This window comes from Ambystoma mexicanum, chromosome 1p (assembly GCF_040938575.1).
Source record: "Ambystoma mexicanum isolate Mex_15411 chromosome 1p, UKY_AmexF1_1, whole genome shotgun sequence".
In the NCBI taxonomy this organism is placed as follows: Eukaryota; Metazoa; Chordata; class Amphibia; order Caudata; family Ambystomatidae; genus Ambystoma; species Ambystoma mexicanum.
Genome location: NC_090921.1, coordinates 89,176,384 through 90,231,348, shown reverse-complemented (window position 1 = coordinate 90,231,348; position 1,054,965 = coordinate 89,176,384). Strand labels below are relative to the sequence as shown.

The 1,054,965-nt window shown below is 47.7% G+C and overlaps 2 protein-coding genes and 1 non-coding gene across 3 annotated transcripts; 2 read left to right on the top strand and 1 right to left on the bottom strand.

The window, feature by feature from the left end:
* Positions 1-107,319: 107,319 nt before the first annotated feature.
* Positions 107,320-655,328, top strand: RNF167 (ring finger protein 167). The gene is made up of 10 exons (XM_069643794.1): positions 107,320-107,539; positions 183,818-183,950; positions 204,747-204,827; positions 261,698-261,820; positions 326,498-326,585; positions 362,497-362,587; positions 425,357-425,462; positions 426,567-426,660; positions 619,191-619,271; positions 650,272-655,328. Exons 2-10 carry the CDS (start codon positions 183,852-183,854, stop codon positions 650,637-650,639), a joined length of 1,131 nt encoding a protein of 376 aa, XP_069499895.1. The 5' UTR covers positions 107,320-107,539; positions 183,818-183,851; the 3' UTR covers positions 650,640-655,328.
* Positions 351,471-351,594, top strand: LOC138461822 (U4atac minor spliceosomal RNA). The gene has a single exon (XR_011264433.1). It is a non-coding gene; the product is annotated as a U4atac minor spliceosomal RNA (small nuclear RNA).
* Positions 655,329-725,956: 70,628 nt separating the features above from the next.
* PFN1 (profilin 1) lies at positions 725,957-734,034 on the bottom strand. Its single transcript, XM_069643782.1, has 3 exons — positions 733,646-734,034; positions 728,166-728,358; positions 725,957-726,294 (listed from the first exon to the last, which is right to left on the bottom strand). The coding sequence occupies exons 1-3, from the start codon at positions 733,775-733,777 to the stop codon at positions 726,197-726,199; spliced, it is 423 nt and encodes a 140-aa protein (XP_069499883.1). The 5' UTR covers positions 733,778-734,034; the 3' UTR covers positions 725,957-726,196.
* Between the last annotated feature and the right edge of the window lie 320,931 nt (positions 734,035-1,054,965).

Here is a 1,054,965-nt window from a genome sequence, read left to right as displayed (position 1 = left end):
TGTGGCGCCTAAAAACACTTGTATACAGGTGTGTTATAAATACCAAATCATATCACACCCAACATCTGCATCCAACTCTGGGTGGTGTGGGTGGCCAGTAAATGCCTCAACCTTTCCTGCATAATCGGACTAAGGAAGGGCCATGGTCAAGCTTCTGTGACACACTAAAGAGTATTGGAATGAACATCTTTGAAGTAAACATAACTATTGACAATTTCTCTGGAGTGCCTTCCATTTCATATTTCTTTCTGCTGTTTGTGCTCTTACAGAAGTGGTAAGCCCCACCCCAAAAGATGCAACCCTGCCTGAACTCCTAGGTTGCATCCCTTCAGCACAAGACCCAAAGCAACGTCTGACATAATCTGACTTTTTTAGGCATCATACAGCACACTTGAGACTCATGTCCGGGTCTACCTGTCAGGCTTATTACACATGCCATGAGGGGAGCCCACACCAACCTTCCCTTTGTGCCACCAGCTGGAACTAGACAGTGTACATAGTCAGGCATGAAGGAAAAGGTAGCGAGGATACAATTGCCAGGTTTCCAGCCCAAACTGCATAAAGGAAAAAAAACAAAAGCAGGACAGAAAACTAAGAAGAAAAACAAATACCTGTTTCTATTTCTGGGATAGTGGATACCAGAAGTGGATTCATGGATAGGATGAAGAAGTCACGGAGGCGCGTAAAAGGTAGTCCCACTTCCCAGACTACGCATGCATAGACACAAAAGGGGAGATGGATGCAGGAACGGACAGAGGTAAGGCGGGTTAGTAGACAAGCTCAAATGAATGGTACAAGATGTAACCATAGACACAGTACAATGGGAAAACAGGGTTATAAAACAGGAAGTCAGCAGAGATACAGAGAATTACGCAGTGATAATATTCCAAGGTCAGGAAAATCAAGCGGCAAGAATGCATCAGAGGTACTGAGGTCTAGGCAGGACCAATCCAAAGATCAGGCATGGTTGGGAAATAACCAGGCAGCAGCTGTACTGTCAGATGAATACAGAGACAATGATCTTTAATGGTTGACCATTGATAAGGTTTTTGCATCACTGCAAAAGGGTAATCGATCCTAGCTCAGAAGGAACAATACTGGATCATTACCCTTCAAGCAAGTGAGGAAGGTCAGAACACATGATTTTTCATCTAGTTGTGCTTTATCAAGAAGATTGGGTGGATGATTCATGGCATGTGCGTCCTTCATAGTTAATTCAACACATTTAGCCGGTGTCCTCTAAGCTACAATTCCCAGTATTAAGATGGTGTCCATTGGATGTTGGATCGGTGGAGCTATATCAACGGGATGGATTATGCCATTGAGTCCTGTTATATAATGATTATAGTCGTCCGAGATATAATATTAGTCAAAACTGATTTTCCTCTTGGAGGGGAGCGGTGGACGGGCGATTCCGTGTGGGGCTGTAAGTGCATTTTGATTGGTTTGTTTTTGGCAGCAGTCAGGTGCGTGTTGTGGCAATTTGCAAAGGCATTAACGCTAAAGTGAGCATTATACCTGGTGTCTCAAATGAGAGCAGGGACAACTGGAATAATAAGAACAATCCTCACATGTCGGTGATATTGATATTCAAGGATTCATTCACAGTTATTTGTATATAATTTGTGTAGAATGAGGCATTCATGGAGTACTGACGGAGTGATGTGGCATCCACAAGGAGGGACACTGACATAACTAATTAAACTGGGAGTTGGATCCCTTTTTTCTCACCTTTCCTGGATCTTGTATAGGGTAAATGCCCATTGATTCAGAGAGCAATTTAATTTAAGGATGGAGCAAATGGATTAGTTGTCCATAAGGTTCCTTTGTTGTGTTACTTACTAAGGTCAGTGAAGCTGTCTATCCTTGCAACCTAATTATAGAGTTGGTTTCAATGTTTTTCTCACCGCTTGGTGGTTTGCTGCAACAATGCTCTAATGAACGTAATCGACCAAGCGACCAGGAGTATGTCAGTTCGGGTAATGAGAGGTGTTCACCTGCATGTCTCCTGTGATTCCTGTTTGGATCGACAAGGCTTAATTCCCCAAGTAGTTTTAATTGATTTAAGTAATTCACAGGTGCATGTTCACTAAACGTAGTTTATACCATTGAGAAAGAATATTTATATTGAATATCTTTGTCTCTTCTTCCTTTTCATTTTTTTGTAATTGTATATGTTAGTATTGTTTGTTAGTGTATAACTTTAGCAAACTGTTTAGATTATCTAAATATGTTTTAGATAAATTTGCAAAGCAAATTCTTTAAATAAAATCATATTTATTCAATAAGATGTGGATTACATTGTATTTTTTCATGTAACCGTTAGAAATCAGGTGTATCAATAGTTGGTTGGTTGTACTCCTCAGTTTTCCCTTTGCTCTGCTGAGGCACAGTTGGTTTAGCAGTAGAACCTCAGGGGTAGTAAATATTACAGACAAGTGTGCTGGCCTTGAGGGTTCCCTTATGGTTCACCAGGGTAATGTAGGTTTGTAAGTGTGAGAACGTGTTATAACACTGCTGCAAAGTATACCAATAAACAGATCCATGATCCATATGTCCATGCCACATGATCCATGTGTCCACACATGATACATACTTTCATACCACATGAACCATGCTGCCACAGTACATGATACATTCTTCCATGCTACATGATCCATGTTTCCACACTACATACTCCATATTTCCATGAAACGTGTCTCATGTTTCCACACTACATGATCCATATGTTCATGTCGCATGACCCATGTTTCCTCAGATGATATATACTTTCAACGCACATGATTCGTGTTTCCACACTACATGATAAATACTTCCATGCTACATGATCAATGTTTCCAGACTACATGATCCATGTTTCCTTGCCACATGATCCATGTTTCCACACTACATGATACATGCTTCACATTTCCAAACTACATGATCCATATTCCCATGCCACATGATCCATGTTTCCACACTATATGATTCATACTTCCATGCAACATTATGCATGCTTCCTCAGTACATGAATCATGTTTCCACAGTACATGATACATACTTACATGCCAAATGATCCATGTTTCCACACTACATGATCGATATTTTCATGCCACATGATCCATGCTTCCACACTACATGATCCATATTTTGATGCCACGTGATCTACGTTTCCACACATAATACATACCGCCATGCCACATGATCCATGTTTCCATATTACATGATCTATATTTCCATACTACATGATCCATATTTCCATACTGCATTATACAAACTTCCATGCTACATGATCCATGTTTCCATGCCACATTATCCATGCATCCTCCCTACATGATCCATATGTTCATGCCACATGATCCATTTTTCCACACATGATGCATGCTTCCATGCCACGTGATCCATGTTGCCACACTACATGGTACATTCTTCCATGCTACATGATCCATGTTTCCACAATACATGATCCATGTTTCCCTGCCAAATTATCCATGTTTCCACACTACATGATACTTACTTCCATGCAACATGTTCTATGCTTCTACCCCACATTATCCATATTTCCATACCACATGATTCATGTTTCCACACTACATGATACATATGTCCATGCCACATGATCCATGTTTCCACACTACGTGATACATATGTCCTTGCAAAAAGATCCAAGTTTGCTACATACTTCCATGCCACTTGATTGATGTTTCCACACATGATCAATTTTTGCATTCCACATGATCCATATTTCCACACTACATGATACATACTTTCATGCCATATGATCCACGTTCCCACACTAGATGATACATATTTCCATGCCACATGATCCATGTTTCCACACTACATGATCCATATTTCCATGCTACATGATCCATGTTTCCACCCTACATGATCCATATTTCCATGCCACATGATCCATGTTTTCACACTACATGATACATACTTCCATGCAGCATGAGCCATGCTTCCACACAACATGATCCACATTTTGATGCCACATGATCTATGTTTCCACACATGATACTTACTTCCATGCCACATGATCCATGCAGTATGATCATGCTTCCACCCTACGTTATCCACATTTCCATGCCACATGATCCATGTTTCCACTCTACATGATCCATATATTCCATGCCACGTGATCCATGTTTCCACACTACATAATACACACTTCCATGCAGGGTGATCCATGCTTCCACACTCCATGATCCATATTTTGATGCCACATGATCTATGTTTCCTCTCATGATACATATTTCCATGCTACATGATCCATGTTTCCACCCTACATGATCCATATTTCCATGCCACATGATCCATGTTTTCACGCTACATGATACATACTTCCATGCAGCATGAGCCATGCTTCCACACAACATGGTCCACATTTTGATGCCACATGATCTATGTTTCCACACATGATACTTACTTCCATGCCACATGATCCATGCAGTATGATCATGCTTCCACCCTACGTTACCCACATTTCCATGCCACTCTACATGATCCATATATTCCATGCCACGTGATCCATGTTTCCACACTACATGATACACACTTCCATGCAGGGTGATCCATGCTTCCACACTACATGATCCATATTTTGATGCCACATGATCTATGTTTCCTCTCATGATACATATTTCCATGCTACATGATTCATGTTTCCACATCTGAAACAGCAATCCATAGTGCTGTACCTAGTGTTAATGCCCAGCCTGCATTCAGTTCCCTGAAAACTTGATCCTGTTTAATGTACTCAAACTCAAACAGCACCCAAACCTTGCAAAGCAGCTTCCTCGTAATCTATCCAGTGCCCAATAAAGTTCACCCAATTTCAAATACACCTGCAATGGTCAAGACGGCAAGGCTGGTTGCTGAACAAATCACGCTCTCTGTTCCGACAGTGAAACAATGCTGAGGTCCACACTGCAAACTTCTGTTATGCATACACCTAAAACATATTCCAGAAAAAACACCAGTTTTTCTGGTCAAGATCTATTTGATGCAAACAAAACCAAAAACAACACTGATTAATGGTCCTCTCTTCATCCTGAGCGCGCACTATTGAATCACACTTTAGTCTGCAAAGATGTCACTCAGTGCATTCATACTCAATACACATACTACATGTTATGTTAACCTCATACATCTCTTGTAGCATCATTACATTTGCGTATTTCTGGGTTCCTCTACAGAACAATGCTTTCCCTTCTACACAGAACAAAAGAAGCCTGTACCCTCTGCCAACGAGATCTTTACATCTGGGCATTTTTACTTCTTACATCAGCGGAGGAACTATTAGGTTCCTTCCTCTGTCGACTGACAATTTCCCTTGTACCTGCAAGTATCAAACCCAAATGAGCAGTGCTCTTCCCGCTCAATTGGCAGATGAGCTTTTCTCATTACGATCTTCTTTGCTCCTACAGATCGTACTTCGCACTGCAGCACTGCATGACAATTTTTTTTTTTTTAACGCTATATTTTAGGCTCCCTACTGCTTTTACAGAACTCTTTTTACTCTTTTAGACAACTATAATCAGCATAGTTTCCCTTTTCTTTGCTTATACACTGGTGTGCTCACTACTTCTTTCCCACGTTGTATCTACGTTGTAGGGTGCTTTACTCTGACTGTCCACAGAGTAATACTTCGCTCTGACCCTGCTCAGCGTCATATTGCCTGCACAGGACCAACGTAACGGCTGGCATGTAAGCTTTCACAACGTTCTGTTCTGTCACTAACACGCCGCTCAACACAGTGACATCATAATTTTCTATTTTACTCGGGAACATGTTGTATCTCCTGATTGCCAAACCGTCATTCTTCCTGAATGCTTCTTGCTACCAATGACGCCACTAGCGCATACACATTATGGGCATCTGCATTCTTGATCACTCGATGTCGGTACCACCTTCATTAGACATACACTGTCTCTTTTACTGAAAAGCATCACTTAAACACATATCGTAGGCATTTTTCGTCCTGTACATTTTGCCTCAACCTTTAGTGCAAATTCTTCCTGGTACTGCCTCTGCACCGATCACACTTTGTAAACTCTCTAAACCCCTACTACTTCTCATACAAAGCGCTTACAGCTTCACAGTATTGCTATAGCTCTAGCTCTAATGGAAAACTACCTTGGGACGTAATCCCTACCCATACTTCAGACAAAGTACATTACTAAAATGGGACGTAATCCCTCCAACATCTTCATCTTCGCAACTTTAATAATAATATGGGAGGAAAAACCCTACACATACTTCAGACTTAAAACTCTACTTCTAGGGGACATAATCCCTATACTGGCTTCAGACTTCATACTTCAATGAAATGAGACAAAATCCCTACACTTGCTTCAGACTTCAAACTCTAATGCTAGGGGACGTAATCCCTACCATTTGTAAGAGGATTCAATTCAACACTACAGCTAAGTCAATGCCTAGTCTGGGATACTGAATGGAAACCCTTATTGATATATCTTTATGTCCAGTTCATGCGTTCTGGATGACTACCCCTATATAACACCCCTCCCTTGGAATCCCCCTGACCCCACTGAGCCAAGAAGTAGTTCTGTTTTGCAAGTTTAAAAGGTTTATTTGATAATTTAAACAATATATATATATATATCACGCTTTATAATAAATTAATAATTGGATATCACACTTAATCTGATTAGTAATCAATAATGGATAGTCTGGCACTAGCACACTTGTGAATAGGAACAGAAGAATAAGGTGGTAGAGAATGCTTTATATAAGTTCAGATGGATGTAATGTTGAATGAAAATGCAATACAGAAAATACTCAATATGATTTCAACAAAACAATGTAATCACTTTTCTCTGGCAATCCCCTCCCCCCCTTTATGCAATGCAAGGAAATGGAAGGAAAGCACACAGTTCTCAGAAATGCAATCAAATGTAATTCAGTTCACCCCAGCAAGCTTAGATTACAGATCGGAGTTTTAAACACAGGCCCAAAATGCTTTTATATGTGCTGGAAATGAAGTGAAAAATATACTAAAATGCTTTTAATTCCCTCTAGGAGGTTCAGGGTGAGTGAAATATACTTGGGATGAGTTCAGGCTCACTTTAGCAAGGATCTAGGAGTAACTAGCAGGTTAAAGGAATTTTTGGCAAATGAAAGCAAGAAGCTTCTGTTTTCACACGTGGAGAAATTTGCAAATCGCGGCAAATTCGCGAGTGCGTTTTTCGCGATTGCGGCAAAACTATAGGGACTAGCACTATCGTTTTGGGGTCCTAGGACAGCCTAGGATCTCAGCTTCCAGATGAAAGTCTCTAGGACAAACGGTCACGGAGATATGAGCGATTAAATAAAGGTCGTTTTTCAGATTTTAAATTTTAAAGTTCAAAAAGACAAGTGACAGCTAGCAACTAGAAAATGACAGGTGACAGTTAGGAGGCAGTTCTACTTAGATTAAAATAGCTTGGATTATATTATTTTAACTAAGAGATTGGTTCTGCACAGTCTTGCTAGGTACTCACACTATATTCTTGAATTAGATGGGCCTCGCCACGAATCTGGTCAGGTTTTAGACTGGACTCTGGTCTGGTCTCTGCACTTCACAGTGATCTGGGTCAGCTCTCTCTGGTTCTGCTAACAGCGGTCTGGTCTGGGTCTGCTCTCTCTCTGGATTCTGGAGATTGATGGATTTAAAGTCTGGATCTTTCTGCACAGCTTTCTCTAGAGATTGATGGCGGTAAAGTATGGATTTTCCGGCAGAGCGTCCCGCAGCAGATGGAAATGAATGTCCCTATCTGTCCTGTCTGTCTGCTTTTATCTGTTTTTAAAATGGGTGTGTGTGCAGCATCACTAGGCTCTACCCCTCTCCACTTATCATTGGCCACTTCATCCACTTCCTCTTGATTGGGGGAATGAAATGAAGTGTCATCATGATGAGGTCTGTTTATGATACAGAGATCCCACCCCTGTCAACTTTACACACAATCTATATTTGCTCAAAAAGACACATTTGCACAGGTACACATTTGTTTAAAATTACATGCACCCCTCACATATCACAGGAGGTATACCCTGTCCAAATCTGCTCTTCCTGAGAGCTTGCATTCAGAAATGGCAATATTTTGCACTTTTTAACTGGTTTGCAATTTCGGACATTAACCCAAATTTACACACATGTGCACAAGGAGTATGGACATTAGTTGATGAAGTGTCAGATTTTTCACATGCATACATTTTGAGTAATATCCTCTTTTCCGCTAAAACCCCCCTGAACATACCACCGGGTCCTAACACGTCTTAAATTGTGGGCAGAAAAATCACAAGAATTATGGCATCATTTAAATAATTATGACAAGTCCGTACTATGAGTTATTCATCTTTTTCTAAAACCATATTCTGGCTGGCAGGGGTGTGTCTTTTCAGGTCACATGGTACAGAAACCAGTCTTTCCAATTTCTGCCAAGCTCAGAGACCCTGCCCCTCCCAGCTTCTGCCAAGAGGAAGCTGTTTTACGACATCTGCAATAGACCATCTGCCTGGGTGAAGGGGGTTGCATTGTTCAGAGCTCCTGTATTCTGTGGGGGCTCCCCTTAATTCAATTATCAGAGAGATGGCATATCCTTAGTGTGGCCAGCAGGAAACAGCCAGGCCTGGGAAGTTACTTGTGAATCAAGTTTCACTCCTGATGGGGGTAGTTGCCAGGCAAAATTGGAATCTCTTTAAGCCAGTTTTTAGCCACATGTCATTTCTGTTCCCCAGTTTTCTGCATTCAAATAACTAACAATTTTTTACATATGCAGCTAGAATGCTGATTCTAAGTTTAAAACTATGACATTTAAACAATTGCAGCCTATGTGACACTCAAAAGTAGGTCACTCATTTCTTTTAAACATTTAGATTTTTAGTGTCTTTCAGTCCAAATTTACTTAAACTGCTGAAATCCACAGCTCAGCCAGTCTTGTGATGAACATTGTTTTAGGCTCATCCTCTTTCCAGATTTTGTATGCCCACAAGACTTTATTCTGCCAGATGTCCGCTGGTGTTCAGTGAGATTTTTGGATGTGTTGCAAATAGGCATTTTGAGCTGGCATTCAGAGAAACAAAAGGTGATTTTAAAGTGCGGTTTTTCCTTTGGCACACATTTCACTCATGGCACCCCAGCCCATCCTGCTCGCACTGGTGGGTGGCAAGTTAGGCAACCATTTTAGTGTGCACAACTGCGCGGTTTTCATAGATTCTGGCGCACATGTGGGCTTTTTCGGCCCTCTTGGATTTCCTAAGCCCACAGCACCAAATGTTGTAGCCTAATAGTCCAAACGTGGGTCAGGACACCCAACACCATACTTCCGACTTCATACTTTAATTATATGGGAAGAAATCCCTACACATACTTGCGACTTCTGACCTACACCTAGGGGACGTAATCCCTCAAATTTCAAACTTCATGCTAAACTACTCCGGGACCTACTCCCTATATTTGCTTCAGACTCCAGATTACCACTCTGGGAGGGAATGCCACTCCAAACTTTAAAACCTCAACACTTCAAACAGGAGACACTGACATACCATTCTTCCATACATGTTAGCTTACTTTTGACATTAGTATATCTTGTTACAAATAAACAACAATTTGTAAATCTATACATATCTAAGAGCCCATGGCGCATTCCTGCAGCCTATTTTTGCTATAAATTCCATCTCTCTTTGGACAACATTAACCTGAAACTCCTCAAACTTGTTATTTCTAGTCCACTCAGGTCAGTCATCATTCATACACTTACAACCTTCACAACATGGCCTATAACCACATTCTCTTAGAGTCCATAAAAGTCCATTTATGGCTGCAAATCCTCAAAGCGTTACATCTATATCAGCTTTCACATAAGCTCATAAACGCTTCCCAGTCCACTCTCATCCTGCTGCTGACCCATTTACATGTGCATATTACAGTTATGAACGTTATGAAGAGTCCATTTTTATAGCTGCAAACCCTCAAAGGGCTATCTAAAAATTAGGCATGGGCACTGGTTATTACACAGCACTATCGCCATTTGCTGCTCTCTCGCAAGCACATCGTCATGTCTATTTCTGCTGCGTTAACAACATTATCAGCTCTTACATCATTTTAAGCAATGCATATAGTATACACCTTCTTGTGAAAACTTCCAACACTAAAAGCATAAAGGATACATATGGCGCATTTCTTCTTCTGTTACTTTACACTACGGGACTGTCAGTTGGTTTGCTAAAACCCACGTTAGGAAGTACCATTTCTCTGCCCCATTTCTTTGATGCTGCTCAGTTCGTGCAGATGCCTGAACCAATTGTCCACCCTGCATTCCTGTTACGTCTCCGTACACCTCCTGTGATGTCGGGTCCCAGTTAGTACACCTCCTGTGCTCGCTTCGTAATTTGCCGTATGCCCCTGCACGATCACGAACGCAGCTTCAACAAAGCTATAAAAGTGCTCTGATGCAGACTGCGCTTCTTCCCTCTGCACGTATGAGCGGCTCCTTTTTTTTTTTTGACATCCATGCTCTAATTCTATTTACTGTCTATCAGGAGACAGTGGTGACTGTTAAAGCACTCGGACTGTCTCGCTTTCTGGCTAAACATGTCGCATGACATCATCATGTTGCTGTAAGCACACAGGTCCTTTACTTGAGCGCTGTTACACTTCCCTTCCCATTCCATCACTAGGTTACGGCTTCCGAACTGAAAGAGCTGAAGGAACTGCTTAATTCCTCTCCTTCGCCAACTCCCTCAGCGTCTGTGTGACGTCATCAGTGTCAAATGAACCACCGATCCGAGCAAAGCTCCTGGTGACCAACAGTCATTGCGTCACACGGCCAACTTTACCCTTGGGAGACCAACAATTTCCTTTACTTTTAGACTAGCACTTCTTCAGAGAGACCACTTGCTCCTGCAGAGCTTTACCCGTACCGTTCCCTTGCAGATTAATCAATGCTGTTGCTGGCGCAGGACACACCACACAATAAAAGTCACTAGGAAAGCAACTTTTAAATAGGTTCCTCCTTAGACACTCTAATGCTCCTTATGCAGGAAACGTCCTTTCAAATAGTGTCGCCTCATTTACTTCCAGGGCATATTGGGTCTGCACTTTTCTTCACATTCACCCGTGGGGTGGGGCTGGGCAAGCTTATCTTCACTTCCTTTACTTCATTGGTTCTTTGGGACCTGCTCCAGACTCGATGGGTTCCTTTATGCATCACCATGACCCTGGGCGCTCAACTAGGCTGCCTATGCTTCTTCACCTGTACCTCTGGGCCTGCGCTGGAGCTTTTTCAATTCATCACTGCTTTTATTGGCCTTACTTTGCTTTCCCCCCCTTTTCTAAAAATGTTTCCTTTCCAGGAACAACTTTCGTCCTAGGGTTTCTCTTAGCTTAATGACCCTTTGGACTCCCCACTTCCATCTGTAGCTTCATATGAAAGTCATTACCAAACTAACAGGCCTTGCGCTTTGCCTGTGGGGTATTATTCTTCTCTGAGACTGGGCTTCTTCTTTCCCAAATCTCCTCTTCTAAACCCCCTGTGCTCTTGGGCCCCTGGGTGATGGGACTTACTTCTGGATGACTGGGGGTAGTGGTCTCTCTCTACTTCTTCTGCTGCTCCCCCACCACAGCTCAGCTTTCTTCCTCTCTGCATGGGTTCTTGAAAATCCTCATCGCTAATATTATAAAGCAGCTTTTGTAGACTTCTTAGGCTTATTTGGTAAGTTCTTTATTATAAGTTAAATAAGCTGTTAACTAGGAGAGACCACCGGGTCCCATCACCCAGGCTCAACTGACCAGGCAGGAACCCAGGGGCTGGAGTCATAGCCGAACATTCCGCAGGCTCACACAGCGTTCCAAGCTAGGACACAGCAGCATTCCTGCAGTCATGCACTGGCAACAAGTACATTATAACAGGAATGGAAGGGTTAAACCCAACAGAATTTGTGGAAACCATGCTACAACAAGAAGTTGACGCGGGACGGCTGTCACAGGGCTTCTCGGTGGAGAGAGCCCACAGATCTCTACAAACGAGGCCCCCACCAGGCTCCTGTCCCCGCCCGATGATAGCGAAGATTTTCAATTTCCGAGACAGAGAAATAATACTCCAGTACTTCCGGGAATGGGGGGAAATAAAAAGATCCAGAAACAACAGGGAAAGCTTATAAAGCTAGAGTGCACGGTACAACCGTGTTTGTCCTTTTAACCGTTAACAAAATCATATATGGTAACACAAAAACAACGGTTTTATAGGAAAGAAGGTATTCAAGGTGCATCAGATGTATGCAAAACAAATAGGTGAGTTAAAGTGCTCACACTCAAATACATGAAAAGGAGGGCCACCTGACTCGGCGTACCTTACCCTAAGGAAGAACCCCCTGACCCTGACGGGGTGCCTATCCCTGGGTTACGCGTGATGTATCGCCTACTAAAAAGATATAGAGGAGAGTACTGTCCCTCAACCTTCTATATTGGTGGCAGTGTCTGAAGACAGAGACGAGTAGTCCAACAGGGACATCTAAAAAGTGGTAGACTTCAGCAGGTAAGGCAGCGTGCAACAAAACTGTATATTAGATCTTGAGGCTGCTAAAATGCATGGATACAACCTGCGAAACAGGTCAACTGCTTATATTCCATCCAGAATGTATAACTTTAATGATTCCCGTAGGTCATTGTAGTTGGAGTGTGAAACAGTGCTGCTGGAGACACCACTGGAGGGTGCAATAAAACAAACCCAGCCAAAGCGCTGTAGGGCTAAAAAATGGCTCTTGTAAAAAAGGTGTAGCTCGCTCTGTGAAGGTGAGTGTGCTACAGTTAGCAATTTTTAAAGAATACAGTCTCTTTGGTTGGTGTAAGAGAGATCACGGGTAGGTCATGAGAGCCCTCATGACCGAAAGAGGTCGACCGGTTTCGATGGCGTGGGAGATTCAAACCATCTTCTTCAGGACCGTGACTTGAAATGCAAACAAGTTTGCCAAATGTTCAGGTAGATGCTGAACAAGGGGATGCTGGTGTCTCCTGTAGGGAGACAGAAGGGAGGGGGAGAGACAGAGAGGGGCAATCAAAAAATGGAAAGCAAGCACCAATAGTGTGCAGACTTACAGGTGGTGTTTGTCATGCGTAGAGTAGAGCATGTCGGAGCAAAAAACTGCAGCGGTCAGAAGTTTGCAGGAATGGTGGAGGTGCCTGGACACCTGTGTAGGGTCTCAACGCCAAAAGTGAGGGAAAACGGGGACAAGGGGGTGAGGGGGAGGTAGGCCGTGAAGGAACGAGTCTCTCCAGGTGACTGATGAGCTGCTGCCTAGGTAGTGAGGGGCAGCGAGTGTGCTAGTGTGGGAAATAGTGCACTACAGGGCAGGAAGGCAGTGAGCCTCTGTGTGGTCCACAAAAAGGGGGAGCTATCCCAAAATGGTGCAAGTAAAATGGAGGGGGCTGGACCTACCTCTTCGCCAAAGCCTCTAGGCACAAGGCCTGTCTGGGAGGCGAGGGATGACACTGGATTGCTTACAGCATCGTGCTGGTGAGGAAGAATCGAATACCTGCACAATCTGGTGATAATGTGCCTGAAGGAAACAAAAAGACCACAGAGTGTGGATGGTAATGGCTCCAAAACCACATGGCTTCATGAGTTGGAGTATAGAGCCAAAGTGTCTAGGGGTGTGCCATACCTTTAAAGCTGCAACTGCTGGGCTCCGTGAAATCCGTGAGCTGTATCGAGCTGGTACAGCTCGAGACTGGCGGTTTTAAGAAATGAGGCCCACCGCCTATAAAAAGAAGCGAGCAACGCGCTCGCGCTGGTTTAGGCGACGGCGGCGTCGGCGTGATGCGGCTGGCTCCAGAGAAACGCCTCGAACGTTCGGAGCCAGCGGAGGAAGCCCAAGCGCCTCTCGAAAGAGTAGCAGAGCGCGCTTTGATTCCGAAGGATCGGGCACTGAAGCCCGATCTCATGTGGAAGAGACTCGATGGGAGGGGGGAGGGGGAGGGAAGGAAGGGGGGGGAGAAAGGAAAATACAAAGAAGGGGTGAGGGGGGGAAGCAGGGGGAAAGAAAGAAGGGCAACAATTGGCACCAGGGGGACTCGAAAAAAGGGGGGGCTATGGGGAATAAGGGAGGGGAGGGGGGGGGTTTGTTTTGGTTTGAGGGAAAGGGGAAGGGGGACAAATGACCATGACCGGATGGGGTGGTCAAGATTGCTCATGAACCCTGGGCAGTATGAGGAGGGTTTACCTCATGGGACTCATGGTATGTCTAGAGGAGTAAGGGTAGAAACAAAAGAGCACTATTGCTGTGCGTGGGATAGGTGATTCAGGACAACACTGCTAGTTCGTGCCACTGGATTTGTTCATTCAGACCTTCTGAATAGGTATTGAGTCTATAAATCCACATCTGTTCTCTTTTGAAAAGTATATTGTGGTAGTTGCCGCCTCTGCGAGGCGGTGTGATTTTTTCAATGATGGTCCATTTGAATTGGTCCGCAGTATGTCCTTTAGATGTAAAATGAGTCACCAATGGTGCAGTAAGTTTGTTCGTTCTTATGCATGATTTGTGTTCGGTCATGCGGGTTCGAACTGGCCTAATGGTCATTCCAATGTACCTCAGGTTGCATGGGCAAGTGATCATATAAATGACGCCCTTGGTGTTGCAATTGGTAAATGTGTTCTGTGTCCATGGTGTTTTCCAACCTATTTCTATCTGCGTGGTTCTAGAGGTCTGAGCGCACATGGAGCAATTGCCACAAGGTGCATGGCCTTTGATGGATGGGGTATTCCAAAGGGTCCCCTGCGTGAGGACATCCCTGGGTGGACCCGGTGTGAGGGTTTTGACAACCTTGTCTCTCACGTTGCAACGTCTCTTGAGGGCAAACCGTGGGACAGGGATGGTAGATTCGCCTGTGTTTAGAATAGGCCAAAGTCTTTTAACTTCCCGCTTAATTTTATTCAGCAGGGGTGAGAAACTGAATACTGCTGTGAAAGTGTTGGACTCACGTGGTTTAGTATGTTGTTGTAAGGTAATAGAACGTGGAATGTTGCTAGCTCTTTTACAGGTGTCCTTGATAATCCTCCTGGGGTAACCTCTCTCGCCCAGTTGTATTTGCAGTTGTTTCGATTGTCTGGTGTAGTCCGGAGTCTGTGTACACAGCCTCCGGTAACGTAAGAACTGTCCAAAGGGGAAATTGTCTCTGAGTGCCTTGGGGTGGTAGCTTGAGTAACAGAGCAGGGCGTTTCTGTCTGTAGATTTCTTGTAGACGCTCGAGTGAAGGTTCCCGCTAACTGCTGAGATGGCAAGATCGAGGAAGTGAGTTTTGGATCTATGTCTCTCCAAGGTAAACTTGAGGTGTGGATTGAGGGAATTGAGCCAGATGTGGAAGGCCTCTATCTCGTGTTCTAAGCCTCGAAATATCACAAAAATGTCATCGATATATCGCCGCCATATAATTAGGTGTGCGAGATACGGATTAGTCTCTGGATAGATATGTTGGCGTTCGAATGAATCAACATATAGATTGGCGAGGCTGGGGGCAAAAGTTGCCCCATCGCAGTCCCTGAGATCTGTTGGTAAAATGTGTCTTCAAAGAGAAAAAAGTTCTTGGTCAGTGCTATTTCTGCGAGAGATAAGATGAAATTAGGCGGGACTCCATGGAGGTCCATACCTGAGTGTAATAGCCTGCTGAGCATGTGCAGTGTTTCCTGCTGCGGTATCCGGGTGTAGAGGGATTCAATGTCAATGGTGACTAGCCATTCTGTTTCTGGATCGTGTGTGATGGTGTCTAAAAGAATCAGCATATTTGAGGAGTCTTTCACATAGCTAGTCATTTTTGGGACTTGATCTTTGATAAAGAAGTCCACATATTGTGAGAGGGGTTCCAGAACAGAGCTAATTCCTGAAACAATGGGACGGCCTGGTGGAGGAGTAAGCCCTTTGTGAATTTTTGGAAGAGCATACATGGCAGGGATCCGGGGGTGGGGAGGGGACAGAAAAGCGGCTTCCCGAGCGCTAATGTGTCCCTCAGCTTCTGCCTCGTAGATGATAGGTGCTATCAGAGCCTGCAAACATGGAGTAGGGTCTCTCGGTAGAATACAGTAGCTGTTTGGGTCATCAAGTAGGTTGGTGACCATTGTGATGTATTTAGTGGTATCCATAATGACAATGGCACCCCCTTTGTCCGCTGGTTTAATCATGATGTCTGGATTGTTGGCTAAGTCTGTTAGAGCAAGCAGTTGGGGTTTGGTGCAGTTATTATGGATAAATGGAATGTTGGATTCAAATTCGGAGATCTTTTTGTGCAATGCCTGTTCAAAAGTAACTGATTCTGCGGTGTTTGCACAATGCGGTGGGAAGTACTGTGATGGAGGGCGTAGGCCCGTCACATCTTTGTCTTCGTAGGTATGGTTTGCAAAATACTGACTCAGTCGTATCTTACGCATCATTTGAGTAACTTCTACCCTGGTCTGGAACGGGTCATAGCGGGCTGTAGGGATGAAAGCTAAGCCTTTTTGTAGAATCTCTTGTTCGGGTCTGGTAAGGATATGGGCGGATAGGTTCACGATAAGTGAGGGAGGAGTGGTGGTATAGCTCCTTGTCCCCGACTCCGTGTGACCACTGTTGGCGGGGGTGGTTCTGCCACCGTGTGCTGTTCTGGCCTCTCCCGCGCTGTCCTAAAAAAGGAACCGCAGGGGGGGTGCCCTGGTTGGAGCTGTTGAACTGTACTCTCTTGTTCTGCCATCTGTTGTTGTTGGAGCTAGTGCTGGAGTTGCTACTCGAGCTATTCCAGGATCTGTTGGAATTAGACCTTTGGAGATTTTGGAACCGGAGTTGTGCAGCGTCTCGTCGAGCTTGTTTAGCTTCCTCAGTAAAATACTCTTCTGCTACATATGGGTAGACTTTTACATGCGTAAAGGCTGCAAGATCCTTCTTTAATTTAATAATCTTCCTATTCAGGTTGTTGTCTTTAAACTCTTTCAGTGTGGTTTCTAGGAGAATGAGTTTGGCCGAATAGGTGTCCGCAGCGATTTTGGTTCTAAGTGCCTCGCTTTTTTCATTCAGTTCAGTTAGTAGTTGATCTGCGACTGTTTTGGCAGTGTTGATGATGAGTATAAGCCAGTCTCTGGTACATTTATTAGCTATGAAAGACCAATCTTTCCTGAATTTGAGATTATCTAAGAAGATGCGCGGTTCGATACGTATAATGAGGCCATTGGGTGCAGCATGGGCCCTCAAGTATTCAGTCATGAGTGCACCGTGTAGTTCGGTGCGGATGATCTTCTTTTTAAGGATTTCAATATATTTCCATTCATCATTGTTGGTGATGTTCTGCGTTGTGAGATCCAGTCCCAGAAGAGAAGGGTTGGCTAAAATGCCATCTACCAGTTCTTCTGCGAAGGCTAGATAGTGGCCGTCGGCCATTTGTCAGGGTAGGGGAACAAGAAGGGGGGGCAGGGGAAGTGAAAGAGGGGATGGCGTGGAGAGAACAAACACAAAATTACTGTGAGCAGATGGCAAGAGGGAGGAGGGTCCTACCTCATGCGTGGGTAGAATCAATCTATCCCAGCAACTGGGGTCAGTTGCGCGAAGTAAATCCAGAAACAACAGGGAAAGCTTATAAAGCTAGAGTGCACGGTACAACCGTGTTTGTCCTTTTAACCGTTAACAAAATCATATATGGTAACACAAAAACAACGGTTTTATAGGAAAGAAGGTATTCAAGGTGCATCAGATGTATGCAAAACAAATAGGTGAGTTAAAGTGCTCACACTCAAATACATGAAAAGGAGGGCCACCTGACTCGGCGTACCTTACCCTAAGGAAGAACACCCTGACCCTGACGGGGTGCCTATCCCTGGGTTACGCGTGATGTATCGCCTACTAAAAAGATATAGAGGAGAGTACTGTCCCTCAACCTTCTATACTGGTGGCGGTGTCTGAAGACAGACACGAGTAGTCCAACAGGGACATCTAAAAAGTGGTAGACTTCAGCAGGTAAGGCAGCGTGCAACAAAACTGTATATTAGATCTTGAGGCTGCTAAAATGCATGGATACAACCTGCGAAACAGGTCAACTGCTTATATTCCATCCAGAATGTATAACTTTAATGATTCCCGTAGGTCATTGTGGTTGGAGTGTGAAACAGTGCTGCTGGAGACACCACTGGAGGGTGCAATAAAACAAACCCAACCAAAGCGCTGTAGGGCTAAAAAATGGCTCTTGTAAAAAAGGTGTAGCTCGCTCTGTGAAGGTGAGTGTGCTACAGTTAGCAATTTTTAAAGAATACAGTCTCTTTGGTTGGTGTAAGAGAGATCACGGGTAGGTCATGAGAGCCCTCATGACCGAAAGAGGTCGACCGGTTTCGATGGCGTGGGAGATTCAAACCATCTTCTTCAGGACCGTGACTTGAAATGCAAACAAGTTTGCCAAATGTTCAGGTAGATGCTGAACAAGGGGATGCTGGTGTCTCCTGTAGGGAGACAGAAGGGAGGGGGAGAGAAAGAGAGGGGCAATCAAAAAATGGAAAGAAAGCACCAATAGTGTGCAGACTTACAGGTGGTGTTTGTCATGCGTAGAGTAGAGCATGTCGGAGCAAAAAACTGCAGCGGTCAGAAGTTTGCAGGAATGGTGGAGGTGCCTGGACACCTGTGTAGGGTCTCAACGCCAAAAGTGAGGGAAAACGGGGACAAGGGGGTGAGGGGGAGGTAGGCCGTGAAGGAACGAGTCTCTCCAGGTGACTGATGAGCTGCTGCCTAGGTAGTGAGGGGCAGCGAGTGTGCTAGTGTGGGAAATAGTGCACTACAGGGCAGGAAGGCAGTGAGCCTCTGTGTGGTCCACAAAAAGGGGGAGCTATCCCAAAATGGTGCAAGTAAAATGGAGGGGGCTGGACCTACCTCTTCGCCAAAGCCTCTAGGCACAAGGCCTGTCTGGGAGACGAGGGATGACACTGGATTGCTTACAGCATCGTGCTGGTGAGGAAGAATCGAATACCTGCACAATCCGGTGATAATGTGCCTGAAGGAAACAAAAAGACCACAGAGTGTGGATGGTAATGGCTCCAAAACCACATGGCTTCATGAGTTGGAGTATAGAGCCAAAGTGTCTAGGGGTGTGCCATACCTTTAAAGCTGCAACTGCTGGGCTCCGTGAAATCCGTGAGCTGTATCGAGCTGGTACAGCTCGAGACTGGCGGTTTTAAGAAATGAGGCCCACCGCCTATAAAAAGAAGCGAGCAACGCGCTCGCGCTGGTTTAGGCGACGGCGGCGTCGGCGTGACGCGGCTGGCTCCAGAGAAACGCCTCGAGCGTTCGGAGCCAGCGGAGGAAGCCCAAGCGCCTCTCGAAAGAGTAGCAGAGCGCGCTTTGATTCCGAAGGATCGGGCACTGAAGCCCGATCTCATGTGGAAGAGACTCGATGGGAGGGGGGAGGTGGAGGGAAGGAAGGGGGGGGGGAAGGAAAATACAAAGAAGGGGTGAGGGGGGAAGCAGGGGGAAAGAAAGAAGGGCAACAATTGGCACCAGGGGGACTCGAAAAAAGGGGGGGCTATGGGAATAAGGGAGGGGAGGGGGGGGTTTGTTTTGGTTTGAGGGAAAGGGGAAGGGGGACAAAAGACCATGACCGGATGGGGTGGTCAAGATTGCTCATGAACCCTGGGCAGTATGAGGAGGGTTTACCTCATGGGACTCATGGTATGTCTAGAGGAGTAAGGGTAGAAACAAAAGAGCACTATTGCTGTGCGTGGGATAGGTGATTCAGGACAACACTGCTAGTTCGTGCCACTGGATTTGTTCATTCAGACCTTCTGAATAGGTATTGAGTCTATAAATCCACATCTGTTCTCTTTTGAAAAGTATATTGTGGTAGTTGCCGCCTCTGCGAGGTGGTGTGACTTTTTCAATGATGGTCCATTTGAATTGGTCCGCAGTATGTCCTTTAGATGTAAAATGAGTCACCAATGGTGCAGTAAGTTTGTTCGTTCTTATGCATGATTTGTGTTCGGTCATGCGGGTTCGAACTGGCCTAATGGTCATTCCAATGTACCTCAGGTTGCATGGGCAAGTGATCATATAAATGACGCCCTTGGTGTTGCAATTGGTAAATGTGTTCTGTGTCCATGATGTTTTCCAACCTATTTCTATCTGCGTGGTTCTAGAGGTCTGAGCGCACATGGAGCAATTGCCACAAGGTGCATGGCCTTTGATGGATGGGGTATTCCAAAGGGTCCCCTGCGTGAGGACATCCCTGGGTGGACCCGGTGTGAGGGTTTTGACAACCTTGTCTCTCACGTTGCAACGTCTCTTGAGGGCAAACCGTGGGACAGGGATGGTAGATTCGCCTGTGTTTAGAATAGGCAAAAGTCTTTTAACTTCCCGCTTAATTTTATTCAGCAGGGGTGAGTAACTGAATACTGCTGTGAAAGTGTTGGACTCACGTGGTTTAGTATGTTGTTGTAAGGTAATAGAACGTGGAATGTTCCTAGCTCTTTTACAGGTGTCCTTGATAATCCTCCTGGGGTAACCTCTCTCACCCAGTTGTATTTGCAGTTGTTTAGATTGTCTGGTGTAGTCCGGAGTCTGTGTACACAGCCTCCGGTAACGTAAGAACTGTCCAAAGGGGAGATTGTCTCTGAGTGCCTTGGGGTGGTAGCTTGAGTAACAGAGCAGGGCGTTTCTGTCTGTAGATTTCTTGTAGACGCTCGAGTGAAGGTTCCCGCTAACTGCTGAGATGGCAAGATCGAGGAAGTGAGTTTTGGATCTATGTCTCTCCAAGGTAAACTTGAGGTGTGCATTGAGGGAATTGAGCCAGAGGAAGGCCTCTATCTCGTGTTCTAAGCCTCGAAATATCACAAAAATGTCATCGATATATCGCCGCCATATAATTAGGTGTGCGAGATACGGATTAGTCTCTGGATAGATGTGTTGGCGTTCGAATGAATCAACATATAGATTGGCGAGGCTGGGGGCAAAAGTTGCCCCCATCGCAGTCCCTGAGATCTGTTGGTAAAATGTGTCTTCAAAGAGAAAAAAGTTCTTGGTCAGTGCTATTTCTGCGAGAGATAAGATGAAATTAGGCGGGACTCCATGGAGGTCCATACCTGAGTGTAATAGCCTGCTGAGCATGTGCAGTGTTTCCTGCTGCGGTATCCGGGTGTAGAGGGATTCAATGTCAATGGTGACTAGCCATTCTGTTTCTGGATCGTATGTGATGGTGTCTAAAAGAATCAGCATATTTGTGGAGTCTTTCACATAGCTAGTCATTTTTGGGACTTGATCTTTGATAAAGAAGTCCACATATTGTGAGAGGGGTTCCAGAACAGAGCTAATTCCTGAAACAATGGGACGGCCTGGTGGAGGAGTAAGCCCTTTGTGAATTTTTGGAAGAGCATACATGGCAGGGATCCGGGGGTGGGGAGGGGATAGAAAAGCGGCTTCCCGAGCGCTGTGTCCCTCAGCTTCTGCCTCGTAGATGATAGGTGCTATCAGAGCCTGCAAACATGGAGTAGGGTCTCTCGGTAGAATACAGTAGCTGTTTGGGTCATCAAGTAGGTTGGTGACCATTGTGATGTATTTAGTGGTATCCATAATGACAATGGCACCCCCTTTGTCCGCTGGTTTAATCACGATGTCTGGATTGTTGGCTAAGTCTGTTAGAGCAAGCAGTTGGGGTTTGGTGCAGTTATTATGGATAAATGGAATGTTGGATTCAAATTCGGAGATCTTTTTGAGCAATGCCTGTTCAAAAGTAACTGATTCTGCGGTGTTTGCACAATGCGGTGGGATGTACTGTGATGGAGGGCGTAGGCCCGTCACATCTTTGTCTTCGTAGGTATGGTTTGCAAAATACTGACTCAGTCGTATCTTACGCATCATTTGAGTAACTTCTACCCTGGTCTGGAACGGGTCATAGCGGGCTGTAGGGATGAAAGCTAAGCCTTTTTGTAGAATCTCTTGTTCGGGTCTGGTAAGGATATGGGCGGATAGGTTCACGGTAAGTGAGGGAGGAGTGGTGGTATAGCTCCTTGTCCCCGACTCCGTGTGACCACTGTTGGCGGGGGGTGGTTCTGCCACCGTGTGCGGTTCTGGCCTCTCCCGCGCTGTCCTAAAAAAGGAACCGCAGGGGGGGTGCCCTGGTTGGAGCTGTTGAACTGTACTCTCTTGTTCTGCCATCTGTTGTTGTTGGAGCTAGTGCTGGAGTTGCTACTCGAGCTATTCCAGGATCTGTTGGAATTAGACCTTTGGAGATTTTGGAACCGAAGTTGTGCAGCGTCTCATCGAGCTTGTTTAGCTTCCTCAGTAAAATACTCTTCTGCTACATATGGGTAGACTTTTACATGCGTAAAGGCTGCAAGATCCTTCTTTAATTTAATAATCTTCCTATTCAGGTTGTTGTCTTTAAACTCTTTCAGTGTGGTTTCTAGGAGAATGAGTTTGGCCGAATAGGTGTCCGCAGCGATTTTGGTTCTAAGTGCCTCGCTTTTTTCATTCAATTCAGTTAGTAGTTGATCTGCGACTGTTTTGGCAGTGTTGGTGATGAGTATAACCCAGTCTCTGGTACATTTATTAGCTATGAAAGACCAATCTTTCCTGAATTTGAGATTATCTAAGAAGATGCGCGGTTCGATACGTATAATGAGGCCATTGGGTGCAGCATGGGCCCTCAAGTATTCAGTCATGAGTGCACCGTGTAGTTCGGTGCGGATGATCTTCTTTTTAAGGATTTCAATATCGTTCCATTCATCATTGTTGGTGATGTTCTGCGTTGTGAGATCCAGTCCCAGAAGAGAAGGGTTGGCTAAAATGCCATCTACCAGTTCTTCTGCGAAGGCTAGATAGTGGCCGTCGGCCATTTGTCAGGGTGGGGGAACAAGAAGGGGGGGCAGGGGAAGTGAAAGAGGGGATGGCGTGGAGAGAACAAACACAAAATTACTGTGAGCAGATGGCAAGAGGGAGGAGGGTCCTACCTCATGCGTGGGTAGAATCAATCTATCCCAGCAACTGGGGTCAGTTGCGCGAAGTAAATCCAGAAAAAACGGGGAAAGCTTATAAAGCTAGAATGCACGGTACAACCGTGTTTGTCCTTTTAACCGTTAACAAAATCATATATGGTAACACAAAAACAACGGTTTTATAGGAAAGAAGGTATTCAAGGTGCATCAGATGTATGCAAAACAAATAGGTGAGTTAAAGTGCTCACACTCAAATACATGAAAAGGAGGGCCACCTGACTCGGCGTACCTTACCCTAAGGAAGAACACCCTGACCCTGACGGGGTGCCTATCCCTTGGTTACGCGTGATGTATCGCCTACTAAAAAGATATAGAGGAGAGTACTGTCCCTCAACCTTCTATACTGGTGGCGGTGTCTGAAGACAGACACGAGTAGTCCAACAGGGACATCTAAAAAGTGGTAGACTTCAGCAGGTAAGGCAGCGTGCAACAAAACTGTATATTAGATCTTGAGGCTGCTAAAATGCATGGATACAACCTGCGAAACAGGTCAACTGCTTATATTCCATCCAGAATGTATAACTTTAATGATTCCCGTAGGTCATTGTGGTTGGAGTGTGAAACAGTGCTGCTGGAGACACCACTGGAGGGTGCAATAAAACAAACCCAGCCAAAGCGCTGTAGGGCTAAAAAATGGCTCTTGTAAAAAAAGGTGTAGCTCGCTCTATTTGTTTTGCATACATCTGATGCACCTTGAATACCTTCTTTCCTATAAAACCGTTGTTTTTGGGAAATAAAAAGAGACGGCTCCAAGATTGTTATCTACCCAGATTACACACCTGCAGTACAACAAGCCAGGAACTCCTTTGTGCCAGTCAAAGCAAGGCTCCGGAATCTGAACCTCAAATATATGCTACTATATCCGTCTCATCTCAAGGTGCTTTATAATGGGAAGACAATATTCCTAGAAACGCCCGCTGCCGCCAACATGTGGACACAATGCACTATCCAAAGCTGAAGAACAACACAAGAAGCTGTGCCTGTTGACCACAATGCCAAGATAAATTGCTGCAATGTCTTCTTAACTGCCGGTTCTGACGGTGAGCTTGCAGAGCCACACGTACAGCAAACTAGAACCCACCCCACGAGAGACCAGTGCAGGCCTGTTGCCAGCACACTACCCGTACAGAATGACCTGGATAGGCCCAGATGGCGAGGGGGCTCCTGAGCGTTGCCATCCTATGGCATCAGCTGGGAGCAGTTGTTCATGTTTTTTTCTTTTTATGTTCATCATGTAACATGTTCAGTCGGTTACGAAGTCTCCTGGTAATAAAGGGGGGAGTGGGGTGGGGCTCTGGGCTGAGAGAATGGGGGGCTGCGATCAAGGCACCCGGGATGCAGGCGCTGCCCATGTTAAAGTGGTCAGAGCGAAAAGGGGGGCCAAGACCAGGTGACCCCGAAACTCACTTTTAAACTAGTATGGCTGCACGAATCAAAGTCATAACATGGAATGTTAGGGGGATGGGCACGTTCCTTCGTAGGAACAGAATTAAATCTTTCCTGAATAGAAAGAAGGTGGGGATAGCCCTACTTCAGGAGACCCATCTGACGAAGAAAGCCATGGCCAAACTACAAGGACAGTGGGGAGGGCAGGGGCTCGGAGCGACATATTCCAAATTTGCCAGAGGGGTGTACCCATGGATAAGTCCTCAGATTCCCTTTAAACTGTTGAGGGTGGTGTCTGACCCAGAGGGCAGATACACAATATTATGGGGCCACATTGAGCAGATTGAACTATGTATAGTAAATTCATATTTTCCCAACTGTAACATTCCGGCCCACTTGGATCTAATTCACACTAAGATAACCCAATATAGAAACTGCTTCTTTCTCTGGGGCGGGGACTTTAACTGTGTCCGTGACCCGGACTTGGATAGGTCTGTTCCCCCATCAAACCGCATAACAACAGCCTCCACCGCATTGAACACGGTGGTGGAGCGATTAGACCTGGCAGATATCTGCCATCAGCTACATCCTGAGAAGAGGGGTTACTCTTATTTCTCATCCCCACATGGCATGTACACCAGGTTGGACCAAATCTTCATAGGAAAAGAACATTTGCCCCAAATGGAATTTGCACAATACTTAGGGCGATCTATTTCCGATCACTCCCCCTTAATAGTAGAATGGAGGATGGTCGGTCCCAGGCCCCCTATCCCGTTATGAAGGATGCCCACTGATGCACTGAAAGACCTGGCCTTCAGGGAGGAGCTCTGTGACACTCTTGAGAAGTACATCGAGGAAAACGAGGGTAGTGTGGCACAGCTAGACACGGTATGGGAGGCCCTGAAAGTAGTAATCCGAGGGGAAGTCATAGCGAAAGCGGGTGGCATTAGGAAGCAACTGCGAACTGAGCTTGAATGACAAGAAGGTGAAATCCAAATCATAGAAGCCACTACCTTGGGCGAGGAGGGGGAGGAGGTAAGACTAAATTGGCTTAGGAAGGAGTGCAGAGAAATATGGGGCAGACTAGTCAAATTCGATTTCACTGCCAAGACCATCAAGGCACAATGGAAGCAGATAAACCAGGCCACTTACTGGCATGGCACTGTAAAAGGGAGCACCCCAAGCACCTAACGACTGCATTGAGAGATGTGGGAGGCACACTGAGACAGACACAACAGGAAATCAATGACACTTTCCAATCGTTTTATGCCCACTTATATTGGCATGACGTTCTGGTTCCCCAGGAGGACATTCAGAACATGCTGGAGGAGATAGGTCTCCCAGAGCTGACATCAGCACAGAGGGAGGCCCTAGACAATGACATCACCATTGATGACATCACATAGGCAATAAAGTCCCTAGCCACTAACAAAACCCCGGGTACCGACAGGTTACCCCCAGAGTTATGCAAAACGTACGAGTCTTCCCTTGCACCGCTCCTGCATAAAGTATTCCAGGAGGCATACAACGTGGGGGTGCTGCCAGAAAGCATGAGGGAGACACTAGTGGTCCCGATGCTCAAACCTAGAAAAACGGCAGACGAGTGTGATTCTTACAGCCCGCTCGCCATGCTCAATTACGACGTTAAGATACTGACCTCGATACTGGCGAAGCGGCTCTCTAGGTAGATAGGGGAACTGGTGCATGCAGATCAATGTGGTTTTGTGCCCAATCGTAATACGACAATGAATCTTCACCGGCTCCAACACATCATGGCCCAGACAGATCAGCAAAAGGGGATCTTATGCATTGTTATCGCTGGATGCTATAAAAGCATTCAATTCTATCTACTGGGAATGGCTTTTAGCAACCCTTACGGAATTCGGGTTCGGGGAGGGCTTCATTAAATGGGTGAGAATCCTATACACTAAGCCGAGGGCAAGGGTGAGATCTGGGAAGTTTATTCATCGGCATGGGACATACGCAGGGGCACCAGGCAATGCTGCCTGCTATCCCCCATGCTCTACATATTGGGCCTAGAACCTATCGCTGTTTATTTCAGCAAGCAATTATTTGATGCTGGGATCTCAGTGGGAGGAGTAAATCATATAATATCACTATATGCAGATGATGTCCTCCTATAGGTGAGGGATCCACATCTGAATGTGCCGACTACGTTGGAGGTCCTGGATAACTATTCAAAGGTCTCAGGCATTCAGTTCAGCAGACAAAAGTCCTGCCTGTTCCCGCTGGCAGACTTACAAGGCGGAGATGCGAAAGACCTACCCGAAGTGGGTATTCAGTGGCAACCAGAGTCATTTAGATGTCTAGGAGTCAACATAATGCATACACAAGAGAAAATGCATGAACACAACACAGGCGGCATCGGCTTTTGGTCCAAGATTCCCCTATCTGTAATGGGCAGGGCATCAATCACCAAGATGATCATTCTCCCCAGGTTCCTGTACCATTTCCAGAATGTGTGTTACTATATTAGGTCCTCCTTTTTTCATTTGCTTGAGACGATACTTCGGGGATTTTTATGAAGAATGGGCAGGCATAGGCTGGCACTGACCACGCTGACTCCCCCCCTGTCGTGTCGGAGGCATCCTACTCCCAGATCTGGAGAAATATTACTTTGCAGCACAACTTGGCTTTGTGGCTTGGTGGCTATCGGACGATGTCACGATGGAAACCAGACTGCTACAGCACTTGGTGACCCTGCTACACTTGAGCGAAATCGTTTGGGCACCCCCCAACTGCCTGGACAATATGTCCATGATAGTGACATTTGGGAGGCAGATCTGGCACAGGACCAGGATACTATTACAGTTGGATCATCCCTACTCCAACGAGATCCCACTGATCTCAGACTTATGCAAAACCAAAACGGATCTAGCGAACGTCAGACTCTGGGAAAGAAAACAGAGGGGGCACCTATATGAGGAAGGAACATTTAGGGACTTCACCTTAACTCAATCCATTGAGGGCTTGCCTGGAAGTCAATTCCTGTGGTACCAGCGAGTCAAGTGGGTGGCACGGGCAAAATGTAGTGAGTGGCCAGAAGAACTAACGGCTGACCCCCTTGTCACATTACTTTATAGCCTGGGAGATGGGTGGAGGCTGGTGTCCAGGATATATGGCCAATTGGTAGATAGACCTAACCCCAGAAGCACGGTCCTGAAATTCAGGTGGGAAACGGACCTGGGCCTAGAAATTACGGACAAAGAATGGGAGAGGGCCCTTGCATTTCCTAAGGAAGTGTCAAGGAATGCCAAGTTCCGAATGATAGAATTAAATGTATTATACCGTACATACATGACCCCAAGCAGGGTGGCTAAATTCAATGTGCAAACCTGCCCTGAGTGAACCTGGTGCAAAGTTGAGCCAGCTGACCTGATGCACATGTTCTGGGGATGCCCCAGGGCACAGGTCCTTTGGTCTAAAGTGGAGCAGACTTGCAGGAGGACTGGAGTGTCCCGATATGACTGGTCCCCTAAAGAATGCTTGTTGGGAACTTACCCCAGGTTGGCCAAGGTAAAACATATTGTAAAACTCATGGACATGGCATGTGTGCTTGCTAAGAGAACCATCGCAATGGCGTGGAAACGTTTCAAGGGACCGCAGTTCTCTGTGTGGCATAGCGAGCTAGAGTGCTGGGTAGAGGCGGAAACCAGGGCTTGGGAGGATGGCATCTCCAGGTCCCCTGATGACACCAGCGCGATATTTGACGCATGGAAGGCCCTGAGAAGGGAGGTGTTTCACCCCCTCCGACGACAAGCCCCCCTGAAGCACTGCTCATACCAGTAATAATAAACTTGCCATTGTCGGAGGGTCTTGCCACCCTATTTCATAAAGTGCAGCCTCTCTCTCTCCCCTCACTCCTCCCCACCTCATGCTCCCCACGCGTTATATACTGCAAACATGTGCTGACCATTGGAGACAGTTATTGTTGTTTGTTATGTATTATTGAAGTTGTTGTTAAAATACTGATATTGTTCCAATGCGAAAAACACTAATTTGAAAACGATTGCATGTGAATGTGAATTTAGAAAATGCCAATAAAGAAATTTAAAAATAAAATTAACTTATTTTGTGCCCTCTGCTTCCCACCAGATGACCTAACAGGTTCCCTACTTTTAGGAAATGCTGTTGCGGTCTCCAGTCTGTCCTGGGAGCAGTGCAGGACTTCTTCACTGCTGAGGTTGGTGCTCTGTCTGCGGCGGCTGCAAAGCGGAAGGCTTTCTGTTGTGTACCCTGCTGGGCATCTCTTCCTTGCTTCAGCTTCACTGGTCGGGTCTCTTCTCTCCCTGTCACCGGACAGGCTCCCTCTCCACAGGGCCTCTGAAGACTCATGTGATTTCTTGATGGCGTTTGCTTCTCTTCTTGTTGGCTCTCCTGCCAGAGAACCAGCGTCTAGACACTCACTTCTCCAGGGCTGGCTTACTCCATCTCTGCTCCTGAGCTGGCTTCTCCCCGCACATAGTCCCTCCTCAGTTTTTATCACCAAAGTGGTCTTCAACAGACTGCACAGTATGTGTTGGTTCTGCGGTGGGCTTTTGCTTCCTTGCTTGATCTTCTTCGTGTCAGTGATCGTATTTACTCTAGCAAGGTAAGCCTCACTCTTCCTTGTCCCAGTATATTCTGTATGAATGGAATTCTCTATTCTACAGAATACATAGAGGTGTGGGGAACCTGAGTAGGGTGAAAGGAAAGAGGGTACTGAAATGAAGGTGATGTATACCACATTCTACCAAGGTGATCGTACTGGTCCCATGGTGAACGTTCCTCTCTATGAGATCCAGCAGCTAAGTAACACCCACAGGGGGACTATCAGATAGCGGCCTCACCTCCCTGGCCCCATGGGAAGGGGATTCCCCCACGGAAGCTGTGATAATACCCCGGTATTCATCACAGCTGTCACAAGGAATTTGTAGTAGACCTGAGAATAGTATATGTATTAAAGTCAGCCTTGGCTTCTCTGAGTATTCTAGAGGTCAGAAGTGTCCTTGGTATGGCGATGTACTTTAGGAGGTTCATCCTACAGCTGGCATGCTGTCAGAGCCCTTAAATGCTCCCCTGCAGTGGGCAACAGAGTGAAGCTAGACAGAAAGATACTAAAGGATTAATAATGCTGTTTTAGGTTATGTGTTGAGATTGCCTTCTTAATTTGCCCCCGTAGTGTAGAAGAAGAATTCTACCCTACAATGTAAACCTGTGTCTGGATTCAAGTAAACCAGCACCAGGGATCAATTGTTTGGAAGAATGGACCCAAAAACGCATGGCAGTAGACTCCCTCGTGTGCGACAGTATTCCAGTTGACACAATTAATGCTTTTTAAGCCGACTTCACAAGGACCAGAAAACAGCTGTTACAATACACAAGAAACAATAATCCTTAATACTCACACAACGTGAAATGAAAAGCAGAAACATAAATAAGAACAGACACTCTTACCATGGGATTGATAGCAAGTATTCCATAGACAACCAATGCTCCAGTAAGACCGCCAGGTACATGGGGGTAGGGCTATTCCCGCCGGCACGCGTACGCCTAAGGGTCGGAAGTACAATGCCAGACGAAACGAGGACGCTCCAACCTCAGCCCCTGATGGTACCACGGCAGTCTCTAGTCCGTACCGGGGAAGAGGAGAGGAGTAGTGTACTGGCAGTCTGGTTGAGGAGCAATGGTCACGTGGATCCCAAGAAACAGGAGGCAATCCTATGCAGTCCACGGTGATGAGTTATAAACAACGTTGATCAAATGAGAGGCAATGGCAATCCATAAGGCAGTCCAGGTCGGTAGCTGAAGGAATTTCACAGGAGAAAACGTGAGGCAAAGCAATCCAGGAGGAATTCCGATTCGGCAACAGGAGGTATTGATGATCAAAAACGTGAGGCAAATGGCAGTTCCTGGGTGCGGTCCGGTTTGGCAACAAGAAGCAGCGGAGCAGAACGGGAATAGTTCCGTGTGTACGCTGGAAGGATGAAAGGAGCAGGAAGGCAACAGGTAAGGGGAATAGCACAGATAGAAGGAGGGAGATCAATGGAGATTCCAATCACGGAGGCCGTAACTTCGAGGAAACTACGAGTGTGAGGTTGAAGCAGGGACAAAAAGTAGCGAGGCAGAGACAGGAAGGTAAGAATCCAAAATAGCAGGCAAAAAAAGGAATTTCACAGGATATGTAGCAGACTCCAAATTCAAAATCAGAAGCAACGAGTTTGCTGCAGGCTAGAGTTTATCTAGCTGCAGTCACATGACCTAAAGGTGCGGCTGACGTGGTGCGGGTTGACGTCCCTGCCTTAATCTCCATGGCAACTGCCAATACAACAACACAGAGGGACGTGGCTTTACCAACTTCTTGTGGCCTTGAAGTAACCCTCTTTTACGAGGAATCCGAAGGGATCGTGAGCGCTGACACCATGTAGAGTGTTCCTGTTGTGTCTGAGACGATGGGGAGGGAGCCAGCCTAGTTCGACTCCTGTTGATCCCGGACCGATTCCTGGCATTATGCGAATGTGGTAAATTCTGGCTTGCAGAGTTCTGCAGAGCTGGTAGTGGATCCTAATCCCTACAGCCTGCGAGTAAGCCAAGCATCCACAAGACTGGTGGCGTATGCCTGTCATGTTTTACTAGAGTAATACCTACACATTGTGAAGGAAGCCATTTTGTTCATCTGGGGAGATCAGCACTTTCATTCTATGTGTAAGGACAATTGTACAGGGTGGTAATACACCAAAATGCACTGTTGCGCCTGTGCCAGCATCACATGCCTCTACCTCCATCAAGCATCAAGAAATGGATGGTAGAACTTCAGGCATGCTGAATCAACTTTAAGTATCAGCCAAGAGCTGAACTCACTCTTGGCATTCCACCTATCCCGCCAATCTCAAAGGGGCATATCAGCATATCAGCAGAGAGGAAGGAAGTCGAACAGATGAAAAAGTGTGTGATGCACGTCAAAGCAATCATAATGAATATTATTGTCGAGGCCATTGGAGGAAGAATACCAGCTGAATGCCAGTACAGTAGAACATCCTAGTAGAAAAACGACGCAACACCAGTGAAGCCAGAAAGTGCAGACCAGCAATCATGATTATCAGCCTGTCAGCAGGACCTGCTGCTAAGAGCCAGCCACACTGTTATACTTAGCTCTCTGGTCGAAGAAATGGTGCAGCATGTAGACAATGATCATCAGAGGTCAAAACCAACGTCCAAATCAGAAAGAAGGTGTGGTTCCCAGGGGTAGATGCTCTGGCCATTTAGAAAGTAGTTTGATATCTGTTGTTGACAGGGAGAAGAAACAACTCTCATGGCTTTTGCTGATTGGATAGGCTGTACTGTGGACTTCCGCGGTGTCCCCGATGGCTGACAGATACTGGTTGTTGTCGCTGTTTTTGTTTCTGTTTTTGTTAATTAACATTTGCATTTTTTAGGATGTGTGCTTCTTCACATTATAAAATCAAGCTAAGACAATGCGAGGAGGGCACGAACCATCGGAGGGATTGAGCAGCTAGAGGCTGTTTAAGCATTAAAAAATTGCATCTTTTCTTTGTGTTCTCGGCTATTGTTCCGCTATGGCTGTGGTTTTGGGCACACTTGCCTCCTGTCATTGTGCAGCACTTACTACAGAAGTAACTGGTGCCTGAAAGAAGGGGCATTGAAACTCTTCAGTGAGATGCCATCTTTCTAACTAGTGAACATCAGATCTCCTTCCCGCAAGATTTGATGACCTCTTCTAATTTACACATCTGTTGTTCCCTCTCTCTCTTTTGGCCTTGCTGGCTAGACCAATTAGAAGACCATGCATGCTACATTTAAAGGCCTGGCATATCATACATTCATCTGTATTCCCATCCCTATTTTCTTCCATGAACAATTCTGCCGCTTTTATCACGTTTTCCTTAAGTATATCAGTATCCACTAGCGAAGAGGTCATGCAAATCTTGGAAAAGGAATATGCAAATAATAGGTCAGTCAAAAGAAAAAGAAATTTAGAAGACAAAAAATGTGAGTTAAATAAGATACTTTCAAGGAAAGCAGAATTATCACTATTTAGAACAAGGTGTGCATATTACAAACATAGTGATGTTCTCCATGTTCTTTTGTCTCTTCACTCTTTTTCCATGAATCCTAAGATGCTGCCATGGCTTGTTCTATAGCTCATTTCGGTGGCAAGGGGTGTGGCATGGATTTTTAGTACCAGCTTTGTTTAATTATGTCTAGAGTAATTTTTAGCAAATAGTCAAAGCTATGAATGCTTTAATGCGAGTACATAGTTAGGTTCCTTAAACGCGAGCATTGTCTTCAAATGCATTTGATACATTAAGGAAAAAGGATTCACCGTTGAATTCACAGCATAGTGTTAGTTTGGATTTGCTGGAAGCAACGCCAAGCCTTATCTTGTTATGGTTCTTGCGGGTACATCACAAAAACCAAGTCAGGCGGCATTCGCAACTTTTCTGGGGCATTTTCCGAAGTATCTCGGTAATGGCAAATAAAACTGATATTCAAAGAGCTACAGAGAACTACAGAACAGGACTTCCTGCGACACCTGAAGCTGCTGACCAGCTTTTATGAGTGGGTAAAAGGTGCCTTAGCCTTGCTCTCAACCTTAACAAGCTTTTTACTTTGCTAAACAGCTTTTTGGGGCTCAGTCGCTTTTTGCTTCTGTTAGATACATACGCTAATAAGGATAGTGGACAGTTTGAGCCCAGATAACATAAAAGGGAGACTTCTGAAGGCAGAGCAGGAGATTACTGTCAGAGGGCGAAGATCAGAGGCAGAAGGATGGCTGGTAGGAGAGGGAGATGCACTGGGCCACGCAGTTGGGATGGGTTGATGTCCCTAATTTTTCCACGGCTAGATTTTAAGGCTATTAAACCAGATTTTGGACTGAGGCATTTGAGTCCACAAAGGACTCTGTCTATTGACTTTTGAGGAGAACTGTTGATTTTGATTGAGCTGTATGGGGAATATGTTTGCATTGCTCCACCCCACACCCCAGGCATATCAGTTCACCACCTATGAACGGATCTTATTCTTATAATCTCAATTGACATTAATCCTTTTTGAGAATGTTTTCTATTTTTCTGCTTTTTTAAATAAAAAAGATCATGGTGCTTTAATAGGTGGCTTTTGACATTTTAAGAATTTTCCTGGATTGTGTGACCATGCAAGGCATCACGTCTCCTCCAGCCCTCTCATCTCCCTACTTTCTACAGATAGTAACTATAAGAGGTGTTTTACTGTTCATTGATATCAAATTGAGAATGGTATTGAGTTATTGGAAGGGGAGGTGATTGTAGGTTCTTCTATGAAGATTGCCTAGCAAGGATTGTGAGGGTGCCTAGCAAGACCTGGTAAGGCAGGTAGTCATTTTTAAGGATGTCTTTGAGAAGGTTGATTAGTCTCTGAGTCTTCAGTAGATGTGGAAGTAATGACAATGATTGCTGCTTATATGTAGTGACCATAATGGTAGCAATGTTTCTTTGTTATTTATTTCTCATTAAAAGATTAACATTATGCATCAGAGTGTAAGAACCATTCATTGGGTGTTTGTTACTAAGAGTTTTGTCAAGAAGCATTTTAACATGACTAAGAGTGGGACATCTATTTAAATGTATTGTCTACTGATATGTTATATATATGGCGCGTGTCTTTAATACACAAAAAAGGTTTACTGGAAGGTGTGAGCAGTGGACTATTAATAGAAATAATGTGAAATTAGTAAGCTTCTCCAGTGCACATGATTGAGAATCAGCCAACCACTGTAGGGTGTTGATTGCCTACTCTACTTACTAATGCGCAGTGAGAGGTGTATGCCCTATCTCTAGTCCTATCACTGCCCCTGCTGGGGGGGTCTTGGACACTCCCCTGGGGGTGGAGGAAGGGCTTTGGAGATAAGGGTGATAAGTATCATGTCAGAATGTTTTGCACAAGCAGCATCACAGGACAGAATTGGCCTGCTGAAAGCTTCTGAGTCTATTTCAGTGGCGAGAGGAGCTGTCTCTCTCCCAGATGAGCTGCTGCTCTAATGCTCAAGGTTGATGATCCCAATTGAGCTGACAGACAAGGTGGTATGGTTGGCACATGTTGGGCACCAAGGAGTGCGAAGGCGAAGCCTCTCCTGAGGCAGAAGGTATGGTTCCCGAGATTGGAACGTGCAGTGGAGACGATTGTGTCCAGACGTATCCCATGTCAGTCGTCTGGGTGGGACAGACCACTGGCCCCTATACAGTCTATGCCCTGGGGTGAGCACCATTGGGCACAGGTGAGTGCGGACTTCGGATCCCTCCCGGACAGAAGGTACAGCCCAGTGGTTGTAGACAAGTACTCTCACTACCCAGAGGTGGAAATGGTCGCGTCAACAGCTACGTCAGCTGTCATCAAGGAGGAGAAGAGTTTTGCAACTCATGGCCTGCGAGATGTTCTAAAATCAGACAACGGGTCCCAATTCCAAGAGTTGGATAAGAACGTTCCTGGAGAGGCTGGGTGTCCAAAGTAGGAGAATGACTCCCTGTTGGCCTCAGGCCAACAGAGACACAGAGAGGTTCATGAGGACCCTGAACCAGACTCTGCAGATCAGTTCCTGAGAGAGTATCAGTTGTCACCCCTTGCCTCGACGGGAGTTGCTCTGGCAAAGGTTTTGTTGGGAAGAGCTCTACGCACACTGACCCCCACAATCCCGCAATGGCAACAGGCGAATTTGGAAAATGAGGCATACCTGGCCAAGAGAACAAAGGTGAGAGTAGACAGAGAGGGACTGTGGTGCCCACACTGGAGGTAGGTGGTGTAGTTCTAATTCTTTTGAAGAATAGCAGAACACAGAGCAAACTCGCGTCACTGTTTGAGCCCTCTCCATTAGAGGTAGTCACCAGAGAAGGATGCATGGTCACGGTGCAAAGAGGGTCAGCGTTGATTACCAGAAACGTTTCTCATTTTAAACCACTGCCAAATTGGCCAGAAGAGCATTCAATAGTGATGCCACAGGCAGGGACAGCAGGGGGAGGAGAATCCAGCGAATAACGACCAAGAAGGTGGGAGAAATGATTATCGTGATCCCCAAGCTGCACCAGAGGGAGAAGTGGTCTGGATGACTCCAGTGAGCAACGTCAGTGCACCTTGCAGGCCTCAGAGGATGGTGAGAACACCAGCAAAGCTGAGAGTGTATATATGTGACCGATTCACCAGAAGATTGGTGAGGCGAGTTGGAGCATGCATTTGTTATTTGTTGAGAAAAGGAAAGGGATGTCAGAGTGTGTGTTAACGCTCTAGATGTATGTGTGGCTCCATGAATGGAACGAGAGCCACGCACCGAACAGCACACACGCAGACAATCAAGGCGGAGCCTGGAGCCCACAGGCTCCAGAGGCAGCAGAGTTCCACGGTAGGTGCATGTGCCTCAAAGGTGTGCATGTTTGGGTGCCTGATGTTAAGCTAAGGACCTGCCTGAAGGCACTGTGGAAGGTATTTCTGGGCACCACTACACTCTACCAGCGTAGAAGGCAGTAAGCCGCTGAGTGGACCACACAGTCACCACATAAAAGGAACACAAGTGCCGACCTGCGTAAAGGAAGGGAGTCCATGTTTTAACCAAATACTGGTGTCATGTTTGTGTTCTCTCTCCTTGGGGCGGATGTTCCTGGGCCTGGCTGTACTGAGTGTTGAGGTTCCGCACAACAACTGGCGATAAAGCATGACCAGATCCACTGTATCCTCCGGCGCAGCACCAGGGAGCAGTAGGAAGCTGCACCCAAAGTGTCTTTCGCACTGTGTATGGTGGAAGAAATAAAATAAATACTGGAGGTCAGTCATTGCGCCAGGAAGCGGTGTGAGGAAAACATACAAAAAGAGATCTGGGAGCCCCTCTACCGAGAACGAACATGGCCAAACAACCTGTTCCTTGGGAAGGTGCCCACTCAGGAGGGTCTGCAACCACAGTTTAGCTCACTGTACCTTTCACAGAGGAGAAATATCCAACTACAACTCTTCCATCTTGCAAAAATATATGGAAGGGGAGGATCCTGCCTTTTTATTTACAAGCTTTGACAGAATCGCACGTAATGCCCAATGGCCTCAAGAGAAATGGGGGCAATACATGGTACCACTACTGTTGGCACCATTGCAAGGAGCCTGTTAGACCCTTAATGGGCATACTCCTTATGCTGAGCTCAAACGGGATATCTTAGACGGACTAGGTTTGGATGAGGAAGCATACTGATTGAAATACTGTGGGACATACCTCAAACCTGTGGGAATCCTTAACAGCTTTTCTACAGGTTAAAGACGTAGCTGAGAAATGGCTAAAGCCGTCCTCTTCTATACGAGACTTACTGCATAGAATCATATTGGTGCAGATTCTAGTGGCCCTGTGAGGTCCAATACAGCATTAGGTTAGACAACATCATAGACTCAGCCTGGCAGAGGCCATTGATATAGCTACAGTTTATCAGAAAGTCGGATACAATAAGACTCCATTTTCTCGAACTCAGAGTAGAGGGGGATAAAATCCTAAACCCCAATCAAGACTTTACGTCCTGGATTCACAAAATGGAAGCCTAATGAAGAGAAGGCCATCATTACCCCATTCCGGACATTGCGACAGCCTCCGTGTTTTGACTATGGTGACTGGGGCCATAAAGCACACATATATCCAAATAGAAAAGGTGCTGAGCTGATGGAGATTGAATCGATGCAAGGCGGAGGTGGAAGTGCTGCAAGATATCTCTATACTGTGGATGCAAGGTTGGACGGAACACCAACATATGCAATATTAGACAGCGAGAGCCAACAGACCGCCATAATCCCACAAGTGAGTAACCCCTTTCGACAGCCTGTTTCTTCTGTACCTAATCGATGCATACATGGGGATGTAATATCGGACCCCATTAAGATGGTACGATTAGAAGTACAAGATAAATCCATTGACCTAAGGGCCGCCGTTCTTCCTTCCTTGCTTGCACCTGTCATTATTGGTGCAGATATGCCACACTTTAAAGAAGTGTTAGACGATGTTTAACATGAATAGTGGAAAGAAGCCCCTTTTTCCCTCACAAAGGTCTAAACAAAACCAGGAACAGTAAAGTAGACCCAACGGGAAACCACAGAAAGTAAAAACCACTGGAACAAGGCTATGCACAGAACCCGAGCAAGACTGGAATCTAGAAGAACATGAGTCATCTATCATGGCAGAGTCCCTCACCAATCAAACCCTCAGAGTAGCACAAGAGAAGGCAGCTCAAGAAGAAACCTCCACTACCGAGAAGGGTTCATGGTTTAAGTACAATCGTGAGTTGTTGTACAGAGTGTATCGGGCCGAAGATCGAACAGACAAACAGCAGTTGGCAGTTCCGAAATTCCACAGGGAACCCGTGAAAAGGTTGGCGCATAGTCATCATTGTGGTGGCCACTGTGAAAACCCAGCAGAACCTCACAAAACAATTCTACTGGCCCGGTATTTTGGTAATGTTGCTAAATACTGTAAGGAGTGTCCAACCTGCCAGCTGACCAGTGGAGCCTTACCTACTCGAGCCCCACTACAGAAAATGCCCCTAATAACTATTCAGTTTCAAAGAATTGGTATCGACATAGTTGTACCCCTGGAGCCAATTGCAGAGGTCATAAGTACCTCTTAGTAATAGTGGATTACACCATGAGATACCCGGAAGCTTTCCCAATAAAGGGAATATCAGCCAAACAAGTGTGTGACCAGGTGATCCCATTTTCTGCCAGAGTAACTCAATGTTAACGGAACTAATTTCATGTCTATGGTCATGACACAAGTATGTGAAAGGCTTCAAATAAAACGGTTAAAAACTTCTGTTTACCACCCCCAAACAGATGGCCTGGTAGATCGGTACATTAAAACTATCAAGCAGATGCTTCGGGGGATCGTCAGCCCAGAAGAAATGAATTGGGATCAAGCTTTGCCACTGGTTCTCATGGTTTTACCAGTCACTCCACAATCCGTTTTACGATGCCTTCACAGGGTTTTCTCAGTTCAAGCTTCTGTTCGGAAGACAACCCGAAATATTATTGGACCTAGTAAGGGAGGAATGGGAACACAATGAAGAGATACCACTCACGGATTACATAGAGGACCTCAAGAAACTTGTAGAAAACCTACAGAACATGGCTTACGAAAACTTAGGAAAAGCACAAAATGAACAAGAAGTTCAATATTATGAAAAGAGCAGAATGTCAAACTTCAAGCCGGGCGACAAAGTCTTGGTTCTACTTCCCACCAGTGATTACTAAATGTTTGCTCGCTGGAGGGGGACATACGTAGTAAAAGATGTCATAGGCCCCAACAATTACCAAATATCCCAACCGAACAGAAGAGAACCCGAAAAGACATTATATCACATTAACCTGCTTAAGGAAGTTTTGAACACGAAAAAAACATAGGGATCATAACCACATAAAAAGCAGACGAGGCTGAAGATTTTCACTCAAGACCAGCCATCGGCTTAAAAACGTACAATGGGGAACAACTCTATAAACAAAAGGAAGAAGAAATAGAAGCACTCAAAAATGATACAGACGTGTTTTCTAGTGCGCCAGGGAAAACCCTACTAGCCGAGCATTCCATATGTACCAAACCAGGACAGAGAGTCTGCATGAGACCTTATTAAATCCATGAAGCCAAACGACAAGTAGTGAAGCAGGAGATCGAGGAAATGATGCACATGGACATTATAGTAACCTCAGTACACCCCTGGTGTTCTCCAATATTACTGGTGTCAAAACCCAATGTATCCACCAGGTTTTGTATGTATTTTAGACAATTGAACAGCATTTCTGACTTCAAAGCCTATCCGATGCCAAGAGTAGATGAAATACTTGAAAATCTAGGTACCGCTCGTTTCCTCAGTACCATAGACCTCACTAAAAGTTATTGGCAAATTCAATTGAAGCCTCAAGAAGAAGAGAAAACAGCTTTTGCAAGTCCACAAGGTCTGTATCAGTTGACCTACACGGAGCTTCAACAACCTTTCAAAGACTGATGGACGTTGTTTATTGACCACACAAACTCTATGCAGCAGCATCATGACTGGACGACAAAGTTATATTCAGCTAGTCCTGGGACACCCACCTGAATCACCTCAATAAGGTGATGGCTTCCTTAGCAGATGCCGGTTACACATCAACCCCAAGAAAACAGTATTAGGAGCAGTTGAAACCAAATATCAGGGGTATACCGTAGGAGGAGGAGCCATCCAACCTCAAACGGACAAGATAGAAGCCTTTGAAAAAATTGCAATACCAAGGACAAAGAAAGAGATAAGAGCATTCTTACGTTTCGTGGTATACTACAGGCGATTAATACTACAATTCTCAGTCATAGCTGCACCCCTGACAGATACTTTGAAGGCTAAAAACTCAGATGCTCTATCTAAAGACAAGGTAGCCCAAGCTGCTTTCCGACAGCTAAAACATTGCATATCAACTAACTGAGTATTGACTTGTCCAGACTTCAGGAGACACTTCTTCCTAAAGACAGATGCATGTGGAGGAGGTTTGGGGGCTGTGTGGTTTCAAGAAGAAGAGTGGCTCCGCCCCATCTGTTTTATCAGTCGGAAGTTACTCCCTCATGAAATAGCCTACTCTACGATAAAAAAGGAATGTCTAGCATAATGAATCAGGAGGATGACTCAAACACAAAGACATGGTGATGATTGCTATAGACTTTTATTAAAGTAAAAGAAGGGTTGGAGAAAGACCTATTTCACCCAAACACTATGGGGGGCTTGCCTGCCTCAACGAAATTGAAGGATGTCAGTGTCAGAATGTCCAAAGGTAAGGAGTTCTCCGTCCTGTGTCCAAAATCCTATCCTGAGCCTGCTGCTAAACTTAGGAAAAAGTGCAAACAGATTAAATCTTTTCAACTGGCAGTCTGTAGTCTCCATGAACATTGCAACATAAAGTTTCAAAAGGTGCATAAATTAACACATGATTAAAGTTCCCCAAGGTTTCATAGCTCTCCGAACAATGGGAGAAGGCCTTCCCTCAAGTGTTCAGCTTCTTTTCAGCTCTCTACCACAGTTCTTTTCCTTGGCAAAAGGCAACTTTCCAGTTAAGGGCATATGGTCCCCTTCACCTAACATCACACATTGAAGGGTTCTTCCTCACACCTTGACTTACTCCTAAGTTCATAGTTATTTTACAGTTATTCCACTCAGGGGGTATGATTTGCTTCCCCGAGATTTCACACTCTTGAATTGAGATGCAGGTCTCCAGAATCGCATTCACCTTGGCCTGGTTTACTCTCCTGCCAGGACTTTACAATACATTACTACCAACTCGCCTTCACAATGTTCCACACATATATTTGGGTGCGGATCCCAGACTCGCACAGTGCCTGGATTACTCTCCTGCCAGGACTGTTCACACTGTCTTTCACAACCTAGGTGGGTTTGAAACTGTTTCAAACTTTCAAATTTTACTAGGCATGTTCACAACATTTGTAGATGACTGGACACAGCACTGCAGTAATAAATCAGACAGTTGCTTCAGAATTTCATTACAACTGTGCCTAATGAGAACTCAACATAAGGACTAATTGGGACACTGCTTAGAGAAACACATCGCAGGCGACCCGAGGGAAGCAATATGATTTACTGCAGTACATTGCAGATGAGGCTGTGTTCTCTCCTTCAAGACAACCCAGGGATTCCAATTCATGAGGAATAGAGAGATTCCTGAAGCTAAGAAGCGATGGTCCTGAAAAGAAGACAGGATTGCACAGTAGTCATTAGTGATGCTTAATTGAGAAGCGTCTTTTGAAATTTCTAGGCTAAGTTCCAATGCCATACATTGATGGTTTTGTTATGTGAATAGAGGTGTAGAACAGAAAGTACCCTACTGTATTATAGACAATTATACAAGCCCCTGAAGAAGTTCCTGTGATTTGTCACCTAGCCGATCAGGAACGAAAGATGTTATTGGAATTGTAAATTATGCATTTAGTTTTATGACTGTGTATGACAGCGTCGAGACCTTTTTTGGTAACAAAAATAAGAGCATTGTGCTACCAAAGGTCTCGTGTTCTGACTGTGGTAGTATACATCACCTTAACTATCAATGTAAGATTGTAGTGGAGAGTTGTGATTTTGTAATTTTTTTATCTTGTTCACAATTGTTGCTGTTCACACTGTTTTTATGACACACAGGGTTTATTTACTAGAAAATAATTGTATTTGATGAATTCAAAGTTATGCTATTCTTTTGTACTATAGACATGGCGATTATTAAATGATTGTACTATGTGAAAAACTGAAGGGTGTCCTCACACCTACTCCCCTTGGATCCGCTTTTCAGGTGGCCAGGGAAAGGCCATTGCTTTTGTATCCTAACCCTGGGGGTGGAGATGCGAGGGAGGATTACCTGTGTGGAGGGTCCTTGGGGACTGGGGAGAGGATATCTGCAGGAGTGACATGGTATCCACCTATTCCTTGTGAGAACAAACGTCTCTGTCCCCCTGCCTTTATAGGCTGTTGCAAACCATCTTCCCTCATTTTACCTCACAGACCAATATAGTACTGGGATGAGGAAGCGGCGACTAAGAGCAATGCACACTTACTTGTCATTTCGCCACTCTAGTACTGAGACGAGGAAGAGGCCTGCAGACTGGTGTAAGGGTCAGGCATGTCCACAGTGCTCCACTAATTGTAGTCAGGCAATTGAGACTGTGGACGCACACCAGCAATCATTCAAATGGTCGCAGGTGCACAAAGGTGGGGCCGACACGTTAGAGATACCAGCAGGAGAGAAGCTGGGCCGGTCGTTGTGGGCCAGTGGGAAGAATCCTGCAGAGAAGGAGGCGGTCGTGTTTGAGTCCTGAAGGAGTACCCCAGAGAAGCTATGAAGCTGAAGCCAGGGCAGGCCGCAAGAGGTTCACAGATGTGGGATCCTCATTGGTCGGGTGTCCGCGGCAGGAACTTTTGGCACGGAATAGATTTGCAAGCTGCGAGTCACCGGCAGCATCCGAGGGAACTGAGCAGACCCGCTGGCAACCCACAGAAAGAAGGCAAAGTGTGTGCGGGGCTCGCCAACCAAAGAAGCTGTGTCAGTGGAAGAGAAATAGAGGAAGCAGCTGCCGGAGGAGATACCAGGGACTGGTGAGTGGAAAAGGAGTGAGCATTCGAACCAGGGTGCTCGTGGGGGCTGTTGGAATGCCAAAGTAAAGGCTGAATGAATGAGAGAGTATGTATGTGATACAGCGAACCCAAAGCAACGGGTTATGAGGAATAAGACGGACAAGATAAACTCTGAGCAACAGAATGAAAGATTCATACAATTGAATATCAAACTAACAGGAAAGCTTTTGACACAGCTATGAACAGATATGTTTGTGTGAAAGACATGTACAGTTTATTAAAAGCACAGACTGAATCGTATGAAACAAAGTGAAAAGCAAGTAGGGAATATTTGTTTTTTATTTACATTTTTTAAACATTTTTATTAAGCATTCAGTTTTAAAAAAGAAATGTGCTTTCCACTGCATTCCATGGTTAAAATTACTTATTAGAAGCTATGAAATGAAAAATGAGAAAGGAGAAAGAGGCACTATTCAAGGGTCCAAAATAAAATGGAAGCCCCCCTCCAAAGTCAACAGAGAGGTCCAAATAAACAAGATTTCTACAAACTGTGGGGCACTTCAAGCAGACCTTTTTCGGGAAGAATGCCTCTCTTCCTTTTTTCTTCCTTCCAGATCACCTTTGGTCACCAATTAGATTTCCACCATTGAAATTGACACCTCTTAACATTGTTTACGACGATCAAGGCGAAGGGTTAGAGGTTACTGAAGAGTAAGGTCTTTACATTTCTTCCCAAAAACCCTCTCTAAGAAGTTCACCATGTGATTGGTCACTGCTGCATTTGCGCCCCCATAGAGGTACTCCCACCACACCTCTGCGTCTTTGTCTAGATTATTCATCTTCTCGTACAGTAAGAGTGTTCTCTCCATTCTCAGTTCCGGGCAAAAAAGGACCAGATGTTGCAGTGTTTCCTCCTGGATGTTACATAAGCAGCATTTATCATCTCTGACCTTTCCGCCGTATCGGTGTAATGTAACCTTTGTGTTTAACACATTCAGGTGGAATCTCAAGAAAAGGTCTCTGAATTTTGTGTTCGGAAATTTATTTAGGTACTCGGGAGTAGGAGGATCTTTTCGCTTCTGTATCTGTCCAGTCTGCCGCCCACAGGGCCCTTTTGACCACAAGAGGGTTCTGATACAAAGTGTCCACAGAGAGACCTAGAGAAGCCAGGAGTTCTAAGCATGTGTCTCTCCATTGGTTCAAAACCCAGTTATTCATGCCCACTTGCTTCATTTTTATGATCTGATATTGTGGGGTGGGGGGCAGTTCAGAGAATTGAGTTTGCCAAATATGGTTAGGGTTCTCCAGATGATTCTCACATGTAGAGATAAGAGGCCCAGTTCATGCCTTATCATGGCCATCAGGATCGAATTAGGAAGTTGTTATAATGTGTGCACTCTGGAATGCTGGCTCGCGTTGCTGCCCGGTCGGCATTTCAGGTGCAGTTAATGGCTGTCGGAAGGGCTAGGTGGCGGTGTGGCCACGGGGTCTATCCAGTACAATAAAGGATCTTCTTTACTTACAATACAGTTTCCTTGGATTGTATCACTGGTGACGAGGACTGTGGGGAACAGACTCTGCAAATCCCACGTGTGCAGAGAGTCACTAATCCGACTGCTGTGGCCCGAGAAGAGCGACCGAGGCTGGCATTGCGAGTCCCGTGTTTTGATGGCAGGCTGGGGGGATAGGGCAGGGCGGCCTTTAGGTGGTTGCCGGCACGAAGAGAAGAAACAGGCCACACCGGAGAGCCGAGTCACTGGAGCGGATCCATTTGAAGAAAGGACCCTGCGACGTTGACTTTCCTGGTGGCCATATTTCGATTGCCAGGCAACGTTATGTTGTATTTCGACAAGAGCTGCGCTGAAGAGCAGCAGAAGGCAGTAATTCGACGATGGCTGCACGAAAGAACAGCAGGACTCAAAGGAGCGATTTCGGATATCATAACTAACAGGTACTGTGAAAAGAAGCATTCGGCATCCCGTGTTGCACTACAGGGGGTGCTGTGGAACAGTGGGTGGGGCCAGTGAGTGCTAGGCCTTGGAGGGCTGCTTTAACCAGTGGAAGTGCAGTGCAAGAACTGTTACAGGGAAGAATTGTGTTGGGATCCTCTGCTGTTCATCCCAATAGTGAGGAGAAGGAGGCAGCAGTATTGAATTTTAAGGGGATCCTCCTCCATCCTTCCTTGTCGAGGCGTGATGTCGAGAAGAGGGCATCATAATCCCCCAGTACTTGCTCCACCAGGATGCCAACTTCATTGGCACTGAAGCTGGCAGCCCTCTGCCTCTCTGACAGGGGGTTTCCACTAGGGTATCAGGGTAAATCAATCACACTGTACTGCTGTGCTTGTACCTGCTCTGAGCGCCGTCCCACATTTTACTCTTTGTTTGCCTGCTGAATCGCCACTCGTAATCAGCAGATTTCAGCCCAATTGCCTGAAAGACCACGCGCACAGCACCTAAGATGGCCGCCCCCAGGATTTGTTGTCCGGTTGCCTAGCAGCCATGCTTACGAAGCCGTGAGCAGCTCCAATTGGACTGACCAATCCTTTTACCCAGAAGGACGACACCGGAAGGTGTTAGCCGGTCGGCATCCTCCAAAGGACCGCTTCTTAAGGCCAGAGCCTGTCTTTTGCCTATCCAGTTTCAGCACAGCCTAGATGCAGGGAGGGCATGAGCCCATCCCTCCCAGCTGCCAAGCAGCTTCATGGAAAGCGTGATTCCACGACGACGCGCGACGCATCTCCATCTCGTATCAGGGTAAATCAATCACACTGTACTGCTGTGCTTGTACCTGCTCTGAGTGCCGTCCCACAGTTTACTCTTTGTTTGCCAGCTGAATCGCCACTCGTAATCAGCAGATTTCAGCCTGTCTTTGCCGCAACAGAGCCGCGAGGGGAGACCCCCTGTCCATAGTAGCATCTACCTGACTCTCATCTCCAGACGTCCTGTGGTAAGCTCCAAAGTCAACAATCCTAACCCGCCCTGCGGAACCCCACCTTTCAAATGACTATAATCCATTAACTAGCACCGTCAAAGACACCTATATATCAGACCTATTTTGCCGCATACAGAATGCTTCCAATCTACCTTCTCTGTGTACTCCCTGCCTGAATGCCTACTCCTCCACTTTACCATGTCTTTTCTTATTGTTGATCTTGTTCCTCAAACCCGTGATTGCCAATGATTTGTAACTGCTCCTCCGCCAACATATCACCATTGTTCTTGTTTGCCCTGTAGATCTTGCAGGCCACTTTAGTTAACGTGCCTCTAAGCTCGATATCAACTGTTGAAACTTCTAGAGTCTTCTCATGATCCCAAATTATTCCACCTTTTCTACTATACTCACGGTGCCAGACATGTTGCCCTGCCGTGCACTGCACATCGCTTACGTTATTTACCATATGTAGAACGGCCTCCCACCTAGTCAAGAAGCACAATATCTCATGTGCCCAATTAGGTGCCTAACGCCATTAAACGTGGCATAGCCTTATTTGTTCTATTAAGTACTGCCTACCTGATTCAGCGCCTACATTGTCTATCAGCTCTACCTAACCTGTGGACTTATTGGACTGCCTACAGAACGCCCTTGGTATTCACCTACCTTACTACTACTAGTCACTACATTACTATTTTATGCCTGCTCTTGCACTATCATGTGGCACGTCTGTTCCTCGTTTCATTCCGCCCCTTGCCTTTGTTCCCATATTGTAGCTACCGATTCCCGCTCGAATGGGTACACTGTGATATTGTTAGGATTAGTCACCGTTCTCATATTATAAGCTTTCACAGCCCATCTTGTTGCTAGCCCAGCTGATTGCACATTTCAGGCGCCGAGGGGCTGCAGTCAACGGCTGCCTGGTCCTTACTTGTTGCTATTACATGAATGCGGCGAGCATGCCTTTGATTCACACCTACCTGATTGTACCTCTTTTGCTAGCTCAGCTGTTCACTCAGAAATGTGACTAACATGTTCACTGTTGCATTTACAAGTTTGCTTGATTGCATGCTCAGCCATCCTAGTTGCGTTTATTAAGCTGCACCCAACTATATTTTGCTCGCTGGTCTACCCACAGGAACGGCTAATGGTCTTGCGTATATTTGGTCGCTGACACCTGTTTGTAACTATAGCAATCCTGATACTTCTGCATGCATGTTCATTGTCACACTGCCTCACATACACTTTAATCTGCAGCCATGTGTGCCTGCACGCTGATTAGGTACACTGTACTTCTGTAATTACGAGCATATTTACCTGGTTCACTACTCTTACTTGTAACCTGCATCTATGCCTTGAATTGTTTATACTGCACTGTTCCACCGCCGCCCTCTGTGCCCTGATTACATGTGCTTCTGACTGTTGCTTCTCACCTGACTGTATCACGCGACCCAGCTGAACTGCCTTGTGCCACACCAGACAGTTGCCTTTCCCAAATTGCCCTAGACTCCTGACTCAGCCCAAGTTGTGCGCTTGACCTTTGCCTTAGCACCCACAGTGCACATATCATACATCCAGCCAAATACGCTACTCCAAAGCCTGACCCACTGTATAATGATGGCCACCACACTCTTCACTAACAGCACCTTACAATACCGGAACAGACTCTGTCCACTTGAGTCTGAACCACTCCCACATAGCTGGCCAAATATGGCAGCAAACAACCCTAGCACTGCCCAACTTAACTCTCCCCATGCTACAGGCCTAGGAGCCTATGCTACCCTCCCTTGCTCTGTTAATGATAGAAACTCTAAACTCTGTGCAAGACTCTCCAAACTGCACGAACCTCTCACTAGACTACTACCACCAATAAATAAGAAAACTAATTACCATGCCAGTATGAAGCCTGATATCACCAACCGAAGTACAGCCTCACCTGCCCCATGTGTTAAAGCCAGTCAGATTATGGCCCATAATACTAAGTTAACGGACTGCATCCTACCCACATCCTACAAGGCCATAGCTAAAACGGAAGCACACTTCCTTAAAGGAGCACTCCTAAATGCGAGATCTCTCATGGCCCACGCTATGGATATCGCTGACCTAATAACAGAAGGATATCTAGACTTCCATGCCATAACAGAGTCCTGGCTACACAACGCTGCAGGACCTTCACTTATGCTAGCCATCCCAGATGGCTACACCATATCTAGGCAAGATAGAGATGGAACCCGAGGTGGAGAAATCGCCATCATTTCTAGAGCAAGCCTCTCACTGAGACTAGCCCCCTTACAAATTATGCAATCATGTGAAATCCTCACTGCGAAACTTCCACTAATTAACTCCCAGTCACTCACTATCCATTTACTCTACAGACCACCTGGCCCTGTTGGGACATTCGAGGAGGACATGCACACCATATTGGGCAACAACCTCATAATGACTACCCAACTAGTACTACTAGGTGACCTTAACCTAGGCTTTAATGACCCAGCTGACAAGCATGCCTCTGAAATAGACAACATCCTCACTGCATTAGGTTTATCACAATAAGTTAATAAACCTACCCATATCAAAGGCAGTACCCTAGACTGGGTAGCCGATCATAACTGCACGGCTACCATGACTGCTATCACACCACAACTGTGGACAGACCATTCACTCGTGTCATTCACATCATCTACCACTAGACCTTCACCCACGGCCATTCAAACGGCGCCACCTTGCTTAACTAGAAACAAAAAGAATATCACAGTGGACAAGGTGATCACTGCTATTCTCCCAACTCTAAACTCATTACCCGACAACTTAGATCCTAGCACTCTGGTCCATGAATACAACAAAATTATGCTCACCACAATGGATAGAATTGCCCCACTCAAATTGAGAGCAAGTAAACCAAAATCCCATTTAAATAAATGCTTCACCCCTCTACTAAAGGATTTACGTATGTTGAAAAGGAAGTGTGAAACTGCCTGGAGTCTTTGCCCCACTGGGGAGAACAAAGGTAAACTAACATCCATCTCTATGCACTACAAAAATGAAATCTGCCTGGCAAAACAGAATTCATATAACGAACGTATTGCTAATTCTAATTCTAGTATGAAAGAATTGTTCATCCTATTGAAAGAACTAGAATCCCCGATACCCATACCTGACATATGTGTCAAAAACAAAACTTGGTGCTTGGATATTCAACATGCACTAGCCAACAAAATAAACACACTCCAAAATAAAATAAAAACAAAAAAAAGACACACTGAATCTACAGCATCCCATGGACAGCAATCGATCCAGTGATAAATCTACTACCCAGACCACTAGATTCAGCTTTACCAAAACTACTACTCTAGAGGTAGAGAAAACTATCCTATCTCTCAAACCATCCAACTGCAAAAGCGATATCTGTCCAGCTAAGATTATAAAAGATGCTGCTAGGGACTTGTCACCATTTATTTCCAAATTGGTCAATGCCTCCTTCGACTCATGTACCATCCCTGCCAATTTAAACCAATCCTGGGTATCCCACTCTTGAAAAAACAAACTCTAGATCCACTTATTCCCACTAATTACCACCCCATCATGACGGTACCATTCTTACTTAAAATACTGGACAAAGTTGCATATATCCAGATTCAAAAATATGTTGAACTTTATAGGCTCCTAGGAGCTACAAAATCCGGCTTTCGCCCACTACACGGGACAGAAACAGCCCTGATTGGTTTAAAAACTCAGGTTGATGAGCTGAGAGATAATGGGAAGGGAGCCCATTTCCTTCTACTCAATCTCTCAGCTGCATTCGACTTAGTGGATCACAAGGTCTTATGCAGACACCTGGACTCAGCAGCTGTCATGATCTCTGCTTCCAAAAGGTCAGGGTTTTCCCAACTCCCTTGGAAGCAGATCCATAACCCAGGTTCCGAGTGCCAACCAGTCCCAATTGGGACCTTTTGGACCCAGTCCTGGCGCCAGTGGCACCAGGCTCATAAAAATGCCCAGTCCCAGCGCTGGAAGCGCCGGGCTCATAATGCTTGGGTGGACTTACCTGCAGCAGACCATGCTGCTTACTTGCCTGCCAGTTGAGCCTCTGATCCTCTTCTGTTTGGAACTACTTTTCCTGTTGGGTGGGGCTGGAGCCACTCCCTAGATTTAGAACACTGGAACTCTTCTGGAAGGCAGGAACTCTTTTCTTACCAGGAACTCTTTTCTTACTTAGGCGTGGCTGTGGAAGGAGACACCTAAGCACTACAGGAGGCTATTTAAACCACACCCGGTGGATGAATCTTGCTTTGCGTTATTCTGCACCCTCTGCAGCAGGACGCTCATCGTGTCTTCTGCATCCAGTCCTGGGCCTAAGGAAAAAGGCTTACCATCCTGAATCCAGTCTTCAGCAACACCTATAAAGACAAGAAAGAACAGGTTAGCATTCCGGCATCTGAAAGGCAAAGGCTTACCTACTCTTCGTGCGCTCCGGAGGTCTTCATACTGCATTCCGGCATCTGAAAGACAAAAGCTTACCAACTCTTCGCACGCTTCGGAGGCCTTCGGCGCTGCATCCGCATCTGAAAGACAAAACAAGGTGCGTTTAAAGACATTGGGGAACTTTAATACTCACGTGCCATTACTCCTTTCCACATCTAATCCAGTGGGTATTCCGGCACCCTGCAGCCACTCCGAACTCGTACCTGCAAAATAAAAAGACAGTTAGAGCGCATCGTGAAGCAGGCAACAAGCGCTTTCTCACGTGCTTCCAGGCGCTTCTATTCATCACACGGGCTCCATCTTCAACTCACTTCAGCCCGTCATCCGCCATCGCCGGAACCCTGCAAAACAAGAGACATCATTACTAAAGACTTTAAAAAGACATTTGAATGACTCGAAACTTACCGTTCGTGCAGTAAACGACGGACAGCAGTCCTCTGAAGTCAAGAGGCCTGCGCTACCTATCCAGTGAAGAAACTGGCTACAGCACCCTGCCCCGAGGCAGATGGAGAGCTCGGCATTCACTTACCTAAGGTGAGAGCGTTAACCTTTGGGGGTCTACAGGAGAGGAGAAGAGGAAAGAGATAGGGACACCCCAATAACCCCAGTTCATTAACCCCATATTTTCTATCTGCAGACATCTTACTCTACACGTCAGGCATACAGTGCACAGAGGTCCAGCCCAAAGAGCCAACCGGGTGCTACACATCACCTTTGAAGATACGGTAGTCGCCCAGTCAAGACCGGCGCCTCTGCGAGAATCAGGTGAGCGTTACAGCAGCTCATTTCTCTACAGAGGCTATCAGATGTATAGAATCCTTTCTGAGCGAGAGATCCATGAGGGTCTTCTCCCAATCAGCAGCGGCAGACCCTACCCCTATTCATTGCGGTGTGCCCCAGAGCTCTTGTGTCTCCCCTACAACATATTCACCAAACCCTTGTTTGATGATCTGGACCTTCTGGGTATCAACTACACTAACTATGCAGATGATACTCAGATTCTCCTCCCTCTTTCTGGGGATCATGGTAAGGACTTGGCGCTGGTGAATAGAGTATATCTCATCATCCAGGCATGGATGGCCACCCACGGTCTATGCCTGAATGATGACAAGACAGAACTGATAATCCTGGGCTCACACACTAACATCAACAAACTAGGTCACAAATACTCCTCATTCACCATTGATGGAAACATTATTAGGGTGACTAAGGAGGTAAAAACTCTAGGATTCTACTTGGACTATGTCCTTCGACAAACAAGTAAAATCCCTTGCCTCTATTACAGCTTACACCTGTAAGCTTATCAGAGCCGGTAAGCCATTCCTCTCTAATGACAGCTGCATGATCTTGGCTAGAGCACTGATACTTTCTAGGCTGGATTATTGCAATGCTCTTTACAGTGGAGCTACCAGAATCATCATCAAGAGGTTACAAACTTTGCAAAATAATGCATTAAGAGCTGCACTAGGTATAAACAAAAGAGTACATATCTCTGCCATCAGACGCCAACAGAAATGGCTCTCTACCCACAATACAATTCTGCTAAAAATGGTCTCCTTAACCCATAAGCACTAAACAATGCGGCCCCTAGCTATTTAATAGATAGGCTAAACAGAGGAACCTCTACTAGACCGACCAGAATCGGCAACACTAACTGCCTTGTGGTACCGAGATTCAGACTCACCAAAATTGGCGGTAATAGCTTTCCAGTGAAGGCGGCCAAGATCTAGAACGCCTTGCCTCATGAGTTGAGAGCAGACAGTGGAGTAACTTTGCTGAAAATGTTGGGGGGCACATGACAACTGACGGAGAGGGGTGGGATGAAGGGAGGGCGGATGGTGGCTCTGAGGGATCATTTCAGGCAAAATGTTTAAAAAAATTTGGTTGAATGGTATATTTGACCGAATTCGGGCACTACCATTAGATCGAAGCTGAAGATACCGAACATGAAGCAGTTGCCGGAGTGGCCCCCTCAGCCCATGTTCGTTATTTTTGGCTTTTGCAGTTGCGGGGGTGTCCCCCGCTTCCTCAGCATTAGTGGCAGCGTCAGATCCGACCCGTGGGATGGATCTAAAGCTGCAGGTTTCAGGAGAGGCAGCGGATGGAGAAAAGGTAAGTGGCGGGTGTTATGGGTGTACTGGCGGTTTGAGGGGAAATGGGTTTGGTTTGTTGTACCGAGGTAAAAACGTATTTGCAGCGAAAATAACTATGGTTAATTCTGCCGTGATTTTGTATGTCGGTCAAACAACCTAAATCCCTGAGAGATAACACTAAACTACTTCACCACAAGAGTCCATTGCTGACGTTCTGCTATAACTTTCATAAGACTGGTGGCGTATCCTTAAAATTCAGTTGGGCCCCCACACATCTTCATCCGGCCTGCCATTCACCCAGTGACACAACATAACTTTCATTCACAAACTTAATTCCATTAGAACATAAAACAATGCATTATTTATCATTAAATTCAGACACAAAAGTCAACACACATATGCTTGCACACACTCTCACTCACACACAAATGCACCCAGCACCTCCACTGATATACACTGTGTGCACACAACATTTATATGTTCATTTACAATAACACATGGAAACAGTGGTGCAACGTCCATTGAGCAGATCAGACTTTATCACCCTCTTATACCTGAAATTCTGGGCTATGTTCACTTGACCTAGCTGAACTATAAAGCCATGGCCGAAAGGACCCGATTCACTAGAATGTCAGCAATTTGCCTGATTTTTCCTTGCATTCAAAGGCAGTAACCATTGGTTAATGCAGTGCAGTGGGTGACCAAGTATAATTGGTATAGATTTTTAAATGCCATATATCTCCAAACTTGGGTTCTGCACAACACCTTATATGTCTACGTGCTGATAGATTTTTTCTACAAGATTCTGACTGATTAAAATTAAGGTATGTTTTCCTGTGTTCAAATGGCTCCAAGCAGTGGAGTACCGAGTGGGAGAGTCGCAAGGGGGTCGTTAAGTTGCCACCCTGTAGCTCTTTTCAGAGCTAGACCGGGACATTTGTCATTGAGACACCTCTCCCATTCGACACCTCAAAGAGGGAGCCCGTCGGCAAAAGAGTCCCGCTGGCAGGACAATCTGTGCTGAGCAATTCCTGCTCAGCACGCTCATTGTCCTGGCAGCAGGACACCTTACCCGTTCCGAATGGTAGAGGTGTCCCGCTGCCAGGACAATGTCCCAAGGGACGCCGGGCAGCAGAGGGTCCTCACATTGCTCTGAATCAACAGAGTATTACAATGTGAGCCATTAGGAACTGACTGGGGAGAGGGGGGTACTATTAGCAGGGTCTTTTTCCCTTTAGAAATATGAATGGGAGGGAGTTTTCAGAAGTGACTAGGGTGCATAATGTTGCATGCTTTATGAAATAATGACTATGGCTTTAAACCCAATGATGATTTGTTAGGCTCACATTACATCACAATAGCATCTGCATGATGCTATTGTGACTTTGCATGCAGAATGGGGAGAATGAAACTAAAGCCATACTCCCATTGCTCAACATATTTCTATGACAATGTATATAGTGTATGGTTAGTTTACTATGAAATACTTTATTATGTAATGTGGTTTGCTTCCAATGCATTGCTATAAATAATTATACGTTATATGTATTATATGAATAATACGCACATTAAATGTAAAGCAAAACCTTAATAAATATCTATATCAATTAAGCCTGGAAAGAAGTGCACAGTCGCTTAAATTGTCCACATCGCAGTTTCACCATTTAACCAAGTGTGTGATCCTGAGCAAATAATTTAATCACATTGTGCCTTATCTGCAGCTCTGTAAGTGATTCTGATTCACTTAAAAGATTATGTTAATGTATCATGCTATTATCATGGAAAAGCCTAATGACTATGGAGTTGCTCCACATATAACAATAGTGCAATTTAGGTATTCGTACCACAAAGTTATGTGTCACTTGGCTTATTTATGGCAACTTATTCTAAAGTCACTTCCATGTTGCCTCCAAGTATCAAAGACTGATGACTGATTATACAAGCCAAATCACAATCAAAAGAAATGTGTTCAATTCTTAAAGAACTAAAAGACCCTCCATCGATCCTCTCTGCCCAAGAAAGTGATAAGTGGTGTCAAGACATCCATGTGGGCTTCTCGGATAAAACCCACAAACACCAACAGGCCATTAAAATACAGAAAAACCTTTTCGTAGAACACAAGGAATTTCGCCCAGCCATACCGATAGACAAAAACAACCCTTTGGACCATCATCCAAATCTCTTCTCTTTCGAAGATGACCCATGAATAGGTACTAGAGGTTATACACAAACTTAGGCCCTTTTCTTGCCAGGGAGATATGTTCCCTGCCAATCTATTCAAGGAGCATGTTGACACCTTAGCTCTTTGGGTAGTGCAATTCGTCAACCAATCCTTCGAAGAAGCTCATGTCCCTGCAAACCTCAAGGAAGCCCGGATTACGCTGCTCCTGAAAAAGGAAAACCTAGACCCAACAATACCGGATAATTACAGGCCAATAACTAATGTGCTGTTCTTAAACAAAATTATTGATAAGATCGCGTACAGACAGTACTAGAGGTTTGTAGACATTAACGAACTGCTGGCAAGTGAACAATCTGGATTTAGAGTCAAACATGGGATGGAGACTGCGCTTTTGGATCTTCAGGCTTATATCGCTAATATTATCGAAAAAGGAAATCCGGCACTATTGATGCTGCTTGATCTTTCCTCAGCATTTGATCTCATAGATCATGATCTCCTGGCCGAGAGACTAAGAACAACGGGTCAATGCTCTTCATTAGTCATAAACTGGTTTAAGTCTTTCTTGGGCCCAAGAATGGCCGCGGTAGTAAAAGGCAACTATAGTTCTCAGAAAACATTGCTCACATGTGGCGTCCAGCAAGGTTTGTGTTTATCACCGTTATTCTTTAACATTTTCTCCAAACTTTTATGCAATATGCTTAAAATCATGGGTGTCCAGTTTACAAATTACGCTGATGACACCCAATTGGTCTTTGAATTGACAGGATCACATGAAAGGGATGTGTTGAGAGTTAACGAGGTGTTTAATTCCATACAAAAATGGATGGCCAATAACTCCCTTGCCCTTAACGAGGCAAAAACCAAACTACTCATCCTTGGTACACCTCAGAAAGTAGGTAAGCTAAATCAACAATTTAAAAAAATGTAAGATTAATGACAGCTTCATTGAAGTATCAGAGCATGTCAAGACGCTGGGAATCTTCATGGACTCTCGTCTCTCGTATAATAGACATATCTCTTATCTAAGATGTTCATGTGCATTCTACACCAATCTTATTTGGCAAATACGTCCTTTCCTATCCGAGAAAAACCTAGCCCTGATTGCAGGAGCGATAATTAATTCCAAGCTGGACTATTGCAATAGCCTCTTAATGGGCACATCTAAAGGTAACATCACAAAACTACAGACCATACAAAATGGTACAGTAAGGGTTGTATTTGAACTAAATAGATGGGATAACATCTCCAAAACCAGAAGAAAACTTAACTGGCTTCCGGTACAACAGCACATAAAATTCAAGTGCTCAGTTATGATCTATAAATGCCTGGTGGGGTGTGCCCCTACCTATCTCTCCAAGAGATTAACCAAGGCACCAGTACGCAGAAATCTTCGACCCAACAGCAATAACAACCTACAGCACCTACGGAAAACATTGACCAAAATTGGTGGTACCAACTTTGTTCACTGGGCCCCCACGATTTGGAATACTCTACCCCCCGGGATCAAAGAGAGTGGCTCTCTCCCCATCTTTAAAAAACTACTCAAAACACATCTTTTCGACGAAGAGTAAACCTACCCAGCTCCGTCCGTTTCACAGAGGCTTGATTCCTTTTTTTGTTCCATGTTGTCTGTCTTGTGAGCGCCTTGATGCCCATGGGCGATGGGGCGCTATATAACAACAATAAATAAATAAATAAATAGAATAGAATGTTGCAACTTGCAATGTCCTTTTCTGTGAAGTCACGAAGTCACTTCTGTTGGTGCAATCCATATGCTAATTAGGAAGTTTGCATGTATTTTGCCTCAGAGGGTTTGGACAGAGCTTGCACACAAACATACACGAACACAATAAAAAATTATTTTAAAAAGTACCTCTGCTCTGCTTTCAAATGCTGCTCGGGCCACGTCTCATGTTACACCGACCTAACCTCTTCGCACTCACGCGCCTCCAGACAGAAACCAGGAAAGTGAATGAGCTTCCTAGTTCCTGCCTGTGTGTCTCACGAACACGAAGACGGATAGCGATGCACTGTGCCGCTGGCCCCCGGAAGTGCTGCTGCAAGCGTGACAGCACAGGCGCCAGGCCTGCAACACCCAGTTCAGCACCCTGGCTGCTGACTTTGAGTCAGGCCATCCAGGGTGAGGGACTGAGCCACGCAGGGCATCCCAGCACTGTATGTGTTGCGGCGCGGCTCCCAGGCATCACTGAATTATGTAATAAGACAGTGCAAGCCTTGCTGGGCACCCCAGCCGGGCTCGTGCTGTCCAATTACATAATTGATGATTGTGGCCCCCCTGCCCTCCCTACAAAAGATGGGGGGGACAAAAAGGCATGCCACAGAAGTTGGAGGGACAAAGCCCCCTCTCCCCCACTATAATTACGCCCATGAGAGCAGACCAACCATATCTACAGTTTAGAAAGAATTACATCAACCTGCTCAACTCTACTGACCGCTAGCCACACTAGAGAAACCTGCCTTTTCTGACTATCTTAGTCTATCTTCCGCATTTCCGAAAATTACAATCTAACCTGTATATTTGTTATATTGCTATAGCTTTGCCCACACCGTGAAATATTGTCATGACCTGTACATTTGTGATACTGCTATATTTTTGCTTATATTGTGATATATTTTATTTTTGCTTATATTGTGATATATTGCTACAACGCCTTTGTAATCTTACCTGTAATATATTGTGTCTTACTGTGAATTATCTGTAACCTTGTAAGCTTTGCACTACTGCTGCGCCCTGTTGCTTCGGGTTTGGTGCGCATTAGAAATAAATATACAAACAAACAAAGAGACAAACAAACAAACAAACCAGCCCCAGATGGTGTTTTGTCCGACATTGCAACCCCCGAGGCAGGAGTGGGTGGGCAACTGTGTCCTGGCGCTGGGCTGTGGAGCGATGGTACAGCAGTCGGGAGTCTTCTGTATCAGCAGAGGTGGTCGCAGCAAGAGGACCTCTGGCAATGTCTTCTGTGCAGGCACGAAATAGCAGGGCAGGTTGGCAGCAGGCTGGCTGGCAGCAGCAGGTGGCTCGTAGGAGGCTGCTCGGGGCTTTAGGGAGCAGGTAAATGGCCTCCATGTGTAGTCGCGTGGCCAGCTTGATGGAGAGTGACTCCGCACGTGAAAAATAGCACGTTAGCGTGAAATTCAAAGAAAGGCCCTTAGCACGGGTTAAAGGTCCCTGCGGGACAGCAGTTCGCTGTACGTGCTTTTCGTGGAGACCGACGCGTGTGTTACTACTACTTGTGGGTTCACACACGACATCTTCACAGTGCTTAGAGTTCATACTTAATGTTTTGGCGGGGGAGTTGCCTACGTGCGTGTGTTTTTCTTTTCCACGCAAGGCAGACGGTGAGTCGCGCACGCTTATTTTTCCCACTGTGGTTCCCCCTGTGTGTTGCATACCCCGTTTTCGAGGTTAGAGTATCCTGCGTGTTCCACGCGTATGCTTTTTTTGTGTCCCTGGGTTTGTTTTGTTTACTTGGGGTGCCTGAACGTTGCGTCACCCATATTTATTCACCAGGGGTCACATACAGCCTCGCAGGAGCACAGGGGTGTGTCTACCATCACGTACCCTGCCCCCTTCACCCCAATTGCCTAGGACAATTGTTGTTTGCACCTCCCATTGGCAATAGTCCATCTGTGCCTTGATTGGGAGGCCACCAAAAGGGAAGCGAGGCAGAGCTGGGTGACCTCCAAGGGCTGGGCGTGGTGGGGCACGTGGCCGGGGTGGCCAGGGAGTCCAGGGAGGCCAAGGGGGACGCGGAGGGGGAGTTGCCAGGCTGTTCCACATGGGCATGTGACATCTGCTGTCCCAAACAGCTAGGTGGTGGGAGCTGCAGATGCAGCCAACACCACCCCGCAGTGAGTCTGTCAGCCAGGACTGTGTTGGTCACAGCCCTTGGCACTGAGTCAGTAGTGCCACTGGGTCCTGTCAACAGCACCCAGCAGCCAATTACACAATCCAGGCCTTCCGTCCTCATGCCAATTACTACTCCCATTGGCCAGTCCACCATCGCCACTGCCCCTACTGGCCAGAGCAGCATTAGCTACTCAGGGTCCGCACAACCAGCCAAGAGGAGGAAGTGTGCTTTTGCGCAAGAGGCTGGGACCCCAGACAAGGCTCTGGCATACGGCACGGCAAGGAAGAAGCCTTTCAATAAACAGGAACTGGACTTCTTTGTGGACTACGTGTCGGCACACGACTGCGTTATGCTGGTGGGCTCAAGTTGCCATACTACGACTGCCCAGCGTCAGGTCCACTGGCAGTTCATTGTGGAAAGTGTCAGCGCCATGGGATATGAGAGGCGCACAGCTCAGGATTGCTACAAGTGTTGGACTGACCTCCGATGCTGTGCAAAACAAAAGCGGGCCTCTAATTACTCCCTGACTCTGGTGACTGGCAGTGGGCCCCCACCAGAGGAGGATTAACTCACTCCGCATGAGGAATTTGCTGCCGAGTTCATCGATCAGGGACTTATGGGAATGGGAGAGATGCCGGATTATGATGCAACGTTCGGTGAGTGTTGATGCTTGTGTGTCCAGCCTATGTGTGTGTTGCTTGTGTGATGTGTTGGGATTGACTGCCAGTTCAGGCTATGTATTCATGAGTGCCATGTGTGACACATGCGATGCTTGACTGATGCGTGCTTGTAGTGATGCAGTCTGCATGCAGGCCATGTGCTGCACACGGGGGCAGTCCTCATCAGCACATATGCACCCTACTTACCTGCAAGTCACTCGGCAGCCTCTCCTGTCCATGTTCAGGTTCACTGACATGTTAACATATAGCCTGTGGTGTAGTTCCACTCAACACTCGGCCTGACGGTTATGTGAGGTCACCCTGCAAGGTTCTCCTCCTCACGGGCATGCTTCCTTGCCTCTCCACCACCCTGCAGCTCACTGTCTCCATGTTACTGGTGATTTCCGTGTTGGACTACTGCAATGGCCTGTTCCCTATTCCTATGTACATGCACACTTCCCTCTTCAACCCTGTACTGTGGGGTACATCCTTTGTCCTTGATGCAGGGTGTCACACTTGGACTGTGCAGATGGAACAGGCTCAGAGTGGACATGAGTGTTCATTAGGGACCATGTGCATCCCTGCAAGCCCCTATGGGTCCGTGGCTGGCTAATCATTGTACTACATCTCCGGTATTTTATACGTCTCATGGTATTTGGTCATCCATATCATGCTCGCTCAGGGTCTCTTCATCATCACGCACATGTTTAGGGTGTCCTTGTCTGTGTCGAGCATAGGCCTCCCTCTGTTACAGCCACCCTGTCTCTAGGCCACTGGTGTTGTGGCTTCTGCATGTAGGGGGGGGGTTAACTGCATCCCTACAACCCAGTGCCAACACTTTGCACATGATGACTGCACTTACAGTGTTGTCATGTCACTAGATTGACATCACTACGTTTTTGGTTCTGTTGATAGTTGAGGACGTACACATGTGCTGCACTGCACCCACGCACTTTTGAGCCATGTTTCACCCTTCAACATGCCTATTCACTTGTGTGATGTCAAAGTGACCTGGCATGCATGTATCATGTGTCTCCCTTCACTGTATTTCAATGCACTTGCGTTGTTGCATCCTGTCACACGTGTACTTTTTTTATATTTATTTTCTTGTAGTGCATGTTGACATGCATTTTACATGTGTCATAGACAGTTCTATTTGACTTACTGCTGTGGCTATTTGGGAATTGTGCCTTGGCTATGCTACGTTCTATCTCTTTGTTGACATCTGTCGTTTTCGGCTAAGATCTATGTCTGCCAGAAGGTTGTGTGTGGTACAGGTGATATGCAACATGCAGTACATGTGTGGGTTTTGCATTTGACACGCATCCATGTCTGATTTCAGGGTCCCCTTCCATTTCATTGCCACTGTACGCATGCCTAAATTTGTGTCGTGTGTGACATGGCTGCCTCACGTGTTGGCCCTCAATATTGTGTTGTCTATGTGCGTGGTTTGTGCTGCTGACATGTGTGCTCATGTGCTTTTTTATTTTGTTATAGGTGATGATGTACCAGAAGCAGAGGAGGAGGAGATGGCAGACAGGGTGGAGTGTTCAGGTCAACAACCATGCACCAGTGGTGGTCTTGGGGTGGTAGGCCGCGAACATCCTTTGATGCTCCAGGCCATCCTGTCCAGGCCTGCCTCTCCTCAGAGACCAAGAGGATCTCTTGGACTCTGATGTTGAATCAGATGCTCATCAATCCGTGCCGTCCACCGTGGGTGATTCTGCAGTGGACGTTGTTCTGTCCGCCACGCTTGCAGTGTGGGTTGAGCCCTCAAGGGGACAGTCAGTGTTGGAATGTCTGCCTGTAATGGTTACGGGTGCAAGGTCACGCTCCACACCAGTTGCTCCTGTTCCTGGGGCAGCAGATTGACAGAGGAATTCAGTCCTGCAGCCACAGGCAGTGCCTGCACAGCAAGCAACACATCTCCTTGGGCCCAACAGGTGTGGTGTCCAGCAACGCAGTGGCAGTGCGCCCCCAGGGAACACTGGGTGGGAGAATGCCATGTATGCCATTGCACAGCAAGGGGGGTGCAATTGAGATTTTGGCTGAAGGCATGGAACGGGTGGCTGATTCCATTCTCCCCCCTGATAGGCAGGTGGAGCTCCAGCAACAGGCAACGCAGTCCACGTGCCGCTCACTCTGCCGGGCTGAACTGGTGGCTCTGTGCTCAGCTATTGCTGCTGAGGGAAAGGCCCACAGGGTAGCCCTGAGGGAAGATAACACCTCCCTCAGAAGTACTCTGGCTGCACTCATTATGAGCCAGGGGACATGGGCAGAACAGAGGATGGAGCAGATGGATCACACCATCTCGCCTGAACTCCATGCAAGCCAGGAGGAGGTCCGTCTGTCATGTGAGGCCTCGCTGGCAGAGCTCCGTGTTACATGTGGGTCCTTGCAGGAGAAACTCTGTGTTACACATGAGGTGCTGCATGGCAACCTCCATTCCATATTCCTGCAGAACCAGGCTCACCAGGCCTGCATGCTTGCTGCCGTGGAGGGGCTTGCTGGGGCTATGCGTGGTCAGGCACCAATGCCACGGGCACCTCCTGATGTACAACCAGGGGTGACGACGACGACATATCTCTCACTCAGGTCGGGCCCTGAAGACCATGAGACCATGGAGGATTTTTTTTTGTCTCAACCTCATCGCATGTGGGTGTTGAGGTGCACCCTGCACCTCCCCACTCCGGGGTGGAACACCCCTGCCCCACGGTCCACTATGGGCATTTTTATTTTTTGTCTATTGTGCATTTATGTTACAGTGTTGTGCTATGTGGCATCTGATGGCATCCACTGTGTGTTGTGGCTGGGCCCATACAGACTTGTCTCGTGTTTGTGTTTATGGCTTGGGGTCCGGACACATATGCCACTCCTGCTTCCCCTTTCCATGGGCTCGCGAGGATGGCACTGTGTGATAGTAACTTACACAGAGGCATTGGACTTCCGTCATATCTGTGGCCAGTCTGAAGTCCAACTTGTGTATACACCCCTAGTTGGGATTCATGATGCACTGGGCATGGTTGGACTGCATTTTGGTGAGTATATTGTTGACTGTGCATGATTTCATTTTGCTTATTCATGTATTGCCTTGACTGTATACATTGTTGATGCACTTAATGCTGTATGCGGTCCCATGCCCCCTTTAGCTGTCGAAGTCACTCTCATGATGGTAGGGGGACGTGTGGTGGCAATGTCACATTGAGGTACTTGTACTATGGTGTTTCTTCACTGTCTGTCATTGTCACTGTTGGGTCCTGTGTTCATGATATGTTATGCTGGTAAATTAATAGTCCTGTGTTCGTTTTGCTTATGGTGTGTCACGGGATCGGCAATATGTTTCTATTACAGATGTGTCCACAATGGTGTGGTTCACATGGGAAATGTACGCAACACTGAAGGTTCATGCATTTCCCATGCTAACATGCATTGAATATACACACTTCTTGCCTTCCGAGACATGCTGTGTCCCTGCTGCACAACCTAACATTGACTTTCGTGATGGTGAACTGGCACCGCAGGCTACATTTTTTGCTTTGTTTTTTTATGCAGCTGCAGGAGTTTCCAGGCCGCAAACACCACTCACTGTACTGTGTTGTGTAGTGAGCGAGGTGTTGCGGGGGACAACCCCGCAGCACCCGAATTTTCTTTTATTTTTTGGGCTTACCTGAAATGCATGCCACCAAAGGTTAGAGGTTTTGGTGTTCACACCTTTGGTGGCATGCATTTATGTACCTTTAGTATAGGTTGGATATATTTGCTCACTCTTTCCTTCAGAGTCCGTGTCTGAGGGGATTGGCTGTGGCCTGTTTCCATTTGTGACGTTGCACTTTGTGACAGTTGTGTCATGTGTGTTGATTTTTTTATTACAGTTTTCTCATTGCATGCCATGGTATGGTGTGTGGGGTGGGTGGCATGGGGTTGAGGGAGGTTTACGTGACATACCAGCATTTGGATGTGATATTTTGCATGGGGGGGTGGAATCTGTAGCTTGCATGTGTGCCTTTTGTCACACGGGATTGTGTTGTTTAAGTGGCAAGGGATGCACACAATGCTGCAATTCCAAGGACACATTCTCAGGGTGTTAAGGTTGTGACAGTTGACTGTCCCTTTGTCATCATCGATTTTCACCTGGAATGTGCCCGGCCTGTGTGCATTCCGTAGGGGGGTGGGGGGGTTTAGGTGAAAAATGTAGCCACAAGCTGGGTACGGGCTGCCTCGCCATGTGCTCTTTCCCCTCCCTTGCGCAGCTGCCGTGCGTGTTGTTGGGTATGTGGGAGCACCACCATGTCCACCGGTACGCCCCGCCGCGTTGCAATGTTGTGCAGGACACATGCTGCCACAATGATCCTGCACACTACTGGGGGCGCATATAGTAGCTGCCCACTAGAGCAGTTAAGGGGGCGGAAACGTGACTTGATTATTCCGAATGTGCGCTCCACTGTGCCCCGGGTTGCAATATGGGCTGGGTTGTATCTTACCTGGGGTGGTGTGGTGGGGTTCTGTATTGGCGTCATTATGGAGGTGCTCAGATGGCAGGCACTGTCCCCTGGGGAGGTGATAATGGTTGTCATTAGTAGGGTTTGTGTATTTGTCTGTGTGTGACATGCATGCATGTGCACAGGCATTTGTACTCACCAATGAGCATGTGTTGCCATGCCTCCCAGCTTCTAGGTCCCGGTTTAGCGCTGACATTCTGAATATGAAACTGTCATGGGTGGACCCAGGATAGTTTCATAGACAGAGGTGATGATTCCCTTGTCATCTCATACAACCTGCACGTTGATGGAATGCCAGTGCTGGCGGTTGCGATAGATGTGCTCTGTGGCCCTAGGTGGACGTAAGATCACATGGGTGCAATCAATGGCACCATGCACTTTGGGTAAGTGTGCCACCCTCGTAAAAGTCCTGTCCCACGGCCTGCCTTTCTGCGGGTGTTCTGGGCATGTATATGTGCCTGCGGACTGAGGGGCAAGCAGTCATGATTGCCAACACCAGGTGTAGGCAGCATGACTGCGTGGCCTGTGAGACGCCCCCAACTACGGCAGTTGTCCACTGAAATGACCTAGTGGCCAAAAAATGCAGGACATTGAGCAACTTTTCCAAGGGGCTCAGTGCTTGAGAGTACAAGGTGGGTGATGTGAGGTCATCCTTCCACTCAGTGACCAGGTCTAGGATGATATGAGGTGGAAACCTATACCTGCCATAGACCTGGTCATCAGGCATCCCAAAAAAGCTGGTCCTGGGTAAGAAAATGCGGGGCCTGGCTATCCTCCTCCTCCTGCGGTGTCCCACGATCACTGCTGCGAGAAATGGGACATTTATCATAGCTCTATATGCTTGTTTGTTGTTTGCGCACACTTTTATGCTGCGCAGGGTCGCTTCCACCTGCTTTCGTGTGGCGGACGGGTTTCCGGCTTTGCGCGTCTGTTGTCATGTGCGGGTTTTCCCTGTTCAATTCCATGAATACGTGTTGTTAGCGCGCGTGTGGGCGTTGCAGGGATTTCGCTGCTGAATTTCCCCTGTTACGCCCACATTTTTGCGTGTTGTTCCCCATTCCGTATGTTCCACCCCCTTTTTAGGTGTGTGCGCTGGACGTTGCACGCCTTCACTGGGCAACTTGCACACAGCTCTCGGGATGTCGCAGTGACATGTGCGCCACGTGCGGATTCTGCGCAGGTCCCAGGTAAGCAGGCGCAGTGCCTTCCTTGAATCGGGAAACAGGCGCACGCATGCGTTTCGCATGCGTGTGCTGAGTTTTTTATGCTTGCGCCACAAATTTCGGTGCACAATCATTCCATGAATCACCCCGAGTATGTTTTCCAATCTTTGGGAGGAAGGAGTTGCAATTTTCCAGATCTATGCCTATATCGCTTATATAAAAATTAAAAAGGGTGGCTGCTTGTATTCAGCCTTGTTTCAGACCGAGTGAGGTAGATATAGGTTCTGACAAGCGCCCGTTTTCGTCTAGATTGATTCTAATGCTAGCATCAGTATAGAATTGCATGATAGTGCTTAGTACATAATTAGGACATTTAACTTTTTGCAGTTTGTTCCATAATTTATCTCTGGATACTGAATCAAAAGCTTGACGGAAATCGATAAATGCAATGTAGAGGGGGGTACGTGATTTTATTGCTTGTTCTTTTAGTATGGATATAGTTATTAAATTGACAATACTTCCAATGCCTGTTACAAATCCGGATAGATATTGATCAAGATGTTTTGATGCTGTGAGTCATTTTTTTTTTCAGTCTCTCAGGAGAAATCTGTTGAATTTTTTCCCGTTGTATCAAGGAGCGCTACGGGTCTGTAATTTGCTGGATTATTCCTATCTCCTTTTTTGAATATGGGAATAAGAATTGATTCTTTCCATGTTGGTGGTATGAGTCCAGTTATTAGAACTGCTTGATAGATATTCTAAAGTACTTCTTTCCATTTCTCCAGGTTTTCTTTTGTTACTCCGTTAGAAATCCCATCGGGTCCTGGCGCTCGCGATGTTCTTAATTTTTTTATTTCTATTCGGACATCAAGTCAGTCTATTTTTAATTCAAATAAATTATCTGTTTTATTTATCTGGACGCGTATCTTGTTTGTATTTCGAAATAGTTTGTCATAGTGCTCCGACCAATTATTTTCGTTTATTGTATTTAAAAGTAGCGATTTCTTTCCGTTCTTATTTGTATTCATCAGTTGCCATATTCTAGCACTTGATTTCGAGCATAGTACTTTCAACATATTTTCATTATTTTCTGGTTTCTGTTCTGCTAATATTTGCTTTATTCGATTTTTGTACTTTGACTTTATCTTTTTAAATTCCTTTCATCGGATTCCCTCTGGCATATGCAATGTTTTTTGCAGATTCTGTTTCATTTTTAATTTTAGTATTTTGATTTTAGGTTCAGCTATATATTTATGGATAAAATCAGGTTGCTTGTGGGGCCGTGTTTGGTCTTGGAAGAGAGCTAGAAAATGATTATAAGGAACTATATCGGTTGAAGACAATTTATCGGTTAAATACGTATTTTCCTGGATGACTTTTATCAAAAGTTAATAAATTTATGCAGGAGGCCACTTCAATCTTTTACGGCCATTATTTACAGATATCTTGCTGGCGTACATTGGTCTTTCAATTTTAGTCTTTGGATGCCAGATTATTTCTAGCATATTGTGGTCACTCTTTGAAGAATGTATTATTTTAAATGAATTCATTTTGTTTAAATCTTGAGAGGATATAAAGGCATAATCAGTTATGGAGTTGCCCTTTTTTCTTTAACAGGTGCGTTTTAAACTCATGTATCCAGAGACAGTTCCATTAAAGATGGTAATATTTCTGTCTTTCACCAGTTCCATCCATACTTTCCCTTTGGGCGGGAGCAAATTGGAATTTTTAGATAAACAATTTGTATTTAAATCGCAAGAAGTGTAGAATATTGAACAGATTCATTTTGGATAATGGTTAATGTATCCGTTATGTGCTTTATGAAGATGGTATCCGAGATTAATGAGGTGTTCCAATATGGATTTAGAACGCCAACAATATTGGTTAGAGGATGATTTTCAGATTCAAATTCGATTTTCACGACTTGTATACAGGGGTGAGGTGTTAGCCACTGAGTTATTCTACATCCAGAGTCAAGGCATAAAGCCACGATTAGTCCCGCCAGGTGTCTGGTTAAAGGTGCGAATACAAAAGGTTCGAATGCAATAGGATCGGGTCAATAGGACCGAAAACAAAAGGTTCGATTTTTTTTCTTTTAATCATGTATTTTTTTTTGGTTTCCGTTTAGGTAAAAAAAAGTGGTTTTTACCACAAAACCAGGGGTTGGGGGAGACCCCCCCCCCAAAAAAACAATTATATAAAAAAAATGTAAAAAAAATGTGAACCTTGTTTTCAGTCCTTTTGATTCAACCCTATTGTATTTCGAACTTTTTGATTGGAACCTTTAACCTATAACCGTCCTGCCACTGGTCTTCCTTTACTTTGTTTTATTGCTGGGTTCCAGTATATTTCGTACTTTATGATAATAGGCTGCAATGTGATCCATGTTTCTTTCAAAACTAATAGATTATAGTTTTCAAGAGGGCACTCCTAGTTTGTTTCCAATAGATGGGTGAAGCCTCTTGTATTCTATATAATAGCTTTAAATTGTTTTGATTTTGGTTGGCTCTAGTACTCACGCTCATGATTCGTCTTCATAATGGCTCTTTGGAGCCAGGACCATTTAGACTTAGAAGATCTATCATCATTCAGATGAGAGTAGACTTCTCTTTGTATATTTCGTTTCGGACCTTCGCAATGTATCTGCAGATGATGTTCTATAGCATTCCCATTATCATTACACTCTTCATTGAGTCGATAGTTGTCATCTCTGTTATGTGCGGTGATATATACAGGCTGATTCATGGAATAAAATTTTCAGCGCAAGCGTGCGAATCGCAATGCCAGTGCGAAAATCGCAGCAAAACCCGCGCACAGTGATTCATGGAAGTCCGTGCGCGTGCAAATCCCAGCATGTGCGCCAAAATTCTGCATGCCGTATGCTGGCGCACACGTCTCCAAACAGCGTGCGCTACGCGCACAGCGAAATCGCACATAGCGCGGCGCACACAACAAAAGTAGGAGGAACAGAGAGCATGACACGCGGAATGGGGAACAACGCGTGAAAATGTGGGCGTCACGGGGGAAGTACAGGAGGCAAACGCGCGGAACGCCCACACGCACGTTCAAAACACATATTCATGGATTCGAACAGGGCTAACGCGTGCGCTAAAAAAGACGCGCTAATCCTAAAACACGTACGCCAGCAGGAAGCAGGCGTACGTGGACCCACGCAGCATAAAAGTGCGCGCAAACAACAAACAAGCTCAGACGCCAGGATGAATATACCGTTCCTAGCAGCAGTGGTCGTGGGATACCGCAGGAGGAGGAGGAGGATAGTCAGGCCCAGAATTTTCACACCCAGAACCAGCCTTTTTGGGATGCCTGATGACCAGGTGTATGGGAGGTACAGGTTTCCACCTCACATAATACTCGACCTGGTGAGTGAGTGGGAGGATGACCTCACATCACCCACCCTGTGCTCCCAAGCACTCAGCCCCCTGGAGAAGGTCCTCAATGTACTGCACTTCTTGGCCACTGGATCATTTCAGCAGACAAGTGCTATAGTGGAGGGGGTGTCACAGGCCACGCAGTCACGCTGCCTACACCAGGTCTTGGCCATCATGACTGCACGCCCATCAGTCCGCAGGCACATATACCTGCCCAGAACACCTGCAGAAAGGCAGGCTGCCGTCCAGGATTTCTACGGAGTGGCACAATTCCCCAAAGTCCAAGGTGCCATTGATTTCAACCATGTGGCTCTACGTCCCCCCAGGGCATCAGAGCACATCTATAGAAACTGCAAGCACTGGCATTCCATCAACGTCCAGGTAGTATGTGATGCCAAGGGAATCATCATCTCAGTATATGCCAACTATCCAGGGTCCACCCACAACAGTTTTATTTACAGAATGTCAACCCTAAACCGGGACCTAGAAGCTGGGCGGCATGGTGATACATGGCTGCTCGGTGAGTATAAATGCCACAGCACATGCATGCATGTCAGATACTGAGTAATGTCACAACCCCACTAATGATACCCATCTCCACCTCCCCAGGGGACAGTGCCTACCCTCTGAGCACCCACATGATGACGCCAATTCGGAACCCCACCACGCCACCCGAGGTAAGACACAACACAGCCCACATTGCAACCCGGGGCATAGTGGAGCGCACATTCGGAGTGCTCAAGTCACGCTTTCGCTCCCTTGACCGTTCTGGCGGGCAGCTGTTATACGTTCCACCAGTAGTGTTCAGGATCATAGTGGCAGCATGTGTCCTGCACAACGTTGCAACACGCTGGGGCCTGCCCGTGGACACAGTGGTGCCCCCACATCCCCAACCACATGCACGGCCGCTGCGCATGGGAGGGGAAAGGGCACGGGGTGAGGCAGCCTGTACGCAGCTGGTGGCTAATTACTTCACCTAAAATCACATCCCTGTGGAGTGCACACAGCCCTGGCGCATACCATCTGACAATCAATGAGGATGACATAAGGGACAGTCAACTGTCACAACCATACCAGCCTGAGATTGGTCACCTGGAAGTGTTACATTGTGTGCATCCCTATCTACACAAACACCACCAATGCTGTGTCATCAAAAGACACACTGCTATGCTGCTAAATTCATTACCCCCTTGCAGAATGCAACATGACAACAGTGCCATGTCACCCAACCCCTCCCCAGCACCGCCACCCAACACACCATGGCATGTAATGCTATGTGAGAGCAAACAAAGCAATCCCCAAAACATGACACAAGTGTCACAAAGTACAGTGTCCCTAATGGAAACTGGCCACACACAATATGCTCCCATTAATGTAGAACTAACAACACAGATGACCAAATACTTACCAACAATACAATGCAGCTACACAACCTCAAACATAGCATAAACATGACAGTACTAAGTTAAAGTAGTGGTAGTCTTACAACCTGATTATGCCAGTACATCGACCACTTCCAACTGTACAGTGCTGCTGCCACGCAAATGTGTAAGTGCACTGCTTACAACATGAACTCCATCTCCAAAGTAGACGCCTTGTGAAGACATGAGGAATGAAGCTGCAAATTAGGAGGAAGACATGGATGCACAAGCACATATCAATACACCATGCAGTGTACAATACAACAACAATATCCACTAGGAATGTATACACAGTATTGACTACAGACTGCCCACACAGCTCATGGGAGTCCAACGTCACTGTGTACGTCACTGTCACTTGGGCACACCCTTTGCAAGCCCATGGAAACGGGAAGCAGGAGGGGTGTGTGTCTCACAAACCCAAGCATCTAACCCAAACTCAGGACAAGCCTGCATGTGCCCATCCCGAATACAGTGGATGCCCACGGGAGCCACACAAGGCAACACACTGTAAAAAAAAAATCAAAAATCAAAAAACAAAAAACAAAAATGGCCATGTGGGGGTTTGGGGGGGGGCACCCAGGAGGTCCGAGGACAGGGTGCGCACCAACAGCCACCTGTGTGGATGTTGGGAAAAAAAACACCTCCATGGGCTCATGGCCTGCACGGCTATGCCAATGTGGGAGAACTGCTGCTGTCGCTCTCATCACCCTCTGCTGCTGCCACCGGAGCTGGTGGTGCTATGGGAGGCAGCCCACACAAAGCCCTGGTATGGTCCTCCATGGCAGCAAGCATGCGGGTGTGGAAGGTCTCGTTCTGGAGGATTATAGTGCGGAGATCCCCATGCACCACCTGACGTGATGCCCGGATCTCCTCCCGAGTTGCCTGCATCTCAGCTGAGAGCGAACGTGTGAGCCGCTCAAGCTGCTGTTCTGTCCTCAAGTTAGTGGAAGCCTCAAGGTCAACAAGATTCTCCCTGAGGTGATGGAGTTCTACCCTCAGGGCTTCCCTGTGGCCCTGGGACTCTATTGATATCGATTGGCGTAGAGTCTCCAGTGCCGCCCGTCTGTCCCTGTTGGACGCCAACATGTCCTCCCTGTGTGATTGTCAAATGGAGTCTGTTGCCTGCTGTAGTTGCTCCATCTGCCTTTCAGGGGGGACAATGGAAGTGGCCACCCTCTCCATTGCTTGAGCCATCATCTCAACTGATGCTGCCTGTTGGGTTGCCATACCGTACATCGATTGTTCCCATGCGGTATTGCCTGGTGGCGTATGGCCACCACGTCGGAGGGCACCACACCTGTTTGGGGCAAGGCGATCTGCGCCTTGCTGTGCCGGCACTGCCTGAGGCTGCAGGACTGCATTCCCCCTCTGATCTGCTGGCCCAGGAACAGGATCAGATGTTGTGGATTGTGACCATGCATCCGTAACCGCCAAAGGCTGACTTACCAACACTGACATCCCCATAGAGGGTTCTACCCCTGGTGCAGGTGGGTTGGACAGAACAGAATCCCTGCCAGAAACACTTACCTGCGACGCCACATAGGTCTCATCATCCGAAACAGCACTTGAATAGAGGTCTGGGGAGGAGCACCCAGAGACACCCCTGGACAGAATGGTCTGCAGCAAGATGGAGTTATCACCCACCACCACACCACGTCCCCCACTGGTGCCCGGTCGTGCCTGAGATCCCTCCTGGGTCTGCACCATCTCCTCAACCTCAACAGCATCAAGTGCGTCATCCCCTGCAAAAACATGAAAGACACAAAATGGAAACAGGCATTAGCACCATAGCACACAAATAGGCCTGTCAAGCTACAGAACCAGTTCATGATTTACACATGTCCCACATGACTATAACCCTCCCATGCATGCACTGTCACTGAGTTGGAAGGGGAGGCAAAAGGCAGACACTGATGACACCAAGATGGAAGAGCAACACATTTGCTGCATGCTGGGTAGCACTGCCATCACACATTAGCCTGTGAGTGGCATGTCCAATACACATACATGTTAACAAGGGGGGTCCTGGGAGTCCCTCTGCCAGACATTAGTCCTGGTTACGAGAGACTGACCCAGAGTCTTTAGCTCACTATCTTTCACAGAGAAGAAATATCCCAAACATATCAGTCTTTGTCCTGCCCTGGGCAGTCCAGCACCGAAATGCTAGGCAATTCTCCTCTGAACAAGAGTACCAACAGAAACCCCAGACACGTGTTTCGGTCTGGTTGGACCTCATCAGTAGGGTGGATCTGTGCCTCTCTAAGAATAGTGAGCAAGGGGTCCACGTCTGGTTTCCCCTAGTAACTTAGGGTGAGACCCAAAGTTACTTAAATATGCAGATTAACAAGGGGGGTCCTGGGAGTCCCTCTGCCAGACATTAGTCCAGGTTACGAGAGACTTACCCAGAGTCTTTAGCTCACTATCTTTCTCAGAGAAGAAATATCCCAAACATATCAGTCTTTGTCCTGCCCTGGGGCAGTCCAGCACCGAAATGCTAGGCAATTCTCCTCTGAACAAGAGTACCAACAGAAACCCCAGACACGTGTTTCGGTCTGGTTGGACCTCCTCAGTAGGGTGGATCTGTGCCTCTCTAAGAATAGTGAGCAAGGGGTCCACGTCTGGTTTCCCCTAGTAACTTAGGGTGAGACCCAAAGTTATTTTAATATGCAGATTAACAAGGGGGGTCCTGGGAGTCCCTCTGCCAGACATTAGACCTGGTTACGAGAGACTTACCCAGAGTCTTTAGCTCACTATCTTTCACAGAGAAGAAATATCCCAAACATATCAGTCATTGTCCTGCCCTGGGGCAGTCCAGCACCGAAATGCTAGGCAATTTTCCTCTGAACAAGAGTACCAACATAAACCCCAGACACGTGTTTCGGTCTGGTTGGACCTCATCAGTAGGGTGGATCTGTGCCTCTCTAAGAATAGTGAGCAAGGGGTCCACGTCTGGTTTCCCCTAGTAACTTAAGGTGAGACCCAAAGTTACTTAAATATGCAGATTAACAAGGGGGGTCCTGGGAGTCCCTCTGCCAGACATTAGTCCTGGTTACGAGAGACTTACCCAGAGTCTTTAGCTCACTATCTTTCACAGAGAAGAAATATCCCAAACATATCAGTCTTTGTCCTGCCCTGGGGCAGTGCAGCACCGAAATGCTAGGCAATTCTCCTCTGAACAAGAGTACCAACAGAAACCCCAGACACGTGTTTCGGTCTGGTTGGACCTCATCAGTAGGGTGGATCTGTGCCTCTCTAAGAATAGTGAGCAAGGGGTCCACGTCTGGTTTCCCCTAGTAACTTAGGGTGAGACCCAAAGTTACTTAAATATGCAGATTAACAAGGGGGGTCCTGGGAGTCCCTCTGCCAGACATTAGTCCTGGTTACGAGAGACTTACCCAGAGTCTTTAGCTCACTATCTTTCACAGAGAAGAAATATCCCAAACATATCAGTCTTTGTCCTGCCCTGGGGCAGTCCAGCACCGAAATGCTAGGCAATTCTCCTCTGAACAAGAGTACCAACAGAAACCCCAGACACGTGTTTCGGTCTGGTTGGACCTCATCAGTAGGGTGGATCTGTGCCTCTCTAAGAATAGTGAGCAAGGGGTCCACGTCTGGTTTCCCCTAGTAATTTAGGGTGAGACCCAAAGTTACTTAAATATGCAGATTAACAAGGGGGGTCCTGGGAGTCCCTCTGCCAGACATTAGTCCTGGTTACGAGAGACTTACCCAGAGTCTTTAGCTCACTATCTTTCACAGAGAAGAAATATCCCAAACATATCAGTCTTTGTCCTGCCCTGGGGCAGTCCAGCACCGAAATGCTAGGCAATTCTCCTCTGAACAAGAGTACCAACAGAAACCCCAGACACGTGTTTCGGTCTGGTTGGACCTCATCAGTAGGGTGGATCTGTGCCTCTCTAAGAATAGTGAGCAAGGGGTCCACGTCTGGTTTCCCCTAGTAACTTAGGGTGAGACCCAAAGTTACTTAAATATGCAGATTAACAAGGGGGGTCCTGGGAGTCCCTCTGCCAGACATTAGTCCTGGTTACGAGAGACTTACCCAGAGTCTTTAGCTCACTATCTTTCACAGAGAAGAAATATCCCAAACATATCAGTCTTTGTCCTGCCCTGGGGCAGTCCAGCACCGAAATGCTAGGCAATTCTCCTCTGAACAAGAGTACCAACAGAAACCCCAGACACGTGTTTCGGTCTGGTTGGACCTCATCAGTAGGGTGGATCTGTGCCTCTCTAAGAATAATGAGCAAGGGGTCCACGTCTGGTTTCCCCTAGTAACTTAGGGTGAGACCCAAAGTTACTTAAACATGCAGATTAACAAGGGGGGTCCTGGGAGTCCCTCTGCCAGACATTAGTCCTGGTTACGAGAGACTTACCCAGAGTCTTCAGCTCACTATCTTTCACAGAGAAGAAATATCCCAAACATATCAGTCTTTGTCCTGCCCTGGGGCAGTCCAGCACCGAAATGCTAGGCAATTCTCCTCTGAACAAGAGTACCAACATAAACCCCAGACACGTGTTTCGGTCTGGTTGGACCTCATCAGTAGGGTGGATCTGTGCCTCTCTAAGAATAGTGAGCAAGGGGTCCACGTCTGGTTTCCCCTAGTAACTTAGGGTGAGATCCAAAGTTACTTAAATATGCAGATTAACAAGGGGGGTCCTGGGAGTCCCTCTGCCAGACATTAGTCCTGGTTACGAGAGACTTACCCAGAGTCTTTAGCTCACTATCTTTCACAGAGAAGAAATATCCCAAACATATCAGTCTTTGTCCTGCCCTGGGGCAGTCCAGCACCGAAATGCTAGGCAATTCTCCTCTGAACAAGAGTACCAACAGAAACCCCAGACACGTGTTTCGGTCTGGTTGGACCTCATCAGTAGGGTGGATCTGTGCCTCTCTAAGAATAGTGAGCAAGGGGTCCACGTCTGGTTTCCCCTAGTAACTTAGGGTGAGACCCAAAGTTACTTAAATATGCAGATTAACAAGGGGGGTCCTGGGAGTCCCTCTGCCAGACATTAGTCCTGGTTACGAGAGACTTACCCAGAGTCTTTAGCTCACTATCTTTCACAGAGAAGAAATATCCCAAACATATCAGTCTTTGTCCTGCCCTGGGGCAGTCCAGCACCGAAATGCTAGGCAATTCTCCTCTGAACAAGAGTACCAACATAAACCCCAGACACGTGTTTCGGTCTGGTTGGACCTCATCAGTAGGGTGGATCTGTGCCTCTCTAAGAATAGTGAGCAAGGGGTCCACGTCTGGTTTCCCCTGGTAACTTAGGGTGAGATCCAAAGTTACTTAAATATGCAGATTAACAAGGGGGGTCCTGGGAGTCCCTCTGCCAGACATTAGTCCTGGTTACGAGAGACTTACCCAGAGTCTTTAGCTCACTATCTTTCACAGAGAAGAAATATCCCAAACATATCAGTCTTTATCCTGCCCTGGGGCAGTCCAGCACCGAAATGCTAGGCAATTCTCCTCTGAACAAGAGTACCAACATAAACCCCAGACACGTGTTTCGGTCTGGTTGGACCTCATCAGTAGGGTGGATCTGTGCCTCTCTAAGAATAGTGAGCAAGGGGTCCACGTCTGGTTTCCCCTAGTAACTTAGGGTGAGATCCAAAGTTACTTAAATATGCAGATTAACAAGGGGGGTCCTGGGAGTCCCTCTGCCAGACATTAGTCCTGGTTACGAGAGACTTACCCAGAGTCTTTAGCTCACTATCTTTCACAGAGAAGAAATATCCCAAACATATCAGTCTTTGTCCTGCCCTGGGGCAGTCCAGCACCGAAATGCTAGGCAATTCTCCTCTGAACAAGAGTACCAACAGAAACCCCAGACACGTGTTTCGGTCTGGTTGGACCTCATCAGTAGGGTGGATCTGTGCCTCTCTAAGAATAGTGAGCAAGGGGTCCACGTCTGGTTTCCCCTAGTAACTTAGGGTGAGACCCAAAGTTACTTAAATATGCAGATTAACAAGGGGGGTCCTGGGAGTCTCTCTGCCAGACATTAGTCCTGGTTACGAGAGACTTACCCAGAGTCTTTAGCTCACTATCTTTCACAGAGAAGAAATATCCCAAACATATCAGTCTTTGTCCTGCCCTGGGGTAGTCCAGCACCGAAATGCTAGGCAATTCTCCTCTGAACAAGAGTACCAACATAAACCCCAGACACGTGTTTCGGTCTGGTTGGACCTCATCAGTAGGGTGGATCTGTGCCTCTCTAAGAATAGTGAGCAAGGGGTCCACGTCTGGTTTCCCCTAGTAACTTAGGGTGAGATCCAAAGTTACTTAAATATGCAGATTAACAAGGGGGGTCCTGGGAGTCCCTCTGCCAGACATTAGTCCTGGTTACGAGAGACTTACCCAGAGTCTTTAGCTCACTATCTTTCACAGAGAAGAAATATCCCAAACATATCAGTCTTTGTCCTGCCCTGGGGCAGTCCAGCACCGAAATGCTAGGCAATTCTCCTCTGAACAAGAGTACCAACAGAAACCCCAGACACGTGTTTCGGTCTGGTTGGACCTCATCAGTAGGGTGGATCTGTGCCTCTCTAAGAATAGTGAGCAAGGGGTCCACGTCTGGTTTCCCCTAGTAACTTAGGGTGAGACCCAAAGTTACTTAAATATGCAGATTAACAAGAGGGTGCTAGGAGTCCCTCTGCCAGACATTAGTCCTGGTTACGAGAGACTTACCCAGAGTCTTTAGCTCACTATCTTTCACAGAGAAGAAATATCCCAAACATATCAGTCTTTGTCCTGCCCTGGGGCAGTCCAGCACCGAAATGCTAGGCAATTCTCCTCTGAACAAGAGTACCAACAGAAACCCCAGACACGTGTTTCGGTCTGGTTGGACCTCATCAGTAGGGTGGATCTGTGCCTCTCTAAGAATAGTGAGCAAGGGGTCCACGTCTGGTTTCCCCTAGTAACTTAGGTTGAGACCCAAAGTTACTTAAATATGCAGATTAACAAGGGGGGTCCAAGGAGTCCCTCTGCCAGACATTAGTCCTGGTTACGAGAGACTTACCCAGAGTCTTTAGCTCACTATCTTTCACAGAGAAGAAATATCCCAAACATATCAGTCTCAGTCTTTGTCCTGCCCTGGGGCAGTCCAGCACCGAAATGCTAGGCAATTCTCCTCTGAACAAGAGTACCAACAGAAACCCCAGACAGGTGTTTCGGTCTGGTTGGACCTCATCAGTAGGGTGGATCTGTGCCTCTCTAAGAATAGTGAGCAAGGGGTCCACGTCTGGTTTCCCCTAGTAACTTAGGGTGAGACCCAAAGTTACTTAAATATGCAGATTAACAAGGGGGGTCCTGGGAGTCCCTCTGCCAGACATTAGTCCTGGTTACGAGAGACTTACCCAGAGTCTTTAGCTCACTATCTTTCACAGAGAAGAAATATCCCAAACATATCAGTCTTTGTCCTGCCCTGGGGCAGTCAAGCACCGAAATGCAAGGCAATTCTCCTCTGAACAAGAGTACCAACAGAAACCCCAGACACGTGTTTCGGTCTGGTTGGACCTCATCAGTAGGGTGGATCTGTGCCTCTCTAAGAATAGTGAGCAAGGGGTCCACGTCTGGTTTCCCCTAGTAACTTAGGGTGAGACCCAAAGTTACTTAAATATGCAGATTAACCAGATTAACAAGGGGGTCCTGGGAGTCCCTCTGCCAGACATTAGTCCTGATTACGAGAGACTTACCCACAGTCTTTAGCTCACTATCTTTCACAGAGAAGAAATATCCCAAACATATCAGTCTTTGTCCTGCCCTGGGGCAGTCCAGCACCGAAATGCTAGGCAATTCTCCTCTGAACAAGAGTACCAACAGAAATCCCAGACACGTGTTTCGGTCTGGTTGGACCTCATCAGTAGGGTGGATCTGTGCCTCTCTAAGAATAGTGAGCAAGGGGTCCACGTCTGGTTTCCCCTAGTAACTTAGGGTGAGACCCAAAGTTACTTAAATATGCAGATTAACAAGGGGGGTCCTGGGAGTCCCTCTGCCAGACATAAGTCCTGGTTACGAGAGACTTACCCAGAGTCTTTAGCTCACTATATTTCACAGAGAAGAAATATCCCAAACATATCAGTCTTTGTCCTGCCCTGGGGCAGTCCAGCACCGAAATGCTAGGCAATTCTCCTCTGAACAAGAGTACCAACAGAAACCCCAGACACGTGTTTCGGTCTGGTTGGACCTCATCAGTAGGGTGGATCTGTGCCTCTCTAAGAATAGTGAGCAAGGGGCCACGTCTGGTTTCCCCTAGTAACTTAGGGTGAGACCCAAAGTTACTTAAATATGCAGATTAACAAGGGGGGTCCTGGGAGTCCCTCTGCCAGACATTAGTCCTGGTTACGAGAGACTTACCCAGAGTCTTTAGCTCACTATCTTTCACAGAGAAGAAATATCCCAAACATATCAGTCTTTGTCCTGCCCTGGGGCAGTCCAGCACCGAAATGCTAGGCAATTCTCCTCTGAACAAGAGTACCAACAGAAACCCCAGACACGTGTTTCGGTCTGGTTGGACCTCATCAGTAGGGTGGATCTGTGCCTCTCTAAGAATAGTGAGCAAGGGGTCCACGTCTGGTTTCCCCTAGTAACTTAGGGTGAGACCCAAAGTTACTTAAATATGCAGATTAACAAGGGGGGTCCTGGGAGTCCCTCTGCCAGACATTAGTCCTGGTTACGAGAGACTTAGCCAGAGTCTTTAGCTCACTATCTTTCACAGAGAAGAAATATCCCAAACATATCAGTCTTTTTTCCTGCCCTGGGGCAGTCCAGCACCGAAATGCTAGGCAATTCTCCTCTGAACAAGAGTACCAACAGAAACCCCAGAAACGTGTTTCGGTCTGGTTGGACCTCATCAGTAGGGTGGATCTGTGCCTCTCTAAGAATAGTGAGCAAGGGGTCCACGTCTGGTTTCCCCTAGTAACTTATTGTGAGACCCAAAGTTACTTAAATATGCAGATTAACAAGGAGGGTCCTGGGAGTCCCTCTGCCAGACATTAGTCCTGGTTGTGAGAGACTTACCCAGAGTCTTTAGCTCACTATCTTTCACAGAGAAGAAATATCCCAAACATATCAGCCTTCGTCCTGCCCTGGGGCAGTCCAGCACCGAAATGCTAGGCAATTCTCCTCTGAACAAGAGTACCAACAGAAACCCCAGACACGTGTTTCAGTCTGGTTGGACCTCATCAGTAGGGTGGATCTGTGCCTCTCTAAGAATAGTGAGCAAGGGGTCCACGTCTGGTTTCCCCTAGTAACTTAGGGTGAGACCCAAAGTTACTTAAATATGCAGATTAACAAGGGGGGTCCTGGGAGTCCCTCTGCCAGACATTAGTCCTGGTTACGAGAGACTTACCCAGAGTCTTTAGCTCACTATCTTTCACAGAGAAGAAATATCCCAAACATATCAGTCTTTGTCCTGCCCTGGGGCAGTCCAGCACCGAAATGCTAGGCAATTCTCCTCTGAACAAGAGTACCAACATAAACCCCAGACACGTGTTTCGGTCTGGTTGGACCTCATCAGTAGGGTGGATCTGTGCCTCTCTAAGAATAGTGAGCAAGGGGTCCACGTCTGGTTTCCCCTAGTAACTTAGGGTGAGACCCAAAGTTACTTAAATATGCAGATTAACCAGATTAACAAGGGGGTCCTGGGAGTCCCTCTGCCAGACATTAGTCCTGGTTACGAGAGACTTACCCAGAGTCTTTAGCTCACTATCTTTCACAGAGAAGAAATATCCCAAACATATCAGTCTTTGTCCTGCCCTGGGGCAGTCCAGCACCGAAATGCTAGGCAATTCTCCTCTGAACAAGAGTACCAACAGAAAACCCAGACACGTGTTTCGGTCTGGTTGGACCTCATCAGTAGGGTGGATCTGTGCCTCTCTAAGAATAGTGAGCAAGGAGTCCACGTCTGGTTTCCCCTAGTAACTTAGGGTGAGACCCAAAGTTACTTAAATATGCAGATTAACAAGGGGGGTCCTGGGAGTCCCTCTGCCAGACATTAGTCCTGGTTACGAGAGACTTACCCAGAGTGGTTACGAGAGACTTACCCAGAGTCTTTAGCTCACTATCTTTCACAGAGAAGAAATATCCCAAACATATCAGTCTTTGTCCTGCCCTGGGGCAGTCCAGCACCGAAACGCTAGGCAATTCTCCTCTGAACAAGAGTACCAACAGAAACCCCAGACACGTGTTTCAGTCTGGTTGGACCTCATCAGTAGGGTGGATCTGTGCCTCTCTAAGAATAGTGAGCAAGGGGTCCACGTCTGGTTTCCCCTAGTAACTTAGGGTGAGACCCAAAGTTACTTAAATATGCAGATTAACAAGGGGGGTCCTGGGAGTCCCTCTGCCAGACATTAGTCCTGGTTACGAGATACTTACCCAGAGTCTTTAGCTCACTATCTTTCACAGAGAAGAAATATCCCAAACATATCAGTCTTTGTCCTGCCCTGGGGCAGTCCAGCACCGAAATGCTAGGCAATTCTCCTCTGAACAAGAGTACCAACAGAAACCCCAGACACGTGTTTCGGTCTGGTTGGACCTCATCAGTAGGGTGGATCTGTGCCTCTCTAAGAATAGTGAGCAAGGGGTCCACGTCTGGTTTCCCCTAGTAACTTAGGGTGAGACCCAAAGTTACTTAGATATGCAGATTAACAGATATCCAGAGTCTTTAGCTCACTATCTTTCACAGAGAAGAAATATCCCAAACATATCAGTCATGGGTAAGTCTCTCGTAACCAGGACTAATGTCTGGCAGAGGGACTCCCAGGACCCCCCTTGTTAATTTGCATATTTAAGTAACTTTGGGTCCCACCCTAAGTTACTAGGGGAATCCAGACGTGGACCCCTTGCTCACTATGCTTAGAGAGGCACAGATCCACCCTACTGATGAGGTCCAACCAGACCGAAACATGTGTCTGGGGTTTCTGTTGGTACTCTTGTTCAGAGGAGAATTGCCTAGCATTTCGGTGCTGGACTGCCCCAGGGCAGGACAAAGACTGATATGTTTAGGATATTTCTTCTCTGTGAAAGATAGTGAGCTAAAGACTCTGGGTAAGTCTCTCGTAACCAGGACTAATGTCTGGCAGAGAGACTCCCATGACCCCCCTTGTTAATTTGCATATTTAAGTAACTTTGGGTCTCAACCTAAGTTACTAGGGGAATCCAGACGTGGACCCCTTGCTCACTATGCTTAGAGAGGCACAGATCCACCCTACTGATGAGGTCCAACCAGACCGAAACACGTGTCTGGGGTTTCTGTTGGTACTCTTGTTCAGAGGAGAATTGCCTAGCATTTCGGTGCTGGACTGCCCCAGGGCAGGACAAAGACTGATATGGTTAGGATATTTCTTCTCTGTGAAAGATAGTGAGCTAAAGACTCTGGGTAAGTCTCTCGTAACCAGGACTAATGTCTGGCAGAGGGACTGCCAGGACCCCCCTTGTTAATTTGCATATTTAAGTAACTTTGGGTCTCACCCTAAGTTACTAGGGGAATCCAGACATGGACCCCTTGCTCACTATGCTTAGAGAGGCACAGATCCACCCTACTGATGAGGTCCAACCAGACCGAAACACGTGTCTCGGGTTTCTGTTGGTACTCTTGTTCAGAGGAGAATTGCCTAGCATTTCGGTGCTGGACTGCCCCAGGGCAGGACAAAGACTGATATGTTTAGGATATTTCTTCTCTGTGAAAGATAGTGAGCTAAAGACTCTGGGTAAGTCTCTCGTAACCAGGACTAATGTCTGGCAGAGGGACTCCCAAGACCCCCCTTGTTAATTTGCATATTTAAGTAACTTTGGGTCTCACCCTAAGTTACTAGGGGAATCCAGACGTGGACCCCTTGCTCACTATGCTCAGAGTGCACAAATCCACCCTACTGATGAGGTCCAACCAGACCGAAATACGTGTCTGGGGTTTCTGTTGGTACTCATGTTCAGAGGAGAATTGCCTAGCATTTCGGTGCTGGACTGCCCCAGGGCAGGACAAAGACTGATATGTTTAGGATATTTCTTCTCTGTGAAAGATAGTGAGCTAAAGACTCTGGGTAAGTCTCTCGTAACCAGGACTAATGTCTGGCAGAGGGACTCTCAGGACCCCCCTTGTTAATTTGCATATTTAAGTAACTTTGGGTAACACCCTAAATTACTAGGGGAATCCAGACGTGGACCCCTTGCTCACTATGCTTAGAGAGGCACAGATCCACCCTACTGATGAGGTCCAACCAGACCGAAACACGTGTCTGGGGATTCTGTTGGTACTCTTGTTCAGAGGAGAATTGCCTAGCATTTCGGTGCTGGACTGCCCCAGGGCAGGACAAAGACTGATATGTTTAGGATATTTCTTCTCTGTGAAAGATAGTGAGCTAAAGACTCTGGGTAAGTCTCTCGTAACCAGGACTAATGTCAGGCAGAGGGACTCCCAGGACCCCCCTTGTTAATTTGCATATTTAAGTAACTTTGGGTCTCACCCTAAGTTACTAGGGGAATCCAGACGTGGACCCCTTGCTCACTATGCTTAGAGAGGCACAGATCCACCCTACTGATCAGGTCCAACCAGACTGAAACACGTGTCTGGGGTTTCTGTTGGTACTCTTGTTCAGAGGAGAATTGCCTAGCATTTCGGTGCTGGACTGCCCCAGGGCAGGACAAAGACTGATATGTTTAGGATATTTCTTCTCTGTGAAAGATAGTGAGCTAAAGACTCTGGGTAAGTCTCTCGTAACCAGGACTAATGTCTGGCAGAGGGACTCCCAGGACCCCCCTTGTTAATTTGCATATTTAAGTAACTTTGGGTCTCATCCTAAGTTACTAGGGGAATCCAGACGTCGACCCCTTGCTCACTATGCTTAGAGAGGCACAGATCCACCCTACTGATGAGGTCCAACCAGACCGAAACACGTGTCTGGGGTTTCTGTTGGTACTCTTGTTCAGAGGAGAATTGCCTAGCATTTCGTGCTGGACTGCCCCAGGGCAGGACAAAGACTGATATGTTTAGGATATTTCATCTCTGTGAAAGATAGTGAGCTAAAGACTCTGGGTAAGTCTCTCGTAACCAGGACTAATGTCTGGCAGAGGGACTCCCAGGACCCCCCTTGTTAATTTGCATATTTAAGTAACTTTGGGTCTCACCCTAAGTTACTAGGGGAATCCAGACATGGACCCCTTGCTCACTATGCTTAGAGAGGCACAGATCCACCCTACTGATGAGGTCCAACCAGACCGAAACACGTGTCTGGGGTTTCTGTTGGTACTCTTGTTCAGAGGAGAATTGCCTAGCATTTCGGTGCTGGACTGCCCCAGGGCAGGACAAAGACTGATATGTTTAGGATATTTCTTCTCTGTGAAAGATAGTGAGCTAAAGACTCTGGGTAAGTCTCTCGTAACCAGGACTAATGTCTGGCAGAGGGACTCCCAGGACCCCCCTTGTTAATTTGCATATTTAAGTAACTTTGGGTCTCACCCTAAGTTACTAGGGGAATCCAGACGTGGACCCCTTGCTCACTATGCGTAGAGAGGCACAGATCCACCCTACTGATGAGGTCCAACCAGACCGAAACACGTGTCTGGGGTTTCTGTTGGTACTCTTGTTCAGAGGAGAATTGCCTAGCATTTCGGTGCTGTACTGCCCCAGGGCAGGACAAAGACTGATATGTTTAGGATATTTCTTCTCTGTGAAAGATAGTGAGCTAAAGACTCTGGGTAAGTCTCTAGTAACCAGGACTAATGTCTGGCAGAGGGACTCCTAGGACCCCCCTTGTTAATTTGCATATTTAAGTAACTTTGGGTCTCACCCTAAGTTACTAGGGGAATCCAGACGTGGACCCCTTGCTCACTATGCTTAGAGAGGCACAGATCCACCCTACTGATGAGGTCCAACCAGACCGAAACACGTGTCTGGGGTTTCTGTTGGTACTCTTGTTCAGAGGAGAATTGCCTAGCATTTCGGTGCTGGACTGCCCCAGGGCAGGACAAAGACTGATATGTTTAGGATATTTCTTCTCTGTGAAAGATAGTGAGCTAAAGACTCTGGGTAAGTCTCTCGTAACCAGGACTAATGTCTGGCAGAGGGACTCCCAGGACCCCCCTTGTTAATTTGCAATACACATACATGACACATGCCATCACACAGATGGCATGTACCATAGCCATGGTACATTCCACAAGTACATCCATATGTCAGTGAATGAATACTGTCAGCCATCCATGTGAGATGGACATGATGAGATGAAAGAATGCTACATAGTGTGACAAAATAGGCATGTGTCACACACTGCAACACATCCAGTGTACAAAAATACAGTGATTGCAGGCCGATGTACTCATCAATGGTTGTGCACTTCAACATGACAGGAAACAACTATCATGTTCCACATTCAAACAGGTCCCAAAAATGTATGTGATCCGCCCAATACTCAATCAGCCTGAATGGTCAAATCATTCACCTAACAAGGTAACACATGTGGGCCAATGTGGGGTTCATCAATGACAGAAGCATGTCACAAATGTGACAATAGGGCTGAGGAATGCGTAGCAAAAGTGGGAGAATTGAAACAATCAGCCTGAACGAACACTGAAAAATACAAACAATGTTGTTGCAAGATGCCACTTTAAGGGCAACTGCCGTAATGTTGCACTAAATTACTACTGTGGGCAGAAGGGATACTGTCACACCCAAATCCAAGGCCGCTGAATGTTTTGGATGAAGCACATGGGTGACCCATACCACTCAGGCACACACACCCTCACCTGGCACTCAATCAGAACCCGTCACCCAAACAACATACACATGCATTACACACACATGCATGGGCACTCACCGGACAATGCATCATAATCAGGTAGTTCTCCCACACCTTGGATCTGTTCCTCTGTGACGAAGGCCCCAGCAACAGACTCATGTTCAGTGAGTTCGTTGTCCTCTTGTGGAGACCCACCGCCAGTCACCAGAGTAGCGGCATGATTTGAGGCCAGCTTGTTCTTTGCTCTGCGTTTCAGGTCATTCCACCACTTGTACCAATCATCAGCTGTGCGCCTCACAAATCCAAGGGCAGTTATGCGGTCTGCGATGGTCTGCCAGTGTGCCCTACGTTGACCAGGTGTGGTCTTGCACCCTGCAGTCACCACAACGAAACACCGGGAGGTTGAGGGAAAAACTGGAGTCACAAGCAAACCCTCACATTAAGGGTGGAACCCTTGGCAACAACAAAAGAGCTTGTGACTCAAAAACTACCGCTTTCTTGGAGAGTCAGAGAATGTTAGTGCATGTCCTCAATAAACACCATGCTCACCATTGATGAAAGACAAAAAGGTCAAAAGGTATAAAAATTGCATATTTTAATTATTATTTAATACAAGTACAATAGATATGTTGAATACAAAAGTTGGTGTACATAACCTCTCATAAACTATACAAGCATGTTATAAGTCAGCTATGAGAGATAGAACACAAAGCATTAAAGTGCACAACCATTGCAACGCAATTCCACATTTAAGTCCCACAAATGGGGACCTAGATGGTTAAGTGGCTTATACACTGTGATAATCCATGATAAAATTAATTTACTTACTGTCCCACTCATCATCATTCATACCATACACAATCATTCATGAATCGTTATTCATTCATACACAATCAATAAATTTCAACAATCATAAAAACAAGCCCAACATGTTTCTTTCCTTTAGCGGGTGATTCCATAAAAATTCGTCAGGAGCGGAAAAAGTGGAATCATTGCATCATAGCAGTGACCAGAGTCTTGTGTTACCAGAGTTTAAATTATTCACTTCAAAGTTTAAATACTTTGTGTGATAGATTTTCGGTTCTTTATTTTCTGGAAAATCCAGGTAGAGGACTTCAAGCAAACTCTTCTCCAGAGTATCAAGCGTCTACTCCTTAACAGATTCAGGGAAATTCAGATTCAAATGTGGTCAAGGGAACCCTCCGACTATCTGCATACGGCTCCAAGGAGAGCTCAGACCAGGTTACAGGAGCACCTTTCACTCGAGTAGAGCATCAGCTAAACTGCTCATTCCAATTCCACAACCATGTTTGAAAGGGATCCCTTAAGTAGACCACGATCTTCTGTCTTAGGGTCGCGCGCCAATAGGGAGTAAAGCTCACACTGTCACGGACTTGCTCACACCTCGTCAGGGTGCCTTCATGTGCAAAACTTCAGCTGAATCTGTGACAGGATCCGGATCCCGAACTACTGCGCTGAAGGTAACGTTACATCTGATGACGGTCCCCACTGAATTCGGAAACCGCCCTGCAGTCACCACCATTTCGTGGCTATGTTCTGACACATAGGCCACAAGTGCATCAAGTTCCGGATCATTAAAGCAAGGCTTCCTTGAGGTACCGGAGTGTGTAGCCGTGTCTGGGGTCTCAGCCTGTCGTGCCAGAGCACCCTTCTTCCTCTTCTTTAAAGGTGGAGCAGAGCCAGAGTGGCTTACGCCGCTCTGGTCAGTAGGGGTAGAATCACCGGTGGACTGGGTAGTAGGAGTGTGGGAATGCACAATGGTTGCAGGGTAATGGTTGCAGCAAATGCAGGCATTGGTTGCAGGGTAATGTTGGCAGGGGGAACGTCAGTTTGATGGACCGGGACTGACACTGTCCTGGCTGGGAGAGTCAGAGCTGGGGCGGATGGGGCTGCAGCTGCCCCTGCAGCCTCCCCACCCTGCATACTGGGGCAGCAGATGACATAGCTGCCCCAGGTCCACGTGGCTTGGTGACAACAACTTGCACTGCCACACGTGGCCTGGACTTGCTGACCTGGAAGTCAGCCAGGGAGTCATCCTGTGCCAGGTCAGGTGCCACAATGGGCTGGTCCAGCAGGGGCTGAGCTGGGATGGTGTCAGCCACATTTCCCTCAACCATGGGGGGGGGGCATGGGTGTCCCTGATTGTTCCTCCACACATGGGCGTATAGGGGCACCCTGCAAATCCCGGCCACGTCCCCTACCGCGCCCACCACGCCCACCTTTTGAAGGTCGGACACCTTTGCCTCCCTTACCGCTTGGTCGCCTCCTAACCATGGCACTGATGTTGTTGTGCGTATGGGAGTTGCAGTAAACTATTGTCCTGGGCAATTGGGGGTCAAAGGGGTAGTATACCAGATGGAATTCGTACCCTAGTGCTCTAACAAGGCTGTCTGTGACCCCTGGGGGAAGATGACGGGTCACGCAACGCACAGGCAGCCCAAAATCAAAAATGAATGTGCACGCAACCCCTCGTAGACCACGTGCGTGAATAAATGAACCCGCACTATGCTGTGGCACCCAGAAACACAAAACTAAGCGTACGCGTAATACAGGCAGCCTACAATGACCTCTGAAGGGGAACGCGACACACGGGGCAAGCACAGTTGCTAAGTATGTGCGGAACTCACCGTCTGCCTGGAAAAAGAATGTGAAAAATACGCACGTGTGCGCGTTGGCAACACCCCGCCAAAAGAAGAATTGTACGCTGTTTGAGGAGACAGGACAAAAGGAGAAGTGAACTCTGTTTGAGGAAACAGGCCCAACAAAAATTCAGAAAAGTGCTGTCAGAGGTAACAGGGAGTACGAACTAGAAACGCTGTGAAGTAATCGCGTGTGAACCGACAAGAAGTACAGATTTCACCCACTCGCTCTCCACGAAAAGCACGTACAAGGAAATGGAGTCCTACATGTAGCTTTTAAACCGGCCCAAACGTACACGTCAGATACGCGTGTACACGGGCGCTTTCCTCCAATTACACGCGATGACACTCGGACGTGCAGTTTTTCCACGTGTGCTCTGTCATCACGTGCTATGAGGGAAACGCCCGCGCACGTAATGTAACTTACACGCTTACACGCTAAGGGCCTTTGGTCCAATGAAATCACGTGCGTGTGCTGACGCGCTTACGCGCTAAGACCCTTTCCTCGAATTACACGCTGACGTGCAATTTTTTCACGTGCCAAATCACTCCGTATCAAGCTGGTCATGCGAAAACACACGGAAGATCACGCTCCTGCCCAGAAGGCCGAATTACTGCCCCCCAGAGCCCCGAGCACGCTCCCACCTGCCATCTGCTGCTGCCTGACTGCCTGCTGCCCACGTGCTCTGCCATTTGCTGCCTGCACGTCAGCCAGGGGTGTAGTTCCTGCTGGAACCGGAGACTCCTGACTGGGATTCCATCGCTCCACAGCCCAGCCCCAGGACCCAGTTGCCCACCCACTCCTCCCTCTGGGGTTGCCATGTCCAGCACAACACCATCTGGCAGCACTGGCAACCCTGGTGGAGCAAGTCCTGGGGCAGTATGATGCCCTCTTTGGAAGTTTGCGCGCCGACAATGAAGGACGGACCAGGATCTGGATGGACATCGTGACTGCCATCAACGCGGAGGGGGTGGCAGTCCGCGACTTACATCATGTCAAGAAGCGCTGGGAGGACTTCAGGTCCAGGACCCTCAACAAGGCCCGGCGCCTCGCTAAGGCAGTGGATACCAAGGGGTGCCGGGGCCAGCTGTCGAACCATCAAATGAGGGTCCTGGAACGCATATGCCCAGCGCTCTACGTCCATATCCTTGAGAGGCCGACCCGTCTGGAGTCGAGCGGTAAGTGTACATGCATGTTGATAGTACGCTGTGCGTGTCGTGGTGTGCCAGTAGTGTACAGGTTGCACATGTGTTTATGTAGGGCCATGTAGGGATGTGTATGAACATGGGCGTGAGGCTGCCACATGTGAGTCCTCTCAGTTGTTAGACACATTGATGGTATATGCGTTGGTAAGCATGCTGGGCAAATGCAGGTGTGGGAGCACACATGTTTGAATTTTTGTGTATGTACATTGGCATGGTTGTGGCATGGATGGTGGTTCATAATGCATGTATCTGCACTGTGTACATGTGCATGTATGTGTATCTGACAAGTGTGCACCTGTGATGCAACATGGATGCACGTGACACTGATATGTAGAAGGATGAATGGCAGATGTGACATGTATGGCGATCTCATCACTGCAACAGTTGGAGGAGATGTAGACATGCATGTAACTGTGGTGGCGTGTGTGCATGTCTACAGCACTCCTTGTGTTTCATGTGATGTCAGGCTCACCTTTGGCTGTTCATGCTGTTGTATGTGTATGAATGGTGCTGCCTGGTGCAATATTGCTGTTGAAATGTTCATGTGTGTGAGTTAAAATGACATGTGTCTCATGGAGTATGATGCCGTGTCTGAAGTTAAACATTGCCACTCATGTGCAAATGTCATGTGTGTATCAGTCCATTGTACAGTGCCCTGATGCCTGTGTCCTATCTCTCCCTGTCTGCAGCGTCAACTGATGAAGAGGGCGGAGAAGGTGCTGTGAAGCACAGCGGCGGGGATCGCACCGCCAGCCGGAGACGCAAGGCCCGGCTCCCCTCCCAGATTGTCATCTCGTCAGAGAGTGAGGAGTCTGGTGCCGCGTCCCAGGCTGCAGCTGCCGAGGGTAAGTCCAAGAGGCGGAGGTTGGAGGTGGACTCCTCGGCAACATAAGGGGCAGCTGAGACCCCACAGGGTCCGACTGAGGAAGATGGCATGGAGTCATCTAGGTTGGTTGGGGGTTTGGTGGAGGAGGAGGCCGTGGAAGGGACACACACGGGGTCTGGAGGTGGAGATTCCACTGGTGCTAGTGGTGCAGTGCAGAACCAGGGACAGGAGGCAGCACAGGCCGCCCCGGAGGTGCCTGTATGCAATCCTGTCCCTGATCCTGTCACTGCATCATCTGGCACCAGCAGGGATGCCTACGTCCAGACCCGTTTTCAGGGAGGGGATGAGCGCACAACAACTGGCCTTCCTCTCCCTGCGGACGTTGCTATCCAGGACCGTGTTGAGCCTGTCCTGGCCGGGATAGCATTGCGTCAAAGGGGCATGCGAGGTGACGTGCAGTTTTTTCGTGAAGAGACTGCACGTCATCTCGGGTGCCTCATTGACAGCATTGACCTGCTGGGACGGGTCACCAGTGCTGGATTCCTCCGTGTGCTGGACCTCCTTGCGACCCCCTACTCACCTGAACCCCCTATGCGCCAGTCGTCCACCAGGCCATCTTCCCACCCATGTATCACCTGGGTACCTTGTGGAGCTGCCTCTGACACTGCGGCCAGGCAGGTGGAGGACACATCCCTGCCACAGTCGGGAGTCGGACGTCCAGCAGGGGTGGCCACCTCAACAACTGCACCCCAGCTGGAGGAGGATGTGCAGGCAGTAAGAGCCAGGGCACAGGCAGAGGCGCAGCAGTAGCAACAAGGTGGGAGCCATCATGGCTCGGGGCCTTCGACATCGGAGGGGCAGGCATCGGCCAGAGAGCAGGAGGACTCAGGACTGAAAGTGTCTTCCATGTGGCAGCGGTTAGGCCATGCTATAGATGCGGAGTGGCAGTGGGCAGAAGAGGCACGGCTCACGATGGTCAGGGCGGAGAACTCCATGCTGAGGGCCCTGAGGCGGGCCGAGTGCCTCGAAGCAATTCGCAGGGAGTTGGAGGAGAACATGTCGTCGTCCCTGCGAACCCTCGGGGCCATGGAAGAGGACCGCCTCCAGGACATTGAGCAGGAGTTTGATGATGCCCTGTCCCGGGACATCCAAAAGTGAACCGTCGGACTAGCCCGCTGCCCTTGTAAATAGTTTTTAGAGTTTCCTTTTTGTTTTCCTTTTATTTGTGGTCAATGGACAATGCCACACAAATTTGTATATAGTTATATTTTTAGGTAGTTTGTTAGGTAGGTTTCATTTGTTTGGTTGGGATCATGGACTCTTTACATCCTTGGACAATGGATTGTATATAGTTTCATCATGTATTAATTTTTTTTTTTTTTTCATTATGGACATGGAGCAATGGATTTATTTTTTCCGGACAATGGATTGTAAATAGTTGGACTATGGATTGATTTCTCTTTTTTTTATTATGAACATGAAGCAATGGAGATTTTTTTTTACATTTCCTTTGGATTTGCTTTGTTGAAGGGTGACTTTGGACTGTTTTTCTTTCTATTTTTTTTGGATCGGTTATCATTTTCATTCAATCATCTTTTTCACATGCTTTTCATTTCATGTTTCATATTTTGGTATGCTTTCATTTCATTTTTGATTTTATGTACATAATACATTTTCATTTTTTAGTTCCATGTGTGGGATTCGCTCATTGGGTTGATGCATGTGAAAATGTGGGTTTACAAAAGCAATGCCAACCAGTGTATGTGTGTGACGGACATGTGTTGATGTACATAGTTGACTTTTGGTTTGTGTCATGAGATCGGCATTTCACTGCTGGGGGTGGGGGTGCAGGGGGACATGAGTGGGGGCCTGCTGGCAGGTGCCCCACAGTGCTGGGGGGTGGGGCTGCAGGGGGACATGAGTGGGGGCCTGCTGGTAGATGCTCCACAGTGCTGGGGGGTGGGGGTGCAGGGGGACATGAGTGGGACATGAGTGGGGGCCTGCTGGCAGGTGCCCCACAGTGCTGGGGGGTGGGCGTGCAGGGGGACATGAGTGGGGGCCTGCTGGCAGGTGCCCCACAGTGCTGGGGGGTGGGGATGCAGGGGGACATGAGTGGGGGCCTGCTGGCAGGTGCCCCTCAGTGCTGGGGGTGGGGGTGCAGGGGGACATGAGTGAGACATGAGTGGGGGGCCTGCTGGCAGGTGCCCCTCAGTGCTCGGGGTGGGGGTGCAGGGGGACATGAGTGGGACATGAGTGGGGGCCTGCTGGCAGGTGCCCCTCAGTGCTGGGGGTGCAGGGGGATATGAGTGGGACATGAGCGGGGGCCTGCTGGCAGGTGCCCCACAGTGCTGGGGGGTGGGGGTGCAGGGGGACATGAGTGGGGGCCTGCTGGCAGGTGCCCCTCAGTGCTGCGGGGTGGGGGTGCAGGGGGACATGAGTGGGGGCCTGCTGGCAGGTGCCCCTCAGTGCTGGGGCACATGTAGGAACCCACCAACCAGGACGGAGCCCATACGTTCGTGGGACCCCTCGTCCACAGGTAGTGGAGAGGCAGATGACATTGCACTCTCCCCTACCTGCGGACGGGCCTGGGACGGGGCCTCCCTGCTGGTGCATGGTGGTGCAGTCACAGGGTCAGGAACAGCGACATGCACAGGCCCCTCCGCGGTGACCTGTGCTGCCTCCTGACCCTGGCCCTGGACTGCACCACTTGCACCAGTGGTACTGCCCCCACCAGGCCCCATGTGCGGCTCATTAGCGGGCTCCTCCTCCTCTGTGGAGACCACCAACCTGGATGTCTCCACACCGTATTCCGCCATTGGAAGCCCCTGTGGGGGCTCACCCGGCCCTTCCGCCACAGCCGTTGTAGCAGACGCAGCACCAGCCCCCTCGCTCCCGGATGATGGTAATTCCTGGGAGGGTGGCTGGGCCTTGCGTCGCCGCCCAGTGGAGGCATCCCCGCCGCTTGGCTCCACAGTGCCGTCTCCGCCCTCTTCTTCACTTGACGCTGCGTAGAGGGAGACATAGAACACAAGCATCAGGGTACAGTACAAAATACCCTAGACAGGAAGCAATAACACATGAGTGGTACTGTCAAATGTCACTTCCATCCTGTCATTCCACAACACATGGGTGAATGCACACAACACACATGCAGAAACAGTCCTGGTGCCTGCAATCAACATCAACATCCATGTAGAAGAGCCCCTGTAAACCAAGATGTTGCCTTCAAAGTCACATGCATCCATGGCGTTTCAAAGTCACACACACACTTCTCAGGCACACACACACACATGTGCACCATACATGTACATGACATCAGCACCCATTCCTCACCCCCCCTTCATGTCCAGGAACAGAGAAAGCCATGCTTTCATGTGTGCATTCCGCATAGAGCTCCCCATGTTGCATTAAAACACATGCACCAACCATGCGGTTCACACATAACTGGTCTCACATGCATGACCATGATGTCCCTGCACACACACATCCCTACATGGCCTATGTCACACATACAGGCAAGCATCAGACTACCAGCACACTGCAACATGCCCTGTCTCACACAACAGTGCTTGGCCACTTACTGCTCAACTTCAGACAGGTCTGCCTCCGAAGGATCTGGGCGTGGAGTGCTGGGCCTACGCGTTCCAGGACCCTCATCTGGATGTTACTCATGCGTGCCCGGCCCCCCTCTGCGAGGCGCCGGGCCTTGTGGAGGGTCCTGGACCTGAAGTCCTCCCAGCGCTTCTTGACGTGCTTGATGTCGCAGGTTGCCACCCCCTCCGCGTTGATGGCAACCACTAAGTCGTCCCAGATCCTCTCCCGTCCTTCCTTGTTGGCGCGTGATGTTCCAAAGAGGGCATCATAATGCCCCAGGACATGCTCCACCAGGACACCAATTTCGGTGGCAGTGAAGCTGGTGGCCCTCTGCCTCTCTGGCTGGGGGTTGCCAGTGGTGCCAGATGGAGATGTGCCCGACATGGCAACCCCAGAGGCAGGAGTGGGTGGGCAACTGGGTCCTAGGGCTGGGCTGTGGAGCGATGGTATCCCAGTCGGGAGTCTTCTGTTCCAGCAGGGGTGGAAACAGCAACTGGACCCCTGCAGATGGCTGATGTGCAGGCACCAAATAGTAGGGCACGTGGGCAGCAGACAGTCAGGCAGCAGCAGATGGCAGGTGGGAGCATGCTCGGGGCTCTGGGGGGCAGGAAAATGGCCTTCAGGGCAGGAGCGTGGTCTTCCGTGTGTGTATTCGTGGCCAGCTTGATACGGAGTGATTTGGCACGTGAAAAGATTGCACATCAGCGTGTAATTTGAGGAAAGGCCCTTAGCGCGTAAGTGGGTCAGCACACGTACGCGATTTCATTGGACCAAAGGCCCTCAGCGCGTAAGCGCGTCTGTGACGTATCGCGCACGGACGTTGCCCTTTCACGTGTAAAACTTCACGTGAACCCCAGTAATACACGTACCCCACTCGCACAGGGCCCTTTCACATGTAAAACTTCACGCGAACCCCAGGAATACACGTACCCCACTCGCACAGGGCCCTTTCGTGTGTAAAACTTCACGCGAGCCCCAGGAATACACGTACCCCACTCGCACAGGCCCTTTCGCGTGTGAAACTTCCCGCACACCCCCGTAATACACGTACCCTGCTGAAATCGCGTGTGAGACTTCCCGCAAACCCGTTATACACGTACCCCACTCGCACAGGCCCTTTCGCGTGTGAAACTTCCCGCGAACCCCGTAATACACGTACCCTGCTGCAATCGCGTGTGAAACTTCCCGCGAACCCCAGTTATACACGTACCCCACTCGCACAGGCCCTTTCGCGTGTGAAACTTCCCGCGAACCCCGTAATACACGTACCCTGCTCCAATCACTTGTGAAACTTCACGCGAACCCCAGTTATACACGTACCCCACTCGCACAGGCCCTTTCGCGTGTGAAACTTCACGCGAACCCCAGTAATACACGTTCCCCGCTTGGCGTTTGCCGTTTGGCAGCCCTGTAAACTGGTCCAGGGTTAGCGCAGCCCTTTGCGCTGAATTGGGGATTTTGATAGCTTTTCCTTGCGCGTGGGCGTTCTTGGGGGTGTAACTGGCGCTGCTGCAGGGTCGCTGTGCCACTCTGCGCCATGGCTGGTTTTGGAGGCTAAAATCCATGAATACGCTGTGCGCGGAAATCGATTTTAGCGCACGCGGCTGGCACAGTCATTCGCACGCGCACACTGTGCATTACCCCCATGGTCTTTTGACGCATATCTCAAATCCAAGTGCACTCATGGCATCTTTGCACTTCCCTATTTTTTCCTCAACAGTAAAAGAAGGAATTGTTAAAATTGCTTTATCCGTTTTTCTGTTATTTTTAATATATATTGGCTCTGTGTCTCGTGATTCCATCGCTTTAATTCATCTGTTGACCAAAAACATGTCAATATAGTGGTTTGATTATGGAATGGATCATTACTAGCTCTATCTGCCATGGTTATTGTTAGGATGTCAGCTCTGCATAGTTTCTCACTCTTGTCTTTACTGCTTCCATTTTCGGTGTCAGACTCTTTGGATATGATATGGATTTAGTGTGTTATCGTCTTTTGCTTGATTCTGAGGTTTTTAGCAATTTGGATGAATTGCTATGTTCCTAGACTTGGTTGTTTCATGTGTTTCTGGAGCCTTTCCTTTTTGTTTTCTTTGTTCAAGTATAAGAGCACTCTTTGGGTTGGTTTTCACATTTGGGTTTTGTAGTTTTTCGGTAATTGATTTTCTTCCCGGATGGACTCCTACATTCACCATCGTCGCTTGAGGAGTATCTCTCATTTTCAGTTATTTCGAGAATTGTGTGACTGTGATGGGATTACTTTTTTTTACTTTAGGGATTTCTATCCCATTTTTGTTATATCTTGCTGTGGATTATTCTCCTTAATATTTGTTACAGACAACTCCTCAATGTCATCCAGTATGCTTATTTTGTTCACAAATTTTGTTCATTTTTCCTTTGGATTTCTTTGATTTATTTATTTTTTGTTTTTATTTTTGTTCTGTGTCATTTGTTGTAAAATCATCGGGGCAGGAGCAGCTTTAACTTTTTTCCCTTTAGAATTTGCAAATATATCGTAGATTGAGCATCAGTCTTTCCTTTGTTCTCACTAGATTTAAGAGATTTTATTGGTGATTGACTTGCGCAATTTTCATTTACTTCATCGCTTACAGAGGATTTAACCACACTTGTATCTTCAACGGTGATGGGTTCTACATGGATGACAGTCGTGTTCTCACTGGTGTTAGATCAGTAAGGCGAAGGTGCAGTATTTGACATTACGGCTAGCATTTGTTCACATTTCTTCATTAAGCCTTGACTGAGTTTTAGTTGGTTGCTCATCGACTTCTCTAATGCCGTGTGGCTAAATAATAATAGCTGCATTGGTTCGAATCTTGAGCATATTATTTGAGTAATCATTGTTGTTCAGCCAGTTTTTGCCTAATTTCTCGAATAGCTTTGTTAAGCTAAGTAGTGCTGTAATCATAGTCATCAATGTTATTTCATGCAATGGATTCAGGGATGGTCTTAATCCGAAAGACGGCCTAGCCACTGGATTTGCAAAGATAGTTTCAGAATGGGCTGCTGTTGAAAGATTCATTTTCGAATAGTACAGGTGATTTAGATAAATTTGAATTGTGTAAGCTCCTTGAGAACCTTTGTGTTGTGATGATGTTTCTCTTTGGGAGCAGAGAGAGCTAGTGTTGATGACATAGGCAGAGCAGGGTGCCTCTATAATGTCATTGGAATGTTCATGGCATGTGATTGTTGACGTTCTAAAGTGGTCAGTTGATGGAGATTTTGATGGGGAAAGATCTCATATGTTCGGGGTTCTTTCTTGTCTTTATTTATCTTAAATAAAAGCCAAACCAACTTACCAGCGTCTGTGTCCTACTTCACAACAATGGCGACGAGGTAAAGTGAAGGCAGGTGAAGGGAAGGCAGACCCAGAACCCCGTGAAGTTGAAGAAGCATCCTCCGTCTGCACCAGCACGGAGCAACGACCGCAGCTGTGAATCCTTCCGGACCGAGAGACTCTCCAGCCCGCGTAGCTGCTGTCTACGTTCCCCACGGCACATATCCTCTCCACAAGGGACTTGTGCGGGTTGTCTGGTCCACTCCGCCGATGCGTTGAGCAGCCCGCGGGGGAACACATACCTGCTTCTCCCCGTGCTGTTGTTGAGGGAAACTCATTTTCGTCTGAATTCCCTGGAAAGGGGAGGATTGTTCCGCCCAGCTGTGGCGTCGAGCGGAAAAGGAAGGGAAAACGAAGTTCAGCGGACGCGTTGAGTGGCCCGCGGGGAACCGCCTTTGTTCCTCCCTGTGTCCGCTGTGAAGAGAAGTCATCCCCTTCCTGGATCCCTGGAAAGGGGAGGATTGCTCGATTGCTCCGCCCAGCTGTGGCGTCGAGCGGAAAAGGAAAAGAGGGAAAGCAAAGTTGCTCCGCCCAGCTGCGGTGTCGAGCGAGGTACAAAAAAAAAAAGAAAAGGGAAACCGAAGCTCAGCAGACGTGTTGAGCAGCCAGCGGAAGGAGGGGGGGTGCCCGCCTACGTTCCCCTGTGTGCATTGATGAGGAGGAGGAGGAGATGTTGAGCGGCTGCTGTTGTGCGGCGGCTCCTCTGAACGTGTTTGTGTCTCGTGATGATGTCACCGAAGTAGAGTAAGTCGGATTGCTCCACGAGTGACTACCGTAGTGTGCATAACAGGTGGTTAAGCAAATGAAATGAGACTTCCCTAAATACCGTATATCTTCTAGTAATTGGGAAATCAATATTGAAGTTTAAAATACATGCAGTTTCGATTTAAAAGCAATGACACACAGCATCCTAGCGTAACAGATAAGTAAAAGGCAGAAACCTGGGGACACAGCCACTTTAAATCGTACCAGTTGTACATTTCGTCATTCAGGCAGTCATGGCAGGTCTGCCAGGCATATCAGGTCCTCCCATTTTCATGCCGACTCCAGGAATGGCAAAGATTGCTTGGCAACAATGGCGTAAAGGTTTCATGCACTATATGAGGGCGGCTGGTGGTATGTCATATTCTGGTGAGAGGAAGCTGGCCTTGTTGTTGCATTTTTTGGGCTTTTTTTGGCTCTGTTAACACGAGAAGAATCTGTTTTGGTATTGTATATTGTGGACTTTACAACTGGGGGTTTGAGTTTTGTAGGTTCCGGCAGCAGAGCCATTTCAATTTGTGAGTTGCAAGTCAATATTTCTTTGTCCGTAATCATGCTTTCAAGGTTGTTAGGCGTGAGCACAGATTGATGGATGCATAACGTCATTTGGTTCTCTCTGTGTGCTTGCTTGATTCAAGGTTTTTTTAAGAGCAGGTTTGTTAGCATTTTGAGTGGGGAACCACAGATGTCTGATGTCAGATGTTACAGCCGCTGAACATATATTTTTCAGTGATTGTTTACTTTTCTTTGTTTTCCACCTGTGGGATCATCAGAGCTTCAAGCAGCAGATTTTCCATTTCAGTTCCTTTTTCTGTAATATTGAAGTGGCATGTTCGTTTTTATAGTATAGACATTAATTAAGGAAACTAATATTGTATTACTCCGATTTAAGCGAGTTGAGTTTCACTATGCCTCAAGAGTGAGCCTGTGGAGGGCTGCTCGCTATCAGCTGAACAGCCGAACAGCACTCGCAGGCTCACTCTTGCAGAAGCACGCGCGCCTGTGAATTTGTAGGTTGCTGATGTACGTGGGCGGCACCAATATTCTGAAAGTTAAAAGTACGTTGTTTTCAGCCCATAAAGTATCTTTGTGAGTATATTAACAGAGTTATAATGACCAGTATATGAACATACCACTTTCAGGATGAGCAAGAGACTCTGGGCCTCATTATGAGGTTGGTGGTACGGGATTACTGGCACTTGTAAGGACATTGGTGCCGGTAATCCCTTACCACCCTATTCTGAGGTCCCTTAGCGGGTCCCTTCCTTAACACCTGGTTTTACCAGGCGTTATGGAAGGGACCTGCAAATTGCGGTACTGTTATTAGCTCCATCTCCATTCCAATTTAGCCCTATGGGGGCTCGAATGAGAATGGGGAATGGTTCCCAGAATGGGGACTTACCGGGTCCTCCAAGGTTGGAATGACCCGGTAAATCCCTATTTCGGGAACCCGGAATGCGGTAAGGGGGTAGCCATGGTGCTAGTAGCACCATGGCTACCTCCTACCTCATAATGAGGCCCTCTGTGTTTGAAATCTTCAATGAGATGAGAAACTGCGTACTAAAGCTAATGGCCAGTACCCCTCAGCCGAACAGCACTTGGCAGGCACTCTTGAAGAAGCGCGCGCAGTAGCGTGCGCACCCGTGAATATGTAGATTGCTGATGTAAGTGGGCGGAGCCAATATTCACTTTCAGGAGGAGCAAGAGACTCTGTGTTTGAAATCTTCAATGAGATGAGAAATGGTGTACTAAAGCTGATGGCCTGCGTCCCTCAGCCGAAACAGCACTCGGCAGGCACTTTTGCAGAAGCGCACTTATATTCTACAGCACTGAGAAAACACTGCTCGAGGACATTCACTCAGCTGGGGGTCTACAGCACTGAGAAGGGACTGAGCAAGGACATTTATACTTCTGGGGACTTACAGCACTTAGAAGGCAATGCTTGAGGACATTCCCCCCACTGGGATCCTACAGCACAGAGAAGTCCCTGCTCAATGACATTTAAACCACATGGCGTACATGTACATGCACACGCAGAGGTTGGCATGCAGGAAGCAGAACGCAGACGGGATTGGCTTCTTCAGCAGTTCAGCTGCGAGTCTGGAAATAAAACGTTGACTTGTTTGGCCCTTTTTATGCCGATTTATTTATTGGAATTTTAAAGTTGCTAACTGCGGGGATAGTTGAGTAGTACCGCTAGTTGAAGGAAAGTTCTGTGCACATGGTAAATAAGCTAGGTGCCATAAACAAGTTCACATTTTCAGAATTAATTTGTGTCTTTGTGATTTATATGATATAATATGGCATTTATAACGCGCCCATACACAAGTGTTTCAAGGTGCGATGAGGCAAGGGAGGGGGAACAGAGGGAAGACAGAGACAACAATCCCACTGGGCCGGGTTTCATACAGATCGCGCATGTCCAGGGGCAGGGGGAAGGGGGACATTGTGGGAGAACATGTTTGCACAAAGATGTTACAGACGTGAAGGATTTCTAAACTGCATAGTTCTTGGAGTGCCCGGTAACTTCGCCTATTCTTGGAACCATCGGCTGCTGGTGTAGATGTACACAGGCACCCAGAGCTGGCAGTGCGGAACCAGGCACCAGAGCTCGCACTGCAGGTCGAGGTGGCAGGAGGTGGCACTGCACAATCAGGCAGCCAGAAATGTCACCGAAGATCAGGAAGGCAACGTTGGCACTGTCGGCTTCTGTGCCCAGCACTGGCAATGCACTGTTACTTACCCTCGGCTGACATTGCAAGATCCGCCACCCAAATCTGGAGAAGGGCGGGTACCCTGAGGAGCCAGGCCCCAGCCAGAGACCGCCTTGGGGCGGAGGTGCCAGAGGCTGACAGGCATTCACGGGTCTCACTATTCCCTGTCTGCTTTGAGAATAATGTACTCAGATCAGACACTGCTGATACTGTACTCGCAGACACTGATGCGGAAAATAGACTAAAACAGAGTGCAAATGATGCCGGGCTCACACACACACACTGCAGAGGATCCTGGACTGACGAACACTGCTGAGGATGTTGGAATCACAAACACTGCCGAGGGAGGATTCTAGGCTCATGGACACTGCCCAGGATGATGTTGAAATGCAGGCTATTTAAAATAGGTTCCTGTTTAAAGGCGGGCGATTTGAGCCTTGACTCAGGCTCTTGCAGTTGAAAGTGGAAAGAGACTCACCTCTGACTGACAGCTCAGGGAGCCTGATGTAGGCTTGGGAACAGGCACGCTTTACTTTTCAAAATTATTTGGGACTCGGGTATAATTAACTTCTTCATGAAGTGCACTCAATTTAAATTATGGAAAGGCACTGTGCGGTTGCAACACAAGTGGCCATTGGTGCTCCATAGGGTGTTTGGAGAAGAGTTACTGCATGTACACTTTGCATGTCTGTGGATACCATACTCCTTTTTTAGATGCCCTGGCAACAAATCTGCCAATGCAACAGAGACCCCTTAAACATTTCTTGACATGTTTTTTTTGCAGGAAGCTGTGCTAAGTACACCCCAGGACAAACCTGTATTTAAACATTAGGAATTGACCTCGCCAGCGAGGCATGAAGCTGGATTAAAGAATGATAATGATGGGTCATTTATATAGCGCTTACGCCTTAGCGCTTTACAGATAACATATATATATATATAAAATATCATCCTCCCGAACTTGGCACTCATTTATCAACCTCAGACGGATGAAAGGCTGAGTTGGCCGTGCCAGGATTCGAACCGGCGACCTGCAGATCACACACAGCTCACAGCAGCGAACACTCAACCCACTGAGCTATCTTACAGGCACAGGATTGACATGCATGTTCACAGACCACGCCATGCACTTTATGTGGTGAACTGGAGTGCAGTGCCCCCTCCCTCATCAGATGTCTAGGATGGCTGTTGGTGTGTAATGTTCTAAAATAAGCCAAACCGTGAAATCTGCACACAGCAAAACAACCCAAGGCCCCGCCATCCAACCTCACTCACCAGTACATGATTTACAGTAGAAGGGGCAGGGTGCTGTGTGATAATGCTTGGCATGGTGGCATGTGCCTGACATGCTCCGTGTGCAACCCCAGCTATGATACACGATGTGTGGGCTTTGCACGTTGCAATCCAACTTCGTGTGGCTTTCAGAGCATGGGTCTAATGGCTTTTTTGTTACTAGTGCCCACTGGCATCGGAGAGCAGAGCATGAATTGCCAAGATGTCAACCTGCAGACATCAAACACTCAGAGATCCTTAGACCTTAGAAAGCAGAGTTTAACTATTAACCTTCAAAAAACTCAAATTGTTGTGTGTCATAAATCAGCAATCAAAAAAACTTGTAGATTTACGTGGTCTTTGCACAATCAAGAGTTACTTGTAGTGCCTTACTACAAATATCTAGGTCTTCCATTTTCAGAAGTACTGAACGATGATATATATCGTGTCACACTTGATGCAAAAAATCGCTCGCTAATATCACAAGCCAAAATTTTAATGTTTAAATACGGCAAATTCACACTAACTCACGTAATTGCCTTTTTCCAGCAAAAAGTAACTCCCATTCTAATTTATGGAGCAGAGACTGTAGCTCCAAAGTCAAGAACTTTTTGGGACCGCCTTGAATCTCAATTTTGGAAAGGCCTGTTGAGATTGCCGCAATCGACCCCAATCGCAATGATTCGTTATGAACTGGGACTAATTTCCATATTTTGTCAAGTTTTATGGAAATTTTGCTCATTTTATCGGAAATGTTTAATTGGTGCATCGTCTCATAATATCCTGGGTGTGTTGGCTAACCATTTGATAACCTCCAAATTGAAATTCCCAGAGAAATGGTCTGAATGTGTATTAGACATGCTAGTTAAGGCTGACATCTCAATAGATTTATTGTTGACGAATCCAACTAAGGCAAAACTAAAACTGCACCACCATGACTGGATAAACACGCGCCAACAATGCTTAGAATATGTGGATTGTGACTTGGTAAAGTATTCGCACAAAAAAATGCGTAGTCCAGAGTCATATCTAATTAAATGTCCCTCAAGCTATATGAGAACCCAGTTGATGCGTATTCGGCTAAATTTGTGTTTAACAAGACAGATCTTGGGAAGGAGACATCTGGTGCCCCAAGATCAAACCTTTTGTAGATACTGCCTTAACTACCAAACAATTGAGACTTTATGTCACTTAGTGGTTGAGTGCCCAGCTCTGAAAAATGTGAGGTACAAATTTTTTCATGCAAAATGTAACTTCTACACAGAATATTCTATTGAAAAAATTTGGAATTACTTACTGACTAACACGAATTCCTCTGTTCAAATTGTGTTAGTTCAATTTGTTAATCATGTGATCCCTGATCAACCAAGCTAAGAATGCAAGACTTGTAACACTACGTATTTGAACATTTTAATTTTACCTTTTATATCAAATTATTTTTATTCAGATTTACAATGTATGAAACTATTGTTGATGTAAACAACTCTGTTTGAAAGGTTGAATTATTCAGCCAAATCAATAAAAAAAAAGAAAAAAAAAAAAAAAGAAAGCAGAGTGGCTCCCCGGGCATGACACACATGTGCCGCAATGCAGTATTGCTGCTTCTCAGTGTTCCCAGCTTGCACTCCTGCTGCAGTGGAGGGGGCAGGCTAAGGGGACGAAGCCCCTTGTGGGGTCTCCGCATTGCAAGATCGAGGTAAGGTGATCTCAGGAGAACAAGGAGGGAGATACATCCGAGATACGCACCAGCCAGCAGAACTCAGCGGGCATCTTGGGAGTTAGAATGGCCCGAGGCCCCTAAAGTGAGGACACAACTCCCAGAGCGTAATACCATGGTTGAGGGCAGCCACCTGGGTGCTCTGGTAGAGTGACTGTGTGCATCAGACAGCATACAGAGACTCAACTGTATGCATTGGACAGCAGTTATTGTGAGTACAATTTCACCCTCACCCTGGGACATTATCTACCCCCAGTTAATCCGTTCTTAAGGTGTCAAAATAAACACAGTCTACAGCACCACCTGTGTCCTTTCCTTATTCAGGCCACCACATAATTGGCTACGAGGATCCAGAACCCCACAGGCTCAACATGCATGGCGCCATGCCAGCCCCTGCGTTCCTCCCTTCGCCAGGAATCCCGGCCATTCCATGGCAGCAATGGGAACCACTCTTCTCCACGTACCTAGAGGCACTGGGCCGAATGGGGTACACACCGGCCAGGAAGAAGGCCATGCTTCTCAATGCAATGGGGGTGGAAGAGCAGCGCATCTTTGCAGAGCTCAAAGCTATACCCGTAGCAGGTGAAGATGACAACGCCTACAAGGAAGCAATCCACTGCATAGTCAAGAGGTTCACCAACAAGGAAAATGTGGTGCTACAGACTATAGAAGGCAACAAGCCTGTAGACGACTACATCACCAGGATGAGAGAGCTTGCATCCCTATGTGGATTTGGCGGCAACATGGAACAAGTCATCTGTGACATGCTGGTTGTTCACACCTATTCCTGGAAGGATCGAGAAAAAAATCATACAAGAGAAGGAAATGGACCTCGACAAAGCCATCCAAATCGCCAGAGCCGAGGAGGAGACCTCCAGCAGGCGCAAAGAAGTTTGAAGCCCATCACCTGAACCCGAACTGGCCCTGCTAAAATGGAGAGGGCGCAAAGAAAGACAGCCCCGCGGCATCCCCAGAGACAAAGGTCCTAGACAAAGGGAGGCACCGAAGTGCTACAGATGTGCCAGCACCAAGCACATGGCGAATGATTGTGACTGTCCCGCCAGAAACAAAGAATGTTCAAAGTGTCAGCGTTTTGGCCACGTGGCAGCAGCCTGCACATGGTGGGAAAAGACTGTCACTCCCGTTGATGGCGACAGAGAGTCGAGCGACGACGACGATAAACATGACAAACCCATGGTGATCATGGTCAACGCTCCCCGCGCAAGGAGGGAGAAACCCCACTGCACAGTGAAAGTAGACGGCATGGAGACATGAGTCATGGCCCACTCAGGATCTGATCTCACCATCCTTCCTATAAAAACGTATAAAGAAATGATGGGGCGCGACCAAGTGGAAATCAGAACCACCAGACAAAAGCTGACGGTCTTTGGAGGGGCCACCGTAGATCTGCTTAGCTACATCAGAGCGACAATCGAATTCAAAGGCAGGTCCACCACTACCAAAGTGTACTTCTCATCCCAAGGCCCTGCCGTGCTAGGGTGGGACGATCAACACAAGTTTAGCATAAGGCTAGACCCCAGCACCCCAGATCAGGTGCTCTTGGTCTCTTCAGGAGGAGCGCAGAATTTGAAAGAAGCCTTTCCTGGCCTGTTCCCCGAAACTCCGGGAAAAATCAAACTGTCCACAAGATTTGCCTCAAACCAAATGCAGTACCCGTGAAGCACAAGGTCAGGTCCGTGCCTGCCACAGCAAGACCAGCGCTGGAAGCCCATCTCCAGAAGATGGTCCAAGAAGGTAGCATCGAAACAGTGGAGTCTTCCGAATGGTTGAGACCAGTAGTCCTCATCAAAAAGAAATCTTCGAATGATCTCAGAGTCTGCATAAACCTACGAAGTCTCAACCTTTCCACTTCCCAGCATCAGCGATATAGTGCTCATGATGAAGGAAGCAACCATTTTTTCAAGGCTCGATATGCGTATCACCAGATAAGCCTACACAAGACCTTGCGCCCGCTCACGGCGTTCATCACCCCTTTCGGCATGTTTCAGTATACACGCATGCCGTTCGGCCTGTCCTCAGCAGCATGATGAGCTTCTTGTTGCAAGGCATCACAAATGTTTCCTACTTTCAGGACGACATCTTAGTGTACGCCGAGGACACAGATACCCATGACTGAGTACTCAACGCAGTTTTGAACAGACTACAAGAAGCGGGCGTCCACCTGCACCACAAGAAATGCGTGTTCGGCTTAGGAGAAGTTGAGTACATTGGTTATCGCATATGGAAGGTTGGGGTGAGCCTCAAGAAAAATCTGCTTGAAGCAATAACCGATGCCCCAGCCCCAGTGTCCAAAGATGAGCTCCAGTCCTTCTTGACCCTCGCAGAATACTACACGAAGTTTGTCCCCAGATTCTACTAAACAACGTCCCCCATGAGGGAACTCCTGAAGAAGGGTGCGGCCTACACGTGGGGGCCCGATCACGACGAAGCGTTCGTCGAGATCAAAAAAAGGATCCTAAACGTGCCTGGTCTCAAACCCTTAAATCCCAAATGGTAAACATGCATCACGACAGACGCCAACGCCTACGGGTTAGGCGCCACACTCACCCAAAAGAGGGATGACACAGAGAACATAGGAGCCTTCGCCTCAAAGGCCCTACCAGCATCGTAGAAGAACTACTCCACTGTGGAAAAAGAAATGCTGGTGTGCGCCTGGGCCGTCGAATATTTCAGATCATACGTCTGGGGTACCAAATTTCGGTTGGTCACCGACCACAAGCCCCTCATACACATGCTAAACCCAGACGGCACCAAGACTGCGACTCCTAGACTGGCCAGAAGCGCAGCAAAACTTCAAGAGTACACCTAAGAAATCGCCCACATCGCCGGTTGGAAGAACGCCCAGGCAGACTTTATGGCCAGGCTCCTCAACCAAAATACCCCAGCGACTACGTTCCTTGAAGATGAATGCGTGGTAGCTTCCATAAGCGATCTGAGGAACAGCGAATTCATGGAATTAAGTGAGCGTCATTGGCAGGAAGAATATGAACATGACGACGCCTTACGCAGCGTGGGTCTGCAAGGGATGGCCGAATGAAAGAGCCTGTGCCCCTACTGGAAAGTGAGCGATGAGATCACCGCCATGAACGGACTCATTCTGAGAGGCAACCGAGTAATTCCCTCAAAAGGCATCCGCAAAATAATCCTGTGCAGAGCACATTGAGGCCATTTAGGGAGCAACATGACGAGACTCCGAGTACGTGATGCCTACTGGTGGCCCGGCATGGACCAAGACATACTGGCAATGATTGAAAGGTGCCACGAGTGCATCAACAGCGACAAACGCCTGTCTATGAGACAAGCCCCCATGAGGCCTGCAGAAATCCAGAGAGAAGTATGGCACAAAACAGGCCTGGACTTCATCGGCGCACTAGACGGCATGTCCACAGAACACAAGTACGGAATAGTCATGGTGGACTATTTTTCCAAGTGGGTGGAGATAGAATTAGCGGCTGACATCACCACAAGCACGGTCATAGCGGCGCTCAGCGCCGTCTTTCAGCGCAAAGGTCTCCCCGATGAAATAGTGACCGACAAGAGTACAGCTGGTGTCCAGAGAAATGGAAAGGTTTAAAAAAAAAAAAACATAATGTCCGCCAGTTGAGAGCGAGTCTGTACCACCGGCAAGCAAACGGGTTGGTGGAAAGGGTGAACCGCTTCATCAAAGGTGCCCTGCAACTTGTGCACGCATCGGGTCTAGATACCAGCAAGACGGTAAAGGAGGCCGTTGCGGCCCACCGCATCAGACATCAAACGCCATCACCAGAGTTTCCCCTTTCCAACTGTTGAGAGGGAGAAGGGCGACGTCCACGCTTGTATCACACTGGCTGCACCAAGTCAGATAAGATGAAGACATAGACATGCGAGACATCGTATTCCGCATTAAGAAAAACAAGAAAGCAATGAACTCTCAAGGCGACAAACACAGGGCTGCCCACCACACTGAGGTCAGCCAAGGCGATCTAGTAAAAATACACCTTCCCCCACAAGGATACCACGACTGGCTCCAAATACAGTAGGCCCATAGAGGTCACTGCAAAGGGATCCAACCACGTCCGCACCAGCGACGGAAAGCGATGGAACTTGGAAAGAGTGGCCGTATACCGCAGAAGATTGTCCACCAACCACCCATCCGCGGAAGCAGGAGATGACCAAGAGCAGCGAGGTTCGGCCGACGACCCCTATCATCCAGAGGGAGACATTCCAGAGATACAGCACCATGGTGAACCTTCAGGCATGATCCTCCCGCCCCTATCCGGGGAATCACAGAGAGAAGCAACACAAGGAGAACTTGATCCACCCGAACTTCCCCACGCAACTTCTCAAGCCCCAGCTTCCACCTCCGACCAAGGCAGACCACAGCGGGAGAGAAGGAAGCCCAACAGGTTTTTAGACTTTGTCATGCACTAAGCATCCATCCTTTTCTCACCAAAGGAGGTGTGTGGAGACTGCATCGCGAGATCGTGGGAAGGCGATCTCGCGAGAACAAGGAACGAGAAGCAAGCGCGGAACGCGCCAGCTGGCAGAACTCGGAGGGCAGCGTTGTGAATGCACTGCCCCAGCGCTCCTCCTGCATCCTGGGAGTTCGAGTGGCCCAAGGCCCCTAAAGTGAGGACACAACTCCCAGAGCGTAATACCGTGGCTGAGGGCAGCCACCTGGGTGCTCTGATAAGAGTGACTGTGTGCATCCCATGCACATAGAGCATAGAGATTCAACTGTATGCATTGTACAGAAGTTATTGAGAGTACAGTTTCACCCTCACCCCAGGACATTATCTACCCAAGTTAATCAGTTCATAAGATGTCAAAATAAACACCACCTGTGTCCTGTCCTTATTCGGGCCACCACACCCTTCTTGGGGCATCCTCCAATTAATCTAATTACTTAGTGGGCGGCAGTGGAGTGGTAGCCACTGAAGGGGTATCCAGATAGGAACAGACGGCGCTGACTAGCAGGGCCACGTGGTAGGCACGGAGCACCTTAGTTTAGTTCTGTGCACGGAGGGGAGAGCTCAGAGCAGAGAGGCAGTGTCATGGCTGTCGTAATAAGGCGGGCTGAAGGCAGCTGTGAGCAGCGATTTTGGGGAGCTGCCTTTTGGCTCCCCCTTGGCACCATGCGATGCAACCATCGACGCTGTCTGAAAATCCTATCCTACTTATTACTTACTGAGCATGCGCAGACACACCACGCATGCTCAGTCTGTAGGGATAGGATTTTCTGACACCAGGCAAAAAATGACGTTACGCCAGCGCACGCAAGAGGCACGCGCACGCCCGAGCCGGAAGTGTTCGGCATAGCGCCTGGAATGTGTTCATGAGATCTGATGAGAGTACGGACACTCCGGGAGGGAAGGGGCGTGCCCGTCAGCTGCTTAGGCCCCGCCCATCTACAGCCGCCATTGCTGTTTGGCTCCATATTGTAAACAGTGTGGCCCTGACTCGTGACTGGGAAGTGCAGCGAGTGGGAGACCCCTGGGATTTGGAGAGGGGAGCGGCGGTTCGGAGGGAGGTGAGTGACCTCTGCGGCAGACATGCGAAGGAACGTGGGGGAAATCTGTCTTTAGAAAAATCTTGCCCTGGTGCTGGAAAAGACTACAAGTCCCAGAATGCATTTGGTTGTGAGGAGCCTTGTGCCCACGGGTTGATACACGTGTATTGCCGAACACAACAGTGCACAGGGTGATATGCTGCGTGTCCAGTGATCTCTGGTGGAAGGCATTTGAAGTTCAATAGCTGGTGACTTTTTTTGTAAATAACATAATGTGCATATTCTGAAGGAATGCAAAAGTGAGCTACGGGGTTCTACTGCTGCATCCTGTAGGAATGTCTGTCATCTTGCGCCAAGCGTGAATCCCTCTAAGCTGGCATCGCACACCGACTGGGCTTGCTGCTCGTTCCATTTGTCTCCACACTAACCCTAATGTTAAAACACACGTATACTCAGTGGGACCAGCCTCTGGGGTGATGCTTCTGCGGGGAAAGTCTAATTTTGTGTAAATGCTTCACGTTCACGCCTTGTGTAAAATGATCCCTCTCCTGCAATTCTCAGTGCACTTGCGGGCACCCGCGGGCAGGAGAAATCCTAGATAGAGGGAGCCCTTTTTGGAGACCCATGAGTTTATCAGCTCAATTCTCTTTGCTTTAACGTTAATCTGGCTGCCACCGAACAGCATGTAACTAATCGGTTTGTGAAATTGCCAGATATCATATAGCCTCGTATGCTATAACTTTTAATAGAACATGCTGCGTTGCTGTGATGCGCTCTGCCTAGAGCAGTGGTGGGAGCGGAAAAAAGGAAATAGTGGTACTCCAAAAAGGAGGGAGTAGGATGGCCAGGGAGGGGCGAGGGGTTGGGTTTGGGGGAGTGCTGAACAGGGAGGCAGGGATTTTAATCCTCTCTGCAGATTTCACCACATACCTTTCGAGCTTTACTTATTAGTCAGTACAAATAGTTTGGATTTCAAGGCCTACAGTAATGTCTTATACAGTTTACTTACAAAATACATATATTGCATACTAAAGCCACATGACAACATGTAAATCCTTATGGCAACATGTTAAGACAAAAGAATATCATTGTGGCTTTAATTGTCACATCCCGAATGGTAAACTATAAATCCCAGAATGCAACGTAATGCCAACGTGAAAAATCTATTTAATCCCACTATACTTTCAGTGATTTAAGACGTAATAAACTCAGATAAACAGATTATTTGCAACAAACCTCCAGCTCAGTGTTATTCATGATGTTGATTAGTGACACAAAGCAGCTTTATTTTTTTGCATGTCAAATAGTCGACTTCACAGATCTAAATCAATCTTTAAATGGGCGCATTGTGTTGCTTACTAACTATTGCAGATTTGCAAGGTAACTGGTGCTTTGCGAGCTCTTTGAGTTGGAAATGGCCATCATGCATATGAAAGGCTCTGCCTGCTACTGATAAAAGAAATGCGTATGCGCCCGGAGTACCTCAAGGACACTGTGTGTCTTGCTAGCTGTGACCTGGGAAACTGGCAGTACCTGAATGTCCAGCCTGAGCCGATTCTGTAACTGCCCCAGGAGAAAGACAAAGCACCCAAAGCGTTTCTTGAGCCTTTGAACTAAAGGTATGCTCTAAAAATTCAAATAACTAGGGGTACGGCGTACCAATGATTTACATTACACGTCTATCTCTGATCTAGAGTAGGATACAACATTGAAGTCACAACTGCCTCCTCGCAAACCAGGGCCCTTTGGGAACACATTCTCCATGCAGTTGTTCTGGCTGTTCATTCGGCCAACAGTTAGGAGAACATACACAACACCCTACGCTTCAATGTTCGATTGATGGCTACTTATTTTCCTGCTTTATCAGAATGAGCTTGCATGATAAAAACTGCTATGCTTTTTGATTAGCTTGCCACCCCCTAACCCCACCCAGTTTTTTGTTGTTGATGATGTGTAGTTGTAGGGGACGCTTCCTGGAGTGGAGCATTTGCAAGTCTTTCACAAGCAAAATAGCCACATCAGTGCTTTTGTCCCATGGCCTGCATAAGAGTGATGTGAATGTAACGGGGGAGTTTGATCTCCGAAAGTTGAAGGTCAAGACTTGCAATCCGGCCATATCATGGTGCAACATTTCAAATGATGCTCAACTGGGTAGGCTCGGAAGCCCCTCGGCACTATCTGTGAATGGAGGTAATGCAGCCAACCGAACACATAATTGTGTGCATTTAGTGAATTAAAAGATGTTTAGTTGAAGCAGGGACTCCAGCCACCATGTGTGATCTTGAGCAAATCAATGGCTCCAGACTTCTCAGTGGATGGGGTGCCACGCGCTTCCCCCACCAGAGGGGCAGCTTGCCTGAATAACTCCTACTTGACACACCCAGAGATCAGAAATGTGTCTTTGACACTTTTAGTTACTCGTGTTATCCTTCTTGGAGTGCAACATGCTAAGTGGTCGCGAGATAAGCTCTTTCTGCTGAGAGATCGAGTCCCAGCCCAGAAGATCAGTGCCTTTTACTAAACTAAATGTGTTGAGTGCTCGCCGACCCCTTTAGCTTTTGTCTTTTTATTCAAAGACCGCAATAATAAAGTTTCCACATTTTGTATTCATGGTTAAAAACAATAGAAGCTCAAACAATTGTTTTTTTCTGAAATACTTTTGCCCATATCGCCAAGATGTGCTTTCACTCTGTCCATGTCCTACAATTGAAAAATTGTTGCTGCTTCCTTTAACCTTTTATGTTTGCACCGTCTGACCAAATTCATGAAAGTGAGAGATATAGAAACGTGTCGGACGGAAAGAGAAGCATTAATATTGAATGTTGCGTTAATGTGCTACTAACTGCACTCCAATTATTTACCAATTGCATTGTGCTCCTATTATATATTAAAATCTTATATTTAAATCTATGCCCGTCGGACCAATTGAGGCGCTTTATACTACTCTTACGCTTCAATTATTTACCAGTTCTGACAGCCCGTGGCGCATCAATGGGCCTGCCTACCACAGCTAGATACTGCAGAATATGTGAGTCTATATCTACGCCGGAGACGGCATGTCACGTACTAACAAAATGCAGTAGGCTAAAAACGAGGCATATGAAATATCTGAAGGAATTTGTCCATGACAATGATCAAATCACACACCCAGATTTTTGGAATCAATGTACCAATTCCCTAAACCCTAAACTGCACCTAGCACTTTTCCAGGTGTGGCGTGAGGCTACTACATATTTGAAAGCAAGCACAAGGGTGGCCATCCATATGCATAAGGGGTTTTACCTTTAGCAAATAGTCTTATAATATTTATTTAAAACTTTATTATGGATCTGATCTGTATAATCGTTTATTTTCTGCCTCAATTGAACGATCGATCTGTGATGAATTTTATAGTGCCTATAATGATTTCTTTTCGTATATCTCAACTTATTTTACAGTTTAAGTGTTCAATGTAATTTATGTGTAAAGTTTTTACATTTTGTATAAAACTGTATCACATTAATAATAAATAAATTGTGCTCCTATTAAACCTTCTAGGTCGCCTCTTGCTCCTTGCATCCCAGATACTGACCAATTGCATTGTGCTCCGATTGAGCCTTCTGTCGACTCTTGCTCCTTGCATCCCAGATACTGACCAATTGCATTGTGCTCCTATTGAACCTTCTATGTGGGCTCTTGCTCCAGGCAGTCCAATCGTATTGCGCTCCCATTGAGCCTGCTCTTCCTTGCAATCCAGCTAGTGCCCAACTACATCACGCTCCTACAGAGACCATTATGTTGCACCCTGGTCCATGCATTTCAACTACTGCCCAGTTATATTGTGCTCTCTCAGAGACCAATATATTGCTAGATCTAAGCATTCCAGCTGCACTGCCCTCCTATTGAGCCCTCTGTGCTGCCCACTGTTCCCTGCTCTTCAATTACTGCCCAATTGTACAGCGCACCCATTGAGCCTCTGGGGCTGCCTGTTGCCCCATACTCTACAATGTCCAATTGCTCACCCAGTAACCGAAAACACTATAGATGACAGCACGCATCCAATGATCACTTCTCCCTTGACTAATGCCAACTCCACACCGACCACCACTACCGATGACGCAACCATCAAGGGCAGACTTATCAACGCAAAGTCGCTACTAACCCATGCCCTCGATATCTCCGACCTTATCACCGCCAACAAACTTGACCTACTCAGTCACAGAAACATGGTTAAATGCAGCAGCAGGCCCAGCACTATCTCTAGCTATCCCTGAGGGATTCACAATATACAGGAAAAGCAGAACTTCAGCCAAAGGAGGAGGGGTTGCCCTGATTGCCAAATCCTCCCTATCTTTGGGAGAAATACCATTCCTCTCAGTGGAACTACTCTCACTAAAACTCTCTCTTCCCAACAACACTACCACCACTATGCATATCCAATACAGACCACCAGACCCACTCCAATCTTTCGACGCGGATATAGCCCACCTCCTATCTAGGGATACCAAACCTTCAACCAGAATTATCATCATAGACGATTTCAACATTGGCCTCCACAATTGCCTAGATCCAAGTGCTACTGTCATACCGAACACTATCGCTGCACAAGGACTTCCCAACCTATCGAACTGCCCAGCCATGAAAAAGGACGAAGCTTAGACTGGCTTGCAGACTTCAATATGTCAACCAGCATCACAGCCAACTCCCCTTGCCCGTGGTCAGACCACAATGTCATCACATTCACTTTAAAAAAACAAACCACGCCCAAAACGACTCCACATTTGGCCCCAGCATCTCTCGCAAAGAACACTCGCAATATGAAACGCACCAACCTGCTCTCATTGTTAGGCCCTATCATGGAATACACTCACTCATCTGCCAATCCAACTGACATGGTAGATCTATACAACACCGCCATCGATAAAATCGTCCCACTCAAACTCTGCAAACCTAAACCAAAAGCTCACTTCAATTCCTGGTTCTCACATAACCTGAATGATCTTAGAACCAACAAACGGGCCGCCTCCTCATCAGTTCAAATTCAGACCAGTCCCACCACTGACGTCCTTGCTAGCCTAAAACCTTCAGGCGTCGAGATGACATCTGCCCTGCCCCTTGCATCAAAGACTGTGTTATAGAAGTGGCCTCTTTTATCACCTCTCATCAACAGCTCCTTTGCACAAAGCACTGTCCCGAAGAACCTAAAGGAAGCCTGGGTCCTCACACTTCTAAAAATAACATCTCTCACCCCGAACACCTCTACCACTTCCTCCCTATTACCACGGTCCCTTTCCTTCTGAAAATCCTAGACCGTGCTGCCTTTGTTCAAATCCAAGAACATCTTGAAGCGAACAACCTCTTAAGACTCCGCCAATTAGGCTTTCAACCCAGACATGGCTCAGAAACTGCGCTCCTTGACCTTAAAAACCAAATGGACACCATAATCGATAATGAGAACATAGCCATCCTACTGCTATTAGATCTCTCTGCAGCCTTTTACTTGGTGAACTACAAAATCTTGTGTCCTCACCTAGCCAGAGCTGCCCAATTCTCATCAAGTGCTATTTCTTGGATTGAATCCTTTCTCTCAGAACGAACAATGAGAGTATTCTCCAATATAGAGAACGCTGCCCCTACCCCAGTCCTCTATGGTGTACCCCAGGGATCTTGAATGTCACCAACGTTGTACAACATATTTACCACGCCTCTGTCCGACCGACTAGACAAACTTGCAATATCATACACGAACTATGCAGATGACACGCAGATCCTACTGCACCTTTCAGAAGACTGACAAAGACTCCATCCTACTCGACAATCTCTATCAAATGATCCAATCCTGGAAGGCCCAACATGAACTTTGTCTAAACGACGACAAAACAGAGTTACTACTGGTGGGCTCTCAAACAAGCCTAAAAAAACTCGACCCCAGATATAAATTATTCGCAATTGATGGGAACAATATCACTGTCTCAAAAGAAGTGAACACCTTGGGTGTATACCTTGACTCCTCATTAACTCTAACCAGACAAATCAACGCAACTATCTCATCTGCAGCCTACACAGGCAAACTTATTAACGCATGCAGTCCATACCTCTCGCCTTACAGCTGTCTGTCCTTAGCCAGAGCACTCATTCTGCTGAAACACGACTATTGCAATGTCTTGCTAGCTGGCACCTTGACCACTAGCAACAAAAAACTACAAATCACACAAACCAATGCCCTCCTTAAACATCCCTAGAAGAGAGCATATATCTGAAGGAAGACGTAATGCACGGTGGCTGTCGGTCCAGGACAGAATCGGATTTAACACTAGCAATCGCCCATAAATGTCTAACCAACACTGCACATAAATATCTCTCCAATCTGTTCACCCCTACACAAACCATCAAGCCTCTTCGAGCTTCATCAACTCACTTGTTCACAGTGCCCAAATTCAAAAAAACTTAAGCTGGAGGTCGCAGTTTCCCAGTTGTCGATGCAAAATGCTGGAACGCTCTACTGCTAGCCATCAGATCTGATCCTTCCCACTCCTCATTCTGCAGAAAACTGAAAAAATGGCCCCTCTCAGCAAACCCATAGTACACACACCTCCCCTATACACTGCTAAACGTATACCTAGCCTAACAAATGTACCAAGAATCGAAGGCTTGTAGCCCTCACATTGTAAATGTGCAAACTGTATTTTTTGTATATATCGTAAATTCTGCAAAGATGCATCTGTCTTTGGATACCTGTACTACATGTTGCCTGTGGTGACAACTGCAAATGTTGTTTTACCCTGTATATCCAGCGCCCAGATACCTACGGGTTAGGCGTGCTGTATAAATGCCAAATAAATAATCATCATTCCCAGAACTGTAAAACTCCACTGCAAATTTAGTACATTTGTGAGCACTGACATACATCTAATATGATCAATAAGTTAACTGGCCCTGAAATGCAGTCTCTCTACACTACCAGGACTCTTTCGAGGAGATGAGGAAATTACCATCTCTTGCGCTTGGCGTTTCCATGGCGTTTCCATGTCCGGAGCTGGGCTATCTCCAGCAGGTGGATTTCTTCTTCCTTCTTCCGGAGAAATCTGCACATTGAAAGGGGACTCCCAATTGGAGAGGATTCCCTCCATTTGTAGATTGAATCTCTTGCTGCCTGATCTTTGTGGCTTGCGAGGGTGTGCTTGCATGGGCACGGGTGGTCTCTTTTGGGGATCTGTTAGCTTTTCGTTTGAATGAAGAGATTGTGTTGGTGCCTTCCTTTGCTGCTGCGGGACAGGTTCTCCATGAGCTGAACCTGTGGAGAGTGTGCAAAATTGTATCTAGTGTACACAACAATGTCACTGCTTCAGGTAGCATTTTATGACTTGCAGGCTCTCCTCTGCAGGAAAGGTGTCAATTGCTTATTGGATGGTGCCCTGCATTCAGGGATGCTACTCTGTGAATGCCATACACGGCTGTCTGGAATGCATGGCCATGTCACCAAAGCACCGTTAACATCTGTGGTTTTCCTCACCTTCCCCCAGAAGTGCAACGTCTCCAGAGCCCTGGTTCTCTCTAGGCTCGACTACTGCAACAGCCTCTTCCTCAACCTGCCTCTTTCCACCTTTCGCCCCTTCAACTAATCCAGAATAGGACTACAAGACGTATTTATCCTTGGGCCCCAAGCCCACGGACCGCATCTCTCCAGCCCTAAATCTCTCGACCAGCTCCTGGTGTCAGCAAGGATCAAATTGCATCATCCACAAGGCTGTCTGGGGCCTGGGGCCTCTTTACATCCAGCTTTTCCTCCCTAAATACCTCCTGGTCAGAGTCCTTCGGTCTTCTGGCTCCAGCTCTCTGTGGATCAAGCGATTTCTCCAAGCGGAGAGTAGGAGGTAGATCCCTTTCCTCGGCTGGCTCCTCCCTCTGGAACAGCCTCTCTCCTCCCACCCCCTCAGGCTTGAGCCAGATCGTTTTAAGTTCCCGAAACTTCTCAAGACTTTCCTTTTCCTTCCCTCTCCATCTGTGACTGGGCTTGGTCCCATCCCGAGTCCTACATGGGCCAGACCACCCCTACCAGTCCCTCCAGCATACCATTTCAACACTTGCCCTCGGGCTCCCTTTCCCGGACTAGCCGAACTGGTCCTCCCTGTCCACCACACTCGCACCCCACCCTTGGAGACACTCCACCCCTACCCTTCTCCATCAACCCTCTCTTTGCACTTACCGGTAGAATTGTCACAAGGCCAATATAACTGTTTTTTGTTTTTTTACTTTTTGATTCCAATATTCACCTCCCCTCCGCCTCCCCATCATCTTGTCCTATGGCGCCTGGAAACACATGTGTATAGGTGCCATACAAATGTCCAATAAACAATTGGCATAGGCTCCTGTAAACATGTTAGGCAACCATTATATATTAAATGTGAGCTCAAGTCGATTAAGCAGTGCTTATGAGGCTGGTTGGTTGCGTTTGTGTGTCCGGTGCTGTTTCCTCCCTCTTTCAAGGTTTTCTGTGGTCATTTCTGTTTAGGTGGCCTGTGCATGTGGGGTGAAGGCGGTGTTGTGTAGCAAGGATCCTTTTAGATTGGTCACCTCTCTGCAGTTACTTTGACCCCTGTCTTCGAAGCAGGTGGAAAGATACTTGGATTGCTGGCATAGTTCTAAATGGGCAGTATCTCCATGCTGGGAGGAAGGATAGCTTAGGGGCAACACATTTGTCCTGGAAGCAAGAGAACACCGTCCAACACCGGTTCGAACCCTGAACCCGTGCTTAGAAACCGCTTGTTGGTACTAAGTGGGATATAAAGGAACAATTATAATAATAATAACAAGTGCAGAGCTTGGCCACAAGTCACTGACTTGCCGCTTGCTCAATCTCTGCTTTAATGGAACTCCTGAAAAAGGAAGGGCGCAGCGCTGTTTCATGTTTGAGCAGCTGCAGGTGAAGCTTCCGCCATTCAGCGACGGCAAGATCTTGAGTGTTTGCAGCCCAAGGTCCTCTAACAAACTCATGAAGAATCAAAGTCCCACATCTCGAATGCTTCCTGGACTCATGGGTCCTGGATCCATGGTAGAACCGGGAATTTTCAATGCCCCACAGATCTAGTCAATAATGAAGTAAAGTTTATTCTGTTCCCCAGGCTAAGCTTCCCACACAAGTCACAAGTAGTACTATGAATTCCTAATCTGTGGAGCAGCCTATTCCAACAATACTAGCATTAGCTTAACCATAATGTGTCCTGCAAAGAGCAGCCTTTCCAAAACACGGCGCATGACCTCATTGCTCAAAGGCTTAAGACTGAGTTAAAGGGATCGTGTCTTCTTAGCATGGGGCCTCCTTTCTTGAATTGAAGGGTCAAGCACTATGTCACATCAAGGAACTCTTTCACCGATGACCTTGAAACTTTGCACTCCCACCAATTCGCTTCTCCTCCATACCAGCCTTTTCCTGCCGTTTACCCTTTCTTTTAACCCTTCCCGAAAATGTTCCTGTATTTTCAAACCTATTTCAATTGCCAAAAACACTTGCCAAAACAGCTTATCAATACCACATTTCATTTTATTTTGTATTTCTTTTTCTTGTAAAGTCCACCTTACTCAACACAAATAAGAATGGATCTTGGCTATGCTTTCTCTCTTTTCGCAGACATCTTATGGAACAGCCCACTTTCTCCCTAGTCTCGCTGACAGCAGTACGTTATATTTCGCAGCCATATTTGTGCTCATGGTGGCTGATCGCTGTATACTATAATATCGCAGTGCTGTAGGGCCTAGGAGTTGGAATGTATTTGTATTTTATTGAATTTATATAGCGTTTTAATCCAAAATGCTTTGAGGAACAAGCAAGATACGACAAGCATTAGATAAGAAATTGAATCATACTAGAAAACAGTACAAGAAACAATTTACATTATAGATGAGGATTGGTGAGAGAGAAGAGGAAATAAGAGGTATGAGTAGTGGTAAAAGAGGAGGCAAGCAGTGAAAGGGAGAAGAATGGAGGAGATGAGAACTAGAGATGCTGGAAGAAGGGTATAAGGGAGTAGAGTGGAAGGGTTAGAGAGGTGAGTGGAAGAGATGAGATTTTAGAGAGGTGCGGAAGGTTGTCCCCGTGGGATGTTGGGGAAGTTGGTGTAAACCCACAACAGGGTTCTATATTTCTTTTCTGTATGATATTTCCGTGTCTTATGTGCAATTCTTTGACACTTACACCCTTGCTTGTGTAGATTTAAGCAACCCTGTTTTACATAGTTGTTTGCGTCTGCTCTATAAAGGTTGGCTTTATTGCTGAAACTTGTTTAAAGGAGCTGTCGGGAATACCCTAACATATGGCGCTATAGCTCAATTCCAGAAGACCAAATCCTCCCTGAGCACCAGTAGCAACTTTGTTAAGGTCCTTCCTACCATGTACCCTCTTCCTCTTCCCAGCACATTCTGTATGATGGGCTCCAAGCCAGGAACTCATTCTAAAAAGTGTTTTCATTTTGAAACCCTGCATTGTTGGCCGTGGGTGGTATAAGACTCTTGCCCTTACCCACACTCCTGCTTATTCTACTCCCAGGCAGTAAATACTGAGGAATCCTTCTGGGCTGGCCTACTTGTTTGCTAGGTTTTCCCCCACTATTGGGCTTTGAGGGCAGGTCATCTATGCTTCGGAATGGATCGCCCCTGATACCTGCTGGGTTCGGGCTATGTTGGAAGTCACCCTTCGGGAACTCCAGAAAGTAGGCAGGTCCCCGGGTGTGGAAAAACCAGAGCTCAGGAGCACACTGAGGATTCTTCTAGTCCTAAGAAAGGATCCAGCAAGAGAGAGTCTGCTGAAAAGAAAATGGAATTCAAATGTTCCCCGCCCCCTCAAAGGGACATTAAAAAAATGATGAGAGAAATGTTTCAAGAACGCAAACTCCTCTTTATCCTCCTTTTCTTCATCTTAATTAGCTTACTCCTCCTCGTCAGTGCTTTGTCTCTGAGTATGAGGCTGTGGAAAGATATCCGGTTTATGGCGAAATCACAGAATCTCTTCTCCCAGGAACAGTGGAGGCCGATGTCATCCTAGCCAGGGTGTGGAGGTGGGACCATGACCAAGGGAATCATGGCTCTTCTACTGTGCTATAAAAGGCGTTCTGGGTTTTGTTGCTCCAAGGGATATCCTGAGAGGGCCGCCAGGCCCTGCTTGCCAGATGCTCCTGTCACTTGCTTTTCACAAACTCCAAAATGGGAATACCTCTGGGGCAGTAGTACTGGCATTACTGATGCCTGCACTTGGCCTTTTATAAACTGAGGAAGTGAGGCGCTATGGTAATCTAGGTAGATGCTTCCTCCAGAATGAATGTGCACAGTAAGGTATCGTGTGGCCTTCTTTAGCTGTTTTCCTGGACCCAGCCTTTCCCTCCTCCCATCACAGAGCATGCTGGGCTGCCGGTGACTTGTACACCCATCCTGCACTCATTGGGACATGCTCCGCTGCTTAGGTCTTACGGGGTGCCAAGGTTGCTTTCAAGCAGGTACGTAGCTCTGTAAGCGAGTAAGGCGCATGGTTCCGCAAAGCTTGGGTATACCTCTTGGCCTAACAGTCAGGAGATAGCCAAGCCCTGCTGGACTCTTGCTTTATTTTTACCCTCCCCATGCTGTGGCTTCTAAGGAGCAAGGTGCATGATTCTTGTTAACAGTGGCTGGGGTTGCCCTCATCCCTTGCAATCAGGGTTTTGTGTGCACACGCAGCTGCATCAGGTTATGAAGCCGCTGCTCGCTGCGGCGGGCCCTCGTACACTGAGTGGTATCTTGAGCTCTAGGATGGGCACTGCTGGGTAACCTCCCATATAGATGGAGCATGATAGTCAGACTCTAGTCTTTACCTGGAACATCACTGTCGTGAGGCTGCCCTAATTACGCACTATCCTCGTGGATTTAGTGCCACAAACTCAGTGATTTACTAAGAACATGATTTTACAGGGAAGGTCACACCCAGTTACCTCATTCTCTCCCAAGACTCGGGAGCGAGAGAGGGTGGGTTCTATGGCAACTCTTGCCCTCTCCCCCCTGCATGCAACAAGATGGCACTCTGTGGGATCTTGGGAACATCTGTCTGGATTGGATCCGGTAGACATTCACATTGTATGATGGCATATGTTACCTCTAGTTGATACTTGCTCTGTGCTTCCAATGCTGCCCAGTGAGCACCTGGAAGGGATTTCCAACTATTTAGCTAATGTGGGTTCGCCATTATCTGTCTAGGTTTGCAATAAATGGGAGAACCAAGTTCTACCGAGACATCTACAAGGTCAAATAACCTGTTCTCTTTCCCAGCATCTTTGTCGTCTCTTTCAGCTCCTTCATACTATTCAGTTTCCTAAAGCTCCTGATCCGCCTCCTCTCTCTTCCTCTGACATTGCTATTTCACATCTAAAGTTGCCACTCTTCGTTCCTCCTTATTTCTCCTACTTCCCTTTCTCCCTTACTTCCTATAGGTCCACCTTCACATACCTTATCTTCCATCTCACTCCACTCTGACACCTCTGCATTACTCACTTTTTCTCATCCAACTGCATCTGATCCCCTTCCCTCTCCTCTCATTCCCCAGGTCTATCTCAATCTTCTTCCTTGTCTTACTTCACTCATTCTTCTTTTTCCAATTCCTCTTTCCCATCTCTGTTTAAGCATGTGCCTATTCTTCCGATCTTAAAAAAGCCATCTGTAGATCTTTCTGTTACTGTCAACTTCTGCCCTATCTAACTTCTTCCATTTCTTTCTAAACTCCTAGAGCGTGCTGCCTATGCTCAGCTTTCTACTTACCTGAATCTTCTCTCCTACCACCTCTCCAATCTGGGTGTGACCTTCTCACCCTACAGAGACTGGCCTCGTACACGTCTCTAAGACTCTTCTTTCTACTTGTTAATCTAAACTTTCTTCTATTCTTAGTCTATATATTTCTGCTGCCTTTGATACTGTTGCTCCTTATTTCTTCTCTGTCCTCTCTTTGGATTTCTGATTCTCTTTTTCAATTGTTTCGTTGTTATCTTTCCCAGTGATCCTAATCGGTGGACCGGACACACCTCCTCACTGCTTCCTCTTCTTTACGGTGTTCCTCAAGGGTCTGTTCTTGGGCCTCTCCTTTTCTCTGTATACTGCTCCTCTTTCTGCTCTCATTTCCTCCTTTTGATCTTACTTTTCATCTATATGCAGATGATACTGATACCTTTTTTCTTTTTCCTCTTTTGATGCCGCCTTACAGCCCACTGTCTCTGGCTTTCTGCTGTCCAAAATTGGAGGTCCTCTCATTTTCTTCACCTCAATCCTTCAAAGACTGAGGTTTTATTCTTCTGTGCGTCAACTATCTCTTCTACCCACCCCCTTCCCTCCTTCCAACTCTTCCTCCCTGCCTCTCTTTTCTCTCCTTCCCTTCTGCCATTTCTTTCTTCTGCGCATAATCTGGGCATCATCTTCGACCCCTTGCTTTCTTTTTCTTTGCATATCTCTTCCACTGCTCGCTCCTGTCATTATGCCTTCTTTAACATTCGCTGTGCTCACCCCTGTCCCTCATTTCATGCCACAAAGTCTTTTTTTTAAATTTGGTTTTATCCTGTATTGATTACTGTTCTTCTCTTCCTCTTGGTCCTCCTGCTTCATGTTTTTTATCCTCTTTGTTCTGTCTGGAACTCCTCGGTTTGTCTTCTTTTTTTCTTCGTCTCCTCATTCATCTATTACACCATCTTTACTTTCAATATCGCTTCTCCCTTTTGAATCTCGTCTCCTTGTAAATCGTCTTTAAATGCATTCATGGCCTGGCCCCTCCTTGCCTCTCCTCGCTGATTTAATTCTATTCTCCTACTCGGTCTCTCCATTCCCAGAAACAGTTTCATCTTATTGTTCCTAAGCCCCCATGTGCATCATCTCGTTTCCGTTCCTTCACTCTTCTCGTCCCAAGCACTAGAACTCTCTCCCTCTTTATGCCCGCTCTTCTTTTACTGTTTGCATTTTCCAGATTAATCCTCATCTCCTGTCCCTTTTCTCCACTAATTGAATTACTGGTCTCTCCCCTCCTTCTCTTTTTAATTGGCATGCATTGCTAATTTATTCTACTGTTTTTAAATGTTTTTGTATCAGTGCTTTTGGCGAAGAGCACCATTTCAAAAATATCTTTGGGACGGTTCCCGCTCGAACGGTTCTACAACCACGTGTTATCTTCCTATCCCTTTCAGAGAGGATCTTCATCTGGTCCCACCCAACAGGGTAGTTCAGCAATGAATTGCCAGGCAGTTCTCCTCTGAATAAGGGTGCCATCAGTGATGTGACGCTGTACCGCTCCAAGCACAGTGAGCAAGGGCTCGTAATCACTGGGAAACATAGGTATTGTAGGAGGGAAAGGGTTGCAGTGAGAGAGAGGAGAGTGAGACTGAAAGGGGTAGTATGGAGTCATTCCCCAATCGTAAATATTATAATTCTATGAAATGAAGAATGTCGAGATTGAGGCTTTCTCAGCGATGTTCAAGAGTAGTTCATAAAATGAAAATAATTCTGTCTAAATGTATGGTGAGGAGGGAGTTTATAGGCCCACTGGCACTGGTGCTGACACAATACTGTGGAACGGAACATCTGCTAAAGTGTCTGTGCACCTCTTCTCGTCACTCCTTCTGCCCCTTTTCCTGTGCCGCCCCTTGTTCACATACGAAGCTGGAAACTGAACCTAGAAAGAACATGCATTAGTCATAGTTACGAGTGCAATTTATCGTGTAGAGAATAGTTGAAAAGAAGCAATCAGCCCAAATTGTGTACTTAGCACTTCACATTGCTGAAGGGCGACTCTCCAATCAAGTGCTTAACACACATTGAATTGGTCTGGCTTTGACTTGATACATTTTCTTTACTTGGTAAAGAAAAAACATTGCCCTATTTGTATCACATGCCGAATAAAGCAGAGCACACTACTCAACAGTAACCTTGGTTACCATCCTCCATCATGAAAGTTTCCGGAAAGAACATGAGAAATTGCAGGCTTTTTTTGAAGTATTACTCCATTCTATACTGTGAACAGTTACTCGATGAGCTGCTAAGGCCGACGTTTCCAACCCTTTTGTACATGGGTCCAGATTACAAACTTTTAACCAGTTGTCTCAGAAAAACAAATTCAGAGACCTTACAGGCACTGTCCTATCGGGAAGTGATGATGCACAATTCTATTGCTTTTTGAGGTAACTTTTATATTTACTCCTCTAAATTATGGAAAAAGGTTGTACACAAATTAAAAAAAATACTCCCACTTCAAAATCTTACCTGCAGCCATAACTTTCTGAACACTACAATGCACACCTGTGGATTTTGTTTACCTTTTTTAAACTGTGCTATTACTTATTGTTTTTGCTTGCAACGATTGCATATGACATGCCATGATGCAGAACATTCCGAGTAAATGACGTACGTCTGTCAAACGTGATATATTCTCCATTCTTGAGAAAGTCTGATTACAGAAATATGTGGAGCCAAACATTGCAAGGGGTCAACGAGAAGGATTGAAACTTCAGCATGTGCTGTTCAGCAAAAGCGGCCTTCAAGCTTCTGTTGTTTTGCAGGTGCCTATGAAGGAGCAGTGTTCACAATGGCTCTGCAGGCCGCTTTCCGTCATTAGTGTTTGCCCTCCAATCAGAACATCTTCTTCTTTTATTCACCCAGTAGACAGCCAATCAGTGCAGAACATTAATCATAGTTCAGTCTCTGTAGGTCTTGTTAATAGTACTGGAGAAATAGTGACTGCGTTCTTTTTATTCAGCTCATTCTGCAACTATTCCAGCCTATGAATGAATGTGTTCCTATAGTCCTGTAACACATTGTATTTCGTATTTAAGTCCTTTTTAATGTTTGTACGGAATGCCAAGTCATTAGTTCAGTCATGCGCTATTGTTCATGATGCTGACATATTTTCCTTTGTTGGTTTCCACGGTTTTAATGTGGTCAAGCAGTTGTTAAGGATTTTAAAGAGGCGTCACACTCGAGACCAGGACTCTTTGTGTGCTGCATCTCTGGCCAGTATAATCGGAACGCTTTTAAATTCATTAATTTGGGTTCAGCTTTGAGAAGGCAGCCAACCCGTCTCAGACCCCGTGTCGCAATGGACCATGAACAAGGCCAGTGTGTAATAATAGAATATTTTATTTATTTTTAATTATGAATAAAAATCAAACACACTCAATATAGGGCAGCATTCACCAGTGTGGTGATAATTACACAGTAAAATGATAGGATACACTTAACCTTTTAACATAAGAGACACGATGCACAATTGAAAGAAAGCAAGGTTACTTTTGGGTAGTTCTTTTAAATGGCACCACAGTTAAGCATTCCCCCTGCAAAACCCCCTCAAACCTCTGTTAACCTAATTTTGTGTGAGTGGAGGGTATACTAGGCAAAAATCGTAATGAGAATCCGACCTACCATCCCTGAATGGGAGGCAAGCATCGGATTGAGCTTGCTTGAAAAATGAGCAAATTGGCACTCTGAATTACTGAATGGTTATTTTACATGTGCGATTGACTGAATAAGGCAAGAATGTGTGTGGCTGTATCAAAGAAGAATGAAAACTGACAAGCTACAAGGCAAAGTATTACACAATGGGTATACAGTTTAGAAAATCGACTTTAGGAAGGAAAAACTGCAGCAAAATCACACATGGCAGGATTACAATTTCTTGACTTGCAGGTTTAAAATAGCAAAACGGCTTAGAAAATGAGCTAAACAGACATAATCTGAAATTGGTTTTTATGCTAAGGTACTAAGGCACATAACAGGTATGATATGAAAGTGAAAGGGTAAATTTAGGATGGATGACAGTATGGGATTCTTAAAGGGGAAAGGAAAAATCGGCTTTTTAAAATGAAAGCAGCTGCACAGGGAAAATCGGTTTTAAAAGGAAAATGTCAAGTTTTACTGAGACCATATTTTAGTGGCTAGAAAAGAGGATGGAATAGTTTGGACAGCCAGCCGGGCCTCGGGACACGGGAAAAAGATCTGGTCACTTGAGCAACAGCGGGGCTCTTCTCAAGGGACACAGCGGGGCAACCGGGGTCTGGTCTCTTGGACAGCAGGGTGCATCAGCTGGGCAAAGCAGGTAGCTGGGCAAAGCAGGTCTGGTCGCTGGATAGTCCCAAAAGGGTTTGGCAGCCTTCTCCCCTTTTTCCCTGAATTATTGGGATTTTTGTAGGGTTTAATTCTGGATTGGAGGTTCTGCCTGGATAAGAGGTTCTGCTTGGATCTGCTATCAGCTACCCCTGGCCTGGCACTGGAAACTGGAATCTTGTAGGGTGAATGTGGAAAGTCTGGATCTCTAGATGTTGATTTATGAATGCTGGATTTTCTTGGATTTTTGAATGTGTGCTGACTGTCTGTCTCCACCTTATATAGACCGGATGACAGAGGATTTTTTACTATGTGGGCAGAACTAAGCTAGACATACCTCTAAATCAGATAGGTCCGTCTGTAACTGTCGCTGCCTCCCTGTAAGCAGATTGGACTGAAAGAAGTGACTCAGTTTCAGTGTGTGTGTTTTTGCAATGTGCTTTGTTCTACCAAAGTTACTTTTGCCAAAATCAGTTATGGAGCAAAACACTTATATTTATAAATGTCATCAGGAAAATTTAAATGGGCAGATTCCATATTTCACAAGGGACATTTCTGTCCTACAATTCTGTCTATACACACACATTATCACTGGGCATATTTTCATTAAGTTGCAAAACTGTACCATGTACGTTTTCCCCAGAAATGACATTTTACTGGGGTATGTCAGAAAAACCTACAATGTCTTACTTTCATGGCGCAAAAATGACATTTAAAATGGTCATAATTTCACATGACTGTTTCATTCGATTACTGCAATAAATACTTTGATATCAAATGGATGGCATCTGTCACTGGAAGGCGGTCCTCAAGATTTCCCCAGTCATCCTACCCCCACTGTGTCAGCTCTGGGCAGCAGGGATACCTTAGCAACCTTTCATTTTGGTAGATGCAGCTGAAGAGGTGTCACCAGGAATTCACACTTGCCTGTGACAAGGCCAGTTCCCCTGATCCATTGTTCCTGGCTGGACAAATGTCAGGAAGTCTGATGAGGTCTCAAATTCCCACACCTTGGCCCTTTCATAGTTTGTGGGGGAGATTCCTGTCCCATGAAGGTTTAGTGCCTTTGAATCTCCTGCCCAGGCCCCTTTTATTCTGCTGTTTTCAAACGCACTTTTTTTTTTCTTTCTTACTTTCTTTCACAGAAACGAAGTCTCTTTTTATTTATTTATTTTAAACTTTCTTTATTGGCATTTTGCATAACTATACAACCAACAACAAATCCCCATCCCTCCCACCGGTACATTTGTGAAGGCAGGAACACATTGCGAAACAGGACCTATGAACAAGGCAGGAAGCAGAGAAGATGTGTCAACGTTAGTGGGCGCCTCATGGCAAACAACATCATGGTCCAAACACAGTATGGGCGACCAGTTCAGTACCTTACATTAGTCACTCCCAAGAGGGTCAAACCCCCGACATGGCATCTGCGGTGCCCCAAGTCCAAACAGCAAGTTATCTACAACCATGTGCACTCTAGTCAGCAGATATAACACAAGTTCATAAGAGAGTGCTACCTGAGGCAGGCGCCCCAGTGGAGACAGAGATCCTGTGTCTTTCCCATTCGGTTGATTAAGAAGATTCATTGTGTACGCATCCCACATTCGCCTATTACCACAGGTTGTCCGCTTCATTGCGGTCCATTTAGATTCCATATCATTACAATATAAAACATCTGCAGACCACTGGGTAACTGTCGGGCTTCGTTTCTTACCCCATCCCATAGCCACACGACGCTTAGCCAAGAGCAGGAGAAGGCTCATCAATTTCCTGGTTTCTTTAGGCATTTGGTATACTATCCAGCATCGCAGCCACTGGGGGCGACTTAGGAAAAGATGGAAACAGCCGCTGCAATGACACCCGCACCCTATAATATAAAAACGCATCCAATCCCGAGAGGCACCCTTCCCCCTCATCTGTTCCATAGAAATAAACCTTCCACTCGGGAATAAATCCCCAAATGATGTGACACCCAACCTTTTTACCATCTCCACATATCGTGCTTCACTTGTCAGAGGAACACCAGGGATAAATATAGTGGGAAGCTTTGGCGAATACAGGACACCACCCCTGGGCACGCCTTCCAGGAGAGCCCAGGCCCTGCATGTCAGGTACAGAAACCAAGTCTTTAGTAAATAAGTATAATATACACTTAAACCACCAAGGTTCCACACAAATAATGCTGTTTCTGTGTGAATATTGGGATGATTTAACATTTTAGCTTTAAAAGTGTCCTTTCATTGTTTTTGTTAAGTAACACAGGTTCATTCTACTTTCCTAAGTCATTTACAAATGTGATTTTTTTCCTTGCATCTTCATTCTGCACATTTCCATAGCTCTGATCAATTTCTCATACACAGGAATCTGTTCAAGAAAAGGGTTCTTTGAAACTGACATAAGCAAAGGGAGAGTTAGAACCTCTTGTGAAGAGTTTGCCTGTGTTGCAAAAGTAAAACGCTTGCCGTACATCCGGGAGTGAATTTCTCTGCTATATCTCAGATTTTACTTGACACATGATACCTTTCAGGGAGGAATGCTGGTGTATAACCTGAAGATAGATGGGCATGAATGTGTCTTATCAGCAACCGAACTGTGTATGTTGAAATGTAAATAGCATCAGTGCGCAGTCATTTTAAACACCAAACATTTTTAGAAATCTTGAGCTTGCAGCATAGCAGCACTGCACCAGGCTGCTTTTGAATTCTTCTTTATGGTGCACATGAAGAAAATAACTGCAGCAATTCTCAGGGTGTTCTATGTTTCATCTCGCCCCATATGTGCTCAACAGAAAAGTTTTGATGCAAGTTAATAAGTGCTCAACAGAGCCAGCACATCAATTCTTCTTGTAACTGCTGAAAATGCAGTTGGGTGGTACAGGGGAGTTCTGCTGGGCTGGTAAATGTACCCCACACAGTGACTAGAATCTGGCTAGAGTGGCTGCATGGCTGACCAAAAAGACTTGGCAAATGTAAATGACATTATCTTTTAAAATTCTTTATTCGGATTAGGCCATTAGTAAACATACAAAACAATTCGGAAGGGGATTGGGCTTAACCAGGTATGGTATACAATGTAACAGGTAATGGGGACAAAACAAATTGGATAAGGCATTGAAAGGACATGAATTTCCTAAAAGATGTCTCCACACAAGGGTGTTCCTGAAGGGAGAGCCTGCTCGCAGCCCCTCACGGAGCTCCCCATGTTTATTCAGACACTACATAATACTTTATTACTTAAAATCCAAGCACAATGGACATATTGCGCTGTCAAAGAGAGAACCTTCCAATCCAAGGAACAAGGAAAAAGTGCCACAGCTTCACGTGTACTTCTTATAATCAATAATAAAATGGGTCTCATATACATGCGTCTCGAAGACAATAAAACTGGACATAATGTAAAATGCCGCAGAGATTCATCATTCATCAGCTGCGTCACAAAGTGGGCATGTCCCACTATTAATAACAGACCAGGATTGAGTGTAACATGCTGCAGGTTCAAAATCCTAGTCTGTAGCGCACATAAAGAGTGCTCGTACGGGGGTGAATCTCATCCAGGATGTTTTTACAATTCCCCAGCAAGTCAATATGCAACAATTCAGGTCCCTTCTTCAGATAATAGGCTAAGGTCCCCAATTTAACCCTAGAAATAGCTTTGGCCTTGACTTTCAATTCAGCTTTTAGGACATGACATAACATTCCACAGGAGTGGGCCAGATACAGCCAGCATTCAACCCTCTTTAACATTGTCTACACATGCCGCACCCACCCACGTGTAGCAGCTCCACTCAGTTTGAGAAAATTGCTACGTGTGTCCCTGTAAATTGAAGGGCTAGGGACGACCATGAACGTAGCCAATACAGGACAGGTCTTAGGGCAATCTGGTCAGCTATAAGCCATGTTTGTAGGTCCAGATGAAGTAAAGACGTCGGGGCATTTTTCGGTAGCAATATTTTTAGGAATGCATTCTCGACAAAGGATAAACTTTTTTTATGGGCACATAGCCCCAAACCTCAGCACCATATAATTCTGCTGGGGCGGCTTGTTTGGTGAACAAGTCCATAGCTGGAGAGATTGCCCCAGTACCATGGCTATGGAAAAATTAAATAAATAATATCCGGACTGTAAAGATTGATTGATCTTAGTTTTCATCATTTGGTTGGCACCAGCCTTCTACTTCGTTGAACCTAACCCCCAAATAGTCGAAGTGCCCAACTTGCTCCAATACGCTGCCCTCTGTTACCCTCAGCTTGTGGGACTTGGAGAAAGGAGGCTTGAAAACCATAATCTTGGTTTTACTTATTTACTTCCAACCTGGGGCCTTACATTTCAAAAGGAATTTCTCAAGCGCTACTAGAAGACCCTTATGGGTTGTAGCGAGGATTGCTGCATCATCAGTGAAAAGAGAGCAGGCCACTTCTTGGATGCAATTTTGTGCGCATCCAAGATGCATAGCTCCAATGCATCCACTATTTGCTGTATGTAAAGCAAGAATAAAAGGTAAAAGGGGAGCCAAAACGCAACGCACCCTTGCTGAACCCCCCCCCACCCTCACACTTATTTACCTTGAGAAATTTAGTTTGATCTCCACCTGAACCATAACGAACTAACAACTAAATTGCTCCAACATGTAGCAATTTAATAGCTTCTATTAGTGGTTGGGGGAACCTGTCTATCTTCCAATACCTACCGCATTTTTCTGGGGACCGAGTCAAACTCCATTTTCAAGTCCACGAAGATGACGTATAGCTTCATTTTAAGAAGTCTTGTGTATTTTTCAATGAGTAGGGACAAAAGAAAACAGTGGTCAACAGTTCCTCTGCCAACTCTGAACCCTGCCTGTGCAGTGCTAATAAAGAGTCATCCACCCACACCTGTAGTTTGGTTTGCAAAATGTTCCCAAATACTTTCTCTACACAGTCCAGTAAGTGTAACGCTCACCTGATTCCCGCAGAGGCGCCAGTCTTGACTGGGTGAATGCCGTATCTTCAAAGGTGATGTGTAACACACGGTTGGCTCTTTGGGCTGGACCTCTGTGCACTGTATGTCTGACTCGAAGAGTAAGATGTCTGCAGATAGAACATATGGGATTAATGAACTGGGGTTATTGGGTGCCTCTCTCCTCTTCCCTTTCTCTTCTCCTGTAGAACCCCGAAGGTTAACGCCCTCACCTTAGGTAAGTGAACGCCGAGCTCTCCATCTGCCTCGGGGCAGGGTGCCGTAACCAGTTTCTTCACTGGATAAGGGTGCAGGCCTCTTGACCTCAGAGGACTGCTGTCCGTCGTTAACTGCACGAACGGTAAGTTCTGGGCACTTCAAATGTCTTAAAAGTCTTTTGTAATGATATCTCTTGTTTTGCAGGGTTCCGGTGATGGCGGGCTGATGAGAGTTGAGGATCGAACCCGCGTGAGGAATAGAAGCGCCTGGAAGCACGTAAGTAGGCACTTGTAGCCTGCTTCACGATGCGCACTAACTGTCCCTTTTATCTTGCAGGTACAAATTCGGAGCTTTAGAGAAGCTGAAGGGTGCTGGAATACCCACTGGATTCGGCGTGGGAAGGAGTAATGGCACGTGAGTAATAAGTTGCCCAATGTCTTTAAACGCACCTTCTTTTGTCTTTCAGATGCGGGATGCAGCGCCGAAGACCTCCGGAGCGTGCGAAGAGCTGGTAAGCTTTTGTCTTTCAGATGCCGGAATGCAGTGCGAAGACCTCCGGAGCATGCGAAGAGTAGGTAAGCCTTTGTCTTTCAGATACCGGAATGCAGCGCGAGGCGTTGGTGACAGCCGATGGACCAGGTAAGAGATGCGCTGCCACTGAAGACCGTAGTGCTAATCTGTTCTTTCTTTGTCTTTACAGGTGCTGCTGAAGACTGGATTCCAGGATGGTAAGCCTTTGTTCCCTTAGGCCCAGGATCAGAAGCAGAAGACACGATGAGCGTTCTGCTGCAGAGAATGCAGAATAACACAAAGCAAGATTCATCCATCGGGTGTGGTTTAAATAGCCTCCTGTAGTGCTTAGGTGTCTCCTTCCACAGCCACGCCTAGGTAAGAAAAGAGTTCCTGCTTTCCAGAAGAGTTCCAGTATTCTGAACCTAGGGAGTGGCTCCTGCCCCACCCAACAGGAAAAGTAGTCCCAAACAGAAGAGGATCAGGGGTTCAACTGGCAGGTAAGTAAGCAGCATGGTCTGCTGCAGGTAAATCCACCCAAGCATTATGAGCCCGGCGCTTCCAGCGCTGGGACTGGGCATCTTTATGAGCCTGGTGCCACTGGTGCCAGGACAGGGTCCAAAAGGTCCCAATTGGGACTGGCTGGCACTCGGAACCGGGGTTATGGGTCTGCTTCCAAGGGAGTCTGGCAAGTCCTGATCTTTTGGAAGCAGAGATCGTGACAGCACCCCCCCTCAAGGCCCCTCCCAAACCGGGCTTCTCCGGGGGTTTGGGCTTGTTAGGAAATGTTCGATGAAATCTTTTGATTAGACGAGGCGCGTGGACATATTCTGCAGGTTCCCAGGATCTTTCTTGGGGACCATAGCCTTTCCAGTCAATCAGGTAAAATAGTTTAGATTTGGAGATCTTGGAATCCAGGATGCTTTTGACTTCAAACTCGAGTTCTCCATCAACTAGAATAGGTTTTGGAGATGTAGTTAGTCGGGTTTGAGGTTGCACGGGTTTTAATAGAGAGACGTGGAAGACCGGATGTATCTTCATGTGAGGGGGCAAGTCCAACTTGACCGCTACTGGATTTACTATGGTAGTGATGGAATAGGGACCAAGGTATCTTGGGTTGAATGTGCGTGGTCCTTTTAGAGGTAGATATTTGGTGGATAAACAGACTTGATCTCCTACTTGATATTGGGGGGCTTCCTTCCGATGTTGGTCTGCTCCTTTCTTGTATTGTTCTTTAGCCCTTTGAAGGTGAGAAACGGCTTCCTTAAAGGCTTGGGTGATTGTAGAATGCAGGTGGTCTACTGCTGGTGTTCCAAGATCTTGGAGTGGATCTAACTCCGAGGTTCGAGGGTGACTACCGTATAAAAGAAAAAACGGGGTCTTCCCAGTTCCCGAGTGGACAGAGTTATTGTAGGCATATTCGGCTATCCAAAGGATATCTTTCCAAGTTTTTTCAGTTTGTTGTAGCATGCAGCGCAAATACTGTTCCAGAGTTTGATTGGTCCTCTCGGTTTGTCCGTCGGTTTGAGGGTGGTGGCTGGGAAGTCTCATCAATTTGAGCCGACCGACAGCAACTTCGCCAAAAATGAGAAATAAATTGACTACCTCGATCTGAAATTAGAACTGAAGGAAAACCGTGCAGTCGGACGATGTTTTCGAGAAATTCTCGGGCCAGAGTTGCTGCTGTTGGTAAGCCTTTGAGTGGAATGAAATGCGCCATCTTGGAGAATAGGTCCACGATTACTAGGATCGTATTGTATCCGGAGCATGGAGGTAGATCGGTGATGAAGTCCATAGAAAGCGTATGCCAAGGGCGAGGCGGGATGTCAATAGGGCGTAAGAGGCCGGCTGGTTTTTCCTTTTGACTCTTGTTTTGGGCGCATACTCCACAGGACATTATAAAGTCTCTGATATCTTTTTTCCAAGACGGCCACCAGAAGTAGCGCTTGATCTTTTCCGAGGTCTTGGTCATACCGGGATGTCCTTCCATTAAAGAATCGTGATAACAAGAGATTACCTTTTTCTGTAAATCTGTGCTGGGCAGGTATAACCGTTCTTGGAAATATAATAGGTTGTCCTTCACCGTAAAGTCCTTTCCCTGCAGATGCCAATTCTGTAGGTCTGCTGGAGTTACCAGTAGCCTGGCTTTATCCTTAACTTCCTCTATGGATTGTGTGGCGATTACACCTAGAATTCTTTGTTCGGGAATGATAGGTACAGGTTTAGGATTGATCAAATGTTCTTCCACTCCCATCCGAGAAAGGGCATCAGCTTTACCGTTTTTTGTACCAGGTCGATAGGTAATTATGAAGTCAAACTCGGCAAAGAATAGTGCCCAACGGAGTTGCCTAGAGGATTGAGCTTTTGCGGTTTTCAAATATTGCAGGTTTCGGTGATCTGTAATCACAGTAACGGTGTGTCGGGCCCCCAGAAGATAATGCTGCCAGGCCTTAAAGGTGGACTTGATAGCTAGAAGTTCCTTATCAGTAATAGTGTAATTGATTTCAGGAGGCGAGAATTTGCGGGACCAAAATGCCACGGGATGCAACTGATTGGTTACTGGGTCCTTTTGTGATAGAACTGCCCCCATGGCAAGACTCGAAGCATCAGTTTCAACGATGTAGGGGAGTTCTGGGCGAGGATGTTTTAAGATCGGTGCAGAGATAAATCTAGTCTTCAAATTCTGGAAAGCTTGTTCCGCCTCGGTAGACCATTCAAAACGTTTGTTTTTCTTTAACAAGGCGGTGATGGGCTGGACTATTCGAGAGAATTCGTGGATAAACCTGCGGTAAAAGTTAGCGAAGCCTAACATGCTTTGAACATCTTTTACAGAGGATGGCGATGGCCATTTGAGAATTGCATCGACCTTCTTTGAATCCATACGCACTCCGCTAGGTGATAATATGAATACCAAGAATTCAACTTCAGTCATGTTGAAAACACATTTTTCCAACTTAGCGAAAAGTTTGTGTTGACGCAATCTCTCGAGGACCATTTTCACGTTTTTCTGATGTTCAGTTTCCGATGAAGAATAAACGAGGATGTCGTCAATGTAAACAGCAACACACACATCTATGAGCTCTCTGAGGACATCGTTCATAAAATATTGAAAGGCGGCCGGGGCATTGCAAAGTCCGAAGGGCATGACCTGATATTCAAATAGACCATACTTGGTGCGGAAGGCCGTCTTCCATTCATCGCCCTCCTTTACTCGTACCAAGTGGTAGGCTCCTCTAAGATCCAGCTTTGTATATATGCATGCTTTTCTGACTTGGTCCAGGAGTTCAGGGATCAAAGGTAACGGATATCTATTCTTAACGGTGATCTGGTTCAGGGCGCGATAATCTATACAAGTTCTAAGGTCCCCTTCTTTTTTTGGAACGAAGAACAAAGCTGAGGAAGCAGGGGACTTGGAAGGACGAATAAACCCATTCGCTAGGTATTGATCCAGGTATTGTCGGAGGTGAAGATTCTCAGGCTCGGTGAGGGCATAAATTCTACTACAAGGAGGAGTAGATCCAGGTATCAGGTCTATCTGGCAGTCATAAGACCTATGAGGAGGTAGAGAGTTAGCCTGATCCTTCCGGAAAACATCTTGGAATTCTAGGTATTCAGGAGGTAACTGGGGAGCCTCCGAGGAAATTGCTGCCAGTGCAACACCAGGTCGAGGGTGACAAGTAGAGACACATTCTGGAAACTGAACCGTTCTTGCTCGCCAATCGATCTGAGGATTGTGCTTCTCTAACCAAGGAATTCCTAGAATAATCTGGAACTGAAAGGCCTTGATCACATCGAACACGATCTTCTCATGGTGTCCATCTTGACTTACTAGCGTCACTTCTTGGGTGGTATGCGTTACTGGTCCGGAGGCTATCTCCGTACCATCCACCGTAGTAATGACGTCCTTTACAGCCTTTGGACAAAGAGTCAGATTCATCCTCAAAACCATTTCATGATCCACATAATTGCCGATGGCACCGCTGTCGACGTAAGCTTCAATCGCATGTAATCGATCCGGATGTTCAGGGCTAATGAGGACCATAGGTATCACGAAATGCGAGGTCACTGAACTGGTTTTAACGCTCGGCAAGAGGACCTCTATTCTTGTCGGGCGAGGTCGTTTCCCTGCTCAGTTTGTGACCCTGGTAACTGCAGCTCCTACTGCCTTCTTGGCTGGTTTCACCGGACAGTCTCGAAGAAAGTGCCCAGAGTTTCCGCAATAGAGGCATAATTGCAGCTGTTTTCTCCTTTCCCGCTCCTTTTGTGTTAGTGGTCCTTTCAGGTCCCCTATTTGCATGGGTTCCCCGGAGTCTACTCCTTTGGTAGGAGTTGGTGGTTTGGAAAATACTCGAGCATCAAACTTGGAACGATCGGCCTTCCTGTTCTGCAGTCTGTGGTCAATTTGAATGACTAAGTCAATATAGTCCGAACAGTCTTGCGGGGGATTCACTACTTGGGCTAACACATCTTTGAGCTCTCCACGTAGACCTCTATAAAACAGCGTAATCCTTTTGTCCTCAGGCCATCGAGTTTCCACTATCAGTCTGTTGAAAGACGCAATATAAGCCAAAAGGTCTTGATTACCCTGTCGCAATGAAAGGAGCTCATTGTCCAAGGCCTGCCCCTGTGAATGTCTTGCAAACAGTTTTTCCATACTGAGCTGAAAAGCTTGAAAATCATGGAGAACCGGATCATCTTGATTAACTAGAGGGATCGACCAGTCTGCCGCATTGCCACTAAGGTACGAAAGCTACCTTAGCTTGATCAGTTGGAAAGGCTGCTGGCCGGCATAAGAAGTGCAACCGGCACTGATTAATAAATACTGCAAACCTCTTTGGGTCACCAGAAAATCGTTCGGGCGGAGCCAGAGGTACATTCCCAGGTAGGTTGATCTGCACTGGGTTCGTAGAGGATGTTGAAGGAAGATTTGCCCCTGATGCGGGTAACGGAGTTTGTCCGGCTTGTGACTGTAGCAATTGTCTAGCGAGATCGTCTGTTCGCTCCTTGGAAATAATCAGTTCCCTTCTTAGAGCATTCGTCTCCTGACGGGCTGCCTGCACTTCTGCTCTTAGTTCCCCAAGTAACTGGGCTAGCTGGTCGGTATTCGAGGTTTCCATAGCGCCTGGGTGGGAGTTTTGCGGTAGGCTTTGTGTTCTGTAACGCTCACCTGATTCCCGCAGAGGCGCCGGTCTTGACTGGGTTAATGCCGTATCTTCAAAGGTGATGTGTAACACACGGTTGGCTCTTTGGGCTGGACCTCTGTGCACTGTATGTCTGACTCGAAGAGTAAGATGTCTGCAGATAGAAAATATGGGATTAATGAACTGGGGTTATTGGGTGCCTCTCTCCTCTTCCCTTTCTCTTCTCCTGTAGAACCCCAAAGGTTAACGCCCTCACCTTAGGTAAGTGAACGCCGAGCTCTCCATCTGCCTCGGGGCAGGGTGCCGTAACCAGTTTCTTCACTGGATAAGGGTGCAGGCCTCTTGACCTCAGAGGACTGCTGTCCGTCGTTAACTGCACGAACGGTAAGTTCTGGGCACTTCAAATGTCTTAAAAGTCTTTTGTAATGATATCTCTTGTTTTGCAGCGTTCCGGTGATGGCGGGCTGATGAGAGTTGAGGATCGAACCCGCGTGTGGAATAGAAGCGCCTGGAAGCACGTAAGTAAGCGCTTGTAGCCTGCTTCACGATGCGCACTAACTGTTCCTTTTATCTTGCAGGTACAAATTCGGAGCTTTAGAGAAGCTGAAGGGTGCTGGAATACCCACTGGATTCGGCGTGGGAAGGAGTAATGGCACGTGAGTAATAAAGTTGCCCAATGTCTTTAAACGCACCTTCTTTTGTCTTTCAAATGCGGGATGCAGCGCCGAAGGCCTCCGGAGCGTGCAAAGAGCTGGTAAGCTTTTGTCTTTCAGATGCCGGAATGCAGTGCGAAGACCTACGGAGCATGCGAAGAGTAGGTAAGCCTTTGTCTTTCAGATACCGGAATGCAGCGCAAGGCGTTGGTGACAGCCGATGGACCAGGTAAGAGATGCGCTGCCACTGAAGACCGTAGTGCTAATCTGTTCTTTCTTTGTCTTTACAGGTGCTGCTGAAGACTGGATTCCAGGATGGTAAGCCTTTGTTCCCTTAGGCCCAGGATCAGAAGCAGAAGACACGATGAGCGTTCTGCTGCAGAGAATGCAGAATAACACAAAGCAAGATTCATCCATCGGGTGTGGTTTAAATAGCCTCCTGTAGTGCTTAGGTATCTCCTTCCACAGCCACGCCTAGGTAAGAAAAGAGTTCCTGCTTTCCAGAAGAGTTCAAGTATTCTGAACCTAGGGAGTGGCTCCTGCCCCACCCAACAGGAAAAGTAGTCCCAAACAGAAGAGGATCAGGGGTTCAATTGGCAGGTAAGTAAGCAGCATGGTCTGCTGCAGGTAAGTCCACCCAAGCATTAAGAGCCCGGCGCTTCCAGCGCTGGGACTGGGCATCTTTATGAGCCTGGTGCCACTGGCGCCAGGACAGGGTCCAAAAGGTCCCAATTGGGACTGGCTGGCACTCGGAACCGGGGTTATGGGTCTGCTTCCAAGGGAGTCTGGCAAGTCCTGATCTTTTGGAAGCAGAGATCATGACAGTAAGGATATGGGATGGTAATTCTCTACCCGCTCTTTACCCCCTTCTTATATATCAGAACAATTGTGGCCTCTTTCCAGGTGATGGGGACTACTTTAGAATGAATGGCCGCATTAAAGACTCTAGACAATAGCGGGTTCCAGAATGACGGGTCATCACAGTAAAATTCCATCGGAATTAAGTCTGGCCCTGGGGCTTTGCCCAAGTTCTGGGATCGTAATGCCTGTTCAACCTCGGTATTCGAAATGGACAAAACCCCCTCATTGTGGGTGGCTATTGGGCAATGGTATCATCCGGTATCATCGCTTCTCCTGCCCCCTCAGAGTATAAATTCCAATAATGGGTCTGCCACACCACTCCCGTATGAGACATTGTATGTCCTGCTCTCCCTTCGCTCGCGTGGGGAGGCCAATTTCCAAAATGTAACAATGTCTCCAGATGCCATTGTCAAGTCTTCCCAGGACCTCAATGCATATGCTTACTCTTGGCAGATGGTAACTGCTTGTATTTTATTCTCCGGGCCTGTAGCACCCCTTTGTCAGAGGAATTTGGAGGCATGGCATGAAGCACAATCTCCCTTTTGGCCTGGGAGCATTCCTCATTGTACCAAGGTTTATTTGTTTTCGACCGCAATTAACGTTCTCATTGTCTCACCCGATCTGAGCAAGAAATACTTGGAGTGGTCGTTCTGGTGTACATCCTGAGGCAGTAATGGAGGAGCATTTCGCTGCATTGTGAACAAGCATTGGCATAGCCAACATGTCTTTTCTTTTTGCATAGGCAATCTGTAGAGACTCATGTTTTCGACTCGCGGCAGTCACGCGCACTCGTGGGCATTGTTTAGAATGAGAGCCGCGTGACCACAAGAGGCAGTTGCTGGAGTTTGAATTGTGAGGCTGTAATGTACGGAGGGCTCTGGGGAGCTCCTTTTAAATAAAGAACTTTCTTTATCTTCTGTGCTGCCTGTATCCTTTCAATTGGCGACGAGGATTAGGAGAGGCACTAGGAGCTTGCCGCGGAGCCGAGATTCCTTGCTGAGGCCGAGGGAGGTGACGGCGCTGCGGTCGCGACCAGCAGCAGCGCAGGCTACATAGTGAGCGGTGAGGTGAGGAGCCGCAAAGGGACTGTCTCCGCAGCGCCCTGTAAGCACGGCGCTGCCAGAAGAGACTTGTCTCACCTTGGAAACAAGCGGCTGTCTCCGCGGTGCCCAGGGAGCGTGGCGCTGCAGGAGGACGCTCTCCCCACCTCTGCTCGCACTTGGAAAAGCTTGAAGAAACCTGCGCAGTGGGTCTTGTTCCTGGTTGGTGCCGCCCACCCGGCTCTTCATTGGGCAATAAGGTGAGGAGCAGGGGGTGTGGGGCAGGGCACAACCAGAAGGGGAAGGAGTGGCTAACTGAGGCCAACAGGCCCAGAAGTAATTCAAAGAATTTTGAGGAGGAGCTGGGCACCAGTGGAGTTGTGGATAAGGGGCAAGTAAAGGAAGGTTGGATTGGCTAGTCTTGCCAAGGACTTGGATTGGCAAGACTGTGTGGAGGAGGAAGTTTTAAAAAAGAGAGAGACATAGAAGGCATTGTACAAGTGGGGAGTACACTATACAGAACATAAGGAAGGCAATTGTGAATTGAGGCAATTTGCACACCACGAACATTATAAAAATGGCTGCAGCAAGTATGGTACCACCACCACCGTTTCTACCAGAACCTGGTGCTCCACCAATAAGGTGGGATAGGTGGAAAAAGTTATTTGACACCTATCTGATTGCCATAGGTGGTGATAAGTTTGCGTCAGCGAGAAAAGAAGCAATATTACTCCACAATTTAGGAACTGAAGGCAGAAGTGTTTACAATGGTTTGCCTGATCTGCCACAACAAGGCCAAGGAGACGTGGATCCGTATTCCATGGCGGGGAGGAAGTTAGAAGTCCATTTCGAAGACAAGAAAAACATAACGTTTGAAAGGCACAAGTTCTTCCAGAGGGTACAAGATTCGCAAGAACCAGTGGAAAATGTTATTGCAGCATTAAGGTCCCTTAGTCATACGTGTGAGTTTGGGCAACTCACGGACTCTCTTATAAGAGACCAATTAGTTAGATGCACAAATAATGTAAAAATACAAGAGAGGCTACTGTCAAAAGATGCATCACTGGAGTTAGCCATAGACACGGCAAGAAGCATGGAGCAGACCCATAAATATATGAATACCATGAAAGGTGACAAGTTGGAAGGAGAAGTGGCCGCAGTGAGGGGATTCCGCAAAGGCACTCCTAACAAGGAAATAAGATGTTACAAGTGTGGCAGTAACCGTCACATTTCAACAAGCATGTTCTGTCCAGCCAGGAATATATTGTGTTTGAAATGCAAGAAAAAGGGTCATTTCGCAAGAGTCTACCGGGAAACGGGGATGGTGCAAAACATTGAAGCAGGAGGAAGAGTACCTGAACAAGAAGAGGATCATGCTATGGGAATGAGCAACCAAGCAAAACGTGCTAGAAGTATCGGAAGTTTATAACAAGGGAGGTGCACCAACAGATGTATTCATGATCAATGGGAGAATAGTGACTATGAAAGTGGACAGTTGTTCACCGTGGACCTTGATGTCAAAGGCAACATTCTTGGGTTGCATACAGGGTGATGTAAAGCAGTTGAAGGAACACAATATTGAACCCTATGCATATGGGAATGTAAAAATTGAAATTGTAGGAATGTTCCGGGCTTCCATTAAGTATAAAGGGAGAAGCTGTGAATCTGAGATATTACTCAAGAAGGTTTGTCACTCCTGGGATGGGGTGAACAGTGGAAGTTGGGTATCAGGATCCAAGCGAATGCGGAAAGACCTATTGATGTGGCCGAGCTGAAAGATAAGTGGGAGAAGGAATACCCTAAAGTGTTTCAAGAGGAATTGGGAATGTTAAAGGGATTTGAACATCAAATTCAGCTGAAGGCAGGAGCCAGTCCTAAAGTGCACAAGGTGAGGCCAGTGCTCATGAACTAAGTGAAAAGCTGAAGGAAGAAGTAGAGTCGCTACTCCAAAGAGGAATCATTGAGAAGAGTGAAAGCTCTGAATGGCTGTCGCCGGTGGTGGTGGCAGCGAAGACTAATGGAGACATTAGACTATGTGTAGACCTGCGAGATCTGAACAGGAATATCTTCGTAGATGGACATCCCCTGCCAATAATAGGTGACAAATTGTCGGTGTTGAACAATGCCAAGGTATTTTCAGTCATCGATCTTTCTCAGGCATACCATCAGGTTCCACTGAAGGAGGATTGTCAACACTTGACGGCATTTATTACGGTGTTTGGAACATTTAAGTATTGCAGGATGCCTTTTGGACTCGCCTCGGCGGCAGCTGTATTCCAAAGGGTGATGAAGACAGTGTTGAGCGGAGTAAAGAACATTATTGTGTTTCAAGATGATGTTCTGAAATATGCTAGTTCCACTGGAGAACATGATGGGGTGTTGAGACAAGTGTTAAATAGATTGGGTGAGGCAGGGTTAACGGTTAAAAGGAGTAAGTGTAAGATTGCGGTGCATAGGGTGGAATATCTTGGACATGAGATAGATCAACAAGGGTGAGGCCCAAGAGGAGTTTGGTGGAGGCAGTGAAAGTTGCACCTGTGCCAGAGAATAAGGAACAAGTGAAATCATTTTTAGAATTGGCTGAATATTATCACAAGTTTGTGAAATATTTTGCCAAAGTGTCCACCCCTCTCAGAATTTTGCTCAAAAAGGGTGCGACATTTGAATGGTCAGCAGAATGTGATGTGGCTTTTGAGAGTGTCAAGAAAGCGGTGAGTGAAGCACCATCCATAGGTAGATTCGATCCCAAGGACAAGAGTGTTTTGGTGGTCGATGCGAGTATGCTTGGGCTGGGAGCGACATTGGTGCAGTACGACAGGGACAATACAGAGAGAGTTATTGCGTTTGCGTCTAGGATGCTGAGAGGTGCGGAGTGCAAATATTCCATTATAGAAAGAGAAACCCTGGCAATGTTCTGGGCTGTGAGCCATTTCAAGTATTTCTTGTGGGGAAGAAGGTTTGTGGTCAGGTCAGACAATAAGCCCATGGTTCAGCTTTTTGAGAGTGGAAGATGGGCGTTGGGTTCCCCAAGGATTAGCAGGTGGGGTTTGGGACTTCAGAATTTTAACTTTGAGGTAAGCTATTTGCCTGGAAAGAAAAATGTAGTGGCAGACTGCCTGTCGAGACTGCCAGTAAACAGTAATGTTGTGGAAGAAAATGAAGAAGAGGAAGAGTTGGTAGTGGCAGAAATTCAGAATGCTGTAAAGAAGGAAGAGTGGATACAAGAAGAAGAGGTAGATGAAGATCCTAAGCTTATAAAGTGTTGGACAGTGAAGGGGTGGCCAGCCAAAAGAGGCATGGATAATAAATTCAATAACTGGTGGGAGATAAGGGATGAGCTGAATTTGTGTGAAGGCAGGCTGAGGAGGGGAAGGTGCATTGTTCCTCCACAGTCACTTAGATCTGTGTTGGTGAAGTTGGCACATCAGGGGCATCCTGGAGAAGCTGCCATGAAAAGGAAGTTGAGACAGAATTATTGGTGGCCGGGGATTGATAAAAGTGCTGAAGGGTATATCAAAGATTGTATGATTTGCCAAACTAGTGACAAATGTAAAGTGGTGGGAGAAGCCCCATTAATACCTAATGTGATACCAGACCAGCCTTGGAGCAAGTTGGCAGTGGACATCATGGGTCCTGTAGCAGGGTTGGGAGAAGGTCTGAAATTTCTATTTGTGGTGGTAGATTTTCATTCCAAATGGTTTGAATGGGAAGCAGTGAAGGAAGTCACAGCTAAGGAATTGATTAGTTTCTTGGAAAGAGTTTTTCTTAAGGAAGGGGTACCCGCTGAAATTGTGTCAGATAATGGGGTACAGTTTGTGTCTGGGGCAATGAGAAAATTTCTGGAAGGGTATAGCATAAAACATACGAGAACAGCGTTGTATAATCCCAAGTGGAATGGTCTTGTTGAAAGAGTCAACGGGTACATAAAAGGGGGCCTGCAAATGGCCATGAAATCGGGACAGCCATGGAGAGAGGTGTTGAGGATGCTAGCATGGAATTATGTCACTATGCCGCACTCGATGACGTGTGTATCTCCTTTTGTGTCTATGAAAGGCAGAGAATCCGGAACAAGGCTTTGTCCAGGATTGCTAGGTATGGCCAAAGTGGTTAATGTAGATCGTGATCACATAATGAAACTCATTAAATTGAGTCAGGAAAAGAATAAAGAACTGTTTGATGACAGGATGAGGGTGAAGGAACAAGAATGGAAGATTGGACAGTTGGTGTATGTTAAAAACCCTAGGCTAGTAAACAAATGTGTAGAAAGTAAGTAAGTTCGTTCTTAGGACCAAAGAGGATTTGTGCAGTAAAGAGTAATGTTGTCATATTGGAAGGAGGAGAGGTCTGGTCTAAAGGAAGGATAGCAAGAGTGGGAAGTGAGAGAGAGAGAGTAAGTTGAATGAACAGACGGAAGGAAGGGAGGTGAATGTAAACAATGATAAGAAATTGGGAGAGGAAATGGAAGGAAGGGCAGTAGATGGGAACAAAAATAAAATTGGTGTGAGAACTGGTGAAAGAAGTTTGCATAGGTCTAGATCAAAACCTGTGTGGATGAGAGATTATCAATCTTGAAATATATATATGAATTGTATGACATATATGATGCACAAACTTTAACTATTGTTTTCTTATGTTTTATATTTTTTGTAACTGAGTTTGGTTACATTGGTTATGGTATTTTCTCCAATATTTCTTATTCACATAAATTGTTTATTCGGTTTCCTGTAAAGGGGAAAGATATGTAGAGACTCATGTTTTCGCCTTGGGGCAGTCACGCGCACTCGTGGGCATTGTTTAGAATGTGAGCCGCGTGACCACAAGAGGCAGTTGCTGGAGTTTGAATTGTGAGGCCGTAATGTACGGAGGGCTCTGGGGAGCTCCTTTTAAATAAGGAACTTTCTTTATCTTCTGTGCCGCCTGTATCCTTTCACAATCCTTTGGCTGCACAGGTTTATTTTTGATTAATGTAAGGAGCAAGGGAGAGTTTTGCTTCACTTAATTCTTCTGTCCTGTCAAAGGGTAGTGCGCCAGTCCTGCATATCTCTGGAAGCTCAGTACAAGTAGACTGGAGACATTGCCTGGTTCCTGCTTGTTAAATGGAGTTCTGTCTGCTGTCGGTCCATCGATTCTAATTGCATACCCTCCAACCACTCGAGTCATGATGCTGGTGGGTTTGGAACTACAGTGTATCGACCTGCTGGGGGGTAGGGATTAGGGACTGGGGCTCCATTCGTTGCATGGGTTGAGGAATTTGGGGAACTGGAAAACGTTGTTTATTGTTGGTTTAGATTTCACTAAGGCACGCTTTCTGTCTTAACACCCCTTGGTGTAAAATCCCCACACCACAATTCTGGGAGAAGATCCGGCTCTATTTGGAGATAACTTCATTTATTTAAATCGAACAAAATCAAGGTCTCTATACTTTCTGCTATAAAAGTCACCGCAGTAGCTTACATTGATGGGGAGCTGATCTTCAGAAGAAAATCTGCCTGTAAAATTCTCACTAGTTCACAGAATACATACAGCCCTTCAGATGAATCAAATATTTATGTTTTTAAAACTCTGACACTAAATAATATTATGTAATTCTATGGTAACCCTGCGGCTTGTTGGCCAGTGGGTTATAGCTTTCCTTACAACTGCAAACCAGTCACTTTCTAATAAAAGAGAAATATTTTAAAGACTAGTCGTGGTTACCGAGACAGGTTAAAAACACCTCTACAATAGTATGAATTGTATTTGGTGTGAATTCACCCAATGTGTAGGTGTGGTGCAGTGGGTAACTAGCATGTGCATATAATACAAGCTATTGTCGGTTATATCAAAATCTACAGGCTGGGGTTTACAGAATACCTATTTACTTTTATTTTTTATTTTATTGTATTTAGTTGTATTCTTCAACCAAATACTGTACCGTTTCCTAAATGTGAAACCTCACATATCAAGAAAAATGCATCAAACACGAGACACTGCAGTACTCCACATGATAAAATGTTAGCAGAAAAACGCATAAGGATATCAAAATGTAAAGAATAACTAAAATGCAGCCAGTTGATCCACCTCCCCTATTAGTTCATTTAAATCAACTCCACTTCCCTGAATGGTTCATTTGCATATAAAAGTTTCACGTTTTGCTAAAACCCTAAAACAGCGAGTACAACAGAAGTGGAATAACCATTTAATAAAGGCTTCCATAAGCTCTCGCTAATCAGTTTACCAAAGTATAAAGTGTGTTGTGTTTTTAAGGCCGCACAGTAGATGAACGGGTGCTGTAATGTCTCCATAAGGACGATATCACAGTTAATAGCTTGTCCATGTACACTATCCAATCTACAATGCATGAAATCACTTCTGGACAAAGGGTCAGGTAAAAGACTCCAATACGGTGCCAGTTGATCTAATTTCTTTGTGGTCAAATGCGAGATGAGAGAGTGAGAAGAATAGACATGAAAATAAACCAGGTTTAACATTCAGTCATGTTTTTATACGTTTTTGACACGACTAGGATTCTCAACCAGATCACTAGTTGCCAAACCCACATCCTCAAGGATGGAGGTGCACTTCTGGACCAAAGAACGAATGGAATGCTCTCCGCGAATCCAGCACCATAGCAAGTTAGGCATACAAGGAAAGGTCATGGGGGTCCAAGAATTCGTCATGCAGCAAGAGAGTGTCCTTAAGCTTTTATCAAAATATAATAAATCACTATCTATTCATCATGGGAATAGATTTACTTATTATTTTCTGGCAGTGTAAAAAGTGTCCCTCCTACTTCACAGATTGGGATCTACTATATTAGGGTTCTCACCTTATTTGTGGAGTGCAATGGGTGAGGTTTTAATGTCCTTTTTTTAAAATGCAGAATTTTCTATGGACTTGAAATTTCCCAGCTAAACTTTCATCCAAATATGTCTTTTACAGGTCTTAATTTATACATTTTTGGTTAGGCTATGGAGTGTTGATACTGGTTCACAGCCACAGTTATTGACTATACCTGTGAAAAACACACGGGGTAGATTTTATTTTATTACATTTGTTACTCGCCCAGACCCTGGGGTATCACGGCGAAAGATGCAGAAGGTAGTCAATTACTAAACAATGTTACAGTTACAAAGCAATAATACATTTTTTATATAAACGTTACAAGAGAATATGTGGTCATATATCAGATTCCAATTGGTGAGATAGTCCTTACCCTTATGTTCCGGACCTGTTTGCAGCACTGCGGTTGCCCTGAGCAGTGTAGTTGGTCATGAGAGGGTAGGGCTTGGGCGGTTAACATTTATTGAATAACCAGGTTTTCAGAGCTTTTTTGAATTTTCGTAATGATTCCTCATTTTTGATGCTCAGAGGTAGGGCGTTCCAGTGCGAAGGGGCTAGAACTTTGAAACCACTTCCTCATCCTCTGCTATATTTGTATGGAGGAACTTCTAAGAGGGCCAGATTATTAGATCTCGGCGACCTGCATACCATTTCTTTTTTTTTTATGGAGTTGTTGAGATAGGTGGGCACTTTGTTGGTGGTACATTTGTAGACGATGCTAATGGTTTAGAATATGATCCTTGCTTCAATAGGCAACCAGTAATTTTCCCTTCTAGTGTTGGATATATGTTCTGATTTCTTTATCCATAAAGCCGCTCTAAGGGCTTTATTCTGCAGTAGTTGGATTTTGTTTGTTGGTTTTGGATGTTACAGTAATCTAGTTTTGTTAGGATCAAGGCTCTAGCCAGGGTGATGCAATTTACAGGGGTGAGAAATTGGCAACTGAGAGCAATAAGTTTTGCTGTGTAAGCTGTGGACGAAGAGAGGGCTGCTATTTGTTTATGCATGGAGAGGTTGGCATCGATGTAGACACCTAACGTTTTGACTTGTTTGAGTACTGGGATCCAGGTACCGTCGATGTTAATGTGAGAGTAGTCCGGATGGAGGGTACTTATTCTTTTTTGGGAGCCCACAATGAAGACCTCCGTTTTCTCATTTAAGCAAAGACTGTTCAGGGCCATCCAGTTTTGGATTATGGAATAAACTTTATTAATGGTGAGTGTGTCTTGGGTGTAGTCGCCTGAGATGGGGATGAGGATTTGTGTGTCATCTACGAAGTTGGTGTAAATGACACCCATATCGTCTAGGGCTGAGAATAAGAGTTTAGTATATGCGTTATAGAGGGTGGGGGAGAGGCAGGATCCCAGGGGGACACCTATGGGCACTAATATGGGGTCCGCTGCAAAATTCCCAATGGCAACTCTGGAAGTACGGTCGGTGAGAAAGGATTTGATCCAGTATGTGGCGTTGTTGGAAAGATTGAAATCTTTTTTTAGAGTGTTGCATAGTTTGTCATGATCTACCAGGTCGAATGCTGCCGATAGGTCCAGTAGCAGTAGTGTAGCTAGTTTGCCTGAATCTCTGATAGTCTAATTGGATTTTAAGATCCAAGAGGGCTGTCTCAGTGCTATGATTAGGCCTAAAGCCTGATTGTCTGGCTCCTAGCAGGTTATTTTGTTCTAGATGGGTTTGTAATTGGTTATAAGCTATTTTATCAATGATTTTAAGTAAAAATGGGCCAAAAGTGCTGCACAGAAATGTTACTCTTTTACACTGGATTATGTCTCGCTTAGCTTTAACCACAGTGAGAAATATGCTAAAGCGTTCCATTTGGAACCAGTTCCCTCTTAATGCCCCAGTTCCACCCATTCCAGGCACCTGGCAAATAAATGATGCTGGAGGTCATACATTTAATTGCGTTGGGGCGTTTTATAGCTACTTTTGGATCGCTTTAAAGCACATAGCCAGGAGTGACCCTCGCAGCCTCAAACTCACTAGTCGGCTTGGCCCTTTCGCTCTCTGCTTTATAAAGCTCTGGGAATCTGGTCTGCCTTCCGGTACAATCTAATTCAGGCTTCCTCTTTGACAAGGCCCAGGGTCTCTTCCATCTCAAGATGTTATCCCACCTCAGCACTCTTCCAATTGGAGAGACTCTGGTGGAGTTGGGTGGGGGGGAAGCCTGGTGTATGCACCTGTTGGCATCACTGATCCCAACATTTATGGTGGGGTGGGTGGAAGCAGGGGGTGTGCTCCTGCTCGTATCACTGATCCACACATTGGTAGAGCTGGTTGGTGGAGGCAGCGGACGTTCTCCTATTTGCCCTTTGGTTTTATGTTGATCCTGGTACCCAATGAGCTACATCTTCACTCTAGCTATCCCTTTCTCCATGGCACATGTCTCAATAAAATAAGTGGGGTATTTCATTAGCATGCAGAATCTACAGCCCAACAGGGAGTGGCATCCCCAGGTTGTGCAGTGAGAGCAAGGCAAAGACTCCCATTTTAGTAACTGACGGCTCATCTGGCTTCTTGGGGGGGGTGCACTTGATTGGTAGTCTATTATTTTCTCTTTACTGCCACACAGTGGTGATCCGCAGGCGTAACTGCAGAGGTGGACATGCGGGCTTCTAATAAACCTAGTGATATTGACAAATGACTATCCACTTTTCTCCCCTAATGGCACGCTGTATTGCTGAGGTCTCATTCTAAAAAAATTGTTAGAACTCACACGTGATGCTTTGCACATCCTCAATATTCGCTTATATTCTGAAGTTCTACTTGTATGTTCCTACCGCCTGAAAAGGGACAACGTATGCTACTTTCGCCTTCTCCTATCTGGAGAACCTATACCTTCTTTTTGTCTTTCGTTAACACAGGATTGCAGCTTTCTGTTTTGCGTGATGGCCTTAAATCTGCTGTTCAAAAGAACAATAGCGTCTTGTACCAGTCGAACTGTCACTCTGGGTATGGAATAGGCAGCTTTAAAATGCTTATTTTTTGTACTTTTTTTTTTTTCTTTTCTTGAATAATGGTAAATATTAAGCAGCCAACTGGGTGAGCTGGTGTGGAGCTGTATGGTGATGAGGCTTTGAAATGCAGAAGTTATTTGCTTTCAGTTCTAACAAAACTTTAACAAAAACACATCTTTTAACAATTAATCATAATTCGTTGCATCTATTCGACAATACTTGAAACCCGGTGTGTGATTTACGCCGGGTTTCATGTATTGTTTCACCAATTGAATAAAATCCTCTTATTTACTCACATGTAACATTTTAATTGAAAGGGTTCCTGCACGTCTCCCTACTTTTACACCTGCACATGCTTTGGACCCCCAGTTCTATACTCTTACTCTCATTATTCGATGGGCTATCGAGTCTTTGTTTCGCCTGATGCGGAAGTGCAAGCAAGGCTAACAATTGCAGCCCAAGTGCCATCCGGCTTGGGCTGCTCACTTGGCTGGCCCGGTCGCTCTATAGTGGCGACTGGGGCACTCGCTCCACATGCCTGCGTCCTCTGCCCCGAGGAAACTCTACTGTGCGCGTCAGGTCCCTTTGGGATTCCTTCCCTATGGGCAGCGATAATTGACGGTCCCTGCACTTTCTCCTTGTGGATGAGCATATAGCGCCCTGAGGCAGACCGGACTGCATTAAAAGACACAATAAACAATAACAAGCATTGGCAAAGCCAATAGTTTGGGTTTTTAGGTTGGCATGAGATAGGCGTTTACATACTGATATAATGGTACTACAGCTGGAAGACTGATTACCTGGCACATGCTTATCTAATACCTCCAGGCAAAACTGTTGGCTTTATCTTTGCTTGTTTTTAAGTGCTTTGCAGAATTTAAGTGAATGGAAGAGATATAAATAAAGGGGGTTAAAGGCACAAGGCATTTCTATTACCCCAGTAGCCATTTACTGCTGCAATTAAGCCATTAGCCGTCAACAGACTGCTTAGAAGAAACACTGGCTGGCTAAAGTTTGATGAAACTGCTTCATAGAGCGGGCGCAGAGAACCCAGGAAGATGTGATACGGTGCGGGGGGCGGGAGGTAGTGGGTAGGAATGGCCATGGGGATTAGTATGGCCATGGCACGTCAATAACTGTGTACCCCTCCACGCCTGCCATCTTCTCTTGGTTTGCTTGTAGGTGTCACTTAAGTGCCACATAATAGCACAAGCTAAAAAGGTCTTTGCACAGTGCTTGTAAGGCTCCTTGATAACTGTTTAGATATTCATCCTTCGCAAGCAATGCACAATCTCAGCCTGGAGTCTGCTCGACTCGGTGTGTCCGCACGTCCCCAAAGCCTCATGGCAAGCGACGAGTGTGGTGCGTGTAAAAGAAGGCTGCTGCCATTTCCCCCCTGTGCCTGATGGGAAATGTAAGTCTGCTGGGGCGGATAGCTATTTTCCCTCTTCCTGCCACTGCTGGTCCAAAGCCCTGGGCTGCCACAGAGTCTACTATACTGGTATGATGACTGGGCGAGGGCTAGTATGGCTCGTACTGCTTTGGATCCTCCTTAGTAAGCGCACAGTGTGTGCCCAAGATGGCTGATGCATTTTGCACCTGCACATAATGGAGTAGAGGGAGCCAGCCAGAAACCTAGTAGGATCTACATACGTTAGAATGCCGCTGGACATGGAATGGGTGGGTATACAGGCAAATGACGCCTGCAAGCTGTATCTAGAGCCAGGCAACTATGGGGGGAATTTCGGCGTAGGGCCTTGCTAGTGGATCACGCACTCCAAGCCCGCAAATATGGCTGTGTGGGGGGATGCGCCTGGGGAGATCAAGGGGATGGTGGCAGCTGGGTTTGGGGGAAATTGGGGGGGGGGGAGGTCGGGATTTGAACAGCACCAGGATGTTGTTTGATTTTGGGATGGAAGTGGTATGGTGGTGCATTTTGGGGGGGCGGGGATGGACAGCGGTTTGCAGTGATGGTGCTGAAGATTGCTCTTGGGAGGACATTGACAGTGTTTTTTTTTTATGGCACTGGGTAGATGGGTGCTAGGGCAGTTGGTGAGGAGAGGGAGCTCTGGAGGAGCACACACAGCAGCAGGCAGCCTTTTACTTACCTTCAATTCTCGTCTGGTTGCTGCATCGCTCCTCACCCAGCTAGGCGGTCGCCTCCTGTACGTGCTGCCGGCAGCGGTGGACTGACCTACAGGGAACTCTGGAGATTTTTCAGGGACCTCTTTTGATTTTTAGTGTGGTTGCCCATTTCTTCCAAATATTCTATTGTGAAAACCCCTACTAACCCATTGTGTTGAGCTTGCTCACGTGCTGTAACGTGGGGCCACTTTTCAGAGCCATGAAAAGTAGACTTTGGCTTCCAAAAAGAAATGAAGTGGTCTTTATACTGCAAGGCATATATTCGTTTTCAAAAATTGATTAGCAGGATTTGCTTCTTTTTTAAATTTTTTTTATAACTCTTTTAATAACCTTTAGGTAACATTACAACAAACGAAACACTTGGCGGAGTTGGCATTGGTTCAACAATCTCGTATACACGGGATCCATATGCAACATTGTAAAAGTAACCATTACAGGCAACACCCTAGGGCGAGTCACACCTCCCATCTCTCTTCCCAAGCCCATCCACCCCACACCCTTTGAAATTTCTGTGGGCAGCCTCTGGCATCATAGATCTGTTCGAGAGACCTGCATCTATCCACTTAAGCAGTCCATTGGCTGAGTCGTGGGTGATCCGCAGACCCCCATATTGTTGCAATGATTTTTTTTTAAAAAAAATGTGTTAGTCTTAGTGCAGTAGACAGAAACACCTTTTCATGTCTTGTGAACCCAGCTGATCCCCAGATTCCAAGTATAGCCAGTTTACGAACACTGGGGACCAGCGACCCAATTGCTGTCGACAATCTCTGAATACATTTCCACCAAAACACATGTATTTGTCTATATTCCCACAGGGTGTGCAAAAAAAGTATTGCCACTTCTCTTGCACCTCAGACAGTTATCTTGGTCCGTCACACCCCATCGTAGCAGTGATTTTCGCGAGTAATATATCCTATGAAATATTTTGTATAGAATCTGGCGTAACCCTGCAGCCATTCCAATTTCTCTCGGGAATATGAGTGCTTTGACCCACTCCTTCGGATCTAGCATCCACACATCCCCTTCCCACTTGCCTCTGAGCCGGGACAATTCTGGAAATCCACATGCCGTTAGTACCTGATATAGGGTTGATGTGACCTTTTACGGTCAGGCGCTTGGGGAAGACATGTGCCTCTGTGGGTGAACATGTAGGTATTTTGCACAGAGCAGGGAACTGTGACCTCGTTGCATGGGTGAACTGCATATATATGTAGTAGTCACCCCCCCAGCTCTTAATTAAAATGTCAGTGTCCTGTATTTAGTATGCGTCACCCATAATTTTCCGTGCAAGGAGAAGTTCAGAAATTTCGTAAAACCAAAAAGTTCACAATGTTAAGGGAAAGTCCTAGCCGGAGACTGAATACATAGTATGCTTTTGTGGTAGGCGGAGTAATTGTCCACTCCATGTGGATAAGATGGCCCTTGCCTGGCTTTAATAGCAACTGTTTACAATGTACCGTTAATGACCACTTTTGATGGGGAGGACAGGGCCGCTAGCGGTCCTCAAGGCTGAATTAGGTGAGCATAAGTGTAGCATTCCAGCTTTGCGCACCCATGAAAGTGATATTTATCTGAGTTGCCATATGGGGTTTTGATACTTTTTTTGTTAGTTCTTAAGGGAAGCAGCCTTTGCGCAATTCATGCTTTCCTTTAAAAAGAAATTGCCCATATGTCCGCGATTGTGTTTGCAGAATGTGAGCAAGGAGGTGTGCAAGTGAGCGAGCAGGGTGGTTGAGGTTTGGCACTCCAGTTGGTGGAGACTTGGCTTGGGACTCTGCCCCCAAGGAAGACTGGTCACAGGCACTGCGGCCTGGCATGAAATGCAGGCAGCTACTTGAGATTCGCTTGCGTTCCCAGGCTCTGGATTGGCCAGCTCTCCCACAGGTGCCACCATATACTGCAATCGTAATCGTAGAGCAAATCGATCTCTGGAGCGAACTACAGTGTTATGGTATTGCAGTAAATCTATAGCTGTACAAACTGGATTAAACTATTGATCGCTACTTTGTGTAAACTTCTAGTTAGCTGGGTGTATTTAGGAAAGAAGGTAAGCGACTAAGCAGAGTGGATAGTGGATAGTAGCAGGCAGAGAACTGGGCCATCTCACTTTCAGGGTAGCTGGTATAAAGCAACAGGGTGATGAGACGGAATGTGAAGGACATTGGGATCAGATCATGCGTTGGGCACCAGTTGCACAGATGTATGCAGCCAGCAGGTCACAGAACTAGTTTGTTAATGTTAAAGGTATTTGTACTACGCACAGTCACCACTGCCGTGATCCCCAGGCTCTCTGGCGGATCTGAAAAGGAGGGTGTGGAAAAAAGGGGGGGGGGGAGTTGGTGGGGTTAGTATGGTGTAGTGGGAATAGGAAACTGAGAGTTGTGATATCCTGTTGGCAGCTTCAATTCGGTTTCCACCGTTCGCTGGGCTTAAGTGCGTTTTATGGGTCCGTGTGAATTTCATGTGCTGTTGTGCTGGGTTATTGTTAGTATGTTGTTGCATGTGGTGAAGTACGTGCGGATTGCTGTGCAGAGAAGTGGTTGTGTGAGTTTCTGTATCGGAAGTGTATGCGGAAAGTTGAGGTTTTAGAATTGGGTTAGCAGGTTTTTTTTTTTTTCCTTTTTTTTTGGCCAGCTTAACACTATGTACCTAGATGCAAGATATGGCTAAGGGGCACAATCTACCTAGATGCAAGCTATGGCTAGCTTAACAATAACTAGAGGCAAGCTATGGCTAGCTTAACAATAACTAGAGGCAAGCTATGGCTAGCTTAAGACTGTATACCTAGATGCAAGCTATGGCTAGTTTAACACAATCTATCTAGGTGCAAGACATGGCTAGCTTAACACTGTCTACCTAGATGCTCGCTTAACACAATCTATCTAGATGCAAGATATGCTAGTTTAACACAGTCTATCTAGTAGTGGGAGGGTATCCTTTCACTGGTCCCAGGATGAATTTATACCCACAATAGGAAAGCCCACAGAGCAACGTGATGTGTTCAATACTAACTGTGACACCAGACCCACAAGAGGAACCATGGGTCAGGGTGACGATAGGAGGCAAGACATTTTCATTCCTTCTGTACACGGGAGCAACTCGTTCCTGTGTTCGATGGGGAAAATGCACAATATCTGGCATTGCCATGAATGCGCAGGTATTCTCTGGGGGCACAACTTTGGTTCCCTTTACTGACGAATTACCACTTTCTGTAGGTGAACATGTTGTGTCAATGCCACTACTATACTCTTGGCAGTCAACAGTCAATATATTAGGATGTGACTTACTGACACAAAATTAACATGACAATATCCTTTACTGAGAAAGGGGATAGTATGCTCGACACCAGGGATGCATTACATGAATGTGAGCAAATTTATATTATCCTTTACAGGCTAAAAAGCATTACGAGGGGTTCCTTTTTAGAACCAGAATATTTCTGTATGGTGTAAATATGTTTTTGACATGGCTTCCTGCACTGACGGGGGAAATATTGGGAATACCTTATTAATTTTTGTTTAGACCAGAAATACCTATGGGTGACGAGGAAGGGCGGGTAATTCCCATAGAGTTAGGAGCAGCATCTGTTCATGGGACAGATGATGAGGGAAGAGCATGGAAAACAGTAATAGCCCTTGAGGAAGGATACAAACTAACAGATTTGACAGACAAAGGCTTGTTCAGAGACGACTAATCGGACTATGAATTTGTGTTTTTCATAAGTCTTACTTATTGGAGGAGAATTGAGAATAGATAAGCTAACACAGAGAATATTGGTAAAAAAGAAACCATCATTTTTCCAGGAAGACTTGGTCCATAAATTGCTTAGCACCTTCCAACAGTCCATATGATGTGTCTTCTATTGAGTGGAGCAGGTGCAGTGTAGATCAAGCTTAAAGGATAGTTCCGGGACTTTTTTTTTATTGTCCCTACGGTTCGGCCATGTGTTTTTAAGCATAAATCGGTAGATCGTAGAAAACTTTCCTATGGACCTTACCCGACTTATCGTCCATTAACGCACTCGAAATCAGCCGCCATTTTGTGATAATCCTATCATTTCCCCCCATCGACCTGGCTCACCTGCGTTTGCGGCACTAAATCATATCCCCCGCCCCTGAGCCTGACATCAGCAGACGCGTACCGCCCATTTCCCAACGCCAAAGCACGTCTCGTGTCAACAATCGCTGCGCCTCAGCTAATGAAGTGTCGCCATGGAAATGGCAGGACGCCTCTTTCCTCAATAAGTATAAACACACCGTTTCACAACACACAGCAGCAGATTTTCGATTCCATTCCTCTCTCTGTGTTACTTTGAGTATTCTGTGACTCGTTTCTGTGCTCTGGTCAGCTACCTTCGCCGCTTCTAGGCCTTGTGAACACCTGTACCATCTCTGTAAATTATTTTACTTTCTTTACCACACAATGGCTACAATAATGCCGTATATGTACGAGCCCGAGTACACCGAGGAGGAACTACTGGAAAGGCAAGCACGCGAAAACGATGGGGATTCAGACGGCAGTTGGGAGGACCAGTCAACGGATGAAGAGCCTGGACCATGTTGCATGGACGGCGTCTCCACCTGGTGCACGTGCAATCGGTGCGAGCTAATGCCAACTGAGGAGGAGAACTGCTGCTGCCGTGAAAATTCCGGGTGCTTGGCCTACATTTCGGAAGGCGAGCCAAGTTCGCAATGCATCACCGAGCTGCCAGAGTTCAGGGAAGCCTGCCTCTCACGGACCGTGTTGAGGATGATGATGGTGCTTATGCACGAACTTCGCGGCACTGTTTGTCCGCGTAATCCGAGTAACGAGCAAGTATACTCTGGTTGTGATGTCAGTGATGCCACTTGGTTCCATATTGTGCATTTTCTAGATAGAGTTTTTTTCAAAGCAGAATGACATTTTTTACCTGAATCGACATTGATAATAAAGTTTTGTCATTTTAATACAGTTTGCATCTTTCTTTTTCACAGGTGGTACAGGCTGGTGGCCTATCGTTGCTTCACTTGGTGGCTTCACGGGAGGCTCGGACACCGCGTTCGGAGAGTAATACCTGCCTGTGCGGTACTTGCCATTAGACAACATTTCCCCAGCGACAGTGGACAATACCGCGGATTTTCCCTGGATGTGCTGCAACCGGAACTTTACAATGTGTAATGTTTATTATTTATGTTCAATTGAAATTAAGATCTAAAATAAAACCCAACATATATTTTAACAATGGTTGTTACCACACCACTTTGTTCAAGCGTTGGCAATAAAAGGCCGTTGGATTTTATTGATACAAAACATGGTTATAGGTAAATAATCAATATGGTTGATCATAATAAATCATCCTTTTGGGCACCGGGTACAGAGATGACCCCCTCTGGCCCGTGCTGCCTAGCCACCACAGGCCAGCCTGATGCTGACTAACTGCCTAGGCATCCAGGATCTCCAGGGTGAACTGCACCCATATATTCTCCTGGGAGGTTGAGGTATTTATAAACTCACCACCCTGCCTTCCATGTACTAGATCCTGCAGCCTGCCTCTTACATGCAGTTAGATGGCCTCTCCTTGGTGAGGCCCTGCGGCAAACGAGTCTTGTCTGCACGACCACCGCCCCAATCCACACCCCCCCCCCCCGCCCTATCAAAGGCAGTTTGCACCGGGGTACTTGCGCTGGCAAGTGGAGCTGTCAGGGAGCGATAAAGGCCAAGAGGTGCCAAAGACCATGTACACTTCAAAGTGGTCTATAGAGCATGGGTTGTTGTTCCCATGTCTACCTCCAGACCCCGTGTCTCCTGCCAAGCATCCCCCCTCACGCTGGACGCCCCCCTGCAAACCGCATAATGCCACGACATATTCACGTTATTCATTCACAAACACACCCCTGTTTCGAATTCTTTATAACCCACTTCATATTTCTAATGAGAACTTCTTTGCGCTTTGCTAGTCAACCCGTGAAGGTGCTGGTTATCTGCTCTTCCTCTCTGTGAACTTCCGTGACCACTTCGAGCAAACTCGTCAGTTTGCAACCTGTGAACTGCTCCCTGTTCTACGACAAGAAACTACTGTGATCCCTGCATCTAACTGTTTGTTCGTCAAGGTAAGGCCATGTACCATAATCATTTTGCGTCCAATTTTTTTAAATTATATCTATTTGCTAGTAGTCATCAAATTGCATCCATGTTTTCTTTTCGTTCAAGACAGTACATGCAAGGAACTAGTCACATGTTCTGAGTTTAGTCAAATTATTTTTCTATTTTTTTAAAGTTATTCAAATACTTATCCGCATGTGAATAACGTGTATAGTTCCAACAACCAAAACGAACCTTGCATTGAACCTTTTATGTGTCATTTAATTTTTTAACACATTGGTATTCATAGAGAATTGTTGATCTTTACTTTTCAGAACTTTCCACAATGCCTGCCTGTTCCATTGGCGGTTGCCCTTCGAAGACCCATAACAAATCTGAAGGTACTATAATGCATATTTTCCCTAAGACAATAGATCAGATAAGAGAATGGGTCCGATATTGCGGATATCCACCGTCTGAGCTTGAAAGTAGAGTCCTAGAAGTCTTTGCGGACAAGAGGGGTGATCGATACCGCATCTGCAGCAGGCACTTTAGCTCAGACATGTACTCCACATCATTGCTAATAAAGAAGAACACACCGCGAGCGAAGCGAAAATTGCTCTCAACCGCTATTCCCACTCTATTCGTCCACATCCCTCCACTGGTGAGTCAAGTGTACGGATTTAGCTCTCGGCCTTGCGGTAGTGTGTAGCATTAGCTAACAATAATTTCCCCATTTATGTATCCACTCAATATGAAGGCAGAAGATTCTCCATCCGTGTTGTCATTGCAGTCATCAGCCACTTCAAGCGCCTATCGGGTAATCTTACTTAGCTATTCTGCCACTGACTTGTTTTAGGCATGTAAATCAATAGTTTTAATTTATCGTGTAATTATTTCACCTAATGGTACACCCTAGTACTCGTCCTCTAGTCTTTGTTTTCAGTTATAATTATTGTTATCCAAAATAATGCAAGTACTGTCTTTCAGGGAGATGCTGAGGAGTCCAACGCATTGACGACAACCGTTGATGTCACTCAGATGCTCGAGGTAAGTTTCCGGACAGTTCCATCGATGGAGATCATCAGATCTTGCATTCTTGTAGCGTGATTGTTACACACAATGTTTCTTTCGTTTTTAGCCATTGATATGTCCTTCTGTCGTCGCCCTCCTATGTGTCTTCTTTTTTCAATATTGTGTTCATTACTAATGAAAGTCCTATGTTTCAGGGAGTCGATGGAACATTAGTCCAAGAAGAAGGGGGAGCATGCAGTTACGGGTCGGCGCAACAGCTTGCAGATGTGTGCACCGCAGTTACATCGTCCCTTGATGTTCTTATGCATTTCGAGGTATGGATACTGACAGTTCGATCAAGCGAAATCATAAGACGTGATTACATCCGCTATACTTCCTTCTTTATTAACGCAAGTACTATGTTTCAGGGAGTGACGGAGCTTCTTCTACAAGAACATCACCCCTAGTAGTTGATGCAGATCTCTGGGTGGTGACACTTCCAACGATCGAGCAAATTGAATCATATTTAGATATCCATTATTTATTTTAGACAACTGATCATTTGTGCGGGTCTATTTAGATGAGCCGTTTACGCCTGCACAAAGTTTATGTTCTTTTTAACAAAATAGAAAACCATACTATTGCAATTACTGTGTTTCAGGGAGTTACTGAAGCATCATCTTCAATAATATCATCAATGGAAGTCTGTGAGGAGCCCGAGGTATGGATCTTGACAGTTCCATCTAACTAGATCAACAATGCGTGAATAATTGTCGTTTGAATGTTCTACACAAAGCGTTCATTCGTGTTTTGCTGTTGAGATGTACGTGGGTATTGGTCCCCAAGTACATTTTGTGTTTTCAATATTATTATACATACTAATGAAAGTTATGTTTCAGGGAGTCGATGGAGCGTCAGTGCGTGATGGATGTGCTCATCATGAAAATATAGTCGTTGCAGCGCAAGAGGAAGTGGAGACATGCACACACGAGTCGGAGCAACAGCGTCCTGATGTTGAAGTTCGAGGCAAGAAAGTTTCAAAGAAAAGAAAGCAAAAGAAGGTTAGTGTCCTGGTCACTATATTCTGTTGTTTTTCACTGTTAATAGTTCAAAACTGTAAGTTGTGTTTAAACTGAACATCCCTTTTCCAATCTGTCCTCTAGTTGCGAGTGGGTGTACGAACTAGATCTACACAGACAGTGAAGCGAACAAGAGATGTTGCTTGTCAAACCTTTTGGCAGGGACTTGAGACTGGAGATGCATCGTGCCAATGGGAAGAATATGAAGTGATTGACAACGGAGCTATACCACCACCAGCCATTGATAGTGAATGTCCTCCTGGTAGTTCGTATGCAGTCGGAGATCAATTCACAGAATCCACACCCGCAAAAACTAAGACCGCGAGAAAGTTGAAGAAATTGTTTTATTCACCCATCGCCAGAGAAGGAACAGATGTTGCAATGGAAGAGAATGAAGTGGACGACAATGAAACGCCATCAATATCACTGAACATGGCGGAAGACGATATCAGAGATTTTACCTTTCATGTGAGTGACATGTCCTCAACGTTACAGGCCGAACCAGCTGGGATGCAGAGTGACAGTATCAGGAAAGAGGCCAAATTCATTGTATTCGATAGTTGTTTGATTGATATTATTATTAGGATGAAATGTGGGTATTCGGTTGGTGGGGAAGTATGTGGGGAGCCATTGATTAATGTGACTCGTGCAATTCGAGGCACTAACCTTAAAATACATGCCACTTGTACAAAATATCATCCTTTCTCATGGTCTGCACAACCCATGCTGGGGCAACTGCCAGCTGGCAATCTACTTTGTGCAGCGGCCGCACTTTTTAGTGGTTCAAGTTTTAAAAAGTTAGAGTATTTCTTTCAGTTTGTGGGAATCCATTTCATTGCGAAGACTCAGTTCTACAAATACCAAATGGATTATCTATTTCCAGCCATTAGCGAAGCTTGGAGAATGGAAAAAATGTCTATTGATAGTACATTCGCGGGCAAACGGTTCAGGCTAGCCGGTGATGGACAGTGCGACAGCCCAGGATTTTCAGCCAAGTACTGCACCTACCACTTTCAGGACATGGAAAGTAAGAAAATTGTGAGTTCGGTGGTCGTGCAGGTGTCACAAAGTACATCCTCAGTGGCCATGGAGAAAGTTGGCTTTGTAGCATCATTGCAAGAACTACAATCGCGGGGAATGGTGATCGACCTGATAGCCACGGACAGACACGTTTCAATTGCCAAGACAATGAGAGAAGAGTACAAAAATATAAATCACCAATTTGACGTGTGGCATCTTGCAAAAACAATCAATAAAAAAATGTCGGCTGCAGGTAAAAAAAAAGATATGCAAGGTATTTCACAGTGGTCCAAGTCAATCAGCAACCATCTTTGGTGGAGCTCAAAAACATGTGGAGGGTCGTTGGAAATTCTACTGGAAAAATGGCGGTCAGTAATGCTACACTGTAGCAACGTTCACCAATGGACCACAAACTAACATTTCCACAATTGTGAACATGGCCATTTGTCCACAGAGGAGGGACAGAAGAAGAAGTGGTTGATTCCTTCATCACCCACTCACAAAGCCATTGAAAAGATTGTATTTGATAAAACTATAACAAGAGATTTGAGGGGACTCACAGAATTCTGCCACACAGGAGATTTGGAGGTGTTCCACAATATGTGCCTAAAGTACAGGCCAAAACGATTGCATTTTGGCATGGAGGGCATGATAAATCGGACTCTTCTAGCGGTCTTGGCACATAACCATAATGTTGGCCGTCAACAAAGTAGGACGACCGGAACTTTAGGGACGCTTCGCTACAATAAGGCCTTCACTAAAAGAAGTAAACAATGGGTGATCAAACCAGTGTTTCAGGATATGCAATATGAGTTTATTGAGAGACTTATTGTTGATGTCCTAGATAGGCACATACATGGAGTTGTGAACGAACCTGTGCAGGGGACAACTGCATTGCCACCCAACATTGCCTCTGTTCCATGTCCACCTAAAGCAGAGCTCATTGAGAAATACACATCACGGTTTAAATGATGTAATTTGATTGTCTGTTCTCTCGAGTCTCCGCATGTTGCAGGCCCATTGAATGTGTATCTATGTAATGTGTAAATAAAAGTGATTGCTCAGTGTACATGCAATGTGTCTCTCCAACCTTGTTCATTTGCGCATTGAATTAAACCAAACAGTAATATAAATCATTTTTCAAAATATATAGAATGTCTCCGTATTTATGGTTCTCTGGGGCTGCAAATACACGCACACAAAATGCAAAGATGGAGTGTAAATTTCAAGTCCTGTGAGATGGCCTTACACTGAATGTAGCTAACTAGGAATGTGTGCTCGTTCAAAGTGAAGGTCAGCTGCTTTGATTTTTTGCTCGGGTGCCGGAATGGCCCACGACTCAGTACAAGGTTCTATTGTTATTTGACCTTGACAGGCCGGGACCATCCCGAAAGGCTTCTTTTTGGGGGTGTGGTGCAATAACGTAAACGATAATGAATATAATTTCTGAAACGAAAGCCATTTAATGTTCGTTCATTAGAAGAAATAACGTCGGCATAGAAGGAGTGGTATTTCGGGGCTGCCCTACGCACAGACACAATGGAAAATGCAAATATAATGTAAGTAACTCTTTAGATGAGTTTATACCGCAATTTAATTACTATACAGTAGCTTTAAAGACGGGTTAAGTTGTAATTGTTCGTTCTATGTGGCATATTGTTTTGTACCGCGCACTATCTTGAGGAGAACCATCTCGTTTTACGGAAGCACCTCAAAACCTTCCTCTTTGCTTCTGCTTTCTCTCTCCCTCTCCCCTGCTACAACTGGTCCACTGTCTGCGACCTCGGTCCTGGGCCCTTCCACTCTCCACCTGCACTGCCTCCCTGTCAACCCCTGCACTGGGGGACTGTCTCAGTATCCTCGCACTGTCCTAGATATGAAATAATTTCCCGACCTAATATATAAAATGAATAATTTTAATAAAGATCTGATGGTGAGACTAATTTCATTTTTTGTTTTTAAAACAGGTACATCCTTCCAGACACCGGCGGATGGCTTTTACAGCCGCCAGTTGCTTCGCCGCGTGAACAACGTTACCACCCTGACCATTTTATGGGACGATCGCCAAGTACAAGTATGCCCTTACGCGGTACTAATGGCTAGATGCAACATACATACCATTGTGGTGGCCTAGTGCCTCGTTGTTGGAACAGCCATGCGATGAACAGTGCGACCGTCAGCTTATTTTATCGTAAACCAACACCCTGTGTACTGCACACGAACATCGCTTGCCTCAAGACGAACTATTTTGGATCGAGAGCAAATAAAAATGCAAATCTCTGAATATTCTATGAACATTTGATGTCCAATAAATGTACTTTGCGAAATGTACAATCTTGCCGTTTGCTTTTAAACCACAGTTTCATATTCCGAATTGTGGCGCTGTATTGTGAGATGATCTAAGACCCTGTGTACAGCAAAGGAACATCGCGTGCCTCAAAACAAACTTTTTGGAACGTGAGCAAATAAAAATGCAAATCGCTGAATATTCTCTAAACATTTGATGTCTAATAAATGTACTTTACCAAATTTACAATCTTGCGGATTCATTTAAAAGTATAGTTTCATATTCTAAATTGTGGCGCGCTGTGTTGTGAGCTGATCTGTGTTGGTTTCCGGGTTCTGTGTGGAGTCGCGTAGAAGACGCCTGGGCGCGTTTGCCTACGCAGCGCAGTCACGTCACGGATAGAGGCGGGGAATTTGAGTGTTTTGATAAAGTCTGTTTCAGGGGCGGGGGATATGATTTAGTGCCGCAAACGCAGGTGAGCCAGGTCGATGGGGGGAAATTATAGGATTATCAAAAAATGGCGACTGATTTCGAGTGCGTTAATGGACGAAAAGTCGGGTAAGGTCCATAGGAAAGTTTTCTACGATCTACCGATTTATGCTTAAAAACACATGGCCGAACCGTAGGGACAATAAAAAAAAAAGTCCCGGAACTATCCTTTAAACTAGGAGCAATTCTGACGCGTGCAAAACAGTATCCTATGTCTAAAGGATGAAGGCATATATGAGACCATTTCCGCTTTAATAATGCAGGGAATATTGGTGCCAACGAAGTCCCCGTGCAACACGACTGTGTACCCAAGAAATCATGATGGTATAAAGCAAGAAACAAAATTCCAATGAACATAAAATCTGGACCATTTTGTTTATATGTCCAATAAGACATACTTGCTATTATCAGCAAGTTATCCGTCTCCCACCATTACCAAAAAGATTACGAGTTCATATCGAATTCATTTGTTACCCATACAGTGGATATGGAATTGGTGCAAATTTGTACAATTGATGAAATGTGTGCCTCAAACTTCGATCCTTTTCATGAATCAAGAATACAGCACAAGGTAACTATCGAGTTAAAAGAAGACTTCATGGATGAGGCAGTTATTAAATAAGTGAGAACCATTCGAATTATTCCTCAGTTTGTTTATTGTATTTAAAACATGTTGAATGGCTTTAAATCTTTTGTGAAAAACGTCAGGTGACCTGACAAATCTAGCAAGCTGTTAGGACAGGTTTCTAAAGTCCAACTAAGGGCTTCATAAAACAAAATCCGAGACTGTACAAAAACTCTGCTCCTAATTATATGGCTGTACCGCACCTTAGCATGTGGGTAGCATGGACAGAGCAGCCGGGCTTCTCTTAGGAGGAAGAGGGGGTTTGCATGAAGGTATGAAGAAATTGTAGCATATGTAGGGTCCAAAGAAACTCAAACTATGTATTGTGTAAAAATAATGATTTATTATACATACGTGTGGGAAAAGTTAGTGCTATCATATAAACACAATTATAGAAACCAACTTAATATTTATGGTAATACAACCCGAAGTATAACCTTGTTAAGAAGAGCAATAAGCAAGTAAATATAAGTCAAACTTAAAGCTATACATTCAGAATGGCACTACGCTATTCTTGGGGGAATAAGACCAGATTAGTTCTTCTTTTAGAATACCAGAAGTAATTCAAGGGCAGCTGATCCTATTGGTCATAACATACAGTGTTACAAAGTTACAGAACCACGTGTTCAGGATTCTGCGCTTCTTCCTCATCACAGTACTAACTGGGCGAGTCTCCCAGGAGTCAACAGAGCTCTTGCTTGTCTTGGTATTGTGAAGGGGACTCTACTAGAGTAGTCCTTACTCTTCATTCTCGTCTCAATACTGCTTATACTGGAGGTATAAGAAAAGCATATAGGAACAGTAGGAATGGTACTGATAAGGGTTGGTGAGGAAGGTGGGCTATGGGGATACCATGTTTTCCCCAGTTCGTCCCAATACATACCCCATTCCAGTGCTGTAAATGGAAAACAATTACTCTGGAATCCCCCACCCCCACTGCGTGCAAGGAGGGGCGTGGGGGGAGATTGTGGGTGGGTCTGTGGCCTGGAGCCCTAGTCGAGCAGTACCCTATCTCTTCAAGGAACCCAAACCTGGTACATTTCTTTAAAAAAAGCAACCCTTCTGATCAGGTAATACGAATTGGGCAATCTGTTTTTTCATTTACCTCAATTCTCACCCTAACAACAACCTGTATACCATTTGGCTAGTTTGTATGAAGATTGTGAGGCTTGGGCTGTTTCTGCACAGGGATCATGAGCAGGGGTGTTGCGTGGTCTGGAAAAGATCTGTGGCTACGCTAATTTTGGGACTGTCAGGGACTGGGGGCTAGCTAGCCTTTTTGGTTGTAACCCCTGAGCTTCTATCCGGCGCTACAACCAAAACACCCGAGGCTATAGCCCCCTCTTCTACCCCCTAGCAACGCCTCTGATCATGAGGTAACCATATATTCCCGCGCAAGTCTTCCGAATCCTGCTAGTAGGTAAGATTCTCTGCGAGCAGATTTTAGGTCCTGCTGGGCAGTCTAGCCTCCAGGGTTTGGGCCTTGGGACAGAGCGGTGCCGCGGCAAACCACATTTTGCAGAGCGCAGCTCCATCTTGTTCCAGGCCTATTTTATTTGCGAGTTTTCCGATCCTGATATATTTTTATTTATTTATTTTTTGCAATTCTGGGGCATGCCTTCCTGGATTCAATGCGGGTTAGGGGGGCATGCTGTCATGCATGATATGGACCTGTTGTGTGAATGTGCCTGGTTACGTTTGGAGTTGCCTCCTATTGGGATTGTTATGCACCATAAACTGAGCCCCCCACCCCACCTGTCGGCCGATGTCTTCCCCACCCCTAAGTAGTGCTGCTGTTCTTAATAGTATGTAGTACAGCTCCCCTGTAATGCATTCCTATGGAGCCATTGTTGTACAGCTCCTGCTTCTGGAAGCTAGCTAGGCCCAAGCTCAATAAATACCCCAAATACAATGGCGAGGCCTTTCGCAGGTGGCTGATTCTATATGTGATCTGTTCGTTTACTATAAACACCCCCCCCCCCACCCACCCACCCACCCAATAAAGACAGCCAGCACCACAAAATAGACGAACACCCGTGACTCCCCGCCAGACTGTCTCCACACCCGATAATTGGTGTTTTTAGAGGTTTATATCCTGCGCAGTGGTCCGTATACCCGTCCTTTTTTTTTTTTTTTTTTTTTTGGTAACGCATTTCGCTCCACCAATGGTTGCATCATCACAAAAACCCTTGCAATCCTGAAGTTTCCGTGGGTTGTAAGTGCGGATGCTAAGCACTTGTATTCAGACACCACATGAATGGTGCCTGTCTTGAAGTGTTGCGGTTGCGACCTCCTTCAGGGTCCTCCTGGCCAAGGCTGGTCGGCAGATAGCGGTGTTGAAGGGAAGGCCGTTTCCTCTGCGCCTGACCCGGTTGGGAAACTTGCAAACACAGCTGCCTTCTGCCTTCTGTGTTCACCCGTGTTTGTTTTGGCGGTTGGCTGGCTGATTTTAGGCCTCTTACCCTGCGTGGCTGGATCATACATGACGTTGGATTATTTCACTGTAGTGCAGGGCTGAGGGGGAAAGTCCCGCACCCGCATCTTCTGGTCAGACGAACTTCAAACGCACCCCGGTTTACGGCTATTGCGCGCCAGTACAATTGACGTGTCCCACCCACACCAGTTAAGAAATGTCTCCGGAAGGCGCCGAATCTCGTGTGCCCCATAGCGTATTTATTGCATGTCTGGTGGCCAAGAAGCGGCACCCCCCTGGCGTACCGGATGTTATGTTATGTTATGTTATTGAATTTCTACAGCGCTACAAGCCCTAAGGCATCCAAGCGCCCCATCACAAGCAGAAAGGTCAGTGAGGACAACCAAAGATGTAAGTTAGATGAAAAGTTCTGTCTTTAGGAGTTTCCGGAAAGCCAGGAGATTGCTCTCTGTACAAAGCCCTAGCGGTAGATTATTCCAGGCTTTAGCCACGAGCACCGGGAAAGAACGACCATTTCCACGGGCTTTCTTAGTCATTGGCACCTGCAAACTTGGAGTCGTTGTAGAGCGCAGATTTCTTGCCGGTTGATATATCGTGACTTTGTCCTTCAAATAATTAGGAACAGTTCCATAGATGCATTTGTGACCTAAAGTCAGTAATTTAAAGGAAATCCTAGCTGATACTGGGAGCCAATGTAGTTCCCTTCTCGCGTTGGAAGTGGGTTCATGCCTCTTCATACCGTATATTATACGTACAGAGGCGTTCTGGATTTTCTGCAGTTGCTGTACATCTTCTCTACTAGCCCCCCCCAGCAGAGCATTACAATAGTCGAGTCGTGGCAAGATGACGGCTCTGACCAGTTTGGCTCGGTTGTTTTCAGAGATGAGAGGGGCAACCTGCCGCAATACTCGTAGGTGATAGTGGGTATTTTTTACTATGGCATCCACGTGTGCGCCTGCATCCAAGGAGGCCTCCATATAAACACCTAGTGTTTTTACTTTGCCAACGACTTCAATAAGGCTATCATCCACCTGGAAGCCAGTGAAAGCCTTAGCAAGTCCCTCTCTCAGTTTATTGGGCCCGTAGATCATTAGTTCCGTCTTTCCTGCATTTAAGCATAGCCAGTTTATGGTCATCCAATCTTTTATTACGCTGTATAACTTATTTAGTTTAAGTTGGTCTGCCTGATGGTCACCTGAAAGTTCCATTGACAGCTGGAAATCATCTGCATAATTGGTAAAGAAATAGCCCAACTTCTCCAATTCTCTGCATAGAGGGGCAATATAAATGTTAAAAAGCAAGGGCGACAGGCAAGCTCCTTGTGGGACACCACAAAGGATGGTCTCTACTTCTGAGAAGGCCTCGCCCCAGTGCACCCTGGAGCTTCTACTCTGTAGGAAAGAGCTCACCCAGTTGACAGTTTCATTTGCCAAACCGCCGGTGTCCCGCAGTCTATGTAATAAAATCTTGTGATCTAAAAGATCAAAAGCAGCACTAAGATCAAGTAATATTAACAGGCCTAGTCTGCCTTTCTCAATTAATGATAACATCTGCGTCTGGAGATCGATCAAGGCACTCTCCGTGCCATGAAAGCGACGGAAACCAAATGGACGGATGAGGCGCCAAAGCACGAGATCAGCACTTGCGCATGCGTATTTGAATGAATCGTTGAATAATAGTTTTGTGGCGCTATATTCTGTTTAGTGGCACACTATCTTGACTGCAAGGACAAGTGGTCTGTACAGTGTTGGAAATGGAAAACATGTGCTATGGGAATTGGGAAGACCCCTCCTGTGGGGGTGCGGGGGTGATGTAGGGGAGCGGGGGGGGGGGATTGACCGAGCCAGATTAGAGGGACAGTTGAAGGCCGAAGAACGCTTTATTTACTTTTTTTTTAGCGGATTGCAAGTGTGATCCGGGGTTATGGTAATCGCTCAATGCCCCTCACATGCCCACCACCTGTTTGGCCTTTTCCTCAAAATGCACACGTGCCTTAGTGTTTACACTTTGCATCTGGTATCCCTTGGTTATGAGTTATTTGATATTTGTATAGCGCCACTGCCATTGCTGTGGTTTCAAAGCTTTGTGGGTTGGAAGGCTCTAAACAAAACCGTAGTCTATGCAAGCGTGGAAATAAACATGCATGCCAATATCAATTGTAATTCTATGGCAAGACTGGAGGCGAGCATTATGCTTCAACTTCTTTAATTCACTACTCTTCACAGCAGTTTCAACAAACTCAAAACTATACAAAAACTCTGAAAAACAGTCTGAACAGACTTTTTCTTCCTTGAACTACAATCCCCATAGCCTCTGTAGTCCACTCTACTCCAACTCAGCTATGACCATATCCTGTCCCTGAGCTCCTCCTCTTCTTTTACTGCTCTTCAAGCAGATAAGTGATTTTCTGTTTACCTCTTAGCATGATGTGTGTTTGTGTACATTAGCGTAGATTTTACTTTATCTAGAAGGCTTCAAGTGCCTCCACAATGGATTTACACTCAGAGGCAGTGTTTAGGACAGTATTATTGAGTTTTTATTTGATGCGAACTGCGTACGAGCAAGCGTCTTCGAAGCGATCTACTTAGCGGCTTTACGGCTGCATCGGGAGCTCCGGCGGCCTCCAGCCCCGTGCCACACTACCGGCACTCGAGGGGTGGCCCGCCGGGCCTCGGAGCTCCCCGAGCCTCCCTTCACTCAGCGGGAGCGGGCACGCGGCGGCGGGCCCCCCTCCCTTAGGGGGGGGAGAAGCCGTGCACCGAGCGCGGCGAGCCCTCGCGCAGCGGGCCCCCCTCCCTTGGGGGGGAGGAGTCGTGCGCCGAACGCGGCGAGCCCTCGCGGAGGGCCAGGAAAACTCCCCCCCCACCCTTGGGGGGGGCGGAGCTAGTGAAGCGCCGAGCCGCGTCGCTTCCATTACGCGACGCGGCTGCAGCAAGATAGGATTACGCGTTCGGAGCGTTCCGAAGCTCCAGGACGAGAATCCTGACTTCTCCACGCGCGCGCGAAGCGCCCAGCGAGCGGGAGACGGCATTACCTCGTAAGAGGCAGCAGGAGCGAGGCATTGGAGAAAGTTAAAAAAAAAAAAAAAAAAAAGCAGCAAAGGGAGAGAGTGCTACCTCAAGTTGACTTACAAAGCTAGCAAGCCACCACAGGCATAATATACCAAGAAGAGTCCGGTGCAGCCACACACTGAAAAGAAAAAAAAAAAAAAAGGAAGATCTAAAGATATTTGGAGACTCGGAGAAGTCTCAGAGGTGCATCTATCAGGAAGTGGGCAGCAGAAGACACCTGCACGCAGGTACCGAGGCACGCAGCACCCCTTATCATGTCGGAATATGAGTGGAGTGAGGAGGAGCAGTCCCTTGACTTGGCTGCAAGTTTTAAGGAGGTGCTGGGGAATTCCCTGATAGATGCAGTGGCTCAAGGGGTGAGACCCTTACAGGAAAGGCTAGAGACTCTAGAAGCTATGCTTCATCAGCCTAAGGAAAGCACCAAGACGACTCGCAGCCTGCCCATGGAACCCTCTGGTGCAGGGTCTAAGGGGAGTATTCAGGCCCGCAAGAGGAAAGCCTCTGCAGACCCCCAGGGCCCATCGGATGGGGCAGAAGATAAGGCCCCGGAGGTCGCCGACGCTTTCGCGAAGCTCAAAAGAGCATATTTGCAGCGTCAGGCCGTGCCGGACCTCATGACCCCCTCTCCCGGGGAAGATAATGTGGGAGATGATGACCCAGGCTCGGAAGAAGAGCCAGAGGAGGAGGACTTGTCCCCTCAAGAGCCGGAGGAACCAGTCGTGGAGGAGTGGGCTACGCCCAGCGGGGGTAAGAAAGCCCGCAAAGAGAAGCACCTCAACGAGGAGCAAGATGATATGTTCGATCCGGACGCCATCAGAAATCCGAGATCTTCCGACTGGCAGCCTTCTCCAAGAGTGGCTCAGTACATGACGGCAAGGCTCAGAAAAGCCTTGGATAAGGAAGTCCGCCAGCGGCTTCGTGCAGAATGTCCCAGGCCGGACTTGCCGGGGAAGGTAGCGGAAGCCCCCGAATTGGATCCAAAGATGCTCACTTTTGTTTCAAAGACGAGTAAGGACCCCCGTAAAGGAATTGATAGATCATGGAAGAGTTGCCAGGAGAAGGTCCTGGACTTAGCCGGTCCGCTCGCCAAGATCATGGACTTAGCTGAAAGAGCGAAAGACACAGGCGAGGAGGTGGACCCAGAGGCCCTAGCTGGATGGGCGCAAAGAGCAGTTTGCCTCCTAGGTAACGCGAATTGCGCAATAGCCTCCGAGAGGAGAAGAGGATTGCTTCTGAAGATAGATTCGAAGCTCAGCGACCTGGCATCCTACGAGGCCGGGGAGTCAGCGCAAGGCCTCTTATTTGGAGAGACTTTCGGGAAGGAGATGGGCCGATTTGTAGGCACATACACATCTCTGGAGAAGGCGCAAGCTTCCATCCGTAAGATCTTCCCGCAGAGAGTTTTTGCCGGGACCGGTCGTTACAGGGCTCGCTCGACCGGTCGCCAACAGGGAGGTAGGAGACCCCCGAATCACAGGGCCCAGTACTGGGAGAACAGGCAACAGGACACGTTCTTCCCGGCCAGAGGTCGTAATAGCAGAGGACGACGAGGAAGAGGCTTCGGACGAGGCCAAGGGTTTACACCAGGTAAGAGCGATAACATACCCTCCAGTGGGAGGGAGAACAAAGAGGTTCTGGGGAAGCTGGCGCGCGCTTTCCAGCGATGCCTGGATTTTGCAAACCGTCAGAGGTCTGCAGCTAGAGTTCATCCAAGACCCAGTGCAGACAAGAGCCCCCCAGCGCCAGCAGTTAGCAAGAGGGGAGCAAGCAGCCCTCAATACCGAATTAGAGCTCTTAGTGAGGAAGAGAGCCATAGAGAGATGCCCCGGGGCCCCACGTTTTCTCAGCAACATGTTTCTCGTTCACAGGAAGGAGAAAGTACGCCCGGTGATAAATTTGAAGGAGCTGAACGGATGGATAGTTTACCATCATTTCAAGATGGAGGGAATCCATCAGCTCAGAGACTCCCTGAGGGAGGGAGACTGGCTAACCAGGTTAGACCTGAAAGATGCCTACCTTACAGTCCCAGTACAGGAGCGGTTCAGAGGGTTTCTGGCTTTTCGCTGGAAGGAGCAGTTCTGGCAATTCAGGACTATGCCATTCGGACTTGCGTCAGCGCCTTGGGCGTTCACGAAGTTGATGAAACCAGTAGCCGCAGCCATCCGAGAAAAAGGAATTCGGCTGATCATATACTTAGACGATCTATTGCTTCTAGCAGAAGACCAGAAGGCACTGGAATATCAGACACAGTGGGTTCTAGACCTCCTGCAGTCACTGGGGTTTCTAGTGAACACAGAAAAGTCGGATACGAAGCCGGCACAGAGGTTGGATTTTCTCGGATTCATCCTGGACACGAGGAAAGCCACCCTGGAACTTCCAGCGAGGAAGATCCGAGACATCAAGAGAGAGATCCGGGCATGTCTAGGGAGGAGAGTCATATCTCTGAGGATCCTAGCGAGAATTGTGGGCCTACTAGCAGCCTCAATACAAGCTATTTTTCCAGGTCCCTTACACTATCGAGCTTTACAAAGATTGAAAATCAGACACCTGCAACAGGGGCTGAAATACCATCAATCGATACCACTAGATCAGGAATCAATCACGGAACTGGAATGGTGGTTGCAGAATATGGACGCCTGGAATGGGCGTGCCATATTCGGGGACCGGCCAGACCTCGTGATAGAGTCAGACGCCAGCCGTATAGGATGGGGAGCGCGATGCGGAGAGTTGCAAACTGGAGGGAGATGGAGCGCAGAGGAGCTGAACCTGCACATAAACTGCTTAGAGCTCCTAGCAGGCTCCTTCGCGATAAAGACATTCACGAGAGACAGGGTGAAGTCTTGCGTCCTACTGAAGATGGACAACATATCGGCAGTGCGTTACATAAACCACTTAGGAGGGACGAAGTACAGGCTGCTAGCCGAGCTAGCGAAAGATTTCTGGCACTATTGCCTGAGGACAGGGACATCAGTGACAGCGGAGTACCTACCCGGCTCACTGAATGTGATAGCAGATTGGAACTCCCGGTACCTCACAGACTCCAGCGACTGGAAGCTAGACCCATCAGTGTTCCAGATGATAGATCAGAGATGGGGTCCGTTACACACGGATCTATTTGCGTCTCGTCTCAACGCCCAGATAGCCAGCTATTTCAGCTGGAGGCTAGACCCAGACGCGAAGGGTACGGACGCATTCCTGCAAGACTGGACAGGCGGCACACATTACGCCTTCCCTCCGTTCATGATGCTGAGCAGAGTGCTGGCGAAGTGTCGGAGGGAGAGAGCAGAGCTAGTGCTGATAGCACCGTTGTGGAAAGCCCAAGTGTGGTTCCCGACGCTGATAGAGCGGTTGATAGACCTGCCGAGGATCCTCCCGGAAGGGGAACGATTGCTCACGGACCCAGCTGGACAGTGTCATCCTCTGAGAATGAAGAAGACACTCCCGCTCATCGCGTGCAGGATATCAGGAGACGATGGGAACTGCCAGGCATTTCGATGCAGGCAGCAGAGCTTATTGCCGAATCCTGGGCTCCATCGACTCGGAGGAGCTACGACGCGGCTTGGGCCAGGTGGACGAGTTGGTGCAGAGGGAGAGGTTTTCATCCCATTTCTGCTCCTATAGTGGCCATACTGAATTTTTTGGCGGACCTGCTGCAAGATGGAAAAGCTTTCCGCACTATTGGAGTGTACAGATCAGCGATTTCCGCTGGTCATGTGCCGATTGAAGGGGCACCAGCGGGTGAACACCCAGCAGTCTGTAGGCTCATTCGAGGAGCTAAATTTAAAGCGCCACCGGTTCCCAGATATACGGTGTTATGGGACGTCACGAGAGTTTTGGAATTATTAGAGAGTTGGCCGGTGAATAGATTTCTGTCTCTCAAGCAGTTATCAGGCAAATTGGCTATGCTGTTATGTCTCATATCCTGCAAGAGAGTGTCGGATGTTAGGGCCTTAGAAATCAATAGGAGGAGGTTCGGACCAGAGGGAGTGACCTTCGTAGTAGTGCAGAGGACGAAATCAAGTACATCCGCAGTACACTATCCCTATTTTCCTAATAATGTCAAGTGGTGCGTAGCTAGTTGCATCAAGGAATACGAGGCCAGGACGGCAGAAGATAGGGCGAGTAGTACAAGTCAGTTGCTGATAGCGCGTAGGAAGCCCTTTCAAGCAGTAAAGACAGCTACCATAGCGAGATGGGTCAGAGAAGTAATGCTTGCAGCAGGGATCGATTTGCAGCAATTCGGTGCACATTCAGTGAGAGGGGCCATGGCGTCCAAAGCATATAGGACAGGGGTTCCCTTGCAAGATATTATGGCAGCAGCAGACTGGGCGAATGATCGCACATTTAGGGAATTTTATTTTAAACCAACAGAGAGTATGGCGAGTGCAGTATTGGGACAGCTTTGAACAAGCATAATGCTCGCCTCCAGTCTTGCCATAGAATAAAGATTACCCCTGCTAACTGCGCAGGGAGTATTAATTCTATTAAAGACTAGGAGGCGAGCATTAAATTCCCACCCGAGAAATGTATTGTGCATATTATGGAATGTTTGTATGTGATAATAATATGTGAATGACGGCAATACATGGACACCCCCCTGATTTTTCTGCTTTTCTATTATCTCTAGGAGAGGAGCAGAAGAATAATTGAAGGGAAGGACGAGTAGAAGTCGTTGCGTGGGTTGAAGGAGTGCGACATTCGTTTGGAACGGTTCAAGTCATTGCCAGTTGCAGGACTAAGTGTGGAGTTTTCTCTGGGACTTTCAGAGCGAGTAAAAGAGAGGAGGAGCTCAGGGACAGGATATGGTCATAGCTGAGTTGGAGTAGAGTGGACTACAGAGGCTATGGGGATTGTAGTTCAAGGAAGAAAAAGTCTGTTCAGACTGTTTTTCAGAGTTTTTGTATAGTTTTGAGTTTGTTGAAACTGCTGTGAAGAGTAGTGAATTAAAGAAGTTGAAGCATAATGCTCGCCTCCTAGTCTTTAATAGAATTAATACTCCCTGCGCAGTTAGCAGGGGTAATCTTTATTGGGTGAATATTCAATTTCTATCAGAGCTGACTAGTTTAGTTTAAAACTATCTGAAAGTCTCGCAGAGCATTGTGTTCAGGCGTTTGTGGGACACCGCTGTATTCTAGGGGTCTCGGCACACGAGGGAGAATAGGTATTCTAAATAGTCTATCAACCCCTCGGGTAACAAACGGTCTACAGTTGGGGGCTATGCTATACTTATGCACACTGAATAACATGCAGTCACATGTAAATTACATCTGCTGTCTCCCTTCTCCCAACTGACCCGAGCGAGCAAAAGTGAAGCACAGGAATTTGTACCAATAAGTCATCTGTGTTGGGAATCAAAGAGGGCATCGCATCGAAGTGTTCATACCATTGAAATATTTAAGAGACCGGTATCTCACTGGGATCTGGGTACGTGGTGTGGTGTAGTTCCCTGCATAACCTTGGAGATAGACAACAGTGTGGTTCATGGAGCCAGGCGCCACCACAAGCTGGTGGGATGCCTAGACCAGGTGGAGTTCCTTTCGAGGACCCTCCTAGCGAGAGGGATAGTGAGTAACTATCCACCCTCCCTCCCCCATTGGCATGAGCAGAGTGTAAACCGCCATTTAGGGAATCCCAAAATCACTGCCCAGCATCCAGGAACGCTGCTTTTTCTGTAGACAATCGTAATTCTGGAACGCAACCACAGGGAAGGCAGGATTCATGCGGTTATTCATCCAAGTGGACTCTGGGAAACCGCAGCGGACTAACACTATCAATCCACTTCATGATTGAAGGCCTGCAGGTCAAGCAAATTGCAGCGGCTAGTCGCTGGTCCGTTTTGCCCAATTACAAGAAATCTATCCTCTTACCAAACCTGTACACTGGACATGGAATCCACAGGGCACCAAGGAAGGGGCCACCGTGGATTTCAAAATGACAGATGGGCCGTATGGCACCTTTTGGCCCGAGTCCAAATCCTACACCGGTGTCAGCCAGAATCTTGCTTAGCCAGTCCTTGTCCCATCAGCAACCCCAAAGCAAACCGTTCACGCAGGGCCCACCGAGGGGGAGGAGTCTGGGCCCTGTGTAACTCGAGCATCCTAAAGTAGAGGATACTCGCATCCCCTGCACGATCAAAGCTGAGACCGTTTTTAAGTTAGTGGTGAGCCATTTATTTAGGTGTGCAATTGGTTTAGCCTTTCTTGTTTTTAGTGGGGCGATTTTGTTGAGAGCTTGTTTTAAGGTGTGATTGTAAGGGTCTACGAGAGTAGGTGGGTCCTTGTCGAAATCTTTTGATGGATTGGTAATAGGCTGTAACAGTGGTATTGGGTTGTCTAAGGTAATGTTGCGATAATTTCTAGATAGGATCTGAGGGGCGATAGGAGGGCTAGTGTTGGGGCGGGCGCTATCCTTTAAGGTAAAGGTAATGTAGTGGTGATCTGACCAGGCACATGGCATATTGTTGAGAATTGTGGTGGTGCAATTTAAGACTGCCAACCAATCCAGAGTTCTGTCTTTGATGTGCGTATGGTCATGGATATGATGTTTAAAGCCGAGTTGCGAGAGAGAATTCTCAATGGTAGTGGCATTAACGTTGTTGGGGGCGTGAAGGCCTAGGTTGAGGTCTCCCATGAGTAAAATTTGAGAGCCTGGTTTGGTGTTTCGAGTGAGGAGGAGAGTGATGTCCTCCTTGAAGGAGGAGATTGGGCCGGGTGGTCTGTAAATGAGGTGTATTAGGAGGGTACGGGCAGCTGACAACGCGAGTTTAACTGACAGGGGTTCACTGTAAATAAAGACTACTGTAAGGAAGGCATGGTATCAACTGCAAGACAGACACAAGTGACCACAGTTCAAGGGTGTTAATTGAACTTTCACAAGGGTGAGATAAACGGCTATCTAACAGATGGGAGCAAGCTACGACTATCAAATAATGCAGTCCTAGTGGTGTCTTGTCAAATAAAAAGGGGCTATACTAAAAAAAAAAACATTGCCAAACCTTAGTACTAATGTACAAATAATGTGGGGGGATGTTTATGAAAAAAGTGTTTACAAAATGATAAGTCAGGATGTTTGGGCTGTTGGCCTCCCTGCCCCACTTTTTCAGCAAGGGGCAAGGCTGTTCACTCAAGCAAAGCACACACTCTGGCTTCTAGGGTGCGAGGATCCAGTTCCATTTACACAGTTCAAGACCATCTGGATTCAAGTCTCTTCGCTACTCGCAAGTCTCTTGAATCAGAGGGCCTGCTACACAAAACATAGGAAAACATTATTTTCCTCTTTCCAGTATTCAATTTTGGGTGTTCCCCCTCAGCCGGGCTCAGAGCCCTTTTCACAACGAAATTTCCAAAACAAAAGTTGAATGTTGGATATCCCGCTCTTCCGGACTGAGTTTCCTTCCAAACTAAGTTCAGATAATTCCTTCTCAGGTGACTCACGGGTTCACCCCGGATACCCCTCAGCCGTGCTCAGTTCCCTTTTTATACACTTAGTCTCCCTCAGCTGGCCTCGGACCAATTGTGATCCACTTTAAGCTATCAAATACTTTCGAATGTGCACAGGGTTTTACTTGACCAGTTGCATGACCACTTCAGTCTCATTATTCCTTTTACTCACATTCAGCATCAGTTGGATACCTAACCAAGACTTTCGAATGGGCACCCACGTGGCGCCGGACTACTCTGTGTATGGTATCTGTTCTGGGCCTCCCAAAGTTCAATTGCAAAGTTCAAATTATCTCTGCGTCGCTCTTTGCAAACACCTCACACACTGTTTTCTTTATACTATGCTGCCGCATGCCACCTTGGTTCAAAACACAAGCTGGTTGTTATGCTCACCTGGCTCCCACAGAGGTGTCGATCAGAACTGGACAGCTGCGGTCTCCACCAATGTGACGCGTAGGGCCGAGATGACAGACTGGACTGGCCCACCTAGCTTCGTTTGCTTGGCCCGTAGGAATATTCTTCTGAAAATGGAGAAAGGGAATTAACTACCCGTGGAGTTAAGCGTAAATCCCCCCCACCCCCGCTGTTCTCCCCACAGATCACCTTTCATGTCCCCTCTTATAGTCTCACCTGATGGTTTGAAAAGATGAGCTCTCCATCCTGCATTGAGCGCTCATGCGGGCGTTGATGACCAGTTGCTTCACTGGCTCGAAGGAATTGGTGAGTTTCAGAACAATATTGACTCCGATTCCCAGCAAGACGCCGTAAGTATAAAGTTCGTAAGAGTTCAAATGCCTGACTTTCACTCTTGTCCGATTCCTTGCAGGTTGCAGCTTGACCCTAATGAACAGCTCCTCGTGGCAACCGGTAGTATTCTGGTAAGGATTTGTATTTTCCAACACAGTTCGATTAAAATAATGTCAATATGTAACCTGTTGCTTTCTCCCTTATAAAGGCGCTGAGAGAAAGTATGAAGTCTCGGGGAATAATACCTCTGGCGGTAAAATCGGGTAAGTCTATTGTGGTGAGGAGGAATCCCCTTGTTAGTCCTTTTGTTTCACCTTGCTGTCCTTTTGTTTCCCCTTAGGGGCCGGGGTTCGGCGAAGATGCAGTGGAAGCTGCGCCAACCCGTGAAGAGGAATAGTACCCCTGGTGGTAAAATCAGGTAAGTCTATGGGGGGTAACTAATATTCCTCTGTGTATTCCCTTGGCTCACCTTGCTGTTCTTGTCTTCTCCTTAGGTGCCGGAGTGCGGCGGGAACATGCAGGAGGATGCAGTGGAATGTGAAGATGCTGCGAAGGCCGTGAGTCCTGCGCGGCGCTGCAGCAGGCGAGGCGATGCGCATAAAATAACTTCTTTCTTCCAGCTCAAAGGCGCGATGGATCAGGAATTCAGGTAAGGATCAAAGATATATTGCTCTTGTTCTAACCTTTTCTCCTTCTTTCTCCCTTTTTCTAGGAGCTCCAAACTCGAGGCGGGCGTGGCAGAAGGCTGGATGCAGACTTGTAGGCTCGGTGAGCGTTACGCTGCTGGATGCAGAATAACGCGAAGCGTGTGCTGCTCTTCGGGCGTGGTTTAAATAGCCTCCAATGTAGTCCCAGGTAAGTATTCCTCCCCAGCCCCGTCCGAATAAAAAAAATAGTCCCTAAGTAAAGTAGTCCCTTCCAAGCTTCTTTTGGCTTGGAGCTCTTGCAGCATGGTCTGCATCAGGTAAGTTTTAATCTATGAGCCTGGCGCTTATGGCGCCAGGACTGACTCCATATGAGCCAGGCGCCATTACTGGACCCAAATAGCCCCTAGCGGGGGTTATTCGGCTTGCTTAGGATAACTTGATGCCTGCTTCCGGGGTTGCTGGACTTAGTCTGGGTCCCCGGGGGTAGGCATCATGACACTGTTTTGGTATCAGTCTATCGGACTCGCTGGCTGTGTAGGAGCCAAGGACAGTACCACCGCGCCAATTGCTCCTCCCCACCTTGGTTATCGATGCAGGAGAGCCCCAGGTACCTCCGACACAATTTACAGGTTTGATCAGCCTTAGTTCATGGTCTCCAGTTTCTTACTTCCCGAGGCTCATGAAAGTAACAGTCTTTAGAGGTCACGGGTGCTTCCCTCCTTGCGACTTTGACGTGTGATGGAAGTCAGGTGTGTGTAATAATCCGTAATTGCCTGACCTTGCCTGCCCATGGTGTTGGGACATTTTGGGTATACCGCTCTGGTGTTAGTCCGTCGTCGCTCACGGTTAACTGTCTGTGAGAGAGAGCGCGTCGTTAAGGGGCAGGGGGGGGGTTAATTCCTAGGTATCCTTCCTGGTAGGATGGGGAAAATGTGTTAAGAAGGGGATACCGCGTCTTCCTGGCCACCTAGATGACAGATCCCTGCGGACTAGCGGGTGAAATACCTTCTTGTTTCTCACATTATTACAAATATCTTTGGTCCTTGGTGTTCGAACCATGATGTATCTGTAGTCTACATTTACTTTTAGATTTTGATTGCGCTGCTGTATTTCGGCATGTATTGGATTTCTAAAAACACGCATCTCGAGGCCCTCAACCATCAATGCTAGAGGTATGACTATGCAGGCCCTCATGGGTCCACTCCACTGTTCCTAAGTTTGGTTGCGCGGTGGAAGCCTGGAAAAAGCACCCCTATGGGGACAAGTGCATCTCTTTATTCGCTCCAGCATGATGTCTGTGTGCAGGGTGGAGAACAGGCGCTCACAGATCTGTTATAAGGACTTAAGGTGTGAGAACAGGGACATTGTTACCTTCAGCTTTTTTTATTCAAAACGACACTGTGGTTAGCCCGTTTGTAGTGCTTTAAGCAGGAAAGAGTATTTACACAGACAAAAAGTAAAGTGTTCAGAATTACAAGCACCCGAGGTAGGAAAGTGTGCAACTTAGCCAGAAGCCCCATCTCCTGCAAGAAGCTGGCATTTTCTGGTAAACGCCTTGTTAGTAGTTTTTTCATCCACAAATCCTGGGCTCCTCAAGACCAGGAAGAAACCTCTCACCGTTTTCTTTTTTACATCTTAGTTCTGGCCCTCTGGTTATCTTAAGTTGCCTAAAGCCACCCTGTCCTAACATACTAACCTTTCAGCTTTCACAGTTAAAAGCAACACCACATCCCTGCACACCAGCCCAACACATAACCTGTGACCCCCAACCTATGCCCAAGACCCTTGATCACATCCTAAAACCACTTGAAATGCATGCTCGCAAGCACAACCCTAGCCGAGCCACCACAGAATCACTCTGGACACCAAGCTTATCCATCCCAAAGGGATGCCTAACACTGGTCACACCAGTCACCACTCCACAAACCTCCTCATGCTTATCCATCTCCAAGGGGATGCCTAGGATTGGTCACACCAGTCACCACTCCACAAACATCCTCATGCTTATCCATCCCAAAGGGTATTGTAAGGAACTCATGGTGGCATTCGTAAAGACAGACACAAGTGATCTCAGTTCAAGGATGTTTATTAAGCTGTATAGGTAGGTTGGAAAAAAGCCTAATCTAAACCTAAATCTAAGATGGGAGCAAGCTATGACCATCAAATAATAATAATCAGGCAGTCGTAGTGGCGTCTAGTCTAATAAAAAGGCTTATATTAAAAAACCTATTGCCAATCCTTACAACTTAATACAAAATGAGTGTGGGATGGTGTTCACACAAAAAAGAAAGAAGTGTTCATGAATGTTAAGTCCGAGGTGGTAGCCGGGGGCCTCCCTTCCCCATGTTTTGAGCATGGGACAAGGCGTGACTCCTTAGCACATCACACTCTTGAGCTTTCGCAGCACAAGACGAATGTTCGTTCTCTGGTATCAGGACCTTCGGTGGTTGTCTTTTTTTCAACAAAAAGTCTCTTGCCTCAGAGGACCTGATGTGTTAAAAAATAACAAAAAAGTTGCTTTACAATGTAAGTTGGGTGATTACTTCACCCCTTGATCCCCGTTTTCCAGGCTCAAACCCCTCTCGAATGTTAGCCTCCCTCCATCGGGTTCACTACGTCATTTACGTGTCGTTGGGTGATGGCTTTTCACCCTTGGATCCCCCTCTTCTGGGCTCAGACCCCTCTCGAATGTTATTCCCCCCTCCGTCGGGTTCACAATGGCTTTTCCAAACTATTTCAACTGTTGCATTCGCAAGTTTTAGTTTCATTTTTAAACATTCACTGTGGACCTCTCTGTCTGGTTCACTCATGTCAACACGGTGTTCCTTTTGCTTTCTCACTTTTCAGGATTCATCACCCTTAGTTTTCCAATGGCTTGTCTGTCAAAGACTTTCGACTGTATAGAGGATTTTGCTAGACCTCTGTATGACCACTTGACATTGTCCTTGCGGCTCTCCTAAGGTCTTCCGGAATTGAAGTTTCAACTAAAGGGAGATCTACCAGAGTCTCTCGAGTAAGCACCCATATGATGCCAACCCCCCCATCCCCTGCTTCTGGTTTTGCACCCATTTGTTAACAGTTCTTTGAACTTTCCTTCATTTACCATTTGCAACTTTTGTTCAACACAGTTCGGTTTCTTATCGGTTCTCCCCTCGACTCACTGGATGTTAACTGCTTGGCTTTTCTTGTCCCTGGAGTCTAGCCCAGTACCATGGTAGCAAGCATCTCTCCCTGTTCTGATTATCAGTGAAGGCATGCTCCATGTACCGTTGAACTCTGCTGCAACTCACTCTGGCTATTGTTCGCGGTTTTACGATTCCTTCCACTGAGGTTTCATGGGTCTGGGACGGAGAGGGTAAGGTCGCTTCTCTCCTTGTCACCCTTTCGGTCCTCACTGCCTTTCTCCTCCTCTTGAACTGCCGTACTTGGATAACTGTCTCATCATGTAAGAAAGTGTTTGTGTGGGAAAAGGGGGTTGGGGGTAGTGTGTCTGAGTATCCTACGTGGTAGGATGGGGAAAAGGAGTTATAAGAAGGGGGATACCACGTCTCACCCATTTGTGTCCCACTTCCACTCCCTGAGGACCCCCCCCCCCCGGTCCAGGTGATCCTCCCTCACTGGTCCACCCCCAGGAACTGGATCCAGATGGCTCTGTCCTGGCCACCTGGATGACAGATTCCCGGGGACTAGTCGGGGAGACGCAGATTCCCAGGGACTAGTTAGGGAGACGCCTTCAGGTTTCTCACAGTATGCCTAGGATTAGTCCCACCAGTTACCGCTACACAAACCTCCACCTTATCCATCCCAAGGGGATGCTTAGGAAAGATCACGACAGTCGCCACTACACAAACATCCTCAAGCTTATCCATCCCAAGGGGATGCCTCATCCTCAAGGTTATCCATCCCAAGGGCATTGGATTGGTCACACCGGTCACCGGGCATGCATAGGATTGGTCACACCGGTCACCGCTACACCAATATTCTCCAGTTTATCCATCCCAAGGGCATGCCTAGGATTGGTCACACCGGTCACCGCTCCACCAACATTCTCCAGCTTATCCATCCCAAGGGCATGCCTAGGATTGGTCACGCCAGTCACCGCTCCACCAACATTCTCCAGCTTATCCATCCCAAGGGCATGCCTAGGATTGGTCACACCAGTCACCGCTCCACCAACATTCTCCAGCTTATCCATCCCAAGGGCATGCCTAGGATTGGTCACACCAGTCACCGCTCCACCAACATTCTCCAGCTTATCCATCCCCAGGGGATGCCTAGGATTGGTCACACCAGTCACCGCTCCACCAACATTCTCCAGCTTATCCATCCCCAGGGGATGCCTAGGATTGGTCACACCAGTCACCGCTCCACCAACATTCTCCAGCTTATCCATCCCCAGGGCATGCCTAGGATTGGTCACGCCAGTCACCGCTCCACCAACATTCTCCAGCTTATCCATCCCCAGGGCATGCCTAGGATTGGTCACGCCAGTCACCGCTCCACCAACATTCTCCAGCTTATCCATCCCAAGGGCACGCCTAGGATTGGTCACACCAGTCACCGCTCCACCAACATTCTCCAGTTTATCCATCCCAAGGGCACGCCTAGGATTGGTCACGCCAGTCACCGCTCCACCAACATTCTCCAGATTATCCATCCCAAGGGCACGCCTAGGATTGGTCACGCCAGTCACCGCTCCACCAACATTCTCCAGCTTATCCATCCCAAGGGCACGTCTAGGATTGGTCACGCCAGTCACCGCTCCACCAACATTCTCCAGTTTATCCATCCCAAGGGCACGCCTAGGATTGGTCACGCCAGTCACCGCTCCACCAACATTCTCCAGTTTATCCATCCCAAGGGCACGCCTAGGATTGGTCACACCAGTCACCGCTCCACCAACATTCTCCAGCTTATCCCTCCCAAGGGCATGCCTAGGATTGGTCACGCCAGTCACCACTCCTCAAGCTTAGCTGATGCACAGGGTTTGATATCTCCTGATCGGTACACATCCACACACCAGCAACAGCTGCCTGCTCGCTTCCCTCAACTCCTACCCATCTCCCACCCAACTAGTTCCAATAAAACTCACTCCTGTATGGTTATTATAGCGCCAAGAGTCAATGATCGCGGTAAACGTTGCGCTACATAATACCCAAAAAAGTAAAATAGGGAACTTCTGGTGTGTTGTAAAAAAATCCAAGCGGTTCAACAGTAGTTCACGCCACCTCGCTCGGAAGCAAGGTTTGCGTTCAGAACGAGCAAGGGTTGTGAAGAAATCTGGGGATTATCAGTGAGTCACAGGGCGGCTGCAGTTCCCTTTTGGAGGGAGGAAACTGAAACTTGTTTTAAGGAGCCGCTGACCTCACTCAAGAATTGAGCGGGTGACGCCAGTGGTGTGGTCTAGTGATTGAAGCCATTTAAAGCGCGGCCAATATGTGGGTTTCTGGTCCTCGTTGGTGTCTCGAACAATCGATTTAGTGGTTTAGTTTGGCCTCTTAATCAGAATCGCAAACTCCACACCCAACGCTGTGGTGCGACGGACATACCCTTCACAAAAAGCTAGGCGTTTCCGAATGAGCTGGTTTAGTATGAAATAAGGGGACAACATCCATGCTGCCTAGTTTGTGATTTACAGGTTCTTAAACGATGATCAAGAATTATTCTCGAATATTTATTGATGGTATTTTTTCCGAATCTGCTCTGTTCCCTTGATGACAAAGTATTGCAACTCCTCTAAGAATAAAATCAGCGAGCTGAGCTACAATGAGGGTTACATGGCTCCATCCATTCCCGCAGCTTGTTGTACATTCGGCGTTTTGGGGATTGCACACCCGCCAATATTTAGGCCATGCCCCGAGTCCGAGCGCCCCCTCGATTTCTCATCCCACTTAAGGCACCGTTTCCCTACTGCCTTCGCGCCCTTCTCCTCCTCACACGGCGGAACACTGTGCTGCCAGTAAGACTGGGTCTTCACACCCGGCGGGAGCGGGCCATGTTGGAAGAGGTGCGCGAGGACACTGGCCAGCGCTGCCTGTCCTGTGTCCAGGTCAGCCCGAACCTTTCTCGCCAAGGTGGGGGAGTTCTAGTGCCAGGGCTACTAGACGCGTTACCCGGGCTTTGCTGGGTCCCGCTGGCAGAAGCTGGCAACGTTTCCATGTGTTCCGTTTTTATTGTGTACATAGATCTGCCTTTTGAATGAGAAGAGCAAGCACACTACCCACAGAAATAACCATTGTCAAAGCCAACCGTTTTTCTTTTGTGCAGGCACGGGATAGGTGCTTGCCAGGCACTGCCAGAATAGTACCCCCGAGCCATAAAATAGCAACAGCTGGAAAAGGATACTAGTTCCTTGGCATATGAGATCCGTGATCTATCTACAAACTAACACAGTTGGCTTTGACAGTGCTGGTTTTTAAACAGAAATTCAGTGCAAGGAACAGATGCGAAGATGCACATTTTGCTTATAAATAAAGTGGTTGTAGGCACAATTGGTTAAGCCATGTTATTGCATTTATAGGTGCTCGACACTAATTAACTCTCCATTGACTCTCACAACACTGCTTCGAAATAATGGCAACATGCCCTAGGAAGCACGAAGTCTTATGTTATTGCATGACTGGGCTAACTCAAAGAGATCCCCAGAGTATGTGTTTTTGAGGGGGGGGGGGGGGCTGGTGGGGTTCAGTGGCCGGCAGTTGGTAGGAATGACCATAGGGATTGGCATGTTCAAGACTCTTCATTGGGTGGGTAAATAACCAAAGAACACCCAGGGGCTATATAACTCCTAATGTACCTACAAACAATAGTTTGGGCTTCTAGGTGCACTGCCTAATAGCAAAAACGAAAACGGGCCTATGTCATATACTGAAATCTGACATGCCAGCTGCTTCCCAGCACGACTTTGTGGAGAGGTTTGGGGATTAGATGCGCCAGGCTTACGCAGTGCTAGATTCTGTCTGCCAGGAGTTTTTCTCTTCGTCAGTCCATGCTTCCCCTTCCTGACTCCTGTCTCTTTCTTTACAGGGCTGCCACTTGTGCCTTGCAAGTTGCCGTCGACATGTGGTTGCCACTCTGGGTCCATCTGCACACTTGCTGCCTGATTCCAGTGCTAATCCTCCTCCCCCACGTGCACGTTTCAAGCGCCTACATTTACGCGGTAAGTATGGAACATGCATATGTGTCAATTCTAGACCTGAGCACTAACCAGAAGTCCTGCATCTCTCTGGGCGTCCACAAAAGATATGGCTGTGGCCGCCTCTGCGTCCAAACTCTCTCCAAACCTATCGGGCCTGCTCTTGTCTATTGCATCGAGTTGTGCTGGCGTATAAGGCTATCGGTAGAGTAGCTTCTAGTGGACGTCAGTCAACTGTACTCTAGTTACATGTTTATTGACCCTCCTCCACGCCTCCTTCCACGTGTCTGTATGGATTGAATTCCCACATATGCCTTATGTTTATCCATTTCTGGCAGATTGTTGTACAATAAATAACGTGTAGCTTTGGGATTTTATGCCTTTACTGGTATGGTACCTGGCAGCAAATATTTCAAATTCGGTAAGCGGTCTCATCGCTCCATCAGCTGGGCCCGGGCTCGATGCAGCTTGCTATCGCACAATGCCTTATTTGATCATCTTGAAATCTGTTATGGTATGGTATGCTATGTCAATTTCCGAGAGACTTGTCTCCTATATGTGTGCACCCACCATACTTCCACAACTTAAATGCCATCAGAACCCTTCCTGATGTTAAGCCAGAATTGGCAGATAGTGGAGAGATCAGTGAGTGGAAAGGCGTGAAGTCCTGTTTCACCCCACACCGAGGAATTGTACGATCGGACAGGAAAAAAAAAAGGTCCGACCATACAAAAAGTCCGAAAAATGCTACCACCAAAAGTTCGAACACTAAAAGTTCGAACCTTTGGTGGTAGCATTGTAGGTAAGTTTAAACAAAAAAAACACTGCGGGGTGTCCCCTGCAACACCCCGCTCACTATACTGTGTGGTATAGTGAGTGGAGTGTTGCGGAGGACACCCCGAAAAAAAGGAAAAGGACCCTGCGGCGCCGGTTCCCGATCACGGAAGTGAAAAGGAAATGGCACTGCAGGGAATCGGCGTGTAAAAAAGGTAAGTAGGGTTTGTTTATGTTGGGGGTGTGGGTGGGGGAATGTTGTGCGTATGTTGTGGTTGTGGTTGGGGGGTGTGGGTGTGGATATGTAGGGGTTTTGAATGCATGTTCGTATGGGAAATGTGCAAACCTTTTGTGGTTCGTACATTTCTCATGCAAACTTTTCCATCACTGACTTTTCCGAGACGGAAAAATCATGCAGATCCCACACCGAACAAGCGCACCCAGTTACAGAATTTGCCTTATTATGAAGTTCCAACCAGGGTTGTGCCCATTTCCTTGCTCCTGCCACCGACTGCTTAATGAGAAGCCAGGGCCGCCCTAATCTTGTGTTCTTGCATTCTATAATCACCTTGAGTTGATGATGGGCACCTTTTGTTCGGTGCCCCTACTTATTGTGAAGGGATCAGTCAGAGTGCCATCGATTATGACTCTTGCCATAGGCTTTTGGTATTTCAGCATTCTTTGTCTGAAATCTTCACCAACCCACATTTTTTAAGAACTAGATTCAAAAAGTCCCAATCTACCTGGTCAACCGCCTTCTCCGCATTGAGCTCGGTTTGGCATCTTGACAGGGAAGATATATCCACGATATGAATAATCCCTTTTAAGTTCTAAGCAGTTTCTGTTTATTATATATCCGGATTGGTATGATCTATTAGCTCTGGAATGATGGATTACAGTCTGTTGACCAATATATGCATGTTATCCTTGGAATTTTCAATTTATCTCTCTGAACTAGTATTTCTCTTGCCTGTTTCATAACAGCGACAGTCATAACAAAACAAACTGATGATCCCATCTACCCCTTATTCCACAAACCTGTCCCGTTCATGCCCTCCCACTCTAAAATCCTTCAGAGGGGGGTCTTCAACAGCATAGTCCACTATCTCAATGTACTCTCTAGCTGACCCACTCCAACCTGGGCTCCAGTCCAAACACTTTACTGAGACTGTGCTCGTCCATGTTGTCTATTCTTACAACTGTCCACCTCTCTCCTTCATTCTCGTTCTTCTAGACCTTTCAACTGCCTGTGACCTCCATAGATTCAAGGACACTGTACTCCATTGGGTGTTCCCCTGTTTTGCTAACCTCTCCTCCATTGCATGCGACTCCAGCACCCCCCCTTCCCCCCCAACACACTTTCCTGTGGGTGTTCATCAATGATCAGTCCTTCACCCTTTGTACCTCTTTTCTTGGCAAACCTATTTCCTACGTTGGCTTTTACTATCACCTCTTTGCTGACGGTACTCTGATATTCTTCTCCTTCACCACTGCAATCGCGGAAGGCATAACCAACTGCCTTACTGTAGTACAAAGATGTGAAGAAAATCCAGGACAATGTTGCAATCGGAAGAAGCCAACACGTATGACTGGTGCATCATAAAACTTTGCATAGATGGGATTAGACCCAATACAGCACAACTTAATTAAGAAGTTAATGACTCCCGGCGAGGATGTTTATGGATGTACAAGTAATGCATTAGCCCTGATTTGAGAAAGGCCAGGAGGGGCCAAAACATGTGTTATCAAGAAAAGGGCCAACCTAACAACCTAATAATAAACACGTTTTCACTCAATTGGGCGCATCGGCCTGGATTTTCTTCACATCTTTGTACTACTATTTATGACGGGTTTTGTCTCGGTTTACCGTCAATCCAGTGACCTGCGACGAGATTGGAATTTGAACATGTGGAATTAGGGGTTTCCTGTTCCCATTCCACAGTAGATGAACATACTACAAGTAACTGAATTACCTTAGCTACAAGTGTTGAACTACGAGTCACCGAACAGACCAGCTGCACCTATAAGCCTGGATCTTTTTCCAACTGCCATGTGCTACTAGATGGCTTTGTTGCATTCTAAACTCTTCAAAGACCAAAGTTCTCTTTCTCCCTGCCTCCAATGCTACCCACGCTCTCCCATCGACATCTCTTCTCTCGTAACCTCCTCATCCCTTCACCCATGGCTCAGAACCTTGAGGTTCTCTTTGACAGTGGCCTGAAGCTCTGTCAGTTCATCACAACCACTGTCACTGCAGCCAGACTCAACCTCCTAAACATTAGAAAAATCTGCCTACAACTTGCACATCACTCATCTAAAAACCTTTCTCTAGCGGGACTACTGCTGAAGCCCACCTCTTGGGTCAACTCTCTACTCTTTTGCTCCCCTCAACAAAGTCTTCACCTTTCTGACACATTCCTTTTTCAACCTACCCACATACCGTCCCCACCTCTACCTACGATCCCCATGCTGGATGGCTCTCCATGTAAAATCACTCTTTAAATAAATTCCTGCTCCTCATCTATGAATCCATCCATCGTCTTGCCCCTCCACTACTTACTGTACTCTCTCTCTCTCTCAAACTTTGTTTCTTGATTCTTCAGTCTCGCCCCCCCCCAATGCCTCCTCCCGCTTTTTCTACTTTTCCCTCCCTCACTCCTCACCCCTTTCCCCAGCCATCAAAGTCATCTGTTTAGTGGAACTCTTTAAAACCTGGCTTAAACTCCTAGCACTGGAAGGGGCACCCCAAACCCCTCCAACCTACTATCCAAACTAATTCCCTACCCCTCAGATTACTCTATGTAATTTGTAAATAATGATTTTGGGCTTCCAATGTAAATTTCGTTTTAGCTGAGAGCCCCCCTGGAGGGTACAAACAAGATGTCTGCAGCCACATGAAGCTCCATACTGCCTTCCCCCTTCACCGCCTTTTGTTGGGGCCTAATTGCACAAGATGCTGCAAAACAGTGTGTATAGATCACCTGGCACCTCTGCCGAGCACTCTGGGTGTGTATCACACTGGACAATGACACTTGTGGCGCCTATGCATAAGGGTCACCCTCCTATCTGGGATGAAGCCAGGAACTGCCGTGATTGCCTGTGGTTGCCACATAGTTTCCATGGTGAAGCCAAATTCTGGTTGGGGGTCTGCAGGTCTTGCTGAGGGTCATGTAAACATCCGTGCCTGCACAGCATTGATGGCTCGCTGAAGCCTGGGGAACTGTGTGAGCATCTCATGGGCCGTGACGTTCAGCACCAAGGAGGGGAGAATTACAGAGGCCATAATATTGAAACTGATTGCCCTACACATGATACGTGCCACGCATTAGCCTGCCCTCTGGGCCCCATGGAATCTAATTGGAAATTGTGCCCTGCCTGGAAGTGTGGGGGTTGGTATAGTTGGAGGGGCTGCTGCAGCTGCCTATTCCCTGTAATCAATGCGGGCCAGTGTTGGGAGGTGCTCAAAGCTTTTGGAGGGCATTGAAGCCTCTGCAAGCTCAGATAAGTTGGAAAAGTGCCCTTCAACAATTCCAGAGGTATAACGTGCAGGTGGCGCAGTTTCAAACATGGATGCTGTCAAACCTTCGCCAGTGGCTATTGCCTGGGGGCAGTGAAGAGTGACATTTTGGCAAAATTGAATGGAATTTCCGCTGATCTTAGGTCCAGGTTGGATGGAATTGACAAGAAGATTAAAAACCATGGAGGAGAGGTTGGTGGGTGTGGGGGCCACCAGGACATTAGTGGATGTCCTGGAAACCTAATCAGACGTCCGTATTTCTGCTCTTGAGAGGCAGAGAGAAAAGATGAAACTGCAAATGGCTGATTTTGAAAACTGGTAGAGGCGTAATAACCTTTGTCTGTTTGGTCTTCCAGAGAAGGACAAAGAAATTGAATTCCCCCTCACTGAAGAAGTGACTGTAGTGGTTCTTGATTTGATGCGGACTGTGGTGTTCTGATGTGTTTCACGTTAAATATACAGGCCCCCTGTTATTGCTGCCTTTCATTATGTAGGGTGTGTTATTGGCATGTCTCTGGTTAGAAAATGAGATGGGGGGGGGGTTGGGAGTGTTCTGCAGTTTTATCTTGCTCTAATTGGGTAATGCAGTCGATGGATTGAGACTATTTAGATGGTGGAGCAATGTCTATATAGGGTTCTGAGGGAAGTGAGGGGGAAGGAGGGAGCCCTGGTGGTTTGACTCAGGCTCCAGGTTGGCAAAAGGGGGCAATCTAACGCCTTTGGGATTGGCGGTGAGTGGGACTTTGAGGTGGTTTGTTCAGGTTCGGATTTGCATGTTCTTTGGTTTACCTGTGATATACTTGGGTGTTTGTGTTCCTATTGTGACGAATCCCAGGGTATTGTCATTGCTTCCATGGGGGGAAGCCTTTCCCACGAGGCTAGGGAGGTGCGGTCAATACCCAATAGTCCCCCTGGGGGTGGTACTCGGAGGATGGATCCTCTGGGGAGGGAAACCTCCAGGAAGCAGAGATGCTGTCAGGGAGAGAAGTCACTCTCCAAGAGGTCCAAGCAACAGGGACCTGGCCGGTGGCGGAGAGAAAGGATGCCCGTGTGGTTAAAGCGAAAAAGAGAACAAAAATGTGCGCAGCCAAGAACGCACGGAAGAGTTTAATGCTGCAGAGCTGCCGGAGAAAGAACACTGAGCGTGGCAGCGACACAGTAGGGATATGGACCGGAACAGAGATAGTATTTGATAATTTCTTCACGTACATTAACAACATTGATGGAAGAATACAATTCACCAGAGAAATGTCCAGGAAAGATATCCATTACCTCAATGTTAGAGTTAAAATAACAGAGGAAGGGTATAATACTAGTCTGTTCCGCAAACCAACAGATGGGAACAATTTACTACATAGACATAGCTTTCACCAGCCAAGTCTAATCCGAAATTTACCATTCAGTCAGCTACTACGAGTCAAAAGGATTGCGAGTGATCCCGAAGATTATAACCAGCAACAAACCAACAAACCATGATGTGCAATAAATTCCTAGCTCGTGGCTACAAGAAAGAGGAAATGGAATCTACAATACAAGGGATTAACACCACTGATCGGGAAACCCTTCTTTCCACTAAAGCTGCTAAAGAACTTACAAACCAGTGTATGTATCAAAATTCTCGATACAGAGCGGTAGGATCAAAAATGCCATTAAGAAACATTGGATGATTTTTAGTGATGACATAAGAGTACAACATCTTTTCAAAGAGCCTCCGGTTTTTGCCTTCCAGAGAAGCCACAATTTACGAGATGAACTTGTGAAAACTAAACCTCCTGCAAAAGAACCAGCAACGCATCGTAAAGGAACATATCCCTGTTTACATTGTGCTAATTGTGGTTTTGTCAACAAAGGAGACAGTGTACCATCCACACACGGGTGAAATAATTAAACTGAAGACTTTCGGAACATGTGTCAGTATCAATATTATCTATGGATAACATGTCCGTGTGGACAATATTATGTAGGAAAATCCACACCCCCAGCTAAAACCTGCTGGAATGAACACCGTTTATTAGGAACTGTAACACTAACTCAGCGGTAACACGACACTGGATTAAGAAAGGACACAATGTATCCCAAATAAGATTTGTAATCCTTGAAATAATTTCGAAAAATAACCCACATGAGGATATGAACCTCAGACTTGATCAAAGAGAAACATTTTGGATTGATCGATTGGGGTCTCTCAACCCGAAAGGACTTAATGAGGGGATACATTTCCATTGCTATATTTGAATTGGTCATGAGGACTGTTGAAACATCATGTACATACACACGTGCCAAAGACTATGGGATATGTGGTACAAATAATATGTAACATTAGCGTCTGTCGGTTTCACTTACATGCCTGTACGTATTATATTATGGCATTTTTGATTTTGCAATTTTATCACGTTGATACATAAACTGCTGTTTTGATCAACATGCTATGATTTACTGATTTACTTTGTTAGGAACAATGAGGGCCTTACCGATGTATAAAGGTTTACTTTTTAAAAAAACTTTTTCAACTTTAGTGCACAAGTGGGCCAGACAACTCATCCCAAACGTTCTTCTCAACGTTTGGGACCCGAGGTGCCGTCCTTTGGCACCAATTAGCCTGGCTTGGTATTATATACACTTCAAAAGGGGCCGAAATGCCCAAATCGGAATATCCAATAGCTACTGGGTACACCTGGGTTACCATGGGAACTTATCATTGTTACCAAGCGCATACGTGACATCAACATACACAATATTTTATCCTTTCTACATTCACTCTTTCTGAATTTACAATACCCATCTCTGAACGCTTATGCCCGTAACAGGTACACATCATTTTCCATCATGTTTACTGTCACGCACACCGCTCGATAATGCGGCGGAACACAATGAAAGAGTTCCGTTGCTACGGCAAGAAACTCTAAATAGGAAACGGAGCCGCACACGTGGTATAGCATAGACGCGCCCGTGAGAGAACAAGCAGCTCACAAAGAAGGATAAGCAGGGTACACATAAGACCTAGCTACCCCAAACTTAGGAATTCCTATGTGATATTAATCAGGGATCTGTTTTTATCAAACAGCTCCTGTATTTTGCATTACGGCATCTGAGCCATACTACATATCGACCCAGCACTTGCTAAAGGAATCACATTTCAAGGTAACAATAAATGGGATATCTCATTCACTCTAAAAAATTCGGAACATATGGCCCAATTATTACACATTTTTTCTGTATTTCCCTCTTATGTATCAAATGGGCTGATAACAACATGAAACGTTTGGATCTATGGCATGTGCTTTATCTTTATTGCTAAACTTTATTGTTGCATTTATTTTTGCTGTAATGTTTTAACTATTTTGAATGCATAGACTAAGAGGATTGCCCTGATGAAGGAATAACTCCGAAATGCATTGGCACTTGAATCCTCAAGGATATTTGTATTTGTGCTGAAGTCGGCCTCATCCGAGTATTTAGTGAATTTAACTAAATAGAATCACTTAAAAAAAAAGGAATTTATGACTTTGGCTGATTTTTTTTTTTTTTTAAATGGCCAAAATCAATTGGATATTTAAGCAACATATTTGAAGAGCAAACATAACATTCCATTTGAAGCCCAGATTTTGGGACACTGAGAGCAACTGAATAGTTGTATATTTTATCCAGCTTATCTGCACAGTCGTTTGAAGTCTGGGTGTCTCTGGACTCTTTGCAGTGAAACAGTAGACATGAAATAATGTGATTAACTACGAGTACAAACACTAACAATTGTGGTGCCCACCTTTTCCTCCTAGTGACACAGAAGCCCCACTCTGCTGCCAGGAGAGACCGGACACCGTACCAAAACCTCCCAAAGATAGAAAAACGGTCGGACCGGCTATTGGGGCATGAAGGGAGCTAAATGGATCAAAAGGGACATATGTGCATCGCGAGAAGTAAAAGGGGGTGATAGAGGAATTCTACAATTTCATACAAACTTTGAATCCCATGAATACATCCCAAGAAACACAAGGGACTAACGGAGGAATTACATTAATCTGTCCCGATAAACAAAAGGGATGACAGAGGGATTATACAATTTGATATGAAGTTTATGAATCCAATAAATGCATCCTGAGAAACACAAGGGGATAACGGAGGAGTTACAAACTTTGCCAATCACATAAATACATCCCGAGGAGCCAAAGGGGATAATGGAGGAAGTATACAATTTGATGTTGCAGTACTCGGCAGGAGAGAGTAAACCAGGTCTGTTCAAGTGGGCATTGGGTGAAACAGGCCGAGGTCCCACAGAAACAGAAGATCAGGGTCTGGGACCTATATAGAAATGGACGAAACCCACTACAGAAGTATATAAGGGTTGAGGAACCACATCATTACAAAGATGCATATAATCAGTGAACTGAAGCTCAGATTAAGTTGGAGAAACCCAGATAAAGTATAAAAGGATCTCGAACTCTGAGAGAAGAGAAACAAGTGGCAGAACAAATCGGCGAGACCCTGAAGCAGCCCAGAGAGATCGGGGGTTAAGGTTGAGAAGGAGAAGAGGTGTTAGAGACCAAACCAAGGGGTCGGGACCCTTTGCCAAAGAAAAAAATATATTTTGGAATGCTAAACTATGTAATCAAGTTTGGCAGGATAGTGAACCAGACTTGATAACCCATTGGTCATCTAGAAAGACTTGGAAATTGTGTTTTGGGAAAAGGAATGCCACAGGCAAGTGTGGCAGGAGAGGGAACCAGACTCCATACCATATCTGTGACCTGAAGAGGTTTATGGTTTTTCCATCGAAGCAGTTTCCAACGAAACCCTTTCCATCGGTTTGAAACGCATTGTATTTCTCCATTGAATCTGTGTGTGTGTGGGATAAATGCATGTTTAGTAATTCTTACACACACACACACCACCCCCCCACACCCCTCTCCCCGCAGTCCAGATACCACCTGAAGATACTTGGAGATTGTCTTTTGTGAATAGAAAGGCCACAGTCGAACCTGGCAAGATGTTGAACCAGTTTTGATATCACATCAGTGACCTGAAGATATTGAGTTTCTCTTGGAAAGTCTACGGTCTGGTCTGGCAGGCTAGTCAACCAGACCTGACAAAACATTTGTGAACTGAAGCTGGGACAGAGGAAGAGGTTTCAGCCAGAGGCCTGGCAACCATGTTGTCTATATGTTAGAATGAACATTCAAGAAGTGAACTTTGAAGTTGAAGATTATTTTTTAAAATTGAGCCTTGGAGTCTATATCCAGAATGAGAGGGGCTCATTCTGCATTAAGAAGGCACCCAGTTTTCTTTAGTTAGTTCAGAGTTGAAGGGACAAAAATAGGTTTGGCCACAGGATGGTTTGACTTTGCTGACATCCTGACAGAGTCCTTAGTATTTTGTTGAGGTAGGACAACCTCCCCACCCCATAGTAATGGTGCAAGACAGGCTTTTCATTTTCTTTTGCTTTTATAAATACAACTCTTTGCCAACAAACATACCACTACTGTTTCAGCCTCGTTCTTCTGCACCCTTACACTATTATGTTTTCCTCCGGAGATGACACTGTGGCAGGTGGGGTGATGAGACACAGGTAGGATGGATTCACAGCAATGGCTATGTGGTGTAAGGGTGCCGAAGGAAGAGACTGACGCACAGGTTGCTTCGTGGTTGCTATAGACTTCATTCACCCAGAAAAAGAGAAAGCGTGTCTTGCTATCTCGATTGGGAGGGAGCGGGGGAGGGGGGTTCCCTACTGTGAAGGTATTGGAAAGTACAACTGAGTGTAGTTTGGGTCACAAACTTTTATTTAAAATAAAAAGTAGATTAGAAAAAGGCCTAACCTGCCCTATGCTAAGGTGGGATTTCCCTACCTAACTGAAACTAATGATAGTCTGTGTCAGGAAGGCCAAAGCAAAGGTCTGTCTGCGTCCAAAACCTATACTTGTCCTCACATCTACTTGTATATAATGTGTAGGGATATCCGCCTCAAATTAAATAAAAAATAAATAAAATAAGCATTCAAATTAAATTTTAGAGCTTCTTCCAGCTCTTGGTTTGAAAAGGAGTTTAATTTCCCCAAGATTCACTTTGTCAAAAGAGAGGTTCCCTTCCGAAGTTCTCAAGTCTCATTGTTACAAAACAACTTTCCTGGTCGGGCGTAAGGTATAATGCTAGGGTGGGAGGGAGGTGCGGAGCAAGAGGAGGTATACAAGGGCAGGGGGATGGGGGGGGGAGAAGAGGGCCCCTGGGGCTAGGCAAGTGCGAAGGGGAGGCCAGGTGGGCAAGTGCCAGGGGGATACAGGGAGTGAGGATCATATGCTTAGTGAGAGAACGGGTTTGGACCAGGCTCTGTAGGGATGCACACCCCGCCAGGCTATTCAGGGTCCCGGAGGGGCAAGTGCAGGTCAGGGGGGGTAGAGGGGTCAGGAAGACAAGGTGCTGGGATAGACTCAGTGAGTAGGGCCTGCTGCCCTGTAGAGCTCAGAGGGGACCAGGCAGCCAGTCAATGCAGCAGAGGGGGCAGGGGAGGTGGAAAGGGAAGGAAGAAGATAAAAGGAGGGTCTTGAGAGGCTTCCAGAACTTAAGGAGATCCAGCTCAAGCCTCAGAGGTGCAGAAGGCCATTCCAGAGGGAGGCTCCAGCCGGGAAGAGAGCTGTACCCCCCCACTCTGCTTGGAAAAGCGCCTGGTCTGCAGAGAGTTGGAGCTAGAAGAAAAAAGGGCTTTAGTAGGGAGGTATTTAGGGAGAGAGAGTTGGATGTAGTGGGGTCCAGGACCCAGAAAGCCTTGTGGATGATGCAGAGTGTCTTAAACATGATCCTCGCAGCCACCGGGAGCCAGTGTAGAGATTTTAGGGCTGGAGAGATGCGGTCCCTGGGCTTGAGGCCAAGGATAAGTCCTACAGTCCTATTCAGGATTGGTTGAAGGGGGTGAAGGGAGGATAAAGGCAGATTGAGGAAGAGGCTGTTGCAGTAGTCCAGTAGTTGCAGTAGTCCAGGAGAGAGGACCAGAGCTCTGGAGACATTGGGCCTCATTTCGAGTGTGGCTGTCCATAAACGAGTGTGCCGGTAAGATTACCGGCACCCTTGTTTCCCCGACCACCACACTACAAGTCTGCGTGCAGGGACCGTCGGACCTGCCCGGTGCATTGGAAGTACCAGCGCCATTAGCAACGGTGCCGGTGCTTCCGTTTCCCCACTCCCATGGAGTCCAATGGGACTCCATGGGAATGGGAGTTACCGAATCTGCCGCCTGACGTCCCCCGCTGCCGGGACTTGTAATGTAATGTCCCAGTGACACCGGGAAGTCAGGCAGCGGATTCTGTGTTTTCGGGTTGGCGGCAACCCACTGGTGGCACTGACAGGTTACTGCCGATCTCAGTATGAGGCCCATTGTCTCCTTGACAGTCCATTACTAGCTTATGGGTGAGTTGAGTGGCTTTTCCTTTAGGTGGGTGTATTCGGTCTAGGCGCAGTTGTCGGATAACACGGTCCACCCATTACAGATCACGCAACCGACACACCTTACTTGCTTCTTCGCAGTTACACTGCCACTGTTTCAGCTCCACAGTGGTATTGGACTTATCCTCTTGGACCTTTCTCAATGCTTGCCTTGCCACCATGCTGGACTTCCTTTGCATCTTGTACTCATGGTGGCCCTCAATCATGCTGTTTCGATCTTCATCTTGTATCCTGGCTTGCAACATTATGTGTTACTACTGACTTCTGAAATTGTATTTGCTCTCCCCTCTTGCTTCTCCATTCTTTTTGACTGCTTACTCTGTTCTCTCCTCCTCCTCCCTTTTCCTATACCCTCCCCTCCTCCCCTTTCTTCTATGCACTTACTCTATCAGAATTGTCCCTGAACCTAGTATGATAGCAACCTTGTTTGTCTCCTTCTCCATCCTTACTTGTCTCCCCCCCATCCCCTGCAGCACTATCTCCTCCCCTCCCTTTCTGCACCCCTCTCCCTCACCTTTTTGTTTTTCTTTGGCTCTACCAGAAATGTCATCGGGCCTAGTACAGTAGTCGCCTGTCTATTTCCATTTCCTTCCCACTCTCCCCCTCCCTTACTTATCTATGTCTTAGCACTTGCACTATCTGAAATGTTGTCAGGCCGAGTACGATAGTTAATTTCACATCCTTACTTCTCTCCTCCTCCTCCCTTTTCCTATACCCTCCCCTCCTCCCCTTTCTTCTATGCACTTACTCTATCAGAATTGTCCCTGAACCTAGTATGATAGCAACCTTGTTTGTCTCCTTCTCCATCCTTACTTGTCTCCCCCCCATCCCCTGCAGCACTATCTCCTCCCCTCCCTTTCTGCACCCCTCTCCCTCACCTTTTTGTTTTTCTTTGGCTCTACCAGAAATGTCATCGGGCCTAGTACAGTAGTCGCCTGTCTATTTCCATTTCCTTCCCACTCTCCCCCCCCCTTACTTATCTATGTCTTAGCACTTGCACTATCTGAAATGTTGTCAGGCCGAGTACGATAGTTAATTTCACATCCTTACTGTTCATGGACTGTACGAATGTCATTGTATTTTCCCTTGTTCCCTCCCTTGCCTTGAAGCGCTTTGAAACACATTGTGTATATGCACTATATAAACTATCATATATCATTCACTTGTTATACTTTCAACTGTTCTCACATAGTTCCTTATATTGATATGGCACTTGCCAATGCTTGTTTTCTTCAGTTTACACAGATCCTTTGTACCCAGGAATATCACCAACTACTTTCAATCCAACTGGTATTCAACCACACTTGGTTTCCTCCGGTTCAGTGTTCAAAACAAAAGGTTTCATTTCATTCCTAGACAGAATTGTGAAGATTAACCACATCTAGACAATGATGCCTCCAACGTAACCTACTAAAAATTCTCAATCTCTGCTTACATCTCTCAAATTCCAACTAAGCACAACAAACCTCACGCACTTCACTACACTGCAACAGCAAAACATACCACACGTAGCCTCGCACAACAGCACACAACGGCTACTAACCCAAGAAGCACTCCTAAGCTCAGCGAATGGTGTAAACCGAACTGAGGCTGCCAACAGCACATCACAACTCACTATCCTATTCCCACTACACCCTACTAACCCACCCCCTGCCCCCTTTTCCAGAGCTCCTGGGGCCCACTCCTGTGGTGACGGTGCGCGATGCAAATACCTTTTATTTAACATTCAGGCAAATTGAATAAACTACCATAGAATTCCCAGTTACTCTCCTATGGGGAATTTACACCCATGCTCGCAGGCGTTTTCACTAGTTCAAAGACTTCTGTTTCACTGGCTCTTTCTTGGCCTTACTCAGTGGGAACTGTAACTTTATTGTAGATAAAACGCTTGGGGATAGTGATGGCCACTACCTCTTTTTAAAAGGTTCAATTGATTGTACTGCCCCAATCAGGGTCCTCTGCATTTCTAGCAAGGGGTATGTCATAAGCTTCAATTGTTTGTGGCAGGGTCTCTGTTGGTAGGTGGAGATTTCAACATGGTGATGGATTGAGCTCTAAACTAGCTCTATTCCCGAATAATCAGGCGATGGTCTTGAGAAAGTTTAGGGAGCTCAATTGCACTTTTGGGAGTTCATGATGTGTGTGGCTTATTTCTAACCTTGCTTTACCTACTACTTAGCTGCCCATGACTCTCTCACGCATAGACATGGTACTGTTGGATGAGACTGTTGTAAATTCAGTTAGGGAAGGGGACTTATGTGCGCTTTCATGGTCCGACTATAATCTGGTGCATACGCGAGTTGCTATTGGAGAGGAGAAATGTGTAATGGCTCATTGGACCTGCAATGAATTCCCCTTTAGGATAGGGAGGTGAAGTCAGAATTTCTGTTGAGAATTCGGGAATATTTTAACTTTAATGATAATGGCTTGGTAAGTTTGCCTATCCTGTGGGATGGATTTAAGGCAACCATAAGAGGTGAAATGATACGCATATCCTCATTTTGTAAAAGATAGAAAATTGCAACCGGGAGGAATTGGGTTGACCCTGCAAGGTCACGAGCTTTGACTTTGTGAAGCAGAATTGAGGGCCCTTTTAGTTCATGCGACAGATTGGAAGCTTAAGTTCTTGAAGCAGAGGTACTATGAAAAAGGGGAAACCGCTAATAGAGTATTGGCATTGAGGTTGAGGGAATAACACTCCCACAAAAGAGTTGCTGCGATTCAGGCTCCCTCTAGAGACATGAAGTATAAGGATAATGAGATGGCTGAAGTGTTTAAAAACCTCTGACAATTTGTATAGGTCCGAGTGTAAGGGCCAACCTGAGGAGGTGGGTGCCTTCCTTGATGCCTGGGAGTTCCTCAGGTTGTCCAGTGCAGTTTCGGAATTGGAGTCCCACAATTAGTGTTGAGGAGGTGGTAACTATGATTAAATCTTATGGAAGACCCCTGGAGATGATGGCTAAAATGTTTCATTCTACACTGTCACTGGTGTGGGCAGACAATGATGATATTTTGGAGTGGGGGCTTTACAATGTTGGGGGCTATCAGTACCCAAGGAGTGGAAGGACGGCATGCAGTCTGCATCGTATCAGCCTATATCTCTTCTCAACACTGACGTAAAAATGTTCACAACAAACCTGGGGAACAGATTGGATGGGGTCAGTGCTACAGATAAGATTTTCAAGTGGGAGTATTTTACTAACCTATTTTCTTAAAGTTGAGAGTAAAAAGATTTTTTGGGGGAGTAAAAATGTAAGTCAATTTCCCATTGGGAGTATTTTATGAGGTATCGTACCAAAATGTCGCCCTCATTTGTGCGCCCCCGCAGTTGCTGTGACTTTGGAGGCGCACAAAATGAGGGCGACAATTACTGCGCCCAAGCCGAGCAGGGGTTGTGGGGTTGTCCCCTGCGCTACATGGGCACGGTAACAGGCGTCAGGGGTTGCGGGGGTGTCCCCCGCTTACCATTTTGGAAAGCGGGGGGACACGCAAGTAAGAAAAAAAAACAATCACCCTGCAGCGTCAGCTCTAACCTATGTTAGTGGGAAGAGCTGATGCAGCAGGGATCGCAGAGTGCGGCGGCCCACGCTGAAGTGTGGCGCCCTAAAGGTAAGTGGGGAGGGGGGGTTGGGAGAGGTAATGCTGGCCAGGGGAAGCGGGGACAGTGATCGATATGATCACTGTGCTGCGCTGTAGCTGGCATCAGCATTTTCGGCCGTCACAGTTACGGGCGGCGCAGTGATCACATAGATCCTTTCATAAGCGAGTTACAGTGAGTAAATAGGAAAACAAAAAGGTTTCTGTAATAATTATTTCCTTGCGCCTAGTTAATCATTCACATTATAAGATACATGTTTATTTCTTTCAATCAGACAATAATAATAGCCATTTCTTCCTCTTGTAATACATGCACTACTGGTCCAAACCTATTCATGCAGCTCTTTGGGTGAAAGCAGTGGCACAAGGTCCTACATGTCTGTTTCTTGTTTTTGTCGGGAGTATTTCTAATCCAGTTTTTTATTTTATGGGAGTAAAAGTGGCTGATACACCCCTTATCTGTAGGGCTAGATGGGGTCCTGCCTTCTTTGATACATGGGGATCAGGTGACATATATCCAGGGTCGCCATGGCTTGGGTAATATTCGAAAGACACTGCATCTTTTGAATATTATGTGGCCGACAAACTGAGAATTCAGTCTGTCTACTATTTCTGGATCCAGAGAAGGCTCTTGATAGATTAGAATGGTGGTTTATGAGTGCCCTGTTAAAGATACGGCTTTGAATTTTTCGAGTTTGGGTGGCATCGCTATATGGGAGACACACGGCCAGAATTACAGTTAATGGTACCATGTCGAATAGTTATACACCCTCAACGGGTAAGGGACAGGGCTGTCCACTGTCCCAGCTGCTTTATGTTCTGGTGATAGAACCCCTAGCGATAGCTATAAGGTTGAAACTGAATATCTGGGTAGCGGGGTGGGGGGCAGTTTGTGGAGTTGTAGAATGAAAGCTCTCTGTATTTGCTGAGATTCTCTTGTGAGCTGATGGGACTGATTGACAGTTCTGGAAAACTGGCAGGTTTTAAGATGAACTTGGCTAAATCCAGCATAATGACCTTGGCTCTGATGAGATGGATAGGACTGAGGATAGGGATATATTGGATATCTCCTTGGGAAAACTGTGCGTTACGCTATTTGGAGATTAACGTGCCGAATACCTTTGAGCAAGTATATGGCCTAAATTACCCTCCCCTGTAACTGTGAGAGCAGACATGCAGAGCTGGTCTAAGCTGATTCTATCTTGGTTGAGATGATTCATGGTTCCGGCTTCTCTCCTGGAGAACTTTTTTAGGGACTTTAACTTTATGGTTTATAAATGTGTATGGTAAGGGAAGAAGCCACAGACCTGTAGGGCCACATTGATACTACCCAAGGGCCATGGAGGATTTTGGATTGCCAGACTTTTATAATTACTTTAAGGCAGCCTAGCTTAGGGTATTGTTGGAGCATGGGAGAAATGACCTAGATAATACTTTGTCTTTACTTGAGGATTGGGCGGTTCATCCAAGAAACGTGACAGATTTAATTTGGTTGCCTCCTAGATCCTTCCCTGATTTGGTGCATGGTCGCCCAGTTTTAGGAGATTTGTGCGTGTTATGGAGGGAAGTAGTGAACAATAGGATGCTTTCTACGTGGCCTTCCCCCTCAAGTTCTTTGTGTGGTCCTTCTCTAGATGTTGTTAAATTGGGATCACATTTTTCTCAAAACTAGTCTGATTTGGGATTGGAAAGAGCGTCTCACCCGTTTGTGGAAGGCAGGTTTAAAGATTTCGATACTGTGCAGTCCATGTGGGGGGCAGAGATCTCCTCGAGTTTTGACTACTTCAGGTTGAAAAGCCACCTTATGGGTCCTAGATGGAAGATGAATTTAGGTAGGGACCCCGCGCCCTTTGAACATGTTTTTGACTCTAGTGTTTCAAGGAATTGGTATTAGCCCTAAGATTTAAAGAGTCCTGGTCACTAGTGATATTTCAGGGAGACAACATTTCAAGGGGTTCTGGGACTCGGAATGGGAGGGGTCGTTCCCCATGAATTGTGGGACAAAATATATAAAGTAATGTTCCACGGAAATCTTTCGATTCATGCGATGGAGCATAATTTTAAAGTCTTTCAGGATTGGCATAGGTATGGTGTAGGGGTTGTGGTCAAATGGGGACATTCATTCACATATGGTGGACGTGTCCGATTATACAGATTTTTTGGGTTGAGTGTTTGAGTTGGGTGAAAGACCTGACGGGGGGGTGGGGGGGGTTCCCTTAAAGATGCACATTATAATTAATTATATCTGGTTTATAACACACTTAATACCCAGAGGTTTCTATGCGCGGACCCGGGGATCGAACCTGTGTTGCTCCGCGCCATCTTGCTTCCAAGGCGAGCACGTTTCCCCTGAGCTATCGTATCCCCCCCAGCCCCCCCGCACTTCCTCTCGGAGACATTATGACTGTTCCACTGGATATCCCCCTCAGTGATCATGTGGCTTATATATTTCAGAGGATGTGAGAGGCGCTCTTACGAGTGGGCAGACTGGCAGTAGCCCTGAAGTGGAAATTACAGGTCGCCCCAAATAAGATTGACTGCAGAAGGTTTGGGATACATATTTTATGAAGAAGTCTAGGCCCACTCCCCGACTTGCACGTCCAAATGCAAAGAAGTAAGACACACCCCAACGGGAAATGAGACTAAGAGAACAGGCTGCAAGAGTTAGTTGATTTTATGTAAAATCGGCATCCAGCGCACTCTGCCGCCCGAGAGTGCTCTGGCAAATATTACAATTGCATGAGTTTATCAAGGCAAAAATCGTCATTGATGACAGCATCACATAGGGGACCACATGGACACAGGATTGGGTAAAACATTCAGCTACATATGTTGCTGTAGGTGTTGCTCCCTCTGGATTGGCTCTTCGGTTGGCGGGAGGGTGAACATCACAAGGTCCATCTGCCTGTGTCCGGGTTCGGTGAGGGTCTGGTCGCGATGAAGCGGGGCAGGCACTAACTAATCTAACATAATATACTGTTTTTAAACATGCACTAAATAAGTCACTAAAGCTCCTTTGAGCAAGTCATCGTACCCTATACATTTTACGCTTGTGGTAACACCATTATTCACTGGGTCTTATATGGCTTATCAGGACTCGTGGGGGGTCTTGGCCTACGTGATATCATTGATAGTGGGGTAGGTCTGGGTGCATCAAAGGGACTAGGGGGCATGCTGACGTTTGTTAGTTCTAGGGTGCAATATACTGTGACAGAGGTTGGCTCTTAGATGGGGGCACACTGGGGGTGGGCATCACACCAAGGTTACATGTGGTACATCAAGAGAATACATAGTGGGGCCATGGGGTTATACTGGCAGTAATTTTCCAACAGCGGGGGTAAGAGGGCACAGGCAGGTTTGTGGAGATGGATGAGCTGCAAGGCATGGTTGGAGCCGGTTAAGGCATAGGACAGTAATCTCAGAGGAAGGGTGAGGCGTTACATTTGTTTGGTTGCAATTACCTCCGGCTCAGGCGTGAGAATGGAGCTGCAAAGCTTTCAGACACAGGGAGAACAGGTGGGGCCACGAGCGCGGTGTGTGCGGCGCTGCAAAGGGGAGAGAAGCCTTTTCATATTATCGCAGTGAGGCCTAGTCCAAAGATGGAGTTGAGGGTACACAAAATGGATGCCAAGTGTCTCTACAACAGTCCCACTTATGTCATCGTCAGCACGAGGGCTGGTTGTGAGCATAAGGGCCATGGAAGCGTCCCTCACTGTTGGTCGAGCAAGTGATGCATCTTGAGCTGAATGCGTGAGGGGGGGCCCAAACGGCCCGGCACTCCAACACAGATGCTTGCATACATTCACATGATAACTTATCTACATTTGAAGAGGAATGGGGGGGGGGGTCCTCCCAGAGCAATGGAGTCGTGCAAAGTAGATGTCTATCGACCCCGGCGATGGAGGCCCATCCAAGCTTTGTGCAGAGAATTGGTAAACTGATACTTAACATGGGGTTGGTTAGATGTTTTGTAATGGGAAGTGAGCGGGTTTAGGGTATCTTGTTTCGCAATTGTGTGACATGATGAAGCTTGTGAGAATTTAATGGCTTATTTTCGAACTGCAGTCCCGGCGTGACTATGCTGTTTATGGTATGTCACTTTGTTCCAGTGATCTTCCCTTGTCATGTTTTTAAGTTTTCTGTTTCCGGAAATATCATTTTTTTTTTAATTTGTTTTTATTGTATGTCATGTTTTTTTTATTAAGTTGAATGGATTGGTAGCCTTGTAGTTGCAGTTTAGTGCTGACCAACCGTAGTGTGCTTATGTTTTTGTGATGCTGTTTAATATTACAATAAAAATACATTGGAAAAAATTATTTGATGTCCTCCAGTCCCATATACCTCATTTATGTTCCTAATCCTATCCGTTCTCCACACGTCATTCAATACTACAATGCTTTTATGCAACTGCACCTATCCTCTCTGATATTGCCTTCTTTGTAAGTTATTTCTGTTCGAAATGAAATAATGCTCTTAAATAAATACAGATACTTTAAAATCTGAGATGGCGCTTATAAGTGGGCAGTATCATTTCCTGCTTGTGCGCTAGATATTAATTCCAATCTGACCTTAGGTTTTAGTCATATGTTTTTTCCATGTCCTTGAATAATTACATGGGGAGTGTAAACAAAGTAGATCTTAAAATGGCTGAATCAGCGACATGAGAACTACTGTTTTGTGTGGATAGCACCAGTTCACGTGATTCATTGTAACGTAGGACTGAATCAGTTAAGGTTCTGTCAATCATGCTAATGTATGCGTGTTTTGAATCTGTTTACATTTGTTTTTGTTAACACTGTGCTATATGTATATATATATATATATATACGTTTACATCTGTTGCAACCTAGGGGCAGATCTGAAGGAGATTTGATCGAAAAACGTTGCCATGCAGCCAAGTCTGAGCATTCCAGTTATTGTCCTTCTAAAACGAGTTGAAGAGCAAACTAGGAAAATTGATAAATATCCATCTTGCTGGTTTTGTTAATTAAAGGTGTGCATACACACATCTGGTGTGAGTAGATCTGTGGCTTGGCGGATTGTGCACGCACCCTCTTGGTTCCCTCTGTATAGCTTACGATTACTGTCTTGTGAATTGAGTTTCAATGGTTTGCCTAAGCCCTTGAAGTTGGCACTATGTGACCTGCTTAGTTCATGGTTACGGTGACAGGCATGGTTGGAGTAGGAAGGGGTGGAATTACATACTAGCTGTGGAGTTGGAAGTTCTCCCTGCACCACTCCTCTACCCCATGCTGCTTGATCTATACTTACGCGAATGGCTATACTTTTTGAGAGAAGGCCGCCTATCCACCTATGTGCATAATTAGTGCCCTTTGCCTAGTGGAATGGCAGGCAGGAATGGGTTGGTGCTTTGTGAAGCCCACAGTGTAGGTTGTAAATGGAGCAGCTCAGAGGTAAGTGTATGCACCGATAATTAGCTGATGGGCACCTCCGTGTGTTACTGTTTTCTGAAAGGTGACAGTCCTTTATCTTTCTTGCAGTACTCGGACCACAATGCCAGCATGGTGTTTGACGACCTGCCTGCCCTTTTTGGATCGGAGTTGTCTCAAGAAGGACTGAAGGTAATGAATGATCTGTCCTGCGGGATAACATCTTTAGGAAAAAGTGGTATGTCTTACATTTATTATTTGAACAGGAACTGAAGACTCATCCCTGTGTATTAAGCTGTACCCAGTGACAGAGCCAAAACCATGCATCTTACTCTGTCTGTAGGATTGGGTAGTTTTATTTCTTTAAGGAAACGAAAAATGCATGTAGAAACCTTGCCAATAAAAATCAGAAAATATAGATGCGCAAATGGAGATCTGTCACCGTGGTTGAGGTGTTGTCCCATGGCTTTTCTAATGAATACTAATCGCGCTTGCCCTCCCATCTTCTTTCCCCTGAATGCCTCATATGTTTTCTTGTGTGTTTCTACTACTATTCCTCATAAATTGCAGTCTAAATTATCATGGGTTTAAATAGGTCATTTGGTGAACAATGTGAAGGTGTCAATTTTCAACCTTTTTTTGACAACACAAGTCCATCTACCGAACTAGCAATTGTCCAACAGCAAATATGCATTATTTGTAATACTCTATATTTACCCTTTAATACAACCACATAGTCTCACACACAGTGGACAAGAATAGGAGGAAGGGGGTGACAGCTAAATAGGGCAAGCAAGAAAAATTATTGATATATTAATTCGATGAATTTCCAACTTCGGTTCAATGAAAGATCCCAATGCCGTTGTCTTAGTGTAGGATACTTTTTTTCTTTAAATGAGTCATCCACCCTGGACACCCTCCTCACATTGGAGGTCTATTGCCTCCTTGCCAGTTTTAAGAATGTGTTTCTTTGTGATGACCAATGCTCTATAAATGCATCTTTTCAGTTCACAAGTAAGGTATGGGCTGGGCTATAACGGACCAAGAATACAAAGGAAGGGGGGTCTGTTGTATCTCGGTATTCATTATCGTCTCAGTCCTTTGAATAACATTCTCCATCCACTGTCTCACATTACCAGAAAGTGTCTAAAGGGGTGCCCATCCATCTTCCAGTACCGACCTTCATCCAATGGCAGAAGCTTGCACTGCCATATCTTCCAGGTTGACCAATCGAGAAAGTGGACAGTTCTTTAAATATAACAGACTGTTAGGACCGTTTTCCTGAAGTCCAAATAAGGGCTTAGTAAAGCCATTCAACTGAGGCAGTACAAGACTCCACTCTTAGTATAAGGCTGTTACACCTGAGTTCGTTGGTAGCATAGACAGAGCAGCAAGGCTTATTTTAGGAGAGCTCGTGGGCTGTAGAATCATTACAAATGAAATGGTAATACAAATGGTCCAAGGAAACGCTGAAACACTATGTATTGTAAAAATAAATGGTTTATTTAAATACTAGTTGGCCCAGATAAATCTTGGGGGGAAATGAGAACTATCACATTATATATAACCACAATTATAAAAAACACAACCTGGAAGGTGCACAGACCAAAGCATATAACCTTATTTGGAACACCTAACAGCGAGTTCTAGGTAAGTCAAAACCAATAGTTACTTTTAGATTAATTTCAGTAATACCAGGGTAGTAGACTCTGAGTTGTACTGTGATGCTCAGCTAGAAATCACCTAGTCATATCAACTGGACAATATACTTTTTATTAGTGAAACACAGATTCTAGGAACCGTATAAACCTATAACTCTGATTCAGGATAACAGTTATTCTAGGGGAGTTGGACCTTGGGGTGTAATATTCAATTACGGTTGCTTTTAGGGGGAAGCAATAACTAAGGGAAGACATCCTCTTTGTCGTTCCCTCGCCAGACCTATGGACTCTTCATATGGTCTCTGTGCTTTGTCCTTTCTCTTCTTCTGCCATTAATAGTGGCACCCGGTGGGAAGCTCTCCTGGCCTCCTTCCACTGCTCCAAGGTCATCATTAATGTTTACCTGAATGGTACCGTCTTGGTCCAAGACCCTCAGGCCAACCTTCTCCTCTTTGATAGACGCTTACCATGCCTCATCAACTTCCTTTCTTATCCTGCTGTCCCCTCTCTTCCATCCATGACTTCCTTGCCTCCCCCTGCTGTCCCTTCCCTGGCTATCTTGCCCTCTTCTTCTTCCTCTTCTGCCCCTCCCTGGCTTCCTCTACACCTCTGCAGGGCGCACCTCTGATTTGTACCCCTCCCCGGAAGTCTTACAAGGACGGCAACCTTCTCCATATTGCCACTCTAAACTCTCGCTCATCTGTCAAAGCCGCCTCCTTGAAGAACTTGACCTTGATGTCCTTGGCTTCACCGAGACTTGGTTCACGGTCAGCACTGTCACAAGCTTTGACACTCCTCCCTGACAGCTACAAGATCCACGCCGCGCCCAGGTTCAATCATTCCGGAGTGGGTGTAGCCCTGATCTTCCCTGAGTGGATTCCTGCCTCCATCATTCCTACGCAGTCCTATTCCTCTATCGAATGCCTTGTCTGCAGTCAGTCATATTCCTCTTTCTCTTTCTCTCCCTCTCTTTCCTGTGGCTACCATCTATCGGCCATGTGGTCAGATCTCCTCCTTCCTCTCGGAGTGGTTGGACCTCTCCTCTTCCCTCCTGGTCTCCACCACGCAACTCCTCCTACTCGAGACTTCAAAAGCCACCTGGATGCTTCCATCCCTCCTCTGGACTCTTTCGCGACCTCTGCGACTCTCTCTCTCTCTCTCTCTATCCTTCCCTCTGGCCCGAAAGGTAAGTGCAACTCCTGGTACGACTCAGACCTAGTCACCCTCAAACGCAAGTGCAGGGTGGCTGAGAGGAAATGGCGTGCTTTCTGTACATCCACTGACAAACTGGCCTTCCGCCTACTCCAAAGGTAATACCGGCTCTGTCCACACCAAGAAGAGAGCCCTCATCCAAGCCAGCATCTCTGCGGCATCTAATAACTCGGCCAAATTCTTTAAAATTTGTAAGGAGCTGGCCAATCCTACTGCAGTCTCTACCTCTCTTGTCCCCTCCCAGGCCCTCTGCACGGCCCTGGCTTCTCATTTAATCTCTAAAACTCAGGACATCCTGTCCTCTCTCCTCTTCCTCCGTCTACTCCCCTCCCTTCCACTGGCCCTTCTGTGGCCACCTCTCCTCCCTCCTTCTCTACCTTTCCCCTGTTCTCCCCATGTGAGGTTTCTAGACAAGTCAGATCTATGAAAGTCTTGTTAAAACTGTTCCTCTTAAACCATCAAGGACCACATTGACTCCCCGGCTCCTGCTCTGGCCGAATTCTGCAACCACTCCTTTGCCAATGGAGTCTTCCCATTCCCCCTGAAGCACTCCCTTGTGCACTCTCTTCTTAAGAAACCCTCAGCCGACCCCTACTGCCCTGCTAACTACTACACAATCTCCATCATTCCTTTCCTGGGCTAACTCCTGGAAAAGCTGGCCATCTCCCAGCTTAATCTTCACACTGAATTGGTTGGTTGTTTCTATGACCATCAGTCTGGCTTCAGAACTGCCAGAAGCACGGGAACAGCTCACCTGAACATCCGTGATGACCTGCTCTCCAAACTTGACTTCAATACCCCGTGTGTCCTCCTCTTACTTGACCTCTCCTCTGCCTTTGACATGGTCAACCATGCCATCCTGCTCAACCGTCTCTGTGATAACCTGGGTATCGCTGATCAGGCCCTGGCCTGGCTGACCTCTTTTCTCTCCGATCGACCCTTCCAGGTCCAACTTGGGTCTTTCCTCTCCTCCATCACTACCTGTGGTGTTCCCCAGGGGTCTAAACTCTCTCCCTGGCTGTTCAACCAATACGTATTACTTCTTGCCCACCACATTGCCATCCTCTGCCCCAACTTTCAGTGCTATGCGGACGACCCTCGGCTCATCTTCAGGCTCCCTTCCGCCACCTTTTCTCCTTCTCTCATCTCTGACTGTCTGTCCGGTATCCAGGAGTGGTGTGCCACCAACAATCTCTGCCTTAATGACAGTAAGACTGAGCTCCTCCTCATCGGCACAAGTGCTCCCTCGTTTCCTGTGGCCCTCTGGCCGGCCTCGGGTGGCCCTCTTCCTTCTGCCACCTGTGAGGCTAAAAACCTTGTGGTCATCTTCGACTCCACTCTCTACTTCTCCCCTGACATCTCCAAGATGTCACACTACCAGCTGCACCTCCTCAGAGGTATTCTTCCTTTCCTCCCCTTCCCCCAGAAGCTCACTGTCTCCAGAGCTCTGGTTCTCTCTAGGCTGGACTACTTAAACAGCCTCTTTCTAAATCTGCCTGCTTCTACTGCCCTCTGCAACTCATCCAGAACAGAACTGCGAAACTTGTCCTTGGCCTCAAGCCCAGGGATCGTATCTCTCCAGGACTGAAATCTCTGCACTGGCTCCCAGTGGCTGCGAGGATTAAGTTCAAATCCCTCTGCATTGCCCACAAGTCATTCTGGTGCCTCGATACCTCCAACTCTCTTCCTAAATATCTTGCCACTCGAGCTCTTTGCTCATCCGCCTCCAACTCCCCCGGGGTCAGTCACTTCTCCAAGCAACGAGTTGGTGGTGATTTCTTTGGCTGGGGCCTCCCTCTGGAACAGCCTCCCTGAAACTCGAGGAGAACCATATCCGGTTCTGTAAGCACGTCAAGACCTTCCTCTTTGCTTCTGCTTTCTCTCCTCCTCTCCCCTGCTGAACTTCTGACTGAAATTGTACTCGTTACCTGGCTACCCTCTGATCTCGGGCGCAGGTGTCCTCCCCTGCCAGCTGCACAGCTGCACACCTGCACTGCCTCCCTGGCAACCCCTGCACTTGCGGGCTGTTTCTGTATGCCTAAAGGCCCCACCAGCTTGTGACACTTGATGTCTGCACTTGCCACTAGCTGGTCGCACTTTACCTATTGCTTTTATTTATTTTATTTATTCTTTACTGTTGATTCTATGTATTGCACTGCTACCTTCCCTGCCCCCTCACACGTTCCCTTTCCCCTGCACTTGTACGATCTGAATGTCACCTGGCCTAGTAAGACCGTTTGTCTTTGTCTTCACTTTGTTCCCCTTCCCGTGCCTCGTCGCGCCTTGAAACGCTTGTTTATAGGTGCATTATAAATGCCACATCAACTCTTATTTTAGGTTTACACAAGGTAAGTAAAACCTAAACACTTTCCACAGGAGCTATAAGCAACTTAAAGGCAGCTATAAACTTAAGACTGTGTCTGTCTACAACAGACCACGGAAAGCAAAACCCAGTCTTACACTTTATGAATGATGCAAAGTTATTCTGGGTAGTTAAAACCTAATGCAGACTTATTCTGGACAGGCTAACAACAAGTCAGGGATAGCAAGACACAGTTGGGAAACATGCACACTAACTATCTGAAAGAAATAGTTAAGTGAAGCCAACAGCATTACTTTTGGTGAAGAGGCACAACCAATTCACAGGTGAGTAAAATAACCTTATCTACTTTTCAGAATGGCAGAACATTTCTAAGGTAAGTTATAACTGTTGTAAATGTTCACTCTGAGTTACATTAACCAACCAACGTCTTTTGCACGTAAGTAACTTTTAAACACGTATTCTCTTTTCTAGGCTAAAGGCCCAATCCTATAAAAGTCTTTCCCTTATTCTTGGAGCATGAGTGTTCTCAGCGGCAGAAGGGGATCACTAGGGTCTAATGTCTAACAGGCAGTGTCAGGATCGGTTCTAAAGTAGCAAAAGGCAGAGTTCTTAAGGAAGACTGTTCAAACAGGTGAGTATTTTACTTTAGAGTTAGTTGAGGGTCCAGGTCTTCACAGAACACACCCTAGAAGTATTCCAGCAGGGGCCTGGGTGCACTGGGCGAGAGGACTCACAATACCAGAAACACCCCAAAACTACACAGGAATCGCAAGAGACTTAAGGTAAGTAAATACACAAGCCAGCACAGTACCTCCGCATAGAGGAAGATTTTGCAGCAGGACTACTTCAGGCTCTACAGCTAAACACCAGGTCGGTGGATTCCTTGTCGTGGTGACTGAAAACAGGATCTTGGAATGGACTGTGCAGCAGGGATCCACACGGAAGGCTCTAGGCAAGGGTTGCCTCGCGGCTGGATGCGGCTCTGTGGATTTGGCGCCTTTTCAGGATCACAGAAGTGGACAGAATATTGCCCGTTGGATTTTCGTTGTTTGCAAGGTCCAGCACTCTGATGGGACTTTTCGGACTGGATTGGTGCTTCTGGAGATCCAGCCGGATGCCGACGAAGTTTCAGTGAGATTCGGAATTTGGAAGACCGTGCACCGCAGAATGGCTCTAGATACCAGGGAATTAGGGTATTGTAGCCCTGCAAAGTCATGGCACAGCGTGAGATGGCTCAAAATGCAGGTGTCCACGAGTCTAGGGTCTAGTGGGTCTCACCAGGCTCTGGGTCAGGGTAATTGTTTTCGGAGTTCCCAGGTCAATTGGAAGGAAGGGCTGCAGCAGGCTCCAGTTACACAGCAGGCTCTGTGGTCGTTGGAAATCGATTGAGCCGCAAATTCTTCATCTTACACTTCGGTTTTGGTTCCAGTGGTTAACTACCTCTTCAGCTTCCAGGTTTGGACTTTTATGCAGGGACCCAGCCAATCAAAAAGCCTTGTAACATTAAAATTTTGGGGGGTTGGCAATCCTTTCAGGACAGCCAGCTTTCCAGTTTGAACTGGAATTTTGCACTCAGGCTGGAAGGCAAAGGGCTGCAGAGTTTTGGAGTCCTCCCTTGCATCCTGCCTTCACAGACACTCTGAAGCCACAGGACTCCGGCCGGAGATAAAAATCACACTAAGGAATTTACAACCCTGGAAGTTGGGGGAAGGAACAAGAAAGGACGTGGAACACTTAAATGGTGAAAAAACAAGACCGGGGCCGTTTTGGTAATATGAGCACCCATGGGCGCCTTTGCCGGGTCTGTGCACACAGCCCGCGGTAAAGGTGCACCAAATTAATAAAATGTATCACTGCCACCAGCCATTAAAGGTACGTTTGTCCTTGTAACATAGTTGTTTAATGTTTTAGTGTTAAAGGGGATACTCGGTATCTCCACAGCACTCCACATAAAGGGGGGGGGATGCTAGTCTCATCTAATAAAATGTCAAAGGAATCCAAAGATCCTTTCTGCCCTTGGGAACTATAGTTCTCTCAAGGGTAGCCAGTGAATGTTAAAAGGGGAGTCCCTAGGGCAACCCAGCAACAATAGGCACTTATTGACAACACGTTTTCAAAGAGGATAACTTTTAAAAGACACAATGGAGAGTCTTAAAAATGACACCCATAAAAAGGATTAAAGATTCTGTGAGTGTGGGAAAAGGTTCCCATTCAGAGGTATAAGGACAAATAATCCATCAGTAGAAGCAAAAATGTTCTGGGTTTGACACAGGTCAGGAAGATGTATCATTACTATGAAAATATTGCCTAACACAGAGGTCCAGGTCTGCCTTAATTTTAGAGATGTTTCTGTATATGTGTAACCAGTCCTGATCTGTAACAACCCTTCTTGGATCTTCTTCACACCACCCCTTGTCTGTTCTTTCTGACTGGATCTAGTCTTTGATGAAAGCATACAGTAGATGGTTGATCCATAGAGAGTGGAGATGTTTGGGATAGGTTGCAGGGTGCCTGCACTTACTGCAAGCATGCGTTTAGAGGACTGCTGAGAACATTGGGTGCCTTGAAAGCTCAGTCACACAGCTTATATATGTATCTTCGAAGCCCATCACAAATTCTTCTTTAAGGCTACATATTCCTGCTTTTCCCATCATTGGTGGTTTATCAGTTTATTGACAACTCCAGAGCCTTTGCTCCTTAGCTAGTAGGTATTTTTCCTTCTGGTCTTTTTCCCCAGCTCTACGTTCTGTATACATGTGGTGAACTGGGGGCATTGCCAGGGCCAAGGGCTTCTATGTTCTCAGCAGGCAGTCTAGAGGGGTGGAATCAACAGATCAATTCCCGGTAGTGACCCAGTTAGCACAGGCCATAGTTGTGCCATCTATGTAATATAGGCTGCATAGAGAACAGGCTCTACAGTATTTTCCCATATCGGAGGGCCAAACCCACCATCTGTTGCTGAGCATGCCGCTACTGAGGGCACTGATCTTGGATACTTGGATCGATTTCATTCCCTTCACATGAATACATTTAGAACTTTATTTCTTTTCACCGACTGATGGCGGGAGCATATTAAAAACGTATAATGACTTCAGCAGTATGGTAATTTGTATTGTGCTGTTAGCCCCAGAGCAGTGGTCTGCCATCCACGAGCCTCCATATGTTGGACTACCAACTCCATGGCTCCCCTACCAGTGACTGCTTTCTAGTGCTGATGGCAGTTGTACTGCATTGCATCTGGAGAATCAAAGATTGCAGATCCCTGATGTCACAGATGGCTTCAATAACTCGAGGAAACCGAGATGAAGTTTAAGGGTTTTATTATCCATGTCATAAGCTCGACTATTGAATCGCAGTAAGAAGGCCAGACGAAGGGGGTCTCTAGTCTCACCCTTGTCCTTCCCGTAGGGTCCCTGGACCCTAACCCAGCAGGCGTCCCTACTGAGTTGTGATGTAAGGTGGAGTGGAAGGTTGCCCAGAGCAATGCAGGTTGTTTAGATTAATTCGAAAACTTCCACCCATCACTTTTTAGTTTGTTACTCTCCCTATGTGAGAGAGGGTATGCACAGGCGTGGGTTCCTTACTCGCTGCACCATAGGGAACCAAGTTGAGCCTCACTGAGGAGGTCCAACAAAGCCAAAACATGTCTGGGGTTGCTTGTGTTTCTGTGCATAGGGGACCTGGCCTAGCAGTTAGGGCAGTGCTTCTCCCATTGTTGCCAGTACTTGACTGATTTACATATGGCTGGACCCTTTTGCAATGGCGCAGACAAGCTAAACAACGGAGGAGTGGAAGTTTGTCCATCGCAATGCCAGTGGTTTAGATTAATTCAAAACCTTCCACCCATCACATTTTTGGTTTTAGAATATGATGCAAGACAAGAGTTTGTTCTCGTCCTTCAGTGGGGGCCTAAAGGCTGGAGTGTTTTCTACCTTCAAGGACTTTCTAAGGGTTCCCTACTCTGTTTCTCCAAGTTGGGTTTTAATGATTTTAGGACGATCATTCTACAGGGGCTGCCCTCCTTTCCCCCCCTCCTTCCCCCCTCCTTTCCCCCCCTCCTTTCCCCCCCTCCTTTCCCCCCTTCCTCCCCCCCCTCATTTCCCCCCCTCATTTGCCCCCCTCATTTCCCCCCCCTCATTTCCCCCCCCTCCTTTCCCCCCTCCTTTCCCCCCTCCTTTCCCCCCTCCTTTCCTCCCTCTCTCCTTTTCTCCCTCTCTCCTTTTCTCCCTCTCTCCTTTTCTCCCTCTCTCCTTTTCTCCCTCTCTCCTTTTCTCCCTCTCTCCTTTTCTCCCTCTCTCCTTTTCTCCCTCTCTCCTTTTCCCAAATCTCACCCCCCCTTTATGACTGATCAGTGGCAGGGGTTAGCAACCCTTATCACATGTTTGTTACGCTTTTATGTAGCTGAAAAAGAAAAATCATTTCCAAACCCGCAATCGGGGAATGCCGCCCAAGGGCACAGCGAGCCACGGGTTTAGTGTTTTTTGAAAGAAAAAGTAGGCCAAAAGGGAGCAGATCGAAGGAGGTCGGTGCCACTTTGCCTGCAAACGCTATAGACGTAAAGATGTGCCATCTATTTTCACAGGAAACCATGGCATAATAATTTGTTGGTATCACAGGTTATCGCAGACATGATCTTGCTTAAAAGTATTTTTTAAGTATCTCCTTTCCTTCAGCTAACTTGGTATTAACTTGGTGCATTAGCTTAAATCGCAGCTCAGCCTGTAGGATGATGGTCTAAACCTGCCTCTAATGTTGCCTCATGCTGCTCCTCCCCATATATTATGCAGGCCCTGTAGTTCTTGCGTTTTAAATGCACATATTAACATTTTGTGAGCCGCTTCTCAAGTGGAAAGGGTCGATACAATTACTAATGATTTTTTTGGCATTTTAGCTTCAGTCACAGATCTATGAATTTTCAACACTCCTGGACAATCTGGGTGTCCAGTATACGAATTATGCTGATGATACCCCGGTCGTCATGAAGCTTACGTGTTCCTACTCCCATGATTTGGCGACTCTAAACTTCATCTACTCTGTAATCCATGCCTGGATGGCTGCCAATTCCTTGGCCTTAAATACCAAGAAGACTGAACATTTGATTGCAGCCTCCAGTTCTAATCTTAAAACTTTACCACAAGAATACAAGAGCTCCTCTATCTCAGGCACCATTATGCCATTGGCAAAAAAGGTAAAGACTCTAGGTGTAACTCTGGATTCAGAGTTGACCATGAATCAACACGTCGCTCAGATCCGCTCGTCATGTGGTCTGGTCAACAAACTACTATGTAACTTTCTTCCATTTGTGACACATGCAAATGCGTCCATCCTTGCCACCGCCCTTGTTAACTCCCTCCTGGATTATTGCAAAAGGCTGCGCTCAGTCCAATTTTTTGATCCCTCCAGATCCCTCAGAAGGGAGCAATCCGTGCCATCTCAGGCCTTTCTAGATGGATCCATATTACAGATTCCAGGAGGGATCTTCATTGGTTGCCTGTGAAACAGTCACCCAAAAACTGCTCACGCTGACTCACAAGTGTGTTCTTAAATTGGCTCGTTGGTGATCCTTGTGAAAGGGAAAATTCACTAATATTGAACAATGCATAAGAGTTCCAACAATGTGTGGGTCAAACAGCATTTAGTCCTCATTTGCAGGCGCAGCACTCATTTTGCTAGTGGAGGCGTGCACCCTGGTGGGGGATATCCCTTACTTTGATTGCAGTCCCAGTAACCAACATTTCCTGAAAGATTCTGTGCCACTGAGTGCTAGAGTGGTCTTTCTCTGGAACTGTTTCATCATAACAAACTCCATGGCTTAAGTGAATGGCAGGCCACTTCTGACAAAGCTTCTTGCTTCTGCATATGAACATGCTGAAGCAGATATTCATGTTTTGCAGTAATCCAGGAGTATATTGTCCAGAAGGTGAATACTGCCATGTTTATTACTCATAGGCGGTAAGGAGGGTAAACTAATTGGCCGCCCATGCAGGATTTCCTGAGGTCTCCGGTCTGTCTTTCTGTTGGCGGTTCTTCTGATACGAAGTACCACTAGTGGCAGCGCTTCTGGCTACTTGAGGCCGGTCTCGGTGCACAGCTTGTAAAGCTTTATTCTTGATCACACTGTTTTGCCCTCCATTTGCCCCCGTTGACAGAGGATGGTGTGGGCAGTGGAAGTTATTCTGTATGAATAACACTACACAGTTTCTTAATGAGTGCATTGCCAATGTGAATTCCGCTGTCCCTGTATTTACTAAGTGTGAATCCGAACCTAGTAATAAAGATCTTCAGTAACACCTTGGCTTCGGAGATGGTGTCTGCCCTCTTGCATGGGTGTGCTTCTACCGAGACAGAAAAGACCTCCAGAACAACCAGGATATATTGCAGAATATTAAATGTGGGCAACTGGATAAAGCCAACCTGGTGGTTGACAAAGGGACCTTAAGTTTGTGGATGTGCTCTTGTGTAGGACATACTGCCTATTGTGAAGGCATCCTGAAGCAAGACACAGACAACCGACTCAATATTCAAAACAAACTATCAGAGTCGCTGTTATGCTCAGAACTCGGGTCCCAGTCCTCATCTGCACTGAGCCTTCTTTGACTGGCAGCTTCTTTCTTCCTTTAGGGTTGATGTGGGATTTCTTTTTATGAAGATGAGGCCTGCTGCGAGACGACACAACTCTAGTTGGTTAAAGAACGAGAAGACCAGTGGTCCCAGTCCCACAGCAGCCAGAAAGGGGGAAAAAGCCTTTATAGGGCAAACCCCCACCCCCTCCCCCCCTAGAAAGTACATTGGTGGCGTAGAGATTGTACTCCCGGAAAGTGATTGACTTCCAGCTCCTCCTCTGCGTGGGTGTAGCAACGTGGGAATCCAATGGAAAGAGATCTGTGTTTCCAAATAGGACACCGATGCGAGAGGAGTCCACTGCCGGAGAGGAGAGCAGAAGTGATTGGAGCCAGGAATGAGGGAAAACCACAGCAGTGAGAGAGAGCAAAAGGAGGACCAGAACCGGGACGAAAGAGGAGGGCGGACAGCCCGACAGGAGGAAAGAATGCAGGGGCTGGGGAGCAGCCGGGAGAGCCTACGGAGCAAAGGGACCCTGGAGGAAAAAAAAGGGAAGCAGAAAAAACATAACGGAGCCAGAGGCACCAGGGGTCCGAGGAGACTGAGAACAGAGGGCTTACCAAAGCCAAGGGAAGTGATGGAGTGCGGCAACTAAGGAAAGTATCCAGGACAGTTGCAACGCGAGCTGCAGCGTTCCCTGCGGCGGCCATCTTAGAAACAACTAGACCACGGGTGCCGAATGAAGGATACCTGACGGCACAGTTCAATGGTGGAATCGTTTCCACCTGTCCCATAGGCGCTGATAGAATTGGCGTATGACCCAAACACTTTTATTAACTTAAATGTCAGGATGGTAAAAGGTCTAACGTTTCCTATGTTAAGATGGGATTCCCCTACCTAAATAAAACTAAGGAAAGTCTGAGTCAGAGTTCAACTGAAGAACCGGTCTGTGCCCAAAACCTATACTTGCCCAGACAACTGATCTATACAATGTGTAGGGATGTCGGCAGCCAAAACAAACTTTGTCCAACATGAAGTGCCAAGCCTCTTCCAGCTCGCAGCTTTCTTTCGCTTTCTTCTCCAAGTATAAAACAGTTACAGCAAACGGTCTCAAAATGACTTCTTCTTGAGTTCAGGATGATCATTTTAACCATTACTCTGGGTTCCTTTGCCCAAGTATAGAGTTCCAAGCACAAACGAACCTTGAGACTCCCGTCTCAAGTCAATAAATGGTTCAGGTATCAGGGTCCCCTTCCACAAGACTTAATTTCAGCAGCACATAAATATCCTTTGTCCTTTTAAAGTCCTGTGTCACTCGTGTGCTTTCTTTTATGGTTATTTATTCCTGTACATATTGTAGCTGTGTTGAAATAAAGTTCATAGTTTCAATTAATTCTGTCTTGAATGGACATTCCTGTTATATGCAGTTTTCCCATCATTCATTTTCACTTGGATGTAAAGTTTCATTTAGAATTCAGCTTCTAATGAATTTACTCGAAGTCTCCTGAGCTTAATATGTAACAGTTCTGCTTTTTTGTAAAGTACATTGGTTCTACTTGTTAAGGTTCCCTGCTGCTTACACCGGCCTTCCTGCTGCTTCCTGTCGCGCCCATCGCTCTTTGCTGCTGGGCTGGTCTCCTTTTATAACATCTGCAGCCCTTTGGTAGGTTGCAGGTGTGGATATTCAATCACCCATGCCTGACCACAATTACAGGGACATGCCTGACCTTCACTACTCTTAACAGGCATCTTCCACGTCCCAGTAGCAAAGTGGAAAAAGATTGTAGTCTTCATTCCTCTTAGTTGCCTTTTCCTCGTCCCAGTACTGTCAGGGTTTACATGTAGGGAAACAAGGGGAGCTGGCTTACAAAAACCTATATAGGTCAGGGAAGGGTGGGTTGGTCATCCGTAGGGAAAGGGGATACCATGTCTCGCCCAAGGGCTTTTCAGTCCCCAAGTATTCTCCACCCAGGTGATCCTACCTCGCTTCTCCACGCCAGGGTTGGGATCCAATAGCGATGGCCTTCCCCAAGCCACCTGCGCAGAAGATCCAAGGGGTTTAGGAGTGAGAACACCCTCCTGTATCTCACATTTCCCAATATTCTTCTTCTTTCAGATAACCCATTGTCTGTGATATGCTTGGGTCACGACAGGAAAATCTTGTGTGACCCAGTCCGGTTTAAGGTGGAGCTCATACCACTTTTTTCCCACGTGCGGCAGCTGGTGATCTAGTCTAGCTAAGTAAGATGAGGGAACTTTTCGAGCGACAAGGCAGACTTGTTCTTCCTGCCACAAAGAGTTCCCATGTAGTAGACAGCGCTTTCTTGTTGCGAGAAACCTGAAGGTGTCTCACCCGCTAGTATCAGGGATCTGTCATCTAGGTGGCCAGGACACAGCCATCGCTATTGGAACTAGTTCCTGGGGTGGACCAGTGTTGGAGGATCACCTGGATGAGGGTCTTTAGGGAGTGGAAGTCTCCAACACCTTTTCCTCACCCTACCAGGTATATCTAGAAGCTCAAAACGCCCCCCTTTCCCGACACAAACACTTTCTCACAAATGGATCATCGTGAGCGACAACGGACTAACACCAGAGCCGTATACCTGACATGTCCCAACTCCATGGTCGGGCAATTACTAATCATTACACACACCTGACTCCCATCGCACTTTCCACACGGATAAAAGGTGGAGCATGAAAGCACACTCGGAACGAGGGAAAGCACACGAGGAAGCACCAGTTCCAAGATGGCGCTTTAACACAAGGAGAAAGGCCTCGAGACCGGAGAGGGTTGCAAGGAGGGAAGTACCTTTTGACCTCTAAAAACTGTTATTTTCTCTTGGAAAGTGAGAAGCCTAAGACCGGGAACTGAAGCTGAACAATCCTAAACTGTGCATCAAAGGTATCTGGGGTGCTCCCGTGTCGATAACCCAGGCCGGGAGGAGCGATTGCTGCTGTGGTACTGTACTTGGCTCCTGCAAGAAAGCACGTTAGTAAAAGCAGCACAGCCGCTGAGTTGGAGGAACTGATACGAAATCAGCGTATGTTTAACCAAGGCTGCAACATTGTATGAAGAAATCGACAAAGGACAGTGTTTGAAGCGCATGTGATAGGAGGCGCGAACATGTGGAAACTAAACGAGTGAATGTACTTTGAAAAAGCCAAATAAAGATTCCTTGTACAGAGTGGTCCAGCGCCACATGGGTGCTCATTTGATGGTTTCTGTTGGGTATCCAAGTGAATGGCAACAGCATTGTAAAAAGGGAACATTATATCGCAGTAGTCCTGCGACAGGTAAGCTAAACCCTGTGAACAATCGAAAGTCTTCGATTAAGAAGTAAACTGCAATTGGTCCTAGCCCGGCTGATGGAGACTATTTGAATGTGGGAAAAGGACCTGAGCCTGGCTGAGGGTGTTCCGGGGGTGAACCATTAGTCACCTGAGAAGGAATATTTTTGGAACCTTAAGATAAATGGATCTGAGCCCAGAAGAGGGGGATCTACCGTAATACAAAAGGGACCTAACCCCGGCTGAGGGGGATCCAGGGAGAGCCACCCGAATCACATAATTATAAGAAGAAAAAGAACTTTCTATTTTTGCTTTGTACATCAGGCCCTCTGAATCAAGAGACTTTGATGAGAAAAGAGACTTGGGCACAGAAGGCCATGGTGCTGAAATTGGAACTGTATCCTCGTGTCGAGGAAGCCAGAGTCTGTTTTTGGCTCGAGTGAACCGCCTTCTCTCCGTGCTGAAAATGTAGGGGAAGGGAGGCCAATGGCCGGAACATCCCGACTTAACATTTTGTGAACACTTCTTTCTTTTGCATGAACATTCCCCCACACTATTTGTAAATTAGTAGTAAGGATTGGCAATAGGTATTTTAGTATAGGCCTTTTTATTTTGACAACTCCAGTAGGAATGCATTATTATAATTTAATGGTCGCAGCTTGCTCCCATCTGTAAATTTAGGTTTAGATAGGTATTTTTCAACCCCTTGTGAAATTTCAATAAGCACCCATGAACTGTGGTCACTTGTCTGTCTTACTTAAATACAATGCCTTCCTTACATTGGCCAAAAGATTTGTTTCTGTTTCAGGAGCCGCTTCCTGGAGGTGGGTTCACTCGTCAAGTGTTCAAAAGGGAGGTGACTCTGATGTCTATCTTAGACTTAACACATGTTGAGAGCTGCATATGGAAGACCGTTTAGTGGTAGACACCGCCAAGTCATTTCCCCAACCAACCACACCAGGGTGTCAGCCATAAAAAGTCACTCGACACCTCAATTCTGTACATAGACACAGCACACCATTTTTACCTGCCAAGAGGCAACGATCACTAGCCAATGGCTAGTGGCGAGTGCACATTTTGCACCCCCGTCTTCTCTATCCGGTCGTTCATATGCTGCACATTTGATCATGGCAATCTGTTTGAGTAACATAATAGCTTCCAGCAAAGCTTTAATATAGTGTGGTAAGTCTGACTCGGGAGGCGGACAAAGAGGTCCTGTTGCTTAAAGCTTTTTATTATTAGAGTAATGTGACGAATCGAGGGAATTCTTCCCTTCTACCCAGGGTGGGGTGATCTCCCCACCCCCATGAGGCTAGGGAGGTGAGCACGCTCCCTAGCGGTCGAGGCAAGTGCGACATCAAGGGGAGAGACTCCCCTTTGGGGACAAGGACTCCAGTTCCTGTGAGGAACTCCCTTCAACAGTGAGTATAATGGCATAAATGGGATTATCAAATCATGTCGAACATGAAGAGTGTGCCAAAAAAGAGGCTGAAGGATGCTATTCTTCACAAGGAAAAGAAAGTCTCTTTAATGAAAAATGCCCAATCCACTGAGACAAGGGTATCGAGAGAAGAACGTTTGTCATATAAGGAAAGGGAATGAGTATAATGGGAGAGAGCAGTACGTCTCCACGGAAGGGAAGTACCCTGCTGACGTAAGTCTCAGAAGAGGCAGAGCCATTGAGAGAAGTGGACCCTGTGTTAGGTGAGAATCGGTGCAGTCACACTGGGTGAGACTACACAACACTTATCTGCTTTATCTATTAGGTAACCCACCTTTTGGTATAGGTCTGTACTGCACAAGTTGGGAGTGTGACTGAGCAGCCAGGCCTATCTCAAGAGGGGTAAATGTGAGCTGCTGTAGAGCTGTACAAATGAAATCCGTAACTACAGGTAATCAAGTAACACTTACACTCAAGGTTTCAGTTATAAATAGTTATTTGGAACTGCCTTATCTCGTCTTTTGGCTGAAGCCCACCAAAGGCAAGACCAACAAAGGGCTCAAATCTGTCTCAACGCAGAGTAAAACCCAAGAAAGACCTCACAAACAGAAAATGGCGAAATAAGAAGACAGTGGCCATTTTGACAAAATGGTTATCCATGGGTGCTGTACTGCCGCTAAAGGGGTTCAGCCTGCGGTAGAAAAGCACAATGGTAGGAAAAAGTAAACCACTGCCACCAGTCATTTATAGTAGTGAGGGTAACCTTAAATTGTTAAATGAGAATGTAGGAAAAGGGCTACTAGGTAATCCCGCAGTACTCCACATAAGATGGGGTGTGATGGACCTACAAAGAGAAAAGGTAAGTCAAGTCAATTTCCATTTACTATTCTTGGGAACTGTAGTTCACACAAGAAAGGTATTTAAACCTTATGAGAAATCTAAAAGGATTTCTCTGATGCTTCACTGAAGGTGCTGTGTGTCACCAGACAATAAGCAGATGCCCATGGAGTTTGTCAGACTCCAACAACAGTGAAAACACAACGATCTAAATCGGGTAAAAACTCATGAGAGAGTGAGAAAAACGTCTCGCTCACTCCAGGGTGAAAATTAAAAAGTCCCATATCCAGCAAAAGAGATGGGGTGGTCTCCTAAGGTTGAAGGGATTTAGCACAGAAATGAGAATTCTCCCTAATGCTCGTCCCCTCCACCCCCCAGGATAAGGGACCGGAGGATTGAATCCATTCCTGGATGAATCTCTTATTCCAGTTGGTCATACTTTCTGGAGAAACCATCAGCATTTTGATGATTACACCTTGACTTGTGCTCTATGGTAAAATCAAACCCTTGGAGGCTGATTAACCATCTCAACAGTTTTGGTTTCTCCCCCTTCATCTGCATTAACCATCTCAAGGGTTGGTGGCCTGTCTGAATAATGAAAGTAGAACCATAAAGTATGGCCTAAACTTCAGAGACCACACAATGGCAAAACATTCACGTTCTATGGTTGCCGACCTTGTCTCACGGTCCTTCTGCTTCCTGCTGATGAAGCAGATGGGGTGTTTCCTGGCTTTCTCATCCAGTTGGCTCAAAACTACACCTATCCCTGTATTAGAAGCATCAGTTTGTACAATGAAGGATTGGTTATAATCCGAAGCTCTTAAAACTTTCTTCAGTCCTTCAAAGGCCTTAGTGCACTCTTCCTTCCACCTGACCTTCTTGTGGAATTTGGGTGAGGAGATCATATTTAAGGGAGAAGCTATGGTTCCATAGTTCTCTACGAAGTTCCTGTAATGCCCAATGAGACCTAGGAAGGCTCTCACTTAGTCTTAGTAGTAGGGGTGGCCCAGTCTTGTACAGCTTGTACCTTGCTAGGCAATGATCTAATTTCAACTCTTCCTCCAAGGTAGAGCACTTTACTCTGACCAATTTGACATTTACTAGCCTTTATGGTCAGATGGGCCTGTTCCAGAGCCTGAAAAACATATCCTAAGTGGTGAAGATGCTCTTACCAAATGTGCTGAACACTGCAATGTCATCCAAGTATGCCATGCAGAAGTCCTCTAACCCATTCAGAACTTGATTCACCATCCTCTGAAATGTAGTTGGTGCATTCGTAAGTCAAAAAGGCATAACCGTAAACTAGTATAAGCCTTCTGGGGTGGAGAATGCAGTTTTCTCCTTGGCATGGTTTGTCGGAGCTATTTGCCTATAGCCTGAGGTCAGGGCAAATGTACTGAAGTACTTGGCTGAACCAGGTTTGTCCACCAGTTCATCTTCCCTGGGTGAAGGATGGGCATCAGTTGTGGTGACTGCATTAAGAGCTCTATAGTCCACGCAGACTCTTAACTGTTTGGTTCCTGCCTTTTGGTACTAGTACAACTAAATTAGCCCCTGTACTTGTAGATGGCTCAATAACCGCAAGGTCAAGCATCTTCTTGACCTCCTCCTTTATGAGTTCTGGCATGATCTGACATTCTGTAACCTCTGCTTTTAACATGGAGACTGTGACTAGTGAGGATATCATGCTGGCCCCAAGGGGCAAGCCTGGTGCAGTGAGAACAGGGAGGCAAACTGATTAAACAGAGCCTTGCACTCCTCCTGTTGTTGCAGAGTCCAATCTGAAGAGAGTTTCGCTCTTTCAGTTGTATCATCTAAAGTTTGTCCCCCTTTGGAGATCGGGGAGAGGGTCACTCTCCTACTCTTCTTGATCAGTGGCTAAGAGCAAAGCTCCTAGTTCTGATCTGGAAACATAAGCCTTTAAACGGTTAGTGCGATAGACCCTAGGGGCCTCCTTGGGGTTGCCCAAGCCCACTAAATAGTTGACCACTCTAAGCTTGCCTACAACCTTGAAAGGTCCAATCCACTTGTCCTGCAAGGCCCTCTGCCTTGTAGGTACAATAACAAATACAAGCTGGTCAGGAGCAAACTCCACCATGTTGGCCTTCTGGTCGTGCCAATGCTTGACCCGAGCCTGACCTGATTTCAGGTTTTCTGAAGCTTTGTCATCAGTGCCATCCTCTTCCTGAGGCCCAGCACATAGTCAGTGGCTCTCACTGGCTTTAGGGAAGGAACACTGTCAACCCTTCCTTGATCAGGGCCAAAGGGCCTCACACTGGATGACCATAAAGAAGTTCAAAGGGGCTAAAACCAACCCGTGCTTGAGGGACTTCTCTATAAGGAAAGAGAAGGCATGACAGTAGAAGGTCCCGCTTTCCTCTAAAGGGTTCCTCTAAATCACCTATCATGCTCATCATTGGACGGTTAAACCTCTCCACCAACCCATTGGTTTGGGGATGGTAGGCTGTGGAGAACGTGCAAGTTACTCCAGTTTTTCCACATGGCCTGCATGTAGTGGGACATAAAGTTTGACTCCCTGCCAGAGATGATTTCCTTAGGAGACCCAACCCTGGTAAGAAATACCAAGGAGGGCCTTAGCCACTGCCTGAGCAGTAACAGTTCTCTTAGGTATGGCCTCAGGATACCTGGCAGCATGGTCTACCACAACCAATATAAATAGGTTGCCTGAGGAAGTTGGAGGGTCTAAGGTACCAACAATGTCAGTCCCCATCCTCTCAAAAGGGACTGCTACCACAGGGAGGGGCACTAAAGGTGCCACATTCTTGGGTCCACTCTTGCTAGAAATATGACAAGTGTGGCAACTCCTACATAACATATCTACATCACCCCCATCATGTGCCAGTAGAATTAAAGAGATATCCTCCCTTTGGTCCTCTTAACTCAAGTGACCAGCCAAAGGGATCTCATGTGCCAACTGTAGTAACTTCTGTCTCATCTCCTGGGGCACTTCCCTGTAGTCCCCTTTGGTAGATTCAGTAGGTTCACTGTAGAGGAGGCCATCCTCCCAGTAAAGCCTAAACTTCTCTGGCTCCTGCCCTACCAGCTGGGAAGCTGTCTGCTGGCGCAGACCTTCTGGAGAGGGACACTCTTTGTCCTCTGCTGAAGTCTGCCCTACAGTGTCCACCTTCTGCAAGTAAAGTCTGCAGCGCAGGATGGTCTCTAGGATCCAGAACTCCAATGCAGGGAAGGTTTCCTTCCAGCTCTGTGTCACCAGTAGCTGATTCCACAGAATTTGGTTGGTCCTCCCACTCCGCATCAGTTGGGGAAAGGGTGACGCGCTGGTTACCCTTTGGCGCCTCTGGACCAGATGGTCCTTCCGCCATTAGCGAGCTATCGCGCTTTGCCATAACGTGAATCAGTGCTAAAGTTTCCATCATGGCGGCTGCAAGATGGAATATCCTCCGCAGCACCAGCGTGGCGCGTTATAACCCTCTGCGCTCCCTATGCGGGTAAGGTGCTAGTTTAGGGATTTCCTCGTGTTTTCCCCACGTCTGCTTTGTTGCCTTTCGCTTCTCTTCCCTTCTTTTTCTCCCATGTGGTTCCTTGTTGCCCATATGGTGTCTCCGCCCCCTCCCTGCTCTCTACTGGCTTCTCTTTCTGTTCTCCGGATCCCATGTCTCCCGCGTTCCTGGAGTTTTTCCCCTTCACTGCATCAGGATTTCTTCATCCACCTCCAGCTGACTAAGGATTACTTTTTTTTTATTTTTTATTTTTAAACTTTATTTTTGCATTTTCCAACTACAACAATACAAACTAGCCTGGATTGCAGGCTACGTAACTTGCGCCATTGCCCAGTCCCCTCCTCCCCCCAAAGCGCCCGCTCCCCCCAGTCTCCCTGCTCTTTGTTGTAATAGTTTGTTGGCTATCTGCCTTCTTTGATGATGTATAGGTGTTGGCCTTTAAACTCCGTTGGTTCCGGATTGTGTTGGGTTTGGTGATGCTGTGGAGGGGTCAGCATTGAAGAGCAGGTATGATATATAAGGACCCCAAATGTCTGGAGGCCTCGCCTGCAGTGGGAGTGTTCTTATGAATTCAGCTTCCGTTTCCTGACGGTATATAATGTCTTTCCTCCAGTTTGCTATTGTGGGAGCGGGGCCTCGTCCCCATGCCATGTCTATTCTTCTACGTGCCAGCACCAGCAGTATATTTGCCAGTTTCCTTATTGGTTGTATTAAGGTTTTTGTCATCCCTAGTAGTGCTATGATTGGGTCAGGTCTAATCTCTTCGCCAATGATTGCTTCGATTTCGTGGAGCCCTTCTGTCCAAAATTTGGCTATCGCCGGGCAGCTCCACGCGAGGTGCATGAAGTCGGCTGCTGGTGAACTGCATCTGTCGCATGTGGAATTTAGCTCTGGGTGATGTTTGTACCTTTTTTGGGGCGTGTAATAGGTTTGGTGTAGAACATTGAAGTGGATCTGCTTGAACGGTGAGTTTAAGGCCACTTTTTGCATTTGTCGTAGTATGTAGTCCCATTCATCATCAGGAATGGCTGTTTGCAATGATTTCTCCCACCTTTCTTTAATCCTGGGGCTTGTTGGGGATGTGTCTGTTAGAAGAGTTCTGTTAATTGATGACACCAGTTTTCCTGCTCCCTGTGCCTGTATCGTCCCGTGTAGCAGATGCCACGACGGTGGTTCTTGTGGGAATTCGGGGATGAGTTCTTGCAGGGCATTTTGGAGCCTAAAGTAAATTAATATATCCAGGGAGGTGGTGCTGCCTTTCTCTTTCGCCTGCTGGGGTGTCATAAAGGTTCCATGGACAAAGAGGTTGCCTAGCAAACTTATGTTGCATTTGTCTGCCCAGATTAAGAATACTTTTTCAGCGGTGAGGGGTATCCCTGGTATAAATTTGAGGGGGAGGAGAGGTGAGTATCTAGTCTGCACTTTGTACTTATCGGGCATTTTCTGCCAAATGGAATACGTGGACTGCACTGTATTTAACGTCGTGTACGGTACTGTCTGCTTGCTGATAATCGCGGCACGCAGCAGGTTCGGTGAAGCAAGGGCTCTTTCAATTTGTACATGTGGTCTTATGAACTGGGTCGAGTACCAGTGGCTGAGAGATTGAGCTTGAGCCGCCCAATAATATTTTTCAATATCGGGGAGTGCCAGGCCACCTTTTGATACCGGAAGTGTGAGTGATGTGTATGCCACCCTCGCTGGTTTTCCCGCCCAGACCAAGTCTAATATCAGGCTCCTCAGGGTCCCCAGAAAGCATCGGGATAGTAGGATGGGAATGTTGGAGAACAGATGAAGGAGTTTAGGGAAAATCACCATTTTCACTGGTGACACCCTCCCCATAGGGTCAGTGGAAGTGCTTTCCACCTATTCACCTTCTCGCGTAGTGTTTTGATCACACTTTCGTAATTATCTCTGAATATTTCATGGTGATTCAGGGACATTTGGATTCCCAAGTACTGAACATGAGCGTTTTCCCATGTAAAATTAAAGTAATCTGTGAAGGGGCTAGTGTTGGAGTTCAAGGGGAACACAATAGATTTGGAGTGGTTAATTTTCAGTCCTGACACTGTCCCAAACTTTTATAACTTTGCGCATAATGGGGTTGAGATTTTCGCTTGGATTTTGTATATATAGGACAATGTCATCGGCATATAGGGATATTACTAATTTATGGGGACCGATGTTAAGCCCTCTTTGAATTTGTCATTCACGGAGGCCGGCTGCTAGAGGTTCCATTACCAATGCAAAGATCAGGGCCGATAGAGGGCATCCCTGTCTGGTGCCGCGCTGAAGTTTTATATATGCAGATTTTGTTGTCCTTTGGGTGATCGCAGATTGGGGTTGGTTATAGAGGAGGGAGACAAGTTTGTTATATTGTTTCCCGAGCCCATGTTGCTGCAATACGGCGAACATGAAGGGCCACTCGACAGTCGAATGCCTTTTCGGCATCTAAAAGCACTGCTATTGCCTGTTGATTGGGATCGAGTGCTGCCATCACCCCGATCATACTTTGTATCCCGAACGTGGTGTTACGTCCGGGTACAAAACCCGCTTGATCTGCGACTATTAGAGCAGGCATTAGTGGGAGTAATCTGTTCGCCAGAATTTTTGCCAGGATCTTGTTATCAAGATTCATTAAGAAGATTGGGAGATAGGATTTGCATTCCTCAGGGGGGTTTGTCTTTTTTATGTAGGAGGATTACATTGGCTTCTCTTAGCGTTTGGGGGAGAATGCCGGACTCGCTTGCTTCCTCGTAAACCTTTAGAAGGAGGGGGGCTAAGGTGGGGGCGGAGAATTTGTAGAATTCCCCAGTTAACCCATTGAGTCCGGGGGCTTTGGAGGGGGTTAAGCTCTTTATTGCCTCTTTAATCTCTTCAAGTGATATGGGGTAATTTAGTGGTTCGAGTCGCTCTCTCTCTACCCAATACAGCTCAGTGTCATTGAGATATTTGCGGATCGCCTCAGTCTCTGGTAGGGATGTAACGGTATAATGGTATACCGTTAAAGATACCGTGAACTACTTAATTGAACATTAATAACCGTCACATTGTTTATACCGGTATACCGTTTATACCGTTAAGTGTGCTTTTCAATCTGATTTGGAAAGGCTTCAGTAAGCAAGTGCTGCACAGTCTTGGTCTTGCACTGTTGGATGTGCCGTCTGCCAAGTAGTTACAGTTGGAGCAGTTTTTAATGCCATTCCATAAACCACACGTGCCTGACATAAAATCAATATGTTAGCAATAGGAAGAATAAATACAGTGCCAAGAAGGAAAAAGGTTTACTTTGGGATGGCAGCTTTGGGGTTTATATATTTATAATGGATAAGGTTTGCTAAACATATGACAATGGGGGATTTCCCTGGTTCCATCATTGAATTTACATATAATAAGTCACTGCGAAATTCAGTGGACCGCAAGTAAACTAAAGGGGGGGGGGTGTGGGGGTGTGTGTGTGTGTGCGCGCTTGTGTGCGTGTCCGTGACCAGTAGCCAGTGGGGGGAGCTAAAAGCCTAAATGACCACTTAAGAAAAGCTATTCAGTTTGCTTTGCCAGTCGCAGCAGGGCTCCCTCCCCCTCGCCCCCCTCCTCTCCACACGTGTGTTTGGTGGAAGCAAGGGGGGCATTTCAGTGGAAAGTATGTTGAAAAGCCCAATTCTGGCCCTGGATGTCTGGTTTTGTTTGTGATGATGAATCTGACAATTTATGACCATTTAGAAAATGTGTGAAGATTAGTTAACTCCACCTGCTATACCGCGATAACCATGAAATACCGTCATTTGGCAAGAAGGTTATCGTACCATCATAAAACTAATACGTGACACCCCTAGTGTCTGGTGGGTGGTTGGCACTATATAGTTCTTGATGGAATGTTCGGAACACCTTTACAATTTTGTCTTCTTTGTATACCAGATTTCCTAGTGGGGATCGGATTCGTTCTACCTTTTGTGGGCTGTCTGTCTGCTGCAATCAGTCGGGCAAGAAGCGCTCCGGGTTTCCGGCCTTCGCCATATTGTCGAATCTTGTGTCTGTGTCCCAGGAATTTTATTTCGGGTTCGGCTAGGGTCCTGAAGTTGAGAAGTTCTTTCTTCAGCTCAGCACGGGTGAGGGATTAATTGGTTGCGTGTTGCTGGTTCTCTAGTGATTTTAGACTATTTTCGCTGGTTGTTAACTCGTGGAGGATTGATTTCAGGATGCCCTTACAAAGCATTTGAGTGATTCCCACAATGTCCCTGCGGAGTTAACCGAGCCCTGGTTAATTTCAAAGTTAGTGTCAATTTCTTCTCATGTTCCGTTCCGAACACTTGGTCAGCGAGTGCTCCTGATTTGAATGCCAATGTGGTGGCCTCGGGCTGGTATCTGGCAGGCTGCATTCAAGTTTTACAGTGGCGTGGTCAGAAAAGGTTTTGAGGAGTATTTGGCAAGGACCCCATTGCCACTTGCTGTGGGATGAAACCAGAAGATAATCAATGCATGAGCTCGAGTTGTGAGTACTGGAGTGGTATGTGTAGTCTCTGTTTTCCCAGTTTTGGTGTCTCCATATATATCTATTAAATCGACTGCTTTGCAGATTTCTTGCACCTGTAGGCTGGCCTTAGATAGGTTTGCCATTGTTGATTGTGACCTGTCTTTCCGCGGGTCGAGGTGTGTGTTCAGATCACCTCCCTAGATTATAGTCGCGTTGCCCACTTGAGCTAGTCGGGACTGGACCCAGTCGAAGTTATTAGCTCCATCTGTGTTGGGGGCGTAGGAATTGACAAACTATGTCCTCGCCTGCTATCACCCCTTGTACCAGAAGAGATCTCCATTCCTTGTCCTTTTCGGTCTTGATCAGGCGGAAGCCAAATGACGATTGGATGAGGATTGACATACCCCTGGCGTAGGATGAGTACGATGAGACATAGCGATGACAGCCCCAGTTTCGGGCCCACTGGTTTGTCTCCTGGATCATCGCCACCTCTATCTTATGGCATCTGAGGAGTTGCAGGACCTTCCTTGTTTTGGCCGGGTAGTTGCCCCCTCTAATATTCCATGATGCTACTCTGAATTGTCATGGTAATGTGTTGTTTGTTGCCCGCCGGGAGGAGTGCCGGCTGGTTTCTCGTGATTCTTTCTTCTTCGATTGTTATGGTAGCATTGCGTGGTACCTTCTCTGAATCTCTGGGAGTGTGAAGGGCTGTTGGAGGCCGAGGCGTGACTTGAACAATAACAACAAAACTTTTCCCTTTGTACGAACAACCCCCAACTTGTCCGTTGTGAACCCCCCTCAACTTGAATTAGAAACATGCTGTGCGTGCGGCGCAGGTGTCCTCCCAAGAGACGGCTCCCGTTCCCAGTGCTGATATTGCCCTGACGGCAAGTTTGGAGTTCGGTGTGTGCAGGTGCTTCGTTTATTCTTGAGGTAGGGATTCTACCCCCTCTTTCCCTCCTCGGTAGTCCGGAGTTTTGGTTAGCTGGTTTGCACCCGTGTCTGTCCAGAAACAGTGTGGCTTCATCGGGTGTGGTGAAGAATTGTGTACCCCCATCGTATTGGATGCGAAGTTTCGCCGGATAGAGCATCGAATAGGGGATTTGGTTGTCGCAAAGTCTATGCTTGACATAGGTGAAGGACTTCCGCTGGGCCAGGAATGATGGGGAGAAGTCGGGGGGGAAAAAAATTGAATGACATCGCCATCGTATTGGAGTTTGCCTTTCTCCCTTACCAGCCTCAAGATTGTGTCTCTATCTTTATAGTTTAGTAGCTTGGCTATAACCGGTCTGGGTGGTGTGCCAGGAATGGATCTGGTGGACTGGATCCTGTGGGCTCTCTCCACTACAAACAATTGGGACAGCGCACTGGGACCAAACAGTTCTGTGCATATTTTCTCGATATGTTCCTCCATTTTGGTTTGTAGCTGCTGTTCCCTGATGCCAATCACTCTTATGTTGTTCCGTCTGGAGCGCCCTTCTAGGTTTCATTCTTGGCCAAGACTGTTTTCATTTGACCTTCCACTGTAGTGACTCTCGTGGCGAGTGAAGACGCTCCATCGTCGAGATCTGAGACTCTTTGCTGAACGCTGTCTAGTCTGTCACTGTGTTTGTCGAGACGGTGTTGGAGAAAATCTACCTTGGAAGAGTGTGTCCATCTTGCTGTCCAGGCCACCTATTCCGGTTTTCCGGTCCATTCGTATTTCACGGATGTCTAGTTGTGTAGGATTCTCATCTTCTGGGAGATTTGACGGGGATTCTGGGCGGCTCTCTGATCTAGAGGCTTTGGGTGCTGGGCCTGCATCGAAATTGAGTTTTCTCTGCGACTTGTCAGTTTTGCCCATGGTGTCCCAAGTGAGGGTATGTATCCTGATTTTAGTTAGGGACCGAGCTGATTAAGGGTGAGGCTGAAAGTGTTGGATTTGAAGCGTCTGGTGTCCTTACGACGAGCGAGTAGACCCTTTGTGGTGGATATCAGCAGGGCCGTTGTTTTCTTTGGTGCGAGTGCTAGGCAGAGCGCTGGCCACCCGTTGCTAATTGGTGTCCAGTTGGGATGGCGCAGTGCGGAAGGGCCGCGGCGGATATTGTACTTGAGGCTGGCGTCTGTTGACCTCGCTCTTGTTGGGGTTAGGCGCTGGGGGATCTCAGCGCCATTTTTGGAGGATTGTGGCGCGTGTGGTTAGTTTGTGAGTCTGTCTTCAGCGGTGCGCACTCGTGTTGAGCGGTGCCTTGTTGACGCGCCCGTGGAGGTGGGGGGGGCACCTGCCGCCGGAAAGGGTGCACGCGGGTCTAGTGGCGTTGAAATGTCACCCCAGGGAGATTGCCCCTGGCAGTATTGCAGTGCGCCACTTGCTTATGGTCCTGTTATCTGGTGGCACAGTGCTGTAATTGGTAGTAAATGCCAGTGGCGGATGCACCCCCCTTCAATTTGTGTCCACACCGTCCCCGCCGCGCCCTTCCCCTCTCACCTTCTCTCCTGAAGTGGGAGACTGCTTCGCCTTTGTTTTCGTGGGCGGGCCGCCCCGGTTCCTCCGCTGGGGCGCACAGGCTTGTCCGCTGTTGCCCCGCTCCGCCCCCATGCTGTGTGGGGCGTCGGATCATGTGCGCTGGTTGCGGGGGGCACAGGGGGCCCGCGGGCCCGGCCTCAGTTAGTGCTGCCTGCGGGCCGCGAGGAGCTCCGGCTCCGCTTTCTGGAGTGATTGTTTCGGCCCTCGGGTGTTTCCTGCTCCTCTGTCGTAGGCTCTTGCACGTCACAACATCGCAGCCTATTACTTGTGCGTGGCGCAGTGCGGCCCTCTGTGTGTCTAGCTGGCGCGGCCTGTCCCCACGGCGCTATCTTGATGGGGGGAAAGCTCCGTTCAACACCGTTTTTTCGGCCGTAAAGTCATTCTTGGGCTGATCAGACGTTGCACCTACAAAGTTGATTAAAGCACGTCAGGGATTCCGCGATTAGACTGGATTCATTCAGGTGTGTGCCGAGAGCTCACAGGGACGCCGCCATCTTGGTTGGGCCTCTAGCGCTCCTACTAAGGATTACTTACCTGGTTTTCCGCCTACTTCATACGTCCGGGTCCTTAGCTGGAGCTGCCAATTGTACCTGCGCCACACTACAACTTTCAATTTATTTTTTTATTTTTTTTCGCCTTCATGGATTTTCCTGTGCCTGGTTGTACCGGGAAAGGTGCCACTAGTTAGCCTGTTCCCTCAGACAGACATAGTGGCTTCCCTCCGTGATAGACCTTACCTCTTCAAAGAAAGAAAGACTACAAAGAAGAAGGGAAAGAAGGTACTGAAGAAAGAATCCCCCTCTTCGAGTCGGGAAGGAACAGGAGAGGAGCAAGGGAGCCTGTCCAACACTGGAGACAGTACTGACAGGAGTCACTGGGGGTGACCTGGGACAGTCCTCTCGGGGGATGAACCTATGAACAGGTTTAGGTTTCAGACCTTTTTCCCCAGAGATCTTGGATTTCACCTTAGTTCCTTTTCTTTTCTTGGAAGTTGAAGGGTGGCCTTCCTGTGGACTGGAGGTATTGGAAATCTCAACCTCAAACTCTGAGTCTCTTATGGTTGCCTCTCTGGCTAATCTTGTTTGCTGCTTCTTTTTGCTGGGAGGCCCCGGTGTACTAGACACTACCCTAAGAGCCTTCAAGTCATTCCCCAACAGGACTGTCACTGGCACTTTATTCTGTACACTAACAGGGATTCTAACAGCATGTTATTGAACTGGATGAGACCTTTGGGTGCCTTAGCTACATCCTTAGGTTTGAGAACATGTTAATCAACCACTGTAATGCTGGCCCCAGTGTCTCTAATGGCAGGGGTCGCCTGGCCATCTACAAGAACACTGTCCTTATAATATTCTTTGGTGGTGTTAATATCCACATTCTGTTGTTTCCACAGACCCAGGGACATTAAAGATGCACTGGCTTGTACTCCAATGGGGCCTTCAACCAGTAGTTCAAAGTGTGCACTTGCCATTTGAGCATCTCTCTCGGGGATGAAGGCAGTGTGGACCCCTGAAGGTCTACCTTTACATCTGGGATTCCCTTTCACATGATCTACAGACCCAAATACAAAAACATTTACAAATGTTCTCTGGAATCGGGCATTCTGTTGACCCCCCCCCCCCACCCACCTATGCTTTGGCACCTGAGGATTCACTAGATTTAACAGGTTTCCCATGGAATGTACCCTTGCTATGTTTGTGGCCCTCTTTTGGATGGTAGAAATTAGAATTCTCTTTACCCTCCTTCTTGTGCTGCTTTCCCTCTTCCTTTTTGTGAGTAGCCCCAGAGTATTTGAGTGGCCCTGTTGGCTACCCATAATTTCCTTGGAGTCAGCCAAGTGCCATCTCCGCTCAGGAGAGCAGGCATCAAAAATATATTCAAGCAGAAGATTTCTCATTCCTTCAAACTTGAGTACTCTGTACCCCTAAACCCAACCATCTAGGTTTTTCAAACAATCACATACCCAGGTAGCCCAAAGGTTACCATCAGTCTTTTTGAGAGTCCTAAACCTCTTAAGGTACTGGGAAGGAGTCTTCCCACATCCGGCTATTAATGCCAGCTTAACCGAAGCCTAATCCTTTCTGTCACTGGCACCCAACTCCATAACGGCATCACAACCATTCAGGGGGAGCCTAGACATGAGCCATGGAATTAAATAATTCCCACTTATTCCTAGCAGACTATAGGTGTATTCAAATGTACTCATCCAACACATCAAGTTTAGGTTCATACATCTTCGCTGCTTCTTTAGGCAGGCGAGGCCTCTTGGGACTAGTAGACCTAGAAGACCCTGAAAGGGAAGCGGAATCGAGGGACAATTTCTTAATTTCCATTTCATGCTGCATTTCTCATTCTCTTAGTTTCACCTCTTGATGCTGGTTTTCAGATTGCAAATCCAGTTTCTTGAACTCTGACTCTAATCTTAGTTTGTCAAGTGAAATATATTATAGGCATAGATTTGGACCTTGTGGGAGTCACAATGGGAAGTGACTGAGGTACAGGGGCAGGCTGTGGAAGAGAGTGGCTCCCTTCTGGAGAGCACGCTCCCTCATCTGACTACTTTTGCAGATTGGAATTTGACTCTAATCTAGCATCCTCATCATTGTTTTTCACATTATGTCGGTCATCGGGTATTATAGGCCTACTACCCAAGCTTTGGTGATTTAACAACCTTACAATCAATTCAAATTTGTTTCCTTTCAGAGTCTGACCCCTAGTTCTACACACATCTTTCAGTTGTTCTACTGTCAGGCAAGTCAAAGCTGTTACAGTTGCTTATCTTTTTGGTGGATCTGAGCCTTGTGGCTGGTTTAGTTGGGCACAAGTACAACAAATAGTCAATGTAACCACTCAAGGCCAATCCCACCGCCCGCCACCAATTTTAGATAAGAATTGGCGCAGTCACACTGGGTGAGACCATACCACACAACACTTATCTGCTTGGTATTAGGTAACCCACCTTTTGGTATAGGTCTGTACTACACAGGTTGGTAGTGTGACTGAGCAACCAGGCCTATCTCAAGAGGGGTAAATGTGAGCTGTAGAGCTAGCTATACAAATGAAATCTGTAAATACAAGTAACACTTACACTCAAGGTTTCAGTTATAAATAGTTATTTACATAATTAACATACATCTTTGAATAAGGACTCTTTAAAAAGGACGTTTGTTGTAACCATGTAAATATACTTTAAAATCGCTTTTCAGAATGAAAACAAGTTAGTGGATAATGTTTGGATATGCTTCTTACACAATTCCTACACCCTGAGGTGACTTCAATCACAAGGACAGTAATGGCATTTATATATCTCGCTAGTATCCTTTTCAGATTCTAAGGTTGCAGGAAGGAAAAAGGTTGGACAGTTTCTCAGTATGTGTGAGGGCAACTAAATCTTCCAATGAAATCTAGATAAGCCATTCCCAGCAGTAACAGTCTACGACAAGCTGTCACCTATGAGGGACAAACGGTATCAAAGTCAATGGAGTAGAAGTCTTCAGGGAGCCAGAACAGCCAAAGTCATTTGGGACACAGGCTATGCATCGGATGCACTCCTTAGATCAACGCCTTGCACAAGTTGGAGAGTTTGTTAGAAAAATCACTTGTAGGGCCATAAGCTGTTAAGCCTGTGAAAAGAGAGTTGGAATCCACTCTAAAAGGTAAGCCCATGCAGTTCCTAATGGAGAAGAGCGTGGCTAAAAGGCGATAAGGTAAGTACCCCAAGCCTAAACCGTACATCTGGTTTGAAGAAGAGTGGTCCAGCTGGATTCTGTCTTGCTACAGTGGTTCATAACCTTGTTCCTGAGGCTCAGTCGTGGGGACAAGAGGGAGGACGCCTGGAGGGTTCCTGCAGTGGCACTTGGGAGGTCATCGGCAGCTACAGGCTCTTTTCGGTTCAGCAGCACTTCACGGTTTCAGCCCTTAGCAAACAGCATTGTTGCGGATCTTGGTCACCGGTTGGACTCTCTTCGCTCCCTCGGTCCTGCATGTTGAGGGTGCTCTGGATCTGGAGGTGCTGCTTCTGGTGGGTCCTTGGACTCCTGGAGCTTCTAGGCGGATTCGTTCCGCGGCAGACATTGCACTCGACTACGCCCACTCGACCCTTGGCATTGGGCTTCCCATCCAACGGTGAGACACAGCAAGTTGGGGGTGGTGGTCCAGTGGAGTTCGGGGTTAGTTGGTCCCACTAACCCAAGGGTAGTAATCGTTCCGAAGGAGCTTCGCTGTCGAGGTGAAAAAGGAGTTCAGCACAGAGCAGCAGGGCTTCATCGGCAATTCAAAGGTCCAGGAGGTTGCAGCAAGCTTTGTTCATGGTTTCTTTCTCTGGTGTATCTCCCAGTGGTTGACTCGGCCTGTAGTCCCAAAACCCACGCCTTTAAGCAGGTGTCTTCCATTCATGCACAGCCTAGGCTGCCAATCGCACAGCAGGGTGGATGTCTTGAAAGGACAGACAGCCAGGACTAGTTGCATGCAGGCATTCCCAGAGACAAAGGACAGGGGAGTTTCGGGACCCTCGCTCACATCCTGGCCTTCCAGACACATTGGAGCCAGAGGCAGGCTTCAGGGCTGAAGCCCGCCAAAGGCAAGACAAACAAAGGGCTCAAATGTCTCTAAGCACAACGTAAGACCCAAGAAAGATCTCACAAACAGAAAATGGTGATAAAAGAAGACGGGACATTTTGAAAAAAAAATGGTCACCCATGGGTGCTGTATTACAGCTGAGGGTTCAGCATGCGGTAGAACAGCACAATGGTGGGGGAAAATTAAAGCACTGCCACCAGCCATTCAAAGTAGTGAGGGTAATCTATAAATGTTACATGAGAATGTAGGATAAGAGGCTTCTAGGTAACACCAGCCCCCACCCCCCAGCACTCCACATAAGATGGTGTGTGTTGGACCTACACAGAGGAAAGGTAAGTAAAGTCAATTTCACTTTACTATTCTTGGGAAGTGTAGTTCACACAAGAAAAGGTATTTAACTCTTATGAGAACTCTAAAAGGATTTCTCTGTGACACTGTCCTGAAGGTGCTGTGTGTCACCATACAATAAGTAGATGCCTATGAAGTTTGTCAGACTCCAAAAACAGTGAAAACGCAACCATCCAAATCTGGTAAAAACACATGAGAGAGTGAGAAAAAGGTCTCTCGCTTCAATGTGAAAATTAAAAAGTCCTTAGTCCAGCAAAAGAGCTGGGGGTCTCTAAGGTTTATGGGAATTGGCACAGAAAGAGGAGTTACTATATGTGAACCGTGATGAAATTAGTATATTCATAACGCTCAGTAAAGGAGTATTGGATACAAAGGAATTACCTTTATCAAAGGTGAATTGTAATAGGTTATAAAAGAGAATAAGGTTGTTCCCTGAAGGGGGGGGGTGGCCAAGCAGCCATGGAGTAGGCTGCGATTCCTTGGAGCTCCGTGATCCGACTTATTGATTTGAAGCAAAACGCATGGGTTGATGGCCGATTCCAGCGGAAAAAAGATACAGTATCTGGGTGAATACTTCAGGCAGCAGATGAGCGTATCGGCGAGAGAAAGTGGACACAGCAGATTGAATTAGGCCACTTTGTGTCCTGATCCGGAAGCAGCGCAATCGTTACTAAAATGGCGGCTTGCCAACACAAAGGGACCCCCGGCTACACTTGAAATCGGGTGCCAGGCGGGCAGTGACTGGACTGCAGGCGTGCGGCAGCGGATGAAATAGTGAGTGGCCGCCTACCGGAGAAGAGCTCACGAATAGCCCGAGAGGATGTACACAGCGCCGGGCCACTGGGCCATGAGATAGGCGGCACGGCCTTGGTGCCCCCAATAGACCAGGACGATGTATACATGAAACTGACAAGAAGACTGATAGCGTTCCCGCAGTAAATTGGAAGCGTCGAGCATGCAGGGATTACATCCCGAATCTGCACAGAGGAGACGGACACAATAAGTGGCGCCGAGACCTGTACGCCCGAAACAAAATGGCGACTGATCCTGAACAAAGGATTACACTGGTGGACTGTGAAGCGGCCTTGTAAGGTCTGGGATGCAGCTGATGGTTATATGTATCTTGTATGTACCATCCGCCTTTGATGGGTGCAAAGACCATGAAGAAGCACCAGAGATGCCGATGACGGCACCCTGCTGATGATGGGCACGGACGCTGAGAGGTAATTGTGACGCAGAAAAGTTACAATCCACCTGCATAACGTGTATAACAATTGGTGTAGGCTGATATACAGAGACTCCAGCGACTCGAATAACTAAGCGGCACCGGGCCGGAGCCAGATACGTGGACAAGGTTGCACCATGTCGGTGAAAAGTTTGAGAGCCAAGACCAGACAACCTACAATGGAGGTCTTCGCGAAAGCGCAGAAGACCCCCACAACATTGGAGCGGAGCGCGTCCACTACTTCTGCTGAAGAAGCCCCAGAAGGAGACAAGCACCAAATCCTGGAGGCTATATCGGAGCTGAGCACCAAGTGGGGCGCGACGATGGTGGACTTGCGGACAGCCCTGGAGGGCAAAACCGATGCGGTCGGGACTGAACTTACCCTGTTACGGCAAGATGTCAGGGGGCTGGCGGAGAGAACAAGTCGGCTGGAGAGTGCCGTAAAGACCAATACTGATGTCAGCACAACTAACGCAAAGGAAGTTCATGTGCTCAAACAGCAGTTTGCTAACCTTGAAAATCGGGTGGAAGAAGCTGAGGGTAGAGCGAGGAGAAATAACATTCGGATAGTTGGCCTGCCGGAGGAGGAGGAGGGTCAAGACCCTACAAACTACGTGGAAAACATGATCCTACAAGCAATAGGAGCACATAAGCTTTCGCAGGGATTCACGGTGGAGTGGGCGCACCGAGCCTTGATGAGGAAACCGCGACCTGGAGCTCCGCCGCGACCTATCATCGCGAGGATCCTGAACTACAGAGATCCTAGAATATTCTCGTAAAGGTGGGACAATAGAGAGCATCGGCCAACATTACAGCATACTCGGACTATACGATGCTGGTGCAGAGACTGAGCTACAGCTACGTGGCCGTCAAGAGGAGGCGGCTGCGAGCAGCAAGCATCAAGTACATGCTCCTGTACCCGGCAAAACTGAAGGTGATACATAAGGGCAGAGCGCTCTTTTTTTGACACTCCCGAAGAGGTGGTAGCGTGGCTGGATCGGCAGTGTTGCCCGGAACAAGAAGTGGACCGTGACCGGCAGGAACAGGACGGCTAAAAAACCGGTGCCGCGGACATTGGGGGTACCGGATTATACCGGGAAACGATACTAGTTGAACACTGGATGGAATTCGGGCCCTGTGCCCGTCATGGACTGGAATGTAGTAGGTAAATTGTAATTGGAAGCAACATAAAGTTAACACAATGCGTAATACATTTGGAAATGGGAGCAATAGGATGGAGGCAACTCACCCCCAAAATACTATTAGTTAAGTGGCCATTAGGGCGACTTTACCCTACTGAGCCCTGAGCATAGGTTTGTGCTGGACGGGGCTAGATGTGGGGGTGCCTGAGATCCAGGGATGGAGCTAGGCAACTGTTGGGGCGGGGGGGGTTTGCGTTGTTGGGGAAGGGTTGGGTTGGGGGAGGGCCGGGAGGTGGGGAGTTTGTTTTGTACATAGTTTTGGGGAGTTTAAGTATAAATATGAGCCTACAGGGAAGGGTTGAAGGGTTGTATCTGCATAGCATGACCAGGAGGGTTCGGTTGGGAATGAGGGAGGAAGATATCTGAGCGCTATGGGAGATCTTAGAATAGTGACGTGGAATGTCAGGGGACTTAACAGTTATATGAAGAGAAATAAAGTCATGCTGTATTTCAAAAGGCAAAATATGGGTGTTGCACTGTTGCAGGAGACGCATTTGACGAGGGAGAAACTGGAGCTAGTTGGGAAAAAATGGAAAGGGATTGTGGTGGGTTCGTCGTACTCTGCTTACGCCAGGGGAGTGCTTGTCTGGGTAGCACCTCATGTCCCGTTTCAGCTGCTGCAGGAAATGGCGGAAACTGGCGGGAGGATGGTTATAGTGAGAGGGCTGTTGGAGAACAAAGAGGTATGCATCGTGAATACGTATGTCCCTAACCATAACACGGCGGCATACTTCAGGACTCTGCACTAACCTCAGTATGTGTGTGGGAAGCGTGGTTATTTAGGGCGGGGATTTCAATTGTGTAATGAACCCCAAGGTGGATAGATCTGACAACAGGATTGATAGGCCCACCCCAGCGGCCAAAGCATTGCAGGTGTTACTAGATGATTTCGGCTTGGTAGACGTATGGAGAACAAAACATCCCAATGATGGGCAATATTTGCATTATTCTGCCCCGCAGCAGCTACACACGAGACTGGACTATGTCTTTGCCACGCCGAATGTGGTGGCAGAGAGCACCCAAATAGAATACAAGGCGAGGGTCCTCTCGGATCACTCGCCCCTGATCCTTGGGTATCAATACTGCCCCCCGAGGGCGCGGATCCCGACATGGCGCCTCCGAGCAGAGGCACTCAAAGATCCGGTCTTTCGTGAGGACATAAGGGATGAGATCATTAACTATTTTGAGACGAATACTGGTAGTGTTGACTCGGCGGATACACTATGGGAAGCTTTTAAGGTGGTGATGCGGGGGGTAGCCATAGCCAAGTCAAAGGTGGGGTTCTGGCTGACCTACAAAGAGTTGAAGATGAACTAGAAAGGACATTAGAACGTGACAGTGAGCTAGTACTTGAACTACAACAGCAATGTGCGGTACATTGGGAAAGGCTCTGTAACCTCAATTATAAAAAGTATGTATAAAGGCAGCACGCGGGAGGAGATAAAACGGGTAGGCTTTTAGCGTGGCTGTACAAGAGTGAGACCCCTAGATCCCCGATTAGGACAATAATTAGAGAAGATGGCGATGTAGTGGACACTCAAGAAGGAGTTAACAGGGAATTTGCAGATTATTATAGGGTGCTATACGGAGACAAGGAGTGGAGTAGTCAAGAGGAGATAACCGAAACACTAGAAGATATAGGATTACCTAAGATAAGTGAGGAGGAGAGAGAAGAGCTTGATGCACCAATTACCCTGGAGGAGCTGAGGGAGGTTGTGAAGCAGTTGCCCACCAGTAAGACCCCAGGAGCAGACGGGTTCCCTAGTGAATTTTACATATATAGAGAAGAAGTGCTACCCCCATTGCTAGCCATGCTTAACGAAGCGTTTGAGATAGGAAGGTTGCCAGAGTCACTCAGAGAGGTGATCATAATACCGCTTCCTAAGCCCAACAAACCGGGGTATAGCTGTAGCTCCTACAGGCCTTTGTCGATGCTGAACCAGGACAGCAAGATACTGACGGCTGTCCTGGCTGTCCTGGCAAACCGATTGCAGAGAGTAATTAGTAAATTAATCCACCCGGACCAAACGGGCTATGTCCCAAACAGGAATATAACCCATAATCCTAGGAGACTCCACCGTGTGATCGAATGGGCAGATAGAAATGAAGGCGAAATGGCGATTGTATCCCTAGATGCAGTTAAAGCTTTCGACTCTGTTAAGTGGCCATGGCTGCTGGCAGCCCTGGGAGGTTACAGAGTAGGGCCGGGTTATATCGGTTGGGCGAAAATGCTATACAGTGAGCCGTTAGCCAGAGTTCGAACGGGATCGGTGGTATCCGAGAGATGTCAGTTTAGCAGAGGTACCAGGCAGGGGTGCCCCTGGTCCCCGATGCTTTACATCCTAGCCCTGGAGCCCCTAGCAATATACCTCGGGCAACAATACGATATGATAGGTATTGAAGTTGGGGAGGAGCGGCATCTAATATCCTTATATGCGGATGATTTATTATTATACTTGAAATACCCGGAGGAGAATCTTCAGTATATCCTTGAAGTGATGGAGAGATACGCGGGGCTGTCCGGCATAGCGGTAAATCCTCAAAAATCCAGTATATTCCCCCTAGGTAGCTATAAGGGTCCCCGGAAGAAAGGTTGCCGGTGTTACAGATACCATGGGTGACTGGCTCTTTCCGTTACCTTGGCATAGATGTGTATCACACCGTCTCAGAGGAACATAAGCACAACACCGTGGTAGCTGTTGAGAAAATCCAGAAATGCATGAAGATTTGGGAGAAGTTGCCCCTAGCTATGATGGGACGGGGGGCAATGCTTAAGATGGTGGTCCTACCTAGGCTTTTACATTATTTTAACAATATCACACATATGATACCCAGGGAGTTCTTCGCTAAACTGAATAGTGTGTGCAGGGACTTCCTATGGCATGGTACCCGGAATAGAGTAGCGCTATGGAAGTTGCAGAACTTCTATGAAAAGGGAGGTATCAGGCTGCCCAATTTTGAGGTCTACTACATAGCAAGTCAATTACAATATGTGGCCAATTGGCTCTCCGACGAAGTGACCCCTGAACATAGGTTGTTTGGGCGGGTTTGTACCCCATTTTACTTAAGGGAAATGATATGGTTGCCTGAAACAGATATGAAGGAGCGCCCTAAAATGATGATGTTGGGGTGGAAAATGTGGCGTCAAGCGTGTCGGATGATGGAGGACCCATTCCCGTGCTCCCCGCAAGTACCGCTGGTCGCATTAGCAGGAGGGGACAAGCAGCTGAGGGTGATTATCAGGACCTACTGGGAATCGGTGGGACTGGTAACGTTGGGGGACATCTGGCAAGAGGGGACCATTAGAGATTTCGAAGGACTTGGGGAGGAGGTGGGATTACACACTGGTCAATATGTTACATACCATAGGATGGTACAGAAAATTCGGAAAACGTGGCCTGAAACAGTGTTAGCAGAGGAACCAGATGCTACTGTGGGGGTAATATATGACATATCGGAAGGGGGGGCATGAGATTTCTAGATTGTATGAGTTGGTGATGACCAAGGTCGGGAAGGAATTGACACATTTGAGACTTGATTGGGAGGAGGAGGTGGGGGCCGAGATGGGATGTGGGAACGCGCCCTAGGATATCACAAAAAAGTGTAAAACGCCAGACTTAAACAAATACAGATGTACATAACCCATAGAGCATACATGACCCCTCTGAAGATATCCAAGTTCCGGAATGCAGGGCGACAGGCGTGCCCTAAGTGCGACATGGAAAAACGCTGACATGACACACATGTTTTGGTCATGCCCAGTAATCGAAGGTTTCTGGGGTGAAGTGGCACAAAAATTAGCGACAAAAGGGGTCACGCTTGTCATAGATACGGCTTGGGCCTGCTTGCCGGGAGGGTTCCCCAGACCACGGAAACTTAAACATGTTGAGAAACTTGGCATATGTGTTAGCAAAACAGAGGATCGCCATGGGATGGAAGAAGTGCCACAAGCCACGGGTGGAGGGAGTTACAGAAATGGGCAGAGGCTGAAACGGTAGTATGGCAGGAGGCGAGCAGCATGAGTAGGGAGGAAGAAGTGGGTACCTTGATGGCATGGAAACTATTAATAGCGGAACTGTTTAGATCTATATCGGAGCCGACTGAATCCGAAGATAGTGAGACCCAGCTACATGTAGCAGATACTGAACGAGATGTACAAATAGGCTCATAATGGAGGGTGGGACTTGGTGAGCAGTGGCAAACTGGAAATACAAATGGTGTTTACTGGAATTGTTATAAATTACACTGCGTGTTGGCTTGTTTGTATTGTTGTTTGGTTTGAATAAAATTAATAAACTATTTTTTTTAAAAAAAGGTTGTTCCCTGAAGGGGATGAAAGCAGAAATACAATGGGTTACCATATGTGAAATCTGATAAGATAAGGAAGGAAAGACTAATGTTTCCAGAAAGGAAGCCGCATGAAAGTGGGAGAAACCCTATAAATGTGAATACAAGTGAAAGGGACACACAGAGGTCCTCGAAGGATATTGATATTTTATTTCTATCGCGCTCATACACAAGTGTTTCAGAGCGTGACAAGGCAAGGGAAGCAGAACAGGGGAGAACAGAAACAATGATCTTACTAGGCCCAGTGACATTGAGAACGCGCAAGAGCAGGGTAGAGGGGGGAGGGGGAGCAGTGCATGGAAGGGGGAACAAAAGGAGAGTGCTGAGCGAGGAGGAAAAAACTAAATTAATAAAAAAAAAGGCAACAAACAATGGGAGTGCAGCCAGCAAGTGGCAAGTGCTGGGTTTGGGGTTTTTGGCAGCAGGCTGGGTAGGTCTGAAAGTGCAGGAAGAAAAGGGGAGGGCTCTATGGGTACAGATACAGACCCCAGTGCAAGGGGTGGCCCGGAAGCAGTGCGTGAGGGTGGCAAGATGAGCAGGTATCTGGGCCCGGAGGATGGAAGGTGGCCAGGTGCATGGTGCCGAGGGAGAGTAGAATCAGCAGGGGAGAGGAGGGGAGAAGGCAGAAGCAAAGAGGAAGGTCTTGAGGTGCTTCCGGAACCGGAGATGGTTCTCCTCAAGTTTTAGAGTGGCAGAGAGGCTGTTCCAGAGGGAGGCCCCAGCCGAAGACCGAGATCAACCCCCATAGGAAGGAAAGCATGTGAGATGTTCGAAGTAACAAAGTGTGAATTTAAGAAGAGAGAATACCAGACGTTAATGGCCAGTATAGCCTATACAACCAGTTGGATATAAATGACCTACAGTGAGAAAAGAACTGATAATGCGGATTGCCAAAGAAAAGAACATTTATCAAGACAACCAGTGTTGAAAACACGAGAAGGGAGCCATTCTCCTGCCTTTTTCTTTTTTAAGATAAGTGATGGGGTCAGATAGTAATAGTTGTTGGACGATAGACAGGTTCTATTTGTGGACATTAATTAACAGACGACTGACGAGCACCTTAGTTACTCTTTAGGTAAGGAACAAGTCATAGGGATAGCTAGGCCATTCTGACTATACATCCTCTTTAAAAGGTCCTCAGTGTCTGACCCGTCACAGGACATAAAGCCTATCTTTCCCTACGTGCTTGGTTGTACAGTTCCCAACTCGTAAGTACAAGTTCTTCCCCTTCTTGGGTTTTGCTCTCGGGTACTCCACCATAGACTATTGTAATACTCGATCTCACTCTTTCTCTCAGCTTGTTTTTTTTTCACTCACCGTGGCATGGAGCTCCTTCTCGCTAGCTTGTGGCTCTTTCTCTTTCACCTTGGCCTGGGGCTCTTTCTCTTTCACCTTGGCCTGGGGCTCTTTCTCTCTCACCCGGCTTGGGTCTCTTTCTCTTTCACCCCTGCTTGGGGCTCTCACTCTGGCTTGGGGCTGGTCTAGTTCTCTCTGCCTTCCATCCAGTTTCATGGAGCAACCATGTACCTTGGGTGCTGCAGCAGTGTTCCTCCAGTGAGGCGTTCACCTGCTGACTGCAGAACTGCGGCTCAGGTTCCTCCTTGGCCCTCTGCATCTTCTCGTCGGCTCCATTTCGCCCTGTCTGTGCTCGACAGGTTCTCGCTTCTTTGGTTGTGAGCCCCGGTTGACCACCGTTGGCATGGACTGTTTCCCTCTTAAAGCAGCGCAAGTCAGACACCTTCTTGATTCTAAAGGAGCCATAAACCATTTCAACCATGTGTAAAGGAACCTTTGTACAATTATCCTCTTTGGTTCCGATATAAATATGACCAACAAATAAATGGAACTTTTCAGCTTGCCCTGTCCCTTTTGGGGGTATTAAGCGTATCATGTTCCCCTCCATAGTCCCAAAGGGGGGGAGGGGTGGCTCCCCCTTGAGGAGAAGGGGCAAATTCCCTGGATTCAGCACACATCTTTCATTTTGTTTTGTCATTTTCCTCTGGGAATTCCTACCAGGATGACTAAGAGGTGTGTATCTCTGGAACTTCAGTCTGGGTGGGTGGCTGGAGTAGATCCGGGAATGTAAGATGATCTGTCCCAATAATTACTTCCTCTGGATGTCCGGGGACAACGGCTACTTTTAGTGGTGTTGGGACTCGTCTGTCCTCTAAGGTGAGCAAAACTGTGAGGTAGACTTCTGCATCCCCCTGGACACATGTTATTTTCTTCACAGTGCCATCTAAAGCCATGCTGTTTGGGTAGACTAGATCAGCGCAGATGGTTTTCTGCTGCCAGAATAGATTAAGGCTTTGGCCCTGGTTTGATTTATTTAGACTTGTTCTCGGGTCTGGAAGGGACTGGTATTCCAGAAAAAGACGTCTACTTTGTCAGCCTTGGTTTCTTCCCATTCCCTCCATTCCTCTGCTTCTACCCAGCCTATTTTTTTTTAACATTTAACAAACGTTGAACAGACAGAAAATCATTCCAATTTCATCATAAGGTATTCAGAACAATATATCAAGTTCAGCATAAAACAAAAAAAACATATTAATCTGATACATTTATCACATATCAAGGTCCCTAAAACTAAAAGTCTGATCCCCAGTAATGAATAAAATAATAAAAGCCATCTAACCAGTAAAAACTGAGGATTGTACAAAGAAGGAAGAAAGGAAAAAAAGAAAAGATCAGAAAAGAGAACGGAGCAAGACAAGGGTATGTAAACTTTAGGAAAACCTAAACATCACCTTGATCTTCCAACATGTGTAGCGATTGCTCCTACTCTCAGACAACCAATCAAATACTTGGGACAGTAATCAATACTGCACTATCTTAGATAGCGGATGGCAGCAGGATACAAGTCCTTTGACAAACTCATGTTTTTTTACTCTTACTTATGATGGAACATCTTTCCAGGACCTGCACCAAAGCTACTGTCAATCCTGTCTCTTGGCCCGTGATCAACCTATCCCATAATGCTTCAGACCAAATCCACCAATCATTCACCACAAATCTCAAGAACAAGGGTTCTCTTACTGGCCATGTCCCCTCACAGTCCATCAACAGATATCTCAATGATTGAGTTGCCAGATTTTTGCAAATTTCACAGAGAGCAATAGAGACCCCTTCCCCCTTTGCCCTCTTCTGGCCAACACTTCCCCCAATGGGGATCACATTTAAACGAATTCTTAGAAACTTCATTCTGATCTTCCAGTCTGGAAATTTTACCAGATATTTCGGGAGGGACCCTAATTTCTTCTCTACTATCCGACGTGGACTTGTATGGACAGATGCCTCCATATGCTCCATAGTTGAAACCCAGTCCATCTCCTCTAAAGGTTTCTTTACTTTTAATGGATTACAGATGAGGGATTCTATCTTAGTGCCCATTTTGTTGAAAACCTCCATTATTGTTTTTTCCAGACCAATCAACATTTTGTATTTAGAGTGTTCCATGTGTGCTATAATGGCTGCATATAATGTAGACTCCTGGGCTGTCAACAGGAGGCTGAAGAGGGAGATACGTTTCCACTCTGCCAGTGCTCTCAATGACCCCAGTCCCAACTCAAACCTTAGGCTTGACATTGAGAGGTTCATTGGCAGACCAAGTACATTCTTCCATATCAAGCCTTCTAACCTCTGCCAGTTGGTGTTCCAAAGAATGGTGTTTGCCTCCAAACCATAGAGGATCACTGGGATGACTTTTGCCCTGTAGAATTTAATCACGGGGAGGAGGGAGAATCTACAACATTTAGGCAGAATCTTCTTCATTTGTGGAATAAGCTACGAGATTTACCCCTGGACATCCTCTTCTATTTTACTTAATGAAGGAGATGCATGAGTCATGCAACCTAAACAGACCACCTCTCTACCTTAGAAATTACTTGGCCATCTAAGAGCCATTTTGAGTAGGTTATTCTTTTGTGTGGATATTTGAAGACTACAAGGTCTTCTTCAAGTGGATTTTGCTCTCATCAGGACTTAACATATCTTTTGCCATTGGGCTATCACTGCCCCTTGTTAAGTTTTCTTGAACTGGACTTCCTGGAGTCGCTCTACATGCAGTTGATTCTGTTGTCTTTGTTTTTCTTTGTCTAATTTCCTTATTTTTCTTGCCACTTTCTTGTTGACAAAGGCCTTTTTTAGTCAGATCCTTCTTATGTAAGTCTCTTTTCTTTGCTCTTCTCCCGTGAGCGAGATGGTGCCCTGATTCTCTCCATTGTGGGGATTGCACTTCCAATACTTGAACTTTCTCACGTTCAGTGGGCTGTACAGGGGCCATGTAATTCTCTTCCTCTCCCTCTACCACATTTGCTAGCCTTCTAAATTCCTCCAGGACAAATTCAGAGAGGGGGTGTCGTCGAAACGTTGTGAGGAGATTACCTCCCCCCCGGCCTCACTTTTTTTTCCAATGGTGCAGCCAAGAAACCCTTTGTTCTTCTTTCTTTCTTTTTCTCACCCAAAGCTTGTTGAATGGATGACAGATCCAGACCTCAATGCGTGTTTCTTTTAAAGTTGGAATCATGACTTCGTTGATTATGTTATTTAGCCCTACCAACGAGGACTCAGTTGTTTGTTTCCTTTGAAAGTTCCATTAAGATCCCGGCTTGAGTTTACACTTCTACTTTTTTAGAGGTTCAAATACTGTAACCAGTGAGTTGAGGACGAAGTTAAGGGCCAACAATGTGACTTCATTTGTCTGGGTAATGGTCCTGGACTCCCTCTGTATATATGGGGGGCTCCCACCTTCTTTGTGCCCTTCTGTCAATTCCTCTTCTTCATAATCCAGGTCCATTTGCATCCCTTGGACTAGATTGTCGGGTGGATCTTCTACACTGGATCCTCCCTCCTGACAGTCCCCTGCCATTCGTGCAGACTGTATAACCGCTGGGCTGAGTGAAAACGGCGTGGACCATATTGGAGGAGCCCCTTCTTTATCATTTAGGCTCTTATTTCTTGTCCTCCCGAAGTGGTCATCGATCCTCCTCTGTATTTTCTTTGTTGTGATGGTATATTCTGTCCCCCGTTTCCAGGCTTGCTTCATACTATGTTGGCCCGCCTTGTTCACCTCTTCCGGGCTCTGTATAGAGGGACAGCCCTCTACGTGGATTTGAGCATGGGTTACCTGAGGCCCATTCACTAATGATGGTACCAGGGCTTTTTGAAGAACATTTCCTGATAAGGGGGATGGGGTTGCTTGAGGCCCATTTGCTGGTATTTGTGGTAGGGCTTCTTTCAGTCCATTTGTTACAGAGGAGGCTGAATTGGCACCAGGTTCCCTCCTTTCTTGGGTATTTGCGCCTTCTAGGAAGGAGCCGTCCCATTCAGGGGCTCTGGTGTTGTCCGATAAAAGTGAGCTCCGAAGTTTCATTTTCTTTTAAACTGAAGCACCATTCCTAACTCTGCAGTGTTGCCACCAGAACCGGTTGAAGGCGTAACGCAAATGCCGGCTCTCCTTCTTATTAGTGTTTTGAGTCCACTCTATTTTTATTCTTGCTTATGATCCAAGAATAGACTTTGGTTCACAATTCACTTAGTTCTTAAGCCAACTCCCCTTATATCTGTTTCGCACCGCCCGCACTGTGGTGGACTGAGGCAAAAATAGAGCGGGAACACTACTGTTGTCCTCTCATATACTCTTATGTACTTGAGTATTCTTAGGTAATCTTAAGGTAAGGTCTCATATGGTCATGTACTCGTGCACTTCCGTCCCCTCCATCCCCCCAACGTATGCCCCAGCTCTCATAAGCCTCCTGCTGCCTCTGACTATCAAATGAGCTCGAGCAGGCAATGGCAGGCAATGACCAGGCAAATGGAGCGTAAGAAGAGTGTAAGACAGGCACAATGTAGGTTCTCACACAGAAGGGTGGTATGCAGTATCTCTCGTCTCACCCGTGACCGCTCGCTGCTCCAACGCTCCTCAAACCCCCCCCCCCCCAGTCGCTCCGCAGTGGCGCTGCTCAATCTGCCACTCGACACGCTCTGCTGTGGTCTCAAATCAGTCCCAGCCCGGCTCAGAGGCTCCTTGCACATGCTTCGCCCTGTAAACGCTCTGCCCAGCCTAGCCTATTTCCATTAGTTCCTCAGGGTGGTTCTTCGGGCATGTACAGGCCAAGTGCACTTTTTCCACACATGTAAATTGGTGGGAGTGAGAGGAGGAATAGATTTTGCTTTCGCCATAGTCTCATCTACTATTGCCCAAGGTCTTGATGGTGGTGGGGGTCCTGGTCTTTTCACCATTTTTTCTTTCATTTTTTGGACAAAGGGTGTTTGAACATCTCGAGCCTTGACTAAGGGGAGGATAAATGTCCTTGCAAGCAAGGTGTTTAAAACATTTGTAAGCATCAGAGGGGGACTGGGCAATCGGGTTGCTGTCTCCAGTATAGGCTGATGGTGTTGGAGGACAGCCCTCCAGAGAGAGGTGGTTATGTAATTAATAAATCACTCCAGAGTTAGAGCTTCCAGGACCTCAAGTACACTTTCTCCTCAACCATCGATTAATTAGGTTTAGTATTCACCAGACTAATTCCATTGAGGAGTAGTTTGGTATTCCGGAGCTTCCTTTGAAAGGACTCGTCTGTCCTACCTTTTCAAGGAGGGCCCATTACATGTGCATTCATGACTTGGTACGACAGGTGGGGATTACCTGAAAATATAGTAAAAAAACAAAACAAATGTTTGATATGATCAGTTTTCGGCTGTACCGAAATTACGTACATTTCAACCATTCAGTTTTCATTATAGCAACCAAGGGAAGCGGAGGTTGCGGGGGTGTCCCTGCACCCTTGTTTGCTATAATAGAATCCGGGGTGGCGGGGGTGTCCCCCACATCCCAAACAACAAAATGTTCATACAAAAAAGAATAGAAAAAGACCCTGCAGCACCGGTTCCCATCCCTGGAAGGGAACTGGCACTGCCGGGACTTGGCACTGCCGGGAGTGTTGAGCAGCCAGGCTTCTCTCAAGAGGGGAAATGTGAGCTGTAGTGGATTTGCACAAAGATTCACAGTTACAGGTATTCAAATAAACTCTTACACTCAAGGTTTCTTGCATAAACAATTATTAATTTATCAGTCAGTTTTATAAAGCCTTCTTTAGAAGGGAGCAATATACTGGGAACACACAAATACACTTCAATACTGTACACTCTGAGTTTCTGAATCGTACAAGACCCTTTTGGGATGGCCCGCAGACACAACCTACACCCACAGGTGACTTCAATAACAAGGGTGCTGGGGACATTAATATCTTACTGTTGGCATTCAGAATACTCTTAAAAGTTGGTAAAAGGCAAAGGTTATTAGAACAGAAGAGATCATCAGTATTCTTAAGCAAGGCAAATACTTTTAGATTGCAATAGAAGTCATTCATTTCAATAGGCTAAGCCAAATTCAATGGGCAAAAGTCTTTGTTTAGGATGCAGCACTTCCGGTAAGTAAATGGAAAAGTCTTTGCACAAGTTAGAAGTCTTTGATAAAAAGAAGAATCAAATGTAGGGCCATAAGCTGATTAGACTTGTGAGTTGCAGAAGTTACAAGCACTTACACAGTAAGAGGTTAGTTCTCTTAGACTTGTTTTACAGTACCTTGGTAAAGATGAAAAGATGCCGCTGAAGACTTCTGTTCCTGTGCAGCTCTGCAGATCTCACTGTTCCTGGGCCTCAGTTGTGGGGACAAGAGGGAGGACGTCGGGAGACTCCTGCACTGTCAAAGACCTGCCAACCAGCAACTTCACTTTCAGTGGCTGTTTCGCGTTTCAGCTTCTCGTGGCTACCGCAAATAGCAAGAAGCATGGTTCCTGGCTGTCAAGGTGGACTTTCCTTGCTTCTGGGGTCCCGCACTCGGCTGAGGGGGTCAGGCTCGGCCAGTCCTGCTTCGTGGGAGTCCAGAGGATCTTCCAAAAGCTTTAGGCCAGCTTAAAAACAATGCACACAATCTGGTGTTCCTCTCCCTGGCTATTCGGTTTCCTGCAGCAACTCTGAGGAAAATCAACCAGCTCCGAGATGGATGTCCAGGTGGCTTACTTTGGAGTTCATTGGTCCCACCAACTCAAAGGGAGAAGTCGTCCTTGCTGGGGCTTCTGTCGATACGAACTTGGCAAGTTGGCACTGCAGCAGGGCTTCACCGGGCAAACCAATGGTCCAGGAGTTGCTGCAGGTGTCCTCTTCAAGCTCTTCTTCGGTTCCTTCGTCTAGTGGCAGACGCTGCCTTCCAAGACAAAAGACTCGCCTTTTATTCAGTTCTCTCCCATTCATTCCAGCCTAGCTGTCACTCACCCAGCAGGTGGCTGTCCTTGCCGGACAATCAGCCAATCACCACAGAGTGCATTTGGGTCTTTTAGGAGACTAAGCACAGGGAGTTTTCCCTCACTTCCTGCCTAGCCCAGACATTCTGGAGCCAGAGGCGGGTTTCTCTCAGAAACCCCGCCAAAGGTGAAATGAACAAAGAGACCAAACCTGGTTTGGCACGCAGAGAAACTCTGTAGAAGGACCTTTCCACAAAGACATGGCGAAAAAAGACCGGGGGCTGTTTTATCAAAGATGGCTCTGCGCCATTTTGAAAAAGATGGCTCCTGCATTTGCTTTACCGGAACCGTGAACTGTCGCGTTAAATGCAAACCATGGTAGTTCATAAAGGAAACCACTGCCACCAGCCATTCAGTGAGGAAAGGGTAACATAAAACATGTTACATAAGAAGCTAGACAAAGGGGATACTAAGTAACCCCTCCAGCACTCCATTGGAAGATAGTGTGTGCTGGGGCTAGAAAGTTACAATGCTAAGTAAAGTCAATTTCACTTTATTACTCTGGGAAACAGTAGTTGATCCCAGAGAAGGTATTGGAACCTTGGGAAATCTGAAAGACTTCCCTGTGTCACTGCACTGAAGGTGCTTTGTGACACAGTTGTAAAAGATGTTGCCTGTGGACTTTGTTAGACTCCATAACCAAAAGAAACAGTGTATAAAAATCACATTAAACTACATGAGAGAGAAGGGGGAAAAGGGTCTCACTCTCTCCAGGTTAAAAAAAAATCAAGTCCTTAAAATCCAGCAAAGTTGCTGAGGGTCTCTAAGGTGGAGGGAATTAACACATTTTTGAGAATTCTCCCTAATTGCGGGGTCTACAAAGGCCATTTGGTTGTGGGGTGCTTATTTCGAATACAAATATTTAGAATGCGACCTCTTCATTTTCAACATGTTCGTATTCAAAATAATCATGTACATCTCGACAGTTGTAATTCCATAAGCATTGGTGCTAAGTAACAAAAATGCAACATTTCATAAATTAAAAATACACCAGACCCTTAAAAACATAGCGAACATAAAATCACATAATTTTTACATACCTTTTTAAAATCTCACAGATTTCATTCCCAGAGCAACTTCCAAAAATGCCATTAACCTAATTGACAATGAGAGCTCATTAGTATTTAATGTTCTGATCCTGGAGAGATCTATACATCTGTGCCCTAACATGTCATCTACATAGCTGCAACTTCTGCTTGACGGTTTTCTGCCCTTTGTTTGCTAATGCAATCAGTAACACCTGGTTATGTGGCTTGCATGAATCGTAAGGTGGGGGGGGGGTAGCGGAACATCTGCGTACTGCACCAACACTTTAAAAAAAACTTTATATCATCTAAATCTTTCTTAAGGTGCTATGAGGAGAGTGTGGGTGATTCTATACCCCGGGGAAGCCTTGTCCACATAAACTGAAGCCCACGTTAGGAAAATGTAAACAAAAACTGTCTTTCTGTGTGTATTGGCAGAGCAAAGGGAGCAAAATGAGGGTGTATCACAGCAAAGTGTGAAGTAGTTGGGGGAATGCAGGACATATTTGTAGCTGGGTTGGGTTTCATTGGCAAGGCCAAAATGACTGGTGTTCAGAGCCCTTAGATCTTGAGAAAATAGAAGTATTCCTTCCAGGCTTTTTGGCCTGCAGAATCAGTGTGTTGCAGAGATACAGGGACTGTGATCCCTTGCTTCAGCAAACACTCTATTACTAATGCTATTCTCTCTTCAGTTTATGGGCGCAATGGACACTGAGGAATACACAGTCGATTTCTAGACCGATTTATCCTATTAACCGGTGCAGCATTCCTGCAAATGTTATTGTGCACTGGACAAGGGGATTTGGGAAATGTGTTAATAAAGTCTGAAAAATCTGGCAACCAATTATTATCTAGGCCCTGCTCTGGTTTCACTTGTAGGTCATGTAAATTGAACAGGGATTCTTCGGTATTCTTGTTGGGGACATTCAGGAACATTCAGTCCGGGTTTGCAGTAAATAGTGCAGTTTAACTTGTACAGTAGGTCTCTCCTTAGTAAGTTAATGGGTACTGAAGGACTAAGAAAGAAAGCCTATCTGTCAGTGATTGGTCGTAAAGTGATTGATACTGGTTCAGAAATGGGAAATGGAACAGGAGTATTGGAAATGCCTACTGCCTTCACTGTGTCAGTGGACTGACTGGCTCCCACATCATCTGTACAGGAGATTGCTTGTCCATCGACTGTGCACTGAACACGTGGCCTTTTCTAGTACATAGTGAGGTTTTCTCTCAGGCTGGCACAGTATTGTACTTCCTCTTGATTGGTCTTGGGTGTTTTATTCGGTAATAATTCGGGTGAAGTATGTGACTGGGCGGCCTGCCACAAATAACGACTCTGACTACCAAGATGAGTTACAAGGGTCTTTATTGAACTTGATATAGATGGCTTGACTTTGGAGTTCACGGGAGTCTAGGGTAAACCAAAGGTCTGGGGTTCTTGGCGCTAGGGTCGTCCCTCTCTCACTACTTCCCTCTGTTTACCCTGTCCCGGCATCCGTAACTTGGATGTTAGGCTCTACCGACAGGGGACACTTATCTGTCTTTTACTTCCTTATACTATTGGTGGTTTCTGTGAAGGCATCATGAAGCAAGACACAGACAACAGATTCAAAGTTCAAACAAAAGATGTTTATTAACTTAAATGTCAGGATGGTGTAAGCCTAACTTGCCCTATGTTAAGGTGGGATATCCCTACTTAAAGAATCCAAGGATCGTCTGAATCAGTACGTTCAACTTAAATGTTGTCTGTGACCCAAACCTATACTTGCCCTCACAATTGAAGCTAAACAATGTGTAGGGATGTCGGCAACAAACAAAATAGTGTTCCAGAGAAAGGTCTGAGCTTCCATCTCTAGGCTTACTTTTCAGATCCCCTTCCCAAAACAGTTCCAACAAGACCTCAGGGTTCCCTTCCCCAAGTTCAAAACATTTCCAGTAAGACCTTGTGGGTACCCTTCCCCAAGGAAATTGCACAGTTCCAACCTGGTTCTCAGGGTTTCCTTCTTTTAAGATGCTTATACAGTTTCATAATGGCCTCAGGGTTCCTTTCCCCATGATGATTACACATTTTCACCGGCCACCATTGTTACTCCAGTGTATTGGGGTATGGTGTTCCGCCCCAGTATTGTTACTCCCTCGGGTATCTGCGTCTGTGCTGGTGCCTGAAGTACGCTCACTGTACCTTTTTAGTTTGTCATTTGCCCATTTTGTACCAGCACTTGTCTTTGGGTAGTAATACCCTGAGTCTGTGCGGGCTGTATCTGTAGGTGCTGTTGCTGCGGCAGTACCTGCATCTGCTGTGGAGTCTGCTGCATGTATTTCTGCTTTTGGGGCATAACCTGCACCTGTTTAGGTGTCTGCTGGATACATGGCGGTTGTGGTTGCCTGCCTGTATTATTGTTGGGCATGCGCCTGCAAAATGTCCGGAATTCCCACATGCGAAGCACTGTACTCCAAAACGTGGAGTCATTCCCCTGTATCCCATTCCCCGTCCACATGCGTAGTGTCCTCTCTGTCTGATACTGTCCCATGTACCCATTCCCTCCGCCTGCCTAATTTTCCCCTGGCTCCTGCTACACATTTATGAATATTGCATCTGTACCGTTCCCCACTTCTGGTTTGGTGGCACCTGAGAGTATATTCCTGGCTGCATTACCATGGCCACTGGAAGCCCCCCCCCCTTTGCTGAGCTTGTGGGAACACTACTGGACATGCGAGTACTGCTCCGTCCCTCCATGTGTATTTTTGCCATCTTTTTCTCTACTCATTTGTTCTCTGCCTTGGTAGCATTATCGACTCTCTCCTTATCCTTACACTTTCTTTTGCAATAGTGTACAATTGCCACCTGTATCTCAGGCCAACCCTTTGCCTCAATTCCCACTATCTTTTCTAAAGAGACCTGCATATCCTCTGGGAGCCCCCTCACTAAAATGTGGTAAAACAAAGGTATTGTTTACTTCCATAACTGTTAATTTTCTTATGTCCACATTTCCTGTATGGATTGTATGTATTCCGCTGGGTCCTCATCAGGCTTCATTTTGCAAGCCAAAAAGGACCACATTTCGGACGTGTCTGGATGTAACATGTGCTCGATAATTGTTAAAGGGTGCTCCATTGTGTATATTAGAACTTCATTTTACCCCAGAGTATTTGGGTTGTTGCTATATTTTGTCACTTCTCTCCCCGACCAAGACTGCCAGCAATGTTTTATGTCTCCTGTGGCCAATGGGAATCCCACTGTCTCTCTCTAAACTAAATTGTCCTGTCCATTGTCTGCCATGATATGTAGTGCACCTCGCCAGCCCTCCAGATAAGTGTATTTGGCCTTTTTACGCAGTGAATTCTTGCAGATCCTCTTTTGATCTCTCGTAACATTTGCGCATGCTGGCCCCAGCATTTACTTGAGAATTCCCTGCTTCTTTTCTCCAGTAGATGGCAGTTAAACACTTGTTCAGCACAAACGAGCCTTGTCAGTTGGGCCAAGCCCGAGTTGACTATCTGGGTGGGCTGCACTGAGAAAGCAGGGCTTTTTTGCATGTTGCTTGATACAGAGGCTGACCCTTTGTTCCGGTGCTCTCAAAGATGGCCCAAATCCATGCCAATCTATTTCAGCCAGGGTCAATCGATCCGTTCAGCACACAGTCACGGTGTGGACCTGGTTATAACTCCTGATGCTATTTTCTATTACGTAAATGTGCCTTGATAATAGGGAAAGAGGCTGGAGTAGGCACCATATTATTGCTCGAAGAAACACATACTGGAACTCAGAAAAATGTACTTGCAGTTACCACAAAAGTAGGTATTAACTAAAAGTATTTGACTTTTATATTAATGAAGATGGAATCGACTCCTTTGAGAGTGTCAATGCTTGATCAATGCAAAAAGAACAGATTGTTTACCCTAAAACGTGCTTAAGTGCACTCAAAAATGAAACTTGAGTCTCCTTCCTTCTATTGCAAACCTGTCCTTTGAATTAACCTATTCCGCATTCCTTAGCTCTGAGGTATGGACTGGACATCATTACAGAGTCTGACGGTTCAGTCAGGAAAAGACTTCAGGGACCAACTAATTATATGTTCAAACGTATTCTTTGTCATTGGATTATTTGTGCTCATATCTGATTGAATATTAATGGTTCCCATCGAGCATTAGTATTGTATACTGCCTTGTCGAATGGATAATTACCCAAGTGTAGATACATCTGCTGCCCTTTGCTAAGTGGGTAGGGAACCAAGTGAAGGATGTGAGGACTGGAAGCGGCAATGTGGAGAGCGATAGAGAAGAGCTCTGAACTTTTCAAAGTGGGGGATCATCTAACATATCAGTGTAAGCCAGGCATGTATCTTTCAAGTATTAATTGGAAAGTAGTGGTCTGTGCAGGTCCTAGGCAAAAAAGGACTGGTCTGGAGCGGAAATTGGGCAAAGCAGGTAGGCATCTTGGAAAGAAGTGGGATGGAAGGGGGATTGAGAGCAACTGCAGCAACAAAGAGGGTTGGTAGGGCCCTGTAAGTGATGGGATGGTAATAGTCTGAGGTAGAGGGCTGGAGGGATACGTTTCAGAATGGATAGCAATGACAGGAATGTGGCTTTGTGTAATAGGACATTTTCGTTGTGAAACGGAAGAGATCAATTCACACGTGAGAAATAAAAATGTCATATAAAGCCACACCTCAAGCATGAGAATTTCTCAAATATGCAATATCTAAACCTAGCAGTCATAGGTGCAAGCTTAAAAAGGTAGGTAGTTGCAGGCAGCACTGTTCAGACACCCCCACCGCTCTCCTCTTCCAAATTTCCCAAGGTCAATAGTCATACAGCATTTAGTCTTTTTTTTCTACCAGGTAACAAGTGAATGTATTTATTTCTGTCCGTATGGTGTAGGCAGAATAAGAATATGAACATCCGTAGTGTGAGAAACCAAAGGGTGTCTCGCCTACTAGTCCCCAGGGATCTCTCTCTCAGGTGGCCAGGGCACAGCCATCTCCTTTGGATCCAGACCATGGGGGTGGACATGTGTAGGAGCATCACCTGGGTGAGGGGTCCACAGAGAGTGGGGGTGAGGAAGACTTTGGTGAGACGCAGTATTCTCCCCTTTTTTGTACTCCTAACCCATCCTATTTTTTAGGATTCTCTGATGTCCCAACTCTCCCTGACCCATCCAAACCAGCCCCCCCCAATCCACCTTCCAGCCCCCGTCCTACGCAAATACTGTGCGATGGGTGAGGGTGACTGAGATTAACAAAACCAACTCTTAAAAATTGCACTTGACATGTCCTGCTTACTGGGTCAGTCCACCTTCCAGCCCCCGTCCTACGCAAATACTGTGCGATGGGTGAGGGTGACTGAGATTAACAAAACCAACTCTTAAAAATTGCACTTGACATGTCCTGCTTACTGGGTCAGTCCACCTTCCAGCCCCCGTCCTACGCAAATACTGTGCGATGGGTGAGGGTGACTGAGATGAACAAAACCAACTCTTAAAAATTGCACTTGACATGTCCTGCTTACTGGGTCAGGCAATGTCAGGCACTTGACTTTGTGTATACACCTAATGCCAATTAGCTCTCCTCACACAGATAAAAGGCGAAACCTAGACACACACTCTGAGCAAGGTGGAACACGAGTGAGAGCAGAACATCTGGGGCAAAGGCATACTTACTGGAGCAGAGCGACGGACCAAGGGACGAGCGCAACGGGTTGAGAAACCCAGGAGTTTGCTTCAGGAGGTTGTTGTCCACAAAAGGCAGTGAAAGACACGTGGAGAACGCCAGATACCAAAGTCGAAGGCTGCATTGTATTTCAAGGTTGCCAGCAACCCTCCCGGGAGAACGGCAGAGTTGGGGAGGCGAGGACAAGCCTGTGGTACTAGCCTTGACTCGTGTATTGGAAAATTGTAAAAAGAAAAACTCACACAGCCGGTGAGATGGCAAGCGACCTGAGAGACCGCTGTGTGTTAAGGAAAGATTGTAGTTGTAACATTATATTGTAAGTGAAGGCTGCACGTGGGTGGATGAGACGCGAAGAAAGGCAGACCTGTGAATGAACTTTGAAGTAAGGACAACTGTGAAACCAGTGATACTGAGTAATGGAGTTGTACCTCAAAAGGAAGTAGCCCACTCGAAAGTCTCAATGAAAGGTGCATTGTTTGGAGCGATAAAGTGAATGAACTGTAAAAGTGAAGTGAGCAAAATTAACCCTGAGAGAAGGGGAGAGTAAAAAGCTGAAAATTGAACTTTGAGTCGAAGTCGAAGTGGTGCTGCGGAGGTCTGTAAAGAAAGCCATGCACATTCGACATACGGAAGGGATCTGAGCCCGACGAAGGGAGACCCGAATTGTAATAAACTTGGGTAAGGGAGCCCCTACAAGAACTGTTGAAACTTTTGTTGTGAAAGGTCGCAGCCCGACGGAGGGGGGACAAACTTGAACCTTTTGAAGTCTGAGCCCGACAAGAGGGGGCCCAACATGAACTTTTTGTTGAACGTTGTTTGGAAGGCTGGAAAGAGACTTTAACGTGAAATGTCAGGCGAGCCTTAAATCATGTTTTGAACTGTTTGTGTTAAGTGCCAGAGTGTCATCCTGCCTACGGGGACTGCCTTACTCCGTGCTGTCTGACATGGGGAGGAGTGCTAATTCAGCCACTTTTTTCCTTTAAATACATATCTCCTTTTATACACTTTTTGAACAAGAGATGGGGAAGGCATTAGGTTATTGTTATCATAGGCCATTTTGATTTGACAGACTCCACTAAGACTGTTTTGTTGTTCGTTTGGTGGTCGAGACTACTCCCATCCTAGTTATGGGGAAAAATAGGAGTTTTTCCAAACCCAGAAACTCTAATAAAGGTTTTACAAATTGTACCTTTTGTGCCAATGTCATACTGGTGATACCATGCCTCCCCCACAGTAGAGACAGCCAAAATAATTCACATTAAATGACTCTTGTGAAAAGGAGCCGCCATTAATACAGCTTGTATGTGGTAAACTGCACCAACACATGCACAATGCGCCATCAACACCCCTCTATCACTTTCAGCCCTTTATGATCCCAACTACCGAAAAAATCTGTATTCTGGGCCATTATTAACATTTGCCTACACCAAAGAGCAGCCCAATCAAACTCGTACCGACCAGACTACTTCCGTTGCCCCTTTCCACAAAACATTATTTTCCGTTCACTATTAATGACTTTGGGTTTTGCAGTGGCCTTCCTGTGTGAATGGGGCCCGATGCCTTAGTGCGCCTTCTCCAAATATGACGCTGCCGTGGCCTTCCCGTGTGAATGAGGACTGATGCCTTAGTGCGCCTTCTCCAAATATGGAACTGTCGTGCCTTCCCGTGTGACAGTGACTGTCCTAAGCCAAACGATGGCAATTCCTCCTCTGTAGTGCCATCACCCACTCTGGCAATGGTGTTATCCTATGTCTCTGCAGTGCCAACCCGGATAGTTTGGTGGTGCTTCTCATGGGTAAAACCAACCTCCCTGCCGGTGCTGCACTCTTAATTGATGGTGAATAAATCAGTAGGTTTTTTGTGGTGAATAGATAAAATTACCAGTGCTGCACGATTTTACTGGACATCCATGACGGCGAACAGTTTCAAATACACTTTCTATTGTGATCATCTCTTCTACCAAAACTCACGTTGTCCTTCCCATGTTAACACTTGCAGTGCACCCTTGGAATATCTTCTACATGCACTGCGTGCATTGCGGCACTTATGTGGGCACCGGAATGTTGGTTGTTTTATCTTCTAGGCAGCTAATGAAGGGAAGTGGCCTCTTTTACAGTCTTCTTTATTGTGCCCTCTCTCTCTGCCGCAAAGTGTATTGGCAGCAAACAGGAAGGGGAACGAGGAGAAGTGTTATGTCCATTTTACACGTTCATGTGACCTGTGCTTCAAGCTCGCTGATCATTCAAGTAAGTGGGCATAGAGCATAGCAGGAGGGAGGCTTGCAGAAGGTGGAGAGCTGGGGGTGGGAGAGACGGTTTGAGCTCCTGGGGGCCTTTTGTACGGACTTATGATCTGGAATAACCCCTCTCTCTTTGGGCAGACCAGCATGCAAGTATGCTTTTTCTTGCATTCATTTCAGAGCTGAAATCTACAACATGATGGTATGTTGTCTGAGCACTGCTGTTTTGGTTGCACTTTTCTTTATCGGATTTCCATGAATCTCTCTTTTCTTCCAACTGATGTGTTGTCCTCTCCTTTCAAGGTACATGCAGTGCACAGCTCTAACTCTCATGTGCTGTTGTCTTGCAGGGTTATTTGGTGGATGCGAATCCTAGAAATGCGTGTGCCCCTATTGACCATCCTCCAATTGTGAACAACTCCACAGTGTTCATTGCGCTCATCCGCAGGTTCGACTGCAACTTTGATGTGAAGGTAAGCAATCTTTTTGTTGCACATCCGTCTTTCTTCCCGTGAGTATGTTTGTGCTTTTAGTTGCAATCTGTTCTCTCTTTTCACCTTTTTATTAAGAGCAGGTAGTCGGAGGTTTGCCACATGAAGCTTTGTCAGTGTCTTCTGTTAATTTATCTTCTCTCGACTGTCGCCCTGGTTCCCCATTTCCTTGGGCCTTGCTGCATTTGTTAATAAATACCTTGCAGTTGGTGAGTGTGTGTCTAGGATTGTGGCTCAGGATTCTTTCCGAACTCTGGTCATCTTTTAAAGCACAATTCATAGTATTGATACAAATTCTCCACACTTCTGCTTTGCACAGGATTAATGTTGTTGAAATCCAACAATTTATTTGAAAAGCTGTTTCTAACTTTCATGTTTATGTCTTTACTTGTATAGCATTCTAGTCCCTGGCCTTTCGCAGGCACATTTTGCATGTTCAAGATGCAAAAAGAGCTCTTGAGTGCATGTAGACAGGAACAAAAGTTGCAAAACATGAAGCAGCTGTTTGGCCTTTTTGGTATCCATGCAAATCGAGAAGCGCTGTCCACCACATGGGACAGCACTTCTTTCATACAGTGATGACCGTTCCCTACTGCGTACCAGGGGCTACTCTTTTGCGCACAGACCGCTGTGAAGCTGAATTCTGCACCAAGGAGATAATCCCTCTCTGTGGGGTACTGCTGGCCACGCGGAAGGGTAACGCTCTCTCCATGTCCATCTTGCGATTGCGTTAATCAGGAGACTTGTCCTGATCCGAGACCATGTTGGTGAGGATATAGAAGCAGCAGCTGATGTGTAAAAATGTAGTGTTCTGCTATTTGTGTCCCTGCTACATGGGATTTAGCATGTTTTGCATATCATAATACTCTTTCGATCCTGGATGGCTAAAATCATATAAAAAAGGAGCATTCCTGTATTTTCTCATAAAATGTATTTAATGGAATGATGACCATTAAATGTTGGCATTTGGGCTAATGGGAATGTATTGGCATCCCATCTGCGGGATGGTCCACATTTAATTTTCATAATTTCTTGTTATAGAATTGGAACATTGGTTGCTTTGACATGTTTTCGATTGAAATTAGAAGCACTGGAATGAGCAAGTCAGACTAAACTCATTTAAAACAAGGAAGGCAACTCATTTAACATTGGGACGAGTGCCAGTATGAGGTGCCATATTGTTTCATCGTCTGGGATATAGGTTGGAGAGATGCCTCTAGGCTCCGACCAGAGCAGCAGTCCAGACGAGACATTATCAGTTTCCTAAGCGCCGCAGAACCCAGTTACCCCTCCGTCCTTTCAATCATCCATAAATGATCTGTGACTTTTGAGGGAAATGTGGAACTTCGAGATTGAAAAACCTCCTGTTAGGAACTGCAGAAAGCAAGTGCAAATCTGAAGATAAAAAGTATTTGTACATTAAGTCTCGGGGAAATGAGAAGAGTAAAATGTCAGCCTCTCCTTTTCATGCCCTAGTCTACTTCCTGCTCAACACTTTCACCTTCCTGTCTATCCCTGCTACACTCTTGATCCAGTATGAATTGTTGTAAATGTGAAGGAACTATACAATTCTGGGGTACTGGGCAAAGCATGAATTCTGGTGTGGAAGTCCTGATAGGCAACGCAGAGTCCTTGAACTGAATCCTGCGCCAGTGTAGGGTTTGCAAAGATGGCATGAGTGCTCTCTGGTCTGGTTGAAGCAGTAGCTTGGCAGCAGGTTTTTCTATTCCCCATAGCCTTCTGGTAGGTCCACATAGACACTGTTGGCATAGTCCAGCCTCGACAGATCGAGTAGCATGGCTGAGAGTCTTGTTTTGGGTAGGTGAGGCACGGCAAGATGAGTTTGATGGATCTCGGTGGGTAGAAACCTTCTTGGCCAAACAATAGGTGATGGCTGGAAGGTTTAGAATGAATTCTAAGTTTCTCTGGGGAAACCTTTTATTGATTTTATTTATGTTGCGCGACACAAGAGCCCTGAGGCATGGAGGTGCTTAACCAGACACAACAATCGACAATAAATTGGTTACATCGGCGAGTCTGGAAATCAACAAGCATGGGGCTTAACAAAAGAGCGTGGTTTACAGCCCCTTTTTGAAGACCGATAGCGATGTGCATACTCTCAAGTCAGGCGGCTGAGCATTCCAGAGTTTGGGAACTGCATGTGGAAGATCCCTGTGCCACATAGGAGAGTCTGGTCCGTGGGATTACCAGAATGGAGTCAATATTGGATCGCAATGCTCTTCGTGCTGGTAGCCATGAAATGCAGTAAGACTGGTACCTAGGCCCATACCCACAGAGGCATCAATGCGTGATACATTCTACACGAAATAGGATTCTGCTACTCACAGTGAGCCAGTGCAAGGCTCTTAAAGCTAAGAAGACATTATCTGTTCTGCGCAGCCCTTCCACAATGCGGACAGCATTGTTCTGAATGACCTACAGATGGGTGAGCTCCCCCTTGGCAATGCCCAGCAGGAGGCTGGCACAATATTCCAGTTTAACCCCTATGATAGCTAGTGCAATGGTAGTACAGTTGATGGTATTCAAAAAGGGGTGGAGCTGGGGCAGCAATTGCAGATGGTATGAAGTACTGGAGACCAGACTATTAACCTGAGCTTTCATGGACAGCTCTTGATCTAGGATGACTCCTAGAGTCTTAACCTTGGATTGGGTCTTGGTGGTACAACCTGTAATATTGAACTGCCCATATTCTGGGCTTAACCTACGTAGTTGTGTTGTGGCACCCACAACCATGAGCTCTATTTTAGAATCCTTAAGTGCAAGCTTATTAGCTTGCGTCCAAGTTTGAATCGGACTATAGATTAGATTCACGGTAGTGGAGTCGGTGGTACAGTCCCCGGAAAGAGAAACAAGGCATTGTGTGCCATCTGCGTAGTTGGCATATATTTTGCCGGCTGCATCCAATTGATCAAATAATGGGAGCATGAAGATGTTAAATAGTGTAGGCGACGCACATGAGCCCTGCGGCACACCACAAGTTACCGAAAACCCCTCTACCCTAACCTCCTAAAAGAAGACTCTGGCCTTTCGGTCTGATAAAAATGATTTTTACCAGCCTGCAGCTGAGGCAGAATAATGTGCTTTGTTACATAGTCTGTCCGCAAGTATGGAGCGGTCGACCAAATTGAACGCTGCGGACAGATCCAGTAGCACAAGCATTGCTGTATTCCCGTTTTCGAAGATATTAAATATGTTGGATTTTAAGTCAAGATGGGTCAACTCTGTCCTATGATCATGTCGAAACCCAGATTGTTTTTGTCCCAAAATATAGCAATAAAAAAGGAACTCCTTAATTTGTAGCTGGGCCACCTCGTCTAATATTTTTAACAGGTTGGGGACATTAGTGATTAGCCAGCAATTACCCAGCACACCAGGCCATTCGCTTGCCAAGCCATTACGCAAAGGGGAAAGACCTTATGCAAATCAGTCTTGGTGCCACCCAAAAAGGGTTAATCAAGCCCAAACTGTTGGTCACATCATTTCTGCACAAGACCACGAGCATCCCCAGACATGTTTGGGCTATGATTTTATTTGTAGGTCCAGTGTTGGGGGATTTCCATGATGATGCATAGATTCTTTGACACTGTGCTCTTCTTTTTGCAGGTCCCCCTCTCTTCTGCAGGGGATCATTGTGGGGGAGGGTTCTTGCTGTGTTAGTCTTAAGATCGTCCCAGATTGAAAGCAGTGCGGTTTCCGTTCCCCTCATCGATCTGAAGCCTACTTGTGCTTGATCCAGCAGTTGATGCTCTTCAATGATTTCTTGTGTTATTCTATAGATGTATGTTCAGAGTATTTTTGCTGGGTAGGGGATTTTGGAGATGGGTATATAGTTGGCGAGGTCCTCCACGTTTCCTACTGTGTACTTGAGCAGTGGTCTGATGTATGCTGATTTGAATGATCGTGGTACTTTTCCTGCTGAAAGTGATTGGTTGAAGAGGTTTCTGTAGTATTCCATGGGAGTTACTTGTGTGAGGATTGACTTGTGTATGTCCGGGGGAAATGGATCCATGGGGAGCCGGATTTGTTGCTATTGCTTACTAGCTTGATAAAAGTCTCAACTGATATTTGGGGGAATCTTTGAAGTTTGTGGTGGTCATTCTAGGTGGCGTGGAGTGTTTTATTCTGGCGGTCCTCGGGTGGCTGGATGGGTTGCATTGTGTAGTTTCTTCGTCTGCTTTGTATGATCTGTTGTATGGTGCAGGTGTCTTTTGTGGTAGTGGAGGGGTTCCGTTGCCATGCTGTTAGTGCTGCTCGTTTAACAGTTTGCGCGTCAAAGGGTTCCTGTGTGAACCACAAGTTTGCATTAAGTATCTTGTTAGCTTTTTTCTCTTCTAATGGGGCTACCGCGTCTAGTACCTCTTTGAGAGTGGTATTGTAAAGCTCTACTAGTTCTGTGGGTTTTTAAGATGTGGGTTGAGCTAGTGCCGAGGATTCAATGAGAGGGAGGATTCTGTCCACGGTGAGTAGTTTTTTTTTTTACCTTGCCATAGTAGCTGGTGGGCTTGGGATCCCTCCTGTTTTTGAGGGTATGAAGAAGTGCAGTAAGTGGTGGTCATTCCAGGGGCGTGGAGTGTTTGAGCTGATGTCAATTGCGCAGTTGTGATCTGCTATCCAGTCAAGTATGCAACCCTTGGTGTGGGTTGGGTTGTTGACTAGTTGGGTAAATCCTAGATCTAGGAGCGTTTTAGCGAAGGCTTTGCCTTTCTTATCTTTGGGGTCTCTGAATCCTAAGTTAATGTCTCCTAGGAGAATGGCTCTTGAGTTGGTTTTGAGGTTGTCCCCTAGGATGTGGGTGACGTTGGATTGGAAGTTGAGAGTTGGGCCTGGTGGACGGTAGACTATGTGAAGTGTTATGGTGTCATTGGGTGAGGGAGATATTCTCACTGATAGCATGTCAAAGTTGTCAGCTTCCGAGATTTTAAGTTGTCTGGCGTTAAGAGTTCCTTTAGAATTGGGGCAACACCTCCTCCTTTATTGGAGGTTCTGTCTTGGCGCAGGATAATGTAGCCTGGTGGCAAGGCTTGGCAGACAGCTGGACCGGAGGCTTCATGTAGCCAGGTCTCTGTGATGGCTAATATGTCTAGATTCAGATCGGTGATGAGGTCATGGATCTCTGTGGCATGGGCTGTCAGTGAACGTGCATTGATAAGTGCACATTAGAATTGAGTTTTCTGAATGATGGGTGGTTTGGTTTTGGCGGGTATGGCCTTTGGGGTGGCACTGATGTTGTGGGTGTTTTGCATGGATGTGATGGTGGGTGATGTCAAGTGGTAGGGGTGTCGTCCTGGATTTTTTTTTTTCCCCGAGTGGCTTAGGGGTGGGCAGAGCGAGAGCCTAATCTTTGGTTCCTCTCTGGAGGAGAGGCAAAGGGTAAGTGTTGCCTTGTGTCCTGAGGTGAGGTTTGGGCAATGTATTGGGATTGCTGGGTGAGGGGGCTGTGGAATCGCTCTTCGGGCATAGGTTAGGTGTGGCTGTGAAGATTGCTGGTCGGAATGGCGTAGGTGGAATGTTGTGGGGGAAAGGGATTGTGGGTGCCATGTTCAGAAAGGGTAGATAAGACTATACACGGGCGACTAGGCTATCTAGTGGATGGTGTATGTCAGTAGTTAAGTGGCTGGCAACAAGTTAGGTAACATCTTATCAATGTGGGCAATGTGCATAAAAATAGAGGCAGCTTGCATTACCTAGTGGATAACAGCATATCAATGTCGGCAATGTGCATTAAAATACATAGTGGGCAACAGTATATCAATGTGTGCATATAAGTAGAGGCAGCTTGCATTACCGAGTAGGTAGCAGCGTTATAGATGTGGGACGTATGTATTAAACAATGGCAACCTGCATTACAGAGAGGGTGACAGCGTTTCCAATATGGGCGATATACTTGGAGACAGCACTTTGTTTTGGCAGGCGCTAGATCTACTCGAGTCATGCGCGTGGCTATGTCTAGGCATGTAAAACAAATGCAATTACGTGCTAGTAAGGGAGAGGTTGGTAGCAGAGTATGCAAAACGCACATGCGAGGTGGGTGAGAGACATAGGGGGGGGTTTAGTGGCGTCACAGATACAGCATGGTACAGCAAACAGGAGAGTGCTTTTGTGATCGGGCAAATCACTGTGTTCCACCAGGGGGGAAACAAGTCATAGAAAATGGTGCAGCATAAGCGGCGCGGCAGTCATGCGGGTGTTTGAAGCAAAAGTTTACCAGCAGGAAGGTCGGAAGGCATGTAGATGGGCGGATCACAGTGCAGTTGGGCAGGGGTCGTGGCCCTGGCCTCTGTCAGCCTAGGACAGGCTCGGACAAGGAAGTGCCTTGTTGAGCGTGCCTTAGTGGGCGGTCTGGCTCACGCCTGCCGGTAGGAGGCTGGCTAGAAAAAAGAAACTAGCAGCCAATCACGAAGAAATGTAGGTCCTGGTGCAGGAAGTTAGTGCCAGGAAGCCGAGATGTGGATGAGGGCGGCCATCTGTAAAGGGAGAGCCTCGTGGGTTGCAATGGTGCCGCGTGTCGGGAAAGGCAAATTGCAAGGTAGTGATGCGATTTACATCTCGTTGGGGGTAATCAGATTTCATCGGGATACTTGTGAGGATTTGTAGTTAAATCTACAAAAGAGAAAGTAGTCGAGCGCTGCGCTGCGCAATATGCCGCAACGTAATCCTTCCAGCCTGAAGGCCTACCTTGCTGCAGAGTGCTACCCCAAGTCCATCTGCAAGTGGGGGACGGCTCCGGCAGTCGGCAGAGACTCCTGCTCCTCTGTGTGGCGAAGGAAGTGGATTGTTCCTTGTTGGGTTTCTATTTGTCGGCATCCAGCTCTGTCGGGGAATCTTGTGGTACTTTGTGGTTGGACAGTTTTGAATTTGAGTTACAGGGCTGTAGCCCGCCTGTAAGACCTTTGTATGTTTTGGATGGTGTTGAGTCTTATCCTCTTGTGCTTTTAGTGGAGTCAACTTCTCCAGGCCTCTGTCTTAGACGTTGGTTCTGATCCGGAGGAGGTGGTGGATATTGAGGCTGCTGATGTGGGTTGGCTGAGGTGTCTATGTAAGAATGAGTTGCAGATGTTGGAGGGGTTCCGGGTTGGGTTTTTCTATGCTGTGGGTAGTTTGCTCAGAGTTCCGGGTGGTAGGGTTACTGGTGGATTACGGTCCTGGCCTCCTTGTTATTTATTCTATTATCCCATGTACTGCACTGTCCCCTCCCCCCCCTCTTGCACTTCTCCCCTCCCCATGCACTTGCATGCACTGAATGACACCTGGCCTAGTAGGATCGTTGTCTGTCGTCCTTCTCTTCCTCGCCTCGTCGCGCCTTGAAGCACTTGTCCATAGGCGCGTTATAAATGCCATATCATATCATATCATATCCTTCCTTCTGTGGGTTGAGGGTCTAAGCAGGGCGGTGTCCGTGCACTAATCGTTTGTGAAGAGTAGCGCTCTAGGTATGACTCAGGGTTTCCTGAGTTGTAGGACAGGTTTGTATTTTAACTGGGGTGGTGACTTAGCTGTAGGTAGTTGTTTCCAGCAGTTAGCTGGGTGAACCAGGACAGTGGGAGGACGTGGGTTTCAGGGTGGCACATAGGAGTGGCCACACCTTGATTTGAGATTCCTGTAAGCGGTATAAAGATATGAGTGGAGAAGCCTAGGTTTGTGATTCTGTATACTGGGGGGAGGTCTTGGTATCACAGTTCAATCCAATAGGCCGATAAGGGAGAAACACGCCTGGATTTGAGATTCCTGTTTAGCTGTAAAGATGCCTAGGATTCACCTTACAATACAATTGGCGCTTAGGGCGAGAAATTAGATTTGAGATTCCAATATAGTGTGGAAGAGGTTTAGGTTTCACAATGCAATACCATAGGACAGAGATATTCAAACTGTGAGGAGCGCCCCTGCGCGAGAACCCAGCATGAAATGTAAAAATTAAAAAAATAAACCTGGGCGGTTTTACATAGTCCGACTGGACCATAAAACTGTCTCATGCATCAATGAAAAAGTAGCCTGCAGTTGCAAATGTATATTCGTTCATTTAGTCACAGAATGTTTGTATAGTACACAAGGGGGTGTTTATTGTTAAAATGTAAGCAAATTGTGATATTTAAAGAATATGTAATCATCAACAATGGTCAAAACTACTAGCTGCATAGTGAAGTAACTCATCAAACTGGCCCACATTGGCCAAAAAAGTGGCCCATTTTGACTAGCATACACTAGCATTTTTTCATTTTGGGTACAGGCACTGTCCTATAGGCTAGTCCGAGCCTGGCGGCTTATCCATAATGGGCAAGGAGGCATCCACCCAGTGGCCCCCTCACCCATTATGGAGGAGCTGAGGAGCCACCCCAGTGAAACAATAGGCACTCCCTCAGCTGCTTTTTCCAGCTGAGGGAGTGCTCCTGGGCTGGCTGAACTGTCAAAGGGAAACACTGGGCCTCATTACGAGTTTGCCGGTCTGGAAACAATGGTACCGGTAAGCTTGCCGGTACCGTTGTTTCTGGACCGGTAAACTCTGCGAACTGGTGCCGTACAGCCCACAAGGTCTGACCTGGCAGGCGGAACGGCACTCACTTGCAGACCTTGAAGGATGCACCGGCACAGTAGCACACAGTGCCGGTGCATCTGTCCTCCCCATTCCCATTAAGTCTGGGGAAAGAAAATGATTCTGGCGGCAGCCGTGCCGGTATTTACCGGCACGGCTACCGCCAGAGTCCTAATGAGGCCCACTCTTTCCATTTGACAGTTCAGTTCCCCAGCTGCACATGCTCACTGAGCCATGCAAGGCTGGGGGCGTTTTGCTTCGCCAGCCTTGCATAGTTCATTGGAAATGCTGGCTGGGGCACTGCATGTCTGTATGTGCGAGGGGGAGCTCCTGCGCCTCCTCACACATACGGACAGGGCAACCTGGAGCGGGGCATTTCAGCACCCACGCGCAGGCCCCTGCAGAAGGTATGTTTATGTTCATTAATTTTTTTAATTTAAATATGTGGATGGATGTGTGTATGCTTGTGTTATGAATGAGTATGGTGATGGGTGCTCGTATGAATGATGGTGTGTGTGTGTTTGTTTTGGTCTGTTGAGCTGATTTTGACGAGTGGGGGGCAGAGGGCGAAGGAGGGTTGTACAACAAAGGCATTTTAAAAATGCCTTTGTTGCACAATCCCCCTACCCACCTGCCAAAATCAGCTCTCCTTCTGAGGAGTTGTGGATACCAGAGGACAGGGATGGTATTTTTCTTACTGGATATCTATCATAGATGTCCAGTCAAAAATACCATGCTTTCCACCTTGACACCCCAGCACCAATTGCAAACTGTTTGGCTTTTTACCCATTTTCTTTTTTTTAAGTATGCTCTAAAAGGCAACATTTTAACCCATTATTTAAAAAGATTTGCAGGGAGCCAACCACAACCCACCCCCCCCTGCCCAAAAACAACCCTTAGATTGATTCGGGCTCCCTCCTCGCACTCGGTCGCTATGGCATGTTTGTGGGAAATATTTATGCCCCTCGACTTAAAACAAATGACCAGCTCCCACTGGCTCTCGGACTGTGTTGGGAACGGGGTAGGGGAGCCTAGGGTCTGTGGTGCGAGCAGGATGGGCGGGATCACTGGGATAGTGGTGGGTGCAGGATGGGGAGAGCCCAGGGTCTGTGATGGGGTGGGGAGAGCCCAGGAACTGGGTAGGAGTGGGATGAAGGAGCCCAGTGACTGTGATGGGAGCAGGTGGGGGAGCCCAGGGACTATACTGGAAGTAGGGTGCGGTGACGGCACGCAATAATTCATAGCCATTTGTACATACTGGCCATTTGGAATTTTTTGGAGGGCCCGGCCTGCCTAAATGTTGCTCATGGAGTGGCCCAGGCCAAAATGTTTGAACACCACTGCCATTATACAATACAATGCAATACCATCGGTGGATTGGGGGTTTGGGGGACAACAATATTTGAGGTTCCTGTATGGTGGGAGAAAGGCCTAGGTTTCACCCTACACTACAATAGGCTGATAAAGGGGGTAAACCTAGATTTGACGCTCCTATATAGTGGGCTGAAGGCCTGGGTTTTACCCTAGATGTGACGCAGGCCAATCCCTGCAATTCAGTCTCAATATGACACACGCCAGTACCACAATTCTGTCTTCATGCAGCGCATTGCTAAACCTCACAGTTCTGTCCAGCTGTGACGCGAGTCAACCTCCCCAGTTCTATCTAGGTGTGATGTATGCTGACACTCACAATTCTGTCTAGATGCGACGCAAGTCAATCTTCGCAATTCTGTCTAGATATGATGCAAGCCAGTATCACCACTCCATCTACATGTGACGCAAGCTAATCTTCACAATTCTGTCGTGTTATGTGACTCGAGCTAGTATTACAATTCTGACTGGCTGTGACGTAATGCTCATTTTCACAATGTCTAGATGTCACGCAATGCTAATCTTCACAGTTCTATCTCGATGTGATGAAAGCTGACCTTCACAATTCTGTCTAGATAGGACGCAGGCTAATAGCCCCATTTCACACTTGGACTGAATGTGAGTATCTGGCATAGTCCGGCCGAGTGCAAAGTGGCTTATCTAGATGCAATCTACAGCTAAGGGGCACGGTCTATCTAGGTGCAATATATGGCTAAGGGACAGTATGTCAATACAGTCAGACTCAACAATTTGAAAATAGGATAATTTAGATGGGTTGGGCAGTTAAATGGGGAGCAGTAATTTCCGGGCCCCCCCAGTTCAGATCGCACCTACTTTTTCGGTCGCTGCTGGTTGACGGATGCAGGCGTCACAGGCTAACGCGGTTCAACACGGTCTGGAGTTGCCTCTGCAGGTGCCGTCCTTTGCCTCGGGTACTTTGCCGCAGGGGCAACAATGGACTGCCCTAGCACGATGATTGTTATGAGGGCTCTGGGCCAATCACAATTGGGGTTGGGATTACGCCTTGGTAACCAATCGGGCCTCTGGGCGGGGGGGGGGAATAGGCGGTGGCAGGGGGCTGCAGTCAGAACTATGCACACTTACCTCAAGGCAGGTCGAGAGTGCTGGGGAAGCTGAGGGGCATAATACAGGCACAGTATACGCATAAAACATTAATAGGCCAAAGGGGACCCCAACAAACTCGAAAGCTAAATGTGTTGCCCACTACCTGGTGAACGGACAATACATATATGGCTAAGGGGTTGGAAGAAAAGATAAGATGATAATAAACCTACATTTATGAAGTCATAATATGGACCTAAAATGTCATACATTGACAGTCCCCAGAATTCCACTCACTTCTAGTACGTAGCGGCGTTAATGATATAAATTACATTATGCTTCAAATATAGCGCCTAGAGGGAGAAGAGGGAGTTAAAATTAAGCCAGTAAAATCTAGAGGTCCACCGAAGTTAGAATTAGATCAGTGTTATAGCAAAAGACGTTAAGCCCTCATACCTTCAACTCTCTCTTCCTAAATATCTTCCTTCTCGAGCTCTTAGCTCATCCATCTCCAACTCCCTCAGGGTCAGCCGCCTCTCCAAGCAACGAGTTGGGGGTAGATCTCTCTCCGCTGCAGGGACCTCCCTCTGGAACAGCCTTCCTGCCTCCCTGAAACTTGAAGAGAACCATCTCTGGTTCCGGAAGCACCTCAAAACCTTCCTCTTTGCCTCCGCTTTCTCTCCCCCTCTCCCCTGTTAATGTTACTGCAACTGCAATGAATCTGCAACAGGGCCACTCTCCCCTGCACTGCCTACCTGGCAACCCCTGCACTGTGGGGCTCTCTGTATCCCTACAGCCCCTCCTCCCAGCACTTGTCTGCACTTATCTTGCACTTGCCACCAGCTGGCCCTTATTATTTATCTTGTTCTACTAAACCTGTACTGCACTTCTCCTCTCCCTTTCCCCTTTGCACTTTTGCCTCCCCCCCACCCTGCACTTGCACAATCTGAATGACACCTGGCCTAGTAGGATCGTTTGTCTCCCCTTGTCCCCCTCCACCCCCCTCTGCCTCGTCGCGCCTTGAAACACTTGTGTATAGGCGCGTTATAAATGCCAATCATATCATTACACTTGGCTACTTTTGTATCACTGCATTTATACAAGATTAGATACAGTAGCTACATATGTCCACAAAAAGGAGTGTAATCTAAAACTTTTAAAAATACTTTAAAAAACAATGGTACAAGCTAAAGTTCCAGTTCTTCGGCCTAAACTTCAGGTGCCCAAATGTGGCCTAAGCAAGAAGTCCACATATGTCTTTTTTTTGTTTTAGGAGTTTGAAGAGTTGGAAAAGTTGTCCTTATAAATAAATGGGACAACGTTTGCAGGCACAGCCGTCGTTATGGGGAAAGGTAGACTAAGTGTGAGTTCTACCAAACAGATGCAGAGAAAACAGCAACCAACTCTGAGGGGTTTCAGAGGAGTTCTCATGGAGAGATCCAGTTTTAGGTTTGGGGCCCAGAAGCTCCTGGAGTAAAGCGAGCCCAACAAGATTCATGCCAGTGTAAGTCCATGGCCAACCACGGTAAAAGGGCACCTACAGAAACACATGCCCACAGAGCTCCTGATGATGATAAGTCTGAAGAATAACCCACCAGCCCAGGGCCTAGTAGTAAGTGTTCACTGTGCTAGTATTGGAAAGAATGGCTCATGAATGTCAAAGCAAGCCGGTGAATAAAAATCTGTTTCCGGTCGAGTTAAAGAACCCTGGATCAATGACGACCTAGATGACCTAAAATAAGAACCGCTGGCCTTTCCAGGAGGGTGGCTCACCAGCTAGGAGTGAAAGCAATGGTGGAGAAGGGAGGAAGAATATGGAGGGTCCCGACCATGTGGATCTGGGTGGCTCAAAGGGCACAATGGCACAGCCAGCAAGTGGAAACGGTCCCATGGCAAAGGTAATGGTGGAGTCAAATGAAGAGCGGAGGCTGAGTGTTGGGAAGCCACTACCTCTTCTGGGCAAGGCATGTGACCAGGATGATCTTTTTGGAAAACAGCAGTGAGAAAGTGCCCATGAAGGTATCCAGAAAGGACTATTCAGCGCATCCAGTTAGGAGGACAAGGGACAGTCCCAGGAGATTGTCAAGCAGCTGAAAATCTGAACTAAGGGAAATGCCACAGGCCCCAGCCAGCATGGCCAGGGCTTTTCCTTAAAAGCCACAGCACTACTTCCTCCAGCAGCATATGATTAAACCTACTACAATCCTAGCAGACTTGAAGAAGGCTCAGGGCATCCTTTTCATCTTTTCATCTACCCATTCACTCATGGGCTGGCCTAAGGTAGCCCAAAAAGAACAACACACAAGGACACTCCCTCAAACGTTTCTGCGGCCAGCAATTTGGCCACAAAATCACTAACCACCGAGGTCCACTCACACCGTAGTTGTGTAGAAGGGCATGTCAGTCAATAATGTGCTACCTTAACTCTGTAAGTCTGTCTAATTTCGTTTGAGTTTCATTTGTCAAGGCAGTAGATGGCAATACTGTGACCGTCCAATATTTGATGTAAGTGAAATGCTCCAGCTTATTTCATAATATGTTGTTTTCACTGAGTGATATCAAATAAAGGGTTTCCAAGTATCACAATTTCCACTCAGCATTCTTTTTCTTTTTCTGTTTTGGTTTTATTTGTTTTGATGTTTTTGTTTCATATATTGCATCACTTTCTGGCCATAGTAGATATTTTACTTTTTGCTTTCAGATTATATATACCTATCTCTTGTGTTTCTCCATCTTTCTGTAATGGGTCTTCAGGAGAGAATCCTGTTCTTGCTTTGTTTTGTCTCAAAGTGATATTACGGTCTCTTTTGTCTAGCTTATTGATACCACACTGTATTGAGTCACAGTTGGTATGAACCAAAATGAGGAGATCTGCATGCCCCTCCAGAGTCATCGCCGATCCGTGGTGCCTGTGGATATATAATCTGGAAGCAAAAGTGAAATATGTACTATGTCCAGAAAGTGATGCAATGTCAAATAAGATGGCGCACTGAGAAAGATCCCACTCAATAAACCTTTTGCTCCACTCACAGTATCACAGTATGTCTATTAGCCAGTCTAAACCACTCCAGAGGGTGCCGGGTTGGGCGCAGAGCGAGCCCATGTTTGCACACCAGCGATTATAAGCCAGAACATAAGAAATGCCCAAAAACAAAATGGCTGTGAGTAGGATGTAAAAAAGACATTCGAACAGCAATGGCTATCATACTAATACATTGGGCTACTGATGCAGTAAATCTGGCTGCACCCCCGGTGAAGCTAAAACCAAATTACAGTCAATGGGGTACTTAAAAAGCCCCCCGTCATAGGAGCCATATTGGCTACCATAGGACCGTATGTAAAAAGGTGCTGCAGTGGCATGGCCACAGAAATGAGGCAGACATCCTACAAAGCCAAAGGAGAGTGGGGGTGAGGATTAAAGGTTTAGGGGCCCCATGAATGGGATTGTAAAACTTCCAACCATTGAATTGTAGCCTAACCTGAACATATTGAAGCTGAAGGTCCTAACCTGTAACTCTTGTTAGTGGACCTAAGCATTTTGTTTTTTCTACATATGGTCACATCATTGCCTTACCTTGGACGTGAATGTTGTGCCACTTCAGGGTTAGGACCTTGGACCATTCCATTCATTGTGGTGCATGCACTATTGTTTGGTGGCAGAGATTTACCTACGTGTAATATTAGTGATATTCGTCTTGCTGTTTCCTGAGAGATGCTGTAAAGGGAGCTCTTGTGTTGAGAGCTACACAGCTAGAATGTGTTCCTGTGAGTGAACAGAATGTCGATGTTGCCCTGTTTCTTCATGGCCTCCACCTGCCTTTGTCGAGCGAGGGCATCTGAGCCAAAGCCTGACATAGCTGCATGCCTGAATGGTGTCTAGATTCCTGAGCAGTAAACCTTACCACTAAGTCTAGTGTGTGCTATATAAATAAACGCAAGCCTGTGAAGTAGCATGAGAAAGCTTGAATGTGGCTACCTCACCATTGATTGTGTGGCTGCCAAATGTTTGGAAGGTTGCACCCTTGTGAGTGGAAGTTACATGTGCACCCTGCTCCCAGTCTTCCTATTTAACCACGGAATCTGCATTCTCACCATGGGGAAATGGTGACGCAATTTGTCTCGGGAGGATAGCTCAGGGGCAACGTGCTCGTCTTGGAAGCAAGACGACATGGAGCACCACAGGTTCGATCCCCGGGTCTGCCCTTAGAAACCTGTGGGTATTAAGCGCATTATAAATAACCTATCATGTAATGATGGCGAGACCACTGTTCTCTTGTGTCCCAAGAACCGAGGAGGACCGCGAGGAAGTGCTGCTTCTAAAGATCAGACAGTGTCTGCAGATACTGGACTTCTCAGACGGGAGAAATGGCTGCTCCTTGTGTCCAATCTTTGTGCCGATTTTCAAATCTTCCTGTCCTTTTCTTTCACTGATTCCCTCCACTCCACTGTCTCTCCTTGTCTTTCACGCTACCAAACTTGGACGCACCAACATTTTCTCCATGTCCATCCAACTGAAACCAAAGTCCTCTCCTCTTTCCTGCCTCTTACTACTGCCTCCCCACCTCCTCACCCCTTCTTCCCCCTTTCCTACTCCCCTTTTCTACTTCGGCCCACGATCTAGGTGTTACTTTTGATTCCTCCCTCTTTTTCTACACTTATTTCCCCACATGTCTCGCACCAGATCTTGCAACGGTCGCTTTCACCTTCATTATATTTGTTGCGCTTGTGCCTTTCTTTCCTTTCACCCTAACTTCTCATCACCTTTCATCTTTTCTCACCTTGACTTCTGCTCTAACCTTTTATTGGTCCTTGCTCCTCTCGGTTCTGTCTATAATACTCCCCTATGACTCATGTTCTCTCTCCACTCTTGTGCCTCCATCTGTGCTTCTCTTGCATCAAACTCACTCCTTTCTTTAGAATCTCGTATTCTTCATTTTCTCTGTTCAAATGACTCTATGGCGTTGCCCCTCCACCCACCTCTCAACCCCCATTTCTTTTTAGTCTTCTTCCCGCTCTCTTCGCTCTGAATTATTACACCTACTCTTAGCTCCGAAACCTCCTTGCTCTCCCTCTTGTTTCTGTCCATTCACTGTACTCGCCCCCAAACTATGGAAGTCTCCTCCACTTTTCTTCACATCTTTTGTACCCGGTTAAGAAACAATTTATTATCACACAATTAATGTCTCCTTGTGTGCTGATTCTCAATTAGTTGTACCGTCATTTTTCTATTGTTTGTACAGTGCATTAGCGCAAAGGGCTCTACATGTTCCAATAAATACAAAACTTGACATACACAGTAGCTTACAAGTAACCAGGATTCCCTGTTTTCAGAGAAGCCCTGCTGCTTGTCCTTGCCTGACCTAACATGAAGAAGCAGGAACAACGGTAACAGCTCTGGAGACTGGTTATGATGATAGCTAAACAAGCAACGAAAAACTAATTGTGGGTATGGAGAGTCCGTCTTTGAACTACAACCTTTGGACATGGACTGCCATACCAAGTGCAAACAGTGTAGATGTGCCTTACCCCAGCTTCAGCCATTCCTCATCTCCTCTGAAGCAGCACCTTCTTCTTTGGTTCTTCAGCAATCCTGCTTGCCTGTGTACATGTGTCGTCACTACCAGCATTGTCACTGCCCAACCATAGTCTAGCAGTGCCACCTTTAACCTTAGATTTTGTAAAGCAGCAGTGTTTTCAGAGCCAGTCTTAACTGCTGCAGACCTGTAGGACTAGGCCCTGTCTTTACCATTGAGCCTATACTCTGCGCATAGTGAAACTGCCCTAACAATCCAGTCGTACAGCTGATTAGAATACTGGTCTGCAATGACCGTTCCAGATTCTCACTCGGCCTCTGTGGCATTTGAAGGCATTGATCGTGGGGTACTCGCCATGTTGGCAAATTGGTGAAGAGGTTCTTGATTGGTGCAAAGCTTGCTTTATTCTAACACACAATTCGAGGGGATTGGGTCCTCCCATGTATTTCTTATCTATGACAGGTAATGTCCACAGCTGTGCTGCTTCGGAAAATCTTTGGCGTCTGCGTCCTGCGTCAATGACGTCGATGCGCCGTCCCCGAGGACCTCCTCCGACGGCCGACGTCACCTGGTGTGATAAGTGGGACGCACGACGCCCATAGCCTCGGTTCCGTTTCTTCCGCGAACGTGTTTGCTTCGTGAATCTCGGTACGCCTCGACTCGTTGGCGTTACTGTTTTCTTTCTCGGTTCGTTGAACCTGTTCGGTTTGTTTGTGGCGATGTCTTTTTCATCTTCGACGCCGCGTCCGGGCTTCAAGAACTGCGGGGACTGTGCGTCCAAGATGTCGGTCACGGACTCGCACGATGCCTGCCTCTGGTGCCTCGGGGAGGCCCACGATACGGACGACTGTGTCGACTGCCAGTCGCTCACTGCGAAGGCCTTGCGAGAACGCAAGAAGAAACTGTCGGTAGGTCGGGTGTCTAAGCCCCGGAAGTAGAGGTCTACGGGGCTTTCGACCGATGACTCGAGGGGTGACTCTCCGCGTCGTCGTCGCAAGTCCGGTGGGTCTCCTTCCAGGAGTCGGTCTCGCCACTCCTCCGCCTCTTCTAGGCATTCCAGGAAGTGCCGGCATAGGTCGCCTTCCCCGTTCTCTTCCGAGGACTCCGCCCGTCGGCGGGTCGCTTATCCCTCCATGCAAGCGACACCGGAGGAATGGGCTTCCTTCGCGAAGCAGATTCTAGCGATTCTGGAATCGCAGGGCACCGGTCCGTCTGCGCCTCCGAGTGGGGTCGGTCGGCACCGGTCGAGAGACACCGCCCGTACGCCTTCGGGCTCGGGTGGTCGGCACGGCTCGCGGGAGAGGTCCCGCTCAGACAAGGGTAGCCGTTCTCGCCATGCCCGTTCCAGGTCCCGGTCCTCAACGCGCTCGAGACCGCGTGATCCTGTGCCATCTTCGAAGAAGACGTCGACGCCTGTGGCGCCGAGGTCGTCGACGATTACTCTCGAGGTTCCGTCTTCGAGGGGGTCGTCGACGCCGTCGGCGCCCAGGCTGTCGAGAGACACGCTCGGAGCTCCGACTTCGAGGACTGTGTCGATGCCGACTCGCTCGGCGCCCTCGACGCCTTTCGAGGCGGTGGTGTCGGAGGGGCCCCGTGGCACGGGGTTTGCCCCTAAAAAGGCTATGGCTAAGGTCCGGCACCGCTTTGGTCCGCAGAGGTCTTCCTCTCCCCGCCTGGAGTACATTTCAGAGGGTGATGAAGGCTCTGATGGCGGTCTGGTTCCGGTTACGGTTCCGGATGAACTTATCTCGGGCCATAGTCAGTTTGATGAGCTGAGGCAGTCACTGCATGATGCCAGTGGATTGGACACCTCTCCGGAGGTGGAGTTTTGTCGGCCGGAGTCTGGCACTCATGCCGATTCGTCATATCGGCGCCTTATGTCTCGGGTTACCGAGTACTTGGGTTGGTCGGCTCCCCCAGGGGAGTTCGTTCAGGATGATCTCACGGACATCCTTGATCTCGGTCCACCCACTGACCCGGTTTTGCCTTTTCATATGGCTTTGCAGAGAAGGGTGGCAGCGGCTTGGACTGCTCCGCAGAGTCGCCCGGCAGTGGGCAAGTCTTTGTCGCGAAAATACCGTCCAGCCAGTAGCGACCCCTGCTACTTGTCTAGGCACCCCACCCCAGAGAGTTTGGTGGTGCAGGCGGCTACGGCCCGGCAAAGCAGGCGTCGTATCCTACCATCCCTCCGGATAGGGACGACAAACGTTTTGACGGCTGGGCGAAGAAAGTGTTTTCTTCTGGGGGTATGGCGCTTCAGGGCGGCCAACTCCCTATGTGCCTTGTCTCGTTTCACACACACACTCTGTGGAACTGTGTTGCATTAGCGGCTGATCATATTCCCGAAGGGGACGAACGGGATGGTTTCCTTGCTATGGTTCAGGATGGCAAGGATGCCATGTGTGAGGCCGTTCAGTCGGGTTTGGACTTGGTGGATTGTGTCAGCCGGTCCATGGCGGCGAGCACCGTAATGCGCAGGTTTGCGTGGTTGAGCAAGTCTGGGTTTGCTCCTGATGTGCAGTCCCGGCTCCTCAACATGCCCTTTGACGGTGAACACCTTTTTGGCAGCAAGGCTGACGAGAGCCTTGATAGGTTGCAGACCTCCAAACCTGCAGCAAAGTCGTTGGGCGCTGCAGTTCGCCAGCCTCCGCCTTTTCGTCCTAGGGGACAGCAATGGAGGGGAGGTTCCTTTCGCTATTACTCGTCCTTCAATAAAGCGAGAGGAGCTAGCAGTCAAAGAGGCCATCGTAAGAGTGCCAGAGGTGGAAACAAAGGTACTCGAGATGCCAAGGCCGCTCGGGCAGTTGCCTCTTTGCCCTCAGGCAACACCGCAGCCGCTACCACTCAGTCATGAGGCCAGGTCCCATGGGTCGCTGGTTGGGGGAAGGCTGGCGCAGCATCTTGTAGAGTGGCAAGCCATTACTTCGGATGTGTGGGTTCTGGAGATCATAACCCACGGCTACTGTCTTCCTTTTCGGCAGAGGCCTCACGACAATCCACCAGGGAACCTCTCTTTGAAGAGTCCGGATCTGCTCCTTGCGCAGGAAATTCAAGCCCTGCTGGAGAAAGGCGCCATAGAACTGGTGCCTGTAGCGGAGAGGAACAAGGGATGGTATTCCCCTTATTTTTTGATTTCAAAGAAAGACGGGGGATTGAGACCCATCATGGACTTGCGCGGTTTGAACAAACTCCTCAGGAAGGACAAGTTCAAGATGGTGACTTTCTCAAGTCCTCCAGGCCCTTCAACTTCAGGACTGGTTGGTGTCTCTCGACCTCAAGGATGCTTACTTCCATGTGCCGATCCATCCCAAGCACAAGAAGTACCTGAAGTTCGCGGTTGGCGACTCGCACTTTCAGTTTCGGGTCCTGCCGTTCGGATTGACCTCCACCCCGAGGGTTTTCACCAAGCTCATGGTGGTGGTGGCAGCGCATCTCAGGAAAGGGGGGATTCACGTCTACCCCTACCTGGACGATTGGTTGATCAGGGGGAGCTCTCCCGAGCAAGTCCTGGATCATCTGTCCGTCACCTGCCACTCCCTTCACAGGCTGGGCTTCTGCCTCAATTTAAAGAAGTCCCATTTGACACCAACGCAGCGGCTCCAGTACATCGGAGCAGTGCTCGACACGTCCCTGTTTTCCTCCTCAGGTGAGGGCTCTTCACATTCAGCAGATGGTGCACAAGTTTCAGCTTGCCCAGAATCTCCCAGCGTCCGAGTTCTTGAGACTGCTCGGCCTCATGGCATCCTGCATTCTTCTGGTGCCAGAGGCTCGTCTGCGGATGAGATCTTTGCAGTGGGCACTCAAGCTCCAGTGGTCTCAGTCCTCGGCAGGCTGTCGGACCCTGTTCAGGTGCCGCCCTCGGTAGCCCGGGACCTTCTGTGGTGGGCCGTTGAGGGCAATCTGATGAAGGGTGCCCCATTTTGGCTGCCCTGGCCGGAGGTGACGATCGTGATGGACGCATCCCTCACGGGATGGGGAGCTCATGCCAACGAGCTGACAGTCAGCGGTCGTTGGTCTCCGTCGGAGTCCAGACTCCATATCAATCTGTTGGAGCTGAGGGCAGTCAGGCTAGCCTTGAAGGCTTTTCTGCCGACTGTGCGTGGGAAGAGTGTCCTGATTCTGACGGACAGCACGGTGGCCATGCACTACCTCAACAAAAAGGGGGGGGCAGGGTCACTTCCGCTGTGCAGGGAGGCGATGCAGCTCGAGTTCTGGGCCATCCAGCAGGAAGTTTCGATCTCGGCAGTTCATCTGGCCGGAGACGACAACGAGACGGCGGACGCTCTGAGCAGGCAGAGCACGATCTCTCACGAGTGGGAGCTGGCTCAGGAGATTCTCCTGGAGATCTTCGCCCTTTGGGGGACCCCTCAAGTGGATCTCTTCGCCTCCAGTGTCAACCGGGAGTGCGAAAGGTTTTGCGTGCGGGAATTTCCTCCAAAAGGAGCCTTAGGAGACGCGTTCGTGGTGGAGTGATCATTCCCACTGCTGTACGCGTTTCCTCCAGTCCCCGTCATCCCGCAAGTGTTGCGGAGGTTACAGAGGTTCGGATCCCATATGATCCTCATTGCTCCGGCGTGGGCCCGGAGGACGTGGTACCCGGACCTTCTAGACTTGTCCATCTGCCCTCCACGTCGTCTTCCCTACCGAGACGATCTGCTCTCACGGGAGGGGGGTCAGGTTCTCCATCCAGAGGTCAGATCCCTCAATCTTCACGCTTGGCTTCTGAAAGGTGGAGGTACAAGGATTGGGACCTCCCTGAAGACGTGATGGAGGTGTTGCTCTCGGCCAGGCGGCCGGCAACTAAGTCTCTGTACCGTTGCAGTTGGAGAAAGTTCTGCGACTGGTGCAGAGTTCAGAATGTGGATCCTTTTGAATGCGACATTCCCATGGTTTTGTCTTTTTTGCTTTCTTAGGCCCACAGGGGCTTGCAAGTGGGGACCATTAAAGGTTACCTGGCAGCGCTGTCCATATTTAAGCGCTCGTCTGAAGAGTGTTCCTATTTTAAGATTCCTTTAATTTGGCAGTTTTTGAAAGGGCTCACTAATGTGTTCCCTCCGTCACCTTTTTGGTGGCAGGTTGGGATTTGAACCTTGTTCTTAAGTTTCTTATGGGTGCTCCGTTTGAGCCTTTACGTTCTTGCCCTTTGAGGCTGTTAACTCTGAAAACTGTGTTTTTAGATGCTGTTACTTCCGCTCGCAGAGTGAGTGAGTTACAGGCACTTTCAGTTAAGCCACCCTTCACTGTATTTCACAAGGACAGGGTTGTCCTTAGAGTTCGTCCTTCTTTTCTTCCGAAGGTGGTTTCGGAATTTCATTTGAGCCAGAAGGTGGTTCTTCCGGTGTTCTATCCTCCTCCAAATCCTGGTAAGGAAGAGGAGAGGCTCCATAGGCTTGATCCTAGGAGAGCGTTGAGGTTTTATATCTCGTGCATGTCCCAGGTCAGAGTGGACAATCAACTTTTCATTGGTTACGCTGGAAAACGTTTGGGACAAGCTGTGACGAAACAGACTTTGTCTCGTTGGATTATTTTAGCTATCTCCGAGTGTTACCGCTTGGCGGGTAAGGACCCTCCGGCTGGTTTGCGGGCCCATTCTACCAGAGGAGTGGCTTGGCCTACTGCCCTGCAGAGGGGAGTTCCTATTCGTCACATCTGTGGTGCAGCCACCTGGGCTTCAGTACATACTTTTGTACGTCACTATTCCCTCGATTCCATCAGGGGGCAAGATCTGGCCTTTGGCAAGGCAGTTCTCTATTCCGCAATTTGATTGGGCATGCTAAATTTGTATTCTAAATTCTTTCCCACCTCCTTGCTTGGTACTGCTTTGGGAGTCTGTCATAGATATGGAATACGTCGGAGGACCCAATCCCCTCGAAGAACAAGTTACTTTCTTACCTGGTAACGTTCTTTCGATGGGATGGTCCGACGACGTATTCCACATCCCTCCCTGCCTTCCCCGCTGCAGAATCTCTTTTGCGATTGCAGCTTGCGTTCCGGAAGGCCTTGTGTGTCTGACTGGCAGAAAACTGGTGGGGCACGTTCTGGGAAAAAACTATAACTGAGGCTATGGGCGTCGTGCGTCCTACTTATCACATCGGGTGACGTCGGCCGTCGGAGGAGGTCCTCAGGGACGGCGCATCGACGTCATAGACGCATGACGCAGATACCAAAGATTTTCCAAAGCAGCACAGCTGTGGACATTACCTATCATAGATCTGGAATACGTCGTCGGACCATCCCATCGAAAGAACGTTACCAGGTAAGAAAGTAACTTGTTCTTTGTAAGCATTCGCGCCTTGAGTATCGAGTCTCCATCCCACCCTATTGATGGTGCTAAATGATCAATTTACTTTTATTAACAATATTTAATGTTTATTCCGTACACACCTTAACTTAACTGACTATAGGCTCTCAAGTGAGTGGATTTATTACACTAGAAAATGCTGTAAAAATATATTTGAATCACTTTATAGGTTCTGCTAGTGTGACATGACTAATCTCTTGTCCCCCATTCACACAGTCACACCCCACAATTCAGAGGAAAAGGGACAGGCAGTGTAATGCAAAATCAAATTTTATTTGAAGAAATAAAGTCAATCTGAACAAAGGTGGTCTCCAGCTTTTATACTAGAAGTCCCCACAATGTTATATAATCGGTCACAATTAGTTCGTAAAATGAAAATTTCCCTGCCTACATGAATCTCTCTATTTCAATACGCACACAAGTATTCTTTTTCATAGTCAATTCTATGTCTACATTATACTTCAAAAGCTACTAGGCCTTCTAAGTACTCTTCTGTTTCTACTATCAAAGCAACACAATATACTTCAATGATAGCGTTGGCGCTTACAGGCCAATATGTTCACATATATTTATAAACCACCATTATAACATTCTTCTCCAAAACCTGATTTTCTCCAGTATAAAAACAAGTATGGTATCTAACAAATGTTACTTGTATAAGTGATATTTATAGGCACATTTGTATTTGTTTTATTTGTAGACATATTTGCTTTACTTGGTTCCCCTATATGAGTGTGGCGTTGTGAATGAATACGCTATGTGCAAGTTATTTAAATATAGGCAAGAACAAATTGCCTCTGCCTCCTGCAGGTTTGAATTAAGAACATGCTTTCAGGAAGTATGCACTCTTCTCTGAGCTCGTGTGTTTGTGCAGTTCTCCAGCATGGGGTCTGGCATGGAATCACATGCTCATGAATATTCCCCGTCGTCAGGCTGGGAATCCTCGGTAAAGAAAAAATCAGTTTCAGTTTCGTTTCTGAACTGTCTTTCTACTAGTAACCAATCACTGGTCTCTGGGTCATACTGCCCCCAGCCAATGACTGCCCTCTACCCAAGCCCCTCCTCTGGCAGCCATCTTCAGATTTTTACCGCACGTTCAAGTGTTGGGATCCTCATGCTATAGCTCCTGAGCTTTTACTGTGTTTTGCGATTTTTCGAAGCGTTTACTCTTATTTTTTCGGGTCAATCGAGCCTCAAGCTCCACCGATTCTACTTCCGATCAACAGGGACCCGTTTCGGAATTTTCTACGCCCCTAGAGGGCGAATTTTCATTGAGTTTTCGCTTCTTGGAGGACTCTGGAAGATCTTTGAGACCTACCCCGCGTGGACATAGCTCAGGACAAAGGAAACACGACGTCTGGATCCAAGCTGTTCAGGAGCTGGCCTGGATGCATATTACAGAATGTCTTCAAGGAAGATGAGCACTCTCGGTGACAAATCGCACGTGGAGAAGGACTGTGCGTTTTGTAAGAATATGTCCGAACGGACAATGAAGGTTCGTCGCGTTCGACTCACCAACTGGCTGGAGGGTAAAAGCCCAGCAGCAGGTAAGAAGAAGAAAGTCTGAGCAGTCTTCTAAGACCTTTTGAGGGTGCTCTAGCGACGTGGGCCCAACAAAAGGCAAAGCACAGCGAGTCTGCGGGCACCGGGAGCGCCGATGGTCTGTGCTCCTTGGCTGCCAGGCAGGGCGCGATGTCACCGACACCATCAACCACGAGCCAACGCTCTGGCGCGGTGAAGAGGAAGTCGGAGAACCCCGTTAAGCTTCGGGAGAAGCCCCGGTTGATCCCGATGGCGGCAGAGGGGGAGCGAGGCAGCGACCCTCCCCCCAAGGTGAAGGCCTCAGGCGCGCCCAAAGTCGCAAAGGCCCTGATTCACCAGACTAAGGCCTCGATCGAAGGAGTCGTGGTGGCCCTGGCGAAGCCTGTGGAGGCTACCCCAGTGGAGACGACTTCCGGGCCTAGAGTTTCCCTGCCACCCCGGAGGGAATCCTCTTTTCAGCCTATCGATAACACCCCCATGAAACCCCGGGTGGAGGAAAAGGGGGGGGGGGCATGGCAGCCATAACGGACACTGACACCACCTCTGAAGATGAGCTGGTTGGTGTTGCAAAGATCCTGGACAAGAAGTTTGAGGAAGTTTGGTCCTACGGGAGGGATTCTGACGAGGCGGACGTAGAAAGCAACGGTGGAGCCGACGAGGAGCCACAGATCGTGGAGGAGACGGAGGAACCTACTCCACAGCCGTCGCAACCGGTGCCTATGCCACAGGACAACTCAGGAGCAATCTTGATGGCTATCCAGGCCCTGTGTACGGAGATAAGGACAAGGTTGCCCTTAACCCCAGCGGATGATCCAGTGGCGCCTGGACCGTCGGGAAGCCCACCGAACAAACGGAGACAAATCCATCCCCCCCCCCTCCTTTCCAGCCTTCAAATCCTTCCCCTCCACCGAGGGATGAGACGGGAATGGAGACGATGACGACAGGGACAGATGACGAAGGTGGTGACGACGGGACTGATCTCCCATCACCCCCTGCCCAGGCCTCTCCTCCCGACGAAATTGGCTCCTTTCACGCCATGATCGCCAGGGCATCAGATCTTTTCCAGCCTTGTCCCCGAGGAGCAGAAGGAGGGTTTCCTCTACCAACGACAGGAGGCCAAGAGGAAGACCGTCCTCTCAGTACCGTTGCTGGACGACATCTGGGACGAAGGACTGTTGCTGCTCGAGAACCCATCCACGTCGCCTGAGAAGACGGACCGGTATGAGAAGAAGTACCGGGTCCCAGATTCCGCCCCGATATGCCTCAGAGCTCAGCCGTCCCCGGATTTGGTGGCCTCCGCAGCGGCCAAGAAGAAATCGGCAGGGGCGACGGGGATCAACCTGACGGCGAGGGGAAGAAGCTAGATGTCATGGGGCGACGAGTCATCTCGTCGGCGTCGGCGACCATCAAAGCGGCCTATGCCCTCGCGGTCGTGGCGTGCAACGACAGGGAGCTGCGGTTCAAGATCGCTCCCCTCCTGGTTTCCTCCCAGACGACAAGAGGGCGGAAGCCCTTGAAATCCTGCAGGAAGGCGAGGTAGCTTCGGACCATGCTATCACGGTGGCCACGGACATCGCCAACATCGCTTTCGCCAGATGGGCCAGATGGGCAACGGCGTTTGCCTCCGCCGGCGCAGTTGCCTTAAGGCCACCAATTTCCGTCAGGATGTGCAGACCAGGGTACTGGACATGCCCTTCGACGGGAACAACCTGTTCGGTGAGGCAGTGAATAAGTCACTGCAGGCCATCAAGGCAGACACTGAGTTAGCCTGGGCCTTAGGTTCTCTCCATCAGCGATGGCCGCCCTTTCGGCCCCCCGGAGGCAAGTATTAAGGTGCCGCCAAAGGATTCGGTGGCAGGTCCTCGTCGTACCGCCAAGCGGCCCATTCATCGTTGCAGCAAGGCTGGAGGACGTCGTCCTCGCCAAGGGGGCGAAGGTGCCAAGGCCTCGGCGAAGCAGGATTGAACCGGTGGGAGGCCAGCTGGCGAAATTCGTCAGCGTGTGGGAGTCCATCTCCACGGATCGTTGGGTGCTGGACACGCTGAACCAGGGGCACACTCTGGAATTCCAAAGAAAGTGTCTCCGTCTACCATCTGTGGCCAAGAAGGAAAACCACGTCCCACAGCTACTTCTGGAGGTACGAGCAGTGCTAAAAAAGGGCGCAGTAGAACTCGTCCCGAAGAGGCTCTGGGGCACCGGAGTGTACTCGCGGTACTTCCTTGTCCGAAAGACTTCTGGCGGTTGGCGACCCATCCTGGACCTTCGTCGTCTATACAAGTACATCAAGTCCCAGAAATTCCGGATGGTCACCCTCCAGCACGTGCTGGGACAGCTGGAGGAAGGCGACATCCTATCGTTGCTGGACTTGGAGGATACCTACTTCCACATCCCCATTCTCAAAGGACATCGAAAGTTCCTACGATTCGTGGTCCAAGGGCAACACTATCAGTTCAAGGCCCTTCCCTACGGACTGAAGTTGGCACCCAGGGTCTTCACCAAGTGCCTGGAACCAGTGGTGTTGCGGCTGCGCCTGCAGGGGATCCACGTCTACCCCTACCTGGACGATTGGCTGAGCAAGTCAAGGGAACTCGCCGTCGATCACACAGCGAAGACTGTCCAACTGCTCACGGATCTGGGTTTCTCGATCAACTTTGCGAAATCCCACTTGGTACCGTCACAAGACGCCCTGTTCCTGGGAGCCAGACTCGACACAGTGGCACAGTTGGCTTTGCGGTCGGAGGAAAGGACGAAAGCCACCCTGGGCAAGGTGCAACAACTGTTGGCCATGGACATGGCCAGGGTGAGGTGCATCAAATCCCTACTCAGCATGATGTCCTCGTGCACCTACCTCATGCGCCTATGCGGGTTGCGGATGCAACCACTGCAGGAGTTCCTCGATGCCCGTTGGATGCAAGCGGCGGGCAGCTTCAAAGACAGGATCTCACTCAACGAGGCTTTCCGCCACGCGATCCGGTGGTGGGGCACCCGCGCGCATCTAGCGGCGATCATGGACTTCCAGACCTCGGCGCATCAGGAAACGGTGACAGCGAGCGCCTCCATGGAAGGATGGGGAGCGCACACCGGAGATCTCCACGCAAGAGGCCTTTGGCTCCTGGAGGAGAGGTCACTACACATCAACGTCCTGGAGCTCCGAGCCGTGTTCTGGGCCCTCAGGTGGTTCCTTCCGTTCCTCAAGGCCAAGGTGGTGAGGGTCTTCACGACAACACCACCACAATGTTCTACATCAGGAAGCAGGGGGGCACCACATCCCCAGCCCTATCCAAGGAAGCGCAGGATCTGTGGCACTTGGCCGTTGCCCAGGGGATGTTCCTGGTGCCCTTCCATCTGGCAGGGATAAAGAACACCATCGCCGACTCACTCAGCAGGGAGCTGCACTCGTGCCACAAGTGGGAACTTCGGCAGGATCAAGTGGATCTCTTATTCCGAAGATGGGGCAATCCCCAGATCGACCTATTTGTGATGGCGATGAATGCCAAGTGCCAGAGGTTCGCCAGCAGGGTTCTCCAGCCGGGGAGAATGGGCGATCCCTTCTCATTCCCCTGAGACAGCCTGTTCTTGTAGGAGTTTACCCCCCCCGTTGCGATTCATCAGTCAACTCAGACGGTCCCAATGCAGGATGATCTTCGTCGCACCGGCGTGGCCGAGGCAGATCTGGTTCCCGGACCTTCTGGACATGTCTGCACCCCCCGGTCAAACTTCCGACGGACGCGAATCTTCTCGCCAGGGAGGGAGGCGCCATCCTCCATCACGACCCAGGATCGCTGAACCTGCAGGCCTGGCTCCTGCAGCACTAGAGTTCGGAGGGTACGATATCCCGGGGGACTGCAAGGAGGTGCTTGCAAAGGCCAGGGCGTCCTCGACTCTCAAGTGTTATGGATACAAATGGAAGAAGTTCTTTGTCTGGTGCCGTGCACAGAAGATTAACACTCTGCGGATTTCGGCCCCTCAAGTGCTGCTGTACTTGCTATCGCTGGCCAAGGTGGGGCTGGCACATGCCTCCATCAGGATCCATCTGGCGGCTATCTCCCGCTGCACCGGAACTCCGGGGCGGTCATCTCTGTGGTCTCATCGCCTGGTGAAGGAGTTCATGAAAGGACTGTTCCGATCGTTCCCGGCGGTGAAGGCTCCGGCCCCGGCATGGGAACTCAACGTGGTGCTGACCAGGCTCATGGGGCCTCCATTCGAGCCTCTGCATTCGGCACCGTTGAAGTTCCTGTCGTGGAAGATAGTTTCTTGTGGCCTTCACACTCCGCACGACGAGTTGGAGAGATCCAGGCCCTCTCCTGTAAACCTCCATACCTGACATTCCACAAGAACAGGTTTGTACTGAGGACGCACCCCTCCTTTATGCCCAAGGTGCCGTTGGACTTCCATCTCAACGAGCCCTTGGTGTTACCTGTTTTCTTCCCGTCGCCGGCTGAGAGGACTTTGCACTCGCTGGATGAGGCTAGAGCGCTGAAGTTCTACGTGGACCGCACGAAGAGTTATCGGAAGACATCACAGCTGTTTTTAAACTTTGTACCTGTGAACCAAGGGAAGGCCCTCTCGAAGGCTTCTATTTCCAGATGGCTCTCCGGCTGCATCATGCACTGTCACCGGTTGGCAAATCGACCGTTGCCTGGCCGTCCGAGAGCCCATTCAACCAGAGCGATCGCTGCTACCACAGTGTTCTTGTTTGGTGTGCCCCTGCTGGGCATCTGCAGGGCTGCTACGTGGAGGTCGACGCACACCTTCACAAGATTCTACTGCGTCGAATTCTACTCCTTCAAGGGAGGAGTCGAGAGTCGGCCAGGCAGTGCTGCGCAACCTGTTCGCTTGAAGGTGAGCCTGGTGAGGAGGTAAGAGATGCTTAATGTTGAGTTGTGGAAATGCTTAATATTGAGCCTTACCATCTCCCGTGGTTGTGCATGTGTGTACTGCTTTGTATTCTTGTATTCATGAGCATGTGAATCCATGCCAGACCCCATGCTGGAGAGGAAACCAGTTACTTACCTGTAACTGTTGTTCTCCAGCATGGGTCTGGCATGGATTCACATGTAAACCCTCCCTCCTACCCCTCTGCGGCTCTTCTCTTGGCCCTACTGCCACTTTACGTGCTAACAAATCTGAAGATGGTTGCCAGAGGAGGGGCTTAGGTAGAGGGCAGTCATTGGCTGGGGGCAGGATGACCCAGAGACCAGTGATTGGTTACTAGTATAAAAACAGTTCAGAAACTAAAACTGATTTTTTCTTTACCAAGGTTTCTCAGCCTGACGATGGGGAATATTCATGAGCATGTGAAAGGTAAGTAACTTGTTCCTTTTCTCAGAATATATATGTGCAGCTTTAAATGAACATGTGTATGCAACTTTCAATCTATGTGTGTGCAACTGTCCATCTACAGAGATGTATGCTCGGTGTTCAATCTACTCCTATTCATTTGACTTCAGATCTACCGGTGCATTTCAGGACACTGAATGCATTGATTTTTACACAGTGCACGATTTTCTGTGAATAGAATGAATTCTCAGGGCTTATTCCTGTTGCACAAGCATCTCGTTTATGCTAGGCTCCCACCGAACGCACATTTAAATGATTCTAGTCTGACAATAGTGTGTCATGACGACACTGTGGTCCGCGTTATTCTATGCCTGCATGAGCCATGGATTAAATTCTATTTTTGCATAATTCTACAAGAACAATCTGCATTTAAATTGCCCGAAATGTTGTCTGTTTTAAACTCTGCTTCGCAATACAGAAATGCATTGGGCTTTTTGGAAATAACATCTTGCTTTCATTCAATTATAAAATGGTGAACACAGTGGGCCTCATTACGACCCTGGCGGAAATCGAAAAACGATGGCGGAAATGCAATACCGCCATCGAATAGCGCTCGGTGCGACTATGACCCGTCACCGCAAAGTACGATGCCATTAGCGACACCGTAGTGAACGCCAACGCTAACTGCACCAAGTACGCGCGCGCGCGCCATGCCAAACCGTAAATACCACCATGGCGCAAGGGTACGCGAATTCCGACCCTAGCGGACATGTACCTAACGCCATCAAGCACGGCGGAAAGTACCATTCCGCCATGGTGAGAAGTACGGCATCGCGAATCAACCGTAAACGGCCCCACTGAGTGCCTGTACACCGCTCCCTGGCCACATAGTACAACTCCCCGTAGGTGCAATGAAGTCACAATGCAACCAGTGAAATGTACAAGTCACCCATGCATGCCAACGAACAAAAGAATCTCAAGAGGGGCCAATGGGAGCCGCAGGGCACAGATGGCACGAATACAGAAGCCATTCCAATGGACATGACCACAGTCCCCCACCAAGAAACGCACGCAAACACAGGCACCTGTGACCAGCAATATTCCGAAAATCACATCATTCCACCAGTCCACCTGGCTGACCGGCATCTGTTACACAAAACCTAATCCCCCGCCCCTGAGCATGACATCATTCAAACAGTCATATTGGCAGCCCTCATCCCTGACCTCACTGGGCTTCGTAGGCAAACGCGCCCAGCACAGTACCACGCAACTATACTCCGAAGCTGGAACCCAATGCAGATCTCCTCACAACACATCGCTCCCCAAATAGGAATATGCCACATCACTTGGAAAGAAGAACGCTACACGGCCCATATCAGAATGGAAATTTAATGCACAACAAATTCACCAAGCCCATACAGCCATTAGGCCATGAACTCCAAAACACATTTCACCATTGTGGGCTGCATCCGCAAGAAATGACCAGCTACTTCTTGTGTGACGCCCTGTTCCTTCATGGTACACAGAGCCACATTCTCGTACGAAAAGGCAACATGGAAGCGCACAGAACCGCAGGGCCGTCCCAATGGGGAGGCACTAGTCCAGCTGAAAGGCCGAAATGTTGCTCCGAGCCACTAGTACTGCGTAAGGGCATGTGGCCCATTGGCGATCGTCCCATAAGATCGTAATGCTGCTCCACTGATTAACACGAAGCAGCAGGTGTCGGGAGTAAAAGCCATCTGCAGGAGTGGCATACAGATGGCAGTGGCAAAAGGGGAGGAGATACCTGTCAACCAAAAGAAAAGAAAAAGAACAGAATGGCCATCAGAACTACATTCGAACAACTCACTTCAATGATCACACTAAATCCACAGCCATATGCATGCTAGCCCACTCCAAAGGATCATCACCACCCCAAAACCACTTGCGACTCATAACTATCTATATCGAGGTGTAAACACCATCACAAACGAGTGTACCTGTGCATGCGTCTGTGAAAACAGAATCCATCAGATGGGATTGGTAACGTGCATGGACACAAGTGTCTGAGGGCGCGTCGAGACAGGGAGGGCTCAACAAGGCCAGATAGACGATGGTCCCACTATGGCAGCCCTGCATCACATAGCGCAGGGGAGGCGGACAGATACCAAGAAGCCCTGTACATGGCAAACACTGTATCAAATCATCTGCCCATGCATCCATTCATCATTCCCTCATCCCGTAATGAAAACGCCTGTTTCCATACTCACATAACATGTGCGAATTCCATTGAGTCTGTGCGTTATGCAGCCTGCAAAATCCACTGTGCCCCAGCCCGTAATTCCAGTGTTGTGAAGTAACATGTATTTGGGAACGTCCGGCCTCATCGTCCACTTCGCTATTGCGCATCCCAAACTATTCAAATCAATCATGCATCCTCGCCATGGCCCCTGTCCCAAGGACATTGAACAATAGAACGTTATATTTGCAGTCAGACCTGTGGGCATCTCCTCGCCGCTAGCTGATAACCGAAAGCGCCGCCCTTCGAATTCCTCATTTGCAACATCACGTCGAAAAGGCATCTGTGGCCGCTTGAAATCACAAATTAATCCATCTAGTGCGGCTGTGTGTGAAAATGGCAACTGCCTTCACTCACAAATGGGACGCCCCGGCCGTCGTTGCAACTCGGTACAGTGATGCATGAGGGTCCACCGTTACTCGAGTACTACGTTCCACTGACCCTTCACAAGTCTGTTCGCGACTGCAAAGATTGTATGTGAAACAATGGGACCATAGCCGAATGAACATATCAACCAATGTTACACGGCCATCGGGTACAAATACATGATTGCAATAGCAAGATGCCATTCCTCGAATTGCAGCGTTGTGTGCGGGACGTGCTCGGCCAAAGGGGAGAGCAGCTTGCACAGGTGGAATGAATCACCACAGGTGGAGGCCATACAGCCTGAAAACACATAAATTGCACACCCAGTCTCCTCCCACAACCACACCCACTCCGAAATGCTACCGGCAGGACTCGCGATGTTGGCCCTGGGGGACCTGATAGCACTGCAAGTACTCCAACTCCAAGAAGAAGACGAACACCAACTACAACCGGCCGCACGGAGGAGACGCAGGAGGAGGAGGAGGGCAAGGCAGGGCCAGCAAGGGCCGCCAGCACAGCCACTACCACCACGCAGGCAGCCCGCAATCCCACGCCTCCGAGCACATCCGTTCAACCTCACTGATGAGCAGATCCACACCCTCTACCGTTTGGACCGGGACACCATAGCCGCCATTGTGGACATGACACAGGCTGACCTTGTCAGCATGATAGATAGCCCAACCGCCATCCCACCCCTACTGAAGGTGGTGTCTGTACTACACTTCCTGGCCACAGGCACCTACCAGCACACAGTCGGACAGTTGCATGGCATTTCTCAGCCACTGTTCTCACGGACACTATTGCAAGTGCTCGATGCCCTCCTGCAGCACGCAGACGACTACATCTCTCTACCACGCTCGGAGCAGGAAATTACCAACACAAAAGTGGGATTCCATGCACTTGCCGGCATACCGGGTTGCCTTGGTGCCATCGACTGCACCCATGTGGAATTGGTCGTCCCACAAGCCATGGAGGCCCAGTACCGCAACCGAAAACAATTTCATTCTCTGAATGTACAAATGGTGTGTGACTCCAACAGGATCATTACACATTGTTGTGCCCGATTCCCTGGATCAACCCATGATTCTATGGTCTTGAGGAACTCTACAATACCACGCTACATGGAGCGACACGCAGGGAACAGATCCTGGCTACTCGGTGAGTCTCATTTCATGCATGATGATGTGGGGTATGTGATGCGGCAATGACCTGGCAGGAAGGGGGGGGGGGTGCGTACGTAGCAATGGCATTCCACATAATTCGTTTATCGTCCACATACAGGTGATGCCGGATATCCACTGATGAGATGGCTCCTCACACCAGTCCGGAACCCACGGGACCAGCATGAGGAGGACTACAACCATGCCCACTCACGTACCCGTGTAGTCATTGAACAGGCATTCGGCCTACTGAAGACTCGTTTCCGGTGCCTCAGCAGGTCTGGCGGGGCACTCCTGTACCGCCATGAGAAGGTTGCAAAGATGGTGATGGCATGTGTCATGCTACACAACATGTGCGTACGTAGAAATGTGCCCATGCCCCCTGACGCAGAACTGCAAGCACCTGAAGATGGTCATGATGAGGGTGGGGATGTGGCAGCACCTCAAGGAGTCCGCGAGGCACAGGAGGGCCGTGACATTCGTCAGCATCTCATTGATGCATGCTTCTAGCACTCACGCCTGGTGGCTGATACATGGACACGGGACTCGTGGCACTGTGTGTGTCTGGTACATGCACAATATGGACTGTACGCCTATGATGGCCTAGTACACAAAGATCATTGTCCACACATCTCATTGGTTGATCGTGCATTGTTTATGGCATATGTGATATCATGTTGAACACCCTATCGACCCGCCACCCAAGTGAGCCCAACACACCCCCTCCACCCTCCTACCTCCCCCCCGAACACCAGTGTCCAAAGATGCTCATTGTCAGTGGGCAGTCGCTATTGCAAGCCCCCTCTGCGGGTATCAGGGGCACCCCTGCCTGTGGAGCGCAGGTTCCTCCCAGATCTACGTTGGGGGCTGCCCTGGACGGAACTTGCAACGGATGATGTCTCTGCCTGCTCACGTCCATGCATGTCCCTAAGGGTTTGTGAGAGCTCAGTGAGCACACGGCGCACTGCGGCAAGTTCGGCACATACGTCTTTGGACGTCGCATGCAGTTCCCCCCTCAGGCTCTCGGTGCTTCTCTCCATTTGGACTCTCAGGCTCTCGGTGCTACTCTCCATTTGGACTCTCAGGCTCTCGGTGCTACTCTCCATTTGGACTCTCAGGCACTCGGTGCTACTCTCCATTTGTGCCCTTAGTGTCTCTGTACTTCTCTCCATTTCTGCCCTAAGTGTCTCAGTTGATGTTTCTATGTCTGCCTTAGTGCCCCCACATTCATCGGCATGGTCCTTGAGGAGCGTGGCCAGTTGCTGCTGTTGCATGATTAACTGGTCGAGGGACTGTTGCCTCTGCTGGGCCATGGCCATTTGCGGTGGTGTCACAGAGTGGCTGTTCGCCTCATGTTGCCCTGCCACAGGGCTTGTGGGGGATGGCCAGTCGTCGTCTTGTGGGTGCCCCTGCGTGGTATCCTCATGGTGTACGGGATGGGACAGACAGGGGGATTGGGACAGGTCATGGATGGATCTGACTTCGACATCCCCGTCTTCTGTGTCGGAGCATGCTGCCATTAATGGGGTGTCACCTATGGTGCTGCTGCCACCAGAGGCAGTGCCTTCTGTGGCATCCATTGGGGGGACCTGTGGTGCTGCTGTTGTGGGCATGCTGGCTGCTGGGGTGCCTGTTGATGTTCCCTCCTCTGTGCTGCCACCTGATTTGTGCTGCTGCCGTGTCTTGATGCGTGCAGCTGAGGTGGAGGGTCTTTGGCCGTTGGTCTTGGCCCTCTTTGCAGGTGTGCTGGTAGGGGTGTCCTGAAGCTCGTTGTTTGGATCGGACCCTGTGGTGGAGTAAAGGAGGGCGAGCGTTATTAATGGGTCTGTGGGAATTGGAATGGCAATGTATCACATGCATTGGGGTGGTACCTGAGGGTGATTTGGGTCGGGGCCTTGGAGGTGCTTTCATTTGTGTGTGGAGTGAGGGTGCAGTTGTTTGGCAGCCTGCAGTTAGGGTGTGCCTGCTGCACGTGTAGTGGGTGTTTTTGGTGTTTTTAATTATTTATGTATTTATTGTGAGTTTTAAAGTGCGCTATCAGGCCAATGTGTGTGGACGTTCTCCTGGACATGTGTTTCTGTTGCACTATGTGGACACATGGTACTTCACATGATTGGACATTGTGGATTTAGCATTGTTTCATTTGGGCCACCTACCTGATTCTTCGGATGTCTGCACTCCTTTCTCCATCCCTCCGACTCCCTCTATGCTCTCCATTCCAATGGTGGAGGCACAGATTTCTTCCCAGGGGGTCAACTTGATGGGTGATTCCGATCCTCCCCCGGTGGCTGTGGCAATGTTGCGGTTGGCAGAAAGTATGCTACGGACGCGTATCCGCAGGTCGTCCCATCGCTTTCTGCATTGCTGTGGGTTGCGGGGTGCGGTCCCCACCGCACTTACCCGCTGTGCCACCAGGGCCCATATGGCCTTCTTGTTCGCAAGTGCCGTCCTGGTCATTTGCGTGGAGAAGACGGCGGCGGCATTCTCCTGGAGGGTCTCCGTGAGCACCGTGAGTTCCTCACGGGAGAAGTGGACCTGCCGCTTGCGGTCGCACGCTTTCTTCGCTACTTTTCCCATTTTTCTTGGTTTCGCTAGGGTGGATGACGGGTTGGGATGTGTCTCAGGGTAGTGTTTTTAGTGGTTGTGTGGATTTTGTGGTTTTATAGGTGTACGGCGTGTTGTTTCCCGTTCCGGGCCCATGTTTTTGCTTCCGTTTCCGTATATTTCCGGTCACCGTACTTTCCGGTTGGCGCTCACTGCGGTGTCCGCTAGGATGGGTGGCGGTATTGCACCTAGGGCGCCGTACGGCGGCGGTGTGGGCCGTTTTGGGGTCATTTCCGCCATCGCGGACTTTGCACTTCCGCCATGCCGTGGTGCTCGTGCCCGATGGGTCGGAATGGGCCGCACTTTGCTCCATCGTGCAATGGCGGAAACGCTATTTACGCTGTGGCGGTCCGGTCAGTCACTTTCCGCCAGGGTCGTAATGAGGGCCAGTGACATTCTTTAACACTGCACTTGTGCCCATGTCAGATTAGGAACACCCAGGATTTACAGTGTACCGGATTATGGGAAATCTGGAGCTATATTGTGGTTTTCCTACTAACATTTTAAAGGTGGCTTCTCATTTTGGCAAATTAGCTGGAATCCCCCCAGCCGATTTCCCCGACCCCTCTTAGTTTTGAGTTTCTGCATCAGCAAGGTCTTTTTCAGCTGTCAGTCTGAAAACCAATCTGAAATATATGGCCTGCTCATCAGTCTTTGTAAGGGCTTCATTCTCCATGCTGCTTTCAAATCAGTCTCCAGGTCTCCGTTCTCCTCAGCCATCTACTTCCAGTTGTAGCCTAGAAGTTTCGTTTCACATATTTGTAATCTCCCCTCTTCTCTTAGTGCAATCTGTTTTATCATATAGAACTCCTCCCCTCATCTTGTGACTCGAAAGAAGGGACTCTTCCCTCGAGTCCTATTACTAAGAATGTGCAAGGGAATGTCACTCTGAATCTTACAAGAGGCATGTCTTTTATGCCAGGTAACTGTGCAGATGTAATAGAATGAAGATAATTATAATCTATATATGTATATATGTCTTATGATCTGAATTCCTGAGGATAGGACGCTGCAGTGAGGTGAATCTTAGGTCAACTCCAGCTACATATACAAGCATGTCCCATTTCGAATTAAACAGAATATAATGTTATTCAAAGTTAAATGAAATGCATGGCAAAACACTCTTTTTTTTTTTTTTTACATGTGGCAGCACCAACCTATATGTGCATTTTTCTATGTGTCCTGATGTACTGATCAGACGGTAATTGAATACACTATTTTCATTTGTTATCTAGTGTTTCCATCGAAAAGGTTTCCAACAAAACCTTTTCCATTGAAACCTATCCATCGAAAATATATGCATTGAATGCTTATATGTGTAGGGCAAAGGGTTAATTTTCGCTGGGGTGGGTTTTTAAGGGTAAAAAACAGGGGTGGGGGGAACCCCTGCCAAAAAGAAAATACAAAAAAAAAAATGCATCCGATGCAAATATTTTGGATGGATAGGTTTCGATACAAAAAAACATTCGTTGGAAAGTCTATAAACCTTTTCATCAGTGTCTTTAAAGTGTGAAATCAGACATTTTGCACTTTTATATGTATAAAGTCACAATTGTCTGTTTGCTTGTTGAGCGCTTATATACAGGAAGTAAATACTGTTTCAAAGTGCCAATGGGGCGGGGACAAGGGGATATGAAACAATTAATACAATTAAATACATAAAGAAATATTAAATGCAGTGGGTGGGGACGAACCTACTATGCCTTGTGAGTGTTCAAAACGTGCAGTTCTTGGCATGTCCTTAGCACTGAAAAGCCAATATCTGGATTCACTGTAGGCAACAGTAGAGGCATAGCTAGGATTGTCAAGTGGGGCCTGAAGCTGAGGTAGTTGGACCCACTGCACTGACATTAACATCTGTAAATGCCCACACAGTGCTGCTGAGTGGGCATTTACAGATTTTGGGTGGGCCTTGCCTGCTCAGGACTACCCTGTCTACGCCTCTGGGTAACAGCGTCTTAGGAATGGTTTCAGTTTGCAGACTTTTCTTTTACTTTGTTAATAAATGTCTCTTGGGTGATCCAACAACTATTCCTATTGCGCATGAGGATGAAGGCGAACAAGAAGCAAAATCAAACAAAACTCTTGGGCAGTGCCACGTTACTTGGTACCCAAAGAATCTTCTTGTTCTCAGTTTACTTCAGGCAAATGAACTTGCGGTCAATAGTTGTTACAATGTTACTTGACTTATTGACCTAAAAGAATACCAGAGTCAAGCTCGCTAGACTTCACACGTGTCCTGCTGGTACCAGGTGTACTCTGTCTGCAGAGACATCTTTCCGCTTACTTTTGACTCTGTTCCTGGAGCTGCAGGTGCTCTCGTTAGCCAGTGTGTTATTAACTGCACCAAGATACACACCAGGGTACAAACGACACCCAGAGTGTTGCCCATTTATTTTATTCTCATTTTCTTGCTTATAGGGCAAACCTAGATCAAGAGCAGCAGAACGCTTTACAGCAGGATGGTGCCAGAATTGGGATTGCGCAGGACTGTTGGTGGCGGGAGAGAGGGATTTTTATTCGTCTGGCAGGTATTGTTGAAAGAAACACTTTTTTTAGTGTTTTGGGGAACTGGAGTAAGGTAGGGGGCATTTTGAGTCTCTATCGAGATTGCGTTCCAGATAGTCAGCGTGTAAGCAGGACTGTTTGCGAGTCTTCTCCTTATGGGCTAGCTTTGACTCCAACATTTTGATAGCTTTGTTAGATCAGGTGTGATGGTCTCCAGAGGTAGTGAGTTTCGATGCCAAGTAAGTTCGTGTTCGGTTTTGATTGCTTTGTATGTGATGCATGCAATTTTGAATATGTTCCTGGCAGGGAGGGGAGTGTTGGTGAAGCACACGCAGTGTTGGAGAAATTTGCGGGCACATATAATGAGACGGGCCGCAGCGTGGTGGGCTGTTTTGAAGGGGCCGTTTCTGCAGCTGGAAGTCCAGTAAAGAGGGCATTTCCCCCATCGATGTGAAAGCAAGGGCTTGGACCACCATACGAAATTAGTTTGTGGTAAAGAAGGGTTTGATTTTGCAAACTGTTGTCTCTCTGTTGCAATGAAGTTTGTGCCTTTTGGCTGTCTTTTTGCAAGGAAAGGCTACTGTCAACAATGAAGTTGAGGGATTTGGCTGAGTTCCACAGCTGAGGGGTGAATCCTTACAGGCACATGCCATCCAGCCATTTTTGCACAAGTTGTTGTTTGGTGGGGAGAGAGACCAATGAGGACAAATTCGGTCATGGTTGGGTTCAGTTTGAGGTAAGCGTTTGACATCCATGTTTGGATAATAGGCATTTGCAGAGCTGAGCAGTGTCCTGGGGTCCACTGATCTTAAGGTTCAGTTCCCTGAGTCATCAGGGTACTGATGGATGGCTGTTTGGGTCATTTAGGGGAGTTCACAAGTGACAGTCCAGGGAGTTGGTTGGAACTGTATGAGCCCGTCTGCACGGCCTGGAGCCTACTGGATAAGTAAGATACAAACCATTTTACAACGGTTCCAGACAATCCCATCCTGTCGGCAAGGGGGGTGAGGGGAGGGGAGAGGAGAATTTGGTGATCAACTCTGTTGAAGGCACCGAGAGGTCTAAGACATAAGTCCCCAGTGTAAGTGATTCTGTGCGCATCGTCCACCACTTAGATGGTTGCAGTCTCAATGCTACACTTGAGGCATAAGCCAGACTGGTAATTGCAGAGGAGGTCAAGCTAGTTGTTTTTTGGCAAGTAGTTGGGTCACCACTACTTTCTCTATAAGCTTCCCGATAAACTGGAGGCTTGTGATGGGTCTGTAGTTGGCTAACTTCTCTGGGTCATGCAATTGTATTTTGAGAAGGGGTCGTATGAGACGCATCTTCAACATCCTGTCCTGTGCCTTATCCCAGTCGCAGTCGGCGAGATCCCTGGAGCAGGAGCTCCTCTTCACTGCCGGAGCATTGCTACACATACCAGAGCTGACGTAATGCAGAAGTAAGCCATCTGGCTGTACCTTTAACCTAGATGCCCCCTACCTCATTTTTCGAGCGGACCGTGCCACATTTAAACTTTACAAATGCTTTGTTAGCCATAAGGTAATCCTTTTTGGTTCCGAGCCGAATTACTACATGTTGCCAGTCTGGGCAACAAATATCCGCCATTATCTGCCACAAGGAGAACCCGTGTAAAGATGGCTGACGCTGATTCCTAATTCTCATCTGAGTTCCGATGAGCCCAACCCTGCCTACTGCTACTCCGGATTGGCTGCCGGCCGTGATCTACATCTGAGCCAACCCACAGCCGGCAGGACCTGGTAGAAGGATAGCACCTGTCCTGTTCCTGTCCGCTGCTGTCTGGCCGTCGGTTAGAAAGTCTGGCCCAGCCCCCAAAGTGAGTACCATTGCAACCAATGATCCGCCGCATTCTGTACCTGCAAACTACCAGTAACACTACCTCCCTGCATCGCAGTCGTTATTGCCCTCTACCTTGCCGCACTATTGACGTTTTTCTAAACCTACATCTCTGTCCTCATGGGCCGCTTTGGTGGATCTACAGACTTCCAACTGCCCGCATCAAACCTAGCTAGTTCCCGTTTGCGTTGTTACCCACTTATTATAGCCCGCTGGACCGGCTTGCATTCCGCGGAATCAACCTTTTGGACAGTGCTCCTTGTGCACACCCTATCATAAAGACATGTATACTGTGACCGACTCTGTTTCTCCAAATGGCCCCATCTGACCACCACACCTTATCCGTGCGGTGCAGGGCTCACTGATCTGGTCTGCATATTTTCATTGTATGAATTTCCTTATATTGTGGTATCCCATCAACATTCTTTTTTTTTTTATATAACTGTTTATTAAGTTTTAAACAACACAACAACAAAACAAACATGAATCATAGGCATACATTTGACCAAGGCACTATGGCATTTTCAAAGATGAGAAGAGCCCTGCAGGGCCGAGAGCCGTCAGACATTTGTGGGATGAGGCAGGTAACCAATGCTAACAGCGGTACATATCTACTTACATTAACGAATTTCAGTGAGCATCAATGCATTTACCCTATATTTTTTTGAATTTGCGGGGGCAGCCCTGTGCGTTATATATCCGGCGTTCCGAGGCCGCGCATCTGTCCAGCTCATTACTCCAGCGGTTCAGAGATAGTGAGTCAGCAGAGCCCCTCTTAGCCACGATCAGTCTTTTGCCTGTCCCAAATGCTATCGCCCAAAACATTTTTCCGTATTTTGAGAGGTCCACTTCACCCCCGATGCCTAATAGTATAATTTTGGGATCCCTAGGGATTGGTGTCGCCAGGGTAGCAGAGATCATGTTAATACATCCCTCCCAGAAGATCTGTAACACCCGGCAGTCCCAAATCATATGGTAGAAGGTGGCAGGTTCCGTTTTGCATCTAAGGCATGTCTCGTCTTCCAGTCCCCCCCCTGCAGTGGGGTTAGCGGGGCCATGTTCCCTATTTCAATGCGGATGTGGGGGAGTGTGGGGTCTGTGTGTATCCAGTCGTTTACTACTCCGATCTGTGCTGCAAGGTAATGGGTGCGTATGCAGGGTAAACGGATGCCTCCCTCCCAAACAGATCGCTGCAGCGTATCAAGGGCGATTCTGGGTTGCTTCCCGCCCCACAGCAGCGTTTGAAGGTGTCTGTCAATAAGTGCGAAGGTATCTCGGGGAATGACAAGTGGGGCATTTTGGAGTACGTACAGCAGTCTGGGAGGGTCATCATCTTGAATAGCGCAGCTCTGCCCATAAGTGATAGGGGGAGTGCTTGCCAGTGGGAGGTATCTCTATTGAACCGGTCAATTACTGGTTGTAGGTTAAGTGGAAGGAACCTACCAAGTGTCGGGTCGAGCCGTATACCCAGGTATTTAAATTCCCTAATAGAGACATGATATGGGCAGATCACAGGGATCGCAAACTCGCCGCCCTGTATCGGGAAGTAAATGGTTTTGGCTTCATTCACCTTTAGGCCCGCAAAGTTTTGGTATTCCCTAAGAATGAGGGAGACAATCGGGCAGGATGTGCACGGGTTACTGACGTATATGAGGAGGTCATCCGCATAGAGCGTTAGTAGGTCCTAAATTCTACCCCCCCGCCCCTCCGCCCGGGCAGGCAAATCCTGTCCAGTTAGTGTTAGCCCTAAGCTCAATTGCGAGTGGTTCGATGGCCAGGAGGAAAAGAAGCAGGGAGAGCGGGCACCCCTGTCTCGTACCTCGGCCCAAGGGAAATGATTCAGAAGACCTGCCGTTCACCCTTACCATGGCCTCCGGAAGTGCATAGAGAAGTTTAACCCATGATATAAACATTTGCCCCAGGTTCATTCGAGCCATGATTGCCCACAGATCCTCCCACCCCACAGAGTCAAATGCCTTTTGAAAGTCCACCGCCAGGAGGGCAAGTGGGGCTGGTATTTCCTTGGCTCTACTCAGCGCCAGTTGAACTCTACATAGGTTCATGCGGGTGTACTTATTGGCCATAAATCCACATTGGTCTGGGTGGACGAGGGTCTCTATCACCTGCAGGAGTCTGTTGGCGAGTGTTCTGGCGAGGACCTTAGCTTCCCCGTTGATCAGGGATATGGGGCGATAGGAGGCACATTCCTCCGGGGGTTTCCCGGGCTTATGTATGACTATTATGCATGCCTTCCTGAGGTCCGGGGAGAATGCCCCCAACTCTTTGCTGCGTAGAAACATACGGTGCATGTGGGTGGGTAGTGTACCACCAAGGCATTTCCATGTTTCCGTAGGGAACCCATTGGGGCCTGGGGTTGTCCCGGGTTGGAGCTTTGCAAGCGCCTCTTGCACCTCGGTTACAGTGATTTCAGCGTTCAGGAGATCTGTTTGGCGCTGTGAGAGTTTCGGGATCTCTATCTGGTCCAGGTAGCATGAGGGTTCGGAATGCGGGCTCTCGGCGGGTGGGGTATAGAGCTTCTTATAGTAGGCGGCAAATGCCTCAACAATGTCGGAGTCATCTGTGAGGAGTGTTCCGTCTGGAGACTTTATGGCCTGTACGTGTCCTCTGCTCAGTTCGCGTCTCTCCAACCAGGCCAGGGTCTTATTCGCCTTGTCGCCCCGTTCATAAATTTGGCTCCGGACTAGCTGATGGGCTGTTCGTGCATTGTCTTGAGCCAGGTTGCTAAGGGCGTCTTGTGCTGTAAGCAGAGCCTCTTTTGTCTCTTGAGTGCAGTGTTCTAGGGTTTGCCGTTCGAACTCCAGGACACTTGCTTCTGCCTCTTTGATCCTTTGGGCTTGTGGTCGTTGGTAGGCTGAGACCTCCGAAATAGCTTCCCCCCCGGAGGATAGTCTTGTACGCCTCCCAGAGCGAGATCGGGCAGTCCACTGAGCCTTCGTTGTTTTCGTAATATTCCGTCGTCTTCTTTTCCAATGCCTCTGCAATTTCAGGGAGGCGTAGGTGATATGTATTCAGGCGCCAGTTACGATTCGGACATCGGCAGGAGTTCTTCATGGTCAGAAGGAGCAAGGAATTCAGCGTCTAGGAGCCTGTGATTCATGCTGCGGGGGATGAAGGCGTAGTCAATCCTGGAGAACGACTTGTGAACGCCAGAAAAAAAGGAAAAACCAGCCTCATCGTTATGGAGAGAGCGCCATGTGTCCGTCATTCCCATGGCTTCGGCGAACATGGCGAGTGGTGTGGAGGCGGGGCGGGTTCCAGATCTCCTGTGAGATCTATCGACTGCAGTGTCCATCACTTCATTAAAGTCCCCACCAATCACCCATACATCGGCCTCGTCTTCTAGTAGTAGGTTCTGTAGTTCAGAGAGCAGTTCTTTCGTGAGCGTGGGGGGGCATAGATTGTAGCGAGGGCCCATTTTTCGCCCCAGATGTCGGCCAGTATCATTACGTAGCGGCCCCGGGGGCCGGTTTTGTCCTTCCTAACCTGCAGGGGGACTCGATTGTGGACGAGTATCATCGTGCCCCTAGCTCCTGTCGTGAATCCAGCATGGTAGGTGTGAGAGTAGTTGGATCTTTTGAAGAAGTTTGTGCTCGTGCCTATCAAATGTGTTTCGTTTAGAAGAGCAATGTCTGGCGAGTATCGGTTGAGGTATTGGAGCACCAATGTTCGCTTTATGCTGGAGCCGAGGCCGTTAACGTTCCAGGAGAGCACGGTTACCTTGTTAGAGTTTGTTCTATGTGCGTGGGTCTCTCATCAGGGCATCTGGGAGGATCAGTGGCAGTCGCGCACTTTTGGGAGGTGTGTAGTGATGTATTTTCGGTGGAGACATCCGGGGGTCGTCTCGTATTGGTGTACCTGCTGCCTGTATGGTAATTGTGTCAGCGGTCTTGCCCATAGACAGTGCGTGATTTCCTTGTCAGCGTTTTTCTGTATCGTGCCTTCTCGTCCCTTGATTTTTTCTTTACAGTCCTTAAACTCCCCCTACCCTGTACTCCCCCCCCCCCCCCTCCCTGCCCCCCACTCCCACAACTGGGAGCACCTGTCGCCCAAACACTAAACTTATAACTTGATAAACTTCTTCGGGATAACCCGGGCTGTGATAGCGCACGTGCCGCATAAGGGGCGGCAGCCGCTAAGTGTGCACTCCCATTCTATTGAGCAGCCGTTTAGTTCCCTTGTTGCGTGGCCTTCATCCCTTTTCCGCAGGGGTCCCTGTCGCATCATCGTCTGTAGTGGTCGGAGGCCGCTGTGTGGGCGGGCCCGATGGAGTACGCCTCACTCTGGAGTCCGTGAGGACTTGAGTTTCAAGCCAGTCCCATGCGTCTTTGGGATTGTAAAACAGGTGAGTAGTGCCCTCATACTGGACTATTAGCAATGCCGGGAAGAAGGCATATTTGATAGACAGCGACTGGAGCTTCTTCTTGACGGAGTCAAATGACTGGCGGGCTTTTTGGACTTATTTAGTGTAATCGGGATAGAAATCGACCCTGTAGCCGTTGTATGTAATCGAGGCCCTTGCCATTTGTAGGATCGCATCCTGGTCGCGGTAGTTCAGTAGACGTGCAATCATTGTTCTGGGCGAGGCACTCAGTGTAGGCCGGTGGGGACTCTGTGTGCCCTTTCCACTGAAAAGAATTTGGATAGCTTCTTAGGGGCAAAGACATGGGTGATCTAATCTTCTGAGAAGAGTTCTGCGCTGGGGCCTTCCTCTTTCTCTGGTATTCCGAGGATCCCGAGATTATTGCGCCGTGCCCTCCCCTCACTATCCTCAGCGCGGTTTTCCAGTTGAGCCACTTATTGGGCGATCGCTGTGAGTTGCTGTTCCAGTCGGTGGACCGTGTCCTGTGTCTTCCGTGTCAGACACTCTGTTCCGCTTCTCCCACCCTTGTCGACCGGTTGCGGAGGTCTTGACGTATAAGGGACACCTCAGAGGATAGGCCGCCCATTTTGAGTTCCAAGGATGTCCTTGAGTCCCCAATCGCTTTCATGAGATCTGACAGAGAGAGAGGGGGGGTCGCAGGGCTCTCCGGAGGCGCGCGCCTCTTCTGTGGGCTGAAGCTCACGCTGGGGAGGGGCTCCCACGGTGTAGAGGTCCATTTTACTTTGTAGCATTTGCCGCTTGGATTTCTCCTTTCCCATGTCTTGATCAAGGGGGGATCCGGGTGCTTCTTGTCCGCTCACCGGGGTTGGATGCAGGATCAGGAGAGGTCCTGTATAGATCAGGCGGTCGTGTATAAGCTGCGCATGGTGCTCACTGCGAATCCATGCAAAGGTCACGTTTAGGGTGGCAACAACGCAGTCGCTGCAAGTGTCAATTTAACTTCCAATGGCGGGGCGCCAACGCGACGAGGGTAGCCCGTGGTGAAGGAAGGTCGCCTCACTGGTAGTAGTGCCTCGTAGGGGTTGTTCTGGTGTGCCTCCGCCGACTACAGTTGCCACCTAGTGGGAGAGAGGGGTGGTCCATCTTAGTACAGGAGTGTTTCCGTTGGTTGTGGGGAGGTGTGCCCCCCGCCCCACCACTCGTAGCCTGGCCCCGTACGGAGGATTGTGTCCTTGTCCGTAGAGTGCCATGCAACATTCTTGATTTGCTTAGTTGATTAACCGACCACATCAATCGCACTCAACTGTCTACCATTGCAGCTCAACACTGATTGTGCACACCACTGCCTGCAAACTGCCTAGCTAGCCTTTATTAGCTCCTAACATTATTTGCATGCAATGATATGATATGATAGTTCATTTATATAGCGCCTATACACAATGTGTTTCAAATCGCTTCAAGGCAAGGGAGGGAACAAGGGAAAATACAATGACATTCTTACAGGCCCTGAACAGTAAGGATGTGAAATTAATTATCTTACTCGGCCTGACGACATTTCAGATAGTGCAAGAGCTAAGACATAGATAAGGAAGGGAGTGGGAGAGTGGGAAAGAAATGGAAACAGACAGGCGACTACGGTACTAGGCCTGACAACATTTCTGGTAGAGTCGGAGAAAAACGAGAGGTGAGGGAGAGGGGTGCAGAAAGGTAGGGAAGGAACAAATCAAGTGACTATCATACTAGGCCTGACGACATTTCAGATAGTGCTGGAGATGGGGTGGGGAGGAAAAAAACAGTAAGGGGAGGGGGAGGAGACAGACGGGGTTGCTATCATACTAGGTCCAAGGACAATTCTTATAGAGTAAGTGCATAGAAGAAGGTAAGGGGAGGAGATAGGGAAAAGGGAGAAGGGAAAGGAGGAGAGAACAGAGAGTTAGCAGTCCAAAGAGTGGAGAAGCAAGAGGGGAGAGTGAATACAATTGCAGAAGTCAGTAGTAACACATAATGTTGCAAGCCAGGATGCAAGATGAAGATGGGAATAGCATGATTCAGGGCCACCATGAGTACAAGATGCAAATGAAGGCCAGCATGAGAGTTGAGAAAGGGTGACGCCCCGTTAATGAAAGAAGTCCATAAAAGTCAAATCCAGCATTGGCCACAAGACGGTGATGGTGAAACCAGAATTTATCAGGACAGACTCCTGCAGAAGTAGGCTTGAGGGGGGTGAGGGGCGAGCAGGGTAGAAGAATCAAGCAAAACGGGCAACACCTTTGTGTGAGAATGGTGGGGGCACAAGGGAATATCAGGGGGGGGACCAGATGGGGTGGGGATGGCATGTGGGGGCAGGGGAGTAACACATGTTTGTGCATGCTTGCCTGCTGTCTGAGCAGGGGGTCGGGCCCTAGGTGGTCCTGGTCTGAAATGGTCCAAACAGGAATTGCCCTTGTCTTCGTCTTCGTCTGCCCTTCACTTCTGAAGCCCGGCCGAGAGACGCCCTTGATCTAAGAGTTAAGAGCAGGAAGGAAGAGACGTGGCTAAGAAGGTGGGTGATGCTTAGGCCAAGTGACCTAGATCCACTTGCACCTGCTCCCCATCTGCAAAGGAAAAGAGGCCGGAGGGCTCCTTGAGTAGGGAAAGGGAGCGGCAAGCAGGAAGGCACCAGGTGGGTGTGGCTTGCTAAGTGGTGAAAAAAAGCGGCAAGCAGGAAAGCACTAGGTGGGCGGGGCTTGCGAAGTGGTGAAAAATGGCAGCAGGCAGGAAGGCACCAGGTGGGTGGTGCTTAGGTACTGTCTTTTTGTTTTTTTATATCATATTTTATTGGTTTTTATAACATACAACTGTTGGTCCTTACCGGACCAGATCATATTAACAACAACAATGTTTGATGGAATACATGCTCATACGGATAGCATACGTTACATAGTGTATTTTATGGTGAGTTCTCCATTGCGGTGTTCATATCCCACAGCCTATGTTGTTGAGATCTTGAGATTTAAAAATTCATATCGTGTCTTCTCATCGTTGCCAGATCTTGTCTGCTATTTTCGGGGCATCGCCTGGCTCTGTACACTCTCCTTTCGATGGCAATGCAGATTTGTACATCAGTGATCCATTGGTTTACCTGTGGCGATTCTGCTGCTCCCCAGAGTTGGGTTATATTTCTTTTGATTATTGCTGTTGCAGTCATGAAGCATAGCTTTTCATATCTTGACAAGTCTATCTCGCTGTCTGCTCCTAGTATCAGTAGCTTGGGGTCTCTGGGGATTGTCTGTTGTAGGACCCTCGTAAGGGTGTCGCAGCACTGTTGGCAGTATTGACTGATATCTGGACATTCCCATAGTATGTGAAAGAAGGTTCCCTCCTCTCCACGACAACGTAAACAGTTGGGTTCTGTTATTTTACCCCAGCAATATAGAGCCACTCTCGGGTAATAGATGCTGTGTAATATTTTAAGTTCGACTAGCCGAAGTCTAGTTGATATGGCGGTTCCCCGGGGGTACATTAGGATCTGGAGCCAGTCTTCTGGCATGATTTCCCCAACCTCATCTTCCCATTTTGTCTTAAGCCGTGTCAGTTCTGGTGTGAGGTAATAACATTGTACATCACTGTGGTGACTTTTGCCTGAATGTGATCTGTGATTACGTTTCGTTCCAGTGGAGTACTATCTGACATGTTAGAGAGGGCAGGGAGATGCTGATGTAGTGCATGCCGGAGCTGTGTATAATGGTATCTTTCCGCCTCTGCGAGGTTAAAAGACAGGATCAATTCGTCAAAGGGTCTAATAGTACCATTTACTGCAATATCTTCTACTTTGCTTATGCCACACCCCATTCCAGCAATTTGGCTACCTCGGGGAGGTTCCCATTGTTCCATAGTGGCTGTATTGGTGTGACCCTGTCCTCCCAACCAATAAAGGAGTGCGACTCCCTCCAAATGCGAGGTGTTTGTGATGCCTCATTTATTACCGACATTTACCGACATTTGGCTGGCCCAATGTAAGGCCCAGTAGTATGACTGTAACCTTGGCAAACCAATGCCTCCTTCCCACATCGATCTTTGTAGTGTTTGGAGGGCTATTCTTGGGCGTCCACCTCCCCATAGAAGTTTTCTGAGTGTGCAGTCTATTTTTTGGAACGTCTTCCCGGGTATGTGCAGTGGGGCATTCTGGAGTATGTATAGATAAAGAGGGCGTGTTAGCATTTTGAACAGTGCAGCTCGGCCCAACAGGGTCAGTGGTAAAGACATCCAATGTGGCACATCGCCCGCAAAACGGTCTGTAATGGGTTGTAAGTTATTGGGCGTGTAATCATTGAGGTTTCTTGTGATCTTAATACCCAGGTACTGAAAGTGGTCGGGGGCTGTTTTATATGGGCAGGGCTCTGGAGCTTCCATACCTAGTTGGTTTGATGCGAATAATGTGGATTTGGACCAATTCACTTTTAGGCCACTAAAGGCCCCATATTTCTGGAGTAACTGTGTCACTACCGTACATGTCACCTTGGGGTTTCTCATATATATATCAATAGGTCATCTGCGTATAGTGAAGCTTTGTCTTCAAATCTGGCCCCCCCTTGATGCCTCTCCATGTGGGTGTATCTCTTAGCAGCTGTGCAAACGGTTCCATGGCTAGTGCAAAGAGGAGGGCTGTTAGGGGGCAGCCTTGCCGCGTCCCTTTTCCCAAGGCGAAGGATCGAGACGTCCAGCCATTCACCCTGACCTCGGCCATTATTTTGGTCACCCTTTAGCCTGGCTATGTTAGACCTATCAAGGGTCATCATTTTAAAGGAATAACAAGTTATGTTAGCTCCTTTTTGTTATAAAACATGCTCAAACTTGCTTTTATACCATGTTGAACAATGAGGAGAACCGTATGTATTAGAAGCATTTTTTGTTTTTGTGTGCATCTCTATAATTGTCACTTTGCAGCATATTCATGCATCAATTGGTTTGATTTTGTTTTATGTTCGCCATACAGTTTCTATTCATTTATGATTGTCAATTGTGCAGAATGATTGCACCCTTGTATACTGAATTTGTATTTTCATAAAACAAAAGTTAAGTGGATGAGGGCAGCAACTTAATATAAACTGTACCTCCCCTTAGTAAAAGGCAAGCGCATGTGTATTATCATTTTCATGTACCCCTACCCCTGGATACGTACAAATATTGCCACCATTGGGTAGGTAATACACAATAGATTCTATTTGCATTAAATAAGTTGCAATTAGCTTAGACTATCACAGCCAGGACTACACCTCTCCTTTTGTATACATTTAACTATAGCCTTTTGTACTGGGCTGTTATTGGGCCCTCCCTCCTGTTAAGTCTAAGGTACTGTCTTGAATGCATTGCCCAATGCCCGTATCTATTTTAAACTATACTTGCTTGTTTACTACTTGGATGTACAATTGCAAACTAGCCTATTTAATTTACATTTGCCTTGTTTACTGTTTACTATTCTGATGCACAACTGCCCTACTTAGGTCAGACTAGCCCACTTAAAATTTGCATTTGCCCTGCTTATGTTAGACATGCCCATTTTAACGTACACTACCTTACTAATGTCACTCTAGGCCAATTGAAATTTGCACCTCCTATACCTATGTTGGACTAGCTCATCTCGAGCTACAACTGCCCCATTGAGATCTGATTGTATATTTCGTCTTACTCCGAGTGACCAGACCCCAGACTGACCGTACTGACACACTTTAACTACTCCACTCTGTTCCCATTTAAAAACGATGCGTATCAGAAAGACCATGGTGTCCATTCTACCGCTGCTCACCTTACCAATAATCTTCCCAACTATGAAACAAACTGTGTATGCGCCGTGTCCCACTCCTGACAGAAATACTAGGCTACGAGCTAGACTCTCCCACCTCTATGAGCCTACAACTATCAGTAACAAGTACTTAAACTGCTGTTCTACCCTCAAACAAAATACTTTGCACCTTGAGCAAGCCCCTATATGAATGGCACCGTGTGCTAAACCTAAACAACATGTACTAGCTCCCATTAAACTACAGAGACTGCCTAATATAACCACAGTATCTGGAGCACTGATTAATGCTAGATCTGTAGTCCTGCTACTGAAATAGCTGATATCCTATCCTCTGATAACCTAGACCACCTAGCGGTTACAGAAATTTGGCTGCATGAGGCAGCGGGCCCAGCCCTCACCTTAGCTATACCGGAGGACTATCAATAAATCAGAATGGACAGACCGAATTGTAGAGGAGGTGGTTTAGCTATTATTGCTAAAGCTAACCTTGACTTAAGACTACCTACTCTACCCCGACTAAAATCCTGTGAACTACTCACTGCCAAATTGCCCATATCCCCCTGCCGCACCTTAACTATCTACCTAATATATAGGTCACCAGGACCTATTGGCACATTTGAAAAGGACCTATCTAGCCTCCTAGCAAATACCACTAAAGATTCCTCTCAAATACTTATCCTGGGTGACTTCAACCTAGGATTCAATGATCCAGAGGACAAACAAGCCCAAGCAATAGCAACGATGCTCATAGAACACGGCCTCAACCAAAAAGTCCTCTCTCCATAAAGGAAGGACCATAGACTGGGTAGCCACTTTGAAATGCCCAACGGGCATTACTAAAATTACACCCCAACCATGGACTGACCACCACTTAATCAACTTTAGCCTAACCCTAGACAAACAAATAGCCAAAGACAAAATTATGGCACCCCCTCTCCCCACTAGATCAAAGAAAAATATAACACCTGACAAACTTCTACCTCTCGCCCTCCCCGTTATTAATGCTCTCCCAAGTAATTCCGATCCCGATACTCTGGTGGATCTCTACAATAATACCATGGTTAAGGCCCTTGACACCATTCCGCTTAAGTTACGCAAGAGTAAATAGAAGACTCGCCTCAATGCCTGGTTTACCCCCCCACCTTAAAGAGTTAAGGTTGCAAAAGAGAAAATTAGATACTCTATGGTGACACTCCTCGACAGACGAAAATGAACTACATTTAAAACTCTGGGCAAACAATTATAAGAAAGAAATCATCCGCACAAAAAAGATCTCTTCAACGAAAGAATCTCAAATGCCAGCTCCAATACTCAGGAACTGTTTGCGATCCTTCGGGAACAAGAATCACCTATACCCCCTCCCGACAACCGACCCAAAGACAAACAATGGTGCACCAGCATCCAGAACGCCCTAGCTAACAAAATAACACTGCAAACCAAAATTGCCTTAAAAAAGCGTCATTGCCCCCTACTGAGATGTCAACGACTATCCCTACTAATGACAAACCGAGCCCAGCACCATTAAAATTTAGTAAGGTATCCATTCAGGAAACTGAAAAAATGATTGCATCCCTGAAGCCTTCGAACTGCAAAGGTGACAATTGCCCTGCCCAAATAATTAAGGATGCTGCAAGAGATTTAGCCCCCTTCATCTCTAAACTTATTAATGCTTCCTTCTCATCCAATACCGTCCCAAGTAGCTTAAGAATCCTGGGTTTTACCTCTACTAGACCCTTCCATCCCAACCAATTATAGGCCTATTACTACGATCCCCTTCCCCCTCAAGATAATAGAGTAACCCATCTTCAAATCCAGAAATATCTTGAGACGAACCAACTATTGGGCGCCCGACAATCCGGATTCAGACCTCAACATGGCACTTAGACGGCCTTAATTGACCTCAAGGCACAAATTGACGAGATCAACAATAAAGGAAACACTGCCATGTTGCTCCTCCTTGATCTGTCGGCAGCCTTTGACTTGGTGTACCATGCAGTTGTATGCAAACACCTAGGATAGGCTGCCCACTTCTCGAGTGGAGCCATAGCCTGGGTCCAGTCTTTCCTGGACAACAGAACTATGCAAGTCTTTTCCACCTTGGCATCGGCAGACCCAATTCAAACAACATGTGGCGTCCCACAGGGCTCTTGTGTCTCGCCCACTGTGTTTAATATTTTTACCAAGCCCTTATTCGACAAATTGGACGGAGTGGGTGTCAGGCGAGTGGAAAAGGAAAGAAGATGGTAGTTTGATCAAATATCTTTGTGGCAAAAGATGTGTTGAAAAAACCTTTGTTGAATAAAGAGAATCCATTTACTCTATCATTTGTTTGACAAGCAGTTCCATTACTAAGAAATGTATTAAGAAAGGTTGAAGTGCTATCTTGACCAAAAAGTAGTTCCTTTGAAGAAGGTGTTGCATGGTAACAGAACAATTGCATTGGTTTGGACTTGTGTTTCTGAAAGAAAGGTTAGTTATCCTTTCAAGGGGATATTGTGGAAAATATCAAGTTGTTTTTAACTATCAACCAATCGTGGTGGAAAGAACATTTGTTGTATCACAGAGAAAGACACAGTGGTTGAAAAATACTTTTCTGTAACCTTGAACAGAACTATTGAATCAGAACTGTACCCAATGTATTCCTGAATTGATCCAGGGAAAGTGTAAGGAAGGCTTGGTATCAATAGTAAAACGGACACAAGTGACCAAAGTTCAAGGGTGTTTATTTAACTTCAACAAGGATATGATAAACGCCTATCTAACCGTGTAGATGGGAGCAAGCTACGACCATCAAATAACGCTGTCCTACTCGTGTCAAAATAAAGATGGCCTATACTAAAAAAAAAAAAAAAAAAAATAAAAAATAAAAAAATTTGCCAAACCTTACTCTATACAACAAAAGGTGAGTGGGTTATTGCCATGTATGAATGATAAGTGTTCAAGAAATAATAAGTCGGAATGACTGAGTAAAGGTGTTCCCCTTCCCCACGTTTTCAGGCATGGAACAATGCATCTCATTTGAGCTCGGAGCACACTTTTGAGCCACTGGATACAGTTCAAATCAATGGTGCTATTTCTCAGTATTAGCACAAGTTTCTTTGTCTCACAAAGCTGCTTACAACGGGTCTCCCTTTGTTGGGCTGGACCATCTTCAATTATTCACTTGCGTCAAAGACCTTCGATTTTGCGCGGGAGGTTTGACTCAGACCCTCACATGATCACTTCGACTTTAATCCAGAATATGTAATGGTTTCTGGTATTTATAGTTCTCAACTGAAGTTCACTTTCACTTTGGTTACTCTCACCCGGGATTACAGTATTGAATTTTCACAATTTCTATGGCATCCCTCAGTCAGGCGCGAGCCTTTTAACATTACTTCTCTCTCTCTTCAATTGCATCAGAGTTCGAAACACATTTTACGAGACTTACGACTGGGCAGTTTCCCTTCGCCTGACCACTCGGTTGTTTTGTACCCTTCTTCTTTTGACACTACACAATTAAAAAATTATTTATCGGTTTTCATGCAATCTTCTGTTTGTTGCTTGGCCTTGCTCAGTCTTTCAGGGTCTTTTTCTCCACTGGGTTCGGACCCTCTCCCAAAGTTCACAAGGGCCGCCCTCTGCCGGGTTCAGACCCTTCTTCCGAATATCTAATCAAAACGAAAAAGAATGTCTTTGGACTTCCAGTCCCATAATGCAGTTCTTGGCATTTTGCTCATACTTCCTCAGCTCCCCAAAATGGCATTCACGTGGTTTTAGGTACCGCCGGAGCACTAGGGGAAGTTTACCTGGGGGTCAGGGTCTCGCCACCTGCCCCCAGTGGCCTGGGCTCTCCTGTTTAGCCCAGGAGAGGAGCTTTGTTGGGGGTGCCACCAGGAAAGTCCAGTCACCCCTGGTTTAGGTCCCCTGGAGGTACTGCGTCTACTCCACATTGCAGCCTCCCTTGCACAGTCAGGTTCAGTGCCCTGGGTAGTTTTCTCCTCCAGGCCTTCCAGGTTCCTCTCCGATCCACAGGTCACTCTCTGGCGGCCTCCAGCATCCCCAGCTCGCTCAAAGTATGCTCTCCTGCTCTGCCTTTTATATGTCCTGGGAGTGCCAAGTGGAGTCAGGTGTGAGTAGTTAGAAAGGGAGGCCTGAACTTGCCTGGCCTCATTAGCGGGACAGTACAGTCTTAATATAGCATAGTCTTCTGTCTCTCAATGGTGTTTTGAGAGATCTTCATTGTCTCAGATTGTTGGAGTTGGAGTTTTTCTGATTAATTAGGGAAAGACTGTGTGGGCTTTTGTCTAAATAAACTGAGTCTGTGATGGTAAATAAATGCATTTGCATGGTTTCAAAGCAAGGTACTGGGGCATAATGGAACTGTTTCGACAATATTCTATTTCAACTGACGGAATGTCTGGTAGGAGCATATCTGAGACAAGGGGATAGTCCTGCGGTTGTAACACACGGGTTAGTAATTGTAATTTCTTTCTCCCGGCTCCCCCATGCCTCCTTTCTGAATTGGTACTTGTTGGAATTCGGGAGGGGGTAACGGGACCGGATTTAGAATAACCTATAAAGGTGGAGTAAGTGTCGAAAGTGGGGGTGGGGGGAATACCGCATCTCGCCATCTGATGTCTCACCCCCATTCCCACAGTGATCCTCTCGCACTTGTCCACCCCCAGGGTCTGGATCCAAGGGCGATGGCTGTGCCTTGGCCACCTGAGAAAAAGATACCCAGGGTTCAGACAGCGAGAAACCTGCAGGTTTCTCACAGAAGGGAGTCCAACCCTGGTCACAAGGATTGCTCCAGGAACTTTTTTTTAAATTCCAAAATTGTTTTGTTGTACTCAAGAAAGTCATATTTTCCTTGTATAATTTTGTTGTGTGTGTTAGCGTGAGGGAGATATTTTGGACACTAGGTCATTGTTCTTTAATTTGCTAGGCAGGGTCCTTTGTCAGGATAGAGAAAGTTAGGCGTTTATCAAACCCCTTTTTATTTGAATAAATGGGAAACCTTGAGAAATCTTTACCTTTTGTGTCCATCTCGCAAATCTCACCGATTTTTACTAAGAATTAGTAATTGTGCTTTTTTTGAAAGCTTCTTTCTATTGATCAATATCCCTGAAGTGACAGATCTTATGGGAACAATTAGCATGCACACCACCACGACACAGGAAACATGTATGTTTAAATTCACCTAATTTTAAATCTTGGAACATTTAACAAGTGGCAGTGAATCAGCAGATGATAACTTTCAGCTCTACTTTGACCCAACATCTTCCCAACAACCGTATTTATTTATTTCCATTTATAAAGTGCACAACAGTCCTTGGGCATCGTGGTGCTGTTATAAGACTATTCACTTAGATGCTGGTTACATGGGAGCACGTCTTATTGCTATGTTAAACATACATAGTTTATGTTACATATATGCAATTTACGTGTTAAGTACATGTTGGTCAGAATAAAAGTTATACAGCACAGTAGTATGGTTTCAAGGCATAATAGCGGAGAGGTTATGCTCTATTTAATAGATGCCAAGCAACTCCTAATTTGTGCAATTTCCAACCTAGATAAAGGAAATGAGCTCAGCTTTACACCGACAGGAATGCCATAGTACTGCAAGGTATCCTTCCAAACTATAAATTAGTTTTCAAAAACTGATTAGCAGAGTTTGCTCTAAAATGTTCTTGATTAGCAAACCAACCCATTTGATTAGCAACGCTTTACTAATATTTTTAATGTCACCAGACGTTGTGTACCCAAGACAAATAATGAGCAACAATACAGCAGTGTTGTGTATGCTGAAGTAAGACATTAGTGAGATGATTCAGGCTTTGCAAATTCTTTACAAATCCACTAGACCTGCAGGTTGAGTTACTTTGTTTACCTACTCGACCTAAGAGAAATGCATTCGACACATGGCAACGAATAACAACAAATTTAAATGTGCATTCTATAAAATTGTTCATGTCACCACAAACCATACAGAGTGAAACTTTAACTGCAAACAAAGTAAATCTTAAATAATATTTTCAAATTTCCACTGTTAACTGTATGCACCCTTTATAAAATCTACTCCTTTTTGCGAGTGGGTGGTGAAAAGACTTTGCAAGCCCCAGATGAGACCCTATAAAACGTAAAGCGTTAGCTGCATGAATGGATACAAATAAACCTATAATAAAATCATTCTGAAAAAAGTTTGCCAGCTCTCTTCCGCTGTTGCGAAAATATGCAATCATAATCAAAGCGAGCTCTGGAGGCTAACTACAGTGTAGCGTAGAGCAATCGGTCTGCAGATATTCAGACTTGAAGAAACTATTGATCACTACTTTGCGTAAATATCTAGTTAGCTTTGTGCATTCATTATGTAAGCGGATAGAAAGTAAAAGACTAAGCAGGGTGGATGGCAAAGCATGCAGAGAGCTGGGTAGACTGAGAGGAATTTTGTAGTTTGCGGACACCTCACTTTTCAGGTAGCTGTTATAAAGCAACATGGGTGATAAGGTCGAACGTCAAGGAGTATGTGATCGGATCATGGGTCGAGCACCAGTTGTACAGATCTAGTTGGCGTAATAAACGGATCATCCTGATTACTTCTGGTTTGCAATTATTTGAAAATTAAAAAACATATTTTTGCCTGGCACTCCCACACAGGCCTTTGGCAGTAAGAGTGGCGGAGATGATTACTGCTGCACTCTTACTCTATTAGCCCCTTGTAGCGAACAGAGAAAAGAGGGCAGAGAGAGACGTGAAGGCAGGGAAGGAATGCAAGGCGAGCTGTGCTTTTATTGAACAGGGTAAATTAAATGGCTAGCTTTGCTACAGACGTGTCAATTTAATTAGCAACTGCAACCAAAAATGTGATGGGCGAAAGGTTTTGAATAAATCTGACCCACTGGCACTGTTCTGGGCAACCTTCCACACCGTTTTCTTAGCCCATCTGCACCATTGCAAAAGGGCCCAGCCATATGAAAATCAGTCGGGTACTGCCACCTATGCAACACTGCTTATTTTATGCCTTGCATACCCTACCTGCCCATCTCCCTCATTCTGATCTGCATATATACCCGTAGCACAGGGCACTAACTTTTTGCAGCTGAAAATGTCTCATAGTACAGCATCGCTAGGCCTTTTTACCACCTACCCTCCACGATGCTCATTTTCCTGTAGTATGGGATGTCATTAACATTTCCTACCCGTCCTACTCTGAGGGTAAGCTCCTCATAGCATAGCACATTGGTGACTTTTCCTATCCTGACAGTTTTCTGATTGGTAACAGCCCCATAGCACACTACATCCTGTTTCTGGTGTTCATGTACCTGTAGCAATGTCACCTTTGGATTTTCCAGCCCTCCCAGTACTTAAATGCTTATGTGTCTTTTCCCACCTTCCTGATCCCTGACACAATGTCCCTTAAGCACAAGGCGTTCTTCTCTTTTGCTACTTTCCCAGCAACCTGATGGTTGCATACACTCGTTTGCTTTTCCCACCCTCTCTACTATCTGATGCCTTCGTACCATTGTCACCGTTGGCCTTTCTCCAGCACTTATATCTGATGTTCTGTTACCTGTAGAAAAGGCAGCATTGTTTCTCCAGCATGGGGGTCTGGCATGGATTCACATGCTCATGAATATTCCCCGTCGTCAGGCTGGGAATCCTCGGTAAAGAAAAAATCAGTATCAGTTTTGTTTCTGATCTCTTTCTTAGTAGTAACCAATCACTGATCTCTGGGTCATACTGCCCCCAGCCAATGACTGCCCTCTCCCTAAGCCCCGCCTCTGGCAGCCATCCTCAGATTTTTACCACACGCTCAAGTGTTGGGAGTCCTCGTGCTTTAGCTCTCGAGTTTTTGCTGCGTTTTCGTGCTTTTTCAGGAGATTTTCTCATTTTTGGGTTTAATCGAGCCTCAAGCTCCACCGTTTCTACTTCCGATAATGGGGACCCGTTTCGGAATTCTTCTACGCCCCTCAAGGGTGAAGTTTTCGTCAAATTTACGCTTCTTGGAGGATTCCGGAAGATCTGCGGCCTACCTCAAGGACATGGCCCAGGACAAGGGAAGTGCGATGCCCGGATCCAAGCTGTTCAGGTGCTGCCCTGGATGCGGATTGCAAAATGTTTTCAAGGAGGACGAGCATTTGTGATGTCTCTACTGCCTTCATGAGGACAAAACGCACGTGGAGAAGGACTGTGCGTTCTGCAAGAACTTTTCGGAACGGACCAAACAAGATCGTCGTTCCCGCCTCGCCGCCTGGCTGGAGAAGGGCACAGCAGGTGAGAAGGTGAAGAAAAAGTCTGAGCGGGCTTCTAAGTCCTGTGAGGGTGCCCCGGCGACGGGGGCCCAACAGAAGGCCAAGTACCGCGAGTCCGCGGGCACCGGGAGCGCCGAAAGGTCGGGCTCTTCGGCTGCCAGGCAGGGCGCGACTTCCCCGGCATGTTCAACCACGAGCCAGCGCTCTGGTTCGGGGAAGAGGAAGTCCGAGAACCCGGGTAAGCTGCTGGAGCGGCCCCGGTCGATCTCGAAGGGGGAGCGAGGCGCTGACCCTCCCCCCAAGGTCGAAGGCCCAGGATGCACCTAAGGTGGTGAGGTCTTTGATCCAGCCGGCAAAGGCCTCTATCGAAGTGGTTGCTGCGACCCTGGTGAAGCCGGCTGAGACTACGCCAGTGTAAACGGCCTTTGGGCCCAGAGTATCCCTACCTCCACGGAGGGAATCCTCTTTCCAGCCCATCGTAAAGACCCCCGTGAAGTCCCCGGAGGAAAAAGAGGGGGGGGACGGTGGCCATTACAGACTCGGAATCAGCCTCTGAGGAGGAGCTGGTGGAAACCTCAACGAGAGGTTCGAGAAGGTTCGATCCCAGGGGACGGTTCCTGCTGACGTGATCGAAGATAACGATGATGAAGAAGAGGGCCCAGTGGAGCGGCCATCCCGTCCGTCGCAGCCATTAAACGAGCCCCAGGATAGCTCGGCGGCCATTTTGTTGGCGATCCAGTCCTTATGTACCGAGATAAGGACGAGATTACCATGGACCCCGATGGAGGATCCAGAACCAGGCCCGTCGGGGAAACCCTCCGAACAAGCGGAGGAGAGTCCACCCCTCTCTGCCCTTCGTGCCCGCGAGGCCTGTGGACCCCTCATCCCCCTCGCCAGACCCTAGAGAGGATACGGCGACGGATACAGCGACGGGGACGGACAACGACGGCGGCGGCGATGACACAGTGGACATCCCGTCCCCTCTTCCCCCATCCCCCCCCCCCCGTGGGCTTCTCCAGCCGCCGAAATTGGCTCCTTTCACGCCATGATAACCAGGGCATCCAAGCTCTTCCAGCTCTGCCCTGAAGAACAAAAAAAGGAAGGGTTTCTTTACCAACGACGAGAGGCCAAGAGGAAGACGGTCCTCGCGGTGCCTTTGCTCGATGACATCTGGGACGAGGGGCTTGCTGTCCTCAAGAACCCTTCCACGACATCCGCCAAGCGGGACAGGAATGAGAAGAAGTACTGAGTCCCTGATGCCGCCCCCTTGTGCCTCAGGGCCCAGCCCACGCCAGACTCTGTTGTCTCGGCAGCGGCTAAGAAGAAAGCGGCGGGTGCGGCGGCCACAACTTCCACTTCCCCGCCGGACAGCGAGGGCAAGAAGTTGGACTCCATGGGACAACGAGTCATCTCGTCAGCGGCGACGACGATTAAGGCGGCCAATGCCTTAGCGATCGTGGCCCGCTACGACAGGGAGCTCTGGTTCAAGATAGCTCCCCTGCTAGACTTCCTACCTGACGACAAGAGGGCGGAGGCCCTACAAATTCTGCAGGAAGGCAACGTGGCATCGGATCACGCCATAACGTGGACATTGCCGATACCGGATTTCGCCAACTGGGCAACAGAGTTTGCCTCTGGCGACGAGGATGGCTCAAGGCGACAGACCTTTGCCAGGACGTCCAGACCAGAGTGTTGGATATGCCGTTCGACGGCAAGAACCTCTTTGGTAAGACGGTGGATGAGTCTCCCCAGGCCATCAAGACCGACTCAGAGACGGCCCGGGCCTTAGGGGTACTTCAACAACGACGGCCCTTTCGGAGCTCCGGAGGCAGACAGGGTGCCTCCAAAGGATCCAGCGGTGGCTCTTCCAAATACCGCCAGGCGGCTCGCTCCTCTTCCCAGGAAGCTTACAGAGGTCACGGCAAGCAAGACTGATCCGGCCGTGTCGTCGGGGCCCCCACCGAAGCACCCCGGGGGGAGGCCGGCTGACGAAGTTCATCAGCGTGTGGGAGTCCATCTCCACCGACCGTTGGGTGCTGGACACCCTGGCCAACGGGAACTCGCTGGAATTCCAAAAGAAGTGCCCTTGCATTCCTCCCGTGGCCAGGAAGGAGAGTCACGTCCCTCAACTGCTGTGAGTCACGTCACATTGAGTCACGTCCCTCAATCTACTCCTTTTTGCGAGTGGGTGGTGAAAAGACTTTGCAAGCCCCAGATGAGACCCTATAAAACGTAAAGCGTTAGCTGCATGAATGGATACAAATAAACCTATAATAAAATCATTCTGAAAAAAGTTTGCCAGCTCTCTTCCGCTGTTGCGAAAATATGCAATCATAATCAAAGCGAGCTCTGGAGGCTAACTACAGTGTAGCGTAGAGCAATCGGTCTGCAGATATTCAGACTTGAAGAAACTATTGATCACTACTTTGCGTAAAAACTGCTGTTGGAGGTAAGGGCGATGCTCAAGAAGGGTGCCATCGAGCTCGTCCCCAAGAGGCTCCGGGGCTCCGGAGTATACTCCAGATACGTCAGAAAGAAGACAGGCGGTTGGCGCCCCATCCTGGACCTGCGTCGGTTGAACAGGTACATCAAGGCACAGAAATTCAGGATGGTCACCCTCCAGCACGTGCTGGGACAGCTGGAGGAGGGCGACTTCCTGTTGTCGTTGGACCTGGAGGATGCTTACTTCCACATCCCCATCCTAAAAGGGCACAGGAAGTTTCTCAGGTTCGTGGTTCAGGGACGCCACTACCAATTCGGAGCCCTACCGTTCAGATTAAAGTCGGCACCCAGGGTGTTCACCAAGTGCCTGGCACCAGCGGTGGCGCAGCTTCGCCTGCAGGGGATCCACGTCTACCCCTACCTGGACGACTGGCTAATCCGGGCAAGGACAAGAGAACTCGCCGTCAAACACACGGCGAGGACCGTCCGGCTGCTCACGGAACTGGGGTTCGCCATCAACTACCCCAAATCCCACCTGGTTCCGTCGCGAGTAGCACTGTTTCTGGGAGCAAAGCTCGATACAGTGGGGCAATTGGCCTCCCCGTCGGAGGAGAGGACGAAGACCATTCTGGGCAAGGTACGGCGCCTGCTAGCCACGGACGTGGCCAGGGTGAGGTCCATCAAGTCCCTCCTCGGGATGATGTCCTCATGCATCTATCTTGTACCCCTTTGCAGACTTCGGATGCGTCCGCTACAGGAGTTCCTCGACGCCCGATGGTTTCAGGCGACGGGCTGCTTCGAGGACAGGATCCCTCTCGACGAGGAGTTTCGTCGGGCGGTCCGATGGTGGGGTACCCGTGCTCACCTCACTACAGGCACGGACTTTCAAACCCCGGTGTTTCAGGAGACGGTGACGACGGACGCCTCTCTGGAGTGCTGGGGGGCCCCACACCGGAGATCTCCACGCAAGAGGCCTTTGGCTCCCGGAGGAGAGGGGTCTCCACATCAACATTCTGGAGCTCTGAGCAGTGTTCTGGGCGCTCAAGTCGTTCCTTCCGTCCCTCAAGGACAAAGTGGTGAGGATCTTCACCGACAACACTACCACGATGTTCTACATACGGAAGCAGGGGGGCACCAGATCCCCAGCCCTATCCAAGGAGGCCCAGGATCTGTGGCACTGGGCCGCTGCCCAGGGGATGTTTCTGGTTCCCTTCCACTTGGCAGGAATAAAAAAACACCATTGCCAACTCACTCAGCAGGGAGCTGCGCTCCTGCCACGAGTGGGAACTACGGCAGGCCAGGTGGACCGGCTCTTTCGACGATGGGGCAAACCCCGGATCGACCTTTTTGCGACGGCGACGAACTCCAAGTGCCAGAGGTTCGCCAGCAGGTTCCCGCAACCGAGGAGCATGGGCGATGCTTTCTCGTTCCCCTGGGACGGCCTGTTTCTATACGCGTTCCCTCCGTTGCCGTTGCTGCTCCGCCTCATCAACCAGCTCAAGAAGTCCAGGTGCAGAATGATCCTCGTCGCACCGACGTGGCCGAGGCAGATCTGGTTCCCGGACCTTCTGGACTTGTCAACGTCCCCACCAGTCAAGCTGCCGGCGGACGCGGATCTTCTCTCCAGAGAAGGAGGCGCCATTCTCCATCACGACCCACAGTCGCTGAACTTGCAGGCCTGCAGCACTAGAGTTTGGAGGATACAATATCCCGGCTGACTGCAGAGAGGTTCTTGCAAAAGCCAGGGCGTCCTCAACTCTTAAGTGTTATGGTCATAAGTGGAAGAGGGTCTGGTCCCGTGCACAGAAGATTAACCCTCTGCGGATTACAGCCCCTCAAGTACTGCCGTACCTACTGTCGCTGGCCAAAGCTGGACTGGCTCACGCCTCCATCAAAATACATCTGGCTGCCATCTCCCGATATACCAGGACTGCGGGACAGGCGCCCTTGTGGTCTCATCACCTGGTGAAGGAATTTATGAAGGGACTATTTTGATAGTTCCCGCCGGTGAAGGCTCCTGCCACGGCGTGGGAGCTTAATGTGGTGCTGACCAGGCTCATGGGGGCCCCATTCGAGCCTATGCATTTGGCGCCTTTGAAGTTCCTGTCATGGAAGACAGCGTTCCTCGTGGCCATCACCTCCGCACGACGAGTGGGAGAGATCCAGGCCCTATCTTGCAAGCCTCCGTACTTAACTTTTCATGACACGAGGGTGGTGCTGAGGACGCACCCCTACTTCATGCTCAAGGTGCCATCCGACTTCCACCTCAACGAGCCCTTGGTGTTACCACTTTTCTTCCCGTCGCCTTCGACGCCGGCCGAGAGGACTCTGCACTCGCTGGATGTAGCTAGAGCGCTGAAGTTCTACGTGGACCGCACGAAGAGTTATCGGAAGACGTCACAACTGTTTGTGAACTTTGGGTCTGTAAATCAAGGGAAGGCTCTCTCGAAGACTTCCATTTCCAGATGGCTCTCCGGCTGCATCATGCACTGTCACCGGTTGGCAAACCGACCGCTGCCCGGCCGTCAGAGCCCATTCGACCAGAGCGATCTCTGCTACCACGGCGTTCCTGTCTGGTGTGCCCCTGCTGGACATCTGCAGGGCTGCTACGTGGAGGTCGACGCACACCTTCACAAGATTCTACTGCGTCGATCGGGACCCCAGGGAGGAGTCCAGGGTCGACCAAGCAGTGCTGCGCAACCTGTTCGCCTAAGGTGAGCCTGGTGAGGAGGTAAGAATTGCTTAATGTTGAGTTTTGGATGTAATGCTTAATGTTGAGCCTTTGCCACCTCCCGTGGTTGTGCATGTGTGTACTGCTACATATTCTTTTATTCATGAGCATGTGAATTCATGCAAGACCCCATGCTGGAGAAGGAACAAGTTACTTACCTGTAACTGTTGTTCTCCAGCATGGGTCTGGCATGGATTCACATGCAAACCCTCCCTCCTACCCCTCTGCGGCTCTTCACTTGGTCACACTGCCACTTTGCGTGCTACCAAATCTGAGGATGGCTGCCAGAGGCGGGGCTTAGGGAGAGGGCAGTCATTGGCTGGGGGCAGTATGACCCAGAGATCAGTGATTGGTTACTACTAAGAAAGACGGATCAAAAACGAAACTGATACTGATTTTTTCTTTACCGAGGATTCCCAGCCTGACGACGGGGAATATTCATGAGCATGTGAATCCATGCCAGACCCATGCTGGAGAACAGTTACAAGTAAGTAACTTGTTCCTTCTTTATACTAAGTGGTCACTGTCCCTTTAAATTGCAATCCCTTGAAGGCGCTTGTCAGCTTCCTTATGTATTATTAGAGGGGATGAGTAGCTCAGACTTCTGTAACCTGCCTGCCATGCCCCTTTTTTATTTTTGTGGAGTGCAAATGTATTTTGAATCTCCTTTTCCTTCCATGTGACTTGTAACATTTTGCTGTCATTGCCGTTTAGGTCCTGCATGCCCAGCAGGCTGGCTTCCTGGCTGCCATTGTGCATAATGTGGACTCCGAGAGGCTCCTGAACATGGTGTGGAATGACGGTAAGACCGAGGAATTGATACTGCTGCAAGCCACAGATCAATGGGCTCATTCTGAAGCTGCTTAATGTAAGGAACTCATGGTGGCAACAGTAACGACAGGCACAAGCGATCACAGTTCAAGGGTTTGTTTATTCATTTCTAATGCGCACCAGACCCGAGGGTATCGGGGCACAGCAGTTACAGGAAACGCAAAGCTTAGTTTCACCAGTTACACAATGAAGTAATTTACAGGATATAGACAAGTCAAATGTATACATAATAACTCAGTGGAGTTATTACAATTGGACAGATCAGAAATGTATACAATGGGCAAAAACGTTACCATGCAGGAAGCTTGCAAAGAATGGCTAAAGATCAGAGGATGAGCCAATTTGTGTATTTGAGTCAGAAATGTAGGTAAGGTTGATCTTCTCTGATGGTGTGTGGCAAGGAGTTCCATAGTTGGGCAGCTTTGACGGGGAAGCTACAACCGCCAACCTTTTCAGAGCTTGTATCTGGGGGTAATGAGACAATTGGAGTTATCCAGTCTCAAGGGTCTGGTAGAGGTTCTCTTGTGAAATCTATCCATAAAATAGATGGGGGAGGGGGTGCGCTGTGTTTTTTCAGTGCTTTGTGAGTGAGGGCTGCGGTTTTGAGCTGAATTTTGTTGAAGGTCGATAGCCAGTTATTTTGGCGCCTAAATGTAGTTGTGTGATTTTTCTAGCCACACCGAGAGCCGCTCTTAGGGCATTGTTTTGGAGGATGTGTATCCTCTGGATGATTGATTTGTTGGCCCCGATATAGAGGGCATTGCAATAATCGTGCCTCAACAGTATAAGGGCTCTGGCCAGGATAATGCAATTTTCGTTGCAGAGAAAAGGTTTACCAGTCCTAATGAGCTTGCAAGTGCAGGCTTTGGCAGATGCCATGGCGTTGACTTGTTTGGTGTAAGAGAGGGTAGAATCGATGTAGAAGCCAAGGGTCTTAACTTCTTTGGCCACCTTGATGTGGTTGCCATCAATTAAGAAGCAAGAGTAGACCTGGTCTAATTTCTTAAGATTGGCGTGGGTGCCCAGGATGATGAGCTCTGTTTTGTCATCATTCAGGCATAGACAGTGGGTAGCCACCCAGGCCTGGATGATGAGGTACACTCTATTCACCAAGGCCAAATCCTTAGCGTAATCCCCTGAAAGTTTATTAAACTGTATAGTTAGGTTGGAAAAATTCCTAATATAAAAGGGCCTATACTAAAAAAATAATGATTGCCAATCCTTAGAACTAAATACAAAAAGAGTGTGGGATGGGGTTTCACAAGAAAGGAAGAAGTGTTCACAAATGATGAGCCAGGATGTTCTAGCCGGGCCACTCCCTTCCCCACGTTTTGAGCACAGGACAAGGCGGGACTCCTGAGCACAGCACACACTCGGCATTCCAAGCACGAGCCTCTTGTTCTTTTCAGCCATATCAAGATCCTTGTGGACAAGTCTCTTTTACAGTCTCTAGCCCCGAGGGCCTGATGTATCCAAAAAAATTACAAAACAAAGTTATTTTCTATATGCATATTGGGTGATGACTTTTCAACCCTGGATCCCCTATTCCTGGCTCAGACTCCTCTCGAATGTTGGCCTCCCTCCGTCGGGTTCACTATGGCTGTTATTCAAAAGATTTCACCTGTGGCATTTACAAGTCTCAATGTCTTTTCAAACAATCCACTGTGGACATCCCTTCATCTGGTTCACTCTTGTCAACACAATGTTCATTGGGGCATCATGCTTCACTCCGTTCTGCAGCCATCTCTCAGTCGGGTTCACCTCTGCCAGTCACGCAGTTCCTTCTAATTTATCCCGATACACAATTTACTTCCCTTGGCTTTCCAATTGCTTTGTGGTCAAAGTCTTTCGACAGTATAGTTGTTTTTTTTTTTTTTTTTTTTTTTTTTTTACTCAATCCCTGTATGACCAATTTGACCTTTTCCTTGTGGCTCTCCTACGGCTTTCTGGTATCAGTAGTTTCAACACAAGGGGGTGGGGGGGGGGTTCGGCCAGAGTCTTTTGAATGAGCACCCACGTGGCGCTGGACCCCTCTGCAACTGATCTTTCCCCTGCGGTATTAACAGTTCTTTGATTCCCCTTCGCTCACCACAGTTCGGTTTCTTATCGGTTCTCCCTCCGACTCACTGCTTTGATGAACCGCTTGGCTTTTCTTGTCTCTGGAGTCAAGGCCAGTACCACGGTAGCAAGCGTCTCTCCCCGTCCTGATTATCAGAATTCAGGCCCTTAATATTCGGAGAAATTAAGTTGAGTTTCTGATTTGGTGGAGGTTCCTCTATGGGTGCTCATGTTCTGCAGGTGAGGTGTGGGGACTGGGTGCAGCTCAGTCGCCATCTAGGATATCTGTTTTGGGTTCCACAGTGCAACCGAGGTATTAACTGAGGCTTCCAACGTGAAGACATAACAAACTCAAGGGATGCCGACCATCTTTCGTCAGTGACATCTCCAAGTAACTGAAACAGAACTGTCCGTAGGTTACTCCAAGTGCTTTCAGGTGACATCCACCTTGGAGTCCGGCATGAGCTGCATGAAGCCCGCTGCCACCATATAGATGTATGGTATTCCGAGTGAATTGGGTGACCGCGGGCTCGGCGGTCCTTAAGTCGTAGGATCGAGGAAGAGCCAGGTGTTGGGGTGCTGAGGGCCTCTTAGATCCAGGCCAGCCGGGCTATGGGGGCCGGTCACTTACGACCCTTTTTGACCGTCGTCCAGGTCATCCGTCTCGGTTTGGGGGTAGTTGCTTGTTGCCACCACCAGGGGAGACAGGAGAGGCGTCACCCTTGTTCGCCAGAGAATTGATGCGGAAGATCATCTTTGCATCTACTAGGTGTGCAATTGTCTGATGACCTCACTTGTAGGAGAATTGAAGCGCAGTTGTAAACAGCCAGTGATACCTGATGTGTTGGTCCCGAAGGAACAGGGTCAGGGGTCTCGGGGCCCTTCGCTTTTGTATTGTTGCCATAGACAGATCTTGAAATATTTGGAGGGGAGCTCCCTGGAAGAATAACTTGTTTCTGAAGCGCCCTATCACCATTATGGCGGCTTTGGTTGTGTAGAAGGGGACCCGGGTGATTACATCTGGGGGAGAATCCGTCTCCACTCCCCGTCGCGGACACAGTCTGTGGGTGCGATCTAGTAAGAGTTGAGACTTCTCCAAGGTGATATCAGCATTCCTGGAGGTTTTGAGTGTTTTGCCATTTTATGGGCTTGCCTTATATTTCGTTGTGGCCCCTTTAAGAAGCGGGGATGAGCGAGGGCTGCAGGGAGATTCTCTGTGTTTCCCAGCCCATGTGGCATTGAATTCTCAGGGGTACAGCAAGGGCGGAGCGGGTGTTGATGTGTGCTCCCACCCTCCTTTGGGAGTTGTCTTGATCCTCAGCTATAGTGGGGAGGGTTGAGGGGGCGGTATCGCAGCCGCCATCGCAGCCGGCCTCCCTCCACGCTATTTCGCATAGTGTTCCACTAGGTTTCTAGGCCTACTCTCCCAGCGTGTCAGGGGGAAGGTGGAGAGTAGAGCGGCCGCTTATCCCCTGGGCCTTCAGGTCCATGTGCATGGATTTGGTCCCTGTCCCCCCAGTTAGGAGTTTAAAACAATGGCATGCACCCTGGGGCACGTTTACAGGGATACCATTAGGTGTAGCTGTCAGACAGATGTTGCAGGTAATGCCTAGGTAGCCAGAGGGGCCCAGCTTAGCTGATCTCCTTCTATTGGCAAGAGGTGGCTGCTTGGTGTGGCACCAGGCCCCTGAGGTAATCGGGAGATCAGGAGGTGCTTAAGGAGATCAGGAGGCGTTCACCCCTATTACTTTTCACGCTCGGGAGCCGGTGTTGTACCTTCATGTGGAGCGAGAGATCAAGGAGGTGCTGTCAGCTTTTGTTACAGGACGGGATCCAGGTGGTACAGCCGTTGCGGCGGATGCTCTGCCATTGTCAATGGGTGTCAAGGAAGACCTCATCGGAAACAGCTGTTCTGTGGGACGCCGAGTGTTGGCGAATCAGACTGAGATGGCCCACGTTCCTGTTCGTATCCAGGAGCCAGACTGCCCAATTCCAAGCAGGGCAGAGATCTCGGGTGATTGCTACATGCGCCCCAGCTGATGGATGGCGTCTCAGTGCCTCTGTCATACACCAGCGTTTCGGCTGTGGCTGGGGGACCGTAATGTGATTCGGACACTGAGCCGGAGCGTGAGGGCTGGAGGTACAGGCGATGCCTTCTTGTTAGGCTCTCTTCTGGGCAGCAGGGTCTGGAGCAGCAGGGTCTTCCCTCCCCCACTCCGTGGAGTCCGTCCGTCATCTTTGTGTGCTCTGTGGACTAGCGCTATGAATGCAAGCTGTGTTCAAAGGCAACAAAGGAGCGTTAAAAGCTCATATTGTTGTTAGGAATGCCCCAGCTGTTCAATCACTGTGGGTTGCATTCTTTAACAAATTAGTGGTCGGAAACAGCTTATTCCATTGGTGTAGCGGCAGGCTTCATGCGGAAGCCATTAGAGGAGCAGCCTCATCGGTGGTGCTCAAGGCCACGCCCCCCCATAGGTTTGTCTTTTATATTCTGTAGACAGTGTCTAGCTAGATGCCCTGTTTCCCTATAGGAAAAACAGACCAGAGGAGGTGGTCTGCTTCCTTTTTATTTCTCCCCTTCTGCTTTCATCCTTAGCTCTCTCACGTGGTATACCTTCCTTGATCCTATGTGGCGCCCTCACCCACTGTTTATCTAATCTCTGAGGTCGATGGACCGGCTTATGATCCTTGTGTACTTCTCATCGATCAGCCAAATCGAAGTTTTTAGCTGCATCAGAGTGGTTTTGTGCAGTCTTGATGGCGGTTCGCAGGGTAGGTCAATTTAGCTGGAGAACAGATTTTTGCAAAAAAGGGGGTAAGGAATTAGTAAATTGCTCTAAGGTAATCGTCTCTGACAGGTATTCGAAGGACTTGCTATTAGTCCACAGGGCCACTGTGTTTTTGACACGTACGCCCAGCTCTAAAGGGGTTGCTCCTGGGTTTAAACTAATGGCCCGTAATTTGCGCGGATAAAAATTGCAGGTCTGCCCCACTCTTTTTAACAGCCCTTCCTTGATGGATAGAAAGATGGCTCTCTGTGCAAGGTTAAGTATTTGAATGGAAGTTTGGATTTCTCCTTTCAACAAGGGACCCAAATAACAACTCTTATTGTTCTTTTCCCATACCAGTTGTTCAGCCAGGTGTTGGAAGTTTAGAAAACAATTCCCTTAATCTTCGTCTTCAAGATATGGTTGAAGTTCGCCCTGTGGTAGTAATGGCCTTGCTTGCAATTCAATTAATCTGGTTGAATGTTCTTGGAGTCTATTTTCTGTATCTGATGGGCCGCTAGTTGGGCAATGACCTTGGCTAGGTCGGTCATTTCTTCCGGGGGTGTACGGGTTGCTTCAGTGGTGTCCAAGTCAGAAAAGAAACCACTCTAGATCCCCTGGGATAAGGTTTCAGAATCCTCTGAGTCTTCTGATTCAGAGTCTGTCGAAGGAGTGTACTGGGCCAAATACATTTTTATGAGGACTGGGTACCATGGGAAAAAAAAGGCTTGGGGGTGGAGGGGGATTTAGAGCACTAGGTCTGATAAAAGAAAATACAGGCGAAGCTTTTACGTTAATTCGGTCCCAAGGCTGTATGTTGTAATGGGAAAGAGGCAGGGTGTCTAGTAACACTTGAGTTTAAAAGAACAGATCCTGTTGACCAGGTGGGACAAGCAGTTGAGGAAAACGCGTCTTTCAGTGTGGATACGTGGTCAAAGTCTAGGGGTGTCTGGGTGTTCTTGTTGTTGGTGAGAACGATTTTGGTCATGGAGTGGTTGAGCTTCAAGTATGCACTGGACAGCCAAGACTGGATCAGCGAGAGGCAGGTTTTGAGCCTGTGGATGTCGCTGATGTAGTCGATCTTCAGGTATAGCTGTATGTCGGCGTAAGCGTGGATGTGGGTCTTGTGTGTGGCTAGGAGGTCTCCCAGAGGCTCCATGTATAGATTGAAGATCACTGGGAAGAGGATGGAACCCTGCAGGACTCCAGAGGTGATGGGTAGCATTGGATAGCTAGAGGAGGCCATCTGTACAAACAGCTGGCCGTTGGCGAGGTGGGATTTTGAACCAGGGTAGGACAAGGTCTCCGATTTCCATGCGCTGATGTAAGGTATTCATGAGTGCCTGGTGGTCTACTGTGTCGAAAGCGGCGAGAGGTTGTATAGAATAAGGAGGCAGGGGTGGACGTTGTCATGGATGTTGAGCATGTCATCAACAACCTGTATGGTTGTAGTCTCCATGCTGCCTCTGGGTCTGAACCCAGATTGATAGGTTTGGAGGAGATTGTTGGTGTCAATGTGTTGCTGCAGTGGCGCGACTACTACTTTCTCAATGTTCTTACCTAGGAAGGGAAGATGGGCGATGGGGCGATGGTTACCTAGGTTGTCGGGATCAGAGTGGATTTCTTTAGTAGAGGGAGAATTTGTCCTATTCTTAGGGTCAATGCGAAGGAGCCTTGAGTTAGGGAGCTGTTGATGATCTCCAGGTAGGGAAGGAGAGCTTCTGCAGGGAGGGTTTTGACAATGGATTGTGGAGGATGTCTTCTGTATACTGTGTGGCTTTAAGGGCGGCCAGGGTTTCTACCAGGTCCCCTGTAGAGAGTTTCTTGAATGTTGTTCAGGGTGTGGAGAATTACATGAGGTGGATCTGTGGATGCAGAGCCAGTGTCTATTTGCTGGTGAATCTTGCTGATTTTGACAATAAAGTAGGTGTTTATGGCGGTGGATTTTTCGATGGAGTGTGGTATGGCAGGTTCGGGTAGCGGATTGATAGTCCTTGACCGCTTTGAAGAGGACTCTACTTTTGTTGTCGGCTTCTACTATGGTGTTCTGATGGTAGGAGGTCTTGGCTGTGTTGATTAGTTGTCAGTTGGTTGTTATGAGTTCCTTGAAGAGTGCCAGGGTGGATGCAGTCCTGTAGCAGTGCCATGTTTTCTCTTGTTTCCTGATGACTCTTTCGGTGAGGTTGAGTTCTTGCGTGTACCAGGGTGATGGTGGTTTTGGTTTGCAGGTGCATTGTTTCAGAGGTGCGTGTCAGTCGATTGAGGCTGAGAGGGTGTCGTTAAGTACTTCCAGAAGAGTGTCAGTTTAGTTGGGTTGTTCGGTCCATGTGAGTTGGAGGTTGGCAAGGTTTTCTGTGAGGGCTTCCACTGGAAAGTTCTTGAAGGACCTGAAGGTTTGTCTGATGGATTTTTGCTAGGAGTGCTTGACTGGGGTGGTGTGCAGGATTTTGAAAGGCATGGCTAGGTGGTCTGATCAGTCAAGCGGGAGAGTAGAGCTGTAGTGGAGGGAAGGCATTGCGGTGATGATTAGTTTGAGGATGTTAATTTTTTCGTGTGTTGAGTCTTTCATGTGGTGTGTGAGGCTGATGGTGTCGAAGGCCGAGGAGAGCTTCCTTCATTGGTTTGGTGGCCTTGTTACCTCTTAGTTCTTCTGTGAAGCACCCGTGCTGATGGTTTGTGGTCCCAGAATCTCCTATCCCTACACTTCTTCTTGTCCTCTTGAGGCCCCTGAGCTTTTTGCTTTCCTTCTTGTCTCATGCTCCCATGATGTCCTTGCCCACTAACACTAGGGGGCTGCCTCCTGAGTTTTACAATATGCAATGTTTTAGGGGATTCAGTTTCTGCAATGCGTATGCACTTGTTTGTGTTGCATTGGGGGGCCTTAAAACTGTTTGCTGAGTTCTATGGTCCAGGTCTGCACTTAGTTATTATTAGAGAGCATCCAAGGCGGGCATGGTCAGAACTACACGCAGTAGCCATCTTGGTCAGACACTGCACATGCTGTTGATGGTGGGTACTTTTGGGTTTGTGCATTTGGTGGGGTAGATGTTATCTTATCCTTTCCTAGCAGCCAAAGGCTGCTTTACAGCTTTTCCACAGGTGAACATTTGATGGCATGGAATTTAAGCATCTTCTGATTGTATGCACCTCGATTGTGGCAGAGCCTTTGGCTTCAGGGCCTCTGCCCTCATGCCATAAAACACCACTCGGAAAACAATGTTTGGATACTGGGACATGAGGACAATCTGCCTTCACAGAGGAAGTGGAAAATGTTGATGTCAAAATGGTCGATTGAATGTTTATTGTATTTGGTCCAAATCCATCACTATTTTTAAAACCATCAAGTTAAAAACTTGGTCCATTGGATTACAGAAATATAACCTTGATGATATATCATATGATATGGCATTTATAACACGCCTATACACAAGTGTTTCAAGGCGCGACGAGGCAAGGGAGGGGGAACAGAGGGGAGACAGACAACGATACTACTCGGCCAGGTGTCATTAAGACCGCACAAGTGCATGGGAAGGAGGAAGGGGGGACGTGCTGGGGGAAAGGGGAGGGGACAGTGCAGTACATGGGATAATAGAATAAATAAACAATAAATAAAAAGTTCGGCCAGCAGGTGGCAAGTGCAAGGGGAAGTGCAGATATCAGGTGTCAAGTGCTGGTAGTGGGACTGTAGGGATACAGAAACAGTCCCCAAGTGTGGGGGTTGCCGGGAAGGCAGTGCAGGGATGTGTGACTGGCGGGGGGAGGGTCCTGGGCCCGAGATCAGAGGGTGGCCAGGTAACCAGTGCAGTTTCAGTTTCAGCCAGGAGGTGAGCAGGGGAGAGGAGGAGAAAAAGCAGAAGCAAAGAGAGGTTTTGAGGTGCTTCCGGAAACCAGAGATTATTCTCCTCAAGTTTCAGGGAGGCAAGGAGGCTGTTCCAGCGGGAGGCGCCAGCCGAAGAAAGAGATCTACCACCAACTTGTTGCTTGGAGAAGCGTCTGAACCTGAGAGAGTTGGAGGCGGATGAGCGAAGAGCTTGAGAAGGAAGATATTTAGGAAGAGAGAGTTGGAGGTATTGAGGCCCCAGGCCCCAGAAGGCCTTGTGGACAATGCAGAGGGCTTTGAACTTAATCCTTGCAGCCACTGGGAGCCCGTGCAGAGATTTCAGTCCTGGAGAGATACGATCCCTGGGCTTGAGGCCAAGGACATGTCTCGTAGTCTCGTTCTGGATGAGTTGCAGAGGGCAGGCAGATTTAGAAAGAGGCTGTTGCAATAGTCCAGCCTAGAGAGAACCAGAGCTCTGGAGACAGTGAGCTCCTGGGGGAAGGAGAGGAAAGGAAGAATACCTCTGAGCAGTTGCAGCTGGTAGTGTTGGAGACATCAGAGATGTGAGGAGAGGAGGAGAGTGTGAAGTCGAAGATGACCCCAAGGTTTCTAGCCTCACAGGTGGGAGCAGGAAGAGGGCCAAGAGGCCGGCCAGAGTGACAGGAAAGGAGGGAGTGGATCTGCTGATGAGCAGAATCTGTCTTACTGGCATTAAGGCAGAGATCATTGGAGGGACACCACTCCTGGATAGCAGACAGTCAGAAATGAGAGAGGGAGAAGAGGTGGCTGAGGGTAGCCTGAAAATTAGCGTGTCATCCACATAGCACTGGAAGTTGGGGCAGAACGCGGCAATACAGTGTGCAAGAAGTGGCAGGTATTGGCTGAACAGCCAGGGAGAGAGTTTAGACCCCTGGGGAACACCACAGGTAGAGATAGAGGAGAGGAAGGACCCAATTTGAACCTGGGAGGGTCGGTCAGAAAGGAAAGTAGTCCGCCAGGGCCTGACCGGTGATCCCCAGGTTATCAGAGACTGTTGAGCAGAATGGCATGGTTGACGGTGTCAAAGGCAGAGGAGAGATCAAGTAAGATGACACATGGGTGTTGGAATCAAGGTTGGAGGTCTTTACGGATGTTCAGGAGAGCAGTTTTTCCGTGCTTCTGGCAGCTCTGAAGCCAGACTGATGATCATGGAGACAACCAACAGATTCAGTGTGAAGATTGAGCTGGGAGATGGCCAAGAGTTTGCCCAGGAAAGGAGTGATGGAGATTGGGCACTAGTTAGCCGAGCGGGAACGGTCAACAGAGGGTTTTTTTAAGGAGAGAGTGCTTCAGGGGGGAAGAGAAGAGGCCAATGGCGAAGGAGGGGTTGCAGAAGTCTGCCAGGGCAGGCGCCAGGGAGTCGATGTGGTCCTTCATGGTTTGGGAATAACGGGGGTGAACCTGTTTTGACGAGACTTTCATAGATCGGACTTGTCTAGAAACCTTGTCTGGGGAGAACAGGGGAAAGGCAGAGAAGGAGGGAAGTGAGGTGGCTGCAGAAGGGCCAGAGGAAGAGCAGGGAGTAGAGGGAGTAGGGGGAGAGGAAGAGAGTTTTAGAGATGAAGTGAGAAGCCGGGCCGTGCAGAGGGCCTGGGAGGGGACAGGAGAGGTAGAGACTGCAGAAGGATTGGCCAGCTCCTTGCAGATTTTAAAAAAGTTTGGCCGAGTTGTTGGATCCCGCGGAGACGCGTGCTTGGTTGTGGGCTCTCTTCTTGGTGCGGACAGAGAGCCGGTATTGCCTTTGGTGCAGGCGGCAGGCCAGTTTGTCAGAGGATGTACATGAAGCACGCCATTTCTTCTCAGCCAAACTACACTTGCGTTTAAGGGTGACGAGGTCTGAGTCGTACCAGGAGTTGCACTTGGCTTTGGGCTTCAGGTGGATCCTCATGACGGTGGCAAGAAAATCAAGAGTATCGGATATAGCAGAATGGGGCATGGAAAGGGCTGTGTCAGGTGAGAGTCAGCCAATGGGGGAGGGGGAGTGAGAAAGTGGCAGCGAAAGCCTCAACTGACACGCGCTTCATGGGTCGGATGACCGAGAAGGTGGGTAGTAGTGATGGAGTTGGCTTGGCCTGAAGGGTAGAGAGGGTGAGCTAGGAGGAAAGGAGAAAGTGATCACTCCAGGAGAGAGGAGTGATGAGAGGGACAGAAAGGGGAAGGTCTGAGCAGATCATAACATCCAGAGTGTGCCCTGCAGAGTGAGTCGGGCCAGAGGGAGGAATAGAGAGTGAGAGAGTCGCAAAGGTCGCAAAAGAGTCCAGGTGGATGTTGAAGTCTCCCAGAAGGAGTTGAGTGGTCGAGACAAGAAGTGAAGAGGAGAGGTCCGCCCACTCAGAGCGGAAGGAGGAGATCTAACTAGGTGGCCGATAGATGGTAGCCACAGTAAGGGAATGGCTAGGAGAGAGAGAATGCCTGCAGACTAGGCATTCGAAAGATGAGTAGGCCTGCGTAGGAATGATAGAGGCAGGAACCCACTCTGGGAAGATCAGGGCTGCACCCCCTCTGGAACGGTTGGACCTGGACGCGGAGAGGATCTTTAGCCGTCAGGGAGGAGAGTGTCAAAGCTTGTGACGGAGCTGGCCATGAACCATCTCTCGGTGAGACCGAGGACATCGAGGTGAAGTTCCTCTAGAAGGTGGCAGATGTTGGAAGAGTGTTTGACAGCTGAGCAAGAGCTTAGAGTGGCAATATGGAGATGTTTGCCATCCTTGAAAGACTACCGGGAAGGGGTACAATTCGTAGGTACGCCCTGCAGAGGAAGCCCAGGCGCGGGGCAGAAGGGGAAGGAATAGAGGGCAAGGTAGCCAAGGAGGAGACAGCAGGGGTAGGCGATGGAGGCGGGGAGAGTGGACAGCAGGAGAAGAAAGGAAATTGATGAGGCGCGAGAAGCATCTGTCGAAGAGGAGAAGGTTGGCCTGAGGGCCTTGGACCAAGACTGTACCATTCACATAGACAATAATGATGACGTTTGAGAAGTGGAGGGAGGACAGGAGGGCATTCCACCGGGTGCCACCATTAATGGGCGAGGAGGTGAAGGGAGAGGGCACAGAGACCGTATGAAGGGTCCATAGGTCTGACGAAAAAACGACAGAGGATGTCGGTGAGTTTCCTTGGAGGAGGCACTGGTGTAGGTGTCAGCGATAGAGAGGCCTGGGTTGGAGACACGCATGTGCTTTTAAAACTTTTTCCTACCAGATTTAGTGAAGAGAACAGGATAGTCAATAGAGAAGCATTTGGAGAAGATGGTCGAGAGGGAGAGCACCATAGAGTAGGTGGGAGAGGAGAAGAGGGGTTGAAGGGAGAGGAGGAGACACTAGCGAAGGACACTAGAGTAGGCAGAAAGGACGCGAGAGGCAAGCAAATTGAGCAGTGGGGCAAGAAGACTACACTCAGGATTGAAGAGTTCACAAAATGCACATTTTAAGACAGGAGAGAAGACGCACCTAAGTTTGAGAATCCTGAATGGGGGGAAAAGGCCTAATATTCACAGTGCAATTTTTAAATACTGGTACAGTGCATATTATAACATCAGATTTGTAGAAAAATGGCGAGGGTGCACCTGTGTTACAGTGAGGATAGCTTACGCATGTGCTAATTCAAGGATCACAAGGGGGTAAGTATATCATAAAACAAAATTTAATGAATGACTCAACAATTAAAAAAATATGGCAAGATGCCTAAACAACATAATGTAGAAATAAAAAGAAACCAAGTCAAATAATGGTGAGTTAGTAGCAACCAAGTGCAAATTTCATGTACTGCTTTGTCAGTAGCAGCATGCAATTATTGTCGACGCCTATGATGGGTGTTTCTGGTTCGGAAAGAAATGCAAAAACCACATCTACTTCATTGATTGAGCATGGTTACTGTGGGTGCCGAACTGTCATCGGAACTCTGGTAAGTTGTATAGAGGTGGACAAATGGGACTTGGTTGACCTAGAGGGTTAAAAATGAAAAGGGCGTGTTTTAAAATGTGATCTTCCTATGGAGCAATCGGGGAACGGGAGACAATGTAAGAGGTGACCTACCATTTGGGTGGCGTCTTGAATATATATAGAGTGGTTTCTGATGTCGCTAGTACAGGCCAGCAGTTCAATTTAGATATGGCAGAGGCTGGTATCTGATGAGAGAAAGGCTTAATATTAGCTCAGAGATAGAGCAGTTTAGTGCAAAGGTTAGATTGCAGATATATATAGAGCCTCGGAGCCTACTTGGCTTCACGAGGTCTATTCATACTCAGATGGCAATGAATTCAGCGTGGCTGCTTGCATGAGATATTCGGAAGCAGCAGGTGAATGGGTCCAGGCTCCCAGTATGAATTGCAGTATAATTTTAAGGCGGGGGCCTAGTATTAAATCAGACATGGGAACATAGTGTCCCATACAGTACTGAAGTGACACAGGCGTAATGAACGTGCAGATTTGTAGAAACAAGCACTGTTGTTTAAAAATTGCGAGGGTGGCATGCTGTTTCCAGGCTTCCGGGGTGTAATGCCGGACAATTATCAGGCGGGGGCCTAGGAATTAATCGGAAAGGCGGGGCATAGTGTGAGCGCACACTGCATTGAGTCCCATTCGCAGTGAACCTACAGATTGATAAATTTAAGAATGGCATTGGTGGCGTGCTGTTTTATTACCGCCCTGATAGTGCACATGAGGGTCCACGGGTGCTAGGGTAGTGTAAGGCACATTGAAAACACCCCGTAGCTGTAGTTCAGGAGATGAGTTGAGTGTAGTAGTGCTTAGTGCCGTAATCGCAACGTGCAGAAGAATGACAACAACGTCGCGATATTAGCAGAGCAATTAAGCGGACACCCAAAGTGAAAGGTGGAATTAGAATGGGAGATCACTTGGGTCCTACGCAAATAGGCGACTCAATGTCAGAAAACGGGTGGGGGAGAGCTTCCGCTTACCTCTCGGCTTGTAGAGCTCTGCTGGAGACTAGTGTTCCGCATTCGCGCATGTGCAGCAGGGAAGGTTGTGAATAAAGCAAACTTTATTTTACTGCGTATCGCATACCCGAGGCAGTAGTTCAGATACAAGCTTCGGAAAAATACTGGGCCAGTAGGAAAATGATGGCACGTACACTATAAAGTGTCTATTAGATTAAAAAGATAATGCCAGCCGCAAGGCCAATGTATGGTGCTGGTATTGTTATATAGACGATGTGTTCATGATTTGGAAAGGAACAGAGACACTACTACTCGACTTTCCAGAATGGTTAAACACAAGGAATACATGCATCAAGTTCACGATACATCACGAAAAAATGCGCATACCATTTCTGGATTTAGAAATCTATAAAGCCAACAATAACACCTTAGGGACTACCCTATACAGAAAACCTATGTCAAAGAACACCCTCCTGGAATATAAAAGTTTCCCCTCAAAGAGAACTTGCCCTACAGTCAATTTTTGAAATTAAGACGCACATGTACAACAATAAGTGACCACGATACCAAAAGCATCGAACTATCCACGCGCCTCAAAGAACGCAGATACCCTGGACATATTGTTCGAAGAGCCAGAAAAAGAGAAAAACATGCAAATAGAGAGTCCTGCCTTACCCCAGCAACCAGAGAAAAACCGAAGGACAAAATTACATGTGTAACAATGTTCACACCTCTAAGCAATCCACTCAGAAAGGCGGTACTTCGACATTGGGGCACACTGTCAACAGAATCCTTCAAACCAGAAAAAACGTGTTTTTCTTTCAAACGTAGTAGAAACTTTAAAGGGCACCTAGTCCACACTTCTGAAGAACCAAGCCACCCACCTAATCCGCAACAAACTCCCTGGAACCTTCCACCTGTAGAAGGACATCACAGATGTGGGACTTGCTCGGTATGTTGCCTCACCAACAACATACAGGAAATAGACCTCAATGGCAGAAGCTGGACCTTTAACACTTTCACCAACTGCAACACCATGTGGTCTGTTTATGCCATAAAATTCCCCTGCAACCTACTATATATAGGCAAATGCAAACATGCCATTAAGCAACAGATATGCAAACACAAATCGTGCATCAAAAACTTGACAGAAGATAAACCAATGGTGGCACACTTCAAGACCAAAAAAAACACAGCCACAATGATATTTTCTGGTTTATTCTGCAAACAGCAAAAAATTCCTTTCGCGGTGGTAATCGTGACCTGACACTCCGCAAACTGGAAGAACAATGGATTTATCATTTGGACTCTGTGAAAAAACGTCTCAACATATCGATGGAGTGGAATTTATTCTTCACCTAACAATTTAAAGAACACTGTTACCAACATTATAGACAGGCACTCATTTGGCAGACACAATAGATTAGCCGCCCGCCTCTGCAACCTAGCACCTTGCTCACACTGTGTTTCTGTGGCACTTTCTCTATCTGTGCCACTTTTGGAAAATAACTGTTGCACCTGTCTCCAAAGGATGTTATTGTCACCATGTCCAGATGCCATTTATCCTTGCAGACATATGCTTTGTTATTTTAAGCAATACCTATGCTAAAATCACTGGTGTCTTTTTTTTTTTGCTTTTTGTTCCCGGTCATTTACTGTGTTCTTTCAAATGCATCTCTGATCGAACCATGTTCAATTGTTATTTGTGTTAACATTGAAACAAATGCGGCGTACGTTCCTCATTGTTTCTTGTTCCCATTTGCGTTACTTGTTGATGCAATCCTTATCCCCCCCCCGTCCTACCGCTCATCTAGGTCAAAAGCAGTTTTTTTCATAGTTATTGTATATGCCTCTCTAGGAAACACCCCCGAGAAATATCTATGCCTAATCAATTGATATCATTGTCCCTTTAGATTGTACCTACGGGTGCTGTATATATTTTTGCACATACATTTCGCCCACCTGATGTGAAACATTTTTTAAAAACTGCAATATTTGCCTCATGTGCGTGCTTACTTTCTATCTATTTTGCACGCCTTCAATCATGCCTCGCAGCTGGCATTATCTTTTTAATCTAATAGACACTTTATAGTGTACGTGCCATCATTTTCCTACTGGCCCAGAATTTTTCCGAAGCTTGTGTATCTGAACTACTGCCTCGGGTATGCGATACGCAGTAAAATAAAGTTTGCTTTATTCACAACCTTCCCTGCTGCACATGCGCGAATGCGGAACACTAGTCTCCAGCAGAGCTCTACAAGCCGAGAGGTAAGCGGAAGCTCTCCCCCACCCGTTTTCTGACATTGAGTCGCCTATTTGCGTAGGACCCAAGTGATCTCCCATTCTAATTCCACCTTTCACTTTGGGTGTCCGCTTAATTGCTCTGCTAATATCGCGACGTTGTTGTCATTCTTCTGCACGTTGCGATTACGGCACTAAGCACTACTACACTCAACTCATCTCCTGAACTACAGCTACGGGGTGTTTTCAATGTGCCTTACACTACCCTAGCACCCGTGGACCCTCATGTGCACTACCAGGGCGGTAATAAAACAGCACGCCACCAATGCCATTCTTAAACTTATCAATCTGTGTGTAGAATGTAGTGTGAGTGACTATGAGAGGATGATTATGGATGAGTGACAGGTGAGGGGGTATGAATGTTGTAGGTGGGTGCGTGCTTGTGTGGAGTATGCAGTCTGAGTGGAAGTGAGAGGCAGTCTATGGATGAGAGAATGGGTATGAATTTGAATGTTCTGGTTGGATGCAATGTGGAGAATGCAGTTTGATGGACTACAGAGAAGGCGTATGGGTGAGTGACAGGGTAGTGAATGGGTCCTCATTGCCGGCGTCCTCAGCAAAGGACATGATGAGGACCTCACCTGTTTGGGTTATAGGCCTGAATCGCTATCCTGTATTTCACCTACAAACTAATCGCTATTACTACCACTCACTAAAAGACATCACCATGTGTCTCCTCCCGCCACAACCCAGCCCCTCTCTCAGTAGGGTTCGAATGGCCAAGAGTCCTGGTCACCCCCAGCAAGCTACCATAGCGAACCTAATCAATATTGCCCTTTCCCCATCCAACACCCACCGACCACATGAATATGCCTTTTCTTGTTGATCATTGCTCGCTCAGCAGTCGCTCATGCTGCAGAGATCACTGACCTCATTGCATACAACAACCTTGATGCCCTGTTAATCACTGAAACATGGTTTATCCCATCCTCTCCACATGTTTACGATGTCCTCCTACCCCAAGGATACCGCACCCAACATGCCGACTGGCCAGGAAGGGTAGGAGGATGAGTGGCAATCATCAACAGGAGCGATTGGCCATTCTCCATCATCCCCTCTCCCAGAACAAGCTAATTTGAAACCCTTGCCTGCCAGTTCCCTCTATCACACAAGGAATCTATCACCTTCCACCTCAACTACAGACCACCTCACATTAGTGACTCCTTCATTGCAGACATCTCCAACGCCAAATTAGCACATTCAAATAATGTCTTTCTCTGTGATTTTAGAAGCTGACCACTTCATTGGACCTTAATCAAATTGTTGCCTTGTGCGTGGGGGAAGAGCACAATCTAGACTTGGTCTTCACATAATCTCCTTCTGACTATGCTGCCATTCCATTATCAGTCACCCACTCAACTACGGCTCGCAAAAGATTAGGCTAAACGCTGTAAAGACTGGTAGGGGGTGTCTGTACTTCCGCTCTCTATATGGTAGAGGAGAGGCACAGAGGACCCCAGCCAAGATTCTCTTTTATTGGTAACGTAGTCGAGCAATCAAGGCCTAGCTTCTCAGGAGGTGATGCAGGCTGGTTCTTAAGTACAGTGTAGTCCCCGAACCCCCACAAAGGAATGTCCACACACTGTATTACTGAAAACACAGTCTTTATATAATTAATATTCAAAGGTATGTACATGATCACAATAACGCACTTTGTACTCGGAAGTCAATAATGATAAATATATACAATTTTAAAGTGGTACCACTAATGTTATCAAATCTCATTAAAGGGCATCAACTGAACGGTTAAAATGTCATACAGATCCATAACGAGGAAACCAGCAATAGAGATAGGAAGGAACGTAAGATGGTTGAAACAATAGGCAGAATGCTGACCCCTACTGCTAGGCACAGTTCTGTGTGGAGACCCCCCCCCCCCCCACCTGGGCAACCTGTAAAATAAAGATATATATACCACAAGCCCAGTCCATATATTGTTCAATAGTCTTATTTCCTCCTATTAAGGTTTTACTCCCCCAATGTACCTGGTGGAGTAGAGTTCTCCGACGATGCGTTGACCGATCCTTCTTGAGTGACTCCCTTTAAAGCAGGAGCCCCGTATCGTCGAGAGGCGTCAGGGAATTGACGGCCCTTCTTGAGTGCCCTCCCTTTAAGGCAGGAGTCACAGGTCGTCGAACGTCCGACGGAGAACAGGTTGAACTACGGTGGTGAAGTGGCAGCTTCGTTCCTAGCGGTGCTCGTCGACGACAGAGCGTTGGCGTCCTGCAAGGAAGAGGCGTGCGGGGCACCTCGGTGACAATAGTTCTGGACCGCAAAGAGATGATGAAAAACTGTGGCCCAGCAAGGGCGTCGAGTCGTCGGCGTCTCTGTGGTGTTTAGGTGGCGGGACACCCACCGGTGGATGCTCCTCGGCGCTTCGACGGTCGGGCCTTTTCCAGAGGGAGAAAGCGGGCGACGATGCAGACGAGAGCGTCCGATGATCAATTGAAGTTCTTAGGCAAACGGGAGCACAGCGGCTCCGGTCGGCGACGGTGGTCGTCGACGGTGGCGGACAACAGTCCGGGTGCGTCTCTTTGAGATTCTGCGGCAGTCCCCGTCTCAGGTCGGCAGCCTGTCGAAGGTCTGTCTACCAGGGAGCTTTGGCAAAGATCAGCTGGTGCACGATGGTCCCTCGTAGCTCGGGAAGAAGGCGCCTTACCAGGGCCTCTCTGGGTCAGTCCTTGGAGACACAGCAGCTTTCAGATTGTGAAGGAGAGCAACAGCAATTCTTCTCGTCCAGCAGCGCTTCAAGTTCAAGCTTCAGTTACTCCAGTTACTCGTCGTAGTGGACTTCAGCTTCTGAACACGATTCCTAGCAGTGAGAGGTCCCCAGATATACTGTTGATCTCCCATTAATTCCGCTGGGTCACACTCAAGCATCCAATCACGACTAAGGGCATTCATTCATGCAGGCAGGCAGGCAGCCAATCAGGCACACAAGTTATTCAGGCCATTCACTTCTCTCAAGACATTCACAACAAGTTATGTGTATTGGGACAAGTACCGAGCCATTCAACACTCCAAACTACATTCATACTGATTTCGGGCAGGGCTGTCTCAGTCATTGTGTCAACCACCAGATACTAGACATCCACAACACAGAATGCATATTCGTCACACACTCTATTCACCCTGGTCCCACCCACAGGAGGTTACCCACAACATACATCACTTGGAAGGCTCCAGCTAGTCTGGCCGGGCCTTCACAACAACACCATATATGGCACTTCCACCTAACAGCCAGTTAGGGGGAAGGGACATAGTCGGGGCTTCCCAGGACTTTGGTAAAACAAGGTAATAGGTAATAGAAAGCAAGAGGCCACAGGGGCCATCTTGTTTTCCATCAGGAATCAACTGATCCCAATGGCAGGGCCGGGGTATCCCCAAAATGGAGGATACTCCGCGTACCTGTCAAATTCAGCTTGGAGCTGCCACCAGCCCATACCCTGCTCTGCGGGCCACCCACAGGTGCCCAAAAACATACACATGGGGCACAGGGTTGTACCCCCACCCATGGGTGCCATAAGGGTATCCCACGGGTCCATTCACCAAACCAAAAGAGAGAGCTGCACTGCCAGGAGTCCCACATGAACTCCTGCGCGGAAAACATAACAGAACACACGATAAAAACAGTAAAGGACAAGCATACGGAGGCCCTGTCCCTCCGATGCATTTCCAGCATCACAAACGCCCCCTCACTCAACAATCCTCATTCAAAACATGCCCGGTCAATGAGCTAGAAGCAAACCTTGCAGACTGCCCCACCACAGGGAATGCTTTGGGCCTCTGGGAATTATTCAGCAACTCTGCTATGAAACTGGTGGATACTCGTGCCCCGGCTAAAACCAAACTATCCGCCCCATGGTACACCCCCGAGATGGCCTCCAACAAACTCTCAATCAGAGCCCTAGATAAATGATTGTGCAAAAACCATAACTCTGGAGACCTCGCCATCCTCAAATCTCTGCGTGCAAACCGTAGGATTCTGATTAGAGGCCAAAGCTGCTTACTACTCGACCACCATAGTGGCATCCTGTAACAGTAACAAAGCCCTTCATAAAGTAGGAAAGCATTGTATCAAACACTACCCCGAGGTACCAGCAACTCAGGAAAAAGACGACAGAATCTACACATTTTTTATTTTAAAAAAATAGACAAAATCTGACCATTGAAACGCCTTCTCACAGCATTAGCATCCCCTGCACCCCGGCACACACACTTCCCCTCTGGACTGAATTCTCACGTCTTTCCCCGGATCTCCTTCAAATTTTGCTCCCTCACACCTACTTCTTACTCTGACGATATAATTCCGGCCTCCATCATTAAACAATTAACGGGCCCAGAGCTCCATGCGCTCCTCTGCAGCATCATGCATGACTCCAGAAGTATCATTCCCAGACACCCTCAAGACTGGTCTCATATGACCTCTTTTGAAAAAGCCAACCCTAGATCCAAACGACCCGGCCAACTACAGACCAATTATTAACCTCCCATTTATTGCCAAAATCTTGGAAAAGGTTGTTGCTTCCCAACTACTCACCAGAATTGAACAACTCCACTGCCTAAATGACTATGATTCAGGATTTCTCCCAAAGTGTAGCATTGAGACAGCCACCATTCAGGTGGTGGATGAAGCCCTCCAAATCAAGGATAAGGGCGATTCATGCCGCCTCATCCTCCTTAACCTCTCGGCTGCATTCAACACTGTCGACCACTGCATTCTTCTCTCCCTCCTTGCTGACAGGTTGGGATTCTCTGGCACTGTCCTGAATTGGTTTACCTCCTACCTCTCAGGCAGACACCAGGCTGTCCAGAATGACTAGTGTTCTAACCGACTCCAGTTCTCCTGCAGTGTCCCTCAAGGCGCCATCCTTTCACCAATCCTTTTTAATCTTTACATGGAGCCTCTGGGCACTCTCCTCAAAGATCCCAGTATAGCCACCCACCAATACACAGACGATACTCAGTTGCACATGATAGTAAATAGCATGTAGGACATCATTCGCCTCTGCAATTACCTAGTCATTATCCAGTCCTGCATGTTGACTGCCTACCTGAAACTAATCCCATCCAACAATTTTTCTTCAACAATGGCTCAATGAGAAGCGCCTAGAAGGATTTGATATACAACTCAGACTCTGCAAAATACTTAGTCTTCAAAATTGATAGCAATCTGTCCTTACAGAAACACATCTCCAAGAAGGCCCAAATAGCCTCGCTCAGAATCTTTACCTTTTGAAAAATGTAACCCTCATCCCACCGCAGGACTTCTGGACCGTAGTTCAGGCCCTTGTGGTTTCGTACATCAATGGGGGAAATGCTCTCCTGACTTAGAGGATCCCAGCTGCTCACTTAGATCCCCTAAAGGCAATCCACCACGCTAAAGCGCATCTTATTACGGGAGCACAGGAATTTGACCAAATTACCCCATCCTACGCGAACTACATTGACTTCCACTCCAAGCCAGAATACTGTTCAAGACTGCAAGTATCATCTACAAAGCAGCCACTAGTAGCAGACCAGTGTACCTGGTGGCTAGGCTCCACATATCTTGTGGCACACACTCCTTGCACGGCAAATCAACCAACAGGCTTGAATCGCAACTCGTCTGCAAAGAGATGACCCGCAAACAATCCTTCTCTTGTCATGCACCCATCCTCTGGAACTCTATCCCGGTGTTGGCTCACAATTCATCAATTTCACAAATCTCTCAGAACATGGCACTTTCAACAACACCTGACAAAGAACTAATTCCAATGCATGCACATACCGATGCACAAACCTCCCAGTACCTCCCAGTACTGCACTGCTATTAAAAGATGGCAGCCCAAATGCTGGATATCAACACTGCACTACGCTCCACTGCTCTCGAGCTAGGTCTGTGCTTTAAACAATAAAATAAAAAATATGCATGTAACTGAATGTTCTGGGTGGGTGCATCTGTGGAGAATACAGTGTGAATGAATGTGAGAGAAGATGTATGGGTATGTGACTGGTGGGTGAATGGGTATGAATGTTATTGTGTCGTGCAAGTCTCTGGGGGTGGGAGCAATGTTAACCTTTGCTGAAGTTACATGGCATGAAGCAAACTTGAGGTGTACTATGTGGCTAGACTGGCATTTTAGGGCAGCCAGTCTAGCCATTTCATACTGTGGCTTCACATTTTGTACCTGGCCTCTATGATAAAGTTAGCAAGCATGATATGTTATTACGTGGCTAGACTGTCATTTTGATGCAGGCAGCCTAGATATTTCTTTCTGCTGCATTACATTTGTTTACTGAGAATCTATGACAAAGCCAGCATAAGTGTACTTCTACTTCTAGACTGGCCTACCTTGGACCCAGTTTAGGCATGTTTTCTTATTGTGATATGGCACTTTTAATGGTAATGCAACGAAGACAGTCTGCTTTGAGCAGACGCTGAGAGAACTTCTCCGCTTCGTTCTTTACATATGCACCTGCTCGCCGTACACGGTGGAGCAGCCTGACCTCTGAAACATAGATTTCGCCATTACTCACCTACATCAGACTTGCCCTGATGAAGGAATTTGTTATATTCCGAAATGCATTGGCACAAAAATAAGTCTTCAGATAGAGTGATTTATGGCAATCTCTTTCTCACGAAGAACAATTTTGGTGGCTACTAGTCACTTCTTTCTATAAAATAATTTTCAACATTGAAAAATCACTATATATTTGACTTTTGTATTTTTTCAAGAATTGGATCGAAGTAACTATACATAGTGAAATTACAACTAATATAGAACCCAGTATGGGATTCCAGAGAGCGGCTGTATGATTGGGTTTTCACCTAATCTTTGCTTCTTGCTACTTTTAATGGTAATGCCAACAGGAAGATGTTATCTGGAGGTACTGGTATATGTTAGCAGGGCCAGCTTGGACACGTTTTCTTTTAGTATCATTACTGGCATTTCACGCAAAGCAAACATAAGTATGTTTTTATATGGAAATACTGGAATATATTGGTGCAGCCAGCATGGAAATGTATGGGCAAAGTGAGGTTTTTTTACACTAGGGTACATTGTGGGGAAAGGCATGAACATACATTGGGAAATGCTTCTGTGTCCTCTTGGTGACTTGCATCTGTTGGATATTTCCATGAGTTACCAAACAAAATCCATTGCAAAGTGTCTGGCTTTTTACACGTTTCACAAAAACATGTCTATTTAATGCACCATTTGAATACATTATTCAAAAATGTTTGAGGGGTGGTGGGGGGGATCCCCCGCTCCTCGCCTTTAATCGGTTCGGGATCGCTCGTTACACTGGGTCGCTATTGCATACTTGTGGCAAATATGTACTCCCTTCCTATAATAGCAGCCGCCAGTGGTCGCTAGTACATGTGGGTGCCAGAGGCCAGGCACTGGTCCCGTAGTTTCTACACTAGGTGAAGTGTGCGTGCGTGCGTGCCCCTGCAGCAGTGTGCACCTTGCACACACACTCGGGTGGTGGTCCAGGCCGGCCTGCTGTGTGGGTGAGCGAGTCACTGCCTTGTTGAGGGGCTTCTGGGTTCGCCAGTGTGTGAATCCCTTTGCTTTGCCAGCCGCAGGCAGGGCCTTGCCCTGCATTTGGCTCGTGGGCACCTCCCTACCTGTGATGTGCCGGCCTTGCAGGGCAGATGTAAAGCGAGGGAAAGAGATTGCCTTCTGATGACATTTAAAGTCCCTGCAAACGAAGCCCCTCCTTCACCTTTTAACCAACAGCTGGGTGGGGGATTTGTAGTTGGGCATTTTCCGTCTAAAGTATGTTAGTATGCACTTATTTTTTTTAAAAAAGGTTTTTATTATAATCATGATTTTTTTAAATTTGAAAAATAATGTAGAGTCCGTGGCTGAATTGGTGGTCCTCGTGACCCGTGGGCATTTGGCACCGCTGCACAAACGTCGACCCACCCTGGCCTCTGCGCAGCTATAATGTGTGGAAAGAAGCGGGGCCTCTTAGGCATTCTAGGGCACCCCCCCCCCTCTCTCTCTGCATGCAGCACGCCCCTGGAGTTTCCAGTGGATGGGGTTCCGAGGGGCTGCTTTCAGGTGTAAATGAGATGCAAATGAGCAAATTAACAAGGGGGGTCCTGGGAGTCCCTCTGCCAGACATTAGTCCTGGTTACGAGAGACTTACCCAGCGTCTTTAGCTCACTATCTTTCACAGAGAAGAAATGTCCCAAACATATCAGTCTTTGTCCTGCCCTGGGGCAGTCCAGCACCGAAATGCTAGGCAATTCTCCTCTGAACAAGAGTACCAACAGAAACCCCAGACACGTGTTTCGGTCTGGTTGGACCTCATCAGTAGGGTGGATCTGTGCCTCTCTAAGAATAGTGAGCAAGGGGTCCACGTCTGGATTGCCCTAGTAACTTAGGGTGAGACCCAAAGTTACTTGAATATGCAAATTAACAAGGGGGGTCCTGGGAGTCCCTCTGCCAGACATTAGTCCTGGTTACGAGAGACTTACCCAGCGTCTTTAGCTCACTATCTTTCACAGAGAAGAAATGTCCCAAACATATCAGTCTTTGTCCTGCCCTGGGGCAGTCCAGCACCGAAATGCTAGGCAATTCTCCTCTGAACAAGAGTACCAACATAAACCCCAGACACCTCTTAGGCATTCTAGGGCACCCCCCCCTCTCTCTCTGCATGCAGCACGCCCCTGGAGTTTCCAGTGGATGGGGTTCCAAGCAGAAGGGGGCTCTCTTGGAGATCGCTCCGAGGGGCTGCTTTCAGGTGTAAATGAGATGCAAATGAGCACATCCAGGTGGCGCATTGCATTCTGGGTATCCGATCTAAATTCTCCGCGAGCGCCTCAGAAGAGGGTTTTTGGTCCTGGAAATTCAGATTATAGCATGCCATTCTAATTCCCCCTGTGCACGTCATGTTTTCCCACTGGGATTATGAGCACGGTGAAGTCACCACGGGTTAGAGAGGAGTCCCATTCGCTGGGCTCCTTGAGTCCCGCCCTCCGCGGCAACCATCCTCGTCTTGGGGTTGCGCTACTGCTCAGTGAACGCGTAGTGAGAGCAGTACTGCTAACAACCGAGCAACACTTGTGCACCACCAGAGCGCGCTCTGGAGCGGTGCAATTTTTGGAAACTCCAAATTCTAGAGTCTAAAAAGAGAAGCCTGCGGTGATTCGAGCTGTGCAGGCTTGCGTCAGCTCCGGCGGTGATTAGGGGGGCGGTCCAGGGTGGGTGTAAACCGGTGTTCCCTCTCTGCCTCACCAGCAGCCCCTCCCCCTACGGGCAGGCCCACCACCACTGCCGGGTCCACGGAATAGTTCGTGACGCTGCAAACACAGGTCGGGAATCTCCCAGGCAACAAGTATCTATTTGTCCTTCCATTGGTTTGAGTGGGGCACCACCTACTGGCCAAGTCTGTGTACTCCACCACAAAAGAACCAAAACATGGCAGACAATTGAAATTCGCTGCCGGATCTGCAAAAGGAGTAAGGGGAGAAGCGTGGTTGCTATGTGATCATGTCGGCGGGAAACTATCTGCTTCGTATATATTTGCAAAAATGCACACTTGCATTCTTTACTTTTCTGTGAAAGGGCCTAAATTTACCTCTGTGCAGCCCTCCATCTGCGAACCATGCCAGGGGACTGTGGCCCACTGGACGAAGGCATCCAATCCATGGATAGGCCTCTGATCTATTGGCCCAAGCTTCGAATCTGGGCGGCTCTGCTCAGCTCGCCATCCTTCTGAGCGCTATCAAGCGAATACTTTTGAGTTGGGAAACGGCACAGGCCCGTTTTTCACGTGCAGTTTACAAATGGACATTTCCACAAAAGGGATCTCTTATCCACGGGAGACCATGAAGCCCAAATGGTTACAAAGCAACACGATTTACTCTTACTTGACCAAGATCACACAATGTAAAACGAATTGAGCTGAGCTTCGTAACCATTTGGCCTCCTAAATCGTGCTCCATATTGGGGGCGCATGCCCTATTTGTATGCAGGAGTTCCCCACTGATTCTAAAGGGTGTATGGTGGTATTGTGGCTGGCATGGCATGGTATGTCTGTTACTGGCTCGAGGTTTCTTTGACTGGTACACAGGGATGGCAGAAGCAGCGAAGAATGCTGTTTGTAATGCACGTTTGATTTCAGATTGAATTGAGCACACTGAGGTGATGCCGAGCCTTCCGCATCTTGCTGCAACCTTCTTCCCTCGCGCCTCCTAATGTGCTTTTGGAGCAGTAATAAGCGACATGCACAGGTAAGTGTAGACCCCTTCATCAGGGCCCATACATCAGCCTCCATGTCCGCCTTCACTCGTCTCCCCCCACTGTCATCCTTCCTCTCGCATACGCCGAAACACCTCTCCCTTTCGATAACAGCACAACAAAGGATAAGTTTAACATGAAATCCATGACACGTGCCCAGCTTTTTAAATCATAACACAAGTAGACTCTGAACCTGCTAGGACAACTGGCACTGCGTCTGAGGTGATCTCTCGTACCTTGCCTACTTCCGGTTGCCTCCTGACTGCCCAGCTCACCGAGCTAGCTGTTGAGCGCACACCTCGGCACCGTCATTGACTTGGTGATCTTCATCACACTCACTTAACTCTGCCCCACTCTCCTCCCTTATGTTTTCCCCACTGGCTTCCCTCATGGCTGTAGTTGCAAGTTTAGCCATCTTTTGGGTGTGCATCCTAGATTCGCTGTATGCCTGGTTTACTCTCCTGCAGGACTTTCTTAAGTTGTTCCGTATTTGGGTGCGGGTGCTAGACTTGCACTTCTCATCAGTAATCACCTTCTCTTTCATATAGTTCCAAGATTCTTTAATGATATGCAGCGACGGTATGCAGCATCTGCCATGAAACTCAGTGCGCCCCAGCGTCTCAACCTTGCTCTCTGGGCTCGCTGGTTTCCGTCGGCTGCTTCGGCGTCCTTCGCGTCTTGCTGTTCTTGCTTCTGCTTGTTTGCCGGCTGGGAGGGCGCCCCCTGCCTGTTCACCGGTTGCTTTGCCTCCTTCACCTAACCGCTCCAGCTGTCGTGCCACAAGCACAGCAAACCTTCAGCTTCCAGACTTCGCTGGATGGCACCTCCTGCAGCTTCTCCGCACCGCACTGCAGCCCGCTCTCCTTCAGTGTCCCGGCCGACATAGGGAGAAGTGAGTCTCTCCTTCTCTCCAGGTGTGGTGTTTTTAAATGTCCCAGCACCCGTTAAACCTTTCCAACAACTGGAGCGCAGCGTTTGCTTTCCGGTTCTAGTGATCTTCATTACTCCAGTACTCTTCCTCGTCTCAGTGTTATCAAGCAAAGGGGAATGTAAATACAGTTGTTGAATGGTTATGATTGGAGGTTCTACACGCACACTACAGAGTGCCATATAGGAATAGGGAGGCAAGAGGTTGTTAGCAGAGGCTAAAGAAACAGGGAATGCCTGCCCTGACCTAGTGAGTCTACTCTGCTTCCCAGAGGGTTGTCCTCCCGCATGTGGTCCTCCCACAGTTTGCCCCCCCCCCAGGGTCAGGGTCTGGGAGATTCTGCCTTTCCCGGGCCATGTGAGGGATGACCCAGCAGGTGATCTGTGGGGCCATGTAAGGTAGCCCAGGTGAAGAGAGTGGTGCTGAATTTCCAGGCTGCCTCTTCATTGCAGCCTGGGTGCATACAGCCCTGGGTTGCTGTAACGAGGCTGCCCAGGTGACGAGAGAGTGGCGCTGAAGTTCCAGGTTGTCTCTCCATAGCAGCTCGGGTGCATAAAGCCCTGGGTTGCTGTAACGAGGCTGCCCAGGTGAAGAGAGAGCGGTGCTGAAGTTCCAGGTTCTCTCAATAGCAGCTCGGGTGCATACAGCCCTGGGTGGCTGTAATGAAGCAGCCCAGGTGAAGAGAGCGGTGCAGAAGTTCCAGGCTGCCTCTTCATTGCAGCCTCGGTGCATAAAGCCCTGGGTTGCGGTAACGAGGCAGCCCAGGTGAAAAGAGAGCGGTGCTGAAGTTCCAGGCTACCTCTTCATTGCAGCCTGGGTGTATACAGCCCTGGGTTGCGGTAACGAGGCAGCCCAGGTAATTAATCTGTGGCCTGCACCCTCCATCCCAAAGTAGAGGAGGTGGGCTGTGAAAATCCAGCAGGGCACGGTCGTGAACACAGTGGCATCCCCATGATCACTGGGGCTCCAATGGGGACACCGCCTGGAGTGAGGATGGCGCAATGGAGTGCGACAGTAACGCAGGCGGCTCCCCACGGCATGGGGCCACCGAACAGGAAGAAGGGACGGCGGGTTCGGCAGTGAGTGCGGGTGGCCTCCCCAGCCTATAGGGACCACCCTGAAGATGGATAAAGCTACGGGTTATGGTGGTGAGGACAGGCGGCCCCACGGCCACTGGGGCCGCTAAGAACAACCAGTGTGCCTCAGCGAGTGAACCCTGACCCGTGTAGGTGGCTACCCAGGATCATTTAAAGTGTGGGGTCATGCACAGTGAGTTGGTTTGGTCTTAGGTAGTGGATGTTTGGGCAGTCCAAAATGTCATCAAGGGCAGACTAGTGCTAAGCATCCAGCCTCCCAACTCCAGATGCCGACAAAGAAGGTACTGTGAAACGGGGGTTATATATGTACATTTGTGGTTTCCATGGTGCACATGATGTAGTATGGTTCTGGAATCCCCAGATTTCAGAACCATACAGATGAGCGAGCACCGGTTGAGGTCGCAACCTGGGGACCTTATAACCTTGTACTTAAATAATTACTTAAGTAATACAACTTCGATAGTTTCAGCAATAGTCATTTACGACAAATTGGCGACGAGGATGCCTGCTGTTGCAATGAGGTCCTCGGGTGAAAAACCATTAACTGAAGCGTGCGAGCTGACGAGATATTACGTTATATCGCAAAGGAACAGAACTGAACAAGGGTCGGAACAAAGCCACATTCGACAAAGCGCAGTGAGTTATACGTTACAAAAGTATAAATTCAAAGTAGTTAAATTACTTACAAATAACCGTGACCGGAGAAGCATCGTATGAACGGTGCGCGAGCAGACATCCAATGGTGCGTTAGAGAAAAGCATCTTAGAAAAACTTTAAAAAATGTGCGACGGCCATCTTAAAAACAAGGAAGGTTGCGTTTCAACCACTGCACGAGCAAGATTGTGACAAAGTGCGAATGCAAGCACAAATGTATACTTGTACTGATTAATAACAAACATTACATAAGTGCACTGAATAAATCAAATGAAAGAAGGAAGTGAAACTCAAACATAATATAAAAATAAAATGCCAATGAAGAAAGCTACCAGGAAAATAGCCCAAATAAGACCAGTAGCATCACAAGCAGCATCATAGTTGAGAAACAGTATCGAATTAACATAACAATTAATGATGCAAAACATTGCTGCCCCAATCCAATTCCTTGCGCAGCCAGGAAATCCAATATGCACTTGGGAACAGTGGCTGTACAGTTTTCAAGTATACCTTAGAGCGATGGGGGGGGGTTCCAACTTCAATGATGACCTTAAAGAAGCCACATTACTGAATTGTGTAGGTGCTGGAGCCATAAGGATTTTCAGGACATTACCAGATCCAGTTAATGTTGAAGAAGGTTCTGAGGAGGTGGCTGCTGGCTCTGGAAAAAGAAAATGAGTTGGCTGTACTTAAATTAACCAAGCACTTGGGAAACAAAACCAACATAGTACTAGAACAATGCCATTTTTTTCCAGGTGACAAAACAAAGGAGAAACTGTTCACACATACATCGCTTCCCTAAGAGGTTTAATATCAACATGCAAATTTACGGGAATAGCGGATGAATATTTGAGAGACCAATTAGTTTTACAAGTTGCAGACTCTCTCAAATTCAACAACGCCTATGGCAAGTGAAAACCGAACCCTGGAACAAGCTATTGAGGTAGCCAGATCAATGGAGTTGGGAGACAAATGCCTGAAGGAAATGCAAAACAAAAAGTGGAGAAATAAGATGCATTCAAGATTTTCACCTAGGAACGTATGATGGGGAAGAAGAGAATCTAATTGTAATGATTTGAAGAATGTCAAAAGACAGATATAACCGTAATAAGAAAGAAAGAGAATCCACCAATAGAATGCAAGGAAGGTGCTACAAATGTGGCAGATACAGACACATTAGCATTGAGAAAGAATGCCCGGCATATTCATCATAGTGTTATAAGTGTGCTTATGTAGGTCATTTTGGGAATGTATGTCGGAGTGCCAGAGGAAGAGGGAGAGCTGGAGCACAATCCATGAATAGAATACAAAGAGATGGAAATCAATTTACAAGGAACAGTATGGCGAACATAAAAGCGGTGGAAGGAATTACCGGCCCGAGCAGTTTGCTGTCCATCACCAATGAGATTGAAGAACAAGTACAAATCCTAGCATTATCAGCAGCTGAAGGAGGTGTAGGGTTGTGGGTGTCTGTTAGTAAATGGGGTGTCATTAAGAGTAATGGTTGACACTGGCTCACCATACACCATGGTGGATATAGAAACATTTGAAAGAACCGCGAGGAAGAAAAGAAGATTTGAAAGATACAAGAGTAAGAGCCACTGGGTATGGAAAGACACCCATCAACATAATTAGATACACATGGGTTCATTTAAGTTTTAAAGAAAGGAAGACATACTGCAAATTGTATGTAGCTGAAAATGGATGATCAATTGTCGGATGGTGGGAACAAGCTTCCTTACGAATTAGAATTCATCCAGGTGAAAATGTTCCTATTTTTGGCATCACTGAAGAGAGTTGTGAAACTAGTGAACATTTGGCAAAGAGCTTTCCCAAAGTGTTCAATGAGACTATTGGTTCATTAAAAGGATTTAAACATCAAATTGTATTGAAAAGGGGTGCCAAGCCTACAGTTCACAAGATGAGGAATATTCTGATAGGCACAAGGGAAGCTTTGCAGCAGGAACTATTAAGACTGTGTGAACAAGACATTATAGAAACGATAGAAAGCTGAGAACGGCTTTCGCCAATTGTCATTGTGCATAAACCAAATGGATCAATCAGAATGTGTGTAGATCTGGGAGACTTGAACGCAAATATTTGGGTGAATAGACGCCTGTTATCAATTATAGGTGAGATGCTAACAACAGTGAGGCCGGCAAAGTTCTTTACAACACTGGATTCATCATCAGCCTATCACCAGGTGGTATTAGACGAAGAGTCAAAACACCTCACGTCTTTCATCACTCCATTAGGGGCATTCAGATACAAGAGGGTGCCTTTTGGACTGGCATCCACAGCAGCCATATTTTAGAGATTAATGCACCAATTGTTTGATGGTCTCCAAGGAGTTCATTATTTCCAAGATGATCTACTGATATCAGTGATGACTGAAGAAGAGCACAACGCAAAATTGTTAGGAGTTTTACAAGTCATCCAAGAAAGAGGTCTCGCGATTAAAATAGTGAAGTGCAAGATGAAGAAGAATGAAGTTACTTATTTGGGTCATTCCATAAATGCTGAAGGAATACATCCAAAAAAAGCTCTAGGTGTATACAATTTTAGGTATTCCAGAACCTACAAACAAAGATCAACTTCAGAGTTTTTTGGGGTTGAGGGAATACTATTCAAAATTCATACATCATTTTTCTGACAAAACGAGACATATGAGAGAATTGATGAGTAAAGGTATGAGATTTACATGGTCTAAGGAATGTAGAGAAGAATTCAAACAACTAAAGGGATTCATCAATACAGCTCCAACACTCAAAATGTTTGATTGTCCCGGGAGGTTAGCTCAGCGGCAATGTGCGCGCCTTGGAAGGAAGACGACACGAAGCAACACAGGTTCGATCCCCGGGTCCGTGCTTAGAAACCTGTGGGTGTTTAAGCGCGTTATAAATACGCAACTAAGACAAAAAAAAACAATTACCCTTCAAAAAAACTAACAATTCCTGTAACAGCGCCTCGATGCCTGTGGGCTGTGTGAGCGCTTTAAAAATGTAAAATAAATAAATACATTGTGGTGCGAAAAGCATAATCTCTGTAGATGCTGTGACATTGGGTTAGGCGGCATTCTCGAACAGATACAAGGGGGCACTGTGGTACCTATTGCCTTTGCCTCCAGGATGTTGAGAGGTGCAGAAAATGTATTCCACCATCGAGAGAGAAGCGCTGGGAGTAAGGTGGATTTTAGAACATTTTAAAGGTTTAAATTGGGGTGCGCTGATTGAATTGAGAACTGATCACAAACCATTAATTCACGTGCTGACTTCTAAGAGCACACAACTAACATCACTACGGATCAAGAGATGGATTTTGGACATTATGCAATATAATGTTCTAGTGAAATACACCCCAGGAAAGACCAATGTTGTGGCAGATTGTATTTCGAGGTTACCTTGGGACTGTGGTGATGACAACATGAAGAATGATGAATCCGTAGAAGAACAAGACACAGAATGTGTAGTAGCACACATCAAGCCAAGTTTTTCCAAAAAAAGAATGCGCTGAAGCAATAGATGAAGATGTTGAACCAGGGTATTTAAAAAAAGCAATCAAAAGTGATTGGAAAGACGTTGACCAGAGTATCAAGATGTGGGACAAGATAAGGAATGACATTTCTTGTGACAGCACATGCATATACAGAGGAGATCGTATCATCCCACAGGCATCATTGTGAGTGAACATAATGGATATTGCGCATGAGGGCCATGTGGGGGGGAGCCTTACAAAAAGGAGAGTAAGAGAAGTATATTGATGGCCGAAATATGTGGAATCAGTTGGAACAATTAGTGAAAGAATGCACAGCATGTGCCATCAGTGATAAAGGAAAGAAAGCACGGCTAACACCATTACAACCTGTAGAAATTCCCAAAACCATATGTACCAAATTAGCTATTGATATAACAGGACCCTTTGAAATGTTAGGACCTCAACAAGTGTATATTATAGTTTTGATGGGCTATACATCCAAGTGGGTAGAGTGGGGTGTAGCAGAAGACAGTTACTGCAACCAAAGTTTTAAGATTTTTAGAAGAGATTTTCAATCGAGTCGGAGTACCTCAGGAAATTATATCGGATAATGGAGTCCAATTCATGTCGCTAGAAGTACAAAATGTTATGAGAGAAAAGGCCATTGAACAACTGCCTTGTACCATCCAATGGCCAATGGGCTAGTTGAAATGGGCTAGATGCCTTGTACCATCCAATGGCCAATGGGCTAGTTGAAAGAATGAATGAATGGATTTATAAAGAGTATAATTCAACTAGCGATTGTTAATAGCCTGTCATGGAGAGAAACCTTAAAAGAATCACTGAACACATGGAGTTACCCCACATTCAGTCACAGAAGAAGAACCTTTCACGCTAATGAGGGGAAGAACGGCCTCTAATAGACTAAGACCTGCCTGGCTCTTGTTGAAAATGAGTAAAGAGATACATATGGATGAGATTATAAGACGAGTAAAGAAGAGACAGGTTGAATACACAAGATATTATGATAAGAATAGACATGTAAGAGAAAGCATTTTTAAAGGAGATTGGGTTTGCGTCAAGGAACTAAAGAAAATATTTAGTGGTGAGTTCAAATACAGGATTCCACAAAGAGTTGTGAAATATTCAAATAAATCTGTAATCCTCGATGATGGCAAGAAGTGGTCATGTGATGACATCATATCATGATGTGATATGGAGGAAGAGTTCAGAGAATGCTAGGAAGAGTAGTATGTCATCAAAAAATAGAAGGATCATACAAAACGTTAAAGATTTTGTGTATTACTGAACTGCACATAAAATCTTCAATCCAAGGTGTTATACTAGAAAAAACGAACATCAACATCATATCCTTTAAATGTTGTGTGTTAAAAAAAAAATGTTTTAGTTTTATTAAATTATTTCACACACATTCTTATTTGTTGATTTTGTGGAAGAGGAGATGTTATATATGTACATTTTTGGTTTCCATGGTGCACATGATGTAGTATGGTTCTGGAATCCCCAGATTGCAGAACCATACAGATGATGATGAGAGCACCGGTCGAGGTCACAACCTGGTAACCTTATACTCTTGTACTTAAATACTTAAGTAATACAACTTCGATCGTGTCAGCAATAGTCATTTACGACAGGGGGGTTTACTGCAGCAGCCACCCCTGTGTACAAAGACCATGTTTTATATGTTGTATATTACTGTTCGTGTTTGTTTATTTATGTATAGTTGAGTGTGCAGTTTTATAAGTAAAGGGGTTTATTATGGGGAAATGTTAAGCAGATTAGATGTTACTTTGTTGTATGTATAGATAATATATAAGGAAGTAAGGGTGTACAAACCCTGGAATGAGGCAGCGGAAGGAAATGGCGGCCTGCCTGAGGCTGCCAAGGGAGGTGCGACCACTCACTGAGGTCATCCCGTGGCCTCGGTGATACCAGGTATTGGGTGAGGGGTCTGTTGTGCCAGACTCTCCCTATGGGTCTGCTTGAGACCCCTCCAAGGAAAGGTGGTCTGACAGAGCAGATCCCCATTTAGATGGAACTCGCGCTCTGGGAGTTACAGGACGAGAATGAGGGATTAGAAATGTTTAACTAGGGATTACATGGGATTACTTGATTTTATAAATAAAGAGGGGTTCCTGTTGGGATCCCTATAAAATCCCCATCCCCTTTTGTGTCTGTCCAGTTAATAAGGTCAGAAATGTGTAGCCCACCTCCTGTTAACAGCACATTTATTTGACAGGAGCAGCGCCCCTCCCTATCTCTATGCGGCTGCCCGGGGGACAGGTGGGGGACAGTCACTGCTCCATGAAGGGAAGTGAACACCTGTTATGTCTTACCTATCCTGGTTCATTAGCTGTTTCCTAAGTATATGTGAGCCTGTGCCTGGAATGCTTGTATTATAGTGTTCCATCTAGAATGTTTTGGTGCGAGTGCCAAGGTTCTCCCTGTTCAGTTGGAAAATGATCTGAACAGAGGGGGGACCGGTGGATGCTTCCCTCCCTTATGTACTTATCCTGCCTGTAACTTATTACCTGTGACGTATGTACCACAAACCCACTAAAGTCTCTTAACCCAACCTGGTCTCCTGGCTCATCATTACAACCCCTCAACTTGTGTTGTAACAACACCCTTGCCTGGGCCTGGGTTGCGATGGAAATCATTGGCTACACAAAAGTATAGCTTGGGGTAAACACGTTTGTCTTGGAAGCAAGAAAATGCGCACACCACATGTACGAATCCCAATCCCGCGCTTAGAGACCAATCGCTGGTATGAAGCGTGTTATAAATGAACAATAAATAGATAAATAAAATGAGGCCGGTGTGCCCTCGTCTGTGATATGGACATGGACGCCTGAAAAATCTTGCGTCCTAAAAATGCAGTTGGTTTGTTTCTGCACTTTTCAAAGTATTTATATGCAGGGGGGTAGGGGGGTAGACTTCCCCCCACCCTCCCCCATACTCCCCTTACAATACATTACCCTAACCCACACTCCACATATATATGCACAGAGAAGGGAATTTATTTTAATGGCATGTTTGGCAGTGGGCTTTTTGTCGGTGACGTTATCACTGGACACTGTTTTTGCTGCTTTATGCTTGTGGCACACTCATTTACTCTGACATGCCACCTTTTAAACCCATCCACTAATCTGGGCATGTACGTGTATGAGTGCAGGTGGCCAGCTGTCTGCAGTCCCCAGTGTTGCCACTTTTGAATGCCATTTGGTGCTTTTCATTCCAGTTCTATGTAACAAGCCTCTTTTATCACTGAAAGCCACCTGTTGCACCCATTTCCTAATCCAGGCTGAGTCAGGCGCGTGGCCAGGTGGCCAGCTGGGCAGCTCTACTGCACGAAGAGTCCAGTGCAGCTTCCTGTGAATGCCTTGTGCTTTTCATTGCAGAACTATGTAGCAAGCTTGTTTCCTCTGGCAAGTCGCCTGTTACACCCATCCACTAATCTGGGATTGGACATGGATGAGTACAGATGGCAGCTTGGCAGGTCTGTTTCCTGCAGTCCCAGTGATGCCACCTTTGAATGCCTTGTGGTGCTTTCCATTCCAGATGTATGTAACAAGGCCTCTTGTTTCTCCTAACAGAAGAAATTAAGAAGCAAATTGTGATTCCCTCCGTCTTCGTGGGAGAAGTGACGTCAGAGTATCTTCGGACTATCTTCAGCTTCTATAAAGGGTAAGGCAGTCAACGAATGGCTTCATTCATGTAGATAAAGCTGCTATGATGGTGCGCTTACTGATTCACCCGGGCCATGGCAGCCACCCAACCAGGCCTTTCTTGGTATCTGATAAACTCTCTACCCATAAACCATGAGTAAAACGTCAAATCAGCACGTCTTTGACGTCCACTCTCGGGAAAAGTGATGCATGGGGGATTTATTTAAGAGCCCTTTTCAACCATAAAGTACACAATATTTCAATTGGACTATGATTTGATCATTCTTTGAGGGCCATGAGCTCGAAAGTGACCAAAGTCATCATTTATTCATTCTAAATGAACAAATATACGAGTGTGAACAAAATAAGTTTTTTTTAAACCAGTTAAGGTTACTACCAACAAAAAAAGAAGTCTGCAAAGGATGGGGGAGCATTGTCCAAATGTAGTGTCTCCCTGACACAAACTTCCTCAATGGCAAACGAGAGCTTAATGCACCCCTCACCACTACTTCAGAACACTTCTTTTAAGGCTAGCATACATGTCCTCTACTGAATATTTAGTGACTGATGTGAAGTAGTAGTGTAGGGTGTTAAGGTTTCGTTTGTAGGGTGATGGAGTTTGTGTTGGGGAAATATTATTCTCTTATATCAGGAAGATGCACAACAATATTTGGAGACGTTTAAGTAAACAGAGAGATGCATAGATGGCAATAATTGAAACCAATCACAAATCCCAGAGTCTCATGAATTAATGAATTGGAGATGTATTTATTTTCTTATTTTGCGCCACATGCCAACGGGCCAGGGGGCGCACGGACAACAGAACACTGGAGCACAGGACAAACAAGTAATCAGGAAGTCAGAAGGATAGCAGGAGTCTGACAGAAAAGGTACGTTTTGACTATTTCTTGAAGGCTGTCAGGGAGTCTGTAGTTCTTATTGCGAGTGGTAGAGCATTCCACTCTATAAGGGCCCGGACAGTGAAGCTAGAGCCATCATATTTGGTCAGTTTGAAGCAGGGTGGTTTGAATTTGTAATGGTCCCTTGAGCGAAGTGTCCGAGCCTGGTGGTCGGGGAGCAACTGTTCGTTAGATAAGGAGGAGCAATAGAAGTCCAGCATTTATAGGCCAGGGTCAGAAACCTATGGGAGAAACTATGAGCCACAGGTAGCCAATGCAGTGCCCTCCTGGAGTCAGATACACAATCATGTCTGCGGAGGCCGGAAATGGCGCAAACTGCTCTGGTTTGAACAAGCCTGTCGATTTAGCCCTGGCCGTCCCAGTCAGAAGACTGTTGCACTAATCAAGCCTTGAATTCACTAATGCCGAGGCAAGGATAGATCTGTTATCGGCCTGATTTGATTTAGGCATTTGACCACATACCCGCATAATGCTAGAGTGTGGGATACATGGGTTTTCATGTTCAGTTCTGCATCAGATATATACCAAGTGTCTTGACGTTGGTGGATACTGGAGCCTGAATGTTTGCAATATCAAAGCTTTTCTATAAGGGGTCAAGTTTGGGCAAGTTTGGTCAGTCGTTGGCCAGTGGCCACAATGAGAAGATCCGTTTTGGTGTCATTGAGAGCTTGAGAAATGGAAATCATCCAGGACTGAATAGCTTGATTTTGACATTAAGGGCTTCAGATTCCTGTGTGTAGTTCCCCGATAGTTCAAAGACCACCTGGTTGTCTTCAGCATAGTTAGTATAGCAGAGACCCCGGTGGTCCAGTAGGTCCAGAAGTGGCTTTATGGAGATGCATGAGCCCTTTGGAACTCTGGGTTAATGATGTTTTAGCGTGATTGCACATCTTTTACTGCTGTTCTTGACACCCGGGGGCCAAGAAGGGATGCTATCCAGTCCGAAACACCCTGGGAACAGCCTGCAAGGCCTTTCAACCTGTCGATAAGAATGGAATGGTAGACCAGGTTGAAGGCTGCTGAGAGGTCTAGGAGCATCAAGTGTGCAGGATGGCTTGAATCCACAATGCTGGCCAAGGTGGTTTTCAAGTCCAGGAGGGCTGCCTCAGTCCCGTGTCAGGCTCGAAAACCAGACTGATGCATGCCCAGGATGTCATTCCGTTCCAAGAATTCCTGAGATGGGCCACTTTGTCGAAGATTTATAATAAAAACGGGACGTTGGTGATAGGTCGATAGTTCTTTGCTATGAGGAGTCAAGTGAGCTCTTTTTCAGTAGGGGTGTTATCCAGACTTTTTTAAGGGAGGTCGGCAGTGTTGGGCAGAATCCAGGGCAGTTCCCTTAGGGAGCACTACCCCAGATTAGGACAACAGGTGAGAACAATAAATCCCCTTTGGTATCAGTCTGTACCACAAAGATTTAGTTGGTAGCTGTGGCTGAGCAGTCAGACTCATCTCAAGAGGGAGATGAGCAGTATTCAGGGTTGACACAATAGGTAGCACAGTAGTATGTAGCAAGGAAACACTGACCAAAGCTTTGTATTAAAAAGAGAATATATATTTATTTTATACACTTCTAAATCAACACATAGATCACAGTTAATAAAGTAAGTTAAGTTTAGTCAAAAGAAAAGCATATACAACTCCCTATTTAATTGTAGACAAGTTTGCGGTAGAGTGAAAACTGAGCAAAACGGCAAAGTGAAAACCAACTACAAATGGCACTCGGGAGGGAAAGCACAAGTTAAACCGAAATATCTTCAGACACCCCCTAGCAAGAGTTCCCTGAAGTTGTGTGAACAAGTAATGCACAGTAACACTTTAGCCAAAAGATAAGTGAATGAAAACTGAGCGAAATGGCACTCCACAAGTTAAAACAGTAGGAAGGAAAAGGGGTTTAGAAGATTTAGGCGCACCCACACATTTCTCATTGAAAACCAATCTAGTGAGAGCAGATCTAACAAATCAGCCAGAGTCAATAGGCCTGAGCCAGAGTCAGCGGTACAGAGCCAACAGCTTAGGAGCAAAAATGTTCTTGTAGCTGCAGTCAAGTCTTTAGTAGAAAAATATTGAAAAGGTAGTTGCGAGGCGAAAGACAATGTTAAGAGAGAGGGCGGCTGACCCCACAAGTAGTTAAAGGATTTAAAACACCTTTAGGGCTACTACGGAGAAAGGGTGGCCTGGCGGAACAATTTACCTTAAACGTGAAGAAGTGCCTCCTGCGGTGGCATTGTTCCTGGTAGTTCCTGCAGGTCGAGGGATCCAACAGAGGAAGAGAGGCTCGCGTCGTGGAGGAAGGTTAAAATCGCTGCACTACCCAGGGATGAAACCAGCCCTGGTGCTGCCAAACGAAGTTTAAAAGGTACGCTCCTTTTAATCACAGTCCGGGTCGATAGCTGCCTGGCTATCCGGTCTCCAAGTGCTGGGCACTGTCGATTCGACCAAGGCAGGTCCGTGGAAGTGTTAGGTGAACTGGTTGACCCCACCAGCTCAAGGGAAGGAGGCTCTTTCGCTGAAGATCTCCTGTCGTCGTGTGGAAGAAAAGTGGTGAGACGATCCGGCAGGGCTTCACCGGTGGTGTAGATGCTGAAGATGTCTCTGGCTTCTCTCCCCTTCGGTTCCGTAGTTCCAGTGGCGACGTCTTGCTCTTCCAGTCCTCAGGACCCTGCATTTATGCAGAAGGAGACCATTCATACAGCCTAGCTGTCACTCACACAGTGGAGTGGTCACCTTGGCGGGAGACCCTCCAGCCTATCAGGTTAGAGTGCGACCTGAGTTGCTGTGGCAACTCTGTCCAGGGGTTCTACTCCCCCTCCCAAACAGACTCAGAGGCGCCGAGAGGAGGGCTTCTGGGCAGAAGCCCACCAAAAGAGCAAACAAAGGATCCCCGACCTGGGTTAGGAATATAGAGTAAGACTTGAGAAAGAAGTTATATGAAAGTTCTGGTAAATAAAACCTACCGGAGTAAAGTTAATAATAAAATAAACTGGTGGTATGTTAGAGGCTGTCAGTAAAAGTATTCGCCTCGAACAATGGGAAAATCCCATAGGAAAATATTTGTGGTCGAATATAAAAGGTAGTAACCACTGCCAGCAGCCAGAAACTTTGTAGAGGGGGACTTTAAGGTACCCTCTCGAAAATTAACATAGGGTGAAAAACTATTAACCCCTTCCAGTACTTCCATATTAAGATGGGGTGTACTGGTTTAGTTCATAGAGATTGACTAGTAAAGTCAATGGGGACTTTACATGCCCTGCGGGACAGTAGTCAGTCCCAGGGAATGGAGTCTATGTTTTGGGGGTCGCTACGACACCCTTGTGTCACTGCAGGGAGGGTGCTGTGTAACACATGTGCACAAAGATGGTTCCTATGGGTGAGAGAAAAGATCCCATAGGCATTGAACACAAAAATAGCCTAGAACACATATAGCAAAGATGCCTAAGAGTGGGAAAAAGAGTCTCACTCTTAGCAGGTAAAAAGCTATAAACCCTTCAAATCCAGCAAAGCTGCTGGGGGACTCTATAGGTAAGGGAAATTAGCCATAAGTGAGAATTCTCCGTAATAGGGGGTTATCCAGACTTCTTTAAGGGAGGTCGGCACCACACCCTCTGTAACTGAAAGATGGACCATCCTTGTAATCCACGGAATAAGAAACGAAATGGCTTCTTTAGGACTAGTGGCCGGTCAAATGTCACTCTTACAGGAGGTAGGTTTCAGATTGTTAACTGTCCTAAGGATTGCAGTCTCTGTGCGCTGTTAGGAACTGAACATTGTTTCAACTGGATGGTGCTTTTATGGCTAAGAATCCTTTTGCGAAAATCCTCTTGGATTTGACACCAAGTGGAATCGCGCTTAATGTTATGGGTGGTGGTATTTTTCACTTCTACTTTTAAAGTTCCTGAGATCTTGATTTGGCATTATGGATTCGTGTGTTGAAATATTTAGATTTTTTCCTCTGACACTTTTTTGTAGTTCACAGCGGTTTTGTATTTCAAGAGGGTTTTGGGAGTAGAGCTTTTGCGCAATTTTCTATCACAAGATCTTTTCATCGACCTGGATTCTTACACAATTTCATTAAACCAGGCATTTCTTATCGTCTCAGGCTTGATGACGTTGCTTTTCTCAGGGGCTAACACCTCAGTAACTTCAGCAACGGCTGCCAAAAGATGGAGCAACCACAGTCCCAAATGAGTCGGGATGCAGAAGTTTGGGTTTGATCAGTTCAATAAATTTGGCTGCCGACATATTCCTAAGATTCAGAGATTTATTTGTAGTTCTAGGCAATTTGTCCAGTTGAATTGGAGCCACAGGGAGACTGATTGTGAAGCAGACCATCAGGTGGTCGGACCAGGGGCAAGAGGAACAGACTGGATTAAGAGCATCCAATCTATGGGTAAGGACCTAGTTGAAAATATGGAAGTGGGCTCTCCAGTGGAACATGTTCCTAACCTCCAACACGTTTCAGGGGAACTCGGTGCTCTGGCAGACTCTCTAAGCAGGTACCCTCTACCAGAAGAACACAAGTGGCAATTCAACAAAGATATCCTAGACTGAGTCTTCTCCCAGTGGGGTCATCCCCATTAGATTTGTTTGCCACAAGCCTAAACGTGCAATGCCCAGACTTCGCGTCCAGGTTTCCCCAACCAGGGTCCATAGGGTATGCCCTATGGATGAACTGGTTAAGGAAATTTGCTTACGCTTTTCCTCCAAAGCCACTCCTCGGCAGGATTGTGCACAAGATGCACCAGGAACAAGCGACTCTAATCCTGGTTACTCCTATGTGGACGGGACACCCTTGGTTTCCACATCTGGTACCTGGTGTGCCTCAACCTGGTACACAAAGGTCGAAAATAACACAGCTGGGAACTTGCCACGCCATCACTCCTAACAATTAGACAGACTGGGAAGAAAAAGAGAGAATATGCCTCATCCATAGGACAACCAGATACATAGAAAAAGAATTATAAGGACTAAGACATATAACACACTAACGTAAAAGCTCAAATTTCTGCATACTTAACTCACACAAATATCCACACAACCACCTTCTTGCACAGCAAACCGCACGCACTTCACCACACCACAAGAACAAACACACGAGGACTCACATCAATCCGATATTCACACCCAAGCTCAGCGCACGGTGTAAACCGAACTGAAGCTGCCAACAGGACATCACCTTTCTCACTTTCCTACTCCCTCTCCACCCTACTAACCCACCCCACCTTTTTGTTTGCAGATCCGCCTGAGCGCCTGGAGACCAATTCCGTTGGTGACAGTGCGTGGTACAAATTTCTTTAACAATAACTTCTACTCAAACTGGCGATGTGCCACCCAATCAAGCTTCCGTGCCCCTACAACATGCTAACACAACACAAGGAAGCATTCCACCAAGCTTGTCCTCAATCTATGAACTTGGCAGTGTGTCTCCTGAAGACGAAGAATTTGGCACTTAAATCTTCCACAAAGATGTATGGATATCCTAAAGGAGGCACAGAAACCCAACACCAGGCACCGCTATTTCAAGTGGAAGAGATTTGTGATATGGTGCAGGCCACAAACCCTAAACCCAGTAGAATGTTCCCCAGCTAACATGCTACATTACATGCTTTACCTACTAGACTACGGCCTAGTATTCACCATCAAAGTTCACCTGTCAGCTTGCACCACTTCGCAAAACAAGGTGTCCTGGTAGAAAGTTCCTGTCATTAAAGCATTCATGGAAGGGGTAAAGAGACTATACCCTCCCATTTCTAACCCGCCCCCGGGTTGGGATCTTATTATCGTGCTCTCCAAGCTCATGGTTCCTCCATTTGAGCCTAAGCACAAGGCCAGCCTAAAGCATCTGACTTAAAAAAACTGCTTTCCTAGTAGCCATCACCTCTATAAAACGAGAGTCCGTGAGCTACAGGCTTTGTCCGTACACGGCCCTTTCTTCGTAATCCACAAAGACAAAGTTGTCATCAGAACACATCCGAAGTTAATTTCAAAGTTCCATGCTAATCAATCTATAGAACTTCCTACCTTCTTTCAAAATCCATCTAACCCGGCAGAACGAAGCCTACACACTCCATACAGTTGATGTATGGAAGGCGGTCTTTTGCCATATGAACAAAACTAAATCCCTAAAGAAAACAGCTCAGCTCTTTGTTTCCATAGCACCTGGGAGAGAGGGCGATCGCATATCAAAGAACGCCATCTCCAAATGGATAGTCAAGTGCATACAGCTCTGCTAATCCCTATACAAAAGTGATTTACCTTTCACTCCCAGGGCTCACTGTACCTGAGGTACTGGAACGTCTTTCGCCTTCATTGCAAACTTCCCCCTAGACACCATTTTCAAAGCTGCTACATGGAGTTCCGTTCATACATTCACACAGCATTATTGCATTGACACTCACTCTAAAGCAGATTCACAGATGGGACAAGGGGTTCTAAAATATCGATTTGCCACTGTACCTTCTCACATCCCACCTCCTTCTCCAGATACTACTCACTAATCTATGCAGAACATGTGATCTAAGCAGACCCATAAACCTCAGAAGGGATACTTTACTCACTGTAATCATATTTCTGTTGTTTGTATCTACTTGGATTCACATGCACCCACCCTTCCTCCCTTACTGCAGTCGAAGGTGTATAGATGTTTTCTGGTCTATCGCTGTTTCTGCTTTATCACATCTGTACTCGCACTACACTTCATGCAACCTCATGTCAGAAATAAACAATCTGAGGGGTCTTGTTGCATGAAGGACCATGGGTACTGTACACGTCACACAAGGGATAGTATTATTAACACGATCTGTCGATGTCTGTTTTTGAGTTTCAAAAACAAATCTTAATATTCTGCGACTACCACTAGTTGTCGTACTATGCATAGCATGTGAATCTAAGTAGATACAATCATATGTAATACGATTACGGTGGATAATGTATCCAATATAGAGCACTCCACAACAAGCCACTTGCCTTGAATTAAGGGTGTTTTACAGATTGAATCCTTTAATTAAGATGTGCATAATCCCACTATCTATTTGATAATCTTCACAACTCCTCCTTTTAGCCTGTCGGCCTGTTAGAGTGAAGTCCCTCAAAAGGAGTGGCCTTTGAGTGGCCTGTACTAACCTCAGTTCTACAGATAAGGGGTGTATGGGACACTTCTACTGTCTAAAAATAGGGAAACGGTCCCCAAAAATGAAAATAGGGAGTACACATACTCAAAGGAGTGTGAGAGCCCCTCTACTAAGAACAAACATAGGTCAATGGAATTTCTTCCACCCAGGAGGGTCTACAACAACGTTGTAGCTCACTGCACCCTTCACAGAGGAGAAATATCGATTTGCATATCCATCTTTGTCCCACCCACAAGACAGTCAAGAACCGAAATGCTAGGCTATTCTCCTCTGAACAAGAGTACCATCAGCAACCCCAAGCAAGTGTTTCGGGCTAGTCGGGCCTCATCCGTTAGGTGACGCTGTGCCTCTCTCAGCACAGTAAGCACGGGGTCCACGTTTGGATTACCCTGGGTTACTTGGGATGAAGCCCCATGTTTTACACATTTACAAAGGAGTGTGGGAGCCCTTCGACTGAGAACGAACATGGGTCAAATACCTTGTTCTATGGAATTTCTTCCACCCACGAGGATCTACAATCACGTTTTAGCTCACTGCAGCCTTTGATAATCAGTTTTGTCCCACCCACAAGGGCAGTTCAGCACCAAAATGCTATGCATTTTGAAATCGGCTCTGAGTAAGTCCTCGACGACGCCCAGGCCTCCCTCCAGGAGGTCTATGCTAAAGCCATCAATGATGACCACCAGCACCCCGCCAACTAGACTGTCAATGTTGACAACCACGACGGCAAGCAGGCATGCTACTTGCCAACCACGTCAATGACTGTGACAGCCTCGTCGAAAGGAAATCTTGTGGCATGTCACTTGATTACCACCACTGCCATAGTGACGGACGTCTCCGACAACCCCACCAGCAAAAGTGTCAGCACCGGCGGCTCGACCACGAGCATCGTACCCTAATCTTGGAGTGGCCGTACTATCAGAAGGGACCCTCGTTATATAGAGCCAAGTCTCTCTTGCTCTGAGCGTGTACAGTAGCTGGATGAAGAGGCCATCATATCATCTCCATCTTCCCCATCACGAAGGACACCACCTCCTAGAAGGCAATCTAGTACCCAACCGGGAGAGGCGAGTCTAATCAGACTGCCAGTATTACCACCCCTGCACACATCTACAGAGGATGACTTACCTCTCATGCAGCCAGCTCAGTCGTTGCCTCCCCAGAGGGACATGTCACTGGACATTTTAACCACCTTAACCATACTGGTGGCAACTTTGCAACTATGGCTTCCGGCACCGTTTCCAGTTCTCGTACAGCCTAGACGTCCTCACTCTGATGTCCCTGGCCCATCCAGGGATGATGACATTCCACCCCACCGCCCCCATTGCCTTCAGGAGGCGTGAATGCCAGTCAAGGCCTCAGCAACTGTCCCATACAGGGAAGGACACAGATCCCATCCACTTCGGGTACGTGGCATCCACACATTTGTCCCACACTGACGAATTTGAAGATATCATCGCGGCCGATGTGGAACCGGATAATATTCCGATCAGAGACTCGCCCCTTGATGAGGTAGGGGCCTTCCATGCGCTTGTGGACAGGGCGGCCAAGATAAGGCCGAACAAGGACAGTGTACTGTATCAATGCAGAGAACAGGGCAGAAAATCAGTGATTGTCTATTCCGCTGTTTGTGTCTGGGAGGACGGCCTGGTCATCTTGGCGCATCCCACTACAGCCCCAGCAAAGACGGACTGCTTCGACAAAAAGTACAGTGCCCGGGAGAGCGCTCCCGCCTGCCTCTACACCCAACCTATGTCACACTGTTGTTTCTGCTCCTGTCAGCCAGAGGTCGGCTAATACAGCGTTGTCTTGCTCCATTCCCCCAGACAAGGAGGCCAAATGCATTGATGTCTTTAGACAGAAAATTATTGCCACTGCAGCCACGACTATCGGGACAGAAAATGCAATGGCCTTCGTCGCACGTTATGGTCACGATTTGTGGTACAAGATGGGTCCCGTACTAGAGTTTCTGCCGGATGACAAGAAACAGGACGCTATGGACATCTTCTGTGAGGGCGAATTGGCATCAGACCATGCCATCATGTTCATGGCCAGTTTGGGAATGGAGTGGTCCTGCACAGGCAAGCTTGGGTCAAGGCCACAGTCTTTCGACCTGATGTCCAGTCCTTGGTTGTAGATATACCCTTCGATGGAAAATACCTTTTTGGGAGAAAGGTGAATGAGCCTTTACAGTCCATTAACACACACTGAGACTGCTCGCTCTCTGGGCATGCTACAACAAAGGCGCCAGTCCTTTTGCATTGGCAAAAGGCGTTATGGAAGAACTTGCGGGAAACCCACCCCACATACCAATCCTTGTCTTCCTACAAGACACCGTACTCTGGGGACCAGTATAGAAATAATTCCTACAGCAGTTTGCAGTGCTGCTGTGGCTCCTCCCAATCTAGGGGCCAGTCTGGCTAGCAACAATGACCAACCCAGGGGCCCGGTATCCCGCTTCAGCGCCCTGGTGGGAGGATGACTGCCAAGATTCGTCAAGGAATGGAGAAACAGCATGACCAATGAATGGGTGCTATCCCTTCTCCAGCAGTGTCGTTCGCTGGAGTTTGTAGACCTTCTACCAGACATTCCTCCTCACACAAGTTGGAGAAGTTGTGATATCTCCTGCTGCAAGAAGTGCAAGCTCTGCTAGAAAAAGGGGCAGTGGAGAAGGTGCCAAAGGACGAAGTGGGCACAGAAATCTACTCCTGCTACTTCCTGATAACGAAAAAGGCACTGCACAACAAGTAGGGGGTTGGAGGCCCATATTAGATCTACAGGTGCTCAACAAATTCCTAAAGGCACAAATATTCCATATGGTGACACTGCAACAAGTTCTGTCCCAGCTACAGCAAGGAGATTTCTTGTCATCTCTCAACCTTGAGGACTATTAGTTTCACATCCCTATTCGCCACTCACAACGGCGCTCCCTACGCTTAGTGTTGGCAGGAGGGGACTATCAATTCAAGGGCCTTCCCTTGAGCCTGCATTCTGCTCTATGGGTGTTTACCAAGTGCCTTGCACCAGTGGTGGCACACCTGCAGCAGAGGGGCATCCACGTGTACCCATATCTAGACGACTGGTTGGTGAGAGACCCCCTCCTATCCACTGGCAAAAGTCAACACAATAGCCACCATCCAGTGTCTGCAGCAACTAAGTCTCTCCATAAAGCTCCCAAAGTCGCACCTGTTGGGTAAGAATTGATAGTCACGCTGTGTGAGACTACACAACACTTATCTGCTTGGTATTAGGTAACCCACCTTTTGGTATAGTTCTGTACTACACAAGTTGGTAGTGTGACTGAGCAACCAGGCCTATCTCAAGATGGATACATGTGAGCTGTATTGCTGTACAAATGAAATCCGTAAATACAAGTAGCCAAGCAACACTTACTCAAATTTTCAGTTATAATTATTTATTTAATGAACATCAATTTTTAAATGAGCACTCTTTAAAAGGGCAATTTGTGCAACAATGTAAACATACTTTAAAAATACTTTTCAGAATCAAAACGAGTTAGTGGATCACCTTTGGATATGCTTCTTACATTTAAACCTTCAAACTGCAAAGGAGATGTCTGCCCAGCACACATCATAAAAGATGCTGCGAGGGACCTCTCTCCATTAATTTCCAAGCTGATCAATGCCTCATTTGCCTCTGGCACAGTCCCAGTCAACCTCGAACAATCTTGGGTTCTCCCACTTCTGAAGAAGCAAACTCTAGACCCACTCATCGCCACAAACTACCGCCCTATCACGATGGTACCATTTTTACTTAAAATCTTGGACAAAGTTGCCTACTCACAGATACAAAAATACCTTGAGCTACATAAACTCCTAGGGATCAGACAATCTGGATTCTGTCCGCTACATGGGACGGAAACTGTATTGATAGATTTGAAAACACAAATAGATGAGCTGAGAGACAAAGGGAAGACGGGACTACTGCTGTTACTTGATCTCTCAGCTGCATTCGATCTGGTGGATCATAAGGTCCTCTGCAGACACCTTGACTCTGCAGCCCACTTCTCCACAGATGCTGTCAAGTGGATAGAATCATTCCTGAGCGACAGAACCATCAGAGTATTCCCCTCATCAGCGGCGGCTGATCCCACCCCAATCGTGTGTGGGGTCCCTCAGGGCTCATGCGTGTCCCCCACTCTGTACAACATATTCACCAAGCCATTGTTCGATGATCTGGACCTTCTGGGTATCACCTACACCAACTATAAAGGTGATACACAGATTCTCCTCCCACTTTCCAGGGATCATGATAAGGACTTGGCGTTGGTGAATAGAATCTACCTCATCATTCAGGCATGGATGGCCACACACGGCCTATGCCTGAATCATAAAAAAGAGCTGATCATTCTTGGCACCCCTTCTAACATCTCCAAACTAGGTCACCAATACGCTTATTTCATCATTGATGGCAACAATATCATAGTCTCAAAGGAGGTAAAAACCCTAGATTTCTACCTGGATGCTACCATGTCTTTTAATAAACAACTGAAATCCCTGGCCTCCACTACAGCCTACACGTGCAAGCTCATCAGTGCTGGCAAGCCCTTCCTCTCCAACGATATCTGCATTATACTGGCCAGAGCATTAATTCTCTCCAGATTAGACTACTGCAATGCTCTCTACAGTAGCGCTAACAAAGCTAGTATCCAAAAACTACAAATATTACAAAACAACGCTCTTAGAGCCGCACTAGGCACTAACAAAAGAACGCACATGACCACAATCAGACGCCAATATTTTTATTTTTTTATTTTTTTAAATTTTATTTCAGCTCATTATGAACTTTTAAAATAATAAAAACAAAGCAGAACTTCCTTCTTTACAATTGCGATGGTTAACAGGCAACATTTGTCTCTCAGGCTTCCAGTTTCTCCAGTTCTATTCTGTTCTCACTTTCTACCATAGTTCTTTACACCCTCTTTCGAGTCTTCGTCATTTGTGTTTTATTGTTCCAATTTTTTTTCTAGTTCTCCCAGGTATGTCGTTAGTTGCCTGTTTAGACCTTCATGTAGTAGCGCCTATATGTCATCATTCGTTTGGTATTTACTCCCTATGGTTACCTTTTTTAAGTGAGTTTCCCTTCTCCTGTTGGAAGTACGCACATTTCAAGACCAGATGTTTTCTTTTTGCAATCGGCAAAATCGACACAAGTCATCATTCTCTTTATTTTTATTCCAGAGATTTAGTACTTGTTTGGTCTTGAACAGATTGACAGAACATAAGAAATCGTTTTCTTCTTATTGGACAAGGGAAGCGTCCAAGTATTTCGGTATCTTGTTGAGCATTCTTGCTTCCGAAGGAGCATCTTCCATGCGTCTATAGGATGCCCTCAATGCTAATGTTTCGCACCAGTCACATTCCCATAGTTTTTTCTTTACTTTGTTGGGATTTTGCTTTAAGGTTTCCACATTTGTTCCAATGGTCTCCAACATTTTTTCACAATTTGCTTTCCACTGCGTAAAGATGGTATCAGTTGATGACTTATTTGGGCAGTTTAGAATCTTAAATTGCGGGAGATCGTCCGCTCCCACAATCTTTCTATATAAAGCTAGAGTATTCCATTGCACTCTCGCGTTGATTGATGTAAGGCCTAATTCGTATCGCAGGCAAGCGACAGGCGCCCCTTTGGGCAGTTGTAGTGCTCTTGACCAGAATGTGTTTTCACACCACGTCCAGGTGTTAAAAGAGCAGCCCAACATTGTTTCTGCACCAAAAATTAGTGTCGGATGGCCTTTGCTCTGTAAAATTCTGTCACCGGTTTTAGACCGAATTTTCCGTATTTTTTGTTTATTGTAGCAGCTTGGGCTCCCAACATCGTGCACGTTCTCCGGATGTTCATTATCATTGGTTCGTCAGTTAAGTTAGAATTTATTGTGACGCCGAGATATTGTGCTTGGGTTACACGGGCAAGCTGTACTTCACCTACTGACCATGTGTACTTTATACTTTTTTTGCTTGGCACTCCTCTTAGATTTTGCAACACTAGTATCTCGGTTTTGTTAGTATTTATTACCAAGCCATTTGTGTCTGTGTATTTTTTCAGAGCCGTTAGCTTTCTTTGTAGTCCGATCAGTGTTTGATCTAATAGTACCATGTCGTCAGCATATACCATGTGACCTAGATTTTGTCCATTTATTTTTGGGGGAAAAGCTCTAACTTGGTTTAGGTCTTTGCTGACATCTGCAGTCAGTAAATTAAATATGGTTGCTCCTAAAGGACAGCCCTGTTTAATACCTCTTTCCGTTCTTATTGATGATAGAGAGCCTTTCGCGTTCAGCCTGATTTTAATCGATGTCTCTGAATACAGTTCTTTTATTGGTCTTAGTAAGTGTGGAGGACAGTTCCTTTTCTTCATCTTTGACCATAACAGTTGCCGATCAACACTGTCAAATGGATATGCGAGGTCTACGAACGCTATATATACCTTTTTGTTTTGTTTTTCAAGGCTTCCATTTTTAGCATGTTGATCATCAGCAAGTTCAATGAGCATCCTACTCCTTTTACGAAGCCGGTTTGTCGGATGTCAAATTGCTCTGTCTCCTTGATCCAAGCTACTAGCTGTTTAAAAATTTGATTAGCGAAGACTTTCCCAATCACGTCGAGCAACGCGATGGGCCTATAGTTTTTCGGTTCAGAGCGGTCCCCTTTTTTGAATATTGGGACAATTATTGCTGTTTTCCACGATTTTGGAACTCTCTTTTCACGTTGGATGATTTTGAAAAGAGTGTAGCAAAAATTTGCCCAAGCCTCAGGCTGATTCTTCAAATGAGCATTCGTTAGGCCATCAGGCCCAGGTGCTCCCGAGGAGCTCAGCTTTTTTATGTTTATTAAAATGTCCTCCTCCGTGATGTTAAGTGCCCACTCTGTTAGATCATCCATCGGCCTCACTCCTCTTATGTTTTGTTTCGAAAACAGTTCAGTGTAATGTTCGATCCACTTTTGTTCAGTCACCGTGTTTATTATCAAGGCTCCTTGTGGTGCTTCTAAGTTGTTGATTACGGACCAGAAGCGTTTTGCTGCTCTTGTAGATATCAGCGCTAGCATTGCTTCAGCATCTTGTTGCATGATTTTGTGTTTGTGCATTGATAGCCATGCTCTATATCTCCTCTTGAGCGTTTTAGTTTTTAGTCTCTTCTGTTCTTCATCAAGTGTCTTTAAGGCTCGAATATCTTTGCGTAGTTCTCTTTTTTTTTTGGACTATTTTAAACATGTTGGTGTTTATAAATCGACTTTTGGTTTATTCTTTGCGCTGCAGTGTATTTTTCGAGCAGGTTGCTGTAGTCAATTTCTTCGTTAAACTGAAGCCTTGGGGTCTCAACCAGTGCACTTGTCAGGTTGTTGATTTTCTGTTCATCTAGACGCACCCTCTGTCTACTTGGTGCAACTGTTAATGGCTGGTTCCAGGTGTCGATCTCTCCTCCTTGGTCTGCTTTTATTGATGTCATCAGCAGATTGTGATCGCTTTGATCCATAGTTGTCACTTTTAATGTAATTACTTCCTTAAATATGTTTTCTGACATATAGAAGTAGTCCAATGTAGATTTACTTTCCTCTCTCTCCCAGGTGTGTTTTGCAGGGATGTCTCCTCTGACGTTACCGTTCAGTAGATGTATGTTCCGGGCATCCATCTCTTCTGACCAAACTTCGGAAATTTGGCATAAACTGGTCGCTGTTCTGATTTGTTTTATTTTTGTGTGATTGTTTCTAGGTAAGCAGTCCATGTTTAGACCTCCGCAAAGAATAATGTTTGCATTCCTTTCCAGTTCATAAATTTTATCAATGATTTCACAGATCAGGTCTAGGAAATCACTATCATTCAGGTCCTTATGTTGCCAATATATGTTGATTATGTGCAAGATCTTTTTTGGCACTGCTGCCACAAGTACTTGTGACACCTGAACATACGGGGACGGGTTTGTGGATGAAATTAATTTTAAATGGCCGCCTGTCTTTATCACAGTTATTGGTCCTGCCTTAGGCCTTCCTTTGTTTTGTTTTATTGCAGGATTGAGTGCAATTTCATAGTTTACGGCCACTGGTGCCTTTTGAACCCAAGTTTCTTGTAAACAAATAATGTCTAAGACTTTGAGTTCTTTCAGTTTCGTATTATATAGATGCAAGAACCCTCGGCTATTCCAGGAGCCGCAGGATATCTCCTTGTCCTCCTGTATCGTTTGGCATTAGCTTTCTCTCTTGCTATTTAAAGTTGCGGCCAGCCAGCTCCACCTATCCTGTTCCCCTTCTCTGGTTTCTTTGTGTTGGGCTTCTCCGACCTCATCTTTGTTTTGTAGATTGTATGATAGTTATTTTTATATCATCTTTTGGTGGTTTTTCTCGGAGGTATCGCTCACTAGTAAGGTTAATTTCTGAGCTATTTGTCTCGCGTTGTTCTGTACACAACTTTTTCTCGGTTTGGTGTTCTTCATTCCTCATGTATATTTGTGTGTTGCTTTTGATCTGTTCCTTGGGTTTAATTGGCAGCTTTTCATTTCGGCTTCTTGGTAAGTTTACCTTAAGAATCTCACAGACATCAAAGCCCAAGGAGTTTAGGTCCAATTTGTTGTTCAAGATCAAATCTTTCACTATTCTAGAGTGTATATGTAGTAACACCTGATCCATATTTCTTTCATTCAAGAACTCGACTGTTTTGATATCCTCTGTGTCGATTGGTCTCAGTTGTGGAATGTGTTTAAACAACTGAAGGACATTGTGTCTATTTAGTATCAAGTTGTCTGTCCCACAAATCACTCTTTCAATCATCGGGCAGTAATTTTCATTTCTGTTCGGTCTCTTTATTGGTTGATTCGTTTTTAATGGTTGATGGCGAGGTTGTTCTCTTCTTTGTTCCTCTCAGTTCTTGTTGGTTAAGTTCGTAGTTCCATTCCCGTTGCTCATTTACTTGAGTTTGTGGGTGGTCAACTTCTTTCTCTTTATCTATTGCGACCACTGTAACTTTTGTTTTATCTTCTGAGCCAAGGGCAAATACTTGCATTGTTTTAGCCTCATAAGTCCAACATTCACTAATAGTTTGGAATCGCTTTATAGTAGGTTCTGATCGGCTAGCGCTTATAACTTCAGCACTACCTCTGTTCTCCGGAGTGATTATTCTACAGATCCGTTTTTCCTGTACACTGTTGTGAAGTTTCTCAATCTGCTTACTTCTATCTACTTCAAGGTGTTTGGAGTCTTCCAGGACTTCCACGTTGGTATCAAGGGAGTCGGAATTCGTCTCCTCTTCAACGTTAACCTCGGAGTCATGAGTTGACAAATTAGCGAGCAGATCAATCATGTCTGCTTCGTCGCTTTTTTGCTGATCTCGATTAACTGCATTTTGTAAGTTGCCATTTAGTGCTGAGTCCATCGGTTTATCCTCCACGTTTTTTTTTCTTTAGTAGCTATCTGATCTTCTTTATCTATATTTGTCTTAAGTAGTGCAATTAGATTTTTTATATTTCTCAAGAATTTGGTCGAACTTCTTGTTTGGTTATTTTTCCGTTTCAGCATATTTTTTGTCTTTCTTGTTTGTTTCTTTGGATTCTTTTTCTCCTCGCCAGCTTTCGCTCGGCTTGGGTCCTTGGTTTTTTTTGTTAAATATTGAAAAATATGCACTTGGAGGAACTTTGCTTCTCACTTTGTTTACTGGCGTGGGAGCCACGTTTGATGAATCCTCAGCGTTTACAGGCACTTCCTCCACTGCTTCTATAATTACTGAAGCTTCTGGGGAATCATCCCAATCAGCTACATTCATAGCATTGTAGAGGTAGAGGGATGGTTTTCAATTTCATTTTCTGTTCCGAAGCTTATCGTTGCCATTTCTGTTGCTTTATGTATACATTCTGATTTCTTCTGTCCGCAACTTTCTGTATTGTCCAGATCAAGTACTTTGATTATTGTACTAGCTTGCGTTGTTTTATTTGAAGGGTTTTATTTTCCGGTCTGCAACAGTGTTGATCCTCATCAGGTCTTGTTGGTCCAGCGAGCCTTGCCTTTCCTCTTGATACAGGTTTTTATTGACATTTTCAATTGTTTCCTGCTCGCAGTCAATCGTGTTCTGCTTTGTTGTTAGGTGCGCTTGGTTTTTCAATATATGGAGCGCTTCCCTCGCCAGTTCTGCTAGAAGTCTTTTGTCCTCCGCATTTGTTTTCATTTGTTCTTTAAGCAACATTGTCATTAGCTCATATGACTTGACATTATTTTTTGCCTGTTTCATGTCAGCAATTTCCATTTCTAGATTTACTGTTTTGGAGTTCAGCAAAGCCATAAGCGTGTTTTGATCCTTACTTGTTTCGTTCAGTTGTTCGTATAATTTTATCAATGGAGCCACCGTGATTGTCAGCGCAGAGGTGAGGTTTGGTCGAAGTTCATTTATAATTTGGCCTATTAGGTTTGTACACCATTTGCGTTGTTCCTCATCATTTGGAGTTTTTCTCTGTTTCCACTGATCTCCCGGGCCGCTTCGTATTTTCGGGAATTGTCTTTCCATTAGCGAGGAGTCAGTGGTGGAATCTGTGTCGGTGATATTCGAGTCGTCAGGTTCGGACGTTGACATATAATTAATTCGACTTCTTATGTCGCATTTCAATTGGTTTGGGTGTCTATCATTCCCGCTCAATTTAGTGCCATTTCTTTTTTGCGAACACAGGATGGGCTCAGTAGGACTGCAATCTGTTTTACGTCTCTTTAGTGGCTGGGCCTTGTAAGTTTCATATGTTTTATCATCTGGCCGTTTATGTATTATATTTTGGCTCGGTCTCAATTTAGCTTTCGTCATCAATAGTCTTTCCTGTGGACTAGTTGTATGAATATCCACTACATAGTTTGTGGTCAGGCTTTGGTTTATAATCCTCGCATCGTTTGGCAATTTATTTGCGATTGCATTTGAGTGTCTCCTGTGTGAAGCGTCTCCATTTGTTTGTAAGGTCTCTGTAGGATGTCCATTTCCATCCTCTGTTCTCTTCGGTGTATTTTGTTTGTATAAGGCCTCGGATGTGAATACATCCTCGTTGGTGTTTATTATTATCTTGTCTTCGTTAGAATCATTTTGTGGTGACGTCCATTTGTCTCCTTTGTTTACTTTTTCTCCTCCCCTTTCATCGACGTCTGTAAGGTCACATTGGACACTTGTTGACGTATTAATACCATCATCCAGTTTGAGTAATAATCTGGGGCTCGCCTCCATTACTGCCACCGGTAAGGGGCCGTTTGCCATTTCGTTCCTGTTTGGTACTTTTTGGAGGCAAAATGTTGCCTGAGACTCCGCTTTGTTATGTGAGCTCAAAGACCCTTGCTCGATCTCAGTTTTTCTATCCCTAGTTCGGTGTGATACGGAGCATTTATGCTTCCCATAATTTCTGGGAGGCTCTTAGTCTTGTGCTAGAATTTTGGTGCCTTGTTATTTTATCTTCATCATACTCGGCGTTTCGAGGATGCCATTTTCGATGTTCACAGTTGTTAAACATTTTGCTGTGGAAACTTGGTAGCGAAAATGTTCTGCACTCACACTCGCACTTAATTGATTTAATTGGCCGTTCATCACATGTTTCTTTGTTCCAGGCTCCGATTGTCGGCGCCTCAGCATATTTGGCTGCGCCGTCGACATCTCCATCCCGGCTCACGTGGCTCTTCAATAGCCGGCGCAATCGGGAGGGTGGGCAGCAGCATTCTCTAGCTCACCGCTCGCAGCAAACAGCCAAACAGCAGCTCCTTCTCAAAAAGTAAATCGCCCTTTTCGCGCCGGGCTTAGCGCTTCAAGGGTTGATGGGGCAGTGTTTAGTTCCCTCACTTCCTGGCCCACTTCCTGGTCGCGGCGGGGCAAGGAAAAAGGGGCTGGGCTTAGCCTTGCGTCTTTATTTCACTGCACCGGCAGTTCTCCTCGTCTCTCGCAGCACAGCCAAACAGCAGCTCCTTCTCAAAAAGTAAATCGCCCTTTGCGCGCCGGGCTTAGCCAATCAGACGCCAATATAAATGTCTATCTACCCATGACAAAATACAACTAAAAATTGCCTCCCTGACACACAAAGCATTACACAATGCTGATCCCAGCTAACTAATCAACAAATTGTCTAGAATAACATCCAGCAAGCCCACCAGAGCTGTCAATACAAACTGCCTGGCGGTACCAAGATTCAAATCCTCCAAGATTGGCGGCAATAGCTTCCCCGTGAAGGCCGCTAAACTTTGGAACTCATTGCCATACGAGCTGAGAGCTGATCAACCCTACCCACCTTTCAGAAAGAATCTCATCACCCACCTTAATCTGGCCGAAGACTAGCCCCAACTCAAACTACTGCACAACAGCACACTTTACCTCCCAAGATTGTAAACTACTGTATATTATGATGCAAATAACTTTCTTTGATATCTACTATATATGTAAACTAGTGTATACTACTGTACACTATGATGTAAATAACTGTTTTGAAATGTATTACCTGCACATTCTGAGCCCTACCTATTTTGCTTTTCACGTGTCAATTTATACTGTTTGCCATTATGTAACCTTGTAAGCCTTGCATATCCTTTGCTGCGCCCTGTTACCTCTGTGTCTGGTGCGCATTAGAAATTCAATAAACAATTACTACACCCTGAGGTGACTTCAATCACAAGGACAGTAATGGCATGTATATATCACACTAGCTATACTTAGCAGAGTCTAAGGTTGCAGAAAGGAAAGGGTTTAGGGAATGAAAAAGGTTAAACAGGTTCTCAGTATGTGTGAGGACAACTAAATCTTCCAATGACATTTAGACAAACCTTTCCCATCAGTAACAGTATACACTAAGCTACCACGTATGAGGGACAAACAATATAAAGATGGACTAGAAGAGTCTTCAGGGAGCCAAGACAGCCAAAGCCAATTGGGACACAGTCTATGGATCTGTTACACTTCTTAGATCAAAGTTTTGCACAAAGTTAGAGAGTTTGTAGAAAAATCACTTGGAGGGTCACTAGCTCTTAGGCCTGTGAAAAGAGGATTGGAATCCACTCTCAAAGGTAAACCACTGCAATTTATAACTGAGAAATGCACAGCTAAAAGACAATGGGGTAAGTAGCCCAAGCCTAAATAGTACCTCTGGTTTGCAGAAGAGTGGTCCAGCTGAATTCTGTCTTGCTACAGTGGAGTCCTCAGCCTCAGTCGTGGGGACAAGAGGTAGTATGTCTGGAGGGACTCTGCAGTAGTACTTGGGAGGTCGTCGGCAGCTACGGTCTCTTTTCAGTTCAGCAGCACTTTGCGGTTTCAGCGCTTAGCAAACCACACCGTTGCGGCTCCTGGATACGGGTTGGGCTTCCTTCACTCCTTGGGTCCTGCACTCTGGTGAGGGGACTCAGGATCTGGTTGTTCTGCTTCTGGAGGGTCCTTGGGAGTCTCCTGGAGCTTCTAGCCAGTTTTGTTACCACTTTAGATGTTTCACTCGACTACAGATACTGTACCCCTGGCATTGGGCTTCTGAAGCAACGGAGAGTCGCAGCAAGTCGGGGTTGATGGTCCAGTGGAGTTCGTCTCAGGGTTAGTTGGTCCCACTAACCCCAGGGTAGAAGTGGTTCCATCCGGAGATTCTCTGTTGAGGTGAAAAAGGAATTCGGCACAGCAGCAGGGCTTCTCCGGGCAATTCAAAGGTCTAGGTGGATGCAACAAGCTCCATTCACGGTTTCTTTGACGGGTGTTTCTCCCAGTGTTGGACTCTACGTCTAGTCCAAAACCATCGCCTTTTAAGCAAGTTTCTCCCATTCGTGCACAGCTTAGTCTGTTAATCACACAGCAGGGTGGCCAGCCAGCCAATCAGAACTGCTTGCATTCAGGCCTTCTTAGAGACAAAGGACAGGGGAGTTTCGGGAACCTCCCTCTCATCCTGCCCTTCAAGACACACGGGAGCCAGAGGCGGGCTTAAGGGCTGAAGCCCGCCAAAAACAAGACAAACAAAGGGCTTGAATCTGTCTCAACGCACAGAGTAGAACCCAAGAAAGACATCACAAACAGAAAATGGTGAAAAAAGAAGATTGGGGCAATGTTGACGAAATGGTCACCAATGGGTGCTGTACTGCAGCTGTGGGTTCAGCCTGCAGTAGAAAAACACAATGGTAGGAAAAATTTAAACCACTGCCACCAGCCATTTAAATTAGTGAGTATAACATAAAAAATATTACATGAATATGTAGGATAAAGGGTTACTAGGTAACAGTTTTACAAAGGTAGCGGGCGCCCCTCTCTCGCAAGAACAGACATGATAACCTGTTCAGTGGTTATTAACCACTTGAGAGTTCGCAGCCACTGCTTTTACTCACTGTGCCTTTCACAGATGGGAAATATCCATTTGCATATCAGTCTTTGTCCTGCCCAGGGGCAGTCCAGCACCGAAATACAATGGCAATTCCAATCTGAACGAGAGTACCACCAGCAACCCCATACACGTGTTTCACCCTTGTTGGGGATCATCAGTGAGGTGAAGCTGATGCCTCTCTAAGCACAGTGAGAGGGAGACCACGTCTGGTTGCCCCCAGGAGACCTAGGGTTACCAATCCCAGGTTCCTTAGAAAATAGTTTTACAAAGGTAGCGGGCGCCCCTCTCTCGCAAGAACAGACATGATAACCTGTTCAGTGGTTATTAACCACTTGAGAGTTCGCAGCCACTGCTTTTACTCACTGTGCCTTTCACAGATGGGAAATATCCATTTGCATATCAGTCTTTGTCCTGCCCAGGGGCAGTCCAGCACCGAAATACAATGGCAATTCCAATCTGAACGAGAGTACCACCAGCAACCCCATACACGTGTTTCACCCTTGTTGGGGATCATCAGTGAGGTGAAGCTGATGCCTCTCTAAGCACAGTGAGAGGGAGACCACGTCTGGTTGCCCCCAGGAGACCTAGGGTTACCAATCCCAGGTTCCTTAGAAAATAGTTTTACAAAGGTAGCGGGCGCCCCTCTCTCGCAAGAACAGACATGAAAACTCTCAATATGTCTGCGAACTCTCAATGTGGTTAATAACCACTGAACGGGTTATCATGCCTTGTTCTTTCGAGAGAGGGGCGCCTGCTACCTTTTTTGTATTTTTGAAAGGAACTTGGGGTTGGTCACCCTAGGTTACCTGGGGGCAACCAGACGTGGACTCCCTGCTCACTGTGCTTAGAGAGGCTCAGCTTCACCTCACTGATGATGCCCAACAAGGCTGAAACACGTGTATGGGGTTGCTGATGGTACTCTTGTTCAGAGAGGAATTGCCATAGCATTTCGGTGCTGGACTGCCCTCGTGGGTGGGACAAAGACTGATATGCAAATGGATATTTCCCATCTGTGAAGGTACAGTGAGCAAAAAGCAATGGCTGCGAACTCTCAATGTGGTTAATAACCACTGAACAGGTTATCATGCCTTGTTCTTTCGAGAGAGGGGCGCCTGCTACCTTTTTTGTATTTTTGAAAGGAACTTGGGGTTGGTCACCCTAGGTTACCTGGGGGCAACCAGACGTGGACTCCCTGCTCACTGTGCTTAGAGAGGCTCAGCTTCACCTCACTGATGATGCCCAACAAGGCTGAAACACGTGTATGGGGTTGCTGATGGTACTCTTGTTCAGAGAGGAATTGCCATAGCATTTCGGTGCTGGACTGCCCTCGTGGGTGGGACAAAGACTGATATGCAAATGGATATTTCCCATCTGTGAAGGTACAGTGAGCAAAAAGCAATGGCTGCGAACTCTCAATGTGGTTAATAACCACTGAACAGGTTATCATGCCTTGTTCTTTCGAGAGAGGGGCGCCTGCTACCTTTTTTGTATAGGTTACTAGGTAACCCCTCAGCACTCCACATAAAATGGGGTGTGCTGGACCTACAAAGAGAAACGGTAAGTAAATTCAATTTCACATTACTATTCTGGGGAACTGTAGTTCACACAAGAAAAGGTATTTAAACCTTGTGAGAAATCTCAAAGGATTTCTCTGTGACACTGCACTGAAGGTGCTGGATGTCACCATACAAAAAGCAGATGCCTATGCAGTTTGTCAGACTCCACAAACGGTGAAAACACAAGATTCAAATCAGGTCAAAACACATGAGTGTTAAAAAGGTCTCACTCACTCCAGAGTTGAAATTAAAAAGTTCTAAGTCCAGCAAAAGAGCTGGGTATCTTTAAGGTGGGAGGAATCAAGCAGTAAAATGAAAATTCTCCCTAACAGCGCCTGGTTCCATCAAGCCAGGCATTCTATCTCTGTGCAAGACACCACACCCAAACCTGCTTAGCCAGGCCTTCGGATGAAAGGGTAGCGCCGCTTTTTGGAGAAGGTGTGCTGCCTCAGCAGTGGCCAGGTGACCCCAGTCCGCAATTACAAGTCTTTGCTGGCGATGTTGTCATTGTGCATCCCGTTGATCACTGACGGCAGGCTACGCATGCAGCCAGTGCAGGAATTCCTGGATGCTCGTTGGATACAGGCGTCAGGCTCTTGGGACTCCTGTATCATTCTGACACAGGCTTTGAGGCAGAGCCTCCACTGGTGCTCGGTGAAGGAATAACTGCTGAAGGATGCTCCTTTAAGGTTGCCAGACCATCGGGCTACCGTTGCAACAGAAGGCTGGGGCACTCGCTGTCAGAACCAACACACAAGAGGCCTATGGTCCAAAGAGGAATCGAACCTGCACATCAACCTTCTGGAGTTGTGGGAGCTGCAGGAGGATCAACTTTACCTGTTGTTGCAGAAGCGGGGCTCTCCGGAGAGCAACCGTTTTGCCAGCCGATTGCCACATCCGGAGGGCTTGGGGGACACCTTTGCGTTTCCATGGGAGGGGCGGTCCTTGTATGAATTTCCCCCAAACACTTTCAGACTATCGATGCAAACTGATATGAGTGGCCCCTGTGTGGCTCAGACAGTACTCCGACCTCCTCACCCTCTCGTCAGCAGCTCCTCTCAAGCTGCATCCAAAGCAGACTCTCCTTTCCAGGAACCTGGGGGCGGTGCTGCAGCACGACGCAACCTCACTCAATATGATGGCCTGGCTCCTGTGTTCTTAGAATTTGGATCTCTGTTCCTTCCACAAGAGTGCCAGGAAGTCCTGGCCCAAGCAAGATCTCCGTCCACGTTGGGGTGCTACAAAAGCAAGTGGAAACTTTTTCAGTTGTGTAGCAGGAGCCATCACTTGCTGCCCAGAAGATATATATATATTTTTTTAATTCAATTTTTATTGGATTTTCAGGTTAACAGCAAAATTATTCAAACACAACTTCTGGGCACGAGCCCATAACCAGAAAAAAGGAAATGCCATTGTTCCTTAAAACGTTTTCCCAACCTCCCCCCCAACCAAATTTCTCTGGGACTCAGTCCGCTTGTCCATGTTGATTTATTTGGGGCAGCTCCAACCGGATATCAGGCGATCAGTGATTGATCGGCTCTTCTAGTTCAAAATCAGATTGATCACTACCAGGGCGTGTTCTGGGCCGGGTCAAGTGCCCCTGAGGTCCTTCAGGTGGATCCCCTCTGTTAACAAACATCTCGTTGAATTGCAGCCAATCCGTCTCGATCTGGGCACTTGAGCCATGTATTGCTGCAGTAAGTTCTTACATAAAATATATGTCTTTGGCCACTGCCACCCATTCTTTTCTCGTCGGGAGGGCGGGCCGCTTCCAGGTTCTTGCCCTAACAGCTCTGGCTGCGAGCAATAACGAGTGTGCGAGATCAGGTAACTTTTCCCAGTGGTCCTCGTTCTGCTGCAGACCAAACAGTATCAGAATGGGATCCCGTGGGAACGTCCCCTCCCCCACTTCCCTGAGCCAGCCGAGTACCTCAGACCAGTACGCTTGGACCTTCCCGCATGCCCACCACATGTGCCAATAGTTGGCTCTTTCTCCACATCCATGCCAGCACAATGAAACTATGTCTGGGAACATCCTTGAGAGGGTGATCGGGTCGTACTGCCACCTGTGGAACAGTTTGATGGCATGTGTCTTATATTGGCAGGAGATTGATGTTTTAAACGCTCTGCTGCAGAGTCGCCCCCAGAGACCATCCCCGATTCCGCAGCCCAGGTCCTTCTCCCATTTTCTCCTGAGGCTTTTGGTTGATCCCTCCCTGGGGGCCAAGAGGGCAGCATAGAGAAGAGAGATGAGCCCTTTCATATCTACGTGGGTGTCTAGGATTTTCTCTACTGGGGTGAGTTTTCTTTGAATATGGGGCTTATGTTTCTGTTGCATTAAGATACCCTTAAGCCGTAAATATAGAAGTGGGGAGAGCCTGCCAATTCCCAGAGCCTCCTCGAGCTCTTGAATACTTATAAAAGAGTCCTCCCTCACCAGCTGGCCGGCTCTACAGCAACCTGCCTCAAACCAGGACTGGTAATTTTCATGGCCTGGGATTTCCTCCAGCACTGGCGTGGACTAAATATGGCTTAGGGGGGAGGGCCATGTGGTCACCTTCTTTCCGTGTCCCTTCCCTTCCAAAGCCTTCCACATTGTGCCTAATATTGGGTGTTCACGGATTCTTCTTGGGAGTTTTTTCATTGGGACCCATAGCCATTCTCCAACTGTGACTGGGCTCAGAAAGGAGTTCTCGAGGTAGACCCATTGTTTGTCCGGGTCCTCTCTAAGATGTGGGGCCAGGACCCTGAGTTGGGCTGCTATGATATATGCGCAGGTCTGGGAGTGAGACCCCCCTTTTTCTTTGGGAAGAGTAAGTGTCTCGTATCCTATTCTAGGTCTCCGGCCCTGCCATATGAATGTCATTATGCGTCTTTGGGCATCTTTGAGGTGGGCTTCCGGGGCTTCCAACGGGAGCATTTTGGAAAAGGTACAGGTTCATCTTAATGGCGTTTATTCTTCCCATCCACAAGATTTGCCCCTTACCCCATCCCTCCATTTCTCTGTATAGCTTGTCAAACAGCGGGGGATAATTTGCCTGGTTTAGGTCCTCTTGTGGTCTAACAATGTTAATCCCCAAGTATTTTATCCCCTCTGTGCAGACTTGAAGGCCCAGGGGGGCCAGTTCGCCCAAATTCCTTTCTGTATCTTGCGCGAATGGGAAGAACATAGACTTGCCTATGTTTACCCTGAAACCTGAGAACTGACCAAAACGTTCTATAACCTGTAGGGCGGCTGGGACTGATCTGGCTGGTTCCTTTAAGTGTAACAGAATATCATCCGCATAAAGGCCCAGTTTAAAGGTCCGGTCTCCTACATCTATGCCGCAAACTAACGGGGAATCCCTGAGATATTTAGCAAGTATTTCCATGGTCATGGCAATTGGGAGTGGGGAGAGGGGGCATCCCTGCCTAGTCCCTCTTTGAAGGCTCGTGACAGACGCCCATTAACAGTGACCCTCCCTGAAGGATCTGCGTATAGGGCCTTGATAGCTCGCCTAATTCCCACTCCGAACCCCATTTTCCCAAGGACTCCATGCAAAAATCCCCAGTCCACTCGGTCGAACACCTTTTCGGCGTCGATGGCCACCAGAACCGGGTTGTCCCCCTTAGGAGCTGCCTCTCTCATAATATGCAGGGTTTTGCGGAGGGTGTCCGCCCCCTGTCTTCCCTGTATGAAGCCTACCTGATCGGAGTGAATCAGGCCCGGCATGTGACCGTCGAGTCTCGTGGCAATTATCCTAGTGAATAGTTTTGCATCCACATTTAGGAGAGAGATAGGTCTGTAGGATCGGCAGTCGGCCGGATCCTTTCCCTCCTTGGGGATCGCTGTGATTAGTGCCTTACCAAAGGACTGAGGTGCCCTCCCCGTTGTCATGATGCTAGAGAACAAACCCGCCAGGAATCCCGCCAGTTTGCCCCCAAAGGCCTTGTAAAAGCCTGCGGTGAACCCGTCCTCCCCTGGGGCACGCCCAGCTTTAGTCCCGATATTGCCTTTAGGACCTCCTCTTCTGTTATTGTGGAGTCCAGGGCCAACGCCTCCAGGGAACCAAGGGCAGGAAGGGAGACCCCATCAAGATATGTCTTTAGTGCAGCCTCATCAACTTCCCTTTCTCTTCTGTAGAGGGTCTCGTAGAACCTAGCAAATTTCTCCACTATGCCTTCCGGATCAGTTTCTTCCCTCTCTTCCCCGCTTACTATTCCTGCCACCTACCTCTCTGACCTGTCTTCGGAGCTTGGATGCCAGCATAGCGTCAGCCTTATCTCCTTTTTCGTAATACCTTTGCCGCAGGTGTTGGAGGCTCGCTACGATTCTGCCCGTCTCTAGTTCTCTCAGCTCTTGTCTTTTCCCCCTTGCCTCACCTAGGTCCCTTTCCCTCTCCTCCTTCCCCTTTCCTTCGGTCCTCTCCAGTATTATTATCTCTGACCGCAGTCTGTGGGTCAAGAGGGTCCTTATCCGTTTTTTTGAAGCCCCTTCTCCGATCAGTCTGCCCCTCCAGGTTGCCTTTGCCGCCTCCCATACCGTCTCTATGTTGACCTCACCTGTCGTTCAATTCAAAATATTCTGTAATTGCTGTACCCATCTCCTCCTTAAAGACTGAGTACCAGAGTAGGGAGTCATTACATTTCCAAAGGGATTCCCTGGGTTTCAACCCTGAAATACTAAAGTCTGACCAGACCAGATCGTGATCCGACCAGCTAACCGGGCGGATGTCACAGGACTCTACTCTGCTCATGTTCTGGTATTCTATGAAGAGGTAATCTATTCTAGTCCTAGTGCCGTGGACTGCAGAGTAGAAAGTGTATCCCTTTGTGGTCGGGTGTAGTTCCCTCCAGATGTCTACCAACCCGTGGTCCCACATTAGGTCCCGGAATTTCCCGAGTGGCCGCCCCCCTCGGCCACCCAGCTGAGTGGGATCTCCACTATGATCCAGTTCCCGGTTGGCCCAGGTGTTAAAGTCCCCCCCCCAGAAACAGTAGACCTTCAGCCTTGCTCAATATCTCCCCCATTGCCTCTTGGATGAATTTGATCTGGCCCACATTGGGGCAGTATATGACTGCTAGAGTGACTCTGGAGTTGTGTAAGTTACCCGATACCACCAGGGATCTCCCATCCTCCCTTCCCCACCTATTTACCTCAGTGAGCCTCCGGTTCTTGTATAGAAGGATCCCAACTCCGCCTTTCTTTACGTGTGCGGAAGCCCAGAAGGTCTGGCCCACCTGCGCTCCCGGGATGGCCCTCTCCTCCCCCTTCACTGTTCTGGTTTCCTGGACGAAGAGAACGTCCACATTGGCATTCTTCATTTCCCTCCCCAGGAGGGAGCGCTTAGCTGGTGAGTTTAGCCCCTTAGCATTAAGCGAGCCTATCCTTAGTGTCTCGACCCGGCCCTTTCTCTTATTGCCTGTCATCGATTCTTTGTCTTGTGTGTATCTTCTTCCCGGTTCCGTGTGGGCTGCTCCATTCGCATCCGTGGTTGAGTCGGTGTTGAGTCCGAGAGACCCTTTCCCCATCTCCCTCCCTTATTCCCTCCCACCTCACCCCCACTGTTCTGGACGCCTGCCAACGGGCAAGCCACTAGGGTGATTCCCTATCCATCCACCGCAGTCCTCTTGACGAGCTCCATGTCCGACCGGGGGTAGCTAGTTTAAGCCCTGGATTCTCTATTGGAGGGTTTTTGTCCCCCTAGTCGTCTCCAGCCTCCACCGTGGGGGTGTTTGGTTTCTTAAATTTCCTCCTGCCCTTCATTTTCTTCTTTGTGGACCAAGGGCCTTCGGGTTCTCTCCTGGCATCCGGCGTTGCCTGTTAATCCACCTCGGTTGTCTCCTCTGGGATGTCGCCCTTAAGTACCTGCAGCACCTGTGAGGCTTCTTTGCCACTAGTAACTCTGTAGTCTACACCGGCGCGTTCAAAGGATAGGGCAAATGGAAAGGACCACCTGTATCTTATGTCCTGGCCCGTGAGCCATTGGGTGAGCGGCCGGCACTCTCTTCTGCGGGTGAGTGTGAGGGTCGAGAGGTCTTGTTATATCCGGATTGTGTCACCTTCGAAAATGAAGCTCTCCAGTCTTTTCGCCTTCTCTAGCACCTCCATTTTCTCTCTATAGCGGAGGAAGCGTACAACGATGGACCTTGGGCCTCCCCCTCTGCCCCCTCCTCCTCGATGTGCTCTTTCCAGTTGGACCTCCTTACCCCCTTCCAGTGCGAAGAGTTGGTTTATGAGTCCCTGGACTTTCCTTCCCACGCCTGCGGCTGTCTCCCCTCTCTGCTGTGTCACGCCCATGATACGCAGGTTATTTCGGAGTTCCCTATTTTCCAAGTCATCGATCTTCAGGGTCATGTTCTCCTATCTTATTTCTAAGTCCGTCAGCCTTGCTTAGTACTTCATGTCCCGCAAATCTGTCTGGAGGTGGTTGTTTTCCATCCCTTCCATTTTTTCCTTCAGCGTGTCCACTCTCCCCCTGAGGTCCACTATTGAGGCTTGAATGTCCGTTCGGATTGCTTTAATTTCTTGTAGGATGTCCTTGAGATCATCCTTCGTTAGCACTGCAGAGGGGGGGTCGGTGGATGTGGGCATGGTGACACTGTGCGCCTCGCTCGGGGCAGTAAGTGACCTGCAAAACCGTTGGAGGGAGATGATTGCGCTGGCGGCCAGAGTCCGCTCCAGGGCTCCATCTTGTCAATATACCTTCACGTGGGGGTGTGATATGCCCCTGCCTTGCTTGGTCCCGCAATTCTACCTATTGGCCACAGTCTCTCCCCTTTTCCGGATTACTATATCCACAGGAGCCCCTCAACCCCTCCTCACCTTCTCCTCCCGCCTCCTGTTAGGGTGGCCCAGGCCTCCGCGCTGTCAGCTCCAGTCCCTGGGGGCCCACGGGGAGTTCCCCTGCTGTATGCAGCTCCGGGCGGCCTCCAGGCGGCACAAGCCCGGGCCGGACTCCTCACTTCCACCGGGCCCGTGGGGTATGCAGCTTCAGCGGGGAGCGTGTACCGGCGCCCCCCACTCAAGACCCCGGAGACCACGGCGAGTGGGGGAGCTCTACCCCTTAGTTACGTTCTGTGGCACGTGGGAGGGAGGGGAGCAAGCCCGGCTCTGCGGCGGTCCCCGCTGGGGATCAGTGGCTCCGTATGGGAAGCTATTGCCTTGTCTTTGGAGGGGGCCCCGGGGCAGGCGCTCTCCCGGCCCGACTCCCCCCCCCCCCCCCCCCCCCCCCTCCCCCCCCGGGCCCAGCGGTGTCCTCCCACATCCGCGGTCTCTCTGGTTGCCTAGTTCGTTTTTGTTTTATTTATTTATTTATTTTTGGGTTGCCTCGGGGCCTGCGTGGGTTCAGCTGCAACGGAGGGCGCGCCTCGGTAACCTCTTGCGTAGGTGTTCGGGTGCCTCTTTCTGCGGGTGCTGGGGAGGGGGGTGGGGCGAGCCCCGTCAATCCGGGCCCCAACGCGGTCCCCTCAGGGGCCGGTGGCTCCGTGGGGCAGTTCTTCACCCTGCGCTCTGTCTCGCAAGGAGTCCCGCCGCCAACATTCCTCCGGCTCCGGCAATTTGTGGCCCTGTCGCGGCCCCCTCCGAGGTTGGTGGGTCCGCGAGGCGGTCACTTGCTCTGTGCTCTGTCCCGCAGGGAGTCCGGCATCCAACGTACTCCCGGCGATGTTCTCATGTGTATCGGTCCCAGTCAGGTCCCTGGGGGCCCTCGAACAGCTTGGCAGCCCCCACGGGGCTCGGGTCCTTCCCTGCGCCACACTCTAATCCCGGCCATGGATCCGAATAGCCTCCTAGGCCGTGCGTGCTGGAGGAGCGCGAGAGCTACACGTCTGGCATGCTCCGCGCCCCCTGGTGGTCTCCCCCAGAAGATATTTTACCTTATCTGTTGTCCTTGGCTTGGCCGGGCTTGACGCATTCTTTAATCAAAATGCACCTGGCTGCAATCTCAAGGTACAACCGTTCCGCAGGGGTACCAACCCTGTGGTCCCATCAGCTGGTGTTCTTACGTGGGCTGATCCGGTCTTTTTCACATGTCCGTTGCCCAGCTCCCACGTGGGAACTGAATGTGCTACTCGCAAAGCTCATGAAGCTGCCTTTTGAACCTATGCAGCATGCATCTATTAAGCATCTTTCCTGGAATACCACTTTCTTGGTGGCCATAACATCGGGCAGCCGAGTGGGGGAAATCCAGACATTTTTCTGCAAACTGCCTTATTTGACGTTTCACAAGTACAAGGCAATTCTGCCTAATAATGTTGGGACGGAACCGCGGTCCTCCCGAACCCCCAGCGATTTAGTTAGGTGAGACGTCTTCAAGGCTCTATAACAGACTAGGGGGAGGAGGGGCACGCGTCACAAGAGAATGGGTGCCCAGGCCTTGCAAAAGGCTTAGTGAGGATCCAAACTCATTATCCTTCTCAGAAGGAATGCGACCTGTGGGATCGTAAATAGACAACAGGCGCTTACAGTGTGGTTTTCCTTATTATGTTCGAAGCACGAAATCACTCACCATGTGTCCACTGTCCGTCAAGGGTCCATGGGGTTAATCACAGGAAAATGGGGAGTGGGTAAATGACATGTCTAAATAGAGCTTGCCTGCCTTGTGTGACAAAGTGCAGAATGGGACAAATTATGTTCTAAATTGGGGAGGAAGCTGTGGACCCAGACAATGTGAGCATGACGAGTGGAATGTGGATAGAATGGATGAAATATTAGGAGTTTCCTTGGGCTAGGTCTCAAGGTCAGTAAAGGTCTGTAGTGCTGCAATGTGGTTTTTTCATAATAAGCAAAAAGAAGAACAGCGTGCCCTGACAAAACCGGCGACAACTAAGAAAGAAGGCCTTGAAGTATCCCTATTATGGAAGAAGGACGGATTGGGCAGAAGTCCTAATCTGACACCCCTTATGGGCAGCAGTATAATTATTTCGGGCCTATCCAATCAGTCGTGCGAGTGTGTGTTGTAAAAGTGACATCACTATGACGAGCTGGACCTATATAAACTCCAGCTTGAAACCACTTTGGAGGAAGGAACGGGAAAAAGGGATAGGAGAAGAACGTTCAGGCAGCAGAGTCCTTTGCTACCATCCTCAGTTTTAAAATTGAACTTGTTATCCTTACAAGATCGCCTTTGACCTTATTTTCCTAGCAGGGTGTATTTATTCTGGTGTGAGCATTTTAGGTAACCCAACTTTTATGCCGAAGTGCCGTCCTCTTGCCATCTCAATCAGCAAGTGGCTCTGCCTGTTTTCTTCAGCACTCTGTCTCCAGCGGAGCGAACACTGCACACGCTGGATGTGGTGCACGCCCTCAAGTACTATGTGGCACGTACCGAGTCATTCCATTCTACGGATCAATTGTTTGTGTCGTTTGACCTTCGGGGGCCATGGAAGATTCTGTCGAAGTCCTCCATTTCAAGATGGATTGCAGCCTGCATTTCCTAGTGCCATGAGCAGGCCGACAGGCCTCTCCCCACCAGGCCCCAAGCATTCTCTAGGTTCTACTGTGTCGACAGAGATTATGCAGTAGAGTCTAGAGTCGGCCATTCGGTTCTGTGAAACCTTTTTGCTCCAGGTTAGTAAGTCTCTAGGGTTAAATTGTACTGGGAGCTTGCCTCCGCCCGTAGTGTATTGTTTGATACTGCTTTGTAATCTATTCACAGCATGTGAATCTATGACAGATCCAATGCTGAAGAAGGAATAAGTTACTGACCTGTAACTACGGTTCTCCAGCATTGGTATCTTTCATAGATTCATGTGTGGCCTTCCCACCTACCCCCCATGGCTCTTCTTTTGGCTCTTACTGCCACTCACGTGCTCTTGCCAAACCTGAAGATGGCTGACAGGGGGGGGGGGGGGGGGTTTAAGGGAGGTGTTTCTATTGACTGTGGCCAGTATTACCCAAAATGACTGTCCTAGAGCACAAAGTGACTGAAAGCTTTCAGTTTAAGTTTAAACTGCTGTGTTACTGAGGCTTCCCAGCGTGATGATGGGGAATATTCACAGCATGTGAATCTATGAAAGATACCAATGCTGGAGAACCAGAGCTACAGGTAAGTAACGTATTCCTTATCCCTTTCTGACTCCCGGGATATTGGTACTTGTCTCTTTACTTGGTTTGGCTCCCTTTGTGTCCCACCAGCCGGCCCAACCCTTTCTCTACCTTTGGGAAATGTTGACACATTCTCCGGTCTGTCCTTGGAGTGGATTGGGGGTCCACATAAGTAGGCTCTCTCTCGCATCCTTGACTGCTTGGCTTCTTCTGACTTTGGCTTAGCCAGTCGGGTTCCCTCTTTCCCCCCCGTCACCAGACAAGGTCCGGCTCCATGGACCTAATGGACACTTGTGCCTCATCGAGAGCGTCTCGTCCTCTTCTCCAGGAGACTCTCACCACAGAACTGGCATGCTGTTCCTTGCTCCTCCAGGGCTGACCTGTCTTTCCTTCTGCAAGTGATGGATTTGGCAGTCTTTTCCAGTTGTCTGTTTGGTGGTCGACCCTGCTCACAGCCCCTGCTTCTGGCTCCTGGAGGGAGGATTTGCCCAACAATTCTGGTTCCCCTCCTCTATTTCTACTCTAGAGAGATAGGTGTTCATTTGACTGCTGCTAGAACATTATTTTAATTGTTTTAATACTGCTTTGAATTTTACTTAGAATTATATCATAACTTGGATATGGAACCTGAACAATGCAAGCCCAATACATTGTGTGTATTACGGAGACCTGGTTATCAGAAGCAAATGGGCCTATCATTGAGCAAGTAACCCCACCGGGCTATATGTTTTTTTTTTTTTAAACATCGAAAAGACGGACTGGGTGGTGGTGTTGCCATTATCTGTAAAGAGGAATTGAAAATGTATGACCCCAAAATAGATTGTGAGGGATGCGCAACAAGATTATCCCCAATCACAATTGTAGTATGAACTTTGTGGCTCTCTATAGGCCACCAGGAGAGCACAATACTTTTAATGAGGATCTTATTAATGTTCTCAATTTGATGCAGAAGACTAATTCTGCTGTTATATTTTTGGGAGACCTAAATCTTTGGAAAGTTAACTCCAAAGATAAAAAAGCTGGGGAATTGGAGAAATTACTAAAAAATAGCATTCTGGTGCACAATGATCCGACCCTTATAAAAGGGAACATCCTTGATTGGATGGCCAACAGTAATATTGCATTAACAGGGATCACGACCACACCTTATATATGGTCCGATCACTCAGTCATCTCAGGTCAAATACAGCTTCCCTACTTACTGTAAGCGATATTCAATCAACACTAAAGCCAAGTCAATGCCTAGTCTGGGATGCTGAGGAAAACCCTTATTAATGTATTTTTATGTCTAGTTCAGTACTCTGGATGACCACCCTTGTATAACACCCCCCTCTTAGAATCCCCCTGACCCAAGAAGTAGGTTTGTTTTGCAAATTAAAAGGTTTATTTGAGAATTTAAACAATATAGATATATCACTCTTTATAATAAATTAATATCTGATAGTACACTTAGACATATGATGTTGATCAACGATGGGTAATCTGGCACTAGCACACTTCTTTACAATCAATGAGGAGTTAGTATAGGATGGATAAAGTAGCAAAAATACTTTTATGGCTTCAAGGGAAAAGCAATGAGCAATAAAATGCAGTACAGAAATACTTTGATATGATTTTAGCAAAAGATAAGATAATCACTTTTTCTCTGGCAATTCGCCCCCCTCCCCTATGTAATGTAAGAAATGGAAGGAGATGGAAAGAGGAGCACACAGTTCTCAGGAATGCAATCAAATACAATACGAAATTCAGTTCCCCCCCAGCAAGCTTAGAGGAAACAGGTAGGAGTTTGAAACACAGGCCCAAAATGCTTTTAAATGTGATGGCAATGGATGGGAAAATGTGCCAACTGATTTTAATTCCCTCTAGAGATTCAGGGTGAGTGGGAGATGCGTGTTGGTATTAGTTCAGGCTCACTTTAGCAATGCTCTATGATTTATTACCAAGTTGCAACGGATTTTAACAAAAGAAAGAATGGAGCTGCTATTTTGACAAGTGGAGAAATTGAGCCAAAATCGCAAATCGCGGTAAATTTCGCGAGTGCGTAAATCGTGATTGCGGAAAAAGTATAAGGAGTAGGAAGTCGGTTCTAGGCTTGTTGGAAAGCTTAGATTCTAAATCTCGTTCCTAGTCGAAACGGTTCCAGAGATACGGACGATTTAATAAAGGTAGATTTTTGGATTTAAAGTAAACTCAAAATGACAGGTGGCAGCTGCAGAATTGACAGGTGACAGTTGTGCAGCTTTAAGAATGACAGATGACACGATTTCTAGGAGGCAGTTCTACTTAGGTTAAAATAGTTTGGATTAGCTGATTTTAACTAAGAGATTGGTTCTGCACAGTTCTGCTAGGTACTCGCAATATAAATTTGAACTAGGCCTCGTCACGGATCTGGTCAACACGTCCGGCTGTGGTTCTGTCAGCTCGGCGGGTCAATCGGGCACCGGTTCTGCTCACAGCGATCTGGGTCAGCTCTGATCTGCTGGTCTAGCCTCTCTGGATTCTGGATGGAACACTGCTTTCTGGGTACTGCTACAGGTTCTTGCAAAAATTCTCGGCAAAAATTCAGACAGCTCGCCCGGCTGTTGAATAGTTTGGTCAGTTTTGAGGCCTGCTGAAGAGGATTCAGCTGGTGGATTCAGGCCTCTGCCCCTCTCTACTTGTCATTGGCCCAATTCTCCCCTCTCCCATGATTAGGGGAACGGAGTTGTGAGTCAGAGTGATGAGGTAGATTTTATGGCCAGAGGGCCCTCCCTGTCATCTTTACACACAAATCTATATTTGATCCAAATACATATTTCCCAAATACACAGTTGTTTTTACATCACCTACACACATCATATATCACATGAGGTAGGCACTGTTCCGACTCTGGCGTTTCTAGGAGCTTGGGTAAAGAAATGGCAACTTATTTTCGATTTTAGTGGGTTATGCAACATTGGTTTTTCATTAAAAATTATACACATATACACGGCCTGTCCATACATACTCCAGTAAATTCCCATGTCTCTAGCTTAAACAGAGAGTATGTAGTATCAATAAATAGCGGGGTTTTGCTCCAGAACATCACACAAATTGGAGTTTGGACTTGAATTGTGGGCAAAGTTTTCATTTTAAGGATCTCCAAATTTCACATTTTTGTCATCTGGTTACCAAGAGTTATCAGTGTTGCTGTAAAATATATATTTGCTTTCAATTCAAAGTACTGCAATGTTTGAGTCCGCCCCCAAAGTTTGGGGATGACAGTGATCACATGTCTCTCCTGGCTGGCAGATCTTTGTTGACAGGAAACAGTCAAAATCACCATATCCTATTCAAGGGAAAAGGTCTTTTGTGTGGGCTCCAGCAAGCTGAGGTCAACAGACCAGGGGGCCACTTTGCATTTGGTTAGCATGACCATGTGATATCCTGGGCTTTCTGAGGTGAGAAGGTTTCCCAACCTTTTGGCCTGTTAATCAAATCAGATTGTCTCTGGGAATAGCAGGTGGTTAGATTTTCAATTAACTAACAAGCTTTGAAGTCCCTGCCCCTCTTGCAACTCCTAAATACAGTTTCACTGTCAGAGTTTAGACCGCTAGCGCCACCTTGGGGAATTTGTCGGTACTGCATCCATTTTTGAGTTGTCTTGAATTACTGCATTTCAATAGAGTGGTCTTACATGGAAGTATATTATCGAGGTTCAGCACATGGCACTGGTGTGGTTCTGCAGTACAATAATTTTGTGCCCATAATTTAGCCATATTTGACCTGAAGAAAATGAATTCCCAATAGTTATGGGTTGCTTTTGGCAATCAGCATTGCCCCTTTTGCAATGGTTTCAGGCTACTGTGTGTAGCCCAATGGTGGTTTTAGGCAGTGCCCTTCTGTGCCCACAACATAGGCAAAAATGGGTGGCAGCCTATTCTTCATGCATTTCCCTGTGCATTCTCTGGGGAGTTCTGGCCATCATGATGTTTTCCATGCCTGTACTGCACAGTTTTATGGTAGGGCTTGGATGCATGGGAAAAAACATCCCACATTACCAAGGCAACAACATGAACCATTACGTAAAGTTACAAATGGGAATTACCGGGTTATTACAGCGGTTGATTTGTCTCAGTGTATGGAGGCTCTTATGACTAAAACCAGGGCTTCGGACCACCACTACGACATACTTATAGAGCAATACAATAGGGATATGACCATACTGTTAGACAGAATCACACCTATGAAATATAGAAGCACTAGAAAAGCCTCCAATCAAAAATGGGTTATGCCTGAACTGGCCAAATTAAAAGCCAGCAAGAGACACACAGAGTGCATTTGGATCAAAGATAAAAACATAGAAAATAAAGTGGCTTGGAAGTTTCTAGAAAAAATATACAAAAATAAAATTACTGAAACCAAACCCAGTTACTATAATGACCAGATAGAAAGGGCCGGGGATAAAACCAAGTAACTTTTTCGTCTCTTTAGATCTTGGGAAAAACCAGAGTGCTAAACCAGACTATACACCCCACAAAGGAAGATTGCACGAGAATCCAGAAGGCCTTCTCGGGTAAATTGCAGTGTTTCCCGAAATAAAATCAGAAGCGAGTTAGTCTGAAATACAATATGGATACCACTACTGTGAGGAATGCAAGTGCCAGTAATGTGGCAGACTGCCTGTCCCTTAATAGAGAAGATCCAAACCAGGAGATCGCTTCTCCCGGTTTCCACTTTTCTGAGATATCAGTCGCAGAAACCATAAATATTATGGAACGCCCAGAAGTTGACCATAATAGAAAAAAGTAGATCAGGGCTGCTGGTATTATTGGATTTGTCAGCCGCTTTTGATCTGCTAGAGCACAAGATCATATTGAAACTGCTGGCAGATACAGGGGGTCTTGCTAATGCGGCGATAAACTGAATGAAGTCATTCCTGGAAGACAGAAGATCGAGGGTGTACTCGGGAGACTTTTTCTGAGGTGGAGACCACATTTTGTGGTGTCCTCCAAGGGGCTTGATTATCCCCTTTACTTTTTAATATCTACATATTACTCCTCTGTCTAGAGTTGGAAAGATTGGGATTCTTCTTTACGAATTATGCAGAGGACTTCCAGCTGTCCCTGGAGCTCACCAGAAACTATCGGGAGGATCAAGACAAGCTCAGTAACGTCTATCATACCCTCATATATTGGATGGCCTGACCACTAATTGGTCATGTCTGAATGCCGGGAAGACCAAACTAATGATATATGGGTCAAAAAAGTCAAGGGAAAAACTGGATTCGGCCATTTCCAGTTTTCTGGTTGAGGGAAGCCGGATCGCGGTAGCTATCAAAGTGAAAACCTTAGGCATGTTTATGGAAGCTACCGTGAACGCAAGTAGATGCTACTGTAAAAAGCAGTAATTATTATTTGAGAGTTTAAAGACAGGTGGCTCCTATGATTGCCAAAGAAAACCGGGCTAAATTGGTTAGGGCTGTTATACTCCCTCGCCTGGGTTATTGTAATGCTCTTCTGGGTGGTGCCAGCAAGGAAGAGATATCCTTAAGTTGCAGAAAATCCACAATGCTGCGGTTCATATTGTCTATGGTATGACACGAAACGCATCTACTACTATAGCCAGGAAAGAATTGCACTGGTTACCAATATCAGCCAGGATCTCATTTAAATTGCTGACCCTCTGTCACAAGTGCTTCTACGCATCTGCCTCTAGCTACCTTAAGGAAAAGGTCTTTACATATAAGCCAACTAGAGATCTTCGATCAACCACAACAGCTCAACTCCTCAGAGTGGCTCGTGTGAAGAGAGCGTGCAGAAATGGATACTCTTTTCCTGTCCTGGTGACATGTGCATGGAATGAGCTGCCTAAAGGAGGAAAATCCCTAAAGACCACACTGTTCATGTAAAGTGTCTGGTTACAAGTCTGTCTTTTTTTCTTTTTATATTAAAATGTGCACGGTTTATATCTTAAACCTTACATTTATGTATGAGTTCATGACTTGTTTTAGATCTTTAGATTTATTAGTTAATCTGTTCGTTATTTCAAGCAGGCTCTCTGTCCAGAATCGGATGACGGTTGTTATCCTTGTTCTGTTGTTGCCAATGAGTATAAATGACCATCGTTCCTCGGGATCTAGTTCAGTTGTAGCATTTAGATACATTTGACTTATGTGAAGGCGTTTTTCTGCAAGGGCTGGGTATTGCATCAGGATATGATAAATGCTTTCACTTGCGTCTGTATTTTTGCAGAATCTACACGCCTGGTCGAGATTAGAGGACCGACTTCTTTTTCCTATGATTTCTTGGGTCGGTAGAAAATTGAGTCTGAGTCTCAAAAAAGTGTTGCAAATCCCTCGGTCCGGAAATAGGTTGAGGTAATGTGGCATTTGATTTAAGGCTCTAGTTCCACCCTTACAATTAAGGGTTAATTTGTATTGATTTTTAAGATTCTGGGTGGTACTCCAGTCAAACCTTGCAAGATGAATGTTTGTTTTTTGCGGTCTGTTGATCAATGTATCCATGGATATTTAACTTTCAGTTCTCTTTGAATTGACAAATTCTTTCCATTTGTTCAGAGCCGTGGCGTTGATATTCTCAGGTTTTGTTTGCAGGATATTCAAGGGCAGAGTCTGCTCCTCGTTGTTCAGCTTCCTGAATAAGTCAAGTTGCTTCCATCTTATGATTCACTGAAGAGATTGGAGACCACAATCCTATCTGATACGTGGCATAGGAGTAGATTGTGGGAGGGCTAAGACCTTTCTCCAGAATTTACTCAAGTTTTTCGAATATGCTTGTATATATGTTCATCAGTCTCACTGCCATAAGTCAGAATGGCTGTCACTTTTTGTTTATACAACAGGACTACTGGCTTGAGTGATAACTTCCCAAATTTCTTAATTATAATAAGCCCTTGTCTTGCCAACGCATACGCCTTGGATTTGAGATGTTTAGTCCAGGGTTGTTCTATCAGGGATTGATTAATTCCGAATCCTAGATATTTGATAGTCAGCACTTGTTCAATCTTTTGCTTTTGTAGATAGAATGAAAAATGATTTTTTTTAGTCTTTGTCACGTTAGTGTCATAATTTTGGTCTTATTTACATTTATTTCGAGTTCATTTGTCGTCATATATTCTTGCATTTTGTTCAGGGCAGTTTGTCAGCCTCTTGGAGTTTTTGCAAAGAGCACAATATCGTCGGCGTAGAGGATGCACGAAAGGATGGTTGAATTTAGCTTGGGGGGGAGATTTGTGAGAGGGGTAGCAACATTTTCTTCAAAGTCTGAGGTGAACAGGTTAAATAGAGCTGCAGCCAGAGGGCAGCCTAGTTTCAGGCCGTGCCATGTTCGTATTGACCGAGTTACGAGACCATCCTTTGTCATCTGTATCTGGACTCTTGTGTTTGAATAGAGTAACTTGATTGGTTCAATAATGTCTCTTAGACAGCTCCATTTCTCAAGCTTATCCCATAGAATATTTCGATTTATTTTATCGAACGCAAGGTGCAGATCGACGAATGCTGCATATGTTTGAGTTCCTGTTTTTGTCGTTTAATGTTTTAGTAAGTTCAAGATGAATAGATTGACATTCGTCCCGACTTGTTTAATGAAACCAGTTTGGCGCGTTGCTTGTCGCTTTGCTGAGGTGGCCCACTTGTTAAGTTTTATTAGCAGGATGTTAGCAAACAGGGGTCCAACAGGGCAATTGGGCGATAATTCCCCGGATTTTCTGTTGGTCCATATTTGTATATAGGGATTAAAATAGCTTTTTGCCACGTGGAGGGTATTTGATTTGTACGGTTGATCAGTTTGAAAAGTTGTACACAAAATGTAGCCCAGATTTCCGTATTCTTTTTTATGATGTAATTTGACAGGCTGTCCGGGCCGGGGGCGCGCAAGAAATTCAGGTTGGAGATGGCAGTAAGTATATCTGCAGGCTCCCATGTAATTGACCATTTTTCTTTATAGTTGGGGGTGAGGTTAAGTTGTGTCAAAGGTCTTTTTTTATATAGTTGTTGGAAAATACGATGTCCATCTGGACTCTTGAACATCGGGTATCATGTTTCTGTTGTTGGAGGTTGTGGATTCAATATCTCCCATAGATCCCTGTTCCTTGCGTTCATGGCTCTCAGCATCGTTCTGTTTAAGGGCAATTTTTGCAGCTTTAAGCCAGTTTTTGTATTTTAGTTTGGCTTTTTTGATTTTTGGCTTGTTTCCCTTGGTATGGGTCCCTATTTATTTGTTTGTTAGTTTCTTAGTTCGTTCTTCTTTACAGCTATCGGGAGACATTCCTTTGTGGCTGGATCTATAGATGTAGTCAATGATTCCCGTACTGTTGCCACAAGACCACGTCGGGATAGGTATGTTGGTGCCAGGGTTAAATGCGTCCAGACCCATATTTCTGTTCATTTCTTTGGACCATATTTCTGTTCATTTCTTTGTGCACAGTATTCTATCATGTGTTTTTCTAGTTCTTGGCCAGCACGGTTGTACAGGTGGATGTTCAGGTCGCCACATATAATGAAGGCAATGAGTGGATATTTCAGAGTGACTTCGTCCATGGCTGTCAGGATAGAGTCTATGAACATTTCATCTTTTATCTTTCTGGGGTTCCAGTAGGAGTTAATTATTCCCAGATAGTATTTATTGGCACTTAAGTTTCCGTGATGGAAAACATTTCCGACAGTCTGGTCTTGGAGGAGTATTAAGGTTTGGATCCACAGGTTTGTATTCATATTTTCCACTACTTCCAGTTGGGCGCCCATCTTGATGAGAGTAAGTAAGCCTGCAGATGGACGTCCTTTTCTCCTGCAAATTGCAGGATTCATGTAAGTAGTGTATCTGTCACAACGGTTTTTGAGAGGTCCATGTCTCTTGTAAACATATCATTTCTGCATTTATGAACTCCTGTCTTTTATTTTGGTATAGATGATGGGTATTGCCACGAGTATTCCATGAGCAGTTCGTCAAGGTTTGATTATTAGGGGATGTTTGTTAACACTGTTCGTGGAATCGTGTGTTCGTTAAGAGTTTGGGTACTGCTCATCTCTCCCCAGAATGATTGTCTCGCCGTCTGTAGATGTTTGGCATGCCGATATTGTCTGCTTAAACTTCCTTGTTCATTAAATTGGACATCAGGCTGCAAAACCGATGAGCAGGCACTTTCACAGCTACCTATCGATGAGCATATATTTATATTTCTCGTATCGTATTTTGAGTCGATGCTTTCTTCTTCCGAGATTGTGTCGTTATTTTCTTCCATGGTTATTTCAAAGCCTAGGTGTCGGATGTCGTTTTTTTGAGATTCAATCAGTTGTAATATTTTGCTGGAAGTGCAGTCTATCCAGATCCGATCCAATTTTCTTGAATCTATTAATTCAATTAATTGAATATCTTTTGATTTTATTGTTTTTAAATCGGGCATCACGTGTAGGAGGCGTAAAGTGTTCGTCCTATTTAGGATGAGCCCATCATTATGTTTTTGAAGTCTTTCAAGTTTGTCTGTTGCGATTATTTTGTTTCTGCAGATCTATAAATTGTGGGAGTTTCAATATTGCTTCTCGGTTCTCTTTCGTTGCTTTGGAGGTAGCTGTGTCTTCCATAGGACTGTCTGAGATGTCATTTCCTTCTATATTTGTTCCAGTCATGTCGCCACTTAGCTCTAAATCAGAAATATCTTTGCAGGTCAGATTGATTACACTCTGTTGGTCTGAAAGAGTCTGTTCATAGTGGTCTATTACTATTAGAGAGGACTCATTCATCTGGGTGTCGTCCTGTTCGTTGCTCACGTTCTCATCCTTGGAGTAGGTAGTTGTATTGTAGCCGCATCAGCTTCTACTGCTGGGGGTTCGTGTGGGTTCCTGGGTTCTTGGGCAATCTTTGTCTTGTTATGTGATTGCAAGAGGGCATCTGTGTTGCCACTTTCATTTTGAGCAGAGTTTACAGGTTTCTGCTGATTCCTTTTGTTGGTTTTTCGTTAGTTGGATCAGTGTTCTTGTTAAATTTCAAAGGAATGCTCTAGAGCCTTTTTGTTTCTTTTTAATTTGTTTCTTTGACTTTATCGCAGGCGATTTTATTTGTATATTCGGTTGCATTTGATGAAAAATACTGTATGTGTCCTTATGTCTGCTCATTGTGTCTTGTTTACTCAGTGGATTTTTAGTCCTATCAGAATCGATACTCTGACTAAGTTGAAGCATGTTGGTGTCAATAACTAGGTCGATCAGCAAACCCTCAGCTGTGGGGTGTGTTGTTTTTTGGTGCTATCTCACTGCCAGAGTTTTTCTGTTGGTAATCCACTTGTTCAGTTTGTACCGAGGTAACTCTGATGGAGTGGCGCTGCATCTGGTTTCCCTCCTGTTTTTCTGTTGATCTTAGATTATTGGCATTCATAAATGCAAGTAGGGCTTCGGTAAGGTGTTTCTTGTCGGCCCGATCATTTCTTGCTATATCTGCTAATCTTAATTGCCATGACGCACTGGTTTCAGCCTCCGCGAAGAGGCACTCTTCTTTTTTTTTGTCATGAGTACTTTGTGTGTTTTCTGCTTCGAGTAAATGGAGGCTAATATGGTTGCCTGTTCTCGAGATGCCTCTATATGTTCTTCTTGTAGTTTCATGTATGGAATTATAGTCTGTGTCGTTACAGCGATTAACTTATTCTGTAAGTCCAGCATTGTCGTTGGAATAGATTCCTTATGAGGCAGTTCTATGGGTAGACATGAACATTTAGAGTGGTCATGGAAGCTTTCTTTCTTCAGATTATCGAATGTCTGATCTTGGGTCGTTCTTCGTTCCTCAGGTAGAGACGGAGTGCTCGTCGTTGCCGTCGGAATAGAAAAGGGTATTTCAAGTGTATCTTTTTGAGGTCGTTCATTATTAGTTCTTGTTGCTTTCCTTTTTGTGTACCTGAAGCTCCATTAGGGCTTCTATTTCTGTTGGGTCTAAGTCGTCGATTAGTCTCGTTCTTCGGTGGAAAGTCATGGAGTTCAGATCTTTATCGTACAGTGTTTTTCATCTTTGTTTTGCTATCTCCGCTTCATCTTTTTGTGTGTAAACTAATTGGGAACATTCTACCTTCGATTGGGTTTTATTTGATTGGTTAGACATGCTTTCCGTTTTCAGAGAAGGGGTTTGGACACATTCTCTTTTGGGCGTAGTGTGTAGCTGTTTCTCTGTTTCTTGTGGTAGAGATGTTAAGGCTTTTCCTTGTGGGGTCGATTCACTCGCTTTCAAGTAATTACTAGTATTAGATTTTTCTTGTTGGAGTATTCTTTTTTCGTGAGTGTGAGTAGGGGTCCCACTTTCGCTCAGAGCTGGCCTTTGATCGTGGTCTTTGAGGTCATCTGTCGGTTCATGTCATTTGAACCCTTTTAAGGTGGATTCTTTCCTTTTTGTTCTGTCAGCCCGATGTCGGATGGAATTTGATCAATACGAGGAAACTGTCGATCATTTTGTTCCTGATTTTCTATTTTCAAATTGTTCATTTATGGTGTGACTTCTGGCTTTAAAAATGGTGTAGGAGGGATTATTTGTAAATTGTCGGTCAATTCTGGACTACTAGATTGTTTAGTGGCATCAAGTCCTTCTTTAGAATTATCCAAATGTTTTCCGATTATAACCGGGTCAGGGATTTTTGCTTGTTGCATATTTTCAGGGTTTTGTAGAGTAGTTTGTAGCAGAGATTTCATACGATGACGTGCTAGGGGTCCAGTTGATGAGTTACATTGTTTGATTCCTTGTTTGTCAGCCATGATGTCACGGGTGTTTTCAGAAGTAGGTTGGTACACAGCAGGTTAATATGCAAACAGGATTGCTGCGGCCAGCGGAGGGAGGCGTGCCGCACAAAGCCTCTACGCGTCCCCGACAGCGGCCCACATATAGCCCAGGAACCACACGAGCCGAGAGGGCTGACAGACTGAGGACGGACCAGTCTGCTGGGGTGCCTCACCTGGACCCAACGGCCGCCGGAATGAATCCAAGTGACCCGACAAAGTAAGAGATGGAGTGGAGCGGGGTTCTGGTTTCTGCGGGGGAGTACACACCACAGGTTGATTAACAGAAGATCTACAGGAAAGTCAGGGGTTGGTATTGGAAACCACTTCTGGTGCAATACAGGCTGTGTTGTTTGCCGGTTAAGGTCACAATGTTATAAATATGCTGTTCAGCTGTGGGGTTGAAGGGGAACTTCCCGCAGTCCCCACTCGGCGTAGAATCGTATACAAGCGTACTTTTATCTTTGGCAAATGGCGATGAGATTTTAACACTGGTGCGCCGTGTGGGTCAAATGAGTCTTCCCGCATTCCCACACACGGCGTGAGTTCGCACTCGTTGATGAGGTAGGCTTCGACAAGTTACAATGATCGTTTGCACTGGTTGGCTTTGTGGGTCAAAGGAGTCTTCCCCCAGTCCCCACACAGCATATAATCACACATGTTGTTAGTAATCATATTAAGCAATTAGCAGATGGCAATGCTGGGGGAGTGTTACCTTGATAAGTCTTGTGCTCACAGTCCTCGCACGGACTGCAGGGTCTGCTCACTCGTCTGCTCGCCCCGCGGCCAGGAGTGGGTATAATGGAAGCAACAGGTAGTAGCTCCTCCTCCAAAGATAGGCACGGCAAAAAGACTGTAGAGGACTGCAGAGACTGCTCATTCGTCTGCGAACTGCTCCTGTTAGCGCCTTACGGCTTTGGCGCTATAAAAATCCAATAACATAACAGTTGGACCAATCAGAAGCCAGTAACCACTAGAGTGTTTGTTGTGGTTCTCAAAGGTGATCCTCATGGTTCTGCGCTTCTCCCACGTCACAGTGGTTGTCAGCAGTAAATCTTTCAACTCCTCCCTATTCTTCCTCGTCTTAGTCTTTCTACCTTTGATCTTCCTTGGGTTGGTTATGCTTTTTATCTTTGCAGTACTTTCTAGGGAAATGGTAGGGTGACAATAACTCATGACCGTATTGGGGAAGTGGCTGTTATGGTTGTGGGATGCGGGTCTAGGGTCAGGTGATTGGTAGGGATACCACATTCTTCTGATTCGATAGTCAGTGGCTCCACAGGGGGTTTCCCTCCCATGAGATCCACCCGCTGAGTACAACACCTAGGGGGACTACCTGGTAACAACCTCAACACCTTGGCCTCGTGGGAAGCGGCTCCCCCTATGGATGCAGTGATGATACCCTGGGATTCTTCCCAGAGGGAGTAGTGGCCGTTTGTAGGGGGGGGGGAGTAGAGGTCGTGTGGAGGAGGGAGTTGCGTGAAGAAGTTGGTAGTATGGAGTAGTGGTGCAGAGGGAGTGGTAGTGTGAAGGAAGGGGAGAGGCCATCAAAGTGTGGAGTTGAGATCTGGGAGGGGAGAGAACATCAAAGGGACAAAAGATTGGCTGGAGAAGCTATGTGTCGAGAAGGAATAGTGAAGAGTAGAAAAGGAACAGGTAAAAGTGAGCGTGGTGGAAACGGGGCATGAATCACAAGTGTATTTGCAAGGCACTATCCCAACTCGCCTTCAGAGAACAAACAGTTTGATGGTGTAGGGAGACTTAGGAAGTCCTAGAGGGATTCTAGAGAGTGTAGGCATTCGGCCTTTAGGTTATCGCCACCAGTTTAAGGCAGAACTAGACAGTAGGCGTTAATCTTCTGTAGATACTAACCTCCGTTCAGGAATACCAGGGTTAGGGTTGGGGGTCCTAAACTAAACTAGATGGGAGGGATAGGGACAGCAAATTGGCTCCTCAAAATCATTAGTAAAGACCATTGGACCGTCTCTAAGACTGGGAGTGATTCAACAAGTGTAAGCACCGGAGTACACTGTGGCGTAAAAGGGTCATGGGCAGAGGATAAATGGAGATCAAGAATTTGTAAGAGTTGTGGGTGGTAGAAGGTGGAGATAAGGGAGGAGAGACTGGAACAGAGGAAAGCAGCTGGAGTGAGATTAAAGGGGGAGGCTGGAGAGAGATCAAGAGAAGACTGGAGAAGCAAAAACAGGAGGGAAGAAAAAATAGTGAGACTGAGGAGGAGGTTTGAAGGAATATAAAGAGATTTGTCTCTAAAAAAGGAACTGAGTATGGGAACTCCAAGAAGTCCAAAGCGGAGTCTGCTGAGGAGAGGTGGAAGAGAAGAGAGCACACCAGATAGGACATTAAGGCACAGGATTGCAGCATGTGTCAATGAGGAGGTGTAGGAAAGGCAAATGGGAAGAGATAAACGTAAGGTCCTTGTTGGAACTATGCTGTTGTGGACTGTTGACTGGGGATTCAGGGAGTAGTACCAGGACCCCTGGGATAGGGCGTTGGAGAGCCAGTCAAGGAAGGTCTAGTTTCAGAAGGTCTCTATGGCGCTGGTGGAAAGCCCCAGGTCACCAAAGCCTTTCCCATACAGGGCCTGTAACATTTGACAGAGGACCCCTGATCTTGTTATTGAATTGAAGGTCCTGTGTGGGACTGTCCGAACTTGAGGAATTCAACGATTTGTGAGGTGAAGAAGCTGATGTTGAGTTTCCTGAAAACTAAGCACCAAAAATACAAGTACACATTTATTTAAAATTACTAGACTGCAAGTGCCTATGTTATCGGCTTGAAACGTGGGAACACAGCTGAACCATGAAAACAGCCTAGATAATTATTTGATGAGAGAAGCCATCCTTCAAACATTGTTCTATTTTGTTTTTCCTGATCATCCCCCTACTTTGTAAATATAGTATATTGATAATACTCTGCTTCATGACCTATCCCAAAGACGCCTCGGGACCTGGAACCACTCAAGCTAAGTTAGTTGCTCATAAGATTAGTGTGAGAGAAGGACTGGCCTCTGTTATGTTCATGATGAATCAGTATCCATAATTTTAAGTACAAGGTCAATGGTAAAGATGGGGCTCAATCCCTTTCATCTGTCTTCATGGTCTGGTATCTTCACCTGCTCCACACCGCTGACTTCCCAAATCTCTGATCTTCGCATGGTTTAGGGTCAACAACAGTTCTTGTGAGAAATGAGGAAGATCTGCAGGGTGAGCTGCTTGACTGAAGAGTCGTGGGAGAAGGTGCTGGGATTGAACGATGAACTTTTGAAGCTGGGGTAGAGTACCGCTGATCTGCTCGCTACTAGTAGGACTGCAGTACTGGGTGATAGTGCTTTTCAGCAGTTGCAATACAGGTGCAATACAATACAGTTATCCCTGACTTACCGGAAGATCTAATCTTGGATAGCAACGTCCCACAAATCCACCAGTGGTTGACTAAAATTGCAAAGGGGGAGCTTAAAACCAATCCTAAGCATTAAGGTGATAACATAGTGCCGAACCTCTCATACCCTCGTCCTGTTGAAAGATCACCCAAATCTTCTCCCTTATGCTCTTGGTAACCGTTTTCTGAAAGAGAACCATCTATTGGGACTTGGGAGACCAAACATCAACATCTGAACAGGCAATGGGGACTTTCCCAGCCTCAGTGGAGATGGGAAGGGGAGGAACCACAACCGCAAGGAGAAGGAGGTATGTGACGAATTGCAGGTAATCATCCCTACTCTTAGGTTCCGTCCCCTTTCCTCCATACTGTATGGGCATCCCTTCCAAGGGACGGGATACAGAACCGTTGTCACCAGAAAAAACATCTTCCCCTTTAAATTTAGAGGCATGCAGGGGCGCGGCCCTGGGAGCATGCACTACTTTAAATCTGCCCACCGGTGCCACTCCTAAGCTCCCTTTTCTGCGTCGATGGGAACGGCCCGATTTCACAAGAGCTCCTGGGTTTGGCCTCGCCATGTAATTCCATGGGCTCTTCACTGGATTTTTCTCTTATCGTTTTGTCTTTTCTGTCATCTAGGTACTTGGTCCTCCGGCGTCACGCTCCTCCCCGGCACATGTCGACTTCAGCAGGTGTCAAGCCTGCGAGGGGCTCTTTCCTACGTCTGACCCCCACGCTCTTTGCCTCTGCTGTCTTAGCCCTGACCACGGCTGGGAAGGTTGCACCGCGTGTGACGCTCTGACTCCACGTGCACTGAAGAACAGGCTAGCTAGGTGGTGGGAGCACTTCGAAGGGTTGTCTCCAGAGGACATGAAGTTACCAGCACACGCACCCTAGGCTAACCCAGCTACCGGCCTTACGGTCGAGGGGTCTTTGGACACTACCGGTATCAGTGCTTAGGGACCGCAAGGTTCTTCTACCAGTCCTACACCCGAGGGGCTATGCCCTAGTACTGACTCCATGTCAGAGGGGACGCCTTCACGCAGCACTAGCGGCATCCATGCCGAGGGCGATTCGCCTTCCAGACCTAGACCTGAGGTGCGGGATAGGCCTCCTGTTCCAACACCAAGAGTCTTGGGTGAGGCTGTGCCCAGAGGGCATGCACCACGACTTTGGCACGTGGCACGCAGCCCGACAAAATGGCTGCCGCGCCAGACAACATGGCCGCCCGTTCGATGCCCCTCTTAGGAACAGAGCAGGCAGGTGAACGGGTTTCAAGGTAGGGCTGGTGTCAGGATTTTCGCCATACAAAAAAAGATCCAGTATGGCCTGAGAGTTGTGTTGGACCTGTCCACCCAAAACCTCGCTCTCCCTCTGCAGAAATTCAAGATGGTTATGCCAGCACTCATTGCGGCCACACTAGACAGGGGAGACTGGATGTGCTCCCTGGATCTGAGGGACGCCGACTTCCACGTCCTGATTTGGCAACCTCATCGCTCCTTCCTATGCTTCAGGATCATGGGCTGTCATTTCCAGTACAAGGTGCTACCCTTTGGCCTCAGCCCCCAGGGTATTTACCAGACTCGGGAATGCAGTGGCAGCCCTCCTCGGGGCCTCCATGTCTACCTGGACCACTGGCTCATCAGGGTGAGATCCCCGTAGGGGGCTATCCACACATCCTCTGCGCTCCATGATCACACTCCACGACCTAGGGTTTACTGTCAAACTGAAGAAGTCTCCGATGCAGCCCATGCAAGTTCTCACTTATCTGGGCCTCATCTGGGGTACCAATTCCGAGATCATTTTTCCCCTCGGAGGACAAGATTACGGCCATCAAGAGGGCCTCTGTGCACGTACTTACAAGACCAGTGACTTCGGCTTGGTGGTACCAGCACCTACTGGAAGTCCTGGCAGCTGTTCTCTTGGCCGTGCCACACACAAGTCTCCGGGTGAGGAGAGTGCAGCTGCACTTCGCAGCCTCATGGAATCAGGAGAAGGGCTCCCAAGCGGAGCTGGTCAGCATACCACCTTCTCTCCACGCGGATCTCGCGTGGTGGTCCAAGGACTGCAATCTGCGGATGGGCAGGCCATTCCGGCAGCCGGTGCCGCAGGTTACCATTATAACGGACTCCTCCCTGGAGGGCTGGGTAGCCACTCTGGACAGCCACAGCGTCCAGAGTCTGGACCCAGCAGGAGTCGCATATCAACTGGCTGGAGCTCAAAGCCATCTGGCTAGTCCTGAGGGTCTTACGCCCACTTATCGGGGGCAAGACTGTCCTGATCCAGACCGACACCGCCACCAGCATGTACTATGTCAATAAGCAGGGGGGTACCAGGTCCCCTCCTCTGTACACCCTAGCGGTCGGCATGTGGGAATGGGCTCTGGAAAACATCTACCTTAGGGCCGTCCACCTCCCGGGGGAGGCCAACTTGGAAGTGGACAGGATCAGCAGGCTGGGAGAAGACTATTACGAGTGGCAATTGAACGACCAGGTGCTGCACGTGGTTTTCAACACATGGGGCCATCCTCAGGTGGATTTATTTGCCTTCTGGAAGAACAGGAAGTCCCAGCAGTTCTCGTCTTTGCAGGGATGGGGCCCCGGCTCCTTGGGCGACGCAATGCAGATTCAATGGGAGGGCATGACCGCCTATGCCTTTCCTCCCACACCCCTAATCCCCAGGGTACTCTGCAGGATAAAGGAGGCTCGTCACCTCAGCATCATAGTGATAGTGCCTTGGTGGCCAGCGAGACTGTGGGTTTCTGAATTGCTCAGCCTCTCGGACAGACCACCCATTCACCTCCCCTGTCCCATCAGGTGAGGGGGGGGCAGGGTTCTCCACCCTGCTCCTCAGAAGCTAACCCTTGCAGCGTGGTTCCTGAGCAGATCACCCTCAAACACATGAGCCTATCGCGGGCTAACCTGGAGGTTATCCAGGGCGCTAGGAGCAAGGCCACTAGGAGTCAATATAAGAGTAAATGGAGCAGGTTCTGTCACTGGGCATATTCTAAGGAGATCGACCCCCTGATGTGCACACTGGACGATGTGCACTCTTTCTCGGCACATCTTGCTCATTCGGGTGTGCAGGTGGACACATGTCGCACCTATCTGGCAGCCATTGGGGCCTACAGGAATTCAGAGGAGGAGGTCTGCTCCTCTTCCAACCCGATAGTCAAACATCTAGCGCCACATCCTGTGTGGAACCTCAATCTGGTGTTAGGCGCCTTGGCGCATAAACCCTTCGAGCCAATGGTGTCCGCGGACATCCGGCTGGTCACCATGAAGACAGCTCTGCTAGTAGGACTCGCCACCCCTCGCAGAGTTAGCGAGATTCAGGCTCTGTTGGCTTCAGAACCCTGTACAACTTCCCTCAGGGATAAGGTGTTCCTGCGGACTCACCCGGCTTTCCTACCTAAGGTACCCTCCGCTTTCCACCTGAAAGAGCAAATAGTCTTACCTACTTTCTTCGCTAACTCCAAGAACGAGGCTCGGAGAGTCTTACACTGTTTGGATGTCAGACGCGCTCTGAAATTCTATCTAGATAGGACCAAGGGCTTCTGCAAGTCGGACGCACTTTTTGTCAGCTTTGGGGTCTCCAGACACGGTTATCGGCATCCAATGCTTCCATCGCAAGGTGGGTGGTTGCGGCCATCAAGGAGGCCTACGAGGGGCAAAGCAAGCCGCTGCCAGCCAACATGCACGCTCACTCTGTCGGAGCCAAGGCCACAGCCATCGCATTCCAGTGGCAGGTTCCGTGGCAGGTCATAAGCAGGGCAGCTACCTGGGCCACCCTTTCAGCTTTTTGTAAGCATTATAGTTTGGACGCCGGCTCTAAATCAGACGCGGCCTTCGGACAGGCGGTTCTGAGGAACTTGTTGAAGGAGGCTCTCCTCTCCACCCTGGAGCTACATTCAGTTGTAATACCCCATACAGTATGGAGGAAAGGGGACAGGACATAAGAGTAATTACAAGTTACTCACTGTAGTGACTAACTTGGTCCCCTTTCCCCCATATGTCCCACCACCCCCCCCTCTAATAATACTGGTATCATTAGGCAATGATAAATATTGTTGACGTGTCAATGGGAACGGAGGAGTGGCGCTGGTGGGCGGAGTCAGGGTAGCGCATGCTCCCAGGGCCGCACCCCAGCGTGCCTCTAAATTTAAAGGGATGAAAAAGGTTCTGTCTCCCGTCCCTAGAAAGGGACGCCCATACAGGATGGAGGAAAGAGGACTAAGAGTATGTTAGTCACTACGGTGAGTAACTTGTAATTTCTCCCCCTGGGGGGATTCTCTCCGTTTGAGGCTAGGGAGGTTAGCCCGCTCTGCAAAACCCTACCCACAGGTCGAGGCAAGTGGGCCCTCGCTGGGAGAAACCCCCTCTTTCCCCTCCCCCGTGAGGGTCTCCCTAGACTATATACCATAGCTGCATACATGGGACTGCCTGCTATGAATAATAATGTGACATCTTTAAATTTGGCTGAAAGCAATGCTGAAACTTAACAATATGAAAAAGGAAAATCGGGTGTCTCTTTAAGGAGAGACGTATTTTTAACTGGGACGAGCGGAAGGAGAGAGGGAGAAAGAGTGTATCGTAGGCATCACGCCTTGGAGAGTCGGAGCAGACACTACACGCGAAGCCTGCGTCTTCCAAGGAAGTGAAGAACGCCTGTGTGGGACACCAGAGGCCCGGCGCATACAAAAGTGAAACCATTGCGAAGTGGGAGAGAGGAACCCTGTCCCAGGTGGTGGCATGACCACAACTTTATTGTGGTTGGCAGGACGCTCAGCCAACAGCGCTGAGACAGTCACTGCTGGGAGTGTGAGCAGCTCCCTATCGCTAGTGTCCGTATACGACAGTAGCCAGAGGGGAAGCCGAGAACAGAATGCTGGCGAATGTGAGGAACGAGAAGCCAGATACCGAAGAGGGCTACCCGAGCGAGTGCCAAGCCCTGCAAGGTTCAGCTGCACATATTGAGGTACCAGAGATAACGGGAAGTGTGGGAGGCCGCCGGGGCACCATTATATGCATGGAGAAACTCGTCCCACTCCTAAAACGAGATATTGCCAATAAGACCAGCTAACTGGAGATGTGAAAAACCCGTAACAATCCCGAAAGACTGGAAACGAATATCATGATAGGAAGGGAAATTACCCTAGGAGTTAAAATGTACAAATGGGAGAAAGCACAGCATAAAATCATATAATGAAAGATGTGAGATAAGACTGGCAAGTGAACAAGATGGAGGAAGAGATATTCCAAGAAAGGGAACACAAGAGAGGAGGAGTTATAATTTAGATAATGTCATACAAAGCCTTGGGAAGGTTGGAACTCAAGAAAATAAGAGAGATACAAGGAAAGGCAAGAGTATCTCAAGGAAAACTGTTATAAACCTAGTATTCAAGAGGGCACAAGACCCACAAGTCTTTGGGAAGAGCTACAAGAGCTCGCAAAGGAGATTTTAAGAGACTATCGGGGAAGATAACTTTAAGAAACCTATGGTGTCCAGTCATAGTTTCAAAAAAAAAAAAGATTCAATGCCCTTTTTTTCGAAACCAAAAGGACAGAGAAAAAAGAATGTTGAATGCTTTTTTATTTATTTATAGATTTTTTAGTTTAGTATGCATAACGTTTTTTTTTATAAAAGAACCCCCATAAAACAAAAAAATACTTGAAAAAAAATAGTATTTGAAACTTTATTTTTCAGCACTTTTGGTGTTGAAAAAAAGGCATGCGATCCTTTGTATTTCGAACAAGTCACCTACAACTGAAACATATATGATAAAGAGAGACATTTGTGTATGAAATAACCGCAGGAAATAAAATCAAGACCTGAAGAGAAAGCTGCTGGCAAAGCAGGAGGAAGGGAAAACGAGACCAGGAGAAAGACATTATTTTGAGTGGTTCACATTAGTGGTAGGGTAAGGTAGAGTGAGTTTTGGGACGGAGGACAATTCCTTTGGACTTCCTGATGACCGATGAGCACTTTTAGTTAATTTGGATAGGCTGGGTGATCCCTTTAGTAATAGGGAGAGATGGGCATGTTTCTTATAACTTTAATTGAAAGAAAGGTAACGTATCTCTGTGTGTCTGACTCCTACTTCGGACCCGCCATAGTCCCAACACATCTTTTACACTATTATGGTTGATGTTAATTTTTTGACGACTGGCTGCTAGCTCTGTCCATTACTGGCGCTGGATGACCTGTGCACCTGCCCCTTAGTGTTGGGCCAGTGACGGCACCTGCCAGGTCAACTCGGTAGAGAAGTTTGAGTTGTCAGGTCGGTCTTGGCTAGTACAGTAGAGCTTCCTCACAGGAAATCTAGAAAAAGAGTAGGACACCCAGCCCACACATGCGTTCTGGGTCAGGAGAATCAAAGCCATGAAAACCAGAAGAGTGGGACAGCTGACTGGTTTATTTTTTAGTTTTGCTGGATGGACAGCTGGGTACAGTACGGCTGGTATTAGAACGTTTTATTTCCAGTGCTTCTGTCCAGCCACATTTTCTGTATTAGAGGCGATAGGGCTGCCTGACTTTGACTGGCTTAACATCATTGAGGGACGTTTTTGGAAGCATATGCTAAATCTACCCCATGAGGTCGCAATGCATATTTTGAGGCTAGAACTTGGTTTGACCACATTAAAGTCCTTGGCATTGAAGCAAAGGGGAGAATTATATTTGAAATCACTAGTCATTACTAAATGTCCTGTTTCGAATGTTCTGGCAGGGTCTTTTGAGAAATAACAGATTAGGGGGACTCATTTTGCATTAGCGAATCAATCTTTATTGGATGTGATGAATTGGCCCTTAGCAGACAGAAAGGGTATAGAAAGTGTAGATTATTATGGGATTAAGCTTGCTTACCATAAGAATATCTTGCTATGGGACTGAAATTTGAATTTTACACATTTCTCTCCAAATGTGTTTAATGGAGTGTCCTGTTTTAAGGGTCAGATGGCTGATTTTACAATTTAACACTAATCAGCTGCCTGTCCTTTCAATCACAGGCGCCAGACAAGAATTATTAGCCGAAAATAGAACTTGCTGAATTTGTAAATTGCCTCCATATGCCAGAGACTAATAGGCGCGTGATGACAAGATACCTAAAACATGTCCATGTGCATTTTGGGTGTTTTCGTGGGAGAGTACGAAGAAATTGAGTGAAAACATCTGGTTTTATTGTCTGAAGTCGAGGCTGTTGCATCTACAGGTTGCTTTATATGGTATGTGGGTTATAGTGGAGAAGTGTTTGAATTCTAACTCTGTATACATTTGTTTTAATATTATCTTATTCTTTTTAATTGTAAATGATGATTGTTGTAAATATACAGGTCTATTATTTATGTGAAAAGTTCCATGTGAGCTAAACACATTAAATTAAATTCAAAAATAATCCCTATCTATACAAAGTCAAGAGGTGCTCGCCAGGATGGTCAAGGAGGCTAAACATAAATGCAGTCCTCTGTCCTGAACCATATTCTAACCTAGTTTATTTCCCTATTTCATAGGAAAACATAAACTAACCAAGATAGACTTCGGGCCACTACCCGAATAAAGGATAGCTGCAGGCTTCTGACCCCCACCGTTTGTCTCTGAACAGTCCCAAGCGTGCAATTGTGGTACTGCTGGAGTGTCATCTGGAGCTCCAGCCAGGTCTTTTTGTTTCTCTCAAATCCCTCTTTCTCCCCAATGCAGAGTTCGAAATTGAGGAGAGACGGCAGCTTTTTAACTCCCGCGTGTAGCCTAGAAGAGCCTGGTTGGCTTGAAATCAACAGCTATCAGGAGTTACATTTGGCTCACCAGGCCAACTGATGCTGAACAAACACACCTATGTGAATTTGACTGTGTGTTTGGGGCCATTTATAAGTATACTGGAGTATTGGTTCACACAGTATTGTAGATAAATTAGTTGATTTAAGATCCATAGATAAACCCACCGGCTCCATCTCAGCTAACAGTTCCTCTCTCAGTTCATTCAGATCGGCATCCTTTCTCCTGGGTTCCACATTCTATATTCCCTCTTCTATTGCATCATTGTCCACAAGTACATATAAAGGTGTTAACGAAATGTATGATCATGTACTAAGATATTACATATACATTAAGGCACATCTGTACGACCTTTAAAGTATAAGGGCGTCATAAATAATGGACAATTAGATACTATGTACCAGCTCCTCCTTCCCCAATGGTAGCTTCTGGCCACTGGTTAATGTTGGATAGCCAAAAGCTGCTTTTAGCTCCTGCTTACCTAATCTTAATTTCGAACCCTGCACTCCATAGTAGCTCTCCATTTCACTTCCCACCCTGGGGCTTCTTCCTTCACTGTGGGGGCTCTGCTTTTTCTCTCACCCCACTCCGGAGTTTCTTGGTGGTCTCCCAATTCTGTAGGCTCGTCTCACCCTCTCTCACTCTTGGGCATCTCAGGTCTCTCCTTGCTTTGGGTCCTTTCTTTCTTCCTCTCCCACCCTAGGTCTCACTCTTTCTCATCTTGTCATCCGCGTTCTGTTCCTCTAGAGCCACTGTTTACCTGTGTGTGACCAGCGGTGCTCCATGGGAGGGCTCTGTAGTCTGCCTGAGCTTCCTCTTGCTGGGGAGCCACTTCCACAAATTGTCCATCGGGCAGCATATTCTCTCCATTTCTGCTTGCGAGAAGCAGAGCTTTGTTGGTGGCTCCTCTGGGCTCTACCTCAGTCTTCTAGGTACCCTCTGCTCATTCTGGCTGCTACCTCGCACGCATCTAGTGGTTGGCCTGTTGGGCCTTGTCGCACTCTCCCAGTGCAGATCAACCAGCGCAATGCCACATCTGGTGTTCTTTCTCTCCAAGCTCTTCCACGCCCAATGTGCATGTTGTAACGTAGCTTGGAGAGCAGCAGTGTGTGATGTCATGAGCTGGTGGAATGTGAGTGTCGGAGTATTCTACTGGGTGACCGTTAGACAGAGAGAAAGCTGAGAGCTGAGAAGTATGGGTGTGGGGGGTGAACCTGGCGATGAGGATGGGATGGTAGGTGGATAGCCCTCCAACGGCGCTGCTGCGGGGGGGGGGGTGCAGCTATTGTGGAACACCACCCCGTGAGGTCCCCCAACACCCAGACGGGTCCGTGTGTATTGGCCCGCCGTGTGAAGTTTGTGGCCCTTCACCTGTTGTGCGGGCACCCTGGTGGCAGCCGGGGGCCCTTGGAGTTTGGCGGTGCTCCCCTGTCCATAGTGGGGTTGAGATGTTGCTTTACAGTGCTCCTACGTCTGAAGGCAGCCCTGCGGCACCTGTGTTTTCTGCTCATCAGAGGGGCCGAGCTATGCAGCATTGGAGTTGCTCCGCAGTTGGTGCCAGCGTAGTCAGAACTCCAGCTGCGGTGAGACCCGACTGTGTGTCCGCGGTGCGGGGAGCCGACGGTCATCATGGTCCCCATTTATCAGGAGGAGATAGCGTAGTTTCTTCGGTGTACCGCGGTCTACCCCTGTCGCCGGGCAGACCTGTGTCGCCCGCTTTCACTGCCAGGAAGGAGTCCTTGCGCGGCGGCAGCTGGGATAAGTGTCCGCACTTTTGGATCAAGGGTCTGTGCGCGGCGGCATCTGAGGAAAGGGGCCGCATTTTTGCATGGAAGGACTTTTGCCCGTGGACTCGGGTGTTTCTGGTCGCTCGTTTTAGTTGTCCCATTGCGGCGTGTGCCGGAGGAAGGGTGCGTGAAGTGCCCACAGACGGTTCCTATGGAAGTTGCCAAGTCGGTATCCTGGTGCAAACTGGTGACGTCACAGCTGGGAGAGGCGTTCCCAGTGGGTAACGTGAGCAGTGACCATTGTTCTTCCTGCATCTCAAGCCTCATTCCCGCCGTGTTGTAGTGAGGTGGAACGCTCCTGAGAGATTTGCTGATTCCGGACTGGGCACAATAGTACAGATCTTACCTGGTTTGAGCTCGGCAATGGGACATTCGGTCAGGTTAGTGTCACGGGCCTTATGTGTGGTGGATGAGTTGAGTCAGTTTGTGTTGTGGCCCATGTTTGGGGATAGGTTCACGGCGTCCCCATTTTTGGTCCCCGGGATTAACACGTATAGGGGTTTGTTATTGAAGGCCATTGTCTTGTGCGAAAGAGTGTTTCGTTGTGGCCTTTGTAGATTACCATACCCTCGTGCTGAGTTTCGATTTGGGGTTTCCTGCCCTTGTCCCTTGGAATGGGGAGGGGTGGTTAGACTGTGAGGCGGGTGTTTAATGCTGTAATCACTTAATGACTACCGTGCCTTGTTTCCATTGAGCAAGACTGTCCCTCTCCCAAAAGAAGCGTACAGAGGGTTGAACACGTAGCCACTTTTGAACTTAGTGTTCTTGAACAAGTCTTTCTTGCAGCGTGGAACGTTTTTCATGGCAGCCAGTCTTCTCTGATATTTTGCCGGATGGAGTTACCCAGGGTTGGGGTGACATTTCAAGTATTGTCTGCGCATATCCCACTATGCAGATTTTAAGTATTGTTTGCACATATTTTCCCATTCATTATATAGTGAAATATGCATTTCGTAGCCTTGCAATCTTCTTCGTGTGTGTTTGGGTGTGGTGAATAGGTGCGTGTACAATGAGTTGGGGCATGTGTGGGGTTGCGTGTTTATGGCTGCTTTGGGGTCCTTAGTGCCTGGTCTAGTGCCAGGGTTGGTCGCTATGTCTTTGTGTGAGGGCGTGTATTGGAGCAGTCAGAGTGTAGGGGTTGACTTTTCCCTTAGTGCCCGGTTCTAATGCTGGGGTAGGTCGCCATGTGCATTGGTCTTGGGGTTGAGTTGGTTTGCCCATTTGTGTGTTCAGAGTGTGTGGTGTGCCTGTTCCCATAATGTTGTCCTGTTACATAGTGCCTGGTCTAGTGCCAGGGTAGGTCACTATGTTTGTAGTGTATCTCGGGGCAGTATATTTCTGTTGTTCCATAGTTCCTGGTTCGGTGCCGGGGTAGGTTGCTATGGTGTGTTTGTTCTCAGTAGTGCCTTATTCCTTAGTCTTGTTGTTGGAGTTGATGTGGTGGGGTTGTGGTCATAGTGCCTGGTGCATCATCAGGGTAGGTCACTATGGGTGTTGTTCTCAGGGCAATGTTTTGATGTTGTGCGCTTCATAGCGGTTGGTTTAAATTCCAGTTGGGTCGCTATGTCTGAGTATAATTTGAATTTCATGTTGTTCTGTAGCGCTTAGTCTAGGGGCTTAGGTAGGTCGCTATGGTTGAGGGATTTTCGGTTTTTGCCAGTGTTTCATAGTACCTGGTTTTAGACAGGGGTAGGTTACTATGTTGGATCTGTGGTAGTGCAGTTTGCCCCCTGCTTCCTTATTTTTGTGTCGAGAGGTGGTGTAGCATAAGGAAGAGAAAATGGCCGATGTTTAGTGATTGTGGTGCTGGATAGTGAATGTGGTTTCTTTTGTGGTACACCAATCAGAGTTGTGCTTTGTGGGTTCCTCGGCTGCTGTTGGGCATTTGTTGTTGCTCTGTTTAGGGGGCAGTTGGTTTGTGCTCAGAGGGGCAGCTCTGAGACTCCGGGGGGCAGACCGGAGTGGAAGGTGTTTGGTACATAGGTGGTTATGTTGGTTAGGTAGTTGTGTTAGTGTTCCCTAACAATAGTATGTCTAGGGGTGGCAGCTCTAGGTTCTGAGGCGCAGCTCGGGACAGCCGTAAGTGCACTCTGTATGGTTTTCAGTCCTCGAGGGTGAGAGTCGATGGACATGGGAAGTTTGTGTCAAAGGTCGTGGCATGTTGTCATGGAGTCAGTGTGCCGTTGGCATTTTCTATGTGGTCTGGTTTGGCCTGTGAATGTTTCCCTTTGCGTGTGGTTCCTTATTTGTCTGGGTTGCCAGAGGTTCTGGGCATAGGCGGCCGCTGTGTGCAGGATTTCTGGTACCGTGTGTGTTTGGATTATTAGGGTTTTGGTGCTGGTCACGTTACCTTAGTCATTCTCTTGTGTTTCCCTAGGGAGGGAGAGGTGTTGTAATGTGGCTTGGAGAGCAGCAGTGTGTGATGTCATGAGCTGGTGGAATATGAGTGTCGGAGTGTTCTACTGGATGACCGTTAGAGAGAAAGCTGAGAGCTGGGAAGTATGGGTGTGGGGATGAACCCGGTGTTTCCCTTGTGAAGATTGTTCTTTTGTGTCCCCAACCATCCCCATGTTTAACTGATGGAGTACAGGACCAGGACAATAAATCACCATAACTTACCTTTGGTGTCCCGGATGTCCACTTTGTTACAGTGCACTGTGGTGCTATCGAACTCCGTGGACTTCTTTCTGATTGGTTCATGTTCTGACGTGCCTCCAAGAGGCTGGTATTTCTGCTGTTCCCGTTTCCCATGAGGAGGATTGAATACAGTTGGGGTCAGAAGCCGTGCTGGCATTTAAAGGGGCCCACCGGATTATCATACCCCTTTACTCCTATTTACCCCACAAAGGGGTTTGTGCCTGCGGGGGAGGGATGGTGATTTAATTCCCTCTCTCTGGGTTTCCTGTTCCTAAGAGGGAGCCATGACTAGAGGGATCCTGCTTATCCATGTCCTCTAGGAGGTGTTAAGTGTAGCAGGCTCACCTCCCTAGTCCCAAAGGGAGTGACTCCCCCTTAGGGAGTGGTGATAACTGCTCGGAATTGTCACAAAACCTGATTTTATTTGTTCTAGATTTATGTTATCTGTGTATCATTCAAAACACTGACAATCCCTACATTTTTGGGTCGGGTTTCTCCTAAGGCCAACAACTTTAAGCATACAAGTCAAATTTATCTCTAGGCCAATGACCCAGGAGGCAAATGAACAGAGGACCGGCAGGCCCACAGCAGTTCTGTCTAATATTGGACAAATAGTGTTTGTAAACTGAGGGAGCCCACACAGAAGGTACGCAGCCCCCAGATGGGTGCCCGCCTTCACATGCAGCCTCTGCAGGGCAACACGGCAAGCTAGGGAACATCAAAGCAGCAGCCCCACTCTGCTTTACAGACTTGACAGACGTTTACAGCAGGAAGCGGTCAGTGTCAGGGAGCCCCATCCGTTACAGTGGGACGCCGCTAGAGAGCGAAGGGTTATTAGAACACATGCTACCTTACCTGTGCAAAGGACAACCACAGCCAAACCATACATGCAGTTTGGAAAGGCGAAGTGGGTTCAGGAGCTGCACTTTTCTATGCATAAAAGGGGTGGGAACTTTCTGGACCAATGGCCATTTGGGGGAGAGGAAGGGATTTAAAAGGACAGTCAACAATGATACTTTTGTTCATTCTTTTGCCAGCCATTAACGGTTGAGGTAGTGTGGGACAAGCATATTAAGTGACTTCCCACATAAGAGAAAGACTGCAATGAGGTCAATTGTGGTTTGAGGGAAGACAATAATAAACAGCATTATTATACCAGCCTGCTGTCTATGGCCTGTGTGGTTTATCACCTTCCCACAGGGACCTTAATGCTGAGTTCTTGCTTGAACACATACTCTGTCAATCCTATCAATATGGGAGGGTCCAGCTTTGTAACTGTTGTGACATCACAAATGCCTTCTTTCCCCTGTGACCTCATGGGTCTCGTCTCTCATCTGTTTGCACTACACCATGAAATGTTTCCTGGTTTGGATGTCTTCAGGACAGATCTCCTGCCCCAGAGTGTGTGCATTGGTTTAGCCACCATTTTTTTTCTTTTTTTTCATGTTAGCCGTGGTCTTGCCAGGTTGGCTGGTTCACCCGTACTGTATCCCACCGATGACCTTGCTCAATCTCTCCTCTCTCCACAGTGCTCATGTTGTCCTGGTGCCAGAGTACAACTTCCCTCTGGGTTACTACCTGATCCCCTTCATCGGCGTGGTGGGAATTGTGATCATCGTTATGTGCACCATATTGGTAAGTGACTGCAGCCTTCTGTGTGTCATCTCTAAGTAGAAGACCACTGCTAATGAGTCATCTGACTGCCCAAACTGCTGTCATGTTTGAGACCGCCAACACAAACTATTGAACATACCTCTGAGTAGAGCCATTTCAAAAAGGGTAAGATAAAGCCTTTGTTAATTTCAAGCAAATGTGACAATTTCTTTCAGAAATTCCATGTCTGGTGAAATAAAAAGTATTGTAGTCGTCCTATAGCCTTGAGGTAGCCAAGATCCAGGAAATGGTGATGCGCGCTGCATATGTAACGGCGCCTGCGTGGAAAACCTAGACTTGTATCGCTTTAACCCAGTCCAAATGCATTGAAAATTCTGCTACTTTTTCTCTCTGACTGTGCATCTCCAAGTCACTTACACAGCATCCATTTTAAAGACTTGTTCCCAGGATGCTCTGCACAGATATCCACTTTTTCCTTGAACCCTATCGGTACATTTAGAGTGGAAGAGCAGTCTAGGGCAGGTCCAAGACCCCTTCAAAGAACCCACATGCATGATTTTAAAAATGAATTCTATAAATGGCATTTTATAATCCGCCTTGACTGTCTCGGATTGCATATGAGAGGCAAGGTTCGAAATTGCTGGGAGCAATTTAGATCCTGGTTGTAGCCAAGGAGAGACTTGTTACCTTGAAATCAACAGCTACCAGGAGCCTACCTTTGACTCTTCAAGCCAGTGGCGCCTTACAAACATAGCTATGTAATATTAACAGCATAGGTTTGAGATTGTGTATTAAAGCAAATAAAGGGCTCGCCTAAGGGACATTTAAAGCATATTGGGTAAAATATAATAGACACAAAGTTAGAGTTTTCATCTTGCGCACACATTAGATTTGCTGCACGCTATGTTCTAGCTCCTGGTTCCCCATGGGTAGCTCCTGCCTAGCGGGTGAGGACTGATACCCAGGAGTTGCATTTTGCTGCTGGTCAAGAAATCCCAATTTCGATCCACGAGAGGGGTGGTGTTAAGCCCTTCTATGCTTGCAATGGCAACACCATAAAACCCAAGGAAACTGATGGTGGGGTTTCTCCCATTCAATCACTTTCCTTTTCTTCTCTTGGAACAGATTGCACGGTGTTTGCAGCACAGGAAGCGGATGAGAAGAAACCGGCTGTCCAAGGACCAACTGAAGAAGATACCGGTCCATAAATTCAACAAAGGTAGGAGAGATGCTGCATTTTACATGGCTTTTTCAATTTCTTTTTTTTTTTTAAACTGCTTCCCATTAACAGATCTCAAACAGTGGAGCTTGCTTTCCTTTGGGCTTACAATCATGTTTTGTTCAATTCCGTATGATTTAGGGAACCACTGTGCACTAATTAATTGTCAAGCATGCTGTTAGCTTTTCATTGTTCAACGTCCCGGCCTTAAGTTATTTCTGCTGAATTGTCTCCTGAGGGCTTGCATTAGATTGATGAGAAAAACATTCAATTATGTTCTATGTTGTAATAAGTAATGCTAGTATATTGATATTGAGTGCTTTGCAGATGTTGCATGGCAGTGGGCAAGCCAGCCATTTTTATTTAGGGGGCTGAATACCACATTCATGATTGACCATGGCTGTGGGGTTGGGGGTATTTGCTCTTTCTTGAAAGCGAGTATGCTGAAGGTGGATAGGTGATAAAGGCAAGATGATGTGTATATGGTGGGGGAGCATTTTTTGTTCAGGCTTTCTTGCTAACTGTTGTTTGGAACAGTGAGGTTGGCATGTGTGCGACATATTTTTCCAGAGCACTGAGGTTTCCAAAATGTGCATATGGGGCTCATGATGATGGATGCATAGCTGGAGGCTGTACAGGCGTTTAATGGTGCTTGGTTTGCTTCATAACTCCCCCAGACACTTCCAGGCGCCTTACCTCCCCACTCACCCGCCTTACTGTTGGCGTTCCCCAATGGTCGGTCCCGTGTCCACGTCTCTTCACTCTCTATACCTCTGCTCTTGGCACATTGATCTCCTCCTATGGTATCTCCCATCAACTCTTTGCCGATGACACTCGGATCCTCTTCTCCTTTCCCTCCTTATCTCATGGGCTATGGCCAAAGATTTCCAACAGTCTCTCTGCCATCAAATAGTGGATGGCATCTAACTCGCTCATGCTCAATTCCACTAAAACTGAGGCTCCCTACTTCCAATCCAAACAGGCTAACTCTTCATCTCTCTTCTAATATTCTTCTCTCCTGACCACCTTCCCTACTGTGCTTCTGCTCACAACCTTGGTGTCGTCTTCGCACCATCTCACAACTTCTTGCTCTTCATCTTCAAACCTGCCAGTGCTGCCAGATTTGATCTCAACATCAGAAAAAATCGCCTTCCCAAATATGCATTTTCACCTCACGACAAAGTCTGCACACGCTTCAACCTTCTCTGCTTCACCTCCACCTCCCCAGCTTATCGTCAGTTAGGCTGGTTATCTATGAGACAGAGGGCAAAGTAAAACTAATTCTCAGCATCTTCAAAACTATACACAGACTTGCCCCATCCTACCCATCAGACTTTTCACTCCCTACTCTCCCCTCGCTCCCTACAATCCTCCTCGGCTCATCTCCTTGATGCCTCGCACACCTTGCGCTCCCTCTCGTTTCCCCTCCCTTTCTCTTCGCTCTCCCTTACTATGGAATGATCTTCCTCTCCCTCTCTGCACTACCCCCACTCACATTATTTAAATCCAACCTCCTAGCTCCCCTCCTTTCTGAAGAACCACTTTCATAGAATTCTGTGCCACCACATCTTCCTTTACAGCTCCCCCCTCTTCATCTCAAAAACTCATCCCTCACCCCATCACCCGAAATTTAGAATTTCCTCCACTATCCAATTCCTATGTCATGCTCTACTGTCATCGTCCCTGGTTCATGTTTCTGCCTCCCCTGCATCATCTTGTCATATATCAACATTCTCTCACTCATTCTTAAGGACACTGATTCTCCGCTCGATTAATCAATGTTAAAATGTTTTAAGCATTTTCGTGCCAATAATGCATTGCTTTCCTTGTAATTTCTATACATGATTACATTAATTAGTGAATTTCTAAGGAGGTGCCAGTGGTATTCTAGCAAGTGTCAGAAAGAGGGAGGAACAGGTCCACTGGAGACGAGAAGTTTGGTTTTCTGCAGTTTATTTGCACACACGAAGGTTGCAGACTTCGGGGAATATCAAAATAGCGAAATGTCTGGGCAACATGGTAGATTATAACACAAAAACACTCCCTTTTCACCACAGACAGTAACCTTTACCCGGCTTCATCTGCTAACACCCTACAGACCCAGTTGGCAAGACAATGAGGATCACAAGGACAGCTTAGGCAACACCTGTCAGACCTATAGATTTTCTTTTCTAACATCCTTAGCAACCCTGGAGGAATGCCTATGACATGCAAATTGCTGGATGGCGTCCTGCATTATGTTAGCCTTTACAACCCAGATTGCAAAAGTGGCGCAAACTTGCTTGCACCATCTGAGGATACTCGGGTGTCTCTTCCACTTCCTAGACAAACCGATATGCATAACAATGGTGGCAGCACTGGTTACCTCCGGGCTAGAATACATCAACTGCATTTATTTGGGGCTTCCTACATATGCGCTGCCCATACTGCAGGGAGTGCAGTCTCTGGCTTCATGAATGCTGTTAAACCCTGCTATAACGTTGCCACCAACTGATTGACTATTTTGTACCGTGTGCCTGTAGGGAGCAAAAATAATTTAGTACACTTTGGCCCCCTACCAAGAGTATGGTGGGGCAGGAAAACGGTATTGAAAATTGATTTACTGCCACTTTTTCTGGTATTGGAGGAATTGGGTAATAGCTGTAACAAAGGCCCCTGTCTGACACTGGTCCGCCAGCAGAGTGGTTTAGAGGGCCGTGTGCCTCTCCAAGCCAGTGGGTGATGGTCTTGGGGTGTGATGACGAGGATTCCTGGGCCACTCTGCCTTGGTCTGCATCGCTTTGTAGAGGCACGTCACATGTGGACCACCAGACACCTCTCCCAGTTGGGGGACTCAAAACACTGCCCCCTTTGCACAAAACCCCAAAATGAGAACCCTGTCAACCCACCCAACCGTACTCCTGCCCAGCAGCAGCATGCCAGTTTTGTTCTGGCACAGGTTGCTCTTTCGAGCTCTGCACACACCAATTTCAAATCCAGAATCAACACCCACCAGAGTCGATAAAGTATTAGGTCCCCCCTTCATCCTCAATTGGACCCAAATGAGACTGGAAGCTGCAGGCAATCCCAGCCCTTCAAGAAACAGGAGACACATGCAGGCCACATCCTGGAGTCAAACCACGGGAAAGAGGGGGGGCGGGTTTCTCCCTACACAAGGCAGATAGTCCATTCCGGTGGTGTGGGTTGTTGGAGCAGGTTGTGGCTGGTGGTTGGACACGTTTGAAGCAAGATTTAAAGACTGTGGAGACTGTTGGAGGCAAGGGAGGGAGCAGGAGTCGGGTAGCTGTGGTGAGAGTCTGGATGAGGGAGTGACATCTGGAGGTGGTTGCGAAGAGTTGGAGAGGGTTGTTAAATCAGGTGGTTGTGGAGAGAGTTGGAAGGGGATAGCATCATCGGGTAGACTTGGTTAAGACCTTGAGTAGATCGCTCTAGTAGGAGGCGGACAAAGTTTGGAGGAGAAGGATTAAAATCAGGCAGAGGAGATAACGATTTTGAGGAGCTGGCGATAACAGAAAGGGGTACAGAGTGTCTGGAGGAACTGGTAACCCCAGGAAGAGTGAGTGTAGAGTTAGGTGTTATTATAGGACGGAGGTTGCCTGAGCAAGGAGGAAATCTTAAGAGGAGAGGTGGTGACCCTAAGGAGAAGGTCACAACTGATGTATGGATTGTTGAAAACAACAAGAGTAAGGAGGAAACAGAGTTGGTCCACGTTGCGTGAAGTCTGGAGAAACAACGAAGCTCAGCAAGGAAACTTATGCTACATAGAAATAGGAGGGAGCATCCACATCGGCCTGAGAGTGATCTCCGACCACGCCCCAGTCATAGCGCAGCTCCAGACGGAAGGACTACCAACACCGCGACACAGAGCCTGGAAGCTGCAGGACTTATCTCCTCATGGACATTGCAGACAGCCAGGAGCTGTCGGAAACCCTCAGTAACTACTTAACGGAGAACGTGGGACAAGGACCTACAGAGGCTATGGTGTGGGACACCATGAAGGCAGTGATCCGAGGGGTCGCCATGAACTGTTCAGCAGCACACAGGTGCCGGCACCAGCTAAATTAGGAAGAACTGGAAACGGAAGTAGCATAGAAAGAGGCAAACCACAAACAACGCCAATCAACAAGGTCATGGAACGAGCTACGCAAAGCTAAAGTAGCCCTGGAAATGCACCTGGCAGACAGTACAGCCAGAGCGTTGACATAAACGAAGCAGTACTATTACCTGAACAGCAACAAAGCTAACCGCCTACTTGCACATAAGCTCAAGAAAATACACACAAGGAACAACATTGCAGTCCTACGGGCCCAAGGCGGGACCCTACGCTGCTATGAGGCCGAAAAGATGACCATCATGACCGAGCACCATAGGAAGGTAATGTCGGGGAACGCTACGGAAGCGGCAGCACACGCCGCCTACCTGAGCACGATCCCAAGGCCACCCCGCCACCCACAGATGGACACCCTGGAAGACCCTTTATCCTCGGAGGAGGTGTCGGAAGTGATCCGCACCATGAAAAACACAGCTCCTGGCCCAGACGGTCTGCCCGCGCCATTTTACAAGAAATACAATCACATCCTGGCCCCCCACCTAGCTTCACTTTTCAACACCTTCCTCGAAACTGGCTCCACCACGCCCTCCATGGAGGAATCGGCCACAGTTTTGATTCCAAAACCAGGAGCAAACCTAGAACTCTGCATGTTATTCCGCCCAATTGCTCTACTGAATGTGGACTCCAAGATCTTCTCAAAGTTACTGGCACACAGGCTTGCCGGGCTCCTCCCAGACCTCATTCACTCGGACCAAACGGGTTTCATTCCCGGGCGCTACACCTCGGACAACATCAGGCGCACCTTAAACATTATTGAGACAGCCAATAGAACTGGAGAAGAGCTAGTGGTGGCCTCGCTCGACGCACACAAGGCGTTCGACATGCTGGACTGGGGCTATATGAGGGAGACACTGTCACTACAGAATTTACCCGGAATTCTTGAAATGGACGATGGCTAACTATAAGCACACCACCACAACCCTGAGGATCAACGGCGCCTGATCCCCAAGAATCGAAATCACTAGAGGCACACGACAAGGCGCCCCTTGTCGCCTTTTGTCTTCGCTCTGTCAATGTAGTGCACCTCCAGAATCCGGCAGAACACGGCAATCCTGGGCCTCGTATTAAAGGACGATACCTACAAAGCGGCCCTATACACCGACGATGTACTGCTAACACTTACGCAACCAAGCACATCCCTCACTGCGCTATGGGGGGAGCTAAGCAGCTTCAAGTCAGCATCAGGGTTCTCAATCAATCTAACGAAGTCCACAGCACTGGGCATCAACATCCCAAGAGCAACGCTGGACTCTATAGCGGCCTGCCTCCCAATCCCATGGGCCAGATCCCACTTACCAAAGCTATCAGAATGCACCTACAAACTAAACCTCCCGCCCCTACTGAATGACCTACAGTCTGATATGGCCCGCTGGTGGGATCAGGAAATATCCTGGCTAGGAAAAATCGCAGCACTCAAGATGAGCTTGGTCCCTAGACTGCTCTACAACTGCCAAGCCCTCCCGGTAGCAATACCCAAACAAGACAAATGAAAACTGCAAGCAAATATGCTAAAATTTGTTTGGTGGGGCAAGAAGCCTCGAGTAACCAGGAAAGACTTACTTAGGAGCCCTGGGTCAGGAGGTCTGGGAGTCCCTGAGGTCATAAGGTACTGCCTAGCCGCCCAGCTCTCGGCGGCATTCATGTGGCAACCTAGCATCAACAAGCCCCGCTGGCTAAAGCTGGAGGAGAACTGGAGCCAATACCCACTGGGATCCCTCCCACACATCACATGGCCCAAAAATCCCCATAATGCCAGGCCCCTCTCGACCACCAGGAACACGGTAAGCAGCTGGAAACAGACGGCAAGGAGATGGAACTGCAGGAGCACGGTGGGTCCACTCACTCCGATCTGGGAGAACCCGGACTTCACCCCAGGCCAAGGGCAGAATGTTTTTTCTAAGTGGAAGGCAGGCGGCCTGCAGCGCATAGCAGACTTCTACGAAGGAGACTCTCTACTCACCTTCGAGGATTGCAAGAGAAAATTCCAGGTACTGGAAACCGAGAGGTTTCACTACACCCAGCTCCGACATTGGTTGTCACATGACTCAATGAGAATACATGGGCGCAGAGAACTGTCAGCACTGGAGCTCACGCTAACGACAACCCCACCCAGGGGGAAGATCTCCACCCTGTACAAGCTACTGGACAGGGCAGACCCCGACTCTAAGGAGCCCTACATGACACAGTGGGAGAGAGACTTAGGCCGAGAACTAGACAGGACCAGCTGGCGGCGCATCTGGAGAAGAACCCACAAGACCTCTAAATGCGTAACGAACAAAGAGGGAGCCATTAAGGTCTGTTAAAGGTGGTACATGACACCAGAAATCCTTCACAAATGCAACCCCACGATCCCGCCACACTGTTGGAGGAGCCGCACAGACACAGGAACGTTGTTCCAGCTCCTTTGGGAATGCCCGAAGGCAGAGAAGGTCTGGAGGGAGGTCCTGGAGCAAATCCGACAGATCACAGGCCTATCAATACCGTGGGACCCCGGGATTGTCCTACTGGGAGACACGGGAGGACAGTTCCCGATGACCGGCAACCTGGTGGACCTCTGCACACACCTACTGACCGCAGCCAAGATTTCAATCGTCAAGCTGTGGAAACTTCAGGAAGCCCCAGCAATCCCTGTGTGGTGGGTCAAATGATGGGACATCGCCGCAGCGGAGAAAAATACCGCCATCCGCCTGGGCAACCAAAACAAGTTCCACAGCACCTGGGGCCCATTCCTGGACTTTGTGGAAAGATTCCCGGGAGTGGCCAGACAACATCCAGCGCTGCGCTGGTTAACTAAAATGGACTAACATCCTAGCGGCCCCCTGGACCAGCGCACATGGCTGCCTACCCCATCGCAAACACAGCACCCATACCCTGTAACTTCGATCTAAGACTGACACGACCCCTCCCCCGGACCACCCCAGAACTCACCCTCCATTCTTTTCTCCCCTTTCGTTTTGTCTTTTTGTTCTTTTTACCTCAGTTGAGGCATGGTTTATTTTTCTTGTTTACTATGTTTCCCTCAAAAGCATGTCACAAAGAATAATGAAGCCTCTGTTTATAAATGCGAATAAAATGTTACATTGAAGACAAAAAAAGAAATGGGAGGGAGCACAGAACGCAGGCGAGTGGCAACCAAGGAGGGGAATCATTTGAGAAACACTGTACCGTCAAAATGGTGAGCGGGTTGGAGAACCCATGGAAAGAAAGAGTAAAACACTTGAGAGAAAAAGAAACCTTTGTCTGAATCCAGAGTTCCAGGATGCACGTTCTCCAAGCATTGCCTAGTGTGAGAAAAGGAAAAAACGTGCACTGTAGACTGTGATGAATCCAGTGGAGTCATCGCTGATTCCCCGGCTTTGACCTCCTGCCATGTGGCCAGGGGACAGCAGCCTGATCCAAACCCTGGGGCGGCTTATGGGCGAGGATCACATGGGGAGAGAGCACTACCTGGGGGAGGTGGTGACACCATCTGGTGAGAGGTAGTACTCCCTCCTTTCTCTGAGGAAGACCCTATAATACAGACGTTCTTAATGGCTTGTCGCCTAACGAATCCCCTTTATAGTAAACGTCTGAAAACCTTTCCTCTGTCACTCTACTGAAGCTCCCATCTATGACTCGAACACTCACAACTCGTACATAACCTCTTCTGTGTCTGATGTATCTTTGTGAGACTTTTGAACACCATTGAAGAAATCCATTGACATCTATGGACTTCAACTCCCATAAGTCCTTGAGTATTGGGACGAGGAAGAGGAGGCAGGCGTTTATGCAAACCAAGAGAATACCGGAGCCTAACTTGCAGGTTAGTTGTTTTACTGGACCGAAAGTGTGTGGCACATTTAAAAATGGCATCCATAGTAATGAAAAAGGCAGTATGGGAGAGAACTGTGCAGGAGAAAGCAGTGTGAGAGAAGATGTGCAAATCCAGGCAGCGGCTCACAAACGCGAGACAAACATACCAGTGTGGTGAGAAAGGAAGAAAGGTGTAGCAGGCAAACCCGAAGGACTGTGGTAGCACTGGGAGACGCAGAGAAGCTCCTGGAGGTACGGTTGTGCAGAGAGGCAGCACTCTCCGGGTCCAGGCCACGGAGGAAAGCCTGCGAGTGGTCGCAGAGCTTCAGGAAACGCTGGAGGAACGTCCACCCAGTGCAAAAAGCCGTACTTGTGATGGGGCTTCATCACAGAGGCATGCCAAGAGTCGGAGATGCAGGGAACGACCAACAAGTCTGCCCAGGACAGTTGGGGACCCCGGGGTCTACCGACATATATGCAACCGAGTGACTGAATGGTATGAGATTGCTAATACGGACGATACTCAAAAGTGGTTTGAATGCAGACAAAACCCAATACCAGTTCAATACCCAATAAGAAGAATATTTGAATGTGGACAGCAACAAACCCTTTGCAAGAACAGAAGTATGAGATGCCAGTGGGGGGGGGGGAGCTGAAACGAGTGTTACCATAGGCAAGTATACCGAGCACCTTAGGGTGTATGTTACTGTGGTATAGTCAAAACAAAAGTGAAACAAATAAGAAGCCCTGGTAGGCCAGTACACCAGCCAGCTGACATTTTTGGAAGACACCTGGCAGGTGAGTATACCAGGGTATCTAAGAAGCCCATGAAAGAAGTGCTCTGTTGGCAGAAAATTATACCAGGCACCTGAAGTTTTATAAAGATTCTGACATTGTGGGAAGATACCTGATAGGTAAGTATACTAGCGGTTCTAAATACCCCATAGCAGGATTCCTGGCAGGGGAGTACACCAGGTAATCACCCAAAGTTGCAGGCAGAGCTAAAGAAATACTGTTGTGGACCGTATTGTTTGAACAAGAACATTGCGAGTCAGTGAAAACACAAAGGAACAGATGGATAAAGAGACACTCTTGTGTTCCTACCTAACAATCCAGGGGAAGGGAACCAACCTCTGGATCCAAGGGTCTTTCCTTGGAAAGCACTTTTGTTGGAGTCATATTTATATTTTTTGGTTATGAGCACTTTTTGCGAACATCAAGTCAAAGACATTTCCTTGCACTCTTTGTTGCTTTGCTTCTAATGTGAAGGTCACCTTGCAGCATTTTGGGCACAAGGACAGCTTTTAAGTTGCTGACTATTTGACACAGAGAGATCTTTAGTTTTAGTTGTCTAGGTAGGGACATTCCTCTTTCGAATAGGGCTAGAGAGTAGATTTTCCAACCCACTTCTCTTTAATAAAATGTCACACTTTGAGAATACTAGGGGTGTCACGGTATTCGTTTTATGGTGATATGATAACCTGCTTGCCAAATGACGGTATATCATGGTTATCGCGGTATAGCAGGTGGAGTTAAGGTCATAAGTTGTCAGATTTATCATCACAAACAAAACCAGGCTCCTAGGGCCAGAATTGGGCTTTTCAACATACTTTCCACTGAAATGCCACCCCTTGCTTCCACCAAACAACACAAACACACGTGTGGAGAGGAGGAGGGGGATAGGAGTCCTGCTGCGACTGGAAAAGTTATTAAGTTTGCTTTGCATTTAGACTTTTAGCTCTCCTTAGTTTACTTGCGGGCCAAACTGTGGTCCGTAATCACAGACCTGTTACCCTTTGGTATGGCAGCAGGGAATACCCGCAGAGATGAGTGAATTTTGCGGTGTGACTTATTATATGTAAATTCAATGATAGAACCAGGGAAATCCCCCATTGTCATATGTTCAGAAAACATTATCCATTATAAATATATAAACCTCAAAGCCGCCAACCCAAAGTAAATACTTTTCCTTCTTGGCACTGTATTTATTCATCCTATTGCTAACATATTGATTTTGGGTCGGGCACATGTGCTTTACGGAATGGCATTAAAAACGGCTCCAACTGAAACGTATTGTACCAAAAAACTTTTTTTTACATTGCCTTTTTGCGTTTGAAGTTGTTTAACTTACCATTAAGTCAATGCTTTTTAGTTAACCTAAGAATACACAGGCAGTATTTTCCAGCTGTAGCAAGGTAGCATTTTGAAACTTGTCTCTGCACATATTTCGCTGATTCTCCAGGAATCTAAGGCGGCTGCAGAATTGGTCTTTCATGGCACTCACTCATTGATCGCTTTGAATTAAAGTGACTTGAAGTGTTATAATGCACATTTTGAGCAATGAGCTTGCTGCTCAATCACAGGTTGGCCTCGACCTGCATTATTTGGGAACCACATGGCATGGGCATCATGACCCCTCGCTGCGACAAAAAGTTTGCTTGACAACTCTTTATCCCATTAAAGGGAGAAAAGTCCCTCGTGTGTCTGAAAGCCCATGTCATTGTGTTTCTTTTGTCAAAATGTCATAGCCAACATAAGACACACTGAAAGGTTGCATAGTGATCTAATCACTATAGCTTGTTTACCATCTGCCTGGTGTATTATGAAGGTCTCATGTCGGAGTCACCACTGACCATGTAATCATAAAGGGACAGCGTTCAGTGGACGCTGTTGATTTCTTTCTTGATTCTTGCAATACATGTTCATTTACCTTCTTAAAAATAGCGATAACAACAAAAAACTTAGAAAATGACCAAGTTAAAATACATATCGGCATAAATATGGCCTAGACCACCACCTCGCCACAGCCCCATCATTACTGTTTTCCCAAGGTCTGAGTGCATTAGGACCCTTGTGATGCAAGTTCAGAGGGAGGAATGCTTTCATGGGTGGTGGCACAAATTGAGAATAGACCCAAGAAATATTTCACCCCCATTGCTCTGGATACTTCAAGTTTGATGGAGAATCTGTCCTGCCTGCTTGAGTCCAGTCCCATATGCAGATGGCAGGTAGGTGAAGGATCAAGCCAAGCAAGAACTATGTGCAAATCTACACAGGAGACAGTGGGGGTTGGGGGCAGTTTATGTACTAGCAGAAAGCACGGATATGCCCAGTGTTCACACAGTCTACAGCAGGGTCGGACTGGGGCATACAATTGTTTCGGGCACCAACATAAAAGTGGGCCACAGTTGCAAATGGGAATTCATTCCTTTTGGAACACTGTTTGAATAGTACCCGAGGGGGAAATTTTTGATAACATGTGATGCAAATTTTACATTTAAAAGAATGTTTATTCAGCAACAGTAGTCAAAGCTATTAACCGCATAGTGAAGTGACTCATCAAACAGGCCCGCTTTGACCAAAAAAAGTGCCCCACTTTGACCCAAAAAACTGGCCCACACAAGCATTTCACATTTTTGGTTTGGCCATTGGCCTATTTCCCCCTAAAGGTCAGTCCATGCCTGCTCTACAGAGCTAATGTTGTTTGTGGACATGCAATCAGAAGGGCATCCAGTTCAGCCCCCCCCCTTTGAATTCTGGGATGTGTAGTTCCCATCTTTCAAATTGGTGGGAAAACTACAAATCCCAGAATTCTAAGCTAAAACAGAACTGGATGACTATCCAATCCATGGCCAGGAGAAAGTGAATCTAAACATTGGGGAGAGTAATTTGATATGCATGACTTCACTGGCCGTCCTTTTTTTTTTTTTTTTTTTTTTTTTTTACAATTTGCACAACCAGAGCAAGGGCTGTTCCAATGTGTGTTTGCTCAGTGCAGTAGGACCTTAACTTACTTAACTAATGGCACATGATGCCGGGCGAGGCTGAATCGTTACATTTCTGCTCATGCTGGCTGAGTGGTTGCTAAGCAAAGTGCTCCTGGCTCCACTGTTTTCCAAGTCACTGAACGTTTTATTTCATTTGTTTACATACGAACAAAAGGAAAAATAAAATGTTCACTTTCAGATCAGACCCTCGGCTCACCCTCGTGATGTCCCTGTGGTCTTGCTAATTGCAAATTGAAAATCGGGACAATCACCATAGAAGATCTGACCTGTAGCGCAGAGCAGCATGACTGTGAAAATGTTTAAAATCTCTATGCTGCCCTTCAAATAAATAATGCCTGAAACCAAATACCTTTGTTCTAGTTTGCCCATGAAATCCAGGTCTGGTGGAGTCTATGAACTGGAGTCTCTGGTATGCTTATAGAGCCAGTAAGCTCATAGTTACCAGCTTTGCATGGGGAACACAAAGGTTCAGGCACTGGGCAGCTTTCAACACAATTTGCGCAAAGTCGGCTGATCTTTGACCCAACTACTGATCACAGAGAAAGAGCAGTCACAGCAGCAAAACTGCATTTACTAATGTGGCCTCACTTACCCTATGCTCTTGTCTGCCAAACAAGGCCCCCTTGGCAGACGGCACATCCAACAGTGCAAGACCAAGACTGCACAGCACTTGCTTACTGCAGCCTTTCCAAATCAGATTGAAAAGCACTTAACGGTATAAGCGGTATACCGGTATAATCAACGTGACGGTTATTCTTGTTTAATTAAGTTGTTCATGGTATCTTTAACGGTATACCGTTACATCCCTAGAGAATACCCCAACTTTGTGTCTGGCTCTAATTTCTGACCCCTCCCAATACTTGAAGTTTGAAGATTCGCAACAAGCCAAAGTGTACGTTGTGATGGGAAGAGAAGTCTTGAGCTAAACCCTGGATCCTATAGTAAAGTATTTGAGTGTGTAACAATGAAAACTAGATCGAGGGAGAATGAGTATCTTGAGGCAAGGTCACCAGGCACAAAACTGCCAATACTGAACATTGCAAGAAGGAAACCTAAGGCTGAACCCCGGAGCGAGGTTTCCCAAGCAGGCCACGACAAATGAAGCACTGGGGGCACGTTAAACACAGGAGGTCCTGACTGTGCAACTCTGAGACAAGGCATGTAAAGGTTTTCTAAATTGAAATTCTATGTCTTTCGTCCTTATTAGCATACACATGCCACTGGCCCCTGCTCGTGCTTTATGCGCCACCATCTTCGGCCCATATGTCGGGCTTCTTGTCCCATGAAACCCATTATTGTTTGAGGCAACAGTTCATAACATTTAACAATATCATAAACCAAACAAATCGAACTTCCTTGAGGCTGATAACTAATGTCACTGTTAAGTAAACAAAATAATTAGATCCACCTTGGAAGATGAAAGTCTGAGTTGGCGTCACCATTATGTTGCAGTCGCGTCTCTGCGGTCATTAACTCCACACACTGGATTTCCTTATAGGTCTTCGATTGCTGAGCGGGCGCCTCATATTTGGATTGTTGACATCAGCTGTTGAGAGAGTCGTGCCAACATCTGGGCATCCTGTTGAGAAATGGTTGACAGAGTTACTGTTACCATCTTTCGTTGGGGAATGACTGCCATCGGAAGCATGTTTCAGCATCCCGAGGAATAGTTCAAGAATGCACACCACCAACAGCCTATTCCAGCATTTATGGGTAGTGGCAACCACCAGAAGTGTGTTCGGACGTCATGGTGCATTGTTGAGCATATCCAATGTCCCACTTTATTAGAGTGCTACGAAGTGTGTTTTAAAAAAAATATAGATTTTTTATTTTGTCATTAATCTGTAACAAAATGGTGTGGCAAATCTTCGGATGTCGTCACTTCTCCCCTATGGGGAGACCTTCCATGAGGCTGCTATCCAAGAGTCTTCTTGCGGGTGGTACTTGGCAGGTGGATCGCATGGGGCAGGAAATCACCTATGGGATTAGTGATGACCTGGCGTAAACGCGGTATCCTTGCCACTCACCTGATCCTTCCTACATCTCTTATCTCAAGTTACACAATTCCTTTCCTACACATTTCCTTCACCCCCACTCTCTCAACACCGGTCGTTCTATCCCATATACTTCTGAAACATACAGGAATCAATGAGGACTGAGACGAGGAAGAATAGGGGTGAATATCATGAAGATCCAAAACAGGGAAAGGACAGAGATGAGGAAGAGGGCACGGATCCACAGGTATCACTCGGAAGAACTTACCTGAATGGTCTAGCTTTCAGCTGCAGACCTTTATTGGAATGGACATAAAAACGGACAATGTACTTACCCGAATGTTATGCTCCGGAGAGGACCGCGAGAGGGATCTTGGCTCGCAAACCGAGACGCTGAAGGGGTGATCCCCACCGGACCTGCTGAGAAAACAGAAAGGCTGGCTGTGGGAAGAGCCCGTAGTGCAGCGCTGCAGGGACCCGTGGTCCGGCTAGAAGGGAGACGCCGAAGAGGGTCTGAAGCAGCAGAGCAGCTGCGGCAAGCAGAGACGAGTCCCAGAGCGCCGGCAATGCTAAGGACACTGGGAAGGCCGCAACTGACCGGAGAGCTGCAGCCAAGACCCTAAAGGTAATTGGGTAGCTGAGCCTATGGAAACCCAGAGAAGCATAGTGGATGAAACGTGGGGAAGAGAATATCTAACCCCTATGCAATACAGAGAGAAACCTTACCAAGATATGGTAACCAGGGGAATAGAGTCTGGGACCCTTACAAGGAAAGGACTTATCAGGCAAACAGAAGATCTAATCTTCTTCATGGCAGCACTTGGAGGGAACGCCACATAAGAAAAACCATAAAGAGAACTGTGAGAGTGATACATATGAAGACAGTACTTGGCAGGGAAGTAAACCAAGTCTGCAGGTTATAAAGAGACTATAAAAAGAACAGTGAGAATAAAACAGGAACACAGAACTTGGCAGGCGAGTAAATCAGTTCTGTGTTTGGGACTAAGTGACCTGATATAGAACTAAACCAGGACTACCAGCCAGGTTCAGGGACTAATTAACTTTCAGAGAAGCATGCAGACTCCTCTTATTCATCACAGTGCCTAGTAAGAGGAAACCAGGTCTGCCAACCAGGGTCAGGGACTCACCATAGCTTGGATGAGTTTTGGGGAGAATTCTCAGAAATGTGCTAATTCCCTCCACCTTAGAGACCCCCAGCAACTTTGCTGGATTTTGAAGACTTGATTTTTTTTTAACCTGGAGAGAGTGAGACCCTTTTCCCCACTCTCATGTATTTTAAATGTGATTTTGAACTCTGTTTCTTTTGGTTGTGGAGTATGACAAACTCCATAGGCATCATCTTTACATTGTAACACAGCACCTTCAATGCAGTGACACAGGGAAGTTGTTCATATTTCCCAAAGGCTTAAATACCTTCTCTTGGATAAACTACTGTTTCCAAGAGCAGTAAAGTGAAATTGACTTTACTTACATTTGTAACTTTCTAGACCCGGCTGACACGATCTTACAATAGGGTGCTGAAGGGGTTACCTAGTATCCCCTTTGTCTAGCTTCTCATGTAACATTTTTATGTTACCCTTTCCTCGATGAATGGCTGTTGGCAGTACTTTACTTTTAACTACCGTGGTGTGCATTTACCGCGCGCTGTGTTCGCAGCTGCAGTAAAGCACCGAAGGGTGCCATTTTTGTCAAAATGGCCCTGGTCTTCTTTTTTTGCCATTTCTTTGTGGAAAGGTCCTACTTGAGACTTACTCTGCGCGCCAAACCAGGTTGGGTCCCTTTGTTTGCTTTGCCTTTGGCGGGATTCATGAGAGAAGCCCGCCTCTGGCTCCAGGGTGTCTGGTATGGGCAGGAAGTGAATGAGGTGCCCGAAACCCGCTGTGCTTAGTCTACTAGGAGACACAAATGTACTCTGTAGTGATTGGCCGGCTGACTGTCCGGCTGGGCTGGAATGAATGGGAGAGAACAGAATAAAAGTTGAGGCTTTTGGCTTGGAAGGCAAAGTCGATCACTGGATGAAGGAACCGAAGAAGAACTTGAAGAGGACGCCTGCTGCAACTCCTGGACCATTGATTTGCCATTGATTTGCCTGGTGAAGCCCTGCTGCTGTGCTGAAACACCAAATTTGTATCGACAGAGAAGCCCCTGCAAGGACAACTTTTCCCCTTGAGTTGGTGGGACCAATGAACGCCAGGTAGAGTAACACCAGATTGTGTGCATTGCTTTCAAGTTAGCCAAGATCTCCAGGAAGATCCTCTGGACTCCCAGGAAGCAGGACTGACCGAGCCTGAGCCCCCTCAACAGAGTGCGGGACCCCAGAAGCAAGGAAAGTCCATCTCGACAGCCAGAACCACAGTGTTGCTATTTGCGCTAGTCGCGAGGAGCTGAAACAACAAAGTGCCACTTGTTGGAAAGATTGTTGTTGCGTGTGTTGCGTGCAGTGACCGTCCCATTGCAGTGCAGGAGCCCCCAGAAGTCATCCCTCTTGTCCCCACGACTGAGGCCCAGGAACAGTGAGTTCTGCCAAGCTGCACAGGAACAGAAGTCATCTACTGCACTTTTTCTTCAATACAAAGGTACTGTAAAGTCTGAGAGAACTTTGCTCTTATTGTAGAGTTGCTTGCATCGTCTACTACTCACACGTCTAAACAGCTTGTGGCCCTACATTTGATTCTTCTTTTCTTCAAAGACTTCTAAAACATTGTGCAAGGACGTTCCTACTTACCTACCAGAAGTGCTTCAGCCCATATAAGCCTTTTGCCCATAGACTTTGGCTTAACCGGTTATACCTGAATGACTCTGCTTAAGGATCCAAACGTATTTGCCTGCTTAAGTATATTTGTGATCTCTTGTTTGTTCTAATAACCTTTTCCTTTGACCAAGTTCTAAGAGTATTCTAAATGCAAACAGTAATATACTAATGTCCCCAGCAGCCTAGCTATTGAAGTCACCTGTGGGTGTAGGTTGTGACTGTGGGCCATCCGAAAAGGGTCTTTACTGATTTAGGATCTAAGGGTGTGTTGTTTTGAAGTGTATTTGTGTGTTGCTTTTGCTTATAGAATAAGAAGGCTTATTCTAACTGACTGATAAATTAATAATGGTTTATCCAAGAAACCTTGTGTGTAGTTTATATTTGAATACTAGTCACTGTGAATTTCTGTGTAACTCCCCCTACAGCTCACATTGACCCCTCTTGAGATAAGCCTGGCTTCTCAACACGCTACCAACCTGTGTAGTACGAGCTTATACCAAAGGTAGGGTTCCTATTGCCAGGAGGTCAGGATTGTTGTAGTGCACCCAAAGGGTACTCCATACAATCTTTGCCTAACAAAGAGCATCCAAACTATTCTTTATCTCAGTACCTGGTGAGAGGAAACACGATCTGCCAACCAGGGTTAGGAACCCACCACAGCTTTTAAAAAACATCCAAGCTATTTTTCTTCTTCGCAGAGCTTGGTGGGAGGAAACCTGTTCTGCCAACCATTGTCGGGGACCCACCACAGCTTGGAAAAGCATCCAAGCTACTCTTCTTTGTGGAAGTGCCTGGTAGGAGGAAACCAGGTCTGCCAACCAGGGTCAGGGACCCAACACAGTTTGGAGACTCATCCAAACTCTTCTTTTTTGTCACATTGCCTGAGTCAAAGGACCAGGTCAGCCAATCGGACTGAGAAGAAGCCCGAGCAGGACCAATGGGTGTACTGAGATATTTCACCATCAATTTACAAGCCTGAAGGTGGCTGGGAAAGGAAAACATCCCCAAACACTTGAACTGTTAAACTCAGAGCTGTCTTTTTGTCCAGGCGAAGGGAGCCATTACTCTGAGCTAGGAAGAAACTTCTCCAGCATAGGGTCTGGCATGGATTCACATGCTCATGAATATTCCCTGTCGTCAGGCTGGGAAGCCACAGTAAAAGAAAAAGGTTTCATACTGCCCCCAGCCAATGTCTGCCCTCTCCTTAAGCTCCTCCTCTGGCAACCATCCTCAAATTTGTACTGCACGTTCAAGTGTTGGGAGTCCTTGTGTTTTGCTGCGAGAGCTTTTCCACTTTTTCGATAAAAAGTTTCTATTTTTGTCAAATAGAGCCCGTCTGCGCTTTCGTTCCTTTGACCGGCAAGTGGGGATCCATTTGTCGGCGTCTTTCAACGCCCCTCAAGGGCAAGAATCGTCGAGAGTATCATTGAAGATTCCAGAAGGCCATCGGGCCTACACCGCACGCCGGACCATGTCAGAGGAGGAGGGAGGGTCCAGCTGCGGATTTAGGAGCATGTTTGTGGAGGACAAACCCTCCCAGTGCCTCTGCTGTCTCCATCCGGACCACAGGGAAGCGGATTGTGATATCTGCCTTGGGTTCCCCAAGCGCACCGTCAAGGATCATCACAGTAGGTTGGCGGCATGGCTCAACGCCAAGGCCTCTTCCCCGTGCAGCAAGCAGGGGCACGCCTCATCCAGAACTGGCTGGACCAACGACCGGGCTTCTAAGTCCTTTGATGGCCCTCCATCCGTGGGGGCCCAAGACCAGGCCAAGCACCACAAGTCCATTTCCGTCGGGGTTGCTGTGCAAGCGCGTTCATCTTTGCCAACTCCAGTCATCGCTCCAGCTCCTCCCCGAAGAGGAAATCAGCTAACCCAGAGAAGCTGCGGGAGAAGCCAGAGGAGACCAAGGCACAGGGAAAGGTGCCAAACCTTCCCCTGAATGCCCAGTTGGTCCAGACGAAGTCATCCTTGACGGTCGAGCTGGTGGCGGCTGCCCTCTGGAAGGCAAAAGGGGCTGACCCGGTCCAGGAGACCCCAGCGGTGCCCAGAGTGGCCCTACCCCCAAGGTCGGAGGCCTCGGCCAAGCCGGTGGAAAAAACGCCAGAAAAGAAGATGCCATCCCTAAGCCCAAGACCGACCCTGTGGGATGCAAAAAAGGGGGGGGGTGGAGGTCTCTAACGTGCTTCAGGGCACAGATATTTCTTCCTCGGATGAGGAGGACCTGGTCCCGCAGGATGTGGGGAACGATGAGGACGACGGCGGGAATGCTGGGTAGGAGGGAGACGGCAGAAACGCTGAGGGGGGCGACGGCGTGGGCGCTGGGCCCAGCAAGCCTACCCTCCTAATACTTCCCAGGGACGTGTTGCTGGACATCCTTTCACCTCTCCACACCCTGGTGTCGGCGATCAAGAAGAGGATGCCGACGGAACATCCGGCACTGGGCCCGCCGGCCAGCGAAGAGGAGAAGGCGGCACCCTACGCCTCCTCATCAAATGCTGCACATGCCCTCCCCCCTAGGGATACATGGATGGACATGGCGACTACGGAAACGAATGACGATGGCAGCATTACTCCACCGGACGAAGTGGGGTCATTCCACGCCATGGTCGCCTGGAGATCTTCCAGCCGACGCCAGAAGAGACCAAGAAGGAAGGTTTCCTTTACCAATGACGTGAGGCCAAAAGGAATACCATTCTCGCGGTACCTCTCCTGGACGACGTTTGGGATGAGGGCCTGGCGCTGATGAGAAATCCAGCCTCAGCCCCGGTGAAGAGGGATAGGCTGGAGAAGAATAATTGGTGCCTGAGTCCACACCCAAGTGCCTACGGTTGCAGCCCTCCTGGCGGCAGTGAGGAAGAGGTCTTCTAATCACTCATCTTCAGCCTCCGTTCCCCGGAACAGCAAGGGGAAGAAATTGGATGCCACAGGTAGGAAAGTGATCTACTCATCGGCGACGACAGTCAAGGCAGTGAATGCACTTGCGATCCTGGCCAGATACGACAAGGAGCTGTGGTATAAGATGGCCTTGCTGCTGGAAATTCTACCTGACAAGCGGGTCGAGGCGCTTGAAATCCTCCAGGAAGGCAAGGTGGCATCAGACCATGCCATCACTGTGACCCTGGAGATCACAGACACAGGGTTCCGACAGATGGGGGAACAGTGTCTGCCTCTGTCGTCGTGGCTGGTTGAAGGCCACCAACTTCCATCAAGAGGTCAAGGCGCGGATGCTGGACATGCCCTTCGATGGGGACCACCTCTTTGGAAAAGCCATCGACGAATCGTTGCAGGCCATTAAGACAGGCAAGAAAGCGGCCCGTGCCCTGGGCACTCTTAACTGTTTTCCTTGACTTTTCACTATGTGTACTCATTGAGGACCCTTTACCAGGCTCACCGCTCCTGGAATTTAGCCTGGACCACTTGCCTTGCTACCTTGAACTGGTTTGTGCAAGGAATACATGGTATCGAGCAGTAGAAAGACCCATGGATACGAGTTTTGAAAACCTTTATTTACACTTTTGATTGGGATGGTAGAATTGCTAACTGGCCCTAACTCTAGAATGGGAGTAATCTCTACCATTAAACAATAACAAATGCGTCCAAGTCAAGATAAAAAGGCCTATACCAAGAAAACCTAACCTTGCCCTCCTTCTCAAAATAACAAATGTGTTAAGGGAATCCAACAAAGGAAAATAGTGTCTCAAAAGGAAATGTCAGAATCGCTTCAGCACCAACTCCCTTCCCCAGGTGCAACCCCACGGGGTCTAGAGAGTCTCTTAATGAACAAAAGATGGGAAGATGACACCGTTCTGCCAGTCTTGCACACTTTGGCTTACTGGTGCAATTAAACAGTTCAATCTTAGGCAATCAACTTCTGGTAGTTCAATCACTTCCTTAGGCTTCACTCGCCTTGCCATCAGTACTCCGTTCATGTGTTCTCAATTTCTCACAGTTCTGCACAGGCTTGCCTCGGCTGGGCTCGAGCCCGTCTTGTTTCTTCGTGGGGGTCCCTTCCCCACGTTTTAACTATAGTAGCTGTTCAATGTCAAACTTTCGAAACTGCCAGGTATTTACATAGACCGCTGCATGACCACTTCTACCTCTCTGTACTGCTTTAATTCACAATCAATATTCCTCTTACGGCACCTCCTGGTAGTTATGATTCTCAGTCTCTTTAGTCCGCCCTCTTGGCCTGTTCAAAGGTTGGTGTTTAATACCAATACCTCTTTGTATTTCTTTCCCCCAATGCCTCTTGGTATTTGTAGATCTTCTCTCTTGTCTTTTCCAAAGTTCTTATTTAACACCAATACTTCTTGGCTTTTGCCATAGTGCCCTCTTGGCATATTTCACAGTTCACACATTTCACTTTTCTCTTATTCAACTTACTTACCTTTTAATCTCAATTTGTGATATCTTTCAAAATCCATGACATTTCAAAGAGACTTTCGAATGTGTAACTTTTCGCAGGACTTCTTTCAACATTTGTTCTCTTATTTCGCATTTTACCAGCCCTCGCATTTTACCAGCTTACGCGCAGCCTTCAACTTTCAAATTACAGTCTCTTCCCTTTAATATCAAGCAGACTTTTGTTGCTCTTGATAACTCACTGGTTGTGTTAATTGGATTTCTTTCATCTTTGTTCTGCATCTCAAAGCCGTTCCCAACGCCTCCTCTGCTCCTCCCAAACTCTGCCGCTCACCTGGATGGTTTGCGGGCCACTTCCTGGCATGCTTGAAGGTTTGTTTTCCTCTGCTTGCTCGGCTATGCTCTTCAAACGCACACGGCTTCACAAAAGCTTGGAAATCTTGCCTGGTTTTCTCTTGATCCTCTCAGCTGTTGATCGAAGAGCTGTTCCTTCTCGTATGCAGCCTCGCTCAAAATGTATCTCTGCGCACCACTTTTTATCTTCACAGGGACTGTTAATAAGTGGCAGGTGTACATTGTTAGAGCTACGTGCCTGACTCTACCTGGCCTCATTACAGGGACGGGGCCAATGCAAGTCAGGGGAGGTAATCCTTCTGACCTCATTCCTCATCTTCCTTGGTGCAGTACTTTTGTCTAAGCAAAGTAGGGAGGAATTATGGGAGTTGTAGTTTCCCATAAAATGAGCAGGGATAGGGGTTAAACGGGTTTTGTTAAAAGGGGGCTACCATGTATGACCATTTGGTGCTTATGACTCACTCCCAGGACCACCTACACATGTGATCCTCCCTCGCATGTCCACCCCCAGGGTCAGTATCCAAAAGCGATGGCCTTCCCCTGGCCACCTGAGTATGGGATCCTCAGGGACTAAGTAGTGAAACGCCCTCTGGTTGTTCACATTTGGCTACACCTCCCAGTGTTGTCCCTGTCACTAAGCTAGGTTGACCTTCTATACATCTGTCCACCAGCCGAGAGTATAGAAAATCAGTCATAATGGTGACCCAATCCCGTTCTGCATGGAGCTACTGGGTGGTTCAGCCCTGGATCCATTGCCCAATTTCATGGCAGACCATGCAGGGTTGCTAGAGCTAGTAGAGGTCCTCCACAACGCATATTTTCCGGCAGAGCTTTGCCTGGCATATAGATCTGGAATGGCACGTACAATGCATCACAGGGACATGCTGGTGCCGGAGGGATCTGGCCATTTTGTACATACCACTTACTACAAGCATGATTTTAAGCACTCCCGCTGGTGGTTCCAGGGAACTGAGCCATGGTCAGAAGGGATTATCAAGGAGTATAGAAATGGTTTCGTAGCTGACGTTGTACCAACTAGACCACATCGGTAGTGTGCCTTTGATTAGGGTCAAGAGGGGCAACTGACAGCCCGGGTTGCAGAAGAGCAAGGACCAGACTGTTTTCCCTGAGGGGGGGGTGGAGGGAAGGTTTTCAGAGGCAGAGGGCCCCTTCTTTAAAAGACGCCAGAATCCTAGGTCTAAAAATCTATTGTATTCCCTTTTTATGATATCAGTACGAGGAGATTCCCTGCAGTCTTTGTGGTTAACTGAGATTGCAAAGTAAATGTGTTTGTAATTGCATGCTTCTTATATTAGAGGCAATGGCTGCATCGGCTGTGTCCTGTTCCATGACGACTGCAGAGGGATACCTCCTCTATTGACATTGGTATTCCCCTTGCCTCTGCTTTTAAATTTCTGTCATGTCCTGGCAGCAGGGAATTTACATAGACAAATAGTTCTTTGTAAACCTATTCCTACCACCTGCATCCTCCCGTTAAAGAATATGCATGTTTGGCAGTGTTTTGCACGCAACGGAGAGGCCCTGTGAACTCTTCTGATTGCATCCATTCTTGCCCTCGGACAGGTCCATCTCATATGCGACAGCTCCTAGTTTCAGTTCCTCCAATAGCATTTTGACAGTCATGGGCAAGCCTTCCTTGCTGGCCAGAAGAACAGCGAGCTGAGCACTTGCGCTATTCCCTGAACTTAATACCATTACTTTGGGTAATAATAAAACCTATTATACCAGTGTTTAGAAGTGTGTGGCAGTCGGAATTGTGTGTTTAATAGAAAAAGTGAATCTCAGTCTTGCCTTATTTTCTCCTGCCTGGTCACTTTTCAGCACTGCCATGTTCCCTCATTCAAAGTATCAGATTTTGTTAGGTAGGAATTGGTGCAGTAACACTGTGTGAGACTACACAATAATTTACTGCTAAGTATCGGGTAACCCACCATTTGGTATAGGTCTGTACTACACAGGTTGCGAGTGTGACTGAGCAGCCAGGCCTTTCTCAAGAGGGGTAAATGTGAGCTGTAGAGCTGCACAAATGAAATTCGTCAATACAAGTAACCGAGTAACACACTCAAGGTTTCAGTTATAAATAGTTTATTTAACATCAATTTTTAAATAATCATTCTTTAAAAAGGCAATTTGTTGTAACAATGTAAATGGGCTTTAAAATTACTTTTCGGAATCAAAACAAGTTAGTGGATAATCTTTGGATATACTTCTTACACAATTCCTACACACTGAGGTGACTTCAATCGCAAGGACAGTAATGGCATTCATATATCCCACAACTAAACTTTTGCAGAGTCTGATGTCTGTAGAAAAGTAAGGATTAGATAAGTAAAAAGATTGGAACAGTTTCTCTGTAAATGTGACGACAACTAAATCCTCCAATGAAGTCTAGATGAGCCTTTTCCAGCAGCACCAGTACACAACAGGCTACCACCTATGAGGGACAAACAGTATCAAAGTCAATGGACTAGAAGAGTCTTCAGGGAGCCAGGACAGCCAAAGTCATTTGTGACACAGTCTATTATGGATCTGATGCACTTCTTAGATGAAAGTCTTGCACAAAGTTAGAGAGGTTCAATACAATCACTGTAGGGTCCGAAGCATTATACTTGTGAGAAGGGAGTTGGAATCAACTCGAAAAGAAGGTAAGCCACTGCAACTCCCCAGTGGGAAAAGTGCAGCTACAGGCAGTGTGCTAAGTACCCCAACCCTAAACAGTACCTCTGGTCAGAAGAAGAGTGGTCCAGCTGGATTCCGTCTTGCTACAGTGGTGCAGACCCTGGCTCCTGAGCCTCACTCGTGGGGACAAGAGGGAGGATGTTTGGAGGGCTCCTGCGGCGGTACGTGAGAGGTCGGCGGCAGCTATGGGCTGTTTTCGGTTCAGCGGCGCTTCGAGTTTTAACGCTTTGCAAAGAGCACTTATACGCATCTGACACCGGTTGGACTTCTTCACTCCCTCAGCCCTGCACTCTGGTGAGGGGACTTTGGATCTGGAGGTCTTGCTTCTGGATGGTCCTTTGGAGTCTCCTGGAGCTTCAGGTCTGACTCGTTCCGCGGCAGACGTTGCACTCGACTACAGACACTCGACCCCTGGCATAAGGCTTCCGAAACAACGGAGAGACACAGCAAGTCTGGGATGGTGGTCTAGTGGAGTTCGTCTTGGCGTTAGTTGGTCCCACTAACCCAAGGGGAGAAGTCGTTCTGTCTGGAGCATCTCTGTCGAGGTGAAAAGGGTGTTTCAGCACAGCAGCAGGGCTTCACCTGGCAATTCAAAGGTTCGTTCACGGTTTCTTCGTCTGGTTCTCCCAGTGGTTGACTCTGCCTGTAGTCCAAAGTCCCTCGCCTTTTTAAGCAGGTTTTTCCCATTCATGCACAGCCTAGGTTCTCAATCACACAGCTGGGTGGCTGTCCTGAAAGGACAGGCAGCCAGCCAACCAGGACTAGTTGCATTTGGGCATTCCTAGAGACAAGGAACAGGGGAGTTTCGGGACCCTCCCTCACATCCTGTCCTTCTAGACACACTGGAGCCAGAGTCGGGCTTCAGGGCTGAAGCCCGCCAAAGGCAATACAAGCTAAGGGCTCAAACCTGTCCAGAATAAAATGCAAGAAAGAACTCACAAACAGAAAATGGTGAAAAGAAGAAGAAAGGGGCCATTTTGACAAAATGGTTACCCATGGCTGCTGTACTGCAGCTGAGGGTTCAGCCTGCTGTACAAAAGCACAATAGTGGGAAAAAGTAAACCACTGCCACTAGTCATTTAAAGTAGTGAGGGTAACATAAACATGTTATATGAGAAAGTAGGATAAGGGGCTACTAGGTAACCCCCCAGCACTCCACATAAGATGCTGTGTGCTGGACCTACAGAGAGAAAAGGTAAGTAAAGTCAATTTCACTTAACTGTTCTTGGGAACAGTAGTTCACACAACAAAAGGTATTTAAAGCTTATGAGAAATCTAATGGATTTCTTAGTGACACTGCACTGAAGGTTCTGTGTGACACCATACAAAACGCAGATGCCTATGGAGTTTGTCAGACTCAAATCAGTGAAAACACAAAATCCAAATCTGGTAAAAACACATGATTGTGAGAAAAAGGTCTCACTCACTCCGGGGTTCAAATTAAAAAGTCCTAAATACAGAAAAAGAGCTGGGGGTCTCTAAGGTTGAAGGGCATTAGCACAGAAATTGGAATTCTCCCTAAAAGACTTCCCTCCTCTTCTGTGGTCGGGGTAAAATGTTTTGAGCCCAAACCCTTTTCGACCAGGGTGTATTATGTTTGGAGAACAAAGAGTTAGATATCTGATCATCAAAATATAGCATACTGGAACACAGGCGGCACGCACAGAGACTGAGTCAACTACCCCAGACAATCCCACCAACACTTTCTCCCGCCCCTTAGTTACCGCCAGGTACCACAGTGGTGTGGAATTGTCGAGATATTGGCAATCACCACACTACCCGAGAGGTTGACATTGGCAGGTGCACTGGCCACAAGAGTATGAAGGGAGGATAAGGGGAGCTATAAGAGAGCATGTTAGAGGTGGGGGCCATAGGAGTAAGGAACCTTATATGCCAGTCGGACCCAGATCAGGACAGAACAGCATCAGGGGAGACAACACACGCAGAGCGCCTCAATTCAGGATAGAGACGCAAACTAACCAACCCTACTAACAATTTCCCTTTCTGCATACACCTCTCAAACTCCAAACCAAACACAACCAAACCTACAGCACAACAAACCGCACAAACCTCACTACACTGCAACAACAAAACTAAAACACACATAGTCTTGCACAACAGTACACAATGACTACCGGCCGCAAACACCCCAGGCCCAGCCAACGGACTGACCGGGCTGTGGCCGCCAACAGCACATCACTGCTCTCTTGCACTTTTCCTGCTTCCTCCCACTAACTCAACCTCCCCTCCTCTTTCAGAACTGCCAGAGCGCCAGGGGACCACTCCGGTGGTGATAGTGCGCGGTACAAATGTCCTTTAACATTAACATACCATACCCATCGGCAGAGGAGACTGCCACTTTCATTTGACGAAAAGGATTCCTTACTTTCGGCAACGATTGTCTCTATGTGGCCAGAAAAGTGAGTCCTTTTGTTCCATAACTGGCCCTTCTGCTAAAACATAGGCATAAGTAGTATTCCTACTGCCATCCGTGTTTGCAAATATTGGTTTCATGGTTGCTTAAAACCCATACCAACCTGCTTCTCCAGTGTTATACCCCAGCTATATTTATTTACATGCTCAGTTGAATAATTTTCCAGTGTTGGGTGTCCGACGCCAAAGGATAATTCACCACAGAAGCTGAAGCTGTGGCCTTTAACAAGGCTGGAGAACCAAGGTTGCAGGTCAAGTAACTTTTATGTGTTCACACTTGGCTGATTTGCATTCCTGGTACGATGTTTGAACTTGAACCCCATAATGTTTAGACTGCCAGAATTAAAGTAATTTTATCACCCCCTTAAGTCTATACCAAAACATGCTGTAAAGTCATTTGTTTGGGCATCATACAAAATATCTACAATACTACACAATCCCTAAAGAGCATTCCACTTTCAAGTTTTTCAAGCTTAACCTGCACTTGCCTTCCCGGGCCCCTTTTCCCTGACTACCCTGGTGGGTTGTGCATCTATACCGAGCCTGGTCCACCCGGTCTTTGCCTTCAGCGTGTGGTCCTTATTCTCAGCACTCACTGCATCCCCTAGCACTTGCCCACCTGGCTCCCCTTAGTACTTGCATTTCCCCAGGGGCCCTCTTCTTCTCCTCCTTCTCCCCCCTTGCACTTTTATGCCGCCATGCTTCCCTCCCACCCTAGCATTAGATCTTCCGCCCCGATCGGCACTCCCCCATGACCCCACACACCACATCACTCCCCCTCGGCAGTTCTTGTTACTGCACTTGCACGATCTGCTGAATGCCACAAGGCCTAGTCGGACCGTTATTGTGGTTTTCTTCCCTGCCCCTCTACCCCCTTTTTGTAGGCACTTTATAAATACCCAATAAATAAATTAAATAAATACGTTTGAGGGACAGATTCCCATTTTAAAAGTGTTTCCTTTAGTTTATTTTGAGAGGGAGGGAAATTCTCTTTAGGGTAGCGACAGTGAGGCGTTTATCAAATCCTTTTAAGTTAATAAAATGGCATCTTATGAAAAACCTTTACAGAGTTGTCTGCCTCACATTTCTGAACCCTCACAGTACACATAGCAGTTTCCAAACTACTGTCTTCTTATGCTGGGTGTGCCGATCTGTAGGTGGTTTGCCTTCTGTGATTAATCCATTGGATTCATCACAGATTTCCCAGTGCTAATCTCCTTCCATGAGGCCAGGGGAGAGCAGCCGCTACCTGACCCTGGATGCGGTTGTACGAGGAAGTATTACATGGGAGGGGGCAACTACCGGGGAGATGTCATGACTCAATTGAATGAGGCACATTATTTCCCTCCTTCCCCATGAGGAAGACCCTCTGACGCCCAAGACCTTAATGGCCTATTGTCAGCTAATGGTTCCCCCTTGTAGAGAAAGTCGAACCGTTGTCTTTACACTATTCTGGTCTGGCTCCCACCTATAATTCAAACACCCACAACTCACACATAAAACCTTTTTGTTTCTAATGTGTCTTTATATGAAACCTCTGAGAAGAACTATCTAAGAGTTAAAAGACCCATGACATCCATGGACCCCAACTCCCATAACCACTCTGATACTGAGGCGAGGAAGAGGATTAGGGAGTTTGTGCAAAGTGACAGGAGCTAGAAGTACAACATGCAGACTTGTTTTTACAATCCTTCAGTGTTCTGGACATTTAAAGATGGCAACCGCACTATTGGGGAGAGCAGTGCAGAAGAGGAGGCCAAACCCCATGCTTTGGCTCACGAACGCGGGACACTGGAAGGTCTCCGGGCCAAGAGGAGAAAAGCTGCATGAGAGCAAGAATGGCTGTGGAGATGCTGGGAGCCGTGCAGGAGCTCCTGGATGTTGAGCCGTTTGCAGAGGCAGCGTTCTCAAGGTCAGGCCGAGAGGGAAAACTGGCATGAGTGGAAGGCGGGTGAAGGAGCCACATTGCCAAGGTGCAAGCAGAGTCTGTTACGGTAGAAGGAACTGGTGAGTCTGCCCAAAGCAGCTGGGGACCCCAGGCCGTTCCAACAAGCGTGCCAACAATTGTTTGAATGCTGTGAGGTTGCTGATGCAGAAAATATCCAAAGTTTGTATAAATGCAGTCAAGGCAAAGTACAAATTCAGCACCCACTAAGAAGAATTTTTGAATGCAGACAAGACAAAGTACAAAGGCAAACACCAATTGAGTACAGATGCATGAGATGCAACGTGGAGGGAAACGTCTGAGCTCAGCAAATGGTACCATACACAGATATACTAAGCACCTCATGGTTTATGCTATTGTGGTACCACCCCAGAACTGTGAAACACATAAGACCTGGCAGGCGAGTACATCTGCCAGCTGAAATTGTATGAAGATTCCTGGCAGGGAAGTACATCAGGTGATCTACAAAGTTCTAAGAAATACTACAGAAAGAGATACCTGACGGGAGAGTATGACAGGGGATCTGAAAACCCATAAAAGTCGTCCTGGCAGGTGAGTACACCAGGCAGCTGAAATTTTGTAAAGATTCCTGCCAGGAGAGTATACCAGGTGATCTACCAAGTTACAAGGAACACTACAGAAAGTCTGTTACAGAGCTTATTGTTTAAACAAGAACTTTGTGAGTCCAGTAAAGAGACAAAGCAACTGTTGTCTAAAGAGACATTTTTGCCATTCTGTTTAAGAATCCAGCGGAAGGGGAACCACCCTCTGGATCCAAGGGTCATACCTTGGAGAACATTTTTGTTGGAATCATTTTGAGACTTTTGCTAACATCAAGTTAAACACATTTCCTTGCACCCTTTGTTGTTTTGTTTATAGTGTGATGGTCAGGATAGGACATTTTGGACGCGAGGATGGCTTTTCAGTTACTGACATCCTGACAGATTCTTTTGGTTTTGAATTAGGGAAGACCCTCTTTAGAGCCGGGACACAGAGGCGTTTTCCCAACCGATTTGTATTTAATAAATGTCTTTAACCAAAAACATGACAACTTTGTGTCCGGCTTTAATTTCTGACCCCTAACACTATTCGTTCTGCACTCACTAACGGATGCCTAAATCTCTGTACACTATCAAGTCTTTAGTGTTCTAGAGGTGTTATGTGATGTGCCATATTGACACTGCCCTATCCAGCCTCCTTTTCATGCCCACCTGTTCCTCTCCCTCTTTTCCTATGGTCTTTCCTCACTACCTTCCTCTTCCTCTAACTCCACCCACCTTACTCTGGCTGTGTCCCTGTCTTCCTCTGCTGTCCCTCTGATACTTCTCACTCCTTCTAAGCCTCTCCTCCACCCTTTGATGTTACGACTCCCTCCTCCACACTATACCTCCCTCCTCCACACTACATCTGCCTTCCACTACTCTTTCTCCAAACAGCACATGTCACTCTTTCACGCAAACCCGCAACGCAGTAGAACTTGCACCCACTAACCAATACCTCACTTTCTCAAGAAATCTCCTCAGCGCTCTACTGCTCCTCCCTCATGCTGGTCTCTTGGTCTACCGCCTTCTCCTCTGACCTCACTCGAGCTAACCACACCTTCCTGTTTACTGCTGTCCTTTTTATGTTCCTCCTCTCCCCTACATTGGAATACTGGCCTTGGTCAATGAGGCCATATCTTCCGGGAGGTGTTAGAAACAGCAAACCTCACAAATAGTGTGCTAATCCGACTGGGTCCGCAGTGGAATGGGAATGTTGGCGCACAACACTGAATGCGCAAGTTTGAGCTTGATTGTCTTGCGACTGGTTCCCATACGGTAAGTGAGATGTGCTCGATGGACAGTTTCCCCCTGTTGACTCTGGTAATTGCTGCAGCTGCTGAGGAGTGCGCTGCGGCATCCCCTAATGCCTCGTAGGTGCTCCATCACCAGGTCTCCCTCTATCCTTCCCTGCGGAGTAAGAACCCAATTTATGAGGGACGTGGATGGGTTGTTCTCATGTGGGGCTGCTGGTTCTTTGTGGTTGTTGAGCTTTGTTTATCTCGGTTACGATGATTCTGGAAAAGACGGAGAGTGTTCCAGTCGCATTGTGTGAGGCAAAGAAGTATTGCAGATGTATAAGCTGGCACAAAGAGGGGGGACAGGAATTGGGGCCCTCTGAACTGCCACAGTCATCCTCAGTCATAAGACTGGGTCTGGATTTCTCCCTGACAAGCCTCCCACCCCCGGCTGAGAGGGGTTCATTCCCCTCTTAACAAGGCCAGCCCAATGGCCTTGTTAGTTTGTTGTTAAGCCTCTTTGTAGACCAATTTGTGTGTGACCAAAAATGATATCAGCAAAATTCCACTAGTTTATATGAATGTCTTTTATCTTAGATGTGTATTTCTTAGCGAGTCTAGCGATGCTCCCATATCCCTGATATATAAATTGAAAAGACATGGGCTAGGACCACACACTTGTTTAAGTACTTTAATTAGTAAAATATGGTTGGACAAGTGTCCAAGCCCATCTAGTTGTGCTCTAATCATTGTATTGTATTGTATAAATATGACCCCCCGCTCCATAATTAAGACTTACTAATGTTAGGCTACTGTTAACATCAACAAAACATGCAAAACAGTTAAAGTTTATTGTCCACAATAGCTGGACCTCCACAAACTGGCACTGCACACAGGAACAAAAAAGCAATTATCTCTTAGATTGTGTGCTCGTCTTGGCCCAAATCTGTTGTCAAATGAGGACCCCTGATTATTGTCTTTGTTGCAGATTATGGAGTTTCCTAATCTCTTCAGTCCATCTGTTCCGTCCAGGCGAAGACGCTGCAGGATTTATACAGTTGTAGGATCCTCTTCACCAGCTCCAGAGAAAAGTCTTCTACCACAGGGTTCCAACATCCAATGGCTAATGGGGCATGCATGCATGCAGGTGTGGCTCATACCTGAACTAATTCCCTGCTCTAGGGTCCTGGTCCTTGGTATATTCCCCACCTCGCTTTGACTGTTGTAACCTTCCTGGCCTCAGTGAGGTTGCACCATTGTGTTTCTCCACCCACATCTAGTATCTTGCGGCTGGACTGGCCCGCTGGACCATCCTATGCTGTCTGGGTATAGGGGTTGCTTACTATACTGCCTCCTTTTCAGGCTGAGTTATGGTATCTGCCACCTCTAGCCAGCTGGACGTACTCCTCTTCTCGTTTTCACCATTAGGCTTCCCTTTCCACCTGCTAGGCACTTAGAAGGTACCCTCTTGCAATAACTCTCGCTTTTTTTCTCCTTCAATAGCGCTCTCTCCCTCCAACCACCTTCTAATCTCTTTTGCCCCATCTCCTCTGAAAAGGCCTCTCGCTAATTGCCTCTAAACACCTTCCTCCACCTTCCCGAACACCCCAGAATCTTAGATGGAGCTAAATAGCTTGAAGAGTCTGATCCCTCCTCCCAGGGACGGTGCCTATAATCGGCATTGCACCCGTGCAGTGTAGGCAGAGGTAGTCTATGATTGAGTCCTGTGGGCTGAGGGGGTTGTGACCTGAGGTTATAGTAAGGCCTGCTGCCATTTTGGGTTTTGCAGTGGCCTTGAACATTTAGATGGTCTCTTCTTCTCCCATCTGTGAAAGGGGCCCCTAGGGGTCCCTCGCGATATGGAAACAAGGCAATAACCATACACGAAAGGATGCGCCAGACACGAGGTTCAAATTCCCAATGCTAGGGTTTATTGCAAGCAAAAATAGTCCCAATTGACCAACTGTGGTCTCATGCCCCGCGACGTGAGTTTTCTAGACCTCGAGGGACGCAAGAGAGTGAATTACATACATCAGTTACATATATACAAAATTCATATCATTCAATCAGCTATGTCATGTTTAACACCCCCCTTTATTAAGTTTCTTTGAACTCGGGGTGACGATGGACATTTCCGACGGGTATGACAATTATGACACTTTCGATGTCTATTCTAGTAACAATGTGCAATTTAGAAAGTGCAGAGGCATCTTCTAGTTGTTGAACAGAACACGGTGGTTCTGTTCTTGGAAGCAAGCTGCTCACGGGGGGAAGAGTCACATTCCAAGCGTTGCTATCTGAGGTACTATTCGTGTCCTGGGAGCCGACACGCTCTAAAGGGTTTTGCGAAGGGGGGCCGTAAGAAGAGCATAATTCAAGCCTTTAGCTGCTTTATTCTAACATATTCTACCACAGTACGAGACTGGCTGGCAGCTGTGAAATGATTAAATGCCCTGTAGCTCTCCCTCAAGGCTACAGAGAGGGAGCGTGGGCATTCCTTTCTGGGCTACTCATGAGGAGTTTCAACGAACTCCTCAGTCCCGCGACCTTGCCCTTTCGTATTCAGACAACAATGTTAACAGTTGAGCAGAGTAAGCAGAATTCGCAAGAATTGCAAACTGCAAAGCAGTTTTAGACAGAAAGCAATGAGCAATGGTTAACAAGCAAAATGGCGATTTTTGCTACGTTTGAAATGGCCGCTTGTTGGTCAAGCATAGCAGTCTGTATTTCTACAATTCAGTGCATAAGACGGTTGGCCTACGGCCATCAAGTTACGTCTGTCATTCAAATGAAGGGTAATCACTTTTCCAGATTGACAAACCCTCCTTTTGGCCGTATGCCAAACGTTTTATTCATTCATTGTATCCTCCTCCGATGAGGATATGTCTGGGGTATCGATGTCTGAACCTTTCATGCTATCATGAGCATCATCTTCATCATTAATGTCTATAGCCATGAATAGTTTTACTGTTTTTGTTTCATCAGTGTCTGTTATTTCGGTCATGCGTTTGTTTTCCTCTCGACAACATGTGCATACATCCCTTAGTACATCCCTCAATTGTTTCAGTGCAAACTATTGGTATGCATTGTATGCAACAACAACATGTTATGAATATACACAGTACCACCATTAGTAACGAGATTAACTTCCATCCCCAGGACCGCAATAGTCCCCACAACCAGGATCCTATACCTCAACCCCCTTCTTCAGTCGAGAATGTGGAATTTAAGACATGTAATTTCCGGATTGCTTTAAATATCGTAGGGGAGTAATCATCTATATACACACAGCATGCAGTTTTTACGAGTTTGCAAACTCCCCCACAATCAATTAATATTATATCGAGAGCCATCCTGTTTTGTAGTGCCATTAGTCTTATTCCTTTCTCTTCTAACGTCATATTCAATAAAATATCCGTTGTTGAATCTATTGTATTTTTTTAATATTCTAGACAGTTTTCTTATATTATAGGAATGTTCTATTTGGGCCAAGAATGGTATAAATGATTTCGCTATATCTGTTGCTATCATTCCATCTTTGCTACTCCTTTGAGTTCTACCTTTTGTTCGTCTCGCTACTTCTGCTGTCTCCAAGAGGAACACTCCTGAAAACAGTAGACCTAGGCAGCATGTACCTCCCCAGTTCCTAGGTAACCATGGATATGCTTTTTCCCCACATATAAAGTAAACAGGGTCCCCTACGTACACAGGTACTATTTTGTGTTTTAAAACCACTGTGTTCAGGCAGCAGCTAAACGTTCCTACTTTATAGGAACCTTTTTTCTGTAAACGTAGGGGAGCAGTTTCGGGGCTGTGATCCAATGTATAGGCAGTGGGCATAGCATCTTTATTCCATTCATCCCTCACTCGAAATCTCATTAATGATGTTTCTTCTGCTGGCGGGGTCGGTCTATTCTGCCTATGTAATCTATCTAGTCTAGTCTAGTTGTCTTTCGTGTATTCTTCCTCATGGGATCTGGTGAAAACACGCGAGCTTTGTGGAATATGGAACAACCCACAGGTCTCATTATACCTCCTCAAATTCATTCATATTGGTCTCATCTAGCTGACCCGTATTACTCTTGTTCCATTTCCCAAAGAACATTGCACTCAACGATACTTCACATGAATAAACCAATGGTAACGGTTGTACATACCAGCCTATCCCTTTCCCACTGTGCTGTGGTAAATGGGCACAAACCCAGCAATCTTTTTTCTTTAAAACTGCATGGGTCATGTTCATGATGAGCAACAATGTATTGTTGCCATATCCTTCTCTGTCTTTCTTCCATTGGGGACTAAGTACCAGTGATTACATGAACCGGGCTTTCGGTAGCTGCTTTTGGCAAAAGTGTTTCTAATGGGTGCGCGGACTCCAGGAACCATAGTGTAATAGCTGTTATTGTTGGAACTACCATACTTAAGAAACACAGGACCAATGTCCAAATCAGTACCTTATTCCTTTTACCATGCTTTTTCCCTAAATTTACAATCTCTAAAACTATCATCTTTTCAGCAGGGGTGCAGGAGGAGGCTGAAACCGGTCTTGATTTGTTCATCGTCCTTCTTGCTGGCAAAGTTCGTCGCAAATGTCTCTCGTTCTTGGTGCCGGAAAAGTTCAATGAAAATGTCACAGTTCAATTCTGCCATCCCTTTCACAGCCTAGATCACTTATCTACTCCGAGCAAGATTAGTTGTTCTTTCTCCCACTGCTCAGACGATTTCTGAACAGTTCTTTATTGATAGAGTACTATGTGCATCCAGCTTGTCCCGCTCTGGCTTAGGACACATGTACTTTTTATAAGCGCACCGAGGAGCCGTGAGTCTCGAATTGTCCGACTTGCACAACTCTCGCACTGCTCTCCTCTACGCCCCTGGCTCCTACTCCGTCCGTGAGTGGAACCAAAGGCAAAAGAAAAGCACCAAAGATCTGTGGATCACTTTGCCTGTCGAGGCCGCAAATTATACCGTTTCACTCCTGGTATTGTATGATCCGTGAATAGTGCCATTGCACTTTCAGTATCAGGCTCAGTGTCAGCCTGCGGCACAATGATGGGTAGCGATGAGCGCCGTGGCAATGATGTAGTTTCTTTCTTTGGCTTTGGTGCGTTTGCAGAAACTGGTGGGCGCCAAAGGGGTACACGCGTTGTTTCTGCTGGTGTTTGCAATGCAGAGTTTGTGTCGCTCAGCAGTGATGTTGTTTCTGCTGAGCAACGTTGGGGCACTTTTCGCCCTTTCCCCTTTCTGGCAGCCTCCTCAGGCTCTGTTTCGAGTTTCACTTCTCGCTTGGGCTTTGTTTCAACTTTCACTTCTCGCTCAGGCTGATGCTGTGGCAGTGGACTGGCAACAGTTTCTTTCGTTTCCGAGACCGTTTCCTTTCTCTGGTCGTCGGACGTTGTCAGCAGTCCTGGGAATCTTTTGGCATGTGTCGCATGGATCCATGCCTTGCGTCCGTCCACTCGAATGGCCGTTTGCATCGCCAAAAGTACTTGGTAGGGGCCGCGCCACCTGGGTGCTAATGCTGTCTTCCGCTCAAAGTTCTTAATCAGGACCCAGCTTCCAGGCTCCAGCGAGTGCCCCGGTCCGGTGTATCGCACTGGTAACGCCTCCTGCACCTGCTGATGAATTAAACGCAACTTCTGCATTAAAAGGCCACAGTACGTGCTTAACACAGGATGCTCGACCTCACATAATCTTTTGGGCTGCGGTGCGCACCATACATTTGCCAGTCTCCCCATTATAATTTCATAGGGGGAGAGCCCAGTTTTAGCCTGCACAGACGTGTGCATGCACAATAACGCTAGGGGTAATGCATCCACCCAACTCAACTTGCTCCCAGCACAGATTTTAGCTATCTTTGACTTTAAGATACCGTTATGTCTCTCAACAAGCCCGGCAGAACTGGGATGCCTGGAACTGTGGAATAATTTCTCTATCTGCAGACCTGCACAGATCTGTTGTACTACTGCGCCCACAAAGTGTGGCCCGTTGTCTGACCACAGGGCACGGGGCAGCCCGAACCGGGAGAAATACTCCTTCAACATTACTTTTGCTGTTGACATGGCAGTACAGTCTTTTAAAGGATATGCCTCCACCCACTTGCTAAATGCACAAATCACCACTAACACATATTTGTAGTTCTGGCACCTTTCCATTTCTATTAAATCAAAATGGATCACCTCCAATGGAATGAAGGGTGGGCCAAAACTACCTACTGGAGTCACGGTTCCCTTCCCTACATTGTGTTGCAGGCACGTAATACAAATCTGCACTAGCCTTTCTGCATTCTTTTTTATGTGCTCATTTTTCCATACTGTGGATAAATGCTGTACCATCTTCTTCGCGCAAATGTGGGTAGGGCTATGCGCCATTGTAACCATTGCGGTTACGTAACAATTTGGCAACATCCAGTTCTTGGTGTCTCTGTCCACCCAACATCTTTCCAAATTTAACTCAGCAGAGCCCTCAGCCCACCCCTGAATCTCTTCGGTCGTGGCCTCAGCCTGCATTTCTTTGACTGTGGCAGCTCCATTCTCTATCATACAAGGTACTTCCTCAGTCTGTACTGTCATCATTTTATTTCCCAAATCTGTGGCTGTTTGTTTTGCAATCCTCTCTGCAAATGCGTTTCCCTCTCCCACTTTACATGTTACTTTTTTATGCGCCTCGCATTTCACTATAGCTAAGCGCTTTGGAAACGTGAGTGCAGACAACAATCGTACAATCAAAGGCCCATGCTGAATCCTGGTCCCATGTGATGTCACGAAACCCCTCTCAGCCCAGAGTCGGCCAAAGTTATGAACCACGCCAAAGGCGTACTGGCTGTCAGTATAAATATTCACGTTCAAATTCTCAGAGTTCATAGGCTCGGGTCAGTGCTATTATTTCCGCGGCTTGTGCCGAATTGTAGGGGATTTGTCTGCTTTCTACAACACTCTCTAGGGTAGTAATTGCATATGCGGCCGTTGATGTGCCATCAGGTAATTTAAAACAAGAGCCGTCACAAAACAACTCCCCATCTGGCTCTTTCTGTGGGATGTCGCTCAAGTCAACTCTTCCCTTTGTTTCTTCTTCAGTGACCATTAAGCAATCATTGGGTGGTGATTGGTTGTCACCAATTTCTGCTATGGGCAGTGGCATTAATTCTGCAGGATTCAATGCGCTACACCTCATAATTTGGATGTGGGGTACAAACAAGATGAGCTCATATATTGTTAGTCTGGCAGAAGTGAGGTGTTGCGTCTGTGTTCTATTTAATAGGACGTCTATAGCATGTGGCACCATCAGAATTAAAGTATGCCCCAATACCATTCCTTCCGTTTGCTTCACTGACGCAGCAGCCGCTGCAACAGATCGCAAACATCGTGGTAGTGCGCGCGCTACAGGGTCCAGCGCGGAAGTATAATAGCCGCACGGCCTATTTCTTCCACCTTGTTCCTGTGTCAAAACCGCCAATGCACATCCTTCACTCTCACTCACAAATAGTCTAAAGATCTTTTTATAGTTAGGAGCGCCTAAAACTGGCGCAGCACACAATTCAGCTTTCAATTGCTCAAACGCTTTCTGACATTCCTCATCCCACTGTAAAGGCATCACTGCATCCTTTTTAGTTAATTTTATCATCGGCTTCACAATCAACGCAAAATGACTGATCCACTGCCGACAATAAGAGGCCATGCCTATTACAGCTCTCCCTCCTTTTTGAGTTTTTGGAATAGGCCTACTAGAAATACTTTCAATGTGTTCTGGTGTTAATCTTCTCCCTTCTTTCGAAAGTAGGTAACCCAAATAAGATCCCTCCTTCTGATTATACTGGAATTTCTTCAAACTTGCCTTGTGACCATGGGTCGCTAGGTGTGTCAATAGTAATATAGTACTTTCTTTGCATATCTCTTTTGTGTCAGCAGCTAGTAATAAGTCATCTATGTACTGCAAGAGTACGCAACCTTCGGGTAATTCTAGCATGTCTAGCTGCTCTTTTAGCGCTCTGCTGTAAATACTCAGGCTTTCTGTGTATCCTTGTGGAATGCGTGTGAATGTGAATGATCGACCTCCTAGAGTGAACGCGAACAGATATCTACTGCTTTTATCCACTGGAATGCTAAAGAACGCGTTCTTCAAATCAACTACACTAAAGTATTCTGCAGTGGCCGGTATCATTGTCAGTATTGTTGTGACATCTGCGACCAAAGGGAATTGTAGGTCTACCACTTTGTTGAATGCGCGCAGATCAATTATGAAACGATATGGTACTTCATTGCCTCCTTTCTTGTAAACTGGAAGAATCAGGCTGTTGCTTGCACGCGCTACCTGCAATTTCTTCAACCACCCCCAATCTCACCAGGTCAGTAACAATACTCTTTAATCCCTTCTCACCTTCAACAGAAGTTTTATACTGGGGAATTCGTGGTAATGTAACACCTTCTTTCAAAGTTATTTTTGCTGGCTCTATTTTCAGGCATCCTACATCGTTATCATGCATTGCCCACAGACAGGTTGGTACTTTACTTAGCTCTTCTGGTAACGCTTTTGACATAAATTCTGTCACCGGTGCATTGTGAGGCCAAATCGTGAGGGACACCCCATCTGCCGTACAATGTATAACTGCCCCCAATTTTCTCAAATTTAATCCTAGCAAGTTCTCCCCACAATTTTCTGTCAGAAGAAATGGACACTGTTCCGTAAATGGTCCTATTGTAATTGGGACAGCTTCGGACATGGGGTTAATTATTGGTGTACCTGCGAACCCTACAGAAACATTCTTTTGCCCCGACAGTGGGATCTGCGGAACCAAGTGGTGGTCTATCGAACACTTCTGTGCCCCTGTATCTACAAGGAAACGGTGCTCCTTATTCCCGACTCTCATTTCTACGTAGGGTCCTTTTTGATTCACGGGAATAGACACTGGTTCCGACCCCTGTCGTGGGCTGTCCTATTGCGAAAATAACACATCGTCCGATGTGTAGTCACCGCTGCTGCTATAATTCGTGTTTGGCTGTGTATCAAAAATATTCCCATTTCCCCCTCGGTGTCCTCCACTCTGATCATTTCTCTGTTGGCCCTGCCCGCCCTGATTTTGGTTCGGAACACTTTGGTTCAATGCCTGTTTCTGTTGCGCTTGGTTTTGACTATAGTATTGGTTTTGATTACCTCCATTGGTATATCCCTGTTGCTGCTGCATGCTATTTCTGCTTGGGCCAGTTGACCCCTGATGTCCTCTGAGGCCTTCTCTGACCAAACCCACCTCTATTCTGTAGGTGCGGGCATTGCGCTCGCCAGTGTCCTTCCTCCTTACAGTACGCACATTGATTTAATCCCAATGACACCCCGTGCATATTATTCAAATTTCCCCTGCCTTGTGCATTTCCTCTACCTCTATTGTATCCAATTACCTGCTGCAGTAACACTCCTCCTATCGTTCGCATCGCTTCTTTTCTCATCTCCAATGGGTGCTCATTACATATCTCACTCACTTACTTCCTTCACTGACGTTCTTTTCTTCGACATCCATCGCATTGTTTCCCCCACCCATGCCTGCAATCTTAGTTTATCACCTATTTGTCCTGGTACCGGCAAATGCTTTGCACCACCTGAAAAAACTATCGGCCACGACTTTTGCATATACAACCTTGACGCCTCCTTCCTACCTTTCTTAATACTCTCCTTACTATATTCAGGTGTAGCAAACATTTCAGCATATCTATCTTCCATTTCATTTTTCAGTTCAATGAGTTTGTACACATGTTATCTTACATCCTCATCTCTTTGCTCACTGCGTGCTAACTTATTAAAATCTAACAATCGTTGTGGCGGTAAATTCCCCAAGTATCTTTTTCCATTCTCCCACCAAAATTTCCCCCATGCATTCCAACACTACCTGTCTCTCGTTGCTTCTTCGGTACCCATATAATGAGGCCAATGCTGCCGTCCCATCATTTCCTTCTATGTACATTTCTGCCTCTTGCTGTAATTCAATCTTTCTTTCTTTGCTGATCGCGCTGCGAGTTACCCGTCCAAGTCCTGTTCCTTCAGCCCCGCCTCTCGCCTCCCCGGTCTCAATTTCGACTTCGGGAGGGGCGGATGGTGCTGAATCTGTCTCTGGAGCGGGAGGTGTGGATGGGACAAGTGCCACAAGTGACACAGGTGGCATCTGTGAAGGGCCTTCCTGGGTGCTGGGAAATTGTGCGTCTGCAGTCTGTGCTTGTGGGAGGGCTCGAGCTGTGGTTGGGGCGTGGATTAATGCTTGCGTGAGGGGAAGTTCTTGGGCTTTGGGAGGGGATATGAGAGCTACTGGTTGGGCCTGCGCAGTTACTACTGGCGTGTTTGGTTTCGATTCTGGTTTTGGGCCTCGACCCGTATTAGTTAGCAAATGTTCCATTAATTCGTCTATTTGTAGTTCCCGCTGCGGGTATATTCCTTCTATGTTCATTTGCTCACGTCTCCCTCCCCGTCTTAGACTCGCCGTCCACTCCTCCTTTTCTTCTGCTACCCCAAGCTTCAATTTGTGCCTACGCGCATGCTTCTCTCTACTCCTAAGTCGGAGCATTGCTTCCCTCCTCCAATCTTTGATAGTCTCAAAAGCTGCGGGTCGCGCTTTTTTCTTTAACACCCTTTCTAGGTTATCTATCCGCGCAATCTCAAAGCTACCATTAATCGGCCACTGATGGTCCTGTTGCTTTCTAGTTTGCCTATGCCAAATTTCACAAAATATTATCGCACCCACACCAAATTTTGCATACATGTCATAAGCCGGCGTTCCCCCAGGCGGTGCACTTTGGCCATATTCCAAGGACTCTCTACCGCAGCGGAAAAGCCCCTCTAAAGTGGACGGTACTCCAGGCATGTTTTTTTAACCTTCCCCTTTGATTAACTAACCTTTACCTGGACGTTTGAATTTGCAAAATCAACACTCAGGTTTTCGTTTGAATCGGGGAATGACTCACCTGATAAAACAAGTCGCCTGTCCTGACGCAACCTCTCCCAACGTTGTGTCTGCGCTTCTCTGGCCTCTGCCTCGTTTCGGGACCCTCACCTCCTTTGCCCTCTGGCCCGGTACGTCGTTCAGGGATCAGATGTGTGCAGATCTGCGAAGGAATCTCTCCTCACTTCTACAGGGCACCCCGTACACCCCTTGATCCCGGCTCGATCGTCCTGTCCTCGCCGTTCTTCCGCCTTTACTCCGTTACAACGTATACGATGGGGCAAGTGGGGGAGGGTCCCTATTCGGGTGCTATCTTGAAAGGGGCCCCTAGGGGTCCCTCGCAATATGGAAACAAGGCAATAACCATACAAGAAAGAATGCGCCAGACACGAGGTTCAAATTCCCAATGCTAGGGTTTATTGCAAGCAAAAATAGTCCCAATTGGCCAACTGTGGTCTCACGCCCCGCGACGTGAGTTTTCTAGACCTCGAGGGACACAAGAGAGCGAATTACGTACATCAGTTACATATATACAAAATGCATATCATACAATCAGCTATGTCATGTTTAACACCCCCCTTTATTAAGTTTCTTTGAACTCGGGATGACGATGGACATTTCCGACGGGTATGACAATTATGACACTTTCGATGTCTATTCTAGTAACAATGTGCAATTTAGAAAGTGCGGAGGCATCTTCTAGTTGTTGAACAGAAGACAGTGGTTCTGTTCTTGGAAGCAAGCTGCACACGGGGGAAGAGTCACATTCCAAGCTTTTCTATCTATGAGGTACTATTTGTGTCCTGGGAGCCGACACGCTCTAAAGGGTTTTGCAAAGGGGGGCCGTACGAAGAGCATAATTCAAGCTTTTAGCTGCTTTATTCTAACATATTCCACCACAGTACGAGACTGGCTGGCAGCTGTGAAATGATTAAATGCCCTGTAGCTCTCCCTCAAGGCTACAGAGAGGGAGCGTGGGCATTCCTTTCTGGGCTACTCATGAGGAGTTTCAACGAACTCCTCAGTCCCGCGACCTTGCCCTTTCATATTCAGACAACAATGTTAACAGGTGAGCAGAGTAAGCAGAATTCGCAAGAATTGCAAGCTGCAAAGCAGTTTTAGACAGAAAGCAATGAGCAATGGTTAACAAGCAAAATGGCGATTCTTGCTACGTTTAAAATAGCCGCTGTTGGTCAAGCATAGCAGTCTGTATTTCTATAATTCGGTGCATAAAACGGTTGGCCTTTGGCCATCAAGTTACGTCTGTCATTCAAATGAAGGGTATTCACTTTTCCAGATTGACATCTGGAGCATTTCTGGCATGCCCTCCTTTGAACGGTCTTCCTGCCTACCAAGCATGTGTTTCAGAAGTCGGGGAAACCTTGGGTAAAGCTCATTGATTTGTTTTCTCTTTTCTTAATTCCACATAAAAATCCCATTAAACTTCCTACGTCCAAGACTAGCACCCTTATCATTCACTTACTATACAGACCCCCTGGCCCTATTGGTACCTTCGAAGAAGACGTCATGACATTACTATCAAACAACACCAAGCCCTCATCCCAAATCTTGCTGCTAGGTGATTTCAATTTTCATGACCCTAACGATACACAAGTCAAGGTACTCCAACGTCTTAACCGAACTGGGCCTTACTCAAAGAGTCAATCAACCTACCCACGAGAAAGGTAGAACTCAAGACTGGGTAGCTGACATCAATACAGAGACCGCCATATCATCTATCCTTCCCTTAACTTGGACAGATCACTTTCTCATCTCCTTCACCACTCAGACCAAACAGGTAGTAGCCAAAATCAATCAAATAGTGCCGCCCCTCCCTACGAGGAGCAAACGAAATATAACTACTGACAGGCTCTTGCCCCTCCTACTAGCCAGCTTGAACACTGCTTCAGAATCAGCGGACCCAGCCAAACTAGTTGAAATGTACAACACCACCATGACCTCTGCACTAGACACCATTGCGCCTCTCAAAATGCATACAAGCAAACCCAAAGCCTATCAACACCTGGTTCACCGCCCAGTCAAATATCAGGGGCGCAGAAAAAAGAAAACTCAGAAGTGTTATGGGGAAATCTCCCGTCCAAAGAAAATAAACTCAACCGAATCGGCAAGTAAATACAAAGCTGAAATCCTGCAAACTAAAAGAGAAATGTACAATGACCGGATCAGCAAAGCCAGTTCCAATACCAAGGAACTCTTCACGATCCTAAGGAAACTGGAATCCCCTATAGCCCATGAAGACCCTTGCACCTAGGATAACATTTGGTGCACAGACATTCAAAATGCTCTGTCAAACAAAATAGACACCCCCAAACAAACAACAAAAGACTCAACCCCAAAACCGGCAAAACTCCAATTGAATTGCATTCCTGAATTCAAATTCTCACAAGTTGCAACCATAGAGGTGGACAAAATCATCACATCTCTCAAGCCTTCAAGATGCCAAGGCGACATCTCCCCTCCTCTCCCCAAATAATGAAAGAAGCTGCCAGAGACCTTGCACCATTTATCACTAAATTAATAAATGCTTCATTTCGTACCTGCAAAGTCCCAACCAACCTGATGGATGCCTGGGTCTTACCCTTGATAAAGAAAGCCTCCCTAGACCCAACAATCCCCACAAACTACAGGCCAATTATCACGGTCCCATTCCTCCTTAGAATTTTAGATAAAGCGGATTACCTACAGATCCAGCACTATCTGGAAACTAATAAACTCCTGGGACTCAATCAGGCTTCAGACCACTTCATGGTACTGAATCCGCCCTGATCGACCTAAAAATGCAAATTGACTTACTCAAAGACAAAAGGCAATGTGCCCTGCTCCTCCTACATGACTTGTCGGCCGCCTTCAACTTGGTGGACCACACTATTCTCTGCAAGCACCCATCTACTGCGGCCAACTTCTCGCACGCAGCCACTGATTGGATCCAATCCTTTCTTAACAGGTCGATGAGGGTCTTCTCTCAGGCAGCTGCCGCTGACCCCTCCCCAATCACATGCGGTGTCCCTCAGGGTTCTTGTGTGTCCCCCACCATGTACAATATATTCACCAAACCGCTATTCGACAAACTGGACCGTCTGGGGATCATCTACACCAACTATGCAGATGATATCCAGATACTACTCCGCTTATCAGGCGACTACGACCGAGATCTAGCCTTCCTAAACAACACCTAATAAGTCATTCAGGCATGGATGACGGTCCACGGATTATGCCTGAATGACGAAAAGACAGAAATCCTAATCCTAGGTGCTCCAGCCCAAATCAATAAACTCGATGCACAATACTCTGCATTTATTATTGATGGCATCACCATCAAAGTGGCTAAAGAAACTAAAACCCTAGGCTTCTACTTAGACTCCACACTAAACATGGGAAAACAAGTCAACGCCACCTCATGCGCCACAGCGTACACTTGTAAGCTTATACATGCATGCAAACAGTACTTATCCACTAAGAGCACTACCACCCTAGCGAGAGCCCTAATTATTGTTAAGAAAGAAGAAGGCAATGAATATGGCAAGGGAAATGTGCACGGAATCACACAATGAACTACTTTGAATCTAACAACGTGCACACAATACCCAAGACTCGTGTATACTAAACCCCAGGAGTGCAAATAGAGTGAAACAATAATACCAATATATGAAAAGGGATGTGGGGCATGACTGAAAGGAAAGTCGGCAAACTCCTTACCCACTATGCTATTACAGATACTGACAGCGCTAAGCCCACGTAGAGGGCAAGCAAGGACATGATCTGTGAGCTGACACTCTGGATGATACTGAATAAGGAACTTAGAAACAGTACTCACGAGGACCGGAAAGACCACTTGAATGTCAGTAAACCCACGAACCCAGTTGATCAAACAGGGACCCTGAAGGCTATAACAGCAATGGGTGGAGGAAACTAAATACATAAAACCCTAGTCAAGGGGCAAGTAGGAATAGTGATTTATAGAATAGTGAGGAAAGAAAACAAAGGGCATTCACACTGGGACTAGTACAACAGCACCCCACACCTAATAATCAATGGGAAATAAATGCAGAAGTGCAATGGAAAATATGGAATGGATCCCAATAGAAAGTAAGGATCAGGAGCAGGGAAAATGATATCACAAAAGGAAACCTTTACCACCCATCCAAGGAGAAAAGGCAGGAAGCTAAATCTATAAAGGGAAAGACTAATGCATCAAGTTTTTCAGTAGCTAAGGACAGCTTCAAAGAAACAGAGAACACAGGCAAATTGGGCAGCATCAAAGGGTAAAGCACAGAGAAAGGCTGCCTGCAGACAGAGGAAGACGGAAAGGGAAATCCAGAAAGCAGAAATCAATTAAGCACATAAATTTGAAATCCAGGGCAGAGGAACAAGAAACAGGAACTAGGAACCAGGCACAAAAACTAGGAACCAGGAACAAGGGACCAGTCACAACAGGAACACTGCAACAATGACCAGCGCTGGACTGAAGTAAACTGAGGCTTTTAAAGCTCCTTAACGAGCACACCCCTCAGGTGTGCCGCCTGCTGCACCTGCAGCCACAGGTGTTGCCTATCCTCCACCCAACCTTGTCCTCCAAGAGAGGAGGAGAGGCAGTGAGCCAGGCATTCTGGGAAGCATAGTCCTTAGATTAACGTAGCATGCTGGCTGCCAAACACCTGGAATGGATCCGGAAGGGAAGTAACTTGGAAAATAAGGTTTTAGCGCTCCCAATTCATCACACCACTGTAGCATAAGGTTCGGAGGAAATGTCCAGTAGGGAAAAAACCCCAAAACATGCCCCCAAGTGACGGGAACGGGAGCGAAGGGAGCGAGCCGTGACAATTATGTTGAAACTCTACTGCAATGCCCTCTATGCAGGAGCCAGCAAACGAATCACGAACAAGCTACAAATCCTTCAAAACAATGCTCTGAGATCAACCCTAAGCATCCCTAAGAAGGAACCCATCTCTGCGGCCAGAAGAGAATCCAAATGGCTTCCCACCAAAGATAGGATTCTATTCAAACTAGTCTCACTCGTCCACAAATGTCTGAACAATACTGCGCCATTGTACCTCCAAGAAAAAATCAGCAGAAAATGTTCATCTCGCCCTACCAGAGCGGCCCAATCTTACTGTAGAACGTTGCCCAGATTTAACCTGAAAAGAGCTGGGGGAAACAGCTTTCCAGTCCAAGCCGCCCTCTACTGGAATGCACTACCCCGCGCTTCTCACTCTGCATTCAGGGATATAGCGCCCAGCTTGCACTGTGTTTCTGGGGATGTAGCGCCCACTGCACTTGGCATGCCTCCAAGGATACAGTGTCCAGCTCAATGTGCAGCTTCCCCTGCGCTCCGCTCATCTCCCATAAGGTTCTCTCAAAGCCCTCTCATTTGCCCCTCTGGTGCTTGGGCTTTTGCTAAGTGGGATTACCTGCATGTGTTGGTTTGGCATTTCTCCTTAGGCTTCTAAAGCCCCACCCTGCTCTTTTAAAGTTGGGTTGAAGTCCCGCTCTTCCTCCTCCACCCTTGCAGCTCTGTGCTCTTGAGGCTGTGTGAATTTAGCTCATTCTGGTGGTTCGTTCATGGGCTGTGCTATTTCCTGGAATGCCAGTCAGTAGTCAACACGCAGGTGCTTCGGGCCACTGCACAGAGCAAGTGTCCACATGCTAGTGGTAGCCATATCAGCAGAGGGGCAGGAATCCCCAAACTGATGAAGCAGGGGTCATGTTCTGTGTCTCTAAACAGCAGTCGGTATCCTCCAGACATTGATCGTCTCCATGTAGCTCACAATACAGGTGCAGAGATTCTGTTAGTTGACTTTCTTGTCCACAGCACCCCCGGACCCATCCTCAATGAAGGTAGGGAGCGGACCTTGCACAACCTTAAGTCTGTCTCTTAAACTTCAACTCAGGATTCCAATTAGAAAGACCTGATTCGTGACTAGAGACTCACTCTACCATAATTGAATGTACCTGCATCCCACCACCTGCTGCTACACTGGCTTTCTACATAGTTATTCGGTTTGTAAAATCTTACATGCTGTTCTGTCTCGAACCTTGGATCCGCGCTGCAAGTTAGACTATCATCCTCTTGCCACACTTGGTGTATCCTGTCTGTGAGGGAGTCCCGATCTCTCAGGTCAGGGCAACAGTCGGGGTCTCCGGCGAGGCCTCAAATGATTACTCACTTGGGAGAAAGTTGGGTAAACAAAGCAGGAAAGTGAAACCTTCGCAAGAGTGGATGGATGGGCATTTCCGTCTCACGAATATCAACAGTGCAAAAGAGTACACAAAACTGTGCAAAGTGCAACATTTTATTCTTTGCATGACTGTTAATTATTTATTGAATTTCAGTGCGGGGGGCGTGGCTTGATGGCTACGTGAGAGGACGTTCCTTGGAGGAGCTCCCGATGATCCGAACCTGATCCTGGGAAGAAGTGATGGTTTTTGGTGGACTTTCGAGCCCACGGTGTAACCAAAGGCTTATGAAAGTGGGGGGCACATGGTGAGTGCCCTCCCCACCAGCGAGACTGCATATCCACGGAACTAGACTCTGAAGAAGGTGGCGGTCGCGCAAAGGAAGGGGAGCACCCAAGATGGCCGCCTGTGGACAAAGGGCCATAAATGGTCCGATGAGCTGAGGAAGTTGGTCGGAACATGGGCAAGCCCAACCAGACAGACGGGTCGCATTCGCCTCCGGCAGAAGGCAAGAACGTAAGGGCGAGCCCACACTGAAGAGGCCCTGGATCGTGGTGGGCTAGCAGAGTGAACCCGGGTCCAACCGACGCAGCAGGATGTCCTCCAAGGTGGTGCGACCCCGGATCAAACAGCCCACGATGGAGACCTACGCTAGGTCGCCCTAGGGCGCGGAAGGGGGCAAGAGCAAAGAAATCCCTGCGGCGGCGACGGACCCACCGGGTACTATCCAGGAGGTGCTGGCAGCAATTGCCGACTTGAAGGTGGCCTGGGAGACGAAGCTGGGCCTGGCCATGAAAGAGCTGCAAGAGGGCCTAAACCTTAAGATAGGAGCGGTCTGAGAAGAGGTGAATCTTTTGCGCCAGGATGTGCGAACGATCGCGGAGCGCACTGGGGAACTGGAGAAAGAGTTGGCCCCGACCACGGAGGCGTGCAATACACACGCCAAGGAGCTTCATGCCCTCGTGCAACGAGTGGGCAATTTGGAGGGCAGAGCAGGCAAAAGGGCGCGCCAGGCGCAACAACATTCGCATAGTGGGGCTACCGGAGGGAATGGGAGGATCGAACCCCACGGATTTCGTTGAAACCATGCTTTTGCAGGAGATTACAGGCGGGGAGGTGACCCAGGGGTTCGCGGTCGAAACGGCGCACAGGGCCCTGACCAGGAGACCGGCCCAAGGAGCCCCCCCGCAGCCGCTGATCGCGAAGATCTTGAACTATCGTGACCGCGAGAAGATTCTCAAATTTTTCCGGAAAGGAGGCACGATAGAAAGGGGGTCAGCGAATATAACGGCGTATCCGGATTATACGCTGCTCGTACAACGGAGTCGAATGAACTTTGGAACGGTGAAGAGGAGGCTTAGAGAAGCAGACCACCGCTACATGTTGCTTTACCCCGCCAGGTTAAAGGTGTTTTATAAGAACAGATCCCTCTTCTTTGAGACGCCAAGCGAAGCGATGGAATGGGTAGATACGCAAGGTCGACCTCAGGAATCGGATGCCCGGACAGAAGCGGCTGGGGATAAGTAGCACGTGGCAGAGGCACCCGTGAGGCCATAGCTATGACATTGGGACTCGAATATAGTTTGATATTGTGCTTGTGTGGAGGAAGTTACGGCATCTGCCGGCGGGTCCCGTTGAATTCACTTCTCCCAAATAGATGACCGGGAGCTCCTGGGGAGCAACCTCTGCAGCCGATAGTAGTATATTTAGTTAGGTCACTGTTAGATTGGTGACACCCCGCGGGGTCCTTGTTCTTGGTCACGAGACGGGTCCAGACGTGGGTAGGCCTGAGATCCAGGGATGGAGCTGGGCTATTGTTGGGGGTTGGCGGGGAGGGGGGGGGGGGGAGTGTTATGTGCAGTGGTGTGGGGTTGAGGAAGGGGGAGGGGGGCACTGTTTGTGAATAGAAGGGAAAGAGCCAGGAAACGATCCTACGTGGGGAACATTATGGGAAGGGGCGGGATGGAGGTAGACCGACCAGATGGCATCGGGTAATCTCAGAATCGTGACCTGGAATGTACGGGAGGCGGAAAGGGAGCTAGAGGAGCTCATGCGTTGCGAGAGCACCGCTTATGATAACAGTACCAAAGTAGAGGAGCTACAGTTGTCCTGCAGCACACTCTGGGATAGACTGTGCAGACTCAGTACGGGGCCTCAACAGCTACCTTAAACGTAACAAAGTGATGTTGTATTTGAAGAGGAGGCGCGTAGACATAGCCCTGCTGCAAGAGACCCACCTCACTAGGGAAAGGCTGGAGGTGGTCAGGAAGAAATGGAAGGGCACTGTTGTGGGGGCGGCGTACTCAGTGTATGCCAGAGGGGTTGTCACCTGGGTGGCGCCCCACGTGCCGTTTTGGGTGCTTGATGGTGGTGGTAACGGGTCTCTTGGAAAACAGAGAAGTGCACATCATAAATTTGTATGCCCCCAATAACGATACAGCGGCTTACTTTAGGACCCTCTACGGTAAACTTGGCCCCCTGGCAGGAGGTACGGTAGTGTGGGGGGGGGAGGACTTTAACTGTACCGTAGACCCCAGAATGGACAGGTCCAAGGACAGGGCAGGAAAAACGGCACCGGCGGCTAAAGCGCTGAGTATCTTACTGAAAGACCTAGGCCTAGAGGATGTGTGGAGAAGGCTACATCCCACAGATAGACAGTACTCACACTACACAGCGCCACATGATTTGTACACAAGGTTAGACTACGTGTTTGTAACAGCCGAGATAGTGAGAGATATAGAAGGAGCGGAATACAAGGCCCGAGTGCTGTCGGACCACTCAACCTTGGTGGTAGACTGGAGACACCAGCCCCCACGACCGCGGATCCCTACATGGAGACTAAGGACCGAGGCTCTGCAGGATGAGGGGTTTCGGGAGGGCCTGAGGGATGCCATTGAAGAATACTTTGATACAAATATGGGAAGCGTAAGCTCTGTGGGCACACTGTGGGAAGCGTTTAAGGTGGTGGTGCGTGGGGTAGCTATTTCCCAAGCTAAGGGGCTACAGGGGGGGTCGAAAGGGAGCTCCGGGAGGCGGAAAGGGAGCTAGAGGAGCTCATGCGTTGCGAGAGCACCGCTTATGATAACAGTACCAAAGTAGAGGAGCTACAGTTGTCCTGCAGCACACTCTGGGATAGACTGTGCAGACTCAGCTACAGGAAATATACGGAGAGGATACATGCAGGGGGCGACAAGCCGGGCAGACTGCTGGCTTGGCTGTATAAGAGTGAAACCCCCCGCTCGGTGATTAGTGAGATTCAGGGCGAGGGAGGTTGCATATGCAACACCCAGAAAGAGGTAAATGAGGAATTCCTTAAGTTTTACAGACACCTGTATGAGGACACGGGGGAGGATATGTGTCAAGACATACTGGACACATTGGGGGACATTGAGCTGCCCACCTTAGATGATCTAGAACGTTCTGAGTTAGACGCACCCGTCACCTCGGACGAGCTGGAGGTAGTGATTCGGAACTTGCCCACTTGCAAGGCGACAGGTTCGGATGGGCTGCCCAGCGAGTTCTACAAAACATACCAGCAAGAGTTGCTTCTGCCACTGCTTGCTACTTTCAACGAGGCCTATGAGCAGGGAGAACTCCTGTTGTCCCTCCGTGAGGCTGTAATCATCCCACTCCTGAAACCGGGCAAACCGGTGGTGGAGCGCGGGTCTTACAGTTGTCCATGCTTAACCAGGACAGCAAAATACTCACGGCGGTGCTGGCTAATAGACTGAAGAGGGTGATTAAGAAACTGATACACCCAGATCAGACGGGATATGTTCCAGGTAGGAACATCACGATAACCACAGAAGGCTACACCAAGTCATAGACCAAACTGAGGAGGACACGGGCGAGCTGGCTATAGTGTCGTTGGACGTGGTCAAGGCCTTCGACTCGGTACGATGGCCCTGGCTGAAAGCGGTCCTGAAGGGATACGGAGTAGGACCTGGATACCTCAGATGGGTCCAGTTGTTTTATAGCACCCAGATGGCGAGGGTCAAGACAGGGTCCATAGTCTCAGATTCATGGCAACTAGGCAGGGGACCAGACAGGGATGCCCCTGGTCACCCATGCAATATATACTGGCATTGGAGCCGCTGGCAATATGCCTGCGACAACAATATGGGGAGGTGGGCATAAACACTGTCAGTGGAGAGCATCTGATATCATTATATGCGGATGACATGCTCCTTTATTTGCGCTACCCAGAGGAAAACCTACAGTATGTGCTAGAGGTAATAGAATGGTACGCCATCCTCTCGGGAATATCGGTGAACCCTGGAAAGTCCAGTCTGTTCCCCTTGGGCAGATATAGGAATGTCCCGGTGCAGAGACTGCCTGTCCTGCCGATACCATGGCAGCCCGTGACATTTAGGTATTTGGGAATAAATATTTACCACAAGGTCGAGGCAGAACACAAGCACAACATGGAAAAGGCGATAGAGGGGATCAAGAATAGCATGGTATTCTGGTCCAGATTGCCCCTGACCATGATGGGGAGGGCAGCCTTGCTCAAGATGGTGGTCCTGCCTAGACTTTTGCACTTCTTTGTAAACGTCCCGTTTCTGATACCCAGGAGCCTATTCGCGAAACTTCACAGCGTGTGTAGGGGTTTCGTGTGGGGCAGCTCTAGGAATAGGGTGGCTCTGTGGAAGCTCCAGAACCCGTGTGACAGGGGGGGGATAGGCCTGCCTAATTTCGAACTCTATTACCTGGCGGGGCAGCTGCAGTACGTGGCCAGGTGGCTCTCGGCTGAAGACTCGGCGGAAGCCAGGCTCCTGCGTGGAGATACAGCCCCATACTTTCTGATGGGAGTGGTGTGGTTGGGCAGAGACAAACTGGTGGGCAAGGGGCGGCTACTGAGGCTGGGCTGGGAGATCTGGCACAGGACATAGAAGATTGGGGGGGAATCGGAGCCGTACTCCCAGCAGGCCCCTTTGGTGGCGCTGTGCGGGAGCGACCCCCAACTACTTGAATTGGTCCGCAGATACTGGGAACAGGTAGGCCTAGCCAACCTCGGGGACATATGGCAGGAAGGGGAGGCAGTGGACTTTCAGAGGTTGCAGGAAAAGACGGGAGTACATGGTGGCCAATATATAACCTACACTAGGCTTGTGAAAAAGACTAGAGAAAGATGGCCTGAGACAGTGCTAGCGAAAGACCCAGACGCCTCCCTGGAAACCATGTATGATGTATCGGAGGGCGGACACGAAATATCGAGGATATATGCACTCCTGCGAGTAAGGGCAGGGAAGGAGTTGCTCCAATTGAGACAAGATTGGGAGGAGGAGGAGGAGGTGGGAAGACCCATGACGGATGGGCAGTGGGAACGGGGTCAGAGGTACCACAAAAAGGTGTCCCGGAACGCGAGATTCCAACAGCTTCAACTGTATGTTACCCACAGGGCTTACTTAACCCCCGGGAAGATTGCAAAGTTTGGGGGATCAGCTATACAGCAATGCCCCAGGTGTGGGGAGGTGAATGCGGGATTGCTACACATGTTCTGGGCTTGCCCGGAGGTGCATAGATTTTGGGACGAGGTCAAGACGATACTGGCCGGCGGGGATGGTGGTGCTGGATGTGGAATCAGCCTGGTCATGCATGCTTGGGCTTTTCCCCAGACCCCGGCATTTGAAACACATAAGCAAGTTAAAGGACCTGGCTTATGTCTTGGCCAAACGTAGGATTGCCATGGGCTGGAAGGCGGCCCACAGACCTACGGTGGAGTTATGGTGGACAGACCTCTTGAGGTGGGCGGAAGCTGAATCCGTAGTCTGGTTTGAACCGGTCACTAGGGGGGGGCGAGGAGGAAGTAGGGCCCTTGCTGGCCTGGCGGCAATTGGTGGCCTCGTTGGCAAACCCTCACCAGGGTGACAACGAAACAGAGGACCCGGATGATGGCTGCCTGTATTGTGCCACCCAATGATGTTCCCGTAAACTACGTGTGAGAACCGGCTCTAGTTGGGGGAGGGGAGAGTTGGGGAGTTTGAAAATGTGTTGGAATATGATGCTTTCTATGTTTTGAAACAGTTGTAGTGTTTGTTTGACTTTATAAAATAAAATTAAAATATAAATATTTTTTTAATTATTTATTGAATTTCAGTGCATATCTTTGTTTTTGTATTTTCTTTTTTTTTAACAACCAGGAAGGATCCTTTATTCATGTAATCGTGATTTTTTTAAAACCTTTCTTTAACACAGCAGCAGACATGTTACATTATAGAAGATCGGTTGGTTATTAACACTGAGGTGCAATAAAACACCAAGCGGCAGATGTCAACACTTAGGTTATTGCAAGGTGTTTCACCATTTCCTGTGTATAAAAATCTATTCAGTGGTCACCACCCCCCCCCCATGAGTTTGTGAAAGGTAATCTCGGAAAAGTCCACAAATGTCTTTCAGTCGACAGCTGGTTGCGACCTTTTCAGTGTAACCCTCCTCCTTTTCATTAACGTAGGCAAGTTCCAGCAGCCACTCCCGAGCACCAGGAGCTATTCTTGATTTCCAATATTTCAGAATACATTTTTTAGCAATAATGCAACCCAAATTAAGGAGCCTGCATAACTTCACATTGACCTTTCCAATGTCTCTCAGGAGATACTTACGAAGAGAGAGCACTGGAGGTACTTGAGTAATTTCGTGTAATATACCTGCAACCTCCTGCCAGAATTGGGCAATCATGGGGCAATCCCAGTACATATGGAAGGAGTTAACATCAGCCCTGCCGCACTTCATGCATTCACCACTCACAGTTGGTGTAAACTCTGAAATGCGAGCTGGGGTATAATGTAATCGATTCAATAGCTTGAATTATATTAACTGAAACTTTACTTTAAGATAAACCTCTTTCGTTAGACAACACCACCGTGTCCTTTGATCATCATGTATTTCAGTGTTCAAGTCCTTCTCCCATTTCTCCTTTACCCTGATGATTGACTTTTAGCTGGACTGGCACGCCCTATACAGTCTAGAGACGAGCCGTCTGGGATTCCCACCTCACATTATCATTTCAACAGGTTCACACACCTCAGGCTCCTGCGGCAGGATGCCGCCCGCTGTCATGACTAGTCTTCAAATCCAACGCGGGAGCTGCTGAACCCCACAGACCCACCAATGTGTAGAGTTCTCAACTAACTGTAAAACCAGTTCAGCTCGTGACACCCCGGGGGAAAGGGGAATTTGGATAAAACAATAAACTCAGACACTGGAAGTTTAATTTCCTTCAGGAGAACAGTATCTGCATGAATGAGAGATCAACAAGTTTAACCAAAATAAGTATGCATTTAAATAAACATTACAATTTCTTGTATCTAACTAACATTGACAAAGGTTACCTGAAAATCCTCTGCAAATGTCTAATTGTTTTTTAATCCTTGTTTTACTTCTTTCAAGAGATAAAAATGTAGAAAATTCGAAAATGAGTTCAAATTCTCTTTTGGATTAAAGTGTGCACCCTTTAATTCTAAATGAGAAACTTTTCGATTTGCTGGCTTAATGTGAGACTCAAAGAATGCAGTGAGTTCATCAGCTTGCCTTAGATCCGCAATATTTTGAAAGATGACTGAAGATCTAATATTTAGTCTTTCAGAAATGTGGTCATTCAACTAGAGACCCTTGAACAGTTCAACATTTCTGGAAAGAGTTTTACTTCCTCAATACTGAATAATATTAGAAATTCCTTTTTCTGTAGTTCATCAGAGAAGGAATTATCTTTAATTTACAAAGATTGCCTTATTTGTTTTGTTTCCTTGCTGTGTATATTTTTCTTAAAATTGTTTCTTTCAACTTCTTTGCGTTCTATTCAACTCTTCATATACAGAGTCCTTCAAGTGAAGTGTTTGGCGCCTTATGAATTATTCCCTTGCATAAATATGGTTTAAAGAATAGTCTTTAACCTAAATCTGTCACCGCACACACGCACTCGCGCTCCAATCAGGAAAAGAATTATACATCAGCACCAGTTCATTTAAAGTTTCTCACACGAAGTTCACGAAAATCAAAATGCTCAGGAAACAAACGTTACGGCATAAATCAACAATATGCATGCTGCTTAACTTGACTTCACGAGGAAATAACCCAGAAGGAACTTACTCAACGAGTTGTCATCTCATTTCTCAACTGACAAGCTGCCGCGGCTGGACTCTTCTCTGCGTAGGCTCCGGCACACGCACGATAAAAGAACATAGCTTCACTGAGGCGGAAGCAAACGGAGATTACCGATTCCCTGAAGATGTAAGCATTTTCATGTTATAAAGATTCCCACAAAGAATATGGAAAAAAACAATGCACACTGAATAAAGCGCATGCACTCAATAACAACAGTTTGATGCGCAGTTAAAACCGCAAAAAACAAACGCGCACTGGAACACGCGCGAACAGTCAGATTAATATAATCTTTTACTAACTGGATTCTTAAATTATAAAATGAATTACTAAAGCAAGGATTTTGCCAAACACCCAAGGAAACCAACATTACTCCACAAGTTAGTTGTACTTAACTCTGGTCTTCAAATTCTTGTAAATGAATTGGTTCTTTTGTTAACAGCAATGACATCTTCTCTCCAAAATGTTACTTGATATTTATCAAGTTAATTGAAAGTTCTGGTTTCTTCATAAAGACTCTAGGCCTAAAAAGCTCAGGAGAATACAAAAAACATGACAAAAAACATGACTGACTCATAGGAAAACTCATAGGAAAACTAAATGAAAGGCAGTTTAGAATGTTCATATCTAACCTTTGTTTTCCCCTCAACCAATCATGGCTCCTGCTCCTTTCCACCATCTTCGCTTGGGTTCCCAACTGCATTGTGAGAACTAAAGTTCAGGCCTAACCAAAACCAGAAGGAAACTTAACCAGAAATTAAATATTATAATAAAATAAATCTCTAAATCTCTAAATGAAGCACAGGCCAAAGATGAGATTTTACTTTCATTTTTTATTTCTTGGGGACCTGCATTTAACCATAGACCTGACACCCACATCCTGAAATATTGCAATGTTCTAATCGGGCTATTCCTCAGTTTGGCCTCAAAGTCCTAAAGTGAGACAAACAGTCCATTCGGAAACAAGTCACCCGAGGTCATCTCCTCCCCAGGGTCCCACATGTTTTTGATGATGTTTTTGATGTTGTCGTAAGTCGGGGAGCCCTGGGCAAATCTATAAGGAAACCGTGCCGCAGAACGGGGACGACGCATCTAATCTTTTAAGCAGTCTGGACCATGTGTTCACTGTCATGCGCACCGGATCGAACGTGCAAGTGTTTTGTGTCGGCCCCCAAGGATTATACATTTCAGGTTTGATGGAGCAGCACTTAAGGACTCCAGGTCTGGGTGTATCGGACCTGGGTCCGCGGAATACCAATTACTGGCATATTATGCTTGCTCAACAATATAATATAATTCAAATTCGGGCGCCGCTAGGCCCCCACCATCATATGGCTCCGTTAACCTGTTCCATTTCAGTCGTGGTATACCCGCCCCCCCAAACATATTCAGTTACCAGGGACTGTAATCTATTAAAAACCTTCGTCCAGGCCAAGTAAGGATATTACTAAAATAATGCAGCAATTTGGGGACCACCACCATTTTGAGTAATGAGAGCCTGCCATACAGGGACAATGCAATCTTTGTCCATAGTTTTAGCTTAACTGCCAGGGCCTCTAGTTAGACCTTGTGGTTGACGGCAAACAGTAACCGATGCGAACGTGACATCACTATGCCTGAATACTTGAGCCGAGCCGGGACCCTTCTGAATCCGGATAAATATGTTGGCATGGGAGTGGCATTGGTCCGTGGAAACATTTCTGATGTTGCCTCCTTTATACTGTACCCAGGTAAGGATGTGAATCTATGGATCTCCTCCATCATTGGTGCTATATTTTCGTCTGGGTCGTGGATATATAACAGTGTCGTCCACATATAGAAATATAACCTGTGGATGGCCCACTATACGGATTCCCCTATGGCCATGTTCAACATGCATTATTTGCGCATGGGGTTCTATTGTCAAGGCGAAGAGTAATGGGGAAAATTAACACCCTTGTCTTGTTCCCCATCCTAAACAAAAGGTGGGTGACAACATGCCATTGGTACGTATTTTGGCGGATGGCTCCACGTATAGCAACCAGATGAATTAAATAAAAGGGATGCCAAGTCACATTTGAAGCAGGACTGCGAAAAGGAACCTCTAGGAGACAGTATTGAAGGCCTTCGCTGCATCCAGCGAGGCTGCAACTGCCGCAACCATCTGGGAGATAACGCAAAGCAATCTATGTAAATTGAATGCAGTAGACAGTTCCGGAATTAATCCAGATTGGTCTGGATGGATTAGAGTCGACATGTATGGAAGTAAGCGGGTAGATAACATTTTAGCAAAGACCTTACTGTCGCCATTAATGAAGGAAAACGGCTTGTACAAGGCCATTTCAGACGCGGGTCTATTCGGTTTTAGTAGGACTCTGATAAAGGCCTCAGACAGTGTGGGCGGTAGCTGGACGTTTTTTAGGGATTCTTCCCAGACCTGTAATAATTTAGGTGATAGGTGCTGGTAATTGTCACATTTCCTTGTACAGTTCTATGCCTATACCGTCAGGACCAGGGGTTTCCCCCGAAGCCCAGGCCATGATCGCGTCTTTGATTTCCTCCAGTCTGATTGGCCGATTGAGAATCGCCTGTGCCTCGTCTGAGCAGCCCGGGAGAGGTATAGTCTCCAAGTACTGGGTTAGCTCATAGTCTGTGCATGTGTATATATTGGTGTACAGAGCCTCGTAGTATCGCTGAAATTCCAAGTTAATCTCCTCCTGTGTGGTTAACATATTGCCTGACTGTGCTCTAATCCCAGTAATACATTGTGTTCCCCATCCCGCCCCGGACTATGCCCAGCCAAAAAGCGACCTGGCCTATCTGCTTCTCCGTACCGTCGCGCCTGAGAAGGTTGGGCCATAAAATGGACTTCCCTGTCTGCCAGTTCCCTGAACTTCAATAGGTTCCCTTTAATGAGCCCCAAGAGTGCCCTATCGTGTGAGGTAACATAGTTGTTTTCGAGTCTTCTTAAGTATGTCTCAACCTCCCACATGTCCCTACTAATCCCTTTCAGAGTGTCAGAGGTCGTAGAAATTAATTTCCTCCCTCCACCCTCTCATATAGGTCTCCCATATAGTGGAGTAATGGGGTGCAGAATCCTCGTTCCTCCGGGGAAAAGTCCTCAATCATATCCGTAGCTATGTCATCAATTCCACGTCCAGTAGACACGATGGGGGCTTCCTCCACAATGGACGAGGGGTGGCAGACCCCTTCCACCTTATTGTAATTGATATCGGTGAATGATCTGATGTAGTTCTCGGGTAAATCATACAGTCCAACACCATGACCTCAACTTTGCAGGGATCAACCAATAGTCGATCATCGACTGGATGTCGTGAACTGACGAGTAAGAAGTGTATTCATGTACCCCTGGATTACGATCTCCGCAATCAGTATTCAGCACACAGCAGGATATTTTTTTGACAAGGATTTTGGCCAGGGCTGGAGCGCAGGCTCAAGCTACATCTTCTTTGCTGCTTAACCGTGCCCCCTGAAATTTGGTTGTTAAAGAAAATCATCTTTTCTGTTTTAGCTGGGTTTATTTAGTGGAGTGCTCGCTGCATAACTCGCAGGTGTCATATTAGAACAGATGGGTCCTGCGTTTTGACCTGAAAAACAGCAAGCTGAGGGCAGTTTTTATGTCTTTTGGGAGGTTCTTTCAGATCTTGGGTGCAGCAAATAGCCTGTCCCTTTGGGTCTTGCGCCCTGTTCTTCAGGTATACCGACTATTAGCTTGTGCACAGCGCATGATTCTGTTAGATCAGTATTGCTTTCTTTGCTTGCAGGTAGTATGGTGAGTAGCCATCAGTGCGTTTGTATGTAAGGCACTGAATCTTCAAGGTGGTGCTATTCTACGTATGCCTTTGGGTTGGTCGGTGACTGCTTTGGACTATCCTTAAGCTGAAGATGGCTCTACCCATAACCCTTTAGAGTTTGTGGAGCCTTTTGGTTGGATTGGTATCTGGCATTGCAGTAGGGTCTGCAAGGGCTCCTACCATTCTTGGATTCTTGTTTGTTTTATATAGTGGCTGATTTGTATTTAGTAGTATAATTTGAAAAGAATGCCGATTTGACCATGGCTCTGACCTATGAATTCATGCAGACGTTGGCATCCTCCATTAAGCCTAGATTGCATTCCACGGTTTTTATGGGGGATAGTTCTTCAAAAAAAGGTGGAAGGGGGGGACATACAGAAGATGACGTCAAATTACATTAGAACCACTTCAAAGGCATGGCGGTTGGCAGGAGACAGTTACAAGGTGAGGAAGATGGCATTCATTGCTAGTCACTATGCAATGAAAATGGATACATAGTGAGGAGAATAATGCATCGCAGTGGGAGACGGAATAGCAGTGGGTGAGTAATTCTACATTCTACAGCTCTGGGTGAGGAGAGCTGTTCCTTAAATTCATTTCATGGAACTTGGCTTCCTGGAAATGAACCAACCTACTCAAGTTGTTTTCCATGAACAAGGCCTACACAGGTCCCACCTGATCGGCAATAAGATTTTCAGAGCCAAGGCTTGTTGGACCATGGGCCCATTCCTTCTCCTTACTGCTCAGATGCCAACTATATCGATAGCTAAACAGTTTAAAGAATATTCTAGTGGTCCTTGCTCACCATGCTGTCATGATGCCTACCCCCGGGGAACCAGACCAAGTCCAGCAGCCCCGGGAGCAGGCATCACGTTCCCGGGGAATCGCCCAGCGACCCCTGTTAGGGGCCATCTGGACACAGTCCTGGCGTCTTTGGTGCCAGGCTCATAAGGGGAAAACTTACCTGGACTTCCCTGATGCAGACCATGCTGCAAGGGATCCAAGCTCTTAAGAGGCCTAGAAAGGACTACTTTACCTAGGAACTCTTTTCCCACTCGGGTGTGGCGGTGGAGGAATACTTACCTGGAACTACTTTGGAGGCTATTTAAACCACGCCCAAAGAGCAGCACACGCTTCGCGTTATTCTGCATCCAGCAGCGTAACGCTCACTGTGCCTGCAGCAGCATCCAGACTTCAGCCACGCCCGCCTCGAACCCGGAGCACCTAGAAACAAGGGAAAGAAGGAGAAAGGTTAGAATCAGAACATTTACCAGCTTCTTACCTGATTCCAGAGCCATCGCATCGTCGAACCAAACGAAAGACTTTATTGTAAACACGTCGCATCACCAGCAGCAGCACCGCGCTGCACTCACCGTTCCTCGCAGCATCTTCACGTTTCACTGCAGTCTATTGCATGTTCCCAACGCATTCCGGCACTTAGGGGGAGATAAAGACAATAAGGTGAGCCAAGGGAACATATAGAGGAATACTGGTTACCACCCTAAAACCTACCTGATTTACCACCGGGGAACCTATTTCTCTCCTCGGGTCGGCGCAGCTCCCACTGCACCATCGCCGTACCCCGGCCCCTAAGGGGAAACAAAAGCACAACAGGGTGAATCAAAAGGACAATCAAGGGGTGCCACCTCCCGCCATAGACTTACCTAATTTTACCGCCGGAGATATAACTCCTCGACTCTGGTTTTCTCTCAGCATCTTAATAAAGGAGAAGACCACAGATTACGGGATTGGATAGGAGTGATGGTCAGGCATTTGAACTCTTACAAACTGCATACTTACGGCGTCTTGCCGGGAGAGTCAAAATAGCCCTGGAACTCACCAATTCCTTCGACCAGTGGAGCAACTGGTCCATCACGCGCCCCTGCGCTCGAAGCAGGATGGAGAGCTCACCCTTTCAAACCATAAGGTGAGACTTTAGAGGGGACATCGGAGGTGGTCAGTGGGGAGAACAACGTGAACTCCTGCGCGGAAAACAAGTCAGAACATACATAAGGCAATAAAGGACAAGGATTCGGAGGCCCTGTCCCTCTGGTGCATTTCCAGCATCACAGTGGATCTGTTTGGCAAGGAGGTAGACACCCCGCAAGCCATTAAGGTGGGCACTGAGCCTGCCGTTCCCTCGGCACAGTGCAACAATGCTGCAAGTCATTTCGATCTGGGAAATATCATTTATCAACAACATCAAGGGACTACAGACCCTTGTGCCGGTCCTCATCATACCGGTCCCAGACATTCTCGGTATCGGACAGCTATAAGGCAAAGTTCCATCTTACCGGGGAAACCGCCGCCGCTATAGCTCCTCGCACACCAGGCGTCAACCGACAAAACAGACATGACTCGAGGGCAACCCCCCAAGTTTCACCCCTCGTCCCCCATTTGGATGCAGGCTTTCTCAATTCTTTGACCAGTGGCGTGTCATCACCACACACAGCAGGGTCACATGCTGGAGTTCATCAAAAGACCACCCACAATTCCTCCTTTACAAAAGATTGAGAAGCATATCCCCTTACTACTAGAGGAAGTAAGATCACGCATTTCGATAGGGGCTATCAAACGAGTCTCGTGTCAACAGAGACAGGGGGTGTACTCTAGGTACTTTCTAGTCGAGAAGATGTCCAGAAGCTGGGGTCCATCCTCATTCTCTGCATCCTCAACACGTTCCTCAAGGCTGAATACTTCAGGATGGTTACACTGCAGCATGTCTTGTCTCAGCTGCAGGAGTGGCACTTCCTTGCATCCTTATGCATAATTCCGCGTGCCAATACACCAGTAGCACCGCAAATACCTGCACTTAATGTGGTAGGTTGCCATTTCAAATGTAAGGCCCTGCCTTTCCGTCTTTGTTCAGCCCTGAGGATATTCACCAAATACCTTGCCCCTTCGTTGTTTAGGTAAACACGTCTGCCCATACATCGTGAACTGGCTGGTGCAAGCGCATTCCCTTACCCTGCCTACCTGCCATATGAAAAGGACGATCCTGTTACAGTTGCTAGGGTTCTCTGTGAACTTTGCAAAATCCTGTCTGACCCCATCTCAGCATGCGCTATATTTGGGAGCTCAGCTTAACACGTACTCTTGCATAGGCACTACCCATTCTCGCCAAGGTCCTCTTAGTCTCCCGGATGATGACGGCCTTGGTCTGTCACCTATAGTCGCTCCTAGGGATGATGTCTTCATGCATTCCTGTCCTTCAGCATTGCAGACTCTGCGTGCAACCTCTCCAGGAGTTCCTTGATGCAAGGTGACAGCAGTACTTGGGATCCAGGGAGGACAAGAGTTGTCGGACGCAGCACTACTGGTGGTCGGTCCATGCCAATCTCGTTCAGGCTGCCCCTTTTTGTCTACCTTTAGTATCAGGTCACTGGCGCAACGGATGCTGCTTTGGAGGGCTGGGGCATGCATACAGGGAAACTGCATGCCAGAGTTCTCTTGGCACAGGAGGAGAAGACTCTTCAATGATCTATGGCAAAATGGTTCACCGCACTACTTTGCACCATGAAAAGAAAAAAACGAAGACTAGAACTTGATTGGAGAAAACAAAACGACGCGGCGAACAAACTGAAATTCCTACAACACAACCGGGCTTACAAAAAGGAAATGCAAAAACCAAAGAGGAAACACTACGACAACCGAATCTTTGAAGCACCAAACACCCAAAAAGAGCTCTTCAAAATCATAAACGAAATAAAAAACCCTCCAGGATGTAAAAACACACCAACCCCGTCCGTGAAACTCTGCAACGACCTTGCAGACCACTTCAAAAATAAAATCACCAACATCCAACAAACCATTAAAAGCAGACCGTCTGATCTGACCACAACCCCAACCTACACCCGGGAGGAACACCCAAACAAGCTACGACGCTTTTCAGAAATATCAGTGGAGAAATTCGTCAAACTGGTGAATGAAAGTAACCACTCAGGGTCCTCCGAAGATCCATGCCCACCAGACATATACAAATCCATTCTTAAACAAGGAACGCCCATGGAATATCACAGGAACGTCCTCAACTATTCCATTGCAACTCTGAAAGTGCCACAAGCCTTCAAAACTGCATACATCAGGCCACTACTGAAAGATAAAGCGGGAGACGTAGAGGACCTCTCCAACTACAGACCTATCTCCAACATCCCGTATACAGCCAAGCTGCTTGAAACGTACATATACAAAACGACCCAAGAGTTTATAGAAGAGCACGTACCTACTAGACCAGGCACAAGTTGGCTTCAGACCATTGAGAGGAACGGAATCGGCTCTACTCTCAATATGGGACGACCTAAAAATCAACGCAGACTCCGACAACAGCACTGCCTTGATACTCCTAGACCTATCGGCAGCATTTGACAGTCGACCACGACACCCTCAGAACGAGATTAGAAACACTTGGAATAACAGACACCGCCCTACTATGGATCAAATCTTTCCTAACAGAACGGAAACTGTATGGATGAAACCCTTCAAATCCAGTCCGAGAGAATCCACCTGTGGAGTACCACAAGATCTTTCTTCTCCCCGCTACTATTCAACATCTACCTGTATCTACTTATCAGAATCATCAAAAGCCACGGCCTCACCTGCTACAATTACGCTGACGATACACAAATAATCTTCAAAATACAAGACAACCTGGAAAGAAACTAAACTCTAGAAAACTGCCTCTGCGATGTATTCTTCTGGATGAACTCCAACTCCTTCAAAATCAACCCAGGCAAAACTGAAATAATGATTGTCACAAAAAATGGAGGAGAAAACCAATTCATCCCTTGGCCAAGGGAACTCTGGACTACCCCAGCACCCTCAGCGATTGTCAAAAAAAACCTGGGGGTTCTGATGGACAATAATCTCACGCTAGAGCCACAAGTAAACGCTCTCCTCAAGAAATGCTTCTTCCTCCTGCGAGCGGCAAAGAGAATCTTACAGTTCTTATCGTTCGCCAACAAAACGACCACCATCATCGCCCTCGTCATGTCCAAAGTAGACTATGCCTGAACGACTCCTAAAAAAACTACAGCGCATTCAAAACTCAGCAGCCAGACTACTTCTGAAACTACCCCGAAGAGAAAACTCCACACCAGCGCTGAAAACACTACATTGGCTACCAATAAAAAAATGAATAAAATTCAAAACAATGTGCATTACGCACAGAGCAGTACACAACGAAGGTGCTGAGTTCCTAAGAGACACACTGCGCCTAAATCAACCAACAAGAACGCTCAGATCAAGCATGGACATCCGCCTGGAACCGAAGCCCTACAACAAAAGAAAACTGGGAGGATCCTCCTTCTCTCACCAAGCACTGAAAACCTGGAACGACCTTCCAAAGTACATATGGAACACAAGAAACCACCTATTCTCCAGCATTGGATCTTTCATGGATTCACATGCTTAGAATATTCCCCGTCGTCAGGCTGGGAATCCCCGGTACATTATATAGACCCTTTCCCGTAGGAAAACTTTTTCGACGCTATGCGTCCTATCCACCTCGTTTTGTATCATGCGTGCCCGCACCGTCAGGACGTCATGATACAAATACAGGACCCGCCCCCGCGCTCCCTCAGATTTCAACCGTCTTTCAAAGTAGTGGGATCCTCGTGATTACTGCTAGTGGAAATTAGGTTGTTTTTTCTGTTTCGCTTCGGCGACGTTAAAATTCTGGAGAATTATGTCTGGAAAAGCGTTATTTCGCCCTTGTGCGACATGTGGCCTCAAAAAAGTTTATGAAGGAGATGCCCACATGGATTGTATCTACTGTCTCCACCCGCACCACACGGCGGATACATGTGAGATATGCCAGGGTTTCTCCCAAAAAACCCTTAAGGATCGTAAAAGAAGGCTGGTCGACTGGCTTAATGACGGAGCGGGTGCCTACCCGGCTTCGGAAGTTGGCTCCACGGCCTCCAGGAGCAAGTCGGAACCTCCATCGAAGAAGGTACGGCCGGCGGAAAACCGCGCTAAGGACAAGCATACGGGGAAGCATGCTGGGTCTTCCTCATCACATAAAAAGCCCTCCTCCTCCTCATCATCTAAGACGGAGAGGCAAGCGCTGTCAAAATCCTCCTCAGGGGACCGTCCTAGGTCTTCCGTGAGTCGAGACGCTTCAGCCGGGAAGTCGGCATCGAAATCGGCGACGAAGTCTAAGGGCTCGAGGCCGACTACTTGCTCGTCGACCTCGGTGTCATTGATGATGCCCATTACCGTTCAGGCAGCAGCGGTTGGGATTCCTTCGTCGACGGAGACTCAGTCTATGGCTTGGCTGCCAGAGGTCTATGACCCGATCCCCCCTGAAGTCTTACTGCAGCCAGACAAGGCCTGCTCGGCGGAAGGAGAAGGTGGCATGGTTCTGCAGCCGTCGGATTTGGGCTTACGGCCTTCCACGTCGGCGACGACGACGAGTGCGAGTGGGGGTATGGTACCTCTATCATCAACGTTACCCCTCAGACAGTTTTGTCTCTGGATGTGCTTAATACTCTTCAGAAGCTCCTACAGCGGCTGGATACGCAGATCCCTCAACCTGGGACTTCATCGTCACTTTTTTCTGTACCTTCCGTCGACGAGCAAACTTGTGCGGCTCGCTCGACGACTAAAAACCCATCGGCCCCCCAGGTGGTAAATGTTCGTCCTCGAGCGCAGGAGGAGGGTGAGTTGTCGGAGTCCGATTCTATACTGGGTGACTCAGGGTCAGACATTTCCCTGTCACCGTCGAGGGACCCAACATGGAATTCGGATGTAGAGATAGTCTACGAAGAGCCAGACACAGCCATCTCCTCCGGATGATGTGGGAGCCTTCCATGCAATGATGGGAAAAGCGTGTTGCGAGTTCGGCTTGATTCCTGAGGAGCAGAAGAAAGACTGTTTCCTTTTTGACCATATGGGTCAAAGGAGGAAATCGGTATTTGCCATCCCAATTCTGGACCACGTGTGGCAAGAAGGTCTCAAGACGATGCGCCATCCGTTCTCAGAGCGGGCTGTAAAGGGGCGGATTGAGAAAAAGTTTAAAGCTCCGGAGTCCACTCCAAAATGTCTAACATCACAACCTCTGTCAGACTCGGTGGTGTCGGCGGCAGCGGCTAGGAAGGCCAGGGTACAACAAAAATGTTCAACTCCACCAGAAAGCGAGGCTAGGAGGCAGGACGCCTTTGGAAAAAAGGTGCTCTCGGTCGGCGCGACGACGGTAAGAGCAGCCAATTCCTTAGCGATCGTGTCACGATATGATAGAGAAATGTGGCACAAACTAGCCCCTATCCTGGAACATCTGCCAGATGAACACCGGAAAGCAGCCATGTTACTGGTGCGGGATGGCTAAGAGGCTTCGAACCACGCAATTAATATTGCAGTTGACCTAGCAGAGTCTGGTTTCAAACAAATCAACCATGGTGTAGTACTTCGTCGACAAGCGTGGCTCAAATGTACTACTTTCCGTCCTGAAGTCCAGTACAAAGTCCTTGACATGCCATGTGAAGGAGAACATCTGTTTGGAGAAAAGGTTGATGAAGCGTTGAAGGGGATGAAGGAAGACACGGATACTGCTAGGTCCCTCGGCGCCCCCCAAACGGGTAGAAACTTTCGCTCTTTTCGCCCCTTTAGGGGTGCTTCTGGAAACTCCCGCTTTGGAGCCTCTAGGGACCGTGGATTTAACAGGCCCTCGTACTCTTCACAAGGGTTCAGACGAGCGTCCCAGTCGGCACGCAGAAGCAGAGACTATCAAGCTTCCAGGCGGCGAGGCTCGGGTCCCTCGTCGACGAAGAACAAGCAAACCAGCAACCAATGACGGCCCTCGGAACGTCCTGGGGAGCCCGAGTCTCTCATCACTTCGACCAATGGAAATGCATCACCACAGATCGATGGGTTCTGGACACGATTCGCATGGGTCATGCGCTACAATTCAAAGACAAGCCTCCACGTCTTCCGCCTGTATTTTCAACCCAGCCCCACCTCTGAATCCTACGACAAGAGGCGGCGCTTATGTTGCGGAAAGGAGCGGTAGAGAGAGTTCCCGTGGCACAGGAAGGACACAGAGTTTATTCCCGATTCTTCGTTGTCAAGAAGCCAAATGGAAAATGGAGGCCCATTCTCGACCTGAGGGTACTCAACAAATGGCTAAAGAGCCTAAAATTCAAAATGTTAAAGCTCCAGGAGGTTATCAGGTCGGTGCAACCCATGGATTATCTATTGTCACTAGACCTTCAAGACGCCTATTTTCACATCCCAATACGCCCACGACACAGGAGATATTTAAGGTTCGTCGTGGGGAGAAAGCATTTTCAGTTCAAGGTCCTCCCGTTCGGGCTCAAGTCCTCCCCCAGGACGTTCACCAAGTGCTTGGCCCCTATAGCGGCCCATTTAAGGAAGGATGGTCACCATGTCTATCCATATCTAGACGACTGGCTGGTCAGAGGTTCGTCCAGGGAACAAACACGAAACAGTCTAAGGGCCACAATGTCCCTCTTACGGGAACTGGGCTTCGCAATAAACTTCAACAAGTCCTCCGTAGAGCCTTCGAGGACCTTGGTCTTTCTAGGAGCGGAGTTTCATACACACACAAGCCTGGTGAGACCATCCAGCGAAAGAATTCAAAAACTTCAAAGCAAGGCGTCGGAATGGAGTTGCGGTACCAAAGTGTCGGTGCGCAAATACATGTCCCTGCTAGGGACCATGTCGTCCTGCATTCCGTTGATAAGCAACTGCCGTTTGTTTATGAGGCCTTGCCAGGAATTTCTAGCGGACCGTGGGGCGCAGAGCCAAGGTCGCTGGTCCGACAGACTGGTCGTCGACGAACAACTAATACAAGCACTCTGCTGGTGGAGAGTGTCTACTCATCTAACGAAAGGAATGCCTCTACTGGAACCGGAGTTCCAAAAGACGGTGGTGACGGATGCATCGCTGAGCGGATGGGGAGCTCATCTGGATACGTTGCAGGTACAAGGCCAGTGGTCGTTGCAGGAGTCCTCCCTGCATATCAACCTGCTAGAACTGAGAGCAGTGCGATGGGCTCTAAAATCTTTTCTTCCTCAACTGAGGGACTCGGTGGTGCGTGTCATGACGGACAACACCACTACGATGTTCTACTTGAGGAAACAAGGAGGGACACGTTCCAGGTCCCTATCGACGGAGGCACAGAAAATCTGGCATTGGGCCCTGCAACAAAACATGCAAATATTGGCGTTCCACCTGCCAGGCGTGCGAAATGTGGAAGCCGATGCCCTCAGCAGAGAAATTAACGAAGTTCACGAATGGGTGCTGAACGACCAACAGCTACAACAAGTATTCAAGAAATGGGGACATCCTTCCATAGATTTGTTCGCGACGAAGAACAACAGGAAATGCCATCAGTACGCAAGCAGATGGCCTCAGCAGGGCTCACTGGGGGATGCGTTCTCCTTCCCATGGACGAACAAATTCCTGTACGCATTCCCTCCATTTCCCCTTGTCCGGAGGACGTTGCAATGGATCCTCAGGTACCCATGTCAGGTAATTCTGGTGGCCCCGTACTGGGCCAGACAGGTGTGGTTTTCAGACCTGCTACACTTAGCGGTGGCGGAACCGATGAGATTCCAGAAGACCCCCGACCTTCTGTCTCGACAGGAGGGTGTCGTTTGGCATCACGACCCGGACAGCCTCAAGTTGACGGCCTGGCTCCTGACTTCGCTGAATTTGGTCGGCTAACGATTCTGGAGGACTGTCGGCGTATCCTGCAAGCGGCAAGAGCACCTTCCACAAACGCCTCATATGCGTACAAATGGAGAAGTTTCTGTCAGTGGTGTGAGGATCAACCAGGTTTGGCTCCGCAATCGATTAAGCCGGAACAGCTCCTTCCATACTTGCTGTTCTTAGCTCAAAAGGGCCTGTCGGTATCGTCAATAAAAGTACACCTGGCCGCCATTTCAAGGTTTACTTGTCAACGACATTCGGCACCATTGTTCAGCGACCGCCTGATTAAGCACTTCCTCAAAGGCCTCTTTCGGAGTTTCCCCTCCAGAGAAGAAATTTCCGCCGGAGTGGAGCCTCAATCTGGTCTTAACGTCTCTTATGAAGCCTCCTTTTGAGCCAATGTCATCATCGTCTCTAAAGTTTTTGTCGTGGAAATTGGCCTTCCTGGTGGCCATCACTTCAGCCCGACGTATTTCAGAAGTTCAGGCTCTAACGGTAGATCCACCATACTTACGATTTTTCAAGAACAAGGTAGTCCTAGCCACTAACCCACAGTTCATACCGAAAGCTCCTTCGGTGTTCCATAAACACTCCTCTATTGTGTTGCCTACGTTTTTTCCGGAGCCATGCTCGGGAGCGGAGCGCACGTTACACACATTGGATGTAAAAAGGGCTCTCAAGTTTTATCTTCATCGTACGCAACCGTTCAGAGAAACGAGACAGCTGTTCGTGTCCTATGGTTTGGGTGCTAGAGGAAAAGCCATTTCAAAGCAAGGACTGTCAAGATGGGTGTCATCTACCATTTCGTACTGCCATTCCAGGGCAGGGAAGCCTCTTCTACGACGGCCAAGAGCTCATTCAACTAGAGCAGCGGCATCGTCGACGGCACTGTGGGCCGGAGTCCCTCTGGGGGACATCTGCATGGCGGCTACCTGGGCGGCTACACACACCTTTACCCGCCATTACTGCCTGTCGCAGCAACATGCCGAAGATACCCGGATGGGACAGGCGGTGCTTCGACACCTATTCCAATAAGGTAAGCCCCGGCTGAGGGGTTGCATCCTGTGGAATTTATGACTGTATGTGGTTCGTTTTCCTATGTTAACGATTACTGATGTATACACGATCATAGGGAACGGGCTTTGCGAGGAAAGTATATGGGTTTGCATGCACGCCTCTTTTGGGGGTGGTACTGCTATGTAATCTATTCTAAGCATGTGAATCCATGAAGGATCCAATGCTGGAGAAGGGAATAGTTTCTTACCTGTAACTCCATTTCTCCAGCATTGGTATCTTTCATGGATTCACATGCGCCCACCTGCCTCCCCTGAACATGCAAACCGGTTCCCCCACTACTTTGGGGGCCGAAATCTGAGGGAGCGCGGGGGCGGGTCCTGTATTTGTATCATGACGTCCTGACGGTGCGGGCACGCATGATACAAAACGAGGTGGATAGGACGCATAGCGTCGAAAAAGTTTTCCTACGGGAAAGGGTCTATATAATGTACCGGGGATCCCAGCCTGACGACGGGGAATATTCTAAGCATGTGAATCCATGAAAGATACCAATGCTGGAGAAATGGAGTTACAGGTAAGAAACTATTCCCTTATTCAGGAAATTACTCAAAACCTGGCTCTTCACGTCATAACTAGAAAGAATGGCCACAGGGGCACCGACATAACTAAAAACATCAATGAACGTAGAGCAACCGCGATACGCACGGATCAATCAATGGGAAAAGCTGAGGTAAATATCCCACGGCATGCTAAAAGGACCAAACAGGAGACAGTCGCAATACGACCAAAGACAGTAAACATAGCACACTAAGAGAGAAAGACTAGAACAAATCATCAAGTGGACCAGGACCTAACTATGACCTTCTCCAATAGCCCTTAGAACAAACAGAGAGGGAAAGGAAGCACTGCATCACGGGCCCAATGCAATGGGTGAGAAACCGAATGTTTCATCACTACACACGGTCCACCAATACAAAGCGGAAAGCACAATGCCCCACCACACGAAACTACAACTAAACAGTCCCAAGGATGTTCACCCTACGGAAATCAAAGAACCAGTCAGGAAAGAAGGATACGAACGTCTGAATACACACGCTCACCAAGACGGATCCACTAGGACAACACTTCAACACGACCCCGACCCTGAACCACTCAAAGCTTTACCCGACCAAGGTCACACTACATCACCTGAGATTAGATATCACCCACCCAGTCCCACACCTGAAGATTAGGTTCAGACGCACCCACCAATTCAAACTATACTCAATAGGATACAGCTGGATCAGCGCAACACGACCTAATCGAGTCGGCCCACGAGGAACCAGCGACATCCGAACCCACAGGTATACAACTCTAACGGAATCATAGGTATCTGAACCAGGATACAGACCCCACTAACCAAACCCTCAATCTTCTACATACTTAAAGCCACACAAACCACACAACCATCTCTCTTCCAGCAATCCGCACGCACTTTATAACACTGCAGCAACAACACATAAACTTCACCCACAGCACTCGAGGCCTTCATCCGATCCGATACTAGCACAAAAGCCCAGCACTCAGTGTATACCGAGCTGAAGCTGCCAACAGCTCACCACTTCTCCCACTCTCCTTCTCCCCTCCTCCCGACTAACCCTAAACCCACCCTTCATGTTTACAGCTCCGCCAGAGCGCCTGGGGACCAATTCCGTTGGTGACGGTGCGCTATACAAGTACTGCTAACATAACATAGCAATCTTCTGGAGCTGTGCAGTGTTTTGGGCCCCTCATATCCTTCCTGCCACCAGGCCAGGGGGGTCTGGATATTCACTGACAACTCAGCCACAAAGTTCTATATCGGCAAGCAAGGTGGCACTAGGTCCCTCTCGCTGTCAGCGGAAGCACAAGCCCAATGGCACTGGCCGTTGGATCAGGACATGCTCCTCTCACACGAAAATGTTCTGGAAGACCCCTCGGCTCTTTTCTGCCTCTCTGGAATGGGAAATGCGCTTTCCAACCCATGTATTGCCATGTGGCACTGCTCCTTCATCTGTTTGTCATCAGCTGGCCAGCAGGCATCTCCCGGCCAGGCCCAGAGCTCACTGTACAAGGGCTGTTGCCACTACGACAGCTCTCCTCTCCGGTGTCCTCTTGCTGGACATCTGCAGGGCCACGACTTGGAGGTTTGTGCACACCTTCACAATCTTTTACTGTGTAGACAGGGATTCCACAGCACAGAGTCCAGGGTCAGCCAGGCAGTTCTGCGTTACCTGTTTGCGCGAGGTGATTGTCTCCTGGGTGAGTGTTGTTCAAGGAGCTTGCCTTGCTGCCGCTTTGGTTAGCTGGTACTGCTTTGTAATCTATTCACAGCATGTGAATCTATGAAGGCTCCAATGCTGGTGATGAAATAAGGTACTTACTTGTAACTCCTGTTCTCCAGCATTGGTATCTTTCTTAGATTCACATGCGCCCTCCCACCTACCCCATGCACTCCATCTTGGCTCACACTGCCACTTCACGTGTGCTATGCCAAATCTGAAGATGACCTCCAGGGGTGGAGCTAAGGGAGCCCTTCCTATAAGCTGTGGGGCAATGTGATCCAAGATGCCTCTACTAGATCACTGAAGGAACTGCTCTGTTACCAATCTATAAAAGACACCAATGCTGGAGAACAGGAGTGTACAGGTAAGGAAGTTATTCCTTCTAATCCTCCACCCGCCCAGGCCTCCATGCCGCTGCTCGTCGCCCTCCCACCTCTGCTACATACCGCAGAGCTGGCAAGACCTGCTGCCCGTATGCTGCACGGAACAAAGTACAGAGTTGGTAGCTGCCGCTCATGGCGAGGTCCTCTTGTTTGGAATTCCACTCCTGTGCGCCACAGCGCCACACAAAACAGCCCTTTGTCTTTGGGCGACAGAGGAGGTGTTAATCCCTGAGCCAGAGATTGCCAGTTTGCAGAAAGCGCTAATGTGGGTCCTTCCCAGCCTTTACAGCTGTACAAGAATACTTGCCGGCCACCAGCCAACATGGTCACCCCTTTATTTTTTTTCGGTATTCCCTATAGCTCCGAACTGACCTAAGGAGCAATGTAGCGCTTTGCAGGAAACATTTATTGTAGCAGATTCTTGCAGACGGTAGGGTGCTGTTTGTAGACCAGCAAAGTGTGTGAGGAGGGGTGGTGTTGAGTTTAGATACAAAAAATGGGTTTTAGGATCCCATGATAATTCGGCCAAGTCCCGAAACTGGAATTAGAATCCAGGCCTCGTGGCCCCCAAATCAGCAATGTAGCCCCTCCCTATGCTGGAAAGAATAACCTGAGCTAGAGATCAAGCGCTCAAATCAATCGTACTCATTTTACATTGAAAAGATGCGAGCAGTGAGAGAAAAGACATTGCAAATGTAGAAAGTAAAAAGGTCATTTTATCTTGCTTACTTTCTTCTAAAAATGTACATTTGATCACATTGGATCTATTTGTTTTAAAATGTGTTTTTGATGTTTTATTGATGTAGTGGTACGTGGGTCCTGTACACTGTCCTGCCCCAACCTCTCGACGTCCCTCGCTGTAGGTCATTCTGCTCCCTGCCAAAATGTTTTTCTTTTTGTGATTATAGGACTTTCGGTTTTTTTGATAAAATTGAACCTTCAAAGTTTGACCATTTTAAATAAAAGTTTGAAAATGCATCTTTTTTGTATACTGTGCATCAGTGGCGCAATACCATTAAGTAGACCGCCCTGTAGGCCACCCCGCCCCCAACCCCCCAAATTTGGGGCTATGTTGACTGGACGTGGCTAACCCACCGAGCCATGGCCGGACAGAAAAGGACGCAGACGTTAAACGGTGCCTGGTCTTCCCCGTTAACAAAGGCCCTGCAATTACTAACGTAAAGCATTTTGTTGTCCGCGCCTGCATTCCTATGCATACATTTTTAGGCAATTGAAATAGTGATGCGGGGTTAGTGCTTGCATGGCAGGGGAGTGGGGACAGGAGACCGCTCGTTCTCACAGCAGTCCTTAAGTGTGTGTGCTTTCAGACGTGAAGGAGCGAGTTAACTGCCTACAGGTTGCGCCGGGTACAGGGGCGCCGAGCATGCGGGTGCTCTGGGACCCGCTCCCTCTCCCCAGGAAAGGCGATTGCGTAGCTGGAAGGGCCATCTGCATCAGAGTCTATCATTTCGTGGGGCATTATTTATTTTGGGCACTGGCACCCCTCGGGAAAACGAGTAGTCGGTGCGCCCGATTGCTTGTAAGATTGAAGCTACACCAGAATAGTCTCATTTGAATGCGTAAAGATGTTGGATGCCCCCAAACAAGTACGTTTGCCCCTCCCCCACAGTCTCTGAATTTAGCGCCTCTGCCACAGTGGTCGAAGTGTATGAAAAGTAGTAGTAGAGCTAGTTTCCCCACAAACCCCATGACCACGAATCCTCCCATTCACAATTCAAACCCCCAAACAAATGCGCCTGCTGCTTAAGAGAACCTTCAGTGCAGTGCACTTGGGGTGCAGGTTTCAACTGCTTGCTACACTTTTATTTTAAAACGAGACCATTCCTGAATGGTTTATTGTTCAAGTAAAAGTATAGGAACAGTAAAACTTAGTTTTAAAAAAGTAGAGGAGCCCTGCTTCCCAAACCTCTTTGACCACTTCTCTCCCACCTTCATTTTAGCCCAGGTGCACCCCTGGATGTGCGCCCTTGTATTTTGTTAAACAGAGAGGTGAGGGAAGCCTTTCCCTGAAACTGGCGGTGTTAAACTGTACTGTTTGTGTGCAGAAACATGTACATATTTAAAGCTGCTCCTTTCAAGAAAGACTCCCATCGCCTCGCTGCATATTGCACTTTCAAATGTACTTTTCAATGATTGGTCTCCACATTAGACCTTGGGGTTAGAACAGTGGGGCGGAGCATCCAAGTTTGGCCCCTCGGTTTCTGAATTGGCCTCTCCCATCTCCACCCCCATCGAAATGTACGTTTCGTTGCGCCCCTGCGGTTCGTTGCTACTATACGTTTAAGTAGAAGTTCCATTTGTTTGTGGTGATTTTACTCCAGCTGCCATCTTGACACCCCGCGCCCCATCCTCCTTCTACGTTTAGCAGCACATCCTCCTCCCCTTGCTAACATGAAAGGCGAAAGGTTTCCCTCCTTTAAGCCAGATGTTTCAAGGGTTACTTTCACATTGAAACGGTGCGACCTATTCTTCCTGTACACGTTGGTTGGCGCTTTCTTTTTACGCTTAGAACCACTAAACCATACTGCTTGGCGCTTTTTCGCTTCCTTTATTTGTGGCCCATTTGCCGCGGCGTCGGAAGCGGCGGCAGCGCTAGGACTGGCAAGCGCAGCGCAGCGCTTGATCTTCAGCACTTGCCAGGCCCCCGCTGCTCTGCGTCGGTGCCAGCAGAGGGCGCGCCCTGCTCGCGTGGGCCCGGGCCAATGCCCGCCAGGAGCCACATGTACACGGTGCTGCTTCCTGGCAACGCCCTGCCGCCCCCCCCCCCCCCCGGACTTCCGCGTGCGCCTGCAGGAGCCACCTCCCTCCCTTCTCCCCCCAGTCAGCCTGTGAGTCAGCGGGGCAGCCGGGCATGCCCTGTGTCCTCGCGGCCGCCTCCAGGGGCCCCAGGGACTGCGGTGGCGCGGGCAGCCCCACAAGACCCCAGTGTACAGCCAGGAGCGGGCAGCCTGGCACCCCGGCAGCGCCGAAGCCAAGTAGCGGCACCTCCCATTATGCACCCAGGGACTTCTAGGCCTAGAAGGAGCACTCGGACCGCCTGAATGATTATTTAAATCGAGTGCACCCTGAAATCTCCCGGCCGCCCCCATCTCTTACTTCCCGGGGTGTATAGCAAGTAGCCGTGCTCCAGGTGGCCTTTAATGCAGGAATCTTACTATTTGGGGAATGTGAGGGGGGGGCACTGCGCAATTAGCCTCCACCGCCCATTCCTTTCAAAGTTGAAACACGGAGGCCGCATCCCTTGGTGTGAACTCAGTAGTCGCCAGTAGCTTAAACAGCTGGGCCAGGCAGACTCAGAGCCATCCCAGCCATGGGTCACATTTTCGTGCCCAGTTGAACCTGGGCGAGTCAATTAGCAGTCGGAGAAGAGCACCGTGCCACAGGACTCCTTGGTGCCGTATTGCATAGCGGGGAGATCCCCATTGGACACCCCCACCTCCTTAGGTCATTATCATAACACTATGAATAAATGAATACACAGACAACGGTATTAAAGTTCTTTGGAAAAAACACAAGGTCACAGTTTATTTTTGGAGCAAGACAACTTGGGACGGTCCCAGCCACATTACAAACAGTCAGATACGGGTGAACCACGTCACCACTTTAGCCACTGGCCAAACTGACAAACTGCTGGTTCTTCCAGCTACACTGGCACAGCCAGCAGGAACCAGGGGCACTGACCAGGATGATTGTTGGCCTAAAGCCCTAAGGAAGGGAGTCAGTGCCCGTCGAGGGATCGGCTCGAGCCCGGCCAATCCCGAGCCGCTGCAGCGTGAAGTACCTCATTGGCTAGGACCGCCCCGATACTCCGCCTGTAACAAGAAACGAAAATATTAGGAACAACTCAAACACACTGCTTATTTTTTTTACTACTTCTACTCTGTCACTGTACTAATTCTACTGATGATGCGAAAGCGTCACCACACTCCTCTCACCGGTCTGCACGTATTACTCCAGTTTTAAAACTTAGCAATATTCAACCTGTTTAACCTCAGCACTATGCTCTCTGGCGTGGGTGGGTGGGTGTTAATTCACACTGGGCAGGAGCTGCTGGGCAAAGAGACTGATGGCCAGCAGCTCCCGCCCTTATAAGTGTCCGCAGGGGGACCTGACCGGAAGCCAGGTCCACCTGGGGATGCCCCTTCCCCCTCAGAGGAGGAGAGGAAGAGGAGAGAGGCTTGACCCGCGACCGGAAGGGGGTGGCCAGAAGGGACAGCCCGCTATGTAGGCTGTCCCTCTAGCGCCCCCTGCGGGGGCCGGTCAGCCTCTTTTCTCATGCAGGGCAGCGCTGAGCGCATTCATGCCACCCTGGCCTGCAAGATGCGGGAGGTGGGACGTGCTCCAAAGTGTGCACAGTGCACGTGTTTGCATGGACACTGCAAAGGGTCTGCGTGCAGCCCGAATGTCACAGGCGTGACCCTTGTTGCATCACTCCTTTCGTCCACCTGAAGTCGGTTTAGTGAGTATATACTGTGCTGAGGGAGAGTAGCTCTGGAACTGACTGCGTGCTGGATCTAAGAAGCGGGTTCTTGATGTGTTGCACCCATCTTGCCCTTCTCCTCTCTTCTGAATGCCCAAAGAGCATGTGCAGCATCATGGGCAGTAGTGGCCCGAATGTGTCCTCACCCGCAAGCACCCTTAGCCACCCTGGCTCTGCCGATCCTAGCGGCTGCGCTCCATGCCCTGGATGATCAGCCACGCTTTTGACACCTATAAGTTAGGCCTGGCTCACCCTCCACCAAGACCCTGCCACTTACTGCAGCCAACCCCAAGATCTCGTCACGCATGTCTCTGCCTTGATCTTTATCCTTTACCCGTAATGCGACTAACGCGGTGGCACTGTAGACGCCCAATAACACTGCCGCTATATTGGCAGTATAGTTAAAGTTTACATCAAACCTGGGGAGCCAGAAGTAGCCCCTGGTCGCTGGTGCTTTTAAGCTAGCCAGGCCCTCCTACGCTAGAAGCAGGAGCTAAAATGGCTCCCTGCAATTTCGAACCATGCACATATACAACGGCAATATACCAAAAAACGATTCACACATGAACAAAAACCAGAAACCTGGGTGAGGTACTGTCGCGCTATGCTACAAGTAGGATGCGCTGCGCATCAAACCGAGGTGGGACACGGAGCGTGCAGTATAAACGTCCTCTTTATTCTCTCACCTTCCCTAACTCCCCGATCCCGCCCCCCGTTACATCACTTCCCCTATTAACTTCCCGCCCCCGCGTAACACGAGCGTCAACATGACATCTCCCCCCTTTTTAAACAGTTACCAGTCTCTTCGCACCGAGCGAGGGTCTGGTGGGCTCCTAGTCCATCTCCTCGATCCATCGGCGAGGTCTGTTCCGAGCCCTCTGTGGGCGAGTCTGACTTTGTCCGGGCGAAGGCCCGCATTCCACATTAGCACTCCCGATTTCCGACTCAACGTCCTCCGAGTCCCACTGATCCGCTTGGTATGCGTCATCGGACTCATGGTCCATGGGTATCTGCACCCTGCCGCTTATTCTCCGGGCCCCGCTGGGTGGGAGTTCTTTGAAATGAGACGAGTTCCTTGTGATGGACCCTTCTGACCCCTGGGCCGTGATCATGGACCCCTTCTTTTGAGTGACGAGCAAGGGTTCTTCTCGAAAATGGGCCGTGTGCTTGTGCGTTATAGGTTGTCTGACTGCTACCACATCACCCACCCCGATGGCGGATGGCTGGGCTCGCCGGTGAGCGTCTCTATACTCTTTCATGCGAGTCTTTGCCGCTTCATCCTTGTCTCGTACCTCTTGATCCAGAACGGGCGATGGTGTAGCATCCTTGGCTTGGGGGAGGCGAGTCTGGGGGTCTCGTCCGAACATGAGTTCAGCTGGTGTCCTTCCGGTGGTACTGTGAGGGGTTCCCCTATAATCTCTCATCAACTGGTTCAGTACCTGCTCATAGGGTTGGCCAGTGAGCCGGGCAATTTGAAGGGCTCTCTTCAGATTGGCCATAAATCTCTCTATCATCCCATTGGCTTGGGGCCACAGAGGAGTGACTTTCCTGTGGTGAAACCCCATGTATTCTGCAAACTGAGCAAACTGATGTCCGCTGAATGGGGCCCCATTGTCAGTCTTGAGCACCTTCGGTATCCCGTATGCTGAGAATATGTGGTCCAGGACGGGGATGACGTGATGCGCCGCTGTGGAGGGTATGAGTCGCACCTCAGGATACCTGGAGTACTCATCCATCACTGCTAAAACGTACTTCCCTCCTTCAATGGGTCCAAAGAAGTCCGCTGCCACCGCCTCCCATATTTTCTGAGGGAGCTCCGACATGATCAGCGGTTCCGGGTGTCGGTTTGGCGTGATTAGACAGCAGGTGGGGCAGGCCCTCAGGGCGGCCTCCACTAGCTCGTCCATGCGTGGAAACCACACCTTTTGTCGGAGCATGCGTTTCATGGACGCCATGCCTCGGTGTGTCTCATGTGCAAGTTCGATGACCTTTGCTCTCATTTCCTCTGGGATGACAAGTTTGCAATCTTTCAGGATCATGTGGTCCTCTGATACTGCGAGTTCGTCTTTCACTTGCATTAGCCGCTCCACGTCTTCCTGCACCTTGCCACCTGCTGCCCTCCCCTTTCTTTTGCCCTGCGCCACTGTCCTGACTTCAGACCTTCACAGATGATGCGACAGGCTGGGTCGTTTTCTGTTTCTCTTGCCAGTGTCTCCAGGTGGACCCCTTCCGGGGCGGCTTGGTGAACCAGATAACGAAGATATCTGTCAGCCACTGACGGTTCTGGCGTGATGTCCCCTCTCGGCCTTCTGGACAAGAAATCCGCCGGGTTTTCTCCTTTCCCTGGTCGGTGGACGATCTCAAATGCATAGTCCTGAAGACGCAGGCCCCACCGGGCGATTCTCGGGGGCATTTTTGCTTGCGGATTCCCATACAGGAACAACAGTGCTTGATGGTCCGTGACAACTTGGAATGGTTTGCCATATAAGAATAGATGGAAGTGTTTGCACGCGACGGCAAGTCCCTCCTTTTCTGCCTGGGAGTATGCAGTCTCGGCGGATGACAAGCTACCGCTGGCGTAGGCCACGATGTGTTTCCGTGAAGGGTCTCTCGGATCCTTTTGCGCCAGAATAGCCCCCAGGCCAACGGGGCTTGCATCAACCGTGAGCTCGGTCTGTCTATTTGGGTCATAGTAGGACATGTTTTCCGCCTGGGCCACTCTTTCCCTTATCAGTTCAAATGCTTTCTGGCACTCTTGTGTCCATTCGAACCTGGTGTCCTGGTGCGTCAGTTGTCTGAGTGGTTCGCTGACTGATGTAAAATCCCGAATGTATCTGCTACAGTAGCTGGCGAGGCCCAGGAATGACCGGAGCTCGGACACGTTTGCTGGAGCCGCCGTGTCGTTCAGTGCCGCCACTTTGTCTGGGTCCGGGGTCATCCCTGCTGCAGAGAAGATATGACCAAAGAATTTCAGTGTGCGTTTCCGAAACTCACATTTTTCTCTGTTGAGTGTGAGATTTGCATCATGTAGTGCTTTGCATACCAACATTAAAGTTTCATCGTGTTTATTGGCATCTGTTCCGAAGACTAAGATGTCATCTGAATAGTTTAGGCAGTTCGGGATGTGCTTTATAACGTCGTGCACCTCAGCTTGAAATGTCTCAGCGGCCGACGACACCCCGAAACTGAGCCTCTTATATCTGAAAAGGCCGACATGTGTGACAAATGTCGTGATGTTCCTGCTGTCCGGGTGTAGAACTAGCTGATGGTAACCCTTTTGTAGATCCAGTTTGCAGAACACCTTTGTGCCGTTCAGCAGGTGTATCATGTCAGTGATTCTTGGTGCGGGGTGCCTTTCTGTCTTGATGGCCTGATTAGGGCGTCGCATGTCTACGCATAGCCTTATGGCTTCGGATACTTTCTTGGGGACTGGGACTATCGGGGAGACCCATGTGGTGGGTCCGGTGGCTCTCTCGATGTCTTGCTCGAGCAGCTTTTGGAGTTCATCTTCCACCTTTTTTTGAATGTTAACCGGAATTCCCCGGTATGGCTGGGCGATGGGGCGGATTGATTTGTCCACGTGGAGCCGTATTTGTCTGTTGCGGAGCTTGCCTATTCCTTTGAAGATCTTGGGATATAGGTTGTTCACCATTTACACTGGATCTATATATTTGTGCACCATGATGTTGTATAAGGTGTGAATTAGCCCCATGTCTGCCGCTGACCTAAAACTCAGGACGCACCCACTATCAGTCTCGGTGGCTAGTACATGAATTTGCACTTTCATTTCATGGCCTTTGTATCTGCACAGACCGTTGAACTGTCCCAGGCATTTCAATGGTGTTTTGGCTCTATAGGCGTATATGTTTACGGTTGCCGGGGTGCAGTTTGGGTTTTTGTGGGAGATCGTTGTAGACTTTCTCACTTACCACGTTGACGGTGGCGCCTGTATCTATGAGAAATTCCGTGGGTCTCTCCTGTAACTTGATGATGAGCGTTGGGCTGCGGGCGGTCGCGGTGGGGTTTCCCAGGGCGTACACGTAGGCTTTCCTCTTTTGGTCACTCCCTGATGAGCTGGGGTCGGATTCCGTGGGGGATTGTTCCACTAGATATCGTACGTGGCGCCGCGATCTGCGTTCCGTTCTCGGGCGCATGGTGAGCTTTCGTCTTTCCTCCTCTGCCGATCTTCTTCCGACTCTCGGTCTCTCTGGTCACCTGCGGTTCGGTGTTGAGCTGCCGCTGTGGTGGGGGTGGGGTTGTTGCCCCTCGACCCTCCGTGCTTACTTCGAGGGCGAGAAGAGTTTTCCTTGGGTCTTTCTCTGCCACGGTCCCGAAACAGCCTGCAGACGGCTTTGAAGTGACCCTCTTCGCCGCACGAGGTGCACCGTTGACCTATGGCTGGGCAGGTCCCTTCGTGCGGGTACTCAAACCAGCACTTGTAGCAGAGGAGGTCTTCAGGTTTCCTCTCTATTTGCAATTTATTGACGTTCTCCCCTATGGTGGTGTTGCGGAAACTTTCGACCTGGGAGTCAATGGCTCTTTCTACACGTGCCAGTGCCAGAATTTCTTCTAGCGTGCGGGATTTCTGTAGTAGCTTCCGTCTGAAAGTCTGTGATTCGCACCCCGAGATGATCTGCAATCGTAGCGCCTCTGTGTTTGAATAGTTGGCAAAGTCACAGTGCTTTAGCTTGGTGCGTAGTCGCATGACGTAGGCGTCCATGGACTCCCCTTTGATCTGCTTGGTGCTATGAAATAGGTGTCTCTCGTAATCGACATTTGTATGGGGCGCAAAGTATGCCGCTAATGCTTCCTTGAGGTCTTTGATCGAATCTATGGAGTCTTGGGGCATCTCGTCGATGATATCCCGGGTTGCCAGGCCCACCGCTAGCTTTAAGAGGCATACCTGGCGTGCGTCGGCAACTGGGCCTGTGGCTCCCATATATAGGTCAAAGTCTCGGATCCATTTGGTCCACCGGGGACCCATGTTGCTAGTGTCCGTCACATCAAATGCTCCCGGCATCTGGGCCGCCAGGGTATCTGGGAGATGGCAGGGCACGTGGTCTGGTGCAGGTGTTCCTGGGGCTGGGAGTGCATTTCCTTGTGCCTGCCCCCCTTGGCCATCATCTTGTCCTGACATGGTGGCGTTACGACCTTCTTCACCACGTGGTCTGCCTGGAAGGCTGGTTCTTGCTCTTCTTTTGTTGTGTGGCCCTTCTCTCTGGTCTTGGAATGGCCGCCCCGCGGGGCACGAGCATCATCAAGGAGAGGGGGTTTTTATCCTGCTTACTCCTTTCCAGGGCTCCTTGGCGCTCCGCCTGGCGCGCTGTGGCCTCCGTGCTCGCCTGCCGAGCTGTGGGCGTGGGCTCACGTGCCTCCGGCCCTCTGCAGGCCTGTAGAGCAGGCATGGTCTTCCTGCTGCGTAGGCCCGATGTTCGCAGCTGCGAACCGGCGGTCTTCGCGATGTCCGGGCTTCTTCTCTGGCGCTGCGGCGTCCTTTTGTGGTGTGTCGGGCCGCGCCCGAGGCACCGGAGCGTTGTCTCGATGCGGCACCACCGTCGCGGCCCAGGCCGCGTATGATTTCTCCTGTCGGCTGGGCTCGCGGCTGCGAGCGTTTCTGTGTTCGAGCGGGGGTGGGCTGCTGGAGTTCTGTCAGCACGGCCCTGCTCCCGATCCCACCTTCGTCGCCATTGTCGCGCTATGCTACAAGTAGGGTGCGCTGCGCATCAAACAGAGGCGGGACACGGAGCGTGCAGTATAAACGTCCTCTTTATTCTCTCGCCTTCCCTAACTCCCCGATCCCGCCCCCCGTTACATCACTTCCCCTATTAACTTCCCGTCCCGCCCCCGCGTAACACTGGAGCATCAACATGACAGGTTCGGACCGGTGTTTCATTAAATGGCATTGACAATGTGTGTAGATTTGATCTGTATAGGTAATAACTTTGTTGAATAATTGTACTCTTTGAGCGCATGCGTCACTCGGATGCCTGGTAGAGTCTCACCTCCATGTAAGCAGCTGCGTAAGTGTATGGATGGGATTTATTAAGTGCAAACGTAGCTTGGAAGCACCGGAGCACTGCCAATGGGTCTGCACAGAGGGATACAGGTAGAGAGGAATTGGAGGAGGAGGAGGAGGAGGAGGAGGAGGAGGACTTTGTCGAATGGAAAATAACGAATAACATTCATGTCTAAACATTTATAACGAAAAAAACATACCAAATGTTTCTAAATATATATATATATGGATTATAAATGAAGGGAAACTGGTTTAGAGGGACCCCCTCCCCAAATAAAAAAGGATATTTGTTCGTTATAAATGCTTGGTCATTATGTTATTCGTTATTTTTTCTATGTGACAATATCACATGTAACCATTGCCTTGGTGGTGTGTTCGCCTGCTGAGATATTGAAATTTCACGCACGGTGGAATTGTCCCGGGCATAATCTGCAGAGTGAGAATTCGTCTTCTTTGCGCTGCAGAGCACTCTTTACTTTTATAGCATGTGTAATGGTGGACCATTTTCTATAGTTTGTGACGCGCCACCACACTTGCTATCGTGCAATTTATTTGGTGAGAGCAGCCTTTTCAGTGGTGAAAAAACTCTTGTTTTTAAAATGAGTTGTATGTTTCTTCAGCACAGACTAGGTGCTAGTGACTGAGATGCTTCCGCCTGGAGGTAGTATGCGTTGGTGTAGGAAGTTGCACAAAGTGTTTCCTGTCTTCTGCGCCGATAGGCAGTTCTTGTGAGCGTTGCATTGAAAGTGAAATCTTCTGTAGATCCGTAATGTGCACAACTTTTGAAAAGAATGTGTCCTGGATATTCCCACTTAAAATGCTTGCTCAAGGAACCGAGTTTGAATAAATGTGTCCAGTAAAGGTATTCCTGCTGAGATCGGTGGTGTATTGTGCCCTGCCGGCATTTCTTCTTTCAGATTCAATGTGCTGTGTTTTTGGGGCCTGCTCGGTGCATTGGTTAATCTCAACAGTACCTCCAAAATATGTCTTCAGTGCTCGTCCTGTTGACGCTTAGTGGTGCCCTCCACCACTTCCGGCAGAGCACTGCTGTCCGTCCCCTCCACGCTCAGGGGGCTAATTTCGCACAACTGGTTCCTCCGAGTTCAATGCTTTGATTGCACCCAGTAGGTCTCTGGTTGCTTGTTGTAAGATTGGGAGCTAAAGTGCTGCATGCCTGGTGTTCATAAACCTTCAGTGAGTGGCGTGTGACTGAAACTACCCTATCTGGAGTGATGCATGGTTAGTTTACATGCTTGATTTAAATGCGTTACACGGCTGGTCTTTTCCAGAATGTCTAGATGTTGATGTTGAGCGTGGGGTGTCTTTCACAGAGCCATCTAATGTGAGGCATGGACAATCTCTCCAGCTGTGGTGCATGACTTGGGTGGCGGTGGGGCGTTTTGGTCCTTCTTGATATTTCACGCTATTGCCCCTTTGTGCATTTCTTTTGGACCTCTTTGCTTTTGCTGCTCTTGTCCCTTTGTGCTGGTTATTGGCGGTTGAATGCCCATGTTTTTAGTTGTTGCTGAAGGTGAGGTGGTCTGTGGTTCTAATTTCCTTAGGCGTTGTGTTCCACAGGTTAGCAATTAAGTGTGAGAATGCAGATCCCCAGAATTAACTTTTTTTGAATTTTTTGTCTCTATTTGGAGGTCGTTGCTCGATATTAGGTCTCTTCTTGATTGATAGCGGCTGATCTTGGCCTGCAAATATTTGGATCTCTGGTGTTTTTACTGGCAGCCAATGTAGGCTTCTCAGAGCTGGAGTAATGTGGTCCCTTCTGTTTAATATCTGTTGTATCCTTGTTGAAGTCTTCTGGATGCGCTGACGTTTTCTGGTGAGCCTTTTAGGCATTCCTGGGTAGAGCCCGTTTGTTATGTCGATTCTTGTTAATATCAGGGATATGATTGTAAGGGTTCTATGTGGAAAAGAGGGGTACGGGAGCAACCCCCTAAGGAGTCTCGGGCTATCAAAACATTTCTTAGTGATGGCATTGAGTTGCGCTTCCAGGGATAGTCAATTGTTCATGAGCAGTCCTAGGTTATCACATTTGAAGTTTGGCTTTCCAAGCCTGGTGGCCGTTTCCAGCTGTGGGTTGGTTCTGTTGGCTTCTGGGCACTTCATAAACCAAAACAGACTTCCGAATGAAATTCACTTTGGGTCGTTAAAGTGAGCTAAATCGCCCTTTCACATTTTGAAGGCTTTTTTTGTGTGTAGCACTCATTGGCATATTTATTTTTATCAACCGGAAATTGAGGTTCTTTTCCATTCCGTTATTTTTACCAAATTTGCATTTCCCTTTTTGCAGTACCCTGTCAAATGGAATCTGGCTGACTGGAAAATACCGAAAATGTTTCCTCTTTTCCAGTGTTTACACTTAATAAATGTTGTGTCTAGCAGGCAGGATGGAGAGATGTTTTCCCTGGAAAAGGCAAGAGTGCATTCGTGGATTTCTAGACTGGGTTGAATGTTGTTTTTTCTTAACTAGACACCAGAGTTTCTGGTGATGCCAAGCTAAGGAGGTGGAAGCCATGAACCAGTGAACCCGCATGGTTCAGAATTCCCTGCTAGAATGGAGCTCAGAATAAAGTTCTTCCAATCCCTTTCATCTGAAGTTTTAGACGAGCAGAGTCTGTTTGTGGGGCCTCTGTGTTGAAGTAGGGCCTTCACCAGTTACTGAGGAGATTTTGAAACCAAAGTGGCTGAGAACAGCTCAGCTACATAAAGTGCAGTGAAGTGCAGCATGCCAGTAGCCACTGTAAAGCAGAAAGGACAGACTTCAAAGCGCTAAAGAGCTTTATACTTAGATGTACATAGTTATCTAGATCTGCATATTTATCAACCCCAGAGGTAATGTATAAAATCGTACTGTGATTACATGGAGTAGCACCAGAGTTACTATAGATTTTCGTTAGCAATATGTAAAATGGATAAGCAGAGACATTTCACTGCAGTGGTGAGCGGCTTGAGAAGGAATACCGTTCACCTCTTCAAAAGGTGAGGATGTCCAGCGCAAGCAGAGTACTGGCTGGAGAGACTACTCAGATTTATTAACATTGTGTAATGAGAGTGAACAGAGGAGCGGTTTGGGAATATGTATGGAGGAAGAATGAAGGAGCTTCACACTACTAATTGGTGTTGCACATCGAAGTAGTGTCCCTGCGGTAGTGATAAGTGTCTTGTTCCAGAGCTTTTGAAACACGGCCTCCACATTGAGAGAGAAGTGTCTAGCCACCCCAGTGTCTCTCAGTAGCATGAACTATGAATTCTTTGAGGAAGGATCGTGTGCGCATCTCTGCTGTTAACAGAAAAAAATAAACCGCAATTCAAAAAAATACTAAGTAGCCAAGAAGAGACCACTAAGATATTTCAGGAAAGCGCTGAAGGTTGAAAAAGAATTAAACAAAATATCAGCAAATTTATTTTCTATGAACTTTATAAATAGTTAAAAATGACAAACGCAAAACAAGACAACAAAAAAGAAAGATAGATGGTTGTAGTTTGAAAAGGTATTTAGCCAGTAAACAAACTATTATGATGCACACCATTTACCAATTTCTAGCTGGGAAGATTCCTCTCAGTATTGGTAGAGAGGAAGTAGGTAAAAGAGTTTTAATGGAAAGGCGAGGGGATGAAGTAAAGAGACCGAGAATTAATAGAACTTTCCTATCCTCCTCTTCCCAATCTGCAGGGCTTGGATACGGAAGGAAAGAAGGCCAGTCTGTGTTTGTTATCCAGTTCCCTTTTCCCCCTCTGGTTGAACCTCGACGTGTCGCATCCTAGAGCAGGGGGCTAGACACTGAGGACTTAGCAGCTCCTACAGATTAGGAAGCAGAGCCATGACAATAAATTGTCATGAGTATAATCGGATCGCCCTTCCCTTTTAATTAAGGTTCTGTTTCCGCTATAGGGTAGCTGCCTGAGGAAGGGACCTATGTAGTACAGAAAGCTAGCCGCCAAGAGTGATTTAGCCTTTTAAAGGTGTGATTTTGTGTTTTGGAATTCAAAAGGGCGTTGACGCAAGTGTCTCTGTAACACTATACCTAACCTACATGTACAGTTACCCATTCTCATTCACGTGTCTACGTCCTCGTATTGCATCTAACCAGACATCAGGGGAAAAAACAATTGTGTATTACTGAGGCTTGTGAATGTGCTTAGAATCGCATGTTTTGCATAGGCCGTCATCTAGTGGTTGGTGCAGTGAATCTAAGCAGATACAATTATCAGAAAGACTAATATTACTGGAAGGTAATGTTTGTTTCATCACTCAACTTTGAGTGTTATTACTGGGTGACACCCTCGACACTGATTAGTTTCCACTACACTACCACTGCTCAACGCTACCTTCTGAAGACCTGCTGAAGAAAATGTTCTCGACTGCTGTCGGCTACACGCTGAAAGGCAAACAATAGAGGGATGGAGTGGGGGATGGCGGGGACGGAAGTTCTACCTGAAATCAGGGAGATTATATTGCCTTCTTAGCCACATTCCCTAAAGATCTTGGTTCCCTCCCTCACTCGTTTAGGAACCAGTTGAGAATACTCCTTTTAAATTTTAAATTCTGCTCCTTTGTATAAATATACATTTCCCTAGGAAATAGTTGTCTCCCACGGGATCATAGGGAGGTTAAGTATCAGGCTGGAAACATTTCAAGCAAAAAGCACTAAAGGAGTGCCGAACTAAGCACTGCGCTGTGTACATGATGCAGTCGGAAAAAAACACCCGAGTCACTAAGGGGTGCAGAAGCCTTCAAAGCCGAGGAGGGAAGAGTCCGCTTCGAAAGCATTAGCGAGGAGCCAATTCCAGCCGGTCCCCAGCTCAGAAGGGCAAAAGTCGAGTCTCCAAAGCAACAACAGAAAAAACACACAAACATAATGCAACATCCCGATCAGCAGCTGAGGAGGATGATAGTTTACTAGAGTGATGCAAAAGAAAGACCTTAATAGATTCAGACCTAGAAGAAGAGCACACACCTTCTACAAGTTCATGGACCAAAGAATGATACAAGGAAACAATGGATAAAGTGGTACAAGGTGTCCCAATAGAATGTGTCCCAAGTATAAAGAGACTCTGCATGAGCTAAACTTAATAGAAGCAGATGATTATTCAGAGAGATACAAATACTAATGATGATCGGGACATAGAACCACTGAACTGCCTGGTCCATCCCCAGATGTTCTTCGTGGAACACCAGTTATTATGTTGATTTATACAGCACACCGCTACCACCCCGATGCAGTCTCCAGGTGCTTGCTTGTCTCTGCAAGAGAGGGGTGTGCGGAGGTTAGTGAGGATAGGGTGAGAGGAGGGGTTCAGAACCAGGAGGAAATGGCACATGTGAGTGTTTTGCATGTGGGAGTTCATGCATGAGGCCCTGTGCGTTGTAACCGTATGGGTACGATTCAGTGCCTCTGGTGTCTTTGTGTTGGTGTTATTGTGGTGGGTTTTGGTCTTGCGCACTGGTTAGATAGTGTCCATAAGGGATCAAGAGTCGCGGTTGACCATAGCTGTAAGACGATCTGGTGTCTTGGTGTGTACTTGTATTGTTGATAGTTTCTGGACTATGTGGGATGGTTCACTCTAGGGATGCTTCCGCATCTCAGAGATGCCGGGTGTGAACATAGAATTGATTCTTGCTTTTATTATGTGTAGTGTGGCTAGTCCAAGGTCTGGTGTAGTGGTGTCAGTTATGTTGAGATGGTGCAAGTTAATGAGCTATGGGCTAAAGCTCTTATCGACCCAGGCAATAGACAAACAACTGTAAGAGTGGATCTGATGTACCCAGAAGATCTCCACAGCGACCGAGCCGTCCGCATTGCCAGTGTTAATGGGGATGTAGAAACCTACCCCAAAGTCCCTCTGCCACTAAGAGTCAGGCATCCGTATATAAATATTCAAGCTGCCATTGTACCAGGTCTCACTGAGGAAGTAATCATTGGTACAGAATTCCCAAACTTTTCAAAACTCTTAAATCCTTCTTGGGGCCTGAGAAGATTGAGAAGTTATTCTCCTATTTTATGCTGGGAAACCTCAATCTGCCTCCCTTACGCTTCCATCTGGAACTAGGGAAAGACTATCGCTAATACCAAAGAAGATTGTGTTAAGAAACACAAGTGTAAGAGAGACCTTTCCATATCAGAAACTATGAGAAACCCAGGAGAAGAAAGGCCTTCTCTTGGCTGAATTTAAGTTAGTTAAACTAGTGGTAGGGTCAGGTAGAGTTAGGTTTGAGCCAAGGACATTTTTACTTTCGGACTTCCTGACAACCGATGAGCACCCTTTGTTTCTTTAGCTATGCAGGGTGGTCCCTTTTAGCAATCGGGAAAGTTAGACCTTTTCATATAATTTCATTAAGTAGAATTCATAATGTCCTTGATGTGTCTGACACCTTCTTCTTCCGACCTGCCACACTGGCCATTGTCTACAGATAAAGGACCTGCACCTAGCTGATACATTCATAACCCCACTATCACACAGTGGAGTCAGGAGGAAAGAATGTGCTTTAAACGTTTGTTTGTTCAAGTACCCTTTCTCTGCTACCATTCATGTTTTGACACTGGAGAAAATCAAGTGTGTTGAGACAAATGTCTGCAACTATTTTCTCTCCGAATAAGAATGCAAGCATGTATTGGGTCTGCTGAGGCTGAAATATGAGGAGCTGGTCTCCTGCTGTTGCAGCCCCGCACCTGGCCGATGAACACTGGCCTTGGCGTGCGCAGGCAGCTTGTATCTTGTTCTGCCCGAGCTGCAGAGGGCGTCCCCGCTCCCCAGCCCCGGTGCATGCCGCATGCTTCTCCAGTGCTGCTCGGGCGTCTCTTTGGGGTGTAAGTAGGCATAGGGCACCTTTCTTAAAGCTATCCTATCCTGGCTAATTTTATTGTAACACACACGGGTGGGAATTCCAAGTGGCTTGTCACAATCCTCATAGAGCGCTGTCTGTCCCTGGGGAAGAACTTCTGTCTCTGTCCCTGCCTGGAGACAGGACTATCCCTAGAGCATCTGTCTGCCTGTTCCCCCACTGATGGGGTACTTTAGTTCTCGCAGCATAGCGGATATGCGCGCTCAGCGAGGTCGATCCGTCTCTGCGACTCCTATCAAGTGGTCCCGCCTTCACCAGGACCATATATCTTGCTACTACGTTATTCTTTGGGTCTGAAGATTGTATATGTCCGCAAATACCTGTAACGGCACAAAAATGAAAAGTAATAAGACGTCTATTCCAAAGGGAGGGACGCTTTCATTCGTATGCTTTGGAGAGCCGTGTCCGAAAGCCTTCAGGTCCACCACTTCAAAATCATTGGTTCTTTTTTTAAAGTTAATAACAGATTTCACTCCGCTCTCTGGGACCCGATTGGAGTAGAAACGTGTGCTTTAGAAACAAAAGTACCCACACTCTGTTCTTCTGTCCTTCTGTCCTTGGTGGTGGCCGCAACATTCTTTGGACTGTTGATCGACCACAGATTTGTCTCACTGGTCCTGCCACCACCAATGCTGGATCGGGAATCTGGCAATCCCTTTTCGCCAGGCGGCACGCAGTTCCTCCTGAGTATTAGTATGGTGGCAAGCCACTTTGATTCCCCACCCTGGTCTGTTATAGTGGCCTTTTGGTGGCTTTCTCCCATCATCCCTGCCTAGTGTTTCCATGCCTGGTGCGGTGTCATTACAAACGTTGGTGGGATGTGGAAGGCGAGCATTGGACCCGCAAATGTCCCCTGATGGGTACTTCTCTGGGGTGGAGTCTAGGTATTTACAGCACGTGATGAGGGCATTCAGTATTGGAGGGTTCAGCCATCGGCTGGGCACTTGAGAGGGATTCTTTCCCAACAAAAGATGACTGGAGGCATGACCCTGTGCAGTGGAAGACCATATAGGTGAACGTTTAATTTCCCTCCAGGTCCACCACTGGCACACAGGGGAAGGGAGGGAGGGTAGGGAGAGAGAAGGAGGGAGAGAGAGAGAGAGACTGTGACTGACGTGGAGGGATGCAATGTGGTTGTGCATTTACTTTCAGACAGGATGCATAATGGCAGGCGTCCAGTTATCCTTCTGTCTTCCCACTGGAGTAAATGTGTTCAATTTGGGGGCTAATTGACATATGTACACGTGGCCTAAGGCTGTCCATCAAAGGGCCACCCATCATTCTGTCCATTTGCGTGATCACATCCCTTTAACCCAGGAAGCTGGAAGCCAATTTGATTGTTAATACAGTGGTTTATTATGTTATTTTGGCCCATTTGTAGAGCGCTCCTCTGCCTCTGGTATGGCCTTGTGGTGCCTTGTATTGGCCACCATGCTGGTGTACATGGTCATCAGGGCCGGCCTTAGCTCTGGCACTGACCGGGTTGAGGGAACAAAAATGTGTGTGATTAACTGTTATTTATTACATTCAAAGAAGGCCTAACTTTCCCTAAACTGTGGGTGATCCCTGCCTATCTCATTGTTTTAGTCATGGATTTTAAAAGAAATAAGTCTGCTGTTCAAAACTACTCTAACTGACCCTACCACTAATAGAAAGTAACATAAGGCAGGAGAATTACTCCCTCCTCCTCAGGGTACTGCTAGTAGCAGTCTTTAATATATGATCCGCAAATAGTCTCTTGTGACTTCTCGTATCAAGCTCTTCAATTCCCCATGTGGCTTGCTGAACTTTCACTCTTTCTTGGTTCCTTTTTGGCACCCCCTGTAGCCAATGCAAGGCCTTGTAATCGGCTTCTGCGTTTAAGCTCAGGTTCATACCTAGCCTTCTCTTCAATGTTGTATTGTTCTTGTACAGGTTGACACTTTATTGTCGCCCTTTACCTGGGTATTCTCTTAAACTGATTCTCTCTCTTATTGTCCAACTTCTTGTCAGACTGTTCCCTGAATGTGAGTATATTTTGTATTTATTTTGTCCACAAGTTAACTGTTTTACTTATTCCACTACGGCGCGTTAACTGGATATAATAATGCTTTTCTTTTACTCCACAATTTTTGTATCCTTGTGTCTTCCAAGTTAGCTCTGTTTCATATTTTATTTAATTAACTATGTGTTATAACGATTCCCTTCAGTGTTCCCATCTCCCGGTTACCTTTCCTCTTCGAGAAGAATATTTTCGAAAGATTTCTGTCTCCGGGTTTCACTCTCTCTCTGTGCCTCGGGGACGCTGTCTGCTTCCTGATGTTTGCATCCTCGTTCTCTCTCGCATCTCTTCCTGGTGTCCAACTGGCTTCACGGACACACTCTGTTCTTCTGTTCTCGGTGGTGTCTGCAACATTCGTTGGACTGTTGATCCACCACATATTTGTCTCTCTGGTCCTGCCACCACCTATGCTGGTGCTTGCGATACTTCGCAGCGAGTTAACCTTACAGGTTTGCTGCGTCTTTGGCGTCCCTTCCAACCCTTGCAGGCAAATTTGAAACTCGCGGTTTCCCAGGTTCTTGTTTGCCTCTCGCGTTACGCGGTTTGGGGCTTCCTACAGCCTGCATCTGCCGTCTTCTCTATCCTCTCCGGCTTCTTTCTCTGCTCTTTGGATTTGCACGCTATAATATACTCGTCCCAGTGCAATGGACGTTTTTATTTAAAGGGACATGGCCCTTCTCCACTGGATAACGAGAGCTCCTTGTAATTTCTTCGTCCCAGTCATGATAGGTTATATTCTTTTGTATTTGAAAGCCATGTAGACCATGATATGTCCAACCTGAGGGAGTTCACAGGAACAGGAGTCCTCGTCACCAAAGCGGGAGTCTCTCCAGGTGAGGTCTCACTTGCCTCTACCCGTAAGGAGGGTTTTGCGGAGCAGGTTCACCTCCCTAGCCTCACAGGAAGGGGCTCCCCGTTGGGGAGAAGTGATGAATTCCCTCGATTCGTCACAGTAGTTAATCACTTCAATAGAGCACTGCAGCTAAACCAGCACGGAACAGCCTTTGAATGGCTGCCCTATGCTGGTTTAGCAGCATCACTCAATTGAAATGAAAAACACACGGCTCCCGTGCTGGAGTGCCCAGAACCAGCATGAGAGCGGGGCGCGTTTCATTTCAATAGAGCGCCTTCACCCACCCCGCCAGCTTGGGGGGAGCCCATAAAAGACTCCCCTGAGCTGTTGGGGCAGAGGGCAAATGGAGAGGTAATGTGGCACCCTGGGCGACTGCCCGGTCAGTCATGCCTAAAGTCAGCCCTGCTTGGGATGCACCAGGCCTCTCAGAGGCTAGTCTAGTACTGGAGCCAGGACAGATGCATTTGATTAGGCTGTGACCATGGCATGATGAACTAAGCACACATCCAATCAGAGCGTTGAGGCTGCCTTTTGAAGTATGGATGTGCCTCCAAGACGTTGTGCCCGCCACATAAGCGAGGTGACGTATCTAGGGTCATTGAGGTCCCCTTAGCTTTTTCGACGCACTGTAAATGTAGAGCATATGGTATTGAAGCAAAGCAAGTGGCCTGCCTTCTCCCACATCCAATGGTGTCTATGAAAAGGCTGCACCTTTATTTAGCTGCTGGAGTGGGCGGAGCCTACAGTGATTTCTAATGGGAATTCATGACGAACATAGACACCTTTCGCACTTAGAGAGTCAGACTGGCCTGACTCTGCCGCAGACCTACCGGCCTCTTAGGACAGCAGATTCCCTGGCAAACTGCAGGGTGTCAGACTGGCCTGACTCTGCCGCAGACCTACCGGCCTCTTAGGACAGCAGATTCCCTGGCAAACTGCAGGGTGTCAGACTGGCATTACTCTGCCGCAGACTTACCGGCCTCTCAGGCAGGGGTGTTGCTAGGTCTGTAAAAGACCCGGGGCTACGCTAATGTCGGAACTGTCGGGACTGGGGGCTAGCTAGCCTTTTGGCTGTAGCTCCTGAGATAATATCTGGGGCTACAGCCAAAAGACCAGGGGCTATAGCCCCCTGAGCCGCCCCTTAGCAACGCCTCTGCTCTCAGGACAGCAGATGCCCTGGCAAACTGCAGAGTGTCAGACTGGCCCGACTCTGCCGCAGACCTACCGGCCTCTCAGGACAGCGTCTGATCGTTGGTTGGGTCTTCTAAAATCCAATGTTGTGACCCTATCGTGCAGATGACCTGACTCATTGCAATATAGAGGAGCATTGGAGAGTGGGGACCAAGACTGGGGTGGCACTTGGTGCCCCTGGAATATGATTTGCCACCCCATTATCCAAAAAAAAAAAGAGAGAGAGAGAGAGAGCTCGTACTTCATGCCACCCCTGCACAAGTAAATGCCCCACTTAGCCAGACAAGAGTCCAGACACTCCACTGTGTAGGGTTAGAAACCCGTCCGGGGTTTGCATGGCTGGGTTTGCATGGCTGGGTGGCTAGATTAATTAAAATCGTAATTATTTTTCACAACACTTGCAGAAAGTTGCAGTTGGTTTGCCTCGAACCCCTAACCTGTCAGGTACAAGTCACAACACTTACTGACTGTGCTACAGAGACTGACGTGGAAATCGTTGTAGTCAAGCCATGTAATATAAATCGGAGTTAACGCCTGTTTTGAATTAAAATGCCAGGATTCACAGACAAAACTGCACAGATGAGATCATATACAGTTTATAGAAAGGAGAAGTGCTGGAAATATGATTGGGTGGTGGTTGTGGTGGCGTGTTGGGGGAGGGGCGGTTATTGGTGGGCTGGGATAGTCCCTCTTTTATGTTGTTGGTCGTCCCGGTTTTTCGTTTTGGAAATCTGGTCACCCTACCACTGTGCCAATGCCAGCAGTGTACTCCATATTTCTATTTTTGCCACATATGGGGGTAAACTCATCTCTCTCCTTCCGCCCGCAGGTGGGCAGCACTCTCTGGTGGTGCGTGTGAGTGTTTCTGGAGACTGGGATTCCCAGGAAGGTGAAGGAGTGGTAGAAGGCCGGCCTGCTCTGGGCGCTGCACCTTTTCTGGGGGCGTGAGTGTTTCTGGAGACTGGGATTCCCAGGAAGGTGAAGGAGTGGTAGAAGGCCGGCCTGTTCTGTGCGCTGCACCTTTTCTGGGGGCGTGAGTGTTTCTGGAGACTGGGATTCCCAGGAAGGTGAAAGAGTGGTAGAAGGCCGGCCTGCTCTGGGCGCTGCACCTTTTCTGGGGGCGTGTGAGTGTTTCTGGAGACTGGGATTCCCAGGAAGGTGAAGGAGTGGTAGAAGGCCGGCCTGCTCTGGGCGCTGCACCTTTTTTGGGGGCGTGTGAGTGTTTCTGGAGACTGGGATTCCCAGGAAGGCGAAGGAGTGGTAGAAGGCCGGCCTGCTCTGGGCGCTGCACCTTTTCTGGGGGCGTGTTTCTGGAGACTGGGATTCCCAGGAAGGCGAAGGAGTGGTAGAAGGCCGGCCTGCTCTGGGCGCTGCACCTTTTCTGGGGGCGTGTGAGTGTTTCTGGAGACTGGTATTCCCAGGAAGGCGAAGGAGTGTTAGAAGGCCGGCCTGCTCTGGGCGCTGCACCTTTTTTGGGGGTGTGTGAGTGTTTCTGGAGACGGGCATTCCCAGGAAGGCGAAGGAGTGGTAGAAGGCCGGCCTGCTCTGGGCGCTGCACCTTTTTTGCGGGCGTGTGAGTGTTTCTGGAGACTGGGGTTCCCAGGAAGGCGAAGGAGTGGTAGAAGGCCGGCCTGCTCTAGGCGCTGCACCTTTTCTGGGGGCGTGTGAGTGTTTCTGGAGACTGGGATTCCCAGGAAGGTGAAGGAGTGGTAGAAGGCCGGCCTGCTCTGTGCGCTGCACCTTTTCTGGGGGCGTGTGAGTGTTTCTGGAGACTGGGATTCCCTGGAAGGCGAAGGAGTGGTAGAAGGCCGGCCTGCTCTGGGCGCTGCACCTTTTTGGGGGCGTGTGAGTGTTTCTGGAGACGGGCATTCCCAGGAAGGCGAAGGAGTGGTAGAAGGCCGGCCTGCTCTAGGCGCTGCACCTTTTCTGGGGGCGTGTGAATGTTTCTGGAGACTGGGATTCCCAGGAAGGTGAAGGAGTGGTAGAAGGCCGGCCTGCTCTGGGCGCTGCACCTTTTTTGGGGGCGTGTGAGTGTTTCTGGAGACTGGGATTCCCAGGAAGGCGAAGGAGTGGTAGAAGGCCGGCCTGCTCTGGGCGCTGCACCTTTTCTGGGGGCGTGTGAGTGTTTCTGGGGACTGGGATTCCCAGGAAGGTGAAGGAGTGGTAGAAGGCCGGCCTGCTCTGGGCGCTGCACCTTTTTTGGGGGCGTGTGAGTGTTTCTGGAGACTGGGATTCCCAGGAAGGTGAAGGAGTGGTAGAAGGCCGGCCTGCTCTGGGCGCTGCACCTTTTCTGGGGGCGTGTGAGTGTTTCTGGGGACTGGGATTCCCAGGAAGGTGAAGGAGTGGTAGAAGGCCGGCCTGCTCTGGGCGCTGCACCTTTTCTGGGGGCGTGTGAGTGTTTCTGGGGACTGGGATTCCCAGGAAGGTGAAGGAGTGGTAGAAGGCCGGCCTGCTCTGGGCGCTGCACCTTTTCTGGGGGCGTGTGAGTGTTTCTGGGGACTGGGATTCCCAGGAAGGTGAAGGAGTGGTAGAAGGCCGGCCTGCTCTGGGCGCTGCACCGTTTCTGGGGGCGTGTGAGTGTTTCTGGAGACTGGGATTCCCAGGAAGGCGAAGGAGTGGTAGAAGGCCGGCCTGCTCTGGGCGCTGCACCTTTTCTGGGGGCGTGTGAGTGTTTCTGGAGACTGGGATTCCCAGGAAGGTGAAGGAGTGGTAGAAGGCCGGCCTGCTCTGGGCGCTGCACCTTTTTTGGGGGCGTGTGAGTGTTTCTGGAGACTGGGATTCCCAGGAAGGTGAAGGAGTGGTAGAAGGCCGGCCTGCTCTGGGCGCTGCACCTTTTCTGGGGGCGTGTGAGTGTTTCTGGAGACTGGGATTCCCAGGAAGGTGAAGGAGTGGTAGAAGGCCGGCCTGCTCTGGGCGCTGCACCTTTTCTGGGGGCGTGTGAGTGTTTCTGGAGACTGGGATTCCCAGGAAGGTGAAGGAGTGGTAGAAGGCCGGCCTGCTCTGGGCGCTGCACCTTTTCTGGGGGCGTGTGAGTGTTTCTGGAGACTGGGATTCCCAGGAAGGTGAAGGAGTGGTAGAAGGCCGGCCTGCTCTGGGCGCTGCACCGTTTCTGGGGGCGTGTGAGTGTTTCTGGAGACTGGGATTCCCAGGAAGGCGAAGGAGTGGTAGAAGGCCGGCCTGCTCTGGGCGCTGCACCTTTTCTGGGGGCGTGTGAGTGTTTCTGGAGACTGGGATTCCCAGGAAGGTGAAGGAGTGGTAGAAGGCCGGCCTGCTCTGGGCGCTGCACCTTTTTTGGGGGCGTGTGAGTGTTTCTGGAGACTGGGATTCCCAGGAAGGTGAAGGAGTGGTAGAAGGCCGGCCTGCTCTGGGCGCTGCACCTTTTCTGGGGGCGTGTGAGTGTTTCTGGAGACTGGGATTCCCAGGAAGGTGAAGGAGTGGTAGAAGGCCGGCCTGCTCTGGGCGCTGCACCTTTTTTGGGGGCGTGTGAGTGTTTCTGGAGACTGGGATTCCCAGGAAGGTGAAGGAGTGGTAGAAGGCCGGCCTGCTCTGGGCGCTGCACCTTTTCTGGGGGCGTGTGAGTGTTTCTGGAGACTGGGATTCCCAGGAAGGTGAAGGAGTGGTAGAAGGCCGGCCTGCTCTGGGCGCTGCACCTTTTCTGGGGGCGTGTGAGTGTTTCTGGAGACTGGGATTCCCAGGAAGGTGAAGGAGTGGTAGAAGGCCGGCCTGCTCTGGGCGCTGCACCTTTTCTGGGGGCGTGTGAGTGTTTCTGGAGACTGGGATTCCCAGGAAGGCGAAGGAGTGGTAGAAGGCCGGCCTGCTCTGGGCGCTGCACCGTTTCTGGGGGCGTGTGAGTGTTTCTGGAGACTGGGATTCCCAGGAAGGCGAAGGAGTGGTAGAAGGCCGGCCTGCTCTGGGCGCTGCACCTTTTCTGGGGGCGTGTGAGTGTTTCTGGAGACTGGGATTCCCAGGAAGGTGAAGGAGTGGTAGAAGGCCGGCCTGCTCTGGGCGCTGCACCTTTTTTGGGGGCGTGTGAGTGTTTCTGGAGACTGGGATTCCCAGGAAGGTGAAGGAGTGGTAGAAGGCCGGCCTGCTCTGGGCGCTGCACCTTTTCTGGGGGCGTGTGAGTGTTTCTGGAGACTGGGATTCCCAGGAAGGTGAAGGAGTGGTAGAAGGCCGGCCTGCTCTGGGCGCTGCACCTTTTCTGGGGGCGTGTGAGTGTTTCTGGAGACTGGGATTCCCAGGAAGGTGAAGGAGTGGTAGAAGGCCGGCCTGCTCTGGGCGCTGCACCTTTTCTGGGGGCGTGTGAGTGTTTCTGGAGACTGGGATTCCCAGGAAGGTGAAGGAGTGGTAGAAGGCCGGCCTGCTCTGGGCGCTGCACCTTTTCTGGGGGCGTGTGAGTGTTTCTGGAGACTGGGATTCCCAGGAAGGTGAAGGAGTGGTAGAAGGCCGGCCTGCTCTGGGCGCTGCACCTTTTCTGGGGGCGTGTGAGTGTTTCTGGAGACTGGGATTCCCAGGAAGGTGAAGGAGTGGTAGAAGGCCGGCCTGCTCTGGGCGCTGCACCTTTTCTGGGGGCGTGTGAGTGTTTCTGGAGACTGGGATTCCCAGGAAGGTGAAGGAGTGGTAGAAGGCCGGCCTGCTCTGGGCGCTGCACCTTTTCTGGGGGCGTGTGAGTGTTTCTGGAGACTGGGATTCCCAGGAAGGCGAAGGAGTGGTAGAAGGCCGGCCTGCTCTGGGCGCTGCACCTTTTCTGGGGGCGTGTGAGTGTTTCTGGAGACTGGGATTCCCAGGAAGGTGAAGGAGTGGTAGAAGGCCGGCCTGCTCTGGGCGCTGCACCTTTTCTGGGGGCGTGTGAGTGTTTCTGGGGACTGGGATTCCCAGGAAGGTGAAGGAGTGGTAGAAGGCCGGCCTGCTCTGGGCGCTGCACCTTTTCTGGGGGCGTGTGAGTGTTTCTGGGGACTGGGATTCCCAGGAAGGCGAAGGAGTGGTAGAAGGCCGGCCTGCTCTGGGCGCTGCACCTTTTCTGGGGGCGTGTGAGTGTTTCTGGAGACTGGGATTCCCAGGAAGGTGAAGGAGTGGTAGAAGGCCGGCCTGCTCTGGGCGCTGCACCTTTTCTGGGGGCGTGTGAGTGTTTCTGGAGACTGGGATTCCCAGGAAGGTGAAGGAGTGGTAGAAGGCCGGCCTGCTCTGGGCGCTGCACCTTTTCTGGGGGCGTGTGAGTGTTTCTGGAGACTGGGATTCCCAGGAAGGTGAAGGAGTGGTAGAAGGCCGGCCTGCTCTGGGCGCTGCACCTTTTCTGGGGGCGTGTGAGTGTTTCTGGAGACTGGGATTCCCAGGAAGGTGAAGGAGTGGTAGAAGGCCGGCCTGCTCTGGGCGCTGCACCTTTTCTGGGGGCGTGTGAGTGTTTCTGGAGACTGGGATTCCCAGGAAGGCGAAGGAGTGGTAGAAGGCCGGCCTGCTCTGGGCGCTGCACCTTTTCTGGGGGCGTGTGAGTGTTTCTGGAGACTGGGATTCCCAGGAAGGTGAAGGAGTGGTAGAAGGCCGGCCTGCTCTGGGCGCTGCACCTTTTCTGGGGGCGTGTGAGTGTTTCTGGGGACTGGGATTCCCAGGAAGGTGAAGGAGTGGTAGAAGGCCGGCCTGCTCTGGGCGCTGCACCTTTTCTGGGGGCGTGTGAGTGTTTCTGGGGACTGGGATTCCCAGGAAGGCGAAGGAGTGGTAGAAGGCCGGCCTGCTCTGGGCGCTGCACCTTTTCTGGGGGCGTGTGAGTGTTTCTGGAGACTGGGATTCCCAGGAAGGTGAAGGAGTGGTAGAAGGCCGGCCTGCTCTGGGCGCTGCACCTTTTCTGGGGGCGTGTGAGTGTTTCTGGAGACTGGGATTCCCAGGAAGGTGAAGGAGTGGTAGAAGGCCGGCCTGCTCTGGGCGCTGCACCTTTTCTGGGGGCGTGTGAGTGTTTCTGGAGACTGGGATTCCCAGGAAGGTGAAGGAGTGGTAGAAGGCCGGCCTGCTCTGGGCGCTGCACCTTTTCTGGGGGCGTGTGAGTGTTTCTGGAGACTGGGATTCCCAGGAAGGTGAAGGAGTGGTAGAAGGCCGGCCTGCTCTGGGCGCTGCACCTTTTCTGGGGGCGTGTGAGTGTTTCTGGAGACTGGGATTCCCAGGAAGGCGAAGGAGTGGTAGAAGGCCGGCCTGCTCTGGGCGCTGCACCTTTTCTGGGGGCGTGTGAGTGTTTCTGGAGACTGGGATTCCCAGGAAGGTGAAGGAGTGGTAGAAGGCCGGCCTGCTCTGGGCGCTGCACCTTTTCTGGGGGCGTGTGAGTGTTTCTGGGGACTGGGATTCCCAGGAAGGTGAAGGAGTGGTAGAAGGCCGGCCTGCTCTGGGCGCTGCACCTTTTCTGGGGGCGTGTGAGTGTTTCTGGGGACTGGGATTCCCAGGAAGGCGAAGGAGTGGTAGAAGGCCGGCCTGCTCTGGGCGCTGCACCTTTTCTGGGGGCGTGTGAGTGTTTCTGGAGACTGGGATTCCCAGGAAGGTGAAGGAGTGGTAGAAGGCCGGCCTGCTCTGGGCGCTGCACCTTTTTTGGGGGCGTGTGAGTGTTTCTGGAGACTGGGATTCCCAGGAAGGTGAAGGAGTGGTAGAAGGCCGGCCTGCTCTGGGCGCTGCACCTTTTCTGGGGGCGTGTGAGTGTTTCTGGAGACTGGGATTCCCAGGAAGGTGAAGGAGTGGTAGAAGGCCGGCCTGCTCTGGGCGCTGCACCTTTTCTGGGGGCGTGTGAGTGTTTCTGGAGACTGGGATTCCCAGGAAGGTGAAGGAGTGGTAGAAGGCCGGCCTGCTCTGGGCGCTGCACCTTTTCTGGGGGCGTGTGAGTGTTTCTGGAGACTGGGATTCCCAGGAAGGCGAAGGAGTGGTAGAAGGCCGGCCTGCTCTGGGCGCTGCACCTTTTCTGGGGGCGTGTGAGTGTTTCTGGAGACTGGGATTCCCAGGAAGGTGAAGGAGTGGTAGAAGGCCGGCCTGCTCTGGGCGCTGCACCTTTTCTGGGGGCGTGTGAGTGTTTCTGGGGACTGGGATTCCCAGGAAGGTGAAGGAGTGGTAGAAGGCCGGCCTGCTCTGGGCGCTGCACCTTTTCTGGGGGCGTGTGAGTGTTTCTGGGGACTGGGATTCCCAGGAAGGCGAAGGAGTGGTAGAAGGCCGGCCTGCTCTGGGCGCTGCACCTTTTCTGGGGGCGTGTGAGTGTTTCTGGAGACTGGGATTCCCAGGAAGGTGAAGGAGTGGTAGAAGGCCGGCCTGCTCTGGGCGCTGCACCTTTTCTGGGGGCGTGTGAGTGTTTCTGGGGACTGGGATTCCCAGGAAGGTGAAGGAGTGGTAGAAGGCCGGCCTGCTCTGGGCGCTGCACCTTTTCTGGGGGCGTGTGAGTGTTTCTGGGGACTGGGATTCCCAGGAAGGTGAAGGAGTGGTAGAAGGCCGGCCTGCTCTGGGCGCTGCACCTTTTCTGGGGGCGTGTGAGTGTTTCTGGGGACTGGGATTCCCAGGAAGGTGAAGGAGTGGTAGAAGGCCGGCCTGCTCTGGGCGCTGCACCTTTTCTGGGGGCGTGTGAGTGTTTCTGGGGACTGGGATTCCCAGGAAGGTGAAGGAGTGGTAGAAGGCCGGCCTGCTCTGGGCGCTGCACCTTTTCTGGGGGCGTGTGAGTGTTTCTGGAGACTGGGATTCCCAGGAAGGTGAAGGAGTGGTAGAAGGCCGGCCTGCTCTGGGCGCTGCACCTTTTCTGGGGGCGTGTGAGTGTTTCTGGAGACTGGGATTCCCAGGAAGGCGAAGGAGTGGTAGAAGGCCGGCCTGCTCTGGGCGCTGCACCGTTTCTGGGGGCGTGTGAGTGTTTCTGGAGACTGGGATTCCCAGGAAGGCGAAGGAGTGGTAGAAGGCCGGCCTGCTCTGGGCGCTGCACCTTTTCTGGGGGCGTGTGAGTGTTTCTGGAGACTGGGATTCCCAGGAAGGCGAAGGAGTGGTAGAAGGCCGGCCTGCTCTGGGCGCTGCACCTTTTCTGGGGGCGTGTGAGTGTTTCTGGAGACTGGGATTCCCAGGAAGGCGAAGGAGTGGTAGAAGGCCGGCCTGCTCTGGGCGCTGCACCTTTTCTGGGGGCGTGTGAGTGTTTCTGGAGACTGGGATTCCCAGGAAGGTGAAGGAGTGGTAGAAGGCCGGCCTGCTCTGGGCGCTGCACCTTTTCTGGGGGCGTGTGAGTGTTTCTGGAGACTGGGATTCCCAGGAAGGTGAAGGAGTGGTAGAAGGCCGGCCTGCTCTGGGCGCTGCACCTTTTCTGGGGGCGTGTGAGTGTTTCTGGAGACTGGGATTCCCAGGAAGGTGAAGGAGTGGTAGAAGGCCGGCCTGCTCTGGGCGCTGCACCTTTTCTGGGGGCGTGTGAGTGTTTCTGGGGACTGGGATTCCCAGGAAGGTGAAGGAGTGGTAGAAGGCCGGCCTGCTCTGGGCGCTGCACCTTTTCTGGGGGCGTGTGAGTGTTTCTGGGGACTGGGATTCCCAGGAAGGTGAAGGAGTGGTAGAAGGCCGGCCTGCTCTGGGCGCTGCACCTTTTCTGGGGGCGTGTGAGTGTTTCTGGGGACTGGGATTCCCAGGAAGGTGAAGGAGTGGTAGAAGGCCGGCCTGCTCTGGGCGCTGCACCTTTTCTGGGGGCGTGTGAGTGTTTCTGGGGACTGGGATTCCCAGGAAGGTGAAGGAGTGGTAGAAGGCCGGCCTGCTCTGGGCGCTGCACCTTTTCTGGGGGCGTGTGAGTGTTTCTGGAGACTGGGATTCCCAGGAAGGTGAAGGAGTGGTAGAAGGCCGGCCTGCTCTGGGCGCTGCACCTTTTCTGGGGGCGTGTGAGTGTTTCTGGAGACTGGGATTCCCAGGAAGGCGAAGGAGTGGTAGAAGGCCGGCCTGCTCTGGGCGCTGCACCGTTTCTGGGGGCGTGTGAGTGTTTCTGGAGACTGGGATTCCCAGGAAGGCGAAGGAGTGGTAGAAGGCCGGCCTGCTCTGGGCGCTGCACCTTTTCTGGGGGCGTGTGAGTGTTTCTGGAGACTGGGATTCCCAGGAAGGCGAAGGAGTGGTAGAAGGCCGGCCTGCTCTGGGCGCTGCACCTTTTCTGGGGGCGTGTGAGTGTTTCTGGAGACTGGGATTCCCAGGAAGGCGAAGGAGTGGTAGAAGGCCGGCCTGCTCTGGGCGCTGCACCTTTTCTGGGGGCGTGTGAGTGTTTCTGGAGACTGGGATTCCCAGGAAGGTGAAGGAGTGGTAGAAGGCCGGCCTGCTCTGGGCGCTGCACCTTTTCTGGGGGCGTGTGAGTGTTTCTGGAGACTGGGATTCCCAGGAAGGTGAAGGAGTGGTAGAAGGCCGGCCTGCTCTGGGCGCTGCACCTTTTCTGGGGGCGTGTGAGTGTTTCTGGAGACTGGGATTCCCAGGAAGGTGAAGGAGTGGTAGAAGGCCGGCCTGCTCTGGGCGCTGCACCTTTTCTGGGGGCGTGTGAGTGTTTCTGGAGACTGGGATTCCCAGGAAGGTGAAGGAGTGGTAGAAGGCCGGCCTGCTCTGGGCGCTGCACCTTTTCTGGGGGCGTGTGAGTGTTTCTGGAGACTGGGATTCCCAGGAAGGTGAAGGAGTGGTAGAAGGCCGGCCTGCTCTGGGCGCTGCACCTTTTCTGGGGGCGTGTGAGTGTTTCTGGAGACTGGGATTCCCAGGAAGGCGAAGGAGTGGTAGAAGGCCGGCCTGCTCTGGGCGCTGCACCTTTTCTGGGGGCGTGTGAGTGTTTCTGGGGACTGGGATTCCCAGGAAGGCGAAGGAGTGGTAGAAGGCCGGCCTGCTCTGGGCGCTGCACCTTTTCTGGAGCCTTGCCCGCTGCCCGCAGTGTTTGCCTTATTCTCGCCTTGTTCGCAGCTGCTAAATGGGCAAGGCTGCAAAGCCGGTGCCAGGCCTTCGTCGATGTGCCCGCCTTCCCCACGACAGCACACAAAAGTACCTTGTGTTCCTAATCTGCAGGAAAGATATGACTTCATGTGCCAGGAATGCGGGTATCTGAGCGGTGAATATCCGGGCGGATATATGCCCAGCCCGGCCCCGGGATCTCGCGCAGATCACCTGGGATCCGTGTGCTGCGCCCAGGGCAGTGTCCGAAGTGCCGATCGTGGTAGACGTCGCGTGTTCACCAAGTGGGCTTGGAAAGCCGGGTAGTGGGGAGTGCACGTTTGGAGGAGGGATCCCTGGCTCGTTGGGGCGCGGCCCTGGGCGGTATATACCCTAGGATGCCACCGTCGACAGCATTGCCCCTCGGAAGGGTAATCGTGAAACACCCCGAAAGTAACCCGACAGAGGGGCGTTTCCAAGCGTAAAAGGGGCACACCTTTTAAACCTAAGGCCGTATTATCATGTAATATTGCCCGTTGAGTATCTAAACGCGCGATTTCCCCCGTACTCTGATCCGATGTTTGCGTGCTCTTGGGTGCCTTCAGTGTCTCGCCCCTGGTCCCAGCACGGGTTCCACTTACGGCGGGCGACGAGATGTGGGGTGGGGGTCTGCGGAGTCCAGCACGGGTGGAAAGGATCTGTTGGGGCCGGGGTTCCATGCTCTGTACCCACACCCGACCCCGCTCTCCAGGGGAATCGCTTGCAATGTACTGATCGCATCCTCTGAAAAGTGGCGCGGCTTTTAGAAAAGCCTCGGGCTGGGCTGGATCTCTGTCCATTCGTGCCCACCTTGGAAATGGAGGGGTTCGCGGCCCATTGCTCCACCCGAGACGGAAAAGAGTTGCATGCTCGCCCCCTCCCCATTAGGGTTCTAGGCCGCCTTCTGTAATGCATGTTAACCAATGTTAATAACTGCCCCCCTACCGCCCGCGCTCTGCTCTCGAGGACGCCACACACAGAAGCGCGGGCACTCGGGCTTTTCACAGTTTTGCGTTAGTGTTGACTGCCAACCATTTAGCAATTTCGCATCCATCCAGGCTGCTGACCCCCCGAAAGCATGGGCTTCGGGCCCATTTTTATGTATTTTGTTATTCTGCATATGGTTACATATAAACCTTTACACCAAACAATCATTCCAAAATAAAATAAAACACAGGGCCCTTAACAACAACAATGATCATAATAAATAATTAAATAAGTCAGAGAAAGAGAAGAAAGATAGCGTGGGTGAATAGCAATAGATGGCCAAGATATTTCTCACATCTATACCTATAACATTTAAAAATCTTAAGGTATCTAAAATCAAGGTCACACGATGCATAGATGTTGTCTGGGGAGATATCAATACAAGTGCCTAGCATGATTTTTCAAAAATGGATTTCTTGGATGTCTCAAGATTCAATGTCAAGCCCTCGGAAGCGACATACTTCCCCTGGGTAGGCGTTATCAGGACACCAAGGTACCTGTATTCAGACGTCACAATTAAAGTGGAGCCACCATTTCCCACTGGATCCTAGATGGTTATTCCGGTCTATTTCTGAATGTTAACTGTAGAGAATTAGTTTGACGATAGTCCTCCAATGCACCCGACTGTCTCTGGAGGCCAATCCGAGTCAGGTCCATGAGGACCAGATCGTCCGCGTATAGCCACTGGACGTGGGAGGGACGGAACCTGGGCAGGAAGGACCTCACCAGCCCCAGCTTAGTACTAATGTCTTTCCTAAACAGATTATATAATGCTGGGGCCAGTTTAAAGCCCTGTTTTAGTCCTTTGCTCGTTTTAATCTGCCTGATTAGATTCCCCTGACGATTTTAGCGAATTTGAATTGAGGTCTCTGAATACAGGTCCTTTATAATGTCCAACAGATACGCCGGACAACCCCCTCCCTCCCTCCATTTTACCCCATAGCGTGGGGCGGTCAGTTGCGTCAAATGCTTGCCTGTAGTCTTTAAAAGCAAGGAAGACTGGCTGGCCAGATTGTAATGCCATTTCTTTAATTGCGGCTAAGGTCGCTAGGTTTGGGGCAGTGCCCATCCAATCCTGATTGAAATGTCAATCATCTTCCTCTTTTTGCCACTTCAGCAAGTCTCCTAGAAGCAATCCCACAAATACCTTACCCGCAACATCTAGTCGGGCCATGGGACAATAGTTTAATGGGTTGGATCTATCCCCATCTTACAAAATAGGGACAATTATCGATTTTTTTTTCCAAGAGTCTGGTATTTGTTCAACTCTCAAGGTATATAGAAATGTTCTCTTTTTTTCTTTTTTTCTTTCTCTTGTATTGTGATGTTGAATGCTGAAAGGTGATTAAAAAAAAGTGATACGTTTGTAATAAACTAATATTACAATTAAAAAAAAAATACAAATAATGTATCCATTATTTCCACCCATATATTCGTACAATTTTTCAGCATCTTATTTGAAATCCCATCCTGGCCCGGGGCTCGGAGTTGGAGAACTTTTGTATAATTACCCTGCAGGTCCCATGAAGGGCTCAAAAGGTCATCCCTGCTCACTATATCCCCGAGTCTGGGGAGAAAACAATGTGAATCCAGCAACCCTTCTAAATACTATTTGTTTGCAAAGCAGACTGGCAAGAGCTAGTTGGGACCCTTTCATAGCGACCAGATACCTGCACTATTTTGATGAATCCATACAGAGAGCATGTGCTCAGCTTGTCTTTGTAACATAATTAATCTCTGGCTTTTTAACCAGTTGTTTACGCTCTGTTTAAGGCACCGGACGTGAGCCTCGCCCCCCCCCCCCTCCTCCCAGAGCGTCTTATTTTCTAATGTGACCTCTTGTATCCTTTTTTTCATAAACCTTTCTGCCGAATGTATATTTATGGTATAATTGTGTAGTGCCTCGGGCAAAACTCTGGTTTAGAAAAGTGAACAGTAAACCTGTGTTTGGTGAGGGTTACTCGCCAAATAATCATGAAGCCGTAGTAGTGAAGAGTTTGAACAGACCAGACGATTGCCACTCGTGGATACCTCTACGGGCTCGCCATATTGCTCCCGTTCCTCCAAGACATCGGGAGAGACGAAGCAGTAGACGCCAGCTGATGGTCACTATTCACATGGGGGGGGACACCACCACATCCTTCACCCACCAATACATCTCTCTCTTGTGACAAAAAAAGTAATCAAGGGTGGCGTCCTGGGTTCCTCTATCTAGATCATGTTATCGCAGCTGTCCTGTCACCCGGTAAAGTGCCATTTACCAACAGGGAAACCCTTGGCATTCATCAGTTGAGTCCATGCCTTGCCCCTGGCAGAGGAGCTACCGTCAGGTTGTCCAAAAGAATGAATGTTCAGATGCCCATAATTACTCCCACCAGGGCCCTGTCCAGCCCACCTGTGTCAAGGAGAGATGTTACCGACTTCACTGTCAGGTTCCAATATAGGTTTAAGGGGCCTAGACAGCCGCCCAAATTGTCCTTTCCTGTGGTCCACGAGAGCCTGGATAGCTGACGAATGCTGCCACGGCATGTCCAAGTGGTCAGTTCAAGTCCAAGCCATTTTTACATGCCGTCACCAAACCCTTTAAAGGCCGGGAGGTGAAGGCATGTGTGGCCGTCAATAAGAGGGTGTCTAAGCAACCACGTTTCCTGAAGACAGAAAATAGCTAGAGAATTTAAAGGGTTGTCATGAAGTTGTGAGAGATGCCTTTGGCCCCTGGTATTCCAGCTATCGATATAATGCATCTAGGCAGGCTGTCGCCTCTTAGCTGATGTCCTCTCGCCCCTGTCCCCAGAATCCCTGGGAGCCAGGACCCAAGCACGTCTTTCTTGTTGGTATGCCCCTGTGGGGCAAGTCCTCTTTAGTGGGGTGTAACTGTGCACCCAAAACCCTCTTCGTGATGGCCTGGTGGGCTCGAGGGGTAGGACACTACTGCTGCCTTTCCCAATCCGAGAGCTCAAATAACACGCAGCCCAGCACATGACATTTTAAACTTTCTTTCATTACCACCGGTTTTACCACGTCTGAGGGGATGTGTAAAAAGGAGCGGGGGAGTGGAGGAGGAGGGGTGACTATTAGCAGGGACTTTTGTCTGTCTGTTTATTTTATATGTATTGCGCACCAGACCCGGAGGTATCGGGGCGCAGACATTACAAGGAGGTTCACAGCTTAGGTTACAGAAATAAATAACAAATGGCAGACATGGAGCAGTCAGGCAAAGGGTCACTTTAGAAATGTGAATGGGAGGGTGTGGTGAGAAGGGTGCATACAGTTGCATGCTTTATGAAATAATGACACTTATGGCAATGTCTATAGGGCCTAATTCAGAGTGTTTTCCAATGGGATTATCATGTAATGTGCTTTACTTCCAGGGCATTGCATATAAAGTATGATTTTTGTCACATGAAATGCAAAGTAAAACCTTAATGCATAGCTATATCAAATAAACCTGGGAAGATGTGCTCAGTTGGTTAAATATTCCACATCCCAGTTTCACCATTTAACCACAGTGTGTGATCCTGGGCATCTACCCCTGGCCTCTTAGAGGTGAAGATTTTCATAGGCAGCAGAAGACCGGTAAGAAAGGACCGACCCCTACAAATATGTGGGCCTTAAGGGGTGCAAACACTGGATTTAGAGTTGTGGATGAATACAGACCTGTCTTTGACATCAAATGGGCATTCACAGATGCCACTGACACCTACACCTCCTGGACGCTTCAGGTGTGAAGCAACCACATTGTCTGTACCATTTGTTAGTGCCTAGTCCTGACCCGCTTCATAAATTCCCAGCTTCCATCATCCTCCCGTCCCTGCTCCCATTGGCCCTGTAAATTGTCTCGTTACGAGGATGTAGAACCAACTTTTCGACTCCCCCGCTGCTTTATCTCCAGTGCGGCAGGTGAGCCCCACGCCAGCATCCACAACCACTTTGAGCTCAAGGCGAGGCATTGTTTTCTAGCCCTGATGGCTTATTAGCCTTTGCCTCAGTGCTTCGATGCGTTTTAAGTTTACCACTCGCCAGGAGCACCATGCCTCGGTATCTCCTGGTTTACCGGCCCCTGCTCTCGCCTACCTGCCCGCCACTCCTCCTCCAATTGGTCATTTCTTCCTTATCACTAAATTCACCAAGACAGCCCAGTGTCAGTCCCAGCCCCATCGGATAAGGGCCCTGAGGCAAAGGGCGGCTCAGAAATAAGCCGCTCTAGATGGTGTCTGCCAGAGAAGCAGGCAGCCATCAACAAAGTAGGTGTGGACAGTGGGCATAACAATCACTGTGCCCCACTAAACTGGCCCACCTCTCTCATATCATATCACCACCCAATAGCTTGTAGCCTGCATGGAACCATCTCTATTTAGCCACTGTTCTCCCATATAGACTTACTGATTAATGAACTGTGTTGCTTGGCCATGTATCACATCTAGGAGAACTGTTAGTTAGCGACATCTCACAGCTAGGTGGACTTTACCCTAACTGAATATTAGCTTGCGTCGCATCTAGACGCAAATGTGAATATTAGCGTGCGTCGCATCTAGATAGTAATGCACATAACCAACTTTACTAATTAAAAAAAACTCATCCCTCTGCATACACCTCTCACCCTGAACTAACCACAACCATACCTCCAAAGCACTAATCCACACGCACTTCACTACCCCGCTACAACGAAACAAACCACACATAGCCTCACGCTCAGCACATGAAGGCTAGGCTAGCAACCGAAAAATACGCCTAAATTCAGCAGACGGTGTAAACCGAACTGAAAGTGCCAACAGCACATCACAGCTCTCTTCTGCTGCTCTATCCTACTAACCTACCCTACCCCCTTGCGGTTCAGAGCCGCCAGTGCGCCAGGGGACCACTCCGGGGGTGACGGTGCGCGGCACCAATATCCTTAAACATTAACACGAATGACTGCTGATAAGCTGCCTCCAGCCGAGTCACACTGTCTGTGGGCCCAATTCCCTTCAGAGGAGAGCCGATGCCGGTGCTACCGGCGCGGTCACTGTCTGTGGGCCCAATTCCCTTCAGAGGAGAGCCGATGCCGGTGCTACCGGCGCGGTCACTGTCTGTGGGCCCAATTCCCTTCAGAGGAGAGCCGATGCAGGTGCTACCGGCGCCGTGAACATTTCCTGATTCCAGGCACTCTGGCATGGGTGGGTAGGGTCTGCATTCCACATGCTGGCTTGAGGAAGGGGTGTCGTCCCTCTCTCTGGCAGGAAATGAGCTAGAGGCCATGGCACCAGGTGCATCCTGCACAGCCAGGACCCGCTTGCCTTTGTTTCCTCTACTGCATGGGCCGATAGCGGTTTACTCAGCCATTTACCCCTGCACTGGACCCACTCTCCTGCCAAGTCTAAACATTCCACACCGGGTCACAATAACTGGGCAAGCTCGGCCACGCATAGGTTGCTATTCATTTACATTACATTTAAAAGCTGACCTGCGTGTTTGTTTCCTACGCGGGTGATTGACTCGGACATTGTGGGCTTGACCTCTTTGACCAAGAGGTACTGTGAGTGGAAGGTTATTAACAGTTCTGAGCAGTGAACGCCCAACACGCTGAGCTACCTGTTTGTTTCCTAGTTCACGTACATTGTTCTTAACAGGGACCATGTTGCCCACGGGGGGCGTGCCCCTGGGGGTAAAACGGTACACTCTGTGTAGCAGCAGGGCAGGGCAGGGCCGGGCCCCCTCGTGCATCAGAGGGGCCCGCCACTCGGCCGAGCAGCCCGCGTGGCGCTTTTTCTGGCCTGTGGGCCCCTTCCTGCACGGGTCTCGGCTCTGGGGTCGAGCAGAGGAAGTCCGCGGAGAGCCCTGGAGCCTGTTACCATATAAGGGCCGTGTAGAGCGCCTCGGCGCCCTGTGCCCGGGCTCTGGGAGGCGCACACACAGCGAGGGCGCGCGCGCGCGCGGTCTCCCGCTTCCTGCCGCAGCAGCTGCTGCTGCTGCTGCAACGCAGGAAGTCGCAGCACCGCCGCTTCCTGTTTTCATGCCGTGTGCCCCGCTTGAGCAAGAGGAACCCTGCACCTCCTCCTCCTCCTCGCCGGCTTCAGTGCTGCAAGACATGCAGCTCCCCTCCCTCCGGGCGCAGGGCGTGCCACGCACGCCACCGTGCCACCCCCACCCGTGCTCTGCCCACAGCCCTGCAACGGGATAGTGTTGCCAGAGACCGGAGCTTTTATATAAAGTACCCAAGGTGACGCCGGGCCCTGCTTAGTCACCCTCTAGGCCCCGGGTTTCCCTCCACTTTTAACTGTCTGTGACCCGGAGGTCTCTAAATGTGCATGGTTTCTAAGTAAACGAAACCTTACACATTGTATTAATACAATGCAGGTTTAGTAGACGGTGTTGGGGGCTGCTCCGGATCACCGGGCAGCCCCATGCTCGGGTCGGGTGGCACCCGACAGTATGCACACTTAGGCGGCGCCCATGCCGCATACTCGGGGGTGGGGGTTCAGCCCACCCCGCTCCAGATCACCGGAGCTCCGCACATGTGGCCAGGTCTACCTGGCCACCGCGGTCCCGGCTCTGGGGCCCCCAGGCCGGGGTCGCATCCCCAACCCGCCTCACATGGCTGGGGGACCCACAGGGACGGCGTTGCCCGGCAGGGGCACCGTCCTTAAGCTGGGCCCCGTCCGTGGGCCCAGCACCTACAGCGCAGCACCAGCCTGGTGCAACAGGAACGACGCTGGAGCCAGAATGGGAGTGACTGGACCTGGTGGACCTGGGCTGAACCCCCACCCCTGAGTATGCGGCATGGGCGCCGCCTAAGTGTGCATACTGTCGGGTGCCACCCGACCCGAGCATGGTGCTGCCCGGTGATCCGTAGCAGCCCCCAACAATGGCGACGAGGGCTGGAGCCCTGCGTGTGAGGCGGCGTTGGCCGCATGTGGAGGAGCGTCTGCCCCCACCGCCACCAGGAAGGAGGGTTTTCTCCCCTTCCCGGGGGGGAGTGAGAGTGCCCCGCGGCATCGGCCGCACAGTCAATGTGCAGAAAACATCGCCGCACACAAGGGATGGATGCGGTCCCATCTCCAACTGGGCCCGATGAGGAGGGAGAGGGGCCCCGCGCGCCCCGAAAGGAAATGGTGAGGCGGGCCCAACTCCAACTGGGCCCGCGTAGAACATGGTGGGTGAGCTGCCTACCCGTCCCCCGAGGGAGACGGAGGAAGTCCGCGGCATCGGCCGCGTGGATGTCTGCGCCCCTCCCCCCATCCTGGACATGGACCCTGCCGCATCAGGGGAGGGGAGAAACAAATGGGTGGCGTCGGCCGCAATGAGAGGAGGCGTGGCTGCAACACACGGATGTCCGCGGTGGGGAGAGTGGTGAGGCCCGGCACCCCCACAACAGGCAATGCAGTGGCATCCGCTGCAATGGGGAGGTCAGCTGCCCCTCGTTCCCATCTGATGGGACTGCCCGCGAGGAGCAGGAAAAGAGGTGGGGGCCCGCCGCACAGGCGGCCATGGTCCAGGAGCGAGGCGGCCCCGGTCCAGGATCGGGTGCCGCCCAACAGCGGGGTGCCCCCCCCAAGAAGTGTTGTGGCGGCTGAGGCCGCAACGACGAGGTGAGCTGCCTGCCCCTCCCGCAACACGCACTGTGCAGCTCCGCAAAAGCGGAGAATGCCCCGAAAACAGAGAGGGGCCGCCAAACAGCTGACGCGGCCCCATGGGAGGCGGGCCCAACAACAACTGGGCCCGCGCGCAAAGAAAAAAAACAATGCTACAGGCCCGAATCCAATGGGGCCTGCAAATGAAAGGAACAAAGGAGGCGGGCCCAACACCAACTGGGCCCGCAAGAACAAAGGGGGAGGCTGCAGCGATGAGGAGGAGCTGCCCTCCCCCCCCCCACTGTCAGGAGCCGCACGCAATGGTCTCTGCCCTGCCACAATGAAGAGCGGCGTACATGGGAAAACGGATGCGGGCCCGACTCCAACTGGGCCCGCAAACGAAATAAGACCGGTGCCGCCTCTCTGCCCCCGCTGTGAGGAGGAAGATGCGGCTCTGCCGCAACAAAGAAGTGTGCCGCCGGCCCCTCCCCCACCCCGGGCAAAGAGCAGCGAGGTGGCTGCATTGAAACAACTGGACCCGCGGCGGTGAATGAAAAAACTGTGATGCTGGCCAAACATAACGCCAGCAACCCCCATGTGAAGGGGGAGGTGCGAAAGGTGGCCTGTTTGTCCGTCATCTGTGCCCTGCTGCAGGCTTGCCCCCTGACTCTGGACTTGGCCGATGTGGCCCCTGGGTTTCCCCAGGTGCGGCTTTGCCGGCCCTGAGTTGTGAACTGAACTGTCCTGAATAGCTGCCCATGGATGATGTCGGACTGATCTCCTGCAGACCCGCAGTTGCTTAATGTGGACTCAGTAGCCACCCCCATGAAGACTGGGATCCTGCAGACCCTGGACTTGCTTAAAATGGCCCATTCAAGTGGCGATGGGAAGCTGTGATCCTGCATAGTGTGGCCATGCTTTAAATGGTGCCAGGGGGGATCAACAATGGTGGCATCCAGCAATAGTGAAACCACTCACCCAGGTTAATAAAGGGTGTATTAGTAGAGTGGTTGTAGGAGTAGTAGTGGGTAATTAGCGGTATGTGTTTTGTTTTTTATTAAAAAATGGAGTGGTGTTGCATGTGAACCCCTCCTGGGAGCATGGTAGCTCCCAGGATGTTGTAATGGGTCACGTGGCAGTAGCCACGCGACCAACATAAAAAAAGAGGCGAGCCGCTTCCGGCTCGCCAGTCACTCCCATTCTGGCTCCAGCGTCGTTCCTGTTGCACCAGGCTGGTGCTGCGCTGTAGGTGCTGGGCCCACGAATGGGGCCCAGTTTAAGGACGGTGCCCCTGCCGGGCAACGCCGTCCCTGTGGGTCCCCCAGCCATGTGCGGCGGGTTGGGGATGCGACCCCGGCCTGGGTGCACCCAGAGCCAGGGCCGCGGTGGACTCTTTTATTATGTTGGTCGCGTGGCTGCTGCCACGTGACCCATTACAACATCCTGGGAGCTACCATGCTCCCAGGAGGGGTTCACATGCAACAGACGGTAAACACTAACGACAGATTCAATACAAAGAATATACTGTTACATACACTTCTCACCGTCTCACTTGGCATATCTATTTGCAATCACAATTACGTCACACCATGATTATTTACTATTAACATTAATTCTAGATGTAACGATAATGCATTTAAACCTAGTTATAAACAGTACTTCGTGTTGGCTCAGATGTTAGAAGTCGGTTCTTAACATGAACCCTAATTAGTTAATTACAATAAGGGGATTTAAGATCTCATTTATACATCTACTAGCTGCCAGTCTCAGGAATATTTACGCCCCTGCTAGAATCTCACACCCAAAGTGCACTCGCGCATCTCTCTTCCTTTCCTGAAGAAAGCCCCCAAAGTGTTTTTGCCCAAGACGAAGGGTCTTCTGACATTCTGTTAAGAGATGTTCCAGAGTCTCACTTACACCCCCCTCGAGACAGTATCTACATATGCGTTTGGCTTTGAGACTACCCGACCTGCCCCCTCCACCTCCAGAGTAGAAAAGAGATGACATCTGAGTCTTAGAAACGCCAGCCTCCATTTTGGGGTGAGGCCATGTGTTAATGTAAGGCTCTACCTGGTAACCGGCCTTCTCTTGTCGAATCGTATTGTGAGATGGAGTGCTCATGTCGCTTGTGGTACTCCAATCCCGCTCCCAGAAGGCTTTCTTTACAGTGTGCGGGGTGAGAGCCAGGGTCTCATTTCACTGATTAATAGGGGCCACAAGTAGTTCATTTCATAGATGGATGCAACTTTTATTATTCACCAACTAGTTCAATTTGGTGAACAACGATTATTATAATTTTTTTTTTTTTGGAAGGGTCCAAGATCTTCCTATAAAAATCTAGCGTTCTCCATATAATCTGGGACGCCGCAGAGAGGAGGCCAAACTGTTATCTTATGATGGGGGTTGGCACACAGTTCTGCCGTCCCAGCATTTTGCGCCAGATGAGACCTTCCAGTTGTTTCTGCCACTGTGAGTCTTTGTATTTAAAAAGGATCTCTGTATCATAGCGCAATCCCTGGATTACATTTGCTCTAGAATACTTCACTATGGGGAGAAGAGAGTAGCAGCCATATTTAGAGTTTAGCCTTCTCATGTGAGCTCGATGTAGACCACATTTATTTTGGTTGTCAAAGTGCGCAGTTGCATGTGAGCGATTTATTTAAAAAAAATAAAAAATAAAAAAAAAATATATATATATATATATATATATATATATATATATATATATATAGCTAAGTATGTATATTATTGATCTACTATGTCCATCGTTGCCCCATTACTCTTCCAACTATGATATCGTGTCTTCTGTCTGTTGGTACCAATGATCATTTTCGATTTTTGGGTGTTGATGGACTTTTAATGATTCGCATCCAGGCTGCGCTGAAGACCTATGCGGGTCTGGTCTAAAATGACCGTATCTTCAGCGTAGGCAAGATAATGAATCGCTAGAGTCCGCATACGTGGTGGAAAAGCTCTGACGTATCTGAGGTGGTCGCCCAGACCCGACCGGTACAGGTTGAAAAGTGCTGGGGCGAGCACACATCCTTGTCGTCGGAGCTCCCAATATATATTTTTACGGCTCCAGGCATGCGACAACTCCCCTCCAGGAGTACTTTGACATTCGTCGCTGTATGGATAGCTATTAATATTTCCAAAATACTATCTGGGACCTTCCAGTTTCTCAGTTTGTTCCAGAGCATATGCCTGCTCACCCTATCAGAAGCCGAGGGAAGATCTATGAAGGCTTGACACAGTGGGCTCTTCTCAATCCACCTGGTCTTCAACAGGAGTGTTAGCAGGAGTCCATTAAGGTGGGAAGCCTGCCCGTCTTACCTTTTAAGGCCCCAAGTAGGACTGCAGATATGATGCATGACATGGCCTTCATAGCGCGCCTGTACACAAGATGTTACTCCCGACGTCCAATAGGGCTATTGGACGGTAATGAAGAGGCATGTCTTCTGTTTCAGCACCAGTCACCACCATGGACCTGGGTATAGACTAATTTACAATCCGGGCCCCCGATACATGGCCCGAGCCCCTCCCGGCCTCTGACACACACCTGCCGCTTCTGGTTGATGAGTGGTAGAGGCTAGGCAGAGGCTTGGTTCGTGTGTCTTGTCATGCATTCGAAAAATACCAGTGAAACTGTGCCTTCTCACTTTATTTAGGCTTTTCATCTTTTTTCAGTAATGACCACTCCGTTTCAGAATAATATGTATACAGTATTGAGGCTCTCAGTGCACCGTCAACCCGACTTCAGGTGCATCCTGTGTTCCCAGTACAGAAGTATCTACAGAGATCCAGCAATGCACCTCTACCCTGACTGAAGGTGCGTCCTGGTTTCCCAGTACAGAGATCCAGCAATGCACCTCTACCCTGACTGAAGGTGCGTCCTGGTTTCCCAGTACAGAGATATCTACAGAGCTCCTGCAATGCACTTCTACCCTAACTTCAGGTGCATCCTGGTTTCCCAGTACAGAGGCATCTACAGAGATCCAGCAATGCACCTCTACCCTGACTGAAGGTGCGTCCTGGTTTCCCAGTACAGAGATCCAGCAATGCACCTCTACCCTGACTGAAGGTGCGTCCTGGTTTCCCAGTACAGAGATATCTACAGAGATCCAGCAATGCACCTCTACCCTGACTGAAGGTGCGTCCTGGTTTCCCAGTACAGAGATCCAGCAATGCACCTCTACCCTGACTGAAGGTGCGTCCTGGTTTCCCAGTACAGAGATATCTACAGAGCTCCTGCAATGCACCTCTACCCCGACTGAAGGTGCGTCCTGGTTTCCCAGTACAGAGGCATGTACAGAGATCCAGCAATGTACCTCTACCCAGACTTCAGGTGCATCCTGGTTTCCCAGTACAGAGATATCTACAGAGATCCAGCAATGCACCTCTACCCTGACTGAAGGTGCGTCCTGGTTTCCCAGTACAGAGATATCTCCAGAGCTCCTGCAATGCACCTCTACCCTGACTGAAGGTGCGTCCTGGTTTCCCAGTACAGAGATATCTACAGAGATGCAGCAATGCACCTCTACCCTGACGGAGGGGGTATCCTGGTTTCCCAGTACAGAGATATCGACAGAGCTCCTGCAATGTACCTCTACCCAGACTTCAGGTGCATCCTGGTTTCCCAGTACAGAGGCATCTACAGAGATCCAGCAATGCACCTCTACCCTGACTGAAGGTGTATCCTGGTTTCCCAGTACAGAGATATCGACAGAGCTCCTGCAATGTACTTCTACCCTAACTTCAGGTGCATCCTGGTTTCCCAGTACAGAGGCATCTACAGAGATCCAGCAATGCACCTCTACCCTGACTGAAGGTGCGTCCTGGTTTCCCAGTACAGAGATCCAGCAATGCACCTCTACCCTGACTGAAGGTGCGTCCTGGTTTCCCAGTACAGAGATATCTACAGAGATCCAGCAATGCACCTCTACCCAGACTTCAGGTGCGTCCTGGTTTCCCAGTACAGAGATATCTACAGAGCTCCTGCAATGCACCTCTACCCCGACTGAAGGTGCGTCCTGGTTTCCCAGTACAGAGGCATGTACAGAGATCCAGCAATGTACCTCTACCCAGACTTCAGGTGCATCCTGGTTTCCCAGTACAGAGATATCTACAGAGATCCAGCAATGCACATCTACCCTGACTGAAGGTGCGTCCTGGTTTCCCAGTACAGAGATATCTCCAGAGCTCCTGCAATGCACCTCTACCCTGACTGAAGGTGCGTCCTGGTTTCCCAGTACAGATATATCTACAGAGATCCAGCAATGCACCTCTACCCTGACTGAAGGTGTATCCTGGTTTCCCAGTACAGAGATATCGACAGAGCTCCTGCAATGCACCTCTACCCTGACTGAAGGTGTATCCTGGTTTCCCAGTACAGAGATATCGACAGAGCTCCTGCAATGCACCTCTACCCAGACTTCAGGTGCATCCTGGTTTCCCAGTACAGAGGCATCCATAGAGCCCACACCATGCCCCTCTACACCAGTCCCGAGACACCCACAGGGCTCTGGCAATGCACCTCCTTCCTGACTTCTGATGCATACTTATTTGCTGGCACCAAGGCGTCGCTGTGGCCTGCACATGCCCCTGCATAGTGGCCTGCAGTGTCACCATCATCTCAATACTGAGACACTCGCAGCTCTTTAAAGTATGTGTTGATTCGCCACATTTTATTGGTGAATTGGGGCACACATTTTTCTGGTGAGATAGCAAAGCTGGTAAATGCACATGCTTCAATGAATATTATAACCTGCATGCTCACACGTTCCAATACTCAAGGGGTGGACTTTGCCTTTCTTCCTCCTGGGCCAATAAAACTAAGACCATTAAGCTGGGTAGTATAATAACCGCTTTCAACTGCCTCAGGTAAATTTAGTTTAATGCAAGTTATGTCTAATTCCTCTGCCTACACCAGTGTTGTGTATACAGCACTGCACAGAATTGTCGTAAAAAGACCGACACATGACTAGCTAAATATGGAAAGCTATGTGCTCTGAATGAAGCTTGCAGTTCTCAAAGAGAGCGGGCAGCAGGTTAATGTACATGTTGCAGAGATTCGGTTGGACATGACAAAGCTAGTGATTTGGCATAGAGTGGAATGAACGCTCCCTTCAAACATGTCTATTTTCACATGGGGTTTACAGGCTCCAAAACCAAGGAGCTAGTCAAGAAATGTATACACTCACTACAGAGTAGTGTTCCTGACTGGGGTTAATGTGCCTGCTGCAGAGATCCATGTGTAGCCTACAGGAAATTGGCTCCAATCCTAGCAAAATAGCCTTGGATGTAATGTGTCTGCTGCAGAGATCCATGTGTAGCCTACAGGAAACTGGCTGCAATCCTAGCAAAATAGTGTGGGGGTAAGGTGCCTGCTGCAGAGCCTACAGGAAACTGATGCCAAACCCAGCAAAATAGCCTCAGGTGTAATGTGTCTGCTGCAGAGATCCATGTGTAGCTTACATGAAACTGGCTCAAATCCTAGCAAAATAGCCTAGGGGGTAATGTCTGCTACAGAGATCCATGTGTAGCCTACAGGAAACTGGCTCAAATCCTAGCAAAATAGCCTAGGGGGGTAATGTCTGCAACAGAGATCCATGTGTAGCCTACAGGAAACTGGCTCCAATCCTAGCACAATAGCCTAGGGGGTAATGTCTGCTGCAGAGATCCATGTGTAGCCTACAGGAAACTGGCTCCAATCCTAGCAAAATAGCCTCAGGGGTAATGTGTCTGCTGCAGAGATCCATGTGTAGCCTACAGGAAACTGGCTCCAATCCTAGCAAAATAGCCTCAGGGGTTAATGTGTCTGCTGCAGAGATCCATGTGTAGCCTACAGGAAACTGGCTCCAATCCTAGCAAAATAGCCTTTGATGTAATGTGTCTGCTGCAGAGATCCATGTGTAGCCTACAGGAAACTGGCTCCAATCCTAGCAAAATAGCCTCAGGGGTAGTGTCTGCTGCAGAGATCCACGTGTAGCCTGCAGGAAACTGGCTCCAATGCTAGCAGAATAGCCTCAGGGGTATTGTGTCTGCTGCAGAGATCCATGTCTAGCCTACAGGAAACTGGCTCCAATCCTAGCAAAATAGCCTCAGGGGTAATGTGTCTTCTGCAGAGATCCATGTGTAGCCTACAGGAAACTGGCTCCAATCCTAGCAAAATAACCTAGGGGTTAATGTGTCTGCTGCAGAGATCCATGTGTAGCCTACAGGAAACTGGCTCCAATCCAAGCAAAATAGCCTCAGGGGTTGTGTCTGCTGCAGAGATCCATGTGTAGCCTGCAGGAAACTGGCTCCAATCCTAGCAAAATAACCTAGGGGTTAATGTGTCTGCTGCAGAGATCCATGTGTAACCTACAGGAAACTGGCTCCAATCCTAGCAAAATAGCCTAGGGGTTAATGTGTCTGCTGCAGAGATCCATGTGTAGCCTACAGGAAACTGGCTCCAATCCTAGCAAAATAGCCTCAGGGGTAATGTGTCTGCTGCAGAGATCCATGTGTAGCCTACAGGAAACTGGCTCCAATCCTAGCAAAATAGTGTGGGGGTAATGTCTGCTACAGAGATCCATGTGTAGCCTACAGGAAACTGGCTCCAATCCTAGCAAAATAGCCTCAGGGGGGTAATGTCTGCTACAGAGATCCATGTGTAGCCTACAGGAAACTGGCTCCAATCCTAGCAAAATAGTGTGGGGGTAATGTGCCTGCTGCAGAGCCTATAGGAAACTGATGCCAAACCCAGCAAAATAGCCTCAGGTGTAATGTGTCTGCTGCAGAGATCCATGTGTAGCCTACAGGAAACTGGTTCCAAGCCTTGCAAAATAGCTTTAGAGGTAATGCCTGCTGCAGAGATCTGCATGTACCCAAAAGAGCATCTGTCCTGCATGACCAACTCAAATGTCAACCCCCCAGAAGGTCGCTGATATGTTTGACATGATGAAATGAGGTAAGAACAGCTCCTGGTAGTATGGCTTTGGATACAGCAAGGTTACATTGTTAAGCAGGTGAGTGCCTCCATTCGCTGAAAAGAATGGCATCCGCCCCATTAGAGAATTGGAGAGCTCTGTGTTTTGGAGTGCTACAAATAATTGATTTCCAGTCACAATTATAATACAATGGGCGTGATGGACTTTTTAAGGGGGGGGGGGGGTAAAGAAGCAAAATGTGCACATCATTACCAGGACTGGCCTTGACAGACAGCCAAGAAGTACAAACCAACATATGGAGGTATACATTTACTTTCCCTGCCCGCCCAGTATCCGCCCCTTTAAAGCCATAATCCCACATTACATTTCCCAAAGTAAAACGCACTGTTTAGCATCCCTACGGTCTGTAATCGCTGTTAATCCACCCCTGCTTGATCAAGAGATGGGGTGATCAGCAGACGCACATCTACCCTCTGCTGTTGCCTTGGCTCGTGTGTTCTCCGCTGTCAAAACACAGCGTTATTTTGGAGTGATTGCATGCTCCTTCATGAATCCCCGAATGGGGCTGTTCAAACAGCAGACTCTTCGCCCCGGCCTGTCCTGGCCCGGCCTAGTCTAGGCTCACTACAAGATATTAGGGGCTCCAGCTCACGGCCCCTCTGCCCCTCCCGCTGGCCCTGCCTGTTAACTAGTTGGATCGCCTGCTTTGTGCAGGCGGGCACTAGAAGAAGCAGGCTATTAATTCAAACTAGCCTTAAAGGTGGCACACATCTGTGTGTTGTATTCTCCTCCGTTCCTAGGCCACAAGCTGTTTTAAATTGAGATTGCCACTTCACAATCAACCCTTTCACCTTCCAAGGCCTGTCTTCCATTTAACTCTGCGCTGCAGTCACATATTTATTTTTATTTTTTGATTTTTAGGCGCTTATACAGTAAGAAAATACTGTCTAAACGCGCCCACAGGGCACAGAGGGAGCAGGGGAAGAAAATACATTACACCACAATATTTAAGAACAGAGGGAGGAGGGATGTACCTACTATGCCTTGTGAGTATTGAGAATGTGCGAGTGCAGAAAGGAAGAGGGAAGAGTTGGTAAGTGCTGGGGAGTCCGAGCTCGAGGAGTGCCTTAGACTTAAGTGCTAGGAATGTTGAGTGCTACACGACCTAGGCCGCGGGAGGTGTAAGTGCGAGCCTCCAGAGCGGAGTGTGTGCAGATGCGAAGTGCTGTGAATAGACAGGAGCTGGGAAGAATTGGTGTGAGAGGTCAAGGCCAGAGGATGCATGAGTGGCCAAGTACACCGATTCAGCAACTGTGGGATTAGCAGAGGACAGAAGGAGAGGAAGAGGAGGAAAAGAGGAAGGTCTTCAGATATTCCAAAGCCCCCTGCCCTCTGTTCAGCAAAACGCTTTACACACAGAGAGTTGGTGCCAGAGAAACGAAGTGGTCTAGAGGGAGAGTATTTAGTGAGATAAAGTTGAAGATGTGGTCTCCGGGTCTAGACAGCCTTGTGGATGATGCAGAGGGATTTGAATTTAATCTGTGCAGCAACCGGGAGCCAGAGAATTTAGTGCAGGAGAGATGCGGTCCCTGGGCTTAAGGCCAGAGATACGTTTCACGGCCCTATTCTGGATAAGCTGGAGGGGTTGCAGAGTTGAAGAGGGTAGGTTCAAGAGGAGGCTGTTACATTGAGCCTCTGAGGCAAAGCGGGAAAAGGTAACATTCCTTTGAGAAGGAAGAGCTGATTGTTGGACTTCTAACATTAGTTGAAGGGGAAGGGGGGTGGGCCCAAGGAGAGAGGCCAGAAATGTACTCTTTCTTTACCATATCCAAAGTACTTGCAAGATGGTAGCAGTTGGCAGTGCCTCTCTCCCTGGTAATGCCCAGCGATATGTACTTTATGGCTGACTTCGACTAATGTCGATCTCATCTTCCAGGAGCGGACGACTTTGCAGAGTGAAGAGTACAGTTTGGAAGGAGTAAACTAGAGGGTGTAAACCAGAGGTGCCAGATTAGGCTTTATAGAAAGTGATTGTAAAATATGGGTTGCAAAGGAGTCCCTGTGAACCAGAAGCAGGAGAGATAATGAACAGCCATAGAGGGGGTATACCTGAGTCGATAGATTACACACTGTTACTGAGGGGCAGCAGTTTAGGATTTGGAAACGAGGTGATAGTTTACAGGTTTCTGGTTATGGACGTTTCTTAGCAGAAAAAGAAGAGCTTTGACAGAAATCGCTGTACATGAGAACATACAGTTTGCAGAGCAGTCCCAGGTTGGGCGCCTTGCAATAGCTTGCATCAAGTTACTGGGCGATGAATAGATGGGATATTGTAGCCCATGAACTGATTTGAAGACCGATGGAATTTAAAGAGGGAGCTATTGCGCATAGCCACTGTAAATGGAGGGCAGTGTTCAGGATGGATGAGGATTGAAGATGGTTTAATACCTTGTCAAGTGGAGCCAAGGAGTGCAGAGGGATTCCCATTGCTGAGTCTTAGTGCAGTAAAAAGTGAAGCTGGGCTAATGTTGGGAATTTCAGGATGAGCCTGGCTGCCGTTGCTTTAGAAATATAAAATTGTTTTAGATCGTTGTCAATAAGAGCCCCCAGCTCGTTTGCCTTGGAGCATGGGATTGGTGTGGTCAGGGGATGGAGGAAAGGGGGTGAAAGGGTGAAATGGTGACACCTCCGCAGCAGACCTTCATTGTCAGTGGCCCTCTGTCTGGCGCTTCCCACAGTTCTTCCGTCCCGTGCTGCAAACTGCTTCTCCATTTCCCGGCCCCGACCGACTAAGGAATTCAAGTGTTTCTATTTTGGCGAGCCACCTCCTGAACTCACAAAACTAGAGCGTGATAATGATTTGGCGTTTTTGGTTCGTATTAACCATTTATTTCTTGTCAATCTTGTTATTTTAATGAATTTTGAACTTGATTATATGATATGATATGCGTGGTATTATATGAATAACAGCCCTGAGGAAGACCTGAATATGAATTGCTTGAAACACGATCAGATGGTTATGGCTGTATAATAAGAACAAAGATAAAATCGGCAATGAACAGAGCATTTTTGTTCTGTATTTCATAACGTTGTGCACAATGGTGTTGCCTTTTTATTCCTATATTTGAAATACTAAGAGTCAAAGAACAAAATCATCTTGGAATTATGGTTTAATATCAGGCGCATGAGTTGGTACTAATTCGTTATATCATTAGGTTTTGGTGACCCTAGGTTTGGGGGTCACTTTCTGAACTTTACTTCTGGAGCCAATTGATCGATCTTCAAGTGAGATTATGTAGTTAATTGTATAGTGAGCGCAGAGAAGTACCAAACCAAACATCAGATCATGCGTCTCTAGTTCTGGACTCCATACTGCTCCCATGCTCTTCCTCGTCTCAATTCTTTCATGAGGATAGTTGGGGGGAGGGAGCCTTAGTTTTCTCTAAGTGGATGGATTGGCTCTATGTTGGCCCTTGAGGATAGCTTAGGGGCAACACGTTTGTCTTGGAAGCAAAACAACGCATAGCAACACAGGTTCAAATCTCAGGCTCGCTCTTAGAAACTGGTCCCTGGTATTAAGCACGTTATAAAAGAATAATTATCGTTGTAGCACGCCATAATTGTTGGGGGCACTTAAAGAGTGTGTGTCATACCCTGTATAGACGGGAATGCTCCTGCTAGGGAGTCTCCCTCCCTCCGTTCTCTCCCATGAGGGTTACTCCTCTCCCATGTGATGATGCCCCGGACAACCACCGCCAGGGTTGGATTGGGTAGTGGTTGCCCTTCCCGCGCCACATGGGAAGAGGGTTTCCGCTGGGAGGGAGTGATGACATCGCTAGACTCCTACACCACACAAACGTGTGTTTAAAGGATAGTTCCGGGACTTTTTTTTTATTGTCCCTACGGTTCGGCCATGTGTTTTTAAGCATAACTCGGTAGATCGTAGAAAACTTTCCTATGGCCCTTACCCGACTTTTCGTCCATTAACACACTCGAAATCAGCCGCCATTTTCTGATAATCCTATCATTTCCCCCCATCGACCTGGCTCACCTGCTTTTGCGGCACTAAATCAAATCCCCCGCCCCTGAAACAGACTTTATCAAAACATTCATATTCCCTGCCTCTATCCGTGACGTGACTGAGCTGCGTAGGCAAACGCACCAAGGCGTCTTCTACGCGACTCCACACAGAACCCGGAAATCAACACAGATCAGCTCCCACAACACAGCGCGCCACAATTGGGAATATGAAACTGTACTTTTAAATCAAGCCGCAAGATTGTAAATTTGGTAAAGTACATTTATTTGACATCAAATGTTTTGGGAATATTCAGCGATTTTCATTTTTATTTGCTCACGTTCCAAAAAGTTCGTTTTGAGGCACGCGATGTTCCTTTGCTGTACACAGGGTCTTAGATCATCTCACAATACAGCGCCACAATTTGGAATATGAAACTGTGGTTTAAAAGCAAACGGCAAGATTGTACATTTGGCAAAGTACATTTATTGGACATCAAATGTTTAGAGAATATTCAGCGATTTGCATTTTTCTTTGCTCTCGATCCAAAATAGTTCGTCTTGAGGCAAGCGATGTTCGTGTGCAGTACACAGGGTGTTGGTTTACGATAAAATAAGCTCTTCGGTCGCACTGATAATCGCATGGCTGTTCCAACAACGAGGCACTAGGCCACCACAACGGTCTGTATGTTGCATCTAGCCGTTAGTACCGCGTAAGGGCATACTTGTACTTGGCGATCGTCCCATAAAATGGTCAGGGTGGTAACGTTGTTCACGCGGAGAAGCAACTGGCGGTTGAAAAAGCCATCCGCCGGTGTCTGGTACTCGTGACACATACAATAATGAAGGATGTACCTGTTTTAAAAACATAAAAAATGAAATTAGTCTCACCATCAGATCTTTATTAAAATTATTCATTTTATATATTAGGTCGGGAAATTATTTCATAGCTAGGACAGTGCAACTGGGTATTATACGTCAAGGGGGGGGCTGTAGGATACTGAGACAGTCCCCCAGTGCAGGGGTTGACAGGGAGGCAGTGCAGGTGGAGAGTGGAAGGGCCCAGGACCGAGGTCGCAGACAGTGGACCAGTTGTAGCAGGGGAGAGGGAGAGAGAAAGCAGAAGCAAAGAGGAAGGTTTTGAGGTGCTTCCGTAAAAGGAGATGGTTCTCCTCAAGATAGTGCGCGGTACAAAACAATATGCCACATAGAACGAACAAGTACAACTTAACCCGTCTTTAAAGCTACTGTATAGTAATTAAATTGCGGTATAAACTCATCTAAAGAGTTACTTACATTATATTTGCATTTTCCATTGTGTCTGTGCGTAGGGCAGCCCCGAAATACCACTCCTTCTATGCCGACGTTATTTCTTCTAATGAACGAACATTAAATGGCTTTCGTTTCTGAAATTATATTCATTATCATTTCTTACGTTATTGCCCCACACCCCCAAAAAGAAGTCTTTCGGGATGGTCCCGGCCTGTCAAGGTCAAATAACAATAGAACCTTATACTGAGTCGTGGGCCATTCCGGCACCCGAGAAAAAATCATAGCAGCTGACCTTCACTTTGAACGAGCACACATTCCTAGTTAGCTACATTCAGTGTAAGGCCATCTCACAGGACTCACAGAGCAATCACTTTTATTTACACAATACATAGCTACACATATTCAACGGGCCTGCGACATGAGGAGACTCGAGAGAACAGACAATCAAATTACAATCATTTAAACTGTGATGTGTATTTCTCAATGAGCTCCTCTTTAGGTGGACATGGAACAGAGGCAATGTTGGGTGGCAATGCAGTTGTCCTCTGCACAGGTTCGTTCAGAACTCCATGTATGTGCCTATCTAGGACATCAACAATAAGTCTCTCAATAAAGTCATATTGCATATCCTCAAACACTGGTTTGATAACCCATTGTTTACTTCTTTTAGTGAAGGCCTTATTGTAGCCAAGCGTCCCTAAAGTTCCGGTCGTCCTACTTTGTTGACGGCCAACATTATGGTTATGTGCCAAGACCGCTAGAAGAGTCCGATTTATCATGCCCTCCATGCCAAAATGCAATCGTTTTGGCCTGTACTTTAGGCACATATTGTGGAACACCTCCAAATCTCCTGTGTGGCAGAATTCCGTGAGTCCCCTCAAATCTCTTGTTATAATTTTATCAAATACAATCTTTTCAATGGCTTTGTGAGTGGGTGATGAAGGAATCAACCACTTCTTCTTCCGTGCCTCCTCTGTGGACAAATGGCCATGTTCACAATTGTGGAAATGTTGGTTTGTGGTCCAGCGGTGAACGTTGCTACAGTGTAGCATTACTGACCGCCATTTTTCCAGTAGAATTTCCAACGACCCTCCACATGTTTTTGAGCTCCACCAAAGATGGTTGCTGATTGACTTGGACCACTGTGAAATACCTTGCATATCTTTTTTTTTACCTGCAGCCGACATTTTTTTATTGATTGTTTTTGCAAGATGCCAAACGTCAAATTGGTGATTTATATTTTTGTACTCTTCTCTCATTGTCTTGGCAATTGAAACGTGTCTGTCCGTGGCTATCAGGTCGATCACCATTCCCCGCGATTGTAGTTCTTGCAATGATGCTACAAAGCCAACTTTCTCCATGGCCACTGAGGATGTACTTTGTGACACCTGCACGACCACCGAACTCACAATTTTCTTACTTTCCATGTCCTGAAAGTGGTAGGTGCAGTACTTGGCTGAAAATCCTGGGCTGTCGCACTGTCCATCACCGGCTAGCCTGAACCGTTTGCCCGCGAATGTACTATCAATAGACATTTTTTCCATTCTCCAAGCTTCGCTAATGGCTGGAAATAGATAATCGGTTTGGTATTTGTAGAACTGAGTTTTCGCAATGAAATGGAGTCCCACAAACTGAAAGAAAGACTCTAACTTTTTAAAACTTGAACCACTAAAAAGTGCAGCCGCTGCACAAAGTAGATTGCCTGCTGGCAGTTGCCCCAGCATGGGTTGTGCAGACCATGAGAAAGGATGATATTTTGTACAGGTGGCATGTATTTTAAGGTTAGTGCCTCGAATTGCACGAGTCACATTAATCAATGGCTCCCCACATACTTCCCCACCAACCGAATGCCCACATTTCATCCGAATAATATCAATCAAACAACCATCGAATACAATGAATTTGGCCTCTTTCCTTATACTGTCACTCTGCATCCCAGCTGGTTCGGCCTGTAACGTTGAGGACATGTCACTCACATGAAAGGTAGAATCTCTGATATCGTCTTCCGCTATGTTCAGTGATATTGATGGTGTTTCATTGTCGTCCACTTCATTCTCTTCCATTGCAACATCTGTTCCTTCTCCGGTGATGGGTGAATAAAACAATTTCTTCAACTTTCTCGCGGTCTTAGTTTTTGCGGGTGTGGATTCTGTGAATTGATCTCCGACTGCATCCGAACTACCAGGAGGACATTCACTATCAATGGCTGGATGTGGTATAGCTCCGTTGTCAATCACTTCATATTCTTCCCATTGGCACGATGCATCTCCAGTCTCAAGTCCCTGCCAAAAGGTTTGACAAGCAACATCTCTCGTTCGCTTCACTGTCTGTGTAGATCTAGTTCGTACACCCACTCGCAACTAGAGGACAGATTGGAAAAGGGATGTTCAGTTTAAACACAACTTGCAGTATTGAACTATTAACAGTGAAAAACAACATAATATAGTGACCAGGACACTAACCTTCTTTTGCTTTCTTTTCTTTGAAACTTTCTTGCCTCGAACGACTCGTGTGTGCATGTCTCCACTTCCTCTTGCGCTGCAACGACTATATTTTCATGATAAGCACATCCATCACGCACTGACGCTCCATCGACTCCCTGAAACATAGAACTTTCATTAGTATGTATAATAATATCGAAAACACAAAATGTACTTGGGGACCAATACCCACGTACATCTCAATAGCAAAACACGAATGAACGCTTTGTGTAGAACATTCAAACGACAATTATTCACGCATTGTTGATCTAGTTAGATGGAACTGTCAAGATCCATACCTCGGGCTCCTCATAGACTTCCATTGATGATATTATTGAAGATGATGCTTCAGTGACTCCCTGAAACACAGTAATTGCATTAGTATGGTTTTCTATTTTGTTAAAAAGAACATAAACTTTGTGCAGGCGTCAACGGCTCATCTAAATAGACCTGCACAAATGATCAGTTGTCTAAAATAAATAATGGATATGTAAATATGATTCGATTTGCTCGATCGTTGGAAGTGTCACCACCCAGAGATCTGCATCAACTACTAGGGGTGATGTTCTTGTAGAAGAAGCTCTGTCATCTCCCTGAAACATAGTACTTGCGTTAATAAAGAAGTATGTATAGCGGATGTAATCACGTCATATGATTTCGCTTGATCGAACTGTCAGTATCCATACCTCGAAATGCATAAGAACATCAAGGGACGATGTAACTGCGGTGCACACTTCTGCAAGCTGTTGCGCCGACCCGTAACTGCATGCTCCCCCTTCTTCTTGGACTAATGCTCCATCGACTCCCTGAAACATAGGACTTTCATTAGTAATGAACACAATATTGAAAAAAGAAGACACATAGGAGGGCTACGACAGAAGGACATATCAATGGCTAAAAACGAAAGAAACATTGTGTGTAACAATCACGCTACAAGAATGCAAGATCTGATGATCTCCATCGATGGAACTGTCCGGAAACGTACCTCGAGCATCTGAGTGACATCAACGGTTGTCGTCAATACGTTGGACTCCTCAGCATCTCCCTGAAAGACAGTACTTGCATTATTTTGGATAATTATAACTGAAAACAAAGACTAGAGGACGAGTACAAGGGTGTACCATTAGGTAAAATAATTACACGATAAATTAAAACTATTGATTTACATGCCTAAAACAAGTCAGTGGCAGAATAGCCAAGTAAGATTACCCGATAGGCGGTTGAAGTGGCTGATGACTGCAATAACGACATGGATGGAGAATCTTCCGCCTTCATATTGAGTGGATACATAAATGGGGAAATTATTGTTAGCTAATGCTACACACTACCGCAAGGCCGAGAGATAAATACGTAAACTTGACTCACCAGTGGAGGGATGTGGACGAATAGAGTGGGAATAGCGGTTGAGAGCAATTTTCGCCTCGCTCGCGGTGTGTTCTTCTTTATTAGCAATGATGTGGAGTACATGTCTGAGCTAAAGTGCCTGCTGCAGATGCGGTATCGATCACCCCTCTTGTCCGCAAAGACTTCTAGGACTCTACTTTCAAGTTCAGACGGTGGATATCCGCAATATCGGACCCATTCTCTTATCTGATCTATTGTTTTAGGGAAAACATGCATTATAGTACCTTCAGATTTATTATGGGTCTTCGAAGGGCAACCGCCAATGGAACAGGCAGGCATGTGGAAAGTTCTGAAAAGTAAAGATCAACAATTCTCTATGAAAACCAATGTGTTAAAAAATTAAATGACACATAAAAGGTTCAATGGAAGGTTCGTTTTGGTTCTTGGAACTATACACGTTATTCACATGCGGATAAGTATTTGAATAACTTTAAAAAAATAGAAAAATAATTTGACTAAACTCAGAACATGTGACTAGTTACTTGCATGTACTGTCTTGAACGAAAAGAAATTGGACGCAAAATGATTATGGTACATGGCCTTACCTTGACGAACAAACAGTTAGATGCAGGGATCAGAGTAGTTTCTTGTCGTAGAACAGGGAGCAGTTCACAGGTTGCAAACTGACGAGTTTCCTCGAAGTGGTCACGGAAGTTCACAGAGACGAAGAGCAGATAACCAGCACCTTCACGGGTTGACTAGCAAAGCGCAAAGAAGTTCACATTAGAAATATGAAGTGGGTTATAAATAATTCGAAACAGGGGTGTGTTTGTGAATGAATGACGTGTATATGTCGTGGCATTATGCGGTTTGCAGGGGGCCGCCCAGCGTGAGGGGGGATGCTTGGCAGGAGACACGGGGTCTGGAGGTAGACATGGGAACAACAACCCATGCTCTATAGACCACTTTGAAGTGTACATGGTCTTTGGCACCTCTTGGCCTTTATCGCTCCCTGACAGCTCCACTTGGCAGCACAAGTACCCCGGTGCGAACTGCCTTTGATAGGGCGGGGGGTGGATTGGGGTGGTGGTCGTGCAGACAAGACACAGGAAGACTCGTGAATGGAGACACACTTATGTGGATTGCAGGGGGCCGCCCAGCGTGAGGGGGGGATGCTTGGCAGGAGACACGGGGTCTGGAGGTAGACATGGGAACAACAACCCATGCTCTATAGACCACTTTGAAGTGTACATGGTCTTTGGCACCTCTTGGCCTTTATCGCTCCCTGACAGCTCCACTTGGCAGCACAAGTACCCCGGTGCGAACTGCCTTTGATAGGGCGGGGGGGGGGGGTGTGGATTAGGGCGGTGGTCGTGCAGACAAGACTCGTTTGCCGCAGGGCCTCACCAAGGAGAGGCCATCTAACTGCATGTAAGAGGCAGGCTGCAGGATCTAGTACATGGAAGGCAGGGGGGTGAGTTTATAAATACCTCACCCTCCCAGGAGAATATATGGGTGCAGTTCACCCTGGAGACCCTGGATGCCTAGGCAGTTAGTCAGCAGCAGGCTGGCCTGTGGTGGCAAGGCGGCACGGGCCAGAGGGGGTCATCTCTGTACCCGGTGCCCAAAAGGATGATTTATTATGATCAACCATATTGATTATTTACCTATAACCATGTTTTGTATCAATAAAATCCAACGGCCTTCCTTTTATTGCCAACGCTTGAACAAAGTGGTGTGGTAAGTATTTTTGGGGGAGGAGGCAAGGTCGGGAGGCTTGATGCCAACCCGCAAAATAACATATGTATGTCTGCTGCATATGGGTTCAACGGTTATGTGGATTGAAGGTGGGCGGCCAGCGTGAGGGAGGATGCTGGCCGGAGACATGTGGTGTGACAAGACAAGGCACAGGAAGACTATTCAATGGAGACACACTAGATTCATTTAAAAAATCAAAACAACCATTGTTAAAATATATGTTGGGTTTTATTTTAGATCTTAATTTCAATTGAACATAAATAATAAACATTACACATTGTAAAGTTCCGGTTGCAGCACATCCAGGGAAAATCCGCGGTATTGTCCACTGTTGCTGGGGAAATGTTGTCTAATGGCAAGTACCGCACAGGCAGGTATTACTCTCCGAACGCGGTGTCCGTGCCTCCCGTGAAGCCACCAAGTGAAGCAACGATAGGCCACCAGCCTGTACCACCTGTGAAAATGAAAGATGCAAACTGTATTAAAATGACAAAACTTTCTTATCACTGTCGATTCAGGTAAAAAATGTCATTCTGCTTTGAAAAAAATTCTATCTAGAAAATGCACAATATGGAACCAATTCACATGCATTCGAATGATATGTAGATGTAATTTTATATGTGGGAGACGACCATGACATAGTAGTGGCATCACTGACATCAAAACCAGAGTATACTTACTCGTTACTCGGATTACGCGGACGAACAGTGCCGCGAAGTTCGTGCATAAGCACCATCATCATCCTCAACACGGTCCGTGAGAGGCAGGCTTCCCTGAACTCTGGCAGCTCGGTGATGCATTGCGGACTTGGCTCGCCTTCCGAAATGTAGGCCAAGCACCCGGAATTTTCACGGCAGCAGCAGTTCTCCTCCTCAGTTGGCATTAGCTCGCACCGATTGCACGTGCACCAGGTGGAGACGCCGTCCATGCAACATGGTCCAGGCTCTTCATCCGTTGACTGGTCCTCCCAACTGCCGTCTGAATCCCCACCGTTTTCGCGTGCTTGCCTTTCCAGTAGTTCTTGCTCGGTGTACTCGGGCTCGTACATATACGGCATTATTGTAGCCATAGTGTGGTAAAGAAAGTAAAATAATTTACAGAGATGGTACAGGTGTTCACAAGGCCTAGAAGCGGCGAAGGTAGCTGACCAGAGCACAGAAACGAGTCACAGAATACTCAAAGTAACACAGAGAGAGTAATGGAATCGAAAATCTGCTGCTGTGTGTTGTGAAACGGTGTGTTTATACTTATTGAGGAAAGAGGCGTCCTGCCATTTCCATGGCGACACTTCATTAGCTGAGGCGCAGCGATTGTTGACACGAAACGTGCTTTGGCGTTGGGAAATGGGCGGTACGCGTCTGCTGATGTCAGGCTCAGGGGCGGTGGATTTGATTTAGTGCCGCAAAAGCAGGTGAGCCAGGCCGATGGGGGGGAAATGATAGGATTATCAGAAAATGGCGGCTGATTTCGAGTGCGTTAATGGACGAAAAGTCGGGTAAGGTCCATAGGAAAGTTTTCTACGATCTACCGAGTTATGCTTAAAAACACATGGCCGAACCGTAGGGACAATAAAAAAAAAGTCCCGGAACTATCCTTTAAGCTCCATTTCACTTGTGGATAGTGACCAGGCAGCAGGTATTTCTTAAGCCATTGTAGCTGGATCTGTGAAACCACACTTTAGGCAACCAACAGCATGAGAGACGCCCGGTCTCACGAAAGTGCAAGGTCTTTGCTACATGCAAGGTCATTGTAAAGTGGGGATCTCTCGAGGGGGGGGGAGGCATGCGATCACCCTGCCATGTGCACAGATGTCTTCAGAGGGCAGGATTGGGAAGGAGACTTGCTGAGGATTGTTGAGGCAACAATGTCTCCTCAGTGTTTGCTGGAACGAGCAGAGGATTATTCCTGCCTCCTAAGCCAGGGTGCTGGCAGGCAGTCCCGGAAGAGGAACTGCTCCCCACGCCTGGTGATCGACTGGTGAGTAGCTGAAAGTTACGCCTGCAGCAATCAAACGTGTGATCTGCCCTTTCATTCAGGCTCACCAGAGAATCCATTAGGAGGTGTGACATGCTCCTTAGTCAGATGCAGACATTTCACATATGAACAATAGACAATTTAAATCTACTGGCCCTTTGGGTTCACCAGAGTAGCACTAGACATGCCATGTAGAAGCAAAACATTCGTTTTAGCTGGTAACTAGCTAGATGGCCCACCAAAACGTCTTTCAACATTGGCATCTCTCCCCTAGCCTGTGTGAGAGTTCCCTGCAAATTCCCCTACATGCATTCACTTCAGAAGCAAAGCAAAATGCAATTTCAGTAGTCTTCAGTGGAGCATTGATCAACATCCGGCGTTGTGACCTCCCTGGAATAATACAATCCTCTCCTTTTATGATCACCACGCCCCGGCCCAATGCAGCAATGTGCCATGACGATGTGTTCACTCTTGCGACTAGAGATACTCGTATAGCTATAAACGGCAGCGCTGAAACGCACACAGTCCTCCCATTGCGTCGAATTACAGAAACATAATGCATGCAGTGGGTGATCAGCTCGTTGCTCATCGAAACACAGGGAAACCAATCTTGGCGCTTGATCACTGAGCTCGCTGGACCCAGCCCTATTTCACACACAATGTACAGAGGTGAGGCGAGAGTAGAGGCTCTGGAGCCAACATAATGGCTTCCTGGATTTAGGCGAGGAGCATAAATACATGGGCCCTATGGCTTTCCCAGATATGCAACTTTAGGAGTATGGTAATACAGTGCGCTTTCAATTTCTCAAGAAAGGACAACTCCTTGCTAACAGAAGGTGAAATACACTAAAAGTATGAACTTGTGCTGTCTGTGACCGTGACAGCAACAGAACAGAAATGCCTGAAACCCACACTGGGCACAGCCATGGTCGAGCTGTTACTTGGGCCTTGCGGTCGTTTTGGGCCAGCACTTCTGGAGCCGGGGGGCTCCTGGTACCATGGCCGCATCTCTGGTGTCCCGCCTAGCGACTCAGTAGAAGCTGTCCATTACCCACACCCTGAAGGGACGGCCCGAAGCGGGTCTCCCAGCCTCTGTTATTGCAAAGTCCTCCTCATTACCTTACGTCATGTCCTTTCATCATTAACTTGGTTTTAAAGACATTTTATTTACGTTGGTCCTCCCTCTCTCTCTCTCTGCCTCTCCCTATCCCTCTCCCTCTGCACAGTCTATTGCTCGTTTCCTCCTCTTCCTACTATGCTTTCTCCCTCTTCCACCTCCAAGACCGCTTTCTTATTCTAGATTGCCCTTTTCTGCCCCTCTTTCCTCCCACCTAGCGGGGTCCGTGTCCCTCCCAGTCAGATGAAGGTTTTCCTCAGAAGCAAACCGTCATTTACGTCGAGGGTCCTCTTCTTCCCCTTCTCTTAGTGGAAGTGCTTTTAGGGAAGTACAAGATTGATACTTCTATGAATGCAGAGAGAAGTGTGTATATTTGCTCTTGGGGCATTGGCTGGAATGTAGATTAGCTGTACCTTTTTTGCAGGAAGTCTGCTTAAGCCGTTTACCTCCAAAAGCACTGCAGTGGGGGACCCTTCCTGGAGAAGGGGGCTGGTGGGGGCACTTGGATATCATCCAGCACTTTCAAGCTGCGTTGCAATAAGATCACTCCGTGCCGCTGTACTTGAAGATAAGCGTTCCCCGCCCGGTCACTCATCACTCGACCCCAGTTACAGGCAGAGCTTCTGATTTCCTGTGGTACGATCTATGGCATTTCAACATTAGCCATTAAAAGGGGTCGACCATCTCTTTCCTCAGGTAGACCCGCACGTGGATCCCCAGAAACATCCACCCGTCACCTCGGTGTGGTTAGGACCACAGTCGTAGGAGGAACGGGCACCTGGTCCCACGCTTAGGAGGATCAGGACTCGAGAAGGTGCGGAGGGTAAGAAGTGAGACCCCAGAAAAGTGTGGTGATGAGCTCTCCTATGTTCCTCTCTTGTAACGGGGACATCAAACTGACTTGACTTTGTGATGGAGTGAACGGAAAGCTCCACCTGATTATGCAACTTGTCGCAGATACTCTGCAACCTGTACAGGACTGCAAGGAGGTGGTCCCATCCCACCACCACCCAGAGAAAGCTGAAGGACTGCCAGGAGAGGACTCTGGAGACGGTGTATGCTGGGGAGCTGTCCTCATTTTGTCTGTTAATCAACGTCCATGATATAACAGCTGGTAACTCGTGCACCCAGATCATACACCCTCTTTCCACCTAATTTTAATTTGGTCTTGAGCCGTGTGCACACAGTCCTGTCCTTCCCTGGGCTTCCTAAGTTCCTTTAGTGTGGCTGAGGTAACTTGCTGCTGTGGTCCCCTGCTCCTCTGAGCTTTGTAGTCCATGTGGGATTGTCATCCAGCCATGCTGCTCTAATTCACACCAATCTTGGTTCATGTTTTTTTTGTAAAGCTGGATAAAGATCCTCATATTGGTTTCATTAAGGTCCTATGGCCCTTTATCTTCTTCATTGCAACAATTGTTGTGACATTTTCCATCTGATAGTGCGCTGCCCCATCTACCACGACGGCTTGTGGCTACAATGATAAAGCACAATCAAACATCATAGCAATCGCTTTCTCATTTTAGTTTCTTCATCATGGGTTTGTCTGAAGGTTGCCTTCAATTATTTTCCCAAGCCTAAAAGTAATGTGGAAACAGCTGATGTTTGTACACCCTCTGCCTTCCCCGAGTGCCTGGGAACCTCAGGATTGGAGTGGTAAATGGCGCACCCTGACACCTGGAAATCATAGGGGTTGGGCACTGTATGCTATTTCTAAACCTTTACCATCCATTGGATTTGAAGCTTATCTGTCACTTCTCACCCATTGGAGTCCTGGGGTTTAATGCTTGGTGGTTGGACTTGTCGGGCTTTGATATTTCTATGTCAATCCTCCTTTGCTTTGCTCAGGGTTTAGATGTTATCTGCCAATCCTGGCACTTTAGAATGCCCAGGGTGTGTGCGCCATCTGCCAATACTCGGTCCTCGGGGGGACAAGGCTTTCCATACTATGCAGGTACTCACTTCTTAGAAGCCCTAGGGTGTGTGGTGTTATCAGACAGTCCCGATTCCTTGGGAAGCCGTGGGCTTTTGTGGGATATGTTTTTCCACAGCCTTGGGGACTCCTCGTTTGGATGTGATCCGCCAATCCTCATATCTTAGAAACCACAGAGCTTGGAAGGCACCTTCCATTTGAAAATGCGTGTAAACTACAGGATCCGAGTACCACCTTGCAAAACCCCTGAGGTATATGCGCTCTTTGCCAGGTGACATCAGTTGAAATCCCAGAAACCATATAACTCCACGATTGCCTTTCTGACGCATATATCCTCTAAAAAAGTGTCTCGTTTTGCCTTTTAATATGATTATGGACATCCACAATTGGGGAGGTAGAGTTTAGAGATGTTTGTTTTTGAAGGGCACTCTAGACCCTACCTTACTAAACTGCAATATGTTGAAGAAAACCCTATCTTGGATATACAGCAATCTCGAGTTTCTGCCCAAACACTGGACAGAATCACTTTCAGTCTCAGGATGGGATGATATTCTGAGATATGCTGATGACCATCACACGTCATTGCTGGTCATGCTGGATCGACAGCATTTGATATTGTGGACCCTGCTAATCTTCTAGCCGGCTTAAAAAACCTGGCTTGGATGACAGAGTTAACATATGCTTGGTTCTGTAGTTTCTTGGAAGCAAGGTTTCAAACAGTCAAAGTTGCTGCTTTTTAATCTAATTCTCCGATTTCTTCTTCAGTGCTGCAGGGTTCCCATTGTCCTCACTCTTATTTAATATTTATTTGCAACGTCTGATGAGCATTTTTCGCAAATATTTGCAATTCCTTTCTTATGCCGAGACATTTAAACAACCAACACATCTGGTTATTTCTCTCATTTCGAAGATTGTTTATCTGAAGTTCAACAATTGATATCTTGGACTGAACTTCAATTGAGTGCCTCGAAGACGGAAGTGATGTTGATGGGGCTTAAGCCTTTGTTGAAGGACCCAAACTGTGCTCCTTCCCATCTGTCCCAGTATGGTATGCCCACTTACTTTTCTAGTGCGATCAGGAATTTAGGAGTGATTTGGCAACCCGATCTCTCCCTTACTATTCGGGTCAGTAAAGTAGTCACATCAGCAGTTTTTCACCTACTTAGTCGGCCACTCCATTATCTTCCAGGAGAGGTTTGGCCTATAGTTAAGGGCTCCCTTATCGACTCAAATCTGGACTATGCCAGTGCTCTATATGTTGGCATTCCAGACTGGCTTCTTGGACTGAGGAGGCAGCCGTTGGTCTCAACGTAGGATGTTTCTCCTTGGGGTCTCACTAGGGGGCATTTTGACCCACCATGGCTGCCTTCAGCTGGACGGACCGGGCACAGTTGTATTCGTATCGACCTGCGGCGTCGAATTTGGGTTTTTAAAATCCTCTCGCTCCTCCCTAAATGCTCTTTTTTTTAATTTATTTTTTTAGATTTTTTATGGCTGCGCCCCTCTCAATTTTTCTCAGAAGTCGGTCCCTCCGTTTCGTGCCCTGATCACCTTGGAAGCAAATTCGCTGTGGATTTAGACGCAGTCTGCCCGGCGCCAGTTTTCCAGAGTGTTCCTTCATCGCCTTTGGGTTCTTCTCCAGATAAGAACCATGTTGCTCCGTGAGAGAGATTTCGGAGCTTCAGTCCTTGCAGCATTTAAACCAGGATGGCTTGGGCCCGACATACTAACACATTATCAAATTGTAGAACCCAAAACAAGCGTGTTCCGATTAGCGTGAAGATAAAAGGACCGGAGGTATGGGGGCATAGTGAATCCTTTTATATGGCACCCAACGTCCTGTCCGATCGAGGAATGGTGCAGCCGTATACAAGGGGGAGTCAGTGACGATATTGAGCAGCATCATGCCCCCCTGTCGAAAAGGTTTCTGAGCAGCTGGCGCTGGAAAGATATCTATCAAGATGTGGAATCTGTGGGAGAAGAATCCATAGAAAGAACATTACTGCTAAGTAATATTTCTTTTGGTATATCTTGGTTCCAAGATTTTCCTTTATAGTCCAGTGAAAACTTTGTATTTAGTGAACCACATTGTTGTTGACCATCCCCTGCTCTACATGTAAAACAAGAGGAAATCGATGCTTTACTGTTGTGTGTCCTTAAACTAGGGAACCAACTCTCTCTGGAACTTTGCCAGATCGATTCCCTAAGCTTGTTATAAAAAAAAAAAACGTAAATCATTTGTGTCAATATATCCTCTAGCCTAAGAATATTCCATCTGCGCTTAGATGCAGGTTGCTTTGGGCTATGCGCTCGACCACCAGCAAAATGAAATGAAGTGACTCCATCTTCCCCAAACCTTGCATTCTTAACCCAGACTCATCTTTCTAAGTGCCGGCACTTTGGGGCTAGAGCCAAAAATAGGGGACATTTCACTCAAGTGCTTATGTTATAAGCGAAACCTCGGGCATGGCATGTTGCCTCTTCTAGCACTGACAGTGGCTAAACACTGCCATCAAGCCGGCACAGACCTCCAAACACCTGTTCAGATGATGCTACGCTGGTAAATACATTAAAAGTGCATGTCTAGATCTCACTGGTTTAACCCCTGAGCCATCAATCCGTCCAGGAGATTCAGATCAGAGAGTGTTCCAAGGAACCCAGACGAAGGTTGCCCACTACCCATTTGATGGTTTTCCGTTTGTGGTCATAGACCTCAGCATGGAGTGAAGCTGGCCGCAATGTCTGGTCTCCAGGTAATGCTCTAATGGCCAGGCTAGACGGCTGAGGCCTCTGCTATGTGGAGTATCTTCCTGCCTCTCTCCTCGAGAAAGCCTTGTTCTCATTTAAGAGGGGAAATCGGAGGACATTTGTCAAGGATGGAGTTCCTACAAATGTGTACTACATCAGCAACCTTTTGGTCATTGGATCCTTTGCGAAAGCTGATTTTATTGTCCTATGAAAGTTTCTTTGATGCAGTTATTGTGCATATGTGGCCTTTGAGCCAGGAGCCATGTTCAGATGTCCTTTCACCTGGTGCTATCACCCTAGCACTTCCAGAATAGCCCTCAAGCAATGCTTCCTTCAGAAGAGTCTTCCTCTCTCTACATGGTGTGGACAGGGCATGCCATGAACCCTCCTGTGGTCTGTGTGTTACTGTCTGGTGTTAGGGAGCTCACACCTTTTCTCCTAAGATCTTGCTCATCCTGTGCCTCCAAGGGCATCTACACCAATGGGTGACCCCTGTTGCTTCCCAGGCGAATGTGTGTAACTTTAGGGGGTCTCTGCACAGCCTACAGAAGGAACTTCTTTGTTGTTAGTTTGGGGTACCGGCTTGTCATGAGTGCTGTGATGGCAAGTTGTACATCTGCCCAGGCTCAAATGATATGCCAGTCTACAGGCTGCGGGAGAATCTTCTTTTGGAAGTCAGCGATGTGTTGCACTTTCATACCACAAGGTGTAAATTGGTTCACATGCAGACGTCCTTCCAGTGAGGGTATAATGTGAATAAACTTAAGCAGGTCTGAGGTTCTCCAGTTTTCGAGAAGCTAGAGGCTGCCGTGACAAGATCGTTATCCAACTTCTCGAGGTGTGAAAGGGGATGGAGAAGGAAACCAGTATTCGAGACAGACTAAGATCTTGGTTTCAAGGAGATCCAAGATCTGGCAGCAAGGCTCTCAACATGAAGTGGTTTGCTAAGGTGAAGATCTTTTGTGTGGGTCTCCCTAATAGCGGCTTAAGCCCACGCTCGCTGCAAGGCTCGGCACGAGCTGCACTTCTAGGGTGGGGATCTGTAGTGCAGTTTTGTCTAATAGTGGATGAAGGACAGGCTCGCTTCAAGGCACTGAAAATAAGCTGTGGTTGAAACGCGAGTGAGGTTGAACTATAGGCAAGTTTTGCCCATTGGTGGCTGATGGACATGATCACTGTAAGGCTCTGAACACGAGCTGCACTGTTAGAGAGAGGATCTATAGTGCAGGTCTCACTGATAGTGGCTCAAAGCCACACTCTGCAAGGCTCTAGACACCAGCTAGACTGCAAGGGGCAGGATCTATAGTGCAGGTCTCCCTGATGGTGGCTCAAAGCCACACACGCTAAAAACCTCTAGACACCAGCTAGACTGCAAGGGGAAGGATCTATAGTGCAGGTCTCCCTGATAGTGGATCAAGGCCACATGCTGCAAGGCTCTGGACACCAGCTTCAGTGCTAGCCTGAGGCTATATATTGCTGGTCTAGCTGATAGCCTAGAGCCTTGCATCGAGTGTGACTCAGGGTCACACTCGATGCAATGCTCTAGGGCAGGATCTATAGTGCAGGTCTCCCTGATAGTGGATCAAAGCCACACGCTACACGGCTCTGGACACCAGCTAGACTGCAAGGGGAAGGATCTATAGTGCAGGTCTCCCTGATAGTGGCTCAATGCCACACGCCGCAAGGCTCTAGACACCAGCTAGACTGCAAGGGGCAGGATCTATAGTGCAGGTCTCCCTGATAGTGGCTCAATGCCACACGCTGCAAGGCTCTAGACACCAGCTAGACTGAAAGGGCAGGATCTATAGCGCAGGTCTCCCTGATAGTGGCTCAAGGTCACACGCTGCAAGGCTCTGGACACCAGCTAGACTGCAAAGGGCAGGATCTATAGCACAGGTCTCCGAGATAGTGGCTCAAGGCCACACTTTCTGCAAGGCTCTAGACACCAGCTAGGCTGCAAGGGGCAGGATCTATAGTGCAGGTCTCCCTGATAGTGGCTCAATGCCACACGCTGCATGGCTCTAGACACCAGCTAGACTGCAAGGGGCAGGATCTATTGGTAACTGGAGGGATAGCCCATCACCGACAGAACACTGGGCTAGTAGAACTTGGTTAACAAGGAGGGGTTTGTTCTGCCGTATAACATTTTTAGGAGCGGGACTACTTCCTGATTCTAGTAGGCCCAAGTCATTTCTATTGTGTCCAGGGAAATACAAAAACACTGTAAATGTGAAGATGTACACAAAATAGTTCAGACAGAAATAGGTGTTATTTATACAGCTTGTAAGTTTATTTTGCTGTGGGTGCATTTAGTAAATCATGCATCCATATTGTTGAAACCGGACTGTTTTTACTGAGAGTCAACAGAAATGCAAAACTAATTTTTCCATTCAGAGATACTTGGTATGCAGGAGGTATACACCATTATACACCATTATAATGGCCAAATTAATTGGCAGAATGCAGTAAAACAAAAGAACAAAAGAACAAAGTAACCATCACCATTAGTGACATGTGATTATCGTGTGTTCAGATGCGAGACAACCCAGAACAAACACATTAAATGGGAAATTCTTTGTTGTCTGTAGCCAGGCTTGAGGGTGACCTAACACGTGGTCAATAGGTCTCCCTTGGGGGCTGCGATGCTGCAGGATTCTGTGGATTGTTTTTTGCCACCCAAGACAATTAGGGTGCAGAGTTGGGTGGGCTTCTGGGCGTTAATGGCAGGCTGTAAAACGCTTGCTGGGTGTTTTATGTGTCCAAAAAATGCTGGAAATTCCTAGGAAGTTGGGAAGTAGGCCAAAGTCAGCACAAGTCTGACTTCCACGTAAAGACGGCTGAATAAGGGCCTGGTTCGATGACAGGTCTTTGGTCGGGTTCTAAGTGTGCTGCAGTCTGGCGAGTGACTTCTCGTGGGCAGCTTGCGAGCGGAGCTCTGGACACCAGCTAGACTGCAAAGGGCAGGATCTATAGCACAGGTCTCCGAGATAGTGGCTCAAGGCCACACTTTCTGCAAGGCTCTAGACACCAGCTAGGCTGCAAGGGGCAGGATCTATAGCGCAGGTCTCCCTGATAGTGGCTCAAGGCCACACGCTGCAAGGCTCTAGACACCAGCTAGACTGCAAGGGGGAAGGATCTATAGCGCGGGTCTCCATGATAGTGGCTCAAGGCCACACTTTCTGCAAGGCTCTAGACACCAGCTAGACTGCAAGGGGAAGGATCTATAGCGCAGGTCTCCCAGATAGTGGCTCAAGGCCACACTTTCTGCAAGGCTCTAGACACCAGCTAGACTGCAAGGGGAAGGATCTATAGCGCAGGTCTCCCTGATAGTGGCTCAAGGTCACACGCTGCAAGGCTCTAGACACCAGCTAGACTGCAAGGGGCAGGATCTATAGTGCAGGTCTTCCTGATAGTGGAAGGCAAGGCTGTGGACACCAGCTGCACTGCTGGACTGAGGCTATGCAGTGCAGGTCTAGCTGATGGCGACTCAGGGCCGCACTCGCTGCAAGGCTCTGGACACCAGCTGCACTGCTAGGCCGAGGCTATGCATTGCAGGTCTACATGATAGCGACTCGGGGCCACGCTCGCTGCAAGGCTCTGGATACCAGCTGCACTGCTAGGCCGAGGCTATGCAGTGCAGGTCTAGCTGATAGCGACTCAGGGCCACGCTCGCTGCAAGGCTCTGGACACCAGCTGCACTGCTAGGCCGAGGCTATGCAGTGCAGGTCTAGCTGATAGCGACTCGGGGCCACGCTCGCTGAAAGGCTCTGGACACCAGCTGCACTGCTAGGCCGAGGCTATGCAGTGCAGGTCTAGCTGATAGCGACTCAGGGCCACGCTCGCTGCAAGGCTCTGGACACCAGCTGCACTGCTAGGCCGAGGCTATGCATTGCAGGTCTACATGATAGCGACTCGGGGCGACGCTCGCTGCAAGGCTCTGGATACCAGCTGCACTGCTAGGCCGAGGCTATGCAGTGCAGGTCTAGCTGATAGCGACTCAGGGCCACGCTCGCTGCAAGGCTCTGGACACCAGCTGCACTGCTAGGCCGAGGCTATGCAGAGCAGGTCTAGCTGATAGCGACTCAGGGCCACACTCGCTGCAAGGCTCGCTCGCTGCAAGGCTCTGGATACCAGCTGCACTGCTAGGCCGAGGCTATGCAGTGCAGGTCTAGCTGATAGCGACTCAGGGCCACGCTCGCTGCAAGGCTCTGGACACCAGCTGCACTGCTAGGCCGAGGCTATGCAGAGCAGGTCTAGCTGATAGCGACTCAGGGCCACACTCGCTGCAAGGCTCTGGACACCAGCTACACTGCTAGGCCGAGGCTATGCAGTGCAGGTCTAGCTGATAGCGACTCAGGGCCACGCTCGCTGCAAGGCTCTGGACACCAGCTGCACTGCTAGGCCGAGGCTATGCAGTGCAGGTCTAGCTGATAGCGACTCAGGGCCACGCTCGCTGCAAGGCTCTGGACACCAGCTGCACTGCTAGGCTGAGGCTATGCAGTGCAGGTCAGCGGATACCGTATTAAGGATGCTCTCTGCTCTGCATTGCCAGGGCGAGTCTCTGCACTGCTGGTTTGCCTCGAAGTCGCTCCTCCATGTGATGGCGCCACTCGGTGCAAACGTCTGAGCACCAGCTGGATTGCTTGAGTGAGCCCCAGTCCCTTGTGGTAACCATTTCATAGGTTTGTTATGGCCTTCTGAATAACCGAGGGCTGAGGGGGTGCAACTGATGTATCTTCTGGGGGTTCTCCCTGGACTGGGCGGGGGGAGGAGGGGGGTAGACGTGTGCTGCCATCCCTAGAATTCGCAGCGAAGATGTAGAACTAGTGTGCACCACCTCGGAGAAGGCTAGTTCGAGGGGATTGGGTCCTCCGACGTATTCCATATCTATGACATGTAATCACCACAGCTGTGCTGCTTCGGAAACTTTTTCGGCGTCTGCGTCCTGCGTCGATGACGTCGATGCGCCGCCGTCGAGGACCTCCTCCGACGTCCGACGTCATCCGATGTGATAAGTAGGACGCACGACGCCAGTAGCCTCAGTTCTGTTTTTTCCGCGAACGTGTTGCTTCGTGTTTCTCGGTTCTAGCCTCGACTCATTAGAGTTCTGTTCTTTCCGGTTCTTCGAACCTGTTCGTTTGTGAATTGTTCCTTCGACGATGTCTTCCACTTCGTCTTCAACCCCGCGTCCGGGCTTCAAGAAGTGCGGGGAGTGTGGGTCCAAGATGTCGGTGACTGACTCGCACGATGCCTGCCTCTGGTGCCTCGGGGAGGCCCACGACACGGATGACTGTGTCGACTGCCTGTCGCTCACGTCCAAGGCCTTACGCGAACGTAAGAAGAAATTGTCGGTAGGTCGGGTGTCCAAGCCCCGGAAGTCGAAGTCGGCGGGGCTTTCGACGGATGATTCGAGGGGTGACTCTCCGCGTCATCGTCGGAAGTCTCGTCGGTCTTCTTCTAGGAGTCGGTCTCGCCACTCCTCGGCCTCTTCGAGGCATTCTCGGAAGCGCCGACACCGGTCGCCTTCCAGGTCCTCTTCAGAGGACTCTGCCCGGCACGTCGGTTACCCCACCAGCCGTGCGACGCCGGAGGAATGGGCTTCCTTCGGGAAGAAGATGTTGGCGATTCTTGAGTCGCAGGGTACTCAACCGTCCGCGCCCCCGAGTGGGGTCGGCCGTGAGAGGTCGAGAGCCACCGCTCGCAAGAGTGGTCGGCGCGAGTCACGGGAGAGGTCCCGTTCGGACAAGGGGGCTCGTTCTCGCCGTACCCGTTCCAGGTCCCGGTCCTCGACGCGATCGAGACCGTGGACGTCTGAGGCGTCGAGGGCGTCGACAGGCTTTCTCGAGGCTCCGGCTCCGAGGAAGTCGTCGAAGCCGTCGACGGTCAGGTCGTCGAGGGACACGCTCGGAGCTCCGGCTTCGAGGGCTGTGTCGACACCGCCGATACTGGAGGCGCTGCATCTGACGTCGACGCCGATTTCGTCGACGCCGATCCTCTCGGCGCCGTTGCCGGTTTTCTCGACGTCGGCGCCGATTCGCTCGACGCCATCGACGCCTTTCGTGTCGGAGGTGCCCCGTGTCTCGGGTGTTCCCCCTAGGAAGGCTCTGGTTAAGAGCAGGCACTCTCGGGTGCCTTTCCACCACTTGGATTATATTTCGGAGGCGGATGAGGATTCGGATGGCCTGGTTCCTAGTCAGGTGCCGGATGACATTGTCTCGGGCCATAGTCAATTTGACGATTTGAGGCAGTCGCTGCATGATGCCAGTGGACTGGACACCTCTCCGGAGGTGGAATTTGGTCGGCCTGAGCCTGGCTCCCATGCCGATTCCTCATACCGGCGCCTTATGGCTAGGGTGTCTGAGTATCTGGGATGGTCTGCTCCCCCAGGTGAGTTTGTGCAGGATGATCTGACGGACATCCTTGATGTTGGTCCCCCAACTGACCCGGTACTGCCGTTCCATATGGCTTTACAGCGTAGGGTGGCGGCGGCTTGGACTGCTCCGGAGAGTCTCCCGGCAGTGGGCAGATCCTTGTCGCGAAAATACCGTCCAGCCAGTGGCGACCCCTGCTACTTGACCAGGCACCCCACTCCGGAAAGTTTGGTGGTGCAGGCGGCCACGGCCCCGGCAAAGCAGGCGTCGTACCCTACCATCCCTCCTGATAGGGACGACAAACGTTTTGATGGCTGGGCGAAGAAGGTGTTTTCTTCTGGTGGTATGGCGCTTCAGGCGGCCAACTCCGTTTGTGCCTTGTCGCGTTTCACGCACACTCTGTGGAACTGTGTTGCGTTAGCGGCTGAACATATTCCCGAAGGGGTCGAACGGGATGGTTTCCTTGCTATGGTCCAGGATGGTAAGGATGCCATGTGTGAGTCCGTTCAGTCGGGTTTGGACTTGGCTGAATGCGTCAGTAGGTCCATGGCGGCGAGCACCGTGATACGCAGGTTTGCGTGGTTGCGGAAGTCGGGGTTTGCTCCTGATGTGCAGTCCCGGCTCCTCAACATGCCCTTTGATGGTGAACATCTTTTTGGCAGCAAGGCTGACGAGAGCCTTGAGAGGTTGCAGACCTCAAAAGCTGCAGCGAAGTCGTTGGGCGCTGCAGTTCGCCAACCTCCGCTTTTTCGTCCTAGGGGACAGCAGTGGAGGGGTGGCTCCTTTCGCTATTACTCGTCCTTTGGTAGAGCGAGAGGAGCTGGCAGTCAAAGGGGCCAACGCAGGGGTACCAGAGGTGGACGACAAGGTACCCGTGGTGCCAAGGCCGCTCGGGCAGTTGCCTCTTTGCCCTCAGGTAACGCCGCAGCCGCTCCTACTCAGTCATGAGGCCATGTACCATGGTTCGCCGGTTGGGGGAAGGCTGGCGCAGCATCTTGTAGAGTGGCGTGCCATTACTTCAGATGTGTGGGTTCTGGAGATCATTTCCCACGGCTACTGTCTTCCCTTTCGGCACAGGCCTCGCGACAATCCACCGGGGAACCTCTCTTTGAAGAGTCCGGATCCGCTCCTTGCGCAGGAAATTCAAGCCCTGCTGGAGAAAGGCGCCATAGAACTGGTGCCTGTAGCGGAGAGGAACAAGGGATGGTATTCCCCTTATTTTTTGATTTCGAAGAAAGACGGGGGTTTGAGACCCATCATGGACTTGCGCGGTTTGAACAAACTCCTCAGGAAGGACAAGTTCAAGATGGTTACTCTCTCTCAAGTCCTCCAGGCCCTTCAGCTTCAGGACTGGTTGGTGCCACTCGACCTCAAGGATGCTTACTTCCATGTGCCGATCCATCCCAAGCACAAGAAGTACCTGAGGTTCGCGGTTGGCGACTCGCACTTTCAGTTTCGGGTCCTGCCGTTCGGTTTGACCTCCGCCCCGAGGGTTTTCACCAAGCTCATGGTGGTGGTGGCAGCGCATCTCAGGCAAGGGGGGATTCACGTCTACCCCTACCTGGACGATTGGTTGATCAGGGGGAGCTCTCCCGAGCAAGTCCTGGATCATCTGTCCGTCGCCTGCCACTCCCTTCACAGGCTGGGCTTCTCCCTCAATTTAAAGAAGTCCCATTTGACGCCAACACAGAGGCTCCAGTACATCGGAGCAGTGCTCGACACTTCCCTGGGGCAGTGTTTTCCTCCCCAGGTGAGGGCTCTTCACATTCAGCAGATGGTGCACAAGTTTCAGCATGCCCAGACGCTCCCGGCGTTCGAGTTCTTGAGGTTGCTCGGCCTCATGGCATCCTGCATTCTTCTGGTGCCAGAGGCTCGCCTGCGGATGAGATCTTTGCAGTGGGCACTCAAGACGCAATGGTCGCAGTCCTCCGGCAGGATGTCGGACCCGGTTCAGGTGCCGCCCTCGGTTGCCCGGGACCTTCTGTGGTGGGCTGTCGAAGGCAACTTGATGAAGGGGGCTCCGTTTTGGCTACCCTGGCCGGAGGTGACGATCGTGACGGATGCATCCCTCACGGGATGGGGAGCTCATGCCAACGGGCTGACAGTCAGCGGTCGTTGGTCTCCGTCGGAGTCCAGACTCCATATCAATCTGTTGGAGCTGAGGGCCGTCAGGCTAGCCCTGAAGGCTTTTCTGCCGACTGTGCGAGGAAAGGCTGTCCTGATCATGACGGACAACACTGTGGCCATGCACTACCTCAACAAAAAGGGGGGGGCAGGGTCACTTCCTCTGTGCAGGGAGGCGATGCAGCTCGAGTTCTGGGCCATCCGGCAGGAAGTTTCGATCTCGGCAGTTCATCTGGCCGGAGACGAAAACGTGACGGCGGACGCTCTGAGCAGGCAGAGCGCGATCTCTCACGAGTGGGAGTTGGCTCAGGAGATTCTCCTGGAGATCTTCGCCCTTTGGGGGACCCCTCAAGTGGATCTCTTCGCCTCCAGTGTCAACCGGAAGTGCGAGAGGTTTTGCTCGCGGGAATTTCCTCCGAAAGGAGCCTTAGGCAACGCGTTTGTGGTGGAGTGGTCATTCCCGCTGCTGTACGCGTTTCCTCCAGTCCCCGTCATCCCGCAAGTGCTGCGGAGGTTGCGGAAGTTCGGTTCCCGGATGATCCTCATTGCTCCGGCGTGGGCTCGGAGGACGTGGTACCCGGACCTTCTCGACTTGTCCATCTGCCCTCCACGTCGTCTTCCCTACCGAGACGATCTGCTCTCACGGGAGGGGGGTCAGGTTCTCCATCCAGAGGTCGGATCCCTCAACCTTCACGCTTGGCTTCTGAAAGGTTGAGGTATAAGGATTGGGACCTCCCTGAAGACGTGATGGAGGTGTTGCTTTCGGCCCGAAGGCCCGCAACTAAGTCTCTGTACCGTTGCCGTTGGCGTAAGTTCTGCGACTGGTGCAGAGTTCAGAATGTGGATCCTTTTGCATGTGACATCCCCATGGTTCTGTCCTTTTTGCTTTCTTTGGCCCACAGGGGCTTGCTAGTGGGTACCGTTAAAGGTTACCTGGCGGCGCTGTCCATCTTTAAGCGCTCATCTGAAGAATGTTCTTACTTTAAAATCCCTTTGATTTCACAGTTTCTGAAAGGGCTCACTAATGTGTTCCCTCCGTCGCCTTTCCTGGTGCCCGGTTGGGATTTAAACCTTGTTCTTAGGTTTCTTATGGGTGCTCCGTTTGAGCCTTTACATTCTTGCCCTTTGAGACTGTTGACTTTGAAAACTGCGTTTCTAGTTGCGGTTACTTCCGCTCGCAGAGTGAGTGAGTTACAGGCACTTTCTGTTAAGCCACCCTTCACTGTATTTCACAAGGACAGGGTTGTCCTTCGAGTTCGTCCTTCTTTTCTTCCAAAGGTAGTGACGGAATTTCATTTGGCCCAGAAGATTGTTCTTCCGGCTTTCTATCCTCCTCCGCATCCTGGTAAGGAAGAGGAGAGGCTCCATAGGCTTGATCCTAGGAGAGCTTTGAGCTTTTATGTTTCTCGCATGTCCCGGGTCAGAGTGGACGATCAACTCTTTATTGGTTACGCTGGTAAGCGCTTGGGGCAAGCTGTGACGAAACAGACTTTGTCACGCTGGATTATTTTGGCCATCTCGGAGTGTTACCGCTTGGCGGGTAAGGACCCACCGGCTGGCTTGCGGGCCCATTCTACCAGGGGCGTGGCTGCATCTACTGCCCTGCAGAGGGGTGTTCCTATTCGCAACATCTGTGATGCTGCCACCTGGGCTTCAGTACATACATTTGTACGGCATTATTCCCTCGATTCCATCAGAGGGCAGGATCTGGCCTTTGGCAAGGCGGTCCTTTGCTCTGCTATTTGATTGGCTATTCTAAATTTTGTTTCTAAATTCTTTCCCTCCTCCTTGATTTGGTACTGCTTTGGGAGTCTGTCATAGATATGGAATACGTCGGAGGACCCAATCCCCTCGAAGAACAAGTTACTTTCTTACCTGGTAACGTTCTTTCGATGGGATGGTCCGACGACGTATTCCATATCGCTCCCACCCTGCCTTCCCCGCTGCAGAATTTCTGTTGCGATTGCAGCTTACGTTCCGCAAGGCTTTGTGTCGGACTGGCAGTTGACTAATGTCACACGTTCTGGGGGAAAAACTACAACTGAGGCTACTGGCGTCGTGCGTCCTACTTATCACATCGGATGACGTCGGACGTCGGAGGAGGTCCTCGACGGCGGCGCATCGACGTCATCGACGCAGGACGCAGACGCCGAAAAAGTTTCCGAAGCAGCACAGCTGTGGTGATTACATGTCATAGATATGGAATACGTCGTCGGACCATCCCATCGAAAGAACGTTACCAGGTAAGAAAGTAACTTGTTCTTCTCTCGAGCTTTGGAAGTTGGAAACTAACTGTAATTTTAGAAAGTTAAAAAGCAGCGTTAGGTCTCCAGGCGAATATTTTAGGCATGTAAAACCTTCCCATGAGTGAAAACGCCTACTTTTTTATTTAAAGGCTTTTTCTGGGTCAGGCTGCCCATTGTCAGAGCCCTGCACGTGTCATTACCCCCCACGTGTCATTACCCCCCACACGAGAGGATTGCCGGACCGGGGACACCAAAGTCAAACCTCCCCCCACCGCATATCTGGTTCTCACTCTTTCTTTTGGGTCATGGTCCTGATTTAGGCGGCAAGAGCCGTCTCCTGTTGCTCCTTACCTGTGGCCCGCCCCCTGCCAGGCACCCCTTAGCTGCGATCATCACCTTCTCACCCAGGGCGCGTGGGTGATCATGCCTGCTTCTTTATTTAAAGGATGCCTCCCTAAATATGGTGGAAAAACGAGAGGCAGCTGCAGTTCGAGGCATTTGTTTTTCTAAAGCCTGAAGCTCGTAAGCATGCATAGGGGAAAAGGCCTCGGATCGGCCGGGACGGTAGGGAGCCGACACGGGGCACAGCCACGGCCCACTTAAAGCCCTGCTTCTAGGTATTGTTTAAGGGCTATTAGTTAGAAATGTGCCCGTTTAGCCGGCGAGTGTGCGAGAGCTTTGCAAGTCGGTCCCCAAGCCAGTCCATGCACGCCCCTTGTTATGTGTTGTAACCCCCATGGAGGAGACCTTGTGTGTCCCAGACTTCCAGTACTGCGACAAGGGTGAGTGCCCAGGTCAACATTAAGGCGCACTGCCGGTGGGTGGGTGGGGGGGTGGGGGTTGCGGGTGGCTGGGGGGTGGTGGCAGGGTGGGGGTTGTCCCAGAACTGGATCACCAGAGGGAGGCGGCGCAGTGAAGGAGCTCCGTGCGATGCTCCTACTACAGGCAGGAAGCGCAGTACTCTATTCTGCAGGCCAGTCGTGAGCTGCTCTATTCTGCAGGCCAGTCGTGAGCTGCTCTGGGTGGGCGTGTGCATGATGGTGTGTGTCCCTGTCCCGGTACTGGATTGCCAGAGGTAGCCGGCGCAGTGAAGGGTCTGCGTGCGATGCTCCTAGTACAGGCAGGAAGCGCAGTACTCTATTCTGCAGGTCAGCCGTGAGCTGCTCTATTCTGCAGTCCAGTCGTGAGCTGCTCTGGGTGGGCGTGTGCATGATGGTGTGTGTCCCTGTCCCGGTACTGGATTGCCAGAGGTAGCCGGCGCAGTGAAGGGTCTGCGTGCGATGCTCCTAGTACAGGCAGGAAGCGCAGTACTCTATTCTGCAGGTCAGCCGTGAGCTGCTCTATTCTGCAGGCCAGTCGTGAGCTGCTCTGGGTGGGCGTGTGCACGATGGTGTGTGTCCCTGTCCCGGTACTGGATTGCCAGAGGTAGCCGGCGCAGTGAAGGGTCTGCGTGCGATGCTCCTAGTACAGGCAGGAAGCGCAGTACTCTATTCTGCAGGCCAGTCGTGAGCTGCTCTATTCTGCAGGTCAGACGTGAGCTGCTCTGGGTGGGCGTGTGTGCAGGCTGGTGTTTGGCCAGGCCCGAGGTGCCCCTTTTGTACTCGCGGGAGAAGCTCTCTGAAGCCCATCGGCGTCTTGTTTGGCGCGGGTTCTGTGCTTCTCCCCTCCTCCCAGGGAGCAGCTCGGCCTGATAGCAGTACCACCGACAGCTGCACCAGGGAGATAACATTGCACAGATGCCTGGAAGAACTCGCCAAAGGTTCCTGGGTCCGGCCACTGTTCGCTCACATCCTTGCGCCACCAGGAATTGCTCCCCGCCAGTAGAGCAGGAAAGCTGCCCGCACTGGCGTGATGGAGGGAGGCTCTGCTCCGCATGTCTGTCTGTCTCCCAGGCCTTCAGAGGCAGGCCAGCACATGACAACAGTGCAGCTCACCCTGGGGTAGTGGAGTCGGGCACTACCCTCCAGTCACGGTGGCTCTCCCTGGGGTGGTGGGGTCGGGCACTACCCTCCAGTCATGGTGGCTCTCCCTGGAGAGTGCAGCTCTCCCTGGGGTGGTGAGGTCAGCCACTACCCTCCAGTCATGGTGGCTCTCCCAGGGGTGTCATGGTGGCTCTCCCTGGGGTGGTGGAGTCGGGCACTACCCTCCAGTCACGGTGGCGGAGTCGGGCACTACCCTCCGGTCATGGTGGCTCTCCCTGGAGAGTGCAGCTCTCCCTGGGGTGGTGAGGTCAGCCACTACCCTCCAGTCATGGTGGCTCTCCCAGGGGTGTCATGGTGGCTCTCCCTGGGGTGGTGGAGTCGGGCACTACCCTCCAGTCACGGTGGCGGAGTCGGGCACTACCCTCCAGTCATGGTGGCTCTCCCTGGAGAGTGCAGCTCTCCCTGGGGTGGTGAGGTCAGCCACTACCCTCCAGTCATGGTGGCTCTCCCTGGGGTGTCATGGTGGCTCTCCCTGGGGTGGTGAGGTCAGCCACTACCCTCCAGTCATGGTGGCTCTCCCTGGGGTGGTGGAGTCGGGCACTACCCTCCAGTCATGGTGGCTCTCCCTGGAGAGTTCGCTCTACCTGGGGTGGTGGGGTCAGGCACTCCCCTCCAGTCATGGTGGCTATCCCTGGAGAGTGGAGCTCTACCTGGGGTGGTGGAGTCAGGCACTACCCTCCAGTCATGGTGGCTCTCCCTGGAGAGTGGAGCTCTACCTGGGGTGGTGGAGTCAGGCACTACCCTCCAGTCATGGTGGCTCTCCCTGGAGAGTGCAGCTCTACCTGGGGTGGTGAGGTCAGGCACTACCCTCCAGTCATGGTGGCTCTCCCTGAAGAGTGCAGCTCTCCGTGGGGTGGTGAGGTCAGGCATTACCCTCCAGTCATGGTGGCTCTCCCTGGAGAGGCTCTGCTCCACATTTCTGTATCCCAGGCCTTCACTGTGCAGCAGAGTGACTCTCCCCGTCCAGGCCAGCAGTGTAGCTCTCCCCGGGGCGATGGAGTCAGGCACTACCCGCCACCTTTCTATGCTTCAGGTCTGCACATCCTTGAAAAGGCACTACCCCACCTTTCTGTACTCAATATGTGCACAGGGCAGCAGAGCGGCTCACTCCTGGGTAACGGGGTAAGGCACTTCTCCACCTTTATATTCCCTGGGTCTGCAGTGTGGCTCTCCCCAGGGTGATGGAGTGAGGCCCTGGCCCACCATCGGATCTTCCAGATCTACACATGGCAACAGTGCGAGAATTGAGTGACGTTCTGCCCCTTCCCCTCCTATTCTCAAGGCCTGCTCGTGGCAACCGGAGGCTCTCCCCGGGGGCCTGGAGTGATGCACTGCTCCACCTGCCGCTCTCCCTGGGATGATTGTGCGAGCCCCCCCCCCCTCTTTCTATTCTCCAGGCCAGCAGCACAGGAGGCTCTCCCTGGGGTCCTGCTCCACCTGCCGCTCTCCCTGGGATGATTGTGCGAGGTTCTGCCTCCCCCTAACCCTCTCTTTCGATTCTCCAGGCCTGCACAGGAGGCTCTCCCTGGGATGATTGAGCGAGGTTCTGCCTCCCCTGACCCCCTCTTTCTATTCTCCAGGCCTGCACAGGAGTCTCTCCCCGGGGTCCTGGAGTGATGCACTGCTCCACCTGCCGCTCTCCCTGGGATGATTGAGTGAGGTTCTGCCTCCCCCCTCTTTCTATTCTCCAGGCCTGCCCAGGAGGATCTCTCCAGGGTCCTGGAGTAATGCACTCCTCCACCTGCCGCTCTCCCTGGGATGATTGAGCGAGGTTCTGCCTCCCCCCTCTTTCTATTCTCCAGGCCTGCACAGGAGGATCTCTCCAGGGTCCTGGAGTGATGCACTCCTCCACCTGCGGCTCTCCCTGGGATGATTGAGCGAGGTTTTGCCTCCCCTGACCCACTCTTTCTACTCTCCAGGCCTGCACAGGAGCCTCTCCCCAGGGTCCTGGAGTGATGCACTGCTCCACCTGCCGCTCTCCCTGGGATGATTGAGCGAGGTTCTGCCTCCCCCTAACCCACTCTTTCTATTCTCCAGGCCTGCACAGGAGGCTCTCCCTGGGATGATTGAGCGAGGTTCTGCCCCCTCCCCCTTTCTATTCTCCAGCCTGCACAGGAGGATCTCTCCAGGGTCCTGGAGTGATGCACTCCTCCACCTGCGGCTCCCCCTGGGATGATTGAGCGAGGTTCTGCCCCCCCCCTCTTTCTATTCTCCAGGCCTGCACAGGAGGATCTCTCCAGGGTCCTGGAGTGATGCACTCCTCCACCTGCGGCTCTCCCTGGGATGATTGAGCGAGGTTCTGCCTGCCCCCTCTTTCTATTCTCCAGGCCTGCACAGGAGGATCTCTCCAGGGTCCTGGAGTGATGCACTCCTCCACCTGCGGCTCTCCCTGGGATGATTGAGCGAGGTTCTGCCTCCCCCTAACTGCCAAATGACAGACAACTAGTATGGGGAGCAAAGAGTGGAAAACGCTGCTTCTCGCCCTTGTTCCCAGCACCCCTTAACACTGCACGTGCATGGATCCGACTCCCTTCTTGGCTCGTCCTTCAGTGGACAATACAACAACTATCTTCCACAATGATCATCTGCGTCATAATATGACCTTGCAACCGTTGCAGAATTCACGTCTGCTTACTGAGCCCACAGAAACATAGACTTTCATTGCGGTAATGGAAGTGAATGTCCAAAATGGCCTCGCACTGGCGCCATGTTGTTTTAGCTCATTTTCGCACACGCATTACACTACGCCACTTGGTCCAGCGGTATTACTGCCGGATTACAACTGGCGGTGGCTGTGTTTGTCCCCATTTAATTAGAGAAACAAGAGTAGAGAGTGCCAGGTGGATGCGCGATCGGGAAAAACAAATTACTATGCGTAAGTTTAAGAGATTGGACAGCTGTAAACCAATGGAACAGGTAGGTTTACCCCAAACTAGTCTGAACATACAGAACAAGCTGTTGTTCCATGGAAGATGAATAGGCAAAGACAGCACTAATACATGCAGACTATTGTGATTAAACACGTGATTGTCAATTGTGTAATTTGTTTGCCTCTTTACCTGAACTTAAGCGACAGCGCCTCTTCCACAGGACAACAGCTTGTTCTGCTCATTTAAGTAGAGCCCATAGGACTCCATGTGGGATTTTGGCGGCAACAGTAGTTTACTCTTCGGGAATTCTGCTGAAATTTTGCAGATTTACCTCCAATTTTTAGCCGGAGGTCAATCCACGAACCTAACACCAAATAGTTGGGCGTGGCGGTATATGGTATTACCGCTGCATTTTCCTTGCAGTGGTCAACTTGTAATGATGCCCATTGATTGCTTTCAGAAAGAGCCAAAATGATACTTTTAAAACACTGTAGTGTTACTGTGTTTATAAACCCATCTCGAATCGGACTTGCATACGGCCCCAAATTTGTAAGCCTAGAGCTCCTCTCCTTAAGGGTAATTAAAGACAAGGTCCACCTTTCTATGTTCTGTGCCTTCACACAAATGTGCAGCTTCAGTGTATTTTTTAGGCAAGTGAGGAATGCCCACTGTCTGTGATTAGTGCCATCTGTTAGCCTTGGGTGAGTGCCACTCTAATCCTGTGATCAGTGCCCATTTTGTACCTATGGACTAGAACTATGGCCCCTAAAGTTTGACTTCCAAGTGCTGTCTTTTCACAGTTGGACTGTGTCCTTCTGTCCCACTGTAGAAAGGACAGGTACGTATCCTGCCTCCCTAGAGCGCCCGTCGTGACAGTTACAAGCTATGCGTAACGCAAAAAAAAAGAGCAGGCTCGCTGATGGGCGGATTTTCCATAGAGCCTGTAGTCCGGCCTTTAGGTATGTGTCCCTGACTTGGGGTTACCGGTGGTTCTCTCAAGCTGAGCAGGCTCGCTGATGGGAGATTTTCCTTACGGCCTGTAGTCCGGCCTTTAGGTATGTGTCCCTGACTTGGGGTACCAATGGTTCTCTCAAGAGGAGCAGGCTCTCTGATGGGAGATTTTCCTTACGGCCTGTAGTCCGGCCTTTAGGTATGAGCAGGAAAATCTCCCATCAGAGAGCCTGCTCAGCTTGAGAGAACCATTGGTACCCCCCCCCCCAAGTCAGGGACACATACCTAAAGGCCGGACTACAGGCCGTAGGGAAAATCTGTGATGGGAGATTTTCCATACGGCCTGTAGTCCGGCCTTTAGGTATGTGTCCCTGACTTGGGGTACCAGTGGTTCTCTCAAGCTGAGCAGGCTCTCTGATGGGAGATTTTCCATACGGCCTGTAGTCCGGCCTTTAGGTATGTGTCCCTGACTTGGGGGTACCAGTGGTTCTCTCAAGCTGAGCAGGCTCTCTGATGGGAGATTTTCCATACGGCCTGTAGTCCGGCCTTTAGGTATGTGTCCCTGACTTGGGGGTACCAGTGGTTCTCTCAAGCTGAGCAGGCTCGCTGATGGGAGATTTTCCATACGGCCTGTAGTCCGGCCTTTAGGTATGTGTCCCTGACTTGGGGGTACCAGTGGTTCTCTCAAGCTGAGCAGGCTCTCTGATGGGAGATTTTCCATACGGCCTGTAGTCCGGCCTTTAGGTATGTGTCCCTGACTTGGGGTACCAGTGGTTCTCTCAAGCTGAGCAGGCTCTCTGATGGGAGATTTTCCATACGGCCTGTAGTCCGGCCTTTAGGTATGTGTCCCTGACTTGGGGTACCAGTGGTTCTCTCAAGCTGAGCAGGCTCTCTGATGGGAGATTTTCCATACGGCCTGTAGTCCGGCCTTTAGGTATGTGTCCCTGACTTGGGGGTACCAGTGGTTCTCTCAAGCTGAGCAGGCTCTCTGATGGGAGATTTTCCATACGGCCTGTAGTCCGGCCTTTAGGTATGTGTCCCTGACTTGGGGGTACCAGTGGTTCTCTCAAGCTGAGCAGGCTCTCTGATGGGAGATTTTCCATACGGCCTGTAGTCCGGCCTTAAGTTATGTGTCCCTGACTTGGGGGTACCAGTGGTTCTCTCAAGCTGAGCAGGCTCTCTGATGGGAGATTTTCCATACGGCCTGTAGTCCGGCCTTAAGTTATGTGTCCCTGACTTGGGGGTACCAGTGGTTCTCTCAAGCTGAGCAGGCTCTCTAAGTGGCAGTGTGGCACAACAGTCAGGTCTAACTCTCAAGAGGTGCAGAGTAATCGTTCTCAGACACAGTAAAATGTTTCGCAAATACTGCAATGACGTATATTTATTTATAAAAAAAATCTTTATATTAATATGTAAAAGACAAATCACTTAGAGGTCAAGTACATTTTTTCCTAAAGTTTATTCGGAAATGTTTCCATCAAACTCGTACAGTGATAAACAGTACACTCCGGTATAAAATCCATAAAACGATGGCCCCACATGACATTTGGTATTAACTAGGTAAAATACTATTAAAACCATTTAGAAATAAAGAGCTCTAATGCAGTTCATTTGAACGATGTCTCTTCTTCTCAGAGAGGCTCTTAGAAAGCCCAACAGTATCCAAGCTACTACTGGGGTCACCGCCTTTAGTATAGGGCTGGGTTCCAGAGCCTGAACTTCATACATTCCAGTATCAGGGTTAAGAAGTGTTGACGAGGTTTCACATGGGCTGGACAAAAGAACAGATGTAATAAATCTTCCTTTACCGCATTGCAAATCCAGCCACTGTGATCAGACCACACTGGTCCCCGTCCACTTGGCAGTAACCCCATTCAACCATATGGCATTGCGATGAGGGCAATCTCATTGATCGTCTTGGGCCATAAGAAATAACCAGGCTTCGACCATCAAGCAAAGTTATGCGCCGTGTACTAGCCGGTTTCCAGATTTCCATCTGATCTCTTTCCATAGTGTGTCCAAGTGGTAGATCAGATGTTGGCCACCGTTGTCGACATTCCTACAGTATCATAAAACAGGACGCACCATTGCCATCATGTAGGGAATGTTTAATGAAGGCAAACCATGGAATTGTTCAAATGTTTTTCTCTTCACCAATGTCTCATAATTACTTTGGTCAATGTCGCCTTTTCGCTTCTCCACACTCTCAACCAGAGCCAAACTTTGGCACTAAAAGGTGCCACAATGCAACAAGTCAGTGAAACCGTTTATAAAATAGGTTGCATAGTTCAGTGAAGTCTTGCCTATAAGAGAAAATGCAGAAGCCAGCATGGAGCGCACACTCCCTACCTAGGACAGAAAGTTTCAAGAGAGACCAAGGAGAGGCATTTTCTGCAGGTTTGTGGCAGACTTTGGCGAGTAATTTAGCTTCAGCGAAAGAGTGCCACGGAGCAGGTTCTGGCGTTCCACTGCCCAGGGATAAACATACAAAGGACTGGCCAGCAGCACCGGTGGGAGAGGAGAGAGCTATTCATGGGGCCAAGGCCACAGTTCTGCGGTTTCCTGAGATGCGCACTGCGCATGTTCCTTAGCAGCTAGCTTGGGTTCCAGTGAGGCCCCACCAGTGCCAGAAGGACGCCAAGACCCTTGGAAGTATGATCATTCATGATTCAGGGATTCTGTGGTCAAGAGTCCGAAACAGAGGTGCTTAAACAAAAACTCTGCAGTTGATGGGAGCCGGCAATGCAGGCTTACACTGTTATCCTCGAGCACAGGATTCACACCGGAGTATGGGATCGGCTTGAGAAGACCCAAGGAAGAACTAATAATGAAATGGTGAAGAAAAGCCAGAGGAGAGCCCGTCACATAGGAACGAATTGAGAGGCGGTGCAGTTGCATGATCAAGGGCAGTACAGGGCCCTGGAGATCCCAGTCAGTGGGCATGGAACCAGGGCGCTTGCCTCATCTCCTGGGATGAATAAACTCTGGTCTGTTCAGCAGGCAGAGTAGGCGGGTTCCTGGCAGCGGAGGAGCGCCCACTTGGGCATCCAGTGATGCAGGCACGGTCAGGAGCTTGAGAGAAACCAGGCCTTTGAGCAGGAGCTGTGGTACAGTTGTTCGTGTTGGAGTTCCTTCCTTCTGGTCTTGTGGAGAGGCTGAGCTCCAGTGTCTGATTTGATGGAGCATCAATGGATGCTGGTGCAGAGCTTCAGTCCCTCCTTGAGGATCGGGCTTCACAGGAATGCAGGATGTAGGTGGCCAGTGTTTGGGCTGACAACTTTTACAATAGCGCAGTACTGTGAGTTTTGGTCTGTGTCCATCTGATTAGTCCATACAGAGTTCCAGCAGTAATTAGCGTGGGTGAGTAGCTGGGTCTACTTGTATCTCTCCAGGTGGCAGGGAGGGAACACAGCACCCATTCACACACCAAGACTATTTCCTGCAAAGGAGTGGTCCGTCCATGGCAGACCATCCCTTCAAACACATGCATACATTATAGTAAGCTCCGAAAGCTAAAGGAAGTGAATCCACACTATGCCAGACGGGCATTTGCATATGCCGTTCAGAACTGGTTTCAGCCCTACTACGGCCCCCAGTCCTGGGATAACGCCATCTAGTAGCCAAAGACGGCCAAATCCACTCACATACACAAAGAGGGACACCAGATTATCACGTGACCTGTCAGGTCTTCAAGGTAAACGAAGACAGCCTCCATTTTGTGAATTGGAGAATGTGGTCAAAAAAGGAACTAGCAATGTAAAATGAATTCCACTCCATGGAATCATATTACAGAAGTGAAAAAGCCACTGCCAGCCCAGCCACTGCCTTTGGGCCTACCGCGCACTTAGGGGCTGTAACCTCAACATCTACAGTCCCCTGCCTGCTTGCACTTACCCGCCGCGCTGCCCTGGCTGCACCTCTCAGAGCAATGCTCCCCTAATTGCACTTCCCCCTCCCCCTTCCGCACTTTGAATTGTCACACTTGCACGATCTGAATGACACAAGGCCTAGTAAAATCGTTTCTTTTCCACCCTCAGTCTTCCCTCCCTTGTCTTGTCGTACCTAGAAACACTTGTGTAGAGGCTCGTTATGAATGACATATCACATAAAAGAGAAAGGATACCATCTATGGGACATTGAGGTACCTTGGGGGGTACCCTTGCCTTAGGAGTCATAACAGATGTTCATCCAGAGCACACATAACAGAGGCACACTCTGTTAGGCTTTGGACTAAGCCTGTCTCGTAGTCCAAAACCCCAAAAAAGCTAGCAAAAAAGTACAAAGGGCTATCACAGGATGTAAAAAGTGGTGTTTCTACCGAACAATCGCTTACCAGGGCGTTGGGGTGAGGGAATGGGAGCACTGAAGTCTGTTCTCATGGCAGTGATCACCTGTGTGGTCTCCTTCCTCACACAGCCTGGTCAGGTCCCATCTACACAGCAGGAAGTCTCCACAGAGAACCTTGGCAAGGCAATCTAATCTGTTAGTGGTTTGTTTGTTTTATTCGTATTCATATAGCGCACAACAGCCCGAGGACATCGTGGCACTTGTTACAGTACAATGCTTAGTTACAAGTTAGGTGCAAGGAAGGCGGGCTGCTCTTTAACGTCGTTAGGACACCTGATTGGCACATCAACAGGGACAGCTGTAGGGCACGGCGTATCACACCCTCAGTGGTCTGCTCATCTGTGCACACCCAGGTCAGCGCACAACATGGATGGAGAGGAATTTAGAGGACGACTCTTCCAAGTGAGCCGGGGTGCCAGACCATTGGGCACCCAGCACCGCGGGGCCAATACTGTTTCATGGGGTCACTGAATTTCTCATGAGTGGAGCACCTGCGCCCAAGTGTCCGCGGTGAGAATTACAAATTGAGAAAGTGAACATGTTCTTTGTGGCGGCCGGTAAAACAGATGGTGTCGTGAAAAAGCACATGTTACACGTTTTCATGGTTAGGGGCATTAAACAAAATATTTCTGTTCTTGGCAGCAGGCGATGTTTCGTATACATGACTACAAAAGTTCTAAACTACCTCAGTCCACTATTAAAGACTGACTGAGTGCTTTCAGTTGTGCCAATCTAGTCAAGAGGCTCAGGGGTCTTTGGGCACCTTCCATGCATGCCTGATTCAGCTATGGCGTTCAACTTACAGGATAAAGGAGATGAAACGAGCGCAACTGATGCAACTCTGATTCGTACCACATTAAAACGTGGCATCTCGTTACAACATAACTTTGAGCTGGGTAGGTAGAATGAGCTGGCCGCATCATGAACCGCCCATATGGAACAAGCAATGAAATCACTGCAAGTATAAGTGACAGCGGTGCTAGCTCGCCCAATTCAGTCCTGCTGAATGAGCGGAAGAGGTCGGTCACGGAACATGCCACAAAGAATGCGCCCATCGCCTAAGGCCCTATGTAATTTCTGTGGATACTCATTTCAGAAAGGTGACACATCTGTGATCGATGTTAATATTGATGATATTTGTACCGCCACCACTGCTGTGGTCTCCAGGCGCTCACTCTGGTGGATCTGTAAAGGGGGGGTTAGTAGGGTGTAGTGGGAATAGGAAAGTGAGAGGTGTGATGTCCTGTTGGCTGCTTCAGTTTGTTTGCACCATTCGCTGAACGTAAGTGTGGTTTTCGATCTGTGCCAGAATTCCCATGTGCTGTTGTCGCGGGTTGTGTATTGTTGCAATGTGGTGAAGTGCGTGCGGATTGCTGTGCAGAGAAGTGGTTGTGTGAGTTTCTGTATATTAAGTATGCAGAAAGTTGAAATTTTAAGGTACAGTTATTATGGTTATCAAGTATTTGTCAAGTTCTTACCTCTTTGTCTTTGCATTTCTGCGCTCAACCTCTATGGTTATCCTGTGTGTTTGGTACTCTTCTTTGACCACCTGGTTGGCAGGCATGCTGCGTACTGGGAGCTCTCTATTGTTTGGCCACAGTGATTTTTGTATCTAGTTCATATTCGCCACTTCCCCTGCCCTGCAACAGTTGTACTTTTGGTCCCAGTACTTGTCCCTTATCGTCCATCCTGTTGGTTGTCACCACCTATCCAAGAATCCTTAGGATTGGTGGTGTGTGGGTCTGAGTGGGCGGTGCGTACCCACCCCCCCTTTTTATAATGGTGGGGTAGGTTAGGGGTCATGGTTTCCTACAAGAGTATTCTTGGTTTTGTTGTGGACCTTTCTTCCAAGTCGATTCCTCCTGAATCTGGAGTAGAGCGCCATGTTTTGAGAAGTTGTCTGAACTCCATATGCTCCTTGTGTATGTTTTTTGGTAGGTTATTCCAGGTCTAGGTTGCCAGGTGAGTGAAAGATGATCCTCCGAGATGTTCTTTTGTTGTACGGTTTTGGTACTAAGCGAATGTCGTTGCCTGGTCTGATTGATCTTGTCGGGCGGTAGACGGTTATTTTTAGACGGAAAAAGCAATCACTTTGCAAAAGTATGCAGGGCACCATGGCCAACAACGTCCAACTGCACGCCATCCACTTCAAGAAGGGGGCAGGTGAGAGTAACTGCTGTTACCTTGGGAGGCTCCACAGAAAGGACCACGCCTGATGGTGGAGACAATGTATTCATCACAGCGATCTTCAAAGCTTACAGAAGCAAGAGGCGACAACCATGGTGACTGTAAAGTGACAATTCAATCGATCATTGTCCCAGTCATTGATGCAGGTACATCTGTCAATGTCATACTGACAATCCAGTTGAAATGCTTGGTACTGCAGCTGCAGCTACTGAAGCCCGAGGTGAGATTCTTCATGTATGCTGGTTGTTTTTCTCCAGCATGGATTCACATGCTCATGAATATTCCCCGTCGTCGGGCTGGGAATCCTGGGTAAAAAGACTGCAGTTTTGCTTTAAACTGAAACTGCTCATCTCCTCTATAGCCTATCAGTGTCCTTCGGGTCATACTGCCGCTTTGGATATAATGATTTGTTATTTATATAGCGTTTATGCCTAAGCACTGTACATAGAACATATTTACATACATTTGCCCTCCCAACTGAGGTTGTTACTCATTTATCGACCTTGAAGGATGAAGGGCTACGTTGGCCTTGGAGGGATCCCAACCTACGACCTGCAGATCGCACACAGATCGGATATACTGCTTAATTGCAACAAGGTGGAGGATCTGGGTTTAGTGCACTTTGCGTTCAGTGTCAATCAAGAAGTTGAAACACTTGCAGCAGTTCAGACACATATTTAAGTGCATGGGCTAAGGGTCAGGCAATCTGCCTACTCGTAGACCACACGGTACAGCCATTAGTGAAGTTTCATTGGTGAATACCTGTCCACTTAAGAAAGGAGGTTGAAACTGAACTGCCGACATTGACAACTGAAGGAAAAAAGGTCAGTGGCCCCATACCATAGGCTTTTCTGATTCTCATTGCAGCTGAACTCAAACAGCAGGGTGCTGTTCATCTATGGGTGGACATGGGACTTCTGAATAGAGATTTTAGGAGGAAACCTCACCCAACTCTTATACTGGATGACATTATGGCTGATCTTCATGGGGCGACTGTGGACCTTAATGCTGTTTACCACCAGATTTCCCTTCGTCAAGCCTTCAGGATGTATTACAACATTCTACTCTCACATGGGTTTATTTTTTTTATAACTACCTCAGCTGCCAATGTTTTTTCAGCGCACTGCACGTAGCATGCTAGAGGGGCTCCCGGCTGTGCTGAGCGACGGCATACTAATATATGGCTCACCTCAAAAAGCTCACCTGGACAAGTTGACTGCGAGGTGCAAGAACAAAAGTCATTTTTTGCTGAGCCTCCCCCCATGAGGATGGGGCGGTGAGCCCGGACTGCAACAGCCCCCCAGGGGTCGTGGCAAGTGGGACCTCACCGGGAGAGACAAGGATTCCCGTTCCCATGAGCAACTCCCTGAGGTCCTCCACATGATGGCTTACATAGACTTGAATAATACACCAGAGTGTTATCAGTTTCACGAAGATAAAGTGAACCAGTGCAGGCCCGTCAAATTCTTAAAAATCCCACTAGGCATGTAGGACGAGTCCTTAGTTTACATACTCGACCCAAAAGAAATGCACTTGCCCCAAGTTGACTGGTCACAAAATATTTACCAGTGCTTTTTGTAAAATGGTGCATGTCGCCATAAGCACACTTCGTATTTTCTGCAATGCTGTCAAGCATGCACAGTGAAACCTGTATTTGCCATTTACTGCAAAGTGTTTGCAGTAAATGAAAAATAGGTTTCTAACATCACCATACTCGCCAACAAGTTCGCGTATCATGCAAATAGTACTCACCCTTCGTAAAAACGTCTTGCCAATGCTAGTGGGCTAGGTTTTGCGAGCCCTGCAATATAATCAGCAAAGGAACTGAGGCTATCCCTTTAAAACAGACTCTCCAATGGACTGTGCCGAGGAGGAAAGCCCCCTCAAACCCCTGTATATGAAAGAACAGAAGAAGGCGGGGCTGTTGTGGAATGCGGAGTCCGCTTAAGTCGGAGCAGCTCCGACGTGGAGCAAGCAACGCTGGGAAACGGATGTGTCTTCGCAGAGGAAATCCAAGTCCGATAGAAGTGAGTTTGGTGGTGGCGTGACAACGAAGCAGTCGTGCTGGGCAGTCTGCCTGTACAAAAACACTGAACTGACACAACCAGCGGGAGGAAATCCCTCCCGATCTGAGTCACGGCACCTGTGACATTTAGAAGACGAGAGCGAGACACAGAAGAAAGACATGCCACACAGCTACGAAGCAGACAAAAGAGAAGTTGATGTCCACGAGGTACCGGCACAGTTTCCCCCGGACACAGAAAGTACTACAGGGACTAGGAATGCCAGAAGGGCAAGAGGGACCCCATGTAAAGCAAATTAAACTCATCCCAGTTTTGGTGTCGAGGGAATTGAAAGTGAAGTAAGAAACCAGAACTGTGTTAATGAAATAGAAAGAAACACAAATACTATGAAGTGAAAGGGAAGAAAAGTTCAACTTCTCACATTGGGAAAAGGGAAAAGAGCACCCATATCCCAAAGGTAAAAAGGAGAATACAGTCTTCTGACTGCAAGAAAGTAAATCTCATACATGAGACGGCACTCTGGGGGAAAAGGATGAATTGTAATTGGAAAGTGAGTATTCAAAGTATGCAAGGGGAAAGATGCAAGGAGATCCGGAACCCTACAAGACAAAGAACAAACTTGAATCGAACTAAAATAATTAGAGAGAAACAGAAAAAGTAAATGAGCAGTCCCCTAAGGGAGCTACAGAACTTAAATAAACCGATAACAAAAGACTCTTTGCATTTGGTCTGCTGAGTAGAACAGAAGAATGAAAACGTAATCCCTCTGAAGAACACAGTAACTAGGAGAAGGGAGTCCTTCTAGTGGTCTTCATTATTTTTTATTAGTGGTAGGGTCAGCTAGGGTTGGTTTGGACATTCATACTGACTGGTAGGAAACACCCCGTATTCCTAGGCAAAGATGGGCCTTATTTTACTTTAATCTTGTCCGTGTCCTTTTCTGATCCGCCACAGTAGTCTACCTCAAGGTAGCAGTGCCCCTCTCACCCCCCACGGTTCTATCTGGGGTGAGGAGTTTCTTGTGGCTGCGTCATCCCGGATCCGGCCCCATTTATGTGGCCATTGCAACAACTTGCCAAACAAACAAGCCCCGATTGCCGGCACTACAATGTCTTTGTTTGTCCCTGCAAGGAGCCCTGAGATTCTACTAGATGCGAACTCCAGTAGGACTCTTTGCTCTTCTGGTCCAAGTGTACAAAACAGGGAGGCAGTTGTTCATTCCGTATGCAAGGGTGGTCCCTGCAACCAACGAGCAGTGCTATTAATAAAGAGAGGAGCCGGCTTTCTTATGAGGCTGCTGCCAATTTCACCTGCAGTTCAGGGAGGGCGTGGATAACCCTGCCAATTAGCTGTCCTGTCACCCGACTTCCAGTCAATGAAATGGAGGGAAAACTGATGAAGGGGCAGCCACATGTATTTCTATTGGCCACCGCTGTATCCATCAGTGGTGCAACTAGAAGGCATCCAGGTGGTCATTGTTCAGATACGGATTGGAACTTCCTGGCTCTTCATGGACGTGGCACTAAAACACTTGTGTACAGGAGCGTTATAAATGCCATATATCATATCATGCACAGAAGGAGGGTAAGGCCAATACTGTCTATATCGGAGGATGGTATGGTCATCCCCGGGCCTTATAACCAGGGCAGTAGGTTTAGCCTACAGCCCAGCCCAATGTACGTGGTATCGAGTGTCAGACACAGCATCACAACCTCCTCTGATTAAAGCCATCAGCTCTGACATTGGGACAATACTTCCAAACCAGCATTTCTCGGTGGTCCTGGAAGAGTTTTCAAGTTACCTTGAAGTTAAATGTGTATTGTCCCTGGGTTGCAACAACAAAGAACAATCCCACAAAAATCCCACAAAAACGACTTCCTCCCTTTCAGGCTATGGGTTTGTCTGTAACCTCTGTCCACTACACATACATGCGACCCATTCGAAATATAGGTAGACACACAAGACCTTACAAAAAATAACACATACTTTAATGTCTATCACAGTTGTTAAATAAAAGCTATGCAGCTCAAGTAATGCATATAAAAAAGAAACCCTAATGGTTCACACAAAATGATACATCTTTTTCACCATTTCATTGAGAATGCATCTAAGCAACCAATTAGTTAGTACAATGCAGCATAATATATAGACACACCTTGGTTTGCGTTCTTATTACACTGTTCTCCTTTTCTTAAAAAGAGGACCACGTAGCTCGATTTAAGCTGACATTGTCCCTGGGTTGGCCATTCCGATATTCGAGGAGTGCCACACTGCCTACCTGCATCCATTAGATCTGGCAATGTACTTCCATTTCCGAGCAAAGCGTTTCAAGTGTTTGTCAAGTGCTGTGGTGTAGACCATAGAGGAATCATTTTGTCGGCCACGCACCAAGAGGAATGTGGAGGGATTTATGAGGGCACGTGTCTGGAATAGCTCATGAGGAGGGTGACCTACTGCAAGATGCTCACTCCGTTCCTGGCAGCATATCGAACACGCCACACACCTCAACATGTGTGCCCCCCCCCCCCCTGACTGAGGCTTTCCTAAATAGAAAGGCGAGGTCCAGATCCAGGAGCATACTTCCAGATGCCAAAGAACGAGGATGCGCCTTAAAGACGCCCGAGAGGGAGAGCGAGGAAACGAGGGAGAGAGCGAGGAAACGAGGGAGAGAGGGAACGAGAGAGAGAGGGAACGAGGGAGAGAGAGGGAACGAGGGAGAGAGCGGGAACGTGGGGGAGAGAGGGAGAGAGGGAACGAGGGAGAGAGAGAGGGAACGGAGGGAGAAGGGGAACGAGGGAGAGGAAGGGAGATGGGGAACAGGGGGAGAGGAAGGGAGAAGGGGAACAAGAGAGGGGGAACGAGGGAGAGGAGGGAGAGGGAGATAGGGAGAGGGAGGAAGGGAGAGGGAGGGAACGAGAGAGAGGGGGTACGAGGGAGAGTGGAAGGGAGAGAGGGGGAACGAGGGTGAGAGAGGAAGGGAGAGAGGGGGAACAAGGGAGAGAGGAAGGGAGAGAGGGGGAACAAGGGAGAGAGGAAGGGAGAGAGGGGGAACAAGGTAGAGAGGAAGGGGGAGGGAATGAGAGAGGGTAAGAGAAGGGAGGGAGAGACAGGGAGGGAGAGAGAGGAAAGGGGGTGGGGGAGAGGGAGAATACACCTCAGAGGCATAAGAAGGAAGGGCTTCCTCAGATGTTGACTACTTAATGTATGTGTAGTTATCTACTGTAAGTCTAATATGGTTCAAGAGAGATGTTGTGATGTAGGGCATCACGGCAATATAAGCATGGCTAATTATGTTGCCAGGGGGGCTCTGCGCCTTAGATCTGCCACTGGTGCGCGTGTGCCGCTCTGGTGGTGTAAGTTCAGTCAGTCCCTGGCACCCCACACGCGAGGCCTCCAAGTCCCCCAGCCCTTTGTTTCAAGGTGCCCGCACGGCACGGGCCCAGGCGTCCTCTCTTGATGCTCGCTGAGGTCTGCGCATGTGCACACGGACTCGAGCGCGGGAGTACTGGGCCCCGCCCCTGAGGCGCATGGGCAGCCTGTGTGGCTGACCAGGGCCCCGCAGGTGCCAGCGGCCTGTCTCCGGCACATGTACTAATATTGTTTTTAAGAGGGACTTTGCTGCCTCCATGACGAGGCTCTTTTTTTTGTTTCACGACACAAACTCGTGCAAGGCTCTGGAGACAAATGCCCCCCTCCCGCGACTGTAGACGCGGCAGGCCCCTTTTATTTCTTCAAGCAGAGCATTTAAAGTGGGGTTGATGGCCAATTTCAGAAACTATTGTTTTGGACAAGATGCTGTTAAGGCATTTTTGTTTTGAAAACACCAGATGGCTGCGGCCTAAATCCATCGCACAACACAGTTTTACGCTGTCGGCCATATTTGCTTATGTTCATATTTAGCGCCCCAAAAAGCGTTCATTTTAGGTAGAATGTAACATTTCCCTCTCATTATATATGAAGCAGGCCTTTATCTAACGGGGAACCTTTTCGCACATTTCCTTTTGTAATGCGTCCAAAGACCTCATCAGGAGTCTGGCGGCAGCGTTACCACTACTCGAGCTGGCGCTATAAGCACTGGATCACGAGTAGCGGTACAGCAGTAAATTCCCATCCCCATTGGACCCAGCTTGGTTGGGGAGGGGCGCTTTTACTGCCGGCGGTAATAGCACTGAAAACGGGCGGCAAGGGGATAATTCTACATCCAGCAAATAGCTGGGGGTAAATATCCCACTTACTGCCTGACTCGTGATTTGGCCAACCCTTAAATGCGGCAGTAATAGTGTTACTGCCACATTTAAGGGCTAAGGCCAAACTCATGATGAGGCCATAAGTCTTGAAAGTATATTTTCAAAATCCACAGGGCATTTCTGCCTTCTGCTGAACTGCGGGAGCCGTACACATCTCCCATCAAAATACATTTTGCAGCAGGAATCGGAAAAAAGCTGTAGGATTTACAGAAAGGTCTAAACCTATAACCTCTCCGCAACAGGCACCTAACCTGCTGTGTTGTCTTTGCATTCGTCGGCCATTGTACCGTCTGCTTAAATCTGCACCACATATGGCCTGCTCCCCTCCCCTCCCTTCCCTAATCAGTGGTCGGCTCGTCCATTGATGAGGCTCCCATCCCATTTTGAAATGAGGAGCAGGTGCTAATTTTGCAAGAGGTCTGCTAACGCGTCACCAAGCCTGAACCCCGCAGGAAAGGAGACAGAAACCCTGCAACAACCACTGATCTCGATTAGCCTGGCAAGGAGAACGGGTGCAGCGTCGCCCTCTGTCCCAGCCCATATTGCTCATTCCGCACACTTTTTTAAAAGCAGATTGCTAGTTTGGACATTATGGCTAAATAGATACCCAATAAACATCAAAACAGTTGGGAAACTTCTGCAAAAACAGCAAATGACTTCCGTTAACAAAACACAATCACCATATTTGTGCAATGCCTTCCACAGTCAGATGGTGTTTTCAAACAAAAGTGAGAAGAAATGTGTTTATGTTCCTGAATGGTAGAATTGTCTCAAATCCTGGCTTGTCCACTTAACCAAAGTGTGTGCTCCTGAGGAAATCCTTTAATCTCACTGTGCCTTATCTGCCAAGATTAAAAGTCTGTATAAGGTATCAAGCTCACACTGTCGGCTACTTCAAAGAAACATCTTCCCTGCTTCTATTGCCACATAGGTAAATAATGAACAGTGACAACGCATGTATTGGTCGTCGCCGTTTGTTACTCTCCTGCCTTACTCATGGCAGGGTGTTTTTAATTTACCTTGCCATGATTGTGCATTGAAGACTCATTCTACAGTATCATGTTCTGTAATCTCACTAGTTCCTCAAACAACGGGGGCCCACACATCTTTTGCTGCCCAGGGACCTGAAAGTCCCAGGGGCCCTTCTCGGTGCTGTCGTGTTTCAGTGCACACTGCACCGGGGTTCAGTTTAAACTGTCATTTTGCGTAATCCTGTTCTTGAGGCCTAATGTTTTGTTTCCTGATTTAAATAAAAATCGATATTTTATGCTATTTGCTGATTTTCAGGCTCGCCAATCAGTGTAAGACTTCTTGTCATACCTTATTTGCATAGCTAACACCTTGAGTTGTAATAGTGGTTACAAGCGCGCTAACCTGTCGGTATTCACTCTGTGGTCCGCCTTTTATCATAGTGGCAGACTGAACGGTTCCATGTAAATGTCGCCATGCAAGAATGGCGCTGGTTTTTATTTTATTTTTTTGCGACGACATTATCATATGAAATCTGCAGGGGACACCCCCGCAACCCCCAAATTGAGACACCCCCGCATCCACTTTTACCCCATATATTGTCCCCTGCAGATTGCCTATATTTTCTTTATTTTTTTCTAAAGTTTATTTGGAAACAAATTATCCATAAACCATTAACGGAATAAAAATGCATACATTACAAGAATCAATTCAACATACAAAAAAATATCGAGTATAAATTTACAAACAATACATACAGATTTAAAATGTGCATGTGTGTAAATCGGGTAATATCCACAAAGAGCAGCCAAACAATTAATTAAGATTAAAATTTCAGAGCTCAATCAGATTCTGTGCTACAGTTTTGGATCTCCGATACCAGGCCCGTCTCAAATAATCCACCATACCCCAGGCCACTGGAATCGTAGCCGCCAACAGCAAATAACATAAGGCAGGCTTAGCTTGAAGCATGCCGGCCGACCTGAGTAGTGGCAAAAGTGTTCTCCGTCTTAAGTCTATATAATGTGGGCAGAACAATACAAAGTGTAGGAGATCCTCCGCCGGCCACTGACAAAAGGGGCAAGCTGTAGGTTGCACACTATCTGTCCAGCTTTTAGTTGGTGCCCCTAACCATAAGCAGTCAAACCGTGCTCGAGTCAAAGCCCAGCGTCTACAGGATTATCACTATGGAGTAGATACGGCTGAATAGCATCCGCTGTTGCATACACAATATGCCTTCCGTTTGCAACAATGCGTAAGGCAGCGGACTCCCTATTAGCCACCAAAATGGTTTTGAACAACTGCTTTTGTGCCCTGACCATACATGGGGTCAAAATGTTTGGTGGGCAAACTAGGTTGGCACCGTTTAACTGTCTGATGCATTTCTGAATATACCTAGCAATGGGATTTTCTTTACTGCTGAGCTGCTTAGCAGGGCTCTTATAATCTTATGTGAGAGAATTGTTTTCTGATTTGCCCATAAAGTAACCAATGCGAGACCGGGGCCAATAACCACTCATCAGCAATATGGAGGCATCCTAGTGCAAAATGTGTCCCATAGTTTGGAGCAGACTGCGGCAATCCAAGAAGTTTTTTGAGGAAGGCATTCTCCACATTATACATCTTTTGGATCCTTTCCATGCCCCACAGCCCTGTAGTTAGTAGCAGTTTTTGTTTGAGCCCTGTATACTTCTAAGATAAGTTTAATTGGGTGCCCCACACAGTTCTGTTGAAAGCGTGACAGACCCCCAAGCGCCTGCCTCATCCTCAGACACTGCTTATCAACATGGCCCAACCCTCACCAATTCTCCATAAAGCAAATTCCCATGTAGTCAAAACTAGTGACCCTCGGAATGGGTTTACCGCCACTCCATATCTTGCACATTTTAAGGTGTCCAACTCCAGAGCTCTTACATGCCATGACTGCAGATTTTTTGAATTAACAGAAAGCCCATGAGAAACCATAAAGTGGCTGTAAATATCCACCAGACTTTGTAGGGCTCTAGGGGTGCGAGCAATTGGAACCATGTCGTCAGCATAGCCTATGACTGGGAGGGGGACACCACCCACCGTGATATAGTCAGTGTACGATTTGACCAAGGCTAGTAGACACCATTTACATAGAGAGCAAACATTATCGGGGCCACAACACAGCCCTGACGAACACCCAAAACGGTTTCAATAAAAGCTGTGCATTATCCCTGTTCCCCAAATCTGACACAGGCTGATGTCTGTTCGTGAATTAACTGGAGGACCTTGACCAAATCCTCCGGGCATCCCATGTCCCTGAGCACCGCCCGAGCTTCGCCGCATCTACTTTATCAAATGCAGTGCTCAGGTCCTTAAATGCTAAGTAGAGAGGCTCACCCCTCACATATATAGAGGTAGCTCCCACCAGATACAAATTCAAAGCCTGGTCCCTAGTTCCCAGCCACGGGCGAAAACCATATTGAGTCTCTGTAAGGACCCAAGAGTCACAGATCCATTGTTCCAACCTTGCCAAGACCGCCCGACCAAAGATTTTAAAAGAAGTATCGAGCAAGGAAATGGGTCTATAAGAAAGAGGACTACCGGGATCACCCTTCTTGAAAAAATAGGGAAAATTATTGGCTGCCTCCATGTTGACGGGTAAAGACCAAGCTCCAGAAATGCATTGAAGCATAAAAAAAAGCGCCATTCTTGAATGCCGACATTTTGCATGCCTATATATATATATATATATATATATATATATATATATATATATATATATACACACACACACACACACACTATTACCTGATACCAACTGAACGAATATTAACTGCTTATACTGTGCCGTCCCTGGACATTTTTGTAAAGGCATTTGCTTTTAAGCTGGCAGAAAGATACTTTGGAAAGATGCACCCAGGTGTGTCATTTCGGGGACAAGGTGCGAGGTGGCGTGGGCGGAAGCATGCAGTATGGACTATTGCTACTGCCCTGACCTGAGGGGCTGAGCCAGCCTGAAAACTATGGGTGGGGGGCGGGCTGGATGGCACTTTTGAAAGCTGCTAGTGAGTGGGGCCATCAAAGCTATTGTGCTGTGAACTCCCATGAGCCCAGAAACTGAATAGATATTATGCCTTCCATTGGCCCATTAGCTGCATTTTTCACCCCAACGGAACTCACAGGCTGGGTTGGTTAGTTGAGAAAAGCAAGCCATGCTGATTGTTGGAGGAGTGGGCCATCTAAAAGCTGAGCCCAACAGTTAAGCCTTTAGCTTCAGTATCCTAGCTGCCACGTTTCCCAGCTCCATGCGTAACACCTCAAGCCAGTCCCGATTTCTTTTTCCATTCGCTTGCTGGAACTTGTTTTTTCACCACGGTAAGGATGGGCCTACACGTCCCAGCATGCAGTGGGAGAAACAGGAGTGGCTCGAGAAGTTGCACATGGAAGTGGGAAACTTGGCAGCTATTCAACCTGGGGTTCCTGTTGATCTTGCCTGAGCAGGCTTTTGGCCAGCCCCGTTTACAGAGGAGGGGCGAGCGCGTGGCTGCCCTCGGCACAAAGGGAGGGAGATGCACAACAAAGGCAGGTGTGGATTTGCCTCAGGGTCGTCTGCGAGATGAGCGCCCTAAAAGCACATGCACCTCCTGATGCCCAGTGGGTATGAAAGACTAGCAGAATGCCACTGAAATGTCTGGTGCCAACCACTGAAGCCTGGATGCGCGTCCAGTGCTAAGGTACACAAAAGAAAGCAAGCACACGCCGTGGGGCTAAAGCTCGACTGCTCGCAGGAACAAAAGGGGATTCAGATTTGTCCAACTCCAGACCTCGAGGCCGGATCCATGCCTGGTTTTTATGATAGCCCTCATTAGTATTCATGAGATAAATTTGCATACAATGTTTCTAAATGTGTGAACATTTTTCCTCACAAATATTAATGAGGGCCCCCGTTCCGGATTATGGCCCCCGCGACCCAGAGTTTGACAACAAGCGTGACACCAATTAGCAGCTGATTATCTATTCCCCATTAACTATCCTAAACAGGAGTCTTCAGACTTTGGACATTTTTGTTAAACACAGTTTCTTTGCTCATATTCCTGATAAAAGCCTAGAATTTCACAAGTCCGGTCCGCAAAACCACTTCGCAGATCATCCACAGGAGAGCTAAAAAAAAAACAGGATCAAAAATGCACAGCTGAGATCACAAATTCCCCTGGTAATGCGTGAGAAGACTATGCAGTCCTGTTTATTTCCTTTTGCATCCTGGGACTTGTAGTTTTCCTTAATTTCGAATGGAAAAACCTTCGAATGGAAAAACGAGTCCCAGAATTCAAAGCAAAAACCGGTCTAGGCGTCGTTCTCAATGCATGCACAGGGAAACTTCAGCTCTGCTCTTTCGGTGAAAAGTGAGCTTTGAACATGTTGCCAAAATGTTTAGTTTATGCAGCACGGATATGATAAAGGGGCGACTGTCGTGCATGGCCTGGAACTTCTATCAGCATTTGTAATATACCCAAGTGACTTGCACTTTGCTTGTAAAGTTGGGGAAAGTCAAAGAGTCCCCTACCCTGTCTCGTGCCAAACTATACATAAAACGAATCCATATACTGGTCCATTGCCTCCTCGTCCCAGTTCTGAACTCAATGAAGGAGTCAGCCTTCACCTCAGTCCCTTATTGCATTTGTTAATTAACGCCTCCACCCGGCTGATTGGTCAGCTGCACTGCAGAGTCCTGCTGGGCTGTGCACACTGAGTTTGGGCATTATGTTACGTAATGCTTGCGCAGAGTCAAAGTTTGCGTCATGGGAGTGTGCTGCACACTCGTGAGGGTGGAGGACATTTTGTTTACCCCAGGCAGCGTATTGCCTAGAAGCTGCCCGGCTTAGTCTCCCAGCCTCTGTCCGTTTGCTGCTGCCGTAGTCGCGGTAATAGTGATCATCAGGGAGCGAAGTGAATGCCCAAAACGAACGTATGTGAGTCTTGATAAAAGCCCGGGACAGACCCGGAGTTCGTTGGTGCCGTGCCTGGGTAAAGCTAAAGGCGGTGGAGGCTGATCTGTCCAGTAGGCAGGAAGTGGGCAGAATTAATGGGCGTGGTGAGCCGCATTTTGTGTCCTTAAAATGAACACTATTTGTTTTCGCATTGCTTGTAAAGAATCACTTCCATCAAATGCATTTCAATGAAAAGCAAGAGTGAGTTTCTGGAGGTACATGCAAGTGGCTTGGCAAGTGGGGTACACTAGAGGACCCTGTTGGGTACAGCCCTTCCCTACCTAGTACCGAGCCATGGCCATTTTTGTTTCTTTAGATTTTTTTGTTTTTTCATTTGCTTCATTTTCGTCAATTTCTTTCATTCTCCAATTCTTGACCCATGCCCCCCTTCTTTGCAACCCCTACTCTGTCCATTCCCTGTGTTTTATTTCCCCATCTTCTCAATCCCCCAATGATTTCTCACCCCATTCTGTCCATTCCCCCTGCTATTCCCTTCCACAATTTTTCTCAGCCCCAGTACACTTCTTTTATTACCCAATGCTTTGCCTCCCCCAACACCTTCTGTCGCTAATTAATCCCATCCCCAGTTCCTTCATTCCACATATCGTTTAATACCCCAAATCTATTGAATACCCAATTCATTCCAGTCCCCAACTCCTTATTTCCCCCAATTCCTTCCCATTCCCCAAATCTTCAACTTTCTATTCCCCAACTCTTTGCCAATTCTTTCCGTTCCCCAATTCTTTCCGTTCCCCGTTAGATTTCATTCCCCATTAGTTTACCTTCCTTATTTGCTTTCATTCCCCTTCCCATGATCTTACCACCCACCCTGCGTTATCGGAGTTGGAAGGACTTCCTGCGTGCCGTTCTAAGCTAGTGGCTGCGCAGTCTCCTTGAGGTATCTGGCAGTGTTTTCTATAGGGATACACCATGTAACATCCGCTGGGCAAGTCTGGAAAAGAAACCCGATCATTAAAATGTTACAGACAAGACCAAAAGGGGGAAGGGCGGGCGGCCGGGTGTCTTCTTGCTGTTTGGAGCAGGACCAAAGCGGGCGCACCCGCGCTTGTTCTTCTTCTTGCTGATAGATTTTTATCCATCAGCGGTGATTTTTGGATACCGAGGCTTGAGCCTCATTACTCCATCTTCTCGGGTTGAGTATGTAGTCGTGGGTTTGTTTTCTTCTTGGTCTGTGTGGTCTTGTCACAGTAGAGCTGGTTTCACAGGGTCTTCACAGTGATGGGCCGCAGGTAGCGGTCGAAGGGGTTTGCAGTGGTGGCAGTGAGTCTTCTGATCAGAGGGTTCGGGTTGTGATCCAGTCCTTGGCAGAAGTTCTTACTCAGTTTCGCTAGATGTTCGTCCAACATCCCTTTGCCCGCAGCGCCTTATATAGGCCGCTCGTTGGCCATGCCCCCCTTTCTGTCGCCCTCCTGCGGCGTGGCTTCCCTCCTCCCTATTGGCAGGGGCAAACCCAGCAAGGCCCCCCCCTCATGAGATCCAGGGGGTTCCCCTCTTAGGGCGGCGCTGCCGATAGCCGTCCTGACTGCGCGGTCACCTGGCAGAGTGCTGACTTGCTCTCCCAGTACAATGTATCGGGCGATATAGGCTTCCATCTGAGCCAATCACTTCCTATATGTACTTCACGCACACATCTTTATTATCGAGCTGCAGGTTTGTATTGTTGCCGTTCACTGGGTCAATCAGTCAACCACAATCAGTGTGCTGTTTTTCAGGCTTGTGTGCGTTTTGAAGCCTCCTTAAGTGCTGAGGACGAGTATGCTCGTCCTATTTACATAGACATGCATAATAGGCCAGCAGTTAAGGGGTTAAAACATGCAGACTAGAAGATATCAGTGAATGGTCTGCTTTGTTGTGTAACTAGTCCACGAGGCCACACTTCAGGGAAGCTTTTTTGTTCACCCTTTCTCCCTTTCATAAACCGGACACCCCCCCCCCATCCGCAGCCCTGCACCCTTCCCTGCTTGCAAAAGAAATGAACACGTTGTGAAAGAAATTCCGTGGTATGTGCACAGAAAAACGACTTCTGAAGCATACCCCCTCCAGGAGCACTGCAGGCGCCTTCAGATGCGCCAACCCTCTGCAAACTGCAGGAATGTCACCCGACCCGAAACCTTGTTACCAAAGAGCCCAAGTGAATCTGGCCAGGGATTCCATCGGCAGCCAGGCAAACATGCAGCACCGGCCCTGGCCTGCTGCAGGGCGAACTACAGGCAGCCTGCTGCAGGATCGGGTTCATAACTGGCTGCAGGGTGGGAAACAGCTAGATTGCTGCAGAGAGAAAGCTGTCCTCCCCCTCCTTCCCTTCCTCTTTAAGGAGTTGCAGGGTGGAAACGGTGCCTGCTGTGCCTGTTGCAGCAAGCAACCCTTCTGGCAGGCTGCAAGAAGTGGCCCTTCAGGCCTGCTGCAAGGATAATGTATAAACCGCCTGCTGCAAGGAGTGGCCCTTCAGGCCTTGCACAAGGATAATGTACAAACCGCCTGCTGCAAGGAGTGGCCCTTCAGGCCTTACACAAGGATAATGTACAAACCGCCTGCTGCAAGGAGTGGGCCTTCTAGCTGCTGCAGGATGGGAAACAGCTACCTTGCAGCAGAGAGCGCCTTCCATCTTTCCCCCCTTCCCTTCCTCTTTAAGGAGTTGCAGGGTGGAAACTCTGCCTGCTGCAGTGAGTAACCCTTCTGGCAGGCTGCAAGGAGTGGCCCTTCAGGCCTGCTGCAAGGACAATGTACAAACATCCTGCTGCAAGGACAATGTACAAACAGCCTGCTGCAAGGATAATGTACAAACAGCCTGCTGCAAGGAGTGGCCCTTCTAGCTGCTGCATGGTGGGAAACAGCTAGCTTGCAGCAGAGAGAGTGCCTTCCTTCCTTCCTTCCCCTCCCTCCCTCTATAAGGAGTGATCCGGCCTGTTGCAGGGTGGAAACAGTGCTTGCTGCAGAGTGCAACCCTTCAGGCCTGCTGCAAGGAGTTGCCCTTCTAGCAGCTGCAGGGTGGGAAACAGCTAGCTTGCTGCAGAGAGTTCCTTCCTTCCTTCCTTCCTTCCTTCCTTCCTTCCTTCCTTCCTTCCTTCCTTCCTTCCTTCCTTCCTTCCTTCCTTCCTTCCTTCCTTCCTTCCTTCCTTCCTTCCTTCCTTCCTTCCTTCCTTCCTTCCTTCCTTCCTTCCTTCCTTCCTTCCTTCCTTCCTTCCTTCCTTCCTTCCTTCCTTCCTTCCTTCCTTCCTTCCTTCCTTCCTTCCTTCCTTCCTTCCTTCCTTCCTCTTTAAGGAGTGATCCTGCCTGTTTCAGAGCGGAAACAGTGCCTGCTGCAGTGAGCAACCCTTCTGGCCTGTTGCAAGGACAATGTACAAACCACCTGCTGCAAGGAGTGGCCCTTCAGGCCTGCTGCAAGGATAAGGTACAAACTGCCTGCTGCAAGGAGTGGCCCTTCAGGCTTTGCACAAAGATAATGTACAAACTGCCTGCTGCAAGGAGTGGCCCTTCTAGCTGCTGCAGGGTGGGAAACAGCTAGCTTGCAGCAGAGAGTGCCTTCCTTCCTTCCCCTCCCTCCCTTCCTCTATAAGGAGTGATCCTGCCTGTTGCAGGGTGGAAACAGTGCTTGCTGCAGAGTGAAACCCTTCAGGCCTGCTGCAAGGAGTTGCCCTTCTAGCAGCTGCAGGGTGGGAAACAGCTAGCTTGCTGGAGAGAGAGAGCATTCCTTCCTTCCTTCCTTCCTTCCTCTTCCTTCTTCCGTCATCTTTCTTCTTCCGTCTTCTTCCTTCCTCTTCCTTCCTCTTCCTTCCTTCACCTCCTCTTTAAGGAGTGATCCTGCCTGTTTCAGGGCGGAAACCGTGCCTGCTGCAGTGAGCAACCCTTCTGGCCTGTTGCAAGGAGCCTTTCTGGCCTGCTGCAAGGACAATGTAACAGTCTGCTGCAAACAGTGGTCCTTCAGGTCTGCTGCAAGTATAATGTGCGAGCTTGCTGCAGAGAGCGACTGTTCCTTCTGCTACAGTGCGAGAAACAGACAACCTGCTTCAAGGAGTATGACCCTTCCTGCTGCAAGGGGGGGAAACGGCACCTTGTGCAAATAGCAACCCTTCTGGCCTGCAGGAGTATAATGTTGCAGGGAGTGACCTATTTGGCCTGCTGCATGATGGGGGCAGAAAACCTGCTGCAGAGTGTGAGCCTTCCGGCCTGGTACAGTATCGGGCTAAGAAAAACCTGCTGTAAGAAGTGGCCTTAACTGCCTGCTCCCAGGTGAGGTGCATCCATCCTGCTGCAGAGCGCAACCTTTCTGGTCTGCTGCAGAGAGTAAGATGGCCTGCATACTACACAAACCATAGGAAGGTACACATACACATATGTAACACATATGTAAAATGTTTGCGTACCTTACTATGGTTTGTGTACGTTTTTAAGGCTACTTCCATCCCACAAGCCACGCCCCCAAATGAGCCCCCCACACCCTTCGATTTCATACCCCACTTAAAGTCCTGGTTGAAAGTGATCCCGTCGGACTGTTCCAAAGTGAAGAACAGCCTGCCTGTTTCAAAGATCAACCCTGCTGTAGTGTGGGAAACAGCCACCCTGGTTGAAGTGCCTGACGTCACAGGGATTTCACGGCACCTGGGTCACTGGGCTCAGATCATAGCACAGCACAGATTCAGACTAATAAATATATAGGCTCTAAGCAGTTCATTATAAAATGCTAAACTTCTAGTCACAGAAATTGACAGTTTTACTTGATCAAAAATGTTGCATCGAAGCCAATTCAAAGCACTGTTGGGGGAGTAGAATGTCACTACAAGCCCTGCAATGGCCTGCAGTGATCACACACGCTGGCTGTGCATCTATGCGATTCCAGCCAGTGGGCATTGGTCCTGCTATATTGCATAGGATTGTTTCTACATGTCATCCTTCTTGTATACTCCAGTGCACATCCTATGTAGCCCCTGCACCATGAGGCGAGGCTTTACAGAATGCACCTTCACACGTATGTTGCTTATTGTGCCTCCTTGTACACCCGATGTAGCCCCCCGCTCCATGAGGCGAGGCTTTACAGAATGCACCTTCACACGTATGTTGCTTATTGTGCCTCCTTGTACACCCGATGTAGCCCCCCGCACCATGAGGCAAGGCTTTACCGGAATGTGCATTCACATGTATGCTGCTTATTATGCCTCCTTGTAGTACACCCGATGTAGCCCCCCGCACCATGAGGCAAGGCTTTACCTGAATGCGCATTCACACGTATGTTGCTTATTATGCCTCCTTGTAGTACACCCGATGTAGCCCCCCGCACCATGAGGCGAGGCTTTACTGGAATTTGCATTCACATGTATGCTGCTTATTATGCCTCCTTGTATACCCGATGTACCCCCCGCACCATGAGGCGAGGCTTTACCTGAATGCGCATTCACGCGTATGTTGCTTATTGTGCCTCCTTGTACACCCGATGTAGCCCCCCGCTCCATGAGGCGAGGCTTTACCTGAATGCGCATTCACGCGTATGTTGCTTATTATGCCTCCTTGTACACCCGATGTAGCCCCCCGCTCCATGAGGCGAGGCTTTACCTGAATGCGCATTCACGCGTATGTTGCTTATTATGCCTCCTTGTACACCCGATGTAGCCCCCCGCACCATGAGGCGAGGCTTTACCTGAATGCGCATTCACGCGTATGTTGCTTATGCCTCCTTGTACACCCGATGTAGCCCCCCGCACCATGAGGCGAGGCTTTACCTGAATGCGCATTCACGCGTATGTTGCTTATTGTGCCTCCTTGTAGTACACCCGATGTAGCCCCCCGCAGCAGAGGCTTGGGGGTTTATGTATAACCCTTCCCTGTCTTGCTTTGTACCGTGCAATGTCTCTCTCCCTGGCATTTTGAAGCAGTACTCCTGAGTGTTTATGCCTTACAAAATGCCATAATGAAATAAAATAATTCTTCCACCTTTGTGTATCAAGAGTATTGTCTTCAACCTCAGAAAGGTGAAAAGCGGTTCCTTCCCAGCCAGGATACAAATAGTGACTCTCTGCACGATGCACTCCCCACATGGAGCTCTTACTGGGATTTCAAGCAGTGCCCTGCATGCAACTCGGATGTCTGCAGGAAGCACCCAATCCACAGAGCTTGCATACGGATCTCTGCAGCTGGTGCATTGATACACTGAGCTATCTTAGTTGGATTAGCATCTGTGACGTGCAGGCGACGTAGCTGGTTTACCCGCTTTGAAACTACCTTGTAAACAGAGCGTTTGTTTATAGCCAGCCTGGACAGCATTTGCATATAGATTTGCAGTGTGTGCCCAGTTGGGTGTGTGTGTGTGCTGTTGTGATTAGAGACACTTTGGGAATGGCCATGTACCAGAATTTCTGTGGTTTCTGCACCTATTGTGATTTTACTTGTTATGAGCCTCTAGTGGGGCAGTCATTAAACCGGGTGGGGTTTAAACTGCGCCTCATGGCCATCTCCATTGTCTCTTGGTGCTGTGGCGGATCTGAAAAAGATGGAGAGGTTTAAATGGCCCACCTCCTTTCCAATACAGCACATCTTTCTGCCTTCTGTTGCTGGCCAGTATAGCCAGTACAGATGAGTGCTCGGCCCCATGGCATGTGGTGTGTGCCGCCACTGGAAAGAGTCCATTCTTTGGCACTCTTTCCACTGGATCTGCCTGCACGCTTGAAATGATGTATCGTATCCCATTTAACTAGATTACAGTATTTTGGGATTTTGCCAGAACTGTGTCCTTGTTTTCACCATATACTTCAGAGTGGGCATATTCACACACTGGGTTAACTCTGAAGATGCAGGGGCAAAATGAAAGACTTACAATGAGCTCCCCCCACCCCCGTAGAAGAGGGCTCCTTCAGGGAATTCTGATATTTCCAATGGGAAAGTCTTCGCAATAAGCAAAGTGCATCAAACATGACAACATCGCTGTCACAGAGCACTGCCGAGATGTCAATCTGTGACAAAGGTTTACTTCCTGATTAAGGCTCTGGAGATTGATACCACATGGGAGATGTAAAGTAGGCTTCTGAGTTGTTGACATGAACTAGTCGAGCTGGCAAACATTCACCAGCAGCCAATCTTAAATCTGGCCCGCTCTTTCGTGCCACTCAAGTTGATTGAGTGGCATCACATTTTCTAAAGCTAGATGACAGCCAGGGTAGATTGCCAGCATGGGCTTTCAGGGCACAGTGATGAAGTTGCATTGCTTTTTCACTTGATCCAGGTCAGATCTTTTGGCCCTCACTGTTGTAGGAACCCCACTGGTTTCAGAAGTGGAAGCGGGCGATTAAAGAATCATTGCAGTGCAAAGGGTGACCCCAAAGGCAGCATCTTGTGCCTTCATGTTCTAGAAGACGGTTTGAGAGAGGGTGGCTGGGATGTTTTCCAAGATATACCAAGAAACCGTAAATCCCTCCCCCAGAAGATGACACCGTAACTCCCTCCCCCAGAAGATGGCACCGTAACTCCCTCCCCCAGAAGAGGGCACCGTAACTCCCTCCCCCAGAAGAGGGCACCGTAACTCCCTCCCCCAGAAGAGGGCACTGTAACTCCCTCCCCCAGAAGATGGCACCGTAACTCCCTCCCCCAGAAGATGGCACCGTAACTCCCTCCCCCAGAAGATGGCACCGTAACTCACTCCCCCAGAAGATGGCACCGTAACTCCCTCCCCCAGAAGATGGCACCGTAACTCACTCCCCCAGAAGATGGCACCGTAACTCCCTCCCCCAGAAGATGGCACCGTAACTCCCTCCCCCAGAAGATGGCACCGTAACTCCCTCCCCCAGAAGATGGCACCGTAACTCCCTCCCCCAGAAGATGGCACCGTAACTCCCTCCCCCAGAAGATGGCACCGTAACTCCCTCCCCCAGAAGATGGCACCGTAACTCCCTCCCCCAGAAGATGGCACCGTAAATCCTTCTCACAGAAGATAGCACCGTAACTCCCTCCCCCAGAAGAGGGCACCGTAACTCCCTCCCCCAGAAGAGGGCACCGTAACTCCCTCCCCCAGAAGAGGGCACCGTAAATCCCTCCCCCAGAAGATGGCACCGTAAATCCTTCTCACAGAAAATAGCACCGTAAATATCTCCCCCCAGAAGATAGCACCGTAAATATCTCCCCCCAGAAGATAGCACCGTAAATATCTCCCCCAGAAGATAGCACCGTAAATCCCTCCCACAGGAGATAGGACCGTGAATCCCTCTCCCAGATGATGGCACCGTAAATCCCTCCGCCAGAAGATGGCACCGTAAATCCCTCCCACAGAAGATAGCACTGTAAATCCCTCCCACAGAAGATGGCACCGTAAATCCCTCCCACAGAAGATGGCACCGTAAATCCTTCCCCCAGAAGATGGCACCGTAAATCCTTCCCCCAGAAGATCACATGTAATTATTGCATTAAGAACAAAGTACAACATACAACAAGAAAAAGCATTCGTGCCCATGGGGACTAGAGTAAGATATGTAACACAACAATATAGAACAACTTGAAAACGCTGTTCTAGGCAAAAAGAACATGCCCACCCATTGGGACAGAATTCTCGAGGGTGCCACATTGCCAGAGCGGGCGTAAGAGTGTCGGACAAGGCAGTTTTCGTAGCAGGAGGGATATTGTAAGAGGTAAGACTAGATGCAAAGCTAGCAGTCAAAGGGGGCATCCAAGAGAAAGAAGCGTGATCAGCTAAGCCAACAGACAGGACTTATCGGATGGGTGGGAGGGAGGCTGCTACTGTAGAAGGCATTCCAATACGGGCTCCAAAAGAAGAAATGGCACACCGCTAGGCACATGGCGATGGAAGAAAGAGGCGCCCATGCCACCCCGAAGGTGCGCAAGACGAACCGTCTCCTTCAGAAGGCCCCCTAAGAGCTGTGGCAGACAGCACCCCATTCTCGGGTGGGAGAAGGGCCTCCCTAACGGTAACCCTAAACATTCAAGAGGCGTGGACTTTGGGGCGGAGGCACGCAGTCAAACCGAATTGAGGCGGTCTAGGGATAACCGGAATTGGTCAGAAAAGGGATGGCCAAGTGGCTAGGCACTAGGAGTGGTGCACAATGTGACGACACCAGTCACACTTCACATACACACACTATATGTGGATCTGCTCAGCTCACTACTTTGGGAAGATGACGGGCATTGAGGAACTGGGTGCCGCAAGTGAGTTTGGGTGGCTCCGTTGGCTGAACCAAAAAAGGTGCGTCTGCAATAAGATCCCATACAGCCGGTCTTCTGAGGCAGGCACACGTCCATGAATAGTGTCTATGGTGTCAGCGTGTACATTGTATCATGCAACTCATGGACCAGGAGCTGTGGCAGAAAGTCCCAGGTAGGGCAGGCATGCGGCAAGATGAAGGGCAAAGTGGAGTTGCAGGGAACAGCAGCTGGCTCATAACCAGGCGGCACACCGGTGGGTGAGGCCCACATTCTGGACCCCCTGATTGGCTGTGCCCTACCTGCAGTATAATGCCGATTGCTTAAAAATGCACGTGCTTGCAGCAGCCTTTATTGCGAGGGTTATTTCCTTTTGCTTTCAAAAGCAGGCACTGGGACACAATTGCAGGTATGTGGTTACATATAGATTTGCCAGTAAGTAGAAACATTCCCTGCAGATCGGGCCCAGGTGGTTACATATAGATTTGCCAGTAAGTAGAAACATTAACTGCAGATCGGGCCTGGGTGGTTACATATAGATTTGCCAGTAAGTAGAAACATTCACTGCAGATCTGGCCCAGGTGGTTGCTGGTGAGTAGAGACATTAACTGCAGATCTGGCCCATATGGTTACATATAGATTTGCTGGTAAGTAGAGACATTAGAGATTAAGTTCAGATCTGGCCCCGGGTAGTTGCATATAGATTTGCCAGTGAGTAGACATTAACTGCACATCTGGCCCGGTGTGGTTACATATAGATTTTCCGGTGAGTAGAGACATTAACTGCATATCTGATGCAGGTGGTTACATAGATGTGCCGGTGAGTATACCACTGCAGATCAGGCCTGGGTGGCTACCTATAGATTTGCCGGTGAGCAGACCACTGCAGATCAGGCCTGGGTGGTTACATATAGATCTGCCGGTGAGCAGACCACTGCAGATCAGGCCTGGGTGGTTACATATAGATCTGCCGGTGAGCAGACCACTGCAGATCAGGCCTGGGTGGTTACATATAGATCTGCCGGTGAGCAGACCACTGCAGATCAGGCCTGGGTGGTTACATATAGATCTGCCGGTGAGCAGACCACTGCAGATCAGGCCTGGGTGGCTACCTATAGATTTGCCGGTGAGCAGACCACTGCAGATCAGGCCTGGGTGGTTACATATAGATGTTCCGGTGAGCAGACCACTGCAGATCAGGCCTGGGTGGCTACCTATAGATTTGCCGGTGAGCAGACCACTGCAGATCAGGCCTGGGTGGTTACATATAGATGTGCCGGTGAGCAGACCACTGCAGATCAGGCCTGGGTGGTTACATATAGATCTGCCGGTGAGTAGACCACTGCAGATCAGGCCTGGGTGGTTACATATAGATCTGCCGGTGAGCAGACCACTGCAGATCAGGCCTGGGTGGTTACATATAGATCTGCCGGTGAGCAGACCACTGCAGATCAGGCCTGGGTGGTTACATATAGATGTTCCGGTGAGCAGACCACTGCAGATCAGGCCTGGGTGGTTACATATAGATCTGCCGGTGAGCAGACCACTGCAGATGAGGCCTGGGTGGCTACCTATAGATTTTCCGGTGAGCAGACCACTGCAGATCAGGCCTGGGTGGTTACATATAGATCTGCCGGTGAGTAGACCACTGCAGATCAGGCCTGGGTGGTTACATATAGATCTGCCGGTGAGCAGACCACTGCAGATCAGGCCTGGGTGGTTACATATAGATCTGCCGGTGAGCAGACCACTGCAGATCAGGCCTGGGTGGTTGCATATAGATGTTCCGGTGAGCAGACCACTGGTGAGCAGACCACTGCAGATCAGGCCTGGGTGGTTACATATAGATCTGCCGGTGAGCAGACCACTGGTGAGCAGACCACTGCAGATCAGGCCTGGGTGGTTACATATAGATGTGCCGGTGAGCAGACCACTGCAGATCAGGCCTGGGTGGTTACATATAGATGTGCCGGTGAGCAGACCACTGCAGATCAGGCCTGGGTGGTTACATATAGATGTGCCGGTGAGCAGACCACTGCAGATCAGGCCTGGGTGGTTACATATAGATCTGCCGGTGAGCAGACCACTGCAGATCAGGCCTGGGTGGTTGCATATAGATCTGCCGGTGAGCAGACCACTGGTGAGCAGACCACTGCAGATCAGGCCTGGGTGGTTGCATATAGATGTGCCGGTGAGCAGACCACTGGTGAGCAGACCACTGCAGATCAGGCCTGGGTGGTTACATATAGATCTGCCGGTGAGCAGACCACTGGTGAGCAGACCACTGCAGATCAGGCCTGGGTGGTTACATATAGATCTGCCGGTGAGCAGACCACTGGTGAGCAGACCACTGCAGATCAGGCCTGGGTGGTTACATATAGATCTGCCGGTGAGCAGACCACTGGTGAGCAGACCACTGCAGATCAGGCCTGGGTGGTCACATATAGATCTGCCGGTGAGCAGACCACTGCAGATCAGGCCTGGGTGGTTGCATATAGATCTGCCGGTGAGCAGACCACTGGTGAGCAGACCACTGCAGATCAGGCCTGGGTGGTTACATATAGATCTGCCGGTGAGCAGACCACTGCAGATCAGGCCTGGGTGGTTACATATAGATCTGCCGGTGAGCAGACCACTGCAGATCAGGCCTGGGTGGTTACATATAGATCTGCCGGTGAGCAGACCACTGCAGATCAGGCCTGGGTGGTTGCATATAGATCTGCCGGTGAGCAGACCACTGGTGAGCAGACCACTGCAGATCAGGCCTGGGTGGTTACATATAGATCTGCCGGTGAGCAGACCACTGGTGAGCAGACCACTGCAGATCAGGCCTGGGTGGTTACATATAGATGTGCCGGTGAGCAGACCACTGGTGAGCAGACCACTGGTGAGCAGACCACTGGTGAGCAGACCACTGCAGATCAGGCCTGGGTGTTTACATATAGATGTGCCGGTGAGCAGACCACTGGTGAGCAGACCACTGGTGAGCAGACCACTGCAGATCAGGCCTGGGTGGTTACAACAGATCGTGCTCGCCAGTCCCACCTCCGGCACCTTCAGGTCTTGCATGTTTCCTGGCTGCTGCAAATCAGTAGATTTCTTAGTCTGACTCTAGGAGTACACACACACGTGCAATTACGGAGGGTTATCGACAGGACCAAGACTTTTCTCTTGTTGTATTTTGTATTCTCGGACGGACACACACGCACGCGCGCACGCTGACTCAGCAGTACTAATCTTTGCACATAACTGCCATGTAGCTTTATAATCTTTTGCAAACAAACTGCATTTGCATTTTAAACATACAACAAGGTTTTGAACCTCAACATTTGATGTGCTGACTTTATCATTTCTCGTTTCTGCTTATCCCATCATTTTTCGAAAGAACTTCTTGTCCTCCATTACCTGAATGCTGTGCAAACTGTGACTGCGATTGTGAACGACTATGAGCGGATCATCTGTGGATGCTGGATACGGGGGAGGCCTGGAAAGGTGCCTACACATCAGTAAGAATGATTCCTTTGCTCTCACTGTTTCCATTCTAGGAGGGCACCGCTCCAGTGAATGTGTGAGTCTGTACTTGGGCCCTAAGGTCTTCATTTTACACGGTCGCACTATCGACTGCTAAACTGTGTTGACCATTTCCTTGCCCAGTTGTAATAATGTTTTAACAAAGTAGAATTGAAGTAAAACAAAACTTTGGAATGTGTATTTTCTACATGTATCACCTACCCTACACAAGCCGTCATGCAGTTGTCACACCAATATCAAGGGTTATGTACAACTGTAGAGCAGTCCTGGAGAATGGCTGGCATAGTAGCACTGTGGCTGAAACATGTACACATACATGACAGTTAGAAGCCCAGTAGCCATCCCAGCAGAATGTCCGCGCATTCCCATAGGTTGTTGTGCTATACAGAAATAGATGCCAGTATACTGTCGTTTCTGCGTAATTCCTCACGTCCCTTCTTCACTGCAACAGGGCCTCCATTTTCTATGCGCTCCCTAGAATCGCATCACATGTGTCCTAAATCTCTGCAACCCGCAACTCGCTACATGTTTTGGACTGGGCTCTACGCCGGCTGGGGCCAGTGGTAGCTGGAGCCCGACACGCCTGGGGGCAGAAGGCTTGCAGACCCCGCCTGCCCCTGCTCCGTTTCTGGCGTTCTTTCGTGTTCTTCCTGCAGCTACGGAAGCCCAGTGACTGTAATGAATGCACATGCATTACCTGGGCAAATGAGAGCATCGCGCCAAGGGTGCACAGTCTATGCTGTAGAATGTGTACATTGCGCCGGCCGGCCGCCACGCCCGAAGGCCTCGGGCACTCGGGGCACCGCCTGCCCAGTCTAAACTCCTCTGGCACTCGCAGGATGCAGACTGTGCAGGAATCCAATGTGGGAATATTGAACGCAATCCACGCCACGCTTTCGTGCTGGGCCGAGCGGTCCTTACACAGGCGTGGGGTGGGGGTCTAGAAAGCCTGAGCTGAGCAGTGCAGGCAGCCTGCAGACGGTGGCACCGGCAGCGGGCATTGCCTTGCCCAGAACCCCTGTGGCGAGGCGGGTCTTCACACCCGCGCCCTAGACACGCGTGGCTACACATTTGCAGGCCGGCTTGAATGGTGTCTTCCTTCTAGCCTCTGCCGTCACGAGAGTAACAGTGTGGGCATCACTTGTACGCGTTGCTTGTGGAAATCCTGGCGTTTGCCGTTGGCAGAGATGAGGAAACGCACAGACATATACGCCCTGGTTGCTGTGTGCGTCTGCAGGTCGCGGGGAGAGGGAGCCGGGGGCAGATGGGGGGGGGGGGGGGGGTGGAACATGTTGGCTTGGAAAATGGCCGCAGACCAAGCTTCATTAGCCTGACCTGTCTGCTTCAGATTCAAGGAGCGGCGGGGACTCGCCAGCATATGCCCAAGAGGCACAGCCCCGCTCTCCTAAGAGATCTGCCGTCAGCTTGAGGCCCCCACATACAAGCCCCGCACCCCCTGCCTTGTAGAACAATCCCCAAAGCTTTCCAGAACAACCAATCCCAGCAGATGTACCCAAACAGATGTACTCTACGGAAAGCCAGAGCCCATGAAATATGCACCTTGTTAAGACTCTGGCAGTGAAAACGCAATCATTGGCAATGACACCAGTTGTGACTGTTGTGCAGACATGGAAAGGGCATTGGCCAGCCACTGTAGTAGTGCTACGAACTGGCCATAATTGGTCGAAGCTGCAAAATAGCGCCAGTACCTCTACATATATTAGCAGGGCCTGGCGAATGCCCGTCTAATACCTACCTACATACACAAGCCAAAACTGTTGGATTTGCCAATGCTTTTTTTAACAGCACTAAAGAGAAGGACACCTTTTGTAAATGAAGTTGCAGAAGACCTACTTGGTTAAGACATTTTTATTACACCAGTAATGCGTTTACAACTCGAATTAAGCCATTAACCTGTCGAATACTGATTAGAAAAAACACTGCAGGCACGCCCAGCACCGAGTTTAATGGTACAGCTTGAAACCTAGCTCAGAGATCCCAGGAGGATGTGTTTTGGGTGGAGAGTAGGGTGACCAGACGTCCCGGTTTGCCCGGGACAGTCCGGGGAACTCGCCCTCCGTATCGGGGTCCAGGGAGTTTTTTCATTTTAGAAACCCCATTCGGGGTTTGCATGGTTGGGTGGCTAAGGTCATTAAAATTGAAATTGTTTTGTCACAACACTTTCAGAATTTTGATGTTGGAGGATTGGCTCGAACCCCCAACCTTTCAGGTGCAAGTCACAACACTTACTGACTGTGCCACAGAGACTGGCTCAGAAATCAGTGGACAGCAAGCTATGTGATATCAATTAGGGCAAACCCCTGTTTTGAATGAACATGGCAAGATTCACAGACAAAACTGCACAAATTAGACCATATCCAGTTTATAGAAAGGAGAAGTGCTGGAAATGAGATGGTGGTTGTGGGGGCATGTTGGGGGAGGGGCGCTAATTGGTGGGCTGCAATGGGGTAGTCCCTCTTTTATGTTGTTGTTCGTCCCGGTTTTTCATTTTGGAAATATGGTCGCGCTAGTGGAGAGGGGCAGGAAGTGGGTTGGAATGACCCTATAGATTATCTTGGCCAGGGACAGTCACTGGGTGGGTAAATAACCAAACTACACCTACACGTGTTGTGTCCATCCTCACATGCCATCTCCCTCATAGCTGGACTACAATTAATAGTTTTGGCTTGTAGGTGGTGCACTAGCACCTCCCAATAGCCAAAACTAAAAAGAGCGCCTGCCCCTCTTCAAAATGGCAGAGTGGTCGTTCCCGCTTCCATGTGCATTGTTGATCGCTGCTTCCCATAAGCACGCACAGTTTCTGTTCCAGGTGCAAGCAGGGCCATCTTAAGCACTTTTGGGGCCCTGGGCACGGACTTCTTTGGGGCCCCCCTCCACCAAACCAAAGGAATTAAGTGATCAAGAATATCTGACCCACCCCCCCCCTCCCTGCCACAATCACAACCCATAGGTTGATATGCTGCCTCACAGCATTAAAAATGAGGATGTTTACTCCCTTTAAGTCGCTAATCAGACTTATAATGTTGTCCTTCAAATGCTACGTGTTTATCATTCTACAAAGAGTTTACTTCTGTTCTAGCATAGATACAGGAGACTTTATATCAATAGAATCCAGGAAGGTATGCAGCCTGTAGTATTAATGCAGGACTGTATGTAAAAGGTACATGTAATCCAGAATAGACAGAGATCTCACATTTGCTGCCTCACAGAATGCAAACGTGCTCATGCATGGATAGAGCAGACTAATTGGTTGGAAGGAGAAAGCTATACGTACCATAGCATGGATAGTGGATGCAGATTAGAAGCTACCAGGAAGGTCTCTGTATCCAGACAGATTATAAATGGGACATAGTTTGGGACAGGAATTTGCTATTCTAATCTTGCATAGGAACACATATCACTGCAATGAGTGCTTAACACACTGAGCTAACTTCTGAACCATTGTGGCACTCAATTTACCAGTATGCATTTCAAATGTGGCTAATGCACATGAACATAATTCCCACAGGAAGGGAACAATGCTAAGGAACACACAAACTATATATACCACAGTCAACACAGAAAGCATTACACGAGGAATTGATCGAGGTAAAATGTACGTTCCAAAACAGATAGGCAATAGGTTTAGAGCCTCAGTACCATGCAATACAATATCCTGGTGTGTGCTATTTCATACTGGTGAACAAAGGAATCTTACTTTAGATCAGGCAGCCTTGCGTGGCCCCCTCCAAGGTGGGGCCCTGGGCAAGTGCCCCTTTTGCCCTCCCATAAAAACGTCCTTGGGTGCAAGTCATTACTACCCCAGCAAGCTGGACAAGCTTCTAATGAAAGTGAGTCGCCTGCTTTTCATGTTCTTGGTCCTTCCTGTAGAGCGCCTTTCCCCCAAAGGGTTTGCAATGTATAGTCCACTGTCCAATGACAGCAATGTGGCTTGGTGATTGTTCTTCCTTGAACAACCATGCCTTCTGTGATCAAGTGGTTTCCCGATGAAAAAGGTCTGTTTCTTAAAAGAAATGCACCCATTGAAGGAGCAAAACGGGGTCAGGACTGGTGTCAAACACACTTCCTTCTTCATTCCAAAAGCATGCGTGGCAGGTCTTGAAGTGCCTGAGCCTCTTCATGCCGTTGGATGTCTGCACAGAGTGTTCCGTCGTTGTGAGCGGAGCATTGAGAAAGCTCAGTGGTCTGTAGGTAGCGCACCTCTTGACTTGTGGGAGAAGATACGGAATTAGATGACCTAAGAAATCGCCAAGTAAGATGGATTTTGAAGGGATCTTTGGCTGCAAAAAAGATACTACATAACGGGAAATCGCCCGTGTTCCAAACAACGTTGAGTTATGGATGGAGGAAATGTACACAATGTGTAACATTGAAAGAGTTGTGATGTCCATGCAGAAAAAAGATTCACTGTTTGATAAAATATGGGGTGGTTTCCTGAGCTTGGAACCGGCTTAATCTGTTAATGGTAGAGAAGATATGATGGATATTGGGATGAGTACAGTTTTCATAGCATGAAAGTATATTTTACAATGTGTTTGATATTCTCTTTTCAGGGTGGTTTGTATTTTATATAATTGTATATATTAAAAAAAATCTTTTACTCCATTCTAAACCGAAACCCTGCCATGCATTAACCCCGTCGCGCTCCCTGATGAGATTGAGAGGATTAGCGAGCGCCACACTCGGACAGAGTTCTGAATGTTAGCATGTTAAACTTCATATAACCCACTAACAAAAAACTCAGCATTTCTGCATACTCAAAAATCTTACTCAAAAATCTCACACAACCGTCTCTCGCACAACAACCCGCACGCACTTCACAACACCGCAACAACACATATGCAACACCAACAGCACACGAGGACTGACATCGATCCGATACTCGCACCAAAGCTCAGCACCCGGTGTATACAGAGTTGAAGCCGTCAACAGAACACCACTCCTCTCACTATCCTACTCCCTCTTCACCTTACTAGCCCATCCCACCTTATCGTTTACAGATCCGCCAGAGCGCCTGGGGACCAACTCCGTGGGTGACGGTGCACGGTACAAATAACATGTAACATTCTCTTGTCCGCATTGCTTAGGTTAGCTTCCAGAGTTGTGATTGTATTTGAGTGGGGGAGGGAGTATCGTTTGATTTCATTGTATCATTTATGGGTGGGGGGTTTTAGTTGATTGTATTTTACAATATATGTGTAAGTTGGTAAAATGAATAAACTAGTTTAAAAAATGAAATGACGCCTCTGTCGTAGTTAGGCATTGCCCACCGCCCTGCTGTTGGGATGTTTAATTGAGGCCTTCCTGGAAACAGTGTCTCGTCCATAGACGCAAGGGCACATTCCCCTATGTAGCCCCTGCATTGTAAGGATAATGCTCCTGCAGAAAGATGCCTGGTCTGGCGCGGGTGTAGCGCAGAGACTATTTTGCGTATCCAGCTAGTTGATGCATTCTATTAACTTGTGGTTTCATTCATTCCAAGGATATCTAGGAAATGGATCATAATATGTATTTGGATGGTCTGTGCTCTTCTGGGGTAGCACAGAAGCGGCACCTGTGGAGTGACCTCCAGCGATGGCTCGTGGGATCCTCTCACTGCCATATAAAGTACGCATCCCCGCTGATGTTAACCCAGGGCCACCTGTGTCTTGTCTCCTCAGGTGATGAATATGATGTGTGTGCCATCTGCTTGGATGAGTACGAGGAAGGCGACAAGCTGAGAGTCCTGCCGTGCTCCCATGGTAAGTGCTATAGAGTTTAACTCATGTTCTCTGCGCTCAATCGTGCCACCCATTTCCCCCCCTCCGCAGGCATCCAAATATTATCGATTTTGTTGGGACTCCTCAAACTGGACAACAAGAGAAAAAGACTGTTCGCTTTACAAACAATTTTGGGTACTGTTTGATTCTGTCTAATCACAGCTCCTCCCCGAATATGCCACCTATCAAATCCCGCTCACCACATCTCTCTCCTCGCTTCCTCCCACCGCCCGTCCCCGCTCTCCTCCCTGTTTATGCGCTTAATTGGGGGACCTTGTCCCCATGCCTTGTCCAAGGCCTAGCGGCCCTAGCCCGCTTGATGCCGCCTGAGCGCACTCCCGCACTACAGTGCACTGCATGCTTCCAAACACATCCGCACATCGGCCTCCTAACTCCAGCCCCTCCTCACCTGCAGTTCCTCGCTGCGCTGCGCTCCACTTCCTGCCTCTGCGAGCAAATGCCAGATCTAGAAAACAGACCGCGCTTTTGCCGCCCCTGTGTTGCTGTGCAGGCCAGTTGATGGCCCGTGGGTTTGTTGGGCTGTATTCGGTGAAGACCATGGTCGAAGTGGGCGGGAGCGTTTGGGAGCGGTGCTCCTCTACTTTTTTTTAATGAAGTTTTACTGTTCCTATACCTTTATTTTAAAAAGATACCGTTCCGGAATGGTTTCGGGTGAAAATAAGTGTAGGAAGAAGTTGAAACGTGCACTTTTAGTGCAGTGCACTGAACGCTTCCTTTATACCGCAGGCGCATGTGTTTGGGGGCTTGCATTGTGCGTGAAAGGGGGCATGGCGATGGGCTTTGGGGAGCAGGGGGTAGGCCAGTAGGGAGCTTGGCTCCACTATTTCTTTTCTTACACTTTGACCTCTGAGATGAGTCCTGCACTGTATTTGGGTAAACCCCAATTTTGATACAGAGTACCAGCCTTCTGGTGGCATTTAACTAGCTCTTACTATATTGCGCTTGGCAATTTGTTGAGAACGGGTTATCCGGCAGAAGAGGAATCCGCAGGTGGTGACCGCATACCCTCCGCGTCCAGCATGCTGGTTGCAAGAGGCTTTGTGGCGAGATGCTAGCTGGGCATCCATCCTGGAACTTGACTTCATTGAGTTGTGTTACTATGGGTGGGGGATCACGCATATGCCCTCTTGGCTCACACATGCGGATTGCTGATGCATAACATTTCTCGAAGATGTTAGGCTAACTGTTATTTATTTATTTATTGAAGATATGAAGTGCGTCCTGACTGGTAGGTAGGACACTGTAGAACAAAACGAATCGAACAAGAACATGCAATCAAAAATAATAGAATAGAAAGGTAAACCGTGATACACATACAAAAAAGACCGCCTGCGAAGTTATAAATCTCCAGGAGCAGCAAAGGAAGGCCGAATGGGTTTTGAGGGCTTAATGAAAAGCCAAGTAAGTGGGGAGCAAAGGAGTAGATGCGGGCAAAGCATTCTGTCCACGAGGCGCAGCATCAGACAAGTCCTCGGGACAGAAACGTTCGTTTTCAATAAGCAATAGTTGGTCTTAAAAAATCCAAGCTGTGGGTGCACCTCGACTGTCCAGAGAGGTATAGTTTGGTAGCCAAGTTAGCCGGCTATCTCGATACCACTGCCCTGCAGATGATGCCGCAGATCTTGCCAAGTTGTCCCAAGTGAATGGGAATACCGTCAAGATACATTATAACGTGGACAATGTGCTCAGTGCCAGGAATCAAATGGGCTGCTGAACGTAAAACTTCCTTTAAAGGAGCCAAAGATGGAGCTGGTAGACCCATGAATGGGTCAAGGGCAGCACGCTAACCTAGGGAACAAAGCTACATTTGGCAACATCGACTGGTGGGCAGGATCCAGACACTGCTCGGCGCGTCGGAGGCGGCTGTTGCTGTAGGCAGCAGTGCAGCTTGATGTCTTCCATGCCGATTGTTGGGTCCTTTCCTCTGTTCTGTTGGTGAGCACAGCGGTAATGGCAGAGGCTGTGCCGGCAGCTGCTGTGTGCCAGTCGCATCTGGGGACCTGGGGGACTGAGCGTGGGGACTTGAGGAGGGGTCCTGCCCCAGACTGATGTTGATCAGCTGTTTGAAACCCCTTGGAGATTACTGTGCCGCTCAGACGTCCCTTCTGTGAGTAACAGAGTGTCCTTTTCTTGATCTCTTTGTCTTCTAATAAAGTATGCCCAGGGGAAGCAAAAACACAAAAAAGGTATGCCGGAAAAGCGAACGGTATGCATGATAAATGTACTGCGACTCCCCTCCCATAACCCCCCCAAAATCCCCCCACAAACGGTTCTGGTGAATATATCCTCCATTATCACTCATACGGCCACTTCCCCATTTGGCAATGGGGGCTGGCTGGTGGAAAGTCCTGCGGTTACTCCCAGGGCCGCTTCTTTGACTCTGAAGGGAGACCGTCTTGCCGAGACCCAGGCATTAAGCTTACGCAAGAGGCAAAGGTTTCAGACTCAGGACGATCATGCCCCCCTGATGTCGGTGATGCTGCTGCCTCGAATAACGGAGGGAATGAGCTGGCTGGTAATCTGGTTAATCGAAATACAGCTGTGGTTGTTTATTTTGACAATTTTCTAAAAAAATAAATAAAAACTCAATGGATACGTATGTGCTTTCCCCGTCCATTGCAGCGCTCTGATACAGTGGGACCAGAGATTGATGCCGAGGGACCAGAGATGGATGCCGAGGGACCAGAGATGGATGCCGAGGGACCAGAGATGGATGCCGAGGGACCAGAGATGGATGCCGAGGGACCAGAGATGGATGCCGAGGGACCAGAGATTATTGCTGAGCCACAAGTCCTCTCTGCAGTTGTGGTGCTGCCTGACTTGGATATTGACTTACAGACGCAGACCCCACCTGAACAATGGCTGCTGGTAAAGGCCAACATAATTAAAGATCTGAACTTGTGCGATAGTTCTGATGATTTTTGTACCTGGATGGACTCCTTAGATTACTGCGTAGGGAATTATCATGTGATCAAGATGGATAAGATATGCCCAACTGACCATTTAATCCCTTTAACGATACATCGACCTCCAGGCCCATTGAATAGACGCGACTAGGTCGCTTTTCACCTGGGGAAAGGGGCTGGTCCTCACAAAACATACAGTTAACATCTGATGACATGGGCCTTGTTAATGGCTCTCTTTCAATGGTTGGGCCTTTTGTTCCTCCTGTGGAAGCAGCTGAGATGGATGTAAGGAAGCCCAATTTATGTGGGCCAGCCTGTGAAAAGCCGTACTGTCTCATCCATGCCATGGATGGGAAGAATTGTCTTATTACTAACTTAGAGAAGCCATGTGGGAAAGAACCGAGAGAGGCACTTAGGAATAAAGTTTTGGCTGTTCCGTCACAGAACTGGACCGGGAGTGGTTAGATGTTGAGACTTGAAAATCTTACGCAGGCTGGAGATTGAGGAGTGGGTGCTCTCAGGAAAGTGCAGCCAGCAACCTGCCAATTTTCCTTAGTATCTGCAAGTATTTGCCTAAGGGTTCGTCGAGCCTAAAACTCATAGCGGACCATCCATGATTACACTGAGATGAATTTCGACGAATTTTACTTACTGTGTTCTATTTGATTGTTTATTGTATGTTATTTCTATGTTGTAAGTTATGTTTTGTTATAGCGCTCTGATGCAGGTGTTTTCAGCGCTTTATAAATAAATAATAAAGAAAAAACACTTGGGTTTGATTCCTTGGTCCGGCATGTAGAAACTGGAGAAACTACTGCCAAACAGGTGAGATTACACAAGCGCCTGAGCGACAGTACAGACCTCCCAGGAAGGCAGAAGAGATGTTCTCTTCCAGTGAAGGCATAACTGAAGAAAACAGGGCCAGGAGAAAAGAGAAATTGGTATTAAAGTTTAAATGAGGACTAAAACCAAGAGACTTTATAGAGGAGTCCAGGCTGGAAGAGAAAACGAGCAAAGAGGGAGGGAAGAGCCATTCTGGAAGAAGTGCTTTTGAGGAAGAATCAGAAGAGACTCAAGTCCCTCTGTTTTTAAAAAAGGTTGCGTTTTTGAGAAAGAGGACACCTCTAGCCTTCAATGGCACCATGCCCGTCCGACTCGGTACTGCTTCCGGTCAGAAGCTGGACTGCTAGTCCCACAACAAACCGAGGAGCTGCTGCACAGGGTTCTAAGGCTTTCCCTACAAAGGGATTTTTTTTTCATAGGGGGTCGAGGCCTCACCTTTTGAAATGGGGTAATCATTTAACTTACAGAGAACGTTTAATCAAATAGGTAAGCAATCATGGAGCGAGTGTCGTTTGACAAGTAGAGTTATGGCAGAAGCCCTTTTGGTTTCCATATTGTGAATTTTCTCCTCGGCAGGGCCAAGATGTATATAAAAGAAAACCAGAAGAGCAACATCTTGATGAGGGTGAACAATTCAAACTGCCCTGATGACCTTATGTTAGCAGGGAAGGTTTCCCCGATGTGTTAATGATCCGGAGGGCTCATGCGTGAACTTGGCGTGTTCCTCCGTGATCTTCCATCCTTTGGCCATTATACCTCGTCTCGCTGTGTGTGACCTTCTTGAGAGGCACGAGAGGAGCGCTTTCCCTCCAGTGATGCATGGTTACCTTTTGGGAGTTTGGGGTTTTGTTAAGGAAGGTCATGTGGCTGATTTAGAGTTCATACTTCAGTGCGCTCGTTGGCACCTCTCCATTCATTCAACTCCAAGAGTTAGTCATCATTTGTTCACTGGACGTTCTGCTTTTCAACTCCAGGAATGCACCCTTCCGACTTGTACGTGTGTTTTTCATTTAAACCAGTCCATTATTCTTCCATTCTTTTTTCATAAGCCTTCACTATTGGCTAAGTAGTCTATACATGTTTTTACTGTCGCGTGCTGGTCTATGTATTTGACAGCAGGAAGCATTACTGCCACTAAAATCTATTTGATTGGCAAGGGCCTCTTTCTTTCTTCTCTTCTCTTGCCCCCTCTGCTTCTCTCCCTCCTCCTTTCTCTCTCCAAGTGGAATATGGCATGGATTATAAAGTTTCCCTATAAATCCTCAACAAACCCCAGCGACTGCTGGGGAATTCCTTCACTGGAGGGAGTAAATATTGTGCAGTAATGCGTATGAGCGACTGCGCATAGCAAGGGAGCTCCAATCTGTTGTGTAGGCTAAAACATGAAGAAACCCAAGATATGCCAGGTCATCAAACGTTCACCGAAGCATTTTCAAGTACGTTTTCGTGATGCCTTTGTCCACAATATATGCCAGTGTTTTGCCAGAGTATGAAGGCATTTTCATTATGGCTGAGATAATAGATGCCAGTAGTCCCATAAAATAACACACTTCTCCAGCATGGGGTCTGGCGTGGATTCACATGTTCATGAATATTCCCCGTCGTCAGGCTGGGAATCCTCGGTAAAGAAAAATCAGTATCAGTTTCGTTTCTGATCTGTCTTTTGTAGTAGTAACCAATCACTGATCTCTGCGTCATACTGACCACAGCCAATGACTGCCCTCTCCCTAAGCCCCGCCTCTGGCAGCCATCTTCAGATTTTTACAGCAGGTTCAAGTGTTGGGAATCCTCGTGCTTAGCTCTCGAGCTTTTACTGCGTGTTTCGCGCTTTTCCAGGTGAATTTTCACATTTTTTTTCGGTTAATCGAGCCTCAAGCTCCACCGTTTCTACTCCCATTAACGGCTACCCGTTGCAGGATTTTCCTACGCCCCTCAAGGATGAAGATTTCGTCGAATCAACTTCTTGGAGGATTCCAGAAGATTCGCGGCCTACTTCGAGATGGCCCAGGACGCGAGTTCGTCACCCGGACCCAAGCTGTTTCGCAGCTGCCCTGGATGCGGGCTGCAGAATGTGTTTAAGGAGGACGAACATTCGCGATGTCTCTACTGTCTTCATGGGGACAAGACTCATGTAGAGAAGGACTGCCAGTTCTGCAAGAACTTGTCGGAGCGGACCATGAGGGACCGTCGATCCCGTCTCGCCAGCTGGTTGGAGAAGGGCTCAACGGGTGAGAAGAAGAAGAAAGGGTCCGAGCGGGCTTCTAAGTCCTGTGTGGGCGCCCCGGCAACGGGGGCCCAACACCAGGCCAAGCGCCGCGAGTCCGCTGGCTCCAGGAGCGCCGAAAGGTCGGGCTCTTCGGTCGCCAGGCAGGGTACGCCTTCCGCGGCACCGTCAACCACGAGCCAGCGCTCCGGTTCGGGGAAGAGGAAGTCCGAGACCCCGGGTAAGCTTCGGGTGAAGCCCCATCCGATCTCGGAAGAGGGGGAGCGAGGCGTCGCCCCTCCCCCAAAGGAGAAGGCCCGGGACGCACCTAAGGTGGTGAAGGCCCCTACCCAGCAGGCAAAGGCCTCTATCGAGGCGTTCGCGGCGACTCTGGCCAAGCCGGCAGAGACCCCGCCAGCGGAGACTGCCTCCGGGACTAGAGTTTCCCTGCCGCCAAGGAGGGAATCCTCTTTTCAGCCCATCGTCATGGCCACCATGATGGAAGAAGCGAGGGGAGGCATGGTAGCCTCCTCGAGCTCGGAGTCAGCCTCGGAGGAGGAACTGACCGAGGCCGTGAGGAATCTCGAAGTCCAATTCGAGAAGGTTCGATCCCGTAAGGAAGATCCTCGGGAGATAACCGAGGAAGACGACGATGGCAAGGAAGAGCAGCCTTCCCTTCCGGCGCAGCCGGAACCTAGGCCTCGGGATAGCTCGGCGGCCATTTTGTCTGCGATCCAGTGCTTATGCTCTGAGATAAGGACGAGATTACCACGGCCCAGGCCGGAGGACCCGCAACCTGGCCTGTCGGGAAGTCCTCAGAACAAACGACGGAGGACCCAACCCTCTCCTCCACTCGCCCCCGTAAGGCCTACAGTTCCCTCCTCATCCTCCCACGATTCGGGAGATAATGGTGCGATGGGCTCGACGACGGGTTCTGAGGGCGACGACGACGGAACGGGTCTCCCGTCGCACGGGCCTCGCCGCCCGACGAGATTGGCCCATTCCACGCCATGATCGCCAGGGCGTCCGAATTGTTCCAGCTCTGCCCAGAAGAGCAGAAAAAGGAAGGTTTCCTCTATCAGCGCCGGGAGGCCAAGAGGAAAACTGTCATTGCGGTGCCTCTAATCGATGACATCTGGGAGGAGGGCCTGTCGGTTCTCAAGAACCCCTCCACGGCACCAGCCAAACGGGACTGGTACGAGAAGAAGTACCGGGTCCCTGAAACCGCTCCCCTGTGCCTCAGGGCCCAGCCAACGCCAGACTCGGTCGTCTCGGCGGCGAAGAAGAAAGCGGCGGGGTCAGGAGCCTCGACGTTGAATTCCCCGCCGGACGGCGAGGGAAAGAAGTTGGACGCCATGGGGCGGCGGGTCATTTCAGCGGCGACGACGATCAAAGCGGCCAACGCCCTGGCGATTGTGGCCCGTTACGACAGGGAGCTCTGGTTTAAGCTGGCCCCCATATTGGACTTCCTACCGGACGACAAGAGGTCCAAGGCCCTGGAAATTCTTCAAGAAGGCGAGGTGGCGTCGGACCACGCCATAACGGTGGCAACCGATATTGCCGATACCGGGTTCCGCCAGCTGGGCAACGGTGTTTGCCTACGACGACGGGGTTGGCTCCGGGCGACCGACTTCCGTCAGGACGTCCAGACCAGGGTGTTGGACATGCCGTTCGACGGCAGCAACTTGTTCGGGAAGGCGGTGGACGAATCCCTCCAAGCCATAAAGACGGACACGGAGACGGCCCGTGCCCTAGGAGCCCTTCAGCAACGACGGCCCTTTCGGAGCTCCGGAGGCAGACAGGGTGGCTCCAAGGGATCCAGCGGTGGCTCGTCGTCCTACCGCCAGGCGGCACGCTCCTCGTCTCAGGAGGCCTACAGGGGTCACGGCAAGCAGGGAGCGCCTCGCCGCCGTCGGCAAGGTGGCCAGGGCGGCAAGGCCACCACCTCCAAGCAGGACTGAACCGGCCGTGGCCTCGGGCCCCCACCGAAGCACCCCGGTGGGAGGCCGGCTGACGAAGTTCGTCGGCGTGTGGAAGTCCATCTCCACCGACCGTTGGGTGCTGGATACCCTGGCAAGAGGACACTATCGAATTCCTGAAGAAGTGCCCTCACGTTCCACCTGTGGCCAGGAAGGAAAATCGCGTCCCGCAACTGCTGTTGGAAGTACGGGCGATGCTCAGGAAAGGCGCCATCGAGCTTGTCCCGAAGAGGCTCCGGGGTGTACTCAAGGTACTTCCCCGTCAGGAAGAAGACGGGCAGCTGGCGCCCCATCCTGGACCTTCGTCGTTTGAACAAATACATCAGGTCACAAAAGTTCAGGATGGTCACCCTCCAGCACGTGCTGGGACAGCTGGAGGAAGGCGACTTTCTATCGTCGTTGGACCTGGAGGATGCATACTTCCACGTTCCCATCCTCAAAAGTCACCGAAAGTTCCTCAGGTTCGTCGTCCAAGGACGCCACTACCAATTCAGAGTACTGCCGTTCGGATTGAAGTCGGCCCCCAGGGTCTTTACCAAGTGCCTAGCACCTGTGGCTGCGCCTGCAGGGGATTCACTTCTACCCCTACCTGGACGACTGGCTCATCCGCTCAAGGACGAGGGAACTCGCCGTCGAACACACTGCGAGGACCGTCCAGCTACTCTCAGACCTGGGATTTGCCATAAATTACCCAAAGTCCCACCTGGTGCCGTCGCAGGTGGCCCTGTTTCTCGGAGCGAGCGAAGCTCGATACAGTGAGGCGCCTGGCGGCACCGTCGGAAGAACGGACGAAGACCATTCTAAGTGCAGCGCCTGCTAGCCACGGACGTGGCCAGGGTGAGGTCCATCAAGTCCCTCCTGGGGATGATGTGCTCTTGCATCTACCTGGTGCGCCTCTGCAGACTACGGATGCGCCCTCTTCAAGAATTTCTCGACGCCCGTTGGATGCAGGCGACGGGCACCTTCGAAGACAGGGTCCCCCTCAACGAGGTGTTCCGGCGGGCGATTCTGTGCTGGGGTGTTCGAGCGCACCTCACGGCGGGCAAGGACTTTCAGACGCCGGCGTACCAGGAGACGGTGACGACGGACGCCTCCCTGGAAGGCTGGGGCGCCCACACCGGAGATCTCCACGCAAGAGGCCTCTGGCTCCCGGAGGAGAGGCTCCTTCACATCAACGTCCTGGAACTCCGAGGTGTGTTCTGGGCTCTCAAATCGTTCCTCCCGTCGCTCAAGGGCAAGGTGGTGCGGATCTTCACGGATAACACCACGACCATGTTTTATATACAGAAGCAGAGAGGCACCAGATCCCCAGCCCTATCCAAGGAGGAACAGGATCTGTGGCACTGGGCGGTCGCCCAGGGGATGTTCCTGGTTCCCTTCCACCTGGCAGGAGACAGAAACACCATCGCCGACTCGCTCAGCAGGGAGCTGCGCGCGTGTCACGAGTGGGAACTGCGCCAGGATCAGGTGGATCAACTCTTCCGACGATGGGGCAAACCTCAAATCGACCTGTTCGCAACAGCGACGAACTCGAAGTGCAAGAGGTTCGCCAGCAGGTTTCCCCAGCCGAGAAGCATGGGCGATGCGTTCTCGTTCCCCTGGGATGGCCTATACCTGTATGCGTTCCCTCCGTTGCCGTTGCTGCTTCGACTCATCAACCAGCTCAAGAGGTCCCGGTGCAGGATGATCCTCGTCGCACTGGCGTGGCCGAGGCAGATCTGGTTCCCAGACCTTCAGGACTTGTCAACGTCCCCTCCCATCAAGCTGTCGGTGGACGCGGACCTTCTCTCCAGAGAAGGAGGCGCCATCTTCCACCACAACCCGGTGTCGCTGAACCTGCAGGCTTGGCTCCTGCAGCGCTAGAGTTTGGAGGCTACGATATACCGGCCGATTGCAGAGAGGTTCTTGCAAAGGCCAGGGCGTCCTCGACTCTCAAATGCTACGGTCATAAGTGGAAGAGGTTCTCTATCTGGTGCCGAGCACAGAAGATCAACCCCCTACGGATTACGGCCCCTCAAGTGCTGCCGTACCTGCTATCGCTGGCAAAGGCTGGGCTAGCCCATGCCTCCATTAAGATTCATCTGGCGGCGATCTCCAGATATACCAGAACCACAGGACGGACGTCCCGGTGGTCCCATCGACTGGTAAAGAGTTTATGAAAGGACTGTTCCGGTCGTTCCCGCCGGTGAAGGCCCCGGCCCTGGCGTGGGAACTTAACGTGGTGCTGACCAGGCTCATGGGGCCCCCATTCGAGCCAATGCACTCCGCACCGATGAAGTTTGTGTCGTGGAAGACTGCATTCCTGGTGGCCATTACCTCCGCACGACGAGTGGGAGAGATCCAGGCCCTATCCTGCAAAGCACCGTACTTGACTTTCCATGCCTCGAGGGTGGTGCTTAGGACGCACCCCTCCTTTATGCCCAAGGTGCCGTCGGACTTCCATCTTAACGAGCCCCTGGTGTTACCTGTTTTCTTCCTGTCTCCTTCGTCGCCGGCCTAGAGGACTTTGCACTCGCTGGATGTGGCTAGAGCGCTGAAGTTCTACGTGGACCGCACGAAGAGTTTTCGGAGGACATCACAGCTATTCGTGAACTTTGGACCTGTGAATCAAGGGAAGGCTCTCTCGAAGTCTTCTATTTCCAGATGGCTCTCCGGCTGCATCATGCACTGCCACCGGTTAGCTAACCGACCGCTGCCAGGCCGTCCGAGAGCCCATTCGACCAGAGCGATTGCTGCTACTACGGCGTTCTTATCTGGTGTGCCCCTGCTGGACATCTGCAGGGCTGCTACGTGGAGGTCGACGCACACCTTCACGAGATTCTACTGCGCCGATCGGGACTCCAGGGAGGAGTCCAGGGTCGGCCAAGCAGTGCTGCGCAACCTGTTCGCTTAAGGTGAGCCTGGTGAGGAGGTAAGAGATGCTTAATGTTGAGTTTTTTGTATTGCTTAATGTTGAGCCTTTTGCCACCTCCCGTGGTTGTGCATGTGTGTACTGCTATGTGTTCTTATATTCATGAACATGTGAATCCATGCCAGACCCCATGCTGGAGAAGAAACAAGTTACTTACCTGTAACTGTTGTTCTCCAGCATGGGTCTGGCATGGATTCACATGCGAACCCTCCCGCCTACCCCTCTGTGGCTCTTCACTTGGTCATACTGCCACTTCACGTGCTACCAAATCTGAAGATGGCTGCCAGAGGCGGGGCTTAGGGAGAGGGCAGTCATTGGCTGTGGTCAGTATGACGCAGAGATCAGTGATTGGTTACTACTACGAAAGACAGATCAGAAACGAAACTGATACTGATTTTTCTTTACCGAGGATTCCCAGCCTGACGACGGTGAATATTCATGAGCATGTGAATCCATGCCAGACCCATGCTGGAGAACAACAGTTACAGGTAAGTAACTTGTTCCTTCTGTTGGCTTTGCTCATATTCCAAAAGTGCCAGTGTAAAAAAAACATTTCAATGCTGGATGAACCATTATATGGCAGTAGCCACACCAAAAGGTGCACTCATTTTTGCTTTGCCCATAATACTCCAATTCCAGTTGTGAGAAACCAGAAGGTTTCTCACCCGCTAGTCCCCGGGGATCTGTCATCCAGGTGGCCAGGACACGGCCATCGCTTTTGGATCCAGTTCCTGGGGGGTGGACAAGTGCGGGAGGATCACCTGGGTGAGGGGTCTTCATAAAGTGGGACACCGGATGGTGAGACACGGTATCCCTCTCTTCCCTGTAACGCCCTTACCCCATCCTACCCTATGGGATATTTACAAACTCAACCCACCCCCTTTCCTGCACGAACACTTTTACACGGACAGCCTGCTCTGGGAGAAAACACTTGCACTGAGCCGTGTACCCGACATGTCCCAATACTATGGTCAGGCAATTATTGACAATCACTCACACCTGACTTCCATTACACTTCCCCACATGGATAAAAGGTGGAGCGTGAGAGCACACTATGAGCGAGGCAAAACACCTTAAGGTACAGCCGTTTCAAGTCTATACGAGGGGAGAAAGACTGGCAGGCACGAAAGGTTTGTGAGAGGGCAACACCCACCTTTTTGGCAGGAAGCTGTTACTTTCAAGAAATTTCAAGGCAGAAAACCTAAGACCAGGAAACCAGGCTGAAGAATCCTGCAATGTGTGTCGGAGATTCTGAGGGTCCTCCCGCGTAACTGACCAAGGCGGGGAGGAGCAGCAAACACTGTGGTATCGTCCTTGGCTACAAGAACAAAGAAGCGACAGAGAACAACACAGCCAGTGAGTTGGGGAGACCGATGCCAGGCCGTTCTGTGTTTAAGTCAAGGTTGCAAGCGGCAACATTGTAAAACGAGCACTGGAGTGAATATTGTTAAACGCGTGTGATGAAAGACGCAAGTTAAGCTAAATTGCTGGTGAATATTTGAACATTAGAAGGAAAGATACGATACCATTGACAGTGGTCCGGCACTATGAATATGCTCAGTCGAAGGTCTCTGTATCCTGCCAAAAGAAACGAAAGTAGAAGATTGATGTGAAGTGTAAATTGTGTGAAGTAAAAAGTGGAACTGTTTAAGCAAAACCCATCGCACATTTGAAAGTCTTCGATTCTGGATCTGAGCCCGGACGAGGGGGATTCATGGTCCGAGCCCGAACGAAGGAGACCAAGTTGTGAACATTGTGGAAAAGAGGATAGGAGTCCGGACGAGGGGGATGCATGGTCTGAGCCCGAACGAGGGAGACAAGTCTTGAACTTGTGAAAGTGAAAACCCTGACAAAGGAAAGGAACCTTTGTGTTTTGTTTGTTACATCAGGCCCTTATTGAAGAGACTGTGATTGCGAGAGACACTTTGGTGGAAGGCCCTGATGCCTATATTTTAAACTGTTACCTGTTAGCCAGAGTGTAGGCGAAGCCCGCACGTGTCGCTTGCCCCGTGCCGAAAACGTGGGGAAGAGAAGCCAACTGCTCAACTACCCTGACATATTATTTCTTGGACACATTTCTTTTGCATACATTGTTATCTCACACCATTTTGTATTTAAAAGTAAGGATTGGCAATAGGTTTATTAGTATATGCCCCTTTTATTTTGATAGACTCCACTAGGACGGCATTATTATTTGCTGGTTGTAGCTTGCTCCCATCTTTAGATTTAGGTTTAGATAGGCGTTCTACCAACCGATTGAAGTTCATTGAACACCCTTGAACTGTGATCACTTGTGCCGGTCTTCACTGTTTGAAACTATGCCTTCCTTACACAGCATACGAAAACATGTTAATATTGGTTCAGCCATTATATTCTAATATCCCCACGTAAGGACACACCTATGATGCAGTAATATTGCCAGTGTAATTAAACATGTGCATGCTGGCCGTGCCAATATAAGCCAGTATTGCTTCATAAGAATATGCCCGTCAGTTTTGCCCATAACGCAATAATAATAGTGTAATAAAACATGTCGAGACATAATGCCAGCAGTACCAAGACCGTCTTATGCCATAGTACTACAAAGAAATGTCAGTTTTGACTGTGCCAATCGATATATGCTGCCTGCTCCAATATATACCAGTATCGTACATAAGAATGCACTCATGTTAGATGTACCTATAATGCAGTAATAATGTACGGGTAATAAAACATGCATATAGGCTGGCTGTACCAATCGATGCCAGTAGTCGCACACAAGAGCGTGCTCATGTACATTTTTCCCATAATGCAGTACTAATGCCAGTGTAGTAAAACATGTACAGGCTGGTTGCTGAAAGACATGCCGGTGGTCCCTGGACACACTCCAGTCCTATGCATGCAATGAAGACCTATCCATGCTGGCTGCAAACTGTCACCACAATCATCCGTCTTCTCAGCAGCACATACACATTTCGCTATCGCTCACACCCACAAGCACAGACACACTCCGACCTGCACTCATTCACACACAGACGCACACAGGCTCTTATCAAAATATGTTTGTTTTATTTTAAATAATCTGAGAAATGCAGATCGTTTCCTAATTTACCATGCTGGGGAGGGTGACCTTTAAAACACTACAGATACATTCAGAGAACAATGAGAATTAATACACTGTGGCCTGCCACCATTTTGTCTCGCAAACATTTTCGTTTAACATAAGGTATCCTGGTTACTTTACTTAGTCGCACAAACATCCATACATAAAAAACAAATAGGAATGACTATTGTTTAAAATGTGGTCAGGTATTTTACTATGCCCATTCAATTCTAAATGCCATTTTAAACATAGAAAATCAAGTATATACAAAAAAACAATTTCCAATTATTTCAAACAAGCAGTCAAAATGTATTGAATATTCTATTTGGCATTGGCTATATAAAGGAAATTCAATCCAAACCTCACTGTACTATAATAAAACGTTTCTAGTGTAACTTGGTGCACCTCGCACAAATATTCTGAAGCGTATGGAATGTTGGCCTCTGTGAGGCCATGTTTTTGAGCTGGATTTTACTTATAACGCTTGTATTTAATGCTGTGTAGTTTAGAACCGAGGACTGATAACCTAAATACATGTACATCTGGTCTGCTTATCTTCCATGCGTTGATCTGGTATGTCAATAGAGTTCTTGAAATTCATGCACACTGAGTGCTGACTAAAAGGATGTTTGCACAAGCAGATGTTGCAAGTTCCACTGAAGTTCGGCTTAGAAGTTCCCAAAATGTCCACGCTGCTTGAGATCAGTCACACGTAGAAGCCAATTTTAGCCATTTCTATTTATAATGGTAATCAAACAACATATTGGTCAATCAACAGATAACTAGAATTATCCTGTCATTAGAGTATGTGTCCGATTTTATAAATAACTGACTTTGGATTATTTCATTTTCCTGTATATAAACACTGTAATCGTAAGGGCGTTACCTCCCCATCCAGTTAGCACCATCAATGCTAGCAAACCTGTAGAAACGTTTGCATGAGATTGTCTTTAGTTAAGAAACTCTTCAACCTGCTCTGTGCTGCTACCACGTAGCCCCTAGTCACATGCCCTTGTGTCATGGCAGGCAAGCATGCGGCGTTCAATGAATGCCGATTTCACACAGACGAGAGGCTGAAGGGTTCATTTCCTATGCCACACTGGCCTCTCAATAGTGTACCCTACACATTCTGCTTGACGTCTTTCGGGGTCCTTTTCAAAAGGAAAACCTATGTAGCAGAGGTTGTGAAATTCAGCACATGGGTGAAAGATGCAAGTTTAAATTATGATGCAAGTTTCGAATTGAAATCTAGGCTTTCATCTTTGAACTGAAAACTAAAAGGGGCGGTGCCCTTTGGCCCCAACACACCAGCCGCCACTGGAACAACCTCTCCAGAGCCATTCTTAGCATCACTCCAAGGTACGCAAGCGCTCTTGGATCATGTAGGCTGATTCTGAACTGTAAATCGGTTACATTTGCACCTGTCCATACATTCTACCAGCATGACCGCATAGATTTTGATGCTTGTCCTGATGTGCAGGCAGAGCAATTAAAGCTAAAACTTCGGCTTACGTGATGCTTTTCGTTTCCTCTTCCCAGTTGGGTTGCACTGCTTGGTGTTCCATTGAAAGCGTGCAACCCTAATGAAGATCCCACACAGGTGATCATAACCTTGCTTGACCTGAAATCTTCTGCAGCAATGCAAATCTTCTGATTTTACATAAGACCCTTGTCTCCCCCCAAGCAAGGCTTCGCTTTGGCTGTTGTAGGTGCAACGTGCTAGAGGAGCCGTTGCTGGGCTCCACCTCCTTATACACTGGGCTTCCAAGTGTGGTTCAATGGATTATGCCAGAGATTGCTTCACGTGAAATCTTTCTATGCTCTTAGCTTGCGAGCAGGGAAACACTCCAAGCATCGGATCTTAACAGCGATGTCCGTCCCGCGGATCCATTATTGCAGGGAATTAACCTTTAGTTCCTGCAGGAGAGTTTTCCCAAAGAAACAAATTCAACCAACCATTCCACATACAAAAGAGAGCACATTGTGTAACCTTAGTCACAGTTCTTCTAGTGGGTGCTGTAACGGAATCCCTTAAAACGCCACACCTCCCCCCCGTATTTCACAATTCTCACAGTAAGAGTGAAAGAACAATGAAAAGCGTTTGATGGAGGAAGAGATCTCTTTTTAGGGAAGCTGATATTGCGGGCTGAGACCATATCCATTGGGGGTAGGGGGTGAAACACCAATCCGAAGGGGTTGAGAATCACGGTGGGAAGAGGAACAGCAATGTGGCATGGCATTGTGGAGGAGCAGGACCAGTGGAAGAGCAGAGCAGTTGTGCAGAGGACAAACATCAGGACCTTATAAGCTCACCTTTGGGAACTGAGAAAAACAAACCAATTTGGCTAGGTCTTAAGGCAGGGGAGAAGTTCCAATAATCTCTCAAGCTTGTAGTGGAGAGACACTGCAAAAACAACAGGGGCTGCAAGGAGCACAGTGGTTGTATTCTACCTTCCACAAGCTACAAGACGGAGGAAATCCAGAGAGAGTACCTTAAAGGGGAAGTTCTCCCAAAAACGTTATGGTTTAAAAATATTTTCCATAATGAAAAATCTGTTCCTATGAAAATGTGCCTGCAAGTCCTGCTTTTAAAGCACTTGAAGCATCCATTTTGTATCAGTATCATCTGTTTCTTTATGCTCTCACGGCTGTAATCAAGCATGCCCTACTGCAAGCTTGCGGCCGTTACTGCCGGAAAGCAGAGAATTAAAGCACACGTGTCCAGGACAGGCAGTCCTATGCTAATCCTAATACAGCAACACTTTTCAGCAAAATCAGAAAAGCGTGTGTTTTCTGAATTAAGATTGCATTCATAGGGATGAAGGGTTATCCCTTCCAACGCTGCGACCCAGGTTCGATTCACAACTTTACTTTTTTCTAGATGCTTCACGTTCTGTTTTAAAATCAATATTTGAAGCACCAGAAAAAAAGGGCAGGGACCTCAATTCCGGCCATGTGGTTGAAGGGGCTAGCACTACATCACTGGACCCCAGGAGTCCCTGCTAATCGCAGCGCTCGTTGCCGTATTGCTGTAGAGCACAGCAAAGAGTGCTGTGAAAGCAGCCAAGGAACTAGACCACACTATTCCCTAAAGGAATTAGTGGTCTATTCCCTTAGCTGCTTTCACATTGCTCTTCCTTAGCTGCTTTCACATTGCTCTCCCTTAGCTGCTTTCACATTGCTCTTCCTTAGCTGCTTTCACAGTGCTCTCCCTTAGCTGCTTTCACAGTGCTCTCCCTTAGCTGCTTTCACAGTGCTCTCCCTTAGCTGCTTTCACAGTGCTCTCCCTTAGCTGCTTTCACAGTGCTCTCCCTTAGCTGCTTTCACAGTGCTCTCCCTTAGCTGCTGCTTTCACAGTGCTCTCCCTTAGCTGCTGCTTTCACATTGCTCTCCCTTAGCTGCTGCTTTCACATTGCTCTTCCTTTCACAGTGCTCTTTGCTGTGCTGTTCAACAACATGGCAAAGTGCACTTTGATTGCCATTTAACAGATAAGGACTCTACAAGTTCACGTTTAAAGGAGATTTGGGTGGTCTACTTGCTTAGCTGCTTTCACAAGGTATACAGTGTTAATAACGAGAAAAACAGAACTATAAACCTTTTTCCGTGACACCTAAAAATGAATACTTTTTGAATATTTTTATAAAAGTATATATGAGGTGGGGTAAGGGATTACAAAGTGTTGTGGTTTGAGGGGTAAAAAATGCTGTCGAAACAGGGGGGTTGGGGGGACCCCAAATTAAACAGAAAGAAGATAGACATTTTTCGTTATTAAGGTGTCACTGAAAAATGTTATTTTTGTTGTTATAAACACATGGAACCCTTTCACAGTGTTGTTTGTGTGCTGTACAACTGGACCCGAGTGTCTTGTTTTTCCTTTCACATTAAATATATATTTTTTTAAACTAAATGTGATGCACTGGAAAAAGACATGCAGGTATTCAAACTCTGGTCGAGCGGTTGAATGGACTACACACCTTCCCCACTGGGCTACACAAGTCTTTTTTGATAGAGCAAGGCATTCATTTTGTATGCAGAAATTGTTAATTCTCTGCAAGTAACAAGCTTGAGCTCCCAGTAGGGGGCTCATGCTTCATTACTGCCACAAGAGCAGAGAATTAAAGAAAGAGATTATACTATTTCTTCATACAAAATGGACGCCTCTGAGTCCTAACTTGGATGCACATTTGCAGCTTATTTTTCATAGGAACGTTTTTAAAGAACGTTTTTAAAATATAGTTTTAATTATGGCCAATATTTTATACCATACCATTTTTAAGAAACTCCCCCTTTAAAGGCCATAAGTGGCAGAGGGACACCCTGAGCCCTGATGAGGAAACCCTTGAACTGTTGGAACTTTTAAGACTCTATTGAGTTTCGACCTGAAGAGTACCTTTTTGCGATGTAGAACTTTTTCTAGCAATATTAAGTGCAGTATACCTGTCTGGCGGAACAACAACCTATAGGTTAATACATAATTGCTAGACTAAGCTCCAGAGTACACAGGGAGGAGAAACTCAATTGGACCAGAAACCCATGAAACATTTTGGAAAAATAGACATTTTTATTTTTTAGACAAATGGATAAAATACATATTAAATCTCAGTAGCCCTTAATGCATATTGGGCTTTATTCACTAAAAGACTATACATACAAATCACTATAATTTCTCTATAATATCCCATAGTGCAAAGTAGTGTCTAGCGTGCTGAAAGAGCCATGTATTCAGAAAACAACCTATATTTAATGGTAACCTATACCCACCACTCAATTTAATCATTGATTTAACAGCAAGATAAATTCACATTATTATGTAGATTCAAATTCCTGTAAGAACTTAGAACAGGATCTGGACACAAGGTCCACGTTCCGCAGGGACAGTTGCGAGGGCGGGACACTAAACCCAGGCGAAGGGGATCGCATGAGTGAAGGGGCCAGTACTCGCAAGTGTGCCTGCGGTCAACTGATACCATGCGTGTGTCTGTGGGTATCAGAATAATCTGGCCATAGAATCAGAAAAAGGAGTCAACAATAAAACATTTTGTGTGTGTGTTGGGCGTCACAATAGTTCTAACTATGCAATAGTATTGCTAGAACTGATCCCGTAATTGTGACTAAGACAAACGACCAGTCTATAATAGCAAGGGAATGATGTATGTCAACTACATTGACCTAGAGACCGTGAATAATGTGGTAATATAAACAGGTCATCCTAGTGATGTTCATCTCATAAAAGAAGTAGTTTCGATGGTAGAGGCTCTTCTAAGTGGACTCCAGTTGATTCCCGTCTTCATCAGGACAGTGCTATCCCTTGTGTATTCACCACGGCATACAATGTGGTATAAAAAAAGACAACATATCTTAACAAACCATATAGTGTAAACCGAATAAGTGAACCCTGTTAAAAAGAAAGAGAGGAAGAAAAGGCAAAAAGTCACATTAGGTTGGGGTTCAATTGAGAGTAGCTAAATAGTCAAGCCAGCTTCAGTCACGATAGTGTCCTGAAGTAAAAGTGTAGGTGGGGAGAATATCACTAGAATTGCCATATTCTCAACCGAAGGGCTGAAGGAAACATTAGGGAATTGCTTCCAAAAGTGTTAGCCCGGCACTGTATAGGCCACCACATGGTTGGTCTAAGGAGACACAAACCAAGGCCATTCATTCAAATGAGGAGCACCTCCCCTACTTGCAAAGAGTAAAGTGGCCCAGCCAATTGCATTCGTTTGGCCTATGCCTGGGATAGAAATAGCCATAAAAGAGAAATAGTTGAAAAGCTCACCAGAGTTAAATGCTCGGGAGAATCCTTCCATATTGTGCTCACCACCAATCGCGTTGAGTGTAGAATTCCTCTTAATGGGGGCTTATTTACTGCCGAGGTAGGTAAGCGACGGAAAGCCATTGAGCCAAAAAGTGTTTCTGCATCTAATTAGCAAGGGACCAGTTCAAAACACTAGTCAATGCCACTACAAACGAAAAGGGCATGCCATACATTGCCCAGAGTCCTCTGAAGCATGGCGCAAAGCAGGCGATGTTGTGGCCCAATAACAGGAATTCTAAAGTCAGTGCATTTAAAAACAACTGGACCGGCATCAATCGCGCCAGTGAACCGTGCGTTCATTTAATTTGTCTCCTTGTGTACCCTGGAGGTTAGTCTAGCCATTATGTGTTAACCTATAGGTTGTTGTTCCGCCAGACAGGTATACTGCACTTAATATTGTTTATTTCCTCCCCCCTGTCGGCGAAGTAGGGGATACCCATCCTATGTACTGGAACATTTTCTAGCAGCCATTTGTGATTGGCCTCTTTGTGTACACCACTCAGGTATGCACCACTCCCCAGGTCAGATCTGTTGAGAGTGCTAGCTTTTAGTTCAACATGCTCTATAAATATTCTTCGCCTTTCTCTGCTCTTGCACAATCTGTACCAGCCTGTACTTTTTCAATGTGATATAACTAAGCTTCTCTTACTTCCTTTGCAAACAATTTCACCATGGGGGTGCCTCTGGCTCTTGCCATGTTAGTTCTACCGCTGACATTTGATCTCTTTTAGGAAGCTTCTGGTCTAGCCCTTCTTGGTGTTCCTGGAGTGTGCAGCTTTCTGTAGCAAACACCTCAAAGAGCCTTGCGTGCAATTCCTGTTTTAATGGTGGTCCTAGTTCTAGAGTAGAATAGGCACAGGACAGTGTCATGTTCCGCTTATTTCTTTGTGAGATGTTTCATTGGGTGCACCATGTTAGACTGGTTTCTAAGACAGAGGTCATAGGGTGGTGCTATGCTACACCTCTTTATGGCGGATTGCTAATTTCACTCTGTAATGCCCGTTCAGTTTGTATGTCACGTCTCGTATGAATCTGGAATTCTATTCCTATTTCTGTGGTAGAAGGTATCCGTGGAGGTTGTCCAATTGCTTTGGCTCTGCAACAGCTATCTGGCGAATCTTCAATTTATGCGTTGGAAAGTAATATTAATAACAATTTGTTATTTATATAGCTAGTTTGCCAAAACGCTATACAGTAAAAAAGATTTATATAGAGTTTTCATTACCCAAGCAACTTATACAGGTAGCAGTGAAAGCACCTCACCAGGTTGACGGCATGGGTGATGCAGGGATGGTTGGGCGCTGGAGGGCTGGATGTTGGGGCGGGAAGGACTGGGACATCATGGGAGATCATTGGTGACCGGCTCTCGGACAGCGTTGTCTACTGGTTCCAGCCCTGGGGCTGCCTGTAGAGTTAAAGGAGGACTCTGCTGGCAGACCTTCTTTGCTTGCAGTGACTCGGCAGCACGCTGGAATGTAGCCTTTGAACAGGATGTATTCGAGAGGCAAACTGAATAGGAAAAATGGTCAGACTGGGAACGTACCAGCCATCTAGCCCTGCCTCTGTTGGAGTGATGCGGCAAGCCTGCCAATCCACAAACCCCTATTACTCAGAGAAGCATTGCAATGGAAGCCAAGGGCTGCAAAGGAGTTACTGGAACCACCCTCGTGCAGATTCTAGAACCCGTCCCAATTCACAGCAGTGCTGTTCAGCAACACATGGTTGTCATGCGATATATGTCAACACGCGCTCTTATCCCTCGCGTTTCAGGTCTTGTGGGCAAGGCTGAAGCAGAGTGTATATGTGACATACGATTAATCCGACTCCTTGATCCTCCAGCAAGATGAAAGAGCAGAGCGTAATCCCTAATGGAGAGTCATCAGAAGGCATATACAGGGCTAGCCACCAATACACGGTGTGGTTTACAAAGCCGAGCTTGGACAAGATTTAACCAAAAAGCCAATCCAATCAGGACTTTGCAGAAAATAGGTAGAAGCCAACATGGGCCTTGCTTTACACCGTAAAGTGCTAAGGGTCTATATTGTGGTGAATTAGATAGGACGTCATTGTGAGCCCTGCACAACCAAGACCTAGAGAAAGCCACCACTTGGATATGCATGAGCTAGCAGACGCCCATGGATAAGCTAGGAGGGGGATGCCATTTTCATGTACATGAAATTAAAGAGAGATATGAGAGAGAGACTGAGACTGCACCACTCACCCAAGTACCTCTCTTCCCCGATCCAGCCGCTGCACTGGCAGGCTGCTGGTATTTTAAGATGTTTATCTTCTTGAGGTGTACTGGGTTAATAGTTGAATTTATTTGAAATCTTGTGGTTCAAGCAGACACATAATGGGTAATCCTGCTGTCAGGTGCCTTACTTTGGGAAGATGCTGATGGGCAAGGGGCCACTTGTTGAGTATAAACCAGGACAAATCTAAGATGAAAATACAAGCAGAAATGTACAGGGAGAGAGTGGCAGGGCCATCATGGAGTGGGGTGAGAAATGCTAAGGTGGGCCTGATTGAACTGTAGACCTAGCGTGCATGTTCAAGAAGCAGCAGACCTGCTTAAGTGCTGATTTAATTAGATTGACGTTTGTGGTGTTTTTGATATCACAGAGGGCAGGTAGTGCCAGCGATGGTGGGCAAATAGGGTGGATGGAAAACGAGGTGAACACCAAGGTTGACGGTGGAAGCAGTGGTCTGGCATGAATTGGAGGAGAGCAGATGGGTTTGGACCAGTCCCTGAACAGGAATTTAAAGAGGCAGCAGTTGCCAATGGAAGGCTGGCCAGTGTGGAGACTACGAGTGGTTGTGGTCGATAAGCTGGGATGGTTGTGGAGGGAGCAGGTGGCAAGGCTAATGCCCTACTTGGGGGCATTAAAGAGGGCATCCATCCAAACCTGTTGTGCCCTCTATCTGCTGTGCGAGTTACCAACTAAAAGAATTCTGCAATTGGCCAAACATTGTTCTGTAAATGTGCAACGATGGGTGCAGGTGTTTTTGGCATCACCTCAGTGGTCCCGTTAGTGAGCAGCATTAGTCGTCCTAAGTAGTAATGGGAGGTGTGCGAGTCCAAACACATGATGCACCGGGCTGTCGTTTACAATGTGTTCACGCTTGCAAGGCCCCCCCTACCCCCGTACCATGGAACACTTCAATATGCACAGTGCTCCTGACCAAAATGATCACACCAAGGAAAGCATAATTGACATTATCAAACATAGTTTCCTCCCAAATATTTTTGCAATATTTTCTTCGGTACAATGACTGAAGTCCAGTGTCGGGAGGTCTGGATTCTGCATAGGCGATGGCCGGCATGGAGTAGACTTGTGGCAGTCCATTCTGCCAAGTCGAAGCTCCCTGAGAAATCACCTCATGACACAGAGAAGATTCCTGCTGTACTCCTTCCAGAGTGGTGGCCGTCAGCTGGGCAGCGTATCGACGAGAAGGTTTCTCTCCTCTCTGCTCTCCTATTCACTCCTCACACAGGGGTTTCAAGCGTTGTCTGTCGTTCTGTTCTCTGGGATGGAATCTAGAGAGTCTAATGGATTTGCGGTCTGACGCACGCACAGTACAATGTTACTTTTGATCATTGAGGGCTCCTCGCCCAGCAGAGAAAAGGAGATTGATACAATGGGCCTCATTACGAGTGTGGCGGCTCAGAAATAGGGGTGCCAGTAAGTTTACTTGCACCCCTATTTCCGGGACGCCACACTACAAGTCTGCCTGCAGGGGCCGTCGCGCCCGGCAGGTTACAGAGTTGTCACGGAAGCAACAGTGCCAGCGCTTCCGAGTCCCCATCCTGTGGAGTCCATGGGAATGGGGAATTAAGAAATCTGATGCCTGACTACCTGCGCTGCCAGGTTTTGTAATGTCCTGGGAGTCAGGCGGCGGATTCAGTGTTTGGTAGCTCTGTAACTCTTTATTTCAGGAGCACTACAAATGCAGTGTTGGTCCCCCCCACCCCCATTGTTTGTCTTTTCTGCCTATCTGCTGACCTTATCCTTTCTCAGGTCTATACGCTCGGTTTCTTTGCTGTTTTGTGTATTTAAACAATCGTTTTTGGTTGTGCATAATTTTTTGCTCTTCACACTGCACAAGGCCTTTTGCAGTGAAGGACTAACCTCCCTGAAGATAGCTGGAAAATCACAACCCGAGAACGTTCCAGTCAGTCCTTCCTGGTAAACCTGAACACTTCAAATGGAGACGGCACAGGGACAAGCATTATACTATGAAATATGTATGCATGTATGTCTGAGATCAGAACAGAGCCACCAATGGTTCAGAACGATCTTTAAGATCCCGAAGCTAGATCCACACTCAATAAATACTAGAATTAAAAAAATTAAAACGGCCCTAAAAATTAAGACCGCCCTAGCCAGCCAATTGGGACAAAGCTCCCCACTCATCTACTAAGGGACCTGACCTTATACCTCGCTCCCTTGCTAGTACACCTGGGGCTGCCCACTGCCACAGGTCCACCCCTACTGGACTAAGAATGCCTAAAGACAAGACTGCATTAAGAAGCACTCCTTTGGATATTTCTAGAAATAAGAGTACTGAGGGGCGGAATGTCAGTACTGATGGGTCCCCAGGGGTGGCATCTGAGCACCCCGTAGCAACCACAAGTGTTCATACAGCCCTTTTTAAAACTTTGAAATAAGTGTGGCGGGTCAGAAGAATGACTCACTCTTTGAGTACATATCAGAATGGTGTTTATCAAAGAATAAGGCCCAACTTTTCCTACACTATGGCTGTTCCCTACCAAGCAAACTAACTAAGCTTGTCGGTGGTCTGTGAATGTCCAAGAACATTCGCTCCACAGTCCAAATTAACTCTAACTGACCCTACGACTATCCTTTCTCCTGGGTTTTGCTTCATGCTGACATCTTCTTGGTTCTTCTTAATACGTGATCTTTTAAATAGTTGCTTCTTTAATCTGTTCATTTGTATCATTCTGGTTCTTGGTAGCCTTTTCTTTCTTGAACGCGGGTCTCTTTTTGACATTGCACTTGCATCTTGCTCCTTCTTAACGGTTTCTGTGGGATTGGTTCTCTCTCCATTTATACTCAAGGTAATTCTCCCAGGTCCGAGGGTAATGATAGCTAGCCTTTACTCTCTTACATTGCTGTTCTTATAAGATTCTTTCTCTTTGTAGTCTGTATCTTTAGACATAAGAATCTGCTTACCTTTCTCGCCAGGCGTTTCACATGGGCTTATCGTCTCTCTCGTAATCTTTAGGATTCTCAGGTTTATCTCACTCGCCTCATTTACTTCTCTGGCTTCCCAAGTTATATTTTCATTAACTTGTGTGAGAAACCTGAATGTGTCTCACCCGCTAGTTCATGGGGGATCTGTCATTCAGATGTCCTAGACACAGCCATCGCTTTTGGATCCAGTTCCTAGGTGTGGACCCGTGCGGGAGGATCACCTGGGGGAGGAGTCTTGTGGGAGTGGGACACTGGATGGCACTGGATGGCGAGACGCAGTATCCCCTTTCCGATAACACCTTTACCCCTCCCCCCCTTCTTCACGATACAAACGCTTTCTCACAGACAGCACGCTATGTGAGAAAACAGACTAACACCCATGTCGTATACATGACCTGTCCCAATATGGTCAGGCAGGGTCAGTCAATTACTGACCATCACACACCCCTGACTTCATTACACTTCTCTACACGGATAAATGGCGGAGCACAATGGCACACTCGGGAGTGGGGGGTGGGTGTGCGGGGGGGGGCAAAGCACACGAGGAAGCTGCAGTTCTAAGATGGCAGCTTAACACGAGGAGAAAGATGGCAAAACAGAAGGGAATTGCAAGGAGGGAAGGGCCCTTGGCCTTTATGACAAGGAACCATTACCTTCACGAGAATAGAATAGAAAGCGTAAGACCAGGAAACAAGGCTGAAGAATCCTACATTGTGTGTCGGAGGCACCCGGGGCTCTTCCGCGTCAATAGTGAAGGTGGTGAGAATAGCTGGCTGCTGTGGTACTGTCCTTGGTTCCTACAGCAAAGCAGCACCAGTGAAGTCAGCACAGCTAGTGAGTTGGGAAGACTGATACCAAACCGGTCTGTGTTGCAGCCAAGGTTGCAAGCAGCAACATTGTATGGTGAATGCTGAAGTGAATAGTGTATGAAACGCATGTGATAACCAACACAGGTAAAAAGTGAACAGATGTGTGATTGAACTTTGAAACTGAGACACGATGCCCTTGACAGAGTGGTCCGGCACAATGTGGGTGCTCATTCGAAAGTCTCTGTAGGGGGTCCAACTGAGAATTAAGAAAGGTGAAAGATAGGCAAAAAAGACTGATACATCAAAGTGGTCCTGCGACGGGTCAAGCAAAATCCTTTGCACAATCGCAAGTCTTCGATGTTGATACTACCAAGCAAGTTGATGACAAAATAGTCGGTCTGAGCCCGGCGGAGGGAGACTGATTGAAATTACACAGTAGAGAACATTGGTCTGAGCCCTAAGGAAGGAGATCCATTGCAAGTTTGTGTTAGTGATTTAAAGTCAGTTGGAGCCCGGCGGAAGGAGACTGATTGAACATTGTCTTGAAAGAGATTTGAGCCAGGCAAAGAGGGTGAACAGAAAGTCACACGAGAAATCAAGAATATTGAATTGAAGTGGATGTGAGCCAGGCAGAGAGGAATCCGGGGTGCACAGGAATACACCTGAAAAGTTGAACATTGTGTCGAAAGGGGATCTGAGCCCGGCTGTGGGGGATCTGAGGTGACTAGTGAATCACCCGAGAAATTGAGTATGTGTGAAAACCTAAGAGGGAAGGAACTTATTGTTTGTTGCATCAGGATGATGCTAATGTTTGAACTGCACCCTTGTGCTATTGAAGCCAGAGACTGTGCTAAACTCGAGTGTATCGCCTTGTCCCCTGCTGAAAACGTGGGGAAGGGAGGCTAACGACCTGAACACCCGGACATATCATTTCTTGAACACTTTATTGTTTCACTCACTATTTGTATTTAGAAGTAAGGATTGGCAATAGGTTTATTAATATAGGCCTGTTTATTTTAACAAGACACCACTAGGACTGCATTGTTATTTGATGGTCGTAGCTTGCTCCCATCTGTATATTTAAGATTAGATGGGCGTTTTCCAAACCCTTTTTGAAGTTTCAATAAACACCATTGAACTGTGGTCACTTGCCTGTCTTACTGTTGATACCATGCCTTCCTTACACTTGCCTAACGAGTATGATCTTTTGTTTCCCAAATGATATTTTCATTAACTTGACTGTTTCGAGTATGATCTGTTGCTTCCCAAGTTATACTTTCATTAACAACTGGAACGAATATGAATGGTCCCATAATGGTCTCTCCGTTGCCTCCCAGATCACCTGTTTTCCCCCTTAGCTGTTCTTCGCAGGGATAATGTCCCTAAGGTGTCTGTGTTCGGCGTTAGCTGTGCTCTGTCTGCACAGTTCCTTGGCCTCCTTTAATGTCCCATCCTCCATACTCTCCTCGACGGGTCTCTGATTCGTCAGATATCTGATGTTCTGCGGTGGTTTTGGTGTCTTTTCTGGGACCGCAGGTCCACCACGGGATATCGTTTGTGTTCGTTTTTGTTCTCTCTCGCTTTCTCTGTTTTCCCCTTTCTCTCTTTTCTTCTCTCATCTTTCTCTCGTTCTTTCTCTCGTTCTTTCTCTCTTTCACTCTTTCCAACACATCCAGCATTCTCATGGGTTTCCAGGTGCACACAATTCTAAACTACATGGAGAGACCCCCAAACCTATTTTAAGAGAAAAACAGAAATGGAGACTACAGTGTTTTCTACTTTAGGAGAACGAACGAACCTGTGTTGTAACAGTTATTTAAGGTTGGAGTTCTTTTGATTCAGCAGTGTCAGCTAGGTTTATAAAATATTTTCTGCTTTTTAATAAATGGCCAACTTCTGTGAAAAATGAAAGAGTACTTTGTATGGGGGTTAAACACTTTTAATGTTAAAAACGATAACTATCAAAGTTTCTAATACCATTTATTTCTGAAAGAAATCTCCCCTTTCACCATGAAATAAAATGATGCAAAAATGCGACTGCATCCAACCCACAGCAGTGGTGTACATTTTCCATGAGGAATCATGCTTTGCACTGTTGAGTAGAAAAGAGGGACTGTGACATATTGCTTCACCTGTGGAACATCTGTCAATTCTGTAAGAGTGTAGAAGTAGGAGACCGACACACATGTCACCTGTCTGATCCTAGTTCTAAGAGGGGGTTCCCTGCCTCAACTAATAGTAAGGAAATTGTCAGGATGTCAGTCTAAAGCATAGTCTGCCGCCCGGTGTCAAATTCCATCCCTTACACTATAAACTTAACTAAGAAAGAGGGGTGGTCTTCTTGGCTCAGAAGATGGATCCCTTCTTGTGAACCACAATCCAAATTTCAGTTCTGAGTGAAACAAACCAAATTGATCTTCTCCATAATGCAAATAAGTCTCAAAAAGGTTCTTCGAGTATATTCCAGCAAAACACACGTGTTTAATCTTCACAGTGCTGGGGGAATGACTCCATCCTCCTGACCTTTCTTTGGTTTCTCAATGGACAAGTGTCTTTTGTCTCCTGGCTTTTAACAGATGTTTCCCAATGCCAAGAGGGCACTTCCCTCCTCTTGGTTCTTGCCACAATGTTCACCAGGACCAAGGGATATAGCTCCCTTCACTATGTCTTTCTCAAAGCTCCTCAGGATGCCAAGAGAAGGACTTCCTTGTTGTGGCTGGTTCAAAAATGTTCATAAGACCAACGGGTATATCTGCATTCCCCTGGCCTTTCTCTTGCTCTTCAGGTTGCCAAGCAAATAACTTTCTTCTCGTAACTTGTTTGCCAGTGTTCATAAGACCAAGGGGTATGTCTCCCCTCCCCTGGCCTTTCTCAAGCTCTCCAGTGTTCACCATGTTCAGTCTACCTGGTTCACTGCCCTGCCAGGTACTGTGACTATGATGATGATCCTGGAGGCAATTTGCCATTTACTCTGGGTCGCAGACCCTCGTCAGTTTCACTTGTTCCTCAGGAGTCACACATGGTTCAATATCCTTCCAGACATAGCAGCCTGTCGGGTCCCAGACCCTCCTTATTAGTTTCTTTCTTCGTTGCGGGTTCAGACCCCTTTTTGTATTGGTGCCCTTCTCTCATTCGGATCCCAGACCCATTTGACACAGGCTTCTCTCTCCCTCTCTCTCTCGGGTCCCAGGCCCTTTTTGTAATTGTATTGAAACTTTGAGGAACGTTCTGATGATATCAAATGCTTGTACCTGCGCGACCCGATTTGGTAGCTGTTTGGAATCCTTGAAATTATATGTTTTGTTGTGTAATCTTGTTTTTGTCGCATGGATGTAGGTCACTACGGAGACAATGAATCCCTCTACTCCGTACATAAAACACGAAACAAATTGGGATGTGTAGGTTCTTACCCTTTTACAGGTTAAGAACCTACACATGATACAAATACATTTTTTATACCAAAGCTGGCACATTCATATTGCACAATAATAAAAATAGATTAGGGGGGTCACAGCCCAGTCTCTGTATCCTCCCACTCCACCTCCATCCCTCCACCCACTGCTCCCGTGTGCTTTCACACACTCACATTTGGCTCATTGCAATGCACGAGGTGAAATGTATGGATAAGCAACACAAGGTATGTGGTTATGCACAAGGGAGTTACACTTACTTGATACACAGATATGGAATCTATATACTTGTTCAAACGTGTTTTTTAAATGTTTTTTATATATTTTTCTTTATTTTGTAAAACTTTATCAGCCCGGATTTGAAAAAGGCAATGTCTATAAACCGAAACACGGGTCATCCAAGAAGGGCTGAAAACCCATAAAAAATAAAAATTCTATGAACATCTATTGATTTGGAATTTTATTTATCAGTAAACGGATACATCATAACAAGGAAACAAATTATCTTGGCGCAAAATAAAGTGTAAGCACACCCCAATTTGTTTCCTTTTTGAAATTGCCCATTTGGCAAACCACCTGGTCTCCCCACCCTCTTCTGGGTGCTTACCTGTGTGTCGTGGATGTGTACGGGCTTCGATTCCCCTCTCGGGCATCTCCTGTTCCTTCGAGGGATTGCAGCAGTTCTGAAACAGCTCTCTGTGGCCTCCGATCCTCCACCGATCATTCAAGGAACTGCAGTGGTTCCCAGAGGTCTCCTGACCTCCGATCGTTCCAGGGACTGCAGCAGCTCCCTGCTGCTAGACTGCGCAGCCCAGGTGGTTCGTACACTCCAGCCTTTTCATTTCGGCTGGGTGCTCCTCCTCCTGTCTCCCGCTCCAGCCTTTCCACAATGGACCTTCTGGTGATGTAACTGCAGGTGGGTATCTTTTTCTCATCCCCTGCTGTTCCTTCCTTCGTACAAGGATCACATTTCCCAGTTCCTCCAGGGAGGGCTTCCCTGATTTGGTAATTCCCTGTTCTGTTTTAATGGTAGCTCGGCATATAGGAATCCTATGAGGACTAGACCATTCAGTAGAGGTGTTCTTTATGCTTCTGCACTTCTTCGTCATCCCAGTACTGATGATGACACCCCTCCAGTAAGACAGTTGGTCTCTTCCTCAACTCAGTCCATAAGGGATATAGGTTCCTTGAAGAGTTCACTCTTCCTCGTCTCAGTACTTCCTACCTGGTAGGTATGGCCATGGTAAATGGGTACACTAGGTAAGGTACTGGTGGGAGGTGGGTAAGTAGGAAGCTGTGTCAGGTGGGCTATGGGGATACTGCGTTTCCCCAGGTCGTCACTAATCCCATAGGGGTCTCCCCTCCCCATGAGATCCACCCACCGAGTACCACTCCCAGGGACTATCGGGAAGCAGCCTCACCTCTGGCCTCATGGGAAGGGGCTCCCCATAGGGGAGAAGTGATGACATCCGTGGATTCGGCACAATTCTTAGCTATGTACACTGTTTCGCTTTACGATTTGTGTGTGGTAGAGATGGATGGTGGGCTAGTTGTTGCATCAACCTGTGTTAATAATTGCCTCTCTGAAAGCAGTTCATTATTCCTGCGATGGTTTAGAATTTTGAAAGGATATGCCTCCTTTTCATGTAGTGTTTATTTTGCTAGCATGTCTGATTATAACATTACTATTTCATGGTGGTTATAGCAGGTTATGTTGACTCAAGCCATATCTTGTTATTATTGCTTATGCCTAATTGCTGTCTTCTGTGTCTGTGACCCTCTCCAGCTTATCACTGCAAGTGTGTGGATCCCTGGCTCACCCAGACCAAAAAGACCTGTCCCGTATGCAAGCAGAGGGTGGTGCGCGCAGCTGAGGACTCTGACTCGGATGAAGAGGGCCAAAGGGGCGCTGATGATGAAGATGACGAGGACGAGAGAGATTCAGAGCGTACCCCACTTCTTAGGCCATCCTCATCTACAGGGACACAATCCTTCGGCAGCATGGCAGAGTCCATGGCTCATCCCGACGGGCAAGAGGAAGAGTCTTCTGAGGAAGAGGAAGATCAGCACGACAACCATTCCACAGGATCAGAAAAGCAGGGGGAGGTGCTCCTCCCCGAGCCAGTGCCCGTCCATGGCTCAATCAATGTGTAACCCAACCCCAAAAAACCCCTTCATCTTGGGCGCCTCACTAATGACACATCTGGCTTTATTACCTGTGTTAAATGCAGACTGTGTGACCACTAAACACATTACTGGGGTAGCCCTTCGCAACGGAACTTGGGAAAAACTGAACGAGGAAGTACACTGAATATCTGCTAGAATATGATGGTGTAAGAGCGGGCGGGCAGGGGGTGTTGGACAGCCTCTTTATTTGGGGACGAGACTATTGAAAAGGTAAGTAGCCATCTTACTGTTGACTTTGGTTATGCAGGGCACGAGGTAGAATTCCAGTATTACTTTCAATTATTAAGTCATGGACAAAGATGGTTCTCCTTCCGTAACCAAGGTAACCTGTGGAGTAGGAGGCAGCTTCCTTCTACCATGGCCATGTGTGCCCATATTGGTGGCGGCAGCTGTCGTGGCCAAGCATGCTTGTGGAAGAGGTTGCATCCTCGGTGGCAAATCAAGCATTCTTGAGCAGGTGGCAACTCTTTGGTAGTTGTCAAGAATATTCAAGGCAGACGGCTTCCTTTGTTCTTGGCCAAGCATGCTTATAATGATGGAGATAACAGCGCCTTTGGTCATGGCAAGGGTCACGTTATATATCCAGTCGCTGTCCGTTTGGTTGCGTAAATGTGAGAAACAATTTAAAAACCGTTTCCTCCTTCTGGGAGGGGGTGTCTTCTGGGGTGATGTTTTAGCCTGTTGGGGCTGCAGAACCCATTGCCAAGGGTTATTTATATCTCTTTGCGTTATTTTCTACCACTAGTAGTACTAGATCAATGTCCGCAGGAAGTGGTGTTGATCACCTAAAGTTACAATTTATTATGGCGAATTAAAAACGCCCGACCCCTCCTTTGACCAGGTGTAGCACGTTACCTTCACAAATTAAACAGACGTATAGGTATTACATTGGCATCTACTCCAGAAGTAAGATTCTGCACCCAGGGGCAGGCAGTGTTGCAGCCTAAGAGAATGTCCTTTTTCTTAGGGTTAAGTACTCCAGGACAAGACTAGTATTTCTAAGCCTCAGTGAAGACCCTTGGCCAATATTCCAAATCCAGGGGGTGCAGGGTAAGAACCTGATATACAAATCTCTGGTTAGCAGTAGTTGGGAGCCCCTGAAAGTCTTCAAAGGCACTACGCAGTTAACAGATGTTTCCCCTTGTCGCCCTTCGTTCATCATCCACATCCTCTGAAAGGCAATGCTTTTCCGCGACTTGGCCCACAAGTGAGCCAGAGATGCACGAGAGAGTATGGTCCTTCTTTGCACCTGGCCAGATCTGTATATATGTGATGTTATGATCCTTTGAGAGCACACCAATCTTATAGCATCCAGGCTTTTGCTGCAGTGTTAAAGGCAAACTCCCGCCGCAGAGAGTATCTAAGCAACAGTGAGCAACCTTAGCTGTAAAGGCGGATTGTTAAGGGGGTATTGTCAAGACAAAGGCACTCCTCAGAGATTCTGTAGGTAGCCGTTAACGTACTCTGTCGCAAAGACTGCCAGTGTAGGGCTAAGGGCAACAGGCCAAGTCACTCCTCCGGTAGTGGTTAAATGGCTGTGAAAAGCCCCTAATCGGTGAGGTGCCTACCTGTGCAATGTAGAGGCACCTGCGCCGACTCTCTATCGGAGGATATTTTGTGTGAAAACTGGGAAAATGACAAACAAATAGTGGCTTTGGTAGTAGACTAATTGGTCTAAAAGTCGCAGGATTTGGCTGAATGATTATTTACAATGTGTACAGACAACAGCTTCAGTACATTTACGGCTGCCTTGCGCATAGCCATTCCCACCCACAGTGAGAATTGATAATCTCACACATGGAAACAGAAACACTTTGAATTCCATGCGAGTTATGCATTTTCTTCCTGTGAGCGACGGAAAAAGGTGGTCCCTAGTCTTCAGGAAGCCTTTTGCCGACTGGCGAGGAATGAGTCTGGGGTAACCCAAATATTTCAAAGCCAGCCTTTACTCCCCCAGATCCTCAGTGCTGAAGATTCGACGGATGGCAAAGCCCAAGCTCTCACAGTGCTGCATTTTGTCCCTTATCGCATGGCTGGGTTGGCGGGATCCTTGTGCTACAAGGCGGCCTGCTTTGAGGCTTGGCCTTGTAGTATTTCAGTGGCCCCCTAAATTTGGGGAACATCTGTTCCGATTGATGGTGAATATTTGAGAGCCTCCTTTATGTATGTAAAATAACTTGTGTCATCGCCACCAGTGCTGTTAAAGAGTGTCTTTGAACGCATTATCAGTTCTTTGGTGAACCCTTGCATGTGTGTTGGCTTTTTAAAAATGTTTTTATTACTTCGCCCTTAACCCTCACACAAAACATTGCAGCGTCATAGAATCAAAACCTTTATATTTAACTAAACCATGCGTAGGAAGTGTAAAAATGATTTAGGGTGTATGATGACCTCTTGGGGATCTTTGTTCAATGGTGGTGATCACACAATTGTGTAATTAATGTACAGATAACGAGTAGGTTTATTTTCGAACTTGTCGTGTATTAGGGAAGATTGGAGGTAGCACTAATTCAACCCTCGAGGGCAGAGAGTGCGCGGTCAAATCCCTCGACATAATGTTTGCACATGTTCTGTGGACTTCACCATCCTTATCCTTTCCCCTTTTTATTCCCTCCTATGGGTTTATACTCCTCCCTTCACTGTCCCCCACCCACAAGACCTTTCCCAGGACTAGCCGTTTCCCTCTGAGTCACCTGGCTTCCTAGTGCATCAACCTTCTGCTGGAAAACACCGTTCATCGGCTTCTTTTAGAGACTCCCCATTTCCCCCTGTAACCTCGCGCCATGCATGCCCATCAAGTATTCAGGAATGCCCTAAATGTCACCTGTGCTCCTTTGTCTGTTTCGGAGCGTTTGGGTATCATGAGGATGCCAGTAACCATGAGAAGTAATGACAAACCCTCTGACGTGGCCGGTTGCCAAGCCATGCTCTCCTTCCCGCCCTCTTACACTCCCATTTCACAACATCCTTTTCAATCGCTGTCCAAGAAGTGGGCCGCGGACCTTTGGACAGGGCATGTTGTAGTTTTGCCCATTTACGTTGGATGGTAAGGTGGGATTACTTTGCAGTCTCCAGATGCAGCCAATTTTAGGCGACTCGCTGGATTTTGCTTTGAGTTGTATGGCTTGTAACCTTTTGGAAGAAAGGGGGGCAAAAATGGGACAGTTGAGTTATGTTCTCTAAAGAAATACGTTTGCAACTCCCTTGTTGGAGAATGTAAGCCATCGGCTGCAAAGTATTATGCTTAAGCCAGTAAGACCTCCTGCAGCCAATGGATGGGGTCATGGGGTGATGGGTGGATGGTGTAGCTATGGGCAATGGAAACATTTCCCAGGGTTTGGGAACGGTCTCCAGCGGAGAATGCTTGGCACTAGGCATACCCAGTGTAGTTTGGAATATTTGGAACATATTTGTAAGAATGTACCATTCTAGCACATATTATAGGAGAGCCAGAGGGAAGTCTCACATCCCTGCAGAGAAGGGGAGATCTGCAGTACAGTCTGATACCGACCTCGCTATGGATAAGGCTATGATAGATTATGCATTACACGTTAGATTGGTCTCATACTCTGGGTTCGAATGACCTGAACATTTTTTATGGAATAGGGCTCCACCTGTTCGTGTCGGTCGCTTTGAATATTCACAGGGATAAAAGGCATTTTCCTTTCAGAAAATGGTCATTTTTTTACTGTCCTTTCTTAAGGTGTCATTGCAGCAGAGTGTCTGACCCATATAGGTCCTGCTGAAACTGTGGGTTTGGCAAGGTTTCAAGGATTGGTGAGCAGTCCCCTATGATGTTCCCTCATATCACAATCCCAGATCCATGCACCTTTGGCGTCCGCCTTGTGTTTGCCAACATTCAGCTTCTGTAGAGAGGCTCTCCAAAGGACATGGGCGTTGACTTGGCGGTTTCGGCCTCCTAATTCCTTGCAGAAGTACTGACCTTGCACATAAACACCTAAAAATAGAAATGACTTTAGATCGAGTTGCTCGAGTGCTATATGGCTCGGCTATGGGACTACCTAGATATGTCTTGAGGGTAATGACGTGGAAAGCCTTTGGCCATAGGTTTCTGTCGTCTTTCTCTGGAGGTAGCTTAGACTATACAGGTCATCGCTAGAGTGGCTTCCACGATGCACCTCTCCGAAATAGTGCGCCTCTCTAAGGATGGCCATTAGTGAGGCTTTTTCTGCCCTCCACCAACATTAGACCTCCTGCTGTTTGATCTCATCCAAGGCCCACAGCAATAGAAGTAGTTAGTTGGAAGCCTTTGCCGATTCCCTGGCTGGGAGCTAGAGCAAGCAAATAGTGACAGAGGTTTTCTTCCAAGTGGATGTTGATACTGTAAACTTGCAATTCAGCCCACCTCTCTCTTTCTCAATCGAAGTGTTCTTTTCCTGTGTGTACTAGTCGTAGCCCGAACATGTTATGCCATAACTGGAAGTCCAGAAAGTCCTCTTATGCACTTTGCACTCAATCTGTTAAGACTGCACATGTGGAGCTGCTTCTCCTCTCTGTATTATAGCTTGCACAATAATCTGTACACATCACTCATCCACTGTCCATGTACACTGTGTGTTGTATTTGCTTGATTTATTTTTCTCCGATGTATAGCTTTTATAAATTGCATTTCTCAAATAACAAAATGGTTAATCAGCTGCTTGTCCTGGTATTTGTATGGAATCCTCTTGTGAAGCCAAGGTCTTTTGTGGGGTGGGGCAAAATGATGGTGTTAAAATGCTGGGGTTCCGGGGGAACTGTGGAGGCGCATGTTGAAAGACTGGCAGAGGATGCTGTTTGCCGAGCTCTTCATGGGTTGGTTGTTGGACAGGAGCTGTGCACTTGCAAATGGGTGATGGTTGCCTTCTGAGAATGAAAGAGGCTTGATGTGTGAACATCAAATCTCTTCCACTTTCTGATTAGAGGCTAAAGGGCCGCTCTCCCTCCAGAGTCTTGAGACCAAGCTGAGGGTGCCACCTGTTCGTGTCGGTGGCTTTGAATATTGGCAGGGTTAAAAGGTCTTTTCCTTTCAGAAAATGGGCATGTTGGCTGTATACTGTTTCGTGCATTAGCACCTGTGCCATCTTGGTGGTACTCTGCGTATCGCCCCAGGTAAGCATGGAAGGCTTGTTGACTTCTGTGACTTCACCGCCCTCTATAGAAGGGGTATGAATCCATTAACCCTCCCAGTGATTCCTCATCTCCTGCCAGGCCCCTTGTTTTTGGGTGACGCGGGGGGGGGGGGGGAACCTCTGGTGGCGAGCCTAGGTGCGTAATAGGAAAGGCAAAAGGTGAGCCCTGCATCTTGGCTCGCCTGCACACGCATTTCCTCAAGGAGGGGCATTTCTCTCGTTTTTTCATCCAAGTTATTTATGTTGTTTGTAACCAAATTCTTTCAAAGCTGTTTTTCGTGTGTGCCCTTCAGTTACTGTTCCGCTTGTGCACCAACAAGTTGGCTTTGTTATGGCATCTCTTTTTAAGAATAGTGCACAGAGACCTTCATTATATGGTAAAAAGCCAAGTGAGGGGGAAGGAGCAATGAGTGTGAAAGCCAGGGCTGGCATGCAAGGAATGAAGTGCTGTGCTCACCTTATCCGACACCTACACATCTACACAACAGAGCAGACATCCTGGATACTGGGCAGTAGAAATCTTGCACTGCTTAAAAAATGCTCACATGTAGAAAAAGTGTTTATGCTACAGTTTGAATGTTTGACCGTGCAAAATGTATACATTTTATTTATTATTTGCTTGTTAGGCGCTTATACAGGAAGTAAATACTGTTTCAAAGTGCCCACGGGGAAACGGGGAGGGGACAAGGGGATGTAAAAATGATAAAAATACATAAACATATTAATATATTCAAAAGGGTAGGGGGAGACGACCCTACTATGCCTTGTGAGTGTTCAGAACATGCAAGTGCAAAAGAGAGAGGGAATGGGATAGGGATAGGTGCTGTGGTGCTCATAAGTGAGCCACAAATGAAGTGCATTGTAAGGTAAGTGCAAACCTCCAGGGTGGAGGGTGAGCCGAGGCAAGTGCGGAGGATAGACGGATGCTGGAGGGGGGGGGGGGGTTCGGTGTGGGAGGTCAGGACCCCGGGGATGCATAAGAGCCCTGAACACCAAACATGCAACTGTGAGATTAGCGGAGGAGAGTGGGGGCGGGAAGGTATAGAGGAATGTCCTGAGGAGCTCCCGGAATGTAAGAAAGTCCTTATCAAAACTAAGGGGAGGCTGGTCCAAAGAAGGGACCCAGCTTAGGTAAGAGATTTTGGGCTACATTGACCCACTGAACAGAATTTCTCCAAAACCAAGCTGCGCTTCAGCAAAAACAGCTAAATGGCTGCGCTGGCTCCAGTGAGCACCATTTCACCAGAACTGCGTTTTGCAGCAACAAAAAGATGGCTGCACTGTCTGGCCAAGCACACATTGGGCAGGGTGGAACAAAGGGTCACACTCAGGGAGCGTGCCAGTGTGTTCTTATATATGCAAAGGAAATGGAGTGAAAAAGCAGCGCTGTTTTGCTGTAGCCCAAAGTTCCATGGAAAAAGGGAATTATTCACATTTAAAAATTATGCCGCTCTGATGCTCTTTGCCCCTGATTACTTATCACAACATGTTATTAATCAGACCCTGCTATGCTTATCCACATTCACTTTGCGCTCCAGCAGACAAGCATGACTTCTGAATGGCAAGCCCTGTCGAACCATATCTAAGAAAATTCTGCAAAAGTTTTATTTCAGCAGCATGGAAAAGCACTTAACTTTTGCTACCAAGCGTCAAAATCACTGTTTGAAAATAAATCTTAGCTTTCTGTGCACATGTCAATTTCATGGAGACCCTTGCCTTGTACAGACTGTTGTGTAAACCAAGATGGCTACAGCCACAGAACCATATTGGAAAGGCAGATGCAAAAACCGAATTTAAAAAGAAATGCCAGCTTTCACCCCATGTATCAAAATGGGCTTGTGCAAACTAAAGGGAAAAAAATGCCTGTTTTGAAAAGTGAAATGTTGAATGAAAGCTTGTCTGTGCCTAGCAATGTGAAAGGGTTGGCTGCCTGCTGGAAAACACATGTGGGCTGTTTATTCAACAGGCTTGTTTTTTTTTTATTCAGGACCAAATAAAAGAAAGTAAAGGTTTTAAACTGCCTTGGCCAGATTTTGCAAGCTCCCAAAAACAGGTTATCCCAGTTGGCAGGGCTAAGGCTTCCCCCAAAGAAAGGGAACCACCATACACGTTCAGGCTTCTGCTGGGAGAATTGCAAAAACAAAGGGACCTCTCTCATACTAATACCTCTGTGATAATTACTAGGTTGGACAGAATCTGGTCTGGGCTGAGCTCTCTGACAATGGAACTTCCAGGAAAAGGACATATGGAATAGAAAGTCACACTTCCTCGTGATTTCTACAGGAAGCTTCAAAGGAAATCTCTGTGACCATCTGCCCCTGAAGGGAAGTAGCCTTGGAAAGGCATGCCCATACCTGGAGAACAATACTGACATTTGCCTCCAAAGACTATTTATTAATAAAAATGTAAAGACTTTTACCTCTACAGCAGGACTTTGTAAAAATGTGAAAATCTTGCAGTTTAAAAGTGATTTTGTGGTTTATAATTTGAGACATTGTAGAATTCACTGACACCTTGGGGACAGGAATGGCAAAGAATTGGAGATTGTAAGGAAAGTATCCAAGATGCCATTGTGAATTTCAATACTTACATCCCTTATGATAATCCACACACGTATATAAAGTTACAGAATTTTAGGCTGAATCTTTTGTACTCAAAATTACCAAAAAGTATTAGAAGGGTGAAACAATGTCTCTCAGAGTTTGAGTGGAATGGTCTGCATAAAATATGTATCCTGTTTATTTAAGTTGCTAAGAGACTTCAACTGTATAAATGTACCATTTGTGGCAAAATCGGATTTTAGCTAAAGTAACTGGGAGGTTTTTCTCACATCATAAATCTGACATCTGCCTTGAAATCCAACCAGTTGAGGGCGAGGCGGGGACTAGCACCCCTCACCAATCCAGTCGGTTAGAGGTGGGCTTAGTTAACCCTGCCTAGCCATATACTTTGATGATGTCACTATGCATTATAAATAAGAGGCCCTGATAAAGACTCCAGACAGACACTCTTCCTGTTGTTCCTGCGCTGCGTTCCTGATCTGCTCCATCTATCTTGCTGACCCCAACTACAAGGCCTAAGCATTGCTGACCCTTCCAGCAAGGCCTTAATTGTGAAATCCCACTAAAATCCCAAATACACCAATGGGGAAAGCTGTGGTATTCTTTTTGGAAGCATCCTGAACCAACCAGCCTGGCTTGCTGCCCATTACCTGCATGCCCACTGCAATCCTGCCATTCAGCTGTCCTTTGCCAGGAGAATTACCATCCAGTGACCCGAATTGCCCAGCTGTTCGCTACCCGGTGGCCAGACCTTGGCCAGCTGTCTTTTGCCCGGCGCGCCAGCCGTGTGGTAACCAGACCCTGTTGACTGTCGAAAAATCCCAAATCTCAAAAGTGAACTGAGAGTATAATCCCTACCCCATAGAAATACATAGCCTACCTTGTCTTGCCTTTGTCTCTATCCCACTACCTAAGCAATCCTATCTTACCCCGATAACGTGTTGAAACTGTTAGAATTATCCTTGAATCCCATCCTTAACATTTAAGTGTTAGCACCCTCTTTTCAATTTTGTCTTGTGTAATCCTAAACCATTATTCATATTTCGAGGGATCTAACTGGCTTCCGCCAGGGTTGGGCACTGGGGTGCCAGGGTTGAACTCGCGAATTAACCTTGGATCTTACTGTGTCCATTTTTGGTGGTCTAGTCTGAATACTCTAGTTTAATGTAAAACCATTCTTGTCACAACTGATTTCCTTTCCTATTTCACATCTTCATTTTACTCAAATCGACCCTTTTTATATCTTGCATATCTCATCCAGTTTCATAAACTAGAGACCTATTTTCACCTCTATATTGTACCTGTGATATATATATCTATCCCCCAGCCCCAGAACCACACTCCAAATCAGAGTATTTCACCTGTTTTTATTAAAAACAGTTTGGGTAATTTAAAGCGGGAATTACTTTTCCCACATGTCATTTGGCTGCAGCATGCTCTAAGTTTTTTATTTATATATGTGTTTTGTGGGTTTTCGTGTAGAAAAAAAAGGGGGTTGGGGAGGGGGACCGCCCCAAAAAAAAAAAGGGGTAAAAATAAAAAAAATTCGACCATTTGGTTTTCGACCAAATTGATTCGACCAGTTGTCCAGTCGACCAATTGTTTTCGACCAAATGACTGGCAACCCAGTGATATGACATACATGCAACTGTGATAAAACATATGTATATTATAATTTAACCACACATTAATTATTTTTAAAATTCGAGTGTTATTTTAGGCCTTTGCTAAGGGTTTAAAGTCTGTCTTCTGCCTCTTATTCCTGATTACCTGCTGCTTCTTTCCATTCCCTTAGAATTAGATTATCTGTGGGTTGAGGGAACATTGCAGGTGGAAACCTTAACTTGGGTGCTATCTTTCCTACATAAAAGGGTAGGGTAACCAAGTGTCTTGATTACATGTTCATTGTGATTATCACCCCATTGGTGATTGCTGCCCCATATTAAAAATTGTATGATTTCGTTTGAATTTTAAAATAAATAGATATTGCATTTCACCAACCAGCCTGGTTCATGGTCCATTGTGACGCGGGGTATTTGAAAAAGGGGTGTGATACAAGTTGTGTAGCACCTCAAATTGAATCTGCATAAAATAAGGAGAAAGGCATCTCAGTCGTGCCCTACATACTAGGCCGAGACCAAGGTGCGTGTTGCCAGATTGAAATACTTAACAAATTTGGGGGCTCGTTAGCCGGGATTTGAGTTTGGTTGCCACCCGTCACAGTCTAACACAGCAGACTGACCTGCAAAGTAGTGATACTTTGTGTAGTTGGAATACTGAGTTACACTGTAGAAGGTCCTCCCCAAAAACAAATACTCCAAATACCAGGCCTGTGTCTAAAAGTAAAACTAAATCAAACCCAAAATAGAGGAAAAGCAACAGAATACAGGTTACCCTTACATAAATAAATTAATAAAGAAGGAACATGTCCAAAATGACCATAGTAGAGATCAATATGGCTAGGGAGCACCTTCTGCACAAGCTATTTGTCAGAGGTGAATGGCCAGAACAAGATGAAAAAGTCTGGCTAGAAGAAACAACGCAACAGGTCACTGCCATAGACATGGATACATGGCAGGACGGTGGCCTATTACACCAACCTTTGAGTGAGTTATATATGACCCCAAAAATTAAAGAGGAGCAAATCATAATTGTTAAAATCGCGGCCTACATGTATCTCCACATGGAAGTGATGCAGGAAAAGCATGAGGAAAATACAACTCTGGCGCAGAATCAATCTGAACTTTTATCTCAGATACAGGCTGAACAAAAATTAGCGGAACAAAAATTACAAAAGAGCCAAGAGTTTGAGACAGAATCTGGAGAATGCATTAAATAATTAAAAGAGGACCTGGTCCTCCAACAAGAGAATAATGTAGACATAGAGGCCCAAGTCAAAGCAGTAAAAATAGAGCGTCAGGAAAAGGTTGAGAAGCGAGTCAACAGAAGCTGACTCAACAATTAACCTATAACAGGGTCTGCGCAGAGCAGATAGTTACCCTACAAGATCAGATAGAGAAATTGAAAGAGGAAAATAATGCATTAATTAGGAGAGACCTCCACTCTCCAGCAGAATTTGAAAAAGAGCGCCAGAAATTAAATACCATCAAGAAACAAAGGGATGAACTGGCTGAACACAGAGGCACCCTAAATCAAGAGAGAGACACCCTAGGCCAGGAAGTAAGCAATTTAAAAACAGTATTAAAGGGAAGTGAGTTAGCCCGCCAGAAACAAAATGAGCTCAAAACAGAGTATGGGAATCTACTGGAGCACTCCAGACAGATAGAGGGTGCTCTGGAGTAGAATACCCAAACCAAAAATACACAAACTCAGGAGGTGAGTCTCCTGCAACAAAAATTGGCTCAGGGTGATCAAACTATACAGGCAGCACAAAGAGATAATGAGGCCCTCTGTGAAGAGAATGATGGGCTCCACGGACAAGTGGCAGCGCAAGACTGGGTCATAGAGGCTAGTAAAACCCTGATAGCCGAACAAATGGCTCAGATCTTTGCCTACTATCAAGTGATGAACTTCTGACTTAATGGCTACCGGTTCACATGAGCCGGAAACCTGGAGGCCATCAGAATTTAATAGGCCAAGCATGATGGAACTGACAGGTCAGCGCGCCCCAGAAATTGATGGAAGGGCGTCCCTGTGCAGGTACAAAAATATAAAGCCTGATTTATCTGACCAGGAAACCTTCTATGAGGAGAGTCAGGGAATCAGACCCACAGAAATGCTACCTTCCGAGGGACCAGTTGGTTCAATTTGATGAAAAACCAAATGAAATGAGGCCCAAAAAGAGCATCCTGAAGACCTCCACCCAGTCAGGGAGCGCCTAGATGATCATGAGGGGACTTTAAGTAGCGGTGCCTCTGAGTCTGAGGGTGAGTGGACTCGGGTGACTAAGCCTAAGAAGGCAAATAAACTCAAGAGCTTTATGACAAAAGACCCCATTAGGCAGATTAAGGCCATTAGGAATTTCATAACCCCATACCACAAAAATGCTAAATATTCTGTCTGGGAACACTTGGAACTCATGATGGACACTTTTCACCTGAAAGACAACCAGAACTGCATAGAGTATGTTAAATGGACCTTCTCCCCTGACTAATCCAGCTTCTTTGCTGGACTGGAGGATCAGAACCACTCAAGATGGTACACCTACAGGGTGGCCATCTTGAAACACTTTTCCGCCCACAGAAACCCCCAAGAGGCTCGCAAAGCGGCCTACAATCTACAGTGCAGGGAAGATCAGGCCCCATGAGAATTTGTGCAGGAGCTCAAACACGCCTTTGCACAAGCCACTAGGAGGGTGCACATAACTACCTTCTTTGATGCGCTCCCAAAGTATATTATAACCCAGCTGGTGAGGGACTTCCACGATAAAAGATCTCTGGAAGGGGTCATAGAGCAGGCGACCTGCAGTTATGAAGTCCAAAAACCTGCCGAAAATATAAATTTGTCCAAAAACCCCAAACGTGCCAACACCCTTGCTGCTGCTAAGGTGGCGGGGGTGAAGGTTGCCCCCATTATAGACCTAGAGATGGGGGAGCCTAAAAATATACCTACACATAATTAGCAAAATCAGAGATCCAGAAGTCCTTCAGGCCAATCACAAACAGGTGGCGGTCAGGGAGGTAGTCCCGTCAATGGGACCCCTAACTCCCCTGATTATGTAAGTTCCAGGTACAAGGGCAACCAGCCTATCTTGGGGTATGTATGGACTCCTCCAGCCCAAGGGGGTAGAGGTCCCGCCAGGTAAGTACTCTCCCCAGGAAACTTCCCTCAGGAAGGCAGTAAAACCCCAAATCCCAGGTTAAGTTTCTTTCCACAGTACCCTCAAAATCCCAACCCGCAGGACAACCCTCCTTTCTTTTCCCGCTTGCAGGAAACCAGACAACCCAATCCGGGAGAGGGGAGGCCAAGGATGGAGGGTTACCAAAATTCACAATTTCCAGGGTACTACGGGAGAAGGGATAGTTACCCTTCCCGTGACCCACCTAGATTTGAACAGAGACCCCCGTACCAGCCGGAACGGGTGTCCCAACTGGAGTGCCAGGTCCAGAACCTTACCCAGGATCTGGGTCGCATGTTGAGGGCTCAACAGAACCCTCAGATGAACATGGTGGCTCAGAACCCCACAAACCAAGGGTCTGGCACCCCAGAACAATGATTTGGTGAGAACCCGGACAACTCACCGTTTCCAGAAGAGGAGGCACAGGGGTAAGGGGGTATAAAGCCGTAGGGGAAGCTTCCTTCCGCACTCGTGAAAAGCCCCTGAACCGGAACAAAAATATAATGCCCACGGAAATCTGCAACCCAGGGAACAGAGGGTGGGTAGGAGAAATAAAGACCTTTTAAAAAGGCCCATTTTGTGGAAGAAGTTGGTGTCCTCCAGTTTTAAGGTGAAAAATCTTTAGAGGATTCTGGGGAAAAAATCTTCAGGGACGGGGAACTCCTCCCGAAGAAAAATGGGTGCCATGAGGTCTAAATGGGTGGATGTGGGGACTTATTCAGAATCGCCCATCTTTGAACCCCGGAACAAGCATCAAGAAAATTGAATATTAAAAGAGGATTCCCAAACTTCACAAATCAATTCTGGTGACTGCCTCCAAAAAGAGGGGGGGTGGAGGGGACACAGCATCAGAAAAAGTGGAGCCCGAAACTCCTCAAATATCAGAATGTAATAATGTTCTTTCAGATGCCCAAACTACCTCTGTGACGGAGTCAAAAATAAGCAAATTGACGACCCAGCTTGCCCAAAAAGCACATTACCTTTGCCCATTGGAGGAGAAAGAGGGTAGATTTTATGCCCCGGTCCAAGTGGAAGGGAAATGTACATTTGCAGCGCTGTGGACACTGGATCCCAAGCCACTCTTCTGTCCAAAAGGGCCTTTGAGCAGCTAAATTCAGGAAGGGGGGAGAGATACCAGGTCCCTCTCACCCCTCTTCATGTACAACTCCAGAACTTCGATGGGAATTAAATTCCGGCGAGGGGACTGCGGATTTGGAAATAAAAATTGGGCGACACAAAGTGAAACACCCTATCATAGTCGTGACTCCAGAGGGCACACCCTGTCTACTAGGGAATGACATCCTGCACAGGCTGTCCCCCCCCCTAAAAGACTGTGTGAATAAGGTCCTCTGGACTCAGACCAACAGGCCAATAAAATTAAAACAGAGTGTCAACCATGTTGGTTTAAATGGCACATACCACATGGTTGAGCAAAAACCTGATCATATTGAGTTTCATTTCCAGAACAATCAAATACCTGATGTGACACTAATTGCTGTAGGGCAACAAACTGGTGATGGAAACTCCTCTCGATTCCTGAAAATCAACCTTCCTTCCAGCTTCAAATGGAATTCCACACTGGAAGGAAATACTTTGAAGTTTATACTAATTCACAATCTGAAAAACCCAATCCATAGTCAAAAGTGATGAGAAATCAGCTCAAAGTTTAGCTGGTATTCAGAGAATTAGAGAACAGTTGTTCCTCCCTATTCAGTTAAATGAGGGGAGGGAGTCTGTTGTTGCCAGAGTGTGCATGAACAATGGTAAGAGCTTCATCAGCGAAGCCATGTTCAGGCAGCTCCCAAAAGATCCAGCCATTTTCACATTTAAATTGATTGATAAGTGGGAAATGGGCCTGGAAACTCCCAATTCCAAACATCTCCTGCCTAGCAGGTGCATGCTCACAATTTCTATAGGTGACAAGAGTATAGAATTGTTGGGTCGTGCGAGATGTCCCTGCTGCATTCTATTTAGGCAGTGACATTCTCAATCGGTTTGCCATTAATTTGGACCTGATAAATTTCAAAGCCTGGTCCCGACTAGGGGGAAAACCCATGGACTTTGACGATTCAGAAAAAGCATTCCGGTCAGCCCAATTGCTGCTGTCACCATCCCAGGACGGACCCGACTATTCCCACGTAAATTAAAAATTAAGAGGACAGCAACTGCAAAATCCTGACGCATATGTACACCTCAATGCCCATCTCCAACAGCAGGGGTTGGAGTTACCATTAGTCAATGTAGAACACAACACCATTCCAATATTGATGGATAACGGCGACCTTAGGAGTATCAATCTGGGCGCAGGGACCATTATTGGAATGGTGGTTGATGACCGACATTTTTCCATGGATCTAGGTAATGAACTGATGGGACCAATCCCCAAGGACTGTTTTGACAATGATCGTGACAATGACCTACTACCCGACAGGATCTTCACCCGCCAAGGGGGGAATTTCCTGGTGTACTATTCCTGCCCTTACGGTGAGGAAGACGTGACCTGTGACATCAGGCAGGATGAGGTGATTGTCCAGGTCCACAATGGCAGCCTCTTCTACTTGAAACCCTCTGTCCAGGTCAATACTCTAACCAGGGACCTCTCCACCCAGCTGGAGGAGGCCGCTGAGATAGCAAAACCGGAAGTCTTTCCATGCTTCAGGCAAATGGTTGAAGAGCGAGTCAACCTAGCTGATGCCTGTGAGACTCCGGAGCAAAACCAAAAGTTGAAACAAGTGTTCTTAGATTTTCATGATCTCTTTGCGGTTCACTCGTATGACTGTGGTCACACTGAAATCCACCCTACAACAATTCCCACGGACCCTGGATTGTGAAGCAATTCCGCTTGCCTCTCACATCCATGGAGTCCCTGATGGAAATCATCAAAAACCTTGAGTCTCATGGGATAATTCGTCCAGTCCACAGCACCTTTAATATTCCGGTGCTGGGGATTTTAAAAACGAACGGCCAGTGGAGACTCTGTGCTGACCTGAGGGAGCTGAATAAAGGGGTCCACATGTCCCGATGGCCTATCCCCTACATTGACCAGGGGCTAGCCCAGATCCAGGGGTCAAAGGTATACACTGCCATTGACCTGACCAATGGGTACTGGACCGTGCCCGTCAGTAGGCAGGAACAATACAAGTTGGCCTTTACCTTTGCGGGGCAGCAGTACACCTGGACCCGGACTCCCTTTCGGATACACCAACTCCGGCAATGAATTCAACATCTTCCTACATAAGGCCATGCCTGACTTGGGTGAAAGGGGTAACCTGGCCTATGTGGATGATGTCCTGATAAAAAGCTCAACTGTGGAGGAATACAAAGCGGAAATCCGTTATGTTCTGACACAGTTGAGGGTTGCCAGAGCAAAACTATCCTTCCAAAAGACGCAGTGGTGCAAAACCTGTGTCAACTTCTTGGGACATGAGATAACTCCTGAGGGCCTCTGTCCCCAGGAGAAGAAAGTGGAAGCACTCCTAAAACTTAAAGATCCCACAACTCTGCGGGAGCTAAGAAGCCTCCTTGGACTGACTAATTACAGTAGGAAGTTCATTGAGGATTACCCAAAGATCACAAGACCCCTGATCCATCAGTTGAAGGGGGGGGGGTGTTCAAGTGGGAGTGGGGTCCAGAACGAGCCGAGGCAGTTAAGCAACTCAAAAGAAGCCTCTCACAAGCACCTTGTCTAGCTTATCCTGTCAAAAACAAGGAGTTCTTCTTGGAGACAGGGTTCTCGAATACATGCTTGACAGCAGTATTATATCAAAAGCATGACAAGGTCAATAAAGTAATCTCCTATGCAAGCAAGACTTTATCCTCTGTGGAGGAAACATTTGATGATTGTGAGAAGGCACTCCTGGCAACGGTGTGGGCATTGAAGAATTACCGCCAGTGCATCCTGGGGGAACACATCATAGTGGAGACTCCACACCAGCCTTTGCAATACCTCCAAAGTGACAGAATCCGGGCCGGAAATGTGAGCAATTCCAGAATGACTTCCTGGATTTTGTCAATGCAAGGCTTTCCTGTGAAGGTCAGATAAGGCCAAAACAAGAAGAGTCCCCTCGCGTTAGGTCTGGCTGACTTGCATGATTGTGCCAGAGAAAACTGTCTTGAGGACGAAAGTCTTAAAATCCAGGACAACATGAAGGCGTACCTGAATTCCCTGCACAAAGTCTATGAACAAGACAAGTGTGAGGGAATGCCCAAAGTTTATGTGGACGGGTGCTCCTACCATGTTGACAACAACGGAGAAAAGGAACTGGTGGCCGATGTTGGGAATGCCTGGGTAAATGATGCCCCGCAACCCTCCGCTGGGTACAAAATCAGTCCCCACAGTAGTCAGGTGGCAGAGTTGATGGCAGTTCATCAGGCCATCCTCACTGCCATCCAGCAATGACTCCATGAGCTGGTCATAATCACTAATTCAGATTATGTCCGGAACGGGTTCGTGGAGCACCTGGTTAATTGGAAAACCAGAGGCATGTTGTGTGCTAATAAGAAACCGCTGAAACATGGCAAGCTAATCCAAAATATAGATGATCTGGTCACCTCTAGTGGGAGGACCATCTATTGGAAGAAGATGAAGGGTCATTCCAGAATAGAGGGGCCAGACAAAAGTGGAAACGACCTGGCTGATCAGCTGGACAAAATCGACCCCATCCAGGAGGATCTCCTCGAGATCGAGTCCCTGTTGGGGAAATCCAGGTCCCTGCTATCACTAGGTCCCAGAAAAATGCTCACAATGAACTCTCAACTGCCCATTGGAGTAAGGAGACCCCAGATGCTAATTTAATCACGGCACAAAAAGGGGATCCGATTATTGGTAAATTGGTATCAACACATTGAGGACCCTGAGAACTTTCCCCTGACGGATACCGATTACATTGGGAAAGAGGACCTCGGAATGTTGATGAAATGTCCAAAAATGTTCTGAATCCAAGACGGTTTGTTGGTAAGGAGATCCATATCTGGCTGTGACCAGTGGGTGGTCTCTACCTCATTCCAAAGCCTGATGCTAAGTCACACCCATGATGCGGCCACAGCCGGTCATCAGGTTTTCACACTACTTGCGGGAGGTTGCATACCAGCCACACATGGGGCAGGACCTTGACCAATACTTGAAGGGGTGTCTTGTGTGTGCACAGTTTCAGCCAACATCACTCGCACACCGAGCTCCCCTCCAGAAGAGGGGGTTGACACTGCCTTGGTCAGATTTACAAGTAGATTTCATTGGGCCGTGATTCGCTTCTCTAGTGGGAACAAGTACATGTTAACTGTAAAATGCTTGTTTACCAAATGGGTGGAATGTCTCCCGGCCCCAAATTGCAAGGCAGACACAGCAGCTGCCCTGATGATCAATCGCATATTTTTGCGTTTTGGCCTACCCCAATGGATTGAGTCAGACGAGGAAAGTCACTTCACCGGCAAAGTGATGACAAAGATGTGGGAGATACTTGGGGTAAAAAGGAAACTTCACATTGCATACCACCAGTCCTCTAGTGGTGCAGTTGAGAGGTACAATAAAACCATTGTGATCATTCTAAAAAAGTTTGTGGTAGACTCTGAGCCAAGTTGGGACATCCGATTACCGCTTGTCCTGATGGCCATCAGATCTACATCTTCTTCTGCAACTAAGATGTCTCCATTTGAGTTGATGACTGGACGAAGGATGGTGCTACCTCAGCATCTGCTCTATAGAACACAAGAGCAGACACTGATAAACGCCTCAACAACTCATGGGTATGTTAATGAAAACACCTTCAACATGCTTTTGTGTACGCTCAGCGGAATCTGGAAAGATCTGCCGAGGGTATGAAACCTCAATATGATTTAAAAACAACCAAAAAGGAATACCAAGTAGGAGACAGGGTCTACTTGTACAATTTTCAAAGGAACCAGACCAAAGAGCGCACATTTCTGCCAAGTTGACACGGACCTTTTGAAATTGTAAATACAATTTCACCTGTCGTCCTATAGAATCGCATCCCCAAAGGAGAACTGACAGAAGAGGAATGGGTCGATATTAATCAGCTAAAGAGTTGTCACCCTAGGCACACTTTGCAGCAAATTGAGGAGCCAAGAGAGAATCAAATAGGAGACATCTGAACCATGAGAATAGGAAAAAGAAGAATCAGAAGGGAACGATGGATTTAGAAGTATAATTATGTAACGGGGAGTATTTTGTTCACTATCAATTGTCATTATTGAATGTATGCATGTCCCACTGCTGTCAACCTTATTGGAAGGCAGTTAGTGGGAAAGTAAAGTAACCAGTTCTTATTTATTTAATAGATTCGTACTGGTTGCGCCTATTCAAAGACCAAGGAGGACATCCCTGGCGACCTTGAAGGGAGAAATCAAAGAAAATCTGGGGGTGTCACTCAACACCATAAAGGAAGATCCAAGAGAAAGCTGTGGGTGTCGTTCCACGCTCCAGGAGACAGCAAGAGGATTGTGGCGTTCCGCTTTCTGATGGAAGGAATCCTAACTGATGAAGCCCACCTTACCCTACTCTCCCTTGACAAAGATCTCAGAAGAGTTGGGGGGGGGGGAATCTGTGGGCTACATTGACCCACTTAACAGAATTTCTCCATAACAAAGCTGCATTTCAGCAGAAACAGCAAAATTGCTGTGCTGGCTCCTGTGTGCACCATGGCCTCAAAACTGCGTTTTGCAGCAACAGAAAGATGCCTGCACCATCTTGCCAGGCACATATTGGGCAAGATGGAACAAGGGAGCACACTGCGGAAGCCTGCCAGTGTGTTCTTACACGTAGAAAAGAAATAGAGTGAAAAGGCTGCACTGCTTTGTTGAAAGCCCAAAGCCCCCATTGAAAAAGGAAGCATTTCACCTTTAAAAATGATGCTGCTCCGACGCTATTTTCATCTGTTCTTCCCCACACTACTGTTATTAATAAGGCCCTGCCCAGTCATATCCCCATTGTGCTTCAGCAAAACCAAGCATGACCCCTGAATGACAGGCTCTGTCAAACCAAATCTGAGAAAAATTAACAAAGAAACTCCACTTTTACCCACACGGGAAGCGTGTTCATTTGTTTACAAAGTATCAAGGATCAGTAGTTCAAAGAAACTCCAGCTATCTGGGCTATATCAATTTCAGTGCATCTGTACTTCAAATAAACTACTGCCCACAAGAAACTAGCTATGGCTGCAAAACAGTGTGGGAATCCGGATGGCAAGTCAAAAAACGGAATTTAAGAAGCAAAGTGCTAGCAGCTTGCATCACATGTGTAAAATGGCCTTTGCAAACTAAAGAAGAAAATGCCTGTTTTAAAGAAAAGTAAAATGTTGAATGAAAGCTTGTCTGTGCCTAGCAATGTGAAGGGGTTGGCTGCTGAGAAACACATATGGGCAGTCTATTCAACAGGCTTGTGTTTTTGATTCAAGGCCAAATAAAAGAAAATAAAGGTTTTAAACTGACTTGGCTAGATTTTGCAGGCTTCCAAAAACAGGTTATTCCAGTTGGCAGAGCTAAGGCTTCCCCCAAGAAAAGGAACCGCCATAATCTCTCAGTAGATACTAACACCTCCGTGATAATTACTAGGTTGGACAGAATCTGGTCTGAACCCTCTGACAATGTAACTCCCAGGACAAGGAAGTGTGAAGTGGGGAGGGGGCAATAAACCTTCAATCAAGCTGGGAAACCTCCCCCCCCACCACCTTACTGTGGAGGAAATGACAGTTGGTGGCAGCTGAAGAAAAAATAAATGGTCAAGTGACGGACAAATGACTGCCATTTGCTTCCAAAGACTATTTATTAATAAAAATGTATAAAGACCTTTATCTCTGCAGCATGACTTTGTAAAAATGTGAAAATCTTGCAGTTTAAAAGTGATTTTGTGGTTTATAATTTGAGACATTGTAGAATTCACTGACACCTTGGGAACAGAAATGGCAAAGAATTGGGGATTATAAGGAAAGTATCCATGATGCCATTGCAAATTTTAATACTTGCCTCCCTTCTGATAATCCACACACGTGTATAAAGTTAAAGAATTTTAGGCCAACTCTTTCATACTCAAAATTACCAAAAAGTATTAGAAGGGCGAAACAATGTCTCACAGATTTCAGAGTCGGAGTGGAATGGTCTGCATAAAATATGTAACCTATTTATGTAAGTTGCTAAGAGACTTCAACTGTATAAATGTACCATTTGTGGCAAAAACCGATTTTAGCTAAAGTGACTGGTAGGTTTTTGAACATTGTAAAACTCACATCATAAATCTGACATGCTGCCCTTAAAATCCAACCAGTTGAGAATGAGGCGGTTAGAGGTGTGCTTAGTTAAGCCTGCCCAGCCATATACTTTGATGATGTCACTATGCATTATAAATAAGAGTCCCTGACAAGACTCTGGGGAGACACTCTTCCTGCATTCCTGTGCTGGGTTCCTGATCTGCATTCATCCTGCTGATTCCAGACTTCACTGCAAAACCCAAGCATAGCTGATTCCTATTCCAGCAAGGCCAAGGCATAGCTGATTTTCTCCCAGCAAGGCCATTGATCCAGAACAAACCCACTAATCTCCCATTGAAAAGGAGAAAGCTGTGGTACCTTTTGCATCCTGAAATCAGGCTGACTTGCTGCCCACTACCTGCATGCCCACTGCAATCCTGGCATTCAGCTGTCCTTTGCCAGGAGAATTGCCATCCAGTGACCTGAATTGCCCTGCTGTTCGCTACCCGGTGACCAGACCTTTCCCAGCTGTCTTTTGCCAGGCGCGCCAGCCGTGTGGTGACCCGACCCCATTGACTGTCCAAAAATCCCAAAACTAGAAAGTGGACTGTGACTATAATCCCTACCCTTAGAAATACATAGCCTATCTTGTCTTACCTTTGTCCTTATCCCACTCTCTAAGTGGGATAAGGACAAAGGATAAGGACAATCCTATCTTACACCGATAAATTGTTGAAACTGTTAGAATTATCCTCATATCTTGTCCTTAATGTTTAGCGCCATCTCTTTTCAATTTTGTCTTGTGTAATCCTAAGCCATTAGTCATATTTCGAGTGATCGGACTGGTTTCCGCCAAGGTTGGGTGCTGGGGTGACAGGGTTGAACTCGCAAATCAACCTTGGATCTTACTGTATCCATCTTTGGCGGTCTAGTCTGAATACTCTAGTTTGAAGTAAAACTGTTCTTGTCACCACTGATTTTGTTTCCTATTTCACGGCTTCATTTTACTAAAAGCGCACCTTTTTATACCTTGCATATCTCATCCAGTTTCATAGCTAGAGACCTATTTTCAACTCCATAGTGTCACTGTGATATATATCTATGCCCCAGCCCAGAAACTCCAAATGAGAAAATTGCAACTTTCTCACTTGTCATTTGGCTGCAGCATGCTCTAAACTTTCCACTCGTTTTTGAATTGTATGTCTTTTGCTGATCCACTGCCTTGTGATTGCCAGTGATATAACATACATGCTATTGTGATAAAACATATGTATATTATAATTTAACCACACATTAATTCATTATTTGCCATTTCCGACGGTTATTTTGGGCCTTTGTTAAGGGTTTAAAGTCTGTTTTCGCCTCTTATTCTGTGAGGGAAGGTCAGATTTTTTATTCTGTCTTCTGCCTCTTATTCCTGATTACCTGCTGCTTCTTTCTATCCACTCAGAATTCGATTATCTGTGGGTTGAGGGAACATTGCAGGGGGAAACCTTAACTTGGGTGCTATCTTTCCTGAAATCAAAAAGTGATCCTATTCAATTGTTCGGTGTATATGTTCTAGGAGAAGGGTAATCAAGTGTCTTGATTCCATTTGCATTGTGATTATCACCCATTGGTGATTGCTGCCCCAAATAAAAAATTGCATGATTTCTTTTGAATTAAAAAAAATATATATATTGTATTTTCACCAACCGGCCTGGTTCATGCTCCATTGTGACCAGGGTATTTGAAAAAGGGGGTGTGATACGAGTTGTGTACTATCTCAAATTGAATCTGCATAAAATGAGGAGAAAGGTATATCAATTGAGTGCTACACCCTAGGCTGAGACCAAGGTGTGTGTTGCCTGATTTGAAATCCTTAACACCATGCCTCCACGGGGAAGCCCCTGTTTATGCTATGTATGGGCAGCATCCGCAGACTCTCCCTCTGGACCTTGCGGCCCCCTCTGCCAGTCCGGCAGTCCAGGACTGTTTGCAGGACCTTTCTGCTTTACATGAACAAGTTCGCAATCATCTGCAGGAGGCCCAGGAACATGCCAAGCTCTATGCCTATCGACATCGGAAAGCGGCACCATCTTACCAACCGGGAATGCTAGTCTGGTTGTCCACTAGGAATCTCTGCATCCCTGGTCGCAAGTGCCTGCTGCCTCGGTTTGTGGGTCCATATCTTGTTCGGGAGGTCATTGGTCCTTATGCTGTCCAGTTGGAGTTACCGCAGTCATGCAAGATGCATTCGGTTTTTCACATGACACTTCTTAAGCCTTGTTCTGATGACACTAGGCTATCTCTCCGGCCTCCACTTGTGACGGTCCGGGGTTCGGAGGAGTACAAGGTGAACGCAATTCTGGATACCAAGCTTTCAAGTGGTGTTCGTCTTTATCTCATCGACTGGCTTCGGCCCGGAAGAGCGGACCTGGGAACCTGCATCCAATCTTCATGCCCCTGACATGTTGGCCTGTTTTCTGGCTTCTAGGGTGGGGAATGTGTTTTTGGGGGAGGGTACTGTCAGGAAATCGGGGACCAGGAACTCTATAACAGTTCCACCTAAGAAATCTGATTGCTCCTCTGCTACACTCTTGCATCATGCCCCTTGTTAAACTACAGGGAGAACAGCTGCTGTATGTCATGCCCTTGGCAAAACTCCAAAGCGCTCTTTGTCCTTGCGGGAGCGCTGGGGGTTACGATGGCACCCGGCACATCGTTCCCCGTTCTCTTGTTTGTTTTTGGCTATGCCGTTTACGGCACAGCAGATCAGCTGACACTAAATAAAAGCTCCGCTCAGATCCTCCAGCGGCGTATCTGAATCTGGTATTCAGCTGCGTACCTTGTTTTCTACGCTCTCCTGAGAAATTCTCGGCTTCCGACCTTGCTTTGCTCATCCCCCTTGATCTTAGCCTTGTCCTTGAATTCCTCTACGCCACAACCTTGACCCGGACTGCACAACAGACTGAACTGCCTTTTGTATTGTATACAGTCACTGCCAGGAACGTTATGACCTGGAACAGCCCACACATTTCTTGTCACTTGGATTTGCTATGTTTGTTCTTGATTATGGAACTTTAAAAACTATGCACTTTGTCACCACGTGTGTTTGGACTAGAGACTTCCTTAATGAGCAGACGTCATTTGGTTTCTAGGTGTCCTCGTGCCGTCAGCGTTAGGGCTTGATTGGATCTGGGTCATCATTGCAGGCGTCCTCGTGCTGGCGGGATAGGGGATTACCACCTTCTTCATTCTTCAATACTGGTTAAGTCTACAGTGCTCAAGACACTCTGATGGCTCATGCTCCTTTTGTTATTGGAACAGGAATTCCTACGATTGAGACATACCCAGTCTGAGAACACAAGTAAGCATTTTTGTTATTGTTTACTGGTGCTACCCGTGTTTATGGTTAGTTCCTGACATTGTGTTTTCTTGAATTCAGCCTCCTGTGATGATCCTGTTCCGTTGTGTGATCTCCATCTTCCAGTTAATAAATCTCTCATCCCGTTCTTTTGTACAATTGAGAGATATATTGGCAGAAAGATATCGTCTTCTACACGACGAGTCAGCTGCAATTGGGTTACAAGCAGATAATGGGCGGTTTAACGTAAAGCAAGGGAGGCTGTTGCACACATACATGGGTCCTTCATCACAATGGGTTCCTGGGCAGCAGTGTGACTGGTAGAGATGCAGGTCACTCCAAATATGACCTGAGAATGGGTAGGGAATGGAGCTTGCCTGTGCCTTGGACATTCAATCGTCAGCTCACTGATTGAAGGCTTTGGAAAGTCAGCGCTTCCAACAGAGGTCCAATGAAATTCTTCCTCAGGTGTTTGTTCCAAAGTGAATCTAAGATGGAGAGGGAGGCTCCTTTTTTTTAAAGGCAAAAGGCTACATGTGCTTGGAGAAAAGCAAACATTCATTTATTCATTACATTTGTTAGCAATGCCCAGACCCTGAGGTATCACAGTGCTAGTACATAATCGAATACAGACATAAGTACCAAGTCAGTGATGCATGCCTACTAGAGCAGGCACACATGTTGAGGTGGTCGGTAAGGCTACGAAGAGGTTCAATCATATTTGTAAAAAAAAAAACAGGTTTGTAGGCATTTTCTGCAGTTCGGTAAGAAGGTGGTTCTTTGATGCATATCGGTAGAGTATTCCACATAGTGGTGGCAGTGACCAGAAAGCTAGACTCCACCCTGTGCTCTCTTTAAGTTAAATCTGGGGGTGACGAAAGCCAGGGTAGAAGAAGAGTGGAAGGAGTGTGCTGCATTATTTTATAGGTAGCCAGTGGGCATCACGCCTAGTTTAAGAGATTTGGTCAGTGCACTTTATAGCCCATGCAGCTCTGAGGGCATTGTTTCGAATCGGTTGGTGGAGGTGCCAGTGAGTAAAGCATAACAATAATCCAGTTTACTGCCAATGCGGGCACTGGCCAAGGTAAGGCAGTTATCTGATGACAAGAATGTTCTGCTTAGGTTAATAAATTTGATGGTGTAGGCAGCAGATGATGCAAGGGCATTAACGTGCTTGTGCATGGTCAGTACCGCATCCAGGTATACTCACAAGGTTTTCACATGACTGGAGACAGGGTAGGGTTGTCATCTATGAAATGCTTTGGGGGTCCAAAACATGTCCTTGGAATGAGTGGACTTTGCCTTCTGACAGCACACCCAAAGTTCCTTGTGCTACAGGAAATAGGGAGGAAAGGAAGGACATCACTATTCCAAACAATATGTTCCACCTATTTTCATGACGTTAGTGGCCAGCGTAGCCAAACACACCCAGTCATCACCCACGCCATTACATCGGTTAACGCAGAACCAGGAAGATAAACGCACACATCTCTCACTGCGTGTCCCAAATCAGATAGGAAATCAATATTTTTAAAGAAAACATAATTAGTCTGTGTAATGCTGGAAATGCATTGGAGGGACAGGGCCTCCGTATCCTTGTCCTTTACTGCTTTTTTATTGTGTGTTCTGTCATGTTTTCCGCAGAGGAGTTTATGTGGGACCCCTGGCAGTGCAGCTCTCTTTTGGTTTTGGTGAATGGACCCATGGGATACCCTTATGGCACCCATGGGTGGGGGTACAACCCTGTGTCCCTAGTGGATGTTTTTGGGTACCTGTGTGTGGCCCACAGAGCAGGAGACAGGCTGATGGCAGCTCCTTTTTGAAATGACTGGTGCCCTGAGCATCCTCCATTTTGGGATGCCCAGGCGCTGTCATTGGAATCGGTAGATTACTGATGGAGACAAGATGGCCCCAGGGCCTCTTGCCTTCCATCGCCTGTTACCTTGATCTTCCAGAAGTCCCGGGAAGCCCTGATTCTGTCCCTTCCCCCTGACTGGCTGTTGGGTGGAGGTTCCATATATGGTAGTGTGGTGAAGAGCCGACCAGACTGGCTGGAGCCTTCCCAACGACTGTATGTTGTGGGAACACCTGTGGGTGGGACCTGGGTGAATGGAGTGTTTGACGAATATGCACTTCTTGTTGTGGATGTCTGGTTTCTGGTGTTTGACACAATGACTGAGACAGCCCTGCCTGTAACTGGTATGAATGCAGTGTGGAGTGTTGAATGGTGTGGTACTTGTCCGAATCCACATTCTGTGTTGTGAGTGTCTGGATGGAGAAGAATGGCCTGAATGCACCGTGCAACTACGTACAAAAGAGAGGTCGGGGGATTAGACTGTTAGACCAAAAAGCCCCCTAACTTTAGTAACACCTAAATAACAAACGAAACATTTGGTCAACAGTATATTGTCACAGGGTCAGGTGTGCAACCTCATTTGCGGGAAAACTGAGAAAAAGGGGAAAAAAGTTTCCCATATCTCTAACTCGTTGGTATTCACTGCTTCAATTGCACAGTAGAGGGTAGATGCATGAAAAATGCACAAACAACAAAATATTCACATATCAATTTTATTAAACAAACACCAATATTTTAAAACTCATCATAAAAATGCCCGACTGGCACAGTTAATTATTTCATACAAATTTTAGGCACAGTCCATAAAAAATTTGCATAAAAAGAAAAGGGAAGAAAAAAAGAAAAACAACCAAAACACAATAGTGACAACTTAAGTACACCGGGAATAGAAATGTACAAAAAACCCATAAACAAAGTATGTAGTTAAAGAAGCAGTAACGTGATCTAAATCAACTAACTCCTTTTACACCCAACCATAAACAATAAGGTTTAAAGAGAACTAACAAGGCTATATTGACTACTAAATCTCACACTCCTTCCCTCCCATTCAACCCAACATGTTTCATTCCTCACGCATTCCATACACACACAGTCAGGAGAAATTCATCAGGGGTATGCACTTAAAAACAAAATGTGCCATGGTTGACAATACAAAAAGCCGGAACAATTTTCAACACCACACGTCCTGATTAATTAAGGTCAGGGTCACACATACTCTCACAATGTGCTAAACCAGTCCCCAGTTGATGATATCACAAAGAGATAGACTTATAAAGAGGACTAAACAAGCAACTGATTCCTACTACTATGGTCCATTTCCAATTTGCTGAAAGTGGACTGTCAGAAAGCACCAAACTGAACAGCTATTTCCTGTTGCTGTGGTAAGCTTCAATTTTCCTCCAACAAGAGAAGGACATCGGACACCGAACAAAAGGCCTTCACAGCCACTGGACATAGAGAAGTGTATCAGATGTCTAAAAGGTTCAAGCCCGTCTAGCAGGGTTTGCAGTTGGTTCAAATGCGGTCACAGAGAGCACTATCCGGTTCAATTGGAATAGTCTTATAATGGTGCCGCTATGCATTGCGACAGTAAACTACTGCACTTAACACGGTTCCTTCCATTGTGCGCCTCCCAGCCGAGTGTGTCGTTGTTGACAAAGTCCCAAAAGAAACGCCCATGGAATTCCAGCACGTCCTGGAGTCCAGCGTAGTTCAGGGAACGTGTTTCCTTGCTACCGAAGTTTAAGGGATGCACCATGCGCCTGATTGGCTGACAGACTACTGAATGCCCTTTGTAGTGATTGGATGCTCGAGTGTGACCTGGCGGAATGAATGGGAGATCAACAGTACATCTGGGGACCTCTCACTGCTAGGAATCGTGTTCAGAAGTATTCAGAGCTGAAGTCCAAACTATGAAGAGTAACTGGAGTGAAACTGACGCTTGACCTTGAAGCCCTGCTGGAAGAGAAAAATTGCTGTTGCTCTCCTTCATCAATCTGAAAGCTGCTGTGTCTCGAAGGACTGACCCAGATAGGTCCTGGTAAGGCGCCCTCTTCCCGAGCTATGAGCGACCATCGTGCACCAGCTGATCTTTGCCGAAGCTCCCTGGTAGACAGACCTACGACAGGCTGCCGACCGGGACTGCCGTGGAATCCCAAAGAGAAGCGCCCGGACAGTTGTCCGCCACTGTCGATGACCGCCATCGCTGACCGGAGCCGCCGTGCTACCGTTGCCTAAGAACCTTCGATTCACGGATGCGCTCGTGCGCACCGCCACCCGCCTTATCCCGCTGGAGAAGGCCAGGCTGTCGACGCGCTGCGGAGCATCCGCCGGTGGGTTTCCCGACACCCAAAGACCACACAGATGCCGATGACTCAAACCCCTTGCTGGGCCTCAGTTCTTCAAACTCTTTGCGGTCCTGAACTATCGACACTGCGGTGCCCTGCACGCCTCTTCCTTGCAGGACGTTTATGCTTCCCCGTCGAGGAGCACCGCTAGGAAAGAAGCTGCCACTTCACCATCGTAGTTCACCCTGTTCTCCGTCAGACGTTCGACCCGTGACTCCTGCCTTAAAGGGAGGGCACTCAAGAAGAGCCGTTGATTCCCCGACGAGGAACGCTACAACGCCAGGTACTTTGGGGTTGCAGAGCTATTGGAAAGTCTCTTATGAACAATATATGGACTGGGCTTGTGATATATCTTTATTCCACAGGTTGCCAGGTGGGGGGGATCTCCACAAAGAACTGTATCTAGGCATTGGGGCCAGTATTCTGCCAATTGTTCTAACCAACTGCTTTCCTCTTATATCTATTGTTGGTTTCCGTTACAAACTGATTTGTGTGCCATTTAACCGTACAGTTGATGCACTTTAAAGAGGTCTAATAGTAATTGTGGTACCACGTAGAACTGTATATTTGCCATTATAGATAACTGAGTACAAAGTGAGTTATCGTGATATTGTATATAACCTTGAATATTATATAAAGGCTGTGTTTTAACTAATACAGGGTGCGGACATTCCTTTGTGGGTGCTTGGGGACTACACTGTACTTAAGAACCAGCCCACATCACCTCCTGATAAGCTAGGTCTTGATTGCTCCTCCATTGCTACCGTAAAAGAGAATCATGGCTGGGGTCCTCTGTGCCTCTCCTCTACCATATAGAGAGCAGAAGTACAGACCCCCCCCCCTCCAGTCTTTACAGTCTGTAATGTAACAAGTGCTTTTATTTATCAAGGAATGCTCCCAATAGTATATTAAGTCTACGAAATGAACAATATGTTTTTGCCATACAAGTTATAGCTAGCGAACATCACATGTTTTGAATGTTCTTTATAACTTCCTCATGATACTCTGACTGCGAGCAACAATCGATTAATCCCAATACTCCAATTCTTGTGTGTCCTTATGTTATACCAGCAAAACCTTCTAATGACGCACATGGTGTACCTTTCGTGAGAAGTTATGGATTCCTTGCACTTTCAATCGCAACGCTTTTCGCTTCAGCATGTTGCTACATCAGAAATGATGAGTGGTTGCTCCTTTTTCGCTGATACTGCCAAAGGGCAGATCAGTCCCTGCCTGCTGTCCCACATAACGGTAATGCAATAAGCACGATTTATGGTTATCCACCAATGTTGAATATCTGTGTAGATAACAGAATAAAAATATATTTCAGTTTCCATTCTTTAATTGAATATAACCATTTACTATATAATTCAGCACCGGATGAAACCTAATCATAAACGCAAACCACACATAATGAACACACACGACAACATGGGGGAGTATTTGAGACCACAACGTGCGTGAAAAGTTAGCGCTGTGAAGTAGGTATAGCTCACAATGGGATGGAGAACCACAGACAGATGGCATTAGAACAGAACTGGGAAGATTTTTGATTGAAAAGTGAACCAAGTTCCCTCGGAAAATGTTCAGCCCCCGGCACTTCCACCCCACACCTACTTTATGGTGCACAAGGATGCATTGGTGACAACACACCCGGATATTGCACGGGACAAAGCAGTTTAGATATCGCTAGCCTGCATAAAGGTTGTGGTTGCGGCTCGTCGAATAATCGTCACAATATGCTCCAGCTAACAACCCATAACAAGGCCAGTAAGCAATGCTGCCCAAAAAATCAAACCTCTATTCACTCCTCTAAACTATACACAAATAACAATTATTACTGGACATCTAAACAAACCGCGAGTTACGCACTCAGTTTTTTATAGTGTGCACCAAAACTTTAAATCAACAAAATGTGTCCATTATTTTCGTCAAATCGCACATTCGCACGTCACTGAATTATTCAATATGCATACAGCACACATGCTGTTTTTAATCGCAAAATATTATGTATAGTTGAACTTACATAATGCTAGGAAGTTCCATTCTCTCACTCTCACGCAGAGTAACCGCCCCAAACAACAGATTGCAGAAATTGAAACTACATTTTCAAATGTCCACTTTCAATATAGTAAATGTTATCATTTTTGAGGGTATTCGACACCTTGTGTCCTTCTAGCGGTTGCTGACTGTCGCTCAAGACCAAATAACAATAGCAGCTTGTTTTCAGTGATTGAAGCCAGAGACAGGTAGGTTTTGATTTTTTGAAAGAACGCCACAATAATAAAACAGACTGGTCAAGACGCGTCAGTGTGAATGGATTTATTTCTTCCATTCCCACAAGCATCAGCCCACGACCTGACCTTCACTCCATGGAGCGATGAGCCCGTCTTACACACGTGGGAATCGCCAGACGGCTGATAAATAAACCATTTGTAGGCTGGCATCCACCAATGGAGCATGATCATGTATACTGTCATACCGATCACTAGTGCATGTTCAGACCCTATATGTGAGGTCATTGCTGACACTGTGGCCTTTCAAAAAGCAACAACATTCATTTGAGTCCAAACGTTCTCGAACAGCAGACACCTTTGCTGATATTTTTTGTATTCTGTCCAATTAAACCTTGTTATCCCTGCAGGCTATCTCTTTGCTTCTTTCACTAGAGGGTTGTATTCATTCTGTTGTGAGCGTAACAGGAGGCACTATAATTCATGCATGTCCGTTCATACTCCCTTGCGCACCTGAGGCAGCCTCTCTACCTTCATGCAATCCAGGGGGCATTGCGTGCCCATTCCAAATAAGTTGCATTCATGCTCCGAATAGGCCTTGCGCCAATCGGCCGTGCGAGTGCATAGGGTAAGCCGGGAGGAGCATTAGACCATTTTTCAGAGTTGTTCCCTAACTTTCTAGTCTAGCTCTGAGAAGTGGGTAGTCGTGTGCTCAATATTGCAGTATTGCATGAAAGCGCACTATCGTGCTGGTGAAGCAAAAAGCAGTTCTTCTTGTGAAGGCTGTAGCAAGTCAGGAAGGAGTCTGAGGTGATGAGGAATTGGTTCCCACTATTCGAGTAGGATGTGCCCTTGGTGGCAGATCAGTTTTTCAAAAGGTGAGCATAGCTGGGGAGCGCAGGCTTACCCAGCCAAAATTGAATAGCTTTATGGGATATCCGTGCGTAAAAGGTATCCACTGTGCCGGTCAGAAACCGTCAAGTGATGCACAGGCTGTATCCATGTAGCCAACTGGAGCCACGGGATACATTTTATGCATGTGAGGTCATGCTTTTACCCCTTTCAATTATCCTTTCTTAACACGTATTGTCAATGGGACGCACCTCCACCTCGTACATATATAAAACATACCTTATTGTAACAGCTTATTGTGTCTGCTACGGGGAGGTTGTTAGCACAGTTTTTCTGCAGTCCAAATAAGGGCTTAGTAAAAAAATTCAACTGAGGCAGTCCAATACTCCACTCTTAGTATAAGGCTGTACCACCTGAGTTCATGGTAGCGTAGACAGAGCAGCTAGGCTTGTCTTGGCAGGGAGAGTGGGCTGTAGAATCAGTACAAATGAAATTGCAATTCAAAAGGTCCAAAGAAACACAGACACACTATGTAATGTAAAAATAAATGGTCTATTTAAATAAGAGTATGCCTGGTTAATTTTTGGAGGAAAAAAGTACTATCACATGATATATAACCGCATTTATAAAAACACAACACTATGCTTGAAGGTACACAGACCAAAGCATATAACCTTATTCGGAACACCTAACCGCAGTTCTTGTGAATTCAAAACCAATAATTACTTTTTGATTACTGAGAACTCGGCAGAACTCTTTAAAATCTGCAAGGCGCTGTCCATTGTGCTGCAGTCTCTACCTCTCCTGTTACCTCCCAGGCCCTATCCATGACTCTGGCCTATCATTTCATCTCTAAAACCCAGGACATCCTGTCCACCCTCTATTCTTTCCCCCTCCATTCTCTCCTCTACCGCTAGCCTCCCTGCGGCCACCTTTCCTCCATCTTTCTTTCATCTTTTGTCCCCTGACGAGATTTATAGACAAGTACAATCTATGAAAGTCTTGTCAAAATAGGTTCTTCCATGCTCTTCCAAAACCAAAACCATCAAGGACCACATTGACAACCTTGCTCCTGCCTTGGCTGACTTGCTTCTACTCTCCGCCTTCTGCAACTCATCCAAAACAGGACTGCAAGACTTGTCCTTGGCCTCAAGCCCAGGGATCGTATCGCACCAGCCCTGACATTTCTTCACTGGCTCCTAGTGGCTGAAAGGATTACGTTGAAGGCCCTCTGCATTGTCCACATGGCCTTCTGGGGCCGGGGTACTCTCTTCAGAAATATCTTCTTACTTAAGCTCTTGGCTCCTCCACCCTCAACTCCCTCAAGGTCAGTCGCTTCTCCAAGTAACGTGTTGGTGGTTGATCTCTTTCTTCAGCTGGTGCCTCCCTCTGGAACAGCCTCCCTTCCTCTATCATATCATACCATGGTAGTAGACCTATCCGTTGTACCGTGACGCTCAGCAAGATATCACATAGTATAATGACTGGACAAAACATGTTTCTGATCTAGTGATACTCCTATACTAGGCACAGTATAAACCTATAACTTTTATTCAGGATAACAGTCATTCTAGGGGGAGCTGGACCTTGGGGTGTAATATTCAATTACAGTTGATTTTCGGTTCACTGTCTAGGGAAAGCAACTACTCCAATTTAGAATAGGATAACACAGCTACACTCAAGGTAAGTAAAACCGATACTATAAGCAACTGAAAGGCAGGTGTGACCTAAAACTCTTTTTGTGTCTGTCTAAAACAGACCATGCCAAGCAAACCCCAGTGTTACACTGTATGAATGACCCAAAGTTATGTCGGCAAAACTATATCTGCACAGGCTAACAGCATGTCAGGGGAAGTGAAACCAACAACATTACTTTTGTGGAAGAGGCACAAAAGCAAACCCCAGTGTTACACTGTATGAATGACCCAAAGTTATGTCGGCAAAACTATATCTGCACAGGCTAACAGCATGTCGGGGGAAGTGAAACCAACAACATTACTTTTGTGGAAGAGGCACAACCAATTCACAGGTGAGCAAAATAACCTTATAGAAAATTTCTAAGGTAAATAAACTAAACATTTATATTTTATTTCTTTATTTTTAATGTGATATCGTTTTATAAACAAAAACTTTACACGATTCCATGAAATTAACTAATTACACAATACAATAAATAACATCATCATATACAAATATCAAATTTCAAGTTTCATCTTCCTCTATTCTTTCACATAACTTCATCAGATAACTCATTTCATTTTTCATACTATTAAATACAATATAGAAGTGTTCACTACCTTTTAATGTCACATAAACCTGTGCTATATAAAATTATAGATAGAAAAATACCGTAATAAAATGTAATTTATCAGTCCAACCATTAATCAATCACTCTCTTAATTGTTCTCTTATACTGTCTATCCCCCAAAGCCATATTGTCTCCAGCCCTATATGCAAGGGTTACTGAGCATCAATCACCAATCACCAGTAGTTCTTTAGCAGACTTTGAGTGGGGGAATAACTATTCTTCGAGTTTTCCCTTAACCATATGCCATACTCTATATAGAGCCAGATGTAAACTTGCATTCAAGGTATTAATACACATATATCAAAAATCTTTCGACTTGATGTGGTCTAAATTATGGACATAACTACTATAGTGTTTTATATAAATTAGACTCAGTCTGGGACATAACATAAGGACGTGTCTCGCTGTTTCAGGTGAGGCTTCGTTCTTACACATCCTACAAAATCACTCTAGTTTGGGAATGGCCCGTTCCGGTCCTATCACAGTTAACACAGGTAGATGGTTAATACGCAGGAGTAATATAAAGCGTCTTAAATTATCCGAAGGGCATAGGTTCAAATATCTTTGTGCCCTTCTATAGGTGTAAAGTAAATGGGATATAAACCCATAGCTGTGTAGGCTTTCCAGATATTTAAAGTTGTTTTGCCAGTCCCAAATATTTAATCGCTATCACCCCAGTTGGGTGTCCACTCGATCATCTCAAATAGAGTGGTCATTTCTCTCACAAGCTTAATCGGTTTGTTCCCTGTTATGTCCTCTTTCACCGTCATCAAAAGTTGATTGGTACTATTCATATGCATCTTAATGAAAAGGTCAGCTCTTTTCTTTAAGACTAGTGCTTTTAGTGAGAGTAGGCCTAATTCTAATCTCAATATTGCCATCGGTACTCCCTGTGGTAGACCTAAAAGCTTGTGCCAGAATTTACCTTCCAATATTTGGAGCCAATCAAGGTTAAGATCGACCAAGGCTTCCAGTCCATAAATCACCATAGGAACCAAACATTGGATGTAGAGTTGGCGGGCCGCCCAGATAGAATATCCACTCTGATTATGAGAAAACTTACATATCAGAGCGGTTAATTTGGCCGCTTTTATTTTACGATTTTGCACACAGGATTGAAAATTCCCACTACAGTCAAATTCCACTCCCAAATATTTGTAACGATGAGTATATTGAATTTCCATACCTCTCAGCGTCATTCTCGGGCGGCTCACCTTACCATGACTATACAGGATCAATTCTGTTTTCGTGTAGTTTATAGTGAGTTCATTCATTTTTGCATATTCCCAGAGCCTCTCAGCCGAGCGGAGGATTCCGCTAAACGTGTGGTCAAAAATGACCACATCATCCGCATAGGCCATAACTAAGCAATGTTGGGTACCAACTTTAGGGGGACAGTTACACACTGCGCGTAATTATTCAGGGATATCAGAAACTAACAAATTATACAATGTGGGAGCAGTTAAGCATCCCTGCTTCACCCCTCTGATTTGTTTGATCGCCCTGGTAATAGATCCACTTCCATCAAGCCTCAGCTGAACAGAAGTATTCTGGTGCAGGAGTTGTAGGTAATGGAGCAATCCTTCAGGGCATGCCATTCCCCTCAGCTTCTTCCACAATTTTTCTCTATTAACAGTGTCGAAAGCCGCCTTAAAATCAATATATAAGGCATACAAAGGAGGGTTATTAGCTGACAGGGCTTTATCTCTGAGACTATTCATAATTAGTAAATTATGCATGGTCGAGTATCCCGTTCTAAATCCGCTTTGAAAGCGGTCCAGGATACTTGAATTTTCTGCCCAAATCTGCAATCTCTGTAAGAGTAAAGATGTGAATAGTTTACCTGAACAATCTAACATCGAGAGCAGACTGTAGTTTCCCGCATCAGATCTATTTCCTTTTTTAAATACGGGCACTAGAATTGCTTTTTGCCAATTCTCCGGTATTCTCCCCTCTTGTAGCACTTTTTCGAAGAGTATTTTTAGGAGGTTGGCCCAGAATACTGGGTTTTTCTTCATAAAGAGATTAGAAAGCCCGTTCGGACCAGGTGCCCTTGAGGTTTTGAGTTTGGAGATCTTATCTATAAGCTCTTCTAAGTTCACCTGAAAGGGCACCGGGGCTTGTATAGGTATACCAGCTGTTTCGAGATTAACAACCATAGTCCCATTACGTTTCTCAACAAGAAAATGTACCCATTCCTCTGCATCGATCGGATTTATTTGAGGAGTTTCCCTGCTACCCCTCGCGTCCCCCAGAAGTGCCCAGATATTACGGGAGTTTCCTGAGCAAATAATCCTCAGTCTTTTGCCAACATGCCAGTTTTTTCTACCTTTTCCATTGTTTCAACCATGATCTACACCAGTTTTTTTTCTCTTTAGTCCTAGCATGAATAGTAATAATAGATTTTGTTAGCTCTGATTTTACGTATCTCCCTTCTAAGTATGCGTTTAGCATCTCTTATTGACTTATCATAGGTCTCAGTCACACCCTGTTCTCTAATAACCAATAATGATTTTTTGGTTACATATTTGCCAGTAAAGTTATAGATCCACCCTTCCAGATCCTCCATAGATAATTTAACAAACATATTATGATGAATATTATCCCAATCACCACAATCCCGGCAAGCTCTAGAGATGTTTTTCTCAGACCATATTAATCGAGAAATAGCGTGATTAACAAATAAACTTCCTGTCGTCGTTTTTGGGGGTGATTCAATTTAACTGTTCAGGGTTAAACTGAGACCGTTATGATCACTCGAGTCATTCTCTACCACTCTCATATCATTAACCAGGGATGCCACCTCTGCACTAGTAAAGCAATAGTCGAGGGTACGATGCGCCACACCCGCTCCCAATATGAAGTGACCCGGGCGGTCACTCAGTTCTTCCATTTAGACATTCCAAATCCCAACTCTTCATGAAACATAACCACTTTTTTCCTTCCTCGTCACATTTATATACTTTGCAGAAAGGTAGGAGCATGATTTCCTGTGATGTGAGGACAGTTTAAATCCTCTAGTGAAGTCTTGGTGGGCCTTTAACATCAGTTGAAGTGTTCAACAAATTACTTCCAACTGCTATTAATGGTAAGTTTGTCTGTGTAACTTAAATGTTACATTTATTAAAAATGAGAAAGGAGATACTAATTATCACTAAAAGGGATCAAAAGATACTTTCTACCCTTCAGGAACTGTAGTTCTGTCAACGTTAGCAAGAGAAAGATAAAAGTGGAGCCTCTAGGGCAACCTAGCAACAACAGGCACTTATTGACAAAAAGTTGCCAAAGAGGATACATTTGAAAAGACCATATGGACGCTATGGAGAGCCCAAAAAATCACACCCATCAAAAGACTAAAGCATTCTGAGTGTGTGTAAAAAGGTTCCCACTCACAGGTGTAAGAAAAAATAAAACACCAGTAAAGCAAAATGTTCTGGAAGTTATGAGGTTGACACAAGTCAGGCGATTTATCATTACTATGAAAATCTTACCTACCATAGGCCATCAACGCAAGTGCCATGCACTGCATGTGTGGATGTGGTTTGGGTCTAGCAGAGGGTTTGACAGACAACAAGCCCCAGTGAACCTTTGACTGATGGCAAATAGCCATTTGCATATCAGAATTTCTGCCACCCAAATGGGCAGTGCAGCATTGATGTGCTAGGGCAATTCTCTTCTGAAATATAGTACCAATAGCAATAGGCATGTGTCTTCTCGATAGAAGATTGGCAATATAAAAAGAAGAAAAGGTAAAAGATATACATTAATGAATCATAAACCCAATTAAATTGGCTAATTAAATACTTTGTAATACATTTAATTGCATTGAAATTGTGAGTGTAATAGCATTCAATTGTTTCTGTACAATGTCCAAACATTGGGGAACATATTAATGTTATTGTGATCAGATTTTGAAGATAGCTACACACCATTTAAATCTGGAAGTCAACCTTTCAACAAGTTCTGCTTTCTGTGGACAAGGTTTGTTTGCAATGGTTTGTGACATCGTATGTGTCCTAGGAACAAAATCAGGATCGATTCCATGAGTATTCATGGCCAATACAGTCGATGTAATATCTTTCACAAATTCGAATTCCATTTCCTGGTATATTGGCTTGGCCACCCATTGTTTGGTAAATTCCATGAGGTAACGAAGCATCCCGAATGTTCCTGCAGTTTTCGCTTGTTCTCTCTCAATGTTCTCGTTGTGCGCAAGTACAGCTAGTCTTGTTGTGGCCACCATACCGTCTATGCCAAAATGCAACCTTTTGGGCCTTTACTTTAGGCGCATATTATGGAACACCTCCAAATCTCTGGTATGGCAGAATTCTGTGAGAGTCCCTTCACGTCCCTTGAAAGCGTTTTCTCTACACAATCTGCTTAAGTGCTTTGTGTGGAAGGGAACATGGCACCAACCACATCTTGCGTTCCTGCTCCCACGATAAAGGTCCATGTGTATATGTGTGGAAAGGTTGGTTTTCTGTCCATGTGTGGATGTTGGAACAATGGTGCATCAATGAATGCCATTTTCAAGTACAATTTCTACATATCCATCACAAGTTTTGGAGCTCCACCAATGATTGTTGCTGATAGACTGATACTTTTCCTAACACTTTATTTAATTTTTTTTCCAACCAGCAGCTGACATTTTTTTGACTGATTTGGCAATGTGCCATACAGCAAATTGATCAAATCTGTGGAAACTGCTCTCGCATCGCCTTGGCTATTGAAACATGCCTGTCAGTGGCTATCGGGTCTATTTGCATGCCCCTGGATTCCAGATGTTCAACGGATTTGATGAAACCATGTTTCTCCATGGCCACATATGATGTACATTCAGACACCTGCACGAGGACCAAAATCACAATTTCTTTTACTTTCCAAGTCTTGTAAGTGGTATGTGCAGTACTTTGCGGAAAATCCTGGACTGTCAGACTGTCCGTCGCCAGCTAGCCTGACACGTTTTCCAGAGTGTGTTCTGTCCATTGACATCTGTTTGATTTTCCAGGCTTGACTATTAGCTGGGAATAAGAATTCCCTCTGATATTTGTAGTACAGGGTTTTAGCAAGGAACTCAACTCCCACAAATTGACAAAGTGGAAATCTTATCAAAAGTCGACCCGCTGAAAAGTAAATCTGCTGAACATTGTAAATTTCCAGCAGGCACTTTGCCCAGCATCGGTTGAGCAGACCATGAAAATGTATTATGGAGGTGGACACAGCTGGCATGGATTTTCAGTATGGTGCCTTGTAATACATGAGACACATTCACCAATGGCTCCCTGCATATGTTCCCTCTTGATGTATGGACACATTTCAGCATTTGTACAATCTCCAGCAGGCAGCTGTTGAATACAATGTATTTTTGCTCCTTTAATAGCCAATCGTCTGTCATGGCTGTGTTTTTGCGACTCGACGGTGGTGGACAATTCCCCCACACTAGACAAACTGAAGTCGAGATCTTGGGCAAATTCATCAGTCAATTGCGTTGAAACTTCAGCCTCTGTTAGTGCTGGTTGTGATATTTCCATATGAATTGGAGAAACAGGTGACATTGAATGTTTGTTGGGTGGAATATTTTTAGAGGATTTAGATTGTGTCAAGGGATCTGCGAGCAATTTCAATGCATCTTCATTGTCTTCCGTTTCATCTTGTCGCGTTGGCACATAGTAGCAATGGTCCATGGAAACTTTGTACGGTTCACAGGTGAGATTCCATTCATTTTCCGGCCACTGGACAAATGCATCACGAGTCTGATTATTGACTGGACTACGCTGTACCTCAAATAGTAGTTGCTTTATTGTGAAATCCATTTGGCAAGCAACATCTTTAGTTTCATTTGTTGTCTGAGTCTTTATACTTCTCTTCCTTCTGGGCCTCTAACAGATGTATAGAAAAACATGCTCAATGTATAGCACACATACAGCAGATGGCATTTTCAAATTAAAAACCTAATATGAATAAAACATCTGCTTTAAAAACTTCTCCAAAATAAAATTGGTTCTTTACCCTTGTTTTTTTAATTTGCTTCGAAACCGTGGCCTTCTCTTTGCCCACCGTACCATGAAGCTGAAATAAACAGCATTTTCTTTATAAGGTTTGAATAAAGCAAATTTAATTTCCATTCAACCAAACATGTGTACATAACTACAAACAGAACCAACTTGAGTGACTTGAAAACATTACAACATTACAACATTATACAAATGCATTCCAAATACAATGTGATGCCCAATTGTATTCAAAATTAGGTTATGTCACCTCTGGTTCATGTGCCTCCTCTTTTAATTCCACACCTTGGCTACATTCCTTGAATAGAATATTAATTAAAAACAAAAATGTCAGTTGTACTGGAAATTAAAATCTTTCATCGCACAGAGAACTTACACACACAGTAGTATGAAATGATTATGAACCATATACTGTAAGATTTGTTGTAGCACTACAAATCGAACATTTGTATGAACATACCCTAGAAAACCGTGTATGTGACTTGGTCATTTCAGATTTCACCTGATAACCCTCCTTAGATGACACATGTACTTGATCTGAGATCACTGTGCAGAACATACTGATTGTAATGTTGCCTTCAAAAGTAGTTTGCTTTGTAATCTATTCTGCATTAGGGAGGAAGTGTAACGTTTGAACCAAAATCAGAAAAGTTTGAAACATGTTACATGCATTTCAGTCTCCAATGATATGCTTTGTAGGATTGACTGTCATTCTTGCAAGGGAACTGTAAGCATGCATACCTCATACTCTGGACCTGTTGCAAAGGAGGAAGAGATTGTAGTCGAAGTTCAGACATCCCCCTATAACACAGTACTTATTTTAGTACGGATTAAAACTGCAAAATGGAACTGAAACGGTGAGATGCAGACGATGGTACATACAGAGACACCCATACATGCCACTTTGTGTAAATAGCCAATATTATACATAAGAATTTTCAATTCTTTTGAAATTTCAATCAGAACACATTCACATAAAGGACGAGTACAATAGAATTACTTGATAGGTGAATGAGCGTGATGTTGACTCCGGAAAAGTCATTGATGCAGAATCTTGTGCCTTCATTTTCAGTACATTGTCAGGAAATTGTACAAGGGAAAAGTTGAATTAGTATTAGATATGTGGACAAATCCAATGCTCTAAAATATCACTTTGTGCATGTCGCTAGGGCTCACCATTGGGATAGTAGACGTATTGGTGGTTTCGTCACTTGTGAGGGTCTGTGCTTCCATCAGTGTGCTCTACATAAAAAAAGGATATGTCAAGCAACAGATTTCGAAAACATTATGCAACTTTTCAAGGGCACTATGGCATTTTTTTTGTTTACTAATGGTCACAAAACACTGATTTATTAGAGGCTCCAGAAAACGGAAACAGATGTAGTATAGTAAAGTAAAACATTTTAAAATTCAATAGAATCTGGTAACTAAGGAAACTTGAGTAAGACACATTTTAAGTAAATATACACCGAACGCTCTAACCCGTTCATGAAGTTACCTTTTCAATATACTATTTTAAATAAATCGAGAGATCATAGAGGATACTTATTTATGCAGACCATTTTCCTACATAAAAACAAACATAACAAATTAATCGTCCAGTACTGACCTGAGCCAGAAGTATTCTGTGTTGATGCTTTTTTTGTGTTCTTTGAATGTTTGCACATATCGTCACTAAAGTGCAGGTTGCAGAGGCGGAATGGATTGGCTCTCATGTTGTCCAAAACAGCCTGGGCTCTACTTTCAATCTCATCCACTGGAAAACCACAATTTGTAATCCATCTGCTTATTAACTCAAGGGGCCTCATTACGACCCTGGCGGAGTGGGTTTACGCCAGCGGTATTCGCGGCGGACCCGTCCGCCCTACTACGAGTTCCCGTAGCGCCATGGAGCGTTTTCCGCCTGGTTTTTCCGGGCGGAGAAATCCATGGCGCTACGGGACATTGTTGTTAATTACGCCACCGTATTTTACGGTGGCGTAATTAACGCCTTCCCCACTCCCATTATACCCTATGGGGCAAAAATGGGAATGGGGAAGGGTAAAATGGGGAATGGGGATTTACCGCCCCGCCAAGGTCGGAATGGGGCGGTAAATCCGCCAACCCCCATGGCGCTATCGGCAGCTTTCCGCCGTGCTCCATGGTGCATTTTGCGCCACGATTTCCGCCAGGGTCGTAATGAGGCCCAATATCTTTTGGGAATGTATGCAGGACTGTGCCCCGAGGTTTGGCATGGCTCACAAAAGGGCAACCAATAACGATACATGAAGGCATTCTTGAAAAGTCTGTAAGATCTACATTAAAAAAATATATAACAATAATACTGTATGCATGTGATTGAAGGAATTATAAAACTGCTTTATCTGCAAAGTGTGTTTTACTTAAAGAAAACCTGTGTAACCTAGTCGAATGAACACGGCTAATTGATATACCACAAATCGCAACGTGTTACTTGTCCGTTGAATGAACTTTCAAACATCAAAAGAAATCATGCTTGCAAACATGGACCACGAAAGACTCAATTCTATTAAAATGCACAGTGATGCAATGTGCTATTTACCAAGATCAAAATACTTGAAACATTAAATAATGGAGAAGTCTTTGAGATAAGTGAACATTACAATACTGGGTACATTAGGTGGAAATCGATAGAAACTTTCAGATCAGCAATCGATGAACATAGAGAAGTAAATAGGTGACCTACACTTAACGTGGATGAACAAATGAGCCAATTCAACAAGCAGGGGAGCAAGTAGCCATGGAACAGGTACCCGGGGAACAAATAGTACAATGACAAGATACTGTGTATATATCTGAGATGTTCTCCTGGTAAATGTCAAGGGCCCTCATTACGACCCTGGCAGAAAGTAACTGACCCGACCGCCATAGCGTAAATAGCGTTTCCGCCATTGCACGATGGAGTAAAGTGCGGCCAATTATGACCCATCGGGCACGAGCATTACGCCATGGCGGAAGTGCAAAGTCCGCGATGGCGGAAATGTCCCCAAAACGCCCCTCTCCGCCGTCGTACGGCGCCCTAGGTGCAATTCCGCCACCCATCATAGCGGTCATCGTAATGAGCGCCAATCGCAAAATACGGTGACCGTAAATATACGGAAACTGAAGTAAAAACATGGGGCCGGAACGGGAAACAGCACGCCGCACACCTATAAAATCAGAATCCCAACACAACCATTAAAAATCCGACCCTGAGACACATCCCAACCCGACAGCCACCCTAGTTAAAACAAACAAAATGGGAAAAGTAGCAAAAAAAGCGTGCGACCGCAAGCGGCAGGTCCACTTCTCCCATGAGGAACTCACCGTGCTCACAGAGACCCTCCAGGAGAATTCTGCCGTCGTCTTCTCGACGCAAATGACCAGGACGGCACTTGCGAATAAGAAGGCCACATGGGCCCTGGTGGCACAGCGGGTAAGTGCGGTGGGGACCGCACCCCGCAACCCACAGCAATGCAGAAAGCGATGGGACGACTTGCGGATACGCGTACGGAGCATACTATCAGCCAACCGTAACATTGCCACAGCTACCGGGGGAGGATCGGAATCACCCATCAAGTTGACCCCCTGGGAAGAAATCTGTGCCTCCACCATTGGAATGGAGAGCATAGAGGGAGTCGGAGGGATGGAGAAAGGAGTGCAGACATCCGAAGAATCAGGTAGGTGGGCCAAATAAAACAATGCTAAATCCACAATGTCCAATCATGTGAAGTACCATGTGGCCACATAGTGCAACAGAAACACATGTCCAGGAGAACGGCCACATACATTGGCCTGATAGCGCACTTTAAAAGTCACATTAAATACATAAATAATAAAAAATCCTAAAAGCACCCTCTACACGTGCAGCATGCACACCCTAACTGCAGGCTGCAAAACAACTGCATCCTCAATCCACACAGAAATGAAACCACCTCCAAGGCCCTGACCCAAATCACCCTCAGGTACCACCCCAATGCATGTGATACATTGCCATTCCAATTTCCACAGACCCATAAATAACGCTCGCCCTCCTTTACTCCACCACAGGGTCCGAGTCAAACGACGAGCTGCAGGACACCCCTACCAGCACACCTGCAAAGAGGGCCAAGACCAACGGCCAAAGACCCTCCACCTCAGCTGCACGGATCAAGACACGGCAGCAGCCCAAATCAAGTGGCAGCACACAGGAGGGGACTTCAACAGGCACCCCAGCAGCCAGCATGCCCACACCAGCAGCACCACAGGTCCCCCCAATGGATGCCACAGAAGGCACTGCTTCTGATGGCAGCAGCACCATAGGTGACACTGCATTAATGCCAGCATGCTCCGACACAGACAACGGTGCTGTCGATGTAGGACCCATCCATGACCTGTCTCAATCCCCCTGTTTGTTTCATCCCCTACACCATGAGGATACCACGCAGGGGCACCCACAAGACGACGACTGGCCATCCCCCACAAGCCCTGTGGCAAGGCAACATGAGTTGATCAGCCCCTCTGTGACACCACCGCAAATGGCCATGGCACAGCAGAGGCAACAGTCCCTCGACCAGGTGATCGTGCAACAGCAGCAACTGGCCACGCTCCTCAAGGACCATGCTGATGAATGTGGGGGTACTAAGGCAGCCATAGAAACATCTACTGAGACACTTAGGGCACAAATGGAGAGAAGCACCGAGAGCCTGAGGGTATAAATGGAGAGAAGCACCGAGAGCCTGAGGGGGGAACTGCATGCGACGTCCAAAGACGTATGTGCTGAACTTGCCGCTGTGCGCCGTGTGCTCACTGAGCTCTCACAAACCCTTAGGGACATGCATGGACGTGAGCAGGCAGAGACATCATCCGTTGCAAGTTCCGTCCGGGGCAGCCCCCAACGTAGATCTGGGAGGAACCTGCGCTCCACAGGCAGGGGTGCCCCTGATACCCGGAGAGGGGGCTTGCAATAGCGTCTGCCCACTGACAATGAGCATCTTTGGACACTGGTGTTCGGGGGGGAGGTAGGAGGGTGGAGAGGGGGTGTTGGGCTTTCTTGGGTGGCGGGTCGATGGGGTGTGTAATATAATTTCACATATGCTATAAACATTTCATAATCATCCAATGAGACGTGTGGACATTGATCTTTGTGTACGAGGCCTTTATAGGCGTACAGTCCACATAGTGCATGTTCCAGACACACACAGTGCCACAAGTCCCGTGTCCATGTATCAGCCACCAGGCGTGAGTGCTAGAAGCATGAATCTATGATACTCTGACGAATTTCACGGGCCTCCTGTGCCTCGCGGACTCCCTGAGGTGCTGCCACATCCCCAGCCTCATCATGACCATCTTCAGGTGCGTGCAGTTCTGCGTCAGGGGGCATGGGCACATTTCTACGTACGCACATGTTGTGTAGCATGACACATGCCATGACTATCTTTGCAACCTTCTCATGGTGGTACAGGAGTGCCCCGCCAGACCTGCTGAGGCAGTGGAAACGAGCCTTCAGTAGGCCGAATGCCTGTTCTATGACTACACGGGTACGTGAGTGGGCATGGTTGTAGTCCTCCTCATGCTGGTCCTGTGGGTTCCGGAGTGGTGTAAGGAGCCATCTCTTCAGTGGATACCCGGCATCACCTGTATGTGGACAAGAAAGGATGTTTGTGGAATGACATTGCTACGTACGCATCCCCCCCCCTTCCTGCCAGGTCATTGCCGCATCACATACCCCACATTATCATGCATGGAATGAGACTCACCGAGTAGCCAGGATCTGTTCCCTGCGTGTCGCTCCATGTAGCGTGGTATTGTAGAGTTCCTCAAGACCATAGAATCATGGGTTGATCCAGGAAATCGGGCACAACAATGTGTAAAGATCCTGTTGGAGTCACACACCATCTGTACATTAAGAGAATGATATTGCTTCCGGTTGCGGTACTGGGCCTCCATGGCATGTGGGACAACCAATTCCACATGGGTGCAGTCGATGGCACCAATGCAACCCGGTATGCCGGCCAGTGCATGGAATCCAACTTTTGTGTTTGTAATCTCCTGCTCCGAGCGTGGTAAAGAGATGTAGTCGTCTGCGTGCTTCAGGAGGGCATCGAGCACTTGCAATAGTGTCCGTGAGAACAGTGGCTGTGAAATGCCATGCAACTGTCCGACTGTGTGCTGGTAGGTGCCTGTGGCCAGGAAGTGGAGTACAGACACCACCTTCAGTAGGGGTGGGATGGCGGTTGGGCTATCTATTATGCTGACAAGGTCAGCGTGTGTCATGTCCACAATGGAGATTATGGTGTCCCGGTCCAAACGGTAGAGGGTGTGGATCTGCTCAGCAGTGAGGTTGAACGGATGAGCTCGGAGGCGTGGGATTGCGGGCTGCCTGCGTGGTGGTAGTGGCTGTACTGGTGGGCCTTGCTGGCCCTGCCTTGCCCTCCTCCTCCTCCTGCGTCTCCTCTGTGCGGCCGGTTGTTGTAGTAGTTGGTGTTCGTCTTCTTCTTGAAGTCGAAGTACTTGCAGTGCTATCAGGTCCCCCAGCGCCAACATCGCTAGTCCTGCCGGTAGCATTTTGGAGTGGGTGTGGGAGGGGGTTGGGTGTGCAATTTATGTGTTTTCAGGCTGTATAGCCTCCACCTGTGGTGATTCATTCCACCTGTGCCAGCTGCAATCCCCTTTGGGCGAGCACTGTACCGAGGTTCACCGACGGGCGGGGCGTCCCATTTGTGAGTGAAGCCAGTTGCCATTTTCACACACTGCCGCACTACATGGATGATTTTGTGATTTCGAGCGCCCACGGATGCCTTTTCGACGTGATGTTGCAAATGAGGAATTCGAAGGACAGCGCTTTCGGTTTTCAGCTAGCGGCGAGGAGACGCCCACAGGTCTGACTGCAAATATAACGTTCTATTGTTTAATGTCCTTGGGACAGGGGCCATGGCGAGAATGCAATGATTGATATGAATAGTATGGGATGCGCAATAGCGTAGTGGACGATAAGGCAGGACGTTCCCAAATACATGTTACTTCACATCACTAGAATTCCGGGCTGGAGCACAGTGGATTTTGCAGGCTGCATTACGCACAGACTCAATGGAGATTTCAAATGTAATGTGAGTTAATAATCATGCGTTTTTATACCGGGATGAGGGAATGATGTATGGATGCATGGACAGATGATTTAATAGAGAGTTTGCCATGTACATGGCTTTTTGGTATCTATCCCCTTCCCCTGCGCTATGTGATGCAGAGCTGCCATAGTGGGACCATCGTCTATCTGCCCTTGTTGAACCCTCCCTGTCTCGACGCGCCTTCCAACACTTGTGTCTATGCACGTTACTAATCCCATCTCATGGATTCTGTTTTAACAGACGCATGCACACAAACACTCGTTTGTAATAGTGTTTTCACCTCGATTTATATTGTTATGATTGGCAAGTGATTCATGGGTGGAAATAATCCTTTTGAGTGGGCTAGCATGCATATGGCTGTAGATTTGGTGTGATCATTGAAGTAAGTGATTCAAATGAAGTTCTGATGGCCATACTATTCTTTTTCATTTCATTTGGGTGACAGGTATCTCCTCCCCTTTTGCCGCTGCCATCTGTATGCCACTCCTGCAGATGGCTTTTACTCCCGACACCTGCTGCTTCGAGTTAATCAGTGGAGCACCATTACGATCTTATGGGACGATCGCCAATGGGCCACATGCCCTTACGCAGTACTAGTGGCTAGGAGCAACATATCTACCTTTCAGCTGGACTAGTGCCTACCTAATGGGACGGGCCTGCGGTTCTAGGCGCTTCCATGTTGCCTTTTTGGACGTGAATGTAGCCCCTGTGTACCATGAAGGAACAGGGCGTCACACAAGGAGTAGCTGGTCATTTATTGCGGATGCAGCCCACAGTAATGTAGATATTTTGGGGTTCATGACCTAATAGCTGTATGGGCTTGGTGAATTTGATGTGCATTAAAATTTTAGTCTGATGTTAACCGTGTAGCGTTATTCTTTGGAAGTAATGTAGCATATTCCTATTTGTGGAGCGATGTATTGTGAGTAGATCTGCATTGGGTTCCGGCTTCTGAGTATAGTTGCGTGGTACTGTACTGGCCGCGTTTGCCTACGAAGCCCACTAAGGTCAGGGATAGGGGCTGCCATCATGACTGTTTTAATGATGTCATGCTTAGGGGAGGGGGTTTAGCTTTTGTGTAACAGATGCCGGTCAGCCAGGTGGATTGGTGGAATGATGTGATTATCAGATAATGGCTGGTCACAGGTGCCTGTGTTTGCGTGCGTTTCTTGGAGGGAGACTGAGGTCTTGTCCATTGGAATAGCTTCTGTATTCGTGCCATCTGTGCCCTGCAGCTCCCATTGGCCCCTCTTGAGATGAGCCTGGCTGCTCAGTCACTCTGCCAACTTGTGTGGTACATGCTTATGCTGATGGTTGGTTTGTTTACTGGCATGTGTACAGGGCTGGTGCAGTCTCCCTAAGGATACTGCTTTGAATGTTGCCTTACACTGGTGTCAGGCGATGGGGGCCTGTTGTTGTTTTGTCTCATCTTTCAGTTCATTTTGCTGTACTTGTACCTTCGCATGCCTGTGCTGCATCAGTACGGCAATGGTGACATGCCAAATATGGATGGCCACTCACAAGGCACTTGGAGCCCCTACATTCATTTGTTCGTTGGCATGCGTGGGTGACTTGTGCATTTCACTGGTTGCATTTTACTTCATTGCACCTACGAGGTGTTGTGCAATGTGGCCAGGGAGTAGTGTACAGGCACTCAGTTGGGCCATTTACGGTTGGTTCACGATGCCGTATTTCTCGCCATGGCGGATTGGTACTTTCCGCCATGCTTGATGGCGTTATGTAAATGTCCGCTAGGGTCAGAATTCGCGTACCGTTGCGCCATGGTGGTAATTACGGTTTTGCAGGGCGCACGTGCGCGTACTTGGTGCAGTTAGCGTTGGCGTTCACTACGGTGTCGCTAATGGCATCGTACTTTACGGTGACGGGTCATAGTCGCAACGAGCGGTATTCGATGGCGGTATTGCATTTCCGCCATCGTTTTTCGATTTCCGCAAGGGTCGTAATGAGGGCCAAGGTGTTTATAAAGGGTAGAAAAATGGGTGTGTATGTTAATGTGTGACGTGTTTGTTGACATCCACTCAGCCTCGATGGCAATGTTTCACATCTACCATACCAACCCCACCCTGCCCCCTTGCAAGCGAATATGCCTGCTCGTACAGCCTATAGGGCAATAGGGCCAGGGTTGAAACACAAACGCAAAATGCTTGAGTGGGTCTTCTTTTGTTAATGAAAGTGACCTGCTTTTTTGGGCCACGTGTGCCAGTTTGTAAGCGGCTAGTAGTAAACACTGTTGATGAATATATATTATTTTAAATGCACAATTTGCATCACCTTTTCATCAAAATACTCACACTTTATATTAAAATGGTGCCTGAAAAGGAATGAATAGCGACTTTGAACTGTGTGCTACCTTTTCATTGGTCCCCGAGGCGATCTTATGGCCCTGGACGACTCTGTTCATAGGTGTCAGCTACCATTGATACTAGGGAAATGGATGGATGGGGATGACCGGAGTGCAAAAGGCCTGAAAACTTTGCTCAATGGACAAAAACATATGCTGATTGGAGGGGTGGGGTCTTGAAGAGGGGAGTCTGCAGACACTTCTTCTGGGGAGGCCATGTGAACAATGGTCACTGTGCAGAAGATCCCTTTGAAGTGTGCATGGTGTTTGGCAGCTTGAGCGTTCCCATCCGCCCAGCCCCTTGTGAGCGCATGGCCACAGGTGCGAGCTGCCATTGAGGCTGGAGGGGGGATGGATGGGTATGAGGGGAGCGCAAAAGGCCCAGAGCACTGCTGAAGGGACACAAACGTATGTGGATTGCAGGGGCGGAGTCTGGAGGATCCCTTTGTGATGTACATGGTGTTTGGCACCTTGGCCGTTCCCACCCCCCCAGTACCAGAGTGGGGTATAATGGAAGGGGATGGATTGTTGCGGACGAGGTGAGAGCAAAAGGGCACCAACCATTCTTTCATGGTTCATAGACGATTGAGTGTGTTCTTGATTCACTGACAAATTGAAACAACTATTCATATACGCTCATTTGTATTTTATTTAATTTGGTGATGTTGATGGCACAAACAAACTACAAATTGTATACTTCTGGTTGCAGCACAGTGTATGTAAATCCCCTCTACTGTCTGCTGTCACAGGGTAATTTGGCGCAAATGGCTCCAACGACACAGGTGGGTGTTACTCATCGAATGTGGAATCCAAGCCTCCCATAAAGCCACCATGTAAACGAACGGTAGGCCACCAGCCTGTACCAGCTGTGAAAGAGAAACATACATATTGTAATTGAATGAACCTCATACCCCTTACTTGAAAATGCATTGTAAATTCTATGGCCTAGTTGCCCTTACAAAGGTTACTGCATGGAAAAATGAACTTGACCTTTGAAGTCTCTACACATAACAAAAGGGAACTCCCATTCAATCCATAACGGTTTGGGCCACAGAGAACTATTGTTTTTTAGTTGAAAGTGAAATATGCATATGCAATGAACATCCTGATTTCCAAAAAGCGAGAGAAATATATTAAATTTGTAGAGTAAATTAATTCGTCAGTGAGCGCTCAAAGTTATGACAATGTAGGAGAAAAACATGAAATGTTAGTCGTCTCAGTGGTCAAAATGACATCACATCTAGAGTACACTTACTCGTTACTTGGATCGCGAGGGCAACCTGTTGCACGAAGTTCGTGCATAAGCACCCTAGTAATCCTGAACACGGACCTTGTGAGGCAGGCTGCCCTGAAATTATGCAGCTATGTAACGCATATCGGTGGTGTGTCTTCTTCTGATATGGCAGCAGCAGTTCTCCACCTCGGTTGGCATGGCCTTGCAACGATTGCAGGTACACCAGGTGCAAAAACATCAAGTGGACCAGTGGAAGGGATGGTACAACTCATTATTTCAATACATTCTGGACATTGTTACTTTACCTGAAGGACCAGGGATTTAGGTTAGGTACCACCTTTTTGTATAAATTACGTACACCAGATGGAAACATCTTCCATGCAACTAGGCTCAGGCTCATGATCCGGTGATTCATCTTCCAAACTATTGTTCGATTCCCCATCGTTTCTGCATCTTTCTCTTTCAATTACTTCCTCCTCAGAATACTCAGGCTTGTACTGGTAGGGCTGTATTGTTGCCATTATAGGAACATTTTTTTATAAAACTCAAGTAACGATTGAAATCAGTTCTACTAATGTAAGTATCTGTTTGCAGGGGCTTCATACTAGGAAGATAGCTGAACAGAGCAGAAATTAGTCACAGGCAATCCAAACAAAATACAGTGAAACAATTGAAAAAGCAACTCAGATGTCTGATGAGAAGGGGTCTGTTTTCCATGGAGACACAACAATAGCTTGTGCATAGAGAATGTTGACACGAGATGGGCATTGGCGTTGTGAAAAGGGCCATACGCACACGTCTAGTGATGTCAGCTTCAGAGGCGGGTGATCTGTCTTCTTGCCGCGAGTGCACTTGAAGTTAGTGTGATGCCTCAACGGGTAAGATTAGCACAAGATGGCCACACACAACACATTGTTTTCGCACATGTGAGGAAAACTAAGGTAAGATGCATAGGATGCATGCATTTAAGATGCATGCTTAAAAATACATGCCTGAACGATTGGGACAAAACAATTTTTGAGCAAACTTTCCCTTTAACTCGAGTATGGCATCTATTTAAAGTTCAACACTTCACCAGGACCGTAGACTCATAATCTTGATAAGAGTGTTGGAACAGGGGTGCATGTCTTAAATGCAGCCCATGCACTGCAAAGACTTGGCTGTCGTTGCAGCTGGCAAATGGGCACCTGTGACCTCTGAACCTACTCTGTGCAGCTACAGATGCAACAGGCACATTATGCTTTTGGCATAAAGCTTACAAAAGGGGACTCTGATTAGCAGATTTCACTTCCTGAGCTGGAAATACCTGTATCCTTTTATTAATGTAATAATTTTAAAAAGCCAGTGCTTCTAAACCCTCAACAGATGGCAATCCGTCACACCGGGTTTAAGATGATGCATGTCATGTTCATCCAGCGTTGTTAGCTTTGAGATGGGGCTCTGTGGGGTTTGGGTTGGGGCTCGAGACAATCCGGTTTGATGGATCGCACTGTTTCGAGTCGACAGTCAAAATTGGTTGAGATGATGCTCCTGCTGCGTCCAGTCGGTGTGTGACCCGATGGCTTTCACAAGTTTGAATCGTGGGTTGAGTGGTGTGAAGGTGAAGTCCTACATACTCGATGAGGTGATTGAACATGTAACAAGCTGGATGCTTCCACCACAGTGACCTGGCACATGAGTTGAGGCAGCAACGAGAGTCCCGTGATGGGTCAAAGGTGTTGATCACGGTGGAATGAGTTTGAAGGCAGCTTGAAGTGGCGAAACTGGATTTCAATTGCGTTTGGACCTCTGAGTTGCTGGACGTCTCAGCCCAGGTGCTCTATTACAAGGCGAGTCCTTCTTGATCTGCACCCCCTTCCTTTTTGATCTGATTCCTTCGCCGTTAATGAGAAGCCTGGTTCCAGTGCAGCTAACAGAGTGTCAGTCTTTGGTACACAGCAGTTAACTCCCAATGTCCTCTGGGGGTGGTTAGCAGGGCTCCCCTCTTCCTTGGATGCCTGCTGCCTTCTCCTCAATCAGGGGACTTTGGAATGGACTGCACTCACAGCAGAGGTCCAAACGTGTATTCTTCTGATGTCTGATGAATCAAGGAAGCAGTGAGACACCTCCCTTACAAATGCAAAATATCACTGGACAAAAGCAAGCTTGCTGTAAGAGCTCCAGTCCCTGTTGCTTTAACAAAGGGACCTTTGCCTTCTGACGCCATACCTAGAATATATTGTCCTGCAGGAAAGGAAAGGGACAGAAAGGATGAGCACCCTAACTGAAAACCCCAATCGGGCCAGCTTCCCTCTCTTGCTATTCTAACTCTGCCTCTTCCCCACCCCCGCTGCACTTCAAAGGCCCTTTGATGTGCAACGCTCCCTGTTTTACCGAAGATCAAAAGAAGGCCTCCTGGTTATAGTCTCATTTAGAAGAGACAATAAAGTGCCTTGCCATCACTGACCTGGACTCACAGGGTTGACACCTGCATGATATAGAATTGGGGTGGCTGTAATAATGTGTGCTCTTATCAGTCACCATATCATAACCAGATATGGCTTATGCTTAGTGATTACACTGCCACCAGACTGACAAGACAATCATTATTGCATTTTATCTCAGAGATGCAGAAGTTAAAATGCCAGCATTCTCTGCATGTACTTGCTGTACCAGCAGCTGTCAGGAATGCATATGTGACCTTTGAACCTGCCATGTGCCACTGAAGAGCAGGCGCGGCAGATGTCAGGGGACTGGTGCAGCAAAGGGGCATGGATGTACTTATGCTTTTGGCATTGAGCTTTTTTTTTATAAAAAGGAGGATCCGATTAGCAGGGCTCCATCTCACACACCGAATTACCCATATCATTTTATTTATTGCTAAAAATCAAAAAAGCTAGGGCTTTCATACCCTAGCAGATAGCGATCTGTCACATGACCAATGCGTAGGAATGATTGTGGGAAAAGGTATGTGGTCAGTTTCTGAAATCCTAGATGGTGGAAACGGTATATTGGTAACATTAAAAAGTCTGCTTGCGGCAAAGGTGTCTTCCCCTGGTGGGCGTCAAGCCATTTAAGAAAGGAATGGTGGTAGAGAGCAGAAGAACTTATTGTCATTTTGCTGGGCTTGCGAGCAGCACAATTAATTCGAAGTGTTCTAGATCAGGAGCACTGAATGAAGCTGACTGGTCTGCCCAACCCAGGATCTGCCGTGACATGGTGGGAGGTATACAAACACTGCCCATTGCAGAACCAGCATGCAGCGCTTACTTCTCCAACACTGGTGCGCTTTCAACTGTACTTGATATCTGCAACTCTGCCTACAAAGAAGCCCTGGGTTCTGTTGACCCCATTGAAACAGTGCTGTCTCGTGCCTAGACCCAGGACCTGCTTTTGCTGACCTTAACACAGCTGTTCCCGTGCAGACTCAGTGGTTGATTTCTTTGTGTGGGCGGTCTTAACACCACTGCAACACGGCTGTACCAGTGCAGACTCGGGGCCTGATTTTGGTGGTCTTAACACCGCTGTATCCATACACAGACTCAGCACCCGATGTTGATGGTTTTAAGAGTGGATTTGTTTTGGAGAAATGTCGCAATGTGCGTTTTTATCACAACCAAATGTTGCACCTCATTTTGCAGGACACCCACAATAGTTGTAAACACCTTTTCTCTTGTTTTAAAGGGGTGTTTCTGATGCGCTTCTTTTGTGCAGGGCAGCAGAGGATGGCATCCCTCTAATGAGTAAACCTGCTTCTTGTGTATTTATGGAATGTATTTTGATGCAGTGTTTCCACGGCAGCTGCAAAAGCTGGAGTATAAATGCTTCAACAAGGGTGCGCACAGAGCTGTCCCGTGTGCTGTGTAAGTGCACATTGAAAGTGCTACGTGTGCAGCTGCTGCAGCGCCCAGCAGTGCTTCCAGAGTTTCTGTGAACTTCCGGGTCCTGGACGAAGCCCGGGACTTCTATTTTCTCAGGACATTAAAGACGGCTTTCTTCCAGTTAGTTAATCTTTCACTTCGTTCTGCAGCCTGTCACCCACACTTGCTGTAAAACAAACATGTGGACCGCCATTAGCCAATATCAAACCTGGCCCTCCCCTTCTGTCGTCACTTCCTGCATTTTCAGAGTCTCCAGCCAGGCCCGTTCTTTTGCCAGCCCTGTGAGCTTTCCTTCGTATCCTGCCCTCTCCACCCATCTACATGTCCATCCCATGTAGCATGTTCACCCACAATATTCTCATTTTAATCCACAGTGAGTGTGCACTGTCATTAATCCAAACTCTTCTTTCTTCTAGTATTCCTGCTCTTTCCCTTTTTCTCTCTATCACCAATATATCCTGCCATTGCCACCCTCTTCCTTTGTATCCCCATTAATTCATACCACTCCCCATCCTCTCGCTTCTATCCCCAGTGTGTTCTGCCAATCAGGGCTGTCACAAGATGTGGTGAAGCCCGGGGAAAAACATTTGGTGAGGCCTCCTTTTGATGTTACGCACTGGGCCAGCGGTGGCACCTTTGCAAAAAGGGGACTCGAGAAACCTACCCTCGAGTTTGTGTGGAGGAACCCAAATATGATTTATTACTACAACTGCAAATCAACTACAGCAAAGTCAGATTTCTCTATTGAAGAACGTTTATGCCAGACTAACCTTTGTATCATATGCATAAACATATATAGGATGGCATGACAGCATGTGGTGCATGACGCCAGCATTGGGGAGCACCCTCCCCTGTGTGCGCATTAAAACACACATCATACACAATGACGTACAGTGGAGGCTGGTTGAATGCATGGGTTTCTGAACTGAAGAGGCTTAAATGTTTGTGCCAATTATGCAGGATCGACAAAGCACAGTGAGGGTGCCCAAAACAAACAAGGGTTTTTTGAGGGGGTTTCAAACTCCCAAGAAAATGTTTGAAATAATGGATTTCAATTATGCATTTTACAGAACTTTCTTTGTAAAATTGGGTAGAAATCCATAGTTTGCAATTGGTTTTGTATGGAAGCACATGGAAAAACCCAATAGTTGCAAGTCACCAACCGTGCAAATGAACATATTTCAATACATTTCATGCCGTTGTTGCACACAACATATGCTAGTATAAAGATATATTCAAGCTAGTTGTTCCCATGTGATCCATGTAGGCTGCGCCAATATATGCCATTATTACCATGTACGCACTTCCAGCCAGTAAAGGTATGTCCAGGCTGACTGTGCACCATAAGTGTTATTACTGGCTCGATTGGCCTAAATTCAATGTGGGCCAATTTAGCCAAGAAGTATGTTTGCTTTAACCTTGATGCATAGTCCTGTGCAACATGGGTGAAGCAAAGCAAGCATTGGCAATCCTAACAGTTTGGGCTTTCATGTAGGCATGGTAAAGGCACTGCTGTATTGGTATTAACTGGCCGTTGATGGTAGCAGGTGCAAACTGGTTTGAGTACCTGAGCATCTAATAGCAGTGCCTGGCAAATGCCTAATGCTTATGCACAAGCCAAAACTGTTGGTTTTGCCAATGTTTCTTTTTAACAGGACTTCAGTGAAAGACATGTAGGGTGAAACACCACTGAGCGGATCGGGCTTTAGCCCCCTCCCGAAATGTTGGGTTTTGGTGTCTGAACCTGGCCGCATGGGCAGAGCCAGCCCCTGGCTGGGGAGGGCTGTAGCCCTCGCACTTTGAGGCAGAAGGCCTCTTTTTCGATGTGTCACCACCCCATAGCTCTCATTATGGAGTGGCGGCAGCATCAATTATGCAGAGTGCAAATGCCGATGCATGCGATATCAAGAGACTCACTTTGATAAAGCCAAAGTCTTAGCTTCTGGTCTCAGCTTTTAGATGGCCCACCTCTCCAGAGATTAGCATAGCATTATGAAAGTAAATGGCCTCTGTATTGGTGTGAACAGTACAACTAGTGGACAAAGGAAAGGTGAAATAGCTATTCAGCTTCCTAGCTGGGCTCAGGGTATTGGGAGGGAAGTGGGAGCAGGGCTGGTTGAAGATGTGTCAGGGCTGGTGGGGGCCCCATGCAATGTTTCTGGGCATCCCAGCCCTGGCAGATTGGAAAAATAGGCCAAGGCACCTGTGGACTGCTTAATTCAATAAACAAAATTCAACATAATACAGTGAGGTGGTTAAAAGCTGCAGATTATCAATAGGTTTCTGTGTCATAAGACTGCCAACATGGGGACAGCTGCTTTGGGGCCCATTTCAACTGCAAAAGCTGAAATACAGAGACGCCATTCCTCAGTGGGGAGACCGACAGTGCAATGGGTGTATTGGCCCCACATTGGCCCCGTTCACTTTCCACTTTCAAAACTGTCATCCAGGCCCTGCCAGCCTGACCAACAGAGCCATGGCCAGATGGAACCAAACAGACATTAAACGGGGAATGGGCTTCGCTGTTAGCAACGGCCCTGAAATTACTAACATAAAATATTTCACTGTTAGCACCTGCATTCATAAACATACATTTTGAGGTAATTGAAATTGTGAGGTGGGGGTTAGCACTTGCACGCCAGGGGAGCGATTAGAACGGAAGTGTTGACATGAGACATCTCCTTCTCACAGCAGTCCTTAAGTGTGACGTTTCAGAAATGAGGGCGAGAGTTAGCTGCTTGTAAAATTGAAGCTTCATCAAAATAGACTCATTTGAATGTGGAACGATGTTAGATGTGCTCACACAAGTAAGTTTGCCCCTCCCCCACAGGCTCTGAACTTACCTCCCAACATCTGAAGTGTTAGTCCCACTCCGTCACCCCCAAATATTTTTGCTTAGGTGCAACTCTGATGCCATGACCCCACCCCTTGATTAAGTGTCCCGCTGGTCTGCTAAATTTAGGGGTGGGGGCTGGGGCACACATTCACATACACCATTTTCACCCATGCATTCATCCACCAGTCATACAACTCCTTGCATGCATGCATACATAAAACTAAACAGAATTGACACCAACATACAAGCACACGTTCATGCACATACGCATACTCATTTAATTTAAATACACATTTAAATTAAAAACACTTACCTTACCTCCGTGCACCCTTGAAAAGCCCCCACAGCCACGGGGGACCGGATGCCCCTCACTCCGACACATAGACATGCTGCCTGACAGGAGAGAACTCCTCTCCTATCAGTCAGCGGGTTCACACTGAGCAACGTGAACACACCGAATGATGGGAAAGTCCTCTCTTGTCATTTAGCATGTCCACGTTTTCAGCTGAATAACTGGAGGAAGCAGAGCTCACTTCTGAGCCCTGCTGCCCCCCATTATTTTGCTGTTTGTTGCATAGCAAAATAGCTTAGAAACAAACAGCAAAATCATTGCTGGGGAGAGAGGAGACAGCACAGTCCCGCGTGTGAATAATGGACATGGGTGGACTGTGCTGGCTTCTATTTAGGAGAGGGGGCCGCAAGCACGAGGCCTGGGGCAGTTTGCCCCTCCTGCCCCTCCCCTCGTGACGGCCCTGCTTCCAATAAGACAAACTCTCTTCCCAGTGCTCTAGATAAGATTTGGAAGTGGGAGTATTTTACTGCCTATTTTGTTTTAATTGAGAGTCAAATGATTTTTTAGGGAGTAAAAATGCAAATTTTATTTCAAGTGGGAGTATTTTATAAACCGAGACATATATCCTGAAGGTTGGGGGGGGGACTGGTGGTGCCCAAGGACTGCATCCGGCAATAGTATTGACGAAGAGGGCTGGGATCACATACTTCGAGACGTGCAGCTGGCAACCTAGGAAGTACCACGCACTTAATCAGTACGTGAAGCCTGAGGCGAGCCTGACCATGGAACGCAAACAGTAACTCACTGCGGCGAAGTCCAGCAGGGGCACGGCTCTGATAAGGGATCACACTGTCAATATTTATCCGAGTCCTCCTGGCAACCTAGCCGTCCTCCAGGAGCACTGTGTCCGCGTCCACCCCATAGTAACTATGAATTACATTACATAGACTACTGAGTTTCAAGAGTGACTGGGGGTTGGGAAGCACATACTAGTCTGTAAATAAGTGGGGGAGTCAGCGGGAGGGGGAGGTGGTGTGTGTCACGTTTTCTTCAAATTTGAAACCAGTTGGGCACAGGCTTATTGAAATATTTGATGGAGAACCTGGTGACCCTCCTGGCACCAACACCTTGGAGTAGCTTGGGTCTATAGACTGATTTGCATATGGTCTTTCCCCTTCTGTAATGGCTTGGCAGGCGAAGAACGGTGGTCTGGAGGGTTGCCCAGAGCAATACCAGAGGTTAACATTAATTCAAAATCTTCCAGCCATCACCTCTTTTGTTTTGCTTTGTCATCCCGAGTGGGATGGGTATGCCAGACGTGGGACCCGTGCCTAGAGACCCAAGCCACTCACTGATGAGGCCCAAAAAGGCCAGAACATGTCTGAGGATGCTTGTAGTCTCGTGTGGAAGGGGTATGATAGAGCAGTTCCGGCTGGACTACCACTTTTGGGGTGGCATACGGTCTTTCCCCCTTTTGTAATGGCTTCGCAGGCGAAGAACGAATGTCTGGAGGGTTTCCCAGAGCAATGCTAGAGGTTAAGATTAGTTCAAAACCTTCCAGCCACCAGCTCTTTTGTTTTGCTAGTTTCACCTAGGCCCAGGAGACTTTTCCTTCTCCCAAATCGTCGAGTATTGGGTGCCCTCAGGGTACTTCATGGCAGATTCAGCCATGCAAACTTCTAAGGAGAAGGCTTCCCTCTTCAGAGATTGCAGTAAGTGTGGAAAGAAAGTAATCTTCACAAGGGATCCCCATAAATACTGAATTTACTGATAGACCCCTATGACATCCAGGCATGCAAGATCTGCCAGTCTTTTCCAGAAGACACTACAGGGGACACAGGAGACTCCTGCAGCACCTAGAAAGTAGGCAAATGTCTTCAGATGAAGTCCTCAAAGACAGTGCCTTCAGCCTCTCAGACACAAGCTTCTAAAAGGAGAGCTTCTACAGTAGAAAGGGCAGACAAGCCACCTCATAAATCTAAGAGGAGTGCCTACATGACTGCTCAAAATGGGTCCAAACATCAACACCCAGATGACAAGCACAGTCAGCTCCTTAAACCTTTATCAACGGAACAGCCGTCTAAAGGGTCACAGTCTACAAGTGCAAACTTACCCATGTCCACGAATTAACGCTTGTCCACAAAGTCGTCGACAATCAGCACACCATCAATGGAAAAGAATGCACGTACACGTAGATGCCCACGGAAGGTTTGTTCACGATACCATCACCATCCATAGGGCCAAAACACATTTACAACAGGTCCGAATTCCAAAACAGTCATTGCCGATGCAACCATTAAATTCAGGTGGGCAAGAGACAGCAGATAGACGAGAAAAGAGCACACCAATTATGAGCAGCATAGGGACAGCGGTCTCCAATTGTAGATCTGGTTGAGCTTCCGGATCTTATCCTTCAGGAGTTCTCAGATATCTAAGAAAAATAGCTGCCTTTACACCTAATGAGCAAAGCCTGCACTGGCAGCCTACTATGGAGGATACCTCAGATTCTTTTGATGCTACCCTCATTCAATAAAAGTAGAGAATTGACAAGTTACAGAGGAGATGAAGAGACCAGTTGGCAGCCCCGATGCCTTCAACACAAGAAAAAGGTCCCTCCTCGTCAGATGAGCACATCACTGCAACTGAGCGAGAAGAGTCACCGAGACGGGACAGGTCACCTCGCTATACCTATCCGCACCGATCCTCACAGAGCCGATCACCTCCAACAAGTAGCCACCACAAGCAGTGGTCAGCCCGCAGTACATCGCCAAGGCACCATCTCCAGCCACTATGTCCCAGAAGCGAAAATGTTCCCCTTCACCACCAAGGTCCTCTTCACCATGTACCCGGTACTTAAGAGCTCAATCCACAGCGTAGGTATTAGTCTAGCAGGAAGACTCATATGATCCTAACGTTAGAGATGACCCTTTCAGGGGTTTCTTAGACCCAGACACTCATGATGATGAACCAGAAGAAGGGGAACTCCCCAGAGATACGCCAGATCAGGGCGCAGATAAGTGGGACAGCCACATAACCGAAAAACAAAGGAAGCGTGACTCCCTGCTGGGTGCTTCAGCTCTGGCTGACAGTGTCCTTTCATACCATAATAGCAAAATCTGAAGAACTCTTTCAGATACACGTGACTACCAAAGAGAAAATAACTGCTCTACAAGCATAGGGACAAGCGGAAGCACACGGTAACTACCCTCCCTATCCTCAAAACAATATGGGAGGCAGCAGAGAAGATCTTGGCAACGCCTCTATCCACTCTGGCTCTCATTTCTTGCCCAGAGAAAAAGTTTAAGGCACTGGATCCTACACCATTGGCCCCAGAGGACATCTGAATCCAGACTCGGTAATTAATAACAGTAGAAGCGCAAAAACGTTATTGAACCCAGCTGCTCCTCTAACAGCTCGCACAGACAAGTAAGGGCAGAAACTTGAGGTTGTGGGCAGGAAAGTATGCTCCGCACCATCACTTGCAGTTAGAGCGGGCAATGCGCTGGCTATGACAGCCATGTTTAACAGAGAGCTATGGCTCAAAATGTCTAAATTGGTCAAATACCTACCTGCAGAATTTCAAGAGGCTAAGGGCAATGTGACAGATGAGGAAGCCACATCTGACCATATGATAGATACTGCGGTGGATGTGGCTCAATGCGGCTTCAGGCAAATGGCCTGCGGTGCAGTGCTTCAAAGACAAGCATGTTATGTTAAATGTTTTTTATACCATGCACTATCACCACCAGCGTGGTCCCTTGGTGCCCTGGTGGATCTGTAAAGAAAAAGGTTGAGGTGTGGGGGGGGGGGGGGGGGGGGGGGCAAGTTAGTAGGACTGAGCAGGACACAAGAGCAACAGAGCTGTGATGTGCTGTTGGCAATTTCAGTTCAGTTTACACCGTTCGCTGAGCGTAGGTGTGAGTTTTCTGTCGGTATCCGTCATGTGCTGTTGTGCGAGGCTGTGAGTTTTGTTCCATTGTTGCAGTGTAGTGAAGCGTGAGCAGTTTGTTGTGCTGTAGAGGTATGGTTGTGTTTAGTTCAGAGTTTGAGAGGTGCAGAGGGATGAGGTTGGTTAGTGGCAATACCTTATCGTACGCCCTCAGTTTTGGCTGCCTGCCGCACATAACCCTTCCAGTGTCGTAAATTTTCTGTGCAGGGCATGGGTTGTTAACAGGGCTATTTAGTGGTGGTACCCTCTCCAAACCCCTGTGTTGAGACTAATGGATGTCCACATCACTTGACCCCCCAGCCCATCCTGATGTGCAGCAACCAACACCTCCACGGGCCCCTTAAGGAGGAGGCACATCTTCCCTGCTCCTTTGAGTTGGTGGTTTTCTAGGTGTTCATAGACATATTATCTAATAGTTTGGCCAGATAGGGGATGTTGATTTCGGTCTGCAGTTAGAGGTCTTCCACATCGCCCGTTGTATCCTTGAGTGCTTTGACGTATGCAAATTTGATGGTCCACGGTACTCTCCTGTTGAGTGATAGGTTGAAGATGTTCATGTGCATTCCGATGGTGTGCCCTGTATAAGGATTGATTTATAGATGTCAGGTGGACAGGGGTCCATTGGGGAGATTGCTCGTTTGAGGAATTTCTCTTTTGACAGTTGGGGATGTTTTGCAGCTTGTTCTGTGGTTCCATGGCAGGTAGGGGATGGTGCACAGTCTGCTTGATTGATCTACTTTGTATGATCTGGTTTATGTCAGTGACTATTTCTAGAGTGGTTTACGAGATCATTCCATAGTTTTTGTGAAGATAACAGTGTTATTGCATCCCGGGGGATTTCTCATCTCATTTACAAAGTTGAATAGTTCTTTCTGGGTGTTGTGACTTTAGTATTTCTTTTTTGACTTTGAGAGATTCCTTTTTGTATGCTCAGTTTTTTTGGGATAATTTATTCTTTTGGTTTGTAGTAGTTTTTCCTCCATTCTAGTTCAAGTTTCCGGTTTGTTTTTCTCATGTTGAGTTGGGGTGTAAAGTGCATGGGAAGGGGGAAAGGAAAACTGCGCAGGGGGAAGGGAGAGGGGAAAGTGCAGTACATGGGAAGTGGAATAAATGACACAAACAGCCAGCTAGTGGCAAGTGCAAGAAGTGCAGACGCAAGTGCTAGTAAGGGGACTGAAGGGATACAGAAAAAAACAGTCCCCAAGTGCCAGAGAGGCAGTGCAGGTGGATAATTGACGAGGCCTGGGCCAGATATCAAAAAGGGTGGCCAGGTAACAGTGCAATTTCGCTCAGGAATTCAGCAAGGGTGGGGAGGAGAGAAAGCAGAAGCAAAGAGGAAGGTTTTGAGGCGTTTCCAGAACCGGAGATGGCTCTCCTCAAGTTTCAGGAAGGCTGTTCCAGAGAGAGTCCCCTGCTGAAGAGTGTGATCTGCCACCAACTCGTTGCTTGGAGAAGCGCCTGACCCTAAAGGAGTTGGAGGCAGATGAGTGAAGAGCTCGAGAAGGGAGATATTTAGGAAGAGAGTTGAAGGTATTTCAGTCCCAGATCCCCAGAAGGACTTGTGTACAATGCAGAGGGTTTTGAACTAATCCTCAAAGCCACTGGGATCCAGTGCAGAGATTTCAGTCCTGGAGAGATACGATCCCTGGGCTTGAGCCAAGGACAAGTCTCGCAGTCCTGTTCTGGATAAGTTGCAGAGGGCGGGGAGTAGAGGCAGGCATATTTAGATATTGTTTCGGCAATCCATTTCTGGATTAGGTCTGCTTTTTCGTCTAGGTCATTTCCATTCAGGGTTGTGCTAGATGGTTTTGAGGATTCCAGTTCTTTCAAGTTATGATTTTGATAGTATTCCAGTTTCTTTTCCAGATCAGGGGGAGCTTGTGGAGCAGTTTGGGTGCTTTAGATGGTAGATGGATCACAAGCGTTATGAGGTGCTCGCTCCATAGTATTTGTATTGGCCGTGCAGTCGAGATCAATTTTTTGTTGGTGAAGATAGCATTGAGAGTGTGCTGCTGTATGTGTCACTCCTTTTACCATCTGGCATAGTTTCATTGTCTCAAGCTGCTTAATTAGTGATTTGAGAGTTTGCCTTCTCTTCACACCACATGTTGAAGTCCCAGAGGATTATCATGTGATCATGTTTGGTGGCCGGGTTTGTGATGCTTCTATGAAATGGTCTACAAAGGTAGCGTCGTAGTTCAGTGGTCTACAGATTAATATGAATGTGAGGTGTTCCGCTGTTAAGTGAAAGACTAGGGGGTTTTTGCAGTCTGATGTTCAGCGGGTAAGCTGGTTTTATTCTTGGTGTTCTTAGTAGGCTACTGCAATTCCTCCTCTTTCCTTTTACCTGTCTGAATTTGAAGTTATTGTGCAGGTATCTATGTAGTGTTACTTTGTAATTGTCATCTAACCTGGCATCAGAATATCTCCAGTTTTCACTTAAGTATCTTCCCCCACACAAGCACTTTGCTCCTGCGGGTCAGTCGCCATTCAAAGCAACGAGTTGGGCGCAGACCTCTCTCTCCGGCAGCCACCTCCCTCTGGAACAGCCCCTCCCCACCACCCTGAAATTTGAGCAGAACCATCTCTGGTTCCAGAAGCAACTCAAGACCCTTCTCTTTGCTTGTGTCTTCTCTCTCCCGCTACCCTGCTGATCTGTCTGATACTGCACTGGTGACCCGTGTACCACAGGCCTGGGTTCCTGCCCTCACAGTTGCACACCTGCACTTACTTGGGGCTGTATCTGAAAACTCTACAACACCCCCAGCCCCCCCACCCACTTACTGGCACTTTCTATCACACGCTTGCTGCACTTAACCCTTGCACTGCCACCTGCTGGCCACACTTCATTTTCAATGTTTGATCCTATTTCTGGCACTTGCTTCTGCTCCCCTTCCCCTGGCACTTCTGCCTTCCCCTCTCCCCCGCACTTGCACCATCTCAATGTCACTGGGCCTAGTACGGTCGTCTTGTTCCCCTCATTTGCCTCGTCATGCCTTGAAACACGTGTAGTCACAATATAATAAAATATCAGATCATACCTAGAAAATTCACTCAAGTACACCATACAAAAGAAAATCAACACCTGTGGAGTACAAAACACTTTCCATGAGAACCATACTATTGCACAGCTCTCAAATAAAAATTCTGCATGCAGAGCATAAAAAGAAACCCAGAACCCAGTTGGAGAAACAAAGCCAATTCATCAGATGGAAGGAGACAATGAAAGCACACGAGGAGGCACACAAAAATAAGTCTTCCCTCCCTTTATGTATCAGTCATGCTACGACCCTCAACATTTTTTCACCAGATACCGATGGTTTTGTCCTTGCTGTGCTAAGCACATTTTGTTTTTACATCCGACAGCATGTTTGTCACAGAAGTTGGAACTAATACTCTCCAACAGGTGCTCACTCCTGCTACAAAAGTGCAGGCATTACTAGGCCTTCATGCTCTTTCAGGGTGTGATATTACCAGGTGCTTTACGAAGAACAAAACTATTTCTGGAAAGTTTAAGACCTCAGAAAAATAAATACTTGAAGCTTTGGGAAGTCTTGGATGTCTAGAAGAATTTAAGACGCTAGATAACTATTTTAATTTGTAGAGTCCACTCACCAGAAACAAAGATTTCAGCCATTGGTCAACTGCATTGGTGGATGTTCTCAAAAGAGAAGCTTAGTGAAAATCTGCCATCAAGACACTAATAACCTACGTCTTAAGGATTTCCAGGTGGGCGGCGACGCACTGATCAACAGCAAATCTCCCAGAGCCATAACAATTCGGGTGTGAGAAGGAAGATAATCAATACTCAGTGTACACTTCCATGCACACTACAATCATACAGCTGGCAGTGTGCATGCGTCAAAGTATATTGTGCTGCTTTGCAAATGCCAAGCTCAGTCACTAAGGTGCACAGAACCATAAGCGACAAAGAGCGCTGTGATAAGGAGTTTGTGGATGAAAATGAAATCTGGGACTCAGAAGATGAGATGTAAAACCTTAATGTCTCGTCAAATGTACATTGCTATTGTAGTTTTAATAAAAAGTATTTGAACAAGAAAGCTGCAAATTTCAAATTTGCAAGTAGCAATAATGTACATGGCTATATCCCGGCACTGGTAAAATATATCCCAAAAATTACATATGAACTTTTCTATTCCATTGATCAGGTTTGTCAAACACTACTTAGCACATTTGTCAGAACTAGTTAGAGCAGTTACAGCTCAAAAACGAAATGAGTGTCTGTAACAGTGGCCATCTTATCACACAGGCCTCTGCCACAAATTCAGACAAAACACCTGGTTGTGTGCATAGTCAATGCATCTCCAGTAGGCATACCTTCCATTCATTCAAAATCCCAGACAAGGTTATTTTAACAGATGCTGGTCAACTATGCAAACATCTGCAGTCTTCCAGCCAGGTGCAAGGATGGCACACGCTTCGATATGGCATAGCCAGGAAATCAGTTTGAGGCTGTGGAAAATGGACAGCATTCTCCTAATTCGGGTATCGCCTGGTTCTCTTGAATGATCTGTGTTGAGGTCTAAGAAATTGCTTTTTTCCCCTTTAGTGTTGAGAAAGTACAACCCTCAAATTACTTTGCCATCACAGCCATTAGAGCTGCATTTATCAATCAATGTTCTTCACTGCAGTCCTCTTACTGTGCATGGATATTTGAGCAGGTCCTGGGCTATATAGACTGGGTAAATTCCTCATCTCAGGACCCAGTTGACATTCATGTACCGTTTCTATTGGGCCAGATATACTCTGTGGAGTCTCTGGGTGACATGTCCTAAGATGCCAAAGAAATACTGCCAGATTCAGGCTATACAAAATCCACTGTATGCACCATACACTCTGGATCGCTGCCTTTATGACACTTGGATAGAAACTTGAGAATAAGCTTCTCCAGATATTGCCATTCCATTGATTACAGCTTTGATAATCAGTACCTTTGACATTGCAGATCTACAGAGAACGTGCATTCCTCAGCAAGGTCTTTCGTCCATAAATCCATTGTCATCCATATGTACAGTAACATTACTGGACAGACTGCATGGACTATAGCAACAGGCCACGTACCATTTGAGACTTCCTCTGCCTCATTGAGGTTCCTATCACTTTCCAGGACCTCAGCAACACCGGTTTCCATAAGTGGCTTTAGTTCTGCTTGAGATTGAGGGCAGAGGGTAATTTCTCCCCTCTAGGATGGGTCCTCTATGCCTTGAAAAATGGCATCACCAAGATCTTTGTAGATGAAGTTTTTAGTTACTTACCTGTAACTAAGTTTCTCCAGCATGGGGTCTGGAATGGATTCACATGCTCATGAAAATTCCCAGCCGTTAGGCTGGGAAACCTCAGTAAAAAAAAAACATGTTTCACTCCCACTTCAAAACTATTTCTCCTCCAAACCAATCACTGTTCATACTGCCCCCATCCAATGACAGTCCTCTCCCTTAGCTCCACCCGTTTGCCATCTTCAGATTTGGTAAGCATGTAAAGTGGCAGTATGAAACCAGAGGGGAGGGAGGGTTTGCTTGTGAATCCATACCAGACCCATGCTGAAGAACAATAGTTACAGGTAAGCAACTTTAACCTTCTCTAGCATGGGGTCTGGCACGGATTCATATGCTCATGAGTAACAATTACACAGCAGTACATATACATAACCACAGGCGGTTACAAAGCTCAACAGAAGCAATAACACTCATCTCTGGAACACTCACTTCAAACAAACAGGTTGCGTAGAACCGATTGGCCGACTTGGGACTCCTCTCTGAAATCCTTGCTGACACAGTAGAACCTCGTGAAGGTGTGCATGGACCTCCATGTAGTAGCCCTGCACCCATCTGTCCCTGATCTTAACCCATGCACTGACAAATTTAGCCACCTGGCCTTTCACTGGGGTGTGTAGGTGGGGGCCAGAGGCCACGACCAGTTCAGGCCTGCTTGGGAGTCAATGGTTCTGGCCTGTGGGCAGCACAAATGCTGTTCTCTGCTGCCTTGAAAGCACCCCATGTACGCTTAAGTGGAAGAGCGTGAAGGCTTCCAGTATGGGGCATTATAACCCTTTGAAGATCTTCCTGGTTTTCCTGTGGAAGAGCTAAAGGACAATCATCGCCGATGCAAAGTACCCAGGGAATGTGTCGGTCAGTCTATCGCCTGCAAAGACTGATCAACTGCCTTTCCGAAGAGATTCTCAAACAGCTTATCCAGCACCTTAATCGGAAAGTCCTGTCGGAAGTTAGCCTTCAACCAACCTGAGTGACATCGTTCCCATTCTGGAGGAAGCCAGCGTCTGATGTACACTGCCACCTGTGATGTGATCCGAGGCCACGTCCCCCTTCCTGAAAGTTCTAGTGCTCAGTCATTGTGTTCAGCAGGAAGTCCACGATAGGGCCCAACTTGAACCATAGTTCCCAGTCATACCAGGACAAACTGACTATGGCATTAGCAGATTTGATGGTAGAGTATGCTTTATAGATTATCCTCTTGGCCATCGCATCCAGTGCCTTCCCCTCCTGAGCCAGAGGTACCATGACGGTTCGCCGAGTTTCCTGGCTGCAGCCAAGACCACCAAATCAGGCAAGGGCTGAGACCGTAAGCACCTGGAAGTGAATCTGGCACCCTGTACTTTCTCAAATCTGTCCCACTTGGGCCTTCCTCCCAGATGCCGTCCAGGAAGAGAATGGACATGGTCTTTCTTCTCGACCTGCGCCACTGGTACAGGAAACCCCCTTATTCTCATCAGGAACCAACTGAAACAGTTCAGAGGCCCTTGACATGAATGAAAGGATACACATTTGTCCTGGGGAGGCCATATGGGGTTTGTCGGCGAGTTGCGTTTCTAATCAGCTGCAATGAAATCACTGCCCTTGTCGGTGCCTGCAGCAGTGTCAGGATCCTGGGCGGGGTCTTCTTGCAACTAGGTGGTGAGTTGGATGATGCCAAGGACCAGCACCCCCTTTGGATTTTCTTTTCCATCAGGGTGGCCCTCAGCTCTGGCATCACCCATGGAGGTGTGGGCCCAGACGGAGGCATCCTTTGCTGGATTTCAGTGACCAGCGTGCAGGGTTGTTACTGTCCAGTGACATGTCCCTAGGTCTGAAGGTGAAGGGAGCCAGTTGGGTTGGGGCGGGTTCTCCTGCAAGCCGGGCTCTGGTCCACCACCCCTGTGGGAAAAAATCCAAAGGGGGCACAGATCCCTCAGCATCAGACTCCTCCACAAACCTTGTCAGAAGACCCCAACCATAGCCTGGGATCTGCACACGGATCCCTTGGTCATCACCCGTCGTGTAGATCATTCTCTCCCTCGTCTGTACTGGAGCAGATCTGCTCTGCCCATCTGGAGCAGTCCGCTGGTCCACGTGCTGGGAGGTTTCACCATGGGGGGGACAGAGGGGGAAGGACAGTCTCAAACCTCACAGGCGATTGCTGGGTCAGTGCAGCCACCTACCTGACCCCGGCATCTTAGTCTCTGCCTCCGCTGTCGTATTTCACCTTGGGACAAGGACACCCGTGGAGCGGCCACCGCTTGAACCAGCTTTCCCTTCAGAGCTACAATAGTGGGCATGGTTGACTTCTACAACAAGTGCTCATGGCTGCTTGTCAACTGTGCCCTAGTCAGTTGACCCGGCATGCTAAAAGGTCAGCTTTGATGAGTGCTCCCCTCGCTGGCTTATCCGGACAGTTTGGACGGGTTAGTGACTTGCTCTGCTACGATGTTCCCTTCGTTGGATGGTCACTGTGTTGGCTGACAGTGGTCAGATTCAGAATCTGCATCAGCAGCAACCCCTGCGGAGCTAGCATTGCAGAGCTTGCCGTTCTGCTGGACCACTGAGCGGGGCTTCCTCATAGGATCTCAACCTCCTGGAGGGAGTTTGCTCCTTGGACCAGCCAGTTCTGGATGAGGCTTGACCCTGCCCAGAGGGTGTCAGTGGCCTTGCTTGACTTGTGCCCTGCCAACTGTCATTGCATCCCTCCGGATGCAGGCAATATAAGCATTCATAGTGCTCATCTTCCACAAAGATGCTTAATCCACACATGATGCAGTTTGATGAGCCTTCTTTCCTGCTCTTCAGTCATGCTGAAAGGCAAGAAGTAGGCTCAAGGCTGGGCCTCGAAACTTCAATTGATATCCGATGGTGGCTGAAGATCTTCACCAGTAGAAAATCCCTGCAGCCGATCTGTCCTTCACCAGACTAAGCAAAAATTGATAAAAAGTAACCATTTTGAAAAATTTCCCAAAAGACCTAAAATAGCTCGGAGACACATGGGGAATCTTAACACTGAAGTGTGCGATAAAAACCTGGAGATGGCCCCCAGAGGTGGAGCTTAGCGAGAGAACAGTCATTGGATGGGGCAGTATAACCCAGAGGATCGCAATTGGTTTAGAGGGGAAATTTTTTTGAAGTGAAATGCTGGAGAAGGTGCTAAGTGCTGTCCCAGTGCACAGATATTTACTCATGTAAAATGTGCTAAACAAATAGTCCATAGAAATGTAACAGCTAAAAAAGAAGTACCACCGTCAGCAACCTCAGACATCTTGTGTCCTTGTTGGCCGTAATCATTGAGGTGAAGATGTGCCTGCCTGAGCATAAGTGGCCCACGCCTGGATCACTTCAGGTAAAACCCCAAGGCCCCACGCGTGATACAAAGGTCTAGGAGCCCTCTACCAAGCTCCTGATAATCATGTTAAAATGCATTAGCCATAGGTCAACCGAAGGTGACCAGCGTTCAGATGCCCTGTACCAGACATCTGCCATGGATTAGTCCACGCCAAGGTAACAGAAAATGTGCACCAAGTAAAATCGACTTCAATTTGTGGTGAGGACAGCATTAGACAAATGTTATTGTACACAAAATAAATGCATTTAAAGTGGAGAATACTACATCAAATGTGTAAAAGTAAAATTAAGCAGTGCATCTCAACAATGAAATGAGACTTCAAATGAGTAAACGTGAAATTAAGTGCATTGCAACAAAAACAGATCTGAACTATGGATAAGTTCCAGACAAAAGCAATATCCATTAACCTCTGTTAAGGATAAGAAACCACACCAATGGATTAGAGGAAAATGTGTTACCCAAAGAAACAGGACAGAATGATCAAATATGGATTTGGGTGAAGACGGAGGGGAACTGGAGATTAACAAAATGGGAGATGCACAGGGCAGAGAGAAAATCCCATAGAAGGATGACCAGTCCGCAGAGGCATTGACTGCCAAATAAGCCACCTGAATTGAGGTTTGCCAACAAAATGCTGCCTGGCTGACCCTTGCATCTTAAGGTAAAAATAAACCCGTCAATTCCCTAAAATGCCCAAATGGATCAGGGTGAAATCTGGGAAGGTAGAGGCCAAAGAGAATAAGGACAGCAATATTCTATGGATTGCAAGTGGACAGGACCTTAAAGAAATTGTGTCCACTTGCAGTGGACGATTCAATCCAAGCTAAAAGTTCGGATTGAGACAAATCCAAATATTTGCAGACAGTTAATGGTTGAAGCTGGTGTCATTTCGATCATAGTGCAATCATGACCCACTACAGCCTGTGATAAATCATGCTGTAATGATGCCACTATGACTAAGAGTCACCACAAACTTTGCGAATTGCAATTCAGTTTCCAAGTCTTTCAGTGCTCAGTTGTAATGAGAGTGAAGAGGGTCTCCAACTAAATCTTTTACTGGAAAAATAGTACATTTCCAACCCAGAAACCCAAAGAGACTGAAAATACAAGCAGGCCCTTAAAAAGGTGCATGCATCTGGATTTAAATGAATACATTTCATGTGAAATTTCCTCCCCTAAATACTCACTTGACATATGTCGATAGAACCACATAGTACATACTGACACTGAACATAGATTCCTGAGAAAATGACCTACAAATACATGTGCCAAGTGGCCTTTTGCATGCAAATGGCTTAACAGTCCTATGCCAAATGGGTTAGGATAGGTCAAGCAACAAGTCGGTCTTGGAAGCAAGACGAGTTTGAATCCTGGTTCTTTGCTTACGAGACCGGGCTCTGGAAGTTGTAAGATTAGCCAGCCTGTGGGCCTCACTACGAGTCCTACAGTAACCCTGCCAGTGCTACAGACAAGGTTGCCGCAGAACTCCTGCATGACTTCCATTGCCAATGGGCCATTACAAGTCGGTGGCCCAGGACCAGTAAAAAGTTAGTCCTCATTCCCATAGGACTTGGAAGCACCAGCACGGCCGGTAACGGTGCCACCGATTATCTGCACACAGCAAGGTTAACCTGTTGAGTGTAGCAGACCCAGCAGGCAAACTCTGGAAACAAGGGTGCCAGTGAGTTTGCTGGCACACTTGTTTCAAGACCAGCAAACTTGTAATGATGCCCCATGTCTATTTGTCAGGTGACCTATACATCATCTGATGCCTGCACATGGGGTTTGTGGAGTATACAAAAGTTTGATTCTAATTTTTAACCACGTTTCCATTGTGTATAATGTTCTAGTGAGAAAACTATGGATGTTTACGAAATGCACAGCAGAAAGTTTGTGTTTTGGGTCATCTTTAGAGGAAAACTGATTGAAAGGACACATTTATAGTAGTGAGAATCTCAATTAACATGCCATATTTATGATCCCCAGGTTAAGGCTGGTCTGAAACGGAACTATTTTTATTAGTAAATCACTTGCTTTGCCTGAATTGTGGGGTTGGATTTGTGTACCACATCCGAGTGAACCACTAACAAAAAATATACAAAGAAATACTCCCAACATGGCAGGATAATCAAACAGCGCTGCCAGTCTCCCAGTGCTTCGGGTATACATGTCAGTGTTCGCCTGGTGTCAGTGTGAAATTGAGCACCAGCATAGCCATAAGTGCCATCATCTTGGGCCCCTTACTCCAACTGGCGAGTTAATGCATCTTTCATACACCGGCATGAATAAGAGGCTCTGCTACCAGGCCTGTGTTATAGGGTGCCATTGTAACATGCAGGGAGATACAATAGGAAGACTAGGTTAGGCAAAAACCACCAATGACCAGAACTCAAGCCAGCAAGATATGTTGAAATGGATCCAACTGTAAATGGCAAACCTTGGGGGTGATCCAGAGTAACATTGAATTCACCAACTTACACTAAACTCCTCCCACGAGGGCCTTGGGTAATGCTCCAGAGCATCCGCCAAACCACAGTAGTCAAAGACGATATAACGGATGACCGGAATCCAGGACACAGCAGGGTTCAAAATTGCTGGGAGCCATTAAAATTCTGGTTACAGGCCATGGGAGCCTGTTACCGGGAACTATGTTTTGCTCCCCAAGACAAACATGGCTATGCAATATTAAATCCAGGACACATCTAGAAGGAATTGCCAATGTCCAGTTCTGTTGTAGTCTTATGCAGAGCACTATATAACTGCTATGCAAGGCACAAAAGGCCAAAGACTGGAGGCAAGGGAGGTCTGGTCCAAATAGCCGTTATTTCCCCAAAATTGCAGCTTTCCAAAGGGATACAAACAAAATGGACACCAAACAAGGTATGTGGCTTATGGCCCAGATTATTAAGGATCTCCACCCTGTAAGATTAGAACACAATGGGACGTTTGCTGCAGGCAGCCACAGAGAAGCCCAGAGTCTGATAGTACAGGAAACGTTCCATTGGGAGTACACAAAACTCCAGGTTAGAAGCATACTACTGGAAAACAGGATCCAAACTGCCTCCAACTTTAAGGACACATCTGTACCTAGTGAAGCTACTTCAGAAGGTTCGAAAAATGGATTCGGGACAGAGTCAATGACTGCTCTTTAGAGTAATCATTTATCAAAACCGCATCTTAGTTCAGAAAGGACACTTTGAACAAATATGCAAGGTTCCATTTGTCTAGAAATGAGTCATTGGCGTTGTTCTTGCTCTGGTGCATTGCAACTTGTGCTCATGTGTGACCCTCTACGAGTATACAAATTGGAATGTTCTCTTGGGGTGTTGGAACCAACTATACCACAAGCCTTCACTGCTCTGCCACAGCTTTTGAAGACTTGCACGCCAGGTACTCCTTACCCTCAGAGTATATGCCACATTGATGGATGCAGCCCCAATATACTAGCGTCCTTCTTGGGGATGACCAGCTCACAAGGTAATCAAGCTGCTTCTGCACCACTGCAGAAGCAGAATCAGTTGCTCCTTGGCCTCAATCACCAATTGGGGCAAAAACATCGATTGTGGGACATAACCCACCGAGTGTAATTCTACCCATTCTCACTACATTACTCACCATCATGTTCCAGCCCCCCTTCCTGATCTTAGAGCACCCCCCTAAACTATGTGCGTGAACCTACCATTCAGAAAGAGAATGCGATTACATTAAGGCAAACTTCCCCAGTCTACCCTCTAACCAGACCACCACAACCTCTACCGAGGTGCTGAGTCCAATGACAATTTAGTTGATGTTGAGCGAGCCACTAGGTCTCAACATTGCTAGGGGCACTGTTGCCACTCACTTCAAGAGTTCAATGTTGGGGAGGCCCGCTCTCCTCCCCCCCCCCCCTCCATCAACTCTCAAAGCATAGACAGCAAAGATCCAAGTAGTGGCTACCCTGCATGAAGGATAGCCATGTCATTTGTTATGCATGGATACTGGAGTAGGCTAGGACCCTTCAACAGCAAGGTATTCGGTTCAAATGACAGGAATAGGGCAGTGGAAAGGAGCTTACAAATCCATCCAGTCCTGAAGCAAACTGTGGCTCAGGTTTGCTGAGGCAATGCAGAAAGCAATTAAGCTATCAATTCAAAGTAGTAAGGAAAGAGTTCCCCCAGCATCACGAATTCCTGCCATAGTTCTCAACTACCACCCCTCGCCCCACCTGGTCAAGGCAGCAATGTTAGACGTGTATGGCTCAAGTCCACCTGCAACCACTGGCCGTCTTCTAGTAGGCTTGGCACAATATAGTGCCCAGTAGTTCAACTGACGGTTGCATTCCTTGCCAGGTGGTGCTCTTCAGAAGGAAATGTCAAACCCATAATTAAGATCCTGGAAGTCACCCTTGGGTGTGCCATGAGTCAATATTCTGCCACACGTTTCTAGGTACCCACAGTGAACCAGTAGCCATGCCCGTGTAAAACCTGCAGTGGCAGACAGGGGCAATGCTATCAGTCATAAACTAAGCTCCCTGCTGAGAACTGCTCCCAGCAGTAAGCTGACACCAGCTAAAGCAAGTAACCCAAAGGCTTTGCATTAGTAACACGGTTTTCTAATCGTTACTAGAATTTTAGTTGAGTGGTTTAAACGTGGCGTGGCGATATTTTCTAAACTAAAACTAGAATCCTGAAAATGCAGCGCCCAACTAATGCTGCTCACAGATCAGACAGGGCTTGGGTTGTCTGCCGATTATGGAATTTAAAATGCAATTCAGAAGAATAACTGGGTTAACAGCTCAAAGCTCTTTGTTTCTTCCAGACATCACACCATGGTGTTATCTGTGGGAGAAATTCAAACTATATAAACTAACGCAAGCAGCATCCTGCCAAAGTACTGCTGGCTAGCTAGGGATGAGAATGGCACACGCAGTCAATTCTAAGCCTCAAATATAAGTCACAGCTCAGTCAATTGCAACATTGCATCCGAGGTCCTACCGCATTTGGTCTCTTCATGTAAAGCAATATTTGCTTAGCATGTGGTGGGAGAAATGTTATGCATCCCCAGTCCTACAGACTAACAAGGTGACTAAAGAGTTCAGCCACCATTAAGACTACAAGTATGATGCGGCCCTCCACCAAAATAGTAGGCAGATCCAAGCAGTCGACAACAAGACCTCCACATGGCAACACTTGCTTTTGATGCTCCGCAAAGCATTAAACACTGCCCAAGTGCACACTCCAAGCAGAACCCAGTCATCAAGCTGACCAACCCTGTGACTGTTCCACCATGGGTACTCAGAATGGCATCCTTACCACCCCCAAAATATGAAAAGGCACCAAGGTAAAGCTACGTTGGGTGTTCCAACAGGGGTTGAGAAATATCCAAAAATAGACAGACATGGTCTACAAGAGTTTTATTCTCATTTCAATATAAATTCAGAACCATAATCTATTACCATAGCATTAATTGGCAGCAAGGGGGCAGAAAGTGGGTCATGTGGAAAAGGCTTGAACGGGGATGAAGGCCATGATTGTGGCATGAAAGCATGAACGAGCTCCAGTCTATCCGGTTGGCCGGCTGTTGGATTTGCCATTCTCACTGTTGCCATCAGTAGTACCGCCATGGAGAACCAGTGCCATCACATGTTCTGCCCTCGAAGATACTTTGTCATGTTGTGGCATTTTTCGTTCACTTGCCCTCCATGGACACCTTCATGTGCTTTCAAACACACTAATGCTGAAAGGAAAAGAGAACATCGCAACTATGAGACAAGCCCACCCAAATCCAAATGTACCATCATACATCTCTGAATACACAAACACTGGAATGCCAAAAATGAAAGACGACTAAAGGTTATGTTAGACTTCTAACCCAGCTAAACACCAGACAAAATGTGGGTGTCCCCTTTAACAGCAACAAGCCAAACTAATCTTGCAACCATGGGTAGGCCGGGTAGGCCACACAATTGCAGGGTATACTTAGAACAAGGAAAGGCAACGCATGCCAGCTATAGGATTCCATAGAAAGCGAGACAGGCAAGTATAAGATCAAACTGGCCATCTTCTGTTCGGTGTCCACATTCAATCAGGAGGCTTGCAACACTACCTTGAACGCCATTGAAAGCTGTTCCCAGGGTTTGGGGTGGGAGGAGGCCATAAATGGTGAACGGGAACCACGACAAAATAAGCACTGGCACACAAACCTAGACCAACTGAGCCTCGAGGTAAACTGGGACCCAACCTCAATTATCGCAACGCAATCAACAATTTGGAAATCATTAAGTGACTTAGCACCGATACAGCACCTAATTTTGATTTTGCTAACTTGCATGCCTGAAATGCAAGCCATGGCCATTGGACTGAGCCAAAAGCGTGCTTATGCAAATTACTTTCTCCAGCATAGTGAGATAGTGTTTGTTAAACTAATCCTCCAGTCTCAGTGCGTTGTTGAATTTACACATGGTAATTTATCCATAGAATGGATTGTGTGCATTAAGGCCCACCTTAGGTCTACAAGCATTTCATACAGGCAAATATTAGAGTACCTAACACGCTCATGAAATAAGAGCAGCTGCGTGCTTCACCAGTGCATCAGAAACATGGAGCTTAGTTATCCTGGACTGGCGAGGCAGTGCACCCAAGCCTCCACACGATCCACTCGATTAAGCAGGCAAAGTAAGCTTTGTGTTGAAGCACCAGGTTGGTTAATGTAGCAAAAGGCCTTAGCGCAACTAGGGAAGGGTCCATGGGGCTATGATAGCTGGAGCTAAGGGCAAACTTACCTCTACCCACCCTCCCCCAGTGAAGCTACTATGGAAGATCTGTCCAGGTTGACTGAACATCCAAGTACCAGATTACCTTACCACTTACTAGTGACAGTCCAATAATTCCTTATATCAAAATGCATGAAACTCGTGTGATAAAGGCGAGCACTTCCAAGGGGTTAAAAGCAACAATTGAATTGTGCACTAAAGCAAACGTGCCCTATAGTCTGCATGGATAGCGATACTTAACTGGCCTACCTGACAATAAGGACAGATTGTCCAATTGGATGCAGTTTACAGCACACTCGGGAAACAAGCAATCAGTTGCTGTTATCCGCTTCTGCCTTCTACCCTCCTTGCTGACATCGGTCTGTTTCTTGGGTCTATCTGCAACCCTACAGCCCCCTTGCACTTATGACACTTCGGCGTTTAAATCATGCACTTGCCACCTTCTGGCCGAACTACCTGTTCGGATCACGTGTTACACTTTCCACTCCTCCTCTGGCGCTTGCACTTCACCCTTGCCTGCACTTGTGTGTTATCACCGGGCCCAGTAAGATTATTGTTTTTTTCTCTTTTGTCTACCCGTGTACACCTCCCTTGCCTCATCGCGCCTTGAAACACTTGTATGGGCACGATCTAAATATATATCCACACCAGCATGTTCAAAAAGCTGAACCATTTAGCAACAAGGTACAACTACACAAATTGTACATTGCCTAGACCAGATCAACATAGCGATTCCCTGTCCAGTGAATATAATCTCAGATAAAGGCAAATACAGAAGCCAGACATGGGGTGACCCATCACCCACGGAGTGCAAATGAGCTAAGCAAGCACTCACCTGAGCAGGTTTTCCCTATTGCAATGTTGACTGCAGGAAGACCTTTCGTGCTCTTTGTCTTCAAGTCCATCACGTGGTTATCGGGCACATCTGCATTGTCTCGGATAAGGGAGCACTTATCCTCACCAAGTGAGACGCCATTGATAAATAAGTTACTGCGATCCACAGCCACCAATGCTTCCACCTGAGCGGCCTGCAAGAGAAACATCACGTTCAACATTTTAGTAGAGAACAAGCAAGAGAAACTAAAGCAGGGAATGGTTAGTGGCCACGTTGTTTGCTAGCGAGGCACTACAGGATCCAGAAGGTGATTATATCAAGTAGATCAGATTCAACCCAGCACGCCATTTATGCCAATACGCGAGAGAAAAACTAATTCATGGTTCATGTTCATACCACTATGACCGGTATCTGTCACAATATGCCCTTCGCAACCATTGACAGCAGTCTAGTCACCAGCGGTGGTGCTTCAGACGTGAGTGAGGCACAACCATTCGGTGGCCAGGTGCATATGTAATCAATGCCGGGGGAGGGGAGGGGGTCCGACTCACCGGTCAGGAGGTGCACGCTGGGACACTGCCTTCTACTAGCCCTGCAGACGCCGACTGGTTAGTCATGTTCAATGCAGCCCAGTGAGCAGGCCGAAAAAGTAAGCGCAAGGAAAATGTTTGCCGTTTTCTGAAGCAGGGCAGTTCTAGCATACATTATGGGCGAGCACTGCAATTTTAACAAGCCAACGACAAAAGCAGCTATTGAACCCATCCACACTGGTATTTACTCCCAGTTGCTGCCCCAGCACATGCCACTGTTTCTGCTCCATTTGATGGTGGAATTCGACATGCCACTGTCCCAGAAACCAAGCTGAAAGTTTAGCTTCAAAGAAAGGGTACTTAAATATTGAATAGTCCAGCAAGCAGCATTACATGGGTGCCAGAAGTATGCATGCCAACATTCACGAGGGGAGATACATGAGCAGGCTTTATAGATGCTTTTATGCTACGACTACCTGGCTTTTGGAATATCTTACAGTGGACGTTAAGCATACCTAAAGTGTGTGACCCGACTGGATGAACTTCTCAAACATCTATGGTGCCATTTGATGAGCCATGTTCCCACCATTGTAAATTTCCCAGCACCACTCCTCTAGGCCGAAGGTTTGAGAACCCCAAAAACCCGAGCCCACATATTCAACAAGTACAGGCAAACACAATGTAGGTGTGTACATGCACTCACCAGGTACTACCCGTCTACGAGATGCCATGGGTGAGAACATTAACTTGCCTTTAGTCTTATTAGAGTAAAAGGAGAGGCACAGCACTACTGCTTGATGAATGTATACTTCAATGCCAAAGACTTTGAAAATACACTGGCAGGTCTAACAGACTGCAGTACACAAGACAGGATACCCTAACAATTGCGAGACCTAGACTAGTACCACTACCCTAATTGCTGAAGGCTATGGGGAAAATTGCCATCTTCGAAATGAAGTAGCACCAACTGTATGTAGAGGCCTACATGTCAGCCCGCTGCACATTCCCTTAAGTTTGAGTGGTGAGATGCTTTGCAGAGGTCTAGTACCTGCAGCCTATCAGACAGATGCAGGAAATTATACAACAGCACCACAGCCCGTGGTTGCAGCCTAGCTGCACACTGGAGCTCGGTTATCTCCACGGAGAAACCAATGCCATCTGGAAGCTGTATTAAATGGGATATATTCAGAGGACCAAGCAGTGGGTCAGTTTAGTCTTCCGTGGAGTTGGTTCATTCGCAGTGTAATCAGCGTTGACAAGGAACCGAAATGGAGGACTACTGGCTTCCTACCACACCCAGGCCACGTTCTCAACCAGACCGGTATTTCAGATGACTGCCCTGTGGAATTCAATCATTTCCTGCCATCATCCCAGTTTCTCTCCCTCCCACTCCAGTTGTGTGCCACCTTCGTTTTAATTGCCATAATCTCGATCATTGTTTCAACTCAATTTCACCTATCTTTCTGCTCCGACAATGGCAGTCAATGACATGCATCAGGCGCTTACCTTCTCTTGATGCTGCCTGCTGACAGAATTTAAAACCAAGTATACCCCCTCACCCTTACCGAGGACCGACGTCTGTAGAGAGTGCTGCTGATACAAGTTTAAGTCTTAATTCGTCCATTCCGCGTTTCTGCACTACTTCATGAGCAAGCTAAAGCCATTTCCAGTCCATAAACCAGACTGAGCGCGCTTCACCTAAAGTTTGCATTCCACTATGAAGAAACCTTGCCGCTCATTTGCAACGACCCCTTCCCGCTCCAAAATTGATTGATAGGCACCCCCCCCTTTCCCGTTTAGTCAGCCTCTTGTCCAATGTGCTTCCTCTTCACCCTCAAGTTACATGGTTATTCCACACTCGTCCTGCTGCTGCCCACCATACTGTCTCCTTGTTAAATCAAGGTTTCCATCGTTCATTCTTTTAATTGATCCCTTCCCTCCAGCTTCTATCTCTAGTCTTCCACCATTATTCCCACCTTCCCCACAGATTCATAACCCTCCCCTCATCCCATCTTCTGAAAATTATGCGCACAAGCCCTCCCTCCACCTCCCAACCCGAATTACACCCCAGTTTCCACTTCTTCCGGTATCAAACGTTCATTTAGTGTCTTGTGCAACATAAATGTACGCCCATAAAACGTGTAGTTCAAGGCATGTAAACCGCCTTCATAGGTTTGTAATTGCCGCGAACTATTTAGCTGCCACCAAAAGCTACTTTTCAACCCCCAACCCAACGCTACATGAATACCCATCGGCAAATCACTCCATTCTGATTGGAATTTGGTGCATTAGATAACAAATGTGTTCTTATTGAATAGGTTTCATATATACACACACAATAAAATAAAGGCGTCTGTCAGGTGTACTGGACAAGAAAAGTTAGAAACGTAGCCGCATTGTGCCAATCGGCTACTTCTTGTGTTGCTCATTTGTTTGCCCCTATACACATCCAGTAGCTCCTGCTCACAGGAAAATCCAGACATCTAGGAGATTCATCCCGCTCAGGAGTTCTATTGAACCCAATTTCAACTGCGCGCAATAAACAGTGTAGTGTCACGTTCTAGATACCCCTACCTCCCCATTGCCGAATTGAACACTTGCACCACCAAAGTACCCACCTTTCACCAGAAGCAGGCGGCTACAACAGCCCTGTGAGATACACATCACCCTTCACGCTTCAAGGTGCACGAGGCCATGGATGGACCAGCTACTTACACCCAGAGTGGGAAATGAAGGAGCCAATATCCACCCCACAAGCAGAACAAAGTGAGACTGTCACCTACAGCCAAACAGCATCCAGAGCCCTATGGCTTAACATGCTACATGGATACGAGAGCACAAGATAAACCCACACTAGTGGCAGCCAACATACCTGCCCGCCGCAGCAATGGGCCATCCAATGCTGCACCCCATTGACGCCACGAAGGGGGTGTCACTGAACCATTTGTGACTCAGTGCATTAAGAGCATGATCAGCCACTGGCATGCAAATGCTAGATGTACAGTTCAAGGTGTGATGCAGCACCTCAACTCTATTGGCCTAGAGACTGGCTTTGAACTTGTATGCTCATCTTACAGAGAGGAGAAAAGGTATGTAGAACGTACGTGAAGCAATCCAAAGCATCACAGCTATACCAAACGAGGGTTCTCTTGACTTCTATGAAGCCGCTGCTCACCAGTCATAAAGTAGTAATGTTATAACAGATACAAACTGTCCCCGAGATAGAAGTTCAAGCACAGCCACAGAGTGTAACTGGGGCCTTAAGTGGAAGGTTGTGCAAGCATGCAGCCTCAGGCCAGGGCACCACACTTCAAACAACGTTGCAATCAGCGCATGCATTCAGGCAGTTGATTTACTAAACTTATATTAAAATGGACTGCCTTATATAAACATGGGTGCATCCATGGGACCAACTATACACCCAGTGCCACAAGCGACCTGAAACTCGAGGGGTGGAAATTCAATTAATGACTTACCTGACCCGATTGTTGCCCGTTAGGCCACACCCTGGCAAGAGCCCTAGGCCTAACAGGCACCATTCGGGTCAGCTAAGTGTTTAATGTCTTAATTGTTGCGCTGACCCCATGCCAGGCACCCATCTTACCGGAGACGGAGCTTCAGAGGTTAAACAAAGCCTTGAGCCTTATATCAGCATGGTGGACGTAGATCCGGTAGAGCCCCATCCCACTTAAAGCCCTGTATGCACCCCCCAGCCATCCCTTGCCCCACCTCTACTCCCAATACAAAGTCCATACCTGACACCCCCCCCCCAACAATACCAAAATATTGAAATCCAGTGCAAAAAGCAGCTCACGAAAATGACCTTTGATATAGCGTAGAATGCTCATGGGGAGGGCGTGTAGGTGCGTTAAGTGCTCCAACGGTAGGAAAATGCTGATAGCAGCTACTTTCGGCTCACACAAACAATTCTCACTACTTAAGGCTTATTTGCATAAACGCTGCAAAGTTAAGCCTACAGAGAACACGCAAGCATGAATAGTCATGTGTGCTGAACAGTTAATAGCTGCATTTTGTTTGCTCTGTTGCATAAGGCCCTTAAACCTAGTATGCAACAACATAGTCATATCGGAAAGGAGGCAGGTGAGCAGTAAGACCAAATAACTAAAGAACGTAAAAAGACAGGACTGCGACAGATAACAGAATATGAGCAATGGAAAGAGGAAGCTAAATAAACTTGCATTAATGGCTCATCTCAGTTAAAGAAAACGAAAGCCATCTTCAAGGCACTCCAAATTCATTGAGGCTGGACCCGAATAGCTCCTGGGCGAGATAACTGCTGTCAGAGGGAAACCATGACACCCAAGGGCCACCTCCTGGAACTACAATTTCAACGCCAGGCAAATAAAAGCAAGTGGCACGAGATCGCAGACTAGCACACGCTTCCTAAAATGTGCAACTTTCCGGCGCCAGCAGGAAGCCAGCCCAGCCCTCGCGATCCCTCTTGCGCCACCTAGCGTCCACAAGCAGGGAGGGGGTGGCCATGCCACAGACTCATACCGCCACCCCGCGGCCAGAGGCGGGCATGCAGAGAGCTCAAAGACAGCCCCCACAGGGGGGTGGGGGGGGGGCGGAACACTGGCGGCTCAAGCACTGCGAAAAGAAGCTGTCACGGGGCCCGGAAAGGCTGGGTCACACCCAGGCAGCCGCTCGCTACATTGCAGGGAAAAGAGAGCAACATTGTACTTCAGAGGCAGCATTTCAGGGCTCCAAGGGATGTGCACTAAACATCTTCCAATAAAGGGGCCTTTCAGGGGACACCCAGTGTTATGGGTGCCAACAAATATCACCCCCCCCTCACCCCCATCCCCACGGTGCACTCACTCCTCGCCCCCGTTCACTACTTCCAGGGAACCTCTGTGCACCCCCTTAACCCGGTGGCACGGGTTACCCCGCCACCCGGGCCGCCTCTCAGGCCCCGCCGCCACTCACCGTGATGTTGGCGAACGTGCTGGTGGCGGGCGTGCAGGCCCAGACGGAGAAGGAGGGCTTGTAGCCCACGATGGCCGCCTCCTGGCAGTTTTTGTCCAGCAAGCTTTCGGTGTAGGCGTTCCAGCCGCTCATTTTTAGGGAGGTGTGGGCGGGTGAGGTATTCTAGAAGGTGCTGCCGGTATAGGAGCGCCGCCGTGCACGGTCGACCTGCTAGGCGGAAGTGCGCGCGAGTCCCCCGGAAAAAGATTCCTCGAGCCGCCTCGTGCTGCTGTCGCTCCCGTGCGTGCGTGCCTGTGCGTGCGGCGCGCGCCCCCTCCCACCTAGCAGCACGGCTCCTTTTTCTTCCGCCACAGTCAAGTGCAAGGTTCTGGAAGCAAGTGGCGCGAGCTAGGACCGTGCCAGCGCCTCTTAAGAAGGGACGATGGGGTGGGGGGCGTGGCCTGCCTTGACGTCCCCCCACGTGTTCCAGGCAGGCGGACATGTTGAAATCAGGCCCTTTCGTCGACGTCCCACAAGGGAGAGTCAATTCTACCAGGTACCCGATGACGTCTCACCTGACTTCAAAATGGCCTTTTCTTACGCCCACGCACGCCAGCCAGCGGAGTCCAGGAAGTATCGAACTGGGCTGCTCCCGACATTGGACGTGATGACGCGCGGGCATGACGGACCACTTACGCGTTGCAGCTGAAGAAAGTAATCCCGCCAGCGGGAGACTTGAAACATGGCAAATATCCTTCCGCCAATGGCACTTTTTTATGTTTAACTCCAAAACGTAGTAATATAGCAAATAAATGCGTTATCGGGTCATGACTTTGAAGAGTTATTTTCCGTTTGTGTTTCGCCGAACTAAACCCCCAGCACAGTGCATTTTTAGTTTTTTCCCATTGTCAAAATCGGTTCCTTGCGCGGAAGGATATTTAGGTGTGGCACACATGAGTTTTCTCGAAGTTTTCAGCAGTGAAGTTTGCCTGTTCTGTTTTTTGACAGGGGGGAGGGGGAGGAGGCGGGCTAAATATACTGAATTGCACTGTCATAGGATGTTAAGATGCGCACATTTTTGTATTTTAACATTCATTTTTATATCTTTTATGTCTGCATTATATAGACTTGTTTATTTTACTTTGCATGCTGCAGAGCCGACACTATTTTAGTGTACTTTTGTGTGACACTTCCATGTCTTCTGTGTGACACTTTTTTTGTGAGCTGAACGACACACTGTCCCATCCCTGTCAAATTAAAAGTCAGGTGAAACAGATTTTTAGTTAGCAGGTGTGCTCTCTATTGATAGCAGGGGGTCTTGACTTTATGGCTTGTGGGTGTCACTACTTGCCAAAAGCGGATGAATGACAGGGGAAGAGAGCAACCTAGGGCATCTCGTCGACAGCCGGCGCTGAAGAAGGGTGGTAGGCGGTCAGTGGAGTTCCGCTGAGATCCAGTGACAGTGAGAGCCGAGGAGAGGCAGAGCACGCACAGCCTGGCGAAAGCAGCAGGAGCCTAGTCGTGAATCCCGTGAGGGATTTCGGTGACTTCACCGAGGTCACGTGGCCCCCCGGCGGTGCCTGCACGGCTGCGGGCGCAGTCCAGGCTAGGGGATCGACCCAGGAAGAGAACCAGGGAGGAAACACTGGCGTCCAGTGCGTTTGGTAGAGGCCCGTTCCTTTAGCAAGGACTAAGGACGGTGACTCTGCTGCAGGGGAGAAGAGACTCTCGGAGAAGGCGGACCCAGGCAGGGCGGAGCAGCGACTGGGTAGAGGGTGCTGGGTTCGAGGAGGAGGAGCGGTCTCTGGAGTCGGATGCAAGGAGTGAGAGTGCTCAGAGGAGGCGGTAAGAATGGGTAAGGGGAAAGGGAAGGTTGGAAAGAAAGGGGGGGTGGAGGAGGAGGAGGCAAAGAGGGGGAAATCATCATCTATGAAATTTACACCTGTAGAGGGGGGGAAGGGGGGAAATGAGGGACGACATCGCAGCAGATCCCCTCAGAGGGATGTTGAAGGGGGGCTGGTTCGGGTCATTTCAGGGTCGGGGACTCCAGGAAAGTGCGCTTTGGAGGGGCTGGAAGCCTCAGTGAGCAGTATGTCTGTAGAGAAGATGCAGTCTGATAGTGTGTGGAAGGTAGTGTTGAAACCTGAAAATCGTGACAAGACATTTCTGGGGGTGAATCCGACGGAGATTGCTAGATGGTTGAAGGCAGCAGTGGGAGATGTTTCTCGGGTACAAGTGGTGGCTGGGGGTCGGTTGTTGGTGGAGGGATCGGATGCTGATAGCAAAGCAAAAATTCTGGAGGTGCATTGCCTGGGTAGACATGCGGTTAGAGTGTTTGATCAAAGTGGAGTGTCTTGTAAGGGGGTGCTGTATGGAGTGCCAGTGGTTATGAGTATGTCTGAAGTGGAGGAGCAACTGGCGGGAGTGGGGGTGGTGGAGGCATGGAGGTTGGGGAGGAGGGATGCACATGGGGATGTGGTGTCTACAACTGTGGCAGTGAGATTTGAGAGAACGGAGTGTCCGGAGGTGGTGGAGATGGCCTATCAGAGGTATCGTGTGAAAGCATATGTGGCAATGCCATTAAGGTGTTATAAATGTCAACGATTTGGACACATGGCAAGAGCATGCAGGAATGAGAGACATTGTGGGAGGTGTGGTGGAGAGCATGATATAAAGGAATGCAAGGTGGGGACTCCGGAGAAATGTGTGAATTGTGGGGGGGAGCATTCTTCCACGTTTAGGGGATGTGAGAGTTACAGGGTGGCGAGAGAAGTGGTACAGGTGAGGGCGGCGGAAGGTCTGTCTTATGCGCAGGCTGTTGCAAAGGTGAAACCAGTACGTGTAGTGAGTGAGGTGAGTAAGGAGAAATTGGTGGTGGATGAGGTTGTGGGAAGAAAGAAAGTGGTGGGTGAAGTGAAAGGTGTAGAAATGGTGGTTGTCTCAAAAATGGAGTTTTTGTGCTTTATAGTGAATGTGCTAGATCTAGTTCAGGGGAATACGTCCATCAGTTCATCAGATCTTACGAAAGGAGTGGTGGAAGCTGGGAGGAGGTTTTTGAATGTTGTAGATGTATCAGAAGAAGATGTGTTTAAGAAGGTTGTTAAAGTGCGGAAGTTGAGTGGGGTACCGGTATGAGGATTTTGCAGTGGAACGCGAGGAGTTTGTTGAGGAATGGACAGGAGTTGAAAGCTGTGTTGTGTGAAGAATTGAATGTTGACGTGGTTTGTATTCAGGAGACATGGTTGAGGGGTGATTTGAGATTTGTGATACCAGGTTTTGAGTTGTTTCGTAAAGATAGGTTGGAGGGGAGAGGGGGGGTGTGGCTCTAGCAGTTCGAAAGGGGTTGATTGCAAGGGAGATTGTGGTGGATGGAGCAGTAGAGGCGATTGGGGCAGGGATTTGGGTAGGAGGATCGGAAGTATTGGTGCTGAACTATTATAATCCGTGTGAGGTGGTGGAAGTGGGTGTGTTGACTGGAGTGATAAGAGGACATGTGGGACCGTGTGTTTTGTGTGGTGATTTTAACAGTGCCAACACGTTGTGGGTTAGTGATCGGACAGATATGAATGGAGAACTGTTGGAAGACATGGCGGATGAATTGAGTCTGGTATTGCTGAATGATGGATCGGGTACGAGATTGGACGTGAGGACTGGGAAGCTATCGTGCTTGGATTTGACCTGGGTGACTGCTGCAATTGCAGGAGAATGTGATTGGGAGGTGCGTGAGGATGGAGACATGGGGAGTGATCATTCTGCTATTTTGGTGACTGTGAGGGGTGAGGTAGGGATCAGGTCACGTATGACTGGGAGTCGGTTGAATTTTAGGAAGGCTGATTGGGAGGTGTACAAAGGAGTGTGTCGGGATTTGATTGTTCCAAGGGGAAGAGAGGGAGGAATGGATGAATGGAATGAACATCTGGTGCAGGGAATGAGAGCGGCGTCTGTGGCAGCAATTCCGGTGGTTGAGAAGGGGAAGGGTGGGAAGATTGAGGTTCCTTGGTGGTCGGTGGAATGTTCAAGAGCAGTGGCGGTACGAAAGAAGGTTAGAGCAAGAGCGGTGAGAACGGGAATGTTGGTGGATCTGATGGCATATAAGAAGGCTAAGGCGGTGGCGCAGAGAGTGATTAGAGAAAGAAAGCGAGGATATTGGAGGGGCTATTGTGGGTCTCTGGGGAGTGCTTCTGGTGTGAGTGAGGTTTGGAATCAGTTCAAACGGATGTCCGGATTAATGAGGTCGCAGGGTGGCATGTCTGTGTTGCTGAAAGGAGAGGAGGTGATAAGTGAGGATGGGGATAAGGCGAATTTGTTGGGGGAATATTTTGCGGGGGTTCACAGTTCGAGGAATTTCCCAGAAGAGGTGAAGATACGAATGGATGTGGTAGAGGAGGAGACCAGAGAGGTGGTGGCGAATGTTGGACCTTGGGAGGAGCAATATGAGGCTCCATTTTCGATGACAGAGTTGAATGGAGCGATTCGAAAAGGGAAGTGGTCTAGCCCTGGGGTGGATGGAATTATGTATGTATTTTTGGAGAAGTTGCCTGAGGAATGTAAGTTAGAGGTATTAGCGTTGTTTAATGAGATCTGGAAGAATGGAGTTTTGCCAAAGTTGTGGAAAAGAGCGATTGTTGTGGCGATTTTGAAGGGTGGCAAGGTTCCTACAGAATGTAAGTCATATAGACCGATTGCGTTGACTGTTGTGCTGTGTAAGGTTATGGAACGGATGGTGGTTGAGCGACTGGGGTTTTATTTAGAGTCGAATGGATGTTTGAGTGACTTTCAGAGTGGGTTCAGGAGGAATCGGTCGGTGGCTGATCCATTAGTGAGATTAGTGACTGGGGTGGAGGAGGCATTATGTGATGGAGAGTTGGTGGGAGCGTTCTTTTTGGATTTGGAGAAGGCGTATGATATGGTATGGAAGGGAGGGTTGTTAGTAAGACTGTTGGAGATGGGAGTGAAGGGAAGAATGTTTCGGTGGATCAAAGCATTTTTGGCAGATAGGACATTTCAGGTGAGAGTGAGGGGGGTGCTGTCTGAAGTTTGGAAGATGGAGAATGGGACACCACAGGGAAGTGTGATTAGTGCGATGTTGTTTAATGTGATGGTGGATGGGTTGATTCGAGCTTTGGCAGAATGTGGGTGTCAGGTGGATTTCTTTGCGGATGATGGTGTGGTCTGGGTAAGAGGGCGGTGTTTGTTGTTGGTACAGAGACGGTTGCAAGCTGCGATTGTACGCATGGAGGAGTGGTGTGGGAAATGGGGTTTCTCGGTGTCTGTGGATAAGAGTGTGAGTATGGTGTTCTCAAGGAAAAGAGTGCAGCAAGAGTTGAATTTGGTTTTGAAAGGTGTGAGGGTGAAAAGCGTGGAAGAGTTTCGATATTTGGGGGTGATTCTGGATAGAAAGTTGAATTGGAACGTGCAAGTGAATGGAGTGATAGACAAGTGTAAACGCAGGTTGAATTTGTTGCGGGCAGTGACTGGGAAAGAGTGGGGTGCGCAGCAGAAGTGTTTACGAATGTTATATAAGGGATTGATTTTGAGTGTGCTAGATTTTGGATGTCAGGTGGCAGTGGGTTTCACAAAGAGTCAGAAGTTACGGTTGGATAGGGTGCAGGCGAGAGCGTTGAGAGTATGTTCGGGTGTGATGAGGTCCTCTCCAATGAATGCGGTTCAGGTACTGGTGGGAGAGATGCCATTGGGATTGAGAAGGGATGTGTTGAATATGAGGTGGTGGGTGAAGTGTAGTGCGAAGAGTGTGGCTCATCCGGTACGTGAATGTTTGCGGTATAATTGGAGGTTTGACTATTATGGGGATCGGTGGAGGAGGAAAGGGGGCACTTTGGGGTTTCACATGTGGGAGAAGGGGGTGCAGTGGGGTGTGGACGAGTTGATGGTTGTGACAGATATGGATCTGGTGAGGTGTCCGATGTGGATGATGAGGTCTCCTAAGGTGTGCTTGGAGTTGACGAGTGTGGTGTCAAAGAAGCGAGGATTGCGGGGTGAGATCAAAGATTTGGGTCAGGCATATGTGGCAGAGAAAGAAGGGTGCAGGGTGTTCACGGATGGTTCAAAGGATTCGGTGTCTGGAAGAGTGGGAATGGCATACTATTTGGAAAGCACTGGGGAGTATAAAGTGGGGTGTCTGACGGATGATGTGTCAATTTGTACGGCTGAATTGGTGGCGATTGCAATGGCGATTGAAAGGGTATGCGAGTTGAGGTTTGAGAAAGTAGTGGTATTTTCAGATTCATTGAGTGGGTTGCAGGCGATTGTGGCAGGGGATGGAGATAGGAAGGATGTGATTTTGGATATCAGGAGAAAGATTGATCAATGTGTGCGTGGGGGGATGGATCTAGAGTTGGCGTGGGTCCCCAGTCATAGCGGCATTCTGGGAAATGAGTTAGTGGATCTAGCGGCGGGTGAGGGTATGAGAAGGGAAGCAGTTGATGTAAGGTTGCCTTTGAGTGTGGATGAGACAAAGGTAGTGATGGTGAGGCGGGTCATGAATGAGTGGCAGGAGAAGTGGGTGAGTGGGGTAAAAGGTAGGTGGATGTTTGGTATTCGTGAGAAAGTGTCAGTAAAGGTGGATCCGGGAAGTCTAGAATGAAGGAGGGGGGAGGAGGTAATGCTGAATCGATTGAGAATAGGGCATGTGGGGCTGAATGAATATCTGTTTAGAGTTGGGAAACGAGAGTCGAGGGAATGTGCGGTGTGTGGAGAGCCTGAGACTGTGGAACATTTTCTGTTTAGGTGTGAGAGATACGCTGTAGAGAGAGAATTGATGAGGGTTCGATTGTCTGCGCAAGGTGTGGCTGAGTTGAGTGGGAAGGCTTTGTTGGGAGGTGACGGGGTGAGTGGCAGGAGGAGGAGTAGTGTGTTGTTGGATTTTGTGAGGCAGACAGGACGGTGGGAGGAATTGTGAGTTTTACGTAGGTTGAATGCTGAATAGTGGATAGGTGCACATCATCCAATTGGATGGGGAAGCGCCTGCGTGGGTCCGCCCACGTGTTCGTTAATTAAGAAGAAGAAGAAGAAGAAGGATGAATGACAGGTATGCATATCTCCTTGTAACATTGTTAACTTTATGTTCTACACCCTATTCGTACATTCCAACCCCCCTCTATTTAGGCTGCAGACTCCTGATTCATCTATACAAATGTTGCTATTTCTCCCACCTAATATAATTCCATACTTGCCAACATTCTGTGACCAAAATGATGTAGGATTTTCAAGTTTCAAAAATAATAATTTGCATAACAATGACATCACAGGAAAACACAATACATACATTTTTGGCACCATTGAAGCATTCTAAAATACACAACCCATCAAACAGCACAACATGGAAAGATTTCAAATGTTAAAAATGTATAATTCTGAATGGCAAGTTAACACCAAATGTAATTACACCAAAGGTTATCACAGAGAGCTGGTAGGCAACGTGTTCCACAGCTCTGTAGCAGCAGCCTGGGCAATACATTTGTATTCCTGCAGTGCAAGCTGAACACTAAATAACATGGGGACTGATACCCCCCTCATTCTGACAGGCAGATGCTGCGTGATGGTGGTACGCTCTGCCACTTGCCTTCACTGGTGGTTCACCTAAGGGTAGTGGATTGTTCTGAGCCTAATCAAAGTAATCACCTACTAGCCCACTACACAAATTAATACATTGCATGCTTTGTCCTGCAGCCTGCCTTAGAGTCACATAAATCATCTGCCACTGTAAAAAGCAGTAGGATCTGTCACCCAAATCTGTAGGTGGTAGGACTGCTTAAAAAGCAGTAGCCTACCGCCTAAATCTGTAGGGTTGGCAAGTATGTAATTCTAACCCCAAATGCAATCGAACGAGAACATTAATTTCTCCTTTCTGTTACAAAAGCATACGTGCCAACCCTACCGATTTAGGTCGGAGACACACGATTTTTGTAAAAAAAAAAAAGAAAAGAATGCTATTTTTTTACCCTTTCTCGCCTAAAATAATTGAAATCCCAATGCAATCAAATGACAACATTTAATTATCCCGCTTGTTGTTATAAAATGTCCCTCCTAGGAGCTGCAAAATGTTGGCATGTATACCAAGTGGTTTAAGTGGGCTGGGGCCAGACCCCGGCAGTCTCCAAAAAGTAGGGCCGAGCCGGGCGGCACCGGTCCCACCATGCCAAGGCGGGTCACATCATCCCGCCACGGCCGGCCGCAGCCACGACGGGAAATACACCCGGCTTTTTCAGGTCAGGCAAGCTGACTGATAGAAGTGCCAGCCAGCCACAGCGTTGATCAAATTCAGCAACACTGTGGCTGGCACTTCCCAGTCACTGCAACTTTTACAGTCCCTTTGTTTCTCCTCCCCAGGTCAACAAGGTGTCTTTGACCCTCGGCGGACCTGGGAACTCAGTAATCTATCACAGAGCCCCCAGGTTGTTCTTTTCAAGCCATCTTTACATATTTCTATGTTTACAAAGATGGCTTGGAAAATACACAATGCAAGCCAGCTTTTATAAAGCTTTGTCGGAAAAGACGCCTCAGGCTTTGTCCATTGACAAAGTTTTATAAAAGATGGCTTGGATTGTGTACTTTTCAAGCCATCTTTTATAAACAGAATATGTTATGTATTTCTGTGTTCATAAAGATGTCTTGAGAAGTACACAAACATAGTAAGGTACGCACACGAATGTATACATGCATTTATATATTTGTTTGCATACCTTGCTATGGTAATTTTCAGGCCACGCCCATCATGGAAGACGTGCCCACACATGAGGGACCCCCCTTAATTTCTTACCCCCCTTAAAGCACTGTGTATACCATTGTCTAATGTAGGTGTATCTAAACTGTTTTAAAACGGAATAACGTTGTTACGTTGCCAGTATGTATTTTTGATGAATTTTTTGCCAAACCGTTTTTTAACGAAAAAACGAATCGAAAAATATAGGGTGGGGAACAGGAAGTAAATAACATTGAGGCGAGCACTTGGGGTGAACCTCCCACCCCCTAAAATATCAAAAAAACATTTGGCAAAATACGAATCGAAAAATAACGGGATAAAATAATGCTAGCTCTGGCACAGTGTTCAGAAACACTGATTCAGCGATCACAAACCGGATTGGCCTCTTCTGACTGGGCTCTGACTAAAGTGACATGTGCTGGGCACAGAGAATATCATGCTCCAAAACGAGAACAGGTCTTGCCTTTTCTGCTGTCATTGCAGAATCATAGTTCTGCTCCGATTAAACACTTGCCGGGTGTGGGGGATACTAACCACATTGTATATGTGCTCCTGTGACCTTTTGCTTTAGTACAAATAATCCGTAAATCCTGAAGAACGAGCTATGGTTGAGCATGGTGGTGTCAATTTTGTGTGACATCTTAAACAGGTGTTGATGCCATGTTCCCTCAGGAGCCAGAGTGTGGGATTTAGCAACAGCAGTTTCTTTCTTGGTGCTGCCCGGGAGTAGAGAAAGAGGGATGTTTATATTTTCTCCCTCTGAGTATGCTCTGGCCGCTTAAATATCAAGTGTAAGGGAGGAGTGGATCATTTGAAAAAGAAAGATTGTATCCTTGTATTTCATTGTCTGGAAGCGTCATTTACAGTCTCAGTGTCAAGTAATTTTATTTATTTTATCACTTGAGCTTTTATTCATTATGCACCAGCCTGTTGAGTGTGAATTCAGATGGTTTTGGCCGTTGATCTCCCTGAAGTCAATGTAGATAAAACAAATTAAATAGTGATGGACAGTGCTGGCCAGCGGGCTAGCTCTTACCGGGTCTGATATTATTATTATTTGAAAATGTATAAAGCGCAAACTAAGGCCCAAAAGGTGTCTAGGTGCTAATGTCAGCAGCAACGCGAAGACGCTTCATACTCAGAACCTGCATAATGCTAATTTAGAACAAGTGATATGATATGGCATTTATAACGCGCCTACACACAAGTGTTTCAAGGCGCGATGAGGCAAGGGATGGGAAACAGGGAAGACAGAGACAACGATCTTACTAGGCCAGGTGACATTGAGATCGTGCATGTGTGGGGTGGGGGGAAAGGGAAACGTGTGAGGGGGAGGGGCAGTGCAGTACATAGGATAAACAGTAAAATAAATAAAAAGAATAAATAAAAAGTGCGGCCAGCCGGTGGTAAGTGCAGACATCTGGTGTCAATTGCTGGTAGGGGGCTGTAGGGATACAAGAACAGCCCCCATGTGCCAGGGGGCAGTGCAGGTGTGCAACTGGCAGCGAGGGGACCTGGACCCGAGATCAGAGGGTAGCCAGGTGACCAGTGCAGTTTCAGTTTCAGCCAGGAGTTCAGCAGGAGAGAGGAGGCGAGAAAGCAGAAGCAAAGAGGAAGGTCTTGAGCCGCTTCCGGAACCAGAGATGGTTCTCCTCAAGTTTCAGAGAGGATGTTCCAGAGGGAGGCCCCAGCCGAAGAAAAAGATCTACCACCAACACGTTGCTTGGAGAAGCGACTGACCCTGAGGGAGTTGGAGGTGGATGAGCGAAGAGCTCAAGAAGGAAGATATTTACATAGAAAGAGTTGAAGGTATTGAGGCCCCAGGCGCCAGAAGGCCTTGTGGACAAGTTTTGAACTTAATCCTCACAGCCACTGGGAGCCAGTGCACAGATTTTATTCCTGGAGAGATACGATTCCTGGGCTTGAGGCCAAGGACAAGTCTCGAAGTCCTGTTTTGGATGAGTTGCAGAGGGCGGAGAGTAGAGGCAGGCAGATTTAGAAAGAGGCTGTTGCAGTAGTCCAGCCTAGAGAGAACCAGAGCTCTGGAGACAGTGAGCTTCTGGGGTAAGGAGAGGAAAGGAAGAATACCTCTGAGGAGGTGCAGCTGGCAGTGTGACTTCTTAGAGACGTCAGAGATGTGAGGAGAGAGGGAGAATGTGGAGTCGAAGATGACCCTGAGGGTTTTAGCCTCACAGGTGGGAGCAGGAAGAGGGCCAAGAGAGGCTGGCCAGAGAGTGACAGGAAAGGAGGGAGCAGGTGCGCCGATGAGGAGAATATCAGTCTTACTGGCATTAAGCCAGAGATCATTGGCGGCACACCACTCCTGGATAGCAGACAGACAGTCAAAAATGAGAGAAGGAGAAGTGGTGGCGGAAGGGAGCCTGAAAATGAGCTGAGTGTCATCCGCATAGCACTGAAAGTTGGGGCAGAGAGCAGCAATGCCGGGGGGCAATAAATGCCAAGAATTGGTTGAACAGCCAGGGAGAGAAGTTAGACCCCTGGGGAACACCAGAGAAAGAGATAGAGGAGAGGAATGACCCAAGTTGGACCTGGGAGGGTCGATCAGAGAGGAAAGAAGTCAGCCAAGCCAGGGCCTCATCGGTGATACCCAGGTAATCATGCAGGATGGCATGGTTGACCATGTCAAAGGCAGAAGAGATGAGTAAGATGAGGACACAGCGGGTGTTGGAATCGAGGTTGGAGAGCAGGTCTCCATAGATGTTCAGGAGAGCAGTTTCCATGCTTCTGGCAACTCTGAAGCCAGACTGATGGTCATGGAGACAACCAACAGATTCAGTGTGAAGATTAAGCTGGGAGATGGCCAGCCTTTCCAGGAGTTTGCCCAAGAAAGGACTGATGGAGATTGGGCGATAGTTAGCCAGCCAGAAGGGGTCAGAGGAGGGTTTATTAAGAAGAGGGTGCACAAGGGAGAGCTTAAGGGGGAAGGGAATATTCCAGTGGCGAAGAAGTGGTTGCATAAGTCAGCCAGAGCAGGAGCCAGGGTGTCAATGTGGTCCTTGATGGTTTTGAAGGAACAAGGGAGAATATGTTTTGACGAGACTTTCATAGATGTCTAGAAACCTTGTCTGGGGAGAACAGGGGAAAGGCAGAGAAGGAGGGAGAAGAGGTGTCTGATGAAGCACCAGAGGAAGAGCAGGGAGTAGAGGGAGGAGGAGGAGAGGAAGAGAGAGAGAGAGAGAGGACAGGATATCCTGAGTTTTAGAGATGAAATGAGAAGCCAGGGCCGTGCAGAGGGAGAGAACTAACTTTTCTATCAACCAATCTCGTCCGGAATCCGGGCCACAAACTTTACCGCAAACTACCCTGAACTGTATTATCTTGAGCAAAATACCTTTGACCCATTGACTTTGGCCCTATGCCTTTTCTATCTGATTTTATCATTGTAGTTCATATTTTTCAATTGCCCTGAGTACTTACCTGTTGGTTTGATTTAATTTTCTAATAACTTTGTCTTTCCCTCCCTTTTAAATTGCTGGAGTGCCATTTTGCTCCCACTTCCTTTTGTGAGCTTAACTTGTCTGGAATTTAAGGGAAGTGGTGTGGTGTATTAAGAGTGTGATTTTAGACTGCTTATAATAGTGTAATGTTATACAACTGAAGAGTGAAATAAATGTATATTCTTTTACTTAAAAACCTTGAGTCAGTGTTTGCCTGAATCATAGTAATTGCTGTCCTTTGTGTAACTATCTTGTACTGCTCACTTACTCTTGAGATACGTCTGGCTGCTCAGCCATCGCTACCACTTTAACTGTGTAGTACAGGTTTGTACCAAAGGGGAATTTGTACTGTCACTTGTAGTCTTAATTGTGTGTGATGTTCCAAAAGGGTACTGCATATAATTCTGCCTAACAACAGTACAATTCAGGTAACCATTAATGAGTACCTTAGAGGAGTGGAAGGGGGCCAGGAGGGCCTCACACCGGATGCCACCATTAATGGGAGAGGAAGAGACAGGTGAAACAACAGAGACCATATGAAGAATCCATAGGTCTGGCGAGGGAATGACAAAAAGGATGTCAGTGAGGGTTTTCAATGCTCTACGGAAAGGAAGATTCTCATCCATGGCTCTTAAAGATAGCGGAAGTGCGTTCCATAGACTTGGGGCCAGGACTGAGAAGGAATGAACACCCAGTCGTTTCTGCCGATACCTTGGTATCTTAAGCAGCGTAGTCGTCTGGCTGGGCAGTAACGCTCTATCTTTTTTTTTAGATACTGTTGGGGAGGAGCTAGCACCTTCTTGCACCCCCCAAACGCTTTAAAATTCGACAAGACTTCTCAAAGCACTATAGCACTGAGAAAGCTTTATTCATGCAAAAATAAATCGCACACAGGCGTGGCCAGGCACTACATGAAGATAGTTAGTGTTTAAATCTAAGGTGCAAATAACTATTTAGCTGAATACATTTGTAAAAATGTTAAATTATAGTTTGTTTGTCTCAGAGCACGTTAAAGAGCTCTGTGCCATAAGGATTGCAGCCTGTGCTAAAAATAGACTGCAGGCATTGCCTGGTGTCCGCTAGCTCTGGCAGAGCACACAAAGTGGCGGAGCAGCTGTTCCCTGTCCATCAAAACACCCAGGCAGGCTGGGGCTCATGTCCACAATGTAACAGTATGGGAAAACCGGGTTTTAAGTGGAATTACTGGACCAGATAAAATATAAGTATATTGAGTGAAGTGTGGAGAGTATGGCGGAAAGGTGTGTTTTTATATACATGTTTATAATATAGAAAATGATGAAAAATGTAGCGACAATGTATTTTTGCATAGGTTAGCATTATGTTAAGTAGCCTGTCCCAAACTGAACTCCGGCCATGCAAGAAGGAAGACAGTTTGGATGAGCTATGCCAGTATCCAGTAACTAAGTTGAACAGTATGTAAGGCGCCTGCTTGTCATCAGTCTGTAGGACCTGAGAGCGGTTGAGGGACAGAATATACCACTCAGGTGCAGAGTCCTTTGCCCCATCCTCACTTCTGTACAGATTAAAATGTGTTATCCCTACAACATAGACTCTTGGCCTTAATTCCCTAGAGGGGTGCATTCATGCTGGTGTGAGCATAATTAAAGGACAAACTTAGAATTAGGGGTACCCTACAGGGACTCTTTTTCAGTGGTGACCCCCCATGTGACTTTGCGAAGCCCAGGCCTAGTCACCAGGAAAGAGCCACGCCCATCTATAATGATCGGTCCCCTTAATCAAAAACCCCATGTATATTGAGCGACTTCTTTTAGGAGCCATTTTAAAATAATCCTTTCCCCTCAATGAATTAGGGCATGGCTCCAGAAAGACAGGCCAGCTTCGTAACGGAGGAAACTCGAGTGAACAACGCCCACATGAGTATCTCTTGCAAGTGATAACAACATGGGAACATGTATGTATGATATGGTGATGTGAATGATAATATGGTGATGTGAATGATCCTATGGCATGGGTGCACAACATACGGCCCGCGGGCCAAGTGCGGCCCGTGATGCTGCTGGATGCGGCCCGGCAGGGTTGAAGACTTTCCTAATGGAAGGCGGCCCGCAAGCAGCAAAGGTCGCCCTCCATTAAGAAAGTCTTTGTTTTCCTTGTCGGGCCGTGAGTCACGCAGTGTGTGTGTGTATGCTGCCAGGGAAGCTGGGGCTCAGTGACCTAATCTGCCCTGGCAGGGGTGCAGAGTAGGCGGGGCCCTCCCCCCCGCCCCCGGCAGAATGAAGTCGGGGCTGAGCAATCCCCACCCCCCCACGGGCTGCACAGAAGAGGGGCAGTATGGATGGCCCTTTGTTCCATCCATACTGTCTCTCTCTGGCGGCCCGGGTAAAAGCCGGAGAAAAAAGATGTTTAAAAATGGAGGGACGGATGCAAAGCAAGAGGCTCTTGTTTTGCATCTGTCCCTCCATTTCAAAAAATCGTTTTGGGTTGGGTATACTTCTACATCTGTGCACCGGGGTGCACAGATGTAGAGGTACACCCAACCCAAAACGATTTGGGCAGTGCCAGAAGCCTCGCCAGCGTTCCAGGACGTCTGGGTAAGTACATGGTGGGGGGGCTGTATGTTTGTGTGTGTGTCCGTCTCGGCTCCGTCCTGTGTTTTTTGTTTTTGTATGTATGTTGAGATGCAGAGGTGGGGGTGTGTGTCGGGTGTGTATGGGTGTGTTTGTATTTGTATGTCTGCATTGTATGTTGAGATGCGGAGGTGGGGGGGTGTCGGGTGTCTATGGGTGTGTTTGTATTTGTATGTCTGCAGTGTATGTTGAGATGCGGGGGTGGGGTGTGTGTCGGGTCTGCTTGAATTTGTTTGTGTGCAAGTGCAGTGTATGTTGAGATGCGGGGGTGGGGTGTGTCGGGTCTGCCTGAATGTGTTTGTGTGCAAGTGCAGTGTATGTTGAGATGCGGGGGTGTGGTGTGTGTTGGGTCTGCCTGAATGTGTTTGTGTGCAAGTTCAGTGTATGTTGAGATGCAGGGGTGGGGTGTGTGTCAGGTCTGCCTGAATGTGTTTGTGTGCAAGTTCAGTGTATGTTGAGATGCGGGGGTGGGGTGTGTGTCGGGTCTGCCTGAATGTGTTTGTGTGCAAGTGCAGTGTATGTTGAGATGCGGAGAGGGGGTGTGTGTCGGGTCCGCCTGAATGTGTTTGTGTGCAAGTGCAGTGTGTATTGAGATGCTGGGAGGGTGGGGGTGCGGGGGCTGGAGGGGGTGGGGTCGGGTCTGCCTGAATGTTTGTTGTTGTTGTGTGCACGTTCAGTGTATGTTGAGATGTGGGGGGTCCGAGTCTGTATGCGTGCATGCTTGCGAGTTTGTGTGCTGAGTTGGGGGGGCTCGAGTTTGTATGGGTGCATGGTGTATGCTTGTGGGTTTGTGTGCTGAGTTGGGGGTGGGGGGTTCGGGTCTGTATGGGTGCATGGTGTATGCTTGTGGGTTTGTGTGCTGAGTTGGGGGTGGGGGTTCGGGTCTGTATGGGTGCATGGTGTATACTTGTTAGTTTGTATGCAGGGGTGGGGGGGTTGGGGTCTGTATGAGTATGGGGCATAGTGTTTGCATGAGGGGTGAGTGTCATGGGGCATAGTGTTTGGTTGAGGGGTGGGTGTCTTGGGGCATAGTGTTTGCATGAGGGGTCGGGGCCATGGGGCATAGTGTTTGGTTGAGGGGTGGGTGTCTTGGGGCATAGTGTTTGCATGAGGGGTCAGGGCCATGGGGCATAGTGTTTGCTTGAGCGGTGGGTGTCTTGGGGCATAGTGTTTGCATGAGGGGTGGGTGCCTTGGGGCATAGTGTTTGCATGAGGGGTGGGTGTCTTGGGGCATAGTGTTTGCATGAGGGGTGGGTGTCTTGGGGCATAGTGTTTGCATGAGGGGTGGGTGTCTTGGGGCATTGTGTTTGCATGAGGGGTGGGTGTCTTGGGGCATAGTGTTTGCATGAGGGGTGGGTGTCTTGGAGCATGGTGTTTGAATGAGGGGTCGGGGCCATGGGGCATAGTGTTTGCTTGAGGGGTGGTTGTCTTGGGGCATAGTGTTTGCATGAGGGGTGGATGTCTTGGGGCATAGTGTTTGCATGAGGGGTGGGGGCCATGGGGCATAGTGTTTGCTTGAGGGGTGGGTGTCTTGGGGCATAGTGTTTGCATGATGGGTGGGGGCCATGGGGCATAGTGTTTGCATGAGGGGTGGGTGTCATGGGGCATAGTGTTTGGTTGAGGGGTGGGAGCCATGCAGCATAGTGTTTGCTTGAGGGGTGGGTGTCTTGGGGCATAGTGTTTGCATGAGGGGTGGATGTCTTGGGGCATAGTGTTTGCATGAGGGGTGGGGGCCATGGGGCATAGTGTTTGCTTGAGGGGTGGGTGTCTTGAGGCATAGTGTTTGCATGAGGGGTGGGTGTCATGGGGCATAGTGTTTGGTTGAGGGGTGGGTGTCTTGGGGCATAGTGTTTGCATGAGGGGTGGGGGCCATGGGGCATAGTGTTTGGTTGAGGGGTGGGTGTCTTGGGGCATAGTGTTTGCATGAGGGGTCGGGGCCATGGGGCATAGTGTTTGCTTGAGCGGTGGGTGTCTTGGGGCATAGTGTTTGCATGAGCGGTGGGTGTCTTGGGGCATAGTGTCTGCATGAGGGGTGGGTGCCTTGGGGCATAGTGTTTGCATGAGCGGTGGGTGTCTTGGGGCATGGTGTTTGCATGAGGGGTGGGTGCCTTGGGGCATAGTGTTTGCATGAGGGGTGGGTGTCTTGGGGCATAGTGTTTGCATGAGGGGTGGGGGCCATGGGGCATAGTGTTTGCTTGAGGGGTGGGTGTCTTGGGGCATAGTGTTTGCATGATGGGTGGGGGCCATGGGGCATAGTGTTTGCATGAGGGGTGGGTGTCTTGGGGCATAGTGTTTGCATGAGGGGTGGGTGTCTTGGGGCATAGTGTTTGCATGAGGGGTGGATGTCTTGGGGCATAGTGTTTGCATGAGGGGTGGGGGCCATGGGGCATAGTGTTTGCTTGAGGGGTGGGTGTCTTGGGGCGTAGTGTTTGCATGATGGGTGGGGGCCATGGGGCATAGTGTTTGCATGAGGGGTGGGTGTCATGAGGCATAGTGTTTGGTTGAGGGGTGGGAGCCATGGGGCATAATGTTTGCTTGAGGGGTGGTTGTCTTGGGGCATAGTGTTTGCATGAGGGGTGGATGTCTTGGGGCATAGTGTTTGCATGAGTGGTGGGGGCCATGGGGCATAGTGTTTGCTTGAGGGGTGGGTGTCTTGGGGCATAGTGTTTGCATGATGGGTGGGGGCCATGGGGCATAGTGTTTGCATGAGGGGTGGGTGTCATGGGGCATAGTGTATGGTTGAGGGGTGGGAGCCATGGGGCATAGTGTTTGCTTGAGGGGTGGGTGTCTTGGGGCATAGTGTTTGCATGAGGGGTGGGGGCCATGGGGCATAGTGTTTGCATGAGGGGTGGGTGTCATGGGGCATAGTGTTTGGGGGTGGGAGCCATGGGGCATAGTGTTTAATAAAAATAGGGGGTTGAAAAAGCCTCCTGCCACACCACGCCCCACCGCGCCTACCGCCCCACCCACATTTACTTTTTGGCCCACTATAGCCATCATGTAAGGTACTTTCGGCCCTCTGTCAAAATCAGTTGTGCACCCCTGTCCTATGGTGATGTGAATTACACTATGGTGATGTGAATTACACTATGGTGATGTGAATGATGTACAATGTCAATGGAAGAGGACTTTTGGTGATGTATTATGGAATAGGCCTTTTTGGTGATAAGGAATATATTGGATAGGATAGATTGGATAGGATTTCAGGTGATTTGTTAAGGAGTAGATTGGATAGGAGGTGGGTTATGTATTGAAATTGTCACATATTTCAGTTTTTCTAATGGAAAAGGGAACCTCAGCATATACAAGACTGAGATGAAAGGGGACCTTGGCATATCAAAGACTGAGATGAAAGGGAACCTCAGCATATAAACAACTGAGATGAAAGGCATCCTCAGCATATAAAAGACTGAGATGAAAGGGAGCCCCCGCTTATAAGGACTGGGAGGTAAATGATCCTCAGCCATAACAGGTTGAGATGGTAGTACCACACATTTTTCTTTCAAGATGATAAAAGCAATACGTGGTATTACAAAGGACATAAGGAAAAGCAGTAGTGGCTTGGTATAAAGAATGGCTCTGGATTCTAGTCAATTTTTTGTATATTTTCTCTTGCTGTCTTTTGTGGTAAAAAAAGGAAGGAAGGTGGACGAGTCATGGTATCTGTGTGTGTGAAATCAAAGTGGGAAAAAGCAAGGGGGTGGGGGAAAAAGTGGATTGATCTGTATTTTTGAAGCACATGCAGCATAGCAGTACATTCTAAGTGAAGTATTAGGGACACACGCAACATTATGGGGGAAGAAACTCACAAAAAACACATACATAGAGTTCTGCCACTGTATTGCGACAGAATAAATAAACAATGAATAGTAGAAACAAAGGAAGGGGGGACGTCCTGCTCCTGGCCAGAGCAGGGCTCCCATAACAGAAACATGCTAGAAAAAATGTCAATCTTTGTAGGAGCAAACTATAAAGGGAACAAGTCCCAAGAGATCCAATGTAAGGGGATATATCCCATAACGCCTAACCCTGCAGTAGGGTTAAAGCCAGTCTATAAGCCTCCAGTGGTAGAGAGAGTATCAACAGGATTATCAGGATTAGCAAGTAGTGGGGGTTCAAGAGCTTTTTGCACCTCCATATAGCCCATCCACAAGCGCTGATATGCCCATAGCATTAGTGTACTCAGATGGTGCACAAGTAGACATAGACAACAAGTCAAGAGCATTGCAGGAAAGGTTAGTCGGGTTACAAGGACCTGAAGAAGTATCACCAGAAATAAGGGCATCAGTGCAGAAAATAGCAGACTGGAAGTTAGGAAATATTTTGTTTAGGTTGAACCCTGGGGCAATAAATGCTTGTGTTGAAAAAGATGATGGGCAGAGGGTATGGACGGTCCTGGGATAACAAGTTGTGGGATACATATGATGCCCAGCAGAACTCCCCTACACAACCAAACCACATCTCAGCAGTCACCAGCAGAATGGCTGCGCTGGCGCTGTTGAGCACTATCGCCATTGCCTCAAAAACTGCATTTTGCAGACACCAAAATAATGGCTGCGCTGTCTGACCAGCCACACATGGGGCGAGATGAAACACAAAAATACCCAGAGAATTGTTGCCAGCATTTTCTTCAGTGGCTCCAGAGAAAAGTTCATTTGCACCAAAAAGAAAAGAATTCAAAGGCAGCGCTGCTAGGCTGCCAGCCCAAAGCCTTTCACTAAAAAAGGAAATATTCTGCCTTTTAAAATGACTGAGCCCTCATGCCCTTTTTCACCTGTTCAACAGTACACAGTTCTGATCCAACACAACCCAGCTAGGTCCATTCCTATTCAGGTTGTGCTCCAGCAAAAGCGGGCATTTCTCACTGAATGACAGGCTGTACCAGGCAAGATCTGTGAAATAACAAAGAACTTCACTCCAAGCCGTAAGAAGAAAAACGCTTTACTTTGCAACACAATATCAGAGCTAAATTCTCCATAAGAAGCCCTCTCTCTCTTAGCATGTCAGTTTCAAAGAATCCTTGTGTGGAACAGATTCTTGTGTAGTAGAAATTAACTATGGCCATGGAAATGCTCAGAATAAAGATACCAGGAAAAGCCACATTTGAAAGTGACATCCCAGCAGAATTAACCCACGTGTAAAATGTGCTTTTGACAAACAAGAAAATGCTGTTTAAAAGTGAAATGTTGAATTAAGGCCCCGTCCTTGCTTAGAAATGTGAGTGGGGGGTGGGGGGTTGTTTGTAAACATGTATGGAATATTTAATTCCAACAGATTTTCTTTCTGTTTTAGAACAAAATAAAAAAACAATAAAAAAAATTAATGCATTTACTGTGCTGAAGCTACAGAACAGGTTTTTCCTCGCCTGGCTTCAAAGGATATTTGCTTCCTGGGAACAGGATCTGCATCCCTTCCAGTGGACCAGCCCCCGAGGCATATGAATAGACAATGGTGGTGGATCTCAAACCCTCGTCAGACTCTGTGGCTGGGCTCCAGCCTGGCAGAATGTATTTCTGGGATACATAGGTGTGATGTTTTTAGCAGCACCTCTCTTCAAACTCAAAGCGGGGAGCTTCAAAGGCAACTCCATGGCAACACATGACTAGGGCTGACAGTTGGCTGTGAATTGGAAGGAAATGCCCTTGTTTGGAAGACAAAAGACGGCCCATCTGGGTCAAAAGACTATTTTATTTTATACATTTTAAGATTTTTATTTCTGCAACCGGACAACGTAGCAATGCAAAAGGTTAACAGTTTAAATGCTATTTTTGTATCATTAAAACAAGACATAGTAGTTGTCAATAGTATGTAGGGAACACAAAGGGCAGGAAAATGGAAATCATGGGGAAAGTGTACATGGTGCAACTTTAAAATTCAATGCAAACATGCTCTGTGATAATTGGTACACATATATAAAATTGTAGAATTTTAGGTGAAATATTTCCCACTGAAAAGTGAGAAAGATTATTAGAAGTGCGAAATGACAAAGTACAGACTTGGGAGTTGGAATGCCATGCTCTTTATGAAATGTGTCATTTGCCTATGTGATTTTCAAAAATGCCACAACTGTAAAAATGTGCAATTTATGTCATAACTGATTTTTGGCAAAAATGACTGTGGGAGGGCCTGTGCCATTTAAGCTCACACCATAAAACTGATGTCATGTCCTTGAAGCCCAACCGGTTGACAGGAAGGAGGTAACAGTAAGCCCTGACCAATCCAGTTGTTAGAGGCATGTCAAGCCAAAGGGCTGCCCCCATGGTAAATCCTGTGAGGTCACCCGCCTTATAAAAGGGGGAGACTCAGAGAGACAAAGGGCACTCTTTTGAATTTTCCAGCTCCTGCGCATCCTGAGATCCAGACATTCCATATTCACCCTGCAAGATTACAGACTCCACTGCCAGGAAAGGGATAGTTGATCCAGGCCCTCATATCCAGGCAGAACCACCCTTCAGAACAAAACCCCATAACAAAATCCCACTAATTCAGGTAGAAAGGGGAAAGGTTGTGGAGCCCTCATTGGGATTATCCAGCGCTGCCTGCCTACCCTATACTCCATTGAGCCCAGTCCCCGGTTACCAGCTGTTCTCCTCTAGGAGAGCCCGCCGATGTGCCGTGACCAGATCCTTTAAGTCCAGAAACCTGGTTGGCTGTCCCAAATCCCAAACTCAAGAGTTGATTGTGAGTATCACCCCATCCCATAGCAAAACATAGCTTCCTCCATTTTGATACCTTGCCTTTGTTCCACCCCATAAATAATCCTGAAAGTACATTAGTAACTGTTTAATTTATCCGAATCCTCTGTGTATTCTGTTCCTTGATTTCTAGATGTTAGCGTCATTTTTCCCTTCCTTGCCATTCTTTGCTTAAATCCTTAGTCATATTTTGAATAATTTTATTAATTCCCATTTAGAACTGAATGCAGCGTGAAGGTTAACCTTGCAAATTAACCTTTGAGTGTACCGTGTCTTTCTTTAACAATATAGTCACTAAAATCTAGTTTAAGTAAAACTTGTAATTCCTTGTAAACCGATTTTCCTTGCCCACTGCTTTTATTTTCAAAACAAATTTCCTTTCCTACTAAGAATCTCATCTTGGCATTCCTCTAGAGTTACCCTATCACTTGCCTATCAATCCTGTGATGTGTATCTATTATTTAGCATAAAAACCGCATTCCTAGTCTGCCTATTCAACCCGTTTTTCAAACCGTTTTGACATTTTAACCTATAAAAATAAGAAAATGCAAGTTTTCAACATGTGATTTGGCTGCACTGTGTTTTTCATTTCCATGTCGATTTCTGAACTGCTTAGGACATTGATTGATAGTGTGTTATTGTCCTGATACTGTTATATCCAATTTGTGCTCTTTTCATTCAACCGCGCCTGGAAATAAACATTTAGTAATTTCGCAAGCCGTTTTGCTCAGTTTTCGGGGGAGCTAAGTCCGGTGTTCTGCCTCCTATTCAGTGGGGGTAGGTCGGATATTAATTCTGATTGCTGCATAGGGTACCTGACCCCTCCCTATCCATGCAAAGTTTGATTAATAGGGGTTTGAGGGAGTGTTGCAGGGTAAATCATTAACTGTGTTACCATTTAAAATCCATTCAAAAGAGAATTTTGCTTTCTTTCAAGTGTGTAGTGTTTATCTTACATGAAAAAGTCTAATTAAGTGCATTCCAAAAATCTACCTTGTAATTATCACCCCACTGATGATTGCTGCCCAGTATTAATTTTGTGTGATTTTGTTTGAATTTCAAAATAAATAAATATTATATAACCATCCACCGGCCTGGTTCATGGTCCATTGTGGCCTGGGGTATTTGTAAAAGGGGGTGTGAGACGGGTTGAGTGCCATCTCAATTTGAATCCTTAGTAAATAAAGTAAAAGTGTTTTAATTGTGTGCTGCAGCCTAGGCCAGTATCAAGAGTCCTGGTCTGCCGTGTGTCGCCCCATTAGAATCCTTAACAGATTCGGGGCTTGAGTCGGGGATGGAGAAAGTGTGCCACCCATGACAGCTTAACACAGCGGGCTAACCTTCAAGGTAGTGATACTTTGTGGGGTAGAAAGCTATGTTACAGTGTAGAAAGCGCCTCCCCCCAAAACATAGACCCTAAGTACCAACCTGTGTGTAAAATTAAAGCAAAATCAACCCCAAACTAGACAAAAAGCAACAGAATACAGGTTACCCTTATATAAATAAATTAATAAAGAAACAACTCTCTCCATAATGACCACAGTCGACATCAACATGGCTAGGCAGCACCTACTGCACAAGTTATTTGCAGGAGGGGAATGGGCACAGCAAGACGAGGAGGTCTGCCTAGAAGAAATTATGCAAAGGGTCACCGCCATGGACATGGATACCTGGCAGGACAGCGGCCTATTACATCAAGCTCTGAGGGAGCTGTACATGACTCCGAAAATTAAAGAGGAGCAGATTATAATTGTCAGAATCACAGCCTACATGTATCTCCATATGGGAGTGATGCAGGCAAAACATGAAGAAAACAGAACCCTTGTGCAAAACCAGTCCAGGCTCTTAAACCAAATCCAGACTGAATTAAAATTAGTGGAAGAAAAATTGAAAAAGAGCCAAGATTCTGAGGTCCAAGTTGAGAACTACATCAAACAGCTAAAAGAGGACTTGGCTCTGCAACAACAAAATAATTCAGACCAAGAGGCCCAATTAAATGCATTAAGAGTGGAGTGTCAAGAAAAGTTTGACTCTTTGGAAGAGAGTCAACTGAAATTAAAACAACAAGTGAGAAACAATAACGCCAGCGTAGAGCAAATGGCCACTTTACAGAATCGGATAAAAAAATTGGAAGAGGAAATTAATAAATTAATTATGAAACAACTCCACTTTCAATCAGAATTTGATGACGAGCTCCAGAAATTAGGCGCCATAACGCAACAAGGGGATGACCTGGCTGAACAAAGGTGTGCTCTGTATCAGGAGAAAGAGACCCTACACCAGGAAATGTGCAATTTAAAAACCAATCTGGAGAGAAGATAGTCAGACCTTCGGGGACTGACTGGCATAAAAGAAGAATGTGAAAAATGAATGGGACATAGGAGACAAATGGAACTTGAGTTGGAGCAGGCCATAGAGGCTCTAAATGTGCTGAAAAAGGAGGTTCACCTCCCGCAACAGAAATTGTCTCAGTGTTCCTAGACTATACAGGTAGTGCAAAGAGACAATGAGGCCCTCTGCGAGGAGAACAATGGACTCCACAAGCAGGTGGCAGCTCAAGAGCGGGTCATAGAGGCCAGTCAAGCCCTGATAGCGGAGCAAAAAGCTCAGACCTTTGCCTACTATCAAGAGGTAGGGGCTGAGAAGGAGAAACTAGGGAGGTTGGAGAAAGAGTATGCCAGGCTAAATCCAAACTTGAGAAACCCCGAACAAGTTGAGAGGGACAGGGAAACACCTGATCACAGGTTGATGCCCTCTGTACTAAGGGCCTCAAACCCACTTACCAATTTGTATCCCCAAGGCACTGCTGACTTCATGTCTACTGGCTCACATGAGCCAGAAACCATGAGGCAGTCAGAATTAAATAGGCCTAGCATGATGTAGCTGACAGGTCAGCGCCCCTCAGAATTTGATGGGTGGGCGTCACTGTATAGATTCAAAAATATCATGGCTGATGTCTCTGACCAGGAAGCCTCCTATGAGGAGAAAGTCAGGGAATTAGACCTAGAGAAGCACTATCTCCAAAAGGACCATTTGGTTCAATTTGCAGATCAACAGCATGAAATGAGGCCTCAAAAGAGCATTCTGAAGACCTCCACTCAATCAGGGCAGTGGGGTGGGGGGGTCCTCCGCCAACCCTGGAAGCAGGGAAGAGTCAGAAGACTACTCTCCTGTGCGCCACAGGGGAGAAGAAATTAGGCCCCACCATTCTGCCAGCCCCTCACAAGCTCACAGAATCAGGGAGCGCTTAGAAGATCATGAGAGGACCTCAAACAGTAGCGCTTCTGAGTCTAAGGGCGAGTGGACTCAGGTGACACGGCAAAAGAAGGAAAATAGACAGAGGAGAGTTCTGGTGAAAGACCCCATTAGGCAGATCAAGGCCATTAGAAATTGCATAAGACTGTGCAACAAAAATGCAAAATATTCTTTCTGGGAGCATCTGGAACTCTATGAACAAATGATGGCACTTTTCACATCAAAGATAGCCAGACCTGCATAGACTATGCCAAATGGACATTCTCTCCAGAGTACTCCAGCTTCTTTGCTGGACTGGAAGATCAAAACCATTCAAAGTGGTCCACCTACAAGGCGGCCATCTTGAAGCACTTTTCCCCACACAGAAACCCACAGGAGGCTCGCAAAGTGGCCTACAATTTGCAATGCGGAGAAGATCAGGCCTCAAGAGAATTTGTGTAGGAGCTAAAACGTGCCTATGCACAAACTACCAGGCGGGTGCACACTAATTGTAGAGAATTCATAACCACTTATTTTCATGCACTCCCAAAATACATAATGACCCAGCTAGTGAGGCATTTTCATGACAAAAGATCCCTGGACTGGGTAATAGAGCAGGCTACCCGGATCTATGAGGTCCAGAAAAACCAGATAAAAAAAACCCAAACCAACCAACACCTCTGCTGCTGCTAAGGCAGCAGAGGTGAAGGTTGCCCCCATTTTAGACCTAGAAATGGGGGGACCTAAAAACAAACCATCCCAAAATCAGCCAAATCAGAGGCAAAGAAGGCCATCTGATCAATCAGCAACAGGTGGTAATCAGGGGGGTAACCGCACCCATGGCACGCCTAACTCTCCTGATTACATAAGCCCCAGATATAAGGGCAACCAACCTATCTTGGGGTATGTATGGACTCCCTCAGCCCAAGGGGGGATCCAACCAGGTAGGTACTGCCCCAGGAAACCTCCCTCCTAAGTTCCCTCAGGAGGGCAGTAATCCCCCAAATTCTGGGTTAAGTTTCCTTCTCCGGTATCTACCAAACCACAACCTGCAGGAGAACCCTCCTTTCTTTCAGTCCAGACCACCCAATCCGGGAGAGAGGAGGCCAAGGGTGGAGGGTTACCAAGGGAATCCCCAGTACCCAGGATACTCTGGGAGAAGGGACAGTTACCCTTCCCGAGAACCACCTAGGCACCTAGGTATGAACAAAGACCGGGTGTCCCAACTGGATTGCCAGGTCCAGAACCTAACTCAGGATCTGAGTCGCATGTTGAGGGCTCAGCAAAACCCTCAGATGAACATGGTGGCTCAGAACGCCGCATACCAAGGGTCTGGCACCCCAGAACAATGACGGGGAGAGAACCCCGATAATTCACTGGTTCCGGAGGAGGAGGCACCGGGGAAGGGAGGTGTGAAGCCCTAGAGGAAGTTTCCTTCCTCACCCCCGCAAAGCCCATGGACACCCCGGAACAAGAACCAAAATCTCCTGCCCCCGAAAATCTGCAACCCAGAGAATAGAGGGTGGGTAGGAGAAATAATGACATCAAAAAGCCCATTTTGTGGAGGAAGTCAGTGTCCTCCAGTTTGAAGGGGGACAATCCTTAGAGGATTCTGGGAAGAGAATCTTCTGCTTCAGGGACGGGGGAATTCCTTCCAAAGAAAAATGGGTCAAAAGAGATCTGTATGAAGACTGGGTGGGTGTGGGGACTGATTCAGAGTCACCCATCCCTGAACCCCAGAATTGTCATCCTATTTCAGGATGCCAAATTTTTGTTACCGATTCCCAGACTCCGGCACAGAAAAATGTCCAAAATCCCAGCCGTGACAGAGTCCAAAATAAAGAAATTGACCACCCAGCTTGCCCAAAATGCCCATTACCTTTGCCCGCTTGAGGAGAAGAGGGGAGACTCTATGCCTCCATCCAAGTGCAAGGGCAATGTGCATTTTCAGCACTGGTGGACACTGGATCCCAAGCCACTCTTCCATCAAAAGGGCCTTTGAGCAGCTAAATTCAGGAAGGGGGGATAGACACCAGATCCCTCTCACCCCTCATCCTGGACAACTCCATAACTTCGACAGGAACGAAATTCCTGTAGAGGGGACTGCGGATCTGGAAATAAAAATTGGGCGACATAAGGCGGGCCACCCGGTCATAGTTGTGACTCCAGAGGGAACCCCCTGTCTATTAGGGAATGACATCCTTCGCAGGTTGTCTCCCCTAATAGACTGTGTGAACAGGGTTCTCTGGATTCAGACTAACCGGACAATAAAATGAAAACAGTGTCAACCATGTTAGTGTAAATGGCACATGCCACATGATGGAACAGAAATCTGATCATATTGAGTTTTATTTCCAGAATAATCAAACACCTGACGTTACAGTAATTGCTGTAGGACAACAAACTGGTGATGGGAACTCCTCTCCATTCCTGAAAATCAACCTTCATTCCAGTTTTAAGTGGCATTCCATACTGGTGGTAAATACATTGAAATTGTATTCCAATTCACAACCTGAAAATCTCAATTCTATAGTCAGAAGTGATGAAAAACCAGCTCAAAGTTTAGCTGACATTAAAAAAATTAGAGAACAGCTGTTCCTTCCTATTCAGTTAAATGAGGGGAAGGAATCTGTTCTCGCCAGATTGTGCTTGAACAACGGAAAGTGCTTCATCAGCGAAGCCATGTTCAGAAAACTCCCAAAAGATCCAACCATTACCACATTTAAATGGATCTATAAGTGGGAAATGGGCCTAGAAACACCCAATTTCAAACATCTCCTGCCCAGCAGGAGTATGCTCAACATTTCTATAGGTGATAAAAGCATAGAGCATAATTGTTGGGTGGTGCAAGGTGTCCCTGCTAAATTCTATTTAGGCAGTGACATTGTCAATCGGTTTGCAATTAATTTGGACCTTATAAATTGCAAGGCCTGGTCCCATGGGCTTTGATGATTCTGAAAAAGCATTTTGGTCAGCCCAATTGCTGCCGTATGTGGTTGTAGTTCAAATTGGAAAGGAGGTCACCATCCCAGGATGGACCTGACAATTCCCACTTGAATTAAAAATTAAAAGAGGACAGAAACTGTAAAATTCTGACTCCTATGTACATCTCAATGCCCATCTCCAACAGCAGGGGTTGGGGTTAAACCCAACACCATTAGTCAATGCAGAACACAACACCATTCCGATATTGATGGATTACAGCGACTCTCTCACAAGCGCCTTGTCTAGCTTACCCTGTCAAAAACAAGGAGTTCTTCTTGGAGACAGGGTTCTCGAATACATGCTTGACAGCAGTATTATATGAAAAGCATGACAAGGTCAATAATTTCCTATGCAAGCAAGACTTTATCCTCCGAGGAGGAAAAATTCAATGATTGTGAGAAGGCACTCCTGGCAACGGTGTGGGCATTGAAAAATTACTGCCCATTCCTCCAGGGGGAGCACATCATAGTGGAGACTCCACACTAGCCTTTGCAATACCTCCAAAGTGACAGAATTTGGGCCGGAAATGTGAATAATTCCAAAATTACTTCCTGGATTCTGTCCATGCAAGACTCTCCTGTGGAGGTCAGATATGGCCAAAACAAGAAGAGTCCCCTCGCGCAAGTTCTTGCTGACTTGCATGATTGTGCCAGAGAAAACTGTCTCAAGGACGATAGTCTTAAAACCCAGGACAACATGGAGGCATACCTGAATTCCCCACACAAAGTCTATGAAGAAGACAAGTGCGAGAGGATGCCACAGTTTATGTGGACGTGTGCTCCTACCATGTTGACAACAACCGGGAAAAGGAAATAGTGGCCGGCGTTGGGAATGCGTGAGTGAATGATGTCCCGCAACCCTCCGCTGTGTACAAAATCAGTCACCACAGCAGTCAGGTGGCGGAGTTGATGGCAGTTCATCAGGCCATCCCCATTGCCATCCAACACCAACTCCACGAACTGGTCATAATCACTGACTATGTCCGGAACGGGTTCGTGGAGCACCTAGTTAATTGAAAAACCAGAGGCATGCTGTGTGCTAATAACAAACCACTTAAACATGGCAAGCTAATACAAAATATTGATGATCTGGTCACCTCTAATGGGATGACCATCTATTGGAAAAAGATTAAGGGTCATTCCAGAATAGAGGGTCCAGACAAAACTGGAAACGACCTAGCTGATCAGCTGGCCAAAACCGGAGCCATCCGGGGATCTCCTTGAGATCGAGTCCCTGTTGGGCAGATCTAGGTCACTGCTGTCACTAGGTCCCAGACAAATGCTCACAATGAACTCTCAACTGCCCAGTGGAGTAAGGAGACCCCAGATGCTGATTTAATCATGGCACAAAAAGGGGATCCGATTATTGGGAAATGTTATCAACACATTGAGGACCCTCAGAACGTTCCTCTGATGGATACCGATTACATTGGGAAATAGGGCCTCAGGGTGTTGATGAAGTGTCCTAAAATATTCCGAATCCAAGACGATTTGTTGGGAAGGAGATCCATCTCTGGATGCGATCAGTGTCTGGTACCTATCTCATTCCGGAGCCTGATGCTAAGTCACGCCCATGACGCAGCCACCGCTGGTCATCAGGGGTTTCACACTACTCTAGAAAATTTGCGGGAGGTTGCATACTGGCCACACATGGGGCAGGCCCTCGACCAAAATTTGAAGGGATGTCTTTTGTGTGCACAATTTCAGCCAAGTTCACTCACACACCAAGCTCCCTTCCAGAAGAGGGGGATGACACTGCCTTGGTCAGATTTACAAGTAGATTTAATCGGGCCCGTGATTCGCTCCTCTAGGGGGAACACGTACATGTTAACAGTAACATGCTTGTTTACCAAAAGTGTGGAATGTCCCCTGGCCCCAAATTGCAAGGCAGAAACAGCATCTGCCCTGATGATCAACCACATCTTCTCGCGTTTTGGCCTACCCCAAAGGATTAAGTCAGACCAAGGAAGTCACCTCACCAGCGAAGTGATGACAAAGATGTCGGAGATACTTGGGGTAAAAAGGAAACCTCATATAGCATACCACTGTCCTCTAGTGGGGGAGTTGAGAGATATAATAAAACAATTGTGAGCATTCTAAAAAAGTTTGTGACAGATTCTCGGCCAGGTTGGGACGTCCGATTACCGCTTATCCTGATGGCCATCAGATCTACACCATCTTCTGCGACCAAGATGCCTGCATTTGAGCTAATGACTAGAAGAAGGATGGTGCTACCTCATCATCTGCTCTATAGAACACAAGGGCAGACACTGATAAACGCCTCTACAACACATGAGTATTTTGAGAATCTAAGAAAACACCTTCAGCATGCTTTTGCGTACGCTCAGCGCAATCTGGAAAAATCAACAGAGGGGATGAAGACCCAATATGACTTAAAAACAACAAAAAAGGAATACCAAGAAGAAGACCGGGTCTACTTGTACAATTTTCAAAGGAACCAGACCAAGGAGCGAACATTTATCCCCTCCTGGTGCGGTCCTTTAGAAATTGTAGATACATTTTCACCTGTCGCCTACAGAACCCGCATCCCCAAAGGCGAGCTGACAGAAGAGAAATGGGTCCACATTATTAGTTGTCACCCTAGACACACTTTGCAACTGACTGAAGAGCCAAGAGAAAGTCAAATAGAGGAGACACCTGGAGAATGAGAGCCAGAAAAGAAGAACCCGAAAGGAGCAGGTAGGTCCATAGGTATATCTGTCTAACAGGGACTACTTTTCTTCATTATCATTGCAAAAGTGCCTCACATAACCATGGCGTAAAAATAACTATCTTTGCCTTGCTAAGGAATTATTTGCTGATATTGTTCGAATACTGTAATAAACGTAATGGATATGTGTCCCACTGATGCAGTCTGTATCCCTTATCTGCTAGTATGGTCATTAGTTGGACTGAGTCTTTTCTGCACTTTTCTTCTGTCTCACTGGACACCAATATATCATCTATGTAGTGAATTATTGCTCTCTCTCTCGAGTTGTACATTACCCAGGTCCATCTGGAGGACCCTATCAAAGCTAGAAGGGGACTCACAGTACCCCTGAGTAAGTCTTGTGTGTTTCCAGCGCTGATTTCTATATGAAAACAAAATCAAACCCTGTGAGTCTTCATGAAGGGGTATTGAGAAAAAGTCATTTTTCAAATGTAAGACGGTAAAAAATGTGGCTGTGGCTGGAATATTGCATAGTATCATAGCTGGATCCAGAACCAGAGGAAAGTCTGCTTCAAATATATTATTTAGGGTACAGAGATCCTGAATAAATCTCCATGACCCCCCTGTTGATTTCTTCACTGGATACACACCTGTGTTACTTGGGGATTCTGATGGCACCAATATTCCCTGTCGTACTAAAGCAGAGATTCTTTCAAATATACCCTCATCTGCTTCTCTGGACATAGGATACTGCTTTGCTCATAGTAAAATTGCTCCAGGTTTAAACTTGATTTTAACTGCTCCTACTCCTTTCAATAGGACCAGGTGACATGGACCGCTAGTCCATAAGATGCTTGGCACCTTTTCAAAATCTTCAAATGACAGTTTCTTTTTTACCAATGCCATTCTCTGCTGTAGTTCTCTATTCTCTACTTTCATCCAATAAGTAAGACTTATGAAAAATACTAATTCATCATCTGAATAGTCATCTCTAAACAGTTCTTCATCTGTCAAATCTGTTACTAGATATCCTTCACCGAGAGCTATTACTGCTCTCCATCCTCTTCCCTCATCATCTGTCCAATGGACAACCACTCTTTCTTCTCTGACCACTGCTGCTTCTAGTTCTAGTGAAATACCCTGTCCTTCTTTATCATCCAGAGGTATTTATGGCCTGAATAAAACATTTTCCGGTATCCACAGTATTTTACCTTCCAATCTGGATAACCACGTTAACAAAACAGTTACTCCATATGAAAATACTTCTGGATCTAATGGAACTCCTCATAATGCCTTGTGGCCTGCAAATGCTAATACAAACTCTCTTACATTCATATAATGTATCCCTGGAGTATCCCTGGAGTGGAACACACTATTCCTTCGTCAGTAAAACATATTGACAGATTTAATTTTGTCATCAAGTAATGTCTTAATATGTTAAATGGTGTCTGCTGAGAATGCAATAATGGCATAGACACATCATGTTCGCCTATAGAAATTGGTAACTCATCAGTTTAAGGAACAAAACACATAGCCCCAGAGAATCCCTGTGAATTCATGGCAATGCCAGTCATGGAGTACTTTCCCTCTCGAGTACAGGAACAAGTCGATCCAGTGTCTACAAGAAACAAAAATGTCTTGCCTCTGTCACCCGCACCCTTGGTTCCTCTTGGGGGTCTGGTGTCACTGATGGTACTGGACACATCAGGTCACGCTGTGGGCTTTCCTATTGTGGATATAAATTCATCCCTGTACCCATGAAAGGATTTCCTCCTACCACGGTCACACTGCATATTCTAGGTGTGGGTGCTTGTGGGACTCCTGTGTTTGTGATCCATTGTGGCAATATTGCTTGCTGTGTCTCTACTTGTTAATCTTCACTTGCTGTGTTTGCTGGGCGCTTGCTGCGGTTGCCCTTGTGGCAATTGTCCTTGAATTGGAACCTGTTGCATTTGCTGTATTTGCCATGTCATCTTGGGCATAATATTCTTGCAGTTCTGTGTTATACTGTGGAAAAAGCCCATCCCCCCTCTTGGAGCTTGCCAGTTCTGCTGGATGCAACCTCTGTTTCTACATATTCGGGCCATGTGCCCTGTCCTTTCACACTTCCAACATTGCTGTGGTTGTCCTCCATTAAATCCTCCTCCCCTTAGAGTTTTGAAATCTGCCTCGTCCTCCTCTAGGTCCACTCCCTCTACCTTGTGGCCAAAAGGTGTACCCACTTTGATCTATATGATACCCCACATTGCTTGACTGTGCTGGCTGTACAGCTTGTGTTGCCAACCTTCGCCACTTGTCAATACCGCTCCTTCTATAGCAAATTTCTAAAGAATTTCTGAACTAACTTTGCTGCCTCCTGCCATCTGCCTTTAGCTTTATTTTTGTTCTTCTCTTACAACAATTGACAATGGTGTACAATAGTCAACTGTATCTCCGGCCATGGCGTCGCTTCCATCCCTACCTGTTTTTTCATCTGCTGCTGCACTGGCTCAGGCCGTCCCTGGCATAAAATATGATAGAATAATGGCACTGTTTTATCCCACGGTTCTCGCCTCTCGAGACACCAGCGTTCCCGAATTGCTTGAATAAAAGTTTCAGGGTCTTCGTCCTCCCTCATTTTTCCTTGTCATAATTACACCCATGTCTGATGTGTCGGAATATTGCACTCTGAGAGCCCTCCATACATCTGATCTACAATTATTAAAGGCGCTATATTGTGTGTCGTGTTCTGTGCTGTTACACTGCTTACTCTACTCGTCTCCAAATGTCATCAGCTCTCTCTCCTAGAATGGCTGCTCGCAGTCCTTTTATGTCACCCACTGCTAATGTCATTCCCTCTGTCATTATTTCTTGCTCATGTATTCACTTTCCCACCCCTGCAGTCAAACTAGGCAACTTACATTTCAAATTATCCTTATCCATTTGTGGCCATGGTATACAGTGTGGGCGTCTGTTCCACAATCATACCCACCTACACGTCCCGTCTTCCAGGTGGGGATAGTTTCACCAGTTCGCCTTTGTCCTGGCAGTATCCTTAATCTGCTTGCATAAGGTGGGGAATACATCCCCTGCACTTCGCAATTGTACTTGTGGTCGTTCAGTATATGGTGTCAGTTCTCGTGTTTTTTCTTTGGGGTCTTCTAAATCTGAAAATGTGACCCCACTTTCTACACTATACGGGTCTTCCTTCTTGCTCTGATACATTTTCCATAGCTCTAGAACGGCTAACCTTTTCTGTAATTTCTACCCTTTATGTGCAGCACGTAGATATGTTGTCATGTGTTGCAATACTGTTCTCGATATTGACCCTTCTAGGGCCACGGCATATACATTTTATTAGCCGTGCCTTTGACCCATTCATCATGATACTTCCTAATTTTTGGTGTGTATCTTGGTAGTGTCTTGCATAGGTGCAGCAGGGGGGTGTCCCCCATGATGACAAGTCGTTCTCAACTGCCAATACTTACCAGTTTGTTTTATTCTTTCATTACTTCAATCAAATATACAATAATAATTGATTTGGGCAAGCACCATCAATCACTGCCCATTACCAAAACCCCAATTTCTTAACCAATTTTAAAACCTAGACAATAGTATCCTTTTTATTCCTTCATTTATACTTTTATCGATTCTTACTGTCTTGCTGTCTTTTCACATTTTTATCCTCCTCTGATTGACGTCAATCTCGTGATATTAGAATCTGATAACCAGCAGGATTATTACTATCATTTTATGTCTCTTAATTTAAACAAAATGAGTGTTATGCTGACATATTTATAAACCCATACAAATGTGCACTTTTAATTATCTGTAAACACCTTTATATATTTTTTATTTTCATAATGTGCTATTCGCCCATAGGACTCAAAGCGCACCATTAAACAAGACAAAACAAACAACAGTGGACAAATAGAGCGCAGAAAAATGTCTGAATACAAAGGCAGACCGGAACCTGAGAGGAATAGTCAGGGTTCTGATTGAACAGGAGAGTTTTGATGCCTTTTTTACAATCAATAGTGGAAATAGCTGGCCTAAGAACAGGCGACAGTTTGTTCCAAAGGGCTGGGGCCTGAACATCAAATAGGGAATATGTTCTTAAGCTTGTACCTCAGTTGTACCAATTTGGAGGGATCAAAGTAGCATAAACAGCGACCAGGAGGAAGAGTGGTAAGACGTTCTGACAGATAATGTGGTGCCTCACTGTTACAACATTTGTTAGTAGCTAGTGAAGCTCTCTTCTGGCCTCAGTAATGGGATCTCTTCTGGATAAACCATAGACAGCTCAGACTGCCCAGATTTGAACAACATTCAGTGCCTGAAGATTAGCCTTCGATATACCAGATAACAAGGTGTTACAGTAATCCAGGCGTGAATGAATCAGGGCTGTTGCTAATAAGGATCTGTTTTTCAGCAAAATACATAGGTAAATATAGTTAAGTAGTTTAGTGATATGTTCAAAAGAAGCTCAGACATGTGCAAGTTGAGGTCTCATAGAGAGTTCGGCATCAAGATAATGCCCAGTGTATTGACCTTCTTGGACACTTTGATTCTATTCCCTGCTATGAAAAAGCTTTTATAGTCTGGGGACAATTTTCTTATCTTCTGTCCAGAGGCTATGATCGGGAGTTTGTTTTTTTCGGCATTAAGGCCCCAGGAATTTTTTGTCATCCACTCCTGGATGGCTTCGTAAATTGCGTTGATGGCCTCTGAGTTTTAGCTTTGACAACCAGTCACTTCCAGAACAACCTGGGTGTCATCTGCATAATTGGTATAATGGACACCCAGCTCGTCTAGGAGGGCAAGAAGAGGCATGGTATAAACATTAAACACAATTTGAGAAACACAGGATCCCTGAGGAACCTCACAGGTGATAGCTGTAGACATAGAACAAGCATTGTCCAAGGCCACTCTCGTGCTCCGGGGTCTGAGAAAAGATTAAATCCACTTGGATGCCTTGTTAGAGCAGTGTGCCTGTTCACTCAGCCTGGCAACCAACAGAGAATGGTCCACCAAATCAAACGTGGTGGATAAGTCAAGTAGCAGAAGAAGAGCTAACTTTCCTTTGTCTACAATGCTGGCAATGTTTGATTTAAGATCCAGCAGTGCGGGTTCCGTTCCATGCTTCGATCTAAAGTCAGACGGTCTCAGATTGAGTACGTTGTTAGAGCATCTTCCATTACTGTCTTTAGTAAATGTATCAAGCCAGTCTCCGCGGCACAGTCAGTAAGTGTTCTGACTTGTACCTGAGAGGTTGGGGGATCGAGCCAAAAACTCCAACTTCAAAAAAAGAAAAATGACATGCCCGTATGCCCCTGGGCCTGGTTGCGCTTTATAAATAAACCAAATACAAATACAAATATCTCATCTCCAGTTTACCCTATTTTGGAGTTTGACATGCATTCTTCATCTCGCCCTTGCCTCAAGAATCCCTTATAAAATACTCCTTCTTGGAGTTTAATGCATGCCCGTCTGTCCCCCTGGAACTAGAAATCGAGGTATCTCTCTCTCTCTTTTAATCCAAAAAATCCCTTTAGTACATATATTTGCACTTACAATACAATCCCTCCCCTTTATTTGCCACTTTCGAGGGTCTACTTACATCCGTTGCTCAGCTTGAGTCCCTCGGTATTGACTCTTCCCCAACTGACCACTTTGCCGTCTGTTCATGGGGCACCTGCAGGGACTGGACAGGAATTACATCAAAGGGGCACTTGCCAACCCTCTATTAGTCACACATGTGTCTTTTTCTCCACTCTCCACAGGAAACTCCACATACTTCTGGCTAATGGTAGAAGATGTCAAGCATTCGAGTGTCTAGATCTGGGCCCAGGAGACTGGATCAGAACCATTCTCTGCTATCAAAATGAGCAGTAGCACTTGGAGCATTCCAAGTGCCAGATGGAATTACAAATAAACAATCTCAGACCCAAATAACCGGACAGACTCAAAGAATATGGCAAAATATTACTTTATTATCAGCTCAAAGAAAGTAGGGAAACCTGGTGAACAAACAAACTGCAGCTCACACACTCTCAACGATATTTTGATTATACAAAGGCTTTATACTTACGTTGCAAATAGTCAAACCTATCGTGTGGCGGGATTGGTTAAGAAACATATATACATATATATTGTTTAGGTGTTAGTAACATAATTGGCTGCCCCTTCTTTGTAGGCACACCTTGAACTATCTTTAAATATGTATAATACAGATTAATAGCAGAATAACAGCAGGGATTGGCTTCGCAACATTGTTTAGTACACTGCTACATATGCTCTCATGATTGGTTGGCATTCACCTTGGACTTTCGCTAAATGATCAAAATGAAACCCAAGAACGGGGAATAACATCAGATTACTACCCACCTGGTCAATTAGCCAACCATTTCTCATCAGTTAAGCCTCGATCCAAGGCTTCTTCTTTGTAGTTCACCTTGCTGACGGTTTTCTTCTCTGGGACTTTTAAGGGAGTGTAGCTACATCACTATCCGTTAGAGTCTAATGAATGGGTTTTGTTTTCAAGCCTTGTACCACGTGTGAGACCACGATATTGTCCATCTCAACCTTTTATTTGATGTTATTTAATTCAATTATACTGGGTATTATTACTCCTCTCGGCCTCTGGAGACTTGGTTGTTCTATCTCACATACGCTTTCTGCGTCTTTAATTATCCAATGCTTGGCACATGCAGAGGTTTTCTTCTGTGCTTAATCTAATAGAAATATGTCATGCATGCATAGCCTGTCCTCTTTGACTCCCCTTGTGCCTTGTAATAATTCCTTGATGCGGCATCCTTGATCCCAGGCCAATAGATATTCTTTGTTCCTCGCACAAAGCTGTTTTTCCAGCGCCTTTTAGCTTTGCAGCCTTGGTCCATCTGTGTGATAGTTTGGTCATTCTTAACACAAGTCTGATGTCCATCTTTTTCTTCATGGATTATATTTTCGTCTGCAGCAAGCTTCTATATATCTTATCTACCTTGTGTTTCTGCGTATGTACATTTATTAATTCTCTTCTCACTTGTCTTCTCAATTATTATGATTTAATTGTCTTGGTAGATATGTTTCTCTTACTACTTCAATTACCTCTTTATTTGTTAAGTATTTGCATATCATTTCAGTGCATCCTCGTGTCTTCTCTTCATTATGTCGCTTTGCTCTGGTCTGATTTGTCTTATAGCTCTTCTATGTCCAATGGTGTATGTAGATATCCGTCTACCACGTCAGTGCGCGGGTACATTTGAAATGGTTGTCTGAGGGCATAACGTCTCCCTTCGATGCGGTATTGGGTCAATACCTGGTGTCACACATTGTGCTCTCTTACGGCCATTCCAGTATGATTTAGGGGAGGGGGCGGGCACTAAGGATGATGTATACATCTGCCTCTCTACACAGGTGTGTCATTTAGTCTCATTTTCCATCTAGTGGCCAATCAGATTTGTCGCCAATCTCATTCTTCAATCTGCGACCAAGCAGTTTTATCACTCAGACTAATTTTTCATCTGTTGGCCAAGCAGGTTTGTCAATCAGTCCCATTCTTCATTTGGTGGCCAAGCAGGCTTGTCACTGTGGAGATGGAAAGCTCCCCCTCTTCCACTACGCTCACTCCTTTTCATGTTCCCCGCCTTTGCTTGTACCTTGTCAAATCTTGCCACTGGCACTTCTGTTCAGTTGACTTGGCGCCATCAGGTTACTCTCCATTTTCATCAGGCGGGAGGTTTAACAACCATACATGGTGAAGAAGCTTCTACTCTTCTCTTGGTAATTTATTTTTCTGATCCAGTTACCACTGACTACACATGCATTCCTGTGAATAATAGCATACACCCCCCCACTGATATGTATCTAGTCATTGTTTTGTCTGTCTCTTTCTTGCAATGCCCCTCCTCCCTCCTCACCGACTCCATTTCTTTCCTCTGTAGACCATGACCTCGTGGAAGCACAGTGCCCCGCTATCTGGACAAGCCTTGTTGCTATACGATCACTATGGTGGCGATGTACGCAATATAAATCTTAACATCACATAAGATATCTGCGGTTTCACTTCTAGGGGTCCCAATGGACATGCTCCTGAGTGTCTTAAGTGTACAAGGATCTCTTCAAAGTCAAGGGCAATCAGGTGAGGAAGCAGCCCCCTACAGTTGCTGCTTCCTCACCCGATTGCCCTTGATGCCGCATGGAATGCAATGGTGGAAGAACACAGGTTTGGTTACGTTGTTCACTGCCGGGATGAACAACTGCTCAGATTGGAAGGTGATGACAAGTTTGCTACCTGATTGTGTTGGAGATGGAATAATCTGAGTGGAGTAGAAGAGGGGACAAGGTTTGCCCATTTAACAATGGGAACAACGTAAGTGCACTTGGGCCGAGTAGCGTGATGTTGATATCCATAATTGTCGCTGATGAGAAAGACTGTGACGGGTGGCATATAGACCTTAAATAACATTGGTAAAAGTGCAGATCATTGCAGAGCCTGCGTAGACCTGAAGAGAAAGGATCTGACTTGACTAGTAAGGTATGATCGAACTGTACCGCCATAGCCCCGTATCCACAGCATGCCTTTAGGTGGTGGTGGTGGGGTGCTGGCATGTAGTGGATCACTGTGCCCTATGGTCCAGAGGTTGAATAATATTGTCCACTCACCTGACCTTCAGATTTTACCTCTTGTTACTCCCTTCTCGATGCCAGTTGGCTTAGTGTTCTTCTTCCTTCTTAAGGGTTCTCTCATCATGTTTGACCTCCTTCCTTCTTTTTGTTCATGACCCAAATCGGGGGTACCCGTACAATACACGGGTTCTGTAGACAGACATGATAACACTCTCATCAATTGTTGAAAATCAATGATAGTGAATGGTCCTGTTCCGAGTCACTTATCGCTTGATGAGTTTTGAACTCTGAAGTAAACTGCACTGAGAATGGGCGCATGTGTCTGGCTGGCATACCCCAGAGCAACCGTGGAGGGGAGGCGAGAGGTGGCATGCTGCAGCACACTGGAAACTTCTGTGCACTATCCCCACCTGTTGCCTCTCCCTGGTTTGGTGCGGTGCATTGTGTTGCAGTGTGAATATCTTGGAAAACGGTGTATCCAGAGGCCTTCAAACGTGCTTTTCAAGGTCTTTGAGTTCTGTTCCAGGCAACAAGGCGCTTACAGTGAGCTGCGTCTTGACCTTCTACAACCACATTGATGTTTCACTGATTTCAGACAACTGCCTTGTGTGAAGGGGCTGAAATATGGGAAAGGGTTTGGGTGCCCAAATGCCATGTAGATTCAGAATGTAAGCTTGATATAAAGAGTGGATAAGTGCAGAAAACGGTGCTTGCAAAGTGATCAAGAGCAGCAGGCGGGATGAAAAGTGCCCTCAGTATTCGTAGAGGAAAAAATGGCGAGTGAGCGCGAGGGTAAAGAATGATCACAGATCAGTCACAGTGTAAAGCGGTCCGTCATGGTAGCTGTTTCATTTGTGAACTCTTCTTGGCCATTGAATTCCGTCTTTGTGCCATGTGGAGAATGCTTATGTCTCAGAACAGGCTGGCATTGGTGTCAACCACTCTTTTGCTACTGGATCTTTCCCCTCCTCCCTCAAGCACCACCTTGTGCGACCCCTCCTGGAAAATCCTTCTGCAGACCCGTCTTGTCCAGCCAACTACTGCCCCATATCTATCACCCCCTTCCTTTGGAAACTCTTGGAGAAGCTGTTCTTCCCCCAACTGACCCAGCACACCAAACTTGTTGGTTGCCTACACGACCATCAATCTGGATTCCGAGCATCCAGAGGCATGGACACTACTCTTCTGAACACTGTGAGGAACTGCTCGCATCTCTTTCCCTTGACTATAACTCTCCAGCTGTTCTCATTCTACTTCATCTCTCCTCTACATTTGAAACAGTTAACCATTCCATTCTCATAAAACGGCTCCACAACATACTGGGTATCTCGGTGCGGGCACTGTACTGGCTGTCCTCCTTCCTCAATGACCGTCTGTCCCAGGTTATTCTGGGCTCTTTCTCCTCTCCCACCTCTATCTCTACCTGTGGTGTCCCCCAGGGCTCCAACCTTTCTCCCAGGCTCTTGAACACCTATCTTGCTCCACTTTCACACCTGATTTCCACCTTCTCCCCCAGCTTCCAGTGTTATGCAGATGATGCACAACTCTTCTTAAAACTTCCCTCTGATCCTCTCCTTACTTCCTTCTTCATTCTTGACTGCCTATCTGCCATCCAGTCCTGGCGGGCTTTCAATGATCTCTGCCTCAACGCCAGCAAGACTGAAATCCTTCCTAGTGGGAATCCTGCTCCCTCTTTCTTCCCATCACATTCCGAACCTTGGCAAGAAGGCCCACTTTCAACTCCACCTCCTCAAAGGAATCTTTCCTTTCCTCACTTTCCCCAGAAACTCAATGTCTCCAGGCCTCTGGTTCTCTCTAGGCTAAACTACTATAATAGCCGTTTCCTTAATCTACCTTCTTCTTCTCTATGACCCCTCCAGCTAATCCAGAATAGGGCAGCAAGACTTATCCTTGGCCTCAAGCCCAGGGGCCGCATCTCTGCGACCCTAAAATCTCTCCACTGGTTCCAGGTTGCTGCAAGGATCAAATTCCTCTGCATCATCCATAAGGCTGTCTGGGGCCGGGGACCACACTATCTACAACTGGCTCTCACTAAATACTCTCCGTCCAGACCTTTACGTTCCTCCTACACCAACTCTCTGTGTGTCAAGCGCTTCGCTAAACAGCGGGCTGGTGGCCAATGTCTTTCCCCAGCAGGCTCCCTCCAATGGAACATCCTGCCCCTTCCTCTTCGTACTGAGCCGGATCGCCTCAAATGATGGAAGCTCCTCAAGACCTTCCTTTTCACCTCCTCCTTCCTCTGCTAAACCCCACAGTAGCTAAGATTGGTGACCAGGGCCCTAATGTGCCTTTCTGAACCCTGGCTTCCCACACCCAATCGCCTTCAGCCTCCGCCCGCTCCCAGCACTTCCCTACGCCACCACAGGCCTGCAATACACGTTTTATTTATTGCCAGCTGACTGCTCTCACCAAATCACTTAACAGCTGCTCACTCCCTAGCACTTCCCTCTTGGTACACCTAGCACTGACCACCCACTTCCTCATCCCTACTCTCTCTCTGCTCTTGCATGTTCTGAATTCTTACAAGGGCTAGTAGGTCTGCCTCTGTCTCTCATTGCTATATTTGCTTTTCTTTCTCATGTTCCCTCCCTGTTCCCCTGTGCTTTGAAACACAATTTACTTGATGTATAAGAGCCTTAAAATGCACAATAAAATAAAGACACAGTTGCTTTGGGGAAGTGTTATGAGTAAAACTCACCCCCTTGCAACAAATTAAACATTTAAAGAAAAAATGTGCCCCTGGCTAGAGGGAGGTCTGTGTGTGGTATTATGAAGTTAGTTGTGAAGAACAGAAGAACACGGAAGTAACTGGTAGGTTGGGTAACAAACGAAATGTAATAAAGCGCTCACAGAAGAATGCACAAGGCACTCTAGAAGAAGGCGGAACCCTAAAAACTTGGTAATGGTATTCAACCAGCATTTCCTTCTCCCACTGAGCAAATTCACCGACTAAGAGCTGCTGCCTGCGATTACACTGGAAGATCATTGTCCAGCCCCTGGATACTGTAATACACACTGCTGTGTTCTCCTAAAATACCGGGTGGTCCAGTTACAGAAGCTTAGAAGCACACTGCGAAGACTTATATTTACCTTAAAATAGATAGGCAGATTAGTCCAGGTTTCAATTTCTTTCAGTCGGTACCGGTTGAACAGAGGATACACATCAAAACTCTACATCTTACCCTCAAACTCTTTTGGAATAAGGAATGAACGCCAAGAATATCTCAATAAACTCCTTGATCAATTCTGGCCCTACAGGGCTCTCTGATCATCTACATGATGCGGCAAAAGACCAAAAAGGCCAATATTGCTGCAAAGCCCCTCTCTGTTCAAGACCCGCGACTCTGGCACCAAGTATCCAGGAGCTCCAGACTCAGCCTTCAGGAAGACCATGAAAGTCGAGCTCAAGCGTTCCGCCTCTGAGAAGTGGCGGGTCTTCATCCACCCCTTTTGCTCCCACATCGCCCGCTGTCATGATTGTCAATACCTAAGAAAGGCAAAACTTACAATCACGCCCCCACCGGTTCTTCAAAGACAATTTCCCAGGAACCAACATCCCATCTCTGAGAATGGCAACAGTGTATTATCCAATTTTGTGTTGATTTTTCCTTTCTCCCCACCTGTCTTTATTGTCCTCCCGCGCCTGCTGTAGCAATTGTACAAAGTACAATAAATAAGTAACAATAGATGAATCCAATAGCTGAAAGTAAACAAATACAGTAGTTGAGTTATGCCTAGGAAAAACAAGAGCGAATGCACTTGACAGGAAGCGGTTCTAGGCCAAGTATCAACACTGAAAATGGACTGGGCGCCAGCAATGCTTTCGTTGACCCTTTTTGAGACAGACAGTCCAGAGGAAGCCTGATAACTTCCAGAAATAGGAGCCGGGTCACGAAAGACTTCCAGGGGCCGCAGTGTGCTTGAAGTACGACTTCCGGTGTGGCGTTTCGAAGCATTGTATTTCTATAATTATAATTATTAGGGTATTTATTGAGCGCGGAGCTACCTTCGTGAAGCAGCGGAGCACTTTGCAATCATAGGGGGAAGAACATGGTGGGGGAAGCAGAGAAACAAGGCAGTGGGGAGCGAATGGGAGAGGGAGTGCCGGCAGTGTGGCAGCACAGGATCTACAAGCAGCCTGGGAAGGAAACAGCGGGGAGCAGATCACCCAGTCTCAAGTAGGATGGGCCGTGGACGTAGGTCTTTGGGAGGAGCCGTTAATTGAAGAGGAGCTTCCAGAACTGTGGATGCACAGGGGCGGGTCCAGTGGTCGAAGTGGGCGGGTGCGGTTGGGAGTGGTGGTTCTCTACTTTAAAAGAAAAATGTTTTCCTATACTTTTATTTTAAAAAGAAACCATTCCAAAATGGTTTCGTTTTAAAATAAGTGTAGGAAGAAGTTGAAACTTGCACCTCACTGCACTCCAAATTCCCTGTTGTGGGGCGTGTTTGTTTGGCGGTTTGGATAGGGCATAGGAGGGGGCGTGGTGATGGGGTCTTTGGAGAGGGGGGCAGGTCAGCATGGAACAAAGTGGCCCTGGAAATAATGCTCAAAGTGGCCCCATATTGCACGTTTTCAGCATGCCCAACCCTTTTCCTATGAGAATATTTGGAAATAAAATAGGTAACTACACAAAAGAGGCCCAGAGTTCAGAGGCCTACCAGGAAAACTCCAGAGTTCCCTATAGACTATTCCACCCCCTGCCACTAGGCAAGTCTAATGTTGAACTTTGAATTCTTAAACTCTGCTCTTAGATGTTTTCAACCTTGACTTCCTCCCTTAAACCCGCCCTCCACTCCTTGTGCCCAGATTGGCAGCTCTTCCTGCCCTTCTGTATTTCTCAGTTTTGAAGAGCAGGAGTTCTCAACTAACTACTTACGTGCATGCGTTTGCCCTGGAAGTCATGCAATACCAACCTCTTAAGCATGGAAGTGCACTGCCTTCTGAAACAACGAATCACTTGCATTCTCTTGGCCAAGAGATTGTGTAACTTCCTCTCCCAGAATGAATGTTAACCCTGGCTCTGGGTGTCGGTGCTGAGTGGGGGGGCGGGGGGGGGGGTGAACAGCAGCCTCTTCTGGTGCACAGGCAGAGCCTGCAGCCTGGTTCTTGTTCAGAGGAGAGACAGGCAGCCCCCCAGCAGGGCCGTGATGCCGAAACTAAATGCAGCGGAATAGGGGATGGGTGGGCGAAACCGCGGACTCGGCACGAACCCCCCCCCCCCCCCCCATCTCTTTGTCCTTGCAAAGAGCTCACCTTTGTAATCTCACCCTCGACTTTCTGAGAACACAGGCGGGGACGTTTTCTACACACAAAAGCCAACTCCACGCTCTCTTTGTTCAGACAAGCAGCAGGATAACACTTCTGTTTTTTGTTTTATTGTTAATATTAATATCTCGGAAAACAATACATTACGTTGTATTGCAGTTCATCAGTGACGTGTATTTCAGAATGTTACTCGGTATAGTGGTACTTAGACAGGGATGGTTAATTAGGACGGCTAAACAGAGCGAGTCTTTCCATTTTTGCTGCTGTAACGCAGGGCCATCGTTACCAGTTTTGGAGCCCGGGGCACAGACACCTTTAGGGGCCCCCCTCTGCCAAACCAAAGGATTTAAAGGATCCAGAATCTGTCGTTGCGCCCCCTTCTTCGCAATCACAGCCCGAAGATAGACCTGTTCAGGACCCTTGCCCTGGTCATCCTGGCTGTAATCAGAAGCACCTGGCAGTTCAAGGCCAAGATTAGCAGTCCAGGGCCAGGGTGCGTGTGTGTGGTACAGGACGCTTTTTATCAATACCCAGAGGCGTCACTAGTGGGGCGTGGGGGTTGGGGAGAGCTGGGTGGCTATAGCCCTGGGTCTAGATAGAAGCTCAGGGGCTACAACCAAAAGGCTAGCTAGCCCGAGTCGCGACAGCCCTTACATTAGCCTAGCCCCGGATCTTTTCCAGACCTAGCAACACCCCTGTGAATAGCATGCCCATGGAAGGTATACAGCCTTTAGTATTAATGCAGGAGTCTATGAAAAACCCAGAACATGATATGATATGATAGGTTATTTATAACGTGCTTAATACCCAGAGGTTTCTAAGCGCGACCCAACCTGTGTTGCTCTGTGTCGTCGCTTCCAAGGCAAGCACGTTGCCCCTGAGCTATCCCCCCGAAACAGAGAAAATAGAGGGAGGACTCCCTTTAGCTTCCTCACAGAATGCAAAAGGGCTCAAGCATGTAGGCAGACAGGAACCAACGAGTAAGCTGCACATACCATACCATATATAGTGGATGCAAATTAGAAGCTACCAGGAAGGTGCCCGTATCCAGACAGGCGAGATTAGAGGGGGGGGGGGGGCAGGGTTTTCACGTTGTGTTTCCCTTAGAGAGCAAAGAAAGAAGTGGCTATTGGTGTTTCCAATATATCAGTGCCCGCTATTACTGAAGATAATAATCGATAAATATAGACACATTTTATTATTATACAGCGCCTTGATGCCTCCGGGTTTGGTGCGCTTTACAAATGACAACATAAATAAATAAATAAAACAACACTATTGCCACTGAAACCCTGAGGGAGACTGTTTTGAAGATAATACCGTGATAACGAAATCACTCCACAGGGCTGACAGTTTTGCAAGGTTTAGCGACTGGCAATTTTGACAGGTCAGGCAATACGAGATTAAATGAGATGCTCCGGATCACACATTGGTTAAGAGGTGAAACTGAGAATTGCGCCCACTGTGCAATTTCTGCACTTGAATACTTTCTTATCCAGTTCTTACAATGAACTAAACTAATCCCATTTTATAGAACTGACTTGGAAAGTAAACAAGTCACATAACCAAACATGACCATTTTTAAAAACAAAATGTTATAGAAGCGTACTAGGCAAAATGGGGCTGATTCTAGCTACATTGTCACCATCATCAAGGGAAGTGTATATAAATACCAGCATACTACTAATTAATGTGATTTAAATAATTTTTATCTGGGTTTATCTTTTGTATTTTAAAGCTCCAAAACATAGGCTTGTGAAATTGTTATTTATAAATGTACAGAAAAACCTTTGAATTTTACAAAAAAGCAAACCACTTTTGTGTCAAATGAGTAGACCCTAAAATATGCTTGCGATATCTGGTCCCCTCTCTTCTGTCTAGAACACCTTCCACTGCAATGGCCTACATTGATCAGGTAATGGTTTAGCAATGCCACCAGCATTTGAGAAGGCAATCCTTTTCACAGCACAATATAAGATGATTTGACCAGGATCACTGTATCGTCTGCTGGCAAAGCCAGGATGCGAGAATGAACGCTTTGGTTCCACAGTCTTGAATTTGGATACCTAATCATCTCTTCAGACTAACACTTTATGCTCAGCATTAGCTGCCTAAGTTTTACAACCACCCCTCACCATATTCATGCTATGTTCGTTTTAATAGCAAATAGTAGCTGGTGCAGGTACATTGCTGACGATAGCACATGTTGTGCTACAAAACAAAGTACGTGTACATGTAGATTTATCAACATTAGACATAGGAAGGGCTGAGGTTGCCTTGCTGGAATTTGTAATCCTGCATATGAACACAGATCTCTGCAATAAGTGCTTAACACTGAGCTAACTTCTGAATTTTCCACTTTTGCTATTGCACATGATCAATATAATTCCAACAGAATGGTGGGAATGTTACAGGAGTTGTGCTGTAGTGAAGTAGTGAGCACACAAACGATGTATACAACAGTAAACACACAAAGCATTGCATGTTGAATTGATCTGAGTAGAATGCACTTGTCAACAACAGATAGGCAATAGGCTCAGAGCCTCAGCAGCATGCCACAAAATATCCTGACATGTGCTACTTAAGTCTGGAGAACAATGGGAACTGACTTCTTTATATCAGGCAGCCTTGTGGGACCCCACTCCAAGGTGGGGGCTTGGGGCAAGGGCCCCCTTTTCCCTCCCATAAAAACGTATCTGCTGCAACAGGGTACAGTCTTTTTTAGTTTCCAGTTCTGCCTTTGCTTGTATATTGTATATTTTCCTAGTCCTTCTGCCCTCGGTAACTAAGCCTGTCCTCAGTCTGGAAAATGACCCCATGCTTGCACCACCCTGTCTGGAATGAATCCCGGCCCTTACCTTTCAAAACAGAATGCTCAGATGTGGCCTCCAGAACAGGATGCTCACCTCGAGATGTAGCCCCCAGTATGAGACATGGTACTCCATATGCAGCCTCGAAAGCTAAACAAAATACTCCAGATGAGCTCTCTGGAATAGAACACAATGCCCCAGATGTTGCCTTGATACTCCAGATGTGGCCTTCAGAGCCAGGCACAATACTTCAGGTGAGACCCAGACAACAGGACACAATAATTCAGATGAGGCTCCAATGCTCCAGATGAAATCTCTAGAATAGAACACAATGCTGAGATCTCTGGAATAGAAAGCAAGGCTCTAGGTGAGATCTCTGGTCTAGAACAAAATACTCCAGATGAGATCTCAGGAATAGAATGCAATGCTCCAGATGGGATCTCTGGAATAGAACACAATGCTCTACGTGAGATCTCTGGAATAGAACACAATACTCCAGATGAGATCTCTGGAATAAAATTCAATGCTCCAGATGAGATCTCTGGAATAGAACGCAGTACTCCAGACGAGATCTCTGGAATAGAACGCAATGCTCCAGATGAGATCTCTAGAATATAACGCCATGCTCCAGATGTGATCTCTGGAATAGAACGCAATGCTCCAGATGAGATCTCTGGAAAGGAACACAATGCTCCAGGTAAGATCTCTAGAATATAACGCAATACTACAGATGAGATCTCTGAAATAGAAGCAATGCTTCAGATGAAATCTCTAGAATAGAACACAATGCTCTAGGTGAGATCTCTGGAATAGAACACAATACTCCAGATGAGATCTATGGAATAGAATGCAATTCTCCAGATGAGATCTCTGGAATAGAACACAATGCTCCAGATCAGATCTTTAGAATATAGCGCCATGCTCCAGATGAGATCTCTGGAATAGAACGCAATGCTCCAGATGAGATCTCTGGAATAGAATGCAATACTCCAGATGAGAGCATTGCATTCTAGATTCAGATGAGATCTCTGGAATAGAATGCAATGCTCCAGATGAAATCTCTAGAATATAACGCCATGCTCCAGATGAGATCTCTAGAATAGAACGCAGTACTCCAGATGAGATCTCTCGAATAGAACGCAATGCTTCAGATAAAATCTCTAGAATAGAACACAATACTTCAGATGAGACCACTGGAATAGAATGCAATGCTCCAGATGAGATCTATGGAACAGAACACAATGCTCCAGATGAGATCTATGGACTAGAATGCAGTACTCCAGATGAGATCACTGGAATAGAATGCAATGCTCCAGATAGAATGCAATGCTCAAGGTGAGATCTCTGGAATACAACACAATGCTCCAGATGTGATCTCTGCAGTAGAACACAATACTCCAGATGGATTCTCTGGAATAGAATGCAATGCTCCAGATTAGATATCTGGAATAGAATGCAATACTCCAGATGAGATCTCTGGAATAGAATGCGATGCTCCAAATGAGATCTCTGGAATCGAATGCAGTGCTCCAGATGAGATCACTGGAAAAGAATGAAATACTCCAGTTGTGATCTCTGGAATAGAATGCAATGTTCCAGACGAGATCTCTGGAATAGAACGCAATGCTCCAGATGAGATCTCTAAAATAGAACACAATACTCCAGATGAGATCTTCGGAAAAGAATGAAATACTCCAGTTGAGATCTCTGGAATAGAATGCAATGTTCCAGATGAGATCTCTGGAATAGAACGCAATGCTCCAGGTGAAATCTCTAAAATAGAACACTGAGATCTCTGGAATAGAATGAAATACTCCAGATGAGATCTCTGGAATAGAATACAATGGTCCAGCTAGCACTATCGAATAGAACACAATGCTCCAGATGAGATCCCTGGGGCTGGGAAGAACAGACCATATGAGAGCTCCTGAACTTATCAGAGTATTAAAAATGTTGCCTCGAGAACTGGGCACACTACTTCACGTGAGGCAAGGTTGTGGCAAGATAATTAGTGTCTAGTGGGAGGGGAACTCGCAGGGCTGCACTTGGCAAAAGGATAACATAATATACCACGATTTGCAAAATCTTGTAAGAGCACTTCAAGGTTTTGTGGCAGTCGTGAGATTAACCGAGGAGCATTAGTTCTCTAAAGACTGAGAAAGAGCACCACAGCAGAATCTGCTGAGAACTGTTTGATGCTCAGCAGCTAACCGGAGAGTGCTATAGATAGTCAAGAGTATTTTTTGTCAAATCAAAACGAAGAGGTGTTGGGTGGAAGGTTTAGAATTAGTCTTAAACCTCTGGCAATTGCTGCTCTGGGCAACCCTCCAGACCATCGTTCTTCAGCTGCCAATCCATTACAGAAAGGGGAAAGACCTTATGCAAATCAGGCTTGGTTTCACTCCCAAAGGGACTGTCCAGCTTGAACTGCTTGGTCACATCCCCTCTGCATGAGACCACAAGCACCCCCAGACATGTTTCAGCCTCATTGGGCAACATCAGCAAGGAATAACTTGGATCTCTAGGCCCAGCAGTCATGGGACCCACATCTGGGTGTACCTGTCCCACTCGGAGTGACAAAGCAAAACAAAAAGTTGATGGTTGTAAGGTTTGGGGTGCGACCAAGCCTTATTTGCATAGGGTCTTTCCCCTTTTGAAATGGCTTGGCAGACGAAGAACGATGGTCTGTAGGGTTGCCCAGAGCAATGCCAGAGGTTAAGATGAATTCTAAACATTCCAGCCATCACCTTTTTTGTTTTGGAGTATTTTTGGTCATCACCGTACATCAAATTAAAAGAATTGACAGCGATTGAAGGATCCAGGGCCACTATCCATGTTTCAAAGTATTTTTCTGTAGGCAAGAAAATTGACCAATACCACAATTCCCCTACAACCCTTTGGTAAATTGGGACATAGTCCCACCATTTATGTTTAAATTAATTGGACCAACCACTGCAGAGATCCCCTTCATGATATCATTCCAGAATTACATGGAACAGGGCTAATGAGCAATGAAATGCATGACATCCTGGATGCTGATCCCCGGCAGCAGATCTAAAAATGGAAAGTCTTTTTATAGCCTGACCCTATCACAAAAGCTCAATTGGTTCCTTCAATGTTGCAGTAGCCACATTCATAAGACCCACCCATTGAGACGCCAGACAAATTAGAGTAAAATGTCCAAAGTATTGAATACACCTTCTTCAGGTGGCAATGGCATCTTCTAATTCACATCGGACAACCACGATCAGCAGTGGGGCGGCCTTTCTAGTTCACTGTCCATGCAAATGGTTCAACTCTAGTGGCCACTCACCAAACAGCTCCACGCCAAGGTCCTCTGTATACCCCAGTGGATGGCCGATCACAAGTTCCTTTCAAATCATGAATAAGGCGCATCACAGAGGCATTTGAACTTCGAGGATTAAAAAGGTCCTTTGGATTTGGAGCTCACATGGTTCAGTTGTAGTGCGTGTGCTGTCCATAAAGTCTGATTGAAAGATGTACACATCACATCACGTACGGTAGTCTGAAAAGCAAGACACAGTGGAGTACGTGGACTTAATTTCCGGAATCTTACAGCCAAGCGTTTGACTGGCAATTGTGAGTCTGCATGTAGCAGGAGATGGCCCCCAAGAATGCTCTGGGCATTGTAAGGAAGGCGTGGTATCAAGGTTAGACAGACACCAGTGATCACAGTTCAAGGGTGTTTATTAAACTGTAAAAATGGGTGAGATTAATGCCTAATCTAATCCTAAATCTAAGATGGGAGCAAGCTACGACCATCAAATAATTATAATACAGTCCTAGTGGAGTCTAGTCAAATAAAAAAGGCATATACTAAAAGAAAAACTATTGACAATCCTTGCCACTGTGTTACAAAATAGTGTGGGATAATGTTCACAAGAAAAGAAAGAAGTGTTCACAAAATGATGAGTCAAGATGTTATGGCTGGGGACTCCCTTCCGCAAGTTTTTAGCACGGGACAAGGCGGGACTCTTGAGCACAGCACAGTCCTGGGCTTCTCCAGCACAAGCTTACAGTTCCTTTTCTGTATGCCATGGCCGTCTGTGACCAAGTCTCTTCTCATGCGAAGTCTCTTGCTTCAAAGGGCCTGATATGCCAAAACCAACAAAATACAGTTCCTTTTGCTAACCTTCACGTCGGGTGATTACTCTTCAGCCTAGGATCCCCCTAAGCCGGCTCTGATCCTTCTTTTAGCGTTAGCCTCTCAAAGCACTTGCCAATTTAAACAGAGGCTTCCGAAGGGGGATCACGTCTCGCTAGGTCACTCTGCCATTCTGTGCGTGCTTCACAAATCCCATCAGAAAGCGGGGGTCCACTTCCCCTAGATTTCTCTTGACATCCCTCTGTCGGGTTCACATTTACCACAGTTCACATTTCAACAAAAAGTCATTTTAGAAGCTTAGGTTCTTCCCTTTACCTAAGTCCAGCTCTCAGCCCCCAGTCAGGTCTTCCCTTAAGCCCCCAGCCAGGCTCTCTCTAAATCTCCAGTCAGGTTTTCTCTATAGCCCCCAGTCAAGCTTTGTATAGTTCATTCATCCCAATGTTCTAGGGTGTGTTAGGGTTCACCCCAATTTGCAGGCATCCCTCAGTCGGTTCATGTCTGCCTCAACATCGTGTTAAAGACTTTCTGGTTGTTTCCCCTCTTGCCAGCGATGTAGGGGGTACCCATCTATTGTATTGCTGCAAGACTTTCAACTGTACAATGGTTTTTGTTTGACCCTCGTATGACTGCCTTGACACCTCACGCCGGCCTCCCTGATGGCCTCTTGGTACTTGTTGTTTCTTCTGGTTCGGGAGAGGGCAGGGACGTCATTTCACCAAAATGCCAGGGGTAGTGGAAGTGACATCACACGACCCTTGACCCCTGATGACATCACAGGAAGTGATGTAATTTGACCCAACCCCGAAGTGATAACGCTGGAAGCAATGGAACACGACCTTTCACCCGTTGACAAAACAGGAAGTGGCATCACATAGCATTGTACACTACGAAAAATATGGTTACGATATCACTATAATGTGATGTACATTTCATACAAGAATGGATTGCCATATGTGTCATTAAGATCAGTGTGCATAGGCCCATATTATCAAATTACTGTGAATGCAAGCAGACGTCCATGACCAAATGATAATGATGTGTTATTATCTAGCACTTACGCTTAAGCGCTTTATATAGAATAAATATACACCTAATATCACCCAACCTGTGTTGGTACTCATTTATCGACCTCAGAAGGATAAAAGGCTGAGTTGAGGCGTTTAAGAACAGACTAAATCAGTGACTCACCCCCTGAAGTGTGCCTGAAATAAACCTTTAATGAGTCTAGCAATTATTGTATAGCATTCCAGAAAGACACATTATTTGGTATTCTTATTCTTTCTTATTTAGGGTCAGTGCCGAAAGTGTTAGACTTGTGGCACTCCTGTTCTTATTTTTCTTATTTTTTTCTTTTTTTAAGGTGTCTGAACAAGAAAGTCAGCCACTCCAGAAGTAAATAGCCACATGGTTCTTGCCACAGGCCAGGAGCTTGCATAACAATTTTGTAAATTTTTGTAATTTCTTTTTTAGAGTTTGTAAGGGAGACCATAGAGGTCGCAAGGGCGACCTCGAATGTCACAGTTGCGACCTCTGGTGACCCCTAAATTCCATCCCTGGGAGAGGGGGCACCAGCCAGAGACCTGCCAATGATCGCCCATGTGACACCAGGCCACTCTATCTCTGGTGCCAGTTTCTCTCACAAAGGTTCACATGGTCTCCCTCTACCAGGCTCTGACCCTTTTTGCAAAGTTCAGAGGGGTCTCCCTCTACCAGCCACAAACCCTTCTCACAAAGTTCACAGCAGTCTCCCTCTGCAGGGCTCAGACCCTTCTCACAAAGTTCACAGGGATCTCCCTCTGTCGGACTCGGACCCTTAACACAAAGTTCACAAGGGTCTCCCTCGGCTGGGCTCGGACCCCTCTCACAAAATTTGCAATCTTTAAAAGTATGTTTTTGGACTCCCAGTCCCAGAATGCACTTGTGATCATTTTGCTCCCTCTTTACACATCCCCAAAACAGCATTCCATGTTTTGGGAGCTGTAGGAACCACAAAAGGGGATGTTTCAATGAGGTCAGCATCTTATATCGTGCCCCTCATGTATCTGGGTTGGCCTGTCTGGCCCCAGCAGAGGAGGTCTGCTACAAGTACTGTCAGGCAAACACAGCTGCCCCTGGTCTTGCCATCTGGAAGTACAGATCCCTCCTCCACACTGCAGTCTCCTCTCAAGTAGCAGGGACAGTGTTTGGGAGGCCCTGGTCTTCCGGGGCTTCTGCAGCTCAGGGCTTTCTCCTTCTCTCCGGCACCTTCTAGCATCCCCAACTCTCTCAAAGTGTGCTTTCCTGCCCCACCTTTTATTCTACCTGGGAGAGACAAGTGGAGTCAGGTGCGAGTAATTAAAGAGGGAGGCCTGACTTAGCCTGGCCTCATTAATGGGACAGTCTGCTGTAGAAAGGGGAGAGTCTGTTTTCTGTGTCTGTGGTTCTCTGTTGGTAATATTCCTCCACCCAATTTCTCTCCTCTTGGTCTCAGTGACTTTTTCAAAGAACAGAGGGGAGGAATTATGGGGATTGTAGTTTTTACTACTAAGTTTAGTACAATCTGGAAAAATGCTGTTCACGGTGAGTTGTCCATGGAAAAAGTGTCCGGGTCGGGAAGGGGGGTGGGAGGGTTGAGTTCCAAAATATCCTACCTGGTAAAATGGGGAAAAGGTGCTATAAGGTGTTAAATTTAATTATATATATATATATATATGTTATATGGTGTTGTAAGGCGAACATTCACAAGGCATAGTAGGTTTGTCTCCACTTCTCTTTATTCTCATTATTTGTTGTACTGTTAACGCAATTATTTATACTTGCTGTATTTCATTGTCTACCTTCCCCTGTCCGCATCCTGCTTGCCCTGTGGGCGCTTTGAAACTATTTTGCTAATTGTATAAGTGCCTAATAAGTGAACAATAAATAAAAAATAGGGAAGGGGGTACCACGTCTCACCCTTCATTGTCCCACTTCTACTCCCCCAGGACCCCTTACTCAGGTAATCCTCCCACACTCGTCCACCCTCAGGGTCTGGATCCAAGGGCGATAGCTTTGCTCATGCCACCTGAGAAGGGGATTCCCAGGGTTCAGGTAATGAGACACCCTCAGGTTTCTCACAGCATGAGTACATTGTTCAATACCTGATATGAGATCTTGCAGATGCGTGCAGCGTAACGTTTCCAAAGGAGTGTTCCCTGGTACCAGGATTGCAGTAACCGGTAAAAACCAAGACATCCTCAGAAAGATCTTAAAGACTTACTCTTGGGTGCGGCTGCAGGTGAAATGGAATGTTCGACAAGTTGCATCCAACACATGAAAGGAGGTCATGTTCTGGCTTGGACTGCAATATAACCATGTAATGCCCGCAGTGCTGGCCCATCTGGCTATTGTGGGACAGTTTTGTGGAACAATATGAAGCAGTTTGTTGAGTTAATGCACCAATGTTATTGACCCCATGCACATACAAATTCACTTTGTTTCATATGTTTTGCTGAAGGTTTTGTCCCAGGTACTAGAATGTGAGACACGATGGGTGGCACATTTTTTTATAGGTACCCGGGCCTATTTTGCATCTCAGTCCAACCTTGGCCATGTCATTGTGATTGGCATTTTTAAGTGCTAGTGGGTATCTCCCTTCATGACCACCCGCATCCCTCCACCGTTCCTCATATTTGGATGGTATGTGAGGTCCCCATATATTAAGGTACAGACACCCCTGCAGTTAGATACATTAGCGGAATATATTATACACAGACCCAAGCTGGCGGGCATTACTGCTACAGTTAAGGCCCCTGGGCCTGCGATAAGGCACGAGCAAAGCGAGGCCCTTGACGCAGGCCCCGGGGCATTACCTCAAGCTGTAATTCCCCCCCCCCCAGCGAGTGTGTTATTGCTATTAGTACCCGAGCCTGTTGGACCGGGGTACTAATAGAATCTTTTCATAAATTGTGAAACATTGAAAAAAAACTGTAAAGAAAAATAGTTTAAAAAAGTAAATAAAAAAGATGGCTGTCACCTATGGGGCTAAGGGACTACATGTAGTCCCTTTTTATGGCAGGCTTAAAAAGTAATTGAAAAAAGTAAACACAAAAAATGGCCACCAGGGAATAGGGAGAAGGGACTACGCGTAGTCCCTTCTCCCTTTCCATTGCAGCCAGATGGGAACATCGAGGGACGTGGAAGAAGTGCAGGTAAGGCTTTGTTGGGCTGGTAACTACCCAGTGAGGGCCAATGAGTTTGCATGTTACAATCTCATTGTCCCTCGCCGGGTACTAATAAAATTAAGCTCAGAATCAGTATAATTAGGAATTAACGTATGCACAGAGTTCCTATGGAAGGGCCGTAATATGATCCCATCCATCCACCACGGCTTGCCCAGGCTTCAGATGCAAAGAAGCCTGAAGGTTACCACAACGTTGATCAACGTTGTCCCGGGAGGATAGCTCAGTGGCAACATGCTCGCCTTGGAAACAAGACGTCACAAAGCAACACAGGTTTGAATCCCGGGTCCGTGCTTAGAAACCTCTTAGCACATTATAAATACGCAAATAAGGCATATTCCTGTAACAGCGCCTCGATGCCACGGGCTGTGTGAGCGCTCTAAAAAAATGCTAATAAATACATTATGTTGTTGTCTCAGCTGAAACTGCCTCTCTGAAATTCTATTGTGGGCATCAGCGTTCTTCAGATGGGTTCCCTTTGTTGATGAATGACACAGAGTTTATAGAAATGAAGCATTATGTCCCTGACCCTGTGTTCTCTCGTGAAATGTTTGGTGCCAGCAAACTGCTTCTCACGCCCAACAACCATGCTAACATCAGAGAAGATCACAAGCTTGAGGCCCAGACATGTGGACTAAATTTAGTGTCCTACTCACCGCAATACTTCTGAGTTCCTATAGAAATTGGGCAGTAGTAAAGTGCCCATGAAGCCATGGGCAGGACAATGGCTTCATCCAGCCAAAGTGGTCTAAGGAGCAACATATAAGGAAATAGTACAGTGCATCAAGTATACACAATTTTATTGTTTCCACAAACATTTCAATTTTTCGGCTTGCATTTCGGGGGAACCTAGCAGTTGAATATTTTTACAACATAAGAGTTTCTTGAAGTCTTCATTCTGGAACATGATCAGCTTGAGTTGAACTCAGGATTTCTGAAGGTGCCTGCCATCAAAGAAACATTCTACTCAATGAAGCAATGTATATATGTTTCATCCTACGATATTCACCCTGGAGCACCCTTCAGCCTCTCTTGTGGTACTTCTAGCTTCCTGGCCAGTATATCAGTGTCTTAAGCGATTGCTATAACACCAGTCAGGAGTGTCCAAGCAAGAAGTATGCATGGAGCATTCTCCCAGGCACAGTGTGCCCCAGGGCTCCAGCTGCACTTCACCAGTCAGTCCCTTCCATTGGATTTAATGGGGTACTCTGAGATGGTCTGGGTCCTGGCTGATACCTGGGGTGAGTGGGACACTTTTTTCCAATGTTTGCCTGCTTCTCTCATTTTTTATGGTGGACCCTGCTCAGTTTCTATGGCTGTCAGTGCAGGGAATGTGTCCCCCTTTGTTTGTTGCCTTTATTTGTACAGTGTAGCAAAAGCCACCTTCAGTGGACTGCTGCATGGACACGTTGGGTCCCTTTTATTGTTCTTTAAGTGACATCCTAGTTACTGAGTAGCAGTGAAAGAATTTTCATTTTTTTTCTGATTCACAGCTATTCAACTCGAGGTCTGTACTGTGATGATGCCATTTTCAGGTGCTGCATACTCAAAATAGTACTGCCACGTTGCACAAAGACCTGTTCTTTGTGCTATCATCTTTTTATAACCATCTTTCCTCCTGCTCAGGTTCAAAATGTACAAATAAGAGCCTGCCCATTGGTGGCGGTTCAGCTCTGTGGTGCGCTTTGTTTGGGTGAATTGGCTGGAACTGGAATTTAAGACTGCCTTGTCCACATCTGCACTTCAGCCAAGGTATGTCCTATTGCTGGGAAGAATGTCAAGCTGTCCATGATTTGACAGCTTTAACTGGTTTGAATGTTGAAGGGCCCATCAAAAGGTGGGCTATTTCAGCCCACACCCAAAATCCGAATAAAAGGAGAAGATCTGGAGCCATTCGAGACAACTGAACACGAGAAGCCAAAAGATGACCCGGAATATGCCAGAGAACCACTGCTGTGACCAGCTTTGGCCAAGCCAACCACCGATTTCGGACCTCTGTCTTTAAGTTGCCTTGGAATACCTGAAGGAGGTGGATTTCTCCTCTAGACTCGAAGGACCAACCAGTGCTCTGCATCCATTGCTGTTTCAAGCTGGAGGGTATCACTGGGTTTGCATTTGGCCTGCAATCTACTGAAAATGTACTACAGCTTTGCACGGCTCGTTATTGCCTAATCACTGGAAACTTTGCTTGAATCCACAAAGATTTGTTTGTGACCTCACCAACCTGCTGCTGCCACCTCTCACCACGAGGAAGGGCCTGCCAGATTCAAAATTCAAACAAACTCACTTTATTTAACTTCAATTTCAGGATGGATGAAGGCCTAACTTGTCATGAGCTAAGGTGGGATTTCATTACCTAAAGAAACTAAGGATAGTCTGGTTCAACTTAAAAGTCTGTCTGTGTCCCCAAACCTATACTTGCCCTCACAACTAAAGCTAAACACTGCTTAGGTATGTCAGCAATAAAAGAAATAGGGCCTCATTACACGGACATCGGTAATCATGGCGCTATTAGCGCCATGGTTGCCGCCGGTATTTTACCGATTCCGCCTTGGTGAATGGGGGAATTACCACCCCATTCCAAGGTTGGCGGGGCAGTAATTCCCCATTCACCAAGGCCCTTCCCCATTCCCATTTGAGCCCCCATAGGGCTCAATGGGAATGGAGAAGGAGCAAATAATGGTACCGCTATTAGCGGTACCGTTATTTGCCCTGAAGTCCCTCAGTGGGTTCCTTCCTTAACGTGTGGTCTGGACACACGTTAAGGACGGGACCCACTGAGGGACCTCGTAGTATGGCGCTAAGGGATTACCGGCACTGGTGCCCTTACCAATGCCGGTAATCCCTTAGCGCCATCCGTGTAATGAGGCCCATAGTGTTCCAAACAAAGCTCTGAGCTTCTTCCAGCTCCTCATTTACTTCCAGCTCCCCTCCTGGTTCAAAACAGTTCCACAAACATCTTACCCAAGTTCAAGATAGAAAGTTCAAAGTCAAACAAAGCAATTCTCAAAGGATTGGGATCCTCCCCAACCCCAGGCAAGGGTAGTTTTGCTGGTTCACCAATGCAACGTTTACACTCTTGACTCCTCCTTTCATTTGCTTTCCATGCAGGCCCCGGTCTAGAGGCAGTTTACGGACCACACGGTCCAACCATCACAGGTCATGCAACCGATAACCCTTTCTTGGCTGTTATTCTTTAATACCGCTCCCATGCAGGGCTTTCCTCCTTCCACATGCAGTTAACAGACCACATGGTTCACCCATCACAGATCACGCAACCGATACCCCTTTTCATCATCTTTTGCAACAATTGTCCACTGCTTTCCCTTGACAGTGAAAAGTATTATTAATATCCGCAATATCCTCTTTCAACCCTTTATCGTGGTTTGCTTGCTCACCATTCACTTGGTTATGCTGTTAATACTTGCTTCTCTTCTCACACCCTTCTTGGGATTTTACTTGCTTTGCCAACACTTGTATTTAATTCGACCTGCTTTGTGGTATTTGCCACCTGCACCACATTGCTTTTGTTCCATTCAAAACATTCTCTTTGTTTGCTTAATCTCTGTGCAGCATTCAGAATGGCTTATTCAATCTTACTTTCATGTTGCTTTAATTCTGTACGTTGTTCCATAATGCTTTCAGTTCTTTCGGTATTCAAAAGGGTGCATTTGGAACTCACACACGTTACTCACTCACTTTGCTATTCAGGATTTCAAGTATTCTCCCTAATGTATCTCAAGATTCTCCCTTGCACTTCAGCATCATTCGATTTGGGGGCTCACAAGACATATCAGCAGTCTTTCTGCATGTCCCTTATATATCAGACTCTTGGCATAGAGTTCTTCCCCTTCTAGACCACCCGTTTTCCCCACTAGTGTCTGGCAGGCACACCGGTCTTTTCAGGGTTCGTTTATCAGCACGCAACCCTCCTCTTAATGCAGCTTCTGCTGCTCATTCAATTGGGAGAACCGGCTGCCATTGTCACCTGTTACACCGCTTCGGTCATACTTGCCAGCTCTCTCTCCATGGGTGGAGCAGCGCTCTCTGAGCAGGTGAGCGGTCCGATCCTCTAAAGCAGTTGCTTCACTTCCGCTCCTTCATCCGACTGGGAGCCAGTGGAGGGTTTTGAGAGCTGGAGAGGTGTGGTCTCTAGGACCCAGGGCGAGGAGCAGTTTAGCGACAGCGTTTTGGGCCCTTTTTGAGTTTATTAAGGTGGTATGCCGGGACTCTGTGGTATAGGGAGTTGGCATATTCCAGCCTCGACATTACAGTAGACATAACGGCAGCAAGTCTGTTTGGGAAGGAGAGGTAAGGAAAAATGCGCCTGAGAATTTTGAGATGGTAGTGACAACATGTAGATACGTTGTTGACCTGTCGTGAGAGGGTTAGGCCTGAGTCCATAGTGCAGCCAAGTTTTTTACTGAGACGCATGGAGAGGGGGATGGCCCATGGAGGGGGGTCAAGGAAGTGAATGAGGTAGAAGTTCAGTGTTGCCGCACACTTTGATTTCAGTTTTAGTGGGGTTCAAGAGGAGGTGGTTTATAGTCATCCAACAGTTGATATCTAGGAGGCAGGCTGTGAGGTCAGGCTGGGAGTTGGGGTCTGAGTTGTGGATTTTAAAGATGATTTGGGTATCGTCAGCGTAGTTGTAGCACAAGATATTGTGCAGGCGGATGATTCTAGGAAGGGTGGATATATAGAGGTTGAATAGGAGAGTAGATAGATACGCGCCTTGTGGTACTCCAGTGTTAACTTGGCGAGCAGGTGAGACAAAAGGGGAGAGGAGGGTTATTCGTTTCCTGTTGTTGAGGAAGGAGGCAACCCATTTAAGGCAGTTCAATGGATTCCAAGGGAGTGGAGACACTCAAGGAGGATTGAGTGGTTGATCGTGTCGAAGGCTGCAGACAGGTCAAAGAGAATTAGGGCAGCGCATTCTACAGTGTCTGCAGTGGTCTTAAGGTCGTCCCAGATTGAGGCCAGAGTGGTTTTGTTTCCATGTCGCGGTCTGAAGCCTGATTGGGTGTGGTCAAGAAGGTTGTTGGATTCGACAAAGGCGTTTAGTTGGGAGTATGCAGTTCAGTCGATGAGGTTTGCAAGGCATCTGGTGTTTGAGATTGGTCTGTAGTTTTTGGGGTCAAGGGATGGTTTTTTAAGAAGAGGTTTGAGATGTGCAATTTTGAAGGCATCAGGAAATATTCCTGAGCTGATGGAGTCATTTAGAATGGTTCTTGCATGTTCTCTTGCACAGGTGGACGAGAATATTTCCTTGAGGACTGAGGCGGGGCAGGGGTCAAGGTGCAGATGGTTTGCTAGCAGATAGAAGGTCAAGAAATTCTTCTCTGGAGATCGGTTTGAAGGAGTCGAAGGTGGGTAAGGTGGGGGGTGGGGCAGAAGAGGGGGTTGTTGGATTGGTCTGTAGTTGGGGGAGGGACAGTTTGTTATTAAGGGATGATGTCCTGTTGAGAGTGGTGGTGTAGAAGTGGAGAGAGAGAGAGTCGCAGAGCGATTGTGACAGGGCAGATTGGGATGAGGTGCAAGTGGGTTTGACAAATTTGGATATTATTCTGTGGAGTTCTTTGCTGCGGTTTCCACAGTTGAGAATCCGATTGTTGTAGTAGGCTTTTTTGGCTTTCCGGATTTCTGCTTTGTAGTTGCGATGGTGCAAGGTGAAAGTGGATCTCCTGAGACTACTTTCAGAGGAATTAGTGAATCATTGAGCCGTGAGTCGAAGGAGTCGATGGTTACGGATCTGTGAGGGGCAGGTTTGTAGGGGGTCTGTGAGAAGGGCTTCGGCTAGATCAGGAACGATCTTTAGTTTGTTTCAGCATTTGCGTTGAAGGGGCTAAACTGGGGGGGTTGGTGGGAGACGGGGCACGGGCGTGGATGGAGAAAGGGACGACAAAGTGGTCGGACCAGATGAGTGGTAAGGGGGCGGCTAGATGAATCAGGTCGTGGGAGTTGAAGATAGCATCTAGAGTGTGTCCTTTAGAGTGGGTCGGACTGTTCGTTTGTAGGGAGAGATTGAGCGCATCAAAACTGTCCACCGGGGAGTGGGTCATGGGGTTGGTGGGAATGTCCAGCCAGATGTTGAAGTCTCCAAGAAGGGTCAGGGAGGGGTGATTTGCTTGAATGGTGGCTGCAGAGTCACAGAGGTTGGTTGTGAAATATCTGTCGTAACCAGGAGGTCTGTATATTTTTAGGAAGCAGTGGGAGAAGGTCGGAGGTAGTGCGAATTTAACAAAAAGGGATTTGCATGATGGAATGGATGACTGTGAGTCGACGAGTGTGACGGAAAAGTGAGATTTGACGAGGACTGCCACGCTGCCTCCTCTTTAGGGTCTGTTGAGCTGGATGTGGGAGTAGTCTGGGGGGAATGTCTCATGAGCAACAGGAGCAAAGTCGTTGGAGAACCAGGTGTCAGTGATAAAGACTAGGTCAGAATTGTCAGAGGAGAGGAGGTCGAAGATGCTGTGTCTGTTTTTCGCTAAAGAGCGGGCATTAAAAAGCATGCATTTGACTTCGGAGTGGGAAGTGGTTATGGAGGTTGTTGGGGTGTGAGTAGGAGGTGCAAGGGGGATAGTGGGGTGCAGGACTGGGGTTGGGTGCTCAAGGTCAGTAGGGCAGGGAAAGGATGGGTAGAGGGGAGGTAGGGTGTCAGCGGGCTTGGGGTGCTGAATGGAGGGGTTACGTCAGTGGAGGCTGGGAAGAGAAGGCGGGCGGAGGAGGATATGTGAGGGGTGAGGGTAGAGTTGGGGCGGGGAGGGCGAGTGGGTAGATGGCCAGAGGGCGAGGGATGATTTGGGGGAGGAGACTCTCGTTTGAGTCTCATGGGACTGGGGGGGTCGTGTGTGTGGGGAGAGAAGTCGAGAGAGAGGGGTTGAAAGCAGGGCCAGGGTAGGTGGTAGTGTGGGGAAGAGGGGGGAGGGGTGGTTGTGAGGCTGGGTCGAAGTAGAAGAGGTGAGGAGTCGATAGACATGGAAGGGGACCAGGCTCATTTTCTACTTTCCAAGGGTTTCAGTGCAGTGGGGGTGTGAGAGAGGGTGGGGGGGTCATTGGTTGACGGAAAATGAAGCCACTGTTCTTGCGAGGGTGAGAGGTGTTGTTTTTAGAGCGGGGAAGGGTTATGGAGGGGGGGTGTTGACTGGTGTCGATGGGGGGTCAGGGGGGCAGGGGAAGGAGGAGGAGGTTATATCAGTTCTGTGATGGGTTAGGGGATGGGGACTCTGAGGTATGGGGGGGTGAAAGGAGGGGACGGGATGATCGGTGGAGGGTGGGAGGAAGGGGTGGAGGAAATAGAGGGTTTCAGATGTTTGGAGCGCCAGCGGGCTCCTCTGGCTTGGGAGTTTGATAGGGGGCGGGGTGTTATTAGGGAGCGCTCAATGGCGATTAGAGGGAGGGTGGGGAGTGATGAGTTTAGGTGGGCTCCTCTGGCTTGGGAGTTTGATAGGGTATGGGGTATCACGGCGAGGGGTATTAGGGCATTCTCAATGGTGGACAGAGGGAGGGTGGGGAGTGATGAGTTAGGCTGGGAAGGGAGGGTCGGTGGGCTTCAGAGGAGGGAGGTGGTTGGCGCGCCAGAGTGAAGCTCTAATTTTAGATTCTAATGGGGTGTCGAGATGTGGTGTGATGGGGAATACTTAGAGGTGGTTGGGGGGTAGGGAGCGATGAGTTTGGGTGGGACGGGAAGGGGGAAATGAGCTTCTGAGGAGGAGGGAGGTTGGTGTGCCAGAGTGCAGCTCTGAATCTGGGGTTGGATGCATGATGGTGGTAGGGGGTTGGGCGAGTGGTGATATGCTGAAGTGAGGTGGTTGGGGGGAGTTCTACGGATGTGCTTAAGGAAGGAGTGGGGGTTAGAGAAGGTGGGTGCAAGAGTGCGGATGGTGAGCCGTGGGGACTGAGTGAGGATGGGTGGGAGGGAGCGGGGGGTTCTAGGGATCAGGGCGGTTGTGAGAGGTGGATACTTGTGAGACGGGGTCTCAATCTAGGTGTGACAGAGCCTTACTGAGGTAGGGTTCCGAACAGCAACTTTCAGTGCACTATCTTGATTTGGGATAGGCTGAGAGGGTGGAGTGTGACACCTTTCAGCGCTCAGTCAAGATGTGACACAGTCTTAAGAGGCAGAGGACAACGCAGTAATCTATGGGTGCAATATCTAGTAGTGACACAATCTTAAGAGGCAGAGTACACAGTAACTTTCAGCTCACTATCTTGATTAGGGATAGGCTGAGATGGTGGAGTGTGACACCGTTCAGCACTCAGTAAAGATGTGACACAGTCTTAAGAGGCAGAGTACAACACAGTAATCTTTAGGCGTAATATCTTGATGTGCCACAGTTTTAAGAGGCAGAATTCAACACAGTAGACTTTCAGTGCACAGTCTAGATTAGAGATATGTTAAGGGGGTGGAATGCAACTCAATATCGCTTGAGCACAATATCTAGATGTGGCACAGTCTTAGGATGCAGAATTCAACACAGTAAACTTTCAGTGCACAATCTAGATTAGAGATATGTTAAGGGGGTGGAATGCAACTCAATATCGCTTAAGCACAATATTTGGATGTGACAAGTCTTAGGATGCAGAATTCAACACAGTAAACCTTTAGTGTACTATAAGCTAAGGTGTGGAGTGTAACACAATATCACTTAAGCACAATATCTAGATGTGACACAGTCTTGAGAGGCACAATTCAACACAGTAGACTTTGGCAGGTAGATAGTAGTACAGTTATTTTAAAGGTGCGCTATCTAGGGGTGGGGGAAGGGGTTGTAGGGTTTAGGATTTGGGTGTGTATATCTATTAACACAGGTTGGTCTCAAATACTCGGCAGGGGATGACGTAGGCTAACGTTTCATTAGATTGGGTGTTCTGTGAGGTGGGAGTTAGACTAGCCTTGATGGTTGATTGCAGGTTTATGGCTGGCTGCTGGCTTCCCCTGCTGACACCTGCAGATACGGTCTGGAGCCGCCACTGTAGGAGCTGCCCTTTGCCTCTGGTCCCACTGCCGCAGGGGCTGCATGGGCAGAGGGCTGCCCTGGGAGGGTCAGTTATGACTCAGATGGAAGCACCAATCAGAGCCGGTGCAGGGATGGAGATACAGCCAATCAGGATGGAGGGAGAGCGGGAGGAGCAGGAAACACAGAAGTGAAGCGGATTGAGGGAGGGGGCCTGCATGGAGTCCAAGCGGACCTGGGGGCAACACAACCATGCTGGGTATGAGTAAAATAGAGGCCCTGGGCCTAGCAAAAACACAATACTCACCGGGGTCAGCGGTAGAGAAGGGGGGGGAACGAGTGCAGCGCGGACTGGTAGGCTAAGCTGTTTAGATTCAGGCAGCAATCAGAGCCGGTGCAGGGATGGAGATACAGCCAATCGGGATGGAGGGAGGGCGGAATAGGAGGAAACATGGAAGTGAAGTGGGTTAAGGGAGGGGGGCCTGCACAGAGCACAAGCGGGCCTCAGGGCAATACAAGCATGCTCGGTATGAGTAAAATAGGGGCCCTGGGCCTAGCAAGAACACAGCACTCACTGGGGTCAGTGGTAGAGAAGCGGGGGGAACGAGTGCAGCGCGGACTGGTAGGCTAAGCTGTTTAGATTCAGGCAGCAATCAGAGCCGGTGCAGGGATGGAGATATATCCAATCGGGACGGAAGGAGGGCGGGAGGAGGAGGAAACACGTCAGTGAAGCGGGTTGAGGGAGGGAGCCTGCACGGAGGACAAGCAGGCATGGGGGCAACACAGGCAGGCTGGGTATGAGTAAAATAGAGGCCTTAGGCCTAGCAAAAACACAGCACTCACCGGGTCAGTGGTGGAGAAGTGGGGAGAACGAGTGCAGTGCGTGCCAGTAGGCTAAGCTGTTTAGATTCAGACACCAATCAGAACTGGTGCAGGGTTGCAGATACAGCCAATTGGGACGGAGGGAGGGCGGGAGGAGGAGGAAACACGGAAGTGAAGTGGGTTGAGGGAGGGGGGCCTGCACGGAGCACAAGCGTGCCTTGGGGCAACATAGGCACGCTGTGTATGAGTAAAATAGAGGCCCTGGGCCTAGCAAAAACACAGCACTCACCGGGGTCAGTGGTGGGGATGTCTCACATGTGTATATCCTCTCCCCAACCTCCAAGGACCTGCAACCCAGGCGATCATCCCTCTCTTCTCTGCCCCCAGGCGCAGGATCTAAAAGCAATGACCTTTCCATGGCCACCTGAGAAGAGGATCCAAGGGAATGAGGGGGAAAATGCAGCCCCAGAGTCACAGAGATGAAGAGGCCATGTTAGGCCCTGTTGTTAGAGTAAAACTGGCTAATGTAGAGTCCCTTTGAAATATAAAAGCCATTACAAAACAATGATTTCAGACCTAAGGCCTAGTGAAATTAGAAGAAATGGGCCTATTTCAACTCCACTAAAATGGACAGGTGCTCAAGTGTAAGAGAATCTACCTGAGAGCTTAAAACGGCTGGATATGCCCAATGAATAGGAAAAGCTGCAGGTGCTGCAGATGCTGACTTTGTGTAAACTGGGAAAAGGCACCTTTTGACAGATTAAAAACTGCAGCAGTACACATGGGAAAAGATACATTGAAATACTGTGCCTTTGAAAAATGAAAAGGAGGACTTGTACCTTACATTTTAAAAGGGAAGCAAAGTGACATATTTCATTGAACACGGAGAAAGACATTTACCTTGCACAAATAAACTAACATTTAAATGAAAAGGCCTACTTTGTTTTTAAAAAGGGACACTGGTTTCACATGTTAAATAACAGCCTATGTGTGGACAGGTTAAGAGGAACACTCATGTCTTTTCAACCAGCAGATGAAAGAAATATATTAACATATGAACAGAAGCCCCATAGGCAATGTAAAATGTTACACGTAAACACATCTTTTCAATAGAAAATGCTATTTTTCTCAGAATGATGCCTGCAACTGGCTGCTGCTGCTGTTGCTGCTTCCCCCACTGAACTGCTGTGTATCTGGAACAGTGACCTCCAGACCTTTGGACTCAGACCCTCTGAGGAAAAAGGCCTGGTGTTCAGTTAAATGCTAAGAATTACAAAGAATTAGATCAGACTTGGGGAGGGGTAGATAAGCCGGCCAGCAGAAATGACCCTTAAGGTCAGGCCTCCACATTAACCATGCATTAGGGGCCAACAGAAATAACCTTTTTAGGGTTGACTTGACCTCAAGAAAGGGCCTGCAGAGCCACTAATGAATCTTCAAACCCTGTAAAAAAAAGCAGGCCCTGCTGATAAACAGATGTTCATGTCATGCGACAGAAGTGAAATTAAACTTAAGAAAACATGTGGGCTATTTTGAAATGGAGGCCACATTTGAAGCATTGGCTGATTAACATAGGATTACATTTTCCTTGATAAGAAAGAGCATTGTGTAACCCAGTGAGCTCATCCCATACTCATATTAAAGGGGATTCAAAGCCTGTCGGTACCATGTAAATATGAATTCGGTGTGGTGTATACAATGTGAGTTATGAAGAAAATTATGATTCCAGCCTTCTCATAATTCAGTAGAAATGGAAAGTTGGTGTGGTGCTAGAGGGGGAAATTAATATTTGAATCCTGAAGTGTCAGATGTTTAACTATTTTGGCTTAGGAGCAAATCAAAGAAAACGGTGGGCCAAAATAAGATTAGTATTTTTCAATTCGCCATAAAATATAGAACTTGTATATATATGTATGTGCCTGCAGTTATCTGAAAAATTAGGGTAGCTGCCATGTTGTGAGATTTTTAGGAAGACAAAAAGTTTAAACCACTTGTCATTTTGGAATGATGAATCTTTCTCCTGCATCATCCACACCTCCCAACTCCTTGTCCTATCAGCAGGCAGTGGGCATATTGGGAGGAGGGAGACGGAGGGAGCTAGCCAATCCGCATTGTGGGAATTATGATAATCATGGAGTGTCACCAAACCTACAAGAGATCAGTTTTCAATCTGAGAGGGACTCTTGGCTTGACCTTTCCACTCTATTTCTGGAGGTAGTCTACTTCTGGACTCTTGCAAGGAACAACTAGCAGAGAGGCAAGCAGAGCTACCCAGGCCATGAGGGTAAACCTTGCCAGGAGAAGAGCTGGTTACCTGGAAAGGCCTTAAACCTTGCATGGGAGACAGAGACTGAGACACCTAGAAGCTAGCTGGTCCTGCCATTTGAGGAGCCAGAGGAAGTCTGCATTGCTGAGGACTATCCTACACCAAAGTCTTTGACCAAATCTGTGCTTTCCTCAGAGGAGCTCTGCTGTTTCCCTGGATGCCCCACAACCAAGGCCTCCCATGTAAGTAGATTAATCCAAATACCAACAAAGGTGCGGAGGGGAGTCTGCCAGGCTTAATCTCCATCTTGCATAACATGGAGAGGGGTGTAACTGGGGTGACCCTTGGCACATTTTATTAAATATAACTCAAATTAATTCCCCATAGAAAACCACCCTATCCATTTCAATTGAATTGTGTGGGGGAACTGCCTGCCTTAATCCTTTCCATTAAATTGTGGGGGACGGGATGAAACTGTAGACCCTTAGCACATTGAATTAATGTCAAATCAATTAATTTCCATATAAAGAAATCCCACGATGGGTGTTGTTAGAGTTTGAAACTAACAAAGTTCATGCCCAGTGTGTTAGAACCAGTACAGTCAATAAAGTACTTGGGTGGATCTACCTTTCTGAAACCCATATCTTCCTTAACAAAGGGGGTTGTCCAGAATCCCAAAATAAGTAACCTTAAACCTCTGCCATTCAAGTGAATCTAGAGTGAGCAAAACAAAAATTCCTATGTATTCCCATTTATTCACTTGATCTCCCAAAACAGAATCCAAAGGCCCTGCATTTTATTCAAATAAATCACCCAAAATAATGTTTCCATTGTGTTCATTTCCCAACACCTTCCTTTTTAATAATAAGCCAAAACGATTTTCCTACTGTATTCCCACTCCCTGTACCGTGCCTTCAAATGAAGGGGTCATATATAACTGATGCCTGCGGACGGGGGGGGGGGTGCTGAGAGAAAAGGCCTTGATAGCAGGCTAAACAACCACTGTGCGAGTTATATATATCTATACTTTCAATTGCAAGAAATCTGATGTAAAGTGATGACTGCCCATCTCGAAATTTTACTTGTCTGTTGTAGTATCTGAAAGTCCATTAGAAATATATCAGTCAATTGGTGCAAGTAATTTGGAATTCTGATAGTGCCTACTGCCACGGCGCTGGTGGCTGATGTTTTTGTTGTTTTATTATTCTTTGTCAAATCTTAAATAAATATATATTCTTACTATACACCGGCATGGCTCTTGGCTCATTGGAGGTAAAGAGGGTGTTTGCTAAATAGCAAGAGATAGGTTGGAGGCCTCACTAAATTTGAATCTGCAAAGCACTTTGTTGCGCGCCACCTTGCTTGGGGTGGGGGGGCACTCCTTGAGTTGAGGGAGACCTCCCGATAAACCGTGACAAGGAGTAGGTTTGAGGATACCCTCAATTTTCTCACATCCTCCATGGTTATTGTTTCGGAGAATCTCCGGTTCACCTGCGCAGGCCCTTAGGAACCAGGAAGCTTCCTCTGCTTCTTCGTTCCTGTTAATGCTGCAGGGGAGCTGGAGGGCTTCCGTGGGAGACGAAGTCCGGACCTGGGCAGCAGGTAAGCAGAATGTTTTTTTAAATTAATGTATATATGCAGGACTACAAGTGTTCGTATCTGTAAGTGTGCATAAGTGAATGAGACAGTGGGCCTCATTACACGGACGCCGGTATTTTACCGGGTCCGCCATGGTGAATGGTGGAATCACCGCCCTATTCCAAGGTGTGTGGGGGCGGTAATTCCCCATTCATCATGGTACTTCCCCATTCCCATCTTTGCCCCCATAGGGCTAAATGGGAATGGGGAAGGCGGTTATTACCTCCAAGGTACCTCCAAGGTCCCTCTGCGGGTCCCGTCCTTAACGGCTGGTAAAACCAGCCGTTAAGGTAGGGTCCCACAAGGGGACCTCGTAGTAAGGCGGTAAGGGTTTACCGGCACTGGTACCCTTACCGGTAAACCCTTACCGCCATCCGTGTAATGAGGCCCAGTGTCTGTTGTATGTGTGCGTGAGTAAATGGAAAAATTCATGGATGTATAAATGCGTGTTTGAATGAGAGCAATGGATGAATAAATGTGTATGCATGCATGTATGCCTTCGTGGGGAAGAGAAGGGTGCAGGGGTGTAAGGCTGAAATGTCATGTCCTGGCACACACACCCTCACCCTCACAGTGAGGGTGAGTGAGCTATGCCATGACATGACATTGCAGGTTTTTATGTCCATCAAGCATAAAGTAAACATTTGTTTTTCTCCTGATGCCAATTGCTTTTTACATGGCAATACTGGCCTACGTTGGTGTGCCAGTATGGAAATACTTTTTCCTGTAACAGTACAAATTATATTCAGACTCGCCCTCCACCGTAGGCCAGTCTTGCAAAGGCAGCGCGAGGCAGAGAAGACCAGAATCCAGAGCAGGGCTGCTGGTAAGATAATAAAAAAATGTATTTGTGTGTGCGTGTATGCAAGGGTGTGCATCTGAATGTGCATGAATGAGAGAGTGCATGTTGTTTGGGTGCACGTGTTTATGTGAGAGCATATGGATGCCGTATAGAGGAGCAGACATGTACGTCACTGATAGACTCCGCCCCCTCATCTCCATCATACTGGATGAATAACAGGAAAACACTGTTCATGACACCAGGTATCATTCCAATACTGCATCGAGTATATGAGAGACGTTATGCACTCAGACAACTGTATCGAATGTACCCACATACTGAGGTGGTAGTAGGAGATTTGCAGGCACCACTGAATATCAAGGAGTTGTAAACAAGATCTGACGGGGGAAAGTGATGTCATAAGGAGAAGATACAATGTCGCACTGACACGGTATAAGAATACTTAAGAATGAAGATATAACTGAAGAAACAAGAGTAAAAATACATACAAGTAAGAAGAAACAATATATACAAAGAAGACAAGTAACCAGATTAGTAGTGAATGTATATACGCAGAAACGCAAGGTAGATGAGCCATATAGGAGCTTGCTAAAGTAGAAAACATAACGTGTGAAAAGGCCATGTTGAAAAGGTGGATGCTGGCTCTCAATGATAGTAAGCGAAGAGTTTGAAGGAGAGAGACCAGAGCTGCAGAACTGACAGAGGCTGGGAATACAGGATAAGCCATGTTCGTGAGACATAGTTCTCTTAGATTAATCGAAGAAGAAAACATTGGCAAGTGCCAAGTACTGGACAATCAAAGACGTAGAAATCCTATATGAGGTAGAGCAAACAGTATGATGTTCATTCATCCCCCGTTTTGTTTTCTCATAGCACTTTTTGCCGAAATTGTTTTGCCGAAATTGCCCCTGTCCGAAATTAAGTGTTGATTTTTTTTGGCAAAGCTTTTGGGGAAAAAATTGCAGTGAAAAAAAAGGACAAAGAATTAACATAGAACCGAGCAACAAGTCTCCAGAGGCCAAGAGGAGTAATGACACTGCTAATTGAATTAAATAGCACTAAATGAAAGATCGAACTGGACTAAATTGTTCTCTCACACGTGATTCAGAACTCAAAAACAAGGCTATTCATTAAGCTCCACACAAAGATAAAGGTGTATCTACACTCCCTTGAAAGTCCCGGAGAAGAGAACAGTCTGCAAGGTCAACTACAAAGAAGAAGCCTTGGCTTGGGGCCTGGCCAATGAGAGATGATGGACTAATTGGGCAAGTGGGTAGTAGTCTGGCGTTGTTCTCTGCACCTGAGTTTCTTTTTGCTTACGTGCTGCTAGTGAGCTGAGTCTCCAAGGTTAGGGGAGGATGCCAACCTATCATGAGGGCCTATGCAACGATGAGCGTACAATGATGTATGAGCCAATCCGCTGCTGTTATACAGTTATAATTTGTATTATACGTAGCTAGAAGGAAGTTCGATGCTTGCTTACCAGAGGAGGAGCAGCCAATAAAATGACTAACGTTATAGTCTCTATAAGTAGATATGTTCCCCTTACCAATCCCTGAACCCGATAGGTTTTACTATTTGCCACATAGGATGACATCATAGCTGACACATAGTGAGCGTGTGGACTACATTTCATTGTTCGCCAGATTGCCCCACTTCATTGAACTGATAATAAAGTAGTGCTTTGACATTCTGTGAGTCTGTCCAGTCCTTTGAGTCCAAGACTGTTTATAATGGTAATCCCATTCTGCGCATAGAAATGCCCAAAAGGTGCTACTGTACATTTGGTAGCAAAGGATGAGATAAGTTGAAAAGTTTCAAAAACATTATAAGAACAATAGTAAAAGTCAACAAATTATTAGGCCCTAGAAAAGAACACGATTGGCGCCAATCAAACCTAGCAGAGATAATATTTGGAGAAAGAAATAAGATAAAAGAGATTCTTATCAAAATAATAACAGGATAATATGACTTGACACAAACTATAAATGAAGAGATACAAATGGGTATTGTTGTATAGGGTTGGAAGTCGTTTTGGAGAAATTGCTTTGCAGAGATTGATGGTGCTGGCCAAAGTGATTGTTGAAGTGTAATAAAATAAATAAATTAAAAAATCTGGTAAGTATTGAAAGTTAAAACACCTTATGGGGACACTCCCCTTTTACATCTATGCAGAACATTACCGAGATACACACTTAAAATCAGGAAGTACCACACTGAGTGAGTGAAGGGCACAACTAATGAAACACTTATGCTGTGGCCTCAAGAAGGTTCATTATCAAAGGCAGTGCTGCGACACATGATGACATACTAGCATACTACATACATGAGGAAGAAACTGCAGAAAAGGTTAGCTGTTTTAGAACTATGGAAGATGTACCAGAGTGAGATAGAAGACCCACCAGAGAAGGAGTGGGTGCTTAATCAGCATGAAGAGGAGGGCGTCATTCTCTCAGTTTCTCTTTCTCCTCCTAAGAATGGCAGTACGATAGTAGACAAACAGGGAATTTATCCTCTAACAGAATTATCCTCTAGCGGGTTATGCTAATCCAACATATGCACCTCCCGCTTATCATAGCGAAAAAAAGGTATAGAAGCAAATAAGAATAAGGAGCGTAATATATGTCTACATGCGACAAATGTAAAGAGCTTGGGGAGAGAAAGACAGAGAGATAGAAATAGAAGAGGGAGTCAGAAGACAAAAGAAAGACAAAGTAAGTGGAATGACAATAGTACAAAATGAGTTGATGGAAGGACAAATACTACTTAATAAGGCATTGACAATGCTAAAGAAAGGGAAGAAAGAAAAAAGGAACGAGAAAGGGCATACAGGGAAGAGAAAGAAAGAACAGAGAATGTATGAAGAACAGAAAAAAGAGAAATAGAGAATAGAAGAGAAGAAACGTGAAAAAATAGAAGTCTAAAGATAGAAAGAACATAGGTTCTAAAGAAGGTGAGAAGAAGAAGAGAACAGGTAGATGAGAAGTGAAGACGCAATGAGAAAGAGTAGGTGACGAAATAGATTGTATTATCAACAAAAACATGACCTCCATTGAAGTACGAGAGCGATAGGAGGAAGGGAGAGGATCACAACAGCCCCTCAGATGAGAGAGAAAGATGGGTACGAGGCTATGGGAAGCATCCCAGGATCTCCGCTGAAGGAAACAGGAAATAGAACAGATAATATGTTGATGGACAAGCATAGAACACTGTCCCTAAGTAGACTAGATCTTGATGATAAGGAAAGAGATGATAGTCATACCAGTTGAGGTATAATGATGTCACACGAAGAAATCGGGGAGAATGAGAAAGCGTGAAGAGAAGGCGCAGATTTTTGATAGACTCGAACATAGAGAAAGGGGTGAAATGGTCAGATTTAGAAGACCCTAAAGAGAAAACGGCAGAGCTAATACTATATTTCGACTGACCACCAGCACACTTGAGCAGTGCAGGGGATATATCCCTGCCTTATGTAAGCAGGTTAAGGTCACTGCCAGGAAGAGCGACGAACAGGCAAAACTAGCCCCACCTGGAAGACGCGAAGTGTAGGGGGATATGATTGTGGACCAGGGATTACACAATTCCTGTTATTAGAGAAAGGGGGAGGATGACCACAATATATTCCATGGCCACAAATGGACAAGGACAATTGGAAATGTAATTGACCTAGTTTGACTGCAGGTGCCGTAAAATGGATTTATGAGTAAGAGAGAGTCACAGCGGGAATGATGTTAGCAATAGATGACATAAAAGGCCTACTGGCAGCTTTCTTAGTGGAGAGAGCTGACAATATTTGGAGATGAGCAGGGTATGCAAGTGTAATTGCAGAGAACACAACACATGATGGAGCGCCATTTAAAAATTGCAGGGCAGATGTACGAAGGGCGCTTAGAGTACAGTATCCTGACACATCAGACATGGGTGCCATTATGACTAGAAAAATGGGAAAGGTTGAAGTTCCTGTTGCCTTTTTTCAAGAGATTCAAGAGCAATGGTGTCTCAAGACGAGAGAACTATCGGATGAAACAGTGGCATTATTTTATCATATTTGAAGTCAGGGACTGCCCGAGTCAATGTAACAGCAGACGAAGAAACAGGTTGGTATGGAAGTGAAGCCATGGACAGAAATCCAGTTGACCATTGTACACCACTGCCAATTGTTACAAGAGAAGAATAAGAAGAAAGCTGAGACCAGAAAGCAGGAGGAAGCGAAATTAGTTCAGAATAAATTGTCAAAATTTGCTATAGAAGGAGCAGTATTGACAAGTGGTGAAGGTGTGACCACACACAAAGCACAGTCAATGCAGCAAAATAATGTAGTGCACCCTATGGATCAGACTGGGTACAACCTTTGGCCAAGAGGTAGTGGGAATGCACCTAGAGGGCAAGGAGGATTTCAAAACCCTCAAGGGGGAGGAGGATTAATGGGGGACAGCTACAGTAATGCTGGATTTGTGGGAGAACAGGACAAATAACCCGAACATGTAGACATCCTCTTTGTCGTTCCCGCTCCCGAACTATGGACCCCCCATATGGTCGCTGTTCCCTCTCCTTTCCCTTCATCTCCCCATTAATGGTGGCACAAGATAGGAGGTCCTCATGGCCTCCTTCATGTCCTCCAAAACCATCATTAATGTGTATCTAAATGAGACCGACATGGTCCAGGGCACCCAGCCTAACCTCCTCCTCCGCCTGGCATCTCCCACGTGTTATCAACTTCCGTCCTTCTCCTGCTACCCTATCTACCACCTCTCTGGCACCTTAGCCACCTCAGCCACTTCCTCCTCTACCTCTCTGGCTCCTTTGCCACTCCCTTCCACCACCGATGGCTCCTCTATGGCTCTCCCTCTGCTTCCTCTCTGGCCCCTTTGCCACTTAGCGCTACCTCAACCATCCTGTGGCTCCTGTACCACCCTCCTCTTCTACCGCTCGGGCTTCTCTGCCATTCACCTTCTCCTCTGCTGCCTACTCTCTGGTGCCCGCCTCTGCCCCCTCCTTCTACCTCTGTCACTTTTGTCTCTACTTTCTTTCCTCTTACCCCAGCGGCTCACTCTCACTCTGAGACAGCCCTCTCAAACCTTCATAAGTGCAGAGCGGCCGAGCAGAAGTGGAGGGATTCGGGCACGTCTTCTGACAAACCGGCCTGCCACCTGCTCTAAAGGCAATATAGACTCTCCGTCTTTTCCAAGAAGAGGGTTCACAATTAAGCCTGCATCTCTGAGGCATCTAACAGCATGACCAAACTTTTTAAAATCTGCCAGGAGCTGGTTAATCCGACCGCACTCTCTACCTCTTCTGTTCCTTCTAAAGCCCTCTGCATGGCCTTGGCCTCTCATTTCACCACTATATCTCAGGACTTCCTGTCCACGCTATCCTCCTCCTCGTCTCTCTCCCTCTACCTCTCTCAGGCCCCCTCTGGCACCATTCCCTCTCCTTTGCTTCTCTTCTCTCTCTGCTCTCTCTCTCTCTCCTATAAAACCTGATGATGTTTCTAGACAAGCCCCGTCTATGAAAGTTTCATCCAAACAGGTGCTCCTCTGCTCCTCCAAACCATCAAGAATGACATTGTTTCCCTCGCTCCAACCTTAGCCGATTTCAGCAATCATTCCTTTGCCACTGGATCTTTCCCCTCTCTTCTCAAGCACTCCCTTGTGAAGCCCCTCCTCAAAAAACCCTCTGCTGATCTATCCAGCCCAGCCAACAATCACCCGATCTCTATCACTCCTTTCCTTGAGATACTGCCCATCTATCAGCTGAACCTCCATACTGAATCTCCTGGTTATCTCCAAGCCCATCAGTCTGACTTCAGATTAGGCAGAGGCATGTAAACTGCTCTTCTGAACTCCCATGAAGATCTGCTCTCCAACCTTGACTCCAGCTCCTCTTCTGTTCTCATCCTCCTTGACCTCTCCTCTGCCTTTGACACAGTCAATCACACTACCCTGATCAACCGTCTCAGTGTGACCCTTGGCATCACTGATCAGACTTTGGCGTGGCTGACCTCCTTCCTCCTGGACTGACCCTCCCAGGTCCAACTTCGGTCCTTTCACTCCACCACCTCTCTTTCCACATGTGGTGTTCCCCAGGGCTCTATCCCATCACCCTGGCTCTTTAATGTCTATCTGGCCCACCTGATCTCTACTTTCTCACCTTACTTTCAGTGTTATGTGGGTGACACTCAGCTCTCTTTCAGAATACCCTCAGCCTCCTCTCCCTCCTCGCTCATTCCTGACTGTCTTTCTGCTATTCAGGGATGGTACACCTTTATTATTGCACATGTTCGCAGCATTATTATTATTAACGACCTCTGCCCTCCTTGGGCCCCCTCCCCTCACCCTCCTGTGAGGCTAAAACCTTGATGTCATCTTTGACTCTACTCTCTCCTTCTCTCCACACATCATGGACAGTGCCAAGAATGCCCACTTGCAGCTGTACCTCCTCAGAGGTATCCTACCTTTTCCCACCTTCCCCCAGAAGCTCACTATCTCCAGAGCTCTGGTTCTCTCCAGGCTGGACTACTGCAACAGCCTCTTTCTCAATCTTCCTAACTCTACTCTTCGCCCTCTTCAACTAATCCAGAACATGACTGCAAGACTTATCCTTGTCCTCAAGCCCAGGGACCACATCTCTCCAGCTCTGAAATCTCTCCACTGGCTCCTTGTGGCCACGAGGATGAAGTTCAAGACCCTCTGCATCATCCAAAAGGCTTTCTGGGGCTGTGGTCCTCTCTATATCTATCACTCTGTTCCTAAATACCTTCCGTCTAGAGCCCTCTGCTGACCTACTTCAAACTCTCTGCAGGTCAGACACTTTTCCAAACAGAGAGTGAGGGGTATCTCTCTCTTCTTTGAAGGTGCCTCCCTCTGGAATGGCCGGATCACCTGAATTTACAGAACCTGCTTAAGACCTTCCTCTTCTCTTCTTCCTTCTTTCTCCCTCTCCCCTGCTTATCTACCTGCCTGCTCGTCCTGAGTGTTGGCGTGGATGCCCTCAAAGTCACACAGGGTACCAAACCCCCCTCGACCAGTCACCTTGCACAACTTTCTGGACAACCCAGCACTCCGGTCTGGGATGCACCCGTGTAGTCCACTGCCGTCCTCGCACTTACTCCAAGCCCTGCTGCCTTGACTGCACTTCCCCTCACACACATTCCTTGCCCTTCTCCCCTCACCCTTTCCCCTGCACTTCATGTTGCACTTGCACGATCTGAATGTCACGAGGCCTAGTAATATTGTTTGTCTTATCATCCCTCTGTCTCCCCTCCTTGTCTTGTGGCGCCTAGAAACACTTGTGTAAATGCACGTTATAAATACCTAATCATGTCATATAAGATCCTAACATTTTCTGTAGCGTCTTCTCTGTGTATGTAGCATGCAAATATATCGTCATATGTTGCAGCACTGCATTTGATAAAGGACCTTCTTGAGGCAACAGAATAAGTGTTTTATTAGTCGTGCCCCTCACCTACTCAGCGTGGTACTTTCTGATTTTAGGTGTGCATCTCGATAATGTTCCGCATAGATGTAAAAGAAGAGTGTCCCCCATAATAACAAGTCACTTTTAACTAGGGCTTTACCGAATAGCATATTTAGTATTCGGTCGAATACCGAATAGTTTGTCAACTATTCGGCCAGAGGGGAATAGTGAGCCGAATAGTTGTTTTTTTAGGCAAACATATTCCAGGGCATAATAAACAGCATTTCAATGAATAAAGTAAGGAGGCATTCTATTGCATGGGTACATATTTATTAATTGGACAAATCTCTGTAAGCTCATGACAAAAGACAAAAAAAATACAAAGGTTCTGGGAAAAGCCCTCACTCCTAGTAAGAGTAACCTGTAAGGTGAAGGTTGTATTTTAGGAAAACATGCCTTTCGACATTTTCAGCTAAAAGGCTACTTCTGTGTTCAGAATAAATATCTCCAGCTGAACTTAACACTCTCTCGCTGCCCACACTGGTAGGAGGAGGTGCCAAGTACACACGCGCAACTTTTGCCAACCCTGGAAACAGAACACTGTTCATGTCCCACCACTCCAGCGGGACTGCAGTTTTAGGGAGCAGCGGCTCTCTCAAAAAGACAGTGAGCTCAGTGTCCAGGGAACTTATTGACTGAATCACACCAGCCGTGGACTGCTGAACAACACTGTCCCAGAATGCCCATATGCCACATGGTGGAACGCTCTTCTTGGGTGGTGGCTCGTCCTCTTGTGGGTCAGGGTCTGCAGGTTGCCCCTCAGGAGGGGAGGTCTGCTCATAGAGGGCTAAGGCAGTAGAGTGCATAGAACATTTCACATTGGTGGCCACAACATCATTGCTGAAAAATGTTAATTTGAACCGCGAATCGATGCCTGTCGCCACACAGTAGATGGGTATATCCTCAATGTCTTTGAATCTTGCCTCTACAGCCTTCAACAACTCTGCTTTCACTAGCTTCACACCAGTATCCCTAACCTCGCCAGAGCTCAGGTAGGACCTTAAAGCTTTCACAGCAGGAACCACCAAGGAGATGCTTGATGCATGGAAGCAAATCTCCTTTGTGAGCTCTGCAAAGGGTGTCAACAAAGATAAAACATTTTCTGCCAAAAGCCACTGGCAGGCAGAAAGATTTGACGCTTTATCGTCCTCCGCACAGAACAAATTTACTGGCCGCCTCTGCCCTGCCAGTCGCCCCAGCATCAAAAAGGACGAGTTCCACCGTGTTGACACATCTTGAATCAACTGCAATTCAGGCAACCCAAGATCTTTCTGCAGTGCGTGCAGGTGGGATGTGGCGGAACTAGAATGTTTGACGTGGCCTACGAGCTTTCTTGCATGTGCCATCATGTCCGACACAGATCTTTGCATAAAAAGGCCATCATGGATGCAAAGCTGTAGGGCTTGTGCAAAACACCCCACACTAGCTAAGTCTGCTTCTCTGAAGGCCTTGCACATGTTAGCGGCATTAACCCGAAGAATGACGTGCACCACTTTGGATTGGCTACTTTGCCACCTTTCTAGCATTTCTTGGAATGCTAATCCTATTTTGGTACCAGTATGGCTTCCGCCAAAAGCCTTCCACTGCAAAAAAACTCCATGCCTTTTCGTGTTGCTGGCCAGCCAATGTCCTGTTAAGTTCATAAAAGATTTCACAGTGTTATCAGATGTCCAAATGTCCACAGTAAACACAATTTTCTCAGCCCTCTGAACCTCTGAAGCAATAAACTGGCTCAGTTTCTCATACAGGTCAGGGATGATGCATGTTGAAAAATATTTACATGATGGTACTTTGTACCTAGGCTCCAACTTATGGAGTAAACGCACGAAACCGACATCCTCAACAACATAAAATGGTTGCAAGTCTAGCGCTATTATTTCGCCAATACTGCGATGCACCGCATGTGCGGAAGGGCTGTCCAGAAGCCACACTTGTTTTTTGTCCAGACAATCTTTTTTTTTTTTTTTAAATATGTTTATTTTAAACCAAGGCAGGACAATTTACAAACCATATTGCATGGGGATTTTACTCCTCTTTAATAATTCCCTTTAGCTTATATTCTTCCTCCCTCCCTCCCTCCCCCCTCTAGTCCCCAGGTTCCTTCTCCCAGTTCCCCCACTCCATGGGATCGTCCGTTGCCCTCGCCGCTCAGGTGGGCTTTTGATCCTTTAGGGCCCATCGAGTGTTGAGCGGTTTAAATGTTAAGGCGGGAAATCGCTGGTCATAGTCTAATTTTCCCCACCAGTGGGCCATGCATGGGCCGTCTGGGGACTTCCAGAAACGGGCTAGCACAGTTTTGCCTGCCAGGAGGCATTGCGTTACTAGTTTCGCTCTGTTTCCGGAGCGGGGGTATACCCCAGGGGTCGGGACCCCCAGAAGGACCGTTTCGGGTTTCAAGGGGAGTGTCGTCCCGGTAATTTATTCGATTATCGCCAGGCACCGTTCCCAGAATTGCTGGATCTTTGGGCAGGCCCATCACATGTGAAAAAAGGAGCCAGGCTGGGGGCATCCTCTCCAGCAGGACGAGTCAACCCGTGGGTTCATGTGGTGTAGTCTAAGGCGGGGGGTAGTACCAGCGCAGCATGAGCTTGTATGCGCATTCTTTATTGGTAACACAAGTAGGTGAGGAGTGGGTACGTGTCCAGATGTCCACCCAGGTCTGGTTGTCGATCGGGTGGCCCAAGTCGGCCTCCCATTGGGCTATGCATCGCGTTCTTACATTTAGGAAGTCCCCCGGGAAGCATCTGTACAGGGTTGAGATCCTGCCCCGGGATGGTAGGTCCTTAAGCCTCAGTTCAAGGGGAGTAAGGGGGCGAGTGGCAGCCTGGAGGGTCTGGGGATGCGAGCACCAGTGCCGGAGTTGGCAGTAGGTGAATCTGTCTCTTTCCTGTAGTTGGAACACTGTTAAAATGGATTTCTGAACTCTGTCCTGGAGGGGCAGAGGTTCAGAAGGGCGGCCTAGTTTCTTGGAACAGGGCAACCTCTGGACAAGCCAGACCAATCAAAGTAGCGATCGTGGCGGTCAAGACTAGGCCTCAAGAGGGGTGTGCTCCAGATAAGATTTTGAGATGGGAGTATTTTACTCACTATTTTTAAACTTTGAGCATAAATGTGATTTCAAGAGAGTAAAAATGACTTTTCTCCTTTGCAAGAGAGTAAAATGTATGTGACATCCAGCCGACGTATGGAAATCATTACTATGCGGCAGCCTTCTGCATTGTGACAGAACACACCTTTCCTTATTTCTCTAATTTTTGGCCATTTGATCTCTCCTGTATATATTTAAATGTTGAAAGTGTTCTGGCTTCTGTCAAATAACCTGACCTTTGCACTGCCTTCTGCTCTCAACTTGTGTGTAAATGTACACAGGAAAATAATAAAGCTGTCGTATTTACAAGATTTTCCTGCGTAAAAACGCCTGGTGCGCACCTTATCTGGAGGCCTGGGTGAGGGTGACTGAAAGCCCGCAATGAGCACACAAAGCAAGGACACTTACAAATTACTCCAAGCAGGTGTTATATTAAAAATATAGACACATTTATTACAAGGACTTTGTAACATTGACCGTAGCGAGAAATCACAATAAAACTCAAGTAAACCAACACATCACAATCAAATACAATATACATACAATTACCAACGAGTCGAACGAGTTAGACGCACGAAATGTGCAGACCACCTAGATGGGGAAGAAAACAGGCAGTGCGAATAATAGTTAGACCCAGTCTGCCTTCAGAGGCACCTAACTAGAAGGAAGTCCGAGCCCTACGAAGAGTGGAGCCTTGTGCTCAAAAGTACCTGCACATGTGGGTGCCAACGGGCAAAGGGGAGTCTCCTCGAGGGAATCAGGCAGTTCAGTTCGGTGAACAAATGAAGATGAACAGAGCTCCGCGACTCAAGCGCAGCCTCCACTGTGGGCAGAAGCAGAGCGCGAGTATGGAAAGGCGTGCTGTTTGACACAGCGGGGAAAAGCTATGGGCTACTGCAGGAGGGCGACCAGTTCTTAGCGATGCTACTCACTGGTCCCCGATGCAGGCAGATCCAGGCTTCTCCACGTCAGTTTCAGTGCTGGCAGGTTCAGATACGAGCAGGGGATGTCTCAGTGTCGTGTAGATTCTGCAGCAGCAGAAGTTAGAGTTGAGGATGTCCCAAACGCAGTGAACCCGCACAGTTTGTTACCACAGCAGGGCAACGGAGCAGCCGCGTGTATTTCAGCCCAATGTACACTTCTCACTTCAGACCTGGGAATGCCAAGTGTACGAATCGTGTGAGAGTGGCAAGGACTCGTAATACAGCAGCAACCTGACAGCGGTTACAGAGCAAGACTCCTGGGTAGGCTGGTCAGTCCACTGGATGGCCCAGAGACACTTCCAAAGGCTTACGTGCAGGAGATGGTGAAGATGCCGAGAATAGTTGTTCCCACTATTCCAAAGGGTCGAAGTACCAGTACAGGCCTTCTCATTCGATCAGAGGTAGAAAGGGTTTCACAAAGTGACAGCAGTGCAGAGGAGCAGTCCTTCAGCGGGTCACCAGCGATTCCTCGGTTCAGCCTCGTAGTTGCAGGATACTTGGCTCCTGTATTCCTTCGTTCGTGAGAACTCAGGAGATCGACATGGTAGTGGTGTTTCCAGCCTCCTCTTATCCACGGTTCCCGTCACGCCAAAACGGAGGGGACCCAATCTGAGATCTGCTCACAAAACACTCACACCATATGTGGACCTATCACGGACCACGGTGGTCCTAGGCATTCACGACACACTAGACTCTCTGGCACCCAGGATGTGTATTGGGACAAGACATCCCAGCCCACATCCTGGAGGCACACACAAGGCTTGTTGAAGCCCGCGAAAGCATCTGTGTTTCGTGGGAAAGTACATGCCCAAATAAGGAAGACCCCGGGTCCGCTCGACCTGGGGAAGATGAAGGGGGCAAGACGGTCAGTGGGCAGGACAACGAGCCTCGTGGTCTGGCCATTTTGGAAGCCAGGCCACCATTTTGGGCTAAGCGCAAGAAACGCGCTTAAACAGCCAAAAGGAGCTCAAAACACAAAGAAACGATCGCTGCCACCAGTCCAGTCCGTGATTCACTTGCACCGTTCGTTAACAATCCTATGAGAGTGTCTAAGGCCTGTAGAAGACTAGAGACCCAAGAGAGCAGTAACTTAGCTTACAGTGCCCTCTTGTGCCATGTTGCACGAAAGCTGCAACATGATAAAAGAACTACGGAAAACAACGTTTCCCGGTACTGACTGTCTTAAAGGCATGTCAGTTTCCCCGTAAGAATGGAGCAAAAGCCCAGAGGAGTGCGGCAGAAGGCTGCACTTCTCTGGCAAAGTCTAGATCATGGTGAAAACAACAGCAAAAAGTTTAGGGGTTGCCACATGGAAGGAAAATTACCCACAATTAAGAAATCTTTCCTAACAAACACTGCCTTAGATTGCTCAAAGGTACGGGGAATGTTCCCGGCGTATTGCTGTTCCAGGGTCTCGAGGCCTCCATCAATCCAGCTCTGGAAGTTGTGGGGGTCCATCCCCGGTGCAAAGTTTGGGTTGTGGAATATTCGAGAGAGTGGGCTCTTGGGATTCCCTTTTGTTTCAGAGCCCAGTCCCAGGAGCTTAGCATGTGTTTAGTTGTTAGCAAGAGTGACTTCCAGTGTTCTCTCAGGGAGGGCTGGTTATGCGGGAGGAATCGCAGGGGGAGCGGTAGTTGAGCTTGCTCCAGTTCCACCCATCTAGGGCAGTCTGTGATTATTTGCCAAGCACAGATGTGTGCTAGCTGTGCTGCCGCCCTGTAGGCCCGGAGATCGGGGACCCCCAGTCCCCTTAGTCTAGAGCTGCCAACCAGGGTTTTGTGGGGGATTCTGGCTTTCTTGCCTCTCCATATGAACTTTAGCATTTTCTCTGCAGGTCCTAAAGAGCTGGATTTGGGATGGCCACTGCGAGGGAAGAGCAAGCGTAGAGGAATCTCGGGAGCAGGTTCATTTTGGCAGCTGTGATCCGTCCCAGTAGTGAGATTTCCTGAGTGGACCAACGCTTCAGATCCCCTTCCAGTTCTCAGAATAATCTGGGGAAGTTTGCCTGGTATGTGTCTCTTGGGTTTGCTGTAATGTGAACTCCCAGGTAGTGGATGGATTGTCTCTTCCATATGATCGGGCACAACTTGGTTAGTGCCTCTTGATCCTCCCAGTGGAGGCCGATGCCCAAGGCTACTTATTTAGAGAAGTTGACAGAGAAGCCGGTGACCTTTCCGAAGTTAGCTATTTCTGCCAGGGCGTGTTTTGCTGAGGAGTTGGGTTCTGAAAGCGTCAGAAGGACGTCGTCGGCGTATAATGCAATTTTGTGTTGGGAAGGCCCTACTTGGGGACCTTTGATGAGCTTGTTCCGTCTAATTCTTTGGGCGAAAGGCTCCATTGTCAGTGCAAAGAGAAGGGGTGACAGTGGCCAGCCCTGCCTCGTCCCACAGGTCATAGGGATCGGGGTTGATAGGGAGCCATTGATCCTCAGGAGGGTCTTAGGGGATTTGTAGTTGGCCATTATCATAGACTGGAAAGTTGGACCAAAGCCGAAGGCCTCTAGGGTGAGCTTCATGAATGACCAGTCTACCCTATCGAATGCTTTGGTAGCATCTAGGGCCATCAGTGCAAGGCCCTGGGAGTTTCGGTGGGCGATGTCTATCAAATTCAGGGTTCTCCTGATATTATCCCCTGTGTCCCGGGAGGATAGCTCAGCGGCAGCGTGCGCGTCTTGGAAGCAAGACGACACGAAGCAACAACAGGTTCGATCCCCGGGTCCGCGCTTAGAAACCTCTGGGTGTTTAAGCGCGTTATAAATATGTACCTAAGACAAAAAAAAAACACAATTGCGCAACTAAGAAAAACAAACAATTCTTGTAACAGCGCCTCGATGCCTGCGGGCTGTGTGAGTGCTTTATAAATGTAAAATAATAATGAGGCTCTGTTCAGGATGAAGCCAGTTTCATCGGGGTGAATTATGGCTGGAAGGATGTGCGACAGCCGGTTGGCCAGGATCTTGGAATAGAGGTTAGCGTTTATGTTTAGCAGGGCAATTGGTCTGTACGAAGCTGGGTTTCTTGGGTCTTTCTCTGGCTTACGGAGGAGGATTGTAAAAGACTCCTCCATTGAGGGGGTCACCAAGCCTGTTTTCTTGAATGAGTTGAAGAGAGTCACCATAGGGGGGATCAGTTGGGATTTGAATACTTTGTAGAATCTCGAGGAGAAGCCGTCTGGTTCCTGGGCCTGAGTTTTGAGGGATTTAATGGCTTTGTCGACCTCCTCGTCCATGATCGGCGCTTCTAGGCTCTCTCTCGTTGAGGCGGGCAGGCGTGACAGGGCTGCTCCCCGTAGGTATTCCTCCTGTTTGGAGTGGTCCCGTGGAGGCGCAGTCATTACTTGGGTTAGGTGGTCCATTGCCAGCAGTTGTTTCTCCGGCTCAGAATAGTGCATCCTCCCATGTGGGTCGCGGAGCCCCATGATGGTGTTGGTTCGTTTTGTTTTGGCCAGTTTGGCTACCAGTAGCTTGTTAGCTTTGTTTTTCTTGGCATAATAGAATTGCCTAGTCTTGGCCATTAGTTGCGCAGTATGTTCAGCGTAGTGGGCCTCTAGTTTCTTTCTGGCTGTGCGGGTGGCTAGTTGAGTCCTGGGGGACCACCCCTTCTTCTTTTGGGCGTCCTCCGCTGCTTGCAGTTCCTCCTCGAGGGCTTGCCGGGTTTGTCGGCGGTTCCGATGGAATGCCACCCCTTGTGCTATCAGGGCTCCCCTTATCACAGCTTTCATTGCATCCCAATTGTTTGCAGGGGAAGTGTCTGTGACCGGGTTTTCCTCAAGGATGTTTTTGATAGTGGTTGCAATCCAGTCTCTAGTCAGCATGTCATTGAGGATCAGGTCGTAGAGCGACAATCTGTGTGTGGGGTTGGATCTGGGGTCTTGGGTTCTGAGTTCCATGATTATTGGTGCATGGTCTGATAAGATTCTTGGGCCGATGGAGACCTCGTTGGCGTAGGCGAGGGTTTGGGGTTAGATTAGAAGGAGGTCAATCCTCGAGAGAGTTCGGTGGACATGGGAGAAAAAGGAGAAGTCCTTCTCAGTAGGGTGGAGCACCCTCCACGAGTCCACAACTTCCAGTGTTCTGAATAGGCACAGGAGGCTAAGGGCTTGTGTGAAATCTCCTGGAGATGGGGGATGAGATTTGTCTTTGGTGGGGTCCGGCACTCTGTTGAAGTCCCCCCCTATTATTGTCTGGCCTTCTGTATAGCCCGAGAGGGAGGCGCCCAGAGAATCATAGAAGCTTGCTTGTCCCGAATTGGGAGAGTATACTGAGACAAAGGTGTAGAGATCTCCCAGTAAGAGGCATTTAACTGCCACGAAGTGGCCCTCTGGGTATGATATTAAGTCCAGGATCTGGGGATTTAGGTCTTTCCTAAAGAGGATTGCTGTGCCCCCCTTCTTAGATCCTCCTGAGGCGAGGAATTGATGGGGATATAGGCGGGATCGTAGGCGCCCAAAGTCTGCTGGAAGGAGGTGGGTTTCTTGGAGCATCGCCACCCTGGCTTCTTCATCTTGTAATTTCTGTAGGATCGACCTGCGTTTAGAGGGGGAATTCAGTCCATTAACATTTAACGAGAGGCATTGTAGAGTCTGGTGCTCATGAGCCCGAGACCCAGCTGTGTCATGTTCCGGCGGGAGGGGGTTGGAAGAGAGACAATCAGTCGCCATCATAGGTGAAGGTTAAGAGTGTGTTGTCCTGTTCTTGGGGTTTTAACAGGGGCCCCCAACGGGAGGCCAACTTTTTAACTGGCGGGGTGGGCGGCATTGTGGGTGCAGCCAGGCCCCTGGCCAACTGAGCCAATTGAGTAATTAGCTTAACTTGCCTTTCCAAGGACATAGAGGTGGAACAAACCTTGGAATGGGCATGGGCCGTGGGTGAAGCCCGCCATATTGAGTAGTAATATTTTTTGGCTGTGTCGGAATTAGCGAATCGTTGTAGAAGAAGGCTGGGCACCTAGTCCGAGGGTGCGGCCATGGTTTATGTGGTGTGGCCTGAGTACTGTTTACCTCCTCCTGTTGTTTCAAGAAGCTCTCGACCACGGGGGCTTTCTAGGCTGCGGGGGGCGGATTCCAGGTTCCCTGTTGCTTCCGAGACTGCCGAGGTGGCCTCACTGGGGGAGGATGGGTGCATGATCTTGCTGGCATCTTCCAGATGGCTATTTCTCCCCAGGGTACCGTTATAAGAAAATTGCAGGGCTGTTGGAAACAGCCATCTGTACTGGACCTGATGTTCTTGAAGGAAGAGGGCTAAAGGTCCGAGTGCTTTTCTCCTTTGGAGAGTTAAGAGCGAGAGATCCTGATAGATCTGGAGAGGCGAACCCTGGAAGGTGAGATCATCTTGTGAGCGGCTGATGGCAGAGATGGCCTCTTTTGTGGAGAAGAAATTGACCCTGGTGATGGCATCTGGAGGAAGGCCCGAGTCTGCATCCCGACGCAGTCACAGTCTGTGGGTGCGGTCTAGCAATAACAGGGATTTGTCCAGTTGCTGGAGAAGGGCTTGGAAGAAGTCCCCCACATGTCCGGCTAGCTTTTTGTCCGGGACTGAGGATGGAATACCCCGGATCCGGAGGTTGTTGCGGCTGGCCCCATTTTCCAAGTCTTCTTGCTTCAACTCCAGGATTTCGCACTTATCTTGAAGGGCCCTAACTGCTTGTTGGATGTCACCCACCGTGGTTACCTGGTCCTGGGAACGGTCTTCAATCTCCCCCAGCCTCTGTTCCACCTCCGTTACTCTGTGGTCGGTTTGTTCTAGTTTGGTGGAAAGTTCAGTCATGCAGGACCTGAATTCGGCCTTAATATCGGCCATGAATGCTAGTAGATCACCTCTGGTGGCCGGGGGGTCGCCTCCCTCCTGGAGGTCCTGCGAGGTGGGCCTGGTAGGGTCAGGTTGTTTCCCTCTGTCCAGAGCTGTAAGCATGGTGGCTATGTCTGCGTTTTTGCTCGCTTTTGTTTGGACATGGTGCCAGTTCCTGTGATAGGAGAGGTGTTATGGCGGCAGCTTTGCCTTACACTTCGGAGGCGCTGATTTAGGCTGGGGTGTGTTGGTTCTGGAGTCTGATGGCGTGGGTCTCCCAGGGGTAGGAGAAGGAGTCTGAGTGGGGAGGTGGGCTGGGGCGCCCCAGGAAATGAAGAGCCGAAGGACTTGTTGATTTCAGGAGAAATGTTGGCTCAGTGCCTCTTCACTGGGGGCAGGGGGCAAGGGCCCCAGGGGTAGCAGTTGGCTTTGATGCACAGCCCACCTGGAGTGAGGATTGTGTGCCTGGTGGCTCTGGTAGCGTTTGGCGCAGGGTGGCTGTGGGTTCCTGCCAAAGTAAAGGTGCTGGTTGGAGGGCCTTGGACTCCTAGGTGCGCGCATCAGGGCTCCCACTGCCCAACAGAAGGAGGTGCCGCCGGATATGGTGGGGGAGATGTGGGAACACCAGATTTTATTGGGGAAGGTGGAGAGGCGGAACCTCCGCTTCTTTACTTGGGGAGGGAGGCGCCGGCTGGAGGAGTGGGCCTGGGAGCCCCAGGAGTTGGGGGTGCAGGCCTCTTCTGGCGTGGATCTTCACGGAGATGGGGAGCTGCAGTTCCTCCACTCCTATGTAGCTGGGGGAGTGGGGGCCAAGAGGGGGAGTGGGCCGGGGGCGCCCCAGGAGTTGTGCTTGCAGGCTTTGTAGAGGATGGCACGGTATGGGATGCAGCAGGTTTCAGGGAAGCTCCAAGGGCCGCCGGGGGGGAGAGGAGGTGGAGGGAGCCGGGTCCTCTGTTTTTTGCTCCACTGCCGGAGAGAGGTCTGAGAATCCCTCCGGTGGGGGCTCGGGTAAGGAGTGCTTTGGTGTTTCGGCCCGCACCTCTTATCCCCCAGCGGACCCTACCTGAGCGAGCAGCGTCCGCACGGCGTCTTATGCGGGTGCTGGATCTCCTCCCAGGAGAGGGGCTGTGCCTCGCGATGCCTCTAGTGTAGGTGTTGGTGCTGGGACTTCAACCCGGGGAGGAGCCGTACCAGGTTGGAAGGTGTTGCGGGGGTCTCCCCAGCCCAGAGAGGCACCGAGGGCTCTGCTGTGCACCATGTCGGAGGCCGGGGCTGTTGTTGGAGTTGCGCGGGGTGATGTGTGCGCGCCTCTCCCTCGGTGCAGGACCAAAGTTATCGCTGCATGCTTTCCGGAGGTCCTGGGTCCCACGGCCAGGATCGTTGGTGCTGGGTGGCTGTCATGTGGGTTTCAGTGTGCGAGGGCCGCTGTGGGAGTCCTCGGTGCTGCCTCTGGACCCAGGAGGTGAGTGCGCCCGCCATCTTGGAATTTTAAGGCCGTCTGGAGCTGCGGGGCTCTGGGTGAATTGGCGGGTTTGCCATGAGTGTTATGCCCCAGTTTTTGGACCCTCGGCGCCTTGGGGGTTCCGACTGCCCTAGATGCTAATAGGGCCTGGCAGGATTGCGGGAAGCCGCATATTTTTGGCTGTTACGGCGGACTTCTCACGGCTGGCTTCAAGGGAGCAGCCACATCGATGGCGCTCCAAGCCACGCCCCCCTATTGTCCCAGACAATCTTTAATGGACAGCTGTGACAATGCCCTCTTGCACTTTGCGGGAGACACATTGCTGTTGATTCTCCCAACAACTGTCTCTTTTTTCCTTTCGTATTGGACATAGTCATTGGGCCTCATTACGACCCCAGCGCTAAACAATGGTGCTATTAGCACCATGGTCCATGCCGGGGTCCGCCATGGTGAATGGCGGAATATCCGCCCCATTCCAAGGTTGGCGGGGCGGTATTCCCCATTCACCATGGGCCCTTCCCCATTCCCATTTTTGCCCCATAGGGCTCAATGGGAATGGGGAAGGCGCTAAGTACGGTGTCGCAAATTGCGGCACCGTACTTAGCACCAAGGTTCCTTTGCGGCACCCTACTTTAACGCCTGCTAAAAGCAGGGGTTAAGGTCGGGTCCCGCAAAGGGAACTCGTAATGAGGCGTTAAGGGTTTAACGGCGCCGACACCTTTTACGGCGCCGTTAAACCCTTAACGCCAGGGTCGTAATGAGGCCCATTGTGATGTTTGGACCGCAGATGGTTGGTCAGTGCTGATGTGCAGCACTGTCTCGAGTTTGCAGAACCACGAGACAATACCGCAAGGCACACAGAACACACTGCCTTCGAGTTATCATCCATTTTAATGGTAAAGTAATCCCACACAGGGCTGGTTTTCTCCTTGGTGCTACTCATGCCGACAACAAAGGGAGTTCTGCAGCTCTGGGCGAGGGATAGGGTTTCTGCTGGGCACGTCTCCTAGCTGTTGCTTGTGGGCCTTTAGGTCAATCAGAATCTTGTACTGGTGACAAAGAAATTTAAAGCAAAAGTCAAACTTAAGAGTACGTTTTGGCAGGGCAATACCGAATGATGGCTTTGGGCTCTGAAGTGGTATTGGGGTTTCCTTTAAAAATGTTTTTGAAAAAGCCTTTTATTAAAAATAACTATGTAGAAAAGGAAATATGAACGACAAAAACCACGTTTGAAATTGACAGGAGATGAAGGAGCCATTATGTACATCCATTGACGGCGGCAAGCATAATATAGCAGTCTTTCATTTAATCAGGCATATGCACTGAGTGCTAACCTCCCACCTCAAGCTTCCCCCGAATAGCAAAACCCCCATAGTACTCACCAGTGTTGTAGGCACTAAGCAGGCATCTGCATCAAGGTGGTGGAATGGTAGGTCCGTCTCAGGGGTGAGCTTCCTTGATTGGTGCTGTGTCTTTTCTGGGCTGTGGTATAACTAAAGTAAAGGATTATGTTACTGCTATTACTTCGCTATGCGGCTAATCGTTTTGACAAGTGTTGCAGAATTAAGAAAATGCACAATTTTTCTACTCATCACATTTTGTCACAACAAGTCTACAAGAACAAATAAATGGCCCAGGACAACTGGATCATAAGGCAGAATTCGGAAGATCAAGAAACGCTATGGCCTAAAAGGAACAAACCATGAGACTCTTTGGGATGCAGAAGTCCTATGACAGCCAGCAGAACTGAGATCCACTTATAAAACATTTCAGACACAGAACTCTATGGAGGGCAAGGATAAAAGCAACTCTCAGTTATCAAACTCTCTGAACATTAACTCATAGATGCTTAACAATCTGCACTCTCTACTGGGCCAACCCAATCACAAACTGGGGAAAATTCAACTTTGTCGAGACATTGAAGACTAAATATGACAGCTATGTCTCTAAGAATATTTCCATGGAGAAAACAATAAAAAGAAAAATGCCACCAATTGTGATGTCACAAAAAAATGCTCAAACTGGTTTCCCCTTATGGGTACAACCTGGAACGTGAAGCTTACTACATTGATTGCCTGAGAAAATGGAGGGGCTTGGGGTACATGGCACAACATCACAGACAATGGAGGGGCTTGGGGTACATAGCAGAACATCATGGGACAACGGAGGGGGTGGGGGACATGGGAGATCATCATGGGGCAATGGAGGGGGTGGGGGGATATGGGAAAAACATCACGGAAAACAGAGGGGGTGGGGGACATGGGAGATCATCATGGGACAATGTAGGGGGTGGGGACATGGGAGAACATCATGGACAATGGAGGGGGTAGGGGGACATGGGAGAACATTGTCGGGCCACCGGCTTTGCACCGGTGGCCCGGCCATCATAAATATTATTGCAGTGAGGCTGCGGGGTGCAGGGCACCCCGGCGGCCTTACCGTGCTGAAGGGGCGGGGGGGCTCATGCGGATTTGAGGCCGCTGGGTGGCCAAAGTGCCCCGGTGGCCTTGTGAGTCTGGGGGCAGCTCCTGCTGGAGTGGCCCCCCATCGCATAACAATGTCGGGCCACCGGCTTAGCACCAGTGGTCCAACCATCATCAATATTATTGCGGTGAGGCCGCGGTGGTGCCCTGCGGCCCCGCAGCCTCACCGTGCTGAAGGGGTGGGGGTGGGGGCTCATTTGAATTCGAGGCCGCCGGTGTGGGCAAAGTGCCCAGGTGGCCTTGTGATTCTGGGGGCTTAACAATGTCGGGCCACCGGCTTTGCACCGGTGGCCCAACCATCAATAATATTATTGCGGTGAGGCCGCGGGGGTGCAGGGCTCCCCGGCGGCCTCACCGTGATGAAGGGGCGGGGGGGCTCATGCGAATTCGAGGCCGCCGGGGTGGGCAAAGTGCCCCGGTGGCCTCGTGAGTCTGGGGGCCGCTCCTCAGGAGCGGCCCACCATTGCATATCAATGTCGGGCCACCGGCTTTGCACTTGTGGCCCGACCATCAACAATATTATTGCGGTGATGCCGCAGGCACCCCGGGGCCTCACCGTGCTGAAGGAGCAGGGGGGCTCATTAAAATTTGTGGGCGCTGGGGTGGGAAAAGTGCCCCGGTGGCAATTTTTAAGCTGTCAACTTATTTCATCACCATTAATACAAAATATGTCAATGGGCCTCATTACAAGTGTGGTGGTCTGTAAATAAGGGTGCTGGTAGCAACGTATCAGCACCCTTTCTGGACCGCCACACTACAAGTCTGCCTGCAGGGGCCGTTGCACCCGGCAGGTCTGAACTGCCGGGTGCACCTGTCCTGGTAGGAAGACTTGTAACGGAAGCACAGGCACCGTTAGCAACAGTGCGGGTGCTTATGTGTCCCCATTCCCATGGAGTCCAGTAGGACTCCATGGGAATGGGGACTTACACTTTACCCCGCCTGATATCCCGGGTCACCGGGACTTGTAATGTCCCAGTAGCACCGGCATATCAGGCAGTGGAAATGGGGTTACGAGTTTGGCGGCAACCCGCCGGTAGCACCGGCAGGTAACTGACAAACTCATAATGATGGCCAATATATTTTATACACTGATATTTTTCAAAATCCCCAAAACACGTGTGCACACTTTTTCTACGATCGGCTTGTCCTATCTTCCTGATAGACGTATCTCACCTCTATTTTTTCTCCATTTAGGAGTGTGGCACGCACCGTTCCTTGGCTGTAGCCGCAGGAATCCCTTAAATAATACTATGTTCTGGAGTGTGATGCAATCCCTCTTCCTTCTTGAGCAAAGGTATCCAAGGTATCTCCTTTTCCCCTTACAAATCCTGTTACGGTCTCTCACTGTATACTTTCCCCTCTCCTTTTATTTGCCACTTTCGATGCTTCTTCTTCGTTCTGTTATTCAGCTCGAGACCTTCGGTATCGACTCTTCCCCAATTGACCAGTTTGCCTTTAGTACACAGGGTGCCTGTGGGGACCGAATAGTAATTTATTCAAAGGGGTACCTGTCAACCACTTCAGTTCAGACGTGTTATAACACCACTCTCCTCAGGAAAAAACTGCGGTCTTCCGGCAAATGGTGGAAGACGTTAAGAATCCAAGGGTCTGGATCAGAACCATCCTCTGCTACCAAATGTGCAGTAGCACTTTTTGGGGATATCCATGCGCAGAATGGGATTACCATAATAAACAGTCTGGGACACAAATGAACGGATAGACTCAAAGAATATGTCAAAGTACTACTTTATTATCAGTTCAATAAAGTAGGGCATTCTGGTGAACAACGAAATGCAGTGCACACACTCACAATGATAGTTTGGTTACACAAAGGCTTTATACCTCAAAGTGCATCAGCTATTATATCATTCTACGTGGCAAATAATAACACCTATTGAGTTCAGGGATTGGTTAGGGGAACATATCTACTTATAGAGTCTATAAGTGTTAATCATTTTATTGGCTGCTCCTCCTCTGGTAAGTGAGCCTCGAACTTCCCTCTAAATACGTATAATACAGATTATAATAGTATAACAGCAGCAGATTGGCTCATTGTTGCATAGGCCCTCATGATAGGTTGGCATTCTCTCCCAACCTTGGACACTCAGCTCACTAGCAGAATGTAAGCAAAATAAAACTCAGGTGCAGAGAACAACGTCAGACTACTGCCCACTTGCCCAATAAGTCCATCATCTCTCATCGGTTGGGCCCTAAACCAAGGCTTCTTCTTTGTAGTTGACCTTTTGGACTGTTCTTGCTCTGGAACTTTCAAGGGAGTGTAGGCACACCATTATCTTCGTCTGAATTCTGAATCACGTGTGAGGAGACCTTGATTTTATCCATTCTGACCTTTTATTTGAGTTCTATTTAATTCAATTAGGATGGGTGTCATTACTCCTCTTGGCCTCTGGAGACTGTGTTGCTCTGCCTCACATAAGCTTTCTTCATCTTTGATTGTCCAATACTTGGCACTTGTAGATGTTCTCTTCTTTGTTTAACCTACGAGAAATATGTCTTACGTACATAGCTTATCCTCTTGACTCCCTTGGTGCCTTTCATTTATTCCTTGATGTGACATTCTTGATCTTTGGCCAGCAGCTATTCTTTGTGGATGGATTTGTATTTCCAGCCTTTGGCTGCTCTGCAGCTCTGGTCTCTCCACAACAACCTCTTTGCTTACTATTATTGAGAGCCGGCGTCCATCTTTGCAACATGACTGCTTCACCTGTGCTATGTATTCTACAGCAGCAAGCTTCTATATGACGCATTTACCTTGCGTATTTGTGTTTTCGCATTAACTACTCATCTGGTTACTTGTCTTGTTTGTAAATATGAATCGTTGTACTTGTGCGTATGTTTACTCTTGTTTCTTCAATTACATCTTCATTCTTAAGTATTCTTTTATCGTTTTAGTGCATCATGGTATCTTCTCCTTGTGACATCACTGTGCACCTGTCAGATCTTCTTTGCAGCGCCTCTATATTCAGTGGTGCCTGCAAATCTCCTGCTACCACCTCAGTACGAGAGTACATTTAATACGACTGTTTGTGTGCATAACGTGTTTGAGTGCATAATGTCGCTCAAACACTCAATGCAGTATTGGAATCATGAGGTGAATGAGCAGAGTCTATCAATGACGTACACGTCTGCTCCTCTACATTGGTGTCAAGCATCTTGTGGACTAATAGTCCATATGATGTGGCCTATTGAGTGGAGCGGGTGCAGTGAAGATCAAGCTTAAACCAGGAGCAATTCTGCCCCAATCAAAACAGTATCCTATGTCTAGTGAAGCAGATGAAGGCATATCTGAGACCATTTCCACTTTAATATAGTAGGAAATATTAGTGCCATCAGAATCCCCATGTAACACGGATGTGTACCTAGTAAAGAAATCAACTGAGGGGTCGTGGAGATTTAGTCAGGATCTGTGCCCCCTAAGCAATATTGTTGAAGCAGAGTTTCCTTTGGTCATAAACTTTGCTACAATATTATGCAACATCCCAGCTAAAGCCAAATATTTTACAGTCATAGATTTAAAGAATGCTTTCTTTTTTATTCCCCTTCATGAAGACTCACAAGATTTTACTTCCTTTTCGTATAGAAATCAGTGATTCACTTGTCTTCCTCAGGGGTTCTGTGAGTCCCCATCAATCTTTAATAGGGCCCTTCAGATGGACTTGGGCAATGTACAGCTCGAGAGCATGATAATTCAGTATGTGGATAACATTTTGGTGTGCAGTGAGACAGAGGAAAGGGGCAGAGAAGACTCAGTTCGACTAATGACAATACGAGTAGAAAAAAAATACAAGGTAGATGAAGAAAAACTACAATATTGTCAGGAAGAGGTCCTGTACAAAGGACAGCGCATCTCTGAATAGGGGAGAAAAGTGCCAACTGAAAGAGCAGAAGCAATCATGATAACCCCCCAACCTGAGATAGTAAGCGAAATGCAGCAGTTTCTATGCCTATGTAATTATTATAGGGCCTTGGTACATACATACAACCACTTTTAAAAGGACTCAAGGAAGCACATAGCAAAAGTAAAATAGCACAGGAAGACTGTAGGATTTGAAGAATTAAAAAGGGTGATTTGTAAAGCACCAGCGTTTGGAATACCAGATTATAGTGAAGAGTTTTACTTATTCTCACATTCAAATGGACAAGTGATAACAGTAGTACTTACAAAGAAGATGGCATTAGGACATGGACACAAACCATTAGCTTATTATAGTGGGATTCTAGACCTAGTAATGAAAGGACATTATCCTTGCAAACAAGCTTCAGCAGCTGCTGCTTTCACAATTGAGAAAGCTACTAGTATTACAATGGGATGCTCCGTAACATTACTTATCGTGCACTCACTGTTTGCTATTTTGGAGAAACCTCAAAGTACATTGGGCCTCATTACAACCCTGGCGTTAAGGGTTTAACGGCGCCGTAAAAGGCTGCGGTGCCGTTAAACCCTTAACGCCCGATTCACACTTTAACACCTGCTTTTTGCAGGCGTTAAAGTCCAACCCGCTAAGGGTGTTAATTACGACACCGTAATTTACGGTGCCGTAATTAGCGCCTTCCCCATTCCCATTGAGTCCTATGGGCCAAAAATGGGAATGGGCGAGGGGCCAGGGTGAATGGGGATTTACCGCCCCGCCAACCTTGGAATGGGGCGGTAAATCCGCCATCCACCATGGCGGAATCCGGCATGGACCATGGTGCTGGTAGCACCATGGTCCAACGCCAGCTTTGTAATGAGGCCCATTGACTACACAAAGAGCATCTGGAAACGAAGAGATTATTTTGAATCCAGCAGTCAAAATTGTTAGATGTAGAATAGTGAATCCAGCGACATTCATAGCAGAACCAGTAGGAAAGGCTGACTATGTACACGGCTGCTCAATGTATACTGAATTTTTTGATGCTATTCCCTATGTTAGAGAAAATGTTCTAGGAGGGTGGAAGTTCTCTTTATTGATGGTTCTTCAGAAAGTGACCATCAACTGGTGAAAGGCATACTGGGACAGTAGTGCAATTAAAAAAGAATGGTGAATTTGAAGTAGTGACAAGTGCGGGATTGCCTTCACTCTGTTCAGCGCAGGGTGCAGAATTAGGGGTGCCTATTGTCGCACTCCAAAGATTTGAAGGTGTGTATTCTAACTCCACCTAAGTGACGACAACCGGACACACAGGGCAGTCACGTTGGAAAAGGGAGGGTTTCTCCATGCAGACGGCACTACAGTGCAACATGCGTTTCTATTGGGCAATCTTATTAAAGTACTATAGCTCCCATTGGCTATCGCTGTGGTGAAGTGGGCTGCCCATACTAAAGGGGAGAACCTAATTTCTTGTGGAAACAAAGCCACAAATGTAGAGGCAAAAAGAGCAGCATACTTTCCAAATATTTCTGATGTTGAATTAGATGATGTTAAGCGAGGATCAGAGCGATGCATGCTGATGTAGTTAGAATTTAATAGGTTATCCATTGTGCAGTTAATAGAGCAGCAAAGTCGAGTCCCAAAGGAAGAGCAAGACCTTTATCCCCCAGTGAGGTTTTAAGGAGACAGGATAGTACTGGAAAGCCAGTTATGCCAATAGCATTATTGAAGGTGGTGTTGGAGCAGCATCACTACCCTATGCACACCACTAGAGAGAGTCTTTCTGCAAAAATCGTAGAACTCTGGGTCACACCACATTTATCAGTACATGTGGCACAGTTTATTGTCTTTTGCATTGTGTTATAAATAGAACAAAAGTGAGCAAGGTCATGTGAAACTCACTGCTGACTGAAAAACTGACACAATCCTGAATTAGTCGCACCTTGACGTTGTGGACACAGTATCATACAAATGAATTTCTGACAAATTATTGACAGGAGAGTTCTGTACACTCCAAATGAGATTTTTATTTGTTTACAGTGAGTGTTTCAGATACACTTGATTTGCTAAACCATAAAATACTTCAACATTTATACATTTTCATGGTATAGTAACCAAATAACATGGAACAAATGTTGAATATTTGTAAAACACAATTCCATAGCTTCTATATCCTCTATGGAATCCTTGGGAAGGAAACTAGAGGAATGTGACCATGTGGATGTGGAGGCAGGGCGGCCTCTAAGTTTGACCCAGGCCGTGCCGGAATCAAAGGACGGCCACGAATCAAAGTGGGAGACACCAGCAGAGGGAGGTTTCAGGCCGGCAGACAAAGCGGAGTTCACCCGAGGGGTCGCGGCCAGTAAACCGAAGTTTCAGCTCAAACGCAGATGGGAGGGGGTTGCGGAAGCGGGTGGAAGCTCAGAAATGGGAACTCGGAACCACAAGGAAAGTGAACGGCGTCTCTGCTGTCTGTTCATTAACAATGATGAACAAACAGGAACGGACGCCGAGCGAGACAAACATGACACGGACTTGACAATACCCGCTCCCCGCTCCTGCATACAAACAAAAAACTCACCTGTAAGTCGGTTCGGCAGCAGCCCATGGAAGGGGAAAGCCGCCGGAACTGTGGATGAGACATCTTGGCAACCTTAGTACAGAGAGGAAGGGGGCGGGGCCTATGGGGGTATTTATAGTCTTAACAACCAAGTCCTTTCTGATTGGTCAAAACCCCTATGTCCTCTATTTGAGGAAGAAACTGACAACGGACTGAGTGTGTTTCATCTGATTTCTTTCAGAACACCCGAGCTGAGGGAGAGAGAGCCACACCAGAGACACTCTGGATTTATGAGGATTAACCTAAGGAGACAACAGGTTCATCCATACAAAGGAAGGAGCAAAAGACTGAGTTGAAGTTCTTTATCTTTTAATTTAAATACTTTTCTGAATACTTAACCTGAATAAAAGGCTGTTTTATTTTCCAACTCACTGCCTTCCTGCGTCATCCTTACAAATTTGGTGGCAGCGGTGGGATAAGGCAGCACGCAATGGAGGCCATAATAAAAGCCCCGGCTGAAGGACAACAGCAACTTCAACAAGCAATCCAGGTGCAATCTCACCAGGCCCAGACTGATCGCCAAACCCTGCAGCAGGCCTTACAATTGCAAGCTGCCGGTCAAGACGCTTAGCTCAGCCTGGCTCAGATAACCACCTAACTCCTCATGAGAGTACTCCTTGCTCCTCCCACTCGAGTGAAAACTGATGCCCACAGTGTAGCAAAAACAAAAGTTGATGAGATGCATGATTATTAAACAAGTATGACCACTCGTGTTTCTTTAATTTCTCAACAGATCAACAATCGGTAGGAAGGGTCAAATAAAACTGAAGAAGATAACCAACCAACTGTTTTAATTGACTCACTTAAACAGCCTAGTTTGTACCCAGGATACCAAGTACTTATTAAAAACTTTGTTAGAACTTGGGACAAGCCCTGTTTTGAAGGACCATACCTAGTAGTGGAGGTCACACCCACGGCTGTAAAGTTAAAAGGGGGGAGAGCCTGGCTGCATTTTGACTATGTTAAGCTCTACAAAGGAGAGACCCAGACCCCTCCAACACCCGGTAACAGTGAAGCAAGAAGTTACATGCATGCTGACCAGATCGGCTACCAAGGGCAAGGATAAATAATCAATGGATTAAAAAACAATCTGGAACACAATTGACATTTCCTGAGTCTAATAAGGAAGGAATGTGCTTGCAGCTGTTCCAGAACGTTCTCAGTTAAAAGTAGAGTAAACATTGAAAAAAAAACACGACACGAAAATTGCATAACACCTTCTATGTTGCCTGATACGTTGCATGCATTTTTGCATGCTATTTTTGTTTACATATTGCAAACCTATCCAGCTCTAGTGCGACGACACGTAGATGTTCTATTTTTTAGAAATCCTAAAAACAGTCCTGTTATTCCCAGATTTATTATAGCTATCATAATCCAGTACAAATTTGAAAAAAAACTAAAGGTGAACACAGCCAATTAAAAATAGGAATGTTCTAGTTTTTATAAAATGCACACTAACAAGAACAGCTACTCCAAAAGGGATTATGTGGCATTTAAATACTATGGCGATATTTATTACAACTACATTTTTCCTTATGTGTTGTTTGTATTTTCTTATGCTCTTCACATTTCATGAGATATTGGTCATAATTCAAGTGAAATACCTCAGAATGAGGCATCTCTTACTATCCCTGACAGAGGCACGAGTGATATTTTTTCTGATATTTCGGAACAAATTTCCCAATATAAAAGAGATGTTGGGGAAGGTAATGAAGATATAAATTCATATCTTAATAATTCGGCCAATTTAAAAATTAACATGTGGTAAATGCGACAGGTGGGGAATAGAACATCAGAGGAAAGCTGCTACATGTGCTCTCTCATCCTTTATGCCATGAACACAGCCAGATCATTCATTGCAAGAGAAATATCTGCATATGATGCAAAGTGCCTCAGCCATCTAGCAGCGTGCACAACAAGAGGACAATTCGAAGGAAGATGGGCAATCTTATGGTGGCGATCAAAGAAATAATTTTCACATGAAGATGGTTACGTAAAAATGTAGAAGATGGAAAAGGACATAAATCGGTCGAGCGGATTGCTCATATATTCATTGATGACTGGAGAACAAATAAGGGTTGCGGAACAGAAGAGATTGGGATGTGCAGACAGACAGGAAACACCAGGAAAGCCAGGATGCTGGGAGAGACCTCAGCTATTGGTATATGGATGAGCTGACACCAGCACAGGATGGGAAGAAGGAATGTCAGCATGCAGTACACAGTTATTAATGATGGAACCAGTATCAAAAGTACAAATTGTAAACAAGGGATGCCTAAAGTCATGGGCCAAGTATACCAAATTACTAAAATGGGTTGAAAATGAAGCAGTGCCAGTGCCCATAATACCAATAAAGAATGCAACAGCATGCACCAGGAACAAAGGCCTGGTTCTAGTTGGAGAAAATAAAGGATGCAAGCAGACGTTTGAAGTTCCAGGAATGAAGGGAGGAACTGCTCTACTAATGGATCGCTATTGGGCCTGTGGATCCAAGGCTTATATGCAGCTGCCAAAATATTGGGGAGGAACGTGTTCCCTGGTGATCATACAGGTTCCTGCATTGATGATTCCCCAAAGTGAACTCCATATTGACAGTTTCCCAAAATTAGATGCACACTTGAGGTAGAAGAGATCATTTAGTCTCACACGACGGAATAGGGAGAACTATTTCTCAGCAAAATCGATAGAAGCCTATCATGACACTCCGGGTGAACATAAACTGTTCAGCAGAACAGCAGTAATATGTACAGCTATATTCATGTCTGGAATCTAGATTGCACTAAACGCCAAGTGGTTACAGATCACTAGGGCAGAGCTGCTACAAATGATTAACACAATGATAAAAGGATTTAATGTGATCAAAGAAGAACAGACGGTGATCGGGCTCATGACTCCTCAGAACAGGTATGTCTTAGACTTCATTACAGCAATGGAAGGAGGTGTGTGCACCAAGATCAGGACTTCTTGCTGTACATTCACACCTGCCCATGATGGAGAAAATTGAACCCTGACAGAAGCAATAACTATGCTGTGAACCCTGCATATGAAAATGGTGTATGAAGTAGACGAGACTGAGGATAAAGATTGGTTTTCGTGCCTGTTCTCATGGGTTCCAACTTGGCTGTCAAATTCCTTCAAACTACTTGGACCAATACTAGTGTTAGTGTTGCTGGGATTCTGCCTTATAAGAATATTCATTGGACAATGCAAGAATACAGCAAAGAAAGCAATTGGAATGAAGATAATGTAAAGGATGTGAATAATGAGCACACAAAGCACGAACACACGACCCGCGAACCTGAAAGAAAGTCCTGTAGCACCCCCAGATTCAAAGTTCTGTTACCCTAAGGATCATAAGAACTATGTTGGGCATTTGGTGTTCTGTCAACCAACTGGAGAGTGCTGACATATGACCTGGAGTGTGGATGAACATATTAAGAATGCAGTTGACTTGAGGGGAGTGACTAAGATATGGATTCCAAAGAAATCATTCTGTGGAAGAAGAATGAAGAGAATTGAGGAAGAGGAGGTGGTCGAGGACTCAACCAGAGGGGGGAATGTAGAGGAGCAGACGTGTACATCCCCAATAGACTCCACCCCCTGACCTCCATCATACTGGATCAATAACAAGAAAATACCATGCATGACACCAGGTTTCATTCCAATACCACACTGAGTGTATGAGAGACATTATGCACTCAGACAACTGTATCGAATGTACCCAGGTACTGAGGTGGTAGTGGGAGATTTGTGGGCACCACTGAATATTGAGGAGTTGTGAAGAGGATCTGACAGGTGCAAAGTAATGTCATACGAAAAAGATGCAATGACGCATTGAAACAGTGTAAGAACACTTAAGAATGAAGATGTAACTGAAGAAACAAGAGTAAAGATACGTACAAGAAGAATGCATATATACAAAAAAGATAAGGAACCAGATGAGTAGTGAATGTATATTATGTTATGTTATTTTGCATTTATATAGCGCCTTATATACCATTGGTATGGTCTGAAGGCGCTGGTAGGTTGAACGCCCTTGGGAACCGAAGTTCAGGTCAGTAGAGAGAGTAGAGAGAGTCAAAGGTACATGTGAGCACGGGGTATGTGTGCAGCTGGTGCGGTATTCATGTAATAGCTGCTTTTTAGCGGTAGGTGTGGTGGTTGAGAGATCAAATATACACAGAAACGCAAGGTAGATGAGCCATATAGAAGCTTGCTGCAGTAGAAAACATAACATGGGTGAAGTGGCCATGTTGAAAAGATGGACGCTGGCTCACAATGATAGTAAGCGAAGAGTTCAAAGGAGAGAGATCAGAACTGCAGAGCTCACAGAGGCTGGGAATTCAAATCCATGCACAAACAAAGAATAGTTGCTGGCCAGAGATGAAGGATGCCACATTAAGAAATAATTACAAGGCACTAAGTGAGTCAAGAGGATAAGCTATGTATGCAAGACATATTTCTCTTAGATTAAGCAAAAAAAGAAAACACCTGAAAGTGCCAAGTACTGGACAATGAGAGACACAGAAAGCGTATGTGAGGTAGAGCAACCATGTCTCCTGAGGCCAAGAGGAGTAACGACACCCAGCATAATTTAATTAAATAGTACTAAAAAAAGGTAGAAATGGCCAAAACCGTGGTCTCCTCACGCGTGATTCAAACTCAAAAACAAGACATATTAATTAAGCTGCACACAAAGATAAAGGTGTATCTACACTCCCTTGAAAGTCCCGAAGCAGAGAACAGTCTGCAAGGTCAACTACAAAGAAGAAGCCTTGGCTTGGGGCCTGACCGATGAGTGATGATGGACTAATTGGGCAAGTCGGTAGTAGTCTGGCGTTCTTCTCTGCACCTGAGTTTCGTTTTGCTTATGTGCTGCTAGTGAGCTGACTCAGCCGAGTGTCCCAGGTTGGGAGAGGATGTCAACCTATCATGAGGTTCTATGCAACGTGAGCATACAATGTTGCATGAGCCAATCCGCTACGGTTATACTGCTATAATCTGTATTATATGTAATTAGAGGAAAGTTCAAGGGTTGCTTATCAGAGGAGGAGAAGCCAATAAAATGACTAACACTTATAAACTCTATATGTAGATATGTTCCCCTAACCATTCCCTGAACCCGATAGGTTTTATTATTTGCCATGTAGGATGACATCATAGCTGATGCATATTGAGATATAAAGCCTTGCTCAACCAAACTAACATTGTGAGTATGTGGACTGCATTTCGTTTTTCGCCAGATTTATTGAACTGATGATAAAGTGGTACATTGCCATATTCTTTGAGTGTGTCCGGCCATTTGGTTCCAAGACTGTTTATTATGGTAATCCCATTCTGCACATAGAAATGCCCAAAAATGTTACTGAACAGCTGTATGGGTGTGAGGGTGAAAGTGAGTGCTGTGAGGACTCCTATGGAGTCCTCACAAAGTCCCTGCCTAAAGTCTCCTTCCAGGTGGCCAGGAAAAGGTAGACGCTTTCTGATCCTGGGGGTGGTATTAGCCGGGAGGATCACCTGGGAGGAGAAAGGCCCCGGGGGAACAGGAGGACTCTGTTGGGTTACAAGCTGTATTTGTCTTCCTCAAGGAAGGAAATATCACTGATACCAGAATATGTAATGGCTTGCTGTCAAAGAGAACCTTTATTTCCCCAAACGTACTCTCTGAATGTCGGTGAAAACAATCATAACCAGTTATGCATTAGGAAGAAGAAAACCCCTTTTAAAGACACGGACATTCATAGAGATGAGAGATCCTATGACCCCCAAGGGAACAATAAAGATGAGACTTTAAATATTACCAACTTAAACTCTGAAAAACATAATTCCCCGGTAAAACCAAACTCTTCATAGAATCCTTATAATACTTCTTTAGGGAATATAAATAATGAGAGAAATTAACTTGGTATTGATATATCCTTTAGAAAAGTTACTTTTGACATTGTGGACTCCAAGTCCCACAATTCCCAAAGTACTGGGACGAAGTAGAGAGCTGCAGAGGCACAAGACTGCAAGTTGCTGCTTATTAGTGGTAATGACCCACACCTGAGGGAGACTGGGAAGCATTAAAGGAAGATGGGGGGAAGCAGCATAAGGTGGAGTAGTTGAGGCTACTCCATGTGACAGCAGAAACAGAAGTTAGAGGAGAGCATAGACGCTGGGACCAACATTGTGTATCAAATGGATGCCGGTCCTGGGAGGGTCTCTTCTGTCCGAGACCTTGATTGCAGAGGTTGCGCAATGGGAAGCGTTAGGATTAACGGCTTTCTCCCTGAGGAATGCAGCTGCAGATGTCGCGCATCGGGAATCACGCAATTTGGAAGCTTTTCCCATTGTCAGTCGGGCTCCAGTGGCAGGCGAGTACCGGTGAGCCGTGGGAGCGAGGAGAGCTCCTTCATCAACTGGCCTGGGCCGCGGGAGACCGAGGAGGAGAGGTTGCTAGACCGCACAGGAAAGCAGAAGCAGAGGAACTGGAGGCAGTGTGGCGAACGGATGCGCATGCCAGATCCAGTGAGTTCACTAGTAGATTGTGACACCGGAGCGTTCTGTAACCGCCCGCTGGCCAAGTCTGGGTGGATTGACAGAAATAATATATACAGAGTGGGCAGGCTAATTATTCTTTTGCAAACCAAGTTGACTCAAAAAGGAGCAGGTGGCAGAGTAAGAACTTAACCATCAGACCAGAAAGGTGTGATTGTATTTGTGTGGTTCAGATTAAAGGGCAGCAACAAGAGAGGGCGATAACCTGAGAAACAAATACAAACAACTATTGCCAAAGCCAAAACAAAATCATACCAAGGCAAGTTAAAAAGAACAAACATTGCCAAAGCCAAGAGGGGCTATTAAGACTCCAAGTGTTTATAAAACATATTGCCCATATGTAAATGAGGTCATAAGAGGAACTGGTTTAAACCCACATTGCTAAAGCCAAATAATTGCAAGAGCGATCCATTGTCAGCATTTGGTTAATGCGGAAGTGGGGAAACAAGAGTGGCAGGACTGTCCTTCTGACAGAAGATATTGAGGAGGAGTGGAGCATAACCTGCTTTGCGTGGGGCAATCACAAGTGTGTAACAAACAGCACCAATATGTTTCTTGTTTCCCCAGAAGAAATACTTAAACTTAATGTTGTGAAGCAAAAGACATTGCCAACTGCTGAAAGCTAACCTTTACCATAGAAGTACTTGTAGTAGTTAGTAGTTTTATTCTGTCCTGGCAGGAGAGTACACCAGGGCAGAGGACCTTTTAGTTGTAGGCCTGACAGGTGAGTGGACCAGGTGGAAGTCATTGAAGTACTGTGGTGTGGTTAAAACTCTTGAAGAAGCGGCAAAACCACTGAGATGTTTTTGTGAACTATTGCAGAATCATCCTGGCAAATTACAATTTTTAAAACAAGTGTTTTGTGAACTGTTGAAGAGTTTTCTTAACAAGGACATTTTTGTTGATCCTAATGAACTATGGAAATATTCTTAATTCATGAGAAGACGTTGTTTTGAGTTCCTTGTCACAAATGGAAAGAGGACATTGTTGAAGAATTTTTAACTGTTGGTTGAATTCAAGTTGGAACAAACAGGACTGCATTGGAACTTTTGTTGTCACGGTGAAATCATAAGAATTGAATTGGAACTTTGTTACAAGACAGGATTTCCTTATCCTTTTGGAACTGTTCAACACAATCCTGCTTGAATCCGGGAAGGGGTATTCACCCAGATTATAAGGAGAGACAGTTATCAGGTTGTAAACAGAACTGTTATATTTGTTATAATTGAACTGCCATATAATACCTTACTGGGTTGTTGTATGTACACGTGTGAGGAAAAGAAACCTTTTGTTAGAGTGTTTCCTTTAGTTTATTTTTGGCAGGGAAATCCTCGTCAGGATAGGGATACTCAGGGGTTTATCTGACCTTTTGAGTTGATAAAATGGCATCTTATGAAAAATCTTCACAAAGTAGTCCGCCTCACATTTCTGGCCCCTTATAGTGTCTGAAGAATGAATGCTGATGCGTGTGAATTTAACAGCGAAAGAAGTATGAATGGTGTCATATGAATGCTGACGCGTGTGCTTGCATGTGGGAGTGAACGAAGGACTGAATCCTGTATAAAGGGTGAATGATGCTGTGTGATTGAGTGTGATTGAATTAAGAAAGAACGATGTATAAATGATGAACGATAAATGATGATGCGCTTGCCCATCTATTTGTTGGGTATTTTTACAATAAGTGATTGACGGACTGACAGAGACTGCTTGAGAAATGTCTTCTTGGCAAAGTCTGCAGTAGCAATGAGAGGAGCCTTATCCTATAACCAAGGGATGGAACCAACTGTCAGATTGCAGTCCTTCTTTTATGTCGGTGGACTGTCCCGCCGGTTTTATTTAGAAAAATTCTGTCACTCCTAACTCAAAACGAAGGAGGGCTGAGTCGGCCCCGCCACTTGATTCAAACCTTTGTGGCATAGGATGGCCCTATGTCTGAGGTGAGCACCTTTCATCGCATTCAGGGCATGCCACGCAGAGAATCCCAGAGGCCTTGAGTATGCCACAGGTAAACGCTGCTCCCTTGATTGGTGCCACACCTATGGCTGGAATAGACCTACATCACCGATGCATGGGTCCCTGGAAGGGTAATCTGGAGGCAGGGGCTCATTCGGGAGCAACCCACGCAGTGTGCATTGCTCTCTGCCAACAGTGGCACTGATCAGCCGCAGAATGCAAGGTTCACTTTCTGCGGCACCTGGCTTTGTGCATTGCTTGACCATTTATGTTTAAAATGATCCATGTCAGCCATGCGTATTCCCCTGGACCTGTCCTGAAGCAGAGCCAACCAGGTACAGAGAGTGGAGGGGGGGAGGGCGGATATTCAGCCGCAGAACAAAGCACATTGCATTGTGAACCTGTCATGTGTACCCGCAGAATGTGGCTGACTATTGTTCACTGGTGTGTGCTAAGAAGGACACACAGAACTGGACACAACCTTTTTTGTAAAACAGACGCAGTGGAGCTCATTTTGCTCCCTTGAGTGATTTGGCGGCGGGTGGAGCTGTTACAGGTAGATGGCCCCCCTCGGCCAAATTTTGGTCATTTGCACAGCGGAGGTACATGTGCAGGGAAAAAGGTGGCGTGCAGAATGCTCGCATGGTAGGGAGCATTTAATTGTGCATGCTTGCATGGCAGACAGCGTTTACAATAGAACCCTATGGAGTCCTCTTGCTCGGTGCCTAAAGCCGGTGGGCTGCATAGGGATCCCCAGCATTTGCACCAGCATGAAAATGCATGCCGACGCAAATGCAAGTCTTTTATGCATTGTGGGTATGCTGCGCCGCAATGAACATGCGCGCAAATGACCGTAATACAATGAACATGAGCCCTCTTCAGCCCTTTTGCAATGTAACACTGTGGAGCTCATTTTTGTAGTCCCTGGACCGCAAAAAGGAAATCATTGTAAACGCTGCCTGCCATGCCTACACGGTAGGCAGCGTTTCCTGTATTAGCGCTGCAGGGTGCAAATGGAGAGGTGTAAAGAGGCTTCCGCTGACTCTTTACACGTCTCATTTGCACTCCGCAGTGTTTGCATGTAAGTTTTTAAACAAAATGAGCTCCACGTGTGGCTTTAATAAAATCTATTGAGTCTGTAAGTCTCCCTCCTAGTGCTCCTGGCAGTACAGGAGAATCACGGCGATGGTTCTGATCTGCCCTCTCCCTGCCCCACCCTCTCCCTCAACGGCCCCTCCATGTACACTCCCACCAATCAACCCACAGCCTTGCTTGACAGCAGTGCAGCCTGGCGTCCCCCACACCTGCAGCCGCAGCGAGCTTGGGCTTGTGGCAGGAATTCCAAGCTGGAGGACATTTTTTTTCAGAGATGGGGGGGTTGTGGGGCTGGCCTTTTTCTTTCAGGCTTCGTCCCCCGGTATGAAGCCCTCACAGCGTGCAGCAGATAAACATTACGTCCGATGTCCATTGCGCGCGCGCGCGCGCGCGCCATTACCCGCCCACATTTATTTTGATTGACGTTTGGATCATAAGTGCGTCACCCGTCATGTTATGAGCCCCTGCTTTTTGTACTGCGCTTCAAAGCACTGAATCCGTGCCTGTGGAGTATATGAGCCCCCACCTGCGGAAACCAGACTACTATAGCCTGCTGGGCAACAGTGCAAGAGTGGGGGGGGGGGGCGAGGGGGCTGGGGGCGCAGATACAGAGATTCAAGCAGGGGGAACGGGGTTGCTTTGCACAGCCACAATCTGTAATACTAATGGGTTGCCGTGTGCCTGGCAACCGTTTCCAGGGGCGGGTTCCAGGTAAATAACACCAACGTCATATTTACCAACCAAACAATGCGAGACAAACTCACATGCTTCTGTCACCAAAATACAGGCCTGCCAAAGGCTTGGTACTTGCTATGTGCAACACTTGCGCCGGCTTCACGTTAACATATATGCAATAGAAGCACCCATATGACTACATAGGACGACTACCATAGCTCTCAACCTTTCATGGCCTTTGGGCGGGTGAAAATACCATATTTTACATGTGGCGGGTGAAAAGCCCATTGATTCCTATGGGCGTGTAGGAAGCTTGGCGGGTGAGAGAGCTGCCTAAGTGGCGGGTGACAACCGCCAAAAGCGTGTGAGTTGAGAGGTATACTCTCCGCGAAACATGTGTGATGTGGCAAACTATTATCTACTCCAAAAACTGCTAGAGTGATTCACACCAAATTGGTGCGTCAGGGCGGGGTCTCGTTCCGCATGCCATCTTCCCTTGGCCGGGTGAAAACATGCACAGCTATTTTTTTTAAAAAAAACAACGCCTCCACAGACCATCAACGAGATAGTGATAACTGGGGTCGTGGGCCTATGTCCGCACAGCCACATACCACCGTTCTGGGCCCTGATTGGCCCTTTGAGCTCACAAATTGGGCCGAGACAGCATGCCATAGTAAAATAGAACCCGATTGGCTACGGGAAACAGAGCCTTGGGTCACTCTGAGCATGTTCATAATGCATCACATTGGAATCCATGGGGTTCACGCTGGTCCCTTGTAACCCGCGGTGACCTATTTTTTAAAAGGGGTATAGCAGCCCTTTGAGGCATCTCCAACTGTTAGCAGTGCATCGGGTCTGCAACATATGGCTCTGTAGATGATTCAAACTACAATTCCTGGGCTAGCTAGTGCTGATGGGAGTTGTAGTCCAACATTTCTGAAGAGCCAGAGGTTGCACACCCCTAACTCAGGCATAGAGTCCACTGGGCATGCACACAACAGATGGATTTAAGGTGCCCAGGGTATGGCCATGCAACATACTCTAGGCAAAGTGCCTGCTGGGCACTTGTATGGATGTAGTGCAATTCATTAATATCACAGAAACGTGGCAGTTATTGGTTCTTAAAGCAATATGTAGTTGCTAGCTTGAAGCCTACCTACTCGTCTCTGAGTTACCCTCTTAACTTACATCTCATCTGCATGCTAACTAATATTCACCCATCTTTGTCACATCCTGAGCACAGCTGTCCGTTGTGAGGAATTCGACCATCTGCACAGGAAGAGTGCGCTCGTCTGGGCTTTTTTGATTTTTTGATAAATTAAAATAAATGATGGGAGACCAACCTCAGAGAAATGAGTGCAGTCATTCCGCACCCATTTCCTATGCTTCCCGCATCAAACACATAATCACCTGTATTCTGGGAAGACACAGCCTACAAGCGCCGTCTTCCTCTGTCATATTCACATGGAATGTGACAGCCCTGGGTAAATCAAAGCATTCCAAAAACGGGGAAGGCACACCTTCCTCTAGCCATGAGCAGCCTAATTAAAATATCAAAGGCTCCATGGATCTGCATTCCTTTGTTCCCCGGTTGTTGGCAGTGCATACTAATACTAGTTCCCACCCCTCTGTATGAAAGGCAGTGAAATGCATTTCTGGGTCCGCTCTTTACCGTAGGCAAACCCCTGCAGAGCAGACCCTTTTCAGAGGGGAGAAGTATGTGGTTTGGGGGAGACAGCAAGTCTGCTCCCAGAACACACTTCAAGGGAAAACCTGCGCTTTAATCAAGAGTCACAGATGGCTCAGTTAACCAGAGAGACACTTTGATCTACAACAGACAGGAAGATGGGTGGGAATTAGGTATATGTTGTCACCCCCTTGTCTGTCCTGTTGCAGAGCACTCTGGTCCTGACCTCATGCATAACAGAAGATTGTTGGTGGGGACCCGTGATTGATTCATTAAAGTAGGCTTAGCCTACACCAATCACTGGGGCCCATTTGCCTTTAATAGAGGATTGAACCCCTCAATTATCAGATAATCTGAAGACTTCACAAGGAGTAAGAAGGACTCATTTGGATACAAGCTGAAGGTCCAGTCTGTCTTGCATCTTCCGCCAGTGAAGGAAGACCAGCAGTTCCACGAGTGAAGCAAGGTCCCTCCCATAAACATCTCACAGGGAACAGAGGGAGATACCGGACTCAGAGGACCCGTCCAGCAGCACCAGAACCGGTCCCCGCCCAGCAGACAGTGTGCCCTGCTAGGTTCTGACAGCAAGCTTCCTAGGTGGGAAGTGCCAGATAGTCTCTGGACAAAAGACAAGGCCATTGCCTGATAACACCCTCCTGAGCTTTGGGCCATCTGCCTTGAAAAGACACGAGCTCTGCAAAGAATATGGAGGAGTTCCACACAAGCATCATCCAGCGTCCATCTTTATAAGGAAAATTTCAAGACACTTGAGTCATCGATCCGCATCCGGCTGCACCGCTGACTGTTGTCACGCCGCAGTGACCAGAGCCATCCGAGATGCCTCGATCAGCATTCCAGATCCGGCCTCATTATGACCCCGGCGGTAGCCGTGCCGGTACAAATGGCACGGCTACCGCCGGAATAATTTTTTTCCGGCGCCCGGCAATGGGGACTTACCAGGGCATTACAGCCCCGGCGGTCCCGGTAATTCCCCATTGCCGGGTGCTGGAAAAAATTACTCTCCATTCCCATTTGAGTCCCATTGGACTCAATGGGAATGGGGAGGATGGTAGCACTGTCACCATTCATGAATGGTGCCGGTGCCACTGTCAAGGTCTGCGAGCGGGTGTCGTTCCGGCCGCCAGGTCAGACCTGGCAGGCGGGAAGGCACCCGCATGCATAACTCGGAGCATGCCGGTCCAGTAACAATGGTGCCAGTACCTTACTGGCACCGTTATAACTGGACCGGCATACTCGCAGTGAGGCACAATAATTCTTGGCCCAGCGCCGCCGCGCCGGCCAGCCTGCAGATGTCCATCCAGCCTCACTTGCCGAACTGCTTGCTGCCTGGTACCCGCAGCTGTCTCCTGCCAATAACTCTGTCTCAAGGGCTGCAAAGCACCCTGGAACCGCCTTGACGCTGTCGAGCACCACAAACTTCTCCAGCACCAGGTGCATTATGGTTCTGCCCTCCTGGTCCTTGAAGGCCCCTAGAGACAGTTACGATCCTTTGCCTCTTTGGTGCTGGAACCAAATAATCTTGAACTATAAGACTGATTACTTTGCCAACTACCCTCATGTCAGTATTCAGAGTGCACTCCTTTCCTTTGTGAAACTGCCTGTCCTCTGTGTTCCTTTACAGTGTGGGTTGTAATTGTAGTGTGCTAGAACTGTCTGTTGCAGTAATAATAAAGTAGATATTTTTATACAACCTTGACAGGACAGTCCCTTTTATCATTGGGTAGTAACTGTATGTTCGCTGTATTGCAACTAATGAATGATCCACGACCTTGCGGAGATAAGCCTGCCGTTCCGTCCATGTTACCAAATATTGGACAATGAGGTGTTATAATTCACTTGTTATGCAATCTGTTTGGATGCCTTCTGGTGTACTAGAGGTGTGGGGTTGATTGATGGTTTAGAAACCGATATTCATCCCTGGACCACTGGTGCCATGGAAGTTGATTCGTCACAGCCGTATCTCCTACCTGCACTTAAAAATGTCCAATGTTGGTTGTCCTTAATCTATGTATGTCCACCCATGCATTGTCCCCCGTGTCGGTTCCATTTACTTCCCCCCATCAACCTGGTCTGAATGTCCCTCAAACACATCCCATTGTAAGAAGCTCACTGATTCCCATCAAATCTGATTTCTTATCTATTGTGCGTTCTTTCGTGATCAAAAGAGCACAGTTCCTCCTGTATACAAATACATAAGTAAAATAAATAAATTGATATAGACAATAGCCTTTTCAATATACATTCTACAATCCACCATCCTCCCTGCTTGACCCTACCACTCCCTCCTGTGACTCTTAATATTGTAATGTTGTATATTTCTGAAGTACTCCTCTTTAGTTTGAAGCACGTCTCCCTTGGGTTAATGATAACTTTGAAATCACTTATATGATATATATTGTTTTCCATTTGTTTTCTTTTGTCTCTGGTCTGTGTCATACTATTTTTTTGTACACCCTCATAAACGGACTCACCACCTGTTCTCATCTGTGTGCTGTCGTACAGGAACCCTTCCTGTGACTGCCTCCACCATCTGGAAATGTGTTATTGTAAGCCATTTCTGTTCAAAACTGACATTGGTACGCTTCAAAAATATACAGATGCAAATACAATACATTTGGGCTTTGTTTGGTTTTGGCTATGAAATCAAAAGTAAAACAAAACATAAGCAGTCTGGGTTATTGCTGCATTTCCTTGGCTGTTTATGTGGCTCGTGCCTCAAGGAACTGAGGGTAGATACATGTTGTCTCTGATGTTATGTGTGGTGTCATGATCATTTGATGTCCACTTCTTAATTAGGAAGCCGGTCCAGGCATGCGAAGACACATGGAGGCAGACTAATTCATGAGGAGAAAGGTCAAGATCAAGTTAAAATAAGAAAGCATACGAAGATCTGAAGATGTAGTTATGACCTATGGAAGCACGTCAAGGTCTGAGATAGTAGATCAACACCTAAGGGACTCAGTAAATATATTTGGAAGAACGTGAAAACCAATGAAGACTCCAGAAAGTTGTTGAGGACCAGAAGAAGCTGCGTAAAACCAGAAAAAGCAAGTTTCTAATTAAGAAAGCAGGTGAAAGGCAAGAAGGAGTGGATGAAAGCCAGTTGGTGCATATCAAGATTAGAGAATGCGGGTTAAGGTCTAAGAAACAAGGTGAAAACCAGAGGAACTGATTCATTCCCGAGAAAGGATCAAACAACCTGAGGGAGAAGATAAAAACAAGAGGGACATGATTAAGAACCTCTTCAAACTGGTTAAGCACTGCATCAAACCACTACCCCCCCAGCCATACCACACTCCATCCAAAAATCCACCACCATCAACAGCTTCTTCATCATCAAAATCAGCAAGATTCGCCAGCACATAGACACCAGCTCTGCATCCACATACCCACCTCACGTCCCTCCTTGCAAAATCTCCATACCTTGGACAGCATTCAAGACACTCTCTATAGAGGACTCGGTAAAAATACTGGTAGTCTTCAAAACCGCATCATATACAGACAACATTCTCCCACCATCCATCCTCAAGACCCTCCCCGCAAAAAGCTCTCCTTCCCTACCTGGAGATCAATGTTCCCTCTAAGCTGTGCGCATGTGCGCTTGCCCAGCTTGCTACTGGGTGGCGCTCAGAAGAATTTTAGCAGCGCACACAGACAATTCTCACCTAACTTAAAAGATTGAATAAGGTACAAGCTACAACAATTACCTGGCATTTGCTTTCTCTTAAAATAACAAACTAATCTTAAAATTCTGGTATAGCTCATTTGTATTACCCTGCAATGCAAGCGTAACTCTAAAAACCTATAAAGCCCAACAGAATACAACTACAAGAGGTTAAATACTAATTTGAAAAAGTGGCTCCATGAACAGCAGAATCTAACCAAGATTTGTCTGGACACATTACCCAAATAATGGTCCCTCTCGACCCATGTCTCCGATACTTGGATCTACCATGCTTTTACCTTATGACTCTTACTTGTGCCCCAGAACACATTTAGATATCAACCTGGACTTTTCCTCTTTTGGCTCTACGAAAGGTTACCAGACTTCTACCGACATCCACTTGTTTTATATTTCTTGTCATATGAATAACTTTCAAGTACCAGATTTTTTGTTGCTCATGGTGTCTTACCAACATTTAAATGAACTATCAGCCACAAATTGGTTACTGACTTTGAGTAAGCAGTCTACTTGGATGTGGAGCCTCATCCAATGCTTCCTCTTCTTTGTACATATGTCACGCAAGTGGTTTGCAGCGGTCCCCTTGCAAGTTAACACATTATGAAACTCAAATAATAATTTGCCATCTAAGGATTTTGAGTAGACAAATGTTATGTTCAGCATCTCCTACTTTAACCCTGCAAAGAATGCCCTATAGGTGGAGAGCAACATTGCAATATTATTTTCTTGGCCTGCAAGGGAAAATGGGGATCGACTATACTCTATAATATTAGGGCGATGGATATTCAGATAGTTGAATGATTTTCACAAAATCTGCATCCTTTCCAAGTGTTCAGAAACAGCTTCACTGAGCACTTGTTTAATATTATAGGGTTGTAGGTGTGGGGTATGTTGCAAGAAATCTTGTATGCACTGCAAAATAATTATGTACATGCCAATTGATGACATTTTCATAGAATGCACATAATATCATGAGACATTAAATATGTTTTGCTTGCAAAGTATTGTTGGTATGCAAATATCCCAGTGAGTGTTTACTGCGACAATCCCTCACTTTTTACAGTGCTCTGTCAAGTAGTATTGGAGGGTAGCACAGAAGCCGGGAGATGCAGGAGTAGAGGTGGAAGGGCAGGTGAGAACACTCCTTGGTGATGAATAAATCAGCAAACTTAAATAAACAAGTCACACCTTTCAGCAGGACAGGGAAGGAAATATGCTTTTGTTTGCTGAAGGGTAGGCAACTGCATCTTGTGTTTCTATGTATGCTCTGCTGCTGAAGCTTTTCTATATAATTGTGTTCTTCCGTTTATTGACTCAAGCATCCTCCTGAAACTTATTTAAGTGATAATGAATTACAGAAGAGGGGTCCCTGTTTACTGAAAAAGGCACTCAATCTATTTTACTGATGACCATTGCTGCTACTAACTTAAAAGGCATAAAATACGGTATTTTATTCACGGGCTCATTAGAAACCTCAGTAAGGCACTTGTTGAATTTTGTCACGGCTGTGGTGAGGAATGGAGGGCACAACTATGGGCTGTATTATGAGCCTTGTCATTTCACTTCCTATGCCAGGGTTGCAAGCAGGGCGCTGTTAGGATGTTGCTCCTTACTTGGATTCAAATACTTTGTCAGAGAGTTAAAAAGTTATTAGCTTTGTCATTAAGGATATTTTGTGCTTATTAAAATATGTTCTTTCCTCTTAACACTCCTCTTGAGATCGGGCAGCAATCTTATTGGAGTTGTTTCGTTTGCCACTGGTCTGCTGGTAACCAACTCCTGTTTTAGGGAGTATAAATGGATAGTGTATATGTCTCTTAGCTAGACTGCTTGTTTTGAGTAAATGTCACAACTCGCAAGACAACGCAAAGTGCACAGTAAGCAGAGGACCAGGAATTTTGACCATGTTCCGAGGTGTTTATTCTGGTGGAATTATCATTATTACACATCCTTGGACAAACTATGCATGTGTTAGCCTGGCCCTTCGATTACTTAAAGTGACACACACAAGCCTATAAGAATGTGTTCTGACATTCCTTTTTGATGCCATTATTCCATCTGTAAATATTTGTATTCTGTCTGAAGAGTTAGACAGCTATATCAATTATGCAATATGGGTTTATAATACAGATGAGTGTTTTTCCAGTGGTTTAAAAACAGTTTTCTCTGCACTTGAGTACTTTTGCTAGCTAATGGGGCAGATCTTGAAGTCTTGGACTAGTTTGAGTGGTCGTCTTTATAATATATAAAATATGTTTTAGCCTATGCGTTTGGGGAAACGTGTTGTAAGATGCAACTTTTACACAGATTTGTAAATAATTGCAGTGGATGGCAAGCAGAAATTATTTTCCAAACTCTATTCGGAGACAGGAGCTCCCTAACTTTGCATTCTCACAAAGTGGCTTACCTCATTAGTCAGTTGCACGAATGGAAAATAATGTGCGCACGGCAGCCAACCAGTTCCGCACATAGAGAAAAATAATTAGAGGGAACATTGCTGGAGATCATCAACAACTCCCTAACCCATCGACCCTAAAGACAGGACAAATCCTCCCTCTACTAAAGAAACCCACTCTGGATCCCGACAACCTAGGTAACTATCGCCTCATCACCCATCACCCATCACCCATCTTCCCTTCCTAGGTAAGATCATTGAGAACACGGGAGCCGTACATCTGCAGCAACATATCAACACCAACAATCTCCAAACCTACCAATCTGGGTTCTGAACCAGATGCAGCATAGAGACGACAACCATACAGGTGGTCGACGACGTCCTCAACATCCCTGGTGATGGCCACCCCTGCCTCTACTCGACATCTCGACCGCTTTCGACACAGTAGACTGCCAGGTGCTCACAGACACCCTACATCAACGCATGGGGATCAGCGACCTTGTCATACGTTGGTTCAAGTCCTACCTCGCCAACCTCCAGCAATTGGACTCCTCTAGATCACCAGTGCTACTTGTCACTAGTGGTATCCCACATGGTTCCATCCTCTCCCCAGTGATCTTCAATCTATACATGGAGCCGCTGGGAGCCTTCATAGCCACACACAACATCCACATCCACCAATACACCGATGACACACAGTTATACCTCAAGATTTACTACATCAAGGACATCCACAGGCTCAAACCTGCATCTTGCTCATCCAGTCTTGGGATGTCCAGTGCATATTTGAAGCAGCACCCCTCCAAGACCGAATTCCTACTCCTCACCAACAACACCGAACACCCAGACATACAGAACTGGCTAGCAACCTTGAACTCTTGAGGGCTTCACACCTAAACTCACCTCCTGCGCCAAGTCCTTCAGATTCCACATTGACAAACAACTCTTGTTCAAGATACACATAGTTAAGAAAACTCACAGTTCAGCTCTCCCTCCTGTGAAAAGTCAAGCCCTTCCTCCTACCAGACAGCTTTAGATCCACCGTTCAAGCACTGGTCCTATCTCAACTGAATGGGGCAGTGACCTCCTCGAAGGCCTCCGGTCGCCCTCCCTTGTGCCCCTGAGAAGTGTCCTACACGTGCCTGCATGCCTCAACAAGGGTCTAGGCAGATACGACCATATCACCCCGGCCCTCATCGCCCTTCACTGGCTCCCACTGTACAAACAAATCACCTTCAAGTCTTAGTGCAACATCTATAAGGCAGTCGCCCTCAAGTCATCCAGTTACCTCGCTGAGTAACTCTGCATCTATGGTGGACAGTGCATAAGCAGAAGTCAGGACATGTGCAGACTTGAAATCCGCCTCTGCAAAAAGGAATGTTCCAGAAAACATGGCTTCTCTGCCTACGACCCAAGACTATGGAATCTCCTCCCGTCAGCATCAGACTTGCCCCCACGCTCCTACAATTCAGAAAAGAACTCAAGATCCACCTCTTCAAGGAGTCTCTCCTTCTCAACATCTAGGCCATCACGTAGCCCCTCACCTATTGAATCCCTAGACGCTGTCCGCCCTTCTCCTCCCCGCCACCCGGTACCGCTGTAGCCCTCCTCTGTGCCTCTATGCATCCTACCCCCTGCTCTATATCTATTCTGTTGTTACCTTTGACAAACGCTCTGTTATGCATCTGTATTGTTGTAATCCTCTGTAAAGCACTCTGTTGCTTCTCGAAGCTAGGTCTGCGCACAATAATTACCATAATAATAATAATAAGGCATGAGGAAGTGGGTTAAGACCTGATGAACTAGGTTAAGATATGAGTAAACGGGTTAAGACTGAGGAAACCAGTTGCGACATGAGGAAGTAGGTTGAGACATAAGGAAGTAAGTTGAGAGACGAGTACGCAGATTAAGACCTGATGAACTAGGTTAAGATATGAGGAAACGTGTTAAGACCTCAAAAAACAGGTTAAGACATGAGGAACTAGGTTAAGACGTGAGGCAACAGGTTAAGACATGAGGAAGTAGGTTGAGACAAGAGGAAGCGGGTTAAGACCGGATGAACTAGGTTAAGATATGAGGACGCGGGTTAGACTGAGGAAACCGGTTAAAACATGAGTAAGCGGGTTAAGACATGAGGAAGCGGGTTAAGACCTGAGGAAACAGGTTAAGTCATGAGGAAGTGGGCTGAGACAATAGGAAGTGGGTTAAGACATGAGGAAGCAGGTTAAGACCTGATGAACTAGGTTAAGATCTGAGGAAACAAATGAAGACATGAGGAAGCAGGTTAGACTGAGGAAACCGGTTAAGACATGAGGAAGTGGGCTAAGACATGAGGAAGCGGGTTAAGAGCTGAGGAAACAGATTAAGACATGCAGAAGTAGGCTGAGACAAGAGGAAGCGGGGTAAGACATCAGGGAAGCGGGTTAAGACCTGAGGAAGCGGGTTAAGACCGGAGGAAACAGGTTAATACATGAGGAAGTGGGCTGAGACAAGAGGAAGCGGGTTATGATATCAGGGAAGCGGGTTAAGACCTGAGGAAGCGGGTTCAGACATGAGGAAGCGGGTTAAAACCTGATGAACTGGGTTAAGATATGAGGAAACAAGTTAAGACATGAGGAAGTAGGTTGTGATCTAATAGAGTAGGGTAAGACATGACAAAGCAGGTGAAGATTTGAGGCAGCAGGTTAAGACCTGAGGAAGCGGGTTAAGACCTGAGGAAACAGGTTAAGGCATGAGGAAGTAGGTTGAAACAGGAGGAAGTAGGTTGTGACATGAGGAAGCGGGTTAAGACATGAGGAAGTGGGTTAAGACATGAGGAAGCGGGTTAAGACATGAGGAATTGGGTTAAGACATGAGGGAGCTGGTTAAGACCTGAGGAAACAGGCTAAGACATGAGGAAGTAAGTTGTGACATGAGGAAGCGGGTTAAGACATGAGGAAGTGGGTTAAGATATGAGGAAGCGGGGTAAGACCTGAGGAAACAGGTTAAGACATGAAGAAGTAGGTTGTGACATAAGGAAGCGGGTTAAGACCTGAGGAAGAGGGTTAAGACCTGAGGAAGTAGGTTGAGACATGAGTAAGTAGGTTGTGACATGAGGAAGTAGGTTGTGACATGAGGAAGCGAGTTAAGACATGAGGAAGTGGGTTAAGGCCTGAGGAAGTGGGTTAAGACCTGAGGAAGTAGGTTGAGACATGAGTAAGTAGGTTGTGACATGAGGAAGCGAGTTAAGACATGAGGAAGTGGGTTAAGGCCTGAGGAAGAGGGTTAAAACCTGAGGAAGCGGGTTAAGATGCAGTGAAACGTGTTAAGAACGGCAGATGCAGGAATCAGTGTTTTTTTTAGTAATGGTATTTTTTTTTTTTTGCTGATCGGCTTTTCCTGCCTTACGGATGAAAGGACACACCTCTGAGTTCCTGGTCATGGCAAGACTTGAGAAACTGGTGAAGCCCCGAGGAAGCAGGTTAAGACGTGACTCGTCGTGACGTCGACAAAGTAGGGCGCAGCAGGAAGCTCCGATCGGGTGTCCAGTTATGTACGGGTTCCTGCAGCGCCAAGAGGCGTTTGGCAGTGGCACTAGTCAAGTTCCAAAACAGCAACTATTAATATGGTGTGTCAGGCACGTGCCAGAATGTAAAATCGCAACTCACAGCAAAGGACGCCCTTAACCCCAATTATCATGAATGAACAAACTATTTGGGCCTCGCAAGCCCAGCCCTGTCGATGGCGCCCGCAGGCGCAGAAGTGTGGCGAGCTGCCCGTACCTGCACAGGGAGCGCGTCCCTCCTTAGAGAAGGGCGCAGAAGCAGCATATCTTTAAAGACAGGAATTTATCCTAAACCTGACGAGGGCTCGGACATTTCTGTCTAAGTTTAATGTAACATTTGCACATGTGTTTTGCGGGGAAGTGAGAGGCTCACCCCCAGCGTCTCCTCTTGCCCGCAGGGACTGCAGAATGAGACTGATCCCAAGGACTGTGTCCTGGTGAGAGTGGAGTGCTGGGCAGAGCTGGGCAGAGCTGGGGGGTGCGCATGGCGGAGGGCACTGGTAAGGCCTCAATGGTGGATACAGTTGAGTGCTGGACAGAGCTGATTAATAATAGCATGGGTTGAGTGTGGGTGCATGTCAACGCTGAGTGCTGGCGAGAGCTGAGTGTATGACAGACTGAGTGCTGGGCAGAGCGTCGCGCGTGACACGCTTTGCACTGAAGAGAGCTGAGTACATGACACGCTGAGTGCATGACACGCTGAGTGCTGAAGAGAACTGAGTGCGTGACACGCTTTGCACTGAAGAGAGCGAGTGCATGTCAGGCTTTGTGCTGAAGAGAGCGGGGTGCATGCCACAGTTTGTGCTGAATACAGGCGAGTGCATGACAGGCTGAGTGCATGACAGACTAAGTGCTGAAGAGAACCGAATGCATGACAGAGTGCTGAAGAGAACTGAGTGCAAGATGAACTGAGTGTTGGCGAGAGCTGAGTGTACGACAGGCTAAGTGCTGGAGAAAGCAGATTGCATGTCACGCTTTGTACTGAAGAGAGCAGAGTGCATGACACACTTTGTACTGAAGAGAGCGAAGTGCATGAACCGCTTTGTGCTGAAGAGAGTGGAGTGCATGATGCATGACACGCTTTGTACTGAATAGAGCAAAGTGCATGACATGCTTTGTGCTGAAGAGAGCTGAGTGCATGACAGGCTGAGTGCATGACATGCTGAGTGTTGAAGAGAACTGAGTGCATGGTATGCTGAGTGCTGGAGGGAGCTGAGTGCATGACAGGCGGAGTGCTGTAGAGAATTGAGTGCATGGTAAGCTAAGTGTTTTGGTGAGAGCTGAATGCATGACAGACTGAGTGCTCAATAGAGCTAAGTGCGTGACAAGCTGAGTGTTGGCGAGAGCTGAGTGAATGACAGACTAAGTGCGGGCGAGAGCTGAGTGCATGAGAGGCTGAGTGCTGGTGAGAGCTGAGTTCATGAAGCGCTGAATGCTAAAGAGAACTGAGTGCACGATAGGGTGAGTGCTGAAGAACACTGGGTGTATGAGAGGCTAGTGCAAGAGAGAGCTGACTGCATGACAGGCTGAAAACTGAAGAGAACTGTGTGCATGACAGACTGAGTGCTGAAGAGAAATGAGTGCATGGCAGGCTGAGTGCTGGAGAGAGCAGATTGCATGACAAGCGGAGTGCTGAAGAAAAAAAAGTGGATGACTTGCTGAAAGCTGAAGAGAACTGAGTGCATGATAGGGTGAGTGCTGATGAGAATTGAATGCATTACAAGCTTGAGGGGATAAGTGCTAGAGAGAGCTGAGTACATAAGAGAACTGAGTGCATGATAGGCTAAGTTCGACAGAGAGCTGACTGCATGACACGCTTTGTGATGAAGAGAGCAGAGTGCATGACAGGCTGCATGCATGACACGCTGAGTGTTGAAGAGAACTAAGTGCATGGTAGACTGAGTGTTGGAGAGAGCTTTGTGCTTGAGAGGCTGAGTGCTGAAGAGAATTGAGTGTATGATAAGCTGAGTGTTTTGGCGAGAGCTGAGTGGATGCATGCCTGACTGAGTCTAGAGAGAGCTGAGTGCATGACAGACTGAGTGCTGAAAAGAACTGAGTGTATGATAGGCTGAGTGCGAGAGAGAGCTGACTGCATGACAGGTTGAATGCTGAAGAGAACTGAGTGTATGGCAAGCTGAGTTCTGAAGGGAACTGAGTGCATGACAGGCTGAGTGCTGAAGAGAGCTGAGTGCATGACAGACTGAGTGCATGACATGCTGAGTGCTAGAGAGAGATGAGTGCATGATACACTGAGTGCTGTCGAGAGCTCAGTGAATGACACGCTTAGTTCGGAATAGAACTGTGTACATGACAGGCTGAGCCCTGGAGAGAGCTGATTGCATGACAGTTTGAGTGCTGAAGAGAACTAAGTGAATGACATGCTTTGTGCTGAAGAGAGCAGAGTGCATGGCAGGATGAGTGCATGATACAGTGAATGCTGAAGAGACCTGAGTGCATGGTAAGCTGAGTGCTGGAGAGAGCTGAGTGCTGAAGAGAATTGAGTGCATGATAAGCTGAGCGTTTTGGCGAGAGCTGAGTGCATGCATGACAGACTGAGTGCTGAAGGGAACTGTGTGCATGACAAGCTTGAGTGGCTAAATGCTAGAGAGAGCTGAGTGCATGACAGGCTGAGTGCTGAAGAGAACTGTGTGCATGACAGGCTGAGTGCTGAAGGGAACTGAGTGCATGACAGGCTGAGTGCTGAACAGAGCCGAGTGCATGACAGTCTGAGTGCATGAGGAGGCTGAGTGCTAGAGAGAGATGAGTGCGTGATACACTGAGTGCTGGCGAGAGCTGAGCGCATGACACGCTGAGTGCTGAATAGAACTGAGTACATGACAGGCTGAGCACTGGAGAGAGTTGATTGCAAGATAGGCTGAGTGCTAGAAAGATCTGAGTGCTGAAGAGAGCTGAGTGCATGATAGGCTGAGTGCTTGAGAGATCTGAGTGTATGACATACTGAGTGCTGAAGAGAACTGAGTGCATGTCAAGCTGAGTGCTGGCCAGAGCTGAGTGCATGACAGACTGCAAGCTGGAGAGGCTGAGTGCATGACAGGCTGAGTGCTGAAGAGAGCTGCGTGCATGACATGTTGAGTGCTAGAGAGAGCTGAGTGCATCACATGCTGAGTGCTGGCCAGAGATGCATGCATGACACGCTGAGTACTGAAGAGAACTGAGTGCATTATAGGCTGAGTGCTGGCAAGAGCAAAATGCATGACAGGCTGAGTGCTGAAAAGAACTGAGTGCAAGACAGGCTGAGTGCTCTAGAGAGCTGAGTGCTTGACAGGCTAAGCGCTGAACAGAAATGAGTGCATGGTAGGCTGAGTGCTAGAGAGAGCTGAGTGCATGACACATGAGTCCAGAAGAGAAACAAGTGCATGGTAGGCTGAGTGCTAGAGAGAGCTGAGTGCATGACACCTGAGTCCTGAAGAGAACTGAGTGCATGATAGGCTGAGTGCTGGCGATAGCTGATTTCATGACATGCTAAGTGCCAGAGAGAGCAAGTTGCATGTCAAGCTGAGTGCTAAAGAGAACTGAGTGCATGAGAGGCTGAGTGCTGAAGAGAACTGAGTGCAAGACAGGCTGAGTGTTATAGAGAGCTGAGTGCTTGACAGGCTAAGCGCTGAACAGAAATGAGTGCATGGTAGGCTGAGTGCTTGAGAGAGATGAGTGCATGATTATACCCCTTAAGAGAACGGGATATAGTAACCCAGCATATGAGTCACCTACGCAAAGTAGTGACAAAAGCCCAGAGAAAGATAGAACTAGAGATATCACCTCCCAAGTCCAGAGGGACAAGGAGAGGCACCAAAAAGAAAAAGGAGACCAAGCACAAGCAAGTACATCTATTGATACGAGTAGAGGGAGAAAGAGATGGAAAGGAGAAGAGGACAGAACTGATGAGATGTCATTCACACAGAACGAATGGATGGGAGGTCAGATTTTATTGAAACTCGATGGTAAAGGCATTGAGGATGTGAGACAAAAGGGAGAGTCAGACGATTCAAAAAGGAAAGAGAAGGAAAAGGAAAAAGGATTGGTAGATGAAAGAATCAGAAAAAAAGATAGACAGAGACGAGAGTAGTTGTATCGCGAAGAGTAAGAACGGAAACGCAATCATAATCCAAGAGCAGCTAATGATCAGGACAGGCAAGAGCAAAAGAGAATAGAAGAAGAAGAACAAAACATACGGGAAAAGAGAATAAAGAGACAAAGGGATGAGGAAATACAAAGGGCAAATGAACGTAGAGATGCGAGGAAACAGGAAGAAGATAGGGTCAGAGAGGTTGCGAGGAGGCGCAGAGAATTCGATGACGACATAACGTAAGCGAAGACAAAGAGCATGAGATCTTGAATATCTGGAAAGGGAGGTTAAAAAACCTGATCCAGTAGTAGACTGGGAAGATATAGAAAAAATCTTTCCTGAGTACGATTTAGTACTAGGCACGTCTGGGACAATTATGGAAGATGACTTCGACACCAGAAGCATCGGAGAGAAAATCAATAGAATATATGATGAAATGGGGCTAGAACAGGTACCCTAAGGGAAAGGAGAGGACAAGAGTCTGGAGAGCACTCAGTTGCACGACACTGAGGACGCCTCCCGAAGTAGTAGAAATAGAGAACTCTCCCTAGATAGGTTGATGCTAAACAGGAACGAGGAAGATGAGAGGAGTTGCACGAGTTGGGCACAGACAATATCAGACGCAGAAAGAGATGAACATGAGGAGAAAGAAGATGAGAGAAGACGCGATAAATGCTTCTCTAGAGGAAAGGGAATAAGATGGTCAGATTCTAGTGAGTCTGCGCCTAAGTCATCAAAGTCAGCCACATAATTAGACTGACACAAAGGAGTATCTTACGGTCAGAGGGGGGTGTCTTCACCACCCTATGTGAGCAGACGAAGGACATTGCCATGTAGACGGTGATGCGGGAATATTACCCCTGCAGTGGATAGGAAAATGATGAGGGAAGCAAAGGAGTGTCATGTGTTACAATTCCTGTTACTCGAAAAAGGAGGAACGACGCCACAGTGTATACCCTGGCCACACATGGATCGAGAAAATCTGAAAAATAAGCTCCCAATGTTGACATCGGGAGCCGGAAATGGATACATGAGTTAGAAAAAATGACGGGAGGGAACACGTTAGCTATCAGGGATATTAAGGGTCGTTTAATCGCCATACTTGGTGATAGAGCTGACGATGTGTGGACACGTGCAGGTTACCCTGCGAAACTACAGTTAATACTGCGCATGGTGGAGCTCTGTTTAACAATTACAGAGCCACGGTATGGAAACCATTACGATTGCTTTACCCAGATACCTCTGGCATGGGAGCTATAAAGACACGTAAAATGAAGGACTCTGAGGATCCTTTGCTTTACATCCAGAATTTCCAAGACGCATGGGTGTTGGAAACTCGCGAATCTTGGAGGAAGTCCATACCCGTGTTCTACCATATATTATGCCAAGGGCTGACAGATCAAGTACAGAAGCAGCTCAAGAAACTGGTAAGAATTGAGGCCAAACCATGGTCTGAAATACAGTTAACCATAATTCACTATTGCAGGCTGCTGCAAGAGAAACATCGCAAAAAAGAGGATGCACGAAAAGCTGATGAGGCAAAATTAGTCTGAAGAAATTGTCAAAATATGCCATTGAAGGGGCAATGATAACTAGCACAGACGGATTGAACATACAGCAGGTCAATAATCAAAGGCAGATTGATCAAGGAAATAATGGGTTTTACCGCAGAGGGAGAGGCTTTCAAGGAAGAGGCTTCCAGAGTTAGCAGGGAGTTTCCAGAGTAAACAGGGAGGTTTTCAAAACATGCAAAACGGCAATCAGGATATGTCAAATGGGAAAATAATCAGACCACCGCCAATATGTTGGACGTGTGGGATGACAGGGCATCTAGCACGGACATGCAGAAGCCAAGGCATGGTGCAAAATGACCAAGGAACAAGAGTAGGGATGGTGAATCCACCTGTGTTTTTACAGCAGGGTGGAAATCACACGGTGCAACAGCAAGCACCAGGAGCACAGCAAAGCTTGCAACCGCAGACTATGACACATTTTCCTCAAGGACAGTCTCAACAGTCACAGATTAAACTGTTACAGACAAGTAAGTACAGGATAGGTACTGAATTCTGGAATGAGAAATAACACTAGTGATGGAGGAAGTCCATTCACTCAACATGGAACAAAGTTATATATGGACTAGGACAGCTCACTGGGAAACCTGATGTGTTCTATCCTATCAGTGACACCAAACCCTCATGAGGAACCAAGGGTAGATGTCCTTATAGCGGATAAGGAGTATTCTCTCTTAGTTGACACTGGTGCAACACGCTCGTGTATACGTGAAGTCAAGTTTTCGTTATCCAGTGATGCCGAAAGTACTCAGGGCTTCACAGGAGCAACAAGACGTGTTCCTTTTAAAAAAGAACTTTCCCTAGGAGAATGTGACATGAATGTGCCACTGCTATATTCAAGGCAAAACCTAGAAAATATATTGGGACGAGACCTAATGACGAAGTTAAACATGACAATCTCGTTCACGGAGAAGGGAATAGTATGTTCAACTCGAGGAATGCATTATTTGAACGTATGCGAAATGATTAGAGCATATGCAGGACAAACGGCTATGAGAGCTGTTCCATTGGAGCCAGAAATATTCGCGTATGGAGTGCGTATATTAATATTATGGCTACCAGGTATTACAGACAAACCAATGAGAACCCCAGATGAGCTTTATGTAGGCCAAGAATACCTATGCATGAGGAAAAGGGACACGTGTTTCCCTTGGCAATACACACAGCCATATTGCAAGGAAAGATGGCACGGATCGACGGTTGTGATGATGAAGAGATAGAGCACAGAAATCGCCATTGAGGAAGGTTACTGATTACTGATTGACTGACGTCACTGATGATGATCTGTTTGAAGAACAAACAGGTGTAGCTGAAACAACAGTTGAGGTTAATCTCATTTATTGGGTGAAAATGATCAAAAGAGAAGTGCCCCTGAAAATGATGCTGGCACAAAAACGTCATGAATATTTCAGTGTGGACTACAGGCCCTTATGATATAGGCTCGTTCAAAGGAGTGGGAGAAGTAAAGATTAAATTGAAACCAGGAGCAATTTTACCAAAAGCACAACAATATCCCATGTCTAGGGAAGCAGATGAAGGGATTTTTAAACCAATTTCTGCTATGATGGAGCAGGGTATTTTAGTGACGTCAGATTCGTCATGCAACACCGTGCTTTATCCGATAAAAAAATCAAAGGGAGGGTCTTGGCATCTAATCCAAGATCTTCGCCTGATAAATGATATTGTAGAGGCCGAGTTCCCTCTAGTCCCTAACCCGTCCACAATCCTATGTAATATACCTGTTGAGGCGAAATATTTTACTGTGATTGACTTGAAAAACCTATTTTTCTCAATCCCATTGCACAAAGACTCACAAGATTTGACGTCATTCGTGTACAGACAAATGCGTCTGAAAAGTACAAGGTTACGTCAGGGGTACTGTAAGTCTCTGTCGATTTTCAATAGAGTCCTGCAGATGGATTTAAGCAATATTGCCTTAGAGAGTGTTGTCTTGCAATATGTGGATGACATCTCAATTTGCAGCACGACAGAGGAGATGTGCAGACACGATTCTATTCAGCTATTGACTGTATTGGCTGAGTAAGGATATAAAGTTGACAAAGAGAAGTTACAATACTGTCAACAAGACGTGCTGTACATAGGCCAACTGATCTCACATGATGGGAAAAGTGTTACCCCTGAAAGGGCTGAAGCCATATTAAACACAGCCAAGCCACACACGATAAAACAAATGAAGAGTTTTCTAGGATTATCAATTATGTTAGGTCATAGGTCTTTGACTACAGCTCTTATACCAAGCCCTTGTTACAAGCTCTAAACAAAGCACAGGGGACGAAAGAAAAAATTTAATGGACCGAAGGGTTTAACGAACTAAAAAAGGACATCTGCATAGGACCAGTTTTAGGGATTCCCAATTATGCAGAGGAATTCTACCTGTTTTCACACACGAATGGCAGTGTTATGACAGCAGTACTCACAACAGAGAAACACATTGGGGTACAAGCCCCTGGCATACTACAGTAGGAATTTGGACCCAGTGATGAGAGGTCACTTCCTGTGTGAACAAAGTTTAGCTGCCGCAGCGTTCGCGATAGAGAAGGCTACAACCATTGTGATGGGGTGCTCAATGATGTGGTTCATCAAGCACGCACTATTTGCCATACTAGAGAAACATAAATGCACCTTGACATCTCAGAGAGCTTCTGCTTATGAAGGGATCATATCAAATCCATTGATTAAGATAATTCGATGTAAGATAGTGAACCCAGCTATGTTTATAGCAGAGTCAGTCACTGAAGGAGAGCCAATCCATGACTACGCGATGATGAAGAATTTTATGATGAAATTCCCACAGTGAAAGAAAATGCATTGGCAGAATGGGAAATCATCTTCGTTGACGGTTCTTCGAGAATCGATCAAAATGATGGACAGAGATATACAGGCACCGCTGTGATGAAGCACACAGCAAATAGAACATTTCAAGTACTCATTAGTGCACGATTACCATCTCATTATTCAGCACTAGCTGCAGAATTATTTTGGTGTTGATACTCGCACTCGAGAATCACGCAGACCAGGAAGTGATGGTGTACAGTGACTCCGCCTTTGTGACATCAACAGTGCACGCAGGCCTAGCGTGCTGGAAAAGGAGGGGCTACCTCCGAGCGGATGGCATGCCAGTGCAGCACACAGCCTTATTGGATAAGTTCATTAAGGCACTAGAACTCCCAGTGGGCATAGCGGTCATGAAATGCGCCGCCCACACTAAAGGGACAGATTTTATCTCACGAGGAAATCAAGCAGCATACATGGAAGCCAAACGTGTGTCGACCAAAGACGAAATAATAATGAATGTGGAAATAACTGGTGTGCATGAGAGAATGATTGTTGCACGAAGTGAACCTGAAGGTTATAGTGACATGGAGAAAACCCAATTAATGGAGCTCCAAGGGGAGGTACCACAGGAAGAAAAGAATATCTGGAAGTGGCAAGGGTGTCTTTAAACCCCTCAGAGAGCTTGTGGCAACAAGACAGCACTGGTAAACCGGTGATGCCTATATCCCTATTGAAAATAGCACTGGAACAGTTACACTATCCAGCACACACGACAAAAGAGAATCTAGCAGCGACAATTGCTGAAGACTGGTTTATACCGAACTTGGCAGAGCACGTTGCATTTTTCAGGGTGAACTGTATAATCTGCCAACAGTTCACCGCTGGGCATACACTACGTATAATTAGAGGAGTATGGACCTTTTCATCACTTGCATGTCGAATATGTCTATATAATTCAAGTATGTAATGGTTACAGGTACCTAATTGTTGTTTTGTGTCCATTCTCTAGATGGATAGAAGCAGGTCCATGTACACACCCAGACGCTACCTGTGCGACCACATTTCTGGTGAGGGCGGTATTTCCCAGAGGGGGAGTATGTGACGTCATGAGGTCAGACAATGCACCCCACTTTGTTAACACAGTATTTGAACAGATCAGTTTGTTGCTTGGTATAAAGCACACGTTTTCTTCGGTGTATCATCCCCAAGGAAATGGGATATGCGAGAAGCTCAGCGACTTGTTAAAGGAAAGGATAGCCAAGTTGAAGCTTACTTTAAAGAAAGGATGGCTGCACTGCCTTCCACTAGCACTGTATGCACTCAGAAATCAGCCTGGTTCTGACCACCATCTCACGCCACATGAAATTTTGACAGACGGAAGGATGTACATGCTACTAACACCCTGAGATAGAGCTAGATGTGATGCTCAGCCAACAGGGGAAGTGTTAGGATCAGAAATGCAAAATTACTTGAATTGCATGACATCTTGTCTTACTGTAATTTCAGGACAGCTGCAGCAATGACAAAAAGGGTGCAGGGCAGCACAGAACACAGAAGGAGATACTACAACAGACCAAATTCAGGGTTTACGTGTTGCACAACTGTTCCCTGGGGACACGGTCCTGGTGAGAAACCACACGAGAAAAAAGTGGGACGAGCCAAGGTTCCTCGGTCCCTTCAGAGTGGAGGATGTCACTCCCTCTGCAGTCAAGTTACAGAGAAGAAGAACCTGGATCTTTTGGGTGACATCAAGCCATACATTGGAGAAGACCCTCTGCCCTCACCCCAATGCGTAGAGACTACAGATGATGGGGAAGAGCCACAGCATGTGCAGACGAGATCCATGACGAGGAAGAAGGACGCATGACCAACAAAGCAAAGGCAAATAACTTTTGTGCAAAGTTGTGGCTTCATTTTGGACATTTCCTCTGAGCAAAATAAGGGGATAAGGACATACACACGGACACTCTGTGCATCCTAGTAGCAGGGTGAAGAGGAAAATTACACGTATAAGCCAAAAAGTAGTCTGTTGACTTTGGACTTTGGATTGAGGCATACTTTAGCCTTCATAAGAAAAGGATATGCCAAATTTTGTTTGAGGACACATAAATTGGAAGAAAATACAGTATCCAGACTCTTTCAACAAAGAGACTTTATTCGGACTCGCCCATGGTGTCGCACAGTAGTGACATCAATAAAGACGTCTTAATCTATTTCGAGTTAGTATTGAGATCATACCCATCGTTATTGGGAATGCTCACTAACATCACCAAATTTCTTCAAGATCCTGAAAACGAAAAGACAATAAGAAGGCTGCTCACTGTGATTGCCGAGCAGTTCCTTTTGCTTCCGGAATACAGGGAGGACAAGACAAATGTCCCTGTTACCAGAAGATAGCAGAATAGCAAGCAACTTCTTCTTTCGCCCAATTGAGGACTTTCCAGAGCTTGTGGGGAGACCTGCCAGTGTTGACATTCTCACTTTCATCAGCGACGCAGCGAACTCTACACAGATGAGCATGCTCCTGCATGGTATCATGATGCACGTCAAACCTTCTAATCATCATCAGAATTTCCGGAGAAGATTGTAAACTTTCTGCTGAGGGACAGATCGAGAAAGAGTTGCCAGAGACTTCACTCTTGTTTATGCTAACAAGGACACGACATGTCTTCTTGAGTGAAACAGATAAGAGGCATTGACTGGGTGCTTGTTTATTTTGAACACGCTCATTAAAGACTTGCTGAACTTATTACTTAATTGACATTTTTGTATACAGAAAAGAGAACATTTTCCACAGACAAGAGAAAATCTATTATCCAGGCAAAGAAGGACAATCGTTCCAGTATCTGCAACCTACAAGCAGAAACAGCAGAACCCGGATATAACGAGATCACCTAGAATATATTAAAGAGTTTGTTTTATTTCCTTAGATGATCGAGATGGGCAACCAAAATAGCAATCTTGCCATCCCTCACGAGGAGACACGCTCGTATTGTCTCGGAACAAAGTGTTGTAGGTTAACCTATAGAGGAATCATGTACCTATGTATTGTATCCGTCATTGTTTTACTGTCACTGACGTTTCAAACGGTATTTTTTATTGGTGCACAAAGTGTTCCGATTCCAGTGCACCCACCGAATGATGTAAGCATGAAACCCACGAAGGCACCCAGACCTTACATAGTCATTCCAGTTCCTAGAAGGTCTGACAGAGGAATGAGTGAACTTGAGATGGATGTGATTAGCAATGACACTCACACACCATTGGTAACAAGCAAGTTGAAAAGCCGGAGACAGGGTGGTCAGAGCAAGCATGAGAAAAGGTTAATGAAAGACACACACACACAAACAATGAGTGTACATACACCAGGTCTAGTGTCAATAACTGCAGAACCACAGTCCAAAGAATGGGAGAAGTTTGGAAAACCTACGATGAGAATCTCCACACCAAGGGCAGTCAAATGGCAAATGAAAAAAACTGAACTTTTAAAGAGACAAGAGGAATTGGAGAATAAACACACAGAGACAGCATTGACAAGCACCCCCAATCCAGCAATGAAAGGGGCAAGTGCAAGTCCTACAAAACTGTCACACGCAGAGATGATAGCAGAATCAATATGGCCGTTAATAGCCAGAGCCAGGAAAAGACAAGAGGATAACGAAAGAATTACCAGACTTTCTCCTACTCAAATGGTACAGATGGAAATGCCTGGATCATGGATGGAGATACCTGAGAATCCTCCAGCGAAAAGCAGCTATATGCATGTTATTAAGGATGTGATAATAGAAAACTACATGAAAACCTTGGGAATCAGGAGAAGCACACAAGAAGACAACAACAAACTAAGCGACTTCCTGGACAGCACAGCACACTTGGGAAACAACATCTAGTACCAACATATGAAAGAAGTTGGATGACGAAATTCCGAGGAAGAATGCTTTGTTTGTGCACTCCTACCTTACAGCATGGGGAAGTCAAAGATCTTTGTAGCTGTTGAAATAGATGTGCAGACTGTGCACTGCCTATCACACTTAGCAATGTGCAAGACCAGAGGCCAGTTCATGGGAAATGATGCTTCACTGACATGGGCAACTGAAGCAACGGATCCAAATGAAGACGATTGTGTCCAGGACGTAAAGAAAAGAAAGAATGGCAAAACAAAGAACATTGTGATCAGATATGAGAAGCCTGGAGTTAAAGGAGCAGAGATCAGAAGAGAGGCAAACCAAAGACTGAACGTTCAAGGGAAAACTCCAGAAGAAGCTCGGAGTTGGAAGAACAGAGGCCTAATGCAAATTTGGGGAACAGTGCTTTCAGCAGACGGATGGGAGAAAGGAGTAGTGATCTGCAGAACATGGATGGTCATCGATTGCTACCAGAGTACTATTGACATAGTACAGAATGGATGAAAGTCATTATGGCCAAAGCTTGCAAGACTGCTAACATGGGTGAGGACAGAGGAGGACCCTTGCAAATAGTACCATTGGAGAACCCGAAATTCTGCTTCAGAAATAATGGTACAATTAAAATGGGAGGGAATCAGAATTGTGGCTGAGTCTTTGACACTCCAGGAATGGTACATGGTACTGCAGTGATCATGGATCATTATCGAGCATGTGGATGCAAAGCATATATTAGACTGCCGAAGAATTAAGGAATTGAGGAGATATATGCACACTGGTGAATGTCCATGTTCCAGCATTGGTGATTCCAGAAAGTGATTTGAATATTGGCAGTTTTCCAAAAGCAGATGCTCATCTGAGAAAGAATAGATCTGTGGAACTGATGAGACGAATGAAGAGAGAGAATTACGTTTCTGCTAAATCAGAAGAAACCTTTCATGCAATCCCGTATGAACACAGGTTGTTCAGCCTAACCTCATCAGTGTTCACGACAATTCTGATGCCAAGAGTTCAGGTTGGAGCAAATACTAAATGGTTGCAGATAACCAGATGGGAGTTGCTGCAGACCATCAACACGACCATAAAAGGATTCAAAGCAATCAAGGAAGAGTTAAGGGCGATTCGACTAATTACTCTCCAAAATAGATATGACCTTGACATGATCACAGCTATGGATGGAGGTGTTTGTGCAAAAATCAGAGAATCATGTTGCACATTTATACCATCTCACGATGACAAAAATGGAACCTTAACAGAAGCCATAGGTATGCTGACAAAACTACAGAATCAGATGATTGATGAAGCTGACGAAGTTGACGATGACAGCTGGTCTGGATCGCTATTTTCATGGATTCCACAATGGATGGCAGATACATTCAAATTCCTAGGAGCCCTGCTGGTGATGATATTGCTCGGATTCTGTGTTATCAAGATAATAATATCTCAGTGCCAGAAAACTGTAAAAAAGGCCATAGGGATGAAGATCATGATTGATGTTGAGTCAGGATGGAAGCCTAAGGACCTGACTGATGAAGAAATAAGAGACTTTGTGAAAAGCAGCATTTATGCACCAGAAGGAACACAGTTTGGATATCCAAGGAAACATAGAAATTATGAGGGAAGATGGATCTATTGTAGTCCAAGTGGACAATGTCAACTAATGACTTGGAACAAAGATGAGCACGTAAGAACAGCAGGAAGCTTTAAGGGAGTATATAAAGATATGGACCCCAAAGAAATATTTCTTCAGACCTCAATGTGCAGACCCAGAGGGTGAACTAAAAGTGAATGCAGAGTATGAAGTAAAGGTGGATATAAAGGAAAAAGTGACAGTGGTTGATGAATCACCCAGAGGGGGGGAGTGTAGAGGAGGCGCCAAGCTCGATTCACACTCCAACCACCCATTTTGAAGTACCAAGAACATTCACGCCGAAATATGTGATGTATGATGAATAAATAAACCAGCAGAGAGCCACAGTTGGGCTCTGTCCAGTACCTATCAGAATAACAGCACCTGTTGAAGTACCGACACCTAAGAAAACCTGGACAGTAAGGTACCCATTGAGAAAACCATATCGACAAGTGAGACAGAATAACGATCGCCAGAATGTAATACCCGAAAAAGCTAAGAAGATGCTGAAGGAAGATGAATGATGACGTCATAAAAGCCCGGACTGACTCACATATAGAACATATGATGACCTATGAATGATGAAAAGAGTCAAAACACCATGGATATGTGACATCCTGAGCCTAAAGTGAAACAATTGATATCAGGATGTCAGAAATTATGCCATATGCACGATGAAGATATTCAGTTAGTTTAAACGTGTACATATACAAAGCAACCGCAGGAAGCACAGAAATAGTGAGGCCTTCTTATGCGTAGTGTCAGGTGTCTTGACCCACGTTTGAATTACTAGGCTACAACATTTGGTGCTGTGGGCTTAGAAAATCCAAGATGGCCGAAAAGCCCTCATTTGCGCCAGAATCCAGGAAAACCGCATAGTTTTGCGCACACCAAAATGGTCGCCTGACCTGCCACCCACCAGTGCGAGCGTGATGGGCCAGAAGCGCCATGAGTGAAACGTGGTGCCAAAGGAAAAACAGCAGTGCCTCTTAGCTATAAAAGCGCTTTGAAATCACCTTTGTTTCTCTGAAATGCAAGCTAAAAATGCCTATTTTAAACATTGCAAGATATTCAAAAATCTCACTGAACACCAGCAGACATTTGGCAGAATGTAGTCTTGTGTGCATACAAAATCTGGAAAGATGAAGAGCCTAAAATAATGTTGATAACAAAACTGGCTGAGCTGTGGATGTCAGCAGCTCAAGTGAAATTGGACTTAAAGCCACTAAAATCAAAATGTTTAAAATAAATGAGTGATTTACTTTGGAGTGTCACATAGGTTGCAACTGTTTAAATGTCATAGTTTTGAACTTAGAATCAGCGTTCTAGCTGCATGTGTAAAAATTGTAAGTTTGATTTGAATGAAGAAAAACTGGGAACAAAAGTGACATTTAGCTGAAGCCTGGCTTAAGGAGATTGAATTCTGCCTGACAATTACCCCGACAGGAGTGGAAACTTGTCCAGCAACTGCATTCCCAGGCCTGGCCCCCCTTCTGCTGCACCACCAAAAGGAGATCACACCTCTCTGATTGAATCAGAGGAGGGGCACCTGGGACTGCAAAGGAAACAAAACAATGAGCTTTCCTTGGCTCAGGCAAATGTAAATTAGGGGGGTCGTAAATGGCTTCCTCTTGGAGGAAACTGGGAGGAGCAGTGCTTCTGGGAGCCACCTGCGCTGGAGGCGGAGACAGACAGAAATCCCCCCATGTGCTTTGGAACCTAAACCACACCCATCTGGGCCAGAGCATAATTTTAAAAAGATGGATAATTCATAGTACGGAAGTGTCAGAATTATATCAAAATATCATTATTCCTGTGATTTTTCTGTGCACATTTCAAGAGGTGTTAGGACTCTGTACGATGTTCTGAGGCCGAACCCCGCTATTTATTAATATTGCAGACACTGTGCTTACACTCGAGAATTGAAAACTTATTGTAATGTGCTCAGGGAGAGGGTGTACCTCTGTGTAAATTTTGAGGAAAAACCAATGTTGCAAAAGCTACGCAAAATGTTGTCATTTCTGAACCCAAGCTCGCAGGAACATGGGGCTTGATCAGAGACCTGTCTTAATTCATCCATCATGTGTACATGTATTTTCAACAAAATGTGTATCTGGGAAATATGTGTTTTGGGTAAAATTGATTTTCTCAGTAAAAGCAAAGGGGCATTTCTTCAATAGATTGTAAAATGTAGCAACACTCTGACTCACAACTCTGTTCTCCAATCAGAGGACGGTAGATTCTCTCACCTATCAGGATCCTCAGAGGGTTGGGCATAGAAAGTCAGCCTTCCCACCCACTTTCAAAAGACATAAAAGGAGCCACTGGGACCCAGGTAGAGACATTCACTTTCCACTTCAAACTGATTTCTTGCGAAGCATTTTGCCGGACCAGACAATATCCAGGAGACTTAGAATCCAGACTTCAGAACTTGCAGCAGAGAGGCCTAGACCAAAAGCTGAATCCTTCTCAGCAGGCCTCAGAATCCAGCCACCTAACCAAACTATTCAACAGCCGGGAGAGCCATTTGATTCTGGCTAGAACCCTGTGCCAGAACCCAGAAAGCAGTGCTGTATCCAGAGAGACCCAGACCAGACCGCTGTGCAGTGCCAAGAACTTTTGCCAGAACCAGAGATCCAGACCAGCAGAGCAGAGCTGGCCCAGATCGCTGTGAGCAGAACCGGTACCAGAGACCGTCCGTGGCGAGAGAACCGCAGCTAAACCTGTTGACCAGATCTGTGACGGAGGCCCATTCCTTCCAAGACTAGGAGTGAGTATCATGAAAACTGTGCTAGAACCAATCTCTTAGTCTAAAATAACCTGATTCAAACCATTTTAACCTGTCCAGAACTGCATCATAGAAATTGTGTGTCCATTCTCTGATTAAACCTGTAAAAGTGTCATTTTGCCATTCTGAACTTTAAAATTTCATTTCTGAAAATCTACCTCCACTAAATTGTCCTCAGCTTTCCAACAAGCCCTAAACCGACTTTCTACTCCTTATAGTTTTTCCGTAGTCGCGCTGGACGCACTCGGAAAAAGTGCTGTGAATTGCAACTAGCTCATTTCACCACCTGTCAAAAATAGCTGTCTTTTGCTTCCATTGCTGAAATCCGTTTTTAACCTAATAATCCCTCATGAATCACTAATAGTGCTGACCTGAACTAATTCAAAGTAGCTGTCACCTACCCTGAATCTCCTATAGGGAATTAAAATCATTTTTTGCGTATTTTCACTTCAGTACAAATCACATTCAAAACATTTCTGCATGTTTTAAAAGCATACCGGTTGCTCCAAGATTACTAGAATTTGAACTGAATCTGTATCGCATGTTGATTGTATCCCTGAAAACTGTGTGCTTTCCTTCCATCTCTCTATATTGCATAGGGGGGGAGTGAATTGTCAAAAGAAAAAGTGATCATATTATCTCTTGTTGAAACCATCTCAGTTATTTCTGTGCTGCATTCTTTTCCACCATTGCATTTCCTTGAATCCATAAAAGCATTCTCAGCTACCTTATCCTCTCTATACCAACTCCTAAGTAATTAAATAAGCGTACAATTGTAATATTATCCATTGTTGATCACTGTCATATTCTTAAGTGTGATATCAAATATTAATTTATTATAAAAGTGTGATATATATATTGTTTAATTTTTCCAATAGATCTTTAATTTGCAAAACAAACCTACTTCTTGGCTCAGTGAGGTCAGGGGGATTCAAAGAGAGGGGCGTTATACAAGGGTTTATCATCCAGATTATAACTTGTCATAAAAATATATAAATAAGGGCTTCCCTTGGGCATCCCAGACCAGGCATTGACTTAGTTGGAGTGCTGAATTGAAGTCCCTTAACAGAGTGGGTGCTCGAGCCGAGACATCTGGATTAGAGCTACCACTTGTGCAGCTTGATACAGTGTGCTAACTGATAGGATACATAAATCCTGTTGGATCACCATGCTGTATTACAGTGTAAAAACACTCCTCAAAGGAACGCTCTAAGGAAACGGTCTGTTTTGCAAAATAAAATACTAACTTCTGTAAGTCAGGAAGGAAATCAATTTCCAGAATGACGACATTGGTAGATATAAAAATAGCTAGAGAGCACCTCTTAAATAAACTATTTGTGAGAGGTGAGTGGACTGAACAGGACCAAAATGTGTGGTTGCAGGCAATCATGCAACAGGTCACTATAACTGGGTCAGATATATGGAGAGATCAGGGTCCCTTACATGTGGCCCTGAGTGAACTATATATGGCCCCTAAGGCCAAGGATGAGCACAACAAGATTGCCAGGGTAGCGGCATATTTATATATGGGAGCCATACAGGACAAATGTGCTGAAGGCCAAGATCTGGCAAATAGGCAACTGATGGCATTAGAGAAGGCCCAATCTGACCTGTTCTCTTCCGAGCAGAGGCTGCAGAGGAGCCAGGAGTCAGAAAATGACAGTAGGCAGTATATCATTAAAATAAAAGAGGATATGGGTATCCTGCAACAGGAAAGGTCTGACCAGGATACCAGATTTCTGGCCTTGCAGAAGGAGTACCAAGAAGGTTTGGACGCCCTACTGCAGAGCCAGCAAAAGCTGGAGCAACAACTGGACCTCATTAGGGCATGCGCAGAGCAGGTAATCACCCTACAAAGCCACCTAGATAGGGAGAAGGCAGAGAGCAACAAACTGATTCTGAAAGACCTGGATACCCAGACAGAATTTGAAGAAGAGCGCCAGAAAGCTGGGGCCCTTAAAAGGCAAAGGGACGACCTGGCGGCACAGATGCAGGCTCTTAGTTAGGAAAGGGACACCTTAGGCCAGGAAGTCTGCCAATTAAAAGAAAAAATTGAAGAAAATCACCTGGCCCTCCAAGGACTGGGTGACCTCCAAAAAGAGCATCAGAACTTATTAGAGCACACCAGGAGGGTGGAAGATGCTATGGCAAGAAAGGAACAGGCCAGTAGGGATGGGACTCAGGAGGTAACCCTCCTGCAGCAAAGACTGGCCCAGTACTCCAAGACCAACCAGGAGGCACAGAGAGAAAATGAGGTTCTCTGTCAGCACAATGATAGGCTCCAGCAACAGGTAGCCATGCAGGAGAGACTGATAGAGTCCAGTAAGGCCTTAACTGAGGAACTGAAAGCACAGGCTCTTGCATGGCAACAGGGAGCAGGGGCTGATAGAGATGAGGTTCGCTGGGAAAGGGAAACACCTGAGCATAACCTCAGGAGCCCTAGTACCAGAGGCCTTCATCTCTCCCAGTCCTTGGACTCTGGCACCCCCATGTCCCATGGCGCACATGAGCCCCGATTACTATCCAGCCAAATGTATGGGGCTCATAGGCCAGTACCTCCCAGGAATGGATGGGCGGGCATCTGGGTATGGGCACCTAAGCACAGTGCAATTTAGTGGGGAACCCCAGGAGAGTAGGCCCACTAAGGGCATCCTGAAAACCTCTACCCAGTTAGGTCAGTGGGGGGGGGGGGTACCCATCAAATCCTGGCAGCAAGGAGGAATCTGAAGACTCCTCTGAGCGTCACAGGACACAGGAGACCAGGTCCCCACATTCTGCCAGCCATTCCCAGGCTCGCAGAATCCGGGAAAACCTGGAAGATCAGACGGGCACCTCTGGGAACAGTGCTTCTGAGTCAGAGGATGAATGGACCAGGGTTACCCAAACCAGAAAGGCCAATAAGGCAAAAAAGGGCCTTGCTTAAGGAACCCTTAAAACAGATTAAGGCAATAAGGAGTGTCATCACCCCTTATCACAAGAACGCCAAGTATTCTGTCTGGGAACACTTGGGGCTTTATGAGCAAATGATGGAGACTTTCCATTTGAAGGACAGCAGTAGCTGCATTCAGTATGTCAAATGGACATTCTCCCCAGAATACTCCAGTTTCTTTGCAGGGCTGGAGGACCAAAACCATTCAAGATGGTCCACATATAGGGCGGCCATGTTGAAACATTTTTCTGTTCACAGAAATCCCCAAGAGGCTCGCAAGGCAGCCTACAATTTGCAATGTGGGGAGGATCAGGCCCCACAAGAATTTGTGCAGGAATTGAAGCGTGCCTTTGCGCAGACTACCAGAAGGGTACGCACGGACAGCAAAGAATTTGTAAATACGTTTTTTCCATGCCTTACCCAAATACATAATGACCCAGCTAGTTAGAGATTTTCATGAGAAAAGGTCACTAGACTGGGTCATTGAACAGGCTACCCGGAACTATGAGGTAGAAGCCCATAGAAAATAAAAATAACGCCCAGAAAAGCCCCAAATCAACCAGAACCCCTGCTGCTGCCAAGGTGGCAGAGGTAAAGGTTGCCCCCATTTTAGATTTGGAGATGGGGGGCCTAAAAACCTGCCTGCACCGAATAATTCTCGGCCCAGAAGGCCCTCGGGCCAGTCACAGACAGGGAGTCAAGGAGGTAGTCCCACAAATGGGGTCCCTCGCTCTCCTGACTATGTAAATCCCTGCTACAAGGGAAACCGACCTATCCTGGGGTATGTGTGGACTCCTCCAGCCCAAGGGGGGGATCCAACCAGGCACCCAACCCAGGGAACTTCCCTCCTAGCTTCCTACAGGAGGGCAGAAATTCACAAAACCCTGGGAAGAACTTTTTTCCCAGGTATCCACCCAATTTCCAGCCCCGAAATCATCCATCCTTCTTTCCCCAATTCCCTGAGCCCAGACCACCTAATCCGGGAGAGGGGAGGTCAAGGGTGTAGGGTACCCAAATCTTCCCAACCCGGGGTACTACCAGAGAAGGGATAGCTACCCTTCCCGGGATCAGCCCAGGGGAGAAAGTAGAACCCCGTATCAGCCTGAGTGGGTTTCACAGTTAGACCGCCAGGTCCAAAATATGGCACGGGATCTGGGTCACATGCTGAGGGCTCAACAGAACCCTCAGACGAGCATGCCGACGCAGAATGCCCCAAACTCTGGGCGTGGTGCGCCAGAACAATGACGGGGGCAGCACCCCGAGAACCCACCGGTTACCAGAGGGGAGGCACAAGGGGAAGGGGGGTGTAAAGCCTTGGAGATAGCTTCCTTCCCCACTTGTAAACAGCCCCTGGAAACCCAGGAACCGGAAACAAAATCTCCTACCCATGAAAGTCTGCCACCCAAGGAGCAGAGAGGATGTAGGAGAAACAAAGGACCCAAACAGACCCATTTTGTGGAGGAGGTACAGGTCTTCCAATTTGAGGGAGAGGGATCCTCAGAGGATCCTGGGAAAAGGATCATCTCCTTCAGAGATGGGGGAACTCCTCCCAAGGAAAAATGGGTCCCAAGGGATTCCAATCCAGACTGGGTAGATGTGGGGATAGTGCTGTTGCCGCCCATCATTCTATTTCAGAACCAACAATACCGAAAACCCCTGGTTCAAACCCATCCTGGTGACTGCCTCCAAAAAGGGGGGGGGGCGGCCCAGAACCGGAACCAGGGGAACCCAAAACAGCATCCATATGTGGAAACAGAGAAATTGACATGAGGCCGGGAAGCCCAAAAGGAAACACACCAACACAGGTTACAAAGGACATACAAAGCGCTTTATTTCAAAGTTACAAAGTTACCAAAGTCAATTGACATGCGAATAGCTATTCGGCCCTCTGACTAACACACGAACCTTCAACGTTAGGTTCGCACTGAAAGTGGGAGAGACCGATCATCGGGATGCTTGGGTTTTTATACATTTAGTACTGCATTGGCCAGCCCTCTTACAAGTTAACCATTTCTGGAACCATGGCTAGGGTTCGTAGCCAGGTCGAACACACAATTTCCATACATTAGATCAGTTCAGCTGATACGGTTACATATTTACACATAGGTTAAACAGAGGACAGGGTCTTAGTTCATGACCCTAACAAGTAGCCTGCGGACATATTATTCATTCACGTGTGCGGAGGTCACCATGGCCGAAGTCTTACTCGAAATGTCATTCGGCCTCCATTTTGTGATTCAGGGTGACTTCCACACTGCAAGAGTACCTAAAAGGGCGGCTAGATTCAAGATGGCGGCTTACACAATACATTAAGGTCAAGACCTTGCCGCGGAACCTATGTACATAGTATCCTTTAGACAGCTTGGCGTAGGCCAACATACATTTAAACGATGCGATTGGGGTCATAATATTATATCGATTTCCACAGACCCTCCTTTTGGCCTATGCCAAGTGCTAAAACATTATTTCCTAATACTTTTGAAAAGGCATTAGCATCCATAGGTTCCGCATCATTGTCTGAAATGTCAATAGCCATAAAGTTGTTCATAAGAACTTCTTGCAACATGAATTCTTTAGATGCTGTCTTCGGGGTATATATTCTACGCCCTATTGCTCTCATAACTTGGGCACAACATCCCCCTATCATTCCGCATATACTCGGGAGGCATTGAAAACAGCAGCAAAGGAATAACAGAGTCCCTAAAATACCTAAAATAACAGAAAGCACCTTCCACCCCCAAGATCGTAGAGAATCCCAAAACCAAGTACTAAGGCTCCAGTCTCCTACAGGGATATGGACTTCAGAACTAAGAGTGTGTAAATTCTGAATTGCTTTGAATATTGTTGGTGAAGAATCTGGTACGAAAACACAGCAAGCGGACCCCACTAATTTACATACTCCACCTCGTTCAGCTAAAATGACATCTAATGCCATTCGATTTTGAAGTGCTACCAATCTTATCGCCTTTTGCTCTAAGGTCATATTGTAAAGTATGTCCGTGGTCCGGTTGATTGTTTTCTCCAACACCCTCGCTAATCCCCTGATGTTTTCTGAATTTGCTATTTGTCCCCAGAAGGGAACTACTGATTTGGCTATATCCCTGAACACTTGTCCAGGGGTATCTCCATCATTATCCCGTCGCGGGCGAGCCTTAGATACCTCTAAGGTACTGGCTATAAATACACCTGGTAACAATATCCCTAAATAACAAGTCCCCTGCCAATCCTTGGGCAACCAGGGAAAAGCTAAACTACCACACACAAAATAAACCGGTCCCCCTACATACAAAGGCCTATTTTCCCCAGTCAAATTTACAATATTTATACAAGGCTCGAAATGTCCCATTGGCCTAGTGCCGTTTCTTTGTACACAGAAAGGGACAGAATCAGGACTATGGTTTACAAAATAAGAAGGAGGCATGGCATCCTTATTGCCTATCGGAGCCATCTTGAAAGAAACTAGATTTTGAAAAGGAAAAGAAAGTTTATCAGACGGCCTAATAGAAGCGATATTAGGTCTACTCCTATTTACGAAAAGCGAGCATCCCAGGGGAGTCAATTCACGTTTTTCAAATTCATTCAAATTAGTCCCATCGAAGTTCCCTGAGATGCTATCATTCCATCGGCCAAAAAAGAGTGCTCTAAGAGAGGCATAGCAAGAGGTTGTTAGAGGTAAGGGATGTATATACCATCCCAGTCCCTTGTTCCCATGTTGTGGTAAGTGAGTGCAGACCCAACAATTACTCCTATTAAAAATAGCATGCGTAGCATTCAGTGTGAAGGTGTACAGAGGGAGTCAAAACAGTTGGTACAATTTTGGTCGGTAACAGAGGCTTCAAAGGATAAATTTCTTCAAAGTACCAAAGTCCCACAGCAGCAGTTGCAAAACTAACAATAATCAAAACGAGAACACAACAGTACGTTTTCGGGGCCCAGGCACATTGTCCATTGTTCGAATTGGTCACCTCCTTATCTAATAGTTCAATACGAGGAGCAGCGGTGAAGGCGGCAGGCATCATGGTTATCCCGATCGACGGCCCCAATGTTCGTTGCTGGCGGCACTTCGGCCGCGCGACTTCTTAGTCCTTCCCAACCCTGGCCAACAGAACCCCCCCTTTTCTTTGTTCCAAAAAAAGGGAAGACGATAGTATTTCAATCACTCCTTTTTCTTCCAGATGCACGATACTCGTGCGGCGATTTTATTTGCGTGGTCGAAGGTTGTACCGGATGGTACCCAAGTTTGTTGAATCCAAAAGCAAAGTATCGTCGCTCCCTGAGGGGAGCGTCGTATCAGTAGCGACGGAAGTCGCAGAGCTCGAAACAAGGTTTTCCGGAAGTGATTGATCACGGGAGTGCAGAGACAAAATGGACGGCTCCCCGAGCTCCTCAGGCTCAGAGAACTTCTCCGACGCACTCACAACGCTGCCTGCTACTCCGAGATCAGAGAGTGTAGCACCAGCGAGGGGTTCTGTTTCTTCTGTAACGTGTGGCGTCGGGTGAGGGATCTTCTTGATATGTGTTGCATGTATCCAGTTCTTCTTTCCTGCCACCCGCACTGCCGTCCTGGTGACCAATAAAACCTGGTAGGGTCCCCGCCAGCGAGGCGCGAGACAGGAAGACCTTTCGTAGGTCTTCACCAGGACCCAGCTGCCGGGCAATATATCGTGTCCTGGGCCCGTAAACCGTACAGGTAAGGCAGCATTCACCTGGTGGTAAATGAAATACAGATTTTTAGTCAATTGATTACAATAGTCTATGAGCAATACATTCTCCACATCCCTCAGGGCTTTAGGTTAAGGGAGACCCCAAATATTAGCAGGCCTTCCCATTACTACCTCGAATGGAGAGAGACCAGTTCTAGTCTGGGGTGTGGTGCGCATAGCTAACAACACAATAGGTAAAGCATCTGGCCATTTTAATTTAGTGTCGGCACATGTTTTTGCAAGTTTGTTTTTCAAAATACCATTGTGTCTTTCTACCAAACCCGCACTTTGAGGGTGCCTAGCTGAATGAAAACGTTTCTCTATCCCTAAGGCAACACATATTTGCAACATTACGGCTGCGATGAAGTGGGGGCCGTTGTCCGACCAAATTATCCTCAGGAGCCCAAATCGAGGAAAATAGTCTTTTACCAAGATCTTTGCGGTGGTCATGGCGGTAGCATCTTTGACAGGGAAAGCCTCGACCCATTTGCTAAAAGCACAAATGATAACAAGAACATATTTCAAGTTATTACATCACTCCATTTCAATAAAATCAAGGTGAATGGTTTCAAAGGGGACAGAGGGGGGCCCGAAACTTCCCCTTGGAGTCACTGTCCCTTTACCCACATTGTGCTGCAGGCAAATCATACAGTTCTGGACGAGTCTTTTTGCAGTTTCCAAAATTTTATCATTCACCCAAACCTGCTGTAATATCTTCGCAATTTGCTGGGCACACACATGTGTTGGACCGTGTGCCATCGTGACCATTGCTAATACATAAGAATCAGGAAGCAACCATTTCCCGTCAGATGCGTCCACCCAACACCCTTCGTCATCCAATTTCCCCATGCCTTCAGCCCATTTCCTAGATTCTTCAACAGAGGCATCAGTCTGAATATCTCGCACAGACCCAATGCCTTCATCTACTATACAACCATCTCTCACTTCCCTTGAGGTGTACATGTCTGTGCTAAGGTCTGTAGCTGTTTGTCTAGCTATCAAATCTGCAAAAGCATTTCCTCTTCCCACATTGTCTATGACCTTGCGATGTGCTGCACATTTCATGATTGCTAATTGTTCAGGGAGTGAGAGCGCTAAAAGTAGTTGTACTATTAAGGGACCATGCTGAATCTTGGTCCCGTGTGAGGTCAGAAACCCTCTTTCCGACCACAGTTTTCCGAAATTGTGAGCCACCCCAAAGGCGTACTGACTATCCGTATAAATGTTAACTCTATGCCCTTGGGAGAGCCCACAAGCGCGGGTCAACGCTATAATCTCTGCGGCCTGCGCGGAGTTATGCGGAATCCTTTTAGTTTCTACGATCTTGTTCAAAGTAGTAACTGCATAAGCAGCTGTAGATGTGCCATTCGGAAGTTTAAAACAGGAGCCATCACAAAACAGCTCCCCTTCCGCATTCTCCAAAGGAGTATCTGAGAGGTCTATTCTGCCCTTTGTTTCTTGTTCGGTGGCATACAGGCAGTCATGTGATCCGTCATCGCCGCAAGCAGTAGTTTGCGGGAAAGGCAAAAGTTCAGCCGGATTGAGAACACAACACCTTTTAATTTGGATATGAGGAGCAAATAGAACTAATTCGTACCTGGTCAACCGGGCAGAAGTAAGGTGTTGTGTTTGAGTTTTATTCAATAGAATATCGACAGAGTGAGGTACCATCAAAATTAAATCGTGGCCTAGGACCATCGCCTTACACTGTTTTACAGACGCAGCGGCAGCAGCAACAGCGCGCAGACATCGCGGCAAAGCGCATGCGACAGGATCGAGGGCGGAGGAATAATAGCCGCACGGCCTATTCTTCCCTCCATGTTTCTGTGTTAATACAGACAAAGCACATCCATTACATTCATGCACAAACAACACAAAGGCCTTATCGTAATTTGGTGTACCCAGAACCGGTGCTGAACACAGCGCGGCTTTGAGAAGCTCAAATGATCGTTGATGTTCCGATTCCCATGGCAATGGCAGAGAAATGCCCTTCTTCGTCAAAGCCAACATCGGTTTTACCACTAGGGCAAAGTTCGTGATCCACAGTCTACAGTAGGACGCCATCCCTATCAGGGCTCTGACTTCCTTCTGTGCTTTTGGGACAGACATGCCAGAAATGTGTTTTATTCGTTCAGGTGTCAATCTTCTGCCCTCCTTTGACAGGAGGTAGCCTAGATAGGCAACCTCCTGACAACAATATTGAAATTTCTTAAGTGAAGCTTTGTGACCATTTTCAGCTAAATGAACAAGCAACAACATAGTGCCTTCTTTACAAGCTTTCTCAGAGTCTGCAGCCAGGAGCAAATCGTCTACATATTGAAGCAGCGTGCAAGTAGGTGGTAATTCAAGGGTGTCAAGCTGCTCTTTTAAGGCTCTACTATAAATACTAGGACTTTCAGTATACCCTTGAGGTGCCCTTGTGAATGTAAACGAGCGTCCCCCCAAGGTGAACGCAAACAAATACCTGCTCTCCTCATGTATCGGAATACTAAAGAAGGCGTTTTTTAAATCTACGACACTAAAGTGTGTAGCCGTAGCAGGTATCATTGTTAAGATCGTTGTTACATCAGGCACGATTGGAAATTGTGGGGCTACCACCCGGTTAATAGCACGAAGATCTATTATAAACCGGTACGGAATTGCATTGTCGCCTTTCTTATATACTGGCAAGATCGGGCTATTACATAAGCTACCTGTAATCTCTTCGATCACTCCACGATGTACAAAATCGGAGACAATGCATTTCAGAGCGCGCTCTCCTTCAATTGAAATTTTATATTGCGGAATGCGCGGTAGCTTAACCCCATGTTTCAATATTATCTTAACAGGATCGATGTGCAATATCCCGACATCATTATCGTCTATTGCCCACAAACATTCTGGGACAATGTCAAATTCGGGAGGTAGAGGTCGGGTCAAGTATTGGGAGTTAAAGGGTTGCTGTGGTGAAACTGTTAATCTTATTCCGTCAGGGGAACAATGAATCACTGCATTCAGTTTCTTCAACAAATTCAACCCCAGCAAATTTTCTCCACAGTTTGAAGTAAGAAGAAAAGGGCACTGGTCTGCAAAAGGTCCCAAAGAAACGGATACCGGCGCAGAAACCGGACAAACAGTTGGTATGCCAGAGAACCCTATAGAGACATTTGTTTGCCCTGACAGTGGGATGTTTGGAACCCTCGAATGGTCGATGGAGCACTTTTGTGCTCCAGTGTCGATCAAGAACTGATGTTTCCTATTCCCCACCAATAATTCAACATAGGGGCCCTTCTGAATAACGGGAATAGGTAAAGGTTCCAAACGCTGCTTCGGGCAATCCTAGTAAGGCAGAACTTCATCAAAGGGAAGTTCCTCAGAAAGATAGGCGGCGGAAGGGTGATCAAATATATTTCTCGAGTCCATACTCGGAGTCTGATTTTCCCGTGAAAAAGGTTGCTGTGGATCTTGTAGAAGCTGACCCCTATCAGGGCCCCCTGCTCCGGGGCGGCCCCTTGGTCGCCTACCCATACCTCCAAATGTGCCTCCTGACCTCTGACGAAGGGCAGGGCACTGTGCTCGCCAGTGACCTTCCTGGCGGCAATAAGCACACTGATTAATATTTATAGAATTTGGAGGAATATTTCCTCTTGGAATGTACTGACCTCTAGTCTGCGTCGTACCTCCTCTGGGGTTTCTGACAATTTGCTGCAACAATACCTTAGTCTTTAGGTCACCCCTTCTTTTTTCGATTTTCTCTTTTTCATTATTAACCCGATTCTCATAATACTGAGCCATATGCAAGACCTCTGACTGAGATTTTGCCTGCCAAGCGCTCTCTGAGGACATAATTTGTGACTGGATGTCGGGCAACAATCCACGCACAAATTTGTCCACAAACAACCTCTTCCCCGACTCTGTACCTAAATCCTGTCCACTGAAGTCGGAGAACACCTGTTCGAATCTATTAAAGAATTCAGTAGTACCTTCAGTTTTCCCTTGGACGCAGGCCGTAAGCTTGTCCCAAATAATCCTTTTTTCTTGGATTATAGTTTTTAATTTAGCAACTATTCTATCGGGTAAGGTAAGTATTACCTGGGGTGGTTTCTCACCAGCTGGTCATTCCCCATCTATTCTAGTTAAGTTTACCCATGTATCCCCTAACCCCGGCACATCATCTATTGTTTGTACCTGTTTCCATACATCAACAGGTAAAAGCACTGGAAACAATAAATCCATGTCACTTAAGGTGAACACAGAAGATTGCAAAACGGATTCTATTTCTTTGTAAAACCCTGTCGGGTTCTTCCTGATATCAGGGACTGATTGTCTAATCGTGTTCACTTCCTGTCGAGAGAACGGGACGTGAACAAACTGCGATACGTAATGTGCAGGGATATCCACCGCGGCAGCACCAGTCGCCGCGTTGGCGGGGATTTCTACTTTTGGGACAAAGGTCGGAGGGACCTCTCTCATAGGCAACTGAGATATAGGGACCTCCGACCGCTTACTGAGCAATAGGGCCAAATCGAGCGCTTAAGCAGCTGTAGAAGTGTCGGGCGAAAAAGCTCTTTTACAAATACCCAATAACTCTATGGGGCAACCAACCTTCTTCCTTATACATTCCTCCTGTAAGTGCTGTACCATCACTTGGATTACCTTCCTTTGCATCTCTACCGTGTATTGACTATATGTGTCATACACCTCATCTGGCGGTATCGATGAATCCGAGATCCATCGAATCGCGTCTTTGGTACAAATTCGTACTTCCTCAGGTGCTGAACGTCGGCACGAAAGGAACCGTTTCTGTGCATACATCCTGTCGTCCTCATCATCCTCGTTTTGTAACCTTTCAAAATCCCTCCTAAACTCAAACAATCTGTCAACATGTCCATATACTTTCTGCTCTGTATCCCTCGAAAGTGCCAAGGCATTCAGATCTCTCACCCCTTGTGGGAGATCCGAAGTCTGCAATCTACCCCACATTACCCCTAAATGAATCCCCAGTCCTTCAATAAAAACGTTTTTCTCGGGAAAATCGTGCAAATTAGATAATGTTGAAAGTACATCAGTTTGATCACCTTTTTCCATGAAATGTTTAGCCCAAGCAAATAGTTCCTGTTTCCTGCCCGCAGGAACAGTACTACGAGTCACAATTTTCGACCCTGCACCGGGGTCTGATTTAGTGAACACGGGACTCCCCAGAATCGGAGGTGTAGGTGAACCTAACAAGGGTGCAGGGGAAAGAGGTAATGTAATAGACGAAATAGACAGAGGAGCGACAACCAAAGAACTAGGGGCAGTAGGCTGCGCAGGAGGAGTAGGAATAACGATAGGAGCAATAGCAGGAACGGGCAAGGTGCCCACAACGGGAGCATACGGAGGTGGCGCTGAAGAATCAGGCCTCCGTTCGTTTAATATCTTCTCAATAAACTCCTCGGAAACATGGAAATCTTTAGAGGGGTACATTTTCTGGACTCCAAGCGAGAAAGCTCTATCCATCTTCTGGGTTTCATCTAATCGTTTTTCCTTGTCATACAACAATGCCTTTTCGGCATTCGTTTTATGACGTCGTGCATGTTTATCCCTACTTTTAAGCTGCTGTAATGCTTCCTTTTTCCAATTTTGTAACACATCAAAGGCTGCTGGCCTAGCCTTCTTTTTAAGCAAGATCGACTCTAAGTATTCAATACGGGGGATCTCAAAGCTACCATTGATTGGCCACTGAAATTCGGACGCATTTCTGGTCTGTCTGTGCCAAATGTCATTAAATACAATACTACCAATGCCATACTTACAGTACATAGTACACGCCGGCGACCCCTCCTGTGGTGCCGGACGGCTAAATTCCAAAGATTGTCGATCGCTGCGGAACAGAACCCTAAAGCAGCTAGACAATTTCCCAGGCATTTCTCAAAAAATTGGTGTTACCTGGTCCAATAATTGTGTCTGCAGATACAATACACCAAATTCAAATTGTCAGGGTTAAATTAAGAGCCGGGTCACGACTACACCTGACCAAACCTAAGGAGGACCGTACGGTTTACAAAGGACTTCAACTAACAAATTTTACCTGCGTTCGGTGGTTTCGGCAAATTTGCCCGCCTCGGAATTGGACCCTCGTCAAGATGCCGTGTCAGACCGCACGACTATCGCCCAAGGATCGGATCGTGCAGCGCTGCCGAGGTATCGCGTCTCGATCGGTCAGGCCCGCAGAATCACACCGTCCGATCCCGATTCGATAGTCTGCGTCAACCTTCAATGATCCGGCATCAATCTTGAGGGTCCCTATTCGGGCGCCAACTGTGGAAACAGAGAAATTGACATGAGGCCGGGAAGCCCAAAAGGAAACACACCAACACAGGTTACAAAGGACATACAAAGCGCTTTATTTCAAAGTTACAAAGTTACCAAAGTCAATTGACATGCGAATAGCTATTCGGCCCTCTGACTAACACACGAAACTTCAACGTTAGGTTCGCACTGAAAGTGGGAGAGACCGATCATCGGGATGCTTGGGTTTTTATACATTTAGTACTGCATTGGCCAGCCCTCTTACAAGTTAACCATTTCTGGAACCATGGCTAGGGTTCGTAGCCAGGTCGAACACACAATTTCCATACATTAGATCAGTTCCGCTGATACGGTTACATATTTACACATAGGTTAAACAGAGGACAGGGTCTTAGTTCATGACCCTAACAAGTAGCCTGCGGACATATTATTCATTCACGTGTGCGGAGGTCACCATGCCCGAAGTCTTACTCGAAATGTCATTCGGCCTCCATTTTGTGATTCAGGGTGACTTCCACACTGCAAGAGTACCTAAAATGGCGGCTAGATTCAAGATGGCGGCTTACACAATACATTAAGGTCAAGACCTTGCCGCGGAACCTATGTACATAGTATCCTTTAGACAGCTTGGCGTAGGCCAACATACATTTAAACGATGCGATTGGGGTCATAATATTATATCGATTTCCACACATAGACTGGGTAGATGTGGGGATTGAGCTGTATTCGCCCATCATTCTATCCCAGAACCAACAATACCGAAAACCCCTGGTTCAAACCCATCCTGGTGACTGCCTCCAAAAAGGGGGGGCGGCCCAGAACCGCAACCTGGGAACCCAAAACCGCATCAATATCCAATTGCCAACTTTTTCTTTCATATTCCCAAAACTCCCTGCCGAACTCTGCCCAAATCTCTTCTCTCTCAATGTCCAAAGCCAGAAAATTAGCCCACCAGTTGTCCAAAAATGTGCATATTTGTGCCCCCTTGAGGAGAAGGAGGGAAGATACTATGCCCCGGTACAAGTACAGGGTCAGTGTACAATTTTGGCACTGGTGGACACTGGATTGCAAGCTACCCTTTTGTCCAAAAAGGCTTTTGATGAACTAAATGCAGGAAGGGAAGAGAATTACCGAATTCCTCTCACCTCTCTTCCTGGACAACTTCAGAACTTTGACGGGAAGGAAATTCCCGTCTAGGGGACTGCAGATTTGGACATTAAAAGGTGAATAACCCGGTCATAGTAGTGACTCCAGGGGGCACCCCTTGTTTACTAGGGAATGACCTCCTGAGAAGGTTGTCACCCCTTATAGATTGCGTAAACTAGCCGACCAATAAAATTAAAACAGAGTGTCAACCATGTTAGTTTAAACAGCACCTGCCACATGGTTGAACAAAAATCTGACCAAGTAGAATTTCACTTCCAGACAACCAAATTCCAGACGTGACAGTAATAGCAGTAGGACAACAGACTGGTAATGGGGGGTCCTCTCTATTTCTGAAAATCAACCTTCCTTCCAGTTTAAGGTGGTATTCCATACTGGAAGGAAACACTCTGAAATTCTTTACTAATCCACAATCAGATATTCCCACTCCGATAGTCCAGAAAGATGTGAAATCAGCTCAGAGCCTGGCTGATATTCAGCAAATTGGAGAGCAGTTGTTCATCCCTGTTCAGTTAAATGATGGGAAGGACTCTGTTCTCTCCCGAGTGTGTGCGAACAACGGTAAGAGCTTCATCAGCGAAGCCCTCTTCCGCCAACTCCCAAAAGATCCAGCCATTCCCACATTCAAACTGATAGACAAATGGGAAATGGACCTGGAAGCACCCAATTCCAAACATCTCCTGCCAAGCAGGCGTATGCTCAAAATCTCCATTGGCAACAAGAGCATAGTCCATAATTGTTGGGTCGTGCGAGACGTCACTGCCACCTTTTACTTAGGCAGTGACATTCTCAATCGCTTTGCCATTAGTTTGGACCTAATAAACTTCAAAGCTTGGTCCCGATTAGCGGATAATCCCATGGGCTTTGATGATCCAGAAAAAGCATTTAGGTCAGCTCAATTGCTACTTTATGCAGTTGAAATTCAGGTTAAAGAGGAAGTCACCATCCCAGAAAGGACCCGACAATTCTCCCTGGAAGTGAAAGTTAAAAGAGGACAGAAACTGAAAAACCCTGATGCCTATATTCATCTAAATGCTTCTCTCCAACAGCAAGGGTTGGGGGTAAACGTAGAACATGACACCATTCCAATAGAGGTGGATAACAGCGACTTGAGGAGTATTACTCTAGCCGCTGGCACCATTATTGGAATGGCGGTTGATGACCGACATTTCTCCATTGATTTAGGAAATGAACTGTTAGGACCAATCCCCAAGGACTGTTTTGACAGTGACAGTGATGACAATACAACACCAGACAGGATCTTTACCCGGCATGGGGGGATATTCCTGGTGTACACTTCCTGCCCTTATGGTAAGGAAGATGTGACTTGTGACTTCAGAAGGGATGAGGTGATTATCTAGGTCCATGAGGGCTGACTTTCCCACCTGAAGCCTCCAGTCCAAACCAGCACGCTGACCAGGGACTTCTCCACCCAGCTGGAGGAGGCCGCTGAGATAGCAAAACCAGAAGTCTTTCCATGCTTCAGGCAGATGGTTGAAGAGAGAGTCAACCTAGCTGATGCCTGTGTGACTCTGGAGCAGAAGCAAAAGTTGAAACAAGTTTTCTTGGATTTCCAGGATCTCTTTGCGGTGGACTCATATGACTGTGGTCGCACCGACATCCACACAACAACAATTCCCACGGACCCTGGCATGACTCCAGTGTTTGTGAAGCAATATAACTTGCCTCTCGCATCCATGGAGTCCAATTACTGAAATAATTAAGAACCTTGACTCCCAGGGAATAATCCGTCCAGTCCACAGCACCTTCAATAATCCGGTGCTGGGGATATTGAAGCCAAACGGCCAGTGGAGACTCTGTGCCGACCTCAGGGAGCTTAACAAACGGGTCCATACTTCCCGATGGCCTCTTCCATACATTGACCAAGGGCTGGCCCAGATCCAGGGGTCACAGTATTCACTGCAATAGACCTGACCGATGGATACTGGACCGTGCCTGTCAGTAGGGAGGACCAATACAAGCTTGCTTTTACCTTTGGGGGCCAGCAGTACACATGGACCCGAACTCCCTTCGGATACCTCAACTCCGGCAATGAATTCAACATTTTCCTACATAAGGCCATGCCCGACTTGGGTGCGAGGGGTAACCTGGCTTATGTAGATGATGTCCTCATCAAAAGCTCATCTGTGGAGGAACACATAGCAGAGATCTGTTATGTTCTGACCCAGGTGAGGGCCGCCGGAGCAAAACATTCCTTCCAAAAAGCACAGTGCTGTAGAACCCGTGTTAATTTCTTGGGTCATGAGATTACTCCTCAGGGTCTCTGTCCCCAGGAAAAGAAAGTGGAAGCCCTCCAAAAATTGAAAGACCCCACAACTCTGCGGGAACTAAGGAGCCTCCTTGGACTGACTAATTACAGCAGAAAGTTCATTGAGGGCTACGCAGAGATCACCAGACCCCTGATTCATCTCTTGAGGGGGGGTCACGTGGGAATGGGGTCCAGAACAATCCGAGGCAGTAAGACAGCTCAAAAGAAGTCTCTCACAAGCACCCTGCCTAGCTTACCCTGTCAGAAACAAGGAGTTTTTCTTGGAGACAGGGTTCTCTAATAGATGGTTGACTGCAGTATTATATCAAAAGCATGACAAGGTCAATAAAGTAATCTCCTATGCGAGCAAAACTTTATCCTCTGTGGAGGAAAAATTCAACGACTGTGAGAAGGCACTCCTGGCAACGGTGTGGGCATTGAAGAATTACCACCCGTTTATCCAGGGGGAACACATCATATAGTGGAGACTCCACACCAGCCTCTGCAATATCTCCAAAGTGACAGAATCCGGGCCGGAAATGTGAGTAATTCCCGAATTACTTCCTGGATTCTGTCAATGCAAGGCTTTCCTATGGAAATCAGATATGGCCAAAACAAGAAGAGTCCCCTCGCGCAAGGTCTGGCTGACTTGCATGATTTTGCCAGAGAAAACTGTCTCGAGGACGAAAGTCTAAAATTCAAGGACAACATGGAGGCATACCTTAATTCCCCATACAAAGTCTTTGAAGAAGACACGTGTGAGGGAATGCCCACTGTCTATGTGGATGGATGTTCTTACCATGTTGACAACAACGGGGAAAAAGAACTTGTGGCCGGCGTAGGGAATGCATGGGTGAATGAGTCCCCAGAACCCTCCGCTGGATACAAAATTGGTCCCCGAAGTAGTCAGGTGGCAGAGTTGATGGCTGTGCATCAAGTCATCCTCACTGCTGTCCAACATCAACTTCACAAACTGGTCATAATCACAGACTCGGATTATGTACGGAACGGGTTCATGGAGCACCTGGTTAATTGCAAAACCAGAGGCATGTTATATGCTAATAACAAACCCTTGAAACATGGGAAGTTAATTCAAAACATTGATGATCTGGTCACCGTGAATGGGATGACCATCTACTGCAAAGTAGAGGGACCAGACAAAACTGGAAATGACTTAGCTGATCAGCTGGCCACAACCGGGGCCATCCAAGGGGATCTAATAGAGATTGAGTCCCTATTGGGGGAAATCCGGGTCACTGCTATCACTAGGTCCCAAACAAATGCTCACAATGATCTTTCAACTGCACAATGGAGTAAGGAGACCCCAGATGCTGATTTGATCACGGCTCAGAAGGGGGATCCAATAATTGGTACGTTTTACCAACACACTGAGGACCCTGAGAACTTTCCCCTGATGGATACTGATTACATTGGGAAAGAGCACCTTAGAGTGTTGATGAAATGCCCAAAAATGTTCCGAATCCAAGACGGTTTGCTGGTAAGGAAATCCCAAGCTGGCCATGATCAGTGGGTGGTCCCTACCTCATTCCGAAGCCTGATGTTAAGTCACGCCCATGATGCGGCCACAGCCGGTCATAGGGGGTTTCATACAACACTTGAGATCTTAAGAGAGGTTGTATACTGGCCACACATGGGGCAGGACCTCGACCAATACTTGAAGGGGTGTCTTGTGTGTGCACAATTTCAGCCAACATCCATCACACACCGTGCGCCCCTCCAAAAGAGGGGTATGACACTGCCATGGTCAGATTTGCAAGTCGACTTCATAGGCCCCGTGATTCGCTCCTCTAGGGGAAATATGTACATGTTGACAGTGACATGCTTATTTACTAAATGGGTGGAATGTCTCCCGGCCCCAAACTGCAAGGCAGAAACATCAGCTGCCCTGATGATCAACCACATCTTTTCGTGTTTTGGCCTACCCCAAAGGATTGAGTCAGACAGAGGTAGCCATTTTACCAGCAAAGTAATGACAAAGATGTGGGAGATACTGGGGGTTAAAAGGAAGCTACATATTGCTTACCGGCCCTCCTCTTCTGGTGCAGTGGAGAGATACAACAGAACCATTGTGAGCATATTAAAAAAGTTTGTGGCAGATTCTGGGCCAAGTTGGGATATCCGATTACCTCTGGTCCTAAAGGCCATCAGATATACCCCTTCATCTGCAACAAAAATGTCACCGTTTGAGCTGATGACTGGACACAAGATGGTGCTTCCCCAGCATTTGCTCTACAGGACCCAAGAGCAGACACTGATTAATGCCTCCACAACTCATGAGTGTGTGGAGAATTTAAGGAAATACCTTCAACATGCTTTTGCCTATGCTCAGCGGAATCTAGAAAGATCAGCCGAGAGTATGAAAACTGACTATGACCTGAAGACTACTAGGAAAGAATATAATGTGGGAGACCATGTCTATCTATACAATTTCCAAAGGAACCAGGCCAAACAGGGAACATTTCTGCCTACATGGAAGGGACCTTTTGAAATTGTAGACAAGATCTCCCCAGTCGCCTACAAGATCTGCATCCCCAAAGGTAGTTTGGCAGAGGGGGAAGATAAGTGGGTCCACATTAATCAGCTAAAGTGTTGCCATCCCAGGCACACTCTGCAACAACTGGAGGAACCCTCTGGAATCCCGGAGGGGGCCGCCCCAGATCAATAAAAACTCCAACCCTAAAATATTCCACATATCAAAAATATAGGAACAGAATGCAAATGTCTCCTGATTATATCTTGTTTTTTAAAATAAGAATGCAAATGTCTCCTGATTATATCTTGTTTTTTACAATAAGAATGTAAATGTCTCTTGATTTATAAAATGTATATGCCGCCCTACTACATCAATAGTGCGGGAGAAATGTCTACGAATAGGTGTTGCCGCTTTGCTTTGTCATCCTAGGAGAGATGAAACCATGGAGACTGACCAAGGAGGACGACCCGGGTTCCGAGAGCAAAGATCCGAGGGGCCCGGGGTACCGCCCGAAACTCCAATCAGGACCGAGGAGGAGAACCGATCAATCCACCCTGATGAAGGGAAAAAATGCTGTACTTTGCCATCTGCGGAAACGGAAAAGATGCTGAACTGTGCCATCTGCGGAATCGGAAGAAGATGATGTGGACATCCCAGCGTGTGGATCAAAACATTCTTTGCACCCGACTCCCCCTCGACTCGAAATCAAAGTGCAGTCGGGCGGGGGGGCTTGTCAGGTGTCTTGACCCACGTTTGAATTACTAGGCTACAACATTTGGTGCTGTGGGCTTAGAAAATCCAAGATGGCCGAAAAGCCCTCATTTGCGCCAGAATCCAGGAAAACTGCATAGTTTTGCGCACACCAAAATGCCAATCACCAGTGCGAGCGTGATGGGCCAGGAGCGCCATGAGTGAAACGTGGTGCCAAAGGAAAAACAGCAGTGCCTGTTAGCTCAAAAAGTGCTTTGAAATCACCTTTGTTTCTCTGAAATGCAAGCTAACATGCCTATTTTAAACATTGCAAGATATTCAAAAATCTCACTGAACACCAGCAGACATTTGGCAGAATGTAGTCTTGTGTGCATACAAAATCTAGAAAGATGGAGAGCCTAAAATAATGTTAATAACAAAACTGGCTGAGCTGTGGATGTCAGCAGCTCAAGTGAAATTGGACTTAAAGCCACTAAAATCGAAATGTTTAAAATAAATGAGTGATTTACTTTGTAGTGTCACATAGGTTGCAACTGTTTAAATGTCATAGTTTTGAACTTAGAATCAGCGTTCTAGCTGCAAGTGTAAAAATTGTAAGTTTGATTTGAATGAAGAAACACTGGGAACAAAAGTGACATTTAGCTGAAGCCTGGGTTAAGGAGATTGAATTCCGCCTGACAACTACCCCCGACAGGAGTGGAAACTTGCCCAGCAACTGCATTCCCAGGCCTGGCCTCCTTTCTGCTGCACCACCAAAAGGAGATCACACCTCTCTGATTGAATCAGAGGAGGGGCACCTGGGACTGCAAAGGAAACAGAACAATGAGCTTTCCTTGGCTCAGGCAAATGTAAATTAGGGGGTCATAAATTGCTTCCTCTTGGAAGAAACTGGGAGGAGCAGTGCTTCTGGGAGCCACCTGAGCTGGAGGCGGGGACAGACAGAAATTCCCCCATGTGCTTTGGAACCTAAACCACACCCATCTGGGCCAGAGCATAATTTTTAAAAGATTCATAATTCATAGTACGGAAGTGTCAAAATTATATCAATAATATCATTATTCCTGTGATTTTTCTGTGCACATTTCAAGAGGTGTTAGGACTCCGTACGATGTTCTGAGGCCGAACCCTGCTATTTATTAATATTGCAGACACTGTGCTTACACTAGAGAATTGAAAACTTATTGTAATGTGCTCAGGGAGGGGGTGTACCTCTGTGTAAATTTTGAGGAAAAACCAATGTTACAAAAGCTACTAAAAAGCGCATAATGTTGTCATTTCTGAACCCAAGCTCGCAGGAACATGGGGCTTGATCAGAGACCTGTCTTAATTCATCCATCATGTGTACATGTATTTTCAACAAAATGTGTATCTGGGAAATATGTGTTTTGGGTAAAATTGTTTTTCTCAGTAAAAGCAAAGGGACGTTTCTTCAATAGATTGTAAAATGTAGCAACACTCTGACTCACAACTCTGTTCTCCAATCAGAGGACGGTAGATTCTCTCACCTATCAGGATCCTCAGAGGGTTGGGCATAGAAAGTCAGCCTTCCCACCCACTTTCAAAAGACATAAAAGGAGCCACTGGGACCCAGGTAGAGACATTCACTTTCCACTTCAAACTGATTTCTTGCGAAGCATTTTGCCGGACCAGACAATATCCAGGAGACTTAGAATCCAGACTTCAGAACTTGCAGCAGAGAGGCCTAGACCAAAAGCTGAATCCTTCTCAGCAGGCCTCAGAATCCAGCCACCTAACCAAACTATTCAACAGTGAGGCGAGCTGTTTGATTCTGGCTAGAACCCTGTGCCAGAACCCAGAAAGCAGTGCTGTATCCAGAGAGACCCAGACCAGACCGCTGTGAAGTGCCAAGAACATTTGCCAGAACCAGAGATTCAGACCAGCAGAGCAGAGCTGACCCAGATCGCTGTGAGCAGAACCGTACCAGAGACCGTCCGTGGCGAGAGAACCGCAGCTAAACCTGTTGACCAGATCTGTGACGGAGGCCCATTCCTTCCAAGACTAGGAGTGAGTATCCTGAAAACTGTGCCAGAACCAATCTCTTAGTCTAAAATAATCTGATTAAAACCATTTTAACCTGTCCAGAAATGCATCATAGAAATCGTGTGTCCATTCTCTGATTAAACCTGTAAAAGTGTCATTTTGCCATTCTGAACTTTAATTTCTGAAAATCTACCTCCACTAAATTGTCTGTATCTTTGGATCCTCAGCTTTCCAACAAGCCATAAACCGACTTTCTACTCCTTATAGTTTTTCCGTAATCGTGCTCAACGCACTCGGAAAAAGTGCCGCGAATTGCAACTAGCTCATTTTACCACCTGTCAAAAATAGCTGTCTTTTGCTTGCATTGCTGAAATCCGTTTTCAACCTAATAATCCCTCATAAATCACTAATAGTGTTGACCTGAACTAATTCAAAGTAGCTGTCACCTACCCTGAATCTCCTATAGGGAATTAAAATCATGTTTTGCGTATTTTCACTTCAGTACAAATCACATTCAAAACATTTCTGCATGTTTTAAAAGCATACCGGTTGCTCCAAGATTACTAGAATTTGAACTGAATCTGTATCGCATGTTGATTGTATCCCTGAAAACTGTGTGCTTTCCTTCCATCTCTTTATATTGCATAGGGGGGGAGTGAATTGTCAAAAGAAAAAGTGATCATATTATCTCTTGTTGAAACCATCTCAGTTATTTCTGTGCTGCATTCTTTTCCACCATTGCATTTCCTTGAATCCATAAAAGCATTCTCAGCTACCTTATCCTCTCTATACCAACTCCTAAGTAATTAAATAAGCGTACAATTGTAATATTATCCATTGTGGATCACTGTCATATTCTTAAGTGTGATATCAAATATTAATTTATTATAAAAGTGTGATATATATATTGTTTAATTTTTCCAATAGATCTTTAATTTGCAAAACAAACCTACTTCTTGTCTCAGTGAGGTCAGGGGGATTCAAAGAGAGGGGCGTTATACAAGGGTTTAACATCCAGATTATAACTTGTCATAGAAATATATAAATAAGGGCTTCCCTTGGGCATCCCAGAACAGGCATTGACTTAGTTGGAGTGCTGAATTGAAGTCCCTTAACAGTAGTAGTAAGATAGAGTGCGGCAAGCACCACCTATACATATATCTACCTCAAGGAGCACTTTATATTAGTATACTTCCACTATGCACAAAAGCAGATTCAACCAAAGGTTACTAAAGGTCTCAAGAAGAGAGTTTTGAAGCAAACAAATCGAGATTAAAGACAGAGAGAAATTCAGATGAAGGTAATCATGCCAAGAAGCCAAGGTCGTATCAGCTGAAATAGACCAACAGTGGATACAATTAATGAGAAGAAGAACAGAGTATCCTGTGCAGAAAGGTCAAGATAAGCCACAGATGGCAGACGACTGGCAGAATTAAATCAAATACACAAAATTGCATGAAGAATAAGACCATTTCACGGTGTCGGAATAACGTGACCAAGCAAGCAGAAGGGATGAAACTTTCACACCTATGCATGGACCTTGCATGTGCACAGATGCCTTAACCTTCCCTGATTAAGAAGCAGACTCGAGGCTGACCACAAAGAAATAATTGACACATGACCACTGACGTGATGATTGTTTGTAGCAATAATTAGAGGGAAGCTGGGGGTGCAGACAAACTCTCTGCACCTGGCCGGCTATTCTGCACGCTGCTAAGCAAGTGTAAAAGTATGAGTGGGGTTGATCACAACCCAATCATAGTGGACTTTGTAATTCAGGGTCCTATAGTTAGTAGAACCAATGAGACGTCGTACTTTTAGTGACGTTTATAGTAGCCATTTTGAAGGAAGGGCTTAGTTGCTCCACCTGACATTGATTATCCAATTCCCTCTCCCCATTAACATATACAGATATAGTGCCTATTTTAAAGTTACCTTCCTAGAACCAATCAAGTTGCATGCTAAGTTTTGAGAGTTACACATCAGTGGTGACAAGTTTTTGGTATAAATACTATGTTTTTTCTGAAATTAATTGGAGTTGAAGTGAGAAGGAAGATCGAGCGATTGCTGATATTCATGAACTCCCTCTTTTTTGTACTTGTCATTAAACGGACTCCCTTTGCCAAACTATTGAGTTGTCATTATTGATTTAATGTGAGAATATTCATCTTCATCCTCATCCATCTCAAGGGTGCTGCTACTCCTCTTAAAGTGCTGTTGGGAAACCCCCAGTCCCATGTGCCAGCTGGGGTCCCTACTGCACAAACGCATGTGAAACAGCTTAACCGTGGAGCAAAGCACCACATTGTGTGGCTTGTGTTCGTGCTGCATTGCAGTTTTAATATTGAATCTTTCTACGTGTGTGAAGATCTAATATGTATGCATTCTTAAACAATTGTAACACTAAAAGTAACATTTGCCATCCATAATTGACTCCACTTGATGCATATGGATTTGCAACATTGCCCTCATTTGCTGCTATCCCCCCGTCATCAATATGGTGCGTGCAACATGAATCCCGCGTAATAAAAGGGACCCTACTAGACCACCCCGACATGCCCCCCTTTATTTAATACTTTAACTAACAAATCACAATCATCTTCTAGGGGAACATCTCCACAACCATCTCTCACCCCAGTCTCAATATAGGAATACTCCGATGAACAAACCCAGCTCATCCCACACCATTCCCTCAATCTACCCGCCACTCTACAAAGGCATGCCAAATAGGTGGAGGAAACAAAACTGCTTCAGTTTGAGTACTCGTATGGGAAAAAGTAGTGGTGGCCCTAACTTTGGCCAGGGTTACGGTCATCATGGCCATGCCTTTTGGTGCCTGGGCGGAGCAACAACATAAAATTAGTTGGCAGGAACAAAAAAAGAATAAGTTTAAAGACAAAAATAGGCATAAGAATCTTCACACCAAGGCTCAACCAGGGAGATACCCATGAAAATCAATGAGTCATTGGTGAACCCAGCCTCATTTTCCATGATCACTTTTAGTTCAAGCAGAGCAGCAATAGTTCTGGTGAGCGTGTCATTTTCAATGTCTTTGGGAGGCACAAATGTAGAGCAGGTTTTCCCGATTTTCCTTGTTTGCAGTCAGGAGGTCGAGTATGTACGTGTTTTGCAAAGTTACGAGCTTCAGTGCCCGCAATTGTTCCTTAATAGCTCTAAACACTGACTCGGAAGTGTTCTCAAAGAGGATGAGTTCATGCTTGGTCACCTGAAGCCATTTGGCATTTGCAGCTGCTTGGATGACAGGTTCCAGGAGGGACGTAAAAAAAAGGTCTCTTTGTGGCTAAACAGCAGATATCGACTAGGAATGTCTGCTAAGGCCTGTGATTATGCTGCTGAGAGGTAGTTGGACCTTTTCCTTTGTTGTATTTGTCTGTGATTTCCGCCATCAAACATAGTCTCTGATTTGTCCTTATATGGTGGTGAAAGGGACACAAGGGGCACAGGGGACGAAGGTGGCACAGATGTAATTTCAGGCATTGGATGGTCCAGAATCAAGTGCTCTTCAGGGATTACAAGGCACATGAAGAGTAGAGAGACTGCACACACCTCGCCAGGCCGGAGGCAACTGCCTGTTTGCATGCTGTCCACAGATCCAAATGTTGTCGAGAAGGGCAGCCGTACCTCCAGTGAAATCTGCAATGCGTAGAGGGTTACTGCAGTTCCCATTTGTGCCAACAGGCATCATGCCATCACCCTTAAAGCATAGAGAAAAATGAGTAAGTGTCTATACCTTAATAGTATTTTCTGGTTCTTTGAGCCACGTCAGATACTGCAAATGATTTCTCCATACTGTCCCACACTCTTTGTTTCTTTGTGCCACCCCTTCCTCTGAGAATACCCTTGTTCCTCCAGCTCTGCAACATTTCACCTCTTGCTCCGATTGATTTTTATAAAAAATAGCTCCTTCCAATATGAATTGAACTCTTTGAGTACACCTATTATTTTTGTGGTCTGCACGCTCGGCCATTGAACAATTCTCATCACTTGGTGTCATTGATGCTGTAATTGACTGCCCTTTAAACTGCCCTTGGACCCTGCACAGGGCGAAGTGCTCTACACATAGCAGACCTGCAACCTCTATATCATTCGGGATAAACACCATTGTAATGCCAGAATCAGGGGGATGAGAGAGCAGATGTATCAATATTCTATAAATCTCTCTCTCTTCCCCCACCGTCCTCATATGGGCGTACCGTACGTTGTTGGGTGCAAAACCATGCACGTTCATTATGGGATTTAACTTATCATATCATTATCAAAAAAATTGTTATCAACATTTCTTTTTCCTCTTAACATTTTCTCCTCAATATTCATAATTTTAGACAATTATAATTGGTTTCCATTTGTACTGTTGGTCATCTTCAGACATGATGACCCAAGGACCAAAATAAACCCAAAAGCATTCATTGTTACACAATTTACAATCTTAAACATTCCTTTTCTTTTACAAAACTTATTTAAGGTCTAGATCTCCATCTGCACCCCCATCTGCACTGGAACAAATGGTGAATCCCTAGAGCGTACTTAACTTGTATGCCTGCTCCGGTGCAGGTGGAGAGATGACAGTATCCCTTTGAGTGTCTTTTACGTGGATCCAACTCTTACTGCCCTCCACCTTCATGGCAGTCGGAGTCGCATAGACCACCATATGTGGCCCATGGAAACGCTGCTCGTTCAAGCGACGCACAAAGGTGAAGATGCAGACTCTGTCCCTGGGGAAAAGCTGTATTTTGTGCTGATCTTCAATAGTCTTGCTGCTTTCTCCTGCTGTCTGTTGGTGAGAAGACACAACCTGTGATGATATAATCTTAACACTTTCCGTTAATGCTGTAAGATACTCTTTGAACTCTTTCCCCTAAGACCGCTGTGTCTTGTGTGCATCTGATGTCATACGTGTAAGTGAGAGTGGTGTATGTAGCCTACACCGAGTCACAATTTCGTGAGGGCTTAACTGGTGGTCCGTTCCTGGCTGATTTCAAATGTAAAATAAAGCTAATGGGAGGCAAATGAGCCATGATTTTTCTTTTACTCTGCACACAATTTGGCTAACTGGGTTTTAAGGACTCTGTTAAGCCTCTCCACAATTTGGTTGGCCTTTGGGTGGTACAGCGAGCACAACCAATGCTTTATTCCTAGCAGCAAAGTGATTTCTGTGTACAAGGCATTAAAGAAGTGGGCTCTAATGTTGGATTTTAGAATATCACAAATTCCCTACCTCAGAAATACCTCTCTCACCAGAAATCTAGCCACAGATTTAGCATCAGGGTGTACACAGGGACCAACCTCAAGCCACCGGGAGAATGGACAAACCACTACAGTAAGATATCTGCAATTACTGCATCTCATTGTCCTGTCCACAAAATAGATTTGGAGCTCCTTGAATGGACCTGAGGGCCTGGGCAAGACGCCCCTTGCTGTCCTCATAGTGTTTCTGGGATTGAACGCCTTGAACACTACACAATTCCCTGCACATCTACTTACTTGTTCTTGTAAGTTAGGGATAAACCAATCCTCCTGGAATGCTGCTGTGATTTGTCATCACAAAGTATGTGATGGTAATGTAGTTGCTCTATGGCCAAAAGAAGCAGCTCTAAAGGCACTACTACCTTGTACCTCACTTCCTGTCTCCAAAGCAAATCTGTGGGTGAGAGAGCACATTCTGTATTTTTCCAGAGCTCCTGTTCTTCTATAGGTGCTTTCCCTTGAATTTCTATTATCTGGAGCACCGGGACTGTGGTGTACAGGGCTGGTAACTGTACTTGTTGGGACATGATTTCCTTTTTCTGTTAAACTCTGAAAGGAAAATATGCCACTTCCTTTGCCACCTTGTCTGCGGCATCATTTCAGAGAGCTATTGAATTAGTGTGGTTAGTGTGGGCAGTGCACGTCACCAGACCCATCTCTGCTGGCATAGCAGTCCAGCATGCTTGACAGGTGTCCCGTCTGACCTCCTAAATTCTCTTTTTTGCCATCTTGATAACTCAGAACGGATGGTGGAGGTGATGTACGTGGATTCAGAATAAGCAATGACTGCCTTCTACTTACACATTCCTAGCGCCACTATAAGTGCCACCAGTTCTGCCGCTTGTGCAGAGTAATGAGAATGCAACCGTCTCTTCAGTCTGACCCGGTACTCACCATCCACAAGACCCACAACAGCTGCACCGGTATACATCTCTCCTGTCTCTTGATTGATAGTCAATTCATGCCCCTCCAGGGCATCCTCTTTCACATGTACCCTCTCTTCCTCTTCCCCCTCTAACGTGGTGCAATCATGAACAATATCCTTTGGCTGCACCGGCTCTGCTACAAAATGTCAAAGGATTCACTAGGTGACATCATACAGAATGAATTGATGAATTTGATAAGATTATCTCTTAACCTGACACTCTCGGAGTCATCAATGTGGATTTAGATTTTTCAATAATCACAAAACCTGAATGCTCTACGTACAATGTCACTGGGCAAGTCATCGTAATGGTGGAAGACTTTTGAATTGCAAAAGCAGCTGCCGCCAGAGCTTGTTCGCAAGGGAACTATCCCGCCATCACTGGGTCTCGCTGTCCGCTATAATAAGCTAAAGGTTTGTGGCCTAACAATGTTTGCTGGGTAAGGACCACTGTCATCACCTGCCCATTTGAATGAGGAAAATAGAAAGAACGGCTTCTTGTAATTGGCGGTCGCCAGGACCAGAACATTGATTATAACAGCCTTGAGTTCTCGAAAGCAAGCCCCCATTCTCTCGGACCACTCTATCAGATGTTTTGGCGTTTGTGCTTCCTTTAGACCCTGCAATAAGGGAGTAATAGAGTAATCAAAAATCTATGATCTACAATAGTTACAGAGCCACATAAACTGCTGCTGTTGTTTCACTGTGAGTGGCTGAGGCGTATTTTGAACTGTGGTGGCTCTCTCTGAAATTACCTTCCTTCCTGCAAGCAATATTACTTGCCCCAAATAAATTCAGTCTCCTCAACACTGCTCCTCTGAAGTGCTACAGACTAATAAACCATCCACGTACTGAATTACGGTACAGGAAACCTGTAAATTCCCCAAATCAATCTGATGAACCCTGTTAAAAAAACTCAGAGATTTGCAGTACCCCTCAGGCAACCTCGAGTGTTTGAATCTCTGACCATGATATGTAAATGCTGTGAGGTACTGAGATTCGGGTGTAAGGGAACAGAGAAGAATGCATTCTTTAAATCAATTACCGTGAATTGGGTTGACCCAGTTGGGATGTTACAGAGAATGGTGGCAGGATTTGGTACCACTGGAAATTCTGCCTTCACAATATTATTGAGGGGATGCAAATCCTGGACCATCCTCTAACTGGACCCCTTCACCTTCTTCAAAGATTAAATAGCCGTATTGTATGGGGACACAGAGGGTTGTGTTATGCCTTGTTTTAACAACGCCATAAAGGTCTCATCAATTCTTCGTCTGCCTCCTTAGACATGGTAATATCGCTCTGTATTTCAATTGTATCCTCACTACTCCAACACTTTTTAGCTGCCTCACATCATGAGCATTGCTGGTCCACAAATGGTCCGACACTTTTCCCAAATCCTCCTTCCAAAATGACGATATAACCTTAACAATGAGTACGGTCTGTGATACTTCCCTTTGCTCTATCGCTATTTGGCAAGGCACCCCAATTTCAAAGACAATCTCTCCTGTGTCTTCATTGTCTTTGAACAATTGCTCGTCAGACATGTCCCTTAGCGATAAGGTCGGCTCGATGCACAGACCTCACCTCACCTGTGCCTGAGAGAACCACCCTGTTTTTTTAATCACTACAGCCTCTAAGAGAATTGTAACAATGGCGCCGGAGTTATTTCCTGTGTCACATCAGGACAAAATAAAAACTCAAATTTTACTCGCCAGGCACGATTTCTGATCCTCTGGACCCAACTCAACAAAAACATCACCCCATAGCGAAACTATGCTGCATGCACTGGAATATCCATAAAGCCCCCTAAATACGTCTGAAAATGAGCTGCTTCCCTTACCGGATATAACTCTGGGGTTGAGCATACAATACCTTCCTCCATGAAGGCAATTGACATCTGCAACTTGTTCAGGATGTCCCTTCCCAAAGGATTTGCTGGGGTATCCATACAATACAACAAAGGGGCTGATACATTTTGTTTACCCACCTTGATATGATATGATATTTTATTTATATCGCACTCATAAACAAGTGTTTCAGAGCGTGACCAAGCAAAGGGAGGGGAACAGGGGAGAACAAAAATATGATCTTACTAGGTCCAGTGACATTAAGAACGTTCAAGTGCATGGAAAAGGGAAAAAGGGGGAAAGTGCGTGGAGGGGGAGAAGTGGAACGTGCGGACAGAGGAGAGAACAGAATAAATAATAAGTAAGTGCAAAAAGGTAGTGCAGCCAGACACGTGGCAAGTGCATGATTAGTCAGATAGGGTATATCTGATAAGTGCAAAGGAAGTGTGGGGGACTGCATCGGTGCCAGGGGTGGCCCGGAGGCAGTGCAGGAGGGAGGCAGGGTGTGCAGGTACCTGGGCCGAAGGACAGAGGGTGATATGAAGATTTTCGTTATACAGAACCAACAGGACAGCCCCAGATTATCCCTGTGTATCCACCGATTTGCCTGACAAGAGGAACTCAGCTTGGTAGCTCCTGTGTCAACAATGAATGAAAATGTTTGGTCAACTACCTGCACAGCTATCCAGGGTTCCACTTCTGGATAAGCGGTAATGGACAGGACTGGACACATCATAGATCCCGGTGGCCTGTCCTACTCCTGGTACATATTAGCACCTGGGAGAGAGAAAGGATTTCCCCCGAAAACACTTGCTCCAGTGTAGTGCGCAACTGTTCCTTGTGGTAAAGGATTCTCATCCCATGTCTGCACTGATGCTTGTACTAGCCTGGTCAGTGGGATCCCGAAGGTCTGTGCAGCCGCTCACTCGCTGGCTTCTGTTCAACCCATGCCTGCAACCCATGCCTGCTGAAATTGCACAGGACCTGGGGCATATGGCAGGTTCAGGGCCTGCATCTGTTTAGCTCCCATGTTAAAGTACTGTGGCCATTCACGACAATCCCGTGACACATGCCCCAACCTTCCATATGACCAACACTGAATCCCATAACATCATCCATAATTATTTGCTGTTGGCTCATTAAACACGGGGACCCATTCCTCTGAACACGCCAAATGACCCACTTCTCAGTGGAAATCCTCCTCTGCCCCTCAAAAGCTCTCTGATTGGCCTTAGACCGGGAACATACCCATCCACCCAACCTTGCATCATACCCTGTTCACAGTGTCCTAGTTGTCCTGGTTGCCCCTGGTGTCCCTCCATAGAATGTGTAATTACTGCCCCTCTAAACAAATCTTTGCCAATTTCTTTTGAACAAGCTTAGCCTCTGCTTTTTGTGCCTGCTCTACACCCACCCTCTCCTTTTCCTGTCTTCTCTTGCAGAAATGCACAATCTGTGCCTGAATTTCTAGCCAACGCTTGGCTGCATCCCTACTACTTTATCTAATTTGTGCTGGGCCTCTTTTGGAACTCCCCTCTCTAGCATGTGGTCGAAAATCACCACATTCTTGTCCCATACTTCTTCCGTTTCTGCCCTCCACATCTCCTGAATTAACTGGATGTGTGCGGCAGAATCATCATCCAATTTAATCGTTTTAGCTAAAATCGAATAGATATCAGGCTTATCAGGGTACATAATCCTCAAGGCCTCCCCATACCTGTGTCCTAAGATTGTTAAAAGCTGCTCCATCATGGGTATTTGTATCCAACTGAAATCCCAGATACCTCACCCTCTTCCAAAGTTCATCTGACTGCTCCACCATTTGGGCCGTGCATTATCTCTTCATGTCCTCTAGGGCCAACATGACACTGGCAGTATGCTTCTCCAATGCATAAATCCACTCCCCCCACCTATGCAGTGAGCGAAGGAAGTGTCTTCAACAAATTATTCGGTTCCATTTGTGACCACAGGACATAATACACCCTTCCTTGACACTTCTGGAGCAACGGAAACAGAGTTTCCCCCATCCCTCCCCTACCACTTACTACAGCCATGCGAATATCCTGGCATGTCCTTTGGTTCCATGGTGTGCTTTCTATCACTGCTACTGGAGGGGGAGGTAGGGTGCCTACACACTGCTCTCCTTGCTGGACATCCCATTCCTCTCCTTCTTCATCGTCTACTCCAGCTGCTACACCTACTACCCCTTTTAAAGGCACAGAAGCATAATCAACACAACCATAGCGTGCCATATCTCGTCCTCCCTGCTCAGCAGCACCTCATCCGTTCTGATAAATGAATTGTCCAATCTAACAAGAACCTGCTCATGCCTCCACCTTCCTACTTCTACATCCTTTACCTATCTTCTCACTTCCTTCCCCTCTTCGTCTCTCTGCCGCCATAACAGCATTACCTCTTCCTCCGCTAGCTGCAGAGCTTCCTTCATCTTTTCCCGTACTTGCGCATCTACAACTCTTCGCAATCTATACTCTATCCTTGCAGGAAGAGGCCTAACCTATTTTTTCTCTCTACTTTCCAATCCTTCCTCTGCACTTCTAACTATCTGTCTTACTCGTTCTTTCTCCTCCACCCTTAACCTATGTGCTAACCTAGCAGTTGGGGGAGGTATCCCTTTCCCACTCTCTGTTTTCAACCTCTCTGCCACCCTAACCATTGAAGGAGTTACCCTTCCACTTTCATCCAAATCCCAGTTCTAAGAAATTGTAACTGATGGAGGCGTTACCTGTGTCCATCTTGCAACCACCGGATTAGCTGCTGGGGAAAATAATGGCACAAACTCAGGGTCTGTGTACCTCTCTGCTGTTGATAAAGGATAGCACCCAAATGGGGGTGGTGTGGTAGAAATTCCTGCATCCTCCTTTTTCAGCCCTCCTGCCTCAATTTCAACATTGTGGCCATTCCCGCTTTTTTCATACATCCTCCATAATGCCAAGATATTTAAACACTTTTCTATTTTTGAGCCCTTGTGCTGTGTAGTCAAAAAAGTATGTAGGTTCTCCAATATCCCTGCATCATAGATTCCCTCAATAGGCCAAGAAATTATAATTTTCCTCTTACTCTTCTGCAACCATTCCCTATGATATTTTAAAATGTTCGCCTTATAGCCGGCAACACACGGCACAAATGATTCAAAGAAGTCTCAATTCTCCAACACAAGTTATTAAAGAATAGTTTCACAAAAATCTGATACCGAGCTGAACCTGTGGCATGAAAACATGTTCACCCAAGAACTCAATTTTTACCCTTACCCAATTCCTTAGTCACCCTCCACACTCATTCACCTTACTCACCAATAGCACAATTACCTCACTTCACTATTTACTCCAATTCTTCCTCTGACTCATACACAAGACAGCATCTTATCAAAAGCACTCGCCGACCACTATTTCCGAGATATCCCCACCACTCAAGAATATGAGGGGCGCAATGCTTTCCACAATAGCTTTGCTGCTCTGTGTGCCTGCCTCTACTCTCCGCCCTCTGCAACTCATCCAAAACAGGACTGCACGACTTGTCCTTGGCTTCAAGCTCAGGGATTGCATCTCTCCAGGACTGAAATCTCTGCACTGGCTCCCAGTGGCTGCAAGGATTAAGTTCAAAACCCTCTGCATTATCCACAAGGCCTTCTGGGGCCGGGGGCCGCATTACCTTCAATCTCTCTTCCTAAATACCTTCCTTCTCAGGCTCTTCGCTCATCTGCATCCAACTCCCTCAGGGTCAGCCGCTTCTCCAAGCAATGAGTTGGTGGTCAATCTCTCTCCTCGGCTGGGGCCTCCCTCTGGAACAGCCTTCCTGCCTCCCTGAAACTTGAGGAGAACCATCTCTGGTTCCGGAACACCTCAAAACCTTCCTCTTTGCCTCTGCTTTCTCTGCCTCTCTCCCCTGCTGAAATTCCTGCCGATTTTGTACTGATTACCTGGCCACCCTTTCTGATCTTGGGGCCAGGTCCCGCCTTTTGCACACCTGCCCTGCCTCCCTGGCAACCCCCTGCACTTAGGGACTGGTTCTGCATCCCTTCAGTCCCCTAACCAGCACTTATGTCTGCTCTTACCTTGCACTTGCCACCATCAGGCCATTTTATTTATCATATTTATTCTTCTTTCCCATGTACTGCACTTTCCCCTTTCCCTTCCCCCTGGCACTCTTCCCTTTCTCCCTACACTCGCACTTGCGTGATCTGAATGACACCTGGCCTCGTAGGATTGTTGTCTCTGTCTTCCCTGTTCCCCCTCCCTTGCCTCGTCACGCCTTGAAACACTTGTGTATAGGCACGTTATAAATGCCATATCATATCATATCATTCTCTTTATTACTAGTACGCCTCCTCTACTACAAAACCGTCTTTTCCTGACTACAGGAAGTTTCTCGTCACTACGTCAACTAAGAAAATCGAGTGAAGGACTCCGCCTGCTCAACAAATACAAATGAATGTCAAGGCCTTCTTCAGAAAGGTATCTACGGTTGGACTTACCCTAAGATACCACCACACCTTCAGGTGAGGGCTCCAGCCAATCAGACAAGCAAACTAAAGGGTATCAGGACAGGCTTCACACTGGCCGGGCGGGATAAGATACCACCTCACACCTCTAAAATAACAAACTAGGTAAAAATATATATACAAAGGACTTACAACACAGACCAGTTCAACCACTCTATCAAAATCATCCACTTTTCCAAACCCCTCAACCTCAACTAATTTCACACCCACACTCCAAATGTACCATTACCCCTCAAAAAAAGACCAAACCTCTTTAATCAAAGGAACAACCCTGATTTCCCCCTTGCTTTACACCCCCAAAACATGTACTCATCTGAACCCAAGGTGCTCTGATGTGGTGCTTTCGTGAAATTGTTCCGCACAGCTAAGCCGCAGCACCAAGTCTGTAGGGAGCAGATGGACCTTTAACCAAAATGACGTCCACAGACCTCTTTTTCACTGTGCATGGAAGACTGGTCAGTAGCTGAGAGGTGTGGACAGAAGACCCCCAACATCACGGAATGCCTGGGCTCTTATCTGGCTCACCAAATTGTAGGGGTGGACCTTTAATCACCTTAACCCAAAACAGGCCCACTACTTAAGGAGCAAGTACAGGGTTGTACATAAAGGACAATCCGGTATCTCCCATTTCCCATTCATCAGGTATCAAATATCCCCCAGGCTTTCATGGGATATTTCCCAATCCCTTCCCTGTTGTGTTAGGAATCCATCCCCAATGTATACCACTATGGTACTGCGATGAGGAAGAGACAACACAGAAACTTACATTCATCCTTTTTTAACTCATGGACAAACACTCCTCTGTACTGGGACGAGGAGGAGGAATGTAGAGTACCAAGACCATTGTGAAATTGATGCGAATGTCCTGCACCTGAAGCCAAAGGGGAGGTATAAATGGCCCGCTCAGGTGAGACTAATGAGGAGATCAAGAACGCCTATGGAAGGCTTGCAGACGGAGAAGCTGGAGGTGAAGGCAGGGAGATGTGTGTCTGAAGCGCTGAGGTGCTGCTGAGTCGTGCAGCGGAAGCAGATTGTGGCTGGCATTGTTGGAAGGTCTCCGATGGCAGGGTCAGGCTCACAACCTCCTCGAGTCAAGAGGACTCCCCCTCCGGTAGCCCGAGGTGTCGGAGGCGCAGGAAGAGGGGCTTCCCAAGCCAGGAACAGCAGCAGCCACCGACTGAAGAGTAGAAGGGCACACGAAGACAGCATACCCAGTGAGTCAGGTGAGGGTGAATGACTCTGGGACGCAATGCTGTGAGCCGTGTGGTGAAGGTAGGTCGGAGCGCTCACGAATGAGTGAGCGACAGCAGCGGCAATGTGATTGCTGGTCCAGAACATTTAAACCACTGATGTTTAATGACTATGAGAATGTGAAGGTTGATGATAGGAACGGTTTGTGAGTACCAAACTGTACTAAAATTGAGAAGGCATGCCTGAAGAGCCAGAAAAGCAGTAAACTTGAAATTGAGGAAATTGAATGAGAAGCCTGTGAGCAGCGTGCACATTCCCAGCAGGAGAGTGAACTGGGAATTTGCAGTTACGTTGTTTTGGATATGGCCAAACTGCAATTTTGATTACTGAATATAACACATGAGTGGAAAGCAGCGTAAAGCATTCCCTGTGAATCATGGAAGCTAAAGAAAGCAAGTGTTGGTAATGATGATAAAGAACTGTTAATTGTACAAGTTGAGAAAAACCAAGCATTGGCCAGAGCCATAAGGAAAAGAGGAACTGTACAAGTTGAAAGTTGATACTGTGCAACACTATGAGAAAGTGTGACAGTCCCACAAGTGAATGGTGGCAGAACAAGTGTTGAAAAGAACTGCAAGAATATAAGTCCAATACCACTGTTGAGCTAAAGAAGTAACTGTGTAACTGTGGAAAGAAGCCAATCAGGTGTGTGGGTTGCGTGACCTGTAATGGATGGACTGTGTGGTCCAACAACTGCGCCTAGACCAAATACACCCCACTAAAGAGAAGCCACTTGAATCATCTATAAGTCTATGGTTGAATATCCAGATAAGCCTGTATATTGTGAACATTAAGAGTTGAACTTTATGATATTGATAAAAGAGCCAATAAGCCTGAAAGCCGGGATAAATCCATAGGAATTGTGTTGTTGTGAAAACAGTGAGAGACTTGAAAGCTTGGGGAAGGGAACCCCTTGTGATTAAACATGAACTATTTGGAATCCTTGGGAAGGGAGAACCCCTTTCCGACCTGTCGGAATAGAAAATAATATTACGCCTCCTATTGTAGTAGTTATATGTGTATTGGCCTACGCCAAGTTGTCTAAACATCATGCGCGAACAAACTCCACGGCAAGGTCTTGACCTCAGAGAAATCAATGTAAGCCGCCATTTTAGGTTCTCTTGTTATGTAGAAGTCACCCTGAACATCAAAATGGAGGCCAAATGACATTTCAAATAGATTCTGGCCATTGTGACCTCCGTACAGCTGAATGATTAATATGCCTGCAGGCTACTTGTCGGGGTCGTGAACTGAGACCTTGTCCTACTGTTGACCTATATGTAAATGTACTACTTATATCAGCAAAACGAATCAAAATGCATATATTAAAGGTTGTCCTGGCAAGGAACCCTAGACCAGTATTGTATTTCACAGAATGGTTAACCCGCAAGAGGGTTGGCCAAGGGCTGGACAAATTGTATAAATGGCCCGGGTATTCCAATGTGCGGTCTCTCACTGAACACATCGAACCCTCGTTGAAGTTCGTTATGTTATACTGAGAGCCGAATAGCTATCCGTTTGTCAGTTGACTTGGTAACTGTTGTAGCTTGAAATAAAGTACTTGTATGTTTCTTTGTAACCTGTGTTGGTGTGTTTCCTTTTGGGCTTCCCGGCCTCATATTGTTTTTCTGTTTTCACAGTTGGCGCCCGAATAGGGACCCTCAAGATTGATGCTGGATCATTGAAGGTTGACGCAGGCTATCGAACAAGGAACGGACAGTGTGATACTGCGGGCCCGACCGAACGAGACGCGATACCTCGGCAGCGCTGCATGATCCGATACTTGGACGATAGTCGTGTGGTCTGAAACGGCATCTTGACGAGGGTCCATTTTTGAGGCGGGCAGATTTGTCGAAACCACCAAACACAAGGTAAAATTCGTTAGGTAAGTTCTTTGGTAAACCGTATGGTCCTCCTTAGGTTTGGTCAGGTGTAGTCGTGACCCGACTCTTAATTTAACCCTGACAATTTGATTTTGGCATATTGTATCTGCAGACACAATTATTGACCAGGTAACACCATTTTTTTGTGAAATGCCTGGGAAATTGGATAGCTGCTTTAGGGCACTGTTCCGCAGCGATCGACAATCTTTGGAATTTAGCCACTCGGCACCACAGGAGGGGTCACCGGCGTGTACTATGTACTGTAAGCATGGCATAGGAAGTATAGTATTTAATGATATTTGGCACAGACAAACCAGACATGCCTCCGAATTTCAGTGGCCAATCAATGGTAGTTTCGAGATCCCCCGTATTGAATACCTAGAATCGGTCTTGTTAAAGAAGAAGGCCAGACCTGCAGCATTTGATGTTTTGCAGAATTGGAAAAAAGAAGCGTTGCAGCAGCTTAAAAGTAGGGATAAACATGCACGCCGTCATAAAACGAATGCCGAAAAGGCATTGTTATATGATAAGGAAAAGCATTCAGAGTCAGTCAAGAATATGGATAGGGCTTTCTCACTCAGTATCCAGAAAATGTATCCCTCTAAAGATTTTCATGTTTCCGAAGAATTTATTGACAAATTGTTAAACGAACGAAGGCCTGGTGCCTCTGCGCCCCCTCTGTATGATCCTCTCCCTGGTGCTCTGCCTATTCCTGCTGTTATTCCTGTTCCCCCTGTACAACCTATTGTTCCTATTCCTCCAGTTGTTGTTCCTCCACCTACTCTACCACCTCTTCCCCTTGCGCCGATAGTCACACCTCCATTGAATTTTCCCGCAACTCCGCTCCCGAGTGGTTCTGTACCGACTGTAGTTGATCAGGGTGCGGGGTCAAAGATTGTCACTCTAAATACTGTCTCTGCAGAAAAGAAACGGGAATTGTTTGCATGGGCTAAGCATTGTATGGAGAGAGATGATCAAGCTAATGTTTTTTCCACATTATCAAATATGGACAATTTTCCTGAGAAAAATGTTTTTATTGAAGGTTTGGGGACTCATTTATGTGTAATGTGGGGTAGATTACATAACGCAGATCTCCCACAAGGGTTGAGGGATCTGAATACTCTAGCGCTTTCAAGGGACACTGAGGAGAAAGTACATGGTCATGTCGAGAGGTTATTTGAGTATAGGAGGGACTTAGAAAAATTGCGGGATGAGGATGATGAAGACGACAGTATGTATGTACAGAAGCGATTCCTTCCGTGTCGTAAATCAGCATCTGAGGAAGTACGAATCTGTACAAAAGATGCGATTCGATGGATCTCGGATTCATCGATACCGCCAGATGAAGTGTATGACATGTATAGTCAGTATCCAGTAGAAATGCAGAGGAAGGTGATTCAGGTAATGGTGGAGTACCTGCAGGATGAATGTGTAAGGAAGAAGGTTAGTTGTCCCACAGAGTTATTGGGTATTTGTAAGAGGGCTTTCTCGCTCGACACTTCTTCGACTGCCTTAGCGCTCGACCTGGCTCTGTTGCTTAGTAAGCGGTCGGAGTTACCTATATCTCAGTTGCCTATGAGAGAGGTTCCTCCGACATTTGTCCCAAAGGTTGAGATTCCTGCTAACGCTGGGACAGGTGCACCCGCTGTGGACATTCCCGCACATTATGTATCACAATTTGTTCACGTCCCGTTTTCGCGACAGGAAGTGAACACTATTAGACAATCAATTGCTGATATTAGGAAAAATCTGACAGGATTCTACAAAGAGATAGAGTCCATGTTGCAGTCCTCTGTGATCACCCTAAGTGATATTAACTTGTTATTCCCTGTACTCCTGCCCGTAGATTTATGGAAGCAGGTTCGAACAATAGACGATGTGCCTGGGCTGGGAGATACGTGGGCTAACATAACTAGGCTTGATGGGGAAAGACCAGCTGGTGAGAAACCACCTCAGGTAATACTCACTTTGCCTGATAGAATTGTTGCAAAATTGAAAACCATAATTCCTGAGAAAAGAATTATTTGGGACAAGCTTACGGCCTGTTTTCAAGGAAAATCTGAGGGTGCCACCGAATTCTTTAATCGATTCGAACAGGTATTCTCTGACTTCAGTGGACAGGACTTGGGCACAGAGTCTGGGAAAAGGTTGTTTGTGGAAAAATGTGTGCGTGGATTGCTGCCTGACATCCAGTCACAGATTATGTCCTCTGAGAGCGCATGGCAGGCGAAATCCCAATCTGAAGTTTTGCACATGGCTCAGTATTATGAGAACCGTGTCAATAATGAGAAAGATAGAGTCGAGAAGAGGAAAGGAGATTTGAAGACTAAAGTATTGTTAGAGCAAATTGTTAGAAATCCCAGAGGAGGTAATTCACAGACCAGAGGTCAGTATGTTCCGCAAGGGAACGTCCCCTTGGATCCTGTGAATATTAATTAATGTGCCTACTGTCGCCAGGAAGGTCATTGGCGTGCACAGTGCCCCGTCCTTCGACAGAGGTCAAACAACACATTTGGGAGTATGGGTAGATGACCTAGAGGTCGCATCGGCGTGGGGAGCCCTGATAGAGGTCAACTCTCACAAGATCCTCAGCAACCTTTTTCACGGGATAATCAGGCTTCGAGTGTGGACACAAGAAACATATTTGATCACCCTTCTGCTGCCTACCTTTCTGAAGAGCTTCCTTTCGGCGACATTTTGTTTCGTTAGGATTGCCCGAAGCAGGGTTTGGAACCTTCACCTATTCCTGTTAGTCAAAAAGGTCCCTACGTTGAACTGTTAGTGGGGAATAGGAAACATCAGTTCTTGATAGACACTGGAGCACAGAAGTGCTCCATTGATCATTCTCGGGTTCCAAACATTCCACTGTCAGGGCAAACTAATGTTTCTGTAGGGTTTTCTGGCATACCAGTTGTTTGTCCGGTTTCTTCGCTGGTGCCTGTTTCTTTAGGTCCCTTTACGGACCACTGTCCATTCCTCTTGACTTCAAACTGTGGAGAGAATTTGCTGGGGTTAAATCTATTGAAGAAATTAAATGCAGTGATTCATTGTTCCTCTGACGGAGTGCGACTGACGATTTCACCACAGCAACTTCCCAGTTCTCAGTTTCTGACTCGACCATTGCCTCCTGAATTTAGCGTTGTCCCGGAATGTTTGTGGGCGGTTGACGACAATAATGTCGGGGTATTACAGGTTGAACCTGTTAAAATAGTTTTGAAACATGGAGTTAAACTACCACGCATTCCGCAATATAAAATCTCAGTTGAGGGCGAGCGTGCTTTGAAGTGCATTGTTTCCGATTTTGTGCATCGAGGGGTGATTGAAGAGATTGCAGGTAGTTTATGTAACAGTCCGCTTTTAACCGGTGTACAAGAAAGGCGACAATGCAATCCCATTCCGTTTCATAATTGATCTACGCGCTATTAATAAAGTTGTCGCCCCACAATTTCCAATTGTGCCTGATGTGACAACGATATTAACGATGATCCCTGCTACAGCTACTCACTTTAGTGTTGTGGATCTGAAGAATGCTTTCTTCAGTATTCCTATACACAAGGATAGTAGATATTTGTTCGCGTTCACCTTGGGGGGACGTTCGTTCACATTTACTCGTGCACCTCAAGGTTATACTGAAAGTCCAAGCATTTATAGTAGGGCTTTGAAAGAGCAGCTTGACACCCTTGAACTGCCATCTACTTGTACACTGCTTCAGTATGTCGATGACTTGCTTTTAGCTGCTGATTCTGAAAGTGCTTGTAAAGAAGGCACTGTATTGTTGCTTATTCATTTGGCTGAACATGGTCATAAAGCTTTGCTTAAGAAATTTCAATATTGTTGTCAGGAGGTCGCCTATTTAGGCTATCTCCTGTCAAAGGAGGGGAGAAGATTGACACCTGAAAGAATAAAACACATTTCTGGCATGTCTGTCCCAAATACACAGAAGGAAGTCAGAGCCTTAATAGGTATGGCTTCTTACTGTAGGCTGTGGATCCCAAACTTCTCACTAGTGATAAAACCGATGTTGGCCTTGATGAAGAAGGGCATTTCTTCGCCGCTGCCATGGAAGTCGGAACATCAACGATCATTTGAGCTTCTCAAAACCGCGTTATGCTCTGCACCGGTTCTGGGTACCCCAAATTACAATAAGGCCTTTGTGTTGTTTGTGCATGAATGTGATGGATGTGCTTTGGCTGTATTAACACAGGAACACGGAGGGAAGAATAGACCGTGCGGCTATTACTCTTCCGCCCTTGATCCTGTCGCATGCGCTTTGCCAAGATGTTTGAGAGCCGTCGCTGCTGCTGCCGCGTCTGTAAAACAAAGTGAGGGAATGGTCCTAGGCCATGATTTAACCCTAATGGTACCTCACTCTGTAGATGTCCTATTGAATAAAACCCAAACACAGCACCTCACCTCTGCACGGCTGACGAGGTATGAATTGACTTTGTTTGCCCCTCACATTCAAATTAAGAGGTGTTGTGTCCTTAATCCGGCTGAACTCCTACCGTTCCCGCAAAATACTGTTTGCGGTGACGAAGAATCACATGACTGTCTGTATACTACTGAACAGGAAACAAAGGGCAGGATAGACCCTATAGATACTCCTTTGGATAATGCGGAAGGCGAGCTGTTTTGTGATGGCTCCTGCTTCAAACTTCCGGATGGTACATCTACAGCTGCTTATGCAGTCACTACATTGAGTACGGTTGTTGAAACTAAGAGAATTCCGCATAACTCTGCGCAGGCCGCAGAGATTATAGCGTTGACCCGAGCTTGTGAACTCTCCGAAGGGCGTACAGTAAATATATATTCTGATAGCCAGTATGCCTTTGGGGTAGCTCACAACTTTGGGAGGCTCTGGTCGGAAAGAGGGTTCCTAACCTCACATGGGACCAAGATTCAGCATGGTTCCCCTGATAGTCCAATTGCTCTCGGCACTCGCGCTCCCTAGTCAGTTAGCGATCATAAAGTGCGCAGCGCATCGCAAGGTCATAGATGATGTGGGGAAAGGGAACGCTTTTGCTGACCAGATAGCCAGGCAAACGGCCACAGACCTTAGTACAGACATGTATGCTCTAAGAGAAACAAGAGATGCCTATGTAATGGATGAGGGTATTGGGTCTGTACGAGATATCCAAGCTGATGCCACAATAGAAGAGTCTAAAAAGTGGGCCGAAGGGATGGGGAAACTAGATGAAGATGGGTGTTGGGTGGACACATCTGAAGGGAAATGGTTGCTCCCTAATTCATATGTGCCGGCGATGGTTACAATGGCACACGTTCCTACGCATGTGTGTGCTCAGCAGATCACGAAAATGTTAGAAAAAGTCTGGGTAAATGATACAATTTTGAAAATCGCTCAGCATTATGTCCATAATTGCATGATTTGCTTGCAGCACAATGTGGGGAAGGGGACAGCAACTCCAAGGGGTAGTTTTGGGCCTCCTTCTGTCCCGAGGTCATCCCCTTTGATTTTATTGAGATGGAACGGTGTAACAATCTAAAATACGTCCTTGTGATCATTTGTGCCTTTAGTAAATGGGTTGAGGCTTTCCCCGCTAAGGATGCTACTGCCATGACCACTGCGCAGACTATGGTAAAGGAGTTCTTCCCACGATTTGGGTTGCCAAGAGTCATTTGGTCGGACAACGGTCCACATTTTGTTGCAGCAGTAATCTTGCAGATATGCACAGCATTACACATCGAAAAACGATTTCATTCGGCTAGACATCCTCAAAGTGCTGGGTTGGTAGAGATACATAACGGTATCCTAAAGAATAAGCTCGCTAAAACATGTGCCGGCACCAAACTGAAATGGCCGGACGCCTTACCTATTGTGTTGTTAGCCATGCGTACCACACCTCAAACTAAGACTGGTCTCTCTCTATTCGAGGTGGTGATGGGGAGGCCTGCTAATATTTGGGGTCTTCCGAAGCCTAAAGCGCTGAGAGATTTTGAAAACGTATTGCTTGCAGACTACTGTATCCAGTTGACTAAAAATCTGTATTTCATTTATCATCAGGTTCGATCAGCTTTACCTGTACGGTTTACGGGCCCAGAACACAATATTCAGCCTGGAAGTTGGGTCCTGAGAAGGCCTACGAAAGGTCCTCCTGCCTCGTGCCTCGCTGGCGGGGACCCTACCAGGTGCTGTTGGTCACCCAGACAGCAGTGCGGGTGGCTGGAAAGAAGCATTGGATCCACGCGACGCATGTCAAGAAACTTCCTCACCCGACGCCACACGTTACAGAAGAAGCAGAACCCCTTGCTGATGCTACAATCTCTGATCCTGGAGTAGCAAATAGTGCTGTGAGTGTGTCGGAGAATTCCTCTGAGCCCGTGGAGCTTGGGGAACCGTCCATTTTGTCTCCACACTCTTCGGAAAAGTCACTTCCGGAAAACGTTGTTTCAAGTTCTGCGACTTCTGTCGTCTCTGATACGTTGCTTCCCTCAGGAAGTGACGTTACCTTATTTACGGATCAAGCAGTACCGGGAACCACCAGGTACGACATTCGACGAAGAAAATAGAACTATGGCACGAGTTTTCCCTGTGCATCTGGAAAAGAAAAGAGTCATTGAGAGTTTTGTTCTTACAAAGGAAAATTCTGCTGGCTAGGGTTGGGGAAGGACTAACGAGTCACGCGACCGTAGTGTCGCCAGCAACGAACATTAGGGTCGTCGATTGAAAAACTACGATGTCTGCCACCTCCACCGCTACTGCTCGTATTGGACTTGTAAATTAGGGGGTGACCAACTCGGACAATGAACAATGTGCCTGGGCCCCGAAAGCGTATTGCTGTGTTGTGATGATAATAATTGGGATTTGTATAGTCACTGCCGTGGGACTCTGGTACTTTGAAGAAATGTATCCTCTAGAGCCTCTTTTACCAATTGAAATTGTACCTACTGCTCTGACTCCCTCTGTACATCTTCATACTCTGTCACCTAGGGACTCACAGCATAGACGAAAGTATCACAATAACACTTTAATGATAATAATGAATTTGACGCATGCCATCTTTAATAAGAGCAACTGCTGGATCTGCACCCATTTACCGCAACATGGGAACAAGGGGCTAGGATGGTATATTCACCCTTTACCTTTAACGACTGCTTGCTATGCCTCTCTTAGAGCACTATTCTTTGGCCGGTGGAATGATAGCATCTCAGGGAACTTTGATGGAACTAATTTAAATGATTTTGAGAAACGTGTATTGACTCCCCTGGGATGCTTGCTTTTTGCAAATAGAAGTAAGTCTAATGTTGCTTCTATTAGGCCATCTGATAAACTGTCTCTTCCTTTCCAAACTCTAATTTCCTTTAAAATGGCTCCAATAGGCAATAAGGATGCCGTGCCTCCTTCCTACTCTATTAACCATAGCCCCGATTCAGTTCCCTTCTGTGTACAAAGGAATGGCACCCGGTCAATGGGAGATTTTGAAGGTTGTACAAACGTTGTAAATTTGACCGGGGAGAACAGGCCATTGTATGTAGGGGGGCCTGTCTATTTCGTTTGCGGTAGTACAGCATTTCCCTGGTTGCCCAAGGATTGGCAGGGAACATGTTATTTAGGGATCCTGTTACCTGGGGTATTTATAGCTAGTACATTGGAAGTTTCTAAGGCTCGTCCACGGCGGGACGAGGATGGAGATACCCGTTGGCAAATATTGGGATATATAGCAAACTCAGTTGTGCCATTTTGGGGACAAATAGCAAATTCCGAAAATGTTAGGGGGCTAGCAAGAGTACTGGAGAGAACCATCAACCGGACCACGGATATACTCTATAATATGACACTGGAACAGAAAGCAATAAGATTGGTAGCGCTCCAATACCGGATGGCATTAGATGTCATGCTGGCAGAGCGTGGTGGAGTATGTAAATTAGTAGGGTCTGCTTGTTGTGTTTTCGTACCAGATTCCTCCCAGACAATTTTCAAGGCAATACAGATACAGCATCTAAAGAGTTCGTGTTGCTAGAGGTTCTGGTGAACGACCTAATGGCTATAGATATTACAGATAACGATTAAGGATGTATGGATGACAAATGCATGGAGTTATTTGCAAAGACATCAGAAATAGTATTAGCACTTGGCATAGGCCAAAAGGAGGGTTTGTCGGAATAGTAAATAATATTATGCCTCCTATTGTAATAGTTATATGTGTATTGGCCTACGCCAAGTTGTCTAAACATCATGCGCGAACAAACTCCACGGCAAGGTCTTGACCTCAGAGAAATCAATGTAAGCCGCCATCTTGAATCAAGCCGCCATTTTAGGTTCTCTTGTTATGTAGAAGTCACCCTGAACATCAAAATGGAGGCCAAATGACATTTCAAATAGATTCTGGCCGTTGTGACCTCTGTACAGCTGAATGATTAATATGCCTGCAGGCTACTTGTCGGGGTCGTGAACTGGGACCTTGTCCTACTGTTGACCTATATGCAAATGTACTACTTATAACAGCGAAACGAATCAAAATGCATATATTAAAGGTTGACCTGGCAAGGAACCCTAGACCAGTATTGTATTTCACAGAATGGTTAACCCGCAAGAGGGTTGGCCAAGGGCTGGACAAATTGTATAAATGGCCCGGGTATTCCAATGTGCGGTCTCTCGCTGAACACATCGAACCCTCGTTTAAGTTTGTTATGTTATACTGAGAGCCGAATAGCTATCCGTTTGTCAGTTGACTTGGTAACTGTTGTAGCTTGAAATAAAGTACTTGTATGTTTCTTTGTAACCTGTGTTGGTGTGTTTCCTTTTGGGCTTCCCGGCCTCATATTGTTTTTCTGTTTTCACAGACCAAGAGCTGGAAAAAGCTCTAAACCTTTGTACGAACATGTTTTCATATGATGCTGACATCCCTACACAGTTTAAATGAAGAGATCTGAGGGCAAGTATCATTTGTGGACACAGACGGACATTTACTTTGGACTTCCTGACACAGACTATCATTCGTTTTACTTAGGTAGGGAAATCCTACCTTAGCATAGGGAAAGGTAGGGCTTATCCCAAACCTTTTGTGATTTGAAATAAAATTTGTAATCCAAACTTTCCACAGTTGTCTCTGTCTACTTCCTGATGCCTTCACACTGGTTCTTACCCCCCAATTCACCTCCCCGGCGGACAGCGCACCACCAGAAGCCAGGATGTATGCAGACTTGAAATCTGCCACTGCAAACCCCAAAACTATGGAACCTCCTCCCCGTCAGCATCAGACTCGCCCCCACGTCTCTACAATTCAGAAAAGAACCCACTTCTTCAAGGAGTCTCTCCTCTTCAACACCTAGGCCATCACATTGTCCATTGCGCCACCTGACTTGCTAGACGCCACCCACCCCTCTCTGCACCGCCACCCAGTACATCTGTACCCCTCATCTGTACCCTTCTGTATCCTACCCCCATTTTTATCTGTGCTGTCTTTACTTCTGTAAAGCGCTTCATTATTTATCTGTACTGCTGTATACAACAATAGATCCACACTCAATAAATACCATAATAATCTCTTTTCCTCTGTCATTCTCTATCTGGGTCCATCCCTAATCTCGTTTACTCCCTCACGCTGAGCGTGGAGTGGGCGTCTAGGATTAAAACCAGTCCTAGGCGTCAGGCACCAAATATTGGGACCCATACCCCTCTTTCATGTCAGCCACCCCCTAAATCCTTAAAGGTGGTTATGAACAGCTCAAGCACTGACTACATTCCTATCCCCCTTGTCCCTTTGCACTCAATAACTTCTCAGGACTTTTCGGTACAGGAGCCAGACACACATGAAACCACGTCCAATCCTACTTCTACCATTAGTAACAAGGACAAATCTTGTATGGACCTCCCTAATATGAGCACTTGCTCTCTTAAATGTATGTTGCTGAATACGAGATCCCTTGTAAAACATGCAACTCAGGTAGCAGCAATAATCCAGACTCAGACCTCGACATCTGCGCCCTTACTGAGACCTGGGGTCACGCCGCAGCGGATCCCATATTGGAACTGGCTACCCCTGCAGGGTATCACATTGTCAGATTGGATAGGATTTCGAGCAGGGGAGGGGGGGTTGCACTTATTATTAAATCTCACTTTAAAACTTGGGAATGTAAAATCGACCCTATACATGGTGCAGAACTTTTGAGGGTTAAGGTGCCCATTAATGCAGAAACTACCGTGAATGTTGTGATATTATGTAGAGCTCCCTCAACTGATCCCAATTTTGCAGCGTCTCTTAATAGCTCATTACTGGCTTTCCTCAAACCAAAAACTAAACTTCTTCTTGTGGGTGATTTTAATTTGTGGTTGGGATGTTACCACGGATGTGTTAGCCAAGAATATGGTAACTATCCTCGATTCTCTTGAGATGTTTCAACATATTCGAGTTCCAACTCATATCAAGGGACACACCCTGGATTGGGTTTCGACTCTGAATCTCAACCTTACTGATCAAGAGGTGCTCGCGTGCCCTTGGTCTGATCATTTCTGCATCTATTTTTCAATTCAGATGGATTACTATGAAAAGAAAGCTCCTCCTCTCAAAATATCCATCTTGACGCGTAACCGCAGGAAGTTAAATCTTACACATATGGCGGAATGGGCCGCTTCTCTTAACGAACAGATTAGCAGCACGGACAATTTAGATGAAATGTCTTGTACTTTCTCTGAGGCGCTGGGCTCTATAACAGAGACTTTAGCACCATTGAAAACTAAATCAATACCCGTAGAGGTACGCAACTCATGGTTCAGCAAGGAGCTTCAGTTACTTAAATCTAAGAAAATCAAGCTGTTACACACCTGGCGCAAAAATAATAACTGCATAGACCTTGTCGCTTATAAAAAAAGCTGCAAAGGTCTATGAAACACAATCTACTCTGCAAAGAAGGAATCCTTTGACACCAGGATTACAGAGGCTAAGTCTAATAGCCGTGAACTGTTTAAGATCTTAAAAGAACAGGCTCATGCACCCAGACCTGCTCAAGCTACTTTCAGTAAAGATAAGGCATGGTGTGCGGAGATTCAATCCGCCCTATCCAACAAACTGACTAAAATTAGAGAAGGTATCGAGGTGAAGAAACTTGGCCTTTCGACTCAGGTTTTAGAAAAGAGCCCCCTGACCCCCATTAGTAATCCAGAGGATCAAGCTGCGTTCAGCTTTCAACCCATCTCAGAGCAAGACTTGTCTAAGATAATTTCTAATCTAAAAACCACAAGTTGTAAAGGGGATCCTTGCTCCTCGCTCATAATTAAAGAGTGTGCTCCGGTCCTCATTCCAGCCCTAACCAAGTTTGTCAATGCCTCCCTTTTAGCAAATAAAGTTCCTGACAATATAAGAAAAGCATGGATCACTCCCTTGTTAAAAAAACCCAACCTCTGCCCTCTCACCGCCTCTAACTATAGGCCTATCACTAACACCCCGTTCTTGTTAAAGATCCTGGACAGGGTGGCCTATAATCAGATCGCCAGTTATTTGGAACAAAACCAAATCTATCATAAATTTCAATCAGGATTCCTGTGTGTCGCCCTGCTTCTATAATATATTTATGATTCCCTTTTTTCAGATGCTCGAGAACGAGGGGATCATATTTGCGAACTATGCGGATGACACCCAATGTGTCATCCCCATATCAGGTTCCCAGGCAGAAGACGAAGCAAGGATTAACGAAATATACAAGAAAATCCAGGATTGGATGGTATTGAATGGTTTAGCTCTAAATAGCTCAAAAACTGAGCTATTAATTACTGGCTCAGAGACCAAGCTAGTCAAATTAGGTCCTAGTTATAAATCATTCATTATTGATGACTGTTCCATTGAGGCTATGAGCAAGGTGAAAACCTTGGCCATTTACCTGGATAAAAACCTTAACATGAACACGCAAGTGAACAATTTGGTCTCATCTGCCTCATATTTTCTCAAATTGTTTTGTTGTTTGAGACCCTTCATATCAGAATCCAATGCGGAAACTTTGGCAAGGGCCATAATCGGCTCTAATATTGACTATTGCTGCAGCCTACTCATAGGGCTGCCGGTTTCTGACATCCACCGGTTTGAAGTTATTCAGAATGGAGCAGTCAGGGTTGTGAAAGGCTTATCAAGAAGAGACCATGTGTCGGAGGCCCGGCGCAGCCTCCACTGGATACCGGTTAAGGCCAGGATTATGTTTAGATTACTTCTGATCACCCAGAAATGCATACATGGAGTTATGCCACTATATCTAAAAGAACTAGTCTTAGTAAAAAATAACATCCGCTCCCTGCGTTCCGATGAAACAAACACTCTGGCCATGCACCGTGTGAAAACCAAAAAATCCAGAGACTCAGCCTTCATCTCAGAAGCCCCTCTCAATTGGAACTCATTGTCTGTTACATTGAGGACTATTACCTCCGTAGAATTCTTTAAAAAAGGGCTGAAAAAAATAGGTTGGATTCTCATCTGTGTTTTCTCTCTGTATACGAACCCTCTGCTTCTATTTGGGTTTTACCCGCCTGTCCGTTTGTGTATTGTGAATGTTTTGTTTCGAAGCGCCCTTAAGCCCTAGGGTACCCGGTGCGCTATATAAATGTTAAACATAAACATAAACACAACATCATCTATCTGGATCCACCCCTAATTCCGTTTACTCCCTCATCATTTATCTGGGTTCACCCCCCAATCTCTTTTCCTCCCTCATCATCTATCTGGGCTCACCCCCAATCCCTTTTCCTCCATCATACTCTATCTGGGTCCACCCCCCAATCTCTTTTCCTCCCTAATCATCTATCTGGGTCCACAGCCCCAATCTCTTTTCCTCCCTCATCATCTATCTGGGTTCACCACCGCCCCCCCAATCTCTTTTCCTCCATCATACTCTATCTGGGTCCACCCCCCCAATCTCTTTTCCTCCCTCATCATCTATCTGGGTCCACACCCCCAATCTCTTTTCCTCCCTCATCATCTATCTGGGCTCACCCCCCAATCCCTTTTCCTCCATCATACTCTATCTGGGTCCACCTCCCAATCTCTTTTCCTCCCTCATCATCTATCTGGGTCCACACCCCCAATCCCTTTTCCTCCCTCATCATCTATCTGGGTTCACCACCCCCCCGCCAATCTCTTTTCCTCCCTCATCATCTATCTGGGTCAAAACCCCCAATCTCTTTTCCTCCATCATACTCTATCTGGGTTCACCCCCCCCAATCTATTTTCCTCCATCATACTCTATCTAGGTCCACCCCCCAATCTCTTTTGCTCCCTCATCATCTATCTGGGTCCACACCCCCAATCTCTTTTCCTTCATCATACTCTATCTGGGTTCACCCCCCCAATCTCTTTTCCTCCATCATACTCTATATGGGTCCACCCCCCAATCTCTTTTCCTCCCTCATAATCTATCTGGGTTCACCCCCCCAATCTCTTTTCCTCCATCATACTCTATCTGGGTCCACCCCCCAATCTCTTTTCCTGCCTCATCATCTATCTGGGTCCACCCCCCCCACCCCTTTTCCTCCCTCATCATCTATCTGGGTTCACCCACCCCAATCTCTTTTCCTCCATCATACTCTATCTGGGTCCACCCCCCAAACTCTTTTCCTTCCTCATACTCTATCTGGGTCCACCCCCCAATCTCTTTTGCTCCATCATCTGGCCATCAAACTGGCCCTTACATATGGTGGGACTGAAGGGCCCTTGGTCTTATCAACATGATCTTCCCAGATGCCTGTCCTCTTCTTCTCATGTTTGTCAACCGCTTCCTTAGTACCACCTTCACTACTACCCTTACTACTGGCTCCAAGCATCAGAGCTCCTGTTTTCCACTCATCCATATTACTATCTCACCCAGAAGCCACTTCTTGAGTGCAATTCTGGCCTCTAAGGTTAGCACAGACTCCTGCCTATTAGGTTTTACCAGTTCCGGCTTCGCCCCGCCTCTTGCCACTTTTGCTCCATGTGTGAGCCTTTATTCCCCTCAAATCCATAAACTGTACTTCTTCTGATATTACCGCCTCTGCCAACAGCTCTACTCTCACCACCTCCTCCGATGCCGTCTTCTTCTTTGAGGTTACAACTTCTTCCTTCTGTCCACTCTCACCTCCTGGTGTTACCACTCCCTGCCTGATCTCCTTCGCTCCTATTACCATCTCCTTCTTCACATGTTTAACTCATGCCGCCTCCTTTTGCCCACTCTTGCCTTACTGATATTACCATCCCTTCCTTGACCCTTTTCTTTGCCACCAACTCCTTCTAACCACTCTCCTTTCCTAATACACACACCTCCTCCTTGACTCTCTTAGCTCTTACCAACTCCTCCTGCTCTCCATTGCTGCCCCTCGCCCATTATCCTCCGTCTCGCCAGTTTTCTTCCTCTGCATTGCTCATCAGCCTTCAGCCTTCCTCAAACGCGGACCTTCTGTTCCTAAGGACTCAATGGGAATGGGGAAGTGGAAACACCAGCACTATCTCGTGATGGTGCCGGTGTTTCCACATCCGCCTGCAGGCGGGTGGTGTTAAACCCGCCAGGTCAGATCTGGCGGGAATGATACCTCCCGCCTGTAGAACTCGAGATCACCCAGTATGGAAACAATGGTGGCGTGGGTTTAACCCTACCGTTATTTCCATACCGGGTGACTCGTAATGATATCTTGCCTGTCCACTAGGGTGACCAGACGTCCTGGTTTTCCCGAGACAATCCCGTAAAATCGGCCTCCGTCCCGTGATTTTTTAAATTTTATAAACCTTGTCCCGGGATCGGAAGGGTGGTTGGCTACAGTCTCAGTTTTTGCCAGGGCCCAATTTCGAAATCCCGAAATCAGGCCTGGCGCGACTCTTCCTGCACATTAATGGGGGCGTGAATGCTTTTCACACCCCCAGTTCCTCCCCCTTCCAGGCCACTCTCCTCCAATGAGAGGATTGTGCATGTGAGCCCCCTTCCTCCCCCAACAGGCCACGACATAGAAGTAGGACTACAGTGTTGTTTGTGTTTACTTTAGTCCTACCTCTATGTGTATGGCCTGTCCCGTTTTTTTATTTTTTAAATCTGGTCACCCTACTGTCCACCATCTTGGAGTCCAGTGATCCCTCTGTGACCCTCCTTGTGCTGTACTCGGAGAGCCTACCGTGCTAGCCGGTGAAATTAATACTAGAAACAAACTGGGCATGCATTTTACGCTATTCAGTACATATTCTGTGAGTTTGGGAAAACTGCAACACTGTATTCCCGTCAGAGAAACTCAGAGGGACAAGGCTTCTGTAATTTTGTTTTCTGATACAATACTCCGTCAGGAATCCACAGATTTGGAAGATTGTATCCTGTAAAAGTGTTAACAATGTTGCAATACACGCTACCAGTTTCAAGTAAATGTAAATGTTTTCCTCAAAGGCAACGCCAGCTTTTTCTATGCTGCTCGAGGTTGGGGGTGGGGGAGGGGTGTCTGTGGGAGGGGCGAGGGTGCCCTTTCATTACCTTTCAGCTTTAGGACTGGCTGGTGTGCCTTGATGGATCAGTTGAGCGGGGAAGCACTGGCTAAGGGTCGGCTTGGGTTGAAATAATGTGACTTTCCCCTACCATGTGCCAGACACCAGGGCAGAGTAACCTGGGAATTCACTCCTTATCTCCCCCAGGCCCAACATCCACTGGCTCAGGGAAGCCCCGAGGCACTGCCCCAGTGTTATCTAGAACCAGCCAGGGGTCTTTGTCACATGTCTTCCCTTTTCCCATTGACTTCTCTAGAAAGGAACTTTTAGGAAAGGTGGGGCTTGATGGTGAACGCAGCTCCCATTGTCATGAAATCCCAATGCCACTCCTTTAGGGGGTCCTTAGGTACAGGGATTGGCCTCTTGTCATGGTACTTAGGTACAGGGATTGGCCTCTTGTCATGGGCTTCCAGGACTGGCCTTGTGAGGGTTGTACACTTGGGACAGCCATTTCCTTACAGAGATCTACCAACCAGCCACAAAACCATCCCCTGCAATGCCTTTTGGGTTACTCACTCAATCAGCTACTTATACAGCGCACTTTCACCAAAGGCATCATGACGCTTAAAACCTGGCGCAGGTGAGTGACCCTATGAGCGTTCTCTCCCCGGAATCGTGCCTCCTATGGTCAGTTGGGCCAGGAGAGACATGCTGGCAAGATAGGGTCTTCTCCCAAGTTCCTCTGTTTCTCTCCAACTCACAGATTGGCCAGGCTCTCTTTGACCTCATGTCGTCATATCCCTGAAACAATAGGGGAATGTCTTCCACGTCTAACCTAATGGCGTCATGGACCCATGGGCACTTTCCGGCGATGTGTTCCCTCTTGTAACATCTTCCTCTGTATGACTGCCGGATGACGGTTCTGGTCTTCGCAGGCTTCCCGATTAATTGGGAACTGCTCTGAGCTTTGGTTCGATCATTCTCCAAGGTCCTGGGTGTTTCATCGCATGTGGATTCCTTCTGTTATAGTCTTCCTGAAATGAGCAGTAGAACTCTGGGTTGGTCCTTGGAGATGCTATTGCAATGTTGTCCTTGTAATGGCTGCTTGGGTGGCCGCTCGCTCCAGGGCTTTTTCTGCTCAGAGCCTCATTAGTGCCTCCAGATTCCTACGGTTTGCTTCTCCACCCGTCATGGGAGGATTAATCCTTTAGGGCTGGTTTGACTTGATGGGTTGGCGGGGTGGGGAGGGACTGAACTCCTGAGACTGTCCCTTGCCATGTGCAGGAAACCAGGACAAAGGGGCCAGAGAATCCTCCCCATATCCCCCTGCTCCCTCAGGCTCAACATCGACTGGCTCGAGGTGGTACCTCAGCCTATGAGTCACTGTCCTGGTGCATCCTTCTTTGGTTGTCCATGGTCTAAACAGATCCGGGGGCATTTGGCTGCATGAAACAACTGCACGGTGCAGGCAGCATGCCAATTTCTTCCAAAGAAGATCTCTGTTCACCCTATAAGTATCCATATTAAAATAAGGGATCAACAGATTCACTGATAAGAGATCGGCCAATCACAACTTCCAGTTGGATTTCAGTGTCATTGAATGTGTTGGATTGGAAGCTGGCATGATGTTTCCCTGATGATGGACATATGCCCGAATGCATTGGATCAGTACCAATATTCTTTGGTCTGGCTTTCAAAAATGAATACATTCATGGAAACTATTTGAGTTCTGTTTTAATGCAGATAATGATTCTTTGTTGAGTATTCTGCTCATTAATAGAACGCGTGACTTCATTTAACTAAATGGTCTACATGTTTTTTTACATGAGGGGTCCTTCCAAGCTCCTGACAATGCTTGCCAGGAATAATCACTGCAGGGGTGCAGGGGACAACATACCGCATTTTACCGTAACGGCTTTCATGGTAGGCTCGCCCCATACCCCCACCTTTATTCCCTTTGTCATCCATATCTATAGCCCGGTTAACTTTTCCGTGGCCCGCTAGTTGGCCTTTGACACCAGGCCACCATCCCAGACCAGCTGTGGTGATAAATGTTAATTTATCATCCTGCCTTAATCAAGATTATAGTTAACAGGAGATGGGCTACAACACTGAGTTCTTCCCAATAACCAGACTACAGAATGGTGGCATTCTCCGTAGCGGGAGGTCTCTATTAACGCTGAGAGGCAGTAAACAGGTGGTATGCAGTGATTATATCGAATACAAAACAACTAATGAAAAAATACTGAATGAAAAAACAACTAATACCAAAAGAATTTTTTGTGAAAAAAACTAAAAATGGGGTTGTGAGAGGGAATAGTGGTTTTGTGGGTGGGCGAAAAGTATTATGAAAAAGGGGGGTGTTGTGGGGGGTTTTTTCAGTAGTTATTATTTCATTAGTTATAATTGCATGTAACCTATACAGATACATTGTAACTTGCACGCAATAAAACAGGTCATCCCACAGACCACTGATCTTAACTCATATTAGAAAAGAACTCAAGAACCTCCTCTTCAAGGAATCTCTCCTCCTCAACACCTAGGCCATCACATTGCCCCTTGCACGACGAGGTGTGGTGTGGGGGAGAGGAGCGGGCTAGACGCTGCCCGCCCCTCTCCCCCACATCACCCGGTACAGCTCTACCCCTCCACTGCGCCCCTGTGTTTCCCACCCTCCGCTGTCTATGTGTTCTGTTGTTACCTCTGAAAAGCGCTCTGTTGTGTATCTGTATTGTTGTTTACCTCTGAAAAGCACTCCAATGTGTATCTGTACTCTTGTATATCTCTGTAAAGTGCTCCGGTGTCTATCTGTATTTTTATACACCTCTGTACAGCGCTCCGTTGTGTTTCTGTATTGTTGTATACCTCTGTAAAGTGCTCCGGTGTAAATCTGTATTGTTGTTTACCTCTGTAAAGCACTCCGTTGTCTATCTGTATTTTTATACACCTCTGTACAGCGCTCCGTTGTGTTTCTGTATTGTTGTATACCTCTGTAAAGTGCTCCGGTGTTAATCTGTATTGTTGTTTATCTCTGTAAAGTGCTCCGTTGTGTATCTGTATTGTTGTTTACTGCTGAAAAGCGCTCCGATGTGTATCTGTACTCTTGTATACCTCTGTAAAGCGCTCCGTTGTGTATCTGTATTGTTGTTTACCTCTGTTGAGCGCTCCGTTGTGTATCTGTACTGGTGTATACCTCTGTAAAGCGCTCCGGTGTGTATCTGTTTTGTTGTTTACCTCTGTAAAGCGCTCCCAGGTGGATCAGTACTCTTGTATATGTCTGTAAAGCGCTCCATTGTGTATCTGTATTGTTGTTTACCTCTGTAGAGTGATCCGTTGTGTATCTGTACTGTTGTATACCTCTGTAAATCGCTCTGGTGTGTATCTGTATTGTTGTTTACCTCTGTAAAGCTCTCCGATGTGTACCTGTACTCTTGTATACCTCTGTAAGTGCTCTGTTGTGTATCTGTATTGTTGTTTACCTCTGTAGAGTGATCCGTTGTGTATCTGTAGTGTTGTACACCTCTGTAAAGTGCTCTGGTGTGTATCTGTATTGTTGTATACCTCTGTAAAGTGCTCCGTTGTGTGTCTGTATTGTTGTTTACTGCTGAAAAGCACTCCGATGTGTATTTGTACTCTTGTATACCTCTGTAAAGCACTCCGTTGTCTATCTGTATTTTTATACACCTCTGTACAGCGCTCCGTTGTGTTTCTATATTGTTGTATACCTCTGTAAAGTGCTCCGGTGTAAATCTGTATTGTTGTTTACCTCTGTAAAGCACTCCGTTGTCTATCTGTATTTTTATACACCTCTGTACAGCGCTCCGTTGTGTTTCTGTATTGTTGTATACCTCTGTAAAGTGCTCCGGTGTTAATCTGTATTGTTGTTTACCTCTGTAAAGTGCTCCATTGTGTATATGTATTGTTGTTTACTGCTGAAAAGCGCTCCGATGTGTATCTGTACTCTTGTATACCTCTGTAAAGCGCTCCGTTGTGTATCTGTATTGTTGTTTACCTCTGTTGAGCGCTCCGTTGTGTATCTGTACTGGTGTATACCTCTGTAAAGCGCTCCGGTGTGTATCTGTTTTGTTGTTTACCTCTGTAAAGCGCTCCCATGTGGATCAGTACTCTTGTATATGTCTGTAAAGCGCTCCATTGTGTATCTGTATTGTTGTTTACCTCTGTAGAGTGATCCGTTGTGTATCTGTACTGTTGTATACCTCTGTAAATCGCTCTGGTGTGTATCTGTATTGTTGTTTACCTCTGTAAAGCTCTCCGATGTGTACCTGTACTCTTGTATACCTCTGTAAGTGCTCTGTTGTGTATCGGTATTGTTGTTTACCTCTGTAGAGTGATCCGTTGTGTATCTGTAGTGTTGTACACCTCTGTAAAGTGCTCTGGTGTGTATCTGTATTGTTGTATACCTCTGTAAAGTGCTCCGTTGTGTGTCTGTATTGTTGTTTACTGCTGAAAAGCACTCCGATGTGTATTTGTACTCTTGTATACCTCTGTAAAGCACTCCGTTGTCTATCTGTATTTTTATACACCTCTGTACAGCGCTCCGTTGTGTTTCTATATTGTTGTATACCTCTGTAAAGTGCTCCGGTGTAAATCTGTATTGTTGTTTACCTCTGTAAAGCACTCCGTTGTCTATCTGTATTTTTATACACCTCTGTACAGCGCTCCGTTGTGTTTCTGTATTGTTGTATACCTCTGTAAAGTGCTCCGGTGTTAATCTGTATTGTTGTTTACCTCTGTAAAGTGCTCCATTGTGTATATGTATTGTTGTTTACTGCTGAAAAGCGCTCCGATGTGTATCTGTACTCTTGTATACCTCTGTAAAGCGCTCCGTTGTGTATCTGTATTGTTGTTTACCTCTGTTGAGCGCTCCGTTGTGTATCTGTACTGGTGTATACCTCTTTAAAGCGCTCCGGTGTGTATCTGTTTTGTTGTTTACCTCTGTAAAGCGCTCCCATGTGGATCAGTACTCTTGTATATGTCTGTAAAGCGCTCCATTGTGTATCTGTATTGTTGTTTACCTCTGTAGAGTGATCCGTTGTGTATCTGTACTGTTGTATACCTCTGTAAATCGCTCTGGTGTGTATCTGTATTGTTGTTTACCTCTGTAAAGCTCTCAGATGTGTACCTGTACTCTTGTATACCTCTGTAAGTGCTCTGTTGTGTATCTGTATTGTTGTTTACCTCTGTAGAGTGATCCGTTGTGTATCTGTAGTGTTGTACACCTCTGTAAAGTGCTCTGGTGTGTATCTGTATTGTTGTATACCTCTGTAAAGTGCTCCGTTGTGTGTCTGTATTGTTGTTTACTGCTGAAAAGCACTCCGATGTGTATTTGTACTCTTGTATACCTCTGTAAAGCGCTCCGTTGTGTATCTGTACTGTTGTACACCTCTGTAAAGTGTTCTGGTGTGTATCTGTATTGTTGTATACCTCTGTAAAGCGCTACGTTGTGTATCTGTACTGTTGTACACCTCTGTAAAGTGCTCCGGTGTTAATCTGTATTGTTGTATACCTCTGTAAAGCGCTCCGTTGTGTATGTGTATTGTTGTTTACCTTTGTTGAGCGCTCCGTTGTGTATCTGTACTGGTGTATACCTCTGTAAAGCGCTCCGTTGTGTATGTGTATTGTTGTTTACCTCTGTTGAGCGCTCCGGTGTGTATCTGTATTGTTGTTTACCTCTGTAAAGCGCACCAATGTGTATCAGTACTCTTGTATATCTCTGTAAATCGCTCCATTGTGTATCTGTACTGTTGTACACCTCTGTAAAGTGTTCTGGTGTGGATCTGTATTGTTGTACACCTCTGTAAGCGCTCTGTTGTGTATCTGTACTGTTGTATACCTCTGTAAAGCGCTCCGTTGTGTATCTGTATTGTTGTACACCTCTGTAAAGTGCTCTAGTGTGTATCTGTATTGTTGTATACCTCTGTAAAGCTCTCCGTTGTGTATCTGTATTGTTGTATACCTCTGTAAAGCGCTCCGTTGTGTATCTGTATTGTTGTACACCTCTGTAAAGTGCTCTAGTGTGTATCTGTATTGTTGTATACCTCTGTAAAGCTCTCCGTTGTGTATCTGTATTGTTGTATACCTCTGTAAAGCGCTCCGTTGTGTATCTGTTCTGTTGTTACCTCTGTAAAGCGCTCTGTTGTGTATCTGTAGTGTTGTACACCTCTGTAAAATGCTCTGGTGTGTATCTGTATTGTTGTATACCTCTGTAAAGTGCTCCGTTGTGTGTCTGTATTGTTGTTTACTGCTGAAAAGCACTCTGATGTGTATTTGTACTCTTGTATACCTCTGTAAAGCACTCCGTTGTCTATCTGTATTTTTATACACCTCTGTACAGTGCTCCGTTGTGTTTCTGTATTATTGTATACCTCTGTAAAGTGCTCCGGTGTAAATCTGTATTGTTGTTTACCTCTGTAAAGCACTCTGTTGTCTATCTGTATTTTTATACACCTCTGTACAGCGCTCCGTTGTGTTTCTGTATTGTTGTATACCTCTGTAAAGTGCTCCGGTGTTAATCTGTATTGTTGTTTACCTCTGTAAAGTGCTCCGTTGTGTATCTGTATTGTTGTTTACTGCTGAAAAGCGCTCCGATGTGTATCTGTACTCTTGTATACCTCTGTAAAGCGCTCCGTTGTGTATCTGTATTGTTGTTTACCTCTGTAGAGTGATCCGTTGTGTATCTGTACTGTTGTATACCTCTGTAAATCGCTCTGGTGTGTATCTGTATTGTTGTTTACCTCTGTAAAGCTCTCAGATGTGTACCTGTACTCTTGTATGCCTCTGTAAGTGCTCTGTTGTGTATCTGTATTGTTGTTTACCTCTGTAGAGTGATCCGTTGTGTATCTGTAGTGTTGTACACCTCTGTAAAGTGCTCTGGTGTGTATCTGTATTGTTGTATACCTCTGTAAAGTGCTCCGTTGTGTGTCTGTATTGTTGTTTACTGCTGAAAAGCACTCCGATGTGTATTTGTACTCTTGTATACCTCTGTAAAGCGCTCCGTTGTGTATCTGTACTGTTGTACACCTCTGTAAAGTGTTCTGGTGTGTATCTGTATTGTTGTATACCTCTGTAAAGCGCTACGTTGTGTATCTGTACTGTTGTACACCTCTGTAAAGTGCTCCGGTGTTAATCTGTATTGTTGTATACCTCTGTAAAGCGCTCCGTTGTGTATGTGTATTGTTGTTTACCTCTGTTGAGCGCTCCGTTGTGTATCTGTACTGGTGTATACCTCTGTAAAGCGCTCCGTTGTGTATGTTTATTGTTGTTTACCTCTGTTGAGCGCTCCGGTGTGTATCTGTATTGTTGTTTACCTCTGTAAAGCGCACCAATGTGTATCAGTACTCTTGTATATCTCTGTAAATCGCTCCATTGTGTATCTGTACTGTTGTATACCTCTGTAAAGCGCTCTGTTGTGTATCTGTACTCTTGTATACCTCTGTAAAGTGTTCTGGTGTGTATCTGTACTCTTGTATACCTATGTAAGTGCTCTGTTGTGTATCTGTACTGTTGTACACCTCTGTAAAGTGTTCTGGTGTGTATCTGTACTCTTGTATACCTATGTAAGTGCTCTGTTGTGTATCTGTACTGTTGTACACCTCTGTAAAGCGCTCCGTTGTGTATCTGTATTGTTGTACACCTCTGTAAAGTGCTCTAGTGTGTATCTGTATTGTTGTATACCTCTGTAAAGCGCTCCGTTGTGTATCTGTACTCTTGTATACCTCTGTAAAGCTCTCTGTTGTGTATCTGTATTGTTGTTTACCTCTGTAAAGCTCTCCGTTGTGTATCTGTACTCTTGTATACCTCTGTAAGTGCTCTGTTGTGTATCTGTATTGTTGTTTACCTCTGTAAAGCTCTCCGTTGTGTATCTGTACTCTTGTATACCTCTGTAAGTGCTCTGTTGTGTATCTGTACTGTTGTACACCTCTGTAAAGTGTTCTGGTGTGTATCTGTATTGTTGTATACCTCTGTAAAGCGCTCCGTTGTGTATCTGTACTCTTGTATACCTCTGTAAAGCTCTCCGTTGTGTATCTGTATTGTTGTTTACCTCTGTAAAGCTCTCCGTTGTGTATCTGTACTCTTGTATACCTCTGTAAGTGCTCTGTTGTGTATCTGTACTGTTGTACACCTCTGTAAAGTGTTCTGGTGTGTATCTGTATTGTTGTATACCTCTGTAAAGCGCTCCGTTGTGTATCTGTACTCTTGTATACCTCTGTAAAGCTCTCCGTTGTGTATCTGTATTGTTGTTTACCTCTGTAAAGCTCTCCGTTGTGTATCTGTACTCTTGTATACCTCTGTAAGTGCTCTGTTGTGTATCTGTACTGTTGTACACCTCTGTAAAGTGTTCTGGTGTGTATCTGTATTGTTGTATACCTCTGTAAAGCGCTCCGTTGTGTATCTGTACTCTTGTATACCTCTGTAAAGCTCTCCGTTGTGTATCTGTATTGTTGTTTACCTCTGTAAAGCTCTCCGTTGTGTATCTGTACTCTTGTATACCTCTGTAAGTGCTCTGTTGTTTTCTGTACTGTTGTACACCTCTGTAAAGTGTTCTGGTGTGTATCTGTATTGTTGTATACCTCTGTAAAGCGCTCCGTTGTGTATCTGTACTCTTGTATACCTCTGTAAAGCTCTCCGTTGTGTATCTGTATTGTTGTTTACCTCTGTAAAGCTCTCCGTTGTGTATCTGTACTCTTGTATACCTCTGTAAGTGCTCTGTTGTGTATCTGTATTGTTGTATACCTCTGTAAAGCGCTCCGTTGTGTATGTGTATTGTTGTTTACCTCTGTTGAGCGCTCCGTTGTGTATCTGTACTGGTGTATACCTCTGTAAAGCGCTCCGTTGTGTATGTTTATTGTTGTTTACCTCTGTTGAGCGCTCCGGTGTGTATCTGTATTGTTGTTTACCTCTGTAAAGCGCACCAATGTGTATCAGTACTCTTGTATATCTCTGTAAATCGCTCCATTGTGTATCTGTACTGTTGTATACCTCTGTAAAGCGCTCTGTTGTGTATCTGTACTCTTGTATACCTCTGTAAAGTGTTCTGGTGTGTATCTGTACTCTTGTATACCTATGTAAGTGCTCTGTTGTGTATCTGTACTGTTGTACACCTCTGTAAAGTGTTCTGGTGTGTATCTGTACTCTTGTATACCTATGTAAGTGCTCTGTTGTGTATCTGTACTGTTGTACACCTCTGTAAAGCGCTCCGTTGTGTATCTGTATTGTTGTACACCTCTGTAAAGTGCTCTAGTGTGTATCTGTATTGTTGTATACCTCTGTAAAGCGCTCCGTTGTGTATCTGTACTCTTGTATACCTCTGTAAAGCTCTCTGTTGTGTATCTGTATTGTTGTTTACCTCTGTAAAGCTCTCCGTTGTGTATCTGTACGCTTGTATACCTCTGTAAGTGCTCTGTTGTGTATCTGTATTGTTGTTTACCTCTGTAAAGCTCTCCGTTGTGTATCTGTACTCTTGTATACCTCTGTAAGTGCTCTGTTGTGTATCTGTACTGTTGTACACCTCTGTAAAGTGTTCTGGTGTGTATCTGTATTGTTGTATACCTCCTTAAAGCGCTCCGTTGTGTATCTGTACTCTTGTATACCTCTGTAAAGCTCTCCGTTGTGTATCTGTATTGTTGTTTACCTCTGTAAAGCTCTCCGTTGTGTATCTGTACTCTTGTATACCTCTGTAAGTGCTCTGTTGTGTATCTGTACTTTTGTACACCTCTGTAAAGTGTTCTGGTGTGTATCTGTATTGTTGTATACCTCTGTAAAGCGCTCCGTTGTGTATCTGTACTCTTGTATACCTCTGTAAAGCTCTCCGTTGTGTATCTGTATTGTTGTTTACCTCTGTAAAGCTCTCCGTTGTGTATCTGTACTCTTGTATACCTCTGTAAGTGCTCTGTTGTGTATCTGTACTGTTGTACACCTCTGTAAAGTGTTCTGGTGTGTATCTGTATTGTTGTATACCTCTGTAAAGCGCTCCGTTGTGTATCTGTACTCTTGTATACCTCTGTAAAGCTCTCCGTTGTGTATCTGTATTGTTGTTTACCTCTGTAAAGCTCTCTGTTGTGTATCTGTACTCTTGTATACCTCTGTAAGTGCTCTGTTGTTTTCTGTACTGTTGTACACCTCTGTAAAGTGTTCTGGTGTGTATCTGTATTGTTGTATACCTCTGTAAAGCGCTCCGTTGTGTATCTGTACTCTTGTATACCTCTGTAAAGCTCTCCGTTGTGTATCTGTATTGTTGTTTACCTCTGTAAAGCTCTCCGTTGTGTATCTGTACTCTTGTATACCTCTGTAAGTGCTCTGTTGTGTATCTGTACTGTTGTACACCTCTGTAAAGTGTTCTGGTGTGTATCTGTATTGTTGTATACCTCTGTAAAGCGCTCCGTTGTGTATCTGTACTCTTGTATACCTCTGTAAAGCTCTCCGTTGTGTATCTGTATTGTTGTTTACCTCTGTAAAGCTCTCCGTTGTGTATCTGTACTCTTGTATACCTCTGTAAGTGCTCTGTTGTGTATCTGTACTGTTGTACACCTCTGTAAAGTGTTCTGGTGTGTATCTGTATTGTTGTATACCTCTGTAAAGCGCTCCGTTGTGTATCTGTACTCTTGTATACCTCTGTAAAGCTCTCCGTTGTGTATCTGTATTGTTGTATACCTCTGTAAAGCGCTCCGTTGTGTATCTGTACTCTTGTATACCTCTGTAAAGCTCTCCGTTGTGTATCTGTATTGTTGTTTACCTCTGTAAAGCTCTCCGTTGTGTATCTGTACTCTTGTATACCTCTGTAAAGCGCTCCGTTGTGTATCTGTACTCTTGTATACCTCTGTAAAGCTCTCCGTTGTGTATCTGTATTGTTGTTTACCTCTGTAAAGCTCTCCGTTGTGTATCTGTACTCTTGTTAACCTCTGTAAGTGCTCTGTTGTGTATCTGTACTGTTGTACACCTCTGTAAAGTGTTCTGGTGTGTATCTGTATTGTTGTACACCTCTGTAAAGCGCTCCGTTGTGTATCTGTACTCTTGTATACCTCTGTAAAGCTCTCCGTTGTGTATCTGTACTCTTGTATACCTCTGTAAAGCTCTCCGTTGTGTATCTGTATTGTTGTTTACCTCTGTAAAGCTCTCCGTTGTGTATCTGTACTCTTGTATACCTCTGTAAGTGCTCTGTTGTGTATCTGTACTGTTGTACACCTCTGTAAAGTGTTCTGGTGTGTATCTGTATTGTTGTATACCTCTGTAAAGCGCTCCGTTGTGTATCTGTACTCTTGTATACCTCTGTAAAGCTCTCCGTTGTGTATCTGTATTGTTGTTTACCTCTGTAAAGCTCTCCGTTGTGTATCTGTACTCTTGTATACCTCTGTAAAGCGCTCCGTTGTGTATCTGTACTCTTGTATACCTCCGTAAGTGCTCTGTTGTGTATCTGTACTGTTGTACACCTCTGTAAAGTGTTCTGGTGTGTATCTGTATTGTTGTTTACCTCTGTAAAGCTCTCCGTTGTGTATCTGTACTCTTGTATACCTCTGTAAAGCTCTCCGTTGTGTATCTGTACTCTTGTATACCTCTGTAAAGCGCTCCGTTGTGTATCTGTACTGTTGTATACCTCTGTAAGTGCTCTGTTGTGTATCTGTACTGTTGTATACCTCTGTAAGTGCTCTGTTGTGTATCTGTACTGTTGTATACCTCTGTAAGTGCTCTGTTGTGTATCTGTACTGTTGTACACCTCTGTAAAGTGTTCTGGTGTGTATCTGTACTGTTGTATACCTCTGTAAAGCGCTCCGTTGTGTATCTGTACTGTTGTATACCTCTGTAAAGCGCTCCGGTGTGTATCTGTACTGTTGTATACCTCTGTAAAGCGCTCTGTTGTGTATGTGTATTGTTGTTTACCTCTGTTGAGCGCTCCGTTGTGTATCTGTACTGGTGTATACCTCTGTAAAGCTCTCTGTTGTGTATCTGTTCTGTTGTTACCTCTGTAAAGCGCTCCGTTGTGTATCTGTACTGTTGTACACCTCTGTAAGTGCTCTGTTGTGTATCTCGAAGCCGGTCTGCACTCATAATAGTGATAACAATAATATTACACCGGCTGGAGCCTCCCCACACACAATGAAATGCAATGAGCTTTTGCGGATTGGTGGGCAGGGGCTTAAAACCTGCCTCTCAAACCCACCCAACACTAGAGCCCACAGACGGTCCATGGGATGGAGTGGAATGCAGAATGAGAGACTAGCCCCCCCCCCCTCTGTCTTTTGGGCCCCCTTTTCATTGTTCAATGCACACTATTTACAAAATAGATTTTTTTGATGGTCCCCAGTTTAGTCCTGCCCCTTGAGACCAGACTGAATAGTGACCACTTTCCCAAGACCACCCACAGTAAGCACATGGCAGTAGAAGCATATTCCTACAGAAACAGTAGGCAGCGGTAGACTGCGCCATAGGCACCCGTTTACCCCGTTGGCATGCCAAACAGCGCGTAATTCCACCATTTCCCCCGCAACAGTATCTCCAATTGAGGCACAAGGTGCGAACAGTGGGATTGCGCTACTCAGCATAGACAAGGTATAATGGAAGTCAAAGCCTCAATAACACTCCATCCTCGGCCTGGATGGGCAATACTGTTGACTATGCTCCAATTGTGAAGCTTAATAACCTTATGAACTCTCATGTGTTAATCACATTCTGGCTAATTAATGCCTGTCTGCCCTGGGGAGAATAAATCTGTGCCTTTCCCTGCTTTCTTTAGTTCCACCCACTGATTGGGGCAGAGACATCACTCCTCATCCACATGCACACCGCCTTCCTTGCATATCAGAAAACCACTGATTCCCAGCGCATTCTCCTTCCGGCCAGGATACTTCTCCTCAGGCCCGGCATTGTGGGTGATGTCCCATCCAACTCCTGGCTCTCCATGGTCTGGGATGTCGGACCTCGAGAGGGACTGTCTACCTCCTCAGACCACCATGCCTGAGTTGCTTCCTGTCCTGCCTTGTTGGCCTGCGACAAACCCAATGGAACTCTGCCAAACCTGCCCGGGCCTCACCTTACCTGGGCAGGGCCATGTTCCAGTCCTTGTGCCCAGCTCTGGGCCGCTCATCAGTGCTCCCGGGCTCTGACATACCCAGGTGGGTCCGCTCCTGATATATCTTTTCTGCGCATCTCCAGCCCTGGACCACACCCACAGACTTGACCTGGGAACTCTTCCAGCTGCTCTAAGTCAATGCGGCTCTTCACCCGGGTCACTCCGATGGCATGGAACCCAAAATGTGTGTTTCTCAGTCTTCGCTCCCTTCTGGCACCTCTCCTTAGATGGCCCCCTGCTGCCACATAGTGGTGGCTATTGTTATTAGCACCCTGGGGATCCCTCCCGCATGTTAATAGATTCTTCCACGCCACTTGGTCTCCTTCACAGGGTGTCTGTGGCCACAGTCCCCAAGGAACCGGTTTGTCCTGGACTCCTTTCTGTTTCTTCCTCCCAACCAAGGCCAGTCCACTTTCTTGGGTCACTGTCTGCGGTGGTGACCTGCCCATTGACCATTGTCTGAAGCCAAAGGTTCTAAAGGTTCTAAGAGACCTGTAGTAACTATCCTTCCCTTGGACCCTGAGTAGAATGCATGGAATGTTGGAGTGAGTGACAGAGAATGCAGCCTGAGAGAACTATGATGTTTGAGTGGTGATCTGTGAGAGTCAGTTGTGTGTACCTGACCTTATGTACATGATGTAATGTACAAGGAACTTATTAAAGGCGTCACTGGTACATCCCAGGATGTCAGAGTGATCTTTGGTCAGGACCCATCTTTACAATGGCGTCGAGGATTCTGGCTGTGCTGGGGGGACAGCACAAAGGAAGGGACATGCACCACCCCCCAACCAAAGAAGAAAATCCTCTCTCAGGTAGGGGCAGCGGTTTGCTAGTAGGCACAGAGAAGGCCAGCACTGGATGCGCTGGATGTAGAGGGCAGCGCCAGGGCCAGGTGCCAGCGAGGTGCCAGCCAGGAGGCAAAAGGGACCTTGTTTAAGGAGCCGTGAAGAATTAGTGCCTGGGTGGGGGTGAGGCCCCATAACATGAAGGGGCTTGGAGCACATTGCTGCACATTGGAGGGGCTTGGAGCTCAGTTGCAGTAAAGAAGGGGCTTGGAGCCCTTGCAGCACTTTGAAGGGGTTTATATGTCCTCTAGCAGAGCACTTGGAGGGGCTTGGAGCCATAGCAGCACTTTTGAGGGGCTGAGAGGAATGAAAGCACTACAGGAGTAAAGTACAGCGTTGTTGATTCAGTACTGTGAGGCTTAATGGGTGAGCTAGAGATGTAGCCTTACCTCATTGTGGGTGCTGCTTGTGGGCAATGCAGAAGATAAAGGAAATGAAGTGAATGCCGGCGAACAACTGCAGTACGCTGGGCATTCACAGAAGAGTACTGGTAGAGGTATTGGAAATGGGCTGGTCAAGAGACCAGTGGGACGAGGAGCCGTGTCCCCAGAGGTACTTTTGTTTTAAGTTGATGCTGACAGGAAGTGCAGCAATGAAGACAAATTGGTTTATTTGTTTTGGTTAGGGTTATTGGTTGTTATAGTAGTAGTGATGTGAGACCTGTAGATATTCTATGATGAATGTGATGAAATGGTGAGTGCAACTGATTTTGTGTGTACTGGATGAGTTTGGGAGTCGGGGCCTCTATTAGGAATGCACAGTAGTGAAGTGCATATTTGTGAGTTGATAGTAAACGTTATGTTTAACAGTTTTTTCCCACAGATATACCTTAAAGATTAATAGGCAGCGTGGACTGGTTAGTTTTGCAGTAAATGGAGTTCAGAAACGTGATTTGTGAAATGTTGCCACACTAATGATTTTGCTTTTACAGGTGGGACTTTTATTCATGGTAGAGAACTTGTAAGTTTAAGAATACAACTCATTGTTAGTAGAAATGCAACGTTATTGAAATTGTATGACATGTTGAAGTGTTAGTGAAGGAAATTGTTGATTTATGTAATGTGGTATGATGAATAGTTGTATGATGTGGTGAATGGTGTTATGAAGAGCTCCCTGTAGTTGAAGAGGTGTGTGTAGAAGGTGTTTTTCAACACGGGCACATGTGGGATAGTAACACTGAGAGTTGTGGTGTTGGCTATCCGGGTATTCGGAATATCCAGCCTGGTTGAATGGACAATGTGGTGTGTGCAGCCGGTGAGTTGTGGTATGGAGAGGCTTGTGAGGGAGCTGGGTGAATGATGTGATGTTGTGCGCTGTGAGTTTAGAAAAATTGTAGAAAGGTTGGAATGCCTGATAATGTTGAGGAGTTTGGAAGGGCAACTTTGTTGATGTAGATGGTGTCTCTTCTTTACTGTGTAGAAAAGGGTAGAGACATTGTTTGGAGAAGGGATTGTCCCACAGGGTCAGGACGGTCTTAGGGTTTGTGTGTGTGTGTAGAGTGTTCCTGTTTGAGGTAGGAAATGCACGTGCATTGGATGGTGTGTGTTTGTGAGTGTGTGCCTTTTGCTGGTAGGTGTTGTGTGTTATTATTAAGGGGGGGAGATATGTAGTGACTAAGCTTCCCCTGGACCCTGAGTAGAATGCATGGAATGCTGGAGTGAATGACAGAGAATGCAGCCTGAGAGAATGTTGATGTATGAGTGGTGATCTGTGAGAGTCAGTTGGAGATGTAGAGCCCTGAGAGAGGATGCCGGTGCATGTTGCCCTTAACTTATGTGTACCTGACCTTATGTACCTGATGTAATGTACAAGGAACCAATTAAAGGAGTCACTGGTACATCCCAGGATGGCAGAGTCATCATTGGCCAGGACCCATCTTTACAAGACGCTATGGTAAGGGCTTGTGGTGCAGTCTTCAGACAAGATTAAATTTCAATGTAATGCACAACTACATACATGAAATCAACTGTTTTGCCGACGGTAGATGGTGGGTGTATCTTTAGTGATATTTTTCCTCCACCCACAGATACTGTTAGTCTCGGCAGTGTGATGAATCTGACAATGTCATCACTCCCTGGGATATCCTCTTGCCAGGTGGCCAGGTGTTAAGATGGATGTCTGAACTCTGACCTGGTGGGCTGAGGTTCAGAAGCCCAGCCTAGTTTCTTGGAACAGGGTAACCTTCTGGACAAGCCAGACCAATCAAGGTAGCACTGGCGGTGGTCAAGACTAGGTCTAAGGTGGGGTGAGGGTGATTGAAAGCCCACAATGAGCACACACAGTAAATGACACTACAAATTACTCTCAGTCAGGTGTAAATCAAACACATATATACATTTATTAAAGGACTTTTAATTCAAACACAAAGTAATTCTTCAGAATTAATAACAAAACCCACAGAACACTAATCTAGCAAACATATATCCAGTAACCAATGGCCAACAGGGATATTACTCAGTACAGTTCCACAACCTGCAAAGAAAGGGTTTATACAGTGTGGATATCTCTGTGGCAGTCCTTCACATATCACTCCCTAGCTAAGAGGCAGTCCAGTCCCTACGATGAGTGGAGCCTTGAGCTCAAAAGCATTTCCGGTGCTGGTGCACGCGATCGTGCGGTTAAGACAAAACGGGGTATCTTCAAGGGGCTGCAGCAACTCAGGATGGTGGGTGAGGCAGTGAAGAATAAGTTCCCACTATTTGAGGAGGGTCTCCCCAAGAGGGCAGAACAGGATGAAAGAATTGGGAATAGCTTGGTAGCACAGGCTACCTCGATAAAGAGGAGTGGCCCTCAGGGGACACTTGTGCGTAAAAATGGATGGATGCGCCAGGGGCTACCGGTAAGGGTTGCAAGTACTCACCAACCCTCGGAGCACTACAGACCAAACTTTGCAGTCGAGTCCACTTCGGTCGCAGGTTCAAATCCTGCAGTTGTGCAGCTCTACGGCTTTCAGGGGCTGCGTTCCAGGAATGATTATGTGGAAGGACAGTGGCGATTTCTCTGCTCCTGATGAAGGGGTCAGGCCAGTTCCACTGCAGCGAGTCTGAGGGTACAGGGGGGCACAGCAGCAAGGCACCCACGAAGTTCTCCACCACAGCTGGGTGACACAGTACACCATATGCTCGGGTACAGGCGTACTCTCCTAATTACAGACCTAGGAATGCTAGGTGTACAAAACTCAGCGAGAGAGTGCCTTATACTCAGAGTTTACAGCCTCCAAAGGCTCAAGTCAAAACTCGAGACAGCGGCAGTTCCAGGGCAAAGGTCCCATACAAGCTGGTCAGTTCACTGGGTGGTCCAGGAACACTTTTGAAAAGGCTCACTTGCATGTTAAGTTGGAGGTGCAGAGAATAGTTAGTCCCACTATTCCAATGGGTCAAAGCACCCTTCCAGTCCTTCTAGGTCCTATCCAAATCAGGGGGTCCGCCGGGACAACAGCGGACTCAGGGTGCCAAACCCTCCAGTGGGTCACTAGCGGTTCCACGGCTCTGCTTCTTCAGTTCAGGATACTTGGCTCCTTCACTAAATTCGGTGTGAACTCAGAAGATCGACCTGGAATGGGTGTAAGATGATTTCACTTATCCAAAGTCTCCTTCGCGCCAAAATTAAGAGAAACCAATGGGAGATCCGCTCACATTCAGCCATCCCAAACGTGGATCAATCATGGACCATTGTGGTCACAGACATCCCAGAACATCAGATATCCTGTCACCCAGGATGTGTATTGGAACTATACAGCTCCAGCCCACATCATGGAGGCACACACACAAGGCATGCAGAAGCCTATGAAAGCTTCGGTTTGTGCGGGGGTCTGCATGACCAAATAAGGAATTTCCTGGGTCTGCTCAACCTGGGGAAGGCAAAGGGACAAGATGGCCAAAGGACAGAACAAAGGACCTTGTGGGATGGCCCTTTTAGGCACTGGCCACTGTCCTGGGCCAAACGCGGTAAAGCGGTTTGGACCATTGAAAAGAGTTGAAAACACATAAAAAATAACAGCTGCCCCCAGCTCTGTCCAAGGCACACATTCACCAAAAATCCATCAAGGGTTTCTAGGGCCTTAAAATTAAAAAGGGTCCTCAGCGGACTGTACTGGAAGGCACTTTGTGCACTGATAAAATGTTACTAAAGAATAGCAACAAAGTTAAAGACTAAGGGAAACAAAGTCTCCTAGTACTGACTATCTTAAGGGCTGGTCAGTTTCCCCATAACAAAATGAGCAAAAGCCCAGCGGAGTTCAGCAGAAGGCTGAGCTCCATTGGCAAAAGTCAGGCTAGGATGGTCAGACAACAGCAAAATGTTGGGGGGTACGCAACTGGAGGGAAAATTACCCATAAATGGAAATATTCCCTAACACCAGGTGACAGCAGTAGCTACCTCATCCTGACCCTGGGGGTGGTTGTATGTGAGAGGATCACATGGGGGAGGTAATTCCCAGGGGAACAATATTGCACCTTTGAGGAAAATCACATACCCCCACTTCCCTCATGGAAGTTCCTTCCCTTCCCCAGGCCTATTGTAATATTCTCCCTCAGCCCCTTGACAAATCGCTTCCATTATTCGCCCACATTACAGAGGGAGCTATATATCCACAATTGGGACGAGGAAGAGACAGGGAGCAGCAATGATTGCTCACAATAAAATCCAATATCAACTTCCCCAGTATTGTGCTAAAAACAATCTGAAAACAACTGGGATGAGGAAGAGGGCCGGATCAATAAAGATGACCAGGACCGGCAAACCAATGCCGCAGTCGAATCCTTGGAGATTGCTCAGACAGGCTGGCAATTAATTTGACACAGCTGATGATTAGGTGTGTGAGCTTCAGGAGTGGATGCTGACCACAACACCTGTCGCTGGTCAGAACGCCAAGCATGAGCATGCCACAGGGAGCTGCGACCAGGCGAGACCCCAAAAATGACAAAGCAAGATAGCAGCAATGGCAAATAGCAAATAAACTAAGCCCCTTTTCTATTGCCATGAAAGCCACCAGGAAGTGAAGGGTATGCTGTAGTTACATTTACTGTTTTTGATTGGTGTAAATTTGGTCACCACTTTTTGTTTAGGCTATATTTTTTGTTTAGGTTATATATATATATATATATATATGTATATATATATATATATATATAACCAAACAAAGAAAAAAGATTAAAGCAAATTGCAGCTTTCTGGACGGCACTCTCCTCAATGAAAAAAGTCACCCGGATACGAACAAAAGGATCTCCATCAGACGTCCTTTATTTTAGCACATACAGTGGACAAGTGGCTCAGGAGAAAACAAAACAACAACGCGTTTCATCCTTAGTGGCTGTGTAGTTATGGTTAAGTTGCTGTTTCCATAAGAAGAGCACTTTTTGGGCGGCTTATAACTCCGCTGCACTTGGACGAATCCTCACCAAACTTTGCAAAAAAAGTATATGGGCTACTCTGAATTTTTTTGCAAAGTTTGGTGATGTTTGGTCTGGGGGGGGCAAAGTAATAGGGGGGTCCCAAAACTTTTTTTCCCTTAGACTGAATGGGGAAAACTTTGCGCACGGCTACAGGCCAAACCGCTGGATGGATTTCAACTAAATTTGTGGCAGTGGCAGGGGCTTGGTCGCGAAAGCGTGCTTTTATAAATTTTGTGACAATCCATTCAGTAGTTCCCTCAAAAACGTTCAAAAAGTATGTCTCTACAAATTAGTGATATCTATGTCTGCTCCGCGGTCACACTTCCCTGTTTTCTCCGTAGAGAAGATTGCAATTGGCTATTCCGTCGCGTGCTGGCCATGACCATGTTGTGCTTTCACCGATTGGTTGTGGCACAGAGTGAAGTGCGTCTTAATCTTTCGATACGTCTGCCATGTTTACTTCGTTTTCTGTTGAACGCGGACATCGCCGCTAATATACCTACACGAAGAAGACACCAATGCACTTGTTAAACTTATGGAACACTGTTTCTAAAGGTGAGCATTAATGAGACTTGGTAGTAGAAAGTGAAACATTGAAGTATTCTTGTTTGCACTGTCGTACGGTACAGTGAAACTTGCTACTCATTGTACGAAATGAACTTACTGCGTCCATTTTACAATACATAAACAACATTACTGCGGTCAGACTGGCGGGAATCTGAAGCTGCCACATGCTCTATTTCGTACACACAGCAGTTCCGCATGTGTACGGGAGTAGCGGTTCTCATGAATAGCCACTGATATGTTGTTGCAAAATGAGAATGTATTTGCATTCGAAGTGAAGGCCAGTTCATTTTCTGTTTGAAATACAAGCTCAGTACGGCCGCATATTTGTCGACAGCCATAAGGGTCAGTTGTTTTTTAACCTTGAGGTACAGGGAAAGAGCAGAAAGAATGTAGGGAGTAACAGTTAGAAAAACATATCGTTTGATAAGGTTATGCTTCAAAAACGTTTGCACTGACCATGAAATATTAGTTACACTACTGTCTGACTGCAGCCAACGCAATGGAGCCGGTCCACATCATGTAAGTGTATTTTTCCCCAACTATATACTGAATTGACATTAAATTTGTACTTTGGGGGAAAAAAAAAATCCTAATGAATTACAAGGTTTATGTGCCGTTGAATTTTTTTCCCCATTATGGACATTGCACATTGTCGCCGTTTGTAGGGTGCCAGTATATTTCCCCAAATTAAATTAATATTTAGTAATAAAAGTATGTGTTACAACTTTGTTTTGTGCAGAGGTTGCGTATTGATATATGTTTTATTTACGCTTTTCCCCTCACCTTCCCTATTGTGATTGTCACGGATTACAGCTGCCGAGTGACAACTTTTTTAACCGTTGAATTTATTTTCCCCTTTATGGACATTGCACATTGTCGCCGTTTGTAGGGTGCCAGTACATTTCCCCAAATTAAATTAATATTTAGTAATAAAAGTATGTGTTACAACTTTGTTTTGTGCAGAGGTTGCGTATTGATATACATTTTATTTACGCTTTTCCCTTCACCTTCCCTATTGTGATTGTCACGGATTACAGCTGCCGAGTGACGGCTTTTTTAACCGTTGAATTTATTTTTCCCATTGTGGACATTGCACATTGTCGCCGTTTGTAGGGGGCCAATATATTTCCCCAAATTAAATTAATATTTAGTAATAAAAGTATGTGTTACAACTTTGTTTTGTGCAGAGGTTGCGTATTGATATACGTTTTATTTACGCGTTTCCCCTCAGATACTTCCTTCCTTATTGTGATTGTCACGGATTACAGCTGCCGAGTGACGACTTTTTTAACCGTCAAATGCAACTGTTCATTACCTATTGTCTGTGCGTCATAATTCTGTGGGAGGACCGTGTCGGACCTCTATGTCCTTACACTGCTGTCACCATAAGAAGTAACATTCCATCCTTTCTGGTGGTGTAGAACACAACGGTTGACGTCATCTTGCACATCAATGTGGGAGGAAAACGACTACTGTGGCGGCAATGCTTACTTTCTGTGTGTGAAAGAAACCAACATGCCCATTACCATTTTCATTATCGACCAAAGACAGAAACTCACTACTTGTATGGAAATGTGAATATGGCAATCATTTCGCACAGTTCATTGTGAAACACAACTACTTTACTAATTGCTTAGGGCAATGATTTTGCTCAGTTTATTGTGAAATAAAACTACTGAACTAATTCTTAAATGTTAGTGTTTTTTTACAAATGTACTCTCTGTTTTCACAATGTGGCATGCTACGTTGCAGGTTGTAATGTGTTCTTTTGTAGGTGCTCCATCACGGCACGTACGTCAATATGGACGCATTTGTTTAAGCTGCCAAGGAACGTTATGGAGAAAGGTACTGCATACCACTTGCTTTGGCTACGGGTGGGTCAGGCCCATCTCATATGCTTTTGTGCCATCAGGCCAATTTCTGTCACCGTCAGACCAATTTCTGTCACCCAGATGCCCTATTAACCAACATTAGTTCAGAATGATTACTATCTTCTGAAAAGCGGGAAAATGAGGTAAGGTGCACCAAAAGTGTTTGGTGCACAGAAATGTTTGTAAAATAATACATGCTTACACCCTCCCAATACACATATCTTCACACCTTTTGACCTGTGCCACTTACGAAATTATGTGTCGGAAGGTGAGTGGTATTTCTAACGTCATTGCTCTTTCCATCACAGAGTTTGTTTGAGATTTTATGTAAATGTAAGTAGACTACTCCTTTGCGTTTGTTAAGCATATTTTTACAGAAAAAAATTACTACATGTACAACACATGCATGTAAAGGTCATTGACAACACCCGAAAAGGTTTATATTGTGCATGTGATAGTGTTTTGATATTTAACAAGTGTAGTCATGTACATGACAAATCAACGGTACAGCTTCCGTCTCTGAGGGGCAGCCTCTATGTATGATTAGTGGCCACAATGTTGGGGATGTGGCTACTGGCCATTACTGGAAGGGACAAAACATTGCATTGAGGTCGCCGTGTCAACCAGGGACTGCCTTTCTGGTAAAGGTCTTGCTCATAACCATATATTTCTCAAGGAACTCAAATGTGGTGCTGCCTTTACGGTCACACAGTTTCAGCTTTGCTTTCTGTAGCCTGCAATGGAAAGCGAAGAAGGGTTTCTATCCAACACCCATCTTCCCTTTCTATGGTGGTCATCTTGAAAAAGGATTTGTTTTCTTTAGCCGGGAACTCCGGAGGCGTTCCGGTTGAAGAAAAGAAATCCTCTTTCTTGGTAGCACGGGTTACTGCTGTAAAATCTCAATTGCTTATGGCATTCATCCCCCACTCTTTGGGGAGGAATGGGGGTTAATGATCCAGATACGTCGGTATGCACTCTTGCTTATATTGCGTTGCATGCTTGCCTTGTGAAGTTCTGTGCCGGATATTTTCCAGTTACAAGTTCCTACAAGAATATACAATGTACTTCTGCACTATCACCCAGTTACACATGTCATTGTAAAGTGGGTATGACTTTTCGAACACGCCCCCATTCTGTGCGCCAGCATATGATAATGTGGAATTCCTCAGAAGGTGGGCAGTTACTTCAAATGTTCCTTTACAGTAGTATGCTTATGTGTTACTATTAGAACCCTGATAAATGTAGTACAACATTTTTGTTAAAGTACTGTTATGATGTATTTACACTATTGAAAACCTATGGCATTCAGTTAAAAAAACTTTGTCAAAGGGACTTTATGGTTACGTTGCCCTCCCAAAAACCTGTAATATTCACTACAAAAAAAACTTGTTGAGGGGACGTTATGGTAAAGTTGTCCTATGAAAAACCTGTGCACTTCACTAAAAAAAAAAATGTTCGCCCTCCCCATCATGGATATAAATCAGAGGCACATACAGGGAAACTAGTAAGTAAGGAAGAAAGAAACAGCATCATCAGAAAGTTTATCTTCCTGTATACAAATTAATTGTGAGTTTGAGGCCTGCTATTGCCCCATGCATGTGCATCATGAGCTCAGACCAGACCCTAAGGAAAGTACTTTAAGAACACACAACAAGGTTACCGTTTTGGTATACAGCACCTTTTCAATTTTTATATTGTGATTGTTAGTGAATAAAACCACCTGGCTTAGATTTTTTTTCAATGCACCAAAATAAGTGAGGCAGACATGTGACGTCATCAGTGATGTCATCAATGATATTTGTGATGTCATCTTTGATGTCCTGGGTGTTAGTCTTAGCAATGCACGTACATTCTGCGAGTTATGGTTGCTGAGCTTACCATAATGGGGGAATGTGCAGTGTTTTTTGGTTTCACTGTGAAGTATAACATCCCTTTAACAAAGTTGTTTTACTGAATGTACATATATATAGAGCAGGGAACGAAAACGAAGGGGCTAAACATGTGATGTTGTCAGTGATGTCATCAGTTACATTTGAGATGACATCTTTCATGTTCTGGGTGTTAGTGTTAGCAGTGCACAGTGGTGATGGCAAGTATGGGGACTCAGTCTGCCATAACTGGCGGATTTCAGGGGTTTTTCGGTTTTAATTTGAACCATAATGGCGAGGGCGAACATTTTTTTTTTAGTGAGGTGCACAGGTTTTTCCTAGGGCAACTTATCCATAACATCCCCTCAACAAAGTTTTTTTTGTAGTGAATATATATATATATATATATATATATATATATATATATATGTACATATATATATATATATGTACATATATATATATATATTCTGGTGAAAAACCTTTGTTAAAAGGACGCTATGATTAAGTTGCACTAATAAAAACCTATGAAATTCAGTGAAAAAACGTTGTTAAAGGGACGCTATGGTGAACGACTAAAACCGAAACCCCCCAGAAATTCACCAGTTACAGTAAGCTAAACAACCATTACTCACACCACCACCATGCACTGCTAAGACTAACAGCCAGGACATCAAAGACGACATCACAAATGTCATTGATGGCATCACTGATGCCATTACATATCTGGGCCACTTATTTTTGTTCACTGACATATCTAAGACAGGTGTTTTTGTTCACGGGCAGTCAGAATATGAAAATTCAAAAGGTGCTATATATCTAGACGCTAACTATGTTCTATGTTCTTGAAGTACTTTCCTCAGGGTTTGGTCTCAGCTCATAGTGCACATACACGGGGCAATACACAGGCCTCAAACAGACAATTCATTTGTGTACATTAAGATGAACTTTTATGTTATTGACATTTTCTGGTCATGTTGTTTCTTACTTCCTTACTTTAGTTTCCTTGTATGTGCCTCTGATTTGTATGCACTGTGGGTCTTCATATGTATTGTTTGTTATAACACAAGAGTGTAATATGTCTTGAATTGTTAGCTATTTATTCCATGTTTAACATTACTCAAAACTCTGATAAGGTAGCATTCATTATTTTAGTATCCAAAATTACCAGATTAAAAATATTGTACCTCTATGGTGCATGTTGCAGCCATTGCCTATGTTTATTTATGATTAGGTTCATGTATAAACAACAACATTCCAATACAATGGGCCTCATTACGAGTACGGAGGTAACCGCGGCGGTAAAACCGCCTGGTTACCGCCGGACTCGTATTACCATTCCGCCTCCGTGACTCCCGGAAATACCAGGGCATTACAACCCTGGTGTCCTGGGAATCCCGGAGGCGGAATGGTGTAAATCCCCATTCCCATTGAGTCCTGTAGGACCCAATGGGAATGGGGAAGTGGAAACACCGGCACCATCTCGTGCTGGTGTTTCCACGTCCGCCTGCAGGCGGGAGGTGTTCAACCTGGCGGGAGGTCACCTCCCGCCTGCAGGACTCTGGATCGGGTGGTCCGGAATTAACAGTGGCGGCGGGTTTAACGCCACTGTTAATTCCGGACCGCCCGACCTGTAATGATTAGTACATTCTTTAATACATTAAGTAGTTCATGATAGGTCTCCCGATCACCCCTGACATCTTGTTACCAACATTATAAACACAACCCCTTGTAGTGACTTTTCACCAAAATTAATTTCCTATGTGATGTCATCAGTGACTTTTGTGATGTCATCTTTGATGTCCTGGGTGTTAGTCTTAGCAGTGCACATTGGTGGCGTGACTTACCGTTGCTTAGCTTACCATAACTGGCGAATTTCTGTTTTTTTTCCATTTAACTTGTAATGATAATGTCCCTTTAAGAACTTTTTTTCACTGAATTTCATAGGTTTTTATTAGTGCAACTTAACCATAACGTCCCTTTAACAATCTTTTTTCTGTGAATTTCATAGGTTTTTATGAGTGCAAATGTTTCATTATGTTACATCACTGTATATAAGTTATTAATAATTCCTCTTTTAACATATATGAAAGAACTGTAAACCTCCTTTATAAAACATATTTTTTGCAATGCATACTGATGTGTGTCATTTCAGCACGCTGGGGATGCAAGTCAAGGTTGAATTGCCTGGGGCATGAGGCTCGACCATGACCCCAGCCCCACCAAACCACCCCTGTTATCCACTGCACCTACCTTGCATCCTAGTTCAGTGTCCACTATACCCTCATAATGTGACCAATGGCCAGTGCTCATGGCTTGCAGCAATGGCCAGTCTCCACAATCCCTGGGGCATGGGCTTTGGCCATGCCGCATTCCCCAATGGGCAAATAAGAGTAGACATTTGCCCTTGCCAAGGGCCAGGCCCACTGGCCAGGCAGCAAAGTTATATCACTATTTTTTGTTACCTGCCGACGCGTGTGACTGTTAGTGTTCTAGGAACGGATTGTTACTGGGGATTTTACCCCGTTACTACTACAAGGACAAAAGTCATAAGAACTGGTTATATCCAATTTCGGCCCAGATTTGAAAAAGGCTCAGTGGAGCCGAAACATGTTATCACCTATGGGCTCAACGGTTTTTTATTAATAAATCAGCAACTATGATATAAAATCAACTTGATTGGTTGGCGCAGAGTCCTGTATTTTCATTAATTAATTTTTTCAGTGTATGGGACGGTTAGGCTTTTCCGTCCTTATACAGTTGACCTGCGACTTCGTTGACCGGATTTTGATAAGTTTATTTTGTACGTATAATCACCGGGATTGTAAGGAGTCGCCCTTGTGGAGCAAGATTCTTCAAAGCCACAGCTTTTCAAATCACTATTTTTTGTACTTACTTTTTGACACTTTCAAAAAAGTAAAACACAGGACAGATTTGCAAAAGCATGCTTTCAAGTCCTTGCTAATGCTCATTGCGCAGGTTTATTGTACTCCAGCCAGTAGTTCAGTCTGTAATCGCAAGCAGGATATCTTTTCCCATTCAAACCTAGGGCTTCGGCCATGCTGCATGCCCCAATAAGCATTTCAGAGTACACATTTGTCCTTGCCCAGGGCCAGGCCCATTGCCCAGGCACTAAAGATATATCACAACGTTTTGTACTTACATTTTGACACTTTAGAAAAATGAAAACACAGGACAGATTTGCAAAACATGCTTTGAATTTTTTTCCCCATTCAAACCTATCCCAATTTCGAAAACCTTTACCACATAGCCGGTCCCTGGTGGCCATGCCCACTTTAACCCCACTGCCGGTCCCTCATGGTCATGGCCGGTAGCCAGATTGACCCGGACAATCGTGCCACTGCGCATGGCCACAGGCTATACCTCTGTCAACAAAGGTATCTCACTATTTTTTTTTACGGTGATCATCGTTGTCCCCCGCCTCGAATTTAAAGGGTTTTATTGCGATAAATTTGATCACCTTAACTCTCAGATAACGAACGTTTTTTCAGTGGGAACAAATATACTGTATATTTGTTCCCACTGAAAAAACGTTAGTATTATACATATACATATTATATACATATATACATACTTGGGTTAAGGGATGAAAGAGGGCAGAGGATAGAAGGGGGGAAGGGTATGGGGGACCCCACAATAGATGAAAAAAAGGGCAGTTGACCATAGCCGCACAAAAAGTGGCAACCAAATTTACATTGACCAAACAGAGGTCGATGTAATCAACTGGAACCATCAGGAAGGAAGTGGCGGCTGGAGCAGCAAGAGTGGGTAAGGGGGGGTAGTAGTTGTGGGATGCGGCGGGACCCTGAGTGGGTCTGGGGAGAAGTGGTGAGGAGGTCAGAGGAAGCAGTGGCACCGGGGCCAAAAACAAGATGGCAGACAGTTCTTGGAGGCTTGCATGGGTTGACAGAATGCGGGTGGCCATAGATGGACTCCACCCGATTGACTTGATCCACCCCTTCGGGTGCTAAGAGAATATCTTAATTGGTGGGAAGATGGAGTCTTGGGAAGCATTTCTGTTTACCAGTCTGGCTGGGGCATTTTGAACCACTAGGGCTGGATTGGGAGACTAGTCTACAGGGAATGGGTGGCACTCACTGCTTCTTCCGCTTGGTGTTCTGAGTAGATAAACAGAAGATGGATTGGACGAGACGGAGCTTGTGGCGGCAGATGCTCACCACATGGCCGAGCTAGGAACGAGGCACTCCTAATCTTTTGTCCTTGGCCTTGGGGGGAAATCACTGGCCTTGGATACCTGATGGAATGGGGTCCATTAAGGTATTACTGGTGCATTTTGCATTCTAAATGAGGAATGGTAGCTCAATGATATAGCCCTTAAGTTATATAATCTGCAAATGTATATTTAATCTGTGTCTAAGCTGTATAATGCTAATCATGTAAATGTATACTCAACCTGTACCCCCACCCCCTTGTAGCTTAGTTCCCCTCAAGTAACAGCGCCACGATGCCCAAAGACTGTTTGTGTGCTATACAAATGTAATAAATAAATAAATAAATACATAAATACATTTGAGTTTAACTGGGGATCGGAAGCTGCAATTCCACTGTTATAGGAACGCATCTTAATTCCGTGGAACGTGTTTCGTGTGAACATGCACTTCCTCGGTGCAGCAACAAGTCGTGCAGTCTGCAGCAGGCACATCGCTCCTATATCAAAAAAGAAAGAAGAACACAAACAGTAGTAAAGTCTTAATCACGTTGGGCTCCTAAAATGATTATAAAATACTTGTGAGTTACACATCCATAATGTACTTAGTACAAGTCTCTCCCTTGTCTCTCGCTCTCATAATGTTTGTTGGCCTCACTGCACATGGCTCTGCAAGAGAAGATGGAAGTGTTTCGAGCCTTGAAACACTTGTGTATAGATGCAATATAAATAAAATATCATATCATAAGATGGAACAGGATGTTAGTGGGATAGCCGGTGAGGCAGGTGCGACACCTGTGGTGCCGATGAGTGCAGGTCGGTAGTACCCGGTTCCTGTGTTGCTCTTTTAGAGTGGGCGTGGTCATTTGGGAACATGGTATCCTGAGGGGCGGACCCAAGTACTTTCAGCTGTGTGTGAGAGAGAGAAGGGGTGTGTGTGTCTGGTGTGTGTGTGTGTGTGTGTGTGTGCGTGCGTGCGCGCGCGCGCGCGCGTTCGTGCGTGCGTGTGTGTGTGTGTGTTTTTGTGGTCGGAATGGTCCCGCCCCCAAACCACCCTTCCCCCTTCATTAAAACTTCTACCACAATCCCCTCCACACTCCCCGTTTACCACTTAACCCACAAGCACATATACATTTCAAAGTATTTTCGAAGTCATTTCCACAAAGCAAATTACCACAAAGTGATTAACTTTGCGGAATTAACGGGAGACACATGTAAGGTTTACTGCAGCAGATTGCTTGGTGGGAGGAACTTGGGGTCCCGGTGTTTATAGACCAGTTGTACTAGTGATCCTGTGCGGGAGTTAGCTGAAGAGCCAGGTGCTTTGCTGCTTCGTGACGGTTGGGTGGGCTTCCTCACCAGTCAGCTTCTTGGGAAAGGCATTGCAGAGTTTAGTGGCTATGGGGGAGAAAGTGAGGCTTCCATGTCATTTTCGGTTGAAGGTTGGCACCGTGCCTAATGCTTTTTTAAAAAAGATATTAGTGTTCTCGGGGGTATGTAGTGCGAGGATTTCCTTCAGCGCGGTCCCAGGCCCTTGCCGTGGTAGGATCGGTGATCGATGCTTGGGGATTTGGAGAGATTTTGCTTTTTCAATGGGAGTCAGTGCAATGAGTGGAGTGCTGGGGATATTTGTGCCTTTTTAGTCTAAGTAGTATGCTGGCTGGCATGATTTAGGCTCTTTGGTTTGGTTTATTTCTTATATAGCACAACATGCCTGCAGGCCTCAGTGCGCTTAGAAAAAACAGGAGACAAAACAAACATTACATAGCATAATCAAGCATATGTTAAAACATCAAAAAAGAAGGAAACTACCAAGGCATACATAATCAGGGGAAACAATCAGTTCACAATAATTCTTAGCTTGGTAAATGAGGAGATATTCTGCAAAGTAGAGTTGTTGTTCAAAAACAGGGGTAGGTTGCGGAGTCCACATCCAACAACAAAGCAGTCTGGGTTATCAAGCACCGTTGCGGCACACTCTTTGGTTGAGCCAGGCAGTTCTGGCACCGTTGCGGCCCACTCTTTGGTTGCGCCAGGCAGTACTGGCAGAGTTGCGGCCCACTCTTTGGTTGCGCCAGGTAGTTCTGGCACAGTTGCAGCCCACTCTTTGGTTGCGCCAGGCAGTTCTGGCACCGTTGCGGCCCACTCTTTGGTTGCGCCAGGCAGTACTGGCACCCTTGCGGCCTACTCTTGGGTTGCGCCAGGCAGTTCTGGCACCGTTGCGGCCCACTCTTTGGTTGCGCCAGGCAGTTCTGGCACAGTTGCGGCCCACTCTTTGGTTGAGCCAGGCAGTTCTTACACCGTTGCGGCCCACTCTTTGGTTGCGCCAGGCAGTTCTGGCACAGTTGCGGCACACTCTTTGGTTGCGCCAGGCAGTTCTGGCACAGTTGCGGCACACTCTTGGGTTGAGCCATGCAGTTCTGGCACAGTTACGGCCCACTCTTTGGTTGATCCAGGCAGTTCTGGCACCGTTGCAGCCCACTCTTTGGTTGCGCCAGGCAGTACTGGCACAGTTGCGGCCCACTCTTTGGTTGCGCCAGGCAGTTCTGGCACAGTTGCGGCCCACTCTTTGGTTGAACCAGGCAGTTCTGGCACCGTTGCGACCCACTCTTTGGTTGAGCCAGGCAGTTCTGGCACCATTGCGGCCCACTCTTTGGTTGAGCCAGGCAGTTCTGGCACCGTTGCTGCACACTCTTTGGTTGCGCCAGGCAGTTCTGGCACAGTTGCGGCCCACTCTTTGGTTGAGCCAGGCAGTTCTGGCACGGTTACGGCCCACTCTTTGGTTGAGCCAGGCCGTTCTGGCACGGTTACGGCCCACTCTTGGGTTGAGCCAGGCAGTTCTGGCACGGTTGCGGCCCACTCTTTGGTTGCGCCAGGCAGTTCTGGCACAGTTGCGGCACACTCTTGGGTTGAGCCATGGAGTTCTGGCACGGTTACGGCCCACTCTTTGGTTGAGCCAGGCAGTTCTGGCACGGTTACGGCCCACTCTTGGGTTGAGCCAGGCAGTTCTGGCACAGTTGTGGCCCACTCTTGGGTTGTGTCAGGCAGTTCTGGCACAGTTGCGGCCCACTTTTGGGTTGCGTCAGGCATTTCTGGCACCGTTGCGGCCCACTCTTTGGTTGAGCCAGGCAGTTCTGGCACCGTTGCGGCCCACTCTTTGGTTGCGCCAGGCAGTACTGGCACAGTTGCGGCCCACTCTTTGGTTGCACCAGGCAGTTCTGGCACAGTTGCGGCCCACTCTTTGGTTGCGCCAGGCAGTTCTGGCACCGTTGCGGCCCACTCTTTGGTTGCGCCAAGCAGGTCTGGCACCGTTGCGGCCCACTCTTTGGTTGCGCCAGGCAGTACTGGCAGAGTTGCGGCCCACTCTTTGGTTGCACCAGGTAGTTCTGGCACAGTTGCAGCCCACTCTTTGGTTGCGCCAGGCAGTTCTGGCACCGTTGCGGCCCACTCTTTGGTTGCGCCAGGCAGTTCTGGCACAGTTGCGGCACACTCTTTTTTTTGCGCCAGGCAGTTCTGGCACAGTTGCGGCACACTCTTGGGTTGAGCCATGCAGTTCTGGCACGGTTACGGCCCACTCTTTGGTTGATCCAGGCAGTTCTGGCACCGTTGCAGCCCACTCTTGGGTTGCGCCAGGCAGTACTGGCACAGTTGCGGCCCACTCTTTGGTTGCGCCAGGCAGTTCTGGCACAGTTGCGGCCCACTCTTTGGTTGAACCAGGCAGTTCTGGCACCGTTGCGACCCACTCTTTGGTTGAGCCAGGCAGTTCTGGCACCGTTGCGGCCCACTCTTTGGTTGAGCCAGGCAGTTCTGGCACCGTTGCAGCACACTCTTTGGTTGCGCCAGGCAGTTCTGGCACAGTTGCGGCCCACTCTTTGGTTAAGCCAGGCAGTTCTGGCACGGTTACGGCCCACTCTTTGGTTGAGCCAGGCCGTTCTGGCACGGTTACGGCCCACTCTTGGGTTGAGCCAGGCAGTTCTGGCACGGTTGCGGCCCACTCTTTGGTTGCGCCAGGCAGTTCTGGCACAGTTGCGGCACACTCTTGCGTTGAGCCATGGAGTTCTGGCACGGTTACGGCCCACTCTTTGGTTGAGCCAGGCAGTTCTGGCACGGTTACGGCCCACTCTTGGGTTGAGCCAGGCAGTTCTGGCACAGTTGCGGCCCACTTTTGGGTTGCGTCAGGCATTTCTGGCACCGTTGCGGCCCACTCTTTGGTTGAGCCAGGCAGTTCTGGCACCGTTGCGGCCCACTCTTTGGTTGCGCCAGGCATTTCTGGCACCGTTGCGGCACACTCTTTGGTTGCGTCAGGCAGTTCTGGCACAGTTGCGGCCCACTCTTTGGTTGCGTCAGGCAGTTCTGGCACAGTTGCGGCCCACTCTTTGGTTGCGTCAAGCAGTTCTGGCACAGTTGCGGCCCACTCTTTGGTTGCGCCAGGCAGTACTGGCACAGTTGCGGCCCACACTTTGGTTGCGCCAGGCAGTTCTGGCACAGTTGCGGCCCACTCTTTGGTTGCGCCAGGCAGTACTGGCACAGTTGCGGCCCACACTTTGGTTGCGCCAGGCAGTTCTGGCACAGTTGCGGCCCACTCTTTGGTTGCGCCAGGCAGTTCTGGCACAGTTGCGGCCCACTCTTTGGTTGAGCCGGGCAGTTCTGGCACAGTTGCGGCCCACTCTTTGGTTGCGCCGGGCAGTTCTGGCACAGTTGCGGCCCACTCTTTGGTTGCGTCAGGCAGTTCTGGCACAGTTACGGCCCACTCTTTGGTTGCGCCAGGCAGTTCTGGCACAGTTGCGGCCCACTCTTGGGTTGCGCCAGGCAGTTCTGGCACAGTTGTGGCCCACTCTTGGGTTGCGTCAGGCAGTTCTGGCACCGTTGCGGCCCACTCTTGGGTTGCGCCAGGCAGTTCTGGCACAGTTGCGGCCCACTCTTTGGTTGAGCTGGGCAGTTCAGGCACAGTTGCGGCCCACTCTTTGGTTGCGCCGGGCAGTTCTGGCACAGTTGCGGCCCACTCTTTGGTTGCGTCAGGCAGTTCTGGCACAGTTACGGCCCACTCTTTGGTTGCGCCAGGCAGTTCTGGCACAGTTGCGGCCCACTCTTGGGTTGCGCCAGGCAGTTCTGGCACAGTTGCGGCCCACTCTTGGGTTGCGTCAGGCAGTTCTGGCACCGTTGCGGCCCACTCTTGGGTTGCGCCAGGCAGTACTGGCACAGTTGCGGCCCACTCTTTGGTTGCGCCAGGCAGTTCTGGCACAGTTGCGGCCCACTCTTGGGTTGCGCTAGGCAGTTCTGGCACAGTTGCGGCCCACTCTTTGGTTGCGCCAGGCAGTTCTGGCACAGTTGCGGCCCACTCTTTGGTTGAGCCAGGCAGTACTGGCACTGTTGCGGCCCACTCTTTGGTTGCGCCAGGCAATTCTGGCACCGTTGCGGCCCACTCTTTGGTTGAGCCAGGCAGTTCTGGCACCGTTTCGGCTCAATCTTTGGTTGAGCCAGGCAGTTCTGGCACCGTTACGGCCCACTCTTTGGTTGAGCCAGGCAGTTCTAGCAACGTTGCGGCACACTCTTTGGTTGAGCCAGGCAGTTCTGGCACAGCTGCGGCCCACTCTTTGGTTGAGCCAGGCAGTTCTGGCACAGTTGCGGCCCACTCTTTGGTTGAGCCAGGCAGTTCTGGCACCGTTGCGGCCCACTCTTTGGTTGCGCCAGGCAGTTCTGGCACAGTTGCGGCACACTCTTTGGTTGAGCAGGCAGTTCTGGCACCGTTGCGGACCACTCTTTGGTTGCGCCAGGCAGTACTGGCACAGTTGCGGCCCACTCTTTGGTTGCGCCAGGTAGTTCTGGCACAGTTGCGGCCCACTCTTTGGTTGAGCCAGGCAGTACTGGCACGGTTGCAGCACACTCTTTGGTTGCGCCAGGCAGTTCTGGCACGGTTGCGGCACACTCTTGGGTTGAGCCATGCAGTTCTGGCACGGTTACGGCCCACTCTTTGGTTGATCCAGGCAGTTCTGGCACCGTTGCGGCCCACTCTTTGGTTGCGCCAGGCAGTTCTGGCACCGTTGCGGCACACTCTTTGGTTGAGCCAGGCAGTTCTGGCACCGTTGCGGCCCACTCTTTGGTTGAGCCAGGCAGTTCTGGCACTGTTGCGGCACACTCTTTGGTTGAGCCAGGCTGTTCTGGCACGGTTGCGGCCCACTCTTTGGTTGCGCCAGGCAGCTCTGGCACGGTTACGGCCAACTCTTTGGTTGAGCCAGGCAGTTCTGGCACAGTTGCGGCCCACTCTTGGGTTGCACCAGGCAGTTCTGGCACCGTTGCGGCACACTCTTTGGTTGCGTCAGGCAGTTCTGGCACAGTTGCGGCCCACTCTTTGGTTGCGTCAAGCAGTTCTGGCACAGTTGCGGCCCACTCTTTGGTTGCGTCAGGCAGTTCTGGCACAGTTACGGCCCACTCTTTGGTTGCGCCAGGCAGTTCTGGCACAGTTGCGGCCCACTCTTGGGTTGCGCCAGGCAGTTCTGGCAGAGTTGCGGCCCACTCTTGGGTTGCGTCAGGCAGTTCTGGCACCGTTGCGGCCCACTCTTTGGTTGCGCCAGGCAGTACTGGCACTGTTGCGGCCCACTCTTTGGTTGCGCCAGGCAGTTCTGGCACCGTTGCGGCCCACTCTTTGGTTGCGCCAGGCAGTTCTGGCACAGTTGCGGCCCACTCTTTGGTTGCGCCAGGCAGTTCTGGCACAGTTGCGGCCCACTTTTTGGTTGGGCAAGGCAGTACTGCCACAGTTGCGGCCCACTCTTTGGTTGCGCCGGGCAGTTCTGGCACCGTTCCGGCCCACTCTTTGGTTGAGCCAGGCAGTTCTGGCACCGTTGCGGCCCACTCTTTGGTTGCGCCAGGCAGTTCTGGCACAGTTGCGGCACACTCTTTGGTTGAGCCAGGCAGTTCTGGCACCGTTGCGGCCCACTCTTTGGTTGCGCCAGGCAGTACTGGCACAGTTGCGGCCCACTCTTTGGTTGCGCCAGGCAGTCCTGGCACAGTTGCGGCCCACTCTTTGGTTGAGCCAGGCAGTTCTGGCACCGTTGCGGCCCACTCTTTGGTTGAGCCAGGCAGTTCTGGCACCGTTACGGCCCACTCTTTGGTTGAGCCAGGCAGTTCTGGCAACGTTGCGGCACACTCTTTGGTTGAGCCAGGCAGTTCTGGCACAGTTGCGGCCCACTCTTTGGTTGAGCCAGGCAGTTCTGGCACCGTTGCGGCCCACTCTTTGGTTGAGCCAGGCAGTTCTGGCACCGTTGCGGCCCACTCTTTGGTTGCGCCAGGCAGTTCTGGCACAGTTGCGGCACACTCTTTGGTTGAGCAGGCAGTTCTGGCACCGTTGCGGCCCACTCTTTGGTTGCGCCAGGCAGTTCTGGCACAGTTGCGGCCCACTCTTTGGTTGCGCTCGGCAGTTCTGGCACAGTTGCGGCCCACTCTTTGGTTGCGCCAGGCAGTTCTGGCACCGTTGCGGCCCACTCTTTGGTTGCGCCAAGCAGTTCTGGCACCGTTGCGGCCCACTCTTTGGTTGCGCCAGGCAGTTCTGGCACAGTTGCGGCACACTCTTTGGTTGAGCCAGGCAGTTCTGGCACCGGTGCGGCCCACTCTTTGGTTGCGCCAGGCAGTACTGGCACAGTTGCGGCCCACTCTTTGGTTGCGCCAGGTAGTTCTGGCACAGTTGCGGCCCACTCTTTGGTTGCGCCAGGCAGTTCTGGCACCGTTGCAGCCCACTCTTTGGTTGCGCCAGGCAGTTCTGGCACAGTTGCGGCCCACTCTTTGGTTGAGCCAGGCAGTTCTGGCACCGTTGCGGCCCACTCTTTGATTGCGCCAGGCAGTACTGGCACAGTTGCGGCCCACTCTTTGGTTGCGCCAGGCAGTTCTGGCACGGTTGCGGCACACTCTTGGATTGAGCCATGCAGTTCTGGCACGGTTACGGCCCACTCTTTGGTTGATCCAGGCAGTTCTGGCACCGTTGCGGCCCACTCTTTGGTTGCGCCAGGCAGTACTGGCACAGTTGCAGCCCACTCTTTGGTTGCGCCAGGCAGTTCTGGCACCGTTGCGGCCCACTCTTTGGTTGAGCCAGGCAGTTCTGGCACCGTTGCGGCCCACTCTTTGGTTGAGCCAGGCAGTTCTGGCACTGTTGCGGCACACTCTTTGGTTGAGCCAGGCAGTTCTGGCACGGTTACGGCCCACTCTTTGGTTGAGCCAGGCCGTTCTGGCACGGTTGCGGCCCACTCTTTGGTTGCGCCAGGCAGTTCTGGCACAGTTGCGGCACACTCTTGGGTTGAGCCATGGAGCTCTGGCACGGTTACGGCCCACTCTTTGGTTGAGCCAGGCAGTTCTGGCACGGTTACGGCCCACTCTTGGGTTGAGCCAGGCCGTTCTGGCACGGTTACGGCCCACTCTTGGGTTGAGCCAGGAAGTTCTGGCACAGTTGCGGCCCACTCTTGGGTTGCGCCAGGCAGTTCTGGCACAGTTGCGGGCCACTCTTTGGTTGCGTCAGGCAGTTCTGGCACCGTTGCGGCCCACTCTTTGGTTGAGCCAGGCAGTTCTGGCACCGTTGCGGCACACTCTTTGGTTGCACCAGGCAGTTCTGGCCCCGTTGCGGCACACTCTTTGGTTGCGCCAGGCAGTTCTGGCACAGTTGCGGCCCACTCTTTGGTTGCGTCAGGCAGTTCTGGCACAGTTGCGGCCCACTCTTTGGTTGCGTCAGGCAGTTCTGGCACAGTTACGGCCCTCTCTTTGGTTGCGCCAGGCAGTTCTGGCACAGTTGCGGCCCACTCTTGGGTTGCGCCAGGCAGTTCTGGCACAGTTGCGGCCCACTCTTTGGTTGCATCAGGCAGTTCTGGCACCGTTGCGGCCCACTCTTTGGTTGAGCCAGGCAGTTCTGGCACCGTTGCGGCCCACTCTTTGGTTGCGCCAGGCAGTTCTGGCACCGTTGCAGCCCACTCTTTGGTTGCGTCAGGCAGTTCTGGCACAGTTGCGGCACACTCTTTGGTTGAGCCAGGCTGTTCTGGCACAGTTGCGGCCCACTCTTTGGTTGCGCCAGGCAGTTCTGGCACGGTGCGGCCCACTCTTGGGTTGAGCTAGGCAGTTCTGGCACGGTTACGGCCCAATCTTTGGTTGAGCCAGGCAGTTCTGGCACGGTTACGGCCCACTCTTGGGTTGAGCCAGGCAGTTCTGGCACAGTTGCGGCCCACTCTTTGGTTGCGTCAGGCAGTTCTGGCACAGTTGCGACCCACTCTTGGGTTGAGCCAGGCAGTTCTGGCACCGTTGCGGCCCACTCTTTGGTTGAACCAGGCAGTTCTGGCACGGTTATGGCCCACTCTTTGGTTGAGCCAGGCAGTTCTGGCACGGTTACGGCACACTCTTGGGTTGAGCCAGGCAGTTCTGGCACGGTTACGGCCCACTCTTTGGCTGAGCCAGGCAGTTCTGGCACGGTTACGGCCCACTCTTGGGTTGAGCCAGGCAGTTCTGGCACAGTTGCGGCCCACTCTTTGGTTGCGTCAGGCAGTTCTGGCACAGTTGCGGCCCACTCTTTGGTTGCGTTAGGCAGTTCTGGCACAGTTTTGGCCCATTCTTTGGTTGCGCTAGGCAGTTCTGGCACAGTTGCGGCCCACTCTTTGGTTGCGTCAGGCAGTTCTGGCACAGTTGCGGCCCACTCTTGGGTTGAGCCCGGCTAGAATTTAGTTCTTAAGCGCCTCCCTAGATTCATATTCCCTCCGCTTATCAACATTAGTAATAATGAAGTTTCTAGGATCCATGGCAAAACTCCATAAAGTGGGGTGGGCTATTCGTGCCATTGGAGATTTGCTTAACGAATGTCCATTAAGAGTGACGGATCAGGTAAGGTGTCCGATTTCATAAGCAAGGGAGTTCCATCAGACGCAAGACCACTAGCTGCACCAGGAGCAGGCTTTGCTACAGAGGATTGAGGATTCACTCCTTTGTAAGGAGGCTCTTCAGGACCTGTTTGGTGGCCTTGATGAACCCAGTTGTGAGTATCAGAGGTTTGACAGGACTTTTCCGCGCCAATAGCCTCAAATTGGTAATATATGGCCATGCTTAATGGGTGCAACGTAGAGGTTTTAAGAGTCAAGGAAACAACCCGCGCACGGAGGTCTTCAGCATTGAAGCATGCATCAAGATCCCGCATCAAGTGCTCCTTAAGAAGCAACCAGTTTCCTGGAGTGTTTTGGACGCCAGTCCCCTTTATAGGAGTTGACAGGACCCGTAACCTTGAGGCCTGTCAAAAGGTCCCTGTTAGCCCTCACATGAGCAGCATCGGGGGATCTCCATATTCACCAGCTGCGCATGCCTGGGGGAAGAGGACACCGCTAAACCATCATCAACTTTAATAGCATCACGCTTAGTGGCTTTGCTCTGTGGGGAAGAGGGAATTATTCTGGAGTCTTTGTTTCCTTTTTGCACCAGTATTCTATGAGTATTCTCGAAGCGCTTTCCTTTCCTTTCCTTTCCTTTCCTTTCCTTTCCTTTCCTTTCCTTACCTTTCCTTGCCTTTCCTCGAAAACAGACGTCCTGGAGGCCGAAATGACCCAGGGGTAGTGAGCAAGGATGCCAGGATCCTCTGAGCAGATCTCCGCACTCACCACGCCATCCAGCTAGAGGAAAGAACCTAGAGGCCGTACCCGGAAGCCCAACACACGTAAAGCTGCACCGCACTGCCTAGTACGGCCATCTCCGACGTGGGGGAGATTGGAGAAATTTGGAGTCTGTTGAGTAAATCGTCTGGCAATACAACGTGTGGGCTTTTGGCATAATCAAGTCTTGAAAGTACCAGCAAGATAACAGCCATGGTCCTGTGCATGACAGCGGATCGGGCACAGTGAGGCATAAAATGCTGAGTTGTAAGAAACATCTTTGTATGGTACCTTTTGTCTGTGGTTCTAACAAGAGGCCCCTGTCCATTGTGAGTCCCAGATTCCTGATATTAAGTAGAATTTGCCAATTCCTATACTTCCAACCAGGAAATGTGAGCAGATTGTTGATGGTGTAGTGCCTCTGATTATAAGAACTGTTTTGGAAGGGTTTAGCTTAACTCTGTTAGTTGTCACGAGGAGTCTGCACATGGCAGGCATACGTCGAGGTCCGCTGTGTCCACTGTGGGTAGTTTTGTGAGTTTTTAGATAGTTGAGCGTCGTCAGCATATGTTAATGCTTTGGTGCCAACGTTATTCATCGGTTCGACAGGGGGGTCATGTGTATGTTAAACAGGACGGCAGAGGGGCTAGAGCCTTGGGATACTGCACATGTCGAATTGCCATGAGATGATCTGATGTAGGCCATCAGTGTAGTTTCTCTCTGCCCAGCCAGGAAGGACGTGTTCAAGTGTAGGGTGAGTCCCTGAATCCTGATGTCCTCTTGTCTCCTTGTTAGGAATTCAGGACTGATGGAGTGCTGTGGGGATGTCCAGTAGGAGGAGTGCACTAGTTGTGTTATTGTTGCTCGTTAGCGTATCCCAGATCGAGCGACTAGTAGATTCTGTTCCTCTCACTGGCCTGTCCCATGTTGGGATTCATGGTGGAGGTTGTTAGTCCAAATGTCATCACACAGCACTTACTATATGAATTTTCCAGGATTTTGCCAATGAAAGGTGTTTCGGAGGTAGGGCGGTAGTTGGCTGGGTTCCTTGGGTCTGCTGTGGGTTTCTTGAGGAGGGGTTTAACAAAGGCAGTTTTGAAGGCAAGTGGGATAGTCCATGGCTCTTGGTGTTGAGAAGGTGCAGGAAATTGGATGCCAAATCTGAATGTTTTGCTTTAGTTCAGTAGATGGTGGATGGGCACGGGTCTTCTGGTTAGTCTGCCAGGTTGCTGGAGTTGCCTATTGAAAGAAATGCTCAAATAGAGGGCAGAAAGCAGTTAGCGATAGCTTGGTGGAAGCTGAGGGGTTCGCTTTCCTGGGTGCATGAGGCATTTTCTACTTTTCTTACAAGGGGGTCTTTGATTGGTTGAATTTTGTCAATACAGTGTGACACTATGGAGTCGCAGAGTTCTTGCGTGGGTAAAGGAGTTATGTTTCATGCTGTCGGGTTCTTGTATTTGTGGATGGTTTTGAAGACTTCCTTCTGGCTTTGGTGTGCAGAGTCGATGCGATGTAGGAGGTGGGATTCTTTTGCTTTGGTTATTTCTGCTCTGTAGTGCCACAGTTGATGGTGAGATGCTAATTTCTGTGTTGCGAGGTTGCCTCTTCCCCCAAGGTTTCTTGGGCTTCTGATGTTCTTTTTTGATGCAGTTTCGCTTTGGGGGAAAACCATTTGGAGAAGGTTTTACTAGCTCTAGTGTTTGAGTGAAAATTGTGACTGGGACAGAGATGCACGCTCCCCAGGGTGAGATGGCACTGGCCTGCTAGGGCAGGGATAGTATTGGCCTCCTCTTTGCCGAACACACCATCCAAGGCGTGCCCTATGTGAGGGAGGCATGGTATCACAAGCAGACACTGACACAAGAGCTGCAAGTTTCAAAACCTTTATTGATGGCTTAAAGGGGTTGGAAAACTCCTATCTTGCCCTATAACTACGATGGGAGTATTCTCAACCATCAAACAAAAAGAAAATACAGTCCTAGTCTGTCTTTAGTCAAAATAAAATGGCCTATACCAATAAACCTAATGCCTGCTCACTTATTAATACAATAAATGTGTAAAGGGAATGTGTAATGCATAAAGGAAAATCAGTGAACAAAAGAAATGTCGGTAAGGCTGAGTAAACTCCCTTCTCCATGTTTTGTAGCACAAGGTAAGGTGGCACACTTGGACCTTACGACACACTCTGGCCTTGGACACAAGGATGCAGTTTGTTTCATGGACCAGGGCCCACTTGGCCTTCCACAAACGGTCACTAGTTTATCCGCTGGACATTTCAGCTTTCTCTCACTCCAGCCCAGGTTACCTTTAAGCTTGTAATACAGTTCAACAAAAGTTTGTTTCCTTCTGGTTACCACAATTCAGTTAGAGGTTTCCCTCCGCCCGGCTCAAACTTTCAATCACAAAATGTGGGGGTGCCCTTCCCGAAGCTTCAATCACACCTTCATAGACTTCCCTCTGTCGGGCTCAAGCCTCCTTTCACTTTCCTTCTGCTGTTGACTGTGAGGCTTTTGCTCTTTCCTCGGCATGACCACTTCCGACCTTCTTTCCTCAAACGTCACTTTTTGTCTCCTACACCAAGGTCTCTTGGTAAATGTAGTTTCGAGCACAATACTTCAAAGTTCAAAGATATCTGTCACTGCCAGGTTTCCCTCTGACGGGATCAAACCTAATAGTTGAAAGACATCTCTCGCTAACAGTTCAAAGACATCTCTCATATCCAGGCTTCCCTCTGCTGGGATCAAACCTAACAGTTCAAAGACATCTCTCATATCCAGGTTTCCCTCTGCTGGGATCAAACCTAACAGTTCAAAGACATCTCTCAAATCCAGGTTTCCCTCGGCCGGGATCAAACCTAACAGTTCAAATCTTGCATCTCAGTTTCTTTCTCTTTCCGCCGCTTCTACGGCATCAAACATTTCACAGAGACTTTCGATTAGGCAATCTTCTTTCACCGGACCACTCTGTTAGTTTCCATCTTTAATTTACTGTTCTTTACAAAGCTTTACTTTCTCTTGCGTCTTATCAACACACGTGCAACTACCATTCGTCAGATACTTTTGCCGTCAAGTTTCATTTAACACAGACCGGACTTTCACTGCTTTCATCAACTCACCGGTTGCGTTAATTTATGTTCCTCTTTCATGGCTTTGATCCTGCAGTCAAGGCTAATATCACAACTACCGCTGCACCTCCCCAACTTTGCCGTTCACCTGGGAGGGTGGCTGGTATCCTTGAAACACAAAAGAGGTTTGTCTCTTCTCTCTGGCTGGGCTTCCTCGCGCACCTTTCCAGGTCCTTCGGAGGTAACAATTTCTCACCTAAGGGAGGGGGGACAAGGGGCAAGGTTTCTCTGTACCTCAGTTTCGTCCCTCTGCCTTTTGCTTTGCTCAACCTGGATCGCCGTCGCCCTGGAAGAACAGTTTCTTCTCGTGCATCGCCTTGCTTCAAGTGTGTCTCAGTGTTCCACCTTTTAACCATGTGGGGAGAGCTAATAGGTACCAGGTGTTTGTAATTAAGATCAAGTGCCTGACCCTGCCTGAACTTATGAGTGGGACATGTCCAATGTATTGCAAGGGTCTTGCATGGGTGGTACTCCATTCATTCAGCCTCAGACCTACTCTTCCTCGGCTCAGTGTTTGTGTAGGAAAGGGGGGCAGATCTGGGAAGTTGGAATATCCCATAAAATAGGATGGGACAGGGGTATTTGGAAAGGGGGGATACCATGTCTCGCCATCGGTGTTCCTCCCCCAAATCCTGAGGACCGCTCACCCAGGTGACCCTCCCACACTTGTACACCCCAAGGGTCTGGACCCAATGGCGATGGCCGTGCTCTGGCCACCTGAGCAAGAGATCATTGGGGTCTAGACAGTGAAACACCCTCTTGTTTTCACACCAACTTCATGGGGGAGTCCTTTAACCAGTTGTTTTAGGTGAAGAGAGCAGAGGTTTGTGAAGAGAGCCCTTGTAACTGCATTGTCTGCCTTCTCAAGTCATATATTGAAGACTTCCAGTATAGCGAGCAGTTGGTGGTCAATGGAGAAGATTGGTGACCACATCTGCCATGATGTTGCTAAAGGATGGGTTATATGACAGAGGTTTGTTCACGAGGATGAGTGTGAGATCAAGCAGACTAATAGGAGGGAGTCACAGCCCAGGTGGTTACTGCAGCCTGGAGTTGTATCCTCGAGGTGTGAACAAAGACAATTCCTCCAAGGCAGTTTTGGGTTTGCCAGAGCTTCTTGTAGTATGAGAACAGAGAAGATGGAGGTAATTAAAGGTACAGGTGTAGAAGTGATCCTTGGGGGACTCCACATGATACTTGGTGGTCGTCGGTCTGGAAGAGGCCTGGCTTCGCTGTTTTTGATCAGTTGGATGAGTGTCTGTGCATTTGTGAGAGAAACACTCCCGACTCAAGTTGGGATGTGGCCTTTATTTCAAGAATCTCGGATATGTTGAAGTGGTTGGCATTGGTTGAAATATAGTTGGTAGTTTTTGCACTGGTTTTCCTTAATTGGCATTGGTGTGCAATGGGTGTCATTGGCTGATATTAGTTTGCGTTATTGGGATTGGATTTATTGGTATTCAGTGACATTCAGAGCCATTGATTGACATTGGTTGACATTGGATGTCATTGGTTGGTTTTGGCTGGAATTAGTTGGTTGACATTGCTTTCGCTTGGATGTCATTGGTTGGCTTTGAATGGCATTGGTTGCTGCTGATTTTCATTGGTGAACATTGGTTGGCGTTCGATGTCATTGGTTGGATTTGGCTGGCATTGGTTTGCCACTGATTTTAATTGGTTGACATTAATGGGCGTTGTGAAAACGTTCCCTGGGAGAATATGGAGATCAAAACCTTGCGGAACCTGTGTGTACTCACACCGATAACAAACGATTGTGAGATTGCGATCAATATGACATCTACTCGATTCCTGGTATGCTATAACATACTTACCAGGCCAGCCTCGACCGTTGCCCCAAACTGTGAAGACTATTCGTATTATTGCAATGTTTGGAGACACATGGCCCGAGGCTAGGCATCCCCAAGGAAAATGAGGGGTCGTCGGCTGTGTGATCAAAGCAAGGGCAGTAATATAGAAGGAACAAATACCCTTAGATATAGAGACCTTAGTCATTTTGTGCATTCTGACGTTTTTGTTAGCACAAACGGGTTCTGGGAACGCTGTTTGAGAGGATCACGGGTATCGTTGATTATTGCACTGACAAAGGTGTGGGGTACCATTGAAAGAGAATTGAAGCAGCGAGTGTAGTAGATTGACATTTAGTTTACATCATTTGAATATTTATGTCTTATTTTATAAGTTAGGTATGTTGAGCTCTATTTTGTTTTAATATTGGATGCTTCGTATTGGTCATATTTTGCATATTATGAAAGTTGTAAATTATAATATTGTATGTTGTCAAATGTTATAGTGTGGAAAGTTTAAATTGTTAACATTAAAAACTGAAAAATACAAAGAAAATTGGTTGGTGTTGGATGTCATTTGTTGGCGTTGGTTGGAGTTAGTTGCCATTGTTTGCCATTGGTTGGCTTTGGGTGTCATTGGTTGGATTTGGCTGGCATTGGTTGCCACTGATTTTCATTGGTTGGCATTGGATGCCATTTGTTGGCATCGGATGGCATTAGTTGCCATTGTTTGACATTGTTTGGATTTGGATGTCATTTGTTGCCGTTGTGTGGCGATAGTTGTCATTGTTTGCTATTGGTTGGCTTTGGATGTCATTGATTGGTTTTGATTGGCATTGGTTGCCACTGATTTTCATTGGTTGAAATTGGATGGTGATGGTTGGCTTTGGCTGGCATTAGTTGCCACTGATTTCCATGCGTTGACATCGGTTGGCTTATGATGTCATTGGTTGGCGTCAGTTTGCTTTAGTTGCCATTGGTTGACATTGGTTGTCGATCAAAGTTGGATTGTGGCACTTATGTTTTTAGAAGGCATGTGACAATGGATGCTTATTGGAGGGTTAATTGGGACAATAGGGCAGGCAGGTGTGGCTGCTGTTTACATTCATCTTTCTAAACTGACTCGCTTACGTTCAATAACTTTATGGTTTTAAGGGGGCAATTTGGATTTACCCCTTCAAATGCTTAACAAGTTGCCCTTTGGTGTGCTAGTGGTTCTGACTAGAAGGCTACCCACTCCCCCACCCAGCGGCAGCCCAAAGATCCCCACGGCCAGTCCCCTTTATTTAGGGTGACCAGATTTAAAAAGAAAAAACCAGGGACTGGGCAACTAACATAAAAGTAGGACTAACTCTTGAAAGTGACTGCTAAGGCACGACACTAAAGTAACGTTTGGAGGAAAGAGTGTTTAAGTGTTACTGCTCAAAGAAACACATATTATAATTAATTTATCACAAACTGACACTATCTTAAGTTGTATAATGCAGCATTTCTTCTATGGGAGATTGTGCATTCCTGCCGCCAGCAATGAAGACCTACTACCAAATACTGGGACCACTGCAGATTCCAATGGGAACATAATCTTGCTAAAGGGGGACAGAGCACCAAATACCGGGACCACTGCAGATTCCAATGGGAACATAGGGCCTCATTACACGGATGGCGGTAAGGATTTACCGGTACCGGTAAAATACCGGTACCGGTAAATCCCTACCGCCTTACTACGAGGTCCCTTTGCGGGTTGGTGGATTTAACGCCTGCTTTTTGCAGGCGTTAAAATCCAACCCGCTAAGGGACCTCGGAGCTAATTACGGCACCGCAAAATTGTGGTGCCGTAATTAGCGCCTTCCCCATTCCCATAGAGCCCTATGGGGCAGAAATGGGAATGGGGAAGGGCAATGGTGGAAGGGGGATTTACCGCCCCTCCAACCTTGGAATGGGGCGGTAAATCCCCTTTCCGCCAAGGCGGTGCCGGTATTTTACCGGCATGAGCCATGGCGCTAAAAGCGCCATGGCTCACGAGGCCCATAGTCTTGCTAAAGGGGGACAGAGCAGCAAAAACCGGGACAGTCCCGGCAAAACCGGGATATCTGGTCACCCTACCTTTATGGCCATCGTTCACTTAGAATCTGTCTACTGGCACCCCGAAAAGACGGTGACTGAGGTACTCAGCCCCAAGTGGGCCAACTCTTTTCTAGATGGGAAGCATAGGCGTGTCTAGGGAGTGGCCTGGAGTGGCACGTGCTAACCCTGGAATCCTATTGGCCGCCCCATTATTCGAAACTATGGAATGTAAGACACTAATGTTAGTTATTAAAGTAGACACGGGTAGTGGAGACAAATAGTAAATTAATGCTATTCAGACGTGTGTGAGTGTGTGTGCTCCAAAGGCATCATGCCTCCCCCCCTGCCCACCCCCCTTTCCCCCATAAGTCTGACTAGTCAAGAGAGTCTGGACACTGAGGAAGACTGATACCTCGTCTTTAATGACTTCAGGCTGTCTGTCACCCCTCGTCCTGACTGTCGGACATTGTGGAAAGAGCCCTGTGCAGCCCGGTGTGGACATGCGTGCATTGGCGCACAGTACACACTGCACAGCAAACTCCTCCTCTGCTGCGTCACGCTCTAGATTGTCCGCGGACTCCATACACCCCAGTGGAAAAAGATTAGCACGGTTCCACAATACAGCGTGCCCTGTTATTAGAAGCCAGCGAAGTCATTAAGAGGGGTCGACCGGGGGACTGTAGTAACCCGATGCCACGGCTCTCTTGTTTTTAAGACCCCCACCCGCCAGTGTCTGCCGCGAGCCCGGAGGGCCAGGTCACTCACCCCCTCAGAACAGCTGTACAAACCCTCTCTTAGTCGCCCCTTCCTCCGCCCCATTTGCCAGGAATCCAGGAGGATGCCTGCCTGGCCTGCTCGAACACGGGAACCTTAGACAAGTCAGGGCCGGGCCTGGGGTGGGGAGCAGCAGATACCCCCCGCCCGCCCCCATTGCCCCAGGGACGAGTGGACGCGTGCTTGGAATGCTTCAGATCTCAGCGACAAAGGACAGTACCCACCCTCCCCCCACCCATTCCTGTCTCGCAGAACTCATCTGCCCAGTTAACAAAGCAAAAAACTCCAAATAGACATAACAGCAAAAATAGTATTCTGAAGATAGCTGGGTAGGGGTGGGGGGGGGCGCATAAGTGGATGTGAAATACTATATTAAACATATTAATGTGCCATGCCAGGAAGGAAAGTCCGCGGACGTAGTTCGTTGTCACATATCGGCCTGTCAGATGGGAAAAGAGCGGAAGTCGAAGCGACACATTGGTCTTTGCGGTGTTGCTGATTTTCTCTCTGGTGTCTGATGGTGGTGGCGGCCCCGCCCCTCAGACATTCAGCGTATTGTCCTCAGAGGAGCAAAACCCAATCCTTCTGATGTGGGTGGTTTGCCGCCCTCCTAAAATCTTGCACAATAATATGGGAAAAGATGCGCTCGTGTGGCCCCAACCCCACCAGAGAGACAAAAACACGGGGCCCCGTGCCCGTTCAAGAGGATGAGTGTGACCGCATGACTGCTGCTCTGCAGGAGTGCTGCCATGAGTATCAATAAAACTCCTAGCAGGCTCCACACTACTACCAAGCCAGCAGTAATCCCAGCTCTCCAGGAGTACTGGGATGAGCAGTGAATACAACTCCTACCCGGCTCCACACTACTACCAAGCCAGTAGCGATCTCAACTCTCCAGGAGTGCTGGCATGAGTATCAATAAAACTCCTAGCCGGGCACTACACTACTACCAAGCCAGAAGTGATCCGAGCTCTCCAGGAGAGTAGGCATGAGTAGTGAATACAATTCCTACTCCGGTCCGCACTACTACCAAGCCAGCAGTGACCCCAGCTCTCCAGCAGAGTAGGCATGAGTAGTGAATACAACTCCTACCCGGCTCCACACTACTACCAAGCCAGCAGTGATCCCAGCTCTCCAGGAGTGCAGGGAAGAGTAGTGAATACAACTCCTACCCGGCTCCACACTACTACCAAGCCAGCAGTGATCCCAGCTCTCCAGGAGTACTGGGATGAGCAGTGAATACAACTTCTACCCGGCTCCACACTACTACCAAGCCAGCAGTGATCCCAGCTCTCCAGGAGTGCAGGGAAGAGTAGTGAATACAACTCCTACCCAGCTCCACATTACGTCCAAGCCAGCAGTGATCCCAGCTCTCCAGGAGAGTAGGCATGAGTAGTGAATTCAACTCCTACTCAGCTCCACACTACTACCAGCCAGCAGTGATCCCAGCTCTCCAGGAGTGCAGGGAAGAGTAGTGAATACAACTCCTACCCGGCTTCACACTACTACAAAGCCCGCAGTGATCCCAGCTCTCCAGGCGAGTAGACATGAGTAGTGAATACAACTCCTACTCGGCTCCACACTACTACCAAGCCAGCATTGGTCCCAGATCCCCAGGAGTGCAGGGAAGAGTAGTGAATACAACTACGACTCGGCTACACACTACTACCAAACCAGCAGTGATCTCAGCTCTGCAGGAGTGCAGGAAGAGTAGTGAATAAACCTCCTACTCTTCCCCACACTACTACCAAGCCAGCATTGATCCCAGCTCCCCAGGAGTGCAGGGAATAGTAGTGAATACAACTGCGACTCGGCTACACACTACTACCAAACCAGCAGTGATCCCAGCTCTGCAGGAGTGCCAAGAAGAGTAGTGAATAAACCTCCTATTCTTCCCCACACTACTACCAAGCCAGCAGTGACCCCAGCTCTCCAGGAGTGTAGGGATGAGTAGTGAATACACCTCCTACTATGCCCCACACTACTATCAAGCCATCAGTGATCCCAGCTCTTCAGGAGTGCAGGGATGAGTAGTGAATACAACTCCAACCCATCTCCACACTACTACCAAGCCAGCAGTGATCTCGGGTCTCCAGGTGTGCTGGGATGAGTATGAGTACAATTCATACTCTTCCTTACACTACTACCAAGCCAGCAGTGACCCCAGCTCTCCAGGAGTGCAGGGATGAGTATGAATAAAACTCCTACTCTTCCCCACACTACGACCAAGCCAGCAGTGATCCCAGCTCTTCAGGAGTGCAGTGATGAGTAGGGAATACACCTCCTACTTGGCTCCACACTACTACCAAGCCAGCAGTGATCCCAGCTCCCCAGGAGTGCAGGGAAGAGTAGTGAATACAACTCCTTATCAGCTCCACACTACTACCAAGCCAGCAGTGATCCCAGCTCTGCAGGAGTGCAGGGACAAGTAACAAATAAAACTCCTACTCGGCTCCATGCTACTACCAATCCAGCAGTGATCCCAGCTCTTCAGGAGTGTAGTGATGAGTAGTGAATAAACCTCCTACTAGACTCCACACTACTACCAAACCAGAACTGATCCCAGCGTTTCAGGAGTGCAGGGATGAGTAGTGAATACATCTCCCACTCGGCTCCACACTACTACCAAGACAGCAGTGATCCCAGGTCTCCAGGAGTGCTGGGATGAGTATGAATACAACTCCTACTCGGCTACAAACTACTACCAAGCCATCAGTGATCCCAGCTCTTCAGGAGGGCAGGGATGAGTAATTAATACAACTCCTACTCAGCCCCACACTACTACCAATCCAGCAGTGATCTCAGCCATTCAGGACTGCAGGGATGAGTATGAATACAACTCCTACTCAGCTCCACACTACTACTAAGCCAGCAGTGATCCCAATTCCTCAGGAGTGCAGGGATGAGAAGTAGTGAATACAACTCCTACTCGGCTTCACATTACTACCAAGCCAGCAGTACTCCCAGCTCTCCAGGAGTGCAGGGATGAGTAGAGAATACAACTCCTACGCAGCTCCACACTACAACCAAGCCAGCAGTGATCCCAGCTCTGCAGGATTGGAGGGAAGAATAGTGAATACAACTCCTACTCGGCTCCACACTACTACCAAGCCAGCAGTGATCCCAGCTCTACAGGATTGAACGGAAGAATAGTGAATAAAACTCCTACTCAGCTCCACACTACTACCAAGCCAGCAGTGATCACAGCTCTCCACGACTGCAGGGATGAGTAGAGAATACAACTCCTACGCAGCTCCACACTACAATCAAGCCAGCAGTGATCCCAGCTCTACGGGATTGGAGGGAAGAATAGTGAATACAACTCCTACTCAGCTCCACACTACATCCAAGCCAACAGGGATCCCAGCTCTCCTGGAGTACTGGGATGAGCATTAATACAACTCCTACTCAGCTCCACACTACGACCAAGTGAGCGTGATTCCAGCTCTCCAGGAGTGCAGTGATGAGTAGTGAATAAAACTCATACCTGGCTCCACACTACTACCAAACCAGCAGTGATCCCAGCTCTCCAGGAGTGCCGGGATGAGTAGTGAATAAAACACCTACCCAGCTCCACACTACTACGAAACTAGCAGTGATCCCAGCTCTGCAGGAGTGTAGGGATGACTAGTGAATCAAAGTCCTATGCAGCTCCACACTACTACTAACAAAGGAGTGATCCCATCTCTGCAGGAGTGTAGGGATGGCTAGTGAATCAAAGTCCTGCGCACCTCCACACTACTACTAACGAAGGAGTGATTGCAGCTCTGCAGGAGTGCTGGGATGAGTAGAAAATAAAACTGCTACCGTTCCCCACATTACTACAAAAGCAGCAGTGATCCGAGCTCTCCAGGAGTGCCGGGATGAGTAGTGAATATAACTCCTCACCAGCTCCACATGACTACCAAACCAGCAGCGAACCCAGCACTGCAGGTGTGATGGGATGAGTAGTGAATGAAAGTCCTACGCAGTTACACACTACTACTAGTCCAGCAGTGATCCCAGCTCTGGAGGAGTTTATGGATGACTAGTGAATCAAAGTCTGACGCAGCTCCACATTACTACCAAGCCAGCAGTGATCCCAGCTCTACAGCATTGGAGGGAAGAATAGTGAATACAACTCCAACTCGGCTCCACACTACTACCAAGCCAGCAGGGATCCTAGCTCTCCAGGAGTACTGGGATGAGTATTAATACAACTCCTACTCAGCTCCACACTACGACCAAACAAGAGTGATTCCAGCTCTTCAGGAGTGCAGTGATGAGTAGTGAATAAAACCCATACCTGGCTCCACACTACTACCAAGCCAGCCTTCATCCCAGCTCTTCAGGAGTGTAGGGAATCATAGTGAATACATCTCCTACCCAGCTCCACACTACTACCAAACTAGCAGTGATCCCAGCTCTCCAGGAGTGCCGGGATGAGTAGTGAATAAAACTCCTACCCAGTTCCACACTACTACGAAACTAGCAGTGATCCCAGCTCTGCAGGAGTGTAGGGATGACTAGTGAATCAATGACCTATGCAGCTACACACTACTACTAACAAAGGAGTGATCCCAGCACTGCGGGAGTGTAGGGATGACTAGTGAATCAAAGTCCTGCGCACCTCCACACTACTACTAACAAAGGAGTGATTGCAGCTCTGCAGGAGTGCTGGGATGAGTAGTGAATAAAACTCCTACCGTTCCCCCACATTACTACAAAAGCAGCAGTGATCCGAGCTCTCCAGGGGTGCCGGGATGAGTAGTGAATGAAGTCCTACGCAGTTACACACTACTACTAGTCCAGCAGTGATCCCAGCTCTGGAGGAGTTTATGGATGACTAGTGAATCAAAGTCCGACACAGCTCCACACTACTACTGACAAAGGAGTGATCACAGCTCTTCAGGAGTGCCGGGATGAGTAGTGAATGAAAGTCCTCCCCAGCTCCACACTACTACCAAACCAGCAGTGATCCTAGCTCCCCAGGTGTGATGGGATGAGTAGTGAATAAAACATCTACCGAGCCCCACACTACTACTAAAGCAGCAGTGATCTCACCTCTCCAGGAGTTCTGGGATGAGCAGTGAATACAACTCCTACTCAGCCCCACAATACTACTAAAGCAGCAGTTATCCCAGCTCTTCAGGAGTGCAGGGATGAGTAGTGAATCAAAGTCCTACCCAGCATCACACTACTACCAATGAAGCAGTGATTCCAGCTCTGCAGGTGTGCTGGAATGAGTAGCGAATTAAACCCCTACCCAGCTCCACACTACTACCAAACCAGCAGGGATCCCAGCTCTGCAGGAGTGTAGGGATGACTAGTGAATCAAAGTCCTAAACATCTCCACACTACTACTAATCTAGCAGTGATCCCAGCTCTGCAGAAATGTATGGATGACTAGTGAATCAAAGTCCTACGCAGCTCCACACTACTACTAACAAAGGAGTGATCCCAGCTCTGCAGGAGTGTAGGGATGACTAGTGAATCAAAGTCCTGCGCACCTCCACACTACTACTAACAAAGGAGTGATTGCAGCTCTGCAGGAGTGCTGGGATGAGTAGTGAATAAAACTCCTACCGTTCCCCCACATTACTACAAAAGCAGCAGTGATCCGAGCTCTCCAGGGGTGCCGGGATGAGTAGTGAATGAAGTCCTACGCAGTTACACACTACTACTAGTCCAGCAGTGATCCCAGCTCTGGAGGAGTTTATGGATGACTAGTGAATCAAAGTCCGACACAGCTCCACACTACTACTGACAAAGGAGTGATCACAGCTCTTCAGGAGTGCCGGGATGAGTAGTGAATGAAAGTCCTCCCCAGCTCCACACTACTACCAAACCAGCAGTGATCCTAGCTCCCCAGGTGTGATGGGATGAGTAGTGAATAAAACATCTACCGAGCCCCACACTACTACTAAAGCAGCAGTGATCTCACCTCTCCAGGAGTTCTGGGATGAGCAGTGAATACAACTCCTACTCAGCCCCACAATACTACTAAAGCAGCAGTTATCCCAGCTCTTCAGGAGTGCAGGGATGAGTAGTGAATCAAAGTCCTACCCAGCATCACACTACTACCAATGAAGCAGTGATTCCAGCTCTGCAGGTGTGCTGGAATGAGTAGCGAATTAAACCCCTACCCAGCTCCACACTACTACCAAACCAGCAGGGATCCCAGCTCTGCAGGAGTGTAGGGATGACTAGTGAATCAAAGTCCTAAACATCTCCACACTACTACTAATCTAGCAGTGATCCCAGCTCTGCAGAAATGTATGGATGACTAGTGAATCAAAGTCCTACGCAGCTCCACACTACTACTAACAAAGGAGTGATCCCAGCTCTGCAGGAGTGTAGGGATGGCTAGTGAATCAAAGTCCTACGCAGCTCCACACTACTACTATTCTAGCAGTAATCCTAGCTCTGCAGGAGTGTATGGATCACTAGTCAATCAAAGTCCTACCCAGCTCCACACTACTACTAATGTCGGAATGATCCCAGCTCTGCAGGAGTGCCAGGATGTGTGGAAAATGAAAGTCCTACCCAGCTCCACACTACTACCAAACCAGCAGAGATCCCAGCTGTCCAGGAGTGCCGGGATGAGTAGTGAATACGACTCCTACCAAGCCCCACACTATTACCAAACCAGCAGTGATCTCAGCACTGCAGGAGTGCAGGGATGAGTAGTAAATAAAGCTCCTACCCAGCTCCACACTACTACTAATAAAGCAGCGATTCCAGTTCTGCAGGAGTGCTGGAATGAGTAGTGAATCAAAGTCCTACCCAGCTCCACACTACTACCAAACCAGCAGTGATCTCAGCTCGTCAGGAGTGCAGGGATGAGTAGTGAATGAAAGTCCTACCTAGCTCCACACTACTACCAAACCAGCAGTGATCCTAGCTCTCGAGGAGTGCGGGGATGAGTAGTGACTACAACTCCTATTCAACCCCACACTACTTCTAAAGCAGCAGGGATTCCAGCTCTGCAGGAGTGCCGGGATGAGTAATGAATTAAACTTCTACCCAGCTCCAAACCAGCAGTGATCCCAGCTCTCCAGGAGTGCCGGGATGAGTAGTGAATAAAACACTTACCCAGCTCCACACTACTACCAAACTAGCAGTGATCCCAGCTCTACAGGAGTGTAGGGATGACTAGTGAATCAAAGTCCTACGCAGCTCCACACTACTACTAACGAAGGAGTGATCCCAGCTCTGCAGGAATGCCGGAATGAGTAGTGAATCAAAGTCCTACCCAGCTCCACACTACTACTAAAGCAGCAGTGTTCCCAGCTCTCCTGGAGTGCCGGGATGAACAGTGAATAAAACTCCTACCAAGCCCCACACTTCTACCAAGCCAGCAGTGACCCCAGCTCTTCAGGATTGCAGGGGTGAATAGTGAATGAAAGTCCTACCCAGCTCCACACTACTACTAATGAAGCATAACATCCCAGCTCTGAAGGAGTGCCACGATGAGTAGTGAATAAAACTCCTACTCAGCTCCACACTACTAGCAAGCCAGCAGTGATCCAAGATCTGCAGGAGTGTAGGGATGACTAGTGAAACAAAGTCCTACGCAGCTCCACACTACTACTAACAAAGGAGTGATCCCAGCTCTGCAGGAGTGCCGGGATGACTAGGGAATAAAAGTCCTACCCAGCTCCACACTACTAACAAACCAGCACAAATCCCATTCATAGTGCTGACACAGGCACAGCCTGACAGGTCTACCTCCTTTGCCCATTTTGGTAATGTGGGCCGACGGCAGGATAAACATTTCAGGAGGGGTGTACGCTAAAAGATTAGGTAAAGTGGGCTGAAGTCAGGATATGCATTTCAGGAGAGGTGTACACTAAACATTTGGTAATGTGGGTTGAAGGTCGAATATACTTTTCAGGAGGCGTGTACGCTAAACCATTTGGTAATGTGGACTGAAGGCAGGATATACTTTTCAGGAGGGGTGTACGCTAGAATGTTTGGTAATGTGGGCCGAAGGCAGGATATTCTTTTCAGGAGGGGTGTGCGCTAGAATATTTGGTAATTTGGGCAGAAGGCAGGATATACTTTTTAGGGGGGATATACGCTAAAACATTTGGTAATGTAGACCGAAGGCAGGATATACTTTTCAGGAGGGGTGTACGCTAAAGCATTTGGTAATGTGGGCAGAAGGCAGGATATACTTTTCAGGAGGGGTGTACGCTAAAACATTTGTTAATGTGGGACGAAGGCAGGATATACTTTTCAGGAGGGGTGTACGCTAAAACATTTGGTAATGTGTGCCGAAGGCAGGATATCATTTTCAGGAGAGGTATATGCTAAAATATTTGGTAATGTGGGCCGAAGGCAGGATATCATTTTCAGGAGGGGTGTACGCTAAAACATTTGGTAATGTGGGCTGAGGGCAGGATATACTTTTCAGGAGGGGTATACGCTAAAACATTTTGGTAATGTGGGCCGAAGGCAGGATATACTTTTCAGGAGGGGTGTAAGCTAGAACAGGAACAGGCCATAAAACAATAGTACTGGGCTACAAAAATAAAAGTATGTCCAAGCAAGGTTCTATGAAAAAATAAGATACTTTAATTAATACTTAAACTAAAAATAAACACAGTTAGTAAAAATAATGATGACCCACCCCTGTAAACGAAATCACAGAGAATGGAACAAAGGACACAGAGGGGGTGAGGGGCTACTGTCTAAAAAAGGTAGGGAGTGGGGTATTAAATGTCACTAGGACCCTTTAAAGAAGGAGGGGACCCTTTAAAGCAGGCCAGGGGGACATACTCATTAATTATTAATATATATATATATATATATATGTTTTTTTAATTGTGTTTAACCATTTAGATTTTTACAATATTTAAAAGAAGTTCTGCATTCTCGAGTTTTTTGTGTCATATGTAAGCTACTTAAGACACGACTTTTGGGCGAGGAGATTCGTAGGGTCTATTAACAGAAGGCGAAATGGTGTCTGTCGAGTTAGCTCTTTTCAGAGCTACCACCAGAAATTTCGCTGCCATCCTGGACCATCTGGCAGAATCACCTGCAATCAATCTGAACCATCCAGTTTCTTTGTCTAAAACTGACGAATGTGAGGTAAGTGGTGCCAAGTGTGCTTGTCTTTCGGGTGCTAATGCTGGCCAGGACATGAGAAGGTGGCGTAGTGTTTCAATTTGATTGATGGATCCGCAGAGACGGCAGTCTGCTGAGGGGGATTGCGCTCGAATGGCCACAATTTCCCTTGTTAGGAGCAGATTTAACCGGGCTCGCATAAAGGTTTTTCTTAGTTCCTTTTCCGGGAATTTCTCACAATATCTCAGAGGCTCCTTTAGCCTGTTATGACTCGGTGGTAGGGGCTTTAGGGATTTGTACGACACGATCTTCTCATTCGTGTTGATCCAGTCTTGTTGATCTAGTTTCTTCTTTACTCGTCCTGGATTTGTAATTAAGGTCTCCTTCTACTTCTTCTAATTTAGCTTGCAGTTTAGTCACCCATGGAATTAATGGTTTGCAGGTTTCTTTGGAGATCTCAGTTGCAACTACCTTAAAGATAGGAAGCGAGCTGGGTAACAGAGTTTTTCTGTACAGTTGTAGAGCGCTTTGGACCACCACTAATGCTAGGGATGGCAGGCCCAAGCCACGCCGGATTGCCGCCATTGGAGCTGATTTGGGTAAGCCCAACACCGACTTCCACAGAAATCCTTCCAACTGCGTCCATATGTCTGCAGGCAGATTTAGGTTGTCCGCCATTCCGTAGGTTAGGGCTGGCACTACTTTTGACTTGTAGAATTGAAGCGCGGGGATCCATGAGAATTTCCCAAATTTTTTTATCCACAGCTCGAGTTTGTGCCGTCAGATTTCTTATCTTATCCCACAAGGATTTCTGGAGGGAGTTCTCGATCAGCGTGTTATCAATCATAACACCCAGATACTTAATATTTTTATTCTTGCTTTGCAGGCATTTGTGTCAAATCCGAGCTCAGGCCAAGCCGGGAAGTGTTGCGTCAGGATCCAACAACGCAGTGCACGTAGGCAGCAGCCACGGCTTGCTGGTCTAATACTCTGCAAAATGGCATTGTGGTACTGCAGCAGCCACGGCTTGGGCCCTGAAGAAGCTGGCAACCAGACAGGCGGCGTTGAGTTGGGGATGCTGAAAGAGTCAATGGGTTTCAGATGCAGCTAGCAGAGCTTCAGCATCGCGAAACATGGAAATGCATTAAGCGGTTGAGGTCGAAAATGACTCCATCGGTTGGTTCCCTTGCAGCGGCTTGGAGAGCGTCGAAAGTGGACAAACTGGCCTCTTTTAAACGGGTTGGAGATCTAGGCAGTGCCAGGGGTTGCTTCCTTGACCCTTTGGTTGCTGGAGGACCCTGTTCAGGGTCTCGAAGGATGAGTGTAATAATTGGGCTGGCCTTCCCAACCAGGAAGGTTACTAGAGAGCGCTTGCAGGTGCCTCTGCCTCCAAAGAGCAGAATCCTGGGAACCAGTGTTCTGGTTGCAAGTTGGCCTTGTCCAACCGTTGGTCCCCCAAATGTTCCTCTGGGTTGGTTGGGGGAAAACACTTGCCCTTTTCTTGGAAATCTTTAGTCTTCACCTTTATTGGAGCAGCCTGCACTCCCAACATTTCCAGGTGAAATCCATCTTCAGTACTCCAAAGATGATTCAATTTAGGGTGTGGGCTCACCCCCTTAAATAGGCAATCTTCCATAGCTGATTGGTCCCCATTCTAGCCTTCTGTAAGGGGACAAATCCTGGCTGCTGTGTTCAGAGACCTGTGCCTGGGGATGTCCCATCCATAGTGCTTTGTCACAGGAAGGGTGGAGGGGCATTAAGTGTTGGAACCATGTGAGATGTCAAGATGGCAGGACCCTTTCCTGGACTGACATTTCTCTCCTGGCTACTCTGATCTCTTCCCTCCATGCCCTGCTTCAAATAGTCTCCAGCAATGGCAATCCTAGTGTTAGCTGTCCAGTGGGCTGACAGGGCTTGCCTTTGAAGCACTGGTTCTTAGCTAACCCATGGGGAGATTTCCTGTCTTCTGAGGGAGATGACAAATCTTCCAGGAGAGATACAAAAGGGGGGGGGGTCTCCTGGGTTGGCCTCCAATGGCTTGTTTTGGGTGAAACCCTGCCAAGACAGCTAAAACGCACCAGGCCCTGGCAAGGATTGAGTCACTAGAAACCAGCTGACAATAAATGACAGCAAATGGTTTTGGTCAGTGTAATTGCATATTTTTAAGAGCCACCATGTCAAACCTAACGTTACTTATATTTATATATTAACCAACTGCCAGAAGACCCTGGTTGTACACATTTATATAACATTTGGAACAGGGGTGTCCACGGTTAAAAAAAGGACTGTCCCTTGTTGAAACTTTGGGTTTCATTCAGCTGTCTGCAGGAATGAACGTGCCACTCTGTAATAATGGCCATGTTGCCAAACTACTGGGCAGCTGCGAAAGGTATCGGTATGTGTTCTTGGCAGAGTTGCATGTTTGCACTATAGTATTTTTGCTGAACGCATTATGGAAGCCTGGTCTCAGCAGAGCTCATAGATTGCAGTGCCGTCATCAAGATCAGGCTAGCCTACTCTCACAGATGGCATTCTGTCACTGTGATGCAGCCAAAGAGTGGCTGTTCTTCTGTTGTCAGCAGATGCAGGCACTAAGCCCAGGGAAACTACTGAGAGAATCTCTGCACGCTGTGCTGCACAATCCTTGCCATCACATCCATTTTTACCAGGGACGGCATCCTGGCCTTTCAACCTTTTCAAATGAAAGGGGCCTCACGCCTCAGGGCCCCCACCCCCAGCAACTGCCCCTATGTTGCCAGTCAGCTCTCTCGTAACCCGGTAACGTATTAATTTCTCTATTTTCGTTCTGGGGCTTAAATTGTGTGCTTTGCAAAACTGGCATTACAAGCAGTGTTTCTCTTCCCGTGGGATATACAGAAGTGTTATCACCTCATTGGGCCTCATTCCGAGTATGGCGTTAAGGGATAGCGGCCACCGGTAACGAGACCGGTGGCGGTAATCCCTTACCGCCATACTCCGAGTTCCCTTTGCGCCCTCGTCCTTAACGCCTGCTTTGAGCAGGTGTTAAAGTCGAGGGCGCAAAGGGGCCTCCAAGCCAATAACGGTGACCGTAATGAACGGTCACCGTTATTTGCATCTTACCCATTCCCATTGAGCCCTATGGGGGCTCATTTGCGAATGGGGAAGTGCCTTGGTGAATGGGGAATTACCGCCCCGCCGACCTTGGAATGGGGCGGTAATTCCATCCACCAAGGCGCTGCCGGTCTGGGTACGGCGTCAACCAAGGCGTTAATAGCGCCATTGGTTAGCGCCGTACTCGGAATGAGGCCCATTGTCTTCTAATGCTGGTTCTTCCACATCAGCCACTTGCTAACAAAGAAGGGTTTATAGCTCTTCAGTGGGCATTTAGTGTTTAAGCTCCCTGCTGGCTGGCCGTCTCGTGATAATTGGCGGCTTTTAACCATATCTTTGTCGGCCTTGTAATGTATGCACCCCACAGGGGCCTCAGACTTGTTTCCGCTTTAAGCAGGGGGCCTCCAACCATCCTGTTGAAATGGTCCCGCACACATCTTCAGCCGAGGATGTTTAGTTTCTCAAAGACAGGCTAATCATTGGTTGTCGCGAGAAACCTAAAACCTGAGCAGAGCAGTTAAGGCTTTGGCATCATCATGAAGGCTGTGTTGATATGGGCAGCGGGTAACATAAGAACACATGTGATCTGGGTCCGGTACAGCCTACAGATTTGTGATGAGCTGCATGTCATTTTTGAAGTGCTTCTGCCAAAGGCAGGCGAGAATTTCTTGCTGAAAAAAGGGCAGCAGTTCTCCGAGAAGATGCTAAACGCAGCCTGTGACCACGCAGACGCAGCTACCACAGGCACCACCTTTGAGATTAGCGTGCCCTCTTTAACATCCACATTGGCTTGGGAAGATAGCTCAGCGGCAACGCGCTCGCCTTGGAAGCAAAACAACACAGAGCAACACAGGTTCTATTCCTGAGTCCGCGCTTAGAAACCTCTGGGTATTAAGCGCGTTATTAATAACCTATCCTATCATATCATCATTGGCTAAAACCCATCTGTGCCTGGATTTATATGTCACATGCAGAAGAGGCGGGGCCTATCTCAGCCTATCGTGGGGGCTCTCTTTTATGACGACCGAATCAGATCATTCGCTCCTCGTGCGGACGCAGAATCCAAAGGCATGAACTTCACTTTGGAGCTCTCCTCCACGTCACAAGCCAAGAAACCAAATCAACTCTCCTGGCTCCCTACAGCAATTGCTCCCAATGAGACCCAGAGGCCCCTTAGACACAAGGCAATCAGAAGAAGCATTGGCAAAGCCAATAGTTTTGGCCTTTGTGTAGGCATGTGATAGTTGTTTGCCAGGTACTGCTATAATAGTACTAACAGGCTCTTAGATGGCAACAGCAGGCACATGGTGTGAATAACTAGGCATACAATGTCCGTGCCTGGCAAATGCCTAATACCAATCCAAAATCCAAAATGGTGACTTGGCTAAAGCTTGCTTTTAACAGGACTTAATTGCAAGGAACAGTTGTGAGACCCCACATATTACTTATAAATCACATTTCGTAAAGGCATTTGTATTCTACCAGAGCCTCATTTACAGCTGCAATGGGCTAGGAAGATGTCATTTGGGGGTCGCCAAGGGTCGCAGTGGTGACCCCTATGTTCTCTCTTGCTACCCCTGTAGTTTTGTAAAAACTGAAGCCCTGGAATAGCGGGGGAGGGGGAGCTGCCATTCAGGGGCCCCGCCACACCAGGTCTGTGGGTGCCCCCGCACAGTCTTCACCCATCAGGGTGAAGGCTGAGCCGGGGCTTACAGCACGAGTAGGAAGTGCTCAGTAGGGGTTGGAGCGGACCGTGACATGTGGCATGTGTCACATGCCATGTTCACCTCCAAACCCCTCTCCTCCCGCTTCCTCGCGGCTCATATACAGGAACCAGGAATATCTCCCAGCTTGCTGGTTCCTGTTTGTGAGCATCACAGAGGAGCCGAGGGTTGCCTGGAGTGGCGGACCGAAGATGTAAAAACAGGAAAGAAGCCGGTTAAAAAAAAATGTGATGTGTATTTTGCATGTGTGAAGTGCATGTCAGATGTATGTATGTGCAATGGGTCAGTGAGTGGTGGGTGAATGAGATGAAATTTGATAGTGTGCGTGTTTTAATTTTCTGGGTGTGTGCCTGTGTGGAGAATGCAGTGAGAGTGGCTGTAAGAGAAGGTGTACGAGTGAGTGACTCGTGGGTGAATGAGTGTGAATGTGATAGTGTGTGTCTGAATGTGCTGGGTCATTGGGTGGGTGTGTGCCTGTGTAGAGAATGCAGTGAGAGTGGCTGTAAGAGAAGGTGCATGAGTGAGTGACTGGTGGGTGAATGAGTAGGAATGTGATAGTGTGGGTCTGAATGTTCTGGGTCGGTGCCTGTGTGGAGAATGCAGTGAGAGTGGCTGTAAGAGAAGGTGTATGAGTGAGTGACTCGTGGGTGAATGAGTAGGAATGTGATAGTGTGTGTCTGAATGTGCTGGGTCATTGGGTGGGTGTGTGCCTGTGTAGAGAATGCAGTGAGAGTGGATGTAAGAGAAGGTGTACGAGTGAGGGACTCGTGGGTGAATGAGTGTGAATGTGATAGTGTGTGTTTGAATGTTCTGCGTCATTGGGTGGGTGTGTGCCTGTCTAGAGAATGCAGTGAGAGTGGCTGTAAGAGAAGGTGTATGAGTGAGTGACTGGTGGGTGAATGAGTAGGAATGTGATAGTGTGTGTCTGAATGTTCTGGGTCGGTGGGTGGGTGTGTGCCTGTCTAGAGAATGCAGTGAGAGTGGCTGTAAGAGAAGGTGAATGAGTGAGTGACTGGTGGGTGAATGAGTGTGAATGTGATAGTGTGTGTCTGAATGTTCTGGGTCGGTGGGTGGGTGTGTGCCTGTGTGGAGAATGCAGTGAGAGTGGCTGTAAGAGAAGGTGAATGAGTGAGTGACTGGTGGGTGAATGAGTAGGAATGTGATAGTGTGTGTCTGAATGTTCTGGGTCGGTGGGTGGGTGTGTGCCTGTCTAGAGAATGCAGTGAGAGTGGCTGTAAGAGAAGGTTTATGAGTGAGTGACTCATGGGTGTATGAGTGTGAATGTGATAGTGTGTGTTTGAATGTTCTGGGTCGGTGGGTGGGTGTGTGCTTGTGTGGAGAATGCAGTGAGAGTGGCTGTAAGAGAAGGTGCATGAGTGAGTGACTGGTGGGTGAATGAGTAGGAATGTGATAGTGTGTGTCTGAATGTTCTGGGTCGGTGGGTGGGTGTGTGCCTGTCTAGAGAATGCAGTGAGAGTGGCTGTAAGAGAAGGTGCATGAGTGAGTGACTGGTGGGTGAATGAGTAGGAATGTGATAGTGTGTGTCTGAATGTTCTGGGTCGGTGGGTGGGTGTGTGCCTGTCTAGAGAATGCAGTGAGAGTGGCTGTAAGAGAAGGTGTATGAGTGAGTGACTGGTGGGTGAATGAATAGGAATGTGATAGTGTGGGTCTGAATGTTCTGGGTCGGTGGGTGGGTGTGTGCCTGTCTAGAGAATGCAGTGAGAGTGGCTATAAGAGAAGGTGCATGAGTGAGTGACTGGTGGGTGAATGAGTGTGAATGTGATAGTGTGGGTTTGAATGTTATGGGTCGGTGGGTGGGTGTGTGCCTGTCTAGAGAATGCAGTGAGAGTGGATGTAAGAGAAGGTGTATGAGTGAGTGACTGGTGGGTGAATGAGTAGGAATGTGATAGTGTGGGTCTGAATGTTCTGGGTGTGTGCCTGTGTGGAGAATGCAGTGAGAGTGGCTGTAAGAGAAGGTGTATGAGTGAGTGACTGGTGGGTGAATGAATAGGAATGTGATAGTGTGTGTCTGAATGTTCTGGGTCATTGAGTGGGTGTGTGCCTGTCTAGAGAATGCAGTGAGAGTGGCTGTAAGAGAAGGTGCATGAGTGAGTGACTCATGGGTGAATGAGTGTGAATGTGATAGTGTGGGTTTGAATTTTCTGGGTCGGTGGGTGGGTGTGTGCCTGTCTAGAGAATGCAGTGAGAGTGGCTGTAAGAGAAGGTGCATGAGTGAGTGACTGGTGGGTGAATGAGTGTGGATGTGATAGTGTGGGTTTGAATGTTCTGGGTCGGTGGGTGGGTGTGTGCCTGTCTAGAGAATGCAGTGAGAGTGGCTGTAAGAGAAGGTGAATGAGTGAGTGACTGGTGGGTGAATGAGTGTGAATGTGATAGTGTGTGTCTGAATGTTCTGGGTCGGTGGGTGGGTGTGTGCCTGTGTGGAGAATGCAGTGAGAGTGGCTGTAAGAGAAGGTGAATGAGTGAGTGACTGGTGGGTGAATGAGTAGGAATGTGATAGTGTGTGTCTGAATGTTCTGGGTCGGTGGGTGGGTGTGTGCCTGTCTAGAGAATGCAGTGAGAGTGGCTGTAAGAGAAGGTTTATGAGTGAGTGACTCATGGGTGTATGAGTGTGAATGTGATAGTGTGTGTTTGAATGTTCTGGGTCGGTGGGTGGGTGTGTGCTTGTGTGGAGAATGCAGTGAGAGTGGCTGTAAGAGAAGGTGCATGAGTGAGTGACTGGTGGGTGAATGAGTAGGAATGTGATAGTGTGTGTCTGAATGTTCTGGGTCGGTGGGTGGGTGTGTGCCTGTCTAGAGAATGCAGTGAGAGTGGCTGTAAGAGAAGGTGCATGAGTGAGTGACTGGTGGGTGAATGAGTAGGAATGTGATAGTGTGTGTCTGAATGTTCTGGGTCGGTGGGTGGGTGTGTGCCTGTCTAGAGAATGCAGTGAGAGTGGCTGTAAGAGAAGGTGTATGAGTGAGTGACTGGTGGGTGAATGAATAGGAATGTGATAGTGTGGGTCTGAATGTTCTGGGTCGGTGGGTGGGTGTGTGCCTGTCTAGAGAATGCAGTGAGAGTGGCTATAAGAGAAGGTGCATGAGTGAGTGACTGGTGGGTGAATGAGTGTGAATGTGATAGTGTGGGTTTGAATGTTATGGGTCGGTGGGTGGGTGTGTGCCTGTCTAGAGAATGCAGTGAGAGTGGATGTAAGAGAAGGTGTATGAGTGAGTGACTGGTGGGTGAATGAGTAGGAATGTGATAGTGTGGGTCTGAATGTTCTGGGTGTGTGCCTGTGTGGAGAATGCAGTGAGAGTGGCTGTAAGAGAAGGTGTATGAGTGAGTGACTGGTGGGTGAATGAATAGGAATGTGATAGTGTGTGTCTGAATGTTCTGGGTCATTGAGTGGGTGTGTGCCTGTCTAGAGAATGCAGTGAGAGTGGCTGTAAGAGAAGGTGCATGAGTGAGTGACTCATGGGTGAATGAGTGTGAATGTGATAGTGTGGGTTTGAATTTTCTGGGTCGGTGGGTGGGTGTGTGCCTGTCTAGAGAATGCAGTGAGAGTGGCTGTAAGAGAAGGTGCATGAGTGAGTGACTGGTGGGTGAATGAGTGTGGATGTGATAGTGTGGGTTTGAATGTTCTGGGTCGGTGGGTGGGTGTGTGCCTGTCTAGAGAATGCAGTGAGAGTGGCTGTAAGAGAAGGTGCATGAGTGAGTGACTCGTGGGTGAATGAGTAGGAATGTGATAGTGTGGGTCTGAATGTTCTGGGTGTGTGCCTGTGTGGAGAATGCAGTGAGAGTGGCTGTAAGAAAAGGTGTATGAGTGAGTGACTGGTGGGTGAATGAGTAGGAATGTGATAGTGTGTGTCTGAATGTTCTGGGTCATTGGGTGGGTGTGTGCCTGTCTAGAGAATGCAGTGAGAGTGGCTGTAAGAGAAGGTGTATGAGTGAGTGACTGGTGGGTGAATGAGTAGGAATGTGATAGTGTGTGTCTGAATGTTCTGGGTCGGTGGGTGGGTGTGTGCCTGTCTAGAGAATGCAGTGAGAGTGGCTGTAAGAGAAGGTGCATGAGTGAGTGACTCATGGATGAATGAGTGTGAATGTGATAGTGTGGGTTTGAATGTTCTGGGTCGGTGGGTGGGTGTGTGCCTGTGTGGAGAATGCAGTGAGAGTGGCTGTAAGAGAAGGTGTATGAGTGAGTGACTGGTGGGTGAATGAGTAGGAATGTGAGAGTGTGGGTCTGAATGTTCTGGGTCGGTGGGTGGGTGTGTGCCTGTCTAGAGAATGCATTGAGAGTGGCTGTAAGAGAAGGTGTATGAGTGAGTGACTGGTGGGTGAATGAGTAGGAATGTGATAGTGTGTGTCTGAATGTTCTGGGTTGGTGGGTGGGTGTGTGCCTGTCTAGAGAATGCAGTGAGAGTGGATGTAAGAGAAGGTGTATGAGTGAGTGACTGGTGGGTGAATGAGTAGGAATGTGATAGTGTGTGTCTGAATGTTCTGGGTCATTGGGTGGGTGTTTGCCTGTCTAGAGAATGCAGTGAGAGTGGCTGTAAGAGAAGGTGCATGGGTGAGTGACTCGTGGGTGAATGAGTGTGAATGTGATAGTGTGTGTCTGAATGTGCTGGGTCATTGGGTGGGTGTGTGCCTGTCTAGAGAATGCAGTGAGAGTGGCTGTAAGAGAAGGTGTATGAGTGAGTGACTGGTTGGTGAATGAGTAGGAATGTGATAGTGTGTGTCTGAATGTTCTGGGTCGGTGGGTGGGTGTATGCCTGTGTGGAGAATGCAGTGAGAGCGGCTGTAAGAGAAGGTGTATGAGTGAGTGACTGGTGGGTGAATGAGTAGGAATGTGATAGTGTGTGTCTGAATGTTCTGGGTCATTGGGTGGGTGTGCCTGCCTAGAGAATGCAGTGAGAGTGGCTGTAAGAGAAGGTGCATGAGTGAGTGACTCGTGGGTGAATGAGTAGGAATGTGACAGTGTGTGTCTGAATGTTCTGGGTCATTGGGTGGGTGTGTGCCTGCCTAGAGAATGCAGTGAGAGTGGCTGTAAGAGAAGGTGCATGAGTGAGTGACTCGTGGGTGAATGAGTGTGAATGTGATAGTGTGTGTTTGAATGTTCTGGGTCGGTGGGTGGGTGTGTGCCTGTCTAGAGAATGCAGTGAGAGTGGCTGTAAGAGAAGGTGTATGAGTGAGTGACTGGTGGGTGAATGAGTAGGAATGTGATAGTGTGTGTCTGAATGTTCTGGGTCGGTGGGTGGGTGTGTGCCTGTGTGGAGAATGCAGTGAGAGTGGCTGTAAGAGAAGGTGCATGAGTGAGTGACTGGTGGGTGAATGAGTAGGAATGTGATAGTGTGTGTCTGAATGTTCTGGGTCGGTGGGTGGGTGTGTGCCTGTCTAGAGAATGCAGTGAGAGTGGCTGTAAGAGAAGGTGTATGAGTGAGTGACTGGTGGGTGAATGAGTAGGAATGTGATAGTGTGGGTCTGAATGTTCTGGGTCGGTGGGTGCGTGCCTGTGTGGAGAATGCAGTGAGAGTGGCTGTAAGAGAAGGTGTATGAGTGAGTGACTGCAGGGTGAATGAGTAGGAATGTGATAGTGTGGGTCTGAATGTTCTGGGTGTGTGCCTGTGTGGAGAATGCAGTGAGAGTGGCTGTAAGAGAAGGTGTATGAGTGAGTGACTGGTGGGTGAATGAGTAGGAATGTGATAGTGTGGGTCTGAATGTTCTGGGTGCGTGCCTGTGTGGAGAATGCAGTGAGAGTGGCTGTAAGAGAAGGTGTATGAGTGAGTGACTGGTGGGTGAATGAGTAGGAATGTGATAGTGTGTGTCTGAATGTTCTGGGTCATTGGGTGGGTGTGTGCCTGTCTAGAGAATGCAGTGAGAGTGGCTGTAAGAGAAGGTGCATGAGTGAGTGACTCATGGGTGAATGAGTGTGAATGTGATAGTGTGGGTTTGAATGTTCTGGGTCGGTGGGTGGGTGTGAGCCTGTGTGGAGAATGCAGTGAGAGTGGCTGTAAGAGAAGGTGTATGAGTAAGTGACTGGTGGGTGAATGAGTAGGAATGTGATAGTGTGGGTCTGAATGTTCTGGGTGTGTGCCTGTGTGGAGAATGCAGTGAGAGTGGCTGTAAGAAAAGGTGTATGAGTGAGTGACTGGTGGGTGAATGAGTAGGAATGTGATAGTGTGTGTCTGAATGTTCTGGGTCATTGGGTGGGTGTGTGCCTGTCTAGAGAATGCAGTGAGAGTGGCTGTAAGAGAAGGTGTATGAGTGAGTGACTGGTGGGTGAATGAGTAGGAATGTGATAGTGTGTGTCTGAATGTGTTGGGTCATTGGGTGGGTGTGTGCCTGTCTAGAGAATGCAGTGAGAGTGGCTGTAAGAGAAGGTGAATGAGTGAGTGACTGGTGGGTGAATGAGTAGGAATGTGATAGTGTGTGTCTGAATGTTCTGGGTCGGTGGGTGGGTGTGTGCCTGTCTAGAGAATGCAGTGAGAGTGGCTGTAAGAGAAGGTGAATGAGTGAGTGACTGGTGGGTGAATGAGTGTGAATGTGATAGTGTGTGTCTGAATGTTCTGGGTCGGTGGGTGGGTGTGTGCCTGTGTGGAGAATGCAGTGAGAGTGGCTGTAAGAGAAGGTGAATGAGTGAGTGACTGGTGGGTGAATGAGTAGGAATGTGATAGTGTGTGTCTGAATGTTCTGGGTCGGTGGGTGGGTGTGTGCCTGTCTAGAGAATGCAGTGAGAGTGGCTGTAAGAGAAGGTGTATGAGTGAGTGACTCATGGGTGAATGAGTGTGAATGTGATAGTGTGTGTTTGAATGTTCTGGGTCGGTGGGTGGGTGTGTGCTTGTGTGGAGAATGCAGTGAGAGTGGCTGTAAGAGAAGGTGCATGAGTGAGTGACTGGTGGGTGAATGAGTAGGAATGTGATAGTGTGTGTCTGAATGTTCTGGGTCGGTGGGTGGGTGTGTGCCTGTCTAGAGAATGCAGTGAGAGTGGCTGTAAGAGAAGGTGCATGAGTGAGTGACTGGTGGGTGAATGAGTAGGAATGTGATAGTGTGTGTCTGAATGTTCTGGGTCGGTGGGTGGGTGTGTGCCTGTCTAGAGAATGCAGTGAGAGTGGCTGTAAGAGAAGGTGTATGAGTGAGTGACTGGTGGGTGAATGAGTAGGAATGTGATAGTGTGGGTCTGAATGTTCTGGGTCGGTGGGTGGGTGTGTGCCTGTCTAGAGAATGCAGTGAGAGTGGCTATAAGAGAAGGTGCATGAGTGAGTGACTGGTGGGTGAATGAGTGTGAATGTGATAGTGTGGGTTTGAATGTTATGGGTCGGTGGGTGGGTGTGTGCCTGTCTAGAGAATGCAGTGAGAGTGGATGTAAGAGAAGGTGTATGAGTGAGTGACTGGTGGGTGAATGAGTAGGAATGTGATAGTGTGGGTCTGAATGTTCTGGGTGTGTGCCTGTGTGGAGAATGCAGTGAGAGTGGCTGTAAGAGAAGGTGTATGAGTGAGTGACTGGTGGGTGAATGAGTAGGAATGTGATAGTATGTGTCTGAATGTTCTGGGTCATTGGGTGGGTGTGTGCCTGTCTAGAGAATGCAGCGAGAGTGGCTGTAAGAGAAGGTGCATGAGTGAGTGACTCATGGGTGAATGAGTGTGAATGTGATAGTGTGGGTTTGAATTTTCTGGGTCGGTGGGTGGGTGTGTGCCTGTCTAGAGAATGCAGTGAGAGTGGCTGTAAGAGAAGGTGCATGAGTGAGTGACTGGTGGGTGAATGAGTGTGAATGTGATAGTGTGGGTTTGAATGTTCTGGTTCGGTGGGTGGGCGTGTGCCTGTCTAGAGAATGCAGTGAGAGTGGCTGTAAGAGAAGGTGCATGAGTGAGTGACTCATGGGTGAATGAGTGTGAATGTGATAGTGTGGGTTTGAATGTTCTGGGTCGGTGGGTGGGTGTGTGCCTGTCTAGAGAATGCAGTGAGAGTGGATGTAAGAGAAGGTGTATGAGTGAGTGACTGGTGGGTGAATGAGTAGGAATGTGATAGTGTGGGTCTGAATGTTCTGGGTGTGTGCCTGTGTGGAGAATGCAGTGAGAGTGGCTGTAAGAAAAGGTGTATGAGTGAGTGACTGGTGGGTGAATGAGTAGGAATGTGATAGTGTGTGTGTCTGAATTTTCTGGGTCATTGGGTGGGTGTGTGCCTGTCTAGAGAATGCAGTGAGAGTGGCTGTAAGAGAAGGTGTATGAGTGAGTGACTGGTGGGTGAATGAGTAGGAATGTGATAGTGTGTGTCTGAATGTGCTGGGTCATTGGGTGGGTGTGTGCCTGTCTAGAGAATGCAGTGAGAGTGGCTGTAAGAGAAGGTGAATGAGTGAGTGACTGGTGGGTGAATGAGTAGGAATGTGATAGTGTGTGTCTGAATGTTCTGGGTCGGTGGGTGGGTGTGTGCCTGTCTAGAGAATGCAGTGAGAGTGGCTGTAAGAGAAGGTGAATGAGTGAGTGACTGGTGGGTGAATGAGTGTGAATGTGATAGTGTGTGTCTGAATGTTCTGGGTCGGTGGGTGGGTGTGTGCCTGTGTGGAGAATGCAGTGAGAGTGGCTGTAAGAGAAGGTGAATGAGTGAGTGACTGGTGGGTGAATGAGTAGGAATGTGATAGTGTGTGTCTGAATGTTCTGGGTCGGTGGGTGGGTGTGTGCCTGTCTAGAGAATGCAGTGAGAGTGGCTGTAAGAGAAGGTGTATGAGTGAGTGACTCATGGGTGAATGAGTGTGAATGTGATAGTGTGTGTTTGAATGTTCTGGGTCGGTGGGTGGGTGTGTGCTTGTGTGGAGAATGCAGTGAGAGTGGCTGTAAGAGAAGGTGCATGAGTGAGTGACTGGTGGGTGAATGAGTAGGAATGTGATAGTGTGTGTCTGAATGTTCTGGGTCGGTGGGTGGGTGTGTGCCTGTCTAGAGAATGCAGTGAGAGTGGCTGTAAGAGAAGGTGTATGAGTGAGTGACTGGTGGGTGAATGAGTAGGAATGTGATAGTGTGGGTCTGAATGTTCTGGGTCGGTGGGTGGGTGTGTGCCTGTCTAGAGAATGCAGTGAGAGTGGCTATAAGAGAAGGTGCATGAGTGAGTGACTGGTGGGTGAATGAGTGTGAATGTGATAGTGTGGGTTTGAATGTTATGGGTCGGTGGGTGGGTGTGTGCCTGTCTAGAGAATGCAGTGAGAGTGGATGTAAGAGAAGGTGTATGAGTGAGTGACTGGTGGGTGAATGAGTAGGAATGTGATAGTGTGGGTCTGAATGTTCTGGGTGTGTGCCTGTGTGGAGAATGCAGTGAGAGTGGCTGTAAGAGAAGGTGTATGAGTGAGTGACTGGTGGGTGAATGAGTAGGAATGTGATAGTGTGTGTCTGAATGTTCTGGGTCGGTGGGTGGGTGTGTGCCTGTCTAGAGAATGCAGTGAGAGTGGCTGTAAGAGAAGGTGCATGAGTGAGTGACTCATGGGTGAATGAGTGTCAATGTGATAGTGTGGGTTTGAATGTTCTGGGTCGGTGGGTGGGTGTGAGCCTGTGTGGAGAATGCAGTGAGAGTGGCTGTAAGAGAAGGTGTATGAGTAAGTGACTGGTGGGTGAATGAGTAGGAATGTGATAGTGTGGGTCTGAATGTTCTGGGTCGGTGGGTGGGTGGGTGTGTGCCTGTCTAGAGAATGCATTGAGAGTGGCTGTAAGAGAAGGTGTATGAGTGAGTGACTGGTGGGTGAATGAGTAGGAATGTGATAGTGTGTGTCTGAATGTTCTGGGTTGGTGGGTGGGTGTGTGCCTGTCTAGAGAATGCAGTGAGAGTGGATGTAAGAGAAGGTGTATGAGTGAGTGACTGGTGGGTGAATGAGTAGGAATGTGATAGTGTGTGTCTGAATGTTCTGGGTCATTGGGTGGGTGTTTGCCTGTCTAGAGAATGCAGTGAGAGTGGCTGTAAGAGAAGGTGCATGGGTGAGTGACTCGTGGGTGAATGAGTATGAATGTGATAGTGTGTGTCTGAATGTGCTGGGTCATTGGGTGGGTGTGTGCCTGTCTAGAGAATGCAGTTAGAGTGGCTGTAAGAGAAGGTGTATCAGTGAGTGACTGGTTGGTGAATGAATAGGAATGTGATAGTGTGTGTCTGAATATTCTGGGTCAGTGGGTGGGTGTATGCCTGGGTGGAGAATGCAGTGAGAGTGGCTGTAAGAGAAGGTGTATCAGTGAGTGACTGGTGGGTGAATGAGTAGGAATGTGATAGTGTGTGTCTGAATGTTCTGGGTCATTGGGTGGGTGTGTGCCTGTCTAGAGAATGCAGTGAGAGTGGCTGTAAGAGAAGGTGCATGAGTGAGTGACTCGTGGGTGAATGAGTGTGAATGTGATAGTGTGTGTTTGAATGTTCTGGGTCGGTGGGTGGGTGTGTGCTTGTGTGGAGAATGCAGTGAGAGTGGCTGTAAGAGAAGGTGCATGAGTGAGTGACTGGTGGGTGAATGAGTAGGAATGTGATAGTGTGTGTCTGAATGTTCTGGGTCGGTGGGTGGGTGTGTGCCTGTCTAGAGAATGCAGTGAGAGTGGCTGTAAGAGAAGGTGCATGAGTGAGTGACTGGTGGGTGAATGAGTAGGAATGTGATAGTGTGTGTCTGAATGTTCTGGGTCGGTGGGTGGGTGTGTGCCTGTCTAGAGAATGCAGTGAGAGTGGCTGTAAGAGAAGGTGTATGAGTGAGTGACTGGTGGGTGAATGAGTAGGAATGTGATAGTGTGGGTCTGAATGTTCTGGGTCGGTGGGTGGGTGTGTGCCTGTCTAGAGAATGCAGTGAGAGTGGCTATAAGAGAAGGTGCATGAGTGAGTGACTGGTGGGTGAATGAGTGTGAATGTGATAGTGTGGGTTTGAATGTTATGGGTCGGTGGGTGGGTGTGTGCCTGTCTAGAGAATGCAGTGAGAGTGGATGTAAGAGAAGGTGTATGAGTGAGTGACTGGTGGGTGAATGAGTAGGAATGTGATAGTGTGGGTCTGAATGTTCTGGGTGTGTGCCTGTGTGGAGAATGCAGTGAGAGTGGCTGTAAGAGAAGGTGTATGAGTGAGTGACTGGTGGGTGAATGAGTAGGAATGTGATAGTATGTGTCTGAATGTTCTGGGTCATTGGGTGGGTGTGTGCCTGTCTAGAGAATGCAGTGAGAGTGGCTGTAAGAGAAGGTGCATGAGTGAGTGACTCATGGGTGAATGAGTGTGAATGTGATAGTGTGGGTTTGAATTTTCTGGGTCGGTGGGTGGGTGTGTGCCTGTCTAGAGAATGCAGTGAGAGTGGCTGTAAGAGAAGGTGCATGAGTGAGTGACTGGTGGGTGAATGAGTGTGAATGTGATAGTGTGGGTTTGAATGTTCTGGTTCGGTGGGTGGGCGTGTGCCTGTCTAGAGAATGCAGTGAGAGTGGCTGTAAGAGAAGGTGCATGAGTGAGTGACTCATGGGTGAATGAGTGTGAATGTGATAGTGTGGGTTTGAATGTTCTGGGTCGGTGGGTGGGTGTGTGCCTGTCTAGAGAATGCAGTGAGAGTGGATGTAAGAGAAGGTGTATGAGTGAGTGACTGGTGGGTGAATGAGTAGGAATGTGATAGTGTGGGTCTGAATGTTCTGGGTGTGTGCCTGTGTGGAGAATGCAGTGAGAGTGGCTGTAAGAAAAGGTGTATGAGTGAGTGACTGGTGGGTGAATGAGTAGGAATGTGATAGTGTGTGTCTGAATGTTCTGGGTCATTGGGTGGGTGTGTGCCTGTCTAGAGAATGCAGTGAGAGTGGCTGTAAGAGAAGGTGTATGAGTGAGTGACTGGTGGGTGAATGAGTAGGAATGTGATAGTGTGTGTCTGAATGTGCTGGGTCATTGGGTGGGTGTGTGCCTGTCTAGAGAATGCAGTGAGAGTGGCTGTAAGAGAAGGTGAATGAGTGAGTGACTGGTGGGTGAATGAGTAGGAATGTGATAGTGTGTGTCTGAATGTTCTGGGTCGGTGGGTGGGTGTGTGCCTGTCTAGAGAATGCAGTGAGAGTGGCTGTAAGAGAAGGTGAATGAGTGAGTGACTGGTGGGTGAATGAGTGTGAATGTGATAGTGTGTGTCTGAATGTTCTGGGTCGGTGGGTGGGTGTGTGCCTGTGTGGAGAATGCAGTGACAGTGGCTGTAAGAGAAGGTGAATGAGTGAGTGACTGGTGGGTGAATGAGTAGGAATGTGATAGTGTGTGTCTGAATGTTCTGGGTCGGTGGGTGGGTGTGTGCCTGTCTAGAGAATGCAGTGAGAGTGGCTGTAAGAGAAGGTGTATGAGTGAGTGACTCATGGGTGAATGAGTGTGAATGTGATAGTGTGTGTTTGAATGTTCTGGGTCGGTGGGTGGGTGTGTGCTTGTGTGGAGAATGCAGTGAGAGTGGCTGTAAGAGAAGGTGCATGAGTGAGTGACTGGTGGGTGAATGAGTAGGAATGTGATAGTGTGTGTCTGAATGTTCTGGGTCGGTGGGTGGGTGTGTGCCTGTCTAGAGAATGCAGTGAGAGTGGCTGTAAGAGAAGGTGCATGAGTGAGTGACTGGTGGGTGAATGAGTAGGAATGTGATAGTGTGTGTCTGAATGTTCTGGGTCGGTGGGTGGGTGTGTGCCTGTCTAGAGAATGCAGTGAGAGTGGCTGTAAGAGAAGGTGTATGAGTGAGTGACTGGTGGGTGAATGAGTAGGAATGTGATAGTGTGGGTCTGAATGTTCTGGGTCGGTGGGTGGGTGTGTGCCTGTCTAGAGAATGCAGTGAGAGTGGCTATAAGAGAAGGTGCATGAGTGAGTGACTGGTGGGTGAATGAGTGTGAATGTGATAGTGTGGGTTTGAATGTTATGGGTCGGTGGGTGGGTGTGTGCCTGTCTAGAGAATGCAGTGAGAGTGGATGTAAGAGAAGGTGTATGAGTGAGTGACTGGTGGGTGAATGAGTAGGAATGTGATAGTGTGGGTCTGAATGTTCTGGGTGTGTGCCTGTGTGGAGAATGCAGTGAGAGTGGCTGTAAGAGAAGGTGTATGAGTGCGTGACTGGTGGGTGAATGAATAGGAATGTGATAGTCTGTGTCTGAATGTTCTGGGTCATTGGGTGGGTGTGTGCCTGTCTAGAGAATGCAGTGAGAGTGGCTGTAAGAGAAGGTGCATGAGTGAGTGACTCATGGGTGAATGAGTGTGAATGTGATAGTGTGGGTTTGAATTTTCTGGGTCGGTGGGTGGGTGTGTGCCTGTCTAGAGAATGCAGTGAGAGTGGCTGTAAGAGAAGGTGCATGAGTGAGTGACTGGTGGGTGAATGAGTGTGGATGTGATAGTGTGGGTTTGAATGTTCTGGGTCGGTGGGTGGGTGTGTGCCTGTCTAGAGAATGCAGTGAGAGTGGCTGTAAGAGAAGGTGTATGAGTGATTGACTGGTGGGTGAATGAGTAGGAATGTGATAGTGTGGGTCTGAATGTTCTGGGTGTGTGCCTGTGTGGAGAATGCAGTGAGAGTGGCTGTAAGAAAAGGTGTATGAGTGAGTGACTGGTGGGTGAATGAGTAGGAATGTGATAGTGTGGGTCTGAATGTTCTGGGTCGGTGGGTGGGTGTGTGCCTGTCTAGAGAATGCATTGAGAGTGGCTGTAAGAGAAGGTGTATGAGTGAGTGACTGGTGGGTGAATGAGTAGGAATGTGATAGTGTGTGTCTGAATGTTCTGGGTTGGTGGGTGGGTGTGTGCCTGTCTAGAGAATGCAGTGAGAGTGGATGTAAGAGAAGGTGTATGAGTGAGTGACTGGTGGGTGAATGAGTAGGAATGTGATAGTGTGTGTCTGAATGTTCTGGGTCATTGGGTGGGTGTTTGCCTGTCTAGAGAATGCAGTGAGAGTGGCTGTAAGAGAAGGTGCATGGGTGAGTGACTCGTGGGTGAATGAGTGTGAATGTGATAGTGTGTGTCTGAATGTGCTGGGTCATTGGGTGGGTGTGTGCCTGTCTAGAGAATGCAGTGAGAGTGGCTGTAAGAGAAGGTGTATGAGTGAGTGACTGGTTGGTGAATGAGTAGGAATGTGATAGTGTGTGTCTGAATGTTCTGGGTCGGTGGGTGGGTGTATGCCTGTGTGGAGAATGCAGTGAGAGTGGCTGTAAGAGAAGGTGTATGAGTGAGTGACTGGTGGGTGAATGAGTAGGAATGTGATAGTGTGTGTCTGAATGTTCTGGGTCATTGGGTGGGTGTGCCTGCCTAGAGAATGCAGTGAGAGTGGCTGTAAGAGAAGGTGCATGAGTGAGTGACTCGTGGGTGAATGAGTAGGAATGTGACAGTGTGTGTCTGAATGTTCTGGGTCATTGGGTGGGTGTGTGCCTGCCTAGAGAATGCAGTGAGAGTGGCTGTAAGAGAAGGTGCATGAGTGAGTGACTCGTGGGTGAATGAGTGTGAATGTGATAGTGTGTGTTTGAATGTTCTGGGTCGGTGGGTTGGTGTGTGCCTGTCTAGAGAATGCAGTGAGAGTGGCTGTAAGAGAAGGTGTATGAGTGAGTGACTGGTGGGTGAATGAGTAGGAATGTGATAGTGTGTGTCTGAATGTTCTGGGTCGGTGGGTGGGTGTGTGCCTGTGTGGAGAATGCAGTGAGAGTGGCTGTAAGAGAAGGTGCATGAGTGAGTGACTGGTGGGTGAATGAGTAGGAATGTGATAGTGTGTGTCTGAATGTTCTGGGTCGGTGGGTGGGTGTGTGCCTGTCTAGAGAATGCAGTGAGAGTGGCTGTAAGAGAAGGTGTATGAGTGAGTGACTGGTGGGTGAATGAGTAGGAATGTGATAGTGTGGGTCTGAATGTTCTGGGTCGGTGGGTGCGTGCCTGTGTGGAGAATGCAGTGAGAGTGGCTGTAAGAGAAGGTGTATGAGTGAGTGACTGGTGGGTGAATGAGTAGGAATGTGATAGTGTGGGTCTGAATGTTCTGGGTGTGTGCCTGTGTGGAGAATGCAGTGAGAGTGGCTGTAAGAGAAGGTGTATGAGTGAGTGACTGGTGGGTGAATGAGTAGGAATGTGATAGTGTGGGTCTGAATGTTCTGGGTGCGTGCCTGTGTGGAGAATGCAGTGAGAGTGGCTGTAAGAGAAGGTGTATGAGTGAGTGACTGGTGGGTGAATGAGTAGGAATGTGATAGTGTGTGTCTGAATGTTCTGGGTCATTGGGTGGGTGTGTGCCTGTCTAGAGAATGCAGTGAGAGTGGCTGTAAGAGAAGGTGCATGAGTGAGTGACTCATGGGTGAATGAGTGTGAATGTGATAGTGTGGGTTTGAATGTTCTGGGTCGGTGGGTGGGTGTGTGCCTGTCTAGAGAATGCAGTGAGAGTGGATGTAAGAGAAGGTGTATGAGTGAGTGACTGGTGGGTGAATGAGTAGGAATGTGATAGTGTGGGTCTGAATGTTCTGGGCGTGTGCCTGTGTGGAGAATGCAGTGAGAGTGGCTGTAAGAGAAGGTGTATGAGTGAGTGACTGGTGGGTGAATGAGTAGGAATGTGATAGTGTGTGTCTGAATGTTCTGGGTCGGTGGGTGGGTGTGTGCCTGTCTAGAGAATGCAGTGAGAGTGGCTGTAAGAGAAGGTGCATGAGTGAGTGACTCATGGGTGAATGAGTGTGAATGTGATAGTGTGGGTTTGAATGTTCTGGGTCGGTGGGTGGGTGTGAGCCTGTGTGGAGAATGCAGTGAGAGTGGCTGTAAGAGAAGGTGTATGAGTGAGTGACTGGTGGGTGAATGAGTAGGAATGTGATAGTGTGTGTCTGAATGTTCTGGGTCGGTGGGTGGGTGTGTGCCTGTCTAGAGAATGCAGTGAGAGTGGCTGTAAGAGAAGGTGCATGAGTGAGTGACTGGTGGGTGAATGAGTAGGAATGTGATAGTGTGTGTCTGAATGTTCTGGGTCGGTGGGTGGGTGTGTGCCTGTCTAGAGAATGCAGTGAGAGTGGCTGTAAGAGAAGGTGTATGAGTGAGTGACTGGTGGGTGAATGAGTAGGAATGTGATAGTGTGGGTCTGAATGTTCTGGGTCGGTGGGTGGGTGTGTGCCTGTCTAGAGAATGCAGTGAGAGTGGCTATAAGAGAAGGTGCATGAGTGAGTGACTGGTGGGTGAATGAGTGTGAATGTGATAGTGTGGGTTTGAATGTTATGGGTCGGTGGGTGGGTGTGTGCCTGTCTAGAGAATGCAGTGAGAGTGGATGTAAGAGAAGGTGTATGAGTGAGTGACTGGTGGGTGAATGAATAGGAATGTGATAGTGTGTGTCTGAATGTTCTGGGTCATTGGGTGGGTGTGTGCCTGTCTAGAGAATGCAGTGAGAGTGGCTGTAAGAGAAGGTGCATGAGTTAGTGACTCATGGGTGAATGAGTGTGAATGTGATAGTGTGGGTTTGAATTTTCTGGGTCGGTGGGTGGGTGTGTGCCTGTCTAGAGAATGCAGTGAGAGTGGCTGTAAGAGAAGGTGCATGAGTGAGTGACTGGTGGGTGAATGAGTGTGGATGTGATAGTGTGGGTTTGAATGTTCTGGGTCGGTGGGTGGGTGTGTGCCTGTCTAGAAAATGCAGTGAGAGTGGCTGTAAGAGAAGGTGCATGAGTGAGTGACTCATGGGTGAATGAGTAGGAATGTGATAGTGTGGGTCTGAATGTTCTGGGTGTGTGCCTGTGTGGAGAATGCAGTGAGAGTGGCTGTAAGAAAAGGTGTATGAGTGAGTGACTGGTGGGTGAATGAGTAGGAATGTGATAGTGTGTGTCTGAATGTTCTGGGTCGGTGGGTGGGTGTGTGCCTGTCTAGAGAATGCAGTGAGAGTGGCTGTAAGAGAAGGTGCATGAGTGAGTGACTCATGGGTGAATGAGTGTGAATGTGATAGTGTGGGTTTGAATGTTCTGGGTCGGTGGGTGGGTGTGTGCCTGTGTGGAGAATGCAGTGAGAGTGGCTGTAAGAGAAGGTGTATGAGTGAGTGACTGGTGGGTGAATGAGTAGGAATGTGATAGTGTGGGTCTGAATGTTCTGGGTGGGTGGGTGGTTGTGTGCCTGTCTAGAGAATGCATTGAGAGTGGCTGTAAGAGAAGGTGTATGAGTGAGTGACTGGTGGGTGAATGAGTAGGAATGTGATAGTGTGTCTGAATGTTCTGGGTTGGTGGGTGGGTGTGTGCCTGTCTAGAGAATGCAGTGAGAGTGGATGTAAGAGAAGGTGTATGAGTGAGTGACTGGTGGGTGAATGAGTAGGAATGTGATAGTGTGTGTCTGAATGTTCTGGGTCATTGGGTGGGTGTTTGCCTGTCTAGAGAATGCAGTGAGAGTGGCTGTAAGAGAAGGTGCATGGGTGAGTGACTCGTGGGTGAATGAGTGTGAATGTGATAGTGTGTGTCTGAATGTGCTGGGTCATTGGGTGGGTGTGTGCCTGTCTAGAGAATGCAGTGAGAGTGGCTGTAAGAGAAGGTGTATGAGTGAGTGACTGGTTGGTGAATGAGTAGGAATGTGATAGTGTGTGTCTGAATGTTCTGGGTCGGTGGGTGGGTGTATGCCTGTGTGGAGAATGCAGTGAGAGTGGCTGTAAGAGAAGGTGTATGAGTGAGTGACTGGTGGGTGAATGAGTAGGAATGTGATAGTGTGTGTCTGAATGTTCTGGGTCATTGGGTGGGTGTGCCTGCGTAGAGAATGCAGTGAGAGTGGCTGTAAGAGAAGGTGCATGAGTGAGTGACTCGTGGGTGAATGAGTAGGAATGTGACAGTGTGTGTCTGAATGTTCTGGGTCATTGGGTGGGTGTGTGCCTGCCTAGAGAATGCAGTGAGAGTGGCTGTAAGAGAAGGTGCATGAGTGAGTGACTCGTGGGTGAATGAGTGTGAATGTGATAGTGTGTGTTTGAATGTTCTGGGTCGGTGGGTGGGTGTGTGCCTGTGTGGAGAATGCAGTGAGAGTGGCTGTAAGAGAAGGTGCATGAGTGAGTGACTGGTGGGTGAATGAGTAGGAATGTGATAGTGTGTGTCTGAATGTTCTGGGTCGGTGGGTGGGTGTGTGCCTGTCTAGAGAATGCAGTGAGAGTGGCTGTAAGAGAAGGTGTATGAGTGAGTGACTGGTGGGTGAATGAGTAGGAATGTGATAGTGTGGGTCTGAATGTTCTGGGTCGGTGGGTGCGTGCCTGTGTGGAGAATGCAGTGAGAGTGGCTGTAAGAGAAGGTGTATGAGTGAGTGACTGGTGGGTGAATGAGTAGGAATGTGATAGTGTGGGTCTGAATGTTCTGGGTGTGTGCCTGTGTGGAGAATGCAGTGAGAGTGGCTGTAAGAGAAGGTGTATGAGTGAGTGACTGGTGGGTGAATGAGTAGGAATGTGATAGTGTGGGTCTGAATGTTCTGGGTGCGTGCCTGTGTGGAGAATGCAGTGAGAGTGGCTGTAAGAGAAGGTGTATGAGTGAGTGACTGGTGGGTGAATGAGTAGGAATGTGATAGTGTGTGTCTGAATGTTCTGGGTCGTTGGGTGGGTGTGTGCCTGTCTAGAGAATGCAGTGAGAGTGGCTGTAAGAGAAAGTGCATGAGTGAGTGACTCATGGGTGAATGAGTGTGAATGTGATAGTGTGGGTTTGAATGTTCTGGGTCGGTGGGTGGGTGTGTGCCTGTCTAGAGAATGCAGTGAGAGTGGATGTAAGAGAAGGTGTATCAGTGAGTGACTGGTGGGTGAATGAGTAGGAATGTGATAGTGTGGGTCTGAATGTTCTGGGTGTGTGCCTGTGTGGAGAATGCAGTGAGAGTGGCTGTAAGAGAAGGTGTATGAGTGAGTGACTGGTGGGTGAATGAGTAGGAATGTGATAGTGTGTGTCTGAATGTTCTGGGTCGGTGGGTGGGTGTGTGCCTGTCTAGAGAATGCAGTGAGAGTGGCTGTAAGAGAAGGTGCATGAGTGAGTGACTCATGGGTGAATGAGTGTGAATGTGATAGTGTGGGTTTGAATGTTCTGGGTCGGTGGGTGGGTGTGAGCCTGTGTGGAGAATGCAGTGAGAGTGGCTGTAAGAGAAGGTGTATGAGTGAGTGACTGGTGGGTGAATGAGTAGGAATGTGATAGTGTGGGTCTGAATGTTCGGGTCGGTGGGTGGGTGTGTGCCTGTCTAGAGAATGCATTGAGAGTGGCTGTAAGAGAAGGTGTATGAGTGAGTGACTGGTGGGTGAATGAGTAGGAATGTGATAGTGTGTGTCTGAATGTTCTGGGTTGGTGGGTGGGTGTGTGCCTGTCTAGAGAATGCAGTGAGAGTGGATGTAAGAGAAGGTGTATGAGTGAGTGACTGGTGGGTGAATGAGTAGGAATGTGATAGTGTGTGTCTGAATGTTCTGGGTCATTGGGTGGGTGTTTGCCTGTCTAGAGAATGCAGTGAGAGTGGCTGTAAGAGAAGGTGCATGGGTGAGTGACTCGTGGGTGAATGAGTGTGAATGTGATAGTGTGTGTCTGAATGTGCTGGGTCATTGGGTGGGTGTGTGCCTGTCTAGAGAATGCAGTGAGAGTGGCTGTAAGAGAAGGTGTATGAGTGAGTGACTGGTTGTTGAATGAGTAGGAATGTGATAGTGTGTGTCTGAATGTTCTGGGTCAGTGGGTGGGTGTATGCCTGTGTGGAGAATGCAGTGAGAGTGGCTGTAAGAGAAGGTGTATGAGTGAGTGACTGGTGGGTGAATGAGTAGGAATGTGATAGTGTGTGTCTGAATGTTCTGGGTCATTGGGTGGGTGTGTGCCTGTCTAGAGAATGCGGTGAGAGTGGCTGTAAGAGAAGGTGCATGAGTGAGTGACTCGTGGGTGAATGAGTGTGAATGTGATAGTGTGTGTTTGAATGTTCTGGGTCGGTGGGTGGGTGTGTGCCTGTCTAGAGAATGCAGTGAGAGTGGCTGTAAGAGAAGGTGTATGAGAGAGTGACTGGTGGGTGAATGAGTGTGAATGTGATAGTGTGTGTCTGAATGTGCTGGGTCATTGGGTGGGTGTGTGCCTGTCTAGAGAATGCAGTGAGAGTGGCTGTAAGAGAAGGTGAATGAGTGAGTGACTGGTGGGTGAATGAGTAGGAATGTGATAGTGTGTGTCTGAATGTTCTGGGTCGGTGGGTGGGTGTGTGCCTGTCTAGAGAATGCAGTGAGAGTGGCTGTAAGAGAAGGTGTATGAGTGAGTGACTCATGGGTGAATGAGTGTGAATGTGATAGTGTGTGTTTGAATGTTCTGGGTCGGTGGGTGGGTGTGTGCTTGTGTGGAGAATGCAGTGAGAGTGGCTGTAAGAGAAGGTGCATGAGTGAGTGACTGGTGGGTGAATGAGTAGGAATGTGATAGTGTGTGTCTGAATGTTCTGGGTCGGTGGGTGGGTGTGTGCCTGTCTAGAGAATGCAGTGAGAGTGGCTGTAAGAGAAGGTGCATGAGTGAGTGACTGGTGGGTGAATGAGTAGGAATGTGATAGTGTGTGTCTGAATGTTCTGGGTCGGTGGGTGGGTGTGTGCCTGTCTAGAGAATGCAGTGAGAGTGGCTGTAAGAGAAGGTGTATGAGTGAGTGACTGGTGGGTGAATGAGTAGGAATGTGATAGTGTGGGTCTGAATGTTCTGGGTCGGTGGGTGGGTGTGTGCCTGTCTAGAGAATGCAGTGAGAGTGGCTATAAGAGAAGGTGCATGAGTGAGTGACTGGTGGGTGAATGAGTGTGAATGTGATAGTGTGGGTTTGAATGTTATGGGTCGGTGGGTGGGTGTGTGCCTGTCTAGAGAATGCAGTGAGAGTGGATGTAAGAGAAGGTGTATGAGTGAGTGACTGGTGGGTGAATGAGTAGGAATGTGATAGTGTGGGTCTGAATGTTCTGGGTGTGTGCCTGTGTGGAGAATGCAGTGAGAGTGGCTGTAAGAGAAGGTGTATGAGTGAGTGACTGGTGGGTGAATGAGTAGGAATGTGATAGTATGTGTCTGAATGTTCTGGGTCATTGGGTGGGTGTGTGCCTGTCTAGAGAATGCAGTGAGAGTGGCTGTAAGAGAAGGTGCATGAGTGAGTGACTCATGGGTGAATGAGTGTGAATGTGATAGTGTGGGTTTGAATTTTCTGGGTCGGTGGGTGGGTGTGTGCCTGTCTAGAGAATGCAGTGAGAGTGGCTGTAAGAGAAGGTGCATGAGTGAGTGACTGGTGGGTGAATGAGTGTGAATGTGATAGTGTGGGTTTGAATGTTCTGGTTCGGTGGGTGGGCGTGTGCCTGTCTAGAGAATGCAGTGAGAGTGGCTGTAAGAGAAGGTGCATGAGTGAGTGACTCATGGGTGAATGAGTGTGAATGTGATAGTGTGGGTTTGAATGTTCTGGGTCGGTGGGTGGGTGTGTGCCTGTCTAGAGAACGCAGTGAGAGTGGATGTAAGAGAAGGTGTATGAGTGAGTGACTGGTGGGTGAATGAGTAGGAATGTGATAGTGTGGGTCTGAATGTTCTGGGTGTGTGCCTGTGTGGAGAATGCAGTGAGAGTGGCTGTAAGAAAAGGTGTATGAGTGAGTGAATGGTGGGTGAATGAGTAGGAATGTGATAGTGTGTGTCTGAATGTTCTGGGTCATTGGGTGGGTGTGTGCCTGTCTAGAGAATGCAGTGAGAGTGGCTGTAAGAGAAGGTGTATGAGTGAGTGACTGGTGGGTGAATGAGTAGGAATGTGATAGTGTGTGTCTGAATGTTCTGGGTCGGTGGGTGGGTGTGTGCCTGTCTAGAGAATGCAGTGAGAGTGGCTGTAAGAGAAGGTGCATGAGTGAGTGACTCATGGGTGAATGAGTGTGAATGTGATAGTGTGGGTTTGAATGTTCTGGGTCGGTGGGTGGGTTTGTGCCTGTGTGGAGAATGCAGTGAGAGTGGCTGTAAGAGAAGGTGTATGAGTGAGTGACTGGTGGGTGAATGAGTAGGAATGTGATAGTGTGGGTTTGAATGTTCTGGGTCGGTGGGTGGGTGTGTGCCTGTCTAGAGAATGCAGTGAGAGTGGATGTAAGAGAAGGTGTATGAGTGAGTGACTGGTGGGTGAATGAGTAGGAATGTGATAGTGTGGGTCTGAATGTTCTGGGTGCGTGCCTGTGTGGAGAATGCAGTGAGAGTGGCTGTAAGAGAAGGTGTATGAGTGAGTGACTGGTGGGTGAATGAGTAGGAATGTGATAGTGTGTGTCTGAATGTTCTGGGTCATTGGGTGGGTGTGTGCCTGTCTAGAGAATGCAGTGAGAGTGGCTGTAAGAGAAGGTGCATGAGTGAGTGACTCATGGGTGAATGAGTGTGAATGTGATAGTGTGGGTTTGAATGTTCTGGGTCGGTGGGTGGGTGTGTGCCTGTCTAGAGAATGCAGTGAGAGTGGATGTAAGAGAAGGTGTATGAGTGAGTGACTGGTGGGTGAATGAGTAGGAATGTGATAGTGTGGGTCTGAATGTTCTGGGTGTGTGCCTGTGTGGAGAATGCAGTGAGAGTGGCTGTAAGAGAAGGTGTATGAGTGAGTGACTGGTGGGTGAATGAGTAGGAATGTGATAGTGTGTGTCTGAATGTTCTGGGTCGGTGGGTGGGTGTGTGCCTGTCTAGAGAATGCAGTGAGAGTGGCTGTAAGAGAAGGTGCATGAGTGAGTGACTCATGGGTGAATGAGTGTGAATGTGATAGTGTGGGTTTGAATGTTCTGGGTCGGTGGGTGGGTGTGAGCCTGTGTGGAGAATGCAGTGAGAGTGGCTGTAAGAGAAGGTGTATGAGTGAGTGACTGGTGGGTGAATGAGTAGGAATGTGATAGTGTGGGTCTGAATCTTCTGGGTCGGTGGGTGGGTGTGTGCCTGTCTAGAGAATGCATTGAGAGTGGCTGTAAGAGAAGGTGTATGATTGAGTGACTGGTGGGTGAATGAGTAGGAATGTGATAGTGTGTGTCTGAATGTTCTGGGTTGGTGGGTGGGTGTGTGCCTGTCTAGAGAATGCAGTGAGAGTGGATGTAAGAGAAGGTGTATGAGTGAGTGACTGGTGGGTGAATGAGTAGGAATGTGATAGTGTGTGTCTGAATGTTCTGGGTCATTGGGTGGGTGTTTGCCTGTCTAGAGAATGCAGTGAGAGTGGCTGTAAGAGAAGGTGCATGGGTGAGTGACTCGTGGGTGAATGAGTGTGAATGTGATAGTGTGTGTCTGAATGTGCTGGGTCATTGGGTGGGTGTGTGCCTGTCTAGAGAATACAGTGAGAGTGGCTGTAAGAGAAGGTGTATGAGTGAGTGACTGGTTGGTGAATGAGTAGGAATGTGATAGTGTGTGTCTGAATGTTCTGGGTCAGTGGGTGGGTGTATGCCTGTGTGGAGAATGCAGTGAGAGTGGCTGTAAGAGAAGGTGTATGAGTGAGTGACTGGTGGGTGAATGAGTAGGAATGTGATAGTGTGTGTCTGAATGTTCTGGGTCATTGGGTGGGTGTGTGCCTGTCTAGAGAATGCAGTGAGAGTGGCTGTAAGAGAAGGTGCATGAGTGAGTGACTCGTGGGTGAATGAGTGTGAATGTGATAGTGTGTGTCTGAATGTGCTGGGTCATTGGGTGGGTGTGTGCCTGTCTAGAGAATACAGTGAGAGTGGCTGTAAGAGAAGGTGTATGAGTGAGTGACTGGTTGGTGAATGAGTAGGAATGTGATAGTGTGTGTCTGAATGTTCTGGGTCAGTGGGTGGGTGTATGCCTGTGTGGAGAATGCAGTGAGAGTGGCTGTAAGAGAAGGTGTATGAGTGAGTGACTGGTTGGTGAATGAGTAGGAATGTGATAGTGTGTGTTTGAATGTTCTGGGTCGGTGGGTGGGTGTGTGCCTGTCTAGAGAATGCAGTGAGAGTGGCTGTAAGAGAAGGTTTATGAGAGAGTGACTGGTGGGTGAATGAGTGTGAATGTGATAGTGTGTGTCTGAATGTGCTGGGTCATTGGGTGGGTGTGTGCCTGTCTAGAGAATGCAGTGAGAGTGGCTGTAAGAGAAGGTGAATGAGTGAGTGACTGGTGGGTGAATGAGTAGGAATGTGATAGTGTGTGTCTGAATGTTCTGGGTCGATGGGTGGGTGTGTGCTTGTGTGGAGAATGCAGTGAGAGTGGCTGTAAGAGAAGGTGCATGAGTGAGTGACTGGTGGGTGAATGAGTAGGAATGTGATAGTGTGTGTCTGAATGTTCTGGGTCGGTGGGTGGGTGTGTGCCTGTCTAGAGAATGCAGTGAGAGTGGCTGTAAGAGAAGGTGCATGAGTGAGTGACTGGTGGGTGAATGAGTAGGAATGTGATAGTGTGTGTCTGAATGTTCTGGGTCGGTGGGTGGGTGTGTGCCTGTCTAGAGAATGCAGTGAGAGTGGCTATAAGAGAAGGTGCATGAGTGAGTGACTGGTGGGTGAATGAGTGTGAATGTGATAGTGTGGGTTTGAATGTTATGGGTCGGTGGGTGGGTGTGTGCCTGTCTAGAGAATGCAGTGAGAGTGGATGTAAGAGAAGGTTTATGAATGAGTGACTGGTGGGTGAATGAGTAGGAATGTGATAGTGTGGGTCTGAATGTTCTGGGTGTGTGCCTGTGTGGAGAATGCAGTGAGAGTGGCTGTAAGAGAAGGTGTATGAGTGAGTGACTGGTGGGTGAATGAGTAGGAATGTGATAGTATGTGTCTGAATGTTCTGGGTCATTGGGTGGGTGTGTGCCTGTCTAGAGAATGCAGTGAGAGTGGCTGTAAGAGAAGGTGCATGAGTGAGTGACTCATGGGTGAATGAGTGTGAATGTGATAGTGTGGGTTTGAATTTTCTGGGTCGGTGGGTGGGTGTGTGCCTGTCTAGAGAATGCAGTGAGAGTGGCTGTAAGAGAAGGTGCATGAGTGAGTGACTGGTGGGTGAATGAGTGTGAATGTGATAGTGTGGGTTTGAATGTTCTGGTTCGGTGGGTGGGCGTGTGCCTGTCTAGAGAATGCAGTGAGAGTGGCTGTAAGAGAAGGTGCATGAGTGAGTGACTCATGGGTGAATGAGTGTGAATGTGATAGTGTGGGTTTGAATGTTCTGGGTCGGTGGGTGGGTGTGTGCCTGTCTAGAGAATGCAGTGAGAGTGGATGTAAGAGAAGGTGTATGAGTGAGTGACTGGTGGGTGAATGAGTAGGAATGTGATAGTGTGGGTCTGAATGTTCTGGGTGTGTGCCTGTGTGGAGAATGCAGTGAGAGTGGCTGTAAGAAAAGGTGTATGAGTGAGTGACTGGTGGGTGAATGAGTAGGAATGTAATAGTGTGGGTTTGAATGTTCTGGGTCGGTGGGTGGGTGTGTGCCTGTGTGGAGAATGCAGTGAGAGTGGCTGTAAGAGAAGGTGTATGAGTGAGTGACTGGTGGGTGAATGAGTAGGAATGTGATAGTGTGTGTCTGAATGTTCTGGGTCATTGGGTGGGTGTTTGCCTGTCTAGAGAATGCAGTGAGAGTGGCTGTAAGAGAAGGTGCATGGGTGAGTGACTCGTGGGTGAATGAGTGTGAATGTGATAGTGTGTGTCTGAATGTGCTGGGTCATTGGGTGGGTGTGTGCCTGTCTAGAGAATGCAGTGAGAGTGGCTGTAAGAGAAGGTGTATGAGTGAGTGACTGGTGGGTGAATGAGTGTGAATGTGATAGTGTGGGTTTGAATGTTCTGGGTCGGTGGGTGGGTGTGTGCCTGTGTGGAGAATGCAGTGAGAGTGGCTGTAAGAGAAGGTGTATGAGTGAGTGACTGGTGGGTGAATGAGTAGGAATGTGATAGTGTGTGTCTGAATGTTCTGGGTCATTGGGTGGGTGTTTGCCTGTCTAGAGAATGCAGTGAGAGTGGCTGTAAGAGAAGGTGCATGGGTGAGTGACTCGTGGGTGAATGAGTGTGAATGTGATAGTGTGTGTCTGAATGTGCTGGGTCATTGGGTGGGTGTGTGCCTGTCTAGAGAATGCAGTGAGAGTGGCTGTAAGAGAAGGTGTATGAGTGAGTGACTGGTTGGTGAATGAGTAGGAATGTGATAGTGTGTGTCTGAATGTTCTGGGTCGGTGGGTGGGTGTATGCCTGTGTGGAGAATGCAGTGAGAGTGGCTGTAAGAGAAGGTGTATGAGTGAGTGACTGGTGGGTGAATGAGTAGGAATGTGATAGTGTGTGTCTGAATGTTCTGGGTCATTGGGTGGGTGTGCCTGCCTAGAGAATGCAGTGAGAGTGGCTGTAAGAGAAGGTGCATAAGTGAGTGACTCGTGGGTGAATGAGTAGGAATGTGACAGTGTGTGTCTGAATGTTCTGGGTCATTGGGTGGGTGTGTGCCTGCCTAGAGAATGCAGTGAGAGTGGCTGTAAGAGAAGGTGCATGAGTGAGTGACTCGTGGGTGAATGAGTGTGAATGTGATAGTGTGTGTTTGAATGTTCTGGGTCGGTGGGTGGGTGTGTGCCTGTCTAGAGAATGCAGTGAGAGTGGCTGTAAGAGAAGGTGTATGAGTGAGTGACTGGTGGGTGAATGAGTAGGAATGTGATAGTGTGTGTCTGAATGTTCTGGGTCGGTGGGTGGGTGTGTGCCTGTGTGGAGAATGCAGTGAGAGTGGCTGTAAGAGAAGGTGCATGAGTGAGTGACTGGTGGGTGAATGAGTAGGAATGTGATAGTGTGTGTCTGAATGTTCTGGGTCGGTGGGTGGGTGTGTGCCTGTCTAGAGAATGCAGTGAGAGTGGCTGTAAGAGAAGGTGTATGAGTGAGTGACTGGTGGGTGAATGAGTAGGAATGTGATAGTGTGGGTCTGAATGATCTGGGTCGGTGGGTGCGTGCCTGTGTGGAGAATGCAGTGAGAGTGGCTGTAAGAGAAGGTGTATGAGTGAGTGACTGGTTGGTGAATGAGTAGGAATGTGATAGTGTGGGTCTGAATGTTCTTGGTGTGTGCCTGTGTGGAGAATGCAGTGAGAGTGGCTGTAAGAGAAGGTGTATGAGTGAGTGACTGGTGGGTGAATGAGTAGGAATGTGATAGTGTGGGTCTGAATGTTCTGGGTGCGTGCCTGTGTGGAGAATGCAGTGAGAGTGGCTGTAAGAGAAGGTGTATGAGTGAGTGACTGGTGGGTGAATGAGTAGGAATGTGATAGTGTGTGTCTGAATGTTCTGGGTCATTGGGTGGGTGTGTGCCTGTCTAGAGAATGCAGTGAGAGTGGCTGTAAGAGAAGGTGCATGAGTGAGTGACTCATGGGTGAATGAGTGTGAATGTGATAGTGTGGGTTTGAATGTTCTGGGTCGGTGGGTGGGTGTGTGCCTGTCTAGAGAATGCAGTGAGAGTGGATGTAAGAGAAGGTGTATGAGTGAGTGACTGGTGGGTGAATGAGTAGGAATGTGATAGTGTGGGTCTGAATGTTCTGGGTGTGTGCCTGTGTGGAGAATGCAGTGAGAGTGGCTGTAAGAGAAGGTGTATGAGTGAGTGACTGGTGGGTGAATGATTAGGAATGTGATAGTGTGTGTCTGAATGTTCTGGGTCGGTGGGTGGGTGTGTGCCTGTCTAGAGAATGCAGTGAGAGTGGCTGTAAGAGAAGGTGCATGAGTGAGTGACTCATGGGTGAATGAGTGTGAATGTGATAGTGTGGGTTTGAATGTTCTGGGTCGGTGGGTGGGTGTGAGCCTGTGTGGAGAATGCAGTGAGAGTGGCTGTAAGAGAAGGTGTATGAGTGAGTGACTGGTGGGTGAATGAGTAGGAATGTGATAGTGTGGGTCTGAATGTTCTGGGTCGGTGGGTGGGTGTGTGCCTGTCTAGAGAATGCATTGAGAGTGGCTGTAAGAGAAGGTGCATGGGTGAGTGACTCGTGGGTGAATGAGTGTGAATGTGATAGTGTGTGTCTGAATGTGCTGGGTCATTGGGTGGGTGTGTGCCTGTCTAGAGAATGCAGTGAGAGTGGCTGTAAGAGAAGGTGTATGAGTGAGTGACTGGTTGGTGAATGAGTCGGAATGTGATAGTGTGTGTCTGAATGTTCTGGGTCAGTGGGTGGGTGTATGCCTGTGTGGAGAATGCAGTGAGAGTGGCTGTAAGAGAAGGTGTATGAGTGAGTGACTGGTGGGTGAATGAGTAGGAATGTGATAGTGTGTGTCTGAATGTTCTGGGTCATTGGGTGGGTGTGTGCCTGTCTAGAGAATGCAGTGAGAGTGGCTGTAAGAGAAGGTGCATGAGTGAGTGACTCGTGGGTGAATGAGTGTGAATGTGATAGTGTGTGTTTGAATGTTCTGGGTCGGTGGGTGGGTGTGTGCCTGTCTAGAGAATGCAGTGAGAGTGGCTGTAAGAGAAGGTGTATGAGAGAGTGACTGGTGGGTGAATGAGTGTGAATGTGATAGTGTGTGTCTGAATGTGCTGGGTCATTGGGTGGGTGTGTGCCTGTCTAGAGAATGCAGTGAGAGTGGCTGTAAGAGAAGGTGAATGAGTGAGTGACTGGTGGGTGAATGAGTAGGAATGTGATAGTGTGTGTCTGAATGTTCTGGGTCGGTGGGTGGGTGTGTGCCTGTCTAGAGAATGCAGTGAGAGTGGGTGTAAGAGAAGGTGTATGAGTGAGTGACTCATGGGTGAATGAGTGTGAATGTGATAGTGTGTGTTTGAATGTTCTGGGTCGGTGGGTGGGTGTGTGCTTGTGTGGAGAATGCAGTGAGAGTGGCTGTAAGAGAAGGTGCATGAGTGAGTGACTGGTGGGTGAATGAGTAGGAATGTGATAGTGTGTGTCTGAATGTTCTGGGTCGGTGGGTGGGTGTGTGCCTGTCTAGAGAATGCAGTGAGAGTGGCTGTAAGAGAAGGTGCATGAGTGAGTGACTGGTGGGTGAATGAGTAGGAATGTGATAGTGTGTGTCTGAATGTTCTGGGTCGGTGGGTGGGTGTGTGCCTGTCTAGAGAATGCAGTGAGAGTGGCTGTAAGAGAAGGTGCATGAGTGAGTGACTGGTGGGTGAATGAGTAGGAATGTGATAGTGTGGGTCTGAATGTTCTGGGTCGGTGGGTGGGTGTGTGCCTGTCTAGAGAATGCAGTGAGAGTGGCTGTAAGAGAAGGTGCATGAGTGAGTGACTGGTGGGTGAATGAGTAGGAATGTGATAGTGTGTGTCTGAATGTTCTGGGTCGGTGGGTGGGTGTGTGCCTGTCTAGAGAATGCAGTGAGAGTGGCTGTAAGAGAAGGTGCATGAGTGAGTGACTGGTGGGTGAATGAGTAGGAATGTGATAGTGTGGGTCTGAATGTTCTGGGTCGGTGGGTGGGTGTGTGCCTGTCTAGAGAATGCAGTGAGAGTGGCTATAAGAGAAGGTGCATGAGTGAGTGACTGGTGGGTGAATGAGTGTGAATGTGATAGTGTGGGTTTGAATGTTATGGGTCGGTGGGTGGGTGTGTGCCTGTCTAGAGAATGCAGTGAGAGTGGATGTAAGAGAAGGTGTATTAGTGAGTGACTGGTGGGTGAATGAGTAGGAATGTGATAGTGTGGGTCTGAATGTTCTGGGTGTGTGCCTGTGTGGAGAATGCAGTGAGAGTGGCTGTAAGAGAAGGTGTATGAGTGAGTGACTGGTGGGTGAATGAGTAGGAATGTGATAGTATGTGTCTGAATGTTCTGGGTCATTGGGTGGGTGTGTGCCTGTCTAGAGAATGCAGTGAGAGTGGCTGTAAGAGAAGGTGCATGAGTGAGTGACTCATGGGTGAATGAGTGTGAATGTGATAGTGTGGGTTTGAATTTTCTGGGTCGGTGGGTGGGTGTGTGCCTGTCTAGAGAATGCAGTGAGAGTGGCTGTAAGAGAAGGTGCATGAGTGAGTGACTGGTGGGTGAATGAGTGTGAATGTGATAGTGTGGGTTTGAATGTTCTGGTTCGGTGGGTGGGCGTGTGCCTTTCTAGAGAATGCAGTGAGAGTGGCTGTAAGAGAAGGTGCATGAGTGAGTGACTCATGGGTGAATGAGTGTGAATGTGATAGTGTGGGTTTGAATGTTCTGGGTCGGTGGGTGGGTGTGTGCCTGTCTAGAGAATGCAGTGAGAGTGGATGTAAGAGAAGGTGTATGAGTGAGTGACTGGTGGGTGAATGAGTAGGAATGTGATAGTGTGGGTCTGAATGTTCTGGGTGTGTGCCTGTGTGGAGAATGCAGTGAGAGTGGCTGTAAGAAAAGGTGTATGAGTGAGTGACTGGTGGGTGAATGAGTAGGAATGTGATAGTGTGTGTCTGAATGTTCTGGGTCATTGGGTGGGTGTGTGCCTGTCTAGAGAATGCAGTGAGAGTGGCTGTAAGAGAAGGTGTATGAGTGAGTGACTGGTGGGTGAATGAGTAGGAATGTGATAGTGTGTGTCTGAATGTTCTGGGTCGGTGGGTGGGTGTGTGCCTGTCTAGAGAATGCAGTGAGAGTGGCTGTAAGAGAAGGTGCATGAGTGAGTGACTCATGGGTGAATGAGTGTGAATGTGATAGTGTGGGTTTGAATGTTCTGGGTCGGTGGGTGGGTGTGTGCCTGTGTGGAGAATGCAGTGAGAGTGGCTGTAAGAGAAGGTGTATGAGTGAGTGACTGGTGGGTGAATGAGTAGGAATGTGATAGTGTGGGTCTGAATGTTCTGGGTTGGTGGGTGTGTGCCTGTCTAGAGAATGCATTGAGAGTGGCTGTAAGAGAAGGTGTATGAGTGAGTGACTGGTGGGTGAATGAGTAGGAATGTGATAGTGTGTGTCTGAATGTTCTGGGTTGGTGGGTGGGTGTGTGCCTGTCTAGAGAATGCAGTGAGAGTGGATGTAAGAGAAGGTGTATGAGTGAGTGACTGGTGGGTGAATGAGTAGGAATGTGATAGTGTGTGTCTGAATGTTCTGGGTCATTGGGTGGGTGTTTGCCTGTCTAGAGAATGCAGTGAGAGTGGCTGTGAGAGAAGGTGCATGGGTGAGTGACTCGTGGGTGAATGAGTGTGAATGTGATAGTGTGTGTCTGAATGTGCTGGGTCATTGGGTGGGTGTGTGCCTGTCTAGAGAATGCAGTGAGAGTGGCTGTAAGAGAAGGTGTATGAGTGAGTGACTGGTTGGTGAATGAGTAGGAATGTGATAGTGTGTGTCTGAATGTTCTGGGTCGGTGGGTGGGTGTATGCCTGTGTGGAGAATGCAGTGAGAGTGGCTGTAAGAGAAGGTGTATGAGTGAGTGACTGGTGGGTGAATGAGTAGGAATGTGATAGTGTGTGTCTGAATGTTCTGGGTCATTGGGTGGGTGTGTGCCTGCCTAGAGAATGCAGTGAGAGTGGCTGTAAGAGAAGGTGCATGAGTGAGTGACTCGTGGGTGAATGAGTAGGAATGTGATAGTGTGTGTCTGAATGTTCTGGGTCATTGGGTAGGTGTGTGCCTGCCTAGAGAATGCAGTGAGAGTGGCTGTAAGAGAAGGTGCATGAGTGAGTGACTCGTGGGTGAATGAGTGTGAATGTGATAGTGTGTGTTTGAATGTTCTGGGTCGGTGGGTGGGTGTGAGCCTGTCTAGAGAATGCAGTGAGAGTGGCTGTAAGAGAAGGTGTATGAGTGAGTGACTGGTGGGTGAATGAGTAGGAATGTGATAGTGTGTGTCTGAATGTTCTGGGTTGGTGGGTGGGTGTGTGCCTGTGTGGAGAATGCAGTGAGAGTGGCTGTAAGAGAAGGTGCATGAGTGAGTGACTGGTGGGTGAATGAGTAGGAATGTGATAGTGTGTGTCTGAATGTTCTGGGTCGGTGGGTGGGTGTGTGACTGTCTAGAGAATGCAGTGAGAGTGGCTGTAAGAGAAGGTGTATGAGTGAGTGACTGGTGGGTGAATGAGTAGGAATGTGATAGTGTGGGTCTGAATGTTCTGGGTCGGTGGGTGCGTGCATGTGTGGAGAATGCAGTGAGAGTGGCTGTAAGAGAAGGTGTATGAGTGAGTGACTGGTGGGTGAATGAGTAGGAATGTGATAGTGTGGGTCTGAATGTTCTGGGTGTGTGCCTGTGTGGAGAATGCAGTGAGAGTGGCTGTAAGAGAAGGTGTATGAGTGAGTGACTGGTGGGTGAATGAGTAGGAATGTGATAGTGTGGGTCTGAATGTTCTGGGTGCGTGCCTGTGTGGAGAATGCAGTGAGAGTGGCTGTAAGAGAAGGTGTATGAGTGAGTGACTGGTGGGTGAATGAGTAGGAATGTGATAGTGTGTGTCTGAATGTTCTGGGTCATTGGGTGGGTGTGTGCCTGTCTAGAGAATGCAGTGAGAGTGGCTGTAAGAGAAGGTGCATGAGTGAGTGACTCATGGGTGAATGAGTGTGAATGTGATAGTGTGGGTTTGAATGTTCTGGGTCGGTGGGTGGGTGTGTGCCTGTCTAGAGAATGCAGTGAGAGTGGATGTAAGAGAAGGTGTATGAGTGAGTGACTGGTGGGTGAATGAGTAGGAATGTGATAGTGTGGGTCTGAATGTTCTGGGTGTGTGCCTGTGTGGAGAATGCAGTGAGAGTGGCTGTAAGAGAAGGTGTATGAGTGAGTGACTGGTGGGTGAATGAGTAGGAATGTGATAGTGTGTGTCTGAATGTTCTGGGTCGGTGGGTGGGTGTGTGCCTGTCTAGAGAATGCAGTGAGAGTGGCTGTAAGAGAAGGTGCATGAGTGAGTGACTCATGGGTGAATGAGTGTGAATGTGATAGTGTGGGTTTGAATGTTCTTGGTCGGTGGGTGGGTGTGTGCCTGTGTGGAGAATGCAGTGAGAGTGGCTGTAAGAGAAGGTGTATGAGTGAGTGACTGGTGGGTGAATGAGTAGGAATGTGATAGTGTGGGTCTGAATGTTCTGGGTCGGTGGGTGGGTGTGTGCCTGTCTAGAGAATGCATTGAGAGTGGCTGTAAGAGAAGGTGTATGAGTGAGTGACTGGTGGGTGAATGAGTAGGAATGTGATAGTGTGTGTCTGAATGTTCTGGGTCATTGGGTGGGTGTTTGCCTGTCTAGAGAATGCAGTGAGAGTGGCTGTAAGAGAAGGTGCATGGGTGAGTGACTCGTGGGTGAATGAGTGTGAATGTGATAGTGTGTGTCTGAATGTGCTGGGTCATTGGGTGGGTGTGTGCCTGTGTGGAGAATGCAGTGAGAGTGGCTGTAAGAGAAGGTGTATGAGTGAGTGACTGGTGGGTGAATGAGTAGGAATGTGATAGTGTGTGTATGAATGTGCTGGGTCATTGGGTGGGTGTGTGCCTGTCTAGAGAATGCAGTGAGAGTGGCTGTAAGAGAAGGTGTATGAGTGAGTGACTGGTGGGTGAATGAGTAGGAATGTGATAGTGTGTGTCTGAATGTTCTGGGTCATTGGGTGGGTGTGTGCCTGTCTAGAGAATGCAGTGAGAGTGGCTGTAAGAGAAGGTGCATGAGTGAGTGACTCGTGGGTGAATGAGTGTGAATGTGATAGTGTGTGTTTGAATGTTCTGGGTCGGTGGGTGGGTGTGTGCCTGTCTAGAGAATGCAGTGAGAGTGGCTGTAAGAGAAGGTGTATGAGTGAGTGACTGGTGGGTGAATGAGTAGGAATGTGATAGTGTGTGTCTGAATGTTCTGGGTCGGTGGGTGGGTGTGTGCCTGTGTGGAGAATGCAGTGAGAGTGGCTGTAAGGAAGGTGCATGAGTGAGTGACTGGTGGGTGAATGAGTAGGAATGTGATAGTGTGTGTCTGAATGTTCTGGGTCGGTGGGTGGGTGTGTGCCTGTCTAGAGAATGCAGTGAGAGTGGCTGTAAGAGAAGGTGTATGAGTGAGTGACTGGTGGGTGAATGAGTAGGAATGTGATAGTGTGGGTCTGAATGTTCTGGGTCGGTGGGTGCGTGCCTGTGTGGAGAATGCAGTGAGAGTGGCTGTAAGAGAAGGTGTATGAGTGAGTGACTGGTGGGTGAATGAGTAGGAATGTGATAGTGTGGGTCTGAATGTTCTGGGTGTGTGCCTGTGTGGAGAATGCAGTGAGAGTGGCTGTAAGAGAAGGTGTATGAGTGAGTGACTGGTGGGTGAATGAGTAGGAATGTGATAGTGTGGGTCTGAATGTTCTGGGTGCGTGCCTGTGTGGAGAATGCAGTGAGAGTGGCTGTAAGAGAAGGTGTATGAGTGAGTGACTGGTGGGTGAATGAGTAGGAATGTGATAGTGTGTGTCTGAATGTTCTGGGTCATTGGGTGGGTGTGTGCCTGTCTAGAGAATGCAGTGAGAGTGGCTGTAAGAGAAGGTGCATGAGTGAGTGACTCATGGGTGAATGAGTGTGAATGTGATAGTGTGGGTTTGAATGTTCTGGGTCGGTGGGTGGGTTTGTGCCTGTCTAGAGAATGCAGTGAGAGTGGATGTAAGAGAAGGTGTATGAGTGAGTGACTGGTGGGTGAATGAGGAGGAATGTGATAGTGTGGGTCTGAATGTTCTGGGTGTGTGCCTGTGTGGAGAATGCAGTGAGAGTGGCTGTAAGAGAAGGTGTATGAGTGAGTGACTGGTGGGTGAATGAGTAGGAATGTGATAGTGTGTGTCTGAATGTTCTGGGTCATTGGGTGGGTGTGTGCCTGTCTAGAGAATGCAGTGAGAGTGGCTGTAAGAGAAGGTGTATGAGTGAGTGACTGGTGGGTAAATGAGTGTGAATGTGATAGTGTGTGTTTGAATGTGCTGGGTCATTGGGTGTGTGTGTGCCTGTCTAGAGAATGCAGTGAGAGTGGCTGTAAGAGAAGGTGCATGAGTGAGTGACTCGTGGGTGAATGAGTGTGAATGTGATAGTGTGTGTCTGAATGTGCTGGGTCATTGGGTGGGTGTGTGCCTGTCTAGAGAATGCAGTGAGAGTGGCTGTAAGATAAGGTGCATGAGTGAGTGACTCGTGGGTGAATGAGTGTGAATGTGATAGTGTGTGTCTGAATGTGCTGGGTCATTGGGTGGGTGTGTGCCTGTCTAGAGAATGCAGTGAGAGTGGCTGTAAGAGAAGGTGTATGAGTGAGTGACTGGTGAGTGAATGAGTAGGAATGTGATAGTGTGTGTCTGAATGTTCTGGGTCGGTGGGTGGGTGTGTGCCTGTGTGGAGAATGCAGTGAGAGTGGCTGTAAGAGAAGGTGTATGAGTGAGTGACTGGTGGGTGAATGAGTAGGAATGTGATAGTGTGTGTCTGAATGTGCTGGGTCATTGGGTGGGTGTGTGCCTGTCTAGAGAATGCAGTGAGAGTGGCTGTAAGAGAATGTGTATGAGTGAATGACTGGTGGGTGAATGAGTAGGAATGTGATAGTGTGTGTCTGAATGTTCTGGGTCGGTGGGTGGGTGTGTGCCTGTGTGGAGAATGCAGTGAGAGTGGCTGTAAGAGAAGGTGTATGAGTGAGTGACTGGTGGGTGAATGAGTAGGAATGTGATAGTGTGTGTCTGAATGTGCTGGGTCATTGGGTGGGTGTGTGCCTGTCTAGAGAATGCAGTGAGAGTGGCTGTAAGAGAAGGTGTATGAGTGAGTGACTGGTGGGTGAATGAGTAGGAATGTGATAGTGTGTGTCTGAATGTTCTGGGTCATTGGGTGGGTGTGTGCCTGTCTAGAGAATGCAGTGAGAATGGCTGTAAGAGAAGGTGCATGAGTGAGTGACTCATGGGTGAATGAGTGTGAATGTGATAGTGTGTGTTTGAATGTTCTGGGTCGGTGGGTGGGTGTGTGCCTGTGTGGAGAATGCAGTGAGAGTGGCTGTAAGAGAAGGTGCATGAGTGAGTGACTGGTGGATGAATGAGTAGGAATGTGATAGTGTGTGTCTGAATGTTCTGGGTCAGTGGGTGGGTGTGTGCCTGTCTAGAGAATGCAGTGAGAGTGGCTGTAAGAGAAGGTGTATGAGTGAGTGACTGGTGGGTGAATGAGTAGGAATGTGATAGTGTGGGTCTGAATGTTCTGGGTCGGTGGGTGGGTGTGTGCCTGTGTGGAGAATGCAGTGAGAGTGGCTGTAAGAGAAGGTGTATGAGTGAGTGACTGGTGGGTGAATGAGTAGGAATGTGATAGTGTGGGTCTGAATGTTCTGGGTGTGTGCCTGTGTGGAGAATGCAGTGAGAGTGGCTGTAAGAGAAGGTGTATGAGTGAGTGACTGGTGGGTGAATGAGTAGGAATGTGATAGTGTGGGTCTGAATGTTCTGGGTCGGTGGGTGGGTGTGTGCCTGTCTAGAGAATGCAGTGAGAGTGGCTATAAGAGAGGGTGCATGAGTGAGTGACTGGTGGGTGAATGAGTGTGAATGTGATAGTGTGGGTTTGAATGTTCTGGGTCGGTGGGTGGGTGTGTGCCTGTCTAGAGAATGCAGTGAGAGTGGCTGTAAGAGAAGGTGCATGATTGAGTGACTCATGGGTGAATGAGTGTGAATGTGATAGTGTGGGTTTGAATGTTCTGGGTCGGTGGGTGGGTGTGTGCCTGTCTAGAGAATGCAGTGAGAGTGGCTGTAAGAGAAGGTGTATGAGTGAGTGACTGGTGGGTGAATGAGTAGGAATGTGATAGTGTGTGTCTGAATATGCTGGGTCATTGGGTGGGTGTGTGCCTGTCTAGAGAATGCAGTGAGAGTGGCTGTAAGAGAAGGTGTATGAGTGAGTGACTGGTGGGTGAATGAGTAGGAATGTGATAGTGTGTGTCTGAATGTTGTGGGTCGGTGGGTGGGTGTGTGCCTGTCTAGAGAATGCAGTGAGAGTGGCTGTAAGAGAAGGTACATGAGTGAGTGACTCATGGGTGAATGAGTGTGAATGTGATAGTGTGGGTTTGAATGTTCTGGGTCGGTGGGTGGGTGTGTGCCTGTGTGGAGAATGCAGTGAGAGTGGCTGTAAGAGAAGGTGTATGAGTGAGTGACTGGTGGGTGAATGAGTAGGAATGTGATAGTGTGGGTCTGAATGTTCTGGGTCGGTGGGTGGGTGTGTGCCTGTCTAGAGAATGCATTGAGAGTGGCTGTAAGAGAAGGTGTATGAGTGAGTGACTGGTGGGTGAATGAGTAGGAATGTGATAGTGTGTGTCTGAATGTTCTGGGTTGGTGGGTGGGTGTGTGCCTGTCTAGAGAATGCAGTGAGAGTGGATGTAAGAGAAGGTGTATGAGTGAGTGACTGGTGGGTGAATGAGTAGGAATGTGATAGTGTGTGTCTGAATGTTCTGGGTCATTGGGTGGGTGTTTGCCTGTCTAGAGAATGCAGTGAGAGTGGCTGTAAGAGAAGGTGCATGGGTGAGTGACTCGTGGGTGAATGAGTGTGAATGTGATAGTGTGTGTCTGAATGTGCTGGGTCATTGGGTGGGTGTGTGCCTGTCTAGAGAATGCAGTGAGAGTGGCTGTAAGAGAAGGTGTATGAGTGAGTGACTGGTTGGTGAATGAGTAGGAATGTGATAGTGTGTGTCTGAATGTTCTGGGTCGGTGGGTGGGTGTATGCCTGTGTGGAGAATGCAGTGAGAGTGGCTGTAAGAGAAGGTGTATGAGTGAGTGACTGGTGGGTGAATGAGTAGGAATGTGATAGTGTGTGTCTGAATGTGCTGGGTCATTGGGTGGGTGTGTGCCTGTCTAGAGAATGCAGTGAGAGTGGCTGTAAGAGAAGGTGTATGAGTGAGTGACTGGTGGGTGAATGAGTAGGAATGTGATAGTGTGTGTCTGAATGTTCTGGGTCATTGGGTGGGTGCCTGCCTAGAGAATGCAGTGAGAGTGGCTGTAAGAGAAGGTGCATGAGTGAGTGACTCGGGGGTGAATGAGTGTGAATGTGATAGTGTGTGTTTGAATGTTCTGGGTCGGTGGGTTGGTGTGTGCCTGTCTAGAGAATGCAGTGAGAGTGGCTGTAAGAGAAGGTGTATGAGTGAGTGACTGGTGGGTGAATGAGTAGGAATGTGATAGTGTGTGTCTGAATGTTCTGGGTCGGTGGGTGGGTGTGTGCCTGTGTGGAGAATGCAGTGAGAGTGGCTGTAAGAGAAGGTGCATGAGTGAGTGACTGGTGGGTGAATGAGTAGGAATGTGATAGTGTGTGTCTGAATGTTCTGGGTCGGTGGGTGGGTGTGTGCCTGTCTAGAGAATGCAGTGAGAGTGGCTGTAAGAGAAGGTGTATGAGTGAGTGACTGGTGGGTGAATGAGTAGGAATGTGATAGTGTGGGTCTGAATGTTCTGGGTCGGTGGGTGCGTGCCTGTGTGGAGAATGCAGTGAGAGTGGCTGTAAGAGAAGGTGTATGAGTGAGTGACTGGTGGGTGAATGAGTAGGAATGTTATAGTGTGGGTCTGAATGTTCTGGGTGTGTGCCTGTGTGGAGAATGCAGTGAGAGTGGCTGTAAGAGAAGGTGTATGAGTGAGTGACTGGTGGGTGAATGAGTAGAAATGTGATAGTGTGGGTCTGAATGTTCTGGGTGCGTGCCTGTGTGGAGAATGCAGTGACAGTGGCTGTAAGAGAAGGTGTATGAGTGAGTGACCGGTGGGTGAATGAGTAGGAATGTGATAGTGTGTGTCTGAATGTTCTGGGTCATTGGGTGGGTGTGTGCCTGATTAGAGAATGCAGTGAGAGTGGCTGTAAGAGAAGGTGCATGAGTGAGTGACTCATGGGTGAATGAGTGTGAATGTGATAGTGTGGGTTTGAATGTTCTGGGTCGGTGGGTGGGTGTGTGCCTGTCTAGAGAATGCAGTGAGAGTGGATGTAAGAGAAGGTGTATGAGTGAGTGACTGGTGGGTGAATGAGTAGGAATGTGATAGTGTGGGTCTGAATGTTCTGGGTGTGTGCCTGTGTGGAGAATGCAGTGAGAGTGGCTGTAAGAGAAGGTGTATGAGTGAGTGACTGGTGGGTGAATGAGTAGGAATGTGAAAGTGTGTGTCTGAATGTTCTGGGTCGGTGGGTGGGTGTGTGCCTGTCTAGAGAATGCAGTGAGAGTGGCTGTAAGAGAAGGTGCATGAGTGAGTGACTCATGGGTGAATGAGTGTGAATGTGATAGTGTGGGTTTGAATGTTCTGGGTCGGTGGGTGGGTGTGTGCCTGTGTGGAGAATGCAGTGAGAGTGGCTGTAAGAGAAGGTGTATGAGTGAGTGACTGGTGGGTGAATGAGTAGGAATGTGATAGTGTGGGTCTGAATGTTCTGGGTCGGTGGGTGGGTGTGTGCCTTTCTAGAGAATGCATTGAGAGTGGCTGTAAGAGAAGGTGTATGAGTGAGTGACTGGTGGGTGAATGAGTAGGAATGTGATAGTGTGTGTCTGAATGTTCTGGGTTGGTGGGTGGGTGTGTGCCTGTCTAGAGAATGCAGTGAGAGTGGATGTAAGAGAAGGTGTATGAGTGAGTGACTGGTGGGTGAATGAGTAGGAATGTGATAGTGTGTGTCTGAATGTTCTGGGTCATTGGGTGGGTGTTTGCCTGTCTAGAGAATGCAGTGAGAGTGGCTGTAAGAGAAGGTGCATGGCTGAGTGACTCGTGGGTGAATGAGTGTGAATGTGATAGTGTGTGTCTGAATGTGCTGGGTCATTGGGTGGGTGTGTGCCTGTCTAGAGAATGCAGTGAGAGTGGCTGTAAGAGAAGGTGTATGAGTGAGTGACTGGTTGGTGAATGAGTAGGAATGTGATAGTGTGTGTCTGAATGTTCTGGGTCGGTGGGTGGGTGTATGCCTGTGTGGAGAATGCAGTGAGAGTGGCTGTAAGAGAAGGTGTATGAGTGAGTGACTGGTGGGTGAATGAGTAGGAATGTGATAGTGTGTGTCTGAATGTGCTGGGTCATTGGGTGGGTGTGTGCCTGTCTAGAGAATGCAGTGAGAGTGGTTGTAAGAGAAGGTGTATGAGTGAGTGACTGGTGGGTGAATGAGTAGGAATGTGATAGTGTGTGTCTGAATGTTCTGGGTCATTGGGTGGGTGTGTGCCTGTCTAGAGAATGCAGTGAGAGTGGCTGTAAGAGAAGGTGCATGAGTGAGTGACTCGTGGGTGAATGAGTGTGAATGTGATAGTGTGTGTTTGAATGTTCTGGGTCGGTGGGTGGGTGTGTGCCTGTCTAGAGAATGCAGTGAGAGTGGCTGTAAGAGAAGGTGTATGAGTGAGTGACTGGTGGGTGAATGAGTAGGAATGTGATAGTGTGTGTCTGAATGTTCTGGGTCGGTGGGTGGGTGTGTGCCTGTGTGGAGAATGCAGTGAGAGTGGCTGTAAGAGAAGGTGCATGAGTGAGTGACTCATGGGTGAATGAGTGTGAATGTGATAGTGTGGGTTTGAATGTTCTGGGTCGGTGGGTGGGTGTGTGCCTGTGTGGAGAATGCAGTGAGAGTGGCTGTAAGAGAAGGTGTATGAGTGAGTGACTGGTGGGTGAATGAGTAGGAATGTGATAGTGTGGGTCTGAATGTTCTGGGTCGGTGGGTGGGTGGGTGTGTGCCTGTCTAGAGAATGCATTGAGAGTGGCTGTAAGAGAAGGTGTATGAGTGAGTGACTGGTGGGTGAATGAGTAGGAATGTGATAGTGTGTGTCTGAATGTTCTGGGTTGGTGGGTGGGTGTGTGCCTGTCTAGAGAATGCAGTGAGAGTGGATGTAAGAGAAGGTGTATGAGTGAGTGACTGGTGGGTGAATGAGTAGGAATGTGATAGTGTGTGTCTGAATGTTCTGGGTCATTGGGTGGGTGTTTGCCTGTCTAGAGAATGCAGTGAGAGTGGCTGTAAGAGAAGGTGCATGGGTGAGTGACTCGTGGGTGAATGAGTGTGAATGTGATAGTGTGTGTCTGAATGTGCTGGGTCATTGGGTGGGTGTGTGCCTGTCTAGAGAATGCAGTGAGAGTGGCTGTAAGAGAAGGTGTATGAGTGAGTGACTGGTTGGTGAATGAGTAGGAATGTGATAGTGTGTGTCTGAATGTTCTGGGTCGGTGGGTGGGTGTATGCCTGTGTGGAGAATGCAGTGAGAGTGGCTGTAAGAGAAGGTGTATGAGTGAGTGACTGGTGGGTGAATGAGTAGGAATGTGATAGTGTGTGTCTGAATGTGCTGGGTCATTGGGTGGGTGTGTGCCTGTCTAGAGAATGCAGTGAGAGTGGCTGTAAGAGAAGGTGTATGAGTGAGTGACTGGTGGGTGAATGAGTAGGAATGTGATAGTGTGGGTCTGAATGTTCTGGGTCGGTGGGTGCGTGCCTGTGTGGAGAATGCACTGAGAGTGGCTGTAAGAGAAGGTGTATGAGTGAGTGACTGGTGGGTGAATGAGTAGGAATGTGATAGTGTGGGTCTGAATGTTCTGGGTGTGTGCCTGTGTGGAGAATGCAGTGAGAGTGGCTGTAAGAGAAGGTGTATGAGTGAGTGACTGGTGGGTGAATGAGTAGGAATGTGATAGTGTGGGTCTGAATGTTCTGGGTGCGTGCCTGTGTGGAGAATGCAGTGAGAGTGGCTGTAAGAGAAGGTGTATGAGTGAGGGACTGGTGGGTGAATGAGTAGGAATGTGATAGTGTGTGTCTGAATGTTCTGGGTCATTGGGTGGGTGTGTGCCTGTCTAGAGAATGCAGTGAGAGTGGCTGTAAGAGAAGGTGTATGAGTGAGTGACTGGTGGGTGAATGAGTAGGAATGTGATAGTGTGTGTCTGAATGTGCTGGGTCATTGGGTGGGTGTGTGCCTGTCTAGAGAATGCAGTGAGAGTGGCTGTAAGAGAAGGTGTATGAGTGAGTGACTGGTGGGTGAATGAGTAGGAATGTGATAGTGTGTGTCTGAATGTTCTGGGTCATTGGGTGGGTGTGTGCCTGTCTAGAGAATGCAGTGAGAGTGGCTGTAAGAGAAGGTGTATGAGTGAGTGACTGGTGGGTGAATGAGTAGGAATGTGATAGTGTGGGTCTGAATGTTCTGGGTCGGTGGGTGCGTGCCTGTGTGGAGAATGCACTTAGAGTGGCTGTAAGAGAAGGTGTATGAGTGAGTGACTGGTGGGTGAATGAGTAGGAATGTGATAGTGTGGGTCTGAATGTTCTGGGTGTGTGCCTGTGTGGAGAATGCAGTGAGAGTGGCTGTAAGAGAAGGTGTATGAGTGAGTGACTGGTGGGTGAATGAGTAGGAATGTGATAGTGTGGGTGTGAATGTTCTGGGTGCGTGCCTGTGTGGAGAATGCAGTGAGAGTGGCTGTAAGAGAAGGTGTATGAGTGAGGGACTGGTGGGTGAATGAGTAGGAATGTGATAGTGTGTGTCTGAATGTTCTGGGTCATTGGGTGGGTGTGTGCCTGTCTAGAGAATGCAGTGAGAGTGGCTGTAAGAGAAGGTGCATGAGTGAGTGACTCATGGGTGAATGAGTGTGAATGTGATAGTGTGGGTTTGAATGTTCTGGGTCGGTGGGTGGGTGTGTGCCTGTCTAGAGAATGCAGTGAGAGTGGATGTAAGAGAAGGTGTATGAGTGAGTGACTGGTGGGTGAATGAGTAGGAATGTGATAGTGTGGGTCTGAATGTCCTGGGTGTGTGCCTGTGTGGAGAATGCAGTGAGAGTGGCTGTAAGAGAAGGTGTATGAGTGAGTGACTGGTGGGTAAATGAGTGTGAATGTGATAGTGTGTGTTTGAATGTGCTGGGTCATTGGGTGTGTGTGTGCCTGTCTAGAGAATGCAGTGAGAGTGGCTGTAAGAGAAGGTGCATGAGTGAGTGACTCGTGGGTGAATGAGTGTGAATGTGATAGTGTGTGTCTGAATGTGCTGGTTCATTGGGTGGGTGTGTGCCTGTCTAGAGAATGCAGTGAGAGTGGCTGTAAGAGAAGGTGTATGAGTGAGTGACTGGTGGGTGAATGAGTCGGAATGTGATAGTGTGTGTCTGAATGTTCTGGGTCATTGGGTGGGTGTGTGCCTGTCTAGAGAATGCAGTGAGAGTGGCTGTAAGAGAAGGTGTATGAGTGAGTGACTGGTGGGTGAATGAGTAGGAATGTGATAGTGTGTGTCTGAATGTTCTGGGTCATTGGGTGGGTGTGTGCCTGTCTAGAGAATGCAGTGAGAATGGCTGTAAGAGAAGGTGCATGAGTGAGTGACTCATGGGTGAATGAGTGTGAATGTGATAGTGTGTGTTTGAATGTTCTGGGTCGGTGGGTGGGTGTGTGCCTGTGTGGAGAATGCAGTGAGAGTGGCTTTAAGAGAAGGTGCATTAGTGAGTGACTGGTGGGTGAATGAGTAGGAATGTGATAGTGTGTGTCTGAATGTTCTGGGTCGGTGGGTGGGTGTGTGCCTGTCTAGAGAATGCAGTGAGAGTGGCTGTAAGAGAAGGTGTATGAGTGAGTGACTGGTGGGTGAATGAGTAGGAATGTGATAGTGTGGGTCTGAATGTTCTGGGTCGGTGGGTGGGTTTGTGCCTGTGTGGAGAATGCAGTGAGAGTGGCTGTAAGAGAAGGTGTATGAGTGAGTGACTGGTGGGTGAATGAGTAGGAATGTGATAGTGTGGGTCTGAATGTTCTGGGTGTGTGCCTGTGTGGAGAATGCAGTGAGAGTGGCTGTAAGAGAAGGTGTATGAGTGAGTGACTGGTGGGTGAATGAGTAGGAATGTGATAGTGTGGGTCTGACTGGGTCGGTGGGTGGGTGTGTGCCTGTCTAGAGAATGCATTGAGAGTGGCTGTAAGAGAAGGTGTATGAGTGAGTGACTGGTGGGTGAATGAGTAGGAATGTGATAGTGTGTGTCTGAATGTTCTGGGTTGGTGGGTGGTGTGTGCCTGTCTAGAGAATGCAGTGAGAGTGGATGTAAGAGAAGGTGTATGAGTGAGTGACTGGTGGGTGAATGAGTAGGAATTTGATAGTGTGTGTCTGAATGTTCTGGGTCATAGGGTGGGTGTTTGCCTGTCTAGAGAATGCAGTGAGAGTGGCTGTAAGAGAAGGTGCATGAGTGAGTGACTCGTGGGTGAATGAGTGTGAATGTGATAGTGTGTGTCTGAATGTGCTGGGTCATTGGTTCGGTGTGTGCCTGTCTAGAGAATGCAGTGAGAGTGGCTGTAAGAGAAGGTGTATGAGTGAGTGACTGGTGGGTGAATGAGTAGGAATGTGATAGTGTGTGTCTGAATGTTCTGGGTCGGTGGGTGGGTGTATGCCTGTGTGGAGAATGCAGTGAGAGTGGCTGTAAGAGAAGGTGTATGAGTGAGTGACTGGTGGGTGAATGAGTAGGAATGTGATAGTGTGTGTCTGAATGTGCTGGGTCATTGGGTGGGTGTGTGCCTGTCTAGAGAATGCAGTGAGAGTGGCTGTAAGAGAAGGTGTATGAGTGAGTGACTGGTGGGTGAATGAGTAGGAATGTGATAGTGTGTGTCTTAATGTTCTGGGTCATTGGGTGGGTGTGTGCCTGTCTAGAGAATGCAGTGAGAGTGGCTGTAAGAGAAGGTGCATGAGTGAGAGACTCGTGGGTGAATGAGTGTGAATGTGATAGTGTGTGTTTGAATGTTCTGGGTCGGTGGGTGGGTGTGTGCCTGTGTGGAGAATGCAGTGAGAGTGGCTGTAAGAGAAGGTGCATGAGTGAGTGACTGGTGGGTGAATGAGTAGGAATGTGATAGTGTGTGTCTGAATGTTCTGGGTCAGTGGGTGGGTGTGTGCCTGTATAGAGAATGCAGTGAGAGTGGCTGTAAGAGAAGGTGTATGAGTGAGTGACTGGTGGGTGAATGAGTAGGAATGTGATAGTGTGGGTCTGAATGTTCTGGGTCGGTGGGTGGGTGCGTGCCTGTGTGGAGAATGCAGTGAGAGTGGCTGTAAGAGAAGGTGTATGAGTGAGTGACTGGTGGGTGAATGAGTAGGAATGTGATAGTGTGGGTCTGAATGTTCTGGGTGTGTGCCTGTGTGGAGAATGCAGTGAGAGTGGCTGTAAGAGAAGGTGTATGAGTGAGTGACTATTGGGTGAATGAGTAGGAATGTGATAGTGTGGGTCTGAATGTTCTGGGTGCGTGCCTGTGTGGAGAATGCAGTGAGAGTGGCTGTAAGAGAAGGTGTATGAGTGAGTGACTGGTGGGTGAATGAGTAGGAATGTGATAGTGTGTGTCTGAATGTTCTGGGTCATTGGGTGGGTGTGTGCCTGTCTAGAGAATGCAGTGAGAGTGGCTGTAAGAGAAGGTGCATGAGTGAGTGACTCATGGGTGAATGAGTGTGAATGTGATAGTGTGGGTTTGAATGTTCTGGGTCGGTGGGTGGGTGTGTGCCTGTCTAGAGAATGCAGTGAGAGTGGATGTAAGAGAAGGTGTATGAGTGAGTGACTGGTGGGTGAATGAGTAGGAATGTGATAGTGTGGGTCTGAATGTTCTGGGTGTGTGCCTGTGTGGAGAATGCAGTGAGAGTGGCTGTAAGAGAAGGTGTATGAGTGAGTGACTGGTGGGTGAATGAGTAGGAATGTGATAGTGTGTGTCTGAATGTTCTGGGTCATTGGGTGGGTGTGTGCCTGTCTAGAGAATGCAGTGAGAGTGGCTGTAAGAGAAGGTGCATGAGTGAGTGACTCATGGGTGAATGAGTGTGAATGTGATAGTGTGGGTTTGAATTTTCTGGGTCGGTGGGTGGGTGTGTGCCTGTCTAGAGAATGCAGTGAGAGTGGCTGTAAGAGATGGTGCATGAGTGAGTGACTGGTGGGTGAATGAATGTGAATGTGATAGTGTGGGTTTGAATGTTCTGGGTCGGTGGGTGGGTGTGGGCCTGTCTAGAGAATGCAGTGAGAGTGGCTGTAAGAGAAGGTGCATGAGTGAGTGACTCATGGGTGAATGAGTGTGAATGTGATAGTGTGGGTTTGAATGTTCTGGGTCGGTGGGAGGGTGTGTGCCTGTCTAGAGAATGCAGTGAGAGTGGATGTAAGAGAAGGTGTATGAGTGAGTGACTGGTGGGTGAATGAGTAGGAATGTGATAGTGTGGGTCTGAATGTTCTGGGTGTGTGCCTGTGTGGAGAATGCATTGAGAGTGGCTGTAAGAGAAGGTGTATTAGTGAGTGACTGGTGGGTGAATGAGTAGGAATGTGATAGTGTGTGTCTGAATGTTCTGGGTTGGTGGGTGGGTGTGTGCCTGTCTAGAGAATGCAGTGAGAGTGGCTGTAAGAGAAGGTGTATGAGTGAGTGACTGGTGGGTGAATGAGTAGGAATGTGATAGTGTGTGTCTGAATGTTCTGGGTCGGTGGGTGGGTGTGTGCCTGTCTAGAGAATGCAGTGAGAGTGGCTGTAAGAGAAGGTGCATGAGTGAGTGACTCATGGGTGAATGAGTGTGAATGTGATAGTGTGGGTTTGAATGTTCTGGGTCGGTGGGTGGGTGTGTGCCTGTGTGGAGAATGCAGTGAGAGTGGCTGTAAGAGAAGGTGTATGAGTGAGTGACTGGTGGGTGAATGAGTAGGAATGTGATAGTGTGGGTCTGAATGTTCTGGGTCGGTGGGTGGGTGTGTGCCTGTCTAGAGAATGCATTGAGAGTGGCTGTAAGAGAAGGTATATGAGTGAGTGACTGGTGGGTGAATGAGTAGGAATGTGATAGTGTGTGTCTGAATGTTCTGGGTTGGTGGGTGGGTGTATGCCTGTCTAGAGAATGCAGTGAGAGTGGATGTAAGAGAAGGTGTATGAGTGAGTGACTGGTGGGTGAATGAGTAGGAATGTGATAGTGTGTGTCTGAATGTTCTGGGTCATTGGGTGGGTGTTTGCCTGTCTAGAGAATGCAGTGAGAGTGGCTGTAAGAGAAGGTGCATGAGTGAGTGACTCGTGGGTGAATGAGTGTGAATGTGATAGTGTATGTCTGAATGTGCTGGGTCATTGCGTGGGTGTGTGCCTGTCTAGAGAATGCAGTGAGAGTGGCTGTAAGAGAAGGTGTATGAGTGTGTGACTGGTGGGTGAATGAGTAGGAATGTGATAGTGTGTGTCTGAATGTTCTGGGTCGGTGGGTGGGTGTATGCCTGTGTGGAGAATGCAGTGAGAGTGGCTGTAAGAGAAGGTGTATGAGTGAGTGACTGGTGGGTGAATGAGTAGGAATGTGATAGTGTGTGTCTGAATGTGCTGGGTCATTGGGTGGGTGTGTGCCTGTCTAGAGAATGCAGTGAGAGTGGCTGTAAGAGAAGGTGTATGAGTGAGTGACTAGTGGGTGAATGAGTAGGAATGTGCTAGTGTGTGTCTGAATGTTCTGGGTCATTGGGTGGGTGTGTGCCTGTCTAGAGAATGCAGTGAGAGTGGCTGTAAGAGAAGGTGCATGAGTGAGAGACTCGTGGGTGAATGAGTGTGAATGTGATAGTGTGTGTTTGAATGTTCTGGGTCGGTGGGTGGGTGTGTGCCTGTGTGGAGAATGCAGTGAGAGTGGCTGTAAGAGAAGGTGCATGAGTGAGTGACTGGTGGGTGAATGAGTAGGAATGTGATAGTGTGTGTCTGAATGTTCTGGGTCGGTGGGTGGGTGTGTGCCTGTCTAGAGAATGCAGTGAGAGTGGCTGTAAGAGAAGGTGTATGAGTGAGTGACTGGTGGGTGAATGAGTAGGAATGTGATAGTGTGGGTCTGAATGTTCTGGGTCGGTGGGTGGGTGCGTGCCTGTGTGGAGAATGCAGTGAGAGTGGCTGTAAGCGAAGGTGTATGAGTGAGTGACTGGTGGGTGAATGAGTAGGAATGTGATAGTGTGGGTCTGAATGTTCTGGGTGTGTGCCTGTGTGGAGAATGCAGTGAGAGTGGCTGTAAGAGAAGGTGTATGAGTGAGTGACTGATGGGTGAATGAGTAGGAATGTGATAGTGTGGGTCTGAATGTTCTGGGTCGGTGGGTGGGTGTGTGCCTGTGTGGAGAATGCAGTGAGAGTGGCTGTAAGAGAAGGTGTATGAGTGAGTGACTGGTGGGTGAATGAGTAGGAATGTGATAGTGTGGGTCTGAATGTTCTGGGTGCGTGCCTGTGTGGAGAAGGCAGTTAGAGTGGCTGTAAGAGAAGGTGTATGAGTGAGTGACTGGTGGGTGAATGAGTAGGAATGTGATAGTGTGTGTCTGAATGTTCTGGGTCATTGGGTGGGTGTGTGCCTGTCTAGAGAATGCAGTGAGAGTGGCTGTAAGAGAAGGTGCATGACTGAGTGACTCATGGGTGAATGAGTGTGAATGTGATAGTGTGGGTTTGAATGTTCTGGGTCGGTGGGTGGGTGTGTGCCTGTCTAGAGAATGCAGTGAGAGTGGATGTAAGAGAAGGTGTATGAGTGAGTGACTGGTGGGTGAATGAGTAGGAATGTGATAGTGTGGGTCTGAATGTTCTGGGTGTGTGCCTGTGTGGAGAATGCAGTGAGAGTGGCTGTAAGAGAAGGTGTATGAGTGAGTGACTGGTGGGTGAATGAGTAGGAATGTGATAGTGTGTGTCTGAATGTTCTGGGTCATTGAGTGGGTGTGTGCCTGTCTAGAGAATGCAGTGAGAGTGGCTGTAAGAGAAGGTGCATGAGTGAGTGACTCATGGGTGAATGAGTGTGAATGTGATAGTGTGGGTTTGAATGTTCTGGGTCGGTGTGTGGGTGTGTGCCTGTCTAGAGAATGCAGTGAGAGTGGCTGTAAGAGAAGGTGCATGAGTGAGTGACTGGTGGGTGAATGCGTGTGAATGTGATAGTGTGGGTTTGAATGTTCTGGGTCAGTGGGTGGGTGTGTGCCTGTCTAGAGAATGCAGTGAGAGTGGCTGTTAGAGAAGGTGCATGAGTGAGTGACTCATGGGTGAATGAGTGTGAATGTGATAGTGTGGGTTTGAATGTTCTGGGTCGGTGGGTGGGTGTGTGCCTGTCTAGAGAATGCAGTGAGAGTGGATGTAAGAGAAGGTGTATGAGTGAGTGACTGGTGGGTGAATGAGTAGGAATGTGATAGTGTGGGTCTGAATGTTCTGGGTGTGTGCCTGTGTGGAGAATGCAGTGAGAGTGGCTGTAAGAGAAGGTGTATGAGTGAGTGACTTGTGGGTGAATGAGTAGGAATGTGATAGTGTGTGTCGGAATGTTCTGGGTCATTGGGTGGGTGTGTGCCTGTCTAGAGAATGCAGTGAGAGTGGCTGTAAGAGAAGGTGTATGAGTGAGTGACTGGTGGGTGAATGAGTAGGAATGTGATAGTGTGTGTCTGAATGGTCTGGGTCGGTGGGTGGGTGTGTGCCTGTCTAGAGAATGCAGTGAGAGTGGCTGTAAGAGAAGGTGCATGAGTGAGTGACTCATGGGTGAATGAGTGTGAATGTGATAGTGTGGGTTTGAATGTTCTGGGTCGGTGGGTGGGTGTGTGCCTGTGTGGAGAATGCAGTGAGAGTGGCTGTAAGAGAAGGTGTATGAGTGAGTGACTGGTGGGTGAATGAGTAGGAATGTGATAGTGTGTGTCTGAATGTTCTGGGTCGGTGGGTGGGTGTGTGCCTGTCTAGAGAATGCAGTGAGAGTGGATGTAAGAGAAGGTGTATGAGTGAGTGACTGGTGGGTGAATGAGTAGGAATGTGATAGTGTGGGTCTGAATGTTCTGGGTGTGTGCCTGTGTGGAGAATGCAGTGAGAGTGGCTGTAAGAGAAGGTGTATGAGTGAGTGACTGGTGGGTGAATGAGTAGGAATGTGATAGTGTGTGTCTGAATGTTCTGGGTCATTGGGTGGGTGTGTGCCTGTCTAGAGAATGCAGTGAGAGTGGCTGTAAGAGAAGGTGCATGAGTGAGTGACTCATGGGTGAAGGAGTGTGAATGTGATAGTGTGGGTTTGAATGTTCTGGGTCGGTGGGTGGGTGTGTGCCTGTCTAGAGAATGCAGTGAGAGTGGCTGTAAGAGAAGGTGTACGAGTGAGTGACTCATTGGTGAATGAGTGTGAATGTGATAGTGTGGGTTTGAATGTTCTGGGTCGGTGGGTGGGTGTGTGCCTGTCTAGAGAATGCAGTGAGAGTGGCTGTAAGAGAAGGTGTATGAGTGAGTGAGGGGTGGGTGAATGAGTATGAATGTGATAGGGAGTTTCAATGTTCTGGACAAGTACGTTTCTGTGTGGAGAATGCATGTGAGTGGACGCGAGGGAAAGTGTATGGGTCAGTAAGTGGTGAGTGAATGAGTAGGAATTTGTTAGTGTGTATTTGAATGTTCTGGGTTGTGGGTAAAATACAATAAATAAAAGTGTGAGTCAAAATTGTAATATTACTAACATTGTCCAATGGATTCCAAAAAGACATCTGGCATTACAGATGCTGACTTTGTGTAAAAAAGGATAATGCAAAATTGCAACAGTGCACATGGAAAGAAAAGATACATTTTAAACAGTGGGCATTTGGAAGATAAAAAGGAGGAATGATGCCTTACATTTAAGAAATAAAGTCATATGACAAGACTGCGCTTTCAGTGATAAAGAGACTTAATTTCAGCACATTAAAGACAACATTTATAGAGAAAGGACTATTTTGTTTTTGCATAAATGAACACTGGTTCTCTATGTTAACTGTGGCCTATCGGAGTGCATGGAACCAAGAAGGAATCTACCTTTCTGTTCTAATATAGTAGAAAAGAAAGATTGTACATGAACAGCAGGCCTAAGTGTGATCCAAACTGCAATATGGTAAACACATCGTGCCAATGTAAGAGGTTATTCTTTTAGAATTATGCATGTAACTGGCTCATGTTGTTTTGTTCCATTTCACTGAACTGGATTTATCTTGAACTTTGACCCCCAGACTTCTGGGCTGGGTTTATCAAGGAAACAGGCTTGGAGCGTCAGTAAAAAATATGCCACTTCACCAATCGACCAGTTCCTCAGACTTATGAAAATGCCAGAATCATACGTTTGATAATAAATTAAGTTATGTACATCACATAAATAGAGTTTTTACATGGTCCCAACGGGCTCTTTATACCCTTTAATATGAATCCGGGCTGGGCTCACTGGGACGCACGACAGGGACGTCATTTCACCAAAATGCAAGGGATAGCAGAAGTGACATCACACGACCCTTGACCTCTGAGGACATCACATGAAGTGGTCATTTGACCCTAAACCAAAGTGACATCACAGGAAAAATTGGAACACAAACTTTCACCCCTTGACAAAACAGAAAGTGGCGTCACATAGCATTGTTTCTAAGTACACTATGAAAAATATGGTTACTGTATCACTGTAAAGTGATATCCATTTCATACAAGAATGGATCACCATATTTATCGTTAATATCAGTGCGTATAGGCCCACATTACAAAATTACTGTGAATGCAAGCAGACGTCCAAAGCCAAACAATAATGATGTGTTATTATATAGGACCTACGCTTAAGCACTTCATATAGAGCAAATATACATACAATATCACCTAACCTGTGTTGGTACTCATTTGTAAACCTCCTCAGGAACAAAGGCTGAGTTGACCTTGCCGGGAGACAAACCTGCAACCTGCAGATCCCACACACATTGCAGCAGTGAGTGCTCTACCCACTGAGCTATTTTACCGGCTATAGCTACCAGAAACCAGCCACTCTGGAAACAAATGCACATGCTGGTGGCTACAGCCAAGGAACCTCAATGAAAACGTTTTTAATTTTTTTTTAGGGAGACCACATGGTTAGCAAGGGAGACTTCAAGGGTCGCGGTTGCGATCCCTAGCAACCCCTAAATGACGTCCCTGTCCATTGTATTATGAAGGGTTTCTATTGGTTAATTTGCAAGAAATCTGATATCAATTGTGACTGCCAAATTCGATATTTTACCTGTGTCATATCAAAACTTTAATTCCTTTAAATCTGTGTTAGGCAATTATTTTGGCAAACCTTAAAAAATATATATTCTTACTATACACAGGCCTGGTTGCTAGCTTATTAGTAGCTTAGTAGCTTTGCAGTGGCCAGGTAGTTTTGCAGGGGCCTGGTCGCTATGCAGGAGCTTGGTAGCTTTGCAGGAGCCTGGTCGCTTTGCAGGGGCCTGGTCGCTTTTCAGGAGCATAGTAGCTTTGCAGGTGCGGGTTGCAGGGGCCTGGTCGCTTTGCAGCAGCCTGGACACTTTGCAAGAGCCTGATCGCTTTGCAGGGGTCTGGATGCTTTGCAGGAGCCTGGTAGCTTTGCAGGGACCTGGTCGCTTTGCAGGAGCCTGGTAGCTTTGTAGGGGCCAGGTAGATTTGCAGGGGCTTGGCAGCTTTGCAGGGGCCTGGTCGCGTTGCAGCAGCCTGGTCACTTTGCAAGAGCCTGATCGCTTTGCAGGGGCCTGGACGCTTTGCAGGAGCCTGGTAGCTTTGCAGGGGCCTGGTCGTTTTGCAGGGCCCTGGTTGCTTTGCAGGAGCCTGGTAGCTTTGCAGGGGCCAGGTAGTTTTGCAGGGGCCTGGCAGCTTTGCAGGGGCCTGGTCGATTTGGAAGAGCCTGGTTGCTTTCCAGGGGCCTGGTCGCTTTTCAGGGTCATGGGCGCTTTGCAGGAGCCTGGTCGCTTTTCAGGGGCCTGGTCGATTTGCAAGAGCCTGATCACTTTGCAGGAGCCTGGTAGCTTTGCAGGGGCCTGATCGCCTTGCAGGGGCCTGGTCACGTTGCAGGAGCCTAGTAGCTTTGCAGGGGCCATGTAGATTTGCAGGGGCCTTCCAGCTTTGCAGGGGCCTGCCAGCTTTGCAGAGGCCTGGTCGCTTTTCAGGAGCATGGTAGCTTTGGAGGGGCCTGGCAGCTTTGCAGGGGCCTGGTCGATTTGGAAGAGCCTGGTTGCTTTGCAGGGGCCTGGTCGCTTTGCAGGGGCCTGGTCGCTTTGCAGGAACCTGGTCGCTTTGCAGGGCCCTGGTCGATTTGCAAGAGCCTGATTTCTCTGCTGGAGCCTGGTCGCTTTGCAGGGGCTTGGTCGCTTTGCAGGAGCCTGGTAGCTTTGTAAGGAGCCTGGTTGTTTGTTGTATTTGTGTCGCGCACTCGGGCAAGTACCGGAATAAGTACCGCTTTCCCGCGTTGGGCTACGTTGCTGGAAGCAGTGGACTTGGCTTTTTGCATCCAACAGATTAAAGTGTTTTTTCATGTGAGACGTCTTTGCAGTGTTTTTTCAGTGGCCATTTCCACTTTGCACGTTGTGATTGACATTTCATTGGTTGAACCCGCCCTGGATTGCGTGGATTGGCTCTTGTGATTTCCTGTTACTGCCTGATTCTTGCCTATATCTTGTCCGCGCACGCGCACAGCGTGCGCGCGTGCTAGTACCGGAATAAGTACCACTTTCCCGCGTTGGGCTACGTTGCTGGAAGCAGTGCACTCGGCTTTTTGCATCCAACGGATTAAAGGTGACTGTGATTGCATGTGATAGAACTGTGCACTGTGCACTGAACCCATTGAACCCAGTCATCCTGGTCATAGCAGCAAACACGGACGTCGTGTTTTTCTTTTTGTTACAGTGTTTTTTCATGTGAGACTTCAGTGCAGTGTTTTTTCAGTGGCCATTTCCACTTTGCACGTTGTGATTGACATTTCATTGGTTGAGCCCGCCCTGGATTGGGTGGATTGGCTCTTGTGATTTTGGCTCTTTTGATTTCCTGTTACTGCCTGATTCTTGCCTATATCTTGCCCACGCACGCGCACAGCGCGTGCGCTCTCGGGCAAGTACCGGAATAAGTACCGCTTTCCCGCTTCACCGCGGCACTGCGGCTTGGGGCCTGTACCCCTAAGTGATCTTTCCAAAAGGTTTTTGTGAGTACATTTTACTCGTGTTACTCTTCATATTGTGAGCTACCTGATAACTGACTGTGTGAGCACGTTTTGTAAAGCTCACGCTACAGCTTTTGTATTAGTGGCTTAACATGTATACCTTGAAAATAGATATGCCGCAGTCCTTAAAGGCTCTGAGTGATATGGCAGCAGGCTCCTTAAAACAGGTGCGCTGCTCAAGTCAAGCCATGATAATGCTAACGCCATGTAACAGCCAGGTCACAGGCACCATAACAAATACTCCTATCCTTAACTGTTGTCCTTATCGAGACCCGATCACAAGTAAGGGGCCACTATTATTACCACTTCCCCGTTTTGACGTCCAGGGAACACCCTGTGGTCGAGTACCCAAACACAATCATGTGTCGACCAAACAATTTTGGGCTCCCCGAGCTATTATCACCAATTCCTCTCCGATTACATCGAGTCCTATCCCTTTTTTCATGGGTTCATGTGCTGATTCAGCAATATCAATTTATGCTTCACAATGTGAATCACCAATTTCTATTATGGACGAAATTGAAGCCTGTAAAAGTACGATTGAATCTGTCTCCTCTTCTATCTCACTCTCACGATCTGCCTCACGCTCTTTTATACATCCTACTCCGCGAGCGTGTCGCAAGCCACCCCTTCACAAAGAACAACCTGCTTCACCAGCATCTAACATGGCTATGTTAGAACTGGCATTTGCAGTAATTAACTCATCAGTGCAGAGTCTGTTTAGACTCTTTGATACTTTAGATCATAAATTCAACAAACAAACAGCGATTTTGGAAGATCTTGCTAATGGATTGGTGGCCAATCGCAAGCTTCTTCAAGTGCTATGTACAAAGTGTACGAGATTAGAGTATATTAATCCCAGTCCAAATGATTTAACAAATGGCAATGACATGGCCATTGGAGGTGTTGAAAGTGAATGTTGCATTCTACCGCTGATTACAGAAATCATACGTCCATTGCAGAGCCCTGTGGCAACTTTACAACGCATATTATTGAAGATTCTTCATACGTTGATCTGTCATTAGATGTAGTCGAACTAGAACCAGTGAGTTCTAAGACTCAGGTGAAACCACAAGTACGAAGTCATCAGCAGTCAAAAAAATCTTCCCGCGCAAAGACAAGTACTGCATATCCAAAAATCAAAGGCCCTAGAGCCATTGCAAAAAAAACTAAAAATATGCCAAATGTTAAAGGGCCAAAGAAAACATTGAATGCCTTTTTCCAGGCTATTGGTGGCACGGTTCCACCCTCACTGACCCCTGTGCCTGCCATAAATACTAAATCTAATAATACGAACCTGTTGCCAACCACTGGGAGAATAGATGCGGTACCTAATAACAACATTCCTATTTCTGGAAAAAGCAAGGTCTCCGCTGCACCGCCACTACTCCACTCCCCTTTGAATGAACTGGTTGATGCCTTGAAATCAGTAAAAGTGGTCCCATTGTCTTCTCTAAGTGTTCCAATAGCGGATACTAATCCGATAGTTTTTACTGATCTCAACAAAACTGCAACACCTAAAGGAGAGCATGCACAGATTATGGCTACATCCATTAAACAAATGATTGATATGTATCTGTCCGAACAGGTGGCAAAACTTAATGTACCACGCTCACATACAGAGCCTAAGAATCATGAGGGATTTAATGAGAGAGAATACAACACTCGATTACCCTCACGAAAAAATGAGGCTGAAGCGACCTCTGAAAACTCACATAATGCAGGCCCACCTCCTACGCACCACCACAACCATGTAATATTCCATCTAATGGGGCGGAAGATCGCCCACCTAAACCAACTGCTCAACAAAAAGTCTCAGTGCATTCCTTCATTTTGAAGTGTCGAGAAGGTAATTTTCCCTCATATGTACTAAATTCGCAGAAGTGTACTGAACATTTTTAGTGATGTTAGAAATCTGCGCGATGTGTCTTCTAAGGACATTGCGCAAGTTGAATTCATATCAGATTTTACTAACTCTACCATTAGACTATGGTTACATTCGGGAGTGGTTGCTAATCCTATCTGGAGAGAGAAAATGAGCCTGTTCAACATGGGCTTCTTATTGGCGGTGGAACCTGAACAAGCACCTTTAAAAGATTACAATGTGTCTTTAAAACCAAACATCTATTTAAGTGCGATCAACACTGCTGGCAGCGATAATAGTCAGGCCAGGGAGGACCCATATTAACCTCAAATATCATCCATTCCTTCCACACTAAACCTTGCAAGCTGGAACACCAGAGGGCATTCTCATTTGCAATCATCATTTAAAGAGTTTGGTGTGAAATTTCATATTATCGCACTTTAGGAAACTTGGTTGACCTCCATTCCAATTTGGGATGGCTATGATGTAATTCTGTCACCAGCATTATCAACAGGTGGACGACCTTCCTCGGGTCTCTTGGTAGCAGTGAATCTGAAACTGGGTGTGGAAACTAATGAATGGTTTGCTGAAAATGCCTATTTGCAACTAGTGAAAATGAAAATCGGTACATGGTGTTTAGCTTTGGTCAATATATATCGCAACCCTATGGGTTTATCCGATGAAGCTTTTTATGGTACCCTCAGTAAAATTTTACACCTAATTAACGTCTCCAGCAATATAACACATTCACAGGGTAATTCATAGAATTTCGCAGAAAAGTGTCGCAAGCGGCTGGCGCAGAGTGTCCGCGTGCGATTGTCTGCGCCAGGCGCGTGCGCCAAAACCGATTTCCGCGCACAGCGTATTCATGGATTTCAGGCTCCCAAACCAGCCGTGGCGCAGAGTATCGCAGCGACCCTGCAGCAGCGCCAGTAACGCCCCCGAGAACGCCCTCGCGCAAGGAAAAGCCATCAAAATCGCTAAATCATCGCAAAGGGCTGTGCCAACCCTGGACCAGTTTACAGGGCTGCCAAACAAGGAACGCAAAGCAGGTAACGTTCATATCAGGGGTACGCGGGAAGTATTACATGCAATTAGCCAGGGTACGTGTATGACAGGGGTACGCGGGAAGTATTACATGCGATTAGCCTGGGTACGTGCATGACAGGGGAACGCGTGAAGTTTTACACGCGATTAGCCAGGGTATGTGTTTTACAGGGGTACGCGGGAATTGTCACACGCGATTTGGCTGGGTACGTGTATTACAGGGGTGCGCGGGAATAATCACACGCGATTTGGCTGGGTACGTGTATTACAGGGGTGCGCGGGAATTATCACACGCGATTTGGCTGGGTACGTGTATTACAGGGGTGCGCGGGAAGTTACACACGCGATTAGGCTGGGTGGGTCCTCACAGGTGTTTCCTGCACACCCTCCACGGCCCCTGCAGGCAGCCCACAAAACAGGGGACTACCCTGCACACCTGCTCATGTCTAAAAAAAACCCACCCACCCCAGCAGTGTGGGGCACCCTCCACCAGGCCCCCACTCATGTCCCCTATCACCCCCACCCCCCAGCCACCATGGGCAGCCCCAACCAGACTCCCACCCATGTCTACCACCACCCCCACAACCCACCCACCATGGGCAGCCTCCGCCAGGCCCCCACTCATGTCTCCCACCACCCCCACCCCCCCAGCAGTGTGGGGCACCCTCCACCAGGCACCCACCCATGTCTCCCACCACCCCCACCCACCCTGGGCAGCCTCCGCCAGGCCCCCACTCATGTCTCCCACCCACCCCCACCCCCCCAGCAGTGTGGGGCACCCTCCACCAGGCTCCCACCCATGTCTACCACCACCCCCACCCCCCAGCACTGTGGGGCAGCCTCCACCAGGCCCCAACACATGTCTCCCACCCACCCCCACCCCCCAGCAGTGCAGGGGCACCCTCCGCCAGGCCCCCACTCATGTCTCCCACCCACCCCCACCCACCCCAGCAGTGTGGGGCACCCTCCACCAGGCTCCCACCCATGTCTACCACCAACCCCACCCCCAACCCCAGCACTGTGGGGCAGCCTCCACCAGGCCCCCACCCATGTCTCCCACCACCCCCACCCCCCAGCCACCATGGGCAGTCTCTGCCAGGCCCCCACTCATGTCTCCCACCACCCCCACCCCCCCAGCAGTGTGGGGCACCCTCCACCAGGCCCCCATCCATGTCTCCCACCCCCCCACCCCCCACCCACCATGGGCAGCCTCCACCAGGCCCCCACTCATGTCTCCCACCCACCCCCACCCCCCAGCACTGTGGGGCAGCCTCCACCAGGCCCCCACTCATGTCTCCCACCACCCCCACCCCCCAGCCACCATGGGCAGAACCCACCAGGCCCCCACTCATGTCTCCCACCCACCCCCACCCCCCAGCAGTGCAGGGGCACCCTCCACCAGGCTCCCACCCGTGTCTACCACCCCCCTACCCCCCAGCCACCATGGGCAGCCCCCGCCAGGCCCCCACTCATGTCTCCCACCACCCCCACCCCCCCAGCAGTGTGGGGCACCCTCCACCAGGCCCCCACCCATGTCTCCCACCACCCCCATCCCCCACCCACCATGGGCAGCCCCCGCCAGGCCCCCACTCATGTCTCCCACCACCCCCCCCAGCAGTGGGGGCACCCTCCACCAGTCCCCCACCCATGTCTCCCACCACCCCCCTGCCACCATGGGCAGCCTCTGCCAGGCCCCCACTCATGTCTCCCACCACCCCCACCCCCCACCCACCATGGGCAGCCTCCACCAGGCCCCCACTCATGTCTCACACCACCCCCACCCCCCCAGCAGTGTGGGGCACCCTCCACCAGGCCCCCACTCATGTCTCCCACCCACCCCCACCCCCCAGCAGTGCAGGGGCACCCTCCACCAGGCTCCCACCCGTGTCTACCACCCCCCAGCCACCATGAGCAGCCCCCGCCAGGCCCCCACTCATGTCTCCCACCACCCCCACCACCCAGCATCCAGGGGCACCCTCCGCCAGGCCCCCACTCATGTCTCCCACCACCCCCACCCCCCAGCATCCAGGGGCACCCTCCACCAGGCCCCCACTCATGTCTCCCACCACCCCCACCCCCCCAGCAGTGTGAGGCACCCTCCACCAGGCCCCCACTCATGTCTCCCACCCACCCCAACCCCCCAGCAGTGCAGGGGCACCCTCCGCCAGGCCCCCACTCATGTCTCCCACCACCCCCACCCCCCAAGCAGTGTGGGGCACCCTCCACCAGGCCCCCACTCACGTCTCCCACCCACCCCCACCCCCCAGCAGTGCAGGGCACCCTCCACCAGGCTCCCACCCGTGTCTACCACCCCCCAGCCACCATGGGCAGCCCCCGCCAGGCCCCCACTCATGTCTCCCACCACCCCCACCCCCCCAGCAGTGCAGAGGCACCCTCCACCAGGCCCCCACCCATGTCTCCCACCACCCCCACCCCCCAGCCACCATGGGCAGCCTCCGCCAGGCCCCCACTCATGTCTCCCACCACCCCCACCCCCCCAGCAGTGTGGGGCACCCTCCACCAGGCCCCCACCCATGTCTCCCACCACCCCATCCCCCACCCACCATGGGCAGCCCCCGCCAGGCCCCCACTCATGTCTCCCACCACCCCCCCCAGCAGTGTGGGGCACCCTCCACCAGTCCCCCACCCATGTCTCCCACTACCCCCACCCCCCTGCCACCATGGGCAGCCTCCGCCAGGCCCCCACTCTTGTCTCCCACCACCCCTACCCCCCACCCACCATGGGCAGCCTCCGCCAGGCCCCCACTCATGTCTCCCACCACCCCCACCCCCCCAGCAGTGTGGGGCACCCTCCACCAGGCCCCCACTCATGTCTCCCACCCACCCCCACCCCCCAGCAGTGCAGGGGCACCCTCCACCAGGCTCCCACCCGTGTCTACCACCCCCCCACCCCCCAGCCACCATGAGCAGCCCCCGCCAGGCCCCCACTCATGTCTCCCACCACCCCCACCCCCCAGCATCCAGGGGCACCCTCCGCCAGGCCCCCACTCATGTCTCCCACCACCCCACCCCCCAGCATCAAGGGGCACCCTCCACCAGGCCCCCACTCATGTCTCCCACCACCCCCACCCCCCCAGCAGTGTGGGGCACCCTCCACCAGGCCCCCACTCATGTCTCCCACCCACCCCCACCCCCCAGCAGTGCAGGGGCACCCTCCGCCAGGCCCCCACTCATGTCTCCCACCCACCCCCACCCCCCAGCAGTGCAGGGGCACCCTCCACCAGGCTCCCACCCGTGTCTACCACCCCCACACCCCCCAGCCACCATGGGCAGCCCCCGCCAGGCCCCCACTCATGTCTCCCACCACCCCCACCCCCCCAGCAGTGCAGAGGCACCCTCCACCAGGCCCCCACCCATGTCTCCCACCACCCCCACCCCCCAGCCACCATGGGCAGCCTCCGCCAGGCCCCCACTCATGTCTCCCACCACCCCCACCCCCCCAGCAGTGTGGGGCACCCTCCACCAGGCCCCCACCCATGTCTCCCACCACCCCATCCCCCACCCACCATGGGCAGCCCCCGCCAGGCCCCCACTCATGTCTCCCACCATCCCCCCCCCAGCAGTGTGGGGCACCCTCCACCAGGCCCCCACCCATGTCTCCCACCACCCCCACCCACCCTGGGCAGCCTCCGCCAGGCCCCCACTCATGTCTCCCACGCACCCCCACCCCCCCCCAGCAGTGTGGGGCACCCTCCACCAGGCTCCCACCCATGTCTACCACCACCCCCACCACCCAGCACTGTGGGGCAGCCTCCACCAGGCCCCCACTCATGTCTCCCACCCACCCCCACCCCCCAGCAGTGCAGGGGCACCCTCCGCCAGGCCCCCACTCATGTCTCCCACCCACCCCCACCCACCCCAGCAGTGTGGGGCACCCTCCACCAGGCTCCCACCCATGTCTACCACCAACCCCACCCCCACCCCCAGCACTGTGGGGCAGCCTCCACCAGGCCCCCACCCATGTCTCCCACCACCCCCACCCCCAGCCACCATGGGCAGCCTCTGCCAGGCCCCCACTCATGTCTCCCACCACCCCCACCCCCCCAGCAGTGTGGGGCACCCTCCACCAGGCCCCCATCCATGTCTCCCACCACCCCCACCCCCCACCCACCATGGACAGCCTCCGCCAGGCCCCCACTCATGTCTCCCACCCAACCCCACCCCCCAGCACTGTGGGGCAGCCTCCACCAGGCCCCCACTCATGTCTCCCACCACCCCCACCCCCCAGCCACCATGGGCAGCCCCCACCAGGCCCCCACTCATGTCTCCCACCCACCACCACCCCCCAGCAGTGCAGGGGCACCCTCCACCAGGCTCCCACCCGTGTCTACCACCCCCCTACCCCCCAGCCACCATGGGCAGCCCCCGCCAGGCCCCCACTCATGTCTCCCACCACCCCCACCCCCCCAGCAGTGTGGGGCACCCTCCACCAGGCCCCCACCCATGTCTCCCACCACCCCCATCCCCCACCCACCATGGGCAGCCCCCGCCAGGCCCCCACTCATGTCTCCCACCACCCCCCCCAGCAGTGTGGGGCACCCTCCACCAGTCCCCCACCCATGTCTCCCACCCCCCCACCCCCCTGCCACCATGGGCAGCCTCCGCCAGGCCCCCACTCATGTCTCCCACCACCCCCACCCCCCACCCACCATGGGCAGCCTCCACCAGGCCCCCACTCATGTCTCCCACCACCCCCACCCCCCCAGCAGTGTGGGGCACCCTCCACCAGGCCCCCACTCATGTCTCCCACCCACCCCCACCCCCCAGCAGTGCAGGGGCATTCTCCACCAGGCTCCCACCCGTGTCTACCACCCCCCCACCCCCCAGCCACCATGAGCAGCCCCCGCCAGGCCCCCACTCATGTCTCCCACCACCCCCACCCCCCAGCATCCAGGGGCACCCTCCGCCAGGCCCCCACTCATGTCTCCCACCACCCACACCCCCCAGCATCCAGGGGCACCCTCCACCAGGCCCCCACTCATGTCTCCCACCACCCCCACCCCCCCAGCAGTGTGGGGCACCCTCCACCAGGCCCCCACTCATGTCTCCCACCCACCCCCACCCCCCAGCAGTGCAGGGGCACCCTCCGCCAGGCCCCCACTCATGTCTCCCACCACCCCCACCCCCCAAGCAGTGTGGGGCACCCTCCACCAGGCCCCCACTCATGTCTCCCACCCACCCCCACCCCCCAGCAGTGCAGGGGCACCCTCCACCAGGCCCCCACCCATGTCTCCCACCACCCCATCCCCCACCCACCATGGGCAGCCCCCGCCAGGCCCCCACTCATGTCTCCCACCATCCCCCCCCAGCAGTGTGGGGCACCCTCCACCAGGCCCCCACCCATGTCTCCCACCACCCCCACCCACCCTGGGCAGCCTCCGCCAGGCCCCCACTCATGTCTCCCACGCACCCCCACCCCCCCCAGCAGTGTGGGGCACCCTCCACCAGGCTCCCACCCATGTCTACCACCACCCCCACCCCCCAGCACTGTGGGGCAGCCTCCACCAGGCCCCCACTCATGTCTCCCACCCACCCCCACCCCCCAGCAGTGCAGGGGCACCCTCCGCCAGGCCCCCACTCATGTCTCCCACCCACCCCCACCCCCCAGCAGTGCAGGGGCACCCTCCACCAGGCTCCCACCCGTGTCTACCACCCCCACACCCCCCAGCCACCATGGGCAGCCCCCGCCAGGCCCCCACTCATGTCTCCCACCACCCCCACCCCCCCAGCAGTGCAGAGGCACCCTCCACCAGGCCCCCACCCATGTCTCCCACCAACCCCACCCCCCAGCCACCATGGGCAGCCTCCGCCAGGCCCCCACTCATGTCTCCCACCCCCCCCACCCCCCCAGCAGTGTGGGGCACCCTCCGCCAGGCCCCCACCCATGTCTCCTACCACCCCATCCCCCACCCACCATGGGCAGCCCCCGCCAGGCCCCCACTCATGTCTCCCACCACCCCCCCCAGCAGTGTGGCGCACCCTCCACCAGTCCCCCACCCATGTCTCCCACCACCCCCACCCTCCTGCCACCATGGGCAGCCTCCGCCAGGCCCCCACTCATGTCTCCCACCACCCCCACCCCCCACCCACCATGGGCAGCCTCCGCCAGGCCCCCACTCATGTCTCCCACCACCCCCACCCCCCCAGCAGTGTGGGGCACCCTCCACCAGGCCCCCACTCATGTCTCCCACCCACCCCCACCCCCCAGCAGTGCAGGGGCTCCCTCCACCAGGCTCCCACCCGTGTCTACCACCCCCCCGCCCCCCAGCAGTGCAGGGGCACCCTCCGCCAGGCCCCCACTCATGTCTCCCACCACCCCCACCCCCCAAGCAGTGTGGGGCACCCTCCACCAGGCCCCCACTCACGTCTCCCACCCACCCCCACCCCCCAGCAGTGCAGGGGCACCCTCCACCAGGCTCCCACCCGTGTCTACCACCCCCCAGCCACCATGGGCAGCCCCCGCCAGGCCCCCACTCATGTCTCCCACCACCCCCACCCCCCCAGCAGTGCAGAGGCACCCTCCACCAGGCCCCCACCCATGTCTCCCACCACCCCCACCCCCCAGCCACCATGGGCAGCCTCCGCCAGGCCCCCACTCATGTCTCCCACCACCCCCACCCCCCCAGCAGTGTGGGGCACCCTCCACCAGGCCCCCACCCATGTCTCCCACCACCCCATCCCCCACCCACCATGGGCAGCCCCCGCCAGGCCCCCACTCATGTCTCCCACCACCCCCCCAGCAGTGTGGGGCACCCTCCACCAGTCCCCCACCCATGTCTCCCACCACCCCCACCCCCCTGCCACCATGGGCAGCCTCCGCCAGGCCCCCACTCATGTCTCCCACCACCCCTACCCCCCACCCACCATGGGCAGCCTCCGCCAGGCCCCCACTCATGTCTCCCACCACCCCCACCCCCCCAGCAGTGTGGGGCACCCTCCACCAGGCCCCCACTCATGTCTCCCACCCACCCCCACCCCCCAGCAGTGCAGGGGCACCCTCCGCCAGGCTCCCACCCGTGTCTACCACCCCCCCACCCCCCACCCACCATGAGCAGCCCCCGCCAGGCCCCCACTCATGTCTCCCACCACCCCCACCCCCCAGCATCCAGGGGCACCCTCCGCCAGGCCCCCACTCATGTCTCCCACCACCCCACCCCCAGCATCCAGGGGCACCCTCCACCAGGCCCCCACTCATGTCTCCCACCACCCCCACCCCCCCAGCAGTGTGGGGCACCCTCCACCATGCCCCCACTCATGTCTCCCACCCACCCCCACCCCCCAGCAGTGCAGGGGCACCCTCCGCCAGGCCCCCACTCATGTCTCCCACCACCCCCACCCCCCCAGCAGTGTGGGGCACCCTCCACCAGGCACCCACTCATGTCTCCCACCCACCCCCACCCCCCAGCAGTGCAGGGGCACCCTCCACCAGGCTCCCACCCGTGTCTACCACCCCCACACCCCCCAGCCACCATGGGCAGCCCCCGCCAGGCCCCCACTCATGTCTCCCACCACCCCCACCCCCCCAGCAGTGCAGAGGCACCCTCCACCAGGCCCCCACCCATGTCTCCCACCACCCCCACCCCCCAGCCACCATGGGCAGCCTCCGCCAGGCCCCCACTCATGTCTCCCACCACCCCCACCCCCCCAGCAGTGTGGGGCACCCTCCACCAGGCCCCCACCCATGTCTCCCACCACCCCATCCCCCACCCACCATGGGCAGCCCCCGCCAGGCCCCCACTCATGTCTCCCACCATCCCCCCCCCAGCAGTGTGGGGCACCCTCCACCAGGCCCCCACCCATGTCTCCCACCACCCCCAGCCACCCTGGGCAGCCTCCGCCAGGCCCCCACTCATGTCTCCCACGCACCCCCACCCCCCCAGCAGTGTGGGGCACCCTCCACCAGGCTCCCACCCATGTCTACCACCACCCCCACCCCCCAGCACTGTGGGGCAGCCTCCACCAGGCCCCCACTCATGTCTCCCACCCACCCCCACCCCCCAGCAGTGCAGGGGCACCCTCCGCCAGGCCCCCACTCATGTCTCCCACCCACCCCCACCCACCCCAGCAGTGTGGGGCACCCTCCACCAGGCTCCCACCCATGTCTACCACCAACCCCACCCCCACCCCCAGCACTGTGGGGCAGCCTCCACCAGGCCCCCACCCATGTCTCCCACCACCCCCACCCCCAGCCACCATGGGCAGCCTCTGCCAGGCCCCCACTCATGTCTCCCACCACCCCCACCCCCCCAGCAGTGTGGGGCACTCTCCACCAGGCCCCCATCCATGTCTCCCACCACCCCCACCCCCCACCCACCATGGACAGCCTCCGCCAGGCCCCCACTCATGTCTCCCACCCAACCCCACCCCCCAGCACTGTGGGGCAGCCTCCACCAGGCCCCCACTCATGTCTCCCACCACCCCCACCCCCCAGCCACCATGGGCAGCCCCCACCAGGCCCCCACTCATGTCTCCCACCCACCACCACCCCCCAGCAGTGCAGGGGCACCCTCCACCAGGCTCCCACCCGTGTCTACCACCCCCCTACCCCCCAGCCACCATGGGCAGCCCCCGCCAGGCCCCCACTCATGTCTCCCACCACCCCCACCCCCCCAGCAGTGTGGGGCACCCTCCACCAGGCCCCCACCCATGTCTCCCACCACCCCCATCCCCCACCCACCATGGGCAGCCCCCGCCAGGCCCCCACTCATGTCTCCCACCACCCCCCCCCAGCAGTGTGGGGCACCCTCCACCAGTCCCCCACCCATGTCTCCCACCCCCCTGCCACCATGGGCAGCCTCCGCCAGGCCCCCACTCATGTCTCCCACCACCCCTACCCCCCACCCACCATGGGCAGCCTCCACCAGGCCCCCACTCATGTCTCCCACCACCCCCACCCCCCCAGCAGTGTGGGGCACCCTCCACCAGGCCCCCACTCATGTCTCCCACCCACCCCCACCCCCCAGCAGTGCAGGGGCATTCTCCACCAGGCTCCCACCCGTGTCTACCACCCCCCCACCCCCCAGCCACCATGAGCAGCCCCCGCCAGGCCCCCACTCATGTCTCCCACCACCCCCACCCCCCAGCATCCAGGGGCACCCTCCGCCAGGCCCCCACTCATGTCTCCCACCACCCACACCCCCCACCATCCAGGGGCACCCTCCACCAGGCCCCCACTCATGTCTCCCACCACCCCCACCCCCCCAGCAGTGTGGGGCACCCTCCACCAGGCCCCCACTCATGTCTCCCACCCACCCCACCCCCCAGCAGTGCAGGGGCACCCTCCGCCAGGCCCCCACTCATGTCTCCCACCACCCCCACCCCCCAAGCAGTGTGGGGCACCCTCCACCAGGCCCCCACTCATGTCTCCCACCCACCCCCACCCCCCAGCAGTGCAGGGGCACCCTCCACCAGGCTCCCACCCGTGTCTACCACCCCCACACCCCCCAGCCACCATGGGCAGCCCCCGCCAGGCCCCCACTCATGTCTCCCACCACCCCCACCCCCCCAGCAGTGCAGAGGCACCCTCCACCAGGCCCCCACCCATGTCTCCCACCAACCCCACCCCCCAGCCACCATGGGCAGCCTCCGCCAGGCCCCCACTCATGTCTCCCACCACCCCCACCCCCCCAGCAGTGTGGGGCACCCTCCGCCAGGCCCCCACCCATGTCTCCTACCACCCCATCCCCCACCCACCATGGGCAGCCCCCGCCAGGCCCCCACTCATGTCTCCCACCACCCCCCCCAGCAGTGTGGCGCACCCTCCACCAGTCCCCCACCCATGTCTCCCACCACCCCCACCCTCCTGCCACCATGGGCAGCCTCCGCCAGGCCCCCACTCATGTCTCCCACCACCCCCACCCCCCACCCACCATGGGCAGCCTCCGCCAGGCCCCCACTCATGTCTCCCACCACCCCCACCCCCCCAGCAGTGTGGGGCACCCTCCACCAGGCCCCCACTCATGTCTCCCACCCACCCCCACCCCCCAGCAGTGCAGGGGCTCCCTCCACCAGGCTCCCACCCGTGTCTACCACCCCCCCACCCCCCAGCCACCATGAGCAGCCCCCGCCAGGCCCCCACTCATGTCTCCCACCACCCCCACCCCCCAGCATCCAGGGGCACCCTCCACCAGGCCCCCACTCATGTCTCCCACCACCCCCACCCCCCCAGCAGTGTGGGGCACCCTCCACCAGGCCCCCACTCATGTCTCCCACCCACCCCCACCCCCCAGCAGTGCAGGGGCACCCTCCGCCAGGCCCCCACTCATGTCTCCCACCACCCCCACCCCCCCAGCAGTGTGGGGCACCCTCCACCAGGCCCCCACTCATGTCTCCCACCCACCCCCACCCCTCAGCAGTGCAGGGGCACCCTCCACCAGGCTCCCACCCGTGTCTACCACCCCCACTCCCCCCAGCCACCATGGGCAGCCCCCGCCAGGCCCCCACTCATGTCTCCCACCACCCCCACCACCCCAGCAGTGCAGAGGCACCCTCCACCAGGCCCCCACACATGTCTCCCACCACCCCCACCCCCCAGCCACCATGGGCAGCCTCCGCCAGGCCCCCACTCATGTCTCCCACCACCCCCACCCCCCAGCAGTGTGGGGCACCCTCCACCAGGCCCCCACCAATGTCTCCCACCACCCCATCCCCCACCCACCATGGGCAGCCCCCGCCAGGCCCCCACTCATGTCTCCCACCACCCCCCCCAGCAGTGTGGGGCACCCTCCACCAGTCCCCCACCCATGTCTCCCACCACCCCCACCCTCCTGCCACCATGGGCAGCCTCCGCCAGGCCCCCACTCATGTCTCCCACCACCCCCACCCCCCACCCCCATGGGCAGCCTCCGCCAGGCCCCCACTCATGTCTCCCACCACCCCCACCCCCCAGCAGTGTGGGGCACCCTCCACCAGGCCCCCACTCATGTCTCCCACCCACCCCCACCCCCCAGCAGTGCAGGGGCACCCTCCACCAGGCTCCCACCCGTGTCTACCACCCCCCCACCCCCCAGCCACCATGAGCAGCCCCCGCCAGGCCCCCACTCATGTCTCCCACCACCCCCACCCCCCAGCATCCAGGGGCACCCTCCGCCAGGCCCCCATTCATGTCTCCCACCACCCCACCCCCCAGCCACCAGGGGCAGCCTCCGCCAGGCCCCCACTCATGTCTCCCACCACCCCCACCCACCATGGGCAGCCTCCGCCAGGCCCCCACTCATGTCTCCCACCACCCCCACCCCCCCAGCACTGTGGGGCACCTCCTCCGCGTTGATGGCAGTCACGATGTCCATCCATATCCGAGACCGTCCTTCCTTGTCGGCGCGCAACCTTCCGAAGAGGGCATCATACTGCCCCAGGACATGCTCCACCAGGACACCAACTTCGGTGGCAGTGAAGCTGGTGCCCCTCTGCCTCCTTGGCTGGGGTTTGCCACTGGTGCCAGATGTTGCAGTGCCCGACATGGCAACCCCAGAGGCAGGAGTGGGTGGGCAACTGGGTCCTGGGGCTGGGCTGTGGGGCGATGGAAAAGCAGTCGGGAGTCTTCGGTTCCAGCAGGGGTGGTCACAGCAACAGCACCCCTGGCTGATGTGCAGGCAGCAAATGGCAGGGCACGTAGGCAGCAGGCAGTCAGGCAGCAGCAGATGGCAGGTGGGAGCGTGCTCAGGGCTCTGGGGGGCAAATTTGGCCTTCTGGGCAGGAGCGTGGTCTTCCATGTGTGAACGCGTGGCCAGCTTGATACGGAGTTATTTTGCACGTGAAAATCCAACACGTCTGCGTGTAATTCGAGGAAAGGCCCTTAGCGCGTAAACGCGTCACCAGCGTATGCGCGTCTATGAAGTCACGTGCACGTTGAATAGGGCACACGTTGGAAATGTTGCGTGTTAAAAAAATGAAAGACACGTTCGAGTGTCAAAGCATGTAATTGGTGGAAATGGCCTTAGCGCGTACACGCGGAAGTCACAAAGCGTGTAATTGTTGGAAATGGCCCTACACGCAGAAGTGACAAAGCGTGTAATTGGTGGAAATGGCCTTAGCGCGTACACGCGGAAGTGACAAAGCGTGTAATTGGTGGAAATGGCCCTACACGCAGAAGTGACAAAGCGTGTAATTGGTGGAAATGGCCCTAGCGCGTACACGCCACGTAAGTGACGCTGGACGTGTGGGCCTGCATAAAAGGTACATGTAGAACACCATTCCCTTGTACGTGCTTTTCGTGGAGAGCGAGTGGGTGAATTCTGTACTTCTTGTCGTTTAATACGCGATTTTCTTCACGGCGTTTCAAGTTCGTACTCCCTGTTACCTCTGACAGCTTTTTCTCTTTTTTCTCTTTTTCTGGTTTTCCTGGGCCTGTTCCCTCAAACAGTGTTCCCTTCTACTGTTGTCCTGTCTCCTCAGACAGCGTACAAATCTTCTTTTGGCGGGGGTGTTGCCAACCAAACGCGCTTCTTTTTCACGCTCTTTTTCCTGGCAGAAGGTGAGTCACGCACGTATCTAACATCTGTGCTTGCCCCGTGTGTAGCCTACCCCTTCAGAGGTCATTCTAGGCTGTGTTACTGTGTGCCACAGAGTAGTGCAGGTTTTTTTTCCGCACACGTGGTCTAGGAGGGGTTGCGTGCACGTCATCTCCCTTTTTGGGGCTTCCTGTGCGTTGCATGACCCGTCATCTTTCCCCAGGGGTCACATTCAGCCTTGCTAGAGCACTAGGGTACAATTACCATCTGGTACCATCTGGTACCCCTTTGACCACCAATTGCCCAGGACAATAGTTTACAGCCACTCCCATACGCACATTAACATCAGTGCCATGGTTGGGAGGCGAGGATTCCGTAAGGGTGGCAAAGGTGGACGAGCCACAAGTGGTGGCCGTGGTGGATCCGGTAGGGGACGTGGTTGTTACTTGCAGGGTGACCCTGTCCCCCCATGTGTGGAGGACCAGTCAAGGGCACCCATAATCCCCCCCCCCTGGTTGAGGCTGATGTGGCTGACACCATCCATGCTCAGCCCTTGTTGGACCAGCCCATTGTGGCACCAGACCTGGCTGACTCCATGGCTGACTTCCAGGTCAGCAGGCCTATGACACGTGCGCTGGTGCACGTTGATGTCATCAGGCCACGTGGATCATGGGCAGCAAGGTCATCTGCTGCCCCAAGTAGGCAGGGTGGAGAGGCTGCAGGGGCAGCTGCGGCTCCATCCACCCCAGCTCTCACACACCCAGCCAGGACAGTGTCGGTCCTAGTCCATCCTGCTGACATTCCCCCTGACACCATTACACTTGAGCCAATGCCTGCACCATCTCCCATGCTGAGTGTGCAATCCCACACTCCTGATACAGAGTCCACCAGGGCTCCTGCCCCTAGTGTCCAGAGCGGTGCAGGACACTCAGGATCACCACCACCTTCCAAGCGGAAGAGGAAGAGTGCTCTTCCGGCACAGGCTGATGCCCCAGACACGGCTACACAGTCCGGCCCGTCGAGGAAGCCCAGCTTAACGGATGCCGAACTGAATGCACTTGTCGAGTATGTGTCCGCACATGATAACGAGATGGTCATTGTTGCAGGATCCAAGACCACACCTGCACAACGCCAGGCACACTGGCAGACCATTGCGGACATCGTAAGTGCCCTTGGATCGTGAGGCGCACAGCCAATGATTGCTATAAGCGCTGGAATGACCTAAAGCGCAGGGCAAAGAATAAGCTGGCCTCAAGTCATGCCGCAACTCTAGTGACTGGAGGTGGGTCTCCAGTAGAAGACATGGAACTCACTCCACATGAGTCAGTCGCTGGGACCTACGTCACGGAGGAACAGATCCAAGGCGTGGGAGATCTGCCTGATTATGAGGCATTGTCCGGTGAGTGCACATGCATGTGTGTGTCATCCATGTGCATGGTGTGTGTGTGAGGGCTTCTGTTTGTGTGCCAGGTGAGGGTGTGTGCGCCTGAGTCGTTTGGGTCACCCATGTGCTTCATGCAATACATTCTGCGCAGCAGCATTTGGCCATAGCAGTATCCCTTCTGCCAACAGTAGACATCTAGGCCAACAGCACACCAGTTGCCCTTGAAGTGTCACCTTGCCACAACATTGTTGCTTATTTTTCTCTGTTCATTCAGGCAGATTGTTTGCATTCCACCACTTTTACTAGGCATTTCTCAGTCCTGTAGTCACATGTCTGACATGGCTATGGTAAAGTGGAGTGACTTTGTTACCTGGATATCATTTGTTCACACATGTCCCTGTGCAATCGGACCATTTTGGACTGGCAGCTCCAGGTGAAAAATCAGACCTGTTTGAATTAGAAAAGCTATTACATGCGGGAACTGGACTGAATGAATAAGTGCTGCCCTCCTCTCCATCTTCACTCAATAGCAATGGTACATGCCATCTGTGTGATGGCATGTGTATTTCACCTGGCAATCACAGGCCAATGTGTGATGCCACTGCCAGGCAGCATGCAGAAAATGTGTTCATCTTCCATCTTGGTGTCATCAGTGTGTGCCATTTGCCTGCCCTTCATACGCAGTGAGGGTGCATGCATGGGAGGGTTTTAGTCATGTGGGACATGTGTCAATTAAGTACTGGTTCTCTTGCTTCTCAGCCCTCATTGTGTGCCATGGTGCTAATGCCTGTTTCCATTTGTTTTCTTTTATGTCTTTGCAGGGGAAGACGCACCTGATACTGCTGGGGTTGTGGAGATGGTGCAGACCCAGGAGGGGTCCGAGGGCCGACCGACCACCAGTGAGGGACGTGGTGTGGTGGTGGGTGAGAACCCACAACTGCTGCAGGTCGTGCTCTCAAGGGGTGTCTCTGGCTGCACCTCCCCCGAGCTGTACTCAGGTGTTGATTCGGATGATGAGACCTACGTGCCGTCGCAGGTGAGTGTTCCTGGGAGGGATTCTGTTCTGTCCCACCCACCTGCACCAGGGTCAGAACCCTCAATGGGGATGTCAGTGTTGGCAGCTACGCCTTTGGTGGTTACGGATGCAGGGTCACACTCCGCAACATCTGATCCTGTTCCTGGGCCAGCAGATCAGAGGGAGAATGCAGTCCTGCAGCCTCAGGCAGTGCCGGCACAGCAAGGCACAGTTCGCCTTGCCCCAGACAAGTGTGGTGCCCGCCGACGTGGTGGCCGTACGCCACCTGGCAATACCGCATGGGAGCAATCCATTTACGGTATGGCAACCCAACAGGCAGCATCATCAGAGATGATGGCTCAGGCCATGGATAGGGTGGCCACTTCCATTGTCCCCCTGAAAGGCTGATGGAGCGACTACAGCAGGCAACCGACTCCATCTGCCAGTCACACAAGGAGGACATGTTGGCAACCGACTCCATCTGCCAGTCACACAAGGAGGACAGGCGGGTGGCACTGGCGACTCTGCAGGAAGCCATCTCCATAGAGTCCCAGGGCCACAGGGAAGCCCTGAGGCAGGAGCTCCTTCACCTCAGGACGACTCTTGTTGAGCTTGAGGCTTCAACAAACCGAAGGACAGAACAGCA

Bases quoted from the DNA above. Each gene is read 5' to 3' on its own strand.
- RNF167 (XM_069643794.1), top strand. From the start codon at position 183,852: ATGTGGTTGCCACTCTGGGTCCATCTGCACACTTGCTGCCTGATTCCA. The intron at 183,951-204,746 runs GTAAGTATGGAA...TCTTTCTTGCAG, and splicing joins CAAGCGCCTACATTTACGCG to TACTCGGACCACAATGCCAG. The intron at 261,821-326,497 runs GTAAGCAATCTT...ATTGCCGTTTAG, and splicing joins ACTGCAACTTTGATGTGAAG to GTCCTGCATGCCCAGCAGGC.
- PFN1 (XM_069643782.1), bottom strand. From the start codon at position 733,777: ATGAGCGGCTGGAACGCCTACACCGAAAGCTTGCTGGACAAAAACTGC. The intron at 728,359-733,645 runs GTGAGTGGCGGC...TTTCTCTTGCAG, and splicing joins GCACGTTCGCCAACATCACG to GCCGCTCAGGTGGAAGCATT. The intron at 726,295-728,165 runs GTGAGTGCTTGC...TTTTCCTTTCAG, and splicing joins AATAGGGAAAACCTGCTCAG to CATTAGTGTGTTTGAAAGCA.